Below are 964,545 nucleotides of genomic sequence, written 5' to 3'. Positions count from 1 at the left end.
TAAGTGCAACAATGCCAGCACATATCTTCCATTTCTAGGGAAGCAGAGGGCTCCAAAAGCCACTTTGAGCATTTGTCCCCTGAGATGGTACAAGTGGTTAAACCTTGTGGGCCTGGCTCATGGACTCTTAAATGAATGCCATCTGACTGGCTAGAAGGGGGCTCCTTGCCTTTTCAAAGGCATAACCATCTCTTTGCTACTCACTTCTGTTCAATGCATCTTATTTAATTATCCAAAATTATTTAATTAATTATCACATCTCCAGCACATCCCACACACGCTGCATGTTATGGCCACAGAGAGTAGTGTTTTAAGAAAAGCTTTCATCAGGCACTTTATCTTATCAAATAATAATTTGACAGTCAGATTGGCTCACACAGTGACCCACCAGATGCCTCTGGGAAGCCCACAGGCAAGAGGTGAAGGCATGCCCTCTCTCTTGCTGTGGTTCTCCTGCAACTAGTATTTAGAGGCATCCTGCTTCTGAGGCTGGAGGTGGCCTATAGCCCTCCAACTAGTAGCTGTCACCACACCTTGTGGCAGAGTATTCCATAGGGTTGTCACTGCTCAGGGTATCTGCCCCTTCCGTTTCAGGTGTTTTGCTGAATAAAGCAGGTATTTGGAGTTGGGAAGGGGTTAACTTTTTTAAAAAAAAACACGTATTAATCCCACACAGCTACCAAAACTACACCTTTTGAGCTGTCAAAACATGCTTGGCTGTCCTTGCTGAGCTGGCATTTTTAAAGCTACAATCCGAAGTAGATATGAGATACTTGCTGTCTGCATTGAACGTTGCTGCCTTTTGCTGACACCATCCTTTTGGAGCCTGTGGTGGGCATAGCTTCAGCGGTCATAATAATTTCAGCCTTTCATCCTGCTTTCCTTGGCAGATGAAAGCCCCACCCACCCCGCCCAATAATTTCCTGGTGATGCACAATGGACTAGCCTGTGACACTCCTAAACTTGTATATTCACTAATATGACCACTCCTATAATTAAAGCTAGTGTTCAAAAATGAGGATTGGATTTGAGTCTCCCTTTGAACAATAGCCCTCATTTTAAATACGTAGTTTTAAACATGCTCGCATTTTAACATTTTTTAAAAAGAACTTGGGAGACAGAAACAGAAAAGCTTTTCAACAAGTGCTGCTGTTGTGACACCAACCAAACCACACGGTCAGCTGAGAGCAGGCACAGCAGGGGTGCTGCTTTGGCCACAGGCCAGAAGAGCCTGTTCTCTCTGAGGCGTCAAGCTCACAGAAGAGCTTATCTGGAGGGAGCTCTCCTCTGGCCTGTTGACCACAGAGGTGCCACTGCTGTGCCTGACCCTGGCTTTGCGTGCAGTGGAGGAGCTGGGTGGTTGTTGTCTGCCTTCGGTCACCCCTGACAGTCCCTGTGCCTTGGAGATGTGAGGTAAGGCCCCCTGCCTTGCAACAGCTCCCTTCTAACTTATGACCCCTTTCAAGTTGCTTGCTGGAGTGCCACACCCCACACTTTGAAAACATTTGGACTAGCCTGTTATATCAAGGGAGAGGAAAGGATCAGCAGACACTGAAAACTTTAGAGATATGAGAAAATTAACTTTTGCTTCTCCCAGCTCAGATTGAACTGCTTGTTTTAACTGTTTAACACTACCTTTCCTTCCCTCTTGCTTGCTGCTTGTAAGCCAGATACCTAGGGGTTATCTTATTACAAAGTCTCAAATGGTTCCAGGAAAAAAAACCCCACCAGCCACCATGACTTATACGTGATTATATTTTGAGCTTTCATGTTTTATAGTAGGGCCTTAATACATTATATTGGCACAGTCACAGCTTGAAGGTAGGAAAAAGAAAGGCTTCTTGTGGGAATTATATGTGAAACTGCTATCTATCTTGAATTTCTGCCAAGATATTTACTATAGTGCGTAGCATTTGTGGGAAGCACCTTGTAGAGCTGCATTAGGCAGAAATTCATCAGGGGCATCTTTAGGAAGTGATTGGGGAAATTGCACCTGGTGAATGTCTGCCTGGATGCATCCCTCCCTAGCCCAATGCCCAGTTGAAAGACCAAGGGAAAGTGTGGTTGCATGGAGCCTCATTTGTAAGCCAGCTTAATGCACCAGGCTGTACAAAGGCTTTGCAACATAGGGTGCAGCAGTTAAAATGGGCACCTTAACTTTGAATTTCCATGCTTTTAGAGCACGAGTGAAAATGTAAAGCATATTAACTCTCATCTTAAACTGAAGGTTTTTGGATTACTGAATTTTGTTTTAAGTTGTGGCTTGCTCCAGACTTTAGGGCTAGGGTGGCATAAATTTTCAGATAAAGATACAAATTACCCAGGACCAACACACAGAATCAAACACTTTGTTCTTTGACCAGAGTTGATTCTACAGTTATTATAGTCTGGATTACCAACTACTAACTACTTCAGTAGTGTGATGTGGATGAAGGATGATAGGGTCTTCCTAACGTTTTACCAATTGTTATTTGAAGTACTGTAACCATGAAATCCAGAGGGGTTCTGCAGCTGCTCTTAACTACACCATGCTAAATAGCAACATTTCCAGTTGTCTGACTGAACTTACTTGGCAAGTACCTTACTTGGTACATCTTAAAGGATGAGATGTCACTGAGCTAGAAGTAATTCAAAAGGAGTCAAAAGCCTGATTTGAAGGTACAATACCTGGTGATGCTGGAAACCACCAGACAACTGTATCCATACAGCTTATACAGGTGAAACTCGGAAAATTAGAATATCGTGCAAAAGTCCATTAATTTCAGTAATGCAAATTAAAAGGTGAAACTGATATATGAGACAGACGCATTACATGCAAAGCAAGATAAGTCAAGCCTTAATTTGTTATAATTGTAATGATTATGGCGTACAGCTCATGAAAACCCCAAATCCACAATCCCAGAAAATTAGAATATTACATGGAACCAAGACAACAAGGATTGTAGAATAGAACAATATTGGACCTCTGAAAAGTATACAGTGTACTGTGCTTGATTGGCCAGCAAACTCGCCTGACCTGACCCCATAGAGAATCTATGGGGCATTGCCAAGAGAAGGCTGAGAGACATGAGACCAAACAATGCAGAAGAGCTGAAGGCCACTATTGAAGCATCCTGGTCTTCCATAATACCTCATCAGTGCCACAGGCTGATAGCATCCATGCCACGCCGCATTGAGGCAGTAATTGCTGCAAAAGGGGCCCAAACCAAGTACTGAATACATATGCATGCTTATACTTTTCAGAGGTCCGATATTGTTCTATTCTACAATCCTTGTCTTCTTGGTTCCATGTAATATTCTAATTTTCTGGGATTGTGGATTTGGGGTTTTCATGAGCTGTACGCCATGATCATTACAATTATAACAAATTAAGGCTTGACTTATCTCGCTTTGCATGTAATGCGTCTGTCTCATATATCAGTTTCACCTTTTAATTTGCATTACTGAAATTAATGGACTTTTGCACGATATTCTAATTTTCCGAGTTTCACCTGTAGTTTCTTCCTGTGGTTTAACTAGCACCTCTTAGGAGACACCAGGAATTGTGAGGGTACTGCTGACATGTACAAACTGACACAGCGCCTGCTCTTCAGAAGCTGTTTACAGAGAACTCTTGATAGGAGGACCTCATATCATGACTGGACCAAGTTACATTCCATTCACAAGGTAGAATTTAGAGAGGACAATAGCAGATTGATTCTTTTTTTAAAAAAATCCAGATAAATCCACTTCTTCAGATAGTGGATAAGAAATGAACCAGAAAGGGGAGTCGTACAAAGACCAGAGCCATGCATGTGCAATTTTGGGCTTCTAGGCACCAGACATCCATGAGCAGGGCTTGGATTGCACTGATGATGTAATAGGAACATAGGAAACTGCCACATACTGAGTCAGACTATTGGTCTATCTAGGTCAATATTGTCTTCACAGACTGGCAGTGGCTTCTCCAAGGTTGCAGGCAGGAATCTCTCTCAGCCTTATCTTGGAGAAGCCAGGGAGGGTACTTGGAACCTTCTGCTCTTCCCAGAGTGGCATCATCCCTGAGGCGAATATCTTGCAGTGCTCACACATCAAGTTTCCCATTCAGATGCAACCAAGTCAGAAACCTGCTTAGCTATGGGGACAAGTCATGCTTGCTAGCACAAGACCAGCTCTCCTTCTCCAAAACTACTCCTCTTGCACTGATGATGAAATAAGGGGCTGGCGGGGCAGCAGTGTACCTCCCTGCTGCCCCCTTGCCTCCTCGGACCAGAAATACCCAGTGCATATGTGAGCAAGCATGTTGTATATTCACACCAGGTACTTCCAGACACTTCTAGTCCAAGGAGGCAACAGGGCGGCAGGGAGGTACACTGCTGCCCCACTGGACCCTTTTACACTGCAGTGCAGGTGGGGAAAACGTGAGGGGGTGCTACGTGCACCCTGTCCAGTCCTTAAAGGTATCTACCCTCAAGCCACCCCACCACTTCCGTGCCCACCTTTGACTGGACAGGGTGCACGTAGCAACCGTCTCCCAAGGCAGCACCATCAGAACTAAGAGGAGGCCACCAGAAGAGACAAAAGACACACCTGGCTCCAGGGGCTGCCCATCCGCCGAACACAAGGGTATGAACTTAAGTATGATTAGAGCCTTCACTAGTCAGTTGGTGAGGTTGCAGCACTAGAAGGGCAGAGTTTTGAGGAAAAAGGTGCAACTGTAATATCTTTTGACACAGCTCCCTTGTATCCTACCTTTGTTCTTGGCTTCCTTCCCTGGCCTTTTGCAGCTATTGCTGTCTGACCAAGTTTTCTTAGCTCCTTGCCTGCTCAGCTCTCTAGATTACATATAACCACTTTGTCCATCAGCTTCCCTAGATTCTGACAATCTCCTTGCTTGCTAAGAAATTTGTATTGTGAAGCAGTTCAGGTATTAAAGTGAGTTAATATTTGACTCTGCAATATTCAAAGTCAGAAAAACTTAATGGGAACCAGTGTATTGTTGGGTAGAGCTGGACTTAGAAGAGCCAGGTCCAAGTCTCCACTCACTCATGAAGCTCCCCAAGTGAACTTGGGCCAACAAAGAACCCAACATTCAGAAGGTTAAGACTACAAAACTAAAATGCTGTCATTTCAAGAACTTCTTCTGATATGAATTATTAAAGTACTTTGGGACTGAAACTCAAACTAGTAATTTACATGATCAAATAAAGGAAGGCTTACACAGCCAATCAAAAGACACTCTTTAAAATAACTGTTTATTGATACTGAAATTTTGTGTTTATTTCCTGGTTGACAAAAACCTTCTCATGTGGTCCTAAAAAAAAATAATAATTAAAAAAAAAATCACAACACTGTCTTGTACTCTCTTCCCATTCTGCTGAATGCCCACCCCCCGACCCAGTCCTCCAACAGGGAGAGGTGCAGCCTTTGGGGGCTATGGGTCAAAGCAAGACATTTAAGGGTTTGCTGCCACCCAAAAAGCATGTCAGCCCAGAGGAGAGGAAGTTATAACCAAAGAGAAAAAGCAGGCATCAGAAGAATCGTGAAGAGTCCCACAAAAAAGCACCTTTAAAAATAAAACAGAACCAGCAACACATTTTCTCTACTGCAACAAAATCTTCACCCCAATAGCCCCTGAGCAGACTGGCACCCCATTTAAGACAGAAGCTGCTTCACCATCTGAATCACTGCAAAAGGACATAAAGAAAAATCAAAGGCTAAAAAACAAAAAAAAATATCTCTAAGAGTCTTGCAGAAAGTCACGGATGATGCTTTTCCACGTGGTAGTTCACAAACTAGAAGCAGGCTGCTCTGTATCCCTAAAACCTTCAGTCTCAAAAATTTAAGCGGTAGACCTAAGTAGTTATGCTGTTATTAAAAAGGCTTTTAACAGCTGGTCCTGTGAGAGCAACTCATTTTGGCAGGGCTCACCAGGGTTACCAAATCTACAGGTAGGAAAGATAAATATAGCAAAGGATTCTTTTATTTTTGTTTTTAAAAATTGCTTGCTCATTTAATCAATACCAAAAGCAACTTTGAAAGAAAAAAGGGAAGCTGTAGAGTTATTTTTGACAACCATTACCACTAAGGTAAAATGAAATCAAGAGGGGAAAGTGCTGCATCACTCACTGACTTTGCTCTGTGATGCCCTGGTGGGATTAAGCAAAATTTTGGAGCTCCAAGTGCCAGACCACTATATAAATAGGGGCCCATTCACCAGGCTGGGCAGTCCAGAGCCCCACACAGATTCACCCAAACTGCCACCAAAAATAGCTAGACACATACATGTGTTAATAGCCAAAATGGCAGCTACCGGCTTGACGGATTCTGTAGAGCTCTTTTTTTCAGACGTGTGCTCCTTACTGAGCTGAAGAAATATGGATCTCCCTCCTCCCCTGCCAATGCTGAGAAATCCTCAATTTCAACCTCACCGCTGAGGAGAAGAGTCAAAATTTCAGGTCTATGCAGCAGTTAACAGTTTTCACCAAGAGTCCAGAGAGCCATCAGCCATGTGTCTGGCTAATACATGTTGGAAGGGAGGTAGCCTCTCAGGGCAGATAGGCATAGTGCTTTGCTCCCTGCAGAGCAGGCAGCATAATGAGGGAGGGCACTCAAAAGATCATTAGCAGCTGACACACAGGGACAGGCAGAAGAGAGGGGCAGATGCTTCATGGTCACAACTGAGAGGGCGCATCCTCAAAGGTAATGAGGCTGGACTCCTGGTTGGTTGTTTTCCCTGCAATGTGTGTGTCCCTGCTCTTCTCAGGGAGCAGTGGAGTATCATCCTTGCTGCTTTCTTCATCATCATCTTCCATGCTAGGCCATGCAGACTGGTCTTCTACTCGCTTCAACCGCTCATTCAGTGCTTTCAGGGCCAATTGTCTAGAGATAAGAAAATAGCCAGAAAATTGAATCTAGAATTAGTTTGAAAGTTACATTATGTATTTCATGACAGACAAATCTGTTGCTTCTAGAAAGCTATTGATAGGGAACACAGGAGAAAAACAACCCACAAATACCCTATGCCAATCCCTGATCACTCCTCCACCCCAGTCTTAGCCAGCTTATGTTCAGGAATGAATACATGTTTAAGAACTAGGTCACTCTGATGCATGGCACAGTGGCCAGCACAACAGAGTTTAATACATGACTGCAGGAGTTATCCTTATGTTTATGATTTAATCCAGTGCTGTCTATTGCCTCATTTATTCATCCACTAATGACAATATTTAATCATCAGTCACCTAGGCTTAATCCTGATTCACAGCAACATTCCCAGAACAGATTCCCTATCTTTCATGAAAAGAAAAGTTTTGGGTTTTTTTTGCTGCCAGATAGATTTTAATGTATCATGTGAGAAAATCTCAATTTCTACTCAGGTTTGGGAGCTTGCTACCTACTGCTACTAAATTATTTTCAGATAATGTAATACTAATTATATTAGGAGAAAATTTAGTAAGGGATAGTACAAGGGGGTAAGAAATAAATAATCTAAACAGGGTGGGGTTTGAGAGAATTAACAGGAAGGGGGAATGCAGGGAAGGAGCATATGTAACAACAGTATCATTTGTCTTGCTCCTTTTTGTTCTGTTATCAATCTGCTCAAATGCTCCAAACTTGCCTGGTATGTGCTTAATTATATATTCCTGTACAACTGACCACATTCTATGTGCATTCCCTACTTGTTACATACGGAGTTCACAAACTACCAAATATGATCGTGTGTCTTAATTTTTCAGCTGGGCATTCCTTTAGATATACCTTTCTTTACTCCTTAAAGAATAGTTAAAGTTAAAGACAAAATAATGGATGTAGGGAGACGAAAGATACAGGAAAGAAATGAAAAGCAGAAAATGCAGGCACCAAACAACTTTTTGAGCTTGGGCCACTGCAAGTCCATCTCACTGTCCTCACCTAGAGAAGAAAAGATCATTATGATGTTTTGAGATAGGAAATGTGTGAAATATAATTTAGAGCACTGGTTCCCAATCACTGGTTCCCAGCCAAGATTAATCAAGTCGACATACTGGATGATCCACAGGAATATCCCAGCTGTTTCTTCAACCACTCCCCTCTTCTTTCAATGGAAAGTGAACAACAACAACAACTTATATACTGCTTTTCATCAAAAGTTTCCAAAACGGTTTACACAGAAAAATAATAAATAAATAAGATGGATCCCTGTCCCCAAAGGGCTCACAAGATAGACACCAGCAACAGTCACTGGAGGTACTGTGCTGGGGGTGGATAGGGCCAGTTACTCTCCCCCTGCTAAATAAAGCGAATCACCACGTTAAAAGGTGCCTCTTTGCCAAGTTAGCAGGAGAGAAAAGAAAGCTAAGGGCATCATACTTTGCTTCCTTGTCCAAATTAGGGCTTTGACTGAAAGATCCACATATCCCATCTTCCCAACCAGGCATCTACAAATACACTTGCCAGCTCACCAGTGTCCCCAGTCCTCGGGCAAGCAGGACACCTAGCACCACACAGATCTCCATGCCAGATGTCTCATTTCCACTGACATTTTTGAGAAGGTAAGAAACAGGAGGATTCTCTTCAGCACAGTAGGAGAGGGTGCCCACTGTTTCTTTCCATCTCCCAGTGCAAATGACAGAAGACTTGCTTCTTTCCTAAGCCCTCTGCCCTGGGTGCCAGAAAAGAATCTAGGGGAAGAGAGGGGCTTGGTGTTGATCACAAATAACGGCTGGCTAGTGAGCCAAGCCTAGATGTGTGGATCCTTGTTTCCAATGCTATCCTAATCCACATACATGACGACTAGAAACAAGGAGAGAAATGATGGGGCTCTAACCAATTTTTAGGAATGTTATTCCAGTTAGCACTAAAAAAAATCATCATCAAGAATGGTAATAGGATGGGGATAGAGAACGTTTGGCAAGGGCGGGCAGTAGGGATGTGCACGAACCTGTTTGGAGGCCCTTTTACAGGGCTCCAAACAGGTCCGAACACTGGCCGGTTCGAACATTCGGCAGGGGGTGGTGGGTAGGAATACCTCCCTGCCGCCCCTTCCCCTCTTTGGCCAGAAGTACCGGGCCCGGTACTTCCGACCGAAGAGGGGAAGGGAAGTACACTGCTGCCCTGAGGGATTTTACAGAGCTCCAGCGCCAGTGGGAGGAAAGCAGGGGGAGGGGTAGTGCACCCTCCCCTGCCCTTAAAGTCCTACCCGCCACCCCTTCGAGCCACCCCCGTCCGGTTCCATGCACATCTCTAGCAGGCAGCAGCGGGCATGGAAGCACTGAATGGTAGCAGCATGGTGACTGATGAGAAATCCAAGGAAGAGAAACAAAGGGGCAGGGGGAAGAAGCAGAATTGATGCCTGCTAATACATCTTGTGATGCAGTTTAATTGGGATAATAATTCAGAAACTCTACACATGTGAAAATTATGTACTTAAATAACCAAAGGAAAGCAAGCCCCTTTATATCACATCTCCACAGAACCTTGCATGCAGTTATAAAAGTTTAGCTTACATTGTTGTGTAACAAGTGCATGTGTTTTTGATTTAAAGTTCTGTTTCAACAGTGACAATAACGGCCCCTCCCTTTTCCCTTCATAGGAGCAAGTACCTGACTCTGAATTTGCAATCAGACCACCCAGAATACAGCAAAAGCTTCAGAAAGTGTGTGCATGTGAACAAAGCTTGCATACCAGAGCACATACGGCAGCTCCAGCTGTTGTGAAATTTGACATAGTGGCATATCTGGGGAAATACATGTATTCCCTCTGCGTTTCCCAGATGGGCATCTTTATTATTCCCCCTTTTCAAATCTTTCTAAACTATGGCACCAACTGCTCTGAAGAGAAGTTATAGGGACAGCAGTACTGGCTTGTCAAAGAAACAAATGAGACAGTGACTGACTCAGCTCGTGAATATTAAAGGCCAGACACATTACCCAGAGATGAATGCCACTGAAATGAATGGAGATTTCCTGAAGTATTTAAGACTGGGATAGGACAGATGTATACTTTGTTCAATCTTAACAAAACAAGCGATTTGAAGGACCATATTCAGTTATCCTGAGGTTCTACCATCACTTAAATTTTGCCTCAAGGCATAAGTTGGCAGGATCCAGCAAAAGGCTGACCAATCAAATTATTTCAACATAGGTATTAAGAACCACATTTAATTTTAATTTTTACATTTTATATCCCGCTTTTCCTCCAAGGAGCCCAGAGCGGTGTACTACATACTTAAGTTTGTTTTACATTACAATAGACAGCATCATTCAAGGTCTCCGATGAGAACATGCCACCTAAAAAGGTGTGTTCTTTCATGTTTGAGGAGGACACTTGTTTTGCATCAAGGAAAATTTCTGAGTGCTCCTGAAGTCAGTCTCTTCCTAGAAAAGACTGGAGAGTTCCTTACATATACAAGAGCTTTGGATTACGTTCAAACCACCCAAACTGGTGGTTTGAACTGCTGGAATGCTAGTGTGTATGTGGAGCTCCTGTACAAGCAAAGCTTGATTAATGCCAAGGAGAGCTCAAAGCATGCAACAGGGACATGCAGGGAGCGCTTCTGCTGACCCTGAAGTAAATAAGGAAGATCTCGCAGGAGCTCATGCATGCACATCAGACCGCCCCAAACCTGCAGAGACCAGCTGAACTGGGACAAGCCTTAAGGCTGAGGATAACCCAACTAGCTCAATGCATATCTACACAACTGTCTAACAGACAATTAAGGTGTGGTTTTAACACATACACTTTAGACAATATTGTTAAAAATCAACTTGAGAAAAATGCCTCGTGGCTGAATATTTCATTCATGGAAGGTGCTGGCTAAAGACTCAGGAGCAATTTGCTCCCAACAGTCAGAGTACAGCACAGTAACACATACATTATCAGGTTCTTCAAGCAGGTAATCAACACTTTCACCCCCAACCTGTCAGGATTTGAAACTAATTTAAAGCAAGGCTCTCCTTAAGATACTGAGCCTGGAGTTTAGCCTGTAGTGGCAGACACGCCTGTAGGTGTGGCAATTGCTCAGATTGCCGAGTAGGCTTTAAAGGTTCTGCATGAATTCAATCCATTTAAGCCTGAAACAGGATTAACCCACAGAAAGGTTTACACTTTTGCATGGTTAATGTATGCCAGAAATCTATGAAAAGCATAACTGCATTTAGAAAGGAACACTCACTATGATTTTAATTTCAGAGATTATGGGTGGTGGGGGGACCCTTTTACAGACTATTTAGTTGAATTCAGTTTATGAAACAAACACAGTCTGCAATTTCTCTGTTTAGGATCATTCTTGGGGAGCTAGTGTGAAGACAGAAAGGAAGCATGACTGCCCTGCACTGTGTCCAATCTGATTCCAATCTGAGGAGCCAACATAACTGGCAAAGGGCAAATTGAGCTCCCCAGTTTGATACATACAGTACTTCCAAAGGAGTCTAATTTTGTTTCTTTAACTTCAGCAAGTCTATTATGGTGCTTGCTAAGCACTGCTTAGTTAAGAGCACATATGCCTCCAAGAACAGCTCTAATTATTCAATAGTAAACCATTAACAATAGTAAAACCATTAACAATAGTAAACCATTAACAAAATGTGATGTTTAAAAAAGAGCTTGTATTTGCAGTTCAATGTTTTCTGTATGGATTCTATGCACAAAGGACAATTACTGACAGGTTTGTTCTTCTAAATTGTCAACTAGATACCAGCCGGATTCAGCTGTTGGAAATGCAAGCTGAATGAGCACTAGGCTTGCATGCTTCCTCCTCCCTCTCCTTTCCTACTCATCTCAGGTGCAGAGCTGTAACAGCTGAATCATGGTTTTTTAAAACTACAGCTTCATTTCTCATTTAAACCCAGGACCTGTGGCTTACAAAACATGATGGGACTGGATGACATGCAAAGCTGCAGTTTAACAAGCCAGAATTCCTTCACTAGGTGAGAAGGAAAGGAAATGCAAGAGCATGTGGGCTTGGTGTTCCCTCTAGCAGTGTTCCCTCTAACAAGATTCCCAAATGTTGTTGACGGCAACTCCCATAATCCCCAGCCAATGGCCACTGCAGCTGGGGGTGCTGGGAATTGTAGTGAACAACATCTGGAAATCCCTGTTAGAGGGAACAGTGGAACTACTAGGCCAATTCATTTTTTCACTTCATTTGTTGCAGACAGCCCCTGTATTTCCGTAGAATGTTAACCCCTGTTCTGTAACATCTGAAAGGGAGACAGGCATGTGAAAGAACATCAATTCTTTCACATGACTCAAACAACAGAATCTTGGCCTATCCCATGATATCATGGGATTTCACATGAATCAAAGAACAAGAATCTTGGCCTATCCCATCTCCTGGAAGAAGGTTTCGTGCCTGTTAGCAAAAACACATGTGAGGAGGGCTTTAGCACAAAGGAGCTCTGACAAGTATTCAATGCTGGGCTACCTTAACACATATTATTCACTAATTCAGCCTAAATCCTGCAAAGGGTGGGGGGGGGAAGCATGCGCATAAGCATAAAGCTGAAACAGAGAACGATGCAAGTAATCCTTTCAAAATGTTCCCTATATGTCCAAGAAATAGAAGACTGTCAGTGGTACCCAAAAATTTTTTAAATCCCACTGGTCACAACAGAGAAATCGAAGTCCTGGATTCATAAAGATTCCCTTTTTAAACCCTCTTGTTACCAGTGGTCCCTCTAATTTTTTTTCCATCTCTGTGAGGAATGAGTTTTGTTCTGGGTGCCAGTATCAAGGCAGTATGTGCGCACATGCATTCAGAGTGGGGCCTTCCTAATTCAACCTGAGTGGGATCTAAAATTAACTGAGCGGACATTGAAAAACTTGTGAGTGCACACACATGTGCACGCCTTAGAGGGAACAGTGCTTGTCACATATATAAAGTGAGGAGTTTGGAAACAAACAGTACTTAAATAAAAGTATTTTGGAGGCGAGTGTCTGCTATGGAATAAGCTATCAAATTAGAGGAATTTTCTCCACCACTCTCTTCCCTTCTCAGCTCTGATCACATTTAACAAATTAGTTTGTATTTAAGCTACATTACCTCCTTCGCTCAGCATCCTGAGGATCTGTTCCAGGCAAGCTGATAGTAATGGATGAAGGGGCACCTACATCATAACGTTTCACAGTTTTCCTACAAACTTTCACTTTGACTAAGATGCTGTGCACAAGGTTAGCTACCAAGCCAACCACTGGTTGTAGGATTTCAGGGAAGAATGTGGCAAATGCAAAGTGGTCTGACATGTCACCACGTCCTCTGCTGTGTCTCTGATAAAATCGAAGATATATCCAGCTGGAAAGCACCCCAAAGCCATAAGAAGCCAGGACATTGCTTTCAACAAGGGTGGTCAATCTCAGAACTGCCAGGATCAGAAGCAAGAGCATGGGGACAACCTTCATCCGCACCTGAGGTACCTTCAAGACAGTACTGTCCCCCATGGTCTGCTTGAGGGCCACCAAGACACCTCCAAGGAAGCCCAACATGCCATAGATGCGAACAGTAAATAGGTAAGAGAGATTGAATGATGCCATATAGGTGAGAAGATAAGCAAAGGCCCCTAGGAGCCCAACAGATACATTCACCACTGCAAAGAAGATCAAAAGCTCTAGGGCTCCCCACAGTGGCTCCAGCAACCTTCCTGCCACCACCACCGTGGCCAGGCTCACACCTACATCCCAGATATGTTTTTCCACCACACTGTGGGTTGCCAACGTCCAGATCCAGAAGTTGGGTGGGAAGAGATACCCAGGCGTCACGCCCAGTCCAAATACTGTGTCCACAGCAAAAGAGAGAAGGTAGAGCAGGATGACAATGGCACATATGGACTTCACGACGACGCTGGTGCTGGCCAGCGCAGCCAGGAAGTGTTGCCGGGCTACTGGAAGGTACCTGTTCATGTTTATACGCACAAAGCTCTGCCCCACAAGTCCCGTCCTTGATCCAAGAGTCTCGGTGTTCAGAGGCAGATGGTAAATCTGGCTGCCAGGAGGCCCCGCTGCTTTTATCAGTCCCGATTCGCTACCAGTTCCATCGTCCTCTTCCACCTACCACCCCCAAGGGAGCCCCAGGCCTCTATATTGCTGGCGGGGTACTTTCCTTGTCCTACCTGCCGCCAAATGGAAAAACCTCGGCGGCCGCGGCCCTCCGCCTTCCCTTGCCCCAGGCTGCGCCCCACTGACTGCCCCCTCGCCCACAGCACGGCCACGGCCCTGCTACCCCAGCGGGGCTGGCAAGCACGCGAGGGCGGCAGCGGGATCCTCAGAGCCCACCAGACGGCGAGGCGAAGGGGTGGCTTGTTGCCAACAGCGGGTGCAGCCGAGCCTCTCGCAGCCCCATTCAGTCCTACAGCGGGGTCGCGGGGCTGCCAGGGAGGGCCTTGCCGCTCGGCCTTTGACGGGGCTCCTTCACTGCTCCCGTTGCTGCTCCCGCCACCTGAGGCCGGGTCGACACCTTTCCTCTCCCCGCAGCCCCGCCGGAGGCAGTAGGAGCCCGCGCTGCCACTTCTCCCCCTAGGCCGGGCCGCCGCTCCTGCACCACGGCCTTCCCTCCGACGCAAACAAACAGCCCAACGACGCATGCGTGCCTATTCCACGGGCTTCCCGACGCACGTCGGGGAATGAAGGCTCACCCATCCCGCATAACGAGATGCGTCCGCGAACAGAGGACTACGAATCCCAGCATGCAATGGGCCAGGGGTGGGTGCGCACGGGGTGGGAGGAATCCCGACAAAGAGGAATCGATCTGGGAGGCGGCGGAAGCTCTTCGGCCTCCAGGCCATGAGGAAGCGGGTAGAGGGAGCGACGCTGCGCCCATCGCGAGGCGCTGGAGGCGGGTGGGGCTCGCGCTGGGCAGGGCGTGGCTGCTGTCGCTTCAAGTACCGCTTGGCTAGATGAGAAGAGCCGGCTAGGGAAGGCGGAGGCGTCGCACGTACCCCACAGACGTCTGTTCTCTGGTCCTCCTCGCCTCGCCATGCGCACTGGTGGTAGGAGCCACCTGGCTGGTAGTGCAGCTCCGCGCGCAACGCTGGTGCGGCCCTGGCCCTCCGAAGCGCGAAAGAGACTCGAGCCCTGTGGGAAGGCGAGGCCGGGGCTGCAGCCTGCAAGCGCCCCGCTCGCCTTGGAGAACGGAGGTCGGGGCGCGGCGGCGTCATTCAGGAGCCAGGCTTGAGCTCCGTCAGTGTGCGGGGGCACTCGCTCCACTCCCAGCCTCCCCTGGGTGCAGGTGCACGGCGAGGGACACGGAAGCCTTCTCCTCCCGAGGCGTCCCCCGAAGGAAGAGCGAGGGGTTGCTGAAGGGAGGCGAAGGCCGGCCTGGGTGGGCGCTGCGTGGGCAGAGGGATGCCGCCGTCGCCAGCCCGTAGCTGCAGTTCCGCGTGTGTCGGGGTCTGGCTGTGACAAGGCCTACCACCTTTGGAAACCAGGCCCTACTCCGTAATGCCCCTTCGCTCGCTGGGGGAGTAAGCCGCTGCTCTGTCGCCCTGAACCGGTGCGGCGCAGGCCCTTCCCAGGAATGTTTGATCCTGCAGTCTCGGATTGGCCTTTGGCTTCAGAGTCGCTTGTCATTTGTGAGGCATGAGGAGTGAAACCTGGCCAAGGCATTCTGTGGCGAGGAAAGGAGTTTTGGCAGTCTTGTGCTTCAAACATCTTGTGAACAACACTTTGTAATAATTACATAGGGTTGCACGCTCACACACACCCTTCGTGCATCTTGTGGACACAGGAGCAGGCACCACAATTCACCACTGGTATTTGTGATTCTCTGTACTAGCTATAGGAATGTTACCTACACATGACAAATATACACCTTTTTATTCTTTAAAAGGCCGATTTATTTATAGCAAGTAACTAAGGCCAGAACTGCCCTTTTTTTTTTTGGCAGCTTAACAGTATTGTGGAGATGGACTGAGACCAGGCTAGGGGGCTTAACCCTTTCTCTTACTGCCAGGTCTCCCTTGCAACCCATACTTCCGCTCATGGAGTTATCTGGGGAAAAACTTTTTAAAAAGGGGCGTGGGGTGGGTGGGATGGGATTGCAGCTGGTCTGTGGGCTGGAGGGTGTTTAGCCATTCTTTAATTGCTAATTCTCTGTTGCCACTGCTTCCCTGGGCCTGCCCTCACTCAGCCTCTTTCTGGTCTTGGAACTGGTGAGGTGGGAATGTGAAAAAACCAAGCAAGGCAGGGGTTGTTGGAGGGAACTGGCAGTCTTAAGAGGAAGGGTGAAACATGCCCCTATCTTCTCCCGTAGTTTATAAGTGTTAGGAGGCAAACATAATTCTTGGCAACTCCAAGTTTGCCTGTGGTTTCCATCTGAAGTGTGTTCACAAAGGTTCTTTGCATGAAGATCTATCTGTCATCCACTTCAGGTATCCTGATGAATTATTTCCCTGGTAGCCATAGTGGTGATTGAAAATGTTTTTATCTCTCTGACATCTTGAATCAACAAAAATATTGAAGACTGCTTTTGTGTATTAAGATTGCACCTGTGTTTTCATTTGTGCAATGCATTAAGAATTAAAGTTAAATGTGGATGTACATATACTTCTTTCTCTGTAGCTTGTGTCCCAACAATATTCGTGCCCCTCCAACAATTTTATTTATTAATTCAAATTTTCTTATATACTGCCTCCTCCAAAGACTCTGGGTGGTGGACAACAATACCAACCAAAACTTAAAAATAAAGTAAAGGGCAAACGCCTGGCGAAACAGGTAAGAAGGGCCTTAAAAGCAGCTAGGGAGGGAGCTGAATGAATCGGTGTTGGGGGGAGAGTGTTCCAAAGAAGAGGGGTAGCCACAGAGAAGGCCCTCCTATGGCTCAGGCACCACACTACCTGGGACACTAAGGAGGACCAGCTGAGAAGACCTCACAGGATAGGATACAACTGGCCGAGAGAGGTGATCCAGGAGATATATAGGTGCTAAGCCCAAAAGGGTTTTAATTGCTATTGAGAATGGTGTGTGGTACAAGCTGTGTATTATGGAAATCTCTTTCAATATTGTCTGTAATAAATTAATGACAAGCTACAGAACTCCTCAACTCCCAAATATGCCTGCACCATTTTGTAACGTTCTGTGGAAGCATTTAGTTTTCTGTTGTACAACCTGCAGTGCACTAATCCATACACTTTTCATTCTTGCAATTACTAGCAAAGCTACCATAATCCCCCTACAGCAATGGTCTGCTATCTGTGAGCCTTTAGTTCAGTTTGTTTGTTTTTAAGCTTTGGAGGCTGTATGCTTCCTTTGGAGTGTGTATCTAGCCTCATTTTTAAGTGGGGATGCAACAGAACTACATAGTTATTCCGCATGTTTGTCTCATTTACTATGCATAGATGCTTCATGTACTTGCTATTGTTCTTTAACTAAGGACTTGTTGAAGCAGCATACAAAGGCTAAAATGTAAATTATTTATTTATTTGATTTATATACCGCCCTTCCAAAATGGCTCAGGGTGGTTTTCAATTAAATGGGAATTTTGGCCCATGCTGAGACTGTGAATGCAACATCAAAATATACATAGGTTATTCTCGTGCTTGCATATGCTTCATTTCTGCAAGTGAAATATATGCAAGGTCTCTCAATTAGACCCACCTTTCATTTTCAGTCTTATGTCAGTACCTTGTACCAGTGTTCCCTCTAAGGTGTGTGCATGTGCATGTACTCACAAGTTTTTTGATGTCTGCTCAGTAATTTTAGATCCTGCCCAATCTGGATCAGGAAGGCCCCACTCTGAATGCATGTGTGCACACATTGCCTTGATACTGCCACCCAGAAAACTCATTCCACACACAGATGAAAAAAATTAGAGAGATCACTGCTTGTCAACTCCTTCTGTGTCTATGTTTTCAACATTCATATATTCCGGATGCATTCTTATTGTGTAAATGGAAAATAGGGCTTATTAATGGCCCAGCAGATGACGCAAGCTGAAGAATTTGTTGAGGTCAAAACATAATGAATTTGGGCTCATCAGACAGCCCAGAAGTGTCTCAACTTCAGGGGCTTCCTAACCTTTTTAATGTCTCAGGGAGTTGAGCCTCCTCGTTTAGAGCATATGCGATATCTGCTTAACATTAACTGTGTATAGTTCAGTTGGTCCAAGTAATAGAATCAAGCAGAAATCTCATTTATCTTTTTCTTACACTCAAATGTAGCAGTATCTCTCATTATATGAGAGCAAAGGTGGCTTCACAAAACTGCTGAATCAGATTCTTCTGTCACCTTGTAACAGAAAACAATAAAAATTACCAAGCTGAAGTGATTCTGATTTTTCCTATTGCTGACCTCCAGGGTGCTAGTAAGGGAATTTGTAAACAGGAATATTAATTATTTCCACCCCACACCAGGAAGTCATTGTGCTGCAAGTGACTAACATAAAGGTATGCAAACAGGCAGACTGGTAAACATTTTTGTGTGCTTATTTGCATCGCTAATAACAGAAAGCAGATTTAGGCTAGACACCAGGAGAAATCTCCTAACTGTAAGAGCTGTTTGTCAATGGAACAGCAAGTCTTGCACAGTGGTGGGTTCTTCTTTGCAAGATGTTTCCAAAAAAGCTTGATAGCCATCTGTCAAGGACACTGTAGCACATTACTGCAATGAGTAGGGATTTGGAAAAGAAGACCTTCAAGGTTCCTTCCAACTCTACTGTTGTGTGCTTCTAACAGTTAAAGCACTACAGTGGTTTAAGCTGTTTTGTACTGTATTTTCTCTTTTTTTATTGTTATGATTTAATGTGATGTGTTTTTATTGTATGTTTTAATCCTCTGTTGTGAGCCGCCCAAAGAACAATTTCTTATTGGGTGGCTAACAAAGTTATTATTTCTTGTTTACACAGTCAGACAGGTGTTATTGACTGGTTTGTTTTATCCAGACATCAAGTCCTTCCCAAGGACCTGGGATGGCTAAATTTTATTATAAATATTGCTGTTGTTATAGATATCATCGCAAAACATAGGCTGTTCAAAGTAAAGTTGCTTTTTGTATTTGGCTGATGGTGATTTCTGTGGCCCCTATGGTGTTGAGGTGCTCTTCAAGGTGTTTTGGAATTGCACCTAGGTCGCCAATTATTAATGGAATTATTTTGGTCTTCTGCCACAGCCTTTTAATTTCAATTTGTAGTTCTTTGTATTTTGTTGTTTTTTCTATTTTTTTCTTCTATTCTGCTATCCCCTGGTATTGCTATGTCGATTATTTTGACTTGTTTTTCTTTCTTCTCGACTACAGTTATATCTGGTGTATTGTGTGGCAGATGTTTGTTTGTAGTCAGAAGTCCCATAATATTTTTGCATCTTCTTTTTCGACAACTTTTTCAGTTTTATGGTCCCACCAATTTTTGGCTACAGGTAGCTTGTATTTTTTGCACATGTTCCAGTGTATCATCCCTGCTACCATCATCATCATCATCATTATTACTACTACTACTACTACAACTGGCCACAGTGTAACTTCTCTCTTGGTGTAGGTCATTATCATCAAACTGGTTTCTGAAAGTGTGACATGATGCTATTTTAAAATTTGAATACTTATCTCAATTAGCCCTTGTTTTATGGACATCTTATGTTCACCAGACTTTCATGTAACTAGCAATGCTTAGTGAGTCTTTGTACCTCAAGGAAGATATAATAAACAATAGGTTTTTGAGACCATTGGTCTAAAAGGTGGGGTATGCATCCTAAAGGCACATACCTATTATCCTCCAGCATATGGCACAGTATTTGAGAACATCCTGTGTGTATGTTAGGAAGAAAATGAAAGAAAAATGCTTTCAAGATATTCCAGATCTCTAGGCAGTTATTTCACTATGTTAAATCCATAAGAGCCCCTGGTGGCGCAGTGGTAAAGCTGCTGCTCTGTAACCAGAAGGTTGCAAGATCGATCCTGACCAGGGGCTCAAGGTTGACTCAGCCTTCCATCCTTCTGAGGTCGGTAAAAAGAGCACCCAGAAATGTTGGGGGCAATATGCTAAATCATTGTAAACCGCTTAGAGAGCTTCCAGCTATAGAGCGGTATATAAATGTAAGTGCTATTGCTATTAGTGGACTATGGCCTAAATCTAGACTTTAGTCTCACATTTTGTGGACTTCCAGACAAAGCTACAAAGTCAAGACAAAAAGAGCATATGAGAGGAGAGCTGGTCTTGTGGTAGCAAGCATGACTTGTCCTCATAGCTAAGCAGGGTCTGCCCTGGTTGCATATGAATGGGAGACTTGATGTGTGAGCATTGCAAGATATTCCCCTCAGGGGATGAAGCCTCTCTGGGAAGAGCAGAAGGTTTCAAGTTCCCTCCCTGACTTCTCCAAGATAGGGCTGAGAGAGAGTCCTGCCTGGAACCTTGGAGAAGCTGCTGCCAGTCTGTGAAGACAATAGGGAGCTAGATAGACCAATGGTCTGACTCAGTATATGGCAGTTTGTAGTTCCTAAGCCATTCGCATGATCCCTGTGGTGGTGGGGAAGAGGAGGCAGGAAAGGAAGTTTAGCAAAGGAAGTTTTTCCTTTGCTAAAACTTCAGCGATCCTTTGCTAAGTCTTCAGCGTGCCACCACATGCCCAGAGCAGCTTGGATCATCCAAGGCCAGGCCATTTTCCTGGCCTCCGGATATCCTTCAGTGCACCACATGATGAATGCCGTGCATTGGGGGAATCCCCCAGGAGTCCAGTGCTCCAGGTCAGGGTTTCTTAACCTTGGGCCCCCAGATGTTGGATTACAACTCCCAGAATCCCCAGACATGGCCTTTGGGGCTGGGGATTCTGGGAGTTGTAGTCCAACAACATCTGGGGGCCCAAGTTTAAGAAATCCTGCTCTAGGTGCCTGACTCAGTGCATGCTTGGGCTGCAAGCAGCCCAAGCACAAACATGACCCTCACCCTTCCCTTGGGGTTAAGGGTGTGCTCGCACACTTAACCTCATCTAATGGCCAGGGTACAAAGTAGGGTTAGGCAGATGGGCAGAGCTGGGATCTGCAGATCCCGGCACTGCACACGAGCAGCCTAACCCAGGCTAGGGTGCCCTAACTTTGGCTAGGTTGCTTGTGAGAACAGCCTTAATGTGTAGTTTCAAACTGAATTGCCACCACTTAGGAATTAACCACTGGAGGGATTAACTTAACCAACACAAACCATTAAGCAGTTGATCCCAATCAAAAGTGCAATTGACTTGATGGCTAAAAATAGTGACCAAGAACCAGGCCCCTCAGCCTCTCCTACCCAGTTCTGACAGCCAGCCGTAGCTTGGGATAGAGCTCCAAAGCTGGGACTTGAAATTCCTGTTTCATTCCTGTTAAATTCTTACTGTTTTCTGCTCACCAGGATTGCAACATGTGAAATTGGGAGCAGTGAAAATTGGAACCCTAGACATGAATGGTATCTGCCCACCTACACATTCTCACCCTTTGTAAACCAGTAAAAGAGCCACCACATTTGAAGTGAAAATATGAACATTATTTAATAACTGATCCTCTGTAATAAACAATTTGAAAATATTTTACAAGGAATCACACACACAATATTTTACAAATATTTTAGGTTTTGTTTTTTTAAATTTTCCAACTCTTCTGTACAAAAAAAAAAAGATTAAAAAAAAAAAAAACCTTTTTGGGGGGAAAACTTCAGATAAAGAATAATAGGAATTTGATCCCAGGCAGCTGTCATAACAACTACTTGATGCTTTGCTTTTTTCATTTTTTGTAACTTAAAATATAATATATATATATATTTATAGTTATGTATATTTCCATTTTTTTTTCATTTTTCTCAAATGAGCAGCACCCGACTAGACTACAGATTTACATACACTCCCAGTAACACAGAGCCAGCCATCTGGTCAAAGCACGGTTCCCATAGACATAACCAAACACACACTGAAAAAGCTACAAGCAAAATGACCTTTTAATTAACTTTGTCATTATTAATGAACCCCCTCTCCTTCCTTGACTCTGGAGTCAAGCTTCCAAGACCATATTAAAATCACGGACCCCCTTTTCCTGCCCACTCTACCCCACCACAAATTGTTTTACTCAGATTTTGGGTGATTTTAAAATGGACTAAGCATGTTAGATGGTGTCAGTCATCGCTACTTCTCATTCCCACTAACCATATGTTGGCAGCACATGTCACGTAGGAAAGGCTGACCGAGCCTCCACCCAACCTTTAAGGGTTCTGGTAGTTTAAGAGGTCTAGTAGTTCCAAGACGTTATTGGCTTCATCCCTCTACCAACTCCCTTGCACTGGCCAAGCACACTACTCCCTAGAGCTTCCTGTCTTGTGCAGCTTCATCCTCTCCCAAGCTCTTTCCCCCTCTCTCCAGAATTCAGGAAACCAGATAGATGCCCAGCTCATGACTATGATGCCCGCTTACTATTTATAAGACTTCATTTAACCTATTTCAAATATTTCTCACTTCTAATTGGAATTATTTTCTTCTCTCCTGCTCTGTTCTCTTGTCACTTCATTTCCATAAATTGTTTCTCCATCTTAGGAGTTTGAGCAAATATTTTCATTCCTTTACCATTTCAAGTTAGTTTGCAATGATCTATGAGGCTACCAGTTTTTCCTAGCTTGCAAATAAAAGGCAAGCATCACAATCATGCTTTTAGCTCTCCTCTCTTTGATACCATCCCCATCATTCTTCAGTGGACAAAGCTGAAATGGAGACAGGAGGAAGGCTTACTGACATACAGATGACACAGCCATGACCACTGACTCTGTGATCTCCTACAGATAACAGAAGCTGTGCTGGGAGTGGGATTTCCAGCCCTCATGCACATCTCTGAACAGCTATTTGGAAAGAGCTGGATGTTGGTTGGATCAGCCATGTACACTTATTTACAAATTCACCTGAAGATCTCTCATTCTTAAAAGGCAAACATTACTAGTGTGGCAGAGAATGCTTTCCATCTTCAGACTTGCATATAATGTGATGCCATCAGCTCACCCACAATTACCAATCTTCATTTTTACTCATTTAAAAAAAAGAAAAGAAAAAAGAATAACCCACTTGCATTGAAAACAGGCCAAATTTTCTCAGCCTTTTTCACCATAGAAATAATTCATCATCCAAATACTTGCCTGCTTTGGCTCTGAAACCCAGCAAAAGGCGGCCTTGGTTTCATGCTTGTAACCATTGTGAAAAATGTGAGGAGCTAGTGCTGAATTGAGGGGTGAGTAATAAGAAAGGGAGCCCTTCTGCCCCACCTCCCTTTTGCCTTAACTCTGACTAGGTGTCTAAACATGATCTCCACAAATTCCACATAAAGGGAGCTGGAGCAGAGCAGCATCTCCACCACATCTGGCAGTAACTGGCTCCCTGCATGGTCAGCCAAGAGGCTGATCTCCAAATGTGATTAGGATAAGCGCTGAAAGTTGGAAATGTGCTGTGTTTTCAATCTGTGCTCTTCCTGGTGTGGGGCTGTGTAGAAATCTTCAATTTTATCCAGTGCTCTCTGTTCAGCTGTCTTCACTCCCCTCTGAAAGGGAGACGAAAGCCAGATGCCAGGAAGGCATAGAGATGCTGTTGGAATAGATTTGCTATGTGGAACTACAGAAATAGGGTGAGGCTTTTACCCAATAATTCATTTTCCTAATCTCTGCAAGGTGGCATGGTGATTTAATGCACTACACCTGCATATGAACAAATACCACAGTCCTTAGTAAGGATTCATTGAAATCTCTAAGCTACAAGGTAAAGCAGAAGTAAAAAAAACTATAGGTAGAAGCTTTAGAACCACTGCAAGTCACTGGGAGACTACATGATACAAATTGGGCAATGTTGACCAAGTGCTGATCCATCACAGCTAGAATGGATCTTGAATGACATCCATCAGCAGTTCCCACAGTCTTTCCAGAGCTTTGTAACCCTTTATGTGGAAAATAAAATATTATTTTCTTAGGGTGCATGAGATGTACATAGTTTGAGTGCTTAGCCTTCTGTAGAAGCATAGCATTTTGTTCAGATGTGCTATATTCTTTCCTGGATTGAGCACAGGGAAACCAGTTTCATGAGATTGAAGCATAAGCCAGCTTTACACAGCATTGATGGGCTGTAACCAAATTGGCTAACTTACCTCACCCTTCCTCCCCAGAGCAATTTTTCAACGTGTAAGAAACCAATTTTTTAAAAAAAGATAAATGTACATGTGATTTTTAAAAAATGGTGGCTGGCCCACCAAAACGGGAGTGGGGCAAGCTTGGGAGGATGAATCAGTGCTCCTCACAGCAAAGGTGAGTGGAAGCGGCTCATTGTATGGTGGTGGGTGGGGAGAACGGGCAATTCCTTTGTTTAAAGTACATCTTATATATATATATATGAATAAAAAGGAGTATGCCTCATCCTTAATTTGTGATGTGGCTTTGTTAGGTTTGGACGTTTGAAAGCAACATCTCTAAGAGTGTCAGCCAAAGCTCAAACACTAAATAAAGGTCTTCAGTTTGATCTTAGTAGGCTTTAAACCAGGTTTTTAATAAGTAGGCAATAGCAGCTGACCAAGAAGGGACTCTCCATGCTGCCAGTGTAGGGAAGTATTCAGAAAAAAGGCAGGGCCCTTAATAAAAACAGCTCTCTTCACCCAGGTAAAAAGCACTGCAAATCCTCTACCATCTTCTGATAAGTGCATAGACTCTGTGCTCCAGCTTTCTTCACCCCTGAATATCTGTTCCTAATGAAGTACACCCTATGCACATAGGCTGGCTCCAGAGCACTAGCCAAATATAGTCACAGACAAAGTGGCCTAGGAGACTATGGTTTCAGTCAGACTAAATTGGAATGAATGTGGGGAATTTCAGCCAAGCACACTACAAACAGTTGCCCACATCACAAAACAATCACACAATTTGGCACAATTTGGTAGTCTCTGCTCAGAAGAGACCAGCAAGACACTGGGCATGTATCCACAGCCAGTACAATGGATTATTACTGGGAGTATACCCAAGGTATAATGGTATTCTCTCTACTGTCTATCAGGTAGCGGTAGAGCTATTCATAATTTCCCAGTTTACTTCTCTAGGATTCAGTTTACTTCTATCCAAGGCCTTTGAAGCAAAACTATTACTCTTGGCACCAGTGGAATTTCAATGTTTATGAGTCACCTGGGGGGAAAAAATGAGAGATTTGGAAGAAGTGGACTTTCTAGACCCTTTGCAGTTGATGTGAAATCTAGGGTATTCAATGGAGGAATTGAAGTGGCACTGATTGTAAGAAATCAAGAAATCTAATATTTGCTCTCAAGAACAAGGATCCCTGGAGAGAAAGTAAACGTACACCACAGCACAGGTGTCAAAGGTCTACTTCCAGATCTTTCAAGTGGACTTTTCCTACAAAATACATCATATTTCCCTATTTATTATAGCAGTCTGACCTGATTTCACCCTCACCCTGCCCTTTCAGATCATAGTAGAGCAGGAGCACAGAAAAACTCCTTCAGATAACTTCAGTGATTAGCTTTCTCTAATGTATCTTGTCTGCATGCTTAGGGACTGTTTCAGCCCATCAGAGTATCCCAAGATACCCCACATTTGTCTGGGTCCTCTGTCATCTGCTTTGGCTGTGAGGGCACCCAGGTGGCATGGTCTGCATCACATGTGAGTTGTGATGTCTCCGTAGGATTTTGGTTTACCATCTTCTTGGTGGATTGGGGAGGATTTTCCCCACTCTTCCAGTTAAGAATTAAAAGACCAAAACAGCACCACAGAAAGTTCTCTTTCAGACACACCATGAAGCTGTTAATAAAACTCCCAGGAAACATACAAAATCAAGTAAATATGCCATCAGTTTTTGCATTCCAGATTTCCTTTTAACAAAGCAAATGAAGTTTGTAGCACTAATTGCTCATGATTTGTAACGCTTTAATTGCTCAGGTAGTATGTCAAAATTTGGATCAGATAACTGAAGAAAGGCTCTTGGTTGAGGATTTATGGCATGTGAAGTTGAAATGAGGCACATTGTTGTGCATAATATTTCCTCATGCTCTTGTAAACTGCATCAAACCACATGGTACTGCAAGGAGAGGGTATCACAGTTACTGATACAGCAATTGACTGCTTCCCGCAACTGATGTTGCATTATACCATACTGTATACTGCTGCAGCTCTTCACATTGCCCAAAAGTGAGTCTCAGATTATGGTTCTCATGCCGCATAAAGCAGAAACAAGGGAGTGTTATTCCTATGCACTGGGAGACATTTGGCGGAAGAGAAGGAAATTCTGGAGATGCCTGGAACTGCAAGCCTTTCGGTTTGTGTTAAATGGCCAGGTATGTTTGTGGGCATAAGTTACAGGCTGGTAATTTTCGAGTTCTACACAACAGATAGCTTCTGAGGAGTGGGTGATAATTCTGGTTTTAAGCCTGTTTTACAATCTGCAATAGATGGTGTGGCTGCTGGCTTTTAGCTCTAACCCAGCCAGGGAATATGTGCCTGCAGAATCAGTCTGACAGATTCTGTGGTTTTGAGCTGAGTGCCTGGTGTCAAAACTTTCACGGTGATGCAGCACACTTTCCCACTTTCCTGCTCAGGTACACAGACGTAGATAATCAATACTCTGCAAAACACCTGCTTTTTGAGGCCTGGTTGTACCACCATAGTCCCAGTACTGGATAAATGTTGGGCACTCTAAAGGTGCAGTTCCTTTTCTGCACAAAGTTCAGAAAGAAAACCTTTGGATATTGCCTTTGTGGGTGGGTTTGACACAGGCGGCTCTTGCCGTAATGGTGGATAATATTCTTTAGCGAAAAAGGGACAGTGTGAAGTAGGAAGGAGCTCACCTTTGCCTTGCTCAAACTCTACCCTTTGCCCATCTCAAAGGAAGGGTAAAGCTGAAACCCCAAAGTGTTCACAGTAATTTGGGGAGCAGAAGAGATAATAGTGTTTTCTTGATTAACCCAAACATTTCTGGGCCCAATAAAGAACAGGAGAGGCCAGGAAATGACTGGAGACAGGGATTGTTTAGTTGGGATGTATCTGTTGTCCATTACTGTACTGTGCTATTCATTTTGCTGACGGTGAGGGTCACTGTCCCCTACAGCCATGCATGGGTTACTAGAAGGGTGCACATAAAGATCTTCACGCATTTCCTTCTCCCCTGATCACTCTCCAGATCCTCTTAGTATGGAGTTATTGGTTAAAATAAATAATACTGACCATAAAATTCAAGTCCAATCATTTTTTTTCCTCCTTTGTGTCTTTGTTGCTGACAATAATTACTATAATTTGTCAGGCTAAAATGCTTGGAAATTAGATGTAGAAAGATCTAGTTTAAAATCTTCAGGCTAAAATAATAATTTAAAAATCTGAGATGGGATCTAATTAATGAAAGATTCAGGAACGATGGCCTTGGAAAGCACAGAGCGGATTGGGTGGAATGGAGATGCCGTGTGACATCCTAGGATTACTTTGAGTTCAACAAGCCACTGGAATTGGCTGATTGGTTAACTAGACTACAGAATCAATTTGGCAAGAATATACCATTTTTTTCTGCTCTATTGATTTTTGTTGTTGCTGTTTTGCATGATTGGGAATGGGAAGGTAAATTGTTTCAAACACAATAGTAATTTGTCAGCATTGTTGATTAAATACTTTTAAGACAATAAAATGATGGGACATCTCCTGATGAAAACTGACAAAAGTCTCCCAGAATTCCACAGATTCAATGGGAAAAAGAATTATGAGGCCACTGTTCTTTGTATTTGGCCAACAGCTCAATGAGTGGAAAGGAGAGCAATGAATCAAAGCTCAAGGATGTTCATTGTGGAGAAGATCACGAAGAATAATGCTTCCCCAAGTCTTGCTCAGAGCTCTATGTTTGCACAACCTGCTGTGCAGAGACACTGGGAGGATAAGAAGAGGATTGGGGTAAAACAAACAATGAGAATAGCTTCCAGACTTCTGAGTGAAGAAAGAGAAGATCCTCATGAGTGAGGGCCAAGGTGTAACCAGAGCTGATGGAACTAGGCAGCTGCTGCTCTTCCCTGGCAAGTCTGGAGGGGATGGAGATGGTGCATAAAACAAATATGGATGGGCTAGGCTAAATGGATGTTTCAAAGGCAAGGTGCCAAGGGCAGTGGATGCCAACTGGCAGTCAAATAGAGGAGAAGCAGTTGCAGAGATAACAAGGTACTCAAGGAAGGTCGAAAGGAGGCCCCTCTGCCACAGTCTGAGGTATTTTCCTGTGGAAACAAAAAGGGAGAGATATTTCTGAACAATCTGGTCATCTGTATGAGATAAAGGATATCAGCTATTTTCTCTCTGACACTCACTGCGCTCTTCAAGGTCCTGTATTCTCATTTTGCAAGGAAAAGGCTGTTTTCCATTCACCATCGTAACTGTATGTATTCTGTCGACACGGTTTTCCTTGCACAGTCCTAGGTCCTCTCTCCCTTCCCACCATCGCCCCACTCCCCATGCCCCATTAGTATACTATCCAAGTGGCTGAAGGTGGACTGAGCTTAGTCGCGCTTCCTTCAGAAGTGGGAAGGATACTGTTCAATTTTTAAAGTCAGGAAACTTAAGCACAGTGGCCAACATGATGTGCAACTTCTGGGCAATGCTGTGGATCATGCTGGGGCTGCTGCAGACATGTAAGGCAGCCCCAGCACTGTTGAGCTGCACATCCACAGTTACTCCCATTGGTTGTACCATGATGCTGTGCATTATGTCAGGCAGTAGCTGGCAGCCTGATTACATCTACTAGAAGAAATCCTATTGAAATTTCATCATCTTTTAGAGTGATTCCTGAATAGTATTATTGAGTAATTTAGCCAGGATGTCAGCCAATGATATTTACTACTACTACTACTACTACTACTACTACTACTCTGCTCTTCAACCAAAGTTCTCTTCAACCAAAGTTCTGTGTAAAATGCTTTAATAAGATGGCCCCCTGTCCGCAAAGGGCTCATAATCTAAAAAGAAATGTAAGACAGATACCAGCAACAGCCACTGGAGGGATGCTGTGCTGGGGTTGGATAGGGCCAGTTCTTCTCCCTCTGCTAAATATAAGAGAATCACCACTTTAAAAGGTGTCTCTTTGCTTAGCATGGAACTGATTAAAAGAGCATCCTCACTGGCTTCTCTCAGGCACAACAATTGAAATCTGTGCCACCTCTCAGGCAGAGTAAATGGTTAAGGTTCCAATTCCTGGGTTTTGTCCCAGGTGGTTCTTCCTCCCCTGGCCCCACAATGTTTCTTGAGATGTTGGATAGATGCCACAAGAAACATGACCCCACCACAGCAGATTTGCTACTTGAACTGAGTCACTACGTACTCATGAGTAGATGAATTCACGAGCAGGTGTTCCAGCCTGCCATTTCAAGTAGTAAAATGACTGAAGCCCTCCACACCAGTGGGTTCCCTGGGAAAGAAAGGCTTCAACTTGTTGTTTCTATTCTTCCTTCCTCAATTTCCCCCAATGGAGTAAGGCCACTTTCCCTTGCAGTCTGTGGGCAGCAGAGGCAGATTTAGCCATGGACCTTAGGGATTAGGTCCGGGGTCTCCAATGTTCTGAGGGGTGGGTCTCCAGAGCCCTCCCCAGAGCCACACCACTACCTTGCACTTGTGCGGGTGTGGGGGGCCCTCTGAAGCCTGGCCCCTTCAGGTCCGGGCTTCAAAATTACCCAGGTGTGCCCGTTGGGCAGTCTTCTCCTACTTACTGTTGCATTGTAGTCAAAACAGACGTGGGGACCTTTTCGATACCGTGGCTTCTCTACTAGCTCACATTGATTGGGATCTCCTGGTGGAGCTTTGCATTGTCAAGGAAATACAGTCCAAGGCAATAACCATGCTTCCAGGGATATGGAAAAGAAGTGGGATCAAAGAAAGGGATGCATGAACATAGAGACTAACTGCTGTTTAGAAAGGTTCTGCTCTACGGAAGGGCTACAGTACTGCAGAATTACACATGCTCTTGTCAAATGCATGTCCCTTAATTTGCATTTGCTGAGATGGTGTGTGTGTGTGTGTGTGTGTGTGTGTGTGTGGTACTTGCAGGGGGCAGTTGACAGGAGGGAGGGGATGATAACTTCTCCAGTGCTCCCTGATTCTCCCCTTCAAGTGCCCTTCAAGGCCATTCCTTTTTGTGCGTGTGCACAGGGCCGCACTGAAAGGACACACTGTAACTGACCTAAAGCAATCATCACAGATCTGGGAACTGATCAAGTGCATTCTACAGGCCAGTCTCCCACAATCATCACAACTTTTGCTTGATTTCTTGTCAGCTGTCCACGACACACACTTCCTGGGAACACACAAGACGAATGTCTTCTGTCCATCCAAGCCAAACACAGATGACAGTGCTTCCCTTTGTGAAGGTGGTGGCATCTCTGGGGGTATGTCTGGCTTGTTGTGTCTCGTGGTGCCTACATAGGTCGACCCCTTGCTCAGGAGAACCTCTGCCAGATATATACTAGGGAAAAGGTTATCCGCCACCATAGTTCTGTGAGGGTAGGTTCAGACAAGCACTGCCTTGCATATGTGAGAACATCAGAGCCGTGGCAAGAAAGCACCTGCCCTGATGTCACCAGTGGACGTGCCAAAGTGCTCTTGGTGTATCCTCTAATCACAAGAGAGGGATGTTCATCTGAATTGCTCCTCTACACATGCTCGAACAAGGTTTTGGAGTGCATGTAGAGGGGTGATTCACTTTAAGTGTCCCCAAGTGTCCCATGGCTCTACATATTGCTGCATAGCTTGCAGGCCTCCATCAAGCAGCACTGCCTTCTCTGACTGGCAGTGGCTCTCTAGCAAGGGTCTAGGGAGCTTACCTGATGTCAGAGAATGAAGTCCTGCCAGCGGTGCCCCTGCCCCTTTTGATTTCCCCAAGGCAGGGAAAGGAGCTCCCATTCAGCGATTCAGCAAACCGCTCACTGGGGAAACTCTGTAGAGGTTGACTGTCCTCATCCCTGGTAATGGCCATGCCCCCAGCATCTGACATCAGACGCAGGGGACATGGCTACTGCCTGGGAGAGGGTCCGTTTGGATCCTCTCCCATCCTCCCCAGTCAATGTTCCGTTGAAACATTGACTGGCTGGGTTCCCCCCTGCCCCAGCCCAGCCAGGATTTCAATGAAACACTGGCTGGGGAGGAGAGGGGCATGCCTCACGCTCCCAGCTTTGTTTGCTGGCTTTGTTGCTTTGTTTGCTGGCTGGTTGCAAGAGGAGGCAAGGGGGTGCCCTGGGCAAGGGCGAGGAGGTGTTGGAGATCCACCTCCTCGCCAGAATTCCAGTGACATTGACCTTTTGCACCAACTATCCCAATGACCACTAGGGGCACTGGGAGCAGAGGCAGCTAGAGAGGGTCTCCTTACTTGTCCCTGCTTGCCTCTGCTCTATGACCCCTGCCTTGACTCGTCAGGTACTTCCTGAGTTGAGTCGTCCTCTTCCTTTCCTCCTAGAGAGAAGATGGAAACATTCTCTCTCACTCCCCCTACTTATCCATTATGTAGCTATTAGATAGGATTAGATCTTTCCTATCCTAATGTATTTCACCAATAAAGTAGTTAAGTAATTTAGACTCTACAGCGATCTCCATGCATGTTTCTTAAATAACTGCAGCAACTAGACTCTACACTCTGTAGCTGGAGTGGAAGCTTTCCCTAGCTCTCTGCTAGAATGCTTTGCACTTTTCACAAAGGGAAAGGGAAATAATCATAGAACCCCGACAGGAGGTGTCTTGGCAGCCAACCCCCCCCCGACCCTGGCGGCCGAAGGACGGTCGTCCCCCTTGCTCCATTGTACCCATGCCCCTGCGCTCCAGGTAGTATTTTGATCCCTCCCTCAGGGTTAATGATGCTCTCTTGTTCTTTCTCAATTGTAGGGGAGGGTTAGGGTTAGGGTTGCTTCACTCACTGCCGCCTCCTGCTGGATTAAACTTCTCTTAGTCTGTTCTCTCTCTGGAGGACCCAGACCCCACTCAGCACTATTCACCACTTCACTGAGCTGCACATCCCTAAATACATTTATTTCACCCACACATCCCTTCAAAGCTCCTTATCCAAAGCTCTCAACAACAGTTAAACACTTCCACGTCTCTGAAGGGCAATTCCAAAATTGTTAGTAGCACCACTCTTCCTGCCACTCTGTACTAGAATTCCTGCCCCCTCATGCTTACATACAGTGTTTTCCTTCCAAATCGGAAGTGCTATAAAACACTATCCATAAGTATGAGTCTTATGGATAGACTCCTCTTTGATAGATGTCACCTTTGCCTTGTGGGACCCTGATCACATGGGTGTAATTTAAACATGAGAGCAATCACATGAAATCTCTCTGGGGAAGCTTTTACAGAAATTCAGCAGAAAAGCACTCATGGATGATAATGAGCCCCAAGAAAAAATGTCCCTGCAAATATGATATTGAAATGGAATCTGAATCATGTGGCAGAGCGGAAGCCAAAACCGAGCAGCAAAGGATACCCTTTATTTCTGCTTGGAGAAGCTTGGTGGATTCACACTGACTGCATATTGGCTTTTCAGCTACAACAAACAGAAGGTTGGTGCTGGCAAGCCTTTGTGCATGGAATAGCCTGGAGAAGGAAAAAGAAGGTGGGGGATGTAGAGGGTAAGATGAAGTGCACATTCTCATCATACAATGTTTATTACTTTTACTTTACTTAGATTGTCACAGCAACTCAGCACACACAATTAAGGTAAGAATTTCCTTTGACTTATGGTAAGACAGAGCTACTTTTCATGCTACTACTTTGTTTTTTAGGTGCATAGGAACATAGGAAGCTGCCATATACTGAGTCAGACCATTGGTCTATGTAGCTCAGTATTGTCTTCATAGACTGGCAGTGGCTTCTCCGGGGTTGCGTGCAGGACCCTCTCTCAGCCCTATCTTGGCGAAGCCAGGGAGGGAACTTGGAACCTTCTGCTCTTCCCAGAGCAGCTTCATCCCCTGAGGGGATTATCTTGCAGCGCTCACACATCAAGTCTCCCATTCATATGCAACCAGGGCAGACCCTGCTTAGCTAAGGGGACAAGTCAATCTTGCTACCACAAGACCAGTTCTCCTCGGTTGTGCATGCCCAAGTCCAAAACACATGTAGACTGCATCAAATATGGTGGGCACACATTTGCATATAATTTGCCATATTTCTCTTTGAAGTGCATGCAACTGGAAGTGGGGGAAAGATCAAGCTCCCACTCTTGTTGGCCATGTTTCCCTTCCAAATCCACAATACAGGCAATGTGCTATTTATATTTGCTCAGCTTTTGTGTGTGTCAGGATATTTGTATACTACAGACTTAAAACTGGTTTAATAATCATTTCCTTTCCTCAGGAAAACCTGGGAAGAACTGTTATTCTGTGAGAGGCTCTGGAGTCTCTGATAGAAGGCTCTGCATCCTCGCCATTTTGCAATCCCCAGGGTTCTCTGGGGGAAAGCCATGGCAATTACACTGTATGAAACTGATATAGGTTTGCAGTGTAGGCTGGCCTGAAGTCCAGAGCAATATTGCCTATTATTAGAAAGTAGTCCATCTGCATAATCACACCAGTTCTCTTGTTTGTTTCGCCAAAATGCCCCTCCATTGCCCACCATCCATTTCTACAACAGATACTACTAACCTCAGGGTTCATTATTTTGCCCTGCTGCAAAGAGACTCTAAAAAGGGGGTAAGGTAACACACCACTTTCTGGATACCAACAGCTTTGGTTAGTTGCTATGACTCTTTATAGCAGAGACATCACCTGGAGCAATTTCCACAGTCGATGATGGTGTTGTAAGTGTAATTAACTGTACTGAAGTAGTACTGGGTCTGCTTCATGATGCAGCTGGTCTCCTTGGACTCCATGCTGTCTGCTGTGACATCCTCTGTCGGAACACACAACACAGAGAGTGAGATGTAATGGAAACATGGAACACTGTGTTCCTCTTGGGTCATCCAAATTAATTGCCTGTCTCTGAGGTTGCATTTAAGCCAGTGGTCTTCCATGCCATCTGCTACTGAGAATTAGGCAAGAAGATAGTAAAATCACACAGCTTCCTCTTTGAGTTATCTTCTCCATTCTGTCTAGCCTTGTGTTCTCCCCACCCTTACAAATGTTTGCTCCATATAGAAGACATTCAGCTTCTCTGTGATTGGTTGAAACATTTTGTATTGCTCCACTTCCTGGCCATTATACTGGTCATTGTTCTGCCTTCAGGGGTGGATTAAGCCTTTTGGTGTCCATAGGCAGCCAAGGATTTGCTGCCCCTTTCTGGCCACCACAGCGAGCCCGGGGGGGGGGGGGGCAAGGGGAAAGACCCCCCCTTTTCCTCCTGAAAATGGTGGGGTGGGGGCAGCGAAGGCCGCAGCAGCATCTGTGAGGAGGGAGAGTGAGGGGAAAGTTCCCCCATTTACCTTTAGAATGCCACTGTGTGGCGGGATGGGGCAGCAGCAGCTGCAGCGGAGGGGGTGGGTGGGTGGGGTGAGGGGAAAGTTCCCCCTTTTAGCAATGCCCACTGCACAGTGGGATGGAGCGGCCGTGTGAGAGACTTCCCTCCATGGAGGGAGAGAAAGGGAAATAGAGGCTTTCAGGCAGCAAACACTGCCTGGAATGAAAGGGCAGAGCTGGCTCAGGGCTCACTGGAGCCTGGGCGGGGGGGTGGGGGGTTCCCTCAGGGCTCTTGCAGAGCCCGAGCCACGCCCATGAGCATGACATTACATGCATGGGACATCACTTGAGGGGCCATTGAGTGGGGCCGGACCCAGGCTGGCTCCGTGCCTGATGCTGGGCCCTGAGTGAGTCAGCCTTTTTCCCAATCAAGGAAACTGTAGGATGGTTTAATCATTTGTGTAGAGTGTTGTAGGAGTGGCGCAGCAGATCCAGGGCTATCTGTTGGACATTCCTGCTTTAAGGTGTGTCCTTCTGTTGTATGTTATTTCATTTCAATTTGCCCCCTCACTGTTCCAGTAATTATGTTTGCATGTTTCTCACACACACACACACACACACACACACACACACACACACACACACACACACACACACACACCCTACCTCCTCTGTGCATGGATTATTTCTAAAATACAACTGAATTTTCACAGGTATACTTGTGAACCCAAACCCCCAAATATACCCCAATAAGTCTGATGTGTTGTCTGCCAAAAAAAAAAAAACAGGCGAGGGATCTGGAGATAAGGAAGTAACTGATTTGTGCATTTGCTAAAAACAAAAACCAACTGGTAATCCGATACAGCAGCCTCATCTTTCTTTTCTAAATCTAAACCTCTCCCACAGCTAGTTTATAGTGCTGCCTCCTCCTAGCTCATTCTTTCTGAATGGAGTAAACCAGTAGGAAACCTACCTGTTTGAAACCAGCTGTTGTAGGTTAGACCATATAAGAACTGCTGAAACAGAGACCTTGTGGAAGGAAATGGCAGAGCTGTTAGTTGACTGCAGAAGAAAATAAGTGCATGTCATGAACCAAAAGAGGTTCCTTGTCTTCAGGAACAAAAAGAAAAAGCCAAGTGACCCCTAGCGCGCGCTCTCTCTCTCTCTCTTGTTTTTAAAGCTGGCAACCCTACAATAGTTCTAGTAGGTGCTTCCATCTCTGGGTTCTATTATTATGATGCTCTATGCAGAGTAGGCCGATTTCCCATTTTTGCTTGTAGTAAATGGCAAAAGAAGGGCTTACCAGGCAGCTGCTGATGTCCACCAGGCCAGGTTCAGGAAATCGGCCATGGTTGGCTGGCAATGAAGGGATATAATAAAGATGGTATTATCAGAACTGTAGCTACTTGTGAATACAACTCTCTGTAAGTACAAACCAATGTACTGCACCATCAAACATGAAGCCTGGGGATTCTGTTAATTCAACTTTTTATCATAGTTCCGTGTGCCTTGACTATAAATATGTTCTTTTAATGCAAGCTTAAGATGATTTCTACTAATGGTGCTTTGCCATTGGTAAAGAGTCTACAAATAATTATACCCAGGGATCTACTGACACAGTGAGGCCAAAAATGTCAAAGCAACCCTGGCCATGAGTTTGACAAGAAGATAACATAATATTGACAAAATGGAAAAGGCCCAGTAATTAAAGACTTTCAACAATTTTGCAAAAGGATGGCAATAACAGAGGATTCAAACTCCCTCACACCACTTTTACTTTACTGGGACCGAGATTAGGTACTTGAAACATCTCTGTGAGCCAGTAGGCCACCAGCCATCCTTTGCGGCAGTTTCAGGTGATCTTTGTATCCACAATAAATAGAAAAAAATTATGGAACTGTATGGGGTGGGGGCGGAAGGTAATAAATACCAGATTAAAACTCAATTCCTTCTGTTCTGATGCAACTATACTGAATGAATGGGGAAATGTTGCTAGGCAATGAGTAGATATTTTTAGGGCTGCACATGCTGTGCCACTGACAGTTGTCTCAGTCAAAATAATGCAATTCAGGGCCAATTCCTACCCTACAGCCACCATGTGGGAAGTTCCTTGCATGACGACCGCATGCCAGCTCCTTATGTGACAGCTGTAACATATGAGAGCTCCTCCTCCTGTGGTTCAACCATATTGGGTGGAGAGTCTCACATACCACCACCAAAAGCAATGCATGGTATATATTACTATAAGGAAGTGTATTATTATATCTTCCAAATTTCAACTCAAATGATCTTTACATTACCTACATAGTGGTTCACAAAGTCCCTATGGAATTCCCCATGTCAGCCTTTGTTCAGAATTCAACCAAATTCTCCAGTTGACATCCTGGTATTTTACAAATTTAATATTTATCTATCCAAAAGCTATCAAAAAGTACAGTAATCCTCATATCAGCTATACGCTACATCTGAGACACTGAACATGCTTCTGTTTCTTATGAGGAGATAGCCACTTAAACTGCTTGTTGTCCTACAAAATGTTGCTGTTCCCTTAAGTATGCCACTCACTGTGGCTGTATAATACCAGCGGATGCCTAAATGTGAAGAGAGTTCTCACTTGTACATACAATGCTCCATCTTTCAGGTACAGCTTCACAATATGGGAGTCACTACTCACCACATACACCCCTCGTGGGGCGCCTCCTGTGTTGCTTGGAGCTTCTGGAGCACAAACAGATTGGAAGTCATACGATTCCTTCCTTGTGAAGAATGAATTGTTGTAGAGTGCAGACATCAAGTGAGCATCCACCTCACTGAAGAACTTTCCTACCTGGAAAGGAAAAGGAACAAAGGAGTGTTTGTAATCAGCGATCTCATCAGAATTCTCAAGTGGACTGGAGTAAGCCCCTTTCAGTAGCGCCACACATGAGTTAGGGGACTAGGCCTTGGGGCCCCTCTGACTCAGGAACAAGCATACTGCATTGCCTTTCTTAACTCACTCAGACAGGGAAAAGCCAAGGCAGAATTTAGATGTTCTGCACCCCCTCTTGTGTCTTGAAACCTCAGTTTGCTAGAAAAATGCTTCTGGAAGCTTGGCTTAGGGAAAAGGGGTTTAGGAGGAAAGTGTGTGTGGTGTGGGTGGCAGGTTGCTCATCAGCACTCCTCTCATGCCTGCCACTCCTCTTCTGCAAAATGCTCCCTCCCAACGCTGCTTTGCAGGGAAGTGTTGGCCGGGGTTTAAGATATGAGACGGTGGCAGAATGTGTCGTTTTGGCCTCAGTGAAGTAAGCATTCCTCCAGGCAGGGTTTTCCCCACATATGAATCTTGTACGTCTTGCCCAGTCACATGGCCCCAAATCCCTCCCATTCATAAAGATCTCTCTCAAGGGGCACTGAGATCTCCATGACTGGGGGCAATCGGAAGTTGATAGAATTGCACAAGAGATGTGGGAGAATGCAGTAATGCGTGATTAAATGTTGGTTATCAGGAAGACACTGCTGTGAAATAAATATAACACCTGATAGACAAATATGAGCTCTGCTTTCACCATTCAAAGATTCCTATAGGGGAAAAAAAAAGAGTTTACCTGGCTCAAATAATCTTCCTGGTTGGAGAGCACCAGAAAACCCCCATCATCAATGAGCACACAAAGGAGGTCCTGCAAGAATGAGCAACATTTAGTGTTTTGTAGGTGACTTCTAAGTTCTGGCTCATGGACCAGCCTTAGCCCATAGCAAGGTATCTGTCAGATTGCCTCTGTACGGAACTAAATCAACATCCCAGTGTATAGCTCATTAGCAGAACACATGATTTGTGTACATAAGGTCCTGGATTCAATTCCTGGCATTTCCTATCTCAGGGCCTCAGGTACTAAGACTGGAAAAGACTTCTGTCTGAGACCCTGGAGTCACCACCAGTCAGATGAGACAATACTGGTCTGAAAGGTAGACCAATGGTCTGACTTCATTTAAAGCAGCTTCATATGTTCATATGACTCCACAATGCCTTTATCCATCAGCAAGCATTCCCTCTCCAATTAAAGAGAAAAAGTTGGATATGAGATGATGGGACTGCCTCCCTGTGTTCAGGCCAGTCTGAGCTCAAGAATGCTGTGGGGGAAGTTCTTCTACTCCTAATTATTTTGTTACTTGCATATGTGTACATAAGAAAAACCCTGCTAGATTAGACCCAAGGCCTATCTAGTCCCGCATGCTGTTTCACACAGTGGCCCACCAGATGCCACTGGGAAGCCCACAGGCAAGAGTGAGGGTATAACCTCTCTCCTGCTGTTTAGGTGTGTGCATGAAACCGGTATGTCCAGTTCGGTTCAAGTCTGAAGTGGTCTCGAACAGAACTGGGCATGTTCATTTGTGGCACCCTGAACATAGCCCTTGGTTCAGCTTGAATTCAAGCTAGTCCGGGGGTTCTAACACATACACACGCACACACTTTTTACTTTTTTTAAACTCAACACCTCAGGGGGGTGGTGCAGCCATGGCCGTAGGGGGCCCTCTGGCAGTAACCCCTCCCCCCTGCCGGCCTCCCCCGGTCTCCAATCAGCCTGGTTCAGGCTGTTTTAGTCTGTTTTCGGTCTGTTCTGGGCCTCTTCGTGCTAGCGGCAGCCATTTTGCCATCTGTGTGGTCGGGTCAGGCCTCCAAAATGGCCACCACCAGCACAAGGAGGCCCAGAACTGGCTGAAAACAGACTAAAACCTGGCCAATTGGAGCCCGGGTGGGAAGCCAGCGGGGTGAGGGGGAAGCGCTGAAGATTATTTCGCAGCTGCGGCAGTGCCCCCCAGAGGTGGTGAGTTTTAAAAAATGTATATATGTGTGTGTGTGTAGAACCCCCTGCACCAGCTGTGGAGGTGGGCGAGCCCTCGAGCCAGCCAAGTTCGATAGACTGGCTCGAACTCAAGCCGGTTTGCACACCCCCACTACTGTTAATCCTCTGCAATTGGTATTTAGAAGCATCTTGCCTCTGAGGCTGGAGGTGGTTTATAGCCCTCAGATTAGTAGCTATTGATAGACCTGTGCTCCATGTATTTATCTAAACCCCTCTTAAAGCCATCCAGGCTGTTGGGTGTCACCGCATCTGGTTGCAGAGAATTCCATAGATTGATTATGTGTTGTGTGAAAAATTACTTCCTTTTGTTGGTCCTAAATTTCTTGGCAATCCATTTCATGAGCTGACCCCTGGTTCTAGTGTTATGAGAAAGAGAGAAAAATTTCTTTCTATCAACTTTCTCCACATCACGCATGATTCTGTGTAGACCTCTATCATGCTTCCCCTCAGTCATCTTTTTCTAAACTGAAAAGCCCCAGGTGTTGTAGCCTTGCCTTGTGAGGAAGGTGCTCTAGACCCCCAATCATCCTGGTTGCTTTCTTCTGCACCTTTCCCAGTTCTACAATGTCCTTAAGATATGGTGACCAGAACTGTATGCAGTACTCCAAATGTGGCTACACCATAGTTTTGTATAAGGGTATTATAATATTAGTAGTTTTATTTTCAAAACCCTTCCTAATGATCCCTAACATGGAATTGGCCTTTTTAACAGCTGCCGCACATTGAGTCGACACTTTCAATGATCTGTCCACCATGACCCCAAGAGCCCTCTCCTGGTCAGGCACTGACAGCTCAGACCCCATCAGTGTATATGTGAAGCTGGGTTTTTTTTTGCCCCTATATGCATCAATTTACACTTGCTAACATTGAACCTCATTTGCCATTTGGTTGCCCACTCCCCCAGTTTGGAGAGATCCTTATGGAGCTCCTTGCAACCTCTTTTGGATTTTACCACCCTAAATAATTTGGTGTCATCTGCAAATTTGTCCCCCTTGCTGCTTACCCCAACTTCTAGATCATTTATGAATAAATTAAAAAGCACCGGTCCCAGTTCAGATCCCTGGGGGACCCCACTTCTCACTTTCCTCCATTTAGAGAACTGTCAGTTTATTCCTACCTTCTGTTTCCTGTCCTTCAACCAATTACCAATCCACACATGAACCTGGCCCCTTATCCCATGACAGCTAAGTTTTCTCAAGAATCTTAGATGAGGAACTTTGTTGAAAGCTTTTTTAAAGGCCAGGTATACTATGTCAACCACACACCTGTTGACATTCTCAAAGAACTCCAAAAGGTTACTGAGGCAAGATTTATCTTTGCAGAAGCCATGCTGGTTCTCCTTCAGCAGGGCCTGTTCTTCTATATGCTTAACAATTTTATCCTTGAGAATGCTTTCCATCAATTTGCCCGGAACAGATGTTAAGCTAACCAGCTTGTAACTTCCCAAATCCCCACTGGATCCCATTTTGTGTTACACTGATGTGTTACACTGTGTTACAATGTAATCAGTGTTACATTGGCTACTTCCCAGTCCTCCGGTACAGAGCCTGATTGTGGGGATAAGTTATATATTTTTGCCAGGAGTTTGGCAATTTCACATATGAATTCTTTAAGGATTCTTGGGTGGATGCCATCTGGTCCTGGATTTGTTAATTTTTAATTTTTCAAGACAGTTTAAAGCAGGCATCCCCAAAGTGCGGCCCTCCAGATGTTGCTGAACTACAACTCCCAGCATCCCTAGACACAATTTTTTGTGGCTAGGTATGCTGGAAGTTGTAGTTCAGCAACATCTGGAGGGCCGCAGTTTGGGGGTGCCTGGTTTAAAGCATCGTCTCTCATCACCTCTGTCTGACTCAGGTCTTTAGCCTCTGCCCCTGAGAAGCTTGGTTCAGGCACAGGTATACGCTTAGTATCCTCTGCCTTGAAGACAGATGCAAATAACTCGTTTAGCTTCTCTGCAATCTCCATATCCTCCTTAATAATCTCTTTCACTCCCTCATTATCTAATGGTCCAAGCGCTGCCCTGGCAGGTTTCCTGCTTCTTATGTATTTAAAGAAGATTTTGTTATTCTCCTTGATGCTTTTAACTAACGTCATCTTCGCTATGAACCACACCACCCATTGAGATCATCAGGAGAGGTTCGTCTGCAGTTGCCACCAGCTCGTCTGGAGACTACTCAGAGATGGGCCTTCTCCATTGCTGCCCCAAGGCTCTGGAACATGCTTCCTGCTGAAATAAGAGCCTCCCCATCTCTTACAGTTTTTAAAAAGGCAGTCAAGACACATTTGTTCACCCAGGCATTTAATTAGATACTGTTTTAATTTTTTGATTTTTAATAGTTTTAATCTTTTAAATTTCAAATTGTTGAAATGTTTTAACCTTTTTATTTATTGTTTGTTGTAAACCACCCAGAGACTTGTGTTTTGGGTGGTATACAAATATGTTTAAATAAATAAATAAATAGATAGATAGATAAACAAATAAATATTCCTCAAACTCTCTTTTTGTCTCCCATATTGACTCCTTGCATTCTTTTTGCCAGATTTTTTTTTCTTTTGTTCTCTTCATTTGGGCAGGCCTTTCAATTTCAGAAGGAAATCTTCTTCCCCTTTATAGCTTCCTTGATTTTACTTGTTATCCATGCTGGCATCCTCCTGGTCTTGGGTGGTACCTTTCCTCCTTTTTGGTATACATTCTAACTGGGCTTCTAGTACTGCGGTTTTAAATAAACTCCATGCATTCTGAAGCGAAGTGACTCTCCTGATTTTCCCTTTCAGTTTTCTTTTCAGCATCAGAGGATCAAGGGAGTGACAGCCTAGGAACAAAGGGCCTTGGAAATGGGGAGATGTGATGTATGTGCGTGTGCATGCATAGAACTGTGGCAACTGGATGGTATGGTGATATTTACATACCTCTGAAATAATTTCCTTTCAACCATGTCTTATGATAACTAAATTTTAAAAATAAAATCTTGAAAGGGAGATGCTATATGTGCTGCTTGGTTAAACATTTCCAGTGTTCTACTTGAAACGGTTACTTTGATGTTTAAAAAGTGAATTCAGAGGGCTCTGCAACAGTCCTGGTTTAGATGATTGCTGTTCAACTGTATTTCCAACACTTACCTTGTAATTAGCCTCACAGTCCATCTCACAGCTTGTAGAGGGGTCACACTGCAAACCAAAGATAATAAGCAATGAAATCAAGTGAGTTCTAAAACATCTCAAAACTGATCTCCTTGAACTCAGACCATGTCCATGCATCTTTCAGAATTACAGATCAACACTTCCTTATAGTCAGAAGACAATAGTGAGGAAGTAATGAGGATAAGGAAAGTCTTCTCACAGTTCCCATGCTGTGATAACAGCTTGGCTGTCACCGTAATGTGTTGTATGTGGGAAAATCTTTGAAGACTACTTGGAAAGTTTAGCTGATTCAGAATATGAAGCCAGGTTGTTAAATGGGACTTGCTGAACAGAATGTATCTCACAGGGGTTATGGTTTCCAATTTGTTTCTGGGCACATATGCTAGTTTTGACCAATAAAGCTCTGTTTGTATATCATGGTATCTGAGGGGCCACCTTCTCCCAAAGGAACCTGTCTATCTTTAAATATAAGCTTCTGAGGTAAGTTGTTAACAGGGATAAAAACTGTTCTGCAGAGGTTCTGTTTATTTATTTATTTGATTGATTTCTATACCGCCCTTCCAAAAACGGCTCAGGGTGGAATAACCTTTCCAGAGATATTAATGTTGCACTGGGTAGCATCCAGGCTAAGTCAGTCAATCTATTAATGGGTCTAAAGTTACAAATGACTAACTTATCTCATTGATTTTAATGGTGCTTATTCAGAACTAACCTGGATGCTGCCCACTGACTTGAACATCTTTTAGCAGTCACGTAAAGACTGTTTTATTTAGGCAAGAGGCTATTTGACATAGCAGATAAGCAGAAAATTATCTGGAAGAGTAAAGAGAATAATATGCTGCCTCTTTCCGGAACAAAGAGATATGGATAACTTCTGAGGTTTCATAAAAAGGCCATGGAAGGGACTGATAGGCCAGTGATGGCGGCCAATCAGCTGTGCTCATATTTGGATCCCAGCATGGAATTCTGCGTTGTCCAGCTAGAGAGCAATCCAGCATCAACCATTTTATATACAAAATATAAGCCCCACCATCTTTCCCAGGAAGATATTCTTCACCACCTACTCTTCGTGTTCCTAGCTGGTCCCTTTCTGTTCGATTACTTGCAAGGACTTTAAATTTTGTTGTCCAGGCCTCCACATCAAGTTTCACTCCAACCACTGCGGAAAAAGAGGCCTTCAGGTTAGATAAACTTCCTTCGTTCTCAATGTAAAGATGACTGAAGTCACTTTATTGTGTCTCCTATCTATCTCAATATATTCCCATTGTTACTTTGTCAGCCACAACTGGATGCAATATTTGCATTGAAGCTTCCTCCTCCAGTGTTCAGTCTTCTCTTCCAAATGAGAAGCAAGTGCAATTTTCTTCGAGGACCATAGGTGTTGAGGAGAAAGAAGATCTGTTTTTGGTGTTTACCTAGAACTAACAAATTACCATTCTAAGGGTACTAGTTGACATACGGTACAAGAATACATTAGCCTAGTAATATTACATCTGTGCAATTTGCATTACACAAGAGTAAGCTCATAGGAAATATGGGCTTACTCTTGTGTAATGCAAATCTTGCATTTGCACTACTTATACAGATTGAACAGATGCAGTATTAGGCTGACATATTCTTGTGCAGTATGTCAACCACTGATATCCACAGAACTGCTATTATTTTGGTGAGCAGTGCTGATGGTCCCTATTTTTTTTTTAAATGTTCATGCATTTTAAGGAAGATTCTTTTTCTTGTGCATGAAATTAAAATTTCACCCATCTTGAAATAACATAGGAATAACATATTCCTATGTTAATATAATAATAACATAACATCTACCAAACTCCTTTAAAGTATGACCACAAGAAATGTAAGCCATCTGGGGTTTTGCCTCAAGGTTATCTTCTAAAATCTTTCTTTCTGTTTCTCCTACCTTATGCAACTCAGCAGGAGCACGTAAAATTTATACCAAGGCTTTTCATGCCTTCAGTCCAATGCTGGGGATTGTTTGTGGAACAACCAAGAGGAGTCCAAACATCACTACATATATGCCTGTACTGAAATCCCTGATGCAATGACTGAGCAATCCTATGCATGTTTACATGGAAGTAAGCCCCACTTTGTTCAGTCGGACTTACAGTACTAGGGTACATGTGTACAGGATTGTAGCTTTATAGTGGCTGTGGATGGCTTCAGAAGTTTGGAATGCCTAAGCTAAACTAAGGTAACTCAAAGACAGGATACTCATTCTGAGACACAAACAACACCAACATTCTTACCTGCTGGGTTCAAGGGCTTTCTGCCAAAGCTGAGCTCAACAGCTGTGCTAACAAGAATCCCAATTGTGTTGTTTTCCAGGTCTTGGTCTCTGTAGCTGACTATATGGAGAAGGGTGGGGGGAGATCGGTCATCCTGTTTGCTATGCTGCATGGTATTATTATTAAGAATATTTATATACCAATTTTCAACAAAAAAGTTGTCAAAGAAGTTCACATCATAAAAAGAACGAGAAGATAGTTCTCCAACTCAAAAGGGCTCACAAACTAAACACAAGGAAGATACCAGTAAGAGGTAAGGATGTTAGGCAGGGGTTGAATAGGGAAAATGGCTCTCGCCCTGCTGAATATAAGAGCATCACCACTTTGCCGAGTTAGAATGATGCCTCTTTAGCAGAGGATACTACTATTACTTTGCTACAGATAGGGCTATAGAAAACTCTGGCTTGATTACAGTGCCCTGATATTCTCTATGGTTCCATAAGAGGTTGCCTACCAGTGTCCTCTCCCTACTTGACTTTGTTGATAAAAAGAAAGGCTGCACCATACTCTATGACCTCCAACCCTGTAACCTTTGAAGTAAGAACTCTTCTCTGTTTAGGGAATTGTGTATGATATAGACAGCAACCTTATCATATGTGACAAATAAACTACATTATTATTCCTTTCTTTTTCTGCTCAATAAGAATCACTAATGTAAGCCGGCGGATTCTTTATGTGAGACAAGAAATCTTAGCTGGGAAGAGCTAAGATTTGATCTACAGACGATATGGGCTTGCCATGTGTCAAGAGTTCTTCAGGAATCATGGCAGGATACAGACAAGGAAGAGCAGATGAGTATGCTTATGAAAAGCAGTATATTAACATTAACATCATCATCATCATCTTTGTGGTAAGGCCCTGAAGCAGAATATTTTGCCATACAGCCCAGATGCAGACTTTTGATGCGATACCTGTAGCTCTATGCTAACAAAAAGTACCCAAGTTGAAAGCAGGGGAATCAGATCCCATCTCTCTGGAGAAACAATGTAGAGTTATACTTACGATCCTGGTAGGGTGGTTTAAAGATGTAGCCTTTATTATCTAGGCTCCTTCGGTAGAAGCTGGCATTGAAAGGTTCTGGATCTTCTTCCCAATCTTCAGCAGCTCTTAAATGAGACCATAGATCAATCAGCACCATAGAATGTCACATGCCTTTGGACAGATTTCATTTCCCATGGAGGTGAGTCCCCAATTTAAGCGTGGACAGCAGTGCTACAGGCTTGGGTATGATTATATTGTCAGTGGTGATTTCTCCAAAACCTCTCAGTGTTGCCAAAGTCCAAATGTTCATAATACATGTATTTGATATAAACATCTCAGAATTTAAATAATGTATTTCATATCTGAATGTATAAGATTACATTAGAGCCAATATCTAATATCACCCCCTCACACACACACACTTTTTGAGGGCTACGATCTTGCCTTTTAATAATTAAAACCACTTTTAAAAATCAGGCTGGCACTGTAGCTGCAGCATAGGTATCAAGTTCCTGGTGGGCCAATGAATTGTGTTTGGTTTGATGAGTCACAAGTAGTGTTCCCTGTAATAGGTATTCTCAGATGTTGTTGACTACAACTCCGATCATCTGCAGCTGCAATGAACTTTGCCTGGGGGTGATGGGAAGTATAGTCAACAACATCTGGAAATCCTGTTACATGGACCACTGGCCACAGGTTATGCAGGCTTATTTTTAGGGTCTGCTTGTCAGTCTTTACAGGTAATTATGGGCTTCTGAAAACCTCTGAAATGGTTATGGTTAAATATAACAACTTGACATCCATTTCTTTGGATGTCAAAGGCAACTGACTCTGACTCTGAGGGGTCTGGTCAGTAATAATACCCCTCTAAGAAGGTACGTAGCAATACAAGTGGATTGCACTCTCAGAAATAAGTGCTGTGTGGGCCCATTACCCAAAGGTAACCTTCCGTGATATTGAAAGGTACAACTTGTAATTCAGTAGAGGGAAGTGACTTTACCTTTGGCATTAAAAAGAAGCATGTTCAACAACTGGATGTACCCAAGAACTAAAAAAGCATGCTGTTGCTGTATACCCAAGATTATGATCTGTGATTAGCATTCAGTCTACCTTAGTGAAATTTACTGGGAACCTGCTGTATAATCCAAAGGGAAGGGTTGTGGTATGCAAGGACAAGGCAGTTAAGCAGAATCAGGAATATTAATAGTTTGATGAAATAGATATTTACGTACAGGGATGCAAGCACAGACTGCTTTTCAGAGCTCTTGCTGCAGGCTGTTTGTTAGCCCCACCTCTACTCCAGGACTGGAATACAAGCCCCATTCAAAAGCTGGCTTGGATCAAGGAATGGATTAACCAAAAACACCACAGCTGCCAAGGTCAATTCAGGTGTCAGAAATGCCTAAGAGGACTTCATGTTATGTATAATAAAATGTATAATTGTACTTAAAGTGGTTTATTTTTAAAATGTGGTTTAACATGTAAGGCATAGAACAGAGAGCCAGCGTGGTGTAGTGGTTAGAGTGCTGGACTAGGACCAGGGAGACCCGAGTTCAAATCCCCATTCAGCCATGAAACTAGCTGGGTGACTCTGGGCCAGCCACTTTGCTCTCAGCCTAACCTACTTCACAGGGTTGTTGTGAAAGAGAAACTCAAGTATGTAGTACACAGCTCTGGGCTCCTTGGACGAAGAGCGGGATATAAATGTAACAACAACAACATACACAGATGCTAGTATGTAGACACTCACTAACAGTTAAGGGCATGTTGTTTACACTGGCTGCCATACTGTGCAAAATTCTGTCAGACTAGGAACAAAGTGTGCTCAAGACCACTTGTTGCTCAAGACCACTCTTGTGCAAGATGGAACTACTGTGCAAATGCAGTTGTGTGACAGAGGGCCATTATTTCCAATTGTGCAACTGTGTCTGTGCCATTGTTCCATCTTGCACACCTGCACAAACATTCCATCCCTAGGCTGATGGAGCCTTACACAGTAAGTCAGCTCAACTCAAATCCATTGGTCAACCCACCCCAGATTCGTTCAGCCCCCTCCCTAGCTGCTTTTAAGGCCCTTCTTAAGATCTACTTGTTTCGCCAGGCGTTTGCCTTTATTTCATTTCATTTCATTTTTTAAAATTGTTATTGTTGTTGTCCCCTGCCTAGAGTCTTTGGAGGAGGCGGCATATTAGCAAATCTCAAATAAATAAATAAATAAATTTTCAAATAAATAAGTAAACAAACAAACAAATCCTCTGTAATACCTGTGCTTAGAAAGAACCAACCAATGAAAGATGTAACATTATGTGGGTTGGGTCTGCATTGATGAGCAAGTGATCTTTTTGATCTAAATATACTGGCTCCAGCCCAACTAAAGGTATTTATTATTGTCACATTGAGGTAACTCATTTGTTGGCTTCATTAGGACTTGATTATAACTAACTTTGGTTGGACTGAGTTAACTGGCTACTCAATTACATTCATCAAATGTTCCCAACAGTGTACTAGTGGCTGATGTGTACCTAAGACGGTTACAATAGGTATTATTATTGTTATTATTAGTTGTTGTTATTATTATTTTACATATTTATATCATGTGGGCCATCATTATTATATAGCATGATCTATGTGCATGGCACTTTACAAAGAATAAGACAGGTCCCTGTCCCAAGGGGCTCACCAGCATCTAAACTGAACACATATAAGGAGGCAGGGACAAACTGGGGAAGAAAAACTTTTTGAAGGCTCATTTGCATAAAAACTCCCAGCAAGTAGAAAATTAGTACAAGGAGTGATCTAGTACAAGAATATTGCACTTTATGTACTAGCTCTCTGTCTGTACGGAGGGTATATGGTTTTTTTTTTTAAAAGTCCATATACTGTTTATATAAGAAACTTTATAACTTTCTTATATAAGAAAAAGGATGCAAAATGTGTATACAAAAATATATTAAGATAGAAATACAAAACATTGACTGAATTATTAGTCTCAGTCTTTATTAGTACAGCCAATGGCCAGAATTAGACTGAATTATTAGATCCCATATATGTACTCATAGCTAAACAACAACAATAAAGCTTTCTAATACCAATGTAAAGTTAACCTAAAGTAAGGTAAAGTGTGCTGTCGAGTCAGTGTTGACTCCTGGTGATCACAGAGCTATGTGATTTTCTTTGGCAGAGTACAGGAGGGGTTTATTATTGCCATCTCCTGAGCAGTATGAGATGATGCCTTTCAGCATCTTCCTATATCGCTGCTGCCCGATATAGTACCAGCGGGGATTCGAACTGGCAACCTTCTGCTTGTTAGTCAAGCATTTCCCCACTGCACCACCTAAGGTGACCCAAAATTAACATCTATTTATAAATTTTAAAAAATGGCACAGAAGAGTAACACATTTGCTCAATGTTTTGTAGGGAGTTTTATTTCTTTCACTCAAAGGAGCATGCAAAAATGGCACTTCCTTCCTGCAGCTGTCCACCCTATCATCTCAGGATTCTAACTGAGCTAAAATGCACCTTTTAAAGCATTCTCTTATATTTTATTATAGTAGGGGGAGAGCAACTGTTCCTACCCAACCCAAGCATGGCATCTCTCCAGTGGTTGGTGCTGGTGTTTATCTTGTGTTTCTTTTTAGATTTCTAGCCTATCTGGGACAGGAAACTATCTTATTTATCATTAATTTTTCTGTGTAACCCGCTTTGAGAACTTTTGTTGAAAAGCAGTGATAGTACTAGCTTTTCCCACCTCATTCTGCTGCATGTGTATCATTTGCATAAAAAACTTCCTGTAAATAGTGATTATTCTCCCACATGAGTCCGCCTGCCCATGGGGTGGTTTGGATGAATGTGTCCCTCAATGCAGTATAACTCGCACTCAGTATAACTCGCACTCAGGGCTGCAGTGATAACGTGCTCACCCTAACATCACTAAAGGATGTGCCAACTCATTCTCAACATGTCCTTTAATGTGTGTGGGGTGGTGGTGGTATCCATTGGAATAGCCCCTCTTCACCTGGTACAAAACTCTGGGTTTGCTATTGGATTGTTTTAGATTATAGTTGCCTTGGATCTCAATGTGGAAAAAGCAGTGTATAATTTTTAAAAAACATACATACATTTGTAGATCCGGCCTCATACACAGAGAGTGGCAAGAATCTGGGAAGTGGCTAAGTGTATGAATATATAAGTCGAGAATCCTTTATCCGGACTGCTTGGGACCAGAGGTGTTCCAGATTTTGGATTTTGGATTTTTCCGGATTTTGGAATATTTTCATAAATGAGATATCTTGGGCATCAAAGGTTACTGGTGTTTTTAAAAAAGGTTTTATTTAAAGTATATAATCAAATAAGCATTGAATTTACTCAAACATGGCATTTTAGGTGGAAATGAAACTCAGATGAAAATAATCTCAGATGAAAAGGCTTGGCTTTGGCAGAGGGTAGGTAGACTTTGGCAGAGGGTCTCAACAACCCCTGAAGTTCCTTAGTGCATTCCCGCCTTCCCTCCTTCCCCTCTCACACTCTTTTCAATGGGATCACACTCCTTCCTGCCTCCCCTCCTTCCCCTCTCTCAGACCTGCTTGAGAAGTGTGCGAGTGGCACTGCTTGAGAGGCAGTAAACAAAAGGCAGATAGCAAAGCCTGAGGGGAAGAACTAAAAGGGGAGCTAACGAGTTGAGGAAGCAACAACAGCGAGTTGAGGGGCCTTAAGCAACTGCTCCTGCAAACTGTGCATCCCGCCCAATCCTGGCCCCAACGCTTCCCAGCCGCCATAATGTTCTGTGAGTTGCGGGCTTTTTGCTGCTTTGTTATACAGTACTGTATATGCCCTGTTATCTGCTGAGTTGGGGCCAGGATTGGTTTGGAGGCTGAGGGTTTTTTTTGTGTGTGTGAGAGGTTGAAGCTACAAGCATTCTCCCTGCCCCCTTGGTGTGGTGTTTGGATTTTGGAGCTTTCCCGATTTCGGGAGTCCAGATAAAGGATTCCCGACCTGTATTATTCACAAGTTGGTCACTTATAAATAGTTGTATAAAGGCAGAACTACATGTTAAATGAAGTTCTGTGGTTCTTTTCCTGAAGGGCTCCTTAAAAAAATTATTCAGGTAAAGCAGCTGTGGATGGCTTCATCCTGGTGGCTTGGTGGAATGGAGCTTAAAAACAAACAAACACCTTTTGGTTCACCTAGGCCTTTTAATTTTGGTTTTTCAGATTTGATCTGATGTTTAAAATGAGTTTTTAAGCTGCTTTAATTTTATTTTGTATTTTATTTCTTTTTTGTCTGTTATGATTTAATGTGTTATGTGTTTTTATTGTATGTTTTAATCCTTTGTTGTGAGCCACCCAGAGAACAATTTGTTATAGGGCAGCTAACAAATAAAGTTTATTATTTTATTATTATTTAATACTTTCCTCTTTCTAGGTTGTATACTGGTCTCAAGGCAATGGGGTGCAGATCCCCCCACAAAAGAGTTCTTCCTCTCATTTTACTGAACTCCCCCCCACCTAATAACCAATATCTCCCACCCAAAAGCATCTTTTGTCCCCACAATAAATAAATAAATAAAAATAAAATAAAAGAGGAGTTGCTCCTCAAGCTTTCCCTCTGTTTGCATTCCTGCAAGGCAAACAAAAAAGCAACTTACTTGTTAGGGAAAACACGGGTGATGCCACCATCAGTGGCAACAAACACAGCTAGGAGACTGTACCTGTAACAAGACAGAGATATAGAGTTCCATCTGCAAGTAGGGATGTGCACGGAACCAGAGACTGCTGGCTTGAAGGTGTGTGTGTGGGGTAACTTTAAGAACTGGGGAAAGTGCTCCTACCCCTCCGTTATTTCCCCCGTCAATGCTGTTCTCAAAAATGATCCCACTGGGGCGGCAATGTACCTCATTGCTGCCCCAGTACACTGTGGCTGCAGAGAATGCGCACATCATGCTTGCTTGCTTGTTGTGATGTGCACATGTGCAGCAGGCACTTTTGGCCCGTGATGTACCAGGAGGTATGCTGCTGCCCAGGTGGGACCATTTTTGAGAACAGCACCAGTGGGGGAAACATGGCTGGGGATGGGGGTAGGAACACCCTCCCCAGTCCTTAAAGTTATTCCAACCCACCTTCAAAACAGCCGAACCGCCAGTCTTTCGAACCAGTTCCATGCACATCCCTCTCTGCAAGCCCTAAACTTTAGGCCAACATTCCCCTCCTTACCAATTTATCTTTGCAATGCACCTTTTAGCATGTGTTGATCATTATAGAAGTAGAATGTTTAGCAAGCATCCATGTAGCAGTGCCTTCTAGGTGGGGCTCTGCCACAAGCTCCTCCCCAAGACTGTTCTGACCCTGTAGGATGTAACCATACCAGCCAGCACGTCCTTATTTTCCCATTCAAGTGAATGGGAAAATAGGGACATGTTGGCAGGTATGTGTAACTCTTTTCTGCCAATTTCCTGTTCTTACCATTTATTATATAGGTAATTCACACTGCTCTATACTGTTAAGTACTGAATTCCCTGAACATTTCAGGCTCTCGGTACATTGTCAGCTGGATCTCTGGGACCCTGTGTTTAACCCATTTGCACAGGTGTTTGGATCTCCTTCTAAAAGAGAATTTCATGGTAAGGCTTAGGTTTAAAAAGGGATGTAACCAGAAGCTACCCTACAGCTACTCTATTCATCCATCTAACTCAGTATTGTCTGCACTGACTGGCAGCAGCTCCTCCTAGTTTCAGGCAGGGTCTTTCCCACACCTACCTGGAAATGCCAGGCATTGAACCTGGGACTTTCTGCATTCAAAGCACATGCTCTTCCACTGAGATGCAGCCCCATCCCTGATGTACCCAGCTAGAAAGTCCTCTTCTTGGGACACTAAATTACTGCCAGGTTGTACTACAGAACTGAAATAGTATTTACGTGCTTAGGTCTTGGTCTTTCCATACTCTCTCCACCAGTTGTTGGGTGATTCCTGTGTCCAGGATGAGATTGTGGAGGAGGAAATTATCACCTTGAAAGAGAAAGGGAAAATGGATGTTTCCCAACTCCGAGTCTTGCTTATCATATTCCCACGAGGAAGATCCCTCCCCATTTGGATGTTGAAACCACACTTAAAATGTATGACAGATGGGAATCCATGTTGCCTCTTGTTCTTGCTTGCCTTGTTAGAAAGCCGCTTTCCCACTTGCTTCAGTAGTGACTGACCTATGGCACAAAGCCTCACTGCAAAGTGTACAGAGGGTAATCCCAAGGCCCACTAGTGGCAGAGATGCCTTGCAGAGGTGGTCTTTGGGTACAAGTGTTTGGAGGTTGTTTTACAGTCATTATTTTATTAGATGGCTGGCTCTGGGGAGCCTTAGCAAATTGTACTTCATGGATCTCCTCCTACCGGTGTGGGCCCCAAGAGAGTCACTCTACTGCATTTGTTGCCATTTGCTGCTTGAAGCAAAGGCAGTGAGTCGCCCTGCTGTCCCTGCTCCCTGGGTCAGAGCTGATGCTGCCCCACCCATCATTAGCCCTGATGTCACGCCAATCCCCCTTCACCAGGCTCCCTTTCTGGGGCTTGCCACCACTGCTTGGTGTTGCCGGCTGGCCAGACAGCATTGGTGCAGCATCAGCACTCTCTCTACACTTCCTCTCCCATATCAAGCTTGTCCACATTGTCTTCTCCCAAAATGAAGGAGATAAAGAGGACAAGCTTTGTGCTGGGGGTGCGGTGCAGGGAGGGAGGGAGAAGGAGAGTGCTAGTGCTTTCGCAGGGGCAACACAGAGAGGCCAGTGGGCGAATCTGCTGCTGCTTGCTCACTGCCTGACCAGCCTGCAACCCCGAGCAGTGATTGTCCCCCAAAGATGAGGCGGTGAGGAGGAGGCATCAAGTTTGGTGAGGCTGGGTCTGCAAGAGAGGAGGGGGTGGGGCCAGCAAAGAGGGGAGAGTCAAAGCAGAGGCAGTAACAGTGGGGATGAGGCAAAGGCAGCTGTAGCAGGCAGGTGGGGTGATGCCTCCTGGAAGAGTTGCCCCTGCACTGCTGCCATCAACACACGGAGACCAAGAGCACAGAGGTGGTCTCAGGGATCAGTAGTGGACCTTCTGAGGGCCCCCGGCAGCTGCCCACCAATGCCAACTCCTGATGCTGGCCTTGTTCCCAAAGATAAGCAAACGAAACTAGCAGAGACACGCAATTAAAAGTGATCTGACAACACTTTCTAGTTCTACAGTATTCTTCACAGCATTGTCAAATTCTCAATGACTTTTCTCAGAATGGTTCTACTGTTTCAGTTCTGGGAATTTACTAATTCTGCTGCTACCTAACAACTCTCACCTACTGTGGTACCAGCCCTTGGCTTCTCATTCAGCTTTGCTGTGTTTCTCAGGTTAGAACTCCTTCTTGACGTAGGTAGGATCACTAGCAAAAAGCTCTTCTGTTTGATGGGCAGGGGTATTTGTATGTGAGGAAAAGTGCATCCATCCTATCATCCCATCACCTATACCCCAACTAGTTTCCTCTTACCTAAACTGTCCTGCTGGGACAGGCACCTGCTGGCAGCAGCATCATTCTCCCCCAGTGTAGGGCCTGCAGGTGGGTATTCCCCTTCACTTGCCATAGTGGTGGTGGGGGGGGCAGCACTGGCAAGGAGGCTTGGAGTGCTGCTGTTACATAGTTCACATGAATGGGGAAGGGCCTTTCCCTCTATTTGCTTACCTTATCCAGCACTGGCAATACTAGGGCTTCCTCAGTTCATGCAATAGTGGTGATGCCACCAATGGAGAGGGCATATGCTAGACAATATATGTCTGTGGCTGCAATTCTAAATACACTTACTAGTGGGGTGGCTTCATGCATAACGGCAGCCAGTAAGTATGGGGTGGGGTGGGGGTGGGGACTGCTGGTTCCTGCTGAGCATGCTGCTGCTTCCATGACATCAGAATCTGGAACTATTGCATTGAGAACGTTGGTAACTCATCTCAGTCAGACTTTGTCAAGCCAACTTCAAATATTGGTTCTGAATATTGGGCTGAAGTGAGTTACCTGAGGTGGGTTACTGACAGTGGATTAAACTCCTTTGAAAACAGCGGGACTTGCTTACAAGGATTGCATTTGTACACAGAAATGGATGGCCTAGAGCTAATCCATCTCTTGGTCACATTAAGAATGTGACAAAGACAGAAGCTTTAAAATGACTATTATAGGCAGGGATGGAAGGGAACTTCCAGATTGTCTAGTCTGAAATCCCTAGGGAAAGACATTTTCAACATCTCAACACTTGATAGATGTCTAAACCTTCCAGTCTTCTTAGCTAATTTTCATTGCAAAATGGTTTTATAACTTAAACATTGTAACTCAGAAGTTCTCAAATGTGGGTTCCCCAGAAGTTGTTGAATTACATTGTCCATTGTCCCCACAGTGGCTGAAGGTCATTGCGACTGAAGAGGATGGGAATTGTTCAACAACGACTAGGGACTCAAGTTGGAGAGCGCTTTTTGGAATCAATAAAAATATTTTTCTTGAAATGTCATCTCACTGCTTTTTCTGCTGTCCATGTGGGCTATGTGTTAAATTAAAATAAATAAAATGATTATCTTTTTCCTGGGCCTCTCGGGAACAGAATGCTCTATTTATGTAGTGCTTTTGGGAAATTAATACTAGCACATCTAGAATCAGGGCGTATCACCTCCTATGGGCTATGATGTGATTCAGGTCAGAATCACAATTAGAGGGTCTGGTGTGCTTGCTGATTGTCACATTCATGCTTGGTGAGCAGCATTAGTAAATGACTGAACTGATGAATCCTGATAAGAATAGCTAATTATCATTAAAATTCTCCTTTCATGATGTTCAGGTAACTAATACTACAATCATCCCCAAAGATGTAGGCTTGTGCAAAAGTAGCACATCTATATTTTTTAGACATAGCCATATGGCATGCTATGTCTACATAAACTAATTTTAGCAAACTTAACTTTGATTCATGTCTACTGAAGCAGAAGCAACCCTTTGCTGCTTAGTTTTTCATTGGTCCTCAAACCCCAGCTAGTGCAGACCTTTCCTGAGAAGAGGCTGTGTGTCCATTGCATGTCCCTGTGGTACTTACATTGCTTGGAGTCAGGCGTCACCTTTTCCATGAGGGCGATAAAATTTTCCAGGAATTCAGTGTTGTTATCCGACTGGTTGAGATCTTTGCAATATTCTCTGGGATTACGGTGAAAAGATTTGAAGTTTGGAAGGATGAAAAAGTTACTGTCAGTTTTCTTCCTCTCAAAACTGGTATCATCATGACTTTGTGTAAAAGGTGGGTGAGGCAGTTACCCAGACATGTTGCTGTTGCGCATGAGAACACATATTCAATAGTGCTTGCATATGTTTGCGATAAGGGCCGTGGGGCAGTATGTGGAGTTGTTTAGTAGTAGTTATATCCTGCCCTTTCCCAGTAGACTCATGGAAGTGGTTTCCAGCTTGATGTGTGTGCAGGGTTCTGTTGTACACTAGTGTACACTATGAGGCACTGGTTTCTGGTTGTACTTGGAAGTTATTCATCTAGATGCCTTTAAATGTGTGGGTAAGGGAGGAAGGATTAAGTGGATAAATACATATCTTTAAGAATCTGAAATAATTCAGAATAGATATCCGTGTAGAACATATCCATGTAGAACATATTTTTGTGTGTGACTAGGGCCTATTCTGAATGCAACTGGTCACAAACTATAGATGGAGGTCTTTTTTTATTTTTAAAGGGATTATTTCAGTTTCTTGCATGAGTTGTTACAGCATCTCTCAAACACAAACAGAAGATTATAAAATTATATAGGGTCAATTCATGCAGGAACAACAGGTTAACTTGAGGCATTTACTGGCCATATAAACAACTATGGAAGTTTCCTATTGGTCATTAATGCCATCAAACACCATCTGAAAGTGGTCCGCATATCAGCTGAAGCACAATACCACGGTTATGTGAAATGACACAATATAGCCCCCAACCCACCATATGAGGGTGGGTTGAGGGGCTAAAGAGCTCCTATTCCTAGTAGCAGTAGTACTACTACCCTAGTGGTAGTAGAATCTCTGTTTGGGTCTGCAAAACCAGGATTCACACAAGTAAGTCAGGCGAGGCATCAATTGCTGAAATAGGGAGCTGGAAGCATACAAGGTCATCCAAAGGCCTTGCAGACCTTGCCTGGAAGTATACAAGGTCATCCAAAGGCCTTGCAGTTGCTTTGCACTGCCAGTAGACTGGAAAGCCTGATTATATCTGCAGTTGCCCTCGGATGGTCCATGAAGAGGCAGGAGGTGGGCCTAGCCCTGCTGAAACAGCTTCAAGTACAGGATCATAGAATGTGCTTTGCAGGGTGGTACATTTATGGATGTCAAACCCTGAAGCCACAGCTCTCTATTGTTTCCAGGCCTGGTAGTTCCTGGTAGCTGACAGAAAGGGTAAATGGATACATACGATGAGAAAAAGCAAGGTAGAACTCTTCTCTCCTTCTACCTTGGTTAAGAGGGTACAAAAGCTGGGCTACCCTGCTTTGAGCAACCTGATTTGGAGGGATTTTTGTGAGTTCACACAAGTAGGCAAACCAGGGTACAAGGCCTCCTACTCTTATGTTGATGGTTGTGTGAACAGGCCTAATTATTGCTTTTTGGATTTGTGTAGAAATAGCATTACTCTTCTAACAATTCAGTGCCCATGTATGGCTTTTAAACTCCTTTAGGGTTGGAAATATCATAAGCAAAAGTAGATCTTTATTGAAGCTGATCTGCCTTTTGTGAGCTTCCACTGATACCTGCCTTTGCTTTGACTTTCTAGATAGCCTATATGCCATCCATCCAGCTTCCATTTTTATCAAATAGTGTCGGAAAACAGTAATGAGATCCCAAACACTGTTTGATTCTGCAGTTCTAAGGCAGAAAGTCCCCCACCCACTATCTACCTGTTTCTCAAACTTCTTTCAGTGCATCCTTTAATCCTTGTTTTTTAGGTGACTTTAGAAATATGAGCTCTACAGGTAAATAATGGGACCCCTTAGGATACAAAGGGTATGCTACCCAAGTCCCCATGCACCCTGTAGGTAGCAGCTCATCCCTCTAGAGCGGGCTGTACAACTTTGGTCCCTCCAGTTTTGTTTTGTTTTGTTTTGTTTTAAATTTAAACGACCACTCCCAGCATTCCCAGCCACAGTGGCCAATAGCCAGGGATTATGGGAGTTGTCATTCAACATCTGCAGGAGGGCCAAAGTTGTGCAGCCCTGCTTTAAAGAGAGAACTGAACACTCCAGTTGTAAAACACAGAACAGGATAACATATTTATCTCTATAAAACCCAACATGCTAAGTAATGATGTTTGATGGCATTCATACCACATTGGCTTCCATTACATACTGATGCAAATTTAGGCAGCTGGGATATAGCTATAATGAACGATATAACACTATAATCAAAGAGAGATAAAATTTTCATATGTTTGGGAATAATACCCATTACTGCCTACTAAATGAAATTGTCTCTGACTTGCATTTCACGAGACATCAGTGGAGGGGGAGAGGAGTGTGCCAGCTGAGAATGTGTACTTTATCCCAGCCCAAAGGAACCCAATGATCCTAGGCTGTTGCTAGGCCAAGCATTGTCCTGAAGAGTTAAAAAAATGATGCAGGATTCTTTTTGTACTTTTACTCCTTCCTAAAGAGCAAAAGTAGCCACAAAACAAACAAAGTAGGAAGACATAAGGAGGATAAGCCATGATTGTCCACTGACTAAGGATGTATACATAGGGCAGGCCACTTGAAGCAGTCCTCAGTCTTGCTGAAGGAGATCATTCTAATAATTCTCTAGCCAGAATAATTTCAAGGTTAGTTCCTTGCATCTTTCTCTCACAGGGCATTCACTGCTTGTTTGCAATACAAACAGGGCTCCTTAGGGTGAACATTGCTTTACCGATGCCACCACAAGCCTCTCTTCATGTCTGTACCTCACTGTTTTTTACTATCACACTAAAGGGCAACATAAGGATTGATAATAGTGGACTAAATGATCAATCATCTGCAAAGAAAATAGTTGACAATATCAGTTCATTTAAGCCAGTGTCGTTTTAACACTGGAGAAGTGGTTTCCAGTTTTTTAGGGAAAAATTACAAGTCATCTTGGCCATTTCCTTCACATGGCTACTTAATAGCAATGCAGGGACGACATCCATAAGGTAGAATCAATGGCTTAACCCTTCCTCTGCTCATCTTCTCCCTTGCCACCCATCCCCCAGGCCCTCCTGCTCTACTTAGGCAGGCTTACTTCTGGTTTTAAAGCCAACTATGGTAAAGGGGTGGCAGGGGAGAATCGGTAGATGGAGGAAGGGTTAAGGATCTGCTGCCCACTGATTAAGATTGTCACCTGCAATTCTGCTCCCTCGTTCCACGCCCACATTAACACTATAAGACAACCTCAGAGCTGGGGAATGTTTCCTTCATAAAATCTAGTTTCACCCTTAAAAATAGCTTAGATTACACAGGCATGATATCAGTGGAGCAGCACACTAAAATCTAATAAGACAGATAGACTTTGTGAATAGCAGCAACTGCTCCAACTGCATATGCCATATGAACTTGCCTTATTCTGAGTCAGTCCATTGATCTATCTAGTCCAGAATTATCTACTCTGACTGGCACACTAAGTTTTCAGAGCAGAGCTCTTTCCCAGTATTGATCCCTGAAAGTTTTTTTGACTGGAGAATCTGGAAACTGACTCTGGGGCCTTCTCATGCCAATTGTGTACTCCACCATTGTTGGGTGTCTTGTGATTTGATTTTGAAGCCAGGATCACTCTAGAAGTGATCAAGGTAGAAACAAAGAAAACAGCAGGTTAAACATTTCACCACTGGAGTCTGAAGAACTGTAGCTGAGTGGCCCTGAGCTTGGAGGCAAGACTGCTTTGCTCCTTTCATGGCTTTTCCAATGACTTTGGGCATAGGACGTCCCATGTATACATCCTCCTCCTATAGAAGGGGATCAGAATACTTACCTGACTCTTTCAAAAAAAGAGCAAGAGGTTATTTATATACTGGTCAGGTGACTTGTGAAAGGAGCTAGAGGAGACTATCCTATCCATCCTGATTTGTCTGACACAGCAAATCTCTCCCCAAATTTTTATCTCTCCCCAAATTAAGGCAGTGCAAAAGCTGTGAGCCCTGATTAATATATATATTTGAATTCACCTAGTGCTCAACTTACCACATCTTCTCTTTAATAAATACAGTCTCTTCATTGGCTCTGGTCATAATCAAACCAAGTAATTAAAAAAGTGCCACTATCCTATGTGGGCAAAATCTCTGGCGGGGCAGTAGTCTGCATTTTTTTGGTATTCTGTGAAACTGCAATTTCTCCTCTAAAGCTCCACTCTTCAAGGAAATAAGGGACAGGAGAGGAGGGAGCGGAGAAGGGAGGCATGAGAGAAAACACTGAGGATCTGTCTCATTTGTGGAACATATCAATATTCCACAGTGCGCAGAAGTTGTCTGGACAGTCACAGAGAACTGCTTTTCACCATAGCAATAAGAAAACAAGATGGCCAGCCATGCTTTACCCCAGGATTATGCATGGGAAATACTGCTACACACACTTGCACATACAAACTCTAGACATATCTGTACCTTTTTATATAGATAGATAGGTGCTGGCACTAGAGTGTAGGACATATACATTCAGTACAGACTTGCATGATATAGAAAAAAATGGCCCAGGTGACAGTGTTCAAGATGGGCCCACTCTAACAGGCTGTCTTAGTGTAATATTGTACCTCTGTGTGTGCGTGTGTACGTACCCACAAATATGAAGGATGGTGACATGACACAAACCTCGCTGCAGATCTATGCTTGGCACTATGCCAGGTCTAGGTTTGGCACTATGTCAGTTTGCTACTGCCTCTGGTGGCTTTCTCTTAGATGGTTCCATTAGCAAAATTCTTTTTAACACCGCTGACTTGGTGCCTTTGCATTGCCAATAGCTGAAGACTTGGATGGAGGCAGGAAGAGTCTTGGTTCCATTCCTCACTGGCAGTGTAAACCACATATTCATTTAGGGACTAATTTTCTGAGTTCTTATTAGAGTTGTGTTCGATTTGCTGATGCTAAAGGAAGTTAGAGTTTTTAAAGCATAGGTTACTGTAGATCCAGAGGTGTCCAGGGTTTCTTACCAGCCATGGGGCGGGGGTAGAGTGGAATCCATGTAATGGTGAAAAAATATCAATATCAATATCACAAATGCCAAGGTTTCTTCATAGCAGGACATCTGAACACCTGGAGCACTAGGGCTTCCCCTATATAGTTGCCGGGTAAGATATCACATCTTCAGGAATTAATTCCTCACTTGGGAATTAATTACTTATATAGAACAAATCATGCCTGCTATTGAACATAATATTAGTTGGACTGGGCCATAATTCAGAACAGATAGGTGCTCTGATCAATCTTGAGGCTGAAAGTAGTTCTACTGCATGGTTGGGCTCTACATTCTTAAATGGGCCTGGATGGTATGAGTGTCAGCCCAGTCCTGGTTAACATTTACATAGTGCACATGAAATAAAATTCAATGCATACAGATGGTAGTCCCATTCTTAGCTGTTAATCACTTGTGAAAACCCTGAAAGCAACGCTGTGCTTTTGGGAAAAACTCCTCATTACTGACATTTGCAGCACAGAACTTCCACTGAGGGGAGAAAAACTTTAGTGTGAAAGTGCTATGGGGGAGGATTAATTTTCCAGAATATACCTAGAGCAAACATGCCCTAGGAATGGAGAACTTCCTCTCTTGCTTAAACTACTAAGGGATGTGAAAGTGGCTAAAAGAAGAAGCAGAATAAACACGCTTACATAGTGGATGGGTAGAATATTGAGATCTAAGTAGGTAGCAAGGATGATTCCCTACTGCATCATGCTTCTCCACGAAGGGTTATTTAAGACTTGCTTTTCCCAGAAAGCTGCTTAGACTGGGTTCATGTCCAGACCCTGAAGTAACTGTGCCATCAATTCTGTCCAGGAAACTACATGAACAAGTTCTTGTCAAATAACACATGTTCTATTCAATCAATCCATGCTAATCAAACCATGGAATCTAGATTTTAGTCTCCAAACTAATCAAGCCATGGAATCTACATTTCAGTCATGGGCAGTAGACTACTGTTGCATCACACTACTACTGTGAGTCACTGGAGGAATGTGTGTGATGGTTTCACCTGCTTATGTTGGACCTGTTACTTAGTTCAAACTCATTAACAAATGGTAGTATAAGCAACATGCTGTTTGTGTGACTGAGAAAAAGAGCAGTGTAGATGTACAGAGGTGAAGTGTACTCCACCTATACTCCATGCTTGCTATGGCCAGGTCTTTATAATGGATAAGAACAGGCACCTTTTGCCATCAGTCATTTTTTTAACAGATGCCTGAAGGCAATGCTTTTCATCTGTTATATATTAATGCATGCATTTGCACTAATGCAACAACACTTTAAAAACTTGTTTGCATGAAGAGGTTGGATTACATTCTGGGTTCATCTGTAAATGTTTGTTATCACATCCTAGTGGAGACAGCTGAGAGGCAAGTCTACTCTGTTGACTCGACTTTCCTCTTGACTTTCCTTCAGTATACAGCAAGTCATTTATGTGGGTAGAAAACATCCTGACGACCCACATCATTTTGTTTCTCAAATACCCATAAGCACACAACACTGCATCCACCTATATATCTACACAAATGTGTACAGATATATGTGCTCACACGCCCACAAATAGATCATTAGTGATATATGGTTTCTGAAAATTATCATGGGCTGTTGGCCATATTAATATTAGATACCATACAGTCTTATTAGCATATTGTCTGGTCTTGTTGGTGCTGAAGGGCTAACAGATGGTGCAGCTGGAACTAAAGAACTATTACAGGAGCTTATGAATTATATGACTTGATGGCACCAAGATCTATGTGCACCAAGATCACTGTGCTACATTTCAGGGGGGAAATGCTTTCAGTATTTCTTCTATGTTATAAAAAGTCTGTCCAAACACTGTATTTTTTAAGATAAACCACGTGATTCTTGTTTTCATTTCAAATTGATGAGGTTTGCAGCACTGATTTGTATCCTTCACATATAAAATTCTCCACATACCCTGTATGCTTATGATGCATAGGAGAGGAGAGCTGGTCTTGTGGTAGCAAGCATGACTCGTTCCCTCAGTTAAGCAGGGTCTGCCCTGGTTGCATATGAATGGGAGACTAGAAGTGCGAGCCCTGTAAGATATTCCCCTCAGGGGATGGAGCCGCTCTGGGAAGAGCAGAAGGTTTCAAGTTCCCTCCCTGGCCTCTCCAAGATAGGGCTGAGAGAGAGATTCCTGCCTGCAACCTTGGAGAAGCCGCTGCCAGTCTGTGAAGACAATACTGAGCTAGAGAGAACAAGGGTCTGATTCAGTATATGGCAGCTTCCTATGTTCCTACTCACTGCAGCAGAATAAAAACTCTGCAAGTCATTTCCAAATTACTACACTATTGCTTCTATTGCTTACCTTCTGTACTGGAGAAGTGTACTTGCTTTGTATAAGAGAAGTGTGTCAGACAAGCAGGCTTCTGTTAGGAAAAGTTAGAACTTTCCCATGCTAGTATTATTCTAACATGTACAAAGCTCAGTTTGTGGAGGGTTACCAGGCCCATGTGATGTACAGAAATTCTCTTCAATGTCTTGTTCTATATCACGGGCAGAAGAGAATATTTTGTTTTCAATATACAAAACAAAAATGGGATCTTACTGTGATCTCCTGCAAAGCACTGGATACTGAATTTTCTCCAGGTGCCAAATATGAAATCAGTATATTATCTGAAATTCAGGGTGCAATGAATATTGCCAACAAATTTCACTGTAACCAACAGCCTCTTGCAAAAGTTTGGAAATTTCCATTTGGAAGAATAAGATTTATAAAAGCAGCAGTTGTGATTGTGGTTGCATTCAGTATAATATTTCTTCTTATTTAATATGACAAGTCAAAAAGTCCAGTAGCATTATGCCTTTTGGAACGCTATACATTTAAAATGCTTCATTTTAAATGCTTTCTGTACAGCAAGTGCTAACATATACTGACCCACATATACACCCAGTGTCCTGTGGGCAGTTTACACACTGCCCATGCTGCTGCAGGCATTTAAAACAAGATTGATGTAGTTATTGCAAGATTTGATGTAGATTTGCAAATTTTAAAAAATGCACAAAAGCAGTTACACAACACTATGACTACTGGAAATAGTCACTGTAGTGTTGCACAACTCTACCTGCACATTAAAAAAATATGCACAACTGCACTTCTGTGGAATGTCTATTTTGTTTTAAATGCCCACTGCAACATGGGTTGTGTGGAACTGTTAATGGAACACTACATGATATGTGAGATTCAAAAACAATCATCTACATGATTGCAACATTTTAAAGAATTGGTAATATTTTCAACAAGTGGTGTAGTGAGTGATTCATGCGGTCATAGGGCTTATTAATCATTAGGTATTAGTGAAATTATTCAAGGACCCCAAGATACCAATAAAAGTGAGTGAGCTCTGTAATCTCTTCTAAGAAAATACCAACAATGTACATCGGATGTTAAAACTTTGGTAACCTAATTTGGAGTACAGAACTGATCTTGTGTGGCATCTACACCCAATTGCCAAACTATTTACTGGGATATTCAGTTCAAACATGTTGGACATTTTTGGTTGAAACTATTTAACAAGAAATCTAAATAGGGTTGTGAACGATACTCCTGCCTTCCAAAAATCTTCCTTCCTCTGCACAATTGAATAAAATTTGTGTATTACATACGTTTTCCAGATTTAGCTAACATTATGGCACGATCTCACATGATCAAAACATGGCTGCTTGAATTGTTTTGTGAGGATTTTCAGAAACTATACCTATATATGTATGTGTACATACATCTGTCATACGCAGGCATACATATATACTCTTCTTATGTAAGTGAGTGAACAGAAGGTGGGACGTGTGCTGCCAACCACAGTAGTCTCTCAACAAGGTGCAGGTGGCAGCTGTAGTCTCAAGAGTGGCACACAGGCATATTACAGACACAAAAAGAAGAAAATGAGCAAGACTTTGGCACAATGAAGAGGTGTCAGCTCTGAGAGAGGTGAGAGTGATGAAATAGAATACTTAAAGGTGTGGCAGGGAGGGAAGTGGGGATGGGAAGGGGAGCTGAACCAGTCCCAGGATCAGTGTTGGGAGGAGAGTGGTGGAGAGTTGAATGGACACCTCAGCAAGCTCACACACAAAGCTACCTTGGAGCAATGAATACATGTCCCTCGGACTCAAAGCTGTTTGGCAGCAGGTATTCAAAATCTGCAACAGAAAGGTAACGTTATCCGGCGGGGGTTTGCAATGAGGGAAGAAGGCTTCATTCTCGGAATACGACAGAAGAGCAAGAGGAAGAGAGAGAAGTGGGATGGGGGAGAAAGAGAGAAAGGAAAAAGTAGACAGTAATAAACAAAAGAGGCAAAATAACTGACTAATTTTAACAAGAGAGAAAGGAGAGAAGATTCTTTGGTAACTAGCATTGTACAAGAAGGAAAGTTATAGCCAATATGTTGCCAACCTTTGGAGGATTTTGATTTTACTGCATATTTTTTATTTTACAATCTGAAATTAAGTATACTTGATCAATTGTATATGTATTGCTGTGGGGGCTATACACTTACATATACATATACACACACACACACATATATATATGCTCATATTTATATATATGTATGTTTGGTCGGTTGTGCTGGCATCTCTCTCTTATTATGATATTAACAAAGAAAAGAAATCACATGCTCTGCTCATACGGAAAGAGAATTACTAAAACAATATTTTGTAATAAAAATTATTTTTCAGGCATCAACATGGCCAAACCAGGGTCCTTTATGAAGACAGTCCAACCAAAGACTTACCCATTAGTTAGAGGTAAAGTGCAATGCATTGTAGAGGGTGCAGCTGCTGCCTTCTGGCTGACAGTGGTCTCAAAGCACTGCAATAGCCATCCCATTCTAGTCTGAATATGAAACAGATCCTTCCAGATTTGGTAGGGACAGCTAGATATAACTAAAGCAAGCATCTGTGCTCTTCCAGTGTTGAATTTCTACTGCATACGCTAAATGCTTGTATTTTTTTCTTTTTATCTCTCCTTTGGTTTCTGAGATATCTTGTATTTTCTTCTCTGGCTGAATAAGCAGTCATTCAACTAGAGGGGCTCGATTAAAACAAAGAACTGGAAGTGCAAACAGTCAGAACACGTATCAGGTTAAATACACTCAGTGACAGAACAGAGCATGTGCAGGAGGTGCTCAGCTGAGCTGGTACAGCTGCTGAAGACACAGCCAGCCCCCCTGCCTTCCAGGGAAGCAGTCAAATAGCTCAGATTTCTACCCCTGAACTTTCTTTAGTTCTGTTTTGCATTTCCTTCCCACTGAACAAGTTGAGTTTCAGTGCACTTCTAGTATGGTGCAGAGGAGTGTATCCTGAAAAATGCTTGTGAATTTAAGTAGTAACATTTTGCTCAGGATTTTTGTGTTTTGAAGAATTCAGCCTACCAGTTCTCTTATCGTTTAGTTCAAAATATTTGATTAAAATAATAGGCTTACTCAGCACACTTCCCATGAAAGGGAGTGGGGAGGAGTGGAAAAGAAAAGCTCAGCTGCCTACAGCCTTCATAAATGCACAATCATTGGTGAAGAAAAAACAATAGTCTAGGGGAACTCTGAAAACCTATAAAGTAAAGGGAGCCCCAGAGCAGGTGAGGATACAGTATCTTTGTTCTTCTGCTGGACATTCAGCACATCAACATTAAGTTAGAAGGATAAGTTAGAATTATCTAGACCCATTTCAAACTGCCTTTAGAACAGGCTATAGAGTTGAGATGGCCTTGGTCGGCTTGAAAGATGATTTTCGCCAAGGAATTGACAGAGGAAGTGTGACTCTGCTGGTTCTTTTGGATCTCTTGGCAGCTTTCAATACCATCGGCCATGGGTGGTATCCTTCTGGATCATCTGAGGGATCTGGGGATAGGAGGCACTGTTTTACAGTGGTTTCACTCCTATGTCTCAGGTAGATTTCAGATGGTGGCCCTTGGTGACAGTTGCTCTTCAAAATGGGAGCTCCTATATGGAGACCCTCAAGATTTGGTGCAGGGTGTTATCAATATGCTGATGACACCCAAATTTATTTCTCCTTGTCATCAATACCAGAAAATTGCATTAGCCCCTTAAATGCCTGCCTACGGACAGTAATAGGCTAGATGAGGGATAATAAACTGAAGCTGAATCCAAGCAAGACAGAGGTGCTCATTGTTGGGGGTTGTAATCTGCAAGACAGAATAGAACTTCCTATTCTGGATAAGGTTACACTCTCCCAGAAATAACAAGTTTGTAGCTTGGGAGTGATCTTGGACTTGGGTCTCTCCCTGGTGTCTCAGGCTGAGGCTGTAGCCAGGAGCACTTTTTACCAGTTGTGATGGATTTGACAACTCTGCCCGTTTCTTGAGGAGCATGACCTGAAAACTGTGATGCACCAGCTGGTAGCCTCCAGGTTAGACTATTGCAATGCGCTCTACGTAGACCTGCCTTTGTATTTAGTTCAGAAACTTTTGTTCAAAATGCGGCAGCCAGATTGGTCTCTGGAGTATCCAGGAGAGACCACATTATGCCTGTTCTCAAACAGTTGCACTGGCTGCCGATATGTTTCTTGGCACAGTATAAAGTGCTAGTTATTACCTTTAAAGACCTGAATGGCTTAGGTCCAGGTTACCTGAGGGAACATCTTTCTCTACAGTGTCTCCACTGCTCATTGAGACCATCAGGAGGGGTCCATCTTCGGGTGCCACTGGTTCATCTAGCGGCAAGTTGGGATATGTTGTGGAACACACTCCCGTGGATATAAGAGGATTCTCTTCCTTGGAGGCCTTCAGGAGAGCCTTAAGACCCATCCATTTAGCCTGGCTTTTAATGATATCCAGTTTTAATGTTATCTAGTTTTAATTGTAATTTCAATCTGTTTTTAATTGGGTTTTTTAAATTTTAATTGTTATGTATTTTTTATTTTAGTGTAAACCGCCCTATGCCACTTTAGGAAGGGCAGTATATAAATCAAATCAAATCAAATCAAATCAAATTAATTAAGAAATAATGAATAAGTAAATTAAGAAGAGGATCTCTACTCATTCCTATCCTCTTCACTCTCTCTCAGATTCCCTCACCTCTTTTATTCTTCTGTCTATACCTTTATGCCACAATTCTCCTTCATTGTTATTTATTGTTAGATTTATATTCTACTTTTCTGTCTTCAAAACACTCAAAGTAGTTTACAATCAATAATCATAATTAATATAAATAATTAAAAACAGAATAACAGTTCCATAGCATATCACAAGGCATAGTTAAGATGGCTCAATAACACAAAATAGTTTCTCCCCATGGACTAGAGGGGCGCCTCTCAAGCAACCCCACCCCTGCACTGAGCCCATGACAGCATTTCTCTCCCTCCTGCTGCTGGTGCTTCTGGATACCCAGCGTGTCTGCTTCTGGCGCCCCACCTGAGATATGCTGGATCTAGGAATACTCCTAAACTTCTAGTACTTTTGTAGGAGATAATATTTGGGAGTAAAAGGCTGGACAGAGATCTCGCAAAAGGAAAACTTGAAGTTGTTTAACCCTTCTTGCCCAACAGATCTCCCTTTCTTCTAACCCAGACCTCCCACAAATTGCCGGGTCCGCCTCTGCCAGACACATCTGAGCTCTAATCACAATCCCCACAGCACAGCAGCAGTTAGTAGTAATTAATTAACACTCTACACTTGGCAGCAGGACAGTGCTAGCTATTAAGACCATGCAGAATTAATTGCACAGAATTCACTCAAAATTAACAGCTTAACTAAAAACTCTAAGGCATATAACATGCCAGGCAAGGATCAAAAGAGTAGCAGAGATTAACTGGCCCAAATAACAATAACCACACAGGAAGAATAATACCCTGCTCTCACAAGAGTAAAAGATATCAATGATACCAAAATGGAATATAATCCACTCTCATTGGGTAAACTTCCAGTAGTACAAGTGATGGATAGAGTCCGATGTGACTCAGCCTCCCTGTGGATGTACTCACTCAGCCCAAATAGAGGCCCAAACCTATCTAGATCACGGAAAAGGTAAGTATTCACAACAAATATATTAACTGCCCTAGCCAAAGTTCCCTAGCCATGCCACTTGATCTCACTAATGGATGACTCAAAGGGACAACCTTCTTTGGCATCAATCCTTCAGTGGTGACATGTTTGCAGCACTACCTCTAGCAAAGCCTGTGATTTCAGTATTTCTCCCCAGATTTGCACCTTATCAGGCTAATCAGGACTCAGGAGTCCCTGCTGATTTTTCCTGGTCAGGCAGAAGGATGGAAGAGGGCAAAACACTCACCCCGGTTGCCTTGCTCTTACTTTTACTAGTGCAGCTAGACTGGAGAGGCAAGCCCAATTGGATGGCCATTTGCAGGGGGAGGGCAGTTGCTGGGTCCCTCACCCTTGTTCTCCTGCTTCCCCTCCTGTTCTCCAATCAGCCTACTCCCTGAACCTGAATTTGTGCTGTTGGGACTTCCCCTGGGCCTCATGCTAGACAGCATCAACTAGGAAGTGCTACAGTACTTTTGCCTCTTCTGAATTTGAGCCATATGGAAATAGCAGACTGTTTTGGTACAGGTTTTATTAAGGAGTAACGAAACAGGGTGATCCTTCTGATGGGGCTGATATGTTGGGAACCAAGAGGGAACCAACACCTGGGAACCAAGAGGTAGTTTAACACCCTCACATTCATATGCTATTTGGGATAAAGCGATATATGTCATTCATAAGCTACTGTGCAGAGGCAGAATCTGGGAGCTAGTTTTTAACTGTGATACATTATATATGTTATCTCTGACATAAAATGGCACATTTTCATGTGTTTGCCTTTACCACAGGAATGAACTGGAATGTTGAGATTTTTGACTGTAATCAAATTACATTATTCAGTAATATTGGTAATGTCTCTAGGGAAACATTTCATATACAGTACAAATTTCTAAGAGTTCCTTCTGAATTTTGCTTCTTAGCACTGTCTGACACCAGAGAACCCAATGAAGTGAATGGGACTTACTGATGCACTGTTCTGAAAACTTTAGCAGGGGCCGGGGGTGGGGGTGCTATCAACACATTACCATTTTATCCAGGTGACCCAGATGAAACTTTGGTTGCCTTAAAAAACTGTATGAGATTTTTTTTACTTAGTTCTGTGCAAGGAACTATATTAATCCAATTTACCATTTATTTTTATCTCTCCCTACCCCCACCCCCACCCCCCGGTGAACTGTGTAGCATTTTAGCTCTTCACTGAGCTGTCTGAACATCTTTTGGTTTGACATTACATGACTCAGCCTTGGTGCTTAAAAAAAAAAAAGGAAAAAAGAGGGATAGCTGTTGCAGGCTTTCCTCTGAAGGATACCCACTCACTTTTAATAACATTTCAAGCAATCTCACCATAGCTGTATTTTTGTATTAGCTGCAAATTGTCCCTTCAAATATGATCAATATGAGACCGAACATGAGACCACTAAAACTCCTCTACTTCCCCCACCAGTGTCTCCCACAATGCATTGCAGATATATGTGGCCCTTTGCCAGGACAGCACAGCCATAGGTTGGACTGTTGTTTTCGAACAGGACTGTAAGGCAGGGTCTGGATACAAGCCAATGAAAGGAGGAAGAGGAAAGGAATACAAAAACACTAAGTAATTATTCCATCAGCATTGCCATTACAGGGTCACTGGGAGCAGGCAGCTCAATGCTGATAGAACAGGGCTGAGGACAACAGACAGAACCCTAGTACTTGCGATCAGGTCTCTGCTGAGAACTCCTTAGTGCCATAATGTGTCAGCAACCCACATTCAATAGTGTCTCTTCCTTGCTCTGTGTGTTTATGGCATCCATTTACCTATCTGCCTGTACACCCCTCCCAAACCCTCAGCTCCTTAAGCCACATGTAATCCTAATTAAGTAGATGACATAATCAGTATGGAAGAAAATGCCTTTTACTGGAGCATCTGTGACTCAATGACACAGGCTTTAGGAATGATGTATCTTAGGCAAAGAAGAGGTAGAAAATGCAAAAAGGCAGTACATTATGTTACATGGAAACAGCTCTCCATTTCAATTTCAGAATATGTTACTATGGAGATAGCTCTACCTTCCCAATTCATTTTCTGTTCTGTGGAACAGATCTCAGTTTTAGTGGGAAGCATGCTGTCCTGTGCAATATGAATTGGTCCCATGAACTTTGTGATCTCAGGCCATTTTTAATTGGTCCCTGTTTTTTCCTTCTTTATCTTGACACGATTAGCGTTTTAGTCATAGTTTTCTGGTGACCTAGACCATTATGCACAGCAATGCTTTAAGACTTCTTCTCTCCACCATACCCCATTGTCACAGAGGACAAACTTTTGTTTTTGCTGCTGAATTATCTTTACTAAGTTTACTAACTCTTTTCCCTATCTGTTCATGCCATAGTTGGATGAAGTGCTATGGCAAATGCTGAGGGCACATATCCCAGTAAAAGTTCTTTAGGAACATAGAATCCTACTAACAGTGGAGATAAGTATAGTCACATTCTCAGCATTTGCCTCAGTATAGACCCAAGATAAAAATCTGTCCCCAAAGGGATTTATGAGGTGTGTTATCTGTCAATGGACTCTGGAATTTTTTGGTGAAAAATCTTCCAAGATTCAGAAAGGCTGCCTGATATTTCTAAAAGGGTTGTGTGTGCATGTGCACAAATGTGCACCCCCCCCTAAGGCTTGAACAGCACCTGAAAATCATATTTTGTGTTCATTGCTCTGCAATTCTCAAGAGTTGATCCTCAGAGGATGACATAAATCTGTGAAGTTCCAGGCTGTATTCATGCTGTCCCCCTCCCTTTACCTAATTTTTTGTACAGGATGTAAAACAGTTCCAATCCAGTTGCCTGGTGAAGTTGCCAGAAAGATTTTTAAAGCATGGGATCAAGACTCTTGTGAATTATAGGCAAGTCATATATAAACAGATGATATAATACCATATCAGATTTCAGTACATTATCTCAGCACTGTGTACCCATCTCTGAGGCGCGTCAGAGGGTTTGTGGGGATTGCGGGCTTAGCAGACGATCCCCAGACAGCCCAGGGCAGCAGCCGGATCGGCCGCCCACACAACTGCTGGCCTAGTCCCAGAGCCGGCGGGGGCTGCAGGGATTGGGGGCCGCATGGCCCCCGGAAGTTCCAGGATGCCCCGCACGAGTGCGTGTTTCAGCCTCCCGCCGGGAGTTTCCTCGTGTGTTGCCGCGGTGTGGAGCCGCAGCGTGGCAATGCACAATCAAAAGGACAGGGTTAGCGGAGCGCTCGCTCCACTAACCTCGGCTAAGGGGAGGGGGAATGAGGAGAGTTTGCTGCCGGGAGCCGCCCGGCTCCTGTGGCAGCAGACAATCAACAAAAAGCAGGCTCGGCTCCCTTAGCCTGCTTGTTGCTGATCGTGAGAATCTCCTCTCTGTCTGAGGAACCACTGGGAACCTTAGCTTAGATTGTGAATTCTAAGGAAACCATTTTTGAGGCTACTGCTAATAATGAAGCACACGGTGGAGATAATGGCTGACATGATGAGAAAATTACTCCAAGTAGTTCCACGGAAAGACTACTTTGAGTAATTTTCCTCCTTATGTCACCACTGACTTTTTGGAAACCACTCTGACTTGCATACAGTGTGGACCTCTCTGAGATTTCTGCTTCTCCTGCTGCTTAGCCAGCGTCTCCTAATTCAGGAAGCCTAAATGTTTTATTATGGAAGTGATACTGGACTCTGTTTCCAAACACTTCTGAGTCTGAAGGTCTCTGCACAGCCCTGTCCCATTCAGGTTGAGTTGTCTTGAAGAGGAAGGTAAGCACAGGAACAAGGAGAGGGGAAGGAGATTTGTAGGGAAGGTGTGAGACAGGGAGGAAAAAGAAGAAAGGGTGGGAGGAGGCTCTTTTGCAGGGAGGAGGAGGAAGAGCAGGATATTAAACTAGCTACAAAAAACCTTATTGAATTCAAACATAACAATTCCATATGAAATTGGCTCGTCTTTAACGATACCGGATTGAGTCTCTGAGCAATGCACAGGGAAGGAGTGGGGAGATCAGTAGTGGTGAAGCTATTATGAACATAACAAGACATGTTGCTTTCAAATAAAGGGTGAGGGGAGGGAGTGGAGGAGGAGAGGAGAGGAAGAGTTTGGTGGTGGTTTGCAAGGTTAGGTGTGGCAAACGGGCAAGGTAATGGGCAAGCAGGCCAGGTGGGTGGTAAGGGGGAACAGTGAAGGTTTGGAGTGAGGGGTTGGGGTACTGGACACGGTTGGGGAGAAGGGGGTGGTGGAAGGGTAGTGGTCTAAGACTGAAAATACTTGCCCTTCATTTTGCTTGGTACTGTGTGAATCCATCAGAGAGAGAAAGCAAGAAAAAACAAACAAAAAACAGAAAACAAAAAAAAGGGGGGTTGGGTGGAAAGGGGAAGGGGTACAAACAATATTTTATTCAATTGCTGTTTGAATAAAAATATTGTGTATCATAATCATACCAAAAGGAAACCTCTTGCAAAAAACGACATGAAAAAGAAAACAAAAAGAGTAATAAAAGTACCAATAAAAAGGCCACAGTAATAAAATAATAAAAATGTATAGATATAACTAGATATATAGATATATATTATATAACCAACATAAAAAAATGAAATTCAGTAGCAAACAGTTTGCAACAGTCTTGATATAGAAATGGTCTTACTGAGTCAGCAGACCATGCAAAATTTAAGGTTAACAAAACACACACACACAGAGATAGAGACAGAAGGAGAGGAAACAAAGGGACAGAGGAGGGGACTGAGGTGTAACAGGCCTGAACACCTCACTGTGAATTACTGTAAACTCACCCTTGCAAATGTTAGTCTACATGTAAGGTGTGTAGCGTGTGGGTGTGGGTGTTCCCAGGGGTGTATCTATAAGTGAGTTGATGGGTTCAAAGAATCCAGGCCCCTCAGCTCCACCTCTCCCTATTTTCTTCATTATCTTCCTCATTCCAAGGGGCTGCTGGAGAGAGGGGCGAACACGGGCCCCCTCTACCCTAGTTGCACCCTTGGCTGGTCCTTAGTAAGAGGATTTTGGATATGGAGAAACCTTAGAAATGGCCCCACTTGGAGAGGAGGCTTGGCTTGAATCTTTTTATTGTTTAACTCTGTATTTGCTTTTGCAAATAAACACCAATAAGAGACAAGAGTTTTGCCTTCCTTCACACTATGTTGCAGGGGAAGCCACATGTTTTATATGAACAGTTTTAAAAGAAAAACCTTGCTGAAAGAATGTGGATGAGCTCTTGAAGAAAAACAGCAGCAGGAGTAACAACAGCAGGTTTTACTGCAGTGCGTCTCGTAGGCAGCAGACTTGACTGCAGCCCAATGGTAACAGCAATGGCTGATGAGGAAAACTAAATATAGCACACAAGGAGCTGTGTGGGGACCAACTTTTGGCTGTCTCCTGTGAGGCTGCATTCTGCCCACCTGGGCACTTTCCAGATTACACACTACAACAGGGGTAAAATGCTTTGGCTTGGCAGGATTGAATTGAAAACGACCCCAGAATCTCCTACAATGGGAAAATACAGCTATTTTTCTGCAATGGACTTGCACCGTTGTAGCACTACAACGCAAATATAACATTTTAAATAAGGCATTGGAAATGTGAATGGCACCTTGCTGCCAGCACAGGGACTGCAGTGCCACAACACGAAGTATGGAAGCACACTTAGCAGATCCGTAGTGACCCTGTTGTAGGGTTTAATCTGGAAAGTGCCAGATTCAAGTCCTTCCAAGAAGGAACCTGAAAAGTCTCTAAAGTTGCACATGGTGTTCTGGGTATTGCTTCTGCACAATATACAATTACTGGCACTATATAATGACTGGAGCTGCCATTCTGGTGCAACTGTAGTGTAGACGGAGTTCTTCTCTCCAGCTGCATTACTGGGCACTGCACTTGAATCAATCATTTGTAGATTTTACAGACTGAAGGAGTTGGACTACCATGCTGTCACTTAGAATGCAGGTTGAGAAGTGTGGGCCCCAGGCTATTGCTCTCATAGATAATGTGCAGCACACAGAGGCACATATTTGAAAGTGATGGTGTAACTTCTGGGCCTAAAGCCAATAACAATCAGCAGAGCAGGATCTCACAAGGAACTTTAGAGAGAAAAAGCTCTGTCTGCTTTAGAAGATCAAGGGAGGTGCTGTCTCACTGAGATCAGGTAACATGCCATTGGCTTCATGACTGGATAGGCAGAAAATCCCTGACTAGTGGAATACACAAGCAATCTCATCCGATTCTCATTTGGTGGTACTAACCTTGTACAGGATATGTGAGGGGATTCACTTTTCTGAAAACACCTTTGACATCAGAAAGGTTGTACGTGTGGAAATATAGCAGGGCAGGGAGAAGGTCATGCTTTCTCCCTCATGTGGTAGCTTCTATGTATCTCATGGTGCTTTCAAGCAAGCAGTTCATGAGGAGAGTAACATGTGGTCTTTCCAAGTGTCTGAAATGGGTTAGAGCCCACCCTTTGAGTATAAGGCACCAGTCCTATTCATACATTATGCTAAACACATGGACAATCTGTGCACAGTGTACACATGTACTGATCTGAATGCACATAGAGTTATTCACACACTATGTTCAACGCAAGGACTTCATATCCGCATTTGAGGCGGTCTGTGCCCAGGTTCGTTTTTAAAATGAACACATGTACAATAATTCACACAAAATCATGTATGTATGCATAGACAGCTGTACACACGTACAACATAATGTCAAATTAGGGCTATCCTGAATGTAAATACCAGAATCCAGGCTGATAATTACGGTGCATTTCCTTCAGAGATAAATGACAGCCAACCCAACAGGAGGGGGGCAATTCACTTATATCCCTGTCAAAACATCTTTCTGTATAAGGATTCTTAAAGAAGTGTAATTACCTTTCTGTAGACATGTTAAATAAAAAGTAACAAGTGGATACTAGATCAGGGCTACCTACTCTAAACAACTGAGAAGGTATTGGCAGAAGTGAATGTTAAAATTGCATCATTTATCACATGGTTTGCTGAGTAACTGTGCTCCCAGTGGAAGAACTCTTCTCAGCATGAAAAAATGAATATTTGAGGAACTGCAAGTAAAATGGTATGTGTACTGAGTAAGAGGTTCACAAAAGGGAGAGAGAGAGAGAGAGATTACAGAGACAGAGGGATTAACACAGGAAGAAAAAGAGAGGCAGCCAGATTCACTCAGAGCAGGATATTAAAGACTCCCTTAGAAGTCCCTCACACCCTGTGATGAGAGAGCAGGGCCCAGGATCACACAGAAGGGGAGGCTAACACACGAATACACAGATTAATTGTAAATTAGTTAGGCAAAAAAGAAATAAAAAATTGAAATAAAAAGAATAATGGTTTGAAATAAATATAAAACAAAACAAAAGAGAAAGAAATATGCAAAACTTTCCCAGCTTTCAAATTAACTGGCTGCTACAGAGTTATCACCTATTACATAAAAAGCATATCAAGCAGCAACTCAGCCTCATCTCCCCTGGATTTGTTAAAGGTTTTATTTTACGCAAAGTATCCTGGGAAATCTTTACAACTCTGGGAAGCCTGCACTATTTCCCCAGGAATAAACTAAAACCTCCTTTCTTCTATGTTTAGGGTTGTTTCTTTCTTTTCTTTTTTCATTCGATAAACTTTTTAAAAACTAGTTTTTATAGCACACGTTTGCCATTTCGTTTTCTCCTAGTAATCATCCTTAGGCTAGCTGGTGTGTTCAGGGTCAAAGGGCATGTGAAAGGTCAACAGGAAAAGGCAAGTGTCTACTTACACTTCACCTGGAGAATCTGGTCACTGAGGTTAGCTTGGATGTAGTAGGTGCTGTAGGGTGGCAAGACCAAACCTAGGCTGGAAAAGAGAAGTGGGGGGTGGGGAACAAACACAAAACATGTTTCCAAAATACCAATGACACAACAAACGGTATGTCTAAATGCCAGCAACTGATGGCTTGAGCTTTGGGTAAGAGAGAGACTAGAAGGATGAAACATACTGACCATACCATCTAGTACTTTAGTAAGCAACGCATGTGAACAGATCCCAGGATGGCTCTTGCTTGTGTGACAAATGGAACAAAACTATGCTTTACACACCACCACTATCGGAGGATACTACTTCTTTCCATAGAACCTGCCCACCCACTGTACAAACTGAACATCTAACCAGGACATAGAAAATGCTGGAAACACCAATGGAGCCAAATGTTAATGCCTCTGTAGTCTCCAGAAATGCTTCTGCGTTAGCTGGTGTTTCCCAGGTTTGAGATGGGAAGCATATTGCAGTTGCTTTTGTTAGGGAACCCCCAGTGTCCCCCTTCCTGGCAGTACTGAAGAAGGGCAGTGCTGCAGCCCTTGAAGGCAGGGAGAAGAGAGGTGGCACAGGCTAGGGCCTGGGAGTTATGAACATGGTAGAGCACTTAAGAAGTATTACCACCAATTAGATGAGATGCTCACAGGCCTAGACCCCTGTCTGGGGCAGGCAATGCTCTAAGGGTAGTGATGGTTTTCTTGTGATTGGATTCTTGGGCTATTCCATAAGAGCAGCTCATCATGACACCAACACAGGTTTTCTGTAGTAGCTCTTAGCAAAGAAAGCATGTGGGGATTCATGATAGATATGACACATTTCTGATTCTATGCTCTGATTCTCTAGGGTAAGCGGTCAAGATGGGCTTCATATGAGGATTCTTGAGCAGGCTGCTGGTTGGACAAGCTTTCCTTCAATCGTATTTCCTGCAGTTTGACATGTAATGTCAAATCAGCTGCACTAGGGAATCCCTGGGGAATATGTATACTTGCAACACACAACTATGCTCTAGGTGGCAGACTCATCCAAAACTTGCAAGCTTCAAAGCACAAAAAGCGTCTAGGAGCTGTTTGATAGTATTAAAATAGGCCAGCTCCCAATTTATTTTACCATTTGAAAACACAGAAATATACAAAGGCCTTAAAATGCATGGTTGTAATGTGGGAAGAATATTGCTATGCACATAATAATGTGGAATGTACAGCCCTTCAAGGACAAAGATGCTAAGCAAGTCTTCTATAGGACATCCTCCAGATCACAATAGGGTTTTCATCCCTGCCCTCAATAGCACTCTTCTCATTCTCTTCTCATCCATTCACAATAGTTGAAGAATTCTGTCTTTGCCATACTGTTTGATGTCTCCTTGTTTTTTCTGTTCATCTTGCTAATAATGGCTGACACACTAACTAATGGAGTGCACATGCCTCTAACAAAAACACCCATGCAGCACTAGCCTTAACATTTCCAAAGTGAGGGCACCTTTGCATTTTCATTGCACAATCCCCAGGGACGTGTTTCTACTGCCAAAGAGCACTTCCAGAGCAAGGAGAGAGTGACAAAAATTGTGGTGTTCTTTGCAAGAGCACCATTGCTTCCAAAGTATTGAGGTATTGAGTACTGCATGTGTGCCTTGGTAAGGAATGTGCATGCACCACTAGTCAGGATGCTGGCCAGCATGTTGTATTCCACCTAAGACTAGAATGTATTGTTAAATAAGTAGTCTGGACAAGCTGGAAAGGCAACTTGCTATTGATTATCCCAGTCCTGTGTATGCTGGTACAAAATCTAGTGCATGTTTATATGTGTAGGAGCAGTTCTTCAAAACCTCTCACAAGGCCACCTCACTGTCCCCTTATGATCCCATGAAAAAGCCTCTTTGCCTAAAATTTGATACCAATGTAATAACAATGGACATTCTTGCCAGCTTTTGAATCTTTATTACAAATGGAGGCATCTTGGAAGATTGTAAACCAAAATCAACTCTTGGTTTAAAAACTCTGTGTTTAAAAAAAAACCAATTCAAACCACATATTTTTAAAGAGGCTTTTAAATGTTTTATCTGCTTATATCTGGTAGGTTCTTCAGTTTCTGTAGTTCTCCATTTTTAGCATTTTATTAATAACTTTTAATTTGAAACTTTTTAAAAAATGTAATTTTAAATATGGTTTTAGCCTGGTCTTTAACTTGTTTAACTTTATTAATCTTTTATTTTATATTGTATCTATTTTATTAATGTTGTGAGCCACCCCAAGCAGTAGTGTACTAGAGGGGAGGGCGGGGGTATGAAAATTTTAAATAAAAAATAAATAAATAAATCAAATGGCAAGATAATGGAAAGCAGACTTTGGCTGACATCCAGACTAATGAACTGCTAGTGCAGCAACAATACATGCGTGCATTTCCAGGGAAGAATTATAATAGTTTGTCTCCTGTTCCCTCTGAAGCAGACAATGACTCCTGAAAATATGTCCCCGAGGGCTGCATGACCCTCAGGAACATATTTTTTGGGACTCACAGTCAGCTTCAGAGGGAAAGGGAACTAGATGAAAATTATCCCTCCTCTGCAGCACATGAAGGCACCATCACTGCACCAGTGTATCTGGATGTCAGTCATTGAATTTAAAAAAGTCAAAACTATTTCTTTTGTCTCTCCTGACTGAATAGAAGAGTGAAAAAGCACGGCAGCTGTGTGTCTCCAAAAGGCTGAGACACATGCAAGCAAAATGACCCCCCCCCCCAAAAAAAAACCAAACTTAGATTACTTTGTAAACCTTACTATTTTTAGGTCTGGATAATGGCAGTTAGATGTAATTCCAGATTTTTTTTAACATTAAGGGTTGGCAAGAGTGATTTGGAGAACTAACAGTCCACCACTCACTGCCTCAGAATAAGGCTTAGTAGGAGCCCTGCAAATGCCACACAGTATTATAATGCATGGAGTATGTACAACAGCAGCATTGGGTAGATTATGCTGTCATGCACAGTGTACTACTTAAGTCAACCAAGCATTCCCGCTTCTCAGCCATGATACCATATTTCTTCTTCCCAAACCACTGTCTTTCCTTACCCTCTAGAGATCTCCATCTCTTCCTAAATATGTCCCCCAAGTTTTTGAAGCTTTCTTCTGAGCTCCATATGTAGCTGGAAGCTCAAGCAAGCAGGATTGAGAAGCATTACTCCATTTTCCATCTCTCTAGTTTCTTACCTGTAATTTGTGCTTTTGATAGGGGCCCAGGTATAGGTCCTGTGCACTTCATCTATGTATCTCTGGAAGTTCAAATGTAAGGAGAGAAGTCAGGTTCTAGGCATGCCATAATTAAAACTTAGATGTAACAGGTCTCACCTCAGGGCACAGCACATATTTTCATGTCAGAATTCATGGGAGTGGCTGTAGCTCAGTGGTAAGGCATATGATTAGCATGCACATGGTCGCAAGTTCAACAACTGGCATTGCCAGTGAAAACTATTTCACGCAGAAGCAGGCCTGGCTGCTTAAGAATATGGGAGAGAACTTCCGTTGACAGAGTAGGAAATACTGTGTTCTAACTCAATATAAGGCAGCTTCATATGTTTATGTACCTTTTCCTTACTAAGGATCAAACTTACTAGAAGCAATCTTACTATCTGGCGGCATAGTGCACTCCTCCCATACTCTCTTAACTTCCCCAAAGACCACAACAAGGGTTTACCTCATCCTGGGACTTTATCAGAGTCTTGATGTATCTCTGCCCCTCATTCCCATCTATCATGCTTCTACGGATCTGGAGTTTAAAAAAAGAAGAAGAAGAAGAGGACATGAAGGGAGGTAACGCACATGGTTGAGGCCAGAAGAAGCACATAGGAGTTGGACACACCTCTTACCTCTCCTCCTCTTCATCTCCCAAGTAAACCTGTTAAATACTATGAGATGGGCAATATGAATGGAAACTATCCACATTCCCCCACTGATGGAGACAGGATTTATACACTTAGATGCTCCTCAACCAATCCCTCCTACTCCCTGTGTTATTTTCTCTGAATTCTGCTATAAAAACAGGCCACCACCATATGTCACTGGCCAAGCAACAGGCTTTAGCAGCAAGCTCTACAGACAATGAAATAGGGTTACAATCCTGGGAGAGGCATCTAAAGGCTGACTTGCACATGACACATTTACTATGCAGATATCACGCATGTAGGAAACTGCATGTGCTTCCTATATGCATCATCATGTGTAGTGACTGTATACTTCTGTTATGTGATAGGAAGGCCTGTTTGGTTTACTACAGCATGTGGCAAAATGGGTATTGCATACATATACACAGGGAATATGCAATACATGGAAGTACAGGAAATGCATTATGTATGGTTATGTATAGAAGTTATTGTCACTTGCTACCATTACTGCAGGACTTTTCTTGTCATGGCAGCAGAGAAGCAGAGCATGCAGTCTACCAAGGAAGACAAACTACTGTCCAAGGCAGTACTGGGGCAAATCTGCAGGGCTGGAATTTTACTTTGCTGCAGAGATCAAAAGGCTACTACAGTGCCATATGCATCTTTACACTGGTGTTTGTCTCTGTGAACTAAGGGTGCTGCTTACACTTAAGTGCCTAAAACAAAGTGGACACTGTCCCCAGTGAACTACTCACCTCCTCTTTGTTCTCATCCTCCAGTTCAGCATCAAGGAAGTCCAGGGTCACAGGTTCCTGGAAATTGATGATCTGACAGGAAAAAATGATGGTGAACTGAGGGAGAATCCCAAACTCTTGTTCAGTGCAACAGTAAACATGTTAGCACTGTCATACTAAAAGACCTTTTTAAAGCATGGGGGATACATTACAGTATGCAGCGGTCTGAGAGCAGGCAGAGATGGTTCTTTTTTTAGAAGCTTAGCCAGTGCCGGCTTCCCAGCCTGGATGCTTTCCAAACTAGCTGCTCAACAGCAGCAAAATGCTTCAGTTTAGGCAAGTCGCATTTGAAACGTAAACAGCAGGGGGAGCAGTCTTGCGGAATCTAACAACCCCAAAAGACAGCAACTTTCTTATACCAGATATACGATGTCCTAGCTCGATACTGCAGCAATTAAATTCAAAACAAGGCATTGGAAATGTGAACGGCAGCCTGCTGCCCGCATAGGGACTGCGGTGTCACAACACAGGAAGTGTAGAAGCACACTTCTGAGATACAACGTAACCCTGTTGCAGCGTCTAATTTGGAAAGTGCACTGGCCAAGAATGTGTCTCCCTGCCTTTTAAAGCAGGAAGAGCTACTCCTGGCCACGTTGTGAACATGGCGATGGCTGGAATTTGCTCACAAATGTGTGTGTGTGTGTGTGTGTGTGTGTGTGTGTGTGTGATTGAGAGTGAAACCACGCCCCCTTCAGCTGACATCAGACACGGGGGCAAGGCTGTGGGGGCCACTGGCAGTGGGCTGAACCATGGGCGCCACTGGTCTCCCTACACCACTGGTGCTGGATGGACTGATGAATGGCTTATTCAATATTGCCTGATGCATTTCAAGCAGTTAATGCTCTTTTTCAGAGACAACTGTAAAATCATTGTATAACATATTATATAACCATTTCTTAGAGATACACACAAATGATTATAAATTAAAACTTCCACAAATATAAAAAGGCAAAAATCTGTATGTGTTAAAACTAAGTTACAAGTAATCTTAGCATAATATATAATCTTAGCATAATATCTATCACGATGTGTTGCTTAAAACAGTAATACAAAACAATGAATAAATATTCAATACTCTTATGGTGCAGCGGGGAAATTACTTGACTAGCAAGCCATAGGTTGCTGGTCTGAATCCCTGCTGGTATGTTTCCCAGACACCTATATCGGACAGCAGCGATATAGGAAGATGCTGAAAGGCATCATCTCATACTGGGTGGGAGATAGCAATAGTAAACCCCTACTGTATTCTACCAAAGACAACCACAGGGCTCTGTGGTCGCCAAGAGTCGATACTGACTTGATGGCACACTTTACTTTACTCTTGTCTATAAAGGTAATTCCAATTCTTATGACAAAAAACATAATTCAACAGAAATCCCATATAAACAAATAATTTTTCTATTATAAGGCCATATGGTACTAAATCTAAAAAAAAATCAAAAGTTAATCATATACAGCACTAACACAACCAACCATCTAAAATTTGTACAATGGCACAACAAACTCTCTAAAAGCCAAGGGGAATAAAAAGAGGGGAGACTAAAAGTCAAGAGAGGAAATGGAGCAAAGTTTAAGTGATTAACAGTAACCAAAGTATTATAATTCCCAACAAGTTAATTACTTCATTAGATCACTTTAGGGCAGCACATCAGAAACAGCTGCTTGCTGTTTAGAAGAACTTTTATTTCAGGAAAGTTGCCTTTGGGGGATAGACACAGATATTCTTGCTAGTATGGAATACAATCCCCGGAAAGATAACAGAAATACATATAAGCAAAAAATACTTTGATTGCTGCAAATCACTTAAGGTTTGCTCCATTTCCTCTTTAGCCTTTTAGTCTCCTCATCACCACTTTTATTCCTTTTGGCTTTTAGAGAGTTTGAAACCTTGGTTTCAGTTTGAATTTAGGTAGGGTGTGCACATATAGATTCCCCATCTATACGTGCCGTTTAGGAAACAGAAACACAAAACTTTAAAAAAATGTCCTGTCCCCATCATTTGTCAGGAAGACTCTATAAAGCTAAGGAAAATTCAGCTGAAATTTTATTCCATTTTACACATCATTTACTGGATAGTTCCAAAACATGTTGTCAAGATAGCACCACTCAAGCAGGGGCGTAGCTAGGGGAGAGGAGCCCCGGGTTTGCCTCTCTCCCTGGCTTTTGCCTTTCTCCCTGGCGGCCCTTTAGAGTGAGGAAGAAAATGGGGAGGGGTGGAGCTGTGGGAACCCTCAGGAGCTGGGGGCCCGGGTTCTTTGAACCTATCCACTCAATAATAGTTACACCCCTGCACTCAAGGTAGAATCTGACAGGTCATGACATTAAATAAAAGCTCAGTTTTGCCAGAACCTGGCCTGGGGATTCTAGAGCAGGTTTTTGTATATCAAATATACTTATTTTATAAATGTGCAAAATCAACTTATTTTGCAGTAGCTATTTCTATGTTACAAAAGCAACGTCACTACCGAAGGAATTAATTCTATTGGATCTGGACAGAATTCTGTCACATCATTTGGTACTCTGTTCTAGTAACTTCTCATTAAGGTCTTTCACACGACCCAAATCCCTGGTGGCTAGGGAAGGCTGTGGGGGCGGGGAGGGGGAAAGGCAGGAGTATACCTACATTCCCCCACACGACTGCAGCAATCCTTACGCTATGCTGCTTGGCTGCATACACAATTGCTGCAGCAGCAAGTGGCGAGGTGTTTTGGAGACCTGAGAAAGGCTGCCCAGCCTCCAGAAACCCCACAATGCACCATGCAAGGAGCGCAATGCATTGGGGGATTTACCCGCAAGCTGGATGTTCTAGTCTCCTAGCTTTGTGCCTGCTTGAGCTGTAGGCAGCCTGGGCAGACACATGGCTGGGATCTCAGATAGAAGGGCGCACTTGTGCCCTTCTAACTGGGTAATAGCCTGGGGAAAACCTCAGGCTACCTGGTGGGATAGCACCGGGATCAGCCTTGATCCTGGTGCTCCACACAAGCAGCCCTATCTGGGGAGGGCTGTGCAAACCTGGTTAGGGCTGTACATGTGAACCACCTCAGTCTCTGCTTTACCCTGTCATAACAAACTGTAATAATAATAATAATAATAATAATAATAATAATGGCAACTTGAAGAAAGAAACAGAGGGTTTAATACTGGCTGCACAAGAACAGGCACAAAGAACAACTGCAATAAGAGCAAAAGTCGAAAAATCCACCACAAACAGCAAGTGCCACCTTTGTCAAGAAGCAGATGAAACAGTGGACCACCTAATCAGCTGTTGTAAAAATATCGCACAGACTGACTACAAACAAAGGCATGACAAGGTAGCAGGGATGATACACTAGAACATCTGCAAAAAATACAAGCTACCTGTAGCCAAAAATTGGTGGGACCATACAATTGAAAAAGTTGTAGAAAATGAAGATGCAAAAATATTATGGGATTTCCGACTACAAACAGACAAACATCTGCCACACAATACACCAGATATAACTGTAGTTGAGAAGAAAGAAAAACAAGTCAAAATAATCGACATAGCAATACCAGGGGATAGCAGAATAGAAGAAAAAGAAATAGAAAAAACCACCAAATACAAAGATCTACAATACAAATTGAAATTGAAAGGCTGTGGCAGAAAAAGACCAAAATAACCCCAGTGGTAATTGGCGCCCTGGGTGCAGTTCCAAAAGACCTTGAAGAGCACCTCAACACCATAGGGGCCACAGAAATCACCATCAGCCAATTACAAAAAGCAAATTTATTGGGAACAGCCTATATTTTGTGAAGGTATCTATAATAACCATCTGTATTGATGATAAAATTCAGCCATCCCAGGTCCTTGGGAAGGACTTGATGTCTGGATAAAACAAACCAGTCAATAACACCTGTCTGACTGTGTAAACAAGATAATAATAATAATAATAATAATAATAATAATAATAATAATAATAATAATATATTTATATTTATATTTATAATATTATTATTACAATACTTATAATAATTATTATTAAATAATAATAATTATTTATTTATTATTATTATTATTATTATTAACATTTTATATCCCACTCTTCCTCCAAGGAGCCCAGAGCTGTGTTCTACATACTTAAGTTTCTGCTCACAACAACCCTGTGAAGTAGGTTAGGCTGAGAGAAAAGTGACTGGCCCAGAGTCACCGAGCAAGTATCATGGCTCAGTGGGGATTTGAACTTGGGAATCCCCGGTCCTAGTCCATCAATTCTAAGCCTCCCCAATGAGACATCAATCATCCATCCAGATTAAGCAGATCCTCTAGAACAGCATTAGTTGGTGTTTCTTGGAAGCAAACCATTTTCAATTAGATAAAATTATCAAGTGTTCAGAAATCACAGTCCATGTGCCAAGATATCTTATTTATTTATTTATTTATTTATTCATTCATCACATTTATATACCGCCCAAACTTTCGTCTTTTAATCTAAAGCTCTATGTGAAAAGGAAATGTTGGTCTTTCTGAAGGGCAAAAAACCTGCAAAAATGGGCTGAGTTCAGGCCAAACACTCAGAAAATACAAAGAGTCCTGGGTGGTGGTCAAAGTGTTAGTGTGCTCTGCAATTTAGGTTGTTATTGATCAGAGCAGGATCAAGATGAGTCTATAAATTGCGGCTGTTTCTGTCCCTCTCTGCCACATTGCCTGCCCATTAATAATGCCCATGAACTGAATTGGAAGTTTCTGCCAATGAAACATCTCTCACTCTGATCGGAGCCATTTCTCAGTGCCTAATTCGTGGCTGGCCTTTTAATGATAGATTTATCTGATTAGTACCCAAGACAGGAACCTGTTTCCCTTGCCCTATCTTGACGGGCACAGAGAGTCCCTTGAGATAAATTAAGCTTGGGTTACTCTATTACTCCTCCTTTTCTTTTGCTTAATATCCCAAGAAAGTAATATTTCATAAAGGGGCCCAAGTAATTCTTGTCTATACCTGCCAGGAGTAGAGGAGAAGTCCATCCGTCATGTCCTTGAGATGTGACAATTCGTTCACGTGCGCAGAGGCCCCCAAACAGCCTGATATATCATTTGGGTGGCAGGTGGGCTCAGGGAAGGAGCTCTTGCTGCCACCTATGCCTCCCCCCACTTTGGTCTCCCCTCACCTTAGGTGCTCGCCCCCTGCTGGCTGCCCCCCCATCTCTGGCATCATCTGCGCCGCAAAGCGGTGGCTGAAAAAAGGTTACAAAAAGATTTAACTTGCCCCCGACCCCCAAATCTGCCACTTCCCATAATTTGCCGTAATAGGCAAGTTACTATCTTGCCTATGTGTTAGTTCACCCCTGGCATTAGGCACAGCAAATGGCTCTCAGCACTGGAGTGAAGAAACTAGATTCATTCAGTTCCTGAGTATCTAGGATCAACCCTGCCCATCTCTGCAGGCATCATTTATCACTTATGCTAGAACAACCATGTTGTGCAAGTACCAACACAGAAAATGAACAACAGAAGTCACAGTTGTGATCAGACACCTGTACCCATGGGTACACACTCTCAGGCACTGTGGGGCTTGAACTGGGAGCCCTGCAGATCAGACAGGATGCCTCTGAGTACCAGTTGCAGGGGAGTAACAGCAGGAGAGAGGGCATGCCCTCAACTCCTGCCTGTAGGCTTCCAGTGGCATCAGGTTGGTCTCCGGGTCATCTCGGAGAGACCACATTACTCCCTTGCTGAGGGAGCTACGCTGGCTGCCAATTGGTTTCCGGGCAGAATACAAAGTTCTAGTTATAACTTATATAAAGCCCCAAACGGCTTAGGCCCTGGGTATTTAAGAGAACACCTTCTTCGTTATGTGCCCCACCGCTCATTGAGGTCACTTGAGGAGGTCCGTCTCCAGTTACTGCCAGCTCGTCTGGTGGCCACATGGAGACGGGCCTTCTCGATTGCTGCCCTGAGACTGTGGAATGCGCTCCCTGCTGAGATACGATCCTCCCCATCTCTGGCTATTTTAAAAAAATGTCTGAAGACCCAACTCTTCACCCAAGCTTTTTCAGCTTTTTAAATTTGTATTTTTAATTTTATTCTGTTTTAATTTTATACTGTTTTTTAAATTGTTAAACTGTTTTAACCTTTTATATTTGTTTTAATTGTTTTTATGTTATTGTTAACTGCCCAGAGATGAAAGTTTGGGTGGTATACAAGTTATATAAATAAATAAATAAATAAATAAATAAATATGTAAAAATCTGGTGGGCCACTGTGTGAAAGAAACAGGATGCTGAACTAGATGGGCCTTGGGCCTGAATGGTATTGGGATTGCTAATCAGAGATGGGAACTATTATTTGTTTATTATTTATTTATTCATCAGGTTTGTAGACCACTCTAAACTTCCATCTCTGTGTGGTTTTACAAACAACATAGAACACATTAAAATGAAAACCTTAAAACAATTTAAAACCATAGTCAAGTTAAAAACCTTGAGTTAAAAAAAATGAGACTTTAGGGACTTTTAAAAAGTTGTCAGAGATGAAGAGGTTCTCATCTCAGCAAGGAGTGCATTCCAGAGTCTCAGGACAGCAATGCAGAAGGCCCGCCCCTGTGTAGCCACCCGTCGAGATGATGGCAACTGCAGATGGACCTCTCCGGATGATCTCAATGGGCAATGGGGCTCATGGTGAAGAAGATGTGATCTTAAATGCCCAAAGCCTGTTTAGGGCTTTATAGGTTATAACCAGCACCTTGTATTTTGCCCAGAAACTTATTGAGAGCCAGTGTAGCTCTTTTAGTATAGGAGTAATATGGTCTCTCCAAGATGACCCAGAGACCAACCTGGTTGCCCCATTCTGTACCTGTAGGGGAAGAATGGCAGTTCAGTCCCCAAGTAGCAAAGCAAAACCTGTTTGGTGAAAAAGCAGCAAAGCAAGAGGTCTTGAGACAGTTCTTTAGGATAGAAGAACTACAAGGATTTGTTTAAAGAAAATGTTACAAATGAATGTGAAAAAGCCTGCAGCTTAATTTCAGCTGGAGCTCATGGCTGAAGAGAGAGACCAAAACAGCCATCTCTGGAGAGACAAAATGGAGACTAACACTGGAAGAACAAAGTAGGGAGGAGTCCAGCACTTTTATCCATGACCCTAACCCCCCGCCCTCCCCCAGCAGTGGTCACTATGAGACATTGCAGCCGAGAGCTGATATTGCCAGGGTCCTAGCCCCAACATTACTAACTGCAGTTTCCAGACTACATACAAAGGCAGCTCCACATAGAGCTCATTGCAGTAGTCAAGTCCAGAGGTTACCAGCATATGTGCCACTGTTCAGAAATCGTATATCTCAAGAAATGGATGCAGCTGGTGTATCAGCCTAAGCTGACAGAAAGCATCTTTGGCCACCACCTCAACTTGGGGTACCAGGGAGAGGTTTGGATCCAGAAGCATCCCCAGACTACATACCTGTTCCTTCTGGGGAAGTGTGACCCCATCCAGAACCAACAAATCAGAATCGTCTCCCAAGTTCCAACACCACACAACAAGTACCTCCATCTTATCTGGATTCAATCTCAATCTGTTATCCCTCATCCAGCCCATCACCGCCTTCAAGAAGGAATTTAGGGAGGTTATGCCTTCTCCTGATGATGCTGACATGGAGAAATAGATTTGGGTGTCATCAGCATACTGATAGCAACCTGCACCAAATCTCCTGATGATTTCTCCCAGCGGTTTCATGTAGATGTTAAAAAGCACTGGAGACTATATGGAGCCCTGGGGGATGCCATACAAAAATTCAGAATTTTAAGAGCAGCAGTCTCCAAGTAATGCATAGAGTGCCTGTCCCCTGGGGGACTCTCCCAGTGCACTGTGCTCGGCACACAGTGCTCTGTGGGATTCATGGAGGCTGGGACAATGATTCCCAGCCTCTGTTTACCATTGCAGCAGGGAGCAGCGCAGGGAATAATCTGTTATGTTCCTGGTTGTGCTGGGGAGTGCAGTTTGCACGCCACCATTGCTCAGAGCAGTTGTCTGGGGGAAGGTAGGTTGGACCCTGCCTTGCCCTCCGCCTGCCTGCAAGCATGATCATGTGAATAGCCCCTGAATTTTTTTTGGGGGGGAGGCAATAGTCATTGAATATTTTCTTGGCTGCTCTATTCATTTTGGGATGGCTGCTAACATGATGGGCTAAATGGGATGTCTGAAGGCACCCAGAGTCTTTTGTTGATGATGGTGGGTGGAAAATGACATTCAAATAAAGAGAAAACCACTCTTACCTGGGGTCGCAGATTTGGGTGTAGCAGTACATATCCATTCAGATCAATAGCGAACATATAGCCATTAGCCCCTAACTGGGTGGGAAGACAAAAAGAGAAGGTCTTTCTAGAGAGAAACAAATTACAGTTCAGAAAGAAAGAGCTTAGTTGAATCTAAGTTTCCACACCATTGCCACATTTACCCTCTGCAGACTATTTTGCCTCCTCCCCTAGTACCTAACCAGTGTTCAGATTATGGGATGAGGTGGGGTTGGAGGAGGCTTTATATTTTGTGACAGCCCCTCTTTGCTATCTTCTTTAGAAGAGTACAGGGTGCTTTCCAGATTACACTCTACAGCAGCAGTAAAATGCTTCATCTTGGCAGGGTTGTATTGAAAACGTAAAGGAAAGGTCCAGCGGTTTGTTGCGTAAAGCCACCCGCTGGGAGAGCAGTCTTTTCTAGTTTAGGCAAACCTCCTACAATGGGAAAATACAGTTACATTTTTTCAACACACATGTAACATTGTAATGCTGTAAAACAAAGATAAAACCCGAAAGAAGGCATGTGAACGGCACCATGCTGTCAGTGCAGGGACTGCAATATTACAACACAGGAAGTACAGAAGCACACTTAGCAGATCCGTAGTGACACTGTTGTACCATGGAATCTGGAAAGTGCCCTAGTGGCATGATTTGGCTAAAATTAGGGGGTGGGGGGTCAGGGGGTGGAGCTTGTTGGTACCCCCGCCCACTCCCATAATTCAAGCATGTTAATCCAATGCAAACATAGAACAAATGTTGTGAGAGAGGATATCCAGTTCCTACAGAAGAGGCAGATGAGGGTGTTTTGGGGGTGGAGTAAAACACATTAGGAGAACTTTGTGCACAGGTAAGTCTACAGCTAATTCTCAGTGAAACCCCTTTTCCCTGCCTGTTTGCTCTGTACTATGGCTGAATATTTGGGGAGTGTATGGATCACATTCGAGGGAAGGGGGCTGACTCCCTACGCACATTGTATCGTGGCGTCAGCTTCTTGATATCATCCAGAGCCACATCAACTCCCACAACGCCTAGGATGAGCTGGTTCTGGAAACACAGAAACAACAAAGGCATGGTTATGGTCAAGTCTGAAGCCATCTTTCACACAGACATAACTCACTTGTGGTGTGGTTTTGATTTACCCTGCGGTCCTTGGTATCTAAAACAGATTATGTCATAGTCTATTTACACTGCAAAATGCATAACAAGCTTGTATTATTCTTGGTATAAAAGACTAAAGTAAGACCTCAAGGTAAAGATGCTTCCAGATGCTTCACATCTCCATTAACCCACCTACTCTTTAAGCACATATGCACTCCATCTCTCTCTCACACACAGACGCACAGACACCCCCCCCTTGTAAACGCCATGTCTTTTCATATTCTTTTGTTTTGTAGACTAGAACTGCTCAAAAACAGAAGATGTGAAGTGCATGATAATAAGCCTCATTCCTCCCTTTTACATGACAAGATCAACATGATATTATGTTTGCATCTTGGAAGTGTGTCTTTCATGCATGTTTGCTTCCTGTAAGTGCTCCAGTGCACATCTGGATTGCACCACCTTCTTCAGTGAGGCAATATCATGAAATGGTAAACCACGATCTGAGACATACTCAAGTGTTTCCAAGATTAAATGAACATATAACGAGGCTGTTCTCATGAGCAGCCAAGCCTGGGCTTGGTTGCCTGTGAGAACCGTTGGGATCTGCATGGGTCCCGGCGGTGCTGCAGTGCTAAACCCAGGGCTGCAGCTCAGCTTGTAGCTAAGGTGAAGGGCGCTCAGCTTCAGGATCATGTGTCAGTGCAAGCTGACACAGAGACCGGTGTCTAGAGCACCTGGCACCTGGGAGAATGCCCCAGGGCACTGTGCTCCATACACTCTAGGATTCTTGGAGGCCAGGACAATGGGTCCCATCCTCAGAGCGATCCACCCTGCTCAGTTCTGCACCGAGAATCCTTTCCCCTGCCCGCCCAGTAGGATGTGTGAATGGCCTCTTAGTGTGTTGGCATGGCCATGTAAATAGATGAAAGTGCAAGTTGGTCCTATTTCGTAGATTGTTTGGGGGATTAGTTTCATGGACTAAAAGTAGAACCTAGATTCCCTACCCCTGCTTCCAGTACTGAAAGAGAAAATCTTTCTCTGGACGTTCTCCAAAAATCCTTGGTGAAAGTAACTGGAGGAACACAATAATCCCTAAGTAATGCCATTAGGCTCTAGGATATAATACCACTAATTTATTATTATTTTATTTATTCATTATTAAAATTTTATACCACTCTTCCAAAAGGCTCAGGGTGGTTTACATTAAAACACCATTAAAATCAATTAACAATTAAAACAGAAATTATAAAACTGCATAAAATAATAATTAACAATTAAACATCATAAAACACCAATTAAATAGCCAAAACAATTTAAAAACAAGTTTTAAAAAGCTGAAGGTAAAGTGTGCCTCCAAGTCGGTGTCAACTCCTGGCAACCACAGAGCCCTGTGGTTGTCTTTGGTAGAATACAGGAGGGGTTTACCATTGCCATTACCATTGCCTCCTCCTGTGCAGTATGAGATGATGCCTTTCAGCATTTTCCTATATTGCTGCTGCCCGATATAGGTGTTTCCCATAGCCTGGGAAACATACCAGAGGGGATTCGAACTGGCAACCTCTGGCTTGCTCATTAGGCCCTAGGATATACTGTACCGATTGCTAGTCCATCCAGGTGCTCATGGCACATGGTGGCTGCTAGAGTGAAACTCAGCTCCTGCTCTGTAGCATGAATGAAATCACTTGTGACCTGAGAACAGTGTGGTGATGACTCAGTCCATTTACAACATTAGTAGTGAGGATCATTTTCTTTAAACGGTTGTTTCTGGAATTTACAGCTGATTGCTACCTTTCAGTTGCTACTATGAATCCTGATAATTTAAAAATTTCTAGGATTAGGTTAAACTTTGATCTGATATTTTCACTGCTCCCTGAAAGGATTCAGACGGACCCCACCCCCTGCCAGACAATAATGGGGAAGCTGGAGAAGATTACTGCAAGCTCAGGCCTCCTCCTGGGCATGTGCCCTGTGATAGAGGAAGGAATCTCCAACTGGAAGTTCCTGCCCCAGGCTAGTATCAATATTGTGTCAGCTATACACAGTATTGTATAGCTGAGTTTTAAATTTTTAACTGTTTAGATTTTTAAAATTGCTGTAATTTCTGAATGTTTTAAAATTTTTAATTGCTGTTTATATTTTTTAAATGTGGTAATTTCTGAATGTGTTAGATTTTTTAATTCTTGTTTTAATAACTGGTCTTGTTTGTCTTTGTTTTTGTGAACCTCCTGGAGCCTCTGGAATCAGGTGGCATATAAATTAGATAGATAGATAGATAGATAGATATTTGGTCTATCTGACAGGAGAGTCAGTGAAACCTGCAAGTTGGATGCTACTTCCTGTCCTGTACAATTAAACCAGCATGTAAGCCAGATAACCAACCCGGCGTTGTCTAGGATCTGACTCTAAATATATAGATCCAGTATGGAAGAAATATTAAACATGATTGGGGCAGGAGAGAAGCTCAGACACTTTCCCAAACAGGGTGGTTCAAGAGGGCCAGTTACAGAATTCAGGGAGGTACCCCCCAAAAACTAACTTCAGAAGCCATGAAGCATAGGGAGAACAAGGTCTTCTTATGCACTTCTTTAAGATAAGAATCATCTCTTAAAGAGATCCCAAGCCCACACCTGTAACATGCCATCATATCAACTTCTACAATGCGCAGCATGGGATAATAGTTGCAATGGCACTGCCATGCTGCTTTATAAGGCAATAACTAGGCTCCCTGGAGAATAAATGGCTTGGTCTTTGGCCTTGTCGCTTACCTAGGTGGGAAACAGATCATTGCCTGCTTAAAATCAAGCTGACATAGCATACTATGGCAGGTCTATTACTGCCAATAAATTTGAACAAACACGAATGCAGGAGCATAAGGCAGATGAGACAGACTGTGGACACATGCTGGGATTCTACTCACCAGGGAGAAGGGAGGTAAGTGTGAACTATTTTAGCGGTGCTTGTGTGTCTCGGGATTCAATTGCCATTGCAAGATATGAAAAGTCCCTTGAAATACTTGATATAGAAGTTGCTGCTGTTGTGGTTATTCTTCTTATTGTCATTATTTCCCCGTTGCTTTAGAAAAGTGATAGTGGCTTACATGGATTGTCAGTGATCTCCCATCCAGGCACTGATCGGGACCATGTCCTTATCATCATCATCATCATCATCATCATTATTATTTTTACATTTATATCCCGCTCTTCCTCCAAGGAGCCCAGAGCGGTGTACTTTCACAACAACCCTGTGAAGTAGGCTAGGCTTAGAGAGACGTGACTGGCCCAGAGTCACCCAGCTAGTTTTCATGGCTGAATGTGGATTTGAACTCAGGTCTCCCCGGTCCTAGTCCAGCACTCTAACCACTACACCACGCTGGCTCTCTTAGCTTTGACAACCCTGCTTAGCTTTGACAACCCTGCCACTGCCTTATATGGGGCTCCCAGATCTTTCTCACTGGGCCCTCACATTATGTTTCTCAGCTAATTTGTACCCATTTTGAGCTTGGTATTTATTACTACAGTACATGTTCTCTGTATGTTCTATAAACAGTGGACAGCTCACTTAATGGCTGTCCCAAAGGCATCACTTCCCCCTTCCTCCAGAGATACACAAGGGAGACCTATTTACTTATTTATCTATCTTTATTTTGAAGATGTATAACCTATATTTTGATCAAAACAATCCCCAAAACAGCTTCCAGCAGACAACAACACAAAAAACCAGTAATCTTTAAAATGAGGCTAAATTCCTTTTCGCATGTGAGTGATGCATGTGAATTCCTTTACGCGTGTGAGTGATTCATCCCAAAATGTTGGCACAGAAATAACTGGGTGAAATCATCGGCCCCATCTTATGTATGGATTATGTGCTTATGGCCTGTGGGGTATTTAAAAAAACAACTTATGGCTCATTTTTCATTTGAAGGAATAATTGATTTTCCCTTTGCTATCCCTGACTTATATTCTTTTAAGAGCTAGATCCTTACATGTTGTGTTCTTTCCTGTGGTAGCAGTGGGGGAAGGAGGTCATGCAGCTCTTAGGCCTAATTTTGTGATGTGTAAAAGCAGCAAATATAGGGTGATTGGGGGTGATGGATTTGATGGCTATGTTTGCTCCCCCTGTAAAACAGCTAATTGTTTTCCATCCATTTACCATGTTGCTCCATGTTTTCTTCTTTAGCATATCACACATCTGGCCAGGGAGACTCAGTATGTGACCAATTTTAGCATGAATTCCATAACATGTGAAAAGACCCTCTTTTGTTTACTGCTATCTTAAGGTGTTATTTGCAGAAAAGGCAGAGAGTAAAACAATCCTTTGTATACACACTAGAACTCTCCCCCCCCCACACACACACTGTTCTCACGAGCACCCTAACCCAGGCTAGGGAAACCCAGCAGCGCCTAGCCTGGCTTTTTAGCCTGGCTCTTAGCTGGGGTTAAGAGCTCAAGAGCCCTTAACCCAGGCTTCAGGATCGTGTGATCGCTGGAGCTATGTTCAGCCAAAGCAGACACAGAGACAGGTGCCTAAATGCCCATCTCCTGGGGGAATTGATAAAGAAATGTTTAATCCAGGCCCACGAATAAGTGTATAAAAGTTTGGTTCAGGCTCCTAAACAGAATGTAAGGCCAGTAAGCCAGAATAAAACTGTTCGAGACAAGAATGTGAGGCCAATCAGCCGAGAGGTAAAAATACCAGAGCCTGACAGGAGACAATGTATGTGACCAGGGTCATGAGACAAATCCCCCACTCAGCAGAAAGAAAAGTAACTGGCACCAGGAGGTACTGATAAGGAGTGGGTCAGCAGAACAGACCCAGATATGAACTCATGTCTAAGGCTCTGAATGGCTCAAACAGGAAAGCATATGTTTAATCACAAATGACGTATGTTGATTGATGTACTGACTTGCTTTTTACCTATATAAACTGGCAACTATGTACCGCTAGTGCGCAGTGCTTGTCAGACTTCTGACTTGTACTCTGCCATTCATGATCATGAATAAAAGCTAATTTGAGCATGCACCCTTGTTGTGTTGACTTGTAAAAAAGGGAGTTTCTCTGTCAGGAAATGAGCTCTATTGCGGGAACCTTGTCTAATCCTCTTTAGTTTGGTTAGACGCCCCATTCTCTGTCAATTTGATGGAACGATCATCACAAGGGGCTGAATTAAACAGGAGAGCAAGGTTCCAGAGGATTTTCCTGCAACAATATTTTGGCGACTCCACTGGGACCGTCTGATGTGTCTGCCTGAGCCCAAGAGGATCCAGGGACAACCAACCAGTGCCAAACAGTGAGTTCACCAATTGTTGGGATTCAGTGGGACCCCCTGGGCTGGGCAAGGATGATAAGGATGGCTCCTGAGATTCCACTTTGAGAATCAGGAACGTGCTCCTGGGTTCAAGTACCTTTGGAAAGGATGGGGATGGAACAGAGTAAAGGGTTAGTCCCAGGAACTTGCCTGGCGTACATGTACGAAAACTGGAAGGTTTGACTGGGACTGTGGATCTATCTCAGGCACGGATGGTCACTCTTTGTACCTCCGTATGGCCAGGATTTACCTTGAGATTCCTGCAAGACAGTGGCCAGCATCAGGGTCATTTGAGCACGAGTGTCTCACCTATTTGCGAGGTTTCCTGGAAGACAGCCAGCCCAGGCAAATGGATAACTGGTATGTCTGGGCAAACGCAGCCGAGAATAAAACTGGGCAGTTTTCTAGCCCTACCAGTAAGCAAATGGTGGCCACTGCACCCTCTCTCTACCCCTCTACACAGGAGGATAAGTGGAGAACCAGCATTATGTTTCTGGCTCCTCCTCCTCCTCCCGAAGCAGGTCTTATTTCAGATGGAGCAGGACAAAACATCCTGCCCCAGGGAATTTTAGGATCACCCTCTCATACCTGGTCAGAACTGGAGTATCAGAAGCATCTGGAATAGGGGGAGATCTCATGGAAACTCCCTGCCAAAGACAACCCATGCCTGAACAACACTCTCCTTCTCTTCTGGAAGCGGCAACTAAGGCTTTTCCCACTGTCCTTCAACTAGCATTGGGACAGAACGTCCTGGGGGCAAGAAACCTGCTCCTGCCACTGGCTCCTGAGATGCATCGCTGTGTAATTTTATACTTTCTTTTAGCAGATTGCAAGAAAGAGCGTGGGTGACAAGAAGATGGGCTGAGCCACAGGAGACTCTTATATTAAGAGGAGCTTTGAAATATTTGGGTGCAAAGATCACCCAAGATGTAATGCAACAATGTTTTAAGTGGTATGATGAGAGTTTTAAAAGGCAGAAAGTAAGTTTGGTTAAAAGTTGGGAACAGAATGTTAATGAAATTGAAAATAAACTTGCAAGTTGTAGAGTGGGAGTAGGAATTTATCCTGTGCTGTCAGATGAAGGGAAAGATGAGGAAAGTGAAGACGAAGAGAGAAGAAATGTCTAGCGAAAAGGAGGGGTGAGAAGAGGAATTATTTGTACCTATTCATGAGGTGCCCAATCCAAGAGCAGATGTGCAGATTTACAGGATATTTGTGTGTGTATGTCTGTGTGTGTGTGTTTTGTTTTTACAAAATCCATACTTGGAACTATATATGGATGGCTCTTGCCTCAGGGACTCATCAGGCCACCTGCAGGCTGGATATGCTATCTGTAATACTTTTGGAGTATTAGAGCAGGGAAAGTTGGCAGTAGAGCTAAACTGTCTCAGGTAGCAGAGCTAAAAGCAGTTGAAAAAGCTTGTACATTGGCAAAGGGGGAAAGGGGGAATATATACCGATTCTGGACATGTTTTTGGAGTTGTACTTGGGAAAGCAATCCTTTGTATATACACTAGCACTCCCCCGCCCCGCACCATTACACACACACTGTTCTCATGCGCACCCTAACCCAGACTAGGGAAGCCCAGCAGCGCCTAGCCTGGCATTTTAGCTCGGCTCTTAGCCAGGGTTAAGAGCTCGAGAGCCCTTAACCTGGGCTTCGGGATCGTGTGTTTGCTGGGGCTATGTTCAGCCAAAGCAGACACAAGACAGGTGCCTAGAATGCCCATCTCCTGGGAGAACTGATAAAGAAATGCCCTTCTATAATGGAGAATACATTCGGGGGGCGGGGGGAATCCTCAGAACTGCATGAATATGTTCCATTCACTTTTGGTTTCACTTTCTATTCCCCTCCCTTCCCCATCCTGTGCATTTATATCCAAACTCCTCCTCGCTCATATCTACTTCACCCTTCCAAATCTTCTATTCATTTCATTCATTGACCTTTGTCTTTGCACTTTTTGAGGGTGGGAGAGCAAGGGCTTGACTGTGTGTGCATGCTGCTGTATGTACACCACCTGCAGAATAGACTGATCAGGTCTGTGATCTCTCATCCCCATATACTGCTATAAACAAGTTCACAGAATATAATTAGAAGTTATGATTAATATCCATGATGATATCTTTGACCTAGGTTCTTTATGTACTGTTTTTTAAAATGAATTTTATTTTTTTAAAAATTGGATTTCCCCCATTTTGTTTAAAAAACCATGCTTTTTATCAACCCTGGGCTTGAACAAGGGCAAAACTGGCTGTAAGTCAAAATTAGGGTGGGAGTACTTTGCAAAGTGGTAACATACCTTCTTTTCAAGGCTGTGATCCTCAGTGAGGTTGAACACTGGTAGAGTGCCTGTCACTACCAATCCAAGACCCTGTCAGAAGAACGGGACAGAAAAGAAGCTATGATACAACAACAACAAATATTTATATACTGCTTTTCAACAAAAGTTTCCAAAGCAGTTTACAAAGAGAAATAATAAATAAATAAGATGGCTTCCTGTCTCCAAAGGGCTCACAATCTAAAAAGAAACATAGACACCAGCAAGAGTCACTGGAAGTACTGTGCTGGGGGTGGATAGGGCCAGTTACTCACCCCCTGATAAATTAAGAGAATCACCCCATTAAAAAGGTGCCTCTTTGCCCAGTTATCAGGGGTTGAGCCCAGTTAGCAGGAGTTAATAAACACAAAGAACTAGCCATTGGAGACTGGCTAGTTCAGGAAGTGTAGTGTACCAGCAACTTTTATGCATACCACTATAGAGCGGAGCTGACAGAACCTGTTCCCTGAAGAAAACTGGGAAAGAAATCATTCTGAGAACATGCAGTGGTCTGGTGATGGATTGTTGTATTGAGCTAAAAGGCTGCCAGTTGCTGTTATACTGCTGATACAATGGATGAGGGGGGAGGCACTGGTCATGTCTATGATGATGATGATGACAGCAGCATCAGTGGGTGTGGCCAGCATAGGTGGCATGGCTAGTGCCATATGGTACTTGCCTTGGGCACCAGCATTCAAGCCAATGGTGCATGTGGAGCAGCTACATTTCTTGCACAAGCAGCTTGTTCAAGAACCTTGCACAAGGAATACCAAAATATATTGAAGCCATTTGTCTCATAGCTCAAGTTGTTTTGTACAGATCCTCATTCTTCTATTCACCGTGCAACTCATTTGCTTGTAGGAGGGCTTGCATACTTGGGGGTAGCAGGAGTAGGTCATTGTCTGACACGTGCTTTCTGGATCAGTGCCAACTCTCACCAAGCTCCCACTCTGCAGTGATTTAGATGTCAGGTTAAGACTGGGCTTTTCTAGAAGGCCATTGAGATAGGCTGACTTGTATGATTTTAGATATCTGTCATAACTGCTTATATATTTTTACGCTCTGCTATCTTGTTTTGTTACTGCTGTGGTTTTATGGTAGTTACTTTATACAAAATAACTGTTTTTATTTGTTAGTTTATTTTAAAAATTGTATCCCAAAGAAAAATAACTCAAGAGAGGCTAACCAACACATTAAAATAATCAAAATACAAAAGCAGTCAAACTACTTTATGGTAGTTATTTTATACAAAAGCAGTGTGACTGCTTTTGTATTTTGATTATTTTAATGCACTGGTTAGCCTCTTGAGTTATTTTTCTTTGCGATATAATTTCTAAAATGGACTAACAATTAAAACCAGATATTTCCTGCATCCTTGCATAAATAAAGTGCTTGGAGGGGCAAGCAGGACCATGCCAGCTGACCCTGTCTTTGCATCCATCTTCACAGCAGAGGATACTGAGCACATACCTGTTCCTGAACCAGGCTTTTCGGGGATGGAGGCTAACGAACTGAGTCAGAAGTGACAAGAGATTATGTTCTAAACTGTCTGGAAAAACTGAAAATTAGCAAATTGCCCAGGCCAGATGGCATCCATCCAAGAGCCCTCAAAGAACTCAAATGTGAAATTGCTGACTTCCTTGCAAAAATATATAACTTATCCCTGCAATCAGGCTCTGTACCGGAGAACTGGAAAGCAGCAAATGTAGCACCGATTTTCATAAAGGGATCCAGGGCGATTAGCTTAACATCCGTTCCAAGCAAATTGACGGAAAGCATCCTCAAGGATAAAATTATAAAGCACATAGAAGAACAAAGAGAGAATCAGCATGGCTTCTGCAAAGGTAAATCTTGCCTCATGAACCTTTTGGAGTTCTTTGAGAGTGTCAAAAAGGTGTGTGGATCAAGATGATCCAGCTGACATGACTTCCAAATAGCTTTCGACAAAGTTCCTCATCAAAGAGTCCTGAATAAATTTCGCAGTCATGGGATAAGGGGGCAAGTACATGTGTGGATTGCTAACTGGTTGAAGGACAGAAAACAGAGGGTAGGAATAAATTGAGAGTTTTCACAATGGAAGGAAGTACGAAGTGGGGTCCCCAAGGGATCTGTACTGGGATCGGTGCTTTTTAATTTATTCATAAATGATCTAGAAGTAGGGGTAAGTAGAGAGGTGGCCAAATTTGCAGATTATACCAAACTCTTTCGGGTAGTGAAAATTCATGGTTGGCAGGTTTGGCTTTTTAAAAGCCAAACTTTGGGTTACGGCCCATTTGACCCACGAGTATATCCCTTCCAAAACAGATTGTGAGGCGCTCCAAAAGGATCTCTCCAAACTGGGTGAGTGGGTGACAAAATGGCAAATGAGGTTCAATGTTGACAAGTGTAAAGTGATGCACATTGGGAAGAAAAACCCCAACTTCAAGTATATGCTGATGGGATCTGAGCTGTCGGTGACGGACCAGGAGAGGGATCTTGAGGTCATGGTAGACAGTTCGTTGAAAGTGTCGACTCAATATGCGGCAGCTGTGAAAAAGGCCAATTTCATGCTGTGGATCATTAGGAAGGGGACTGAAAATAAAACTGCTAATATTATAATGCCCTTATACAAAACTATGGTGTGGCCACACCTGGAGTACTGCGTACAATTCTGGTCACCACATCTAAAAAAGAACACTGTAGAACTGGAAAAGGTGCAGAAGATGGCAACCAAGATGATTAGGGGCCTAGAGCACCTTTCTTATGAGGCAAGGCTACAACAACTGGGGCTTTTTAGTTTAGAAAAAAGACGACTGCGGGGAGACATGATAGAGGTCTATAAAATCATGCATGGTGTGGAGAAAGTGGATAGAGAGAAATTCTTCTCCCTCTCACATAACACCGGGACGGATCAAGCTTTTTGCCGCTCATAGGCAAAAAGGCTTTTGCCACCCTTTTACCTTAAACAAAAAAAGGTTTGCTATTTTTGTAATAAGGTAAAAGGGGGAGCGGCTTTCTCCTTTCCCATTCTACCCTTGCTGCAGCCGCTGCTGCCCAAAGAGAGGGGTGGCACAATTTGAGGAGGGACAAAATTTTCTTCTCCTCAAATTTTGCTGCCATAGGCAAATGCCTAATCTGCTTCTCCATTAATCCACCATTGCATAACACTAGAACCAGGGGTCATCCCATGAAATTGAGTGCCAGGAAATTTAGGACCAACAAACGGAAGTATTTTTTCACACAACGCATAATCCACTTGTGGAATTCTCTACCACAAGATGTGGTGACAGCCAGCAACCTGGATGGCTTTAAGAGGGCCTTGGATAACTTCACGGAGGAGAGGTCTATCAATGGCTACTTGTCAGAGGGCTATAGGCCACCTCCAGCTTCAAAGGCAGGATGCCTCTGGGTACCAGTTGCAGGGGCGTAACAACAGGAGAGAGGACATGCCCTCAACTCCTGCCTGTAGGCTTCCAGAGGCATCTGGTGGGCTATTGTGCGAAACAGGATGCTGGACTAGATGGGCCTTGGGCCTGATCCAGCAGGGCTGCTCTTTTGTCCCCATCCTCTGTGTGTTTGGTGGGAGGTCTGAATGGGGTGCCCATGTGTACAGGCTCTCCACTATTCAGGGTCCCTGCATCATTTGGATTCCCAATTGTGTGGAGAGCAAACAGCTACATGTGCATGGGCACCCTATTCAGACCGTTTGTTGAATGATCAGAGTTTGGGGCGAGGTTGGTGAGTGTGACAATGTGGGGTCAGTGATGCAGTCTCATTTACCCTACCACACATGTTTGATATATGTTGGGGAGAATGCCTGAATGGCTTTGTCTCCCTCCTTTCTAAAGATGTACACATACATATAACAGGAAAATAAAGGAATTATGCTACTATATTCTTATACCTGGTGAATGCTCTAAAGTGATATTGTCTGTCAGAGAGGAAAAACTGGTCAGATTAGGTCAGTGGAAATTTCCTTTGACCGAAAACAAAAATGAGACCTGCTGGGGACTGGGCATAACAATATAACTTGAGAAATATTATTATTATTTTTACATTTATATCCTGCTCTTCCTCTAAGGAGCCCAGAGCAGTGTACTATATACTTGAGTTTCTCTTTCACAACAACCCTGTGAAGTAGTTCAGGCTGAGAGAGAAGTGAGTGGCCCAGAGTCACCCAGCTAGTCTCATGGCTGACTGGGGATTTGAACTCTGGTCTCCCTGGTTCTAGTCCAGCACTCTAACCACTACACCACGCTGGCTCCTTGGTACTATAATCATTTGCAAGGAACTAATGTCTTTGATGCAGAGAATGCAATACAAGGCAGGCAGCGGTCACTGACCTCTTATGGGTTAGTATGCCAGAAAGTCACTTTGTCCTTCAAGCAGTAGTTCAGATGAGTGTTTATTTCTCTGGAAAGTATATTTGTTCCACTTTCCCATAGCCCATGTTTTATTCTCGATAAAACTTTGTTTTATAAATTCTAAATGAAGTGTTGCTACATAAGAGGATAGAGACTGAAATGGGGGAGTTAACTTTGAGGTGTCCCACACTGCAAAGAGGTGGGTTTCCTTTCTAATTTGTATTTGTGCATTTTAAAGTACTCTGGGTTTGCAGTGGGCATTGCTATGCTTCCCCAGGGAGTACAGGCTATGTCTGCACAGGCCTAGAGGTTCCAGTTTACGCCTGAGAGCAGCTGGGGTCACAAAAGTTGGCAAACAAAAGTCTTGTCTGGTCTAGGGGCACACAACATCAAGTAGGTTTATCTCATACAAATTAGCATACAATGTATGAACTTTTATCAGCAAAAGAACAGTTTAAAAAATGCTATTTTTCTTACCAAAGCATCCTGATAAACATTGGTCCACTGAACCTGTTTTGCCTTGTTGCCTGCTAGGACCATGGGTCTTCCTAGAACATCCAGGTATTCCTACAGGGAACAAAAGGGGAAAATAACAGGAATTCACATGTGATGGAAGTCTGATATATCTGTCCCATACATACATGATGCTATTACTCTTTACTAAAGTATAGCTGCCCCTGCCCCCACCAGTAACGTTAGATCTGCTAGAGCTTAGTTTCTCTGAATTAAAACACTCCACCCAAGGCTGGATCTAACATATACTTTCTGGGCTGCTAATTGTGTTTTATACATAATTATGATTGTGATTTGAAGAATGCACTAAAAAAGTTTGCTGGCACAGGCTTCCAAACAAGAACCTCTTGTTTCCTAGCCATGTGCTGGACACAGCACCACATGCCACCACTGGTAGGTCTCCAGTGGAAACAATGGCTGACATCTGAACTAACAAAGAGCGTCCTCACACGACTCCCCCAGGCCCCTTATGCCCGCATTGTTGCACAAAAACGCTAATGCTTTAGTGCTGCAGGCTCTCCAGAAGTGCTCTGTGTAAGACCAGAAACAGCGCTGATACTCTGGAAGCCAAGGCAGAATAATCTCATCTCCTGCTATTTACTCCTGATCTCTAGGGAGTTGTCCAGTGGATTTATTTCAGTTTGTACTGGTTGTTTAAACCACCTAATGGTGCAGCAGGGAAGCAACCTGCCTAGAGAGCAGGAGGCTGTTGGTTCAAATCCCCGCTGGTGTGTTTCCCAGAATATGGGAAACTCCTATATCGGGCAGCGGTGATACAGGAAGGTGCTGAAAGGCATAATCTCATACTGCGTGGGAGAAGGCAATGGCAAACCACTCTTGCATTCTACCAAGAAACCACATGGCTCTGTGGTTACCTGGAGTCAACACCGACTCAACAGCACAACCTTTCCTTTTACTGGTTGTTTGGCTCAATGCGGAGAGAGGATGTGCAGTCTTAAAGAACAATGCAAATTAATTTAACGTTCAAACAATCCTGCAAACCAGTGCTTGGATGTGGTTATTTCAGAGTTTTTCCAATCTAGGGTTGTCCACCAGGTGACTCAGTTTAAAAGCCTTGACCCTTATTTCAAAACACAGCCACACCACTTGAGACTTTTTGCCGATAAACTTTTATAATAAAACTGCAATCCTATGAACACTGACTGGGAAGTCAAGCATCATTTCCCCCTCCACACATACACACACAACGTGGCACATGTGGGTTCTTGAGGGCACAAACAGCAACTGAACTCACAAGAATGTAATAATATAACATATGCATTAGCAGAAACATTTCAACACACAACTTAACATATTCCCACATCCTGCATAATTCTTTATACACTCCCTTCTCTGTATCTAAAGGACCCAATATTTAAACTGAATTTGCAAGATGTAAAAAAACAAGGTAATGGGGTTTTTTGAGGGGGGGATGGGGGAGACTTTGGAATTTTTGGTGTTTTTTTTTAATGCAACTTGGGGGCTGAGTGCGAAAGAGACCCACCATTCAGAAAAGCAGGAGCTGCTTAGCTGCTCCCTCACGCCTCTTTCTCCTGGCTTGCACTCTTTCCCTCAGCATAGCTGAGTGGAGTGCTTGGAAGGAAGGCATTTCCCCCCTCTCTCAGGTTCCCTCCTCAGGGGTTTTGCAGGCAGAGAGCAGACACTGGTACAAAAAATGAAACATACACAAACAAACCTGATCTCTAGGAAGGTATTCCATTCTCCACGCCCACACACACGAAACTCTTCCCCATTCCCCTTGAAGAGAGACAGTTTGCAAACTGAAGTCCAAGCTCCACAATTTGCAAAAAAACCCCAAAAATGGGGTAGAGGGGCTTACTTTGTGTTGTCTTCCTTGTAGTGTCTCCCACCCCCTTCCTCCTCCAGGTACAGCCTGTGCGATAGAAGGCAGATAGAACGGGCCCCCTCCCGCAAGAGCAGGACAGAGCTCAGCAGTGATCCTAACAAGCATTCTCAGCTGCCTCAGCCTGCCGGGGAGGAGGAAGCTTCACTGAGAGGAAATGTGCTTCTCTCCCTCCATTCATCACCTTGGGCTCCCAGCAGCTCCCTCTCGCTCTTGCAAGCATGCTGCATGGGTGGGGAAGCAGGGAGGGATGTGGCTGACAGGCAGCTGCCTTTGCTCTCCCTTGTAGGCATGCTGCTGCTGCCTGGCAGAAGAGAGAAGGCAAGGACTGAGGGGCCCCCTCAGAGGCTGTGGGCCAGGAGACATTTGTCTCCCTTTGCCTCATTAACAGCAGGGCCGGTGCTACCATTAGGCCAGCTAGGCAGCCGCCTAGGGTGCAGACCTCAGAGGGGCGTAGAGTGTCAATGTGTCAAGAGTGTGAGAAACCAAAATAATGAGTAGAAACATGAGGGGGGGGGGAAACAGTTCATTGTTTTCAACACTAACAATACTGTTAAACTTAATTCAATTTGTATCACAGTGATCTCATATTTTTATTTCATGTTTCTAGTGAAGACTAGAACTAAGGATTAGAGGACAACAGGCAGTCAACTTATAGCAATAGTTCGAAGACTTCCAAAGTCTATGCTGCCACAAGGAGTATTTCTCTTCATACTACAACAAAAACTCCTGAATAATGTGCCTAATGTTTCCATTGCTCTAAGGATCCTTCTCACACTTCCAGTATCAGTGGCAAGTAGTGAACATAGTTTCTCAAAGCTCAAACTTATAAAAACTTACATATGCTCAACAATGTCGCAAAAGAGACTAGCTGGCTTGGCAACTTATCAATTGAACACGAACAGTCATCAGCACTTGATCTGATTGAATTGGTGACAAAATTTGCAAAGGCAAAGGCATGTAAAGTTAGGTTTTGATGTGGTGTTGAGGGTTGTGTTGCCCTTGGTGGGGGTATGCGCTCTACCGAGTGCCCTTCTAGTTCAAAATGATTTGTGTGCCAAAATATTTTCTTTTGTACTTGAGGAAGATAATCAAAAATTGATGTATTACCTATTCTTGCAACTTGAAATAAATATAGCAGTTTCAAGTTTTGTGCTTTTCATTTCTTCTACAAAACATCTGTTTCTGAAAATCGAAGTTGGCATTTTTTGTGGGGGGGGGGGTGTACAAGTAAGCCTTGCCTAGGGCACAAAATAGTCTGGCACCAGCCCTGATTAACGGCACACCCTCATGTGTTAGCCTAAATCTTGGACTCTGCAGGAGGTGTGGGTAAGCTTTTGGGGGCACCGTTCTTCATTATTAGAAGTATGCTTCTGCAAGGAGACTGTGCTTGGTTGGTGCTCTGGATCTTTCTTGTTAACTAAGCCCAGCTTACATTTGCTAGTTAAGGATCTCAATGTAAACCATTTTCAGCAATAGCAATAGCACTTACATTTATATACCGCTTTATAGCTGGAGCTCTCTAAGCGGTTTACAATGATTTAACATATTGCCCCCAACATTCTGGGTTCTCATTTTACCGACCTCGGAAGGATGGAAGGCTGAGTCAACCTTGAGCCCCTGGTCAGGATCGAACTTGTAACCTTCTGGTTACAGGGTGGCAGTTTTACCACTGCGCCACCAGGGGCTCTTTAGATGGGAGATTGCACTACCACACTTTAGATGGGAGATTGCACCACACATCTTTTGTGCTCTACCATACAGTAAAATCCACACTATATATTACTACACAAGTGGAAAAAAAAGCCACATCAATATGAAGAACTAATGAGCAGCTGTTTCAGAGAGATAGAAGAAGATATAACCTCTGAGGCATGAATCTCTTTTGTAGTGTCATGCAAAACCAGAATCTTGGCAACATCCATGACACATGTGCAGACTTTCCAAAACAGCTAGTGATACTTTTTGGTGTGTCTCACAAAAGATCATTTGACAGAGAGCAAAACTTTTGAAAATACAGTAAACGAGGCCTAGGTTATATGTGATTAGGCTTCATTAGCAAGTTTCACATGGGTACCTAAAATTGACTTGCTACTATCTAAAACAGTTAACTAAGCAGTACTTTGAGTGTGTAAGGTAATATGCACATGTGACAATCTACATGCAAGTTCCATACTATACCTGAAGCAATCCTAATACTGTGCATTTTTGCATTACATTGATATAAACAAGCATATGACTAAAGAATGGTCAAGCTCCTTTTGTTTCATTTCATAACTCCTTCAGCTTGAGAAATATTTCAGCCACTGAGCACATTAGTCCTCAAAACACAAGGGTGCTGGAGAGAGCAAAAAAGAGGCACAGAGAATGGGGTGTGTGTGTAAACCAAATTCTGTCCTCTTTACCCCCACAGGAATGCTATGTAAGCAATTGGGAGGGCTGGGGGGAACGAATGGTGATAGCAGTACCATGTCCTGAGAGCCATATTTGCTGCCTGTTTGTCTTTTGTAAGCGTGTTACGGGATAGTATGTGCCAATCAGCTCTCACTGTCAGCATGAAGGAAACACGCCCTTTCTCCAAATCGATTAACCCTCCCTGCAGGTTGCCATGGTGAAGTGTGGCAGGCAAGAGCTTCAGCCCTGAAGCACTAGGGGAATGTATTATTTCCGGATGGTTTAATACAGGGGGAGAGAGAGATGTAAAGCGAAAATAGCGTCACAGGGGAAGGAGGGAGAGAGATACAGGCAGCAGCATAGAATAGGGGAAAGACAGACGCAGAATTCCTGAAAGTCAAGATAGAGGGGACAGTGGGAGCAAACATGAAACATACTTAAAATCACACCATGCTTGTACTCTAGATTAATTGTTCTGAGAAAACGAACATTCCCCAACTTCTGCATGGACAACACAAAAGTGTTTACCTGTTGCTGTGGCTCTTCTTTAACAGCAGTCTATAAAGAGTGGCGCCTGGGGCTGGCCTCTTGGAAGCAACTGCAGAGAGGCCCTTTCCCTTGAGGCATGCATGATGCTGTATGGTGAGGCGGTGGGGTGGGGTGGGGTGGGGGAGGCCAGGCGACTCCCTCTTGCAAACAAACACAACTTCAAAGACCAAGTCAACAGGAGGACATGAGTTCCCCTCCATGAGGAGCTGGGTGGGTGGGAATACAACTCTATGGGGCTGCTCTCAAAGAAAAACAGTTACAGCTAAGCAACTTCCCCTTTCTCCTTGGAGTGGTGACATCTATGGGTAACCAGCACATTTCCCACTGGAGAAGGTGGGAAGCAGCCCATATAGCCACAGCATAGACTCCTCGGGAGGGCAGCAGCCACTGACATTCTTCAGTCAAGTATATAGGTTTGCATTACAGACGTAGGAAATTCAAAAGCTTGTTTAAACTAGAGTTGTTGCTGAAGCTTGTATTTCCTGGCTTGGAAATATGCACTTTGGGGGCTCTTAATGTTTGCCTCAAATAAAGGCAAACATTACAATTCCATAATTCTCTGTCATGGATTGAAACCTGAGCCAGTGGGAAGATTTCAGCTCGTTCCTGCTTTCTACTGTCCTTCTTCCCTCTAATCCACTTATCTAGCTGCTGCTGCTCTGGTGGTGGCAAGCAGCAAGAATGGGGTTCCCTCCTTCCTAGAACCTGGAGTACTGCTACACAGCATAATAGGCAGAAATAGGTCAGGGAAATGTCATTTCCCCAAGGCTACTGTGCATGTCAGTAGCCCTTGAGAAAACTGTATTGACTCCTGTTAACTTCTGCCTGGCATGCTGCAGAGTGGATACAGACCTCCCTTTTTTCTCCTTCCCACTTGATGTCACAGGAACAGCAGGAAGATAAGTGGATGGGCAGTTGAGGAAGGGGTTGGATCATGTTTGCACTGAATGAGGTGGTGGGAGGAGTGGGGACAATCTCCCTATGCATTTGGCTTTCCTGAGCTTTCTTTTGTCTCAGAGAAGCCTTGGATAATGCTTGATTTTTAAAAGGATTATTTGAGAAAGCTTGAAAAAAATGAATGCTTCCTGAGACAAACTGGGGGAGATCACCCTTTATTAATTCAAATATCACTTGGAAAACAGTTTGGTAGCTTACTCATCTTATCATACTGATGCTGTTAGTCAACAAGGAGACTGAGCTTTAAAACAAACAAAAAATGTGGACAGAATGATTCATTTTAGATTCTATACAAGTAGGTTTATAAGAATGTTTGAGTAAAAACCTCCCTGCTTGATGACAAGATAGACACCCACTGGTTTAAAGCACATGGGTGTGTAAAGTGTCCAAGCCTCTGTTTTTGTCAGGCATATATTGGGTTATGGGTTATTCCAGACAACTACTACAGGCATATAGCCTTTTAAAACTCACTTAATGGCAGGCACAAATGAGGCCAATAACTTAACATCTGGCCCTGCTGCATGGCAGCCTTGCTTTACTACCCTAATTTCTACGTTGTAGCAAGTGCTTCAGATCTGGGATATAAATGGCTCCATTACTTTGCCTGATCTGCTCTTCTCTGAAACCTCAGGCAAAATTTGATGTTTTTGATGACAGGCAGTTTAATCATAGGTTCCAAAAATTGGACTGGAGACTTAAGGCAGCTGAGAGTCCAGTTAAGTGTGATTATTTGATGGGCATACTTGTTGTCTGGTTTGTGCATCAATGAAAGGAACACAATGGCTGCTGACTGATGTAAGGCTCTGCTGAGAGACAGACTGATTAAATGCTGTCAATGTTTATTTTTACCATAGCATGTCTTTGGGCAAATCCACTCTAACAGGCATTAAAGGTGGTAGGCATTAAGCCACTAATATTGTTCAATAAAATTGTCATAAGTTGGGTGGCAGTAGTCAAGAGATATTTTCCAAGGTTGTGCAAACTATTTACTGTTTCTGCCAGATCTTCTGCTGGTAAAGATTAGCACTGAAGCTGATGGGTTTAAAAAAAATAAAACAAAAAATCAATCAGTTAATCTGGGTTTTGCCTGCTTTTCAAATTAGTGGCTACACCTATAATTACAGGGACATCTATACTGTACATTTAAGTCGATATTATAATATTTCTATTCCTCATCATGCCCCAAAGAACCATGGTTAATTTATTTTTATAAGGGTAGTGAGAATTCCTTATTAGAGATCCCTAACTCTTTCAAAGAGCTATTAATTTCCAGCATTTTTAGTTTGAAAACTAAGGCTGCAGCCCTGTGCACACCTACCTGAGAGTAAGCTCAACTAGAGGACTGACTTACTTCTGAGTAAATGTGTACAGGATTGCACTGCAGTTAAATAAATTTGGAAATGCATAGTATATGCTTATGACAGCTTTGTGTGAGACTGAATAAAACTTACTTGAACTAGTCTTTTGTTCTTGGTGAAAGCTGAGCTAGTGAAGAAGTAGTGGTTCATATACCTGGACTATTTGTTTATTTATTATTATTTATGTATTATTTATTTGATTTCTATACTCCCCTTCCAAAAATGGCTCAGGGCTGTTAACACAGAGAAATAATAAAAAAATAAAATGGCTCCCTATCCCCAAAGGGCTCACAATCTAAAAAGAAACATAAGATAGACACCAGCAACAGTCACTGGAGGTACTGTGCTTCGGGGTGGATAGGGCCAGTTACTCTCCCCCTGCGACATAAAGAGAATCACCACGTTAAAAGGTGCCTCTTTGCCAAGTTAGCAGGGGTTTATAAGAATGTTCCCAAAGGAGGACCCTCTCCTCTCCTTTTCTAGGATCCCTGTGCAACTGATTAGCTCCTCTTCATCAAGCAACCTAATGTGGGCTTTATAACTCAGCCCTCTTGAATAATAAAGAACTCTTGCGTAAAACTACTCCTGCCTTCAAGAGTGCCACTTTGCAGGCTGGGAGTTACAGAGGCTTACAGGTTTGTGTATGTCCAGTACATCAGTATATACATCAATATACACAGGAATATGCACACAAGCTGTAATGTACCTAAAGCTAAATGAGGCAATTTTTGCAACCAGATTAAGCATGGGGATGGGGAAGTAATCTAGTTTCTACCCAGTTTGCTTGTTATTCGGGCAGGGTGGGTGGGTGAAAGCTATACCTTTTCCTCCATACTGCTCCATGTGTCTTTATTTTAAGGATAGTGGGGGAGGGCACCCTTAAGTGAAACACAAACTTCAGATCTATTTTCTAATTCTGAACAGTTTTGAAGAATCTCAAATTCCTCCCCTTCACATGTTATCAGGTAGGAGGGTTCAGGTTGTCTGTCTGGCCCTATGGAGGGCTGAATAGTCACTTCAAGGTGCTGCTGCATGGAAAAGGGACAGCATGTCACAAAGCACAGTGAGGAATAAACCGGCCAATTTACTAGAAATTCCCAGTGGAGACTTAGAAGCAGCTAAGGGGTATATGCCCCCATTGCACAGCCTATCACAGGCCCCTCCATGGTGCTCCCCAGTGAGAGACAGCAGATGTTCTACACAAGATGAAGGATTCATTAGAACAGGTTCCTAGTGTACACATAATTACTATGCCCTGCAGTTTGCCATACTTTTCTCTTCTCCTTCCAAAAATGCTTTTATCTTCAAACAGAACAGTGAGTAGAAAAGGAAAAGAAAAGAAAAGAAGCAAAGGTGTTATGGTTCAAAGCTTTGTGATGGTCTTAGTGACTTTTAGTTTAACGAATAGGAAAGCAAATGTACTAGTTAATTTAGGTACCTGCACTCAACTGATGCCAATGAGAGCTGCACACAGGGCAGGCATGTTTATGTGGGCACACATATGTTTATGCACATGCAATCAGATAAATTAATTTGCATGTAAACACTAGCATGTTCACACCCATCTACAGGGATATGTCAGTAGTGGAGTTGGCATTCATAGAGGAGCATATGCATTCACATATGTAAAGATATACCCAGTACTGAAGACAGATACTCGTATGCATATCAATAACAGGCTAAAATGACATATGTTTGTGTGGAAGCATCCGGGCAGTGATCAAATACAACCATGTAGGGGTTTACAGTTGACATCTCATTGTATCTCCCCACACTAGAATCCATATTAAGACTGACAGCTGCCATTCAAACATATTGATTATTGCACTACTGTCTGTCAAAATGAAAGCAGTCACCACTTATTCCCTGTTATGAAATTAGGGACAAGCCACAGAGAATGCAAATCTGATGTCAAGGAAACAGATAGCCACAGGGTAAGTTCACACATGCATCTTCATCACTTGATGACTGCAGTATCAAGTGATGACTGGCATGTCTGAAGCAGTCATATCACCTAAAACAATTCTTTTCAGTAGAGGCAGTTCACACATTGTCAAGTGTGAATCATCAGGTAATAAGCCATGGCGATGATAAGATATTGAATAATGCACATGTCTGTGGAAACCAGTCCTAGGACAAAGAAGGAGTCACTTATTCATTATGCTAGTCTGAAAGGATGCTTAAGAGACAACTGAACCATCAGTTTATCTTCCATCTGGTACTAAAAACATCTGGAATCAGTTCCTAATCTGCTACATCTTCTTTGACTCAACAGACACCCTTGATGTATGAAAACATGTAGGACCAGAAAGAAGCAAAGGCCTCTCCCCTGAACATACTAGAACATGTAAGGACCTGACCAGTACAAACCAGGTAACAATACTTGTATTATAATAAATAAGTTTGAAGCTCAGAATCAAGTACTGAAAGACTATAGACAGCCCCATTAACTATAGACAACCAGGAAAAAAGTGAAGAAACAAATCAACTCTCAAGATGAAGGTAAGATAACATTCTGGCTTCCTGATCCCTTTCTTCTCCAGCTCTGAACTCCCCAAAGAGGATAATTTTCATGTATGAGAGTTTAGATGATCTGGGAGTGGTGGTATCAATGAAATTAGTATTATAAATTAGTATAAACATGGGACAGTGAACAATAGTCTAGGAGGATTTCACTCACTAGTGCTTTATGTGAGTAGGTAGCTGTTGGTATCAGCATATTCAGACAGTAGAATCTACCACTTCTGATATCTGTAAAGTGGGGTGTCCATGTGCAGACACCTACGGTCCACACCAGAGACCTAAATGTGTATATGGAAGGGGCAGCAGAGCACAGGTTCAGAGAGGATCTCTCCCCACCACTGTTCCCTCTGAGGAGTGCACATGTGCGCATGCTCACAAGTTTTTGGATGTCCGCTCAGTTAATTTTAGGTCCTGTTCAGGTTGAATCACGAAGTGCCCACTCTGAATGCAGGTGTGCACACACTGCCTTGATATTGCCACCCGGAACAAAACTAATACCACACACAGATGGGGGGAAATAGAGATAATATTGCTCCCCACTGTTCCAACTTGCAGAAAAACAGTCTCCCCGTTCCACAAAGTTAGCACTGGGTGATAACTGAGCATGCTCCCCTCATGCTGCTGGGAAATATCCTTAACAGCAGAAGAGAGTGCTAGTCCTGGGCCATTGTGGGGTAGCAGAATTGGGTGGGCTGAGCAAGAGTCATATACAGTGGGTATAGGAAAGAATCACCCCCTTTGATAGACCTTAAATTCTGGTTCCCTTACATCCTGAAATGAAAACACAAAGAAAATTCCCTTCACCAGCTGTAGTTATCCAATGCAACCTATAACATCCAACTGAAAAACATCACAATTACAGTCCAGAAAAAGTGTCAGAAATAAAAAACAAGAATTACTGAGATTGAAAAAGGATCACCCCCCCCCCCCCAATGTCAATATTTTGTTGAACCACCTTTTGCTTTAATAACAGCCTTGAGTCTGTTGGGATACTTCTCTATCAACCTTGCACATATAGACGGAGCAATATTTGCCCACTCCTCCATACAGAACTGTTCAAGTTTGGTCACATTGGATGGTAGGTGTTGGTGGACTGCTATCCTCCCTGGATCCAGTCGGCCCTCCAAACTGGATGGAAGAGCAAGGAGGAAACTGGTAAGAGAGGTTACCAAGAGGCCAATGGCCACTCTGAAGGAGTTAAAGGACTTCATGGCAAAGAGTGGTTGTTCTGTGCATGTGACAACAATTTCACGAGCACTCCACAGATGTGGCTTGTTCGGGAGGGTCGCAAGGAGAAAGCCACTTCTCAAGAAAGGCCACATTAAAGCTTGTTTGAGCTTTGCCAGAAGGCACCTTGAAGATTCTGATGCCAAATGGAAAAAGGTTTTATGGTCAGATGAGACCAAGATTGAACTATTTGGCCTCAACACCAAACAGTACACCTGGCGTAAATCCAACGCAGCTCACCATCCACAACACACCATACCTACAGTGAAGCATGGAGGTGGCAGCATCCTGTTGTGGGGGTGTTTCTCTGCCTCAGGGACTGGGGCTCTCGTTAGGGTAGAAGGAAAAATGGATGGGGCAAAATACCATCAGATTCTGGAAGACAACCTGCTACCCTCTGCCAGACAGTTGAGGATGGGCAGAAGATTCACCTTTCAACATGACAACGATCCGAAGCACACAGCAAAATTGACCACACAGTGGCTGAAGGAGAAAAAAGTGAATGTCCTCATGTGGCCCAGTCAGAGCCCAGACCTAAATCCCATAGAAAATCTGTGGAGAGATTTGAAGATAGCAGTCCACCAACACCTACCATCCAATGTGACCGAACTTGAACAGTTCTGTATGGAGGAGTGGGCAAATATTGCTCCGTCTAGATGTGCAAGGTTGATTGAGAAGTATCCCAACAGACTCAAGGCTGTTATTAAAGCAAAAGGTGGTTCAACAAAATATTGACTTGGGGGGGGGGGGGGTGATCCTTTTTCAATCTCAGTAATTCTTGTTTTTTATTTCTGACACTTTTTCTGGACTGTAATTGTGATGTTTTTCAGTTGGATGTTATAGGTTGCATTGGATAAGTACAGCTGGTGAAGGGAATTTTCTTTGTGTTTTCATTTCAGGATGTAAGGGCACCAGAATTTAAGGTCTATCAAAGGGGGTGATTCTTTCCTATACCCACTGTACAACTTGCTTCCTATTCAGCCCCAAACAGAAGCTGCCCAATTCTCCTTTTCCAATGGCCACTTTAAAAGTCAAGGGTGGGTGAGTTCATCCCCTTGAATCTGAAGAAGCAATGGTGGAAGATGAAAATTGGGCTCAGAAAAAGTGCACTCTTTGGTACGTTGTCTCTGAACCCAGTGCCCCCTACCTTCTCTCCAACAGTTGCTTCAGGAATGACAAGAGGGATCAGCTTTCTCTTTGGCCTCAAAGTGGGCAGGGAGGAGAGGAAACCTTGGATTCCAAGAGTGTGCACTCTTGGCATGCAGTCTCAGAGCTCAGTTCCCTTCCTCTCAACAACTGCTTCAGGGATGAAGTGGGGAGGTCAGTCTTCCATTCCCAGGATGACCATGGGAGGGGGATTAGGCTTTCCGTTGCCCCCTCTAACAATTGATTCATTGTGGGGTAAAGGAGGGGGAATATAACAAAAAGTATTTTGTTTCTTTTCATCACCTCACCTTTATATATAGAAATATGGTTTCCAGGCCCTCTCACATTCTATTGCCACACCAAGAAACCCAGGAACCCCCTAGGGCTGGAGCCATGCAGAAATGGGTGAGCTCAGTGGCTCCTGCTATGTTCAAGAAGGTAGAAAGGCTGCAATGGGGACACAGCTGAAAAGAATCAGAACCTTGGGTCAGAAGCCTTGTCACTGGGGACACCAGGAGCAGGAAGCAAAGGAGGAGACTGGTTTATTGGGAGGAGTCCTATCACTCCAAAATCAAGGATCCAATGGCCAACCAACTTCTTTGAACATTGTTTGGAGGACATAAGCTACTGTCCCAATAGTGAGATAATTCTCTTTGGCTGTTGGTTATGTCCAGCAGAGAGACTGTCTAATATCCAGACTAATGAAGCACCATGTAAACAAATGAATGTGCATGTTTACCCTATGTCATAGGGTTTTTTTTGACCAACATTCAGACTAAAGGAGCACTGTTGCAGTGACGCTTTATTGGCCCTGGAGGGAGGGGCGATTCTCACATCTCTTCACCCTGAGGCTAACCTCAGGGAGATATTTTCAGCAGGCACAGTGCACTTCAGAGCAAAGGAGAGATCAATGAAAATCACCCCTCCCCCAGCACCAGCACAGTATTAGCAGCACCAGTGCTGCATTAGTCTGGATGTCAGCCACCATTTTTGTATCTGTGATAAGCTTTTAATTAAACATATCATTGTGTTTTTTCTAATTTTTTCAGGCTTTGGAGATTGGACAAAAGATCCCTAAATTTGCATAAAATTGCAACTCAAATATAAACCATGGAACAGTCAGAACTCTCCTTAGAGAGGAGAGCTGGTCTTGTGGTAGCAAGCATGACTTGTCCCCTTAGCTAAGCAGGGTCCATCCTGGTTGCATATGAAAGGGAGACTAGAAGTGTGAGCACTGTAAGATATTCCCCTTAGGGGATGGAGCCGCTCTGGGAAGAGCAGAAGGTTTCAAGTTCCCTCCCTGGCTTCTTCAAGATAGGGCTGAGAGAGATTCCTGCCTGCAACCTTGGAGAAGCCACTGCCTGTCTGTGAAGACAATACTGTGCTAGATAGACTAATGGTCTGACTCAGTATATGGCAGCTTCCTATGTTCCTATGTTCTTCCTGCCAAGTGGGAAGGTGCAACTTGTGCACATATTTACAACATGCACAAAACCAGAAGCGGCATGTACACTACCCAGAGATGCAGGTTTTGGGCGGTATATAACTATGTTAAATAAATTAAATTAAATATCTTGGGGCCTTCTAGACATGCCGCTACTATTAACCTACTCTTATCTTAAAGATGCAAGTAAGGAAGAGAAATGAGTGGGATACATTTTTATGTATGTATTTAAAATTTTTTTTAATTAGATCTGTTTTTATATTTTAGCATATTTTAACTGTAATTTTTATAGTCTTGTTTTAACTTTTTCTATGTGAACCTATGTGATTGTTTTGATGAAAGGTGGTATATAAATTAAAGAATAAATGAAATAAAATCTTTATAATGTTTTAACAGTCAAAAGTGAATGTGGCACCTAGAACATCTGGAGCTCCCAAGTCAGCCTAGGAGTTTTGCCTATGCAGAGATGCATGTCCCCTGCCATTTCTTTCTTCTGTCCTGCTTCTTGCCTTTAAGATGCAAGTAGGGAAAAGTGACCTCTGAAAGCTCAGTCAGTGTTATCAGTGTCTGGGCTCTTTCACAATCTTGCATATGGAGGCAATAAAATTGCCAGGATTCAAGCTGGCCTATCTCTTGCGAAGATCCCTGACACTAATGTCAAGAGTGAAGGCAAGTGAATGAATGAAGTGTACAGTACATTGAAGTTGGGACTGCAGAGAAAGACCTGATCTCTTTTTTAAATAGCTCCTCTGTCTTTCGAGAACTAAGGGTCAAGCTAGACATGATAAGCAATTGTATGCATCTTCACCCTTTCCAATAGTTTTTTGTGTTTTTTACGAAAAGCAGATTCAGGAGATTGTAAGGGTATTCACACATGCAGCCTAACCCAGGCTAGGGCAGCCCAGCCTGTGCTAGGCTGCGCATGTGAAGTGCCAGGATCCGTGCAGATCCCAGAGCTCCCCACCTTTCTGATCCACCTTTCTGATCCAGCTTTAGCCAAGGTTAAAGGTATGAGCACACCCTTAACCCTGGCACTGTGATTGTGTGTGTGCTCGGGCTGCTTGCAGCCCAAGTGCACACAGAGATGGGTGCCTAGAGCACCCACCAAATGGGGTATCCCCCAATGCACCGCACTTGTTGCACAGTGCTTTGTGGGATATGTGGATGCTGGGAGAATGGGTCCCAGCCTCCACTGATCCATGCTACATGGAGCAGCATGGATTGTCTGGGTGTGCAGTGGCGTGCCGAAGATTCACAAGAAGATCGTCTGGGGGGGGGGGGAAGGTCAGTGAAACCCTGCCTCCTCCCCACCTGCCACTGCGCACCCCACTCCGGCAGGGAGTGTGTGAATAGCTTTTGTGCCTAAGGAACACTGGGGAGAAGGGGGTCCTTTAATCCTTTCCCCTCCAATCATTGTCTTCTGATGGGGAGAACAACAATTTTGCCTGGAAAACAGCAGGAGAGGGAAAGGGTGAAGCAGCCCCTCTCCTCACAATCCCCCCACTTAAATGGGCAGCCTCCCAGGCTGTTTTTTGTTTACCAAAACAAAAAAACACACACAAAAAAAGTCAGGAAAAAGACATGTGATTGTGTGTCACATATTAAGAAAAAGTCAGGCATGATTCTCAAGGTGACCTCAGGGACTTTTGAGAGATAATGGGATACAAGGCTGGGAAAATCCCACCAGATGGCACTCTTGTACTATTCTATACTCTCTCCCTGATGCTCTATGAAAAATGAATCAGCAACCCAGAGGGGAAGCTCCTGTCAAAATCCTGACTCATGTCACCAGAAATAAATATTCAGTAATGAGCTATTAACCTTTATGGTTCCCTGAGGGGGAGTGAGGAGGGGGTGTGCTAAGCACTCTGCCATAAAACTGCACAGGATCCCGCTGAGTTACACAGATGTGCATCCTGCCAAGATGCTGGCAAACCAGAAGTTCCACTGTGGAACTCCAATGTAGGCTTGGAAAATGTTGGGGAAGAGGAAGAGTTGGATAACAAAACCTGCTGGTAGAGGAAAGAAGCATCGTGTATGCCTGTGCTCGCAAGAAAGAAAGACTTCTGTGATTCAAATGAGCTTTAGGCATCAACTCATAGGCAGGGAGAGAGATTGGGCCAATGGAAGAACTCATTCTAGCCCAGGATGAATGATCCTGGCTCTTTGTCCTCCTAATGGTCACCCCCTGATCAGTCCTCATAACTTCTCTGTCCTTTATATAATAACTACATCAGGAATCAGAGAGTCGGAAAGAACCAAAGGCTAAGTTAACCACCCTGTCACAAGGTACTGCTATCTGTACACCAACACCCTGCTGATAAGTCCTCCTGGAGGAGGACACTTTCACTCTTCTCCACTCAGGATGAGCGGTCTCTACAATGCATACTTCCCTCATGGGTCCTTTCATCTATGTCTGTCTGCTTTTAAATGTTACTTTACCTTTATTAGAGGCTTGGCTAGATATTTTAATCCTGTCTTTGGCTGCAGCCTTTCTTACCTCTGCAGCTCCTGCACACATCTTCTCTCTGCTCATCCTTTCTGTTCCCCAGTTTTGCTTCCTCTCTCAGAGCTCTCCCTCTGGCCTTCTACTTTTCCCTTCATTCTTCTGAACCACTACCTCTTCCAGCCCTATTTTCCTAAGTCTCCCTGCTTCCCATGATCTGCTGTTCCTCAGAGCATGCCACCCCCTTTTCACCATCACTCTGTTCCCAAAGCTCTAATTCTTGCCCTGCCCTTCTGTGACATTAGGACAGTTTAACTAACCACGGTCACACCGACAAAATCTCTTCATTCTTTACAGTATATATTTAATTCAATTCAATTTCTATCTTGCCTTTCCTCTAAGGAACTGAATGGCTCATAACAATCCTGCAAGGAAGGTTAGGCTGAGATTTGCCCAAAGTTACACACTGAGCAGTTACACAAATCTAAGCAGAGATTTGCAGTGGAGTTTTTTTTCTTTTTCTTTTAACATTCAGTCCTTACATTCTAGTTACTGCAGGACCCTGGCTCTTTAAATGCTTTGGCCCTTCTATAGAAAAAAAAGGGGGGAATATCTTGGTTCTGTCCTAGTTTGGGACTTCTATAGAGCAATTCTGCCCTGGCTAGAGTAGACTTGGGCTTTACCTCACTCCTGCAGGCGCGTAACAATGATAGGGGAAGGGGAGACAGTTGTCTGGGGGCCCCACTGCCTGGAGGGGCACCCCAGAGGCACCTCATGTGACTCCCCATTGCCCCCTGCCCAGCCCCAAGGCCCCTCAGCCACTTGCCCTCTTCGCCGTCTCTCCTGCTTGTTCTGCTGGCCGGCAATCGAAGCAGCAGGCAAGCTGCAAAGAGCTCCTTTTCTCCGGCCTCTCAGCTGATCGGCGGGTGGGCGGGGCTTCCCGGAGGCCTCCGTGTAGGCCGCAGTGAAGCCTGAACTCGAGTAGGGCCCAAGCCAGCCAGGAAGGAGGAGGCAGCCAGAGTGTTCTCTGCAGCAGAAGACCCCTTGCTGCCCTGCTTAACCCAGACCAGCATTTGCCAGGTAGAGTGTGAACTCCTTTTTGTGGTTACCTTTCCCGCCCCCCCCCATATAGGGATCTGCTTGCCATAGGGCTTGGATAGGGGGGGGGGAGGGACCGAGAAGTCTCTGAATATTTATTTTGAAACAGCTTGGAAAATTTGCTGACTTAAAAAAACTATCTAAAAAGTCCTATAAGTGGCTTGTTTCATGGCAGAAAATTGCAAAAACTTCTGGAACAGTATTTTATTAATTTTATTTATTCATTCATTCATTTATAAATGCACTTATGTTCAAGTTGTTTTGCAACCCAGAAGGTCTGAGTGAGAACTGTGAAGCATGTGTGGTGCTTTTATTTTATTTTTCTTGTGTGTGAACTGCCCCCCAATAACTTGCAGGGACTTCAGGGTAAATCTGGCCAACATGTGAATGCAGCACCTCCATTCCAGAGGAGATGTGTGTTAAAGGGCTTTAAAAGCCTCTTGTGAAAAACCTCCTGGAATCAAACTTTACTGAATTGGTTCAGAATTCTGAGAAAACAAACATAGGCTCACCCTGCATGGTTGAAAGTCTCCTTTGCTAATCTGCAGCAAGGGGCCCATTTTAATAATTAGTGTTTCTAGTGTCTTCTCATTTGCTCAATTTTGTACATCTGTTTTTTGTATGTTTTGAATGAGGACAGAAATGTGAGAATAAAAGTCCCCTGCTAACTGGGCAAAGAGGCACCTTTTTCTCTTTGTAAACCGCCCTGAGCCATTTTTGGAAGGGTGGTATAGAAATTGAATTATTATTATTATTATTAAAAAATTTCTCGGCGGGGGAGCCCATTTAAGAATCTTGTCTCTGGGCCCACTCCAACCTTGCTACGCCCCTGCACTCCTGTAATGTAACACATCAAAACATCCACCTTTCACTAGAACGACCTAGGAAGAGCTCAGCTTTCCCTCTTCCCGGGACAGGAGATTATTGCAAATTAATTTTCTCCCCATCCACCTTTGCTGAGTTTTATTAGAATGCTGCATGCATCAGCTGCCAGGAACCTAACAACTGGAAAAAGAAGCACACAGTGGCTGTCAAAGTAGTTAATATGCTGAACATTTTTAGTGCTAAAAACAACAGCTTCTAGAGCTACAACTAAACAGCCAGGTTATCAACTGCTAGATTGTGTCAAACTTATGTATTTCCTTCCCAGGCTATGAGAAGAAGAAGAAAAGGAGTAACAAACAAACAAACCCCAGCAGCATTGAAAACAGCCTCTCTGAAGAGATCAAGACAGGAACTATGGTTTGTTCACCTAGGAAGAACTGACTGGATCAGTCATCAAATTGTGTGTGTATGTGTGTGTGAGTGTGTGATTGTGTGTACACACCTTTGCTTCAGTTTAAGCCTTTTCTTTCTTTCTCAATTGCTTTGCCTTCTTGTCTCCATCTCTCTCCACCCCACCCCGCTCCCCAATTTCCCCTTGGCTTTTGGCCTGAAGATTTAGGCATCATTTGAATAGAAAGCTATTAGCTCTGCCTCGTCACCCCATTTCCAGGGCACTAATAACTCATCCCAGCTCCCTCTCTCACACGCTGCTTGTCGACTCTTAATAGCTTGATAGATCGGCCAGTTTGGCTTGCTCCTCTGCGTGCTGATTCAAGCACAAAGTTTTAATAATTAGCCACATAAATACAAGTCCATAGAACAAGCATGCAAGAATTTTCTCCATGGACAAGAATGTGCTGGAACAGCAGGGGGCCTTACAGATTAGGATTTTATCAGAGCTCTGTGTGTGAATGTGCCTATTTCTAAGGCCAAGGAATGCAGGATTGTTACATAGGGAATTTGTAACAAAGTTCTTTGAGCAGTGCTCCCTCTAAGGTGTGTGCACATGCATGTGCTCAGAAGTTTTTTGATGTCCGCTCAGTTAATTTTAGCTGCTGCTCAGGTTGAATCAGGAAGGCCCCACTCTGAATGCATGTGGGCGCACACTGCCTTGATGCTGCCGCACAGAACAAAACTCATTCTGCACACAGATTTTATTTAGTTATTTAACATATTTATATACCGCCCAAAACGCAAGTCTCTGGGCGGTTTATTATTATTATTATTATTATTATTATTATTATTATTATTATTATTATTATTACAGTTATATCCCGCTCTTCCTCCAGGGAGCCCAGAACGGTGTACTACATACTTGAGTTTCTCTTTACAACAACAGATGAAAAAAATTAGAGAGAACACTGTCTGTGGGCCAAGAGGAACCAGGGCTGGAATAACAGGAGCATAGAATCCCATGAGGAACACTTGCTGAGCTATGTGCTACTACTGGCTCTACAGCAGCAATATTCCATGCAGCTGATTTCCACATGATCAACTTGGAGTTGTAGCAGTAATTGGGAAGCATGGAGAGTGCACAGGAAAGTCCCCTTAAAGGAGGGGCCATAGTTCAGTGGTAGAGCACATGTTCTGTAAGCTTGTTCCCAGGTTCAGTCCCTGGCGTTCCCAAATAAAGGAACTCAGGTAGCAGAGATGGGATAGACCTGTGCCTGAGAAATTGGAGAGTCTCTGCTAGTAGACGGTAGTGAGCCAGTGGACTGATGGGATATAAGGCATTTCCTCATTTTTATAACCTTGCCTCTGCTTTGACAGGATAAAGCCACTCATGCATTCTGCACCATCCATGCTGTACTGGGTTGAACCTCTTTGATGGTGTGGGCTGACAGAGAAGGTATAGTATCAGCATCTCAGTGCCTCTGTGCTGCTGGATTCACAAATGTTTAAGTGAAATTCTGAGACCTTTCAAGATGGAAATGAAAATGTCCCCAAAGAGAATATATGTGGCTTCAGGCAATGTTGTTAGCTTGTTCCTCAAGAGCCAAGTATTAAAAGACATCTAATTTTCTCTCATTCACTCTGAACTACCTTCCTTATATTCTATTGCTCTAGAGATCCAACAAGTGGAGACAGGATTCTTTTCACTAAAAAGCTATGCAGATTTTTACTAAGACCACAATGAATTACCTCTATAACACCCTCTGGAAAGCAGTCTTCAAACCAAAACTGCATGCAATATATATTCCAACCTAAACTGAATAATAGTGTTTATGTAAGTCACTTGATTACATTCCTTGCCCTGTCTTATGTAAAATGGCAGATTAGATAGAAGCAAAAGTAAGTTAGGCTAGAAGGGAATGCATATATGCTTTCTTTTAATTTAAAAAGTAGGGGGGAAATCATAGATGTACCCCCCACCGGTTTTCTTACCTGTGTGTTGATTCGGATGGCCCCGATGGAGGGAATTTCAAAGTAATAACCTTAAAACAAAAAGAAATAAGACAATAAACTTCAGAAATGCATTTCGGCATGGTACCTCTTAATTCACTTTCAGTACAAGCTCTGTCTTGCTTGCATTGTTGTCAATCTATTTCTCCATGTCAACATCATCAGGAGAAGGCATAACCTCCCTAAATGCCTGCCTGGAGGCAGTAATGGGCTGGATGAGAGATAACAAACTGAGTCTGAATCCAGAGAAGATGGAGTTACTTATTGTGTGGGGTTGGAATTCAGGAGACGATCTTGATTTCTCGGTTCGGGATGAGGTCACGCTGCCCTGGAAGGAACAGGTATGCAGTCTAGGGGTGCTTCTGGATCCAAACCTCTCCCTAGTGTTCCAGGTTGAGGAGGTGGCCAGAAGTGCTTTTTATTAGCTTTGGCTGATATGCCAGCTGTGGCTGTTTCTTGAGATGAACAACCTCAAAATGGTGGTACATATGCTGGTAACCTCTAGGCTGGATTACTGCAACGTGCTCTATGTGGGGCTGCCTTTGTATGTAGTCTGGAAACTGCAGTTGGTCTAGAGTGCTGCAGCCAGGTTGGTCTCTGGTCATCTAGGAGAGACCATATTACTCCAGTGTTGAAAGAACTACATTGGCTGCCGATACGTTTCCAGGCAAAATACAAGGTGCTGGTTATTACCTCTAAAGCCCTAAACAGCTTAGGCCCTGGGTATTTAAGAGAATGTCTTCTTCATCATGAGCCCCACTGCCTGTTAAGATCATCTGGAGAAGTTCATCTGCGGTTGCCGCCAACTTGTCTGGCGCCTACTCGGGAACGGGCCTTCTCCATTGCTGCCCCTGGACTTTGGAATGTGCTCCCTGATAAAATAAGAGCCTCCCCATCTCTGGCAACCTTTAAAAAGGCACTGAAGACACATTTATTCATCCAGACTTTTAATTCGATTTATAGTTTTAATATTTTTTATGTTGGGTTTTAAATGATTTTAATGTTAATGGTTTTAATGTTTAAATGATTTTCATTGTAAACCACCTAGAGATGCTATTTTTGGGTGGTATAGAAATATGTTAAATAAATAAATAAATGAAATAAATGCAGCCATGTTCAGCACACCAGATCCAGGCCACAATCCAACACAGAGTTAAGCACGCTTAAGCCCATTGGCACAGTTTGCAATGGGCAGTTCCTCAAAATGGAAGAACAGTTGTGGAAGAGCGCTCCTGAGCCAATACGTTAAAATGGGCAATTGCACTGAGGGATGCTATCACACAATTGCACAATTCTATGTATTTCTGGAATAGCAAGACTCCTGCAGCAGTGTGGGCAGTTAAAAACTGCATGCAGAATGCTGTGCAACATGCTGGCTGTTGATTTAATACTCTGGTGTTTTTAACTCTGAATTATACCGTGGCTTCAGCCTCCTGTTACAGATCCAAAAGCCCTGTTGGTGTAAATCAACAAATGATATTATAACTATATTGAAGACATACTGTGTAAAAAAGAGCCAGAAAGGGATATCGGTAAAACTATTAATATTAATATGGCACCATCCATACAAGAAAAACTGGTTCCTGTCCTGAGCTTGAAATTTCAATTTCAATAGTGGGCAGACAACAAAAGGAGTTGAGGGGAGGGGAGGGTACATAGAGCAAACAATAGAGAGAGATGGGAAGTATGGGAGAAGCACGGCTAACAAGCAATGGCTATGAGCAAATATAATCATACACACTAGGAGTTAAACTACACAATCTATTAAATGTGTAATTTGGTGTGTGTGCATGTGTACATGTTATATATGTGTTTTAATTTAAATAGCAGCCATGGGGAGGCCCAAGCAGAATTGGGACAGAGCATGTGCGGAGGGGTATTTGACCCTTTCCTTTCGTGCCATGGTCCAGATGAAAATGTCACCTCCTCTGAAGTTGCTGTTTGCTCCAGGAGGGAAGATCCTGTTGACACCATATTTGGCCCTAACACTTAAGAGAGCACCTTCTCCGTCATGAACGCTGTTGCCTATTAAGATCATCTGGAGAGGTCCGGTTTTGGTTGCCGCCAACTCGTCTGGAGAGGACTGGTTTTGGTTGCTGCCAACTCATTTGGTGACAAATTGGGACGAGGCCTTCTCAGTGGCTGCCCCAGGGCTTTGGAATGTGCTCCCTGCTGAAATAAGAGCATCTCCTTCTCTGTTTGCTTTTAGGACGTTGAAGACATACCCAGGGGCGTAACAAGGCTGGAGTGGGCCCAGAGACAAAATTTTAAAATGGGCCCCTCGCTGATACACACATACTTCACAATATATAGTGCACTCACACTCACATCCCCATTATGCCAGCTTCTCTAGAAAACTCCACTCCCTCGCTTTAACCCTGTCCCTCCACCCTCCCATGGGGAAGAGCGCTCCCGGCTCAGAGTTGCTTCTGCAGACAAGGACTTTGCTGCATGCATGCAGCCTTTGCTCCGAACTTGGGGTTGGCTTTTCCACGGCACCAAAGCTCTGCGGGTGTTGGGGAGTCATGTGACTTGCCTCTGGGGGGCCCCTCGAGGCGTGGGGGCCCCCAGGCAGCCACTTCCCCTTGCCTAATGGTAGTTATGCCCCTGGACGTACCGGTTTAAAATTTCAGGCTTTTAACTGAAATCTAAATTTTAATGTGTGTTTTTACCTATTGTGATTTCTTTCTGTTTTTATTAATATTAAATGTTTTGTTTTATATAATGTTTTAATCTGTACACTGCCTAGAGATTTCTATACTAGGCGGTATAGAAATGCAATAAATAAAACAAAACAATAATAAATAAAACTAGCCGACTCCGCACAGAGTATCTGTGCGCTCTTTGGGGCCAGCCACCCACACCTTCTGCCCCAGTCTCTGCTTTCAGGCCTAGCCGCCTCTACTCCCCACTACCACTTCTGCCCCACTCTGCATCCAGGCCCGCCACCACTACCGGCTTCTGTGGCCGAACCGGGCCCGCCGCCACCTCTGGCCTCCGTGCCCGGGCTGGGCCCACCTCCGCCTCTGGCCTCCACAGCCGGGCCGGCCCTGCCACCGCGGCTGAGCCAGGCCTGCCACTGCCTCTGGCCTCTATGGCCGGTCCGGTCCCGCCACTGGCCTCCGTGGCTGGGCCCGCCTCCATGGCCAGGACCACCTCACCTCTGGCCTCCGTGGCTGGGTCTGCCACAGCAGTGGTGACCAATTCTCCTGGGTGCACCTCAGCCAATCAGGTGCCTCCGTCACCTAGCCAATCAGCTGGGTGCCAGGACGCACATTCCAAGGCTCACCCAGGAGAATTAAATATATAGATAATACATGCACGGCAGACCAGAAGTTCTTGCAACCATTGTAATACATAGTGCCTCCCCTCAGTGTTTCTTATCTAGATTAGGATATCAAAGCAGGAGCGGAGTGAGGCTGGTGGTGGCCCATATGTGGTTGCCACGGTGGCCCCCTGGCCCTGCCCCCACATCTGACATCAGATGTGGGGGCCCGGCTAGCCATGCTCCCGTGTCTGAGGTCAGACTCAGGGGGCATAGTCTCCCTTCCAAACGGGGCCACGCGGAAAGAGATCAGCCCGCGCTTCGATGGGCAGCGTGGGCCGGAACGACTCTCCTGGCCTTAAAGGCAGGGAGAGCCAAGAGATCGGCCCGCGCTTCACTGGGCAGCGTGGACCGGAACGGCTCTCCCTGCCTTAAAGACAGGGAGCGCCATTCTGGCCACACTGCCAATGCAGCGTGGGCCAATCTCTCTCCTAAACGGAGCCGCAGGGCCCCGTTTGGGAGGGAGATTGATTTGCCCTGCTGCGTTGGCAGTGAGACCAGGAGCAGCTCTCTCTGCCTTTAAGGCAGAGAGAGTCACTCCAGCTGTGCTGCCAATGCAGCGTGGGCCGATTTCGGCTCCAAATGGGGCTGCGTGGCCCCATTTGGGACCAAAATAACACCCCTGCATCTGACATCAGACGTGGGGGGGCATGTCTGCGGCCACGCTCGTGGCCCCTTATTGGTGGTGGCCCAGGTTCTTTGAACCCATTCGCCCAATGGTGGCTCCGCCCCGTATCAAAGTGTGAGGTTACTGCTTCTATTCTCCTCTAACATGCAAGAGCTGAATATGCACTAGAGTCTCAGTCTTGCATATGAAAGCAACACACAATAGATCACACCTGCCTGCCACATACCATTGGTATACAGCTTAGGCAGACATTGAGATGAGGAGGCCCAATTTCATTTCTCAGTTTTGTTCTTACAGCTCCAGTGAAGTCACTGCAGCAGTTCTAAAACCAATGAGAGACTCTTAACAAAGAAACACATTTCATGGGAGGACTGCAAGATTTCTAAGGCTGTTTACCCAACACAGGTAGATTTTTTTTAAAGGGAGAAAAATGTCTAGCTCATGTGTCTCTTCGTTAACTGCTCTCAATGCAGACTTGGCCAGCAGCCTGGTCAATCTTGCAAGCACACAGATAGCAGGTGTTGAACCTGCTGAGGCTGCTCTGCAGCTGCTGCCCAGGATGGCCACAACAGCCTTCTACATCTTTCCAAGGGGAATGCTGCATGATGGAAAGGGCACGAGGCAAGCTCGAGAACAGCAATAATAATAATAACTACAGTCCATTTAGCATCGGATGCTCTCAAAGCGCTTTCTGTTGCTCTCTCAGCCAATCAATGGCATCCATCCATCTAGCACATTAGCTGATTACTCTACCCAGTGCAACTATCGGCCCACCGATAGCATCTGTGAATCTAGCTGTCTACAGTGCTATCCATCTCTCTGCAGCATCTGCCTATTTAGTTATCATATCTGTTTAGCAGTCTGCATATGAACTCTAGAGCTGTATATGACATTTTTATCTCTTCCTTTCTCTCTCTTCTCATTTTCAGCAAATTCATCACTGATAAATGACTTTGTTTGCTATTATGCTCATTTAATTTTGTTGACAGGGAAACTGAGGCTTTAACAATCATCAAATGCCAAATGATGGGCTTATCTAGTTAAGATATGGCAAAAGGTGACCCTTTCTCTCCCACAATTCCTGCTCAGGAGGTAGCCTGATTGAGCAATCTGGGAAACGTAATCCAACATGTTAGAATGGTTTATGTTGCCACATCCATGAACTGTGCACTTGGCTGCAAGCAGCTCTTCTATGATCCCATCTTCCACTGCACTGCTGAAGCTACAGAAAGGCTGCTTTAAGCCTGACTGTGCAGAACTGCAAGGGGCGTTAGAATCCTATAGCAATTTTTAAAAACCCACCCAAGCTGCATTGTCTAAAAGTAATTCTTCCCTAAGTTCTATTACAATTATTATGCACATTAATATAGTGCTGGCAATATGTTCTGTATTGGGTAGATGTGATTGTCTTATAATTTGGAGGTGATGGAGAAATAAAGGACAGAGACGAGTTCAGGAACTGACATAGTACTAAGAGTGGGGTAAAGAAGTCTCCAAAGGTAATATATAAGCTTGGTTCATAAATCATCAGAGTAGCATCGTTGCCACTTTGCTGTAGTTTGGCCCCACACTCCTCCAATTATATCTGAAGGCCAAAATCATATTATATGGACTGATGATATAGGTACTGTGCCAATGACAACACCACTAGAAGGGATGGGGGAATTAAGGCACAGCCAATGTATACATAGTTAGCCCATTCCAAGGGATTTCAGCCTTCAAATATTTCTGCAGAGACATGAGACTCAACCATGCAGGCGTGGAAACCATGCTTTTCCAGTTATATATCCTTATGATAAAGCTAGTGTGTTATATCAAACCAACTAGGCTTTTGTATAGCTTGACTGATAGCTTAAAGGCATTCGATGGCTAGTGGTTACTAGCAAGTTGGTACCTATATCCCTGTAGTAGGGTTGATGGTTTGGCAGTTAGATTGCAGCCAGCAAAGGATATATAAGGTTGAGTTTTTTTTATCTGGCTGACAAAGAGGAGTCTTGTGGGAATCAAAAGTATGCTATTGCTATTTGGTTACTGATGCTGCTGTACAGACTAGCATTGTCTTTCTGGGTATGTACCTGTTCTTCCTTGTTCTATCTATCTATCTATCTATATTATTAATTCTCAAAGACGGGCCATGCGTGGGGACGTGGTAGAAAGGAGGCGATCCACTGACAGAGTCTGCAAGCAGAAGCACCTGATTGGGCAGTGGGGATTCCATATGCAGATAGGCAGAAGGAGCCTGCGGCACTGTGGTGATTGGGCAATGGGGATTCCCTATGCAGATAAGGAGGAAGAGCCTGTGATGGTTAAGGTCAGTTGGAATGCAACTGTTGATGCGTCAAGAAGATGTTCTTGACTGTAGAGGAGAGGAATCTCTCTATATAAAAGGATAGTGGGCAGGGGTCTGCAAAAAGACGGGCTGTGAGGGAGGAAAGAGCCCCTTCAATAGAAGGAGGATGCCTTTGTGTGAATTAAATGAGGAAACAAGATGAACAAAACCTGTTAACTTAAAGGGAGGGAGGGAGAGAAAGAACATGAAGGGAGGGGGAAGAAAGAGTGGGGAAGAGCGAGTGGAGGAGAGAGAGAGAGAAAAAGAAGGGAGGGGAAGAGAGACAGAAGGAAGGGCAAGGGACGGGCCTGAGCCTGTCAGCAGCCTGAGGGGAATGAGCGGCCATGGCAGCACTGGCAGCAAGGAAGGGCCCAGTCAACCACTGCTGCTGTTTGGGGCTACCAAGGTCATTGTCAGAGGGAGGGAGGCAGGCAAGGGACGGACCCAGGCCTGTCAGTGACCTGAGAGGAATGAGTGGCTGTGGCAGTGGCAGCAGTGAGGAACGACCCAGTCAACCACTGCTGCTGCTGTGGGGAGGAGCAGGAGCGGGGCTCGGGCTAGGTGGGGAGGTCTCTGGGGATATGGGGCTGCAGCTTGGCCAGTAGGCGGCAGCAATGCTACAGCCATGACCAGAAGGGTGAGGAGGGTGGAAGCAATGGGATGGAGGAAGAGCAGAAGTGCAGCTCAGATGAGGGTGGAGAGATCTCTGAGGTGAGGGGAGCAATCAAGTACTAACGCGTAGATGCTCTAGAGCGTGCAGGAGTTCCAGCATTGAAGCGGAGAGAAATAATGGCGGCTGCCAGGAGGCAGAGATGGAGGGCCGGTGGGCAAAGCCCCTCCGGCCAGAAGAGGTGGGTGGACGGCGGGTGAAGCACCGCGGCCAGGAAGAGGAGGCGGTGGCAGGGAGAAATAATGGCAGTGGTGAGAAGGTGGGCAGATGGGAGGCAAAGCCCTACCAGCCGGGAGGAGGAGGTGGAAGGCGGTGACAGGATGGCCTGGACCTGGCCCGCCCAATGGGGAGAGGTACGGGGGGGGGGTGGAGCGAGTGAACTGCGGGGGGCGGGTGGGCGAGGGAGCTCCGGGGGGTGGGCAAGCGAGCTGTGGGGGGCGAGCGAGCTGAGGGGGGCAAGCGAGAGCGAGTGAGGAGGCTGCGGGGGGGAAAGCGAGCGAGTGAGCTGCGGGGGGGAGAGCGAGCGAGCGAGCTGCGGGGGGGGAGAGCGAGCGAGCGAGCTGCGGGGGGGAGAGCGAGCGAGCGAGCTGCGGGGGGAGAGCGAGCGAGCGAGCTGCGGGGGGGAGAGCGAGCGAGCGAGCTGCGGGGGGGAGAGCGAGCGAGCGAGCTGCGGTGGGGGAGAGCGAGCGAGCGAGCTGCGGTGGGGGAGAGCGAGCGAGCGAGCTGCGGTGGGGGAGAGCGAGCGAGCGAGCTGCGGTGGGGGAGAGCGAGCGAGCTGCAGGGGGGAGAGCGAGCGAGCGAGCTGCGGGGGGGAGAGCGAGCGAGCGAGCGAGCTGCGGTGGGGGAGAGCGAGCGAGCTGCGGGGGGGAGAGCGAGCGAGAGAGCTGCGGGGGGGAGAGCGAGCGAGAGAGCTGCGGGGGGGATACCACAGGCTCAGTACACAATTGCACAGATACTCTGTGCGGGGTCAGCTAGCATATTATATATTTTGAAAAATATGTTTACTTTGTGCGATATAAAGTCATACATCTCAATGACCTACAGATACCAAATTTTGCATATAGAATCCTGCCACTGAAATTAGCTGAACGTACTACAGGAGTTGCTCATTATCTGAAGGGTTTACGTTCCTGCAGATTACTGCAGGCAACTAAACCATGGATAATGAGTCATTGAGTCTATGGGAATGCAGGGGTTAGGTTCCCAAACTACCCCCCCCCCCACATCGCAAAAATGGGCCAAAAAAGTGTCCTACCGTGCTCCACAGTAGTCAGGAGTCCAAGGATGTCCACCACAAGTGAAAAAGTCCCCCAGATTTGTCTGAAAATCATGTGTGTATGGGGAGTTGTTTTTGTTTTAACACAGATGAGCCATAAAATGGCTCCTATATTCAAAATGGCAGACAGAAATAACCTCTGCTTTGCCTGTTAACTGGGCAAAGAGGCACCTTTTAAACATGGTGATTCTCTTTATTGATCAGGGGGAGAGTAACTGGCCCTACCCACCCCCAGCACAGTACCTCTAGTGACTGTTGCTGGTGTCTATCATGTTTCTTTTTAGATTGTGAGCCTTTTGGGAACAGGGATCCATTCTATTGATTGATTATTTCTCTATGTAAACCACTTTGGAACCTTTTGTCGAAAAGCGGTATATAAATTGTTGTTGTTATTCCTGGCCACACCCAAACTGCGGATATGTGGATTTAACCCCTTATTGGCCGGATTTCTTTTGTGTATGCTGAGGTTGGATGTACAAAGTCACATGACAAGGGGGCGTGGCCTGGGCTGCGGAGAGCCTGAACGAGCTCTCGGAGCGTCATTTCAGGCAGGGTCGGCTGCCTAATAGGACGTTTTCCCCTCTCTCTCCCTCCGGAGAGGGAGAGGAAGGGAAAAACATTCTATTAGGCAGTCGGAGCTGCCTGAAATCCTTGGCAGAAAGTTTGCTCGGGCTCTCGGCGGCCCGGGCGTGGGAGGGGGGAGTTCGCTCTGGGCTCCTATGGAGCCCAAGCCACGCCCCGTGCGCGTGACGTCACGCGCACAGGCATTTCAGAAGGGGCCGCTGAGTGGGGCTGGACACAGGCCGCCGCTCGGCTGGCTCCGCGCCTACTGAAATCACTACCTGGATTGGTCCATATACCAATCCAGCCAGCTTACCTAGCAGGTGCAGGAAGCTGGGTCCACCGAGAAGCCATTCTCATGGGCATCCCTCCACACTAATTCCTACAACTCTCCTGCTTTCCACGTCACCCCCCCAGACAGACACTAGTCTCCAGCTGTCCGAGTCGGATCTTCGTGAAGACAGGTGATATAGCTTCTTGCCCGGCTCCTTTAGGGTTGAATCTATCCCTCTCTCTAATTTCTGGAACCTTACCCCCCAATCTTAAAGTAACTCTCTCCAGCCCGCCTGGGAATTTACACATAATTTGGAACTTTAAGCTGAATGTGCCTTACAATAGTCAGTTTTCATATTTGTAATATTTGTATTACTTTTATGCTAGGACTGCCTAGTAACCTAGTCTTATTGCATTTATTTGTTTTTCTTACAATAAACTTTTGTTAATTAGAACCTCTCTCTTAATCTGATTTTCTTGAGTTCAGGCGCTTGCACAAATTAAAACTGTTTGGAACTGTCTCGTCCTTTTTGAGCTAAATTTCCCACATTTGCCTGAACTGGGGGTGTTGACCAATCATCCCTGAGGCATCAGTCAACAACCCTTCACAACAGTCCCAATTCAGATTGGGTCATCATAGTTACAGCTGTTGAGGAAGCTACTAGTGGGGAAAACAACAACAACCTATAAGAGCTGATGCCCATTTATACTGCTTCAACCAATAAAAACAAAAACATTCCCTTTCAGTGCTAAAAACCTAATGCTCCTTCTTGCCAACAATTTCATTCCTAAACCCCATACCCTTGCTGTAACAGAACAATGGAACAGTGGGCTCCCTGTCCTCTTATTCTTAAGCAGTATGCCCTCCTTATTCTCTTTGCTAAACAGAAAGTGGTACCAGCTATAGCAAACAGTAGGACATTCCTCATACTATAGCTTTTCTCTGTTTCAGGAACTCCTGCTGTCTTTAGTGGAACTCATCCCCCACCCCCACCCCATGATGTCACTGCTGCTCTCAGCATACCTTTGATGTCAGAAGCAGAAGCCTGGGGAACTAGCAGCAGGGGGTGGCAAAGCTCTCAAGAAACAAAGGTCCTCCTCCTCCTCCCAATGCCCTTCAGAACAAAGGGCACAATGAGAGAAAAGCTGAGAAGCAGAAACTTCATCAACAGGGGTGGGTAATAAATACATTTCTAAAAGGTCACTGCAAAAATGGAGAGAGGCAAATTAAAATCCCACTTGGTCATATACTCATCAGATACTAAAACAAAACAAAAGCCAAGAGGAGCTTGTTGACTCAAATGGTTACAAAAGCCTTTGCCTTTTTAAGAAGCTTTCCCTGGCAAACTAGATGTACAAATGCGTGTAATGAAGCCTCAGCATTTTTAAAGAAATGAAAATGAGCCTTGAAGGACTGCAAAGGGAGACTCCATCTTGGAGCAAAGGGAGGGTATTTACAAGGGTCTTGTCTGGAAACCTGTGTGTATGTGTGTGTGAGCTGGGGGGCACATTTGAGTAGGAAAATGACCAGGGGGTAAAGGATAAGCACTTCCTGCTCGCTTACCTGTCTGCTCAGCCTCCCTGAGGCTGATTTTAATTAAAAACAAAGCTTAACCAGGGCTTCATCAGAGCATTTGCAGGTAATGTCTTCCATCTTTCCATCCTCACTCAATGACAATGACAACTACGACAATGAGCATTTATATACTGCTTTTCAACAAATGTTTTCAAAGCGATTTATGTAGAAAAATAAATAAAAAATAAAGATGATTACCTGTCTCCAAAGGACTCATAATAAAAAAAGAAACACAAGGCAGACCTGGGGCGAAGCTACTATTGGGTGACCGGATTCTAAGAACCCGGGCCGCCACCCCTCAGGTGCCGCGCCTTCCAAGTATACCCACCCCGGCGGGGTGTGTGTGTGTAAGTGCACCCACCCTGCCCTTAAAGCCATCTCCACTCGCCGTTGAACCGGCCCTTGCCGGTTCTATGCATATCCCTACCGCGCTGCCGCGTTTGGGAGTTAAATGGCGAGTGCTGCCATTTAAATGGCCAGCGCTGCCTACGTCTGATGTCAGATGTGGGGTTTAGCCACACGTGGTGTGGCTCCTGAATGGGACCTCACAGCTCAGTTTGGGAGTTAGATGGCCAGCGCTGCGTTCGCAACGCGGTCAGGAGAGGCTCTCCCTGCCTCCTTCCTCTTTAAGGCAGGGAGAGCCGCTCCTGGCCATGCTGCAAATGCAGCGCTGGCCTGGATCTAACTCATGAATGAGGCTGCATGGTCCGTTCGGGAGCCAGACCACGCCCCCCCGCGTCTGACATCAGTTGCAGGGGCGTGGCTAACCCCCGCGTCTGACATCATATTTGCAAGTCTTGTGCATTATTAGAAATATTGTATCGGATCTGATATGATAGATATAGGTATCGCATCTTTTGAGCCTTCAGAATATCAGTATCATTATCATGATTGGATTTCTGATCAGAAATCTGATAATTATAGGTAAAAATCCCGATAGACGTCTATGAGGAAATTTTTTTTAAAAGAAGGCGGAAATGGCAAGGCAGAGAGCTCTTTTAATTAGGCACACATGTAGTCCAGGATGGCAGGACTCCATGCACATTTTAAAATTTTGAAAAAAGTAACCCAGAAATTGTATCCACATCTGAGAATCGAGGCAAAAAGTGATATCACATCTGAGAATCACAGGGGAAGTTATGTCACATCCAAGAATCGCAAGGAAAGTGGTGTAACATCCAAGAAACTACCACTTGCTTTTTAAAGTAAGCAAAAATTAAATTAAAAATTGCCTAAATAAATAGATAAATGCACGGGCAGGCAGGCAGGCAGGCACTTCGATGGCAGAAGATGGCTTTCCCCCACCATTTCATATTTCCGCCACCATTTTGTGCTCTGATATTCTGATAATTTATCCAATATTCTACCCAATATCCCCCAATACCATATCAGATAATTCTGATCCGATATAGGCTTCCCTATATTGGATCAGAATTATTGCCAATATCAAGTCATTTCTGATACTGGAAATCTGATACTGCACAGGTCTAATATTTGTACATGTTAGAAAGATGCACTGCAGAAGCCTTGAAGATGCTGCTGTTGATATTACTATGGGAACCATGCTGATAGCCTCTTAATGTGCTTTATTACTCTTATCTCATACATGCTCACAACAACCATGTGAGGTAGGTTATTGCATTTCTAGGTTATTACTATTTCTGTGCCTCACACTGCCTATGAAGCAGCCAGTGAGCTTTCTTTAGCAAAAATTTATCTTTCCTCCATTGTTGTCAGCTGTGAATAAGAATGACCTCCAAATTACTATACAGAGGAGCTTCTGTAAACTGAAAGAATCAGTTCTTTCTTCTTGCAAGCTGGTAATGTGCCACCAATGGCTATGATAAGTATGTGTGAGCAGGCAGGGTAGTAAAAAATATTTGTAGGATTACATTTTATGGATTTATGTTTGCAAGGCTGCCCTCAGGCAGCCTGAGTCACGCCTTTTGTCTTGTTGATTACAATGATCATGAGTTTACAATACAGAATCCAGACATGTATGCACTTCTCTTGCAGATGCACAGGGTGGAAATAATGCTGTATGTTTCATGTGGAATGTTCTATATTACAACATGTTTTTCTGGGTTTCCCAGATTGCACACAGATCTGTTGTGAGATGCAAAATTCATCAAGATATACACACAAGTACAATGATGTGTGATGAAGACTGTTAATATGCTCTGATGCATACCCATGAATGCATCCTTAAAGTAACAGGGACTATAACATTTGAATCGCAGTGAGAACAAGCAAGGACATAAACAGAAAGTCACCCCTCAGGTGAGGCTTAAAAGGGCAAGGTAGGTGAAGGAAAGAAACAGGGATACAGGCATAAATGACCAGAGGCATTTGCACAGGACAGGACAATGAGAAGATGGATTACTGCAAGCCCTTGCAGGCCTTGCCATCAGCTGACAGGTACAGGAGGTGTGAAACGAAAGCCAGTGCTGCTGAACAAAAGGCCACACGAGGCAATCTCGGATAAAGGAGAGGTAGGGACAGGAGGTTTCAGATACAGAGGAAGGTGAATGAGATTAAAAGGGACTCAATGTGATGAACAAAGGCAACTGAAGACAGGGCATGGGAGGGGAGGGCAGCCTCAGAGCCTTAGCAAAGGTACACAGAAGGTTTTGCCATTTGTTGATCTCAGAGAATAAGAGATAAAATAGGTAACGTGGTATCCTATCTGTTAGTGTGACAGCACGCAAGCTTTTTAGTTACACTGAATTTTACACTTGTGCAACAGGTAATTTTACAAAATCTTACGCAAGCAGAAAAGGAAGCCCAACAATATTAATCCTAACCCTAATTTTGAAAAATACATGCACTCCTCTTCTACTGGCAAATGATTATCCTATATAAATTAAGTTGGCAAAAGGTAAGCAATAAGTGCACTAGTCACTTAATTGATTACGCAAGGTGAGGAACCTGCACATCTTTATAAGGTTGCATATCCCATCAGTAACTGGAGGCTCCAGCTGGCCTCATCAGGTGTGCCACCTTTCCTCCAGCCTAGCTGAAAAAGAGGCATGAAGAATGTGGCATCTGCAACAATAGAACTTGCTGGCAGGCAACTTTAGAGAGTGAGCTTCGAGGCACTGGCCACCACCGCAGGACTGATCAGAGGCCAGCCAACTCAGGCACCTGCCAGGACCCATAGGCCCTATGGCACTCCTGCCCAGTGCTTTCCACCCCTGCTCCAGCTCCAGCAGAAGTGCTAAAAGAAGAGCATCTGCTGCTGCTGCCCTGTTCCCTCCTCCTGAGATGGCAAGCTTCCTGGGTAGCAGTAGCTGCAGCTCCACCTTCAGGGTAGCCACGCACAGGCAGTGCCCTTGTGGAATTCCCAGAGGAGCATCAGGAGGCTGAGGCTTCAGGGAATTCTAAAACTCGCCCACTGCCCACAGCAACACTGAGGAAGGTCTTGCCGCTGCCACCAGTTCTCAGTATGTTTACCAGAACCCTGTGTGGGGCACTTGTGGGGGGTGGGGTGGGGTGGGGGGTGGAAGCAGTGGCAATGGCTCCTTCTTCAGCACCACCACCACCTTGGGCACTGGCACCATTTTACAGTTCCCAGATGTCCTGTCCCTAACTAAGCCTACTGGGCTGTCTTTAGAGACAGGCAATGAAAACCAAACAAACCACCTGTGTGCATTTCAGCTATTTTTAAATTGCTTCTTCTTGACAGCTCTTTGCCTTCCTTTCCCACTCTGTTGACCGATAAGCCCAGCCAGAGTCCAAAGGTAGATGAACATATTGAGCAGCAGCAGCAGCCGGGGTGACAGCTTGTTCTTTAGCACTGCCACAGGGAGTGGCACTGAAGAACAAGTTGCTGCCACCACTGCTCCTGCCTAGTAAGCTTGTTGGGCCAGGGAGGGATGGGGAGGCTGGACCAGGAGCCACAGAGGGTGGGGCAGAGTAGGCTGCAGGAGGTTTTGCTTGGGGATATGCCCCGCTCTAGCCCAGCCCTGACTGTCCCTCACTCTTTTCTCCGAGTGGTCCTTCAGGAAAAAAATGGCTGCTTATCAAGGCTGTAAGCGTTCCTGGTTCTGACTTCTTGCTAGCATGTGATATCAAGGACTTGCTGGCTGGTGAGCCCACAAATGGATTCTTCGAGTTTTTATTGAGCAGCCTAAGAACTGACTATTCATAGAGCAAGAAGCACAGCCAGCTCCCTGTTTTTCTCCTTCCCTTCCCTTCCTTACATACGATGTACTGAAACATTTGAAGTAGGATTTGCTGGTGCGGTATGCCCTGAGGGGCAATCTATAGAGTGCTGCTCCAGGACAAGACACATGGAAAAGACTGGGATTTTCCCAGGAGGGGTACATTGCAGAGGATTACATTCCGGGAAAATGAAAAGTTAAATATTTGGACCTCCCTGTTCCTATAGAACTCCAGGGAAACCTTACTCTGCACCCCCTCCCCTCTTAGAGGTGAAAACCCCCTCCCCTATTAGAGGATGTGAAGCTGAGGGGTAGACACAGTGTGGAGTGTCTTGCTTAGCTGGGTTTGTTTGGTTCCTGCAGTTGTCTTTCAGCAAGAAGGGAAATGGGGCTCTTTCAAAAAGCTTTCCCCGCTGGGTAATTGAATGTTTGTAACTGCTACTGTTTTAATCTAGTTATGAATGTCTTTATTTGTCTGTGCTGCTGGGTTTTTAAAATTGACTGTTATATTGATATTTATGGGTTTAGATTATTTTGTACATCGCTTTGGGTGCCATCCATTGGCAGAAATGTGGTCTACAAATATATAAATCTTTAAAAACAAACAATATTCTATTTTCTGCAGCTATAATTAGAAATAGCATTCTGGGAAGGATCTTGCTTCCAATGTACTGCAGCTGTACAAAATATTCAGATGAGTAACACACCGTGACATAATGCTTGCTCTTATGGAAACTTCCTCCCGGTTTCTAACTAGCTTTGCTTTCTTTGCCAAAATTTTTGTCCAGACTGAGTATGTAGTTTTAGGCAGAGACGGTAGACCTCCCTGTTTGGGCCCTAGGCTGGCAGCAGCCCAAGGTTTCTCTCAGGTCAGCAGACAGACAGTGTGTGATTCTCGTGGCTTAGCTTTTGGTAGCCATAGAATGAGCATGCCCAGTGGAGAGAAGAAGCTTTTTGCATGAGAACTGAAATGGCAAATGAAGATGAGAGCACTAATGATTGACTATCAACTTTAAAATCTCATCACAAACTAAAATTAAAGATAACTAGGCAAGTTTCTACCTAAATTGAATTTTGCCAGAAAGCAACTTTGGTGGAAGGTTATTGTAGAACTGGAAAAGGTACAGAGAGCAACCAAGATGATCAGAGGCCTGGAGCACCTTCCTTATGAGGCTAGACTACAGCATCTGGGGCTCTTTACAATGGAAAAGAGGTGACTATGGGGACACATGATCGAAGTGTATACAATTATGCATGGAGTGGAGAGGGTAGACAGAGAGGAATTCTTCTCCCTCTCTCACAACACTAGAACCAGGGGTCACCCCATGAAACTGAAGGCCATGAAATTTAGGACCAACAAAAGGAAGTACTTTTTCACATAGCACATAATTAATCTATAGAATTCTTTACCATGGGATGTGGTGATGGCCACCAGCTTGGATGGCTTTAAAAAGGGCTTAGATGAATTCATGGATGACAGGTCTATCAATGGCTACTCGTCTGGTGGCTGTGGGCCACCTCCAGCCTCAGAGGCACGATGCCTCTTAATACCAGTTGCAGGGGAGCAACAGCAGCAGAGAGGGGCATGCCCTCACCTCTTCCTGTGGGCTCCCCAGAGGTATCTGGTGGGCCACTGTGGGAAACAGGATGCTGGACTAGATGGGCCTTGGGCCTGATCCAGCCAGGCTGTTCTTATGTTCTTAAGGTGCTTGTTGGGACCAATGTGTTCAAAAATACCCTTTTATCCTTTTTGCTGCAAAGAGAATTCAGAGTGTCATTACAAAGTCCTTCCTAAAATTCAGACTTTGGATTTTCAGTAAAAATCCCCATTAAGTGTTCTGGGAGGGGAGGAAAAGGGAGGAAAAGGCTGGAATTACATTTAAATTACCCTGAATCTATGAGATGTAAAATGAATGGATAAATAAAAGCAAGCTTACTACTTCTCACGACTATGTGAGGTCAGCTTGTTCTCAGCACTGGAGATATGAACAGTAGCGGCTGGTGAGCACTGGAGCTGGGGACGGGTGGGGGTGGAGGAAAGCCCAGTCACCAAGGCAGGAGCGTCCCCCTGCTTTCCTCCATTCCAGTGGACTTGTGTATTTATCCAAGCGTGCCAAAATGGAGGAAAGCCAGGCAGGGGTGGGGAGAAGGGGCAGAAGGCAAAAGTGGCAGCAGCGGGGGGAGGGGGGAAACACGGGGAGAAGGCAAAAAGGGAGGAAGCAGAAGGGGGGAAAGCAGAACACAGGGGAAGAAGGCAGAAATGGGGAGAAAGCTGAAATGGGGGAGAGGACAGAAAGCAGGGGCAAAAGGTAGAAGAAAGGAGTAAGAAGGGCAGAAAGGAGAATGCAATGGGGAGAAAGCAAGGGGTTTGCATCCCTCCTCTCAACAAACAAGTTAGTGGGGAAGCTCAAACTTAGAGGCAGCCAGCAAATCCTCCAAAGAACAGATCTTCCTCCAGTCCCTCCTCTGTGCCTGTAACTTCTTTTTTTGGTCTTATGGGCTGGAACAAGCTGCTACTCAAGATATTCCAGCTCGTGGTTCCTTGGGGATACCTCCTGGAAATGTCTCCAAAAGGAAATGAAAATGGGTAAAAAATACACTTCCTGGTGGCTTCAGAGGCTGTATTTTCTACTCATTTTTTTAAAGTTCCTCTTGATTTCATTGGCAGTTTCCACATAGGGTAGTTTGGCCTTCAGTCCATTTTGGACAAGCGGAGGCCAGATTTAAGATGCTTTGCCTCTGATGTTACCAATTCCAGAATAGCAAATGTTGCTTGGCATTCATTGAGGCTATTCACATGAGTGTGCAAAACTGGTTAAGGGAGCCCAGCCTGGTTTTGCACACTCATGTGAACCACCGGGATCGCGACCAAGCCTGCTGGCTACATGGCGGTGAACCCACCAAAACATCCTCCTGCTAAAATGAGGTGAAGGTAGCGAGTGCTCCCTTAATGCCATTTTTTTGATCGTGTGTCAGCCTGCAGCTGACACACGGGGGGGAGGGGGATCCCAGTAATCATTCGCACTCATAAAGCAGTGGTGCGGTGAATTATTGGGACTCCTGGGAGCGGAGCTACACACGGCGGTATGTCCCAGCACCCTGAACCCCGGAGCTGTCAGGTGAGTCCCCGCTTGTCTAGGCAGGCAATCCTCTTGCCCAGAGAAGAACAGGAGATTGTGTGCAGGGAAGGCAGGCTAAACTCGCCATTTCCACAGACTGCTCTTGAGCTCTTCTCACCGATTGTGAGAAGAGCTCCATTGTCTTTATTCTGATATCACACAATTCATGCTAATAATTACATATAAACAAGCGATGCATAATAGCTGAGAGGGGAAAGTTTGAAACTGGCTGAGAGAAAAAAGTAGCTTTCTTCAGTCTGTTGAAAACTAAGCATTAACTTTCCTTTGTAGTTTCAACAGCAAAGAATACATGCCCCTCCCCACCCCCTTTTTCATATGGCTTTGTCGGGCTTCTACCTTTGAGCCAGTCTTCCTACCTTTATTCGCACAAGCCATCCATTGCAGGGGAGTGACATCATAATTATGTTGTCCAACAGAAAAGGTGAACACTCGTACCTGTGGAAAAGAAGAAGGGTTTCTTCAAGGAAAAAGAGATGGAAGCTTTTGACACAGGGCTTTTAAAGCCCTTTAACTCGCATCTCCTCCGGAATGGAGGGTGTGTGCTCACATATCTGCCAGATTTGCCTCAAAGTCCCTGAGAGTTATTGGGGAGCAGTTTACACACTATGGGTTTTTCACTGCATGTTAGAGTGCAGTCCAATGCATATCAGAGGTAAAAAAATCTACTATTTGCGTCGGTTTTTGGGGACAACTTTGAGTTTGCAGTAAACCCATGATAAAGCCTGCTGTGTGTAAAGGTCCATGGAGAACAGAAAAAAAATAAAGCTGGAGTGTCCCCCATTAAGTGGGAGGAGGCAGTTTCTACTGACCTTCCCCCAAGACCAAGAAATAAACTATTAATTTTGAAATGTTAGCATGTGTAAAAGAAACTCACAAAAAATGCCTTTTCACTCAGCAACTGTAACTCTTGAGAGCTGGGGATTCTACAATTAAATCTGGAGATACCTAATAGGGACCGATTTGCATGACCAGCGGCTACATGTTAGTGGCGTCTCAGCTTCCTGCCTGTGGCCAGCCAGTTGTATGAAGTCCTTGCCATGCACCAAAAACATTGTTCTCTGAGTATCTGTCAAGATATCCAAAAGGCTTCCTCTTGCTCATTGTGATCCAATTAGCTGGCTATAGCAATGGAACCAAGAAACCCAAGTCCCATTGCCCATGTGATTTAGCCAACTAACTTGGCTGTGCTTGAATAGTGTAGCACATGCTATGCAACAGTGTGGCTTGGTGACTCAGTATGGAATTTTCATTAAAAAATATACATTATTTCTTTGTACATTTGTATCCTGACTCCTCCAAAATGGTCAAGATGACTCACCACACGATAAAACCATGGAATATGATGAACCATTTATATACTAAAATAAAGACAAATTCCCACAATCAGTGGGTGTGCAGGGGAAAAAATCACCAAAATGTAGCACGCCCTGGCTCCCAGAACACTGCCAGTTGCTTGTGTGTATCATCTAACATATTATAACCAAACTGGCACATGTAAGCAAATGCCCTCAAGTGTTGTTTGTAGTGGTGTAACAAAAGCAGAATCCTGTGTGTGGTGGCAATGGGCCATGCGCTTTTAAGCAGCTGTCACATGCCCAATGGCCATGTGAATTGGCCCTAAGATGAAGCAGAGCAGCTGATCAAGTTAATACTGCTATTCATCATCTGTTAATTAATATTTATAAAGGACCTACACGATGTTGGGTCCTCTAGTGTTGTGCTGCTGTGCAAAAACACTTCTGTACAGCTTCATGTCAAATGAAGAACAATACTTCTGCCATACATTTCCGAATTTTACAATAAGGAAACATCAGCTTAAAAAAAAAATTAGGTGGACAGTAGAAAAACAAGTAGACCCAACATCATTTTTGGATGAAGTATGTGTGGGACCTAGTTATAAGTCCTAGTTTATTGATTAATTGATTGATTTCTACCCCACCCTTCCAAAAATGGCTCAGGGCGGTTTACATTAAAAGATGTAGTTATTTTTACATATGTAGAAAGAAGGATCTGTTAGGAATCACAGGGGGATGTAGAGGTGGGAGGGGGAGGAAAGTCTCTTCCTGGGCCCTTCTTCCCCACTGGTGATAATGTTCTCCTGATCTTGGAAGAGACAGGGCAGGGAGAAAAGCCACCTCTGTTTTCTTCTGCCTTCTCTGTCCCCTGTCTCCTGCCTTCTCTCCCTTATTCTGAGCTATAGGAGAGATGTGGAAGACAGTCCCTGCAATATGTTGAGTGTGTTCAGCCAGCATCCATCCCAAAGCTTACTTTAGAGACTGAATTTGGGCATGGCAGACTGAACCATTCCCTTGAACACAAGCTAAACATACAGTGATAATTCAGAGGAGGAAAGAGTGATTGGCTAAGCAAACTGAACTGACCACTGCTCCTGAACCCACTGTTGGACGGGGAGGCCTCTTATTCTCGCAAAAAATAGGGTGGGTGGGGAATAAAACTAACCCACAATCCTTCCCCAAAATCAACAGGCCCAAGAAAGCAAACATGCACTATCTCCAGATTAGCTGGGAAAGCTTGATCACTCATTTCATCATTCAGCTGGAGGATTGGACTTACTGAACTGGGAAAGGGATTGCCAGTGAGGAGGCATGAATTTGATTCCTCCATATTTGTCAGTAAAGACATGCAGTTGCTATCATTTACAGTAACGCTCTCCATCCCTGCCTATCCTCTAATTGGTGTCTTCAGTTGTTTGCACATTTATAGCACTGGTCTTCTATGTGCAAGAAATAAGTTTGGAGTTGTAGGTGCTTTGTGACAACAGTGCAGCTGCACAGTTGTAGTAGGATTTCTAGAAAGTGATAGCAACAGTTGACAAAACCATCAGAGGAAATAGCTGTGAAAACTGTGTGACCAAATTTTGAGTCCAAAGCATATCAGAACTTCTACCCATTAGGGTGATATTTCTATGTACAGTACAGCTAATTCTGACGGAATCTCTGTAAAACCCAGTCAACCCAGCAGCGTTGACAAAAGCGCCCCTTTCCTGTAGCAAAAGTCCATGCAAAGTTTTAAAGGAACTTTCCAGGCACTTCAAGGTCAGTGCAGGCAATAAAACAGTGCCAGCGTGTTAGACGCCCCATTAAAGGGGCAGTGGCTCAGTGCGGGAGAAGGCAGGCAGGAAGATCAACTGTCTAAATAGCTCATATCAAATGAGGCGGAATCCAGCAATAAAGCATGAGTTAGCCACTTCTCCCTGTCCCTGTGACTGAGTTGATGCAGGTCAGACAGCTGGTTCCTTAGCTATCTGGACATGTTTCTTGACTCATTTATAAGGTTCCGTATGCAAAAAGCTGGGTGGGCTGATGCTGCCTACTACCCCCCCCCCGGCTCATGCCCAGCTTACAACGGGAAAAATTCATCCCAGATAAAGCAGCTGAACAAGAGGGACTTCACCTGCCCTTCTTCCCGCTCATATGGTCAAGCCTCCATATGAGATCCATGCTAAGAAAAGAGGCACGGTGTAACAGAGATGTTGATAGATGTTGTCAATAGTGATCGATGTTGTTCTGTGTTTTAAATCTGGCATTTGTCTTGGCCAGCACACAGCCATTTGGTGGAATATCAGGCCAGTCAGTTTCAAAGATCAAGCTTTCAAACTAAGGCAAACATTGCTCTGTAATATGTAGCCGGAGTCATTCACAACTAGCCTTTGGACAGCTGTTCTGTATGGTATTTTCTGGTAGGCAGCTGGCTCTTGTGGATGTCTCCTGTTTCTCTTTCCTGGTTCCCAAACAGATGACTGTGCCCGTTGTTTAAATTTTTATTTGGGCCTGTGCACATAGGTTTTGAGGGGAGAATCTGGATCCAGGGGTTCCAATGAGGAAGTGTCTTGCTACTCCTAGCCCCCTCAAATATTTGCTGGAGATATACAGAGAATGAAGTCTCTTTGTGCACAACTGTTAAGTGGGTCAAGATTCAGGTCTACAATCAGCTGCACAGAACAAACCTCCTGGGATGCAAGAGGAGACAGAAAATTAGCTCTTGCTTGCTAACTGCAGATAATAACTGTATATTTAGTATCTGCTTCTAAATGATGAGTCACAGAATCTTGCTGGGGGAGAAGAAGAAAAAAAAGAACTTTCAGGACAAGCAAACACCAGAGGGAATAGCAGCCCTGGTCTTGCTAAGCAACCTGCTACAGCAATGAGCAGCTCCTGCTAGAGAAGCTGGTCTAGAGTAGCCAAGCGTTTTCACCATAAGAAGCACCTGTGCTATTTTGGATTCTCCATGTCCAGCGCTAAGAAGAGGTTAATGTACTGTGGAGGAGTCCTTAGCACAAACCAACAAAAACAACAGGGCTGAAAACTTCAGTAGTGTGAAGTCAGAGATTGGTGCTTATGAAGTGAAAATAACCCACTGCATCTCATACTGCTAGGACAAGGGAGTGAACAGCACAAATGGTCGAGTGCATGGTGCATTATGGAGAGGTTTTTGACACTGGCCAGGAGGATGCTGGTGTGTGGGTGCCGCATGGAGCCGCATGGCCCCGACACGGAATCAGTTAGCCTGGGCAAATGGCGCATTTGCGCCCTTAATCCGAGGTAACAGCTGGGGCTCCCTTGCAGGTCTACTGCTGTGCTGCCACCAGGAACCACACAGCTCCTCGTGGTTCTCACGTGCAGGCAAAACTGGGCTGGTCATCCCTAGTCCAGTTTTGCCTGTGTGTGAGAACAGCCTCACCTCCCCCCACTTCTCTTTAATGCAGAAGAACTGTAAGGCTTTGGTGAAATACAAAACATTATTGGCACACCCTCTCTTTCGCTCTTGTGCAAATAATATCACACACACTCCCCATTCATACAGACATGTTTACACACATGCGCGCGCGCACACACACACACACACACCTGCACACATGCACTTACCTGCTCAGAAACTTTTAAAAACATATATACTTTGGCTTGAAGCTGAGATGGCTCCTCCAAGCAGGAGACAGAGTGTGCCAGTGAATCATGGAGGGGGAAAGTGAAGCGTAAGATGCTGCCCAGCTGTCAGGTCCTCCTCCCTCAGGAGTCCAGGGACATTTGTTCCCCTGACCCCCTCCCACCCTTTTTCAATTATCTCCACCCCTGATAATGCTTAAAGTCCTGTAGCAACAAGAAGCACCAATGCTGAATTCAGCTCTACCCATATTTTTTCCTATTTCACACCTGTGGAATGTGGGGTTGTGTATCTGCACTGGTACAGGGAGGGTGGCAACTGGACTGGAAACATGAAATCTTAGGGGAAGAGATCTGTTGGCAGATGCTGAAGTCCCTCCTGCCGTAAGAACCTTCAGCACTAACACAGATGATGGTTTCTTGTGCTCTTATAATAATGCACATCCTGGAGCTTGAGGAATGTTCTGACAAATGGCAGGATACCTTTCCCCTGAGGGAAGCACAGGAAGGCAGCCATCTGGACTACTCAATATGCTCTCTGTTAGAGCACTTCAAAACCCTGAAAATGAGAACCGCAGGAAAAGCCTTCAGAATATCACCATTTCACCAGGATGATAATCTGGTGAGCCTAGAAGGGCAGCAACAAAACCACAGAAGCACTACCATTTTAGGATGCAATCTGAACACTCACTGTCTTGTTGGGCCAGTTATACTTCTCGAACACATCCTGCACTCGATCTTCTCCTCCGTCAGTGAACATCATGATCATCTTATTGCAATTGGCTCGCGTGACGTTGGACTGCAAAGAAGATGCCACATTTTAGTGAATGCAGAACTCAGAGCCAAAAGTGTTGCACTAAAAATGGATAATGGAAGAAAATGCCAAATACTTCTGAACATCTAATACTCCTTGGTAAAAATGAAACACGGGGAGGTAGCATTAGCTTTGTAATTGCTAATTACAGAGTAATGTCCAGAGTAATGATCTGGCGGGATAGTGTACAAATGCAGCCATACTACGTGTCATTTCTAGGATTGAATCAGGCTTATTTGAGACTGGTTTGGACCATTACTTTCCCCTACTTGAAGCAGGAAGAGAACAGATTTTTTTAAAAAAGACTGACAAACATATACTACTTAACACCATGTACACATGGTGTTAAGTCATTTATACTTAAAAAAAATAAACGTATGTGCATTCATAACATACTGATAGTGTATGTGAGATATCTTGTTTGTTTGTTTGTTTATTAGATTTGTATACCGCCCCTTCCAAAATGGCTCAGGGCAGTTTACAGCATGATAAAAACAATTAAAACAAATTAACAATTAAAATCAAACTATTAAAACACAATAAAACCAATTAAACAGCTGAAAGCCCTGAAAATCAGGGCAACAATTTAAAACAGTTTAAAACAGTCAATCATTTAAAACCCTGGAAGGCCAGGCCAAACAGATAGGTTTTAAGGGCTCTCCTGAAGGACAGCAATGATCTCAAATTATGAATTTCTGCCGGGAGTGCATTCCACAGCCCGGGAGCAGCTACAGAGAAGGCCCGCTTCTGCGTTGCCACCAGACGAACCGGTGGCAACTGGAGACGGACCTCCTCCGATGATCTTAAGGTGCGGTGGGGATCATGTAGAAAAAGGCGCTCTCTTAGATAACTCGGACCTAAGCTGTTCAGGGCTTTAAAGGTAATAACCAACACTTTGTATTTTGCCCAGAAACATATCGACAGCCAGTGTAAATGTTTCAAAACAGGCATAATATGGTCTCTCTGGGTTGCCCCAGAGACAATCTGGCTGCCACATTCTGAACTAACTGAAGTTTCTGAACTACGTACAAAGGCAGCCCCACGTAGAGCACATTGCAGTAGTCAAGTCTGGAGGTTACCAGCTGGTGCACCACTGTTTTGAGGTCATTGTCCTCAAGGAATGGACGTAGCTGTCAAATCAGCCGAAGCTGACAGAAAGCACTCCTGACCATGGCCTCCACCTGAGATACCAGGGTGAGGCGGTCGAGGAGTACTCTGCGCACCTGCTCCTTCTGGGGGAGTGTAACCCCATCCAGCACAGGAAGATCTAACTCACCCCTCAGATTCTGAACCCCCTTGCTTGGATTCAGCTTCAATTTGTTCTTTCTCATCCAGCCCATTACTGCCTGTAGGCGGGCATTTAGAAAATGAGTGCCATTTCCTGAAGATGAAAAGGAGAAGTAGATTTGGGTGTCATCAGCATACTGATAACACCCAGCACCAAATCTCCTGATGACCTCACCCAGCGGTTTCATGTAGTTATTAAAAAGCATTGGTGACAGAATGGAGCCCTGGGGCTCTCCATATAGCAGCTCCCATTTTGAGGAGCAACTGTTACCAAGCTCCACCATCTGGAATCTACCCGAGAGATAGGAGCAGAACCACTGCAAAGCAGTGCCCCCTATCCCCAACTCCCCCAGGCAATCCAGAAGGATACCATGGTTGATGGTACTGAATGACGCCGAGAGATCCAGAAGAACCAGCAGTGTCACACTCCCTCTGTCGATTCCCCGGTAAAGGTCATCCATCAAGCTGTATGTACTTTTTCCTAGGCAGAATATATGTACATATATGTACTTTTCCCTAGGCAGAAGTGATATCTATGTATAAAATCTTCATATGTGAAGCAGTTTTAGATTTTGGGGTATGTCACAGTCAGGGAAGAAAACATTAGGCTTCAAATCTGAAGGAATTCAGCTGTATGCATTTGTTTTTAAATATTAAAAGGGTTCATGTGTGTCCAAGAGTGTGGTCTTTTATATAAATGAGAAGGGCAGGGAATAATAATAATGCATATGCATATGTGTACACACACACACACACACACACACACACACACACACACACACACGAGCAGAAGATAATGAACACTGAAGCTATTTCTTTCCTGCCTCTCTCCAATCCTCATCTTCAGTCCAAGAAACTGGCAGTGAGGAATCTGTTTTCTTTAGCTGCTTCTCCAGGGGTGAAGGTGGTGCACATGAACAAGGAGAAGGAGGGGCTGTCTGGACGGAAATTATGTTGTGGCTATTACCGCTCTGCGATTAATAGGGCTATTCATCTTTATTTTGCCCAACATCACTGTAGCCAGCCTGATCGGAGTCCCCTCAGATGGGCCCTGCTAACTTTCTAATGAAATGGAAGATGCAGCTGCTCCCATTAGAACTTGAGCATCAGCCACGGAGGTTTGTCATTTATCTAGGGGGAAGCATGCAGCACCACCAGTGCCCTGCCCCAATGTAGCCCTGGTTCCCATGACAAACAGACATATGTTGTCTGGGAGAATGATACTGATGATATGCATATATGCTGCTGGTCCCACTTTGCAGCTGCTGTCTCATTGGGTCAAATGTGCTGGGTTTGCAGTGCAGGTGAAGGCATTTCTAGAGAAGGACTGCTGGGTAAAGGGGAATCTCCTCCAGTTCCAACAACCCTACTATCGAATGGTTTGGGGCAGCCCAAGTACTTTGAACACCTGAGGCAAGGCACCCAATGGCTTCCTCATCCCTGCCCACTGCTTCTGCCTTACCTGCCTGCCAACTGACTCAGTAGCAGTGCGCAGAGACTTTTCTCCTTGGCACACTGTGTTTAAAAAAGAGAAGGGATAGACTGGAAAAGGAAGTGTGAAGTTGAAGAAAGGAGACATATCCTCTTCTGCTCTGTGCCCTTTCCTTATCAAATACTGTGAATCGAGGAGGGAAACTAAATGGCACTGGAGGCCATGTGAGATGGCTGGGGTGGGCAGGGGCAGCAGCTGCCACCTCATTATGAGTTTACCTCATTATGAGGCTGGCCATGAGGTGCTTTTAGGGGAATGGCAGCATTCTGAGCTAGTTAGAAGGCATCTGGCTGACATGATGCACAGCCCTCCATTGCCAGAAGGAGGGCTGAGGGTCCACAAGAAGCCTTCAGCATCCCTGTGCTGAGAAGGCTTCTTTGTTCAGCACTCTGGGCACAGAGAGTTGGGGCAATTTTGGAGTCTCTCCTCTTTCCAGTTTCAGAAATCTGTTCCTGATGGCAACCCTGTGTGGGCCGAAATACAATGTGTGGACTGAAATACAAGGTCCAAGGAAATCATTGGAAAGGATCCATTGAAATAACTGGGGATAGAACTGAAAAGTTAGATTCATAACTGCCTTTTCTTCTTTTTGCTTATGGTACAGTAATGCCATGCATACAACCATTAACCCTTGCATTGGGAAGGACTGGTGGGGAGGCAGACTCCTACCTGCCTCCCCACACATGAGTGCCAGGCTGTTTGTCAGAAAGCTCTGCCTCTCGCGCAGCACACGAGTGGGGCAGTGGCGAAGAGCTGGGAGCCAGAGGAGGAAGTCCTCCGACATCCCACAATGCACCATGCCAGGAGCATGGTGCACTGGGAAATTTCCCCACTGCTGGGCACTCTTGCTGCTCAGCTTTGTAGACACACAACCAGGGAGTGGGGTATAAGGGCATCCTTGCACCCTTCTATCTCACTCTTAGCCTGAGTAAAAAACCCAGGCTACCCAGCCAAGAAAAACTGGGATCATTCTCAATCTTGGCAGTTCTCACTGGCAGCTCTACCTAGGTAGGGCTGCTCTAGCCCAGGGAGCGCTGTTAGTGAGAACGACCTCTCTGAGTAAAGGAGATAATGATATTCATTCACTCAGTATATCACCAGAAGATGGAACCAGTGCATCAACTCTAAGGGTTACTTCCCCTGATACTTCCCCCTGCTTTGACTCCCAAAAATGTATGTGCAGAAGTAACTGGAAAATTAGTGATTTGGGAATATAGGAATGATAATGTGCAACAGTGAGACATGCCTCCCACAATGTTCCAGGAAGCTTCTCTGCTGCTAAAACATCTCACATCTATATCTGACCATCCCCACCTTCTTGGGGTTTCAACTCTGTGCTTACATTCTGCAGCTGTTCAAAGGCATACTCAAAGCCAGCCTTGTAGTCAGTGGTTCCTTGGGCCGTCATGCCTTCCACATCCTCTTTGAAGACCTTCTTGTTGCGGATATTGGCCTGGACTAAATGGTTGAAGCAGGATACGGGTTGTGCCTTTTGGTTAAACTGCAAAGCAAGAGGTAGAAAGTGGCAATGAATTAGGATGGGGGTGGGGTGGGGGGACAATGCAGAAGTGAAGAACAGCATTTGCTTCCTGCAAACCTCTGTGTTCAGTGCAGGGAGTCAAACCATTACAAATCTGGATTCAGTATCATCAGTATTCTCTAATCCTTCAGTCCAGACATTGATTGACGTGATCCACAGTTCTTAAGAATATGGAGTGACTTGTGGAACCGTTGCTGCAGAGATGGAAGCAGTGTTGCTGCTATATACAATGAATGGTAGTGCTATTTCTTCCCATTGCTGTGAATGCAGAAAAGTACAGTACCCGGGTAACGCTACTAACCGCCCTCTACAGCAACGCTGCTGCTTCTGTCCTTGCAGCAGTTCCACAAATCACTCTGTGTCCCAAAGAATGGTGCATCATGTTAGCCACTAACTTTAAAAAGTGGTTCAGTAGCCACTTTCAAATAATTTTGAACTATTTGAACCAAGACACTTGGAATGGTTTTGAACCGTTCTACATTTCATGCAGACTAATATCAAATCCGTAATTGATTTAAATCTGTACAAAAGTAACTGTTCTTAATACTGCTCTTTTCATTCTCTATACTCAGGGTCAGTGTCAGCATGTGGTACTTTGGGGGCAGATGCTGGGAGTCCCAGTGTGCCAGGAAGGCTCACCACTGCTAATGTATGCACTGCCGCTTGGCCTCCTAGATCTCTCCCTGGGATGCTGCTATGTTGGGGGCAAAGGCATTACGGGGAAATTAAAATGGTGTCTCCTGTTGCACTGGTACTGAAAAGAGCATTATTGCTGCTCATCACCAGCATCAGGCAACTAAACCTGTCGGTTAACCTCCCATGTGGGTGGGCAGTGCACTGGGAGACTTACCAGGTAGTGGTGGTGGCAGCAGCAGCAGCAAAGGCAGCCAGCAGTGCTCCTGTCAGCACCTCCAGAGCTAGAAGCACCCACTATGGCTGAGGCACCCACCCCACCTTCTGTCATAGCATCACCCTGGAGCGACATGACATGGGGGTCTGCATTGTGGGGGAATTAAAATGGCACCTCCGTCTGTGGGGATGCTAAGAAGAATACTGCTGCAATCACTGCCACTGCCACTGCAGCAGCAGCAGCCACCAGTTGCGGGCTGACAAACCCTCCAGGGCCTATGCACTTCGGGAGGGAATGGGAACTGTAGTCCTTCTACAGACCTTTAGTAACACCGTTGAACGGCATACGGTATAGGTAAGAGTAAATAACTTCAACATCATAAAACTGCAAACCAAATAAATAATAAAACAAGATTCCAATATTTTGGAAGGAAAGTATCCTCAGCTTGTGGCTACAAGAGGGGAAAAGCTTTGGGCCTAGCCAGCTGGGGAGGCCTCAGGCAAAGTAACAAAGTGACTATTTTTAAAATAATCAGTTAAAGCTGCTAAACATTCTCTCTCCCCCCCCCCCCCCTCTCTCTCTCTCTCTCTCTCACACACACACACACACACACTCTCTCTCTCTCTCTCTCACTTTCAAATGGAGATTACTTTCCTTCCCTACTGAATTTCACAGTCTTCCTTTAATAAACAAACAAATGAAATGTCATCTCTTTTACCCCTATTGCTCAGGTTTTATCTTTTCTTTCAAAAAGCTCCACTAACTTAGCAAAAAAGAGAAAAGAACATACCCTGTTCAGGAAGAGCGGCAGAATGCCAGTAAGTCGGGACTAAAGTGCCAAGGAAGCACAGCTGCCTGCTAGGCAAGGCTTCTGGAGCACCAGGAAGTCTACCAGTCCTAGGCCTGCCCCCCCCCCCCCTTTTAGATGGTTCACTGGAAAATAGTTTTTTCCAAATATTGCTGGCATCCTCACCCCTCCTTAAAACAATCCCTTGAGGGCCTGATTTTGTTTTTTTCCTTTGATTGAACTTTGACCTGGGTACCACTTTTTATGTTTAGAGGTTCCGTTCCAGTTCAAGGCAACCAAGAGATTTCAGGTTTGGATTCATTTCCTGTTCACTGAAAAACACCATATGAACCAGTTGATTGGTTCAGTTCAGGTCCCTGGTTCAGTGAATAATGGAATTAAGTACAGCTCTGCCAACCATAAGAACAGCCGAGGAGGCTAACTGGAGAGTCCAGTTTCAGGCAGACAGGATATTGTACGTTGTCTGAACAGGGTAGTTACTAGGGATGTGCAAAAAATTTCGGGCACAGATCGATCTGTGCCCGAAATGAGCAATTTCGGGTGATTCAGGGCTGAACCGAATCACCCTCGATGTCCCCCGGTATTTTTCGGGGCCGAGCCGAATCACCCGAATTTCGGGGCTGAAAAATTCGGGTGATTCGGCTCATGACCGATTTTGGGGGATTTTTTGAAGTTTTAGTGACTTTGGGGCAGTTCGGGGGCATAGAATGGGATCTGGGCAAAACGAGTGGGGTGGGGTGGTAGTGCCTAATGGGTGCAGGCTACCACCCCAATTTCAGGGAGATAGGGCAAAGGGCTGATTTTTGGGAAATTTCTGAAGTTTTCATGTCTTTGGGGCAGATTGGGGCAGAAAGTGGGGCCTGGGGCAGAATAGTGGGGTGGGGTGGTAGTGCCTAATGGGTGGAGGCTACCACCCCAATTTAAGGGGGATTGGACAAAGGGCTGATTTTTTGGGAATTTTTGAAGTTTTGGTGTCTTTGGGGCAGTTTGGGGGCAGAAAGTGTATCCGCCCCAAAAGGGTGGGGTGGAGTGGTAGTGCCTAATGGGTGGAGGCTACCACCCCAATTTCAGGGGGATTGGGCAGAGGGCTGATTTTTGGGGATTTTTTGAAGTTTTGGTGTCTTTGGGGCAGATTGGGGGCAGAAAGTGTATCTGCCCCAAAAGGGTGGGGTGGGGTGGTAGTGCCTAATGGGTGGAGCCAACCACCCCAATTTCATGGGGATTGGGTAGAGGGCTGATTTTTGGGGAATTTTTGAAGTTTTGGTGTCTTTGGGGAAGATTGGGGGCAGAAAGTGGATCTGCCCCAAAAGAGTGGGGTGGGCTGGTAGATAGTGCCTAATGGGTGGAGGCTACCACCCATCCCCAATTTCAGAGTGATTGGGCAGAGGGCTGGATTTTGGTGAATTTCTGAGGTTTTTCTTCATAAGGTGCAGTGTGCTAGATTGATATTCATAGTAAATGAGTGCGTGAAAAAGTGAAAGTGGGGTCATGAGAGTTCTTTAATTGAAAAAAATCTCATTTGCTATCATTGAATGAGAATTCACACCTCAGAAAATAAGGGAATAACATCCCTTCAGAAAAACTTCTGAGGTGTGAATTCTCATTCAATGATAGCAAATGAGATTTTTTTCAATTAAAGAACTCTCATGACCCCACTTTCACTTTTTCACACTCACAAATTCCCCAAAAATCAGCCCTCTGCCCAATCCCCCTGAAATTGGGGTGGTAGCCTGCACCCATTAGGCACTACCACCCCACCCCACTCTTTTTGCCCAGATCCCATGCTATGCCCCCGAACTGCCCCAAAGTCACTAAAACTTCAAAAATTCCCCAAAAATCAGCCCTTTGCCCAATCCCCCTGAAATTAGGGGTGGTAGCTTCCACCCATTGGGCACTACCACCCCACCCCAAAATTTTGCCCCTGGGCCCTTTCCCCCCCGAATCAATTCGGATTCGGATTAAATCCGAATCCGAACCGAATCAAGGGCGATTCGGGTGGCCCATATTTGGGCACAACACAGAACAGGGGTGATTCGGTTCAGGTCCCGAACCGAATCACCGAAAATCCGAATTGCACATCCCTAGTAGTTACTGCAGAGGAAGGAAAGCAGGTTGGTTGGGCGTGTGAGAGCAGGTGGCAAGGGAGTGGTCTGCTCTTCTCGCAAAGTGCTGTTTGGAAATAATGATCAGCTACTATGAGATACATTGAAGAATTATAGCTCAACTATTGCTTATTTTCTGCCCTCTAATCATAGAGGATGGCCTAGTCAACTCCTATGCTCCTCAAAGACTGCTACCTCTCTTTACATTACTACAGGTTTAAACTGGCTTAATAGGTGTCTTCCCAGAAACACTGGAAATTGTTTCTGGGACTCTTTTTTGGGGGGGGGGGACACATGCGGGAACACAGCTAGAGATCTCTAATAGAGATTTCTGATTATAGGTGGCCCTCGCTATCTGTGGTCCTGGCAGGCATAGTTTTGCGTATCTGCGGTCGGGCTATGGAGACCTGACCTTGTTATTTGTTGGTACAAAAAGGGTTAAAATCCACCTATCTGCCGTCCCCAGGTGGCTGGAAATGACCTCTGGCGTCGTTTCCAGCCATGATTTTGCTGAACAGAGGGGATTTTTTTTTTTTAAATCCTGCAATTATTTTAACAGAAAAATGTCAGAATTGGGGGTTTTGGACCCACAAAATCCATGCTGCATTGCTGGACAGCTGGAGGTCTGCAAAGCATGGCACAGTACGTTATTTCTCTAATCTCTGCCTTTTAATAACTTTTTTTTGCCCTTTTTCCCCCCTGCAGGAACCTCATCCCCCAACTGCCATTGACTTAAGGTCTCGTTATCCACGGTTTTGTTATCCGCAGAAATTGGTGGGAATGGAACCACTGCGGATAACAAGGTCCACTTTTACCTCATCCAACTGCAATTGCATTGGATTATTTGGGGAAGCCATGGCAGTTAAAGCTGTATAAAACAGACATGTGTATAGTGCAGATATGTCTACTATGAGGACCTAAAGTGGGCAGAGACAAGGTTTTGTAGTAGTCTGTAACCTAGGATAAACTCGAGCTTTGGGTGGGTGTTAAATAATTCAAAATTTGGGGAAGATGGCTTTGGCCCTCCCCTCCCCCTTGTGAATGCAACATTCACAGTTCATTGTCCCAAATGCACAAGGAAATAAGGGCAAGCACAGCATTGTGGGTAAAAGCATGTGAGGAGAAATGAATGACGGAAATAAAGCAGTGGTTTGCCCCATGTCACTGAAGGTCAGGACTTCCTTACTGCCACAGCCCAATTCTGCTCCCAGGTTTATATGGGTGTAGTAGACAATGGTTCATTGGCTTTAATGGAATGATGTGATCTTTTCCCTCAATGTGTGACTGAGAATGGAATGACTTTGTTGACAGAAAAAGCAGTGATTACCTGAACACCTCCAGGCATGTTTTCTGCAGGACATTTCAGTGTCTTATCACAAAGTCACAGGCCCAGTTAAATGAATGTCCTGCAATGAGCTCCTGTAAGGAGAGGGCTGATTTCTTATTCAAACTGTTGGGCCAGATGAGTGAAGCAAGAAAGCACTCATTTTTGCTTTGGCTTAGTTTGTTGGAAATATGGAGCATTCATTTAGGAGGCAGTGATCCAGCAAAAGTAACGAGGCTAGACTCGTTAATTAGCACAAGCATGACCGTTGCCAGACAGCAGGCCCATGATATAGAGAATGATGGAGCTCTTCATTTCGGTCTTGATATACCTTTCTTTAGGCTCTCAGAAAAACAAAGTTTCAAAAACTTCGTTCAATGAGGAAGAGGAATTGACTTAATTTTAGCAGGGCTCAGATTAAAGAGTTTAGCTTTCAGTGTTGGAAGTCAGCCCTGATACGTGAAATAATAATTAAGAAGATTTTCTTTGCATGTATGAAAACTACTTTCCTCTTACCACCGATCAATCACAACCAGTCACATTCATCTGGGATGAGGAGTGAGAATTTCTAGGGCACAGGGCATGATTTCCAAGCAGGCCTGGGCTCTGACACCTGGCACTGCATAAAGAAAGCATCTGAACATACCTTCACAGCACAGAAGTTGCCACCAGGGACAAGATGCATTGGCAGATCCCGCCCCTGGAATCGGGTGCTCCAGGTGCCCAATGGATGGAGGATGGACCTACCTTCCCCGCAGCTAACCCTTTGGCTCCTCTTCAGCGCGCTGGTGCAGACCCACAAAATCCATGCTGCTCTTTGCAGTGCAGATCTCTCGAGGCTGGGACTAATTTCCCCAGCTTCCAGGAATCCCTCAATGCACTGCATGTTGGGGGATTCCGCTGGGAGTCAGGCACTTCAAGTGCCCAACTTTGTGTATGTTTGAGCGGCGTGCAGCCCAAGCATATACACCACCCTGGCCCCAGGGTTAAGGGTGTGCTCGTGCCCTTAAACCCTGGCTAAAGGCTGGGGTCAAAAGTCAGGCTGCCTGTAAGGTCAGTGACGGGATTTGGCTCAATCCCAGCGGGGCACACAAGGAGCCAAACCCAGGCGGGTTGCTCAAGCCTGGGTTTGGCTGCTCATGTGCACAGCCTCATTATTTTCCTTGTACATCTATCTATTCAAACATCTGTCCTTCAACTCTGCTCACCTCCCATCTTAACTACTGCAACCTTCTTTTCTCTAGTCCTCTGTTGTTACACCTTAGCTGCTTAAATCATTCACCGCTCTCTTTGTTCAGACCACGTGACATTCCTCTTTCAAGCCCTAGCTTCCTATCCACTTCTGTGTCCAGCATAAACTTCTCTTTATCCTTGCCCCCGCCCCTTTAATCTCTGTCCCAAGGCCAGCACTTGATATTGGCATTTTTGGCCAACTGCCAAGGTCCCAGATCCCACAGACAGCCCCTGCTAACTGAGCAATGAGCCACCTTTTAAAGTGGTGATACTCTTATATTTAGCAGGGCGAGAGCAACGGGCCCTATCCAACCCCAGCACAGCATCTCTCCCGTGGCTGTTGCTAGTGTCTACCTTATGTTTCTTTTTAGATTGTGAGCCCTTTGGGGACAGGGGACCATCTTATTTATGTATTATTTATTTTTCTATGTAAACCGCTTTGAGAATTTGGTTGAAGAGCGGTATATAACTATTTGTAGTAAGTAAGTAAGATGTGCCTGCTGCGCAAATTCCAGAACCACTTCTGTGCCTACAGGCTCCGTGCAGAGGTGGTAGAGTGACTCTGTCAGCCAAAACAGCTGAACTTTTATTGCCTCTTCTTCCCCATCCCATCCACCAAGATAAACCCCACCATAAGTCCTGAGGGGGGTGGGGGAGGCAGCTGGAGGGGACCCATGGAATACAGTGTGCAAGGGATCCCTGAAACCAAGAGCTAGTCCTGCTCTGCTCTCAAACATCGCAACCCTGACTTGACCTCTACCACCTTCAGTTTCCCATCAGTCTCCTGCTCTAATAGGAACATGCAAATAGCCCTGCTGGATCAGGCCCAAGGCCTATCTAGTCCAGCATCTTATTTTATTTATTTATATTTATTTTTTACATTTACATCCTGCTCTTCCTCCAAGGAGCTCAAAGCAGTGTACATGCTTATTTTTATCCTCACAACAACCCTGTGAGGTAGGTTAGGCTGAGAGATACATGATTGGCCCAGAGTCACCCAGTAAGTTTCATGATTGCATGGGGATTCGAACTCGGACCTTCCCGGTCCTAGTCCAACATTCTAACCACTACACTATGCTGGCCCACCAGATGCTTCTGGGAAGGCCAAAAACTAGGAGATGGAGACATGCCCTCTCCTGCTGTTGCTCCCCTACAACTGGTATTCAGAGGAATCCTGCCTGTGAGCCTGGAGGTAGCCTGGAGGTAGCCAGGCTCATAGGTAACTCTGATAGACATCAGGACTAGTAGCCATTGATAGACCTGTCCTTCGTTAATTTGTCTAAGCTCCTATTAAAGCCATTCATTCTGGTGGTCATCATCACGTGGGTGCTTTCCAGATTAGACCCTGCAACGGGGTCAAGACGAATCTCTGAAGTGTGCTTCCACACTTCCTGTGTTGTGACACTGCAGTCCCTACACTGACAGCAGGGTGCAGTTCATATTTCCAATGTCTTGTTTCTAATGTAATCGCTGTGATAAGAGTGCTATGACATCGTATATCCGGCATGGAAAAGTTGCTGTTTTTTCAGGTTGTTCGTTTCCGCAAGACAGTTCCTCCTGCGGTTTACTGAAGCATTTTGCGGCTGTTGAGCGGCTAATCTGGAAAGCACCATGCTGTGGCAGATAATTGCATAGATGAACGTTTCCTGTGAAAAAGTACTTCCTTTTGCTTGTCCTAAATTTCCTAGCAATCAGTTTCATGGGATGACCCCTGATTCTGGTCTTGTGAGAGAAGGAGAAAACTCCTACACTATGCATAATTTTATAAACCTCTATTATGTTTCCCCTTAGTCACTTTATTTCTAAACTAAAAAGCCCCAGATGTTGTATCCTTGCCTCATAAGGAAGGTGTTCTAGGCCCCCGATCATCTTAAATAACAAAGCAGCAAAAGACTCAAAATAAATAATAATCAAAGCCCTAAATTATTTCACCTTCTCTAAAAGAGAGACACTAAGGCAGCACTTTTTGTCTCCCATGCAGTGCAATATATAATATAAGATTTGAGATCTTTCTACTGTTCCTACTCTGTTTAAAAATAATAATAATAATAATAATAAAAAGAAAAACAACCCATAACCAATTCAGTCTTGACACTTCCCTAACAATCAGGCACGAACTGATTTAAAAGGTGGCAGCCAGGGTGGGGTGGGGGGAACCTAGACTTGATTAAACACCCTCTCATCTTTACAGTCTGGTCCTTTTGTCTTTGGTCTCCTTTCTTCCTTATCTACATAATAGTCCAGTACTGTTTTAACCCACCTGTTAAAAGCCCAGCACACTCCTGATGTGAGATGAACTAATCAATAACAATGACGGCAGCAATCCAAGAAAGGCTCATCACTGGACTCTCTCGAGCAGGCAGAGGTGAAGAGGAAAAGAGCTACGTGTGTACCTTCCTCTCCCCAACAGCTGTCACCAATTTTTACAAAATGATCTTGTGACTGAGAGAAAGAACATTTTTTTCAGACAGCTATCAAGAATTCTAACTAGTCAAATTAGACTGCCAGGCTGTTGAGTGCAAAAGTTCCACAAGCCATTTGGGGATCACTCTTCCTTTAGAACATAAAATCCAAAATATAGAATTTTTTTTTAAAGTAAAATTTAGGTTCTTCCCCTTATAGGATTGCTAGATGCCCCTGTTTTTCATTGTCCAAGCCCCAAAAGTTAGATTAAATATTTCTTTTTTTTAGCATCACAGAACATAATGGAATCTCCTGAATTTTAGGGCTGCTTTACATCTTGAAGGAAGCGATGGGTCCTGGCATTCATAAGGCATGTGATTGATTTAAAAAAAATAAATCTGAAGGGCAGAAGTGGATATTTAAACACGCACTCAGAAACTCCAAAACAACAGAGGTAATTCACATGACTGGGTGGGTGGGGCGGCAGGGAAGGCTGGTTTAACTCACCTTCCCCCCAGAAAAGCACTTGACCTTGCTGGGAGCACAGACCATGATCCCAGATGATCCGTGCTGTGTGGCACAGTGCGGAGCTCTGGAGGCCAGGATGATGTGTCCTGGCTTCTGGATATCCCACAATGCACCACATGACATGCAAAATGCATTGGGGGATTCCCCCAGGAGACAGGTGCCTCTGTGTCCACTGGGGCTGAACATAGCCCCAGCAAACAAACGATCCCAGAGCCCGGGTTAAGAGCTCACTTGAGCCCTTAACCCCAACTAAGAGCTGGATTTCAAAGCAGGGCTAGATGGCACCTAGGGTGAATTGAACAAATATGTTTGCAGAAATTTGCATCATGCAGGTATATTAATCAGGAAGTGGAGATTGGCTATTCCACATGTTTAAGTGCTCACCATTGCTCTCTGCACAATGTGAAATGGCCTTAAGACACATACATCTGAACATTCCTGTATTTGTGCCATTTTGAACTCTCAATTACTAAGAACATAAGAACAGCCCTGCTGGATCAAGCACAAGGTCCATCTAGTCCAGCATCCTGTTTCACACAGTGGCCCACCAGATGCCTCTGGGGAGCCCACAGGCAAGCGGTATGTGCATGCCCTCTCTCCTGCTGTTGCTCCCCTGCAGCTGGTATTGAGAGGCATCATGCCTCTGGGGCTGGAGGTGGCCCACAGCCACCAGACTAGTAGCCATTGATAGACCTGTCCTCCATGAATCTGTCTAAGCCCCTTTTAAAGCCATCCAAGCTGATGGTCATCACCACATCCCATGGCAAAGAATTCCATAGATTAATTATGTGCTGTGTGAAAAAGTACTTCTTTTGGGTCCTAAATTTCCGAACCTTCAGTTTCATGGGGTGACCCTGATTCTAGTGTTGTGAGAGAAGGAGAAAAAATGTATCGCTGTCCACCCTCTCCACTCCATGCATAATTTTATAGACCTCAATCATGTCTTCCCTTAGTCGCCTCTTTTCCAAGGTAAAGAGCCCCAGATGCTGTGGCCTAGCCTCATAAGGAAGGTGCTCCAGGCCCTTGATCATCTTGGTTACCCTCTTCTGTACCTTTTCTGGTTCTACAATATTCTTCTTAAGATACGGTGACGAAAGCTGTACGCAGTACTCCAGATGTGGCCGCACCACATCCACAGATTTGTATAAGGGCATTATAATATTAGCATTTTTATTTTCAATCCCCTTCCTAATGATCCCTAGCATGGAATTAGCCTTTTTCACAGCTGCCGTGCACTGAGAGGACACTTTCAATGAGCTGTCCACCACGACCCCAAGATCTCTCTCCTGGTCAGTCACCAACAGCTCAGATCCCATCAGTGTATATGTGAAGTTGGTGTTTTTTGCCCCAATGTGCATACTTGCTTACTTTTAACTGCATTTGCCGTTTTGTTGCCCACTCACCCAGTTTGGAGAGATCTTTTTGGAGCTCCTCACAATCTGTTGTGGATTTCACAACCCTAAATAGTTTAGTGTCATCTAAAATTTGGCCACTTCGCTGGTCATCCCCAACTCCTAGATCTTTTATGAACAAGTTAAAGAGCACTGGTCCCAGTACCGATCTCTGGGGGATCCCACTTTCTGCCTATCTCCATTGTGAAAACTGTCCATTTATTCCTGCTCTCTGTTCCCTGTCCTTCAACCAGTTACCAATCCACACACGAACCTGTTCCCAGCCCATTTACTCAAGAGCCTTTGGTGGGGGACATTTTGGAAGTCCAGGCTTTTTGGAAGTCCAAGCATATTATGTCAACTGGATCACCTTTATCCACATCCCTGTTGACACTCTCAAAGAACTCCAAAAGTTTAGTGAGGCAAGACTTTCCTTTGCAGAAGCCATGCTGGTTCTCCTTTAACAAAGCCTTTTCTTCTATATGCTTAACAATTTCGTCCTTATGTATGCTTTCCATCAATTTACTGGGCACTGAAGTTAAGCTGACCAGCCTGTAATTTCCCGGATCCCCCCTGGATTCCTTTTTGAAAATCAGAGTCACACTGAAAATCGGGAGTCACATTGGAGACTTTCCAGTCCTCTGGTGCCGAACCTGATTGAAGGAACAACTTATATAAGGACAATTTATATAGGGACAAGTTATACACTCCAGCCTTTGAGCTCCTATTCCAGAGGTTCCATCCTGAGTAGCTATTTAGCCACTCTGTTTCTCAAAATTCCTTCTCAATGCTGTTATCATTATCACTAGACCTGCTCTACAGGAACTGAACCAGCAAGAGGCTACCAAAGAGGCACGTTATACATGGTTATCTCCAGATGGACTGTAGCTGGAATGGATTTAGGAAAAGCAAAAATAAGAGTGAAGCAGTCTTCTGCAGGCTATGGCTGAGCATCAAAGATGGTGAGGACCAATAAGAGGAGGCCAATAACTGAGAACTGAAAGGATGGTGTTTGATGATGGGCTGATGGATGAACACAAAGTTTATTTATTTATTTAAAACATGTATATCCTGTCCTTCCAGTACACTACTGCTTGGGGTGGCTCACAACACCGATAAAACAGATACAATGCAAAATAAGAATAATAAATTTAAACAAGTTAAGTTAAAATACCAGGAGGAAACCACATTCAAAATAAGTATTTTAAAAGAAATGAAACACTAGAACAGAATAATTCCTGCTATGGAAATCATATTTCCCCTTTATTGGAAACACATGCTACAGCTATAGTCATACAGCTGGGGCAAGGTGATGTAGCTCAGTTCCAGATGTCCCTAGATGGACTATCTGGAACAATTTCAATCTGGGTTCTGGCCAACTTTAGGGAATGAAACTGTGTTGGTTTGCCCTGGTGGATGACCTTTGCAGGGAGAAAGACAGAAGGAGTGGGACTCTATTGGTTCTCCTGAAACACTCAGAAGCTTTTGATACCATACATCATGGCATCCTTCTGCATTGCCTGTGTAGGATCAGAGTGGGAAGCATGGCACTTCTGTCTGGTGGGTTGATGCCAGAAAGTGGTGCTGGGGAACATCTTCTCAGCTTCATGGCATTGCAGGGTTCTGTTTTGTCTCCCATGCTACTTATCACCTACATAAAACCACTGGTTCTTTGCACGGCTGGCAGGTAAGGCCTCTGATACATCATCTCACTCTGATGTGGATACCACCCTATGCCTCAGCAAACCAATGCACTTGATCAGAACTGGATCAGATCCAATCCCAATCATTGCAGTGATATACAGCCCTAGTGCTGAGGCAGCAAAAAATGCTTACCTGCCTATAGGCTAACTTTGCGAGAGCCCAGGCCCATTGGGAAACACGGCCTTGGTAGCTAGTTGGCCTTATGCAACTGTGTGCCTCCCTACCAAAGCTTTTCCTTCCCTCACTATCCTCTCCAGCCCTCACCTCAATGAACACCTCATGCAAACAGAATAGTCCGTCAAAGCTGGCATGGGGGAAATGGCAGTGGAAGGATGTAATTTATTTCTTGCAGGTGTGTTTTGTCATTTGCAATCGATCAAAGGCAGAGAACAGTCGGGAGTGTGGGGAAAGGAAAGGTGACAGAAATGGTAAATTGGGCTGCAGGAGCTGCACGAGGCAGAGGCCAATGCCTCTGACGGGCGTTTCCCTCTTTCCCTCCATTATACCAAGAAATAAATACAGCAGAATAAAGAGCACACTTGTTTTCACAGGGCTGATGTGGCATTTTAGTTTGAGATGCTTTCAGAACTCATTTTCTAGAGAAGCTGTTTTTTAATGCCTGGAGGCTGATAAGTGCCAGAGCAGTCTTTGGAGCACAGAAACCCAGGAGATCAGCTGTGTTAATTATGCAGTTCACCTTCTAGTGAAGCACCTAGGGAGGAGAGCTGGTCTTGTGGTAGCAAGCATGAATTGTCCCCTTTGCTAAGCAGGCATTTGAATGGGAGACTACATGTGAGCACTGCAAGATATCCCCCTTCAGCAGGGATCCTCAACGTTGGGCCCCCAGATGTTCTTGGACTTCAACTCCCATAATCCCCAGCCAAAGGCCACTGGGCCTGGGGATTATGGGAGTTGAAGTCCAAGAACATCTGGGGGCCCAACGTTGAGGATCCCTGCCTTAGGGGATGGGGCCACTCTGGGAAGAGCAGCTGCATGCTTGTATGCAGAAGGTTCCAAGTTCCCGCTCTGGCATCTCCAAGAAAGGGCTGAGAGAGACTCCTGCGTGCAACCTTGGAGAAGCCACTGCCAGCCTGTGTAGGCAATACTGAGCCAGGGGCGTAACAAGGTTGTAGTGGGCCCAGAGACAAGATTTCAAAATGCTCCCCTGCCCGCCGTCACTGCCTTCCGCTTGCTTTTAAGACCTGCAAAACTACATGGTGGGGAGAGATCAGTTGCAATGCAGCAGATCTTTTATATCTTCCCCCAAGATTTCAAATGCACTGCGCAATAATTGCTAACCTTATTTGATTTTAATTTTTGTTGTTGTTGCAAGGAGATCTGTTTGGGCTGTTAAAAAAATGTGTGTGGGCGGGGAGGATGCATGCTTTTCGGGGGAGCTAGGGGTGGCTGGGGTTGGGGTTTACAAGCCTAGCAGGGTGCAACCCACGAGCGTGCCAAAAGTTCTGCAGGGAGATTTGGGGTGGTGTGTGCTCCTTTGCCTTTCTCTTCCCCCCCTCCCCCCTCATTCTTGTTGCATAAACTGTTTCCAGCGCCTTATTAGCATGCTGCCTTAGGTTTAAACTACATTCTATGGTAAAGAGCGATTAAAAATAAATAAAGCGACCCGTGGCGGGCCATGCCCAACATGAGGCGCGGTGCAGCAGCTGCACGGGCGGGCAGGGAGGGGTGAAAGCGGGCCATCATGCCCACTGCCAGACATGCGGCAGGCAGGTGGGTGGGGGCAACGGCAAACACTCTCAAAGCTAACCTGAGGGCTCCTGAGAGTCCTGCTGTGGCTCCTCCATCTTCATGTCTTTTTCAGTAACTTAGAAGAACAGAACTGAATTTTTTAGAAGATTCTTCTTCTAGGCTAGCTAGCCTGGCGGCTGCAGGCTACAATGACCTCCTCTTCCTTGCTTGGTGGTGGCGTGTGTTCCAGGCAGCAGCCGAGCTGACCCACCTAGTCATGTGCCTTCCTTTTCTTGATCACGTGGGGCGCCACCAGCCAATGGATGGGGAAGGAGGAGGAGCCGACAAAGCAACAGGGTGGAGAAGGAGGGAGGACAAGGAAATACGGTGCTCGCACGAAAAGGATAATCTTTTTTAAAAAATAAAATGATTCAATTATAAGGAGCTGTGGCAGGCGCTGGGTGGGGAGAAGCATGTGACATGTCTCTGGAGGGCCCCCCAGAGGCCGGGGCCCCTAGACAGCTGCCTCCCCTTGCCCTATCATGGTTACGCCCCTGTACTGAGCTAGCTGGGCCAATTGTCTGATTCAGTAGAAGGCAACTTCCTATGTTCCTATGCTATCTTCCTTGCTCCAGATTTGCTGGTAATTCCACTCTTATGTGCCCCTCCTCAGCACCATCATGTTTACCAATGCCTTTTGGTAAAAGTAAACTTTGGTAAACTGGAGATACTGACTTATAGAAGTCCTCTTGAGCATATGCTACACTCACTAGCTTTAGCATGATTTGTGGCTGCTCAGCCTCTCAAAATGGTGTTCATTATCAACAAGATGCAGGGGGCTACAACACCTGGGGCTATTTAGTTTAGGAAAAAAAAGATGACTGCGGAGAGACATGATAGAGGTCTATAAAATCATGCATGGTGTGGAGAAAGTGGACAGAGAGAAATTCTTCTCCCTCTCCCATAACACTAGAACCAGGGTTCATCTCATTAAATTGATTGCCAGGAAATCTAGGACCAACAAACGGAAGTACTTTTTCACACAATGCATAATCAACTTGTGGAATTCTCTGCCACAAGATGTGGTGACAGCCAGCAACCTGGATGGCTTTAAGAGGGGTTTGGATAACTTCTGGAGAGGTCTATCATCAGCTACTAGTCTGAGGGCTAAAGGCCACTTCCAGCCTCAAAGGCAGGGTGCCTCTGAGTACCAGTTGCAGGGGAGTAACAGCAGGAGAGAGGGCATGCCCTCGACTCCTGCCTGTACGCTTCCAGCGGCATCTGGTGAGCCACTGTGCGAAACAGGATGCTGGACTACATGGGCCTTGGGCCTGATCCAGCAAGGCTGTTCTTATGTTCTTGGGGTGGGTGGGTAATTAATGAAACCATCTGTCTAGAGAAACAGCAGATTCCCAGCCAGTCGAGGTCTTTATATTACCACTGTTGTGTGCACTGTGATTCTGTGGAAAGAGGAGAGAAAGGTCTGTATTTGGGAGAACTGGAAGGATTAGCAGCCAGATGTCAAAGCTTTTATGTTTGACAATTCACTGCCAGACTTTCTCCACAATACCTGAGCCAATCCATCTTGCCTATGTTCTGGCACCAGATGAAAACGTTTTTGTTCTGGCAAGTCTGTAGCCTGTCTGCAGGTCCATCCCTAGGGGTGTGTGGGTCTAGTGGCGAATCAACATGTGCAGGGCCTCCTTAACATTTCATATCATTACAGAATTATATTGCTTGTTGACATACAGTGTAAATAGTGTGAGTGAGGTTTTTGGACATGTCCAACCAGCTTAGACATATAGTGCATTTCTAAAGGGAAAAAATAAAATTAAAATAAAAGCACAAATACATGCTTCACAGTTCTCACTCAGACCTTCTGGGTTTCAAACCAACTTGACTGTGCTCAAGTTGGTTTGCAACCCAGAAGGTCTGAGTGAGAACTGTGAAGCATGTATTGTGCTTTTATTTTTATTTATTTTTCTTTAGAAATCCACTATGTGTCCAATCTGGTTGGATATGTCCAAATAAATAAATAAATAAATAAGTTATATATATATGTGTGTGTGTGTGTGTGTGTGTGTGTGTATTTATATATATAAATTTGTTTATTCCAGAAGTTCTTGTAATTTTCTGCCATGAAACAAGCCACTTAGAGGACGTTTTTAATTAGTTTTTTTTAAATTCAAATATATATATATACACAACAATTTGTCCATTCCAATTTAAATATACATATTTCTCCCACCCTTCCCTACATCTCTGCTCAGAGCCAAAGCCCTATGCCAAGTCATTCCAAGAGATCTAAAGGCTGGGGCAGAAAGGGGGGTGTTTTACTGTTTTTTATTAAGGCAAAGGGAAGATTCTTCAATATAGGAAACTGCCATATACTGAGTCAGAGCATTGGTCTATCTAGCTCAGTATTGTCCTCACAGACTGGCAGTGGCTTCTCCAAGGTTGCAGGCAGGAATCTCTCTCAGCCCTATCTTGGAGAAGCCAAGGAGGGAACTTGAAACCTTCTGCTCTTCCCAGAGCGGCTTCATCCCCTGAGGGGAATATCTTGCAGTGCTCACACATCAAGTCTCCCATTCAGATGCAACCAGGGCAGACCCTGCTTAGCTATGGGGACAAGTCATGCTTGCTACCACAAGACCAGCTCTCCTGCGGAATGATGGTCTAAGGAGGGGCTTCAGTTCCAGACATTTTTGTAAATTGCTTCCATGAAACAAGCCACTTATTGAGGCGTAACCAGGGAAAATAGCGCCTAGGGCAAGCACTGAAATTGCGCCCCTGTCCAAACAGGAATGATGGGACTTGTAGTCAACAATATCTGGAAATCCCTGTTAAAAGGAACACTGTACCATCTAGACATGGTTGTTGATCAAAACCTGAAAACATGAGCCATCTCTGTAAAAGACTTAGATCAACAGTCAGGAGTTATGTGAGGATTCCAAGTGTCATTTTCTCTGTCTCATCTCATTCTTTAAAAAAAAACATGACTTTGTCCTAGAGGATCACCTGCCCAAATAGCCACTAGCAAAATAGGGGAAGAAGAAGGTGGTGGGGGGCGGTCTATAAACCAGTGAATGATTCCTGCCAGCCTTTGTCTTATGATGACTGTTGGCTCCTGATGGGGTATCTGTGCATTCACCACACCAGTGCTTACTTTGACACCAAGAGGGAGGAGGATACATTAGTTTGCCACACTAGACAGAGGCATTTGCAACAGGAGCAGACAGCCAAGTTCTGCCAGTGCCAAAACCAGCCCCTGCCAGACTAAGAAATCATTGTAATTTGCCCCTTCCTGTCACAAGCAGTGTGCTGTTCTTTTATTATTGACTCTAACTCTCAAATATCCAAGTCATGGATGGAAAATTCAGGGTCAAGAGAAACAATTTACAAGAGACACATTTTCTACATGGAAGTTTCTTCTGTGCAGGTGTTGTGCAGAAACCCATGTGTAGTGACCGCCAGGGGCATAGCAAGGTTGGAATAGGCCAAGATGAGATTTTAAAATGGGCCCCCAGCCCCTCAAAGTCCAGGGCCTCCACACACCCCAGGCCCCCAAAGATTTAAGTCTGATATTTCAAAATAAGTATGTTGCTGCCTGGAAATACATTTCACTGAATACACACATGCACACTTCACAGTATATAGTGATATACATGGAGTACTATATATTTGTGCTACTTTTAATGCCTAGAACACACTAGCAATGCTAATTATTAAAATGGCCCCCTCGCTGCAGATTAGCAAAGGAGACTTTCAACCATGCAGGGTGAGCCTATGTTTGTTTTCTCAGAATTCTGAACAAATTCAGTAAGGTTTGATTCCAGGAGGTTTTTCACACGAGGCTTTTAAAGCCCTTTAACACACATCTCCTCTGGAATGGAGGTGCTGATTCACATGTTGGCCAGATTTACCCTGAAGTCCCTGCAAGTTATTGGGGAGCAGTTCACACACAAGAAAAATAAAATAAAATAAAAGCACAACACATGCTTCACAGTTCTCACTCAGACCTTCTGACTTGCAAAACAACTTGAGCATAAGTGCATTTATGAATGAATGAATGAATGAATAAATAAATAAATAAATATTTGTTCCAGAAGTGTTTGTAATTATCTGACATGAAACAAGCCACTTATAGGCCTTAGATAGTTTTTGTTTTTAAAGCCAGCACATTTTTCAGTCTGTTTTAAATTAAATATTCAGAGACTTCTCAGTCTCGCCCCACCACCCATATCAAAGTCCTGTGGCAAGCAGATTCCTATAGTGGGGGGGGACCACAAAAAGGAATTCACAGCCTACCTAGCAAAAGCTGTGCTGGGTGGTCTGGTCTGCTGCAGGGAGCTCTGCCAGCCTCCTTCCTGGCTTGCTGGGCCTACTCGAGTTCAGGCTTTAGGGAGGCCTACTCCGAGGCCTCTCTGGAAGCCCCGCCCACCCGCCGATCAGCTGAGAGGCGGGGAGAGAAGAGCTCTGCAGTTTGCAGGCTGCTCCGATCCTAGGCCTCGCGGATCCTAGGCTGGAGGTGGAGGCAAGTGGCTGAGGGGCCCTGGGGCTGGGCAGGTGGGCAATGGGGTGGGGGTGGAACTGGCGTGGTGCCCCCACCTCAGTGGCGCCTGGGGCACGTGCCCTGCCTGCCCCCCCCAGTTACGCCTATGCACTTATAGGACTTTTTTTGATGGTTTTATTTAAAAATTTAAAAATGTATTAAAAATCAATACATTCCCTAATCTGTTTCAAATTAAATATTCAGAGTCTTCCCAATCTGCCCTACATCTGTGCTCAGTACCAAAGCCCTATGGCAAGCCATTCCCTAAATATTCAAAGGGTGGGGGAATAACCACAAAAAGGCAATCACATCATACCTCCATTACTACACCTGAGGAGCCCCACTGCAGGCAGCCAAAGGCGGGGCTGGGCAGGGCAGGACAGGGCAGGACAGAAGGTCTGCACAGAGCTGTGGTGGGCAAGGGCAGCCAGTGCTGTCCACTCTGCCTCCTTCCTTCCTTGCTGCCTACAGCAGGCAGCCTGCCTGTCAGCCAGCCCTGGAGAGCTCCAGGCTTCAGCCAGGCCTGGAGAGGCCTCTCTGGAAGCCCCGCCCACCCACTGAACAGCAACAGCAAGAGGCAGAGAGGGAAGGAGCTGTAGAAGCTTGCCTGGAGGGAGCTTGCTGCACACACACACACACACAAGGTCGGCTCTCGGGCTGGGCTGCAATTGCTGAGACTGGAACTGGGAGAGAGAGTAAGGCAGGCTGCAGTGTGCCCAGAGCAGGGCTGGGGGCGATCGCCCTGGTTGCTCTGCCCCAAGGATGGCCCTGCCTGTCTGGTTCTTGAATATCATCATTTCTAGTTCTTTCAGTGTTGCGAATTTCATGTATTGCTTCTGTCTCTGTCTTCTTAATTTATTTTTAGCTGTGATTGTTTCAGTTTTCTTGTTAAGAGGTCTCAGGTCTTTAGCAAAAAATTCAAAGACAGGGTATAACAAACAAACAAACAAACAAACAGAGTAAACAAATATAAATTGATTGTACACTCTACGGCTGTTCTCACAAGCAGTCAAGCCCAGGATTGGGCAGCTAAGCCTAGGCTTGGCTACCCATGAGAACTGCTGGGATCCATGTGGATCCATCCTGGCACTGCTGCACTGCCAAATCCAGATCTGTAGCCCAGCACGAGCACACCCTTACCCTGACTGCAGGACTGTGTGTCTGCTCGGGCTGCTTGCCCCGTGCTTGTTGTGCAGTGTATTGAGTGATATCCAGAGGCTGGGACATGTCCCGGCCTCCGGAGATCCCAGCAACATTTAGTCCATCACCTGGGAGAAAGGTGAGTTGCTCCCCGCCTGCCCACCCTCTTGCCTGCCCGGTCATGTGAAAGGCCTCTGTATCACTACTGAATGACTTCCCTTGTGGAAGATTTGCTCTGGCACAACTAAGTATTCTGTATTTGTTGCAGGAATGTCTGGTCAAGGTTTTTGGGGGAGCGATATGGATCCTTGGAAATACTGGACTGCAATACAGAATTGCTGGAATACAGAAGTAGGACAGAGCGCTGCTCACCTGATAGTTTCCTAAGATTATATCCAAGTGCAAACCTGAAGGACAGGTAGCAATAGCCAGTGCTCAAAGAGATTTGATAATAGGCCCATTCACACGTTATGTTTAATACTTGTACAAGTGCACAGTGTACAGAGGTATAGATCCGTACAAGGTACAGTCACTGAACGCAAGTAGAGAAGTACACTTCTTATCTGTACCATGCATCTGAAGGCCCTTATCCAGGTTCACTTTCAAAAAGGTACAGTAATTCACACAAAGACATGTATGTGTGTACAGACATCTGTATACTCATACAGCATAATGTCTGAATCAGGCTACCAAGATCAGGGAACTATTCACATGATTAGCAAAAATCAGGCTAGGAGAGCCTAGCCCGATTTTTGCTAATCGTAAGAACCACCGGGCTCGGCTGCAAGCCCGGTGGTTCTTGAGCGGCTAACCTGCTCAAGTAGCCCGCCCCTTAGCCCAGGTTTGCAGAGTGAGTGCTCCGCAAACCCAGGCTATTGGATCGTGAGTAGCCGCAGCTACTCATGAGGAGACCCCGGGGGGGAGGCAAATAGCTGCCTCCTGGCTCCGGGGGTCTCACCAGCATGCCCTGTGCGCTCCCCGATTCGCCCTCGCTCCCCCAAGCCCCCGCCGGCTCCATCACAGAGCCGGCAATCATTGGGTGGCTGATCCAGCCGCTCAGGGCTCCCTGCCCGATCGCCTGCGGGGAGAGCCCTGCAGTTTTGGAGAAAGCGGGTCTCATGGATTGTGAGACCCGCCTCCAGGTGTTATCAGAATAACCTTTTCACTCATCAAGGAAAAAGTACCTATGACCTTGTAGCCATCAGGATGACAAGAAGCTAACTAGTTTAGAGCTTGTATGCACCACTAAAGCAATATGACACTTGGGGAAAAACACCAAGCACGTAGACCCTTCCTTTCTCCTTCCAAATGAGAAGAGAAGAAGGTTGAAATTATACCTATACCACTCATTTACAAATACCTTGATATTCCAATGCCATCTCTAGAATAATGGTGTGCTGCAGCAATGTCAAAGCATTTAACTCGCTGATGATACTGTGACCTCAAAGTGACATGGGAAAACACACATCTTTGCCTCCAGGGTTGGGGTTTTTTTTTTGCATTGAAGAAACAGGCTGCAATTAGTGAGCACTTAAACTATGGTACATAGAAATTACCATGTAACGATGCCTTATAGACTTGTACACACAGCTCTCATCTCAGTTACACAGTTATTTAGCAGCTAAGCTATCTACCATCACTTAGACTGAAGAGCACTGAGGTTAGTTGTCTATACAGAGTATCTACATAACAATTACAGTGCCTTAGCAATAAAGAAAAGTTATAGTATAATTAGGGCCTTTCGATTTACCTCTTTCTTAAGCAATAGACATTTTACATAACAACGCATAGCAACTAACAATGTAGGTGAAACTAAGAGGGTGCATACACAGTGTGGGTTCAGACATCATGCTGAACTGCAGTTAAACCTTGGTTCCACACAATGTCAGTGTCCACAACCTTCCCCTGCCTGTATGCAAGTCATAAAATTCTACTTTTGATTGCGATTAGGAACAACCAAGATTGGTTGTGGTGTCTGAACTGACTGATTGCAGTTTATTCTAACCGAAGTGCTTGAAATAAACTGTGATCTGAATCCAAGGTTTGAAGGGGGCTTCGGTTTTTTGTTTATTTCAAGCACTTTGGTTAGAATAAACATCATGATTGATCTTGGTTTGCTTCTAACTGCAATCAGAAGTGGAATTCTTTTGATTCATGTGTGGGCAGTGGAGGCGGGGAGCATGCATGTCAGAAGCTCACAAACAAATCACACAAATAAAATATAAGTGATTCCATGTGATGGCTGAATCCACCCGCTGTGATATCTATAGAAGTGATGCAACAAGAGCCAAATCCTGCTCTTTTACTTGTAGCTATACTCATGCGAGGGCGACCAGAATTCTATTCTTAAAAATACCAAAATCTTTACCTTGAAAATAAAAACTATCCATTGAATGTATTGTCCAAATCTGCATGTATACTTTGCATGCATCTTTCCTTTGAAATGTTTAATTCCCCCCACTCTGCCTTTTTGGGGGTCAAGGACAGGGATAATGATAGGTGAAGAAAGACGAGACTGAAGTAACAAGGGAGACAACAGGTATATAGGACCAGGGGAAAGCAAAAATGGAGCACCTATAACAGAGCATGCTCCTATAGATGTAAATGGTAGCAGATGCAATGGGACACATTGGCCTTCACCACCTTCAGTGCCTGTATTTTCCCTTCTATCTCTTATCACCTGTCTCCTAAGTTTCCATCAGCCTAGATACTCACTGATGCCACATTGACATAGTCATCATCTGAGAGCGTGTCCAGCATATCATAGACTGACGTCTTCATCAGCTTCAGTGTCAGGCCACTAACGCTGCCGCTCCTGTAGTGGAAGAAAAGACACTGCTCATTGTGCTGGATGCTAATTGTGGAGAGATCGAAAACTATTTGGCCACTGTCTCATTCCTTTTTGGGGAACCCTTTTCTTGATCCTGAGTGGGTTGCAAGGGCAATGTCACTCCTAACCTTCAGATTCCTTTGAAGGGTTATAGCCTTTTATTTGAGAAGCAGAACTTGATACATTCCGCCTGGCCTTTGGACTGAATAGGTGAAAATGTCATTGAAAGGAACTAACTATGGGGGAAATAAAAAAAAGAACAAGGCTTGCTACATGCTTCTTGCCAGCAACACTCACACGTCCACGATGATCACCATGTCCTTCGGAGATGAGGCCCCTTGAATGTACCTGCATTAAGCAAAAACATGGATAAGGTGAACCTTCATGATCCAATTGGGCACCACAATTTATTGCTACAGGACAGGGCTGGCCCTACCATTAGTTAGGGTGAGGCAGCCCATCTCAGGCAGCAGATTTTGGGAGACAATTAAAGAGAAGCAAACCATAAGTTATTTAGTTTATTATTTGTATGTGATTCTGACCATCACTTATTTAGTTTATGATTATGCCTGGGAGGGCATTTGAATTTCCTGTCCCTGGTACCAAAATGCCATGGGCTGCCTCTGCTAAAAGAACAGGTGACCTGAGAACATGCTAGAAAAATAGAGGTGGTGGTCCTAGTGCAAGAATTAGGGCAGCCATGTGGAGGTGTCAGTGGGGAGAAATAACACCTCCTGGGGTTACCGCATGTCTGAAATGAACCTCTGATAGACAGCTGTTTAACACAGTAAATAAGTAAAAGGAGACGTTGAATGCGTTTCCAGTTGGACATTGGTCTCATTGCACATCCATTAGCCACATTTTCTGCCATTTTTCGGGAAGCTTACAAAAATGACTTAAAAATAGTAGAGTATTTTTACAAGACTAACAATGAGATCAAAAGTTACACTATTGTGCCCCCAGAAGTAATTCTAAAAATAAGTGGTGTTTCACCCTCAGATAAATTCATGGCATGCCAGCAGAATCTTTCCTTGTGGTTTTGTAAGGAAACACTGTAACAGATGGCAGTCCAAACTGTGAAGGTGGTGAAAATTAGACTGTCTGAAGGCTAAAGCATACTAAGTATATTGTCTGAGCAAACTGGTTTTTGATGTTCCAAAATGAATCCCAATTTGGGCAGACCCAATTGCTCACCAAATTATGCCCCTCAGAAATATAGGGCACTGGTTTGTGAGATTCCTGCAAAACCCATCTTTTTTCAAATGAGTTAAGCCTGAACATGTGATACAGCTACTTTTGCTGTTTGGGCAAACAATGTTAGATACATTGATATATACCTGATATGGACCAGATTTCTTAAGAAATCCAAATTTTGTTGCTATTTGGTCTGCAAATTTGGATTAGAAAATTAGGATTTTATTCAAAATTGGTAAAAATTGACAAAATCTGAATCCTATCTTTTTCAAAAATTGGATTGGTGAAGTCAGAATTAATTCCAAAATATCAAAATCAATTTTGGAAATACTTTGGAATGGCACACATAATGCGTTTTGGCGGGATTGTCACCCAGAGTTCAATAAAGGTGCTAAAATAATGTTCTTTATTATATTTTCCATGAGGTTTTTTTTAGGGGGGGGGGAAGATTGAGAAAAATGCAAAAGTTTAAACATTCAATTATTTTAGCTTCCATTTAAATCTAAAGAGAGAAGTCTGATGGGAGTGGTTTCAGAGGGAGAGGACTCTTGAGTGGCAGAGGGTAGTGGCTAACCAAGGAGCATTTCATCAAATGGCCTCATGCTAGGCCTGTGGAAAGTTGGATCAGAAATGATGGAATTCATCAAAAATTTGCAAAATCAGCAACACACACACACGCACACACACAACACACAACCCTGACATTTCTGACCCAACATTGACTTTCCAATATCACATCAGAAAAATCCAATATGATGTTGAAAAGTCTGAATTCATGTTGGGAGGTCTTATGTACAAAATGGTGGATAGCACAATTTCAAAACCTTCAAAAAAATAGGATTTGCCCCATAGAGGTGAATGGGAAAATTGAAAAGAAATTCAGTTAAAACAATTGGTTGCTCCTAGAGCCTTGAACCTCGCCACACATGTGGTGAAGGAGGTCAGGCCCCCCTGTAGAAAATTTGAAGAAACTTGAACAATTCCCTGATAGTTTGTGAATTTTTGAAAAGTTTCTAAAAATTGTAAAATCTGGCTTATTTCAGGTCAAAAGTTTGCAAAAAGCTTCTGAAACTGAAGACCCCCCTTGGACCATCATCCCACTAGCATGTGGCGGAATCTGCCTTTTGCCTTCATGAAAAGGCCTAACAGTATGTCCCCTTTCCCCCCTTTTCTATTTCTAGAATAGATGGGCATACAGTTATGAAATATGGCACACATGAAGTCCACATTGGCAGGACTCTATGTTATTTTTTTCAAAGCTATGGTAACTCCTCTGATTTTTGGTGAAATGTTTTTGAAAAAAATGGCTAAAAATGGAGAAATCTGGCTTGTTTCAAGCCAGAACTTTACAAAACGTGTAAACTGCTAACTTGGCAAAGAGGCACCTTTTAATGTGGTGACTCTCTTTATTTATCAGGGGGAGAGTAACTGGCCCTATCCACCCCCAGCACAGTACTTCCAGTGACTGTTGCTGGTTCTTATCTCATGTTTCTTTTTAGATTGTGAGCCCTTTGGGGACAGGGTTCCATCTTATTTGTTTGTTATTTCTTTGTGTAAACCGCCCTGAGCCATTTTTGGAAGGGCGGTATAGAAATCGAATGAATGAATGAATGAATGATATGAAGCTACTCTTTGGACCATCATCCCCCCCCCATGTGGGGGAATCTGCCCTTTGCCTTCATGAAAAGGGGTAACAGCATGCCCCTCTTGCTCCCCCTTTTATATCTCCTGAATGGATGGGCATATAGTTATGAAATATGGCACACATGAAGTCCATATTGGCAGCAGTTATTTTTTTCAAGGCTATGGGTAAGTCTTCTGATTTGGGGGAAATAAAAATAGGGGGGGGGAAGGGCTAAAATTCGCTTGTTTCAAGCCAGAACTTTACAAAAGGTTCTGGACCATTATTCCACCCCCCCCCCCATGTGGAGGGGAAATGACATTCCTTTGATTTTATATCAATTTTTGTCTTCCCTATCACAGAAGCACAAAGTCAGTAAAAGTAAAAGTATTTTGAATGTTTCTGTTTTTCTGGTTAGAAAGACTGTCTCACTTTCCCTTCTAGCCATTAAGGGATTAAAAGGTGTGATATTCTTTTAACCCCTTTTAAAAGATCTGCCTGTTCTTGCAATGGGGAAGGGGGGGGAAATGAAATCAAAGGAATGTCATTTCCCCTCCAATATGGGGGTGGAATGATGGTCCAAGGAGGGGCTTCAGATCCAGAATGTTTTGTAAAGTTCTGGTTTGAAATGAGCCAGGTCACAATTTTAAGCCATTTTAACCCCACCCCCAGAATTCACCAAAAATCAGAGGAGTGACTCATAGCTCTGAAGAAATAACACACAGTTCTGCCAATGTGGAATTCACGTGTGCTAGATTTTGTAACTGTATGCCATCCATTTTGAAAATGTAAAGGGGAGGCAAAAGGGTCATGCTGTTACCCATTTTCATGAAGTCACAGGGCAGATTATTCCTCCACATGCTGGTGGAATGATGATCCAAGGAGGGTCTTCAGTTTCAGAAGTTTTTGTAAAATTCTGGCTTGAAACATGCCAGATTTTGCCATTTTAAACAAAAATTTCAAAAATTGACAAAAAATCAGAGAATTGACCAATTCTCTTCAAGTTCACTTCAGGGGCCCTGACCTCTCTTCCCACATGTGTGACTGTGGCAAGTTTCAAGGCTCTAAGACCAACCAGTGATTTGTGTGTGGGGGGGTGATTTCTCCCCCTATTTCCCCATTGACCACTATGGGGGAGGAAATACAAATTTAAGTTGGAATTTGGATTTGAATTCTGAATCTGATATGATATCCGACATTGCCAGAGCCCATAGAATCTGAATCCGACATTGTCGAAGTCAGATTGGATCGGAATCCACATTTTCTGAATGTGCACAGGCCTACTATTTATCCATTGAACATTCTGTCAACATTTAAACATGTTCTTTACTAAAGCAAAATGTTATTTAAAAGCCCATTTTATTTATTTTATGTCCCACCCTTCTTAAAACAACCCTAGGGCAGGTAACAGAAAATATATATTTTAAAAGCCTGAAATTATAAAAGTACAATGAGACAAAACATATACTTCAGTCATACACAAAGCTTAACTGGCATTTTTGACAGGATTTTAAGAAAGTATCTTCTATTCTTGACCATTTAATTGTTATGTTAATATATGTCAGAGAAATTGATTAATTTCCCTTTTAAATAATAGCAACAATAATAATGATAGCAGATGTTCCAAAACATACATTTTCTGTAACGTCTATCAAATTTCAAATCAAGTCAGTAAATGTATTTGCTATTTTTTTGCTGTCAGAGATTTACAGGGAAAATCCCAAGTCCATAAAACAGGACTGTGAAATCAAAGTCACAATTTAATATACAATATATAATATAAAATAAAACAGTCACAAGATTATTGAATTATGTGCTTGCCATATTATCATAAAATATTCAGTCTCTGCAGAGGCAACAAAAAGAACGTACTTCTGAACTGCGTCTAGTATTAGTATAGAGGGGGGGAAACATAGGTTTCTAGCCAAAACTGCTATATAGAATTCTTTTGTTCTTGATTTTGGTCGATGAATGGCAGAGGTTGGTAGACAAACTTGAGATTGGAGAGTAAGTTGAGGAACGAGATCTTAGACCCTACCGCATCCTTTGGTCCCCAAATGCCTCCTGTCATTGTGGCTGGGGATGATGGCAGTTGTAGTCCAACAACATCTGGGGTCACAAGGTTGGGAATCCTTGCCCTGTGGAATGCCATCATAAGTACTGGTAGACCACAGAGAATGCCACACACTCCCAGTGCTTCTTACCAGTGCTTAGCTTGGATGTGGAGGATCACAGCTCTGGATGTTCCGTCACATTAAAAATAAATAAATAAATAGATTCCTGAACACTGAAATCTAATGTGCAAGGAAAAGGCAGGCCAGAATTCTTGTTTTTGCTATGTTAGTTTTCTATGTTTTCTCAGACTACTTTGCAAAGAATGCCCAGTGAACTATTTTTATAGACAAATTCACTTGCTATGTTCTTATAAACAAATGCATAGAGGACAGGTTTATCAATGGCTACTAGTCTGGTATCTATAAGCCACCTCCAGCCTCAGAGGCAAGATGCCTCTGAATACCAGTTGCAGGGGAGCAACAGCCAGAGAACTCACAGAACTCATAGAAATAAGGGAGAACGTGTGTCTCTGTGTGTGCGTGTGCATGTGTGCGTGTGTGCGCGCGCACACACGTGCATGCATGAGACAGATATACTTTTTGCTTAAAGTAAGCCACAATACCTCCATAAATTGAGCATACAGCATGCAATCAAATTATGCAGGGAAATGGGTATCTAGAGCATCCTCCAGTTAGTACTTCCAGTACTTATACTGACAATTAAAATCAGAATCAAGTATGACAAATGTCATGCGGCACCGATTCTAGATCAAAGCTACACAACTTGTGAACCACCAAGCCAAATGCAGTCTATTATATTATCATCTACTATATTATCATTGTTTTTTGTAATCCCAAACAGGCAATGAAAACAGAAGGTTTACTGAGCCTCTGGTATGTTGTCAATCATAGCTGTTGAGTTGTATTCAGCTGGGTTGGGTCACAATAAGTTTTTACATTTTTATCTGGTCCTTCTTCCATGTAACACCTGGTAGCATACATGAGGATTTCCCCCTTTATCCTCACAACAACCTTGTAAGGTAGGCTGAGAGAGAATGACTGGCCCCAGATCATCCAATGAGTTTCATGGCTGAGTGGAGATTTGAACCTGGGTCTCCCAAGTCATAGCCTGACACTCCAACTGCTATACTACACTGGCTCTCCTTTGTGCAGGATCTGTGCTAGATTTAAGACACTAGTTGGGGAGGGAAGGTAGGCTCTGAGATCAGTGAAGAGGCCAACCAACAAGAAGAGTTGGGAACCATCTGCCATGGATCAGAGCAGAGAAAGGGAGAGGATGGCATTGTGGATTTTCTTTGTCATCTTCCTGTGTCTGGTATGTAAGAAAGTCATCAGTTTAGCATAGCAGTATGAAGGCTTAACTGTACCAGATATACATATTTCCAGAAGACAGATGAGGCCAGGGTTATTAGAGCACAGCATTCTACAATGCTGATAGAAGCAGAGATCATTATATGACATGTTTGAATAGTTATATGCACAAATACAGAATGTAGTTGAAATCATCTACTCAGATAAAGCAAGCAAAGGAGAAGAAGCCAGAGGGCAGTGCTCGATTGCCTTGAAAGACAATGAAGGAATGTGGAAAGGCACAGCAAACTCATAGTGACCTGCCGCTCAACATTGTGTCAGTTTAATGAGCTCTAAATGCTAAATGCTTCCATCCTCACCATCTTTTTAAAAGTAGCAATGATTATGCTGACACATGCATATATATTAAGATTCTATTTACCCCCCCACCCCCTGATGGTTTCAAACCTGATTCGGATATTTTTAGCTATCGGTAGGAAGGAAATCACATTTCCCTTTATAAACAATGAAGAAGTCCTTTTAAAAATCGCTTCTATTTTTTTTTAAAGATCGCATATAAAACTGGTAATATGCAATATCTTTCTCATTTGTGCTATGCTGTGTGAAAGGATGGAGGTATGAGTGGGTGTGTGATAAAGAGAGAGATGACGGTCAGTGTGGTGGAGCATCATACTAGGATCAGGTAGATTTGGATTCAAATCCCCGCACTGCCATGAAGCTCACTGGCTGACCTTGGACCAGTCACTGGTGTCTCAGCCAAACCTACCTAGCAGGGTTGCTGTGAGGACAAAAAAGGTTGGTGGAAGAGCTGTGTAAATCACTCTGAACTCCTTAGAGAAAGGATGGGATAAAAATGTAATTAAGGTGTGTATGTGTAGACACACACATATATTTATTTATTGAGAGAAAAGCAGAAAGAATAGGACACTGACCCCCACATCATACTATACTGCCATATCTATATTCATCTATTTATACACACATGCACAAAATTCAGCTACCCCAAACAAGCGAATAATCTTTGAGTTTTAATAGCCCAGAAAAAAGTGAATGTTATGGTTGGCAAAATAGTAATAGTAGAGTTTATAAACAAAAACATGACCTTTCCAATAAGGATGTGCAAGCCAGACATTGGCCCGGTTTGGCTCGAATCCAGACCGGGTTCCCCTTTACAAGTAAAGGGCTAAATGCGGGAGGGGGTGATGGTGGTGGTGAGGAAAAAGGTAATTTTAGTCTTCCCCCCACCCTTGAAAAACAAGCTATCGCTGGCGGGGGCAGCCATGATGGGGATGGTAGCGGGAGCTCCTTCCACCACACCCGCCAGCCTCCCAAATGACAGGCTGGCCACATTGTGACCCGTTTCAGGCCTCTGTGCATGCACATACAGGCGTCATTACAGTGACTTCTGCACATGCAGTGACTGTAATTGTGCAGTACAGTGAATATAATGGTGCCCATGTGTGTGCAGAAGTCCGAAATGGGCCACAGTGTGGCTGGCCTGTCATTTGGCAGGCTGGGGGTAGGTAGAAGGAGCCCCCGCCCCTGCCATCAATGGCTTGTTTTTCAAGGTAAAAAGACTACCTTTTTCCTCATGCCCCCTCCCCCAGTAGCAGGGTCAGCAGAATGGCAGCCTGGGTTCCACCCCACCTGGCGGCCCTGCCAGTGATATGAGTGAGCTCTCCCCCTCTCATTTCAGTTAGCGCTTGCTGCCTGACAGCACTGATTTTCCTTCCTCTCCCTCACTGGAGGGTGAGGAAGGGAAACAAATGCTGTCAGGCAGCAAGCGCTGCCTGGAAATGAGACAGGGAGGACTGGGGCGGGCCTTCTGGCAATCAGGCCATGTCCCCTTTGTGTGTGATGTCATGCACAATGGGGGCTTCAGCGGCCATTTTCATTGGTGGCCTGGGTTCTTTGAACCCGTTCACTCAGTCGTGGCTCTGCCCCTGTCCTCCCTCATATGTAGCCTTTACTTCTAAAGGGGGATTCTTGCCAGATTCCCCTTTACAAGTATACACAGTGAACCCTCGAGCCGGCTCATGAGGCAGGGTTTTGAGGTGAGCTTGACTTGACTCACCCTTAGACCAGCTCCCCTCTGGTTCAGTTCGAGGACAAGCCTTTGAACCAAGCCGGCTCGACCTCGAACCCGAACCAGATATTTGTTAACCAAAGTCTAGTAAAAGGAGCTTTCCCTTGTGGGACTTCATGGGACGCCTGTGCACATGTGGGACTCTGAGTCGTGGTCTGTATCTCCAGAAGAAAGTGTAAACATCTCAACCATTTACAGTTAGTTACACATGTGGTTCATAAATTATGGATATGTGCATTGTACATTGAGAACCATGAACTGAAGACAATGCATTAGAAACATATGGAAAACAGCACATGAAAGTTATGAGACTTCTTGGGCAAATATGAAGTTTAACCATTATCAAACAAGAACTTGCTTCTCCAGATACTGATTGCTGAATTGTGTTTTTTCTGATTATTCTGATCTACCAGATTTGAATAACCAACATTTTAAAATGCTTTCCCCACTAACATAGCCTACAGTACTGTATAAAGGAAAGGGGTTTGGGATTAGGAAAAAATCTGATTTGAAAATAAGGTGGGTTAATTGGGGGGGGGGCATACTTCATCCCAGAAGGCTCTAAGAAACCTATAAAAGTGGATAGGATCAAGAAGATCAATAGACACCAGGCTAAGGGAAATCCAAGAGCACTGCTATCTGTTACTGGAGATATGAACCCTTCCACAAATGTTACTAACAGAGGCCTGACTTTTTCTCAGAAGAAAGATGTGGGGCCTTGATGCTGCTGAGTCTCATTTCAAGGGCTGCTCTAGTTTCCACACATGTTGCAGTCTGTCTGGTAGGTTTTCTGTTGTTGAATCCTAACAGATTCCCCAGCACAGCCACTTCCTCCAAGGCAAGGGGTAAGTGGACGCGAATTCAGTGGAGTGAAGTGACAATCAGGAGCGCTGGCTTTAGGGGACACATTTTTCCTTTTGATGCTCGCAAGTATGTGACAGGCAGCCCAAGAATGGATTTTTAGCTCTTTCACACTCTCTGGTTCGCTCTTACATTCGGCTCATCCCTCTGTTTACAGCTTCCTCATTTTCATGTGACAGAAGACACCCTCTGGAAAGTTGCTCATGGACCGAGAAACATACAGCAGTTCTGCCAAGCCGAGTTCCCCCCATCATAACACTACCCACATTGGAGTGCAAAAATGCACTGAGGAGCATACAAAGCATGCTGTCACTGCTACAGAAATAGCATGCCCAGATACATACCATGACCTGCACCATGCAATGTGTGTTGACAGAGATACAAAGTATGTGCACACACTCTAAGCTGCACCAATGGCCAAACTGGACAGTATGCTGGAAGACCTTGATTGGATCTCTAATATTTTTATTTTGCTCAAAGCAACCATGAAGAGGGTATGAAATAAATCAGGGGAATAAATGTTTAACCTTTCCCTGCGCAATGTTTTCTTGATCTCAGTTAAGAACATAAGAACAGCCCTGCCGGATCAGGCCCAAGGCCTATCTAGTCCAGCATCCTGTTTCACACAGTGGCTCACCAGATGCCTCTGGGAAGCCTACAGGCAAGAGCCTACAGGAAACCTACAGGAGAGGAGAGCTGGTCTTGTGGTAGCAAGCATGACTTGTCCCCATAGCTAAGCAGGGTCTGCCCTGGTTGCATATGAATGGGAGACTTGATGTGTGAGAGCACTGCAAGATATTCTCCTCCGGGGATGAAGCCGCTCTGGGAAGAGCAGAAGGTTCCAAGTTCCCTCCCTGGCAGCATCTCCAAGATAGGGCTGAGAGAGATTCCTGCCTGCAACCTTGGAGAAGCTGCTGCCAGTCTGTGAAGACAATACTGAGTTAGATAGATCAATGGTCTGACTCAGTATATGGCAGTTTCCTATGTTCCTAGATGTATACCGTGTACACCCTGAACCCATTTGCCCTATTCTGAACCCATTTGCCCAATAAGAGGAACATAGGAAGCTGGCTTATACCAAGTCAGACCATTGAGTCATCTAGCTCAGTATTGACTACACTGACTGATAGCAGATCTCCAAGGTATTTTTGGGGGGTGGTCTCTCCCAGCCCTACCTGTAGATGCCAGTAATTGAACCAAGCATGCAAATGCTCTTCCACTGAGCTCTGGCCATGTCCTCTAAGGGGAATATCTTACAGTGCTTACTAGGGATGTGCATGGACCGTGGAGGCGTGGTCTGATGCCGGTGGATGTGTTGCTTTAAGGGCAGGGGGTTGTACTTACCCCTCCCGCCGCTTTCCCCCCCTCCAGCACTCCAGTTTGTAGGGAAATCTTTGGGGCGGTAGCATTCCTCCCTTCCGCCCCGCCCCCTTGTTGCCTGCTAAAAGCGGAAGTAACTTACGTGCATGCGCCCGCCATGATTCCAGATTCCTAGATTCACCAGATTCTGCTCAACGGCATTTCCCCTTTATGGGGGCTGGGATGGTGTGAGCATGAACCGTTCGAACAATTTCAGCACACCCCTAATTTACTAGCATTTGTTTAGCGCTTTTGGATACTCAAAACAATTCCCAAACATTGAGGTCATTCAAACAACTAAAAACTGGGTAGGACAAGTTTCCTATCCAGGTCTGGTAGCTCTATGTGCTCCCAAGTTTCAGTTGTGTGGGAGGCCATTTGTGTGGCCTATGCTGCTGGGGTGGAGTGCCGCTGGGGCTTATAGGGGCCACCACCATTACTGGCAGTAAGTTGCCCACTTGCCTGCCCCCTGCCCACCCTTTGACCCCCTTTAGAGGTAGGAATCCCCTTTGCTTGTAAAGGGGAATCTTCACCAGATTCCCCTTTACAGGCATAGCCCCTTGGACCGGGCTGAGTGGGTTCGACTGCACAAACCAAACCACCTACCAGTTCTAACAAACCAGTTTGCAGACCGGTGGTTCGGTTTGAATTCGGTCTGCATTCGAATTGAACTGTTGAGAACGGTTCCGTGCACACCCGTATAACAGATATATACTTACCAACCTTCACACACAATATAGAAATATACAATTCCACAAGTGCTTTCTATCTACCAAAACATATATGCAATGCAGGAATACACTCAAGGAAATGTAGTGCAGAATATTAGGGTTCAAGGAGCTCAAGGTGCTGCACCCAGACTTTTCTCATGGGCTCTAAGCACTGCAAATACGAGGACTGCTTCAGGGTTCTTTGTTTTACTAAAAGAGCTCCTGTTTGCAACACATCTGGTACTATGAATGAAGCATGCAGATCGAGGAAATATATGCACATATACCTGGTAGACATAATGCATGCAAATCACAAGTTGGTATCCTGACTCCATTACTCAAGAGAAGTCCTATCGAAATTAAGCAGTCCTTTAGAGTAACTCCTGATCAGTACCTTTGAGTAACTTAGTCTGGATGTCAGTTACTGATTTAGAAATTTCCTGTGCTAAAATTTGGAAATTCAGTACAGAGTGCCCGGGAACCTGGTAGTCATGTCTCAACTAGTATACACTGGGCATGCAAGAACTGGAGTGGTTATTATTAACCTTGATAGCAAACAAGGCTCCCAAGGTATGGGGTTGAGACTGTAGCTCAGAGGTAGAGCATCTGCTTTGCATGCAGAAGGTCCCAGGTTCAATCCCTGGCATCTCCAGCCACGGCTGGGAGAGACTCCTGCCTGAAACTTTGGGAGCCACTGCTAGTTAGTGTAGGCATTACCGAGCTAGATGGACCAATGGTCTGACTCAGTAAAAGGCAGCTGTCTATGTTCCCTTTATGACCTCATCTTACCAAGCATATATAGCACAGCATACAAGCACATGACAGAAGGCCTATTTCTGGGCAATTCTTCACATAGAAAAGCTGGCTAAGATCTGCCGGATGACTTCATGCTTCTGCTCCTGGCTCCTTAGCAGCTTAGCCAGAGGGTGCTGCAGTTGTGGCTGTAGTAAATAGGATTATCATTCAACAGTCCAAAAAATGCAAATCACTTCTGTGTAGGCATCACTAAAAAAGGAAAACTACTTGGAGGAGCAATGTAGATTGTGAGAAGCAAAGGAGGGGCAGTGATTTGGGGGAGGGGTGTAAATCTTTTCCTCCCCTGCAATGCTAGCTAGGTGTTCTTTACTGTCTAGGATCCACTAACAGTTAGTGTGAACACATTGATCAGCTATAAATGCCTAAGAGGAAGGTTATGGCAAAGAAAGCTCCACTTAGCTCTCTTAAAAACTCATTATGATGTTAAATTACAAGTAAAGCTTGAGACATGTTTCCTTCCATGTCTACACAGAGCCTGATCCCTCATTCAAAGAAGCTAGAGGGAGATTTGATGGCTCTGGCTGGCTCAAACAGGATCAGTCCCAGCATGAATTAATTAGTGCTTAATTACTGTCAATTACTCAGCATTACTGGGAATTGCTTGTAAATGGACAGTCTTTGATTGCTAATCCCAATTACTAATGTTATCTAATTGGGGGTGATTATATTTTCTTTGGGTATGATGCTGAGCTCTGTGCCTCATGTGCAGCAAGGAAACACATTGCTCTCTCTTCCAGCACAATGGCGCAATGAGTCGCAGCTGGCAGCAAACCGCCCCATCACACTTCCTCTGCCTTTGCCCCCTTCCCAGATCAGACTGCAGTTTCAAAGACCTCGTGGGAGCTCAGCTGGAACCACAGAACTGGTTCCAGCTGAACCCAACGTTTGGCTTTTACCCTAGCTGAAATGGAAGCAATACCCAAGGTCACATATTACACTGGGGGTTCCCATGGCGGAGGAAAACACATCTTATCCCTTCCCTTCTACTGCAGAGACGGGGTAGCGTATCAGCCAAGGCCATCATGGGAATGCCTAGCAGCACGACAGCCACTGTTCATGAAATCACACTCTCCCCTCTCCTCTTTGGAGAAAAATTGCATAAACAGAGGGCAGAATCCAAACTAAGTTAGTCATGACTAGCACCATTGAAATAAATGGAACAAATTAGCCATCATTCAGTTAGTCTTGATCCTCTCCGGGGTCTGTGTATGTTCATGCATTTGTGTGGAGGCTCATACCCTATATTACTTCATCTGAGTGGTGGAGGGGAAGAGACTATGATGGTCCTCCACCATGAGTGCCCCAGCATTTGTATGAAGCAGGGCAAAAATCCTGTCCTGTATCTTGAATTTGAACAAGAACAGAACTGGGGGAACAGCTACTAATTAAAAGATTAGAATTTTTTACTCTCAAAACAACACGTGGTATTCCCAGATATTACAAAAGATGTCAAAATAATGAATAGATACGCCATTGCTACCAAATGTCCTCCTGCTCAGATTAATGAGGAGGATCAAAAGAAAGGCCCACAAGAGTAGGCAGAAAGAGGGGAAGCTTTAGCTCAGTTTATACAGAGCACAACATTAGGATAAAGATAAAGATTCAGTAATAACAAAACTTCCAGTTTAAGATGAAAGTTAAGTTGGGCTTAACTTTTCACTCATGCTCGAAAAAGCATGGAAATTCCAAGTTAAGGTTCCCATCAACTTCTACACCATAGAAGCTGTAAAGACTTTATAGAAACTCATATCATGCTGGCTTTAGAAATGAGGCTCCATTCACCCACACTTTGCCTTGGTCCTTCAGCTGGACATTGGGCTGTGGAGAGAAGCATCCAGGCAGACATTGAAGCGGGTCTCATGATCCGTGAGACTCGCTTTTGGCGAAACTGTGGGCTAAGCCTGCTCTCCCCACAGACGATCTCTGTAGGGGCCCTGGGTGGCCATATCAGCCACCCACACGGTTGCCAGCTCCATGACGAAGCCGGTGGGGGCTGGGAGGAGCGGAGGCCAATTGGCCCCCACAAGCTCCAGCACACTCCGCACGAGCGCACAGGGCATGCTGGCAAGACCCCCGGAGCCAGGAGGCGGCTTTTTGCCTCCCCTCCGGGGGTCTCCTCGTGAGTAGCCGCGCCGCAGAGCCACGCCACGGCTACTCATGATCCGATAGCCTAGGGCTAAGGGCGGGCTACCAAAGCGGGTTACCTGCTGGAGAACTGCCCGGCTCGCAGCCGAGCCCGTTGGTTCTTACGATCGGGGAAAATCGGGCTAGGCTTTCCTAGCCCGATTTTCCCCGATCGTCAGAATAGCCCCATTGACAACCCTAGTGTAGCCAGGGTTGCCCCTGATGAATTTATGCCTGGTGCATCTCTACAAGGCACAGTGCTACCCCAAAAGGCCACCTCTTTACCTGCAGTCCTAAAATAATCTGCAATAGATTCAATAGGCTGTTTCAGTTCTAGAAACTTGTCCTGGCTGACACCAGGCAAAGTCCTGGCAAAGTGTGGGTGCATGGAGCCTTATTTCTAAAGTCAGCATGATATATGAGATTGTATGAGGTCTTTACAGCTTCTATGGCATGGAAGTTAAGATGGGAACCTTAACTTGGAATTGCCATGATTTTTAGAGCATGAGTGAAAATGTAAGCCCAGCTTAATTCTTATCTTAAATTGAAGGTTTTTTGTTACTGAATTTGCAAAGTTTTTGAAAAGGAAGATCTGGCTTGGTTAACCAGTACACACACACACACACACACACATCTAGAGGAGCCCAGAGAAGTCCTGTGTAGCCTTGCTAAACAGAATGAGTCTCCTTTCCCCTGCCTCCCGCTTACACCAGGCTAAACAGAGCAGTGCACTGGCTTTGGCTGGAGACTGAGACAAAACGCATGTGGTTTTGGAGAATCGACAACCATTTCGCACGCACACGCGCACGCACACACACACAGAGTCTGCAGCCTAGAGGAACCCTTTGCAGGCTAGGTAAACGGAGCACATCTCCTTCCTGGCTGCACAGAGCACCACACTGGTTTTGACTGGAGGTCAGGATGAAAAGCATGTGGTTTTGAAGGACTGATGAACTGACAACTGGTGTTGAACAGTGCTTTTTCTAAGGCAAAGGAGCAGTAAAAATTGTATAGCTGCAATGGTGGAAGGAAAGAAGAGGGCAGGGAAGGAAACTGAAGAAGGTTGTTCTCATGCCCAGCCTAACCCAGGCTAGGCTGTGCATGAGAACTGCCAGGATCAGGCCCAATCCCAGCGGGGCAGTGCCACCTAGCCCCGCTATTTGCCCCACTATTTACCCCAGCTGTCAGTCAGGGTTAAGGGAGCAAGCGCTGCCTTACCCCTGGCTACTTGCTCATGTGTGTGCATGGGCTGCTTCCAGCCTGGCCGCACACAGAGACGGGCATCATCTTAGGGGAACCTAAGATGTCACGCGCTGCATTGTGGGACAATAAGTCCTGGCCTAAGATCAATCCGGCCTCAAACCAAACCACACGGAGCAGGGCTGATCGTGTGGGAGGGTGGGGCGTGCTCTCACCAACAAAGCAACAGTCATCTGGGGGCGGGGGGGAGGCAAGGTTTGGAAAGTCTTCTCCCCTCCCACCCGGTAGGTTGAGCGAATGTCCCCAAGCGCTGTGCTCCCAAGGCTTGTATAGGGAAGGACTGAGTACCCTACTTGTGGCGCAGTCGAATGTCTGAAACGATGAAGAGCAGAAGGTTCCAAGTTCCCTCCCTGGCTTCCCCAAGACAGGGCTGAGAGAGATTCCTGCCTGCAACCTTGGAGAAGTCTGTGAAGACAATACTGAGCCTGCCAGTCTGTGAAGACAATACTGAGCTAGATAGACCAATGGTCTGACTCAGTATATGGCAGTTTCCTATGCTCCTATGTTCCTAAAACCATATAAATACCACTTCCTCAGTCTGAAAGAATGTCACCAATCCTTCAAATGCCTGCTCAAAAGAGAAAAATTAGATAGAGTTAAACTGCTCTATCTAAGCCATTGTTCAACAGATCTTCACCAAATATGCGAGAAAGGTGTCTCTTGTCACCTAGTGAATGTGTGCGGATGGGCAGGCAAATTGGACAAATGGTTTTGACTTTGTAAGCCACAGAATGTTCAGTGCTTATAATGGTGGACTATTGAAACTACTGTATTCTCTGTCTTAACTATACTGATATGACTGTGCCTGTATAATCAAATCCTGCCACCAGGTCACCAGGAAGAGAAGACGAGGGTGCTACACTTATGGTAGTAATAAACAGTCAGTGCATTGCAATATAGTTAACAAGTAACAATAGACATTTTAAAAAAGAAAACACCACAGTACCAGTATCCATTTAGAAGAGTTGTCTACCTCCCCAAAGAACACATTTCGTTTGTAGATTTTTGCAGATTTTTGTCTACTTTGCATTCAGACAACTTTAAAAAACAAACTCTATATTCTTGCCATTTAATATAGAAGCAACCTTATGTTGGATTTAATATACACCTGTTGTCAAGATCGTAGGTAGTTAGGTTTGTTCATTAGAAGAAAAATCCATAACAGGGTAATACTTTTATAAAGAACAACTGAAGAGACACAAAGTACTGAACAGTCCTAATCAAACCATTACCGTATTTTGCATTGTGAATTTGCTCAGTTCCTTTCCACACATCTTCATACACATAACAAGGCACCACATGTTAAAGGAAATCTTTCACTGTAGCAGATTCTGTACTGAGCAGGTAGATGGACTAGAAGATCTCAAAGGTCCCTTCCCACCCTAAAATGTTATGATTCTATGATCACAATTAGCAATGAAAATAAAGTACAGTACTGCTATAGTATGTTCCTTTTCTGTACTCTAAGCCTTCCAAGGCACAGATGGCAGTGCTTGGAAATATGGGACAATACATGTCTTCTTAACAATAAGTTAAAAGGTAAAGTGTACTGTGTCAAGTTGATTTTGACTCCTGGCGACCACAGAGCCCTGTGGTTTTCTTTGGTAGAATACAGGAGGGGTTTACCATTCCATCTCACATGCAGTATGAGATTGTGCCTTTCAGCATCTTCCTATATTGCTGCTATAGGTGCTGCCCATAGTCTGGGAAACATATCAGCGGGGATTTGAACCGGCAACCTTCTGCTTGTTAGTCAAGCATTTCCCCACTGTGCCATTAGTTGGCCCTTCTTGGCAATATTGCAGTCTAATTCTGTCATCCAGTAATATTGCTGCTTAATGCGTTACATGAGGGACAAACCAGAAGTGACATATCTATCCCCTGGTTGTTGTTTTTTTTAAATGAAAATCAGCCTTGCAAGGCTGTGCTTAGGAGTGGAAGCATGGCTGTCTGTCTGTCTGTCTGTCTGTCTGTCTGTCTCTCTCTCTCTCTCTCTCTCTCTGTGATTCTTTCCTCTCCAGTTCTTTGCTACAAGTTGTTCCTGTATCTTCGCCCCGCTGCAAGAGGGAAAACAGCATGCCTTTGCATGTGTGGGGAGTGATTTTTAGGAGAGAAAAACTGTAAGAGAAGAAAGAATTAAGCAGCTTACACCAGTTGCAGTCTTCTGAGGTTGATTTTCATTCTGTCAAAAATGTAGGGAAAAGAGACATGGCACTCATGTCATGCCTGACTTGACCCTCAGTCTGTTTGCAGATTACTGTAACATTTGGGGTTACATTATTGCCCAGAGAACTGAATGTTGATCAGAATTTGATTGTACTAAGTGCTGCCCATTCCCATAATAATTGCCAGTCCCTTTTCTAAAAACCATAACTGAACTGGTGGCTGAGGACCAAAATTGAGAAATGACCAGACAAAGACCTAATAGCAGGTCAGCAGCAGAGCCAGGAAGGACACCTGCGTCTCTTGAGTTCTATCCCGGTCAGCATCCAATATAATAAACCACTTTCTGGCTCCCACAGTATTTCAGAATTTGAACTGATGCTACATCATCCTTTCAATGCAGGTCAAAAACAGCCAGCTCCCTAAATCCCTGTGAGGCTGAAGGACAACTCTATTGCCAATACCAATTTTAACTCTGGTCTCATTAAGTTGATTTCTGAGTAAGAGGAAATAGCTTTTTGCTTGCATCTGGGGAAGAGAAAACCAGATTAAAAATAAATATAACGTAAACAGGACCAGGTAAACTGGATTACATTCTCTGATGTGGATATTGTGTTTCAGGGGAAGAGGAAATTATTTCTGCATTATTTACCTCAAGAAACTGTGTCAAACTAAATCCCACTAAATTACTCTTTATCTGAATTAATATTGTTTACATCAGATCAGTCCTTAATTTGTGACTGATCCTCTCCCATTTCAATCAAACATGGTCATTTCATAGTCTCTGCTACCCAACTAACATGTTCTGCTGAACAGAACTTCTCCTTCTTGTTATCCCAATGGCACTGGCGTGAGAATATATACAATGCACTCGAAACCATTGGTGCTTAAATCATTAGACTAGTTAATGGCAGAATGCATCCAAAGTGTTGATAGCTGGCCAGAGCCAAGTTTGGACAAACAACCTCACCGGTGGTCTGAGGATGTGAGAAATTAAATGGATGGAAAGCAATATGGGCATAGTTGAAGGTTTGCTTACTATAGGTGGCATCAGGGTGGCCCAGTCAGCCTTAGTCCTGTGGCCACAGGGGGAGAAGGAGCCCATGTTGTGGGAAGGGAGAGGTTTGTTTAATTCTGGAAGGTGTTGCTTGCATCTTAGAAGTTGGAAGAGAAGGTTTTCTAAACCTGTCCTCTCAGAATCATTATCTTCTAACCACAACTTTGCTATGTGTGCCTCTTGGTTGAGCGGTAGCCCTTGAAATGGTGGAGAGAGTTGAAAAGACTCGCTTAGGATCCCATTGATGGTTTGCTGCCTAGAAAAAACCTGAATCCAGCCCGGTTATACCATTGGTCTGTCATGGATGGTTCTGAACTCACAAGTGTGTGATGCCTCCCCTTCAGAAACCTAAGGCAAGCCATGTCAGCAGCACTAACACCATTTTCTTTCTTTTTCTTAAAAAAAAATTTTTTTTAAGAGAAGGAGAGCGAGAAAGTCAGAGAGACTGTGAAGCTATTCTCATGAGCAGCCAAGCCCAGGATGAAGCAGCTAAGTCTGGGCTTGGCTGCCCGTGAGAACCGCTACGATCCACGTGGATCCTGGCGGTGCTGCGGCATTAAACCCAGCATCAAAGCCTGGTTCTGGGATCATGTATCAGTATGAGCTGCTTACAGCTCACGTTGACCCAGAGACGGGCTCCTAGAGTGCTCGCCCCCTGGGGTTATCCCCCAGTGCACTGCACTTAGTGCACAGTGCACTGTGGGATTTTGGAGGCCGGGACAAGAAGTCCCGGCCTCTGTTTACCCAGGTTGCTGGGAGCAGTGCAGATAGTCATCTATGCTGGTCATGTGGGTATGCAGTGTGGGCACCTCCTGGGCTCAGAGCAGTTGTCTGGGGGAAGGAAGGTTGAACCCTGCCTTCCCCCCTGCCCGCCCACCCGTATGAATAGCTCCTATGAGTCTGAAAAAACTGAAGCCTACCAGCTTATGCTATGATGCTGTTGCTGAAATCCGAATGATGTAGCAGGAATGCACCAATCTGCACCGAGGGGGACTCAACAGAAGCTGAAAGCTGCTTCCTTCTTCTAGGAAAGGTACAGCTTCTGCTGTTATTGGCCAGAAAGTCTAGCAGCATTATCCCCCAAGCTTCATGCACTTCAGTTGGATCCTTAATACTGTAATGGAATGCAGGGCCTGTCAGTCTCCTCCCTATACTATCCCCAATAACCTGCAATTGAGGACAGTTAATAATGAATGTGGAGCAATCACCAACAATTAACCAAAGTGGTGCGGTCATTAATTTTCTGACAAAGGAAGTCCAATCATTCTGAGTGCTCACTTCCACCATTCAGTGCTATTTGTCAAGGAGGTGACATAGCATGGATTGAACTACAATTGCCTGTTTGGTCAGCTAATGCTTGAGGAGGACAGACAAGTGAATATACAGACAAGTAAAGAATTTGCAGATCGGTTTTCTGCTTGCAACATTCTGTCATTAACTATTATTCTTTTACATACACTCCACTCACATACTCAATTCACACAAACATCACAAACTGTTCAGACAAAACAAACACACACACAGATATTCTCAGCGTGTACACACACACACACACACACACACACACACAGATACTCTCAGCATACACACACACACACACCTCAGACAGCAACATGATTGCCGTATTCCATTCATACACACTCCACTGAACATGGTGATCATTGCTTGTGATAGCACTGACTTCTCAGGGTCAAACTAAACATGAAAAGAGCAGCAGTGTATGTTTAAACCGCGATCTGCCACAATCAGACAGGAAACATGGGATCCAATTTAAGGAGCAAAAAGGCGTGTGTGAGTCAGGAGTACAGAGCTGTTGTGGACTGGTGCAGTGGAAATTTTTCCTTTTCTGATTCAGGCCGGGTTAATGATTAATTTCTCTGACTGGTCTAGTTTACAAAAGCTTTCTCAGTTACCTAGCTCATGAGGGACTCTTATCAGCTGAGTAATTCGTCTGAGAGCTCTAAGAAGCTGCTTGGCTGTTAAAAATCTTTAATTTTCCTAAAACCCAGAAAAGAAAAGAAAATAGTTCTGGTAAACCCAGAAGTTCTGGTAGGTTAATCTTGCTGCCACCAAGCACTCCAAGGCATTCTGAGTTCTGACTGTTGGACTAGAGTGCTAGAGTCCAGAGTTTTTCTGTAACTGGGTATTGGGCAAATACCAAAATACATCTAGTCCCCCTTGCTACCAGGCAAGAATAAAACCAATTGTTCTCCCAGGCGTCTGCATGCACATGGAGTTCATTGTGAATTTGGCTAACCTCCCTTTGAGAGGCGTTTGCACATGAGAAAATCCCCCTCCCCCTCCTGGGTTAATAATCAACCCTTTGAGGCTTGTAAAAAGAACATTTATTCAGTTACTACAAATTGGTTCCATCTGAGGCTTTTTAGCTTTTTAGAAACACTTCAAAATAATTAGTTGGTCACAAGAATACTTCAAAAGTACCCAGATTGTTCTGGGGCAGCACACATGGAAATCCTAGTTACTCAGTTGCAAAGAACAGATATTTAGGAATATGCCAAGCACCACACACAAAGAAATATAAGTTTCTATAGCAAAGTCTGACTAAACGAACTTTCCCCCGGACTAAATTCCCAAAGCCAAAAGCCCTGGCTCCTTTCCTTTGAACTCACCAAACTCCCAATGAGAATCAAACCTCCTGCAGATCCCTCACCCTGAGAGATTATTCTGCAGCCTCCGCCATTAGGCAGTTGACCTCAGGCTAGTCTGCACTCTCTGCAAAACTTCCTTTCTTTTTCCCAGAACCCCCCCCCCCCTCCAGCTCTCATGTCCCACCCACCTGGTGGACTCATTGGTAGAGCCCTGGAAGTCACCAGCTTGTCAGTTAAGACAAGGGTCCTGGTGTGGCTGAGCAGGCAATGTAGGGAGAGCTGCAGGGAATAACTCCAGTGGGGCTGTCATGCTGGGAGAGGCAGACCAGGGAGGAGGTGGGGTTTGGAGTAGGCTTTAAGCCCTCTCAGCTCTGTACTTGGGCATTTAAAGCCAAGGCAGCCAATGATGAGGGCTGCTCTTGTGTGTGGGAGCCGGAGTTCCCCTGGAGAGGGAACTGGCTGGATGTAGTGCGCCAGGAGGAGGACTAAGGTGATGAAGTAACCTCGTCCCCTGGCTTACTTTGAGGCTGACTTTGGCTGTCCTCACCCTGGGATTTTGGAGTCAAAAAGGGCCAGGAACACACCTCCTCCCCTTTGGGGCATGACAGCCCTTTTTGATAACTGACCCTCATTCCCCTCATGCTGTGCTTGTGGCAGGCTCAGACTTATGCAAATAGAACTCTGGCAGTCATGGCTTCTTAGCCCTCACTTCCCCACCAGCTGCTCACAGCCCTTCTGTACCTAGAACCTCAAAAGACCCCGGAAGAGTTGCCACGTGCTCCACACCTGTTGGAAATAGAACATTTATTTTGGCACTTAAGGTTTCATGTGTGGAAGCCCCTCAGTGCTGCTTCACCTAGCCCGCCCAAGATCTCATGTGGGTAGCCTGTAAAGGCACAATAAAACTGAACCTAGCTATTTTATATTCCAGTATCTTAGCCAGAAGACCAGATGAGCCTTATCCTCAAATGCTCCATCCATCAATAACTAAGCCAGGTCTCCATGGAGAAGCTGAGCAAGAAACAGAGGCCGACATTCTAACGTTAAGCCTGTACAACGAACAAAGTTGCCCTAGTGCAAGAAGATGACATAGCTATGCAAAATCATGGGGATGCTTGAAATTGCACTCTTGGGCTCCTGCACCATTGTATGAAATATTTTCTGCAAAACATACAAAGAGTGTCACAGGTTGTGCACCTTATGCAAGTGCAAACATGTTTTGCTAGTGCAACACTAAAGGTAAAGTAAAGAGTGCCATCGAGTCGGTGTTGACCCTCTGGTGCCCACAGAGCCCTGTGTTTTTTCTTTGGTAGAATACAGGAGGGGGTTACCTTTGCCATCTCTTGTGCAGTATGAGATGATTCCTTTCAGCATCTTCCTATATCGCTGCTGCCCGATGTAGGTGTTTTCCCCATTGTCTGGGAAACATACCAGCGAACACTAGTCTGCAAAAAAAGCTCCAGACTTTGTGCAATTGGCCAGTACAACAGCTTTTGCTAGCACAAGTCCTTGCCAAAATGCAGTGTTAGGATGGAGGCCAGAAGGTTACAGACCAAGTTATCTGCTGCCTCTTGATGGTGTTGATTAGATTAGTCATGTGGTTTGGAATATCTGTGTTACTTTGTGTCAGCAGAGAGGCACTCAAACAGAAGTTGCATTATGCGCCTGTGGTCAAAGTTCTTCAGCAAAATCTATAGCAAGTTCCTGCTCCACAAATAACTGTATAAGATCTTTCAGTCAGAACATATAAAATGAAATAGAGACCACAGTGAAAGGTAAGCCTGGAAGGTATTTATTAATGGCTCCTCAGCAGTAACTTTTCAAGGCAATTTCTGGTGTGTGCTCCGGATAGGGGGAAAAACGGAACTTCTAATGCTTAGAGAAGGGGAAGCAGGCATAAAGATTGTTGCATAAAGATAAATCTTCAGCACACACCAAATGAGGCATTTGAGTGGCTACCTGCATATTTCCTAGATTAAGTTTTCTTTAACTAGATATCCATATAAAGCACAGGAAAGGAAGGAAAGGTTGTGCTGTCGACTCCTGGCGACCACAGAGTCATATGGTTTTCTTGGTAGAATACAGGAGTGGTTTACACCCCTAAAAACAAATATTGGGGAGGGGGAAGGGTGACAACATATCCTACATGGCCTACCACCAAGTTCATTCCTTGGCATTTGCTCACGCGTCATGATTAGGAGAGACTTCTGCCCATGACCACAGATAAATACAGACAATCCAGCTTCACAGTGCTGGGCTAGATGCACTACAGGTGGTGGAGATGTGCAGGCACATACACTTTCTTCACATGATTCTGCAGGGCCAGGGGATGTATTTTCTGAACTAGTCCACTGAATGGGCTGAGTGCACTTACCATAAGCAGATGAGCCAAACCCATACCATCCAACATTTCACAGATGAAAATAGGGATACACTTGTACCAATCAAGTCTCATAGCAAGGATTACTGCACAAGCACACACATACCCGCCCCCCACTATTACACATGGCTGAAGACTGGATTCTACCAGTCTATCCTCTTTAGACTATCCCGGGTGGTGTGGTTTGTGCCCTCAAGGACCTATGTGTTAAAAAATGATGCTTAACTTGCAGCGGGGCGGGGCACTCCAAAGGCCTTTCGGTCCAGGCTCCAAAATTACCTAAGTGCACCTCGGGTCAGAATCAGGGGGGCATGGCCAATACTGGGGACGTGGCCAGTCAGCCTCTGCAGTTTCTCCGGTCAGTGGTTTGTTGAATCGACTGGGAGCTCCTAGGAGTTCCCAGTCAGGGATGACTGGCCACATCCCTGGTATTGGCTACTCCCCCTGATCTGATGTCATCTGATGCTTGGGGCATGTGTGATTAAAAGTAAAAAGAGGCAAGGCAGCCGCCATCAGGACTTCATCCTCTGGCTGCAGGCAAGCTCTCTACATTCCTGCGCTGGATGCGGTCCCAAGAAGAACTACTTTTACTTGGCTTTACTTTGAGGGAAAAGTTCCTAAATTTAGGAAAGACCCTAAATTGCCGTAAAGTCCAGCTTTCTCTTTCTGTCTCTTTCTGGCAGGGAGAGTCAGATTTAAAGATTCACTCATATACTACTACTACTACTACAGGATTTCTTCATAGGTGTTCTGTAGGACAGCCAAAATGAATTCCTTCTTGAGACCTCTCTTCAGAAGCCTGTGCTTTCAACTCCACCCCCCTGCCACTGCATTAATGCACACACAGAATGGAAAAGATCAGACCCACATTGCACAGCAGAGACAGCCTTATCCATCCTGCAGGCAGCCCTGTGGCAACTGTGCTTTGTCTGTCTCCAGATAAGCAGGGGCCTGAAGTTTAAAGGACAGACTTGAAATGAACTGCTGCTGTTTATGCAAATGAGGGCAATTACAAAAAAATAAAAATAAAATGAAAACCTTCTGTGACTCAGTCCCCCCCCCCCGCCTTTGTTGCCCAGCCAGGCCTTCCTGCTCAAGATGCCCCCTGCTGTCTTTGCATGGCTGGTAAATACTTGTTTGAACAAGCACTGCAGCCTGTGGGGTGAGAGACGATGCAAGTAACAAGAAGAATGCCTTTCATCCCCGGGGAATGAGGGGAAAGAGGGAGACCTATCTTGGACACAGGCAAATTTAATCTGAAAGGAAGAATGTTTACTTACAATCTAAAAGCAACATGTTGCAGTGCCAAGGCGCTGTGATTTCTATTCTCCCCCCCTGCCCACACGCATACACGTGTGCACACTCACACACACACACACACACCCCACAACACAACACACACTCATTCTCCGCAGGAAGCCAGACTTATTCTGCTGATTTACAGGAGCCACAAATAAAAGGAGGAAAATTAAATGCTAAGCACTCTGCACTTGCCACAGACATAATTAGTGCTGCCAAGCTAGCTAGTGCCTTTTTACCTGAGCTAATTGTAACTGATTCAATCATGCTTAACTTGGTGTGTGGCTAAATTGATGCTTGCAGCTTTCACTTAAAAGCAGTCTGTCACTGTGTGCTGCATTTATCTCTCTGTCCTTCCGGCTTTGTTCCTTGAGAATCATTTGTTTTTCTTTTACCCTTTTTTTCAAAGCAGAGAGCCCTACCTAAAGCTGTCTGTGAATAAGGACTAAATTTACAATTGCAACTTCAGTGGGGAAGGCGGAGGAACCCTGCCCCATTTATCGGTATCTCAGTTATAATCTATCTATCTAACCCCCACCCCATTCTCTAGATACACAAAGGAGGGAGGGGGAGAAGCAGACGAGAGCTGCAGCTTGGATGCCCCTGCCTGTGTTATTGTATCCATTTTCCAATGGCAACGATGTGTGAAATGAAAATTGGACAAAGCTGGCTGCTCACAGACCTGGAATTTCATACAGACTAGTTGAGGGAAGGAGGGAGCAGAGACACAGAGAAGATGTCAGAGATGGGAGGGAAAGGGAGAGGCTGTTGGATAGCTGTACGCACCCATGGCCTGGACAAATCTCGCTCCAGTTTAATAGACCCTTGCCTTGGCAGTGCTGGGAACGCTCTGCTAATTTACATTTCATTACTCCGAAGGCTCCTCTACTTTGTGGTCGCTGAGACAATTTACAGAAGCAGAAAGGTTGAAGACACACTTGAAGGCACTCAAGAGTCCCGCCCCGCCTCATACCTTCTGCTACAGGACACTGGTTTAAAAGCCCTTACCTGAAAATTCACAACATAGGACGGATATACCTGTCCTAGAATTCTGTCTGCCATTGTGCAAACACCTCCCTGTAGGTTGGCATAGGGAGGATTCATCTGCCCCCTACTCATTGACTCAGTGACATGTGGGGCTGGACAGAGGTGGTAATGGTTCTATGAATCCCCCCCCCCCTCTGAAATATGCAGTATAATACATGGGTTCTTGAGGGCACAAACAGCAACTGAACTCACAAGAATATAAGGATATAAAACAGATATATTTATGCAAACATGCATTAACAGAAACATTTCAACACACAACTTAACATATTCCCATCCCACACATTTCTTTCCCCGCTTCGCTCCCTCCTGTGTTTCTAAAGCACTTGGCACAGATCACAATCACACTCGGCTGCCTGGCACAGTGCAGGCCAGCTGAGGCCACACCACCCAGGACAAGCTAAAGAGGATTTGGGGGTCCCCAGGGGGTGAAGACCTTGGACTTGGGCCCCAAAGTCCAAGGTTTAGTGCCCTCTTGCACAACTGTGTGCACATTACTTTTCACCACATGCATAACACTGCATAGAATGTCAGCCACTGGATGCTCTTTCAGGTCATTTCCAGCCCCATAACTCCATAAGATTGCAAAACTCTCATGATTACATCATGACTTGTGAATGTAGGACTTTCTTTAAAACTACATTTGTGCAATCTGTGGAGAATAAGGGTGAGGATCTCAGCAGAGCAACATAAAAACAAAATTGGAGAACATGCCTGACATTCAGAAACCTAATTCAAAACTATGGTGGTGAGACAGGCTCTTAGATGCCATCCGCCCCTATTCTGAAAAACAGAGCAAAGACAGATAAACAGGGCTTTGCTCATTTCTGTGAAGGCCGGGCAGCTCCCCCATGAAGCCAAATGAGGTGATGGCCTCGCCATGGACAAGTGCAGGCCCCCACCGAATCCCCTGCCATGGCCATCACCCTACCTAGCTACCTGCTGCTGTCCCACCTCTGCTGAGCTGCTGTTCCTACTCTCTTCCTCTTTTTCTTCCTCCAAGCTTCTCCCAGAGGGTTATTCCATGGTAGAGCAGGTGAAAAGTTGTGGGGTGGAGGTGGGGTGACTGTGGTCTCTACCATCTCCCTTACCAGGATCCCTGTCAGGGATTTGGCCTATATTGAATGTGTGTACCTAAGTCTAGGGACCAGGGATAGACTGGGACTTCTGCTGGTGTACTGATCACCCCACTGCCCAGTGGAGTCCCTAATAGAGTTGAAGGACCTGGCTGCTGAATTGGCACTGGAGTGGCCCAGCTTGTTGTTGTTGGGAGACTTCAGTGTTCAATTTGGGACCGTGTTGTCGGGCGCAGCTCAAGAGTTCATAGAAGCCATGACGACGGTGGGCCTATCCCAATTGGTCTCTGGACTGACACATGATGCTGGTCACATGCTCCATTTGGTCTTTTGCTCTGATCGAGGTGGTGTTCCATGGGTGGGGACTCCTGCCATTTCCCCATTGTCATGGATGGATCACCATCTGCTTAAGGTAGAACTTACAGCCAGAACCCACCTCTGCAGGGGTGAAAGACCTATTAGATTGGTCTGCCCGAGGTTATTGGATCCAACAAGATTCCAAGGAGCCTTGGAAGCAGTCTTCCCTTGTGGCTGCGCGCATGCACACAAAGCCCCACCCCACCCCGTGCAGCGATCACAAACAGCCACTCACTTCAATCTTGCCCTCGCCAGGAAGTTTCTCTCTTTCACTCTTTTGCCGCTGCAAATGTTGGTCTGCTTGGTCCTGCCAGTACTGCTTTTTCCACAGCTGCTGTTCTCAAGTTTGACCTTTTGCTGCCACTGCTGCCAGCTGCTGCCCCCCCCACCTCCGCAGCTGCTCCCGAGTCCCTCCCCCCAGCCACCTTTCCTCTGTTGCTGCGTGGGCTCTTGCCGTGGCAAGACTGGGGTGTTGGGGGGAGGTGGTGACTTGGGCCGTGGGACATTAGCAGGAAAGGTGATAGGCGATCGCCACTGCTCGCCGTCTGCTTCCCGACTCCTTGGGACTGGAACACGGCTCTGTCTCAACCCCCCTGCCGCCTCAGTGATCACAGCAGAACCTTCGGGCACCTCGCCACCTGCACTGGAGGGCGTGGCAGGGATCTCCTGGGACAGGGCGACGTTGCCCACTGAGCCTAAATCTCTGGCCACAGGTGCCTAGGCTGCCCTGCCTGCATCTACGTTTTCTTCTGGAAATCTCCTCCCTCCCATCCAAGCTGGATATTCTCAGCATAACAGTTACTTCTGTTATGACTTTCTAGGTTTTCTAAGCATCTTTGTGAAAGTCAGGGATTCATCTGCAACCTGTGAAGCCACTATGGTGTTATAACGGCTAGAGAGATTTGGATTCAGATCTCTACTCCCAAACTAAGGGAGATCTGAGTTCAGCCACAAAGGCCACTAGGTAGCCTTGGGCCAATCGCCCTCTTTCAACATAACCTACCTCACAGGGTTGTTGTGAGAATCAAAAGGGAGAGTGAGAGAGAACTTTGTGTGCTTTCCTTGGAAGAAAGGTGGGGTAAGAAATGGTAATCATGCTAATTAGGCAAAGAGGCACCTTTTTAAACATGGTGATTCTCTTTATTGAGCAGGGGGAGAGCAACTGGCCAAATCTACCCCAGCACAGCATCCCTCAGTGGCTGTTGCTGGTGTCGATCTTGTGTTTCTTTTTAAACTGTGAGCCCTTTGTGGGGGACAGGGATCCATCTTATTTATTTAATTATTTCTCTATGTAAACCGCTTTGGACATTTTTGTTAAAAAGTGGTATATAAATATTTGTTTTTGTTGTTGTTCACATAAATTAGTGCCTCTGGACCTGTGCAGAGTAGAATGCATTATTCTTAACTGTCCCCTTCCTTCATGATGCTTGCCTGGACTTCATTTGAGCTAAGCATTATTAGTCCCAGAAGTTTGTTAGAGCAAGTGCTAGAAAAATCACTGTGGAACAGCTGAAGTAGAAAGAGGAGAGTCTCTCTGAGGATTTCCCCTCATTGCTGGATTGCCATTGCCATCACCCATGTGCAGCCGTGCAATTCTCCTCCCCACTGGCAGCACATGCATAACATGATTCAGCTCTTTGCCACTTATTCATTCTTAGTAACTGACACCATCTTATTACATTCTCTAAATTACTAGCATGGATCAATCCCTACTTTAAACATAAACTTATATTAAACAAGTGGGAAATAATCTATACTAGGTTAACCCATGTCGCAGAGCATCTGCTCGCTAGTACTTGATTGCTCCCCTCACCCCCCCGCCGCGATAGCCCCCTCACCTCAGAGTTCTCTTCACTCTCACCTGAGCTGCGCTCCTCCTCCTCCATCCCATTGCTTCCACATACCCCTCATCCCTCTTGGTTGCTCCTCCATTCCATTGCTCCTCTCACCCTCACCCCTCTTGGTCACGGATGCATCATTGCTGGCGCCGATTGGCCAAGCTGCAGCACCCTAACCCCAGAGACCACCCACCCTCACCCAAGCCCCGCTCCTGCTCTTCTATGAAGGAATAGCAGCAGCAGTTGACCGGGCCCTTTCTCACTGCCGCCGCCACCATGACTGCTTGTTCACCTCAGAACACTGGCAGGTTCGGGCCCGTCCCTTATCTGCCTGGCTACCTCCCTCCACCAATGGCCTCTGTAGCTCTGAGCAGACTGGGCCCTTTCTCACTGCTGCCATGGCCCAGGCCTCTCTCTCACTCTTTCTTCTTTCTCTCTTCCCCTCCCTTCTTTTTCTCTCTCCTCCACTTGCTCTTCCCCTCTGTCTCCCTCCCTCCCTTCCTTCCTTCTCCCTTCCTTCCTGAGTTAACAGATTTTGTTCATCTTGTTTCCTTATCTATTCACACAGTGGCAGCCTCCTTCTTCTGAAGGGGCTCTTTCCTCCTTCACGACCCCTCTCCTCGCAGATCCCTCTCTCTCTCTCTCTCTCTCTTCTTATTTCCTCTACAATTTTCCCACCAGTATCAGCGGCATTCCAACCAGCACAGGCTCCTCTTTCTTATCTGCATATGGAATTCCCACTGCCCAATCACCATGGTGCTCCTGCTCTGTTACCACAGATTGGTAAAGAACTGTGTGGGCGGGGCTTGCCATGCATCATTTGCCATGGACCACCTAAGCCTTTTATATATATACTAGTGGGCCCGGGCGCAGAGCATCTGCGCCTCTAGCTGGACACAGCCATTCCCTGGTGGCGCAGTGGTAAAACTGCCGCCCTGTAACCAGAAGGTTACAAGTTCAATCCTGACCAGGGGCTCAAGGTTGACTCAGCCTTCCATCCTTCCGAGGTCGGTAAAATGAGTACCCAGAATGTTGGGGGCAATATGCTAAAATCATTGTAAACCGCTTAGAGAGCTCCGGCTATAAAGCGGTATATAAATGTAAGTGCTATTGCTATTGCTATTGCTATTCCCTGCGGTCTCGGGGACTGGGGGCAGAGCCAGCCGTGCCGCCACTGGCTCCCTCCGCCTCACCCCCCCCACCATGCCGCCGCCTCCTCCTCCCTCCACACCCCCCCTGAGAGTGCCGCTGCAGGCGGGCCGAGAGTGCTGCCGCTGCGGGCGGGCAGGCCGAGAGTGCCGCCGCTGCTGTGGGCAGGCGGCCGGGCCGAGAGTGCCGCTGCTGTCGCCGTGGCCGTCCAGCTGGGCCGAGAGTGCCACTGCCGCCACGGGCGGCCTGTCGGGCCGAGAGTGCCACCACAGCCTGGCCTGCCGCCTTGCCTCCGCAGCCGCCCAGCCAGGCAATTCTCCTGGGTGCGCCAGGACCAATCACGCGCCCCCGCAGCCCAGCCAATCAGCTGGGCTGCCGGGACGCATTTTCCCTGGGCACACCGAGGAGAAATATATATATAGATAGACTTTACTTCAGAAGAAATGGTGCTTAGGCTTCAGCCTATTTTGGGGGCTCTTTTTCGATTAAAATAACCACTGATAATGTCTTTTTGATGCTGAAGGTGAAACTAGATATTCCATTCAAAAAGTGATGATTGCTTCCAGTTTGAGGATGTGATGCAATAAATATTACTACAGCTTTGTTTTGGTTGGAATGTGGGAAAATAATATTGTTTCAGGTACAGCAATACCTAGGGGCAGGGAGAGGGTTAAAAAATTGTGTGTGTGTGTGTGTGAGAGAGAGAGAGAGAGAGCGACAGAAAGGGTGTGTTATGTGAGCACACTACCTTGATACTGCCACCTAGAACAAAACTATTTCCGCTCACAGATTATAAAAATTAGGGGGAACACTGCTTGGAAGGGTTTAGGGTTGGCTCTGCTAGTGATTCTGTTGATACTCTAGTACAAACATGGAATAATGAACTCACTAGAGCAGTAGACACAATCGCTTCTAAGCATCCTCTTCAACCTGCTTTAAAGACAGCCCCGTGGTATTTGGATGAACTACAGGAAATGAAGCAGTGAGGTAGATGACTAAAGCACAAGTGGAGGAAGACTCGGTGCGAGTCTGATCGGGCACGACACAGAGCACATTTGAAGACCTATGCTCTGGCAGTGTGGGCAGCAAAGAAGCAGTTCTTTTCTGCCTGCATTGCTTCCACAAATTCACATCCAGCTGAGTTGTCTAGGGTTGTGAGGGGGCTAGTATGTAGCCCCTCCCCCCTGAATTTAAATTTTGAACCATCGGTTATTCGTTGTGCCATTTTTAATGACTTTTTAGCGGATAAAAGCGCTCAGATTCGGGCTGAGCTGGATTCCACAGTTACTGCAGGGTCTGCTGTGGAGATGTCCAGCAACTCCTCTTATGGGATTAGATTGGATCATTTCCAGTTTGTGACTCCTGAGGAAGTGGACAAACTGCTTCAGATTGTGTGTCCTACAACCAGCTTTCTTGACCCTTGCCCAACTTGGCTCATCTCTTCCGGTAATCATATTATCAGAGAGGGGCTGGTAAATATTATAAATGCTTCTCTGCCTCCTTGTCTTAAGGAGACTATTATTAGGCCACTTTTGAAAAAAAATGCATTGGATCCCTTGGAGTTAGCTAATAACAGACCTGTTTCTAATCTTCCATGGTTGGGCAAGGTGATTGAGTGGGTGGTGGCCTCTCCATGCCAGGCAGTTTTGGATGATGCAGATTATCTAGACCCATTTCAAACTGGCTTTTGTGTAAGCTATGGGGTTGAGATTGCTTTGGTCGGCCTTATGGATGATCTCCAACTGGCTATCGACAGAGGGAATGTGACTCTGCTGGATGAGGGATAACAAACTGAGGTTAAATGCAAATAAGATGGAGGTACATCGGGCAGCAGTGATATAGGAAGGTGCTGAAAGGCATCATATCATACTGCATGGGAGAAGGCAATGGTAAACCACTCCAGTATTCTACCAAGAAAACCACATGGCTCTGTGGTCGCCAGGAGTCAACATCGACTCAACGGCACAACCTTTCCTTTCCTTTCAACTGACTGTGGGGGATTGGGACCCAAGAGATGCTTTAGATCTGCCTGTTCTGGATGGGGTTATACTCCCCTTAAAGATCAGGTACATAGCTTGGTAGTAATCCTGGATCCAAAGCTCTCCCTGGTTTCTCAGATTGAGGCAGTGGCCATGAGAGCTTTTAATCAGCTTTGGCTGATATGTGAGCTACGTCCATTTCTGGAGGTAAATGACCTTGAAACAGTGGTACATATTCTGGTAACCTCCAGGCTTGACTACTATAATGCACACTATGTGGGGCTGCCTTTGTACGTAGACTGTAATCTACAATTGGTACAGAATGTGGCAGCCAGAATGGTCTCTGGGACAACACGAAGGGACAACATAACACTGGTTTTAAAAGAATTGCACAGGTTGCCGATATGTTTCCGGGCGAAATACAAAGTATTGGTTATCACCTATAAAATCCTTAACAGCTTTGGCCCAGGGTTTTTAAGAGAGCACCTTATTTGTCCTGAACCCTGCCACCTGTTACGATCTTCTGGAGAGGTCCGGTTACGGTTGCCACTGGGTCATCTGGTGGTGACCCAGGACCGGGCTTTTTCTGTGGCTGCTCCAGGGCTTTGGACTATGCTCCTCGCTGAAATAAGAGCATCTTCTTCTCTGTTTATTTTCTGGAAGACTCTCAAGACTTACTTGTTTTTGCAGGCATTTAATTATAATTAATTTTAATAATTTGTTTTAATAACTATTGTGCTACTGTTTTTATTCTGTTTTAACCTGTGACTTTTATATTGTTTTTAAATTTTGTATACCACCTAGAAATGTATATATCAGGCGGTAAAAAAATGCTAAATAAATAAATATTTCCCTTTGCTGGCTCCACCCTTTGCCAGGCTACATCCTCTAGGCTGGAGCCTGGCATTGCTGTCACCTCTCCTCTGCCTTGCCAGCTTTACCTTCCAGGGCATGCTCTGTCCTCTGGCTCATGCCTCTGCTTGCTCTTTCTACAGCAGACAGCATGTATCCAAATTCTCCAGCCCATTTCTTGCTTCCACATTGCTGCTCTAGCACCAGCTCTCTCTCCCATTGTCTCTCTTCTCCCGCACCAAACTTGTCCACTTTGTTTCTCCATGAATTGGAAGAGACAAAGAAGTTATGTTTTGTAGTAGAGAAAAAATGGGGAAGAGAGTGCTGATTGCTGGTGCAGTGAGGGTGGCAAGAGACAGGGTGCATGCTGGGGGCACTCTGCCTGCTACAGCAACCTATAGAAAGCTGGAAGACAGAGCATGCCCTGGATGATCAGGCCAGTGAGGGGGAAGAAGGGAGGAACCAGTGCTGGGCTCTGGTCCAGGGGGCAAGGCTGGCAAGGTGATGGATAGGACTGGTGAGGGGGGACAGGGTGGAACACTGAAACATGGCTCAAGTGGCAACAGGCAGCAAGCCATGTTTGTGTGGGTCATTCTTGATTATTTGCTTGGATACACTGCGTTAAGAGTCCTTTTAGACATTTATTGGCCCAATGAATAAATGCACAATTGTAGTCATGTGTTGAATGGGATCCAGATATTTCACTCCAGTTGTTTTGCTTCTGTTATAAGGCAATTCTATTTTTCTAGCCCTCATACTGCAATATGTTTCAGTTGGAAAAATGCACCATACCCATGCAACGTTACTGCTGTCCTGTCATTGTCAGTCCAATTTTAGTGGCAAGGTGATTGCATGAGGGTTACAGATACTATATGATGATAACTGGCATGAATGAAGATTAGCAACAGGACCTCCACGCTCACCCAACCTACATGTGCCATTTTGCGACTTCTTTCCTTCATCCTTTGCTGGATCAGCATCCTGTACATTTCAAGAACTGGAATGCTTATCTGCATCTGTGTTACAATGTCAGCCTTTATTGCAAGATTATCTCACCAAAGAAAAGATTCTGCTCCCTCAATGGTGTGGGCCTGATATCACATTATGGTGGAATATTATGCTGTTGGAAATGTGGTGGGATACCAACTGCTTGTTCATCTGGAGCAGGGCTACACAACCCTGCAGCTGTTGTTGGGTGACAACATCCCTGATTATTGGCCACTGTGGCTGGGGACAATGGGAGTTGTAGTCCATCAACAGCTGTAGCCCATCAACAGCTGCAGGGTCAAAACTGGGAAGCCTGGTCTTGAGATAGGGATGTGCATGAACCAAGGTTCAGATTTGGAGCTGAATTGGTTTGGAAAAGGTCTGAACCATTTCGGTGCCACTAGGGGAAGAGTGCCAAGTGAGACCTTTAGAAAGGAGGAGAACAGGTCCTTACCTGCTCTCTGCCACTGCATGCAGCTTCCTGCTGTGATGGCGCTCCCCTCAAGAACCTGTGCGGTAGCACTGGGATGCACATGGCATCTGAGCATATGCAGGCACCATTTGTGTGGTCAGCAACACCATGCTGACCACACAAATGGTGCCTGCACATGCATGGACACCATGTGAATCCCAGCACCATGCATGGGTTCTTTGGGGGAGCACCGCAGCAGCAGGAAGCTGCATGTGGTGGCAGAGAGCAGGTAAGGACTTGCTCTCCTCCTTTCTAAAGATCCCGCTTGGTGCTCTCCCCTCAACGGTGCCAAAACGGTTCGTATCTTGTCTGAGCTGGTTTGGCTCCAAACTTGTGCATGAACCAAGGTTCATATACATCCCTGTCTAGAGATAAAATGTAAAATTGCACACAGTCTGAGCTAGGCTCTTGCTGCAGAATTTCATATTGAGGAGGGTACAAAATGCTGTTACATTATTATAGCCGAGCAGGCCTCAGACTGACTGGTGTTCTCAGAAGCCCCATACAAGTCATTCTGAACTTTTCAAATAAAAAAACTAGTAAAATGATAGAGCTGTAATAAATACATATATACATACATTTGTGGGGTGTGTCTGTGTGTGTGTGTGTAACTCTCCGGTTTTGATATCGCCCCGCTCCTACAGCCAGCCATTATCAGGCTAGGGAGCATCATTGTTTCTGCAGCACTCTATTGCCCACTCGTTCCAGCCTGGTTCTTTTGCTCGCCACTTACCAAGGTCTTCGCCGGACATCGTACAGATCAATCTTATCGGGTGCCCCCCAGGGGGTGGCTGCAACAAGAAGAAGCAAGAAAAGTTGTGACAAGCTTACTGGGGCAGTAGATATTGGTACAAGGAGACCCCAGCTGTGGGGGTGAGGGGAGACAGCAGAGAGTTCACATAGAGACTCGCCTGCCAGAAGCACTAGCAACAGTGTTGCTTATGGAGAAAGTGCTGTCAGGCCATGGGAAACAAGGTCACAGGCCAATGAGGACCAAGTGGCAGGGGTGCAATTTGGGGGAAGCGTAGCTGTATTTTTCACCAGCTCACTGGCCCTAGGCTCTACTGTTATAAACAACTGAGTGGGCCTCACTATTAGATATGTATGCCAAAGGCACACATTTAAGTTTTCCTTCAAACTGCATTTTTAGACTTTTTATTGCTATTCTCTGCTTTGAAAATACTTTTGAATGAAGAACTAAATTATAAATTTTCAATCAAACAAATCCTTTTTGCTCCCCCCCACCAAATCACACTCTTGTTTGCTAGCACTGCTTACTAATTAAGAGGTGTAAATAATCAAAACAAATGCTCTTAAAATATACTCTTGCTGTGCCAAATTTTCACGGTGTTCAGTTTTACAAATCAACCTTGAATGTATTCAACAGTTAGCCTTTGGGTCTTGCTGGTTCTTGCTCTACCACTTAAATGGCATCACTGCAGATGGGCTAATGCTCCTTCCTCCCAGAAGCTCAGCACAGCATTCTCATGTTAGGTTGAAAAAGAATGCCTTACCCAAGGCCAATGCAAAATAATTCATATCATTCTAACCCGAGTTCATCAGATCCTTGCCTCAGCAGATGGCCCTGGTCATAGCACTCTGGGCCAAACTAGATCTTACACTCAGCAGTGTAATGCAACATTACCCCAAAGGCCTTTTATAAACAGGAAAAGCCCATTCTGGATGGGTGATTGGAGTCAGAAAAGTGACAGGTAGATGGGTTGTTCCCCCATCTGAAAAATGGGCCTATTAATAACCTACCTTACTGGGTTGTTGTGCAGATGAAAGAGATAAAGATTGTAAGGAATGGAGCACATTAAAAATGTTAAGAAGATGGTTGAGAAGTGAGGAGCAGCTGGGAAAGTAGGACAACTGAGGGCAGCCATGACACTGAGAAGGAGCCAGAACAGGGTGAAGGAAGGTGGAGAGACAGAGAAAAGGAGAAGAAAGCAATGAGCTGAACACAGAAAGAAAAGCACGGATGTTCCACAGTCTCCTGCTGAAATGTATTCAACATTCAGCATAAAGTTCTGGGAGCCACTTTATTCTGACGCTTTAAAAATCAGACTGTTTACATCACGCTAGCTCTAAGAATCACCAATATGCTCAACTGAGTGGTAGATGATGGGAGGAGGACTGATGATCCTCTTTCTCCACAAACCATGGTTCTAAAATGCTAGTTAGGCAATATTGTGAAACCTTGGCTAGAAAGGAAAGGCAGGAAGGATGGGAGAGATGCATTTCTCTTGCTATTCCATTGCTATTCTGCATCCTAAGTGGCTCTTGGACTACACTCGATTACCAGAACTAATCCTGAACTCCTAACAAGACCAATCTTCAGACAATGGCACAAAGCAATGTGCTTTGGGGGGAAACTGTCCCTCCCTCTGCTGTGCATAGAATGAATTATGTTGCCCCCAAACCCCACTGTTATTCCAGACAGATCTTCCTTCCTGAATAATGGGTATTTAATTATGGTGTCATCACTCAGCCCCATGGTAGCCATTCCCCTCTCTTCCACTTTAGAATGCCACAAACCTGGATAGAAGCGAGTCACACCCGTGGCACTGCCAAAGACCTGCCACAGAAGAGATGGGTCTTCTTTTCGATTTTCAATAAATACGTTTTCCAGGGATTCTGTCCAGTTTAGCTCATTGAGGATGACAGTGGCTGTAAGAGACAGAGAAGGAACAAGGTAAGTGTACTTGGGATTTGGAGAGCAAAAAGTGGATGAGCTGTCATTCAAAGACAAAGATATAGTAAAGATGCTATATGAAAATACATGGGCACAGTACGGCTGACCTCTGTCTACATAACCCCACTGATGGAGCTATGGAGACCGACACCAGCTGAGGAATGATTTATTATAAGTAATGTTTAGCATCCCTTGCTGCATTGTCATCTGTTCCTTCTTCCACTGATCAAAGTTTATGATATCCTCCTATTTTCTCTTAAACACCTTTTCTTTGCCCCTCAGATACCTTCCTGATCAGCACTTCGCGTAACCAAGTATTTTAGTATGATATGCATGGCCATGATTTTGCATCTTGGAGGGTGCTTCCTTTTTGAAACACATCTAGATTCTGCAGGGAGGCAACCATGCTGGGGGAGGGGCCATTGTACATAATCATGTACAATGATAGAGTACATACTATACATGCAGAAGGTCCCAGATTCAATAATCCCTGACATCTTCACACAAGACCCCTGCAGAGCCACTTCCAGCTAAGAGTAAGAAATGTGAACCAATGGTCTGATTCAGTATGTTTTATATAATCAGAACTGGGACACAATATGGTTGTTCACATGACCCTGTAAGCGGGGCTAAGAGGGCGGGCGCGGGGCGGGGGAGAAGAGGCAGGATTGTACCTATCTCCCCCCGCCAGATGTTCTTCCTGTTCTTTTCTTGGCCACGTAGCTCTTGCGCCCTCACAAGCTGTGCTGCCAGGTGCCATCTGGCCAACTGCAGCCCAGTCTCTCCAGAAATCCTAGTGCGGTGCAGTGGGGAGATTTCCCTGCAGCTGGGTGCTCTAGGTGCCTGGCTCTGTGGCTGCTCAAGCAAAAATAAAAAGCCAAGCCCCCCCCCCACCAAAGCCCAGTAAAAGCCAAAATAAAAAACTCGGTTTACCTGTCGGGGCAGCGCCAGGATTAGGCCCGATCCTGGCACTGCACACAAGCAGCCCGACTCAGGTGGGGCTGTGCAAGCCCGGGTCGTGCTGCTAGCCCCATCGTTTCTTCACTTGTGTCCCCATTTTGCTGTTATTTTTTGCAGCACTCCACATAAGACACCAACTTCCTTCTCCTCTCCCCAGCCACTTTGTGAGAACCTGCTATATTATCTGCTTGCTTGCTTTCTTTCTTTCTTTCTTTCTTTCTTTCTTTCTTTCTTTCTTTCTTTCTTTCTTTCTTTCATTTGATTTGATTTGATTTGATTTGATTTGTATACTGCCCTTCCAAAATGGCTCAGGGCAGTTTACAATTAAAAATAGCATCTGAAACCACACCCTCCACCTAATTGCACTGACGCATCCACTACAGACTTTCAGGAAGAAGCAGCTTGCACGGGAATGGTATACGAAAGGGAAGACAGAGGAAAGACCTGCACAGGGAAAGCTTTAGGTGCGTTCATGACCCTTTTTTCACATTACCCATCATAATGATTCCCCTGGCATTAAACCCTATCATGAAAATAATTATGAATGATGGGGTTAATGTGCTTACATGACCAAACATTATTAGACATATTTTCAGTAGTGATCTTCAGTTAACTATGTTCTAATGGACAAGGGTTCTGTAAACTATACCATCAATTGACCCATCCAATTCAAAATAAAGCATAGAAAAAACCCTAAATAAAGCAACTGCTCTCTGTAGATTAGAATAAGACTAAATTAATGATAAAAATCTATCAATTCCCCTCCTAAAAATAGAGATATCTGCAGACACAAAAAAACAGTCCCACTAGTGTGTACAGAATTAGATCGGAGATCCTGGCTTTGATTCCTATTGTAGCATGTACTATTATGCAGAGACAAATGAACAGGGGGAAAGATACAGAGCTCCATATAAACAGTCTTGCCCCACACATGTCACGCCATTCCATAATTCCACAGGCAAGCCTCCCGCAAAAGCCCAAATCCTTTGAATGGATGAACATTTTATTTCAGACTCAAAGAATATCAAAGTGTTTTGCAGAAGAGAAGTCAGTACACCATGAAGTGCATTTATCCCCCTGGCCACCTGCAGCAGATGGGAAATAAATTGCCTGCATCCCCTTTAGGAACCACATCCAAGTGTCTTCCCTATAAGCCAGTTCAAAATAGACACTGAATGAAGGGGTGGGGGGAAGGCCCCACTGGGGTTGGTCCCACTCTGCATTCATGGTGGCCCTCATGTCTAATGCAAGGCAATTAAGACGCCGGCAAACAGAGGTTTTAAATAATTCAGCTATTAAGGAAAGTGATAAGCTCAGAGCAGCCTGACTCCGTGATTAATCAGCTGGGGCTGGAACTGAAGGAATGTGCAGAAGGACATGCACTTGGTTACTTGTCGCTGCCAGCCTCTTCTTCTTCTTCTTTTTTAAAAGGATTCTTTACCCCAAGACGCCTTTAATGATGGCACTCAAGGGGAAAGAATCAAGTGGAGAAATTCCTAGAAAGCAGCAGCCTGAGCTGGGGTAGAAGGCGGTGGGTTGAGCACAGGCTGGCCCAATAAAAAAGGGGCACGGGCCCCACAGAATGTCATCATTCTAGTCAATCTCCATTATTTACTCTGAAAAGATCACAGGTTGTCCTCCTCCCACTGAGGATTTCAGAGCTTTCTAAGAATAATCAGGAAACCAATTTGACAGGTTTCCTAAGTAGTACACCAGCGGAATTCTCTCAGTTTCACAGTCAGGAAAATGGCTCATATAGGCAGGTTCAGAGATGGGTCCAAGGTATCACAAAGATGCATCTGAGAGTCATGCCGAGGGTGATAGAGTCAAAACTATGCCACCTCATCATCAAATCATCCTAATAGAGGTTTTCTTTCTAGACCTTTTGAAATGTTCTCAGCTCAGATTAAAAAAGTTCCCTTGTCTTTCATTGCAGCACCTGTGGGGAAATGCTTGAATTTATTGTGTGAATTCTAGTTTGATTTCTGAGAAGTCCTCATGTATACCAGTCCATTCTTGTGGCTTTCCCAGAAGCTGTATCTAGTATCATTCACAAACATTTCTAAGCCAGTAAAGGCATTCCTCTGTATGCACAGATGAGATCACTGGCCCTACCAAAGGGGGAAAGGATCTGACTTTCTCTCCTTCATTTTTCCTTCCGCTAACCAGTGCCATAAGGCTTGTATGTAAAGCAGTGGAGTGTGGTGACATCTGAACCTGGGCGGGCAACCCACATACTGTAGCTACCCAACACTAGCCAACTTTGCATATGGCTTTCAACAATGGGTGAGGAACTGCTGCATAGTGGCAAAAATATAGACAACACAGGGCTGGGGAAATGGAATGGAATGGAATGAATGGGAAACAAATAACTTCTGTTTAATGAAAAGCTTGGCTAAAATAAATGTGACAAATAAATAAATAAATAAATAAGCTATTTAGTATTCTTCTATATGCAGACCGTCCTTGGGTGTTATGCCACTATGTCTGTGGCCAGTAGACAAAAGGACTGCAAGTCAAGACTACAACTGCTGGCATAAAGGACTGGTGGGCCACTGTGCGAAACAGGATGCTGGACTAGATGGGCCTTGGGCCTGATCCAGCAGGGCTGTTCTTATGACTGGAAAAGAGCAGGATGCCAACATCAATTGAAATCAGCTACAACCCGCTAGACAGCTCAGCTTTCGACTCCAAACATGAACTGTTAGTCTGGTGCCTATTTTTTACTGTTTTACTCTTTTATTCTAGTTGCTATAGAATTCAGGGCCACTATCATCTCATTCTCTCTGACCACTTCCTCATGCAAACTTGGCTTTTGTCACAGATTAGCAAGTTATACTATGTGTTGCTCACCCCACCCCAACTATGGCTAATTTGCACTCCCAACTTCAATTGTGAGCCAGTGGTATGAACAAGGGGAAAGCACATATGTAAAGAAATTGCCATGCAAAGCAGACATTGGCAACTTAGATCTGATAGATGGTGGCTTTGCACAGAACCTAGCTATGATTGTGCCTTGCACACAATCTGACTGGGGCTTCTGCCGCCACACATACGATTTTCAGGAGTGCACACACAGCTCTGCATCTTAGCGGGCTGCTCCTCAGATTAACTTTTTGATTGTACGAACATGGCCACAGACTCTGATAAATACATGTAAGAGAGAAGGATGTACTCTCTCAAATGGGTATCCAGATTCAACTGCTTTACACACTGTGAGACCATTTCCCCCTTTGCGCGCAGAAAAGCCTATCCCATCCCGGTAGGGCTTATCTGAAGTCCTGGAGAGCCACTGCCTTGTGAGTCAGTGAGCAGATAATAGTGACCTAGATGGACCAATGGTCTGATTCAGTTTAAGGCCATTTCATATGCTCATATGTTGAAAAAGACTGGTGTTCAACCCGTATTGGGAATTAAATATACTTTCCCATCCACACAGCTGATACTGCTGCTGTTTTTCTTGTATTTTTTCCAACAGCTGTTGATTCCTTCTGTTGCTGGAGAGGAGAGCTGGTCTTGTGGTAGCAAGCATGACTTGTCCCCTTAGCTAAGCAGGGTCTGCCCTGGTTGCATATGAATGGGAGACTAGAAGTGTGAGCACTGTAAGATATTCCCCTCAGGGGATGAAGCCGCTCTGGGAAGAGCAGAAGGTTCCAAGTTCCCTCCCTGGCTTCTCCAAGATCGGGCTGAGAGAGATTCCTGCCTGCAACCTTGGAGAAGCTGCTGCCAGTCTGTGAAGACAATACTGAGCTAGATAGAACAACGGTCTGACTCAGTATATGGCAGCTTCCTATGTTCCTATGCTTCAGTTTTACTATCCTCCTATTGCTGATGGGGTGCTGAGTGAGACACAGGGGCTTGCCTCAGGGCAGAATTACATATTACAGCCAGCATGTGGCTGCTGCCAAATGCAACAGCTCTGCATTTCCTCCCCCCCGCCACTAATATTTAGTAAAGCAAAATGCATGATGTGGTGACATTGCATTCTGAACTTCCCTACTCCCATAATCAGCATGAAATTGAGTTTGGGAGAGAAAACTCACAACACTGTGATGTCATATTATACATTTTACCTTACTAGTTACGAGGAAGGGGACAGAAAAGGCGGTATTATGGAGCCGATATTTTTGGCAGTGATTCACAAGCTCACATCTTTAGCCACTACACCACACTTTTTAATTGCATATTCCTTCACAATAAGAGATTGGCGTTGGCCCTGAAAGGGGGGTCTTTAAACCTTTACCAAACGTAACACAAAGGTCATTCACACAAGCTCCCTTGCCCAGGCTAGGGCAGTCCAGCCTGGGCTAGGCTGCTCATATGCAGTGCCAGGATCACTCCCAATCCTGGCACTCCTGCCCAGCCTAGCCCTACTTTTAGCTCTGGCCCAGTGACAGAGCGGGACCACCAGTGGCCTGTGTGCGGCCACCGCCGAGGCCCCACTAACCCCGCCCCCACGCCTGATGTCAGACGCTGGGGCTAGCCATGCCCCAGCATCTGACATCAGATGTTGGGGTGTGGTCTGGCTGAATGGAGCCTTGAGGCTCCGTTCTGCCGAGATAATTGCCCTTTAACTGCCGAAGGGGCCACGCGGCCCCTTCAGCAGTTAAACAAAGGCTGGCTCTGCGTTCACAGTGCGCAACCAGGAGCGGCTCTTCCCTACCTTTGCAAAGAAGAGCCGCTCCTGGCTGGCACTGCAAACACAGTGCCAGCCTTTGTTTAGCTCCTTTCCGCGTCTGACGTCAGACGCGGGGGGCGTGTCGGGGCCACTCTCACGGCCCCTGATTGGACGGCAGCCCGGGTTCTTTGAACCCATTGGCCCAATGGTGGCTCTGCCCCTGCTCTGGCCTTTAGCACAAGCACACCCTTAACCCTGCTGCCAGGGTCGTGTGTATGCTCAGGCAGCATGTAGACCTAGTATACACAGAGTGGGGTGCCTAGAGCGTGCAACTCCCGGGGGAGCCCCCAAGGAAATCCTTGTGGGATTCCTAGAGGCTGGGAGAACAAATCCCAGCCTCGGCTGATCCACTAGACATGCTGCCTGGAGCAGTGTGGCTCATGTGGGTGCACAGTGGCATGCCGAAGATGGAAGGGCAGACTAGGGGGAAGGTAGGTGAAACCCTGCCTTCCATCTCACCCGCCCACCCAACCATGAGCATAGGCTCCAAGTGTATTAACTTCTCCTCTAGAAACTTACTCCTCCAAATAGCCCTTTTTTTTTTTTGGAAATTTTGCAAATGATTGGCACCAGGAACATTCCATGACACTGCAGCAGTTTCTCAGACAGCTCTATACACCATCTGAGGGGGCAAAGATATTCCTTTCATCAGTTTGGTATCACTCAAAAAGGGTCACAGAGCTTCTGACTGTAAATCTCTGGGTCTAGAGATTTCCTCCATCACATTCCCAATTCCATAGCTTATACCCAGTTTCCTCCTTCTATTGCTAGATTCCAAACGACACATTATAGTGCAGTCATATATCACATTTGCTCAATGGACGCTTCTCCACAACACAGTGTCCTCAGGAGGGGGAGATCTGCAGTGGAGAAGCAGTGGTGGTGGTGGTGGTGTGTGTGAGTGTGTTCAGTCCTTCACAGAACCCTACCACTTCCCCAGAAAACATCCCCAGCTGCTTTTCTGACTGCCATGGTTCCAGAGTCATGTTAATCTTCCAAATACAAGTCTGGAAACCTGCTAGGGAAAAGCAGTGTGTGTATTTGTGTGTGTGTGTGTGTGTGTGTGTGTGTGTGAGAGAGAGAGAGAGAGAGAGAGAGAGAGAGAGAGAGAGAGAGAGAGAGAGAGAGAGAGAGAGAGATTGATTGATTGATTTTAGGGGAACAGTGGTAGATGGGGGAAGGGTGAAGCATCCTGCCTCCAGCCACTGCTTTTCAGTCACAAGTCACCTCTCATGAACATGCTTTACAGTGGAGAAATGGCCGTTGGGCTAATGTTATGCATTGCTGTGTAGTAATATAAAATTTTGCCCTTAGTGGATATTGAGATCCAGGAAAAGTTAACACAGGCTGGCACAACATACAGCCCGGGGGCCGGCCCCAGCCCACAGGTACATTTTTGCTGGCCCCCAAGTAGAAATATCTGGCAGCAACAGCAGGAGCCATTAAGAGCTCCTGGCCTTTCCCACTGATGCACAGCTGCAGTTCAATGCAGCTGGCTATTTTGAGATGTTCTCTGCCCCTGGACTGGAGCCTAATGACACTATCCCTCTTTCCCCTCGCCTTTTTCCCAGACTCCAACCCTCTGCCCCTTTGCTTTTATCAATATTTTAAATAATTGATTTTAATGTAATAATTAATGTGCTGAAAATTGACCTTGGCCCTGTGAAGCAAGTTATTGTTAGTTCTGGCCCACTGGGGCATTAGAGTTGTGCACCCCTGAGTTAACTAATGAGTGAGAGGAGGATATCTATGATTCTTACACCTCATTTCCTACATGTGCTATTTTTTTTTTCATTTAAAAGTGAAAAATGCAGCAGTGAAAAACTACACAGTCCTTGGTCAGCTGGAATCCAAGAAAACTGCTGCATTCAGTGTGGTAACGTTTTCCTCTCAGTCTGACTTTTGATTCATAAGTTGCTGTGCAGAATATCTCATGCAGTGAGCTATACACTTAGGGAGCTGTAACAGACTCTCAGTGTCTGTGAGACAAGTGCACAAAGAGATAGGTAGCCTGTGGGGGAACCCCCTCAATGTACCACGGTCCTGGTGCGGTGCTTTATGGTATGCCGTAGAATTGTCTCCTCTGGCTCCTGAGTATGCCAGTTGCTTCGGCAGTGCCAGTGTGCAACACAAGTGGCAGAGCTTTCTGACAAAGGTGCTCATGTGTGGGGAGGCTTGTAGGAGTCTGCCTCCCCACCAGCCCTCCCCAGTGGGAGGGCTAATGATCGCGTGCACAACCTTAATGCTTTTCAAACTGCAGATACACTACATTTTGGCTGATCCAGCAAGAGAAAGACATTGGTTGACTGACTGATGGACATCTCATCCTGTGTAGTTTGAGTTCAGAATAAGGCAGCAACAAGGATTATCACAGATTTGTCTAGGCTGGATAGTGTGCAACATTTGACCCACACTGTGAGAGAAAGATGTTGGAATCCCAAACGAATAGGAAACAACTATCATTTCAAAGGTGATATAAACTGTGGATCTCTAATGTAAGTATCACTGAAGCAGATGGTGTGAGAGAGTTCATCTAAAAGATACCAACCTCACAGGCTGTTGGTAGAACTAAATCAGCAATAAAGCAGCTCGCAAACAAAACAAAAGCAGCCGTGATCACAGTGAATAATGAAAATGCTCTCGGGGCCAGTCACTTTCAAATGTCAGTGCTGTCAAGAGGATGGATTTATGGAGAGGGTGATGGTAGCCCAGTGCAATTCTTTCACACAGCCAAGGAGCTTGCTGGCTGCAGGAGTTTGCAAGAAGTTGGAAGCATCACATGTAGTGGATATGGCATCAGCGCTGTTTGCTTCTTTGGAAATTGACACCTGGGAGGCTTAATCTCAGGGCACAATGGATCCTAACTTTACTTCAAAAGTGTGGAGGGCTGCTACACTCACAAGTTCCCATTTGCCAGCTTGCGCGGGGTTCCACATGTGGATCAGAGCATCTAATGAATTTTGGAATGGTGGCAGAGTCTTTATTCAGAGGATATCATGTTGCTTCTCATTTAAACATCTTAAAAAACTATGTAAAGCTACTCCCTTGGCTATGTGTTAGCCTAATGCTGCTGAAATAAAGGACATGATATTGCATTATGTACTTTGAGGAACAGCATGTGATCAGCTGGTATATATTTAGCTCTTTTAGAAATTCTTCCTGCAGCGGCTTCTCCTCCATTGAACTCTGTTATTCTTACCACACTTTGATCAAACCCCTAAGGATCATTACAGACCACTTACTGTACTTGGCCAGCTAAAAGATGAATCACACCACAGGTTTTTTTTGGGAAGTATGCCATTTTAAAATTCTAATAACTTCCTTAATCTAATAACAAGCCTGACAAATTTTGGGAGTGGGGAGCAAGTAGACTGGATATTTTTGTTTTGCTTTCCACTATAACATTTGAGCAAGATTCCTGCCAATAATGTTTGCATATAATATTAAGAGTTCAGGGCTTCTGCTTCTTCTTTTAAACCTGCTCGTTGGCAAGAAAATATTTTAGAATCAGAAGAAATCATTTTCGGAAAATCTCTTTTCTGATCCTTCATAACCCAAATCTCCTGATGCTCTAAATGTGATGATTTATACAAGGCTCTCCCCTAGCACAGCAAGATGCCTATCAGGAACTGGGCTACCATAGCCAGCTGCAAACAAAAGGCTAGAATCTCAGCTGAGTCAAGATGGCCCTTTCTGCTATCAGCTACAAACTGGGCAAACCGACAAGCAGGTATCAGTATCTAGGGAAGGAGTACATGTTAAAGATGGAAGATGACGCAAAGAGCAGGAGATGCAACAGGGAACAGTCTGACTGGAACTAGGGCAGATGAAATCTCAAACAACTGGAAAACTGGCTCCAAACCAATTGACCAGGGTTGGTAATGACACAGCTTAGGGAATCTCAGTTGCCAGATATTAACAATCTTATAGACAGGAAGGTTTGATCCCAAGTACCTGAAAATACTGCTGTTAGCCTATGAATTTCCCATTTATCTGAATTTCTCAATACTGTATTTGATTTTGGAAAAGAAGGGGTGCTTGTCCATCCAAATAAAGTATGCTATTTCTTTGTTTGAAGAGCACTGCAAAGAAATGTTGATTATATTTGATTCTTAATAAAAGGCATATGAGACACAATCTACTGGGAATTTGTTTTATACAAATCTCTTTTAAATGATTAAGAGTTGTGAGAGGTCTTACGCAGCTCTGGTGCATTTTGCCCCAAGCCTACTGAGTCCCCTTCATAGCAGCAAGTGAAGTCTAAAAGCCCCTTTAGGTGTTTCAGAATTTCTGAAAATGAGCCTTACAATCTCTTCTACTGCATTCTCAAATGTGAGTGGCCTTTTGTGCCTCATTTCCTCTAATGACTGTAGTGTTTTGCCTCATAGGCAGGATTTGATGATAAATCCATTAGGTTTCCAAACAACACTGTCATATCAAACACCTTTTAAAACTCTTATAAGTACATAAATAAATCCTTAAGCTTTAAATAATTCCATGGGCACATTTCTTGCATCTGGGGTAGTAAATGCTGAAAATAATAACTGTTGAATTCAAGTTTTTTCAGGCATGAAACACAGAGGCACAGGGCATTCCTTTGTTCATTATTTATACTTTCTAAAGGTTGATTGATATAAATCACAAGGTGAGGTCAGCAAAAAGCACTTCCCTGTGCAGGGTTTCATGTGGCCCAGCAACTTGGCTGAAGCTATCCTCCAATGGGAGGATTTTCAACATTTATGGGGGGAGACTCATGGGTTTTGAGGACTGGGTGGGGGTGCCAGTTCTTGTTTTTAAACACAGCAAAGCCACTGCCTAGGTGGACAACAGCCTTGATAGCAACGCTGTCTGTCTCCCAATAGCTGGCTCCATTTTCCTTACTGCAATGCATCAGGGAAGAACATGCCATCATATTGCATCACACCATTGGCAGCCTTCCCCAGTGCCTTCTGGGAAGGAAAATGGAACTGGGTGCCGGGAAATAAGAAGCACTTAGCACTTGTGCTGCTGCTTGCACAGCTAGCAGTTTTTCATGTTTAAAAGCTAAAATCACACCACACTGCAACCTTAAGTAAGCCTTGTGCCCCATCATGAGTTTTTCTAATTTCTATTGAACATGGAAAAATTGTAGAAATTTCGTTGAAGTGCTGGGCTTACATTCTTCAACCCTATACTAGCCCTAATATCAGCCTCAGCCTCATGTTCTTCAGGGGCAGCATTTGCACATAATTTATCAATTCTGGAAGAGAAGTTGTGCCAGTGTGTGAATGTTCACAAAGAGGCTGGTGAGTGGATAAAGAATCCTCTAAGTGTGTTGCTAGGCCATGAGCATCTAGAACTCTGCATAGGGAAGTGTTTTGCCCACTTTGCACCTTGCGCACTTTAACGATCAAAAGGTCGGGAGATACAGAATCCCTCCTCTAGCTGAGGAGTACCAGGTAGGCTGCCACCATCCACTTTGAGCAGATTATATGAATCTGTTCATACAAAAGAACAGATTCACCCTTCCAAGGGATTATTCTGGGAGAGTAAAGTGGAAACCTCCTCCCAACATGAAAGGCTTCAGCAGTCTTAGGACTTAGGACGTATGTGACTAGGGCAGGACCTAATAAGGGTAACACTCTTCAACAACAAGCATTTATTAATAACTAGCTGACCTGGAGCAGAGCACCTGCACTCCTAGTCCTCCCTCTCTCTACTCCCTCTGTTCAGCCCCAGTCTGTTCTCCCCCTCCCAGTCTGCTTTCCCTTCCCTCCCCACCCGCTGGACTGGCTGGTGCCTGGTGCTTTTCTTCCCCGCCTGCAGGCCTGGCTGATGCTTTCCCTCCCTGGCTGGTGGTTTCCTTCGCCGCCCAGCGGGAGTGCTTTCCTTCGCTGCTGGCCAGCCCGGAAGTAGCGCTTTCCTTTGCCACCCGTGGCAGCGTACCCATGGCTATCTGGCAGCTGCTCGCAAACTCTCGCAAGAGTTGCCACGCATGGGATTAGCCATGGGTATGCCTTAGAGAATTAAATATATAGAAGACTGGATGATAAGGATGATTGTTGAGTCATCAACAATCGCTGCTTCCATTCAAGTAAAACCCTTCCCCAGGAACTACAAGAACCCTAAAGTCGGATTCAAGCACATAAACAAAGATAAATTTTCTGATGCATCTAACTAAACTTATCCTTATCCGTCCTACTTACTTCCAGGTAAGGAACTTCCAGTTGATTCTCAGCCCAAGGCTGATAGACTCTCCTTTCCTTGCAGTAATTGCTGATCAAACCCCACTCCAAGGTCTCCAGGGAAGAACTGAACTCCAACATATCCCTGCCCCATTCCTCTATAGGTGGTTGTCCAGTAAATCCTGACCCTCAGGGGGCAGCTTGATAAAGAAGGGAGAAGTGTGCACATTTTTGCAATGGGCTGCACAGCGTGGTGGTGGCACAGGCAGCGTGCTTGGTGGGTATGCGGAGCCCTTCACTACCTCTCTTGCCACCTCCCCTCCACCCCTTCAGTAGCCAGGGTCTCTCACCCCTGTACTTGTAAAGGGGAATCCTTACCATATTCCAATTTACAAGTATTAGCCACCGAGCCACTGAACCAGTTCAGTGGTCAGTTTGACCGAACTGGTTTGGCAGCACATGATTTGGCTTGAATTTGATTCAGATGTGAGCCAAACTGCGATTTTTGGTTCATGCACACCCCTAGTCTTCCCTCAAGCCTGACTATCACTACATATACATTAGCCTGTAAAGGAAAATATACATTAAAAAGACATGGATATCCAACTTTGCAATAACTGCACAGCAAGTGAGTATTCACATTTCTTCATGGATACCTTTACCATTCAACAGGAAAAAAGTATGAACCGAAGATTTTTAGGATGCAAATAATTGCTTAGGATAGGATAAAAATAATCAACACTTTATATACATTCTCACAGTGCATAATTAATCTATGGAATTCTCTGTCATGCAGTGTGGTGATGGTCAGCAGCTTGGATGGCTTTAAGCAGATAAATGCATGGACAGGTCTATCAGTGGTTACTAGTCTGGATGGCTATAGGCTACCTCCAGGCTCAGAGGCAGGATGCCTCCGAATACCAGTTGAAGAGAAGCAACCGCAAGAAAGGGGCATACTTCCATCTCCTGGTTTGTGGGCTTCCCAGAGGTATTTGGTGATCTACTGTGTGGATCCTGGATGCTGGACTAGATAGGCCTTGGATCTGATGTAGCAAGGCTCTCCTTATGTTCTTAAATTCAACAACATTTCAGAACTTTAAATTTACATTCTTATATGTTGGGACATTTTCAAATTTCAGCTTTGAAATTTGATTTGTAGGAGTACTTTTCAAGAACACTTAAAAGTGTAGTTTTGTTGATGAATTGTAGGGCAATGATATCAAGTACTGTCTTCAGCACATACGGGTCTGATGTTTTCTAAACACTTAAACCCAGCAGCATGCATAGTTTGGGGGAAATGGATTTTGTGTGTGTGTAAAAGAAACTTTAGATTAAGAGAACTTGGCTGAGAATTCCACCCACCTCCATGCTTGTTTCAGTGTGACGATACAGCGTCACAAAGCATTGTTCCAGAGTTGCAGGCAGATGAGCAGATCCAGACATGTGAAGGACTGGGCTGCCACTCGCCTGCATAAGGAACTAGGACCTTAAGAGCAAGAGACAAGCACTGGCAAAACGAAGGCTTTCTAATATCCCTAATTAAATGGAAGAAAATAGGTAGGCTCCAGGGTCTCTGCAGAGGGTGGAGTCCCCAACACCCCTCTTTGTCTTCTTATCGCACCTCCTCTTTTCCCTTTCTGATTTTCTTGCCTCCTGACAGTCGATCAATGAAACATTACTTGGCATAAGATTCTGCATTACTAGGGCTGAGAAAATGCTGCATGTATTGATTGCCTTCAGTCTATACAATAGAGTGGAGGAGGGAAAACAAAATATGAATTTATCCCAGGTCTCCAACAGCCTCTCTCCTTCTAACTGGTTAGAATGGGCAGCTAGTGCTGAAGAATCAGGAGGATCAGGGCTCCCCGTGCACGCACAGGAGAGCTGCTAATTGGCTGGCACTTGGCAATGTCAAAATTGAATTTAAAATGTGAGCAGCTCAGCTGGCCGGCAGCAGGATGGCCTGGAACTCCAGAGGGCAGACACCCTCTCCAACACAGAAATAGTTGAAGGAGGTTGAAAATAGTTGGGAATCCAGGGTGAAAGTCGCCATCTGGCAACACTACCTTGACTACTTCTCTCACAGCCAGAGCAATACCTGCAAGCATAACACCACTCTGTGCAGTTTCCAATGGACATGTAGTGGAGGGATTATGATTGGCTGGCACACAACCTTTCATGCTCAACATCACTCTGTTACATGTCACATGTACATAGAGGTATATGTTCATAAGAACATAAGAACATAAGAAGAGCCCTGCTGGATCAGGCCCAAGGCCCATCTAGTCCAGCATCCTGTTTCTCACAGTGGCCCACCAGATGATGCTGGAAGCCACAGGCAGGAGTTGAGGGCATGCCCTCTCCCCTGCCGTCACCCCCCTGCAACAGGTATTCAGAGGCATCCTGCCTTTTGAGACTGGAGGTGGCCCACAGCCCTCCGACCATTGATGGACCTCTCCTCCATGAAGTTATCCAAACCCCGCTTAAAGCCATCCAGGTTGTTGGCTGTCACTACGTCCTGTTCATAGATCCCAGTGTGCATATGCCCCAATTGTACAAATTTTACCCATAAAATTAAAGAAAGGACTGCCCTTAAAAGTAGGCCTATGCAGAATATGTTACAGGATTCCGGCTGAGAGTTACCGATGGGCAGTTATACCTATGAATCTACCAGGTCAGATGTCACTTCCTCCATATGGTAGTGTTTCTGCTTTCATTATGGGTGGGGAGGGGAAATCCACACTTCCTAGTATGGGATATGTAGATTGTGAAGGCAAAGGATGCTGGGAGTTCTGTCCCACCATAAAGAGGGAAGATGTCATGAGGGGTGACCCCAGCAAAGAGTCCATGCAGAACCAAATGATATCCACTATCTGGCAGCTTGCTGCCTCTCATGAGAAGGCCAGTCTACTGGGAAAGGCTGCCTAATGTAAGGGCTTTGCCCAACCCATGGATTGCAAGCTCACAAGCTGAACCAGCCCACCCAACCACCAATGCACCCAACGGCCCCAGTAGTGGGGCCCCCAACTCTCTACAGTCAAAAACAGAACAGATTTTGCACTACCTCCCTCTCCCCTAATCCCTCTGAAGTTGTGCACACACCCCAGAGGAGATTTTGACACTCCATGTGCCATAGCCTGGTTGCATGCGCAGCTGTGGAGTTGACCAACGGGACCTTTAAACCCAGTCATAATCCTGGATCCCAGTCCGTTGTTGCACTCTTTGCAGATCTGTGAGCATGGGGAATCACAAGAGAGAGGAGCACCCATTCTCCGGCCACCCTGGGACACTGGGGTGGCCATTCTGGGGTGCTGGCAAGGGTGCACATGTACACATGGGCAGGTGGGCTGGCAGGGGGCACAGTTTTGCAACAGCTTGACTCTAGTCCCCAAGACTAGGAAAGCAGTCCTGCCGGGGTGTCCCTCCCCATTGCTCCCATGCACATAGCAACCTGGCTCTATTTTGAGCCTCCATGGCCTGACACCCTTGTGAGGGAGGTGTTCGTAGGAGAAAGGGATGTTTTGCCATGTGGCATCACTTCAGATTTGTCCAGGCCATTCTCTCCCCTCTTCCCTGCCAATGGTCCTTCTCATGAGTTGTGTGGGGGGTGTCCCCATGGCCTTTCCCTCTCATGCCTGGCCAGTGCACCCTGGGTTGGGTGGCTGTATCTTTCAAGAAGGATTTCAGCTTACCCATATTGATCCTGGTGATGGACCTTGATCATGAGTAAGCCTGGGGGGTCATGAACCCCCCAAAGGGGAAGAAGCTGGGGACCCCTTACCAAACGTTCTGTGGAGAAAAAACAGAACTTGGCTGCTCAGGAATCCCTGCTGGGGGGCTGCTTTTCAAACCCTGCCAATAGCATCCTCTCCAAAGATTTGCATGGATGGTGTGGATACTAGGCTCTGGCATAGACCCTTAAACCCATTCAAAATTCCTGTGTCCAGCCAGGTGTGCTGCCATACATAGATCTCTCAGTGTGGGGATCAGCGGGAGAGGGGATCCCTGGTTTCCAGCTGCCAGAGATGGTGCTGTTGCCCCTTGGGGGGACATGGGCAGGGGTGCATGTTTTTGCAGCAGCTTGGCCACAGTACCCAAGGTATGGAAAGCTGTCCCCGGGGTGCTCCTCCCCACAGCTGTTATCCATAACCAAGCTTGCTCTGTTTAGAACCCCAATGCCTTGACAATCTCATGAGCTTCCTCCCTCCTGCAAAGCATTTCCCCAGTCATTTCAGAGGAGGAGATACCTCTGTCCAAATGGATGAGGTAGCTTGTAAGTGCAGGAGCTTCAGATATAGGCACGGCCCTAAGCGAAGTACACTGACTGCACATCACACTGTTTATTCTACAGCTTTAGAAATGTGATTGACTGCAGTTCTTTATTTACTGAATTTTTGACCTAACACCCCTCATATATTTTTACTGACTTAGAGATGAATCCCATACTGACTCTTAGTTTACTTTATATGATCGGTTCCCTTCTCTTTCAGATCTAGTCCTGAATCATTTTCTCAGTACTAATAAATTGCACTGGGAAAAGGGATATTGTCTTTTCACTGACAGATGCACCTCTGAGCAGTATTTCATTGTGCCACTATCTCTGAAGCTGTTTCTAAGAAAAATACACAAACATCCCAATGTATTATCAGTGTACTTGGTATGATTTCTTGTTTTACTCAATCTAAGGGTGTGCAAGTTTTCCTTAGGGAAAAATCAAGGCACAAAATGGCAGGCTTGATGAGGAGGATTAAATGTCATTAGCACTTTGATTAATGACAGAGATCAATGCAATGTGGCTTTGCAGTATGTCAGCAACATTTTGATGTGCACAAAAACTGAAGAAACACACAAAGAACTGACATTAACTCTTGGGTATTGGCTTGTCTTCATAGCACTATGGTTATGCTGCTTATGGTTATTCTGGTGTATAGGAGCCAATCAGGTATATAGTTGGTACTGAGTCAGTCAGGATCACTGTAAGAATTGAGCACCCATTTAGTAATATAAAGAGTCAGAGTTTCAAAAGAATTCAGACCTCGCTCCCTTTGTAAAAACAACCCAATCATGTTTTAATCCTTCCCAGGCAAAATACAGCAACTCCCATTGTGGTTTATAGACCAAAAAACCCACCACCACCTAACCTCTTAGGACAAACATGGGTAGAATTTCGGGAGTGGGGGAGGCAGAATCTGGAAGCCACTAATTTAAGGGAAACACAATCATGTAGAAAATCTAGTTCTATAGATTTCTAGCCCATAGACTGAGATCTATCTATCTATCTATCTATCTATCTATCTATCTATCTATCTATCTATCAGATTTGTACACTGCCCCAAACTTTCATCTCATGGGTGGTTAACAATAACAATATCTGCACGATCCATTAGTGCATGTCCAAACTGCATTTTACAATAGCACATCACTTATCCACGTTGATAGCAGTGTGATATGGAGTAAGATGGAGGCGGCGGGTGGAGATAGAATTGGTGTGGGAAGATGGCTCTTTTCCCATTGCAGGGCTATGTGACTTTCTGACTCTTCCCTCCCAAAGGAAAACCCTAAATTTTATACATTGATCTCTTGGGAAACCCCACTTGTTTTTGCAATTAAAACAACAACAGAAGTTCCTCAGACTAAGAGCCAGCATGCTGAGGCTCACAGATGCCTCTGGTCTCAAATATCATCTGCTGCCTACCATCTCATTTTACTGAAAATGTCCTAGAACAGCATGATGAGCAACTCCAGTGGCTGAGATGTCACTAAATCTCTTGCTTCTCACAGCTCCCTTCTTATCCAGATACACCTTTTCTCAATCATCTTTCTGGACACCATCCTTCGACCCCTTTGTGGGGCTCAAACCAGCCCATCCAACCAGGCAGAGAGAGCAAGAGTCCAGGCCACGCCTCCTTCCTACCCATGCTCGGCAAGTGATTACAGATTTAATTAAAACTGGCACAGTAAATAAAAAACATATAAAATGCAATTTGCCTGTGTAGTGACGGGTGACTCTAGAGGGTGTTTTATTAAATGTTTTAATTAGCATGCCAGCTAGCGATAGTGCCCCTCCATTGCTTCAGCACTGAAATCCTTAGATGAGGGTGGAGGACTAGGAATATGGCATACAAGCTCTAGGTTGGCAAGTCAAGAGGAACAGTTTGTTCATTTCAATCCCATTACAACCTCTGCTTGTGTCTCTTGAAAAAGTCGCTGTCATTTCCCACCATCCATAACCATGAATCAAGGGGAAATGTTAGGGCAATTTTGAAATGGATTTTACAGTGCAACAGTAAGAGGTTTGAAAACTTTGTTCTGTCTGTAGGCCAAGATCATGCAGCCTTGTCTATACAAAGGCCAATTAAAAGCTGACATAAACTGGATCCCAAAGCACACTGCATTTATACAACACACAGCCAACACACAATGGATAAGTCTTATGTTTAATGTTTAATTAACATTCCAAAACTTTGATTCCAAAGTTACTTTCTGCCAGTCAAGTTGTCCAGCACAGGGGCATAGCGTGACAGCTTAAATTGGTGGTGTACAAGAAAATGTTATGCCATATGTTTCATAAACAATAATTTTGAAATGCTGCACACATTTGGTACCTGCAATCCCTGTTCTTCAAACTGAGAACATTGATGATGCATCATTCTTACCATATAAAATTATTTTCTTTTTCTTATTAATAAAGAATACATTTAAACTCTTCTGCTTTTTGAGGACATTTCTTCACTGTCTTTTCCTGACTTTGTTCCTCACCTATGTAGGCCCTAACAAAATACAAAGAACTAGCTTAACCCACGCAGAGCATCTACACGCTAGTACTTGATTGATCCCCTCAATCTCTGCCACAGCCCCCCTCACCTCAGAGATCTCTCCACCCTCACCTGGAGCCACACTCCTGCTCCTCCTCCTCCTCCTCCTCCTCCATCCTGTTGCTTCCACCTCTCTCACACCTCTTAGTAACTCCTCCATCGCTTTACTCCTTCCCCTGCACCCCTCTTGGTCACGGTTGCAGTGTTGGGGGCCTACTGGTCAAGCTGCAGCCCCTCATCCCCAGAGACCTCCTCATCCTCACCTGAGCCCCGCTCCTGTTCCTCCCCACAGGAGCAGCAGCAGCAGAAGCAGTGGCTGACCGGGCCCTTCCTCACTGCTGCCACCACCATGGCCACTCATTCCCCTCAGTCCACTGTCAGGCCCCTGGGCCCATCTCTTACCTGCCTGCCTCCCTCCACCAATGGCCTCGGTAGCCCCCAACAGCAGCAGTGGTTGGCTCAGCCCTTCCTTGCTGCCGCCGCCACCATGACCACTCATTCCCCTCAGGCCACAGATAGGCTTGGGCCCATCCCTCACCCTTCCTCCACTCGTTCTCCCCCCCCTCTCTCCCCCACTTCCTGAGTTAACAGATCTTTTTCATCTTGTTTCCTCATCTAATTCACACAGTGGCAGCCTCCTTCTCCTGAAGGGGCTCCTCCCTCCCTCCCTTCGCAGACCCCTGTCCACTATCCTCTTTCGACCAGTAACAGTTGCATTCCAACTGACTTTAACCATCACAAGCTCCTCCTCCCTATCTGCATATGGAATCCCCACAGCCCAATCATCATGGTGCTCCTGCTCTCACAGGCTTCTCCTCCCTATCTGCATAAGGAATTCCCACTTCTCAATCTGGTGCTTCTCCTTGCGAACTCTCGCGAGAGCTGCCACACACGGGATTAGCCACAGGTATGCCTTAGAGAATTATATAGATCGATAGATGATAGTGTTGTAGATGGTTGCATTTTATATCCGTTCCACGGGTGAATGAAAGCAGATGCACTGTTAATTAGTGAAGGGTTTGTTTACTTGGCTGTTTCTAATGCTATCTATATACCGACAGTTCTATTTACCCCCCCCAAAGAATTTTTGCTTTTATTAGTAATAGAAATAGAACTGGTTACATCTCTGAGACTGACATAATCATACATGAATAAGAGCAATTACTCATCCACAGCAAAGAAAGCAGGGAAAAGGAAAAAAGACTTGTAAGTATACTTGAATGAATTACGATAATCTGTAAAACAAAAAATAGAGGGTATGTCTAAAAACTAATTCAAATCATCAGAGAAAAAATGAACCTTAAGCCTCAGAACTCTCACCTTGGCCTCAGTAGAACAATTTAAAACATAAAAATTCAATGGAGAAGAAAATGTAAGCATTAAAACACAGGTTCTACCAAAAGAAAAAGGTATACATATTGTATATACGAAGCCACGTATCCACCAATATTTTGTAATCAAAATTCCCATCTCGTCCCATACAGGTATGCAAAATGTCACAGTAAAGTAAGTGACAGAAATCAGTTAAACCTCCAGCAGTCCTCCTCTTCATTTAACAAACAAAAAACCGGAGAGATAAATGGAGAGATATTCCACTACCGCCATGGGCGCTTCTGTTCTCACAGGCTCCTCCTCCCTATCTGCATATGTCATCCCCACTGCCCAACCATGTGCTTCTGCTTGTGAACTCTTGCGAGAGCTGCCACACACTATGCTCCTTATGTGGTGCATTTAGGGATGTTTGGAGGCTGGGCTTCATCTTCCAGGCCTCCAGAGATCCACGCTGCTCAGAGCAGCACTGATTGTGTGGGCACACGAGATGTGCCACCACACAGAAGACGAATGCTTGTCTGCGGGGAAGGCAGGTTTGACCTCCTGCCCTCCCGTTGCCCCAGTAACAGTTGTGTGAATGACCTTAATGTGTTTATGTATTTGGGACCAGTATTTGGGACCAGTTTTCAAAAACCCCTATTTCAAACACATGAAAAATGCCATATCAGGTTTCAAGACCAACTTCTGTTTTAAATTATTTCTCAAAATAGCAACTAAATTCCACAAACAACAAATGACTAATAGATGGTCTGATGAGGATTTTGGTGGGGCATTATCTACCACCTGTCTCTCCAGTTTCCTCTTTTGGGGCAGGGGTTGGAGGTCCTTGCTGCTACCACTTCTTTCACACCATGTTAAAAGTTCCAGTAAGGAGCAGCTAGATATCTCAGGGTTTTTTCATTAGGAATCAGTGGTCTCTGGCTTCCAATCTAACACAGGGCACGACACAGTCAACATTCCTTCAGTAAAATGAGGGTGGAACTCCTCAAGTGTATAGAGGGGATCTGCACCCTTAAAGCACAATATTTATAACAGTAAAACCTCCTTATCTTTAAAATCATTTTTTAAAATCCTGTCAACTCTTAATTTACTGGGATCTTTTTTAATAGAAGCAGCAAAATATTTGGCTATATTTTCAGTTACAGCTTTGTTCACACTAGCCAACAGATATGAGGCATAACACTCCATTGTCCTGCAAGGGAGCAAGATCAGTAGCGGAGTTATACAATGTTTACTTATTTAATTACAAAAATGGCATTCTAATAAAACGTGTTCCACCATTTCAATACGTCCTCCCAGCTCATAAGGCCACAGATCACAAGGGATAGTTTTGAAACATCCCTCCATAACTGCTGTAGGGAGACAGAATATGCCTAACATAGGCTTTCCTATATTTAACTATGATTAAAACATGCAGAGAGTTTGCTGGTAAATATGTACTTGGGCTTATACCTCAGTTTAATGGTAAACAGACGTGATTTGCCTCTGATAATGTTTTCTAAAAGTCAGCGTCCATTAATCTGTTTTTTTATTTGTTGCTTAGCCACTGTATTTCCTCCTCAGATGGAGTAAGGATAAACCAATCAAGTTGGCTTTGTAGTTTAACTTCTTGCAGGAACTGATACAAATCTGTCAACATCAAAACTAGATAGCTTGTAGAAACTGGAGGCAGTTATAAACTCATCCAATAAATCAGTGCACACAGTATATTCCAGCTTAGTCATCAACTGAAGCAATCACAACTTCTAGTCTCAATGTAGGCACTTGTAACACAGCTGAGTAAATGCAAGAGACTTCTCAAAAACTTTGACTGGCCTCCTGTCATATCATGATTCATTCTCATGGACCATACTTGAATACTAGGTAATAGTTAGATATTACTTTGGCTTTGTATACTGACAGTAGGGATGTGTGAGACAGCTCAATTCAAAGGCTCGAACCAAACTGGCGATTCAAAATATAGGGCCGGCCCGAGTTCGAACCGAACCGGCATGAAGTTGGCTTGATGGCTCGAGCCGCCATTCCATGCAGAGACAGTGGCAGTGGTCATTTTGTGACACTATGTGTCACTTTCAGAGATTGGCCAAGCTGCCACTGTCCTGATTGGCCAGATGTGTCTGCCCCTTTGGTTGGCTTCCCAATTGTACCATTCAGTGACAACTGTACCCCATTGACCGGGGGGGCGGGGGCTGCAACAAAGGAGGGGATTCAAATTCTATTTAAAGGCCACCCTCTGGCCTGGGAAAATCACTCTGAGCAGTCTAGATTGGAGAGAACTGATGCCTGCCTGCCTGTTGGCTGAGTGGAGTAGAGTCTCTGCTCTCTGCAGAGGTTTGTTCTCCTGCTGTGATTTAAAAAATAAAATCTAGGTTATTTTTGTCCTCACTAGCTGTTCCTGTTTTTAGCCTACTTTCCAGCAGGCTTATGAGTAGGCTTACACAGCTTACTGTGTGTGTCTGTTTGTATGTCTGTCTGTCCCTGTCCCCCCCGCCCATCAACTTCACAATGCCTGGACCAATATGAACCAAATTGGGTACAGTTGTAGGGACACATAGGGACGCCTCAATGGCATAGTTTGTGATGATGTCATCCACCCCAGTCCAAGATAGCGGACAGGTGAATTTTTGAGGTGCAACTTGTGAATCGCCTAACCAATTTGAACCAAATTTGCTACAGCTGCCACTCCAATTCAAGATGGCTGCCATGTGAACATCTGACATGTGAGTGGGCTAATTTGTGGACTGTCGAACCAACTTAAACCAAATTAGGTACAGTTGCAGTGAGTAAACATTTGAGGTGCAGGAGATCTAACTTGTGGACCTCGATTTGAACCAAATTTAGTCCAGTTGTAGAGACAGTGAAAGGAAAGTAGGCTGATTAGTTCTTACTAGAATTTGTTTATTTTTTCCAGGCAGTGAGTGGTGCCCTGTCCTGCTGTAGCCCAGCATGCCAGCTGGGCTGCGGGATCGGCCTATCCCCCCCACCCCCCGCGTCAGCCTTTGGCCTGTTTTTTGCTCCTGATTTTCTAGTGTTTCTTTTTCTGGCTACATCTGTCCTGCTGGTTTTTATTTTTGTGCCCACAACTTTTTTATTTATGAAGCGGCTGCCCCGCTCTGCCCAGCCAGCAGCAGCGGAATCTCTGGGGTCCTTTCCTTGCAGGGCCCAGGCCTGGACCTCCCTTGGTCCTGCTGCTGCAGTTCTTTTCCCCTTTTTTCTGAGCTGCAGTGGGTCTGAGAGACCAGTAGATAGAGAGGCAGGCCTTTTCTCTCTGTTTGATTTCCGCCCCCTGCATTTGCTTGTGGCATTTTATTTTAATAGCGTTTATTTTGATATGGGGTTTTTTGGTGGGTGGGTGGCCCACCTGCAGGCCCTCATCTGCCAACCCCCCTCCGCCGGCTGTGAGTGAGTGACAGGTGTGCTACTTTGCTGGGCTGCAGCTCCAGCCTCCTATTCAGCTGAAGACTCCAGGACAATGAAGGAATAAGTTCATTATTATTATTAGTATCCCTTTACCCTTTAGATTGGGGGTTTAAATAGGGCATCATGGTTGCAGAGGTGTACCTAGGTAATTTTGGAGCCTGGACCTAAAGGCCTTTGAAGCTGCCCCCACCCCACTTTTAACTTGCAGTGGCAAGTTAAGTACAATCCTCCTATTCTTATCCGAAAGATTTCTTTCTCCACTCCCCCCCATGTCACTAAAACACCTGGCACAGGTCATAATCATGCTCAGCTGCCTGGTACAGTGCAAGCCAGCAGCAACCACACCACCCAGGACAGACTAAAAAGGATTTCAGGGCCCCAGGGTGTGTGGAGGCCCTGGACTTCAGCCCCAAAGTCCAGGGGTAAGAGCACCACTGACTGGTTAGTTTGGGGGGAGGGTTGCTGTATTTTGTGTTGCATTTCTCTGTGTGCTTTTCTTTTACAGGTTTCACTTTACAGTGTGTAGTATAGTTGTGTTTTGTAGTTTTCCTGTTTTTGTTGTGTGTTGTTGGGTGCATGGTGATGAGTGTGTTAGTGACAGAGTGCTAGATTTTTAATTTTAATTTTAAAATTTGTTAAAGCTGCAGAGGGGGAAAGGTTAGGGTCATGACTGACACTCGGACCTGAGTGGCAGTCGGAGGGAGGATACCCCTGATGCTGGTGGGGATAGCGGTCTAGGGGATGAGGTAGGGGCAAGATAATGGTGGGGAGCTGTTGCGGCTGCCCACTTCTCAATTCTTCACGCCTGGCAACCAGGTTGCAGACAGGCCCTCCTATCCGGAGGAGCTGTCGTAAATCTGTTAGCTCGGCTAACCCCAACAGGATTTACAACCCCTTCAGCTCTCCCTGCTGTGAGTTAAACAGAAAGTATCAGCGAAGCTGCACGAAGAAAAGCGAAGAGAGTCACAAGGAAAAATAATAGTAAATGAATAAAGTCCCCTTAAACTAGGTACCCCCTTCTATGATAACTAAGTAATAACTGAAAGAAAACAACAGAGCAAGGAATGAATAGAACAAGGGATACAGAGCAGGAATTGACAGAACAAGGAACAACAGAGCAGGGAAGAACAGAACAAGGGCAGACAGGAACTCGAAAGGTTGAGGAATTCTAAGCAGGAACAAGGTCTACTGTAAGCGGAAGTTGCTAACAGCAATCTGTGCAAGTCACAGACAGCTTAATATATGGCTCAAGAGAACCAGCAGCCAATCAGGCATCCCTGAGTCAGCACTTCTACTTCCTCTCCTGTGATATCCTGCACCTGCATGTCTCCCACTGAGCCTCTCTCTTGAGAGGTCTTCTCAAGACAGGTGAAATCCCAGCCTCCTCCTGATCAGCCTCCTCCTCAGCCCTCATGTCTGGCAGCTGTTCCAATTCCTCAGCTCCAGAGTCTGGTCACCCTGCCAAATCACGTTGCTGTGCCTCTGAGCCTGCACTACCAACTGAGTCCTCCCATTCCTCCTCTGACTTTTCTGAGTCAGAGGTCTGAGCCATGACAGGTGCCTGCTGGCTCTGCCTTACCACAGTTGCCACCATCCGTGGCATCTGCTGGCAGTGCTGGGGGAAGGAGCACTCCTCTGCCAGGGAAGCTGATGTTTTCATCACAGGAGTGGAGGGAGAGGGCTCAGCAGCTGCTAGCTCCACCAGACAGCCCCTCTCTCATTGCTCCCCCCCCCGAGTCAGAGGAGGAGCCTGCGGAGTCACCTCAGCCTGGCCCTTCTGGCTCCCAGATGCTGTATGGCCCATACACTGCATCTGGCTGTGTTGGATTCTCTTGGCCTCAAAGAGGCTAAAACATCCAGAGATCAGGGTAGCCCACCTACATGTGGAGAGGAGAGCTGGTCTTGTGGTAGCAAGCATGACTTGTCCCCTTAGCTAAGCAGGGTCTGCCCTGGTAGCATATGAATGGGAGACTACATGCATGAGCACTGTAAGAAATCCCCCTAGGGGATGGAGCCGTTCTGGGAAGAGCAGAAGGTTTCAAGTTCCCTCCCTGGCTTCTCCAAGATAGAGCTGAGAGAAATTCCTGCCTGCAACCTGTATGTATTACAGAGACCTGGTTGGGGGAGGCTGGGGGCCCAGAGTGGTCCCTGCTTCTTCCTCCAGGCTACTCTGTTGAGGAGCGGGTGAGGGACCATGGGCAGGGAGGTGGAGTGGCTTTGGTCTGTAAGAATAACCTTTCCCTTACCAGGATCCCTGTTAGAGTGTCGGATCATATCGAATGTGTGTACTTAAGTCTGGGGACCAGGGATAGACTGGGACTTCTGTTGGTGTACCGATCGCCCTGCTGCTCAATGGAGTCCATAACTGAGCTGACAGACTTGGTCTCGGGCTTGGTGTTGGAGCCCCCTAGGCTTGTGGTGCTGGGGGACTTCAAATTTCACTTTGGGACCGATTTGTCCGGGGCGGCTCAGGAGTTCATAGTGGCCATGACAACTATGGGCCTATCCCAAGTGGTCTCAGGGCCAACAAACACTGCTGGTCACACGCTTGATTTGGTCTTTCACTCTAATCAGGGTGGTTTTCCATGGGTGGGGAATCCTGTGATTTCCCCATTGTCATGGACGGACCACCATCTGGTTAAGGTTGGACTCACAATCACTTCCCACCTTTGCAGGGGCAAGTGACCTATTAGGATGATCTGCCTGAGAAGGTTATTGGATCCAATAGGATTTCAAGAAGCCTTGGAGGGATTTTGTGTCGGCTCTGCTTATGATCCTGTTGATGCCCTAGTGAAGAATTGGAACAGCAAACTCACTGGGGCAGTAGACATGATTGCTTCTAAGTGTCCTCTCCAACCCGCTTCAAAATTGGCCCCTTGGTAAATGGAAGAACTACGGGGGCTGAAGCGGCGAGGTAGATGACTGGAGCGCAAGTGGAGAAAGACTTGGCTTGAATCCAACAGATTGCAACAAAGAGCTCATTTGAAGACCTATGCTCAGGCGATACGTGCGGCAAAGAAGCGATTCTTTTCTGCCCTATTGCATCTGCAAGTTCATGAGCGGCGGAGTTGTTCAGGTTTGTGAGAGGGCTAGTGAGTGCCCCTCCTCCCTTGAATCAGAATCTGGAACCATCGATTACCCGCTGTGATGTGTTTAATGAATTCTTTGTGGGGGGAAATCCCTTGTATTTGGGCCGACTTAGACTCTGTCTCCACAATTACTTCAGTTTCTGATGGAGATGTCCAGCGACTCCTCTTGTGTGATTAGGTTGGATCTGTTCCAGTTTGTGACTCCTGAGTATGTGGACAAGCTGATTGGAATGGTATGGCCTACCACCTGTTCTCTTGACCCTTGCCTGACATGGCTTATATTATCTGGCGGGGGGGGGGTGTTGTAGAAGGCCTGGTAGACATTATAAATGCGTCTCTGAGAAAAGGTAGAATGCCTCCTTGTCTTAAGGAGGCAATTATTAGACCACTTCTGAAGAAGCCTACCTTGGATCCCTCGGACTTGAACAACTACAGGCCTGTCTCCAACCTTCCATGGCTGGGCAAGGTAATTGTGAGGGTGGTTGCCTCTCAGCTCCAGACAGTCTTGGATGAAACTGATTATCTTGACCCATTTCAAACTGGCTTTCAGGCTGGCTATGGCATGGAGACTGCCTTGGTCGGCCTGATGGATGATCTCCAATTGGGAATGGACAGAGGAAGTGTGACTCTGTTGGTCCTTCTGGACCTCTCGGTGGCTTTCGATACTATCAACCATAGTATCCTTCTGGAGCATCTGAGGGGGTGGGGAGTTAGAGGCACTGATCTGCAGTGGTTCCGCTCCTACCTGTCAGGCAGGTTCCAGATGGTGTCCCTTGGAGACTGCTGTTCTTCAACATCTGAACTCTTGTACGGTGTGCCTCAGGGCTCCATATTATCTCCAATGTTGTTTAACATCTACATGAAACCGCTGGGAGAGATCATCAGGAGATTGGGTGCAGGGTGCTGTCAGTATGCTGATGACACCCAAATCTATTATTTCCATGTCAGCATTATTGGGAGAGGGCATAACCTCCCTAAATGCCTGCCTGGAGCCGGTGATGGGCTGGATGAGGGATAACAAACTGAGACTGAATCCGGCTAAGATGGAGGTACTCATTGTACCAAGGGATTACAGCAATGCACTCTATGTGGGGCTGCTCTTGTACATAGCCCGGAAACTACAGTTGGTCCAGAATGTGGCCGCCAGGTTGGTCTCTGGGTCATCTAGGAGAGACCATCTAACTCCTGTCTTGAAGGAGCTACACTGGTTGCCGATATGTTTCCGGGCAAAATACAAGCTGCTGGTTATAACCTATAAAGCCCTAAACAGTTTGGGCCCTGGGGATTTAAGAGAACGCTTTCTTCAACATGAACCCCACCGCCCACTGAGATCTGTTGGAGAGGTCCATCTGCAGTTGCCACCAGCTCGTCTGGTGGCCACTCAGGGACGGGCCTTCTCCACTGCTACCCTGAGGCTTTGGAATGCACTCCCTAGTGAAATAAAAGCCTCCCCATCTCTGACAGCTTTTAAAAAGTCTTTAAAGACACATCTGTTCACCCAGTCTTTTAATTAATATTGTTTTAATGCTCTTAATGCTGTTTTAAAATATTCTTTTACAAATTTTAAATTGTTGTAATGTGTTAAATTTTTCATTTTTGTCTTAACTAATGTTTTACTTTGTTTTTATTTTGTTGTAAACCACCCAGAGACGTAAGTTTTGAGTGGTCTAAATTTCTTTAAATAATTAAATAAATAAATAATAAAAATAAAACCTTGGAGAAGCCATTGCCAGTCTGTGAAGACAATACTGAGCTAGATGGACCTATGGTCTGACTCAGTATATGGCAGCTTCCTATGTTGCTATGTGCTGATGCTGCCATGGCTGCAGTTGTGGAAAAGTGCCAAAAGATTGCAGCCTGTTTCCACTGGAGCAAGAAGGGCAGGCACATGCTGCATGAGCAGCAGTGTGAACATGACCTCGTTTGACACCCTCTTCCCCGGGGATGTTGAGAACCGATGGAACTACTTAAGAAGCTGATGGTTGAGCTCCAGACCTCGCTGACCACTAAGGACGTTAGAGCCCTGGCAGATCGGGGAGAGGCTTATCAAGAAGTGGAGAAGCTCATCAAAAGGTTAAGTGACAAAGAGGAGCATGTTTTGGCATGTTTTTGTGACCCAACTATGAAGGGCAATGATGTCCATGCAGATAACCTGTCTGGGTGGAGGGACCTCTTGGTTGAGGAAGTTAGAGAGGAAGAGCAGATGAGGCTCAATAACCAGGAGGAGGGTGCTGGTGCACCCACTTCAAGTGTGCATTCCACACAAAGCAGCAGTGCAGGCCTCCCATCTCCCCACTCCCCTTCCCAATCCAGCAGCCACCAATGCAGCTGGCGGTTCCCCTCAGTGGTTCGTGCGAGAGTGCCTTGGCACCTTGCCAGGGATGCAGGAGGCTCTGCCAACTAGTCTCTGCAGTAGTGCTGTGCAGAGCGTTCTCCCTGACTGCGGACCTGTTACTTTTGGGGAAGTGTGACCCCATCTAGAACAGGTAGATCAAAATAGTCTCTGGAGTTCTGACCCCGCTCAATAAGCACCTCCGTCTTATCTGGATCAGCTTCAGTTTATTCTCCCTCATCCAGCCCATTACTGCCTCCAGGCAGGCATTCAGGGAAGATATGCCATCTCCTGAAGAAGTTGACATGGAGAAATAGATCTGGGTGTCATCAGCATACTGATAACATCCCGCTCCAAATCCCCTGATGATCTTTCCCAGCGGTTTCATGTAGATGTGGAAAAGCATTGGAGAGAGTATGGAGCCTTGAGGGATACCATACTTAAGCTCAGATTTCGAAGAGCAACAGTCTCCAATCGACACCATCTGGAATCTGTCCAAATCTGGAATCTGTATATAGTTGCTTTGCTTTCTTCCTCTTAGTTCTAGCACAAACACTCATACACACATGCACCATACAAACACCACCAGTGATGAGTCAGTGGTCTGGTGCCACCACATGTCTGAGAGCCGTGGAATGCAGACTTTCAGCAAAGCTGTGGTGGCCCTGCCAATCTGAGGTTAATTTTTTTTTAATTTTTGCATTCTCGAAGAGAAGAAAGAAGACTTGTTGCTTAGTGGTTTTTAATTAGGTTTGTGGTTTACTTGTTTGTGGTATCTCTGGAGTTAAGTTTGTTCTTTGTTGTGGCTTTCTGGGTCCAGCAGCCTTTGGGACCCAACTACCACCAAATCAGTGGGGTGGCAGTGGGGTACCCAGGTAATTTTAAAGGAATTGAGTTTTGAATTGTTTTGTTTTTCCTGCCATAGGGAATAAAGGGAATTCAAAGGGACTCCATTATTCCCCCTGGGTAGCATCTAGGTTCTCCAAACTGGGTTGGGCAGTGGGGCTCCATGGGTGCCAACTACCACCCAACCCACAAGGCAGTGGGGTACTCGGGTAATTTTTATGGAATTTTAAAAATTATTTTAGATTCTCTGATGTTAACTAACTTAGGGGATCCCTATGAAGGAGTTATATAGCAACCAAAAATCTAAACACAGTGTTAGAAAAAGTTAACACTAGAGAATCTAAAATACACAAAACATTCCTTAAAAATTACCCAAGTAATTACCCGAGTAACAATTACCCGAGTAATTACCACAGTCTTATGGGATGGGTGGTATTTGACAACCATGGTGCCCTACTCCCCAACCCACTTTGGAGTACCTAGGTGCTACCCACAGGGAATAATGGGATTGCTTCAAATCCCCATTATTCTCTATGGGAGGGGGAAAAACCCCACGCAAAACTAAAAAAAACCCCAAACCCTTAAAAATATCGGAGTGCCCTAATGACTTGTGGGTTGGGTGTTATTTGGTACCCATGGGTTGTTAAACCTTCACAAAATGTGGAGCTAAGCCAACATGAAAGAACCACTTCTGGGTCCCTCCTAAGTGACCCCTTTTAATGGGGTTTTTTTGGGGGGTGGTATCAAATGGGCATGAAAATATCTGTTAGGGACATCCTGATTGCAAAGACAACCAGACTAATGTTTCTTGTTTTGTTGTACTGCAATGCACTGCACAAGCAGGCAATGAAGCTGTGACAGCATAGCAAGGCAAGAAGCACTGGGCCAGTTGCCTTGGCAATAGGTCCATGTTCTCTTGCCTCATTCACTGAGAACAAGGGTAAAACAACTGGCTTCATTTGCCTCAGTGACATTGATTCTGATTGGCTATGTGATGTCATGATGTCAACTTGTTTCTTAGATTATTCTGACTGGCTCAGATCACCCCAAGGTGAAGAAAGTCAGAACAAAAATGAAATGGTACTGAAATAGCAGTACAGGAAGCAAAGAGTTGCAAATTGTTGAAAACCCCCTACTTAAAATGTCATTTTCTGGGGAACATTTTGCACCTCCTAAAAACCCCTCTTTTGCCTCTGGGTAAAAATTCAGTACATCCCATGACCATTCTCAAAGATAACATTTTTCCTTTGCAATTCTATATAAAGGTAAAAAATATCTGTACTTTTCAGTTCTCACCGCAAAGGAAAAGGTAGGGTGCTTCCCTTTAAGCACTATCATTCAAAATGTGTTGCCTTCAATATGTATAAATTTCACATTATTATTCAGGCACAGTAGTCCCAGAATAATTAAGGTTGCATCAGGAATATAATGGGGGCTAAAACATTTAATATCTCCAAAAATACACTATCAATCTTAATGAAACTTTCTAGGGGGTTAGTTCCAAGGACTTTTCAATTTTCTAAACAGTTATGGTTTACGGCATTTGAATGTTAAGGGGCATGTGTTGGATTTTAAAAGATGAGAAATGTGTCCCCATGCTTTTTGAAGCATATTTTTTGCAAAATTCTTAAAGGAAACCCTCAGAATTTGTTTCACAGGAGCCTTATTGCAATAGCTTAACTCACAGGATGGCTTTAACGGATTTTTCATGGCTACAAATTTTAATTGTTGTATTTGTTTTCCCTGATGAAAACAATAAAGCACCTTGAGCTATTTCTTGTGGATGTTTCATTGGTACAGTTCTTTGGAAACAGATGACCACTCACCACATGGTTGTAGCTTAAGTACTTACTGATGCAATAGCTTTGTCTGCATAGAGGAAATGGTCACCTGTTTGATTCAGTGACAAATGTAACATTCCCATGCTTCCACAACTGATCAGAAATCTAAGGAAACGGGTGATGGGAATAATATCGGGCTTGTAGTAAGGCCAGAGGTTATAGAAAAACACGTCATCACATTCCGTAGATCTTTAAGCATCTATAATGCGGATAGCAATTGTTCATGTCTACCTTTATGGTGCCTGTAAGAGAGAGACATAGAGGCCCAGTTCAGACGTAATATGGGCCCACGGGTCCAATGGACCTGCAGTTCCATGCCCCCTCCCCACGCTCTCCCATCTGCAACCAGACATTGGGGAGAGGGGCCTCTCTGCAGTCAGTGAGACTGCAGAGAGGCGGCGGGTGCTGGCTGTGTGGGCTTCCTTCTTTCCTGAAGGACAGCCCACACAACCAATAGCAGCCGGAGCAAGCAAGGAGCTTCCTCCTCAGCTCCAGCTTGGGAGAAGCCAGACAGCGGTACCGCGTTCAAACGTACCACTGCCACAGACAAACTGGAGGTTGGGACAACACAACCCAAAGATAACTGAAGGTGACAAATGGAGGAAAACTGCAGGTCCATTCCCCCCTCTAACTGTAGTTCCCTGGGTTCAGACATTTGGTTAGTGAAACCAGAGGTGAAGGGACCTCCAGTTTCATATTTTGTCTGAACCTGGCCAGGGAATGGAATCAGTCTGTTCAAAGCTACTGCAAATGACATCTTGATGATTGAAGTAAGGGCAGGTTGCAGGAGTCAGAAACTGAGCGTTAATTCATCAAGCAGTTAAAATGGCAAGTAAAACATTGTTCTCATTGGATGACATGATGCACAGCATTACATCTCCATAATGCTCCACACCAGGGCTACTGTGGACTCGTAAGCAGCCCTGACACTGTTCAGAACTAGTAATGGTTGTGCAAGCAGCGCTATCACAGTTTCCCCCACTCACTGCAATGAAGAAAACGGCAGTAGTGTTGCTTGCGATTTCTGAACAATATTGGGGTTGCTTATGAGTTTGCAGCAGCCCCAGGGTAGAGCATTACAGAGATATAATACTGCACACCATGTTAGCCATTATTTTATCTCCCCCTGCCCCCAGGAAATTAATATTTTGCATAACTTGCTGCTTTAAAAGAATATTTTATCTTAATAATAAAGACAATATATAATAAATGAACAATTTCTATTAGATTTAAATTATGCTACTCTTAATGCTCACCTTTGAATGCCATTATGGATGTACTGAAAAGGTCATGAGCAGGTAGTTAAGTTCTTGAAAGGAGCTCCCTTTTCAAGCTATTTTTAATTATCTGTGTGAGTTAACATTGTATCTGAGGCCTGTGATAGGCCTCAGTATAACACTAAATTCTTACAGTCTAAGGATGGGTAGCATGAGCGCATCCCTGCATGCCCCCCCAGTGCTCAATGAAACAGTGAACGACAGGAGTGGGGGGCGGGGCAAGCACCTCCTGCATTGGGGAAATTGCTGCAGCCAATACTCACTTTACTCAGCAGCCTGGGGCTGCGATGTTGGGAGAAGCGAGGGAGAAGTGAGACGGGCTGGGGCACACTGCCTTCTACTCCACTTACCTTTTGTAGGACCTGGGCGGTGTGGGGGGAGGGGCGGGATGTGAGTGTGCATATCATTCCTCTCCTCTCCTAGCCTAGTCTAAGCCAGTGGGGAAATGCTTGACTAACAAGTGGAAGGTTGCTGGTTTGATTCCCCACTGGTACTATATCAGGCAGCAGTGATATAGGAAGATGCTGAAAGGCATCATCTCATAGTGCGCAGGAGATGGCAAAGGTAAACCCCTCCTGTATTCTACCAAAGACAACCACAGGGCTCTGTGGGCTCCCGGAGTCGAAATTGACTTGATGGCACACTTTACCTTTAATGGCTATAGGTCACCCTCCAGAGGGCCTCTTCACTGCTGCAGTCTTGCACAACCAGAGTCTTCCCCATGTAGGTTGAGCCCATGGACTTGTCAGTGCTTGCAGAACCGGATAGCCTGCTAGCAGTGTGTGCAAAGGGCTTTTTATTGCTATTCAATGGTCAGGTGCAAAGTGGCACACTATCCTATTCCAAACTGGGACCTTGCCAAGATACTAGCATGACTTAGCATGAGGGCAGACTAGCTACAGATCAGGACCCTCATCAGCTGCCTGGGGGGCAAGTATCTGAGGCACAATGCAGAGCAATGAGCAAGGAATGTTGCTCCAGTAATTCTCTGGAGCCAGCTATAATCTTTCATAGTGCAGCCAGGGTACAGTTTCTAGCTCCACTTCCTTTGAAGACAGCTGTTGAGACTTAAAGGGCCCATACCCTGTTCCTCAGGCTTTGGCTTTGCTGGGCTGAGGAGGCTCGCTCCCACTGTCTCTGGCTGTAAGGGAGAGTGTTGAGGTATTCTCCTACAGCATGGGGAGTTCTGAGGAGTAGTCCTTGGAGTCAGAGGAAGGGGTAGGGCTACCTCCTTGAGCAAAGCAGGTGTCAAGCAGTGCTGGCTGCTGGGGCTGCCATCTTATTTTGATTATGGACGTATTTCTGGGGCTCTCTCAAGGCATGGGGAAGCTGCCCCGCCCCTGCTGCTTAGCTAGCCTTTGTGCATGAGCCAGCTGCTACTGGATTAGAAGTTTTTGGTTCAAATGTGTTTATTCTATTTTATTCTGCAGTTATTTTTAGATTGTGAATTTTGAATACTGTGTCACCTCTGGTACATAAGAATAGCCCTGCTGGATCAGGCTCAAGGCCTGTTTAGTTCAGCATCCTGTTTCACACAGTAGCTCTGGGAAGCCCACAGGCAAGAGCTGGCAGCATGCCCACTCTCCTACTGCTGCTCCCCTGCAATTGGTATTTAGCAGCATGTTGCCTCTGAGGCTAGAGGCGGCCTATAAGACTAGTGGCCATGGCTAGATATGCCCTCCATGAATTTATCTAAACCCCTCTTAAAGCCATCCAGGCTGCTGGCCATCACCACATCCCATGGCAGAGTATTCTAAAAGTTGATTATTCCTTTTGTTGGTCCTAAATTTCTTGGTAATCAGTTTCATCAGATGACCCCTGGTTCTAGTCTTATGAGAGGGGGAGAAAAACCTCTCTCTCTCTCTCCACACCATGCATGATTTTATAGACCTCTATCATGTCTCCCCTCAGTCATCTTTTTTCTAAACTAAAAGGCTCCAAGAGCTGTAGCCTTACCTTGTAAGGCAGATGCTCCAGGCCCCTGATCATCTTGGTTGCCCTCTTCTACATCTTCTCCAATTCTATAATGTCCTTTGGGTGATTTATAGAAGGTAAAGGTTGGCTTTCACCATTCTATACTTGTTTACCTTTCTCATGGAGATGCAGTATATATATTGCATACAATGTGAAATGTCAGTAGGTTTCAGACCTTATACAGGAAGTAGTATACTAAGAGTAGCATGTAACATTTGTTTGGCCCACAACAGTGTGCTTATAAAGACATTTGGCTGTGCCAGGAAATATGAAAACAGATCTTGTGGAAAAGGAACTTTCTAGAATTAATTCTCGATGATTGATTCTTTGCACTTTGTTCTAACCTTATCCAGATCCTTATTTGGATCTTCTTTCTGACGCGACACAGTGATATAGTTGCTACATGCTATTTTACTTGCAGCAGCTAAAACCTGCTTCCTCTCCTCACATGCACGTTATTTGATGACTCACAATTCATCATGAACCACCTCCACTAAAAAAATTATGTTGGAATGATCCCTGATAATATAAAAATTCTTTCAATGATGTTTGATTTGTGATGGCTTAATGTAGCAATAATCAAAATAGTGAACATGCATGTGTGAATTTGCCATTTATCTTATACACACATGTAGATGAACACAAAGACAACGCATGTGAAGACTCTTAAGTCTCCTTGGAATGCCAGTTTTTCTCCCATTCATGAAGCCATCTTTGGGTACATTCTCTATTGTACATTCTCTCTCAAAATACTCTGCTGTGGTTGCTAACTTGCTTTACTTCATTCTTTTCTACAAGACACCTGATCATATAATTTACTTGCTTTGGAATGTGGATCATAGTAATCGCCTAGGCTTTTTACAGGCACTACATTTTTCACTTTAAAAGATAACTGCAAATTATCATCTATCTCTCTCTCTCTCAAATGCACTTGCAGATCTCAAGAAAGCAAGAGATTCCCTTTAAGAAAACACTTGCCATTCTTTACTGCCCCTTGAAAAATTCTTACCTTTTGCCTACCTACCCCAGGGCAAAAAGCACCCTGCCACCCCCCAATATTTCTGTCTATATGCTTGATTTCAGCTGATATAGTTCCTTTTAAATCAGTGGATCTACATTGATGGGCAGCAGCTGATGATCTGTCTGGTTAGTGTCACTTATGGAAGCCCTGCTTGTGACTTCTTACTAATCTAATTGCAAGCCATAATAAAAGACAACTGGCTCTAGGAGCAAGCTAAATCAGTACTATTTCCAGTGATAGTTCATCCTACACCAGCTGCTGCCTGCCCCAAAGTCTCAATCCAGCAATGGCCCCAAACATCAGCTGCCCGGCAAACTTCTAACTCTACTCGATTGCCCATGAATCTTTCCCTTTCTTTTCCTCCCTTCGTGGCTCAAATTGAGCTATGACTTGCCAACACTTTACCCTAGAACATGGGAACTGTAATAAAGAAGACAGTGCTTCAAATCATGTTCAGTATCCCTTTGCTTTGTCACCAAATAACAAGACTTAAGATTAGAGCTGAAGCTTCTAAAGCAAAGGGCACACACTACCAACTCGGAAAGCTTGAGCTGCACCACCTCTCACTTTAGAAATCAGGTGCTGCCTGCACTGTGCTAAGTGAAGCATTGTGACATAGACAAATGAATCCAGTAGATAGAGTGGACAGAGAGAGAAATTTCTCCCTCTCTCACAACACAAGAACAAAGGGTCATCCTATGAAACTGATGGTCAGGGAATTTAGGATTGACAAAAGGAAGTACTTTTTCACACAGCACATAATCTATGGAATTCTCTGCATGGGATGTGATGATGGCCACTAGCTTAGATGGCTTTAAAAGGGGCTTAGATAAATTCATGGAGGACAGGTCTGTCAATGGCTACTAGTATGAGGGCAATAGGCTACCTCCAGCCTCAGAGCCCTCTAAATACCAGTTGCAGAGGAACAACAGCAGGAAAAAGGGTATGTCCTCACCTCTCGCCTGTTGGCTTCCCAGAGGCATCTGGTGGGCCACTGTATGAAACAGGATGCTGGACTAGATGGACCTTGGGTCTGATTCAGAAGGTCTTTTCTTATGTTTATCCTACCCTTTCCCCCTATGGTATGCTGTAATTTGGTGTGGTGGTTAGAGTGCTGGACTAGGACCGGGGAGACCTGAGTTCAAATCCCCATTCAGCCATAAAACTAGCTGGGTGACTCTGGGCCAGTCACTTCTCTCTCAGCCTAACCTACTTCACAGGGTTGTTGTGAAAGAGAAACTCAAGTATGTAGTACACCGCTCTGGGCTCCTTGGAGGAAGAGCGGGATATAAATGTAAAAATAATAATAATAATAATAATTTATTTTGATAGGCTGACATCTTGACTAATGCTGTGCTTGTTCAATGATCAAAGTTGTGCTAGAGCAAGAAGACCACATAGCTGCATGAAATCATGGGGTTTTTCAAAATAGTGTTATTGCACTATTGTGCAAAATTCCCCTTTAAAACATATGAACTGTGCTACAGGTTGTACACCTGTTGTGCAAAAGCAAATATGCTTGCATTAATGTAACACTAGTCTGGAACATAAGCGCCAGATTTAGCGCAAGCAGCTAGCGCAGCAAGCTTGTCAGGATGGCAGCCATAGTATATGAGGAGATAAGCATATGTAAAATGTATTTTTGAAACTATCAGTTTATAGTGAATCAAATGGGTACATGTTACTTATTTGTTATGTTCTTTGTTGTGTGGGATCCACAAGTTTTTCCTGAAGGAAGCTGTTCTGTTGCAGAATTCCCATGCTCAAATTACTGGGGAAATGTGATCCTCATTCACATCCACAAAGCATGCCCATTGTGATTCAGAGCTTGGAACGTGGCTGTATGGACACTGCAACCTATACTGAATATTCCAGACAGACTAGGATAAAAACCTAAATAAATATATAAGCACTGGAAACTGCCTGTGTCATCATCATTTTAGACTTACACAGCACCTCTCCCATGTCTGCACTATGTCCTGACAACATTTGTCATTTATTATTTGTTGGTTTTTTAAAAGGTTACAGACTATGCACTGACACCTGACCCTGACACTAGAAGCGGTTGCGTTTTAAACACAACGACAAAAAATTGGGAACATTAAGCTAGGTTATTAAGCTAATAACCAAAATGTGTCCCCAGAGCATTTCCTGATAGAGAAGAGGGCTTTCTTGGTTGTGAGCCTCCCCAGAAAGGCTCACTGGGCACCAGCATCTATCTATCTATCTATCTATCTATCTATCTATCTATCTATCTATCTATCTATCTATCTATCTATCTATCTAGTACATTTATATACCACCTAGTACATTTATATACCACCCCATACAAAAAGTCCCTGGGCAGTTCACAATTATTATTATTCTCCAGCATGTTTTATAGCCAATCAGTTGTATTTGTATGGCTTCTCCTGGATTTTACTGGTTTTATAGCTTCTGTTTCTGCAATCTGTACCAATTTTATATTGTGTTTTATTGGATTGTTTCTCCCTGTTTTCATTGTATGCCACCTGGGATACTTGTGCTGAATGGCAGCCTATAAATCATTAATAACCTCTGAATGATTAAAATTTTAATTGCTGTTTAAATTTTTAAATTTTTTTGTGTTATTTAAATTTTTTAATTGTGCTAATCTTTGAATATTTTAAATTATAATTGTTGTTTAATAGTTGGTTTTATTGTGTTTTTATTGTGTTTATTTTTGTAAACTTTGGAGTCAGGCGGTATATCAAACAAACAAACAAACCTGTGACATTGTTTGGATATGGATTCTGGATTATTATCTAGAGACAGAAGACAAAAAAGCCATAGCATGTAGTGTAATGCTTCCTTTGCTTCCTTAATTATATTTTCTACTCTCATATTCTTGTTCTCTTCCTATTTTTACACTCCAGTTCCTCAGTGCAGTAGGCCGTAATGTATGCCTCTAAGGGCCAACATTGTTGCTTCAGGGTTCTTTTCAAGCACGGTGTAAAGTTACATGCACTCGAAATTGTTAGTATGAACAATTATTCAGGGGATTTTTCGGCCCAGAAAAATTAATATATATGAAAGAGGAGGGCATGTACAATGAGTTCTTATAATAGCTTTACTCTTCTGAGGGTGTCTGCTGAGCAGAGGACTGAGACAGAGTCACACACAACACTGGAAACAGGAATATTTGTTTAGGACGCTGCACTTTTACATTCTTGGGTGTAACCACTGGCAGTTTGCCAGTGGACTTCATTGGGAAGTCTTCCAAGTGAGCCCTCCAAGAAGCAGTTTTGAAAACAAAGCAATGCCGAAGGCTCAGCATCAAACAGGCTTTAGAGGCGCATAACATCTCTTATTGCACCGCAGTGATAGTCAGGCTTGAGGGAGGACCAGGCCTCAATTAGAGTAACTTCTTGGCGGAGGATGGGTTTCTCTGAATGAGGAAGAAAGCCTGGGAGAATCAAATCCTTGTGGCCCAAACCAGAGTGAGTGTTTACTGGACAATAGCCTATAGAGGAGTAGGGGAGAGATGTGCTAAAATTTAGTTCCTCCCTGGAGGCCTCTAAGTGAGGTCTGATTCGTAGCTACTGCAAGGAAAGGGAGACTAACAGCTTTGGCTGGGAATCAACTGGAAGTTCCTTACAGGAAATAAGTAGGAAGGATAGGGACCCATTTAGCTAGACACGTCAGGGAATGCTTGGATCTGTCTGCATGGTGCTTGTAGCTCCTGGAGAAGGGTTTTACTTGAATGGAAGCAGCGATTGTTGATGCCTCTATGGTTTTCCTCATCATCCAGTTATTAATACACGTTGTTAAAGAGTGTTACTCCTTACTGAGTCCTGCCCTAGTCACACATTCTTGAAAACCTAAGACTGCTTGAGCCTTTCTTGTAGGGAGGGTTTCCACTTTACACTCCCAGAATATTCCCTTGGAAGGATGGATCTGCTCATATTAAAAAGTGAATGGTGGCAGCCTACCCGGGACTCCTCACAGTTGGAGGAGGGAGGAGGGATTTTGTATTACCCACCCCTACCCCGCTTTGGATCATTACGCACCTAAAACCAGGTCTTCTTCTAGTTAATACAAGGCAGATGTGGAAAACAAAACCTCTTCAGGATTCAATTTTCAGTCCTTTTAAAACAGTTAGTTTTAAATGGACTGAAAATGTTGATCCTCCTGGACCTCTCAGCGGCTTTTGATACCATCAACCATGGTGTCCTTCTGAGACATCTCTCCGGATTGGGACTTGGGGGCACAATTATACGGTGGTTCCACTCCTACCTGGAGGGTCATACTCAGAAGGTGGTGCTGGGGGATGTCTGCTCCACCCCTTGGCCGTTGGCCTATGGGGTGCCACAAGTATCTATTCTGTCCCCCATACTGTTTAACATTTACATTAAACCCCTGGGAGAGGTAATCCGTGGGTGTGGGCTGCAGTGCCATCAATATGCTGATGATACCCAGCTCTACATATTTTTTAAGTCAGCAGACACCAGGGAGGCAGTGGATGCTCTGAACAGGGGCTTGGAGGCTGTTCTGGACTGGATGGGGGCAAACAAGCTGAAACTTAATCCAGATAAGACAGAAGTGCATTGGGTTGGTAGAACTGATCATCTGAGTAGTAAGGTAAATCTGGTCTTGGACGGGGTCACACTCCCTCTGAAAGACAAAGTCCACAGCTTGAGGGTGCTTCTGGACCCGACATTGTCTTTGGAGGCGCAGGTGGCAGCGGTGTGCAGAAGCGCCTGTTATCAACAACAGCTGGTACGTCAGCTGCGACCCTACTTGGAGAAGTTGGACCTGACCTCAGTCACTCCTGCATTGGTAAAATCCAGATTGGACTACTGCAATGAGCTCTACGTGGGGCTTCCCTTGTTTGGAAGCTTCAGCTGGTCCGGAATGCTGCTGCAAGGATGCTCATGGGTGCAAGTCATTCCTTGAGTATCACACCCATCCTGTGGCAGCTTCATTGGTTACCGTTCCACTTCCGAGCTAGATTCAAGGTGCTGGTCTTGACCTTTAAAGCTCTACATGGCCTGGGGCCGTGGTACCTGTCAGACCGCATTCGCCCATATGAATCTGCCAGGGTTCATCGTCTCAGGCCCTGCTCATAGCCCCACCACTAACAGAGATCCGGTTGACAAGGACTAGAGACAGAGGCTTTTCAGTTGTGGCCCCTCGGCTTTGGAACGCCCTCCCTGAAGAGCTTCGCCATGCTCCCTCCCTCAGTGTTCTTAAAAAACAACTAAAGACATACCTTTTTAAGGAGGCATTTTAATGCTCCATCTTCGGTTATACTTGGTAGGTTCTTTAGTTTTTACTTTTTATAATTTCTAGTTTTTAGCTTTTAAAATCACTTTTAATTTGAACTTAATACTGATTGTGGTTTTTAACCTGACTTGGGCTGACACAGTGGGCCACAGCTTCCCAACTTTCCACCACTTTCCTCCTCCTCTCCTGTTTTTAGCATTCCAAAACCAAGGAAAGAGAAGGAGCAAAAGAGGAAGCGTGGAAAAGGAGAGTAGTGTGCAGCAGTCTATAGCAGTACTCTACTGTCCTCCTTCATACTCTTCTGCTCGCTCGCTCTCTCCCCCTGGTTTTTGAAAAGCTGGAAGAGGAGAGTGGCTGGTGACCTGCTGCCAGATGAGGTGGCAGGTCAGCAGGAGTAGCCAGTCAGCTGCCTCTACCATTCTCCTGCCTGGTTGCCTCATTTTAGGCTGGCCATGATCCGTGATGGATCCATCTCCTTTCAGCAGTTTATTCTGCAAACGGTGTGGTGCACCTTTCTGAAGATCAAAATAAGAGCTTTAAAAGACCTGGAAAGCAAAATAAACTTGCCTTGTTGAACATCTGCTCAGCCTGCTGGGCTTTCTAGGTGCATAAACATGGATTTCTGCTCACAGGCAATAGCTCTCGGGGGCCACTCTGAAGAGGTGTTTATCCTCTGCAGTCACTCTTCATTCAATCACCTGGCCACCCATCAAAATAAAGATTCTGTTGGCAATATACTTAAGTCATGGTTGTGGGAAAAGGGGATAGTTTGGATCAATATGAAATATTTAAACCACTAGAGATTATGCATGCTGCCTCCCTTATGGCTACTGGAGGCTCTGATCAAATCTTGATGTTTCAGTACCCTCTAGATATAGTCAATGCTGGTTGTTATATATGAGGCCACTTCTACGTCAGTAAGCCTAGATGTCTTTCAAATACCTTCAGATCAACCCCAAATTGCCATATTTGAGTACTACTTACCAGTTACTAATGGTTTTTTTCCTGCCAACAGCTTCTGCAGGCAGCAAAGAACTATCACTGCAAATCATTGGACACCTATTATTTCAAAGTATTATTTTAGACGAGTAGCAGGAATTGAAGTGGGATAGGAACTGAATGCTGACCTCCTGAATCCCAGAAACATGGCATTAGCAACTACATTAAAACACATTGCTTCAACAAATCTTGTCTGCTTGGGCTCATAAAATTCTCTCATATTTCAGTGGCTGCCAATAAATCCAGAAAGAGACAAAAACATGGCTCTCCCCCCTCTATCTATATCCACAGTCTACTTCAGTGATCTTCACTATTTTTCAAGCAGAGGCCACTTTGCCAAAAGCCCTTCAGTGTGAGAGCCACTTGCCAGCTGACCTCTGCACAGCACGGAACTTTTCTCAGTGCTGGGGGCAGCCTTTTAAGAGAGAGGAAGCCCTCTCTTAAGAACTCTGTGGGGAACTTCCTGGGAAAGGCATCCCTCAAAGAAACCCTAACTCTGCCAAGATGGTGCAAGGGCTCAAAAGAAGTCAGTTTCCTTTAAAGCACAGCACCGTACAGTGAGAATGGTCGTCTCCGCTTGGTGATAATGGGACTGTGCAGAGTATTCAGCTTCAACCAAAGCTTCACACAGGCCCAAGAGTCAGGGAACCACATGTTCCCTGACTATTGGGCTGATGAGGGCTGATGAGGGCTGCCACTGTCCCCAAAGCCTGACAATGAACAACAGTGGTCTACATGAACCTTTGTTAGTTACTGTATATATATGTGTAACATCCCTCCCCGCTTACTACCCCACAGTGCCCAGGAAAGATGGCTAATGGTTTAAAATTGAATGATCCATGGAAGGATGGAGTGTCCATTCTGCTATTTGTCAATTATGAATGTAAAGGATCACTCATGTCAGTGCTAAGGTGGGCTTAATTTTCACTTAAAAATACAAAAGGAAAGCTTTTGTGGATTGTGAACCTCCCAAATTCCCAAACATCACTTTTTTTTTTTGGCAAATGTTTGCAGCACTTCACTGTGCAATGACATTGTGTATTATTATTATTTCTTGTTTGCACAGTCAGACAGGTGTTATTGACTGGTTTGTTTTATCCAGACATCGAGTCCTTCCCAAGGACCTGGGATGGCTGAATTTTATTGTCAATTTTTATAGATATCGTCGCAGAATATAGGCTGTTCCCAGTAAAGCTGCTTTTTGTAATTGGCTGATGGTGATTTCTGTGGCCCCTATGGTGTTGAGGTGCTCTTCAAGGTCTTTTGGAACTGCACCCAGGGCGCCAATGACCACTGGGATTATTTGGGTCTTTTTCTGCCACAGCCTTTCAATTTCAATTTGTAGATCTTTGTATTTTGTGGTTTTTTTCTATTTCTTTTTCTTCTATTCTGCTATCCCCTGGTATTGCTATGTCGATGTTTGTCTGTTTGTAGTCAGAAGTCCCATAATATTTTTACATCTTCATTTTCTTCAACTTTTTCAATTTTATGGGCCCACCAATTTTTGGCTACAGGTAGCTTGAATTTTTTGCAGATGTTCCAGAGCATCATCCCTGCTACCTTGTCATGCCTTTGTTTGTAGTCAGTCTGTGCGATCTTTTTACAACAGCTGATTAGGTGGTCCACTGTTTCATCCGCTTCTTTACAAAGGCGGCACTTGCTGTTTGTTGTTGACTTTTCGACTTTTGCTCTTATTGCATTTGTTCTTAGTGCCTGTTGTTGTGCAGCCAGTATTAAACCCTCAGTTTCTTTCTTCAAGTTGCCATTCTTAAGCCATTGCCAGGTCTTGGTGATGTCTGATTTTCCACTTATATTGTGCAAATATTGACCATGCAGGGGCTTATTTTTCCATTTTCCTGCTCGGTTCTTGACTTGTTCTTTCTTGTAGGCCTGATTTCTTTCATTGGTGTTGAATAGTTGCTGCTGCTGTTGTTATTATTATTATTATTATTGTTATTAATAATAATAATAATAATAAATAAAAAAATATTTGTTAGCTGCCCCATAACAAATTGTTCGCTGGGTGGCTCATAACACAGCATTAAAACAGCATGTGAAAACACATAACACATGAAATCACCCCACCCCCCCAATACAATACAAAACAATTTTAAAACTTTTTTAAAAATCAGATTTGAAAATCAAATTTAGAAATAAAAATGTAAAAGGCCTGAGTGAACAAAAAGGTCTTTACCGGGTGTCTAAAAGAACAAAGTGATGATGTCAGGCAAACCTCACTGGGGAGGCTGTTCCCTCCCCCTAGTAGCCACTGGCCTCACCCCATTTGGCAGGGGCATTCAGAGCAGGGCCTCCAAAGGAGATCTTAAGGTCCGAGTCGGGATATATGAGGCAAGGCACTCATAGTGCTACATTGTTGCACTGTGTAGCCATCTAATGTATCTTTTTCACATCAAGGGGAGTAGGGGCAAATTAAACCAATGCTTTGCCCTCAGTGTAAATTGGTGTGTGGAGGTGAGGGAATGTCCCAGTTGCTGAGACAATTGTGTTGCATGTTTACTCCAGTTTCTTTGAGATGCATTTCCCTGGCTGACAAACATTTCTATTGTCTTTTGAGCCTTCTAGGCAACTGCCAAATAGAAATGTTTGCAAAACTCAGCTTCCTCTTTCAATATGAGGCCCTGCCAATATTCCACCTCACAGGGGTATGAGTATAGGTTTGGGCTGCAGTGTCATCAACATGGACGATGAGACTGAGTTCTACCTCTCATTTAAATCAACAGGTATCAGGGAGGCAGTGGATGTCCTGGACTGGTGTTTGGAAGCTGTTCTGGGCTGAATAGGGGCAAATAAGCTGAAACTTAATCCAGATAAGGCAGAAGTGCTCTGGGTTGGTAAAACTGATGATCCGAGCAATGCAGTAAACCTGGTCTTAGATGGGGGTCATTCTCCCCTGAGAGATCAAGTTCACAGCCTGGGGGTACTGTGGGATCCAACACAGTGTCCCTGAAGACACTGGTGGTAGTGGTGTGCAGGGGAGCCTTCTATCAGCTACAGCTGATATACCAGCTGAAACCCTGGTTGGAAAAGTTGGATCTGACATCAGTCACTCATGCATTGGTGGCATCCAGATTGGATGACTGTGCTCTACCTGGGGCTGCCCTAAAGCTTCAGCTGGTCCACACTGCTGCTGCAAGGATGCTTGTGGGTGCTAGTCACTTCACGAGTATTATGACGCTTCACAGAAGCTTCACAGGCTACCAATTTGCTTCCAGGCCAGAGTCAAAGTGCTGGTTTGGACAACTAAAATCCTACATGACTTTGGGCTGGGCTTTCTGCTAGACCATATGAATCTGCCAGGGCCCTCCATTCTGCATCCCAGACCTGCTTGCAGCCCCGCCATGATCTGAGATCTGGTTGGCGAGGACTACATACAGGGCCTTTTCAGTTGCGGCCCCTTGTATTTGGAATACCCTCCCAGACAGGCTTTGCCATGCTCCCTCCCTCTGGATTTTAAAGAAACAATTGAAAACCTATTTTTAGAGAGACTTTTTGGTTTTTTATTCTTTGTCTGCTCCACTAAGTTTCAAATCTGTACATCTGATTTTTAACCGGGACTTGTTTTAAACTTAATTTTATTAATTTTGTATTGTTTTATTGTCTTTTATTATACCTCAAGCAGTATTGAACTGAAAGGGCAGGATATAAATATTTTAAATAAATAAAGATGGTGAGAAGACACTTGTGCAGAGAGCACTGCTCATGAGTGAATACCTCAGGATGAGACTTGAGCAGATGATGAACCAATTCAGTCTTTAAATAAAATTAAAAAAAAACAAAACTGGGGGAAAATAATGAGACCTGGAAGTTTTTGGCACTCTTGCATTCCCATTATTCCATTAACTAGTCAGAACAGCAAGGGGGATTCAGAAAGAGAAGACGCGAGGAGGACTATGGCTGAAATCTCTTGGTTAACCAAGCAAGTTTTGCAAGGAGGACTCCAGGGAGCACAGGGCACATTAAGGTAATTCGGTATATCTGCAGCTTGAGAAAGCATATGAGACAAACTCTCAGGAGATCTTTGCAAAATTAATTCAGCCTGACCGAATATCAGCAGCATCACATGGAATGCAAAGCCTTATGAAATTAAAGCGATGTATCAGAGCAAGGTGGAAACCCTTTATAGGTGACAAAGCCGGCTGGGTTCATTGGTGGTTCAGGCTGATATAACAATTGCATATGTGGACCTGCTGATAAGCTATACTGTGATTCACAGACAACAATAACAACTCGGAAGGAACAACAAACCTTTTCCATGCTGGAGAAGAAACAGAAAAAGATATAAGGCTAGCGTTATTACCAGCCTCTGGGTTCAGCAAAAAGAGATGAAGCTTGTCCATAGCCTGTGTCAACCTTGCCCACAGAAGGGTCACCTCATTATTAGGATTTGGACAAAGATCCCATTGAGCCAAATACTTTCACCGAACGAACATGTAGTTCAGCTATATCAAGGCGCTCTCAGTTCCTTAATGGATCTAACAAATGACCAATCAAACTTTTTTCTCCTTTGCTTGCTGTTCTCATTTGTTATTTTAGCTTGACCATAATTGCTTTGCATGTGCAAAAGAGCACAGAATACATCAGTTCAGTGCTCCCAAGTATTTTGACTTGGGACCTTCTGATGCTCCTAGAGCCAGAGCCCTTAGTGAAATGCTTTTGTATGCCCCTTGGCAGTGGTAAGGGGCAAGGCAGTCAAGGTGGCAGCCACCATCTTGTTTGTAATGGATGGTGCAAACCACCACTGCATCCATCCTCCCCACCACTGCATCCAGTGATAAAATGTCTGGGGCAGGGGTAATTGCCTAATAGGTTAAAAAAAAGGGTGCAGCCTTCAAAGAGGACCCTGAGCTGCTGCCATCGCTAAGGTGTGGCTCCCCCAAACATTTGTGGGGGCTTATCTCAGTGGTGGCAGCAGCTGTGAGCAATCTTTGGCAGCGGTGCTAGTGGCCACAATATATTTTCCTCTAATGCCATGTCCTTGCCCCTGCCAATACACCTCTGGACAGAATGGCAAAAGGGCAATATGATACAAGGAAAGGAAGCAGGGTGGCCACCAGCCATGACAATCCATAGCCTCTGTGTCAGGATCAATTGATGCTCAGATCCTGGACCATTTGAGATATCCCCCGAAGAAGAGGATCAGGATTCAGCAGTTATTCTCAGCACAGATAGGGTGTCCGGGGAGTCACCTCCCCTTGAGAGACAGCCAGAGGCCACCCGGATAATATCTTGCATGAGGAGGCAATGATGAGGGTCCTAATGCCCTGCCCTTGGAACCTCAAGCCTACTGGACCCTCCCTCATGACCCTGGAACCTCAAGAGCAGTACCAATGATAGACCCATGCCAAAGCTCTGATCCAGCACTGCAGTACCTGTTTGACAGCCTGGGACTTCCCCTCCATTTGGCTTATTCGAGAAGAGGATGCATGCTGTGCATCCTCCAGATCAGGACCCTGAGCAGATCCAGGAGGAGGGGGAGGCACCAGGTGCAGTAAAAAAACCACCAGTCCCTAGCCCCACAGAACAACAGATCTATAGGGAAGCTCCTCTTCTAGCTTGGCAGGCCTAGTCCTGGCTATTTGGATTCTGCTGGACAGCTCCCTTTTGCTGGCCGCAGGCCTCCTGGTCAAAACCCTGTTCTTTCCACTCAGTTCCTGCTGGACAGCTCCCTAGCTGGTTTAGGCTACTGCTGATCCAATTAGCAACCACGGCCTCTTGCACAGCCTGTTTGGTAGTTTGTGGTGGGGCATGGAATTGCCCATTTTGGAGGGTGCTAAGGGGAGGCTCTACCTTGTTTTTCATTTAAAGTGTTGCACTTTTTTGGGTGGCGGCTGCAGCCGAGTGCACCATAAAGAAGATGGTGGCTTCCAGCTTGATTGCCTTGCCCCTTACCACTGCCCAGCGGCATACAAGAGCATTTCACCAAGGGCCCCCAGGAACCTGGCTCTGGCACTGGGAGCATCAGAAGATCCCAAGTCAAAATACTAATTGCTGCTGCTCTTTCCAGCAACTGGCTCTTGCCGGCCACCACCACCCAGAATGCACCAGGGAATGGTGCTATGTCACAATGCAGCTTCATTTCAAGTACTTTCTGGGGGCAGGGCGGGAAATTGTGGCCACTGCCCAACAGGAGCTGGCCGCTGGGAAGAATAGCAGTGCTTGAAGTGCTGCTGGTGACTCAACCACACAGAGAAATGCAGCATTTTCTGTGAAAAACAAGACAGGTATGTAAGGCCCTGCCCTCCAAGTTGGGCAGAATTTCATGGGGTTCCCACAAATTTACCAGGGATCATCCTTCCCACTTCAGCTGTCTGAAATTCACCAACATTCTATTCAGCAAATATAATGGGGGTCAGCACTAGAACCAGTCTCCTGCTCAGTACTTGCTCCTGCCACTGGTAACTTCTGTACTGCTCGGGGTTGGTAGAAAGGTCCAATTCACTTCCCCTGACCTACATATCCATGGTCTAGACGGATGGTCAGGATGATTTACAAATACATGGAGCTCCATGTCCTCTTAACATTTTATCTCTCTTTTTTGGCTGAACGTAGTAAAGGGCAAAAGGCTACAGGTGAAATGAATTTACGCCTCAATATTCTACTTTAAATACTCCTTAGTGGATTTTTATGCCAGTTATTCTCCAGGTGTTCTAATTCTCAGATATCCTTTCAATATTCTCTGAATACTTGCTGGCTGTATTCCACATTTGATAGACAGTTGATTTTTGACTGTGTTTGACAGCTAGAAAAGATGCAGAAAAGGGCAACCAAAATAATCAGGAGGTTGAAGACCTTCCCTACAATGCATGTGTTTGTGCTTTTTTGTTCGGGGCGGGGGGGGGCGGTGAGAAGATGACAAGTAGCTGTATTCAGTCACCTTCTTGCTAAAGCAGATAGAACCAATGTGCTTCATCTATCACCACATGGGGAAGCACACAGGACTGTATGACACACTCCATACCCTTTTCTGAATCCCCTCAAGGGGTTGATCTCATTCTCTACATGGCAGCTGCCCCTTGGGTTGGTCACACCATGTAGGCTTGCTAGCTATGCACATTGCTCCCATAATGTAGAGCATTTCCATGTCCCTGACAGGAAGGTCTGGCAGTAGAGCAGAAACTCTTAACATTTGGGGGACTATCCATGCAACAAGCTGTACCACGTGGTAGACATAACATACAGGTAGGCCTTCATTGGAACGTGCTTTGACAGCATTGTTTCCAGATTACCAAGATGCTTTCTGATGGAAAACCCAGCATCACATTCCCTGACTGTTTTCTATCAAATTCTGGTTATAGTTATTTTTAATAGGTCACAATTCCACAGAGCAAGTTAATCTTCAATTTCATTTTGTTCCATGGTAGTGTGTGTTGATTTATGTGGCTTTGGCAGGGCATCAGTGATTGTGCTGTATTAGTAGCAGGAGGCTGGAAATAATGAATATTTCATCCTGCTTGCCCACCCTGCCATCTCCTCCCCCCAGTCTCATGATCTGCTTCATTAGCTGCTCGTCCTGGACTAGCTAGGTAATAAAACTAATTGTAATTTCTAATCCACTGCTGCCGATGCAGTGAAATAATTCCTCTGAAGTGGTTAGCGGTACATTTATGCCTGCAACGAATCTATATAGGTGCATGATGGAACATCCAGTTAAAGGTACAACATGAACTAGATGCCAGGCAGGGCAGAGATTGCTGTTGCGAGGCCCCAACAAATGCAAGCCAAGAAGCAACATTGTGTAGTTCTGTTCTCTTGCATTACTTGTTCAGGGGAAAGACACAAATGTGAGTGAGCTAGACCCACAAGGATTATTTATTTATTTATTATTTCGATTTCTATACCGCCCTTCCAAAAATAGCTCAGGGCGGTTTACACAGAGAAATAATACATAAATAAGATGTCCCTGTCCCCAAAGGGCTCACATTCTAAAACGAAACATAAGATAGACACCAGCAACAGTCACTGGAGGTACTGTGCTGGGGGTGGATAGGGCCAGTTGCTCTCCCCCTGCTAAATAAAGAGAATCACCATGGTAAAAGGTGCCTCTTTGCCCAGTTAAGCAGGGGTTTAAGGATTATCATCATTCACAAAAATGGCAACAATAAAGTCTCTAGACAAGAGAAAGCCTGCCTCCTTTCACACTGAAAGTGAAGGAACAGGGTTTGGCAAGCTAGTTTGATTCAGCCAGCTAAGTACAACTTGGTGCCTCCCACCTCTGTTACGTTAGGTGGAATTAGCCTGTCTACACAAGGATATTGACTTCCATTTAAAATAAAAACATGCCTTTCCAAGCTTACAGTCTAGCTGAAAGGCAGTAAAAGTTAAGCTTCTATGTCGCTTTTGATTAGATCCCTAAGTGACTTAATGGAGAACTTTTCAAAGCATATTAAAGTCTCAAAGCTAGCAGGTGTTGGAGACTTCATCATTTGATATTCAAAGCAGCCACGACCAAGAGCTGCACTTCCCAGTATGTGTTATATGCACAAGGCCAGGGAGCCCATTGAAGCACTCTCTCCCCACAGGGGTTAGAAGAAGGCAAGAAGGGAGGGGCCATGTGACCTCCATGGGCATTTTTGTACAAAGAAAGCCTTTGTGGGCAAGCACTGGCACACATGGAGGGAGAGCCCATGCCAGCCTGCTTATAGCCTGTGCACACACTGCTGCCTGCTGCTGTTTGTTCCACTTATCTGTGCTATGCCTGCATATCATCGTCAGCAACATAGCAAATGAACTCTAAGTAAACTACACTGTGGCTCCTGGAGAGGCCAACTGCATGGATCAGTTGATCATAACAACAGTGTAAAAGGGTCAGATGCATATTGGTTGCATCCCTCTCTCACGACACATATTGCTCCATTAAAGCAACTGTACTGAATCTTTTTAGAAATGTTAACTCTATGAACGGACACTTTCTTCACTCTAGGGATCACTCAGAACAAGGAGTGTCTATTGGGCCACATATATAGGAGTGAGAAGCTCTTTTCCTAATGGTGTAGGCTCAGTGCCTTAATAAGAGGCTATAACAGCTGCTTCTTCCTCCGCCTCATCCTGGATGAGGAGAGTTATGAGGCAGGGACTTTTCATTCTGATTCTTGCTTTGTTTTCATAAACATGCCCATTTGTGACTGCATCATACAGAAGGCAAATTAAAATGGAGTTCAGAAACACAAGTGCAGTGTTGGGGATACACAAAGGTCTTTCATGCAATCATCTGGCACTGTTTGGGGGGAAGGAAGAACACCTACTCTTATTCTCACAGACTATCAGAGCCTCTGTTAGGTTTTGCAAACATACCCCACAGTCAATCACAGCAGCAGCAAGTGTAAAACACAGAAGGGCCTCCCAATCCCGAGAGAACCTTCCCAGCTTGCACTGCATGACCAAGAGGCAGGGAACCCCATGACATCAGCAGCATTGTGATTGGTCACGAGCACGCAGGCCCAGCCATTGCTATCTCAGGCCTGTAGAGTGTGCTGTGCAGAGTGGCACATTCACAGATAGCAGCCCCTATAGCCACAGCTATCTCTCACAAACATGGCGGCTGGCTGTCAGGAATTGCCAAGAAAGGAAAGTGTGGACACACAAGCAAACACTGAAATAGGGATGGCTCCTCTTTCATCCTATCTCACTAAAAGCTCAGGTAAAGGATCTGAGCAATTCATATTTGAGTGGGCGTGCCATACAACGGCATGCAATGCTGTCCATCTTCAAACTGTGCAGGCGCGCCAGCCAGAGAGAAGCCTGCACGCCGGCCAGGGAGTGGGGAAAAGCCTGCACATGCACCACCGCCACCACGGTGTGTGTGTGTGTGTGGTCTGCTCCGCTCACCCCCCACCCCCAGCAGTGAAGATGGGAAATATCAGTGCAGTGGGGCAGCAATGGGCACAGTGCAGTGGTGGCACAGTGGCAAGGCTCTGGCCAGCCCCCCCCCCCGATTGTTTGGAGCCCCCCCAGAGGCAGGAACAGTGGCAGGGCAAGGTCGGTTGTTTTTTTTAAGATGGGGGGTGGGGCTCATTGTGGCAGGGGCCTCTCCCAAACCCTGGTCCAGGATGATTTTGGTCCTAAGTGCGCAACCGCCTCCTACCTTCTAAATCTTGGTCACATGAATGAGCTCACAGTGTGTGTCAGTGGATTCTCCAAGGACTCCTTTCGTCTGATCCCTCTAATGCAGGCAAGTGCAGACACAGAAAAAGCCTTCACACAAACCCTCATTACAATACGGTGGAGTAAAGTCAAACAGCCTTCCCCTCCCATCTTCCTGTGGCAACAAAGAGATAATTCCTTGGGTGGGTGGGGGGATACACACAAAGAATTCAAAGCTCCCAGTGAAGGAAGATACAAGGCCTGGCCGAGGCTGTTTCAGAGCTAATGAGAAAGAATGAGTTTCCCTGCCCAGTGATGAGCCATGCAGGGACAAAACACTAATTGGACTGCGAACAGGCAGCAGCACTAAGAGCTTTTGAAAATACCTAAGGCCTAGTCCCATGAGATTGTACATCTGTCGGAAGCATTTACACAGCTAAGGGTTTCCAGTGCAAAAACCTTCATGATGGGCAGGACAAGATGCAGATTTTTAGCTGAAGTGTTTGTGCTGGAAATTTAGTGACCCCAATTTCCCTTTCATACCCATTCATGTGTGCATGTGCATGGCACATGTGGGCCCACAAACCCACAGCTTTCCTTTCAACTGCTACAATTCAGTATCACAGCTCACATTTGAATGGTCTCAGTGAAGAGATTTTCTGACTCAGTATACTCACATGTCATGTGCAAAAATGCATGTGGACTGAGCTTCCAGTAATTGTACATTGCATGTTCATTGATTCCTTATCCTTCCTTCTTTTCTGCTTCTCCTAGTTCAGCCACTGGTGAGCCCCCTGAGACCAGCCAGTTATTCCACATGAACCCACACATGAGGGCATTGGATCACTAGTGGCAGCAGCAGAAGACCAGACCGAATGAAAACCAACCATGCACCAAACAGAAATCAGGTAGCCTGTACTGCAGCTTGTACATAGAGCAAACTCCCTTTTGATTAAGAATGCACAAGGCTGAGTCCAAGGAAGGATGCAAAAGTCTGAGGGAGTGATGGAGAAAGGGCAAAACAGCCTCAGATGCAGCACAATAGTAACAGGCATGCACACTACGACAAGCTATCCGGTGTGACACTGTGCCCATTTTCAAGATGGTGCTAGAGAAAATGTCTGGGTCTTGAATTAAATAGAACAAAACTTTTAAACAGCCAGAAACACATATTCAGAAAACAAACTGCTCAGGCAAAATCCGTTCTTTCTAACTTGCATGAGAAAGAAGGCTCAGCAGAGAAATAGGCTTTTAAAGGCGAGGGCAGATCAATACAAGTTCTTAAAGAAGATCAAGCAGCAGAGTATGCCAAAAGACATGCAGCCCTTCGCAAAAGTGATACCGATGACAGAACTGGCATAAAAAGCAACTGATAGTTTTGGTGCAGTGCAGCTAACAGATCAACATTGAGCTCACTTTCAGTTTTTGGGGGATCTGGGAAATAGACCCTCATAAGCCCTAGTAATTATCCACAAACCCTCAACATTTCTCTGTTTTGGAATACAGATCTGGTAGAAGCTCCCCTCTATCCAAAAAGAGCGGTGGAGGGACAGAAGAGATTTCTTACAGCTACAGAAAGATCAAAGTTGCCTTCTAGTTGTTTTTTTTTAATGAGATCTTTAAAAGCTCATATAGCTTTGGAGTCTAGAAATATATACTAAAACCTGGTTTGTAATTTGCTTTTCATATAAACATGGAGTCCACAATCCAATATAGAAAGAGGCAGAGGGTGACATTTTAAACAGTTCTTCCTACATCCCTCTCCATGTTTTAAAAACAAAGATGAAACATTTTTAGATTTTAATGCACAGCATGTATTTTATAAATCCATCCAGTTTTGAAATGCATGAGTGATGGTAACGCTGAGCTCAAGATCTGGCATACGGATCAAATCTTTCCTCCTCTCTTTGTAAATTAGCAAAGTGCTTCCTCCTCCCCTCCACAACCAATACTAAATAGCAGCCTGACCAGCTTATGGGACCGTAGGTATTCTCTTCCCCCTCCCCAACATGTTCAACAGTCAGGGGCTATGGAAAGCTTCTCCCTCACCTCCCACACAGATTTCTGCAAGAGGGCAACCCCATCTTCCTTATCTACTGTTTCTGACTGTAAGAACTGAATCATAGAATTGTGGTGCATAAGCCTCCTTGGGATGCTGTATCCCCCTCCATAACTGTCAGAAGGACATAAAGGCCATTGTCTAGTGACCTTGGGTCCTTGAGCTACCACTTCAATGGGAATTGTAACATCTGGGGAGTCACGGCTACAAATTCTTGGCCTAGGAGAACACCCTGCTTCATGACAGTGCCACCTACTCATCAGCCCCCACACGATCAGCTTGTGCTTAAGCCTGCAGAGCCATAAGTAGTGACTGAGAACAGCACATTAAAACACCTGCCAAGAAACAGCCCCAGAAGACTCAAACATAGGGTGAGTTAAAAACATTTTGTTTGCTTGATAAGTTTTCAGTGAGGAATGGACTGAAGTGGTGGTGCAGATCTGGGCAAGCTCAGCTGAAGTTTATCCATCACCTGCACAGAAGAATAAATGAACCCAGTTATCTTGTGTGCATTATTCAGGAAGCTTGACTAGCTAATCTCAAGGCCTGTCTCCAGTCTCAGGGCAAAGCCTGACATGACATTAAATACACAGTTATGTGAAAATGGAGAATTCTGGGCAAAGAGGGAACTTACAGCCTTTGTAGATGTCTGTCGGTATCTGCACAGCAGCGTAAGAGTAGTTAACCTTGGTTTTAAAGTTCGCATCCTCTGTGAACTCCAGCTTCAAGGAGTTGGACTTCTCTCTTTCAATTTCTTCTCCCTCTGGATCATCCTGGGGAAGGAAAAGTGGACACTCCATAAAAATTCAGGGCAGCTTTAGTCAGAAGCAAGTAATAGTGTGGCAGCCCCCCACTGCTTTTATCTGCAGAAGTTGCTGGTGGTGTTGAGTTCTCCACAGGTGCACAGCTGGTGTCAAGCCGGCAGTCACTTCTATGGGCTCCTGAGGTCATTGGCTCATGCCCGCGGGGGGGGGGGGGGGGGGCGTGCTGCTGTCACTCAGCAGCCACATGCCGGAACACTGCTGACGTAGCCACCTGGGTTCTCTCATGCTGCTGCTAGGAGGAGCAGGGGCCTCCCTTCCCCTGGGTCACTGCTCAGCAGTGATGGCTGCATACTACCTGCTGTACGGGCTGCTGTGGCTACTCGCAGCACTTTAGTAAGTTCTCCCTGGAAGAGGGGGATGGAGTACAATTCGTTCTGACCACCTTTAATATTTGAATAGAAAAGGTCACTGCAACCACAATTTCCATCTGAGCATGGCGGCTATACAGAAGGATTTCCAGGAAGCGCCCCCTCCCCCCCAACCCATTGCTAAGTAAATCAATGCTGTTTTTCATGTGGCCTTCTATGGAGCGTTAGGAGCATCTAGTTTTCTTGGCCACAACATTCTAAGGTGGGCCACTATCAGTGGCTGACTTGGTGGGCAGCACTCTCTCGGTGTTAGAGACCACCAGGGCTCCTGCGCCGCTTGAAAGGCAGTCTTCATGGAGTAGCATGATGTGGCTGCTGCAGAATGACCTAAAACCACTTCAGGGCAGCAATGCAGTGCTCCTCAATGGAAGGAGTGCTGTGGCCCGGAAGCAGTTTTAAGTAATTCCGCTGTAGTCTCGTCATGCTGCACTGCTGAAGCCGCCTTTCAAATCGTGCAGCAGCCCGGGCAGGTTCCTGTCGACAGAGGGCTGCCTGCCAGCCATGATCTTTATATGAGAGGAAGAGGGCTGAGGCGGTGAGCCAAAGGCTCCCCCATCTGGCTCACACCTCACACTCTTCTTCACTATGCCACAGGAATGCCAGTGTTCTCCTCACAGCCTGTGGACCTGCCCCATGCCTTGGAGCATGTGTTGCTGGGAAACCGGGACTTTCCCGCTTGTGAACCCTATTCAAGTTGACTCCATAGCAACAGCAGCTGCAGGAAGAGTGGCTGCAAATGGCTGGGACTGGGGTAGCTGCTAAGTCTTTTTAAATGCAGGCTTTCTCATCAAGCAGAGTTGGCTTGTAGAGCTCACTGGTTAAGAAGATGCACTGATTCCATCCTGGCTCATTTTGTGGTTGTGTTTAACCTTGCCTCTCTGTTTTCAGTAGCACGGCAGGTATTAAATCAGACAAAACCCCCTTGAAAATCAATTAGCAGCAAAAGGCGACTATCAAAGAACAAATTAAAACCGAGTGGAGCTTAGTGCTCTGTCAATAAGCAATGCAAACAATATTTAATTATAGTAGAGAGATGGCAAACTCCCTGCTGCTGAAGCTGGAATATGTGCCTGTTCTTTCACACACCACTTCTCTCTCCTTTCCCTGCATAGATTTCCACAGCTTTGGCAGTCAACCCAAACGAAGGGCTCTTTTGTTCTTTATAAGAAGATCTAACCTGTTGGTGGGTGGGGGGGAATCCCCCTCTTGGAGCTACAGATCTGAGAAATCTTGATTTCCCCATGAAGGCAAGAGCAGATGCCACTGAGAAGAGGTGCACCGCCACCTTTGGGTCCAGGTTTTCCTTCACGTTGGCCTTAAACAAAACCCTGGGAGGGAAAAGTGGCTTCTGGAGAGAAGCTGAGGTCTGAAAGCAGTCAGTGGGGAAAGGCTAAGCATGTCTAGTGAGTACTGCTAAGCACCTCCTTTCCCCTCTCCGACCTCTTTAATGCTGAAAAATACCACCTCTTGCAGAGGCTTCCCCTAAAATGGCTAGCTGTGGGGATCATGAGCACCAGCAGGCCCACTTAGAGGGTGGGGCCAGGGAGGGCAGAACCATGCTTGCCCAGGGGACAGGGCCCACCGTGAAGGTGAGGTGGCTGTGTTGGGACTCACCTTGAGCAATAAGAAGCAGGTAGCCACCTCTGGTGGACATAGAGGGCAAAACAACACTGCCCTTCATTTACTAGCCTTTTCTGGATTTTGAGCATAAGTTGCTCTGGACAACATGTGGCTTTAATTTATGGGATTTTAATTCCCCATATGGTTCAGGTGAGAAAGGACAAATGGCAGTCCTGCCGAAGAGCCATCCTAGAGGGAGAACCTGCACTACTTCAAAATTTAGGTCTGCTGTGCAAGCCTACAAAAGGCAGAACTCTGGGTACAGGTGAAGATGTGAATCATACAGTGTTAGACACATGTTTCACTGATGGGGGATGGTAGCTAAAGGGCAATGTCAAAAGTCCTGTCCCAGCCAGAAAGCCCATCTTTTCCCCCCCTCAGTCTAATGGCACAGCAGGGAAGTAACTCGCCAAGGTAGCAAAAGGTTGCTGGTTCGAATCCCCGCTGGTGTGTTTCCCAACACATATATTGGGCAGCAGCGATATAGGAAGATGCTGAAAGCCATCATCTCATACTGCACAGGAGATGGCAATGGTAACCCTCTCCTGTATTCTCCCAAAGAAAACCACATGGCTCTGTGGTCGCCAGGAGTCGACACCAACTTGATGGCACAACTTTACCTTTAGAGAATCAGAGGCTCCATTTTCAGGGACCAGAAAGCTCTTGATTGCACTGTTCAAAAAGGATGGGTGTAAAATGTGCAGAATCAAATAGGGTAGGAGTTCTGCTATGCCTGCCACTCCTTTTCCCCTTTCAGTTTAACAGGATGAAACCAAAGGTTACCAAAGAATAAGACTTTGGCAATGAGACTCCAAAGGTGGAGTCTGGGATCAAGAGGAAGGCCACATTCACACATAATGTGGAGTCGCAGGTCCAATGGACCCGTGGTTCCTCTCCCCACACCATCCTCCGCTCTCCTGTACACATTTGGACGAAATGGAGAGCCTCCTCTCTGCAGTCAGTGAGATTGCAGAGAGGAGGAGGAACTTGCTGTGCAGGCTTCCATCTTGCTTGAGGGACAGCCTGCACAGCCAGTCATGCAGGGAAAGAGGGAGGAGCTTCCTCCTTCGGTTCCGGTCTTGGGGAATGCAGAACCCTGGGTTTGAGCAGCGAAACTCACTACAAACTGAAGGTTCAAAATGGAGTCTGAGTGAAACCTCGGATCACAGAAGGAATGAGGACCAGAGTTGTACGCATTCAGACATAATGGTAGGGAAACCTCTGGCCCCTGCAACTCTGGCTCCCCATTATGTGCAAATGTGGCCAAAGTCTGGGAGTATGAAGGAATAGAAACTGGCCCAAGAAATAGGGGTGGTGGTAAGAGGCAAGAAACAAATATACCCTCAAATGAACCTGAGAGACGAGAAGTCCTGTCCTATCTGATAGCCTGTGGTTGACCCTATAGGTGAATTCTCTAGATCTGTCTCAACATGAGTCCAAGACTGCATCATAACAGGGCAAAAGAAAACCAAATAGGGCTTAGGATGATGTTTACAAACTTCATGTGCCATTTTAATGTCCAGTCATCAGAGAGATCTTTTTGCAAATATTCATCTGCTTTGAAACTATACTGAATACATTTCTGTACTCAGCAGCTGTGCCACCTTATTAGTCTGTTTTCTTCCATATTATTTGTGAGTGTATAAAATGGTGCTCCACTGTGAAAACCAACTATTTATCCCATTTAATTCATTTGCTTACATCTCCATCCAGTTACCACATGGCCGTGGGCCTTTGGTGGAGGATTCTGAAATTCCACCTAGACAGGTAAATTTACTGGATCATGTTTACGTAAATGGAAGTTGTCACCCTCAAACAATTCTGAGAAAAATGTCTTCAGTGTACGAAAGCCATGCCTCTTCCCCAACATACGGCATTTAACTAAGGGGCCATTTGCTCCATCATTTATTAGAGATGTTACTAATTGGCCTGTGCGTCGCATTTAGACCTATAGGGCTAGTTTTACCTCTTGAGCCCCTTTTAAAAGATTAGTGTTGTGTTAGCTACCTTCCAGTCTTGTGGCACAGATGCTGAATTTAATGAGAAGGTTACATATTGCAGTTAGTAGTTTTGCAATTTCATATTTGAGTTCCTTCAGAACTCTCAGATGAATGTCATCTGGTTCTGGTGACATATTACTCTTTCCATTTATTTGATCTAAAATGCTTTTTCTGACATGTCAATTTGTGACAATTTCTCCAGTGCTGGTATCTCTCCAATGTCATCTGTAGTGAAGACGGATGCAAAGATTTCCTGTACCATAGGTTCTATGCATTGACCATAACTTTCTTTAATATGCTTTTACTCTGTAATGGTCTAATGGCTTCAGTCATTTTCTAGCAGACTTCTGCTTTTGATCCACTTTGAGAGAGAGAGCAAGAGAGAGAGAGCATTACAGTTTTTGGTAGCCTCTCTTGAAACACACATGGCTGGCTGCCTTTACTATAGAGATACATGGGCAAATGTTTGTCCTTTTGGTCATTCGTACTTTAGTATAGCATTTCTTTCACAATATTTTTCCAAACCTTTGGCAGCCTTCTTTCACTACTATGATAAATGCTGGAATGCTTCTAGGCTGCTAGTAGTTCTCTTTAAAATCTGAGGTGAACACTTAATTAGATCCAGGATAATGGTGTATTTGTATAGTTTTTATGCAACTTGCAGTCATTTTGCCTTTGCAATTGCTCCTTTTCAGTCTTTTCCCTTGATAACTTTCTGAGAATTTATAGCAGAACGCTTTTATCTGAGACACCTAAAGCCAGAAACGTTTTAAAAACCATTAACAGCCAACATCTCCTTAGTGATCATTTCCTTCTGTGACATTAGTATTTGAGACACTGGCTCCCATACTATGCAGCAAGTTCTCAGTCCGAGAGAGGAGCATGCTTGCTGCTTCCATGTCACTCGGCAGTCCACCCATGGTGCTTCTGATGAAGAGGCTGCTCCATAGCTACTACTAAGTGCATCCAATGCTACTCCCCTTAGAAATGATGGGAATCACATCAACAGTGTGATGATGCATTCCTGAGTAGCCATGGGGCAGCCCCTCTGTTGGAAGCAGCACGGGGGGACTGCAGAGTGGCTTGGAAGCTGGGGGCGTGTCCCTCTCGGATCACCTTGGAGCACCTTGCTGTGCAGTATGTGCAGACTATCTACAGATCTATCTACAGGTGACCTGCATTTCTCTCAATTATAGTAGTCAGGATTTTAAGAAAGCAACTAATATTCTAACTCATGGGGGAAAGTATTACTGAACATGAGCTTGTTTTCTGCTCTTGCACAGCGGTTTATAGCTTCAAGATTTGAACACTAGGACAATGATTGCATATCAATTTGAGGGGTGGGTGGGATCTAAATTCTGCATATGCATTTATTGACAGAACATCTGTAAACCCTAATCTGCATCCACTTCGTTCCTGGACATGCCTTGAAAAATCCTGGTATAGGATCAGAAAAATGGAGAACTATGAATGCTTACTTGCCCCTGTGTTTTCAGTCCTTTCATTTTTTGCTACCCTGTGCTTATGTGCAAATCTGAAGTCATGAGGGCTCAAAACATTATTTTATTTTTATTTTATTTATTGTTGCATTTATATACCGCCTTTCATTAAAAACAATCACAAAGCGGTTTACAAAAGTCAAAAAAACATACAATAAAATGACAATAAAAGTATTACGTTAAAAATATAAAAACAAACCAAATTTAAAATCTATAAAATACAAGCATAAAAACGATATATAGATAAAAACACATAGAAGCTGCAATAAAAACAATTATGTGAAAGCCTGGATAAAAAGCCAAGATTTAACAAGCTTTCTAAAAGCTGTAATGGAGTCCACAGAGCGAATAGCCACTGGGAGAGCATTCCAAAGTCTGGGGGCAGCAACAGAGAAGGCCCTGTCCCGAGTGCATGACAGCCGGGCCTCCCTTATTGTCGGCACCTGGAGCAGAGCTCCCCCAGATGTCCTGGTCAAGCGGGCAGCAACCCTTGGGAGCAGGCGGTCTCTCAGATACCCCGGGCCCAAACCGTTAAAGGCTTTAAAGGTCAAAACCAGCACCTTGAATTGGACCCGGAAACGAACTGGCAGCCAGTGCGACTCTTTCAGAATGGGTGTGATGTGCTCTCATCGGGCAGCTCTGGATAAAACCCTAGCTGCTGCATTTTGCACTAGCTGCAGTTTCCGGATATTCTTCAAGGGCAGCCCCACGTTGTGCGCATTACAGTAATCCAGCCGTGACGTGACTAAGGCATGGGTAACCGTGGCCAGATCTGCCTTCTCAAGAAAGAGACGCAGCTGGCGCACTAGCTGAAGCCGTGCAAAGGCATCCCTTGCCACCGCCTCCACCTGAGCTTCCAAAAGCAGAGCCAGGTCCAGTAGTACCCCCAAGCTGCATACTTGATTACAGTTAGAATCACTAACTGTTGCTCATGGATGGCAAGGAGGGACTTTTGCTGCTCCGAAGAGCATCTTACTATCTGTTGTAAAGCAGAAGATTCACACAAAACAATGCTTTGGCACATGGCAGGCCACAATACATGGCTAGTGGGCCACCTTCATATCAATGATTCATAAACCTAATTTAGATTGTGAGTCAGTGGGCAGGAACTATTGCTTACTTTTATTGATGAATAGTGCCTAGTGTGTGTTAGACAGCTCTGCAAACATTAAATGGTGGTGGTTTTGCAACAAGATGTCCAAAAGCTCTCATTGCTGACAGAAAGCCAGACTGATATTCTGTACTCTGACATGTAGATTGATGCTGCTAGACATAGACTGAAACCGTACATGATATTGATGATACTGAAGGAAAGGCTAATTTTAATCCAACAAAGTATGATTGTTCAGCTCCTGGAAGAGGTCATCTTGACTGATGCCATTCTCACAAACACCATGCCCAATCTGTTCTGCTTTGTGACAGAATGAAAAAAATTAAAACAAAGTTGAACAAGGCTATCCTGGGCCGTTGTTACTCTACAGCACAGAGTGGAACCGTCTCATTTAGGAAGAACTCCAGCTTCCCTATGGCACTTTGCTGTGAGAAAAGGAAGCACTCATTTCATGTCTATTTCCTAGTGTGTGGCTTCTGCTTTATGGCAATCTGCTGTGCGAGATGGAGAGGTTTCCAGGGCAATTTGGCTGGCCTCTGAATCCCCTCTCAAAAACATATCTTTCCTGTTCCAGCACTTCTCTTGAAAAACTGGAGCGTGCTGTTTGAAAACTCCAAGTGTTTGAGAGCTAGCCTCCTGCCAGGCTTGGCTAGTGCCGAAGATCCGACCAACATTACCACAAGGCAAAAAAAAGAGGAGGGGAAAGGCGGGGAAAAGAAAGAAATACAGGATCAGTAATTACTCTGAGCTCAGGGGCAAATGCGACTATCTGACTTCTGAAAGCTTTCCTCTTGCTCACAACCTCTGAATCCTTGCAGTCGACTAGGAATGCTAGGAGGGACATTAGAAACAAAAGTCCAGATAACACAGCCTCTGCTTCCAATTCACTAAAGTGCATTTCACACCTGATGGCGCTTTCTGATTACAACTGTGATCTTCAGATGTACTTGAGACAACAGAAGCAGGCCTATAATAACCACTTTGTTGGATCAGACCAAAGGTCTATCTAGTCTCCCTGTCCACCTGCCTACAGCAGCTGGACAGGTACTGATACTGCATGATACTGGACAGGTACTGATACAGGTATTGCATTGTGGATGGGAAGAAGAAAAACCAGCAAGCTAGAGGATTTCTCCAAGACTACCATCTAACAAATGGAATAACACTTTCTCCATACACTGATGGTAATACTTTCCATACAGTTATAACCTCCCTTCACCATAATGTCATGGAGCTGCTCTACAAGAGGCATAGCAGAGGATGCATACTTGAACCATTAATCCCAAAGATTCAGTGACATTTGATTTATGATATATGCTTACAAATATGTCAATACAAAGAAGTTAATAATGCTACATCTCTGAATGTTTGAAAACCAGAGCAGGCAAGGAGCAAGGTAGACAGCAGACAGTATGCCTCTGCTGAGGAATCAAAACATGAAAAGAGGTAAGAAAAGGCAACAGGAAGATCATACCTCTTAACCTGGGCCTGAATAAAAAGGGGGGGGGGCATTTAGTAACTATCCAGGTTCTGCATGCATCAGCTGATCAGTGCTCTTTTCCAGCTGATTCTGGATAACGCTGGAGGCCTCTTAAGGCATTCAGTGGAACATAGGAACATAGGAAGCTGCCACATGCTGAGTCAGACCATTGGTCCATCTAGCTCAGTATTGTCTTCACAGACTGGCAGCGGCTTCTCCAAGGTTGCAGGCAGGAATCTCTCTCAGCCCTATCTTGGAGAAGTCAGGGAGGGAACTTGGAACCTTCTGCTCTTCCCAGAGCGTCTCCATCCCCAGAAGGGAAAATCTCATAGTGATCACACTTCTAGTCTCCCTTTCATATGCAACCAGGGTGGACCCTGCTTAGCTAACGAAGCTGGCAGCCTGTTTTAATTCAAATAAAATTAAAGTGTTATTGGCAGCATGAAAAGGAATCGATGGGTCAAAGAATAAGACTGCAAATGTGTGAATAGGTGACAGCAGCATAAAAATCCATGGCAACCTGTGGGCAGGAGTTTGTGTGAGTGAGCCCAAGTAAATAGCAGGCAGCCCAGTGGTCTCAGATAAGGAAGAAATGACGGAGTGAACAAGAACAATGGAAGGTGAACTACTAGTTGCTCTTTTTTTAAGAGGGGGAAGTTGAGAATTATGGAGAACAGTACTGGAACAATATACCTGAGCTTTGGGCCTAGTGATCAGGTAATGCTATATCAGTAGAGAGATTGGACAACAGTAACAGAAGAGTCAAAAATCTGGTTGATACAGACCTTCCAGTAATTAGTCCCACCCTAGCATTTGTTCACGAACTGGCTCCAAGTCAGGTTAGCCAATCAGCACTAGCTCAAGGATTTTTGGCACCCCATGCCAAAGCCTGGGTGCCACCCCCCATCCCCCCTTGCGTTTCTGACACAATCGGAAACACAATCCCCATCCCTCTGCCAACCTCCCACTGCTGTCTCCAGAGCAGCTGGCCAGCAGGTGGGCCAGAGGAGAAGACGAGACATGGCTGCGTGGCAGGGGTGGTGATGCAGGATGGGGCTGCTCTGCAAGCTGGGAGCAGGAAGAGCAGGTGGGCCAGAGGAGAAGAGGAGGTACAGCAATGGCAGCAGATGCAGGATGGGGCTGCTGGCCATCTCACCGGTTTCTCAGCTGCAGCACTCGACTCCCTCCCCCTTGCAGCTGCTTCCTGCTCTTCTCCTCTGGACACCTGCCTGCTTTTCCTGCTCCCGGCTCCCAGCAGAAGCAGGAAGAATGAGCAGGTTGCCAGAGGAGAAGATGGTGGTGCATGTAGCAGCCTGTTGGCTCATTGGCTCCTCTGGCTGCCCACATGGCCAGAGAAGCCGGCGAGCTGGCTAGCAGCCCCATCCTGCATCACCACCACCTCCTCTTCTCCTCTGGCCTGCCCACCCACTCTTCCAGTTTCTGGCAGGGAGCTGGCAGCAGGCAAAGCAGGCAGGTGGCCAGAGGAGAAAAGCAGGAAGCAGAAGTGAAGGGGGAGAAAGTGGGTGCTGTGTCTGCCACCCCATCTCCATGTTCTGTTTCCCCACCCCACTTGCCAGTGGCCGCACTCCCCACCACGTCAGGGGCACAACAGCTGGCAGGGGCAGCGGGGACTACTTGGCAGGTGAAATGAAGCTTCGCACAGGCTGCCACCCTAGGGCTGGCTGGCTCTGTAGCAAATAGATTCAAACAAACAGGTCCTGGAATGTTCTCCATAAAATGGAACAAAACCCCAATAACTATAAAAGACTCTGTAGAGAACCCTGGTAGAGCTTCTTCCCAAAAGAAAGATGCCACATAGAACTGACAATATACATTTTCCTAGACTCATACTGAAAAGTTAGTGTATGGATTCTATAGAAAAAAGCATTTCATAGAGCCACAGAACCTCACAAAATCCCACAGAACCAACACATCCTACAGAATTCGTATGAACAACCCCAGGTACTGCTCAGCATTGTTAAGAAGACACATGATCCCTGTTCTGTGATTAAATGCACCACTGCTCTGCAACAGAGAGCACTCCTAGACACCTGCTAAGAAAAACACTCAGTGCATTCATATTGTCCAATTATCACCAATGCAGGCAAAATGCATCATTGCAACTGCTAATATAACGAACACAGAGAAGCTATTCTGACGATCACCAGAAAGTGGGGGAAGGGTGCAGTGTTGGACTAGGACCGGGAAGACCTGAGTTCGAATCCCCATTCAACCATGAAACTCACTGGGTGACTCTGGGCCAGTCAAGTATCTCTCAGCCTAACCTACCCCACAGGGTTGTTGTGAGGATAAAAATAACCATGTACACCACTCAGCTCTGAGGAAAAGGTGGAACAGAAGTTTTATACACACACACACACACACACACACACACACACACACACACACACACACAGGTCTATGCGAATTATCCCGTCTCCAATGCCTTCCCTTTCTTTTTCCTTTCTTGTGTCTATTATATATCGTGAGCCCCTTGTGGTAGGGATCTGCCTTCTCATTCTGTGTGAAGTACCATACAAATAGATGGCACCATACAAGTGAATGAATGAATGAATGAATGAATGAATGAAGTGGCCAGGTAGAGGAGGAGGCAAATGGCAATCTGTTCAGTGGTTATGCACAGGGGTGGATTAAGCCTTTTGCTCCCTGTAGGCAAAAACGATTTGCCGCTCTGGCTCGAGGGCTTGCGGGGGAGGGGTTTGGGGCAAGTTAAATCTATTTTTAAACTTTTTTTTTTACCGCCCAAAATTGTTAAACATATAGAAGAAAAGGCCTTGCTGAAGGAGAACCAGCATGGTTTTGCAAGGGCAAGTTTTGCCTCACTAACCTTTTGGAGTTCTTTGAGAGTGTCAACAGGCATGTGGATAAAGCCGTTCAAGTTGACATAGTACACTTGGACTTCCAAAAAGCTTTTGACAAAGTTTCCCACCAAAGGCTCTTGAATAAACTTAGAAGTCATGGGATAAGCAGACAGGTTCATGTGTGGATTGGTAACTGGTTTAAGGACAGTAAACAGAGGGTAGGAATAAATGGACAGTTTTCACAATGGAGGGAAGAAAGAAGTGGAGTCCCCCAGGGATCTGTACTGGAACCAATTTTCAGATTATACTAAATTATTTAGGTTAGTGAAATCCACAACAGACTGTGAGGAGCTCCGAAAGGATCTCGCCAAATGGGATGAGTTAGTGATAAAATGGCAAATGCGGTTCAGTGTAAGCCAGGGTAAAGTGATGCATGTTGGAGTAAAAAACCCAAACTCCACATATACACTGAAGGGGTCTGAGTTGTCAATAACTGACCAGTAGATAGATCTTGGGGTTGTGGTGGACAGCACATTAAATGTGTCAATTTGGTGCACAGCAGCTGTGAAACAGGCAAATTCCATGCTAGGAATAATTAGGAAGGGGATTTAAAATTTAAAATGCTAACATTATAATGCCCTTAAACAAATCTATGGTGTGGCCACATTTGGAATACTACATGCAGTTGTGGTCATTGTATCTTAAGAAGGACATTGTAGAACTGGAAGAAGTGCAGAAGAGGGCAATGAAGATGATCAGAGGCCCGGAGCACCTTCCTTATTAGGCAAGGCTACAACATCTGGGGCTTTGTAGTTTGGAAAAGAGGCGACTAAGGGTAGACATGACAGCGGTATATAAAATTATTCATGGAGTGGAGAGAGTGGACAGAGAGAAAATTTTCTCCCTCTCTCACAACACGAGAACCAGGGGTCATCCCATGTAGCTGAAGGTGGGGAAATTTAAGAACAACAAAAGGAAATACTTTTTCACATGGCACATAATTAATCTATGGAATTATCTGCCACAAGATGTGCTGATGGCCACTTGCTTAGATGTCTTTAAAAGGGGCTTAGACAAATTCACAGAAGACAGGTCTATCCATGGCTACTCATCTGGTGGTTATAAGCCATCTCCAGCCTCAGAGGCAAGATGCCTTTAAATACCAGTTGCAGGAGAGCAACAGCAAGACAGAGGGCATGCCCTCACATCTTGCCTGTGGGATTCTCCGGGGCATCTGGTGGGCCTCCGTGTGTAATAGGACGCTGGACTAGATGGGATTTGGGCCTGATCCAGCAGGCCTGTCCTTATGGTGAGAACAATCCACACCTTTTCCCTTCAAATTTGCAAAACAAACTTTTACAACTTGTAGTATATATTATGCAGAATGAAATTCAGAGTGAAAAATCAAAATAATTTGATAATTCTATAGGGGAGAATTATGAATATAAACATTCATATTCTGGTTTGTTAAATTCAATATTACTGTAAAATATATATTGCGCTCTAAGCTTTCAGTTCTAAGCATAGCACACTTTCTGTCAATGGGGGGTTTTTTCATAGGAAAATAGGGGGCTGCCTTATACTGAGTCAGACCATTGGTCCTTCTAGCTGAGTATTGTCTACTCAGCTACTCAGTGTGGGGCTGATCTGTACCAAGGGTACGGTGGGAACAAAGTGCTGAAGCCCCATTCCCCCAATGTGGGCACAAAAAATTCCAACCCCCAGCTATTTACACTTTAAAAAAATAACACTATTTGTGTGCTTTTCATAACATGTTGTTTGCCCCTTACTAGGAAGAAAGATTTTGCTCTCCTTGGGCTCATGCTGCAAATCTTAGAAACTTAGTATCTCGAGTTCAGGCATGCAATAATGACGCCAGAGCAATCTCAGATCATGCCCCTGTTAAGTTGGTTGTTTGTTTGGAAGGTTTTTACAGAACTTCATTTAGGTGGTATATAAATACATCCTTGCTGAATTATCTGCAATTTACTAGACAAATGGAACAGGAGTTGGAGGATTTTGTGTGTGTTAGTTTTAACAGGGGCTCTATTACATCATTATCTCTGGTTTGAGAAATTTTAAAGCATTTTTGTGGAGCCGGATCATAGCTTAATCTTCATATTTACAATGGCAACAAATGGCTCAGGTGGTATCTCTTGAGACCTTATACACATTACACCCTTCTCCTGAGTCATCCAGAACCTTACTCATGGTTAAATATGAACTTAATAAGTTATACTCCTTAGAAACTGCATTTTTGCTTAATTATACTAGGCAAAGATATTGGGGGGGGGGGGATCTAGTAAATTCTTGGCTTCTAGACTGAAGCAGATTAAACTGCATAAAATTATATCTTCTATCCATGATTCTCAAGGTAATGTCCACACAGATCGTGAATTTATAAATCAGCAGGTTTTTTTAGTTTTATTCTAAGTGGGGTAGTAGTAGTACATCTAGTAGTAGTACATCTATGCAGACACGGAGGCACTTCAAACGATTAGCCTGCTCTCCCCGCACATGAGCAGAGCGCTCGCCCTGGGTGGCCAGACTGGCCGCCCACACGACTACTGGCTCCGTTATAGAGCCGGTAGGGGTGGCGGGGATCAGGGGTCGTCAAGCCCCTGGAAGTCCCAGCATGCCCAGTGTGAGTGCATGGGGCATGCTGGGAAGACCCCCAAGGCTGGGAGGCTTGATGTAGCCACCTGGTTGGGGGTCTCCTCACGAGTTGCTGAGGCGTGGAGATATGCTGCAGCATCTCACAATTCCCGCTCCTCTAATCTGGGTTAAGGGGAGGGGTTTTTAGGCAGGCTAGCCACCAGAGAACCACTGGGCTCGCCCACAAGCCTGTTGGTTCTCACGACCACGTGAAAGCAGCCTGGGCTGCATTAGCTCGCTTTTGCGCGGTCATGTGAATAGCTTCAAAGATTGTTTCCTGGAAAAGGTGCACCTTCCACTTTTAACACAAGATCCGATCAATCATTTAGCAGCACCTCTTTCTCTATAGAAAATAATGACCACAATTAAATCTATGAAATCCAGAAGGGCCTTGGGGCCTGATGGATTTTCTATGGAGTTTTACAAGAAATATATTAGTATCCTGGTTCCAATTTTATTAGAGGTCTATAATGACACTTTTCTTGGGTTTGGATGACTTCATGGAGGAGAGGTCTATCAATGGCTACTAGTCGGAGGGCTGTGGGCCACCTCCAGCCTCAAAGGCAGGATGCCTCTGAGTACCAGTTGCAGGAGAGTAACGGCAGGAGAGAGGGCATGCCCTCAACTCCTGTCTGTGGCTTCCAGCGGCATCTGGTGGGCCACTGTGCGAAACAGGATGCTGGACTAGATGGGCCTTGGGCCTGATCCAGCAGGGCTGTTCTTATGTTCTTAGTAAGTACTTCTCTCCTTGTTTCAATGAAGCTTATATAGGTCCTCCTTAAGCCTGGTAAAGATCCTAGTTTATGTACTAGCTATAGACTTATCTCTTTGTTAAACACTGACACTAAGATACTGACAGCCATGCTGGCACATAGGGTGCAGACTGTGCTCCCTACCATTGTTCATCCAGTTCAGACAGGGTTTATATCTGGCTGCCAAGGATAAAAGAAATATTAGATTGTTGATTGATATACTAGCCTTATCCTCAGAGAAGCAAGACCTGGCCACTATGCTTTCTTTAGACGTGAAGAAGGGATTTGACGTGGTCCATCTGGGGTTCCTGAAACATATTTTGATTAAGTTTGGATCCCCGCCTCCCCCCCACCCCCCGGGTTTTTTGACTTGGGTTATGATGTTATATATGGCTCCTTATTCACAGGTCATCACCAATGGGCTATTGTCGCCTTCAATTAGGCTAGAATGGGCTCACGTCGGGGATGTCCTCTATCTCCTCTTTCCCCACCCTCAATATGGTATTAGAACCCTAAGCTTGTGCTATTAGAGACTCTGATAATATAAAGGATATTACAATAGGTGGGATAGAGCACAAGTTGGTTTTATATACAGATGACATTTTATGTTTTATTGATAACCCAGAGGTTTTAATTCATAATCTTATTTATTCAGTTTTTTAAAAAGGCAATTCATTGGGTTATTCCATAAATTGAGGTAAATCAGATTTGATGCCTTTAGGTTTTCCTGAATGTAGGCTTTGGAGTTTAAGGTGGTGTCCAGAGACACTTGTGTTTTGTAGGCATATTAATTTCTAGGAAGCTCTCTCAAATGGGGTGTGCAGAACAGTTCGACTGGTTCAAGCTCGAACCAGGCCTGATTTGGATCAAAGTGGTTCAGTCCAGTTCCACCTGGTTTGGGATGCTTCTAAAGGGAAATCCGGTAATTTTTTCATCCAAATTTGCATGGTGACACAAATGATCTCTGCGCATGTGTAGAGGTCATGCAAATTGCCTCTGTGCATGCACGGAGGCTGGAACTGAGTACCATGTGCTGATGGAGGGAGCGCCGGCAGGTAATCCTGGAGAAGCCACTGCCAGTCTGAGTAGACAATACTCAGCTAGAAGGACCAATGGTCTGACTCATTATAAGGTTCAATTACCTTTTCTGGCAGCCATTGGGAACTAGCAAGCCTGGAAACAATAGAGAGCTATGGCTACAGGGACTGCCAACCCATGGATGTGCCACTCTGAAAAGCACACTACTATGATCCTGACACTGGAGCTGCTTCAGCAGGGCTTGGCCTGCCTCCTTCATGGCCAATCAGAAGGCACTTCTGGCCACTGCCTCAACCTGGGAGACCAGGGAGAGGTTCAGATCCAGAAACACCCCCAGACTGCATACCTATTCCTTCCATGGAAAGGAGACACCATCCAGAACAGGCAGATCATCTCCTGAGTTTCGACCCCACACAATGAGTACCTCTGTCTTATCTGGATTCAGTCTCAGTTTGTTATCCCTCATCCAGCCCATTACCGCCTCCAGGCAGGCATTTAGGGAGGTTATGCCCTCTCCCAATGATGCTGACATGGAGAAGAAGATTTGGGTGTCATCAACATACTGATAGCAGCCTGCACCAAATCTCCTGATGATCTCTCCCAGCGGTTTTATGTAGATGTTAAACAACATTGGAGACAATACGGGGCCCTGAGGAACACCATACAAAAGTTCAGATTTTGAAGAACGGTCTCCAAGAGAAGGGACACCATCTGGAACCTACCTGAGAGGTAGGAGCGGAACCACCGCAAAGCAGTGCCTCCCACTCCCAACCCCCTCAGACACTCCAGAAGGATACTATGGTCGATAGTATCAAAAGCCGCCAAGAGGTCCAAAACAACCCACAGAGTCACACTTCCTTTGTCAATTCCCAATTGGAGATCATCCATCAGGCCGACCAAGGCAGCCTCCGCCCCATAGCCCACCCCAAACCCAGTTTGAAATGGGTCTAAATGATCAGTTTCCGCCAAGACTGTCTGGAGCTGGGAGGCCACTACCCTCTCAATTACCTTGCGCAGCCACGGAAGGTTTGAAACACGCCTGCAGATGCTCAACTCTGAGGGATCCAAGCTAGGCTTCTTCAGAAGTGGTCTAATAATTGCCTAATGTATCTGGCTTCATTTTTTAAATGAATGCAACCCACGCACACCATAAGGTCTGAACAGAACTATGGTTTCTAGAAATATCTCCTCACTTTCCATAAGTCTTTTTCTTTCTAGATGTGAAAGAGTATGCAGAGAGCCCCCCTCAACAAGCTGCCTTGGAGACTGAATGGAACATAGTGAGATCAAGAGGCACCACTAAAGCAGGATGTGGAGGTCAGGCTGGGCTAGTAGTGTTGGTGCCTGCCAGAATTATGAACATCAAGAGCCTAGAACTAGTAGCCTGGAACAGATATTTGAAAACCAGGTTTGAAAAATGTTATGATTTTGAACCATGACACAATGGCAGAGATCTATAAGCAGAGTGGTGATAAGAATACCTCCTTCATGGGAAGAGAGCTAGTCTTGTGGTAAGGTAAAGGTAAAGTGTGCTGTCAAGTTGGTGTCGACTCCTGGTGACCACAGAGCCCTGTGGTTTTCTTTGGTAGAATACAGGAGCGGTTTACCATCGCCTCCTCCTGTCCGCAGTATAAGATGATGCCTTTCAGCATCTTCCTATATCGCTGCTGCCCGATATAGTACCAGTGGGGATTCGAACTGGCAACCTTCTGCTTGTTAGTCAAGCATTTCCCCACTGTGCCACTTAAGGTGACAGTCTTGTGATAGCAGTCATGAATTGTCCCCTTTGCTAAGCAGTGTATGTCCTGGTTTGCATTTGAGTGGGAGTCTACATGTGAGCACTGTAAGATATTCCCCTTAGCGAAAGGGACCACTCTGGGAAGAGCACCTGCATGCTTGCATTCAGAAGGTCCCAGATTCCCTCCCTGGCATCTCTAAATAGGGCTGAGAGAGACTCCTGCCTGTAACCTTGGGAAAGCCACTGCCAGGCTGTGTAGGCAATACTGAACTAGAAGGACCAATACTGAGTTAGAAGGACCATCAAAGCTTTCTATGTTCCTGTGTTCCTAATAATTTGTTTCTGGATCCAATGCTAATTTGCTAATTTGCTGCTAATTTCTTTCTGGATCCAATACAAGATGCTGGTAATTATGTTTAAATCTCTTAATGGTTTGGGTCTTGTGTACCTGAAGGACCACCTGCTCCCAAGGGCTTCTTATAGCTGATTAAATCACGTGATCACATGAGCCAATCTATTTATATATTTTTATAGTTAGTTTTTATTTGGGGTTCTTTTTTGTATAATATACCCCAAAAGGCTGTCAGAGGGGCATTTGCTCCCTATGCCAACGTTGAGAGAGGCTAAATTGTCATGCACGCAGAACAGGGCCCTCTCTGTGGTTGCCCCCAAGCTCTGGAATGCTCTCCCAGTGGATGTCTGCTCTTTGACATCTGTAGCTGCTTTTAAAAAACAACTAAAGACCTTTTTATTTGTTCAGGCTTTTACCCCATAGGGGCTGCTGGGTCTCAGCTCTCCTGGGCGCTTTCCAGACTAGACCCTACAACGGGGTCAGGACACATCTTGGAAGTGTGCTTCCACACTTCCTGCATCGTGACACCGCAGTCCCTATGGGGACAGCAGGGCACCATTCACATTTCCAATGCCTTGTTGTGAATTTAATTGCTGCGATACAGAGCTAGGACGTCGTATATCTGGTGTGAAAAAGTTGCAGTTTTTTCGGGTTGCTAGTTGCTGCAAGACTGCTCCCCCTACTGTTTACGATCTGAATGTGACTTGCCCGAACGGAGGCATTTTGCTGCTGTTCCAGCTGCTAGACTCGAAAGCTCCATGCTTGTGTGTGTGTGTGTGTGTCTGTCTGTCTGTCTGTGTGATGGTTTTTACTGTTTAACTGATTTTAAGGTTTTAAATGTGATTTTTATGGAGCTTTATTGTATTTCAACCTTTGTAAGCCAGCCTGAGATGCTTTATGAAAGGCGGTATAAAAATAAATAAAAGACAAGCATACAGGCACTATTTTGGCTGTCACTGCATCTCCCACTTAAGTATGCACTTAAATTCACACTCACTTCACTAACTTGAAATAAACCTGGTTGATGCAGTCTTTAGGAATTGGCGAACGATCCCAAGTACCTTGCCACCTGCTGCCTTTATGGATCCACATCCCCTTGCTTGCAAGAAGCTTATTTATAGCAGGTGCCATTTCCTTAGGTAAGAGGTTGCCACTTACACCAGAGGGAACAAAAACATTACATTTCTAAAGTAAGCCCCTGCCCTCCCTTCCACGTCATGCCTGCCCGACAGGTGCCAATTATGGCATCTCACCACTACAGACACAAGCAAGGGAGCAAACCTCCCACTCCACAGCTCGTCTCAGATGGCAGAGTGTAACGATATAATTGGAGCAATGTTGAGGAGGAGAGGGGGGCGGGCAGAGAGGCAGCAATTTAATCCTGCAGGTGTGTAAAAGGGAGAGTATGCAGGGAGAGGGAAGTGTAGGTATCTCTGTGTAATGTTTCTGCAGATTACACAGAAAGGGGCAGGCTGTCAGTGCAGCCTCTCTGCACTCCATGTCAGGCCTGGCCATTGCTGGGGCTATTCATGACTCTGTCCAAGCGAAAGGCAAGAGAACCGCTTTGGCCATACATTGAAAATGACCAGGCACTAGTGTCAGATAAGTGGCATTCAGCTTGTATGGCACTCAGGACCTCTTTCTCTCTTCAATTTTTAGGTGAGAATGAGGACTGAAACAGATGTAGTGGGGAAGATCCATGACTGGAACCTTGTTTTTTAAAACTTAAACAATCACAGCTAACCTTCTCCCCCACACTGTTTTCCTGATTGAAATTGCTTAACTCAGATACAATTAGTACCCCCTGGGGAAAGAATACAGGTCTCTGCATCATGCCAGCATGCTTTCCCCAGAGCACTAATAATAGCAACCCACTTTTAGGGTATAGTGATTTAGACCAGCAAAACAGCACAGAGGAAGAGGTTAAACACGCTTCCATCCCCTGAATAATGTGCTCCAGTTGCTGTCCACTGGAAATAATGGGTGTCATGTTGTTACTGGCAATATAGAGTGTTTATTTCTAGTTAACTATAGTTAGCCTAAGCAACACCATCTTGAGTTGTCTGCATTGAAAGCTGTGCCTGTCAGCCTGCTCACAGGCTGCTGACGCCACCTTAATCGCTTTCCCACTGCACTTTCATGTTCCTTTTCATGTTCCCTTGTTACTTCCATGCCTATTGTTGCAATCAAAGAAGACACTGAACCTCTCCCAGGGCCCAGTGATTGGGGCAGGAATGGCTAATGTAGAGATAAGAGTTTAGTAGGGAGGCCTGCATACATATGTTACTTCTAAGACTCTTTTGTAATGCTGAAAGAATGCTGTTGTAATGTGTTGTTGGTCAACCTAGCCAGGTTGGTGCTATTGCTTGAGATTGCCACTTTGTGTCTGTACCCTATAAAAGGCTGATGCAAACGCCATTTTAGGCTGCTCTGGGAACCTATTCCTCAGAGCCGTACTTTCTTTACTTTGCAAAGTAAACTAAGCTTTCCTTAAGAAACCTGTCTCTTCTGGTGTTTGAATAATTGGGCGATCACACACCGGGCAAACTTGGTCATTACCTGATAACAGTTTTTGGGGGCTCATTTTTCGGGGATAAGCAAGGCACCCTGCCTCGCCCTGCCTGGTCTGGGGAAGGCCCCTGGGGTGACCTGTCGATGCTTGAACAGCGCACACACCGGCTGTTTGCTGGGGCTTGGGTCTCGGGGAAGTACTCTAGGCGTCTTTCCAGCTGTCAGTGTGACGCCTAAAAGGACACAGGTCCTTTTAGGTCTTTATGCCAGGGATGTTTTTGTTGTTGTTGGATGTAAGTGGAGGAAATGAGAGAACTGTAGAACTCTGGAACAACAGGAACTGGGGCGAGGTACAGGGGCGGAGCTATCATTGGGCGAACAGGTTCAAAGAAACCAGGCCGTGCCCAATCAGGGGCCGCACTTTGTGGCCCTGACACGCCCCCCACGTCTGACGTCAGACACGGGGGTGCTAGTTTCGCTCCCGAGTTGGGGGCTGTGCGGCCCCTTCGGGAGCTAAACTAAGCCTGGTGCTGCATTCGCAGCACCAGCCAGGAGTGGCTCTTCCCTGCTAAGGCTGGGAAGAGCTGCTTCTGGTTGCGCTGTGAACGCAGCGCCAGCCTAAGTAGCTCCTGAAGGGGCCGCGCGGCCCCTTCAGGAGTTAAAAGGATGCCAGGAGCGGCTCTTCCCTGCAGGGAAGAGCCGCTCCTGGCTGCGCTGCGAAAGCAGAGGCAGCCTTAGTTTAACTCCCGAAGGGGCCGTGTGGCTCCTTCGTGAGTTAAACTCCAACTCCTGAACGGAGCCTCAAGGCTTCGTTCGGGAGCCAGATGCCGCCCCCGCGTCTGACATAAGACGTGGGGTGTGTGGCTAGCCCCGCGTCTGAAGTCAGACGCAGGGGGCGGGGTTAGTGGGGTGGTCGCCACGGCTGCACATGGGCCGCCGGCGGTCCCGCTCTGCCGCTGGTGAGGTAAGTCCCCTGAGACTCTCAGGGCTGGTGGCAGAGGCTGACCCCAGAGAACCGCTAACAATTAGACTGTCCCCAGGCCGAGACTGGTCCTGCTCAGAAGGACCACTTTGAAAGAGGAGGGATCTCCCAGGAGTTGTGTCCAGGGGGGCGAGTGCTGCATAGGGGAGCATGAATCTGTTGTTGGTCTTTTGAATTTGGAATATATTGGAGTACTTTGCATATTCCTGTTGATTTGTATTTGGAATTTGGAAAGGCCATCCCTGAAAAGGGGTCTGGGGGTGCCACAATCTGTGCACCGTGATACCGATGAGATAGGGGGCTCTCAGCCAGTATGGGAGGTTGTATGTCTAAGCAGAGTTATGAATTTCGTACTTCTTTGGAACATATTTTAGCTGAATGGCTTAAGTATGGTGATGACACGTTGAGGAAGAAACGCCTCATTGAATTGTGTAGAGAACCTTGGCCGTACTATGCTTTGGACAGGAGTGGGGGCTCGGTGGCTTCCTTTGGGAGCAAGTGATTATGCTACTATTTCACAGTTGCTTGTATTTTGTTCTCATGCTGGAAAACTTATTGAACATCAGTATGCACAGAAGTTTTTGAAAGTATGGAAAGACTGGGAGGAGCAGTCATGGCTTCCTTACGGGCTCCGTTCTCATGTTTCCTTCCCGACTCCTGCCTTGATGATATTGTTGGTTTCCCTATCCTTTCTCCCGTCATGCCTGTTGTACCCCAGGCTCAGCCTGTTCCCCAACCCCTTACCCATTGCTCCTCCTCCTCCTCCTCCTCCATATTCGCTTCCCATGGCAGCACCATCTGTAAGCCTCCCACCTCCACACATGAGACTGCTTCTTTGGCCTCTCTTGCTGAACCCACCTCTCCAAGCCCTCCTCAACACACCCATCCTATGACTCATGCACAAGTAGAGAAAAACAGATTAAGAGAAGAAAAGGCACTAAGTAAGTCTGAGCATGAAATTGTAAAAACTTTTCAAAAGGTTCTTACTGATGTCCTCAGTCGTGCTACACATGACTCAGACACGGCCAAGCCTGCCACCACGGTAACATAATGTATCCATCTACTGTGTGGAGGGAATTGAAGGAGTTGGGACAACATATAGGCTAAGTGTTAAGAACTGCTGGCAAATGGTCATTGGTGCATACTCTTAATGTTACTAGTAATATGGCCTGATGTTTGACCCTTAATGTAACTGGCTAACTGGTTATGTTATATGCCCCTTATTGGAGAGACTTTACAATCCTTACTTTGCATAATGTTGTAACTTTATTCTATTATGATTGGTTCAGACAAGTGTGCTGTAAGCTCTTAATTGGAGGGCCTGTGTTTGCAATGAGATCTGTAAATGTATAAAGCACTTCTGCAGAGTCTACTGGGTATGCAGGTACCTGGCATGTCATGATAATAAATCTTGAACCTGATGGGTGGAGCGGATGGTGGCCTCTGCTCATTAAACAAACTCCTAGAGATTTCTCCAACAAGGGCCTTACATTATGAGGGGCCTCACATTCTGATTTATTTTTTTTAAAGACTAAATTTCAAGTTTTACATAACTGGTTGAAAATTAAAGGGGGGGGGACTCTAAAACATACATTGTTCTGATAAGATAACAATATACTCACACGGCTACACAATTTACCATATTGCACTTATAAATCTGTACTTTAGATTTAAGGTACAGAACTTGTACATTTAACATTTTCATAAATGCTAAATAAGAAATCATAATGTATTTTCATTTAAATGTATTTATTTCTATTGCAAACAGGTGTATAGCAAGAAAACTGTTTTTCTTAGAGTATTAGTTTTTTAATTGCATTTTTGCCAAGGATACATGTAAAAATAAAGCTTTATTGTTTCTAATTTTGTTGTCCTTTTTGTTAGAATATTGGGGGGGGGGTAATGTTATGGGGCCTTTTAAGCCTGACATAGCTTAGGGCCTCAGCATGTTGTAATCCAGCCCTGGTCCATGCACTCATCTTAAATCCTCTAGGATCTTATGAATATTGTTTTCCATTGATACTCTGAGGGAGTATCATTTTTACTGTCTATACCACATTACGTTTTGCTTTCTATACTCTAAGATCAAGAACTCCCTAAGTGCTGTGCACATGTATATCCCTGTGGAAAGAAAAGTGGGGACAGTACAGGTGTCCTTGTTATTTGTGGGGGTTCTGTTCTCGCCTATAGGCGTGAATATGGAAACTGCAAATAATGAAACCTTACTTCCTATGGGAATCTAGGGGTTGGGGTCCTGCACACACAAGAAAGCAAAAAAAAAAAAAAAAAGGGTGGGCGGAGTATAAATAAGAGAAATAAAGTACTCTACCTTGCTCTCCAGGTCTCCAGCAATGCCCTCTTCCAACCCCCAATCCCTCCAACTTGCATCACAAATTGCAGGATTTTTTTAAAAGATCCACAAAATGGCTCTGCACTGTAAACTGGCAGCCACAAATGACGTTAGAAGTCATTTCCAGCGACTCAAAACTGCAAATAGGCAATTTTTAGCCTATTTTAATACTGCAGACAAAGCCACTGGGTCTTTAAAACCCTTCCACAGATATGCAAAACTGCAGTTGTTAAAACTGTGGATAAGAGGGCCACCTGTATTATCCTGAGTGGGCTGTTCTGGTGTGAAAGTGCAGTTGTCAATTGCTATCATGTTTGTGCCAATGGGAACTTCCCCCAGCCCTCTCTAATATCAACTGGCAAGAGTTAATCTGGCTAGTATTTAAGAACATAAGAACAGTCCGACTGAATCAGGCCCAAGGCCCATCTAGTCCAGCATCCTGTTTCACACAGTGGCCCACCAGATGCCTCTGAGGGGACCACAGGCAAGAGGTGAGGGGATGCCTTCTCTTGCTGTTGCGCCCCTGCAACTTTACTCAGTTAAAACAAGGCTGTTGCTCATGAAATGGGCAATATAATGTGTAGCTTTTCTCTTTTGCCAAAATTCCCTTATCTTTTAAAAAATAGTCTTCAAGTTTAAAATATAGGAAAGAAAACTAGCTTTTAAAACAAAGACTAGTTTCAATCCTAAGCATACTCAGTTGGAAGTGCGTTTGATTGAAATAAATTGTCAAGTAAACTTTGGAGTCTGCTTCTCTCAATAGAAAAGATATAAGATGTTTTTGTATGAAAAGGAATTTCCTACAATGCCGAAGGATTTGAAGATTTTTAAAATATTTTTGCACAATTAAAATTAAAAGGGGCCAGACTCTTTACAATGGCCCCATAGCTACAGGGGAGGGGATATTATTTGCCTAAAACTGGGGAGAATCAGGGAGTGCAGTTTAGGATTTCATTTGCTTTTCTTGTAAAGCAAAAAACAAAAACAAAAACTTGCTATGCTGAACCAGAAAATACGCCATCCTTTCATAACATTCATTTCCCCAGATCTTCAGCCTCCAGAGAGGAGAAGGAGAAGTCAAAAAGGTTCATCTGAAACAAGTTAAGTTAAACAACAGCTGTTCCCAGCACTCCTGAACAGTCCACGGACCTCTGACACTTCAGCTGTAAAATCAGCCATGCCAACTGCAAAGGCTGGTCACAAAGAACTGAAAAGAAAAGTTAGTCATTTTAGTCAGTGCATGTGACCTACAGATAGGGAGGTGTAGCTGAGTTCTGAAGCTGCTCTTCTCCCTTATCTCTGCCCAGCAAAACTGTTCCCAGGTATTCCTTTGAGCCTACAAGATGAGTGGCCTGCTGGAGTATGCCCAGTACATGCCCAGTGCTGTGTTACTGAAAATGATTCAGCAGGGCAACATGCCTTGTGCTGATCAGACTGACATTTCTCCCGACAATACTGGTCCTTGTTGAAATCAAGTCACACCTCACCCCCTCGACTTGGCAACAAGCAGCATTTTATTTTGCTTTCAGTACAAAAGGCCAGAGCCTGTCCCTCACACTGAACAGCCCACAATTGTTTGCATTTTCACAAGGCGAGTTGGTTAAATCAAAGAAAATAGACATATTCCACTATAAATAGGATCATGTAGCATCAGCAGTCTGTAGCATCAGCAGTCTGTAGCATCAGCAGTCTGCTTTGGACTAAATTTAAGAATTGGACTTTCCAGGTTTGGAATTACAGTGGTGACATGCAGAGGGAGACAAGTCCCTTTATCTTTTGTGAAGGCGCCATAGCGTTTTGTGGTGATCGCTTTTTGTGATGGACCCCTTTTCAAAAGCTACATGGAGAGAGAGATTTGCCTAAAACTGGGGAGAGTCAGAGGGTGAGGTTTGGGATTTTCATTAAGGGCTCCATACCTTTCCACCTCTAATTCAAACATTTCCACTTTAGATACATATACATGAATGGAAGGCATTTGCTCATATCTGTACTAATTTATAGGAAGGAATGTTTTTCCAAGATTTTTCCATCTAACCAAGTCTTTAATTTAACAAAATTTTTGAGCCACCCCAAGCAGTTGTGTACTGGAGGGGTTGGGGCATAATTTTAAACAGAAAAATAATGTTAGGGAGGGGGAAGTGATCCTTGTGGAAAGAGAGAAGATGCTTTCCTTCTGCCATTGACAGGAATATTTCCAATCTGGCTGGTAGTGAAAAAGACCTTAATTTCTCTTAAACGACACATTATAGTATCAGAAAAAAGGAAAGGTTGTGTCATCGAATTGGTGTCGACTCCTGGCGACCACAGAGCCTTGTGGTTTTCTTGGTAGGATACAGGAGTGGTTTCCCATTGCCTTCTCCCGCGCAGTATAAAATGAAACTGATGAATAAATGATGATGAGTTCTCCTGCACTTCGAGGGAGCAAGGCTTTTCTCTAGTAAAAAATGTTTCCTCTTGCCTCCTGCTTACAATGGGAGACACAGAAAGAATTTATTTGGCAATAGAATCCTTCACTGGGGGGTGGAGGTGGGGGTTGATTCTGTAATGAGGACTAATCTCTTTGGTAATTTTGAAAAATGACAGGCCTCTTTGGGTCAATGCTCTGAACAGCAAAAGATCTCAAAGCAGATGCTGCAGCAGGCAGCTTGTGAAGTCCTATCAGATCATTGACTCACAAACTTAACAAACCCTAGATGTCAGGGACTCAGTATTCTATAGGTCAGGGATTCTCAGCCACTGTTTTGTGGCCTGCTGCCAATTCACAGAAAAATTCTTGGCTTGGCAGCCGCATACTTACTTCAGCTATACAGCTTGTGCAAGCTTTAACTGGCAGGTGCTCTTTCAACCAGTACGAAGCACAAAGAACACTAGAACTTTCTAGCTCTACAAATTATGGTACAGAGAGAGAACAGATATGCTAGTTCCTTTTGCCTGTTGTTCCTAAACATTCAGAAAGAAAGGAAGATATCCCCTCCGCTGGTAATGATATAACTAGAGAGCTGGTATGGCTTGTCCATTAATTATGATTTATACTGACAGATATAAAGGCTGTTCATATGAGCAATCCTACCTGGGTAGGGCTGATCCCAGCACTGCCTCCGCATGTAGCCTGGGATTTTAACCTGCCCTTTTACCTTGGCAAAAGGGCACAAGTGCAACCTTTTACCCAGGTACAGGATCATGTGTGTATGCTCAGGATCATGTGTATGCTCTAGATAAGCCGGGCGCCTAGAGTGCTGGGTTGTCTGAGGGGAAGGTAGGAAAGATAAGAACTATCCTGCCTTCCGCCCCATAGGCGTAACTATAGGGGGGGCGGGGGGGCACGTGCCCTGGGCGCCACTTGGCAGGGGGCGCCAAAAAGTGCCCCCGCTGATTTGCCGGGAAAATTTTTATTTATTTATTTATTTATTTATTATTTTTAATTTTTTTGCAGAGCAGTCCCCCTCCCCCGGTCCCAGCGCCCCCCCCAATGGCATTGCTCATCCAGCACTGGGCGCCGCGGCGTCTTCGTAGTCCAAGTCTCTGACTCTCACTCCCCGGTGCCCCGCCACCAGTCGCGCATGCGTTGAGAGGAGGACACGCACCAGAGCAAACTTCCTGAACAACTCCCTCTTCTGAACAACTTCCTGAACGCCCGAACCAGTTCCCCTTTTTGCTCATTCAAGTCCTTCCTCCCCTATAATCTAACCACGTTTTAACTGAAAAGGTTCAGGGAGGGGGAGATGGGGGGATCTGGAACCTTGGGTTCCACATCCCCCCATCTCTCCCTTCCTGGACTTTTTCACTATGTAATGCAAGCTAATTTAATTATATGTCATCATCAAAATGGATTAGCTGTTTCAGCCCATCAGGAAAGTCTAAACCTCCACCGATTTAATTAACCAGACTGAAAATCAGATGAACAGAGAATGTTTTAATGAAAGGTGGTATATAAATTTAACAATAAGTAAAACTATCATTAGGAGCAATTAGCGATTACTTAAACATTGGTGCTGCCAAGCAATTTGTAAATAAAACTTGAAGCCCTTTGAAAATAAGCTGGAATTAATTGTAGGTTGGGCAGGGGGTGAAAGTATATACTTCTAAACATTTATTGTTAAATTTATATACCACCTTTCATTAAAAACAACCCCAAAGTGGTTTGGTTTTAGTCATGGATTTTAATTTTAATTGCTCTTTTTGTCAATGTGATGAAGATTAGTTAAATCTGAGTGGTCTTAGGCAACCAATGTTGCATCTGAAATGCCATTTCATTTTTTATTGTCATAAATATTCTCCAACCAATTTAAATAGCAAAGGTGTATATTATCGCTTTATTCGATTGCAGGGAATCTCAAAAAAGCAGGATTTGCAACAAAGGCAGTGCATATCTTCTCTAAAATGGCCCTTTTATAGTTTTTCTAACTTTGAAATCGTAACATAAAACAAAGCATAAATGCATAAATGCTTCCCCCTCCATTTGAAACCTTTTCTGGTGTAAATAGCACGCGGTTTTGGAAAAGGGGAGTCTTTCTTTAACAGCGGGAGAATAAGGAGTCTTTAGCACTATCACCCTAGTCCCTCGAATTACTTTGGAGTCCTTGGTTTTCGTTTTGTTAAAATACAGTCAATCACAAGGGAAAGTCAGGAACAGAACCAGGGCGTGAGGGAGGGGCATCATAACCATAATAATCATCATTGCATCATAATTCTGATGTCTGAGATACAAGCCAACTTCACAGGGTTGTTGTGAGGAAAAACCTAAGTATGTAGTGCATTTTGAAATTTTTGTAATTTTTTAAATTTTTAAAATAAAAGTTTTCTGAAACATGTGTGTCAGTCAGATGTATGTTGGGGGGCGGCGGTGGGGCGGTGGGGGGGGGCGCAATTTCAGTGCTTGCCCCGGGCGCCGTTTTCCCTAGTTACGCCTCTGTTCCGCCCCACACACCCTCCCTGGCCCAGGAAAAGGTCATGTGAATGACCTAATAGTCTATTAAACAAACTTTCAGGATGAGTAAGTCTACCAAAAATAAGGCGATGCCAAATTTTTTCCACTTCATATTTTCTGGTAAGAAACTAGTGATTTCAGTGGCATGGAAATTTCTCCTGCAAATGCCTATGTGAAATGTACATTTCCACCCAGTCCTGTTTGGTGCTATTGTCTACTGCCTGTGGCCTCTTCCAAACCATTCCCCCCTGGCTGCTGCTTTTTCTTCCTTCTTAATTAGTCTCATGGGCGATCTCACTCAGGGATCATACAAGGAAGAGGATGATGTCATAATACAATTTAGCCAGTTGGATTTGGCTGTGTGATGATGCCACTGAGCATAAGAGCAATTAAAAAAAACAACACACCACACGCACACAGTTTGGTAAGGAAGACTGAAAAATTGTGAAAAGGGAAAAGCATTTTTTTGGCACTTCCAAAAATATTTGCAAAAAAATATGAGCAGTTTTGCCTTGGAAACCATTTTACAGGAGAAACTTAATGCTAGATCTCTGGGGTCTAGCCAGAATATGTTAAATCATTTTATAAGAGAAACATAATGCTAGGTTTTGGGGGTCTAGCCTAAACAATGTCATTTTATTTTTGTTCCAAAGACTATTGCCTGAGAAGGGCCTTGTGCAGCTTGACAGAATGAATACATTACACATAGACTCCAACCAATACAAGTTACCAGGCAAAATCTATCAAGTACTGCTCCATTTCATATCAATAGGACCAAAAAAGGATAATTCTCAGGGATTTGCTCTCAATATATTTAGATTTTTTGTTTGACTTCTTTAGGCTGCTCACTTACTTCCCTTCAGATAAGCATCCTCAAATTCCATTAGGAATGAGCAACCAGTCACTGTTAACCCAAGTGGGGGAAGCAAATGGATAATCTTCCTATATTACAGGCTACAAAGGAAAGCGTGGAAATAATGGCTGACAGTATGAAGAAAATTACTCAAAGTAGTCCCATTGAAATTTAAAGGACATGTTAGCCATTACTTACTCAGTTTCAATGGAACTACTCATAATTTTTCTCATCATTTCAGCCAATGTTCTCCGAACAATGTTCTCCTAAACCCCTGCTAACTTGGCAAAGAGGCACCTTTTAATCTGGTGATTCTCTTTATTTAGCAGGGGGAGAGTAACTGGCCCTACCCACCCCCAGCACAGTACCTCCAGGGACTGTTGCTGGTGTATCTCTTATGTTTCTTATTAGACTGTGAGCCCTTTGGGGACAGGGAGCCATCTTATTTATGTATTATTTCTCTATGTAAACCGCCCTGAGCCATTTTTGGAAGGGCGGTATAGAAATTGAATTAATTAATTAATAACAACAACAACAACAACAATAATAACAACACTACAACTGTAGCAATAGCTTTTTCCCCAGCAAGGGAGAATAATAGGTTGGCTATGCAATGTTTGCTTTTTAATTCCAGCAGATGTACTCAGTGTAAATGCACCATATACAAGGTTTTTAATGGAGCAGCTCTAGCAGCTTGGAAAGATTCAGACCAAGTGTGTTTTCAGGAACCTCTACCACTATACACACAAGAAACAGTTGCAGTTCTGCTTAAGGGGTGTGAAGGAATTACTCCTTCCCATTATGTTTTATGGGTTTTCTTCAGTTTGTTCTGTGTCCCCTCCAGGCTCGGCAGGGGTTAAAAGCTAGCAACCTCTAATAGCAAGTCTGAGCTAAAGGTTGTCTGCTGCAGAGTTTTGGAGGGAAAGTTACAATCAATCAATCAATCAATCAGTCAATCAATCATTCTATCTATCTATCTATCTATCTATCTATATTTGTTTATCATATTTTCATACCACCTGATATGCAGTGCACATCTCTGGGCGGTGTACAAAATTTAGAATATTTAAAAATCAACACAGATTAAAATACATGATACACAGAAAAAAAACTGTATAAAACAGTTATTAAAACAAATTATTAAAATCATTAAAATTAATTCTAATTAAAAGCTTGCAAGAACAAGAGAGTCTTGAGGGTCTTCTTGAAAACAAACAGTGAAGGAGATGATCTTATTTCAGCAGGGAGCATATTCCAAAGCACTGGGGCAGCCACAGAGAAAGCCCGGACCTGAGTCACCACCAAACGGGCTGGTGGCAACCATAACTGGACCTCTCCAGGAGATCGTATCAGGTGGCAGGTTTCATGACAAAGGAGGCGCTCTCTTAAATAGCCTGGACTCAAGCTGTTAATATATTGTGATTAGTTGTCTCCAGGCAGAGACAAAAGGTTCTGGCTACCTGAGGGAAGAAATGTCCCTGATTGGTTAATGTATGAATTTGGAACTGGATAAAAAGGAGGTCGAACAGCCAGGAGGAGGGGGGCTGTGGGAGAGAAGAGTTATGTGAGGGAGAGTGCTTCTGTGTGTTGTGTGATATAGAAGGCTAGAACATCAGCAGAGCAGGCTTGGGCTGAAACTGCAAGGGTATCAGTGAGGGAGCTGGTCCTACTAGAACCTGTTGTTGTTGTTGTTGTTGTTGTTATTACATTTATATCCCGCTGTTCCTCCAAGGAGCCCAGAGCGGTGTACTACATACTTGAGTTTCTCTTTCACAACAACCCTGTGAAGTAGGTTAGGCTGAGAGAGAAGTGACTGGCCCAGAGTCACCCAGCTAGTATCATGGCTGAATGGGGATTTGAACTCGGGTCTCCCTGGTCCTAGTCCAGCACTCTAACCACTACACCACACTGGCTCTCTTAGGCCTTGGTGAAAAGATGAGCAAGCGTGTTGTTTTATATCTTGTGAAGTTCAGTTAGCATGACTACATCATTTGTTCCTGTACTGTGTGTTTTTTTTTAAATTTGCAACCTTTTAAAATAGTAAACCTGTTCTTGTTTTTATACTATTTTACTGGTGTCTCTGTCTGTTATTTTAGTCCCACCACACACCTACCTGTCCATTTTACCACACTACTAACTTTTGATATTTTATTTGAAAGACAGCGGGTTCAGTGACTGGAAGTAGAACCAGTCACACAAGGTAAATATCTTATTTTGGTGGTAGCAGATGGTTAGACTGAGGGCCAAGCCCTCACAAGGGGTAACTCAGTAAGCCAAATCTAACAAGGTTATAGCACAAGGCCAAATTTTCCTCTTTGCTGTATTATTGTACTGTATCCTAGAAAACAGATCAGTTTGACATTTCATGGATAAAGGGATTCTTGAGCTATCTCATCTGCCCTCCTCCAAATCAGTGATTACACTATTGTAATCTGCCATTTCCAACTTGAGCTGGTAACTTTGGGACGAAAGCCACCAAACCAGTCAAAGGGAGGAAAGAGAGAACCACAGTGTACCAATTTAGCTTCAACAGAAGTATAAAACTACCAAAGTACTCAATAGAAGTATACCCACCTGAAAGGAGGCCTGAAGGTGCGCCCCCCCAAGATGTGTCTATATTCTCTCTCTCTCTCTCTCTCTCTCTCTCTCTCTCTCTGTGTGTGTGTGTGTGTCCCAGTGAGGGAGAGAAAGAGAAATAAATGCTGTCAGGCAGCAAGTGCTGCCTGAAATTGACGGGAGAGATCTCACTCGGGCTATCCTGAGCCTGGGTCATGCCCCCTTTGCACATGATGTCACATGCACGAGGCTATGGCCTGGGCTCGGGATAGCCTGAGAAAGCTATCCCAAGCATTTATTTCTCGCTGAGATGGATGGGGGAAGAGCTGGAAGTGGGTGGGGGAGAGCCCTCTCAGGGCTCTTGGAGCCCGAGCCACACCCCTGTGACTATGACATCACACGCATGGGGTGTCACTAGAGGGGCCACTGGGCAGGGCCAGACACAGGCCGCCGTTTGGCTGGCTCTGTGCCTGGTCCTCAGCTATTGTTGGACTACAACTCCCATCATCCCCCATCGCTAACATTGTGGCTGTAGTTTAACAACATCTGGGGAGGCAAGACTGAGGACCCCTGCATTATGCTAATACAATTGTGCTCAATCTTTCTGGCAAGGGTGCCGCAAGTATACAGCATGTATATAACCTTTAGTCTACTGAGCTGAGCAACAAGCAGCAGCACAGTGCACGAGAGGCAGGCAGGAGAGAACAGCCAGACAAAAAGGCAATCCTGCAACTGCCCAGGAGTGCCCCCTACCCCCACTGCTGTGGGGCACCTTTGCCACAAGTGGGCCTTCCCATACATGATCTCATTCTGTCCCTTTTAAAAAACTGAATAGGCCCATAAACATTCCACTCCATCATGCCCATTCCCTGGCTAAATGTGCTCTCCTCATCACAACTGTTGCTGCCGCTTTCAGCTCTAAAAAGCAAATGCTCATTATTTTCTCAGCGTTATCATTTTTATTCATTACTTCAAAAGTGCTGGAACTACTGTGTGTAATTATAGACTCCCTGTTTATCATTATTCTGTTGCATCATTCACTTCTGAGTGGCTAATTTGTATTCTTTAGGACTTGGTGCAATCTGGCTGTCTTCATTCATATGTGAAGATATGCTTGGAGGGAAAACACTGGAGCTGAGCTGAAGGTTTGAGAGGCTTGACGTCCCACTGGAATCAGAGTGTTGCAAGGGAAGATAAAGCACACATTGAAATTCCCAGGCGATTGGCACTGCAGTGCCTGAGTTCTCCTTCACTGCAGTTCCTTAGGACCACTCCCACCTCTAGTCTAGAGTGCTACAGTCCCAGGAAGTCTGCTCCATGTAGCGCAGCCCTCAGAGGGCAACATTTCTAATGCTGGTGGGCGAAGAGGGCATCACATCATGACGCTCCAGACCAGTTGCTGTAGCAGAGTCATGGTCTTCAGCCTCAGCCCACTACCTCTTTAACCTGCCTCTTTCAAAGCTTCATTGTCTACCGCTTAGGTACAGAAGGCAGATTGACCATACGTACTAGCAACAACAGAAGGGAGTCAGAACAAGTAACCAATGTTTTCATTATCATTATCATCAACATACTACATTTCAACAAAAAGTTTTCAAAGTGTCACACTTATCCTGCGGCGGCTTCATTGGTTACTGATCTGCTTCCGGGCTAGATTCAAGGTGTGGTCTTGACCTTTAAAACTTAGTTTGGGGCTGGGGTACCTGTCGGACCGCATTTGCCCATATGAACCTGCTGGGGCCCTCCGTTCATCATCTCAGGCCCTGCTCGTAGCCCCGCCACTAACAGAGATACGGTTGGCAAGGACTAGAGACAGGGCCTTTTTGGTGGTGGCTCCTTGGCTTTGGAACACCATTCCCGAAGAGCTCCACCATGCTCCCTCCTCAGTGTTTTAAAAAAACCAAACACAATTTAAAACTCATCTTTTTGAAGAGGCTTTTAACTGTTTTATCTGCTGCTTATATCTGGTAGGTTCTTCAGTTTTTATAGTTCTCAGTTTTTAGCTTTTAAAATCACTTTTAATCTGAAACTTTTTAAAAAAAAGAATGTAATTTTAATTATTGTTTTCATTTGGGCTTTTAAGTCGTTTCACTTAACTTGTTTAAGTGTCTCTTATTTTACATTTTAAATATTAGTTTCTTATTTTACATTGTAGCTGTATGCAGTGAGCCACCCCAAGCAGCAGTATACTGGAGGGGAGGGGTATAAATATTTTATCTAAATAAATATATGACTGATATATTATCTCGTATCTCGCTCTACTTTATCCCATTTAATCCCCCGGTTAAGCCTGCCGTCTGGGAACAGCCTAGGAGGGAAACTTCTGCTGGCACCAGTGGTAGCCTCCTTCTGCCCTGGGGCTAAAGCAGCCTCAGGAATGAAGATGCTGTCAGGACTCTAACATGAGGGAAGGGCTGAATGCCCGCTCATCAGGCACTATAGCCTTGATCTTGATCAGTTTTCCCCTAGCTATTTAACTTTAAAAACCCCAAACACACAAGGTAATGTGCTTAACATTATTTATTTATTTATTTAACATTTATATTCCACTCTTTCTCCAAGGAGCCTAGAGCTGGTTATGTATATCCTCACAACAATGCTATGAAGTAGGCTAGGTTGAGAGATCATTCATTCATTCATTCGATTTCTATACTGCCCTTCCAAAAATGGCTCAGGGAGGTTTACACAGAGAAATAATAAATAAAATAAGATGGATCCCTGTCCCCAAAGGGCTCACAATCAAAAAAGAAACTTAAGATAGACACCAGCAACAGTCACTAGAGGGGTACTGTGCTGGGGGTGGATAGGGCCAGTTACTCCCCCCCTGCTAAATAAAGAGAATCACCACGTTAAAAGGTGCCTCTTTGCCAAGTTAGCAGTGACTGGCCCAAAGTCGCTAAGTGAGTTTGTGTAATGTCTAATTATAAGGGGCATTCCAACAGGTTCAAATTGAACCCCGGTTCAATTCAAACCAGCCCAGTTTGAGTTTGAATTGAACTGGCCTACAATAAGAGGGGTCTGGTCCAAGTTTGAACTGCCCATTTCAGTTCCATGCACACAGAGAAATAATAAATAAAAGAAGACGGACCCCTGTCCCCAAAGGGCTCACAATTATGCATGGAGGCTTTTCTCACAAGCAGCCAAGACCAGGCTAAGGCAGCAAAGCCTGGGCTTGGCTGCCCATGAGAACTGCTGGGATCCATGCAGATCCTGGCAGCATGGTGGTGGCAAAGCTGCCTATGGAGCCTGCCAGTTAGCTGAGGTGGAGAGTGCGAGCATGCCCTTAACTCAGGGTAAATCCTTGTGTGTGAGCTGGCGCTGGCACAGGAGCAGGCTCCTGATCGTCGCAGGGGAGGATCAATGCACCATGCACTCGCGCAGGGCATTTGGGGATTTCCGGGGGCAGCGGTCGACCGATATGCACGCCCAGATGGTCCTCAGAGATCATCTGTGGGAAGGCAGGCATCTGCAGCCTTCCCTGCTGCCTGCCCGCCGGGTCATGACAACAACTTCATTGTGTAATGTGTTTTTGTCATGTGTAGTTTGGCCCTAAGCTTAATTGTGTGTGATTGAACTTGTGCACATTCTTCCCCGGTATGCTCTCCCCTCCCTCTTGCATCTCCTCCTCTGTCCGAATTTGGCAAACTCCTCAGGGCAGGGATCTGTCTTGGGATTTTTGTTTTGCTTATGTCAGTCACTCTGTAAAGCACAATGCACAAGGACAATACTAAATCATGTTCCCAAATCTCAATCTCTATTAAGAAGTAATGATAGTCTTTCATGACCTTTGCTGCAATATAAATACTGCTGGGGGTGGTGGTGGTGGAGAGAGAGTGTGTGAGAGAAAGGGGATTTATAACAGTGGTATATGATGGGGGGGGGAATCTTTCTTCTTCAATCTCAGTATCCATTGCTATTTTAAGCAATGATGAACTGAGTTCTTGCAAGCAAGAATGCTTCTTATTGTAACCAAAGAGTTTAAAATGAAACATCAATACCCATCAGAATTATTAAAATAAAACCAAAAACTCCCACACAACCTGAATTCTACCAAGTCTAATTAGGCTGCTGACAGTACAGTTGCAAGTTGGCTGACAGCAGCATCATTTAAAAGCTGTATTTCTCGGATGCTCTTGCCAGCTACCTGGTCTTTGTCGTATATAGATTTTTACTAAATGATGAGCATCCTCTTCACTAATGAATTAGCCCAGATCCTAAAAGTGCTCTAATTTGCCTTGATGCTGCCTTTGATTTTGACAACAGAACAGGCTTTACAGAAATCACCTGTCTCTCCTATCACAACTGTATTGTCACAGGAATCCCCATAGACGGATACTGAAGTCATTATCAGAATTAAAGATGGTAATAAGGGATTGAAATCTGAGTGAGAAAAAGAACAAGTTGAAATTTTTCTACATGGAAATTAGATGCTACTTTTAGAGCTTATCTGCACTTTATGTGGCATGGAGAGAGCAGATATTGATAAATTTCCCCCTCTCTTAGGTTCTTAGGTCCTCTCAACTGTATTCTTTCTCCAAATGCTATCATGCACAAAAAGTACCCTGAATTACACTAGACTGGGAAATATTGTCAGCTAACTACTTTTTGCTGAAATTGTGAGATCACTTTTTTTAAATGAAGGGTTGAAGAGTCTTTTAAATGAAAGGCAAAGAGATTTTCCTAGAAGCTCTACTGTACTCATATTGTAAAAATAACTCTGAAAACGCAGCCTGGTGCATTTGAGAGTGCACAGACTGAAATGATAGTGCTAAGGGCTGAGAAATGTTCCAGTTAATCTCTATTAAGTACTAATAATCAGAGTTAATGATCTCTTTAAATGTCAGCGCTGAAAACTACCGATTACTGAGGATACTAACAGAAACAAGGTCACTTTTGCGGGAATATGAGAAGAGCTATCTAGAAATGGGGTTATGCAATCTGACCCACTCCAAATGCTACTAAATCAATAGATCACACAAATGAACTATAGTGAACATTTTGAATGCTTCAGCTGCTGCAGAATGCACAACCTCTTTCTTGATCATTTCCAACGATGTCTGAAACAATTGTACTGGCTCCCAGTTAGCTTCTAGATGCAACAGTTGCCACTGGCTGGTCTGGTGGCTACTCAGGGACTGGCCTTTTCTGTTGCTGCCCTGAGGCTTTGGAATGCATTTCCTGCTGAAACAAGAGCCTCTCCATCTCTGACAATGTTTGAAAAGGCAGTCAAGACACATTTGTTCACCCAGGCTTTTCATGAGATACTGTTTTAATAGTTAGTTATTGTAATGTTTTAATCTTTTTATTTTGTTGTAATTTGCATTAGGGTTTTTGTTGTAAGTTGTATTAGGGCTTGCCGCCATGCAGCCACCAGAGTCCAGCCCAGTTTTGCTCACTTGTGAGAATCGCCTCAATGAATGCATCTTATTAGGAGAGTATTTAAAGGGGGCTTTTAGATTATATAGGGGCTTTCCATATGGCAATAAAGTATGAGATAAGGAACACAGAAATATAGGAAGCTGCCTTATACTGTTACCCCTGCTCAGGGGCGTAGCAAGGTTGGAGTGGGCCCAGAGACAAGATTTTAAAATGGGGCCCCCCCACTCAAAGTCCAGGGCCTCCGCACACCCCAGGCCCCCAAGGATTTAAGTCTGATATTCCAAAATAAGTATGCTGCCTGGAAATACATTTCACTGAATACACACACGCACACCTCACAATATATAGTGATATACATTGAGTACTATACATTTGTTTTACTTTTAATGCCTAGAACACACTAGAAAGATGAATGATTAAAATGGGCCCCTCGCTGCAGATTAGCCAAGGAGACTTTCAACCATGCAGGGTGAGCCTATGTTTGTTTTCTCAGAATTCTGAACAAATTCAGTCAAGTTCGATTCCAGGAGGTTTTTCACAGGAGGCTTTTAAAGCCCTTTAAGACACATCTCCTCTGGAATGGAGGTGCTGCATTCACATGTTGGCCAGATTTACCCTGAAGTCCCTGCAAGTTATTGGGGAGCAGTTCACACACAAGAAAAATAAAATAAAATAAAAGCAGAAGACATGCTTCACAGTTCTCACTCAGACCTTCTGGGTTGCAAAACAACTTGAACATAAGTGCATTTATAAATGAATGAATAAAATAAATATAATACTGTTTCTTCCAGAAGTTTTTGTAATTTTCTGCCATGAAACAAGCCACTTATAGGACTTTTACGAGTTTTTTTTAAGCCAGCAAATTTTCCAAGCTGTTTAAAAATAAATATTCAGAGACTTCTCAGTCCCTCCCCCCCATATCAAAGCCCTATGGCAAGCAGATCCCTATATATCCAGGTGGGGGGGTGGGGAAGGTAACCACAAAAAGGAGTTCACACTACCTGGCAGCAGGGGGTCTTCTGCTGCAGAGAACAGTGGAGGCCTCTCTGGCTGCCTCCTCCTTCCTGGCTGGCTTGGGCCCTACTCGAGTTCAGGCTTCACTGCGGCCTACATGGAGACCTCCGTGGAAGCCCCGCCCACCCGCCGATCAGCTGAGAGGCGGGAGAAAAGGAGCTCTTTGCAGCTTGTCTGCTGCCTGGATTGCCGCCAGGAGAACAAGCTGGAGAGACGGCGAACAGGGCAAGTGGCTGAGGGGCCTTGGGGCTGGGCAGGGGGCAATGGGGAGTCACGTGAGGTGCCTCTGGGGGGCCCCTCCAGGAAGTGGGGCCCCCAGACAACTGCCTCCCCTTGCCCTATCGTTGTTACGCGCCTGCCCCTGCTAACTGGGCAAAGAGGCACCTTTTTAACATGGCAATTCTCTTTATTTAGCAGGGGGAGAGTAACTGGCCCTATCCATCTACTACAGGAACTGATGGAATAGCTACAGAACTATGGCAGGCAACAGAAGAAGAATCAGTCAAGCCTCAAACCAAACTATGCCAGCAAATTTGGAGAATGACACAGGGGCCAACAGACTGGAAGAGGTCAGTCTACATACCCATACCAAAGAAAGGAGACTTAACAGATTGTGAAAACCATCACACAATATCCTTAATTTCACATGCTAGCAAAATAATGTTTAGGATCATCCGACGCAGATTAGAGTACTACATGGAAAGGGAAATGCCGGATGTTCAAGCTGGTTTCAGAAAAGACCGAGAAACAAGAGACATTGTTGCTGATGCATGCTGGATAACTGAGAAAGCCAACAAATACAAAAAAAAAGTCAGTATGTGCTTTATTGACTACAGAAAAGCCTTCGATTACATCAACCATGTCAAGTTGTGGAATATCCTTAGGAAAATAGGCATCCCAGAACATCTAATTGTTCTCCTTATTTATTCAATTTATATGCTGCTAAGCATATACTGAGAGAAGCTGGATTGGAAGAAGATGAGCATGGTTTTAAAGTTGGAGGAAGAGACATCAATAACCTGTGTTATGCTGATGACACCACTCTGATAGCTGAGAATGCAGATGATCTGCAAGCTCTAGTAATGAAAGTCAAGGAACACAGTGAAAAAATGGGACAACGACTAAATGAAAAGAAGACTAAAATACTGACAATGGATACAGAAACCAGCTTCAGAATTGACACTGAAGACACTGAAGTGGTGGATAGCATCTGCCTTTTAGGATTGACTATCAACAGTAAAGGATCCAGAAGTCAAGAAATATGTCACAGGCAAGCACTTGGTAGAGTTGCAATGAAGGCCTTGGAAAGGATATTTAGATGCCATGATGTGTCTATACCTACAAAGATTAGAATCGTTTGGACGATGGTTTTTCCCGTAACACTCTATGGATGTGAGAGCTGGACTCTGAAGAAGCAAGACAGAAAAAGTATTGACATTTTTGAACTTTGGTGTGGAGAAGACTTTTGAGGATACCATGGATAGCCAGGAAAAACAAACAAAAGGATCATAGAACAAATCAATACAGAATTCTCACTCGAGGCTTAAATTACCAGGCTCAAATTATCATACTTGGGACACATTATGCGAAAACACAGTTCTCTTGAGAAGTCCATAATGCTAGGAAAAGTTGAAGGAAAGAGATGAAGAGGACAAGTAGCAGCAAGGTGGATGGACTCGATTATGACAGCAATGAATGCTCCACTGAGAGACCTTAAAGGCCAAGTTGAAGACAGATCATCCTGGAGAGATTCTATCTATCTATGTGGTTGCTAAGAGTCGACACAGACTTAACGACAATCAATCAATCGGGCTACACTCTAACATGCAATGAAAAAATCGAATTGTCTTTGTAGTGCTCCCTGAGAGCTTGCAGGGACCTTGGGGTAAATTTGGCCGATATGTGAATGCACATCTCCATTCTGGAGGAGATGCAAATTAAAAGTTGTGTGTGAAAAACTTCCTGCAGAGCATACTACTGGATATATCAGACTATCAAATCATGTAAGAATTTTATCAGAGTGAATCTATCAAAGCTTTAGCTGTTGTAGTACAAACTGACACACTTTGCATAAGTTCTGCCCCACTTGCTACATAATATAAGGGGAAACCACCAGATTGTAGCTTCTGGCAAATGCAAGCCTGCACCAATGCTCAGCGCATGGAGACTTTAGTGGACCAGACCAAGAGTCCATACAGTCCAGCATCCTGTTTCCTTCAGTGGTCAGTCAGATGTTTCTGGGTAGTCTACAAGCAGGGCATGACGACAATGTTGCCTCCTTTGCTGCTGCCCCACTCACCTCCCCAGCTTTTCAGAGGTATATTGCCTGTGAACATAGAGGTCACATATGGCCATCATGCCTAGTTGCAATTGGCAGACTTGTCCATCATAAATTTGTCTGATCTCTTCTTTTGTTTAGATTTTTTAAAATAACAAACCTAATATAAACATATTCTAAAATATGCTAAAAATGCCAAAAACACATTATAAACAAACCAAATCATATATAATATACATGCTTCAATTCAAACTCATCGTTTGTTATTTATTTATTCATCCATTTAGTTTATATTCTGCCCTTCCAAAAGTGGCTCAGGGTGGTTTACATTAAAATAAAAAACACAGAATAAAACAAACAAAAACAAACAAAAAACATTGAAACCATATTAAAATTAAAATTAAAACTAGATATCATTAAAAGCCTGGCTTGAATAATAAGACTAAATAATTTCAATCATTGCATTTAAATTATTGCCTGATATATTAACAAAGATTATATAACAATAATAGCATAATAAAACATGCACACAGATTATAAATCATATTGTCTGTATGATGAATAAATAAATTCACTTTCCAATATAAACTAATCCACTCATTTGTCTAATCCCATTTTAAAGGCGTCTAAGCTAGTAGCCATGACTACATCCTATGGCAGCAAATTCCATACATTAATTATGTAAATAGGTATTTTCTTTTGTCTGTCTTGAATCTACTTTCCATCAATTTCATTTGATTCTCTTGTAGTCCTTAGGATGATGTTCAAGGAAGCCGCAGTAACTTGGCTCCCATTCCCCTTGCTTTCTTTCCCTTCTCTGCCCCAAATAGCTCTATGCACATGAAAAAGGGGTTTTTGGTTCGAATACCTGCTGGTATGTTTCCCATAGTATATCGGGCAGCAGCAATATAGGAAGATGCTGAAAGGCATCATCTCATCCTGCATGGGAGATGGCAATGGAAAACCCCTCCTGTATTCTACCAAAGACAACTACAGGGCTCTGTGGTCGGCAGGAGTGGACACCGACTCGATGGCACAACTTTACCTTTACAGCAAAATTACAGCTCTTCCTTCACTGCAGGGGGACAGGGGGAGCTTCCAGTTCCCAGCACTGGATCAAGGAATGAGGTGTCCCTTTGCCCCGCAACTTGGACTTTTAACTCTGGATTCTCTGCCACACAGTACAGCGCAGCATCCAGCTGTTTGTCAACTATGCTCCTTCCAATTTAAGTAATTAGTTGGTAGTTTGAGGGTATTTCATGGAGATAGTAATTTCTTTTGACTAACTAAAACAAAATAACTTCTAGCTTGAATCATGATATGGTCATAGACTGGTTATTTTGATTGCTCTTTTTTACAGGAGACTGTTCTGTTTAAAGAACCCAAACAATAATCCCTGTTTCATTCTGTAATTAATGATTTAAGCAAATAAGGGTACAATTCAATTGATGTTTCAGCTGGCAGTTACCCAGATGCATCTAGTTTCAGCAAAGAGCAATACACTGGAATTTCAGCTAGTCACAACACAAAGAAACATGGGAGCAAAATCCTGCTTTCTCTCTGCCACGTCCCAGCTCTTATAGCTGTACAGGTTATAAATAACAATCAGTCTCTCTCACTTGTTTGCTTCTCTTTTTTCAAATCTTTGCCAAAGGTACTGTTTAGAGATCTTTCTAGACCATTTATTTTTAAATTACCAGCCAGAGGAAAGGAGAAAGAGGGGGGAAAAAATCTTAGACCGATCGCTTATCAGAATGAAATCCAAATGTCACATTAGTTTAGAAAGTTGGGAGATTAAATTTTCCAACGCCCTTCATCTGCTGCTGACATTTTGGGAGCTTTGCTCCCCCTCCCTCAAACGCCTGCTTTCCAGCCTTCACATCATGGGGGAAACAACTCCCTCCCCTGCCAGACAAACCCTGCATAAAGAGCTGGCTCCATGGATGGGGCTGCTAGAAAGCTTCTTAGAAGTGATTTTTTTCTCAGGCTTTAGCTTTGACCTAAGGATTGCAGCTGGCCTGCCCATATGTATGCAAGGTGCTGGTAGGCTTTGTGGAATAACATTTTAACTGGAATGCTTGCTTTTAAAAAAACAAACAAGTATTAATTTAAGCAGGGTCAACTGTTATTATCATTTAATGAGTGCTAGTGGCTTATGGCCTGCAGTTCTTTTCTTTCAAGATGTTTTCCTCCATCTGTTAAATAGCTGCAATACTATTAAAACCCAACGCTACAAAAAATCATCACCAGCTCATACTGTTTAGAATTGTTTTTAATCTGCTTGGTTTAAAATAATAAACATTCAAGAATAAAAGCAACAGGGGTGCTTTTTTTGCCTTCCTATTTCAGGCTTATAGGGTCAGTAAGTCAAGCTTCTTCCTTGATCAAAAAGGGCAAGAAATAATTTGCGAAGGACAACTGACATGACATTCTAATACTATTTTGTTATTCCAGAGACTGGCATGATTAAAAATAAAAACAAAACAACCTCACTCACAGTCTCACAACAAACTCACAGTGGCCAATGTAGCAGCTAGTGGCCAACGTAGCAGCTATCACAACTGTTACAAATTCAATGCAAAACAAATTATTCTAGTAAGAACTAATCAGCCTACTTTCCTTTTACTGTCTCTACAACTGGACTATATTTGCTTCAAATCGAGGTCCACAAGTCAGATCTCTTGCACCTCAAATGTTCATGCATCCACCATCTTGGATAGGGGTGGATGACATCATTATAAACTACACCATTGGTAGTATAGCACAGCTGTAGCAAATTGGGTACAAATCCGTTAGACTGCCCACACGTTAGTGCACTTGCGCCTCCAAAATTTACACATCCGCCATCTTGGATTGGGGTGGATGACATCATCACAATCTACGCCCTTGAGGTGTCCCTACAGCTGTAGCAAATTTGGTTCAAATTGGTTAGGCGGTTCACAAGTTAGCCCACTTGTGCCTCAAAAGTTTGTGTCCACCATCTTGGATCAGGGTGGATGACATCATCACAAACTACCCCATTGAGGTGTCCCTATGTGTCCCTACAACTGTACCTGATTTGGTTCATATTGGTCCAGGCATTGTGAAGGTGATAGTGGTGGACACACACAGACAGAATGCTGGGTAATCTCATAAGCCTACTGGAAAGTCGGCTAAAAACTGGTTTTTGTGTTAACTCCTGTCATGCCAGATGTTGTGACTCTAATTTTTGTGACAGCCTCAGTTTTGTGATAGCTGATTTTTATTCTACCTCAATAACAAGTGAACAATGCCCCTGTGTATGATGATCCATTTCCACTTCCAATGTTTGCAGCTAGCAGAGGGTCTCAGACAAAACTCAGAAAGCAAACTGAAAGGCCCAGTCCCCTAACCTAAAACACTAGTTGGAAAGTTCCTCTGATTTTAGTGGAATTTTCTCTCAAGTATAAGTGTGCTTACAACTGTAGTCTAAGAAAAACCCTGTGTTTCATTGCAGATATTTATACTTTTAAAGTTCCTGGTGCTGTAAGTAAAATTGGTATTTAGTTAGTGTCTAAATATTCTAAGTGCTTTGTTGTGATAAAAGAAAATAGCAGGACTCTTCTGGAAGTAGTTTATGGTTGTTGTGGTTGTTGTTATAAGCATGAGTCAAAAGAAAATAAGAGGGGAAAGGGAAGGATCCCCCCCCCCACATGTACTATCAGCTGAAGATTTGCCTTGTCCTGGTTCCATCCTTATAGCCTCTTCTCAGTTACCCATGGTCTGAAAGAACGTTCAACCAAATTGGGTCACTTTTTGCCCTTAGACACTAAGTAGAATTGAAATCATCTCTGTTTACCAGAGAAGAGCAATACACACTCCTCTTAAATGAGAGTGAAATTTAGCCCAACGTATCTGACCTGCGCATGCATATGCAGTGCTGCCTCTAAGCCTTTGGACTAGAGGAGACACCTGGAATAAACAGACATGCTCTCTTTCTCTGGAGGCTCTTCTGTAATGAGTTAATTTAGGCTTTTGGAGAGTAAAAGGGAGTGCTTGGCAATTGATGGCTGCTTTCATTTTGAGTCCTGTCAAACCCACCACTGAGCAAGGAGGGTTATCTCTCAGTCTCCCTCACCCTGGGATTCAAGGAGAGGCAGATGAACACCTCCGTCTCCTCTGCCCAATTTGATGGTTATTAACAATGGCTTGTCTTCTCCTAATGTAAATCTATTTACAGCTCCCTGTCAATTATTTTGTCTCATCATTCCTACTATATTCTCATGTTAGATCATTGTGCTTTCCAAGAGAGCTGTCTGGATACTGAAAGAGGAAGGGATGCTGGAAGAGAGCTGTCCGGATGCTGGAAGAGGAAGGGGGGGAAGATACCACAAATATGTAAGGTATGATGATAGGCAGTTTCCCTCAATTTGTGAGAAATCTGTAACTCTGGCTTTATATGCAATGCCTCTGGTCTATTCAAGCAGTCTTTTCAAGCAGGCAAAGGCTAATCAGTAATAACAGCACCCCAAGATCACCTTGACTCTTTCGGTAGTGTGGTTGTCAATGCTTAGATTATTGTAACCAGAATTTTCCTTCAGTGTAAAGTGCATGGCTTCATGCATTCTAGGTGTGTCTCTCTGAGTCAGTGGAACTTGCTTCTACTGTGTCATTCTGGGAAAGCTAATCAAGTTTTCCCAGAATGCAGTGCTAGAGACATAAGTACATTCCAATCTGATTTTGGAAAGATAACAGGACTGACTTTTGCGCAGTCCTCCTTGCTCACCGGTGCTGCTGCTAAAATCAAAACCAGGTTGTGTTTCTCAGAATGGCCAGTGTATTGGTTCCCTTGTACCTGAACATGCTCATAATGCAGAGTCCTACAGAAAGGATCTTTAAAGGCTTGATTCTCACTCTATTCCTTCATGGAAAAATAAATACTGATAATTGTTTTATGGGTTTCTGTTATAACCCAACTAAATGTGCCTCTTCTTTTATGTTTGCTCTGCATTCAAACTGCTTTTTATGACACTGCCAAGGAGAAAAGAAGATGAACATTCAGAGGGGGAAAATCCAATGGAAATTTTATCAACCTGAGAAACTTAGAGTAATACTGGATTTTGTATTTCAGTTTATGAAAATGCAGTCATTAAACTAGGACAAACTTCTTACTGCTCATGCTGTTTTCACAAAACACAAGTGTTCCCACTTATGTTTTGTGAAACACAAAACATAACCCAAATTTTATTTTGAAAATATCACGCTCAATTAACACATCACATTTGTAACACAGCAGGGGGAGAAAGGAACTGCGTGGTAACTTAACACTCCATGTGGGAAACTGTTCATATGAAGCAGCTTCCTATTTGCTTCTGACAATTTTAACCACATTGACCCACCATCCTGCAAAAGAGGGCTCATGCTTGCATGGCTCAAGCAGCCATAACCATGCATGGGAGGTGCCCCCAAACCTCCACTCTGGACTGGACTTGACACTTTGGAGCCAGGAGAATGGCTCCCTCTGCAATGTGCTGATTGAAGCAGACTGCTTCAAGTCACGTGGTGGCATAGCTGGCCCTACACGGATCGGATCATCATTCCCCTCTTCTAAAACAGTGCTTTGATCTTCATTAATGTAACTGGAGCTGTTTATGTCCCTGGAGTGTCAGCGAAGACGAGCTGCGACTCACAGGGCTCCCCACTGTATGAAGTATTTATATCCTGCCTGGCATGTTGCTCTAGCTGGGCTTGATATGCCATTAGCAGAGTGGTTTTTAAATATTATGATTTATTGGTAAAGTGCTTTTTAAAGATATTTTCCGCTGGCCTGGTATAAATATCAGATATTTATAATAATTACACCGACAGCATCAATTCATGATTCTAAGGAGACCGTCTGGCTGCCAAGAAATTGATCACATTTATGAACTCCATCCGCACACAAGCATTGACAGCTCCAGTGCCTCCCATTCTCTGGAGTCCTCAGCAGTGCAGTTCATAAACTTCTACTGATTGTGTGGAAACCCATCCATTGCATTGCTTAACACACCCATTGCTGTCGCGCCTCCAATGCATCAATCACATGCCCTGTGCTTTGAATTTCAAATTCCTTCATAAGAAATGAAATGGAGGGGAAAAGCCATCGAGTAACATCCATTTGCTCAATTTTCCAGCAATCTCGCTTGTATTCTTTCCAAAGTTACTGCTTTCTGCCCCCACCCTGCAATGGTAATACGTACAAAGGGACGCCATTGGCCCTTTTATACCACACCACAACAACCCATTCCTAAACAATTTAACACAGAAAGAAGGCTTGCTGATATTTACCTTTTTGTGTTACATGCTTAGCACTGCAGAAGCCTTTAGGATGGAACTGCACAGCACAGTGGCTCCCTGATTTTTGTTTGAGTCATTTTTTGTCTTTTACACAATGGAGTTGCTGAAGCTGCAATTTGAAGTGGAGGATCAGTATGTGGGGGAAAGGGGCTCCTTAACCCTTTCCCCCTCGTGACATTTTCCTGCTGAAAATCAGCCCACCAGCTGCGTTTACCCTTGCTGGGGAAGATTAAGAAGTTTCGCCCCACATACTAATCCTCCACTTCAGAATGAGCAGCTGTATTATGTAAAAGATTTATAATGTCCCAAAAGTGGGGTAGGTGGGAGGCATCACAGAACTAAATGCAACCTCGACAGAGGGAATGTGACTCTGCTCATCCTTTTGGATCTCTCTGCGGCTTTTGATACTATCGACCATTGTATCCTCCTGGACCACCTGAGGGAAGTGGGATTGGGTGGCACTGTTTTACAGTGATTCCGTTCCTACCTCTCTGGTAGATTCCAGATGGTGTTGCTTGGAGACTGTGGCTCTGCAAAGTGAGAACTGAAGTATGGAGTTTCCATACTGTTTCCAATGCTCTTTAACATCTACATAAAACTGCTGGGATAGATCATCATGAGGTTTGGTGCTGGGTGTTATCAATATGCTGATGACACCTAGATTTACTTTTCCATGTCAACCTTATCAGGAAATGGCATATCTTCCTAAATGCCTGCTTGGAGGCGGTAATGTGCTGGATGAGGGAGAACAAACTGAGGTTGAATCCAAATAAGACAGAGGTACTGACTGTGGTGGGCTGAGACCTGAGAGCTGGTTTAGATCTGTCTGTTCTGGATGGGGTTACACCCTCCCCCCCGGAATGATCAGGTATGTAGCTTGGGAGTGCTCCTGGACCCAAAGCTCTCCCTGGTTTCTCAGGTTGAGGCAGTGGCCAGGAGTGCTTTTTAACAGGTTTGGCTGATACGTCAGCTATGTCCATTTCTAGAGGTGAATGGCCTTAAAACAGTGGTACATATGCTGGTAACCTCCAGGCTTGATTACTGTAATGAACTCTACATGAGGCTGCCTTTGTACATAGTCTGGAAATTACAATTAGTACAGAATGCAGCAGCCAGATTGGTCTCTGAGACAACTCGAAGGGACCATATAACAGTGGTTTTGAAAGAACTGCACTGGCTGCCAATATGTTTCTGGGTGAAATACAAAGTGCTGGTTATTAGCTATAAAGCCCCCCCCCACCTTTTAAAAAAATTTTATTGGTTTTATTTAGTAGCCTACTAATATTTAGTCTACTAAATATTACCTATAAAGCTCTTAACGGCTTAGGTCCAGCCTGTTTAAGAGAGTGCCTCCTTTGTCATGAACTCTCCCGCCTTTTACGATCTTCTGGAGAGGTCCAGTTACAGTTGCCACGAGCTCGTCTGGTGGCGACTCAGGTCCAGGCTTTCTCTGTGGCTGCCCCAGGGCTTTGGAATATGCTCCCTTCTGAAATAAGAGCATCTCCTTCTCTGTTTGTTTTCAAGAAGACCCTCAAGATTCCCCTGCTCTCGCAAGCTTTTAATTAGAATTTTAATAATCTTCTTTATATATATTTCTCTACGGCATACCCGTCGCTAATCCTGTGTGTGGCAGCTCTCGCAAGAGTTTACGAGCAGCTGCCTGGATAGCAATGGTGATGGGGGAGAACATGGGGGTGGTGGCCAAAGAAAATGCGTCTATTTCACCTGTTGCCACTTTTTTGCCCGCTCGCCACCTTCTTCCCCTGCCTCCAGCTGTCTTCTTCACCTGCCTGCCGCTGCCTTCGTCTTCTTCCTTCCTGCCCCTCCCGTAATTTGTTTTATATTGTTTTTACTGTGTTTTATGTATTTTAACCTGTGATTTTTAATATTAAAATTTGTACACCGGCTAGAGATTTACATATCAGTCAGTATAAAATATGATAGATAGATAGACAGACAAATATCAGTTCTGCTATGATGCTAACAGAGTGAATAGCAAAGGATAGACACCCAGTTAGAAAGCCAGTTGATAAGGATTATTGTTTTACTGTAGAGTTTATTCTTAGCTTTGGCAAGTTCGTCCTTTCCTAGGACAACATTTTTCACCATAAACAGTAAGGAAAATAGAAAGGAAAATATTTCTGAATGCAGAGGAATTTCAGGAGCCTCTAGCTATTTCTTTCAAGTCCAGCAGCATGAGCAAGAAGGGTCAGCTTTCAGGCTTTGTCTGTGTGATTATTCACATCAGCCAGCCATTTTTTGTACCAATGCAGGAGGCAACCAAAAATGACAGAACAGCTAATCTAATACAAGCTTATTCATGTTTTGTTAAAGAGCAGAGCTAAAATGCTCTGTGATTTAAAAGGATCAGACTACCAGGAACAACTCATAAAGGTGTATCCCATTCACACCACAGAGTGCATTAGGACTGCACCACCTCAGCTACAAAAGAAGGATCAGCTGAGAAAAATGATTGCCTGCTATTTTTTTAAAAAAATCCTAGGAAATTAATGACTTTTCACTGATCAGATGTAGAAAACGAAGGCAATTGCATATGGTGTAGTATACATCAGTACAGTTCTAGAAACACTGGTGGAATGGGGCCAGCTTAATCCAGCTGGGGATTTGGCCCACAGAATGCTGGCCTCAGTTATGACTTAAACACTGTCTTCCAACCATAAACATAATAATAAGGCTTAGGAAAATAACTGTAATTTTCTCCCATTCTGTTAGTGGTATCCAATAGAGAATGTTAGTTAATTTGAAAATTTCTCTGAGAATAAATGTTGAGACCCTCTCTTATTGGAAGAAAGAGAATAGAGAATTAAAAAAAAATTTTTTTTAAACAAATGCTGCATATCTTGAATTTCCCTGTACAAAAAAATCTAGCATCCCCATTAACTTTCAAAAATTAAATTATTTTTTTTAAGAAGTCCACATTCAGAATTACATTGGAATGAACCAAAAGTGCAATGAATAGGAATCTCATTTTTATTTCTCTCCCCATTTAAATCTGCCATAAGCTTGTTGAATAAAGTCACAGTTTTATTGAATAGGCATTGTATGACTGAACTAACTTCATTTGAGAGAGATCATGCTCAATTTAAATTTTAAAATGGATGTTAACAAAAATGAGGATCTGTGGTTTTTCTATTTCGTTTCCCTGCACACAATTTGCTATCTTTTTAATTTCATCATCATCACCACCACCATCTTTTCTTTATTTGTTAGAATAAAATTAGCTGGAATATTGCTGAGAGAAGTAATAGGTTTAATAGAGTCTCAGGCACAGGGAACACTACATGTGTTCTTAATAGGAGACAGACAATAATTTTATTAAAAGCCAACAAAAACTAATCCAAATGTATAATGATCTCAAGCACTGCCACCAACAAGCAGAAAACCAGCAGTCAGGGTAAAACTACGCGTGATTCCAATGTCATTTGTGCTTCTGTTTTTGCTTTAAGTTAAAATAGCAGCTGCAGGGGTGGGGTAAAATCAGGGGGTATTTAACCCTTTCCTGCTGCACCACAGTACTGATTAAAATGGCACCCCTGAAGTTGCTATTAACTCCGGCACTGGGATTAGACACACAGATGGACACCTAGAGCACCCGTCACATGGGGTACCCCCCACAATGCACCACACTCATTGCATGGTGCATTGTGGGATACATAGAGGCTAGGAGAACAAGTCTCAGCTTCCAATGATCCGCTCTGCATGGAGCAGCATGGATTGTCTGGGCGTACAGTGGTGCGGCGAAGATCCAGCAAAAGATCATCTGGGGGGGAGGTAGGTGAAACCCAGCCTCTCCACCCACCCCGCAATGTGCTGCCCGCTCCAGTGGGGAGTGTGTGAATAGCCTTGGTATGTCTGCGATGGAGGCTCCATGAGGAAAGTCCTCAGTCAGGACTTCTTTGGAACAAGTAGTTTGCCTCACCTGGAACCTGCCATGTTTTGTGGGCTTATTATTTGTGGTGGTACATATGTTTATGCCACCACAACCCAAGTTTGCAGTCTACATGTGACCCTTGGCACAAATAAACTGATTTTGTGTACTAAAACAATGCTCACATTACATAGGAACATAGGAACATAGGAAACTGCCATATACTGAGTCAGACCATTGGTCTATCTAGCTCAGTATTGTCTTCACAGACTGGCAGTGGCTTCTCCAAGGTTGCAGGCAGGAATCTCTCTCAGCCCTATCTTGGAGAAGCTAAGGAGGGAACTTGAAACCTTCTGCTCTTCCCAGAGCGGCTCCATCCCCTGAGGGGAATATCTTGCAGTGCTCACACATCAAGACTCCTATTCAGATGCAACCAGGGCAGACCCTGCTTAGCTATGGGGACAAGTCATGCTTGCTACCACAAGACCAGCTCTCCTCCCATTACACCTCCTCATACACTGTAAGAATATTATCAGTGGCCTCTCGAACATCCAGCACTAAATATCTGATGCCTGCAAGAAAGTATAATTACAGTGGCATGGAGCCCTGGACAGCCTCAACAGTAGACAGTAGCAAGGCAATGGTGGCCACCTCCTAACAGTGGCTGTCATTCGGAGCAGCATTCTGGGGAGGCAGCAGAGCTGCATCCCGGGTCTGCTCTTAACTTAGCCAGCGTCTTTCTGAGCAGCAGAATGCATATGTGTGAGGAGGGAGAGAATATTTTGCTGTTCTCCCTGCCTCCATAAATTTATTTATTTGATTGATTGATTGATAGATTGATTGATATACCGCCCTTCCAAAATGGCCCAGGGCGGTTCACAACATGATAAAAACATTTAAACAAACTAACAATTAAAAACTATTAAAACACAATGAAACCAATAAAACAGCTAAAAGCCCTGAAAATCAGGGCAACAATTTAAAACAGTCAATCATTTAAAACCCTGGAAACCCAGGCCAAATAGGTAGGTTTTAAGGGCTCTCCTGAAGGACGGCAATGATCTCAAATTACGAATTTCTGCCGGGAGTGCATTTCACAGCCCGGAGCAGCTACAGAGAAGGCCTGCCTCTGCGCCGCCACCAGACGAACCGGTGGCAACTGGAGACGGACCTCCTCCGATGATCTTAAGGTGCGGTGGGGATCATGTAAAAGAAGGTGCTCTCTTAGATAACTCGGACCTAAGCTGTTCAGTTCTTTAAATGAAATAACCAGCACTTTGTACTTTACCCAGAAACATATCGGCAGCCAGTGTAGCTGTTTCAAAACAGGCATAATATGGTCTCTCCGGGTTGCCCCAGAGACCAACCTGGCTGCCGCATTCTGAACTAACTGAAGTTTCCGGACTACGTACAAAGGCAGCCGCACGTAGAGCACATTGCAGTAGTCGAGCCGGGAGGTTATCAGCTGATGCACCACTGTTTTGAGGACATCTTCTCCAAGGAATGGGCACAGCTGTCGAATCAGCCGAAGCTGATAGAAAGCACTCCTGGCCATGGCCTCCACCTAAGATACCAGGGTGAGGCCTGGGTCCAGAAATACTCCCAAGCTACGCACCTGCTCCTTCTGGGGGAGTGTAACCCCATCCAGCACAGGGAGATCTAACTCATCACTCAGATTCTGAGCCCCCACAATGAGCACCTCCATCTTACTTGGATTCAGCTTCAATTTGTTCTCCCTCATCCAGCCCATTACTGCCTGTAGGCAGGCATTTAGAGAATGAGTGCCATTTCCTGAAGAGGAAAAGGAGAAGTAGATTTGGGTGTCATCAGCATACTGATAACACCCAGCACCAAATCTCCTGATGACCTCACCCAGCTGTTTCATGTAGATATTAAAAAGCATTGGTGACGGAATGGAGCCCTGGGGGACCCCATATAGCAGCTCCCATTTTGAGGAGCAACTTTCACCAAGCTCCACCATCTGGAATCTACCCGAGAGATAGGAGCGGAACCACTGCAAAGCAGTGCCCCCTATCCCCAACTCCCCCAGGCGATCCAGAAGGATACCATGGTAGGTGGTATCGAACACCACCGAGAGATCCAGAAGAACCAGTAGAGTAATACTCCCTCTGTTGATTCCCCGGTAAAGGTCATCCATCAAGCCGACCAAGGCTGTCTCAACCCCATAGCCAGCCCTAAAGCCAGTTTGAAATGGATCTAGATAATCAGTTTCCTCCAAGACTGCCTGGAGCTGGTCGGCCACCACCCTCTCAATCACCTTGCCCAACCAAGGGAGATTGGAGATTGGCCTGTAACTGTCCATCACTAAGAGATCCAGAGAAGGCTTCTTTAGGAGTGGTCTAATCAATGCCTCCTTCAAACAAGGAGGCACCCTACCCTCTCTCAGTGATGCATTTATGATATTAACTAGGCCATCTCCAACAATCTCCCTGCTAGATAGAAGCAGCCAAGTCGGGCTGTTATAAGTTATCTTTGCTTTCCAGGAATATGTACCTGAGGACTGCACATCCCTCGGGGACATATTTTTGGAAGGCGAAGAGCATTTATGGAGGCAGTAAAATCACCTCCCCACTTCTACTTGCTTTGCTGCCTTGGAAGACTCTGGGTGAATTAAGATGCAGCTCTGCCTCATGCCCAGATTGCTACTCTGGGTGGCAGCCATTGTGCTTAATCTACTGCTCAAGAGTCATGAAGTATGTTGGCATAGTTGTAGCAAAGTTGACCTCAGCTCTCTATACTCAAACCAGAGCTTAAAAATTTGGCCTGCAATTCACTACTTTCACTGTAATTACTTTTGAGCCTTGATATTCTAAAAATGAACACCTGTTCATACAATAATTCTGGAAACACAGGGTGATTTCTCCTAATCCTAATGTGCTAGAGGCTAGCTTTTGCTTTAAAAATAACTAGCAGCCATAAGTTAACTGGATAGACATCCTAGGGTTTTTATGTTGTTGTCTGTGCATGATCTCCTACTTATTACAGAAGGAAGAATGCTTTAGAGAAATGAAGGAACTAAACATTTCATTTACATGCTGGCAGGATCTCTTAGCAAGAAAGTAGTGAGTAGGAAATATTCCACTTCCATGACATGGGTGAAATGGCTATAGGAGTAGGGGACCCAGTTATGGTGTCAGAGAATGCTGATAATCTGGGAAGTGTAGAGGAGAAGATTATATGTAGCATGGGAAACAAGCCATTGAGAATGTTAAATCTCTTTCTAGCATCTCAAAAAAGAAGGTGATTTTATTAAAGCACCTCCCAAGGAAGAAAAAGTGTTTGGTCCACTTAAAATTTGAATTGGGAGGCATAAAATGAGAGTGTTTGGAAGTAGGGATGTGCACGGTTCGGAGCAGTCCGGACCGGCACCGAAGGGGGGCCTTTCTTTTAGGGCGGGGAGGGCTTGCTTACCCCTCCCGCCTCTTTGCCCCCTCCAGCGCCCGTATATTAACGAGTAATTGGGGCGCTGGAAACCAGCCGCCCCCACTGCCCCCCCGCGAGCGGATTAGGGCTAAGGGTACTGCTGCCCCCGTCGCCCGCCCGCCCTCCCTCCCTCCCAGCTGCCCGGCCCGAGTCCTCACCAGATGCTGATTTAAAAATAGAGAGGAGCTCATGAACAGAGCTCCTCTCTCGGCAAAATCCCAGACGCTACTGAGGCTTTGCGCGGCGTGCCGCAAAGGACGTCTGGGAGTTCCGGCGGAGGCCCGGTCTACCCGCCAGGACGAGGCCGGGTAGACCGGGCCTCCGGCGATCGGAGGCCCGGTCTACCCGGCCTCGTCCCGGTGGGTAGACCGGGCCTCCGGCGATTGGAGGCCCAGTCTACCCGGCCTCGTCCCGGTGGGTAGACTGGGCCTCCGCTGGAACTCCCAGATGTCCTTTGCGGCGCACCGCGCAAAGCCTCAGTAGCGTCTGGGATTTTGCCGAGAGAGGAGCTCTGTTCATGAGCTCCTCTCTATTTTTAAATCAGCATCTGGTGAGGACTCGGGCCGGGCAGCTGGGAGGGAGGGAGGGCAGCTGGGAGGGCGGGCGGGGGGGCAGCAGTAGCCTTAGCCCTAATCTGCTCGCGGGGGGGGCGGCGGGGGCGGCTGGTTTTCAGCGCCCCAATTACTCGTTAATATACGGGCGCTGGAGGGGGCAAAGAGGCGGGAGGGGTAAGTAAGCCCTCCCCACCCTTAAAGAAAGACCCCCCACCCGGACCTGGACCGGCCACGTCCGAACCGGTCTGGAGAGTTCGGAGGCCTTTAGAATGGCCTCCGGACCGGTTTGGACACACCCCTATTTGGAAGCTGTAGTTAGACAAAAATTCAAATAGACAATATAGCTTTTTTGTTTTGTTTTTTAAACGCTGAGGACAAATACACAAATGCTTGATGGTACTATCAGGGTAGGTTCTGGATGTCCTATTAAAAATGGGACTCCCTTATAAATGGCATGTTTGAACCAAATACAGTTTAGTTGTTTCTGATACGGGGTGTATGTGTGCATGCATGTACACTCACAGATGGGTTTGGTAGCTCTCAACTGAAAAAAAGAGTACTCCAGCTATTTGTGCTTCTGCTGAGAAGCCAAGGGTAATGATGATGATGATGATCATCATCATCATCATCATCATCATCTTTATTTGTTAGCCACCCTATAACAAATTGTTCTCAAGGCAGCTCACACAACACAATATTAAAACATTGAGTAAAAACACATAACACATGACATCACAACAGTACAAAACAATTGCAATTTTTAAAAAGTCATTATTAAAAATCAAATTAAAAAGGCCTGAGTGAATAGAAAGATCTTTATCTGGTGTAGGCGTGGAGCCTGACTGCCAGTGGCCCATGTGTGGCTGCAGCTCCGCTCACCCCGCCCCCCCGTGTCTGACATCAGACGCGGGGGCTAGCCACACCCCACATCTGATGTCAGATGCGGGGATGTGGTCTGGCTCCTGAATGGAGCCACACAGCTCCATTCAGGAGTTGGATTCCAGCCAGCAATGCATTCGGCCGTTTAACGCAGTGCCCATTTAACTCCCAAACAAGGGCCACATGGCCCCTGCTCGGGAGCTAAACCAACACTCCTGCATCTGACATCAGACGCGGGGGGCGTGTCGGGGCTGCAAGGCATGGCCCCTGATTGGGCGCAGCCCGGGTTCTTTGAACCCATTTGCCCAATGATGGTTGCGCCCCTGATCTGGTGTCCAAAACAAAGTGATGATGTCAGGTGAACCTCACTGAGGAGGCTGTTCCATAAATGGAACGCAACCACCTAAAAGGCCCTCTTCCTAGTAGCCACCTGCCTCACCTCATTTGGCAGGGGCCCTCAGAGCAGGGCCTCCAAAGAAGATCTTAAGGTCTGAGTCGGGACATATGGGGCAAGGCACTTCTCAGGTAACCCGGTCCCAAGCCATTTAGGGCTTTAAAGGTTAAACCATTACTTTGAATTGGGCCCAGAAACAGACTGGGAGCCAATGCAGCTGATGAAGAATGTGCGTGATATGATCAAAACACCCGGTCCCAGTTAATAATCCTGCAGCCTTATTTTGTACCAGCTGCAGTTTCTGGACTGTTTTCAAAGGTAGCCCCACGTACAATGCATTGCAGTAATCTAAGTGAGCGGTTACCAGAGCCTGAGTCACTGTGGCCAAGCTATCTCTGCAACCTCAAGTAAGGTCGCACCTGGCGTATCAGCTGAAGCTGATAAAAAGGGGCTCCGGGCCACAGAGACCACTTGAGCTTCTAGTGATAGTGCTGGATTGATGAACACCCTCAGACTGTGAACCTGGTCCTTCAAGGGGAGTACAACCCCATCTAGAACAGGGATGGGCAGCAACGATGGGCATGCAAGGCTTGAGTACAACCATTCTATATAATAGAAAGGAGGGAGGTTGGGCAATGCCAGGAAGGATAGGAGTGGCATGATCTGTCCTGAGGGTAGACAGAGGTATGATAGATTGGGAAGCATCATGGGAGGGGGCAAATATACTACTAAGAGGCTAATGGGACACGTTTTCTGGAATCCTGAGTATTAGGAGAGTCCTGCCAGTGTAGAGGTGGCATCACTGAGAACCTAGAGTTATAATGAAAGATTCAATTAGTCAATAATCAAGCTGTGTGCAAGGTTTAGGGTGAGATATGGCATTACTTTGGAGGCAGGTGTGGAGGTTGGAAAATGTGGCCATGTACTACAGCCACCATCTGAATCTGCTCAGATTTTTCTGCCAGTGCTCAGAGGGGAGGTGCATAAGCTTGTCAGCTAAGTGCTGGTTTGGGAGAAGCTAGCAGAGAACGATCTCTCCAAGCTAAATCCAGACATGGGGGCATGCAAAGAATCCTGGTTCTTCGCAGGAAAAGTAGGGAAAATAGCGCCTAGGGCAAGCACTGAAATTGCGCCCCTGTCCAAACGTCCAACACCCATCTTTCAGATAACTTTACCATAATATAAGCTCAAAAATACAAGTTCAGACACTTTCAGGAGAAACAGGTTGTAAGCAACACACACATGCATACACACATACAACCACAAGTGGCACATATGTGCCAGTTGCCTTCCCAAGGAAACGCAGCACATCCATGTGGTGGCCATGCCTCCATAGAGCTAAGCAGTGAAAGCTCTCTTTATCAAATGCTCTGCCACCTCAGCACACCTCACTACAGGTTGCTGCCTCCAAGAAATTCAGGGATGGGTTTTTTTCTGTCCAAACAGCCTTTGCCTTAAAGGGAGATGATTGCAATGGGAAATCCTAGGGGCCCCAAACAATCTGAAATTATACAGCAGCTTACAATAGGTTTGGATCCAGCAGCCTGATCAGGAAGAAGGTGGAAGTTGCAACTAGCCACAGAACAGCAAAACAGTGTGATATTCATATCAGAAAAATTGTGTGTGTGTGTGTGTGTGTGTGTGTGTGTGTGTGTGTGTGTGTGTGTGTGTGTGTGAGAGAGAGAGAGAGAGAGAGAGAGAGAGAGAGAGAGAGAGAGAGAGAGAATTTATAACAATAATCTACCAATTTTCTGTCTCTGCCACACTGCAAAGGTTTGGTAAAAGGTTGTCCCTGTCCCATTCCCTCAAGTTCCTGGGTCTAAAGGTAAAAACAAAACAAAAAACCCAATTCTATTGCACACATATTCTATTTCCTATCTGTCGCTGTGACAGATACTAAGGTAGTAAGAGCATATGGCCTGTGATAGTGTGTATTGGATGGAGGACACCAGTCACCTTCATAGCATTACAACCCTTTCAAAAGTGAGCTCTGCCATAAATGAACCAAGTAGGCACACAAATATGGTGCCTTGGGTAAGTTACACCTCCCTTGTTTAATACAGAGGCAGGCAACAGGCAGACTGGACAGTAAACTTTATGTCTAGTTTATCAAATGCACTAGTCAATCAGAATCACAGTATGACTATTCAATGTGTCTTTTAAAAACAATTGTGTTCAAAGTAAAAAGGGAGTTGCATTGATTTTTTTAAAAAGACATTCTAAAATATAACTTTTTTTGAAGGCAAGGAAACTTGAACAAATCTACTTGGGATGTGCACAGGCAATAAAAACCTGAGTACAACTCAGCTAAATTGAAGGAAATAATTTGCAGCACATTAACCACTTATTTCAAAAGACAAGCGATTTCTCAGTATGGTAAGACTGCACAACACAGGGATGGCAATACATTGCAAATGCAACATTTATGGGTGCGAATTCTTACAACAGTTTTTCTTTTTTAAAGCACCACACAAGTTAGAGCTCTGTATAGAGAATTAAACAGCATGCGAGTGAATATTTCCATTTTATTCCTTGCCTCTCCGCCTCACCCTTCAGTTTTGCCAGCTTACAAGGTATTAAACTAACATTGTCTTTTTAAGGGATGTTTTGTCCACTTACTTTTGTGCCATTATATCTGTTTTTTAAATGCTCAGGTCACTTGCCAACAGCTTTGCATTCTTCTGACTCCCTAGATCAGGGAAAAATCTAGACTTGGGTCTCACAGAGGCCATTTGAGCATGTGTGGTGGCCATTTTTGTTTTCAGCAGCCTTTTTTTTAAGTTTTAAAAAATGGCTGCCGCACATGCTCAAATGATCTCTGCGAGGTCCTAAGCCTTGCCAGGCCTCAGAGAGGCCTTTTGAGCATGTGTGGCAATCTCCAAAATAGCCGCCGCGCTGATATTTGTAGGCCCAAACAGGCCTGAAAATCAGCCAGGATGGGCTGCGGTGGTGATCTAAGAGGCCAGTGGTGGGAGGGGGAACGTTTGCAGATCCCTCCCTCCGCAGCCTTTAGGAAGCCCCCAGAAGGGGCTACAGGTAATTCTTTTTATTTATTTATTTAAATCAGCGAATTTGGGAGGGGGTGGGGGCAGCATAGCACTGGTGCCCCCCCCCCAGTGGCACCTAGGGCATGTGCCCTGGTTGCCCCCTCCTAGTTTCGCCTATGACGCTCAGTTGGAAATATGGAAGAAACCCTGCTCAGAATTGGCTTAGGAGAGGCTGCTGGATAGTTAAGTTGTAAATACAAATATCAGCAGAAATTTAGTTACAGATGTTAGCTGTAGTACACAGCACCAGGCAACACTATAGAGGAGGTGGGCCTCAATGATGCCAATAGCCCTGGCTGACCTTAAAAATACATTTATTATTAAACCAATCAACTGTAAGCAATGCTTCTTTAGGAACCCTTGCATTTCTGCCATTTATAGCTCCATAAATTCTCAAAAGCATGCTCAGATTCTCAGACAGACATGCCAGGGCTTGGGATTTTCTCACTTTGTGCTCATACTCATGATTATGCACATATCTGCATATGCCAACAATATCTGCATATGCACTTGTTTGACAAGCTAAGACTTTTAGGTTCAAGGCCAAAGGCAATGGATAAGAAACTGAACCAAGACTGAAAACAATTTAGCATTTAAAATTTTTGCCTTCATTTTGTTCAGTAGTTTGACAGTGGCCATCTATATTGTTGGAATGACCTCACTGCTGCTTCCCAACTCTCCAACATCAGGCTACCAGAAATCTGAAAAGCTATGAATTTTCCCCACCCTAGTCCTTGCCTTGCTCTCCTCCTTGGAAAAATGGTTGCCTGCTCAAACTCCATATGTGTCTTTCGAATGATCTCTGTCACTGTTCTGCAATTCTGCAACTAACCCTAACCCCCTGCTAACTTGGCAAAGAGGCACCTTTGAACGTGATGATTCTCTTTATTTAGCAGGGGGAGAGTAACTGGCCCTGTCCACCCCCAGCACAGTACCACCAGAGACTGTTGCTGGTGTCTATCTTACATTTCTTTTTAGATTGTGAGCCCTTTGGGGACAGGGAGCCATCTTATTTATTTATTATTTCTCTGTGTAAACCACCCTGAGCCATTTTTGGAAGGGCAGTATAGAAATGGAATAAACAATAACAACAACAACAAGAACAACAAGAACAAGAACAACAACAACAAGAACAACAATAATAACAATTATTATAAATAACAACAACTATCAGATGGACCATTATGTGTTTGGTCTGGGGTCTTTACCTATAATTTGAGGTCTGCTTATGTCAAGCCTATGTACTCTAACCTCAGCTTTTTGGATACTTTTGCTGTAGCACACAGATTGCTGTCTCAACTTCTGTTTGCTGTTCAGCATTCTTGATTTGAGTTTTAATTGGTCATCATTTATAGAAAGAGCAATGAAATTCCTTGGAAAACATGCATTCCAACGTCTACATTCTATTTCATCCCGACAGGTACTTATCTAGTACAGTGTGGCCCTATAGATGTGCTTTTTAAAAAGCTATCACATTATCAGCCTAGAACTTGCTCCCTAATCCTTCCCTGATGGCTTGCCCACTCACTAGGCTTTACAATCGCGTGCACAAAGCACGCACACATCCCAAACCATCCCCACTGCATCCAACGTCAGACACAAAATGGTGGGGCCAATGCCAAGGACAGGGCCCATCAGCCCTGAGAGAGCTTCCCTTCCCCAGTAAGTGGTTTATGGGATTGCTGACTGGCATCTCCTTTTCCTCCCTTCTCGAGGAGGCAGGGAAAGGAGCTCCCAGTCAGCGATTCCATGAAGTGCTGACTGGGGAAGGGAAGCCCTGGCAAGGCTGACGGCCCCTGTCCTTGGCACTGGACCCACCACTCTGCATCTGACATCGGGTGCAGGGGGCAGGGCCAATGCCCAGGAGAGGGTCTGCTTGGAACCTCTCCCATCCCTCTCCAGTCAGCGTTTCATTGAAACGCTGGCTGGACAGACTCCCCCACCCTACCCCCATCCCCGCCAGCATTTCAGTGAAACACTGGCTGGGGAGGAGAAGGGTGTGCCTCACACTCCCAGACAGGAAGCACTTTGTTCACCAGCTGGGCGCGGGAGGGGGCAAAGGTGCACCCTGGCCAAGGGTGAGGGGGTGCCTTAGCGGCTTCCCCAGACCCTGGCGGCCAGAGGATGGTCATCTCCCCTTGCTTCATGGTCCCTATACCCCTGCTAAGAAGCTTCGGGGACAACAGCTTTGTCACATGTAGGCACCAATAGCTTTGTGTCTTCAGTGTCTGTTTCTCTTCTTAATTTCTGTTCTTCTGTTGGTCATCTGAGAGGGTCTATCTTGCTCCAACAGTTTATTCACCCAGATGGATCCCCCAATCTCCACAAATTCTATGACCAACAAAATGCAGCCAGTTCTGGGGTGAGTTAAGCCAGTGGCTGATGCTTAGGAGTTGTTTTGAATGGAGCTTTCTCCAAGTATTCTCATTGCATGCAGTAACTAGCAAAGGCCTATTTCCTAGGGGAATTGAAGCTCTCTGGTTTATACTTAACATGCTGATTGCCAGAATTACAGGATGGCTGTGCCGGGAGGAGGGTAGAGAATTAGATTCTGTCTCTAATTAGATGTTTGCTCTTCATTTGAATTTCAGATGCCAGCTTTAATTTTAGAAACTTCCCCAGGAAGCAAAGTGACTTTCTCTAGCAAATATGCACCTGGCTCCTTCAGGCTTTGTCTGATGGGCTGTCACAAAATGAGCATGAAGCAGGACCAGCCACTGTCCTTTCTTCCCTAGGTCCAAGAGGCCGATCCACTGCCTGTTGATTTTCTGAAAGCTCAACTCAAATAAGATGAATCCTCTCAAGTGATCAGAGAGATACTAAGGGCAGGATATCCCACACACACTCGTGGCTGGAGTAGATCTTTTTGGCCTCACCTTATCCCAGTTAACATACGACCTGGTCTGGAGGTAGCATGACTTGTCCCCTTTGCTAAGCAATGTCTGTCCTGGTTGCATATGAATGAGAGACTACATGCATAAGCGCTGTAAAATATCCCCCTTAGGGGATGGAGCCACTCTGGGACAAACACCTGCATACATGCATGCAGAAGGTTCCAAGTTCCCTCCCTCCCTGGCATCTCCAAAACAGGGCCAAGGGAGATTCCTGCCTGCAAGTTCCCTGCCTGCGAGTGTTCCATCACGTAGAGCACTGATGCTTTAGGAGAGAACCCAATTCCTGCCAGCCAAGAGAGGAATATGCAACAGCAACATGTTTGGTTATGAAGATGTGGCAATATAGTCAAGTCATCATCATCTAGGACCTAATGAGGCTGTTCACACACACAGCCCAGCCCAGGCAAAGGCAGCCCAGCCTGGGCTAGGGATGTGCACGGAACTAGTTAGGAGGCCCTTTTACGGACCTCTGAACTGGTTCAAATGTCTGGTGGTTCCGCCGGTTTGAAGGTGGCAGTGGGGGGAATACCTTTAAGGGCTGGGGAGGGTGCTCTTACCCTCCCTCTTCCATGTTTCCACCCCCTTTGAACTGGCAGTCGCCTGTTCCATGCACATCACTAGCCTGGGCTAGGCTGTGCATGTGAAGTGCCGGGATCGATCCCAAACCCGGCACTGTCCCTGTGCCTAGTCCCTCTTTTGAAACTGGCATTTAGCTGAGGTTACGTGAACCTATGGTTCACTTAACCTTGGCAGGTGACCATCGGGGTGACTGCCACTAGGTTAAGAGGCTTCCTCTGGGCCTGCCACCATTTCAGGGGAAGAAGCAGCCCGCTTCTCATAGTGGGGGGCACCATGGGGTGCAGGAGGGCAGAAGTGCTCCCACTCCCAGCTGCCGCTCATGGTGGGGGCGTGGTGCAGCGGAGGGGAGAGTGGCCACTGCTTGTCTGCCAGGGAAGCAGCAAGCTCCTGCTTTCCCTGCAGCCCTTCGCAGCAGCCGCTGGAGGTCGCGTGAAAGACCTCAGTGTATTCTAGGGAGTCTTCCTCACTCGAGGAGACAGAAACGCACTGCAACAAACTTGCAGTTAGAGAGGGGCCAGAGAGAAAATATTCCTAATTTTTCAGTTTCATTATGGATTCAGCATTTGCCTCAAGCTATCATTTCCATCACACATTTGCAATTAAACCACATGAAAAAAGGAGTGGAGAGATCTGGAGTTCATGGTTTGCTTTAGTATCAAACACAGAACTCAGTTCTCCGTCATATTCTGTTATCTCTCAAGAGATTTCACTGCAATATCCCATGGCTATATGTTGCTTACTTCAGTGTTTCTTACCATAAACGTTTCATTCTAAATTACCTGTAGGAATTAACATGTAACCTATTTACCACATAAAGCACAAACTATGGACAATTGGAGGACACTTACATATCTTGTGTCAGCTTTGGAATCATAATACTCGATATCCTCCTCCTGCAGAATAAAAGAGAAAGATACGATAAGTAAAGTACACAGTCTCAGAATGCGGAAGAGAGATTTTTCTATGTAATTTTCCCAGGAGAGTTGCTGACTATTGATGTGAAGAAATCTGGTACTTGGGTGGGAACAGGAATGCCTGTATGCCATCAGATCGGGCTTTAGCTAAGAGCAAACATTTTTGGTTCCCTTCTAAAGCTCGTGCAAGGAGACAAAGTGGGTTGAGTCCACACTTCTAGGGATGTGCATGGAACTGGTTCTGTGCACACCCGGGAGGGTGTGTGTGGGGGTGTTCCTTTAAGGGGCAGGGGAGGCCCCACCTCTTTCCCCCCACTGGCGCTCTTGTAAAAAGCGGGCGTGTGGAGCTGCAGTGTGCCTCTCTGCATCCCCGGTCAGTGACACCCCAGAAATGGCTGGTGTGTGCACATCAAACAGAGAATGGAGCACTGAATGGTGCCATGCATATTCATATACACTCCAGTTCCAGAGAAAGCCTCTGTGGATGAGAGAGCAATGCTTCTGCTGACCATTGTTCAAAAAGTGCTGGCCTTACCCAAAAGAAGTCTAGCAATCAGCCAAAAGTTCTGGCCTTACACAAAAAATTCTGGCTCCCGGCCGCGAGATAAAGAAGAAAATCTAGCCAAATCATTTTTCCTAGTCATCTGGTAACCCTATTGCTCAGACAGAATGCACAATTTCTTTAGAGCTGGTATATAGAGAAAGTTGCCATGAATAGATATCTAGGGCAAGAAATGAAACATGGGGTGAATAATCTTCCTTTAATGACAGTGAGAGAATACAGACTCCCATTTACCAATCTGCAACTTGGTAAATTGACATGCATTCACTTGGTGAGCTTGACAGCTCAATCATCGGGCTAACTGTTAAGGAAAACTCAGCCCCTTGCTTTCCCAGATTTCTGATGGGGTGCAACAATGGGGTAGGACTTTCCCTGCCACCTGGAAGGACTATCAGGATGGCCAGATTACCAAGGGGTGACATACACACTGTGGAAAGTTCCACTTCATCAAAATCCAGTCACCATGTCTCCTTTGGAAAGCAGAGCCAGGAGAGTGTGGTGGGCAGCAGAAGAGTGCTTCATCCTTCACTTACCCGCCTCTTCTCTTCTAATTTTCTCTCTCCACCAGCTGCTTTTCTCTCAGCCCAAGGTTCCAAACCCATGTTTGCTGTGAACCCATGAGTCAAAAATCCCTGCTAGCAGCTGGAGGGGAGTCGGAGAGGGAAGGCAGCAAGGAAGGCTTAAATTGCAGATCCCTAGTCGAGCTATGCAAAGGACAGGCTTTGAAGACATGTTCTGGAACTGAAATGTGTCCTTTTGCCTTTGATAAATGGACATCTGCTTATTCACCCCATGTTTCATCACAATGCCACACCTCACAGTTTCAATGAGGGATCCAGGAAATTGATGCAGACATCCAATAGTTAAATTTCCCAATCTGTCCTATTGTATGGAAGGTCACCCCGTAGGTTCACAATACTCTCCCTCCAACTTTGAAGCCTCTGAAACTATGAGAGGAAGGAATAGATTCTCATTTACTGCAGGGGAATGTATGCTAATAGTGGAGGAGATCTAAGATGCTAATAACCTCTTCTCCTACACAGAACTGCTAAACAAGCAATGAAAAATTAAGCAGTGATTTCATCATTTGAATGAAGAACTGCATGTCATTAATTTGCAGTATTTAGAAACTATTTACATAGACAGGCCTATTCCAATTCCTCTTCCCCCTATGCTAGGACATGCAGCAGTTGATAAAATCCATAAAGGGACAGGCAATTCAGAGAGTAGTAATACTGTCAAAATAGAATGTTATGTTCCATCAACAGGGGTAATTAAAGGGCACTTGGACCCTCAATTCTGCATGCAGAAATAGTGCAGGAGTGCAACAGCCAAAGCAGTGCATTCTCCACTTGCAGCACCTCCAGCACCACCATGCCTGTCACCCTGCAGCAAAAAGACTTATTCCTGTGCCCCTGAAATTCTGTCGCAGAGCAATTATTAGCACCCAATACCACTCCACTCCTCCCATTAGTCAAGTGAGTGTCTTCCGTGTGGACATCCCTATGGATGCAGAAAAACCACACACTTCCCAACACCCCACCCCTGCAACCTGTAGAGACCAAGTGCTGTGCATGCGTGTTGTCCTCATGCTGCTAGTGAATGCTGACAGCAGATAGGAGCACCACACACAGCCAGATTGTTCAAAGCTGGTAGGGGCTGGCAGTCAAGCTGAAGTCTGTAATCTGAAGGCAGTTAAGCAAGAAGTCTGTCCCTTGCTTCCCTTCATCCTGTGGCTTCAAAGAGGTTAGCAAATGGGCTACATATACCTTCAGGCATGTGTCCTGCAAGCCCAATTCTCTCAGCAGGATTTTTTTTGGGGAAAAAAAAACACTACAAGGGGGGCTTCATCTCTGCAGTCTGAAGAGCAGAGCTGGGATTAGACTGGCTTTGTGAGTGGAATGCCTTCCTCCTGGTTTACAGGGTATGGTGCTGAGGAGTAGGATTGGCCTCCAAGGAGATGTGCCTTAGAATTGGACTCCGAGCAAAAGAAACACAGCTGAGTGTAGATGCTTATCTACATTATTTTCCACTGGAATGTGCACTTGGGTGCACATCCATTGAAGGCAATGATGCCCAGACAGCATCTGCTCTTGGATTTGCATCAAAATGTGAGGCTGAGTGAGGAATTCTACCTGCCTTGCCTTGCTTTGCTTTCAATAGACCGTCTATGCAAACGTGCATCCAAACATGTTTTCCACTGAAATCAGTGCAGTTCAGAGAGATCATCCACAGTGGAATATGCACCTTCTACAAAAATCAAGATTTATTTTTTTTTACTGCTATCATGGGAAATAGTCTGTTCTCAGTAGTGTACCACACACGAAAGGCCCCCTCTGTCTGAAGGGGCATCTCAATCTATTTTCTGCCCTCTGCTGCCCTAACTTATCATAGCAATGATATAATCACCAAAAGCTCTGCAAATTGACTATTGGTTGAGCACATCAATACATATGTGAAGACAGCTGGAAGCAGGCAGAATGAGCTGGGTCAATCTTTTTGTTCACTTGGATGGTATTCTGTTCCAGGAGGACTTATCTGCCAACAGATGGAGTGCTGCAAGGAACAGCCCCATGTGTCCTTATTACTATCAGTCATAGCAGTATAAGGTTCTTAATTGCTGTGCAGTGGTGATGAATGTGCAAAATACTCATTCTGGGGTGCAATCTGCTAAGTACTGATGCTGAGCAACAGTCATTAAAATTAATGAGGTTTTCACAGGAGCCCTAGTCAAGACCCCCTGAATGAATGGCACAGCACAGTAGCAGTGCTTGCTGGGTTGAGCCATGTGCCATTGCTAGGGAATAAACAATAATTTTTATAGTGCTTCACACACAACCCATGAACCATATTTATGTCTCAACCATTCAGCCAAATGACTCACCGAGGCCATTCTCACAACTGCTCAAAAGCGGGCTAAGGGAGCCCAGCCCGTTTTCGAGCGGTCGTGAGAACCACCAGGCGAGCCCAGTGGTTCAGCAGTGGCTAGCAAGACCAAGCACCCCTCCCCTAAAATGAGGTTAGCGGAGCGAGCACTCTGCTAACCCCGGTTCCGTGATTGTGAGTTGCCGTGGTGTGACTCCGCACCAGTGACTCACGAGCAGAGCCCCAACCGTAAGGCTGAAACAAGCCTCCCGGCATGGGGGGGGGGTCTCCCCAGAATGCCACGCGTGCACTCACATGGGGCATCCTGGGACTTCCGGGTCCCCAATCCCCACCGCCCCTACCAGCTCCATGCCGGTAATTATTATTACCGAGCCGGTAATAATCGTGTGGGCAGCTAATCCTGCCTCCCAGGGCTCAAAAACTGCTCTCCCCACCAAATCCCTCCCGGTAGAGCCTCACCATGTGAAGCAAGAGCCCATATGGGTGGCTGACACTGAAGTGGGCCTTGGGAAACATCAGGACTTTCTGCAGAACACTCAGGTCTGGCCCTGCCTGTCTCATTTCAGGTCAGGCCTGCTTACTCATCGGGCTTCTTCCTTTGACTTCCTTCACTGTTCCTTGCCATTTTCCAAGAGAAGGGCCGACTACACTCTGCAATGTGCTCCCTACTGAAATAAGAGCCTCCCCATCTCTTTTTAAAAAACCCCTATAGACTCATTTTTCCACTTAAGCTTTTTAATTTGACTGTGGTTTTTAATTGTTCTAAGGTTTTCATTTTAATTTGTTTTACGTTGTTGTAAACCACCCAAAGACAGAAGTTTGGAGTGGTCTAAACATTTGAGAGAGAGAGAGAGAGAGAGATACATACATACATACATACGCACACTGCATACTAACCCCAGCCTATGCCAGCATAGTGTAGTGGTTAAAGTGTTGGACTAGGACCAGGGAAACCCGAGTTAGAATCTCCATTCAACCATGAAACTCACTGGGTGACTCTGGGCCAGTTATGTATCTCTCAGCCTAACCTACCTCACAAGTTTGTTGTGAGGATACAAATAACCATGTACACTCTGAGCTCCTCATAGGAAGAGCGGGATATACATGTAATAAACAAATAAACAAATAAATAAGCCTTCGCAGTTATGTTGACAGCCTCACCCAGGAAAAGGAGTTTACATGGTGGCAGCCTCTAAACAGCTCCTTCCTTACCGGTTTACATTGTTGTTTTGGGTGATCAAGGGCTGATCATCTGTCTCTTGAGATTACATCAACTACAGAGAAGACCTTAGTTCTCCATTTCCTCAAGTTACACATTCTAGCAAGCTTATCATTTCTTTCTTACCAATAAGAGTTAACTAAAGCAAAAGCTCCCCTTTGAAGAAATGAGGCATTTCAATGTGGTATCATTCAATATACTCCAAATGAACATACTGTATTACAAAGCTGTGGCAACTGCTTGGTTATTATGTGTCAACAGCAATGGATGAGATATACACAGCTGATAAACTGACCTGATAATGGCTGCTATGGAGATTCTGTTATGTAGGAGAGAATAAGAAGCCAAAATAAGGTATTGTGCCCAGGAATGAGTGTTATGCAGTTCAGCAATGAAATGCCAGCAATGTAGTGTAGTGGTTACAGTGTTGGACTAGAACCGGGGAGATCTGAGTTCAAATCCCTATTCAGCCATGAAACTCACTGGGTGACTCTGGGCCAGTCACATATATCTCAGCCTAACTGACCTCACAGGGTTGTTGTGAGGATAACCAGAACCATGTACACTGCTCTGGGCTCCTTGGAGGAAGAGTGGGATATAAAGGTAAAAATAAATAAAATGTTATACCTGGAGGAGGCTCTTCCTGCACACTGAATCCTAATAATGAGACTCTGCTGTGGGTCCCACCTTTATCAGGGACTAGTTTGGCCTCCACATAGCTTTTTCATTGGTGGTCCTGCATTTCTGGAACGCCTTGCTTTGCCTGTTTAAGTGGGTACTAAAATAATTTCTTTTTAGGCAAGATTTTAAATCTAAATATGTTAGGAGTTGACCCCGGTACTCTATGCTTTTCTTGTCTGCTAGAAACGTTGGATTGTTTATTGTCCTATTTTATATGTTCTTGTATTGTTGAAATGGTATTTTTAAGGTTTAATTGTTTTCTGCTTTGATAAACTGAAAAAGCAGATTATAAATGATCCAAATTTAAAATAAAAAACCCAACACAAATTATTCTAGAGGGACCTCTGAACCCCTCTGGCCATAGCTCCCTTAGAACTTACCAAAAACCAAAACAAAACCCAAACCTGAATGATTTACATTACTGACCACAAGTTTAATTTTCATGCACACATAAGCTATACACTCTGCTCCCTGTTTTGTCAGTATTTCGAGTCCTGTCATATTGAGGAACTTACACAATGACCTAAGAGAGACTAACTCCTCTTTTGAGTTATCCTGGAGACAAAACCTGCTCAGCTAAAGCGATTTCCTCTTCCTTCTCCAGACTGCTAAAACTCAAGCTGACAAAATTCTGTAGCTTAAGGAGATCTGTGCCAATTACTTAGGCAGAAAGCAAGAAAATAATCAATGGAGAGATGTTTGCAAGCTGAATACAAAGAACTAGGCATAAGCTTATCTTTAACATTTGGCATGGAACTTACCCTCCTCAGTGGAGATTAGCAGCTTTTCAGAGTACTTCTTATGACACTCCTAAATGCATTCACCAGTTTTAGTCTGTGCCTAGCTAACTTCAGTCAGTTTGGCATTTAGCTCAAACCGACCCTTCAACCAGTATGGGCAAGGGAGGCAAAGGTTTTGTTAACCTATGGGGGACTGACCTTACTTGTAAGTGGGTAAAGTTTAATTCATGGTTGGAGAGGGAATGGAATGACTTGGAAGACTAGGAGCTGGATCTCACGATCGGTGAGACCCAGCTTGGGGAGCTGAGTGGGGAGAGCGGACTAAGCCCGCTCTCCCTGCAGATGAGCAGGGCGGGCGTGGGAGCCCTGGGCGGCCGGATCAGCCACTCACACGATTGCCGGCTCTGTGATGGAGCCGGCGGGGGCTGGTGAGCTCGGGGGCCACATGACCTCCGGAAGCTCCAGTATGCCCTGCGCAAGCGTACAGGGCATACTGGGGAGACCCCCCGGAGCCGGAAGATAGCTTTTTGCCTCCCCTCTGGGAGTCTACTCATGAGTAACCGTGGCACGGAGCTGCACCGTGGCTACTCACGATCTTTAAAACCAGGTTTGCAGAGTGTTCGCTTCACAAACTTGGTTTTAGGGCAGGGGTAGTTAGGCAGGTTACCCACCTAGGAACCACCAGGCTCGCAGCCGAGCCCAGTGGTTCACACGATGGGGCGAAATCAGGCTAGCCTCCACTAGCCCGATTGCACCCCATCATGTGAATAGCCTCTAGGTGGTCTCAGGAAACTGCTTCTTAGGTACAGCTCCTCGTCTCTAAAAAGGAAATCTCTGGACCAGTTCTCATGGCCAGCACAGATGGTTTTAATCACTAACCTTTACACTTGATAAACACCTCTATTAACTGGCAATGAATCCAGATAAATCCCTAAATTCTGATAACATTGATTAAACATGGATTCTCAATAGACTTTTAAGAGTGTACCTGCTTGTATTTTAATCTGGGTAACACTGAATGAGGCTCTTCTCACGATTAGTGAGAAGAGCCATGAGGAGGTTAACGGGGAGGGCAGGCTTAGCCCACTCTCCCTGCAGACGAGCAGGGCCACCCACATGACTGCCGGCTCTGTTATGGAGCCGGTGGGGGCTGGGGGGATTGGGGGCCATACGGCCCCCAGCAGCTCCAGCATGCTGGAGAGACCCCCGAGCCAGGAGGCTGCTTTTTAGCCTCTCAGTTGGGGGGTCTCCTCGTGAGTAGCCACACCATGGCAACTCACGAGCAGAAAACCCGGGTTTGCAAAGTTTAACTGCCAGGCTACATAAGCAGATGACCCGCTTAAGAATCACTGGGCTTGCAGCCGAGCCCGGTGGTTCTCACGATGGGAAGAAATCGGGCTAGCCTTCGTTAGCCCAATTTCCTCCCATCGTGTGAATAGCCTCAATGTGTGTAGGGTGTGTGTAAGGAATTTAGATGGGCAGATTCTCATATTCTTCAGCCTGCTGAGATTTCTGTGATTTCACATTAGCTCCAAATAAGGCTTTGGTTTAAAAAAAACACATAGAAAAAACACAATTCCAAGCATCAAATTTCAATCAAACATCTTTTCACTTGATTAGTCTAAAGCAGGAGTAGGTGGAAGGTAGATCAAGGTCTCTTGGCAGACAACGGGCCTATTCCAGTGGACCACTTAGAGGTTGCTAGTTTATGGTATTCCCCGCCCAACCAAATAATGCTGCAACAGGGCTAGATGGAGCTTGTTCTGGTATTATGGTCTGATGGAAGAAAGCATACTTGGGTATACCTTCACATAGATTAGTTAGAAATTCAGAGAGCCTGAGCATGCACTCTGCTTTTGTAAATTTGGTGGACGTGGACCTGGAGAATGCTAGGAAGGGGGAAATACCACATAAGGAGTCAATCACTGGCCTAAAGTGTAGAAACATCCTCAAAGAAATCTCAGTGGCAATTTATCTATGCTAGGGTGGTCCATGGGTAAGCTACATCTCCTTAAACACCTAGTGCACAATATTAGAATTTCTTAGGAAGCCATAAGAAACTGAGATAAGCTGCTCTCAGACCAACAGAAGCTTGCTTGTCCTGCAGTTTCTGTGAAAAAACAGTGTCAGTGTTGGAATGTACTTTTTTAAAAAAGGACACTTAAATATTAAGAATATTCCCTAACTAGTCATTTCAAAATGGTCTGCATTTTGTATCCCAGGTCCTGGGCATTGTGGGCTTTATTTTTCAACAGATTTAAAACTGCCAAACTCTTCCACAGGGCTCTGTGGGCGCCAGGAGTCGAAATCAACTTTAAGTCCTCCAAGGCTGCAGTCCGCAGAACATCCCCACATGTGGTTCATGGAAGCAGCATGCCAAGGGCCCCTTTTGAGATTATGCAAACACTCCTTCTCTCTTAATCCTCAAAATGGGCCAATCTTTCTTGGTTGTATGGCATGTGATAATCTCTTATTGACTGCCTCTGTGTCTTTGTTTTGTTAATCCCTCAGCAATTGAAAGTTGTACAATGAAGTAATGCTGTGAGATCAGATCTAAAGCGGTGTGGGGCGGTGTGGGGGGGAACTCTGCATTGGACAGAAATGTTTGTAGACTGTTATCGGCTGGGTTCTCATTGCCAAACTGGTGCCTTTCTGCATTACTATAAAACACATAGTAACACCCACTCTGAACACAAACCTAAAAAATTGTGAAATGTTTTGCAGCAGTGAGTAATTTTACTAATGGTATATACCGGTATATTGTTTTTCTAGAATACTGGACATATATATACTTCTGAATCTCTATTACATCATTTATGTCATCTGCCAATTTTGTAACACTTTCGGTTTCAGCCCACTCAAAGAAATTACAAGGTGATGTGTATTTGCACTTGAGGATAACTCTACAAAATGTTAGAATGTGAGATGAAAATCTTTCCCACCCCCCACACAAAGAAAACAAGTTACCCAGGGAGCTTTTACAGTTAGCACTTTCCTGGTTTGTGAAGATTTAACACACTGGTAGATAACATCCCTCTAAGCATTCCTGATTCCTCTCTGAAATCGACAGCATTTTATTAAATAACAGTTGAGTGTGTATTCTGTGTGGTGGTGCTATCACACCATTTAAATGATACAATGCACAGCGAGACCTTAATCTGCCTCACACTTGTAGTGTAGTATGCAGAACCCTTTGCAAATATGATGCTTCTTGATAAGGGATCCAGACCTCGTTGTGCACAATGATCTGCCAAATTACCTCTTCGTAAACCCCTCTTAAGCCCAGGAGATGGTGAGGGGGGGAAAAAAAAAAGAGGCTGCCTCCCCATGTCAGCACCCAGCAAGGGATTTATGATACTATTATATTGTTCACATGAGCTGTTCACAAGCAGCCCTCCCCAGGCCTGGACAGCCCTACCTGGCTAGGGCTGCTTGTGTGAAGTGTCGGGATTGAGGCCAATCCTGGCGCTGCCCTCCCTAATAGCCCAGGATTTTTTACCTAAGCATTTACCTGTATAAAAGGGTATGAGCATGCCCTTTTACCCAGATACAGGGTCATGGGAATGCTCGGGCTGCATACAGCCTGAGCAGATACAGAGCTGGGTGCCTAGAGTGTCCCACTCATGGTGGGATCTCTCAATGCACCACGCTTGTTGAGTGGTGCCTTGTGGGATATCTGGAGGCTGGGACTCATTTTTCTAGCCTCCAGAATGCTGTGCTGGTCATGTGGGCACACGAGCCGTGCGGTCTGGGACCACACCAGATCATCCGGGGGTGGGTGGGGAGGTAGGTTCTATCTTGCCCTCCCACCCTCCCTAGAGTTCTTAAAGGTCATGTGAATGACCTCTATGTGTGTCCACTCTACGTTTATTTCATGTGTCTGTGCTCTTGCCATGGGTGAAGATATGGCTCAGGCTGTCTACGTGAAAGGATGGGGAGTACAATGACACAGAAACACCACTAAGGTTCTGACATGGGAGAAAAAACTGCAGCCATGTTGTCAGCTCTAGTCTAAACCCTCCCATTTGATGACTTAGCAGGATGGAGGCTTCCATCAATAACTGAGCAAATTTCCGAAGGCCTGGGCCTGATAAGGCCTTGCTGCTGTGTTATGATACTATATTTTAAGGGATCTTGGTTATCTCACCTTGACCAGTGGACTGCACTGTTCTGATGTGAGATCAGATCTCAAGGTGTGATATTGATATTCACCTGTCCTTCTTGGAGTTCTTTCCAAGAGTGGGCACTTTTCATCTCTGGGCTGGTCATTTGGTCACAACGGGTCCATGCATGTTTGGTGTGTGTGATAAACAAAGCCACAATTCAGGTCATAAATTCCTTTTCTCAAAAGGTCCCAGGATAATGCACCTTGTTCATTTTTTTAATCCTGCACTGCCTCTGCCATAACATATGGTTTGGAGTCTGCCATGTGCCTGACCTTGACAACAGCATTGCCAATGTTCTACCTCAGAGGCAAGTGGAGCTTTTGATAACTGGCTTCAGAAGAAAGGCTCCAGGCTGAAGTTAAGCCCAGTAAGCTGTGGAATCCTGGAGGAATCTGAAGTTGAACAGGTCACAAGGCAGTCACTTGCACTCAGTGCCTGGTCTCGCTACTCAGCCACCATCCATGAGTTTAGGGAGTTCAGACTGTCTGGATATTTGACCCATTCCAGTCGACTATATTTTGCAGTTCTGCATTTCTCTCCATCAGTGGGACTCATCGGATGCTGTCTAGCTGCACCAGCCTTCCAGTTGGTGAATAGAAAGACAGACAGTTGACTTCTGGGTCTGCCACAGACCCAGAAGGGTGGTCTCATGGACAGAGACTACTCTTCTCTTCCTAATGCTCGACTGCCTTTTTCTCCCCAAGTTTTAATTGACCTTTTGTCCCATTTAGATACATTTTCTTTTTCTCACTTTGTGGTCTACCTATCGGGGGCTGCATTTTTGCTAGGCTTTTTCTGAAGCTCTTCAGACCAGAAAGCTGGTTCTTTCCTCATGAATTGATCTATTAGGTTATGCCTTAGAGCAGGGATCCTCAACATTGGGCCCCCAGACGTTATTGGACTTCAACTCCCATAATCCCCAACCAAAGGCCACTGGGGCTTGGGATTATGGGAGTTGAAGTCCACTAACATCTAGGGGCCCAACGTTGAGGATCCCTGCCTTAGAGTGTTGGAATGTATACCTATTGTTTGGTTACATCTGTCTCATTAAAAAAAAACCATCAAAAAGACAATGCAAATATAAATATGCCTGGTAATTAAAGGCACATTGTCCCATCATTTTGCTGAGGCCTTATTCCCATGGCAGTCCTGGAGGGAGGAGGGTGATCCTAGGTAATTTGACAGAACTCAGAAAAAAGTTACTGTGAAGAACAAAGAGCCCTGGCCTCTCTCAGGAGCTTTGTTATTTCACACCCTGAGATAAAAAAAATTATTGTCCAAACCTGTACAGGGCCGACAGTGTGCATCTTTCAGACAAGGGTGATGAATTATTCTTATCAGATCTGCAGCAGGGGCTGCATGAGGCTATTATAGTGAAGGTGGATTCCAGGGAACAAGAGCCCCTCAGAGTTTTGGAGTCCAAAGGCATCTGGGAATAGAACCCCTTTGGTGAGATCCCCCCCCCTCAGTCAGAGCTTTAGGGTTAGTGTCTCAGACCCTCCTCCCTCAGGGTTGCCATGACACCCAGAATTCCAGGTTTCACCCAGATTTCAAGCATTGGATTGCTTAACCCACCCAGATTCACTCGGAGTTCAGCTTTCATTTAAAAAGAAGCTAAGCTCTAGCCCTTGTAGAAGCAGAGTTATGGAGCAAAACGTGCAGTCGCTATTCTGCTCAACCACTGGACTTGGATTAAGAGAGGAAGAGCACAGGAGGCTAGCTGAGAGGGTTTCACTTTTACAAGTACAGTAATCCCCTGAGGAGTGTTGCCTTGTTTGTTATCAGCAGGGGCAGGGGATCCCTGTTGGGCAGTTGAGAAGATAGCTTGCTTTTGGTGTGAATCAAACCTGCCTACCAGGCTGTCTATTGTACAGTAATGTTTAAAGACTTTCTTGGCTTTACATTCAATGCATGCCTACTCAGAAGTAAGTGCCATTGGTTTCAATAAGGGAACAATAAGGGAAGAGGGAACATCTTGGGCAGGGCATTGATTGTGCTTTTGCTTCTGCCCCACCTTCTCCAGGTGTGTACCATCTATGGGGCTGATTCTGCTGCTTTAAAACTCAGGCTGAGCCAGGGGTGTGAGCTGAAGGGTGAGAGCACAAGGGCTCTTGTCCTTGTGGTGAGCTGCCTGGGGTTGGAAGATCTTCCGGACATCTCTTCTATCAAGAAGTCAGCATATGTTGTGTGGGTCCTGGATTTGGTTTTCGTTAAGTAGTGGAGCTGTGGTTGGCTGGACTGAGGAATGTGCCTGGGAGAGCAGGAAAGTGGGGTTGGTGTGGGGGCAGCAATACCACTGGTAGTGGGCAGAGAGAGATATGGCGGTGGGAGTTGGGCTGGCCGTTACAGGGGAAAATGGTCCAGGCAACTGAGGCCTGTTCCTTTTTCCAGCCCTTCTCCCAACCCTGAGACCCCTGGGAGCTCTGAGAACACTCCCTCGAGGATTGGGGTGCTGCTGCTGAATGCCAGGTCGGTTAATGCTAAAACACCTCTCATCCACAATCTGATTGTGGATGAGCATGCTGACCTGGTATGTGTGACGGAGACCTGGTTGGATGAGCTGGGTGGGGTTGGTCTCTCTCAGCTTTGTCCTCCAGGTTTCCTGATTGTGCAGAAGCCCTGCCTGGAGGGTCAGGGAGGGGGTGTTGCAGTCATCTATCGAGAGACCCTCCTCATTTCCAGGTGCCCAGTCAGGCAATCTCAGAATGTCAAGTGTTTGTCCTTGAGTGTGGGCCTCCAAGATAGGCTGGGGATTCTGCTGGTGTACCGACCACCCCGCTGCACTTCAATCTCCCTGCCTGAGCTGGCGGGGGTGGTCTCGGAGGTGGCCTTGGGTTCCCCCAAACATTGTTTTGGGGGATTTCAATGTCCATGCTGAGGTCCCCCAAGTGGGTTCAGCTCAGGATTTAATGGTCTCCATGGCAACCATGGGCCTGTCTCAGCTGGTATTGGGCCCTACCCACGTGGCAGGACACACTCTGGATCTGGTTTTTGCTGACCGGGGAATAAATGACCTGGAGGTGGGGGAGTTTGAGATAACTCCCTTGTCATGGACAGATCATAATCTGGTGGGGTTTAGTTTGACTTCTCCGTCTGCTCTCTGCAGGGGTGGTGGACCGATTAGAATGGTCCGCCCCCGGAAGCTTATGGATCCGCTTGGATTCCAGAAGGCCCTCAGGGAGTTTTCAGTGTCTAGAGCTGGTAACCCTGTCGAGACCCTGGTTGATCTCTGGAATGGAGAGACGGCCCGGGCTGTTGACACGGTTACTCCTAAATGCCCTCTCCGGCTTGGTGGAGCCCGTTTGGCTCCTTGGTTTTCCTCTGAGCTTAGGGCAATGCAACAACTCGGATGATGGCTAGAACGATGCTGGAGGAAGAGTCGTGCCGAATCCGATCGAACATGGGCTAGAGCCCTTTTAGGGACTTCTCCGCGGTGGTGGGAGCAGTGAAGAAATGTTTTTTCTCTGTCTCCATTGCATCTGCTCAGTCCAGACAAACAGAGCTTTTTGTGCAGTAAAAACATTGCTCCACACATCCCCCCCAGGCAATGGGGGAAGAATCATCTACAGCTCACTGTGATCAGTTTGCTTGCCACTTTGCAGATAAAGTCGCTCTAATCCATGCTGACCTGAACTCGAGTTTTGGCAGTTCTGGCAGATGTGCCTCTGGTACCATCTGGTCCAGTTGTGTTGGATTCTTTTCAGTTGGTGCGGCCTGAGGATGTGGACAAGATCCTGTGTAGTGTGTGGGCGACATCGTGCGCTCTTGACCCTTGCCCTTCATGGCTAATAAAAGCTGCCAGGGAGGGTACAGGCAGATGGTTGGAGGTGATCATTAATGCTTCATTAAGGGAGGGCAAGATGCCAACGTGCCTCAAAGAGGCAGTGGTAAGACTACTATTAAAAAAGCCCTCTCTTGATCCCTCTAACCTGGACAACTATAGACCTGTATCTAACCTGCCTTTTTGGGGCAAAGTGACAGAGCGTGTGGTGGCGTCCCAGCTGCAGAGGGTCTTGGATGATACAGATTATCTGGACCCTTTTCAATCTGGCTTCCGCCCTGGATATGGGACTGAAACTGCCTTAGTCGCTCTAGAGGATGACCTTCGCCGGGTGCTAGACAGAGGGAGTGCGTCCCTGTTGGTTCTGCTGGACCTCTCGGTGGCATTCGATACCATCGACCATGGTATCCTTCTGGACCGCCTCTTGAGTGTGGGAATTGGAGGTACTGTGTTGGAGTGGCTCTGTTCCTTTCTTGGGGGGAGGGTCCAGAAGGTGGTGCTGGGGGACTACTGCTCAGCCCCGTGGCCGTTGGCCTGTGGGGTCCCGCAGGGTTCGATTTTGTTCCCCATGCTGTTTAACATCTACATGAAGTCTCTGGGAGAGGTCATCTGGACACTCAGCTCTATCTCTCCTTGTCACCGGATCCTAGAGAGGCGGTGGATGTCCGGAATCGGGGATTGGAGGCTGTGATGGGCTGGATGTGGGCTAATAAACTGAGACTGAATCCAGACAAGACGGAGGTAATGTTGGTCAGTAGGAGAGCCAATCGGGATGAGGAGATTTTACCAGTTCTGGATGGGGTTGCACTCCCCTTGAAGGAGTAAGTATGCAGCTTGGGGGTACGACTGGACCCGGCTCTGCTTTTGGAAGCTCAGGTGGAGGCGGTGGCCAGGGGTGCCTTTGCACGGCTTCGGCTAGTGTGCTAGCTTTCTTGAGAAGGCAGATCTGGCCACAGTTACCCATGCCTTAGTCACGTCATGGCTGGATTACTGCAATGCTCTCTATGTGAGTCTGCCCTTGGAGAATATCTGGAAACTGCAGCTTGTACAAAATGCGGCAGCTAGGGTTCTATCTGGAGCTGCCCGGTGTGATCACATCACACCTATTTTGAAAGAGCTGCACTGGTTACCAATGTGTTTCTGGGTCCAATTAAAGGTGCTGGTTTTGACCTTTAAAGCCCTTAACCGTTTGGGCCCAGGATACTTGAGGGACCGCCTGCTCCCAAGGGTTTCTGCCTGCTTGACGAGATCATCTGAGGGGGCTCTGCTCCAGGTGCCGACAATGAGGGAGGCCAGGCTGTCATGCACTCGGGACAGGGCCTTCTCTGTTGCTGCTTTGAAATGCTCTCCCAGTGGCCATTCGCTCCTCAGACTCCGTCACAGTTTTTACAAAGCTGGTTAAATCTTGGCTTTTTATCCAGGCCTTTACATGATTGTTTTCTTGCTGCTTCTGTGTGTTTTTATCCATGTATAGTTTTCTGTATTTGTATATTATATATTTTAATATCAGATTGTTTTTATATTTTTAGCAAAATACTTTTAATTCATTGTTATTATGTGTTTACTTTTGTAAACCGCCTTGAGATTGTTTTTAATGAAAGGCGGTATATAAATCTAACAATAAATAAATAATGTCTTCTCTCAAATAAGTGTGCACAGAATTGCAGCCTTTAAAAAGCTGTGCATTTTTTTTGTTCTATTGCTGCCGTTAATATGACAAAGAAAATGATCAGGCAAAGATATCTTCCTCAACTATTGTTGGTAGATATCCAGAGCACATGTAAATCAACTAGAAAGTGCAATTCCTAATTAAATTATTTTCAAGCCAATTTACAGAATATGCAAGTTAGGCACCCAGATTTGGAAAGTCAGAGAATGGCAACCCTAAGTACAATAAACTATGCTACACTGAATAGGCCCAAGCAGTCACATGCCTGCTACTGGCCTCTGAGCCCAATTAGTTTGCCCAGTTGTGCGGGGGGGGGGAGTTGTTGTCTGCTGAGGCTGTCTCCACTTTGAGTTTTATACTCACACTCTTGTTTAATGATTTCATTGCAGATCCTTTGTAGTTAAACCATGTGTGGTCCAAATTTCAACCCATCACATGTGTCCTGTCTTTTGTTGGGGTCTAGTGCAATAAAACACTTCTTGTCATGTTCATAACAGCCTCTGATGCGGTCCCCTTGGCCCTGGGGCCACACCACTTTTGACTCAAGCACTGCTGGTTCATAAAAACAAGTATATTCCTACCTCTTTAAAGTACAGCAGGTGGAGTCTTCAGGAGCCTCAGTTCTCCTTTGAGATTCTCTACAGCCCATTATCTACTTGCCTGTGTGGGACTCACCTGTCATCATGATGAAATGGAATGACAAACTGCAACTTTGCTGCTAAGTGGGGGCATCTGCTTCTAATTACACAAGTGTATGCTGGAACTCCACTGAACAAAGGCTCCCAGTGAGGCACAAGAGAGTCATTTCAGGCACCAGTGAGTAATAAAAGGAGGAGTAACTCTTCCATAATAAATTGTCCCCTCTCCTCCCCCAATACCTAATGCACACACAGAAGCACAGGGCCATGCACGTAGTCCTGACAGACATGCAACCATATTACTGTACTGGAACTGCCACTGATTGATTGATTAAGTGCCGTCAAGTTGGTGTCAACTCTTAGTGACCACATAGATAGATTCGCTCCAGGATTATCTGTCTTCAACTTGGCCTTTATGGTGTCTCAGTGGTGCATTCATTACTGGAACTGCCACTAGTAATCCTGAAATTAATCCATATATAATATAATACTGTGCATATTTCTAAACATGGTTACCTGGAACCAGTGGCTGATTCTGATCTGATGTTGAGACTGAATAGTTGGAACCTCCTTTTTAAAAAAAAAAGTTGCTTTGTAAAGCACCATGTACATTAATGGTGATATAGCAACAATAGCAGCAGCAGCCAAACCTGCTACTGCTATTGAATTGTTTTGAATTGTTTCCTGTGGCATCTACCTCCAGGTGGCAAATAATTCCTCTAAAACAGCAGCCTTAACACATTTTTCAAATCCATGACCTTTAATTCCCTCCTGCTAAATGGAACCTATTTTTTAATTTTTTTCTTATAGTACATGTGCCTCTCCCTCCTTGTTCTCTTTAAAAAACAAAAAAGCAAACCCTAAACAAAACAGAGAAAGAGAATCGTGGTTGGGGTGCTATTGTCACCCAGCTTTGATCTGGATGTAACCCATTGGTGCATCCTGACCTGTCAGAATGACCTGCCAACCATGTGGAGAAGGAGTCTATCACCCTCCTGTGCCTCCCATAAAGAGTGCTAGAAGAAGCATCTCTGCATGGTAACTCCACAAAAATGATGCTGTGTAGTGGAAGTCATTGAAAGGAGCAGCCCTCATATCAACCCACGCACCCCTTCACATGGTTGCAGAGGCGTAACTAGGGAAAACGGCGCCTAGGGCAAGCACTGAAATTGCGCCCCACCCCCAACATACGAAGTTCGGACACATTATACGAAGACCCAGTTCTATTGAGAAGTCCACAATGCTGGGAAAGGTTATGCTGCAGTCCAGGCTCAGAGAAACACATCTGCAATTCTCAGATTCCATAGATGACAGGGAGGGTTGTTTATTCCAGCTGCCATCAATTTATTTAAGGTGAAGTCGATGGTCCAAATGTTATATGGGTACAGTTAGGTCTATATGCCAACTACACTCAGCTGGAGTGGGTCCAAGCCAGGTTCTTAAGAGCACTATTTCTGACTCTCAAATGTATTTCCAGTGCCACTCTGAGACTGGAATCAGATGTTATTAAGGTTGAGGACAGAGCATGGTATTTAATATTAATAAGCTGGGTAAGAAACAACCTAATGTCCCTCGGCCTTTTACCTTTATTATTATCTGATAAGTACTGCTCTACTTAGTGGGAGAACGACACAAGGAAACTCTGCAGCTACGGTTTTTCAGCTGAAGCGATCCTTTTTGTGGAATTAGACAGGGCCAAACAACTCATCAAACAAAGGGTTTTCAGAATGATCTGACCGGAATATCTAGGACATTCCGGCCACTCAGTGGTGTGCTAAGAACCTGCTCAGCAGATTTTAAAAAAATACTCTCTCTAAATATAGATGGGCTTTCTTGAGTGCCCGGATGAATGCCCTCCCCTCTGAACTATTAGTTGGTAGCTATAGCAAAACCCCGTTTGAGCAGAGATGCTGCCCCTGAAACTCAGATGAGATCAAGTCAGTTGCACATGTACTCTTGTGGTGTGCCTTTTATTCAGACCTTAGGCGAACATTAATCGATCGTGTTCTAAAAGATTTTCCCGGACAGCTGATGAATTTTACATCCAATATTTGTTAACAGACACAAATTCATCACTTGCAAAATTCTGCAGTTCTGCAATATGAGTCCGACGTATTCTGCTTGCTAATGGGTAGAATCAATGTACAGTTCTAATGAGCATAACTGTGTTTAAATGTATATAACTGTTTTAGGTGTTCTGGTCAAAGACTGTAATAAAGACTGACTGATTGAATACATATATTTTATATTTATTGGGAATATTTTTGATCCCACCTCTCAATTGTTATATGGTCAGTTTTAAACTATTGCTACCCACTGCAAAACTTGACATTGAAGGAGTTAAATCTTTGAATGAAGCATGATGTGTTTCAAAGTAGAAACTAAAGTAAAAGCAGAAGAGAACACTAGTGATACATGGAAGGGGAAAAGTTTGCTGATATCCATAATAATAGTAATTCATACTATTATTCATAATGATATCCAGGGCAAGGATGAGGAATGCCAACACAAAATTTGGAAACCTCCTAAAGTTTTACACCTGCAGTTGCCTCATAGTTCCCCATTAGACTGGAAAGAAAGAGATGCATTACACCTGGATTTTGAAAGGTTCACTTATCTGCTGTGCTGAGGTCATAAAGCAAGTTTTTCAAACAAACTATTGATGCTTATGGTTGAGATACTGGAGGCAAAAAAGGACCTCAGTCAGGAGAACAACTGACAATAGGCGGGCGCCACAAGTTTGCTCTAAAGGCCCTGCGGAGCCACTGAGATCATTCATTTTTACAGAACCGTCTCGTTCTCCTGCCACGGCAAGGGAAGGAGGTGGAGAGAGCAGCTGGGCCTGCTACGAGTTTACAAGCTCCTATGCTCTACAGCTCACGCTGCCATGCTAAACTACTACCACAGCAGCGCCCCGCAAATGTGTCACTTGACAACAGCGCAGCATGCATAGCTCCAACAAGGAGCAGCGCCTCTCCTCGCATCTTTCAGTGCCAAACACCACCGGGGGCTTTTTGACTGGAATTGAATAAATATGGGCCCGGCCGGGAGATGGTTAGTCGTGCACAAAGGGCAAGTTACGCCTGAAGCGTGTATATATGCGACCCAGTCTTACCTTCACGGCAACGGCAGCAGATTCCCAAGAGGCAGTCGCTGTGTCACACTTTGGGGTTAACAGGCACTGTGAATCTGCCAGATAATTCCCCCGAAAGGACCTTCCACGCCAAACACATCGGGGAAAGCGCCTCGTTAGCAGGAACGTGCTTGGGGTGGCACATGTTTCCTACCCGGGCCCAAGGACCAAAGCGCACACAGGAAACCAGCCCAGCTGAGGACAGACGCCGTCACCATGGCGACCGAAGGCTCTTTAGAGCAGGAAGAGTGGCTGCGGCGCCTCGTAAGGGAACGTTTCTATTGCTCTTTACTTCTCAGTACTGGTTTTCTTCTTCTTGGTAATCGAGGAGGTCTTCTCTGCCTCCTAGATGTTGAGCAGCTCGCTGTTGATGGCGTCCGGAGCCTCCTTTTGCAACGTGCAGGCAGCGAGCTGGGAGGAGGAGGACACGCATGCGCGATGCCACACGCATGCGCGACGCGGGGCGGGGAGTGACTGCTGTGTTAGCTTGTTGCCTTTCACTTCTTCTCCTTCTCTCTGGGGCATGTGACCGCGCGCGCACGCACCCACCCATCTGTGGACGGACTCTTTCGCCTGCTGGTAGCTCCCCCCGCCCGCCTGCACCATTCCTCTCTCCCGACCAGCGCGTTTCTGTCTGGCTGGTCCCTTTCCCCCCGCTTCCTGCTGCTTGCGGCATGGGCATTGGGCGACCCATAGGGAGACGCGAGCTCGGCGGCTGGTGCGGTTGGCTGCTCGGTCGCTCGGTCTGTGTGGCGGGCGGTGGCGGCAATTGATTCAAACAAAAAAAGCATTTCTGGAAAGGAAGGGGATCGGCGGGGGCACTTTTTGGCACCCCCTACCAAGTGGCGCCCAGGGCACGTGCCCTGCCTGCCCCCCCTATCGTTATGCCCCTGCATGGTTGGATCCCCAAAGGGTGCAGCCTTTACATTTTCTTTATGTTCTCTAGGCCCTTGCCAGAGGGGCCTATCTGAAATAGTTCCTAAAATGGAATAGCTGTTTTTTGATTAAGAATATGTGGGCCAAACACTTTCTCCATTCGTTTGATTTGGACAAGCTAATATGAGAGTGTGGGGCTGGATCCAGGAAGCATTGGATCCAGCATTATGCCCGAAAAAGGGTTTGCCTCTTCCAGCAGCCAGAGACTCAAATTAGCATAACAACAAAAAACTGAAAGGGAGAGGGGGAGAAGTGAACTGATGCGGCATCTTCCCAATTCTGCTATCAAAAAGCCTAGTCATTAAGGGAAGTGTACTTATTAATTACCTGTGATCTGTTGTGAAATGCTGAGAGGTTTACAACAACAAGGAAAGTAAAATAAATTAATTTATATTCTCTTCCCTTTCTGAGTCTCCTTTCTGTGCATCTCCCAGCCCCACATACAGCTCTGCCCACTTTCCCAAAGCTGCCATTTCCCCAGGTTCTCGGCCATCTGCACTTCATAATTAAAGGAACCCCCAGGGGACCCGTAACACAAATGAGCTAATTTCATGTTTAATGATCTTTAATCAGAAGTGAGTGTGACTAACAACAGTAATCCAGAAGGTGCTTTGTTGTTCATTTTATCTTCCTTCCATCATTCCCTCCAAACCCCCTAAATTTTGCATTGACATGATGGCCCAGCTTCTATAGAGGCATGGAATAAAGCTGGTAGCAATGCAGCCACAGAAGAATGTGGAAATTAAACAGACGAGTAAGGCCAAGCAAGCCACCAATAGCCAACAAGTTGTGTAAAAATCTGGAACTGCACCTCTTCCAATGTGCTCCCAGTTTGCAGGACTGCTTTTAAAAGCAGGCCTGCACGATTTGAACTCATATGAAGCTGCCTCATGCTGACCTGGGTCATTGGCTCACCCAGGCCAGGTCTGCTCTGACTGGCAGCAACTCTCTAAGGCCTCGGGCAAAGGTCTTGCTCAGCATCTGCTCCCTGATATCCTTCTAACTAGAGAGATGCTGGGGATTTGTGATCCTCCAAGCTATACAAAGCTTTCCAGGGGCTCTACAGGGCTCCTGTTGATGTTGTCTATTTGGGACTGCAAAAACAGGAGGACTGTCAAACACATGGCTGGTGGGCTCCATTCAGCTTGAGAGTTGCTGCCATGCTGCCCATGGAAATATTATGGAATATTATTCCCAGGCTGCACATGGAAATCAACATATCATGCTGATTTAAGTTAATCATGTAATATATCCAGGGGTCATGGATCTTGCTTAGGATATACTTCACAATGCTAATCCATACTAAGAATGTCTCCATAATGTCAAGAAGTAATTCCCTGTGAATGAAACTTATGTCAGGATCCATCCACTGCATCTCTAGTCAGAATCAGGCATGTGCCTGAAGATACAAGCTTACATCGGCTTGTAGAAAATAACCACTTGTGTTGCTAAGCCTTGTTTTCCTGAAAGCCCCTATTTCCAGTGACCTACACCACATCTGTGTAGAGCCCATGTGTCACCTCCAACTTGAAGACATATAATTATTTCACCAAACGCGAATGAGGGGTGGTGTTCAGTTCTGATGTCGCAGAAGGAATGGCACAAGACTACAGTTTTGTCTTCAAAAATAGTATGCAATCATGTAGCTAAATATATAGATGAATAAGGTAGGGGGCAGAGCTAAGAAAATGTGGAAATACATATAATAAGATAGAATTAAAAAAACAAAAAGCGATGACCAGGATTCAAAGTACCATGGTTCCATGAGACCAAGACGACTCTAAACTTGTGCCAGGGCTCCAAGGTCCCTGAATCAGCCCCAGCAGGCCACAGAGGCATGAGGAGCACACATGGGGAGTAGAAGATCAGACAGGGGTAATCAGTACCAGGGATATGTGAGGAAACAGGGACTAGAACATCCTGGTAGCATAGTGGCCAGAGAGTGTGAAAGTGAAGTGCAGTGGCGCATGGATTGGCTGCTTACTGATCTCTGCTTACTAAGAATTACCCATGCCTTAGTCACGTCATGGCTGGATTACTGTAACATGCTCTACGTGGGGCTGCTCTTGAAGAATATTCAGAAACTGCAGCTGGTGCAAAATGCAGCAGCTAGGATGTTATCCGGAGCTTCCCACTGGGACCATATTACCTTCATTTTGAAAGAGCTACATTGGCGGCCAATCTGTTTCTGGGCCCTATTCAAGGTGCTGTTTTTTGACCTTTAAAGCCCTAACCAGTTTGGGCCCTGGATACCTGAGTGACCACATGCTCCCAAGGGTTTCTGCCTGCTTGACAAAGTCATCGGGCTGGAGGGGGTGGGCCTGCTCCATGTGCTAAAAATGAGGGAGGCTCACCTGTCGTGCACATGGGACAGGACCTTCTCAGTCCTTGCCCCCAGACTTTGGAATGCTCTCCCAGTGGGCCTCCCAGTGGGCTTTTTACCCAAGCTTTTAAAAGAGTGTTTTGTTTGCTGCTACATTGTATCTTATTATTGTACATGTTTTTTAAAACTTAGATTTGTATGCTTATATTTCATTTTAATTCTTATTGTGTAGTTTTAATGCTTTTATATTGTGTTAAATGTTTTGTAAACTGGGTGGGGTGGGATGAACAGGAAACATCCGCTTGCAAGACTGCAAGGACTCAGCTGCTTATTTAGAGGAGGAGAGGGGAGTGCCAAGGAGGAGATGATGGTGGCAACCAAGGCTCCAGGTGAGGAGCTGGGCTGGAGGAGTGAGCTCACAGTGGAGGAGGCAGTGGGTCATGGTGAATCTCCACTAATCTGAGGGAGCACCGGGAAAGGAAGGATGCTGACAAGGACAGGTGAGAGATGGCCCAGGCTGCATAAACCTTACTATAACCGCAGCCTCATGTCTAGAAATCTGCTTTAGAAACTGAGGGGTGTTTCAGAAACAATGTCACAAGGGAGTGCTTTTCAGCGGGGTCTAGCCTAAGTAAATTCTTTGCATCCTACTCTATATGTTCATTATGCATTCATCAGCACTGTTTTGGGGGGTAGTGGAGTATGTGCTTCTGTCAGCTCACAGCTATGACTTCAGCTTCAGAAGGGGATAGGAAGGCCGTGTAAGTAAAACTGTAGACAGCCCAAAATTAGATTTCAGTGAAAATACTATCATTTGTTCTCCATCACTCCTTCCTAACAACCATTCTACTACATTGAACTGAAGAGAAGAAAACACATCATTCTTATTTAAAACATCATGTGAAACAAAGGAAATTTAAAAATAGCAATAAGCCAGGCTACTATAGCTACAAGTACAGAATTAGCATGCCAGGGGATTGCAGTGCAGCCTTGAAACGTAAAGCTGACTTTCGCCAAAGACAGAAGGAGCAGCTAAGCCTAAATTACAAACTTGGATCTATCTCTGTTGAACTGTCATGGCTTCACCCACCCCCACCTCAGATTCTAAGAATTATTATAGTCTTGGACTCTAGTGGGAGCCCCAAGGATTCTTTTACAGTCCTCCCTAGCCTCCACCCCTCTCACAGAAGGAACTAGAGTGCCCAGATTCCTTGGGAAGGCGCATGACTATCAAACCACTTTAAGTCTGTTGTGTAGATATGCACATGGGGCGGTTCATAGTCAGAGCCTGGCCCATTCACACATGATATGTCTGTATTTGCACCACCCACACACAATTAAGAACACCCATGAGCATGCCCTGCTTCTGGTGCACCATTTCTCTTCTAATTGCTTCGGGGTGGGGGTGGGGTAGGGTGGAAATCTGAACCACCTCCTCACAGGTGATTCAAATACCACTTGAATGTAGTTTTGAGATCATAGGTATGGGGGTGGTTTGGACAAACTACTTTCCATGCTATTAGAAGAAAGGGAAGGGTGTGCTGGAAAGGGGAACAGATGTCGTTGTGCATGTTCCTAGTTGCATGTGGGTGGGGCCAACTTGGAAGGATCATCTGATCTGGCCCATAATCTGCAGACCAATTCTAATGCTAAAAACTGGGACGCCCAGAAGAGAGTTCAGCCCTAGGGGAGATTTATATATTTATATGCACATGCACACATACACTACCATAATTATATGAGACTGTTAGAGCTCATTGGGTTCTTACAACCATTATCAGAACACTATTATGAAAGAGATTTCCCTGAAATGATTAGAAATAATACTCAATTTTTAGCACTAGAAACAGTTTCTGACTGAGAAAGAAAGGAGAAAAGTAATATTGCTTTAACAAGGAATTGGTCCACACCATAAACATGCTACAGCTATATCATGACAGTCTTGCCTCACTTACATTTTGGAGTTCTTTGAGAGTGTCATCTGCCATGTGGATAAAGGTAAATCCGGCTGATATAGTGTACTTGGGACTTCCAAAAAACTTTTGACAAAGTTCCCTACCAAAGGCTCTTGAGTCAACTTAGCTGTCATGGGATAGGGGGACAGGTTCATGTGTGAATTGGTAACTGGTTGAAGGACAGGAAACAGATGATAGGAATAAATGGACAGTTTTCATAATGGAGGGAAGTAAGAAATGGGGTCCCCCAGGGATCGGTGCTGGGACCAGTGCCTTTTAACTTGTTTGTAAAGGATCTTGAAGTTGGGATAAGCAGCGAATGGACAAATTTGAAGATGACACTAAACTATTTAGGGGTAGTGAAATCTAAAATTTTGAGGAGCTCCAAAAGTATCTCTCCATACTTGGATGAGTGGGTGACAAAATGGCAAATGAGGTTCAGTGTAAGCAAGTGTAAAGTGATGCATACTGGAGCAAATAAACCCAACTTCACATATACACTGATGAGGTCTGAACTGTCATTGACTGACCAGAAGAGGATCATGGGGTTATGTTGAAAAGTGTCGACTAGTTGAAAGTGTCGACTCAGTGCACAGCAGCTGTGAAAAAGGCAAAATCCATGCTAGGGATACTTAGGAAGCAGATTGAAAATCAAAATGCTAATATTATAATGGTCTTATATAAATCTGTGGTGTGGCCACATCTGGAGCACTGAGTAAAATTCTGGCCACCATATCTTAAGGAGGACATTGTAGAATTGGAAAAGGTGCAAAAGAGGGCAACCAAGATGATCGGGGCCTGGAGCACCTTCCTGGAAGCAAGGCTACAGCATCTGGGGCTTTTTAGTTTGGAATAGAGGCAACTATGCGGGGGGCATGATAGAGGTGTATAAAATTATGCATGGAGTAGAGAGAGTGGATAGAGAGAAAATTTTCTCCCTCTCTCACAACACTAGAACCAGGGATCATCCCATTAAACTGAAGGTCAGGAAATTTAGGACCGACGAAAGGAAGTACTTTTCCACACAAAGCATAATTAATCTATGGAATTCTCTGCCACAGGATCTGGTGATGGCCACTAGCTTGGATGGCTTTAAAATGGGCTTAGACAAATTCATGGAGGACAAGTCTATCAATGGCTACTAGTCTGTTGGCTATAAGCCACCTCCAGCTTCAGATGCAAGATGCCTCTAAATCCCAGTCACAGGGGAGCAACAGCAAGAGAGAGGGCATGCCCTCATCCTCCTTTTGCCTGTGGGCTTCTCAGAGGTATCTGGTGGGCCACTGTGTGAAACAGGATGCTGGACTATAGGCCTTGGGCTGGATCCAGCAGGGCTGTTCTTATGACTTCCCAGATACATGGCTGAGGGGGGTCTGCTTACCTCCTAGTTGGAACTAGGCAAGACTCATGTCAAAGAAGGTCTCACTGTGGTTACTTGCACAGAGCACCAGCAAGAAGGTGAGTGAGCAGGAGCCTTTGTCTTTGTCTCGGTGGTGTCATATTTAGCAAGCACTGCAGCCTGACACTAAAATCTAGTGAGTGCTGTGGCCAAGCACCGTGCATTGACGGCCATGCCAGTGACAGCAGGTGACTGCACGCTTGTGCCTACAGCAAAGTAATGAGGTGAGAGAAGAGCAGGCAGCAGTGCAAAGCCGAGTTCTCCTCTGCTAAATATCACCACCATCCATTTGCAGCTGGTTATCGGAGGCCCTGGCAGGCGGTGACACTCCCTGCCTGTTATCTCTCCAGCAGCAGTGGGCTGCCCTTTGACATATCCTCTGTCTCCTTTGCTGTCTCTAGATGCATACAAACACAGGCACAAGGGATGGTCGCTTAGATTAATCGTGCGGACGGCGGAGAAGGCAGCAGAGGGAGTTTGCATGCCTTCGTTTCTCCTACAATACATTTTAAAGCTCCAACGCTAACCGCCAGGGAGCAACCATTACCTCCTACTTTCTGACTAAATAATCAGTTTCCATAGAAATCCTGATTTTTTTTCATTGAAGAGAGGTGAAGGAAATGAGAGAAAGGATGGATTAGGCTGTGTCTCCCTCCTGCTGCACCCTTCCAAGAGGATCGCCATTTTCTGCCACTGCATGGCATGGGGGATGCAGGGATGTCTGCAGTTCCCCCGCTGCGCAGCCCCACCAATCAATGCTCAGTAGCCAGGAATCCTTGGAAGCTGCCCCCGATCCACCATCAAGATGTCAAATGTTTTCAAAAACAGATTTTCCACTTTGTGTAACAATCAAATACTTATTGTAGTCCAAAGACGTAGTACTGTACTGAGAGACAAAAAAGAAAAAAGGAGGAGGAAAAAGTCACAGCATCAAAAATTCAGGGAAAAGATTAAATTAAAAATGCCAAAGCTTAACATGTTAATTTTTGAAACTAAAAATAAAACATTTTGACACTGTGAACTGAAATGCTTTATTTTTCTTTTACTTTTTGAGTCACAACATTTCAATTTGACTGACATTTGGGAAGAAAAAAAGAAAATGTCAATTGGTAGGAAAAATAGCCTCTTTAATCCAGTTTTAAAGCAGATTTTAAATTTCAAAATAGATACATTTTAAGGTTGATATTATCTGCTCTTCTATTCAGTTTATATATGAGGTGTTGAGATAAGATTATGCGAAGATCTGAAGTGCCGATATTATCCAGCATTTCTCTCATCTTCCATCTGAGACTACCCATACATCTTATGTATTTAGTTAGTGACTAGTTATGATGGCACACACAGTGGATGAAGTCGAATCTATTGCCTTAAACCTCTCCCTCTGACAACAAACACATATATGAGCTGTGCATGGGGGAGGGGGCAGGGATTATATATGATGTTATTCTGGTCTGATTCAGGCAATTATTGTATTGTTGCTTCGATTCAAATGACAGTCTGCTTTAGATTGGTCTATGCATGAGACCAAGAAATAACAGTAACCAGCAAAATGCCAGCCTCTCTCTCTCTCTCTCTCTCTCTCTCTCTCTCTCTCTCTCTCACACACACACACACACACACACACACACACACACACACAGACGCTTGATGCCAGTCACCCCACTTTCATGTACTGGTGCCAGGACGAGAAAGACTCTCCACACACCCCATCCACCCTCACCCCAGCTTTTAACATTTTTGCTTTGTTTGCATTTTTCAATCCTTGCTTTGCTCAGGGGCTTGAAGGCATGGTAGACCCCTCTGAAAGGACGTTGTGTCCCAAAGCTTCATGCTAATAAGGAGATTGGAAATATTATGCAGAGAAACATCATGCTAAAGGAAGAGCTGCTGTTGCTGCTATCCTCCAAAACCTGGTAAGCATGCCAGGATCCAACGTGAGACTTAGTAGGTGGCAGTGGGCAGCAACAGCAATGGTAGCCGATACTCCTTTCAGCATGACTGGAGTAGCTGTGCCACTACTGCCTGCTAAGCTTTCCAGGAATCCAATGGGATGGCTCCCAGGGTGGGCAGCAGCAGCAGACACTCTCTTCAGCACAGCTGCAGTGGTGGGACCAGAAGAGACATGACCACAAAGGGAATCACCCAGCTGAGTTAATCACTCTGTCATCATCTCCTTTCACCTCCAGATCTGTGAATGGGCTTCTTCCCAAGACTCCTGCATCATCACAAGGGGCACTGGAAGTCTATTTGTGATTGTGGAGGGGAGGAGAAAGCAGTAGTGGCAGAGTTACTCTCTAAGCCAAGAAGGATGCTCCAGAACTATTGTAGTAACATGGCTAGATATTTTGGTGGCTCCCACTGCTGCTGCCACTGCTGCCACTAGCCTCTGACTGCCTACCTTCCTGCCTGCTTCCCTCTGTCCATGACCCTCACTTGGCTGTGGACTCCTTGCCTCCAGTCTTTGCTGGACATGGTCTAATGATGTCAACTCCCAGTGCTGGTGCCAGGCATAAGAACATAAGAACAACCCTGCTGGATCGGGCCCAAGGCCCATCTAGTCCAGCATCCTGTTTCACACAGTGGCCCACCAGATGCCGCTGGAAGTCTACAGACAGGAGTTGAGGGCACGCCCCCTCTTCTGCTGTTACTCCCCTGCAACTGGTACTCAGAGGTATCCTGCCTCTGAGGCTGGATGTGGCCTATAGCCCTCCGACTAGTAGCTGTTGATAGACCTCTTCTCCATGAAATTCTCCAAACCCCTCTTAAAGCCATCCAGGTTGTTGGCTGTCACCACATCCTCTGACAGAGAATTCCACAAGTTGATGATGCGTTGTGTGAAAAAGTACCTCTGTTTGTTGGTCCTAAATTTCCTGGCAATCAATTTCATGGGATTACCCCTGGTTCTAGTGTTATGGGAGAGGGAGAAGAATTTCTCTCTATCCACTTTCTCCACACCATGCATGTTTTTATAGATCTCTATAATGTCTCCCTGCAGTTGTCTTTTTTCTAAATGAAAAAGCTGCAGGTGTTGTAGCCTTGCCTCATAAGGAAGGTGCTCTAGGCCCCTGATCATCTTGGTTGCCCTCTTCTGCACCTTTTCCACTTCTACAATGTCCTTTTTTAGATGTGGTGACCAGAATTATACTCAGTACTCTAGGTGTCGCCACACCATAGTTTTGTATAAGGGCATTATAATATTAGCAGGTTTATTTTCAATCCCCTTCCTAATGATCCCTAGCATGGAATTGGCATTTTTTCACCGCTGCCACACATTGACTCGACACTTTTAACAAGCTGTCCACCACGACCGCAAGTAACATCATGTGGCTCTTTGCTGGAGGCAGTGTGTTTGCAACTAAGCAGGGGCCATGGAGGGAGGGAGGTGGGCAGAAGGCGTTGCGTGGCTCCCCCAGCCCTGGCCCCACTGGGTAGGGATGTGCATGAACTTGCAGATGGCCAGTTTGGCGGGGTTATGTTTAAGGAACAGGGAGGGTGTGCAGTGCCCAAACTTGCTGGTGAGGGGCAGTAGTGTACCCTCTTGCTGCCCTGGTCAGCATCAGACCAGAAGTGGCCGGTGTGCGTGCCTCCGAACCACTGGACCTCTGAACCGGTTCGGCAGTCCAGAAAAGGACCCCCAAACCAGTTCGTGCAAATCCCTTCTACTGGGCAGGATGTGTGCTTTGCACATGTCACCCAATGGTAGATCCGCCCCTGTGTACCACCACGGGGACTGGGAGGACAGACTCAGAGGCAGGCCATGGACCCTCCTATGACCTGGGATCCTGGTAGGCGTGGGACATAGGTGACACCCGGTGCTGATCCTCTCCCCCACCCAGCCAGCAAAGGGTTACCACTTTTTGATCTCATATATTCTAATGGATTGTGTTAAGTGTGAGGTGGGGGGAGGGAGAGAGGGAGAAAGAGAGAGAAAGAGAAAGAAAGAAAGAAATGCAAAATATTACTTGAAATACACTGGGCAAAGTGGCAACTTTTTAAAGTGGTGGCTTTCTTATATGCAGTAGGGGGATAGCAACTGCCCCTATGCATCCCAGATAACATCCCTGCCAGTGACTCCTTTGTGTTTCCTAGATTATGTGTTCCTTTGGGACAGGGTGAGATTTTCTCATTCCTTTTGCAAATTGATTTTGAGAACTACTATGTAAACTCCTTCCATCTAACCCAACTTTTTTCGGTGTTTAAGATGGTACATAAATATTCTTAACAAGCACGATGATAATAATAATATAGGAATAAATCTAAGCCTGCAGGAAAACTTCCAAAATAATGAAATGACTGCATTATCTGTTCTTGCTCTCTCTCACTTTTTTCCTGTCAGTTTCCCCTTTTTTCAGTTTCAGCTGCTCAAAAGCAAACCCATCCAATTAATGTCCATCTGTTGATGTGTGTTTACTGCTCCCACTGTGAGGAGAAAGGTGTGGGGACTGTGGTTAAATACACAGTAAAGCAAGCATCTGATCTTTGGAATCATTCATGCACGCTCTGCCTGAGATGCTTAAATAGTAAAAGCTTCAGCCAGGCCCGCAGGGCTCACTGACTACAACCAGCCAGCCAGCCAGACGCTCAGCCAAGATCTCCTGGAAACAGCAGCTGCCGCCACTAACCAAACTAACAGAGGCAGCTCGGCCTTGTGATCCTTGCAGGGTCCAGGGTATAGGTGGTGAGAGATCATGTTTAGATGCTACCTCTTTACAGTAGGCTCAAGGAGCCAGCAAAATTTGAGACCTGCTAAGGTGATGGGAGCAGGGTAAAGAGATAAGAAGGGACAGATTTCCCAGCCTCCTGAAACGCCTGTTTGAACAGGCAAAATTAAGGCCTCCTTAAGGCAAGTTTTCTTTCTTTCTTTTCATATAATCCAGATTCATCACCATGCATCTGTCCCTCCTGAAGGAAAACCTAAAAAGTAAAGAGAAGTATAAGAGACTGGACTAACATAAAAAGAAGCTACTAGCTGTGGCTCTGTAAGTGTGACTGCCCAAAGGGCTTCTATGCAGCTGTGGGGACTCCACAGACAGATGCCAGTCAGAGAACACATTGCATACGAAGGGCTAATTTCTTTGGCACAATGAATTGTGCTGCCATGAACATTCCTTCGCATTACAGAAGTTCAGCCAAGAACTGGAGGTGGGGGCTTGTACGTGACAGCCAGTTTTTGGACGGTTACAACAGACAAAACTACTTCATATGGAGTCAGACCCTTGAGCTCAATACTGTCTATTCCGACGAGCAGCCCAGGAACTCAGGCAGAGGTCTTTTCCAACATGGTTACCCACCACCCTTTAACTGGAGACTGAAGCTAAGACCTTCTGCATTCAAACTATATGTTCTAACACTGAGCAGTGGTACTCCACAGAATTTTAAAAGGCAGGCCACTCCCTCAACAGCAATTCCATGACAGGTCACCATAGCTCTAGGAAGATGGAAGGAACTTGCCCAGTGCCACCAAGCCTATCGTGGTCACAGTCCACAGGCTGCAAATATTTTCTAACAACAAGTGGTTGGTTTGCTCTGATGCTTGTTACTGTAATGGTATGGGGAAGTGACAGCTAGGCAGCTTACTAAGGTGGACCTGGGAACTGGAATTCCAAAGTCAATGAACAGGTCATAGGGTTTTGACTGACATCTAGTTGTGCATACTGACTGAGTGCTTTCAGTGCCTTTCGATGAAAAACCATTAGCCAAAGTCCAGACCAATGACACTTGCTGTGTAGGTATGTGACGATGAAGCAAATTTCCTTTCCTATTTATTTCCTGTGTGCCTTTGATATATGTACCCACAAAGAAGCACAGTCATTCTGTTTCTCCTGTTCAATTTCTGTCCTGTATTGACCTTCACAACAGATGCTAAAGCGCTAATGGGCAATTAATTAAAAAGAAACGAGAGTGTTCCCTGGAAAGCACAGGATGGCCCACTTTTCTGCTATTCAGGTGAGGCTCATGCTCCAGGTAGAACTGTGTGGAAGAAAGGCTCTGACTGAGCCTGGCAGTGGGTGGCGCAGGCAAGAAGACTCTCCCTGTGACTGGGCCCATCCATGTGACAAACCACTTTCAAACAATAAGGCATCATTCCCTGGAAAGTCTGCCATATGAAGCAGCCTATAACAATAAAGAGAGGGAAGGGCAGCTGTCAAAACAAACAAAAACCCCTCTAAGCAACAACAATTTCTGCTACGAGTACAACAAATATTTATATAACATTTAGTTATCAGAAGGACAGAAGATCTGCAGACATAATATCAAATTTTCCTGTTTCCACAGAGGATTCACTCACTGAAGTATCTCTGTTCTATCCATGATCCTCCTTGGATATTATCCGTATATCTTTGAAATAGCCATTATTTGCTATAAATGACTACAGATGCTCTGTCTCTGGATATGCATTGGACATATGAAGTTGCATTGTACCAAATCAGGCCACTGATCCAGCCTCTGGCCTGGAATTGTCTACTTGTTAGGCAGGGGCGTAGCAAGGTTCCCAGAGGCCAGGGCACAAAGTTAGGCAGGGGCCACGCGATGGTCTCCGTACTTAAACAGCGCAGGCATGCTGTTCAGAGGAAGGGGAGCCCATATGCTGGCCAGTAGAGGGGGGAAGCACTTCTGTCTCCCGCCCCCACTGCACCATTGCCCCCACCACTGTTTCACATCTTCATTGCCAGGAGAATAGTGGTGGCGGACAGACAGAGTTCTCCCTGGCTTCCGCCCACTCCACTACTGGCTGGTGCATGGGCTTCCCTTCTTCCGAACAGCGCTTCTGTGCTGTTTGAGTATGGAGACTCGTGTGCCATGACATCACAACACATGATGGTCTCCATACTCAAATAGCTCATGTGTGCTGTTGGGAAGAAGGGAAGCCTGTGCACCAGCCAGTAGTAGAGTGGGAAGACCGCCCACCGCCACTCCCCTGGCGGCAACGATGGGAGTGGGAAGTAGCGGCAAGCATGGTGCGACAGTGTGGCGGCTTATGGACGGGGGCAGGGGGAGTGCCCTGGAGGCCCTTGGGGGGGGGCTCTCAAACCATGTGGGCCCAGGTGCAATTGCCCCCCCTTGTCCAATGGAAGCTACGCCTCTGTTGTTAGGAGATCCAAAAATGTGCCCCAGGAAACCCCCACACCTAAGAGGAAGCACATGGTCCAGGCCTGTCTGCCCATGAGAAGGTGCAGGAACAGGCAGAGTCTACCGCTGGGGCTAGAAACCCCAGGGAATTCAGCAAAGGATTGGCCATTGCATCCTATCTTAGGGTGATCTGACCCAGGCATCCTGACACCCCAAACCCATTTTTTAATAAAGACTCTAGCCTTTCTGAGCTAACCGGAGCTCACCTTTCACCCAGTTTCTTAGCTGTATTCCTGACTTGGGCATTGATGCCACTGAGTAATGCCTGTCGGATTACTCAAACCTGCAGAATCAACAAGCCAATTTCCCTAGAATCAACATTCTACCTCCATCCTAGGGACATGCCATCTTTATGTCTAACAACCCCCAAACCCATTGTTTTCTGCCGAGTCACCCTCAGTCACTACTAACCTAGAAAGGCACTGGTTTAGCATGTAGCTGTAGCCACACAAGACATCTTTCCCCCTAGAATAGCCAGCCAAAAGCTCCCCAAACTGTGCAGCCTCTGGGATTAATTCCAGAGGCTGTTAACCCTCTGCTCCTTCACCAACGCACCCACCTTTTCCACTGTGGGTCTAGACTGTTCCTCTGTCATGTCAGGGCAGCTTGTACAAGGAGAACAGCTCCTTCCTCTGCTCCCAGGAATTTCCCCCTTTTCTCCCCAATCCCCCCTTCTCTTCCCTGTGTTTAAATGTGTGTGAGTGCTTGTGGTACCAACAAACTACGCTAAGAGGCTTTTTCTCTATTAGATCAATTTTTTCACCAATAAAGGTGGGGAGGGTTATCAACTCCTCCCTTGGTTAAAAGGATAGCCCGCAGTCCTGTAGGATCTGACCAGACAGCTCTGCTGCTGAGCTATGACACCTTCCAACTGCTATAACATCACTGTGGGGATGGGAGGGAAGGAGAGGGGAGAGACAAATTTTATGACGTTTTATGGTTCATATACCAGTGATCTTCACTATTTTTAAGCAGGAACCACTTTGGCAAAAACCCTTCAATGTGAGAGCCATTTCCCACTATGCTGACCTCCACACAGTACTGCACTTTTCTCAGTGCTGGGAGGGTCCTTTCAGAAAGACAGAGCCCTGACTTAGGAGGGGGAAGGTGCTGGGAAAAGATACACTTCCCAGCATTTCATGCACAGCTTCCAAAATGGTGCAGTTTCTCTTACAGGATGGTCCATTTCTCTTAAAGGGGCCCCACCGGTGCTTGGCAAAGTGCAGCATTGAATGGTGGCAGCAATTACCCCCCACATGGTGCCAGGGGGACTGATCAGAGTGAGGGATGTGCACGGAACGGGCTGGCCTGCTTGGGTTCGAGTCCGGACTGGACTCAAACCCGACCAGGCCAGTTCAGTCCGGCACCCCCTCCAACCCCGCCAGTTCAGTCTGGTCTGGGGTGTGTGTGTGTTCACGAATGTTTTTTTTAAAAAAGACCCAAATCTGCCCAGGCCATGCAGAGGCCAACTGTGCAGGTGTGCGGCCTCCAAAATGGCCATAGGGCTGCCAGGAGAAAGCCAAAAATCAGTGGAAGAGTGGCCGAACGGCCAAAGAGCTGGCTGAACCGGCTGGAGGGGGCTATAAAGAGAGCTGGCGGGGGAGGGGGAACATCCACAGACACCCCCCCGCCACCTCCAGGAACTCCCCCGAGGGAGTTTTTTTAAAACCAAAAAACATGTGTGAACATTCACATACCCCAAGTCGGGTGGTGTTCGGTCCGGGGTCGGACCGAACAGGGGGTGGTTAGGTTTTACCCCAAATGGTCAAACCGAACTGGTTCGACGTTGAACACGTTCGATGCTGAACCTGTCTGCACACCCCTAAGCAGAGTATTTAGCTTCAGCTGAAACTATGCACAGGCCTAATAAGACTATCAGGGAACCAAACTTAGAGTTGATGCAGAGGCCAGCACTGGCTGCCAAGCCTTACAATGAAGAGCACTGGGTTATACAGTTGTGGGAGATGGCTGAGGTTTCAGCCAGGGGAATATCTTCTGGAGGAGGTGCTTCATTGATGAGTGGAGAGCAGAGGCTTGGAAGGAGATACAAGCTGGGCCACTGAAAGGGCTATAAATGGATGAAGACAAGGAAACAGAAAGGAGGGGGAGATGGGAAAGATTAAAAAGGAGAAAGGTGGTGTTTGGGGAAGAGGCAAAGCACTAAGAGGAAGGGTTAAGGTGGAGGTGGGGTAGTTCCGGTTCGGAATGTTAATCTTCTTTCATTCTACTGAGTTACACAACACTTGTGTTGAAATAACATCTAAACAAATGCACTTTCGTTGCTGATGCAGTTTGTAGCACTTGAACAGACAGCTGCCAATGGTTGGAAAGAGAACACGACTTCCTGACCTCTTTGGGATGTTTCCCAGTGGAGCATGCTACTCACCCTCTCCATTTTCTTGATTGTCCCTGAAAAACAATTCAGCAAAAGCAATTGGGCTGAGCTTCCTGTGATCAGCTGGACAGTTCCCCCTTTTATGTGTTCCTATGAGATATGCAGCTACACAACAAGGACAGCAGAGCATAATCACTGGGATAACATCCATGTGTCCAACATAAATTCATGCTGGTCTAGCAGGTCGAAAGAATCAGTTCTTAATTGTACAAGTTCATGTTAAATCAGGAAGGAATAAAATGTGATAATAGCTTTTTCCTACTGCACAGCTTTTGTGCCAGGATAAACCCATTAAGGATTGTAAGATGATTGTCACTGAGAACTGTGCAGAACATCTTAGACAGGTAGCTGTGAATTAGACACTCTGTACAGCTGTCTCAGATATCTATAGCAAGATTTATAGCATTGCCAGTTTGTGTACCTTTAAGTAGCACAGTCATGTGTTACTGCTCTCTTTGCTGTCTGAGATCTTGGGTGGTGCTACCTGCATTTTTCTATTATCTGTTCTCTTGAAAGGCCAGTCAAACTATATAATCCTTTGCTACGGGTCAATATATCTCCAGGGGAGTCCTCCCTAAGTCCTTCAAGGGTCATCCTGCTAATCATAGACTATGTAGGCATTTTAGCAACTGATCTGGATGATTCCACTAATTCCTGCTGTGTGGTATTGATTTGGGTCTGTCTTATAATCTCCAGCTATGGGTTTCATTCGCCCAAGCAGCATGGCCCCAGTGTATACAAAGCCTCTCTGAAGATTTAATTGGTTTGCAAAAGGAGACTTAATTTTCTCTTGTCTGCCTTGGTTAAAAGAAAAAGAACAAACACATTTGGGCTGCTCAGTGAGACTTCAGTTTCAAACTGGTATCTCCCACCATTCTCCACACCTTTAGAAAGCATGCCAGGGTCATAGTCGAGAAGAGATAGCAGAGAACTTCACAATCTTTTGAAATCCTATAGATAGATTTGCCAGGCCACAACTAGAAATAGTGCTGGATGATGTGGAACTGTGTTCTTCCTAAAAGTCTCATGCTTGAGTGGCTTGGTTTTACTTGCACCCCAGAGTTTGGAAGTACAGAGGGTGTCAGGAAAAAACCTCTATTCAGGAGGACTCAGTGGGCTTGCAGGGTTGGATGCCTTCCCCTTTGGCATCAATCAATCAATCAATCAATCAAATAAATAAATAATACTGGCTGCACAAGAACAGGCACTAAGAACAAATGCAATAAGAGCAAAAGTCGAAAAATCCACCACAAACAGCAAGTGCCGCCTTTGTAAAAAAGCAGATGAAACAGTGGACCACCTAATCAGCTGTTGTAAAAAGATCACACAGACTGACTACAAACAAAGGCATGACAAGGTAGCAGGGATGATACACTGGAACATCTGCAAAAAATACAAGCTACCTGTAGCCAAACATTGGTGAGACCATCAAATTGAAAAAGTTGAAGAGAATGAAGATGCAAAAATATTATGGGACTTCCAACTACAGACAGAGAAACATCTGCCACACTATACACCAGATATAACTGTAGTCAAGAAGAAAGAAAAACAAGTCAAAACAATTGACATAGCAATACCAGGGGATAGCAGAATAGAAGAAAAAGAAATAGAAAAAAATCACCAAATACAAAGATCTACAAATTGAAATTGAAAGGCTGTGGCAGAGAAAGACCCAAATAATCCCAGTGGTAACTGGCGCCCTAGGTGCAATTCCAAAACACCTTCCAAAAGCACCTCAACACCATAGGGGCCACAGAAATCACCATCAGCCAATTACAAAAAGCAGCTTTACTGGGAACAGCCTATATTCTGCGACGATAACTATAATAACAGCAACAACATTGATAATAAAATTCAGCCATCCCAGGTCCTTGGGAAGGACTTGATGTCTGGATAAAACAAACCAGTCAATAACACCTGTCTGACTGTGTAAATAAATATAACAATATGGCTTGGCTTGCATTACTCAGCTGCTTTTCTTCCGTCACTTACTATAATGTGTCTGTGAAGAACTCACTGGTTAATTGTTTATGGGCCAGTTCAGATGATACTTTAAACATGTGATTAGGTTCCTCGACCCATGTACAAATAATCATCTGGATAGAAAACCATACATTCTGTACCCTGGATTTAAATACTAGATGTAACGTGGGATTTAGAATGTGTAGTAGTCCCTATCGTGATTAGATGATTGTTGATATCACAAAGTGCCACCACCCCAACAACAATAGAGTTTGAATTGTCCTGGACAATTCAAACAGAGCCCAGGATTGGATCATCCAGTTATACAGGCGGGACTTACTTTTGGCACATTTCCCCCTTCGCTGCCTGAGGTAGAGAGTTGTGAGAGTCCTTTTCACACTAAACTGTAACTTGCTGTTGACAAGTTTCACCTACTTTCTGGTACAAAATAAATGTGAAACACTGTGTTTGTTTGTGTGTTTGAGTTTCAGATATGATTTTTTTTTCCTGTGACAGGAAAAAAAAAGGGCAATCTTACCCACCAAAGAGAAGCCTGAAGGGTCACCCGGGTGGCTTGTCATCACTCCCCCCACCTTCCAGAGCCCCACTTATAGCCTCTTCAGTCATGCAGCTTCCTGCTGCGGCAGTGCTCACCCCAAGAATCTGCGCTGGTGCCGGGATGCACATGGCCCTTGTCCAAACCGGCTCAACCTTGGTTCATGCACATCCCTATCCAGCACCCCACTTACAGCGGCAAAACTGTCTATTTTCATTCTCCAACAGAAATCTGGGGTTGTGGGCTTGGAAACTGTGAGGACTCCTTCCTCTATCCCAGTTTGAAGCTCACTATATTGCTGTCTATCTATCCAAAGCTACTTGGGCCTCACATATTCACTGACATGAAACTCCCAGACCAATACACATCTAGTTTTTGCAGGTAGGTTCCAGACCTTACCCTAACTAGCCAAAAAATCCCAAACTGCACAAAAATGCATTACTTTCTCAGAAAAAGCAAGAAAACTATCCTGTTGAAAAGAATGGAGAATGAAGAAACCTCATAAAGATAGGAAAAGGCTAGAGTAATAGAGAGAGAGAGAAGAGGTTAATATCTGGAGGAATGCTTGCAAACTGAAAGCCATGTAAGCATGTCTCCATAGAAGCCAAAGCTCTCAGTTCTGCCTTGGAAAAGAATAGCATCTCAACAGCTGATCACTGTGCATGGCTCTACCATTTTATGTACTTATATCTGTGGGAAGATGCTGTGTTTGAAGCAGGAACTACAACAAAGGAAGCCTTGGAACCATAGAGAGAGGAAATTGATGGGCCTGCATCTGTGAATGGAAGGCTCAGTAGGATTCTAAACACGTGATTGGAAGAATACACTCTACCCACATTGGTCTGTTCATCTGAATGTGTTTTCCAAGTGGGGATACAAAAAAGACATAAATATACTAAACGTGTGTTTAAAAGTATCTGAACTGGCCCTATGTTTTTGTATGTTGCTTGGTCTGAGGGTTAATGGTGGCCAGAACCTAAGGGGTATACTCGTGAGTCAAATGGGCCGTAACCCAAAATTTGGCTTTAAAAAAGCCAAATCTGGCAACAGAGCTTACTGGCTTTGACAGGTAGAGAGTTCCATCATGGATCTCAAAACCTAGGAAACAGAGTCAGTTGGACTCTGCCAACTGCCAAGGAGGAAGCTGGCAGAAAGGGACTCAGACTTTAAGATGGTAAACTGTAACTGATTGTGCCTTGAATGGTGTATTTCTTGGAAAGAACCAACTTTTGTTTCATTTGTTTTTGTTTGTGGAACAAATTCTCTATATTTAAAAGATGTTAGGATTATCTCTATTGGTGTAACACCCCATGCCTATAGCATTCCCCTGCCATCAAGGGCAATAGCTAATATAGGAGAGGACTACTGAAGATCATGTATGCAATCAGGGATGTGTTCTGCAGCTCCTGGTGCCTGGCTCCCTGAGGATAGAGTGGCCAGGCAGCCAGGAGCTGAGGGAAGCCTCTTGGCTTCCTGTGCAATGCATTGTGGGGTACTGGAAGACTCCAGATCCCCTAAGTATTCAGCTCTGCCATGCTGATCATGTGGGCATGCGGCATGGCAGAGCTCTAACAAACGTCTGATCGTGTGGGGGAGGCAGGAAGGCTCCGGCTGTCCCCCCAGCCCTCACAAGCCCCCAGAGATTTTGATCGTGGGAATAGCCTGCGTTCTCATAAACATGGCTAAACTCACTGGTTTGCAATTCTCTCTGCCTAGTGCATCATTTTAACCAATTTGTGAAGCTAACTCACATGTCCGGATGTCAGGATTGCGTTGAAGATGGACATCCAGCACACTAAATACCTCACCTGTCTGATCTGTCAGTCAGCAGAGCTGGAGACATGTGATGGGATCTGGCATGCCTGGAAGGTATAACCTGGCTTGTTCCTAATCAGATCTTCTTATTTTTACTGCTGTTGATCATGAAAAAGCAGATATGGAGGCATTTGCCTCTTAGATAATTATTATGCCTCCAGGGAATATATAAGGAGCACAGTAGAATTTAGCTTATGGTAGCACATTTCCTGTGCAAGGTGCTTTGCAAAATTGTGCATTTGAGAGTAATATACTTCGTGGGCAAACAGCGTAGCTATTATTTGCACAGCTGTAACTCTCATGTTGCCTCAAGCATTAAAAGCTTTAAAAATAAAAAAAGGAGGAGGGAGTGGGGGAAAGAGAGAGGCAACTGGCCCCAAGTGTTGGCAAATGTGACACATAGCATTTCAATAAGAGAGTCACTGACTCAAAACTAACTCATGTCAGGAGTGGTTGAAAAGAGTTATCACATGGCCTATGGGAAATCAGTACTTGCTCTAAAGACTGTATCTGAGTGCCAAGAGAAGTCCTGTCTGACACACACACACACACACACACACACACACACACACACACACACACACACACACTTAATTACCCTCTTTGTTGAATGGCCTTACATTTTAAACAAAAAGCTGAATTCCAGAATTAACCCAGAACACTCACATCTGGACCAGTGTTCCCCCACTGTTCCATTAGTGACCAGAATGAGTTTTGTTCTGGGTGGCAGTATCAAAGCAGTGTGCACACATGTGCATTATTATGTGTCACCATAGATACAACGTGCGCGCGCACACACACACACACACACACACCATACATATGGAAGGAGAGAAGTGTAAGTGTATTTTACAATTCTATTTTATTTATAAAATTGGGTTTTCACTTTCATTCTTTTAGTATTAAGTTACTGAACACAGTGGTTAATTGCCTTTTAAATTTGCATTCAAATGCAAACCAGGGCAGACCCCTCTTAGCAAAGGGGAAAAATTAATGCGTGCTACCACAAAACCAGCTCTCCTCTTCTCTGCAGGTTAAAGAACAAGATGAGCATTTCTCTACTAAAGTATAGGCCAAACACTCTCCCGCTCTTTCCTTCAGGAATGCCTTCCATGTGTGTATGCACATGCAGACAAACACACACTCCCCCCTTCTATTCCCATTGTTCTATTAAAACAGTGATTAGCAGTACCCAATGTAACTTCATGGTTAAAGTGTCAAAAAGGCAAATAGCAAATAATTAAATCTATGCATATAATAATCAAAACCAGATTAAAACAGAAAAGAAGACCCCCCCCATTTAAAGTCATGATCAGGCAGATAGCATTTTCCATCCTTCACAATAAAAAATGAAAGCAATTTTATGCATATTCAGCATATTTTTTGAATTATGAATGGGGTGGTTTATAAATATAATAAAATAATTAGCTATATGTTATGTAGATGTGAGTGTAGCAGCCCAGCCAGATTCTGTGCCATTTTAAAGTCCCCTTTCTGTCACTGTCTATACCAAACAACAGGCCCCACACTGGATTCATTTCTGGGCTCAGTCCCCCTTTGAAGGAATCCTTTAGTTTCTTCTTCACATACAAACCACAGGTCAAAATGGTATGGTGGGAGAGGGTGGAATGTTCTGTCCAGCTAAGCAGTCTCTGCTGTTTCCCCCTTCACAGATTACCTAGAAAGCAGGAATGGACGGAGTTGGTGCAAGGGCAAGTGAAGTTGGCACTGGGAGTCAGGAGGTGCACAGCTATCCAGCATCCTTAATTTCAGCAACAAGTCAGCCATTCTCAGAACAACTAGAAACAGCCTAACTTGACTGGGGGCAGGGTGAAAGTGGAAGGAGAAAGCCCCCCCCCCATTTCTTTCAGCATGTGGAAGAAGCCTTTCCAATGCCTTACCTAAACAGCAGAGACTTCTAGATTTCACAAGCAGCCATGCAGTCTGCTTAAAGTGCTGCCTTTTTTCTTTTCCTTCCCCCAACTGACTGGTACCAGCTCTGGGGGATGCCAGCTCTATCCTTCGGGGGATACCGCATTTCCTTACCCCGCTGCTGCTGCCACCATGTTAGCACAAAACTCTAGCCCTCTGCCCAGCTGTTTCCCCCTGCCCACTGCCACCTTTTCCCAATGCCACAGCCACCACTGCATTGGCTCTTGCTGCAGTCAGAGCAGGAAAATTGGCTCTCATGCTCTGACTGTGGCAAGAGCTTATTGGAAATTGCAATGGGTGCTCATGCACCTGATGCCATTTTCAAGGTACATGCGCGCCTGTCACCATTTTCAGTAGCGGTCTTATTATTTATTTAACATATTTTTATACTGCCCCAAACCTATGTCTCTGGGTGGTTTACAATAAAACAAAATAAATAACAGAAAAAGTTAAAACATTGAAACAATTTAAAATTTTAAAACAGTGTTAAAACTATTAAAACAGTATTTCATTAAAAGACTGGGTGAACAAATACATCTTAAATAACTTTTTTAAAAATTGTCAGAGATGGGGAGGTTCTTATTTCAGCAGAGAGCACATTCCAAAGCTTTGGGGAAGCAGTGGAGAAGACCTGTCCCCTCCCTCTAAAGAGTTAACAAAAAGTGAACCCTTGTCTTGACTGACAGGCTGGTGAACTCCAGGGCTCAACCAATCAGTCGACCAGGTGGGAGGGACCTAGAGAGCTGTTACTGGGAATTCTGGGAGGAAGAAGGGAGCTCTTTGTTGAAGAATGGTGTGCAGAAAGGCTTAGTGAGGGGCATGGAGTTTGCTCCCTCATAGTAGAGGCCAGAATGAAGATTTCTTTCACTGAGAAATGCTGCAGATTCTTGAAAGTCAGGCTCGCAGGAAGCTTGACCCTCATCTGGAGTTTTGGTGAATTCAAGGAAAGGGGAATTCAGCATAGGGAAAAGTTTGTTTAGTCAGACTGTGTGTCAGGAAGTTATATTTCCTTAAGTGTGTTGCTTTGCATTTTCCTAAACATCTGTTCTTTGTAACTAAGTAACCAAGATTCGTAAAGTGTGCCATCCCAACATCATTTGGGATGCTTTTGAAGTATTCTTGTAACCTACTGATTAATTTTAACTGTATCTAAAAGCTGAGAAAGCCTCAGACGGAAGCAGTCTGTAGTTTATTTTTAACTCAGTAGAAGGAAGGGGGATTTCTTTGGTGCAAATACGTCCTCAAGCGCTCAGCAGCTATCAGTTTTCTCCTGTGTAGGGGTACACATGGAAGATTTTTGTACTTGTCCAATAGCAAAATTAAGAAAGTTTTATCTGGGTTATCCCACCCCAAGCCCAGAGAGTTTCCGTAGACAAAGGGTGGGGGGCAAGGCGGCAGCAGCATTTTGAATCTATCGGTAATACAGAATAGTTTTATGAGAAGCCCACCCACGCAGTTTCATCCAAGACTGCCTGGAGCTCAGAGGCCATCACCTTCTCAGTCACCTTGCCCAGCCATGGAAGGTTGGAGACAGGCCTGTAGTTGCTCAGCTACACAGCCAGAGTGGGAGAAATAGTTCTCTCACTTGCACAAGAGAGCTGATTTTCCTGTTCTGGCCGGGCAAGAACCAATGCAGCCGCAGCTAAAAATCAGCAGTGGGGGCTGGGAAAGGTGGCACAGGCAGGAGTCATCGCAGCACTACACAACTCCTAATAGCTGAACGGGAGTCTAGAGTTTTGTCTGTTGGAAGTTAAGGACTTTGCGTTGTCTCTTGTCTCAGACAGTGGAGGACAGACTAGTGAGTCAGAGGGCTAGAGGGTCAAGACATTGGTCATCCCTTCTCTACTGCTCTGACACTATCCCTTTGGAATGTAGATTGCTAATCTCAGGGTGACTTCCTTCCTCTCTCTCTTCCCTACCTGTCCTTCTACCTTGCAACATGACAAGCTCCTCTCCCTGCACCATGTGTGCAGAGAAGATGCAGAATCCATCTGCATCCAGCTAGCTAGCTAGATTAGAGATCCTAACTCCTCACTTTCCTATCTAGAATGGAGTTCCTTAATAAATGCCTTATATATTGATTTGAAACTATGAATTGGCTCCAAGTTACTTTACTCTCAGCATACACACATGCCTAAGTAAATTCCGCTGTGTTGTGCCTCTGTGCACTCTGCTAGAACGAAAAAGGGATTCTCTTACCACAGAGAATTCCCAGCATTGCCCATGGGCGTGCAGCTGCACACCTTAGAGGGAACACAAATTTGGACATGAGAGAGAGTTTGGAAAGGAGTGTAATAGTTTTATGATCAATTTATGACATACCCAGTTTCACAGCCACATTGTGAAGAAACTGAGAGCCAATATCCACATTGTCCAGAGGTGATAACCCATGTTTATAAAATTATTGGCAATAAATATGAGTAGGTACTATACAAATAAAGGATGATGAAGAGTAGCACTCAGACACCTCTGTCGTCATCATCAGCTATCATGTTGTCTCTATGGCTTTAGGCACCCTAAAAAAGACTGGTTTCTAAGAAGCAGGGGAACGTTTCGTCTTAGGCAAGGAACCTCAAAGAACTTCAGACACCTTTTCCTAAGGCCACTAGGGATGTTGTGTCAACACAGGAAACATCACTGGACTGAAGGCTGCTTCTCAACTTTTTTTGTGTGTATTAAGAAAATGGTGCCTGAATGCCATGTGTTCCATGTCACCTGACAATGGTGAACAGAAAAGGGCTGCTGCCCCGATTTCACTGGGGCAAGTGACAATGTAAACCTCCAAATTCTATGTTCACCTGAAAGGAAGCATTTGCATTTGGTACTTGGGTATCCATTATTTAGTATAAAATGTAAACTAAGGTGACGTCATCCCTGGGCCATCAAGCCCTTCTCTGTCCTTTGGTTTGTATGGTCCTGGCTCCATTATGAAATACAAAGTGCTGGTTATTACCTATAAACCTCTTAATGGCTTGGGTCCAGGGTATTTAAGAGAACACCTCCTTTGTCATGAATTCACCCGCCTATTAAGATCATCTGGGGAGGTCTGCTTATGGCTACCACTGACTCGTTTGGTGGCTACTCAGGACTGGACCTTATCTGTGGCTGCCCTGAGGCTCTGGAATGCACCACCTGTTAAAATCTCTGACTGATTTTTAAAAGACTCTTACGATGCACCTGTTTTCTCAGGCTTTTAATTAATTTTAATTGGTTTTATATCGTAATATTGTTTAAATCATTTTATCCTGTATTTATATTCATTGTATTTTAACTTATGTACACTGCCTAGGGATGCACATCAGGTAGTACAAAAATCAAATAAAACAGGCAGACAGGCAGACAGACAGAATTAACCTTCCAGAGGTTCTGTGCCAAACTATAGGCTTGTTCACGGTTAGGCGGTGTGTGAGAACCACTGGGATCAGGTCCAATCCCTGTGGGGCAGCGCTGCCTAGCCCAGCTTTTAGCCTGAGTTAAAGGTGTGACCACTCCCTTAATCGAGGCTCTGTGGTTGTGTGACCAGCCAGGCAGCCTAGAGTACCCGTCTCCTGGGGGAATCCCCCCAATGCACTGTGCTCGGCGCATGGTGCATTGTGGGGTATGTGGAGGCTGGGATGCATCGTCCTGGCTCTCCAGTGATCGCTCATCTGGGAGTGTGTTCCGCACTCCCAGCAAAATTCCTGCAATCATCTTGTTGGAGTCCCGTAGAGCTCGTAAGAGAAGGCTCTGTCTCTCTTAAAAAGTCCTCCAAGCACTGAGAGCAATGCATTCCTGTGCAGGTCAGCACAGTGGGACATGGCTCTCACATTCAAGGTTTCTTGCAAAAGTGTTCCCCACTTGAAAAATAGTGAAGATCAGTGCTCTAGATGCTTTTATTTTTTAATGGGGGAGGGTGATTTTTGTTTTATTACATTTTTATCTCACTCTTCTTTCAAAGGAGCTCAGGGTGATATACACGGTCACCCCCACAATAAACTGTGAGGTGAGAGAGATTAGATCAAGGTTATTCATTGAGCTACAGGGAAGAATGGACATTAGAAACACACACACACACACACACACACACACACACACACACACACACACACACACACTCCTTTCTACCCTGTTCTAGTCCAGCACTCCAGCCATCATCATCAATCATCACCATTAATAATAATAATAATAATTATTATTATTATTCGATTTCTATACCGCCCTTCCAAAAATGGCTCAGGGAGGTTTACACAGAGATATAATAAGTAAATAAGATGGATCCCTGTCCCCAAAGGGCTCACAATCTAAAAAGAAACATAAGATAGACACCAGCAACAGTCACTGGTGGTACTGTGCTGGGGAGGGATAGGGCCAATTACTCTCCCCGTAAAGAGAATCACCACATTCAAAGGCGCCTCTTTGCCAAGTTAGCAGGGGTAACTGCTATGACATCATGTCACATGGAACTCAATGTAATATGCAGTTTGGCCCTTAGATGTGGTTGTTTCCATGTTTAAAACATTTTATACAAATGAAATATTTAGTGTATCTGTCTCCCCTGCCCGCATCCCCGCTATTCCTGATGGCCATCAAAAATTTGCAGGCATCACTACTCCTGTAATCATTGATGCCGTGAGATGGGAGGATGGAAGAATGATCAGGAATCTTTACTTTGAATGACATTTGTGGCATTTAGTGCACGATATAGGTCCACTGATCAGCAAGCATGCAAAAAGTCTCTGAGCTGAATGTCATTCCTTGCCTGAGGAATGCATATACATTGGACCCTCACAATTTCTCCAGTCAGCTGAATGCTCCCTTTCTGCTGGCTACTTAGAATAGAGTTTCTAGTTTCAAAGCTCCCTCTTTAAAAAATAGCTGTGTATTTGACCCACTTTCTTCCAATATGTTAAACAGTGGGGTTAAATGTTGTACATCCTCACTGAGGAAAAAGTAAAGGACTACAGGTAATTTTCTACTTTTGGGTTTTATCAGAGATTGCAGAGCGCTGTTGAGCTCCACTGACTACTCTTACACTCTCCTCCAAATATATGTTTTGAGAGAGTCAATTTATTCTCAATTGTATTTGCTTACTGTAAAGGTTCCAGTTTCACTTAATAATCTGCTTCATGTGTTGCAGCTCAGAAGATGTTCCCAGATTTGTTCTCACTCTACAAATGTATAAATAGAGAAGATCTAAAGGAGCATATTTGTTTGCCTTTGATGTTTAAACTGTTTTCTCAGGCAATGGCTATCTTCTTTCTTTACTAGATGTGTTTTGTTGGCCACCACTGAAACAAATCCATATTTGCCATCAGCTACTGTGCAGCAGTATTTGAGAGTGCACTGTTATTTCAGATTCTGTTAATGAAATGCTGTGCTAAGCAGTCATAAATTTAGATAAATCTGTTCCTCAGGATATTCCGCTTCTTAGAATTTTGGTGCCAATGGGAACTTTCCTCCTAGGACTAATAACAACTTTGAGGAAGGGTAATTTTAACTGAGATCACAGAGTGAGGTCAAAGGGTTAAATACTCCATTCCCATTTATGACAGTACTAGTCGTGATCATCACCACCCATGGCAGCTGCTATTTATTTTTTAAAGAAGTTAGAAGTACAAATTACACATTAGTGTTGTCAAATTCAGGAAGACATACACCACCTCTTAAGCAGAATCTAGTAAGTGACCCCTGACCTGGAAGTCCTTCCTTTGATTAGGTTCTCTGTGCATCAGATTAGGAACCCTGAAGGACCAAAACTCTGTGACTACTCAACAAGTGTGGCGACATGTGGTTTGACCTTACATAAACAGGAGCTGCAACCATAACTATTTATGTCTAATCTGCTGCCAACACAGCATGTAAAGATAAAGCTCTTAGAAGTCTTCTTGTTGGTTGTTGTCTGGTTTTTTATTGATGCTTATCCTTTCAGTGCTTTTGTGTAAACCACTCTGAAAGGTTTGCATGAAAAGCAGTATATAAGTGCCATAAACAACAACAACAAAACCTACAGGAATTGGGGTGACCTTTGCAGGACCAAGGCTAGCTTAAGAGCTGGACCCTGAACGAGATACATGACTGTTATTTTGGGCAGAGGGATCAAACCATAAAGTCATGGTAAAAAAGAAACTGTCTGAATGGCAGAACAGTTAAGTAAGGACAGAGGAGGATGAACTGATGAGATGGGTGTTCAGGGGAAAAGTGGGAGTGGAGCAGGACAGTGCAGTACAGAATGTGCGGCAGGAATCGGGAGAGGAGAGCTGGTCTCGTGGTAGCAAGCATGACTTGTCCGCTTAGCTATGCAGGGTCTGCCCGGGTTGCATATGAATGGGAGACTTGATGTGTGAGCACTGCAAGATATTCCCCTCAGGGGATGGAGCTGCTCTGGGAAGAGCAAAAGTTTTTATAAGAACATCCCTGCTGGATCAGGCCAAAAGCCCATCTAGTCCAGCATCCTGTTTCACACAGTGGCCCATCAGATGCTGCTGGAAGCCTACAGCAGGAGTTGAGGGCATGCCCTTTCTCCTGCTGTTACACCCCTGCAACTGGTACTCAGAGGCATCCTGCCTTTGAGGCTGGAGGTGGTCCACAGTCCTCTGACTAGTAGCCGTTGATTGACCTCTCCTCCATTAAGTTATCCAAACCCTTCTTAAAGCCATCCAGGTTGTTGGCTGTCACTACATCTTGTGGCAGAGAATTCCCAAGTGGATTATGCATTGTGTGAAAAAGGACTTCCGTTTGTTGGTCCTAGATTTCCCGTCAATCAATTTCATGGGATGACCCCTGGATCTAGTGTTATGTGAGAGGGAGAAGAATTTCTCTTTCTCCACACTATGCATGATTTTATAGACCTCTATCATGTCTCCCCGCAGTCGTCTTTTTTCTAAACTTAAAAGCCCCAGGTGTTGTAGTCTTGCCTCATAAGAAAGGTGTTCTTGGCCCCTGATCATCTTGGTTGCCCTCTTCTGCAGCTTTTCCAGTTCGACAATGTCCTTTTAAAGATGTGGTGACCAGAATTGTACGCAGTACTCCAAGTGTGGTCACACCATAGTTTTTTATAAGGGCATTATAATACTAGCCGTTTTATTTTCAATCCCCTTCCTAATGATCCCTAGCATGGAATTGGCCTTTTTCACAGCTGCCGCACATTGAGTTGACACTTTCAACAAGCTGTCCACCACGACCCCAAGATCCCTCTCCTGGTCAGTCACCGACAGCTCAGATCCCATCAGCGTATACTTGAAGTTGGGGTTTTTCATCTCAATGTGCATCACCTTACACTTGCCAACACTGAACCCCATTTGCCACTTTGTCGCCCATTCCCCCATGTCCCCTCCCTGGCTTCTCCAAGATAGCGCTGAGAGAGAGTCCTGCCTGTAACCTTGGAGAAGCCGCTGCCAGTCTGTGAAGACAATACTGAGCTAGATAGACCAATAGTCTGACTCAGTATATGGCAACTTCCTATGTTCCTGTGTTCCCAGGGCAAAGTAAACCTGGATATAGGAAGACCTGCCTGGGAGCATATTTGTAGTAGTAGTAGTAGTAGTAGTAGTAGTAGTAGTAGTAGTAGTAAAGTGGTACAGTGGGGAAATGCTTGACTAACAAGCAGAAGGTTGTTGGTCCGAATCCCCACTGGTACTATATTGGGCAGCAGCAATCTAGGAAGATGCTGAAAGGCATCACCTCATACTGCGTGGGAGGAGGCAATGGTAAACCCCTCCTGTATTCTACCAAAGAAAACCACAGGGCTCTTTAGGCGTCAGGAGTTGAAAACGACTTGATGGCACACTTTAGCTTTAGTAGTAAAGCATGGGCAAGAGAGCAGCAGAACAGTCAGAATAAACAGCTCTTGGGCCCAAAAGGAAAGCACAATGGTGGAAAAGCTAATGTAAACATATTTCAGTGTTTGAGATATGCATATGCAACAGATATACAACAATACTGTGTCCCTAGCACAAAATGTGTCCCTAGCAGAAGATGATAAAATTCAAAGCAAGCCTGGACTGTTGCCTGATGTGTCACAATACTTAGGCTAATGGAAATTTCATCCCTGCATGGCTAGTGGGGGTTGAAATCATGCCTGCTTCTACCAGAGACTCGTGCCTAATTTTTCCTTTCTGCTGCATTCAACAACATGAAATGCAAAATGTATTACCACATACAGGTGGAAACAGCTGGCATAATCCACTTTGGCATCTCTTTTTTTGAAAGCAATTTTCTTTCCCTGCCTCTCTGACAGAGCTAGGAAAATATTTAAGTGACCCATCAACAGGTTTTTTCTTCCCTTGGAGAGGACATTTTACTGTATCTGATCTTGCACACACACACCCCCCACTTTTTCTTTTGACTCTCTCTCTCTTTCTCTCTCTCTCTGCTTGTATCAGCTTAAGATTTACTAAGATGAAAACTGGATAAATCCCTTTATGCAACGCTTTTCTCCACATTTTGCAAGGCATTTTCCTATCGTTGTCTGCCAATGAAGGGGGAAGGGAGAGCAGGTTCAGTATAAAGCGAATCCTAATTTGTCTGGGTTCACACTGCTACACAATAGACATCAATCTTCCTCCATTAAGATTAAGGCCAGTGTTCTAAAGGCAGAAAATAATGCTAATGGTAACACCCAGTCTGAAAATTCACCAGTGTATGCAAATAATTTCGGAGACGTGAAAAAGGAAAGTAGCCTTGTAGTACCAAGTGACAAAATTGTCCCGTGTTGCAACAAGGAGATGGCAGAGAAAGCTGAGGTGCCCTGTTGCAATGTGGTAGGGCTTTTTAAAATACATCATTGTTGAATGTCTGCAACATTCAGTGGTAACTTGCATGTGTGAGTAAACCATCACCAAGCACTACGGGCAGAACCTGCAGAAAACCTCAGACAATTGCTTTTCAAAGGATTCGGTCTACACATTCACCTGTGCATCGTGAAAGTGAGAGAAATAAAATGATGTATATGAGCCAGCCCATGAAAACCACATTTCGACCAAAGGAACCCAGATCCATACACAGAAAACAAGCATGACAGTCTTATTCCTTGTAAACTCATTCTTTATGCCCAGAAATGTGAGGGTCCTCAGAATACTATCAGACCAGTAACATACTAAATAGTTTTCTTCTCTGTTTGAAAAGGAGAACTAAGGTGGGGGAAACATTCCCTGCTTTATTTCATTTTCTTTTAAAAGTGGATGCCAAAGATATGTGGTTTTTTCCTGAATGATTTTCTTGTTTTACTTTCAGTCAGAACGGTTCTACACCAAGGTTGGTGCTTTAACACAGAAATTTGCAGTGCGCCCTCACAGCATAATGAAAGCTGACATTATATCAAACACAATAAAGAGTCTCAGTTGATGAAGATCATTCCTGAACACACAAACCTATTAAAGCGAAGACAAAAATATCAATTCTACACACTCGCCAGCCAAAAGAAAATGTGATTTGTTATCTAAAAGGGAGTTATAAACACAGCTTCAATGCACTTTTTGTGCTGTAATGAAAACTGGGTTTGAAATGGCAAGATGATTGCAAATTAGAGCATTTGGTTTTATTTTCTAGCTTTTTAGGTAAACCTTCCACAAGGGCAAGTGGAAGGTTAAAGAGACGATCTTTATGTTCTCTGCCGATAAGTGGGCTCCATAATTAAGGGAGAATAAAAAAATGAAATGGGGTACTGAGCTGCATTTGCCCTTCTTAACATGCTTTGAACACAAAGGACAGTCTTCAGTAATAGAACTCTAGAAATAACAGATGATAGGCATCATGTGCATACATAAATTAGTGTATGTGCCACATTTGCCTGCTGTAGAGGATGTCTGTATTTTTTCACACATTTTTGAAATTATCAATACCATTATTTTGTTAAAACCATCAAGCATTGTATCTATAACTGTATCCAGGAAGTCAAATTAAACCTGAAAATTGGACCAAATCCTTACTTTTTCCAGAACTGAAATAGAATGTGAGCCACGTCTCTGTTGAACCTGGATGGTAACAGAGCCCCACCCCACCTCTTGCCCCTCCAACCCTTTACTTTACCAGTTTTAATATCAGTATTTGACTAAAATAGGTCTGGAAAAATATGCATGCTAGCCTGAATGAATCATAAAGGTTTTAAGCCTGTGGTGTTTATTTATTAGCATTGTTTATAAATATATTTATATTCTGATTTCCCCCTCCACAAATGGAGGTGCCTAAGATATCTAAAATAATAAAAACAAGAAAGAGAAATAAAACAACAAATCAAACAGGAAATAGAGCAGCCAATGTAAACAATTTTACAGAAGCCAGAAAACACAGAGTAAGAACTTTAAAAGCAAGACAGAAGAGGTGGGCTTTTAGCAGCTAGTGGAATCCTGGCAGTGGAGGAGGAGAGAGAGAAAAATATAGCAATAAATCCCACAATCATTTGCAACTTTTTGGAGTCTGTCTCCTTTCTTTTGCTGATTTTTAATTTTTTTAAACATACTGGGTGCCACCACAGAAAAGACTTGTATGTATTGCCATCAGATGGTCTGTAGGCCTTTATCTCCTTGACAGGCAGGGGCATAACAAGCAGGACAGAGGACTGCTCTTTTCAAGCCAGTGATGTTCTAGAGTAAGCTTGCTGGCCACTCTGGGATACTGATGCCATCTGGACCAGCAGATGAGTAGCAAGGAGGTGGTAACATGGAGTACATACGGCAGAACTGGTTGGGGGTGGGATTTGGTACCCCTCAAAAATGTCCATTGGTAGCAAGCGTTTGAGGTGATTCTCACGATCTCCAAAAAGCGGGCTAAGGGAGCCTAGCCTGCTTTTTAATTTTTTAAAAAATTTATTTATTTATTTACATTTTATATCCCACTCTTCCTCCAAGGAGCCCAGAACGGTGTTCTACATACTTAAGTTTCTCCTCACAACAACCCTGTGAAGTAGGTTAGGCTGAGAGAGAAATGACTGGCTCAGAGTCACCCAGCTAGTTTTATGGCTGAATGGGGATTTGAACTCAGGTCTCCCCGGTTCTAGTCCGGCACTCTAGCCACTATACCATGCTGGCGAGTGTGAGAACCACCGGGCTTGCAGGCGAGCCCGGTATCCTCAAAGCAGGTGACCCACTTAACCAGCCCTCCTCTTAGACGAGGTTAGCGCTCCGCTAACCCCATCTTTTCGTTCGTGTGTTGCCGCACTGCGGCTCTGCACCGCAGCAACGCATGAGGAGACCCCTGCCAGGAGGCTGAAACAAACCTCCCTCCCCTGGGGGGGCCTCTCCAGGATGCCCCGCACCAGGGGTGTAACGAGGCTGGAGTGGGCCCAGAGACAAAATTTTAAAATGGGCCCCTCGCTGATACACACACACACTCACTTCACATGTGACTTGCCTCTCGGGGGCCCCTCGAGGCGTGGGGGCCCCCAGGCAGCCACCTCCCCTTGCCTAATGGTAGTTACGCCCCTGCCCCACACACTTGCGTGGGGCATCCTGGAACTTCCCGCAGCCCCCGCCAGCTCTGTGACGGAACCGGCAGTTGCGTGGGTGGCTGATCCGGCCGCCCAGGGTTGCAGCCTGGATCATCTGCGTGGAGAGCAGGCCAAGCCCGCTCTCCCCACAGAACCCCCTCCGGCGAATCTCACCGATCATGAGACCTGGCATGCCTTCAGTTTTGAACCTGTCTGTAGGTTCTGGCATTTTCTCTTCTCTGGTTGCCAGTGACAATCTTTTAGGTGGAATGCCTTTATTAATTCTGCTTGAGTGTCTAACTTCTTGTTCCATTTCAATCTCCCTTTCTTGATTGGAACTCTGGTTTGGTCTCAATCTCCCCTTCTCGGTTGAGTCTATTATATCATAGTCTATGATTACTTGTTCATTTTGTTTCTGTGGTTTCTGTTCAGCCTTTTCACTTATTGGAAAATGCAGGTCACAGTCAGACATCACATTGGCATTTGATTTTTACCTCTCATCAAAATATGCAACACTGCACAATTTAACAGTCTCTGTGATAGGATCAAGTATTCTGTAGCTTTTGATATTCAATGCATAACCTATGAATATGCCTTCTTTACTTCTGCCATCTAATTTCCTTCTTAGTTCTTTAGGAATATATGCATATGCTCTGCATCCAAATACTTTAATATGCTTTAAGTTAGGTTTTGTCCCATTCCACAGTTCAAAGGGTGTTACTCCTTTAGTTTCAGTTGCAGATCTATTCTTCAAATAAGCTGCAGTCATTACAGATTCTCCCCGATATTTGTTTTCAGACCTGAGTCAGGAAGCATACTTCTAGACCTTTCAATCAAAGTTCTGTTCTTTCTCTCTGCCATTCCATTTTCCTTTGGAGTATAAGGTATTGCTCTCTCCTATTGAATTCCTTGTTCTTTTAGGTATTGCTCAATATCCTTCCCAGTATATCCCCCACCATTATCAGTGCACAAAGTCTTAGGTTTTCTTCCAAAGTTACTGCTTATTCTAGCCACATAGTCTTTAAGTTTTCACAACACCTGCCTTTTCTCTAAGTAGGTTAGTTAAGTCATCCCTCACCAACTGCAAGGGTTGTGTTCTTGCAAAAGTGGTTGGCAAAAGTGGCTGGCAAATTCACGGCTGGTGAGGCATAGAAATCAATGGGAATGAAGGGGTTAGGGGAACCGCAGTCCCCAAAGCACCTCAAAACCAAGGGGAAAAGCACTCAAAATCACTCAAAATCAGCTTGCTCACTCGCCCGTTCACTCACCACCTCATGGAGCAGAAATTCAAAAGGTTTTGTCATCTTCCACTCCTCCAGTGACTTCCTCCACAGCCATCAGCCACTTCCATCCTCCACTTGTTTCTCTTCCTTTCCTCCATTCTCTGTTTCTCTCTCTCTCCCCCACCTCTTTCTCTCCCTTTTTTCTGCCTCTTTCTCTTGTGCTGCGCTCCCTCTTCCTGGAAATATGACAGCTGCTGCTGCTAGACATGGCTGTGCAGCAGCTCCTCAATTATCACCCACACACTAGGCCCAGTGGCCACTCCGGCGGCAGCAGCGAAGGAGCAATTCCAGCCCAAGCTAAGCAAGAATCCTTCTCCTTCCCCACTTCAGCAGCTCCTCAGCACTCCATGCTTTGACTTCTGCCTCCATCGTGGCCAGGTCTTCTTGTGAGGAGGACAAGGGAGGTGGCGTAGGAGTTTTCTGGGTATAGACTGCCTACCAAAGAGGTACTCACTAAGCTTCAGAGAGGATGGCTGAGCAGTTTTTGCATTTCCCTTTGTTGTTCCCTGCAGTGGATTTTCTGGATTGGAGGCTTTCTTTGGGCGACAAAGCCAAGGTTGCTTGCTTTCCCTGCAGTTTCCCCTGGGGGAAAAACACCCTGCAGTTTCCCCTGGGGGGTGTCTCAGCAAGGCTGCCTACCCCTCCCCTACAACTGGGGGCTTCCAAGGGAGATCCCTGCACAATTCCTCTGTCAGAAATAGCTCTGTTCAGGGTGTTTCTTCCCATTCCCATCTCGACATCAATCCCTCCTTCCTTTCCCATCCCATCAAACTCATGCATACTCAAACCATGTTATGCGAGACTGGTCACAACATCCCAGTCACACATACTCAAAACCATGGTTGGAAGAACCATGGTTGATAAGGGATGACAGTATACTGAGAAAAATTATAGATGAAAGTTAGGAAATAGAGATTCTTTCCTAATGTCTTTACTGGGAAGAGCCCACGAATATCACTGTGAATCAAATCCAAAAACTCATTAGATTGCCTTTCTGTAGTTGATGAATATGTGCCCCTTGTTGCTTTTGCTTTAACACATTCAATGCATTTGACTTCAGATTTACATGGTTTAACCTGTAGGTTTCTTGCCAATTGTTCTTTTACTAATTTTGAAATGCATTCCTTGCTTGGATGCCCAAATCCGCAATGCCAAAGACTCTTGCAATCTTTGTGTGCACACTCACTTGCAACATTAGCTTACTCTCTTTTGCAATCTATTTCATACAGTTCACTATCTTTCAACATGCCTTTCACCAGAAGCTTCCCTCTTTTGAAAATAAAGCAATGGTCCCTTCTGAAAAGTACCCTACATCCATGCCTTGTGGCTGTTAAATGGTTTTGAAAATTTGGAACACTGTATGCCCCTATAATACGCACTTCATTTACTCTATTTGCACCGAGATGACACTTCAGATAAACTGTCCCTTTTCATTTTGCAAAATTTGCTGTACATTAGCAAGGTATATAGGATATTTATGTTCCATTCTTATCTCAGAGAAATCTTACAAATTATTGAAGAAATGTGAAGTAGCTTCACTATCCAAATATATTTTGTTTCTACTTTGACTTTCTTTTGCTGCGCACAATTTTTCACCTTTCTCATTGCTTTCACTTTTGCATAGGCAATTTTGTTAGAAAGTCCATTTTCTTAGAATTTAGTCATATTCCTTTTTCTCTGTTGAGAATAATTCCCATGCTAGGACAAACATTCTTCAAATGCAAGGTGCTTCCACATATAAAACACTGTCTACCGTCAGCAACTTTGTAGGCTTGATTTTTAACTGATTCCTCCCTTTCTGTTTGCCGTTTCAAATTAAATTCTTGCAAACACTCCTGCACAAAACTCAAAGAAACATTTTCTTTAATTTGTGGAAAATTGACAGTATTATCATATTCTTTGGACAAGATATTAAACAAAAGTCCAATCTTTGCTAGTTCAGGCATATTTATCTCCTGCAATTCCAACTTTTTTAGTATTTCCAAAAATAAGCACATGTGCTGCTACAAGCTCTCTCCCTCTCTGAATATTCTATTACACAACTTCAGCATAAGAGAAACTTAACTATTAATGGTTCTTTGTTGAAAGAAAACCTTTAATCTTTCCCACATCTCTCTTGCTGTATTTTTGTCTTCTATATGATAGATTAACTGATCACTTACAGTCAGAGATATGTGTCCCATAATTTGCTTGTTGCAGAATCCCATTCTCATTTCTCTTCATTCTCTGTTGGTCTTTGTTCTTCCAGAATATAAGATAGTTCAAGTGTATTCAGCAACATCTTCACTCTGAAGGACCATCTTCGGGAGTTTGCTTCATTGAGCAGTTTAACAGTAGGATACTTTCGCACAGATGCTTCCTATACAAGCTAGATGTCTTGTCTAGTTTTCTTGCCTACACTTTCTTATTTCACAAATTATTGCTTCTCAACTGGGACCATAACCCCATGTTGCAGAGTAATTACTTATCCTCTATAAGTAATTGTATAGGAAGCTACTTTAACTGAAACAATGTCCATCTCCTGCCAATGTCCATGGCAGGAGAGCAAACACATTAGTAAAAGCTGCTCATCAGGACATCTGGAAAGTAAGTAATATTCAAAAATATATTGTTTTGCTCCATAAAAGACACCCACATCAATATATTTATTCTTCGATATGATGTGGAATGAGAGAGATGGAAAGGAGATGGCAACTGGGAAGATGCGAGCTTGAAAATGAAGAAGGCGGAGGAGAAGATCAGGGGAGAAACAACAGTAATAAACATTTTATGAAGCAGAAAATGGCTTATAAAGAAGTCAGCTTTTAAAGGCAATTTATATAATCCTGCCAAGTGCATATAAATGGGGAAATAGCTTTCTTTTCAGCCACTAAATGCTTCTTTCAATGGGACAAATGGCATAGGTAGAAGGGTTTGGATACCCAAATAAATCTACCATAACACTGATAATGACAGGCAACTCACTACCAACAAAGAAACCCAGCATTTGGAGACAGGGAGAATGTTTTTTTCTGAACGCCTATGAGGATATCTGGTTTTCAAGAAATGCCCCCCTTTTCTAAGATCCCTCTTGGGTGGGTCACTATGGCCAAAGATGCATGGCATGTTAGTGGCTTGGCTTCAATTATTATCACATTGGTTTCCTCAGGAATTTCATCGCTCTCTGTTTTCTGGGGTTTGTGGGCTGGCATCCTCACTGTCAAGATTAACCCCCCCACACACACACACACACATCTCTGTGCATTTGAATAAGGAAGCTCTTGAAGCTCTTCACATGATCCATGTGAAGAGCTAGTGGGCTCTCTGTGGGGAAGCAGAGGTTTTACTTATTCTTCCCCGCAGACGAGTGGTGGCTTGTTTACTTATCTTTCCACCCAGATGAGTGGTGGCTCTCCTGCGGGCTGCCCGTGGCCAGCCCAGCCACTCTGGGGGTCAGGCGCAGGGAAGGAGGGTTTTACTTACCTTCTTCACAGACAATGAGAAACGGTTCTGTCCAGACAAATGGCAGCTTTCATGAGGGCTGCCTGCGGCTCGCCTGGCCACTCCGGGGGCCAGGCGCAGGGAAGCGCCACCATGTGGCACCCTGCCCCCGAAACCACAATAATACACCACACAAGTGCGCAGTGCATTACTGGGAGCCCCCAGACGACTGTGCCCGTCACAGCTGCAAGCAGTTGCAGCAGACACACCATCATTTAGCCCAGTTTCTGGGTGTGCTTGCACCCAAAAGTGGGTTAAGCAGTGGGCTACTTAAGAGGGTTTGCTGTGCGGCTCCTGGCAGTTCTCATGCACAGCAAAAACTGGGCTGGGGTTCCCATGCCCTGTTTTCACCACTCATGAGAATAGCTTCCTTAAGTCTTTTCTGAATATGTAGACCAACCCTCACTCATTGGGGCATATTTATTGAAAGGCCTTTATTATACCATTCACAATGGCTGGCAATTTCAGAAAAGGAATGAAAAACAAGATTCAGTATGGGACTTTTGAATGAAAGAAGGTCAACATACAATTAATTCAGGAAAACCAATATAATATTCTGTTGTGTATTAAATGTTTGATGTGAGAGTATTAGGTCTTTATTCTGTCCTAGCACTCATCGCAAGAAGTCTGGCATGTGTAGGTTAGGCCTTTGCAAAGCTTTGGCTCCAAATACCTCATGCTGAATACTTTGCACCCCTGAGCACCTTTGTGCGGTGCTGCTTGTTACCCAGTGCTCCTGGGGCTCCTGGAAGGAAACAGAGCCATGCCAAGCCGCAGCATCATCTGGAAAGGCGCAAGAGGAGCCCTGGGAAGCAGAGTTCTTTCTAATGCTTTCCCCATAAGAGTTCGGCACACAGGTAATCACTGGGAACAGTCATCTCCATGAGGTGCCAGGAGGGCATAGAATTCAAGAATTCTTCAAGAATTTGGAACTGAAACTTTCCACAGGCCTAATGCAGGACTGTCCTGGAATGGACCGAATTCATTAGAGATTTTGGAGAGGACACCTGGGGAGGAGAGATTTTTCAGAATATGCTGGATCTTCACCAGATCTAGAAGGAGCCTGACCAGCCCACTTCCCATGCTGGCCTCATCAGGCTTGGCAAAAGACCAAGTTGCCCTGGTTCATGTCATGGACATCATCATTGACCTGCCTGGTATGCAAGACTTGGGTCTAGGCCACAGACAAGGAGATGGTGGCCCAAGCGCACACTGGCTCTGAAAATGTCCCACTTGTTCAGCCTGTTCTACAAGCACCTTCTAATTTATACTTAAAGGTGCCTCTCACCACCCCTCTGCTGGCACCTACACCAGTTGCTACTGGTTTGAGGGGGTGCTTCCCCTGCAATTGCCCTTGGCCATTAAATGACTACTGGCATGTTATTCATTTATTCATTCAATGTTTATATTGCCCTTCCAAAATGACTCAGGGTGGTGTACATTTAAACAAAACCATTAAAATCAGTTAACAATTAAAAGAGAAATTATAAAACAGCATAAAACAACAATTAAACAATCAGAACAATTAAAAACCCTGAAAACCAGGTTACAACATTAAAACCAGTTACAACTATTTAAAAACCCTGGAAGGCCAGGCCAAAAAGATAAGTTTAAAGGGCTCTCCTGAAGGCCAATAAAGAATTCTAATTGCAGATTTCGGCAGGGAGTGCATTCCACAGCCCTGGAGCGGCTACAGAGAAGGCCTGACTCTGAGTCGCCACCAGACACACTGGTGGTAGCTGGAGATGGACCTCTTCAGATGACCTTAACGTGAAGTGGGGATCATGCAGAAGAAGGCACTCTCTAAGGCAGGCCTGCTCAACTGTGGCCCTCCAGCTGTTTTTGGACTACAACTCCCATAATCCCCAGCCACAGTGGCCAATAGCCAGGGATTATGGGAGTTGTAGGCCAACATCTGCAGGAGGGCCGAAGTTGAGCAGGCCTGCTCTAAGGTAACCTGGACCTAAGCCATTCAGGGCTTTAAAGGTAATAATTAACCAGCACTATGTATTTTGCTCAGAAACATATAGGCAGCCAGTGTAGCTGTTTCAAAACAGGCATAATATGGTCTCTCTGGGTTGCCCCAGAGACCATCTGGCTGCCGCATTTTGAACTAAATGAAGTTTCCGAACCACGTCCAAAGGCTGCCCCACATAGAGTGCATTGCTGTAGTCAAGCCTGGAGGTTATCAGCTGATGCACCACTATTTTGAGGTCATCGTCCTCAAGGAATGGACGCAGCTGTCGAATCAGCTGAAGCTGATAGAAAGCACTCCGGGCCATAGCCTCCACCTGAGATACGAGGGTGAGGCCTGGGTCCAGGAATACTCCCAAGCTTGTCACCTGCTCCTTCCAAGGGAGTGTAACCCCATTCAGCACAGGGAGATCTAACTCATCCCTCAGATTCTGAGCCCCTATAATGAGCACCTCCATCTTGCTTGGATTCAGTCTCAATATGTTATCCTTCATCCAGCTCATTACTGTCTGTAGGCAGACATTTAAGAAGCTCCTTCAGCTTCAACTGAATTGAATTCATTTCACCCCACCTTTAGTTCCTATGTACAAAGAACTAGGATCAAACCCTCAGGGCATCTCTTTCACTAACCCAGAATAGTATACAGGCCCTTCTGATACCTATGTAGGAAAAATATTATGTGTGAAGCTGCCCTGTATGCAAACCAGTCCCTGGTAGGCCAAGAGCCCCTGAAGCTGCTTACATGAAGACACATGGGCAGACATCCATAATCAGTTTATTCCTGTGCAAGAAAACTGTCCTATTAGACGTGGCTATCAGTACGCAGAATACATCAGAGGGTATAGCTATGTACAACTTTGGCATTTGCACCACATCACAATTTTAATATATGTTTAGTTGTAATAAGAAGCAAAGCAAAATGTTATGCACAGATATGTGCAGCTGCTGGCTGGAAACCTCCAAATTGAGAGTAGATGGCCCTTCAGCTCTACTGTGCTTCCCCATTTGCAAGGGGCACATAAAGGAAAATGACAAACAACAAAAAAGCCACCTTCAGTAATTTTTATAGGTACATTTTGCACCTGTTTCTCATCTAAGAGAAGTGGCAAATGGATGGCTGAAATCTGGAGAACAACGTTGTAGTGCTCACTCCAGATCAAAAACATCCAATACACCAGCTGTCCAGGAATATCCTAGAGGAGCGGGATGGTTACTGATGGCCTGGCCTCTCTAAACCTCCCCCCATCTTCCAGTGCTCTGCAGCTATGGAGCTAGTTTTTAGAAAGGAAGTTGCATTCTGTCTGCAGCAATGGCACTCATATGGCTGAATACAAATAATCTAGCTAATAGTGCTAGAACTACAGGAATAATACATTTCAAAAGGTAAATGACAACAACCAAAGCATTGTAAATTGATGAAAATCTCCGAAACAGGGATGTTTCTGTGTCTAACAGCTGGGATGTTCAAGGAAGTGCACAAGGTTGCAAAATCCAAACACAGCCAGTGTCCTTATGACTGCAAGAAGAGCTTAAGCAACCTTCTGAAATCCCTGACCTTGATGCTGTGATGGTCCATTTGTCCTAGCATTCTCAACGTAATGTGGAGCTGGAGTCGCACATGCCAGATGGAAGGAGGACTGACTAATGCACTGCAGCAGCACCCCCACCCACTAATACACAGGAAATGATTGGATCAGCGTCACCCTGTCATGTGTGCCCCCAGTGATTTCCCCCCTCTGCCCACCTGTCTCCATCAATTAAAGTGGAAGCCACAGCCCTATATATGTAACTGCCCCTTCTATTTAGCACTCACTTCTGGGAAACGGGAAAACAGTAGGAAATCATTTAGTAATAGAGTTCCACCCCGTTTGCTGATCATTAAGGTTGGAACAAGACATTACGGAGGATTTGTTGATGCTGCCAAAACCAACAGCCCTGTGTCATGTTCTCCCCCTCTCCTCAGGCTTATCTACTAATACAAAATACATGATGCAAAATCATCTCATTGAGAGTTTCTCTGCCCCTGCAAGCTACAGCCAATGAAGAGGAGCTGAACGGAAGAAAACGGAAAAATAATGACATCTCATCACATTTTATATTATCGGATGTTATGTAGGAGAGAGGAGGAGGAAGAAAAAATGCTGGGCCCCAGCTACTCTTACCTGCCTTTCTGCAATACTTTATGGCCTCAAAGAGGGCACTGGCCTTCAGAATATTTTTGCTTGAAGGAGAGATTATTCAGTGTCCCAGTGCTCTGGCTTTCTAAAATAAATACATCTTGCCTGTCTGTCCCTTCTCTGCAGAGATTTTGCAAAAATAATAAAAGGTCAGAATAAAGATTTGCAAGCTATAATCCTGAGCAGTGTACTTCTATATAACCAGGGTAGGGGATGCCCTTCATCGCTTTCTAAGCAGACAGCTGAAGGTCACCTCAAAGAATGTTGCTGTAATCAGAACCTTTGAAAACAGAAAGTGCTAGTGTGTTGTTAATACAGGAGAGAGAGAAAAAGGAAGAAACTTTCTATGTAGGGATCACAGTTCTGACTGATTGCCCAGCCGATGATTGCTGGAAACAGCCTACCAGCCGCTTTCACTCCAGCTCTTGTTTCATTTTCCCCTGAACTTCCATAGCAACCCATCTGCAGTGAGTGACTCTAATGTTTAATGGTCCTGCCATTAGCACTAATGCATTCCAAACACTCAGCATCTGCTGTCGCGCATTCAGATGGAAACACAAAAATAACCACGTTCGGTGCAATCTGTCATAAATTCCAGCTTGAGGTTATAAAATGACATACTGGGAGAGGGAAAGATAGAAATGGCCAAAATTAACAAGTCACTTGGTTAAAAAACAAAAGGAAGAAAGAAAGAGATGGGGAAGTAAATAGACAATCAATAAATAAAGAAGATTCATGGTATAAAGGGACACTAGGAAAAGAACACGGTTGTTGTTAATATCCACCCGGAGCTGTACAGAGACAAACAAGGCAGAGAGATGCAGCTCTCCAAGGTGCTAATAGTCACGGGGCATGAACAGAACCCACAGAGGACACAATTATTTGGAAATAAACATTCATGGCACAAATAGGCTCAGAAAGGTAGAACCAGTGGATGCAAAAAAAGAAAGAAAGAAAGAAAAGAAAAGAAAAGAAAAGAAAAAGAAAGAAAGAAAGAAAGAAAGAAAGAAAAGTATAAGGAAATGGCCACTTCTTCCAAAATAGCTGAAGATCAAGCTATCTTCCTGATATTAGCACTGAACTTACATGTAGAATTGAATGTTTGCCAGCACTGGGTCAATAAATGTTAGCTAGCATTAAGGTGGCTTGCCAGTTTGGTACCAATGAGATCATATATACTTTAGCAATAGAAGAACACATTGTACTTTGTTCAGCAAATGTAATAAAGAGGATACATAGGAAGAAATTTGGTCCTTGTTTTTGGAACACAGAATGGCCTACCTGTTATTACCTAAAGGCTACATACTCTCAATCCCTCCCCACCCCACATTTCCACCAATTTTACTCTTGTTTGTCACTTTGATATTTGTGTTTTCTTTTCCCTAGTAAAAATATGGTGCAGGTCATAATAATAGGTTTATGTAACCAATACCAGGATCCTCTATTCTGTGAATGGGTTATTTCAAACTGTTTGTGTGGGTGTGTGGTGGGAGAAAGATTTGTCTGCACTAGGATTGCATAAGAACTCAATGGGGAGATTCTCACGACCAACAAAAATCGGGCTAGGAGAGCCTAGCCCGATTTTTGTTGGCCGTAAGAACCACCGGGCTCACAGCCGAGCCCGGTGGTTCTTGAGCGGGTAACCCCGGCTGCAAGCAGGCACTGCTAGCAGACCCTAGTGCTCTTGGGGGGAGGAGGGGAATCCCCATAATGCACTGTGCACTCATGTGGTGCATTACCGGAGCTCCAGGGGGGTGGGGCGATGCATCCTGGTACCCCAACCCTCAGATCTACCAGAAGCAGCTGGTGATTGTCTGAGCAGGCAATCTGCCCGCCCAAGGAAGAGGAACTGCTCATCTGTGGGGAGGTAAGCTCTTCACGGCTTCCTCCTCACAAACCTGGTCATGAGAAAGGGCTCACAAAGTCCCACCAAATCTCTTTTTCTTAGTGTCCATTTACTGCAATTATAATACTGGATGGAAACAGTGTTGAAAAAACCAAAATGAATGGAAATGATGTGAGGTCCACTGGAATGAGGAACTGAGATCTTGCAGCTATTAAACTTGCTGTTTGTGAGAGTTCTACGCCATTCAGGACAGTTTGAAAGGCAGGGGGTGGGGGCTGGTGTGACAAGACTACACAGCCCAGCCACACCTTTCCCTGCAATGAAAGAAGCTATTCCTGTGCACCACCTTGTTGTACCTTATATACTAGATGAGCCTCCAAAAGATTTAAATGCTAGATAATGCTCTGTTTCAATATGCACAGAAGTTGCCTGTAGTACAGGGGGATTAGGGGGCCTCCCATCTTACAGGAAATTGATTACAAGAACCAGAATGTAATTGTTGGGAGTCACCTGTAATGAGAATTCTTGTTACTGCTTTTAACATTTTGAACCTTACCGGTATACAGCTTTCACAATTTCTAGCTATTCTCTATGGTGGCTAAGAATTGCCCGATAATATGAGATTGGTAAAAATGGCAGGAGTTGGAAATGAGAGTTCTGTGAAACTTAAATGTCCCCGATAATTTGTTCATCCTAAAGAAAAGATGTTTATTCATTTTCCACACAAACTGCAATATAGCAAGATGGGATTTTAAAAAATCAGATGAATGCTTGGATAAGCTATATTTACATATTTTCCTCTTCTGCTATGCATTTTGCAGTATTGTACTAAAGAACTTGCAGGCTCTTGCTTTGCTGAGCTGGAAATTATTCCACAGTTCCAGTTGGGGGGCTAGGTTCAGTGGATGGGGTGTGCTATGAAGAGTATCCCAGGTATGCAAGAGAACAGCTCTGGGCTGTCCTGATAAAGCAGCTCTGCATTCTGCAGAGAGGTGCCAGAGCATATCGGATTTGGGTGGCTTGTTCCTAATTACCTGCGTCCTGATTAACTGGTATGATTGGTACCATTAAAAATATTTTCCTGAGGATTTCTGAACAGTTTGCGGCATAAAATAAGCTAGCAGCCCACAAGCATGAAAAATCATTTTAAAGAAGATAATTAACCTCTTTATGCCCCTCATAGGCACTGAATCAGATACGGTCGATGCTGGCAGTGACCAAATACCCCTTTCCATCTGCATGATGCTTAGTGGTCTGTGCGGAATGAGACTATGGCTATCAATGAAGCAAGAAAGGGTTTCTAGCCTGCTGGTCAGCATATTACACATCCCTCTTTCTTTGTATCTGATCCACAGAAATGGCAAATCTTGATACAAATCAGTTATAAAAACTGATTTTTTATATCAAGCTATCCCGTTCTCTGACCAGCTATCCTCTCAAGCTATCCAGCTCTCTGACAAGTTCTATAGCTGCAAGAGTTCGTCCCTACAGCCTCATCTTGTTATTATTGTTGATTTAAATTGTGGTTTTTATATGTTGTTAGCCTCTCTGTGAGGCCTAAAGGGCTGAAGAGCAGTACAGAATTCCCTTTAATTCATCAATCCAGTGCAAGTCTATGGAGAAGTCAATCCCATTAAGTTCAATGGGACTTCCTCGCACGTCAGTGATCACAGGACTACAGCCCTCTTGAAAGAAATGTTGAGTGGTGGTTTGTCCTTTTTGGCCATGCCATCCCATTAGGCTGATGAGTGCAGAGCTCCACCAGAGCCAGGCTAGGGCCACAGGCAGATGGATTCAGATCCAGACCTGGAAGAGTGCTGGGGCTCCTCATCTTCACCAGAGTGGGAGCGATGCTTCCTAGTGCAAGCACATTGGTGGGCCCCCTGAACACTGCTGTTCTCTCTTGCGCCCGAGGAAGCCTGGGCCCAAGCGCATCACCACAGTGATAAGGCATTCACTAGACCAGGTCCCAGGGGCGAGCCACAGTGCTCCTGGCTCAAACCCTGCCACCATACAGACGGGAAGGTCTGCTTCTGGTATATACAGTACTCTCGTTTAAGAATTCAACTCATGCTTTTCATTATCTATAAAAGCTCAAAAAAGGCAGCTTACTAACTCTGAACAACTCCAGTCCGTGAGGCTGTTCTCATGAGCAGCCAAGCCCAGGCTTGGCTGCCTGTGAGAATCGCCTGAATTCACCTGGATCCCAGCGGAGCCTTGGCACCAAACCCTGCACTGAAGCCCAGCTTTTAGACAAGGTGAAGGGCGCAAACGTGCCCTTCACCTGGCTGCTGGGAATCCACCAGTGCACTGTGCTCAGCGCACCATGAAGTGTGGGATACTGGAGGTCGGGACAATGAGTCCTGGCCTCAGAAGCCATCCATGCTGCTCCACGGCACCTGGAGCAGCGGGGATTGTGTGGGAGTGTGCTCTAAACTCCCATAAGGCAGACAGTGATTGCCCGGCGGGGGGGGGGGGAGGGGGAAGGTTTGGGAAGCCTCCCCCCTGCCAGCCCAGTAGGTCATGTGAATGGCCCCCCTGTAAATGGACAACAGAATAATTACAAAAAGCAGTGTTGAGCTTCAGAACAAACATGAAGGCTATGCCCATGGGTAGTCCTCTCCAGGTTTGGGGAGCCATACCTGGGCAGGGCTGCTTGTGTGCAGCACTGGGATTGAAGCCGATCCAGGCGCTACCTTTCCTGCAAACCTGGGTTTTGCATCATCTGTGGGGAAGGTAAGTTTCCCCCTGCCTTTCCCCCTGCCTGCCTGGCTGTGAATATAACTTTATTATCATATAGTAAACTCATAAAAAAATAATAAACAGCTTCCCTGAGAAAGAAAACTTCCATTACTCCCTAAGAGAGAGTAGCCTGAGCACAGGCAGGCCTCTTGGGACACTGTGTTCCCCAGCACTAGGCCACAATGGAAAGATACGGTGGTGAGGCTGCTGACAGGAGCCTGGTCAGATGACAAATATTACAGTGGTGCTTCATCAGCTGTACTGTTTCCCCACTCATGTTGGGGTCTGAGCGAAGATGCTGGTTCAAGCTCTAAGTGGCTGGGGATCTGGAAATCTGAAGGATCGTTCCCTCCTGCATACACCTGCCCAGACACGGAGATCACTGAGAGAGACTTCTTGGGACATCTCCTGGCCCTGTCTGGTTTGGACGGGGCCTTCTCCTCAGCAATGCCCACATTCTGGAAATTCTTGATTCAGGAAGCTTGGCTCTCCCCTTCTCTTAGCACATTCCGATGGAAGGTGGAGACCATTTTGTTTGAATGTGCTTTTTTCAGGGTCCTGAGTGAAATTTCTGTGTCCTCTGCTGCTGCTCTAGTTTTGTTGACCTTTCTTTGTGATTGCTGCATGGCTAACTTGTGTGATTATTTAATTGTTTACATGTTTTAGATGATTGGTAGCTGCTCTGAGGTCTCTACCTGGGTAGAAAATGCAGGATATAAATCTTTATAAAGAAACATACAAAACAAACTCAAAAGGGCCAGTTTTGACTGTTGACTGGTCTAACTTCCAAGGGACAGGAGCGAGAGAGAGGGTCAGGTAAACATCATAAATGCTTCTCTGAGGGAGGGTAGGATGCCTTCTTGTATTAAGGAGATTAACATTAGGCTATATTGGGGGGGGGGACGAACAACCCACCTGCATTGGAACCCTTAGATTTAGGCAACTATAGCCCCGTGTCTAATCTCCCATAGCTGGGCAAGGTGACTGAGAGGATGGTTGCCTCTTAGCTCCAGATAGCCTTGGAGTAAAATCGATTATCTAGACTAATTTCAAACTTGTTTTCAGGCAGACCAGGGGTTTGAGACTGCCTTGGTTGAACTGTCGGATGATCTATTGGGTATTGATAGAGGGAGTGTGACTCTGTTGGTCCTTTTGGATCTCTCGGCGGCTTTCAGTACCATTAACCATGGTATCCTGTTTGGTTGCCTTAGAGAGTTGGGATTAGGTGGCACTGTTTTACAGTGGCTCTGTTCTGACCTCTCAGGCAGATTCCACATTGTGTTCCTTGGGAGAATGCTGCTTTTCAAAGCAAAAGCTATTGTATGGAGTTCTGCAAAGCTCCATTCTATCTCCTCCAATCCTTTTTAACATCTACATTAAACCGCTGAGAGAGATCATCAGGGAATTTGGTGCATGGTGTTACCAATGTGCTGATGACACCCAAATCTATTACTCCATATCAACTTTCTCCATATCAATGGCATAACGCCCCTAAATGCTTGCCTGGAGGTGGTAATGGGCTGGATGAGGGATAACAAGCTGGGGTTGAGTCCAGATAAGATGGATTGTGTGGGCTAAGGGCTCAAGAAATGGTTTAGATCTGCCTGTTGTGGATGGTGTTACACTCCCCCGAAAGAACAGGTACATCGTTTGGGAGTTCTTCTGGAACCAAAGCTCTCTCTGGTTTTGAGACAGTGGCCAGGAGTGCTTTCTATCAGCTTTGGCTGATATAGCAGCTATGCCCATTTCTGGAGGTAAATGACCTCAAAACAGTGATATTGTACATATGCTGGCAACTTCCAGGCTAGACTTCTATATATGGGGCTCCCTTTGTAAGTAGTTTGGAGACTGCAATTGGCGCATAATGCAGCTGCCAGATTAGTCTCAGGGTTATTCCAAAGAGACCATATTACACCAATTTTTTTAAAAAACTGCACTGGCTGCCAATATTATTTATTTATTCGATTTCTATAGTGCCCTTCCAAAAATGGCTCAGAATGGTTTCTGAGCAATATGTTTCTGAGCAGAATATGAAGTGCTGGTTATTACCTATAAAGCTCTTGACCAGGGTCCAGGGAATTTATGAGAGCGTCTTCTTTGTAATGAACCCTGCTGCTTACTGGGGAGGTTCAGTTATGTCTGCTAGCAGCTTGTTTGGTGGCTATGCAAGACCAGGCCTTCTCTGTAGCTGCCCCAGGACTTTGGAATGTGCTCCCTGTCAATATAAGAGCTTCTCCATCTCTGGCTGCCTTAAAAAAAAATCATAACATGTGGTTAGAGTGCTGGACTAGGACCGGGTAGACCCGAGTTCAAATCCCCATTCAGCCATGATACTTGCTGGGTGACTCTGGGCCAGTCACTTCTCTCTCAGCCTAACCTACTCCACAGGGTTGTTGTGAGGAGAAACCTAACTATGTAGTACTGGGCTCCTTGGAGGAAGAGCAGGATATAAAATGTTTTTTAAAAGTTATGTTTTAATGTTTAGTGAAAACTATTTTAATTTTTTAAAAATTGTTTTAATTGTTTTTATTGAGCTTTATTTCTTGTTTGAAGTTGTGTACACTGCCTTCAGATTTAGATGTTAGGTGGTTTATAAATATAATACATAAATCTACTGAATCCACTGCAGCTGTGTGCTCCCGGCATTCTTTCTGAGCAAAGCCAAAACTGAATGCAGTGGTAGGAGCACTGGCACTGTAAGAGAAACTGGCCTTCTCATCTTACGTACATGCTGATGCCACACACAGGCTGCTGGGAACAAGGAAGCAGCCGCACATGGTCTTTTTTGAAACAGAACATCACAACAGGAATGGTGCTGGGGCAGCGGAGAAGCAGGTAAGGACTTGAGTACCTGCTCCTTAAAGCGTTCACCCCTCGCTTCTGCCTGCATGAAATTGCTAGGCATTTAAGGAGCTAAATATTTATTTATTTATTTTTGTTCATTGCTGACTTGTGGTCTCCTATTTATTTAATTATTTATCCATTCGTTCACTCATTTATTTATTTAGCATATTTTTATACCACCCAATATAAACCTCTGGGTGGTTTACCCACTAAAACCAATTTAAACCCACAAAAAATAATGAAACACTAACATGATTAAAACTATTTAAAATCTCAATTCAGTTTTGAGATCTGCATTTGTTTCAGTCTATTGCTTTAAATGAATATGTCCAGCTTTTAGAAAAACATTTTGTAATGCACTTCAGTAACCAAAAACAAGCTAAAAGATTCAAAAGACAAGTTTTCTATCAAAGGTGTATTTCAGTTACAGCTGAAATAAACAAGGTTATTAAAATGTGACGGTGGAAGTAGCTCTGCTGACTAACAAGGGGAAGATGGAGCCCTAAAGAATTTCACGGGATCAGCTTGATGCCCAGAGCAGCCCAGATTCAAGCACGCTTGCATTTCGAGGCCATCATCACTCACTGCAGATGGTCTTTGTGAGACTATGAAGCAGAGTAACAAATCTCAACGGCTGCCTGTGCTACCTAAGCTACCAAGGCCAGAAGTACCAAGGTAAAGCATTGATGAAAATGCTAACATTAATGGGTGGAGTGGGGGTGAGAAGGAGAAGAAGAATGACTTGACAAGAGGAACAACAGGAAACATGTGTTTTCCAGAACGATGTTATGAACAACATTGATTTTGAACTGAAGCCATCTCTGTTCTGCCTTGTTGGGACACAGCTTTAAGAACAGAGGCATAAAATCAAACTTTTTCTCATACCAGCAAAAGAACAGCTGTTCTCAGCCCAAGGGAGAATGCATGTGTCCAAATGAGAAAAGAAGGCCCATGGTGGATGCATCTTAGAAAGCATCTCATTACCATCTCTGCATTAGCACAACATGCCCTGCTATCGTAACCCTATCTACACAGAGCATTTATAATTAGCTATGGCTACTACAGGAAGATGCTTGGCCTTGTAGTTACATATTGCAACTCCATGGTGTATGAAGTGCACTGAGCACCAGTTTTCCTCCACCCCAGTTTCTCCCACCTCCTGACAATTGCCCCCACTACCCTATTGTTGGAGGTTTAGTTGTGCAATTTCTGGTTATTAGAGCATATTGGCTATAGCTATTGATAAGTAGGTCTGATTAGCAGCTATTAGAATGCAGGCCATGATTTGCTGCTTCTGCCTGGAAATGTTTTGCTGTTATTGTACTGATAAGTGGTAAAAGATAGTGGTCAAATTTCAACACAGAGGCAGATAAACAAATAAGCACAGCCATCCTGCTCATTGACATAGTATGCATAACAAAACTGAGGAGAAAAGTAAAATATGTAAGCAGGAGAGATCAAATCAGAAAGCAGTGAACAACTATAATCATTGAGGGTATACAAATAATTGTATTCAATTGCACAGTCCTCAGATTTCACTGGAAGTCTGGGCACCTTCAGCTGGCTGAATATCCCTGTTTTGCTTACTGCTCTGGATTGTGTTGGGTTATTGCAGAATAAGTAAGAAATTTCTCATCATTTCTTGGGAGTTCTGGGAACAGCTTGCCAGTAGAACCTCATCACTACTATCCTGTGAAAACTATAAGTCTAGCTTGGCTCAAATCTATCTTCTGAAAGTTTGGTGCTTCTCCTGAACTAAGGCCAAGCTCAGTGTGAACCACCAACTGAAAATCTTTAAACAAATTGAAATTCTCTTTCACTGTCTCCCCAATCACCCCCACTCTCCCCATCTCCCCCTTGCTTGGCAAGCACTGCCACTCTCCCCATCCCACTGTGCACCCCACATTTCCTTAAATTCCATTCCCCATCCCTGCCTTGCTGGGAGAGGATGAGCAGAAAGAGGAAGGCTGGCATGGCATGGCATGGCATGGTGGTGGCGGCAGCAGCAGGGACATTCCCACTGATGCCTGGAGGGAGCTACCAGAGTGGTTGATGAGGAAGGTGGTAGGCCTGCGAAGGCGGCTATATCTACCACCTCCCCCAATCCACCGCCTGCTCCACCGCACCTCATTAGTGGGCCAGTGCTGAAGACAAGATAATAAAAAACACTCACACCATATCCTCCAACACTTCACAGATGGAGCAGGGGGGACGCCTGCGTGCTTCTAGCATGAAGGATCACAGCTTGATCAGCTCCACCCCACGGCCACCCCCTGCTGAGGCTCTTCTTTGCCTGCTGTATGTCACATTCATTTCCCCTGCAATAGTGTGTCCTGCACTGGCTTCTGAAGCAGCTGTTATGGTAAACTGACTGTAATAGTTTGCTTTTAACAAACAAACTTAAGAATGCTTAATGGAATGTTTAATCTCATAACGGATCGCTAGTTGTACTTATTATAGAACAGCCACATCAACTGAAATATATTCAGCAACATTTAATATTTGGATAGACAGTCATGGATGGCAGTGGGAGCGGGAGAGGAAGGGAAGCTCAAGTGTACTCAATGGGCACACTAGCAAATGTGGTTTAAAGGCACCCCCACAATTTCTACAGCAGGAAAAACAATGTAATCATGACTAGCCATTTCTTTGGTGGAGAGATTACTGGCCAGTAGTCCAAGAAGAAAGCAGATGTCTCTGAATGGGTTTCGAGATATACAGAATTTTTTTTTAATGGAATATTCTAAATAGGGAAACCATCAGAGCTTGTAAGGTGACACACTCTACCCTTCCTCCAGATGAGGGGAGCGGTTCATGGGCAAAAAGCTGGAAATGTCTTATGAGATGCAGGGATTCTTTCTGGGGATCTGAGCTGATGTAACAGGCTTGCTGCCTGGTAAGAGTACACGCTGTTCACCTTCAACTCAGACTATGTGTGTATCTATTTATCTATCAAATTTATTTTAAAAATCACAAAGATACCCAAAGTCTCCAGGAATCTCTCCTCCAAAGGAAGCCACAACTTGGGTAACACTGCCCCTGGAACATCTCGTCACATGAGGGAGTGGGAGCACGTAACAATAGGGACAAAATAGGGAGATTTTGTGATTTAGCAGAGACAGGTAACAGAAGGTAAGGTCTGTCCTTTGAAATATTCCACCCATTCCATTATTTTTACTTCTCTATGTAAATTGCTTTGGGAACTTTTTGATGAAAAGCAGTATATAAATAATGCTGTTGTCAAAGGAGCTGGGTCTTAGTAGCATACAAACCTAAGTTAAGATTTTAATAGACAAAGGTAGCATCCCTCTCTCACTGCACTTTATACAGAAAGGGCGGTAGACCCTAGGCAACTGAAGAAAGGAAAGGACATGAAAGGGGAGACCTAGCAGCCTTATAGATGGGACGGGAAGAAGAGTTATAGAAGGGAATACCTGTCTCCCTTCTATCTCCTATCCATCATTCCACAGTTGTGCTCTGTAAAATCTATGGAAGTATGTAGCAGAAACTTCTCAGTAGTGGCCCCAATTTCCTACCAGGTGATCTCCTCCTATCTGAAGCCAAGCTTAATATTATAAAACATTGCAAAATGCTGCTTGTGCGTGGGACTTTAGTGATGTTTAGTCATGATTTGTAATTATACAGATGGGTTTCTGGTGCTGATGTGCAAGTATTTTATTATTACCCACCCACCCCCGCCCACACTTTGTTGTTGAATTGTATTTCACTTTTGTTGTGTCACACCTGGGTGGTTCAGGTGTGGAAGGAAGCACACTGTGGGAGCAGACAAGGCAAAGTCAAACAAGCAGAAAGTCAGGAGCCAGAGGTCAGTCCAGTAGGGGCAGGCAAGTCAGAGTCAACGCAGGCAAAGGGTCAGAAGCCAAAGATCAGTGCATTAGGAGCAGTCAGGGTTGACGTCCAAAAACAACAAGCAAAGGGTCAGAAGTCAGAGAAACCAAGAACAGGGAGCAGGAGAGGAAGTAAGATAGAACACACCCACAATGAACTTGCTTCAGCAAATGATGGAGGAAAACAGAGGCCGCACAGAAGCCCCACCTGAACCAGGAATGTTTTAAACGGGCTATTTCGTGAGTACTTGCTGCGGCACAGCTGCATGGATTGGGGTGCTTCAGGTTCATCCTCTGGCTCGGAGGGGGTCAGCAGGTGCTGGCATTTCCATCGGTGGGGGTAGGCCCCTCAAAGCTTGCCTCGTCCTGTGAGTCTTCTCAGTCAGAGTCAGGCTCAGGGGTCACAACCACTTCACCTTGAGAGCCCCTGGTGTCCAGCTCAGGGGTCATGACCCCTTCATCCCAAGACTCCTCCATGCCAGACTTGGGGTTCCTGACATGTTGTAAGCCACTGTGAAGTTTAGAGACTTTAGCTGGATATAAATTGCTATAATAACTCAAAGCAGCCAATTGCCAGGGTGTGTGGTTGGTGAAGATCGTGATGAAATACCTGCTTATTTGTCTGCACAGCCTAAAATAATTGTGGAATGTTTTGAAATGAATCTGCCCTACAAATGACTCAGGGGGCACAGGCAGGAGACAGATTTTGGAGCTATCATCCAAAGGCTGCCTTCCGGTACCAGAGGATATTTAATTTCCCTGCAGCTTGCCTGCAAGTCTGCAGAACCAGTACCATCTTCTGCTAACCAGGAGAGGCAGCTCCTAGGACACACTCAACAGAGGAAAGGGACCACGAGGTGTACTAGCAGCAGAGAGCAGCTGCCGTGGCAGCAACTGCAGTCAGATGATTTTGAAACCATCAAGTCTTCTTTTAAGAACTTAGAATGGCAGGATGAGGTGTGTGTAGTGGGGTGGGGGTGGGGGTGGGGAGGTAAAGAAATGCCAGAGGATCTCTCCTGTTGAGATCCTCTGCTCCTTCTTTGTTGAGGTGGCCCAACTTATTTTGCTGTCTGAGGAGAGGACAACATGATGCCCCCTCATCTGTGAGTGGCCGCCATGGCCATGCACCAGCAAAACACAAGCATTCTCAGGCTATGCCAGCAAGCCTGATTCAAGGCAAACCAGGGTGGACCCTACTTAGCAAAGGAGACAATTCATGCTTGCTACCAGGACACCAGCTCTCCTCCCATTGGAGGCACTGCAGGGGACTAGCCCCTCTTGTCATTCCAAACAGCTTTTTGATCACCTGTAAGGCTTCCTGCTTGCACCCAGTCTCCCAAGTCATGCTGATTCTCATGGTCCATTTTTTCTAATGGTCAAAGTCAGGTCTTTGAAAGCACATCACCACCTAAGACAGCCCTCTGGACAATTTCCTAAATTCCCAATAATTTTAAGGAAACATGAAGGAGGAAGACTTGAAAAATAATATTTTCGACAGGGGAACAAACAGATTGGAACTGATGCAAGAAGGCTGAGTTAAGCATACACATCAGAGATGATGGAGAGTGGGAGCAGAGACTTAAAGCTCTTTTTTTATACTAGGGTTCCTGAGTGTCTGAGATAACAAAGATGAAATATGATCTGCTAATGTTTGCATGGTGGCACAATGCCCCATGAGTCACAAACAAGAGGCAAGGAAACATCTATGGCTTGGGGGGGAAAGAAAAGAAAGTCAGACAGAGACCTTTCCATTGTTCATTGAGGTCAACGCTTCTTGCTGTCACCAGTCCAGGAGGGGGGTTCCGTACCTGCCAGTAGCAGATAACAACAGCCAGCATGGTGCCACCCTGCTGAGGCTGCTTTGTTTACTTCACTCCCACAGGAAATCTGTGCCCACCCCAGCAGTAGTAGCCTGAGACATTTTGATTAGACTCTGTTGCTCACAGTCAAAGAGCAGAAACTGAGTGGGGCTTCAAAACCATTTAAAAACACTTATCTCTCAGGTGCATGAGCTAGCTCCAGAGTAATCAGACATACTGCTAGAGGCAGAAGATTTGCAGATTCACAGAGACCCCTTATGGTCATCTAGTCTGTTCTACATAATGCTAGGAAATTCATTAAGTGACTCTTGAATTGATAATATGACTCATGGTTAGACATATTTCAATGGAAACACCAGTGGTGTAAGCTCCATTGCGTGAAGGCATGCAATGCAGGCTGGGTGGCAGTTGCCCAGGAGCCACTGTGCTTACCACCTCCCCTACCCCCAAGGGTGCTCTCCTCAACCTTTGTGGCCCCCCGTTGCCACCATGCTGCACTCACCCCAATTCCATGCTGGTGTAGCCCCTATTCCAGCAAGAAGAGCCCACCCACAGAGGCCATTTGAGCATGTGCAGCAGCCATTTTGTTTTCAGCGGCCATTTAAAAATATATATATTTTTAAAATGGCCACTGCACATGCTCAAATGGTCCCTGCAAGGCCCTAGAGGCCAGCAGGGAGAGGGGGAACCTTTGAAGACCTCCCTCTATGGCCTTTAGGAAGCCCCCCAAAAGGGCTACAGATATATATTTTTAATTAATATAATATAAGTCACTGTACACATATTCAGATTGGCACTATGTACAGAGAATCAGGGCTTGTGAATACTGAGCTGAAACTTATGAGCTAGGATTGTATTCATTTGCTCTTACTTTGCTTCTTGTGATAAGTGAGTTAAATGTGATTTCTTAATAATATGGCTATTAATGGTGAGTTTGTCTTTGAATCAGTGTGAAATCCTTAGTCTTAAGGCCCCCTGGGAGTTTCTTGCTCTCTTTCACTCATTTAACTGTCTTTCTGAAAGACTAGAATATATTCCAAGCAGTGACACAGTTTACTCTGCATATCCTTTAATTATTTTCAGAGTATCTGGGAAAAGTCAAATTCTCCATTGATTTTTAAAACTTATATAATAGTGATGCTACAATGCACAGTAGAGAATTAGACAGGCACTTCTGTTTAGTTTTCCAAGTACACCTCCACATAGTGTTTGGGTATTTCATGAGCCCCAGAATACTGAAATTTGCAGTTTTCCAGCATTTTTTGGTCTGGCTACGTCCACTGCTAAATAGTTCTTGAAATATTAAAAGATTAACGAGCTTGACTTGTATTTTTCAGCTGATATTATGGCAAATTTATCTGAAAGATGGGTGTCAGAAGTTTGGACAGGGGGCGCAATTTCAGTGCTTGCCCTAGACGCTATTTTCCCTAGATACGCCTCTGGCTGGGGGGCAGGGGGAGGGGGTGAGAAAGGGATCTCTCTCCCTTCTCTTCCTGAGCAGGCTGCCTGCCGCAACTGTTCATCATGTTAACTGCTAACAATTTTATACCGTATTTCTAGTATCAGTCTGTCAAGATTAACAATTTAAGATTAACAGTTAAGATTGAAGTTTCACACCTTGAAGCAATCCGTCCTAGTTAAAGAGTCATAAAAAACCCTGAAAGGCCTCTTGCCAAAAGTAGAATTGTTTGGAGGCTTGCGCAGGCAGGGAAGAGGATGTGCACTCCCAAGGCTCAAGGATGTTGTGTGGAATCAAGATTTAATCATGTTTCTAAAATGGCCCAGCATCTTTGACAAGGGAACTAGTCACTTGTAGCTTCTGACCAGGTAGTAAGCTGAGCATCACCATGCACCCTCCACCCCCAGTGGGAAATGCTTGGCTCATCATGCAGTCCCAAATAATAGAAATGACCATCACACCATGCTGTTAGAGCCAGGACACAATGGGGCTATTCTCACGACCAATCAGGAGAGCCTAGCCCGATTTTTACTGGTCGTGTAAACCACTGGGCTCGCAGGCGAGCCCGGTGGCTTACAAGTGGGTAACCTGCTTAATTGCCCCTGCCCTTAGCCTAGGTTAGCGGAGCGAGTGTTCTGCTAACCTGGGTTTTGTCCTTGTGTGTTGCCATGTGGCTCCGTGCTGCGGCCACTCATGAGTAGACCCTTGACTAGGAGGCTGAAAAGCAGCCTCCTGGCTTGGGGTTCTCTCCAGCATGCCCTGTGCATTCGTGCAGGGCATGCTGGAGCTTCCAGGGGCCATGAGGCCCCCAATCTTCCCAGCCCCCATCGGCTCTTCGGAACTCCCAGGCGTCCTTTGCGCCCAAAGCCCCAGTTCGGGCCGAAACTTTGCAGAGAGAGGAGCTCTGTTTGCGAGCTCCTCTCCTTCTTGGATTGTGGGGCCCTGATCGGCCCGACTGACGCGGGCCTTCTTGGGGTGAGGACTTGGGGTGAGGACTTGGGCGGCTGGGAGGGCGGGCGGCTGGGCAGTGGCAGCTGTAGTTTGGGCCAATTTGGCCCCTAATCAGGTCCCCCCCGTGGCTACCTTGGCCCGATATCGGGCCTTGTGTTGAGCGGTTGGGTGGGTGGTTGGTGGCAGTGGTTGCGGTAGTAGTTTGGGCCAATTTGGCCCCTAATCAGGTTGCGGGGGGGGGGGGCAGCTGGTGTCCTGCTGCCCCAATTAATCAAAAAATTACGGCGGCAAGCGAGAGAGTGGCAGGAGGGGTAAGTAAACCCTCCCGCCGCTCTTAAAGGTACCCCCCCACCCAGTTCCGGACTGCCCAGTTCCGAACTGGTCCGGACCGGTCCGGAGGCTTCTTCAATGGCCTCCGGACCGGTCCGGGCCCCTCTCTATTTTTAAGCAGCCACCAGGCACTAAATAGTTGCATGGTAATTCCACCCTGAGATGTCCTGACTCCCACACAAGCACTCTCTCCTCCTTCTGCCTTGATCTTTGGATTCAAATGACTGCTGATAAGGAGCATGCACAGCTCTCCTACCCTGGCTGGGCACTCCTCTGACCTGTTTAGAGTTGTGCGAATGAGCCCTATAAGTTCTATACAGGTGGCCCTTGTTATTCGTGGGGGTTCTACGCTTGCCTATAGGTGCAAATACAGAAACCATGAATAACAAAACCTTGAGTCTGTGGGAACTGAGGGGTTAAGTTTCTACCTCCCTGCAAAGGATCAAAAAAGCAAGGGGGGCAGAAATAAGAAAGGAAAAGAAAAGGACAGTACCTTATTCTCCAGGTCTCCAGCAATGCCCTCAAAACCTCCTAAATGGTTGAATATTTGCCAGTTTTCTAAAAGCCACAAAATGGCTCTTTGCTGGAAAATGGAACCCGAAATGACATTGGAAGTCATTTCCATGTCATTTCTGGCCACTCAAATCCATGGATAGATGAATTTCACCCATTTTTCTACCCACAGATAATGAAACTGGGTCTCTAAGGCCCAATCGTGGATTGGAGTCTGTGGATACATGAAACCACAGATACAGAGTCTGCGGATAACGAGGGCCACCTGTACACACTTCCCCCACAAATATTCACAACTGGGTTTGTGGTATCACTAGAAGGCTGTTTGTGGTATCACTAGAAGGCTGGTAACTGTTTGTGGTATCACTAGAAGGCTGTTTGTGGTATCACTAGAAGGCTGGTAACTTCCTGCTGTAGCAGTTTCCTGCTCTGAACAGAGGGTTGGACTAGAAGATCTCCAAGTTCCCTTCTTAGGGATTCCCTTAGGATTCCCTTAGGATTCCTGCTGGATCAGTGCCATCCTTCTACTGCTGGCTTTTCTTAATCAGTTGTAAAACCAAAATCTATAGCATAATACTCAGTTGAAATGCAAATTAGTAACTAAGTGACATGGAACACTGGGTCACTGAATACAATCAAAGCATCAGGCAAGAGCAGGATGGCATACAGAAGATACAGAGCTCTTTCTCATGATCAGTGAGAAAGGACTCGAGGGAGAACAGGGAGGAAGGCTGCTTACCTCCCCGCAGACGATCCCTCTGTCTTTGCTGGGTGAGAAGATTTCCTGCCCAGATGATTCCTGGCTGCACTCAGCAGCACAGAGGGCTGGGGGCTGGGAGATGTCGGCCTGCTCCCCCAAACACGGTTCCCTTGAACACTGAGAGTGCAGGGTGCATTGTGGAGATTCCCCCGATGCCAGCCAGGAGCCCCATGGTTTCCCAGCCCCGGCTGCAAGCAGCTGGGGCTGACAGAGGAGCAGAAAAAATGGGGCTAAGGGAGTACTTGCTCTTTTAACCTTTTTTTTTGGATGCGGGCTCTGGAGGTGGGCTCCCAGTGGGCTCACGTGCAGTCAAAACCGGGCTGGGCTTCCTTAGCCTGATTTTGCCTGCGCTTGAGAACAGGCAGAGAGAAGGTACATCTGTAAAGCCTAACTGGTATATTGGAACTATCATGGTTGATGTGATCTCATTCAAGAAACTCAGTTCTATTCAGTTACTAAATACTGCAAAACTATCAGTGACTGAAGACTCTCGAAATCTATGGATATGGTCTAAAGGAAGTTTTGACAGCTAGACAACCAAACTGCTCTGACTACCATGCAACAGTACACAGAGAGGCTGTAATCACGATTGGTGAGAAGAGCCTGGGGAGGGTTAGCGGGGAGAGCGGGCTAAGCCTGTTCTCCCCACAGATGAGCAGTCAGTCTGTTCCGGGCAGCCAAACCAGCCGCCCACACAATTGCTGGCTCTGTTACAGAGCCGGTGGGGGCTGGGAGGATCGGGGGCTGCATGGCCCCTGGAAGCTGCAGCATGCCCTGTGCGAGTGCGCAGGGCATGCTGGAGAGCCCCCCGAGCCGGGAGGCTGCTTGTCAGCCTCCTGGTTGGGGGTCTACTTGTGAGTTGCCACAGTGTGGAGCCACACCGCGGCAACTCACAACCAAGAGGCCCGGGTTAGCGGAGCACATGCTCTGCTAACCTGGGCTTAGGGGATGGTTGTTTTAGTGAGTGACCCGCTTTCGTGAGACCGGGCTTGGCTGCGAGCTCAGTGGTTCTCATGGGCATACAAAATCGGGCTAGGCTCCCTTAGTCCGATTTTGTATGACCATGATAATAGCCTCATCAGTTTGGAATGTGTTACTTTTCACTAAATCATTGAGGTTATTCTCACGACCAGGCAAAACTGGGCTAAGGGAGGCTAGCCCGTTTTTGCCTGGTCATGTGCTGCAATGGGAACTACATGGCTCCCAGCAACAAGCTTCCCTAAATGCACCTCAGCTAACCCAGTTTATTAGATCATGAGGCTCCTCTCACGATCGGTGAGAAGAGCCTCTAGGGGGTTTGCGAGGAGAGTGGGCTAAGCCCTTTCTCCTCGCAGACCAGCAAACAGTCTGCTCTGGGCAGCTGCAGCACCTGCCCACACGACTTCCGGCTCTGTGACAGAGCCAGTGGGGGCTGGGAGGATCGGGTGCCGCGCGACCCCTGGAATCTCCAGTATGCCCTGTGCGAGCGCGCAGGGCATACTGGGGAGACCCCTGCTTTTAAGCCTCCTGGCTGGGGGTCTACTCACGAGTAGCCATGCCGCGGAGCCACACCGCAGCTACTCACAATTTTGAAAACCAGGTTTGTGGAGCACTCGCTCCGCAAACCCAGTTTAAGGGGAGGGGTAGTTAGGCGGATTAACCGCATGGAAGCCACTGGGCTCACATGCAAGCCCGGTGGCTCACACAGTCAGGCGAAATCGGGCTAGGCTCTCCTAGCCCAATTTTGCTTGATTGTCAGAATAGCCTCCATGTGTCACTGCAGCGTGCCTCCGCGCCACAGTGACTCATGAGGAGACCCCTGACTGGGTAGCTACAACAAGCCTCCTGGCATCGGGGGGCTCCCATGCACATTTGCACGGGGCATTCTGGTACTTCTGGGGGCTGGAACGCCTCTGATCCCCGCCACCCCACCCATCGTGTGGGCGGCCAATCTGGCCACCCAGGGCAAGCTCCCTGCTCATCTGTGGGGAGAGTGGGTCAAGCCTGCTCTTCCTGCTAACCCCCTTACAGCTCTCCACACTGCTCATGTGGAGAGCCTCATTGTCTCCTTGTACTGTGAGACAGGATGAATAATAGCTTCTGATCTATCTTCACAATACCATTAATACCTCCATATATTTTTGTCTGTGTTCTATTTCTCGAAAGCTTAGTAAACCCTGGCTTTTAAATCTGTCTTCATATGAGAATGTCTCCAAGCTAGTAGCAGAGTAAACATTTGCTATCTGTAGTATGGTGTGGCAACTGTTAGGATAAAAACGACCACCTTCACTCTTAAAAAGTGATCAATGGGAGAGCTGATGTCAGACCACAAAGGATAGTTGCCCCAGTTTAAATTCTGATGTTCATAGCTCTCTAGGCCTATGAAAATGCAGCTGGTGTTGTGAACACAGCAGCAGTGTGGATACCCTGGCAACTGACTAACAAGGATATATTAGGAGCAAAGATGGCCTTGAGCTTGGTTGCCTTTAGCAAGAATCAAGAACAATCCCTTCCACTTAGGTTAGACTATCATCTCTCTAGCTCACATTTCCTTAAACCAAAACCCACAAGCACATGGATTTTGCTGTTTCAGTCTATAAGAGACATACCCACAGATGTCTGCTTTCTCCTTGGAAGACAGGCAACATCTCTAGGCAGCAAGGTCATCTCACTGACAACTCCAAATGGCAAGCTCTGAGCTCTGATTCCCACAGGAGTAGCTCAGTTCCCATCAAGATATTATTAACGTTACTGGAGCACAAGCACAGGCAGCCAGAGGGCAGCCACTATGCTTTTCTGAGTTTCCAAAGAGCAGGGCTGGCAGGCAGTGGCTGACTCTAGTCAGCAGACCTGAAGTGAGCATCAAACGTTATTCCTAGAGAGACAGATCAACCCCATAGCACTGTGATCTGCATGTTCCACCTTGACCTGTCCCTCGGCATGGCTGTCTGAGCTTTAGCCCAGCTCAACAGCATCGATGCACTGAAGAAGGCTATTCCCTTCACAGTCTGCTGCTTATAAATGGGTCTCGTTTTGAGCATGGGGATTTTACCCTACCTAGCACTAGACATGTGCAATTAAGGCTCTGGAATGCCCTGGCAATGTGACATGGAAGCAAGGTTCCCATGGAATGTTGACACAGAAACAAGAAGGATAACCAGAATTAAACAGATTAAGCTTACTGTGTTTTAAACAATCATATAGAATATCCTACTTCAGGGCTACAACAGTAATCATCAACAGAATTATACCTTAATGGGAAACTTAATTCTACACCTGTTTTTCACAGGCATCATGTCACTATTCTGAATGAGTGGGTGGAAGCATACATTTCAAGTATTGTTCACTGGGAATCATGGCTTTATTTTTAAAAGCTGTCTCTAAAGAAGGTATAGCAATAGCAATAGCACTTACATTTATATACCGTTCTATAGCTGGAAGCTCTCTAAGCGGTTTACAATGATTTAGCATATTGCCCCCAACATTCTGGGTACTCATTTTACCGACCTCGGAAGGATGGAAGGCTGAGTCAACCTTGAGCCCCTGGTCAGGATCGAACTTGTAACCTTCTGATTACAAGGCGGCAGTTTTACCACTGTGCCACCAGGGTATATCAAACTGTAGGAGAAAAGGCAATGGGGATGCAATTTCAATCAAGTTGGTCTCCCCAAGCTGTGAACCTGCTTCTTCAGAGGAAGTGTGGAACCTGCTTCTTCAGAGGAACCCCACCTAGGACAGGTTAAATCCCCTGACCATGGTTGGCTCTTCTTCTGATCAACAATACCTCGGTCTTGTCTGGATTAAGTCTCAGAGGTCAATCACAATATCAAAAACTGTGTTCTACCCAGGTTTGGGAACTGTGTGTGCTCCCAATTTTTGGTTGTGTGGAAGCAAGCTAGGAGGAAAACCTGGGCAGCTCCTCCCTTACTTCCACACAATCACTTCTACCCAGGTTTTCCTCTTACCTTGATTCCACACAATCGAAAATTGCAAGCACACACAGCTCCCCAAAATGGGTAGAACACAGTTTTTAATTGTGTGAATGACCTCTCAGTCTGCTAGCACACATCCAGCCCATTAGCACCTCCAACACCTGGTTCAACATGTAATATGTGGTGTATAGTATATGGCCAACCAAACATACAAATGCTTCAATGCATGCCAAATTCTACACAGATCCACTCTATACATATTTTCAACATCACTTTGATCAAATGAATTTGATGTGCATAAACACAAAATATCTTTTTATTTATTTATTTATTTATTTATTTATTTATTTATTTATTTATTTATTGGTCACCTTTTGATAGAAATATAGACATATATATTCAAGATGATTCATTATAAAAATATAATACCAAAAAAAAAACAAAAACAGCAAAATAAACAGAAGATTTAAAATAAGGCATAACATAAATTAGCAAACACTAGCAGCAGGAAACAGACAGATGGCAGAAAAAGGTGGAGAAAAGACAGTGAGGTGCTTCACACAATCGGTGTGAAGTGCCAGAGGGGGTATTGTGGGGAGAGCGGGCTTAGCTTGCTCTCCCCGCAGACGATCAAACGGCAGCCCTGGGCAGCCGGAGCGGCCACTCACACGACTGTCAGCTCTGTCAGAGAGCCGGTGGGGGCTGCGGAGATCGAGGGCCACGTGGCCCTTGGAAGTTCCAGGATGCCCCGCGTGAGCGCACAGGGTATCCGGGAGAGACCCCCAAGCCTGGGAGTCTACTTGTGTGTTGTTGCACACTGCGGCAACACACAAACAAAAAGATGAGGTTAATGGAGCGCTCATTAACTTTGTCTAAGGGGAGAGGTAATTAGGTGGACTAGCCGCCTTGGGAGCACCAGGCTTGCCTGCGATCCCCACGATCCCTGGAAAGCGGGCTAAGCTTCCTTAGCCCACTTTCCAGGGATCGTGAGAATAGCTTCTAAGTGTTTACCTGTAGGTAGAAGGAGAGTAAAGATCAGACAGAGAGGTACAGTCAGCATTATCCACCATTGGCTGATCAAGTGGTAATCTGAGATCAAAAGGTTCATCTGCCTGGTGTTCTTTCTTTCTTATTTTTCTTATTCATCACTGAAAGATCTTATTCACATAAAGTGAATAGCTTAGGTAGTCATGGTCATACAGATGTCCTGGGCATGGGCGTAGGGTCCATTAGAAAAGGGGGGACAAATGTCCCCTGGCTCAGAGGGTCAGGGGGCCCCACAAGGCTTGGGGTGTGCCCCACCACTGCCTCCCTTTCCTCGCCGGGCGCTGGTGCCCTGCAGCTGGGGTACGCACACTCTTTCCAAGCGTGATGGGATGAGAAGAAGTGCATGGAGGCTGGGTTTCCTTTCTCCTCCCTCTCCCAGTGCTTCCTCCTCCCAGGCAGTGGACTGCCCCCTCACCGCTTTCAACACTCCTGGCCACCGTAGCCAAACTGCCTGGCCCCGATCTGCTGCTGCTGCCCCCGGCAGAGGACAGCAGCCCCCGGCGGAGGACAGTGGCCCCCAGCAGCCCCATGCCTGGCCTAGCTCCACACCATCGAACCATCGAGTGCTGCTCCTGGTGCTGCTGTCCACCCTCCCACTCTGCACAGAATGTGAGCCAGCAGAGGGGAAGTCGAGGGGGGTAGGTTGCCCTGCCCCTTGTGTCTGATGTCAGACACAGGGGGCATGGCTTGAGTGCTGGGGCATTCATGTTCTTCGCATGCACAATGGAGGCCCCATAGCTCTGATTTCCCCCCTAGCCACTGGGAACCTTGCTACGCCCCTGGTCCTGGCCTGGGGCATAATTTGGCCACATTTTCCTTTGTAGTCCTCTGGACTCCACTCCTGTCTTCCACTTTCCCCACCCTCCAGATTTTCCCAGCTACCGCAGGCACTATCTTTTCCCTCTTTTCCCTCTTGCTTTAAATAGAAATTTCCATTGCACCACAAGAGGCCTCTGCAGATTACACATTGCCATTCAGCGTGTGTTTCACCCTTTTGTCTTTTTACAAATGATGCTCTGGTCGGAGTCTTGGGTTTCGAATGCACTCAGGTGTAAAGCTATAACAATGGACTTCAGCAGTGCTCAGAATGCTTGCCCTTTGATCCTTTAAAGAAGTAAAAGGAATACCAAGTTACCTCCATAAAGAAGAGTCTCTCACTACAGAAAGTAGAACAGCAGGTTGTGGAATATGCCCAGTGCCAGAGAGAATAGCTGTGGGGAAGAAATTTTGAAGCCCGCCAAGATTTTATAGTGACCGTCAGTTGTTGCCCCCTCCAAACATCTCCGCCTGCTCTAAGTAAGCTCATCAGGAGAGAAATGTTCAGAGGCAATGAAGTGAAAAGCCTACTTTTCAGCAAAGAATCCATTTACTGACAGCCAGGTCAGGCATTCTGCTGATGTTAATGTCCCTCAGTATTAGGAGGATGCTGAATTTGAGGGTTGGAAGTGATCCCAAACTATGTCCAGCCTGCTGCTACCTGTCTTTCCCATCCTCTACCCTTCAATAGATTAACCCACATACTCTTGAGTACAACATGTTATAAGTAGCAAAGGTGAGTGAATATGACACCTAGCTGGGGCACTCTGATGCCCTGGAAAAGAGGGACTGGAGTTCTCTAGTGTCCTGTAGAATTTCTCACTAACATCTAGAACTGGCCAGCATATGAAATAAGACCGTGGGATAGATGAACCACTAAACATTGTCAAGAAATCTGGACAATAATGGACAAAATAGCCGACTACTAAGGAAAGCACCTAGCATCAGAGTATTTTTTCTCTCTCACCTCACCTTAGTCAGTTAAAGTGAGTGGCTTGGCCAGTTCAAAGTTCTTTGGTTAATTGATTTGTAATCCTTGAAAGGAAAAGAATCTTTCCTTCCTTTTGCCTTGCCGTTATAAGCTGAATGCATTTCCAGGCATTTCTTTTTGAGTTTCATCACTGCCATAATTACAAAGTCAAATGCAATCATTAAAACAGCAACATTTGCTTGACACCATCTTAGATTGCTCTTTCCCTCCTCCTGAACCAACCTCCATCGGAATGAGTTGCACCAGATAATATAACAATATGAATGCAAATGGAAATTGCCTTCCTGAACATGAATAGTACACACAAACACATGCACACCAGCAATAAGCATATCCCTAGATGCAGGGGCCACCTCCAACTATACAATGCCCTGGGATATTAAGATAGTAGGGTTGTAAACTCTTCAAGAATCTCTCCACAGCAACTTGAAACCAAAGTTTTTAACTGTTAGCTTGACCTTCACTTTCTGTCTTCTGACTAGTCTTATTACCTGCAAATGCAGACAGTGGCAATACTAAAAATGAGCTCAAAATTACTTCATTCACTCTCATTATAGCTGGCAGGCACCGGGGGATGGGCAGTTGAGAAGCAGGGCATCTATGTGAACTTGTCAAGATACAGCTTGCTTTAAAAATCTGAGCACTAGAAATGAAGAGGCAGGAGGGGAAAGAAAGGGAAAGACAGAGGGAGTGGAAATAGAAATTAGCTAGGAGAGAAACATGAGACAAAAAAGCAGAGGGGGAGACAGCAGAAGAGAGGGATCTAACTGTGCATAAGCAAAATTTGATACAATTCCCTAGAAATATGTATCTGATCTACTGAGATCCGTGAATCATGCACTTTTTAAGGAAGCAGGCATGTTGCCAGAGCCACATGTGTGTTTGGACACATGTGCAAAGGAAATATGAGGATTATAATTTACCTATCTTTCCATGAGAGATCTGTGAACTCTAGAGTTGTTTCTGGAGTGTCACCATTCATAAGTCTTCTATCAGACTGACGTGTGTGTAGTAGCTCTAATATTAGTTGAACATGTTCAATTTGCACATAAAGACCCATTTAAGACATTTGTGTCTTAACACATGCACATGTGAGAAGATAATTGAAGGAGATACAGTAGACCAAAGTTCAAGAGAGGGGGGGGGGAATGAATATTGGGCTATGACATAGCTGCAAGCCACAGGAAAGAGATTTGGGTTGATTCCATACTACAACCTGTTAGAAAAGAAAATAATGAAAGGAAACTACTAATTAAATACTCCTTCCCATGGAGCCAAAACCTGACTATATAAGGGACAATTAAAAGGCAATTTAGCACTAATTCCCCAGTTGTGGTGACCAGGGAAGCAATAGAATGGGCTGAACCTGCCAACAAGATGATTTCAGTTCCCCTTAAAATCCCTAACAGTGCTTTGCCTGTCCACAATGGGGAGGCTGTAGTCACAATGGCATTTTATAGCAAAAATACCCATAAGAAAACAGATCTGAAAGATCATGGTAGGACAACACAGAAAATGCTACGATGTAACAATTGAACAATGTCATCATGGATTTCCCATAAAAAGTGAGTGAACAAACAACAGCAGTTCCTCTGGGGAAGGGCTGTAGCTCAGTGGTAGACAGGGATGAAGCCACCATTGAGTGAACGGGTTCAAAGAACCTGGGCCACCACTCCTCAGGGGCCGCGCCTCACACCCCAGACATTCCCCCTCCATCTGACATCAAACACGGGGGGCATGGCTAAACGCTCCCTGCATTTGATGTCAGATGCAGGAGATGGGGCTAGGGGGGCTGCGGCAGCGGCAGAACCAAGGCCGCCGCTGGCCTCCCTCCGTGTCTGGTGGCAGAGCACCTGCATTGCATGAGAAAGCTTCAGGTTCAATCCCCGACACCTCTTGGTGGGTCTGAAACCATCCCCGCCCCCACTCAAAGCCTCTGCCAGTCAGCATAGACAATACTGACCTTTCTTTCTTTCTTTCTTTCTTTCTTTCTTTCTTTCTTTCTTTCTTTCTTTCTTTCTTTAATGGGCAGTTCACAATGATACCATTTATGCCATGGTTTATTTTAGTGTGCAGCTAGGCTCATTTTGGGTAGTGTCAAAAATTGTGCAGTGTGAAAAGGTTTTTGTGCATATGGGGTTTAACAGGAGCTAGTTTGTTTCTCAAAAGGGGATAGTTGAGAAATAGAAAATGAAGATGAATACTGTTTCCTTTCAATCCTCATAATCTTATACTAATAGTGTATTACGAGACTAATTACTTGACTAGTCAAAGGCATTTATTGATTCATAATGAACTCTATTTAAACATTATATGAAGGTATACAACTATTACATAGTACAAAACAAACACAGAAAATAATTTATCAATTTTTCTTCTTCTTCCTGTTCTCTTTTTCTTGATTACAGAAAGTGCAAGGGGCAGGGTGGTGCTGGTGCTTTGTGTAGTAAGAGAAAAGCTTAGAACCAACCCGACTTGATGGAGCAATGGTTTGCTTTTGCGCAAGATGGCATCATATTCAATTGTGGAAAAAAGAACTAATGTGGAAGCAACTCTGGAGACTTACCTTGATGTTGTCTTGCCAGCGATGGTCTTTTTGGAAGTTTTCTGCTGCATCAGCCACTCTCTGAAAATAAAGAAGGGAAATGATGAGTCTATAACGAGGCAATGTGGATTCCATAAGGAGTGGAGACTGTTCTATCCCATGTGGAACCACCTGTATCACTCCTGCGATTATGAAATAGTTGCGCATTTTCAGCATCCATACTAAGACTATAAGAAGAGATTAATTAAAGGTTTATGAGTTCCCATGACCACCTTCTATATGCAAATCTTATCTTATTTAATTAAAAGTGCAAACTGATGCTTTGATTTGTTTTAATGGTCTGTATTTACTTAGCCCCATCAAAGCACAAAATGCAGAACTTCAGCCCTCTAGCTGTTGTTGGACTACAACTGGCCCTATCCAGCCCCAGCACAGCACCCCTCCTGTGGCTGTTGCAGGTGTCTGCTTATGTTTCTTTGGGGACAGGGAGCCATCTTATTTATGTATTTCTTATTTTTCTCTGCAAACAGCTTTGAGAATTTTGTTGAAGATACATCATACGTACATTTATACGGTATATAAATATCAGTAGTAGTAGTAGTAGTAGTAGTAGTAGATCTACCAGCATTCTCAGCCACATTGGCCAATAGCCATAGTTGATGGGAGCTGTAGTCCAACTTCTGCAGGAGGGCTAAACTTGTGTAGTCTGGCTACAGAATCATTGTCTTCCATTGACGAGTGAGTGAAAGTAGGTGAGGTGCAATCAGTGATGATGCTGATGTTAAGGCAAAACCTGCCCCCTGCATCTAACACTGGGGTTACCAGTGCATGGTATAGAGTTTAGGATTTGCACTCACCTCAGTGATGCTCTCAACTGCTGCCACTTTATTAGTCCCACAGAATAGAATAGCTCCCACTAGCTGCCAGAGAATAATATAAGGTGGTTGCCATTTAGCAATGACCCCAATGTCAGGTGAGAGGTGTGGTTCCCCCCGCCTCGCATCTCAACTGTGTCCTTGACTATAGCCTCTAAATGTCTTCTATGTCTCCCTTAGAAGTCAGTAGGAACCCTAGAGCTAACTCCCCTAGAAGTCAATGTCCATTTCATTAATGGGAGAAGGATAACATGCTGGAAGTGAGCATCCTCTTTGGGACAGGAAGGCAAAGTGCACCAGAAGCACAGAATGACCAAGAGATAGCTGGCATTCATTAATCTAAGGTACATATTAAGGCTATTCACACGAGTAGCCAAACCCAGACTAGGGCAGCCCAGCCTGGGTTAGGCTGCCTGTGTGCATCACCAGGATCAATCCAAATTCCGGCCCTGCCCTCGTGGTTAGCCTGACTTCTAACCCTGGCCCTTGGCCAAGGTTAAGGGCGCAAGCATGCCCTTAACCCCGACACCAAGGTTGTGTGGGTGCTCGGGCTGCATGCAGCCCAAGCATGCAAAGAATTGGGCATCTAGAATGCCCATTGCATTGTACTCATTGCGTGGTGCATTGTGGGATTTCTGGAGGCCATGACTCAGTGTCTCGGCCTCCAGAGATCCACATTGCTACAAGCAGTGAGGATTGTGTAGAAGCATGATCCGCACATACCACCAATGAGACAGGATCATCTAGGGGGAAGACCATTTTGGCACAGTCTTTCCCCCTCCTGCCTGCCCGGTCATATGAATAGGCTTATTTTCTTCAAAACTGGCCTGCTGTGACAGGTACTTGGCAATGTCATCAGCCAATACTACCTTAGGCTAAGAAGGGGAGAAGAGGGGCCTTGTTCTGTCAGGCTGCTTACTTGGTTGACCGGTTTGTGTGTCTGTGTAGGGAGAGGGAAAGACCTGACTCTCTTGCCAGTTACTATGTGACCACCAGGCCAAAGGGAAAGCCTATGGCTCATTAGCTTATTCTGTGACCAAGTGAAGCATCCCCCACACCCACAGACTGTCTATTGTGGCGCTGGATTGACATGACTACTAACCAAAGGCTCAAAGTGATTTTGCAGAATTCAGATTAAATTATTACACAGCACATCTAATTACTTAGCAGAATAGAAATACCAAGCCAATGAGTTATTAGTGAAAAGACCTTGTTTACAAAGGATCACTCATTCTAATTTGGTGGTTGCAAGATTTATTGGCATGGTGATTTTTGTCTGAGGCCTATTTACCTTTCTCTTCACTCTGAGAGTTTATTTTTACACTGTCAATTCGGTCTCTGAGGAGAGCCGGTGTGCAGGCACAGCATCCATCCAGCCTGCAATGCACCAGCCATTCCAGGGAAGCTGGTAAAGAGGATGAGGAATCAGGTAAGATATCTGAACAAGCTCTTCCTTTAATTACAGGCTGCAGCAAGAACCTCCCAGCCTGAGATAGCATTTAAAGACAACCTGACAAGATCTAATCAAGCAATATGTTAAATGCAGATGCAAGAGACAGCTTCTTTGCTTAAAATGTATGTGATTTAAAAGGGGGTGAAAGAAAAATATCCAAAGTGATTTTGTCGAGTTTGGAGTTGAAGTGATTGCAGAAGCATGCCTCATTACTGAGCAGGAAGCCATGAGGCAGGATTTCAGTACTGTCAAGAGCAGTGCATCATCTTCCTACAATGCCTGATCATCTCAACCCCTTTGGCCATCAAGAGCCTGGAAATGCAGGAGGCTCAAAAGTTCTCTGAGAAGGCTAGGGAGAATGTCTTGCTCTCCTGCCAGGGGTGTCACAGGCACTGATGATGTTCTCACATTCAGGTAAAAACTAAAGCATTACTGAGGGGTTGCCTCAAAGCAATGTAAGGCAATGTGGTTTTGCCCCTTCCAAAGGAGGAGGTCTGGGCTTGCTGGCATTGTTCAGGAAAGAGTAAGACAACTCATGGCTGGCATCAGCTATTCCAAGTTAAGCTCATGGAAATAGAATTATCCGTGTAATTTTGACCATTACAGTTCTTCCCAACCCCCTTTTCAACCGGTCAGTGAAAACCGGTAGGTGTGCTATTTTCTTCTACTATGATGGTGAATATTTATATACTAGTTCTCAATAGAAGTGCTCAAACCAGTTTACATATGGCAAGTTCAATCAAAACAATGTCCAGTAAATGAAAATCTGGCATCTCAGTGAAATGCACACTCCTGTGAAGCATGTGGTGAGAAGAACCCAGAGGTTTACACTTATCTCCAGTTGAAATCATGCCAAGTTGACATTTATCTGGGACTGTTAATCTTAATCTTAGATATGAACTTGAGTAATTGAGCCCAGGTAAATGACAGGTTGGTGCGCTGCTGGCTAGAGATTGGGGAGAACTTCTGGGTCCTCACATCACACTCCTCAGGAATGCACACACTGTTAAGAAGTCAGGTTTTCATTTACCTGACATTGTTCTGATTGTGAGAATCGGCCTATAGAAAAATAAATAAATAATGAATAATATGGTTCCCTGTCCCAAAAGGGTTCACAATCTAAAAAGAAATGGTTAACACCAGCAACAACCAGTGGAGGGATGCTAGGGTTGGATAGGGATAGTTGCTCTCCTCTTGCTAAATATAAGAGAATCAGCACTTTACAAGGTCGTCCCCCACCCTCCCCTCTGATTTTTTGTTATCTTTAGGGTCTGCTCCAAACAGGCCTGTGTGCTGTCAGGCCAAGACTGACTACTACACAGAAAACATCTCCCTTTAAACCAGAGGTGCACTTAGGTAATATTGGAGCCTAGTCCTAAAGACCTTTGGAGGCTCCCCTGCCTGCTGGAGGCCTACCCACCACCACTGCAAGTTAAGCATAATCCCCCCCCACTCACACACACACACACACACCATGACACACATGCGTGTCCCCACTACCTGCTCTTTCTTTATAGCACCTGGCACAGGTCATCATCACACTCAGTTGCCTGGTGCAGTGCAGGCCAGTAGAAACCACACCACCCAGGACAGACTAAAGAGGATTGGGGGGGCCCAGGGGGTGTGGAGGCCCTGGACTTCGGCCCTGAAGTCCAGCGGTAAGAGCAGCACTGCTGCTTTAGACAGTGCTAACATTTCAGTTGCTGTTGGAAGCACATATATTACACAAATCCTTTCTGGAACACAAACAAAAAGTATGGTAGTGCATCATGGATATGCATGCATCCTTAAACACTCATGTGGGTGTTCTGGAAAATCTGGATCACACTTTTTTTTAAAGAAAGGAATCAGGCTGGAGAGTAGGATGAAGTTAAACTGCACTGCAAAGCATGGGGAATCAAGCAGTCCATCAAGCAGTCACATCCAGTATACAGACATGTTTCCTGCCTCTTTCTAGGACGGCTGAGAAGTAGGGCACAACCGTAATACTGAAATATCATTAAGTGACCCCAATAAACCAGAAGATTGTCTTAAAATCATATTAAAAACATGGCTTGCTAGTGATTTTTTTTTAACCAGACCTCTTAAGTCTGACAGAAATAACATTTTCAGACTTCTCTCCATGGCCCTGAGGGCTTGAAGCTCACCATAAAAAATAATAACACTCAGATTTCAGGAGACAAGGCACTGAGAGTGCTTAAAATGAAGTGCATTCAATACAATTGGAAGTATTGACAATCTCAAAGTGTCATTCTCTTCTGGTCAGAAAATCGCTCCACGGCTGAAATTCAAAAATGGGAAAGGAAAGAGCTGCAGTGGCAAAACTACGTATTTAAAGTAATGTGAATTCTGGCTCAAAATGCATCAAAATCTTTCCTTGGCACTCAAATACAATCATCTTATCTTAATTCTTTCTTAGTACTGCCATTTTGTTGTCTGCTGCTCTGCTGTATGCAAATATACATGGAAGCATTTCAGAGGCTGCACACAGCAGATAGGAAAGTTCCACATAATCCCATGCACTGGAGCCCAACAAAAGAGAAGTAGCAGGGGGGGAAAGAAAGAAATTCAAGTGCAGAGAATTGATTTGTATAATGAAATTGCTCAGAAGTAGCAGTGGCTTGGGTTTTTAATTAAGCCGATAGGTGTGAATATACAGAGGCCAGAGACTTCCAGGGGGATCAATTTTGCATCAGCAAGTAAATTAAAAACAGAAAGCAAAGTAAATGACAGCACCCTTCTGGCACAAGCCAGCCTCTGCCTCCATTCAGAGGGAAATGCTGTCAGATAAGGAGAATAATTGCTCCTGTGCTTGCTGAGCCAACTTTGATCTAGGAGGGTTCAGAGGTCAATCAGTGAGGGCAAATGCATTTGTGTCACAAGGGTGTGGATTAGAGAAGCAGAAAATGGAAAGCATTTTGTTTATTTTATAGCATGGACAAAAAGCCATGATCAAGAAGCTGTAACTCAGTAAAAAAGACTAAGAAGCTGTTCTCATGAGCAGTCAAACTTGGGCTGTTTTCACAAGCAGCTAAGCCCAAGGATCATCCTGGGGGAAGGCAAGGTTTGGTAAGCCTCCCCCCCACCCGGAAAATGGTGTGGATGGCCCCTAACTCAGAATGGCAGGCTACAGAGTCTATCTATCTATCTATCTATCTATCTATCTATCTATCTATCTATCTATCTATCTATCTATCAACATTCAGTATCCATATATTTCAATATGCTGAACTCTTTTGCTTCTGGAAAAAAAACCTTGTCCCTTCTTTTAGTCCCATGGTAAGATCCTACACATTTGGACCAGGTGCGAATATTGGCTCCTCATGTTGATATTTCACCCACCTTACATATGAACATTGTTTAATCTGATTACTGTATTCCTTTCCAAGAAGTCATGAGGACTGTTTTTCTCACAAGTATCAACCCCCGCTTGCCCATAGCTTAGGACAGTGATCATTGGTATGTATAAGCAGCTGCACTGCATGTTTCACTGTAAGCTTATAGAACTGGGCACATCTCACTAACAAACACACAGAGATCTTTGTTTTGGCACAAACCTCTGAGAACCTTGCAGGCTTCCCAGTCAGGGACACCACAGCTAATCCACATAATGAGCAGGAAATTAGCCAGGAGGCTACCAAGGCAAACATTCTGCAAGAAACCTACTTTACACATTACCTCTACAGAGCCTTGAAATAATCAAGGCGCATTGTTGAATGCAGACTTAGGCCATAGTAGGATCCATCCTGACTGTCAGCCATGAAGGAAAAAACATGCACAGTACTAGCATTACACAGCTGGAAGGGACCAAATGTTTGTTTATTTGCATGTATATCCCACTTATTCCACAAACTCTAGGCCATTCAACACAACTGGTGACCTACCAAGCCAAATGCAGCCCACTATTTGTGTACTGTGGTATATCAGATGCTTGGGAGCCTTCCTGTTCTGTTTTGAATTTTCTTTTTCTTTTTTTTTGGCCAGGTAAAGGGTTCACTCAGCCCATTATCCAGGCCTGATATGTTCTCATTCGGCCTAGGGGGTCAGCTGCCTACACCCAAGTCAGGGGGCAGCTGATTGTGCTCAGCCCAGCATTGCAGCCTAGAGGGTGCCTTTGCTTCATGGAGACTTAATCTGCTTCTGAACGGCCAGAATGCAGGTGACATAGGAGGTGAGGATCTAGGGATGTTAAAATGATGCCTGGGGGGTTGCCAACAGGAACTGGGTAGTGTATCTGCTTCAGCCAGCAAAATCCCCTAAGGCGTGAGGGTGAACATGTTTCGGATAAACCGGAAGGGGACAGAATAGAGCAGGCCTGCACAACATAAGGCCCCGGGGGCCAGTTCCAGCCCATAGGGACTTTTTTGCTGGCCCCAGGGCTGGCCCAAAGTATTGTGGTGCTTGAGGTAAGGTGCAGAACGCCACCTTGCCCCATGGACGTGGTGGGGGTCAGCTCCCTTTCAAAACTGCCCTGTGAAGATGCTGAAAGTGCATGGGGGACAAGGAAGAAGAAAGGTTGCTAGGAGCCTCCCCTCCCCTCCCCATGCTGTGGGTAATTCATACTTGCTTTCATCAATATTTTTAATAATTAATTTTAATGTAATGTGCTGAAAATTTACCTTGGCCCCTGCCAACCAAGTCATGGTTGGTTCTGGCCCACCAGGGTATTTGATTTGTGCATCCCTGGAGTAGAGCAGAAAGAAACAGCTTGCCAAATAGGTCAAATGATGCTAAGGGAGATAGTGGGAAGTGGGGAGATAGCACATGCCAACACCAAGTGAGGGACTCGGTGTATGCCAGAAGCCTTCGAGCCAAGATGAGTGAGCTGGAATACTTGGTTACTAATGAAAACATAGATATAATGGGTATAACGGAAACCTGATGGAACGGTGAGAACCAGTAGGACACAATTATTCCTGGATATAAACTCTATAGCAGGGACAGGAAGGGGAGGATTGAGGGAGGAGTGGCACTGTATATCAAAGAAGGGATAGATTCCAATAAGCTAGAAAACCCAGGTGGACCAGATACCTCCACAGAATCATTATGCGTAATGCGTAACATTATGAGGACTGAAAGGAAATGTGTTACTAGGGGCATGCTATCACCCTCTGGATCAAAGTGCAGAGAGTGAACTGAAGTTGGAGAAACAGATAAGAGAGGCATCAAAGAGAGACAGGGCCATAATAATGGGTGACTACAACTACCCTCACATAGACTGGGTATATTCACATTCAGGTAATGAAGGAGAGGCCAGATTCCTAGACACGCTAAATGACTGTGCCTTAGAACAGGTAGTTGCGGAACCATCCAGAAAGATGGTGATTGACACGTTGGACTTCAGAAGAGGAAGCTTCTCAAAAATGAGGGGACTGGTAAGAAGGAAGTTGAAAGGGAAAGCCAGGAGGGTCAAATAACCCCAGAAAGCATGGAAGTTATTTAAAACCACAATACTGGAAGCACAGTTGGAGTGTATACCAAGAAGGTACCACCAAGTTCAGGAGGAGGCCAGTGTGGCTAACAAGTAGAGTCAGGGAAAAAAACTTCCTTCAGAAAAATGGAAATCCTGCCCAAATGAAGAGAACAGGAAGGAACATGAAATCTGGCAAAAGTAATACAAGGAGACAATAAGGGATGCAAAAAGAGAGTTTGAGGAGCATATAGCTAGAAGTGTCAAGGGGAATAACAAAAACTTCTTTAAATATATCAGAAGTATAAAACCTGCCAGAAAAGCAGTTATTAAGGAGGCTAAGGAGATTGCAGAGAAGCTGAATGAGTTCTCTGCATCTGTCGTCATGGCGGAGGATACAGGCCATATAACCTCTCCGGAATTGAGCTTTTCAGGTTTAGCTGCTGAAGAACTAGGCCAATTTGAGGTGACAAGGGAAGATGTTCTAAAATGTCTTGAAAAACTAAAAATTAACAAATCACCAGGGTCAGATAGCATCCATCCAAGTTCTGAATGTCTTCTATGTCTCCCTTAACTCAAACGTGAAATTGCCAATCTCCTAGCAAAAATATGTAACTTGTCCCTACAATCAGGCTCTGTACCAGAGGACTGGAAAGTAGCCAATGCAACTCCGGTTTTCAAAAAGGGATCCGCGAGGATCCGGGAACTTACAGGTCAGTCAGCTTAACTTCAGTGCCCGGTAAATTGATGGAGAGCATAAGGGACAAAATTGTTAAACATATAGAAGAAAAGGCCTTGCTGAAGAAGAACCAACATGGCTTCTGCAACGGTCTTGCCTCACCAACCTTTTGGAGTTCTTTGAGAGTGTCAACAGGCATGTAGATAAACGTGATCCAGTTGACATAGTATACTTGGACTTCCAAAAAGCTATTGACAAATTTCCCCACCAAAGGCTCTTGAGTAAACTTAGCAGTCATGGAATAAGGGGACAGGTTCATATATGGATTGGTAACTGGTTGAAGGACAGGAAACAGATTAGGAAGAAATGGACAGTTTTCACAATGGAGGTAGGCAGGAAGTGAGGTCCCCCAGGGATAGGTACTGGGACCAGTTCAATGTAAACAAGTGTACAGTGACACATATTGGGGCAAAAAACAAAACAAAACCAACTTCACATTTACAATGATGGGATCTGAGCTGTCGGTGACTGACCAGGAGAGAGATCTTAGGGTTGTGGTGGACAGCTCATTGAAAGTGTCAACTCAGTGTGCGGCAGCTGTGAAAAAGGCTAATTCCATGCCAGGAGTCATTAGGAAAGGGATTGAAAATAAAAATGCTAATATTATAATGCCCGTATACAAATCTATGGTGCAGCCACATCTGGAGTACTGGGTGCAGCTTTGGTTACCATATCTTAAGAAGGATATTGTAGAGCTGGAAAAGGTGCAGAAGAGGGCAACCAAGATGATCAGGGGCCTGGAGCACCTTCCTTATGAGGCAAGACTACAGCACCTGGGGCTCTTCTCAATACCAGTTCCAGGGGAGCAACAGCAGGAGAACAGGCATGCACATACCTCTTGCCTGTGGGCTCCCCTGTGCTGGACTAGATAGGCCTTGGGCATGATCCAGCAGGGCTGTTCTTATGTTCTATCCTCTCTCTCCACAGATATGCACATCTTTTTTAATGGGATGAACATTGTGTGCCTCAGCAGCTTGGAACTAAAATCTGTGTATATCTGTACCAAATGTAATTCTATGTTGTTCTTTCTCCGATAGAGCAAAGTCCACCCTTTCCAGAAAGGAAATGTTATTCAGGCAATATTTAATCAGGCAATATTTATTCAAGCACAATAACCGAGCCATGCATGGAAAACTAAAAAGTAATTAAAACTGTCATGAATTAACAATTAACACTAGATCTGAAGGCAGTGATAAAGTTGTTATTGCATTAGTAATTAATAGTGTTAATACACAAAATATTCTTCATTCAGCTGAAAATGGTCATTGATTAGTTTCTTCATCTTTTTATGACTTCTCAGCAACCTTTTCAAACCTCCTAACCAGCTTTCCTTCCCATTTTAGCCTCAAAACCCCTATTGTTATGGGTAATCTGGGATCTGACTACAGTTAACTTCCTTATAAAGATCAGCAAATATGGGTTGTCTAGAAAGCTTTTCCAAGGGCTTTTAAACTATAAAGATATATAATTCATAATGGGGTTAGGTAATTCACAATTAATTTTGTGCACAGAAAGAGCTGCAATCCAGTTCAATTAATGACAAAAAAAATTTACACTGCTTTTCAATATACCCATTCACAAAAGCGGTGTAAAAAAGATTAACGGAACAAAATAATCAAAAAATATTTTTAGAAACTCACTAAAACAAAATTGTGTGTGTGTGTATATTCAAGAGACAAAGCAGCAGAGCAGAAGCATCTTAAGTGTTGCTCTCACAGTTACATTTGACCCCTGCAGGGGTGGTGGACCTATTAGAATAGTCCACCCGAGATGGCTGTTGGATCCAGTAGGATTCCAAAAGGCCTTGGAGGGTTCTGGAGCTGGTTCTGCCAGTGATTTTGTCAGTGCCCTGATGGATACCTGGAAGAGGGAACTTAACAGGGCAGTTGATACGATCACTCCTAAGCGTACTTTCTGACCTGCTTCAAAATCAGTTCCATGGTATATAGAAGAGCTACAGGAGCTGAAGCGGAAAAGCAGACGACTGGAGCACAAATGGAAGAACATAAGAACATAAGAACAGCCCTGCTGGATCAGGCTCAAGGCCCATCTAGTCCAGCATCCTGTTTCGCACAGTGGCCCACCAGATGCCGCTGGAAGCCACAGGCAGGAGTAGAGGGCGTGCCCTCTCTCCTGCCATTGCTCCCCTGCAACTGGTACTCAGAGGCACACCCTTGAGGCTGGAGGTGGCCCACAGCCCTCCGACTAGTAGCCATTGATAGACCTCTCCTCCATGAAGTCATCCAAACCCCTCTTAAAGCCATCCAGGTTGTTGGCTGTCACCACATCCTGTGGCAGAGAGTTCCACAAGTGGATCACGCGTTGTGTGAAAAAGTACTTCCGTTTGTTGGTCCTAGACCTCCTGGCAATCAATTTCATGGAGTGACCCCTGGTTCTAATGTTGTGTGAGAGGGGAAAGAATCTCTCTCTCTCCACTTTCTCCACGCCGTGCATGATTTTATAGACCTCTATCATGTCTCCCCGCAGTCGTCTTTTTTCTAAACTAAAAAGCCCCAGGTGTTGTAGTCTTGCCTCGTGAGAAAGGTGCTCTAGGCCCCTGATCATCTTGGTTGCCCTCTTCTGTACCTTCTCCAGTTTAACAATGTCCTTTTAAAGATGTGGTGACCAGAACTGTACGCAGTACTCCAAGTGTGGTCGCACCATAGTTTTGTATAAGGGCATTATAATGTTAGCCGTTTTATTTTCAATCCCCTTCCTAATGATCCCTAGCATGGAATTTGCCTTTTTCACAGCTGCCGCACATTGAATAGACACTTTCAACGAGCTGTCAACCACAACCCCAAGATCCCTTTCCTGGTCCGTCACCGACAGCTCAGATCCCATCAGCATATACTTGAAGTTGGGGTTTTTCGTTCCAATGTGCATCACTTTACACTTGCTAACATTGAACTGCATTTGCCATTTTGTCGCCCACTCCCCCAGTTTGGAGAGATCCTTTTGGAGCTGCTCACAATCCGTTTGGGATTTCACTACCCGGAAGTGTTTGGTATCATCTGCAAATTTGGCCACATCGCTGCTTACCCCTGCTTCTAGATCATTTATGAATAAATTAAAAAGCACCGGTCCCAGTACAGATCCCTGGGGGACCCCACTTCTTACTTCTCTCCATTGTGAAAACTCTCCATTTATACCTACCCTCTGTTTTCTGTCTTTCAACCAGTTAGCAATCCACACATGTACTTGTCCCTTTATTCCATGACAGCTAAGTTTCCTCAGGAGTCTTTGATGAGGAACTTTGTCAAAAGCTTTTTGGAAGTCCAGGTAGACTATGTCAACTGGATCACCTTTATCCACACACTTGTTGACACTCTCAAAGAACGCCAAAAGGTTGGTGAGGCAAGATTAACCTTTGCGGAAGCCATGCTGGCTCACTCCCAGCAGGGCCTGTTCTTCTAGGTGCTTTACAATTTTATCCTTGAGGATGCTTTCCATCAATTTGCCTGGAATGGACGTTAGGCTAACCGGCCTGTAATTTCCCGGATCGCCCCTGGATCCCTTTTTGAAAATCGGTGTTACATTTGCTACTCTCCAGTCCTCTGGTACAGAGCCCGATTTCAGGGATAAGTTAAATATTTTAGCAAGGAGGTCGGCAATTTCACATTTGAGTTCCTTGAGGACTCTTGGATGGATGCCATCCGACCCTGGTGCCATTCGGCCCTGGAAGACTAATCTTGAATTCAATAAGACACAGCATAGAGAACATCTGGAGGCCTATGCTGTGGTAATATGTGCAGAAAGGAAGCAATTTTATTCTGTGTGTATTGTGTCTGCAAGTTCTTGTCCAGCAGAGCTGTTCCGGATTGTTAGGGGTTTAACCCAAGCCCCTTCTGTTTCAAATCTGTTTCTGGAAACAATGTCTCACTGTGATGCATTCAATGAGTTCTTTGCAGATAAAATCTCTCACATTCGGGTTAATCTGGACTTCAGTATTTCTGCAGGGCCAATTAGGGTGGTGTCCAGCAATCCCCCTAGCAAGATTAGATCGGATCAGTTTCATTTTGTGACTCCTGAGGATGTGGACAAGATGCTTGAAGCGGTATGGCCCAGCACCCATTCTTTGGATCCTTGCCCAACATGGCTAATTTCATCTTGCAGGGACGTTGTTGGAGCTGGCCTAGTCGATACAATTAGTAACTCATTGAGGGAGGGTAGGATGCCACCTTGTTTGAGGGAGGCAGTGGTTAGACCCCTTCTTAAGAAGCCCACTCTGGATCCCCTTTGAAATATGCTCCCTGTTGAAATAAAAGCATCTCTGTTTTCAGGAAGACCCTCAAGACGCACCTGTTTTTGCAGGCTTTTAACTGGAATTAATTTTAATAATTTACTTTTAATATTTTAAAAACTTTTCTATATTGTTTTACATTTTGTACACCGCCTAGAGATGTAGGGGACATCAGGGGGTATAAAAATATGAGTGATAAGGAAAGGAAGAAAGGAAGAAAATTATAGGCCAGTCTTTGACCTCCCATGGTTGGGTAACATGATTGAGAGGGTGGTGGCTGACTAGCTCCAAGTGGTTTTAGAGGAAACTGATTATCTAGACCCATTTCAAACTGGCCTTAGGGTGCGCTGTGGGGTTGACAGACCTGTCCTTAAGGTGGGGTGACAGGTGCAATCGCCACAGGTTGCACAGCTGCAGGGGCCCCATGGTGGCGACCTGCGCAGAGTGAGTGGCAAGCCTGTCTTTCTTTTTTCCAGAACTTGATCACACTATGGACACTGACATCACGCACCAGGTCCTGGGTGCCACTCAGGATTAAGTCCAAGGTTGCCTTCTCTCTTGGTTTCAAGACCAACTGTTCTAGGGCGCAGTCATTCAGTGTATCTAGAAATTTGACCACTTTGTCATTACCTGACTGTGAATTTGTCAATGAAGCTATTCTCACGATCACTGAAAAGCAGGCTAAGGGAGCTTAGCACGCTTTCCAATGATCGTGGGAACCACCGGGTCACAGGCAAGCCTGGTGTTCCCAAGGTGGCTAGCCCACCTAATTACCCCTCCCCTTAGATGAGGTTAATGGAGCGAGCGCTCTATTAACCTAATCTTTTTGCTTGTGTGTTGCTGTGGCACGCGGCGACACATGAGTAGTCCCCCGACCGGGAAGCTGCAAGCAGCCTCCTGGGCTCGGGGGTCTCTCCAGGATGCCCCATGCACTCACGTGGGGCATCCTGGAATTTCCTGGGCCTCTGTGGACCCCGATCACTCCAGCCCCCGTGACAGAGCCAACAGTCTTGTGGGCAGCCGATTCAGCTGCCCAGGGCTGCCTCTTGAGCGTCTGTGGGGAGAGTGGGCTAAGCCCGCTCTCCCTGCAGAACCCCCTCCGGTGATTCATACCGATTGTGTGAAGTGCCTCTATGTGTGGTAATTGAAATCACCCATTATTACTGCCCTGCCTCTCCTTGATGCCTCCATGATTTCCTCCTGCAACTCCCAGTCACTGTCAGTGTTTTGATCCGGTGGGCGATAGCATGTCCCCAGTAGCACATTTCCTTTCAGGCCTTGTATTGTCACCCATAGGATTTCTGTGGAGGACTCCAGTCCAACTAGGCTTTCTAGCTTGTTAGATTCTATCCCACATACAGTGCTACTCCACTTCCAAGGCACCCCTCCCTGTCCTTTCTATAGAGTTTATATCCAGGGATAACAGTGTTCTACTGGTTCTCGCTGTTCCACCATGTTTCTGTTATGCCCACTATATCTATTTCTGCATTAGCAACCAAGCACTCCAGCTCACCCGTCATGGCTCGGAGGCTTCTGGCATTGGCATATAAGCACCTATACGCTGAATCTCTCACCTGATGTGTGCTATCTTTCTTTTGAATCTTTAACCAGCTGGCACAGCCTTCTGTCTGCTCTTTATGTGGTTCTGCTCTATCCCTTTCTGTTTTATCTTAATCCTTTGCACCCTCGCACTTTAAAGGATGGCTTTTGCTGAACCAGATACTGCCCAGCTCCTGTCGGCTATTCCCCAGTCATCATTTTAAAAGCTGTTCTGCAACCTCTTTGATGTTAAGCACCAGCAGTCTGGTTCCATCTTGATTCAAGTGCAGCCCATCCCTTTTGTACAGACCTTGCTTGCCCCAAAATGTATCCCAGTGCCTAACAAATCCAAACCCCTCCTCTCGGCACCAACTTCTCATCCATGCATTGAAACCCCTCAACTCTGCCTGTCTCACTGTACCTGCACATGGAACAGGTTGCATTTCTGAGAATGCTACCTTGGGGGTCCTAGACTTCAAAACGCTACCTATCAGCCTAAATTTTGCTTCCAGGACCTCCCGACTACGTTTCCCCACATTGTTGGTGCCGATGTGCACCACCTCAGTTCTTTCCTCCACAGCACTGCCTAAGAGCCTATCTAGATGCTGCGTGATGTCCGCAACCTTCGCACTAGGCAGGCAAGTCACCGTGTAGTCAACATGCAGGTCAAAAACTCATCTCTCTATACTTCTAATGATCAAAGCAACCACTACAAGAAGGCCCCACCCCGCAAGGAATATCCCCTGTGCAAGAGGATATGGGCTCATCTTCCACGGAAGGGGTTCCTTCTAAAGGAGCATTTCCTTCTTCCTCAGACCGATGTTCTTGGACCTTCCCCAAGACCTTCATTCTCTCTGACAGCAGAGGAGCTATCAGCCCTGGAGTGGGATGCCTCTACCATGTCCCTGAAGGTCTCGTCCACATGCCTCTCTGAGCTTCTCCAGGTCCGCCACCTTGTTCTCGAGGGAACGAACTTGTTCCCTGAAAGCCAGGAGCTCCTTGCACTGAGCACATACCCATGACTTCTGCCCATGGAGCAAATAGTCATACATGTGGCACTCTGTGCAATACACTGGGAAGTGCCCCCTCTGTTGACTTTCTATCTTTTTACTGGTTTTGTTGGCTGTTTACTGTATTTAGAGATAGTTTATTAGATGGATAGGTCTCAGCTGTAATGGTCAGCTATTTAACTGTCCAAACAACCTTTCTCAAGAATATGAGAGATAGACCAGTAATTACATGAGGAAGGAATTTGTACTTACCTTCTCTTCTCCATTGGGCCCTTGTGATCACAGGGGCTTGTTCCAGGCTCCCACACACACTTCCAGCTGAACTCCCACAAAACTCCAACGTCCTGTTTGCTATCCCTGTCCTCTATGCTCTCGGGCCTTCACCTCTTATGTAGAGAGTAGGCTTCAAACAGAGACAAAGGATGTGTCTCAAAGGAATGTGGGGCCTCCCACAGCTCTAGCTGACTTCACCCCCTCCAGGCAGGGACAAACAAAAACACAGGAGTTTGCTAGCTCTGGCAAATGTTAGCCCTGGCAAATAACACACAGTCAACAAGGACCTATCCCTTAAAGAGAAACCAGCCCCTCAAAATCTCCCCTTCACCTGTTAGTAGTTTGAAGGGGGGAAAGGCTGGAAGTTCTGTTTAGAAAAGCTTGCTTACCTCTTGAAGCTGCTTCTGTTCTTCCCAGAGTAGGCTTCAAACTGAGACACAGGGTGTGTCTCAAAGGAATGTGGGGCCTCCCACAGCCCTAGCTGACTTCACCCTCTCCAGGCAGGGACAAACAAAAACACAGGAGTTTGATAGCCCTGGCAAATGTTAGCCCTGGCAAATAACACACAGTCAACAAGGACCTATCCCTTAAAGAGAAACCAGCCCCTCAAAATCTCCTCTCCTCCTGTCTGTTAGTTTGAAGGGGGGAATGGCTAGATGTTTTTATGTTTAGAAAAGCTTGCTTGCCTCCTGAAGCTGTTTCTGCTCTTCCCAGAGTAGGCTTCAAACTCATCAATATCAGGAAATGGCATTAGTCCCTTAAATGCCTGCCTACAGGCAGTAATGGGCTAGATGAGGGATACTAAACTGAAGCTGAATTCAAGCAAGGTGCTCATTGTTGGGGATCATAGTCTGCAAGATGGGTTAGAACTTCCTGTTCTGGATGAGGTTACACTCCCCCTGAAAGAACAGGTTTCTAGATTGGGACTGCTCTTGCACCCGGGTCTCACCCTGTAGAGATGTGCAAACTGGCTTGAGGTCGAGCCGGTTCACCATCGAACCAGGCCTGTTCAATGGCTCACCATTGAGCCAAAAAGGGCCCAGTTTAGATTGGTTTGACTTTGAGCCAAATCCCCCGGGCTGGCTCATTTGGGGTTTTTAAATGTGAATGTATGTCTATGTGTGTATAAACTCAATGCCGGTTCCGGGTCATCCGGCGGCCTCTGGAGGGTGCTACTGTGGCTGTGGGGTGTGTGTCTCAGATGGTTCCCCTCCCCTGCTGGCCTCCTCCCAGTCTGGGATCGGGCCTTCTCAGTTGTCACTCCTGGGTTGTGGAACATGCTACATGCTTCCCGTGGATATAAGAGGATTCTCTTCTTTGGAGGCCTTCAGGAAAGCCTTAAAGACCCAACTTTTTAGCCTGGCCTTTAATTATTATAATTTTAATTTTAATCTGGTTTAAATGTCTCTGTGTGTGTTTAATTTTAATTGTTTTATTGTTTTTTCTTAATTTTAATGTAAAGTGCCCTGAGCAAATTAAGGAAGGGCAGTATGTAAATTGAATGAATGAATGAATGAATGAAATCTTAATCAATAAACTGTCAAATGTCTCAACAAAATAGAAAGGTCCTAACTTTCCTCCTGGAAAGATAACAGGGAGGGAGTTGCATGACCTTTCCATGGGATGGTAGTCTAGAATTTTGGGGCTGCAACAGAAAAGACCCAGCATCTCATGGAGGGCAATTTGGCCTCCATATAAAATGAGACCTCATTAATAGCTGGTAAATGTTGGGGAGAGGACGTCAACTTCTAGATCATTAAGTAAGAGGTCTTGATGGGACTGCTATTAAAAGTGCAGTTCTTCTTGTAACTCTGAATTTCAAAGTTTAATTGGTGGCAATATGAAGTTGCTGAGTGAAGCCAGAAACTTTTCTTGTCACTTTAAATGATTAATCCAAGGTTTTAAGGACTAGTAGGGAGGGGGGAGCAGATTGGAGTTTTGACAGAGAAGGAAAAATTTATCCCCCATCTTCCTGCAATGACAACCCAAATAATAAGGAAGACAACTTTTTCTAAATGACCAAGAGAGTTGTTTCTGCATCCAAGGTTTAGGAGAAGGCAGGGCTCTCTTGGGCATTTTAAAGATCTAAATTGATATAATGATAGACAGAGCTAACACTAGAATTATTATTATTTTAAATCAGGACCAAGTGGCCTGACTTGATTCCCAGTGACTCCTGTTGAATTCTGTGGGGCAAAGGAAATAGACTGTGATCTAGGATATAGTTAAGGGGAGAAGAGTAAAACTTGCTTCTTGCTCTAAAGACTGGTTTCACCATAGGCATACAGCAGGTTTATGAAGTCCCTGAATACACCCGTTTACCCCCCACCCCCACCCCTTATAAATACATGGCTGCCATTCACTCATATTGGCCAAGCTTGTAGGCCCTTGCTCTGCCTAGAGCAGTGGCCACAGCAATGGATGGGAGGGTAAGGAGTAAGAGGATGCTTTTGAACAAAGGACTGGAAATTCCTCTCCATCCCTTGCCCACAAGAGTTGATGAGCATTTACTTAATAAATATCACGTAGATTCACATCACACTAGAAGATGTTTGGGCATTTATCCTTGGAAAGATTACAGACATTCTAGAAGCATGTTTCTTCTTTCTTCTACTCTATAGGAATTTTCAGACATTATCTGACTGTGTCGATGTGTGAATGGGAGTGGGATCACACATGCTTGATCTTCACATGTTCATGGTAAGATCTGAAAGAGCTGTTTGCACGTAACTGTATGTCCTCTCTCCATACATTTGAAAACTCTGCCTTTTCAGAGTTTCCAGTCATGTGAAGAAAGCCCTCCATATTGTACACTTGTACATGTGGAGACCTTGCACTGAACACAAGCACATGTGATCCCACCTCACGGCTACCTGCCATTGAAACAATGTCTGAAAAGGGACACAGTCTCCACCACCATTTGTTTCCATTGGCCCTGCTGTTTCAGTGATTGCCTGCTTCACCCCCCTTCCTTTACCCAGGTTCCATAGCATTCCTCTTGACCTCCTGCATTGCATACAACCTCATTTCTTCTAATGTGATATGATATTCATTTAGAGTGCTTGCTCTGATTAGCTCCTTCTTCTTTGTCCCCTCTGTCTCCCCAAGCGTCTTTCACAGGAGCAGCTCGCCATTGTGGCAAGGTGTGGGGATGGCCTTGGGACACCTCCACAATGGGGCAGAGATGGCAAACATTCCACCCCCTACTGCCTGGACGTCAACTCACTGCCTGCCACTCCTGGCTGCCCTCCCCCAGCTCCACAGGGATGGATTTTAAACTGCAGTTTTGGCAGCGAGAGTGGTGAGAAGGGAGCTCCTTCCTCCCTTGCTGCTGAATATAAAGGTGAAAACTGAAAGGGTGGGGGTGGCACGAAGGAGGTGGTGCTACTCTGACTCTGCTGTCAGCATCAGAGGATGTGCCCAGCAGCATGTGAGCTTCACCTCAGGTGATGCCAGTGCTGGAGCTGCTCAATCTCCATCTAATTTCCTAGTCAGCATCTTTCCTTCTGTGTCATTGCTGTTGGGCTCCCCCTATCCTTTAACTTGCCTTCCCAGTCCTCAGCCATCTCCATTCTGAGGTTTTATCCCAGACAAACTGACAACTCTTTCCTTCACAGAAGCTGGACAGCAAACTGCTTTGCTGTCTGAGGAACTGAATATTCAGAACTATCATATCAATCAGTGTCAGGCTTTGTCATTACAATGTAATGCAATGCAGATATTACTATAACTCTATAGTTTTTATGTATCTTGGAGCAGACAATAGCTGACATCCAAACTAATGCTGCACTTGCACAAACAGGTTGCAAGAATGTTGCATTAGCCACCAGTTCCACTAAACCGGGAGCTTGCCTTCCAGACCACTGCTGCACCTTTGCTACAGGGTATGCAACCTGTGGCAAGGGTTTGAGCAGCTTTGAGCATCTGTGCAGCTCTTTCTTTGTTGTGCTAGTGCAGCATTAGTCTGGATGGCAGCCAATGGTTTTCAGAAAGTTGAAGATTGTATGATAGGCATCACTGCCCATTGTGCACAAACCTATTCCCACCTTTCTGTCTGGTCAGATGGTTTTGTAGGTTTCCAATCTGCGGTGATTTCACAACACCACCACTTTGATCAGAGACTAGTAAACAATGGACGGAGCTGTGTGGGTTGAAAGTGTGTTTATAGTATGCTCTTTCCTGTTCTATGGCTGGTTCCTCTCTTTTGTACTTTGCCTCCTATAACTTACTGTATTTATCTGAATCTAAGACTAGGTTTTTTCCAAGTTCTTTGATGCTATAAATCTGGGGGTCATCTTAAAAACTCAGAGTCCTCTTGCTTGCGGATAAATATAGCTATAACCTATATTTAACCTGTAGTTTAAAAGGGAATTGTCTTAAATTCAGAGCTGTCTTCTCTTCGGGTAAATATGGTACAACAACTAAGTCACAGCCTTGTATTCAAACACCTCTTACATGCTCTCTGCCAGCACTAGAGTTATCCTTGCAGTTCAGTGAGAATCTTCACTGTGCAGCTCCACACATTATGATTGCTAGGGGAAACACCAATGCTTCCCTGCAGCAAATACATAACATGTGGATGTCATACAAGCATATATATCTAAATAGGCGCCTGCCAAAAGACTTTAAGATACTTCAGGGATTGCATTCATAATACTGTAATATTGTTTCTTTATTTTTTGTAGTGTGAATAAAAAACTGATGCAGTAAAGCAGTAGAACCTCAAAAGGTTTTGTAATTAGATGTAGTGCCATTCCTGTACTTTAGGGACTGCACGCTATTATGTGCATGCATTTGAAGCATGATAATATATGTTTTGTTTTTGTAATTCATACCAGGGCTGGCTTCAGGTTTCAGGGGACTCTTGACAAATTACATTCCATGGATCTCGTCCTACCTGAGTCAGTTGCTAAGTAACCACAACACAAAGCTTATGAGCACACGAGTAGTCTCGGACATCAGCAGTGGGCCTTTCTTGGGGGGTCTCAGTAGCAGCCCAGCTATGCTGACCCCCTGTTGCCAACCCTGATTCATACCTGACTGAATAGACATTTGTATAGAATCTAAGTGCCTGTCATGAACATGAGAACAGCCCTGTTGTATCAGGCCAAAGGCCTATTTAGTCTAGCATCCTGGTTTCCGTCCACAGTAGCTGCCAGATGCTTCTGAGAAGCCCACAAGCAAGAGGTGGATTGGGCACGCCCTGTTTCTGGCTGTTGTTCCCCTGAAATTTGTATTTACAGGCATCTTGCCTATGAGGCTAGAGGTGGCCTATAGCCACACCAGACTAGTTGCCATTAATAGACCTGTCCTCCATGAATATGCCTAAGCCTCGTTTAAAGCCATCCAAGCTGGTGGCCATCACCACATCCCGTGGCAGAGAATTCCATAGATTAATTATGCACTGTGTGGGAAAAGTACTTTGTTTTGTCAGTCCTTAATGTCCTGGCTGTCAGTTTCATGGGATGACCCCTGGTTCTCGTGTTGTGAGAGAGGGAGAAAAATGTATCTGTCCACTCTCGCTACTCCATGCATAATCTTATGGACTGCGTACAACTCCTTTGTGTGTGTCACTAGGGCAAACACTTGGCTCGCCAAATCTATTTTTATTCAGAACTACAGAATCAGCCAATACTCAACATGGCTCTTCCTATGTAAGTGACACTACAGCACAATTCAGTGCTCAGTAATCCTATTTATACCTACATCATGCAATTAGGGATTTCCCCCCTACTTGCCCCACTAATTTGTGTTGCACATGCAAGTGAACCAAACAGGGGCGTAGCAAGGCTGGAGTGGGCCCAGAGACAAGATTTTAAAATGGGCCCCCCACATTGAAGCTCAGCTCATGAAGTAAAGAAATCTTAAATGAGGCTGAATAGTGGTAACAAAAAACATAGTAAAATGTTTGTGTGTGTTGTATAAACAAACCTATGTGCCACAATAGAACATCATCTTAAATTACTTTTTAAAAGGTTTTGTAAATTGTGGATGATGCAAGTCATTTAATGGTACTAGAGAAAGACATGCTGTTCTGGTAGCTCCAGGGATGAACACTCACATCAATTTCAGAGGATGAATACAACTGAAGGAAGCCCGGGTGGGTGCATGGCTGGGGGAGTCAGTCATGTGACTTGTCTCTGGGGGCCCCCAAGGCAGTGGTCCCCCAGACAACTGTCTCCCCTTGACCTATTATAGTTACACCCCTGGGACCAAATAGTTAGGATCACTTGGTAGCAAGAATAGACACCAAATAGCTATGGACATTGTAACTCTCACACTTCCTGAATATAAAGTGTGAATAATTCTTATCAACTAGAAAGAAATGCATATTTCATCTTCAGGTATTTATTTATTTTTTACATTTATATCCCGCTCCTCCTCCAAGGAGCCCAGAGCGGTGTACTACATACTTAGGTTTCTCCTCACAACAACCCTGTAAAGTAGGTTAGGCTGAGAGAGAAGTGACTGGCCCAGAGTCACCCAGCTAGTATCATGGCTGAATGGGGATTTGAACTCAGGTCTCCCTGGTCCTAGTCAGCACTCTAACCACTACACCACGCTGGCTCTCACACTGGCTGGTATGACTTAACAGATCTTTATTTTTGTTTAATGGTTTAACTTTGTTATCGCTCCTCAAGATTTAAAATCTCTTTCCCCCCAAAAAGCCACAGTTAGCTGGAAAAATATTAGTTAATATATTATCAACTGACAGCAAATTTGGGGGTAATAAGTACTTATGATTTCGGTTTCTGGGAGAATAATGCTGTATGTAGCAAGCAGTTTAATACAGAAAGCATCTTATTATTGATTTGTGGCCCAATTGTGTATGCATCACATTTGCACAAAGGCCTTAGTTGTGTTATATTTTTAGTATCTGTATGTATTTGTATTTTTGTTATGGATTTTAGCGGAGCGGGGGAGGTAATACTACTTTGGGAGCTATAGGAAGAAAAGATTAAGATTTCTGTTAACAGTGTCTACCAAGAACAGATTTGCACAAGCTACTGTTTGCAAAACAGGAAGGCATGTGCAGGCTTAGTGTGCTAAAATCTTGGCATGTGCGATCTCATAACTATAGCATTTGGCACGGAACGTATTCTCTGTTGAATTTATTCCCATTAGGTTGTTCACTCAATACTTTTGTAAAGGGGGAGGAGGACAGGCAGGAAATAGGATGGGCTCCACCACCTGGAACATGGAAGTTCCACAAACCTTCTCCGCAAGAGTAATCTCCAGTCAGGAATCACCTTCTGGTCCTCTTGTAAAGGAATAGTGAAGCAGGTAGGATTACCACCAGGCTTATTTTTCTATCCACCGACTCAGTGTCTAAGCCACTAACTGTCCAGACAATAAAGATGACTGGATCAGGAGCAGCCCTTCCATGAGGCAAAGTAAAGCAATCATCCCTAGTGCGGGTCCAGAAAGGGGCACAGGGAGTGGCCAGGCCGCTGCGCCGTAGGTGCTACCCTGCTAGCCATGGCCTCTGCCCTTCCTGGTCTGCTGGGGCATGCCATTCATTTCCCCCTCCTCACCCTGTTGTGGTGCAGCTCTTCCCCTGCCCCCCTGGCTTGATCTAGGAATGCTCCTGCCCAGGGGCGTAGCAAGGCTGGAGTGGGCCCAGAGACAAGATTTTAAAATGCCCCTCCCCCCATTGAAGCTCAGCTCATGAAGTAAAGAAATCTTAAATGAGGCTGAATAGTGGTAACAAAAAACATTTATATATACACACATATACACACATATATACGCGCGCACACACACACACACACACACACACCGATGTGCCACAATAGAACATCATCCTAAATTATTGTTTTTTAAAAGGTTTTGTAAATTGTAGATGACGCAAGTCATTTAATGGTACTAGAGAAAGACATGCTGTTTTGGTAGCTCCAGGCCTTAACACTCACATCAGTTTTGGAGGATGAATACAACTGAAGGAAGCCTGGGCGGGTGTGCGGCTGGGGGAGTCAGTCATGTGACTTTCCTCTGGGCCCCCCCCCCAAGGCAGTGGGCCCCCAGGCAACTGTCTCCCCTTGCCCTATTATAGTTACACCCCTGCTCCTGCCCCCACTGCCTGGCTTGTTTGAGAGTGCCTATGTGTTGCTGCCTCAGCAGCATGACTGAAGAATGCCAAGCACTTACCCTGCAGACTGTCCACCTCAGGCAGCAAACTGCCCCTGGCCTTTTCAGACAGTCCAATATCTCCATTTTATGGATAAGCACTGAGACAGTGGTACCACTGATCTGCACTACTTTCTGCCCTAGCTGATTTATACTCAGTATAATGTAAGTATACTATACTATGAGGAAGTACAAGTTTGAACACCCCAGGTAACAGATTACAGTCTAAATCCTTCAACTGGAGTTGTTATTTTCCTGTATCAGGCTGTGACCTCTGGCTGAGGATGAACATTTTGCACTGTGTGATATTTTGGGATGTATGTAGAAGGGAAAGGATCTGCACAGTTGCTCTGCAAACTGGAGAAAGGAGAAACCATTAGATTAACAACTGAAGAAGCTTTATATGTGCCTACTCCAGAAACAAGTCTGATGTCTGTACAATATGCTACAGAAAGGGGCTATGAAGTAAAATTTAAAAGAAGGCAATGTTTCATTACTCATAAACAGGAATTGCTTATGAAAGCAGTTTTACAAGGGAATGGATTGTTTGAAGTAGAATGTGTGACTGAAAAGGCCAAAACTGTGAAGGAATGCACACATAAAGAATGTCTGAATTTGTGGCACAGAAGGTTAGGCCATAGAGATGCCAAAATGATATATCAGGATGAAAAGATGGATTTGGTAAAGGGGTCTAAAAATAAGCCCCCTGTAGCACTGAATCAAAGTATGCATGCTGTATAAGAGCAAAGGCAACATGGCCTGCTTTTCTTGCATGCAAATAAAGAGAAACACAGCATCTTTTGGATCTGATTTGTAGTGATATTTGTGGACCTATACAAGTTAATACATCAGGAGTGAATAAATATGTTCTTACTTTTATTTATGACTATCTAGATACACAGCCTATTATGTAAAAAGGGACAAGTACTAGAAAGATTAAAAGAATATGTTGCAAGAGTAAGCAACAAGTTTGGGAGAAAGTCACAGGTCCTCCGCACTGACAATGGTGGTGAGTACACTGGAAATGATGTCATAAGAGTCCTAAATGAGGAGGGCATTGAACACCAAAATAACGTTCCTTATACTCCGGAGCAAAATGGAATGGCAGAAAGAACGAACTGTTCTCTTATTGAAATGATGAGATGCATGCTTGTAAATGCTGGTTTGGCCACTAAATTTTGAGGACAGGCAGTGATGACTGTTACTTACCTGCAAAATACATTGCCAACAAGGGCCACAGGAACAACGGCACATGAGTTATGGCATGGCAACAAGCCCACTGAGTCATACAAAAGTGTTTGGATCTAAAGCATACACTTATGTACCAAAAGCCAAAAGGACCAAGCTCAACTGTAGATCTGAGGAAGGAATACTTGTTGGCTATTCATAGGATGTAAAGGATATAGGATTTTAGATCTTGCCACAGAAACAATTAAAATATGAAATGTAGCATACTTCAGTTAAAATGAAAAACCAACCACTAATGAACTGCCAAACTTAGAGCCCATTTTTCAGTTGGAGAAAGAATCAAGGCAATATGACCAAAAGGAAGGATCCACTCTAAGTTTTACACCTGGAAGCGATTCAGCAGAAAAGGTAGGATGCTGATGACGAACAAAGGGTGCAAGGTTCAACATGACAAAAATAAAGGAGTTCTGTCTAAGAAACCTTCCTACATTGCAAAGGGAGAAAGCTTTCAAGAACAAAGCACATGGAAAGAAATTGATAACTGATCTGCAACTGAAGCACAAAACTGGAAGGAAGCTGCAAATGAAGAAATGAAATCATCATTACACAAAAATAACACATAGACACTCACAGAGCTACCTGAGGGGAGAAAGACCATGGGGTGCAAGTGGATTTTTAAAATTAAGCAAAATGCAGAAGAGGGTGTCCAATGTTACAAAATGAGACTGGTAGCAAAGGGATTCTTGCAACTATATGGGGAAGATTATGATGAGACTGTTGCTCCCATTGTAAAACACACCTCAGTAAGGACACTCCTAAGCATTGCAGCAGCAAAGAAAATGCAAGTGGAACACATAGATGTGAAAACTACATTTCTTCATGGAGACATCAAAAAAGAAATTTATATGGAGCAGCCTCCAGGATTTGTGGAACTCAGTAAAGAAAAATGTGTATGTAAGCTGCAGAAAAGTATTTATGGACTAAAGCAGGCTTCAGGAGCCTGGAATGTCAAATTAAACCAGTTGCTAGTCAATGAGGGATTTACCCAAGGAAAAGCCGACCCCTGCCTGTACTCAAGGTTCAAAGACAACAGATGGACCTATATACTTACTTTTGTTGATGATCTGATAATTTGTTATGAAAATAGAGAGAACAGCCTTGAAATAATAAAGCACCTGAATAGTGATATAGAAGTAAAAGAACTTAGGCCTATTTCACACTTTCTTGGGATACAGAGAGAGAGAGAGAGAGAGAGAGAGAGAGAGAGAAGATCTGCTTAACCAAAAACAGAAAATAAATTATTTGCTAGAGTATTTGGGACTTACAGAGGCCAAAGAAATGAGTACACCTATGGAAACAGGTTGCCTAAAACAGAAGGAGGAGAATGAACTTCTGCCAGACAACAGTGAGTACAGTACAGCGATTGGAAAAGTTTTATATGCAGCTATGATAACAAGACCAGATATAGCTGCATCTGTGGGAATCTTGAGTAGGAAAGTAAGCACACCCAGCAAAGATGACTGGACTGTGGTAAAGAGACTAGGCAGGTACCTAAAAGGGACAATCCATCTAAAATTAAAGTTGCCTGCTAGTAGTGGACCCAAATTAGTAGGCTATATAGAGGACTGGGCTGAGGATCAAACACACGACCAGTGGTTATGTATTCTTTTATGGTGGTGGAGCAGCAGTCAGTTGGGGTAGCTGCAATCAATCAATAGTTGCTCTGTCATCTACTGAGGCAGAATATGTATCTGCCACTCAAGCATGTCAAGAGGTGGCGTGGCTGCACAAGCTAATGTTGGATTTCAACATAGATGAACCAAAACCCACTGAGATGTTCAAGGATAATCAAAGCTGCATCCAGATGTCACAAATGGAGAAAATTAAATTTAGAACAAAACACACTGAAACAAAATATCATTATGTGTGGGATGCACAAGAAAAAGGACTTGTAAAATTGATGTATTGTCCAAGTGAACAAACAATAACAGATGCGCTAAGCTGTTGCCAATGGATTGTTTCAAAACTTTGAGAGAGAAATTGGGACTTATAGACAGCAGCACGAGCTGATGAGAAGAAGCGTTGGAGCTAGGACCATGGCAGTATCAGCTCTCAGCTGCAGGGTCTCATAGTGACCACTGGGTGGGTTTTAGGGTCATGGATAAAAGTGATGGACTCCTCCCTCTTTGTTCTTCCAGTGTTAGTCTCCATTTTGTCTCTCCAGAGATGGCTGTTTTGGTCTCTCTCTTCAGCCATGAGCTCCAGCTGAAATTAAGCTGCAGGCTTTTTCACATTCATTTGTAACATTTTCTTTAAACCAGGGTTTCTCAACGTGTGGGTCCCCAGATGTTATTGGACTTCAACTCCCATAATCCCCAGCCCCAGTAACCTTTGGTTGGGAATTATGGGAGTTGAAGTTCAATTACATCTGGGGACCCACACATTGAGAATCCCTGCTTTAAACAAATCCTTGTAGTTCTTCAGTACTAAAGAACTGTCTCAAGACCTCTTGTTTTCTCACCAAAGTGGTTTTGCTTTGCTATTTAGGGACTGAACTGCCATTCTTCCCCTACAAATCCATTCCTTGATCCAGGCCATCTTCTGAGTAGGGCTTTAGGTACTTGTGTTCCAGTCCTGGAGTAGGGGCAGGGCTAATAAACAGCCAGCAGCAAGAGCACTGTCAGTGCTTGCAGACTGTACTTGCCTCTCTGTAAATAATATCTATCTCATTAAACCATTATATTCCTGATTCGACTCCACTGCCTTGTCCTTGCAAGCCACAATTCTTTTCTCTGGATTCTACACTTTGGACGGTGTACTCATGTACAGTACATAGTCCTTTTTTTAAAAAACAGTCTGAACAAGGCGGGCATCTATCAGAGGCAGGACTAAAGATGACCCACCTATGCACTACCCCAAAGGCCTTTCAGCCACTACAAAGGTAGCTATGTTGGTGGAAATCTGTGCTGGCATAGTGAGGATTGTTGATCCGCATGCTGAGACACTACATGTAGAAAGAGCCACCATAAAGTGGCATCATGGGGCAGCTGTGACATGGAAACTAGTCCTCCCCCCCCGCCCCAGATTACCTGCTTATTTTCAGAGCTACGACAATTCCACAACTTTTGTTGGAACTTACAGGTACTCGGGGAATGAAGTCTATCCATCCACCCTGAATACATTTCGTTGATCTGGTCCCCCTTGCTTACCATCTTCCTGACTTAAATCTCACAGGTAGTGAACAAACAAGAACTCGAGCTACAGGTGTTACTGAAATTATTTAAACATTCACTTCTGATTAACTAGAGTAAGTTCTAAAAATAAACAGATGGTTTTTCCAGTAATTCCCTTGAGATATAGCTGAGAATACACTTATATTTTGCATGGAGTGAAACAAATCAATTTGTAGTGAAAATGTGCCTGCTGCTTTAAGAGAACTTATATTTAAAGACTTTATATCTGGGGGGCTTAACATATGGCTGACAAGCTGCCTACATTTTGTCTGGCCATATTTTGTGACCAGTTAGCCTTGAGAGCGTATAGGAACAGCTCTATTATGATTCAAACCCTTTCATACTGTGCATTCACAATGGTGGTTAACAACTGTAAAATGAATAGATGAAATTATCGACAGAATGCTTGCACCTCAAGAGTTCATGGGGTGTAAAGCATGTCTCCCCTTCTGATACTTGCCAAAGAGTATCATATTCCCTAAGGAATAGAATTTGAGGCTTTGGGAATATATCAGGTACAATCTATGGAAAACTTTAAGAATGTTCTCCTTAATTTGGGCCAAAGAGGAAGTAACTGGCTTCCATCTCCATTCAGGCATAGGAAACATGATCTTTGGCAAGTAACAGCAGAGGAGACCTCTCACATCTTATATCACACATTGAGATAAATAATCTTCAAGGCCATATCATACTAAAAACTTCTGCACCTTTGTGGTTTACAAATTGTTTTGTTTGGGATTAATACAATCAACAGAGATAGACTGCAGTAACTTACTGCTTGGGTAAAGGTAAAGTTGTGCCATCAAGGTGATTTCAACTCCTGGAGCCCACAGAGCCCTGTGGCTTTCTTTGGTAGAATACAGGAGGGGTTTACCATTGCCTCCTCCCACGCAGTATGAGATGATGCCTTTCAACATCTTCCTAGATCGCTGCTGCCCGATATAGGTGTTTCCCATAGTCTGCAAAATATATCAGCGGGGATTCGAACCGGCAACCATTAGGTGGCTCCTGCTTAAGCCATCCACAGGCTCCGTTTCACAAGATATATGGATTGGCAAAGTTACCTATGTTGGAATTAATCAAAAGTGTGGATGCCTTACTTTTTATGTTTGCTTTCCAAAATATACTTTTTGAGTATTAATATGGCCTGCTGCTAAATTAAAAGTGCTGCCGCTGCCATAACAGGGTCTTCCCCAACTCCACTCCACTGATTCTGTGAAGTGCTTACTCAGACATTGTACATTTCATAAGAACTAACATTTCATAAGAACTCATATAACACTAGAACCAGAGGTCATCCCATGGAATTGATTGCCAGGAAATTTAGGACCCACCAACGGAGGTACTTTTTCACACAATGCGTAATCAGCTTGTGGATTCTCTGCCACAAGATGTGGTGACAGCCAACAATCTGGATGGCTTTAAGAGGGGTTTGGATGACTTCATGGAGGAGAGGTCTATCAAGGGTTCTTTTTTATTTGTAGCAAATCCTGTCAATACAGTTGTAGTAGGTGGTGGGCTTTTAATAACAGCGTCTCTGGGAGGACAGTGATATCTAGAATGAGTTGATCCAATTCCTCATTGCCAGTAGTCAGCCTGCTATACAACCTGCTGTCCACAGCACTCCTTCCTCTCTTTCAGCTAGGAGGTGTTGTCTAGTGAACAAGAACAGGAACCCCATGGAACTGCAGGCAGTCCTTGAGGATGTCCATGCCGCTAATGCCAAACTAGTTCACCATGAATAATCATATCACGCTCAATATGACCAAAGGATTATTTTTAAGCCCTAATAATGATTAAACCATTACTTTTTAACGTGTGGCTGATCAATTGCTCCATCTCAAGGTGCAACATGTGCACAGACTGCAAGATACACTGGAGCCAGGCAACAAGCTCAGAGTACAGCAGAAAGACAGTACTCGGGCTTCCCTTAGCAGGGTGGATAGAGAAAAAAGAGAGGGAGAGAGAGGGAGGAAAATACTGCAGGGCTTCATTGTGCCAGAACAAGAGAGTGTATGGAATTAATCAGAAGTATCTCTGGTGCAATATGCAGGACCCATTCCAGAAGAGACAGGCAAGCAGCAGCAACATAAAGGCTGCTTCCAGGAAGAGTGCAGAAATCTGGCCCCTCACTTCCCTTTCCTCAATGGGAGCACTCAAAGCACATTTAAAGAGATGTATGAATCCCCTTGACAGTTATTAAGTACCAACAGCGTGCTAGGTGCTGCACAAAACACATACTTCATTGTCACACTACTGGGAAATTTACCTGGAGTCTCTGTTGCGGAGTAAAAGAATTTATATGCAAGTCTATTTCATCCATGCTGCAATAACAACACATTCCTGAGGCAGAGGAATCCAGGTTTTTTCCTCTTGGGGAAGTTAATGTATCCTACTTGTGGGCACATCATAAAAATACATCCCTAATAACCATATGGCTCTGAATATAAACAGTGCCAGCATGTGCCAGGAGGAAGCAAATACACTGACAAAATATTTGCATGCAGATGCCAACACATTTGCGGGTACATGATACTCATGATGAATACCACCATTTCCTAAACTTGGTGTGAAGCAATGCAACACATGGAATCCACTAAGCAATTTGCAAACTAAGACGAGAAGGATTATTTTCATCTTTTCAAATGAAAAATGCTTTGTATATTGTAGAAATGCTTTTTATGAGTCTGTTCCACCACTACCCCCGCAAGCCTTTCTGGGTGACTACCCAATACTTGATACCACGTTCTCAGCGCTGTTTTGCTCCTTCCTTTCTGCACTACCACAGGCAGATCTACTTTCTTTTATCAGCATGAACAAAGGAACACAGGAAGCTGCCATATACTGTGTCATATTATAGGTCCATCTTGCTCAGTATTATCTACACAGACTGGCAGCAGCTTCTCCAAGGTTGCAGGCAGGAGTCCCTTTCAGCCCTATCTTGGAGATGTCAGGGAGGGAACTTGGAACCTTTTGCTCTTCCCAGAGTGGCTCCATCCCCTGAGGGGAATATCTTGCAGTGCTCACACATCAAGTCTCCCATTCATATGCAACCAGGGTGGACCCTGCTTAGCTAATGGGACAAGTCATGCTTGCTACCACAAGACAAGCTCTGTTATATCATTGTGCTGGTAGGTCAGTGTCAGGAAAATGATGATGCTCCTCTCCCTCTTTCTCCCTTGAATTTGTCTCAGACAAACTGTCTACAGCAGGACTAGAGTTTGACTTCTTCATTAAGGGGCAATGAAAAACAGGTTAAAAGATGGATTTTCTCTTCCCCTTCAGTGTGTGCTTTAAAATGAGGCTGTAAAAGTTAGGGCACAGCTGAAACTATTCACTATTTTCATTTATATTTTAACAGTGCTCCAAGCCAGCTCCTCTTTTAGTGATTTTTGACATTGCTGAAGAAATATTTGCCTTTTCATTTAGGTTGCCTGACTTGCTGTCACTCGATAGATTTTACCCACTCTCGGTGATACCACCACATAGCCAGATCTGATTGGCTATAGCTCTTATACCTACATTATACTCAGGCTTTTATATGATTTTCTCTACTGCTGCTTCTTTGTATTTTGTATGGTTATCTTATGCTTGTATTTTTGTATGGTTATCTTATGCTTGTATTTTTGTATGGTTATTTTATGCTTGTATTTTTGTATGGTTATCTTATGCTTGTATTTTAAATCTTTTTAGTAAGATCTATGTTTTTATATTTTAGCTTAATATTCTAATTGTGTAATTTTTATTGTTTTGTTTTAATTTTTCTGTGTGAACTGCCTTGGATTGTTTTTATGAAAGGTGACATACAAATTTAACAAATTTACAGGCGATATACAAATTTAACAATAAATAAAATAAATAAATTAAGAGGAGCTCTGGTTCTGATCTGCATATAACATGAGTTTCCTTTCAGAGAGGGAAGATGTGTTACATACTCAATTCTTGAGTCTACTATTTATTTATTTTTTAAAGTTGATTCCCTTCAAAAGAAAACCAACCTGTACATGCCTAAAGGCACTCTGTCCTTAGGAAAGTGTATTTATTTATTTCAGATAGAAACTTGTCATGTACTACCAAACAGGCTACAATCCCAATCTAGGGTGAAACTGATAAGGTAGGGAAAGATATGTCAATTTTCACCAGTGGAGCTGACAAGGAACAAGGTGGTGGTGGATGGTCTTGGCAAATTAACCAGTATACATATATTTTCTTCAAAGGAGTACAGATGGACCTCGTTTTCCACAGGGATTCCGTTCCTTGCTGGAACTGTGGATAACGGAACTGCAGATCATGAGACATTAAGTGAATGGGAAATGCGGGGTTAGGTTCCTGGAGGTAAAAAAAAAGGGGGGGTATAAAAGACTGAAAAAGGTATAAATAATAGAAATAAAGTGCCATACTGTGCTCTGCAGCCTCCAGCTGTCCGGCATTGCCCCCCCCGAACCCCCAATTTTGACGATCTATTGCAAAAAATCATGGGAATTGTTTTAGACAAATGAACCACAATATGGCTCCTTTCAACAAAATGGTGGCCAGAATAATCTCGAAGGTCATTACTGGCCACCTAGGAACCACAGATATGCATTTTAACCATTTTTAAACCCATCTATACCAAGGCTGGGTCTTCATTGCCTGACTGTGGATATGCAAAACTGCAGATGATAAAACCACAGCTAATGAGGTCCACCTATGTGTGCACCGACCTTAGTGCACATAATAATGCTTTAAAAAAACCACACACACCACTGAAACTGAGGAATAAGTGAAAGTGACAATTCTTTTCCTGAATTCACCAGTTTTGCTGGTGTCCAGAGAAAAGTGAAGAACATGAAATAAATCAGTATTGGTGAAACTTTCTCTCAAACCTGTCAGTGTCACTGAAAATTAGAGGGGAGGCTAGAGAGGTGGAAGAAATGGCCATGCAGTGAATGCCCACAGTCATGGAAAGGATGAGGATTCGGGCATGTGAGTCATGTTTTACCTGTTAAACATGACCAAAGAAACACTTCTATACAGAAAAAAAGGGTTAATGTGTTTATATTTACTAATGCATACCACCATGGGAAATATGATGGATGGAGGCCTAAAAATATCCTCTGGATAGAATTCTTCTCTTCACAGTTGACACAAAATGTTGCAGAAAGGCTGAAATGCAGTTGTAAATCCACCTTCCTGCGTTGCCATCAGTCAGTTTATAAAATGGATACAAGTGCATTAAAAACCTGCATTTCTACCTTTCCCATATGCACATCAACAGCAGAAGTGAGGCTCAAAAGAATTTTAAGTGGGAAACATGAAATTTGGTCTCAGAGAACAGGACATGCTGGTTACTAGAGGAAATGAAGGTGCAGGGGCGTAGCAAGGTTGGAGTGGGCCCAGAGACAAGATTTTAAAATGGCCCCTCCCCACTGAAGCTCAGCTCATGAAGTAAAGAAAACTTAAATGAGGCTATATATAACCTATGTGCCACAATAAATTTTTTTTAAAGGTTTTGTAAATTGTGGACGATGGAAGTCATTTAATGGTGCTAGAGAAAGACATGCTGTTCTGGTAGCTCCAGGTCTTAACACTCACATCAATTTTGGAGGATGAATACAACTGAAGGAAGCCCGGGTGGGTGTGCAGCTGGGGGAGTCCATCATGTGACTTGCCTCTGGGGGGCCCCCCAAGGCAGGGGGCCCCCAGACAACTGTCTCTCCTTGTCCTATTATAGTTACGCCCCTGATACAATACATGGATAGGCCAGCTCAAGGTTTCAGGGCCCTCTCTGCAATCTGCCCTCTATGAGCTCTTCCTATCTGAATGAACCCTGATAGTGGGGCTTCCTGGGGGATGGAATGGGAGAAAGAAGGTGACAATGGCCTCCGTGCATGCTTAGAGGTCAGAACCGGGCCACAGCCAGCCCGTGCTGTCATTTGGAAGGTCAGTGGGGGACTTAGAGGAGCCCCTGCCACCTCCCTCTGCCATCTCCATAGACTCTCCGCCACTGTGGGCCTAAAATAAAAGGTACTTTTGCTCCCCCCCTGCACCTTATGTTAGGGAATCCCCCTTTACTTGTAAAGGGGAATCCTAACCAGAACTGGTCTGCGAACTGGTTCTTAGAACCGGGGGCCAGTCCAGTTCAAACTTGAACTGGCTGCCCTGGCTCGCACAACCCTAGCACAAAGGCTGTGGTTGCAAAGGTAATCTCAAGGATCAGCAGTAGTTTCTTCTGAAGACCCTGCGCCTTTCAGGGCCCAGCTACTGACAGAATGTTAACCCTTGATACCAGCCTTGTACATGGGCCAATGGCTGATTTGGTTTAAAGCAGCTTCTTACGCTCATATATACAGTAATATTTGAAGATTGTTGCTCTACAAAATGAGAGTTATTGTATGGGATCCCGCAGGGCTCCATAGTATCTCCAGTGCTTTTTAACATCTACATGAAACTACTGAGAGAGATCATTAGGGGATTTGGTGCAGGGTATTATCAATATGCCGCTGACACCTAAATCTATTTCTCCATGACAACTTCATCAGGAAATAGTCTAACTTCTCTATATGCTTGCCTGGAGGTGGTAATGGGCTGGATGAGGGAAAACAAATTGAGGCTGAATCCAAGCAAGACAGAGATACTCACTGTGGGAGGTCGGAATGTAGGAAGTGGCTTAGATCTGCCTATTTTGGATTGTGTTACACTCCCCCAGAAAGAGTAGGTATGAAGTCTGGGAGTACTTCTGGACCCAAACCTCTCCCTGGTCTCTAAGGTTGAGGCAGTGGCCAGGAAGGCTTTCTTTGGCTGATACTCCAGCTACATCCTTTTCTGGAGATAAATGGCCTTAAAACAGTGGTACATATGCTGGTAACATCCAGCATTGACTACTACAATGCGCTCTACATTGGGCTGCCTTTGTACATAGTCCTGAAACTGCAGTTGGTACAGAATGCAGCAGTCAGGTTGGTCTCTGGGGTTATCCAAAGAGATAATATGATCATATTACACCCATTTAAAAAGAATTACACTGGCTGCCAATAGGTTTCTGGGCAAAATAAAAAGTGCTGGTTACTACCTATAGAGCCCTGAATAGGTTGCGTCCAAGGTATTTAGGAGAACACCGCCTTCTTCATGAACTCTGCTGCCTATTAAGATCATCTGGGGAGGTCCAGTTGTGGTTGCCATTGGTCCAGTTGGTGGCGACTCAAGAACGAGCCTTTTCTAGAGTTGCCCCGGGACTTTGGAACATGTTTCCTAATGAAATAAGAGCCTCCCCTTCTCTGGATATTTTTAAGAAGGACCTGAAAACATACTAGTTTAATCAGGCTTTTAGTTTATAGTTTTCAAATGTTAAGTTTTAAAGTGCTTAATCTATATTTTAAACTGTTTTAATTGTGTTTGTTTTTAGATTAACTGCCCAGAGAGACTTGCATATAGGGCAGTATAAAAATGTGTTTAATCATCACCACCATCATCATCTGACCATAATATGGCTTTCTTCATCACCTGTCATTCTACTCATCATTTTTCTCCTTTAGAATGTTTTAGGATATTATTGTTGTTTCTAATTAACCCTTTCCCAAACATCCTCATATGGCACCTTTTGTCCATGTTTCAAGTACAGCATTAATTTATCCTTTCCTGATTGTTCTCTCTTGACTATCTTATCAACCAACCTTTGCTGTCATATCTATATTCTGACAGCATTTTGGAGGATAACAATTTGAGACTATCCAAACTGATCAGAACTGACTCTTACTTTTCAAACTCTTATTGGTTAAAACAACAGGACATTCTAAATGCTAAATTTGCAACATGCATATTGCATGCATATTACAGATTTAGAAATAAATGTAAGAATTTTGATTACAAAGTTTTCAGATTAGAAGGATGCTTGGAATTCAAGCTTTTAGTATGCAAATTAATGGATATTTAACATTATTATTGTGGAATTTGTGAGTATTGGATAGGAATTCGGAGAATTCTATCATGTACGTAACGGCAATTTTTTGACTCTTAGGTCGCTCTCAAGTGCTTTTTGAAGAGTCACTGCTCTAAGGACTCCGTTGTTTGGCCTGGATCTGGAATCTGAGCACCACTATTTTACTTCAGCCATCATTATGCTTTTTAGGGGAAAACAGTCTCCAGAGGGAGGGAATGACAGTAATGAAATAGATGCTCTTGGATAAAGTGTCTGTGCAATCCCACATATACTGTACAGAGGGCCACTCAAATAATGGCATGGGTGAGTAACACTGTTTTCTGTTATGCTGCTAAATATGGATTTCAGATTTTTGATCTCTGAGAAAGTGGAGTAAACAAAAAGGAAAGCAAGATATCTATCTGCTGCTTAATTCCTGAAGAAGCATCAATGCACAAGATTGTAAGCTCCCCCTGTTGGCTATGAAGTGCCACCTCTCCCGATTTCTATACAGCCCTTCCAAAAATGGCTCAGGGCAGTTTACACGGAGACATTTGAATGGGAGACTAGAAGCGAGCACTGTAAAATATTCCCCTCAGGGGATGGAGCCGCTCTGGGAAGAGCAGAAGGTTCCAAGTTCCCTCCCTGGCAGCATCTCCGAGATAGGGCTGAGAGATATTCCTGCTTGATTCCTTCAACCTTGGAGAAGCCACTGCCAGTCTGTGAAGACAATAGTGAGCTAGATAGACCAATGGTCTGACTCAGTATATGGCAGCTTCCTATGTTCCTTCTGTGAGAAGACAAAAGCCCTTTGCCAATCTTACAAGTATGCAGGGAACATGTAGAGGGGGAGCAGGATCTCATCAGGTCCTGATTTGATCTATACATATTCACTGTACTGTCTGCACAGACCATACATGTACAAACTACACATGTGTAGACTCATTCACTCATTGTAGAGTCCAATGGACCAATGATTGCACTCCCTCACCCCCACCCCCACTCTTATGTCTGCATTTGGATGAAATGGAGAGCGGCCTCTCTCCAGTCAGGGAGGGAGACTGCAGAAAGGAGAGGGAACTGGCTGTGCAGGCATCTTGTTTGCTTGAATGACAGCCCACACAGCCAGTCATGCCCAGGGAGAGGGAACAGCTTCCTCCCTCCTATCCAGTTTCACTGAATGCAGCCTCCAGTGCATTCAGCCTCCAGAACGACACACTCACAGACTGGAACTCCAGTTATAAACAGCGAAACTCAGTACAAACCAAGGGTTCAAATTGGAGTCTGCGGAGCACAACCTTGGGTCGCTGGACATTCAGGATCGGAGTTGCACATGTCTGGACATAATAGGAGAGAAACCTCTGCCTCGTGCAACTCCGGTTCCTCATTATGTGTGAATATGGCCAGTGGGTCATCAGGGCTCTTCCCACATGCTAATTTTCCTTACAAGCGGAGTCACACTCTTATTCTATTTCAGTAGCCTGGAATTTGATGGGAATAGCCGATGAGAGGAGAGGATAAATATTTTACTACTATGAAGGGGGAAAGTGACACCAGATAAGCCTCACCAGCATGAAATGAACTGCTAGATCACAGTATCTTTTTTGACATTGGTATTTCCCCCTATGGGATAATGTAAGGTCCATTCTGGAAGACAGAGATTTTTAGAATGCAGAAAATTTCTTGGTCAGATGTCATTCCTTATCCATGTTTAAAGTCAGACTCCTGGAGATGCAGCCATATCTGAGGCAAATGTTTCCAATCCAAAGGACATAGTATTATTTTCACTGAATTTCACAGACACTGCTTTCTTCTTAGTAATATGGATTTCAAATGTGAATATCTCTCTCTCTCTCTCTCTCTCTCTCCACTGTATGGAATGGAGTAAGAGCGTCCCTGCCCATCTAGTGCATCTCCCTGCCTCCAGTGTCCTTGCTTGCACGTCTTTATAAGTGTTGAATATGGCCTATGTGTTGTCAATTGCTAGATAGTTTTCTGGGGAATTGCTTGTGCAGTTCTGGCCAGCATGCATTGGATTTTCCACATGTAGGCCTAATATGATTTCTGATTCCCTGTGTGAGCATGTGGGGACATTGGAGGCAGGGCAGCAGTGTTCCCTCTAACAGGGATTCCCAGATGTTGTTGACTACAACTCCCAGCATGCCCAGCTGCAATAGCCTTTGCTTGGGGATTATGGGAGTTGTAGTCAACAACATCTGGGAATCCCTATTAGAGAGAACACTGCAGGGCAGGTGTACAGGTGAACAGGGAGGGCAAGTATGCACTTTCTTCTGCACAACAGGCCAGATCAAGGGAGAGATATCCAATCCAGCCCTCAGTGTCAGCTGTTATCTAATCATACGATCAGGTAGTCTTGCGTTATCTTCCAAGCAGCCATACCAAGAGAGTGAAGAGAGATCCTTTTGTCCGTAAACTGCCAAAAGTGAGAGAGCGCTCTTTACTTTGCTTTTCACCTAGAAAAACTTGCATGCACTCTAACCTTAGGTGCTCCTTTTCACTAGTAATTTACTCTCATTTCAGCTGGAAAGGCTAACAGAGGCATTCTCAGACTTTGCTATCTTGTAGCCCTGTCTCCAAAGCAAAGAAAGTCCCAGAATCCTTTATTCTTGAAGTGCCTGAAACTATTTATGATCAAGTAACTGACCCTTCGATATTTTTGTCCTAGAGTTCTGCCTCTGTTACCATTATATTTTCAAATCTGTCCACTCCAAGCATTGAAGCTTCCTTTTTAAGACTACAAGTGTGGAGTTTCTCAAGACTCTGTAAGAGCCTAGAGGGTGCACACACAGCACAGTACCATGGCTTTCCTTGTTGTTATCTATCCTGGCTTTCTTTTGTATACCATCAAGACTGCATTTCATCAGTCCAAGCCATCTGAGATTGCTGTGATGGCTGCCGCCTGCTGTTTACCAGATGGTGTGTATTTTTATTTGTTCACTGATAGACAAGAGGATGTTAGCAAATTATGGCAGCCTTCAGAAGCACCCCATCCCCTCCATAATTACAAGAGAAAAATAAACAACTACATAAATAAAAGGAAGACACAGAGTTGAGTGAGTCCCCTCTGTCAGAAAGGATAGAGGCATGCTTTCTTGCAACCTAGAATAATAGAATTTTAGAGCTGGAAGGGACCTTGGAGGTCTTCTAGACCACCCACTGCTCAGTGCAGGAAACTGCTACAGCCTCCCTGATAGAGGAGCCGTGAAAACCCTTAGCAAAAGAGAGCCCATCACTGTGTGAAGGTCCTTCAGACTGCCTGACTTACATCCACAGGGTGCCTGTGGTACAGGCCTGCAGATCAAGACTTCAGGTGGTATGCTGATAAGCTTGGTTAGTTTAGCCAAAGACTGAATCTTGGCGCTTCAAGAGGAGGGAAGTATTTCAGGCCAAACTAGATGTGATGGAAGTCACAAAATTTGGCCCTGTGTGTATATTTTAAAATGTAAATAATAGTCATGGGGGCCCTAATCTGGTAGGAAAGTAATGGGAGGAGGGCTTTAAATCTTTGTCCCTGTTGTGTCCCTGGCCCAGACTGGGGCCTCCCACATGTACTATTTGCCCTGGGAGGAAAGCCTCCATTGGTGCCAATGGGAGCTTCCCCTTTGGGGCAATAGCCACCGGACCTGCCCACGGGATGGGGCCGTAGCTCAGGGGTGGAGCATCTGCCCGGCTTGCAGAAGGTCCCGGATTCAATCTCTGGCATCTTGAGGTAGGGCTGGGAAAGACTACTGCCGGAAACCTTAGAGAGCTGCTGTCAGTCAATGTAAACAATACTGAGCTGGATGGATCAATGGTCTGACTTGGTATAAGGCAGCTTCCTATGGTCCTGTATAGCTTGGAAACACAGCTAGGGCAAATGATTTAAGCCCCATTTTCCCACCATATGGTTAATATCAAAAAATCACACACTATACAAGCTTTCAGGCTGCAATAGCAGATAACAAATTATTAAACAATGTATAGAGCATGCACTGTGTTTAGAGCCATAAAGATGAGGTAACCTTTAACCTAATTCAAAAATAAACATCTTTTAGGAGGCTCTTAGAGTTCATAAAACAATCAAATAACACTTAAGAAGCCAGTCAGTCTTTATTACGGTCTTTGATCCATATCAAAACATCTAAAACAAATGTGAAATTTAAATATAGCCAGTCAGTCTTTTGTTAGCCAGAAGACTTGTTTGTTTGTTATTTCTCTGTATAAACCGCCCTGAGCCATTTTTGGAAGGGTGGTATAGAAATCGAATGAATGAATGAATGAATGAATATAGCCATATTGATAACATATCTGTACACTGGATCTGACTGTTAGCGAGCAGAGCGTGTCGAACTTGTATTGCAGAACAGAATTTCACAACTGTGTGTGAGATAAACAGATTCGCATTTGTAAACAAATATTTGACATTGAATTCATCCAATCATCCTGGCAGGTTATGTAAAACAGGGTCAATTAATCTTTGCCTAAGCCCTATTTAAAAGGCACACCACAGGAGCACATGTGCAACTGACTCAATCTCCTCAGAGTTACAGGGGCAATATCTCTGCTCAGTTGAAATTCTGCTGTATCTGCCAGCCAGTAGTTCCGAGGGGAGGGCATTCATACAGGCCCTCAAGAAGGCCCATCTATGTTCAGGGAAGGGAAGGAGGAATAATAATCTGCTGGGCAAGTTCTCATCCCACCACTGAGCAAGTAGAATGACCTAGATGTCCTTGACAGGTCATTCTGAAACTCAATATCCCAGATCCTTTGTTTAATAAGTTCTTTGGCCCTGACCAATCCCACAGAGAGGATTGCTGCAAGCGAAAGACCATAGGTATGGAGTTTCCTGACACAGTACTCCCACCAACTCGAGTCATTTAAGAAGCATATTCGATCTTGATGAAGTGGCCTGAACAATGATTTCTGCAAACAAATATCTTTACATATTAACTGGAGGATGTCGTGAAAGAGTCACCCAGTTCTGAACAACCAGTTTTAGAGGAATAATCCTACTCCTCCTTATTTTTCTACAAATAGACCTTTGATCATCATCACCTAAGGGGAGCTTTTGGTTTTCTTCTCAGGAGCTTTTGCAATAGCTGAAAGAAACCATCTTTAGCAAACAGTATCCCCAGCTAAAATAAACTTTGGTTACATAAACAATGGACATTGAGGCTGTTCTCATGAGCAGCCTAGCCTGGGCTAGGCTGCCCATGTGGAGCTCCAGGATCCGCTCCTAAGCCCAGCTCTTAGCCAAGGTTAAGGAAGCAAGCGCTCCATTAACCCAGCTACCGGGCCCATGTATCTTCTTGGGCTCCAAGGAGCATGAGGAGACACAGTGATAGTCACCTAGAGCACCCGTCTGACGGGGAATCACCCAAGGCACCACGCTGGTTGTATGGTGCTTTGTGGGATATTTGGAGGCCGGGACAATGGGTCTCAACCTCTGTCGATCCACGCTGCCAGGAGATCAGCACATGGGCACGTGGCTTGCAAACCGAAGAAGGGACAAAGAGTGATCATCTGGGGTAAGGTAGGTTGAATCCTGCTGAGCCCTCTCTCCCACCACCCGCCTGCTTGGTTGTGTGAATATTTTGTTTGTTTGTTTGTTTGTTTATTTAACATATTTTTATACTGCCCAAAACTTACATCTCTGGGCAGTTTACAAGAAGATAAAAACAACATTAAAACATTAGTTAAAAACAAAAACAAGAAATTTAAAACACAACAATTTAAGATTTTTAAAACAATATTCTAAAGCAACATTAAAAACAATCAAAACAGTATCAGTTAAAAGCCTGCGTGAACAGATGCGTCTTTAAAGACTTTTTAAAAATTGTCAGAGATAGGGAGGCTCTTATTTCACTAGGGAGCGCATTCCAAAGCCTCAGGGCAGCAACAGAGAAGGCCCATCCCTGAGTAGCCACCAGACAAGCCGGTGGCAAATGCAAACGGATCTCTCCTGATGATCTCAATGGGCGTTGGGGTTCATGACGAAGAAGATGTTCTCTTAAATACCCAGGGCCCAAGCTGTTTAAGACTTTATAGGTTATAACTAACACCTTGTATTTTGCTCGGAAACGTATCGGCAGCCAGTGAAACCTCTTCAATACAGAAGTAATATGGCCTCTCCTAGATGATCCAGAGACCAGCCTAGCTGCCACATTCTGAACCCACTGTAGTTTCTGGACTATGTACAAGGGCAGCCCCACATAGAGCGCATTATAGTAATCCAGTCTGGAGGTTACCAGCAGATGTACCACTGTTTTGAGGTAATCTATCTCAAGAAACAGACGCAGCTGGCGTATCAGCCGAAGCTGATAGAAGGCACCTCTGGCCACTGCCTCAACCTGGGATACCAGGGAGAGACTTGGATCCAGAAGCACCCCCAGACTGCGTACCTGTTCCTTCTGGGGAAGTGTGACCCCATCTAGAACAGGCAGATCAAAATCATCTCTCGAGTTTCGACCCCACTCAATGAGTACCTCCGTCTGATCTGGATTCAGTCTCAGTTTGTTATCCCTCATCCAGCCCAATACCGACTCCAGACAGGCATTTAGGGAGGTTATGCCTTCTCCCGATTATGTTGACATGAAGAAATAGATTTGGGTGTCATCAGCATACTGATAACGCCCTGCACCAAATCCTCTGATGATCTCTCCCAGCTGTTTCATGTAGATGTTAAACAACATTGGAGACAATACAGAGCCCTGAGGGACACCATACAAAAGTTCAGATTTTGAAGAACAAAAGTCTCCAAGGGACACCATCTGGAACCTGCCAGACAGGTAGGAGCGGAACTACTGCAGAGCAGTGCCTCTCACTCCCAACCACCACCACCCCCAGACGCTCCAGAAGGATTCTATGGTTGACAGTTTCGAAGGCCGCCGAGAGATCCAAAAGGACCAACAGAGTCACACTTCCTCTGTCCATTCCCAGTTGGAGATCATCCATCAGGCCGACCAAGGCAGTCTCCACCCCATAGCCAGCCCGGAAGCCAGTTTGAAATGGGTCTAGATCAGGGATTCTCAGCGTTGGGTCCCCACATGTTATTGGACTTCAGCTCCCATAATCCCTAACCAAAGGCCACTGGGGCTGGGGATTATGGGAGTTGAAGTCCAATAACATCTGAGGACCCAACGTTGAGAATCCCTGGTCTAGATAATCCGTTTCCTCCAAGACTGTCTGGAGCTGGGAGGCCACCACCCTCTCAATTACGTTGCCCAACCACGGAAGGTTGGAGACCTTGTGAATAGCCCCCTTGTATACTTGATGGTAACTTCAAATGCATCTTGTAAGCCTTTTCTGACAGGCTGGTGCTTTCTGACAGGCTGGTGCCCATTTTGAGTCACACACAGGCTAGAATATCACAGGCCTTTAATATCAAATATAATAAAGTTTATGGTAAAGGGATATAAATACAGATCCACATTTCATAAACTCCTCTTCAACTCATCACTCACCACCACCACCACCAAATATTTATATACCGCTTTTCAACAAAAGGCTTACATAGAGAAATAATATAAGGTGGATCCCTGTCCCCAAAGGGCTCACAATCTATGTAAGATAGATACCAGCAACAGTCACTGGAGGTACTGTGCTGGGGGTGGATAGGGCCAGTTGCTCTCCCCCTACTAAATAAAGAGAATCGCCACAATTAAAAGGTGCCTCTTTCCCGCACACCATGCGGAAGAGAGAGTTATTGACAAACAGGTTAGGGCCTTGGAAAAAAATGCAAAGCATTTTGTGAAGCTGCCTCCTTGATCAATACACAGCCATGGCTAAACCTGCTGTCTAGTGGATTTGAGATGAGGGCTACATAGTAATAAGAGCCTTGGGATCAGCTGTCTCAGAGGTTATTACAGGATGAGATTGTTGGCTGCTTTACAGTGTTTACTGACTTATATTCCCAGTGTATACTGCAGACAGTTGTCTCCTCTTGTTGCTGCTTGATAATTTTTTTATGCTGTTGTACTAGCTATATCATTATTGTTTGGAGTTGTGTGTAAAAAATTGTACACGTAAGAAAATTGCACATGCAGAGAATCTGTCAAATGATGAAAACAAAGGACTGTGGTTATGAAACAAAGAACGTGTGCACTGCACAAACAGAAATACATCGAGGAGCAACAAAAGATGGGACAAAACTGGGGGGAGGGATTACTATTCTTTGCTCCAGTGGTTTATGGAGAGTGGAAATCAAGAATGGTAGAAGAGAAAGAACAGCGCCTTTTGCTTGCCTACCACTCACACCCACACACAATAGTCCTTTCCTCAGGAACAGATTTCTACAACGGGAAAAGGCTTTGGGAGGGAGGGGAGAAACACAAAAATTGCACTCCTGCCTTTCCCCCTGAGCTTGGACTGCTTCGCAAAGCAGCTTTCAGTGAAAGGTTGCTGAAGGCTGCATGCATATCTGCAGCCCTCCACAACCAACCTTTCTGGCAATGGAGGGCTGTGCATTATGTCGGCCATTAGGGTTAATATAAAGTAAAGTAAAGTGTGCCATCAAGTCAGTTTCGACTACTGGCACCCACAGAGCCCTGTGGTTTTCTTTCATAGATTACAGGAGGGGTTTACCATTGCCTCCTCCTACGCAGTACGAGACGATGCCTTTCAGCATCTTCCTATATCGCTGCTGCCCAATTTAGTACCAGCGGGGATTCGAACCAGCAACCTTCTGCTTGTTAGTCAGGCATTTCCCTGCTGTGCCACTTAAGGTTAATATAGCTGGTGGTTTCAATACATTTGGCTTCTGCCCCATTGAATTTCAGTGTGTTCCTGTCCTTTTGGTTTATTTTTCGGAGAACTATAGCCCCAAACATTTACTTATGCACTTACTTACTTGTCATGTATTTATTCAGTTGCTGAAAATATTAAGACCCTGCCCCTTTCCTTTTGCCCATCGTGGAATTGGTTAAGGAAATTCTAGTAGGACTATTGCAATTTGGAGAACTGTATGCAACATGACTGTATGAGCATCATGAGTACCCATGACACATAAGCATCCATGACCCTTGACACCTGAGTGACACGGTTCGACTTCCCCAAGCCTATGCCATTTATAATTGTATCTTGATAGAGACTCTGTTTCCCACGTTAAATCAGATATTTTGAAGCATAGACATCCATCATGAAACCTATCCATGCTGCTTTCCTCATTACATGATACATTTAAAATAAATAAAGAGCAGGGCCTTCAGCTTCGCACGGAATGTGGCCTTTCTAGAGAAGCATTCTGAGAGATTACTGTCCCTCTTGGCAAGGTATTCCAGGATCTCCAGAGAGGGCTTTATGTGTGGATTATGGACCAAACTTGAAAATACTGCCAAAGGCATACTACTTGCTAAACTCCCTTCATAACACCTGGTAATGCAGTCTCTGGAGTGCCTTCTATATTGTGCCAGAGGGGCCATAATCCATTCATAATGATCTCTGAGACAGTTACTGCTATTCTATATTGAAAGTCGGCTTGTATGTTTCATTGAAAGAGGGATTTGCCTCCTTGCCAAGAAAACAAAGCTTCATCTAATTTAAGCATACATCAATTATCCAGCTGCTTCTTTAATTTTCTTACCTGCTACTTCTCCAGAAAAAGGAGGAGGTGAAAGACAACCCTATCATTTTGATCCCAGTGGGAATAAAGGGGACTTCAATGTAAATGAGGTTAAGATTTCATTTGTGACTTTTCATAGCTTCTGTCATGGATAGTGTGATGTCATTGACTGAAGATGACATCAGATCCATAAATGTGCATTAAAAAAAACCCCATTCATTTAAATTAGGTGACGTGACCTTATGCAGATAGTTGCCTTTAGGCCTTTGTGAGCTCACAGCTGGTTGGGGTGCAGCACAACACAGACTGGTGGCAGGCACTGAGATGGCACCCCAAACACGGCAGGATGTTGGACCCAGAGGCACCATAAGGCTGGAGGGCAGTCCAACTGCACACCTGCAGCAGGCTGGGAAAGGAGAGGCAGGCCAGCCTTCCTTTATAGGCAGCAGCCCTGAGAGCTATCGTGGCTAGTGGGACTAGAGAAGGAGCTGCAGAAGGAGAGTGCATGCTGCTGGAGAGGCATCTCCTCCCACAGAGACTTTGCTTTGAGGAAGTCCAAAGGGAGCTGACTGACCTAGCCTGACAAAAGGAGCAAGCTGGCCAAGAGGAGGGGATGCCAGTAGCAGGGCGGTGTTGCAAGCTTGCCCACCTGGCAGGAAGGTTGTTGGCTCACCTGAACTTGTGTGTTTGAGTCCTTAATAACAGGAAGCCCAGTCCTATTATAGATTTACCCCCTCGGGGTCCTGTCCTGACAGACATCCTTGTACCTTTCGGCTTTGGGATGTAGAAGAGAAATCTCTTTATTCACGCACAGCAGAGAAAGAGACTATACACAGTAACAGCTAAAGGTGTAATCATCAGAGATGTTCGGTGGTGACAGTATGTTTCTTTGAAAGTGACCCATACAACAAGTTTGGTTGTTTCTTTGTTGGAAGATTTGTATGTAAGTCTTCACCTGCTAACTGGTCAAAATGGTGGTTCTCTTTATATTAAGCAGCGGGGAGCAACTGGCCCTATCTACCTTGTGTTTCTTTTTAGACGGTGAGCCCTTTGGGGACAGGGAACCATCTTCTTACTTTTATTCATTTTCTATGAAAATCACTTTACAAAGTTTTTGTTGGGAAATGGTATATAAATAATAGTATTTACATTTTATTTATTTTTTACATTTTATATCCCGCTCTTCCTCCAAGGAGCCCAGAGCGATGTACTACATACTTAGCTTTATCCTCACAACAACCCTGTGAAGTAGGTTAGGCTGAGAGAGAAGTGACTGGCCCAGAGTCACCCAGCAAGTATCATGGCTGAATGGGGATTTGAACTCGGGTCTTCCCGGTCCTAGTCCAGCACTCTAACCTCTACACCACGCTGGCTCGATTTGCATGGTGACACAAATGGCTAGCCTGGGCTGTCATTTGAGAGCCTGGTGGGGGCGGGGGTGTTGGAGGAACCCCTGCCACCAATGTCACTGCTGTAGCTGCCTTTGCCATCCCCGCCACCCTCCGGCAACTGAAAATTTAAGGTAAAATGTAGCCTTTCTCCCACCCCCACCCCACATTACTAGGGAATTCCCTTTACTTGCAGAGGGGAATCCTTGCTGGATCATCCTTTACAAGTATACCCAAGCTGGTCCAAAAGCCAAGCTGGTCCACAAGCCAAGCTGGTCCACAACCAGGGATTGGTCCGGTTCAAACTTGGACTGGCTCCCCGCTTTGAACTCGGACCACCCAAACTGGGCTGGCTCAATGTCAAGCCTGGCTCGAAGCAAGCCAACTCGCATATCCCCACAGCTTAGTCTCTTTGGAAAGGGCATTCCAGATACAGGGCACTATACTGAGAAGCTTCTCTCTCTGGCCACCACCGCCCTGAAGGCTAATGGAATCTGAGAAGGGTCCTCTAATGGCAAGCCGAAAAAACAAATCAGACAGGCTCATGTGGGAGAAGGCAGCTCTTTAGGTTTCCAGATCCCTAGTTGTTTAGGACTGGAAAGGTAAGCACCAGCATTTGAGTTACATGCAAATGATTACAGCCTTACTTTTCTAAGTCCTGATAAAAGGATGAAGAGGAGGAGGAAGGAGCAACTATACAAAAGACAACTCTTCAGCCATCATAGTTCTTTCACTACTGCAGCTTACTGTCAGACAAGATATCTCCATCTATTCCTATAGACTTATTGCATAATGGATCCAAACTCATGCATGTCTCTCATTTTCTGTCAATTGAAATGTTTACTGATCAGAGCTTGAACTCTTCAGCAGAACCAAGTTCCATGCAATTCTTCCTGGGTAATCAATAGATGCAAGGTTTTATGAGAAGGGGAACAATTTATGTTGCAAATGAAATCAGGAGAATCCCTTAAGGCATTTCTTAGTGTATATGTATTAGTTACTTAAAAAAAAAAATTCCTGCCCTTCCTTCAGAGGGCTCCGGGCAATGTGCAGGGTTCTCCCATTCTCCTTTTTATCCTGATATCAACTCTGTGGAGTACTGAGATATGGTGACTGGTGAGGTCACCCAGTGAGCTCTTGACTAGTTGGGAGAAATAGATAAGTGCTCTGTTTCTAAGTAAGAATACTGGGCCTTGTGAAGAGAGAAGAGATGAAATGGTTTCTCCAAAGCTGGCCAGGGCTCACCTGGGCAGCAGAGGGCTCATAAAGGACACTTTGACAATGCCCCCCCGCCAAACCTGGAGCTGGCTTGGATGGTTGGTTATATGTGCCAGTAAGGGCATCACACTCCCCTGCCCCTTGATCACTGCTCAATGGCAGCAGCTTCATATTCTCCTCTGCCCCGCTTCTAAAGCCATTACTGATGCACACACACACAGGTCAAAGGACACTAAATGTGAAGCGGGAAATAAGTAAAGTGAGGAATAAAGACAATAGAAAACTCACCTTGATTCCCAAGTGCAAAATGCAAGCCAGTGGACAATTTGCTTTTTGTATATATCAGTGTTCACAACTCGTGCTGGCTTGTGCTAGTTATCATGCAATGAAGGGCCACCAACTTGAATAGACCTGTATTTTAAAAGATATGTTCTCTTTTCATTCCCTTACTACTGGTTGTCTTAAAGGGCAAAACATAACCGTCTATATTCTATAGGTTTCAGAGGAGTGCTGGAAACTTAGCTTCTCCCATTTGTCATTGCCTGGGTGTTCTGAATCAGTGCTTGTTCTGATACCCTTTAATTCCTGGGCTTGAGGCTCTGAACAGAAAGCTCAGACTGGATTTGCCCAGGTGAGGAATTGTTGAGAAAGTGTGAGAAGAATAGTAACCAGCTGTATATTTTTCCCACCCACCACCATCCCAAAATTAGGTCCATCCAAGATGCTTGCAGACTTTGGATAACTTAAAACCACCAATAAATCTTAGCTCTGTGATTGGTCTTTTCTGATCGGCTGGCTCACGTGAAGTCATTATTTTCAATTTCTAAATCTCCTTTACTTCTGCCTCAGAGCTGTTCTTGGGGAGTGGGGGTGGGATTAATTCTGTGGAGATGTCAAGGAATGTGTTGGACATTAGCATGCTGTAGATTTAGCCCTTTCATTTGGCTGAATTGGCAGATATTTCACTCTGGCACTTTCCCTTCTTTAAAGCCTCTAATAGCCCTTTTGTTTTTATTTGATCATTGCAATTGGGAGATTTGCTATCTGAAGTCTGGACATGACAATTTGGCAGCATATTACCATGGAGATAATTAAAGCACCACACACACACTGTTCAGGCAATGTGTGAGTCAGACTTCTGCTGACAGAATAGCTGACTTCTCAAGGGCTGTTGTAAGAATGAAAAGAACAGTAATGACCCATTTCAAACTGCACCTTCACAGGGGCGTAACTATAATAGGGCAAGGAGAGACAGTTGTCTGGGGGCCCACTGCCTTGGGGGGCCCCCCAGAGGCAAGTCACATGATGGACTCCCCCAGCTGCACACCCACCCGGGCTTCCTTCAGTTGTATTCATCCTCCAAAATTGATGTGAGTGTTAAGACCTGGAGCTACCAGAATAGCATGTCTTTCTCTAGCACCATTAAATGACTTCCATCGTCCACAATTTACAAAACCTTTAAAAAAAATTTATTGTGGCACATAGGTTATATATAGCCTCATTTAAGTTTTCTTTACTTCATGAGCTGAGCTTCAGTGGGGAGGGGCCATTTTAAAATCTTGTCTCTGGGCCCACTCCAACCTTGCTACGCCCCTGTATTGTATTTTAATGAATATAATCTGTGGGTTATCTATCTATCTATCTATCTATCTATCTATCTATCTATCTATCTATCTATCTATCTATCTTTTCTGTGAGGTGGAGTGTGAGAATTTAAGTGCGTGCGGGGTATATAGTCTTATCTTTATAGATGCTGCTCCCTGTTTTGCTGCTTCTTGATGCCATCACCATTCCCAAGGCTAGGGAAACAACATATTTACATATGCGGAGGAGGCATGGAGAGGCATGAAGAGAAACAGGATGCCGATGTCCAGGGACTCCACACCTCCTGGGGGCCTCCAAATCCTACTTGGGCCAGTCAGTCGAGCATGACCTCTGCTTTAGAAACAGAGAGTAGAGTGGGGAAAGAAATATGTGGGATGGGAATATGTTAAGTTGCATGTTGAAATATTTCTGCTAATGTATATTTGCATAAATATACCTGTTTTATATTCTTACATTCTTGTGAGTTCTATTGCTGTTTGTGCCCTCAAGTGTTTGTGTGTTTAAAATACTGTGTGTGTCATAGTGTGGGGGGGGGGCCTCCAAAGCAGGGGCTGGAGGGACTCCAAAGACCTTTAGGTCCAGGCTCCAAAATCACCTAGGTGTACCTCTGGCTTTGGAGGGCACAAAAACTCTCACAAGAATGTATTCCACCAGCTCACACCATGACTCCAAACACCACCTCTCAAGCCCCCATCCTGCCAAGTTCCTGCCTCAAGCTATTGAATTTAATGTTGACTTACTTCTGAGTAATATGCATAGAATCATGTTCATTAATAATTATTCAATTAAAGCAAAACAAACCAACCCACCCTTTGATTAACAGGATAACTATGGGTGTGGCAGCTCCAACTGAGTTCCAAAAAGTGAGGAGATTTGATGGCCCATGATGTTCATGCCATGGGAGCATGAAACTTGATGTCCAGTCTGAGATATTGTACTGGCTTACAAAATCATAACCATGGCAACACAGTTTGGCTAGGTCCCCATGCTTCAATTCACTACCTGTGTAGGCTGACGGCAACAGAAAAAATCTGTGGATTAAAGTTACAGTAATGTTTTGTTTTTTTAATTGATAATGTGCACCTCTGAGAATATGGTGAATGCTGTTACCTACAGAGATGGTGTAAGTCAAAAAGCACCCACTGAAATCAATGGAGAGCAAAGAAGTACTGCCTCCTGTTTCATCTGCCCTGCCCACTACACCGTGAAGGAGTATGGGATTCAGACTACTCCTGCACCAAATCACAGCATACTTACCCCAGTATCCTGACAGGGAGACTATGATTCAGAAGATAGGAGGCACACCATGAGTCTGTACCCCTCTATTTAAAGCACATAAAAGTGAACCTGGTGATGGGAACTATGGAAGAACCTTTGCTATTATTCTGCCTCAGAAGGATTCTACATGCAAAAACCCAGCTGGAACTTCCATTCTAGCAGCACAACTGGGGGTGCAAGGACAATGCAGGCAGGGCAGGGGCAGGGAAGTACCAGGAAACCAAGTATGATGGCAAAAAATGTCTCTTATGCCTTCCCACTCCTGTTCAGTATTGCAAGCTGTGCTGTGGCTAAACTGTGCTGACTAACCACTCTTCCCTCGACAGACAGTTCTCACGACCAGCAAAAATCGGGCTAGGATAGCCTAGCCCAATTTTTGCTGCTTGTGTAGACCACCGGGCCCGCAGACAAGCCTGAGAAGCCCTCCCCTTAGCCCAGGTTAGCAGAGCTAATCGGGGTTAACGGATTATGTGCTGCTGCGGCGTGGCTCTGCGCCGTGGCAACTCACGAGGAGATCCCTGACCGGGAGGCTAAAAAACAGCCTCCCATCTCGGGAGTCTCTCCAGCATGCTCTGCGCACTCATGCAAGGCATGCTGGAACTTCCGGCGGCCGCATGGCCCCCAAACTCCCAAGGCCCTGCCGGCTCTGTGATGGAGCCAGCAGTCGTGTGGGCGGCCGATCTGGCTGCCCAGGCAGGGCTTGCTGATCATCTGCGGGGAGTCCGCTCTCCCCTCAAAACCTTTCAAAGCAGGTCTTACTGATCGTGAGACCCGCCTCAGTGAGGAGCAGTGTCTCTTGCACAGCAGGCACAGAGGTAGTATGCTCTCCCTTGGAGAATGCCAAGCACTTCACTCCAAGCATTGCTGCTGCTGACCGAGCACTCACAAGCCCTTTTGCTTTCTGGATTGCTAGGAGGGAAAGGTACCACTTCAGGCACTACAGTTTCTCCCCCAACAGGGGTAGGACATCCAGGACTGAAACAAGGGAACAGGTTGAGCACTCAGGTGCTGACTACTAAGACTTGCTTGCAAATGCTGACTGAACAGCCAGATCTAGAGACCAGGTATGTGCTGACTGTTGTCTTTCTGTTTTCTCTAAGAGGTGCAGAGGACAGGACTTTCCATATGCTGTGCAGACTACCAGGAAAGCCCACAACATGACCAGCTGCAGGGACCAGTGTGATGCAGCTGCTTCTCTGTGAGGTTGCCAACCTACTTGTTCCAGAAAGGCCACTGTAGCTTTGAAAGTTCTGGGACAGATAATTATGGCTGTAGACTGGCCTGCATGGCTTCAAAACCTACCTGGGTGCTCCTGCTCCCCACCCGGTTTTGCTTCTGACGTGGGTGTTTCTGGCTAAGGTGTTTTAGTTGTTTATTTTTATTTTTATATTGTAATTTGTATTAAGTACAATGTCTAGAGATGTATATAACAGGTGGTATATAAATATCAGGTAGACAGATAGATAGATAATGTGCAAAATGTGAGTTTAGCTTTAATTTTAAATGAGTTTAGCTTCTCCTGGCTGGGCTTAGAACTCAGCTTGTCTGGTTTCCAGTCCAGTGCTCTGTGCAGTCAACCACCCGGCTTCAATGCCATCAGAGCCTCCCTTGTTGCTTGTCCCAGTTCATTCCCTGGCAAAAAGCCCTTTTCTGCAAATGACTCTTGCTTCCCCATGGGGACCAGAACCCTTGTTCTAGGGAGCCTATGTGTTTGCTCAATAAGCTCATAACCATACTTAAGTATAAAGATTATTGTTGGTTTAGAAACAATGACAACTGCAGCTAGTGCAAAATGTGGCAGCTAGGGTTTTATCTGGAGCTGCCCAGTGGGAGAACATCACACTCATTCTGAAAGAGTTGCACTAGCTGCCAGTTCGTTTCCAGGTCCAATTCAAGGTGCTGGTTTTGACCTTTAAAGCTCTTAATGGTTTGGGCCTGGGGTACCTGAGGGACCACCTGCTCCCAAGAGTTGCTGCCCACTTGACGAGGTCATCTGAGGGGGCTCTCCTCCGGGTGCCGACAATGAGGGAGGCTAGGTTGTCGTGCACTCGGGACAGGGCCTTCTCTGTTGTTGCCCCCAGACTCTGGAATGCTCTCCCGGTGGGTGTCTGCTCCTCAGTCTCCATCACAGTTTTTAGAAAGCATGTCAAGTTGTGGCTTTTTACCCAGGCTTTGATATGATTGTCTCCACTGCCGCTTCTTGTATTTTGTACTGTTTTTATGCCTGTGTTTTATTTTTTTTAAAAAAAAATCAGATTCGTTTTTATATTTTTAAGCTCAATATTTTAATGTGTCTTTTTTATAATTGTGTTTTTAAATTTTATTGTGAGCTGCCTTGGGATTCTCTTAATGAAAGGCGGGGTATAAATCTAACAATAAAATAAATAAATAAATAACTATTAAGAGAGTTTCTTAACATTGGGCCCCCATCTGTTGTTGGACTACAACTCTCATCATCCCCAGACATGACCTTTGTGGCTGAGGATTATGGGAATTGTAGTCCAACAACATCTGAGGGCCCAAGGTTAAGAAACCCTGAACTATTAGATTTGCTTTTTGTAGTTGCATCAGAGTTTTTTTTTTAACTGCATTTTGTTTTAAATAAATTAATATTGTTTCCATCTCATATTTTTGATTGTTGGCACACACACAAACAAATCAACCCCCCCAACCCTTTGACCCCAAAGCTCCAACCAGCAGTGCGCAGTGCATTATGGGGATCCCTCCCTCCCCTCCCCGGGATCTCCTCAGTCTGCCAGCCGTGGCTGCAAGCAGTCATGGCTGGCAGACAATCTCCTAACCTCATTTTGAAGGGTGGCTGCCTAGGCGGGTTTGCCACTGAGGCACTGCCAGGATCGGCCCCAATCCTGGTGGTACACACGCACACCGAAAACCAGGCTGGTGTTCCTTAGCCTGATTTTCAGTGCCCGTGTGAACAGCTTCATTGTTTTATCATTTCCATGGATGCATTGGCTTCACAAGCTTTGTGAGGCGGGCAAACATCTAAAAGGGATAAGAGGAGATTTAACACCTACCACCCTTATCTCACCAGTAACTTGAAAAGAGAATACAAAGACACACCACACCATAGATCTCCAATCTTCCCTCTAAAACACATTGGTCAGGGGAATAGATCACAGATAAAGTGACTAAGAGTTGGCCTCAAGTGCCATGAGCATGTCTGCAGTACAGAATCATGAATCCTTTTAAAAAAATTCACCCTCCTCTCTTCTGTTGCATGAAGCAATAGTTCTGAGTGGTGGGTCTTTAATATTTGCGGTTTGGTGTAAACGGATTTTCAAAGGCTGCCCTGCGTGTGATAAATCCGAGCACCACAATTTCAGATTGTTCTCATTTCATCTCTTGTACAATGCTCTGGCATGTAAATCGCTACAGTGCATTCTTTACAGCTGTCTTATCCCCACAAGTTCCATTCACATTTTCATCTGTTGATTATATGGTATTTATAGCGTGTATAATACTAGCCACCTGGCTCTGCAGGAGGGTGTATGCACGGCAACACGCAGAGGGGCAAACTTTGAGATATATACAGACATAACTACTTGGCAGTATTTTAGGAAACAACATCTAATCTAAATATATAAAATACAGCTAAGCCTATGATGCCTTCAGGTGGGGAAAAAAAGTCTAATCTTGGAATTTGGTTCATACAGGGTTACACTTTTTAAAAGCCCCAATTCAGTCAAAGACATACAATTTTCTGTTGAAACCCATAGGAACCAAAAGTGCTTAGATTTCCCTGGATCATGCCCTCTGATCCATTTTAAGTATTACCCTGTTTGTGCCAAGTTCTAAGTCTAATAAAATACATATTCATCTCCAAAGAATCTTCACATATGTGTCTACACTTGGTGAGCTTTCTCCCTCATATTCAAATTCTTTACATTGTAACCCTAGACTGCACTGTACCCCGGATTTCCCATATGGGAGTGGTGGAAACAAGCATATTTCTAAAACATAACAAGTTGTTCTGGTAAAAACTAATCTGCCTACCTTCCTTTCACTATCCCTACAGCTAGACTAATTTTGGTCCAGATCGGTTAGGCAGTTCACAAGTTAGCCCACTTGCACCTCAAATGTCCAGAATCTTGAATTGGGGTGGATGACATCATCACAAACTATGCTGTTGAGGTGTCCCTATGTGTCCCTACAGCTGTATCAGATTTGGTCCAAATTGGTTCCCACTTGCTTCTCAAACATTCACAGGTCTGCCACCTTGAATTGGGGTGGATGACATCATCACAAACTATGTCACTGAGGCTATGTCACTATGTCTCATGCTCCGTGAGAAAGGCTTGAAGGGGTGAAGGGAGGACACCTTGAAAAGCTTATCTCCCTGCAGACAATCCTCCACTTGTTGCTGGGTGGCTGGATTGGCCGCCCAGATGATTGCTGGCTTCTGCCAGTAGCTCACAGGGTCGATATGCTGGGACACGTCACCCAGCTCCTGGAACTCACTGAATGCACCGTGCGAGTGTGCAGTGCATTATGAGGATACTCCTCCCCTCCCCGAAGCCAGCTGGGAGCCCCACAGTCAGTAGAACTATCAGTAAAATGGGGTTAGGAGAGCGCTTGCTCTCCCAAACCCATTTAAGAGGGTAGCTCCAGAGGTGGTTTTGCTGCCGAGGCACTGCCGGGAGCAGGCAAGATACTGGCAGTACACACACACGCAGGCAAAACTGGACTGGGCTTCCTTAGCCTGGTTTTGCCTGCATGTGTGAATAGCTTCTATGTGTCCCTACAGCTGCAGCAAATTTGGTTCAAATTGGTTTGACGGTTTCACAGGTTAGCCCGCCAATCTCCAGTTCCGGGAGAGGGGAGCTGTTCCCTGCTGCTCGGCTACCGAAGCTGATCCCAGCAAGATCCATGGCCAGAATGTGGGCAAATTGTCAGCACATCAGCAGAGCATGAGGCTATTCTTATGATGGGGGGAAACCATCAATGATGGGGCTAAAGAAGCCTACCCCAGTTTTTCCCCATCATAGAACCAGCGGGCGAGCCCAGTAGTTCTCTGATGGCCAGCCCACCAAAGTATCCCTCCCCTTAGCCCAGGTTAGCAGAGCGAGTGCTCCACTAACCCGGGTTTTCAGATCGTGTGCTGCCACAGCACGGCTCCTTGCCATGGCGACACATGAAGAGACCCCCACCGGGGGGCTGCAAGCAGCCACCTAGGCTTGGGGGTCTCTCCAGGATGCCCTGCGCGCTCAGACAGGGCATCCTGGAACTTCTGGGAACCATGCGGCCCCTGGTCCCCACCACCCCGTCGGCTCCGTGACGGAGCCTGCAGTTGGGTGGATGGCCAATCTGGCCGCCCAGCTACAAGCGGCTGCTCGTCTGTGGGAGGGTGGGCAAAGCCCACTCTTCCCGCAGAACCCTTTCAAGCGCTTCACACCAATTGTGTGAAACGCCTCCACGATTGGCCACAATCTCGAAGGGGGTGTACTGAGCAAGATTGTGCATTTTCAGCACGGGCCACCCACCCTCGACAGGGAAAGGGGATTTAAATCCTTTTAAACACCATGCCATGCCAACACTTCTTCTGAAAGCAATGGCACCACTGCCACCCCCCAAGATCCCTGTACCCAAACAGTCCTGTATAAGGACAATGTGTGGGGGGAATCAGGCTGGCTGGGGACACTATTTCCCTGTTACTCTGGGAACAGGGGAACTTCCTAGGAGGGGATATGTATATGAGAAAGGGCAAAAGATGCTGGGGCGGGGGGCGGTCTGTCCTGCCGTGACCTAGGATGCCATTGCGAGGGATTATCCCGTCAAAGCAGTCTATGCTGACCAAACTACACTCCTGCTGCTTGTGAACATACATAATTGTGGCAAAGCATTTAGTGCCCATCCTGTCCCCTTTCCCTCCTGCTTTCCGGGGGAGGGGGGGAGAGCAAGGGACAGAGTGGGAAGAGGGAATGCTCCTGGGTGACTGTGCTGCTTGACAGGCTGGCAAACTTGGGATGGGACCTGGTGATGTCCTGGTTGTCTGGCAACTGCATTGCTGGATCAGAGACAAGAGGGGTGGGGCTGGTGCTCGGAGAGGTGGCCAGCAATACATGCCACAGGCATGGAGTGGGGGCAATCCCAGGCACATCTACACTGCCACCTCTATGATTGTGGTTAGAACATTGGCATGAAACCACAGTTATGGTGGCATCGGGGTTCAGACTTAATGCTCCGGTGTCAAACCAGAGATCTCAGCAGCGAACCTTTGTGCAAACTGAAAGTTCAAATTGGAGTTTTGGCGAGGCAAACCAGAGGTAGCTTTCTGGAGTTTCACAAATTCAGACCTACTGGAGTTTCAACCTCTACCCCATTTAACTCCGGTTTCGTGTTATGTCTGAATCTGGCCTATGTGTCCCTACACCTGTACCCTATTTGGTTCATATTGGTCCAGACACTGTGAAGTTGATAGGGAGACACACAGACAGAGACAGACAGACAGACAGATAGACAGACACACACACACACACACAACACACACTGCTGGCTGATCTCATGAAGAAAGTAGGCTAATAATGGGATATGTACCGATGAGCTGCAGTTCTGTGCTGCTGGAGGACATATGTTGAACCGGCTCTATTATTGTTACCATATTTAGTATGTTTTTCCCTGTGTGGAAAGACATTTGGCATTACATGGCCAGAAATACAAGACCCCAGAGAAGATAAATAATAACTCATCCCTTTCAGACATTTCTAAAATAGATTTTCTGTCAGCAATAATGTCTCCATGTTTAGGTATGAAATCTGCCAGGGCTGGAAATAAATGCAGCAGCCCATCAGAGGATGGAGATTTGCAACAAAGGAGACCATTGGAATCAATATGAATGGGAGTTTTTGAAAGGTAGATAAGCTGAAGAAGAACTGAGCTGGGACTAAAAATCCAATTTTTCACAGCTAACAATCCAGCTGGCCATTAGCAACATTGCATCCTCTGCTTGCTTGGGCTGGATGCCAGTTTAACCACAAAGATGATTAAAAAGGTTGCTTGTCCTAATTTCTTGGAGCATGCAATGCTTCAAACAGCCTCACATGATGTTTGCTCGGAGACAGTGATATCTCTGGTCCATTCACTGAATCCCCAGACTATCATTATGAACAATAAAATGTGCCTTTTAAAAACTAGGTATCTATGCCTACTCTGAAATTCTTGATTTCTTCTCAGCATCCGCTGCGCACACCCACCCACCCCACCCATAGCTGATTCTGGTCAATGCCAAAGCAACTTCCAGGTTTTCAGGATCCTCTGCAATGATCCAGACTAGTGATGTGTGGTTCGGTCTGGATCCGGACCGGTTCGTCCCGAACCGGTCCGGATCCGGCGGTTCGATCCCGGACCGAATCGGGCCCTTCTGGGACCGATCCGGACCGAATCCGAGCCGGTTCGGGAACGCCATTGCCTGCAATTGAGTCTCTGAGTGTCTCTTAAAAGTTTCAAGTGTGTCCTCCATTTTGTGTCTCCTTCCCGAAACTTTTGCTCCTCCTTGCATCCATTTTGTGATGCTATTTCCAGGCATTGTATTGGCTGCGCTATTGATCCTTGATTGGCCAGAATGAGTCCTTTGGTCTGGTAGGCTGCTTGGCTGTTGCACTGTTGAGAGCTGGCACCCTGTTGGCCGTGGGGGGAGTGCAAAGGTGGGGGCTCCCAAAGGAGGGAATTTCAAACCTATATAAACCCAAGCCTCTTCTCTGGAAACTTCTCTTGGCTGCAGTTGTGGGATCATCTCTGAGACCTTGCTTGCTCTTTTGCTGCTGGTGTCTGCTGTGAGTCCCTGCTGACTGTGTGTCACATTAGTGTGTGTCTGTCTCTCTGCTCTCTCTGTGTGTTGTTGTGTGCCACCTTGTCCATCTGCCCTCTGTCTGTCTCTGTCCAAACCTCTTTAATACTTTCCCCTCAACTTTTTCCAACTTTTCCTGTTGTGTTTTCTGTTCTCTTCACCCTTTCTCTCTCAACCCTTCTCCCAAAGTTTTGGCTTGCCCTCCTCCCCCCCACCCACCCCCCATCTTCTGCATTGCTTTCCTGTTTTTGTGCCTTGCCTGACTTTTGTTCCACTTTTTGAGTTTCATTCAATTATTGCTTCTGTGTAAATTTATATATTTGCTGATTTTGGTTTTTAATTAATAACTTCTGCTATTGTTATTGCTGGCTGCCTGTCTGAGTTGTGTTCCTGAGGATTTAGTTTATATTATTGCTGCAATTGGATTCCTTGTGTTCTGATTTTGATTGTTAATTTGTTCCCTTCTGGCCCTGCTCCTAGCTTCCCCGCTCCCTCCCTCCCTCCCCCCTCCTAGATAGCAGTGCACACATACACAGTACACACACACAAAACACCTGTGGTGGCAAACACCACCAGCACACATGCACTCACACTGGTGCCACCACCTGCCTTGAGCCTCTCTGTGTCCTTGAGCAAATATGTGGTGGTGGACCAGAGAAGCATTTCTTTCCAGCAAGGCAAAAGGCATGCACTAACTGCGCACACACACACACACACACACACACACACACACACACACACACGAAGAAGAGGTGAAAAGACGAGAAGAGGCAACTTCTAGAACCAGCAGCAGCAGGTGAGTGAGTGTCGTGTAATTGTGTTGCTTCCCAAGGCCACTGCCCATGCTCAATGCTCAGTCTGCTGAAACTAAAGAACTAGCTACTATCATCCTTCCTCGCACGCAGCTCAGCTCAGCTCAGCTGCACAGCACTGACTAACTAGACACTACAGCTGGTGGTAGAAAAAACAGAAGTCTAGATTCTAGAAGATGTCCTGGTGGATTTTAAACTTTCAAATCTGTGCTAGGATTGCCTCGCCTCCTACTCCTCCTCCTGCCTGTAATTGTGCCCTCTCCCCTTGCAGTTGCGCCGTCGTGATGGGTTGGTGATGTGCGTGCGCCGTCTACTTAGCTCTTTCCTCCTCATGTTGGCTGGGCTTGCTAGGCACTGGCTGGCAGCAGCTGTTGGCTGTGTGCTAGGCTCAGGCTGTGGCACGCGTGACTGGACTGGGAATGTTATTGTAGCGGCAACACTGGTTGTGGTGGTAGCAGTAGTAGCTGTTGTTGTTGCTGGGCTGGTGGCTGGTGGCCTGTGCTGACTCAGCGCATTTGGTCTGGTCTGGTAATTTGGATGCAGATGTAGGGTGTGTGTGCATCATCCATGGGGAGCATCAGAGCAGAGCAGAGCAGGTTGGCTGGCTTCTGTCTGTCGGGCCTAGTCAGTGGCAGGCACTGAGTGAGGCGGTGGTTTCTTTGGGCATCACATCACCCATCATGCAGAGCAGCAGGTCTGCTGCTCTGCTGCTCCGCCTCCTGCTTCTTCTCTGTGTGTGCTGCTCTTGTGCTTAGTGTGCTGCTCCGCTGCTGCTGCTGTGCTGGCAGGCAACACAGCAGTGGCCTTTTTGTTAGATCAGAGAGTGGGTGTTGTCTCTCTGAGTGTCCTCCTCTTACTTGCTTGGATAGGAGTGGTGGTAGTAGGTAGGCATTAAGATGGACTGACTAGGTGTTACGTGTTAGGGCGCCCAGAGAGAGGGGCCAAAAAGATGGGGTGGCAATTGTTGGGTTGCTCCTAGTATTATTGGTGAATTTTTGAAGAAAAATTTTTTTTCCATTGGCTAGAATGGGGGTTTGGGGCTGCCCCAGACCCACCTCTGTGGGGTGGCAGCACCCCCAAAGTGGGTCCGGGGCCATGGCAAAAATGCCCTCAGTCCCTCCCAGCAATCCCCGTAGAGATAGGAGTGATGGTTCTCTTGTTTTTCTGAGGTATTCTGAGTGTAGATTCTATGATAGCTAATGAGATTTCCAATGAGACACCATGAATCCACTCTCATTTGCTATCACAGAATCCACACTCACTCAGAACACCTCAGAAACAACAGAACCATCACTCCTATCTCTCCGGGGATTGCTGGGAGGGACTGAGGGCATTTTTGCCATGGCCCCGGACCCACTTTGGGGGTGCTGCCACCCCACAGAGGTGGGTCTGGGGCAGCCCCAAACCCCCATTCTAGCCAATGGAAAAAAAAAAATTTCTTCAAAAATTCACCAATAATACTAGGAGCCACCAATTGCCTTGGGATTTTTGGGGTGGAGGACACCCATGGGTGGCTACCACCCACCCCAGCTTTTTTGCCCCTAAGGGCTCCACATTGTGAGTTATGGGCAAAAATTAATTTTTAAAAATTTTTTTGTAAAAAATCAGAGGAAGGTCCAATCGACTTGAAATTTGGGTGGCAGGTAGAACACAAGGTCCCCTTCAAAACCAGCCACTTTTTGTGATCTGAACCGGTTCAGTTCGAATCCGAACTGGTTCGAAACCGGACCGGACTGGGGGGGTGGTCCGGCAAAACCAAAACCGAACCACCCCGGTCCGGTTCGGACCCGAACCGAACTGGGAGAACCGGTTTTATGCACATCCCTAATCCAGACTTTGAAGACCCTGTGCCCTTCAGTGCAGCTCCCATTCTCTTCCTGGCCCACATTGGGCCTGATCCTCCATGCCCCCAGAGGGCAAGTGTGCAATTGGAGGCAGCAGCTGTTACTCCCAAATGAGTAACTAAACAGCAGTGGTCACTACAAGGAGCAGCTGCCTCTGTTTCCATTTTCCATCTGGGCGCTTTCCAGAGTCACGCTGTATCTCTGAAGTGTGCTTACACACTTCCTGTGCTGTGACACCGCAGTCCCTACTACGCTGACAGCAGGGTGCCATTCACATTTCCGATGGCTTGTTTCGGATTTAATTGCTGTGATTTATTGATAAAACATTGTAAGTCTTGTGTAAAAAGACTGCTGGTTTTTGGGGGATGTTAGTTTTTGCGAGCCCTCTATAGGTGCTGCAGGTGGCCACGGGTGTGTATGTGTCTTTGCTGGGTTCCCCCCCCCCAACATCCTCCCCCCAGTTGCCCCTGTTCTGGCCCTTTCTGACATGGTGGGGGTTGTTTGGCCTATGGCTGCAATAAAAGTACTACTACTACTACTACATGGCGGGGGCCATTTTTGAGGCTGCAGCATATGTGCCCTTGCCATTAGTGTGACATAACTCGGGCCACACAAATATCCAGGGTACATGTGTGGCAGCCTCAAAAATGGCTGCCACTATATCAGAAGCTGGGCTGAAACAGGCCAGAGTGAACACGGGGGAGGAGGAACTGATGGAGACCCTGCCACGGCTGCGACAGCACTCCCTGAGGCCACTGGGGAGAGGGGAAGGTAATTTTTTTTTTAAGTTAGAACCCCCAAACCTGCCCCAAGCCGGATAGTGGTGGTTCAGCTCAACCTTGTTCCGGAACAGCTTGATGTCAAACTGCCTCAAGGGCGAGCTGGTTAACACATCCCTATTTAGAGTAGTGAAATCCAAGAGAAATTGCAAGGAGCTCCAAAAGGACCTCTCCAAACTGGGGAAGTGGGTGACCAAATGGCAAATGCAGTTCAGTGTTAGCAAGAATAAAGTGATGCATATTGGGGCAAAAAACCCCAATTTCACATATATGCTAATGAGGTCTCAGTGTGTGGCAGCTGTGAAAAAGGCCAATTCCATGCCTGGAATCATTAGGAAGGAGACAGAAAATAAAACTGCTAATACTATACTGCCCTTATACAAATCTATGGTGCAGCCATATTAGGAGTACTGTGTATAGTTCTTGTCACCATACCTCAGAAAAGACATTCTAGAACTGGAGAAGGTGCAGAAGAGGGCAACCAAGATGATCAGGGGCCTCGAGCACTTTCTTTATGAGGCAAGATAACGACATGTGGGACTTTTTAATTTAGAAAAAAGACTGAGGGGAGACATGATAGAGCTCTATAAAATCATGCATGATGTGAAGAAAGTTGATATTTTTCTCCCTCTTGCATAATATTAAAACCAGGGGTCATTCCATGAAACCAATTGCCAAGAAATTTAGGACTGACCAAAGAAAGTCCTTTTTTCACATAACACCAGCCTATGAAATTCTCTGCCACATGATGTGGTGACAGCCACCAGTCTGGATGGCTTTAAGAGGGATTTAGATAAATTCATGGCGGACAAGTCTATCAGCCGCTACTGGTCTGAGGACTATAGGCCACCAGCCTTAGAGGCAAGATGCTGCTAAATACCAGTTGCAGGGGAGTACCAGTAGAAGAGAGGGCATGCCTTCAGCTCTTGCCTGTGGGCTTCCCAGAGGCATCTGGTGGGCTACTGCATGAAACAGGATGCTGGACTAGATAGGCCTTGGGCCTGATCCAGCAGGGCTGTTCTCATGTCCTTATACCCAAGAGTAGATCCTTTGGACCTTGTTGAATCTCCCCACCCGACAGATGCAGACATGCTAACATCTGAAATGGTGCTCCTGGCAAGGACAGCAGGCCATACAACATGCTTTGATGGATTTACAAAAATAAAAGTGGATATTTCTTTGGCCTCCAGCACTGAGCATCAGCACAAGGGGTATGGACTGCTCTCTGCACAATTGCTTTGCAAGGAAGAGCGAGTGAGGGTGGAATTATTTCTCCATACTCAATCAAGAGACACGCTAGGAGCACACAAGGAAGTGCTTCCCAGAAATATTCTGAACTTTTTAGGCAGGCCTGCTTCTCACTTGGGAGAACCACGGCTGAAGACCAAGTTTACTTGGCAAAGAGTACACAAAATGGCACTAATCATACTCTCAGCTTCCACCCCACCCCACGTGTCCCTATGGCTGGAAGCCTGCCTTCTAATGAGAGCCCTGTCAACCAAGTGCACGGTTGCTGGCTGTGAGCTAAAAGCTTCAGGATGGCTCATGTGCCTAAGTTCTCATTACAAAGTACTTAAAGGTAATGAAGGCTCTTTGCTGCTGCTTTGAACCATTGGGCTGTAACGTCCTACAGAGCCAAAGGAGAAAGGGATGTCCAAAGGAGCCCTTTATTCCTGCTCAGTCACTGAGTGGCAGCTTCTCTTGTTGGCAAGTGCTAATCTAGCTCCCCACTCCTCCTGGCCACACTTGCTCTTTTGTTTATTACAGTGATTACTTTTGCTATAGGGGAAGGAGTGCATGTGTGCATTTGTATGCCAGCCACACCCTGCAAGTCCCTCTTTTCACCAATTGTTCCTCAAACTGACTCCTGGCACATTTCATTTGTTATGGGCAGGCAGGCAATGCAAAAGGGGTTCATTACCCTTCTCACTATTTCTGGGTAATTTTTTTCTTACACAAATGACCCCCCCCCTTTTTAAAGCAAGCTGCCAAAGAGAGTTCAGAACTTACACAACCTAACAAGAACCGCCAGCCATTCTTTTCTTCAAAGCCCACCTTGTTCTGGGGAAAAGGAACTGTGTATCAATCAGCACTTCTGCCCGTGGCAAAGCACTGCCTTCACCTCTGCTCGTGCTGAGTAAGTGGAAGGATCACATTCAGATGCTCCATGTTACTGAGTTGGAGTTGGGGGGCCATTTCTGTCACAAAACCCTGCTGCAAACATTTCAGATAGTGCCATGGAGAGCTGATTATTGTTGAAGCACAATACCATTCTCCTCTATATAGTACCGTAGTCTGTTTAACCTCTCACCCACTGCAGAACAGTTGTAATTTCTGTGACAGAATTGCCCTAGCAGCAAATGCAGGAAGTGAGAGTCAGGGCACTTGGATCTTATCCTTGGGGGCTAACAGAGGGGGAAATCTGTATATTATAAAATTAGGAAAACCTCATTTTGAAACATATGTAAATGTTAGTCCAACTGACATCAGTGAGGACAATTCCACATGGCTGAATCTTGCTGAAATTAAGCACTTTATGTGTTAAGCACTTTATGAGTTAAGCATCAACTTGTATCTCTCTCCCTGGAATAAATGGGAATTAACAGTGCTTAATTTTGACTGTACTGTGCCAATGTGTTTGGGACTGGAATGCAGTAGCAAAATCTTACAGTTCAGATATAAAATTAAACTCAGTTAATTGAGCTATAGGATCTAGAACCGGTTCCACTTGCAGGAGTTTACATCAGCAGTTCTTCAAGTGCAAGGCAACACTTTGGAAAGTATTTCTCAGTCATCCCCCACCCTGCCCCAACTATAGTTTGAAAATGACAAAACCAAAATTGAGCAAAAAGTTTATTTTAGCCTTCCAAGACTCAATTGACTCTACTCAGCTCATTATTACACCCATTGTTTGTCACTGCATCATCTCATCTACACAAACACTGATTGCAACACAACAGTAATTATTGGAATTCAGGGATTGCTTTGGTACTGCTGCTTAAAAATGAATGTTCAGAGTTCACAAGAAGGTAGATGGCTCTTCTCAGCTGTTTGTGTGTGACAACAGATTCCCAAACATCATGAAAGAAAGACATCATCAATAAACTGCCATGGCTGCTGCCACATATATTATTATTGGGATCTTTAAAAGATGTCCAGCAACAGAGTTTATGTTGGGATGACACCTTCACTGACTCATAATGGCCTTGATTTCTAAGCTGCATAGGCTTCAACTATCCTTATTTAGTTCTTATTTTCTGGAATATGTCCCTGGTAAATCACTGTCCCTAGTTTTGCCTCTTGGGGAAGCCTTTTTCAAGGTTTTTCATGTGAGGTGCTAAAGTTGACATTCATCAAGATTTAGTTCTTTCCCTAGAGTCTCTAGAAATTAAGGTTCACATGACTTGCTGCAAGTAAGTAGGAGGGAACTGGAGGCTGCTAGGGAGTGCATGCTCCTGACATGAGCCAGTACTTCTGGCCACTTCTGTACTGTCCAAACCTGGAAATGCCAGGTGGAGAACGCTGGGTTTCTGCCACTGCTCAGCATTCACCCAACATCTGTAACTAACATTGGAAGTTGGCTTGAGAATGCCAGGCGAATGTTGGGTGGCAGCAGCAACCCGATATTTTCCACCCAACAATTCCAAGTTTGGAAGTCACAAAATGACCCAGATTTGCAGCTTGTGTTGGGAGTGCATGTTCCCTGGGAACCTCTGGTTCCCTCCTACTTAGTTGTGAATCTGTCCTAAATCTTCAAGTGGATGAAAATTGAGGGCATGCAGGTGTCCTTTAGTGCACCTGCATGTATAAATGGGTGCACAACACAAAGGCACTATGCAGTGATTAGCAAATAATGGGTGAAATCCTGTCTTCAGCAGTGTGTCATAGTGGGGGTGGGGGACTTGGACAGAATCCTTGGTATAAGAACTTGTTGTTACAAGTGTAACACCCCTATTTTCATCTCCACAATGTTAGAGGGTATGGATTTGGTCATCTGGAATGATGCATACTCTGCATGCACTTTAGTACTTGCTTTCCATTTATGGCATGCTTGTAGTCAGAACTGTATGCCTCGCCTCCCAGCTTGCTTGGGCATGGCCTCTACACATTCACAGGCCGCCCCTATTTTTATCAGTGAAATGTTGGAGGGTATGAAGTTGTGACAATTCAACTAGGGACACTGATTCACAGTTCAGCATTTGTGTGTGCTGATCCAGTGTCTCCTAACAGAGTTCCTAGAATCTATGTCACTACCCTGCTAATAATAGATTGAAAAATGAAATACAAGCTGCTGGAAATTTTCTGGTTAGAGGACTATGATCCCACAACTTCCCAAAATTCCTTAGCTCTAAACGTCTTTGTCCAATAAGCATGGGGTTTTCTTAAACTTCCTGGCTCACTTGAGGAGATAAGATACTTTAAAATGCTGCAATAAAGTCTAACAGCATCCTAGTGAGCCAGCTGCTTGGTAAGAAGGAGATATTTTACAGACATTCCTAAAATATTAAAATAATGGTTAGCAGCATTACAAACAAATCTCACATGCAGGATTAACCAACCCCCCACCATATTTCCATCAGGGGCATAGCCACAAATGAAGAAAGAGGAAGGAGGCGTATGCCCCTGGACCCCTGGAGGTGGCCTCCCCACCACCAGCTGGGTGACAGCTTGCTCTTTGTTGCCCCTTTGCAGAGCCCGGGCCTAATGTTTTATGGGGCCCCTGGTAAAGAGGGTTGTGGTGGTTTTTGTTTGTTGGTTTGTTTTATGTTTTAAAGAAGAAAGCAACTATGTTATTAGCAGACCTCCAAAATTTTCAGCTTCACTGCCAAACATACACAAGGAAGGAAGGACAGGGGGCCATGGACAGGTAAAAGAAAGGTGGGAGAGAAAATAAGAGGAGGGAGGGAGGGAGATGTGAAAGGAAGGGAGGGAGAGGGAGAGAAAGAGAGAGAGAGGGTGAGAGAGAGACACAGAAAGAAAGAAAGAAAGAAAGAAAGAAAGAAAGAAAGAAAGAAAGAAAGAAAGAAAGAAAGAAAGAAAGAAAGAAAGAAAGCCGAAAGAGAGGGGCAAATGGAAAGAAAGAAAGAGAATCTGTACATCTGAGGCTTGTACTGGAAGTAGGTCAGGTTTTTTCCTCTCTCCTCCTCCCTTTCTTTCTATCTCCTTCCTTATTTTTCTTTGTCTCTTTCCCTTCACACACACACACCCCTCTCCTCCAGGAGGCTCAGTCTGACTCTGGGGCTGCAGCCTCAACGTGGTGGCCAGCAACACAGTCCGGAGAAAAGTCCTGGCTTGAGCACAGGAGGAGGGTGTGTGTCACTGGCAACAGGAGGAGGCAAATGTTGCAGCCGGCCTGCCAACCTTCCTCCTCATGCTCACCCAGCCTGGCCAGGCTGGGGATATGGCACCACCTCTCAGAGAGGTGATTCCAGGCACTGGTGGGGAAACAGGGAGGAGCACTAGGGAGGCAAGGCATGTGCTGGATCTGATGTGTCTGACAGGCTGAGACGAGCACAACTCTCTTGGAAGCAGCAGCCCAGCATCGCAGCATGCCCTGCTTCCCCCTTCTGGGTCTCTCTATTTCGCCCCACCCTATCCCAGCATCTCATGTCTGCCAGGGGAGACAGAGAGACCCAGAAGGAGGAATCATGGAACAGGAAGGGTCATGGCGAAGAGGCATGTTTGGGCACACTGGGGTTCTGGGCTACTCCTGGCCCATTTTGTTGCTTCTGAGTTGCGCTCTGTCTGAGTTTTACTCCTGCTGGGCGGGGAGAGGAGAGATGGAGTGGGGCCTCTCTGAGTCGGGAGTGGGTGGGCTTGGACCTGCCCCCAAGGTCCACCCCCAGTGGCACATCAGCTTGCAGCCATTTGAAGAAGGTGGGACCTTTTTGTCCCAGATTCTGTCCCATCCCAATCTTGCTACACCCCTGCTTTCCATATCCTCCATCTAACTGCTGTCCAATGATTCCCCAAAAGAGAAGCTAATGATTATATCTGGGCAATATCATTATCCATTCTGAGTCCTTGAGGTAAGGTTAGTTACAAATACATCAGTGGGGAAAAATGTGCCAAGCTCTGCCATCAAATCCCAGACCTGATTTCTATCCTTGCAAAGACTGGATTAGCTCACAGCAAGCCATGTAACATGTACTGGTTCTTTGCCAAGTTTGCTTTTTCTCCTGCCACAAAGGCTGTCCCATTTGGCAAGAAATCCAGCATCAGATTGATTTCTGAAATGTCATGAATCAAGAGGTGAGAGAGAGAAATGCAATTCACCTGCCTGAGAGGTTAATGGAGTTCATGGAGGAGAAGGGAAGGACCTGGGGTGCCAGGACCACAAGGCAGCTAGCATCTGGAGCAGGTGCAAGAAAATGGGCAGGAACTGAGCTAGTCAGCAGTTTGAGCCATTTCTCTAGATTTATTTCGGTACTCAGGAAGAAAAATAAACAGATAAGCTCCAACTATTCAATCCAACAATGCTCCCAAAATCATATTAAAATAATCTGTGGCGTTCCAGTCGTGATCATCAAGTAGGACTTGTCACAGTTCAAAATCCATTACAATAACTACAAGGCATTTCCAGTGCAATTATAACAGATAGTTTCACTTAAAAATCAATTTTACTTAGTACGCAGGGGAAGAGTTCTTTAAAAAGTAATGCACAGAGCCTGCCTTTTGGGCACGAGAACAAGGAATACATCTGGCTGGATTTTATTAAGAATACAGTGCATTGTTTGTAGATTAACATGGTACCATATGGAATAAATCATTTCCCCTTAGTTTAAAAACTATACCATTTCTTTTTAAAAACTGCACCAAAGTTATTTTTCATAATCAAATAACAGTGAAATAAGAATCTAATAAGGACAACAAAGACATAACATGACCATCCTCACGTGCCATCAAGGTCAAACCAGGCCACCTAGTCATTGATCTCCCAAGCTGAAATTTCCATGGATGAGCTGTCATTTGCATGTAGCTGTGTGCTTCAAACAGGCAATTCTTGGTTACACTGGCAACTGTCATTTATCTTGTGTGAACTTTGAATATGATCATTTGAGCTGACAGCCTGTTATTACCACCAGGCTCCAGAGGAGAGTATTAGCAAACAACAGTTAGGCACTTGGAGGAGTGGCCTTATATCACCATGGGTACCACTGAGCAATTAGCAAGGAGGTTAGTTCAGGATACAGTGCTATTTATTTGCAGCTGAAGACAATGGGGTGAAGAGCACTACAGGTCCAGCCAGCTAAGCTGTGCAGTAAACACAAGAGAATCTCACTGCTCTTTGGGTTTAAAATCAATGACACACAAGCTTCATTCAGATGTTTTAAAATCGGAAGAGGGAGAGGCCCAAAGCATGATGGCAAAGGCACTTCCATGATGGTGAGATTGAATTGATTCAGTCTCGCAGTCATGGAGGCACTTGACATCATGTTCTTCCCTCTTCAGACAAGCCCCACTGTAAGCGTGAGCGGCAGGGCATACTGCTGATTGATGGGGCGGGTGGCGGGATTTCCTTTGCCTTCACCCTCTTGCAATATAAGTATCTCTCTGTGGACCACAATCCACTAGGATGTTCTCCTGCACAAGCCCTTTTGAAGTGAATGGGTGCTACACAAGAGCAGAGTAGAAAGTGTTCTTGTGCAGCTCCCAGTTGTTTTAATAAGGCTTCTGCAGGAGAACTTCCTAGTGGATTGTGCTCTTTGTGAGCAGGAAGTGGCATGTATAGAAACTTGTGTTTGTCTCTAAACAAACAGTTCTAAAGAGTGAAATGCTACGCAAGCTGCAGACAGAGGTTTACTGAAATGTCCCTATCTGTGTTTGTAAATATATTTCTTTGAAAAAAATTCACGTGGAGAGGGGGCGGGGGGAAATCAATTGTCACCTGAAGAGGTATTGCACTAAAATCAGCAATAAAATTCAGCCACTACAATGTGGAACAGTGGGAGTTCAGTTCTACACATCACAAATCAGCCTTGGATACAGAATTGCTACCCACGCTTTTGTGCCACATACACACAGCAGCAGCACGGGCCTGGTCTACTTGCTCTTTATAGAATCCATTTGAAGGACCCAGCTGGGATGCTTTATACATCTCCCACTGCTGCACCTCCAGAAAAGATGAGCTGAAAGAAACTGCAGAAGAAGGGTGGGGAAACTTTTTTTTAAAAACATGATGGAGCAAATCAACTTATTGGAAATAAGTGAAGGAACCAAGGAGCCACATTTTGCTTCTAATGTGCATAGCAACAAAACTTCCATTGGATGTAGATTCAGAACCACTTTGGGACTGCAGCTGGTGCAGAAATGTAATAAATAATTTAACAAAGCCCAGCTGCCTAGAAGCAGAGATAGGGAATATGGTTCCATTCTGACCAATTTTGTGGTTTCAGTACACGCAGTTTCACACACATGCACACACACCATATGAGCTCACATGCAGATGCATGTGCAGAACCTTTCTTATACAAAGAGCAAACTTTTATTAACTACCTGGTAGGTTTGCTAAACTGCATACTGTCATTGTCATGCTGCATACTGAAATATGCTATCATATCAGAGAACAATTTATCACAACTTCAAGAAGTTCTAACAGCAATAGACAATGCTGAGAAAAGAGCATTTTCAGAGCCAATACAACATAATATGCATTTTGGAGGAACACTCAGCAGCAGTGAAATTCAGAAAACTGTCCCCTGGGGGAAGCTGAGGATACCCCATCACTTGGGACATTGTAAAATATACTGGACATAGTGCAGAGCATCCTATTCCTAGGAACAGTCTTGCAATTGCTCTGGGGCATAGATTGCTTGACCTGTTTGATCTCTGACCATCTCTATAGTTCTCTGTTAGTAATACATAAAGATGCTCAGACAACCTATCAAGTAAATTATGAGTTTTGTTTTTGAAAGTCCATTATTATGAATGTACACAATAACAATGTATCTTGGACTATGTACTTGTTTTAATTTTTTGCCAGAAGTAACTTCTGCTGGCAGATTCATAGATGACAGAGGCTCAAAGATTGAATTTTCATGCCCCCCCTTTTAAAGTATAAAGCCAACAATGAGATGATTCTACCAAATCAACTTCACACATTGAACATTTCATCTGAATATGCATTCACAAAGCCAGTATATACCATGACAGAGCAAATCACTGAAAACTGGTTAGCTCTGAAGATACTTTCAAAACAGGATTCAACAGATGAAATGTACACAAGAAAATGTCACTTGCATAAAAATAAACAAACTAGAAATGACACGGGAAACCTATCTCTGGGTGATTTTATCATAGCAAAAAAATGAACATTGGGCCTTCAACATGAAATATCCATACAAAGACAGAATATGAACACAATATGGAGAACTCTGCAGAAAAGAAATACGGGAACAATTTGAATGGCCAGAGAGGAGATCAGAGGGGCATACCAAGGTCCCCATCCTATTCAGACAAATGCAGTCAGGAAGTATCAATAGAGTTCATTTGAGCTACACAATCCTCAAGGCTCAATACACATTTTGTAATATCAGGAAAAAACCACATTACAGTCCAGTTTATACTTGCATTGTTAAAAGATTGATTTTATACTGGCTAACTAGTATATCTCAATTTATGGTTTTTTTTACTGTGTGCTAATCATATGGTTGAGAGCAAGATAGTCACCTTCTAATTAATTTTGGGAGATGCCCATAAGATCTCTTTTTCTAGAATACAATATGTGATTATTTTAATGCTAGAAATAGATGAATAATGGAGATTATCTGAGAATTCATTATCTGAGGATGCAGGGCCATTTTATCAGTTTTCACACAAGACACGTATCATTTATTATTTATTTTGAACACCCAATCAACAAATACACATATTCATTTTAAAATATTCCTATCTCACTCTTTTACTACTAATGAACAATAAAATAATCAAATACAAAATCAATTTTTTAAAACTCACAAATAATATCAGAGCAACAGAGGGAAACATGAAAAGAAATCAGAAAGGAAACATCCAAGGTAAAAATAATCCCTTAAGGCCCCGCCAAAAATGCAAAACAAAAGTAGGGAGGGTTGCGCTAGACTCCCTTAGGAGATAATTCCAGAGTCCAGGAACAAAAGACAGACAGAGAAAAGGAGAGAGAACTCACAGGAGGAATTTTGCTGAGGACCTAGGAGTGTGGACAGGTTAATATGGGAAGAGAAAGTGCCCCTTTGGTTATCCAGGTCTCAAGCCATGTAGGATTTTAATGGTCAGCACTAGAACTGGGGCTGGAAGTAAACCGAGAGCCAATGGAGTGGCCATAAGATTGGTGTTATGTGCTCCCTGCAGCAGGTTCCAGTTACTCTTCCCCCCACATTTTGAACTAACTGAAGCCTCCAAATGTTTTTTAAAAAGGCAACCCCACACAGAGTGCATAAACAAGTGTTTGTTCTGCATGCTACATGTCATTCTTCTCATACCTGCTTTCAAGGTGTTGCAACAATGTAGCATTGTACTAGCACTGCACTAAAAATGTGAGAATGTCCCTCAAATAGTGAAAATTGTGATTAGCATATGGGTGGCTGTATAAAACGTCACAGAAATATTTGGATATTGTTGAATTCTCTCTGTCCTCCATCCATCACATCTCCATCCATTCGTGCCTATACCGCTTTTTTAACCTTTTTAAAATTAGATTTTTAAAAAGTTCTCTGAGGCTGTGAGCTGCTGTATAAGACCAATGTGGAAATGGCCATCTAATTCAGAGACAGCACATGGAGTATCTAATCCAATGCCTCAAAGCTCCAAACTGGAACTCTGGGGTTGAAATTGTGGTGGTTGTGAATGAACTCATAAAAAATTCTGGGCTCAAACACAGATGGAATGTAGCCATCTGGATGCTTCTCCTTCATGGTGAATTTTTCAGCTATCACAGATACTTAACGTTTGGTTCATGTAATTCTTGCCGTGTAGTTTTGAATGTATGATCAATTTCTGACTTGATTTTTTGCCTTCTTTTTTAAAAAAAGATAATACTTGTGCTCTGTTGAGAATTCAGCACTGCTCATTTAAGCAATAATTCCTACCCTGCAGATATAGTACTGAAAAGACTTTGACAGTCATAAAGCACCCTGTAATGAGAATTCAGATCCTCCTCCTCTTTCTTTTGCAAACTTGATTGACCCAAATTCTAAAGCCAAGGGAGGTGGACTTGCCACCCCTTCCTTTCCCTGGTAATGTGGGGCTTCCATCCATGCATTCCATTGTGGAACTTTCCCCAAGGCAAACCCCTTGAACAACATTCAATGACTTGGGGCCATCTTAGACTTGACCCAGAACCAGGACCTCCAGGTGACACACTCTCTCTCAAAGGGCTATAAAAATAATTGCATGAAAGAATCCAATTTTCTGATTTTTATTGCCTTAATTTAGATATGCAATTGCCCTGAGCAGCTGAAAGTTTCATCTATGCAGCCATGATACTTATTAGAATATGAGAAAAACAGTTTTTTCTTTCTAATGCCAAGTAGCTTGGTATAGGAGACTGAGCACTGTAGAACATGCCCAAAACAGAAATGGTCCAAGACTACTTGGGAGTATGTTTTTATGTCCTGCCCCTTGTTAGGCATATGCTAATAAATTCTTTTCCCTGATCAGTTTAATAAGCAGCCTCCTGTCCTATGTCATACCACACTCTATGGGATATTCACACAATGAGAATGATGTCTAGTAAATGTTAAATCCGCATCAACCTGACATTTACTGGAGATAGTGATACAAACTCTGGCTGCTGATACATGTTGGGTAGGCATGGTGCCAACCTGACCTCACTGAGAATTTCCAAGTTCACATGAATGGAAATGGGAAGTGCGCACACTGTACAAATCTAGGATCTAACATTTACTGGATATCCTTCTCACTATATGAAGTGGTCCTTTATGAACAACTAATAGATAAGCATTTTGTATTTGAGTGGGGCCATATTTTTAGTTGAATAGTTAGGTATATATTCACATATGCATAGATGCCAAATAGTTCCTGGTTCCATCTCTCTGTCACAACTTTTTTGTGACTAAGAAACAGAACTCAGGAGGGTGGCTTAGTTCTCACTGAGGGTTATGGGACAAAATGAATGGGCTGAAATCTGGGGCACACTTGATATGCCCAGCCTTTGCCCCAGAAACTGCTTCCAGGAACCATAACCACATCAAAATATGCCCAGACCCTGCCGCAGAAACTGCTTCCAGGAACCGTAACCACATCAAAAACAGACCTCCGCATGAACCACAACCTGCACAATGCATACGACTGAAGGGTCAAGCTATCATATCACTCAAGAAACCAATCCCATTATATTTTTAATTTGCAAATTTAATACCACATCTTGCAAAAAGGATTGCAGGACTAATCCCACTGGAACAGATTTTCCCAGTTTCTCTCTCTTTGGAAAGCACACTTCAGCATTAGCATTAAAACATGAAAAATCAAAAACAAATTGGTGTATGTATTTTTTTTTAAGGGGGTATAAATGAGAGAGCGAGAGGGGGGAGGGAGGGAGGCAGGGAGAGAGAGAGAGAGAGAGAGAGAGAGAGAGAGAGAGCGGGAGAGTGTGTTCCCCTCAGGGGAAGTAATCAACTGAAACAAGATTTCTACAACTACACATTCCCTGACCTTTTCCACAGTCATATCTTTAATGTTTCACCAGCAAACTTGATAAAAAGGAAAAAAAATTAATAAAATGGATTTCATTTTTTAAAAAAGGTCAGGACATGTGTTTGGAGGGAAAACTCATTTAGGTTTCTACCTTCCACTCGAATGTTCTGTTCCCCTCCTCCCCCTCCTCCCCAGGGGACCTTTTTGCAGGCTGTGGATTGGAGCTATTGATTTTTGTTTGTTTGCGCCTAACATTCTCCATACTTGAACAGGGTTGGTTTTTTTGGTTTTTTTTAACCAGCCAAATGCTGATTAAATAACCAGTAGTAATCACTCAGAGGCAGAAAAGATAAATGCCAGGGAATGTCCCATAACTAGTAAAATGCAGCTGAGAGACCCAGGGGAGGAACAACTAATCATGAATGCCAGGCAGCAGCCCATTATTGACAAGAGCACAGTCACTTTCTAGTAACAGCTGAGGGCTTTGCCACATGACTGTTGAGTGGCATGTGGCAGCTGCAGTAGGAAAGGGTGTGACAAGCCTTCATGTGTTGGCCGACGGGCCTCTACCCACAACATGCTGAATTTGGCTTTCAGAATGCACTGGTGGTAAGCATCAAAATACTGATGCTTGCCAATGCCTGCTGAAGACAGAATCCAGCACATTTCAGTGCCTCACCCCATTGTATATGCACCTCTGTCCTGCATCTGCATAGAGACTGATGCTTTGGCAGGATAGAACTGGAATGAATGAATGAATGAATGAATGAATGAATAAATAAATAAATAAATAAATAAATAAAATCCATCACATACCTAGATAATAATGTGAACATGTACACTGAACAAAAACATGTTTTCAGTCAACCACGTTTTTTCAACTACCAGGCAGAAGTGTAAAGCTAGTACCAACAGCTAGTGAAGAATATGGCATGTATATATATACATGAGGGAGCATCCCTTGACTTTGAAGGCTCACTACAAGGCTTAAGCACAAACCCCACAGGTTGACTTAGGGAGTGTCTGCTGCATTATCATTATTATTTTCCAGTTTCAGGCTCAGTCTTTTAGTCCATCTGACTGTGCAAGCCACACAGAAATTGAGTTCAGTCCACACCAGTTCCTCACCCATCTACAGTGCTGATGGTTGTGATCATGAGGCCAACTTTGCCAGTAGAGTCTATATAGGGTTGCCAAATTCAAACTCTCCAAATCCGGGCACCCTAATCTGCATGCCATGTTATGTAAATTAGCCTGTGAATGATTTGCAAGTTATGCAGATTATGCAAATTAACTGATGCACTGTTCAATTGACTTGTATTTGCTCTGGATATCTACCAGAGCAAAATAATTTTCTACCAGAAACTACCATGAAAATGAATGAAGACTACACAATGTTTGAGATATTAATAATAGCAATACAAAAAATACACTGAGCTTTTCAGTTAAGGCTACATACATACACACTTACTTGGGAGAAAATTTGATTGAAACCAATGTCACTTACAAGTAGGCATTTATAGAAGGAATTGCACTAAAAAGCCAAAAAACCACCATGACTATAAAGTGGTAGGCAGTGATTTACATCAAAATCAAGCTGTCCTCTCAACTGCCCTATACAGATCCCCTGCTGACAAAAAGCAAAGGCAACATTCCTCAGGGGGATTCTTCATTGTGTAAACCTCTATGAGCCAGCCTCCTGTGCTTTACCTGCCTTACTCAAAGGCCAGCAGCTACACACAAATTTTATGAGATTCCATTTTCAGTGCAGATGTTGCTATTTTGGAGGGTGTGAAGTGAGAATGTTTGCAGAAAACCCCTTACCTTCCACTCTTTTGGATGCCCCCCCCCCCCCAAATAGCTGTTCATAGACAATCTGCTGCTCCCTGGGGAGTGGGATTTTTTTTCCATTGGCAAGGCAACCAAGGCTTCCTGTGCATTTCAGTGAGAGGGAGCATAGGCCCAATGACACATTCCTTCTTTGCGTTGACACCTGACCACTTGCAATCAGTTTTGCTCCTTTTCACAAAGGAGGACAATATGTTGCTGGTTTGGTTTTTTGCTCTGCTCAGGGAGTTGTTCCGTGGGTGGGGACTCCTATGATTTCCCCATTGTCGTGGATGGACCATCACCTGGTGAAGGTTCAGTTTGCAGCCGTTAGTCACCTCTGTAGGGGTGAAGGGCCTATTATGATGATCCACCCGAGGAGGTTATTGGATCCAACAGGATTCCAATAAACCTTGGAGGATTTTTAATGTTGGCTCTGTCAGTGATCTTGTTGACACCCTGGTGGAAAATTGGAATAATGAGCTCACTAGGGTGATAGAATCAATCACTCCAAAATGTCCTCTTCGACCCACTGCTAAATTAGCTCCATGGTCCATGGAAAAACTATGGGAGCTGAAGCAGCTTGGAAGACATCTAGAGTGCAAATCCTACAGCACAGAGCACAATTGAAGACCTATGCTCTGGCAATATGTGCGGCAAAGAAGCAATTCTTCATTGCGCATATTGCATCCACAGGTTCACGTCCGGAGGAATTTTTGAGGATGGTGAGGGGACTTATAAAGGCTCCTTGCACTCTGGCTTTGGAGCCACCAGTTAGCCGCTGTGAATCTTTTAATGAGATTTTTGTGGAGAAAACCTCTTGTACTTGAGCCGACCTGGATTCCATTGTTGGTGCAGAGTATTTAGCGGGGGTATCTGTAACTCCTCTTGTACAGTTAAATTGGATCAGTTTCAGTTTGTGACTCCTGAGAACATGAACAAGCTGCTTGGAACTGTGTGTCCTACCACCTGTTCTCTTGACCTTTGTTTGACATGGCTTATATTATCAAGCAGGGAGATTGTTGGAGAGGGCCTGGTTAAGATCATAAATGTTTCTCTGAGGGAAGGTAGGATGTAGGGATGTGAACAAAACTGGTTTGCCCAGTTCAGTTTGAATTCGAACCAGGTTTGAACCGGGGTGGGGAGGTTTGGTTTTGGTTTTGCTTAACCCTCCCCTTTGGTTCGGTTCAAATTTGAACCTGGTTCAAACCAGTTTTAGCCTCCAAAACTGGGTTGGGTGGTAGACACCCATGGGTGCCAACTACCACCCAAACCCCAAAGCAATTGGACACTCCTACGATATTTAATGAATTTATTATTATTTATTATTGCCCATTATTCCCTATGTGGAGTACCTAGGAGCAAAATACTGGGGTGGGTGGTAGGCATCCAGGGGTGACTACCACCCACCAAACTCCAAGGCACTTCAAATTGTTGAAGTATTTTTCAATTTTTGTATTCCTCCTATAGGGAATAATGGGGATTTGAGGATGCTCCATTCCCCACCTTTGTGGGGTGCTGGAGCACCCCAGACTGGATCTAGGGGCACAGCAGGACCATCCTCCACCCCCCCAAGGCACCCCAAAGTTGATAGGATTTATTGTTGATTAATCAGGAATTTTTAAAGTATTGATTTTTGGCTCCATAGACATGCATTGGCTCAACAGGAAACCATTGCCTGAGCCTTTCCATTCAGTAAGAACACTGTGTTCCCTTTCACCTTAATAGCTTAATTGCTTTGACCAGAACTCAGAGTTCAGAGCAATAAACAATTAAGGTCAGTAGGTGAAAAGGCACTCTGTTATTTCCTATGGAGCCAATGCATGTCTATGGAACTAAAAATTAATTCTTTAAAAATTCATAAATAACAACAATTCCTATCAACTTGGGGGTGCCTGGGGGGAGTTGAGGCCAGCCATGCCATGCTCCCAGACCCACTCTGGCACCCCCTCAAAGGTGGGGAATGGGGCATCCTCAAATCCCCATTATTCCCTATGGGAGGAATAAAAAAAATGAAAAATACTTCAACAATTCACCAATAATCAGAGAAGGGTCTGATTGCCTTGGGGTTTGGCGGGTGGTAGGCACCCCTGGTTGCCTACCACCCACCCCAGATTTCTGCCCCTAGGTACTCCACATAGGGAATAATGGGTAATAATAACATAAATTTCAAATTCGAACAGGTTTGCACATCCCTGGTAGGATGCCTCCTTGTTTAAGGGAGGCAATAATTACACTTATTTTAAAGGAGCCTACCAGAGGAGTAGCAAGGTTGGAGTGCGCCCAGAGACAAAACTTCAAAATGCCCCCCCCCCACTGAAGCTCAGCCCATGAAGTAAAGAAATCTTAAATGAGGCTGAATAGTGGTAACAAAAAACATTGTGTGTGTGTGTGTGTGCGCCACAATAGAACATCATCCTAAATTATTTTTTTTAAGGTTTTGTAAATTGTGGATGATGCAAGAGAAAGACATGTTGTTCTGGTAGCTCCAGGTCTTAACACTCACATCAATTTTGGAGGATGAATATAAATGAAGGAAGCCTGGGCAGGTGCACGGCTGGGGGAGTCAGTCATGTGATTTGCCTCTGGGGGGTCCCCCAAGGCAGTAGGCCCCCAGACAACTGTCTCCCCTTACCCTATTATAGTTACGCCCCCGGAGCTTACACTTGATCCCTCAGAGTTAAACAATAATAGGTTGGCCAAGGTGATTGAGAAAGTGATGGCCTCTCAATTCCAGGCATTCAAACAGGCTTTTTGGGGAGGTTATGGGGTGGAGACTGCCTTGGTTGGCCTGAAGGATGATCTCCAAAGGGGAATCTACAGAGGGAGTGTGACTTGGTTGGTCCTTTTGGATCTCTCAGCGGCTTTCAATACCATTGACCATGGTATCCTTCTGGATCGCCTGGGAGGACTGGCTGTAGTGGGCACTGGCTCCGCTCATACCTCTTAGACAGATTTCAGAAGGTGTTACTTGGAGACTGCTGCTCTACAAAGTGAGAGCTTTTGTATGGTGTCCCTCAGGACTCCATCTTGTCTCCATCTTTTAACATCTACATGAATCAGCGGGGAGAGATCATCTACATGAATCAGCGGGAAGAGATTTGGTATAGGGTGTTATCAGTACACTGATGACACCCAAATCTATTTATCCATGTCAGCTTCATCAGGCAATGGCTTAACTTCTGTAAATGCCTGCCTCAAGGCAGTAACGGCCGGATGAGGGATAACAAACTGAGACTGAATGCAAACAAGATGGAGGTGCTCATTATAGGAAGCTGCAGGTCGGGAAATGGGATTGATCTGCTGGTTCTGGATGTGGTTACACTTCCCCAGAAGGAACAAGTTCACAGTTTGGGAGTACTTCTGGCCCCAATCCTCTCACTGACACCTCAGATAGAGGCAGTGGCCAGGAGTGCTTTTTATCAGCTTCGGCTGGTTCACCAACTGCACCTTTTCCTGGAAATGAGTTATCTTAAGACAGTGGTGCGCATGCTGGTAACCTCCAGGCTTGACTACTGCAATGCACTCTACTTGGGGCTGCCTTTGTATGTAGTCCCAGAACTGCAGTTGGTTCAGAATGCTGCTGCCAGATTGGTCTCTGAAGGACATCCTGAAGAGACCACACCACTCCGGTTTTAAAAGAACTACACTGGCTACCATTAGGTTTCCGGGCAAAATAGAAAGTGCTGAGTATTACCTATAAAGCCCTTAGTGGCTTGGGCCCAGGTTATTTAAGAGAATGCCTTCTTCATTATGAACCGCATCACTATTAAGATCTTCAGGGGACATTCATCTGAGGGTACCACCAGCTCAGCTGGTGACAACTCAAAAGAGAGCCTTTTCTGTAGAGCTTTTGTCTCAGAGCTGTGGAATGCACTTCCTGCTGAGATTAGAGCTGCTTCATCCCTGTTGCCCTTTAGGAAACAACTAAAGACACATCTCTTCAGCCAAGCATTTTAGCTACAGTATTTAGTAGTTTTAATTAGTATTTTAATTTGATATTTTTATGTTTTGTTAAAATTTCTTGGTTTGTTTTTATTACTGTAAACCGCCTAGAGCAGGGCTGCTCAACTTTGGCAGATGTTGGCCTACAATTCCCATAATCCCTGGCTATTGGCCAGTCCGGCTGGGGATTATGGGAGTTGTAGTTCAAAAACAGCTGGGAGGCCTAAGGTTGAGCAGGCCTGGCCTAGGGACTTTGGTAGTGGGCGGTATGCAAATATGCTGAATAAATAAATAAATAGGAATTGCTAAAGAAGGACAACTCATTTCACAAGAGGCAAAAATATAAGCAAAGTATGCTTCTCTTTCTTGACTCAACAATACAAGTTTCTACGTTAAATTGCTTCCTTGGGAGAATTTTGGAATACATGACATGGCAGTACGTTTATATGTTGGAAGCTGTCACCCACATTGCTTTTTCAGGAAAAATCTGTCAGCAGGATAAGTATTGGATGGTTCCTGCTCATGGGAACATCCTTTAAAAAAAAAAAATCCTTATATTAAGATGATTTTGATAGAAATGTTATTGAGCATATACCTCCACAGAAATAATTCTGAAAGCCACTCCACTGACGCAAATATTATATCAAAACAGCAGAATCCTGCCTCTATAATTCCTATAAATGACCCACTGAAATGCAGAGTGATGGCATAACAGAAGTGCTCAGTGGATTGTTCTGTTCAAATATCCAGTTAACAAAACTAAATTGGAAGAATTTAAACTGAAATTTTCTATTAAAGTTAGTAGTGAGGCATACCATTAGTCTTTGGTTGGCTGATTCCAGCAGTGCTGTTGACTATTGCATTGGCGTTACCAACCATCAGTGTTCAGAATAAATCTTTCAGCATTTTTAACATATGGGTGATAACCAGACCTGAAGCTACCTATAATTTCAATTTTACAACTCCTGAAAACCAATTCTGCTTTTTGTGTGTTTCTGAGTGCCCCAACAAACTCGCATCTCTTTTTTGTCTAGTGCTGTGAGCACTAGAAGTAACTGTGCAAAAGCCCCAAAGACCGATTCTCAAAGCTCCGGAGAACTGCAGCATCCTTGAATTAGCTCACGGAGCAAAGCTTGGGGATGTTGCTGGACCTTGGTGTCTCTAAACAGAGTTCTGCAAACTCTGTTTTTGTTACAAAGCCCTATCTACTATGTGTAAGCAGTTCCAAAGCCCATAGTCATATGTGCTTGGATGGACAAAAGAATTATTATTATTTTATTCATTGATTTTATAAACCACCTAGTATAAAAACCTCAAGGTGGCATACAGAATTAAAACATTAAATATAATATAAATATTAAAATTCATAAAAAGATAAAAATAATAGATAAAACACATTAAAATTTAAAAGTTTAGTCCCAGTTGAAGGCCTGGGAAAATAGGTATCTCTTCAGGGTCCTCCTAAAAACAAAGAGAGAAGGAGATGCTCTTATTAAAGCAGGGAGCACGTTCCAAAGCCCTGGGGCAGCCACAGAGAAGGGCCGGTCCCAAGTTGCCCCCAACCAAGTTGGCAGCAACCTTACTGGACCTCTCCAGATGATCTTAATAGGCGACAGGGTTCATGGCAATGAAATGGACGTATCTGGCGTATCAGCCGAAGCTGATAAAAAGCACTCCTGGCCACTGCCTCAACCTAAGAAACCAGGGAGAGTTTGAGATCCAGGAACAGTCCCAGACTATGAACCTTATCTTTTAGGGGGAATGTAAACTCATCCAGAACAGGCAGATCTAAACCATAAAGATGATACAAAGGTATTCTGTCTAGCTAAGGCAGTCAGTTCAGGTTGGAGGGCTTCCTTGAGCTTGGTCAGACACATCAAGGATGATATCTCAAAAATCAGCCTTTGGGGCACAGGTTCCTCTGAGCTGTGAGCAGTACCCAGAATTTGAATGAAAAACACAGAAACATGCGTGTAGCATTTGCTTTCAAAAGGCATGTCTCTTATCAAACACGTAAAATTTCAACACAAAACTGAAACTCGTGGAAATTTGGCTCAGTCACAGGTAGTAAGAGTCTCCAAATACTAAACATGCCATCTTTCAGGGCATTTTTCTATTTAGCTGGATCAATGGTGGAAGGTTGAAGGGTACTCCACATATTAGGATTTTAATAGATAACAGACCAATGCTATATATTTGCTAAAACTGTAGCACTTGAAGTTCACATATGTTTCTTTTTAACCTCATGTATACCAGATAAACACCCTGTGTGGAGTTTGATGGGTTTCTAAGATGCACATAAGGTAAAGACAGAGAAGTACTTTAAAAATTACAGTTTTCAGCAGCAATACCATGTGAGTCTTTGTATGCAGCAATTTAAATGATAATGAGAAAAGCTACCTTTGTTGGGAAACAGTAATACTGTTATAAACAGTGACACTGCTATACTTTATATGCTATTTATTGCTCTGCTACCAGCCTGAAAGTACAGTTTTGTAGTAGTCTCCTCAGAATATTTGTCAATTTGCAATGTATCATTTTTTCATTAAGGATGAAAAAATGTATCTGCTAACTCTGGGGTACACTGTGTTTGCATGTGTGCAGAATGTTACACAATTGCACTCTGGGGATATAAAAAGTTGTATTTTACAACAGTTCCACCACTATACATTTCCTTTTTGACATTTGCCTTAAACAATGAAGACGTTTTCCCCCTGAAAGGAGTAGATTCTTTATTAAAGGCATAAAGGTGATTTCCTCAAAAATCCTGACAAAATCAGTTGCCACTGAACCCAACACACAAAGGTAGTGTGAGCCCCTTTAAAATGGTTTTGTTTCTCCCATTACTACTCCTCTAGGTAATAAACACTGACTGACTGAGACAGCACTGACCACTCCAGAGGAGGGACAGATGACTGGCTGAGAGCAAAGGAAGAGCAAGCCACCGGGAGAGACCAGCATCTTCCAGCTCACCCCAATAAGCCCACATCTGAGGGAAGACTCCCGCAGAGTTTTGGGAAGACTCCCTGCCCACTAATGAGCCTCAGGTGGGTCTGCAAAGTCAGCAAGGATGAAAGGTGGGGATTGCCCTTCTGCCTAGACCAACATATATGCAGAGAAGAGAGAAGAGGGAAGAGAGAAGGCAAGAGGAGGGTTTTCTTTACACTCTACAGAACGCTATAGGAAGGAGGCTACATGCCTCTTCCGGGGTCTAGAGGTCCATACCAAGGTGACAGGCATCACTCCTTGTGAAGACAGCAAGGGGTCCCTACAGAAGGTCTTCTTCCCACAATGTGAGGTAACAGGTGAGGCGAGCAAGAAAGCTAGAGAGAAGATCAGAGGAGAGGAGAGCTGGTCTTGTGATAGCAAGCATGACTTGTCCCCTTAGCTAAGCAGGGTCCATTCTGGTTGCATATGAATAGGAGACTTGATGTGTGAGCACTGTAAGATATTGCCCTTAGGGGATGAAGCCGCTCTGGGAAGAGCAGAAGGTTCCAAGTTCTCTCTCTGGCTTCTCCAATATAGGGCTGAGAGAGATTCCTGCCTGCAACCTTGGAGAAGCTGCTGCCAGTCTGTGCAGACAATATAGAGCTAGATAGACCAATGGTCTGACTCAGTATATGGCAGCTTCCTATGTTCCTATCTAAAGAAAAAAAGGGAGAAGCAAGACTATGCAAGGCAGAGAAGGAAATCTAGCCCTCATGTACATAGTTTAATAAAAGATACAAGTTAACAGCACTATCATCGTGGTTGTCTTCTTTGTTGCTCATGAACCCGGCTAATGCTCCAAGGCCCTTCAATGTTGAATTGCCAATGTTGAATAGGGAAACTGATGTCACACGGACATCCTGACTAATACTGCATGTGTACAGGCAAAAAGAGCCCCCACACAGCACTAGTGACTCGATTTCTGAAGTGTGGGTGCTTGCAGTGACATTTTTGCTGATCCCACCTTCTCCCAGAAATGCTCTGTGCAACCTGGAAGTAGGTCCCCCCAAATTACCCCCTGCACATGAGCACCCATGCTTTGAAAGTGGAGCTCCTAGTCCTTCACACATGCTTCTTTGTATGCCCCATTAATCAGAATGTCAGCCACTGAAATTAATTCAATCTTCAGTTGTTTGGAAGCATTTTTTTTAAACCCTCTGATGTTGGTTTTTAAAAGGTTAAAATTACATCAGACTTGTGCATTATATTTTTAAACGGGGGCTAGCTTCTCAGGACATGTTCAACATGTTAAAAAAAATTAATCAAAGCCCTAGAATCTATTGATGGAGTAACTGATGGGCAAGTAAAGGAGGAGACTTACTCGATTCCTTTTAAAAAATCTACATTCTGGGGTGTTTTTTTTAATTGAATTATAACAAAATGTAGTTCATTGATGTTAGTCAAAAATTACCCAGATAACATCATACCAAATTATTAAGCAGCAACAATGGAGGGAGAATTACAGTACATAGTCTATTATACAGTACAGCCATCAGGATGAATCAAAGTGAATGCACACAATGAATGGAAAGAACTCATTAATCAGAACATTAGTGTAACAGAGTATAATACCTGTCATTCGGATTGGATATTTATCTCTGTGCTCCACACAGTCGACTGGAGAGACTGAAGGCAAGACTTATAAGGTAGGTAGGTGTGTGTGGTGGCAATGGGAGAGAGCATGTCAATGGAAAAGATGTTTTCGCTTCCATGCAGCACCTTTGCACTATGCATCTTCTCATGACCCACTAATGTAGGAACACTGAAAAAAGTGGTTTTTTAAAAATAAGATAAAGGGAAATATACAATCTTGAGGTCCAATTGTAATATTTGTCTTGATTTCTGGTTCATCAGCCTTTCCAGATTAACCAAGTGCATGTGCAGCTAATTCCGCACATGCATTATCAGAGAAAAACCATTTTAGTCAATCTCCCTTTCCCTTTGAAGCCAACTGTGACTTCCACAGATATGTCCCTGACAGCTATGCAATCCTCATGGACATATTTTCAGGAGTCACAATCGACTTCAAAGGGAAAAAAGAGACTGACAAAAAATTGCCCCTTCCTCATAGCAGCAGCGTGCAGCATTGCTGCACACATGGTTCATTAGTTTGGATGTCAGCCCTGGTATTTAGTACGTACTTTCAGGTTTCCTTCCATACAACCAGCTTCTTGCCTCAGTTTCAACTTCTTTGAGTTGATTATTTATAAATAACCTGAGAGATGCGGAGCTAAAGAAATGAGCTCCCTTTTGGCACTTAGACCCCACCCCCGCCTGCCCAATTAAATTTTCAAAAGAACTCCAGCAGAAAGTCCATTCTTATGCTTAACTAAAAAGAGCTGCACTGTAGCTACACCACAGTGGCTGTTATTATGTTCATTTATTTTGGCTGACATCCAGATGTGGCTGACATCCACATGCAGCATTCCAGCCTAAATCAGCATGGGTTTCCACATGGGGGGGGGCAATTATCACTGATCATGCTTTCCCTCTGAAGCTCTCTATGCCACCTGGAAATAGGTCTCTGAGGGTCATGCAGCTCCCTGGACATATTTTTTGCTGGTACGGAGCTGCTAGTTTAAAAAAAAAAAAGCATCTCTGACCAACAGAGTGATAACATTATGAACATATTCTCGGTAAGAATGGTCTGTTTCTGATGAAAAACTGCTCACTATATTGTCATGGCAAAACCTATCACAGCCTTTGCTCACAGTAGCGACTCTGTGGAACACTGAGGAGGTTAGCATTAGCCCCAGACCTGGATCATTACTCCAGCCTGGAACCTAAGAAAGTCCCGGGTCTGGGGTCCCATGTAGAATCTTCCTCCAGGCCTGTGCTCTCTAGGGCAGCATCCCTGGAATTCAAGCTCACCCCCCAACAATGTCTGCATGCCAGCACTCATAACAAGCTTGGTAAGAGAAGGTAGAGCAGAGAAGGAATGCCAGACTCCAGAAGATGCCTTTTTAAGGCTTCCCCTTTCCAGGCATGGAGGTGGAGTCCAGGCAGGAGTAGTTGGGGCTTATAAGTACTTTAAGGGCTCAGTGTGCCTCTGGACTGGGTCTCACGATCAGTGTGACCCGGTTTCTTCCAGTGCGCAGGGAGAGCGGGCTAAGCTCTCTCTCTCTGCACATGAGCGAGAGGGAGCCCTGGGCGGCCAGATTGGCTGCCCACACAATGGCTGGCTCCATGATGGAGCCAGCGGGGGCTAGGGGGAGCAGGCTGATTGGCCCCCGCAAACACAAGCAGGCAGGGCATGCTGGAGAGACCCCTGGAGCCGGGAGGTGGCTTTTCGCCTCCCCTCCGGGGGTCTCCTTGTGAGTAGCCGCGCTACTCACGATCCGATAGCCCGGGTTTGCAGAGCGCTCACTCCGCAAGCCTGGGCTAAGGGGCGCGCTACTTGAGCGGGTTAGCCGCTCAAAAACCACTGGGCTTTCAGCCGAACCTGGTGGTTCTTACCATCGGGAAAAATCGGGCTAGGCTTTCCTAGCCCGATTTTTCCCGATCGTGAGAATAGCCCCTCTGAGTAGCATTGCATCAACTTGCTCCCATAGACCTCTCCAAGATCCTGTGGACTTGCCTTATCTTAGTCTTGCCTTTGCCTTGCCAAGTAGGCAAGCATGACAAGACATGTATCAAAAAGTATCATTCATAAAGCCCATGGCATTAATATTGGTAATGTTTTGTTTTGTGAGAGTTGCTCATTTACCATGGAATTTCGATGTTAAATCAGCTGAGCCAATGGCAGCTGGGATGCTGTTGCATCTTGGGCTTGACTTAGATCTTCTGGAGTACTGAGGGGTTTGCAAGCCTAACATCAGGCCGCTGATTGCTTGGAACCTCACATACTAGTAGAACAGGCCCACTGCGAAATCAGAAGAGATCAAACGAGAACACAAGGATCACGGTTAAAAATATATATCCCATTCTACATGAATGTCAATGTAACTGACAAACAATTGCTGAATATCACCATGTGTATGTATCACATTTGCAAGTAATAACTGATTTACATCAACAATAAAAAACACCACATAATACAAATTGTCCACTTTATGTATAATACACAAACAACTAAAGTGCTGCAATAAATATCAGTGATAAGGGAGGTTAAAAATAACCCATATAGGGTTCCATAAAGTGCCATGACAAATATAATCCATCAATCTGCTGTTGCCAATGACACTGCCAACCAGACAGATCCACTTGAAGGTCCTTGTCCCCTTGTCTCAAATTGTTTAATTCAGTAGAATATCACCATGTGCTCCCATTGGACTTTACAGTTGCAGTCATGAGCCAACACAGTCCATTGCTTCAGGTCGCTTCAGCAGGATACCAGGGTCAATAGACAGACACCAAGGCAGTTGAAAAACAATGCATTTCAGTTGTAAATACTCTATACAGTTATGTATTCCCTATATGGACTCACAAGGTCACCATATTCTTATGTAAGTTCCATCATGTTCCCACTAGTTAGTGGATTTTGGCTAAGAATTTATTTACACTGGTGAGCTGGCACCAACTGAAGTTGCCAAAGAGACATCTACGTTGGTTTCAAAAAAGCACACATTTCAAAAAGCATGCATATACCCATACCCCAAAGTTGCCATACAAAGCCAGAGTAACTTAACCCATTCCAACTCTCATCTAAAAGTGTTGTAGTAACCAATAGGCATATCCATGAAATGTTAGTTATACTTCCAAAACATAAGTAAAATGGAGAACCTCTGACATCACCTGCTAGAATGCTCCCGTTAATCAGAAGTCAACAACTAAACCGAAAGCCAAACTAGATGCTTGTTAGAGATCTGAATCTGGGAACCTGGGTATCTGCTGAGCAAAGCTGCCGGGGAAGGGATCTGTGTGGAAAGAAGAAACACTCGGCTGGAGAGGGATGCCTGAGCCTTTCATTTGGCTCTGCTTCCCTTTCCCTTTTTCTCCAGCTACAACAAGCTTATATATGGGAAGCATGGCAAGGGAAGAAGAGGATGAAAGGAAGAAGATGTAGGCAAAGGAAGAAATAAGGATTTATCTCAGGCCCATTGCATCTCCTCTCCAAATTGCACTCTCCCCCTTTTTGCTTTTTAGGTGGTTGGAGGAAATTTAGATTTAAGCAATCTATATAATTAATTTTCTTTGCTGGTGCGTGTCCAGGATTTGGCAGTGGAACTCTCGCGACACCCTGCAAGAGTTCTGGTGGAGTAAGAAGGAGAGGGGCAAGAAAGTGCTGGTGGTGGCTGGCCAGCCGGTGGCTGGCCAGCCAGTGGGCAAAGTGGGAGGGAGAGAAAAGTGGCGGTGGGGAGAGAAAAGCGGTGGTGGGCAGTGGGCAGGGGGGAGAGAAAGGTGGCGGCGGAGGGCAGTGGGTGGGGGGAGAGAAAGGCAGCGGCGGGTGGGCGAGAGAAAAGTGGCGGAGGGCAGCGGGCAGGGGGGAGAGAAAGGAGGCGGCAGGCAGCGGGCGGGGGGAGAGAAAGGCTGCAGCGGGCGGGCAAGAGAAAAGTTGTGGCAGGCAAATGGGAGGGAGAAAAAAACAGTGGCAGTGGGGCCCTTCTTGGCCGCCCGCCGAGGCTCTGTGTAGGGAGAGGAACGGGAGGGGAGAAGGGCTGGAGAGCGTGGGCCAGAGGGAAGGGGAAGAGAGGAGAGCCCGGGGCAGGAGGAAGAGGGAGGGGGAAACAGCTGGCTCCAAAGTGCCGCACAGATGCTCTGTGCGGGATCGGCTAGTATATTCTTGTTTCCCTTTCTCTAGGTCAAACTATTGTGCCAGATTTTTTAAGGCCTCAAGCAAGGCACCCTCAATGAGCTCCCTTAGACTAGAGGAAGCAGGATAAACCAAGAGAGAGAGCTTCTCACATGCAGATTCAGTGACCCTCTTGGGCTGTTTCCCAGTGTAAGGTGATGGAAGTCTCAAACCAGGGACTCTGGCAGTAGAGCTCAGGGCACCTCCCACCCTATTCCACCATGGCAGCTCCCAGCTTGCTTTTCACTGCAGCATAGCCCATATAATGGCTAGAACTGGCACTGCAGCTCTTCAGCCCAGTTGCCATGAGGAACCAACAGGGGTCTAGCAGACCCCATATAAGGTGTTGCTCCAGGCTTGGTTCCTTCGTCTGAACAAGGGAACCTGCTGGAGCAACCACCCAGCCTGACTGTGTCTTCTGTCTTGGCTCTTCTGATTCTCATCTATTTGGTCTGGCACTTGGCTGCAGCCTGCTTTGACCATGTCTGCTGACTCAGGCCCCTTTTGACCCTTGTCTGCCTGCTTACAAATGCCTGACCTTGCTGGTCTCTGGAGCCAGCAATGAGTCAAGGGGAAACACTTTTAATGTCCCAATAATTTCAGTGGAGGGTTAGGCATCAACTTGAATCTCCCCCACTGAAATCAATGGGGCTTAAAAATTCTCAACTTCAGGTGGATTGTGCCCACTTAGACCATTGCTACCTTTTGCCTTCTTGTTGAAAGCGTTATATGCTCTAATTAAAAAACATAATTTTAGTCGCAACTGGATATGTTACAATTTATTGTGAGCTTTTAAAGAAGTGGACTAGAAATGGAATGCAATTACACTCTCCCATATTTCCACTGCAATTTTCGTGCTCATTTTCAGCTCTTAACTATTAACTTTGTGATAGCTTTTTTAAAAAAAAGATGTATGGCTATTAATGACCTGTAAATTTTATAGCTCCCTGTACCAATTGTTTATTTTCCCATTTAGTTCTTGGCTTTTTCACCTCTGGGAAAATAAAAGGCAACAAATACACAGTTTAGACTGCTATTGACACATCAGCAGCAGTAATACAGTAGGGGCCAGCCTTGTCACTTGCACCAGTTTGGAAAAGGGGCAAAGAAACACCAGAGTCCTGTCCTCTTCCTGATTAGTTCAGTGTGCACACAACAAACAGTGGTGAGATCTGCAACTGTTGTGGGCCCTTCAGTTGTTACAGCAATGCTAAGGGGTGAACCCACGAGAAAGCAACTCCCACAGCAGGGCTGTAATGTCAAAGGCAGTGTTTCCCAACCTTCTCTCCCTCCACCAAGACTCATGTAGATTGGGGCGGGGGAGGGTGCACTCTGTCCCCCAGGGAACTTTTGTGGTGGTGTGCAAGGCTGCCACACACTTATTTTTACCCTCCTGGTACATGAAGAGGCAAATCAGCTCCAAACATGGGGAGTTTAAACTGTTTGGAGCTGACTAGCCCCATGATGCATAGCGCCCCCTTCCCAATGCATAAAGCAATGAGTCAGCTGCAAGGTCAGGAGCTTAAACTCTCTTTTGCAGCTGACTTCCTATATGCACCAGGAAGATGGTGGCTGTTGCCCACTGTATTATGGAGCGAGTCAGCTGCAAAAGCAGGGAACAACCAGTCTGTGCCGAACACGGATCTAAGAGACACCTGCATCTATAAACAATTGTAAACAATGAGGCTGTCCTCACGAGCAGCTTAGCCTGGCCTAGGCTGCTCATGTGGAGCATTGGGATTTGCATGGATCCCGGTGCTCCCACCCAGCCTAACCCTGCTCTCAAGCCCAGCTCTGAGATAATGGTATAACCTGCTTGTTTGTCATGTGCTACAAGATTGTTGTTAGATCAAGGCTGTGCTTTGTTATGCTTTGTAGTTCAGTGTGTACACGGCCCACCAAGGAGGCAAATGTCAGCCCAGTAGCGAGACAGAAGAGAGCCAGAAATAAATGCCACATGCAGCAACCTTAAGAAGCAGCACATGAATCTGTACAAGTGCTGTGTGATTTCTGGGTGCACAGTTCCACTCATCTTCAAAGGAAGCTGCTCCAAACCAAAGGCTGGTTGACTATCAGTTCTCTGGTTTCAGCAGATGGGACCCTGACTCATAAAGCCAAATTATAAGAGGCACAAATGTTTGCTCTGTTTGTGTATGATGTAAAAGCACAGTCAACAAACTTTCTGCTGCTCCAGTTAGCTTGTTGATATCTTACATCTGTTTAAGCTGTGCTGGGGAATATTTTGAGACATTTTCAAAATAATTGCAAGAGTTTTCTGTTTGCACTGAACAGCTAATTAAATGGATTGTAAACAAAGTGAAATGGCAAACTCTTTCATTTTCTGGTTGCACACATCTCCAGCTAGTGAATATAGGGTGTCTATGAATGGAGGCTCCCCCTGCTGGATCAGCTGCCACTGTTTAGAAGTGAAATGTGTCTCAGAACTTGCCCAATGTGCATGATAATGTCACATTTTGGAAGCAGGCACAAAACATGCCTTTGATTTAAAATGGAAGCTTCTCTTACTAAACTTGTGTTTTCTTTTTCAAATGCATCTGTTGCGCATAGATGAATACTGCTTATCTTCAAGTTCTTTGAATACTACACTTTCCTAAAAATGAAAGCATATTTTGTCATGCACAGGTGACAAAATATGCACAGGTGACAAAACCTTCAAAGCTATTACCTCTGTTCTCAACAGAAGTGTATAGTTTTTAAAAAAACATTATTCTCATGAACATCTAGATTATGAATATATATTGGTGTGTCAACAAATATAAAGTTTTTTAATTGATTGGTTAAGTTGGAGAATTAACAGCTCATATAAGTTTACATGTTTTAAAACTTCACTTAACAACCCCTTGTGGAGCCTGAAAAACTAGGGAACAACTTCAATTGGGGGTGGTAAAAATATATCTTCTAATACATACAAGCTACTGCTTACTGATAGAAAGGGTAACTTGAATAGTTTCTCTCTCATCAGTTTTGGGAATATGGATCATACTCTGCTAAACGGGGTTCCAGTACTGTGAAAAATTCAAATTTAAGATATAATGAACTTGATTTTAGCTGAGTGCTACTAGCTTCAGTTGTCAGGCTTTTAGTGTTAAACAGAAAGTGACAGAAGCTTCATTCCATCCCCAAAGCACCCTTTAGCTTTCAATCCAGAGCTAGCTTCATAATAAGGTGAAATGAAGGCAGTGGCTTCAGGCAGCAGATTTTCGGGCTGGAAGGGAGGAAGCTGCTGCCACTCCATTGCTCCTCACACTGCCCCCTGCCTCCCCCCCATTCTGTACCCAACCCCTCTCCTCTCTACACTTGCTTTACTGTTCCATTCCCCCCCCTCTTCAAATTCAGCAAGCTGAGTAGGTGGAGGGGCATAGGCAGGGGGGCAGGGGAGGCAAAAGCAGGTGTGGTGGTGGGAAGGCAGCATTTGGCAAAATGTCTTGGGTCACCCCTGTTTGAATTCATACTGGAAGGAAATATGATCTTTATGTTTATTTTTCATCTAGTTTTGCTCAGGAAGACAATACTGCTCAATCGTGTGAATGCAGCATTTACTAGATGGCAGCCACACGGATGAAGCAAAAAGTAATTTTTCACTTATAAGTATATCTTTAACTGATTAACTAAACTGACAATCAATGAAAGCCTATGAAAAAAGAAATATATAACAGCTGATAGATAGATAGATAGATAGATAGATAGATAGATAGATAGATAGTAACAACATTTGGAAAATGATGTATAGCTTTGTTTGCCACCTCAAAAAGGATATCATAGCACTGGAAAAGGTGCTATACTCCTCCAGGCCAAGCTACAGTCTCATCCAAGGCAGAGATCAGGAATTGCACCAGACTTTGTATAACTCCAGAGGCAACCGGTCAGGATCACAGCCAGTGGTTGATTCGGGAACACAGGAGCAGAGTGCTGCAAGCAGGAATGTAGCTCCAGCAGTTTCTTGCAGCAGCCTGCTGAATTTAAAAGCTTGCTGTTTAGGCAGGTGACTTCCATAAGGATGCTCTCATTCTTAAAGGGGCCTAGCCCAATTTTGCAAGCCCTGGCTCCAGTGATGCTCAGGGCCTGTGGTTATGACTGGTAGGTCTAGACTTGGGGCACTCCTTTGAATCAGAGGACAAGGGCAAGTCTGTGTCCTCAGGTCTAGGTGAGGGTACTGGTTCAGGTTCCCCTGGTTCACCCAGTGTGGGGGATCTCAGTGGCAAAAGATCACCCTGTATCTGAGTCATTAATGTCTCCCATTCCGTCTCTTCCCTTGGACTTTCAAACTACTCATCCCCTATCTGGGGGTATTTGGGGTCATGGCAGTACAGTAAAGTGGAACAAAGTTCATCAGGGAATTGGAGGGCCTTTTCTTCAAGGTAGGGCTAACATGTTTTGGGCTATTTAGTTGAAGGGAAAATGACTGGGACACATAGACATAAAATTATGAATGGTGTGGACAAAGAGAGGGTTTTCTGCCTCATTTATCTTGCGATAACTTGGAATTATCTAATGAATATATAGAAGATATAGGACAGTTCAAAGGAAGTATTTCTTCACTTAATGCATAACTTACAGAATGTGGTGCCAGAAGCAATGGTGATAGCAATTTGGTGCCAGAAGCAATTTGGTGATAGCAATGGCCACTAGCTTTTTTTTTTTTTTTTTAAGGTTAGATAGCTTCAGGATAGCTTCAGAACAGATCAATGAATGGCTGCTAGCTGTGACAGCTAATTGAAGTAATATACCTTTGAATATCAAACTGTGGGTAGATGCTATAGGAAAGAGCTATTACCTCCACACTCTGCTTGGACTAGTTGGAAGCATCTGGCTGGCTAGTGCTGGAAACAGAGTGCTGTCTAGATCAGTGTTTCTCAACCACCGGTCCGTGGAGCGGTGCCGGTCCGCGAGGCATTGGGTACCGGTCCATGAGGCATCACTGATAAAAATCACACACACACCCAAAAATAAACAAACAATTTTGGGCTGGCAGGGGCCACCGGAAGCTATCCAGAACTTATTTCCAGGCAGCCCTTGCTTCTGGATAATGTTCATTTCACTTCCTTGAAATGAATATTATGCAGCAGTGAGGGCTGCCTGGAAATGAGCTCCAGAGAAGTGCCTGAAATTGTTTTTGGGGGGTGCCTGGGGGTGGGGTTGGGGGTCAGGGGGGTGACCCCTTTACTAACTGCTGGTCCAGGAAATGACACATGTATAATGTACTGGTCCATGACTCCAAAAACGTTGAGAAACACTGGTCTAGATGAACCCTGGATATGATCCAGCAAGGCCCTTACTATATATTATTTTGTTAATGTAGTGCCTTTTTATGAAAAACATAACCCATATATTGCATTGCCAAATGTCTAGATGATAGATACCTATATTTTTATACAATAGCTGCTTTTGCCAATCAGGGATAAACAAGGAAGACAGTTACAGTTCTTAGAACTGGTTTTTCGCAGTGCTCCAATGGAGAGAGAAACATCATCATTCATGTTGCCAGCCGCCTTGGAATCCTGGCAGCATTCTCAGTAGGCCACTTCCACTAATCTGCTTTAATGGTGATGAGATAATTGATGAAATATCTCTAAGTGAAATGTTTAAACAAAATGTGTAACAGTGTATCAAAGGAAGATGCATTCTTGCAGCAAAGGAAATTGGAGAAATGTTTTAGCTGCCTCTCATTATTTCCCTCTAGATGAATATAAAGCCTGTGGTTAAAATCTAGTTTCTGCAACTCCTTCAAGAGTTCCATTCTCATCAGCAGAAATAGCTGACACCAGCTGAAGATTCTGGAGAGCCAGCTGGAATTTAGGAATTTAAGTCACACAACAACATTTAACAATGGTTCTGAACAAGACACAAACAGCATTTCTGAAGCTTTTTTCTTAGCAAAATAAAGGTTCAGCTTTATTTTGCTAAGAAAAAGAACCAAGGGAAGAACCATAGAAGCAGGGAATCCAATCTGTTTTGTAAGTTGTTTTGTACTGCACTAGTTGATTGAACAGACAGTAAAATCTTGTGGGACAGTTGGTGGTTCTTCTTAATACAAGGATGTTGGTCATCTTTCTTCCTGGAAGATAATATAATCCCAAATGATCAAATTAACAGTCCCCCGTGGTTCCCCCACACAAGTAAAAAAGAGATATTGAGCTAATCATTATGTTCCTTCTCTCTTTGATGCAAAAACCTATGGATTTCTAACTGGGACATCATTCAAGACTGATTCTCACTTTATAGTGCTAAAGTGGGAGGCTGTTGAGAACATGGCAAGGATGTAATATTTGAAAGTCAGTCACTCCATACATCTACTTTAAACTGCTGGAAGAGATCATCAGGGGATTTGGTGCAGGGTGTTATCAATATGCCGATGATACACAAATCTAATTTTTCATATCAACTTTATCATGAAATGGCACATATGCCTAGATGCCTGCCTGGAGGTGATAATGGGCTGGATGAGGGATAACAAACTGAAGTTGAATTCAAATAAGAGAGAGGTATGGATTGTTGGGTGTGGGAGTCAAGACCTGAGAGATGGTTTAGATCTGCCTGCTTTGGATTGGGTTACACTCTTCCAAAAAGAATAAGTACATAGCATGGCAGTGCTCCTGGATCCAAAATTCTCTCTGATTTTTCAGGCTGAGGCAGTGGCCAGGAGCACTTTTTATCAGCTTTGACTGATATATCAACTACACCCATTTCTGGAGATAAATGACCTTAAAACAGTGGTACATTTTAGGTATGTGCAAAACATTTCAACGCTGAAATGCTTCGACTTAAAACAGAGCATTTTGTGTATTTCGAGTTTGAAACAAAGCAGCCTTTTAATAAAGGGCCTGTTTTGAGCTAGAACAAAACAACTCCATTCCAATTTGAAATGTTTTGACATTTTAAGCACCATTTTGGGGAGGCTTTCCCCCCTTGCTGATTGGTTTTCTTGCATGAGCTTCCAATAGATTTGCAATCTCCTTGCATCTTGCTTGGCTTATCATATAAATCAAATGTTGCCATGGGCAACTATGCCCCTATTGGCTGGGGGGAGGGAGGAGGGAGACCAAAAGGATGGAGTTTCAAAATGTATTCAGAAGGGACTGGGAGGCAGAGAGAGCCCTTACAGTGTGCCTGTCTTGAAGAGGATACATCAGGCCTTAAATGTTGCAAAATTCTGTCTGATTACTAGTAAAATTAGACAAAACATACTAGTTTCCTCATAGCTGGTACAGTTTGAGCATAGGGGATTTATACTCACTGTATAGTACAGATAGATACTGTAAGGTATAGTTTATATGCCGATTGTGCTTATTGTATTATGTTCACACACTTGTTTTCTTCTGTTTGACCTGTATTGAGGTTGTTTTAGGGACTGTGACTGTATCAATAAAGACTGATTGACTGGTTGATACATCAGGAGAGGAGGAAGGAAGGTCTGGTTTTGTGGTTTTCTCAGCACCAAGTATAATATGCTGTACTATTGCTGCTATAACTATTGGGTTTTACTGGATCTCAGATTGACAAAGGCAGAACTTGGGTGCCTTCCTTCCTTGAACTGTGGTTTGTTTTGTTTGTGAGTTAGTGTTGAGGAGAGATTGTTCTTATAGACAAATTCATGGAGGACATCATGGAGTAGCCATCAATGGCTACTAGTTTGGTGGCTGTAGGCCACTTGCAGCCTCAGAGGCAAGATGCCTCTCAATACCAGTTGCAGGGGAGCAACAGCAGCACATGCCCTCACCTCTTGCTTGTGGGCTCCCCAGAGGCTTCTGGTGGGCCACTATGGGAAACAGGATAATGGACTAGATAGGCCTTGGGCCTGATCCAGTAGGGATGTTCTTATATGGACAGTGGCAGGTGTGTGTGTGTGTGTGTGTGTGTGTGTGTGTGTGTGTGATGTTTCTTGGTGATTGCTGTGATGAGCTCCATATCTAGCCTTCAGAATAATTTGTGCTTCACTCACTGCTCTGGTCTACTCTGCAATCTGCATTGCAAGGAGTACTCGGTCAAAATGTGGCTGAAGTTGCTCTAGTTGACAACACTGTGTGTGTTGCTAAGGGTGCTGTTGTGGCAGCTTTAGCAATGCTAGGAAGTAAGGAGTCATAATTGTGCGATTGCCACCGAAGCCGCCACTATTGACACTTTTAAAGGTAAAAAATCACTCCCCCCCACCCAAACTCATTTTCGCAAAGCCCCCTATTTCCTGCCTTTACCTGTAATTTCCGAGCTGGCTTGAGCCAGGCTCAGTTCGAACTGAACCGGGCCTGGCTTAAGTGTGCACAAAACCAAACTATACCCGGTTCAGCTCAAGTCTGGTTCAATTTGAGCCAAACTGGTTTTTCTGGTTTTGTGCATACCTCTATTGTTCTGGCCATAATGAGCAATGGGGAAATTTAAAACACCAAATTGTTCCCCATAGATAGCCCCTAGGGACACCACAGTGGGTTGTGTGGTAGGGCAGGATGGGTGCTACCTATCACCCAACCCACAAAAAAGGAGGGAAGCAGGTGATTTAAACAAACTTAACCTTTCCCCCAAGCCCCCTAGCATCATCATGCCCTACCATCCATCTCACTTTGGTGTCCCTAGGAGCTACACATGGGGAACAATGGGGTGTTTTGAATTTCCCCACTGTTCCCTATGGCCAAAACACTTGAAACATTTTGAGTGTTGTTTCATTGAAGCAACCGGTTTGACCACTGTTTTGATGAAATGTTTCAGCCATCTGCGTTTAGTTTTGAGCTTGAAACAAAACAGAAAATCTATTTCATGCACATTCCTAGTACATATACTGGTAACCTTCAAGCTCAACTACTGTAATCCACTCCACATGGGGCTGCTTTTGTATGTAGTCTGGAAAGTACAACTGGTCCAGACTGGTCTCTGGGACAACCTGAAGGACATATAACACTGATTTTAAAAGAACTGCACTGGCTGTTCTTTTCCAAGTGAAATACAAAGTGCTGGTTATTACCTATAAAGCCCTTAACGGAGAGCACCTCCTTTGTCATGAACCCTGCCAGTTATTAAGATCATCTGGGGAAGTCTGGTTACAGTTGCCACCGGCCCACCTGGTGGCGACTCAGGGCTGGGCCTTCTTTGTGGCTGCCCCAAGGCTTTGGAATATTGTCAAAATAAGAGCTTCTTTTTCTTTGATTGCTTTTCAAAAGACCTTCAAGACCCAGGCTTTTAATTAAATTAAAATTTAAACTGTTTCATTGTTTTTATTCTGTGAAATTATTTTAGTTGTTTTAATTCTGTCTTATATTTCTTGTATAATGTACACTACCTAGAGATACATGTATCAGGCAGTATATAAATGTGATAAACAAATAATAAATACATGAGCACCAGCTATCACCAGTAGTAGCACAGAAATTTACTATCTACATGATGATGACTAACTCTAAAAATGTTACAGCCCCTATAAACAGTCAGTCACTGAAGTGTGGGCATTTTCAACCCCCCTCCCTGCCAAATATGGAATTATTGACATGAGAATCAGCTCAAGGGATGTTGATTTGTACCCGAATCTAGCTGATATGGGTGATTTGGAGACAGAACAAATTGCCCCTGTGGTCCATTGGCTAGATTTGAGTACAAATTGAATTACACCAGATTAGATTCATAACTATTCAAGATTCGGATTTCTCCTATCAATTCCCCCAGATTCCCAGCTTTCATTACCAAAAAACCACACAAAAACCCCTAAGCTCTAGCCCTTGTAGACATGGAGTTATGGAGAGAAATGTGTGGCCACTATTTTTTCAAGTGTTTGGATTCTTTGGTGTATAATATAATCTACTGAAGGATTGACTCCAGGAATGCCATCTCAAACTGCGAATACGTCCTAGACCTGGTATCAAGGGCATAGTGGCGGACAAAGGATAACGAACCCTTCCAGGTTGCTGCTCTACATATGGCATCCAAAGGAACTCCATGAAGAAAAGCCGTAGAGGTAGCCATAGCTTTTGTTAAGTGTGCTCTAATCAAGGGCAGTGGCAACTTTTTAGCAAGGATGTATGCTTGCATAATCACAGCAGTGATCCAGGCAGATAGTTTCTGTGAGGACACCTGCTTCCCTTTGTTAGGACCAGCATAGCAGACAAACAAGGAGTGTGACTTGCGGAAAGGATGAGTGTGATGTAGATAGAAGGAGAGGGCATGTCTAACGTCCAATGTGTGCTAGGAGCACTCTTCATCCGAGGAGGGTGAGGGGAAGAACACTGGGAGACAAATATCCCGAGAAACGTGGTATTGAGACACGACTTTAGGTAAGTACGGTGTGTCAAGTCTCAGCAGCACTTTGTCCTGTTGGATGGAGAGGAATGGTGGATCAGCCCGTAGTGCCCGCGGTTCCGACACCCACCTGGCAGATGTAACTGCCAATAGGAAGGCTGTCTTGATAGTCAGGAACTGAAAGGAACAGGTAGCCATCAGCTCAAAGGGCTTGTGCATAAGGGAAGCAAACCCTTGAAAAACCTTTTAACAAGGTCCAACGAAAAAATGCGGACATGTGATGTATTAGCTGCAATGGCAGCAAGATTTGAACTGAGAGGTTCAAACTTTTCAAACGTAACAAGTAGGAAAGAACAAACTCCAAGGAGGCCTCCTTGGGTTCAACAAGCTTGGCGGTAGCCAAAACAGTGAAACGCTTCCATTTTGCAGCATAAGAATGTTGCATGGAGGGTTTCCTAGCAGCTGATATGACCTCCAACACTGCTGGGTCCTGGATTAGGAACATAGGAAGCTGCCATATACTGAGTCAGACCATTGGTCCATCTAGCTCAGTATTGTCTACATAGACTGGCAGCGGCTTCTCCAAAGTTGCAGGCAGGAATCTCTCTCAGCCCTATCTTGGAGATGCCAGGGAGGGAACTTGTAACCTAGATGCTCTTCCCAGAGCAGCTCCATCCCTTAAGGGGAATATCTTACAGTGATCACATGTTGTCTCCCAATCATATGCAACCAGGGCAGACCCTGTTTAGCTAAGGGGACAAGTCATGCTTGCTACCACAAGACCAGCGTTCCTCCTGTTGGATTACTGACAATCAATCTTCCATGCTGTGAGGTGGAGGCTCTGGATGTCTGGATGAAACACTGATCCGTGCTCCAAGGTAAGTAGATCTGGATGGTCAGGCAACTTCATGTACTGAGTCGACCGTTGGAGAGGTCCAGTAACATGGGGAACCAAGCTTGGCAGGGCCACCAGGGAGTGATCAGGATACAATTGGTTGAATCCTCCCTGATCTTCCTCAGTACTGCTGGAATAAGTGGCAGTAGAGGAAACAGGTAGAGAAGGCCCCTGTCCCATGGCAGCAGAAAAGCATCTCCCAGGGAGTTGCGATTGTGACCCACTCTGCTGCCAAACTGGTCGCATTGTTTGTTCTTTTCTGTGGCAAACAGGTCTATACACGAGTGGCTCCAGTGCTCGAATATGGAGTGGACAACTGTCTTGTTCAAGGACCATTTGTGGGACTGGATATGTAGGCTCTGACTCAGGGAGTCCGCCCACACATTCTCCTTCCCAGCAATATGCATTGCAGAGGGGCCAAATGTGGTGCCTGAGGCACCAGAACCAGATATTCACAGCACAATGAAGGTGAGAATGTGCCCCCTTGATGGTTCAAGTAGTACATTGCTGTAACATTGTCATAATTAGCACTGAGGTGCCACTTAGCGTTGGAAGGAAGGCCTTCATCGCTTTCCAAATTGCTAGTAATTCTAGGTGGTTGATATGCAAGCCACTCTTGTACTTGCTCCAAAGACCGGATACACTGTGTGTGGCACAGTGGGTGGCCCGTCCCATATTGGAGGCATCTGTTGTGACCAATGTGGTGATGGGTGGATGTCATGGCTCAGACTTCTGACTCAGAAGAGTCAGAGCAGGAATGGGAGGATTCGCCTGCTAGTGAGGGCTCAGAGGCACAGCAACAGGAGTTGGCAGGGAGACCAGACTCTGGAGCTGAGGATTTGCAACAGCTGCCAGACATGATTTCTGATGGGGAGGAGCCTGGGATTTCACCTGTCTTGAGAAGACAGCTCAAGAGGGAAGCTCAGTGGAAGTCACGCAGGCGCAGGAGATCACTAGAGAGGAAGCCGAAGTGCTGACTCCGGGAAGCCTGATTGGCTGCTGGTTCTCTTGAGCCATATACATTTGGCAGTCTCTCATTTGCTCAGGTGCTGTTTGCAACTTTCACTGTTCCACAGACAGTGTGTTATTGAATTCCAATACTTTGTCCAAGTTCCAGTTTGCCTTGTTTATGCTTTCCTGCTTTGTTCTGTTAATTCCTTGCTTCTGTTGTCCTTCGCTATTTTCATTCCTTGCTCTGTGTTTTCTGTTCACTTATTACTCAGTTATTGTTAAAGGGGGGTACCTAGTTCAGTTCTGGGGACTTAATTCATTTACTGTTTTTCTTTGTGAGCCTTTTATTTTTCACTCGAGCAGTTCCACTGCCGCTTTCTGTTAACTCACCGTGGAGTGCTGAAGGGGGTTGTAAATCCTGTTGGGTTAGCCGAGCTAAAAGATTTACGACAGTGGATGAGTAAAGCGCCTGCCCTCGAGCAGATTTTGGTGTTTAGTCCACCAAAGTACAGAGTTCTGCATGGCAGCTGGTATCCACAACATCGTGTCTGGGAAGTCTTTCTGGGGGCAGAAGATCAACAGGAACCACTGTTGCAGGGGACGCACACAGAAGCATGCTAGATGTAAGATGCTGGTAGTGGAAGCTATGAATTCCAACATTTTCTGCACAGATCTCGCTGAGTGTCGTTTGGAAGCTAGAATCTTGTGTGCCATGACTCTAATATCCCTCACTCTCCAAGACAGAAGCAGGGCTAGCATTTCCTGGGAGTTGAAAACAGTACCCAGAAACTCTATGGACCTTGCGGTGGCTAATTTTGACTTTTCCCAATTTACACAGAGACCTTGGCGGTGCAGCAGATGCTGTGTAGTTTGAATGTGTTTATGTAAGTCTCTTTTTGTCTGTGCCATCACGAGCCAGTCATCTAGAAATGGAAATAGACGAATGGCTTGTTGGTGGAGATGTGCCACAACAAAATGCAGATATGCATTTTGTGGAAATTCTTGGTGCTGTGGACAGACCAAAGGGTGGTCTGTACTGTACTTTGTACTGGTAGATCTTCCTCCCAATGCAGAAACTGATGTATTTCCTGTGTTGAGGTCTGTTAGAAATATGAAAATAAGCATCCTGTAGGTCTATAGATGTGAACCAGTCGTTCTGCAATAGGAGTTGTAGGTTTTGAGAGAGGGTGGTTATACGGAAGTGTCTGGGGTGAATAAACTGGTTGAGGCCACAGAGATCTAAGATGTAACTCAGGCCCCCATCTCTTTTCGGGATCATGAAGTATCGTGAGTAAAACCCTGTTGCCAAATGGGTGTGTATTTTATTTATTTATGTATTAACATATTTTTATACCACCTAAAATTCATGTCTCTGGGCAGTGTACTCACTGAATGGCATCCTTTTGGAGCAAGGAGTGTGCCTCCTGCTGCAGGGTCAGGTTGGGCTGAGTACCACGCATTGCCGAAAAGGGTGGTAAGGTATGAAACTCGATAACATACCTGAACCATATGATGGTCAGTCCCACAGGTCCATGTTCATATCCTGCCAGGTGCCTGCAAATGGGAGGAGCCTAGAGGCAGACAGAGCATCAGGCCCTCTTGTTATAGGACAGTTTAGCTCTCTGGGTGGACTTTTCAGTAGGAGCTGATGGCTTATGAAAGGAACGATATGGTAGGTACCTATTTTTCTGATGTTCTTGGTGATGAAAGGAATGAAAAGTAGACCTTTGGTACGATTTGTGAATTCTTTCTAACATGTCATCTGTCTCTTTTCCAAACAGATTGTCCCTGTCGAATGGAAGATCTTCAATTTAAAGCTTGGCCTCATGGCCAAGTGTGGTGGATTTCAGCCAAGCATGCCAGTGTAGAGCTATGGCTTCAGCCATAGAATTGAATTTTAAAAAATCAGCTAGTCAGCTCCCAATGATGAAAGAATTGGCACATAACGGCCTGTTAGTCAAAATACTGTAGAATTCTGGAAGTGAAAAATCTATTAACTTCATGCTTTCTTCTATGTTGGCCCTTCCAGTTTAGGTAATTGCTATGAAATAACAATCTGTATAGGAACTGAACCAACTGAAATGACTTGCACCAAAACTAGGTGCTCTGCTTTGAAAGAAGGAACTGCATCCTGCCCATCCAAGGTACTTGGATCCTGGTTCCTCTGCCACTTGCATTCTGTTCTTGTCTCATGATATGAAAGCCATCACATTTTCTTTACAATAATTCTTGTGGTAAGAGACCCACATCTTGCTTAATAAGCACTCTAATCTCACAAGAGGTTCATAGCTTAGCCACATACACACAAATATCATCTTACCTCCAGCACTTCATCAGAGATACCTGGTACTTCTATCTGATGCTGTTTTTTCAAGGCCATACACATCAACCCTATTACTATGGGTTTCTTCACTTACCTTCCAAGACTTTATTTTTACACTTCTGCTAAAATACAACACTAAGAGGGGCTTCTTGACTATATTAACATTAGGAATCTAATCAGCAATCAGGCAGCTCATAATTTTCTGATTAGCTCTGATTATACTCAATCTTTGGATAGGAAAAAAGAGAAGGAATATAGACACACACACACACACACACACACACACACACACACACACACACACCCCTACCTCACTTTTCACCATTTAATCTCACACCAGAAACTCAAGCAGGCAATGTCATAGTGACCCAATAAAACCATGTAGTGGAATAATCCAGGTGTTCCATGTGCTTCTTTCTTAAACTGCTGGCTACACCATGAACCAACAGTCAAGATGCTTGTCTCATGTGTAAACCTTAGCTTGAGATTATTCATTTTATATGGCCAGCCTGTCATTTCTACTGGATCTTCCTTTGGAAAAGAACTCATTAGTTCCTTATCAAAGGGATTAAAGAACCATCAAGCAGATTCTTCCACAGTCTACCTAATCAAATGTTTCATTTCCAGCCAATTTAGATCACACTGTAGGTTAGTCTCACCTTACACATTGCCTCTGGCTCCAGAGGCTAAGCTGATGTTCCAGACAAAGGATTTAAAAATAATAAAAGCATTATAATGACAATATACTTAATAGTGCAAAGCCATACATAAGAGATTCATTTCCAACTGAAGCAAGCAATGCTTTTGCACTGAAGCATGAGATTTGATTATTCATATCTAGACATACCCTGTGTAAGTACAGACCTTGCTAATGGTCATCAAATTATGCAGTTGGCTTTTAAAAGCCAACCTCGGTGGTAGCTGATTTCATACCATCCTTCAGCAGCCACTTCCACAGGTAGATAAACTGGTGTATCAGATGAGTGATTGCCTAATCATTGACTATTGTTTTTAACCTCTGGAAGAAGTTCTGATTCTGATGCAAGTAGTACTGGATTTCTCCTACTGTGTCCTCCACAATTTTAGACATTGTCTTCACTAAGAATTGTTCTGATACAGTTGAGCAGTTTCACTTGTGAGCTGCTAATAATCCAAATCTGAGGTGGGACGAAAAACATGAGCTCTGATAATACCTCAGAGGACAGTCGCTAGCACAGAGGGCTGAATGCCCTCCATAGGTCTCAGGCCATTTGGACCTAGCATTTGAGGGTCATGTACTGATGATTTAACTAAGAATGATGTTTTCACCCTGTCCATAGAGTCATGCATGAATATGATATACCTTGGCACCCACCCTGGAATTTCTTGTTATCAAAAGAGGACAGGCAAGCAGCCTCAGGAGGGCTCAGGGGGGAACAGGTAGAAGCTGGAAAGGAAATGATCAGAAGACACATATACATATTCTCCTCGCTGTCTGAGTGCCTTTAGTGACAACTGAACCCAGCATACAGAGTCTGGGGAGCTTGCTAGAATTGCTCAGCTCACACTTAAGATGGCAGGGGATGCTAAGAAATAGCAAGTGCCCTTGCCCAATCTCAGTTCCTAAGAACAGAATCCCTTTTCTTCAGTCTGATCAATGCAATATTTTGAGTTGTAGTTCAAAAACTACAATTGGTACAGAATGCAGCAGCCAGATTGGTCTCTGGGTTTACCTGAAGGGACCATATAACAATATAGCAATTCTAAAAGAACTGCACTGGCGGCCAATATGTTTCCGAACGAAATACAAAGTGCTGGTTATTACCTATAAAGCCCTCAATGACTTGGGTTCAGCGTACTTCAGAGAGTGCCTTCTCTGTCATGCAACCTATTTGTCTATTAAGATCATCTGGAGAGGTCCAGTTACAGTTGCCACCAACTCGTTTAGTGGTAACTCGGGACCAGGCCTTCTCTGTGGCTGCTCTGGGGCTTTGGAATTCGCTCCCTGCTGAAATAAGATCATCTCCTTCTCTGTTTGTTTTCAGGAGGACCCTGAAGACGCACCTGTTTTCCCAGGCTTTCTGGTAATCCCAGTTAGAGTGAACACTGATCAGATGGTATAGAAATTCAATAGATAGATAGATAGATAGATAAATGAACAGATAGATAGATAGATAGATAGATAGATAGATAGATAGATAGATAGATAGATAGATAGATGAACAGATAAATAGATAGACAGACAGACAGACAGACAGACGGATGGATGGATGGATGGATGGATAGACAGATAGATAATTTCTGAAACTTTTTGAAATCCACCTACCAAAGAGTGCAAAGTTTTTGAAATCCATCATACTTATAAAGACAAAGAAACCAATTCATGGCAGAATTGTGTTATGGAGTTTGGTGTATAGCTTCAGAACAATATTGTTCATGCATACAGGAATAAGATTAGAATGCCAAATCTAGATAAAGCAGAGCAGGCAAACATCTTATGGATTTTGCATATCAGTGTAACATTTTTCATAGGCAATGATTTACAAGCAACATTCAGTGAGAAACAAAAATATTAGGTCAGGATCACCTCTGCATTACCCTTTTCCACTAGACTAGCTACCACCTGAGAAGGCGTTTTGACTCTCATGATGAATGTTGGAGATGGAGAGCAAATAAATATAACGATGGAGTCAAACAAGCCCTAGACAAAGAATAAAATGGACAGTTTGGAGCTGGATATTACTCTTACCTCAGAGAATGAGATTAATTTCAACCTGGCTACATTAACTTCGAGCATAAAATTGTTCCCAGCTGGAAATTGGAATTTGGCATGAGATGAAAACATATGGTTAGTGGATAGACTCTTTTATTTATTTTCAATAAGGGTTGAACTTTGTATGTTGCTGTTTGGCTACACTCAACACAAGCTCCATATTCCAAAGCCCATACAAACCAAACCATAAATGCAAAGCTTCTATAATTAAAGTACCTGAATTTATGCATTAAAAGCTAGCCGGGTTCACATGGCTAGTGCCCTTTTCTCCTCCCTCCTTAGTACTGGGAAATCTCCTGGTTACACTTCAAACCCTATAATCACATTCATGGAGCCTCTTTTGTGAAGCAGCATTGGGGATGTAATTAGTTTGAGGTGACCTCTAGAAAAAAAGTTCAAGTTTAAAAAGAAAATATCTCTGGCTAATGCTATGCAAATTGTCAGAGAGGCAATCAGGCTGACTTTTTAAAAGCTAGTCCCCACCAGAAGCATTTGCAATATGGGCTTATTGTCTTTTTCTCAATTTGCATCTTATTACCCACAATGCTCTGTTCTTTGGAAGTAACCTTTTAAGGGGCACACTATAGCAGAGTGGGGTTTGGGATAATGTGGTTACAGGAGCTGACAAGGATTTTACATTGTGAAACCCCTGAAAGGGGCCTATTTTCCGTTTCTCCAGGTCTATGGTAACAGAAGAGCTATGTCAGGAGACTTCGCTTTTGACCACATACTAATGGAGAAGTGGGTGTCCCTTCCAACATGCTTTACTGATGCCAAAAGCAACATCTGAAATGCCCTATGCTACAGTCCTGCACTCCAGTTTTGACACTGGGGCTACCAGCCCCTACGGGGATATGTCGCAACTGCCAATGCCTGTGACCAAAATCATCTGTCACTTCAGTCTTGAAATGCAGTTCCTGCTTTATTTTTATTGCTTTCAGTTGTTGCAGATCCTCAATCAACACCCCTGTAGCAAAGGTCTGTACTACAACAATTCTAGCCATGGAAGTCGCGGCACTGCCTTCATCCAAAGTAAGATATACTTTAGCCTTACCACCAGGCAGCTAGGACAATCAGGCTAATATATCACTCCGTTGAACTTGGGTTTCCTTTGCCTGTAAGTGCTGATGCAGGTAGAGCAGAGTAAGAGCAGGAATAAAAGCTGGGAGCACCACACACTCAAGCACCTTGCCCCAAATGGAATGTCAGAAGACAGTCCAGTAATTATTACTATCAGAGGGATCTAGAACACTTTTTTCTCAGTAAGTGGTATACAGCTGCCTCCTTCAAGATTGGTGGTACACAGCCCTTTCTCAAAGAGGTGTTTATAACCAAGGCCAGATTAAGCTAGTGCACGACCTGTAGCATATGTTATAAAGGGGCCCTAAATTTTTAAAAATGCACATATATATTAAAACATAAATTATTTACTTGCATAGAAAAGTAATTCAATTTTTTCATTTGCTATATTTTGGAGTATGGGAGACCAAACCACAAACTCATACTTATTACAACAGTGAACATTTATATACCATTTTCCAATCAAAGTTCTCAAAGTGGTTTACATAGAAAAATAAAGAGTGGATAGATGATTCTCTGTCTCCAAAGGGCTCACACTCTAAAAAGAAAAACGTGGTAGGCACCAGCAACAGCCAATGGACAAATGCTGTGCTGGGCATTCTCTTAAAAGGCACATTTAGCAAAAAAAAAAGGAGGATCTTTTATCTAACATGGACCAAATAAAACAGGTAAAGTGTTAACTTTAATTCCCAGTTGGGCGCCGGGCGTGCAGGGCCTTCAAAAATGCGGGGCCTGTAGCAAATGCTACATTTAGCAAATGCTACATTTGCTACTACGTTAATCCGCCATAGTTTATAACCTCTGCAGACAAGCTTGCTTGCTAGCTAGTCCTAATCTAGTTGTTTTAATCAGAGGTGCTCTTACCCTTGGACTTCAGGGCTGAAGTCCAAGGCTTCCACAGTCCCTGGGGCCACCAAATCCTCTTTAGTCTGTCCTGGGTGGTATGGTCACCCAGTGGAGCATGATGATGCTTGATTTGCAGGGGAGTGGGGCCTCCAAAGGCCCTTAGGTCCAGGTTCCAAAATTACCTAGGTGCACCTCTGGTTTTAATTAACCATAATGAGCAAGAGATTGAGCAAGCAGGTGGTTATTTGTACAAACCCAAGCATACAGCACATGTCCCTAGAGTGAATAACTGTAAAGTATTTATCAAAACCTGGTAAGAAGGTGATCTGGAAGCCTCATCATTTGTTACTGAGAAATTAGAGCCCCCACCATGATGGATGCAAACTACTGAATAATTATTCATAATGATAACCAGTGAATTTGCACATTTGTCTATACATTTCCAGGTTTGTTTGTTTATTGAATGAATGTATATCTATTTACAGAATGCTAGCATCTATCAATCACCCTTCCCAGTTATGCCTTTCTATTTTCTTATAATGAAAGACATTCTAATTCAGCTTCTTTATCTATTAAATATGGAGTACAATGCTTATTTGGAAGTACAAATAAAGAGGAGAAATCACAGTGCCTTCTCTTGTCTGTTTTTGTGATAGAAGTACCTGAAACGTGCATTTTGTCATTTGTTTTGTCATGGCATATTGTGGGTTTAGTGTTAGTGTGGCTAAATGAATCCAACTCTAAATGGTTTGTTCACCATGAGCAACCATGGCAATACTTACTAATTTGCCACATCATACATTTTCAGCCTCCCACTGCATAAAATCTGTAATGCTCTATTTTGAATAAGCCATTTCAATATTATTTCCTATTATTATAAATAATTTCTGCATCAGTGAAATACATTGTCTTTACATATGCAATGACATCTTGTGTATTCTGCTCTTTTGATCAAGAACCACAGAGGTCCAGTAATATTGTCATGGCTCTTGAATTGTGGACCACAGCGCACTTTTAAGTGGCTAGTCAGACTATAGTGAAAAAGAGGAAAATCTGGAGAGATTAGCTATAGCAAATTGTGCCCCATTTGCAGGCCAACAACATTTACTGGTCACCTTTGAATGTACCTTGAAACTGCGGGTTCAACAGACTTGGAGTTTGTGTCCATTCCCCCAGACGATTATCATTTGCAGTCTGGGAGACTGCAAAGGGGGAGAACCTAGCTGTGTGGGCTTCCTCCAATGCAAGGACAGCAGCAGCAGCCAATTGCACTGGGGAGAGGGAGGAGCTTTCCCCCTTAACTCCTGTTTGTGCAAGCTGCACAAACTGAACATCACATTGGAGGCAACGGACACTCAGTTTGGTGAGTGTAACTTAATTCCAATTGAGGGCTCATTCCCAGGTTTGGGAGAAGAATCAGAACCATGGTTGGGTCCAGGAACCATGGTTCCGATCGTTCAGACGTCATGGGGGTGAACCTGAGGTAAGTTTGCATAGTTTGCAGAGGTTCCCTCTGATGCCCAAAGGTGGCCAATTTAGAATTTAAGAATCACTGAGTAATTCCAATAATACATAAGAAGGACATTCTCACATCCATAAGAGGGGTGGGGAAGGTGAGGCAGGGTTGAACCTACCTCACCCCTAAATGAGCAAGGAGCTCACCCACACAATCCATGCTGCTCCTGCTGGAGGCCCAGAAAATGAGTCCCGCTCTCCAGGAGGGGGACTGGTAAATTCCCCCATGAGTCATCATGCATTCTGTGTGCACTCGGGCTGTGTACAGGCAGAGCACACACACGATCCTGAACATGGGGTTGAGGGCGCACTCATGCCCTCTAATCCTGGTTAAGGGCCAGGGTTAAGAGTTGGGCTAGCAGGGGCAGAAGCACTGGGATCGGGAGTGATCCCGGTGCTCCACACCAGCAGCCCAGTCCAGGCTGGGCTGCTCTAGCCTGGGTTGGGCTGCTCATGGGAAGAGCCTTGTTGTGCCATAACTTAAAATCACTCATACAGACTAAGTGAAAAGCAGTGCAGAGGAAAATCCATTATGTGAACAAGCTTATGTAACCCTGCTAAAAGTCATACTCCCTGAAGAAGTGATAGTTCTGTACACAGTCAACGTATAAATTAATCTCTTCTGTTGCCTGAACTTGTGAAAGTGTCTTACAAATCAGAGTAGGTAGTGGGAAGCTGATCAGAAAGGAGAGTTCATACAATGAGCACCTCCAAGCAAGAAGCTCATTGTGCGGGCTCAGAATTTGAGGGGTGAGTTAAAGCTTCCTGTGCTGGATGGGGTTACACTCCCCCAGAAGGAATAGGTACGCAGCTTGGGAGTACTCCTGGACCCAGGCCTCACCCTTGTATCTCAGGTGGAGGCTATAGCCCGGAGTGCTTTCTATCAGCTTTGGCTGATTTGACAGCGGCACCCATTCGTTGAGGACAACGACCTCAAAACAGTGGTGCATCAGCTGGTAACCTCCAGACTTGACTACAGCGATGTGCTCTACGTGGGGCCGCCTTTGTACGTAGTTTGGAAACTTCAGTTAGTTCAGAATGCAGCAGCCAGATTGGTCTCTGGGGCAACCCGGAGAGACCATATTATGCCTGTTTTGAAACAGTTGCTCTGGCTGACGATATGTTTCTGGGAAAAATACAAAGTGCTGGTTATTACCTTTAAAGCCCTGAATGGTTTAGGTCCAGGTTACCTAAGAGAGAGTCTTCTTCTACATGATATCCACCACACGTTAAGGTCATCTGAGGAGGTCTGTCTCCAGTTACCACCAGTACGTCTGGTGGCGACTCAACCTTCTCTGCCTTCTCTGTAGCTGCTCTAGGGCTGTGGAATGCACTCCTGGCAGAAATCCATAATCTGAATTCATGACTGGCCTTCAGAAGAGCCCTTAAGACCTATCTGCTTGACCTGGCCTTCCAGGGTTTTTAAACTGTAAATGTTTGGTCTGGTTTTCCAGGGTTTTAAAACAGTTTTAAATGTTTTGTTGGTTTTATATTGTTTTTATAGTTTTTGATTTTAACTGTTCATTGTTTTTAATTGTTTTTATTTTAATGTAAAACACCCTGAGCCATTTTTAAAATTGTTTTTATTTTAAAGTAAATCGCCCTGAGCCATCTTTGGAAGAGCGGTGTATAAATCAAACAAATAAAAAATAAATAAATAAATAATAAGATTCTGCTCATCCAGAAAGAGGAGGTGCTTCCTCCAAAGAGGGTAACGGCATGGGGTCGTGACAAGGAAACTAAACAGTGCTCTTGAAGCACTGGGGGCCTGTTTGGCACAACTATTCAGCGGTAGTTCTGAAACTCGTAGCACCACAGCTATTGACAGTTGCATAAGAGCTGACCTGTGGCGGTAATAGTTATACTGTGTTTTAATGATTGTATTTTTTTATGTTGTTGATGGCTATAATCAGAAATTATATTGTGCCTGCATACTTCACAGATTTTGAAATGCTAGATGCCAAAACGACCCTCATCCCATCTGCAGTAGGATTGGAGTGATAATCTAAATGAAGTTTAGATTGTGAATCAGTTTGTTCAAGGAGTTTCAGATCTAGCCATTTCTAGTACATTTGGCCTATTTCATTTAACTGGGCATGGTTCCCGTCTTCTTGTCAAATATTATGAACTCTCTTCTTAGGCTTTCCCACTAGCGTAGTATCAGGGCCTTCTGGTTTTCCACAGCTGCAAAGGCCAGTGTAACAGTGAACGAGCAAGTTTATCATATATATATTTTTAGAGAAATAAACTTTTCACTTTTAGAAGGCCTAAGGAGGTGGTAGGGTAGTTTGTTTTTCACATTTTGTTTCTTACAAGATGCCTGTAAAACATCTTTCTTTAGCATCTTGTTCAAGCAGAGTAGAACCTGAGCGTTGCTAAGCATTTTCAACAGGCTTGAGCCAATAAGAAGGAGCCACATCAGTCATCTAAGCTAGAGGTGCCAAGACTATAAAGAGATTTTTAATAGGCAAGAAAGCACCACTGTGATAAAGAAAATGTGATCATTTAAAAACCCTTCTGAGTAATGGGGCCACCTCCCTGCTGCTCAAATCAACCGCTGCATTTGGTTATTACGATAACTAAATATGGCTGATTTTAACAGCTGGAAACACAGCGACAATATTTAAAAGAAGGTTTTTTTAAAATGTCAAGACTGTATTCAACAACAGTAATGGGCTATTTAAGATACATTGTTTCCTTTTTGCTGCTATTTTCACATCATGCTGGTTGGGCTGTGAAGCCAACACTTGCCTGGAGATGGCAGGCACTTAACGCTGGTGTGATGGGCCTGCTGGAAACTGCAGTCATATAAGGAGTTGGCAAAGGCACACAGACATTACAACCCATTCTTTAGGGTCCCTCCTTCCTTTCAAGCTATATTTTGTTCCTTAATTTTGGCTGTAGGCTGGAGGAAATCACAAACTGCCACAAAACATGCCAGGAGCTACAAATAACTGCAGCTCTAGAATTTAGCTTAGCACCAAAATAAGGATTGACCCAAATCCAAACATTTGCTCATTGTCAAGCAAATGCTGGTCCCAATCAATATTAAAGTAGCAATCCAAGTAGTGTCATTATTTTCATGGAATAAACCTATGGATGAGAAATAAGGTACACATAATATCTTACCATAATTAATGCCTGTTCCAAGTATAGGAGAGTGCTTTCTAACCATAAGGCTACTACATATGAACATTTTTGTACCCAAGTACCCTAAAACACCTGGATGGCAGTTGTGAATATTTGCACATCTTAGCCATAGTTATTCTTTGATAAATACATATAAGCAGGGGTCCAATTATTTCATTGTTGCTTTCATGTATTTTGCAAGAAAAGCAGTGATTTAAATGTTTGCATAATTCACAACTGATGTGATGTGAAGCACATGTATTACAAGTTGTGCAAAGAACTTCATCCCTCCTCCATGAAAATGGAGCAAATGTGTCTACTCATGAGCTTGAGGGCAGTAAGCACTGACCTCTTTCTGATTTGGTTTTGTGATGTCATCAAATCTGATTGGCTATGTGTATCATCAAGAAGCCTATTAAGAGTTAGGCGATGTTTCCTGCCTTGATTCTGATTTGGTTTCATGATGTCATCACCTTATTGGTTATGTGGTGACATGATATTATCACATTATCTTCATGATCACTGATTGGCAAAGATTGCCTCCTGTTTCAAGGCAATGCTCCTGTGATGGTATTAACACTGCAGATTGGGCAAAAAAAGTAGCTCTGAACAGGCAGAGAATGCCACACAGAAAGTTAACAAGGGTGGGTTCCTGGAATTTTAAACCTTGAAACCTGTATAAGCAGAGTTCTCCCCAGGAGTACATGACCACCTTCAATCATACAGAAGCATAAGACTACTAGGATCAGAACTGAAGTACTAAACTGGGCAGAGGCACCTGTACAAGAAGGCATCTTTGCCCAAATTTGGGCAATCCACCCTCTCCCTGCAGCTCCTGGTGTCCCATCCCACTCATTCTGAATGTGCCCTGAACTTCAGAAGTAGTTTTTTGGAGGCACAGGGGATGGGGAAGTTCCCTTATGGGAATTTCCTTCTGCACACGATACTTTGGATCCATCTCCTGATGTAATGCATATTAATGTAGGATATTAAAAACAAAACACACCCATGAAAATGTTACTGAAGCTCCCCAGATTTCCAAATAAGATACATTCAAATTTCACTAATACCTATTTTGCTAAACCAGAACCTTTATAATTAATATGCATGCAAGACTGCATGTTCATCCCTCCCAGCTCTCCAAGGACAGGGCTTCCTAGAAGGGTTCATGCCATTACAAATTAATTGTTCTTAGACAATATGTAGGGCAGGCTGACTATTTTTTTTTTAAAGACTACAAAAGTCTAGACAAGAAAAAAAAGGTTCACTTCTTTTGTGGGTTTTGCAGGGGCATTGTTTTTCTGTGTTGCAAAATCAGTGATTAGCTTGTATGTAACAGCCATGCAGTTTTATTATAAGTCAGCTATCCCTAAAACCTACCCAGGCACAGTCTGTATACAGTATATAATTTTCTTAGTGCTATAGTAGCTCAAACCTCACTTCTAATTTGATAGCTGGATAACCAGAGAAAGGAGCAGAGAATACTGCCATAAGATCCTGCTTTATGCCTGCTGCTAGTGAACCAAATCACTGTATATTCCTCAGATATATGTTTCTATCACTTAGGCCACTCAAAGCCACCACACTGCCAGGTTTCCCATTCCCTTTCAAGATATGATACGACTGGAATGGTGGCTGGAAAGAATAAGTTATCTTGCTGGAAGGCATTTCACTCTGCTTCTAAGAACTCTCTCCTTACTCTGAAACTGCTTAAGACCCACTCAAAGAGTCATTGATGATGACACAAATGTACTGGAGGCATTCATATGCCAAGTTTACCATTTGAAGATTAACATTATGACACTTGCAGAAACTGTTGGTAAATCCTTGCAAAGTAGCAAACAAATTGAGGGGAACCCCCCCCTGCTATTGACTAGGATTGAAGGTTTATACCTTCAACCAAGAGAGCAAACTTGCAAGCAACAGAATGATAAGAGCATATCTACAATTAGCATGCCTCTGTTGGGCATGGATGATTCTCAAGTACCCTGGTAATGAATGAAATTTCATGAGGCTGTTCCGACGATCAGCCAAAACCGGGCTAAGAAAGCCAAGCCCGGTCTCGGCTGATTGTCAGAACTGCCAGGAGCCGTGTGGCTCCCGGCGGCAAAACCGCATCCCGAGCCATCTATGGAGGAGGTAAGGTTTTACAGCCTTCCTCCCCTCATGCCCCAAGCCCTTTCTTACGAAATGTGAGAAAGGTCTCTATGTGTTCCTCAGTCCCACCCCTGCTAACTTGGCAAAGAGGCACCTTTTAATGTGGTGATTCTCTTTCTTTAGCAGGGGGAGAATAACTGGCCACATCCATCCCCAGCACAGCATTCCTTCAGTGCCTGATGCTGGTGTCTATCTGATGTTTCTTTTTAGATTGTGAGCCCTTTGGGGACAGGGAGCCATCTTATTTATTTGTTATTTCTTTGTGTAAACCTCCCTGAGCCATTTTTGGAAGGGCGGTATAGAAATCGAATAAACAAACAAACAAACAAAAACAAACACATACATACATACATACATACATACATATATACACAAATCAAAGCTCTGTACAAAGACTAAATGCTCACAAACAGAAGCCTCCTTTGTATAGAGGTGTGAGAGGCAGTCCAGATATGGACAAAATATCTAACAGTTGTATGGCAATGATATTGGTGATTACTTTAATGTTCATGAGAGAAAAGAGTTTCAAATGATATTTAATGACTAGAGCTAATAACAATTAAACTCTTCTCATGGGAACAGCTCTGTGGTGAGAGCAGGTTTAACTCACCCTCCCCGCAGATGACAGAGCTCTCTTCCCTGGGCGGGGGGATCATCCACCCTGATGACCAGCTGTGCTCCCGGAAACTCTGGGAGTTGGGGTGCTGGGACATGCTGCAGCATGTCGCCCTGCCCCAAGGGTGCTGATAATGCACTGCGTGAATGCACAGTGCATTATGGGGATCCCATCCCCAGTGTGTCAGCTGTGGCTGCTTGATTACAAAAATGATTACGAACATGAGGTTAAGGGACTGCTCACTCCCTTAACCTCATTTAAGAGGGTTGCTACTTAGGCAGGTGTGCCACTGTGCAGCTGCCAGGATCAGGCCCAATCCCAGCAGTCCACACGGGTTTGGAAAAGTGGGGGCTCCCTTAGCCCAGTTTTGCACGCTCGTGTAAATAGCCTCAATGTGTTACCATAACGTCCAGTGGCCAGAATACCTGAACCTAGGGAGGGACAGGAGCTCTTCCCATCACACTGCAGAAGGTGATGGATATTCTGATTTCACCAGACCAACTGACATCTTCCTTCTCTATCACAAACTCATCCATTATTCCCACGATCCACAGAAATCAGGCTAAGGGAGCCCAGTCAGGTTTCTGTGGACCGTGGGAACTGCTGGGCTCACGGGCAAGCCTGATGGTTCTATGGTGGCTAGCCTGCCTAATTCCCCCTCTCCTTAAAGCAGGTTAACAGAGTGAGTGCTCCGTTAAACTGGGGGTTTTTTGGTCGTGAGATGCTGTGGCGTGGGGCGACGCGGCACAAAGAGACACCCGACTGGGAGGCTAACACAAGCCTCCTGGCCTCAGAGGTCTCCCCAGGATGCCCTCTGCACTTGTGCAGGGCATCTTGGGACTTCCGGGGGCAGGTGGCCACCAATCCCTGCCGCTGATCTGGCCCCCCAGGGAGGGCTCCCTGCTCGTCTGCAGGGAGAGTGGTCTAAGCCTGCTCTTCCCGCAGAGCACAGTAAGACTCTACACACCAAACATGTATAGAGCCTCAATGTGTCAAAAGCAAAGCATGCAAAAGGAAGTGACCTGTTAGTGAATGCTAAAAGCTCATGACAAATTAAGATGCAATTCAATCCTCAGTACTGACAACTAAGACAAGGGGCTTTTCCAGACAACAATAAAGTGTGGGATTTTGAAAGCTCCCACATAAGCTCCAAATGGCATCTTACAGTCCTCATGCTTATGCAGGCATCTATGCTCTTTCATAGCAAAAAAGGAGGCTAAAACCAAACAAGCTCACTTTGCACCTCAGAAGCAGAGGTGCAATGTGAGTTTCTTTGGTTTAAGCCTCCTTTTGTTCTTGTCTTTTGAGGCACCTGAGCAAACAAGGTGGGAAAGGATGGTTTTGAAGAAATATTTTGATCCTCCAAAACTGTTCATTTGCTCTGAAAACATGAAATGGACAAACGTTTTGCACAATCTTAGTTTTATTAGGTAAGTCTACCTCAATTTTGGAGAATGATTGTTCCAATCTATACTGCAAAGGCCAACAGATTTCTTTCACTTTGCTGTTTTGAGCCTCCTAAAATACAGTATGGTTGAACAAAAGATTTCATTAAGGATGATATACATTGAGCCTTAGGTGGACTAGCTACCCTCTTAAATGCTGTGTGTTTATTTATTATTTGACACATTTATATTCTACCCTATATAAAATCTCAGTTTTGCAATCCAATCAAAACCTAAAAATAATATAAACAGATTAACATTACCATAAATAAACGTTTCAACTTTAAAATATCAAAAACTAAAAGCCTGATAAAACAGATGTGTTTTCAAAAGCTATTTTAAAACTACACAAGAAATGGGGAGATTCTGATTTCATTTGGGAGTGTGTTCCAGAGCCTCGGGGCAACCCTAGAGAAGGCCCAGTTTTGGGTCACCACCAAACGAGCCGGTGGCAACTGCAACCAGACCTCCCCTGATTATCTTAATAGATGGCGGCGCTCTCTTAAATACCCTTGGCCTAAGCCGTAAACAACTTTATTTCTATCAATGCAAAAAAATATGTGTAACCACCGTACACAATGCAGGAGTTAAAACTGAGGCGAGGCCAGCGGAAGGCAAAAAGACTGAATCGTATAACAATACAAATTGAGAGAAAATAAACACAGAAAACAGATAGGAACAAATGGCAAGGACAGACCCGAAAAGGGAGGAGGGAGTTTTGTCCAGGCAGTGACCCAGGAGAAAAGTGTTATTTCAGTGCTTCATTCACAGGCACTGGTGGCCTTCACCTTGATGTCCATTTAATGTTGTCCTATTCAGCAAGTGTTCCTATGATCTGGTAATTATCTTTCACTTACAAAAGAGCATCTCTGTGTTACAAACACTCCCCTCTCCAACACTGCTATAGATCAATATCTCCTTAAGGCCTTGTGCTATTGTTTGGGGGAATGATATTGATTTCTCCAAGGAACAAGGGATGAGGTGGCGGGGAGGGCAATGCTGTCATTGGTGTCTGTGCTAGACTCTGGCTGAAGCATGTGCTACAGCTGGGGAACAAAATGTGTTCCTCAGCATCTTGACTGACAATGTCACACACTGTATTTGTACCCTCACTGTTTATCCCGATAGAGTAAGAGGGAGGGGGATCCAATCCCTGCCATGTACATGCCAAATTATTAACACAAAGGCAGAGAGATCTTCTGTTCGCTTAAGTTTCTGTGGAATAAAGCTCATAATCACAGGCTTAAAATCCCATGAATTTGATCATGCAAAGCCTTTTGCCAAATTGTGCCCTATGATGCTACAGCTAGAAGTACTGGGGGAGGAAGGCATTAGGAAGGACAAAAGATGGTGTCAACATTATTAGCAGATGAACAAGTTAGTGTGAAGTAAAAGAGGTAACCTAGAACACCCTCCCCTACATTTGCCCTGCTACCATAGTGGATTGTAGCCGAATTGACCTCCTTGTCATGACTGAGAAGGAAAACAGTGTTTGGCACTTCTGGTTGGAGTTTCTGGCCTTGGCATCACAGCAACAGGAACAATGGCCAGAAACAGTGCTGGCAAGTGACTTTGATGGAAGAGGGAATGCTCACCCACCAGGGTGCTTGCCCTCCAAAGCCCAATCCGTTTGTCCTGTTACTGCAGCTCAACAAACCTGGCTGCTCCTCCAACCCTGCAGGGTGATAAAAGTGCCACACAGTGTTGCTGAATTGCTTCTGGATCACTTCATACAAGCAGCAATAGCCGCAGGCTATGGTACATTGTAGATTAACACCAAAGGGTGATGGCTCAGTAATACTACTACTACTTTACATTTGTGTAGCAGCTTTTGACTGTGCAAAGTACTTCCCATACATGAAGTACTGAGGTAATCCTCTGTCAGATAAATATTATTGGGTGACAAGATGCAAAGTCTCCTGTCAATGCGAAGGATGTGCAAGGGCTGCTGAACCACTTCAAAGGCAGCCCTGACAGGATGACACCAGGGCTGTCCTGCAATGTGTCATTAAACGGCTTTTGAGCAGCAGCACAGCACTTCTTAAATTCCTGCCACACCCATTATCCCCATCTTGCAGTTGCAGCTTGCCTAAGGCCATCTAGTGAGCTGATGGCAAAGGTGAGATTCAAACCAGGAAAGTCCTGATTCACAACTCTGTTAATCTGCCCCTATGCCACACCAGCTCTCAGGACAAAAGCCCTTTGGAAGTGGCTAAGGAGTGACTGATGAGGAAGTGGCTAAGGAGGAAGCTCCTTAGCTTCCTCCTAAGGAAGCTTAGGAGGGACTGAAACACTAACATCCAAGGGTCAGCCACTAATCACCAGAGTATATCAATACACAATACTACACTTATATAGGAAGATGCTGAAAGGCATACGGCATGGGAGGAGGCAATGGTAAACCCCTCCTGTATTCTACCAAAGAAAAACCACAGGGCTCTGTGGTCGTCAAGAGTCAACACCAACCTGACGGCAGACTTTACCTTTACACTAACTTAAAAGGGCAGATCCATGGTAAGTCTTTATAATGAGGACTCAGTCAGTATGCACTCCCTATGGAGAAGCAACTGTAGGAAAGAGATTTAGATCACTTGCAGTTCAGCTCAAGCTTTTAAATCTTATATTAATGTTTCTCCTCCTTCTGACCCGACACATGTACATTTTGCTAGAGAAGTGACTGAAAAATGGAAGGGCCAAAGTACACATTTCATTTAACACATAGTTTGGCCCTGCAAACTTGTTTTCCAAGCTTAAATAACAGCCACAAGTGGGGGCAGATCACAGCTGAGACCACAATGTGGGGCATGGGGCCTTTAACAATCACTACTGTGTGGGAGGTGTGTGTGTGGGTGCTTTCTCCCCACCACAGTCCTGATCCAGGTTGCTCCCTGGTTGTTGTTTTCCCCAGGAGGAAAACTCCCATTGATACCAACAGGAGCATCTCTCCCATGAAACAGCAGCCATGGGAGGTGGTGGTGTGCCATCTGGATCAGGGCAAAGGGTTACATTCTTCCTCCTCTCACTGTGGGCCCACTCCTAATTTCCTCCCTTCCCAGCTGCTATTTCAGCTTGAAAAATCAAGCACAGTCAGGCCAGAGTAAATGCAGCCCTCCAAGGCCTCAGGCAAGGATCCTTCCCAGGTTTGTTGCTTGAGATCCTTTTAACTGAAACCAGGGATAGAACCTGAGACCCTCAACAAACCAAGCATGTGCTCAACTAAGGCCTGTCCTCACATGTCCAGCCGAGAGGTCTTTTCAGATGACCACATTACCAGATGGTAAGTGGTCATCTGCAGCAACTGAAGACCTGAAGCTGATTGCTTAAGATGCCATGCAGTGTCTGTGCTGTCTGTTTTAATCCATTCTCTCAAAAAATCTGCCATAACCAAGCGACTCCAGGACCCTTCCAATATGAATGCTAGGAAGGAGTAATCAGCAAGGCTCTGTAACTTTTAGAGGAGCCTGCTGTTGAGGAAATATACAGAGGTCAGTATACAGAGAGGTCATATATACAGTATACAGAGAGGTCATTCTGACCACCTCGATGGGGAGGGTGGGTGAGAAGGCAGGTTCCTGCCTGCCTTCCCACACATGATCTCCCTTACCCGACAGCTCTGCTGCTTGCCTGACATACGAGCACCACCATGGTGAGAGGCAGAGCCAGGAGCTGGAGGTGGAAGTCCTCCTACATCCTATAATGCACCACGCCAGGAGTGCGGTGAATTGGGGGATTCCCTCACTGCCAGGTGCTCTTGCTGCCCAGCTTTGTGAACACTTGAGCTGCAGGTACCCCGAGCATTCACACAATAGGAAGTATGTAGATGGGCACATTCACACCCTTCTTCCCCACTATTAGCCTGGGTAAAAAAACCGGGCTCCCCTGTCATAGACTGCCAGGATTGGGACCAATCCCACTGCTTCTCACGACTGAGCTATTACCAGGTAGGGCAGCTCTACATAGGTATAGCTGTTGGTAAGAATGACCTAAGAGGGTGCTAGTGTAAAATAAATAAACAAATAAATAAATCTGGCCTTCCTGTGACACTCCATTGACTGTCATCCATTTTCTACCTTGGGGGAGGACTTAAAGTCTCCTTACATCATGTAGCTCAGACAGTTTAAAATAATTCCACAATTAACTTCCCTACTTGCTTCCTTTGTGCCATTAAAACACACACTTAATTGGACCTAGGTGTGTGATCTAGTGGGCAGTTCTAGCACATTCACGGGCATATCAAAATGTTCTTGCTTGATTGACTTCCTCAATTAGGGTTAGGGAAATGTGCTTGCTGAACTCATCAGCACACAGCATGGCATGGGGAGGATTTCAAACTTGCTTCTTCAGCATCTGGTTTTAGGCACTGTTGGAATTGCAAGATAATTGAATAAATGGGGCATTAGCCTCTTCGGGTATTGACGCGTGCCTCTAACATGGGATTCTGGATATGTGCTAATAGAACCTACTGTGTCTCTTCTCTTTAGGAGACTGTTACTGCTGTCATAAATGGCTCCTTCTGCCCAAAGGCAGACAACCCTCCATTTCCACCAGCTGTCTGCTTCCTGCCACTAAAATTAACAAGTAGTACAATTCACTAGCTAATGTACCCAAACTCTGCACCTTTGTTTTGCCCAAGTGATGCTCTGGACATTCATTACCATTTCCGGGGTGTCAATGAAGTAGAAAGCTGAGATTACATCTATTTATAGAAGCAAGACATTTAAAGGCAGGATTTAAATGTGTGTTTGGAAAGCTGCTCTCTGGGGCATTGTGCTTTCCCCAATAATTAGTGTAAAGAGAGCAATCTGCTGCCATTTCCACAGGGTGCTCTTCCACACTGGGCCAGTTTAAACCAACCTAGATAGGGCTGCTCCTGTCAGGGCTGAGGTTGCTATTACAGCAGTCTAAACATGAGGGGATGAACAGAAATTAGTGATAGCTTTCTTTCTTTTTTATAACAGTATCAAAACTAACCATGACACATGAGATAACAAAGAGGAAAGGCAGAATCCAGTGCTTTCTGAAGAACATTCCCTCATCATTACTGTTGTATGCTGTCTGAACCTTCAGTGAGAAGCTCCTCGAGTTTTATTTTTAAGAATAAGAGACTAAAGATAGTTTTCTTATGACTGCTGGACAACTGCAGTCACCACCAGAGATTTTAAAAGGCCATGCCCCCATGGCAGACAACATTGTGTGAAAGAATAAATTCCTGGCTGAAATCTTGCAAAATGTGTATGTGTGTGTATGTTTGAGAATACTTGCAGGCAGTATCTGATGTTGATCTGTGCTTTATTTATTACTTTCTTTTTCAAAGGTTTTCAGCCATCAGGTTTTCCTCCTCACCCCTAGCACAAAGAGATAACTAAAGACAGAGAGAACAAAAATGCAGAAAGCTGTACTTAACAGTACCATTTCTCCTTTTGTAGCGCTGTGGCTTTATATCATGCATTTGTAGCTGTCACTTGGTATACTGTCATACCCAGGGAAGTAGAATTAAACTGTTGCCTTGGATAGGTCTGGGATTTTATTTATTTATTTTTGGCAGAACTTTAAAATGTTCCCCAGGCTCAGTGCATTGCAGCCTGCATAACCCCAGTAGAAATACATTACTGAAGGAAGGATAGGTGGAAGTAGGCAGGAGGGAAGCGCTTGCATTAAAATATATTTATATAGCTAAATCCTTGTAGGCAGATGTTTTCAACCACTTCCATCCTTATGGAATGTTTAATCAATGTTGACTTCTTTGCCATTTAGGACCAAACTCAAGGATATAGAAAGACAGTCCCCACCCTACCCGTGTATCCTGGAACATAGTGACATCATCCTCTTGCCCAGAGATGTTTGGAAGACAGGTTTTGCTAGGGACACAGAGAGGTAACCTGGGGGAAAACATAGCCTTGGAGCCCTCCTCCAGCACTCACAAATGTTGTCAGTAGAGAACAACAGTCATACAGTAGTATGTTGCGCCCTCAGCCTTGTGGGGCCATGGAGCAATTTGCCCTTTTGCATTCCTCTTCAAGGCTTTGCTGTGTAAGTGCAATGCTTCAGCTGGATTTGCTTGAAACACACGAGAGAACTGAGCTAACAGAGAACCATGGAGAAAATGGATGGAAAGAAATGCAAAAAGGCATTTCCAGTAGGCCTGACATGGCGGGTGTGGAAATCCTCATTTAAAAGAGGCCCCCCTGTTCTTTCCCAAAGCATATTTGGGCATGCTTACATCCTTACATGCTCAAATGATATTATATGAATTATTAGATAGATAGATAGATAGATAGATAGATAGATAGATAGATAGATAGACAGATACAAATATTTATATACCGCTTTCCAACTAAAGATTCCCAAAGCGGTTTACACAGAGAAAACAATCATAAAGTAACAAGATGGATCCCTGTCCCCAAAGAGCTCACAGTCTAAAAAGAAACAAAGTAGACCCTACCAGCAGCTACTGGTGGGATGCTGTGCTGGGGATAGCGAGAGAGAGAGAGAGAGAGAGAGAGAGAGAGAGAGAGAGGTTGCAGGCTTTATATAAAAAAATCCAGCATCAGGATATTTCAGTCTCAGTCTATCAATTTGTTCCATCCCTACAATTCAGCAGAGGTTGGACTCTGGTCCTATTAATCTCAATAGGATTTAATATTGTTCTTTAAAATGCAAGCCTACTGCATCTCAATACCAGGTCTTGAAACTTCGATCACCTAATATGTCATGGAGAATTAGTTTCCCAAGAGTACAGGAAAGTCATCTGATATGCACTCTCTCTCTCTCTCTTCCTCTCCCTCTCTTTCAGCCTGTCATAATCAGACAGTTTCAAGGACAGTTCTTGAGACTCGCCATGTGTTTCCTTTGAGTGGGCTGTCCAGAAGAAGCAGAGAGGAGTAACTGAAAGACATATATTATGGGATCTGCTTCTTCTTTGGACTTGAACTGTCTTGGGAACAAATGCACAGAATAATGAAAACATATATATTTCACATCAATTGCAACAAGTGGATTACGGGAGTAGTTGCATTATGTAGTTCAAATTCACTCAAGTGCTGAAAGAACATGTATAATTGATTATAAACAAGACACACTGTCCGTGGATGTGTGGATAAAGGTAATCAAGCCTATCTGAGCCAAGGCACATGACCTTTACTTAAGTGTATATCTCAAATTGAGATGAGAAAGTTTGAACCTGAATGCAGTAAGCTTGCTGGAAGCCACCTTTCTGCATATGGCTGTCTGCTGTCTATCCTGGGTCCGATATAGCAAGGACGCTGGGGCAAGACAGCTATGAGAGCTGGAGCCAAGAGGAGCTCTGTAAGGGAACTGTTGCACCAGCAAAGGTCAGACCCTGAATGGCTGGTTTACATGCAAGTCAGGATTCCTGGACCTTCAGGGTGGCCCTAACCAGAGTCAAATGCCTAAACTGGCTTCCCCTCCTCATGACTATGCCTACTGGGAGATACACCTTAAGTGCAGAGGCGTAACTATAGGGGGGGCAGGGGGGGCACGTGCCCCGGGCGCCATCTTTTCTGGTCACGTGGGGGGTGCCGCCATGACAAATTTTTTTTTAAATTTTTTAAATTTTTTTGTTAATAGAAATGTTTCCTGCTCAGTGCAGCAGCGCTGTAGCAGTCAAGGGAGCACGTCGGTGCCCCCTCCCCCATGAGCGGTCCCTTCCACGCCGCCCGCGCCCCTCCCATTGCTTTGCTGGCGCCTGGAAGCCAGTCAGTGGCCTGGCTTGGCGGCGGGCGCTTGTGAGGAAAAACCTTAGTATAATGTAGTATGTTGGGGGGGCGGGGGGGGCGCCATTTCAGTGCTTGCCCTGGGCGCCGTTTTCCCTAGTTACGCCTCTGCTTAAGTGGACAGGTAGGTCAGATACCTCCAACTTTTGGTGCTGGAGTTCTGCTCTGACGAGGGGGGTTGCTAAGCACTTAAAAAAATGAAAGGCTACAGTCCCCCTCTCGATAATTAAATGCAATTGAATAATTATGTATGTTTCTATAAGTCTCTACAATTATAATACAGCACCTATGAAAGTGGAAGCAGCAGAAATCAAGGTGAGGCTAGGAGCTCTCTCCTATGCTCTGTTCAGATGCTCTTACTTTCTGGGAGAGTTTGTGGAAGTTTTTGCAAAATTATAGAATTCCATATGATATCATTCCCCCTTCTAAGCTTAATGGTGGAAGGCAGCCCAACAGCAGTGGTGATGCAATACAGGAGAACCTCATTATTTGTGGGGGTTCCATTCTCGCAGATTACTGTGGGTAACCAAACTGTGGATGATGTATCGAGTCAATGGGAATGCGGGCGTTAGGTTCCCAGACTAACCATCCCATCTCCCCCAAAGTGCAAAAACGGGCCAAATAAATTGCCCTACCATGTTCCACAGGTCATTAGGGGTCCAAGGATGCCCCCCCAAGTGCAAAGGTCCCCCAAATTTGGCTTAAAAGGACGGGTTTTTTGTTTTTCACACAAATGAGTCATAAAACAGTGGCTGAAAATGACCTCCAAGGTTATTCCAGCCACCCCCGACCCATGGATACATGGAACTAGCCCCTTTTGGGCCGGATTCCTCTTGCATATGCTGAGGTCAAGAAATACTCTAGCACTTGGTAGGGTTGAAATGAAGGCCTGGGAAAGGATATTTAGATGCTGTGACATGTCTGTAACTACAAAGATTAGAATAGTTTGGACAGTGTTTTTTGCCGTGACACTCTATGGACGCGAAAGCTGGATTTTAAGAACATAAGAACAGCCCTGCTGAATCAGGCGCAAGACCCATCTAGTCCAGCATCTTGTTTCACACAGTGGCCCACCAGATGCCACTGGAAGCCTACATGCAAGAGTTGAGGGTATGCCCTCTCTCCTGCTGTTACTCCCCTGCAACTGATACTCAGAGGCATCCTGACTAGTAGCCATTGATAGACCTCTCCTCTATGAAGTTATCCAAGCCTCTCTTAAAGCCATCCAGGTTGTTGGCTGTCACCACATCCTCTGACAGAGAATTCCACAAGTTGATTATGCGTTGTGTGAAAAAATACTTCTGTTTGCTGGTCCTAAATTTCCCAGCAATCAATTTCATGGGATGACCCCTGGTTCTAGTGTTATGTGAGAGGGAGAAGAATTTATCTCTATCCACTTTCTCCACACCATGCATGATATCATAGACCTCTATCATGCCTCCCTGCAGTCGTCTTTTTTTTTTTTTTAAACTAAATAGCCCCAGGTGTTGTAGCCTTGCCTCATAAGAAAGGTGCTCTAGGCTCTGATCATCTTGGTTGACCACTTCTGCACCTTTTCCAGTTCTACAATGTCCTTTTTTAGATGTGGTGACCAGAATTGTACGCAGTACTAGGTGTGCCCGCACCATCATTTTGTATAAGAGCATTATAATATTAGCAGTTTTATTTTCAGTCCCATTCCTAATGATCCCTCATGATTCCTAATGATCCCTTTATTTTCAGTCCCCTTCCTAATGATCATTGGATTAGGATCTAATGATCCTAATGATTCCATTCCTAGCATAGAATTGTCCTTTTTCACAGCTGCCGCACACTGAGTCGACACTTTCAACGAGCTGTCCACCACGACTCCTAGATCACTCTACTGGTCAGTCACCAACAGCACAGATCCCATCAATGTATACTTGAAGTTGGGGTTTTTCATCCCAATGTGCATCACTTTACATTTGCCAACACTGAAACACATTTGCTATTTTGTCACCCATTCACCCAGTTTGGAGAGATCCTTTTGGAGCTCTTCACAATCTATTTGGGATTTTACTACCCGAAAGAGTTTGGTATCATCTGCAAATCTGGCCACCTCGCTGCTTACGCCTGCTTCTAGATCATTTATGAATAAATTAAAAAGCACCAATCCCAGTACAGATCCCTTGGGGACCCCACTTAGTACTTCCCTCCATTGTGAAAACTCTCCATTTATCCCTACCCTCTTTTTCCTGTACTTCAACCAGTTAGCAATCCACACATGTACTTGTCCCCTTATCCCATGACCGCTATGTTTCCTCAGAAGTCTTTGATGAGGAACTTTGTCGAAAGTTTTTTGGACGTCCAGGTATACTATGTCAACTGGATCACCTTGATCCACACACTTATTGACACTCTAAAGGAACTCCAAAAGGTTTGTGAGGCAAGATTTCCCTCTGCAGAAGCCATTCTGGCTTTCTCTCAGCAGGGACTGTTCTTCTATGTGCTTTACAATTTTATCCTTGAGAATGCTTTCCATCAATTTGCCTGGAACAGACGTTAAGCTAACAGGCCTGTAATTTCCCGGATCGCCCCTGGATCCCTTTTTGAAAATTGGTGTTACGTTGGCTACTTTCCAGTCCTCTGGTATAGAGACTGATTGCAGGGATAAGTTATATATTTTAGCAAGGAGGTCAGCAATTTCACATTTGAGTTCTTTGAGGACTCTTGGATGGATGCCATACAGCCCTGGCGATTTGCTAGTTTTCAGTTTTTCCAGATAGTTTAGAACAGTGATTCTCAAACTTGGGTCCTCAGGTGTTATTGGACTTCAACTCCCATAATCCTCAAGCAAAGGCCACTGAGGCTGGGGATTATGGGAGTTGAAGTCCAATAACACCTGAGGACCCAAGTTTGAGAATCCCTGGTTTAGAACATCATCGCTTGTCACTTTTATCTGACTCAGTTCTTTAGCCTTCATCCCCAAAAAGCCTGGTTCAGGAACAGGCATATACTCAGTATCCTCTGCTGTGAAGACGGATGCAAAGAACTCATTTAGCTTCTCTGCACCCTCCATATCCTCAATAATCCCTTTCACTCCCTCATTATACAACGATCCAACTGCCTCCCTGGCAGATTTCCTGCTTCTGATGTATTTAAAGAAGTTTTTGTTATTCCCCTTGATGCTTTTAGCTAAATGTTCCACAAACTCTTTTTTCGCCTCCCTTATTGTCAATTTGCATTTCTTTTGCCAGAGTTTGTGTTCCTTTCTGTTGTCCTCATTTGGGCAGGCCTTCCAATTTTGGAAGGAAGTCTTCCCAAAACCATGGATGGCAAGTCTGTGGATGATGATGTTCTCCTGTAATTGGACTTCTCCCCCATGAAAAAGTATGTAGATCAGTGAATGTGGTTTCATTATAGAGTCATATAATAGCATTTTATTACCACAAAATTCACTAAGAGCATTCTATTAAAAAAATTTCTACAGAAGATGTGGAATTTGTGAGTAGTTTACATGTTGATTACATGTTGAGTAGCCTCATGTTTGATTTGTGAGTAGCTTACAGTTCTTATTTATTTTATATCAAGTATTTTCTTTTGAGAGAAGGAATACAGAACTTATGAGTTAATGAGCCCTTTCACATGAGCATCTGGGGGAGGTTTGGGTGCAGAAAAGATCTCCTATGCTGTTTCACACAGATGATGCAGGCAGCTGGGTACTCCGTGTTTAAAATTAGGAGCGGGGTTTTCCAAGAATACAAAGAGCTATCCCAGCATGCTTTGTACTACCAGTAGACTGGGAATCCTAATTATATCTTCAGCTGCCCCCTGATTTGCTATGAAAGAAAAGGAGATGGGACCAACCCTACTGAAGGCATTGGAAACAAAGGATCATAGAGTGTGCTGTGCAGAACAGCACATAAACACATAGCAGCCCCTGCAGTTGCAGCTCCCTATTACAAACATGGTGGCCAGCTGCTGGGAGTTGCTGTAAAAGGGAAATGCCCACATATGATCAAACTCCAAGGTAAGACAACTGCTATTTTCATCCTACCTTGGTAAAGAATAAGGTACAAAAGTCAGGCTACCCACTTTTGAATGAGCTGGGTAGGAAGGATTCCTGTGGGTCCACATGAGCCTCCAAACACGGGCTGCATGCCTCCAACCTCCATTTTGATAATGGTGTGAACAGCCCTACTATCTAGGTGGTATGATCTTGGTGCTTAAGTTCAGGAGTAGAATGGTTAAATCCAATTCAGAATTAATACACAGGCAGAGGAGTACTGTAAAACTGTTGCCATTCTTCAAAGGTCTGTTTTCCTTTTTGTTACCCTAACAGTCCTTTTGCAGAGTACACTGTTGGCAGAGCTCTTTGCTGAGACAGCCAGTTTTGTGTAGGCACAAGACAATTTGCAAAAGCAATAAACTGACGTCCACTGAAAAAATCTGCTAGAAAGATGAGCCATCAGCAAATCCCCCCTACATATGCATGGCCTGAAAGACATATTGGCTTTAGTTCACAGTTAAATGGAAAAGCAACCAAAATAAACCAATGCTGAAATCTAGAACACAAATGACATCCTTGAAAAATGCATGATGATGCCTCCGCTACAAGCTACTGCTCTGATTGTTTAGATTTGCTTGAAAGCAGCAACTGGGATAGAGTGTACCTCATTCTCAGCACTGGAATGTAACACCTACATGCTACTGGATTTATCAGTGAAGGTGGGGGGACTCCTGTGACTGGAGCTGAACCCAATTCTATTCTGACTACCAAATGCTTATGGAGGAACATAGGAAGATCTTACTGAGTCACAACAACAGCCCTGCTAGATCAGGCCAAAGGCCCATCTAGTCCAGCATCCTCTTTCACACAGTGGTCCATCAGATGCCCATGAGACACCCACAGACAAGAGGAGGATGAGGGCATGCCCTCTCTTGTGCTGTTGTTCCCCAGCAACTGGTATTTAGAGGCATCTTGCATCTGAGGCTGTAGGTGGCCTATATTCAACAACTAGTAGCCACTGATAGACCTGTCCTCCATGAATTTGTCTAAGTCCCTTTTAAAGCTATCCAAGCTAGTGGCCGCCACCACATCTCATGGCAGAGAATTCCATAGATTAATTATGTGCTGTGTGAAAAAGTACTTCCCCTTGTCAGTCCTAAATTTCCCGATCTTCAGTTTCATGGATGACTCTTGGTTCTAGTGTTGTGAGAGAAGGAGAAAAATTTATCTCTGCCAACACTCTCTACTCCATGCATAATTGTATACACCTCGATTATGTCTCCATGCAGATATCTCTTTTCCAGAGTAAAAAGCCCCAGATGCTGCAGCCTAGCCTCATAAGGAAAGTGCTCCAGAATTTTTGAATCTCACAGGAAGAGAAAAAGAATGAAGCAGCAGCCATTCAGCTGAATCCCTGATAATGTATGATGACCATCCTTCTCTATGAGTGGATCACTCTCTTGTGAGTGTTTGGCCATAGAGACACACATGCGGGGTAAAGGGATTTTACCACCCAGCCTGCTTAAAAGTTCCATCCAAGCTCCAGGGATGAGTCCCCAAGTAACTTCCATCTTAGCCCAGCAGCTGCTGCGGGCCAAGACTTTAAGTGCCCCCTCTAGGAGCCCTTTCTTTAACTAACACAGTCCCATGGTCTGTTCCACTGCCAGCACTCACTTGGCTTGCCAGTAACCCCCTTAATTCTTAGGTACCCTGTCCCAGAATTCCCTGCTGCTGTAGCTAATTTGCATTCGCTGCAACATTGGGCCTAGCCAGGCCTAAGTCGATCAAGAACACAGAATCCATCCCCAGTCTTTCCTGACCTGTAAGCTTGAATTTGCTTAGATACACAGAGCGGCATACACAGACTCCCTGCAAGGGTTGAGTAGAAAAGTACCGGACAGGAGTTCTATTTTTAACCAAAAGTGCGGGGAGCCCCACACAAGCAGGGCCCCCTAGGAGTTGGAATGATGCATCTCATGAGAAGGGTGATCCACTGAAGAGCTGAAGCACCCCTGCTCCCATGGATCAACCCTCTAACAAGAAGGGTGAAATCCCCCAGCTGGCTATCTGGCAGGAGGCTGAGTTTAGGTTGGATCTTCCCTGACTGCTCAGCATGCGTCTGGTTGCCTAAGGACATTCTCAGTTACAGCGAACTGTAGAACTGACCCAAACCAGAATCCCTTACCCACCTTCATATACATATTCCCACCTAGGAAGCCAACACAAGCCCTTCTTATGCTACCAGATAACTAGTCCTCCCAACTCGCTCTCCCACCCAGTGTCTCCTGTGTACTGTGAGTTCCATTACTGATCTGGTTCCTCCAGTTCAACTTAAGTGAACATCAAAGAATCTAAGAATCTAAACTGTGCATTAACATCAGAGAGTCTACCCATATAGCAGTTAAGGCTTTTATTAGTGAAGAGTGTTAAACTTTAGAAATCCAATGTTTTGACATGCAAGTTGACACACGTGTACTAGTGTCATGTGGGAATGCCCACTTATCCCGTTTCCAATCTCACTTAATAAAATTTCTTTATTGGATTGCTGCTGTGTCTCTTGTTGTCTCAAACAAAACTGCCCGCCCTTTTCAAGCCCAGAGGGGAGGGGAAGGTACACCCCACAACCAGAAATCCCTTGTAACACACTTCTCTTCTTACCTCAGTAAAATGCTGGGGACAGAATCTGGGTAGGGCACACTCATCCTACTCAGCTGCTATGTGTGCGATCACGTTCCCCACCTCCTACCTTAATGTTTGGAGTTTTAGGAACAGAGAAAGCTGTCTTATACTGAACCAGACCATTGGTCCATCTAGCTCAGTACTGTCTACACTGACTGGCAGTGGCCCTCCAGGTTTCAGGCAGGAGCCTCTCCTAGCCCTAGGAGATGCTGCCAGGGTGTGGACCTGGGACCTTCTGCATGCAAAGCAAATGCTCTAGCTCTGAGCTATGGCCCCATCCCTGTAGTACTACCCAGACAGTCATGTGAACAAGCCTCGTATCTCAGCAATCCTTACAACAGTCTGGCAAGGCAGAGCAGTATCATTATCCACATATTAGTGGTGGTGGAGGGAGACAACAGCTGAAAAATTTAGTCCTCAGTTCCTGGATAAGGTGAAGTTTGAACTGTGAACTGCATTACACTAGTGTTACACTAGTTTCTTCTGTAAGCATTAATCCAAAGAAAATATGATGGTCTATACGGCTGCTGTCAGCCATAGCCTTCATACAATGGCTGAATTGCTGTGCAAATCAGCTTTAATCCAAATTTAGCTAAAACACATAGAAAGTATGAACATGACACCAGTTTGCTAACTAAAGCATAGGCTGTTTACATTTGGGATTTTAAATCAAACTATTATTATGTGAATCACAGATGCCATTGCACTAAACACACACCAGGGGCCCATTATGCTATGCACTGTACAAAGAGGGGAAAGCACACAGCTCTAATTTCAAATGGTTGTTTAACATCTACCTATAAGACAAGAGACTATTTTGAGCAGGATGCAGAATCCCACACATTTTAATGCATATTTGTGTGGGACAGAGAGGGAGGTAATACCCAAACTGGTTAATAGACCTGGAGAGCTGTGTTATTTCCTGTGGAAGTCTCTCTCTTGGGCTGGTAAACACATTATTCTTATGGGGGAAGATAGGTCCCTGCTCTTGGTCAGTACACGCCAGAGTAGATTCAAGGCTGAAAACTGATAGAGGCAAAGATCTATTCTCCTTGTTTAGATATTCTTGCTCCTAAAATGAAAATGATGCCCACACATCTCTACTTGTGAGTGGAGTTTTATTTCTCCATCTTACATGAGACACAGAGATGGAGACAGGAGGAAGGAAAACAGCACCCGTTCTGGAATCTGCTGCCCAAAGCAGTTGCTGTGTGGCAAGGCTGGCCCCACCTGTTCATCAGTTTCTCCCTCCAGTTGCAACTCCTTTGCAGACCAACAACTTATGCATGCAAGCAAGCAAGCAAGCAAGCAAGCAAATAAATAAATAGAAGAGCATATGGCTAAAAACATCGAGACAAATAATACATACTTATTTCTTCTATCAGAAGCAGGAAACTTGCCAGCGAGATGGCTGGACTGTTAGATGACAAGAGCATGAAAGGGATGCTAAGAAGAATATGCAGATTACATCTGCCTTCACAACAGAATACATAGGGCAGATATCCATGCCTGAACTGATCTTCTCAGGGAGGGAATATGAAGAACTGAGTCAAACAGAGGTGAGAAGAGATGGGCATATCAAAAAAGAACACATCACTAGGTCCAGATGGCATCCACTCAAGCATTCTTAAAGAACTCAAATGTGAAACTGCTGATCTTCTAACAAAAATAGGTAAATTGTCTCTGAAATCAGACTCGGTGCCAGAAGACAGCCAATGTTAACACTGAGGCTCTTCTCACGATCCGCGAGAAGAGCCTCTAGGGGGTTTGAGGGAGCCCGCTCTCCCCAAAGGCGAGCAGCAGTCTGCTCTGGGCAGCCGCCCACATGACTGCTGGCTCCATCACAGAGCCGGTCGGGGCTGGGGAGTTTGGGGGCCGCGTGGCCCCACGGAAGCTCCAGCATGCTCTGCACAAGGGGCAGGGTAAGCTGGAGAGACCCCCAAGCCAGGAGGCTGCTTTTCAGCCTCCCCGTCGGGGGTCTATTCATGAGTAGCCGTGGCGCAGAGCCACACCACGTCTACTCACGATTTTAAAAACCGGGTTTGCGGAATGCTTGCTCCACAAACCCGGTTTAAGGGGCAGGCTACCTAAGTGGGCTGGCTGCTTGTAAGCCACCAGGCTCACCTGCGAGCCCATTGGTTTACTCAAGCAGCAAAAACCGGGCTAGGCTCTCCTAGCCAGATTTTTTCTGCTCGTGGAAATAGCCTCACTGATTTTTAAAAAGAAGCCAGAGGTGGTCCAGGAAATTACAGGCCAATTAACTGTTTTGGATAAATAGGGAAAAAACATAATTCAAGATAATATTATTAAACATATTGAAGAACAAGTCTTGCTGACGGAGAATCAGGGTGGCTTTTGCAAAGGTAAGTCCTGCCTCATCAACCTTTTAGAGTTCTCAAGAGTATCAGCTAGCATGTGGATTGAGGTAATCCAGTTAAAATTGTATACTTGGTCTTTCAAAAAGCTTTTGACAAAGTCCCTCACCAAAGGGAAGATCAGACTGATGTTGCAGGGAGTAGTGCCCAAGAGAAAGGGTGCCAGAAGTGGAGTCCCTTCCAAAGAGGAAGGGTGCCAGAAGTGGAGTCCCTGCCCTGTTCCAGGAGCCCTGCCCTACTAAAAGTCTACTTTTTCTCACTTCTGTAATCCCAAGGCAAGGAGCAGTTGGTACAGAGTTAATGATGTTTGTTTAATCTTTACTTTAAAAGTACTTATTTAAATAAGATTATTCATATTAAGATAATGAAAACCTCCATTTAGCTCTGAATTAACTTTCCTGTCCCTTTGTTTTGTTACAATAGCATTCAGTCAGACCCAATCTCTCTTCATTCCATAACCTGCTTGTACCATGATATGGCTCCATTGTTCCTTTCATTGCACTCTCACTACAGATTCAAAGTTTTTATAGATTTAGTTAGTTAGGGGTATTTTTTTATCTTGCCTTTCTGGGAAAATGTTTAAGGCAGCTCACAACATGAAAAGAATTCCCAGGGAACCATAGAAGTCCATTGTTGCAGTATGATGTCATCCAGGGCTGCTCAACTTCAGCCTCCCAGCAATTTTTGGACTACAACTCCCATAATCCCCAGCCACAGTAGACCATAGCCAGGGACTACAGAACTGTAGGCCATAACATCTGTAGGAGGGCCGAAGTTGGGCAGCTCCGATGTAATCCAAGGGTTTTCAACTGTGTTTTTAAAAACAAGTGTCTCTTTTCTGTCTCACACTGGGTCACATAATGGGTAAGCTACACAGTGCAAAAGATAATTCCTGATATGTGTGGTGCAGTTGTGAAAAAGAAGAGTTTGCCTCTAAGTGGGCACAAAGTTCCTCTTCCTTTGACAGTAACAACCCTGCCTTTTGTATTGCATTGCCTGTATATCAACTAATGCCTTCTGTTTGCTTAACTGGAAGTAAGACTCATCGAGTTAAATGGGACTAACTCCCAAGAAAATGTCCATAGCTTTTGAAACCTTCACAAGCAACCAGTGGGGCAAAAAAGTCATTTGATCAAAGGAACTGAATGTTTCCTAGGCAAAGTCCATGACTTCCAGGCAGTTTTGAGTCCCCACACAAACCATAATTCAAACCAGCCAATCACAAGGAGAGGAAGAGGGAGGGATGCTGCTTGACACTCCTCCCCTCTCCCTCTCCCCTCCTGGAGAGGGATTGTTGTCTCAGCTTGTGAGATGAGTCTTCTGCTCTGGAGCTAATGGTATAGCATCCCAGTGAGTTGAGATGAGAGGGCAATACATATCCCCATGAGTCTTTGAATTACCCCCAGAATTTCAAATACCTCTAAGTCGGCAATTTCGATTATTATCAGTCTCACATTAATACTATGTTCCCATGTTTTGTGCATCACATTGCTCCCCACCACCATTTGCTTTTGTGCACCACCATTTGCTCCATCATGTCATCCTGTACCCCAGTTCTCCTCACCCTAACAAACAGGTATCTAAACCCTGTGCCCGATAACACCACCACCACCATTCACTGTTCTAAAAAGAGATAAATTAGCATTTATTGCATGACTTGCCTATCTGTAAGTGTGTGGAAAGGGGAGTCCATGGCCTAATCCCCCCTCTGATATTTTATCTTTGAACAAAGTTAACAGAGAGCTTTGTAAATGCTGTAGCAGTAGAGGCAAATCCCATGTGCTTCTGAGCTGGTCAGGCAACCCCTGCATGTTAAAGGATTCCTATTTATTTATTTATTTATTTATTTAGTGCATTTTTATACCGCCATAACCCAAGGTCTCAGGGCGATTCACAAGAAATAAAAACAAAACATTAAAATCAATTAAATATTAAAAACAGCTTAAAACAAATCAGTAAATAATCCAAAATTTAAAAAGTTACAAAGTTAAAAAGCTAAAAGGCTTGGGGGAAAAAAAGTCTTTAGACACTTTTTAAAAGCTGCTAGAGATGGGGAGACTCTTATTCCCACAGGAAGCGCATTCCAAAGTCTCAGGGCGACAACAGAGAAGGCCTGTCCCTGGGTGGCCACCAGACGACATGAAGGCAGCCACAGATGAGCCTCCCCTGACGTACGCAGTGGATGATGAGGATCATGCAGAAGAAGATGCTCTCTTAAGTACTGTGGGCTGAAGCTGTTTAGGGCTTTATAGGTTATAACCTGCACTTTGTATTTTGCCCGGAAACTTACTGGCAGCCAGTGCAACTCCTGTAATATAGGAGTAATATGGTCTCTTTGAGATGACCCGGAGACCAACCTGGCTGCCACATTTTGTACTAATTGCAGTTTCTGGACTACGTACAAAGGCAGCCCCATATAGAGGGCATTGCAGTAATCAAGTCTGGAGGTTACCAGAAAGTGTACTACTGTTTTGAGATAATGAACCTCAAGACACAGACGCAGCTGGCATATCAACTGAAGCTGATAGAAAGCGCTTCTGGCCACTGCCTCAGCCTGGGGAACCAGGGAAAGGTGTGGTTCCAGAAGCACTCCCAAATTGCGTACCTGTTCCTTCTGAGGAAGTGTGACCCCATCTAGAACACGTAGATCAATATCGCTTCCCGAGTGACGACCCTGCACAATAAGTACCTCCGTCTTGTCCGGATTCAGTCTCAGTTTGTTATCCCTCATCCAGCCCATTACTGCCTCCAGGCAGGCATTCAGGGAGGATATGCCTTCTCCTGATGATGTTGACATGGAGAAATAGATTTGGGTGTCATCAGCATACTGATAACACCCAGCACCAAATCTCCAGATGATCTCTTCCAACGGTTTCATGTAGATATTAAAAAGCATTGGAGACAGTATGGAGCCCTGAGTGACCCCATATAAAAGCTCAGATTTTGAAGAGCAACAGTCTCCAAGCGACACCATCTGGGATCTGCCAGAAATGTAGGAGCGGAACCACTACAAAGCAGTGCCTCCCACCCCCAACTCCCTCAGACATTCCAGAAGGATACTATGGTAGATAGTATCGAAAACCGCCAAAAGATCCAAAAGGACAAACAGAGACACACTTCCTCTGTCAAGTCCCAATTGGAGATCATCCATCAGGCCGACCAAAGCAGTCTCCACCCCACAGCCCGTCCAAAAACCAGTTTGAAATGGGTCTAGATAATCAGTTTCCCCCAAGACCTCCTGGAGCTAGGAGGACACCACCCTCTCAATCACCTTGCCCAACCATGGGAGGTTGGAGACAGGCCTGTAACTACTAAACTCTGAGGGGTCCAAGGCAGGCTTCTTAAGAATAGGTCTAATAATTGCCTCCTTTAAACAAGGAGGCATCCTGCCCTCTCTCAGAGAGGTATTTATAATTGCTGCCAGGCTCTCCACAACAACCCCCTTGCCAGATAGTATAAGCCACGTTGGACAAGGATCAAGCAGACCGGTGGTAGGACGCACCGTTCCAAGCAGCTTGTTCACATCCTCAGGAGTCACAAACTGAAACTGATCCAGCCTAACCACACAAGAGGAGATGCTGGATACCTCTGTATCTGACACTGCGATAACTGTGGAATCTAAATCTAGATCAATCCGAATACGAGAGACTTTGTCCACAAAACATTCATTAAAAGCGTCACAGCGGGCAACTGATGGTTCCATATTTGAATTCAGGGGAACTTACAGATTCCTCTGTCTGTAATAGACAGAAAGCCTGCCCCTTTGTGCCTTCTTGTTAGGAAACTGGGTCTCAGGAGCGGAATAGAAGTTCTGGTGCTGAGCAACATGTTGGAAGTTAAGGACTTTGCGCAGTCTCTTGTCTCAAAGACAGTGGAGGACAGACTAGTGAGTCAGAGGGCTAGAGGGTCAAGACATTGGTCATCCCTTCTCTACTGCTCTGACACTATCCCTTTGGAATGTAGATTGTTAATCTTAGGGAGTTCCTTCCTTCCAGCCACTTCCTTTCTCCCTTCTCTTCCTGTCCCTTCTACCTTGCAACATGCAAGCAAGCTCCTCTCCCTGCACCATGTGTGCAGAGAAGAGGCAGAATCCATCTGCATCCAGCTAGCTAGCTAGATTAGAGATCCTAACTCCTCACTTTCCTATCTAGAATGGAGTTCTCTAATAAATGCCTTATATATTGATTTGAAACTAAGAACTGGCTCCAAGTTACTTTACTCTCAGCATACATGCATGCCTAACTAAATCCGCTGTGTTGTGCCTCTGTGCACTCTGCTATAATTGAAAAAGGAATTCTCTACCAGAGAGAATTCCCAACACAATATAGGGGGAAATGTTGGTCCGGGAATGTCATTGGCATGCCTAAGTCTCCTTCCTAGCTAGACTCCAGCCTTAGCCCTTCCTACTGCCCACACAATCTCAAAGCCTTGTTTTTGTTTTCCTGTAATGGGGAGGGTTTTTCCCCCTTCTGTTGTGCTGTTGGGAGACTGAGGTACTTAGCTGGCTGGCTATTCTTTTGTAAGTTCAATCACAGATTAATGAGTGATGGATTTGGACATGGTATTGCTAATATTCCTTGATGCCTTCCTTCCTGGAGACAGCCACTAATATTGAATGTGGCAAAGACCCAGGCTAACTTCCGGTGGAACACTGCATGTGTGCAGCCAAAAGAAACGCACATGCAGCAGATGCATTCCTGCTTCTGAAGCATGGGAGATCATACCTCTCTCTCTCTCTCCCCCTCTCTCTGTAATTTCTGTCCATCTCCTCTTCCCCTGGAACTGCTCTGTGCAATGCATGAAGCACTGCAAATGTGTTCCTGGGGGTCATGCAACCCTCAGTGCACTTCCAGGGAAGGGAAGATTGCCAAAAATACCCCCACCCACCTCATGCAGATTGTCCATGCTTCAGATGCAGAAATGCTTCTGCTGCATGTGTGGTGCTTTTGGCTCCATATGTGCAGTATTAGTCAGGAGGGCAGCCACATATTGAAATGGAGAGCCACATGCTTTCTGGCAGAGATTCAGAGGAAGATGTAAGATGAGCTCATTCCCCAGTCCCTCACTCCTCTACAAGGTGCCTTTTGTGTGTTAAGCCAGAGTGAAAAGTGCTCGCAAGCTAGCTAGAGGAGGGACAATAAAATATTTTAGAGAGAGGCCTGGAATGATGAAGTCAAGGCAGGGAGTTGCAGCATCTCAGCATGAAGGATTTGGCCTAATGTAACATGTTGTTGACATCTTAAAAAGTCCTGTAACCTGTCTACATTCAAAGTCCAACCTATATATCTGTGAAAATTAACCAAATACTACAAAGACACTGTCAGTCTGCAGGGAGTATTTGCTAAAGGAAACCAGAATTTAGGGCAGTCTGTGGGCCCCTGGAATGTCTCACCACTCAGGAAAGTGAGGTAGTGTAACAGTGTTTTAGTTCTTTGGGTACTGTAAATACAAGGGCTGTCATATGGAAAAGAGGACTGGTCTCCTGTACCTTTAAAAGATCCACAAGAGAAGGAATTCCAGCAGGTGCGGCTTTTAGGAACATAGGAAGCTGCCATATACTGAGTCAGACAATTGGCCCATCCCGCTGCACCTGCTAAAAACCCCTCTTCTGTGCATCTGTTAAGAACATAAGAACAGCCCTGCTGGATCAGGCCCAAGGCCTATCTAGTCCAGCATCTTGTTTCATACAGTGGCCCACCAGATGCCTCTGAGAAGGCCACAGGCAAGAGGTGAGGGCATGCCCCCTCTCTTGCTGCTGCTCCCCTGCAACTGGTATTCAGAGGCATCTTGCGTCTGAGGCTGGAAGTGGCCAATAGCTCCCAGACTAGAAGCCACTGATAGACCCGTCCTCCCTGAATTTGTTTAAGCCTCTTTTAAAGCCATCCAACCTAGAGGCCATCACTACATCCCATGGCAGAGAATTCCACAGATTAAATACGTGCTGTGTGAAAAAGTACTTCCCTTTTGTTGGTCCTAATTTCCCCGGCTTTCAATTTAATGGGATGACCCCTGTGTTCTAGTGTTGTGAGAGAGGGAGAAAGGTTTCTCTCTGTCTACTTTCTCTACTCTATGCATAATTTGTCTATCATGTCTCCCCATAGTCACCTCTATCCTAGTCTTAAATGTACAGGAGACCTGTCCTCTTTTCCATATGGCGGCCATAGCAAATGCTCCTGACTTTGGGCCCAAGGGCAGCAGCTGACTCCTCCATCCCTTGTCTTTCTGATGAAGCCAGTTAGAGTTAACCTAACCCTACAGGCCAAACACCCTAACATTTTAGAGGAGTAGAACTCTGCAAGGCTATCACAACCAAGAGTAGCAACTCCCTTCAACTTTGCACCCAGATATGATGTGCTCAATGAGCAAAAGGAAAATAAAACTCTTAGCAAAAATTTTCATTATGACTTTCTCCTCCTCTACCCAAAAGGAGGCCATCTTGCTAGAGAAACCTGTTTATTAAATTACCCTTTTACATGTTTCATGTTTCTTTTACTTAAAAAAAAAAGTTTTATGAAGCTGTCACTGTGCAAAATGGGAATTTTTTTTTTTTAGCACTTTGAAATAAGGATGCAATATGGGATCAATTTTTTATGGCAGTAAAGTAAAAGGGGGAAATAGTAGCAATTTTCTCTTTTGAACATGCCCTATTTAATGGAATGGATGTCACGGTAGAGTTTTATCCTAGGGAGATGCAAAAAAGAACCACAAAATGATAGTGTGGTCAAAGACTTCCACACTCCATATCGCCTTGTTTTTCCATATCTCTCCTGTAGTCACTTGATATCCTACTTTCTTGTTTGTTTACCACAAGGAAAGGCCTGATAACCAAATACATCAAATGTATTTTTATGGGAGAGGTCTGATCCTACTACTGGAATAAAAGGCAAATGCAGGGTGCCACTTCTCTCTTTCTGAAGACTGCAGTATAGTTGTGTTACAACAACTGACCTCTGCTCCATCCTCATCCCCTATACACACACAACTTTGTCATTTGTTATTTATTCAGATTTGAAGGAACATGTGCATGCATCAAACCTCACTTCATTAAAATACCAAGCAATGTGCACAAGAAACACCAGACCCAAATTCCATTCACATATTTTTCAATGTTTCTTCTTGTACACCTAAGGGACCTGCCCTCTAACACCCTAAGTGCACAAGACAGGCAGCTCCAGTATTCAAAATATGTTACTTAAGAAGTCTAAGTGAAAAAAAGAACAGGCTACCCTGAAAGAAATGTCACAGATGGTAAAACTAAGATAAGTATAGTATGAGAACAAACCCAATGAACAAACCCCACATTCTCTCCCCCCTCCTCTGTGCATCAACTTGTGTCAGAAAACAGGGGGATTGTTCTACAATCAGATGTGTGAGGGGTAATATATGCATGTGGGAGAGCAAGGGAAGAGTGGTAGATTGGATGAAGGGCACTGGGGAAGACAAGGAGAAGCACAAGTCTGATGTCACAACCAAAATGAGCAGAAATGGGATGTAACAGGTATTAAGAATGGATGAGGAAGAACATCCCAGATTAAAGGGATGTTATATTAAAATATATGCAGCCAGAGTGTGGGCCTGCTCAAGAGACACATTTCAAGGTTGTTCACACGACCATTGGGGCTGGGGGGGGGGAGGCAGGAGCTTACCTACCTTCCCCCACAGATCTCTGCTGCTCCTGGGCTCCACCATTAGTGCTGCAGCAAGCCCAGCAATGATCAGGCTGCAAATATCACACAATGCTCTGTGTGAATAGCACGGTGCACTGAGATAACTCCCTGCTGTCGAGACACTCCTTCCACCTTGCTCTGTGAGTAAGATGGCTGCTGGTAGTGAGGTGACTGGCTTGTGAGGTAGGAAGCAAGTGAGGAAGGAAGCGTCAGGATGGCAGCTACATCCTCCTACCTCACTGTAAGCCCAGGCAGAAAAGCAGGGCTACCTGGGGAAGAAGTGGTGGGATTGGGCGCAATGCCGGCGCTTCTCATGACCAGCCCTACCTGGGCTAGTCCTGTCCTACCTAGGTAACACTGGTCATGTGAACAACCTCTTTGTGTGTCTCCAAGCAGTGAGAAGATCCAGGAATGCAGCACTGCTAGGATTCTGGTGTCCTTTTGAGAGTGGAGGATAATGATAATGTTTTAATATTTAATTTATTTATAAATAACTGAGACCTCGTTGGGGGAGGTGAGTGGTCCAGTGTGGGCTTGGCTTCTCCCTCCAGATTATTCTGTTGTGCAGCAGGTTAGGGGAAGTGGGCGGTGGGGGGGGGAGTGGCTGTGGTCCATAAGAATACCATTTCCCTTATCAAGGGCCCCTGTGAGGCAGCTGACTTATATCAAGTGTGTATTTTTGCAGCTGGCAGCTAGGGATAGATTGGGGATTCTGTTGGTATACCGTTCACCCCACTGCCCAACTGACTCCCTAACTGAGCTGTCCGAGCTGGTCGCAGAGTTGGTGTTGGAGTGTCCCAGGCTTTTGGTCCTGGGGGACTTCAATATCCAGTTTGGGGCTGGCTTGTCTGGTGCAGCTCAGGAGTTCACAGCAGCCATGACAACTATGGGTCTATCCCAACTAGTATCTGAACCAACTCATGTTGCCAGCCACATGCTCAATTTGGTCTTTTGTTTGGATCAGGGGGGTGTTCCATGGGTGGGGGATCTGGTGGTTTCCCCATTGTCATGGACGGACCACTACCTGGTTAAGGTTGGTATCATGGCCACAATCCACTTCTGCAGGGGTGATGGACCAATTAGGATGGCCTGCCCAAAAAGGCTGCTGGACCCAGTAGGGTTCCAAAAGGGCTTGGAGTGTTTTGAAGTTGGTGCTGCAGGTGATTCTGTTGATGCCCTGGTGGGAACCTGGAATAAGGAACTTGCCAGAGCAGTAGACATGATTGCTCCTAAGCGCCCCTCCAGACCCGCTTCAAAGTCGGCTCCCTGGTAAACTGTGATTTAGCTGTGAGGGTTGAAGCGGCTGAGTAGGCAACTGGAGCACAGGTGAAGGAGAACTCAGCTCGGATTTGACAGGATGTAGCATGTGTCTCACTTGAGGACTTACGCGGAGGCAGTGTGTACGGCAAAAAAGAAGTTCTGGTCAGCTCACATTGCTTCTGCAGGTTGAAGTTCAGCGGAGTTATCCCAGGTAGTGAGGAGTCTAATTTCTACTCCTTCTGCTTCTAATCAGCTCCCGGAGGTGCTCTGCTGTGATGCCCTCAGTGGGTTCTTTGCGGATAAAATCTCCGTTATTTGGGCAGTCTTGGAGTCCTCTATTTCTGCAGGGTCTACGGAGGAGGTGTCCAGCAATCCTCCTTGCAGGTTGGATCAATTTCAATCTGTGATTCCTGAGGATGTGGACAAGCTGCTTGGAGCGGTGCAGTCCACCACTTGTTCTCCGGACCCTTGCCCGACTTGGTTGCTTCGATCTAGCAGGGAGATTATTCGAGGAGGCCTGGTGAATATCATAAACGCCTCGCTGAGGGAGGGTAAGTTGCCTCCATGCTTGAAGGAGGCAATAATTAGACCTTTTCTTAAGAAGCCTTCCCTGGATCCCTCAGCGATGGATAGTTACTGTATAGGCCAATCTCTAATCTCCCTTGGTTGGGCAAGGTGATCGAGAGGGTGGTGGCCGACCAGCTCCAGGCGGTTTTGGAGGAAACTGATTATCTAGACCCATTTCAAACTGGCTTTAGAGCGGGCTATGGGGTTGAGTCAGCCTTGGTCGGCCTGATGGATGACCTATACTGGGGAATCAACAGAGGGAGTGTGATTCTGTTGGTTCTCTTTGATCTCTCAGCAGCATTTGATACCATCAACCATGGTATCCTTCTGGGTTGCCTGGAGCAGTTGGGGATAGGAGGCACTGCTCTGCTGTGGTTCTGCTCCAATCTCTCCGGCAGATCCCAGATGGTGGAGCTTGGTGTCACTTGCTCTTCTAAACGAGAACTGTTATATAGAGCCCCTCAGGGTTCCATTCTGTCACCAATGCTTTTTAATTTCTACATGAAACCGCTGGATGAGGTCATCAGGAGATTTGGTGCTGGGTGTTATCAGTATGCTGATGACACCCAAATATACTTCTCTCTTTCGTCTGCTTCATCAGGAAATGGCATTCATTCCGTAAATGCCTGCCTACAGGCAGTAATGTGCTGGATGAGGGTTAACAAATTGAAGCTCAATCCAAGCAAGACGGAGGTGCTCATTGTAGGGGCTCAGAATCTGAGGGATGAGTTAGATCTCCCTGTGCTGGATGGGGTTACACTCCCCCAGAAGGAGCAGGTACGCAGCTTGTGGGTACTCCTGGATCCAGGCCTCACCCTGGTATCTCAGGTGGAGGCTGTGGCCAGGAGTGCTTTTTATCAGCTTAGGCTGATTCAACAGCTGCATCAATTCTTTGAGGAGGATGACCTCAGAACAGTGGTGCACCAGCTGGTAACCTCCAGACTTGACTACTGCAATGCACTCTACGTGGGGCTGCCTTTGTATGTAGTTCAGAAACTTCAGTTAGTTCAAAATGCGGCAGCCAGGCTGGTCTCCGGGGCAACTCAGAGAGACCATATTATGCCTGTTTTGAAACAGCTGCACTAGCTGCTAATGTGTTTCCGGGGCAAATACAAAGTGCTGGTTATTACCTGTAAAGCCCTAAACGGCTTAGGCCCAGGTTACCTTAGAGAGCGCCTTCTTCAGTCTGATCCCCACCACACGCTAAGAGGTCCGGGTCCAGTTGCCACCAGCTCATCTGGTGGTGACCCAGAGGCAGGCCTTCTCTGTAGCCACTCTTAGATTGTGGAATGCACTCCCTGCAGAAATCTGTAATTTGAATTCTTTATTGGCATTTAGGAGATCCCTAAAGACCTACCTGTTCGGCCTGGCCTTCCAGGGTTTTTCAATTGCTTTAAAGGGTTTTTAATGTATCGGGTTTTTATAAAGTTTTGAATTGTTTTGTTTTTTAGCCGTTTTATTGTATTTTAATTTTTTTATTCCCGATTAGTGATTGATTTTAACTGATTTATGATATTTGTGAACCGCCTTGAGCTATTCTGTAAGGGCGGTCTAGAAATTGAACAAACAAACAATAAATAAATGGAACTTTAGCCAAGCACTTCTACAAGTCAGCAATATGTTATACCAGGTCTGCTCAACACCCTATGGTACTTCAGCTCTCATTTCAGCATCTCCATGCCAGACTCTCCAGACTCTCTATGTGTCCATCTCATATCTAACCTGACACTGCTATTTCTTGTCACAGACCACTCAAACCTGGGAAGGAAGGAAGGAAGGAAGGAAGGAAGGAAGGAAGGAAGGAAGGAAGGAAGGAAGGAAGGAAGGAAGGAATCCAGTGTTCTCAATTGCTTTCAGAGAGTCTATTGGATATAAACTTGGGTTGACATGTCTACACTGATGAGAGCTGTCCCCTACCTGTTCTGTTCTTACTGTTGCCCCCTTTATAAAATTCCTTAATGACCTCTCTAAGCTGCCCTACAGTGCTGTTAACAAAATTATACTGCATGTTACAATACCTCATCAAAAATAGTATTCCCTGGCAGAGATAAGAATACAGAATTCATTACTCTGATATTTGCCAACTGCTTATTCAAAGAGCCATCTCTGCCCAGAGGTCCAAGGCTACCTTGGCATGTACCTTGGAGGAGAATAATGTATGTTAAATGGATTTACTTGCTGTCCAACACTGCACCTGCTTTTGAGCTTCTCCAACCTTTTCTTAATATCTCCCTGGAGTAGGAGGAGAGACTGCAGAATAGATGCTGAGCAGCTTGATGAACAAATCCTATTCCAGATATCTAATGTTATATGGCTTGAAGATGAAATAATGAATCAGGAATGTGTGTGTTGGCAGCTACATGTACAATACATATGTGTGTTTATGCATACATGTGTATCTGTATCAATCATGAGGCAAAGACAGGGGGAAATATTAGGGCCCAGCTATAAGAAAAGAGCTGGGGGGAATATTATTTTTCTTATTATTTATTTGATTTCTATACAGCCCTTCCAAAAATGGCTCAGGGCTGTTTTATCAAAGTAATGGTGCGCAGGATCTTATATTGCTCCTGGAAAGGGGAAGGGGATTTATACAGCTTTTACTCTGTTGCAAGATGTTTGTAGCACTCTTTCTCTGAGTGTGTACAGCATGTTTAATTTTATTGCTCAGAAGTAATTGGAAATGTATCCATTGGTTCCCATTGAGTTAGGACTGGTAACACCGTTTATTTTCAAGCATCAAGCACATCCAAGAGTTGGCATATGCAGCTGATCAAGCCTTATTGTAGGCCCTTGCCTATGGAATCATAGAAAAGGTAGAACAAGTAAAATTGAATATTCATTGGAAACTGACAGAGACTCCCTTGTGAAACAGAAAATTACACTTTTCTAGTTTGGCTCAGAATTTTATATACGCAAAGGAGAAACTAACACTTCCTTTCATAATCCAGATGCATAGCCTAATGTGGCAACTCAAATGTCACCTGATGCTGTCTACCTAACCCAACAATTATTCATTGTGGTTCAGCACACTGCCTTCATAATGCAATGGATTTTCCCAGCTTGACTGGCAAAATCCCAAAGGTACCTCACCACAATGCGCTGCTAATATGAATCCCCAGGGGGCTACAAGTTGCTGTTATCACAGTAGGCTGCATCCACCAATGCATCCATCCTTAGAAGCGAGTCCATATATAAAGGGCCAAAGAATGGACTGCATAGTGGGAGCCATGATGTCATATCTGAGCATTTTTTTGCATCCATAAGATGGAATATTTGCCTGAATGCAAGACTAGTTTCTCTCCCCCTCCCCCAACTTCTTTTATGTTAGAAAGCTGGGGGTGGTGGTGGTTCAGAGTGCTCTTCCTTTTGGGTAAATACAGATATAATCTACATAGGAAGCTGCCTTATACAAAGTCAGACCATTGGTCCATCTGGCTCAGTATTGTCTACATAGAGTGGCAGCAGCTTTTCCAAGGTTTCAGATAGGAGTCCCTCTCAGCCCTATCTTGGAAATGCCAGGGAGGCAACTTGGAATCTTCTTTATGCAAGCATGCCGATGCTCTTTTCAGAGCAGCCCCATCCCCTGAGGGGAACATTTTACAAAGCTCATACATGGAGTCTCCCATTCAAATGCAAACCAGGATAGACCCTGCTTAGCAAAGGGAAAATTCATGCTTGCTACTACAAGACCAGCTCTCCTCCCATTTGAAAAAATATATATAATCTGATTAATCTAGATTTAATCTGTAATTTTTAAGGGGGTCATCTTAAATTCAGAACAGTCATTTTAAATTCAGAACAGCTCTCCTCCCATTTGGGAAAAAATGCAATCTGATTAAATCGGGATTTAATCTGTATTTTTAAGGGGTCGACTTAAATTCAGACTCATCTTCTATTTGGGTTAAATACGGTACATGGGTAGTAGGCAGACCTGACAGGTCTAATAGAAAATACATTAAAACTCCAAAACTTGCAAGGAGCCATATTTTAAAATCACAGTCACTGGCAGACTTGAGCAGCATTAGAGATAACATTGCTAAGCTTCCTCTTAGTCTACACCAAAAATAAGCAATTCAAAAACCCAGCAGAGTCAATAACTGATATTACTCTATAAAACAGAAGCTTTTATTCGGAGGGAAAGTGAACAATACATGAATTTGGAGGGAGTGCTGATGCAAAGCACCTGTTGCTACTAGGGGTGTGCAATTTGGGTTTTTGGTGATTCGGTTCAGGACCCGAACTGAATCACCCCCGTTCTGTTCTGTGCCCGAACCTGGGCTACCCGAATCACCCCTGATTTGGTCCGGATTCGGATTAAATCCGAATCCGAATCGATTCGGGTATGAAAAATGGGTCTCAGGGGCAAAATAGTGGGGTGGGGTGGTAGTGCCCAATGGTTGGAGGCTACCACCCAAATTTCAGGGGGATTGGGCAAAGGGCTGATTTTTGGGGAATTTTTGAAGTTTTAGTGTCTTTGGGGCAGATCAGGGGCATAGCATGGGATCTGGGCAAAAAGAATGGGGTGGGGTGGTAGTGCCTAATGGGTGGAGGCTATCACCCCAATTTCAGAGTGATTGGGCAGAGGGCTGATTTTTGGGGAATTGTTGAAGTTTATGCGTCTTTAAGGTTTTTCCCCATAGAGAAACATTGAGGTGTCAGCAAATGTATAGCTTCATGCGGGGGGCAAAGGGGTGGCCTAGAGCAGTGTGGGGTTGGTGGTAGTGCCAGGTAGGGTCAAGGAAGCTACCTGAATTTTTTCAAAGGATTTGGGCAGAGGGCTGATTTTTGGGGAATTGTTAAAGTTTACGCGTCTTTAAGGTTTTTCCTCATAGGGTATGCATGGAGCTTTCAGCAGCCCCATAAGTGCACTTGGGGGGTGCTGGGGTGGCCCAGAGCGAGTGGTAGTGTAGTGCACATAGGGTGCCAACCACCCCCATGGGTTTCTAACCCATGGGGTACAGGGTTCTGTTGTTTCAGAGGTATTCTGAGTGTGGATTCTATGATAGCTAATGAGATTTTCAATGAAACACCATGAATCCACTCTAATTTGCTATCATAGAAAATTCCCCAAAAATCAGCCCTTTGCCCAATTCCCCTGAAATTTGGGTGGTAGCCTCCATCCATTAGGCACTACCACCCCACTCCACTATTTTGCCCCTGGGACCCAAAATCCGAGCTGATGTCACATCAGACCTTTTTGCATTCAAATCAATGGAGGCAAAAAGGCGGGAAGTTCAAAGAGACGTCAGCCTGAATCACCCGAATTTTTCGGGCCCGAATCAGGGGTGAATCGGCTTGGCCCCGAATCACCCGCAATTGCTCGTTTCGGGCACAGATAGATCTGTGCCCAAAATTTTTTGCACATCCCTAGTTGCTACTACTAATTGCTGTAGCAATATGAGACTTAGGAACACAGGATCACAGGAAACTGCCGTATACCTGTACAGAGTCAGACCACTGGTCCATCTAGCTCAATATTGCGTACACTGACTGGCAGCAGCTCTCTAAGGTTTCAGGCAGTAGTCTCTCCCAGGCCTACCTGAAGATGGCAAGGGAGTGAATCTGGGACTTTCTGCATGCAAGCAGGCAGATGCTCTTCCACTGAGCTATGCCCCCACCCCATATCTTACACCGCTCACATGTAGTCACCCATCCAAATGCAAACCAAGGCAGACCTTGCTTAGCAATGGGGACAATTCAAACTTGCTACCACAAGACCAGCTCTCCTCCCCCACAAATATTGAATGCTTCATCAATTGGTTTGTCATCCTTGTTAGGGTTGTGCGTTTTGTTTTTTTTCTGTTTTGTTTTTGGCCCGAATCCGAAACACCCCCATTTTGTTCTTTGTTCGAAATCAGCCAATCCAAAACACCCCAATTTTGTTCTTTGTTCGAAATTGCAAAATCCAAATCCAAAATGTTTTGGATTTAAAAAAATGGCCCCAGGGAAAAACTAGTGGGTGGGGGTGGTAGTGCCCAATGGGTGGAAGCTACCACCCACATTTCAGAGGAACTGGGCAAAAGGCTGATATTTGGTGAGTTTTTGAAGTTTAAGATTTTTCCCATAGGGAATAATGGAGGTTTCAGCAAAAATATAGCTTCACATTGGGTGGAAAGGGGTGCCCAGAGCAGAGTTGGGTGGGTGGTAGTGCCCAGTGGGGGTAAGGAAGCTGCCAGAATTATTTCAAAGGAATTGGGCAGAGGGTTGATTTGTAAAGATTTAATGGCGTTTACACATCTTTAAGATTCTTCCCCATAGGGAATGATGGAGGTTTCAGCAGCCCCATAACTGCACTTGGGGGGCACCAGGGTGGCCCAGAGCGAGTGGTAGTGTAGAGCATAGAGGGTGCCAACCACCCCCATGGGTTGCTAACCCATGGGGAACTGGGTTATGTTGTTTTTGAGATGTTTTGAGTGTAGATTCTCTGGTAGCATATGAGAATGGACTAGCAATAGCAATAGCAATAGCACTTACATTTATATACCGCTCTATAGCCGAAGCTCTCTAAGCGGTTTACAATGATTTAGCATATTGCCCCCAACATTCTGGGTACTCATTTTACCGACCTTGGAAGGATGGAAGGCTGAGTCAACCTTGAGCCCCTGGTCAGGATTGAACTTGTAACCTTCTGGTTACAGGGCAGCAGTTTTACCACTGCGCCACCAGGCCACCATTCATGGTTTGTTGTTGAAAATCTCATATGCTACCAGAGAATCTACACTCAGAACACCTCAGAAACAACAGAACCCAGCAACCCATGGCGGTGGTTGGCACCCTATGTGCACTACAACACCACTCACTCCCAGCTACCCCAGTGCCCCCCCCAGGTGGAGTTATGGGTCTGCTGAAACCTCCATTATTCCCTATGGGGGGAAACCTTAAAGATGCGTAAACTCCAACAATTCCTAAGAAATCAGCCCTTTGCCCTATTCCTTTGGAATCTGGGTTGTGGCAGGCACCCCTTGGGGCAACCCAACCCACTGTTTTGCCCCCAGACCCCCTTTCTGCCCCAAATCTGCCGCAAAGACATTTCAACTTCAGAAATTCTTTAAAAAATCAGCCCTTTTTCCAATTCCTTTGGAATCTGGGTAGCAGCAGGCACCCATTGGGGTGCTACCACCTGACCCACTCTTCTGCCCCCAAAGCCCCCTTTCTGCCCTGAATCCACCCGAAATAACATCAACATCACACATCAACAACAGCAGAGGTTTGCAAAGAACCAGGCAGATTTCCAAAGGTCATGCACATCCACCCCACCCCCTGCAGAAATGCAATTGATCTACACACAACAGTGTGAAACAACAACAGTGAAATGCACACTGTCCCATGCAGTGTGCACACTGCCCCACTGGCCAATGAGGGTAAATTTTACCCTTAAATTTCCTTAAAAGGAATAATGAGCGATTTCAAAATGGAGTTCTGAAACAGCCGAAACAACAAAATGTTTTGTATCCGAAACAGGGATGTTTCGTCTTGGCTACAAAATGTTCTGTTTTGAGCATTGGGTGTTTTGTTTTGTCTACAAAACAGCCAAAATGGCCTGTTTTGTGCACAAAATGTTTTGTATCCGAAATGAAACACACATCCCTAATCCTCATCTTCTCTGTATCATTCCAAGTAGTAAATGTGCTGCCAAACCAAGGTGGTCCCATCACTGGTGCAAAAGTGCACATTGTCCTGCTATGCAGACTCTGTAGCCTGAGCATAGGATGCCTCTATGAATCATAGACAAATTGCAGGCATGGTTTTCAAGTGTAAGCTCCACATGCCTAAGCTCCAGTTTCAAGTTTTTAATTGTAAACCGTCCTGAGCCATTTTGGAAGGGCGGCATAAAAGAATTGAATAAGTAAATAAAATAAATAAATAAGTGTAAGCTCCACATGCCTAAGCTCCAGAAACATTAATAGGCCTTGCAGAGGCTTTCAAGATCAGGCTGAGAAAAAGTACAGAACGCTTATGTTTTTTAACTATGCCTAGTTATCCATTTGAGATGTAGAATTACTCTGAAGTAATGACAAACTGAAATTAAAACCATTTCCTTGCAAGGATGTGGATCATTTACAAATGGCAAAAGACATTCTGGACAGAGTTTGTAAAAAGCTCCACCCAGACAGCTCCCATTTCACATGCCTGGAATCTCCCACCAAGCTGAAGGAAAGAGTGTACAGAGCGCTCAGGTCTGCTCTAGCCAAAGTGTCCCCACGATACGTACCGAAGTACAGCCTGCATATGCTGCAGGCCCTGGAAAAACACAAAACAAAACAGATGAGACCAGAAACACTATCTGGCAACAGACACGTCCCACTCCTCATTCATAGCTCAGCTTTCGAAATAATTAGCAATTCTGAACTACAAAACATCGTCCCAGTGGGATAATAAACTCCAGCATCTGTCAGAAAAGCGAGTGCCTATCAAATTGCCAAGAGAAACATTTTTCTCCTCATTCAATTCACATCTAAATTGAAAACAACCCCAGAAAGTATCCAGTGGCATCAAATCACTATGTGTCTCTGAGAGGATGCAAGCTGTTCACCATCACAGACAAAGCTCCCTAGCCATGCAGCGATCACTCACTCAAATTAACAAATCATTTAATTTAGATAGGAAAAGAATTTGTAATTGACTAATGACACAGCCCCATATGGCAATGTACACTAGAGAGGATTTTGGAAAATCAGTGCAACCACCCCATCAGAATCAATAGTAGTTGGCCACAGAAGGGAGGAAATGGCAGCAAAAGTTACTCCATGATCGGCAAAGCCCCCTTGGGTGGATGGCATAACAGTTCCAGTCTAGTTGCTTTTCTGTGTCCATCCCCACCCCCTGCCCCCCATGATTTTAGTATTATTGTAGAAGATAGCGAAGAAGTGTGACTGTGGGGAAAATACAGAGTCTTCCTGATATTGGACCTTCCAAGAAGAGGTAGTATAGGAACTGGCATGGGGCCACAGGCTCTTAAGGTATCCATAACGTTTGCAATCACAGAACACCTTTCCCATATTGAAACAATGCACATGGCAGCTGTCTTCTGAAATATGGAGCAGTGAGTGACTTCAACAACTCTTGGAAACCTCTTGGCACTGCTTTCCAGATTTCTTGCCAATAATCCAAAAGCAGCTCCACATACTGATGCGGCTCCACATATATCTGATATATTATTATTTCTTGTTTACACAGTCAGACAGGTGTTATTGACTGGTTTGTTTTATCCAGACATCGAGTCCTTGACCAAGGACCTAGGATGGCTGAATTTTATTGTCAATGTTGTTGTTATTGTTATAGATATCGTCGCAGAGTATAGGCTGTTCCCAGTAAAGTTGCTTTTTGTAATTGGCTGATGGTGATTTCTGTGGCCCCTATGGTGTTGAGGTGCTCTTCAAGGTCTTTTGGAACTGCACCCAGGGCGCCAATGACCACTAGGATTGTTTTGGTCTTTTTCTGCCACAGCCTTTCAATTTCAATTTGTAGATCTTTGTATTTGGTGATTTTTTTCTATTTCTTTTTCTTCTATTCTGCTATCCCCTGGTATTGCTATGTCGATTATTTTGACTTGTTTTCTTTCTTTCTTCTCAACTACAGTTATATCTAGTGTATTGTGTGGCAGATGTTTGTCTGTTTGTAGTTGGAAGTCCCATAATATTTTTACATCTTCATTTTCTTCAACTTTTTCCATTTTATGATCCCACCAATTTTTGGCTACAGGTAGCTTGTATTTTTTGCAGATGTTCCAGTGTATCATCCCTGCTACTTTGTCATGCCTTTGTTTGTAGTCAGTCTGTGCAATCTTTTTGCAACAGCTGATTAAGTGGTCCACTGTTTCATCTGCTTCTTTACAAAGGCGGCACTTGCTGTTTGTTGTGGATTTTTCGACTTTGGCTCTTATTGCATTTGTTCTTAGTGCCTGTTCTTGTGCAGCCAGTATTAAACCCTGTTTCTTTCTTAAAGTTGCCATTCTTAAGCCATTGACAGGTCTTGGTGATGTCTGATTTTCCACTTATATTGTGCAAATATTGACCATGCAGTAGCATTTTTCCATTGTTCTGCTCGGTTCTTGACTTGTTCTTTCTTGTAGGCCTGCTTTGTTTCATTGGTGTTGAATAGTTTCTCATTCTTGACCATTTGAAGTGCATCTTCTTCACTGTCCTTGATAATATTCTTCAAGGCCTCTTTTCTCCTCCTATACTGTTTGATGAACTTGCAGCATTCCTCTTCCACCTGAGCTGTGAGGGAGTTATAGCCTGTCTACATCACTGAGGGGGTGCAGAGCATGATTGATGGTCATGATTTTCCTGGTCTTACGATCTAGTGTCTCTAGCTCTGCCTGGGTCCAGTCTATTATTCCTGCAGTGTATCTGATAACAGGTATAGCCCAGGTGTTTATGGCTTGTATGGTGCTCCTGCCATTGAATTGGACTTTAGGATTTTTCTAACTCTCCTGATGTATTCACTTCCAATTTTTCTTATAACTTCAGTGTGTGCAATGTTATCAGCCTGGAGAATGCCCAAGTATTTGTAATGTTCTTTCTCTTCCAGGTTCTTGATCTTGCTTCCATTGGGCAGTTCTATTCCTTCTGTTCTTGTTATTTTCCCTCTGTTCATTATTAATGCAGCACACTTGTCTAGTCCAAACTCCATTGCTATATCGCTGAATATATGGACAGTGTTTAGCAGTGATTCGATTTCTGACTGGGACTTTCCATACAACTTCAGATCGCCCATGTACCGCAGATGGTTGATTTTACTTGATGTTTTAGATGTTTGGTATCCGAGGCCTGTTTTGTTTAGTATTTGTGAAAGTGGAGTCATGGCGATTACAAACAACAGAGGGGATAGTGAGTCCCCTTGGGAAATACCTCTTCTAATGCTAACCTATCCAAGTGTCTTGCCATTGATTGTTAACTGTGTACTCCACATGCTCATTGCTTTTTAAATAAATATCTGGATGTTTTTGCTGACAGCAGTTGTTTCTAAACGTTTTAGTATCCATGTGTGAGGCAATGAGTCGAAGGCTTTCTTGTAGTCAATCCATGCAACACTTAGATTTGTTTTTCTTCTCTTGTAATTTTCTAAAATCATTTTGTCAATCAGCAGCTGGTCTTTTGTGCCTCTGGTGTTCGGGCAATTTCCTTTCTGTTCAACTGGAAGCTGTTTGTTAGTTAATAAGTGTTGCATCACTTCATCTGCTATTATTCCAGTTAATAATTTGAACATGGTTGGCAGGCAGGTTATTGGTCTATAATTACTTGGAACTGCACCTTTTGCTGGGTCTTTCATGTTGAGATGAGTTTTCCCAATTGTTAGCCATTGTTCAATATCACCTCCTTGCAAAATGTGATTGAACTGTTTTGATAGTTGTTTATGAAGGTATTATTATTATTTATTTACACAGTCAGACAGGTGTTATTGACTGGTTTGTTTTATCCAGACATCGAGTCCTTCCCAAGGACCTGGGATGGTTGAATTTTATTGTCATCATCATTATTATTATTTGGTTATTTTATTTTGCCTTCCTTCTATCATGAGACTCAGGGTGGTGTACATAAGCTTTGCTTCCCATGAAATCTCCCATGAAGTCTCTGACCTGACCCAGACCTACGAACACTAAGATTTATATATAGGAACATAGGAACATAGGAAGCTGCCATATACTGAGTCAGACCATAGGTCCATCTCACTCAGTATTGTCTACACAGACTGGCAGCAGCTTCTCCAAGATTGCCAGCAGAAATCTCTCTCAGCCCTATCCTGGAGATGCCAGGGAAGGAGCTTGGAAGCGAGATGCTCTTCTCAGAGTGGCTCCATCCCCTAAGGGGAATATCTTACAGCACTCACACTTCTAGTCTCCCTTTCGTATGCAAACAAGGCGGATCCTGCTTAGCTTAAGGGGACAAGTCATGCTTGCTACCACAAGACCAGCTCTCTTCTATTTATTTGTGCATGTAGTTTTTATCTTGCCTTTGCCACATGTGTTCTCAAGGTGGCTAAGAAATACAAAACATTAAGCCAATAATATCAAACCAACACAAAAGAAACAGAATCAGAGCAGATATATAAACACAGCAGTCAAATATGCACCATATGTGTCTTCAAACCATGCAACATATTACTAAGAGCAAATTTCAAGGTTAGGACCAGAAAAAAGTTATCAGAACACACATTCCAAAATTTGAGCCATTCCAATGATATTGTTTCAGTAAGAAAACAAGAGTCTCCAGTTCTCCACATGAAGACTCAAAAGGGACAGAGCTAAACAGCTTTTCAAATGTCTGCAGTTAGTGAGCGGTATGTATGTTAAAATCCTCCTGCCTTATTTTTTTTGCCAACCAGATCATATTTTAAAGCCCGCTTTGCTCTCAGTACTTTAAAGCTGTTTTCACATGTGTGGAGTACTTCAAATAGGATGGAGAGGTTTTTAAAATATATATCTACATACCTAAACTGGCTGGCACTGGATTGGGGCAATTTCTTGGGTTTTTTTGTATCATATTTCTACCCTGCAAACAACTCCCAAGGCAGCCTACAACAAAATTTTGCAAAAATACTGCCACGTTTCTTAACAATAATACAATTTAAAACCAAACTCTGCAAAAGTTCAAAAAAGCAGGAACCAAAAAATCTATCACCTCCTACCCTCATTCAAAAGCCTGGAAATTTTTCTTTAAACATGCTTCCTGAAAAGCAAGGAAGGAAACAGCAGGAGGAATCTGATTCCAGAGGGAGGGTGCCATGGTTACAAAGATCTGGCTCTTGGTGGTCATTAACCTAACTTCTGCTAAAAAAGGAAATTGGAGCAGGGACCTATGAGAAGAATTTATCATACATATATGTACATATGGAAGGAGGCCCTCATTTTAAAAGAACAACAATAATCTCCTCTTAAAAAACAAACTCCACACACCCCTTTGGTTGCTTACTTGCTTACAAAATTCTCGACACATGGAAAGGCTTTAAAATGCTTGAGCCTTTTTTAAAAATCAGTTACCCTCTAGAGGATATTGCTGATTTAACAACCCCCCCCCCCAAAAAACCACCCATTTAAATTAGAATCTGTCATCCACTGCCATGGGGAAACATTTAAAACTCTTTCCTCTCCCACCTGACAAATTAAGACTGCCAATATATTTTGGCAGCTAAAAAGGGGAAAAAAGAAAGAAAGCCAAAATCCAGCTACCATTTGGGAAAGTGTAAAAAAGAAAACCCAAAACCACAAGTCCATTTTTCTTTCGCCCTGCACACAAACTATTTCCATAGTAATAGTTCAGATGCATATAATGACTTGCAGGAGCACGGCTGCAGCTTCGAAAGGCAACACAGGCCTTCAGTCCCAACCTGCAGTCTTACATCTCAATGTGTGATGTTCATCATATAAAAAGGAAGGGAACTGTATAGTAAATGCAGCAGCTCATGGCTCTCTAACAAGATATGGGTCAAGGCAGCTTGCAGATTCTGACAAAGTGTTTCCATGAGCATTTGCGTTTGGTTTAAGTTTTTTTAAAAAAACAACACATGTTAAATGCTCCCCAGTTCTTTTCAACCTTGTTTATCAATTAAACATTTTCAGACAATTAGTTCTTGTGCACTTAACCAATTAGTTAAGTAATCAATTAAACTAAATACAGTCATCTCAGTGTAGGCTTTTGGTTTGAGATATTTTCTTTTTTGGAAAATCACCTTAAACTCATTGTCTGAATTAGGGCTGCCATGTGGAAAAGAGGACAGGTCTCTTGTACCTTTAAGAGATGCATAGAAGAGGGGATTTCACTAAAAACATGACTATAAACTGTTTCCAATACAGCCAACAGCACTGTTCAAGTTACCACAAGCTAATCAAATTTAAAACCCACTCTCTAATCCATGATTAATGAATTGATCTTGTGCTTCAGTGAAATAAATGGGTGTTAAGACAAAATAAATGTGAGGGTCATTTGATTTCAAGCAGGTTGTAGTGAGATATTTTAGGATTCCCAGTATGAGATGAAATCATGACATTTTTTTCAGCTTCACAAAACAAGTGTGCAAACGTAAAAGAAAAGAAAAGTGTGGGGAGCAAGAACACTAGCTGCTGTGAATCTCCTATTAATCATTCCAGAGATGATAAATATCCCAAAGCATGCCTGTTTATAGGAACACTTCTGACATTTACCACCACTCTCCTGAAATCTTCAGAATTACTATTAAATGAAAATCCACCCACGTTGTGACATTTATAGCAACCATATATGTTACAGGTGGTGCCTCCATGCATAAGGGCCCAAGACTGCTGTGCTTCACATGTATAGCATGATGATGGTTGTCATAGAGGGAAAGAAGAACAGAACTTTAAAAAACAAAACAAAACAAAAATCAAAGCAACACCCAGCCCAGAGATTAAATGGAAATTTGCCATTTGGAGACAACTGTGTGTCAACATTTGAAATAAGTAATAAAGCAAAGTTGCTCACCTTCATTTATTTTGTCAGCTGCATTTTTGCCAACCATGAACAAAGCTGGGCAAATTTTTTCTCCTTGCTCAAAATGTCAAAATTGTTGTGACTATGTGGTTGGAAGCATTTCATCAGCAGAGGAAAACTCCTTCCAGTATCTGTCAGTGGAGAGAGCCCCAGGAATCCTGTGAACAGTACAGCTTGGCCTGACATAATGTCTATCATTACACAAAGAGAGTTCAGAAAGGAAGGCATATTTGGATATTTCTCCCTGTCATGGCCTTCTTTTTGATCTGTCAAAGAAAGTCAATTTAACAGAATGAGAAAGAACAGGCCAAGGGAAAGCCCTTGCTCAGAGCTAGATCTGTGGGCACAGAGAATGATGCTGCCTTGCTGGGACAGCAAAGGCATGGAGATTCCTGTAGCCATCCACCCACAGTCTGGTCTGGCACTCCTTTGCTCTGAGCAAATCAGCCTTTGCCCAAAGCATTGTGCACAAGCAGCAGTGCTCTAGAGACAGTTTGAGGACTTCCCTGACTTGGCCTAGTGGCTGCTTGAGAATATTCCACACCTCTTAGACCCCAGTAATATTAAACACCTCTTAGTACATAGCTCAATAATAGCTCGTGCCCAGGAGCTATCATGTCAAAGCAATAGACTCACAGATGTCAGTGCATGTACAGTATCTATTGGATGCATCCTTCATTACAGAAGCTCTCAGCAACTCTTCAAGACAGCACCACAGGGATCTAGATTATCCCAGCAAACCTGGATTCTGAAAACAAGATGCAGGGATGCATATGGGAGCACAGACAGAAGACCCAACCAAAGCAGGGTCCTGAGCAACAGTCAAAAACTCTGTCAGGTTCAGGTTAGGAAAAGTGGCACTCCCAATGTTGTTGCACCAGCAATAGGGATGAGGGGAGAAATTAAGGAACCAACAGAGGTTTTTCTGCTCATTCTGATTATTGGGATGCAGTTTTCACCGGCCCAATCTGACGGCTGGGAAAACATTGGAGGAATCATAGCAGTGGGCAGGTCATGCCCTTGGCCATATTCCTGGGAGTGCAACATACAACATTCAAGATGGTGGACTCACCCAAAGTTCCCAAGTCTCTTAAGAAGCCCCCAATTGTTACTGTGAAGTTCTCAAGCCCATTCCCCGTGAAGACAGAGTCCCAAAACAAAACACCAGTTGTGGTAGCAATATTGTAAAAAAGGCAATGTCCTACAGGGAGAAGATTGGAGTCACTATGAGGAAGGTGAAAACACCAGACCAACTAGTGCCTATCAAGCATCCAGACAAAAAACCCTCAGACAAATAAAAATCAGCCTAGCAAGCAATTGTGTCATAGTGCAGCGAAATCACAATCATTCTGGACACGAGAATGGAAAGTCTTGAGGAGAACTGAGGTGAAGTACAGGTCTCAACCCTCCACCCAGAAGACTTCCCTCTAATCCTCCCTCAAAAGCTCTACCCAGAAGACCAAACACTACCATGTTACTGCAAGAGGGACAAGGAAAGACTGCATTGTCACTATGCCCAGCACTAGTAGGCTCTTACAGAATCACTAGAGCAGGGTATGGGGACAAATTATCACCAGCTGGGTGGGTGTTTCCTTCCCCTTCCTCTCAAAATGGGGGTACAAGTGAGCCCCCACCCACTCAAGCACAGGAGCAACCATAAGGCAAAAGGGTGTGTGTGTGGTTGCTCACCCTTGTTTACTTCTAGGCCTTAGACTCATAACTGCCTCCTGATCTACATGTAAGGGAGAGGGAGCTAAGCTACTCCTTTGTAAGGACTGATTGGGCCAAACTGGCACTCCACTTCCGAGTCTGATTGCACAACCAAGTTTGTTAAGTGGCTATGACCACCAAGGGAGCACCAACAAGCCAATTACTTGGTGAATATGGCAAAGCACACTCTATAACTCAAACCTCCTTGAGTGAAAGAGAAAGGAGATTTACCGTATTTTTCGGACCATAAGACGCACCTGACCATAAGACGCACCCAGTTTTTACCACCCACCCAACCGCCCAACACAAGAAAGCCATCCCCCACACTCCGATGATGGGCCGAATCGGCCCAAACTACAGCCGCCGCCGACCACCCACCCAACCGCCCAACACAAGAAAGCCACCCCCCACACTCCGATGACAGGCCGAATCGCCCCAAACTACAGCCGCCGCCGCCCACCTGCCTGCCTTCCCTCCCTCCCAGCCGCCCGCCCGAGTCCTCACCATAAGAGAGAGGTTGTTCAAATAACTTGTTCAAATAAGAGAGGAGCTCGCAAACAGAGCTCCTCTCTCTGCAAAATCTCGGCCTCAACTGGGGCTTTGGGCGCAAAGGACGCCTCCCAGTTGGGGCCGAGACTTTGCAGAGAGAGGAGCTCTGTTTGCGAGCTCCTCTCTTATTTGAACAAGTTATTTGAACAACCTCTCTCTTATGGTGAGGACTTGGGCGGGCGGCTGGGAGGGAAGGCGGGCGGGCGGTCGGCCGCGGTGGCGGCGGCTGTAGTTTCGGCGGATTTGGCCCCCAATCCGGTTGTGGGGGGGGGGCGTCGGGGGCGGCTGGTGCATTCGGACCATAAGACGCACTTTCATTTCCCCCCCACTTTTGGGGGGGGGGAGAAGTGTGTCTTATGGTCCGAAAAATATGGTAATTTCTTCACATAAATGTTTTGTCCCAGATTTGTCTGTGGTCATGAATTTGGCCTTCCTTTCTGTTGTGATAAAAAATAATTATAAGAGTTGGGTTTGTTTAAAGATGTAGTTAAGACGATAAGGCTGTTCTCACGACCAGCCCTACCTGGGAGCTGTAGCCCAGGTAGGACTGGTCGTGAGAAGCACTGGGGTCGCTCCTGATCTGAGATCGCTCCCAATCCTGGCACGCCTTCCCCGGGTAGTCTAGGTTTCAAACCTGGACTAAAAGTGAGGTAGGAGTGTACTTCCTTTCTCACTCCCCACTACCCCAGTTGTGTGGAAGCTTGGGCTGCCAGCAGCCCAAGCTTCCTTAGAGCTGGAGAGAAGGAGCGGACCGAAGTGTGGAGCTCCCCCAATACACCATACTCCTCACTGGGTGCATTGTGGGGGCATGAAGAGGATGTGGCCTGGCTTCCCCACTCCACCTTGCTGCTCTGGGATTACTTGTGTGCCGGTTGTGTGGGCATGTGAACTGAAGCGGCAACAGTAGCCTCGAATCATATGGGGGGGGGAGGTAGGTAGGCTCCTGCCTGACCTCCAGCCCTCCCCCGCACCAGTAGAACTGGTCACATGAATGACCTTTATCACGGTTGGCTTCAAATACTGCCAAGCAATAATCACATTTGATCCTGCCTCAGCCAAAGCTTACAGAGAATCGGATCACTCCTTGTTGTGTCCAGAGGCGTAACTGAGGTAGGGCAGGCAGGGCACGTGCCCTGGGCACCACTTGGGAGGGGGTGCAACATTACCATGTCACGTGGACCCCTGTGCCGCACCCACCCCACCCAAAAATTTTTGTTTCGTTTGGGGCATGAGTGCCAGTACGGTCTATCGTGGGGGTTGCCCTGAGCTTTATTAGTAGACTTCAAACATGGCAAAAATAAGTGTGAAATAAATGTATTGCATCTCAGGGTGTGTACAGATGTATCTACAAACCTAAGTTGATACAGGCTTTTTTCCAGCAAGGCAAACTCTGCTTTTTGCCCCTGCTTTTGTTTCTCAGCTGATGTATGTACAGCCTCCTAAGTGAACTCTGATCAGGTCAAGTCTTAGTCCTGAGCATTCTGTTGGCAGCCACAGGCTGCAAGTAGGATGAACCACTATGCTCTTGCTATGACTGGTTTTCCTCCCTCACATTTCCCTTTCTGCTTTCTAAGGACTACTGCTTTGAGTAGTAAGATAACCCAGTTAACGGAGCAGGTTAATTGCTTGTTGAAAAGGAGAAAATTGACATTATTTGCTTAAATACCTGCAGGTACCTTAGCTGGCTAATAGATCAAGGTAAACGTCTCAGAACCTATATCAAGCGATCAAAATAAAAGGACAATTGTCACTACTGGTGCAGCAAATCTTGTGCTAGATCACAAGTCAGTCCATATAATGCATGCTTTGAATTGCTACCTGAGTGTGAAGGCTAAACATTTAAACAGTGGCTACCTCCAATCCTGGAAATTAATGGCCAAAGAAAAGCATCTGTCTCAGAGATGAAAGTGTTTTGTTAAAAGCATGACTAATTTTGTTCACATTAGTTACAAAACATTGCACACTCCTAGAAATTTCAGATGGGTGTGTTATTTACTCAATTCCTCCCATTTTGCTGCCAAAATTTGTTCAAATTGCTAATGAAGTTCAGATGAACTTACTTATTCTTGTGACCTGCTTCAACATTGAATCATTGAGACTCAACCAAACCCAGCATTTACTAGTTTTGTCAGAACCACTGACCACAGGATAAAGCTGAAAAGCTTGTTACTCATTTTATTCTGCTAGAATTGTTTTGTATATAAAAATGGGAAAGCCAATACAATAAAACAAAAGCACACATAAGTAATGCATACATTAGTATTACTCAGCTTAAGCTAACACACTTCGATTGTCTTTTCACATGGGACAAGTTCTCAGAAGTTGCCATGGGTCTGATTAAAGATGGAGGTGCTGCCAGTTACCGTATTTTATGGACTATAAGACTCACTTTTTTCCTCGAAAAATATCCGCCAAAATTCAGGTGCGTCTTATATGTTTTAACAGTTTAATATGTTAAAACTCTGAAAAACTGGATTAAAATTAAGGTGCATCTTATAGTCCATAGCGTCTTATAGTCCGTAAAATACAGTAAGACTGTCTCATAGCATTCCCTCTGCTCTTTATGTTGTGACATCTACATACAGTTGTTTGGCAGTATGACCAAAAAAAAAAAAAAAAAAAAAGGTTTGGGCAGTTTAACTCTCATTGGTTCTAGTGTATTTGTATTCTCACCCCATTTTCTCCAAATGTTCATTTCTGATGTCCTTCATTCCAAGACTTCATCTTTGCTATTCCCACCCTGGACTTTCAAGAAATACTTTGACAATGTCCTGCTGTGTACTACAGTACCTACTACAGATACTGTAGTACTTTAGTACAGTATCTACCGTAAACTACTTACGGTATGTGGAGAAATGTTATTATATGCCCCACCCTACAGGTGGTACTAGCACTTGGTGGGAATTAAGACTACCTAGAGAAAGAGTTCCTGTTGTTCATTCTGCCTGTTTCTTTAACACAATAAATACATTTATTTATTGTTAAATTTTTATACCACCTTTCATTAAAATAATCTCAAGGTGGTTTACATAACATTTAAAAACAATATAAAGCCATGAAAATAAGAATTTAAATGGATTAATCTAGCCGCAATATTTTACTTGCTTTCTAAGAACTGTGATGGAGACTGGGGAGCAGATGCTCACCAGGAGAGCATTCCAGAGTCTGGGGACACTGACTGAGAAGGTCCTGCCCCACCTGCATGACAGGTGAGTCTCCCTCATTGTTGGCAAATGGAGCAGAGCCCCCCCAATAATCTTGTTGAGCAGCCAAAAACCCTTGGGAGCACACAATCCCTCAGGTATCCAGGGCCCAAACTGTTTAGGGCTTTAAAGGTCAAAGAGAGCACCTTGAATTGAACTTGGAAACAGACTGGCAGCCAGTGGTAGCTCTTTCAAAATGAGAGTAATATGATCCCAGTGGGCAGCTCCAGATAACATCCTAGCGGCTGCATTTTGCACTAGCTGTAGTTTCCGAATATTCTTCAAGGGCAGCTTCACAAAGAGCGAGTTACAGTAATCCAGCCGTGATGTGACTAAGGCATGGATAATGCCAAATCTGCCTGCTTGAGCAAGGGACTCAGATGGCTCACTAGCTGAAGCTGTGCAAAGGCACCCGTGGCCACCGTCTCCACATGAGCTTCCAAAAGCAGAGCTAGGTCCAGCAGTATCCCCAAGCGGCACACTTGCTCTTTCAAGGGGAGTGCAACCCTATCCAGAACTGATAGAATCTCCTCATCCCGACTGGCTCTCCTACTGATCAACCCTACCTCCGTCTTGCCCGGATTCAATTTCAGTTTGTTAGCCCACATCCAACCCATCACTGCCTCTAGTCCCCAGTTCAGGACATCCACCACCTCCCTAGCATCAGGTGACAAGGAGTGATACAGCTGTGTGTCATCTGCATATTGCTGACAACTCAGTCCAAGTCTCTGGATGACCTCTCCCAGCATTTTCATGCAGATGTTAAACAGCATGGGGGACAAAACCGAACCCTGCGAGACCCCACAGGCCAATGGCCATGGAGCCAAGCAGTAGTCACCCAGCACCACATTCTGGACCCTTTCCCCAAGAAAGGACCGAACCCACTCCAAAGCAGTGCCTCCAATCCCTACACTCTAGAGGCGGTTGAGAAGGTTGATGGTATCAAATGCCACTGAGAGGTCCAGCAGAACCAACAGGGATGCACTCCCCTTGTCGAGCCCCCAGCGTAGGTCATCCACTAGAGCAACCAAGGCAGTTTCAGTCCCATATCCAGAATGGAAGCCAGATTGCAAAGCGTCTAGATAATCTGTATCATCCAAAACAGCTGGGACACCACCACATACTCTATCACCTTGCCCAAGAAGGGAAGGTTAGAAACTGGTCTGTAGTTGTCTAGGTTGGAGGAATCAAGGGAGGGCTTTTAAAATAATGATTTTATCATCACCTTCTTGAGGCACGCTGGTAGCTTGCACTCCCTTAATGAGGCATTGATTATAGCCTCCAACCATCTGCCTGTACCCTCCCTGGCAGATTTTATTAGCCATGAAGGGCAAGGGTCAAGAGAGCAAGGTGTTGCCCCCACACTGCCCAGAATCTTGTCCACATCCTCGGGCTGTATTAATCAAAAAGAATCCAGCACAATAGGACCAGATGGTACCCAAGGCACATCTGCCGCAACTGTCAAAACCATGGAGTCCAGATCAGCACGGATGTGAGCAACCTTATCTGCAAAGTGACATGCAAACTGATCGTGTAAACAACAACAAGAACAACAACACGTTTCTTTGCTGCCGCCGCCACAGGGTAATCCCTATAATGGGCTCTAGCCTGTGTTCGGTTGGATTTGTCACGACACTTCCTCCTGTGTCATTCTAGCCATTGTCCGAGTTTTATCATTGTCCTAAGCTCCGAGAAAAACCAAGGAGCAGAACGGGCTACACCAAGCCAGAGAGGGCATTTAGGAGCAACCGTATCAATAGCCTCGGCTGTCTCCATGTTCCAGAGATTCACCAGGGCCTTGACAGGGTCGGCAGCTCTGGACACTGGAAGCTCCCTGAGGGCTGTCTGGAAACTGAATGGATCCATAAGCTTCTGGGGGTGGACCATTTTAATTGGTTCCACCACCCCTGCAGAGGGTAGATGGAGGAGTCAAACTAAACCCCACCAGACAATGATCTGTCCATGACAAGGGGGTTATCTCAAACTCCCCCACCTCCAGATCATTTATTCTCTGGTAGGCAAAAACCAGATCCAGAGTATGTCCTTTCATGTGGGTAGGGCCAGATACCAGCTGAGATCCATGGTTGCCACGGAGGCCATGAAATATTGAGCCGCTCCTACAAGGAGGACCTCAGCGTGGACATTGAAGTTCTCCAAGACTATAAGCTTGGGGGAACCCAAAGCCACCGAGAACACTCCACGTAGGGAGACTGAGGTGCAGCGGGGTGGTCAGTACACCAACAGAATCCCTAGCCCTTCTCGAAGGCCCACTCTCAAGGACAAACACTTGAAATTCTGAGATTGCCTAACCAGGCACATGGAAAAGGAAAAGATCTCATGATAAATATCTGCAACACCCCTCCCCAACTGTCCAGGTGGGGCTGCTGCAGGATCAGGAAACCTGGAGGAAAAAGCTGGACAAGAAACCTGGAGGAGAAACCTGGAGGACCAATAAAGGAGCGTTACCCTTATGGCTGCTGTTCTCTGAGCCCCCACTACACTGTGTTACTCGGCACCTGAACAGAAACAGTCACACTGTTTAGAAGTTGTGTGAAGCAAAGTAATTCTTCACAAGTATTATTTATTTTAAAATGTTTATATCCCACCTTTTTTGCCATAGGCAACCCCAAATATAAAACATAATCAATAACAACAAACAACAACAACATCAACAACACAGAAACAACCAAATGACAACTGCAACCAACTGGTACTAAAGAACATCAAGTTTTTTAGACAGGCTTTATTCCAGCTTCCCACTTAGTTGGAAGCACCACTTAGTTCAGTACCACTTCAATAATGGTACTGAAAAGAAGCCATAGTTAAGGAAGAGTAGATAGAATACTACTGCTCAGCAAGAAAATCTACAAAAAGACTGCAGAGTTGCAGAATGATCCATTTCTCAGATACTGTACATATCATTGATAGATACATATGCACATATATACAGCCAGTTTTCCAGACATGTGGACATATTCATATGTTATCCACTTTACAGATTTGCTGCAGAGAAACATCAGTGTACATGCAGCAACTCAGGCCACTCTGGAGAGACCGTTTCTGTGCTTGCCCAGTGTCCGGAGGCTGTCAGGGTCTGGATGGGCCCAAACAAGCTCAGACTTAATACCACCGAGTTGCATTTGCTTACTTCTCGATCTTGCCAGTTGCTGAGTCTGAGTCACGCTCTGGATGGGGTTGCACTGCCCCGGATGGAGGTGGTCCGTGACTTGGGAGTCCTCTTGGACTTGCGGCTCCTACTCGAGCAGCTGGTGGAGGCCGTGGCCAGAGGTGCCTTTGCCCAGCTTGGGCTGGCCCTATCTCGACTGGCAGGCTCTGGCAGGAGTAACTCATGCCCTCGTCATCTCTCATGTGGATTACTGTAATGCGCTCTACCTGGGGTTGCCTTTGATGACGACCCGGAAGCTTCAGTTGGTCCAGAATGTGGCAGCCCACCTGATTCTGGGCGCGAGGAGATATGGTAGTGTGACACCTCTCTTGCGGTCGCTGCACTGGTTACCCATTTGCTTCCAGGTCCAATTCAAAAGCTGGTCCTCACCTTTAAAATCCTTCAGGGCTTAGCGCCTGTTTACCTTCAGGACTCCCTCTCCCAGTCAGTCCTGTCCAGTCCTGTGAGAGTTGCTCAGGTTGCTCTTCTTTCGGTCCCTGGTCTTAGAGAGGTTCAAAGTACTAGGGCCCGTGTATGGGCTTTCTCTGTTGCTGCCCCTCTACTTTGGAACTCCCCCCACCCCACCCAAATTCAGTCTGCCTCCTCCCTTTCAGCCTTTAAATCTTTATTGAAGACATTTCTTTTCTGCCAGGTGTTTGCTCTTTAGTCCCCACCCCCCACCCCCGCCTCAAATCTTGGATGCTGTCCTTGCTTTGTATACCGCTCTGAATCTGTGGATTGGCTGGTATATTAAATCTTTTAATAAATAATAAAATAAATTCTTGCCACTACATGTGCAACTGACCTTAGACTACAGAGCCACGTCACATTCTGATAGCAGCACCTTGGAAATTATTATTCCATAAATTAAGAATGGAGGCATTCAGATGAACAGTGCATACATGAAATGACATTGTGGACCGGTTCTCACGATCAGTGAGACCTGGGTTTTCCTGGTGAGTGGTAAGAGCGGGCTAAGCCTGCACTCCCCGCTCATGAGCAAGCAGGGAGCCCTGGGTGGCCGGATCGGCCGCCCACACGATGGCCGGCTCCGTGAAGGAGCCGGCGGGGGGGGGGGGTAGGGGGAGAGGGGGCCGCGTGGCCCCCACAAGCCCCAGTAGGCCGCGCAGGGCATACTGGGGAGACCCCCGAGCTGGGAGGTGGCTTTTCGCCTCCCGGCCGGGGGTCTACTCATGAGTAGACATGGTGCGAAGCCACACTGCAGCTACTCATGAGCCTAAAAATCAGGTTTGCTGGAGCGCTCGCTCCGCAAACCTGCTTTTCAGCAGGGCTTCTCAAGCGGGTTACCTGCTCAAGAACCACTGAGCTCGGCTGCGAGCCCGGTGGTTCTTACGACCAACCAAAATCAGGCTTGGCTCTCCTAGCCCTATTTTTGTTGGTCGTGAGAATCACCCCTGTGTGTGTGTGCAACAATGGGGGGTTGGATTCTGCTTGATCTCTTTCTTCCCTCTGCACTCTTTTTTGACTCCCAAAAATACATCCCTGAGGATTTCTGTTTGTTTATTTATTGGATTTATATACTGCCTAGTATAAAAATCTCCATATTCCAAAGGAATATGTCCTTGGGGGCATATTTTGGGAGGCTGTAGAGGGAAGAGCGGATTGGCAAAAATCAGCCCCGCACCTGTCACACATGTGAAATGCTGATCTGGATTGGGGATGTGCACAAACTGGTTTGGCGCCTCCTTAGGGAAGTGCCAAACCAGCTCGGGTGCCCACAGCCAAACTGATTCAGCAGGGCGGGGAGCAGTTCCCTTAAGAAGCTGGTCCTTACCTGCTCCACTGTTGCCCTGCTGCTTTTCTAGGTGTAATGCTCACTCTACCAACGGTCATGTGTGGCTGTGGCAATATTCCCTGCAGCCTGTGTGCAGTGTCAGCATGCCCATAGCCTCCATGCATCTGTGTGCTGACACTGTGCGCAGGCTGCAGGGAACAGCACCACAGACATGCGTGGCCACTGGCAGAGAGAGTGCTGCATCCAGAAAAACGGCAGGGTGGCAGCAGAGCAGGTAAGGACCTGCTCACCTGCTTCTCAAGGGAACTGTTCCTCGGCCCGCCGTGGCTGCCTGAGTCCATTCAGTCACATCCCTCCCAGTCTGGATGTCTGTCAATATTTATATATGTTTCAACAAAAACAGTTCTCAAAGTGGATAGTGGAAATAGCAGAGAAGCTGCAACTGGCTGTTGACAGAAGACGTAGTAATGTAGTTTGTAAAGATAAAGGTAAAGGTAAAGTGTGTCATCGAGTCAGTGTCGACTGCTGGTGCCCACAGAGCCCTGTGGTTGTCTTTGGTAGAATACAGGAGGGGTTTACCATTTCCATCTTCCACGCAGTATGAGAACCTTTCAGCACCTTCCTATATCATTGCTGCCTGATACAGGTGTTTCCCATAGTCTGGGAAACATACTAGTGGGGATTCAAACCAGCAACCTCTGGCTTAGTAGACAAGTCATTTCCCTGTTGCGCCATTAGGCCTGAAAAGTAGAGATGGGGAACATGCTAGGGGTTAGTGATTTTGTATTTAGTAGTGTGCTGAGCATTCACTCAGCAGATGCAAATAGTTAAACCCATATATATCAAATGAATTTCAAATCAAAATGATATTCACTTGTGTTCCCCTCCCACAGGAGAAGCCAGATTACTACAATTACAGTGAAGTAGATTATACTGAATTTTAGTTCTGATTTCTCTTTTGGAAAATGTGTCTGATACTGTTAGTTGCCTCTTTAGTCACATACTTCTATAAGATCACAAACTAACTTTGTACATCAACCTTCAAGCTGTAAAATGGAAGGCCATAAACAAAATGACCAACTGGTGACCAGGAATGGTGTATAGGAATATTTCAACAGTCAGTGTAAGTCAAAGCAGGGGTGTATCCACCATTGGGCAACCGGGTGGTCAAAGAACCCGGGCCGCCGCCCCTCAGGGGGTCACGCCTCGCAGCTCCGACATTCCCCCGCATCTGATGTTAGATGCGGGGGTACTGGTTTAGCTCCAGAGTGAGGTCGCACGGTCCCGTTCAGGAGTTAAATGGCTGGCACTGCATTCGCAGCGCGGCCAGGAGCAACTCTCCCTGCCTTTAAGGCAGGAAAGAGCTGCGAACGCAGCACTGGTCTGTATCTAAGCCAGATCACACACACACCCGTCTGATGTCAGACGTAGGGGGTGGGGTGAGTGAGGCTGCAGCGGCAGCCGGACACAGGCCACCCCTGGTCTGGCTCCACTAGTGGGTCAAAGCTGGAGATGCTAGAGGAGAAGAGGACTTGAAGCCCCCGAACGTCATTAGGAACAGGATCATTCAGTGAATAAATAGTGCCAAGAGGAATGGAGGGTTCAACTATGTCTGTTGTACTGGAAGCATTTAAAAGCATAAGATGCATCTTGGTTACAGCAAGATACATGCCTAGGCCTCATGAAACAACGTCCATTAGAGTCGGAGATGAAATTAAACCCTCATCTATTTAGCCAAACATTTATTTGTTACTGAGTTAAACTGGCACACTTTCCTATCTATGATTTTTGGTTGGTATAAATCTGCAATGATTAAGAATATATTTCTGTATTCTTAAAGCATGCACAATGGCTAATTTTAGCAATACAGAATATTCTAAAAAGTATCTATAAGAACATAAAACCAGATCTTCCCATTTTGCATAATTCCTCTGGATTTTAACACATGGAAACCCTTTATATGAAATACATAGGAAACAGGAGCTAAATGTCATGTAAGAAACATTTTTAATTTATAAACTGTCACACAAAGATGTTTTAGAATTAAAAGATGAGCGAAAAAATATCCTGCCTATGTAGCTGACATCTTCCAGAGCCTAAGAATGTTTTGTTTGAGTTTTTTTCATTGCAGAACAATTTTTCATATTATAACACAGAAGTGGAATGTGTTCAAAGACACAAGACAAGATGTCTTCAGGAGTACCAATCAAATGTGCTGAAAAGCAGACCTTGGTAAGAGTTAGCATCTTATTTTTAAAAGCCACCATTTATTTCAACAAAAAAGGCTAAAGCAAAGATCAGGTCAAATATTTGAAGGTTCATCATACATTTGTATTGAAGGAAGATATAAATGAAAATTACAACATGACAGAAAAAGAGTATTATCTCAAGATACATGGAGAAATGATCAAACCTGATGCTTTTTCTCCAACAATATTCTGTGACTAAGATGAAAACATTTCCACAAATTGGTCACAAACCAGAATAAGTTAGTGGCAATTACATCACATTGAATTCAATGGGGCAAGATAGTTGCCACAAATTTAAGCCACCTCAATTTTAACTCAATTTATGGTAGATACAAGTAGATATCCCTGGATCGTGATCTTTAGTTTCAGTGGGCGGGGAAGGATTACACAAAAGTTATTGATTAATCTGTGGCTTAACTGTAGTTGTTCCAAGTTTTTTTTCCTGCATAATGCAAGAACAAAATCTACTCTTGTAACAGATAGTAAAAGCAAATTATAGTCAGATGGTACCTAAGTTTTAAATCATAAATCACACATTTATTCATACAGTTCTAATCGAAATACACAGATTATAAGATACTGTTCTTGACCAATAAGATTTTAATCTACATAAGTAAGCAGAACATGTGGCATTTGTTTAATATATCCATTTTACCTGTAGGATTTCAGACATCTTTTACCTCTGCGGTTACATACTAAGAGAAAATAATGGTTTTCTTATCTCATGGCAAACCATTATGATGAAACAATACATAATAGTGAGGAGCTTTGAGATAGCTCCTCACTAACTTCAGTCTCTGATTTGTTTTTTAGCCTACTTTCCTTAAGGAAAGTAAGCCTATGAGATCACCAAGCTTTCTCTCTCTGTGTGTGTCCCTCTATCAACTCTGTAATGCCTGTGACCGATCTGAACCAAATTTGGTACAGTTGTAGGGACACATAGGGACACCTCAATGGCGTAGTCTGTGATTATGGCAGACACATATTCAAGATGGCAGATGCATGAACACAAGTGGACTGACTTGTGAACCGCCTAACCAATTTGAACCAAATTTGCTACAGCTATGTAGTAGGCATCTTAGCCTGCCAGACCTTCAGGTCTTCAAGAGACTCAGACCTCTCTTTTCAGGAAAAAGATTAAAAGGGTATCCATCTGTCTATCTATCTATCTGACTGTTAACTGTTAAGCAGTCTTTAAGTATTCATGTGGAAGGGTGGCATATAGTTCTTGAAAATACTTTTTCACTCAGCACCAGTGTTCCCTCTAACAGGGAATTCCAGATGTTACTCCCAGCATCCCCAGCTATAATAACCTTTGCTTGGGGATTGTGGGAGATGTTGTATTCAACAACATCTGGGAATCCCTGTTAGAGGGAGCACTGCTCAGCACATAATTAATCTATGGAATTCTTTGCCATGGGATGTGATGGCCACTAGCTTGGATGGCTTTAAAAGGGGCTTAGACAAATTCATGGAGGATAGGTCTATCAATGGCTACTAGTCTGGTGACTATAGGCCACCTTCAGCCTCAGAGACAAGATGATGATGATGATGACATTTATATCCTGCTCCTTCCTCCAAGGAGCCCAGAGCGGTGTACTACATACTTGAGTTTCTCTTTCACAACAACTCTGTGAAGTAGGTTAGGCTGAGAGAGAAGTGACTGGCCCAGAGTCACTCAGCTAGTTTCATGGCTGAATGGGGATTTGAATTTGGGTCTCCCCGGTCCTAGTCCAGCACTCTAATCACTAAATACCAGTTGCAGGGGAGCAACAACAAGAGAGAGAGCATGCTTTCATGCCTGTGGGCTTCCCAGAGGTGCCTGGTGGGCCACTGTGTGAAATAGGATGCTGGACTAGATAGGTCTTGGGCCTGATCCAGCAGTCATTCTTATGTTCTTCTGAGGCAAAGCTACAGCATCTGGGGCCTTTTAGATTGGAAAAGAGGTGACAATGGAATACATGATAGAGGTGTATAAAATTATGCATCGAGTAGAGAGAGTGGCCACTAGCTTGGATGGCTTTAAAAGGGGCTTGGATAAATTAAAAAGGGGCTTGGACAAATTCATAGAGGTCTATCAATGGCTACTAGTTTGGTAGCTATAGGTCACCAAATATATAGAGGCACTATATATGCCTCTAAATACCAGTCGCAGGGGAGCAGCACCAGTAGAGAGGGCATGCCGTCATTTCTTGCTGTAGGCTTCCCAGAGGCCACTGTATGAAACAGGATACTGGAATAGATAGGCCTTGGGTCTGATCCAGCAGGGCTGTTCTTATGTATGGACCCATAGAGAGAGCTCAACGGCAAAATTTGTGATTATGTCATCCACCCCAATTCAAGAGGGCAGATGTGTGACGTCTGAGGTCCAAGTGGTCTAACTTGTGGACCGCCTAACTTCTTTGAATCAGATTTGGTACAGTTGTAGTGAGTGACACACAGGGACACCTCAATTATGTTGTTTGTGATTTTGTCATCCACTCCAATTCAAGATGGTGGACATGTGAATGTTTGAGGTGTAAGTGGGCTAACTTGTGGACTGCCTAAACGATTTTAACCAAATTTGGTACAGTTGTAGTAGGGACACATAGGGACACCTGAGTGGCGAGGTCTGTGATAATGTCATCCATCCCAATTGAAGATGGTGGCTGCATAAATGTTTGAGGTGGAAGTTGATAATTATCAGTTAAGATTATAGTGAAAAGAAAGTAGGCAGATTAGTTCTTACCAGAACTTCTTGTTATATGATCAAGATGTTAACCGCTAAGAAGCAAACGAAAAACCAGGAAAAGAGCTGATAGATTTTAGGGACTCCTAATTTACTTGTATTTCATTTTGATGGTAGTAGAACATGGTTATTATCAGTGACTAGTATTTCCAAATTCAATGCAAGTACATAGCAAAAACAAGGAGATCTGAAATACAAAGACAGGGGCTAACATTGATGTTTTTAATTTGGGTCTCTTCTATTAGAGAGTGAGCCTCTTCTCATGATCCATGAGAAGGGTTAGAGGATGGTCTGCGGGGAAAGTGGGTTAAACCTTCCCCACAGATGACTGAGCTGGCGTTGCTGGGTGCACTCCCTACGTGCCCAGACGATTACTGGGGGAGTGGGGAGGGTTAGGGGCCGGTATGTGTTGTCCCAACCCCTGCAACTACCAGGATGCACTGTGTGAGTGCGCTGCGACTGCCACACGATTAAAAAAAAAGAGGTTAAGGAAGCACTCGCTCCCTTAACCTTGTTTTATAGGGTGGCTATTTAGGTGGGTTTGCCACTGTGGAGCTGCCGGGATCAGCCCAATCCCAGTGGTTCATTCGTATGTGGAAAACCGGGCGGGGATCTCTTAGCCCAGTTTTGCATGAACATGTGAGTATCCTCAGCATTTCCAAGCCAGAACATCACCTTCCCCACAACTACCCCAGGCTTCTTTCTTTCCCTTCAAAACAACAAACGTGGGCAGGAAAAGCTCTCATCCCAGGATGCTGTTCCTTAGAAGGCCCTTATTGTGCCGTTCCCTACTGCAGCCCTGGTGCAGCATAAAGAAACAATCTATCTGACCCAATTGGCAGCACTGACGCATACACTGATATTGTATGAACTGTTCCTTAAGTGCAATTATCACTCCTTCTCCCAGCAGTCTCTCTGTTTTCCTTTTTCTTTCTCTCATCCTGACTTCATTTCAAGAAAAAAGGGGAGGGAGGGAAGGGGAGATGACAGATGCAATATTTTGCAAAATGAGATAATTATATAGCAGCTGCATGGGGAGATTAGATTAGTAAGAGATTTCAACACAAGGACATTTAATAAGAATGAGACACAGGTACATGAAAACCCAGACAACAGAAAGGTCATCATCATCACCATCTTCTTGAGATTATGAAACAAAATGCTTATGACCTACACAGCTTTCAATACTCACTGCAGTAATTCTATTGTTATTGCAAAGGCAAATAATAGGATTATTTTTGCTCAGATGCATAGTCTCTCTCTCTCTCTCTCTCTCTCTCTGACTCACACACAAAAAACTTTTCCAACCCCCCACCCCAGCACAACTATAGTAATTCAGATGCAGTACTGCATTCAAAATCCATTTGCCATTTCACAGTTAATATTGCCAAAAGACAAGAAGGATCAGTCAAGGGCCTGACCCACAACCAGGGATCTTTAATTCAAGCTTCTTCCCAGAATGTAAATCCAAGGGGGCGGGGTGATGTATTTTAAGAGCATTTATTGTGGTTATCTTTTTATTTTTCATAATGATACACACACAGGTCAAATTATCAAACCTCCACCTTTTTTTCTGAAGCAAAGGGGCTGTTTGCTTTTAGTATGTGTTCAGTTCTTTATAACAATAGTCACACATCATCACACCAGTGAATTGGGCAGAATTCTGGTGCTCTAGAGGAATAATCATGTGGTCTGAAATGAGAGTGGGATGGGGTGGGAGAATGACACCCCTGCATGCTGATGGAAGAAGATCTGCATACATAAGTCTTTATTTATCTCATGTTCTCATGTTTGGTGGATTAATATCTGAACTCTTTCTAACTTACTGTATTTACCTGAATCCAAGACTAGGTCCCCACCCCCACCCCCAAGTTGTTTGATGCTAGAAATCAGGAGGGACATCTTAAATTCAGAGTCTTCTTCTTTTGGGGTAAATATAGGTATAACCTGTATTTAACCTCTGCTTTTTAAAGGGCCTCATCTTAAGATTCAGAGTAATCTTGCTTTTGGGAAAATGTGGTATTATTTTTCTCTACAAAATACTGAGAATATTCATTTAAGACGTTAGCATAGTAAATGTGATCCAGGGTAAAGATACTCTCCAGTAACTTATGGCATCTTAAAAGAGGCTGACATCCTACACTTATATACTCTGAAAGATCCGATATAGACACGCAGAGATTGTGAAAGAAGCGATAGTTTCACAATAGATAAGTAAGGAACTCCATACTTACCTTGGACAGAAGCACAGCATTTAACTACATGGGGCACACAACATTTACAAATTAAGCTTCAAGGATTTTTTGGTAAACATTTTCAAAGGTTATTGGCCAACATCCAAACCCCAAGCCAATGTGCAAGGGCGTTCTGTCATGTGAGTAGGTATGTGTGATTTCCAGTTTATCTCCCACTTTCCTTTGCAGCCACCTCACCTTTTTTCCACTCAACTTCAGCCTATCAAGCTTCCATGGACAAAAAAAGGAGTTACCATCTTTTGTTTGCAAAAATTCCAGCACCTTAGGCCAAGTGCCTCAAAGGACATGAGGTTGCCTCTTTTTGTGAAAAGACTTCTCTCCTGTCTGTTCAAAGACTTGGAATCTGGTGTTCTTGGTCTTACTTTCTGCCTGCCTGTTTAGAATTGCAATGCCATGAGCACTGCATTTGCAATAGGGGAGGTCAAGCAACAAGATGGCAGGCAGGCAGGCAGGCAGTCATTTCACTGAATGGGTGAGGCTTGGGCTCTGCACTGAGGCTAGCTGGCTTAGTTGCATAGTTATGCTCAGAACACAGCCAGACGTAGAGGTCATTCGCACAATCAAAACCTGTGTTTTATCTAGGTTTGGGAGCTGTGTGTGCTCTCAATTTTTGGTTGTGTGGGAGCAAGGTTAGAGGAAACCCTGGGTAGAAGTGATTGTGTGGAAGGAAGGTAGGAGGAAAAGCTACCCAGGTTTGCCTCCAACCTTGATTCCACACAATCACTTCTACCCAGCAGGGATTCCTCTAACCTTGCTCCCACACAACCAAAAATTATGAGCATATATAGCTCCCAAACCCAGATAGAACACAGGTTTTGATTGTGTGAATGACCTCGTAGTCTTACTAAATTAATTCAGAAAAATGGTGCAAGTCAACAATCACCACTTATCAAGGGGTAGATAGTCTACATTGTGATGTCGTGCACATGTGTACCCCCAGCACCCATGTAATGACATATTTTTCATGTATGCACTGTCAAGCTCACACACATGTATTATCAGAAAAACAACTCTGATGCATTTCTTTTTCTAGCTTTGCATCCTCCCAGGGCCTTTTTAGAGGCCCAGGGGCAGAATGTTCATTTGAGCCCTGCCTCTTTTCTGAGGCTGACATATAGCACAGTGTTATGCATGTGGTAGAACGTAAGGTTTGCACAGTTATGCAAGAGTGCCATCGTGCAAGTGCGAAAATTGCGCAAACTGAGTTACATAACAGTGTGCCCATTATAATAGAATGGTGGCACCACCACACAACTCCACCTGTGCAATTTTTGCACTTGTGTAAAGCACACTTGCACAACTGCACGGACTTTATGTTCCACTGTGTGTGTAATGTTGTGCAGTATGTCAGCCACTGCATGCTGTGTCAACATAATTCAAAATACTGAAATAACTCTAGATCCTGGGGTTATATTCAAACTGATTAATTTTACTGCTTTGAATGAAAAGGATTGATCTGATAATTTCAAATGCTGAATCCATGCTTTGGATGGGGCCCCCTCCATGTCTGGAGCCCAAAGAAATCCCCGCTACCCACAGCACCAATAATGTAACTGTTCAGATACACACATGTCTTCTAGACATAATTGTCACCACTTCATTCCTAGGAATTGGTTAAAATCTTTCTTTGCCTCACTGTTCAAGTTCAGAAAAAAGACTTTGCTTTTGCTCATGCACATGCATGTGTTCATTCTCTCTCTCTCTGGTAGCACAGAATTGTTTTGTTTCTGCCTGGGTAAGTGAGGTACCGATTCTTAAGAAAATTTCACACCTTTATATTTTTACATTTTCATTTGCAGCAATATGTTTGAAGCAGGCCATATTTTGCAGTTGATTCCCCCTTGTTTGATGGCTCCAACCCATCCAAGTCTAGGAAGAATTTTGATTCTTATAGTACCAAGATTATGCTGACATTAGAAGTCCGCAAGGGGGCAGCACATACTTCATAGGCTACCATGGTCTGGCGTGTACTCTTAGAGGAATGAATTTGTTCAGACATATTTGGCACAAAATCCTGCTCTCTAGTCCGCAGTGCAGATTTCATATGCACACAGCAGGTTTCTCGGATGCAGTTCTTCTCTTTCTTCCCTCCAATGCTTTACATATATTAATAAACAAAACCTCTACATACTGAAAAGTAAAGGGGAATAGTAGCAAATACATTTTAGCAGACAGCAAAGTGTGTGTGTCAGGTCACAATCTGTTTGCTTGTAGCCAAGTCAGAAATAAAATGAAGGCATCCCACAGTGTGGTGCAGGTTCTCATTTCAGCACAAGATAGCACTTACTTCAATTCTGCAGATGGTTATTATCCACTACAATGCGGTTTTTAACTTTTAAACAGGCCCATCATCAACACCTGGGCTTTCCAGACTGCTTCCTAGATCTCCTTAAAAAAATTTTTTTTAAACTATTATTATGAGATATGATGTACGATAGCAAATCTGCTACAAGTTGCAGATTTTTGTTTTTGTTTTTTGCAAGAACCTGTACTCTCCAATATAACAACTTAAGACCTGCTTTGCTAGATATTAAGGTCAATCTTGTCTAGGAATACTGTATGTCTCCAACAGTGGCTGGTCAGATGCCCTTAGGCAGTAGCAGGACATGATGATGACTTCCTCCCTGCTGTTTGTATTTTGGATCTAGTGGTCTAAGCCACCTTATGGCGCAGGAGGGAAATGAGTTGACTAGCAAGCCAGAGGATGACAGTTTGAATCCCCGCTAGTGTGTTTCCCGGACTATATATCAGGCAGTAGCAATATAGGAAGATGCTGAAAGGCATCATCTCATACTATGCAGGAGGAGGCAATGGTAAACTCCTCCTGTATTCTACCAAAGACAACCACAGGGCTCTGTGGTTGCCAGGAGTCGACAGCAACAATTGGGATACAAATATTATAATGAGATAATGATTTAGAAAAAGTTTGATCTTTTAAATGTTTCTATTTTGACCTGATCTTTCAAGCTTAGAGCAAAAGATTGTACTTGAAACTTACTTTTTAAAATGGAAGACATTTTCGTTATTTTGGGCTATATGAGCTAGCATATGCATGACAACGTGTCCTGTTCAAAAGGAGAAAATAGTACTGCCTGCCTCAGACTGGCTTACATACTGTGCAATACCCACCTGATCTAAGAACTGGGCATGCACGCTGGTTCCGTTCATCTTGAAACCCTGCCCACACTAGGGATGTGCACGAACCGGTTCGCAGGCCCTTTTACAGGCCTCTGAACTGGTTTGAACCCTGGCTGGCTTGAAGGTTTGATGGTGGTGTCTTTAAGGGTGGGGGATGTTGCACTCCCCCCCACCCCCACCCTTCCCCTGCCAGCACACGATTCCCTAAAAGCCCATCGGGCCAGCAGCATACCTCCCTGCCACCCGTTCCGACGTTGTCTGGATGTAAGAGGAAGTAGTAGTTGCGACTAAATGTGCATGTTGCGCTCATGCACGGCGGGTGCGTGCACACAATGTGCACGACGTGTGTGCGTTATGTGCATAGTCGCAGCTACTATTCTGCTTACATCTGGACATCGGAACGGGGTGGCAGGGAGGTACACTGCTGCCCCAACGGGCTTTTAGGGAATCGTGCACCAGCAGGGGAAACGCGGTGGAGGGGTGAATGCATCCTCCCCCGCCCTAAAAGCCACGCTCCTGCTGGTTCCGTGCACATCCCTAGTCCACACTGCTACCAAGTGTGGAGAGACTCTTTGGTGTCTAATAATTGCATTGTAGTCTAGTGACACTTCTCCAATTAAGGAATGATGGGGAAATCATCGCTAGAGTGCTAACACAACTCTTAGGCACCATGCAGCCTCTCTGTGCTCAGTAGTAGCATGGAGACAGACAGAACCAGTGCACATTCCCTACTCTTTGACTGGCAAGGTGTTACACAGTATGTAAGCTACTGTATGCAAGGCAGAGGCCACAGATTTATCTGGCTAGATAAAGCGATAGTATAATGGTGTAAAAAAGCGGGGGGGCTCTTAAGATCCTGACATTATCCACAAAAGACCACCAAAAGCATACCTTTTTCATAATAGTTCACTGGTGTTTGTTGCCCCAGCTGTCTGCTTCATTATGACTATTTCCCCCTAAACCAGCCTTTGTCTTCTTTACAACTGTCACCACACACCCAATCAGATTTTGCTACATGACAACATCACTGAGGGCAAACAAAACTAAATAATGTAAGAGCATTCCACATATGTATGTAAAAACTCAACTACCATCCCTTGGGACTATCCTTGTCTACTTAATTTCTATACTCTTTCAGGGTCGGGGGAGGGACAGCCAGAGGTCTGTTCAGTGAAGATGTAGGGTGGGAAGCATCAACATACAAATGCAGGAAGGGATTTTTTTAATGTTGGATTTCTAATGTATTAGCAGTTCCCTTTATGCAGAGAATTTGCTGAAAATTAAGAAGTGGTTACTATCTACAAGAGGCTTCTAGTTAGCCTTGTCTCCCTTTAGACACCATTAACACTTTAACTCATCTTTTCTTTAATGTATCTTTGCAACTCTGCTTAGCAATCGTGATCACCAAATCTCAGTTCTTGGTTTCAACACTAACATTTTTTTAAATAGAAAACTCTGTTCTTTTAGTATGATGATGTACTCTTGGGAGCTGTGTAACAGGCAATCAAAGGTACACCTATCCTGACATTTTGAATCTCTAATTCAAAAGGCAAATTTTATATTAATATAACAGGACAAGCGGTTGTGACAAACTGTTCCAAATATTTTTCCCATTTTTTTAAAAAAAGCCTTGATATTATTACCAGATGAAGGCTAACCAGAGAAATGATTAAAAATGCTAAGGCTGGCAAAATATATAAAGCTTTGAAGAGCATGTATCAGAATGGATTCTTCTACCATGCTGGAGATAGCCTCAGGCTTTGCAAATCCATTTCTTTCCACAATTGTGTTGAAGACTTGAAGTGCTAGTTTATCTCCCTTGTTAAGTAACCTGTATCATAATGATCTGCAGAATATTTTTGAAGTTTCTGCTGACCCAATTCAAAATAACAATGTGAAATTTATTAGTGATGATGTGTCATATTTGGACAGAGTTTTGTATACACATTTTATGCAAAAGACTGTTAAGGATGGAGAGCCTGCCATTAACAACATGAGCTGAAAAGGAGCTTGTGTCCGTACTATTTTCCTAGTTGCAATTAGTTTGTTTTCTAATTTTCCCTTGTACTAGTACTGTATTTTTCACATAAATGAATGCTCCGGCTCTCAGGGTTATTGGGCTTTTGCTGTAATAAATACAATATACTTGGTTAATTGAGTTAATGCACCCCACCAATATGTTTGTCTCTAAGGTCATTCACATGACCATTTGCCTGGCATTGGGCTGTGCGGGAAGGAAGGATCCTACATAGGTCCCCCCGCCCCATGATCCTTCCTGCTCCAGGTGCCGCAACTTGAGCGCTCACATGATTGGTGCTGTGGTGAGTGGCACATCGATCTAGAAGCAACGCTTGGAAAGACAAGGCTCAGACTGGAGAGGCAAGAGACTTGTGTTTTCTTTCTTAAAAAAAGCAAGCAAGCAAATAAATAAATCAACAAGAAAGCAAGGGGGAGAGGACATGGACAGTTCCTAGTTGTTCCTAGGGTCTGGTTTCTGGCTGGCTAGGAGTGTTTGACAGAGCAGTTTCAGTTGTAGCTAGAGAGACACAACTAGAGAGTGGGGATTAGTTGCAGGTGAGTCACACAGCTGGTGGGAGGGGCCACATTCCTGGGGAGGCTTGGTTTGGAAGCAGTTCTTGAGGAGACAAAGCTCAGCCGACAGGAACTTTGCTACACACGGCTTTATGAACAGGGGTTTGCTAACAGATATCAAAGGAGTTTGTGTGGAGTTCAGTTGGGAAGTGTGCAGGGAGGTATTCAAGTAGTCCCCTTTTATCACAAAGGAAACAGCCTGCATGAGGTGGTGAGTACTAACCCACTTTTGTAATTTTCTTGTAAGGAAAAGCTTAAAACTTCTAATTAGCTGACAACTGCAGCTAAGACCTAGCTTTAAAGTAAAAAAAAAGTCTCTCTCTCTCTCTCTCTCTCTCTCTCTCTCTCTCTCTCTCTCTCTCTCTCTCTCTATATATATATATATGCTGTAACCCCATTGCTAATCCCATGTGTGGCAGCTCTCACAAGAGAGCTGCCGGCAGGGGAAAAGGAAAGCACCAGTGGACAGGTGGGTGAGGCAGGAAACAAAATGGTGGTTGGGTAGGGGGGAGAAAACAGCGGAAGCGGGTGGGGCGGGTGGCCAGTTGAGGAGAAAATGGCAGCGGACAGGTGGGGAAGAAAACAGCAATGGTGGGAGCAGGTGGGGAAAGAAATTGGTGGAGGCGGGCGGGCAGGCAGGGGAAACTAAAGATGCAGATGCTCTGTTCCCAGCCCAGCTAGTATATTATAAATAGGAGCAGTACTACAATGACATCTGTAAAGACCCTGAGGATGGAAATAGACATGGGAAAACAAGGAAAGTTTTCCAAAAGAACTCTGAAATCAGATGGAGGTTCCAACCTCAAATTGGTATGTTAAGGGATGCCAAAGGACAGATAGTAACTGATTCAGAGGAGATCAAACTGATACTGAAAATCTGTAAAGCAGGGACATCAATATCCAGGATACTCGAGAAGATATTTCCTACTTGCAAGAACCTCTAGTATGGGAAGATGAAGTTAGATCAGCACTCCAGTCATCACCAAGTCGGAAAGCTACAAGAATTAATGGAATAGCTACAGAAATACAGCAGGCAACAGAAGAGGAAACAGTCAAGGCTCTAACCAAACTATGCCAGCCAATTTGGAGAATGACATAATGGCCAACAGCTTGGAAGAGGTCAGTCTATATACCCAAACCAAATAAAGGAGACTTAACAGATTGTGCAAACCATCGCACAATATACTTAATTTCACATGCTAGCAAAATAATGTTCAGGATCATCCAACACAGATCAGAGCCCTATGTGGAAAAGGAAATGCTGGATGTTCAAGCTGGTGTCAGAAAAGGCCGAGGAACAAGAGACATCATTGCTGACACACGCTGGACAATTGAGAAAGACAAAGAATACCCCCCAAAATGAATATTTGCTTTATTGACTATAGAAAAGACTTTGATTGTGTCAACCATGTCATGTTGTGGAATATCCTTAGGAAAATAGACTTCCCAGAACATCTCATAGTTCTCATGAGAAACCTATACACAGGACAGGAAGCCACAGTCCAGACAGAAGGTGGTGAAACAGACTGGTTCCAGATTGGCAAAGGAATAAGACAAGGCTGTATACTTTCTCCTAATTTATTCAATTTATATGCTGAACATATAAGAAGAGAAGTTGGATTGGAAGAAGATGAGAATAGTTTTAAAGATGGAGAAAGAAACATCAATAACCTGTACTACGCTAATGACACCACTCTGATAGCTGAGAATGCAGATGATCTGCAAGCTCTAGTAATGAAAGTCAAGGAGCATAGTTTAAAAATGGGACTACAATTAAATGTAAAGAAGACTAAACTAATGACAATGGGTACAGCAAACAGCCTCAGAATTGATACTCACAATTGATAAAGACATGTATTTGTTTACTTATCATATTTTTATACCGCCTGATATGTAAATCTATAGGTGGTGCACAAATCTCAACATTAAAATCATAGGTTAAAATACATAAAACACGACAAAAACAATATAAAACAAATTATTAAAATTCTAACTAAAAGCTAGCAAAAACAGGGAAGTCTTGAGGGACTTCCTGAAAACTGTTTCCTGAAAACTGTTTGAGAAAGCAATGCTTATTTCAGCAGGGAGCATATTCCAAAGCCCCGGGACACTGAAGTGGTTGATAGCTTCTGCCTTTTAGGATTGACCATCAACAGTAAAGGACCCAGCAGTCAAGAAATACACCACAGACTAGCACTTGGTTGGGTTACAATGAAGGCCTTGGAAAAGATATTTAGATGTCATGACATGTCTATACCTACGAATATTAGAATTGTTCGGATCATGGTTTTTCCTGTGACATTCTATGGATGCAAAAGCGAAGTGGCCAAATTTGCAGATGACACTAAACTATTTCGTGAAATCCAAAACAGACTGTGAGGAGCTCCAAAAGGATCTCTCCAAACTGGGTGAGTGGGTGACAAAATCAAAATGTGGTTCAATCTAAGCAATGTAAGCAAGCGTAAAGTACTAAAATTGGGGCAATTTTACGCTGATGAGATCTGAGCTGTGGGTGACTGACCTGGAGAGAGATCTTGGGGTCATGGTGGACAGCTCGTTGAAAGTGTCAACTCAGTGCACGGCAGCTATCAAAAAGGCAAACTCCATGCTACGGATCATTAGGAAGGGGATTGAAAATAAAAATGCTAATATTATAATGCCCTTAATGCCCTTATACAACTCTATGGTGCAGCTGTATTTGGAGTACTGCATACAGTTCTGGTCACCACATCTTGGAAAGCTGCTTAAGAGGGCAACCAAGATGATCAAGAGTCTGGAGCACCTTCCTTATGAGGCAGGGCTACAGCATCTGGGCCATTTTAGTTTGGAAAAGAGGTGACTTCGTGAAGATGTGTTAGAGGTCTATAAAATTATGCACGGAGTAAAGAGAGTGGACAGAAAGAAATTTTTCTCCCTCTCTCACAACACTAGAACCATTGATCATCCCATGGAATTGATGGCCAGGAAGTTTGGGACCAACAAAAGGAAGTACTTTTCCACACAGTGCGTAATTACTTTATCAATGTGGTGATGGCCCCTAGCTTGGATGGCTTTAAAAGGGGCTTGCACAAATTCATGGAGGACCGGTCTACCAATGGCTACTTGTTCGGTGGCTAAAGGCATCTGGCGGGCCACTGTGGGAAACAGGATACAGGACTTGGCCTGATCCAGCAGGGCTGTTCATATTCTCTTCTTTAGAAGCAGGGGGAAAGGCACCTGGCCTCCAGTTATCCCACAATGCACTGCACTGCTCATGCTGTGCATTATGGAAATGTCTGAGGCCATGTTGTTCCTTCCTCTATGGTTGTGATGGCTCCTGACAGCCTGTGCTTCCACACAACCAGGTGGTGGGGTAGGAGAACACACACATGCCCTCCTACCTTACTTTTAATCCAGGTACAAAAACCAGGATACCCGGTTAAGGAGCTCCCAGATCAGGAGAGATCCTGATGGTTCTCACAATCAGCCCTGTCTGGTTGGTTCTCACTACCAGCCCATATTCATTCTCTCTCTCTCTCTCTCTCTCTCACACACACACACACACACACACACACACACACACACACACACACACACTCACACACACTACTTAGACTATTAGGGAGTGAGAGTGTGTCAGTGGCCAAGAAGAAGGACACTAAAAACCATCTGTCCAGATTAAGCCAACTGTAGGATGGTTTGCACTACTTTAAATTAGGTACTAATGTGTGAATAAAACAAGACGTGAAGCAGACCCAATCAATCAGTAACAAATCATGGGATAGCATGCAGATTGCACTAACTCCTCATACTATTCAGAGCAGGCAAGAAATTATAATCCTTATAAAAATACTATAAGCACATTTTCCATTTTTATATAATAATCTTATAAAGTATGCAGTTATAAAGCAATTATTATTGGTTGGCATCCTATTTACTCAAAGTCATAACATTGAAATTAAAAAGGACATGTTAGGCAGGTCAATTAATTATTAATTATTATTATTCAGCACATTCATAGAAACAGAGTTTATTTATTTATTTATTTAGCATATTTGTATACCATCCACTAGCAAAGTCTCTAGGTGGTTTACATTAAAAGAAAACAAAAATTTAAAAAACAGCTTAAAACATATAAAAGTTCAAATTAAAATAGCTAAAACCCACTAGTTTTTAGAATTAGAGTGAGCATAGTAGGTCTTCTAGTTAAACCCCCCCACTTAAATGTAGGAAATCCCCAATAGACAGAGCATCCCCATTAGACAGCTGTCCAGACTTTGATTTTGATATCAAATCACCCAAATCAACCAGATTCGAGTCGAATCAATTTGACCTCAAAACTATTTGCACAAACCTATTGGATACAATACTCTAGATAAAGTCCTACTAGTGCTGAATAAAGTGGAATTATTACTGCTCATGACTTAGAAACTATGGTTCTACCAACATAGCCTAAAATCACTTCAGCCTTTTTGTAGCTGCACCATACTGGCACATGTTCAGCTTTGATTGACTGCAGTTCTGAGATAGTTTTTATATGTACTATTTCCAACTAGGCATCTCCTATCCTATACCTGTGGCCTTTGCTTTCTTTTTGTGCCTAAATGCAGAATCTAGCATTTGTCTCTGTTGAATATTCATTAGTTTCAGCCCAGATTTTCATTCTAACAAGGTCATTTTAAATTTTATTGCTGTATTCTGTGGTGTTAGTTATCCCTCCGGTTTGATGAGGAGCCACTGATGAGCACTCTTCGAGTACAGGTTTTCAACCTACTGTGTCTTTTAAAAAATTATAACTATTTTTAGCTCATCACTAAGGGTCCCCCCCCCGCGCAGCAACAGGAAATTTTCTCTCTCTCTCTCTCTCTCTCTCACACACACACACACACACACACACACACACACACACACACACACACCCATCTCTCTCTCATTGGGATTGTTTGTGACTGCAGCTTTAGGAACTCCTACCCATCTTGGAATCCTTTTCCTGTTGGTTCGTCTAGCTTCTCTGAGCTTATTAAGATCAGCTTTTCCAAAAACAAAGGCACAGCAAGTAAATCTCCCCCTGTGATGGTTCTTACCTGTGAAGATATATCTCCTCTTTGGATTCTGGCTAATAACTAGAAACCTTTACAATTCCTGGTTTTACTTTAATTTCACAGAGTGATCTTGGGCAGGTAACATGCTCTATGTAACCATAGGTCAAGATTCCTAAACGAATCCTGAGAGGCACTGTTTCGTGGATACAAAATACCTATACGAATGAGAAGGTTTCTTTGGTTAAGTAAAAACATCATCAAGATAACTTAGAGGACCTGCTTCAGGCCAAGTCAGGGCCTTAATCCAAGCCAGAGACTGTCCTAGTCTGGAATGTGGAATACATACTTAAAAACTGGGAATAATATATGCACTCTGTGCAGGCTCGGACTGGCCCACAGGGCAACAGGGCATATTCCCGGTGAGCCCCAGCCGCACGGCGCCCCTGCGCCTCAACTCCCACCCTTAATTACCTATTCTGCTCAAAACCCAGCGCCCTCCCCACATATAGTCCACCGCCCTCTCAGTGCCCCCAGTCCGGCCCTGATTCTGTGTCTGTTTGATAAAGTTTAATAAAGAAAATCACAAGGAACCCCATTATCCCCCATCACATAGTGGATCCTGCCAGATCTCAACTGCATAGACCTTTAAAGACAAACCTATCATTGTCTTATATTCTGTGAAGGATGAGAGAAAACTAAGCAGCTGTTAAAACTTACTTGTGTAATCAAATCCAGCTCTTAAAAGTTTTTCTTCTTTGGGCCTTCATAAAGTGCTTTTGCTAAGAAGAATCAAAGCTTTTATACAAAATTACAGAACAGGGAACAGGTTAAAAGAACTACCTTATGGTGCATAGCAGGAAAATGGCAGAATAAAGACAAGTCTCAAAATCAAATCAAGAGAGGGTCCTGGTATTTGTGGGTTGCAGTATAAGAGATTTTCTCCAATTGCCTCTCCTTCTGGCCTCATTGCAACAAACATCCTTGAAAGATGGGACTGGAGGACATGAGGCATCTACTGCAAAGGAAATGGTAAATCTCCATTTTTTTTTCCAATTGATCTTCCTCTTGCAACAGTGTGCTTCTCAGCTGAGGGAGGTTCAGTGGGAAGGGGTGGAGAGATTTACCATTTAGAGGAGTCTCCTTTTGCCATCCCATTAGATAGATAGATAGATGAAGAAAAATCATAAATGTAGAGATACACTGACACTCTTCAACTAGGCAGTGTTTGTCAGTGCTGTACTGCCATCTGTTGGCAATACAATGAACCAGTCCCTCTCTAGTTCCCCCCTGTGGGAGAATGAAATGGCCAGAAAGAAGCAAGGGGTGGTGAAGATAGTGGCAGAAGACGTTTTGAATTAACAATTAGGCCTGTGCGCATTCAGAAAATTCAGATTCAGAACTGGCGCGATCCAACTTCAACTATGTCATGTTCAGAATCTAAGGGCTCTGGAGATTGCAGATACTGGATTGGATTTTGAATACAAATCCTCATTTAAATGTGGACACACACCCCTCACTTAGTGGTTAAAGGTGGAAATTGAATTGTGATTCAAAATTCAGTTTCAGAACGTTTTGTAAAGTTCTGGCTTGAAACAAACCAGATTTCACAATTTTTCATCATTTTTAACAAAACAATTCAAAAAGTCACTAAACATCAGGGGATTGACCCATCACTTGGGGTAGAGGGAGAATACAAAGCTTCCTGCCAATATGGACTTTAATGTCAGCCAGATTTCATAACTGTATGCCCATCCATTCCAGAAATATAAAGGGGGGGGGAGCGGATGCTGTTACCCATTTTCATGAAGGCAAAGGGCAGGTTACTCCACATGCTGGTAGAATGGTGGTCCAAGGGATATATTAAGTTTCCAAAATTTTTGTAAAGTTCTGGTTTGAAGCAAGCCAGATTTAACCATTTTTATCTTTTTAAAAAATCCAAAACATTCACCAAAATCATGGGATCATCCAATTCTCTTCAAATTCACTACAGGGATCCTTGACTGCCTTCCCAAAATGTGTGGCAAGTTTCAAGACTCTAGGACGAACTGGTGACCCCCCCACCCCTGATTTCCCCATTCACCTCTATGGGGGAAATTCTATTCCATTTTGCTAAATCAGAAATTTTGAAGTATTTTTGAAAATAATTTCAATATTTCAGGATTAATTCCAACTTTACCAATCTGACTTAAAAAAAAAAAATCCAAATCTTCAAATCCAAATCTGCACAGGCCTATTAACAATGTTTGTCTTTAATAAAGTCTAAATAGTTCTCTTATCTCAAAATATTCCACAAGCTGGGTGAAGTCTCTAGATATCTCCACAATACAAACGTGAAATAATTTCCAAAATTAGGAACATGAGTTGATATTATCTCTTATTGCAATGTCCCAACTGTGCATATATGTGCTAGGGATCAGTAACATTAAGGATTCTATTATTAGTCTGTAAATCCATCATGTATAACAGCAGAAGCATCTCTCTCTATCCTTCACATTCTGAACTTTTTGCATTCACAGACTGTAATTCTAGCATGTTCCTTCCCTTTCAGTCACCATGTAGAAAACTGCTCTTCTTCTAGAAAACCCATTTATCAGCTTCCAAACTACTGAAGGTCTGATAATGCAAATAGTAAACAGCAAACAGTAAAACCTTTAATTTTTACAGTATTTTCACAAAATGCCACAAAATGAACACTTTGAATCTACACGGCCTTAAACATTCTCAATATAGTCACATTCACTATAAAAACTCCTGCCCAAGCAGACATGAGCTGAAGAACTATATAGTTCAAATAAAATATAGTCCTAGAGTTATCTATTTTATTTTTAAAAAATAGCCCTAATTAAAGCACAGGCTGACATCCATACGAAGTTATTCAACAGTACTACTCAGAAATTATTTTCAAGGACAACTTAACTTCAACAGGACTTCTGCTGAGTAATTTAGTCAGGATGTCAGCCACTCTATAGACATTCTGAATGAACAAACTCAGAGGAACAGCTTGGTAGAGGGGAAAAATGAAGGGCAAACTTCCTGGCTTCAAATGATGTAGACTTTTTCAGTGACCTGTGGAAGCAGAAAACAAATAATGATGACAACTGTGATTCGGCAGCTTTCAAGAGATGTATCGAAGGCCACTATAAAGAGCCAGAAATGATACTACAACCGTGACATTTCCAGGATTGCTAGCTAAGCCTCCAGAGAGCCAGTGGCAAGCACAACATCAATCCTTCACTCTTCAGGGACAAACATCTCTACTTCCAGGGCACCATGTTACCTAGTATGACCAGGTCCAGGTGTGTAGCTATAATTGAGCAGATAGGTTCAAAATACCCAGCCCCCCCAGCTCCACCCCTCCCTATTTTCTTCATTATCTCCCTCACTCCAAGGGGCCACTGAGGAGAGGAGGCTAGCCCCTGCTAGCCTAGTTATGCCCATGACCAAGCCTGAATTAAGAGCAAAGCAGATCCTGCTTCACATAAATATGAGAGGCTAGGTACCCATAAGGACTTGACTTTATGTTTAGAAGTACTGGTGCACCTCATAATAATAAACTCTATTCATCAATATACATTTTATTGGATCATAAGACTAAAAATGGACCCATAGATGCAACCCTATGCTCTAAAACAGAACCCTCCTAGTAGGATATAACGATCTCACTAAAAGTTATTTCCCACCATCCATATAATATCAGAACACAAACAGGAAGAGGCAAGCCACACAAAGATCTAGAGGTGAGGGGACAGCAGGAAACAGATATGCAAAGTGACTTGTCAAGGATTATCTCTAGCAAAACTGTGGCTAAACTGAAAGCAGAACAGGCCTGGACTTAACTGTTTTGGTCAAATAAATGTCCTAAGTTCAGTAGTACCAATGTCCTGGGTGAAAAGAAACAAGAAGCCAACACCATTTTCCCCCAATAGAAATAAGTTAGGCAAATTAAGCACATTTGCTCAGTTTTGCATAATTAATTTTGGTCAACATCCTGATTAACACTGTGCACATGCAGCCAAAAGAAGCATATGGCTACATTATAAGCGTGGACATTTTGCACATGGCAGGGGGAGGATATTTTTGCTTATCTCACCTTCCCCTGGAAGGACTCTATGCAATCTGCGAAAATATCCTCAGTGACATACTGTTTCTGAGGGCAGGAGAAGTCAGAGAATTGCCCCCTTGCCGTGCAAAAGCAAGAACAGAGCTGCTGTACGCATACTTATTTTGGCTGCGTGCGCGCGCGCACACACACACACACACACACACAGAGCATTAGTAAGGATGTCAGCTTTTGTTTCCATAAATTATAATTTAAAAATCCAAATGATTTGTGTGGTATCTTTGTTTGCATGATAGCAAGGGGTACAAGGGGTGCATGATAGCAAGGGGACAAAACGGGATGCATGAGCTTCCAATATGTATTTGTTTCCTTTGAAGTATAGTATAGTGTGGACCTTTCTGCCATCCCATCCCCCAATATTCCCTGTTCCCCAACTAGAAACTTAAATGGAATAGTTGAAAACAATGAGCCAGAGGTATGGATAGTACACAGCAAAGCATGCATTATGAACGGCCAATCACAACCCTTTGTCAAAAAAGTGTGGATGCTTTTACATGGTTTTATTCTGCACCTATGTTGTTTTTGGAATCACTGGCCTTTACTTCAATTTTATTTATTTATTTATTTATTTATTTATTACATTTATATCCCGCTCTTCCTCCAAGGAGCCCAGAGCGGTGTACTACATACTTGAGTTTCTCTTTCACAACAACCCTGTGAAGTAGGTTAGGCTGAGAGAGAAGTGACTGGCACAGAGTCACCCAGCTAGTTTCATGGCTGAATGGGGATTTGAACTCAGGTCTCCCTGGTCCTAGTCCGGCACTCTAACCACTACACCATGCTGGCTTAATTGGCATTTAATTAATGCCAAACTAATTGGCATTTCCTGTGGCAGCAGATACTGTAAGAAGGATTCAGCAGTATTTTTGTGTCATAAAATTACAATAATCTGACCAGACCTGTCCTATATGTAGAATAATTTGCTCTAACCAAGAGCACAAACATAATAAAGAGGAATACAGGAATTTGGTCTCCTTGTCACAAGAAACAGGTACATTTAGGTTTTTAGTGGCTTTTGTACATAGCGTTTACTGGAAGAGATTGATGTGGGAATTATGATGTTGATAAGACTTGTCTTAAGCAAGGATGGAGTCACCATTGTGTGAACAGGTTCAAAGAACCTGGGCCACTAATGGAAAAGATAGCTGAAAGCCTGTGCATGTACTGTCAAATGCATGGGGGCATGGCTCGGGCTCCGGAGAGCCTCGAGTGAGTTCTCCCCCACCCACGCTCAGCCTTAAATGGATGGGGGAGAGCCTGCGAGTGGGTGAGAGAGCGCTTGCTTGGGGCTCTCCGGAGCCTGAGCCATGCCCCCATCTGCATGACAGCATGTGCATGGGGTGTTAGTAGAGGGGACGCCAGGTGGGGCTGGACACAGGCCACCATTTGGATGGCTCCGTGCCTGGTCTTAAGTATGGTATCAAGGGTAGGTGAGACAGCCATTCCATTCTGAAATTAAGATTAGTCATGACTATATTTATTTATTTAGTCATTACAGTCCTCAGATTCCCTCATTGAGTAGTATCCTGTTAATTTTTTAAACATTAAATTCAGGTGTGCTTGTATGGAGATCACAAAGAGAAAGAGAGGGCAACCTCATAAGTTCACCTTATGCGTATATGACATATACTCTCAGGACCAAACTACATCTTAAGTGCAAATGAATATATTAAAGCCCAGATTAAGCTCTCTCTACTTGCTGGTTTTCTACTAGGACTACCTTCTGCTACTTTCCCCCACCGCAAGGGGATCCAAAAACATTTGCACATGTAAGCAGATATCAGCAATCCCTTGGGGCAGGGAGTAGCTTGAGGTGTGGGCAAGTGCACTGGAAAAGTGGTAGGGACTAGGGAGGAATGATGCACACCCTCCACCACTTCTCTGCTCCAAATCATCCAAAGCTTTCCCCCTCCTTAGAAAAAGCAGTCAGTAGCTCATCCATAAGAACACCCCTGCTGGATCAGGCCCAAGGCCTATCTAGTCCAGCATCCTGTTTCACATAGTGGCCCACCAGATACCTCATTAGCATACACCCTGCACCAAATCTCCTGATGATCTCTCTGTAGATCATCTGTTTAGTTTGAGCAGTCAAACTAAACTCTGTTTTCTGTAGGTGATAAAAAGCACTGGAGACAATATGGAGCTCTGGGGGACACAGTAAAAAAGTTTAGATTTTGAAGAGCAACAGTCTCCAAGGGACAGCATCTGGAATCTGCCCAAGAGCTAGGAGTGGAGAAATTGCAAAGCAGTACCTCCCACCCCGCAACCCCTTCAGACGCTCCAGAAGCATACTACGGTTGATAGTATTGGAAGATGCTGAAAGATCCAAAAGGACCAACAGAGTCACACTGCCTCTGTCAATTCCCAATTGTTCATCCATCAGGCCAACCAAGTCTGTCTCAACCCCACAGCCCACGTGAAAGCCAGTTTGAAATTGATCTAGATAATCAGTTTCTTCCAAGACTGCCTGGAGCAAAGATACCATTGACATCCTGGCGTAGGTCATCCGCTAGAGTGATCAAGGTAGGTTCAGTCCCATATCAAGGACAGAAGCCAGATTGAAAAGGGTCTAGATCAAGGATGGGGAACCTTGGCACTCCTGCAGATGTTGGCCTACAATTCCCATAATCCCTAGCTATTGGCCTCTGTGGCTGGGGATTATGGGAGTTGTAGTCCAAAAACAGCTGGAGTGCCAAGGTTCCCCATCCCTGGTCTAGATAATCTGTATCATCCAAAATCCTCTGCAGCTGGGATGCCACCACACACTCTATCACCTTGCCCAAGAATGGAAGATTAGAAACTGATCTGTAGTTGTCTAGGTTGGAGGAATCAACAGATTGATTCCTTTAGGCATGGGGGTAGCTTGCACTCCTTTAATGAGGCATGGATTATAGCCTCCAACTATCTGCCTGTACCTTCCTGGAAGATTTTATTAGCCATGAAGGGCAAGGGTTAAGAGAGCAAGGTGTTGCCCACATACTGCCCAGAATCTTGTCCATATCCTCGGGCTGCATTAACCAAAAAGAATCCAGCACAATAGGACCAATCGGTACCCGAGGCACGTCTGCTGCAACTGTCAAAACCCTGGAGTCCAGCACGGATGAGAGCAACTTTATCTGCAAAGTGACATGCAAACTGATCATGTCAAAAAAAGTGGTTCTTCGCTGCCCCAACCACCATGGAGTAATCTCTAAAATGGGCTCTAGCCTGTGTTCAGTCAGATTCGTCATGACTCTTTCTCCAGTGTTGTTCTAGCTGTCATCTGAGGGTTTTTTTATTGCCCTAAGCTCCGAGAAAAACCAAGGAGCAGAACGGGCTCCACTAAGCTGAAGAGGGCATTTAGGAGCAACCATGTCAATAGCCTGGGCTGTCTCCACGTTCCAGAAATTCACCAGGGCCTCGACAGAGTCACCAGTTATGGACACTGTAAGTTCCCCAAGGGCTATCTGGAAACCGAACAGATCCATAAGCTTCTGGGGGTGGACCATTTTAATTGGTTCCACCACCCCTGCAGAGGATAGACGGAGCAGTCAAACTAAACCCCACCAGATGATGATCTGTCTATGACAAGGGGGTTATCTCAAATTCCCCCACCTCCAGATCATTTATTTCCTGGTCAGCAAAAAGCAGATCCAGAGTATGTCCTTTCATGTGGGTAGGGCCAGATACCGGCTGAGATAGGCCCATGGTTGCCATGAAATATTGAGCCGTTCCTACAAGGGGAGCCTCAGCGTGGACATTGAAGTTCCCCAAGACTAATGGGGGAACCCAAAGCCACCTCTGAGAGCTCAGTTAGGGAGACTGAAGTGCAGTGGGGTGGTTGGTACACCAACAGAATCCCCAGGCAAAGAGGCACCTTTTGATGTGGTGATTCTCTTTATTTAGCAGGGGGAGAGTAACTGGCCCTATCCACCCCCAGCACAGTACCTCCAGTGACTATTGCTTAGTGTCTATCTTATGTTTCTTTTTAGATTGTGAGCCCTTTGGGGACAGGAATCCATCTTATTTATTTATTATTTCTCTGTATAAACTGCCCTGAGCCATTTTTGGAAGGGCAGTATAGAAATCGAATAAATAAATAAAATAAATAACAAATCTCAGAGGCCCACTCTCAAGGACAAACACTTGAAATTCTGAGATTGCCTATCCGGGAACTTGGAAAAGGGAAAGGTTTCAGGATAGATGCCTGCAACACCCCCTCCCCAACCCTCCAGGAGGGGCTGCTGCAGGATCAGGAAACCTGGAGGACTAAGCTGACAATTTTTAAAAAATTTAAAAACCCATCTTTTTACTCAGGTTTTTTCAGCTTCTTGATAATGCATAGGCTTTTAATTCTGTGACTCATTTTTAAATTGTTAGTTTTAATTGTTTTTATGTGGTTTTATATGTGTTTTTAACTGTTTTATCATTGTGAGCCGCCCAGAGACACGTATTTGGGGCGGTATAAAAGTGTAATAAATAAATAAATAAATAAATAGATAGATAGATAGATAGATAAATAGATAAATAAATAAGATGAGAAAGACCAACCTCACCCAACTCATCCAACCAGCTCTCAGTCACACATACCAGATCAGCATGCTCATCCACAATCAGATTGTGGATGAGCATGCTGATCTGGTATGTGTGACTGAGAGAGTTGTTTTGCCATTTACTGAACTGGCATTCAAGAGCAGCACCCTAATCCTAGAGGGACTGTTCCCAGAGCTCTCTGGGGCCACAGGTTTGGGAGAAGAGCCGGAAAAAGGAACAGGCCTCAATTGCCAGGACCATTTCCCCCTGTAACAGCCTGCTTCTTCCTGTGCCATATCTCCCTGGGCCCACTACCTGTGTGATCACCCCCCCCAGACTATCTCCATTCTTCTGCTCTCACAGAAACATCTCTCCAATCCAACCACCCCCAGCCCCTCTGTTTCAATAAAAAAAACAGGTACCCAGCTTCTTCAATCATGCAGCTCTATCTTCCAACCTAGAAGGATACCGTGGAATGAAAACATGTGGTGTTCCTTGAGTCTTCTGGGGTCCCATGTCTGCTCCCCACAAGGCTGAGAGCCACAAGGACAAGAGGCCTTGTGCTCTCGCCCTTCAGTTTGTGCCAAGAGGCTCATGTCCCTGGCAGTGTTCCCCCTAATTTTTATCACCAGTGAGCAGAAAGAGTTTTGTTCTGGGAGGCACTATCAAGGCAGTGCTCCCCCCCCCCCACACACTCATACTCATTTCGGGGTTTTTAAAAATTTCCCCGGGCCCCCAGAAATAATTTTCTAAACCTTCCCCCCACCCCCACGTCCGGACTTTCTGGGCTGCTGAGGGTGGGTGAGTGCGGGTGGGTGCCACCTATCCTTTTCCCTCTGCCCCCCTCTGGCTTCCTCCTCCCTCTGCCCCTTTAACCTTTTTGTACCCCACCTCTAGTCTCTCTGGGCTGTGGGAGGGTGGCGGATCCTACTGGACCCAATAACTTTTTCAGGTGGACCATCCTAATGGTCCCACTCCTGTGGAGGCAGGATGTGGTTGTAAGTCTAACCTTAATCAGATGATGGTCTGTCCATGACAATGGGGAAATCACAGGAGTCCCCATCAATGGAACACCACCCTGATCAGAGCAGAAGACCAGATCAAGCTTATGACCAGCAACGTTTGTCGGTCCTGAGACTGCTTGGAATAGGCCCATAGTCATCATGGCTTCTATGAACCAGGCTGAGCCACTCTGGACAACTTGGTCTCAAAGTCCCTCACTACCACAAGCCTGGGAGACTCCAATGCCAAGCCAGAAACCAAGCCTGCCAGCTCAGTTAGGGACTCTGTTGGGCAATGGGGTGATAGGTACACCAGTAGAAGTCCCAGTCTATCTCTGGTCCCCAAACTTAAGTACACACATTCAATGTGGTCAGACATTTTGACAGGGATCCTGGTAAGGCAGATATTGTTCTTATAGACCACAGCCACTCCACCTCTCCACTCACATCCCCTCAATATCAATATGATGATACCATTTTGAATGGATACTATGCTTAGCCACCCAAAGAATTCACAGAAGCTTGATTCAAGGCTTAAAACTTTAGAAGTGCAGTATAACAAGAGCTTGAGGAAAAAAAATGTCCCCACATACTCCAAAGGGCCATATAAGGCCTCTACTGTGACAAGTAACTCTCATGATTTTAGATTTATCTTATTCAAATGAGCATGTATAAGCAGTATTTGCACTTGCTCCCTCTAATCAACCCCTTCCCACAAATAACCTCTCATAATCTGTGATATTTCACAGGATTCAGTTGAGGCACTGTTGATGCCCCCCCAAGCAAAGCTCTCTTCCTTAATACTGCCCCAATACTTCCTTAGTAACACAGACACAGACACAGACACAGACACAGACACAGACACACACACACACTTCTCCTAAACGTACCCGTTGCTAATCTCATGTGTGGCAGCTCTTGGTTAGCGATGGAGACGAGCAGAAAGAAACTGCTGGCCAGGAGAACAGCTGAGCAGCCGGGGAGAAGAAGCGGCTGGCCACTGAGGGAGGAGAAACGATGGCCAGGCTGGCCACTGAGGGTGGAGAAGCAGCAGCCTGGCTGCCTGCCAAGGGAGCACAAACTGGGGCTGAAGGGGGGGGAACACGAAATGAAGATGGGGTGAAGAGAGAGAGAACTAGGGGCGCAGATGCTCTGCACCAGGTCAGCTAGTTTATATTTAATTATCTTGTCCATTATGAACATTTAAATTTAAATCTGATATCACAAACCCAAGACTTTCTACAAAATAGCTGTCCTTTCTGTGAACATGCATACACTAAGAAAAAGCACCCGCCCCCCTGCCCTGAATGTCAGCTCTGAAATCCTGGCATCCTGCTGAAACTGCCTCTAGTAGATAAGTGACAGCACATCCCTATATAGAAGTTACTAATTTAAACATAGTCTGGATTCTGATAGTTTATATCCAGCATAACACACTGAAGTACCAACAGGCATATTCAATTTAATTGAGGGCAGACTACATGATGTGTATATTCAAGCTCTAGAGGTTTCATTTTAAGGAGTAAAGAGAACAAGAGAAGGAATTTGGGGAGGGCTAGCTATTAGTGTGAAATAATTCATTAGCACACATATTTTCGGACAGTATGCTGCTTAACAAAGAGGCCATTGCCTGGCCCACATTATTAAAGAAGCTGAATCAATCCAGTTCAACTCCTCATGGGGGAAACCTGTCTGAATGTATTAAGAAAACAGAAATACTTCAGTGACTGCAACAAGAGGCTGAATATTTTAATCACTATGACTGTGCAGGAAGCAGGTTTAAATTAACTGCAGAAAATAGTATGAAGAATTTTAGTAGTAGGAAATAAGACCTTTAAAAGGCCAATTAAAATACCTGAATCCATGATAACAAAAGGAAGAAAAATAGAGAACATTCAGAGAACATTCAGGATGACCAGAGGATTCCCCAGAATTCTGCATCCCAATACAAAAGTTACAATTCTTTGTGCTTTTTAAAGTTCTCAGATGGAGTGCAAATTGGGGCACAGGGGCAATATGAATTCAAACTGAGATGCTTAAGGAGGGGCCTCAATTTCATTCAGGAGAAATGGACTGCAACTAGGGCTCTAGTAAGCTGAGACACCAAAATGAGTTAAGACAGACAATTAAGACTCTTGACAGTACATGTAAGACTCACCTGGGGGGGAAAAAACACCAACCCAAAGTAATTATTAATGTTGCAAAGAACTGATTAGTTTGCTTGTAAATCAGACACCAAAATATCAACCAGCCTAGAGTGAGTTGTCATTCCTGACCCAGCAAGTGTGGGTGGGACTCCCCAAAACACACCTTAGTGGCAGGACCAGGCCAGGCCATGGAAGGTTTTGCCATGAGTCTAGATCAGGGGTTTTCAACCTTGGTCTTTAGCAACTGCAGCTGGGAAGGATGGTAGTTGTAGTCCAACATCTGGGGACCCAAGGTGGGAGACACCTGCTTTGGAGTCACTGACAACCAGACATGGGTCATTGCAGAACACAGGGAGCTGACTTATGCCTTAAGTGTGGCAGGGAGGAAGATCTGCTCAGCTGACCAAGAAAAAACAGACCTCCTCACTGCCTGACTATCATAGGGCAGCCTGGACACTCAGTCTCAGGTAGTTCACAAGGATAAGTTGCAGCCTCAGACCCCAAAGTCCCTAGTTTAAGCCCAGAGTTCCCTGAGGAAATGAGTCTGCTCTTCCTTGTAATTGTTCTGCAGGAACAGCCTCACCTAGAGAAGAAGCAGTAATGTCAGAAATCAGTAATGGCTTTGATATTTCTACAGGCTCCTAATGCATGACAAGAGGGAAGAGCTGTTAACATTTCTCCTGTCCTTTGAGGCTTGGGACAGGTGGCAGCCCTGATGTTTGGAAGGTATTTCAGTACTATGGAGAGCAGAGACTGACAGATCTCTGGACTGCTGTCAGCTGCTATTTGTTGCCTGGCAGGAGCACCAGGTTCCAGTGACCTCAGAAGAAATTAGTTTCCTCGCAACAAGCAAGAAACAGAGGCCAGAAAGCCATATGACCTATAATGCCCAAGAGCAGCTCACACAATAACCAGGGGCTGGGAAAAGGGAAAGGTAACAACTTCCCTCCCTTCCAGCCACTTCACCACAACTCTTATAAATGTTGCCCAGAGATCTGAAATGCCCATTGAGCAAAACAAGACAAACTTACTAGCACCCAAATGCTAACAAACAGAAATGCCTACTCATCATTTGGCAAGTGCTGCATTTAACATTTCCTCAGTATAAACTCTCTCTTATACTTCCATAATCAAGCACTGTAAGCATAAGATCGATATTTTGATCCTGAATTATCAGATTTTATGTAGATTTGAGACCCTGCCTCTTCCTGCTATTTGTGATGCAGGATCAGCAGCACTAGGTAACCTCTTCAGATTCTTCCTTCTGTTCTGATGATAATTGAAATCACCAGTCCAGTGAACATCTGATATCCTCATGGACATATTTAGAGTGCTGATTTACTCTCTTTTTGCTCTTCAAGTGCACAACATGAATGTTAGAGTGCTGAAATGGACCCTGTGATAAAATGATGCAGAACTCTATGCAAGTTGGCTTAGAACTCTTTGGAGTTGTCAATCATAAGAGCCAGTCAGGCAGTGACAGAAGTGGGAAGTGAAGTTGAGTTAGAGTGGGGATTTGGGTCTGGGTAGAAACAGCCTCAAAGAGGTTTTGAGACTCAAAGGATAAGACAGTCTAAAAAATAAAGGACTGGGTTATTAGGACAGTCTAGTCTGGGTTGTGAAGTACAGTACTGGGAAGGAACTGCGTTCAAAGGTGAAAAGCCTTATAAATGGTGTGTAAAGAAGTTTAGGTGCTGTGAGAAGTTCAAATCATCAACTTTGTCACCAAGCAAGATTTCAGCCCTACTAATTAGTAGAGAAACAAACAAACCTCAGATAACATCTTTAAACACATATTCTTGTTTTGCTTTAAAGTACATCTGATTGAGTGATTTCTGTCAGAAGCCTGCCTCATGTCTGCAAAGCCATGTTATCGGGGTAAAGAAACCAACAGTTATATAGGCTTCATCAGGGGTGAATTAACGCATAGGTAAAGTAAACACTTGCCTATGGCAGCAAATCTGTAGGAGCAGCAAATTCTGATGGCGTGGGAAGGGGCCGAGTACTTAGTCTTTATTTAAAATTACCCAAGAATGAAGAATGAAGGGCGGTGGCCACAGCAGTAGTGAGGGTGAGGGTGGCAGCGGAGGCGGGGATTCCTTCCTCCTTCCCTCCTCCCTCCCACGTGAGAGTCCGGGCAGAGAGAGAGAGAGAGAGAGAGAGAGAGAGAGGGGAGGGGCAAATATGGGCCGCAGCCAGCCAGAGCAATCATTAGGGAGGGCAGAGGGTTCGGAGAAAGAACTCCTGTCGCCGCCTCTGCCACCCCTGGGAGGGAGGGAGGGATGGGAGAGGCATTTGGGAGGACAGGCCGAGGGATGCGGGAAGGAGCTTCCACTGCTGCCACCTCTGAAATGGGGCACAGCCGCCTGCCCAGACTCTCACGTGGGAGGAAGGAGTCCTAACCTCCACTGCCACCCTCGCGACTGCTGCGGCCATCGACCAGTCGGTGGCCGCTCTTCATTCCACGCCGTACAGCGGAACTTTTAAAAAGGTCGTCTTAAAGAAGGACTAAGAACTTCCCCCCGACCCCTGCAGTCCTGCTGAAGGGGAATCCATCTCTGGGGGCAGAGAGGGGTGGCAAGTCTTTCATTGCCGATGGGTGGCAAAAAGCTTAATCCGCCCCTGGGCTTCATAGTATAATTGGTGGCAGTGCAAACAGAAGTACACTTAGACAAGCCACAGTAATATCTAAGGTGAAAAACAACTGAACATAAACTTTACACATATCCCTGACTCAGACCAAATGCTACAAACTTCAATATTTCAGTCTTAAAGACTATTAGTGGTGGAACTCCAAAACGTCAGTTTTGGGACTTCAGTTTTGTCACTTCCACTTTCAATGTTGTAGGTCTTGCATTCCACAACACAATAACCTGGTATCTGTTGATAATGTTTGCCCTCACTGCAGCTGCAATCAGACATGGAGCTATAATAGGGCAGGCAGCTTCAAAGAACCAAGCTGCCCAGCTCCTGGGGGCCACCTTAAAAGTCCCTCCCCAGAAGCTCCACCCAGCCAGCCCTCATTTCCCAGCCAAGTCTGTTGCTGGCTGCATATGTTTTGTTCATTATCTCTCTCTCCCTCCCAGAGCGAGGAAATGAACAAAACACATGCAGCCAACAACAAACATGGTTGGGAAATGAGGCCTGGAGAGCTTGTGTGTCTCAGTTCACGCCACCTTGCATGTGACATCAAACATAGGGGGTGTTGCTTTCATGTGTGTGCACTAGGGGTGTGCATGAAACCAGAATGCCCGGTTCGGTTCGAGTCTGAACCAGACTCAAATGGAACCAGACATGCTTGGTTTTGCCCACCAGGACATACTCCCTGGTTCAGCTTGAATTCAAGCCATTCTGGGGGTTCTAACAATTTTTTTTTAAACAACTCACCTTCCACCTCCACCTGCCAGCCTTCCCCCAGTCTCCAACCAGCCTGGTTTGGGCCATTTTAGTCCCTGTGTGGCCCATTCTGGGCTTCTTCATGCTGGCAGTGGCCATTATGGAGGCCGCTGCGCATGTGCACTAGCCATCTGCAAGGCTGGGTCATGACCCAGGCCATGCAGATGGCCAGTGCACATATGCACTGGCCTCCAAAATGGCTGCCGGGAGCACGAAGAGGCCTGGAACGTGCCACACAGGGACTAAAACAGCTCAAATTGGCAAATTTGAGACTGGGGGGGGGGGCAGGGGGAGGGGAATTACTGGAGACCCTTCCCCCCATGGCTGCACCCTCTGTAGGCAGTGAGTTATTTAAATTTTGTTGTTGTTGTTGTAACCCTTGGACCAGGGTGGGGGTGGGGTTATCTCAAGTTCAAGCTGAACTGGGTCTGATTTGGCTTACGGGCGAGCCAGGGGCGAGCTCCAATGCACGCTTGGGTTTGAACATCCCTAGTGTGCACTGTGCGTGCATGCACAAAAAAACGCAGCAGGATCACCAGGGAGGGGAGTGAACACAGGCCCCCGTCCTCTAGCTATGCTTGGCCAGAATACAAGATTGTGGATTCACCTGTGCATTTGGTGTGAAGACTCTGTTACAATATTTGTGACCAGAACACCTGTCCACAGCAGAACACAGACACTGGATCAGTAGCTTGTGGAGCTCATGTTGAATTCATGGCTGAAAAGCTGCCACAATGGCTGCCCACAGCAGTAACATAAATACATTTGGACCCTGCCTGTTATCAATCCTAATAAGCCTATGTTGGGAAGTCCACAACAAACACATTCCTTGAGGCTGTATGATTCTTAAACAAAGGTCAGAATGGGCTGTGTGTTTGTTTGTGCGCACACTGGGGCATTAATGGTTAAAAGGAAGGAAAGCATTTCCCCAAGTCATTTGTTTTACTGCTGCAAGAAAAGCACTTGCTGGGTTAATAAAATATATAGTGACTTATTTTCAGATTAGATATAGATTCTGAGCAAGGATATGGATTCTGAGAGCAATGCCCAGAAATTATTGCAGCAAGCCTGCAAAAGGACAAGAAACAACTTCAGTTAGAGCAGCCAATCAGGCAGCAGAATGGATCAGAAGAAACAGCAGGGTGTTTTTTTAAAAAAAATTATTTCTAGAAAGATGTTGCTCAGTTTTACCCAGGCTACCCACACTTTCAGATCTAATATATTAGAGGAGAGGAGAGCTGGTCTTGTGGTAGCAAGCATGACTTGTCCCCTTAGCGAAGCTGGGTCTGCCATGGTTGCATATGAATGGGAGACTAGAAGTATGAGCACTATAAGATATTCCCCTCAGGGGATGAAGCTGGAGCTCTGGGAAGAGCAGGTTTCAAGTTCCCTCTGTGGCTTCTTCAAGATAGGGCTGAGAAAGATTCCTGCCTGCAACCTTGGAGAAAATGCTGCCAGTCTGTGAAGACAATACTGAGCTAGATAGACCAATGGTCTGACTCAGTATATGGCAGCTTCCTATGTTAATGTGAGGCACTAGGCTCAGTGCTCCCTCTCTGCCCCAAAGGGCCAAATAGCAATCCTGCAGGGGCCAAATGGGTTCTACAAGTCTGGGTAACACATGGTGCTTCCAGGGTAATCTTCCCCACAGTAGCAGCTGGGATGGAAGCAGAAGCAGGCCATTCTTGTGGGTGGGCCTGTTGTGTCACTCTCAAAATCAACCAGCTGGCAGGGTAAGGCCAGCCCTGATGAGAGGTTCATTCTCTTTGCATAATAATAGAAACAAAACAAAAGCACACTATGCCACAATGCAAACAAAATTCCAGTTATGCACTTATATAATTACACACACACACACACACAGAGACAATACTTTGTTCTCCCATATATTATGTGCATACATCAGTAGTCCATGTAGGCATAGTCACTATGGTGCAGTGGACAGAATGTTAGAGTTGGACTGGTGAAATGTAGATAGATCCCTGGTCTGGCATGAAGCTAACCTTGAACCAACATCTACCTTTCAGTTTAACCTACTTCACAGGGTATTTGTGAGGATAAAATGAGTGAACCCTATGATTGCTGTCCTGATCTCCTTCAAGGAGGCAGGAAACTAAATAGAGTTAATAATATTGTGTAATTTATAAAGTAACATTAATACAGGAGGACCTTGTTACATGCAGATTCAGGGTGGGGGGGAAGGGTTAACCTTGTGTATCTGTGGGTCAAGGGTGGCCATAAATAAATAAATAAATAAATAAATATTATAATTTATATTTCTACACCGCCCTTCCAAAAATAGCTCAGGGCGGTTTACAAAGAGAAACAATAAATACATAAGATGGCTCCCTGTCCCCAAAGAGCTCACATTCTAAAACGAAACATAAGACAGACACCAGCAACAGTCACTGGAAGTACTGTGCTGGGGGTGGATAGGGCCAGAGGACCCTATCCACCTGACCTCAGAGGCCATTTCTGGCAGCCATTTTGAGCGCAGGATACATTTTATAGCTCAATTTCATTAGAAGATGACATTTCCCTGAGCGATTTTTCATGAAAGAAGTTGAGACTTTAGGCCTTGGGTTGAAGGACCTCTGAAGGCCCGCGGAGCATGGTACGACCCTTCATTTCCCTTTATTTTGCCATGGGGGTGGATTTTGGGGCATTTTCGGTGGGTTTTTTCAGGCATCAGGAACCTAACCCACATGATGCCATAGACTTAATGTCTAGGTATTTGTGGTTTCAGTATCCAAAGTACTATCCGGGAATGGAACCCACCTTGAATATCAAGGTCCTCCTATATAGCAGAACAATCCTATATAATAAAGAGCCATGGTGTAATCCTGTGTCTCCCTGCCCGTGTCTTTCTTGGCCATTCTGGGCATGCGCAGAGTGGATGCCCAGAATGTCCAAGAAAGATACGGTCGCAGAGACACGGCGGCCATGTTGGGGCCGGGAGGAGGAGAAGCGGCTGCCAACACAGGGAGGAGAGTGTGGGCGAGGCGGCCGCGGCGACTGGCCCCGATGGTGGTGGCCGCCGCGGCGGGAGTGTGGATGAGGCGGCGGCAGAGCCACGGCCTTGGCAAGAGGTGGCGGTGGCCGCGGCGGGGCGACTGGCCCCGATGGTGGCGGCCGCCATGGCAAGGAGACTGGGCCCGATGGCGGCGGCTGCCACGCCAGGGAGACTGAGCCCGCTGGCAGCGGGGGCCGCAGCGGAAGGACTGGGCCCGCTGGCGGTGGCGGTCTACTAGTGCCCGTTAATCTAACGGGCTTAAAATTACTAGTGTGTTATAATAGCCTTTTGCTCTGTAATGCCCTTTGTACTGTGGAATCACCTCATTTTGGACTCAGTATTGAAGTTGCCAAGTTCTCTGGCCTCAACACAGTCAAGCATTTAAGCATGAGCATTAACATATGTCTGAGTAAGCATGACTCTTCCCATGTGCTGATGAAATAACATGTGGGGGCGGTGAAGGGGAGCTAATGATTACCCACTTTGCAGAATGAATCCCAGGGAAAGACTCCTATTCCCACAGCAAGTGAGCAACTTTCCAAAACGTTTGCACATCATGGAGACTCCTTGAATGGTGTGAGAAGTCCACCATATTACAAGAGAACCCCACAATGTTTTTAAATATCTGTGGCTATCAGGCACTGCTGAAAGAGGAGTGGACTGTGAAGGAAGGATGGGTTGAAGGAAGCAGAAAATTCTTCCCAGTTATTGGCATCAACCTGTCCCAAGAATTTCACACAAGCCTGTCACAACTGCCAGATATGATCTGCTCAAAGGAGAACAGGAAGGAATGTATAAATAAAACAAAAAAGAATGACTAAATAAATAAAGGACTTTAAAGCATCTTAAAAGACTGCTTGATGTGAAACAAGACCCCCTTGGGGAAGGTAATTGGCAGCAGCCGGCAGCAGCCTCAAGGGGGGCTTCTGTGTCATCCCCAGTGCCCTGATGAGATCACATTGGACAGAGATACTGAGCGAGTGGGGGAGCCGCGCAAGAAGGAAGGGCATGTTTCCTCCCGCTTCCTTCTTTGGGTGTAGTGACCTCCCTGTCAGTGCTAATTATCTTTGCAATTGTGGATTTGGGGAAGAAACCAGAGCAGATAAACTTTCCACTGTATAAACAGTGGAACAGGAGAGGAGGGGCAAGAGGGAAGAAAGCAGTCTAATGGACTGATGCTCCAGTACTCATTGGAAATCAAGTCAAAACAGTAAGTGGGTGGGGGGGGAGACTGTCTTTTCGAGAAATTAGACCTACTCCCCACCCTGGCAGAAAGGAAAGGCAATCGAAAGCAATTACATGGGCCCCTCAAAGTTTCCACAGGGGGTGTCAGATGAATGGTATACCAAACAGAAGGGACTGGATTCATCAGAACAACAAGGGGCTGAAAACAATGGTTGCCCACAAAAGAGAAAGGAAGAGTGAGATGAAAGAATCCAAGCAGATATAGACAAGGGAGCCTGCAGAGCCCAGCCAAACAAACAACTGACATTGTCTGTGCAGCAGGCTGGAATAACAACATTTGATACCCGAGACGCACTTGCTGCACTTTAACTATTGTGCCTCTAAGAAGCCACAACAATAATGCAAGAGAGAAGGATGCTATTGCAATTCAGAAAGCTGAATGCCATTCAAAACCCATCACATTCAGCAGATTGGGGCTATTTTGTAGGGTGTTGTTCTTTTTAAACTAAGCATTTACAAACAATTCCATTTGGTATCAGAAAACATGTAATGAGCATAACAAATAAAAAAAATCAGTCACATATTGGCTTATTTATTATTCAAGACCGATCCACAAACCTGAACTTCAGAATCAGCCACTTGGATTGTCAGGAAGTTGAACCCACATCAGGGTCCTTTATGCAGTCAATTAAATAACTGATCATTAATTTATCGATTGATTAAACCAATTATAAAGTTCCATCCATTCAATAAAATAAAATAAAATAAAACTCACAACATTGTAACTATCTCAATGGTCATATCATCACCAATATTCACAGAGATGCTGAGTCATTATCACCAGACAATTGGAAATACAGGATCTCACAGGTAATGTTTGAATGTTGCCATTATAGGGATTAAATAGAGCACGTTGTATGCAGCATAAACTTGTATCTGGCAACGAAACTGACACCCAAATTATACTGCTTTAGAAACAAAACTGAAGCACTCTGTGAAGACACAGAGATAAATTGTATTTGTGTGTGTGTGCACACACAACGTAGGAGACAGAGATGCACAAAGAGATAGATAGATCCTGTATATAATCTGTGTCACTAACCATTCTGTCCATTTGAATGTTTTCTTCTGCAAAGCTGACTGCTATAGAGTGACACAGAGTCTGCCTGATGTGGAGGGAACAAATTATTCACAACCCCCCTGCAAATTGTTAAGTCATGTGGCAGTGCATAGAATATGAGAGAGAGTAAAAAGGAAAACTCAGTCCTCTGCCTGGCAAAGCAATTGGGCATAGCACTAACGGAAAAAGATGAAAGACTAAAAATGTCACCAGGAGAACATCGCTGCTAACATTCATCCATGTTACAATCCAAGGAGCTACCTGACACATCGACTCAAACCTGTAAAATGAAAGTGCCTTAGAAGGGTAAACCTGTCACTTTAGCAAGCACTGTTTATATCCCAAAATTTGTTTACAATTGCAACAGAGTACTCTTTTGTGTAGACACATGAACCACCAGCACCAATACAAGTCTATTAGTCTCCTGTCTTGAGGGTTCCTTCACCACTTCTTCAATAAAGCATTAGTAAAACAAAAACTTTTGAGCTTTTGAAAATGAATTTGGTTTGCACATGCAATGCATATAAACAGAAATGGCACACTGCTTCCAAGAGAATACAATACAATAGAGAGAGCTTTGCCAAACAGTAAAAGATGATCCTGTGTCAGACATTTTGACTTTGTAGCTGGTGAAATGGATAAATGTTTGAAATCACTTTAACAAGTTAAAAAAAATCACTCTTACAGGGTTTCCCCCTCAAAACATTTCAAAATTTAAATGCTAGTTTTCACTGAACAGTAAACCTGGGTCTGGGCAGTATTACTTCAGAATGCAAGTGGCAATTCACATAACTGAATATTCATCCATGCAATAACAATAAAATCCTTCCACATAGAAATAAGGTGCCAAGGGAAAGGGATCTAGCTGAATTTTCTGACATATTTAATTCCTATATGCAGATATTTTTTTCTTTGTTTTTGTATATACATAGGAATATAGGATGCTGCCTTGTATTTATTTATTTGTTTATGAAATTTGTATACCACCCCAAACTTTCGTTTCTGGGAGGTTTACAATAACATAAAACGAGTTAAAAACATATACAAAAACTTAAAAACAATTTAACAACTTAAAAATAACCAGAAATTAAAACCCAAAAATATTAGGAAGCTGAGAAAGCTTGGGCGAAAAAAGAGGTTTTCAGGTGTTTTTTGAAAATTGCCAGAGATGGGGAGGATCGCATCTCAGCAGGGAGAGCATTCCACAATCTTGGGGAAGCGACCGAGAAGGCCTGTCTCTGTGTAGCCACCAAACGAGTTGGCAGTAACTGGAGACGGACCTCCTCAGATGACCTCAATGGGTGGTGGGGCTTATAATAAAGAAGACGCTCTCTTAAATACCTAGGGCCTAAGATGTTTAGGGCTTTGTAAGTTATAACTAGCACTTTGTATTTTGTCCAGAACCCTATTGACAGCATAGGTAACTCCATCAGTAAAGGAGTAACATGGTCTCTCCGAGATGACCCAGAGACCAACCTGGCTGCCACATTCTGAACCAACTGAAGTTTCCAGACTACGTACAAAGGCAGCCCCATGTAGAGCGCATTACAGAAGTCAAGTCTGGAGGTTTCCAACAGATGTACCACTGTTTTGAGGTCGTTGATCTCGAGAAACAGGCGTAGCTGGCATATCAGCCGGAGCTGATAGAAAGCACCCCTGGCCACCGCCTCAACCTGAGAAACCAGGGAGAGGTGTGAATCCAGAAGTACTCCCAGACTGCGGACCTGTTCCTTTTGGGGAAGTGTGATCCCATCTAGAACAGGTAGGTCAAAATCGTCTCTAGGGTTCTGACTCCACACAATAAGTACCTCCGTCCTATCTGGATTCAGCTTCAGTTTATTCTCCCTCATCCAGCCCATTACTGCTTCCAGGCAGACATTTAGGAAGGATATGCCATCTCCTGAAGAAGTTGACATGGAGAAGTAGATCTGGGTGTCATCAGTGTACTGGTAACATCCAGCTCCAAATCCCCTGATGATCTCTCCCAGTGGTTTCATGTAGATATTAAAAAGCATTGGAGAAAGTACGGAGCCTTAAGGGACACCATACTTAAGCTCAGATTTTGAAGAGCAACAATCTCCAAGCGACACCATCTGAAACCTGTCCGAGAGGTAGGAGTGGAACCACTGTAAAACAGTGCCTCCCATCCCCAACACCCTCAGACATTCCAGAAGGATACTTTGGTTGATAGTATTGAAAGCTGCCGAGAGATCCAAAAGGACCAACAGAGTCACATTTCCTCTGTCAATTGCCAAGTGGAGATCATCCATCAGGCCGACCAAGGCAGTCTCCACCCCATAGCCCACCCGAAAATCAGTTTGAAATGGGTCTAGATAATCAGTTTGCTCCAAAACCGCCTGGAGCTGAGGCCACCACCCTCTCAATCACCTTGCCCAACCATGGGAGGTTAGAAACAGGCCTATAATTGCTCAGCTCTGAGGGATCTAATGCAGGCTTCTTTAGAAGAGATCTAATGATTGCCTCCTTGATACAAGGAGGCATCCTGCCCTCCCTCAGAGAAGCATTTATGATTTCCACCAGGCTGTCTTCCACAACCTCCCTACTAGATCAAACAAGCCATGTTGGACAAGGGTCAAGAGAACAAGTGGTAGGCCTCACCGCTCCAAGCAGCTTGTCCACATCCTCAGGAGTCACAGACTGAAACCAATCTAGTTGAATCACATAAGAGGAGTCACTGGGCACCTCCAGCTCAGATATCAAATTAATTGTGGCATCTTCATCTAGGTCGGCCCGAATCTGAGAGATTTTATCTGCGAAGAACTCTTTAAACACATCACAGTGGGAATTTGGATGACTCCAAATTCTGGCTCAAGGGAGGGGGGGCAGATACTAGTCCCCTCACAACCCTGAACAACTCCACTGGACGTGAACTCACAGAGGCAATACAGGCAGAAAAGAACCGCCTCTTTGCCACACGTATTGCCTGAGCATAGATCTTAAGATGTGCTCTATGTCGCAATCTGTCAGATTCAAGTAGAGGCTTCCTCCACCTGTGTTCCAGTCGCTTACCTTGCCGTTTCAGCCCCCGAAGCTCTTCCGTATACCAAGGGGCCAAATTTGAAGCGGGTTGGAGGGGACGCTTGGGAGCAATCGTGTCTACTGCCCTGGTGAGAATGTTGTTCCAATTCTCAACCAGGGCATCAACAGGATCACCGGCAAAGCCAACATTGAATCTCTCCAAGGCTTCTTGGAATCTTACTGGATCCAATAACCTCTACGGGCGGACCATTCTAATGTGCCCCTCGCCCCTGCAGAGGTGGGAAGTGATTGTGAGTCCAACCTTAACCAGATGATGGTCCATCCATGACAACGGGGAAATCACAGGAGTCACCACCCATGGAACACCACCCTGATCAGAGTAAAAGACCAAATCAAGCGTGTTACCTGCAATATGTGTCGGTCCATCGTTGTCATGGCCGCTATGAACCCCTGAGCTGCACCGGACAGATTGGTCCTGAAATGAACATTGAAGTCCCCCAGCACCAAAAGTCTGGGAGACTCCAAGGCGAGTTCAGTGACCAAGTCCATGAGCTCAGTAAGGGATTCTGCTGGGCAGCAGAGTGATGGGTACACCAACAGAAGTCCCAATCTATCCCTGGTCCCCAAACTCAAGTACACACATTCAATATGGACCGATACCCCAACAGGGACCCTGGTAAGGGAGATGTTATCCTTATAGACCACAGCCACCCCACCTCTCCGCCCACGTCCCCTCACCTGCTCCTCTACAGAATATCCTGGGGGGAGAAGCTGAGACCAAACTGGACCCTCCCCCAACCAAGTCTCGGTAATACATACCAGGTCGGCCCCTTCATCCATGATCAAATTATGGATGAGTTCAGGTTTATTCTGGACCAACCTGGCATTGCAGAGGAGCAGGGTAAGGCTATGTGGGTTGTTGGCAGTGCTCCCCGAGGTCAAAGAGCTGGCAGGACAGCTGGAAGGGGAGACAGCTATTAAATTTCTGACAACCCTTCCCCTGGAACAGCCTGCTGAACTGCCAACATTACTTCTTCTATTCCACACCACCACCGGGATAGCTGCCCCATAGTCAACGAACGCTCCCCCTGTCCCCCCATCTCCAGATGAACCCAAATGCATTACAGCAACTTCAACGCAAGTCTAAAACAGCTTAAAAGTAATTAAACAGAAGCCCTCTAGCCCTCGCCCTCCCCCGAAGTGGCGACCCCCTTTGGTGTCACCCCTTCGGTGGTGGGCCCTTCGCCACAAGGAGCCTTCCTATAAAGCCCCAAACTGAGCAGGTGACCCAAGGAACAGCTGAGTCACTCAGGGGCTGGCCCCAATCCTGCCCCCACTTCCCACAGATGTTAACCTGAGGCTGCAGACCCACAGGGGAAGCAAAAGCAGGCAGGCAACTGCAGAAGGAACCCCAGCACCCACCTGGTCTCTCACTCCAGGCAGCACTGGGTGGGAGGTAGATGGACTTTCCCTCTTTCCCTCTCTGCTGAGCTTCTAACCAAGTTATACCAAGTCAGACCCTTGGTCTATCCAGCTCAGTACTGTGTCCAACCCCAAAACCCACATCTGAGCATTGCTTTGAATAGTTATTAGAATGCTTCAACTTAAAAGTAAGGTAAAGGTAAAGTTGTGCCGTCGAGTCAGTGTCAACTCCTGGTGACCACAGAGCCCTGTGGTTGTCTTTGGTAGAATACAGGAAAGGTTTACCATTGCCATCTCCCACGCAGTATGAGATGATGCCTTTCTGTACTTTTAAAACCTTGTATGAATGCAGTTTAGGAAACTTACACTCATTTCTGTTCCAGCATAGTTTTAATATGTGTGACCTTTCAATTCAATCAGAAGTAGATGTTTTGAAACTACAAAGGGCCCTTGGGCATCTGATTTTCATGAAAATTCACTGGAGCTATGAGACTCTATTTGCCCTTTTAACCTTTGAAAAATCTTTCCCTTAATCTCGTTGCCCTTTATTTCCCTGGCTATGGAAGGAGATAAGGGATTTATTTCATCTCCCACTGGGAGCTGTGAGGACAAACACACTACTAACATGTGCTATTCATACACTACAATAGCAAGGAGTAAAGGTACAGTGTGCTGTCCAGTCGGTGTCGACTCCTGTGACCACAGAGCCCTGTTGTTGTCTTTGGTAGAATACAGGAGGGGTTTACCACTGCCATCTCCCATGAAGTATGAGATGATGGCTTTCAGCATCTTCCTATATCGCTGTTGCCCGATATACTTGCTTCCCATAGTCTGGGAAACATACCAGCGGGGATTCAAACCGGCAACCTCTGGCTTGATAATCAATAATTTCCACGCTGCGCCGAGTATGCAACAGATAATAGAACTGAAGACCAAGAAAGTGTCTCAAAGGCCACCTAATCCAATTCCCTACACTGGTCAGGTTAGATTGATGAAGTCATACACAGATCATTGGAAGGAGGGGAAAAAACATGTTACTATTTGATACCCCCTGACATATTTCAGGCTCCACATGCATCCTTGTTCCCCCTCTGGAAATCTCAGAGGGGACTGAGTTAATGACAGTCTGTCTTCTTATATTACAAACTTCTGTACAAACCCAAATGAGCAAGTAGCATGCCATGGCTTGTGTCAGGGACTGGCCAAATTGGATCCTGGTCAAGGGTCCGCAGGCAAACTCCAAGGCTCCAGGGTCTAAATTGCGGGTGCCAAGAAAAGGCAGCAGTACCACAAGCCTCTCATGCAATGCCACAAGTCTCTTCCATAGTACAGCTGCCTTCTCCACCCTCCTTTGCAGATGAGGAGCTGGGTGGGGAAGGCAGTAGTGCAAGGGAGTCACCACTGCCTCCTTTTCTTCTCCCTTCCACAAAGGGAGTTCCCTCCTAGAATCCCCTGTGATTATGCTGGGAGGAGGAGGAGGAACCACTGCCAAGATATTTGACTAATAGGGGGCAAATACGGCTGCTCCTTTCCCCCCCCCACACTACCACCAAGAGCAAGGAGAATGAAAGGTTGCTGCCTCTGCCTCACATTCTATCACCCCCTCATTGGGCAAAGGGGAAGGTGGAAGGGAGCTGCCACCCACCCTCCTGCCAGTCCACTTTCCCCTATTCAGACAAACTAGACCAAGGAAAATTATCAGGGGAGCAGAGCACCTGTAGGATGGGGTGGGATGAAGAACCTGGGGTGGGGTGAGGGGTCACATTGCAAATCTTTGCCCCAGCAACCTGACACCATCTCTGTAGTCTAGCTAAATTAGAGGTGTCATCTTTCTCAAGCCTACAGCCAGCAAATGAACCAAGATATGTATTTGGCCTGGGAAGAGAGGCCAAGGGTGTTGAACCAGTTTGGGAGAAGAGGGAGTAACTGTGGAACTAGCTGATAGAAGTGGCCAGTGGAGAAAGGCCGTGGATATAGTGGGATGAGCAGAGGTCACCCACTGAAAACATGTCTGAGGTGAGATTTGAAGTACAGCCTTCCTAGTTCTGTCATAGCTCATTCTCTCGACCATTATGCTGGCTACTAACTCTCCAAGAAAGGTCCAAAATGAACTTGCAGTTTAGGGAAGCAGTAGGGCTAACTACTGCAACAATTTAGGTAGAAATGTTCTTTGCTATCCAAGGAATTTAAAATGTTAGGCAAAGAACTAATGTTTTTGACAGATTCTGATGTAGATGGAAATTTGACAGATCAAACCCAATCCTCTCTCTCCCTTTCTAAACAAAAAGAACAAATAAAAACTGACAAAATAAATTTTGGAATCAGGAAGCAAATGGTTTCTTGTGTGGTTCCTTCTACACAAATGGTGAATCATTTCTAAATCTGTCTACAGCATGTGTCACAAAATGTGCACATTTACAACTGCTTGAATGAACAATACATTCACATTTTTCCTGGAGTCTGTCCTTCCCTCCCTCTCACCCTCCTATAGCAGAATTAGCATGTACTATATTGCAATCATTAAAGGATATCTTTTCCTCCTTTGAACCTCTGTGAAATAAAACTTCAGTGCCCCAATCCATAATGAAGTAAGCGCGGTAGCATTTGTGGATCATCCCCCATTCTTACCACTATATGCATGATCAGGTAGAGTGTAGGAGGCTTCCTAAATCTCAGGTTGTAAACAAAATGGAGAATGAGGAAGTGTAGAGAATGAGGAAGTGTGCAAAATGTATGCTTCTCTCTTTTAATGATGTTTTGTGTTCTCTGTGCAGGGAGCAGAAGTAGGGTACTGCTTCTCCTTCTCCTCTTTTCTGGAGGAGGTTCCATCAGGATTGGGGTCCAGGTACAGTTAGATCTTGATAGTCAAAATATTTTCTTCACAACTGTTTAATCTGAAAAATGAAAGGCTTTTTAGTGTAGTTTAATCCCCCCCACCTCCAAATTTGAGAACAGATTTTCTGTTTCTTTTACAGAAAGCTTCCTAATTTATAGGCTATTTGGGAGAAGCTGCCTTGTACTGAATCAGTTGATTGGGCCATCTAGCTCAATACTGTCTTCTCTGCCTGGCAGCGGTTCTCCCGGGTTTCAGACAGGGGTCCTTCCCAGCTCCACCTGGAGATGCCAGGAATTGAGCCTGGGACCTTCTGCATGGGAAGTAGGTACTGCAAATGTTCATTGGGTCATGATGTCAGCTACATCTAATACAAAGAACACAGAATATATATATATATATTTTTAATCATGGCAAAAAACTGACCAAAACTGGATGGAGCAAAAAAGAAAAGCAACATCCAAAATTGTACTAGTGAATATTCCACAATGCTAAACTTCAAGCTACTTGAATAAAATAGCTCAAGTAGGCCCAGAGCACATACATGTTATATGCTTCTCTAAATGTCAGTTTTGTCTCTTCACCCAAATATAGCCATTTGGCTGTAATGCCAGATCTGGCTCTGTTGTCTCTTTCTATAAGTTAGGACCCAGTTAAAGAAATCTTAGCTGATTAATCATATGTTTTAATAACTAGTTGACTGTTCAGTTGAATACATCTTTTCAATTATGAATGCATATGTTACAGCAAGCACCATCGTAAGAGAGGCATTCCCTACAGTGTGCAAAAGAAGGGGAAATGCCTTATTTAAAATCGCAGCTATCAAAAGCAATTTTTAGAAGTACTTACTGTATATACAACGCTATCAATATATTCCTGAAATGTGCTCTCCTAATTAGGGATCAGCTTTGTAGTCATTTTAAAAAATTGATCTAGCTAATTGACTATATGTTGTAGCCTCACAATATGCAGGGCTTTAACTCACTGACTGATATTTAGACAAATGAAGTGCTCGTGTTAGTGGAGAGCAGTATTAATCTCTTGCCTTTCCTCTGAGGGTGACATGACCCTCAGAGACATATTTTTGCGAGTCACACTGGGCTTTAGATGGAAGGTGAGAGCAACAAAAATCACCACTCCTCCTAGCACTAGTGCAGCGCACTGCAGCAGTGCTTTGTTAGTCAATGCTTGCCATTATTTTAACTGTTTTCATTGGTTGTTTGATTGCTCACCACCCTGGGCATCCTTGTGTTGGAGAAGAAAGGTAGGGTATGTATGTATGTGAATTTCTTTACAGTTCCAGACACTCACTGCTAAATGAAGTATTATTTACAAGGCAACTGCCTTTATTAAGGGTACTAAATGTTGTCCAATTTGAACTGTAATCATAACAATTTTAGTTGGATCAAAACACACCTGATTTGCGATGCCTCTGTCTATACTTGAAACAGAGAGAAAGGAGATTATTCTTCCCTGAATATATGTTGTGAAGCACCTTTCTACCTATACCTGCCTCTTTTGACTATTACATGAACCTCCTTCCGATTCTGCAACAATACCAAAGAGAGAACAGTATGAGGTAGGTACTATCCTTTCCTCCACCTGGGCCACTCTGGCAGAGAGAGAGAGAAAATTCTGCTCAATCCCTTCTAAAAGGCAACTGGCTAATCCCACACTGCTGAATTTGGGTATGCAGCTAGGCAGCCATTTGAATCAATTTTGAAGCAAAGGACAAGAGCATCATCTTTCAGAGGCTCTGTTCTTACCCTACTTCCTTCATGTTCCTGATGCCTTCTGCAAAACTACCTTACCTCACCCTGGCTTTCTGCCTGCTTCCCAAGGGGAGTGGGGTGGGCATATCTTCCTTCCTCACTGACCAGAACATGAAGGGGAGGGGAGGGAAATATTCAGTTTTTAGAATGCTGGTTTTGTGGTTGTTTTATAATATATATCCGCTTTTTTATTATCTGTTTTCCCTTAATACATCTTTTTCTTTTTAAGAGAACCTGTTTTGCCTGGAGTCATTCAAAAGCTCTTGCCTGTCATTATGCTTTATCTGCTTGGTACTAATGGTCAGAAGAAGAAACAGTGAGGATGGAATATTCTCTTTTTTAAATAAAAAAAGGGTACATACACTTCACGTCAATTCTAGGCACTCCTACTCGGTATTAAAAAGATATCTGTATTTATAGAATAGATATATTTTGTGTTAACCAGGTATAGAAGTATAAAACTGAATTTAAAAATAAATAAATTTATAAATATAAATAAACCTGACTATAAATATGTCTCAAAGTAGAAGCAGCTACTAGCAGTTAGTTAGATTTCATACTGGTGCTTAATTCAACCAATGGGAAAGCTACCTAGTTTATTTTTAAAAAATCTTAGAACTCAGAAATTACCTCATGGCTGGGTTTAGGTGTAAGAAATGTATTGGTTTAATGAAATCAGCTCATGCATCTTTAGTAATAAAGAGAGACTTGCAAACTGAAAATTTCCATATTGGTCCAGATGTAGGACACTTCAACACAGCTTAATATTCTTCAAGTTATGCCATTTTTTCATTAAACAGCAAAGTTGCATCTGACTACAAGATTTTCTCTCAAACTTACATCATTCAGAAGCACTGGAAGAGACTTTCAGACAATGGTCAGTTGTAAATAAAAATAAAGATTCACTGCAACAATGCTGTCTTATATCAAAATAATATGGCCACAAAAGAAGCTTGACTAACTTCAACAATATTTGGATTTGCTGCAGTAATAACTGACACAAGTGGACTCTCGTGTTCATGATTGTTTTCTTTTTGAGTTACCTCTGGAAAAGCAAGGAGGGAGCTAAGCGAATGGGAATTCTAAGACTGGGGAAAACCACAGAGAAGGCCCTGTCTCATGTGCATGACAATTAAGTCTTCAGAAGTGACAGGACATGGTGCAGAGTCCCCCCTAGCAGATCTTAGTGGGTGGATAAAATCACTTGGGAGTAAGTGGTACTTGCACTCTGACCCTTCTCCTTTCATATAAATGTCCTTCAGATTTGTCAGACCCACTGAATGCTCAGAGGAGCACTTGCCTTTGTAAAAGGACTGCAATTTATTGGTTCCCAAGGCAGATACATAAGCCCTTTTCAAAGGCCTCAGTGAGACTTGAGAGCACTAGGGAGAGGCTCCAAAGCTCAACTGGTTTTCTCACAGGGCAGTCTCCTCATTGATGTCGAGACCATTTAAAGAAGCCCTTAAAGGTTGTGCGGGAGGGAATAGTCACAGGTGATCCTAGGATGGAGTCAAAGTCATGCAGAAGAGGGAGTATTTCGATATCAATTATGTCAGTGGAGAATGAGACCCGAAGGCCAGTGACGTCAGGATGGAAGATGGGAGCTGTGGGTCCCTAGGCAATGTAGATTAAGACACAGGCGATATTGGGAGTGGGTATAGAGAGGCATGAACTTCAGAGGTGCTGAGTGAGGAAGCTGGTATGGTGGTTGATGTTGAGCAAGACACCAGTTTCATGATTTGGGTGAATGATGCCAGAGGAGGAGGGTTAGGGCCGGCTTGATATTTACAGAGAGGAAGAGTGAGAATGTGGTGCTTAGAATGGGTTTCCTTTGGGAGATACTGAGGTTTTTCAAAAGCACCATGCATAGTCTCCTCTAGGAGAGACTTAGAGGCTGAGTCAGCTTCAACAATGCCAAGGTCGATGAGGTCAACAGCATCGGGGTCAGAGGGAATAAAGCGGTTTTGTATCATGAGGCCCTCAAGCATAACACCCTGCTCCTTCTGGTTTGCTTAGAAAAAAATAAACAAATCTTACAGGTGTGAATGTTGTGGACCTCTCTGAGGCAAAGGAGACAAAGGTCGTGCCTACTGGAGGAGTGTACGGTCCCATTGCAGGAGGAACCCTGCCTGGAAGTTTTTCGAGAGTCCATTAGATCAAGAAAGGCAGATAAAACTAGATGTGAAGCAAAGAGTAGTGAAAAATGATCTAAAGTTCAATAAAACTAAGTAAGCAAACCATTAAACTTTTGTTTTCCAGGAAACAAGGACAACCAAGGAGCAAATCCCAAGGGAAGCACACGCAACAGAGGTCAGAAAGGAACTGAAAGACAGACTGCTCTGGCACCAAGGATACCAAGCGCGCTCTACATGCAAAGGGCAGAGTTTGTTAAACCTTCCATGGGGACTATTACACAGGGGCAACACATTGTGAAAGACAGCAGAACACCACAAAGACCTGAGAAATGCAGAAGCAGGTATGCAGAGAAGCAGGTAAAGGCAATCTAATTATAGCCTGATCTATTACTTACTCAAAAGTCAAGTTGCTCAGAATGAGGAGCTAGGTCATAATCAGGGGTTTTATAGTGTCCTTTGTATCACTGGCCCTTTGTATCATCTGATCCAAAGTGAGATCTTGAGCTAGTACCTGTAGCATTGCCCTCTGGATATCAGCAGTGATGACACCCAAGCACAGCAGAGGGCAGGCCAACAGCGTCTGGTAAGCTGCCATAGTAGTGCACACAGTAGCGCTCCTGAGGCTGGTTGCCAGAATACCCACCTCACACAATGCACTATAAACAGCAGGCCAACCAAATATTCCGTCAAGTCCACAAGGCATTCTACTAGTTGCCAGTCTATACTACTTGCCAATCTATAGGGAAAAGGACTTAAGTTGCCAGACAGCAGCATGAGGCTAATTCACACATACATATGGAAAATATCCTCTACACAAGCTTTCAGCCTCTTTTTCCAATGTATTCCTTTTACAATGTTTTCCAATTCCACCAATGGAAATATTATGCAAAAAGAGAATTTAAGCTACTTCAATATCCTAACTGAAAAGAACAAAGAAAAAAAAATCAGTCAAATCAAGTTCTTCCCAGATTGCTATGATAAGGGCAAATATGAATGAGGTCATTGGAAAGAGAGAGAGAAAAGATATTTGTTAAAATGGACTGAGTGTGATCTGTTTTATTAAACAAGAAGGTTACAGAAAAAGTTATTGGTTGAACCCTTCATTCAAATATCCAATTTCAAGTATAAACAACGTCCATGTTTACATTTGTGGTTTTTAGCCTACTTTCCAGTAGGCTTATGAGATCACTCGGCATTCTGTGTCTGTGTCCGTGTCCCCCCCACCCATCAACTTTGCAATGCCTGGACCAATATGAACCAAATCAGGTACAGTTGTAGGGACACATAGGGACACCTCAATGGCGTAGTTTGTGATGATGTCATCCACCCCGATCCAAGATATTAGACTCGTAGACTTTTGAAGTGCAAGTGGGCTAACTTGTGAACCACTTAACCAATTTGAACCAAATTTGCTACAGCTGCAGGGACACATAGGGACGCCCTAATGGCATAGTGAGTGATGATGTCATCCACTCCAATTCAAAATGGCAGCCATGTGAACATCTGAGGCACAAGCAGGCTAATTTGTGGACTGTCTAACCGACTTAAACCAAATTATGCACAGTGGCAGTGAGTGACACACCAGGACACCTCAATGGAGTAATCTGTGATGGTAACATCCTCCCCAACCAAGATGGCGGATTCATAAACTTTTGAGGCTCAAGTAAAAATGAAAGCTATTCTGAAAGATTTTAACTGTTTCCTGTGGAAATGGCTATATTTTATAGCCACATTCATTTTTTACTCCAAAATACTCCTCATCCTGAAAGCAGCAGGACTAAAATGTTAGCAGAAAACCAGCCAGTTTTCACCTATCTCCCATACAATGGCTTGATTGAATTTGAATTCTACCTCAAACTAATACACTGCTTTCAGTTTCCCCCAATGTTTATAGAAAGAAATATATATAGAAAGTATAAAGTATATACAGAAAGTATGTGTATATGTACTGTGTGTGTGTGTGTGTGTGTGTGTGTGTGTGTGTGTGTGTGATATGGAAATGTTTAATACAGGCTCATCAATAATCAATAAGTATAAAGTTTGGTTCAGGCTTCTAACAGAATGTATGGCCAGAAAGCCTGAACAAGATTGTTTAAGAATGTAAGGTCTCTCTCTCTACCAAAAGATAGCAAAATACAAGAGCCTGACAAAAGATACTGTATGTAGCCAAGGTCATGAGACAATTCTCCACTCAGCAGCAGAAGAAACACAGCTGGCACCTGAAGACACTAGAAGATACCGATAAGGAGTAGGGAGGGCAGATAGGCCAAATGGTAGCTTATGTAGCCAAAGCTAGTTGGCACCTCATGAATACATCTGTTTATTCACAAAGACATGTATTATAGGATTTACTGATTTGCTTGCTTTTTTGAATCTATATAAGCTAGCCACTGCTTAGCCTCGGGGCACAGTACATGCCAGACTTTGACCTGTACTGTGTCTTTCATGATCATGAAATAAAAGCTTATATGAGCACACACCCTCGCTGTTTCTGACTCAATTTTGTCAGGCAACTAGTTCTACTGTGGGAAACTTGCCTAATTCTCTTTTGTTCAGTAAGACGCCCAATTCTCTGTCAAATCTGATGGAAGGATGAAAGCAAGGGACTGAATCAAACAGGAGGGCAAGGTTCCAGGGGATTTTCCCGCAGCATATATGTATGTATCACTCCTTTGTTGATACGAGTTACACTGGCTGCCAGTAGGTTTCTGGGCAAAATACAAAGTGCTGGTTATAAAGCCCTAAATGGCTTAGGCCCTGGATATCTAAGAGAAGGTCTTTTTCATTATGAGTCCCACCGCCCACCGAGGTTGTCTGGAGAGATCCGTCTCCACTTGCCACCAGCTCGGCTGGTGGCCACACGGAGACGGGCTTTCTTGGTTGCTGCTCCAAAATGCGCTCCCTACTGAGATACGATTCTCCCCATCTCTGACAATTTTTTAAAAAGCATTTGAAAACCCACCTCTTCACCCAAGCTTTTTCAGTACTTTAAAATTTTAAGGTTTTAGTTTGTAGATGATTTTAAAATTGTTAAATTGTTTTAAGTTTTTGTATATATTTTACTGTTTTATGCTATTATTAACCGCTCAGAGATGAAAGTTTGGGGCGGTGTATAAATATGATAAATAAATAAATAAAGTGTGTGTTTATTATATTTATTATATTTATTATAAATATTTATTATTTTACACACACACACACACACACACACACACACACACAACGTAAGCCAAAATGTTAAACTAAAATTTGGTTTTCTCTAATTATCTCCATTGTCAGTCATCTTTTTGTAAAACAGAACTGTGGATATGCTCTCTTCTCTCCATTGGAGTAAATCTTTGAACCAACTCAGATGAATGCTATTTTCCATCTGTCTAACACTTCCTAGTGCCCTAGATTCATCTACAGCTGCTCCACTGGGCATCCCCTGGAGCTTTCCGCTTCTTGAGGTGCCTGCCTAGTTGTGGGAGTCTGCAAAATGTGTAACTCTTCTACATTGCTGCTTAGTGAATTCCAACTCCCAAACTATATGCATTTTAAATTGGAAACATTATTTTCAAATATATTTTCCCCCACTGTGTCATATTAGGCAGTTCAAAAGACTACATCTGGGAACCCAGATTCTACCTACACAATCATAAAGTTTTATACTGCATCCACCATGCACAAAACTAGGGTGTTCAACAGAATTCCAACTCTGAATATTTTTGTACTCCCAGTTCAGTCAGTTACCGCTTGAAGTACTGATGGAACTTGTCTGCACTGTGAATTAATTACTGAAGGGGGATGTGACAAACAATTATTTCTTAAAAGTTTTTTTTTAAGTGACACTCAATTGCTTGAATTTCCATGGGCAACCACCTTCTTCATAAGATTCAAGAACAATTATTTCTTCTTGATTGGGCAAATCAACAGAAGCCAGTTTCCTTAAAATCTACCTCTGGGGGGACCTGGCAGTTACATGTAAAGTGCTAAATGGAGACAGGAGGCTAAGGGATAGTTATCTACACAACCTCATAAGTCCATAGTTGACGTAGGCTTTGAATCCAGTTATCAAAGGTCCAAGGTAAACTTCTATCCACTACAGCATAATGGATCTCATTAAACACAGAAATACAATAATAAAAATAAGGGCTAAGGACTCTATAGATCAGCAAGAGAGGCATAACATACTTTTCAAGCACTGTTTTCATCCTAGTTAAAGGGTCCATGTGCACTGTAATGCTCACAAAGCTCCTGTGTACAAAGGAAGATTTTCCCATTCACTTCAATGAAGGAAGCAGGTCCCTTTGCATACGCAGAACTCAGCTGCCCCTTCCAGAGGCGTAACTAGGGAAAACGGCGCCTGGGGCAAGCACTGAAATTGCCCCCCCCGTCGTGCCCCGCCGCCGCCCCCCCAACATACATCTGACTGACACACATGTGTTTTTTCCTCACAACAACCCTGTGGAGTTGGCTTGTATTTCAAACATCAGAATTATGTTGCAATGATGATACATACTACATTGTACTTAGGTTTTTCCTCACAACAACCCTGTGGAGTTGGCTTGTATCTCAAACATCAGAATTATGATGCAATGATGATACATAGTACTACATTATACTTAGGTTTTTCCTCACAACAACCCTGTGAAGTTGGCCTGTATCTCAAACATCAGAATTATGATGCAATGATGATACATACTACATTATACTTAGGTTTTTCCTCACAACAACCCTGTGGAGTTGGCTTGTATCTCAAACATCAGAATTATGATGCTAAAAGCCCATTAGTAATTCTGCATTTGCATATCTCTTTTTTAAAAAGAAATGTCTAATTGAACTCCAAATTGACAATTTTTTACCCATTCTGGTCCACCTCATGCCATCCTTTTTAATCCATGTACTAATTGTAATTCCATTAAAGCAGATATAATTTTATTAGTATTCACAATTCATCAAGCTAGCAATAATGGCTGTTATTGTTGAGTTTAGAGAAAAATAAAAACTGCAAAACAATTTGTTTACTCCGATGTTTAACACAAATTGTAAACAAAACTTCCATGGCTAAATGTGGGTTTGTAAATCTAAGATTAAATACATGCTTCCATCAATATGTATACACACCATACACAACATGAAGGTGCACACCACACATTCAGAGACTACCACAGGATTTAAAAACCAACCATATAACATAATCCTTGAAGACAGAAATACATATATCCATTTTGGGTTAAATATAGAGGCTATTTAGAATTCACCAAAAACAAATTCAAGCATTCACAGAGGAAATAAAATATTTCTAACTCAGAACCATATATTCCTTAGGACCTTTTAAAAAAAATTCCCCATAAACCTAACCCTAACCCTAACCCTAACCCTAAACCATTTTTGGAGCCCCCCATGTGGCCTGCCGGGGTGGCGCCCGGGGCACGTGCCCCCCCTGCCCCCCCTATAGTTACGCCCCTGGCCCCTTCCACTTAAGTTAAACAAGGAAGCTTTTGTGGGTCAGGAAGCTGTGTGCACACTGGGATACTTTGCCCACTCAACCAAGGCAACTCAGATGCTTCAGAGAACCCAATTCTTTTAAACTTTACAAAAAGCTAAGAAGATCTATTCCAGAGCCCAAAGTACGGATAGGCAATTTGGATCTTCATGCCAAGTGTAAAAGAGTATGCAGAAAACAAAGAGGGGAAAACTTCTTCTTCAGAGAGAGAGAGAATGCTGCAGAAAAATCAGAATTATCAACCTGAAGCTGCCACTAGAAGGATGAGGGCTGGAGACACACAGCCCAGTTATTTCCAAGCGGTGATTCCAGACTGTGGGCCTAGTATTTAAATAAAAACATTTTAAAATACTATTGAAAACAAAAATAAATTGGCCTGCTATGGCAAGATATGAAATGACTATCTGCAAGAACCCTTTGAGTAAGGAGGGGGGAAAGACAGGGTCCTACATCAGTAGCTGCTGCTAAAATTACCCATGAATTTCATTTAATCCAAAACAAATGACAATGCACATGCATCCTTAACAAAGCATTTAACCTCAGGACACTTCCCTTACAAGATCTATTGCTTCTAGTGAAAAAGCTGCCATCATTGTACTGTAGAGCTGTAGTGGCAGAATGTGGGTTACCATAATGAACTAAATCAAAACAAACTCACATACAATAGCATTAATGTTATTTAGGGATTAGGTTTTCTTTGCATTTTTCTTAAGAAAAATAAAATAAAAAATCTGCAGTCCCAGTTCTGACTCTCAGTTTCACACGGGTGGTAGCATTTGTATTTGTGTGAAAGGCAGGGCATATCTTAAACCTGAACCATGGGGGAAATAAAACTTGTGTGAAACACAGATTAAAGATGAAAATCATGCAAATCAAAGCAAGCAGGATGATGAGAAATCACAGTATTCCACTGACGTCTAAAACAAAAATGGTCTAAAAAGAGAGGGAGAGATCTGTGCACACACACAATCTCTAGTCACAAGCTGTCTATATGAAGAAAGAGCACTTGGCATCCTGTATGTCTGGGTATGAATACAATTGGTGTCTTCAAAGCTTTTAATGACACACCCTCCAACAGTTCAAATAAATAGGGATGCGCTTGTGAATGTGTAGGGGGTATGGCTAAGGTGAGGCAGACAACTTTGACTACAACCATGCCACAAATAGAAAGCAGATAATAAAGTGCATGCCGAGCACATAGATGAGTTAAACCCAGACCCTGTAACATTTTGCAGATGAAAACAGGGATACACTTGTAACCACCAATTCTCCAAAAAAGGATTGTTACCCTCCCACTACGACACACCACTGAAGCCTGGAGTTTGCCCACTGAATGCTGTGCACTGCACAGTGCCCTGCCTTAGTAGTATGCACCAACGTACATGCAGGGAGACTAAAGACCCTTCCACGCATGGAGATTTAGCAATAGCAATAGCAATAGCACTTACATTTATATACCGCTCTATAGCCAGAGCTCTCTAAGCGGTTTACAATGATTTTAGCATATTGCCCCCCAACATTCTGGGTACTCATTTTACCAACCTCGGAAGGATGCAAGGCTGAGTCAACCTTGAGCCCCTGGTCAGGATCAAACTTGTAACCTTCTGGTTACAGGGCGGCAGTTTTACCACTGCGCCACCAGGGGCTCTTTATAGAGACACTGAGGAGGGAACTGAATCCTGAAGAATGACTGCTCTAGCAAACCGCAGGACAAAGAACTGAACCAGGCATCCCCAAGAGGCAAAAACAGGGACAGTGATTTACCAGGGACAGATTACAGAAAATGGGGACTGTCCCTTATAAAGGACAGTTGGAGCCTTTGTCATGGACTATTGATGCTGCTGCTTTTGTTGGTCTGAGATTCCAGTTTTTATTTTATCTTAGACAGCTTTTTGTGCTGCTGCTTGTTTCACTTTATTTTTTATTATATGTATAAATTAAAATAAAATTTAAAAAAGAGAGAAGATGTCAGCCACTAATTCTGGGCATGGAAAGAGGTCCCTTACTTTTATTATACACCTGTCTATATATTCCTCTTCCTGATCAGCTTGAATCAATTTCCACACAATAGTAACTCAATGGTTTGGGCTATGTAGAGAGGATACTTTCTAGGATAGTTGGGGGTTGGGGAAAACAACAACTCTGTAGGAAGAATGTGAGGATGCCCATTTATTCTTTCAACTTGCTCCTTGATGAAATCAGCAGTGGCAATTCTGAGTCTAAACCAGTCCTACACAGTGGCTGGATGCAGACATAACAAATTTTAGTTCAAACTATGTCAGGGCCTCCCCGCCTGCTAGGCAAACTAGGCAGTTGCCTAGGGTGCCCAGGGGTGGTGACGGCCTGGGTTGCGTGTGACACAGGGATGGCCTGCCCAAATTCATTCATGTGGGCAGGCATGCCTTGCGTGGCATGCCCTGCAGGTGGGCGGGTAGCACTCTTGTCACTCACCCTTCCACCTCCACTGCTGCGTTATGGCATTAATGCATAATGTAGTCATCATTATAACCCATCACAAAAGTGGCAGATGGTGGCGGCAGTGAGGCAGGAGGGTGGATAATGGGGAATGCCCACCTGCCCTCCTCACCACCTCCACCTGCCACTTTCACAGCAAGATATAATGACATCATTGTAGCTCAACATGAAAGCAGCAGGTGAAGGCAGTGGTGGTGAGGAGGGCAGGCAATGGGGAATGCCTGTCCACTGCCTCCGCCCACCACTATCACACTGAGCTATAATGACGTTGCTGTGTCACACAACTACATCATTATAACTCCCCATGAAAACAATCGGTGGAGGCAGCAGAGGCAGTGGTCAAGAAGGAGGGCAGGTGGGCAACAGGGAGTGCATGCTTGCCCACTCGCTTGGCACATGCCAAGCATATAGTGAAGTTATCATTGCTTTCATTCCAGAACATGCCAAACTCTGCATAGATCTGCTCAGCTAACATTTTCAATGTACTAGTTGTCATCATGAATTGGCTTTGTGCCATGCAAAGGTGAAGGGCAAATATAGGAAGAATGGGGTAGCATGGAGGAGGATTGTTGCCCCTGTCCATGCTTGTGCACATGTGAAAGAATATTTGCATTGCACATGAAACCATTTTCTTCCATTGCAAAACATGTGCTACATTTAAAAGAAAAATGAACCACTAGCAGTAGTCGATTTTCTGGCATTAGTAAATATTTCCAAGGCCAAATATAACTTTGGCAATTTTCTAGTAAATACTAGTATTCTAGCCTAATCAAGGAACTTCAACAGTGCAGGGCGCTTAGAAACAGCATCCAACTGTCTAGCTAATTAGGACTGACCTAACATTAGCAATGGCCAGGTAGGTGCATTAGTAGCTTCTTGCAGGGTAAGGTGGGGCAAGTCTAACAATGGTACAAACTTTAACTCCAGTTTGCTAGTTTCAAGTGGAGCTGGCCTTACATTGTGCTTCTTTTTGTCAGGCTGTGCCAAGAGAGCACATTCTTTTCTTTTCCCCAGAGTCCACTTGCCAGAGGATGCTGTTTGGCCTTCCATCATTAAAGGAACAGGAAAACAATGCTCAGTGAAAGATGTAAAGGTGTTGTTTAGACAACTGTAGCCTGCTGTGACATTTTGCTATTTAAACACATACAAGGGAATCTTGCTTAGGTGAAGGATGATGGCCTCTACTTCTTTCATGGGTTGAAAGGCTTATAACTCAAACTCACACAGGCAGTATCAAAAGGCTGTTAAGGCCTTTTCATAAAGAAAACAATAAAGCTATAATTCTCCCAGTTCACCCCTGGATTTTGAAGTGAGATATTTTCCCCTCCTCTACTTTTTAAAAAAAACTATATTTTTGAGACAGATGAATGAATGAAAGCATTAAGCTGTCAATTTAAATCACCACCAGCATCATATCGAGGTAGAAAACTCAAAGTTGTGGTTGCCACTTCACCCTCTTCTTTTCCTTTGAGCCTTGGGGACTGTTTGGGATCTCAAATCAGTGTGCAATTGTACAAGCTCTGCTGGCAATAATCCCAGCACCATGGGAGGGAGATGGCAAACAGAGACAAGCTAATCACTTCCTTACTTTCTTGGATATAATTGTGTGGGTTAAATATGAGTTTATTTAAAAACATGGCTTGAAGATAGTACCTTGCTTTAAAATAAATAACTAAATAAAAAAACTGGGTTACGTTAGACTGTGGAAACCTGTATTCTTTCTTGGAACAAATGAGAGCAAGGAAAACCTCTCCCATATAGTACCCCATCTATCAATAAGCCTCTACCTCCACAGGAAGCTGGTCTGAGGGGAAAGCTCAGTCTTCCTAGTACATGTGGACAGTCTACTTCTGATGTGAATGTCTAATCTAAAAGGTGTGCAGTGAATCACATTTAAAGATAAAGTGCCCCACAATATTGCTTTATGCTACCATAGCATTTATCACATTATAGATCTTTCATAGCACCTGCAATCAGTTTAACAAATGAAGTTATATGTATAATATATATAATACATATTTTTTTATAACAAACAGATGACGATCCAAAAGCAATTTTTTGTAATGGAGCCGCCAGGGGCAATAGGTTTTGGGAACTAATTTATGGTAGGAAAGCAGAACTGGGGGAAGGATCAGGCACCCCCTCTCCATGTGCCATGACCCTAAGTCAGATTATGGGGGCCCTACAGTTGCTATATCTAAAGGGGAAAAAATATTGATTGATTGATTGATTGATTGGATTGGATTTCTATACCACCGTTCCAAATATTGCTTAGGGCAGTTTACATAAAAACAAACTAAAATCAATTAACTATTAAAATCAAAAACTGAAAAAACAACATGAAACCATCATTAAAACAATCAAAACAGTTTGAAACCCCTGGAAAACCAGATGGAACCTTTACAGTTTAAGAACAGTTTTAAAACCCTGGAAGGACAGGCCAAACATATAGGTCTTAAGGGCTCTCCTAAAGGCCAATAATGAACTCAGATTATTTTTCCACAGCCCTGGAGCAGCTACAGAGTAGTACATGTAAGTACTTTATAACAGGAAATGCAAATCATTCAATGCAGATGCCTGGTGTTGTAACAGAATTACAAGGGGCATAACTACTAGCCTATATAGGTAAAGATTGTCCTCAAAGACTGTGCTGAAGCCTTCCCCAGTACTTGAGACAAAAGTGTGAGCTGCTGCCGCAGCAACTCACAATACACTTCACACCCAATCCCCAGCTGCCCCACTCTCACCTACTGCATGCAGAGCATGACAAGCACCATACACTAATCTCTCCCCAACACCCAACTTATCCACTCACTCTGATTTCCCTACCCAAGGTATGTATAGCACACTACATGCCAATTGCATCCATTTCTCCTTACCTGGCAGCGGTCACTGCTACTACCATTGCATCTCCACCTGCTTGTCCTGTTCCCTGCCCTTAACCCATCATGCTAGTCCTCCACATTAGGGATGTGCTCGGAACTGGGCAGGGGAAGTTCGAGGGCAGGGGAGTTGACTTTAAGGGGAGGGGAGGGTGCACTTACCCCTCCCTCCACCTCCCCCCTGCTGGCACTCGGTTTGCAAAGGGATTGTCGGGGCAACAGAGTACCTCCATGCCGGCCCGTTGCCTCCTCAGTCCCTCCATCACTGGAAGTACCTGATGCGCACACACATGTCATGCTCATGAGCATGCCGGTTGGGCATGCGAGTGCGACGTGCGCGAACAGTCAACCCCTCCACCTTCGAACTGGTGGAACTGCCAGTCGTTCAAACCAGTTTGGAGGCCCATAAAGGGCCTCCAAACCACTAATGTGCATATCACTATTCCATATTTCCCTCTGTTCTGTCCCCCACTTTCTGCATTTTGAAAAGGCAGGGAGGAGGAGGAGTGGTGGCGGCAGTATCACAGTGTGGCAGGGTAGAGACAGGGTGCCCCCTGCTGCCATCTCCACCAATCCACCATCTAAGGCGGCTGGCTCATCCCACCGCATTAGCAGGCCAGACTGGTGTTTGTGGGCTTTAGAAAGTTCCCCTCTCTGCATGCCAGTGTCTGCCTCTGATAAGAAGTTACTACATTATGCATAGTACTCTGTGATGTTTGGCTGATTTAAGCATAATCAGACTTAAATGCAAGCAATCAGAGGGAAAATGTCTTCACAGGCACCTAATTTCCTATACTAATTGGCACAATGTATTACTTTTTCTTCCAGGGGAAGGGAACAGTTAGGTCAAGATCTTTAAATGCATAAAATGGGTAAAATGCACACTCACAAAAGTATCTTTTAATTTCAAAGAGAAAAGATGAAAAATAAAAGTGCAGCGGGGGGAACCTAAAAAACAATTAGAGCATAAGAACATAAGAACAGCCCTGCTGGATCAGGCCCAAGGCCCATCTAGTCCAGCATCCTGTTTTGCACAGTGGCCTACCAGATGCCACTAGAAGCCTACAGGCAGGAGTTGAGGGCATGCCCTCTCTCCTGCTGTCCTGCAACTTGTACACAGAGGCATCCTGCCTTGAGGCTGCAGGTGGCCTATAGCCCTCTGACTAGTAGCGGATGATAGACCTCTCCTCTGTGAAGTTATCCAAACCCCTCTTAAAGCCATCCAGGTTGTTGGCTGTCACCACATCTTGTGGCAGAGAATTCCACAAGTGGATTATGCGTTGTGTGAAAAAGTACTTCCGTTTGTTGGTCCTAGATTTCCTGGCAATCAATTTCATGGGATGACCCCTGGTTCTAGTGTTAGGGGAGAGGGAGAAGAATTTCTCTCTGTCCACTTTCTCCACACCATACATGACTTTATCTCTATCATGTCTCCCCACAGTGGTCTTTCTTCTAAACTAAATAGCCCCAGGTGGTGAAGCCTTGCTTCATAAGAAAGGTGCTCTAGGCTCCTGACCATCTTGGCTGCCCTCTTCTGCACCTTTACCAGTTCTACAATGTTCTTCTTTTGATGTGGTGATCAGAATTGTATGCAGTACTCCAGGTGTGGCCGCACCATAGTTTTGTATAAGGGCATTATAATATTAGCAGTTTTATTGTCAATCCCCTTCCTAATGATCCCTAGCATGGAATTGGCCTTTTTCACAGCTGCAGCACACTGAGTCAATACTTTCAATGAGCTGTCCACCACAACCCCAAGATCCATCTCCTGCTCAGTCACCGAAAGCTCAGATCCCATCAACATATACTTGAAGTTGGGGTTTTTCGTCCCAATGTGCATCACCTTACACTTCCTAACATTAAGCCGCATTTGCCATTTTGTCACCCACTCAACCAGTTTGGAGAAATCTTTTTGGAGCTCCTCACAATCCATTTGGGATTTCACTACCCAAAGGAGTTTGGTATCATCTGCAAATCTGGCCACCTCGCTGCTTACCCCTACTTCTAGATCATTGATGAATAAATTAAAAAGCACCAGTCCCAGTACAGAACCCTGAGGGACCCCACTTCCCTCCATTGTGAAAACTCTCCATTTATCCCTATCCTCTGTTTCCTGCCTTTCAACCAGTTAGCAATCCACACATGTACTTGTCCCCTTATCCCATGACTGCTAAGTTTCCTCAGGAGTCTTTGATGAGGAACTTTGTTAAAAGCTTTTTGGAAGTCCAGATATACTATGTCAACTGGATCACCTTGATCCACACACTTGCTGACACTCTCAAAGAACACTGAAAGGTTGATGAGGCAAGATTTACCTTTGCAGAAGCCATGCTGGCTCACTCCCAGCAGGGCCTGTTCTTCTAGGTGCTTTACAATTTTATCCTTGAGAATGCTTTCTATCAATTTGCATGGAACAGACATTAAGCTAACCGGCCTGTAATTTCCCAGATTGCCCCCCTGGATCCCTTTTTGAAAATCAGTGTTACATTGGCTACTTTCCAGTTGTCCGGTACAGAGCCTGATTGCAGGGATAAGTTATATATTTTAGCAAGGAGGTCGGCAATTTCACATTTGAGTACTTTGAGGACTCTTGCATGGATGCCATCCGGCCCTGATGATTTGCTAGTTTTCAGTTTTTCTATACAGTTTAGAACATCATCTCTTGTCACTTCTTTCTGACTCAGTTCTTTAGCCTCCATCCCTAAAAAGCCTGGTTCAGGAACAGGTATATGCTCAGTGTCCTCTGCCATGAAGATGGACACAAAGAACTCATTTAGCTTCTCTGCAACCTCCATATCCTCCTGAATAATCCTTTTCACTCCCTCATGGTCTAAGGGTCCATCCTTAGGGTCCAACTCTGGCAGGTTTCCTGCTTCTAATGTATTTAAAGACGTTTGTGTTATTCCCCTTGATGCTTTTAGCTAAATGTTCCTCAAACTCTCTTTTTTGCCTCCCTTATTGTCACCTTGCATTTCTTTTGCCAGTTTGTGTTCCTTTCAATTCTCCTCATTTGGGCAGGCCTTCCAATTTCGGAAGGAAGTCTTCTTCCCTTTTATGGCTTCCTTGACCTGTTAGCCATGCTAGCATCCTCCTGGACTTAATGGTACCTTTCCTCCTTTTGGGTATACAATCTAACTGGGCTTCTAGTATAGTGGTTTTGAGTAAACTCCATGCATTTTGGAGTGAAGTGACTATCCTGATTTTCCCTTTCAGCTTTCTTTTCACCATACTCCTCATTTTGGAGAAGTTTCCTCTTCTGAAATTCAAAATGTCTGTGTTAGACTTCCTTGGTGATTCTCTCCCCACATGTATGCTGAATTTGATGGCACTATGGTCACTGTTCCCTAAAGGGTTGATGACACTGACATCACGCACCAGGTCCTGGGTGCCACTCAGAATTAAGTCCAAGGTTGCCTTCTCTCTGGTCGGTTCCAAGACCAACTATTCTAGGGCACAGTCATTCAGCGTATCTAGAAATTTGATCTCACTGTCATTACCTGACTGTGAATTTTCCCACTCTGTCTGTGGGTAATTGAAGTCACCCATTATTATTGCCCTGCCTCTCCTTGACATCTCCCTGATTTCCTGCTGCAACTCCCATTCACTGTCAGCATTTTGATCCAGAGGGCGATAGCATGTCCATAGTAGCACGTTCCCTTTCAGGCCTTGTATAGTCACCTACAGGGTTTCTGTGGAGGACTCCAGCCCACCTACGTTTTCCACCTTGTTAGATTCTATCTCTTCTTTAACATACAGTGCTACTCCACCTCCAAGACGCCCTTCCTTGTCTTTCCTATAGAGTTTATATCCAGGGATAACAGTGTTCCACTGGTTCTCATTGTTCCACCATGTCTCTGTTATGCCCACTATATCTATTTCTGTGTTAGCAACCAAGCACTCCAGCTCACCCATCTTGGCTCGGAGGCTTCTAGCATTGGCATATAAGCACCTATACACTGAATCTCTCACCTGGTGTATGCTATCTGACTTTTTGACCAGCTGGCACAGCCTTCTGTCTGTTCTTTATGTGGTCCTGCTCTTTCCCTTTCTGTTTTATCTGAATCCTTTGCACTCTCTCACTTTAAAGGATGGTATTTGCCAAACTGGATACTACCCAGCTTCTGTTGGCTATTCCCCAGGCATATTTTAAAAGCTGCTCTGCAACCTTTTTGATTTTAAGTGCTAGCAGACTGGTTCCATCTTGGTTCAAGTGCAGCCCCTCCCTTTTGTACAGGCCTTGCTTGCCCCAAAATGTATCCCAGTGCCTAACAAATCTAAACCCCTCCACCCGGTACCAGCTTCTCATCCACGCACTGAAACTCCTCAGCTCTGCCTGTCTTACTTTACCTGTGCATGGAACAGGTAGTATTTCTGAGAATGCTACCTTGGGGGTTCTGGACTTCAACTTCAACCTATCAGCCTAAATTTGGCTTCCAGGACCTCCCGACTACATTTCCTCACATTGTTGGTGCCGATGTGCACCACAATAGCTGTCTCCTCTCCAGCACTGCCTAATAGCCTATCTAGATGCTGTGTGATGTCCGCAACCTTCGCACCAGGCAGGCAAGTCACCATGCAGTCAACACATGGGTCACAAACCCATCTCTCTTTCAAAACTTTCAAAAAATGCATTGCCCTCAAAATATTCCATCTTGAGCACTATTCTCCAGAATTCAAATCCCAAGAAAAATGAAACCAGTCTAGATTCCACAAGACAGTACAAAGTAAGTAAGAGGGAGTAGAACTTGGCAATCAGAATTAGTACTTACATTGTTAGAATTTTCTTATAATTTGTTTAGGCTAAAGGACAAATGTTGGTTTCTTAACATGTATATTTATGGCAAAACTAAGACTCATGCCACCTTCTCACATGAAAGCATATACAGAGATATTCACGGTATAGGAAAAATGTCATGTAAAATGACTCTTAGAACATAGGAAGTGTTCCAAGCCATGATATTAATAAGATGACTCCAGTAAGTAAATCCTGTTTGGCCAGTTAGGAGAGAGATAGTTTCAGCAAGTTTGTTCAGAAAGTGAAGTCTCCCTCTCTCACACACATGCTCATCTACACTGTGGTAATGGGATTAGTGCCCTAACCAGCTAAGAGGCTGGAAGCCCTCCTCCAGTGAGTCAAGGCAGAACCATCTCTGTGGAGAAGGAATGGTTCTGACCTTATAAGCATGAATGGCAAGATCCCTTTTTATGCACCTTGTGGACACTCAGTATTCCACATGGGGACCCTGAGGCTAGTAAGCATATTTCTGTGTGCACCACAACTGGGCCACATAAAGAGGCTTCATAACAGTCCTGCTTGTTTCTGGTAAATATGGTGCTGTTGTGGAAACTTGGGTGAGCACATGTACTAAGTGGGGCCCAGTTTGATGGGTGGGGATGCCTTTAAGGGCGGGGGAAGATGCACCCCCCCGGCTGCATTTCCCCCGCTGGTGCAGCCAGGACAGGGTAAGTGCATCCTCCCCCGCCCTTAAAGGCAGACACACCCACCCACCATCGAACCGGGTTCGAACCTGTAAAAGGGCTTCCTAACAGTTTGGTGCACGTTCCTACTAAGCAGCTTATAAACAGTATGGCCTCTATATGGTGCTGTTACAAAGAAGTGCTAAAAAGCAGCCTCTATGTGGGGAATGTAATATATGAAATGGTCTTGAGGGTGGTAGAAATGGGGAATTGTTACAATAGAACTCAATGATGTCCTATTAACTCTTTTCTTGTTTGGCTTGAATTTTATTTTATTCTCAAAATGTTTCAGGGAACAAGTTGTCCCTGCAATAAGGTACTATGTTACATTATTTGATAGGAGAAACAATGATTCCCCCCGCCAGTTCTAAATGATGACTGGCCTGAGCAATGAATGGAAAATAGTCCTCTGATCTTTGGCAAGGCATTCCTTGAGACTAAACTCTACATGCACCCACTCATCTGACCATTCCAATTAATATCAATATGAGGAACTCAAGTACATGTGCCGAAAAAGTGTAAGTAGCATTGAGTCTATTACAACTGTTCATAAAATATTTAATCCATTTAAACACTGCCCTAATCTTTCCACCTCAATATCACCCAACAGCAGAGAGTTCTTCACATTAGTCTCATATTAATTTAAGATTGTTTCCTTACACAAGCTTCAAAAATGCTGCCTTTTGTTGGGCGAGGACAGACTAGTAGGCATTAACCAATGGTCTTCTCAATAAGGTTGTCAAATGGATGTGACACTGTTACATTGCCTCTTCTTTGAGGCTCTTAATGTGTTCAATCTAATTTTTAATAGAATGAAAATAATGGCTGTTTGGAAGAATTAGATTAACTCCAACACCCAAGAAAACAGTGGATCAAGTATTGACAGGGAATTTTTAAAAGGCTAACAGATAACAACATTTACACGCGCGCACACACAGACACACACACACCACCCCAAAATATAGCAGTACTGAAAGGGAAATTGGACTGCTTTTAAAAAATGAAATATAGAATAATGGTTGCTGCAATTACAATATATAACCTCCAAAATGTCCTTTTCAGGGACAGGTAGTGGTATGGTCATGAATCTTAACACACTGAACTAAATGACTGAAAACAAAAGAGCTGATGCTAAGCCAGAGAATGTATTAAACAGAGTTCTAAAAACTAATGTAGTTGACTCACTTACATTTAGTGCCGTTGATGTGAAGTAAATGGGACATGGAGGGACTACTCACACTCTATACCACCACCACCCCACATCTCCTTTTCTATCTCAATGGAAAAATTTAGTTAAACAAAAGCTGTGACATTATATCATTACATTTTTCTGCCTCCTTCCTTCACTGGCTTCCCCTTACCAGTGGAAGGAAAATTTGGTGTGTGGTGATGTCATAACACATATTGAGGTTGTTCCCACCAATACTGTGGTGGGGATGGCAGCTGGGAGGAAAGGCAGCGTTCCACATACCTCCCCCCAGGCGATCCATCATGGTGCCTTCAGCATGTGAGCCACTTGCATGGAGCCCAAGGAGATACACAACCCTGGCAGAAGGGTGAAGGGAGCACTTGCTCCCATAACCTCAGCCAAGAGCCAGGCTAGGCAGTGCCAGTCTGGGTAGACAATACTGAGCAAGATGGACCAAGGGCCTGACTCAGCATATGGCAGCTTCCTATGTTCCTATGGGATTAGGCTGGAAGGCATGCCAGGATCCATGCAGATCCCGGCGCTCCACACAAGCAAGCTAGCCCAGGCTAGGCTGCCCTAGCCTGGGCTAGGATGCTTGTGAGAACAGCCTCATCTTATTTCAGTGACTTGGGATATTTGCCCATTCCAGAGATCAACTGGTGCTTCTACAGAACTACCAACCATGCTATCAGGAAACTATGTTTATTAAGAAATGGTTTGGATTCACCAGTCTTTGGGGTGGACCATCTGAACTGGCCTTCTACTCCTCCAGAGGCTGGAGTCTAAACTCTACCAGAAAGTGATCTCTGCCTATAACAAGGGCAGTGGTGGATTAATGGAGAGGCAGAGTAGGCATTTGCCTACAGCGGCAAAATTTGAGGAGCAGCAAATTTTGCTCATTCTCAAATTTTGTTGCCCCTCTCTGTGGGCAGAAGTGGCTGCAGTGAGGGTGGAGTGGATGGGGAGAAAGTCCCCCCCCTCCTTTTACCTTCTTCTTCTTTTTTTTTTTTTAAAGGCAAAGCATTTTTGTTTAAGGTAAAAGGGTAGCAAAAGCCTTTTTGCCTATGGGCGGCAAAAAGCTTAATCTGCCCCTGATCAAGGGAACCATACAAGGAACACCATCATCCCAGCCAGTTCACACTGGGGCAGAGCCACCATTCGGCAAATGGGTTCAAAGAACCCAGGCCGCCGCCACCGATCTCCCTTCCAAACAGGGACACACAGCCCTGTTTGGGAGGGAGAACATGCCCCCACGTCTGATGACAGATGTGGGGGTGTGGCTAGCTGGGCCCCTGTGTCTGATGTCAGATATGGGTGGCAGGGCCAGGGGGCCGTTGTGATGGTCCTACATGGGCCGCCGCCAGGCTCCCTATGCTTCTGAGTTCACACAACCAAAGAAAAAAAATGAAACCCCACCCCCCCCACACACACACTTCTAGGGACAAAACTAAATTATATAATTTGGAGAGAAGAACATCACATGAGAAGAGGGTCACAGCATGGATGCTGAAGACCACACTCTTCCAAACAATAAACCATGGAGGACCACGTCATTATGCCCAAACTTCACCACTTCACCAGCTAGGCAGGGAGGCAGCGGCATGGAACAGATACCAGCATAATCTCTATTCTATCTATACTTGAAATTTTTATTTATTTAAAATATTTATTACCCACCCCTTCCGTGCAATGTCAATCAAGGTAGCTCACAAAATTAACAAACCAATAAAATAATATAAATATGTAAAATTAATTAAATTAATAAAAACTAAAAAGAGATCACAGTTAAAATCACATTTAAAACTTTAATAGTTAAGTTAAAAACCCAGCAAATATATGTTGCAGTTAAGACATCAAGCAGCCTCTCTAAAAAGATGGATCTTCAATTTAAAAAAACAAAACCCTGAGAGAGGGAACATGGTAAAGCTCTTCTGGGAGGGCCCTGTTGGATGGAATACTGGGATAGAGAGATGGCATCAGTAAGGACCATAGCAACTCTACTCACTTATGAAGCCTATGCAGCTCCTTTACCCAGAACCTGGATTTTACTTATTTAATCCACTTATATTAGCCTATACCAGTAGATTCAAAATGGTTCACAATCAGATAAAACACCACAAATTTTTAAAAACCAAACTTTATATGTATTGCATTTGAAACAATAAAACAATGAAATTCAACTAAAAGCCTGGCTGAAGAGGTGAGTCTTCATTAATTTCCTAAAAGCCATTGGGAAGAGAGAAGCTCTAACTTGGAAGGGCATTCCACAACCCTAGGGTGACTATAGAGAAGGCTTGCCTCTGAGTCACTACCAGATGAACTGGTGGCCCCCTCAGATGAACCTCCTTTGACAATCTTAATAGGTGGCAGGTTTCATAACAAAGAAGGCGTTCTCTTAAATACCCTGGGCCTGAGCTGTTAAGTGCTTTATAGGCAATAACCAGCACTTTGTATTTCACCCAGAAACCTATTGGCAGTCAGTGTCGTTCTTTTAAAACAAGAATAACATGGTCTCTTTGGGACATCCTGGAGGCCAACCTGGCAGCAGCATTTTGAACCAACTGTAGTGTACAGGTATGTAAATAAATATAACTGATACTATTTCAACCTATTTGCCTCATCCAATCAGGTCTCAGTGATATATGCCAGGTTGGCTCCTTCATTTGCAATTACATTGGTTATGGCATATTTCTGTTTACTCACCTCCTACTTGTTACTCAGCTGACTACCTATAATTGGGAGACAATCAATCAGGAGACACTGCCTGGCATAATTATGGAAATATCGCAGCTCATGATGAGGTTTTGGGAAGAAAGGTGAAGGTCCTTGGGGCTCAGATGGTATTTTCATCCACTCACCCTTTAAAAAGTAGATGACTACAAAAAGAGAGCAGAATACTTCAGATGATCAGCTGATGGCAAATGGTGTTGAGAGAGATTTGAATTTTTGAACCATAGTCTACGCTTCCTTAATGAAGGACTATTTGCAAGAGATGGTGTGCATCCCACAGGACTGGGGGAAATGGTGTTAGGCAGAAACCTGAAGAACCTGACCAAGAAGGGTTTAGAGAAGAGGCCAAAAACTTTTCCTCTGTTGCTCCAGAGGGCAGGAGTAGATCTAATGGGCTTAAGTTACAGCAGGGTAGATTTCTGTTTGAACATTAGCAGGAAATTCTTCAATGGTAAGAGCAGTTCAGCACTGGAACAAGCTACAAGGGACTGGAAGGGGTGCTCCTTCACTGAAGCTGCTTAGACAGAGGCTGGAAAGCCATGGATTGGGAATGCTCTAGCTCTGGATTTCCTGCACTGAGTGGAGAGTTGGACTAGGCCTATAAGGTCCCCTCCAATTCTATGATTCTAAGACATGAGTTGAATATTTCAGCTAAAATAAACAACATCCCTACATCCCCCACCAACTTCAGTAAGTCTGCCCAACATTTTAAAAAACAAAGATGGAAACTTCCTCCACCCCAAAAGACAGCACAGCGTTTCAAACTATTCTATCAGTGGCTAAATACGTCTACCAAATATGGAGACTTGAGCGTGGCCAACCATCACCTTACACATCTCATCCAAATAAAACCCAATACTCTCTCTAGGGTTTAACCTGCAATAATCCAATCTATACAATCATACAGATAGCAGAGAAATGGGGAGAATAGTTAAAATAAGGCAATTAAAGATAACACCCTCCCACACACACACAAGGAGGTGCGACTCTGACATTGGGCTGGGCAGTAACAGAATGGGACAGGGTTTCCCTTTCCTGAGTGAGACAACAGGCTGCAGTTTCCTTTCTCTGCATGAAAGTGGTGGTGTTTTAGTGGTGGCAGTAGAAGCGTATAGCTGTTATTTGTCAAACTCAACACTCACCTCCAGAAGCTGCTACTCTCATAGTGGGTTGGATAGCAACAGAATGGCACAGTCCTATTGTGGTGGGGCTTCCCTTATAAGGAACATTGTTACAAACATATTTAAATGTCAGAGGTCAAGGAAGACTGAAATGTAATTCAAGTTGCCCAAGATGAATGTTATTCAAACAATAACCTTTGTATATTATTCTAGAGAATGCAGGCTTAATGCCATGCTGGCATGACTTCCAAAAGTAATCTCATATGAATCAGAGACCTCAAATCCTTTGAAAAATCATGCCCCAATATCCAAATCATGAACAAAATATTCACCTACAAGATTAAGGTTCACTTCCACTTGTCAGATGTAGTCAGAGCCCAAATTCAGAATAAAATATTTGACCTAAAGGCTTTTATGATTAGAATCAACAATCAAAAGTACCTTAGCCTTCCCCCAATCCTGGAGCCAATCTACAAATACTTGGAAAACTGTGTGCTTACCTCTTGCCTCCGAACACACAAGGGCGGAGGGTTGAAAAATTCTCAGTTTAAGTCAAAATACAATACCATTCTACCAGGCTGAGAACTCGTCAGCCACTTTTCAGATTGGCCTCCTAAAGTGGCATGAGAGATTGATTCAGCCCTTAGCATACTCAGATGTAATTGCTACTAAGTTCAGTGGGACTCACTGTCCAGTAAGAGTGCTTAGGATTGTAAGCTGAGATACAGAGTAGATATCTGGGGATGCCCCACAGAGAGAGATTGATCTAACTCTGCCAGAATGTTGCTGAACAGTGGAGCATGCACGTGGGGGGAGGGAGAGCAATTTTTGTAGTTCTCCCCTGTCCCTGTAAGTGTTCTTTGCCTTCTACAAATACATCTCTGAGGGCTGCATGACCTTCAGGGACATATTTCTAAAAGGTAAAACACACTTAAAGAACAGAAAAGAGCTGCCAAAACCACTCCCCACTTCCCCTGCCTGTGCTCTGCTGCTTGGGAACACTCCTGGCAGAGTTAAGAGCAGCTGTTCTGCACAAGGACGCTGACTGCTCTGGTGGCAGTTGCTGCCTCTGGATGTCAGTCACTGCTTACATCAAAAGGCCTATGCACACTAATTTGGGAAGAACCTAGTGTGAATATATTGAAACATAGTTCTGGGTAAATATGCATATGATCAGGTTGCATACCTTTGGGTACAATGAACACAAATTTCGTTAATTAGCTTCCATATTGCTGCAACTCAGTCAAAATCCTGATTCTTTTTGACTTCCTATTACTCCAGCGTAAGAGCTGCAAGATATTATTTTGTGTGTGTTTTTAATTTTCTTCATCTGATGCACTGGACTTCATGATGAAGCTAATGCAGGGTTTTGAAAAAATGGTTCACAGCTTCTAAAGGAGCACTGTAACCTTATCCAGAATGCAACACAGACCCATCATTTAATTGAATGCATTATCTCAGAAAGTTTAGACAAGGCAGCTGTCAAGCAGATCTGCTTCCTTGGAAGCTCTGCTATCTATTGGATTGGACCTGTGGACACTTATAAAGTCTGAACTTCTCTTAAGTACTGTATTGCATTCATTTAGCCATTTTCTCAGCTTGACCTGGTCAGCGTGACCACTGCCTACACTCTACTTAAAGAAAACTTTTTGCTATACTGTACATCCTGTCCACATTGGTGGTGGTAGAAGACATCACTGGGGCTCTTTTTGTTCCACACAATGCAACATTTCAAGGTCACTGTCTTCCCATTCAGTATTCTCCCCAGAATATTGCAATCCCATCAGCACTTTCTCTTGCTCTCTCCCTATGATGGATTCTGCTGCCCCTTTCAGTCATGCTGTGTGCGTAATAGCACTCTGAATGCATTGCTGATGACTGCCTGGCATTACCCATGGCCCCATTTAGTTTCACTGCATTCTTTCTATTGCCCAATTTTTTCCACTGAGAGTTCAGTCCAGTACAGTATAGTTTCATCAGACTTTCCACTGGAGTCCCCCATAAAAGTAAAAGAGGTTGCTTTGCATGTCTCAAGCAGTAGCCTCAAAGAAAAGTTGCTCAGAACAGGCCTGGCTCAGTTATTTGTTGAAAAAGTTTAACATCTCCAAGGCCCTCCTGCAAGAAAAACAAGCTATATGCCGATTATTGAGGGAAGGGGAGTAGAATGTGCAAAATGGGTATTTGCAAATGTTCTACTTGAATTTAGATTGTCCTAGTTAGTGCAGCACTTCTAATGTTGCAGCATCAGCAGCATCCCTAAACAATGCTGTTCAAATCCCAGAAACTATAGTTGTTTTCAGAATTAGATTGGTTTTACTGAAATTTATGGAGAGCACTCAGGCATTAGGATTCTTAGACCATATAATAAGGAATGGGTAGTATTCAGCAGCAAGTGTACAAAGTTTATCCAAAAAAGTAAGGAAAGCTGACCTATAGGCTACCCCTGCAATACTGAACAGGAACCAGCCTGGGCATTCAAGCTGGAAATAACAAAAAATATTTATATACCACTTTTCAACTAAAGTTTCCAAAGTACTTTACTTAGAGAAATAATACATAAATAAGATGGCTCCCTGTCCCCAAAGGGCTCACAATCTAAAAAAAACCTGAGAATTTTTGAAGAAAGAAATGTATGTCATTCTACTGATATATCTTCCCTGTTATCAGACATTTTAAAAATGGGGGGTCTGAACAGTTTTTGCAACAGGAATTGATTCTTAAACAAATGGAAAAAAAACCCTTTGAGTCATGGTGACTCACTATAATCCTCTCCAAACAGATAGCAACTGAAGTTCCATTCAAAGAGGCTGCTCACACATGCAGCTAAGAGTGGGAGAAGCCCGTGAAGTCCGCTCTTGACTGTGCGTGGGAACCACCGGGTGAGTAGTTCCTGGCACTGGCGTGGTGGCAAGGCTGCTTAGGGAGCCCACCGCTTAGCCAGAGTTAAGGGCGCGAGGATGCCCTTAACTTGGGCTAAGTGTTCAAGTGTCGGCGCCATGTGGCGCAGGCTCCCAGCCAGCATGGGGAAAACCCCACTATGCACCACACACTTGTGTGGCACATTGTGGGACTTCTGGGGGCCAGGACAAGCATCCTGGGCCCCAAACCTCCATGCTGCCTGAGGGGGCAGTGGAGCATCTGGAGGTGTGATCAGCATGCCACAAGAGGATCATCTGCGGTGAAGGTAAGCTTCCAATGTCTTCCCTACCATCCGCCACCAAGCCCTTCTCATGGAACATGAGAAAAGGCTCAAAGAGTATTATTTTCTAAATATCAATGCCAAACAGCATCAGGATTATATAGAAGCCCTTTTAAAGAGCATGCATTAATTCTATTATATGAAAAAGAAAGGTGCACAACTGGCCATTTTTCAACTTTCCAAGTTTAATTGCATGATTAGTTTTTTATTTTAATTATTTAAGTCACACACACACACAGAGGCTTATGGCTGAGCATAATAAATATTAATAAATATTGACTAATTGATTGTGACAGATATAATCATAATCATCATCATCATCGCCCTTCCAAAAATGGCTCAGGGAGGTTTACAAAGAGAAATAACAAACAAATAAGATGGCTCCCTGTCCCCAAAGGGCTCACATTCTAAAAAGAAACTTAAGACACACACCAGCAACAGTCACTGGAAGTACTGTGCTGGGGGTGGATAGGGCCAGTTACTCTCCTCCTGCTAAATAAAAAGAATCACCACGGTAAAAGGTGCCTCTTTGGTATACATATAAAATATACATATAAAATTTCATATAGATATAAATATAAAATTTCAAGTGGGGGGAGAGAATAGAATCAGAACCAAGAAAAATCCAAACAGAAAGTTGAGTAGGGCGTGGCAGGATGGAGGAGGGAGGCAGAATGAGTTGGAAATCAAGCCACAGAAAAATCAAGCCAGTCTCTGCCTCTCATATGCACTCACCCACTTTCTCTTCCAATATAAATTGCAGCTGCAGTGTGATGAGAGAAGGCACTTTAGATTTTCTTCAGTGCTGAGGATTAAGTAAATTAGCTAGCAGCCTTCTGCAATAATGCATTCAATCAGTCCTTTTGCTTTTTGCCTCATCGTCAGCAGCCATCAAGAAGTCACATGGCAGAAGCTGGGTCAGACTGAAAGTACTTGGATGTCAACATGCCTGTCCACAAAATGGCATATTAGAAGCATTAATCACAACAGGGTTAGTTTGCCAACTTTACTAGATGTAATCCCCGAACAGAATGATGGAAATCTTTGCCCGGGTACTACAAGTTCAAGAAGCAGAGTAATCACGTACACCACAGCTTACACAGGACAAACCCTCCCCACTCCAATGTAGTAAAACCTTTAGCCACAATAAACCACTCTGTGTTTCACTAAGTGATTCGTGTATGCTCTCTATTCCGAAAATTTCATATTTCTTTCAACTGACTGCCAAAGACAATAAATAGCCATGGGACTACACAGTGTGAAATCAATAGCATCAGAGTTTTTTATGTTGTCTGCTGCCTTGAAACAATGTCAGCAGCCTTGTTTACAACACTTTGTCACAATGCCAAAAGTAGCATCACCTGCATGGAGTCATCTAGAATAAAGGTTTGCTTTGGCTGTACAAGGCCGTGGTTGCTAAAAGCTTGTGCATAATGTACAATAGGGAAAGACAGTTCTGATCAAATTTATTTCCTTCTCTCTAAACCATTTGTCAAGGCAGCGCTATGGCAAAACACATAGCCATGCCTAAGTTCAGCAAGATGCCCATCCATGGTGTGTGGTTCAACGCCGCCATTGCACAACATGGGAAGGGCTCAATGTTTGCCAGTGAAATGCAAACAAAACCTTCAGACAGCGCATCCCTAGACAAGACATACTTCATTCTCCTCCTGAAGGCTGGGAGAGAGGGAGCCATGAGGGTATCTTCCATGAGTGAACTCTACATTCTGGAGGTAATCTCTGTGAAGGCCATGTCCCGTGTACCCGACAAACAGGCTGCAGCAGGTGTTGGCACATGGAGGAAAGCCCTCCCAGCCAATCTAATCAGGTGGATAGATTCAGCTGGGAGCAGGCAGCCCCAGAGGTTTATCAATCAGTTCCTCAACTAATTCCTTCCTGCTACCATCTACTCTTTAACTGCTTGCTTCCCTAACATCACAAATTCCTTGGTCTCTCTCTCTCTTTTTTCATGTTTCATTTGTGTTATTTATTTATTTATTTATCTACCTATCAAATTTGTACACCGTCCCAAACTTTCATCTCTGGGCGGTTACACTTTACACTTTAGTGTAATTACGCTTTAGTGCTATGGTGTAAGTTGCAATTTTAAAGAATATTTCCAAAAAAACACCAATTTAAAAATAAATTAGAAAATTTAAACACCCTGTTAAAATGGTGTCTAATGGTAACCGGAAATGTAATCATGGGTGCACCCAGGTATAAGAGTGAGAAGGCATCGTGATAGGATTCAGACTCCTGAAACATCATTGTACATGTCAAAACCACACTGCATCAGAAAGGCAGAAGAGTGGCATCAAGGTATTCACACCGGAGAAAAAATTCCCTTCCATCCGCCCCCCCCCCCCAAAGTAGGATTTTCTGCACTCCCAAAAGAAATTGATGCAGCACTGGGAAACAATGGTTTGCTGATGTCAGGGAGACATCCTATAAAAAGTCAGTGAACAATGAGTGGCAGTTGCAGAGTAAACAACTCACCTGGAAATGCACACACACACTACAGTAACTGAGGAGGGAATGAGAAACACTGACTTATTATGATGGGGGGAAGAGGGTGGAATTTGAGGAATTGCCCAATTCACCACGATCATCATCATCTTCATCATCATCATCATTTATTCAATTTCTATACCACTCTTCCAAAAATGGCTCAGGGCGGTTTACACAGAGAAATAATAAATAAATCAGATGGATCCCTGCCCCAAGGGGCTCACAATCTAAAAGAAACATAAGATAGACACCAGCAACAGTCCCTGGAAGTACTGTGCTGGGGGTGAATAGGGCTCAGGTTATTAGCAGGTTAGAGCAGGAATGGAACAATTAACCAAGGCCGCAACAGTAGACTACAGAAGTAGTATTAACTATTTGATCAACCAGCAATAACACTTAAGTGCACTGACATCCTGAGTGTGTACATTGCATCTACAGCACTTGCCTAGGATGGCACTTTAAAATCAAGAGGCACTTTCGGATTTTGGGAGTCCCTCAGCAAGATAATCTCCATTGCCCATGGTAGTGGCCCTTTCCCACTTGGCACTGCCACTCCCTGCGGCTATGGCTGCTCCTCTCCAGAGGGAGAGGACAGGCCACTGTGGGTCTCTATCACTGCTACTAATCACTTGCCTTCCTGCAGAAGCAAGCAGGTGGTATGGCGGCAATGAGTGGTCTCCACTGCCTGTTCTGGGGGTGGTGGGGATTCGGTCCAATCCTCATCATCACTCAGAGGAAGAAGGAAATAGCAACTACTGTTCCTGCTGACTGTTGCCATTTGCCCACCCAACTGGGCAAAAGTGACAGTGGTAGCATAGAGAAGCCTCGGCTCACCTACCTTCTTCCTGTGGGCATAGGGTAAAGATAGAGCCCCTTTTGTTCACTCTCCACCCAGAAAGAAGGCAACTGCTGCTCTCTGCTGCCATTGTCACCCATTGGCTCACCAGGTCAGTGAGCAGGAGAAGCTGCCTCCAGTACTCTCCTTTTGTCCAAGGTGGGTTCCATCCTATCACAGCTGCCCCAGAGAAGGAGAGGCTAGGTAAGCCAATAGGCAGCAGGGGTTGTCACTGTTCTTCCTCAGGTGTCAGCAGCTGATCAAAGATACTCACTCTCGACTCTAGAACTGTCAGGAGGCGAGCAAACAGAGTAAAAAGAAAGTAACACCCAACAGACTAGGAAAGGATGAACCAGCCCGTCTAAAATGACTTGAGCACCCTTGTTGTTCAAGCTTCTTTTGGTGAAAATGGTAATAAAGCAAATTAGTGTTCTAAATATTGCTACAGCACTGGCTGGCATGTTTAATAACCCTTTCCATTTGAGAAAATTAGCACTCGTCTGGACAAGTACTGAAATGCCGTTACTTGAGGGGGGGGATCCAAGGATTTGAGTCTAATTTAAATAATTATCAGCATATTTCTGCTCTTAGTGCATTGCTGAAATTACAAGGAGATTCAGCGCAGCCTGAGCATAAGTGCTTTTTGTCTGCATATAATTTATTGATCCCATTTCAATCAATCAAGCATTTTGGCCTGTGTATTCCACTGTCTGTGCTTTTTCACACAGTAACCAAAGAAGGCTTTTATAGACACAGATAGCAAATCAACAGCAACTTAGCTATTTTTGTGGATTTTGACAGGGACCACTGATTGACAGGTCAGCACCGAATGCTCTCCAGACAGGTTAAATCTTTAATCAAAGGTGATCTCTCTGCCATTAGATTTAGGTACATATTTTACTGTATATTAATTCTAAGTGAACTTCATTCGTGAACACTTCCTCTAATGTATTATGGTCTATCAAATCCAATGCTCTGACTCTGCCAGTTGGCAAATGGAATCTTTATAAACAAAAGCAGTTTACTGGTTATGGGTTCATAAAACAAAACTCCACAATCTTGACTGGGAGAAATACTGGTACACTGAACATGGAGAGAGTGCAAAATGGATTGCTTATGAACTCCATGTGAATGATACCAAAGAAACCATAAGAGCATCATCACCCTCTTGAATCTCTTTGCCAGATATGATTTACACTGAGGACCGGTTTTGCAGTCATTATACATGCATCATATGGCGTATGAAAGGTTTAACAAGATCAACAGTGTTTAATATTTCTTATTTTCAGGTCATAGCCACCTATAATAGCCACAAATCGAAGTTTGGTACCATACTCAAGCTGAAAACCATGTTGGCTTCAGTTTGGGAGTCAGATGATCCAGGTGTATCTGGTAATGAACTTGCTTCCCTAAAGTCTGCATAGTAGCTTATAGGGATGTGCACGGAACCGTGACGGGGTGGTTTGAAAGCGGTGGGGGTGCCACTTTAAGAGTGGGGGAGGGTGCACCTACCCCTCTGGCTGCTTTCCTCCCAACAGCGTCTTTCAGTAAGACAGCTGATCAGGGCAGCAGCGTACCTCCCAGCCACCCCGTTGGCCAGATATGACCGGAAGTCCCTGGCACACCTGCGTGGACTGGTCTGCGTGCACGTGCCGGCGCACGCAGGCACATCGGAGACTTCTGGCCATATCCAGCCAACGGGGGCAAAAGGGTGGGAGGGAGGTACGCTGCCACCCTGATCAGCTGTCTTACTGAAGGACACCGGCAGGGGAAAAGCATTGGGAGGGGTAAGTGCACCCTCCCCCACTCTTAAAGCGGCACCCCCACTGCCTTCGAACCAGTTCGGAGGCCCAGAAAGGAGGGTCTCCAAACCAGTTCCGTGCACTTCCTTAGTAGCTTATGGTAATCTTATCAAGGTCTTTTTAAGCAGACACTAGACAGCCACAAATTGCAAGCTGTCAGGTACTCCACACTCTTGATAGGAGATGAATATTAGGGATGTGCAAATAGATTTGAATTCAAATCAATTTGTCTCGAATCCAGATGGTTCAAATTTGAATCAAATCACCCCTTAAAAGGGCAACTCAATCCGAGAGCCATTTGGCTCATTTTTTAAACCATTCAGGCCCCCTGATTGGTTTTAAAAGGTGCCAAAACAGGCTAAATATTCAAATTATATTCAAATTTGAACTGAATTTTTGGACCAGATTAGAATTTTATTCAAATTCAAAATGAAACTTAGGAATTCAATTTGAATTCAAAATGAATTTTTTAAAAAATTGTTTCATGCACATCTCTAATGAAGACAACCACAGCAAACAACTAACCTAGCATCTTTTGGTTGGATACCACTACCCAAGTTGTAAAAGGATCTAACTGACAAATGATCATAAATGCACATATACATACATACATACATACATGCATACTGAGCTGCCAAAGCAACCTCTTCTATTTTGACCTAATTCAACTGGTTCTGATCCATACAATGAGTATCCTGAGTTCAGACTCAACAGTTAAACTAGCAGCTTCTGCAGTATGCTGAATATTTTGCATTCCGGCAAGTGGCCAACTCATTACAGCCAAGGTAACTCGTCTCCAGCTTTCAACTACAATAGCCCCAATTATTAGGTCCCACAACTCCAATCATCTATGACCATGTCTTCTTCCAGCCAGGCTTCTCCTAGCTTTGCAAAAACCTACCCCGTGCATGAATGGAAGTGAGGTAGTGCCAAACCTCACAGCAGCCATGAGCTATTCCCACTACATGCACAATTAACTGTACAACCAGCCACACATATTAAAAGTTTGGAAAAAAGAGACCATTATCTGACCAGAGGAAATAAAGGGATAGACACACACACACACACACACACCACAAAAAAACCCCACCTCTTCCTCTTCACTTATAACCCAGACACATTCAGCTAATGATCCTTCCATCTGTACCTTGCTATATTGAAGTAAGAATTCCTGAAGGGCTTATTCCACAAGCCACAAAGACTCTATGCTATCAGTCTTGGCTCTCATCAAAATAGGACCAGACGCTTAGCTCAGGTTTAATGGAAGCAGCAACGGAGCTGTACTCATTCTGTTTCCAGATGACTGTGGTGATGCCTGAGGCTAGTGATGTTATCAAGGAATAAATCTGAAGTGATACAATTAGTAGTATAGTATTACTGCCCAGGTTTTACAATTGCTGAATATATATATGGAGTGAAGTCTACTTAGAAAGGGTTTATGATGGAGAAACACACCAGGATGGAGTGGACTCCCCACTCCCCTCAGAGGCGTAGTGAAGATACAGATCAGGATGGAGTGAACACCCCCATGCCTGGGTTTGGAAACTGGGCTCAGAAAATGGAATTTTTTTTGCCTTAAAAACCATAAAACAGCTTGGTTTATTCCAAGGCAAAATTTGATCCTAGTGTGCCATCCATGATATCACCAGGAACACAATGGAGTCCAATCTCTCTTCAGCACCTCTACAACATTTTTTTAGCATTCTTGGCACATGGTTTGAAGCTGTAGCAATGTGTTCAGTCCTAAACGGGGAGAGAGACTTCCTTCCCTTCCACCAGAATTGCGAAGAATTCAAGTGAGTGGGTGGGTGAGTGGGAGGCAGGGGAAAATGGTTTGGAGATGGGCAGGATTTTCTCCAAATTGGATTAATATCTGAGCTGAAGAAGAACTTTTGGGACTGTAATGCTTGTCTTCTCTTTGAGGTGAGCACTACAAGCTGCCAGGATTCCTAGTTCTGAGTCAAGAAGTACAAAACACAGCAACATTCCTATTAATTATGAGCTGTATGAAGTATTTTCTTTGACAGTGTGAACCTACTGCCCACCACTTCCACTGGGTGACCTTAGGTTCTTAGTGTTATGAGAGAGATAAAAGTATCTCAACTTTCTCCACACCATTCTGCTACCATCCCCCCACCTTAGGTCCCCCCGCCTACACTAAAATGCCCCAAGCACTTTAGTATTTTCAGTTTCACAAGAAAACAGGAAGAAAAGGCATTTGGAATTCTCTTCATTCTATATTTATATAGCAAAAAATGGCAAAGGATAGTATTTTGCTTAAATAAAACAGCATGGGCTATGACTGGACCAAGTTGGTGGTTACCCAAAGAATCTTAGATGCAGAACGGCAGACAGACCAAAATTTCATTCCAAGGAGAGTAGTGTTGGGAAATCAAATTCTGAACAAATGTTTTGCAAGATATCTTAACCATATTACAGTGACCAAATATTGCAGGGCATTTACCTACCCACGATATAATGTCCTGCGCACTGCAGTGTTTGAGGGCAGATTTAACAAAATCCTGCTTGCAAAGTGCTTTTGCCCCTGTGATTCAGGAGCCATAGCATCAACAGCACATGTCCTATTATAGTGTAATTTTTATTGGGACATTCATAATATGCACATTACTTCACATTTATTAATTTTTCTGGCCTGGTCTGATGATTTCTACTTATGTTATCTTTTATCAGATCATGATAAGGTTTCTTATGCAGTTGCCAGGTTCTGTCTAATTTCCAACAGAATTTGTAAGACTATGTTATGTATTTGAACAACTAAGTATTATCTATTGAGGATAGCGGTTATATACGGAGTTGATTTTTTCCTGCTTTCCCACAAATGATGTTGGTGTTTCCCCCAATGTGTTTAAATGTTTCTAGGAACCTTTAGGAATTTTATGTATTTTCATTTTTTATTTTACTTTTACTTTTTTATTTTTTTACTTTTGCTCTTCTGTTTTTGTTGGTCAGTGACTGAATTAAAAACTACTACCACTACTACCACCCCCACCACCACCTTTGCCAAGTCAGACACGCTACCTTCAACTAATTCAAAAATCTACCCTTAAATTCAGAACATTATCCCCACTCATTATTAAAATATGAAAATTAAATGGTAGCTTGAAGTCCATTAAAGAACCAATGCTCATTTGTGTTAACCACTATGCAGACATAATAGGAAGACACCATCACTCTTCTAGACTTCACAGTCAAATGTGAAAGCCAAAGGCGGCGGCGGGTGGGGAGAATAGGGGGCATATAAGAAGCTAATAAGACAATAATGGTGATAATTTCCTTCAGAAAGCTGAAGTGGGGCACTGCACAACAAAAAGCCATGGTGGAGCTGGAAGCCAGAACAAGAAGGAGGTGCAGGGAATCTGAAAGAGATGGACTGGGAGCAGGTGGGAGACAGGAAAAGAGCCACACTTTGGGAGGGTGAAGTTGATGGATCTTGTCCCCAGTGGTCACTCACATAAGCATTCTACTACACAAGGGCTCATGTTTATATTGCAAAAGGGCCAAACTTAGACATGGCACAAGAGGCCAATGATGGATCTTCTGAAGCTTTTTCTTTTAATCTTAAAAGCACCTATGGGGGACAGTGGACAGATTAGATTGGAGCAGTAGTCCTAGGAGAGGAGGTAACCTCTCCCTGTGTCATTTCCTTGAATAAAACTGCACCTCCCAAGTTGCTAGTAGTCCAATGGGGCTAACAGTAGCTTGGAGGGAGAGAAGGCTTCAAATGTGGAAATAGTAAGTGGGAGAAAGGGCAACCTCCTCAGTCCTACTGCCCCAATCCAATCCCCCTTCTCAAGGGCTATTTTTAAAAAGATGTAGGGAGATCAGATCATGAACCTCCAGCTTCAGACATCTTTTAGCCTGAGAAGCCATGTTATTCCTGACTGCTCCCAGAGGACCTATTGATGCACTGTGCCAGAGAGTGATTCCCCAGACAAGGGAGAAGGTGATAATCAGCACAAGGCTGACACTCAGAGACCTTGAAATCCCTGCTCATTTTTGCTCCTCCCCAGGCAATATGGTCCATTAATTAATTGTTGGGTTGAAATGTCTTTCGCCAGTTGACCTAAATGCTGCTTAACATAGAGAGCACATCTAAGGCACACATCAATTTGATCTGGCTTATGGGTGGTCTCTCCAGTGCAGGTTGGCTGATACTCTCTCAGGGATTTTGGTCAGGCATTTTGGAATTTAATAAGCTGTGCTGCCTTCTCTGTTAAAATTGTCTTTTTAATTATATTTTGTTAAGCATTCAAAGGTCTACAGGCTCAGGCAACCAGTAAATAAACAGGGAAAAGTAGGATACTATTGTGATTATGGCAGTCAAACAGGTTTTTCCACTAATCCCCAGGAAGCAGAGAGTGTTTTGAACTAGGGGCTGTGGATTTACAGATGATTTGTACAGCAAGCTCAGGCAATTTAAATACTTTCTGCAGGCTAACAAGGATTGCTCTTTAAAGAACACATCACAGAGTTTGGCACTAAACTTGTATTTAACTGATACAATCTCTTTAATGTTATCTGAGGCTTTTTATCACAATTGTATGTGCAATTTACATTCTTGTCAGCTCTGGGTTTTTTGGTTTTTTTTATTAAGATTAAGCGATACCTAACTCAGATATTCCATACATTGTTCCAATGTCACTCAAAGACTTAATGGACATCAACTGCTAAAGGAAGAGAGAAAAGCTCTTCTTTGGGACTAGAATAAATGCTGCCCTATTTTAGACTTCATCACATGCACAAGAAAGTATATGTTTATGGGGCACTAAATATGTATTATTAAATATTAACATACTTATGAAAGTATATTTATGGACCACCTTTCCACAAGAGTGGCAATGCGCATTGTGCAGGCTAGAACCCCCAGTGAGCAGTGGCCCTCTACAGCTGCTCAAATAACAGCAACTGGGGCCTCCAGGGCATGGTTGCTAAAGCAGCAGAGGAGCTGTCCTACTAGGTATCCAGTTACACCAGCAAGATCCAGACTGAAAGGTTGTTAAACCTGGTGTTGCACAGGCCCACCCTTCCAGTGACAATACAACTTGATCTTGACACCCACGGAAAGGGAGGCACGCAGTAGCGGCTGGTGTGGGCACTGCAGCGGGCTGGGGCAGTGAGAGGCACCTTTAAGAGTAAATCAATTGGTGCTTACCTCTGCTCTCAACGCACCTGGATGCTGCTCAGAGCAGCAGTGCACCACCCAGCACCCCCTGCAGCGGGGGATCACCTCTGCCACTCATCTGGCCGCTGGCGAGGATCAGCTCTGCAGAGGCCAGGTGAGTGGCAGAAGTGATCCCCCGCCGCAGGGGGTTCTGGGCAGTATGCTGCTGCTCCGAGCAACGTTCAGGTGCGATGTGAGCGGTGGTAAGCACCAATGGATTTACTCTTAAAGGTGCCTCTCGCTGCCCCCCACCCCTGGTGGTGCCTGCACTGACTGCTACTGGACACATATCTTCAAATCAGATTCAGGTTTACTGTGTTTACTGGGAGATAGATATTTTTACATTCAGAGAACAGCAAATTCTACATTTCAGACTACTATTGCTTTTAACAACTACAGCTTAATAAGTCCACATCCTTTCAGTGGCTTTTACTGCCACAATATCAGGGAGAACTGCAGTTTCAATCAAGTGTATGGGCCTTTTAATTAAAAAGATTTAGCATAAATTAGAATGAGTCCCCTAGTTTAAAACAAAAACAAAACAAAAAGCATTTGCAGTCTAATATTTTAACCTGAGGCCTGTAGAGCATTCTCAGATGCAATTAAGCAGGAACAGACGAGTGCAAATGTACTGCATTGTGCAATGCTTGTCAGTGTGTATCAAATGTAAGAATCCAGAACCTTCAGGAGCAGGGGCATGTGCTCAGTCACAGGAATAGCCCTGCAACAAGATAGAAGGCATGGCATGGAGAGATAAATGAAACAGATTAAACTAAACTGGAACACTAAGAGAAGGAAACCACAACAGGAACATGAGCATAGCAACAACAGGTCAGAATAACTGTCTTAAGTACTCATGTATGCTTTCTGGGAAAATAGCCAACTGGAAAAAGCATACTGGGGAAAAATCATAAGAGCCATAGGAACAAAGTGCAACCATGTTTTGTGTTGGTAATTGTGGGTCCTTATAATAGCTGCCATATTTGTTCATAACAAATAGAATCAATAGCCCTAGTCACACATTATGTCCAGCATTTGTACAATCTGTGCACAGTGTACACAAGTACATGATTGCATGCACACTTACATTATGTTGAACTCCAATACAGCAGAACACTTCTTATCTGTATCCTGCATTCCACGGGACCTGCACCCAGGTTAACTTTTAAAATGTTAAAAGAAACAGCCATTCACACAACAACGTGTCTTTGTGTAGAGACATCTGGATGCAGGTACAACATAATGAAGTCGTTCACACAACCAAAGTGGGGAGGGCTGGGGGAAAGGCTGGATCTTTCCCATCTCCCTCATACGATTGAAGACTCTTTAGGGCTCTGCCCCTTGTGCACCCACGAGGGGTGTGACGGAGAACTCCCAAAGTGGGATCGGGAGGAGGAAGTCCTCCTGCATCCCACAACCCACTACAAGGGCAGTGAGAGGCAGACCTCGCCAATGCAGCAGGGCTTCAGGACTCTATTGTCACTGGCCACAGGAGCACTTCAAACAATGGTGGCGGCACAGATGACCAAATAGAAAGGTACAAGAGGGGCTGTTTCTCTCTTACCTAACTTCTGGCCTGGGTTTGAAACCCAGGATACCCATTTGGGAAGGAGGTTGGCATGGTTCCAGACTAGTTTCTGTACCCATTAGCCCTCTTGTACCCAGAAAGGGCTGGTCGTGAGAACTGATGTTTCTGCTTACGTCTCTGTTTGATCTCCTATGGCAGGCAGCTAGCCCATACCAGGAACCAGATTTCCCTGGCTCATGTTTTGTTTTAACATAAGCAAGCTTTTTCCTTAACAGATGCACACCCGGTCTAGGTGTAAATATTTTTTTAAAGGCAGATAATGAATAGCAGGTTTAATGTTGCCTGTAGCAAACATCGCACAAACTCTAGTGACTATATATTTACTTATTCATTTCCCAGAAACTTTGTTCCTCAATTAAAAGTGCTTTAGGGCTCATAGAGGAACATACATGGTGAGGAATGTCTTTCCAATACAGAGACTGTACCTAAGGGGCCAGAACAGCAGAACTTTCCAAAGGACTATACTGACATGACAACAGAACCGCCTATGGATTCCATCCATGCCTCTGCAGTCTCCAGGCAGGAGAAGCCTCCCTGCAGTAGTGAGAAAGTAGCAGAAAGGCAAGTGTCTTATTGTCTGAGAGGAAACAGCCTGCATGTGCAGGCTGCAGCAATGTCAGCATCAGAAACCTCCTTTGCCCAAGAGGATGTGGGAGTAACATGGGCACAAGGTGGAGGAAGGGCTAAACAACCTGCCCAGCCTGCCACATGCCCCTGTGCTTGTGCAATTGTTCTGCATCCCTTGAGGGCTCTTAATTGACTCCGGAGGCAATGGGAGATCTTGCTCTACTGTGCACAGTGGGTGAAGAATAGGGGATAGCATCCAGGAGACAAAAGAAAAGAAGGGAGAAGGGGAACTCCCTGTAGTATAGTTGTGTGCATAGGTACTGTATCTTTTAGTCTGCTTTTGAAGAAACTGCAAGAAAAAAACCTGACATGAATCCAAGAAGAATCTAAATTGCAGAAAACAAAAATGTATGGGAGCATTTTCTAGCAATTCTTCCAGCAATTAATTTTTCACCACATCATTTTTTCTTTGTGCAGGTAATACTATGAAGCTGCTGAAAGAGAACCAGATTTCTTGCCCTGGCTGGAGCATCTAGATCAGGGGTTCCCAACAAGAGGTAATAGTACCTCTAGAGGTACTTGAAACTGTCATCCTGCCTCCCCACACTGCAGTCATGCTATGTTTTCCCCATCTGAGGATCGCTGCATCCTCAGCAATGTGCCCACTGGAAAAAAAGGAGGGAGGAGGGTGAAGACCCTCCTCCTCTGCTCCTGACTGGGTTGGCTACATGCTGAAGCTCAGCATACCCCTCCCCTCAGCCTGACTGACAGCCTTCCAAAAATTAGTACTGAGTACTGGTTCGAATCCCTGCTGGTACTATATTGGGCAGCAGTGATATAGGAAGATGTTGAAAGGCACCATCTCAGACTGCATGGGAGGAGGCAACCCCTCCTGTATTCTACCAAAGAAAACCACAGGACTTTGTGGGTGCCAGGAGTTGACACCGACTCAGTGGCACACTTTATTTTACCCATAATCAGGTTTGGATGTAAGCTGGGGGCTGGAGTAGCCTGTCTCATAACTGAAACATTTAGGTGTGTAGGGGTGTGTGTGTGCGTGTGCGCGCGCACACGCACGCACATGCGTATACAGGCACATAAAATCTTTATGGGGTACCAGAGATTATGGTTTGCTACAGAAGAGGCACACTTGTTTTAAAAAGCTGGGAACCCCTGATGCAAGTCATCAGTTCCAAGGGAACTGTGTATTCCCAGATTCAAACCTTTCCCAGCAACTTTATGATTGCTGGGGAAATGCTATTTCCACACTATCAGGTGCTTTGTATTCTTCTTCATCCACTTCAGCCAAGCTTAGTATGAAGGAAAGCATCTGAGGAAAAATCCTCCATGCATACATATAGCTTTGGGCCCTTAAAAAAGCTGCACTCCTGGAAGTTTTTCACACAGGGCTTTTAAAGCCCTTTAGCTCACATCTCCTCCAGAATGGAGGGGGTGTGTTAACATATGGGGCAGATTTACCCTAGAGTCCCTGTGAGCTGTTGGGAAGCACTTCACACACAATTCGGCGTTTTTACTACATGTTAGAGTGCAGCCTGCCTGATTTATATCTGGGGTAAAAAAAATCCACTTTTTGTGTTGGATTTTGGGGATAACTGAATTCGCAGTAAAGCCTCACAGAAAATCCTCAGTAAAGCCTGCTGTGTGGAGAACTTCCTGGGAACTGTAGTTTCCCCTCATACATTATTTCTGTCAAGACTCCTCTGATCTGCACACATCCTACATCCATAAAGGAGCTGGCATAGTGTAGTGGTTAGAGTGCTGGACTAGGACTGGGGAGACTCGAGTTCAAATCTCCATTCAACCATGATACTTGCTGGGTTGACTCTGGGCCAGTCACTTCTCTCTAGGTAGGGTTGTTGTGAGGAGAAACTTAAATATGTAGTACACTGCTCTGGGATCCTTGGAGGAAGAGTGGGATATAAATGTAACAACAACAACAACTCAATGGCGGGAACACCATACCAGCCATAAACACCTGGGCTATACCTGTTATCAGATACACTGCAGGAATAATAGACTGGACCCAGGCAGAGCTAGAGACGCTAGATCGTAAGACCAGGAAAATAATGACCATCAATCATGCTCTGCATCCCCTCAGTGATGTAGATAGGCTATACCTCCCATGGCTCAGGTGGAAGAGGAATGCTGCAATTCCATCAAACAGTAGAGGAGGAGAAAAGAGGCCTTGAAGAATATATCAAGAACAGTGAAGAAGATGCACTTCAAATGGTCAATAACGAGAAGCTATTCAACACCAATGAAACAAAGCAGGCCTACAAGAAAGAACAAGTCAAGAACCAAGCAGAAAAATGGAAAAATAAGCCATTGCATGGTCAATATTTGCACAATATAAGTGGAAAATCAGACATCACCAAGACCTGGCAATGGCTTAAGAATGGCGACTTGAAGAAAGAAACAGAGGGTTTAATACTGGCTGTGCAAGAACAGGCACTAAGAACAAATGCAATAAGAGCAAAAGTAGAAAAGTCAACAACAAACAGCAAGTGCTGCCTTTGTAAAGAAGCAGATGAAACAGTGGACCAACTAATCAGCTGTTGTAAAAAGATCACACAGTCTGACTACAAACAAAGGCATGACAAGGTAACAGGGATGATACACTGGAACATCTGCAAAAAATACAAGCTACCTGTAGCCAAAAATTGGTGGGACCATCAAATTGAAAAAGTTGAAGAAAATGAAGATGTAAAAATATTATGGGACTTCTGACTACAAACAGACAAACATCTGCCACACAATACACCAGATATAACTGTAGTCGAGAAGAAAGAAAAACAAGTCAAAATAATCGACATAGCATTACCAGGGGATAGCAGAATAGAAGAAAAAGAAATAGAAAAAATCACCAAATACAAAGATCTACAAATTGAAATTGAAAGGCTGTGGCAGAAAAAGACCAAAATAATCCCTGTGGTAATTGGTGCCCTGGGTGCAGTTCCAAAAGACTTTGAAGAGCACCTCAACACCACAGGGGCCACAGAAATCACCATCAGCCAATTACAAAAAGCAGCTTTACTGGGAACAGCCTATATTCTGCGACAATATCTATAACAATAACAACAACATTGACAATAAAATTCAGCCATCCTAGGTCCTTGGGAAGGACTCGATGCCTGGATAAAACAAACCAGTCAATAACACCTGTCTGACTATGTAAATTAATAATAATAATAAAGCATTTTCTAAACTTTGGGCTTGTACCTCTGGATAAGCCCAAACCTGCTTTTGACAAGTACATAATTAGTACGAAGATAATGATGAAAACAGAAAAAGTCAGCCATGACACCACTACATGGGGGGAAATACACATGTGGACTGTAGGAACCAAGCCACTTTCAAGACTCGAAACAAACAAAAATGTGGATAATCCTTCACAAAGAACAAAACTGCTTATGAAGTTCTAAAAGCAAAGTGGGCTGGGCTTCTGCCAAGCCTGCCCCAGAGAAGAAAGGAAAACACGCAAGCTAATCTGCATGAAAGTACATGAAACCCTAAATCACTTTAGCATTATTAGAAGGCTGGTTACACTGTTCAGCGAAAGGGCCCAATGCAGCTTTGATAGACTTGTTACAAACATCTGATTGCCCCTGATTAGATTAGACAATAAACTCCATCTTGGTGTTTGCATTGTTCAACTCCCTCTCTGCAATCTGTAAATTAGAATTCCAGACCTCAGAGATTGGATTCAAATTGGATTACTGGATTTGGTCCAGCTTGACAGGGAAAAAAAAGCATTGAGGGAAACAGAGAAACGTGCAGCACATACTTCCACAAACACTCATGCAGACATATCCTAACAAAATAATTAAATATATGCAGACAACAAGCCAGGATTTGATTAGGAGTAAATTAAAAATATAATTAAAACAAAAACAACCAACCAGCAATTAAAGAAGAAGTGGAAGAAGGGCTGAATTGTCACTATTAATTAACAAAGCAAGGAGATTATACCTTTAAATGTTGTTTTTCCCCAATTTAGGCTGTGTGGGTTTTTAAGACAAGTGCTCAGCAGAAGAAACTAATTTCCATTTCTATTGTTGAGTGGGCTTATATACTGCGTGTCAGGGACTGCATATATATATTGTGTCAATAGAATCTCCACCTCTGAGCTTCATGAGAAATGCAGGGGAAAGAAAAACAATGTTCTCTCATCTGACTGAGGGAAAGGAACCTTATCTGTAGCCATTCATTCCAAAGCCTCCCACTGGCCTCCCACATGATCTTGAGAAAGTCACATTAGCCTTTTGTTCCTCTGCTTCCAGCTGCCCATCCTTGCCTTTGATCCATTTAGATGCACACTGCTGTTCAGGGCTGGCATTAGGAGTTGGCACCCTTCAGCAGCTATTGAAGGCCAGAGCCCTCAAAAGGGCTTCGAGACCAGACCACTGTGCCCCTAGCCTTTCTGTGGTGGAAGTGGAGTACTCCCTCAGGGCCCATGCAGGGGATCCATGGAGGGCAGTTTGCCAAGGTCCCTCTGAAACCTCGAGTCCCCCGTCCCCCCCGCTTTCTCTCATATTCTGTGCTGCATAAAACAAAATTGGTCCTCAAATGTGAAGCTGCTTACAAAACTGAGCGTCAACCACGATTCCTCTTTGTTCTAGCAGGACTGTCCTATGTTTATTAAAGGGCACAAAGGTGCAACACTATGACGCTCTTCTCACAATCGGTGAGTTTCTCGGTGGCCTGCAGGGAGAGTGGGTTTGCCCGGGTGGATTGGCCGCGCAGACGAACAGTGGATCTCCTGCGGGCTGCCTGTGCCTCGCTAGGGCACTCCAGGGGTGGAGTGCAGGGAAGCGCTGCCGTGTGGCACCCCACCCGCGGGCCCCAATCATGCACCGTGCAAGTGTGCGGTGCATTACTGGGAGCCCCCCTCACCCCCCAAGTGTGTCCGCTATGACTGCAAGCAGCCGCGGAAGACACACAATCACGAAGCCCTCACGTCCAAAACCTCAGTTAAGCAGCGGGCCACTTAAGAGGGCCCACCACCATACCACCTCCGGAAGCTGCACGGCTCCTGGTGGTTCTCACACACAGCAGAAACCAGCTGGGCTCCTTTAGTCCGGTTTCTGCTGTGCGTGTGAGTAGCCTCAAAGAGTGTTATGTTAATTTTGTGCTTTTGGGTGATGGGCTACAGTAGCCCAGAGTGCCATGTTGCATAGCCCCCCAAATATCTTCATATTACCTGACTAAATGAGCAAAAAAGGGCACCTTTTACAGTGGTGACTCTTCTATTTAGCAGAGGGCCTTATTTAGTCCAACATAGTCTCTCTCCTGGGGCTGTTTCTGGTGTGTCCTTTGTATTTACACTTACACACACACACACACACAAAGACACACACATAGTATTTTGGGTCAGAGAACCATTTTCTCATACCTTTTGCTGAATTAAACTGTTTGTTTATTTTATTCATTGTTCAATTTCTATACTGCTTCTCATTAAAATAACCCCAAAGCAGTTTACAAAATAATGAAAACAATGCACAAATAAAATTCAAAATATACAGATATTAAATATAAATATAAAATATAATATAGTTTAAAAACCTATATAAAACAGTAACATTCAAAACACAAAGCAGCAGCAAAAATGCTCTAAAGGCACTGGACACTGACAGAAGAAGAAAACTGTTTATCATCACGCGTTAACATAGCAATCCAATAAGATCCAAATGGCTGGGAGTACTCCTGCAGGGCCCATAGCTCCCCTAATAGCCTTCAAAGTCTTCGGCAACTTGGACCAGCTGGTCCAGTTGCACAGAAGCTTCTTCTGTTCTGCCAGAAAGAGGAAAAGGCCCAGAAGAAAGAGCCACTGTGATTTCGCCACCCATCAAGGTAGACCCTCCAACCCCTTCTTGTACATTTTGAGAAATTTTTTTTTAAACCGGATATAAATGTTTTAAATATATAAATAAATAATGGTACACTTTCTGTGCAGTTCTTAAGGACATGGAGAGATCTGTGAAGCTGCTGCTGAAAAAAGCAGCCAGCGAGGCTGGAGAGATGATCGCACTAGAAGTGTTACTGTATTTCTGCCCATTGTCACAAACCAGGAAAAGCCGAGGAATACCTAGTCTCTCCAGCCTTGCTGATCCTTCCATCTCTAAAGCAGCGGCTCCACAAGCCATGCCATCTATGTAGGGCCTTGTGTATCATGTTGGCCAATATCCTGCTGCTCCAGACATCTGAGAAAAACAAGACCTCAGCAAATTAGACATGGAAAGCAGTGAAACCAGAGAAGGGGATGGTTCATTGCACAGCATCAAGCTGCCCATGCAGCTTGGAGTAGTCTTTCACACCCTACTCAGCAGCCCAACCATCTTTGTAATAAGCTAGACAATTCTTCACAGGAGGTATCATCTCCCTGCTAACCATGACATGGCCACAAGGCTCTCTTCAAGAGAGCCAAGGCTGCTTCTGTTGCACTTCAGTTTTTTGAAGCCTTTAAACAAATGAACCGCTTTTCCGTTCTTCCTCTTAGGGAGCTGAAGAACTGATAACGACTCCACTTAACACATACCTGTAAGGAAAATAGTATGGTTATCAGAGCTGATAAAAGGATACACCTGCTCAGAAAAATCCATTCTGCATGCACAATATATACTCATGCAGGACAGAGTAAGCCTGAGATTACGTCCAACTGAACTGAATGAGCACGTAGCAGATTTCTGCTTTTGATGACTATTCTGAAGCCTCAGCTGGTGCAAAATGCAGCAGCCCGCCTCTTAACAGGGTTGAGCCATCAAATGCATTACCTTTCCATACCAGCCTGGGCTCCATGGGCCCCCAATGTTCCTAAGAGACCATTTCTTCCCCCATGGGCCATTACCATCTCAAAATCCAACAAAAGATTCTATGCAAATTTCCCTGAGGTTGAGCCCAATTGACCATAGCAGGGCTATCTTCCAAATAAATTTGCATAGAATCGTGCTGTAAGAGTTCCCTCTTAATAACATCATCACACCAAACGCTGGGCAGCATGGGCACACACAGAAGCATTCAGAGTGGATGACACAAGCAAGCAATGCTATAGAAGCTTGGCAGAAGTCAGAACACAAACATACAGGTGAAACTCAGAAAATTAGAATATCGTGCAAAAGTCCATTAATTTCAGTAATGCAAATTAAAAGGTGAAACTGATATATGAGACAGACGCATTACATGCAAAGCGAGATAAGTCAAGCCTTAATTTGTTATAATTGTGATGATCATGGCGTACAGCTCATGAAAACCCCAAATCCACAATCCCAGAAAATTAGAATATTACATGGAACCAAGAAGACAAGGATTGTAGAATAGAACAATATCGGACCTCCGAAAAGTATACAGTGTACTGTGCTTGATTGGTCAGCAAACTCGCCTGACCTGACCCCATAGAGAATCTATGGGGCATTGCCAAGAGAAGGATGAGAGACATGAGACCAAACAATGCAGAAGAGCTGAAGGCCGCTAATGAAGCATCCTGGTCTTCCATAACACCTCATCAGTGCCACAGGCTGATAGCATCCATGCCACGCCGCATTGAGGCAGTAATTGCTGCAAAAGGGGCCCAAACCAAGTACTGAATACATATGCATGCTTATACTTTTCGGAGGTCCGATATTGTTCTATTCTACAATCCTTGTCTTCTTGGTTCCATGTAATATTCTAATTTTCTGGGATTGTGGATTTGGGGTTTTCATGAGCTGTACGCCATGATCATCACAATTATAACAAATTAAGGCTTAACTTATCTCGCTTTGCATGTAATGCGTCTGTCTCATATATCAGTTTCACTTTTTAATTTGCATTACTGAAATTAATGGACTTTTGCACGATATTCTAATTTTCCGAGTTTCACCTGTATTTCAGAAGTATTGCAAGACCTTTGTTGGGTTGTTATTTAGAGCTTAGGTTAAGATGTTATGGGGTGGAGGTTTTGCTTTTCCATCTATTTTATTAACCATAAGCAAGCATTTTGTATGGGTTTTTTTAAAATCTTGTTACCAAAATTCAGTGTATACTGTACAATCACCAGAATCAGGTGATAAAGCTTTTACTAGACATACCACTTCAGGCTTCAGAAAAGAATGTTGCAAATCTAGCCTTTACATGCTATTTGTCTATGTGCCTAGAAGTTCTCTTCCTCAGGAGCAATCAGATATGCAAACCCCTGGTCACAGTGCAACCTAAAGTAATATAGTCCAGGAAAAACTTGATTCTGCTGATTCTATAAGGTGACCCAGCTCTGAGCATTTGGGGTAGAAATGCTAGAAAGATAAAAAGAGAAAAGAGTCAAAACTCTCAAGTTATAAGCAACCATACTCACAAACTACAATTCTGCCCAACAGGGAGCAATAGTATAAAATGCACTATATTCTACTGGTCCTATCCATCCTTTTCACAAACAAGAAGACTACTGTCAATACAATTTGACTGAACAGCCACAATGGGATTAAATAACCTACCTAGTGTCACAGTCAAATAAACTACCTAGAATCAGTCAACATCCTAAGGCTGCATGCACACTATATGAGATACACCTGTGCAGTGAAAGGCTTCTACTAACTTCCCTACAGCAATCATGGTGGGCGGGTGGATTTCACTGATCTCCCCTTTCTCCCAGAAGTGCTCTGCCACTTGAAAAGAGCTTTTGCAGCCTTTAACAGAGCCCTAAAAACATAACTTTTTAGCCTGGCCTTCAGTGATAAATGAAATGATTTTACACGGGTTTTAATTTTATTTGTTTTTAATGAGTTATTTATTTTGTTTTTATATTTTTGAACCACCTAGCAATCTGGGTGAGGCAGTATAAAAATCTAATAAGTCAGTCAGTCTCTGAGGGTCACTCAGCTCTTAGGGACATATTTTGGGTAGTGCAGAGTACTTCTGGGAAAAGGGGAGATCAGCTAAATCTGCCCCCACCCGATGGGTGCTAGTACAGAGGTAGTCAGAAAGCCTTCCACAGCATGGGTGCTTTTTCTTGCAGCATGCGTGTAGCCTTAGTCAAGATAGCCAGCTAATGTAAATATATTGTCTTCCTCACACAAGCCCCATTCCTTCATTTTAAAGAGTTTATGTCTACTTATGGTTAAGTATGAATTATCTCATAGAGCTCCAGTCACAGCATCCATTTCATATACTTTTAAGTCTGGTGACTTTTCCACTAAAAACAGGTTTGGGCTAAACAAGAACTTCTGGACTGAACACTGCCTACTAACTTTCTGCATTTGCATCCAATCTCCAAAGCACAGACAATTCAGAAGCATTTTGGGATGCAACAACTTCTCTGTCACTGGGCAAAATATGCATTTATCATACATTAATTATGTGGGATGAAGACATCCTTTCCAGTAGCGTAGGGAGGCTGGCAGTGGCCCCTGTGTGGCAGCCGCAGCCCCCTGGTCCCGCACCCATGTCTGATGTCAGACGCAGGGGCCCGGCTAGCCATGCCCCCGCGTCTGACATCAGATGTGGGGGACGTGGTCTCCCTCCCAACAGGGGCCACATGGCCATGTTTGGAAGGGAGATAGGCCCACACCACGTTGGGCAGTGTGGGCTGGAGTGACCATCCCTGCCTAAAAGGCAGAGAGAGCCATTTCAGCAGTGCTGCCGATGCAGCGCAGGCTGAACTCTCTCTTAAACAGGGCCTCGTGGCCCCATTTGGGAGGGAGATTATTCATTGGCAGAGAGACCAGGAGCAGCTCTCCCTGCCTTTAAGGCAGGGAGAGTCACTTTGGCCACGCTGCCAATGCAGTGTGGGCTGGTTTGGGCGCCAAACGGGGCCGTGCAGCCCTGTTTGGGAATGAAATAATACCCCTAACATTTGATGTCAGACATGGGGGTGCGTGTCTGGGGCCGCACTCATGGCCCCTCGGGTTCTTTGAACCCATTTGCCAAATGGTGGCTCCGCCCATGATCCTTTCCCAAGTTGGAGCTTCTCTTTCTGTGATATTGCATATTCCCAGCACTCAAACCGTAATATCTTGTTATTGGGAAAGCATTACTTTCCCTCAAATGTTCTCCCTCCACTGAGCCACAGAGTGAGAGGGAAAGAGAAGCCAGTTCCAAAGCTGAGCTCCTACTATCCAATGACTTTTATGCAGAGGTCCTGCTATAGAAGCAGACACAGCCGGAGTGGCTCTACTGAACTCAGCTGCCAAGCTGCATTACAGACAGGTGGTGGTGGGGTGTGCAGGTGGGGGGCGGGAAGCCTGAAGGAAATGCAAAAACCTGGAGCTCTTTGTTATTGCCCCTTCCTGCGTTCCAATTGCTATATCTCATTTTACTGGACAAGATTAACTCTGAAATAAAAACATCAACTTAGAAGTCTTTATTCAGGTATTAGTGTGTAAACTGCACACTTCAGGGCATAACCACCAGTAAACTATGGAATGTGCAGCATTCATAAGGCAAAGCAAATTGTCTGTGGCCAGACATATCACAGGAGATTCAGATTGTTTTCATTATGATGTTAGACCAGAATAACCATAAAACAGCAGTACATTCACTCACAATGAAACATACAATCATAAAAAGAAGGAAAACTACATTCTAAAATCCTAACAGTAGAATGCTAACACTACAAACTATAAAGCTACTTGTAAAAGACTTTCCCACACCAGTACAGTAAAGGACGAGCTACCAAGGCACGTTGTGCTCTAGTGGTTGAAAAACAGAATTTGTCAGATTTTATCAAATAAAAGATGAACCCTTAAAAAAAACTTACTACCCTGGAGACAATCCTCATTGAGAGTCTGGGCACAGAGATCACACACCTAGATGTACAGCTGACTCCTCAGGCAGCGCGGAGATCAGGGTGCTGGGAGGTGTCACCCTGCCCCCCCAGAATCTCCATAATGCACTGTGCAAGTGTGTGGTGCATTATGGGGATCCCTCCTCCCCGCCCTGAAGCTGGCTGAGGGCCCTGCAGTTTGCCAGCCCCAGCTGCAAGGACGCCTTTTCTGGAACAAACACTTTTGTTTCAGACTAAGGACAACTGCGCATGCGCCCATGGAGTTTCCCCCTGCCCCTAAATGGTAGCTTGTCAGTAGATTTGCTTGGTTTTGTTTTTTGAGGGAAGAAAGACTGTAAATATTAATAACATTCTAACTATGCAGCTTAATTGTTTTAAATCTGAATTTTTTGCTTTGAAATAGGAGACATGAATGCACTTAATCCTTGACCAATATGAGTGCCACTTCTATTCTGGTAACTGTTTGAAACTGTTCATCAGAAAAAGCTCCTCACCAAAGTCTGACCCTTCTGTTCCTACAGCAACACACCAAGAGGAGGGAGGATTGCCTGGACTGGATGAGGTGAAAAACACTGAGGTTACAAGAGCTGTGTTTATATTATCCACCCCCATTCGCTTGTGCTCATCATTCCAACTTGACTCCACGACAAGTGATTAAAAAAAAAAAAATCAGCTCTCTTGTGAGTCATGAAAGGGAGGGAAAGTCTGTATAAGAGATGATCCAACTAAAAAGGACAAGGGGAAATTACATTTGAGATCAACATATATATTGAGTCAGTACCATACAAACAGGACCCTGTTTCTTGAGATATATCACACTATCTAAGAAATAAAAATCAGTTGCATTCCTCAGCAACACGCTTTGCATTATATTGGAAGAAAAATCTAGAGATAGAAACCATTATAAGAGGGGAAGATGATAACTTTAGACCTGATCATTCAGATGAAATCAGGATATGGTGGGTATGCCTTAACTCTTCTTTGAAGAGCCAGCATTGGATGTGTATGTGTATTAACTAGAAACAGGAGTGATCCAAGACATTTTGCATCTTGAGGTGAAGGACAATATGATGCCCCACATTCTAATGTCATGCTTCTGAGGCAATGGAAGTGGCACACAAGCACTCTCCGTCCATGCCACCAAGTCAGGCAATGGTGGCAAAGATGTTCCTACCTTGCATTGGGGGTGGGGGGTGGGGAGAAGGGAAAGAAGTCACGTGCTCCAGAAGGGTGAGGAAGAGAACACCATCAGCATGACCCAGTGAGGTGAGGAAGGCTGGGGGGAGGGGCCAGCAAGGAGGTACACGGGGTGGCACCTATGGTGGCAGGAGCCCTGTGTTTGCTGCCCCCTGAGCCCCTCCTCAAGCCCACACTGAGGCAACTACCCCACTCTGCCTCATGGAAGGACTCCTCCTAATTGCAAGGTATGTTAAACGTGTTTTCTTTTGCAAGCAACAGCCAGGACTGCAGCCTAAGTGGAGGGGCTTTACTATTTGCTCCCACTGTGATCCCACTGCCCTATGCCTGCTCTTTCCTCTAGGAGCAAGGCTCCTATTTAAATAAATATTAAAGGTCCAGGAGCCCTGACTTCCTTTGCATCAATCAGTTCAGGCACTAGGGCCCAGTCCAGTTCCCAACAAGAACCATCGGTCTCCTCAGGTGGTAATCTAAGGGCAAGAGAGAATATGGAGGGAATGGAAGCTTGCTAGCAGTCTTCAAGGGAGATGTGGCTGGCCCACTCCCTCCAACCTCTCCTTGAAATTAGGGATGTGCAAAAAATTTCGGGCACAGATCGATCTGTGCCCGAAACGAGCAATTTCGGGTGATTCGGGGCCGAACCGAATCACCCTCGATGTCCCCTGATATTTTTCGAGGCCGAGCCGAATCACCCGAATTTCGGGGCCGAAAAATTCGGGTGATTCAGCTCATGACCGATTTTGGGGGATTTTTTGAAGTTTTAGTGACTTTGGGGCAGTTCGGGGGCATAGAATGGGATCTGGGCAAAAAGAGTGGGGTGGGTGGTAGTGCCTAAAGGGTGCAGGCTACTACCCCAAGTTCAGGGGGATGGGGCAAAGGGCTGATTTTTGGGAAATTTCTGAAGTTTTCGTGTCTTTGGGGCAGATTGGGGCAGAAAGTGGGGCCTGGGGCAGAATAGTGGGGTGGGGTGGTAGTGCCTAATGGTTGGAGGCTACCACCCCAATTTCAGGGGGGTTGGACAGAGGGCTGATTTTTTGGGAATTTTTGCCCCTGATTTTTTGGGAATTTCTGCCCCAAAGACACCAAGTGTTGGTGTCTTTGGGGCAGATTGGGGGCAGAAAGATTGGGGGCAGAAAGTGGATCTGCCCCAAAAGAGTGGGTGGGCTGACAGATAGTGTCTAATGGGTGGAGGCTACCACCCGTCCCCAATTTCAGAGTGATTGGGCAGAGGGCTGGATTTTGGTGAATTTCTGAGGTTTTTCTTCATAAGGTGCAGTGTGCTAGATTGATATTCATAGTAAATGAGAGTGTGAAAAAGTGAATGTGGGGTCATGAGAGTTCTTTAATTGAAAAAAAATCTCATCTGCTATCATTCACACCTCAGAAAATAAGGGGAAACATCCCTTCAGAAAAACTTCTGAGGTGTGAATTCTCATTCAATGATAGCAAATGAGATTTTTTTTCAATTAAAGAACTCTCATGACCCCACTTTCACTCTTTTCACCCCACTCTTTTGGGGCAGATCCACTTTCTGCCCCCAATCTGCCCCAAAGACACCAAAACTTCAAAAATTCCCAAAAAATCAGCCCTTTGTCCAATCCCCCTGAAATTGGGGTGGTAGCCTCCACCCATTAGGCACTACCACCCCACCCCACTATTCTGCCCCAGGCCCCACTTTCTGCCCCAATCTGCCCCAAAGTCATGAAAATTTCAGAAATTTCCCAAAAATCAGCCCTTTGCCCAATCCCCCTGAAATTGGGGTGATAGCCTGCACCCATTAGGCACTACCACCCCACCCCACTCTTTTTGCCCAGATCCCATGCTATGCCCCCGAACTGCCCCAAAGTCACTAAAACTTCAAAAATTCCCCAAAAATCAGCCCTTTGCCCAATCCCCCTGAAATTGGGGTGGTAGCTTCCACCCATTGGGCACTACCATCCCACCCCAAAATTTTGCCCCTGGGCCCTTTCCCCCCAAATTTATTCAGATTCGGATTCGGATTAAATCCGAACCCGAACCGAATCAAGGGTGATTCGGGTGGCCCATATTCGGGAACAAAACAGAACAGGGGTGATTCGGTTCGGGTCCTGAACCGAATCACCGAAAATCCGAATTGCACACCCCTACTTGAAATGACCCCCCTCCAATCAAATTAGTTGCTGTTGAAGACTATAGTCACATATCCTGTACATATAAATGGGTTATTTAGTCCATTAATCTTCATCTACAACTGGACAGAGTTGCCTAGAAACCAATAAAGGTTCATTTGGTATCACGCACGACCCTTGCAACATGAGCCATCTCAGCATGAAACAGTGTAACTTCTGTATCCCTTATAGTGCTCAACACACTTGTTGGGACTAAACAAATGTATGCAACAATTGCAATAATTATTAGCAGCACAGGAGGCATTGTTCCTTTCAAATATGCCTACAAATATAAAACCTGGCCAACATCCTAACTAAATCTGCATGCATGCTACATAAGATGTGCCTATGCAGTTGAAGTCTTCTGCTAACACAACTACTGTGATACTACGGGGGGGGGGAAGGTAATTTCACCCACCTTCCCTTGTCTCAAAAGTGCCACGTGCAGCCAAACTATCCCTGAGCAGCTATCTTCTTCCCGCAGTGTGCACAAAGCCTTAGGCAGGATTAGATGTCAGTCTCTGGTATAAGGAACAGACTAAGTGACTTGAGGAGAACATAGGAAGCTGCCCTATCCCAAGTCAGACCATTGGTCATTCTAGTTTAGGACTGTCTACACCAACTGGCAGTGGCTCTCCAAGTACTTATCACTGTCCCTTTCACCCATAAACTGTACCCCTAACACCAACGTTAACTGAGTTTTGCCTGGTATCAGTGGGCCATGCTAATGAACTACATTCCCCTGACATCTGCAAAACTGCACTACGCCTGAAGTTTAAAAAGCTAAGACGAAGCTTCATGGAAGGTACATACACAGCCCCATAAATATGAATCTTGATTCCTACAAAGTCAAGGTCCTCAGTGAAAGGATTGCTACTCTGAAAAAGTAAAGCAGCAATTCCAGATACCATACATCATCACAGAGAAGGTTGGGTTCAAACAACCCTACAGAGCTTGAACACATTGACTCGCTCTAGCACTAATATAACAAGTTCATTCAGGAAGGAAATGATACAAAATGGAAAGTTAGATTGAAAATGTACGCCAAAGCTCAAGGGGACAACTAACAGTACACCTCATAACTGCTCAGCATACTTTCTGCCTCTCTTTCCCATTAGTGGCTTGCATGTGGAGATTTTGGATTAGAGCCTTCAGAGGAGTAGAAAAGGCCACTTCTTTGTGCAGAGTGGAGGCTAAAATAACCTAGACATGTCAGGGAGGAAAGGTGCATTGGGCATGCTGAAAATGATCTCAAACTGCAGCCCTATAGGTAGAAGAGAAACTGAGGGCAAAGAAGATGCTCGATTTGAATTAGCTGCCTCCCTGGGAATTTCTAAATTGTTACCTCATTTTCTGTCTCCCAAAACACTCTGTGAAGCATTCTGAGTAAAGCACTCATCAGCAGACCCTGAGAACTACGCAAATATTAGGAGATCATCATACATACCAGCATCATTATTGCTCCTTCCCTGCTCCACCAGACACACATCAAGCAAGACGAATGCTCCAGGGAGCCACCTTACCTTTAACGCCCGGACCTTCTTGGCCAAGAGGCTCTCGATGTCCCCTGCCACTTTTTCAATTAACTTCTTTGGGACATTCTCTCTTATTTCAAACAGGTTCTTTTTGTCATTGTAGATCTGTTGAAAGATATAAAGAGGAAGAGAGATGGGTTTTTTGCCAAAAACCTTGGACTTTCAAGAAATTAGTTTTGAAAGAAAAACAAACAAAAGAGAGTCAACTCAGAAGTGCTCAAGAAGCTGAGATTCTGTTTCAGGCCTTCAATCCACAGCCACATTATTGCAGAGGGCAAATTTGTATAAGGATTACTTTCCCGTACAAATGACAATCCTATGCCCTAGAGCTAGAAACCTTCATTGCAGTTGCCTTGAGCAACATTCCCTTTGTTTTGCCTTTCTGCTGAGGTTTCTGCCTTACAGAGAGGGCAAAAACTCAAATGAAGGAATGGCTGCAAAATGAAATTCCATAGCCAAATGCTAAAGCAGCGTTAAGCAACAGCAAACAGGGAGAGAGTGCTGAGACTGGACAGAGGTCAGAAATAGTCCCATGAACAAAAGGTCATCTCTGAATGTCTGAGTCTGCTGCTGGTCACTCTGAGATTTCCAGCTTTTTCTCTTTTCAGAACTTTCTTCCACCATCACTAGCTGAGCATACCACAGTCTTTGAAACCAAGTTTATCATTTTCTCAGGATTTTCATGGGAAGCCTCAAGCCTCAGTCAGAAAAGTGCTCCATGAAATCCCACACATACCCAACCCATCTGATGAACATACAGCCCTCGGCCTTCCCACTGTGCATGTAATTTGGTGGGTACAGAGACTAGCAGCAGATGGTGCACAGTTGAAGGTGGTGGCAGAGTCAGTGGAGCTTGAAACAAACACAGAAACACACTGGTAAGATAGCAGTTTGTAAAAAGAAGGGGATGAAATATTCAAGGTAAATAAATACAGATAGTACAAAAGTCACTTGCCTAGGATGGTGTGTGTGTGTGTTTTTACAAAGCTGCTGCACCCTTAAGGGGTATTATTTGATGTCACCTGCAATATATTTAGGACAAATGCAGCAATAGGTATGAATTTGCAATTGTTACTGGAGTAAAATCAGTCAAATAATCTAATGGATTCCACCTTCATTGCTACTATTAGATCTCAGAATTAGACCAACACAATACACACATACACACACTCTATGTATGTGGTATGTAGATGGGCCGGGAGTGTTTCAACAGGCAGCACTAATAGAGGCCACAAAATGGTAGTTGGTAACAGAAATTTGACTGCAGAAGAAAATATACATTACGCAGGACACTTCAAAGACCCCAGAATTCAGGATCTAAAACATGGAGACTAGAAGAAAATTCCATGCATAAAACCTCCTGGCCCCACCTGGCTATAACAAATAACTACAGTGCTAAAGAATTTGCTCTGTCTGCACAATTGAGAAATCTGTAGAATCAACACATGGTGAAGGAGCAGGATTGTGCCCATTTTTAGGCCCAGCTCATCCCTGTGCATTGATTGGCTAGAACACAGAAGTGACATATAAGTGCACAGATTTCAATGCATGTAAACATGATGACATGCAATCTTTACCTGGCAAACTGCATATGGGGGTGGGGTGGGGAAGTAGGATTGAAGATTATCAGGCCTATACACCTTGTACTCTCTGTATATCTAATTTGCAAAAGTTAGCCTGCCTAGGGCCAAGGCAGATACAGATAAGTCAGGGGAGGGCAATCCTATTTCCCCATTGTGCATCGATTCCATGCAATTTGCTCAAGATGTGAACAGGAGTATTGTTACAAGAATAAAGCAAAGCTTTAAGCAACAATTACAAAGATAGATTTTTTTGAAGAGATGTATGCAGATTGCAGCCCAAGTAACTTATAGAAGAAGGCAAAGGAAATTTTTTTTCAAATATTTCTAGCTATCTTCCCCTTTTTCAAAACTGTCTTTGACCTGCTGTATGGAATGGCTGTTCACCAAACAGCAAGCTCCATCTTGATAATATAAAGGCAGCTGGACGTGAATTGATGTGCCTGAATAACAAATCCTTGTCCTTTCCCCTTGTCAAACAGCAAGATATACATGCAGGGTGGGAGGACACTTTGCTGCAGAAACTGTTGAAAACTGAGAGAATGGAACAGAACAGATTCTTAGTCTTAACTTTATTCTTTGGCTAAGTAACAGCATAACAAAATAATGTGTTTTGAAGGCATAGTAGCTCCAGCTGAGCAACAGCAATTAGGGCTGCAAAATAAAGGAACAATCTTCAAGGAGAAAGCTTTAGATGCAGAGGGCATCCTGACACTAGTGTTTTCTTGTTCTGAAATGGTAAATCTGTCCCAACTAGTTGAAGCTAGCCCTGACCACAAAAAACAACCAGTATGTGCTATGCTTTTGCCATTTTGTGCCCTTATGCTTCCAGTCTTAAAAGACCATGGTACTGAGAATGTACAGAGGTTTATTGAAACATTTTAATAAGGTGACAGTGACCAAATATTGTATCTATTTTTACAGAAGAAGCCTTCAGCTATTATGTGAGTATGTTCATTACTGTAGAACAGAATGTCCATGTTTAATGGTCAATAATGTTGATGCCTGTATTTGCTGTGACTTCACTGAGATTGTCACAAATCCTAGTCCTTAATGTTTTATGTTTCCCAAACCACTGGAAGTACTATCAGGTAAAGATTCAAGCCACACTATTTCCCTGAAGTTCCTGCCGACTGCTGAGAGACAATGGGGTTTAACAGCCTGAAATACAGGAAAGGAAACTCAGGGGAATTTAAAATGACAAAGTTCCAATATAAGGAAAGCCAACATTTAGAATTGGTATCAAATAAGAACAGGGCTCAAGAAAATCAGTTACTATAATGTTGCACAGGATTTTGAAATGAAAATCAGTAAGTGTTTGAAACTCTTTAAATTTCAAAATGTTTGTGCAGCACCATATTCTGTATAGTGTTGGTAAATTTTCAAAATTTTCAAATGCAGAATTGAAAATCTCAACTTGTAATAGCCAGAAGGGGATTTCAAATGTTGATCAAAATTGTTAAACCTTTTCCCTAGCCATTTTCTGAGTTCCATGTTGTATGCTTCTGGCAAGCTGTATGCTTCTCCAAGATGGTGATTTTCTGCTGGATACCGCTCAATCTTCCAACCCAAGAAAATACAAAAAGTAGCAATAGGCAATTTTTGCAACATCTTGGTTTGCGGGGAAGGTTTTCTTCCAGTGAGAATTAAAAGACGGCAAGTCCAATACCCTGTTAACTCAGAAACAAATTCCACTAAATTCAGGGGGATGCAGTAAGAGTCCCAAGGGCTGCAGCCTGAGTTTAGCAACTTGTTAAAAGGTTAATTATATATATGGCCAATTTAAATATGTACATTTTGAAATACAGAAAAGTGTTTCCTCACTGTCTTCAAATACATTCACAAAATAAGAGACTATAATAGATTTGATTCATGCAGCGAGGAAAATAGCTTTAAAAATAGGTCTTATTGTAACAATGCTTATGGTGTAATGGTGTCCTATGCAGAAAAATGCACAATATTATAAAAATGGTGCATTGTCTAAAAGGCCCACCCAAGTTTCTTACAAAATGTCACAAGATAAGAGGGCTGAACATTCTTTAAGACTGTCTCAATATGCAACAAAGGGTGTTCATCACCCCTTCCAGCCCCCCAGCCCCCTTAAAATAATCATCCTATCCCCCTCCTAATATTAGGCTGGTTTGCATGACCATTAAAATCAGGGTAGGAGGCGGGCTACGCACATTTGCATGATTGCCAGAACCCATACAAATCCCTCAAATCCAGGTTGCTCCCAGCAGGGCTACCCAACTTTTATGAGGGTGGAGATGAGCACAGCCCTCCTACCTTGATTCTCTGGTTGTGAGAACTCACATTCCACTTCTACCTGGTCCAACGGCACTCTGCCTGCCTTCCGCCACATGGCAACCACAGACAGCTGTGGGTACAGCAGCTGTCATCAATGAATGCAGTAGCCTGCAAAGCACACACTATGATCCCAAAGCTGGGGATCATGGTTTGGTCTGACAGAACTGTGTTGGTTCTGGTTTGACAGAACTGCTCCACCTCCTGCTTCTTCATGACCAGTGGGAGGGCAATTGCTGACCTCATGAAACTTTCCAGTCTGCTGGCACTGCAAAGCATGCTGGGAAAGCAGAGGCACCCTTTCCATGGAGGGGCGGTGCTTGCAGCCACTGAGTTCAGCAACAGATCCAGCAGCTGCCTCGATAGTCTGTTTTCTAGGTTTCCAGGCCCAAATGGAGGTGCTGCTTGGCTGCTGCTGATAGGATAGAAGATTGTCTGCTTTCCAACCCACCCCCAAAGGGTTATGTGAACGAGCCTATTGTCTGTTCCTGGCTTTTCTTAAAAATCTTCCCATAACAGGCTGCCTCAAACCTCCACAAAATTCCAAATTTTGAGATCTTCTGGGATTCCTTATCTGTCACTCTCTTTACTTTTCTCTTCTTTTGTCGCCAGTGGCTGACATCCTGACTAACAAAGCATGTACATTAGTAGGTTCTAATGCAATACAGCCAGAGCCCTTGCACAATTCCTCCAGTCTTCCTGCACTTCCAAGGGTCAATGATAGGGATGTGTGGTTCAAAGCGTGGTTTGAACACTTTTATGGAAAGGGGGCAGAGAACTTGAATCAAAAGGAGAGCAGGTCCTTATCTGCTCTCTGCCACCCCATTCTGATTCCTGCTGGGGCAGCTCACATCCCAGTAACCCCCTGCATGGCACTAGCATGCACATGGCTTCCATGCATGCTCAGGTACCATTTGTGTGGTCAGCATGGTGACCATGCAAATGGTGCCAGTGCATGTGCAGATGCCATGTGTGTGCTGGCACCATGTGGGGGGGGGTTATTGGGATGTGCACTTCCCCAGCAGGAAGCAGAATGGGGCGAAGGAGAGCAGGTAAGGACCTGCTCTCCTTATTTATTTATTTATTTCATTTCATTCAATTTCTATACCGCCCTTCCAAAAATTGCTGAGCGCAGTTTACCCAGAGAAATAATCAATAAATAAGATGGCTCCCTGTCCCCAAAGGGCTCACAATCAAAAAAGAAACATCAGATAGACACCAGCAACAGTCATTGGAGGTACTGTGCTGGGGGGGGGATTTTTTCCTTAAAGTTCTCTGCCCCCTTTCCCTAAAAGTGTTCAAACCATGCTTCAAACCACAGTTCAAGCACAACCCTATTAGGTCACCCATTTCTGTTCTTACAGAGTACTTCTGGACTGGAGTATGGGTGCACTCAAATTAGTCGGCTCTTGCGCAACAGCACAAGAGGACAGGGAGAATTGCATAAGGGCTCTCTCTGCATCCTCACAATCCCTAGTAACTTGTGAGCTTCATTAGTCAGTTTCCCCACCTATTTTCTACTACTGCCTGGGCCCCTACCCCTGTGGCATGGCTGAATATTGCACTTCCACTGTAAACTACCGATAGCTGAAGATTCTGAATACGAGAAGCGCTTGAGTCAAAAAGAGCATGTCTCTTTCACACAATTCCTCAAACAAACAACATTTGTTTAGGGACAGAACAGCTATTTTCCATTGGCTTACATAAAAGAAAAGCTGGAGCCCATCCACTCCTGATCAAATGACAAGGCATGGATGGGGGTATACAGAAGTTAGTGGTATCACATGAGCAATGCCAGAAGGCCATCACTGGTTTGAGAAGTCCAACGTGGCAATGGAGAAAATGCTCCGAGGCAAAAATGAAAATACCAGGAAATATAGTTAAAGATCCCCACAGAATATAGATTTCACTATCACAGGACACAGTGATCACTCTTCTCTTGCCTCTCACTAAGTGAGCACCACTAGTGTTCATGCTTTTAGATGACTGGCCAAATTAACCAGGGATGGGATTAACAACAACAGTGATTAGCCATGGTAGATACAAGTAGCCTCCGTGTTCAAATGAACTATATCTGATCATCAGGTGCTGACGGCAAACAACAGTAGTTTGTTCCCTGGTTGGCAGATGCTAGAGGCAACTACTGGCCGTGATTGGAAACAGAATGCTAGATAGATTTAGCAAATCCAGCAGAGCAGCTTTTATGTTCTACAGTATAGTTCACGTCCTATGCATCAGCTCTCCAGGCCCTCCCAGAGGTGACCAGCTGTTCAGTGCTTCAGACAAAGTCAGGTGAACACAATTCCCATCTCATACTTATTCCCCAATCGTGTTCTTGAATTTCATGTCTGGTGCTTATATTTCATGGTATGATTGTGATCATAGTGCTGTCTCTATTACATTAACAGGATGTCAGCTTCTGTGTTGCATCGGGGATAATCAAGCAGGCAGTGATGGGAATGACATCAAACTTCACTGTCAGCACACCAGAACAATTTGTGCTGTTGGTAGTACCTTGTGGGGAAAACTGCACACACCCCTGTAGTGGCAAGTTGGGGTTGGGGAGGGAAGGAGAATTCAACACAACTGAAATGAGACATTAGAAAAAAGGATTAAATGTGGTAAGGAAGCAGGGGCAACAGGAAAACGAAATACGGAAACAGAAGAGTATTTCGGAGAAGAGCTGAAGGGGAGCCAAGCAGTGGGGAATTCCGACTGTGACACGCCAGCCAGTGTTGTTCACAATAACCAGCAGCACATTTCAGTGACACGTGACACTGGCCCAAACTGCACTGATATTGCAAGCCTCCTAGCAGTCTGAGCTTTGCTGTTCAGAGATACTGGCTGCAGTGCTCTCTGGGGGAGTAAATAAGCCAATTTGAGACAGGTTGCCCATGTTGCTGAGTTAGGAGCTTAAATACCAGCAGGTGATGGGTCTGGAGAATGAACCTGCAGCCACGCCTCTCTGCTTACAATCTCTAACATGCCCCCAAATAAGAAACCCCATGTCATGTAGAGCAGGAATGTTCATGAGAGATAAAACACGAAGGTAGGGGAAAAGGCTGACATTCAAAAACACACACACCACACACACACACACACTCGCACGCACCTTGCAAGCAGTTTCCCTGCTACCTATTGAACAATATTTTAAAAAGCAGCTGTTCTTGCACTTCTTTGCAAGAGAGGAGTGATGGAGGAAAGTGTGTAGTTAAGCTGATCCTCAGGGACAGCTGGCTATAATGAAGCAAACAAACCTAACAAACAAAAAGAATCCTTTCGCCTTAATGAAACAACATTGTAAAAAAGCAGTAATAAGTACACAGATGCACAGGACAAACTGAAGCTGCTATAGCTTACCTCAAAACAAACAATCAGGCTTTGTCCTATACAAACTCATGCTGTTAGCTTTTTTAGCCTCTTCATTTTCTTGCCCATAGAACTGCCTAAGATCAGTTAATAGGATTGCTATTTCTCTCACTGGGTGGAAGAGGGGAAAGTGTGAAATCATCCAAATATGATTTATTTAAAGCCTGAATGGCTTGGGTCCAGGGTACTTAAGAGAGCGCCTCCTTTGTCATGAACCCTGCCACCTAACAAGATCATCTGGTGAGGTCCAGTTATGGCTGCTGCCGGTTCGTCTGGTGGTGACTTGGGACTGGTCCTTCTCTGTGGCTGCCCCAGGGCTTTGGAATATGCTCCCTATCAAAATAAGAGCATCTCCATCTCTGATTGCTTTTTAAAAGACCATTAAAAGACACCTGTTTCTCAGGCGTTTAATTAAAACTAGTTTAATGCTGTTTAACTGTTTTACTCTGTGAAATTGTTTGAATAGTTTTTATTATGTGAAAGTATTCTAATTGTTTGCATATTGTATTTTGGACTATGTACACCGGCTAGAGATACATATATCAGGTGGTATATAAATATGATAAACACGCATGACTTGTCCCCATAGCTAAGCAGAGTCTGCCCTGGTTGCATCTGAATGGGAGACTTGATGTGTGTGCACTGCAAGATATTCCCCTCAGGGGATGAAGCCGTTCTGGGAAGAGCAGAAGGTTTCAAGTTCCCTCCCTGGCAGCATCTCCAAGAGAGGGCTGAGAGAGATTCCTGCCTGAAACCTTAAAGAAGCCGCTACCAGTCTGTGAAGACAATACTGAGCCAGATAGACCAATGGTCTGACTCAGAATAAGGCAGTTTCCTATGTTCCTAGTACTGGTCAGGTGATAAGAACATCCAAACAGCCCAATTGAAAATTCATCCAATGGCAATCCATTAAAGATTAAGACTGCCCACACATATAAAGCTGACAGCCATGGATATCTGAATTAATTAGTCTTAATAATTATTTAACATTTGTCTAGTATGCTAGCTGCCAGAAAGGTGATACATTTGCAGTCATGTGGCTTAAAAATACTTTTTAAAAGGTAGAAATAAAAAGGAGGACATGATTTGAGAAGGAATAATGAGGATGGGAGGAAACAGGGGAGGATTAAGAGGAAGAGCAGTCAGTGGCAGTAGCCAGGAAATGGTCTGTGGAATACAAACAAACAAACAAGAGGAAGATAGATTTAATAGATGAACGGATGAGAAATTCACTCACATTAAAACAAAATGCTGAAATGGGAGGAAGACACAAACAACATGGCAACTTATTTATTTATTTATTTAATAAGTTTGTATGCTTCCCATTACCAAAGTCTCTAAGTGGTTTACAGCATAAAACAAACCAAGAATAAAATTTGTAGCGAGGAGGAGAATGTGGGTAATTGAAAGACTTATTGAGACACTGAAGAACTTGGATCTTCTCAATTCCATTCATGCAATGTGGTTTGCTTAGAAAAGTTAGGGATAAATATGAAGTATCACTCACTAGCAACACACATACCTGTTTCAGGTTCTTAGGACTACAGAGGATGCCAAAAGGCTCTTTGTTTTTTTGAGGAATACATCCATTTCGTTTCAAGCCTCTTTCTGAAAGGAATGTATTTTTCTGGGCCGAGAAGTAATAACGTTTAAAGATATCTGGATACTACAGGTCTGTAGTATATCTTCTCTTGTTTATATATATCTTGTAAACAAAGATTCTCAAGGGAGGCTTTAGACTTTATTATGTTTTTGGCCTCTGACCACTGAGTGCATTTCTATGGTGTTCTAAGGTATTCATAGGGCATGCATCACTTATTCCCATCACTGGCAACATACCATAAATTAGCAATGAGTATCCATCTCTCACAGCCCGCCGCTAACAACCACTAAGCTCTACATCTAAAATCTACATTGCCAATATCACAAGTGGTGTTTGTCTCTGTAAATGAAAGATGTATGTCTTATCTCTGCATCAATTTTTTTTACTGTGGTGACAACTGAACATGCAGTACATTCATCTGTCCCTGCACTGTTCACACTATCAATATTTTAAAAGACATGTAGCCACAGATTTAACATGCTGAAATCTGCACCAGTCTGAAAAGTGCTAATTTCCCAAATCAATTTACTATGCTTCACAAATGTGTGGATGAGAATCCCACAAATAGCATTTCTAATATTAAATTAATATTACTATTAAAGGTAAAGTGTGCCGTCGAGTCAGTTTCGACTCCTGGTGTCTTTGGTAGAATAAAGGAGAGGTTTACCATTACTCCCACGCAGTATGAGAGGATGCCTTTCTGCATCTTCCTATATCACTGCTGCCCGATATAGGTGTTTCCCATAGTCTGGGAAACATACCAACAGGGATTCGAACCGGCAACCTCTGGCTTGATAATCAAGTCATTTCCCTGCTGTGCCATTAGGTGACTAATATTACTATTACAACACCTAAAATTATACCAGTACAACTGAACTACCATCTGCATGAACATAACTGGCCACTTCCTCATTATTCCCAGTAATCTTGAGAACTTTTTATAAAGTAGGAAAGGACCTAGGAGGACATACAATCACCCATGGCCACTAGATTAAAATAGTTTTTTAAAAAGAGTAGACATTGGAGGCTAGGTCCTTCAATGGCTATTATTCGTGAGGTCTAAAAGGAAACTTCATTTACAGAGGCAGTATGTCACTAAACATCAGTTCTGGAGGGCAACATCAGGAGAAGGCTACTGCCTTCAAGCCCTGCTTGTGGACTTCCTGGAGACACTTCATTGGCCATTGCAGAAAGCAAAATGCTGAACCAAATGGACCGCTGGTCTGATGAAGCAGGGTTCTTCTTATTCAGGCATAGGGACAGTCCAGATATTCCAGGGTGACTCTACATGTGTAGACATAGGGAGCACGTTTATTATCAGGGCAGCGAAAGGATCTAAGGACAGGGGGAAAAACTAACTGCAAGCAATGCAAACCAATACTGCACCAGATGGAAATGAGACACTTCGCAAACAAGTAGGTATGGCTTTAGATTCCGCTTCTGATTAAGGCCACAAGTGGTAAATTGAGTGGGTGGATTCCTTTCTAGACCTTGTTTGGAAGCATTCCCAAATTACACAGTGCATGACTAAGTTTTGATTAGAGTTGAAATTAAGCATCCAAAGCCATTGCTGAATTCCACACATATTTGACACATTTGCAAAATAATGCTTTACAAAACCTTTGGAAGAAGTAGGTTTATGGAACTGAAAAAAATAAATGAGTTTTTGGAGATTACTATACGTTTATTAGTTAAGCACTATTTTGCTAATTCATTTGTTTGTTTTTTTGGTTTATTTTGAAGGCTGCTGACTGGTTAGTTAGTATTATGTGATAAAGTGACAAAATACGAACACAGCCCAAGCTGCAAAGTAAAATTGCCTGAGCAATAAAGCTTTATGAAGGAAATTAATTTTGTGCACTTGACATAGTGTAGAAACACATGAATTTACAAATGCAATTTCATTTCAGCTGTGCTGTAGATCATGAAATATCCAGAAACAGTATAGGTTATAAAAGCTGTGACTAATGTGTACGGCATCAATGGAGCAGCAGTAAGCATTCAAGATTGGTATGAAAAGGGATGGTTGTCATGAACCCAACCCTGCAGTCACCATTGCCAGGGGTGGATGTGAGGAGTTTGGGGATGAGGCTGCAGAGTGGACCCCAGACCCCTTGAAGTCACTGCTGCAGACACAACCTTTGCCTTCCAATCCAAGGACTACCTTGAGCCTCATGCCTCTACAGTGGAGACACCACCCGCCCCCCCATAGGAGCCTACGCCTGCAGAATAACTGCCAGCACCTTTACGCTTCTGCAGTCCTTAAAGATAGGGGACTCCTGGGTCTGCACTATATAAGGCATCAGTCTGAGTGAGCTGTTGCTGAAGAAACATCCTGAGGTCATTCACACAATCAAAAATGGTGTTCTACCTGGGTTTGGGAACTGTGTGTGCTCCCAGTTTTCGGTTGTGTGGGAGCAAGGTAGGAGGAAAGTCTGGGTAGAAGTGATTGAGGCTATTGTCACAACTGCACAAAAACAGGCGACGGGATCCCAGCCTGGTTTTGTGCAGTCGTGTGCAGCACTGGGGGGCATGTGGTTCCCGGTTGCGAGCCCTGCTAAATTCCTCCCCCTGCCCCGTTAAACGAGGTTAGTGGAGTGAGTGCTCCACTAACCCCATTTGATTGAACATGAGTCGCCATGGCACAGCTCCATGCTGCGGCAACACACATGGAGACCCCTGACCAGGAGGCTACCATGAGCCTCTTCGCCTTAGGGGTCTCCCCAGAATGCCCTGCACACTGACATTGGACATCCTGGCACTTCTAGGGGCTGGGCAGCCTCCAATCCCCACCACCCCTACTGGCTCTGTGACAGCACCGGTAATCGTGTGGGCGGACGATTCGGCTGCCTAGGGCGAGGTGCAGAATAGTCTGCGGGCAGTGTGGGTCAAGCCCACTCTCCCCTCAGAACCCTCCTTGGCTCTCTGCATTGCTCGTGTGGAGAGCCTCATTGTGTGGAAGCAAGGTAGGCTTTCTAGGTAGTTTTTCTTCCTACCTTGCTTCCACACAATTGGGAGCACACACAGCCCCAAAACCAGGTAGAATACAGTTTTTGGTTGTGTGAATGACCTCCCTGAGTGGATGTATAGCAATCAGTTTGGGAGCTCTCCAGCTCCTGATTGCTAGCAGACTTGACCTTAGTCTTGATCCTAGCTCAGGGGTGGGCAAACCTGGCCCAAATTGTGGCTGGGGATGATGGGGAGTGTAGTTCAACAGCAGCTGGAGGGGCCATGTTTGCCCAGCACTGACCAAGATCTGATCAATGGAAACAGACAAGGCTGAATCTGTCTTGCCATCTGCTAACCTCTAGACTCCTTGCAATGGTCCATGTGAGCAGGACAGTGATGCAGATCATATTCAAGAGCTGGACTGGTTGTGGGGAACCTTGGCCAAGAGATTTAACTGACTGTGCAGGTTGAAGAGTAGGTGAGCATCCCTAGCCCTTTGGCAGGTAGGAACATAGGAAGCTGCCATATACTGAGTCAGACCATAGGGCCTTCTTTCTCAGTATTGTCTACACAGACTGGCAGCAGCTTTTTCAAGGTTTCATGAAGGACTCTCTCTCTCAGCCCTATCTTGGAGAAGCCAGGGAGGGAACTTCAAACCTTCTGCTCTTCCCAGAGCAGCTCCATCCCCTGAGGGGAATATCTTGCAGTGCTCACACATCAAGTCTCCCATTTATATGCAACCAGGGCAGACCCTCCTTAGCTAACAGGACAAGTCATGCTTGCTACCACAAGACCAGGAGGCTCTTCTCATGATTAGTGAGAAGAGCCAGGAGGGGGTTAGTGGGGAGAGCAGGCTTAGCCTGCTCTTCCCGCAGACAAGCAGGGCGGCAGCCCTGGGTGGCCGGATTGGCCACCCACACGACTGCCAGCTCCATTACGGACCCGGCGGGGGCTGAGGTGGTCGGAGGCCACATGGCCCCCAGAAGCTCCAGCATGCCCTGCGTGAGCATGCAGGGCATGCTGGAGAGACCCCCGAGCCGGGAAGCTGCTTTTCAGCCTCCCAGTCGGGGGTCTCCTCGTGCGTAGCCAACTCACAAGGAGAAAAACTGGCAACTCAGAAGCAGAAAAACCGGGTTTGCAGAGTGCTCACTCCACAAACCCAGTTTAAGGGGAAAGGTAGTTTGGTGGGTTAACCGCCTGGAGGCCACCGGGCTCACCTGCGAGCCCAGTGGTTCTCACGGTCAGGCGAAATCGGGCTAGGCTCCCCTAGCCCGATTTTGCCTGATCGTGGGAATAGCCTCATCCTCTCCTCTCCTATCTGGACACCCAGAACTACTCAGATCTCCTCTTCACTAACTGGGAGAGGCACTTAGGCGGGTTTGCTGCCTTGTAGTCACCAGGATTGGGCCCAATCCTGGCAGTTCACATGAGCGTGCAGAACTGGGCTGGGCTCCCTTAGCCCAGTTTTGTACGCTTGTGTGAATAGCCTCTATGTGTCACAAAAGATTTGGGGGAAGAGAGGAGGTTGTTGCCCAGCAAAAAATGGCTGGCTAGTGAGCTAATGCTAAATTATGGGTCCCTGTTGAAAGTGTTCGGGCAGTGCAGAATACTACAGGGCAGCAGTGAGCATGGTTGGAAAGTTTCAGGTGCTGCAATCATCACATGAATGAATGAACTGAGCTGTCTCACAGAGACAGACCATCCAGCCCAGCACTGACTTCTCTGAAACTGCAGCTCTCCAACGCTTCAAAGCAGAGGGATCTTCCAGTCCTGTCCTGTTCCCTAAGAGACTGAACCTGAGACCTCATCAATACAAACTAAGCATGTACTCTACCACTGAGAGGTGGGGCCTCTAGGAAATGAAATATTTTAATTCTGTGCAGGGCTGATGTATAGAAATGTGTAAATTCATTTAGGAATTTAAAATAGTTTCCCCATCTTTGATTACGAGAACCAGAGCTCTCTTTTTGTGCTCTTACTGACCCCATATAAAAACTTCTGCATAAGCACTGAACATATCAAAATGCATCAAAAGATGTAACTTTACATCAGAGACAAATTACAGGCAGTTTTCCCAGAATGTTCAGCTAAAGTGTCTCTCTGCTGCTTTAGTGATGTGCTATTTAAATGTGCAGCCTCCCAGTGCAATGTTGGTACATTCCAGCTCCTGAAGCATACCAAGAGATATACTCCTGAAAGTTAAACAGAATATACTGTGGAAACACCATAGTGGGACAAGAAAATCACAATCCCCTCTCAGCATGTTCATACCAAAGTCAGGCATTCCATTGCACAGAGGCTATTTATGCATGAAAGTCAGACCTCCTTTATGCAATACATTGGAACAGAGATGGTCAGAGAGCACAGTAAAGGCAAGTCAGTATCTTTAGGTCCTAGGCATAGAAAAAAGATCATTCTGTGCCACTAGATAAACATAAACATTGGTCCATAATGTAGAAATAGATCCTATCTCTTGGAAGAGACATAGCTGGGAAGCCATAGCTCTATCATTTTTTTTAATCACTCTCCTATCCACGGCACTTCACTCTCCATGGAGGAACAGGGATAGCTTGGGGATAGGGGAGGAAAGCTTCACCCTAGCAAGTCATTTCCTTTGGCCTGCACAGTTCGACACTGCCACTGTGTGGGAACTCACCTAGAAGCCTATCAGGCTGGGAGGAGGAAGGGGACTTTTCCAATGTGATGGGAAACAGGCCTTGTATTGCTTATGCTTGTTGCATTAGCTTGTGGTTTTAAAAAGCATTTTAATTGGTTTTAAATGTTTTTGAATTGTTTTTATATTGTTTTTAGCACTGTGTGTTGAATTGTGTGTTTTTATGTCTTTTTAAAAGTTGTTGTACATCACCCAGAGACTCTGGATGGGGTGGTTTATAAATGTAAATAAATAAATAGATCAATAAATAAATAATAATTATTATTATTATCACGCTGCTTTCTAGAAAGTAAGATCTCACACATTCTGCATGGGTAATAATTTCCAGCATGTCGTAAAGACTCACACTTGGCACACATCAGGATTGCTACCTAGAGATTTTCTTCAAAAAACACAGAGACGTACATGAAGGCCTTTTTAAGTCCAGAGCTGCAAGATAAGGTTTATTCATGTAGTGTATGTAAGTGACACCATAGCAGTCCTTTTGGCCATGGCAGAATGATGCAATCTCTTCTGACTAATGGAATAATCTGACTGTCAGGAAGCAGAAGAGAAGAACACCTCAAGTGATGCTCCAATACCCAAAGATGGAATAATGTTTATTGATTATTAACATGAACTATTTTCCAATGCCAGCTCAAAAGCCAATTGATTCATATCTTGAAGGTTCTTCCAAAGTAAGCATCAGCTGACAACACAAACAATAGTTTAACTAACACATCTTTCTGTATAGCAGTCATAAATGGTATGGCGGAGCTACGAGTTGGTGAAAAACCAAAGACTGTTTCTTATACTTGTCAGGATCTGGCTGCATCTCCACTGTGGAAATATTGAAAGTATGATGAAGTTTAATGAATGGATCATGTATCACATGCTACAGTGATACATGCTCCACTCTGCAGGTGCCTGGCCCACAACATACCTTGTACAGAGATCCACGTGCAGTGGGATCAACTTCTCTGAGACAAAATGAAGAAGATACTTGTAGTTAATGCAGCAATTGAGGCCTGACTGAAAATTATTATTGCTTTCACAGAACACAGTTTTATGCTGCATCATTTTGCAATCCTACAGAAGGTTTCTTTATTTTTTTCTGAAATAAAAGTATTGTTATTATATTCCTTGTTATGAGAAGCTGCAGGGTTGTTTCCTCCCACGTGCATTTGTACAAAAAAGTAATACTTCTGAAAGGTTTAGTCTAATTCATTTAATCTTGACTTGCTGATAGAATAACAAACCAGGCTACAACAAATGTTATGTATATTACTTTACATCCCAATTATAATTAATCAATTCCACACTGGATCCTAGCCTTTGGTTCTGTGATGCCCGTAGCCAGTACTCCTTCCATTCACAGAACAAGCTCCTGGTCATGCAGTGCCACAGCACAGAAGGTTAGAATCCAACCCAGTTACTCCAAGAAATGATGTTTGCATTCCAAATATTTCATTTTTTGCCAAAACATGATAAAGTTGGTCCAATAGGCAATGAGTAACGGTGGCCATTTAGATTATCAGTGGCAGAGCTGTGAGTATCACAGTTATGCCCCACACATGAGAGAATGACACCATGGATATTTTTGCACTACAGAAGATTGTGAATTGAATGAAACCATCTGTATATACTTATCACTAACTCTGTCATGAAATTACACATGCTGCCAGACTATAAATAATGCAGGCTATTAATCACCACTGGCACAGTTCTGAAGAAATACTACCTAATGCTGAGTTATGACCGTTTTTGTCCCTATAGAGGGAACAGGATTTAATATAAAAACAGCCTGAAAAAGCTCTCTTGGGGATGGATTATTCATATAGATGTTTTAGTATAATTCTCATGGATATGCCCCAGCCCGCTCTGCTTTTGGTGATGGCAATCAAGTAGTGGACAAGATTTACAGAAGGAGGGAAAACTCTGTAGGCTCTTTCCACGAGGAAATATGGAGACTTATTATTGATAAATGTCCTGAAGATCTGTATGAATGGTACCAAGAATCAGTGTTGCAGCAATGGAATGGATGTCAAATTCACTAAGTTCCAACTGTATTAACTTTTAACACTGCATAATGAAAACAGGAAAACAAACATAAGTTTAAGGGGTTGGTAAGCTTTCTTTATTTTCAAATGTAGTGCAGATTCCTTCTTTACACTTCCAAAAACTATGTCCATATGACCTGCAGTTTTGCCTGTTATTCCAGAAACTGGGTCTCCTGTTCCTCATAGCTCTGGCAATGATTTTTAACACTGACATGTGACAAATTTATTTCAGTTGTGCACCTGTGCCTCTTCATGAATTATCACTACAACATACTGAAATTGCTATACTTATTTCATTTTTACTTTGCCAGATTCTAAAAGCAAAGGTAAACAGCCATGCTCAAATGTATCAGAAAGGAAGGATTTGTGGATTATTATTTCCAAGCCTGCCACGGCTCTTTGTCAAATCATGACCTCTATGTAGGTCAATTTCCTCATTTTGGAAATGAGCATTAAATTCCTCCTAAAGAGTCAATATCATTACAGTTTTAAAAGGGGGCAGCTGGGGCTGGGAAGAAAACACTATAAAAGTGCTGTTTATGAACATTCTGCTGAAAATCTCAAGATTTAAAAGTATGAAGCCTTAAAATAAAGTTTATATAAGTATTATAGAAAATCTTCATCTATTTTAAGTCGGACAACACACATAATAGATTGCTCTAATAATCTAATCCAATTTAAAATTTATCTAGTGCTTCGTCAATGTAGCATAGGACAGAATCCAAGGGAGAACAATGTTGCTTAAGTCTGCAGACATGAAAAAAAACACCAACCACCCTACACACCATTCAGTATTATTAAGTTCCTGCATGAAGTTAATCAGTGGCTGAAATTAATCCTTCTTGACAGCATGTTGCCTATTGCTGATTTCACCCTTGCTTGTCTTGATCTTTTTGTCAAGACAATGAGGAATGTGTCGCGTGGACCAACTCAGCTACACACTTCATTCTTTTTCTAAAAGCACACAGATTATAAAGATACATATGCCCACTTGCCCTATATGATTGCTTAAGGTCAAAAATACATTCACACACACGTATGTGTGCCATACACATACGTGTACGTATACATTGGCTTTCCCAGACTTAATGGCAAATACCTGTTCACTTCTCCACAGAAATGTAGTGTGGCATTTCAGACTCATAGGCCGACTCTTTCTTCTTCCTTTCCCCCATGCTTATCCTTTATTAAATATTCACATAGATATGCACTGACTTCATCAGACCTGCAGCCATATTCCTGCACACACATGGAGACACACACTCAGATGTGTGAGAAATTCTTTCATGGCTAGAAGTAGCTGAGCTACAAAATAAAGTCATATGCAGTGTAATGAAGCATCTCTCTCCCTCCTCCCTTGCATTTCAAAACTTTTATTTGCATACAAGGATAAACATGGTGATATCCAAACAGAAAATTAATTATTTCTCAGAGTCCAGGTGAACAGAAATGCAAGGTTTTGGTTTCTGTGCTATATCATAATGGCATTCAAATAGGTAACCAGTGCATTGACTCTGGGCCACACATCTATTCCACTATTCCCCTGCCTCCCATCAGGTGCTTCAACTCACAGTCAAGTGATCAAAGGGCAGCATCTCAAGATCCTGCTTCCGAGTTAACGTTCCATAGCTTTCAGATCTCTCAAGTTGCTTGTGCAAAGACAGATACAAAAGAAAGTGGGGGGAGGCAGAGCTCCTTTAATGAGTGGGTACAAGAGGGAATGTTGCCATGCAGGATGAGAAAATCTGCACCTGCTAACATTTCCAATTTTATCCAACTATTAGAGGTACAAGACCCCACCCTTCTTTGTATCTGTTTACTCGACAAGACCCCCCAGCCCCAAACAACCCAGCCAACTGATCATACAGTCTTAACCTACATAATCCCTTTCTCCTCTGCCTATTCAAGACAAGGAACCCAGTCATGTCTGCTTCTCTTTCATACCACAGAGACATACAGTTGCTAAGCTTCAGGCAGCCAAGGCCATTCCAAAAATAAAGTCTCCCTTCCCTAACCACCAAACCCCACAAACCCCAGCATTATGCTGACACAATGCTTGTACTAGTGGCCACGTATTAAAATTTAATAGGCCAACAGTGACACATACTGGCTGACATCCGGACATGCTGCACTCATGCAATGATGTTGCACATGTAAGGATGTTGCACTAGTGAGTTCCACTAAGTGGATGCACGTGCACCCCATGTGGCACACCTCATGCTGGGAAACCTCTTCATATATGTTTCAAGGAATGGTGCAAAGCTACCCACTATTCTTGTTGCACAAGTGTAACACTTGCACAAGCAGATGGAGACCACAATACATTGTACAACTTTGAGCATCTGCTCAGCTACATGACCTTCTTGATTGTGTGCAGCTTTGTTTGTTGCACTAGTGCAGTGCTAGTCTGGATGTCAACCATCGTGTCTCATCAAGGGCCCTGCAGTCTGTTCTACCCAATCCTGAGCACGTCTCATGGCCTGTCTGTCAAACACTTTTCCTGACATTTGAAGGACAGTCTGGGCATTTCTAGTCTATCTAACAAAGCTTTTGGTTCAATTGTCGTCCCTCATGTACTCACAGGAAGCTGAAAAATTAGAGTTGTCACTTTGCCACCTGATAACCTGGAGTGCAGGCGACTGTAGACTCAGCGGCTTGTTACCTCTAACCTGCAGTGCTATCACTCTCATTATCAACTCCAGACATGGCCTCCAGATTGAGTGCTTTAACAGAGTTACCTACATCTAAATATTCAGGAAAAACCTCCAAAGAGGTGGGCATTTTTAGACTCATTTTTAGGGGGCAGGAGACACATAGGAAATCTTACTCTTGTGCACTCCTTGCATTGGCTAAACATGACTACACCAACAAAACAGAAGAATATCTCTGCTAAATGAAATTCCATTATCCTGGATAAATAACCCTTGCACTGGAACTGAGCCACATGTGTGATATTCTGCAAAACACACACACACACACACACACACACACACACGAAAACACACACACACAAGTGAACACTGCAATGGAATCAGTGAGTTATTTTTCCAGCCACATGTATGAAGTGTTCTAAAATAGAAATTAAAATATTCCTGAAATATCCTTTAAAAGGGCGGGGGGAGATGGGAGGCTGGATGTACAGTACAACAAGATGAGGTTCACTGGTAAATACAACTCAGTGACATCGGCAGAGGGAATAATTATTAATAATTAATCCCTGCCTCAAATTTGCACTTGTTCAATATGATACACAAGCTGTGATCCTTTCAGTCTAACAGGTAATTTTTATTTTGCAGACACTAAATACAATGGATAATCTGGACCACTTTGGAGAAAGGTAAGGTGGCCAGGTGCTATGGTGATGAATCTTAAAGAGAAAAGAAAATAGATTTAGGTAGATGGACAGAAAATGTTGTTCATTATTTTATGCTGTCCAGTAACACAATTTAACAAAGCTGAGATAATGCAGGCATATTCTAGTGTTGTATTCTATCTCCTCGAAAGCATGATATGCATAGATTAGCTGCATTCCAAGCAAGAGTACATTCTGTGAGCTTTTTGCTGTTATCTTTAATGCTGAAAAGAAATAATGTAGACAAGAGCGTCAAAGCAGCATTATTTGAAAGGAAATAATGTAGAGAGGAGCGTCAGAAATTCAAATGCTGAAGAACCACTTGAAAAGATGAAATCTGCTTCCATCTAGTTTCTTGCTGCAAGGAAAGAAATGCCTCCTCCTATTTTTTTTTATCATCATCATTTTTACCTGTTTTTCTCCCATTTTCTAGCCTCAGGAAGGTCATGTCACTGGGCACATGCAGTATCTTACAGCTCAAAGTCATCAACTTGGCTCAGGGGCAATTTGGGTGAGGTCATAGGATAGCTGTCCTTCTCTTCCTTCAATAGAGCCTCTGCTGACATCAACTAAGCAAATGATTTCAATGTATCTCAGTCCTTGTTCCAAACCCAGAATTGCATGATTTCAAAAAAGTAATTCAAATCCAAACAAGTAATTCAAATCCAACCAAATCAGGCTTTTTCTCAGTATCTGCAACTACAGAATTAACTCTAGTTTCCAGAAATTAAAAATGCTCTCAACAGAGATGTCCATTTTTTCCCTCCTACAGTCTTTATAGCCTTACTAATGAACTAAGCCAACATAATGCCAGATAATTCCCAGCAGAGACTGATAATAAAGCTGATGAGAATTTTATGGTTAGATTCTTTTCCTACTCTCTTCTCCCTCTTGCCTGCACACATCCTTTTTCAGTATGAAAATATCACTGCAAAACATACCCTAAACCAGCAAACAACTTGCATTCCCTACCCGCTTCTCCTTGTAAAGAGCAAAATAATCTCTCCAGGCAGGAGATGGCTTTCCTAGCCATGTTAGTTATTATTGCCTCTCCGTGGTTTCTAGTTATGTGAGCACTGGAAGAAAAAAGAAACATACAATGCCCAAATTCATGCTAGGCCTGTATCTAGGCCCTGTGATGCCTCTGAACATTTAGAATGAATTGACCCATAAAGCTTTTAAGTGATTAAGTGTTTATTAACTCAAAGAGCAAGTCACATTAAAAAGATTAAATGGAAAAGAAAAAGGAGAGACTATTCTCTCTGTAAGTGCTAGGAGTTTGACTTGAATGGAATCCACTTCACTCTTTGTGGTTTTCCTTCCTAAAGTACTCCTACCCCTTAGGAGAAACATATGCATATAAACTACACATGCAGTAATAATTTCTCATATAAGACACCTTGCCCTTCCAGCAATGACTCCAGCAATTATGTGCTATTTACACATTGTATTAAAGCAATTCTAAAATCTCTTCCGAAACAGAGTCTACTATGAGCAGAATCAGGAAAGATTTTTGATTCATTCAGGGAGACACCCTTCATAGAAACAAATGTGATTCTCACTATTTTCTTTATCTTGCAGTGGTTCTGTAGGAAAAAAACAGCCTTTTTGAGGTCCCTTCCACCATAATGCATAATCATTGATCATTGGCTCATACCTGCCAACATGTCCCTATTTTCCATTCAATGGGAAAATGAATGGGAAAATAGGGACGTGTTGGAGGTATACAATTGGAGGGTGCTGGAAAGACTCAAAGGAGAAGGATTGCATGTGTAGGCCATGGGGATGGTTTCTTCTACATAGTCCAGTGAGGGACTCCTGCTGTCATTGGTGTATTTCAGCAATCTTCTAGTTATTCCAGTCAACCCATTCCCTTCTCACAAAACTTGGGATTTCCACCCAACTTTCCCACCCCATTTTTCCAGATACTTTACAGGCATTTATGCCATTGCACTAGCTCCAGTCCTAGCAGAAAGCCTTGAATAGTAACAGATATTTATTTATTTTTAAAGATGTGAGCATGTTGCTATCTAAAACCTCATAGCAAAGCAGTTAATAAAGATGCTAGAGTCAGGGAGAGCATAGAAAAGATCCCCATCCCCACACCCTCTTGGACTATGTAGAGGCATCGTATGTAAAGGCATCCTGTGAGCCCTCTTGGACTATGTAGAGGCATCCTGTGAGCCCTCCCAGCACCTCCTGCTGTTATTGATAGAGAACTATGGGGAGGGAGAGAGCAAAAACTCCATTTGCTTGAGGGAACAACCAAAACATCACAACATGAACAAGAGATTAGCAAGAATAACATCTATTTCTATGAGGGCAGTCTTTCCATTAAAAAAGAAATCTTACCTGACTAATCGTATGAGTGAAGATCAATTAATGCTTCTAATAAATCTCTGCAGGAGAGTTAAAACAACATTTCTGAGCACGCTTTTGTGTCATGTTGATACCTTGTGCCATCGGTGGCACAAGATATCATCTTAGAAGAGGCATTTCCCTCCAATTTAACCAAGAAGAGGAAATGCCTCTTTGAAAAGTATACTGCAATCTGCAATTTTTCTAACTACCAATAAAAATAGCATGGGGGGCTAACTAAACATTTCAATCAACCCAAAGCAGGGGCCTAGCTAGGGGAGAGGAGGTCCATGTTCACCCCTCTCTCTGGTGGCCCCTTGGAGTGAGGGAGATAATGAAGAAAAAGAGAGGGGTGGAACTGGCGGCCCTCAGGACCTGGGGGTTCTTTGAATCCATTAACTCAATTATAGCTAAATCCCTGGCCCAGAAATATTATAATTGATCTAGCTGATTAATCAGCTAAGCACTGCAGCCCTAATTTTAACCTCAGAATGGAAATCACCAGTATTATGTGTAATGGAATTTGAACACATCTACACTTTCCAAAGAAAAGGATGCTCTGCACACGGGTGTTGCTGAGTTGATTGCTTTGCTAACAGCACAGAGGCACCTATTAAAAACAGGCCTCCCTTATATTTAGCAGAGGAAGAGCAACAGCCTCTATTCAACCCAGCACAGAGCCACTCCCAGTAGCTGTTCTGATGTCTCCCTTATGTTTGCTTTTAGTCTATGAGCCCTTTTGGGACAGGAAGCCATCTTCTCATTCCTTTTGCCCTGGAAACTGTGTTGAGAACTTCTGTTGCTGTTGTTGAAAAGTGGTATAGAAACACTGGGTAGCTTCCAGACTAATCTTGCACTAGCATATATGCTGTCACACTAGTGTAAGGATGCAGCATGTGGTTGTTGCGTAAACACCTCTGTTCCAGACTAGTTCTTCTGCTAGTGCAACATGTTTCAGTTGTTCAGCCCCTTGCCCAAGAAGGGGCAAGGATGTGAGATCATTGGCTCATTGGTAGATAAGCTCTTGGTAATGTAACTCAGCCACATCATTTTCTCCATTCAGCAGGGGGTGGGGGGTGGAAAACAGACCAAAGTGCTAGCAGCACAGCAGCCTTTAGAAATGAAAAAAGGCAGGTGGGAATTACAATGACAAAAAAGGCAGAAATGTAAAATACATTTCTAGAAATGTTTAAATGCCAAACACATGCCGCTTGTTCTCTCCAGTCTCCAACAACAAAACGGCTAAGATATTTTTTAATAACTGTGACACTAAATGATGTAATGCATATAGTATAATTATGCTTAAGTGCTTTCCATGTTAAATGTCATTTCAGTTATCACTTTTTAAATGCATTTTTATTGAGTGCACAATAATAATTGCACTGGTGTATGAACAACTTACAAAAAAGGGAGCAGAGCTAGGTTGGGGAGACCCGAGACTCTATCATGAAATGCGCTGGATACACAAAGATGCTGTCTCTGAAAGCTTTAAATAATAAAAAAGAGCCAAAAATTACAAGGCTGCCAATTGTAATAAATTACAGCCTCTACCAAAGCAGATAATGGAAACTGAAAGGGTGAGGGAGGGGAGGTGGGAGAGAAATCTGCATAATTTGCCACTGCCGGCCCAAGATGGATGTGCAGCATGGCAAATATATTTCAGAGAGCAAAATCACAGCCATCCCCACAGGCCAAGAAGGAAGCCAGGAGGATCAGGATAATTATCTTGATGTATCCAATCACAGGGGAATATTGCCAAAAGTTTTAAGAGAACATGCTGGTGGCTTCAGATGACTCAAGTCACATTTATCACACATCACATTCCTGCTTCCTGCCTTTCTTCCAAGGAACTCAGGTCAACATATATGGAGTTATCCCATGTATCCTCACAACTACCCTCTGAGACTCCCCTGGGAGGGGGGAAGAGGCAAGATACAGGCAAAACTGCTGTAAAGGGCCTGGAGACAGCTGGGGGCCCAACTGGCTCACCACATCAGCCTGTGTTTGCCTGCCCCTCACCACCTGCTGCCCAGCATGATGCCCCAACTTCTTGCAGGGAGATTATAGGGGGCAGCCCCAAAAGACATACAGTGCACAGGTCCCAGAAAGCCTTGTTGGCACCCTTGGGAGTAACTTTTGAATACAATGGGACTTATTTCCAAGGATTTTATGTTTCTTTTTCGATTGTGAGCCCTTCGGGGACAGGGTTCCATCTTATTTGTTTGTTGTTTCTCCATGTAAACTGCCCTGAGCCATTTTTGGAAGAGCGGTATAGAAATTGAATGAATGAATGAATGAACGAACAATGCTGCATAGCTGTGATCCTAAACCTAATCATTGGAAGTAAAACAGGTTTGTAGGAGCGGACGGCAGACGGGGTGCAAACCCCGACCAGAATAGAAACCTATTCTGTTTTAAAGAGATGCACGCTGACATGCATGCCCCCTAACCACGCCCCCTGTGACTGATGTTGACACCAGGGGCATGACCACTATTGACAATGGGGCTGCTCAGCTCCATTTGCTGAATTCTTCAGGCAGTGCTGCATTCCAGCCTGGCTGGGGAGAGCCTTTCTCTGTCTCGCGTGGCAGAGAAAGGCATTTCTCGCAGCCAGGCTGGAAAGCAGTGCTGCCTGAAGACTCTAATGAATGGGGATGAGTGGCCCTGTTTCTTTTATATTGGCCACACCCCCTGTGCCAATGTCAGATTCAGTGTGGGTGGCTAGGCACTGTGGTGTGGCCCCAGGAAAAAAGTGGCTCATGTTCTTTGAACATGTCTGCACAATGGTGGCTTTGCCCCTGCACTGGAATCAATGGGACATATTCAGTGGCATCATTTAAGACTGAGATGCAGGTCAGCTAACTTAATACCTGAAAGTAAAGGACCTACATCTAACCCTAATTCAATCTGGAAATGATTAGTAAAATATATATATATTAATTCAGCAGACGATCGGAAGCCACCAGGGGTAGAACTGGAAACCCAGTGCTCTGTGTGCAACTGCCCCAGACGTCAAGCAGTAAAGGATTCCCACATTCTGCATTGGCTCTGACACACAAACAGCCAGGCAGACAGACAGACAGACAGACACACAGACACGGAGTAGCCCAGCTTTTATGTAGGAAGGGCTATAAAATCTTCCTGTTCAGGCTGTAACTTTGCCAGGGCAATAAAGATCCTGGCACTTTCTGGTTTGATTCCTGACTGTTTTCTTTGGCTTTGACCCCTTGAACCTTTCCAACTTCACTTTGACAGTTGCCTACGGTTCATCCCTGATATGGAAATCTGCTGGACCTCCAAATTTAATTTTGTTCCATTCATTTCTAAATCAGCATGCTCCTGGTGAGAGTGACAGGTCTTACAAAGCCTCCCTATACCCAGCAGCCCTTTCAGCATGGATGGGACTTGCTCTACTTTGAGTTACTTACTAGAGAAGGTCTCATTCATGCTTTGCACTGAGTCTAAAGCAGACCTTCTTCCTGCCAAGTACCTGCACTCTGTAAATCTGTGCCCATGAACGGTACATTCAGAGTTTAAACTGCTAACTATATTAGCAGTAAACACATCCATTTGGAATATGTTTTCCTTAGAGGTAGCTTGAAAAAGATAGAAAACTGCCTTGCACAGAATCAGACCACTGGGCCACCTAGCTCAGTATTGTCTACACTGACTGGCAGAAGTTCTCCAAGGTTTCAAGCAGAAGCCTTTCCTAGCCCTACCTAGAGATGCCAGGGATTGAACATGGGATCTTCTGCATGTCAAGCAGATGCTCCACCCCTAAGCTTTGACCCCATCCCCAATGTGTGTCATCCCCATGGAACATCTAGCAAAACCAAAACCTGCAAAACATCAGAATATGTCTTCTGGGGTTGATTGATTTAAATTCCCCTTGCAGCATGGACCTTTTGCTTATTTCTAGTTTTGCATGAACCTTTTGCTTACTTCTAGTTTTTGCATGAACCTTTTGCTTATTTCTAGTTTTTCTTTTTAATTTAGATCTATTAATGCAGATTTGCTGCTGTTTATTGTTTTGGTTTTTTTAAGGGCTACAGTACTGTCTGTGTGCTTGAGTAATACAGGCAAACCTCAGTATCCGCGGGGGTTCCATTCCGTGGGTGAGTGGGACTGTGGATGCCGAACCCGCAGATACTGAGGCATTGACTCTGTAGGAGTGGTGTGTGTGTGTGTGTGTGTGTGTGTGTGAGGTTCCTGGAAGTTGGAAAGGAGCAAAACCATGAAAAGATGTATTAAAAATTCCCCTACCATGCTCCATGGGTATCCAGCTGTTTGGGAATGTGCCCCCAGGCCCAAATACCATCTCCCCCTGCAAAAAAAATTGCAGGGGAAATGCTTTTTTAAAAAGGATTTTGCCACAAAATGGCTCCTCCTGACAAAATGGTGGCAGGAAATAACCTCTGCAGTCTCTTCCGGCCCTCTAGGAACCAGGGGTTTTAACCCTTTTGTATCTGCCAGTAATGAAAATGGCTGTCAATTCAACACCCACAAATATGCAAAACCTTGGACTTAAGAGTCCACGTACAATGAGGTTTGCCTGTACAGTGAGGCAAAGCACTTTAAATATAATTTTTTTTGGAGGGGGGCGATTAAAAATGTATAAATTGCCACCAACCAGTGGCTAATCGGTAGGCAACAGCTATTCTGTAGGCTTACACAAAATCACTACCACACAGCACTGATTCACAAGTGATATGTAAGGCAACAGCATACTGTGAGGAAAGAAATGTGCAACAACTGAATTACAACTGCACGATTATCACATGAAACAACACAGCCTGGAAACACTCTGAAACCAATTATATATTAAAACCAGGCTAGCAATTTGTCATAGAAGATCCCCGAGGATGGACATTTTTAAAATTGGTGGGTCCTTTAAGACTCGTAACCCTGTCCGACTCCTAAATGGCCTCTGAAAACCCACAGACCTTCCTTGGAGAAAACATGCCTGAACATAGATATACAACCTTTGCCTGATGCATTTAGGATTAATGGCACAGAGAAAGTATATGGACTAGCATAAGCAGTCTACTAAACCTAGCCAACTTGCCAGGAGAACACACTGAGTTCTGAGCAGGATTTGGGGCTGCCAATATGGAGAGGTGACACAAAGAAGCACTGCAGGCTGAACACTGGGCGAACTTTTTGAAAAAGAGGTAGGAAGTCTCTTGAATGCAAGGGCTTTGTGATCATCATGCTTGCTCTCACCATTCCCTGAGGGTCCTCGCCTCATGTGCTACAGCACAAGTTGCTAATCAGGACACAGAAAGAGCAAGAGCTGGGCTCCAGCATTTTCTTCCCAGCAGGAGATGAATGTTAGCACTCCCCCTGAATTAGAAAGAAACAGCTTTGCTGTTTCACTTGAGTGCAGAAAAGAGGCTTCAAAGGGGAAAAAATGAAATAAGAGGAATGCCGTTTCCAAGTGAAGAATGGTTAATTCAGCTGTCTGATCAGACCTGCTCTGCAGGGCTTAGGCTTGTGTTCTGAGCATCCCTCACTGTGCTCAGCTCTTGGGCTCTGAACGGCACTGCAGCATTTGCAGGAGCTCCCTCCAGTTCCTCCTTTACCCTCAGTCATGTTCTGCCATTTACACAGTCTGCAGCATAACCAAAACACCCTGAGTTCTCTCTCCAGTACCCTCCATCCCAACCCCTTCTGCACAAAAGAGAAACCTTCTTCCATCCACACACACTTAAAACCTGCAGCTTGGCAGCATTCTGAAAAGACTCTGTCTTGCTCCCTCATTTCCAATGCAGGCCCAACTTGCAATATCCTAAGATCATCCCCACTCTTCCATTCTCCCTGTGAACTGAACTTTCCAGCTCTGACTGATCCCACTTCCCTTCTTGTCGTGCTCTCAGCTGGTGCCTTCGAACAAGAGCACGGGGATTTAGTGCCCCTTGAGCTTATTAAGTTCATTAGCTATGTTATGCCAAGTGGAACATAGAATCACTGAACTTTTAGTAGCAGAGCCTAGAGGTGCTGCTGGCATGTCACCCCAACAGACAGCCATCAGGCCAACTGGCTTCTCCTCCTGCTCAGAAGCACTGCCGCCCGCCTGCTGCATGGAGGTGGCAAGGGAACTGGCTGGCAAACATCCTGAGGCAAGCAAGGCAGAGAAGCAAAGTGAAGATGGTTACACTGACTAGAACACCAAGCAACTGCTGCCCACTGCCTCTTCCTCCTCCGCTCTCCCCTCCCCTCTCTGTTCATCTCTCTTCTTACTCCAGTTCCAACCCATGATTTTTGACACCCCAAATATTCACTTGTCTGTTTTCACAGAATTTTGTGTTCTTTCTACCACCCTCTCTTGCTGTATGTGCCTATCATGCAAAAACAAACAAACACAGGCACTTTCCCTCTATTTGGCCAATAAAACAACAATTGTGTGCCATTTACCACAGACTTTTAAAACACCAGATAGCATTTTGCTTCTCAGCCATTAACCAACGAGTTAAATCAGGGCCGGACGGGGGACACTGAGAGGGTGGTGGAATGTATGTGGGGAGGGCGCCTGGTTTAGAGCAGAATAGGTAATTAAGGGTGGGAGTTGGGGCGCAGGGGCGCCACACGGGTATGGCGCACCAGGAATAAGCCCTGTTGCCCTGTTGTCCAGTCCAAGCCTGAGTTAAATAAAGGAAAGATGAAGACACACTTCCATTGTGGTCTTAGAAGTACAACAGGGAGAGGAGACCAGCAGTTGCAAGCAGGCTGCAGCAATGTCCCTTCTTCTAGATTACGAGCTGTAGCATACTAGCTATTTCTCACATGTTAGCCTTTGAAAGGGCTATCCTTGTGAGACAGGTTCCCCTACAATTTCAAAGTTTCTCCTGCAATTTTACTGATTGCATGCTTGTGTAAGATGTGCTAGTTTTTGTGTGTATACAGCTCAATTGCCCCGAGAAGCCTCAGTGCTGGACACCAAGCAGTTTACTCCAATATGTTTTCCATTCAGTGGCTGGCTGACGTACGGTGTGATTGGCAGTTTTTAATCTCTAGCCCACCAATTGGTATGATAGCTACAGAACACCTTGTGAACATGCCAAGCAGAAGGGCACTTTGTGGACAGAATGAGCAAAAAGCAAGCAAAGCTGCAAAGCATGGGGAACATACTGAAGGACTATCAGATCAGGAGCAGAAAGAGAGGTGGATCAATGGCATCCATGCGATTCCCTTATCCACAGTATAGTCCCTCTGCCCTGATCCTGCTTTCCTTTGGTCTTTCTCTCTTGGAGCTGAGCTGCATCTCTCAGCCTAATTCTCTTCCCACCATTAAAAAGCCATGAAACAGAACCCACCCACCATCACCTTGGGTTTTAAGGATTTTGTACATACTCATGGAAGAAGCATTTAAAACAATGGAGGGAGCTATATTTAGAGATAAAGAGACAAAAACAACACCAACAACCTGAATGGAACAAGGAAACATACCTAGGAACAAGCACTGGGCACTCCATTAGTACGATCTGCCCCACAGCACAGCCTGCCTGGCCTCCTATCATTAGAGCAACGGGGGTATTGATCAGAACTGCCAAACACTCCCAAGAAAATGAGCCATAATGAATGAGGTGCCAATGCAGCTCCTAAAATCATGCTATCTAATCAAGGAGGCCAAAGGGAAACAGGATCCTACGGGCCATAAAACAGCCAGGGTCTTATTTCCCCTCATAAATACTAAGCTACTGATGCTCCTGTAGCAACAGCCCCTTTGGCTCTTACTGCCTCTCCTCGCTCCCTCCACTTGTAACCCTTCCACTTGAATGCTTCAGCGCTGACAGCTACTAATGACTCAGAGTCAGATTCAACCTCTGACTGTCTAATCAGGGTTATGCTAAACAAGAAGTTATCAAGTCCAATTTGACCCTGGATCCCTCTCTCAAGAAGGGAATCAATGACACCACACTGCATATAGGCACGCAGGCAGGCAACCACCAGCAGAAACTTTTTAACAATGGGGGGGTGGGGTGGGGCCTGCCAAGCAAACACAAACACAACTAAACCTGACCAAGGGGGAAAGTGTTAGGAAAACTGAAAAACCAGAAATGTGCTGAATCAGGGAGAACTCTACTCTGTTTCCCTACATTTCTACATAAGCAAATAATTAAATGCCGCCCCCCCCCCCACACACACATACACAACATGTTCGCACTTTTGAATTATGTTCAAACATTCATTGGCTGGAAAACAATCACTATTTGCAAACTGTGAAATATGCACCATTTCAAGATGTTGAAAGCATTAGTTAAGAGTGAAAATATTCTTTTCATTTTAGAAGTATCCAAGTTTGCCATTTACTAGTGTTTCTCATAGTTTGTTAAACAGCTGAGAAGTATACAAAGTTAAAACAAAAACCCTCCCCAAACAGCCCTAAAACCCAAATGTTACTTTCCACAGACAAAATGTTCCCCAATTAAATTACAACTGTTTCGACTGAACACTTTTATAACCAGTTAGGCTCTGCACTCATTCAGCCTGCTGTAGACATCTCTCTTGGCATGCCAGGGGTGTAGCTATAATTGAGTTAATGGGTTCAAAGAACTCGGACCCCCCCTCACTCCGAGGGGCTGCCGGGGAGAGGGGAGAACACGAGCCCCCTCTCCCCTAGCTAATCCCCTGTGGCACACCTAATGTATATTTGCATTAGGGTACTGAGCATTTTTGGTCAAACACCTCTTCACTGGTAGGTTACACTGGCATCCCATCTTTCCAGAAGGAGCACCTGGCCATTCACTGCATCTACACTGCCATCTCTTATTTTCACTGGGGAAAGTTCAAATGCTTTTACTTAAATCTGGGACTACCTAGTGCCCTCAAAATTAGAATATGAATTAAACCATATTATTACCATATGACAATATATCACAACAAGTACATTCATATGCTTTTCTTTCAGTAATGTCTGAATATATTACATTAGGTATGAATTCAGTATGCCTCTTTGGATAGTAAGCATTCCAAATTTTCAGATCAATAGCCCCACTACTGCTGTTTCTTAGAAAGATTGTTTAACTGTAGGGTATCTGCATTACACTGGAGCTCCAAGCTAAAACTGAGCAAGGAAATTTTCCAGGTTAGCCGCTCAACAGCAAAATGGTTCCATTCAGGCAAATTGCATTCAAAATGTAAACAGCAAGGGGAGCAGTCTCGCGATAACTAACAACCCAAAAAACCAGCAACTTTTTAACACCAAATATACGATGTCACACTATATTGCAGTGATTAAATTCGAAACAAGGCATTGGAAATATGAACGACACCCCGCTGTCATTGTAGGGACTGCGGTGCCACAACATAGGAAGTGTGGAAGCACACTTCAAAGATACACCCTGACCCCATTGCAGGGTCTAATCTGGAAAGTGCCAAGGAGATCCAAATGGCAGAACTATCCAGTTGCTGGTATGACCATGTCGGAGCCACCTGCCCTGGAGGCAAGAATTGTGCAGTCACAAAATCCTTCTGGATTGCACTGTTCTTCCTAAGGTAGGAAACAAAATGGCAAATGTGGTTCAATGTTAGCAAATGTAAAGTGATACTCATTGGGGCAAAAAACCCCATCCCAACTTCACATATATGCTGATGTGGTCTGAGCTGTCAGTGACTGATAAGGAGAGAGATCTTGGGGTCATGGTGGACAGCTCATTGCACTGACACTTTCAGTGTGTGGTAGCTGTGAAAAAGGCTAATTCCATACTTGGAATCATTAGGAAGGGGGTTGAAAATAAAACAGCTAATTTCATAATGTTGATGTCGTTATACAAATGTATGGTGAGGCCACTTTTGGAGTACTGTGTACAGTTCTGGTCACCATACTTCAAGAAAGACACCTTAGAACGGGAGAAGGTGTGGAAGAGGACAAGGAAGATGATCAGGGGCCTGGAGCACCTTCCTTATGAGGCAAGCTACAGCATCTGGGGCTTTTTAGTTTGGAAAAAAGATGACTGAGAGGAGATATGATACAGACCTATACAACCATGTATGGTGCAGAGAGAGAGAAATTTTTATCCATTTCTCATAATACTAGAATTAGGGGTCATCCCATGAAACTGATTGCCAAGCAATTTAGGACTGACAGAAGGAAGTACTTTTCTACACAATGCATAATTAACCTATGGAATTATCTGCCACAAAATGTGGTGAAAACCACCAGCATAGATGGCTTTAAGAATGGCTTAGATAAATTCATGGAGGACATGTTTATCAGTGGCTACTAGTCTGAGGGCTATAGGCCACCATCAGCCTCAGAGGCACGATTCCTCTCAGTACCAGTTGCAGGGAGCAACAGCAGGAGAGAAGGCAAGCCCCCAGCTCTTGACTGTAGGCTTCCCAGAGGCATCTGGTGAGCCACTGTGTGAAACAGGATGCTGGACTAGATAGGCCTTGGCCCTGATCCAGCAAGGCTGTTCTTAAGGTGCAAGATACCTTAGGATCTTTCCTCTCATTTATAGCAACATCTGGTGAAGAAGACAAGGTCCTAAGGGTGGCAGCCTCAGTGGATGTTTTGGGTAATAAATGTAGTCATTTTCCTAAAAATTATCACTCTTTCTTAAAACAAGGGTTGAAAATGGAATCTACACTTAAAGTATATTTCTGCACTTAACAAACTTTTAAAACAAAACCCAGACACATTTGGCTCAACCTGCTTTTCTATGAAAAAGTGTCAGAGAAAAAAAATCTGTTTTCTGAGGTCATGCATTATAAAATGACTCGGTACAGTAGATTATGCACTGTTGTGGCAAATTATGAATATGTATTACTTTCAAACAGACAGCATGATCATTTAGGGCACAATCCTACTAAAGCTAAGCAATTTTAAATCCAATTGGATTCAAAGAGAGACAGGCCCATGCGTACGTCTCCTATTGGGAGGTAAAGATGAGCTGGATTGTGCCCTCACTTTCCATTTCATGCAAAAAAAAAAATTGTGCTCCTCAGTAATGACCAGCCCCTGCTTCTTTTGGGTAATTCTGGGCATGTAGTAATCAAGTGAGTAATTAGGCTTGGTGGCCTTGAATGTGTACAAAGAAGGCCATACAGTAATCAAATAATTTCACAACTGCCCACCCTGTATATCCATGTAACAAACTGAGGACTGAACCTTGTTTTGGCAGTGTTTGAGAGAACAAAATGGTTCAATTGTCTCTCTTCCCCTACCCTTTAAACTGTAAGGATTTTGATATGACATGAGCAACATTTCAGCACTCTCGTCTCTGAGCCCTCTGGAAAGAAGGAATACAGTTGTCCTGACCTGCCCCTTCAAGCTGGAAGAAAACTCAAGTGGCACAAGGATATCACAGCAATAAATTGTAGCTGGAGGAAAGACCCTTGCTTCTGTTATCTAGGTCCTATCATATAATAGGCTCTAGAGGTCTAACAATGGATGAAGAGGCGAGACCATCTGTGATTGGAGTTAAGAACATAAGAACAGCCCTGCTGGATCAGACCCAAGGCAGCAGTTTACCTGGATCAGGATTTCCTGACCTCTCCCCAACAACACCTCATGAGGGTGGGGGAATCAACCCCTCCAGAAGTGGGGGGGGGGAATGAAGCCTGGGTAACTCCATTGTTTTTCACAGCTTCTCACCAACTTCCCATGAGTGCAACAATTTTCTGGGGCAACCCCTCCTGGGATGTTCCTTTAGCACCCCTCCCCATCCATCCAGGTCTGGGGCAGCTGAGCCTGACTGCCCATCTCCTTTCCAGCTTCCCCAGACAATGAACCCCCGAGAGCACACGATTGCACTCCACCACCTCTCCAGTAGCAGTGTAGTGCAAGACAGCTGCCAGGAAAGAAAGAAAATTCAAGCCTACAGACATGTCAGGCGGTGTAAAATATGATTGATTGATTGATTGATTGATAAATAAGCAAGCAGTCCCGGCTCGGTCCAGCATCACACACACCCTCCAGTGATTCCCCCCAGGAGCGGGACTGGGGGTGGGGGCTCTTGAGCAGGGCAACCCTCCCCAAGCAATGCTCACCCCCAAATTGCATGAAACAGATGCAGAGTACTTAGAGCCTCTTCTGCCAACTACTGGCATGCAGAGAGGCAGAGAGGGACCACTGATCATTGTCCTTGCTGCTGCCCACCCCCCCAGCCCAATTCTCCTCCCCAAATATGGTTTTTAACTAAAAGGAAAAACTATATTAAAAATGGGAGGGGATACACCAGAGCAAAATTGGCCAAGGGCGCCACAACCCCTTGAGCTGGCACTGCCATGCATTAGCAGAGGCCATTTTTAGCATGGTCAGGCCAAATGATGGCCATTTGCAGCATGGTCATGCACGTGTGGAGGCCAGATATTGCTGCTGCTGCTGCAAGGATGGGACCGAATGCCACAGGCCTGCTGGTAAGCACCTTCTATTTTACTTTTAAAGGCACCTCTCACTCGCCACTCCCCCACGGCCCTTTACAAAAACATTTTTTTACTTCAGTAGCAAAGGGGAATCCTCACTGGATTCCCCTTTACAGCACTCAAACTGGCAAAGTGGGTTTGAGTGGGTTTAGTTCAACGGACTGGACCAGCCGGTTGGTCTGAACAAATCGTTTCGCAGACCGTGGTCCAGTCCAAATTCAATTCAAATTTGGACTGAACTACGAAAATTGGTTCCATGCACACCCTTAGGCAGAAACAGCACTTTAAGAGGATTTTCTTGTGCATACAAGATTTGGGCAAATTTGCCTGCAATTAATTTTTTTTAAATGAACATGTATTTGTTAAATATAATTTATCAGACCTAGACACATAATTCACAAGTCTAGGGAACCTCTTCTCTGAATCAAAGGCTTAAGTGTAACTTTCTGAGAAGAGGCTGACAACCTTAGCAAGTACATGCGGTATTTTATCATACCTTCTGCATCCAATTTTTCAAAAGCTAACACTTTTTTTGTCTGTACATAAGCAATATTCCAAAACTTTTGCCTTAAAACTGAGGGGAAATGTTTAACAATGGACTCAATTATATTTCTTGATGTAGGTGCCCTGAGCATCTTTTTAAAATGGGGATTCTCTTTATTTAGCAGGGTGAGAGCAACTGGCCCTATCCATCCCCAGCATAGCATCTCTCCTGTGGCTGTTTCTGGTGCCTATCATAAGTGGTTTGGGGTTGTTGTTTTGCATTGTGAGCCCTTTGGGGACAGGGAGCAATTTCATTTATTTATATCTATGTAAACTGCTTTGGGAACCTTTGTTGAAAAGTGGTCTATAAACATTCATCATAGTGTTCAATAATATCAGTATTGTTCCAGTAGTCTACTATGGTATTAGGCTCTTTCCAGGGTGTCTATGAGAGCCCCATCTTCTATTCTGAAAGAGAACTCAACATGGTTCACAACAGAAGTTAAAATACAACAATACTGTTAATAAGAATAAGAGGCTCCAAGGCAATTCATGTACCATCAGAGATGGCCTGTTGAAAAAGGAATGCTTTTAATTGCTACTTAAAAACTGACAGAGAGTGAAGCAACTAGAGATTACCGTAAGCAGTTCCAGAGGGCAGGGGCCACCACAGAGAAAGTCTGCTTGAGTATCACTGCCAATTGGACTTCAGATGGTGGTATGCCTTTCTAAAATATGTTTTGTAAATTGCCTTGTGGTTATTTTAATGAAAGGCAGTATAAAAATTTAACAATAAAACAAATAAATCAAATAAAATATCTTATGGGCCAAGCAGATCCATGTAGGGGCAAGTGGTTCTTCAGGTATCTAATCGTAAGTCCTTTAGAGCTTTAAAGGTGATAACCAGTACCTTAAATTGTACCCAGAAACATATTGGTAACCAGTGTAGCTGATACAGTAGCAGAGTCATATAGTCCAAGCATCTAGCACCAATCAGGACCGTCTTTCTTGCATTCTGTACAAGCTGGTGTTTTTGAAGAGTCTTTAGAGAAGATCTTTGAAGGGTCTTCCATCCATGCAGAGTATCCTGTAGTAGTTTAGATGAGAGGTGACAAGGGAATGAATCACCATGTCACCTCTCATCTAAACTGTCTGCCCCAGGAAGGTGTGTGGTTGACACATTAGCCATAGCTGGGCAAAAGCACCCCTAGTCACAGCTGCTGCTTGAGCATCCAGCAGCAAAGCCAGGTCCAGAAGCACTCAACAGACTGACAGCATGGCTAGGCCTGCACTCCAGAGTGTGTGTGTGTGTGTGTGTGTGTGTGTGTGTGTGTGTGTGTTGAGATTATCATCTTATTTATTTTTCTTTCTATGTGAATCACTTTGAGAACATTTGTTGAAAAACAGGACACCAATTTTCTTAGAAGTAGCAGCAGCAGCAGCACTCCTGCACAACTGGCAATCTGGAAACCCAAAAGATAGCCAGAGATGTAAAAAGGCCCTTTTGGTTGTGAAATATTTCTGCTAGCAGGAAGAACCTAGCTAACCAAAGTGTTGATTAGCATTTTTACACACACATCCCTGCAAACCTGTTAAAGGGACAGAGTTCCTGGGACTTCCTTCTAGAAAATACCCTGAAGGACACTAGCAGAGTCTCTGGCTGACTTAAGAAGCTCTCCTCCAGTTTAGAAGCCCTCCTCCAAAGCATCCCAGATTATTTTTTTAAAAAATTAGAAGTTTGACCTAAGTGGCAAGGCAGTACAACTGAATCTCAAAGCAAAAGGACAGACTCTTGCCCTAGATGTTTCCCACTGACTGTATCCCAATCAAGCGATGCTATAAAGCATCATGCTTCTAGTTTTTCTGTAAGAAGCCCTAAAGGGGCCAACTGTACCCATCCCATTCAAAGGTAGGTTGTCCAATCAAGAAGACATCCATAGATAGCGCCCACCCCAGTACCCCTTGCAATCCTTTCATGTCAAGAGCCTAGGGAACAGAATGGAACTTTGCAGGACGCCATAAGCCAAAAGCCATCATGCCAAACAGGAGTCTCCCAGTAGCACCTTCTGGCCAGGGTGTAGACCCCACTTAGGGAGTTCTCTCCCTCACCAAACCTAATAACCCATATCTACTCCCTGCACTGGGGGGAAAAAGTTGCCCCTGAAGCTTTCCCTCTGTCTGCACCTCTGCCTTCTGGAAACTGCCTGAGTGACAAGAAAGAATGGAGCAATGATAGAGCAATGCTTCCCAGGCCTACTTCTGCCAGGTGGTCCAGAAGTACACCATGGCTGATAGTGCTGAAAGCCACTGAAAGGTCCAGCAGAACCAAAAAGGGTGCACTCCCCCTTTCTAATTCCTGGCATAGATAAATCACCAGAGCAACCAAGACTGTTTCAATTCCAAAAACTAGGTTGGAAGATGGAAATATAGGCATGAATTTCCACCTAATATTTTTCATCCTAGATAGATTACTTTTAATAGATCTTGGGTAGCTTGCATCATGAGTAAAAGATGTAACTAAACAACATGAAAACCATTAGCACATATGAACAACAACAATCATATAACTTGTGATTCACTGTGTGAAGAATCAAAAGTTTTCATTTTGTAAAAACAGACAAGTCACACCTATTCTAAACAGCAAGATAAAATATTGTAACAGGACAGAAAACCTATTCCCGACTAACCACAGCAACCATCTTTTTTCCTAGCACCCTTTCTAGCAATCTTACAGGAGCTAAGAGGAAGAGAACAGCTGGGCATTCCACTGGTTTATTGTCAGAACCTTTTAATAGAGAGTTGGCATCCATATTCTTCATTCTAATTCTAATGATTAGACAAACATTCCAGTTTCCTAACCAAAATGGCACACTGCACTGAAGGCTTTGCTGTGATGTTTGCAGAAATGGCAAGACTACCCTTTTGCAATCAAAGCTGAATTCCGCTGAGGTCTCATTGATGTAGTGGCATGTCAACAGGGATAAAACTACACACTATGTTACCAAGCAGTGCAGAAACACAGCTCAGCAAAAAGGGCAGTGGCTGGAGAGTTAGTGCTCTATGCATGATTTAAAGTCACTTTGCTGAATTATTTCATGACTGAGTTAGCCTTTTGCCTTCATCTTATTTTGTTTATCCTCCTATAGGTCTCAGTTTGCTATGGCTCAAGTAACACCAGTAGTGTGGTTGTAGGGCAGGGGTGGGGAACCTGGGCCCTCCAGCTGTTGTTGAACTACAACTCCCATCATCCCCAGCCACAATAATTGTTGTAGTTCAACAACAACTGGAGTTGTAGTTCAAAAACAGCTGGAGGGCCCAGGTTCCCCACCCCTGTTGTAAGGGATCTGCATGAACCTGTTTGGAGGCCCCACGTGCACCCGGTACTTCCGGCCACTTCTGGCCAAAGAGGGGGAAGGGGCGGCAGGGAGGTACACTGCCGCCCCGAAGGCTTTTACGGAAAATGAGCGCTGGCAGGGGGAAAGTGGGGGAGGGGTAAGTGCACCCTTCCCCACCCTTAAAGTGACATTCCCCACCCCCTCGAGCCACCCCCACCTGTTTCCGTGCACATCCCTAATGGTTGTTACTGCCAAACTGCTTTGGCAAGAGGGGACTTGCCAAATATGTGTCTATCCCCCACAGTCACATAGTGTTTGCCAGATTGCTCTGCTTTATCACATTAAATGTTATCACACCAGCATCTCACTTGGGGTTTCTGGTGTTGGTATGGGGACATTTCACATGATGGGGACAAACAATGTGACAAAGAATTAATGTATTCCCAGAAATAGGGATTATGTTTCTGAAAGGGATTTTTGGTGTCAGCCAGCTTCTGCAGGCACATGTGAATCAGATCGATGTCAAGTTTGGATCATATGTAAAATGATCCTCCACCACCACCACCACCCTCCTTCAATTTTCTAAATTCCTTCATAAAAACAAAGCCTACCTTTCCCAATAAATCCACTAAGGCTTCTGGTAGCTCTCATTTCCATGTTATTGGTGGTGGTCAGAACTCTTCTACAGAAAATTTAGAACATAAGAACAGCTGTGCTGGATCAGGCCCAAGGCCTAGTATCTAGTCCATCATCCTGATTCACACAGGGGCCCACCAGATGCCACTGGGAGCCCACAGGCCAGAGGTGAGGGCATGCTGTCTCTCTTGCTGTTGCTCCCCTGCAACTGGTATTGAGAGGCATCTTGCCTCCAAGATTGGAACAACATTCTACAACGTAGCAGCTTGTTCCAACAGTTTTAGGACCTTGTTGAGTTAATTCCAGTTTGACATTTATTGCCTGTGCTTCGATGCTGACAGTTGGCCTATTCAGAAATATAAAGCCTTTTCCATATGAGGCACCCGTCTTTCCTGACAGGCATGGCTTCACTGAGAACAGGTGTGTGATCCAGGATGCCCACAGGTGTAGCCATAACTACCCAGAGGCAATTCCTGTGATTCAGCAGCTAAGAAACGTGCTGCTGCAATTACAGAAATTGCCACCATGAGTTAAGGCTGCATCCATGGATGATTTGGGCCTCTTGTTGCTGTTCTACATACAAATGCATCCCTGAGCACAGTTAGGGCAAATTACATTTAGACAATTTTTAATGTATGAACTGGCCCACAGGCACCACATTTAGAGACCAGATTGGTTTAACTCTGCAGTAAACCTTAGCTTCTGGAGTATTTTCTAACTTCTCTTCTATCAGCAGAGAGTAATCAGAAGGACTGTACTACCAATACTTTAGTCTTATCTTTATTAACAGCAGTTTATCATAAAGGGTCCCTCTAAGCAGCTGATCCACTCTGGTTTGATCCAGTTATTCATGATTTACTACACCCTTTGTCACAATGAGCTGGAACAGCATTTTTCAAGCTTTGGTTATAAGCAGAGAATTCTTCATAACACTATTTGGCATTACAAAAACAGCTAATAAATATACTCTACATCCTTCATACTGCCAAATGCATCTTGTAGTGCATCAAGGCACCCACGTTCACAGACTAATGGATCACACGAGTAAAGTACAGAAAGCATCTAGCAGACAACCTCAAAGGCTTCCATGAGGTGCTTTCTTTTTTCCACCTCAGGTGCCTGTCATTCTTGCATCTCAGTCCAGGATTCAAAGCTGTTCCTCCACAGGCCTGCTGCAGTACTCCCAATTTACAATGTGGGGTAGCATTTGGAGGTGGCCAAAACTATATGCTTGCCCTGTAGCCTTCACCCACATTCTAAGGAACTTCACAGAACCCAGTGAAGCACTGTTGTGTGTGTTATTTACTAGATTTTTCCACAGGGGAGAGATTACTTATGGGAAGGTGGAGAAGTAGACTCACACAATGTACTATTTGCCACACACCCCCTATGGCTACAATCTCTGTAGGAACCAATGAGGCTTCACTGTAATTGGCAGTTTAACACAACTAACCTTCCTTTTTCTAGAAAGATTATGACCATCACATATCTTGCTTTTGTTCTGATAGTCAGCAGCTGCTCATCTCCAAATGCTTCAGATGTGCTTAAAACGTTCAAGGCTCTTTGGGAAAGGAATCAATATGGATATTCCCTTACATTAGCCTTCTAAGATCTTTACAGCTATTAATTACAGCTATTAATTATAAAATTATAATTTATTGTAAACAGATTTACAATCTGCAATTTATACTATGATCCACAATGAGCCCCTGAATGTGGTTTCTCTGCTGCAGACAAATGTGTGTGTCCAAGTTGGTAAGTTTTATATTACAGTTGCACAAGCCCCCTACCGCAATATCTTGATCCATCAACATAGCTTTAGGAAGAAATTAACACACCTAAAACCCAGTATATTTTCATTTAACTATTTTAATTTAAAGAAAAATATAACCAAATCAAATTACTCTACTTAGTATGATTAAATAATCGTAAAAGATATTACACAATGAGGCCACCCAATGGCCTCGTGCTGGGGGGTGGTGTTTTGTTCCAGGGAGGGCAGGACAGGCTAGGCTAGGCCGCGTGGTCATGAGTGCAGCTACAGCTGAGATATCCCTTTTAATATTTATCCCAATTCATTGCTAAGAGACTGGGTCATGAGGCTGCCCTTAATTTCCAGGCCCCCCTTCCCCCTGCTCTTGCTGCAGAGGATTTGGAATTGGGTAGCTATTATGGCAGCTTCCTGGTTTACTACTAGGGCATATTTTACAGTTTGGTTTATCAGGGCACTTGGGGCTGGGGGCATTGAGAGTTTTGTTACTGAGTGGGAGATATCATTGGTTTCTGACTGCTTTGGGGGTTGTAACTGGTTTGGGGTTAGTACCATCATCCCCCTTGCCACCTCCTTTCCTTTTCTTGGAAGCTAGAGTGGTGTAGTGGTCAGAGTACTGAACTAAGACCGGGGAGATCCCAGTTCAGTTCCTTAATTTAAAAAGAAAACCTCTTGCACCATGCCTCCTAAGAAGGTAAAAGGGGAGCAAAGGTGGGCACTCTATCCAGCCAACTAGAAGCCCTGCTGCACCACAGCTCTTGTCATCTGAGGGTGAGGGTGGTTTGGGGGATTTTTGCGCTCTTATCGCCAGGTTAGAGGCATTAGAGGCATTAAACTGCTCTGAGCCATTTTTGGAAGGGTGGTATAGAAATCAAACAAATAAATAAATAGGAAACGCTAAAAAGCAGGGTGATAAGAAGGATGGGGCAGGTCCTTCCAGAGTGCCCAATGGGGGTAAGAAGCGTACCAGAGGGGCTGCCAGGGCTGAGTTGTCTATGTTCTCTATCAGACAGATTAGCATGCATGGAACGTGAAGTGCAATGACAGGATGGCAAGGGCCCTAACGTGATAGGACCAGTGCCAGTACCGGTGGTCCCCTTGCTGCCTGTGGATTCACCAGCACCGGGTGGAACAGGGGAGGATCCACATACACCATCCACAGAAGGAGTTGGGGTGTGGCTCCTTTATCCTACACATACACCAACTATGCCCGCTTGGGACTATGGGCAGATGGGGCCTGCTGCTACTGCTTAGGTGTGAGCTCAGTGGGTTCAACCCCACCTGGTCTGCTGGGAGTTTAACAGTGGGGGTTCCTGCTCCTGCAACCCATGCTGTTTCTGACACACCTGCAACCTGCGTGGTGGAAAACACCCCAGTTCATCCTGTGACCAGGGTAAGCTTTGGGGCACTGGCCAGCACTTCTTTCACCTGGGTTCAAAGAAGAGTGGTGGGGCAGGCCTGTCTGCATCTGGAAAAGGGACCTAGTCACCTAGTCCCATTGATTTGGGGATTCTGGCTGGCCTGTTGGCTTTCTCCTTGTCCCATTTGGATGTGGAGTATTTAGATAAGAGGGTTTCCAAGAGGTTTAGGATTCCTTGCCTATCTAAGAGTGTGGCTTTTCAGACCCCCAATTTGCACCCTGTAATTGGGATGGAAGGTGTGATTCAGAGGAAAATAGACAAAGAGGTGGTGGCGGGCAGGGTTCTTGGCCCCTTCCCATCTCCACCTCTCTCTCGCCTGCATGTTTCGCCTTTGGGGGTGGTACCCAATAAGGTCCTGGGTGAGTTTTGCCTGATTCACCATGTGTCCTTCCTACAGGGTTTGGTCAATGATGCCATCCTGGGAAGAACTGTGTTCGGTGTGGTACACGTCTCTGGATGAAGCAGTTCACATCATCTGGAGCTGTGGGCCAGGTACACTGATGGCCAAATGTGATACTGAGTTGGCCTTTTGCCTCCTCCCCATTTTGAGCCACTTAGCCGAGTGCTGGCTTCCCAGCCTGGCCGGAAACATGTCTCTCTGCCTTTTAAAGCAGGGAGAGCCGCTCCCAGCCGCACTTGGAACACGGTGCTGGCCAGGAATTTGCACGGAAATGGGGCACACACCCCATTCCTGAGCAAAACCCCACCCCCTGCATCTGATGTCAGACGCAGTGGGCGGGGCAGGGGGCTGTGGCAGCGGGTGAACACGGGCCACCACTGGCCTCTGTATGGGCCTGATGGTAACAGCAAGTACCAGGCTGTTAGGAAACAGCCACAATAGCAATGATGGTAGGAAAACAAATGTGCAAAGCCACCATCAATCATGAGGACTTTATTTCAAATTTACCTGGACTTCTCAGTAGATCCAGTCAGTCGGTCTCCAGATCCAAAAGATAGCTCAGCTACACTCTTCTAACCTCCAAATATGTTCAAAAAACCTAATAGGCTCAGCATCCTTAGAATGGAATTTAGTAAAGTCATTGCTTTACAAAGAAGCATTCTTTGTAAACATAATATGGGAAGCACACCTCATGCCCACAAGTCAAAGAGGTTTGTTAGGCAAGGGTATAGTACTTAGTCAAATCAGTTCTCCTAATGCTTCATGGTTTGGCAACCTCTACATGTTATCTAAAAGCCATGTGGTACTGTACATCTTAAGTGAACAGCATTAGAAAACAAACCTCAGGACACTTTTTCCCTGCTGCCACAGAACATCCAAAGGGAAACATTTAAAGGATTAAAATTTGTAGATAAAATAATCTTGAAGATGAATGACAATTTGTGAAGAATCCAGAAAGAACTGTGCTGCTAAATGAGATGGGATTTTAGAGACTCAAGTCAATCATCAAAATCCTACCTGTTTTGACAAAGAGCTGCCATGCCCAGAAAGACCACAAATCAACTTTTTTAGATATCAAGTAAAAACTAAGACAGAAATGCATTATTCTAATTTGACTAAATGTGTTATTCGCAATTTTCTCTAATGCTACAGTGTAAATCACAGCACATTAGAAGACGTACACTTGAAATCTCTGAAATGTTCAAGGTAGCCTTCTGGAAGCTATCAGAAATAATAAAAACAAAAAGGTTTGATTGTGTTTAATAAAACTTAGATAGTGCTTGGTAAAAAATAAAGTATTTTAACTTAGATACTGCTTTTCTAACTTACATAGTTTGGTTTCTAAAAAGCTGGTTGTGAACCCAGTTGCAATCACAATATATTAGAATCTGTAAGAATTCTGTAATAATGCAAGGCTCAGGGACCTAGATATCCACACAACTGTGCAGTTAGGCTATGTCTTCACTAGTGCTAAACCACTGGGCAGTTTACCTTTCCATACCAAATTGCCTCAGCAGCACTGAATATCAATGTGCCTCAAAGGAGTCCAGCTGCAGCCTACTTTAATCACTGCATTAAATCTACACACTTTCACTACAAGATCTCTGATTTTGTGAGGCATAAGCTGTCTTATTGCTTCCTTCCTTGTCCTCCTGGTTGTGTCAGAGTGGTAGTAGCAGACGGCACAGACGTAGAAGTCATATTAGTAGCCTCCATACTTGGAAAAGGAGAAGAGGGGTTTTTACAGTTCAACTGATGTTTGTCCTTAGAACCAGCGGCATTAAAACATAATGCTACTTCTGAAACAATTCTGGGTGTGTGAAGATTTATTTTTAAATATATTTATTTTAATACATTTGTATCCCACTCACCAAGGAACTCAGGTAGCATCCACACAGGGTTATCCGATTATAGCGTCACATCACTTCTGCTAAGTTAAGCTCAAATAAAGCAATTGGCCCAAAGCCACCAATTTAGCAAGCTTCATAACTGAGTGGCATTTGATTCCACTTTTCCCCATTCTATAGGTACATTAGTTATTACTCTTTAGTGGCCTTATAAATTACCATTTCAAAAAGTGTTGTGCCAATTTACAATGTAACCCACAACTTGTACCCTACTCTTCCTTTCCTGCCCAGTAAATGCAGATGAATTGCACATGGGTATTAATAAGCATAAATAGATCTTTTTTTCTGCCTGGTAAGATCAATAGTGTGTGTTGAGTGGCAGGGGGAGGAGGCTGGGGTGGTTTAATTATTTCACTTTGCATTTACTGGGCTCTTTATAAGTCGCTTATCCACTTCAGTGTTTAATATCCAGCTCTTTCTCTAATGAGAAAATCTTTAATCTGCTCTGAAAAATGTAGAAGAAAAAAATTGTGAGCAGAAGTAAGATTATATGTAAATAACTTTTTGAAAATAACCTGTAGAAGTTAAGAATCCTTTTTAAAGTCCTTTCTATCTTCAGGCGGCATCATATGTTGTTCAATCCACACATAATCATTCAACAGCATTATAGGGCAGAATCACCTGTCCTGGATACTTGCAGTATGAAAACATTTTTCTTGGAATCCTCACCCCTTCAAAGTCCTCCCTTCTTCTACTGTTCCCCTTGACAAATGCCAAAGTTGTCCATATTTATGTCTTCCACCATCTCACCCCAAATAAGTACATTTTTAAAAACTTCTGCTGGCAGTATTTAGGCTGCATTCTCACAACCGCTTTTCTGCACCTTGGCATTTTCCACACAGGGCTTCCATTAATTTGTTGCATTTTTATACTACCTTTCTGCCTTTCAAAGCCCTTTAGCTCGCATCTCCTCCAGAATGGAGGGGGTACAATTCATATATTGGCCAGATTTATCCCCAAGTCCCTTCAAGCAATTCCTATCAGGAAGCAATTCACACATAATTTAGGTTTTTCACTGTGCATTAGAGTATAGTCCAATTTCTATCCGGGGTTAAAAATCCACTTTTTGCATCAGTATTTTGGGACAACTTTGAGTTCACAGTAAAACCTTACAGTAAACTCACAGTAATAATAATAAAAAAACTTTATTTATTAGCTGCCCCATAACAAATTGTTCTCTGGGCAGCTTCAAACACAACATTAAAACATGAGATAAGATTGAGATTAAAAAAACCCAATACATTAAATCAAAACAAACCAAAAAGGAGGAAAACATACAAAATACATTACAAAACCATGTAAGAGACATTGAGGATCTCACGATCAGCCAAAATCAGGCTACGGGAGCCTAGCCTGATTTCAGCTGACCATGTGAGCCACTGGGCTTGCAGGCGAGCCCGGTGGCTCCCAGGTGGTTAACCTGTCTAAGTACTCCTCTCTTTAAGACGGGTTTGCAGAGCGAGCGCTCCGCAAACCCGGTTTTCAAAATCGTGAGTAGCTGCGGCGCGACACTGCACTGCGGCTACTTACAAGTAGACCCCCAGAGGGGAGGAGAAAAGCCACCTCCCGGCTCTGGGGATCTCTCCAGTATGCCCTGCGCACTTGCACAGAGCATACTGGAGCTTCCAGGGGCGCTTTCAAGATAAGATCCTGCAACGGGGTCACGTCGTATCTCGGAAGTGTGTTTCCACACTTCCTGCACTGCTGCTTTTTCAGGTTGTTAGTTTCCATGAGACTGCTGTTGACAGGAGGCTGCTGTTTACGTTTTGAATGCGACTTGCCTGAATGTAGGCATTTTGCTGCGGTTGAGCAGCTTGTTTGGAAAGCGCCCAGATTAACTTCACTGGGGAGGCTATTTGGTGCAACCACTGAAAAGGAACGGTAAGCCTGCTGTGTGCAGAATGCCCTGGAGGGTAGCCAGGATTGGTGGATGCTCCTGGCACACGATCAGTTTCACTGCTGAGTGCTACAGTATAGCCCCATGTGATATCACACCGGAGAGCAGCTGCCATGTCTGCTTGGTGGGGGGGGGGCAGCGGTGGCAATGCTACACACCAGTAGGCGAGCGGAGAGCAGCCTGCCTCTCCACTCACTCAGCAGCCTCCTTTCGCCGACCATGGGTGCTGGGGGGCGGGGCTGCTCCTGCTGTTCTTAGCCTGCCCTGCGCAGAGTCTGTGCCTGGAGGCATGTGATCTCTGATGCAGAGCCTTGAGCGCCAGCAACACAGAGACCACGAGGAAGGCAGGCAGGCAGGCGGGCTTAGGCAAGAAGGAGTGCCGTGCTGGGGAGGCTTGGAGCTGGCTGGACAGGCACGGTAGCAGGCAGAGGCTCCCCTCTGTTACTTCCACCACACAGGAGCAGCAGGCAGCAGCGAGAGAGACTGAGCCCAAGCTGGTGAAATCATTGAGCCTCTATGTCTCCTCTCTCTCCTGTCGCGTGTGATGCTGTGGTCACAGCGCTTTCCTGCTCCTGGAGCTCTGAAGAGAGGGCTCCTCAGTCTCCCTTTGAGGGCCCTCCCAGGCTGCACTGAGGAAGCGCAGTGGGGAATGGCTCTTGCGTCGAAGGGAAGCTCTTTCTCAGAAAAGCAGCCCCTGCTGCTGAAGTGAACTCTGAACAAACGCTTGAGCTGCTGTGCAAATGAAAAGGAGTCCTCCTCCTTCCCGTCTCCTGATCCCTGGAGTCCCAAACGTAGTTGGGGAGAAAGGCTTCCTCCCTTGCCAAAAATAAAATAAAATAAAATAAAATAAAATAAAATAAAATCTCTCAGAGCAGGGAGTTTAAGCTCCCTGCTTCTGAATGGGCTTGCATAACACAGAGTGGATGAGTCCCTCATAGTGCAGAAGGAATCACTTTACATTGCTGTCTGCTATGCTTCTCTGTGACACACACAGGGACCCTGTGGTTATGTCCAACATTATCACCTTCAAAATAAGAGGACCAGATAAGCTTGGTGGTGTGCGCATTTGTTTTTTCAAGCTGCTGCTTGAGACTTTGAGTGCCAAAGACCCTCACAAATGAGTCCAGTCCAGGGGCAAACAAGGCTTCAGAACAAGCCCCCTGTCAGTTGAAGAGCGTGGTGAGCAAATTCTGTCCTTGGCAGAGCATCTACTCAAATCTGGCTTGACCATGCTAAGCGGTTGTGTCTGGGCAGGGAGAGGGGCTGTGAGCAGTGAGCGGCCTGCCTTTCCACTTGCTCGGCAGCAGGCAGGCAGCCTCGTGCGCAGCCTGCTATGATGTATCTGGGGGGCGGTGTCGTGGATCTGATTTGCCCCTAGCCCTGTGCCCCCCTAAGCAGACCAAAGGCTGATATCTAAGAAAAGCATCAGGTCCCTTGAGAAGCCTAGCCAGCAATAACCAGGAAATTCAACTGCAGTAGGAGCAAGAGGCTAGAATTGCCTGTGTAGAGATGGAAGGGTTTTCTTTTCCCTTTTAAAGTGTCATTTTACTGCGTTGTCTATAGCACTTTGAGCCACTTGGCAAACAAACAATCTACTTTATCTGAACCATCTTTCCTTTATACCCACCCCCTACATTACAGCACAGGGTTTTCAGTCTTTTAAACAAGTGTACCCCTTCTGTCTCAAAGCTTCAGCTCAGGTACCCCGTATAAGCAGTCAAGGATTGTGTCCTTCGCAGAAGTAAATCTTGCCAAAGTTGGTGGGAAATAAAATACAAGCTAAGAGAATCTGCCCTGGTACCAGGCAAACCACCACCACCAAACTAAGCTCCTAACTCTACACTGTGGCTTCCACATGGCCAGGGCTCCACAGCATACCTCTGACCTTACCGCACCTCTCCCTCTCCCTCTGCACAAACCTGAGTGGCTAGGTGCTCAGGCTCAGCCCACCTTCTCGCTCTGCCTGACTGGCAGGCTCTGCAGCAAGGACAGTGATGATGCTGAACATTGGCCAGCATTTTCCTTGCTGCTAAGCCTGTCAGTCAGGTTGAGAGAGGTGGACCAAGCCAGCCAGCCACATGGAGAGGAAGGGGGAGGGATGCTGCCTGACACTCCTTCCCCTTCTGGAGAGGGAGCCAATGGTGTAGCATGCAAGTGAATCGGGAAGGCAGGAGGGTTCTGTGTTTCCCAAGGAGGCTTCAAAGGACCCCCAGGGATTCAACTACCCCTAGTTGAAAAACCCTGTCATAGATTATTGAAATGTGTATTTTATACTGTCTTGGTGGCATAAAAATAGACATTATTGCAATATCTCCCCAAAGCATGGCTGCCACAGACAAAAGTGAAAAAATTGCCATTCCATAAGCCTTAATCCTTAAGTATGAGTTTGGGGTACAGCTTGTGGTTACTTGATGAGGTGAAGGCAATTTCTCACATTCCAAGACTCAGCTTTGCTACTGAAAAAAGATTCTAAAACTGAGCCATATCTATATATTTGTCATGACCCGTAGCTATGACCCCCACCCCATCCACCCTGGACAAAGAAGAAGACAGGGCACAGGAACCCAAATTCCAACCCTCCTTGCCATGGCCTGGACTGAAGACATTGTGCTGCCCCAGGGAGGTGGTACAAGAATCTGAGGAACTGGTCAGCTGCAACAGCTTTTGCTTGGGAATTATGGGACTCGTAGTCAAGAACATCTGGGAATCCTTGTTAGAGGGAACACTGACAGGGAGCCATTTTATTTATTTATATCTATGTAGTTATTGCCTTAATTTTATAGTTTTTATGTCACCACTTCTTAACTCTGTAGTTAATGTTTCCACAGCATGTAGACACAGACTCTGCTGTTTTCATAATGTTATTCTATAGCTTTTATGCTCTTTACCTTGTGTTGGTCAAAGACCAAAATAAATATATGGATTGATAATTAATTTGCTGCCACGAGATGTGGTTGTGTCTAACAGCATTACAAAGGGATCAGTCAAATATATAAAGGATAGTTCTATAAGCTTATATGTGATGGCTATTAGTCATGAAAGCTAAATAGAACTTGGAGGTTCATATTTCTGAATACCAAATTGCTTGGGAACAACAGAGGAAGAGGACTATTGCTTTCAAGCCCTGCTTGTGGGCTCTTGGCCAGTTCCAGATTTGATGAAGCCCTTAGCCTCCCTCCCTCTACCTTGGCTGGCAAGAAGAGGATGTGGGAGCGGATGCAACAGAATCCAATAACAACAAAAGCAGCAGCAGCAGCATCCATCCTCCCCTGGGGGCAAGCAGTCATCAGCAGTGGACCCTCCAGAGTACTTGGCTCTTGGCAACTGCCCTAGGTTGCCTTATTCTGCTGTTTGCCTTCAGTGGGCTTCCCAGAAGCATCAAGTGGGCCACCGTGGACCAACAAAAGGAAATACTTTTTCACAAACCACATAATTAATCTATTGAATTCTCTGCCACAGGAAGTGGTGATGGCCACTAGTTTGGATGGCTTTAAAAGGGGCCTGGAAAGTTCATGGAGCCATTTATCAATGGCTATTAATCTGGTGGCTATAGGCCACCTCCAGCCTAAGAGGCATTGTTTTCTCTAATTTTTTTTCATGTGTGAGGAATTAGTTTTGTTCTGAGTGGCAGTATCAAGGCAGTGTGTGTGTGCGCGCATGGATTCAGAGTGGGATCTTCCTGATTCAACTTGAGCAGGATCTAAAATGAGCTGAGTGGGCATTTTAAAAATGTGTGAGTGCGCACACATGCATATGCCTTAGAGGGAACACTGCTCAGACGCAAGATGCCTCTAAATACCAGTTGCAGGGAAGAAACAGCAGGAGAGAGGGAATGTCCTCAGCTCTTGCCTGTGGGCTTCTCAGAGGCATCTGGTGGACCACTGTGGGAAACAGGATGCTGGACTAAAAAGGCCTTGGGCCTGATCCAGCAGGGCTGTTTTTGTGTTCTTACTGTAGGAAATAGGATGTTTGAATGGAAGGGCTTCAAATCTGATCGAGTAGGGGTTCCCCCCACCCTGTCTTTCTGTATGTTTTCCTACTACCCACATCACAACTTCATTTCAGGTATTTGTACAACTCAAGAGAAAATTTCAGTGCAAAAATACATATTGCTTTCAAGGTTCACTGTATCTTGTTGTCAAGTCTTATGTTGCAATAGAAGCAAAAGGAAAACATTTTATACTCAGTGGTTTATACTCAGCCTCCTCTATTGGTTTATTCAACAAGAGCAGGGTGGGGAAAGAATCATCAGGAGGGAAAACCTCTCTACCCCAGATGGAGTGTGCATTAAACTGAGGGGAAAGGGGGTGGAAAGGGCAATAGTAGGACCAAGTGCAATGGGAGAAGGGAAAGGAGATTACAAATTAGTCACCCTGCTACAAGGAAAACCATTTTAGAGGACATAAAGGAAGGAGATAAACACACCACACCTCTTGTGTGCTGCAGATGCTACCTGTAGAATTTTCTTCAGCTGTTGCCCCACCCAATATGATCAGAGTGTCTATTGCAAAAGAAGAAAGTCAGTGCAAGATGCTACTAACTGAAGAAGGAAAGATACAACCTCCTTGTCCACCAGCAACTAGTTAGGATATGAGAGCAGTAAAACAAAAATGGGAGCAGGGAGAAGAAATGCCTGTTAGAGAGCTCAGCAAATGCTTTCTATTGAAAGCCTGGAGCTGGATAGCTCCAGCTATACTGTGGACAAAGAATTCCCTTGAATTCTGCCATCCTATGCAACTACTTAGAACCTTGCCATGGTTATCCATGCCTTAGTAAGTTGGGAAGTATTTGGAAATGTCAAGTGGTTTATAATACAGAAGCCAGGTTGATGACTAGAGCCTTCCCGAATGAGAGTATTCACAGATCTTCACGGGCTCCTAAAGCTATTTTAAGTCAGTAAAACATACTATGAAAAGAGCTGGTGAATATGTATAAGGAGAGAGCTTACAAAGAATCCAGACACTCCCACTGATTGCCACGGTCTTTTCTTCCACAATCTTACAGGTGGTAACATGGGGGAAAGGCTCCTGGCATGATTTCCATTGCACCACCTGCTGGCCAACTCTTGCTTTTTTGCACTTTTCAAATTAGCTTTCTGGCAAATGTCACAGAATCACAGAAAGCAAGAGCTGGCCAGCAGGTGGCACAGTGAAAATTGCACCAGGAACCTGCTTTCTGTGTGACCTCCCCATCAGATCTCAGAAGAAAAAACAGAGAATCTGCGGGAGCATCTTGATTCTCTGCAAGCTCTCACCTTATAGTTATTCACAAACTCTTTTCATAGCTTATTTTACTGACACCTGAAAAAGCCCCCAGTCTGTTTCTCTACACAATTCAAAATGCTGGCTTTGATCTTCAAGGTTCCAAATAGTCAGTGGGATCAATGTACTACCGGCTTGGCAGCTGAGATAGTAGCTGGAGGCCATCTTTCACATGCCCCCTCTTTTAGAAGGCAGGTGGGTGGCTACTGAAGAGAAAAGGGGGTCTTTTCTGTTGTTGCACCCTGATTAGAGAACTTTCAGGAGGGGTATCCAACCAGCACCTTGGTTATCTCTTTAGCACCAGGTGTAGGCTGTCCTGTTTAACCAAGCCTTTCATGTTTAATTTCTGTATAAATTGTTTGTGCTGTTGCCATCATGGTGGTTGTTTTGCTCTGCTCACAGGCTGATGAAATTATTTTGCTACTGTAATTACTGTGAACTGTTTTTATCTGCTGTATAATGGAGATTTTGATATTGCTTTTATTTGATGTTTATGCCTTTTTAAAAATGCTATTGTACTTTTGGGATTGGTTGCTTTAATTATTCTTTTTGTTAGTCTCCTCGCTGACCATTCTTGTTAGAAAGGCAGCATAGAAATATTTTAATGGCCTGCCTGCATTGCCTAATGTGTTGAGCCAGCCTTGCACTGATTCCTGCCTAGCTTGGGAGCATATCCTGTCTTTAGCTCCATTCTTAGATCTTGATTGGTACTATTGCTGCTTGTGCACAGCTCCATGACTTCTGCTGAGATCTGGACCCAAAGATGACATAATGGAGGCACATTTATGTGCTTCTATGAAAGCCCACACTTCTGCACGGATGCATTAGAACCATTAGTGAAAGTGAAATATTTGAACTCTCTTTGGGAGGGTGGGGCCCATTGTCTCTCACATTAAAATGTGTTGGAAAGTGGAGATGTAAAAATCCAAGTGGTGGTTCCTGCATCTCCTGTGAGAACACCTATGTGAGGCAGAGATGCACCTAGGTAATTTTGAAGCCTGGACCTAAAGGCTTTGGGAGGCCCTCCCTTTTTTTGGAGGCTCTCTGATGATGCAAATTAAGCATCATCATGCTCAGCTGGGTGACCATACCATCTGGGACATACTAAAGAGGATTTGGGGGGCTCCAGGGACTGTGGAGGCCCTGGACTTCAGCCCGGAAGTCCAGGGGTAAGAGATATCTCTGATGTGAAGCAAATGCATATTGGAAGTGAGGAGAAATGAATTAATCTCATACAATTATCCCTCACCAATCATGGTTTTCCCAACTGTGGTTATGAGTATCCACAACTGGGAAATTGCTATCGGTTTTAATTGCGACTTGAGTATATGTGATTCTCATGGGGTTTAATTCGCAAGAAGTGCTATTTTTTGTGGGCAAGAGAGGCGGGAAAGAGTGGAGGAATGTTGTTGAGAGGTGGAGGAGAGAGAGAGAGTGAGAGAGGAGAGAAGGGGAGGCAGAAGAGCAGAGGAAGGAGAGATAGAGGTGTGTGTGTATAAAGTACACTTTTCACAGTGCAGAATGTAAAACTGGGAAAGACACAGAACTGTACTGTAAGTGCTGGGGGCCTTTTTGGTGGCTGTGCTTTTAATGCTGTGTTTACACTGTGTGCTGCTGGGGGCAGGCTGCTTATGCTGGGGGCTAAAATGGGGGCTGTGCTCTCACGGGTGCTTTCCAGATTACATGCTACAACAGCATGTAGTTTACTTCGGCTTGGCAGAATTGTATTGAAACCATTAAAAGGGTGTTGTGCAAATCCACCAGCAGGGGGAGCAGTCTTTTCTAGCTGGCACAAATGTCCTCCAATGGGAAAATACAGGGCTCCCACTCCCCCACATCATAGCACTGTAATGCAAAGATAAAACCTGAAAGGCGGCATTGGAAATGTGAACGGCACCTTGCTGACAGTGCAGGGATCGCAATGAGGGGAGTCTGCATGTGCTGGGGACTGAAATGGGGGCTGTATCTTCACTCCTGTGTTGCTTTGCTGTGAGATGAAAAGGGAGAGAAAGGTGATGTGTTCTGCACAGCAGGCTCAAGGGTGTTTTCTTCTTTTTAGGGACAGGTAGAGAAGCGGAGGTGAGGAGCAGCGATGAGAGAGAAAGAGCTCAGAAAATCGGTCCAAAGCATGTAGGCAAGGGAACGGGAGGTGCTGTGGCCAAACGCAAATGGACAAGGCACGTCATGTCCCTGCAGGACAAAATCAAAGTCCTGGACTCCCTGAGGGAGAGCCAAAGCAACAGTGCAGTTGGAAGATTGTTTGGGGTCAACAAATCAACCATCCACAGCATCAAGAAGAATGAGGTTGCCATCAGAGGCAGAGTTGCCAGTAGGACCCAGTCCTCCCTTAAAGTCTCCTACATGCCACAAGATCCCAACATTGGGAAGATGGAGAAGGCCCTGAACATCTGGATGGAGGACAAGACACAGAAAAAGGTTCCTCTCAGCACCCGCATGATCTGCATCAAGGCTCAGAAGATCTACAGGCACCTGGTGGAGTGTTCTAGATAGGGAGACCCTGAGAAGTTTCAAGCCAGCAAGGGCTGGTTTGAGAATTTCAAGAAGAGCTTCAGCCTGCACAATAAGAAGGACAATGTGAAGCTTGTTGGGGAGATTGCCTCTGCAGACCAGGAGACTGCAACTGTTTTTCCTGCCAAGCTGAAGAGGGAGGAGAAGAGCGATGTGCCTGACCAGGTCTTCAACGCAGATGACACTGGACTCTTCTGGAAGAGGATGCCTAACTGCACCTTCATTGCCAAGGAGAAAAGAAGGGTTCCAGGATTCAAGGCTACAAAGAACAGGCTGACCCTTCTGTTCTGCTCCAATGCCTCAGGTGGCCTGATGGTGAAGCCCATGCAGGTCTACAGGTCCCTGAATCCATGGGCACTGAAGAGGAAGAACATGAACCATATCCCTGTGTTTTGGAGAGCTAATACATAGGCCTGGGTAAAGTGCACCATCTTCGTGCCCTGGTTCAATAACTGCTTTGTGCATAGGTGGAGTGCAACCTGAGAGAGAAGAACCTGGTTTTCAAGGCGCTACTGCTGTTGGACAGTGCCCCAGGGCATCCTCCAGACCCGCTGCTTGCCCACTCCTTGTGGAAGAGGTGTTCATGCCTCCAAACAGCATGTCACACATCCAGCCTCTGGACCAAAACATCATCCAGGCCTTCAAAAGCTACTATACCAGGCACAACTTGGAGCACATTGCTGACCTGATGGATAGCAACCCTGAAGGAAGATTGGAAAGGTTACAGCATAATCAAGGAGGAGATGGATGAGATCAGGAGCAGCACCCCGAGGAACCAGTGGCAGGAGGCCATGAAGGGCAACACTTCTGTGCCAGCTGCAGAGGAAGAGATTGGGAGGATAGCAGCTTCTGCCAGGTGACTTGGCAAGGGCTTTGAGGACATCCAGCTGGTTGAAGTTGCTGAGCTCCTGGAGTCACACTCTGAGGAGCTCACCGAGCAAGACCTGGAGGCCCTGATCAAATGTTCCAGTGATCAGGAAGAAGCTGGTGAAGAAGAGGAAGACTGCATGGCCACAGCAAAGGTGACCCAGGAAAAGATTCCTCAAAACATGCCTTAGAGCTGGCAGATGAGGCAGTGGACAGGGACCCCTGTATGCAGAACAGCCTGGCATCCATGCAAGGATTGAATGAACTGATTTGGTCCAAATCACAGGCCCAAAAAGACCTCAGAAACAAGATGGCACAGCCAACCCTCCTGGACATTTTTAAGAGAGTGCAGCCTGGCACTCCAGAGCAGCCTGGCACTTTGAGGAGCAGCTGTGCACTGCCTGCAACAGAGGCCACATCATCATCATCACAAGAGGAGGATGATGATGATGCTGGTACCCCCTCTTCCCCATAAAAATCACCCCTGAGCCACCCCACCACACCCAAAGGTCCCTTCCCCCTGACTGCACCCCACCCTACCACATCCCTCCTTCTCAGCTTCATGACCATCTACATGGCTGTAAGGTAGGAAAAACTTCTCATTAAGATTTAAGATTTTAAAGTGCATTTGAATGATTTGGGGGCATTCAAAAACTTTCAGTCGGTTCAATCTGCTCATTCCTTTTGCTGACTCCAGGTCATTTTAAGTGCATTCGAGTGATTTGGGGGGGGGGGTCTGGGAACTTTCCCAAGGCTCAATCTACTCATTTCTCTTGGTGACTGGTTTTGAGGGAATGTAACTCTCGCGGTTGGTGAGGGATGACTGTACAGTTTAAATTTGGAAGGTGGAGAAGTAAGCTGAAACAACTGCTAGTTGCAGTTCCCTGTACATCAGGGATTCAGTGCCTGCTAGAAAAAGAGATAAATCTGGCCACCCTGAAGGTCAGTTGTTAGTTGTCTCAGAGAGAACAGTGTCCGGACAGGATGATTCATTGCCACCTTCTGCAGAAGGAATCACATTAAGCAGATAGGAAGATAAGATCACAAGGTATTAAGGACAACGTTACATGCTCTCTGGTTCACAAAAGCAAATCTGACAAAACTCAATGCACGAAAAAGACAACAGCTTGCTCTAGCAATATTTGCATTTGTAAAATATGGTGGAGAACATCTTCAGAAAATGAACAGAATTGCTAGCTCCTCTAGTCCGATGACAGAAGCTAACAGTTGTCTCCTATGTTTCCTCTTATTGAATGAATGTTTGGAGGCAAGTCTTTCCATTTCTGTCCATTTCTGGTTTATAGCCCCAGCTCTCTTGGACTGCTCTCCCCATAGGAGCCTAACCCTTCCCAACATTCAGAAAGCTGGACACTCTTTTATTTCCAGTGGCCTTAATCTCCAGCTCACTATTTAAATTGAGGTTGATTTCAGACTGAGTTTATTCTTAGTAAATTGTATTGAATTACGTCTGGTTTTCATATTTTTAATTATAGTTGTTAACTGTAAATAGCCTTCTTTTGTGCATGTATTAGATTTTACTTGCCTTTGTTTGAAGGAGAGTGTAAGGGACAACCCTGATCACTCAGTGACCTTCATGCTGAAGGAGTCCTCTCTGTGAGGAATGAAGAACACAGATAAAAGGGTGGAGCCAGAGGTCATGACATGCAGAGTGAGAAGTCATCTGGGGAGGGGTTGTACCCCTGTTTGTCTGCTGCTGAAGGGAGACCAGCAGCTGTTATCAGAGTGTGTGGGAAGTACAAATGGCATCAGCAACTGAGGACTGCCCCTCACACCCACATCTGCTTGTGGACGGAGGAGTGTTTGTGTCTGGGAGAGATTCACATTTTTAAAAATTGGAAAGCTGAAACACTAAGTAAAGTGACCTCTGGTCAAATACTGCCCTGTGCCTATCCTTTTCTAACCAAATTTCTTTGTTTTTCAGAGTTCCCACAACTGCAAGCCTGCGCAGGTAGCAAATCACATAAGTGAGCACTGAAATGCAGAAATTGGCTAGATGACATAGCTGAATTAGAGTAAATTGGCTAGATGACATAGCTGAATTAGAGTAAACACCACCATAGTTTTCTAACCGATGCCAGAGACAATGGAAATTGTTTGTTTTTACTGCCCTAGGCACTTTCAAGTAGAAAAGTGATAGAGACATTTTAAATAGATAAATAATTTAAACACACACATTTACTTTGGCACGGAATTGAACTGAGTAAATATGGGCAGGTACAAAAGGAGTTTTGTCATTAGAGTTTATGGTATACAGATTGTTTTTAAAATTTATGTACACTCTTATGTTCAACAAATATAGGCAAGGGTAAAATTCATTTATCTTATCAGTTGCATTTATTTTCATGACAGGAAAACCTGCACCTACTTCACAGGTATGATGCTATGCTGGCTGATGGCTTGCTGCTGACCATATATCAAGGACATAATTGTTTAGTCTGGTCACACATTGTTACATGAACAGAAATCTGATATGTTTCCTCTACATGAAAAATCACAGACCAACATCTAAAGATACTTGTGCTGAGGATCCCAGGGGGCAGATGGCAAAGTTTCCCTTCCAGCTGCAGCCCTTTGTACCACATCAAATGCAGCTCTGAGGGCTCCCCAACCTTCTGGAGTAGCTTTTTGGGATGCACAAAGGACTGTACTTGGAAGGGAGAACAGCACCCCCATCACAGACCTTTGGATTTCAGTCATACAGTTTAACTATACATTAATCCAACTACTTAACAATTAGAACCCCACCACCCCTCTTAAACAGGGTTGTTGATTTAAAACTTTTTAATATTTAAAACTTATTTAAAACTATTTAAAATGTACCGCATTTCTGTTTTCTGTGGTGAAATGTAGCAGAGCACAGATTAGGTGTCAGAATTAAGAAATACTAGGAAGGGGCAGCCCATTGCACTATAACTGCAGCAACCACTGATGTTACTGCGCTAGCAAAGAGGAATGTTCCTGTGCATAGTACCGGACTGTCTTATAAAGAGGCATTTGGGACAGATGGAGAGGGAACAGGAAGAGTGTGGAAACAGGCAAGGGCATCACATCTTATGAAGTTATGAAAAGTAGCCACAAGGAAGTTTTAATTTGTTTTAAGAGCATGTTAGGGTTCAGCTGGACTGCTCTTGATACCTCTGCTTGCACAGGATGCCACTTTAGCCTCTGCGGTACACATTTGGCATTGCAGCTTCCCAATTCCTTTATGTATTCTCATTCTGCATACTCTCCACTTCCTATAGGCTGCATACTCTCCCCTTCCTATGGACAAAACTATGTTTAAAATGTTCATGGTTATGCATCACTGGATCTCTAGGGACATCATCTGTTGCATGCTTTCCCAACATCTGCCATAAACGTATGTTCTTGGAGAGTTCCAAAGAACGGGAACCAGAGTGACAGAAAAACAACTGTTGCTTTGCAGCGTTATGCAAATGCCATATTTCACACAGAGGCAGCTGTATGTGGCTGGTGGACAAATGATTCCCTAGATAAACCAGTCTGCATTACTCTATGCATGTCAGAATAAGCTGGCCAGCCATCACCAAAAAGCACAGCTAGCACTGCATTTACAGCAAGATAATATAATAGGAAAGACAATTCCTTTTATTAGAGCATGTGAATTTGCTCTGGTAGAAAGGTGCACTATGAATAAGTATCTATGAAGAATCTGTAGCAATAGTCATAGGAAACATTGTGACACAAAGAGATAATTTTTTGTAATAAATTAATAAAAAAGAAAAATAATGTGAAAACTAAACGGTTTAACAAGAACCAATGTAGCCTGAAGAGCTAAAAAAAATCCTATTGATCCTCCACCCACCCCCCACCCCCACCCCAAAAGAGACGAAACCTGCTTTACACACAGCTACCATCATAAACGTTCCTAGCCAAACTGCCCTGCTTCATTATAGCTTGTCATCTGATCAGGGAAATCACTTGTCATGGAAATTTTCTTTTCCACTTAACAACTTCAAACTCAATTTGAGTGTTTCACTCAGCAGGTTAATGCATTGGCCCTTTGTCTCTGAAGGTCTGGCATACAAGGTACAAATGAGAGAAGTTCAACAGGCTCTGTCTTCACTTACAGCACAAAATCTGCAAAATTTTCCTGCTACAGTTAAAGCTGTTGGATTCATCAAAGCCTTGAATTTGCTTTAAATCTGCTTACTATCATGTGACCTCAACCTATGCAGAAGTATGTTGGCAACTCACTCAGGTGATTTTCTGAATCAGATATCAATTTAGCATAAATAAGAGAAAGATTCAACAAATTAATAGTGGAAATTGATGAAACTGGAATAAGAAACTTGAAGTTTATACAAAACACAATCCAGTCTCCCATTAACTCCACAGGATGGGGAGGGGAGGGGATCATACTGCATATATTGTTGTAGCTTGCCTTTCTGAACACTTTTGCCCCTATTCAGGTGCTCCCCTAAAGATCACTTTTTTTCATGTGGGACAACATATTTCAGAAAAAGAGGGGCTTCACTTCAGCTCAGCCGTGTGTGTGTGTGTGTGTGTGTGTGTGTGTGTGAGAGAGAGAGAGAGAGGGAGAGAGAGAGAGAGAGAGAGAGAGAGAGAGAGAGAGAGAGAGAGAGAGAGAGATCTGCATAGCACAATGCTATGCTTATGCAATACATATAAAGGAAGGCAAACCAAGGATAAGGTATTACTCACATCATGAATCAGATACTAAACATTTTTCAGTATAGTTGTAATAATGAAGCGTACTACTTAGCATTGCATTTTCTGCAAATAGTTCTCAATATGTGCAGCAATTATGAAGGAATTAGCATTATTCTTTTAAATCAGATTTTTAAAATCACAAAACATGCTAGGAACACATCAAGGATGGGGGGGGGGGCGGAACCATTAGGTACTTGCTCATTAAGAAAGTAAGAACATTTTACAAGACTCTCCATACACATTTTCCCAGAAAGGGAAGATGCTTCATATATTTAGGGATTTCCAAATTTGCTTTCGTTCAGTTTGCCTCACCACCCTGGCAAATGTATCATGAACCAGTCTTTCTCGTGAGCTTAGAGCTGGTGATGGTGCGGGGTGAGGAAAACAATAGTCTCCACATTCATACTGCACTTCTGAGATGTTTTTGGAATTAATCTATGTCATACGACCTCATCAGGAAATGGCTATCTTCCCTAAATGCCTGCCTGGAGGCGGTAATGGGCTGGATGAGAGATAAACTGAAGTTGAATCCAAATATGACGGGGGTACTGACTGTGGGGGGTTGGGACCCGAGAGATGGTTTAGATCTGCCTGTTCTGGATGGGGTTACACTCCCCCGAAAGATCAGGTACATAGCTTGGGAGTGCTCCTGGGCTCAAAGCTCTCCCTGGTTTCTTAGGATGAGGCAGTGGCCAGGAGCACTTTTTATCAGCTTTGGCTGATATGTCAGCTATGTCCATTTCTGGAGGTAAATGACCTTAAAACAGTGGTACATATGCTGGTAATCTCCAGGCTTGACTACTATAATACACTCTACATGGGGCTGCCTGTGTATGTAGTCTGGAAACTACAATTGGTACAGAATGCCAACTGGTCTCTGGAACAACATGAAGGGACCACATAACGTTGATTTTAAAAGAATTGCACTGGCTGATGATAGGTTTCCAGGTGAAATACAAAGTGCTAGTTATTACCTATAAAGCCCTTAATGGCTTGGGACCAGGTTATTTAAAAGAGTGCCTTCTTTGTCATGAACCCTCCCTCCTTCTACAATCTTCTGGAGAGGTCTGGTTACGGTTGCCACCAGCTTGTTTGGTGGTGACTCAGACCAGGCTTTCTCTGTGGCTGCCCCAGGGCTTTGGACTATGCTCCCTGCTGAAATAAGAGCATCTCCTTCTCTGTTTGTTTTCAGGAAGACCCTCAAGACTCTCCAGTTCTTGCAAGCTTTTAATTAGAATTCATTTTAGTAATTTTTAATGTTTTAATAACTGTTTTATAGTATTTTTATTGTCTCATGTATTTTATCCATTTTGACTTTTAAATTTTGTACACCACTTAGAGATGTACACATCGAGTGGTATAAAAATATGATAGATAGATAGATAGATAGATAGATAGATAGACAGATAATACTAACCTTCAGAGGTGCTCAGAACTTCTGAGAACCTCTGAAGCTTAGTATGACATAGATGAATCCCAGCTCTCCTCCTGATCTTGAAGATGGGGGTGGGTGGGAATTGTCCCAACAGTCTGGCTGCATTTGGAACATCTCCAAATCACAGAGCCTGTTCTCACAAGCAGCCAAGCACAAGCTTGGTTGCCCAGTGAGAACTGCTGGGATCCACATAGATCAGGACAGTGCCACGGCACTAAACTCAGTTCTGAAGCCCGGCTCTTCACCCAGGTTCAGGGCACAACTACACTCTTAACCCAGTTGCCGGGATCATGTGTCAGTGCAGGCTGCTTGCAGCTTTTGCTGACACAGAGATGGGGGCCTAGAGCACCCATTCCTAGTGCACCATGCTTGGCACATAGTATACTCCACCTGGTATACCCAGAGCTTGGTGCTGTACATGGCGTGGTATACCTGGGATACCCAGAGCTTGGTGTGTGGTATACTGTGGCATACCCAGAACTCTTCTCCCAGAGCCCTCCTCCTCCTGGCCATTCAACCTTCCCCTTTATCCTGTTCCAAAGGGTTACATTAGCCAATCAGGGAGTTTCTTCCTTCAGGCAGCCACACACACACACACACACACACACAGAGAGAGAGAGAGAGAGAGAGAGAGAGAGAGAGATATCTCATAAGCTTCCTTTCCTTTAGGAAAGTAGGCTAAAAGGACATCTTACTTGAACTACTCAGATGGCAGAGACAGTATCTCACTGAAAACTTAGGTCAACAAATTAGAACTTGCAATTTAAGCTCCTAATGCTCAGGTAACTCCAGTGTAGGGATGGCCAACCGGAAGCTCTCCAGCTGCTGTTGGACTACAGTTCCCATCATCCTGAAGCTCTCCAGAGGCAGTTTGACTACAGTTCCCATACTGTGGCTGAGGATGATGATAACTGTAGTCCAACAATGACTGAAAAGCCTCAGGCTGACTACCCCTGCTCCAATGCATTGATTAAATCCTTGTAATCCAGACTTATTCCTACAGTTTCTTGTGCAACAGATTTCTCTCTACAACGGATCTTTAACCTTCAAGCAACCAAAGTAAATCAGTTACACCAGAAAACAGTACCTCTTTAATTGGTTTGTAAGCCAGCAGGTCTTTTTGTTTCTAAATGGCTGATTAATCACCAACCTACACAGTACAAAACTGCAATTCGCATGTCTCTCTCCAAGTATTTAACAGAGCGGGCTAAGGTCTCCAAGTAGAGAAGAGGTATCAGACAAATGGATTCAGCTACTATTCTTTCAGCTCTCAAAGGTATTCTCAAGGATTTGCATCCCAGCCAAAACTAAACAAGCTAGTAGCCATATTTGTGCAATATTCCCAGGAGATGGAACAGACTAGATGGACTAGTTTTAACAGTATTTTTTTAAAAGAAATATATTTAACTGGCATAAACAATATTTGGCATAAGGTATATTTGAGGGAGGGAATTCTTTTAATTTTTACATTTTTTTGAAAGTATCGTTCAGCTGAAACAAAGATGTGAACATTAAAACTAATTACTGTATTCAACTCCCTTCCTGATCCCAATCAACTGAAAAGAGAAATAGACAAAATAAAGGATTAATATCCAGCAGACACAGAATTAGAAATCAGCCCAATTTTTCATGCCACTTTTTTCACTGTTTATTTGCAGTCCTCCTTAAGCAGTAGAGTCTTCAGTGACCTGTAATCCTGATTTTGTTCTGTTTTATTCTTTTGCTGGCAACTGATTTCAATTAACACTTTCATTCCTTTTCTCCAAAAATAACTACTGGGCAACTGGGTTATTTCGGTATAACATACAGTGTTATTCCTATACTGCTGGGAAAATCTAGGAAGCATGAAAGCAAAAAGGTTTCAAGTTGTCTAAAATGTGAAAGAAGACTACCATGATAGCTGCACAACACAGAAGGCAGCGTAAGTTGCAGCAGAGAGAATGGAGTAGGGAGAACAGAACTGCTGGAGGTTTGCTTATTTGTGTGTTACTGCAGATCTGGACATGGATAAGAAGCATACACATAGGGTGCTGTTTCACTGCTGCATATATGGCATCTTGCCTTATGGAAGGCAAGAGTAAAATAATTCTGATTGTGTAGTTTTTGAAAGACATTTTTCATAAATGGACACAATGATATTAGAACTAAGGTCAAAATAAATTCAGTTTGCTCTGGACATGTGTTATGCAAGCATTACACAGGAACCAGGGAAGTACACCTGCAACTCTGCCCTTGTCCCTCACTTTCATGTTTACATCTTAAAACAACACTAATCCCTTTTTTATTTATGGAATTGAGATCTGAGGGCTATCCTTAGGGCATGGCAAGCAGGGTGACTGCCCCGGACCCTGCTCTTTTAACTCCCATTAGAATTAACTGGAAGGGGGGCCCCACACTGGCTGATTTGCCCGGGGCCCTGGACCCCACCAGGGCTCTTTAAGGACAGCCCTGTCTGTCTGATCCTTATGGTATGGAATTTTTCCAAAACAAATTGCTCAGATCAGTCCATTGCTCAGATCAGTCCTCATATCAAGAGACAGCTGTTTAAGATCACTATTAGAATATTTAACTTTTTGAGCAAATTGATGTTGCTTCTAAATTCTTGGCTGTCCAAATTGTGTCTTTCAGAACAAATGTGGGATGGCACCTTAAAATACCCAACATGGCTTCAAAGGTTTACTTCTCAAATTCAACAACTTGCCTTTTCTTTGGAGTATTTTCTTTCCTCAAACCACTCATCTCCAAAAAAATTTAAATCCAGGGTTCACAGTGTATTAATTCAAACTGATCTGTGCACTGCTGCCTACAAGAAAACTGCCCCCCAATATGCTATAATAAAACCCAGATCTGAATGTGAACAATATCTAAAAACCATGACTCATTCAACTCTTAGAAATGTGCAGGCCAGGCTAAGAAAGCAGAAGATGTCACCCACTATTCTAGAAGGTAATTTCACAAAAGCCCCGTACAATTCCTGACTCTCTCCCTATGCCAGCACTTCTGTGAAAGATGTCCCTCATTACCTTTTTCACAGAATCATTTCCTCAACAGCTTGCTCAAAGTTTCTGGACTCCCTTTTGGAGGGGAAAGCCCACCCGTCTGACTTACTGAAGACAGACTTTCTATTGGCCTCGCACAATAAGGTATCCCTGCTGAGCATGGCAGGCTTTGCTTGGGAGGCTGCTCAGGGTCAAGTACACTTCTTAAGCCTTCCTGAAATGACTGGTTAAGGGCTTTTCTTTTAAAATATGCAATTCATCCTTTTTATATTTTATATATGTGTATATTTGTCATGACCTGTAGCTATGACCCCCACCCCATCCACCCTGGAAGAGTCCACAGACAAAGAAGAAGACAGGGCACAGGAACCCAAATTCCAACCCTCCTTGCCATGGCCTGGACTGAAGACACTGTGCTGCCCTCTGACTCCTCCCCTAGGGAGGTGGTACAAGAATCTGAGGAACTGGCCAGTGAGACAGAGGCATCCTTGTCCTGTCAGGGCCAGATATCGACTGCAGGCAAGGCCCCTTTAAATCCTACAAGTCCTGCTCCTGGGGGAGGAGTAATCTCCATCTAAACCTGGGCTATAGTATAAAAGCCTGCAGTCTGTGCCAGGCCTTGGTTGGAGAGTTCCTGTGGACCTGTTGCTGAAGCCTGTTCTTGGATTCCTAACTCCAACTGTTTCTTGGTCTGACTGACTTTGCTCTTGCCTTGCCCTTAGTACTTGTTGCTCCCTGGTGTGACTTTAAGAACATAAGAACAGCCTTGCTGGATCGGGCCCAAGGCCCATCTAGTCCAGCATCCAGTTTTGCACAGCATCCAGTTTCCCACCAGATGCCGCTGGAAGCCACAGGCAGGAGTTGAGGGCATGCTCTCTCTCCTGCTGTTACTTCCCTGCAACTGGTACTCAGAGGCATCCTGCCTTTGAGGTTGGAGGTGGCCTTTAGCCCTCCAACCAGTAGCCTTTGTAGCCTGAATCAGGCAGACTTTGGTCTGCCTGATTCAGTCTTGCCTCACTTGGGTACTTGTTGCCCACAGCAGTGGGAATACAGCCTACTTTGCCACCTAGCCTAGTTCATGCCCCCCCCCCCTTGGGGGGGTGAGTGCTGTGATGAGTGAAAGCAATATTTCCATTTGTCTGGTCTTGAAATATGGATTTTATCTGCTGTGAGCATTTTTTAAAACTTATTTCTTTTAATGTACTCACTTTTTTGTGTGTATGTTGAGTTTTTTGCTGCTTTGTTTATATCCTATTGTTGGGACAATAAAAGTAGCTACCTACCTACCAGTCTCACACTCATCCTTCACCTGTGCTTCTTAATGTGCATTTACCTCCAGAGCTGGGCTCATACACCTTAATTCTGATCTGAAAATCTCTACCATTTACTTTTCTGTTCCTCAGTTATTAGGAGTCTAATTGGAGCTTGTGAAGCTGGTTCCTCAGAGAAGCTAGATGACAGCAACCATCTGCACTTACTGAACTGGAAGAGTTCATTGGCATATACTGTGGGGGTTTTTTTTAATGCAGTAAATGCAATTGTATCCTTCAAAATTAAACATGCAGTTCAGTCCTATGCATATTTATGTAGAAGGCAGTCCTATAATGTTCAATGAGACTTGCATCTGGGCAAGTCTGCATATAGGACTGTAGCCTTGGTGTGCTTGCAACTCAGTTCGTATCCAGAGCATGTCATCTAACAGGAACATACAAGAACCTGGCTGAAAAACCAGTTGCAAAGGTGACCAGCTTCAGTGCTAACCTAAATATAACACATTTGGTAAATTAATGGCTCTTGGTCTTAAATGCTCCAAACCAGTTATGTTTAATAGAGATGGACAGAATATTAGGACTGGCATTGTGTTTCTCTGGGCCCTGGGCAGGAGGTTACACTGGGCCACTGACTAATTTGATTTATTTATTTATCAAATTTATACCCCGCCAAAACTTACGTCTCTGGGCAGCCAACAACAATTAAAACACATACAAAAGTTAAAACAGTTCAACATAAAACACGTATGAAGTTAAAATGATATAATAATTTTAAAACCATAAAATTAAACTAACAGTATTATTTATTAAAAACCTGAGAGGGCTTGGGTAAAAAACGGATTTTCAATTTTTTTAAAAAAATAGCCAGAGATGGGGAGGATCGTAATTCAGCAGGGAGCGCATCCCACAATCTCGGGGCAGCAACCGAGAAGGCCCATCTCTGTGCGACCACCAAATGAGTTGGCGATAGCTGGAGACGGACCTCCTCAGATGACCTCAATGGGTGGTGGGATTCGTAGTGAAGAAGACACTCTCTTAAATACCCAGGACCTAAGCCGTTTAGGGATTTATAAGTTATAACTAGCACTTCGTATTTTGCCCGGAAACCTATCGGCAGCCAGTGTAATTCCATCAGCAATGAGTGCTTTCCGAGATGACCCGGAGAACAACCTGGCGGCTGCATTCTGAACCAACTGAAGCTTCCGGGCTATGTACAAAGACAGCCCCACATAGAGCGCATTACAGAAGTCAAGACTGGAGGTTACCAACAAATGTACCACTGTTTTGAGGTAATTGATCTCGAGAAATGGGCGCAGCTGGCGTATCAGCTGGAGCTGATAGAAAGCACTCCTGGCCACTGCCTCAACCTGAGAAACCAAGGAGAGGTGTGGATCCAGAAGTACTCCCAGACTGCGGACCTGTTCCTTTTGGGGAAGTGTGACCCCATCTAGAACAGGGAGATCAAAATCATCGCTGGAGTTCTAATCCCGGACAATAAGTACCTCCCTCTTATCTGGATTCAGCTTCAGTTTATTCTCCCTCATCCAGCTCATTAGTGCTTCCAGGCAGGCATTTAGGGAGGATATGCCATCTTCTAAAGAAGTTGACATGAAGAAATAGATCTGGGTGTCATCAGCATACTGATAACACCCAGCTCTGAATCCCCTGATGATCTCTCCCAGCGGTTTCATGTAGATGTTAAAAAGCACTGGAGAAAGTATGGAGCCTTGAGGGACACCATACTTAAGCTCAGACTTTGAAGAGCAACAATCTCCAATCAACACCATCTGGAACCTGTCTGAGAGGTAGGAGCGGAACCACAGTAAAACAATGCCTCACACCCCCAACCCCTTCAGACGCTCCAGAAGGATACTATGGTTGATAGTATCGAAAGCCGCCGATTGGTCCAAAAGGACCAACAGAGTTACACTTCCTCAGTCATTTCCCAATTGGAGAACATCCATCAGGCCAACCAAGGCAGTCTCCACCCCATAGCCCACCCGAAAACCAGTTTGAAATGGGTCTAGATAATCAGATAATGATTTCTACTAGGCCGCCTACAACAGCCTCCCTGCTAGATAGAATGAGCCATGTTGGACAAGGGTCAAGAGAGCAAGTGCTGGGCCTCACTGCTCCAAGCAGCTTGTCCACATCCTCAGGAGTCACAAACTGAAATTGATCTAGTCAAATCGCATAAGAGGAGTTGTTGGACACCTCCAGTTCAGACATCAAATTAATTGTGGAGTTTCCATCTAGGTCGGCCCAGATCCGAGAGATTTTGTCTGCGAAAAATTCATTAATTAATTATTATTTATTTATTTATTTGATTTGTATACCACCCTTCCAAAATGGCTCAGGGCGGGTTAAACACATCACACCTGGTGACTGATGTTTCCAAATTCTGGTTCAAGGGAGAGGGAGCAGATACTAGTCTCCTCAAAACCCTGAACAACTCCACCAGATGTGAACGCGCAGAAGCAATACGGGCAGAAAAGAAGCACTTCTTTGCCGCACGTATTTCCTGAGCATAGATCTTTAAATGTACTCTATGTTGTAATCTGTCGGATTCGAGTCAAGTCTTTCTCCACTTGCGCTCCAGTCACCTACCTTGCCGCTTCAGCCCCCGTAGCTCTTCCGTTTACCAAGGGGCCAATTTTGAAGTGGGTCGGAGGGGACACTTAGGAGCAATCGTGTCTACTGCCCTGGTGAGCAAGCTGTTCCAGTTCTCAACCAGGGCATCAACAGGATCACTGGCAAAACCAACATTAAATCCTTCCAAGGCTTCTTGGAATCCTAGTGGATCCAATAACCTCTTTCGGTGGACCATTCTTAAAGGCCCTTCGCCCCTGCGGAGGTAGGAAGTGGTTGTAATCCCAACCTTAACCAGATCGTGGTCCATCCATGACAATGGGGAAATCAGAGGAGTCTCCACCCACGGAACACCACCCTGATCAGAGTAAAAGACCAGATCAAGCGTGTGACCTGCAGTGTGCGTTGGTCCAGAGACTACTTGGGATAGGCCCATAGTTGTCATGGCCGCTATGAACTCCTGAGCTGCCTCGGACCAATTGGTCCCGAAATGAACACTGAAGTCCCGCAGCACCAAGAGTCTGGGAGACTCCAACACAAGTTCTGCGACCAAGTCCGTGGGCCCAGTAAGGGACTCGGTTGGGCAGCAGGGCGATCAGTACACCAACAGAAGTCCCAATCTATCCCAATATGGTCCGATACCCTAACCCAGACTATTGTATGTATGTGGTATGGTATGTATGGGCCTCAAGAACACTCCAATTGGGAGTTTGTCCAGTGCTAAAGGCGGATGGTGCAAGCCTGTTGGCCAATTCATGCCATCAGTGTCCTCACAATGGAATTGGTTGGGCAGGCATAGGTGCTCAGGCCGATGGCTGAGCTGGCTCACCCATGAGCCAGGTCCTCATGTTTATAGGTGACATCATTGGAAGAAATCAATTACAATCATGATTAAGGGGTAGGGAGAAATAAGAGCTGGCCATATTTCCAAGAGGCAAGAAAACAAATTCCACTTCTCTAGGTCGCTTTTCACAATTTGCATCCAATTCACTTTTCCATTACTTCCATATTATAGCATCTCCTGGCAATATTACCCTTCACTTTAGAGCCTTTGTTATTCCATATATAAAACTGAAAATTAATCTGTGTTCTCTGTTCTGGCACTGGCAGAGGTAATGGTGATGTTTTATTTTCAAGCTTAGAGATGTGCATGTACTGAGGTTCGTGCACTGGTTTGGTGCTGCAGGGAGGGGAGCAGTAGAGGGATCTTATTGTAAACCACCCAGAGACTTGAGTTTTGGGCGGCAGAGAAATTTGTTAAATAAGTAACAAGGAGAAAAGGTCCTTATCTGCTGTCCGCCACCACATGCAGCTTCCTGCTGTGGAGGCGCTCATCCCAAGAACCCATGCACAGCACCAGCATGCACATGGCGCGCACGCATGCACAGGCAGCATTTGTGTGGTCAGCTACACCATGCTAACCATGCAAATGGTGCCCATGCATGCCGGCACTTTTAACAGGTTCTTGGGATGAGTGCCTCCACAGCAGGAAGCTTCATGCAGCGCCGGAGGATCTGCTCTCCTCTTTTTAAAAGATCTTGTGTGCTTCTTCCCTCCTTGCAGCACCAGACCAGTGCATGAAACTTGGTTCATGCACATCCCTATTCAAACTTCAGCAAATGAACCCAGGGGAAGAAAGATTGTATAGTGAACCATGCTCCCCCTTGCATCAGCATCCATGGAGGGCTGGATGATGGCAACTAAAGCAGACCCAATGGTATGAGGGATGAAGATGAGTATGGGGGGTGGATGGGAGGTCTAGATCCATGAGAAAGAGAAATCCACTCATAGAGGGGGGAGGAAAGTCAAACTTTTATTACTGGAACTTGATGCTGAAACTTGGATGTCGAATCTCAATTCCCCCCCCCCAACATTTTGGTTTTCAGGTGCGCTATAGGGTTTGAGACTATCTTGATTGGCCTGATGGATTGGCCTTGATTGGCCTGCCACCTTGTTTGGCAGGGGCACTCAGAGCAGGGCCTCTGGAGAAGACCTTAAGGTCCGGGTATGGGGCAAGGCGCTCTCTCTGGTAACCCGGTCACAATCCATTTAGGGCTTTAAAGATTAAAAACAGCACTTTGGATTGGGTCTGGAAACGTACTTGAAAATAGTCCGTTTATGTACCACTAAAGGCAGTGGTATATAAGTTGATAGGCTCCAGACGTGACTATTGGAATGCATTCTATGTGGGGCTGCCTTTGTATGTAGCCCAGAAACTTAAGTTGGTACAAAATGAGGCAGCCAGATTGATCTCCAGGGCAATCCAAAGAGAATATTTTACTCCTATTTTAAAAACATTATACTGGCTGCCCATACATTTCTGGGCAAAATATGACATGCTGGTGATTACCTATAAGGTGATTACCTATAAAGCCCTGAATGGCTTGTGCCAAGGGTATTTAAGAGAGTGTCTTCTGCTTCAGAACCCCCACCACTTATTAAGATATTCTGGAGAGGACCGCCTGAGGTTGCCAGCAGCTCATCTGCTGGCGTCTCAGGTCATTTCCATAGCTGCCCCCAGACTCTGGGATGAACTCCCTGTTGCAGTACTAAGATCTTCATTATCTCTAGCAGCTTTTAGAATAGTTCTCAGGACCCCCTTGTTTAACCAAGCCTTTGATCAGCCATAGATGGTTTTTACTGTTTTTATATTGTTTTAAATGGTTTAATTGTTTGGTTCCCCCTCCCCCTTTTTTCTGTAAACCACCAAGAGACATTTATTTTTGGCAGTACAGAAAAACAATAAATAAAAATTTAAAACTATTCTTCCCAACCATAACTAATTTGATTTTCAAATTAAACACTGTTGCTGCAATTCAGAACAGATATCTCAATTCAGCAGGCTGCAGGAACCCTAGCCATTTTTCTCCCTATTACGGTAGTAGTCCCATTTTTACCTCACCTCCTTTCTATCTCTTTGTTCCATGCAGCTCAAGGCAGCATAAAATATTCTCCACACCTTTCATTTTATCCTCACAACTACCCTGTGAGGAAGGCTAAGCTGAGAGATAGTGGCTGGCATACAGAGCAGGGAAACCCTGGTGCAGCAAGAGAAGCAGACTAACAGCACTTCCTAGTTGCCTCAACCAGGGAAAGGACCATTTTGACACTCTTTCCTTCCTCAGAAAGCCCTCTAGGCACCTGAAAATATGCGCCATATTATTCATTCATTTATTTATCAAATTTGTATGCTGCCCCAAGCCTATGTCTCTGGGTGGCTAACAACAACATAAAAACAAACCAAAGCACAAAAGTAAAAACCTTAAAAAACAATTCAAAACCACAATTAAATTTAAAAGCTTGGGTGAAAAGGTAATATTCCTAGGGGACATATCTTCAGGAGGCACAGAGCAGCTCCTGGGGAAGGGCCAGGTGTCAACAATTGCCCCTTCCCCAGGGCAGTTAGTTGGGAGGTTAGCCTGCTGTTCTTGCTGCAGCAGTGCTTCCTTGTTCTGTATGTCAGCCACTGACTGGGCCAAGTTCACCAAGTGACCTTCACAGCAATTTGAATCTAGATGACCCCCGTCCTAGCTCAAACATGCCATCACACTGGCTGACTGCAACATCATTTCCTTTGTAAGAGAATGCAGGATTCCTTCTTCTTAATTTCCTTTTTTGGATGTATAATAGGAGTAAACGTTTCATTTTCCATTGCACTGCCCTGCTCAGATTGTCCACAGAGAGAGGTGTCCATTTTAGGTATTGTGAGGGCCACAAAAACGTCACAACAATTTCTGACACAGCTCCTGATATACATACAGAAGTCACCATTGCAATCACCAATAATAAGCCAGGCTTCTTTCCAAGTAGAGGGAAACCAAGCAAGGGCCTCCGGTTGCCACTAGAAACAGATGCAAATCTTCAACAAGCATCTGCAGCAAAACCCTCTATTAAATGGAAGCATGTTTATAAGATTTAGACTCAAACTAAAGTATGAACCAGAATGAAGCAGAGAGCTGGACCCATGGCACTTTCTAAAACATGCAAATCTGCTTCTGCTGGGTTTTCTTTAAAAACTGGGTTAGTCAACACTCTTGCTTAGCCGGCATTGGGGCTATTCACATGACTAAGCTGGCAGGCAGGGGGAAGGCAGGGTTCAACCTACCTACCTCCCCCCAGATGATTGGCTTTTGTTGCTTTGGTGTGCAAGCCGCACGCCCTGCACTGCCAGCAGCAGCATGGATCAACAGAGGCTGGGGCTTGTTTTCCCAGCCTCCGGATATCTCACAAGGCACGGCACGATGAACATGAGGCCTTGGGGGGATGCGCCCAACTCTGTGTCGGAGAGTCCTCTAGTGATGCATTTTAAATGGAGGAAACTCAAGCGGGGGCAGGGAAAACTATCAAGGAGTGTATAAACCTTCTTTGCATGCTTTGTCAATAAGAAAGGATTTTCACACAACCATTTGGAGGTGGGTTGGAGGGATAAAGACCTCCTACCCTAATAGCAGCAGATGATCAGAACCTCTGTTTGGGTCAGGAAACACATGAGCATGTCAGGCTCAGCATCCATTGCTGAAAGCCCTCTAAAGGTCTAGCAGGCCTTCCCAACATGCTTTGTGAAATCGTCATTACATAAGCGGCTACCCTCTTACTGCATTTACTGGGTCAGAGTGTGCTTTGCAGAGTGGCACATCCATAATGGCAGCCCCTGTAGCCACAGCTCTCTATTGTAGGGATGTGCAAATTGATTTGGGTACAAATTTATTTGTACCCCAATCTAGCTGATTCATGTGATTTGGAGAGAAAACAAATCACACCTGTGCTCCATTGGCTAGATTCAGATCTAAATCGAATTGCGCCTGATTCGATTTGAATCGATTCGAGATTTGGATACCTCCTATTAATTTTCCCAGATTCCCAGCTCTCATTAAAAAAAAAAATCTAAGCTCTAGCCCTTATAGAAGTGGAGTTATGGAGCAAAATGTGTGGTCACTATTTTTAAAGTGTTTGGATTCTTTGGTGTATAAAAACTTTCCCTCAATGAAATCCCTATGGGGAGTCATTACACATCTTCATTTCTTCTATTCATTTTGACTGTCTTTTGGACAGTGGAACATAGGAGTATAGGAAACTGCCTTGTACTGAGTCAGACCATTGGTCTATCTAGCTCAGTATTGTCTTCATGGACTGGCAGCGGCTTCTCCAAGGTTGCAGGCAGGAATCTCTCTCAGCCCCATTTTGGAGATGCCAGAGAGGGAACTTGGAACCTTCTGATGCTCTTCCCAGAGCAGCTCCATCCCCTAAGGGGAATATCTTCCAGTGCTCACACTTCTAGTCTCCCATTCATTTATAACCAGGGTGGACCCTGCTTAGCTAAGGGGACAAGTCATGCTTGCTACCACAAGACCAGCTTTCCTCCCATGAGAGCGCCAACTGTCAATTGCCATGTGCCAACTACACCCCACTCCCACCCACAAGGTAGTGGGTTACTACTCAGTTTATGTTCTAGGATGCTTTTTCAAGCGTTTAGGCTCTTTGGTGTCTAACGACTTTCCCTCACAATGAATCTCTATGAGGATTCATTACACACCAAAGAATCTAAATACCTAAAATCTCCTAAAATACAAACTGAGTACCTAGCAGCTTGTGGGTTGGTGAGCAGTTGGAACATGGGATGCCACTAATTCCCCACCCCCACCTGCAAACAGTGGGTCAAAATGAACAGAAGAAATGAAGGTGTGTAATGAAGACACTAAAGAATCTAAACACTTCAAAAATACCTTAAAAAGAAATTGAGTACCCCAGTGTGTGTGTGCGGGGGGGGGTGTATGTAGTTGACAGTTGGCACTGTCCAGTGATAATCAAAATGAACAGAAGAAATGAAGGCATATAATGAATCCCCATAGGGATTCATTATGAGGAAAAGTTATTAGGCACCAAAGAATCTAAACATTTCAATATTCCTAAAAATTAAAATGAGTACCCCACTGCCTTACAGGTGGGAAGGTGGGGTGTAGTTGGCACATGGCATTTGACAGTTGGCACTGTACAGTGACAGTCAAAATGAACTGAAGAAATGAAGGTGTGCAATGAATTCTCATGGGGATTCATTATGAGGAAAAGTTATTATACACCAAAGAATCTGAACACTTGAAAAATAAAGACCACACATTTTGCTCCATAACTCCACTTCTACAAGGGCTAGAGCTTAGTATTTTGTTTTTGTTTTTAAATGAAAGCTGGAGATCCATGTTAGGGTTAGGATATGGCAACATCAAAACTCCATTATTTCCTATGGCGAAAATGTTCAAAATCAGTAAAAACTAAAATATAATTCATTAAACATCATCCAAGTGTCCCTCTGCTTTGAAATTTGGGTGGTAGGTGGCACCCATGGGGACCTACCTACCACCCAGATTTGGTGCCCCTAGGGCCTTGTTAGCTGGTCCGAATCGATCCAAATCCAAATCAAATCAAAGCAAATACAAATAGAATTTGGGATGATTTAGAGGGGGTAGATTTGGACACAAAACAAATCAGGGGTGATTTGTTTTGGGCACAAATCAAATTTTAAAAAATGATTTGTGCACATCCCTACTCTATTGTTTCGACCTTCTAGTTTCCAATGGCTACTAGAAAAGGTAAATGAATCCATGCAACCAGAAAAGCAAGGTAAGAAAACTCGCCTCTCCTATCTTGGCTAAGAGCAGGGTACAAAAGCTAGGTTACCTTGCTTTGAGCAACCAGTTGGAGGAATTTTCATGAGTTCACACAACCATACAAACCAGGATAAAAGGCGTCCTACTCATGGCTGTGTGAACAGGCCTAGAGGTTTGTCACTCATAAGGCTGAGGGTTTTCCCAAAGCATGGACCACAAGTACTTGGGGGTCCAAGTACTCTGGAATCGCCAAAAGGGAGGACTGGAGTTGCAACTCCCTGATTGCTGGGCAAGAGGAGCTAGGGGGAGAAGCACTAGAGACAGCTTTGGGTGCCAGGCAGGGTAAGTGGCACAGAGGTAATGCAGAAACTAGGCAGGTGTATCCACAACAGCAGCTCCAGAGGGGGACAAGGGTGGGCAAATGCCTGCTTGGGCAAGTAGTTGCCCTTTTACTTGCCCCCTCCCATTGCTGGACCTCTTGAAGGAAAAACACTTTTCATATTATCAGAGTGCTTTTATTTATCATAACCCATATATAACCCATATATAAGACCTATTTGAGGAGTGTGGGTGATGAACACTTAAGTAACATTGCCATGCTGACAACAGAAAAGAGACTCTCCAAAGCCCTCAACCTTGAAGCTGGTGTTAAACATTTTACAGAATTTCATTTTTTTAAAAACCCAATGAATTCAGCTTCTGTATACTGTATTATCTACATATGTGTTTTGACTCAGTTTGCCTTAGGTAATTGTTTTTTGAAAGAAATACATCATTAGTGTTCTGACTGCCTAATTTGTACATTAAAAAATGTTTGCGTGGAAAATCTAAACTTGTTTGAAAGCATTTATCCTTATTAAAATTTGGTTAATACATGTAATATAAGAACATATATATAATCTTAATTAACTTCTTCAAAATCAAAAAGATTTATTTCAAAAAAAAAACATTCAGGAGGACATTGTTAATGTAAAATTTGTGACTTCTAAAATGGAACCAGACTGGATCACTATCAGCTTGTAATTCCCAAGCGTGTAGACAAGCTGCTTTGGGCTGTGCATGCTACCACCTGTTCTCTTGTCCCTTGTCCAATTTGGCTCGTTTTATCAGATTATTGCAGAGGGTCTAGTAAATATTATAAATGCTTCTCTGAGGGAGGGCAGGATACCTCTGTGCCTTAGGGAGGCTATCATTAGACCACACTTGGAAACCTGCATTAGATTCCTCAGGCAGTTATAAACCCATCTCTAATCTTCCATGGTTGGGCAAGGTGATTGAGTGATGGTGGCCTCTCAACTCCAGGTAGTCTTGGAGGAAACTGATTATCTAGACCCATTTCAAACTGGCTTTTGGATGGGCTATAGAGTTGAGACTGCCTTTATGTATTTATTATTTATTTAATACATTTCTATACCACCCAAAACGCAAGTTCTCTGGGCGGTTTACAAAACAATAAAAACAGGCAATAAAAGATTAAAACATTTCAACAATTAAAATTAATAAGTTAAAACTATTAAAACACAATTAAAACAATATCTAATTAAAAGCCTGTGTAAACAAATGTGTCTTGACTGCCCTTTTAAAAGCTGTAAGAGATGGGGAGGCTTTTATTTCAGGAGGAAGTGTGTTCCAAAGCCTTGATCAGCCTGATAGATCATCTCCAATTAGGGATTGACAGAGTGAGTGTGACTCTGCTGATCCTTTTGGATCTCTCAGTGGCTTTCAATATGATCAACCATTGTATCCTGCTCAGTCACCCGAGCATGGCACTGTTTTACAGTGATTCTACTCCTACCTTTTGGGCAGATTCCAGATGGTATATCTTGGAGACTGTTGCTCTTCAAAGTGAGAGCTACTGTATGGGGTTCCACAAAGTTCCATGCTGTCCGCAATGCTTTTTAACATCTACATGAAACTTCTGGGAGAGATCATCAGGAGATTTGGTACAGGCATTACCACTATGCTGATGACACCCAAATTTATTTCTCCATACCAGTTTCATTAGGAAATGCATAATTTCCCTAAATGCCTGCCTAGAGGTGGTAATAGACTGGGTGAGGGCTAAGAAACTGAGATTGAATTCAGATAAGATTGAGATACTGATTTTGGGGGGCTGGGTTTCTAGAAATAGTTTAGATCTGTCTGTTCTCAATGGATTTACACTCCCCCAGAAAGAACTAGGAGTGTGCACAAAACTGTAGCAATAACTGTGCTCCCTGTGGAAAAAACTGTGGCAAACCTGTGGCAATACTGTGCTCCCTGTCAATATAACACACACACACACACACACACACACACACACACACACACACCACAAAAAGCAATAATTCCACACTCTATTCTGTGCTGGTCAGACCATACTTGGAATGTTGCGTCCAGTTGTGCACACTGTATTTTAAGAAGCATGTTAATCAGCTGGAATGAGTTCAAAAAAGAACAACAAAGAAAGTGAACGGTTTCGAAACTAAGTCCTATGAGGAAGAGTTCAAGGAGCTGGGCATGTTTACACTGGAGAACCATCTTCAGATATCTGAAGGGATGTTAAGAAGGAATAGATTTGTCCTCTCGCTAGTCCTGAGGGCAGGGCTAGAACCAATGGGTTACTAGGAAGCAGATTTAGGCAAGGCTTTAGGGGCTTTCCTAACTTTAACAGCTGTTAGGAAGTGGAACACTCTGCCTTTTGCAGTGGTGGGCTTTACTTCTTTAGAGATTTTCAGACTGGACAACCATCTGGCAGGGAAGCTACAGCAGTTTCCTGCACTGAACAGAGAGTTGGACTAGATAAGAACAGGGATTCTCAACGTGTGGGTCCCCAGATGTAACTGGACTTCAGTTCCCATAATCCCCAGCCCCAGTGGTCTTTGGTTGGGAATTATGGGAGTTCACGTCCAATTACATCTGGGGGGGGGGGACCCACGTGTTGAGAATCCCTGGACTAGAAGACCTCCAAAATCCCTCCCAGCTGTAAAATTGTATGATTTTATTAGCTTCAGGGGACGTTTAAACTGTCCCTGTGGCAATACAGGCAAACCTCGCTATTTGCAGACCTGATATCTATAGTTCTGTGGTCAGGTAATTGACCCCTAACGTGTGTGCGCGCGCAAAGAACTGCTGGGAGTTTTCCCAGCAACGTCGGGGAAGGGGCGGCAGGGAGGTATCCTGCCGCCCCAATTACTCTTGCAATTACGGCGAAAGAGGGGGAAAGCGGCGGGAGGGGTAAGTAAACCCTCCCGCCGCTCTTAAAGGTACCCCCCCGAACCGGACCGCCCAGGTCCGGACCGGTCCGAAGGCTATTTCAATGGCCTCCGGACCAGTCCGGGCTCATCCCTACAGCCCTGCTGGATCAGGCCCAAGGCCCATCTAGTCCAGCATCCTGTTTCGCACAGTGGCCCACCAGATGCTGCTGGAGGCCACAGACAGGAGTTGAGGGCGTGCCTTCTCACCTGCCATTACTCCCCTGCAACTGGTACTCAGAAGCATCCTGCCTTTGAGGCTGGAGGTGGCCCACAGCCCTCCGACTAGTAGCCATTGATAGACCTCTCCTCCATGAAGTCATCCAAACCCCTCTTAAAGCCATCCAGGTTGTTGGCTGTCACCACGTCCTGTGGCAGAGAGTTCCACAAGTTCCACTCCCCCAGTTTGGAGAGATCCTTTTGGAGCTGCTCACAATCCGTTTGGGATTTCACTACCCAGAAGAGTTTGGTATCATCTGCAAATTTGGCCACATCGCTGCTTACCCCTGCTTCTAGATCATTTATGAATAAATTAAAAAGCACCGGTCCCAGTACAAATCCCTGGGGGACCCCACTTCTTACTTCCCTCCATTGTGAAAACTTTTGTGAAAAAGACATTGTGAAAAAGGAAACTTACACTCTGTTTCCTGTCTTTCAAACAGTTTGCAATCCACACATTTACTTGTCCCTTTATCCCATGACCGCTAAGTTTCCTCAGGAGTCTTTGATGAGGAACTTTGTCAAAAGCTTTTTGGAAGTCCAGGTAGACTATGTCAACTGGATCACCTTGATCCACACACTCGTTGACACTCTCAAAGAAGTCCAAAAGGTTGCTCAGGAAAGATATACCTTTGCGGAAGCCATGCTGGCTCACTCCCAGCAGGGCCTGTTCTTCTAGGTGCTTTACAATTTTATCCTTGAGAATGCTTTCCATCAATTTGCCTGGAATGGACATTAGGCTAACCAGCCTGAAATTTCCTGGATTGCCCCTGGATCCCTTTTTGAAAATCGGTGTTACATTTGATACTCTCCAGTCCTCTGGTACAGAGCCCGATTTCAGGGATAAGTTAAATATTTTAGCAAGGAGGTCGGCAATTTCACATTTGAGTTCTTTGAGGACTCTTGGATGGATGCCATCTGGCCCTGGTGATTTGTTAGCTTTCAGTTTTTCCAGACAGTTTAGAACATCATCCCTTGTCACTTCTATCTGACTCAGCTCTCTAGCCTCCATCCCTAAAAAGCCTGGTTCAAGAACAGGTATATGCTAAGTATCCTCTGCCGTGAAGACAGATGCAAAGAACTCATTCAGCTTCTCTGCAACCTCCATATCCTCCTTAATAATCCCTTTCACTCCCTCATTGTATAATGGTCCAACTGCCTCCCTGGCAGGTTTCCTGCTTCTGATGTACTTCAAGAAGTTTTTGTTATTCCCCTTGATACTTTTGGCTAAATGTTCCTCAAACTCTCTTTTCACCGCCCTTATTGTCACCTTGCATTTCTTTTGCCAGAGTTTGTGTTCCTTTCCGTTCTCTTCGTTTGGACAGGCCTTCCAATTTCAGAAGTCTTCTTCCCTTTTATGGCTTCCTTGATGGTACCCGTTAGCCATGCTGGCATCCTCCTGGACTTAGTGGTACCTTTCCTCCTTTGGGGTATACAATCTAACTGGGCTTCTAGTATTGTGGTTTTGAGTAAACTCCATCCACTCTGGAGCGAAGTGACTCTCCTGATTTCCCCCCTCAGCTTTCTTTTCACCATACTCCTCATTTTGGAGAAGTTTCCTCTTCTGAAATTCAAAATGTCTGTGTTAGACATCCTTGGTGATTCTCTCCCCACATGTATGCTGAATTTGATGGCACCATGGTCACTGTTCCCTAAAGGGTCGATAACACTGACATCATGCACCAGGTCCTGGGTGTCACTCAGAATTAGATCCAAGGTTGCCTTCTCTCTGGTTGGTTCCATGACCAGCTGTTCTAGGGCACAGTCATTAAGTGTATCTAGAAACCTGACCTCTTTGTCCTGACTTGAATGTGAATTTACTCAGTCTATGTGTGGGTAATTGAAATCACCCATAATTACAGTCCTGCCTCTCCTTGACGCCTCCCTGATTTCCTCCTGCAACTCCCAGTCGCTGTCGGCATTTTGATCCGGAGAGCGATAGCACGTCCCCAGTAGCACGTTCCCTTTCCGGCCTTGTATAGTCACCCACAGGGTTTCTATGGAGGACTCCAGTCCACCTCGGTTTTCTAGCTTGTTAGATTCTATCCCTTCTCTAACATACAGTGCTACCCCTCCTCCAAGGTGCCCCTCCCTGTCCTTCCTATAGAGTTTATACCCAGGGATAACAGTGTCCCACTGGTTCTCACTGTTCCACCATGTTTCTGTTATGCCTACTATGTCTATTTCTGCATTAGCAACCAAGCACTCCAGCTCACCCATCTTGGCTCGGAGGCTTCTGGCATTGGTATATAAGCACCTATATGCTGAATATCTCCCCTGATGTATGTTATTCTTTTGACTCTCTGACCTGCTGGCACAGGCTCCCGTCTGCTCTTTATGTGGTTCTGCTCTGTCCTCTTCTGTTTTATCTGAATTCTTTGCAGCCTCACACTTTAAAGGATGGCTTTTGCCAAACGGGATACTGCCCAGCTCCCATCGGCTGTTCCCCAGGTGTCATTTTAAAAGCTGCTCTGCAACCTTTTTGATTTTAAGCGCCAGCAGTCTGTTCCATCTTGGTTCAAGTGCAGCCCATCCCTTTTGTACAGGCTTTGCTTGCCCCAAAATGTGTCCCAGTGCCTAACAAATCTAAACCCCTCCTCCTGGCACCAAAGTCTCATCCACGCATTGAAACCCCTCAGGTCTGCCGGTCTCACTGTACCTGCGCGTGGAACAGGTAGCATTTCTGAGAATGCTACCTTGGGGGTCCTGGACTTCAAAATGCTACCTATCAACCTAAATTTGGCTTCCAGGACCTCCCGACTGCATTTCCCCACATTGTTGGTGCCGATGTGCACCACGACAGCTGTCTCCTTCCCGGCACTTCCTAGGAGCCTGTCTAGACGCTGCGTAATGTCCGCAACCTTCGCACCAGGCAGGCAAGTCACTGTGTGGTCAACACGCGGGTCACAAACCCATCTCTCTATCCCTCTAATGATCGAATCACCCACTACAAGTAGGCCCCCACCCCCCAGAGGAGTATCCCCTGTGCGAGAGGATATGGGCTCATCATCCACTGAAGGAGTCCCTTCTAAAGGAGCATTTCCCTCTTCCTCAGACCGATGTCCTCCTTGCCCAAGACCTTTATTCTCCCTGACAGCAGAGGAGCTACAAGCCCTGGAGTGGGATGCCTCTAACGCATCCCTGAAGGTCTCGTCCACATGCCTCTCTGTCTCTCTGAGCATCTCCAGATCCGCCACCTTGGTCTCAAGGGAATGGATTTGTTCCCTGAGAGCCAGGAGCTCCTTGCACTGAGCACACACCCATGACTTCTGCCCATGGGGCAAATAGTCATACATGTGGCACTCTGTGCAATACACTGGGAGGTTTGTGGTGCTGTGTGATTTCAATGTTCATTTGGGGGCCAATTTGTCTGGGGTGGCTCAGGAGTTCATAGTGGCCATGACAACTATGGGCCTATCTCAAGTGGTCTCGGGACCTACGCACATTGCTGGTCACACACTAGATTTGGTCTTTTACTCTGAACAGGATGGTGTTCCATGGGTGAAGAATCCTGCAATTTCCCCATTGTCATGAACAGACCACCATCTGGTTAAGGTTGGACTCACAATCACACTCCACCTTCGCAGGGGCGAAGGACCTATCAGGATGGTCCACCTGAGAAGGTTATTGGATCCAATAGGATTTCAAGAAACCTTGGAGAAATTTAGTGTTGGCTCTGCCAGTGTTCTTGTTGATGCCCTGGTGGAGAATTGGAACAGCAAACTCACCGGGGCAGTAGACATGATTGCTCCTAAGCGTCCTCTCCTACGCACTTCAAAACTGGCCCCTTGGTATACTGAAGAGCTACGGGGGCTGAAGTGGCAAGGTAGACGACTGGAGCACAAGTGGAGAAAGACTCAGCTCGAATCAACAGAGCTCATTTGAAGACCTATGCTCAGGAAGTACGTGCGGCTCGGCTCGAGTCAACAGAGAGCTCATTTGAAGACCTATGCTCAGGCAATAGGTGCGGCAAAGAAGCAATTCTTTTCTGCCCGTATTGCATCCGCAGGTTCATGTCCAGTGGAGTTCAGGGTTGTGAGAGGGCTAGTATGTGCATCTCTTCCCTTGAATCAGAATTTGGAACCATTGATTACCCACTGTGATGTGTTTAACGAATTCTTTGTGGGGGGAAATCTCTCGTATTCGGGCTGTCTTGGATTTGTCTCCACAATTACTTCAGTATCTGGAGTGGAGGTAGACAGTGTCTGATGTGGAGGCAGAGGAGTTGTGGCAATTCCTCTTGTGTGATTAGGTTGGATCAGTTCCAGTTTGTGACTCCTGAGGATGTGGACAAGCTGAAGCTGATTGGAACGGTGTGGCCTACCACTAGGGATGTGCAAACCGGTCCAGGGGTTCGGTTCGATGGTTCGGGGACGAACGGAACCCCCCCCCCCGCCTCAGTTCCATCTGGACTGGAAACAAACCCCCAAGTGCATTCACAATTTTTTTTAGCCTTTTAGCCCCTTTGGGGGGCTTCGTCTAGGCCGCGGGGGTCCATGAAGGTTACCCCTCCCCCCGCCGGCCCCCACCAGTCTCAATGATCACCACCACAGCTTGTCGGGCCACTTTTTCTGGTCTCCGTTCCTTGGTGCAGTGGCCATTTTGGACAATGACACACAGGCGCAAATGGACTCTGTGAGACCTGGCATTGCCCAGGGCTTTTTAAAAATGGCTGCCAAAAAATGGCCACCATAAAAGTGGCTGGCGGATGGAGGCTGGCAGGAGGAGGGGAAACCTTCTTTGACACCCTCCCAGCGGCCTAGATGAACCCCCCCAAAGGGGCTACAAGGTAGAAAAAAAATAAATTTAGAAAAATTGTGAACCACTACCACCCCAGACCAAATTGAACCGGTGGGGGGGGGGGGTTTGAGGGAGTGCAGAACTAAACTGGGCCTGTCAGGTTCAAGTCAATTTCGGACTCAAACCAGGCCGGGCCAGCCGGTTCCATGCACACCCCTACCTACCACTTGTTCTCTTGACCCTTGCCTGAAATGGCTTATACTATCTGGTAGGGGGGTTGTTGTAGAAGGCATGGTAGAGATTATAAATGCATCTCTGAGGGAAGGTAGGATGCCTCCTTGTCTTAAGGAGGCAATTATTAGTCCGCTTCTGAAGAAGCCAACCTTGGATTCCTCATAGTTGAGCAACTACAGGTCTGTCTCCAACCTTCCATGGCTGGGCAAGGTAATTGAGAGGGTGATGGTTTCCCAGTTCCAGATAGTCTTGGAGAAAACTGATTATCTTGACCCATTTCAAACTGGCTTTCAGGCTGGCTATGGGGTGGACAAAAACGAAGAAATCCCCCATGTCAGACCAATGCATCAAAGTCTGAAGAATACAAGAGACTATATATGTCTTATTAAAGCTATTTATAGGACTCTCTAGAGAGAATACCTAGATATAGGGGTGGAGACTGCCTTAGTTGGCCTGATAGATGATCTCCAATTGGGAATTGACAGAGGAAGTGTGACTCTGTTGGTCCTTTTGGACCTCTCAGTGGCTTTTGATACTATCAACCATAGTATCCTTCTGAAGCATCTGAGGTGGTTGGGAGTGGGAGGCATTGCTTTGCAGTGGTTATGCTCCTACCTCTCGGGCAGGTTCCAGATGGTGTCGCTTGGAGACTGCTCTTCTTCAAAATCTGAACTTTTATATGGTATGTCTCAGGGCTCTGTATTGTCTCCGATATTGTTTAACATCTACATGAAACTGCTGGGAAAGATCATCAGGAGATTTGGTGCAGGGTACTATCAGTATGCTGATGACAATCAAATCTATTTCTCCATGTCAGCATCATCAGGAGAGGGCATAACCTCCCTAAATTCGTGCCTGGAGTGGTGATGGGCTGGATGAGGAATAACAAACTGAGACTGAATCCAGATAAGACAGAGGTACTCATTGTGCGGGGCTGAAACTTGAGAGACAATTTTGATCTGCCTGTTCTGGATGGGGTCACACTTCTCCAGAAGGAACAGCTACGCAGTCTAGGGGTGCTTCTGGATCCAAGCCTCTCCCTGGTGTCCCAGGTTGAGGCAGTGGCCAGAGGTGCCTTCTATCAGCTTCGGCTGATACACCAGCTGCATCCGTTTCTTGAGATAGATGACCTCAAAACAGGGGTACATCTGCTGGTAACCTCCAGACTGGATTACTGCAATGCGCTCTATGTGGGGCTGCCACAGTCCAGAAACTACAGTTGGTCCGGAATGCAGCAGCCAGGTTGGTCTATGGGTCATCTCAGAGAGACCATATTATCTCTCGTATTGAAGGAGTTACACTGGCTGCCGATATGTTTCCAGGCAAAATACAAGGGGTTGGTTATAACCTATAAGGCCCTAAACAGCTTGGGCCCTGGGTATTTAAGAGAATGTCTTCTTCGTCATGAACCCCACCGCCCACTGAGATCATCAGGAGAGGTCTGTCTGCATTTGCCACCGGCTCGTCTGGTGGCAACTCAGGGATGGGCCTTCTCTGCTGCTGCATCCGAGGCTTTGGAATGCACTCCCCAGTGAAGTAAGAGCCTCCCTATCTCTGACAGCTTTTAAAAAGTTTTTAAAGGTGCATCTGTTCACCCAGGCTTTTAATTAATATTGTTTTAATGCTGTTTTAAAATATTATTTTAAAATTTTAAATTGTTGTAACGTTTTAAATTTTTTTGTTTTAACTAATGTTTTACTTTTTTTATTTTTATTTTGTTGTAAACCGCCCAGAGACTTAAGTTTTGGGCAGTATAAAAATATGTTAAATAACTAGCTAAATAAATAACCCCATCCTTTGCTGCTGTTGTTTTTCACCAATGTTGCCCTTTTCCCAGCCTCCAGGAACCCAGCCCGCACATTCCTGTTGCCTTAATGCCCTGTTATCCGCAGTTCTGTTAAGAACATAAGGACGGCCCTTCTGGATCCGGCCCAAGGCATCCTGTGCCTAGGACCCTGCCCACCAGATGCCCCTGAGAAGTCCACAGGCAAGAGGTGAGGGCATGCCCCCTCTCTTGCTGTGGCTCCCCTGCAAGTGGTAATTTGAGGCAGGATGCTCGAGATGGCCTATAGCCACCAGACTAGTAGCCATTGATAGACCTATCCTCCATGGATTTGTCTAAGCCCCTTTTAAAGCCATCCAAGCTCGTGACCACCACCATATCCCATGGCATTTAATTCCATAGATTAATTATACACTGTGTGAAAAAGTACTTTCTTTTGTTGGTGCTAAATTATGGCAATCAGTTTCATGGGATGAATACTGGTTCTCTGAAAAAGGAGAAAAAGGAGAAGAAGAAATTCTCTCTGTTCACTCCATGCATACTTTTATGTACCTCTATCATGTCTCTCCATAGCTGCCGCTTTCCCAAACTTTAAAGCCCAGATGCCTTTCAGCATCTGCTACAACCATTATCCGTAGTAGCTGTGAATTACTGGGTTCACCTGTATGGTAATAAGTTTGATTAAAGTTTAGCTTAGTTTCAAATATCAGTTGAGTGCCTATAGGGCTTCAGAAGCTCTCTTTGTATGGTTAATATAGACGTCCTCAGCCAATTCTTATAAGTTTCCTATGGAATCAAATGAACTGTGAATTCTGACCTAATCTGGTTTACATGAGCCACTCGTTCTGAAGTTCACCTGCAACTTCTGAAGTGGAATGCAGCTTTGGATTCAGCTAATATACTGTAGTAACAGGGGACCTCACAATGGAAGTTTACCTGACTCCGTAGAATAATCTGTTCTGCTAATTCTGGCCTTTTACTTTGCTTCTCAAATGCAGCTTTCACTTGGAGGAGATGTGTTGAATGTTCAGGACTCCTCAAGCAGGCTTTGTGCCTATGTGCTGGAGTTGCCCTAAAGTTGCTGGCTTATATCCTTGCTAACAGTGCAGAAGTGCAGCATGCAGAGCACCTCCACATCGTTCAGTGATGCAGAATCATGCTGGGGTGATTTTGCCAATCTCTCCTTCCCTGGAAGTTCTGGACCCAGAAGTAGGTCCCTGAGGGCTGCATGACCTTCAGGAACCCTACTTCCAGGATCTTACTTTACCTTACTAAATGCTGCGGAGGTGCTTTGCATGCTCTGCCTCTGCACTATTGGTGAGGCTATCATAGGTTGTGGCATGAAGTGGAGAGCCTTATTTGTCTTCATGTATTTAATTTTCCTCTTATGATCTGTGTATAAACTTATATTCTTGTTTACATTCTGTCCTTAGTAGTGCTTTCTAAATATGATTATTATGTATGATGTATGGTTCATATTGTGTTAATACTGGTCAAGGACTATAAAAATAGGTATTGATTATTTATTAGTTCAACAAGTGTCTTTGGTGACATGAAGTTGATACTTCAATACCAGATCCTGTCACTCTCCTGCTAGTAGGCAATGGATAGAGAGAAGGCTGGACCTCAGCAGCTGACATCCTGACTCAATTTCTCAATAGTACACAGGAAGGTGCCTTATACTGAATCAGACCATTGGTTCATTTAGCTCAGTATTGTCTACAGTGACTGGTAGTGCCTTCTCCAAGGTGCAGCCAGGAGTCTTTTTCCAGCCCTACCTGGAGATGCTGCCAGGGATTGAACCTGAGACCTTCTGCATGCAAAGCAGATGTTCTACCACAAAGCTACAGCCCCATCCCTCATATACTCAGTATTACTCAAGGAATAGTATTACTTAAGGAGTAGTCCCAAGGACAACTACATTCAATAGCATTTCCTCTAATAAATTTAGCCAGCCAACATCTTCTATTAACAGACTCGTGAAACATACAGTCCACAATTCTATGGATTTATGTATGTATTAAAGCTTAAATTACATTTGGCTTGGCCTACTTACCCCTTTCCCTGCCTTTTATTTTATCTATTTTTTCTCTTCTTCCTCCCCGCCCCCTTTCTGAGCTCTTGAGGGACATTGTGGGGGAAATGTGGTGTTTTCTTGTTTATATTGGGTACACTTGTAAAAAAAAAAATTAAAAGCAGTAACATTTGCAATAAAGGGCATCTTATTGGTTTTTACTTCCTTTCTCCAGGTACTCTGGCTTTTTCTGTTCCATGTTTCAGTGGCATTTACTCAGCTGTGCCCTCTCCTTTTCTGATAGTCTGACTTTTGCTAGGAAGGGAGGAGAGTAGTGAGAAATGAGAGGGGAATGTTTTGTGAGGGGGGATGTTCTGTTGGACTTCATGCTGCAGAGCTGCCAGCTCTAATTTTGTCATCTCTGCTTTTTTCCAGGCCCCTAAGCCAGAGTTCAGCAAGGGGGATATTCAGAGACATTTACTGTAGATGCTAACATGGGATGCAAGGATAACAGCGGGCAAAGGAAAGCCTGAAAGGAGAAGGGGAGTGTAGGGCAAAATGCTACTGGCAGAGGAGCACCCAATGGTTAGCTCAGAGCTGTGAATACCACCATCATTGTGTGAGCTTGCTTTCTACTTTTTTTAAACATGTGTTTTTATGTATGTATGTTAACCTTTCTAACCCTGCATACTCAGCCTGAAGTCTGACAGTGACCTACAAAATTTAGAAGATGTAATAGAAACCAAAACATAACTATGATATAAACATTTAGAAGTAGACAGATAAAATACAAACCACCAGCTCCTCCAGGAACCCAGATGCTTTGCTGGGAAAGAAATGTTTCAAGGTGCTTTAGCAAACACATTAAAGACCATACCAGAAATACTTCCCTGGGCGGAGAGTTCCAAATACAGGGTGCCTGTGTGGGAATTACTTAGATACAGGGCTCAAAAGACATTTACAATGTTTAAATAAAGCCTTGGGACCAGTGGTCCCTCTAATTGTTTTAATCTCTGTGCAGAATGAGTTTTGTTCTGGGTGGCAGTATCAAGGTAGTGTGAGCACACCTGCATTCAGCGTGGGGCCTTCCTGATTCAACCTGAGCAGGATCTAAAATGAACTGAGCAGACATTCAAAAACTTGTGAACGTGCACGCCTTAGAGGGAACAGTGCTTGGGACATAATGAGGCTGTTCTCACGAGCAGCCTAGCCCAGCTAGGCTGCTTGTGTGGAGGACTGGGATCCGCACGGATCCTGGCACTCCTGCCCAGCCTAACCCTACTCCCAAGCTCAGATCTTAGCCAAGGTTAAGGGAAAAAGTGCTCCCTTAACCTAGCTGCTGGGATCATGCATCACTAACAACAGAACAGCCTATGTTCAGGGCCAATCACTAGGGATGTGCGAACCAGTTCAAATCTGAACCGGTTCGAATCCAAACCGGGGTGGTTCGGAGGTTCGGATTCGAACCGAACCAGCCATCAGGTTCGAGCTGCAGGTTCGAATTCGAACCGAACCAGGGGGTGGTTTGATTCGAACCGGTTCGAACACATGGGTGCTCCACGATAAGGTATAATGGCCTGGTTCGAGTCCTGTTATATCCTATGAGAAAAAATATAAATAATTTTCAAAAATTCATTAAAAAATCGTATGAGTGTCCGATTGCTTTGGGGTTTGGGTGACAGGTACCCCTGGGTGCCAGCTACCATCCTACCAATTTTTGGGTGTCCGAGCTGGTCCAAACCGGTTCGAATCCGAACTGAACCAGGGGGTGGTTCAAACAAAACCAAAACCGAACCACCCCCTCCTGGTTCAAACCCGGTTCGAATCCGAACCAAAGCGGGTGAACCAGTTTTGTGCACATCCCTACCAATCACTAACACCAGAACTGTCTTTTGCTTTATGTTGACAAGAGCCTTCCTTCCATCCATCAACACCCTGATCAGGACAGACTGGATATAGGACTGCATTCTAGCTAATCCTGTTTCTCTGCTAAAATGCTGAATGATCCGCAAGGCAGTAGGACAGTCAGGTCATTATAATTTATTTATTTATAGGAATTTTTATGTAGTGTGTGGGTGTGGGTGTGTAAGCTAGAAAGAATCCCTTAGCCAGAAGTCCTAAAGGAGAGAGAGAGAGAGAGAGAGAGAGAGAGAGAGAGAGTGTCAAAGAGGGATAAGGGATTCTGAGAAGCGAGATACTGAAGGCACAATTACAAATAATTCCCATGAGAAGGAAGACATCTCATGAAACCAGTCTGGATGCACAAAGATGTCTGAGGGGGGAAAAGGACACATAAAGGAAATATAAGGAGGGGCATATAATCAAGGAAGAGTACAAAAAGGTTTTTCTGAATTGTGTCAGGAAAGCTAAGGCTCAAAATGAGCTGAGGTCTGTGTACAATACCAACAATAGCAGAAAGGAATTTTTACAGATATATCCTAAACAAGAAAAAGATCAACAAGACTACAGCAGGGTTTTGCACTGAGCAAAACTGAAGACCTCTAATGCCACTTTCAACTCTAAAAATTCTCTGATTCTCTGAATCACACTAGTATTGCCCATCTGATTTGTAATCCCATGGAAAGGTACATTAGGTGCTGATTAGATGGGAGACCCATGCAGTCAGCTCAGTTTATGTGCAGTATTCATACACATTGCAGTCACACTGGATGACATCACAGGGAAGGAACTCCCAAGCAATAGTGTCATGTGAGTGAGTGAATGCATGCATGAAGTGGGGCTTAGAATGCATAGAAACTGTTGTATGTATCCCAGGATATGGTCTGTGAGCACAATACAGCTACCTTGCTATAGCTAAGCAGATCTAGGTCTAATCAGTGCTTGGATAGGTGACTGGCCTGGGAACCCCATATATGCCTCCTTGAGTTCCATGAAGGAAGAATGGCAGGATATGAATGTAAAATAAAACCTGTTTGGCTTGGCCTTCCAGGGTTTTTAAATTGTTGTAAACTGTTTTAAATTGTTTTAAATGTTTGCCCTGGCACCAGGGTTTTTAACTGTTTGAATGTTTAATTGTTTTTATTCTGTTGTAAACTGCCCTGAGCCATTTTTGGAAGGGTGGTATATAAATTGAATAAATAAATGTAATAAATAATAAAATAAAATTATCCTCTGCAAGTGAAAGCAAGAAATTTCTTCTCTATATACGGCCCAGCAAACTCCAATCTCACACTTAGCACCTATAACATAGTCACCCTGCTCTCTACCCATATGCTTATACAAATTTATGACACTGCTTTAGATTGAGTCAGACTAAATCCTTCTAAATCAAAACTGTCTACATTGACTGGTAGTGGCTCTCCAGAGAGGAATCTTTACCCGTCCATTGAACCTGGAACTTTCTGCATGCAAAAGTATGTGATGGCCAAATAGCTCTGGTTAATCTCATCTTGCTCTCAGATCTCATATTACCTCCATCAGGTTCCTTGCAACCACCCAAGGGATCTTTGGGTACACTGATCTAGGAGTTTGAGAATCAGATGAGTTCTCAGGACAGCTGTGTTACAGTTCTCTGTCAGTTAATGATCTATTGCAGGTCTGCTCAACTTAGGCCCCCCAGCTGTTTTTGGACTACAACTCCCATAATTCTCAGCCACAGCAGCCAATAGCCAGGGATTATGGGAATTGTAGGCCAACATCTGCAGGAGGGCCGAAGTTGAGCAGGCCTGATCTATTGTGTGGTCACTGGCTTGTCTTTTCTCTGTCTCTGCACCTACTCCTGCCCTCTGCTGAGTTTATCTATTTTGTATGCATCATTATATTTCTCTTTCATTAATTGTCCCCTGGAACAATGGAGTCCTCCATTTTTCAGCAGTTTAGCGATGTGAATTATGTTTAAGGGAAGGAAAAAAGCCCATATCTTATAAAATGGCTGCACAAGCCTTTCATGGTGTCCCTCATTAAATTTTTCCTCACAGTTAGCTCTCATATCCAAGCTACAATAGAATAAGCAATGTGGAAGGGCAATAGTGTACATTGGGGGCAGGGCAGGCACAGCTTGATATTACAGTGTATTGAAATTAATTGCCACTGTAGTCAAATGATGCATTTCTATATCAATTTCTTTTCGCAAAGATTGGCACATAAAATAGCAGGTTTCATCTCCAAGGTATTTCATAAATACTTAAAGAGGATGAGGGGAGGGGAAGCCATCACCAGTTTGAGTTTAATGATGTCCTGAGCATGAGGATATCATTGAGGCTTGGAGGAAGATTGCTCACTGCCAGACCATTATACCTTCAGCCAATATCTGAATTAAACCTTTCTCCAAACAGGTCCAAAATGTAATTCCAGAAAAACAGTAGATCCAATGGCTTGCTATTGACATAAAGACATTCTCAAATATAACAAGATATCTAGGCTTCTCCATTCCTACTAGATGTGTTAGGGCATTTCTATATGGACACATACCTGCAGGATAGTTGGGAATTGACACTGGTGCTGATCCAAACTCTTTGTGCAGCCTCAGCCAGGAGTCTGAGAAATGTCCTAAAGCAATCATGTAGAAATGCCCTAAATCAGTGCAATTACTCTGCTGGAACCTGCACAGGCTCAAGTAATTTTTGTGCCACATCACTTTCCCTTGAAATAGTACTAAACACAACAGGATTCCTCCTCCTAGCTCCTGCTGTAGTAGTGAAGGTTCAGCTACAGTTCTGAGCTAGGATCTTTGTACTGAAGCTTTTCCAGGCAGCAGGCTTTACCAAGGGGTTACTGCAAGTTCGAATTTTTTTTAAAAAAGAAAAACACTACACAGATACAAAAAGTGGATTTTTTTTACTCTGGACTTAAATCAGGCTAGGCTCTAATGCGCAATGAAACCCTCGAATCATGTATGAAGTGTTCCCCAATATCTCTCATAGATTTTGGCATGAATCCAGCCGATTTACAAACACCCCCCCTCCATTCCAAGCTAAAAGCCCCATCTGGAACTGCTCCAGCTTGGTCTGTCATTTTTTTCTGCAAGTCCTCACTTTAAGTTTATTTTAATGTCAGTACCCAAACCCCCTTTCCATGTCTATGTTGTTATGAGTTACAAGATTTAAAACTGTTATTTCATTCTAATTCAGCAAAGTCAAAAGACTTCACAGCTCAGTTCAGAAAAAAGATACAGCAAGGAGTGTTTGCTGAGATGCTGCAGAAGTGAAGGAGAAAACCTCTTTTCCTGGAAAAGGCCCAAGCTGCTCTTCCTTCTCAATAGACTCGGGGTCTCAAAGTTTTTTTAGATTTGCTCAGCATGGATGTCACATAAGCAAAAATTACAAGTTTGACAATCAGAGTATATTTCCAGTATCTTCTAACAAATCTCACAGATTACCAGGTTGCAGCCTCATCTTCCAGAGTGCAGGCAGTGCACAGAAGAATTAGGGCTCTGGCACAACAGCACAGGAATGAGGGAGTTGTGTGAGGGCAGCTGCACACCCACTTCCTTAGTCAGGACGTCAGGCTTTGTCTCTTTCTCAATCTGTGGTCAGTATATCCTCTCTGTCAACTTAGTCATTTCTCCATATTTTGTGGTTTTTCTGCTGGTTGCAGATATCTCCATGAAACGTTTATCCTAACAAGCCTATCGACCCCCTGACTAAATAAATGCTAACTGAGGCCTAGTGCAGTCAACATCCTGGCTTCTCAAAGCTATCTTTTCTCTATAATGTGAAAGCCTTCCAGTAGGTTTATTTTAATAAGCAATAAACAAGGGTATGTTGCACAGGTACGTAAAGACCTGCTTCTGCCCAGAAATGTTTTGCTGTTAACTGTGCTGATAAGTGGGAAACAGGTAGTGAAGCAATGGTCAAATATCAACATGGAGGCAGAAAAACAGATAAACAAGTAACTGCAACATTACCCCTGCTAACTTGGCAAAGAGGCACCTTTTAACATGGTGACTCTCTTTATTTAGCAGGGGGAGAGTAACTGGCCCCATCCACCCCCAGCACAGGACCTCCAGTGAATGTTGCTTGTGTCTATCTTAAGTTTCATTTTAGATTGTGAGCCCTTTGGGGACAGGGAGCCATTTTATTTGTTTGTTATTTCTCTGTGTAAACTGCCCTGAGCCATATTTGGTAAGGCAGTATAGAAATCAAATAAATAAGTAAGCAAGCAAGTAAATAATAAAATAAAATAAAATAATGTCCTGTACATTAATGTAGTACATATGTTCTTGGGGCCCTGGTCATGTAAAATACGTAAGCAGATTTTTATTTATTTATTTATTTATTGTTGCAATTATATACCGCCTTTCATTAAAAGACAACCCCAAGGCGGTTGACAAAAGTTAAAACATACAATAAAAAGACAATAAAAATTTTAAGCTAAAAAATATAAAAACAAACCAAGTTTAAAATCTATAAAATACAAGCATACAAGATGAAGTCCAATTAGTAAGCAGTAAACAACTGTCATCTTTAAAGGGCATACAAATAATTGTATTAGATTGTACAGGATCCTCAGATTTCACTGGAAGTCTGGGCCCCTTCAGCTGGCTGAATTACCTTGTTTCAGCTGCATCCGTTAAAAAATTTGTGGTAAGGCCTAATAAACCATTTGCATGGAAACTGTAAGAGTCTGGCCATTTTCTTGAGTCATTAGAGTAAATACCTGGGAAGAGCTTTTCTTCTAAACCTAAGTGTCTTTTCTGAGTTTGTGGCCAAACCCAGAGAGATACACTTACACTATTTAAATAAAAATATCACACTCTTATTGTACAGCCTGAGCATTATTTGGTAAAATGTTCTATTCTATTTCTGCTTTGCTGAAATGCAAGTATGCCATGCCTATACCTAGACTGGTAGTGAGGACCAAGGGAATGAAAACTGGATAAGCCAAGGAAGATGAGGTAGATGTGTCATGGTTGTAGGACTTCAAAGCAGAACAAGCCAAGGACAGAATGTCAGGTGATCTGAGGACAGGGAGATCTGGTAAGGATAAGGATGTTGTACACATAGATAAGAGATGGAGGTGAGCCCTGTAAGTGGCCAACAAAGAACTGTGCAAAGACACGTTTACTTGACCAAACTCAGATGTAAACATAATATGATAGGACTCATATGTGAGATTTGGCAAAAGGTAGGTTAGGGATAAGGAATCCAAGAACAAGCAGTGATGAATGACTATCAGTGCATCAGGGGACAAAGAGATACCTTGGAACTGTCAAAAAAGAAAAAGATATGATGGACATGTTTGGGAGGAAGGCAGTTTCAGTCATATAATCAGAAGGTATACAATCGGAGTTTAAAAATGGACTTTCAGGAATTTACTCCTAAAGCTCAAGACACAGGCTTCAATCTTTCGAGTTTCTAACCTGCATAGACTTCAACGGGATATCAGGAGTAGTCATGTGCATGGACCGGTTCGGAGGCCATTCTAAAGGCCTCCAGACCGATCCGGACACTGGGTGGTTTTGGTTTGGGAAGATGGGGTGGGGGGTTCCAATAAAGATAGGGGGCTTTACTTACCCCTCCCAACAACCACGCCGTATTTCATTGAGCAATCGGGCGGCAGGATATCTCCCTGCCGCCCGCTTCATTTCCCGCTCGGCGGCTCCAAGTTTCGTAGAAGCCATTTGCAGCCAGACCGGGGAAGGGGAAGGGGGTGGCAGGGAGTTCTCCTGCTGCCCTCTTGCAATGGGAGGGATTTCGCAAGAAGGGGGCGGCAGGGGTCTTCTTGGGGGCAGCAAGGGTCTTCTTGGGGGTCTTCTTGGGGGCGGCTGCCAGCCGAGCGGGGCTTTAAAGGGGGCGGCAGGGAGCTATCCTGCTGCCCGATTCTTAATACGAAACTTGGAGCCGCCGAGCGGGAAATGAAGCGGGCGGCAGGGAGATATCCTGCCGCCCGATTGCTCAATGAAATACGGTGTGGTTGTTGGGAGGGGTAAGTAAAGCCCCCCTATCTTTATTGGAACCCCCCACCCCAGTGCCGGACATCAGCTCCACAGTTCCGTGCACACCCCTAATCAGGAGCCCTCACATAAGAAGAAGCTCAAGCTGGCTAACAGTCCTGGAAGTGGTGAACACGAGTGACATTAAATATTTTATTAAAGCACTATTGGTCCTGGACTGTGTGGGAAACATGCTAAGATTGTTCTGCCATTTGATCAACTCTTATTTTATTAAGGCGTACCATATTTACCAAATCCAAGATAAGGTTTTCCCCTAGTTCTTTCTTGTTAAATATAGGGGTCATCTTGAATAGAGTGGTCATCCTGAATTAGAGTCCTCTTTCTTTGGGATAAATACAGATATAACCTTTAACCTATATCTTTTAAAGACATCGAGGCAAGTCTCATGATCGGTGAGACTTGTCCAGAGTGGGTTTGTGGGGAGAGCGGGCTTAGGCCGCTCTCCCCACAGATGACCAAAGGGCTAGCCCTGGGCGGCCGGATCAGCCACACACATGACTGCCGGCTCCGTCCTGGAGCCAGTAGGGGCTTGGGAGTTCAGGGGCCACACGGCCCCTGGAAGTTCCAGCATGCTCTGCGCAAGTGCTTAGCCTCCCGGTCGGGGGTCTGCTTGTGAGCTGCCACAGCACAGCTTTGAGGCAACTGGGCTCACCTGCGAGCCTGGTGGTTCTCACATTCTGCTAAAATCGGGCTAGGGGAGCCTAGCCCGATTTTAACCGATCGTGAGAACAGCCTCATCATCTTAAATGCAGAGTTGCCTTTGATTGGGTAAATATGGTAGTCTCTTTTCCTGCCCGTGGTAAAAATAAGGTTGAGGACTTTATCCTCACAAATTTGTTCCAGTAACAGTTGGAGCCTGTATTCTGGTCCAAGTCACCCTTCAAATTATGATTATGAGCCTACTAAAACTGCATCAGTTCAATTTCCTCCATCCACTTTTTCTTTTCTTTCTCCCATTCAGCTACCTTTCATCTCCTAATGAAGGCAGCAGAGAAAGGCAGCCCAACTGAAGCACTCTCCCCATTCCTGAACCAGGCCAACCAGAAACTCTTTCAGCTTCTGCATCTACCCATGACAAGTTGGTGACCAAAACCAATATCATTTTCTGGTGCTGCTGCTGACAGCCAAGTCAGGCCAACTTCTTCAAGGCACAGAGACTTGGTGCATGATGGTGTGCCACCTACTTGCAGCTGGAGAAAGCCTGCTTGGATTCTTGTCATAGCTGTGAAGAAACATTTTTCTTGGAGAAAGGTGTTGGTTATGACCCAAGGCAGATTGTTGGTGCATGAAAACATTTCAGTACACGTACAAAGGCTTTTCTACTCTTGTCTGCTGGCAGCAGTTCCTCAACCGCAGGGGAGGGGAGCTGGACTTGTGGTAGCAAGCATGAATTGTCCCCTTTGCTAAGCAGGGTTTACCCTGGTTGCATTTAAATGGGAGACTTCATGTGATCACTGTAAGCTATTCCCCTTAGGAGATGGGGCCACTCTGGGAAGAGCAGAAGGTTCCAAGTTGCCTCCCTGACTTTTCAAAGATAGGGCTGAGAGGGGCTCCTTCCTGTAACCTTGGAGAAGCTGCTGCCAGTTTGTGTAGACAATACTGAGCTAGATGGACCAATGGTCTGACTCGGTATATGGCAGCTTCCCATGTTCCTAACCATTTCAGAGGCTACTTGTTAGGAATGTGTGGCTTATAGCCAGAAGGGGAGGCTGAAGCCCCACTGCAGGACTGGTAGCTCCCCATAAGTCATTTTACTTACTTGAACAACATTCTGCCTCTCTCAATGCACAAAGAGCTTCCAAAAAATTCAGAAAAACACATCATACAGCATTAAAATACAGTTCCATTAAAATGGGAGTTTTAGTCCCATTCAGATCCTATGATGATGATGATGATGATTCTTCATCAAACTTATATACCACCCAAAATTTCGTCTCTGGGCGGTTAACATAAAACAATTAAAACACATATAAAAGTTAAAACAAATCAACAGTTTAAAATCAACCATAAAATTAAAACAGACAATTTAAAAATGCTGAGAAAACTTCAGAGAAAAGATGGGTTTTCAGGTGTGTTTAAAAAATTGCCAGAGATGGGGAGGATCATATCTCAGCAGGGAGGGCATTCCATAATCTCGGGGAAGTGACCAAGAAGGCCCATCCCTGTGTGACCACCAAACGAGTTGGCGGTAACTGGAGACGGACCTCCTCAGATGACCTCAATGGGTGGTGGGGCTCATAGTGAAGAAGATGCTCTCTTCTTAGACTCAGGGCCTAAGCCGTTTAGGGCTTTGTAATTTATAACTAGCACATTGTCTTTTGCCTGGAAACCTACTGGCAGCCAGTGTAGCTCCATCAGTAAAGGCGGCAGCCAGGTGTAAATGGCAGCCAGGCGCCAGCCATCAGTAAATGCGGCAGCCAGGTTGGTCTCTGAGTCATCACATTCAGAGACCAACCTGGCTGCCGCATTCTGAACCAACTGAAGTTTCTGGACTATGTACAAAGGCAGCCCCACGTAGAGATTGTTACAAAAGTCAAGTCTGGAGGTTACCAACAAAGGTACCATTGTTTTGAGGTCATTGATCTCGAGAAACAGGAGCAGCTGGCATATCAGCCAGAGCTGATAGAAAGCACCCCTGGACGCCTCAACCTGAGAAACCAGGAAGATGTGTGAATCCAGAAGTACTCCCAGACTGCGAATCTGTTCCTTTTGGAGAAGTGTGACCACAAACAGATAGATCAAAATCATCTCTAGAGTTCTTACCCCACACAATTATTACCTCTGTCTTATCTGGATTCAGCTTCAGTTCATTCTCCCTCATCCAGCCCATTACTGCTTCCAGGCAGACATTTAGAGAGGATATGCCAACTCCTGAGAAGTTGACATGAAGTAGATCTGGGTGTCATCAGCGTACTGGTAACACCCAGCTCCAAATCCCCTGATGATCTCTCCCAGTGGTTTCATGTAGATGTTAAAAAGCATTGGAGAGAGTATGGAGCTGTTCTGGTCATTGATCGAAATAAAAGCTGATACTTAAGCTCAGATCGTGAAGATCAACAATCTCCAATCAACACCATCTGGAATCTGTCTGAGAGGTAGGAGTAGAACCACTGTAAAACAGTGCCTCCCACCCCCAACACCCTCAGACGTTCCAGAAGGATACTATGGTCGATAGTATCGAAAGCCGCTGAGAGATCCAAAAGGACCAACAGAGTCATATTTTCTCTGTCAATTCCCAATTAGAGATCATCCATCAGGCTGACCAAGGCAATCTCCACCCCATAGCCTGCCCGAAAACCAGTTTGAAATGGGTCTAGATCAGTGATTCTCAAACTTGGGTCCTCAGGTTTTATTGGACTTCAGCTCCCATAATCCCCAACCAAAGGCCACTGAGGCTGGGGATTATGGGAGTTGAAGTCCAATAACACCTGAGGACCCAAGTTTGAGAATCCCTGGTCTAGATAATCAGTTTCCTCCAAGACCGCCTGGAGCTGAGAGGCTACCACCCTCTCAATTACCTTGCCCAGCCATGGGAGGTTGGAAACAGGCCTATAATTGCTCAACTCTGAGGGATCAAATGCAGGCTTCTTTAGAAGAGGTCTAATGATTGCCTCCTTAAGACAAGGAGGCATCCTGCCCTCCCTCAGAAAAGCATTTATGATTCCCACCAGGCTGTCTACAATAGGCTCCCTGCTAGATAGAACAAGCCATGTTGGACAAAGGTCAAGAGAACTAATGTTAGGCCTCACCGATCCAAGCAGCTTGTCCACATCCTCAGGAGTCACAAACTGAAACCGATCCAGTTGAATCACATAAGAGGAGTTGTTGGACACCTCCAGTTCAGACATCAAATTAATTATGGAGTCTCCATCTAGGTCGCCCCGAATCCGAGTTTATCTGAGAAAAACTCTTTAAACACATCACAGCAGGTAACTGATGAGTCCAAATTCTGGTTCAAGGGAGTGGGGCAGATACTAGTCCCCTCACAACCCTGAACAACTCCACTGGACGTGAAGTCACAGAGGCAATATGGGCAGAAAAAAACAGCTGCTTTGCCACACGTATTGCCTGAGCGTAGATCTTTAAATGTGCTCTATGTCATAATCTGTCGGATTCGAGTCGAGTCTTTCTCCACTTGCGCTCCAGTCACCTACCTTGCCGCTTCAGCTCCTGTAGATCGTCTGTATACCAAGGGGCCAATTTTGAAGCGGGTCGGAAGGGACGCTTGGGAGCAATTGTGTCTACTGCCCTGGTGAGCAAGTTGTTCCAATTCTCAACCAGGGTATCAAGAAGATCACTGGCAAAGACAACACTGAATCCCTCCAAGGCTTCTTAGAATCCTATTGGATCCAAAAACCTCTTTGGGCGGATCATTCTAATAGACCCTCACCCCTGCGGAGGTAGAAAGTGGTTGTAAGTCCAAACTTAACCAGATGGTGGTCCATCCATGACAATGGGGAGATCACAGGAGTTCCCACCCATGGAACATTGCCCTGATCAGAGTAAAAGACCAAATCAAGCGTGTGACCTGCAATATGCGTCCGTCCAGAGACCACTTGTGATAGGCCCATAGTTGTCTATGAACTCTTGAGCTGCCCTGGACAGATTGGTCCTAAAATGAACATTGAAGTCCCCCAGCACCAAGAGTCTGGGAGACTCCAGCGTGAGTTCTGCAACCCAGTCCGTGAGCTCAGTAAGGGATTCCACTGGGCAGCAGGGCGATCGGTACACCAACAGAAGTCCCAATCTATCCCTGGTTCCCAAACCTAAGTACACACATTCAATATGGTCTGATACCCTAACAGGGACCCTGGTAAGGGAGATGTTTTCCTTATATATCACAGCCACCCCACCTCTCCGCCGACATCCCCTCACCTACTCCTCTACAGAATATCCTGGATGGAGAAGATGGGACCAAACTGGACCACTAGCCTCCTCCAACCAAGTCTCGGTAATACATACCAGGTCGGCCCCTTCATCCATGATCAAATTATGGATGAGTTCAGGTTTATTCTGGACCAACCTGGCATTGCAGAGGAGCAGGGTAAGGCTATGTGGGTTGTTGGCAGTGCTCCCCGAGGTCAAAGAGCTGGCAGGACAGCTGGAAGGGTAGACAGCTATTAAATTTCTGACTACCCTTCCCCTGGAACAGCCTGCTGAACTGCCAACGTTTCTCCTTCTATTCCCCATCACTACTGATGCATCAGATATGTTATATCTTTACTGTACTTCAGCTTTCAGCCTGAAAAATCATTTGGTGAGTAATCTATAATGGGAACTGGACATGCAGGGTGTGCCCCTGTTTGTGTGCCCCAGCAACTTTCGATACCATCCAGCCATGGTATCCTTCTGGATCATCTCTCTGGGATGAGGCTGAGAAGCAGTTTCCTGGGCAGCAGATTCTAGAAGGGGATGCTGAGGGTTCCTGCTTGACACCGTTGTCTGTGGGCAATAGTTCTTTCCTATCTTTTATGTTACTTAAAATCTTTTTAAAACCATCAGGAGAGATTGACTGGAATTTGACATCATATAGATGACATACAACCCTGACTGGAAGTAGAAGTGTTGTACTGGTTCCTTGGGTCTGGCCCAAGCCTTCCTTCCTGATGCCTAAGGTGACATCACTAGCTGCCACCTCCACATCAACTGGCCCCCACAATCTCCTGCACCTATACCTCAGGCATGAAATGCATGTCATGCACCAATCTCTCTCCACCCTAGCCCCATGGCACACACCAATAAAAACTGCACCAAATGTTTGATTAATCAAAAAAGTCTCAACTTGGTGGCATAAAATAAGAAGGCACAGGCAAATTGGATCTCCCAGAGTAGGCAGGTTGTTCTGCAATCTGAGTGCTGCCATTAAGGTGGCTTGCCTCTTGTTTCCACCAGCCATACTTCAGCTGGTGGCAGGACAGAAAGATAATTCTCTTCAACTAACTGCAGTGGACAAATCACCACATTTGCTTGCCTTCTGTTTGATGGTTTTTGTCCCCTAGGTATATTGTTTTCATCTGCTGCACCGTGGGTTTTTATTGTTTTGTAGTGATCACATATATATACATTTTTAAATGTTTATTCTAAGCCACCTTGAGCATTCCAATCAGAATGAAAAGGCAGAGTAGACCTCTAGAAAATAAATCTCACTGATTTTCACATTACTCAATTGGAAGACACCTCAGACTCTGAAGGTATCACTTAGCAGCCAGGTGCTTTAAAGAATGAAGCTTTCCTTGTGCATCTTACACACTTTAAAAACTGGATTAAAAGGGAAGAAAAAGAGAGTATTTTTAAGAAGGACACACCCATTTTAATGCCTATTAATATAGCAGTAATCCATTCATTTCCTCTAAACATATCTCTCTATGAGGGTTGGCTAAATTACAGAGGGACTGTGTCTTCCACTTGCCAGGATTCAGCACACCACATCTGTCTAGACAGACCAGGCTTCCAGCTGAAGCATTCTTCAGCTTTAAAGCCCTCTAAGAGTAAACAGAACTGTCAAGAATCTCAACAGGAGAAGTCAGTCTACTGAGGAAAAGGCAGAATTTAAAAAAACCCGGGCAAGTCAACAGATCCTGGAAATTCCATAAGGCTGCAGACAGGCACAGCTGAGCTAAATGAAAAATGGATGTTTTCTAGGTAATTAACTTATTTTCCTCTCTGTACAAACCTTGACCCATCAGATCTCTCCTCTGCTTGGGAGATCATCTATGCACAGGTAAAAGGATGCTCAGCTAATATGGCTTGGTCTATTTTTAGCCCCTTTCTTATGATTGCCACTTACCATCCTACTGAGGTAAGGAAAAGAAGAGCTAGACAGAAAATGCTAATCAGTGCACATGGATCACCCAACACCTATTAGTCAGTTTCTACTGTCTCAGTCACAGTTGACTAGAATATATTTCAGATGAATGAACTGAGAGTGAGAACTTATTTATATCCCATTTGTCATTTCTCTTGTACTACTTGTAAGAAAAAGCTGTCACCCAATTAAAGAAATCTCAGTTGATTAAATCAACTGAGTTCTCAAACAGAAGATGGTCAGAAATCCATCAAGGATGCTGTAGCAGATTCTTGCACATTAAGCTGGGGGTTGGACAAGAAGACCTCCAGGATGCCTGCCAGCTCCAAATGTATTCAATAATTATACCACTGCCTGATCAATTAAATCATCATAAATTTGTTTATGAACAGAACAATCGTTCAGAAGAAAAAGGCACATGTTTTCAGTTGGTCAACACGCATGCTTCAATAAGCACTATATTGCCAAAGAGGCTTTCCCTGCTTAGTGAACCAGCCACTGGTGGTTTTTGTAAGTATGTGTACTCAAAAAATACTTCCAATTGTTTGGTTCCAAAAAAAAAAAAAATTCTGTTGCCTGATTAATTCCGGGGAAACTTTTTAAATTAGTCAAAAGGGTTTTAATTTATTAATGCAACTGCTTAATTGATTAGACACTGCAACCCTAGTAGGAAGTGGAAATACATGTTTAATTCCCTCAAAGGGGAGGGGGTTGCCCCTTTGGGGGAGCCAATTTGGGGGACAACGAGGGCAAGGGCCAGGTGGTATCATTTTGGCTTCTGTTGTTTTTAGGTCCTGGGTGTTTCAGATGTGTCTTGGTTTGTCTGGGGAGTCAGGGGGCATGTCCACTGACTATGGGGTGGCTATTTCGGTGGTGGTGGGGAATGGAAGAGGCAAAGTTGGCAGGTCAGCGAGTTGTTACAGGGGAAGGGAAATCAGAAATCTATTAGCTGTTTTGCCTTCTGGCTGTCCTGCCAGCTCTTTGACCTTGAGGAGCAGTGCCAACCTCCCACAGACGCTCACCTTGCTCCTCTGTAATGCCAGGTCTGTCTGAAACCATCCATTATTTGATTCTGGATGAAGGAGTAGACCTGGTATGTATTACCGAGACTTGGTTGGGGGATGCTGGTGGCCCATTCTGGTCTCAGCTTCTCCCTCCAGGATGTTCTGTTGAGGAGCAGGTGCGGGGACGTGGGCGGGGAGGGGGAGTGGCTGTGGTCTTTAAGAATAACCTCTCTCTTACCAGGATCCCTGTGGAAGTGTCTGACCATATTGAATGTGTGGTTTGGGGACCAGGGATAGACTCGGACTTCTCTTGGTGTACCGATTGCCCCACTGCCCAATGGAGTGCCTAACTGAGCTGACGGACTTGGACTCAGATTTGGTGTTGGAGTCTCCCAGGCTTGTGGTGCTGGGGGACTTCAATGTCCACTTTGGGACCAATTTGTCCAGGGCGGCTCAAGAGTTCATAGTGGCCATAACAACTATGGGCCTATTCCAAGGGGACCGATGCATGTTGCTGGTCACACACTTGATCTGGTCTTTCACTCTGATCAGGGTGGTGTTCCATGGGTTGGGACTCCTGTGATTTCCCCATTGTCATGAACAGACCACCATCTGGTTAAGGTTGGACTCACAGTCACACCCCACCTTCACAGGGGTGAGGGGCCTATTAGAATGGTCTGCCAGAGAAAGTTACTGGATCTCCAATAAATCCCTCCAAGAAGCCTTGGAGGATTTAGTGTTGGCTCTGCAAGTGATCCTGTTGGTGCCCTGGTGGAGAATTGGAAGAGCAAACTCACCAGGGCAGTAGACATGATCACTCCTAAGTGTCCTCTCCGACCTGCTTCAAAATTGGCCCCTTCGTATATGGAAGAACTACGGGGGCTTAAGTGGCAAGGTAGACGACTGGAGCTCAAGTGGAGGAATCTGACAGATTCGAATCTGACAGATTACAACATAGAGCACACTTGAAGATCTATGCTCTGGGAATAAGGACAGCAAAGAAGAGATTCTTTTCAGCCCATATTGTGTCCACAAGTTCATGTCCAGCAGAGTTGTTCAGGGTTGTGAGAGGGCTAATAAGTGCCCCTCCTCTCTTGAATCAAAACTTGAATCAAAACTTATTACCCGCTGTGATGCTTTTAATTAGTTTTTGTGGATAAAATCTCTTGTATTCAGGCCAACTTAGATTTATTTATTTATTTATTCAATTTATATACTGCCCTTCCCCCAAAAAAGGTTTACATCAAAATAAAAACAATTAAAATCAATTAGCAGTTAAAATCAAAACAGCATAAGATTAATTAATTAATTTATTTATTATTTAATACATTTATATACTGCCCCAAACCAAAGTCTTGGGGTGGTTCACAATTATATTAACAGTTAACAGTTAGATTAAATTAAAACAGTTAAACAATTAACAGTTAAAACATTTAAACAGTTAAAAACCCTGAAGAACCAAGCTGAACACTTACAGCAGTTAAAAACAATTTGCAGCAAATTAAAAACCCTGGAAGGCGAGGCCAAACAGATAGGTTTTAAGGCCTCTCCTGAAGGCCAGCAATGAATTCAGATTACGGATTTCTGCCGGGAGTGCATTCCACAGCCCTGGGGCAGCTACAGAGAAGGCCCGCCTCTGAGTCGCCACCAAACAAACCGGTGGTAACTGGAGACGGACCCCCTCAGATGACGTTAGTTATCCTTCTCAGTTAACATGCACTGGGGATCATGTAGAAGAAGGATTGCAATAGTCAAGTCTGGAGGTTACCAGCTGATGCACCGCTGTTTTGCAGTCATCTTCTTCAAGGAATGGACACAGCTGTTTAATCAGCAAAAGATGAAACAAAGCACTCCTGGCCATGGCCTCCACCTGAGATACCAGGGTGAGGCCAGGAGTACTCCCAAGCTGCGCATCTGCTCCTTCTGGGGAAGTGTAACCACTCCCCCAATCCAGCACAGGAAGCTATAACTCATCCCTCAGATTCTGAGCCCCTACAATGAGCACCTCCATGTTGCTTGGATTCAGCTTCAATTAGTTATCCCTCATCCAGCCCTATTACTACCTGTAGGCAGACATTTAGAGGATGAGTGCCATTTCCTGATGATGCAGATGAAAAGGTGTCATCAACATACTGATAGCACCCAGCACCAAATCTCCTGATGATCTCACCCAGCAGTTTCATGTAGATATTAAAAAAGCATTGGTGACAGAATGGAGCCCTGCAGGATGCCATATATTATTATTATTATTATTATTATTATTATTATTATTATTATTAATTCAGTTTCTATACTGCCCTTCTAAAAATGGCTCAGGGTAGTTTACACAGAGAAATGAATGAATGAATAAAATAAGATGGATTCCTGTCCCCAAAGGGATCACAATCAAAAAAGAAACACAAGATAGACACCAGTAATAGTCACTGGAGATACTGTGCTGGAGGTGGATAGGGCCAGTTACTCTCCCCCTGCTAAATAAAGAGAATCACCACGTTAAAAGGTGCCTCTTTGCCATGTTAGCATGGCAAAATAGCTCCTGTTTTGGAGGAGCAGCTGTCACCAAGCTTCTCCATCTGGAATCTATCCGAGAGATAGGAGCAGAAACACTGCAAAGATGTGCCCCCTATCCCCAACTCTACCAGGCGATCCAGAAGGATATAATGATCAATGGTATCAAACATCACCAAAAGATCCAAAAGAATGAGCAGAGTGACACTCCCTCTGTCGATTCCCCAGTAAAGATCATCCATTAGGCCGACCAAGGCTATCTCAACCCCGCAGCCATTTAGACCCCGCAATTACTTCAGTATCTGAATCAGAGGTGTCCAGCGATTCCTCTTATGTGGTCAGGCTGGATCAGTTCCAGTTTGTGATTTGTGAGGATGTGGACAAGCTTTTTGGAGGAACGCGGCCGAACACCTGTTCTCTTGACCCTTGCCCGACATGGTTTCTATTATCTTGCAGGGAAGTTGTTGTGAAAAGCCTAGTAGAGATCATAAATGCGTATCTGAGGGAGGGCAGGATGCCTCCTTGCCTTAAGGAGGCAATTATTGGACCTCTTTTGAAGCAGCCTGCATTGGATCCCTGAGAGATAAGCAACTATAGGCCTGTCTCCAACCTTCCATGGTCGGGCAACGTAATTGATAGGGTGGTGGCCTCCCAACTCCAGGCAGTCTTGGATGAAACATTATCTAGACCAGTTTCAACAGGTCTCTGTGGGTGCCACGAGTTGAAATCGACTTGATGGCACACTTTACATACGGGGTGGAGACTGCCTTGGTTGGCCTGATGGATAATGGGAATGACAGAGGACTCTGTTGGTCCCTTTGGACCTCTCGGCAGCTTTTGATACTATCAACCATAGTATTCTTCTGGAGCGTCTGGGGGGGTTGGGGGTGGGAAGAACTGTTTTGCAGCAGTTCCACTCTTGCCTCTCAGGCAGATTCGGTGTCCCTCAGGGACTACTGTTCTTCAAAATATGAACTTTGATACGGTGTTCCTCAGGGCTCGATATTTTCTCCAATGTTGTTTAACATTGACATGAAACTACTGGGAGAGATCATCAGGAGATTTGGTGCAGGGTTATCAGTATGCTGATGACACCCAAATCTTTTTCTCCATGTCAGCATCATCATTAGAAGGCATAAGCTCCCTAAATGCCTGCCTGGAGGCGGTGATGGGCTGGATGAGAGATAAGCTGAGACTGAATCCAGATAAGACAGAGGTACTTATTGTGCGGTGTTGGAACTCAGGAGATGATTTTGATTTGCCAATTCTGGATGGGGTTACACTTCTCCAGAAGGAACAGGTATGCACTCTGGGGGTGCTTCTGGACACCAACCTCTCAAAACATAACTAATTGTTATGTTTTAACCTTTTAATTTGTCATTTTTATTGTTTTTTTGTAAACTGCCAAGAGACTTTTGTTTTGGGCGGTAGAGAAATATGTATGTTTGCTAGTTAAATAAATATAAAATACAAATTAAAATAAATATCATATGATCCAAAAAATAGTTTGGAAACTTGAACATTTTATCCTTTGTCCTCCAGACACACTCTCTCTCTCACACACTCACACACACGCACGCACGCACGCACACACACACACACGGTTCCCTTCTTTTGGGGGGGAAAAGTAGCAATTTATTCAGTAGTACTTGAAAAGCCCTGCTGCTAAATGGCTCTTAGGGGCTCAGCACTTTGTCCAAAGAAGGGATTAGAAGACAACAGTCAGTGTACACAAGACAATTCATGAACCAGAAACTGTAGCCAAAATTTATCCAAACCAAAGCCACATTTGGGCAGGATCTAAAAGCCAGCTAGTGGCTTAATATAAGCTTGACAGAGACAACAAAACATCCAGTTAAAGCAGAAAGTCATACCTGGGGGAGAGAGAAAAGGTTAACTTAGGCAATAAGAAGGTGGAGTCAACAGCACTAGAGGCAGGAAGAAAGTATCAAAGTAAAAAAAGAACTAGCCAATACCAGGTAGCCATCAGCTTAAACAAATGCCTGCTGCTTTTGACTGAACTTGGCAGCAGCTGATGAAAAAAAACTCCCTAATCACCTACAACCAGGCTTGCAAAACAGGAGCAGCTGAAGTTCTTTAGGATCAATACTGCCTGATTTATAATTGGGTCTGTGGCACCAGGGATCAGAGCCCTGGTTCTGTTTTAAAGTAATCTCTTGAATATCATATTGCCACAAAAGCAAACACTTTGAGTGCTATCAATTGTTCTGATGATTTAAAATTAATGTTTCTAAACTGACCAGGTATTTACTGGACCTTTTCAAGGCCATGCGTCTTTTGCCAAAGAATAATTCTATTGAAACAGCAGTTCTCAAAAGTGGCTCAGGGCCAGAGTGGGGCTGTAAAGGCCATGGAGGGCAAAATCAGTTTGAAGCCACATGGCTCATTTGAAACAAAACAAACCTTAACACATTAAAGAAACAAAACAAACATTAAAACTGAAAAACAGAGACCGGTCACAATAAGGACAAGACCAGGTGCAAACATTATTTTACTCCAGCTCTACCCATGTAAACCATATTATATTGTGACCTTCAATGGGGATGGAGCAGAGTACAATCATCCCTTGCCAACTGCGGCTTTATCAACTAAGTTTTTGAGTATATGCAAATGGGAAATTGTGACAGGTCTTGCCAACTGCAAGCTGAGTATCCGTGGTTGGCAAGATGGGTCTTTTTTAGTCATTTTGAGAGGATTTTAGTGATTTTGCAAGGTTCAGAGATTCTATCTGCTCATTCCTCTTGATGACCCTTGCCAATTTAAAATGCCTTTCAGTGATTTGAGGTGGGGGGGGGGGTTTTAAAAAAATCCCAGAGGTACGGTCTGCTCATTCTTCTTGGTGACTCTTGGAGATATTACAGGATTTTTTGTGATTTTTTTAAAGCAATTTTTTTGGTATTTTTTTCCTTTATTTTTAGGCCTTTTTGTGATCTATGGGAAACCCCCTATTTCCCATAGGGACATATTTTTGGCACAAAACACTTTCAGAGGGAGGGAGAAACAGCTACAATTGCTCCCCATGCCTGTGTAATGCATCCTAGCTTCATTGGTCAGGATGTTCACCATTGTTTCTTCTTCATCCCAGAAGCTCTAGATGCCAGGGGTGTAGCAAGGTTAGAATGGGCCCTGGGGCAAGTGAAGATGACAACCCCACCTTCCTCTTCTTCCCACACACCCCAATAGGTTTTCTGCAGAAGAGCTGGCAATCAAAATGCCAATTATACACCATAGCTACCTCAACTTTGTGCCCCCAGCTACTCAACTTCCAGCCCCCAGCTGTTTTTGGACTAAAAACAATCCCCAGCCACAACTGTCAATAGCCAGAGATTATGAGAATTATAGGCCAACATCTGCAGGAAGGCCAAAGTTGAGCAGCCGTGATCTAAAGCAGGACTCCTTAACCTTGGGTCCCCAGATGTGGTTGGACTACAACTCCCATCATCCCCAGTCACAAAGGCTATGGCTGGGGATGATGGGAGTTGTAGTCCAACAACATCTGGGGACCCAAGGATAAGAAAACCCTGATCTACAGTTACAGCTATGTCCCTGCTGGGTGCAGCCTGAAATCATCACTTAGTTGGGCTAATTAACATTAATCTGCATGGGAAAGGGAGTTGACACTAGATTTTTTTTTTTAATTTGAGAAAACGAGCAGATTTATAGCAATAAATAAAAGACTCAGAGGATGTGAAGCAAAGAAGGTAAGGTAGCACGAAGTATTGCTTCCAGAAAAATGGAGGAAAAAATAAAGAAAGTAACTAGCAGAACATGAAGATAATAGTTCAGAAAGAAAAATTATGGTAAATTGTCTGAAGGGGGGAGAATTTACAAGAGGAAGAAGAAAAAATGGAGCATGAGTGGTAGAAATTGTACTGGTAAAGGACTAAGCAAAAGACTGTTGAGACAAAGAGGAAGAAGAAGAGCTGGGTACATGAGCGAACATTTTCTGGGGGCGGGGGGGGGGGGCGGCAAAGGCTGTAATTCTATATCCACTTACCTTTGAGTAAGCACCACTGAATTCAATGAGAGTGACTCAATCCAGGGGGGCAACTGCCCCCCGCCATCTCCCCATGGTATAAAATAATTATAGAGAATGTGGGGGGAGGCATGTAGGAGAACTGCATCTGAAATAATGTCCTATTTATCATGAGAAAGAATGAGAGTAAGGTCTGTGTCTCGGCTCTAAAGCAACAAAGGATATGGAATAAATCCCAGCACTAAAGCTTCATTCTTCAATCAGTCAGCCTACAGTATAAATACTCAATCCAGTAATTGTTTATGTGATTTTTTAAATACCCAGAGGCCTGTAGAAGGAAGAGGAATATGCCAGGAAGAGGAATAAGGGCTGAATCCAGCCCTTAGTGACCTTTTTGCTGGCTTCCAGGTAGGAATTTCTTGCAGCAACTGCAGGAGCCATGAAGAGCTCTTGGCCTCTCCCACTGAAGTGCAGCAGCAGCAAATGCAAGAGAGGAGAGCCAGTCTTGTGGTAGCAAGCACAACTTATCCCCTTAGCTAAGCAGGGTCTGCCCTGGTTGCATATGAATGGGAGACAGAAGTGTGAGCACTGGCAGATATTCCCCTCAGGGGATAGAGCTGCTCTGGGAAGAGCAGAAGGTTCCAAGTTCCCTCCCTGGCTTCTCCAAAATAGGACTGAAAGAGATTCCTGCCTGCAACCTTGGAGAATCCGCTGCCAGTCTGTGAAGACAATACTGAGCTAGATAGACCAATGGTCTGACTCAGTATATGGCTGCTTCCTATGTCCCTATGTCCCCTGAAATCTGATGAAATGCATGGGACAGTGACAGACCAATGAACAAGTGACCCAGTTGCTGCTGCAGTATCAGGCAGAGTGTACCCCAGAAAGGCAGAGAGTGACTCTTTCCTGTCAGTTCCCTCTTCTCCAAGGTGGACCCATCTCCTCTCTTCTCTGGAAAGTGCCTTACAACACCATCCTATGCATGTTTACTTGGAAATATATCCCACAGTCTAACCAGTAAGGCTTACTCCCAAGTAAACACATCTAGGATTTCAGCCTGAAAGCAACAGTGATTTAGGGAGAGGTGAGGACTAGAGATGTGCACAAACCATCTGACCAACAGTTCAGCGGTGAGGGGGGGGGGGGTGGACGGCATGTTACCTTTGAGGGACTGGAAGGGTGCTCTTACCCCACCCCCATCACATTTTCTCCACCACTGCTCTCTCCAAAATCGCTGGCACAAGATGGCAGCATACTTCTTTGCCACCACGGTCAGCGTCAAACCAGAAGTGCCCAACGCACACGCCACGCACCAGCGTTTTGGTGAGAGTGCCAGTGGGGGAAACGCGGGGGGGGGGAGGAGCCCTCTCCCGGTCCCTTAAAGGTAACCCCCACCACCTCCAAACCAGTTCAGCAGTCTGGAAAAGGACCGCCGAACTGGTTCGGGCACATTCCTAGTGAGGACTTGGCATTTGTTTGGCACTAACTGAGGAGGAATAGGCCCTATTTCCTAGCCACTCTCCTTGGTTAAAATGGCTAGTCCCTTGATAGGTGGGAACAAAATCCACAAGTACTAATCATTGCTTGCATTAATGTTAATTAATTGTAATATAATTAATGCAGTGAAAGTTGGACCTTGGTTCCCGCACACCAAGTCAGGGTTCATTCCAGCCCTCCGGAGAATTTGAGTTGTGCACCCCTGGTCTTATGTGTCTGGGCAATACATGCTTTGATATCTTACAGATTACAAGTGTCCCTCAGTGTCCCTCATTAGTCCATTTCTGGAACACTCTCATCACAAAACTAGAAGGATTCCAATGCCTTTGCACCCCGATTGTGGCTTTACATCAAGGAAAGCAATGCAGAGCCTGCCTCACAAGCAGAAATTGTCTACATAAAACACACAGGGTAGGGGCACATTCTATATGTCACCCTACTCAAAATCAAGCAGTCTAGACTTTTAAAAATCCTGGTCTCCAAATGTTATGCATGGAATTTTTTTGAACATGCAATTCTGATCTAGCAAACAGCAAAACTGCACTACACCAGAAGGGCTGATGAAATCACTTTGCAAATTATGATGAACATTTTCCCCTGCATCCTTCTAGTACCATCAAGCTGGCTGCAGATGAAGGGGAGGTGCCAACCACATGTATCTCCTGCTGAGAAGAGAAGCATGCTGCCAATCAATCCAGGAAAACGCGGGTCTTCAGTCTATAACTGTGCAAACACTAATACAGCAAAAGCTAATTTTACAGAGTTCCACTCCGAGGACTCCTCTTTGTCCCAACATCCCTCAGCTTGGGAGATTAGCAGTTCAGAGATGGAGAAATGAGAAGTTATTTTAAAATTCAGGACACCACACTCAGACTCAATGAGCTAAAAAAAAATGATTAGGAAGGCACCAGTGACAGTTTGTGAGGGGCAAAAAAGGGCTCATATAAAATGGAGCCCGTCTAGGAGGAGTGAGACAGAGATTGTTGGAAAATCTTTGATTTTGTTTTTATTCTTTTTTCTGGAGCTGGATTGTTTTCTTCTAAAAGCCTGTGAGATCTCTAAACATTATCCTTGGTCTTCATGCCACTTTATGCTAAACATTATAGATTCACAGTGATTGTGCACATCCTTAAGGTAAGATTCAGACAGAACACTAAAGACTAGCAAACTTAGAACAGCTTGCCTGAGTTGAATTCAGCCCCTTCCCCTCAACAACGACCACCTACCAGAATGCATTGCTACTCAGGGTTGGCCTTCATTCTTTTGAAACATGAAGGGAAGTTTTAAAGCAGCACCTTTCTTTTTATTTTCTTTAAAGAGAGAGAGACTGTTAAAGTCAGGAAAGTAGTGTTTCCTCACCAGGTGCTGCTTGAAGCAACTACTTCGCCTAGCTTTATGGAAAGGCCAGCCCTGCAGCTGCTGGAAAGCTAGAAAAGTGCTGCAGGAATGAGAGGGGCTATAAGGGAAACTAGTTTCCAAGCCAAGGTCACCATGAGGTCTTGAACAAGCCACCCTCCCAGGCAATGCATGAGTATAACTACACATGTCTGTTCCATAGAATGACTGCTGTGAGACCAACTTCATTATTGTGTGTAAAGGGCATCAAGATCTTTCAGCAGGAGAGCCAAACTGGAATCTCAAATAAACAGCACACGTGCTGCTGATAGCAAGTCAAACAGAATAAGATTGCACAGAAGAGAGATGTGCATCTCTCTCTCTCTCTCTCTCTCTCTCTCTCACACACACACACACACACACACTTGCAATAAGTAGTAAAAGCAGAGGAATGGCTTTGGCGGGAGTTCATTATACTTGTTTATCTTCATTTCGTGTGTAACTTATAAACAGCATAATGGCTCTGACTTTCCCGGATGCCACAAACCCAAAAACATCCTAATGAAAAATAAATGTATTTACAGGGAGACGTCAAAACAGCCCAAGACAAGTCAAAGTAACGTGCCTGTATTGGGAATGAGCACTTTTATTTCATTGCTCTGGTATGGCCTTCAAGCAGATCACGCAGCGCAGAGAGATAAATATTTTAAATAGCGACACTTCAGCAATGCACGGGTGTGCTAGACAAGGAATAATTAGAAAATAAATTACTTTTTCTAAAAAAGCACAGCATTACTGCCAAACATTGAATGAATTAGATTACTGACAAACTCCTGTCCTTAGCAGGGTTTCTATCCGCGCTGAGGGGTTCCTACACAAATCAGAGCTCAGATAAAAATATATTAAAGAAAGGTTGGGGAAACACAAATAAACACAGCTCCATGAAAGTGTTAGAGATCTGCCCAGCAACTTCCATAAATCTAAAAGATGTAACGTTTCTGCTGGCTTCACACCAATAGTTTGGTCTAAAAATAGCTTAATCTCCTTGAGAGCAAAAGGAGCAATCAACAAAACAGTCACACGCTCTCAGCACACACATTTGCTGGCAGCCATCAGACAATTTCACTCTCGCACACAGAGTTGAACACACACACCCCGCCCCGGAGTTTTCTAATATCTTCAATAAGATTCATGTGTCACCCAAGACAAATGGTTGCAGAGGTCCACAAATTTTGGCTGGCCTTGATAGCCAGCCAAAATCCACCACACCACCACTTCATTCTCCAGCTATGCTATCAAGGGGTGGCAGTGGAAACCCTGAAGTGCTGTCTGTCAGCTATACAGAACACGATGGGAGGAAACAGGCTGGAATTTAATCTAGACAAGATGGAGGCTTGGGGATTAAACTGATGTGGGAAGTGGTGTGCAACCTGCTATGGATGGGATCACATTCCCACTGAAGGCACAGGTTTTCAGTGTGAAGCTTCTTATGGAGGCCCAGGTGGCATCAGTGATCAGGAGCACTTTTTATCACCTGCGACTTGTGCACCAACTGCAGTCCTTCCTGGATAGGTCTGATCTAGCCACTGTTATCCATGTCCTGTTCTTTTTCCAAATTAGACTGTGTTTTACCTAGGGCTGTTGTTGAAGAGCATCCAGAAATTTTAATTGGTGCAGAGTGCTGTGGCCCAATTATTAGTTGGGACTGCTCTTTGGGAACACATAACCCAACCTTATTTATTTTATTTAATCAAATTTGTACAATGTCCCAAATGTGCATCTCTGGGCTGTTTACAACAACATAAAACAAGTTAAAACACAGAAAATAAAAACATTAAAACAATTTAAGATCACAGTCATATTTTAAAAAGCTTGGGTGAAGAGATAAGTCTTTAGGTACTTTTAAAAAGTTGTCAGAGATGGGGAGGCTCTTATTTCAGCAGGGAGGGCATTCCAGAGTCTCAGGGCAGCAAGAGAGAAGGCCTGCTCCTGTGTGGCCACCAGTCAAGCCAGTGGCAACTGCAGATGAACCTCTCCGGATGATCTCAACCGGCGATGGGGCTCATGGTGAAGAAGTTCTCTTAACCCAGGGCCTGAGCTGTTTAGGGCTTTATAGGTTATAACCAGCACTTTGTATTTCCCCCGGAAACTTATCAGCAGTCAGTGTAGCTCTTTTAGTATAGGAGTAACATGGTCTCTGAGATGACCCAGCGACAAACCTGGCTGCCACATGCTGTACCACCTACAGTTTCCAGACTATGTACAAAGACAACTCCACATAGAGTGCATTGCAACAGTCAAGTCTGGAGGTTACCAGCAAATGTATTTCTGTTCTGAGGTCGCTTATCTCAAGAAACGGATGCAGCTGGCATATCAGCCGAAGCTGATAGAAGGCACCTCTGGCCACCACATCAACTTGAGATGAGGCTGTTCTCATGAGCAGCCAAGCCTGGGCTTGGCTGCCCACGAGAACCACTGGGATCCATGAGGAGCCCGGCGGCCCCACGGCACCAAACCCAGTGCTGAAGCCTGGCTCTTAGCAGAAGTTAAGGGTGCAAACGCATCCTTAACCCAGCTGCTGTGATTGTGTGAATGCTGATCACGCTCACACAGAGATGGGCACCTAGAGCCCCTGTCCCCTGCAGGAATCCTCCAGTTCACCACACTCAACGTGTGGTGCACTGTGGGATACTCACAGGCCAGGATAACAGGTCCCAGCCTCTGTTGCTCCGTGCTGTTCCAGTCATCCATGCTGTTCCTGGCAGCTTTGGTCATGTGGGTGCATGGTTTATGGACAGCAGGGGCTAACAGAGATCATCTGGAGGAAGGTAGGTTGAACCCTGCCTTCCCCACTGCCCACCTATGCGGTTGTGTGAATAGCCTCTATATGTACTGCATGAGCTGCTTACTTGTATCCAGGCTCAGTTGCTAGTGCTTACCTTTAAAACCCTAAAAGATTTGGGAACTGGGTACTTGAAGGACCACCTTCTCCTGTACATCCCACACCTAGTAAATTCAGGTCCCAATCTGTGGACACAAGAGGCTGCCACTTTCTGCCTAGAACGCTTCTCATAATATCATTCCCTGGTGCAGTGTGGGATAAAAAATGACAGCCAGCAGGAGTTGGTCAACAGGGAGAGAAGCAAAGCTTCAAGAGCTGCTGTCACCACTGTCTGGTCCTGCACCTACCCCCATGGCCCCAAAGTACTTGAAAAAACAAAAGGCAATTTTTATGACATCAAAAATTCAGACTTACAACTTGTATGACTTGCAGCAGTACAGCAGCAAGTGGGAGAAAGCTCATATTGAAGTACAAATAAAGTGTATCTACAGTAGCAGCTATGAGAATACATAAAAAATTACTGACAAAGTAATTGCTTTTTGTATAAACGTTTCTCTTTTATTAAATAGTTTTACCCAGCGTGGAAGTCTCTCTTTTAAAAGGAATAAATTTACTGCATACCAATTTATTCACAGCCTGTAGATTCAGCATAATGAAATCCTTCTAAGTAAATATCTGATAAAAAGAGCAAATAGGTAGCACTTGAACCCAGGAGTTGCGTTTTTCTTGACATGGTGCTCTAATGCAAAACAGCAGGAACTTCAGAGCTGTTGGCACATGAAGTCAAGCAAATAAAACTACTTCCAGGAGGGCTAATGGCAAGAGCAACAGCACACGATACCAGTCCCAGAGAGGGAAGGAAGGCAGGATGGTTTTCACACTCCCAGCTGTCCTTACACTCCCAGCTGTCCTTGCAGCTACTTGCTACATATTTCACTGAACCAAAAAGGTGATAGAATCTAAAGAATACAAACATTTAAAAATATTCCTTTAAATATATTTCTATATATTTTAAATATATAAATATTCCTTTAAATATGTACCAATTCTGCACACCACCTAGAGATTTTGATATTGGGTAGTATATAAATCCAATAAATAAATAAATAAATAAATAAATAAATAAATAAATAAATAAATGCTCACCTGTGTTCTACAACAAGGGATGTATGCAGCATCTGCCTCCCTTACTGCCTCCCGCCCTGCTACTTTAGTCCAAAGGACTGCTGAATTTAAAAAGCATTTAATCTCAGCCATTTGCTGGCATCCAAGGAGGAGAATCATACTGCAATACTGAGGGCCATAAAAAAGCACAGTATTGTGTATTCTCTGTCAAGGAAAAAGAGAGCAGGATGTTTGCAAGAATTAGCCACTTGCATGCTCTCCCTCATATTATAACCTATAGGCTCTCTTGCAAGGCTCTGACTTCTGGTGAATCCCATGAATCCACCAAACTGCAGAATCTGCACTGTGTACACCTGAGAAACTCACCTCTCATTTTTTAAAAGAGCTTTTCTCCCTCATGGCTGTGAAATGGAAGGTATGAAATTTGTGGACAATGAGTGGTGAATTTCTAACTATACTATTTCAGTCTTATCTTTAACCACTCACCTGTCTGCTATTGGCAACCTGGAATTTATGATGGGATGAGTGGCATTGGAGGAAGGAGTTGTATAGCCTTTCCCCTCTGTGCCTACGCAAGCAGTGGTGGCTTCAGCACTACTTGAAACACTGATTGCATTCAGGTCATTTCCTGGCACATTCTAGAGAGGGAAAATGGTGACTGGCATAAGCAGGCCAACAGGAATGTTATCAGCACCTCAAACACTGTTGAAGCTGTCATGGCCCACAGAGGTGCAGCGTGCATGCACGTGCGCGCGCGCGCGTGTGCACACACACACGTTTTAAAAAATTAATCGTCTCCAATGCCTTCAAAGCAGGAGAGTAAAATGTTTTGTGGGCAAGTATCAAGCAACGTCGGGGAAGGGGCGGCAGGGAGGTGTCCTGCCACCCCAATTACTCTTAGGATTACAGCGCCAGAGCGGGAAAGCGGCGGGAGGGGTAAGTAAACCCTCCCACCCCAGTGCCAGACCGCAGTTGGCAGTTCTGTGCACACCCCTACCTGCCACCACAACGTGCACCCAGCGGTGCCTCCCTCCTGTGCGGCAGCGGTGGTCTCCCCAACGGAGCAGCCCAGGGCAAACTGCCCTTCCCCCACCACTCAGCAGGCCACCACGCATGCGCAACAGCCGACTGAGTGGTTGGCACAGCACTCGGCTTTCTTGCTGACCACTCAAATGGTGGTCCCACATGTACAGCGGCCCACTGAGGGGTGGGGGCAGGGCAGCCTACACCCGGCTGCTCCATCAGGGCGGCTGCCACCTGAACACAGGTCACCCAAACACAAGCCACCTATGCCTTGCCTAGATTGTCTCCTTAGAAGGTTAATGGTTTAGAGGAGATTACAAGGCTCCGGGAAACAAACTGAAGGCACACATGTATTTGTGTTGCTGAAGGTCAATGCATGCTGAAGGTCAAGACAGAGGAAGAGAAAGCAACATCCTGGAAGGAAATAGTTGGCTACAAGGAAGGTGTCTGAGAAAGATGAAAGATTCCTGGCAAGAGATGTGCCGTACCTCACAAGGACTGGGAAGAGCATGTTTAGTGGCAACATTGCGACCCTCATCAAAAGGGCTTTAAATTTAAATCTGAAGCAGCAGGAGAAAAAGCGCTCAAAACTAATGCTAGTCAGTCCTAGGGACAAGACAGGTAACAAAGGTGGAAACTGGATGATGGAGGAAGCACTCAGAAGTTTGCAAGAATCCAAATAGCAATGTGGAGTATGTATGTTTTCAATTATTATAGCAATGGTTTATATGTATAGTTAACATGAACTGCACAGACTGGTACGCGGGAAATAAATATTTACTTAATCAAATAAATGAATGTAGTTGGATTGTAAATTTATTATAAAAGTCAATAAAAATTTTAAAATGCAGAAGTTTGCAAGAATCTACAGTAGGGAAGACAGTAGGAGGAGATACCCATTGTCTCCATTGTCTATATACTAACACAGAGAATATGGGAAACAAAAGGATGAACCTGAAATCCTAATATGAGAAGGTAAATATGATCTGATGGTATCACTGAAAGTTGGTGGGATGAGACTCATGATTGGAACTTCATACTTGAAGGGGACAATTTGTTTAGAAAGAATAGACACCACAGAGAGGGAGAGGGGGTTGTATTATATGTAAATAGTGTGTACATCTGCACCTAAGTCCATCAATCTGAGCTAAGTAGCCTTATTGAAAGTATCTAGGTAAAAACATAAGGACAGAGAAATAAAAATGATACAATTGTGGGAGTTTGCTACGGAACACCCAGGCAAGCAGAAGACATTAACAACAGTTTCCAAAATCAGATTATCAGACTTTCAAAGAGGCAAACCATAATAGTAATAAGGAACTTCAACTATCCTGGCATATGCTGGAAGTTAACTCTACTAAGAATAGAAAGTCCAATAAATCCAATAAACTCTTGACTTGTTGACAATTTCATCTTTCAGAAGGTGAAAGAATGAACAAGGGGTGGCTATCCTGGATTTAATCATTACAAATAAGGGTTGGCTGATGGAAATGTAAGTGATTGGAACTTTGGGGGAAAGTGACCACATCATCTTGGAATTCATGCTATAAAGATGAGGGGAAACGGAAAGTAGTTGGATGTAGACCCTGGATTTCAGAATAGCTTATTTTAATGAGTTTGTGTGTGGGGGGGGGGGGAGACAATCAATTAATCAATTCTTTTTACAGTCATAGACCAGCACAATTTACAAACAGAAGCCCAAGAAAATAAACCAACAAGGTTATGATACAGTGGGTACACAGATCAACTAAAAATGATTCTTAATGAGCTCCTGGCAAATTTTACTGGCTATTAAACAGAATTTAGCCACATTATAAGATCTTGAATCATTCTGGTCAGTTAAAAGGAGGAGGAGGAGCAGAAGTTTGAGGGTCCGGCTGTTGTTTTCTCCCTCCCTCCCTCCCCCCCCCCACCGCTCGGACGTTACATCTGGCTCCTCTGGGTTTGTGTTTTCCATCTTGCCCTGACGAGGAGCTGCCTGCCAGCCTGCTGTCTTCAGAAAGCCTGACAACTAACACCTGTGTCGGCCAGCAGTCCTTTGTGGCAGAAGGGGCTGCTGGGAAGCTTTAGAGACTCCTAAATACTGCTGAAGAAACGCCGGTGGTGTGGCCGCCGAAGCCGTCCGCCAAAGGGGGCCGGCCTTTGGGGCTGGGCCTTCGGGGGTGGGACTGAGGGCTGGGGGATGGTTGTTTTGTGGGTGGGTGGATTTTTTGGGTCAAGTGCTGTTTTTATTGCCTTGAGTTGTGCCAGGCCTAGTTGATGAGATGTGTTTGGGCTCTCCTGAGGGGGATGATGCGGGGGGTGCACCTGACAGCCTGGGGGCAGCTATTGCTGTAGTGGTGGGGAATAGAAGAACTGGCGCTGGCAGAACAGCTGGCCGTTACAGGGGAAGAGAAATTAGTAATTTAGTAACTATTTCTACTTCCAACTGTTCTGTCAACTCTCAGGCCTTGGGGAACAGCACCAACTACCCACAGAGCCTGACCTTGCTCCTTTGTAATGCCAGGTCAGTTCAAAATAAGACCGAAATTGTTCATGATTTGATCATGGATGAGGGAGATGACCTGGCATGTATAACTGAGACCTGGTTGGGGGAAGCGAGTGGCTCACTGTGGGCTCAGCTTCTCCCTCCAGGTTACTCTGTTGTGGAGCAGGTTAGGGGAAGTGGGCGGGGCGGGGAGTGGCTGTGGTCCATAAAAATACTATCTCCCTTACCAGGGCCCCTGTGAGACAGTTGACCTATATTGAGTGTGTATTTTTGAGGCTGGGAACTAGGGATAGATTGGGGATTCTGTTGGTGTACTACTCACCCTGCTGCCCAACTGACTTCCTAACTGAGCTGATGGAGCTGGTCACAGAGTTGGTGTTGGGAGTTTCCCAGGCTTTTGGTGCTGGGGGACTTCAATATCCACTTTGGGACTGGCTTGTCTGGTGCGGCTCAGGAGTTCATAGCGGCCATGACAACTATGGGCCTATCCCAATTAATTTTTGAACCAACTCATGTTGCCGGCCACACACTGGATTTGGTCTTCTGTTCGGATCAGGGGGGTGTTCTGTGGGTGGGGAATCCGGTGGTTACCCCATTGTCATGGACGGATCACTATCTGGTTAAGGTTAGTATCTCGGTCACAATCCACCCCTGCAGGGGTGATGGACCTATTAGGATGGTCCGCCCAAAAAGGCTGCTGGACCCAGTAGGTTTCCACAAGGCCTTGGAGGGTTTTGATGTTGGTGCGGCCGGTGATTCTGTCGATGCCCTGGTGGGAACATGGAATAGCGAACTCACCAGGGCAGTAGATATTATTGCTCCTAAGCGTCCCTCCAGGCCTGCTTCTAAGATGGCCCCCTGGTACACGGAGGAGTTGCGGGGGACGAAGCGGCTTGGTAGGTGACTGGAGCGCAAGTGGAGGAGAACTCGACTCGAATCTGACAGGATGCAGCATAGAACCCATCTGAAGACCTATGCAATGGCAGTGTGCGCAGCAAAAAAGCGTTTTTGGTCAGCCTGCATTGCGTCTGTGGGTTCACGTAAGGCAGAGTTATCCTGGGTGGTGAGGAGTATAATTTCTGCTCCTTCTGCCTCAAATCAGCTCCCAGAGATACTCTGTTGTGACGCCTTTAGTGGGTTCTTTGCGAATAAAATCTCCTGTATTCGGGCTGACTTGGACTCCACTATTTCTGCAGGGTCTGTGAGGGAGGTATCCAGCAATCCCTCTTGCAGTGTTAGGTTGGATCAGTTTCAATCTGTGACTCCTGATGATGTGGACAAGCTGCTTGGAGCGGTACGGCCTACCACTTGTTCTCTGGATCCTTGTCCGACCTGGCTGCTTCGATCTAGCAGAGAGACTGTTGGAGATGGCCTAGTTAATATCATAAATGCATCGCTGGGGGAGGGTAGGGTGCCTCCTTGTTTTAAGGAGGCAATAGACCTCTTCTTAAGAAGCCTACCCTGGATCCCTCAGCGATGGATAGTTATAGGCCAATCTCCAATCTCCCCTGGCTGGGCAAGGTAATCGAGAGGGTGGTGGCTAACCAGCTCCAGGCGGTTTTGGAGGAAACTGATTATCTAGACCCATTTCAAACTGGCTTTAGAACGGGCTATGGGGTTGAGACAGCCTTGGTCGGCCTGATGGATGACCTTTACCGGGGAATTGACAGAGGGAGTGTGACTCTGTTGGTCCTCTTGGATCTCTCAGCGGCGTTCAATACCATCGACCATGGTATCCTTCTGGGTCGCCTGGAGGAGTTGGGAATAGGGGGCACTGCTTTGCAGTGGTTCCGTTCCTATCTCTCGGGTAGATCCCAGATGGCGGAGCTTGGTGACAGTCGCTCCTCAAAGCAGGAGCTGTTATATGGAGTCCCTCAGGGCTCCATTCTGTCACCAATGCTTTTCAATATCTACATGAAACCGCTGGGTGAGGTAATCAGGAGATTTGGTGCTGGGTGTTATCAGTACGCTGATGACACCCAAATCTACTTCTCCTTTTCATCTTCAGGAAATGGCACTCATTCTTTAAATGCCTGCCTACAGGCAGTAATGGGCTGGATGAGGGAGAACAAATTGAAGCTGAATCCAAGCAAGACGGAGGTGCTCATTGTGGGGGCTCAGAATCTGAGGAGTGAGTTGGATCTCCCTGTTCTGGATAGGGTTACACTCCCCCAGAAGGAGCAGGTGCGCAGCTTGGGAGTACTCCTGGACCCAGGCCTCACCCTGGTTTCTCAGGTGGAGGCCATGGCCAGGAGTGCTTTCTATCAGCTTCGGCTGATTCGACAGCTGCGTCCACTCCTTGAGGAGGATGACCTCAAAACAGTGGTGCACCAGCTGGTAACCTCCCGGCTTGACTATTGCAATGCGCTCTACGTGGGGCTGTCTTTGTACGTAGTTCAGAAACTTCAATTAGTTCAGAATGCGGCAGCCAGATTGGTCTCTGGGGCAACCCGGATAGACCATATTACGCCTATTTTGAAACAATTGCACTGGCTGCCGATATGTTTCCGGGCAAAATACAAAGTGCTGGTGATTACGTTTAAAGCCCTGAACGGCTTAGGCCCGAGTTACCTTAGTGAGTGCCTTCTTCTGTGTGATCCCCACCGCACATTAAGGTCATCTGAGGAGGTTCGTCTCCAGTTGCCACCAGCTCGTCTGGTGGCGACTCGGAAGCGGGCCTTCTCTATGGCTGCTCCAGGGCTGTGGAATGCGCTCCCTGCGGAAATCCATAATTTGAATTCTTTATTAGCCTTCAGGAGAGCCCTTAAAACATATTTGTTTGGCCTGGCTTTCCAGGGTTTTTAAATTCTAACCTGATTTTGGGGCTTTTAATTACTGTAACTGTTTAATTGTTGTTTTAAAATGTTTTTAAATTGTTAATTGTTGATATATTGTTTTTAATTTGTTTTAGCTTTTCATTGTTTTAGTGGCTTGTTTTAATTGTAAACCACCCTGAGCCATTTTTGAAGGGCGGTATATAAATCAAATAAATAAATAAATAAATAAATAAATAATAATAATAAAAAGATAATCAAGATAAAAAGAATCTGTACAACCTGGATGACAGCTAATAAAAGGAGTTATATATTTATGCTGTATATCTCGGTAGAATTGACAATAAAAGAGCACATGTGCCATTGTTTCAATCTCTCTCAAGTTGCAGGGACAAGTACATTCTTTGTTTTTTGGTATCTCCCTTCCAAGACTGCGGTTTGTAAGGCATTGCATCATGCCTGTGTCAATGCCCTGCGATATTTTGGTACAGTTATCAAATTTAGATATCCAGCAGCGTTAAAGCTCAGAGCTTGGTTGCCCAAATGGACACCAACAGGAATAGAGCCCTGGTCAATTTGATGTTCCATTGGTCAATATATGCATTGCTTGAGGTTGGCCCTGGCATTTTCATACCCCAAAGTTATCAATGCAGAAGGGGAGAAACCATAATGATGCAGCCTTTCCTCCATCTCTCTTTACCACCTGAAGTGGGAGGTATCCATTAGCACAAGTGGAGCTAAACCTACAAGGTGGAAAACCAGCTTTAGCCAGAATTCAAAGATATTAATCCATGCTCTGGCCTCTACTTTAAGCAGTCCTGCTTCCAGACAAAAGACTGCACTAGGCACACACTGCGGTACTTGCACAATGTTCCTCAGGAACTTAGACTGCACAGGTTCCATCTTAGATTACATACCAAACTGGGCTCCATAAAGGAGCTGTGCTTGTACTTTAGCTGAAAAAAGTTTTATTGTGGAGGAGATAAATTGGGCACCCCTAGAGCGGTGGAAGGATTGAATTGCTTGTGCACTCTTATTCATTCTGCCTTACATATTCTCTGTGTGCACTTCTTCCTGAAGCCTGGAAAATTACACCAAGGTATTTGAAATACTTAACTTGTTCTAACCTATGCCCATTTAGTGACCAGTTCTGAATCTCTGGTCTCTTTGCAAACACCAAGATCTTAATTTTGTTATAATTTATTTCTAAAGATTGTTCAACACAATAGGTAGCAAGAGAGCGCAGAGCTTTTCTTGGGCCTATTGGAGTTTGCAAGAGGATGACAGCATCATCTGCATATACAAGTATGGCAAGATGTTTGTGATACCCACCATGCCAAATTACTTCTGCGGCTATATAGTAATTGCCAAGGGCTTTGCCAGGTTTAAGCTGACTCGCCAAGGATTCTATTTCAGTAGAAGTTGTGTGTGTGTGTGTGTAAGTGGGGAGAGAGAGAGGATTCCATGGCTAGAACTTCTAAAGCAGAAGAGATTCAAGAAGCTATGGGAGATTCTGAAAAGCAAGCTACTGAAAGCACAGTCACAAGCAATGATGAGCAGGGATGTAATCCATTTACCTTAAATGAATATAAGTCTCCAGGGCCAGATGGATTACATCCCATAATACTGAAACAAACTTCAGAGGTGATCTCAGCGCCACTATCTCTAGTCTTTGAGAACTCTTGGAGAATGGGTGAGGAGCTGGAAGACTGGAGATGAGCAAAGCTCCCAATCCTCAAAAAGAAAACAAGGGGGGTTCTGGGAAACTACAGATCAATCAACTTGACAAAGATACCTGGCAAAGTCGCTGAACAGATTATTAAGTAGTCATTCTACGAACACTTGGAAAAGAATGTGGTGATTACTGGGAGCCAGCATGGGTTTGTCAAAAAGAAATCATTCCAGAATAATCTTATCTCCAATTTTGATAGAGTGACTAGTTTAGTAGAACATGAACACAGTAAGGTCATCCTCACAACCATTCTACACAGGGCCAGAGAGGGCTGGGGGAAAAAAAAAGATAATTCCTACCTTCCCCCACATGACTGCCAGTTTCCCTGAAGCTGTGACATTCACCGGCCCACATGCTAACTGGGCTACCCCTGCTAACTGGGCAAAGAGGCACCTTTTAATGTGGTGATTCTCTTTATTTAGCAGGGGGAGAGTAACTGGCCCTATCCACTCCCAACACAGTAGTTCCAGTGACTGTTGCTGGTGTCTATCTTATGTTTCTTTTTAGAATGTGAGCCCTTTGGGGACAGGGTTCCATCTTATTTATTTGTTTGTTATTTTCTGTGTAAACCGCTCTGAGCCATTTTTGGAAGGGCGGTATAGAAATCAAATAATGATGATGATGATGATGATCACCATTGCAGAAAGTGGTGTGGCAATCTGGAGGCCAGGGAAGTGAAGTCTGGCCTCCAGGAATCCCACAATGCACTGCGTGAGCAGCACAGTGAATTGTGGAAACTCTAGAGGCTGGGTCGCTCCCTAGGAACATAGGAAGCTGCCATACTGAGTCAGACCATAGGTCCATGTAGCTCAGTATTGTCTACACAGACTGGCAGCAGCTTCTCGAGGGTTGCAGGCAGGAATCTCTCTCAGCCCTGTCTTGGAGATGCCAGGGAGGGAACATGGAACCTTCTGTCTTCCCAGAGCAGCTCCATCCCCTGAGGGGAATATCTTGCAGTGCTCACACATCAAGTCTCCCATTCATATGCAATCAGGGCGGACCCTGGGCAGAGAGATTCCTGCCTGCAACCTTGGAGATGCAGCTGCCAGTCTGTGAAGACAATACTGAGCTTGATAGACCAATGGTCTGACTCAGTATACGGCAGCTGCCTATGTTCCAAGGCAGCCTTTGGGGATGAGTACACATTGCTGAGTGGATGAAAATATGCACACCCATCTACCCTCTATAGCACCATATCAGATACCCGATGTCTGGATGTGCAGCACAAGGAAAATGCACATCTAGATGTGCAACTAGATCCAGTCTGCCGATCATGGGATTCTCAATCTGACAAAAGAATCCCCGTGTAGAAGCTGCCTCTGCATGGGTATCTGTCTCTTGCTGGATCTGGGGATAGCATTTTCTCTCACAGGGTATGAGGGACGGCAACAAGACTGCAAAGCAAGTATTAAGTGCTGTACAAATGAGTTACAGTAGCAATAAGATATTTTCTGCTTTTAAAAATGGATGAGAAATGGAAACACAGCTTGAACTCCCACTAAGTGTGCTTGCAGAAACTGTTACTAGAACATTAAGAAAATCAGAGGACGTGAGAAGATCTTTCCTCACCAATCAGTAGAGCTTTATCCACACTAACATTAATATTTGATTTTTTAAACATAACTGAAAAAGAAGTTTCCTAGGTAGCACATCAGGATCTATAGGACATAAAGGGCCTTATCTGGCTTATTCAGCAGAGGGGCTATAAAATAAGAACTGCCTCCACCAGCCAAAGCCTGCAAATCAGGACTGAGGCACTCTGAGGGATTCTTAGCTACTGCATTGCTACACAGAGGCTTTCATTTCCTAGGACCATAGTTTCTTAACCTGTCTTGGCCACCTAATTTACTTTTCATAGGAAAGGGGGCCTATCTTTAAAAGTTACTGTCCAACCCAAATTCCTTGGTAGTGATCAAGAGTGAAGGTAAATGAGAACTTAGCAGTAAAGTTGAATGAGCACTACAGGTTTGTGGGATTTTTTTTTTAAATCCTGCCTGGTTTCAATAAATGTTGCATTCACAGGCACCCAAGGGACTGCTGTGGTTTGTCAAACCCAATTAAGTTTCTTCCCTAGAATGCTTCAGGCTCCTGAAAATGTCATTGAAGAGTCTCTATGTATCAGACGATTTGGGGGGACAGCTGTGGTTGTAGATCCAATCATTACAGGACTCTGCTCTCCTCTAGGGATGTACAAACAGGTTCAGTTTGATGGTTCGGGGTCAAACCAAACCACCCCCTGTTTGGTCCAACAAAACCTCCCCTGCCTGTCGGGGGGTTGGCGAGTTTTGCTTTTTAAATTTTAACTTTTTAAAACTTACTCCCTCTGGGAGTATTCTCCAAGACAGGGGTGCGGGGAGTCCATGGAGGTTTCCCTGCCGGCCTCCCTTCTGTTCAAAACCGGCCCATTTGTCCATTCTTCGGCCTGTTCAGGCCTTTTCCCCTGGTGTGGTGGCCATTTTGGAAGCCACTGTGCCTGCGCAATGGGCCTCTGCAGAGGAACCTCCCAGCTGCCTTGGAGAAGACCCCCGAGGAGGTAAGCTAAAAAATTTTTAATTTTTTAAAAAGTTTGCAAACCAGCCCGTGACTGAACCAAACTGGGTGGGGGGTGCGTTCAAGGGGATGCCGGACTGGCCGGAACTCGAACCGGACCAGCCAGTTCCATGCATACCTTAACTCTCCTCACTGCCCCACAAGAATGTTTTATTTTAAGTTTTTTATCCCAAATAGCTAGATCACAATAATATTTAAAACAGAAAAAGCAAAATGTACATATATCAGAAGAGTAAGCAAAATAAATAAAACATTTAGTCTAAAACATCAGGTCAATAAAAAGAAGGTATTTTAGAACTCACTTAAAATACATAACTAGGTCAGTCTGACAAACTTCCCTGAGGAGAAAGTTCAGAGTAGGGGTGCCAACACTGAAAAACTCCTGCCCTTAAATAATACAACCTAATCTCAAACAAAGCTGGCACTGTCTCAAAGCAGAGTCTCACCCAATTTATTTATTTTTTAATGTTAAATCTTTACATTGCCATTCATATCTCAAGGTGGTTTACAAAATATTTAAAACAAAACTATAAAAACTACACAATAAGAATAAAAATGGAATATAAAAATACATATCTAATCAAAAGTTTAAAAAACATGTATAATATAACCATAAGATACGCTGCAGCAAACAAAATTTAAAAGCCTGGGTAAAAAGCCAAGATTTTACTTTCTTTCTAAAAACTGTGATGGAGACTGGGGAGCAGAGGTCCACTTGGAGAACATTCCAAGGTCTGGGGCAATGTCTGAGAAGGCCCCGTCCTGCATATGCAAACTGATCACAACATGCTGTGGGTGGTTCCTCCCCCATTACCTGGGGTAATGTGTGGAGCTATTCCTTTGCTACACGAAACAGCTCCATTAGTCCGCACTGAGCAAATGCAATGGAGGTGGGGGAAAAGCATTTCTTTGCCGCCCCCACCGCCACGGAGTAGTCCCTAAAACGGGCTCTAGCCCATTCTGAATTTGGTCAGATTCATCATGACTCCAGAGACATTCCAGCCATCATCCAAGTTCTTTCATCACGCTAAGCTCCAAGGAAAACCAGGGAGCAGAACAGGCTCCACCAAGCTGGAGACGACATTTAGGAGTGACCGTGTCAATAGAGAGTGCCTTCTTCTGCATGATCTCCACCACACATTAAGGTAATCTGAGGAGGTCCGTCTCCAGTTACCACCAGTTCGTCCAGTGGCGACTCAGAGGAGAGCCTTCTCTGTAGCTACTCTTGGGCTATGGAATGCACTCCCGGTAGAAATCTGTAATTTGAGTTCATTACTGTCTTTCAGGAGAGCCCTTAAAACCCATCTGTTTGGCCTCGTCTTCAAGGGTTTTTAAACTGTTTTAAATGGTTTCAAATGGTTGCCCTGGTTTTCCAGGGTTTTTAGCTGTTTGAATGTTTAATTGGTTTTATTCTGTTTTTATGGTTTTGATTTTAATTGTTAACTGGTTTTAATTGTTTTTATCCTGTTGTAAACTGCCCTGAGCCATTTTGGAAGGGTGGTATATCAATCAATCAATCAATCAATCAATCAAACAAACAAACTCGGGCTGTCTCTCCGTTCCAGAGATTCACAAGGGCCTCAACAGAGTTGCCAGCTCTGGACAATGGAAACTGCTCAAGGGCTCTCTGGAAACCAAGCAAATCCACAAGCCTCTGGCGGTGGACCATTTTAATTGGTCCATCACCCCTGCAGAGGGTAGACAAAACAGTCAAATTAAACCCCACCAGATAATGATCTGTCCATGACAAGGGAGTTATCTCAGTTTTTCCTGCCACATGGGTAGGGACCGATACCAGCTGAGATAGGCCCATGGTTGCCATTGAGGCCATGAAATCCTGAGCCGTTCCTACAAGGGGGGCCTCAGTGTGGACACTGAAGTCAAGTCTGCCAGGACTATAAGATTGAGGGAACCCAAAGCCACCTCCGAGACCACCCCCTCCAGCTCAGTTAGGGAGACTGAAGTGCAGTGGGGTGGTTGATACACCAAAAGAATCCCCAGCCCATTTCGGAGGCCCACTCTCAAGGACAAACACTCGAAATTCTGAGATTGCCTATCTGGGCACCTGAAAAGGGAAAAGGTCTCATGATAGATGACTACAACAACCCACCGCTTCTCCTTCCAGGAGAAGAGCCAGAAAAAGGAACTCAAATGCCTGGATCATTTCCCCTGTAATGGCCTGTCCAACTCCCACCAACATATCTCCCTCTGCCCACTTCCTGTGAGATTACCATCCCTAGACCATCCCCACTCTTCTGCTCTCCCAGACACATCTCCCAAATCCAACCATCCCCAGCTCCTGTTTCATTTAGAAAAACAGGTCCCCAGCTTCTTCAATCATACAACTGTATCTTCCAATCTAGAAGGGATACTATAGACCTTGCTGAAAACATGGTATATTCCTGAAATCTGCTGGAGGCCCCAGTCTGCTTCACCAAGGTTCGTACCCCTGGTGCAGCCTGGTCTTTTATAGCCAGCAAGCATCACCTGGAAGGGTGAAGCAGAGGCAGACAAACAGTCAGGTCCCACCCAAGATGACCTTCCTCCCTTCCCCATTTATCCTATCAGAGAAGCCACTTCCAAAGGAATCAGATTACACACCTAGCAGCTCAGAGTTGGAGACTAAAGAAGATGAATGCATTAAAAAAACAACAACTAGAACATAATTAACATATTTTACACCAATCATCATCATCTCCTCTGTATAGCACTGTACAAAAAATGAGAGCAGTCTTTTCATTCTCTATACAGTTCCTGCCTCAAGGGACTAGCAGCCTATATGTCGACACAGGAAAACAACAGAAGAGGAGAGAAACTGAGGCAAAGATAAGCAGAAGAAGAATATGCTACTGCTTCAGGTATTTATACTTGAACTTTGTTCCAGTAAGGAAAAGGAACTAAGGCATTCTGCCAAAGAGTGGTGGGGGGAGAGAGTTTTAAGAACTGATTCTAACAAAAGAATAGAAAAAGTGTTTTGGGAAGCAGTTCCAAGCACAAAGGAAAAGAAGGGGGCAAGGGAAGGGATGTTTGAAGGAGCAGGAGATTTTGGGGCAGCTAAGTGGCACAGCACGAAAATCCTTGACTATAACAAGCAGAAGGTTGCCGGTTTGAATCCCCGCTGGTACTATATCAGCAGTGATATGGGAAGATGCTGAAAGGCATCATCTCATACTGTACGTGAGGAGGCAATGGTAAATCCCTCCTGCATTCTACCAAAGAAAACCAAAGGATCTGTGGGTGCAAGGAGTCTAAATCAACTTGATGGCACACTTTACCTTTAAGGATGGTGGAGCTAGAGCAGGGATTCTCAAACTTGGGTCCTCAGGTGTTATTGGACTTCAACTCCCATAATCCCCAGCCTCAGTGGCCTTTGGTTGGGGATTATGGGAGTTGAAGTCCAATAACACCTGAGGACCCAAGTTTGAGAATCACTGAGCTAGAGGAACAAAGATCATGGGCATTTAAAGTCAGATGAGAGGGCAGTGTGGGGAACCTTCTTTAGTCTAAACCCCCCTCCCCTTCTATAATCACCTAAGCCATCACATCACATCTTGGGACACTAAATTCCAGCAATTAATTATGTGCTGTGTGAAGAAATGCTTCTGCTTGTCTGTCCTGCATCTATTGCCAATCATTTCATAAGATGACCCCCAAGTTGCAGTATTATGAAAGCAAGAAAAAAACAACCCTTCCCTGCCCTTTCTCTACATCATTCATAATTTTGTAAGCCTCTAGCATGTCCCCATTTCATTGTTTAAACTAAAAAGTCCCAAATGCATTAGCCTTTCCTCTCAGAGAAGGTGCTCCTATATTTTGGTTGCCTTCTTATGCACCTCTTCTAGCTTTACAATGGCCTTTTCGAGTGACCAGAACAGAAGACAGTATTCCAAAGATTTGTATAAGAGTACTATGATAGAGGCATTTTCTGTTTTAATCCCTTCCTAGTAATCTCTAGTGTGGAATTTGCCTTTTTCACGGCTGCTACTTGATGTTCTCATTGTGCTACAAATGTAGGCTGCAACTATGTCTAGTAGTCATTGCTACTGTGGCCGATGACCCAGACACTGTTCATAATAAGTATTGCCTGGGAATATCGGCAGGTGCAGCACCAGGGCCAAATTAAGGGCTTATTTAGCTACACAGAATATTGAATTTGGTTCTGAGGTCCTACACACCTCTTTTCTCTTGACATTCTCTAAGATATATTAAGGCAAGTCCCTGACAGTAATCCACACCATATATGCCACACGATACTTTTACCACGAGGAGCTTTTTGGGGCAAAGGGATATCACTCACGCCTGAAAGCAAAGATGATGTACTACCCGATTCAATGAGGTGCAGGTTAGATTCCATGCTGCAGATATTCCACAGGCTGTTTTCACAGACAGTTCATTCATAATCAAAGGAAGTTAAGGGAAAAGTTCAGTGTTTTAGTGCTTTGACCTTCCTTTACAGGCATTAAAGAACAGTGCCAAGCAGAGGGTCACTTCTCAACAAGTTCATTTGCTTCTAATCAAATTCACAGCCTTTGAGCCAGACTCCATAGATTAATCAAATTATCAAAGATTTCAACAAGTGAGATGCTAAAACAGTGTTTGATGCTTCAATTATTGCTCTTCCTTGTAGAAATATGGGGGAAGTCCCCTGGTGACTACTAGCCAGAAGACAATATTTAAAACAAAAGAACATTGCTAATATTTCTGGGCAAGACACATGGAGTGCTTCATGTTAATACAAAACATCAGTTAAATCAAATGACATGCACTCTTAATTCCAGACTCAATTCCAATTCCAGACTCAATTCTAGAGTCAATTCCAGACTCAAATACATATATTATGATCAGCTTTGAACACACTGAAGACAATTGACTTAAGATTGTACACTGTGCAGATGGGAAATGGCCAGTTATACTTTTAAAACTATCCAACTTATTGTAGGAATGGCATAGTTTGCTCTTCACAGCATTAGTTGCCACATGCTTCAGTTCAAGCCAACAAACAGCTAGCTCAAATTTTATCACTTAAGAGTAAATATCTCATATACCATTTTGAGAGCAGGTTTCTTGCACTTGCATACAGGAACCTTGCCAAGAAGAATGAAGACAAATCCCCACCAAGCACCATTCTGAGCCAGGGGAGAAAATATGGAACTCCAGTTTTCCACCATGCTGAGATACTATAGTCATGTTGGTTTTTTAAAGTTCTTATTTACTTTTATTCCTGACCAATGTCACATAGGAATTTGCATCCCAAGAGACATCAGTTCCCCTGCTGAGCGCAAAGGAAAAGAATCATATGGAGAGAATAATAAGACAATTAAAAATCCATTAAATAATAATATATCTATGTTTTTAAGGAGGCAAGCTGTACTGATGGCACAGTATGCATTCATTTAGTTTTGAAAGGGTTGGGGTATGGAGTAAGAGGAGGAATTCTGATTTTGATTTAATTCTCTTTTAATTCTGATTAAAGAGTTCTGAATTTTGAGATAGATGTATCTCCTAAAATGAATCTTGCTGAGGAAGAAAGGCCATCCAGTTCTGCAAAGTTGACTGTATCATGAAACAAATGAAAAAAGTTGTTTCAGGAGTGATATTTTACCCATTTCTATCTTTCATTTCAGAGTGGTTAAAAATAAGCAGCAGCACAAAGTGAAGTGGCTGGCAGGGCAGGAAAGAGAGCAGATGTGTGAGTGAGCTGGACCTTTTTGCTTCAGGTGCAAAACTGGCTGAAGTAGGCACTGATGTTCTGTGGACTTGTGAACAAGTCCAGGAACATGTTTTGGGCAGATGATGGAAATTGCTCTTGAGGTGGAATTTGTAAAAGATAGTTAATACTTGGGGAACAGAAATTCTACGTCATTTCCAAGGGCCTAAATCATAGAAGTGGTTTAGTAAACCTCACACCATCAAATGTCTGAGGTAAAGTAATATTAAACAAATATTAAATTAACCTTTCATCTTTCTTTCAGTGGGACCAGTGCCAAGTCCACAGCTTCATTCAGTGTACATGGGGATTTGGGTTGTATTGTCATGGAAATATTTACTGTACTTTTAATCACATGAAGCTTATGAGGCTGCCCGTGTGGAGCACTGGGATCTGCACGGATCCCTGCACTCCTGCGCAACCAAACCCAACTCCTAAGCCCAGCTGCCACGATCGTGTCTCCCCTCAGGCTGCACACATTTGCATTGGTGGGGATCCCATCAATGCACTGCGCTCGTGGCACAGTGCATTGTGGGGTATTTGGCAGCTGGGACACCTTGTCTCAGCTTCCAGGGCTCTGCTCTGTGTGGCACAGTGTGGATCATCTGGGAGCGTGGTCACTGCTCCCAGCAGCATTTCTGTGATTGTCTACAGGGGAAGGTGAGTTGGAGCAGCCTTCCCCACCACCTCTCCGCCCCCAATCATGAGAATGGCCCCCATATGTTTTTTTAAAAACATCTCTCTGCCTAGCCTAGTTTGCAAATTTGTTGTGAAGAGAAAAATAGGATAACTCCATGTATGCAAGCAACCGTGAATGTACTGGATAAAGGCCAGAATACACAGGTACTTCTTAAAACAACAACACCGGACAACATATGTAGGTTTGCTGCTGAATTGCGCCGCAGTTCATGAATACCACGATCAATTCAAGATCCACACATCTGATTTATCCTCAACGATAACTGGGTGGTTGTTGCACAAACCACCTTCACAAACCTTTCAACAAAGTTCTGCATGCAAGATCCAAGAGTAAATTTAGTATGCAAGAGATAAGAGGATAGATCCTATTATGGACAAGGAACTGGCTAAGTAATAGGGGGTAGAGGGAAAGGATAATGGACAGCTTACACAATGGAGGTTGATAAACGGTGGGTTCCTCAAGGGATTGGTGTTATAAAATATTAAATACAGTGGCGGCCAGTGAGGGCATCACTGGGGGGGGGGAGCTAGAGACACCTTTAAGGATTAATAAGCAGATGCTTAACGTGGGGGGGGTGGTACTCTGCCCAACATCCGGCAGGGTCCTGGTCTCTGTACATGCGCAGAGGCTCAATGTACGCACAGAGGTAAGGGCCACACCGCTGTTCCACCAGATGCCGGGCAGAGTGTCAACGTAAGAACATAAGAGCACATAAGAACAGCCCTGCTGGATTATGTCCAAGGCCCATCTAGTCCAGCATCCTGTTTCACACAGTGGCCCACCAGTCACACAGTGGCCTACCAGGTGGCCACCACTTAGCGCTGCCCTCACTGGCCGCGACTGATTAAATAGCACCAATGATCCAGGATTAAGATAAGCAATGAGATGGCCAAGTTTGTGAATGATATCAAATTCTTCAGGATGGTGAAAGTCCAGGCAGATGGCAAAGAGTTCTGACTAGATCTCCCCAAACTGGGTAAATGGGCAGCAAAACGGTTCATGAGATTCAGTGTAAGTGTGCAGTGTGATAATGTTGGTGTGAACAAGAACATAAAGTCTAACTTTCCCCCATGTATACTGATAGGCTACACAGTGGCTGCAACTATCCAGCCTAAGGTACTTCTGAATGAAAACACCAGCTTCTTATGTGCTAGCAACATATTAGGCAAATTCCATGCCAGGATTTATTAGGGCTGGAAATAAAATTACAAGTATAATAATGCCTTTATAAAAATCTATGGTATGGTGAGTATTTGGAATATGATGTATCCCTCTCAAAAAATATATTGTAGAGCTAGGAACAGTACAGAAAAAGCTCAAAATAATCAAAAGATTGGACCATCTTTCTTAAATCTAAAACATTTTGGGTTTTTTCTTTAATTTTGAAAAAGTGTCACTAAGAAAGGATATGATAGAATCTTTACAGAAGTATGAAGGCTGTGGAGAAACTGATTAAAGGATTTCTTTTCTTCCTTTACTATAATACCAGAACTTGGTGGCCACTCAGTTAAACTGTATGTCTTGAATGAAGTGCCAGGAAAAAAAGTAATTTATGAAATTTCCTGCCACAAAATGCAGTGATGGTCACTGGATTAAATGGTTTTAAAAGAGTTCAATAAATTAATGGAGAACAGGTATGTCAGCAGAGGAGAGGAAGAGCCCATCTACTTCCCATCCAGTGCTGCTTGGTGTGAGAGACTGAGTGGGTGCTGTTGGCTCTTTCTGCTGCTACCTGCCTGCTCCTGCTTCCCCTGTGAGCTGCCTCTGTGTAACATATGTGGGGAGTGTGTGCAGGCCTGGGGCCAGCTCATGAGTGACTTAGCTGTTCCTGGGGTCACCTGCCCAGCTCTTGGCCTTTATAGGAATGCTGCCTGTGGCAGCAGGCCTGACACCAAAAGGGTGACACTAAAGGGGGTCGCCCATTTGGGGGAGCCACTTCGGGGGATGACGAGGGCCAGGGCCAGGCTGCTTGGCTCAAGATGCCTTGTTGGTGTGTAAAGGTGGGTGGGTATCTTAATTTGGCTTCTTTTTGAAATCCTGGGTGAGTTGAGTTTTAATGCGTCTGGGTCTGTCTGGAGATAGAAAGACAGGGGGTGAATCCACTGACTATGGGGCAGCTATTCCATTGGTGGGGAATAGAAGAAATAACATTGACAGGTCAGCAGGCTGTTGCAGGGAAAGGGGAATCAGAAACTTAATTGCTGTTTCCCCTTCTGGCTGTCCTGCCAGCTCTTTGACCTTGGAAAGCAATGCCAACCAAAGGAGAGCTGGTCTTGTGGTAGCAAGCATGACTTGTCCCCTTAGCTAAGCAGGGTTCAACCTGGTTTCATATGATGGGAGACGTGATGTGTGAGCACTGTAAGATATTCCTCTCAGGGGATTGAGCCGCTCTGGGAAGAGCAGAAGGTTCCAAGTTCCCTCCCTGGTTTCTCCAAGATAGGGCTGAGAGAGATTCCTGCCTGCAACCTTGGAGAAGCCGCTGCCAGTCTGTGAAGACAATACTGAGCTAGATAGAACAATGGTCTGACTCAGTATATGATAGCTTCTTATGTCCCTGTGTTCCACCCACAGAGCCTCGTGTTGCTCCTCTGTCATGCCAGGTCAGTCCACACTTGAAGCTGGTCATACATTTGATCTGGTCTTTCACTCTGAATAGGGTGGTGTTCTGTGGGAGGGGACTCTTGTGATTTCCCCATTGTCATGGATGGGCCACCATCTGGTTAAGATTGGACTCACGACCACATCCCACCTCCATAGGAGGGGGGCATTAGGATGGTCACCCAAAGAAGATTATTGGATCCAATAGGATTCCAAGAAGCCTTGGAGGGATTTAGTATTGGCCCTGCTGGTGACCCTGTTGACACTCTGGTGGAGAATTGGAATAATCAACTTACCAGGGCACTGGACACGATTGCTCCTAAGTGTCCTCTTCCGACCCACTTCGAAACTGGCCACTTGGTATACAGAAGAACTATGGGGGCTGAAGCGGTGAGGGAGACGACTAGAGCATAAGTGGAGAAAGACTCAACTTGAATCTGACAGATTACTACATAGAGCGCATTTGAAGATCTATGCTCAGGCAATACATATGGCAAAGAAGCTAGTCTTTCCCTCCTATATTGTGTCTGTAAGTTCATGTCTGGCCGAATTGTTCAGGGTTGTGAAGGGGCTAATGTGCGCCCCCTTCCCCCTTGAATCAGTACTTGGAGCCAACAATTACTTGCTGTGACATTTTAAATGAGTTTTTTTGTGGATGAAGTGTCTCTTATTCAAGCTGACTTAGATTCAAACTCTACAATTGTTACAGAGTCCGATGCCGAGGTGTCCAGCAGCTCCTCTTATGCAGTGACCCTGGATCAATTTCAGTTCATGACTCCTGAGGATGTGGACAAGTTGCTTGGAATGGTGTGGCCTACCATCTGCCCTCTTGATCCTTGCCCGACATGGCTTATACTATCTGGCAGGGAGGCTGTTGTCGAGGGTTTGGTAGAGATTATAAATGCTTCACTGAGGGAGGGCATGATGCCTCCTTGTCTTAAGGAGGCAATCAGTCTGCTTCTGAAGAAGCCTGCCTTGGATCCCTCAGAGTTAAGCAACTACAGGCCCGTTTCCAACCTTCCATGGCTGGAAGGTGATTGAGAAGGTGGTGGCCTCCCAGCTCCAGGTGGTCTTGGAGGAAACTGATCATCTAGACACATTTTGAACTGGCTTTCGGGTGGGCTATGGGGTGGAGACCGCCTTGGTCGGCCTCATGGATGATGTTAAATTGGGAATTGACAGAGGGAGTGTGACTCTGTTGGTCCTTTTGGACCTCTCAGAGGCTTTCAGTACTACTGACCATAATATCCTTCTGGGACGTCTAAGGGGATTGGGGTGGTAGGCACTGCTTTGCAGTGGTTCCGCTCCTACCTCATGGTCAGATTCCAGATGGTGTCTCTTGGAAACTGTTCTTCAAAATCTGAACTTTTGTATGGTGTCCCTCAGAGTTCCATATTGTCTCTGATGTTATTTAACACCTACATGAAACAGCTGGAAGAGATCATCAGGAGATTTGGTGCAGGGTGTTATCAATATGCTGGTGACGCCCAAATCTATTTCTCCATGTCAGCATCATCAGAAGAAGGCATAACCTCCCTAAATGCTTGCTTGCCTGGAGGCAATAATGGGCTGAATGAGGGATAACAAACAGAGGCTGGATCCAGATAAGATGGAAGCACTCATTGTGCAAGGTTGAAACTCCGGAATTGATTTTGAACTGCTGGTTCTGGATGGGGTCACATTCCCCCGAAGGAACAGGTACACAGTCTAGGGGTGCTTCTGGATCTGAACTTCTCCCTAGTGTCCCAAGTTGAGACAGTGGCCAGAAATGTTTTTTATCAGCTTTGGCTGATACTCTAGCTGCATCCATTTCTTTAGATGAATGACCTCAAAACAGTACATATGCTGGTAACCTCTAGGCTGGATTACTGCAAAGCACTCTATGTGGGGCTGCCTTTGTACATAGTCTGGAAACTGTAGTTGGTTCAGAATGCAGCATCCAGATTGGTCTCTGTGTCATCAAGGAGAGATCATATTACTCCTGTGTTGAAAAAATTACACTGGCTGCCAATACGTTTCCAGGCAAAATACAAGGTGCTAGTTATTATCTATAAAGCCCTGAACGTCTTGGGCCCTGGGTATTTAATAGAACGTCTTCTTCACCATGAGCCCCACTGCCTGTTAAGATCATCTGGAGAGATTCGTCCATGGTTGCTGCCAACTCGTTTGGCGGCTACTTGGGGACAGGCCTTCTCCATTGCTGCTCTTGGACTTTGGAATGCACTTCCTGATGAAATAAGAGCCTCCACATCTTTGGCAACTTTTAAAAAGGCACTGAAGACACATTTATTCACCCAAGCTTTTAATTAGATTCATGGTTTTAATTTTTAACGTTGGTTTTAAATGATTTTAATGTTAATTATTTTAATGTTGAAATTATTTTAATTGTAAACTGCCCAGAGACAGTTTTGGGTGGTATAAAAATATATTAAATAAAATAAATAAAAGCTGTTAGCCATGACAGCCATATGGAATCTCCATTTCCAGTGGCATTATGCCACTAATACCAGTTGCTAGTGGGGTAAACAGTGAGAGAAGAGTGTTGCTTTCACATCCTGTATGTAAGCTTCCTGAAGCATCTGGCTGGCCACTGTAGAAAACAGGATGCCAGACAAGATGGAATCTCAGGCTGATCTAGGTGGGTTCTTCTGCTCTTATGGCAAGGCTCTGGTATTCTACCAGTATCTGCACATAAAGGAGTGTGCAGCTGCTATTCTATTCTGGGACACCCACATTCATATTTATTAATGATCAGTTGTGTTGGGGAAAGGACATCAACTATAATCAGGTGTTCCCAACCTTGGATCCCTAAATGTTGTTGAACTCCCATCACCCCCAGTCATAATGGCCAAGTTGGTCATTGTGGTTGGGGATGATGGGAGCTGTAGTCCAACAGCATTTGTGGGCCCAAAGTTGGGAACCCGAGAGCTAAAGTATATGCCACAGAAAGACAAAACAAAAAGAGGTGAGAAGATCTAAACTTCACTTTTCTTAAACTGTCACATTATTTCAATCTACAGTTCCTATACCTCCTATACCTATACTGTATCTCCGAATGCAGAATGCAAGACATTCAGACTCGTTTCTTGCCACAAGAGAATGGCCCAAAGTATACTAAAACTACTCTCCCCTCCTCCTCCTTCGTATTGTGCTTGCAATTCCAGCACAATCTCAGAATTCCTCTTCATCAGCCAAGCCTGCTTAAGCTGGCATCTGCGCAAGGCAAATGGCAACTCTGCCTTCCTTTCTCTTGGAAAGTATCATACAGTACAGGATCTGCATTCCTGACTGGAGGGAATTAACAAGGGGCACAAGCACCACACAGCAAACCTTTCTATGCAGATATTCCTCATGTATTATGCATACACATTAGTCTCATTATGCAAACGAACTAAACACTGGAGCATATGCTCTTCTGACATTCTCTAAAATGGATGGCAATACAGTTCTAAGTGGAAGGAAAGGGCAAAGAAGAATGGGAGAGAATCTTCCACAGCTTCTTCCACTCAGTAACACAATAAGCACCACTCTCCCACAAGCGGCTAATAAAAAGAGGAACTAGAATCTCTTACTCTGGAATGGAGGACCTGCATTTTGGTCTGCACTAAACAATCTGAGCAAAGACACCTAGAATCACACACACCAGAACAGGTCAGGCCTACAGAAGCAATGGCAGACATGGTTATCAGACATGGGCTAGTATGGCTGACATGGCAAAGAAAAGCAATATCTAACTGGAGTCCCATGATTTCAGGGCCAGGATGAGAATGGCAGAGTTTTACTAGAGTGATCCAGATTGATTGATTGATTGATTGATTGAGCCAGCCTAGTTCTTGTGCACCTCTCAGGGCAAACTGTATATTAGTTACAGCATATATGTGTGGCCACTGCCAAAACATATCCCCCCCACATTTATTCTGATAATGTTGAGTTAAAGCAGAGATGTGACAAGATATAACTGACACAACACTTCTCTGCCCCCACAAGCCACAGCCAATGAAGAGGAGTGGGGAAACTTGAGCACAATGACATTGTATCAAATATTTTCTTTAACTAAATGTTGCAGGGAGACTTATCAAGGAGACACGGGCTAGTGTTGTCGACACAGTTAAAGTAACATGTAGTTTGACCCTCAGCTGAGAAAGGGAAAGCATGAAACCAAGGGAGGACCTGAACTAAGCAGCTGGCTGGAGAATAAGGCTCAGGGTGATAGACCATATACCAAAAACAGCAGAGATCATGTAGGAAAGCAGCTTTTCCAGTAGAGTGGACGCTGTAGTTCCCATTACAAAACCTTTCTGTACACAGAGAACTAGTATATTATGCAGAAGGGTTTTGCCTAGCGTCCCTCCTGCTATGCTGGTTTCTCATATTTAGGGTTTTTTTCACAAGGGAGCATTTAAACACGAAACCCGTCTCTTGTAACCTTGGCACAGTCAAGAAAAGTCTTTACCATGTGATTGGTTGACTGCACAATCTGGCCCACACAGGCAGTGCAAACAGTGTTATAAGCAGGGGCATATCTAGGGTGGGGCAGGCAGGGCACGTGCCCCGGGTACCACTTGAATGGGGGCACCATTTTTTAAAATTTTAAAATTTTAAAAATGGCTGCCAAAAACAAAATGGACACCGTGCATGTTCAAATGGCCTCTGTGAGGCCATAGGCCATGCCAGGCCTCGTTGAGGCCATTTGTGTGGCATGCGTGGAGGCCTTTTTGTTTTTGGCAGCCATTTTTTAAAAATTTACTTTTAAAAATGGCCACTGCAAATGCTCAAATGGTCCCTGTGAGGCCCTTGGCTTTGCCAGGCCTTGCAGAGGCCATTTGAGCATGTGTGGCAGCCTCCAAAATGGCCACCATGCTGATCTTTGCAGGCCCGAACAGGCCCAAAATTCAGCCTGGGACGGGCTGCGGCGGTGAATTAAGAGGCTGGCGGGGAGAGGGAACCTTTGCAGACATGCCCCCATGGCTTTTAGGAAGCCCACCAAAGGGGCTACAGTTAATTTTTAAAAAATTAATATAAGTCACTGTACACATATTCAGTTTAGCACTATGCACAGAGAATCAGGGCTTGTGAATACTGAGCTGAAGCTTATGAGCTAGGATTGTATTCATTTGCTCTTACTTTGCTTCTTGTGATAAGTGAGTTAAATGTGATGTCTTCATAATATGGCTATTAATGGTGAGTTTGTCTTTGAATCAGTGTGAAATCCATAGTATTAAGGCCCACTGGGAGTTTCTTGCTCTCTTTCTCTCATTTTAACTGTCTTTCTGAAAGACTAGAATATATTCCAAGCAGTGACACAGTTTACTCTGCATATCCTTTAATTATTTACAGAGGATCTGGGAAAAGTCAAATTCTCAATTTATTTTTAAAACATATATAATAGTGATGCTACAATGCATAGTGGAGAATTAGACAGGCACTTCTGTTTAGTTTTCCAAGTACACCTCCACATAGTATTTGGGTATTTCATGAGCCCCAGCATACTGAAATGTGTAGTTTTCCAGCATTTTTTGGTCTGGTTACATCCATTGCTAAATAGTTTTTGAAATATTAAAAGATTAACAACCTTGACTTGTATTTTTGAGCTAATATTATGGTAAAGTTATCTGAAAGATGGGCATCAGATGTTTGGACAGGGGGCGCAATTTCAGTGCTTGCCCTAGGTGCTATTTTCCCTAGATACGCCTCTGGTTATAAGTCAAAGGAGAGGGCTTTCTGGGCCTCAAAACTTCTGGAGGATGATTTGGGGGCTATTTCTGCAGGTAGTTCAGACAGAGGCAATGCAGTCAGCTGGAAGCTGTGATGAGTGGTTTGGTGCACTGATTGCATAAGAATACACAGGACAAGGACAAGGGCAAAGTCTGTCACTCAATCTGCATAAATCAAATGGCCAACAAATCCCTCTCCCCAATCTATTCAAAGCTCCATTGTATTATACTATGCACTTAATACATTTCACCAGCCCATCTATTCAAATGGAAAGTAACATTATAAGACCAAACATTTCATCCACTCTTAAAACCTCCTTAGAATATCTTGCTTTGAGATTCAGGGTCAGAAGCAGGTAAAGCAATACCTGGCTTCAGATAAAGTCTCCTGCTACCCAAATCTCAGAGTTATTACCTTGCATTATCATCACTGAAAAACTAGGTGTCTGCCTTCAGCTTCAAAAGCAGCTTTATCGTGTGAAAAAATGTGTTCCTGCTTTTTTTTAATCAATATTCTTACAGGAGCTTCAGTGACATTGGGCTGATGCACTTGACTTTCAGCTCTACAGAGCCAAGTTTTAATCTTCATGCAGTGACAAAATGTAAACTGCCCAGAAGCCATCGGCCACTTTACCACAGTTTTTATTTCCTCCTCCCTAAAGTTTTACTTCAGTAAATGTTTAGGGAGGAAACAGGACAGGAACAAGTAAAGGGGAGGTTAATTAGCAGAAATAGGAGCCCACAGCAGTTCCTGTACCTGAGTGGGGAAGGGATTTAGGATGTGTAACACCACTCTGTTCTGGCCAGATGAGGAAACTCGAGTTATTCCGTATGGGCTGCCATATGGAAAAGGGGACAGGTCTCCGGTACCTTTAAGAGATGCATATAAGAGGGAATTTCAGCAGGTGCAGCTTTTCTTCCCTGTTTGACAAACTGCATCTGCTGAAATTCCCTCTTCTGTGCATCTCTTAAAGGTACAGGAGACCTGTTCTCTTTTCCATATGGCAGCTAGTTATATCAGGAAAGAAGAGTTGTTATTTAACCACAAGAGGTCACAGTGGATCAGATAATACTCCCTGACTACTATAGAAGCTTCTAGGATAGGCTTGCTCACAGCCAGGAGACTGTTTCTGACCACAGACTGCCTTCTTCATCTTTCTCACCCCCACTTAAGACTAGAGTCTTAACAGAACCAAGTTGATCTCATAGTGCCGAACTGGAAAACCAAAAATCAACCTAAAATTCATATACTATGTGGCTCCGTAGAACCCAGAACCGATACCACTTCATGGATTCTGCTGCATCTCAATATCTTCATTGCTGCTGGCCCCATTTTCATCACCCTTTGCCATGTATGCAGGCTGTGGATGAACATTAGCCAAGTATGGATTCATGTTCCTAACAGAAATCGGGTATATTCACTGAGCATATCCATTCCACCCTCCCCAAATAAGCCCTAGATATACTGTACTCCAGGGCCAGAGTGGGGGCACTGAGAGGGTGGTGGAATGTATGTGGGGAGGGTGCCGAGTTTTGAGCAGAATGAGTAATTAAGGGTGTGAGTATTCACTGCTGTTGAGTGTGGCGGGGCACAGGGGCGCCCTACAGGTGGGGCACACCAGGAATATGCCCTGTTGCCCTGTGGGCCAGTCTGAGCCTGCTGTACTCTTAAACAAGAGGAAAGAAGCGCAAGCTGGGGCATGTTGGCAAGATATCTGAGATTAAAACAGCAGGTGGAGCTGTAGGTCAACACAGAACCAGGGATGCTTTGTGTAATTCCTGAACCCCCAGCCAACACTTCCAGTCTTCCTTTACTTTCACAGACACCAAAATTAATAAAGAGCAGAACTAGATGGCAAGTAGACACACCAGACTGTCAGCATGAGGTAATTAGCCAAGCAACAGAAATCACAACAGAGAATAGAAGTACTGAAGCAGTGAACATTTGTGAAAAGCCACTTAATAGAGACGAAATGTCAAGTCACTTAGCAAGGCACTCTCAAGCCCATTCCCTCCAGTCTCAAACATCCAAGATCAGAGCCTCCTGAGGCAGGGTATGCCTCAGGAGACATGTCATGGGTCTCCAGCACAAAGTCTCCTTCCAAAAAGAGCAAAGAATCCTTTCCTTTCGGAAGAACTCATGCCGTCCTGGCTGGCAACTTATTTCCCTTGCCCCCATTGTGTGCTTTTCTTTGAACTGCACTGACACCTGTTGAGGAGGATCAAATGATGCTCAGCTGCAGGCTAGCCGGCTGTTGCAAGCTGCCAACAAGCTGTGCACCACTCCCAACCAATGGCACAAGCTTTCAGGCCATCTGGACCTTTTTGTGGGCTTGATGTTTTCCTCATCACTCTTAGGAGAAGATGCCAGTACTGTCCATTACTCAGCAAACCATCACTGGGTGAAAATGGCACAGAGTTGGGCCATATAGGAGCACTGTTTATGCCCCTAGTGTAACAAATAGCAGAGGGAAAAAGTAACCAAGCTAAAATAAATTCTATAGAGGAGTGTCAGATATGCATGCTCAGCTGGACTGCTGGTTCAGAAAAAGAGGTAGGTCTATGCACTTGCCATACTTTCCCCTTTTCCTAGTGTGCCTTGTAAACTCATTGTAGGCAGATTCATATACACAGAATGGTCTTTTAAATACATTGAACTTACATAGTGATGGGTAGCCCTCCCCCTCACACACACACACGGTCCACTCTAGAAATCAGTAGAAGAACCTGGACTGTTCTGCCAACTGTATGGAGGACAGTTGGCTAAATAATCCATCCTGCGAATTAGATCTGGAGTGGCTCAGTGGGAGCCAGCGTGGTGTAGTGGCTAGAGTGCTGGACTAGGACCAGGGAGACCCGAGTTCAAATCCCCATTCAGCCATGATACTAGCTGGGTGACTCTGGGCCAGTCACTTCTCTCTCAGCCTAACCTACTTCACAGGGGTGTTGTGAGGATAAGTATGTAGTACACCGCTCTGGGCTCCTTGGAGGAAGAGCGGAATATAAATGTAAAATCATCATCATCATCATCATCATCATCATCATCATCATCATCACTGTGTTGCCCAATATAATCCCTTCCCACTCACTGTGTCAGTGAGTTAACAAAAAGGGAGTGACAATGAGATTTTGCATCAAGAGTGGGGGCAGAGGGAACATATGAAAGGATAACTGAATCAGACTTGGATTTTGCAAGAGTATGGTCCAGTCTCAGTTGGGTCCAGGGGATAGGGGGCAGACATCAGAAATCCAGCATCTGAAACATGCCTATTTAGGATTCTACCCCATCATTAATCTGACATCAAGTCCTTGTGACGATGGTATATCCTTTGGCCAACTGTGAAAAGCAAGTTAAATGGCAATAAAGAACCATTTTTCATCCCACATCAGTGACTCCATTTGCAATTACTATTTCACTGGCTGCTAAGAAATACTCCAATTGGCTTGAAAAGCCAGATAAAGAATAGCTCCCTGACTATACTACAGGGTTAGAATTTGAGAGGCTGGGTCAAATTCCTTATTTCACCACAGACTTTCTGCTTGATTTAAGACATTTTTAATACCTCACTTCTCTGTCTGTACACAATTAGAATTACTGTGAGCTATACAACTATTAAACATACATATACAATGTCTAAGAAAAAAAGGCTCTAAGAGGTTAAGGTTTACACACAACAACACCCTAGTTGGTTTTCGTAAGAAGTGAAACAAGTCCAATTTTCCATGACACATCTGTAAACATCGCAGTCTGTAATTTCACATGTTTATGTCCATATAAAATGACAAGTGATTCGTTGCAACAACTTGGAGAGAATTCCCAAAACTTGGCAATACAATGTGCCTTTTTGTACTAATACTAATGACCACTACAGCCTTGGGTATCATAGGATATCCCAGAGCAAGAGACAGTATCCTAACGTTTGCTGCACCAAAATGCTTAGGATGGTGTGTATCAACAAAGATATTGCAGAAGTTACAAAATGATCTATTTAATGTATAAAAACAGGATGTTAAAATAAACTTACAGGCATGTAAGCAAAGCAAATGTATCAGTGTAACACACCATCATCAGTGCTCTTTTCGGCATACCAAATGGTAACACTTCTTAAATACAGTAGCCAAACCAAAAGTAGAAACAACCTTCAAGTGCCAGTATTGACAGTTTTGTTTGTGTTACTTCTTGATGTTTCCCCCTCATATGCATCGCCCACGGTTTAGTTTGATTTTTTATTGTGCTGCCTATCAGCCAAATGCTCTTTATATCTTTTCATTAATGTCCCCTTCACCTTACATCACTCCTCATCCTCCTCACAGATGGAACAATCCTTACCCTCACATTTATCATCATGTAGTTAGGATTTAGCTAGATGTTGTTTCAATGTCTTAGGTGCTGTGCATACATTAGCCTTAATATTATGTCTATTCAGGATTTTCTGTGCCTACCATGTAAGTCTGTTACAAATTGAATTTTTAAAACTGGCAATCCTTTTTCAAACTTTACCCTCCTACTCCTACACAATCTATACCAGGCCTGCTCAACTTAGGCCCCCCAGCTGTTTTTGGACTACAACTCCCATAATCCCCAGTCACAGTGGACAATAGCCAGGAATTATGGGAGTTGTAGGCCAACATCTGCAGGAGGGCCGAAGTTGAGCAGCCCTGATCTATACCCATTGATTTGAATCAACTCCAGCCTTTTCTCTAGATGTCTCAACATACTCCCTAAATGACACTCCAATAGCCCTCTGAATTGCATTAACAACCTGCTTCTTTATTATCCAAGGATGTGCAGAGTTCCTATAAGTTTGCAAGTTTATTTTAACATCCTGTTTTTGCACATTAAAGAGGTCATTTTGTAACCTTTGTGAAGTGCCTTTCATTGCTGTTATATTGTTTTATCCAAAGATATTGCATGTGAGAGTGCAATAACAGCATCACAAACATTTATGTACACAAAGTTCTTCACAGAAGCTCTTCATCTAATCAAACCCCTTGACTTACAGTATAGCTGACCATGTGCACATCTAAACTATACTTAAAAGCTTCCAAGAATGAAGTTAGTCCAATGCGAATGTTCCAAACTGTTTCTATACCCACCCAGTCAGGACCGACAACCTTGGATATCATAGGATATGAACAGGATGTCCATTATCTCCATCTATAGCAATCAATTATAAGTACACATTCAGTTCAGACAATGACCCACACTACATGGGATGGCATAAAGAGAAAGGACAGAGTTATACTGGCAAGGAGTCAGGACAGAGTATTATATAGGAAAGGTAAGAGGAAAGTCTTCTCAGCTTGGTTCCTTCTCTAGGAGACTGTAGGATTATTCAGGGGACATGGTAGGTTTCTTAAGCTCAAATAAAGCAGTGGTAACCTCAGAGGCTTCAACTACATGTGGCACCCCCCCCCCAATACCAGTTGCAGGCTTTTTTGTGCCATGTTTTGAGAGAAGCTCTCCACAAAGATGTAATATGGGAGAACTCTGCACTAACAGTGCATTTTAGTTAGTACATTTTATGACTGGAGGAAGAAAAAAAGAGTTCTCATATAGATATGTCCCATAACATCTCTTACCATTAGAGTTACTGGATAGAAACCACCTTCCTTTCTTACACGAGGAATGAAAGGATATGAATGTGGTGATCATATTACTAAGAATCCAATGAGGTGAGTCTCACGATCAGTGAGACTCGCCAAGAGCAGGTTAGCAGGCTTAGCCCGCTCTCCATGCAGACGATCATTCAGGCAGCCGTGGGTGGCCAGATCGGCCACTCACATGACTGTCGGCTCTGTCACGGAGCCAGCAGGGGCTGCGGGGATCGGGGCCTGCGCGGCCCCCAGAAGTTCCAGGAAATTCCCTGCTTGCAGCCTCCCAGCCAGCGGTCTCCCCATGTGTTCACACTGCGCGGAGCTGCACCACAGCAATACACGACCAAAAATCCTGGGTTAGCAAAGCACTCGCTCTGCTAACCTGGGCTAAGGGGAGGGGTAGTTAAGCGGGTGACCCACTTTGGGGAAACCTGGCTCACCTGTAAGCCTGGTGGCTCCCACGATCTCTGGAAATACCCTCCACTGATCGTGAGAATACCCTCTGTGTCTACCTTTACTGAGGTAATGATGATCTGCCAGAAAACAGGGTTTACCCCTCACAGTTAAATTTTGTGTTACTGGTCTAGACATTTCAAGATTTGCTTGCATGTCTAAGAAAATGGGACAGTTCACCACCCTTTTTCAGACTCTCTTTCTGCAGAATTGTTTAGTTCAGATACATCTTTCTTGCTGTCAACAGAACTGAAGACTTGTTTGTTTAAGAGATGTTTTTGTTCAAAAAGATGTGTGTTGTAGGAAAATTCTCATATCTCTTAGTGGTGTTTATGAATCCTGGAAACAGGAACAACTCCTAAAGTATTAAAAAAATTATTTGGGTGGGTTTTGTGCCAACAGTCAGAGAAAATACTCAGCACCATTACATTTTCAGTTGCCATATTTCCGACAATAAATTTCATGCCTCGTGTAACAAAGCAGTTATGAGATTTCAGTCGATAATCAAAGCACAGGCCCATATCATCACACAAAAAATAGGGATGTGCCAAAATGTGATTCAGAAGCTGGATTGCAGGGCACCTCCCTTTAAAAATGAGTGCTTCCCCAGCAACCTTGCTGATCATACAACTGGCCAGCGCACATGTGCAGAGACCATGTGTGTGCTGGGGTCAGAAGCAAGGGCAGCTGGGAGACACCCTGCTGGCACTCCTGGGGAAGCACTGAGAGTACAGCGACCCAGTTTGGCAGGGCAGATATGGACCTACTCTCCTCCGCTTTAAAGGGGCTGGGAAAGCCCTCATTTTTAAAGTGAGGTGCCTCTCAATTCAGCTTCCGAATCGCATTTTGGCACACCCCTAACAAAAAATAAAGAAACCAAAAAGCCAAGAAGGTATTTAAATTTTATTTATTTACTTACTTACAGGTGCATCACTGACATAGTTAGACCCGGATGAAAATGAAAAAAAGATGTATTGTGAGCAGCACATATTTAATGTTTGTGTTGAAATGTTCAGGTTATTCATTTTATATATACTATTTATACTGCAGAGTTCAGGATGTGAGTTAAGGAACAGATAATCTTAAAAAGCCTGATGAAAATGAATATATTCCAGCAAGGCCAAAGCATTTTAATGCTGAACATGTTCTTTTTAATTGAAAAATGTATGCAAGCATTTTTTGACATGCTTTGGGATTCACAAACTAAATCCTTGAAGAACGCTTCAAGTATGTCTAGTGGCACAAAACAGTTCTTTTGCTGGTGCTCCTATGGGATGCTTGAACTGAGAAGATGAAGCAGAGAAGTGTGGTGCTTGAGAGACAAAGCAGCAGTGAGCAATGGAGGAGCAGTCAAGTGGTGATGGCAGTCAGGATTCAGAGCTGGTGAAGCAGCCAAATGCACTAGAGGAAGAGCAGCAGTGGGCAGGAAGGCAGAGCACACTCTGGGAGAGAGGGAGCCAGCAAGGGAGGAGAGATGAGGTGTCATCTGTGGGCTCCAGCCCAGGAAACAGGGAAAAATAGGAAACAGCCAGGAAGAGGAGCAGCAACAGTGGATTGCCAGCAGGCAGGTGGGGTGATGCCCACAGAGGGGTATTCACACTCGCCACCCAAGGCACTCACTCAGTTTGTCTTATGATAAGAGGTTCCCCTGGTGTCAGTTTTAGACTCTTCAATGAAACCGACTGTCTAGAAGCCTTTAAATCCAGCTTCTGGACCCATTTTGAGACAGAAACTGGCTTGGTTGCCATGGTTGACAACCTACGCCAAGAACTGAACAGGAGGAGTGTGTGCCTGTTCATTCTGCTGGACCTCTCAGCTGCACTTGACATTGACCATAGTATCTTTCTGGACCTACTCTCCAGACTGAGATGGTGGAGGCACATTTTTATGCTGGTTTGAACCTACCTAGAGACCAGAACCCACAAGTTATTGGGGGATAATCTTTTGGCTGCTTGGCCCCTGGCCTTTGAGATTACACTGAGTTCCATCTTGTCTCCCATGTTATTTACCATCTCCATCAAACAGCTGAGAGAGGTTGTCAGGGGATGTGGGCTGCAGTATCAATATGCAGCTACCCAGCTACCTCTGAATATGTCATCTGATCCTAGGGAGCTATTAGATTTTCTGAACCAGGCATGGAGGTGGCAATGGGCTAGATCTGGATTAACAAACTGGAACTTAATCCAGGTAAGGTGCTTGTGGTTAGTAGAAGAGCTGTTTGGGAAGTTGTATCCATCCTGTTCTGGATTGGTTTTCACTCTCTCTGAAGGAGCAGGTGCACAGCCTGGGGATGCTTCCGGGTGCAGCTTTGCTACTAGAGGCTCAGATAGCAGCTGTGGTCAGGAGTGTCTTTACTCAGATGAGGCTCGTGCAAAAGGAGCAGCCTTTCTTGGAAAGGGTTGATCTGACCACTGCCTTGGTCACCTTTTGCTTCGATTACTGTAATGTATTCTATGTAGGGCTGCCATTGAAAACTATTCAGAAGCTGCAAATGGTGCACAATGAAGAAGTTGGATTGTTGCCCTCTTAACTGCAGCCTGTTATTCCAATTTTAGGCTTTGGCTTCCCATCTATTTCTGGGTGCAATTCAAGCTGGTGGTTGTGAAATGTAAAGCCCTATATGGTTTAAGTCCCTCTATGTGTTTCTGCCCATCTATTAAGATTTATTGGATAAGCTCTGCTCTATGTGCTGTTGCTTGTGGAATGTTGTTTGATGTGTATTTGGGGAAGGGCCTTCTTAGTGGTGGCCCCCAGCTTCTGACATTACTCCAACCTTGAGCAATAGCTAGAAAGTTGAGAGGGAGGAGCCAGGAAAATTCCTGTTGATGATACCAACTGCCAAAGTGCAAGACTCAGGTCCTGGAAGCAAAAATGAAGTAAGTGAGGAGCCATGGAAACGTCAACCTTTACTTCTCCTGAGTTAGATTTACCTGAAGTCAGACCCTGGTGTGCCAGGGACTACATGCCCTATGGTGCCTGCTTGCAGATACAGGGAATGTCTCGGGTAAGAGGTGGGCTTGCTGTCTATTTAAGGACCCTCACTCTGTAACAGCATGATAGAGCCTAGGAAGGGTGCTCAGGGGCAAGAGACGTACACTTTCCAGCTGGGATTCTTCAAGTTGCTCCTTTGGATCTCCCTGAGGTCCTTAAGATCTCTTGCATTTTGCTAGCTCCTGGGAGAGGCTAAGCTAGAACAGCACAGCTTTGGAATTCCATTCCTTAGGAGGTTTAGACTGCTCCCATTCCAGTTTTTTTGGGGAAGCTCAAGATCCACTTATTCTTCTAGGTCTTGTGAGTGTTGCTACTGAATGTAAATGTATCGGATTCTTATATTTAGATTTCAGAATTGTTACTATGTTATTGTAAACTTTAAATTGTTCACTCTTCTGCTTTTTGGTAAAAGGTGGCTTATAAATCAAATAAATAGAGTGCCAAATTTCATGTGAATACATAAACATTAATAGCATAAAATTCTGAACCATTAGTACACTTTGTGGGGGAAAAGCACAGTTCCTCAAAATCCCCCAAAGGCAAATATCTACATAAACCTGTATGAAATTACCCTAATTATATCAAAACCAGTCTCAATACAGGAATCTTTCAAAGAAGGTACTTATGCAAGTCATCTTAGGAAGGGAATCTTATCTCTGTGGGCAGCTCCTAAGAATGCCACTCTCTGTGCCCTAAATTAGATGTATGAGCTTGGTGCATAGATAGAATGGGTAAGTGGATATTTTCAGTCTGTCTTGGAGTTTATGGCACAACATAAAGAAAGTGATGATCCTCCAGTAAGATACAATTCTTACATTGTTTTCAGTGTATAAGCTTACACCATATATTGTGCCCCAACAGCAAGTAAACTCCAGAATTTACTTCTGGACAGTGATCCTGTATGATCAGGGGAATCCAACCACCATGAATAATGAATGCCTCTTTACTCAGGCAGCTTTACTCAGAAATACTGTGTCAAGCAGAAGGTGAAAGAGAGAAAAAACTTACCCCTTTGAGCTGCTGAACACCACCAAATATTCTCATCACTCCATCAATCTCTTGCTCCAGCCTTCTGGCCCAATACTGCATCCTGCAAGAGAAGGTGTAGAGGGCACACTGAGTCAGATTAGGAGATATGTGAAAGGAGATGGTTACAAATCAGTGCACCGAGCTTAGCTTGTGCACTCCTCTTCTGATGATCCAGCTGTGGGCAGAATATCAAGCATTCCTGACTTCTAAGAGATATGACTGAGATGATAAGCTTATCAGATAACCAACCTCCAATATTTTAAATTTACACACACAATAAAAATTAAAGTCTAAATAAAAACTGTGAAGAGTTTGCTTTATTCTCTGCTAGGGAAAAAGTATCACCGAACTGGAGGGAATCCACAATCAGCTAGACTAGCTCCCTCCAGCGAGGATGAGTCCTCTACACCAAACACTTCTAATTAATTCAGACTGTAGGGTGATGGGTGAATAGAGAGTAGGATGGAGCTTAGCACATCAGGTCAAACAACTGTAGGATCAACTTAGTTAAAGCAGTTTACACAGTGCAAGCAAATCAGCTACATAATGCTCTATAAAGGAAATTCCCTTTGACCTCAGTTCTGATCAACAAAGTACAATTTCCACTTCTTTTCAAAACATTTGTTACATCTTAAGTAGGTTTTTTAAAATCTCTGAAGCTTTCCAGAGTTTGACTTTCACCACAGACATGTGGTTACAACCAAATGTAAAGAACCAATACATTTCAGCTGTGCCCTCTCAGAGTAGGCTCGGCCTAGTGCTTGAAGGCTCAGGCACTGCACTTGAGTCGCCAGGGCACTCCACATCATCACCACTACTAGCTTGTAAAGAGTCACTCCCCTGGTTGCCTGTGGAGAGTAAGAATCAGCTCCAGGTGGCTAAGAAGGGAAACATTTATAAGCTGGAACATATGACAGGGTTTGGGAGGTTCCTTGAGGGTGCTGATGTTGCAAAGAGAAAGAAAGAAAGAAAAAACTAACAATAATATGTTTAGGCAACCAAGCTTGTAAAAATGTTTTCTGGAGTAATGATTTTTGTGGACTTGTTTGCATAGCTGTAATACTACATGGGAGAGAGTGGGGGCGGGGAGAGAGTGGAGGGGGGAGAGATGTCTAGACAATTAGAAATCAAGAATGATAACTAGTAGACATACCAATTGCATCAACTGTTCAGTTTTGACAAAAGGGAGCCGACAGAACAACTGGAAGCAGGTCATATGAAGAACATATGAAGCAGACATATGCTGTCAGATCATCAGTACATCTAGCCCAGTATAGTTTATTATGAGTGGTAGCAGCTTTCCAGGGTCTTGGGCAGAGGTTGTATACATATTCATATCATCTGCTACCTCATCCTTCTGACTGGAGGTGCCAGGAATTGAACCAGAGACCTTCTGCATGTACTCCATTTAGCTATGGCCCCTCCCTGAGGTCTAGCAAGCAGTCTTGGACTGATGGCATTGGCAGCCAATATACAGGCAGGGATTGGATGTCCCATCCCAGATCAGGAATCATGGACTAGAAAACAAGAACGCTCGGACAGATTCTTCAGAACCTTGGATAGATCACAGGGAACAGCTGGGCTTGTTCTGCCAGGTTCCAATTGATCCCTTGTATACCTCCTGGGCCTGACTACTACTCCCAGGATTTAGTTCCTTCTTTGCTCTGCAACAACTTATCAGTTGTTGTCCACTTATCCAGGACAACCAACAAGCCATACTATTGAGTATCCACTGCCTAAGACACCCTGTGACACACAGCAGGCTGGTTTTCGGGCTTGGACGTGTTCTACCCGAGTTCATGAGCTGTGTGTGATTGTGTTTTCCAGTTCCAGGAGCAGAAAGAAAATTAGGAAGGGAAGGAAGTAATTGTGTAGGAGGCGCATGTTGGCTCCATCCTACCCAGCAGCTCTACCGCTTTTAATGAAGTAGGACAAAAAGCCCTCCAACCCAGCTGCTGCTTAGCAGGTGGTCACTTTCTCTCTCTCCTACCTTGCCTTTTACTCACAGATGATCAGGAAACTGGAGCGCGCACAGCTTCCATATTTGGGTAGGACTTGTCTAATTATACAGGCCTGCACAACATAAGGCCCAGGGGCCAGATTTGGCCCACGGGGACTAGTTTACTGGCCTCCAGGTATCCCGCAGCAACACAAGAGCTGGAAACTGCCTTATAGCATTATCCTGTGCATGCTTTCTCAAAAATATGCTCCGTGAACAGAAATGTGCCCAGTGAGGCTTACTCCCATGTAAGCTTGCCTAATATTGCAACCTGAAAGCAACAACAATTTAGGGAGAGGAGAGGACTCTGTTTGGGGCTGGCATGCACTCTAGGGGCCCCACTGATTGAGCAGGGACAAGACCTATTCTCTGGCCACTATCCTTGGTTAAAACTATGGGTTCATTAACAGGGGGAATAGATCCACAAGTAACTAATAATATTTTTAATTTTAATGTAATAATGTGCTGAAAAATTGACCTTGGTCCCTGCATGCCAAGTTGTGGAGGGTTCTGGCCCACCAGGGCATTTGAGTTGTGCAGCCCTGAATTAGAATCACGAGAAAGTCCTAATTGTGTACAGGTAGTTGGTAGTAAACATATTGGTGCTTTTCTGCAAGTCTATCCTATAATGAATAGGCATCTTTTCCTAGTCTACAGGAATGGCAATCTGGTCATTACTTTAAGGTCTGAAGTTTGTGAGATATACTGTAAATCAGGACTGTGTTTTGGGGTTGAATGTGTTGCTATTTGCAATATTCTAGAGAAAATGTTTTAAAAGTGCTTATGCCTGTACAAGCATTTGAAAACAAGCACTAATGTTATGATTTGGGGGAGCCTTTGAGAAGGAGGAGACAACAACAGGGTAAGAAAGTATTCACCCATCTTCCCCAAGACATGGGGAAACATCTGATAAACAGTTGCACAGAAGTAGAAGACAGCAACAGATTTTGGAATGCCTGTAGCAGAACTGAACAGCTGGTACTTTCCACTGAGAGCTACCTACCTGTGGAACCAATTCAGGAATCAACATCTGGCTACTCCTTTCTTCCCTAGGAGTACAGATTGCTGTGTCTGATGAGGCCAGTGGTTCATCTATTCCAGTATCCTTACAAATCACTTTCAAGGTGCCCCATGCACCACATTTCATTGTATTTTCATTATATGGGAGACCCCAAAGACTGCTTTATCTGCAGATTAGGATTATTCCTTCAAAAAAAAACACTGATCTGTTACCAGGAGCACATTTTAAAGTGCTTCTTCTCAGGTAGAATTTAACTCTTAACTCAGTTTGAAAAATTATCCATAAATTGGGGGAGAGGGGCACTTCAAATTCCATTAAAGTATGACAAGAAGAAAAGTCTATTGTGCTACATGACAGCTCCAAAGAAACAAGCAGATTTGAAAGCCCTCTATAAAAGCCCACCATAATGCAATTTGATAAAGAAGATGAACTATTTGTCTAAGGGTGGCAACATGCAGATGAAAGCTGCCCTCATATTTGAACATATGACTTGAGTTTTGCTGATCCCCCCGCTTTTCCTCTGCTGTCCTGATGCCACTGCCGCCGCCACCGCATATGTCCCTGAGAGTTTGGAGACAGGGGCAGCAGAAGTAAGGGGAACTGGCAAGAACTGCTGCATACATGAAATGTTTTGACACAAGGGTACAGTTAGGTTGAATGCTGCCCAGTGTACAGCAGGGTCTGCACTGCCTTTATGGAAAGGAAGACGGGGTGGCAGGATGCACCTTGCCAGTTGTGTGGCCTTGTCTGCTTCTTGACCCAAGTAGTGATGGCCTTTGCTGTCCCAAGATCATTGTGTCCTGATCATATAATGGGGGATCAGCAATGCTAGCAGCAAAAGCCAGGGCATAGCTTTGCCTCAGCCTGAGCCCCCAAAGTTCCTGCATTTGGGAGAACTGTCTTGGTGGTGGTTGCTTATGGTGGTAGGGTGACTGCTGCAGTCCTTTTCCAGTCCCAAGTCTTTCTTGCTGGTCCCCACAAGATAGCAGGACTTGCTGTTTTATCCCTTGCCACATCCCTCACTCTTTCACCAAGGCTGGAGTTGAGGCTGCATTCCAGTCTCCAGTTTCTGTACAACTCCCAGGAAATAGAGAGAGGATGTTTAAACCCCTCTCACTGCACTGGCTTCCACCACCAGCTTCACCCAGCAGTGTTTTGGACACAGGGTGAACCAGCTGCCTTGCTTGGTGCTTCCAGTCCAGGCATGCCCAGATCAAGTACCAGAAATGTAGGGACGTATCAATCCAACCAGATTAAGTCTCAGATGGATATCAGAGCAGTGCAGGAGGGTGCCCAGGCACCATGCCAATCTGCTACACAGTGTAATAGGAACAGGTTTTGTTTGTGAGTTTTAAAAATAGGACAATTTTTTACACTGTAATCTGAGTAGTTCATTAGTTACTGCACCATGAGGTATTCAAAGCAAATATTGAACAATGTGTCTCCATAACATTTAGAAGATGGTGATTCCCCTGACCAGAAACTTTCAAAGGAAGGCACATTGACCTCAAATCTGATATTATCATTTTCCATATCAGTAGCAGCATACTGGCAAGATTACTATTTTAGTCATCATTCCTGTTCAGCCTCATCTGACCTGTCACCTAACTCTACAGCTTATTCATTGCACTTTAAATGTTACGGGAAGTGTATCAAGTCAAGAGGAAAAAGGACAGAAGAAACAGATATGCCATTATGTACATGGGGTTTTCACTATGGAACAACTCTGTACAGAAACTGTAAGCGATTAGACATGACAGTCATTGCCTTTTTGGGGTATTATGGCATGCCTCAAGTGGTGCTGCAGGGCTGAGGAGTAATGAAATGTCTTACTATTGTTGCAAAGTCTTATTTATAAATGAAGGAACTAGCTAGACTGGGTCACTTAAGAGGATAAGCTATTGGCCCAGATGCATTACCTTTCAAAACTAGAAAGCTTCATCTGCCTTACTAATGCAGTCTCTCAAGTTTTACTTGATCCAGTTGTCCAAAAAAGCCATTTTGTAAAGTCAAGTATATTTTGAAGCTCACCAAGTACTCGCCAACCTATTTGGAAAGGCCACCAAGTCCATACAATACCAGTTCTGATCCCAAACAATCTCTAGAACATAAAGAGCAGTCCTGCAGTATCAGAAGACCCAGTGTTCTGCTTCCTGTACTGGCCAGAAAAATGCCTCTCTCTGGAGAGTCCACAAGGAGAACATGAAGCCAGTAGCCCACTCCAGCAACCAATTCTTAATAGCATTTAGAATATTTATCTAGTGCTTTGCAACAAAAATGTTCACAATACAATTTACACATCAAAGCAATAACATCTCCACCTTTTAGTAACTCATCTTCCCACAAGCGGGAGGGAAGTGAACTACGATGCACTAGGGTTTTTCTTTTATCAGCCGCTCGTGGCTTTTAGTACAGTTATACTCCAGTCAGGTTGATTATGGTACTCATTGCTCTGCTCTCCTAGAGTTTCCCAGCTCCTGCTCTACATAACTGGTTGCAACAGAGTCAACAAAATTCAGAGCATGATGGCATGTCATCTTGTAGTGATTTTCATTAGATGTTACGCAGGACAAAGTGCCCATTTTGGGCAACATCCCTGTGCCACCCATAATCATTCAGCTCTCCTTCAAACAGGATATACCCCAAATCTTTATGAATCTGTTTCTTGTTTCTGTAAGAGACATGTATAATTCTTGCTAAGCCACTGGACTGATGTGCTCTCCACCTGAGTCAAGACATCTGATGGCTGAATCTGCGTCTCTGTCTAATGCCAGTGTGGTGTAGTGGTTTGAGTACTGGAGTAGGACTGGGGAGACCCAAGTTCAAATTCCCATTCAACCATGATACTTGCTGGGTGACTCTTAGCCAGTCACTTCTCTCTCAGCCTAACCTACTTCACAGGGTTGTTGTGAGGAGAAACCAAAGTATGTACTACACCACTCTGGGCTCCTTGGAGGAAGAGCGGGATATAAATGTAACAAACAAACAAAGTAAGCCAGCCTCTTCTCAGTTTTCCTACAAAATCTGTAATGAAGACCCCATGAGGAAAACACTCATTTCAGAAGCATTTGGGCTGAGCTCTGTACAGTCTGCTGAAGACCAGACAATCTGATACACTGAATTGTGAAAATCAGCCCAGTGTAAGTGGACAAGGAGCCAGCAGAGAAACTGACATTGATAATCTGACATCTGATTATCAGTGGGCTGACTGGAATTGCTTCTGGCACACAATCATTTCCTCATCCTATGCCCAGCAATACCAATGCCCAAACACTCCATTTTTGCGAGTGCACTCAGCTACCAAATCTCAGCTGACCTCTCCTCCACCTTACATTAGATTATGAGAATTAGCCCAGTCTAGGCTGTATTACTTAATTGATCAATAATTCTCTATCACAGCAAAGCATGAACATTTGGTTTAAAGAGTATTTCGAAGCTCTTTAGCAAGACCACTGTAGCACACTTTAAGGTCATCCACATGACCACAAAGAGGTGGGCTAGGGGGAAGACATTCCTTCAGATGACCAGAGACCAACCAGGGCTCAGCCATCTATGTGCCCACACAAGCGGTGTGGTGGCAAGGCAATTGTGGGGAGGGGGAGGAAGCCAGGCCTCCAGATATCCCACAGTGCACCATGTGAGCAATGTGATGCATTGGGAAGGTTCTGTGCTGCCTGGCAGCTCCTTCCCTTCTATGATAAAGAGCCCAGGAGCAGCCGCTGACAGCGCAAGCACCCACGTGACCGGGGAGTGAGGTAGGAAGTGCACACTTGTGATCCTATCTCACTTTAAACCTGGGGTGAAGAAAAAAGGGAGAAACAGAGGAATCAGGAGCAATCCTGGCACTTTATACAGCCAGCCCTATCAATCACATGAATGACCTTTGTAAGTATTTGCACTTTTTTTTTTTTGTATCATGCCACTTCTTGAGCCTCCTTGTGACAAAAATGGTATGATGGGCAATTTCTTCCACAACAAGGAAGATCTGTCCCTGGTACTCACTATTATGAATAGTCCTGTTACTCAATAATACTACTGTCTATATAACTGCCTGCTTTTATTGTCATTTTTGGTCTTCCCCTTTTACCTTCTTCCTTGAAAATACATATTTCTAATCTCTCCCTCTCGGCAATGCGCACAACTACATGAACGCTGCAGCAGTGTTCTCCAGTACTGAAACTGGGAGCTGGGGCCGCCACATATGATACAGTGAAAAGGCAACCTGCAGCAGTTCTCCTCTTCCTGGCACTGTGAGCCACAGGACTCTCTGGTTAACATGGCTGCCAGCTGCACAGCAGCATTTCAAAGCTCTGCGACAGCACAGAACACCAGAAAAGGCGGCTCCATTTTCCTTCTACATAACTTTCAACCTGAGTAGAGGGTCTGGGCTATGCAGGTTTGGAACTGCTAAGTAGGGAGTCCTCCCGGCTCCCCAGACAACCATGAATCCCTGGGTTAACCCCACCCTACTCAGGGATCTGTGGTTGTGAGAACAGGCTCACAGCATTTCTGACTGGGGGGTGAGGTTGGCAAATGCCAAGATGGCCCAAATTCTACTGGAGATTTTTCATACCCAGCTTTTAGTTTGCATATTCTCCAGAATGGAGGATGTACATATTGGCCAAATTTACCCTGAAGTCCCTCCAAGCTATCAGGGACACAATTCAGGCGTTGTTGTTTTTAAATTAAATGTTAGAGTGTAGCCTGATTTATATCCAGGGTTTGTTTTTGTTTTTTTAAAAATCCACTTTTTGGCATTGGTTTTTGGGGGAAATTTCAAACTCACAGTAAAGCCTCTCAGTAAACCTGTGGTAAAGCTTGCTGACTGGGAAAGCTCCTAGTTATTCTTAAATCAGCAGGCATGTAGTCCTGCTAGGTTGGGCCAGGCTGGCGTCCCACTACTCCCCGCACCCAGGATGCAGCTTGCACAGAGCATGATAGAGCAGAGGAGAGGAGGGGAAAGAGGTGTGGTTTAAAAAATAAGCCTAATCCTAACACAAACTTCAAAGAAAAGAAAGAAAAGGAGAGAGGGTGAAGAAAGAAGCAGGAGATCTTTACTATTATCCTACTTTTTTTTCATCCTCTCTGCTTCCCCTTCTTCCTCCAGCTTCACTATAAATTTCTGTGGGCTTCCTTTCAAAGCCCAATGCCTCTGTTGCCCATCCTCCTGTAGTCCTGGCCTCTCCTACCCTGTACTTCAACTACTTTCTTCAAGGGAAGAAAAAAAATTACACACCCTCCCTCCCCCTGCCCCGTGGGGACAGGCAGAATTCTTGCCTTCAGTCAGTGGCTGTGAATTCATTGCTGCAAGATGTGACAATGTGGTCACTACTTAATTGGCTTTTTAAAAAGGAATCTGGGAAGCCGACAGGGACTTGGTGATATCTGATTCAGCAAAGCGAAATCCCCTAAGGTGCAAAGGTGCAAATGTTTCAGATAAACCAGAAATGTTTTGGATAAACCAGACAGAGCAGAACCAGGAGTAGAGCAGAAGGGCAGCTGGTCAAAAAGGGCAAATGACAATAAGGGAGCAAGCATACACCAACACCAGGTAAGAGACTTGGTGCACAGATGTTAATATACCAGTGCCAGAAGCCTCCAAGCCAAGATAGGAAAACTGGAGTGACTGGTTGCTAAAGAAGACATAGATATAGTGGACATCACAGAAACCTGGTGGAATGGTGAGAACCAGTGGGACACTGTTATTAGAAACTCTTGTACTCTTCATCTTGTCCATAAATGATCTAGAAGCTGGGGTAAACAGCGAACTGGCCAGATTTGCAGATGACACTAAATTATTTAGGGTAGTTAAATCCAAAGCAGACTTTGAGGAGCTGCAAAACGATCTCTCCAAACTGGGGGAGTGGGCGACCAAATGGCAAATGTGGTTCAATGTAAGCAAGTGTAAAGTGATTGATCGATTGATTAAGTGCCATCAAGCAACCACATAGCAACCACATAGTCCACCACTTAGCAACCACATAGTCAGTCTCCAGGATGAAAAGTGATGCATACTGGAGCAAGAAACCCCAACTTAACATATATGCTGATGGGATCTAAGCTGTCGGTGACTGACCAGAAGAGAGATCTTGGGGTTATGGTGGACATCTCATTGCAAATGTTGACTAAGTGCAAGGCAGCTGTGAAAAAAGGCAAAATCCATGCTAGGAATCATTAGGAAGGGGATTGAAAATAAGAATGCTAATATTATAATACCCTTATACAAATCTATGGTGTGGCCACATTTGGAGTACTGCATACAGTTCTGGTCACCATATCTTAAGAAGGATATTGTAGAACTGGAAATGGTGCAGAAGAGGGCAACCAAGATGGCCAGGGGCCTGGAGCAGTTTCCTTATGAGGCAAGGCTATGGCATCTGGGGCTTTTTAGTTTGGAAAAGAGGCAACTAAGGGAAGACATGATAGAGGTGTATACAATTATGCATGGAGCAGAGAGAGTGGACAGAGGGAAATCTTTCTCCCTCTCTCACAACACGAGAACCAGAGGTCACCCCATGAAACTGAAGATCAGGAAACTGAGGAATGACAAAAGGAATTACTTTAAGCACATCATCTATGGAATTCTCTGCCACGAGATGTGGTGACAGCCAACAGCCTGGATGGCTTTAAAAGGGGCTTAGACAAATTCATGGAGAACAGGTCTATCAACGGCAACTAGTCTGGTGGCTATAGGCCACCTCCAGCCTCAGAGGCACAAATGCCTCTCAATACCAGTTACAGGGGAGCAGTAGCAAGATAAAAGGCATGCCCTCGCCTTTTGCCTGTGGGCTTCCCAGAGGCATCAGTGGGCCACTGAGTGAAACAGGATGCTGGACTAGATAGGCCTTGGGCCTGATCCAGCACGGCTATTCTTATGTTCTTATATTAGTTGATATAATGGTGACACAATATGCATGATGGATCTGCTACAATACTTCTCTCCAGACCATTTTTATTGTGTAAGTTAAAACATAAGAAGGGAACTGCAACAAAGAACAAACATTTTAATGTATATACATCAGCTTCAGTATTCTATGTCCCACTGTTTAAAATTCACACTCTTATATCCACAACTTTCCACAATCTAATTAAACACCTGGTTAATACAAAACAGAAAGAGATGGAGAGGGGAGGAGAAGACTGATGACTCACACAACTTCTTATGTTTTGTAATTCATGTATGAAGAGGGGGCTGCCAAATCCCCATTAGTCACAATAACCAATAGCAAAATGGAACCTATATGCTCAGAGACAGTTTAGCACTGAGTACCAGTTGCTGTGGTCGGGAGAGACAAGTAACAAAGAAGGACTGCTGCCTTCACACTTTGCTTGTGGGTTCCCAGTGAGGCATCTCTGTCCATGGATAAAGAAAAGATGTTGGATTTTGTTTTGCTCTGATGCACCAAGGCTGTTATGTTCTGCTGTACCTGAGACTAGTGATGGGGCAAGTGAAGTGCAGAAGTGGGGGTGAGGGGCGCTCTGCCACAGCTTCTGTTTACACTGTGGGGGTAGTTACTAGTGATTAATTGTACCAGCTGGAAAATTCCTGGTTCAAATAACAGATCAGCCATGAACAGCCTTAAGGAAGCCATATCTCTAAGCACAAATTCTGGCTTCATTTTTGTCAGTAGGTTAACTGTGAATGCTGCACATAAATGGCAAAATGTCCCTTGCCATTGTTCAGAAGGTAAGAAACCGCAGGAATAGTCTGAGCAGCAGGAGAGGGCTACTTTGTTAAAGGTATGTAGTATTAGGAAGCTATCCTTGACTTCTTATCACAGAACCCAGCAAATTATTGCAACTATCTTAGTAGAAAGTGCAGCTTCAGCAGGGGCATGGCCACTGGGTGGATGTGGTGAAAGGCATGGCTGTGGCTATGGAGGCTGCCACGGAGAGTGCCTGCACTTCTAAATTTGTGACTATACCACTGCATATCATGATTCTGTACTGGTTTCATAGATGTCCATGGGATGTGCTTTGAGGAAACAGGGAATATGTATACAACCAAACTGTCTTTTGGTATTTACCAAAGCATTAATTAATCACTACAGTTAACCTCTCTTCCATTATCAAACCTACATTTGGCTAAATTAGAGACAGGAGGAGAAAGGAAATAGATATAATTGCAAAATGCTACTTTAAAAACCCTAAAAGCAATATGGACTAGGGCCTGGGCTATGGACTGGAGTCAAGCCTCACAGCTTTGCTTTATCACGGACTGCATGATTTCAGAGAGGTTCTCTCTTGATCTGCTCAAGGTTCCATATACCCCATTTGTGTTTTAGTTAGGCCTTTGAAAGACAGATTAACATATTGTGCAGCCTGTAATGAATGTATAGCAAATCAGCACTCTGATACTGGCTGTGAGCTTCTTCTGTCTCTGTAGTAGCAATTAGATGAGACTTGGGAAGACAGCTTGATGGCCAGCTCCCCAAAGCTGGGCAAACACTGCTTTCACATTTTGTAACAAACTCATTTTAGCCATATTCAACTTCATTTATATTTGTTTACCACAAATATGCTAAATCTTCTCAGAAAGAGCCAATTTTAGGAAAGCAAGGAAGGGAATTCATGGGAAACAAATTTCAAGCTTGAAAACTGGTGGTTTTGCTATCTAAGATTTGAATACAGCTAATTAGGGAGCAGAAATATAATGTAACAGGTATATGCTCAAAAAAGATCCAGTACCAAATCACAGATTACTACAGTCATCACTATAGCAGCCAAATACACATCTATGGTCCTGCCATGGCAATGTCAGATCTGGTGGAACACTGTAATACCATTCTTACTGAGCTTTTGTCTTCTCTCCAATTAAGATCCCTACTGAATAACTGTCATGCCTTTAGCATGAATCATAACAAGGCATTTTAACTGGATTTTAATCTGAGCAGAAGAAGAACTCCATATCTCCCTAGCCTCCACCTCTCTAACCCTCCACCCAGGAGTATCCAATCCCCTCTCACCCACACCCATCTGCAAGTCTACAAACCCCACTTCCTCCCACCACCTTGCTGCAGTTGTTCCAGTGGCAGCTGAAAGAGGGAGGGAGAAAGAGGGGTTTATTTCCCAGAACTCTTGGTGCTGGTTCACTGCTGTAGCAGTGCCAAACACCAGGCATAAGCGAGAGGAAAGGAGGCTTAACTTGCTTCCAGCAGCAGCAGCAGCAGCAGCAGCAGCAGCAAGTTAAATAAGTGTGCTAGAGTGGGACTGGAGGTTCTTAGTATGGGGGCAGGTTGGAGATTCATAGGGGGACTAGGGAAGTAAATTGGTTCAGAATAAACTAAGGTATTTCCTGATTTTGGGGGAAATAAATCCATTTATTCTGAGCCAGACTCAAGGAAAACCAGGGTATGGTGATGGAGTTCACTCATCACTAACAAAAAAACAGTATAACTAACTGGGATAATGGCAGATAAGATCACAGAATTAGTTGTAGGATCCAGAGGAAAGAGTTGTGGCATGCAAGGTCAAGGCAGTGGAGTAGAATCGTGAATATTAATGGTTTAATAAAAAGATATTTACAGAGAGGCAAGTGCAAACTGCTTTCAATACTCTTGCTGCTGGTTGTTTATTAGCTCCACCTCTATTCCTAGACTTTAGTTACTAAAAGTAACTAAAGCACCATTCAAAAGCTGGTCTGGATCAAGGAATGGATTAACCAAATGTACTACACTAGACAGTGTGCCTATTCAAAAGAAGTCCACCCCTAAAAGTCATAGGAATTGACTATAGTTTAATGTGAAAAATGAATTGCGGTATTACATCTTTCTGAAGGGAATAAAGAGGTAACAAGAAACTAGTCAGCACTGCTTTCACTTAACCTTGTGTGAATTCCCACAAGGATGGAAGCATAAGCATGAAAGGAATCTGGCCAATGCCACATCCCAAGTCAATTACCAAATCCAATTTAGAGCACTGTTAAGTGATGGCACCTATCATAAATACCTGATCCAAAATATAGATCTGTACTGCTCTCAATGCATGACCAGTTTCCCTTGGAACTTTCCAGTTGTCTGGAATGTTAAGTGTGGGAGTGGGAGTGGGAGACACACAAATTGTGATTTAGTTTCCTTCCTCAAGGCATTGAGGGGTGATTGCTGGGGGGCAGAGGGAGGTGGCAGGAGAAGGCATTTTAAAGCGCTGCTATTGGGGCTGCCTGGAAGGTAGCCAAATACCTATTAGAAGATAAAAGGAAGCCTGCTTCTTGAATTCAGGTAAGCCCCCCACCTCGATGCATCAAACCAATCCAATATATAAGCTCGATTAGATGTTTAAAACCCTGCACACTGTCAACATGACGCAAGTTAATTACTATTGTATCAGAACCAATACTGAAAATTTGCTCAATACATAGTGTAACTCAGTTGCTTGCTTCTTGAACAGTTGTTACTACAGTTCTTGTTTCTTTCCACCAAGACAAACGCACAGCTTTTAAGAAATTAAAAATGTGTCTTTATTGTTGCCTTAACAAAGGTTCTCAAAAGATATCAAACAGAAGTGTTTCTTCTACATTGCAGCTAATAAATAAATTGGCATTTAACTAAGCAATACAAAAGTTCTCATATGGTGATCTTAACTATAAATTAATCAAATATGCAAGGTAGTTCATAGCATTGTGCAAAGACTAAGCAAACAAAGAGGAAAACTAAATTAGCTTTTAAGCAATATAAAGATTCTCATAAAGTGTCTTGGAAAATATCTCATATATAAAACATAAAAAACCAAAAAAACCACCTCTGGTTCAAAATTAAATCTGACTTTAATACCAACGTGCCAGCCTACATTTATTAACCTTTTAAAACAGAACTCTCCATCAAACACATTTGGTTAGACCTCCTTTTCTATGTAAAACTGTGTACACAAGGCATGGAAAGCTGATGTCTCAGGGTCAAGCATTATCAATAGGAGATAATAAGTCACCTGTGTTGTGGCAAATCATGCAGATGTATGACTAACACAGACAGCATGGCAGTCCAACTAGCTATGTTCCATTGAATCCAAAGAACTGAGCGTGTTAGTCCTTTGGAAATGAATGAGGCTGTTCTCACATACAGCTTAACACAAGTTGGAGAAACCCAGGCTGGGTTAGGCTGCAAGTGAGAACCATGGGGATCAGGCCCAATCCTGGTGGGGCAGTGCCACCTAGCAAGGCTTTTTAGCCCAGCTTTTCGCCTGGGTTGACAGTGTCAGTGTGCAGTTAACCCAGGCTCCAGGATCATGTCTGTTCAGGATCATGTGTCTCATTCAGCCTGAGGAAACACAGGGATGGGCGCTTAGAGCACCACACTCAGCTCACAGTGCACTGTGGGATATCCAGAGGCTGGGACACGTCATCCTGACCTCCAGAGTTCCATGCTGCCTTGTGTAGCAGCAAATCATCTGGGAGCATGGTTCGTGCTCCCAGCAACGTTTAATGGATCATCTGAGGAAAGGTATGATTCACACAGCCTTTCCACCACTTGCCCGCTCCCCCACCCAGCTGTGCGAACAGCCCCACAGAGAGAAACATAGGCTAGACTGGTGTGTGCCCTCACTTCCTGCTTCATGGGGAAAAACCTGATCTGGGCAGTGATTGCCAGCCCATGCTTAGGAACACAGGAAGCTTCCTTATACTGAATCAGACCATTCATCCATCTAGCTCAGTATTGTCTACACAGACCGGCAGCGGCTTATTCAAGGTCACAGGCAGGAGTCTCTCTCAGCTCTATCTGGAGACGCTAGGCAGGGAACTTGGAACCTTCTGCACACAAGTATGCAGATGCTCTTCCCAGAGCAGCCCAATCCCCTAAGGAGAATATCTTACAGTGCTCACATATAGTAGCAATGGGAGCCACAAGGCTCCCAGTGGCAGCACAGTGGCAAGCTCACTTATGGAGCCTGCCGCTAAACCTGGGTTTCGGGCACGAGAGCACCTGAAAAGTGGGTTCCTTGATTGTGTGTCAGTGCAGCACAGTTCCACATCGCACCAACTCATGAGTAGCCTCTCGACCAGGAGGGTACAATAAACCTCCCAGTTGAGAAATAAGAATTATAACAAAACATTGAGTGTTTTCCAGAATTGGGGCTATTACATATGTTTGTAGGAAATAATGCTAAGTTAAAAAATAAGGAACCTGTAATTTTTTTAATTCTGGCAGCGAAAACAAATTGTTCAACAATGGAAATATTTGGATCAATTAACAATGGTATAACAAGGTGTGGTCAACTGTGCTTTTAGAAAAGATCACTGATAAAATCAGATTAATGCAGGCTGAGAGAGTAGTAGAATCACAGTTTCACCTTATCTGGGCAGATTATATTTATTATATTAATAGTACTAGATTTAATTTTGGATTTTCTTGTGATGTTTGGAAAACATGATTGTTAAATGTACTGTGTTATTATATTGCTCTTCTATGTTATGTGAATAATGCAAATAAAATTTTAAAAAGAACAAAACCTCCCAGTGTTGGGACGCTCCCCAAAAGACACCATACACTTGCGCAGTGCCTTATGGGACTTCCAGGGGCCAGGAAAAACCCACCGCTCCAACTGGCTCTGTTGGCCAATCCGGCCACCCAATTCATGCTTGCTCCCACAAGACCAGCTCTCCTCTCCTCCTACAACATATAACAATTAAAATTTTAATTTATTGGCCACCCCATAATGATTGTTCTCTGGGCAGCTCACAAACTAAAACCAAAAGAATAAAATCATGCAATCAAAGAACATCAAAACAAAAACAAAACTACAATGAAATACAGCAAATTTTAAAAAAAAACCTTTTTAAAAGCCTGGGTGAACAAAACGGTGTTCTAAACATCTGGCATGTAAAAGTACATAGTGATGGTGGCAGGCAAGCCTCACTGGGCAGGCTATTCCATACCATTGCCAAAAAAGGCCCTCTCCCTATTAGCCACTTGCCTCACCTCATTTGGCAGGGGCACATGGAGTAGGGTCTTCTATGAGTATAATTTACTTTATCAAGTAAAACCCTTTTCATACAGTGTCCACATTTACTGTATGCATGTGCTGAGCAGATGGGCTCACAGTGATAGCCCAAACAAATATAAACTGTGCAAACAGTACTATTTGCACACAAATTATATGTGCAGAGGTGTTATATGCACAAGCAGCAACTCTGGGGGGAAAAAGACCCCTGATCACTTTGACAAGCCTATGTGCTTGTGCAGGGGCTGTCTGCACAGACTACCAAATGCACTTAAGATGGGAACAGAGTTTGCTGCCACAATTGCACTCCCACTCTGCACATATTCAGTAAACCTAGATTTGTTGTCTGAAGGGCTTAATGATCTTGTTTGGTGTCCTTGCACATGTACAGAGCGAGCCATCCATTAATTTCTCAATTGATCACCATATCTCTAAGCAGATAATTTAGTGCAAAAGGAATGTGGACCATATGTTGACCTTCAAAAGTTTTGGACTGTACTCCTAGTTTGTATAAAGGCTTTGTTTATTTGAAGACAATATATTAATTGTTATAGTAACCAGTTAATATGCATTCCTCTTCTTATGCTGTGTGCTGCTTACAGTAAACATTTGTTTGTTGATTACAACCACGCTCTGGGTTTTTCTGGATAGCTCAAAAGCAAGGGGGAATGAGATGAGTGTATGGCAATGTGGTGCTATCATTGGGGGATCTGAAATCATGCTGCAGGGATTTGGAAAGTGGGAAGCATGAAAGACAGAAATCTCAAAAATGAATCACATGGTTTGCTGCTGATCTGGAGAGCTGGGGTTTGAACTTCAAAATGTAGCTCGCTTGATTGTCCCTCTGTGTACAAACATTAGTTTGGGGTCATCCAGCTGCTCAAAGCAGTCTTGGTCCTATGGGCCAGTGAAATATCTCAGAAGTTTGCTGGTGGCTCAAAGAAGGGAGGAGAGTTCCTGGCACATCAGACAACCTGGGAAGCAAATAGCAGCAGAGGGAGATGGTAAAGCATTAAATAGGGCCGCACACTACTATTCTCAAATTAGCAGAGAATGCTTGTGCCAGTAAGTCAAACCCCAAATTAGACTAACCATCCTTCCTCCAGGCAACTTCCACTCCATCCCCTAAATGCAGCATACACACCTTCTTCCATATGAAGCACAGATAAAAAGTGGCCACAAGAAAGGTTATTTTGATTCAGGCTTAATGTCAGGGTGCAGTCACATGACAAAATGTTATTGCAATCAAGTGAAAGCTTATTCAGCATCTGAAGGAGGAAAGGGTTCATGGGCTCTTCTTGATTAGTCTCTCTGGTTTCACTTCTATAGCTTCCAAAATCTTAGCAAAAGGGGAGAGAACTGCGGCAGCAGACATGGCAATTAGTCCATCGACAGCTGCCTCTGCCACAACAGGAGGCGATAGTGGGCAGGGAATTCCACAATATCACTAATATCTATGGAAACACAGCTCAATGCAGATTAAGGAAATAGGGTTCATACCTATTCAGCAGTTGGTCCTCACCTTCTTCTTAAATGTCAGCAAGAAGAGTCAAGCAAGGAAAGTTAAACTCAGACAGGTGACTTGCCAGACACTTTTAAAAACAATAAGCCTACAACCACATCTGTAGCTGGGTGGGGTGTTGATTGATCCCTGCCACGGGATGTTACATGGGATCCTATTTCACACAGTTTCATGAACAGTGCTATTCCAAGTGAGATAAAATTCTTAACACCTCCCCCCCACCTCAGCTTCTCTCTGCTTCTAATAGCTTCTTTATAGAGGAACAGGATATGGGAAGGCCACACCAGTACACACTATCATTCACTGAAGTTATGTATGTATTACATTTTTAGACTCCCCCATCCAAAGACTCTGTTATTGTTATTTACTAGTTATCACTCCAGGTGTGATAACTTCTTAGTCAGTTTCAGAACTGACAGCTGTTGTTCATATAACTATAGCCACTGCCATGGCAATGGCAAACTGCAGACATGCAGCCAATCACAAAGGAGGCATAACATCAAACCCAAAGTGTAATCATGACATACTGTACTGAATGTACTACAGCAACTGCACCACAATTCCCAAGGTGAAAAGCAATTCGGAGAGAATAATATGCAGAAGGCATTCTAATGCACTTCTAACACATCCTTCCTACCTCATGCTGTGTGTTTTCAGACTGCACATCACAAAGGTGAAGTTTAAAAAGTAAACAAAGATGCATACAGAAACATTAATTCACTAACCTGACATGCAAAGCTCAATTCTATAGAAAAAGCCCAATTGTATTCAAATTGTATTTTATTACTGGGGTTACTCCTCAGTAAATTTGCATAGTTTGCAGCCTTGCTTTTTAGTTTAACTCATCCCCATGAGGGGAAATGTCTTCTATTCACACAACCCCACTTTACTGAAATAGAATGCAATTGTAGTGAGTGTGTACCTATAATAAAGTATGAGATCCCTTTCAAATGTCTTATCTTGTAGATCTAAAGCTGAGGTTTAGCTCTGATTTAATAAAGAAACATTGCTTGTTTTGCTTCCATTCATATCCACAGAGTATGGACATGCAACTAATCAGACAGTGACATAAATTAAATAACTGTTCCATGTGCCTCCACATATAATATTGTGCTACAAATTATTGTACAACAGCACCTCTACAAATCTAAAGGAGAAGTGAGATGAAGCCTACAGAAGACACTCAGTATATATGTACCAGCATGATGAACCAGGAGGTGACACCACTAAAGAAAATCAGGCCTTTCATTACATAAGAACAGCACTATCTAATCCAGCATCCTGTTTCCAAGAGTGGCCCACCAGATGCCTCTTGGAAGCCCACAAGCAGGAGATGAAGGCATGCACCCTCTCCTGCTGTTGCTCCCCTGCAACTGAAATTCAGAGGCATCCTGCCTCTGAGCCTGGAGATAACCTATGGCTATCAAGACTAGTAGCCACTGATTTCAAGGTTGTCTGGAAAACGAGCTCAGTAAACATGAACCACACATTGGCAGGCTCCTACCTGCCTCCCCACAGATGATCAAATAAGACAAGTAAAGGTTGCCGGTCATGTGGCCACACATGCACCTGGGTGGCAATTGGCAGTGTGCAGCCGTGAGGAGCAAAGTGTGCTCTGGCTCCTCCATGGACCCAGAATGCACCATGTGCACAGGTGAACAACTGCTTTTGGTATAGCAGCCATTTGTCCCCACAAGGCTCGCAGCCGGAAATGGTGGCGGACCCAGGGGAAGCCCAATTACCCAGGGGTAATCATTCACACAATCTCCTATAGAGGTAAAAAGAACCACAGGTTCATTTTGAAACCTGGGTACAAAAGTCAGGCTACCCTCTACTGGAGCAGCCAGGAGCCCCCGCTCCTGGCACTCCAGACAACACAAGCTGTCAGGGGTAACCCAGGCAGCTCGTGTTGTGAGATCAGCCCTTCACATATGAATTCATGGCAGCTTACAATATTTAAAAAATGCAAAAAAACCCCAAAACCCCACAATAGTCCATAAAAACATAAAAGCACAAGAATAAAAGACAATAATTAAAACATGGCAGATTTTCTCTTGAGAGGGAGGAGGGCTCTATTTATTTATTTATATTTGTTATATTTACATAACTAATTGAGCAAAGAGTCACTTTTTAAAGTGGCGATTCTCTAAGATTTAGCCAGGGGAGAGCAACTGGCCCTATCCAGCCCCAGCACAGCATCCTTCCCATGGCTGTTGCTGGTGTCTGCCTTATGATTTATTTTTTTTAGATTGTGAGCCCTTTAGGGACAGGGAGCCATCTTATTTATGTATTTTTTATTTTTCTATGTAAATTGCTTTGAGAATTTTGTTGAAGAGCGGTATATAAATATCAGTAGTACTAGTAATGAAATGCCTTTTCATGTAATAGCATCAAGGCAATATGATAATGGACTCTTCATTAGACAACTGCTCTAGAGCTGTTTTCTATACCTCTCATTCATAATTTTTTGCCTACTTTCCAGTAGGCTTATGGAATCACCCAGCATTCCATGTCTGTGTCCATCCATGCCCCCTCCCCACCCCATAAACTTCGCAATGCCTGGACCAATATTAACTAAATCAGGTACAGTTGTAGGGACACATAGGGACACCTCAAGGGCATAGTTTGTAAAGATGTCATCCACCCTGATTCAAGATGGTGGACATGTGAACATTTGAGGTGCAAGTGGAAAAAGGTTTGGACCAAATTTGGTAGTTGTAGGGATAGTGAAAGGAAAGTAGGCAGATTCGTTCTATTTGGGATAAGAGGTATAGAAAACAGCTCTAGAACAGTTGTATAATCATCAGTCCATTATTATTACTAAACCTGAGGACTCCTGAGGATGTGGACAAGCTGATTGGAAGGGTGCGACCCACCACCTGTCCTCTTGACCCTTGCCTGAAATGGCTTATACTATCTGGCAGGGCGGTTGTTGTAGAAGGCCTGGTAGACATTATAAATGCATCTCTGAGGAAAGGTAGGATGCTTGCTAGTCTTGAGAAAATTATTAGATCACTTCTGAAGAAGCCTACCCTGGATCCCTCAGAGCTGAGTAACTACAGGCCTGTCTCCAACCTTCTGTGGCTGGGCAAGGTAATTGAGAGGGTGGTGGCCTCCCAGCTCCAGACAGTCTTGGAGGAAACCGATTACCTAGACCCATTTCAAACTGGCTTTCGAGCTGGGGTGGAGACTGCCTTGGTCGGCCTGATGGATGATCTCCAACTGGGAATTGACAGAGCAAGTGTGACTCTGTTGTTCCTTTTGGACCTCTCAGCGGCTTTCGATACTATCAAACATAGTATCCTTCTGGAGTGTCTGAGGGGGTTGGGAGTGAGAGGCACTGCTCTGCAGTGGTTCTGCTCCTACCTCTCGGGTAGGTTCCAGATGGTGTCCCTTGCAGACTGCTCTTCTTCAAAATCTGAACTTTTGTATGGTGTCCCTCAGGGCTCTGTATTATCTCTGATGTTGTTTAACATCTACATGAAACCGCTGGGAGAGATCATCAGGAGATTTGGTGCAGGGTGCTATCAGTATGCGCAAGACACCCAAATCTATTTCTCCATGTCAGCAACATCGGGAGAGGGCATAACCTCCCTAATAGGGATGTGCATCCCTCCGAACCGGTCCGGATGGGCACTGGGGGGGGGGGGTTGTAGCTTTAAGGGTGGGCGGGGTAGTACTTACCCCCCCTCTGCCGCTCTTCCTCCTCCGGCGCTGTAGTTTTTGTAAAAGTTTCTGGGGCAGCAGCGTTCCTCCCTGCCGCCCCTGGCCCCGTTGTTAGCCCTCCAGAGCTCAAGTACGCTACACGCATGCGCCCGTTCTGGCGCACGTGCGCACTGTGACGTGTACAGAACGCACACGCGCCAGAACGGGCGCATGCGTGTAGCGTACTTGAGCTCTGGAGGGCTAACGACGGGGCCAGGGGCGGCAGGGAGGAACGCTGCCGCCCCAGAAACTTTTACAAAAACTACAGCGCCGGAGGGGGAAGAGCGGCAGGGGGGTAAGTATTACCCCCCACCCTTAAAGCTACAACCCCCCTCCGTGCTGAGCCGCCGGACTGGCTCGGAACTGGACCAGTTCGGAGGCCTCCAGCATGGCCTCCGAACCAGTCCGGGCACATTCCTACTCACTAAATGCCTGCCTGGAGTCGGTAATGGGCTGGATGAGGGATAACAAACTGAGACTGAATCCAGGTAAGATGGAGGTACTCATTGTGCAGGGTCAAAACTTGGGAGACGATTTTGATCTGCCTGTTCTGGACGGAGTCACACTTCCCCAGAAGGAACAGGTATGCAGTCTGGGGGTGCTTCTGGATACAAGTCTCTCCCTGGTGTCCCAGGTTGAGGCAGTGGGCAGAGGTGCCTTCTATCAGCTTCGGCTGATACACCAGCTGCACCCGTTTCTTGAGACAGATGACCTCAAAACAGTGGTACATCTGCTGGTAACCTCCAGACTGGATTACTGTAATGCACTCTATGTGAGGCTGCCCTCGTATGTAGTCTGGAAACTACAGTTGGTCCAGAATGTGGCAGCCAGGTTGGTCTCTAGGTAATCTAGGAGAGACCATATTACTCCTGTATTGAAGGAGTTACACTGGCTGCCGATATGTTTCCAGGCAAAATACAAGGTGTTAGTTATAACCTATAAAGCCCTAAACAGCTTGGGCCCTGGGTATTTAAGAGAACGTCTTCTTCGATATGAACCCCACCGCCCACTGAGATCATCAGGAGAGGTCCATCTGCATTTGCCACCGGCTCGTCTGGTGGCTACTCAGGGACGGGCCTTCTCTGTTGCTGCCCAAGGATTTGGAATGTGCTCCCTAGTGGAATAAGAGCCTCCCCATCTCTGACAATTTTTAAAAAGTCTTTAAAGATGCATCTGTTCACCTAGGCTTTTAACTGATACTGTATTGATTGGTTTTAAAGATTTTATATTGTGTTTTAAATTTCTTGTTTTTGTTTTTAACTAATGTTTTACTTTTGTTTTTATCTTGTTGTAAGCCACCCAGAGACGTACATTTTGGGCAGTATAAAAATATGTAAAATAAATAAATAATAAATAAAATAAACCAGCAGAAAGGTGGAGCAGTAGTCATTCAAAATAGAAAAACTCAAGGCAATGTACAACATATAGTATAGAACAATGTAATAATTATTTCCTGCATGGAGTTCCACTCAGTCCATTTCCAGTAACAGCTATCAAAACTAGGGATGTGCACCAAATTGCTTCAGTGCACATCCAAGGGCGGTGAGGGGTTCCCTTAAGAGGAGACAGGCAGGTCCTACTTGCCAGCCCTCCAAGCCCCTGCCGGCCCACCGCTGCGCTGTTTAAGCGGAAATACCTCCGTGCAGGCTGCACCTTGCGCCACTTTCCCCTTTAAAATGCCATGCTGCAGCAATGGGATGTGTCCTCCGGCATCCCTTGCACAGCACCAACACATAAATGGCGTCTTCAAAGAGGCACCGAAACACTTTGGGCTCATCCCTAATCAAAACCCTCTACATGTCTCAATATGAGCCAATGGCAGAATTTTCATTTTAAAGCTTTCTTCTAAGTGTTACATCACATTCCTGCAACAGTAAGAGAGGTGGAGGGGTTGAAAGAATGTTATTTCCTCTACACTCCTGAGAGAGAGGGTGCTGGGGAAACACATTGGCTGACATCCAGAACAAAGCATGGGTGCTACATGTGTATAATCTGCAATTCCCTTGGGAGGTGAAAGAGGAAGAAAAGGGTAATCAAAAGAAAAGAACATAAGAACAGCACAGTTACTAAGATAGGAGCTGGGAATTTCCTGTCTTAGACAGGATGGGAACACAGAAGCCACTGCTTGCAGAGCGAGCCAAGTGAGAATTCTGGCAGTGATATCGCTGGCAAGAGCTCAGAAGTTATGCCAAGTGGCTGGCAGAGGATGCTACTTTCTTAGCAATTCTGCTGGTCAGCTCCTTTTGCACTTTTCTAATGATGTCTGCAAATGAAAGTTACATGGTGATTCGTTTTATTTAAAAAGTCCCCTCTGTTGCATACATGATGCAACAGAGGGGAAGTGGATAGATTTTCCCCAATGAATTTCTTTTGAGGATGAGAATCTATTTATTAACAGGTGATGCTAAAACATCTGTCTGCTGTGAAAATGGGAAAGAGAGAGCATAGATATTTACAAGACTGAAATGGCATACCACTGCACAGAATATTCCAAAGAATCTGATGGATTTCCCCCAAAAATGCATAAGATCAGCTTAAATGTGTAAAATGTGAGCATTTAAACCTTTTTCTGGTTGTAGAATTTTCTAGGTTAAGTGTGCCATCAAGTCAGTGTCGACTCCTGGCAACCACAGTGCCCTGTGGTTGTCTTTGGTAGAATAGAGAAGTTTACCATTGCCATCTCCCACACAGTATGAGATGACGCCTTTTAGCATCTTCCTAAATCGCTGCTGTCCGATATAGGTGTTTCCCATAGTCTGGGAAACATACCAGCGGGGATTCGAACCAGCAACCTCGGGCTTGCTAGTCATGTCATTTTCCCACTGCGTTTTTTTGTAGAAAAAAGCCATGAACATGTTTAAGTGCCACTGTCTGCTAAATATACAGATCTGAGTGGGCGTTTATCTGTCACAGAAAGGGACTACTATGATAGCTCCCTGTCTTATCCCACAGTGTCTGATGATCTGGGAATTCCTCTTCCTCCTTTGCTTTTATCACTCCATATTTAGCTTTTGCAGAATTTGGAACATGGAATGGCAGAGGTAAAAGGGAGGAGGATTGCTCAGCAATATTCTGCAGCTTAGGAAAAGTTAATATAACAGATGTTGATTACATAAATACAGGGGTTTCATTTAGAATTCAAGATCTGATGGATAAAATATGAAGCAACAGTTACAATGGTATGTATGTATGTATGTATTTTTTACATTTATATCCTGCTCTTCCTCCAAGGAGCCCAGAGCAGTGTACTACATACTTGAGTTTCTCTTTCACAACAACCCTTGTGAAGTAGGCTAGGCTGAGAGAGAAGTGACTGGTATGTATGGGACTATGCCATATTTCTAGTGCAATGGAAGAATGGGCAGGATAATTTAACTTCACTAAGAACCTTTGATACTCATGGCTGCAGTTCGCTATTCTCACCTTACTATGTTAGATCACAAATGAGGCAGCCCACTTGCTATTATGAAATTACAAGAACCTTTACGTTCAGCAACTCTGAGGGATTGATAACTGCAGGCTTTCCTGGAGAAGTTCTTCCTTGATGGATATTTGAAAATAGCTTGTGCACATCCCAAACACATATCAGTTTTAAAAGGGTGGGGGAGAGTGCTCAGTCACAAATTATAGTGTCTCAAGGGCTCTGTCCAGATAGATATTAGCTCACAGGTCCTGCAGTGTTCCTCCTCTCCAGAAGCAGCACCAGCTGCCAATAGTAACCAGTGTTCCCTCTAAAGTGTGCATATGTGTGCGCACACAAGGTTTTTTTTAATGTCCACTCAGTTAATTTTAGATCCCGCTCAGGTTGAATCAGGAAGGTCCCATTCTGAATGCACATGCGCACAGAGTGCCTTGATACTGCCACCCAGAACAAAACTTATTTTGTGCACAAATGAAAAGAATTAGAGGAAACATAGATAGTGACTGATTTTTAAAAAGGTACAGTACAATAAGTTAGACTGGGCAGAAGCACAGCACAATCTGCCCAGGAAATAAGCAGATGCTATTTGCTCACAAGTCCTGGAAAGCTCCTTCTCATACCCCCTTAAGATCCATCAGTGGCCTTCAGTACTGTTAATCAAGATGTGTTAGGGACATAGGAAGCTGCCTTATACCAAGTCAGACCATTAGTCCATTTAGTTCAATACAGTCTACACCAACTGCGAATAGCTCTCCAATGTTTCAGGCAAGAGTCTTTCCCAGTCCTACCTGGAGATGCCAGGGATTGTGTAGGGGAAGAATGGCAGTTCAGTCCCCAAATAGGAAAGCAAAACCAGTTTGGTAAGAAAGCAGCAAAGCAAGAGGTCTTGAGACAATTCTTTAGTATTGAAGAACTACAAGGATTTGTTTTTAAAAGGTTACAAACAAATGTTTAAAAGCCTACAGTTTAATTTCAGCTGTAGTTCATGGCTGAAAAGAGACCCAACACAAACAACCATCTCTGGAGAGACAAAATGGAGACTAACACTGGAAGAACAAAGAGTGGAGGAGTCCAGCACTTTTATCCATGACCCTAAAACCCACCCAGTGGTCACTATGAGACATTGCAGCTGAAAGCTGATGCTGCCAGGGTCCTAGCTCCAACACTCCTCCTCATCGGCTCGTACTGCTGTCTATAAGTCCCAACTTCTCTCTCAAGGTTTTGAAACAATCCATGGGCAACAGGTTAGCACATCAGCTACCATTTGTTCACTTGGACAATACATCCATTTTACAAGTCCCTTTTCTTGTGCATCCTGCACATAATGGTATTTTGGTTCAATGTGTTTTGTTCTAATTTTAAATTTTCTCTATTTGTGAGATCTAGATACAGCTTTGATTATCCTCGAACATCTCAGTGGGTTTTGGTTCATTTATGTTGAAATCTAACATAAATTGTTGCACAGCCACGCCACCTCTTGACATGCTTCAGTGGCAGATACATATTCTACCTCAGTAGATGAGAGAGCAACTATTGATTGATTGCAGCTATGCCAAAGGTCTGCTCCAACACTATAAAAGAATATATAACCTCTGGTTGATTTCCGGTCTGTTTGATCCTCAGCCCAGTCTGCATCCATATAGCCTACTTATTTGGGTCCACTACTAGCAGGCAACTTTAATTTTAGATGGGTTGTCTCTTTTAGGTACCTGCCTAGTCTCTTTACCACAGTCCAGTCATCTTTGCTGGGTGTGCTTACTTTCCTACTCAAGATTCCCACAGATGCAGCTATATCTGGTCTTGTCATCATAGCTACATATAAAAGTTTTCCAGTCTCTGTACTGTACTCACTGTTGTCTGGCAGAAGCTCATTCTCCTCCTTCTGTTTTAGGTAACCTGTTTCCATAGGTGTACTCATTTCTTTGGCCTTTGTAAGTCCCAAATACTCTAGTAAATCATTTATCTTCCTTTTGGTTAAGCAAATAGCTTCTATCCTCTTCTCTCTCTCTCTCTCTCCCCCAAGATAGTGTGAAAAAGGCCCAAGTTCTTTTACTTCTATCTCACTATTCAGATGCTTTATTATTTCAAGACTGTCCTCTCTATTTTCAAAACAAACTATCAGATCATCAACACAAGTAAGTATATAGGTCCATCTGTTGTCTTTGAGCCTCGAGTACAGGCAAGGGTCAGACTTTCCTTGGCTAAATCCCTCATTGACTAGCAACTGGTTTAATTTGACATTCCAGGCTCTTGCAGCCTGCTTTAGTCCATAAATATTTTTTTGCAGCTTACATAAACATTTTTCTTTACCAGGTTCCACAAATCCTGGAGGCTGCTCCATATAAATTTCTTCTTTGATGTCTCCATGATGAAATGCAGTTTTCACATCTATGTGTTCCACTTGCATTTTCTTTGCTGCTGCAATGCTTAGGAGTGTCCTTACTGAGGTGTTTTTTACAGCTGGAGCAAATGTCTCGTCATAATCTTCCCCATATATTTGCAAGAATCCCCTTGCCACCAGTCTTGCTTTGTAATGCTGGACATCTCCCTCTGCATTTTTCTTAATTTTAAAAATCCACTTGCATCCCACAGTCTTTCTTCCCTCAGGTAGCTTTGTGTGTGTCCATGTGTTGTTTTTGTGCAATGATTCCATTTCTTCATTCGCAGCTTCCTTCCAGTTTTGTGCTTCAGTTGCAGGTATAGGTTATCAATTTCTTTCCACATGCTTGGTTCTTGAAACTTTTCTCCCTTTGCAGTAACCCTAACCCTTATATGACTTAAAGTGGGCTTGCTGCCATACCATAACTCATGTGGCATTGTTCTTGTGGCCTTTGCTGGCAATATATTTTGCAGGTAAGTAGTGGTCATCACTGCCTCTTCCTAAAATTTCACAGCCAAACCAGCATCTACAAGCATGCATCTTGTCACTTCCATAAGAGAAAGGTTCTTTCTTTCCGCCACTCTATTCTGCTCCAGAATATAAGCAACAGTCTTTTGGTTTTCAGTACCCTCCTCCTTTAGGAATCTTATGACATCATTTCCAGTGTGCTCGCCACCATTGTCATTGCGTAGGATCTGTGGCTTTCTCCCAAACCTGTTGCTCATTCTTGCAACATGTTCTTTTAGTCTTTCTAGTACTTGTCTCTTTTCACTTAACAGGCATGTATATGTGTATCTAGAATAGTCATCAATGAAAGTAAGAACATATTTGTTCCCTCCTGATGTATTAACTTGCATAGGTCCACAAACATCACTAGGAATCAGATCCAAAGGATGCTGTGTTTCTCTTTCTTTGCATGCAAAAAAAGCAGGCTGTGTTGCCTTTGCTCTTACACAGCATGTACATCTTGATTCAATGCTGCATGGGGCTATTTTTACACCCACATATTCTTTGCATTTTATTTGTCTGTTAGATGCACAGATTGGGTCACTTATCACCAAGCAAATCATTCCTGATGCCTTTTCATCTGCTCTGTACCATTCTTTCTGCTCTTTTTCTGCATCTGCAGGATGCTGGGTGTGCAGAACACTGCCACGTCCATGACTCTTGAGGAGCATCTCCATCTTGAAAGACCAGAGCTCATATTCAGGACCTTGCAACTTCTCAGTCATCTAGAATCCTTGTGCTATCTCCATTTTCAAAACTTTTCTCTTTGCTTTGCTTTCTATTTAACTCTCTACGCTTTTCTCTTTTATTTACTGGTGTCTGGACCCATAAGCCTTTGTAAGGGAAGAATGGCAGTTCAGTCCCCAAGCAGAAGAGCAAAAGCAGTTTGGTGAGAAAGCAGCAAAGCAAGAGGTCTTGAGACAGTTCTTTAGTATTGAAGAACTACAAGGATTTATTTAAAGAAAAGGTTACAAAACAAGTGTGAAAAACCTGCAGCTTAATTTCAGCTGTAGCTCATGGCTGAAGAGAGAGTCCAAAACAAACAGCCATCTCTGGAGAGACAAAATGGAAACTAACACTGGAAGAACAAAGAAAAGAGGAGTTCAGCACTTTTATCCACGACCTTAAAAATCCCCTAGTGGTCACTATGAGATATTGCAGCTGAGAACCGATGCTGTCAGGGTCCAAGCTGCAACAGATTGAACCTGGGTCCTTTTGCATGCACTGAGCATGCACTACCACAGACCTATGCCTCCATCCCCATTGGTTGGTGTGACATGGCTTATGGTTTCATAGGGCTGATCCTGTGTGGTTCAACATATATTTGACTGGGAGGTTCCAGATGGTGACTGGCAACTAACTGGCAACCCATTGAATCTTCCCTGAGGGGGCTCCAGAGGACTCACTCATGTTCAATATGCAAGAGATTTGGAGCACAGAAAATACATATAATTTACTAAGTGTGTATGTTCCTGCATATATGATAGCATCAAATTTTGACTGCTATTGCATGCCAGCTCTCAGATATTGCCAAATGCTGATTACTACAGGTGAAACTTGGAAAATTAGAATATCGTGCAAAAGTCCATTAATTTCAGTAATGCAAATTAAAAGGTGAAACTGATATATGAGACAGACGCATTACATGCAAAGCGAGATAAGTCAAGCCTTAATTTGTTATAATTGTGATGATCATGGCGTACAGCTCATGAAAACCCCAAATCCACAATCTCAGAAAATTAGAATATTACATGGAACCAAGAAGACAAGGATTGAAGAACAGAACAATATCGGACCTCTGAAAAGTATAAGCATGCATATGTATTCAGTACTTGGTTTGGGCCCCTTTTGCAGCAATTACTGCCTCAATGCGGCGTGGCATGGATGCTACCAGCCTGTGGCACTGATGAGGTATTATGGAAGACCAGGATGCTTCATTAGCGGCCTTCAGCAATTCTGCATTGTTTGGTCTCATGTCTCTCATCCTTCTCTTGGCAATGCCCCATAGATTCTCTATGGGGTCAGGTCAGGCGAGTTTGCTGGCCAATCAAGCACAGTACACTATACTTTTCAGAGGTCCGATATTGTTCTATTCTTCAATCCTTGTCTTCTTGGTTCCATGTAATATTCTAATTTTCTGGGATTGTGGATTTGGGGTTTTCATGAGCTGTACGCCATGATCATCACAATTATAACAAATTAAGGCTTGACTTATCTCGCTTTGCATGTAATGCGTCTGTCTCATATATCAGTTTCACCTTTTAATTTGCATTACTGAAATTAATGGACTTTTGCACAATATTCTAATTTTCCGAGTTTCACCTGTATATGTGAAATATTTTTTAGAAAATTTTGTTTTTAATTTAACCCAAATAGGCAAATGCTCAATTTTCAGATCATGTTTTGACATCAATAGCCAAATTTCAAAATTTGAGAATGCAAAATTTCAAGATTTATATTAATTATATAAAATTCCATTTCAGCTATAGAGTGCAGACAGGGGATTAAGGCACTGGGAGCTTACTGTATCAGTGTTCCATCATCTGTACCTACAGAACTCCTAACTATTTAAGCTCAGTATATCTAGGTGACATTAAGGCCATGCTTAATAGCCCCTGCTAACTGAGCAAAGAATCACAATTTGAAGTGCTAATTTTCTTATATGTAGCAGGCAGAGAGCAACTGGCCTTTTCCAACCCCAGAACATTAATTATTTATTTTTTTATTTTACATTTTTATATCCCGCTCTTCCTCCAAGGAGCCCAGAGCGGTGTACTACATACTTAGGTTTGTCCTCACAACAACCCTGTGAGGTAGGTTAGGCTGAGAGAGAAGTGACTGGCCCAGAGTCACCCAGCTAATTTCATGGCTGAATGTGGATTTGAACTCGGGTCTCGCCGGTCCTAGTCCAGCACTCTAACCACTACACCACACTGGCTCTCATCATCCCTCCAGTGGCTGTTGCTGGTATGTGTTTTTAGGGATGTGTGAGCCAGTTCAAGGGCTTGTCCTTGAGCCATACCAGGCTCATTTCAGCTTGAGCCGAACTCCCCAGGCCAGTTTGTGGATTCTAGTGACAATTTTTTTAAAAATGTACTTGTCGCCGTAGGGTTTGGTGGCCACGGGGATGCTGCTGTGGCTGCTGGGAGGGGGGTCTCCAGCGGCTTACCAACCACTCACTGGCCTCCAAAGAGCTGGTTCAGCCCGTTTCAGGGCCACTTTGGGGCCATTTTGGTTTGAGTGTGTGGTGGCCATTTTTCAGGACGCCGCACATGCACACTGGCCATTTGCGTGGCTAGGTCATAACCCAGGCATGCAAATGACCAGGATCCTCAAAAATGACCACCGTACACCCTCAAAGGGCCAAAAAGGACCTAGGAGGTGACACCCACTCTGTGGCCGCAGGAGTACCTCTGTGGCCACTGAACCCCTCAGTGGCAGTAAGTCCTTGCCGGGATCACTCACAATCCCGGTGCTCCCATCCAACCTAACCCAACTTTTTACTCTGGCATTTAGCCAGGTTTAAGGGTGCAAGAACCCGAGTGCCCGGGCCATGTGTGCACTCAGGCTGCATGCAGCCTGAGCAAACACAGAAATGGATGGCAAGAGTGCCCAGCTCTGGGGAAATCCCTCAAGGCTCCATGTTCCTGGTGTGGTGTCTTGAGGGATGCCAGGGGACTTTCTCCTCTGGCTCCTGGCTCTGCTGCTCACTGAGGCACTCGTGAGTAGGGAGGCAGGTAGAAGCCTGCCTCCTTTCCCCACCACCAGCATTTTTTGTCATGTGCACAACCTCATTAATTCCTCAATATCATTGTAAATCTCAAAGATTACCCTATGGAGCCCTCTTCACAAAGCTCCACTGCATTATACTTGGACAACAATAGCCCAAGGAGGAGTGTTCTCACCAACTCTCCCACAATTGTAGCAGCTCCTTTCCACTGAATCATTCTATTTAGTCTCAGCTTTGTTGGCCTTGGTTAGAGACTTGGACAGTTGAGGATTTCAGCATCAGCTACATTTTTAAGCTATTTGATTCTATCTTAATTAGATTTTAAATAAAATATACAGAATTGCTTTCCCCTACAAGGATATGGAAGAAATCTATCTAGAGTGCATTCTGGAGGGGGGAAAATGAGAATAAGATGACTACAAATACATCCCAGAAAGGTTGCTCTAGAAACAGGGCAGGCTAATACCTTTTGCATAGATTCCCATCATTGCAAGGAAAAATTCTAAAGCCAAGAGCTACAAGGAGTCATAAATAGATCAAGGAAAGAGCTAGCTATCCCAAGCTGCTGCCACCTCTACTGACAAACTTATACGTGCACCCCAGCATCTAGTTCCTAGGACTTGAAAAATGTAAGCCTTCTTCAGTGATGTTTAGTGTGTAAAAGGACCTGCAGCAAGATGGGACTAGAGAAGATCTGCCACTACAAAAGAATTAGCAAATGCTTGCACAGATTCATCATTTCAACAAGTTTCTGGCCACTCTAAAGTCATTGGATTGTATACACTTCCAGATCATTGGGCTGGTTTGATTCCTTCCTCTCCTCCCCCACCCAGTTCTATGTATCACACATTCTTAGGACTTTGAATGCCAGCCTGCTCAATACAACCTTTGTTAAACTACTATCTTGAACAACCCCTCTCCCCACCACTGCTGCACTGGAAAGAGTCCCTGGCTCCTGAGAACAGCATCATTAAGAGAGGGTGGTATAATCATAGTTATTATAAAGCACTTAGAAATGTTCACTCAGTTCTCTCGATAGCCAAGCATGCAGAACCCTGTCATTTTACATACAGGGTACTTTGTTCCTAGGCACAGCCTGTAGGATTGTTACTTTCTAAAGAGGGGTGGGGGGTGGGGGGTAGAAAGCAAAAATAATTTACTGAAAAAATTGCTATTAGATCAGTGCCAGTATATTTCATGCCTATGGTATCCATGCATTATGTAAAATGGCAGTTAAGTGCAGTTCAGAGAAGCTGGTGCCTACCATCTCAGCATCCTCCAATAAGGCAAAGGGTTTCGGATAAGTTAATTTTCAATATTAGTCACACAAACCCCTTGACCTAGGCAAAGTTGCTTATTCCCCTAAAGTGAAAACAAGTGAAAACAAGTGAACATCTGTCTCCAGCTAGGAATGTGAGCATAACAGAAAGCATATCTGGTTATCTGTCATATCTGGCAGATAACTGGACAAATACAGATGCACAAGAGTCCAGAATGCTAATTTTTAAAAGGCTTCCAGGGGTCAAGCAGCTTAGAGAACAGCCTGTCCTTCATACAGGTGGATTTCAGCCAAAGTAGGCCCACATAACCTGGTGCCTATATGCAAGCGTATAGGTCTTTATATATCAGTTCCAGAAGCCTCTGAGCCAAGATGGGTAAGCTGGAGTGCTTGGTTGCCAATGAAGACAGATATTGTGTGTGTGACTGAAACATGGTAGAACAATGAGAACCAGTGGTACACTTATTCCTGGATAGAACTCTGCAGAAATGACAGGGAAGGGCAGATTGGAGGTGGAGTAGCACAGTATATTAAAGAAAGGATAGAATTCAATAAGTTAGAAAGCCTAGGAGGACCTCGGTCCTCCACACAATCTTTATGGGTGACAATACAAGAACTGAAAGGAAATGTGTTACTAAGGATGAACTTTCACCCTCCAGATCAAAATGCTGTGAGTGATGTGGAATTGGAGAAGTAAATCAGAGAGGTGTCAAAGAGGGAGCTGGAATAATGGGTGACTTCAATTACCAACACATATACTGGGTAAATTCACATTAAGGTAGTGAAAGTGAGGCCAAATATCTAGACATGCTAAACAACTGATGGCATCCACCCAAGAGTTCTGAAGGAAGGCAAATGTGAAATTGCTGATCTCCTAGAAAAAATATGTAAAGTGTCACTACAGTCAGGCTCTATATCAGAAGACTGGAAAGTAGCTAATTAACTCCCATTTTAAAAAAGGGATCTGGAGGGATTGAGGAAACTACAGGCCAGTTAGCTTAACTTCCGTGCATGCTAAATTGATGGAAAACATACTTAAGGACAAAATTGTTAAGCATATAGAAGAACAGGCCTTGCTGAAGGAGAATCAGCATGGCTTCTGCAAGGGAATGTCTTGCCTCACTAACCTTTTAGAGTTCCTTGAGAGTGTCAACAGGCATGTGGATAAAGGTGATCTAGTTGACATAGTATACTTGGACTTCCAAAAGGTTTTTGACAAAGTTCATCACCAAAGGCTCTTGAATAAACTTGGCAGTCATGGAATAAGTGGACAGCTTCATGTGTAGATCAGTAACTGGTTGAGGAAACCGAGGGTAGGAATAAATGGATAGTCTTCATAATGGAAGAAAGTAAGAAGTGGGGTCCCCCAGGGATCTGTACTGGAACCAGTGCTCTTTAACTTAATAATAAATGATCTAGAAGTTTGGGTAAGCAGTGAAGTGGCCAAGTTTGCAGATGACATTAAAATATTAAGGGTAGTGAAACCCACAAAGGATTGTGAGAAGCTCCAAAAAGATCTCTTCAAATCAGATAAGAAGGCGACAAAATGGCAGAGGTGGCAAGTGTAGAGTGATGCATATTTTGGCAAAAAAACCCAACTTCACATATACACTGATGGGGTCTGAGCTGTCAGTGACTGAACAGGAGAGACATCTTGGGGTCATGGTGGACAGCTCATTGAAAATGTCAACTAAGTGTGTGGCAATTGTGAAAAAGGCAAATTCCATGTTAGGAATCATTAGGAAGGGGGTTGAAAATAAAAATGCTAACACTATAATGCTCTTATACAAATCTATGGTGCAGCCACATCTGGAGTACTGCATGCAGTTCTTGTCATCATATCTTAAGGAGGACATTGCAGAACTGGAAAATGTACAGAAGAGAGTAACCAAGAAGAGCCTGGAGCACCTTTCTTATGAGGCAAGGCCACCGTATCTGGGGCTTTTTAGTTTAGAAAAGAGGTGACTATGGTGGAACATGACAGAAGCGTTATAGAAGTATGCATGAAGTAGAGCGAGGGGACAGAGAGAAATTTTTCTCCCTCTTTTGCAACACTAGAACCAGGGGAGAGGAGAGCTGGTCTTGTGGTAGCAAGCATGATTTGTCCCCTTAGCTAAGCAGGGTCTGCTCTGGTTGCATATGAATGGGAGACTAGAAGTGTGAGAACTGTAAGATATTCCCCTTAGGGGATGGAGCCACTCTGGGAAGAGCAGAAGGTTCCAAGTTCCTTCACTGGCATCTCCAAGATAGGGCTGAAAGGGACTCCTGCCTGCAACCTTGGAGAAGCTGCTGCCAGTCTGTGTAGACAATACTGAGCTAGATGGACCTATGATAGGACTCAGTATATGGCAGCTTCCTATGTTCCTAAGAAGCTGAAGGTTGGAAAATTCAGGACCAACAAAAGGAAGTACTTTTTCACACAGCGTATTAAAAAAATCTATGGAATTATCTGCCACGCAATGTGGTGATGGGCATTAGCTTGGATGGCTTTAAAAGCAGCTTAGACTGCTCCATGAATTTGTCTATCAATGGCTACTATTCTGGTGGCTATAGGCCATCTCCAGTCTCAGAGGCAAGATACCTCTAAAAAGCAACAGCAGGGCATGCCCTCAGCTCTTGCCTGTGGGCTTCCCAGGGGCATCTGGTGGGCTACTGTGGAAAACAGGATGCTGGACTAGATGGGCCTTGGGCCTGATCCAGCAGGGATGTTCTTATGTGGAACATGCCAAACAAGATTAGATCTAAGCCTCTTCCCTGCATCCTACAATAGACAACAACCTATGAAAACCTGTGTCTCTTCCATCACACAGGGACAATGATGAACAGGGAGAACAAACCAAGTGCCTCATAAACACAGAGAGCTCTCCTTCAGGCACTATGCAAACAGAAATAGTTGCTATGTTTAGTTTTAAGCAAGTTCAACACTGAGAATGCCTTTCTGCTCAGAAATTTGGCAGAGCAAGTAACACAAGACAAAAAGTGCAGTGGCACCTTAGGAACATATTTAGAATTATATGAGGTTTTCTATCAAGACTTAGTCTGTTTCATGCACCTAATGAAAGACTGAAAATGTGGTGAGTGCAGTATGGATACTAACAGGGTAAAATGAAGGAAAGCCAACAAAGTGAGACAAAAAAGAATGAGAATGCAGAGCAATAGCTGAGGTGTTAAACATGAACACAATTGCTGTGTGAATGTGCCACCCATAAAATCCTGCTTCCAACTCTGAGTGAGAAACACTGTCATAAAGATAGCTTAATCCAAATGTTATATGGATTGTCAGGGTGCACCTGCTAACTATTCATTCTTGACATCAGGCCAAAATGCTATACAAAATGAAGCTGGCAAGAACAAACTGAAGGACCATTCCAGCTGCATCTTTTAGTTAGTCTTCCTACAAAACTGCTTACATTAAAACACTGTCTAAAAATGGGGTTTACACTCAGTTGCAAATGTGCTGTGAAGTTACAGAATATGCACATGGAAACCCCTGGAGATGAGCCAAGCTGTTGATTCTTGCATCACCAATAATGCTAGTATGTTTTTAGTTTCTCAGCCTAGAATAAGTTGGGGAGTATGCAGCCTTTCATTCTTTTGAGAATTTTCACTTCTGAGAAACTAGTTCATAGTGAAAAAGCTGCTGATCATAATCTTGCAACATGTTGAGCATTTCAAGTAAAATATACCAAGTGAAAATGATTTGATGTTGTGAAGTTGTATCTTCCATGGGTCCGATCAATGTCAACAGACAAGCTAGAAGAAAATTGTAAGCTTTTGGTATCAATTAGATAGAACTTCCAACATATAAGCAAACCTGAAGAGAATTTCAGATTTCTGAAAGATCAGGTATGTAGATTAGGAGTGCTCCTGGTTCTCAGATTGAGGCAGTGGCCAGGAGTGAACATAAGAACATAAGAACAGCCCTGCTGGATCAGGCCCAAGGCCCATCTAGTCCAGCATCCTGTTTCGCACAGTGGCCTACCAGATGCCATTGGGAGCCTACAGTCAGGAGTTGAGGGCATGCCCTCTCACCTGCCATTACTCCCCTGCAACTGGTACTCAGAGGCACCCTGCCCTTGAGGCAGAAGGTGGCCTACAGCCCTCCGACTAGTAGCCATTGATAGACCTCTGCTCCATGAAGTCATCCAAACCCCTCTTAAAGCCATCCAGGTTGTTGGCTGTCACCACATCCTGTGGCAGAGAGTTCCACAAGTGGATCACGCATTGTGTGAAAAAGTACTTCCGTTTGTTGGTCCTAGACCTTCTGGCAATCAATTTCATGGAGTGACCCCTGGTTCTACTGTTGTGTGAGAGGGAAAAGAATCTCTCTCTCTCCACTTTCTCCACACCATGCATGATTTTATAGACCTCTATCATGTCTCCCCGCAGTCATCTTTTTTCTAAACTAAAAAGCCCCAGGTGTTGTAGTCTTGCCTCATAGGAAAGGTGCTCTAGTCCCCTGATCATCTTGGTTGCCCTTTTCTGTACCTTCTCCAGTTCAACAATGTCCTTTTTAAGATATGGTGAACAGAACTGTACGCAGTACTCCCAGTGCTTTTTATCAGCTTCAGCTGATAACCTGGCGATGTCAATTTCTGGAGGCAAATGACCTTAAAACAGCGCTAACCACCAGGCTTGACTACTGTAATGAGCGCTACGTGGGGCTGCCTTTGTACATAGTTTGGAAACTACAATTGATAGAGAATGCATCAGCCAAACTGATCTCGGATATCTCAAAGGGACCATATAACACTGATTTAAAAAGAACTACACCGGCTGCTGCTGTGTTTCAAAGTGCTGGTTATTACCTATAAAGCCCTTAACGGCTTGGTTCTAGGGTACTTAAGAAAGTGCTTTCTTCATCATGAACCCTGTTGCCTATTATGATCTTCTGGAGAGGTCTGGTTATGGTTGCCACCGACTCATTTGGTGGTGACTCAGGACTGGGACTTTTCTGTGGTTGCCCCAGGGCTTTGGAACAAGCTCCATCCTGAAATAAGAGCATCTCCTTCCCTTTTTGCTTTTAGGAAGACCCTCAAGACACACCTGTTTTTGCAGGCTTTTAATTGAAATCAATTTTAAACTGTTTAATCTGTTTTTATTAGACTTTTTATTGTAATTTGTAAAAATTTTAACTGTTTTATATTGTGTTTTGAACTTTGCACACCACCTAGAGATGTACATATTAAGCAGTATAAAAATACGATGAATAAATTCACAGACTTATAATCAGGTCCTAAATATTAAAGACACCTCAACCTCCCCCCACCCCACCAAATGGCAGAATACTATGGCTGTGCATGGACAAAATTATCAGAGCCAATCTTTTTGGCTCTGTGATCCACCTGGAGCTTTTGGAGTCAGGTGGTATATAAATTAAACAATAAAAATAAATCTGATTCCAACCCCAATGCAAGCAATTATCTAATCATGCATCTGATAATTGTACTGGCCTGGATCAAATCATTTGATATATCATTATTGGGTCAATCCCTATAGAAAGTAATGGAAAATCATCAAGATATTGAAGCAGAGAGGTGTCACGGTTCACTATGGCAGCATCTCAGAGTGAGTTTGGGGCCAGGAGGAGTCTGCTTCAGCACAGATACTGCCCACCAGAATCAGCAGCATCAGGGCAGCCAGAGCCTACCACCCCTGCAGAGAATCCCTGGGGTTCTAGGAATCTGGCATCCCTCGATGGGATCCTGCCCCTTTCCCTCAAGCCTCCTTCATTATCCCCAGACCTCCAGGAGCAATGGTGATGCCAGGCCCGGACTGAGCTGAAGTGGCAAAGGAGGAACATATGCTTGGGTGCCTGGGAAATAATGCTGGGAACAGGGAAGCAGCCACATGGCTTGGGGCTTTTTAGAATAGAGAGAACCGATAGTGCCACAGTGGGGGGCCTTGGCGGAACAGGTAAGGACTTGCGTGCCTCCTTTTAAAGCTACCGCTCAGCCCCCACCAAAACATTTCAGCTGTGGCAGTCTGAATTCTCTCTATTGGAGGCGCCAAAACAATTCAGGCACATCCTTCCCAACAGGTCTCCTCATGAGGGGTAAACTAGCCAAGTTATCTCCTTGGGAGGAGGGCTGTCTTAGGAATCCAGAAAGGGTAGGGTGTCCTTATTGGCCATCAAAGCTCTTCGTTTCACCTGCACCTTCTGTTCAATAAATAACTCCTCTGGCGAGCTTACGTAAGTCTAACTCCTTGAATTCTGCCCTGCTGCCAAGGACCTGCATTGCTGCCTGGGTCCTGAACTATTGCCTTGTTTTTGCCTTGCTGACTGGGCTTTGCTTTACTACCTAGGACCTGCCTTGCTACCAGCTGCTGACCCTGCTGCGGGCCTTAAAAGTGGAGATATGTCAATCATATCATTGCTCTCTTTCCCGTCTCCTCAGCATTTTCCATATATGACACATCACCAGAGTCAATGACAAGCAGGTTTTGTGACATAATCAGAAACAGAGAGAAGCATGTAAACAGCCATCCGATCTCTGGATGGAGTTTGATACAGTCCGATTTGAAAATATATTGGTAGTGCCAATATTAGCAATTTTACATTGACAATTACGTCACAAAATGCTGTCGATAGGGTCAAATTGTGTCAAACTGCATCAGATTGCTGTTCCAATTTGATGCACAGCCTTGTAGAATACCATTTACAAATTTGTACTATTATATCAGTTTGGAGGGGAAAGCCAGAATTATTTGAAATAAATATATGTATATGTATATGTGTGTGTGTATCTCTATCTCTATCTCTATCTCTATCTCTATCTCTATCTCTGTCATTCACCTAGAAGTAGGCATGCAGTTCAGCATAAATACAAGCAGGGTGTTGCTCTATGAACTGAGCCTGCACATGAGCAATAGGGATAGACAGGAACCCAGGTTCATGCACTGGTTCTGTGCCATACTGGTTTGGATGAGGTCTGAACTGGTTCAGTGCTGCAGGGAAGGCGAGGACGAGTGGAATCTTTAAAAAAATATAATAAAGGAGAGCAAGACCTTACCCACTCTCCACCGCATGCAGCTTCCTGCTGCGGCAGCACTTGTTCCAAGTAACCCCACACAACGCCATTGCGAACATGGCATTTGTGCATGCTTGGGCACCACTTGCGTGGTCAGCATGGTGTTGCTGACCCTGCAAATGGCACTCACGCATGTGCGGACACCACATGTGAGCTGGCGCTGGTGTGGGGGTACTTGGGATGAGCACCTGTGCCACAGAAAGCTGCATGCAGTGGTGGTGAGCACGCAAGGATCTGCTCTTTTTAAAAATGATCCCACTCACCCTCCTCCTCCCTGCAGCACTGAACTGGTTCAGACAAACGAACTGGTTCATGCAAATTCTTAATGAGCAACAAGTAACTGAAACAGAGACACCAGGCCAAAGTCAGCAACTTTATAAAGCTAGAAGGGACATGGGTTCCTTATGTCATCTGATCCTTGATGGGCAAGAAGCTGCAATACCACTCTCCAGCTATTTGCAGCTATGGTTGCCACCTGCCCATTTTTCACCAACACAGCTTGAGATTTGAAGATTCAGATTGAAATGGTGCCAAGCTCCTCATCAGGATCAGAGAAAGGGAGCAGAAAGTTACCTGGGGACCAGAAAGGGAGCAGCCAGGCCTCAGAGTCCTCACAATCTGGAGTGCCTTCTCACAGCCGGGCCTGTTCAGTTCACAGTGCCATGGAGAAGTTGCAGCCTTCAAATGAGTCACTGGACTCTTGCCAAGACCCTTCCTTGCAAACTGACCCCTCATCATCAGCCGGCTCTCTCTTAAATAGCCCCTGACAATCAGGGCAAGTCTCGCGAGATCTTGAGGTCTTCTCAGTTGGCCCTCCTTTGTGTCCCGGGCCCTGGTGTAGTGTGTGGTGCCTGGGCCCGTAAGAGGGCCTTCTCTCTTCTTTGGAACACCCTCCCCCCTCCTCAGATTCATTCAGCCCCCTCCTTAGTGGCTTTTAAGGCCCTTCTTAAGACCTACCTTTTTCGCCAGGCTTTTGCACTTTAATTTTTTTAATTGTTATTCAACTCCCAGAGTCTTTGGAGGAGGTGGTATACAAGAAAGTTTAAGTAAATAAATAAAAAACCTTGGTCCCGAGCAAGATCTCGCTTCAAAATCTCATGAGAACCCCTCCCCTGTGTTCTCACGAGATTTTCTCGGGCTCCCGCAAGCCATCCTCTCTGACAGGGAGCATCCCCTCGTTGCCCTGCTGAGGCTGGTACCGACCATCAGGGGTGGATGGAGTAGCGATGCTGCCACTAACGGGATCAGGTGTCCTCCACCCAAGACAGCATGCTTTCTTTATCCCATCTCCCCCCATCCCGCGAGGTTCCCCACAAATGGCTTCTCCAACCAGCCTCTCCCTGCTGTACTTTGACTCATCCTCTAATAGGGTTTGTACTGCTCAGCTCTGCTTGGGAGCCAGAGTAGTAGGGGCAGGGGGAGAAGATGTCCAGTGAAGAAGATGGCAGATAGTATATCTTATACCTTTTCTGCCAACACTTCTGTTATTAGGCTCACCTGGGGCTTGCTTTATTTGGGAACCTAGGACTATGGCCAGAAAGAGAGAGGAACCATGCTACCAGAACTCCTGGGAAAGTCATCACAGCAAAGAAGGGAGAAGAGCAAGGGAAAATGCTGCTCAAATGAACATGTTCTCCTCCCCAGGGCTGGCTTCAGGTAAGAATGTAAGTAGAACCCTGCTGGAACAGACCGAGGGGTTAGGGTCCATCTAGGCCTACACTCTGCAACAGTGGCTAACCAGGTGCCTTCAAGAAGCCCACAAGCAGTTCATACAGGCCTCTCATATGAACATAGGAAGCTGCCATATATTGAGTCAGACCATTGGTCTATCTAGCTCAGTATTGTCTTCACAGACAGGCAGCGGCTTCTCCAAGGTTGCAGGCAGGAATCTCTCTCAGTCCTATCTTGAAGAAGCCAGGGAGGGAACTTGGAACCTTCTGCTCTTCCCAGAGCGGCTCCATCCCCTAAGTGGAATATCTTACAGTGCTCACACTTCTAGTCTCCCCTTCATATGCAACCAGGGTGGACCCTGCTTAGCTAAGGGGACAAATCATGCTTGCTACCACAATACCAGCTCTCCTCTCGTGTCTCCAATATCTGGTATTCAGATAAGTGCTACCTTGGGACTTCCATTTACCCATCTTGGATAGTAGTAGCTAAAAGACCAGATTCTGAGTGGGTTCTGAATGTTGGTTACCCACATTGATGTGATCGTGTGAACCCATGCCACACTGGAAACCATCCCATGGTGAAAATCAGCATCCATAATCTAGGATCTGAAGCAGGAATACTGATCTTAGGATGCTCTGAACCATGATTTGCTGATTGTGTAAATCCACACCTGTCCTGGTTACCTGCACCCAACACATTTTCACCTTAGACTTCCACCATAGACATCCCTGGATAGAATGGATACCCCACACAGGCACTCTAGCATCCTAGCCTCTACTCCATGGCTCCCAAGCCCCCAACATCTTTGGCTACAATCTTCCTGTCAACACACACTACATTCATCTGCAACATCCACCTACACCTGTCTCACCACCCACACTCATGCCCCATCAAGCTATAGTATAGCAAGCCATGACCAGCAGCCCCATGTTCCACTGCCAGCAGAGAAAGCTGGCCACCCATCTGACAATGGACAAGCCCACTATTTGTGGGACCAGTGGTGTAAGGTCATGTGAACAGGCCCTCTCTATCTAAATCAATCTAAGCTAAGCTGGGCAAGAGACCATAATTGCTCCCAAGCCTATTGTTATCCCAAAGAAAGAACACCTGCACTCCTCACCACAGCTGATCTGCATCGTAAAAAAAAAAATAAATCACTTCAGAATTGAACTCTGAAGCCATGATCTAACAGTACCAGTCATCTCGGCAGTGATGAAAGTGTACACCATGCCTCCAGTGGTGCTTGCTGGTGTCTACCTTATATTTCTATTTAGAATACAAGCCCTTTGGGATGGGCAACCATCTTGTTTATTTTCCCCTATATTAACTGCTTTGAGAACTTTTGTTGAAAAGTAGTATATGATTATTATTTAGTTTTATTATTGGCACAAAACCCTCATGTGTGAGGGCAAGAAGCTGAGAATGAAGGGATGAAAAGAGAAAGCTGGAAAGAAAGCGGTGTTGAAAAACATTTTCAACATAGAAAATTTCCTCTTTCCTTCTGCTCCTCCCTACTGTCACTCATTACAGTTCATTCTCACACAGCTCTCCACTGCTGATGAGCCATATGAAATCACTCGGGGAGAAGGATGGATTTTCCTGTCCTGGCCAGTTCCTTTCCTTCCATGCATTCTCTCCCTCCATTGTCAACCACATGTTTCCCATTTCCTACTTTACCCTCCCCATCTCTGTGGGGTGATAGTAGCAGAGCCTAATCTGGTCAGGCTCAGTTTTCTTTGATCTCAAGCCACACTAGTCAACTTTTAAAAAGAGCTAATTACACAGTACTTCTTGTACCAGAGAGTGGATTGGAGATGTGCATTATAACATGCACCCCACTGAAAGCAATGCAACATGGGTAGGCATCCACATCCTGATATGCATTATATTTCCAATAACCATTCCTGAGTCAGCAAGTAATACATGCACAGAAGCCCATTTACATGTGCAGATCTACTCGCATTTGGATTGTCTGGGAAAGCTAGAAGACAAAGGTGGCATTTTTATCTGCAGTGGTGATTCTACAGCACAGCAGAGATCAGGCATCCATTTCCTCAGTTTTCAAATTGCCACAGTTGGGATCATTATTATTGTCCTTCATTCAGCACACACACACACACCCCACCACCACCACCACCCAGTTCCTTTCCAGGATGACATCAGACCCTCAGGAAAAGCTTGACAAAAATACACAGATTCCTCCTAGAGTGCTGAGCATGTGCCTCTTCAGGTCAAGAGGAAGTGAGGCAGCAAGAACAGAAGCCAAGGGGAGGCCTCCAGATCTAATCCCACATTACTAAATGTGCCCGTTTGCTGCAATGCAAAACTTCAGGTCCTCACACAGTCTTCCAAATGGCCCAGCAGCTTTGGGCTGCTTCTTATCACATTACTGGTTTGCATGTTCCTTTTCTTGCTCATAGCTCTCTAGCAGTTGTACCTGCATCCCCACTCCTACCCTGCAAGTACATTATTTAATGCTACAAGAATGAGGAAGTCAGTTGGGAAACTGCTGCAGACAGAAGAAAGCCTGGGCTGTGCAGTGGTAAAAGCATCATGAAAAAGAACTCTGGGCAATGTGTTACATTTACAAAAAAACTATGCAGCTTTCTTCTCATAAAATCACTCCCTTGGGAATAAGCCATTAATGACACAGAATTAGATTTTTTCCTTAGAATTCTCTACCTTCACTCCTTTTCAGATAATTTTATTCAGCTACTCTTCACTTTTAATAACAATAACTTGCCAGATTCTAAATAATGCTGCAATCATTTTAAATTGGGAGATTCACTTTGGCTCACTTGCATAAATATCACCCACATGTAATAACATCAATTGCACTGGCACTAGTTCTCCTGGAATTCATTGCACCAGAAACAGGATGACCAATGTTGCCATTTATGGGCCATGGAGAATGGGAGTTGGTGGGGGGGGGAAAGAGATTTTCATCCCCCCACTTTCTTTTCCAATGCAGCCAACAGTGACTCAGACTCCTCCCCCTCTGAGCCAGTGATTCAGACTCCTCCCTCCTCCATCTTCTTCCATTCTAGCCAGTGTGAGTCACCAACTGCAATCAAGGAGCAACATAGAGGGAGTCAGGATGGCAAAACTGACTTTGTAACATCTCTTGCATGTATGCTAATAAAAGTGTCTGAATTGTGATGTGGCAGGAGTAGGACTCATGAGCTGGAAGAGAATTTGAAGATCCAGAACCAGCACTATGATTCAACCAATGGGGTCCACAACCAGAAAGAAAAGCAAAAACAACCAACAAGCTAGCCATGGTCTGTATGGTATAGTGCACAGTTTCTCAACAACCGGTCCCTGGACCGCTACCGGTCCCCGAAGGGTTGAGTGCCGGTCCCTGACTGGGAGTCAACTCCCCCCCCCACCAACAACTGCAATCAAGGCACTCACTTCCTCAATTTTGCACATGGCATGGAAGAGTGAGAGGAGGAGTATCATGGAAGCACGGGACCCTGCTTCCGCCTTGCCTCCACGTGCTGCTGAGATCTTCCTACAGCTATCTTTATCTTTACAACTTCAAACTGTATGTGGCGTGGGGTCATCGAGGAAAAGGTATGGCAGTGGGCGTCACTTGAAGGGCTGCTGGTTCTTGCAAGCTCATTATTTGCAGCCAAAGGTTGATTGATTGAAACCCAGCTGCCCGTTGTGGCCGAGTCGCCTTGAGAGGAAACTCTGTTTCCCTCTTGCATAGGTGGGGTGTTGTAGTCCCTCAGCCCCCTGTAACCACCTGGTCTGCACTGCCGGTGGAAGACGGCAGTCCCCTTTGTGACCTCGCCAGAGGGTGGAACCTGTGGCCAGGATCATGCTGTGGTGAGGGTTAAGTGGTGGAGGGAGGGAGGAGGGCCACCTTGGCTCAGGCTTTACAGAAAGGGAGTGCAAGTGGACCTTCCTCGGGGAGGGGGAGCAAGCACACGTGCCAAGGAGGGCTAAGTGGTGGAGGGAGGCGGCATGGTGCAGGGGAGAGGCAAGAGACCATTTTGTGCATTTATGCAAAAGGTTCATTGGATGAATGGCACTGGAATGAAGTGATCCTGGGGATTTGATGCCCAGCACGGTTCGTGTCCGATCCCAACCAATTTAAAACCAGCTGCCTGTTGTGGCCAAGGCACCTCGAGAGGGAATGCCGTTTCCCTCTTGCATTGGTGGGGCGTTGTGGTCCCTTGGCCCCCTATAACCCCCTGGTCTGCACCGCCGGTGGAAGACGGCAGTCCCCTTTATGACCTCGCCGGGCGGGGGGGGGACAACCTCTGGCCGGGATCACGCCGCGGTGAGGGCTAAGCAGTGGAGGGAGGGAGGAAGGAGGGCTGCCTTGGTTTGCCTTGCAGCGACACACGGGCAGCATGTGGGACCACGTGAGCTGCGTGGCCCCAAAGGCAGGCTGGTGTGATTGGCGCATGCAGGGGAGTTGGGAGCGGGCACAGAGGCGTGCGCTGCGAGAGAGAATGGGGGAACACCTGCTACATTCTGGTGCGTAAGCACAGCGGCAGCAGCTCTTGGACCTAGGCAACCTTCTGAGTGCGGTCCGGTGCACCATTGCCTCGCCCACCCTGAACAGTGCCTCGTCTCCCCAGCAAGGAAGAGGAGCCATCCACCACTACAACGCCCCGCGCCCCCCGCCATCTCAGAATTGCCCCCTTCCCTTTAACACCAGGTCCCCACTGCTCTTCTTCATGTTTTCTTTAACCATTAAAAAAAAAAAACCATTCCCTGCGCCTGCCACGTAACTGTTTTTAAGGAGTTTTGGAGGAGCTGCGCGGGTTTCATTAGGTCCGCCTCACAAAGTGCACAATTAAGAGCAGGATCCAGATCAAGCCAGGTGATCATGACTAAGCAGCATTGACACAAATGAGAGATGACTACATTAATTTCAGTGGGTGGTCCTGACTAACGTGGTCTGGATCCGGCCCTGTGACTACACAACTCCAGCTAAAACTCCACCTCCATCAAGAGAGGGTTAAACTGTAGACCCTGGGCTCTACTGACAACTTGCCCAGCTCTCCTCTCCTCACCTCCTTTTTGCTTTGCTTGACTTCCAGACTGATGAAGAGTTTTGGGGAATTCAAAAGCTTGCTTGTATGTTGGCTTCGTAGTTTTTGAATTTTTCTAATGGCCCAACATCCCCTCTCCATTGAGTAATCACAAGCACCCCCACCCCGCACATACTGAAGACATACTGGAGGCATGTTTGTTCACCCAGGCTTTTAGGTTTCAACTCCCCAACCATAATGGCCAAATGCCATTGTGGTTGGGGGTTATGGGAGTTGAAGTCCACCAACATCTGGGGAACCAAGGTTGAGAACCCCTAATATTCCATATTTGCAAAAGATTCCAAATTTAATGATTTTAATGCTTATATTATTTTAATTGTAAACTGCCCAGAGATGCAAGTTTGGGGCAGTATAGAAGTCTGTTAGACAGATAGATAGATAGATAGACAGACAGACTTAAACTTGAAACTCCTTTCTTAACTGCTGGTCTGGGAAACTGCGCATGAAGAATGTAGCACGAGGAATTTAGCAGTCCTTGACTCCAAAAAGGTTGAGAAACACTGGTAGTGGTTAGAGTATGGTATAGTGGTTAGCTCAGGAAGACCCAAGTTCAAATCCTCATTCAGCCATGAAACTCACTGGGTGGATATGGACCAGTTACATATCTCTCAGTCTAACCCATCTCACAGGGTTGTTGTGAGGATAAACATAACCATGTACACCACTCTGGGCTCCTTGGAGGAAGAGCAGGCTATAAATGTAAAAATAAAATAAATATAAATATATCAGAAGGTTTAAAATTAGAGATGCTGCTCATATTCAGCAATAATGGAACCTAGGTTGAATTCTACAATTCTGTCAATATGGAATACAAGAGAACCTCAATATTTGCGTATCCTGCATCCGCAGCTTTGTGTATTGATGGTCAGGTAATCTACAGCTCACCTCGGTATCCGTGATATTGATATCCCAGTATGCTGGCAGTCACTATAACTATGGCTGTGTAATGTAGGTGTGATCCTATGCACTACCAGCAGTCGAGGAGAGCAGTAAATGTAGAAACAGGCACTAGAGACAGGAACCAGCAATCACTTCCAAAATGACCCTTGGAACTCCACCACTACCCACTGGTTACAATACTGCAGCCACATCCCTAGAACCCAGGATCCTCAGTCTAGAGGGCAACACTAACCAGATAGCACAGACACAGACAAAACAGACACATGTATGATAAAATGTGTGGTAGCAAGCATGAACCACCAGTTTTCCCCTTTGCACTTGGCAGTGTTTCACTGGCATAAGGGTTCCTTCAGCACTAGATATCACTGCTATAATAGTATATCTTTGGCCTCCACTGGTATAGGGTAATTTAGGGTTCTCATAGCCATTGCAATGTCAGTTAGAGGAAAATCTGAGATTCCCACGGTGCACAGTTCCCACAGGATTTTGTCTGACATTGTCCTGATCATGAAAACCGACCCTCTAAGTGATTGCACTGTGAGCTAAATAAAGGTAAAGTGTGCCATCAAGTCGATTTTGACTCCTGACGCCCACAGTACTAGAGAGCTAAAGCTACAGAGTTTGGGAAGGTATGGAAATAAGAAAACAGTTAATCAGGGATAGAATCAAGCTCCATACTTCTGTGAATGTATTATTATTAATAATAATAATTCGATTTCTATACCGCCCTTCCAAAAATGGCTCAGGGCGGTTTACAAAGAGAAATAAAACAAATAAGATGGCTCCCTGTCCCCAAAGGGCTCACATTCTAAAAAGAAACATAAGACACACACCAGCAACAGTCACTGGAAGTACTGTGCTGGGGGTGGATAGGGCCAGTTACTCTCCCCCTGCTAAATAAAGAGAATCACCACGATAAAAGGTGCCTCTTTGCCCCATTAGCAGGGGTATTGAAGCCTCTAGATCTAAAAAGGTGCAAATACAAATTCTTGGAAAGTAAATAACAAAGACCTTTGCCATAATCAACAATGCTAGTGGGTTAACCACACAAACACAATTTTTGTTTTTGTTTTTAGCAGCAATGTTTTCTTTAAAATACAAAATGCTTACTGTTCAGGCTTAACTGGCATCTCCAAGATAGGGCTGAGAGAGATTCCTGCCTGCAACCTTGGAGAAGCTGCTGCCAGTCTGTGAATACAATATTGAGCTAGATAGACCAATGGTCTGACTCAGTATATGGCAGCTTCCTATGTTCCTAAGTGGTGCAGTGGGGAAATGCTTGACTAACAAGCAGAAGGTTGCCGGTTCGAATCCCTGCTGCTACTATATCAGGCAGTAGCGATATAAGAAGATGCTGAAAGGCATCATCTCATAATACACAGGAGGCGGCAATGGTAAATCCCTCCTGTATTCTACCAAAGAAAACCACAGTGCTCTGTGGTCGCCAGGAGTCAAAATCCACTTGACAGCACACTTTACTGTTCAAGCAGCCAAAAACCATGTTCAGATAATATTCTGGGGCTTTCCTTTCTTTTCCAGAAGACAAAACAGGTATTTAATGTGGCCCTTCATGATGGTCCTTATGACATCATCAACCCTTTCTATTTAGAATAATGACTTCTTCCACACGCCAAGAGATTTGAAATTACCTGTGAAATATATTTCCCTAGGCACAGGCTCAAGAAGCATGTAAATTACCCAGCTTAATGGCCTCTGGAACTTCTCTCTCTCAGTCACACACACTCACTCAAATCAGATATGTTCAGAAGAGATCACCGGATTCTTGCTAAGAGGCAAGTATCTGACAGGTGATAACAGAGTTACTGGACTTTCAGCTCATCTAGATAGTTCTGGGGCCCTAAGGAGAACACATATTCATAGTCTCTTTTACAAAGAAGGGTAACGTGGAAGGAAATAGAGATGCATCACTGACACAAAGTGTAATTTTAAAAAAGCATTTCTTAGGGGGAAATGCATGCCATAATTTACACAGCATGTGAGCAGCCAAGTATAAGATGGCTTGTGCTGCAGAATTCACTCATTTGATTTATAAAACTTTAATATTGTAGCACATTGAATAATTGGCAGCATGGATCTTCTAGCTGCATAAAGAAAACAATGTTGTCCAGACTACTACTGATCTATGGATTTTGCAATCCAGGTGATTTTTTTCCTTCCACATAAACACATCCAGCCTTCTTCTCCTCAAGAAACAATCCATCCTCCTCTGTATGTAATGCAGAAATGCTGAAAAGAGGATACCCGAGTGACCCACACCCTCTTTTTGACACTCCCATGTAATATCTGAAGCCATCCCATTTGTAATTCCATGTACTACAGATTCTACTCATGAAGGTTCACATTTCACCTTTACTTTCAAACACCTTCTAAACTATCTCACTTTTTAGGAGATGTACAAGATTCAAGGTAACATATGCACAAATTGTTGACTTTGTGGAAAGTATCTGTGACAAAATGTAGTTTTAAAAGCAGGTAACAGAACTTGCAGTGGAACGAACAACTTCAGCCCTACCTAGATTAGGAGATTGTGTGCAAGGCATGCTGACTTTTAAAATATATATTTTGATTAAATAAATGGTTCCAACATCATATAAAGATTGTAGGATGTGGAACTTACAAAGGTCCAAACACAGAAGTGCCATCTTCCTCAGGCAACATGGTGAGAAAGAAACTCAATGGCTCCTTTAAATACAAAGCAAACGGGCCACTATGTGGCAACCCAGTTGAGATTATCTCAGGCTTCCCCAGCCTTCCCCATACCCAGCCACAATAAACTGATTAGGGATGCTGGGTGTTATAGTTCAGCAACATATGGAGGGCCGCAGGTTGGGGAAGCCATTCTAAACCATGTTTTAAATTATCACCAATGAGCCTGCCTTCCCCTTGGATTCACAGTCTTCTCTCCCTTGTCCTTCTCTTTCATGATGCAGGAAGAGGAGATTGAAAACTTCTACTTTTGAACTAATCATAGCTCCCCATTATGTCTAAAGTGTGCCATCAAGTTGATTTAGAATCCTGGCACCCACAGAGCCCTGTGGTTTTCTTTGGTAGAATACAGGAGAGGTTTACCATTGCCTCCTCCTGCTCAATATGAGATGATGCCTTTCAACATCTTCCTATATCGCTGCTGCCCAATATAGTAGCAGCAGGGATTCAAACTGGCAAACTTCTGCTTGCTAGTCAAGCATTTCCCCGCTGCACCACTTAAGGATTTCACTCTATATTAACTCTGAGAACTGTCATTTGTTCAAGAACAGAAGCTTTCTGTGGAAACTGACTGCAATAGCTTCATTGAGCACTGGTATCCACTCATTAATTACGCAAATACACACCCGACTATTCAACATGTTACAGAAGGACACAGTGAGATCGTTCTCGTGACCTCACACCACCACTGGGGACCTTGCTCGCTGTCCCCAGCAGATGAGCATTGCCATCTTTGCCTTCGACACACTGCACACCCATGGGCCTGAGAGTGCTCTGTCACTGAGTAATAGATAACTAAAATGGCAATCTTATCCATGTTTACTCAGAAGTAAATCCCTCCAAGTTCAATGGGGCTTACACTTCTCTTATTTGGGAATCATGTTAACTCAGTATGACTTTCTCCCAAGAACATATGCATGGGGAATTGGCTCATACATATGACAGTGTTTAGTCTCTTTCAATATGTCTTTAAACCCAGATCTTTGAGAATAGTTATGGGTCATGTTGCTGTTTTACTTTTGAAGCCATTTTGGATCTGAAAAATTAAATTTGTAAAAATTCCAGTTGCCCAAATGTGATGAAAGAGAATATAGCAAAGGTCACCTTTGCTTTCACAAAGAGTGATAGCATTTTATTTATTAAATTCTATTTTCACACACCAGAAAATTATCCTTTTCCTTCAGTATCCATTTTGCAATATGGAAACTACATTCCATCAATCAAATCAATTTTAAAGCAAAACAAATAATTAAAAATCTTTAATCTGTTAATAAGTATGTTGAAAATCACTAGCAAAATGCAGACAGCTCTTTTTTGGAACATGACAAGAAATACACCACACCTCTAGAGCTAAACACTTAAATGAATCCCACATCTCTATCAGAGACTAGCTTATAAAAATTTGGAATATTATGATAATGAATAAAGTCTCCTCATCTTTAAAACCTGTCAGCCATCATAAATCAAGATACCAAGGCCAGGCAAACAACCAAAAGTGCCAGTGGTGTGGAGGGCGGGTTGGCAGGGAGGCAGGCTCCTCCCCGCACACAACCTTTTTTTAAAAAAACAAAACACCACAGGCTCTGCTGCTCATGCAACACACAAACTGCACCACTGCGAGCAGCAGAGCAGGGAGGATGAAGTCCTGCAGCATCCCTCAGTGTCCTGTGCCACTCCTGCTGCCCGGCTGATGAGACTCTGTGTGTGTGTGTGTGTGTGTGTGTGTGTGTGTGTGTGTGTGCGCGCGCGCACGCGCACAGGGCTGCCTGCAGCCCCCCCACACACACCCAAACATGGGGTTAAGGGCACACTCGCACCCTTAAACTAGAGATGTGCAAACCGGCTCAAGGTTGAGCCAATTTGCCATCTAACTGGTAAAGCTTGAGGGCTCAACCCTGAGCAGAACCCCACCCCACCCAGCTCAGGACCGGTTCAAGGGTTCTAACATTTATGTTATTTTAGAATCACTCACCAGTGGGTCCAGTGGCCTTGAGGGTGCTGGCACAGCCATGGGGCGTGTCTCTCCAGGCACCCTCTCCCCCCACTGGCCTTCCCCGGTCTTGTAAGGGCTGTTTTGGCCCATTTTCAGGTAGTGTTGATGGCAGCAGCCATTTGGGAGGCTGCCGCGCATATGCCCTGGCTATTTACATCATGAGCCAGGCCACACAAATGGATCAGACAGAATGAAAGTGTCGGAACAAATGGGTCTCATGAAAGGGTTGGAACAGCCCCCAAATGGGCTGAAACAGCCCTTAGAGGACTGGGGGGGAGGCATACTCCAATGAAGTGTATTGTGAGAACCTGACATGCAACTGAGATTGTCAGTCTGGGTTCTCTAAACATACTACATGGGAGACTGCGTGCGGCAATAATTTAAGATTTACTGCTTACTTGCAGTTGTGGCCAGTGATCATTGGTGGCAGGTGAGCCCAGTAGTCACTGGCGAACACTTTTAAAATAGCAAACTCACCAGCATCTGCTGACCCTGCAAATGGCTCCCATGCATGCCCACTAACCAACTGAGTGGCAAGGGCAGGGTGTGCAGTGGAGCATGGGCCCGGCCAAGCACACAGGATGCTGGGCTGAGCATGTAGCATTGGGCATCGGGCCCACCCTGCTGGCAGTGAGTTTGCTGTTCTTAAATACCTCACCTCCCCTTCTCACCATCCTTCTTGCCCTAGGACTCTCCAGCCACCACTGGTTACCCGTCATTATTTTGATTGTGCAAATTGACCCTCTGTCTACCTGAAACAAGTTGATATGAATACATAAGATCTAAAACTCAAATTTCAGTTAAGTGATTAGGGCTTATACTATCTAACAAGGCAGCAACAAACATTATACATCTCAGTCATCTGGGTCACCAACTACAACACTGGGGTATTGTTTATTCCTAACAGCTCAGTCCTAAGCACATAACTCAGTGAAGCTTACTGAATATACATGCTTAGATGGCACAGCAATTGAAAATGTGAAAGCCATTTGTTGAATCAGTAGTACTGTACTCTGCAAGTGTTTTGTCTCCCTCAGAAAATGAGAGAGGGTCTTCTTTTCTAAGCATTGCTCAAGCTTAGCACTGCATACCTTATAAAACCAGCAGCTTAGGGTGGTTCTGCTGGTAAATGAGAAGCTACATCAGATGACGGGAGTCAGTAGATTAAACCAATAAGCTCATCTTGGCTGTAGGCAGATCCTCCACTCATCTGTGATTCCCATATGACATGGCAGACCCACTTCCTGATGAGGAGGCCATATGCTTACTTTTCACAAAGCCATTAAAAGAGCATATTTATTAACTGATTCTTTTAAAAGGGTGGTCTGATTTCAGTGCAAATTTATCAGGTTCATACACTGCCCGAGCTGGCAGAATATTCAGTTAAGGATTCTGCTTTGTAAGATGCAGGGAGGGAATGAATTTTCCCTCTCACTGTGCACATGCCCCTCTTCATGCAGAATATTGGCCTCTATTTATTCTGACCCCAAACTAGATACTATCATACCTTCCAAAGGAAATGAAGCGCAAATATGAATCTCAGGATGATATATAGTGTACATTATTGCAAAGCCAAGACAGGAAGAAAAGCTATGTATCCAAGCAGGAATTGTGGTGAAGTCAGACCCCATGACAAAAGAACTTGTCTCTTCATAAAAATGCACCAGAAGAGCATTACAGCTCCACTTTGCCCTCATTAATGCAGCATAAGAAGAGCAAGAAGGAGCACCACAGGCCAACTTAACCAAGGCTATGTGTATTCACTGGCATGAAACTACAAATTCTGCTCTAGGAAAAGCCAAATACAGCCATGTAAATAAATTATGCAAATAAAGCACAATGTGCATTCATTTGTTTTTGGTTTTTTAATTCTGCTTTTGCTACCCAATAGAGGAGCCTAAAGAGCTATGCAAAGCACTGAAGCTTGGCCACTGGAAAATCTACTCTGTACGTTCCTTCTGTGATATTGCTCAGCACTGCCCAATCTCAAGAATTCTGTTATTCCCAGGATTGTGAAGCCTAAATTCTGTACTGTGGTGGTCAGACTGCAGAGGCACTCAGCACATAGGAGACTAAATTTAAGCATCCCTAGGATGACATCTTTGCAAGATTAAGGCTTCCCACTCCCCTTCTATTACCCATGTGCACACACATTCCCAAATCATTAACACCTGCATATAGAATACTGATTTTATTTTCCCTTATGAAAGGAAATTAACTCAAAAGCCATACATTTCAGCCCAGGTTTGAAACCCTCATGGGAACATTATGTAAACTGAGACAATCAAGAACATTTCTAAATGAAAGTGGATGATCACTGTCATTGCTGAAACGATTTTGAGAGGAAACTGACATGGTTTCTGAGCTGCAGGTACAGATTAAAATGTGTGCCTCACAGATGAACCTGGGATATCTGCAGTCTTCAAATATTCAAAGAGACAAAACTATATACATCTTAGGTACAAATTCACCAAGATGAACAAGAGTCATACTCAACAGCCTGGTTCACATGATCGGTCAAACCTAGGTTTAATGGGCATTACTGACATTCGCATGATTGCATAAGCCCATACCAAGGTGGGAATCTCAGATTTCTCTCAGGACATAAATCACCTTGGGTTCACATCTGTGGGCTCATACAATCATGCTAATGTCGGTAACCCACATTAAACCTAGATTTGAAAGACTGAAGCAGGCCAATCTAAATTTTCAAGAACATCCTTATAATTATTTACTAAACACCATGTTTTTCTATTTAAGCACAACATAAGAGATTGGAAGAGAATTCACAGCAATGCCCCACCACAGAAGGGATGGCTTGGCTGTAAGGAAGACTGCTGGTTAGCACATTGCTTGTGAGTGCTCATCCGTTTGTAAGATGACTTCTTTCTATTGAGTTCATGTTGACTCACTCCATCTCTGGGGATTCAGAATCACCTTCATTCTTTGGTAAGAAATGTAATACCATAAGTTTGGTCAGAGGTGCACCTACGTAATGTTCAAGCCTGGACCTAAAGGCCTTTGTAGCCGCCACAAACACACACTGCAAGTTAAGCATCATCCCCCTACACAAACACACACACAGTATTTTTAACACATGGGTTCTTTAGGACACAAACAGCAACTGAATTCACAAGAATGTAAGAATATAAAACAGGTATATTTATGCAAACATGCATTAACAGAAACATTTCAACACACAACTTACCGTAATATATTCCCATCCCACCTATTTTTTTCCCCACTCCCCGTCCGTCGCTAAAGAAGAGGTCATGCTTGGTCGCCTGGTGCAGGTTATAGTCACACTCAGCCGCCCAACACAGTGTGGGCCAGTGATATAGCGACCACACCACATGGAACAGACTAATGAGGAGGGGGGGGCAGGGGGTGTGGAGGTCCTGGATTTCAGCCCGTAAGTCAAGGGGTAAGAGCGCCTCTGAGCTTGGTCACCATTATACAATTCAAACAAGCTCATAGAATTACAGAAAAACAGGGAGCTGTTGAAGTTAAGCATTTTCTAAAGAGCGCAGCACACAGAGTCTTATCCAGCTCTGCAGTGGCGGGGGTGGGGGGGAGCAGAAAAAAGCCTGCTGCACTCAGTGAAGCTGCAATGCATGCCTAACTGGCTTTAGGCTCACAATCTTGTAACTCTCTCAGCTTCTGGGCATTAAATAATTAAATGTGGTTTCCTCTGCCCTGCTATGCATGATGAGCAGCTGCATAAGGTTTACTTTTGCAGTAAAAGGAAGTCCTTTTCCAATGAACAACAGAGCCAGCCTTATCCTCCCAATGGAAATGCAGAGGATTCTGTCTTGTCTCCAACATGATCAATGCAGTGTTGAAAGAAAGCTCTCAGGATAGTTTACTCTGATGTGACAGCGTATTTTTGGTGACCCCTCATCTGCAGAGTTCAGTTCAAAGCAATAAAATGATGCAACAACTCATAATCCAGAATTTTGGCTGAATATAACAGAACAGCACAGAAAGAGGATCACTTGGGTTTTTTTGAGCGTGCACGCTCGCTCTCTCTCTCTCTCTCTCTCTCTCTCTCTCTCTCTCACACACACACACAATTTTCAGGACTAGATTCTCTCTTGCCATACAGCACCATCTCTTTTGCATGGCAATATTCTTACCCAGATATACAGCTGAACTGGCTCAAGATGTCCACTTACATGAGTCTCAGGTTCTTTAAGACTCTTGTAAGAATGAACGTTTTACAATATAATAGCTCTTTCATGTCAGAAATATAGATGTACAGATCTGTATAACTGTATATGTTGTGGACCTACAGACTGGCTACACACACACACACACACACACACACACACAAACACGAGAAAGAGAGCCATCACTAATACTTTCACACAATTGTCCTGAATTAATATAAAACACCCATAAAAACACTGTATAATTTCAAAGCATCCTATGGCAGAAAGTTGCTGGTTCGAATCCCCACTGGTACTATATCAGGCAGCTGCGATATAGGAAGATGCATACTGCATGGGAGGAGGCAATGGTAAACCCCTTCTGAATTCTACTAAAGAAAACCACAAGGCTCAGTGGACGGCAGGAGTAAAGTCAACTTGATGGCACACTTTACCTTTATTGTTAGAGGGAAGTTCTTGGGTCCAACAAAATATGGTTTTTAAAAGCCCATAGTTAGTCATGGTCATGTTTGGTATTTGATTAGAAACACAACCATATAGTTTCCTAATTTATTCACTTAATTTGGAGAAAGTTTTGTTTGAGAAGGCTGGGGACTGGAGGATTTTTCCATATATCACTATATCAGCCAAACCTCTACCATCCTGAACTGGGTGATGTGGTGATTTATTTATATAGTACTTTTCCAAATAAAAACTTCACAAATCAGTGTACAAGCAAACAAAACAAGTACTACATCCATTTTAAAAACTATATACATATACATATACATATACACACACACAGGTTAAAACACTTGCCAGAAGAATAAAACCACTGTGATTACCACAGTCATCAGTAAGAGGCTTGGAAGAATAAAAGTATTTCCACAGCTTTCTTAAAACAAGCCAGGTAGGAGCCCGAAGGATCTCTTCAGGAGTGAGTTCAATAACTAAGGTGCCACAAGTGGAAAGATCCTGCCTCCAATATCCACCAATTGAATAAGAAAAAGTAGGGGACCTATGAGATGGGATCTTAATGCCTGGGTAGGTCCATATAGACACAGATGGTTCTTAAACTATATACAGCTTTAAATGAATTGGGCCTGGAAACCAACTGACAACCTGTGCAAATGATACAAAATATATGTATATATGCTAGTAGTGATCATTATTAAATTTTAAAAACTTCAAAAGCCTTAAGTTTTGGGGTTTTTAAAAACTAAAATACATATAATTAGTGAATTACGGATTTGGAAGCCTAGAAGGAAATCTTTCCCCCAATATTTCGTAATGGTTTTCCCCCTCTGAGGTACAAAATATGAAAAATTACAAGGAATGGTACTGTTCCAAAGAAAATTTCAGATGGGCATGGTGGTCATTGAATGAGTTCTGCAGTAGGAGGTCATGCAAGGCTCCCCTCCGCCCCAATTAAGACTTAGGGACTCTTAAGTTTCTGTTTTGCACTATAGTATGATCATTTGTGAATTTATAAGAGTAAGTCACCTTAGGAAGGATGTGTACATGCAAGTTATACATTCACTTGTTCCCACCCTTGAGGTCCATGTCTTTGGTCCTCTTCCATGTAGGAGTCAAAAGCTCAAAAGTCTGAAAGTCATTGAACTACCAGTGAACTTGGCTGTGCCTTAAATCCAGAAAACCACACTGCTTTCTAGAAGTGCAGATAAACTGTCAGATGATAATCTGAGTGTGTGCTGTATTTCATTATACAGAGTTTATCTGTTGCCATATGGGGAGGATACAAAGGTTCTACGACATACATTCGGTTCTCTTTGTTTAAAGCTTAAGTTCTCTGCAGATCTCAGAAGAAATTCTTCCCGTGGGCCACTTTAAGCCCCCCCCCCACCGCTTTTAAACAAAATCAAAAAGAAATTGAGGACTCTAGTGATGAATCCATAGGAAGTTCACAAAACCAAAAAGTTTCAGAACACTCGAATATTATGCTTCACTTGCACAATAGCATTCATACTTCATTCATCCAACTTGGGATCCCATGTAGTTGCATTTAAACTTCAGGAGCCTATTCAAAGATTAAGAATCCTGCAGGCGGGAAAGAATTATCTAGCACATTTTAAGCCAGAACACATGTCTGGCAGGCTGTGTTCAGCTTGGTAGGCCGCAAGTTGTGCCAATCTGCTTTAAACCATCATAAAATTCTTTTTTTTCCAGAGATGCAAAAGTTTTTGCTCTGAAGTTCAGCATCACACTTTTCTGCACCTTATTTCTCTGCAAGCCCCATCAGCTATGAACTAGAACTGATGTTCATTCTTCTTCATTCGCCCAATTCTTATCAAACTATTTGTAGAAAAGAAAGGTAATCAGTGATGCCTCAAGTGCCTTGAGGCATCAAGTGCCTTGAGGGAAACACCAGGCAAGTGAAACTATGGTGTCATGCAGGGGTAGGCAACGCTGGCTCTCCAGCTATTGTTGAACTACAACCCCTGCTAAGTGAGCAAAGAGGCACCTTTTCAAAATGGTGATTCTCTTTATTTAGCAGGGTGAGAGTAACTGGCCCTGTCCACCCCCACAGCACAGTATCTCCAGAGACTGTTGCTGGTGTCTAGCTTACGTTTCTTTTTAGAATGTGAGCCCTTTGGGGACAGGGGTCCATCTTATTTATTTGTTATTTCTCTGTGTATATCACCCTGAGCCATTTTTGGAAGGGTGGTATAGAAATTGAACAACCAACAACAACTGAATTATGGCTGGGGGCGATGAGAGTTGCGGTTCAACAAAAGTTGGAGAACCAACGTTGCCTACTGCTGGTATAGCACATTCTTACTGAGTATCTCTTTGTAAATAACCACTTACCTACCAGACTTGATTTTTTTAAAAAAATCCAAGTCCCAATGGGTTTTGAATTTATCAGATTAGTCTGGTATAGATTTTAGGAGGCTGGTTAAGCAAGTATCTCAAACTCAAAGGAGTTGTTTGCGTTTGTGGACTGATGTAGTTTTTAAATGTGTGCTGCTGTCTTTTACATGAAACTTCCTCTGTATATTTTTTAATTGTGCCCATCATTATAGTCAACTGGATTAAGCAGTTGTATGAGGAACAAATGAAGCTCAATAACTCCTTACAATAGCTGTGAAAGGTAAATCAGTATTACCTCCAAACTGCAATTGGAGATTAGGCAGTGACTTGCCTAAGATTGCCAAGTGATCTTCTGGATAAAGTAAGACCTAAACCAGGGCCTTCTTGGCTCACAGCTCATGCTCTTAGCCACTATTGCATATGAGCTCTCAAAATGACTGTTCAAACCATAAACTAGTACACAGGTTCAATCATACATTGACAACATGAGACCGCCTCTCAGCTCCAGGTAGTCTTGGAGGAAACTGATTATCTAGACCCATTCCAAACTGGGTTTTGGGCGGGTGATTGGGTGGAGACTACCTTGGTCAGCCTGATGGATGATCTCCAACTGGGAATTGACAGAGGAAGTGCGACTCTGTTGGTCCTTTTGGATTTCTCGGCGGCTTTCGATACTATCGACCATAGTATCCTTCTGGAACATCTGAGGGGGTTGGGGGTGGGGGGCATTGTTTTACAGTGGTTCCGGCTCCTACATCTCGGATAGATTCCAAATGGTGTTAGTTAGAGATTATTGCTCTTCAAGATCTGAGCTGAAGTATGATGTCTCTCAAGGCTCCGTACTTTCTCCAATGCTTTTTAACATCTACATGAAGCCACTGGGAGAGATCATCAGGGGATTTGGAGCTGGGTGTTACCAGTATGCTGATGACATCCAGATCTACTTCTCCATGTCAACTTCTTCAGGAGCTGGCATAGCCTCCCTAAATGCCTGCCTAGAAGCAGTAATGGGCTGGATGAGGGAGAATAAACTGAAGCTGAATCCAGATAAGACAGAGGTACTTATTGTGCGGGGTCAGAACTCCAGAGATGATTTTGATCTCCCTGTTCTAGATGGGGTCACACTTCCCCAAAAGGAACAGGTTCACAGTCTGGGAGTAGTTCTGGATCCACACCTCTGCTTGGTTTCTCGGGTGGGGAAATAAAAACAAACAAACATGTACAACAATATTCACCACCACTATAAAACTCCAAGCTTTTGTTTGTTTTTAAAGGGCTAAAGATTAAAAAAAAATTGAAAATCTATCTAGAGACAGCAGAATATCTCCAGGACTAGAATATTTCAAGGGAATTTTACTGAAAAAATTGAAGTGTTATCTGATCAACTCTTGGGCATAAACCCAACTTGGAGACAAAAGGCTGTATTTCTTACTGTTCACTGGGAAATCTATATTAATTATCCTTATAATGCAATGCACAATTTCCTGGAACACTTAAATAAGTAATAACATCTCTGACCTCCACTTACCAGGTCTAAATAGCCAGTTAAATGTTTGGTGAAAGCATGGTGCAAGGAATCCATGGAGAAGACATATCATGGATAACCCATTTGATTTGAAAAAGATACATGTTTCTGTGGCCATTTTGTCCATGTGTGAATAATTGTGATTAAAGCTGAACTCCATAGATGAGATTTTCTTCCTTCTCTCACCTGCTGGAGGAGGCAGGGTAGTGTCATATTAAGCAAAGTACTGAGTGTCAAATTAAGCAAAGGATTTAAAATGAAGAAAAACTAGAGTAACATTACAACTAAATATTTTCCCAATGCGGTTTGATTCATAAGAAACAAGATATACATTAATTAGAATAATAATATTATTTCTGTGCTGGCTTTGCTTTATAAATGAGGTGGCTAATATATAGCCATATCTAATACAGGTTTGGATGAAAGTGAAAGGAAAGGGGATATAATGAAAAATGAAGTTTTGCAAGCTATTTTTACTTTCTACTTTCCCTCTGTTGATAGCTCTTAGTAGACCATCTTCTGTTGATAAGAGTTTACAGCCTTTCAGATTTTCACAAAATACTCCTTCAGGCAGAGCCAAGATTCTCACAGATAATACTTGTAATAACTCAGAGTGCTGTAAGAAGGACATGCACTTATTAAATGCAGAGTCCTCCCAAATGCTGTTCAATTCATCAGGAATTCACCTGTGAGAGAACACACTCCAAATATTAATCTGTACCAACGCTACAGGACATCCAAAACCAGGGGGTGATACTAGCCATAGTGCCATATTCTACCTATACTCTGTTGTTAAAGGCAATCTGTACAGAGTGTGGTGTGGACAGGAGCTCACTGTGGAGGTAAAAAAAGAATTCAAGGCCAACAGGGCCAAAACCAGGTTCTAGTACTTGAGGAGATACCTAGACTTGTTTTCCCAAGGTTAGCCCAGTATGTTCCATTCCACTTAAAGTATAAGGCTTAAGCTTTCTGACAGCAAGCACCAAGGCATTTCAAACTAGAGTGCCTGAAACCATTACCCATTTTTGTAAATACCATGCCTTCCATCGAAATGAATATCCGTGACTGAGCTAGGAAATTAACCAAGAGAACAAACAAGCCACACTTCCAGAAAGCAAGATTAGCTAACCGAATCTCACATCTATGGACAGAAGTACAAAACATGTTTTGCTCCACATTGAAAGCATTTGGAAAATGTTTAATTTCTTTCAAATTCAAAAGATAAACATCCTTCTGGCAGAGCAAGGCATAGGCTTGCTTAGTTTGGTGATTACTATTTATTTGTTGTACCTGGTGAAGTGGCCTCTAGCCCACAAAAGAATATGTCACAATAAGGTTTGTTAGTACCACAGGACTCTTTGTTGTCATTGCTATCAACTAAATTCAACTACATCTCTGGAGTTGATACATGGGTTATTCTATACTGGTTCCACATATGGCAATTCCCATTAAGAGCCCACAGAAGTGAGATATGGGAATGGGCAGGAGAATAGCTTTTTAAGAGATCAGTTACCATATAGGATCTCCTTTCACAACTGAAATGTATATGGAATCATTCAGCCATTGCCGACATACCTCCACAGGATTCTGTTTTGATTCTGCATGTTAGCCAAAGCCTAAAAGTATTTAAAATAAGAATCAGCATCAAAGAGCAAAGCCCTTAATCCCATTTGTGTACACAGGCATACCCACTCACCAAAAGCAACTTGTCAATCAAGTGGATACCACCCAACATGCCTGACTGAATGGGCCTGTTCCAATCTGGGATTTTGCTCTTTAAATCTCAATAAGAAATTCCACATTAGACAACAGACTGAGCCAAGCCTTCCTTAGCTCAGCATAAGATGATTAAAACCATGCTACCCAGGAAAAGAGAGATAATATGAAACACCAGAGGTTTACTAGGGCACAGAACTAGGAACCGATATGCAAAACCTCTGAACGTTCAAATCGTATCCGAGTTTCAGCAACCTAAGTGCAAATACTCTAATCATTCTGCATGCTGCAGGCGAGACGGCCTGCTGTAACAGAAGGCAGTTCTAGATCTAGTTATGAAGGCAAAGATATATACTTTGAAGATTTTATACTTTAAGCTTTTCCACAGATCACATCCATGCACATTCACATAAAGCAATTTCTAAAAGTTACAAGGGTTCCAAAACTCAACATCATTCTTAGCCGATATGATACCCCACAAATATTCTTCCAAATCCCTCCTCAAAACCTACCTATTCCACAAGGCCTTTGATTTCACCCCTTATTTTATATTTCCCACTGCAACCAATCTTCAAGAAGGGATAACTGCACACGTTGCTTGCCCTCTCCCCCCACCCCCCGGGGTCCTCTTCACTTGCTGTTTTACCCATTGTCTCTTTTAGCTGCAAATTCTTGGGGATTCTTCTAAATATTTGTATGTATTTCTCTATGAATTTCTGTAAGGTACACTGATGGCACAGTAGAACAAAACAAAACAAAGCATTTTCTAAAATAATAGAGTGGTCATAACTGGAAGCACTGAGAATCTCATGTGGTTAGAGGAGCATAATTCTGACAAATAAATTATCAAAAATTTGACCTGCTTTTATTATTGTTAAAAGTTAATAAAAAAATTGAACTCGGGGAAAAAAATTTGACCTGCTTTATTAGTCAGCTTTCTAATCATGGGTCACTTAAATGAGGCTTGTATTGGAAAGAAATTCAGGAGGAACTACTGTGGTTTTCTTCTTCTTCCATTTCTATTATAGTGTTTCTGCTTTTAAGCATTAGATGTCACAAGGATGGCAGCCCTGGAGAGCAGTTTCTAGCACAACAGTGCACATGTTAAGAGGGCATTAGCCATACATCAAGATCCAATAATCATCCATGCCTTCTCTTTCTTCTGGATACAAAAAGGCTACTCAAATGTTCGTTGGGTTTACTGGGACTTACTCTAGCCAAATGTATATGGGACTGTAATCACAATGTCTAGTTTTCAAGAGTTTTGCTCTAGAAGAATTTATGTTGAAACTTGGTACAACAGATTCTGCAACATTTCTAACTCCTTTATGTAAGAGAAAGAAGGTGTTTATAAACTATACTGCTGATGTGCTCCCTGCACTGTAGTTCCTATGTATATGTATATAACGAGAACATATTTCTCTTTTAAATTAAAAATGTTATTAAATTCAGCTTCTGGGAAAACACTGGAACACTATGCTTTCAGGGCTGAGATTGTTTTTGTCATTATTCAGAAAGAGAGACTGATGATTTCTAAGGGACTGCTTGCATGAGTAAGGATTACTCATGCACACACGGAAAGACTGCAAGATCAAACCCTAAACATTTAGTTATTGAACAGGAGTAAGCATTTTGTCTGTTTCACGTCAGGTAGAAATGTCTCCTAACTTCATATCCTAGTGGAATTCGTATGCATGTTTGACAGCCAGATTGACAGAAAGGGAGCCCAGCAGCAATATCTCAGAGGTCGATAATGTGTGGAGGCTCAGAAGGATAAATGAAATGTTCCACAGCAGCTCCGGAGGAGTGTATGTGTTGTAGTGGGTAAACAAAAAGGAAACTTGTGGGGGGGGAGGGGGCTCTAGCAAGCACTGCAAAGTACATTAGACCACAGTGATTCCAGAGAATTAAAGAAGTGCTCCAGTGGGGAAATCACCCTCATTACCACTTTACATGGGCTTATAAGCATGCATTCAGTGACAGGCATGTCCTTCAGCAGGTCATACTCATTTAAAATATTGTGTCCCAAATACTTATGTTAACAAGGGGTTCGTGTTAAATGAAATATGCTGTGTGGTTTTAATCCAGTATATTCCAACAAAAATGCCAATGGGAAGTTAAGGTCAACGTTACTATTACCGACTCAGGTCACTGAGGCATTTCTTCACTTAAAGAAGCAGATGACAAATGGACAGCAGATGCCAACTCTTCATGCCAAATCACAAGAATTGTGCAGATTAGTGTCCTGAATGCTGCATCTCACACAGTTACCAATCACAGATCAGAAAGGTTCAGAGTCTTTGAATGAATATGGCATGAAAAATGAGAGCCTTCCTAACAGCAAACTGTTTGCTACCAAGAGACATTTGACACATTCATTGCCTCCCTGTCTCATCAGAGGCTCCCTCATCTTCTCTCAGCAGTCTGGGGTCAATTTATGACAGTTCAGGGATAACAATCATCATAATTTTTTTTTTTTAAAAAACACCCTTAGATACTATGCAACTATAATTGCATTAGTTTTTACTAAGACTCCACTAAGTAGGGTTCTAGGTTGCAGAAATTGTGCTGGTGTACCTGTAAGCCATAAAAGCCATCTCTGCTTCTTTCCTAGCTGAAATCAAGATCAAGTTCAAGACCAAGACCTGGTTGAAGTCAATTTGTACACTGCCTGGAGTTAGAAATACAACAAATAAATAATAAATCATTTCAATTTTAAAAATTATCCTACCAACTGAAAAAACATAGGAACTTCAGGCAGTCTTCATTCCACTCCTAAGAATACTACATGATAAGACCCTCACATAAGAAATTGTTAGTTAGGTAAGGAGCAGGAGGGAGGAGAATGAAGAAACTGATAAAGCTACATGAAACAAGAGTTTAAAAATAGCATGTTGCTGGGATAGTACTACCAACACTTATGCTGAAATCATGGCCATTTCATAGACAAATCTAGGTGTAAACAGAGAATAATTAAGCATGCTAATTGCTATTTCATCATAATATTTTAAAACTTTGCACATAGTTCTCCAGTGAACTATTACTTTAATATTTTTCTTCTTCCCCAGTTAATCCATCCTGCCTGCTGCACCAGATATAGAAAACATGTCTTAGATAAATCTTTTGCTTCGTTGCATCAAAATGAAAAGGGATGACAAGAGTGTCTCAGCCTGGCATGGGAAGGGGGAAAAAAAAACTTCTTCATCCCACCACTTTGGAAAGGAAACCGAGTTGGGTAGGATCCGGTACTGCACCTGCGGTTGATTAAACAGCGTCGCGTATTATGCTCTGACTTGACTGTACCTAAACCTTTGAGAGAGCGGTAGTTGGAAGACGGGAGAACCTGTGCCCCGCTAGCCTATCCCTTCCCCCCCCACACACACACACAACTAAAACAAGAAACCACTCAAAACCCAACCTCGCCATCTGAGCAGCCATGAGCAATGCAAACTGGGTGCACTTTTTAAAAAGACGAAGAGGGAGAAGCAGCGCAGGAGGGATAGGGAGCGGGGTAGGCGCCAAAGCGCTCGCCACCAGATGCAATCAAGTTGTGAGGCAAGCGCCCGCCGCCAGGTAGCCTGAGGCTGCACTTCCCCGCTGCTGCGCTGCTGCTGCTGCTATTGCTGAGTGCCTGCCTGCCTGCCTGCCCTGGCAGGCTAGGTGGGTGAGGGGCTCCTACTTACGTGTACTGCTGAGGGAAGCTGAAGCCATCCGCGTCAGGAGTCGCGAGGACGAGGCACAGGATTATTTGGCTGCACAGAGCCGGGACGAGGCAAGATGCGCCGCAGGTCTGAGCCGAGATCGCCATTTTTCCATTAAAAATTCAGCGGCGGCACCAACAACTCTCTCTCTTTCCCGGCGGTGACGCTGGAGCTGGGCTGGCAAGGCGCCCCTCCTCCCTCCCCCCCGCGTTGCTCGGGCTGGGATACTGTGAGGGGCTTCTTGGGGCCGGCAGCCGGCACTGCTAGTATCCTTCGGCTACTCCAGAGTAGCGAGAGTCAGCCGGTCAGTGAGGCAAGCGGCGGCGGCAGCAGCAGCAGGCTGTCTGCCTCCCTCCCCTATCCCCGCGCTGAAATGCCACAAGCGGGGCAGTTCTCAGGAGAATGAAACGAAAGGAGAGTCGGAGCAGGTCGCCTCGGACTCCCAGCACAGCCAGGCGGGTTGCTCCTGGGCGCGCCGGCCCTCACGCAGCGGGCTCCGCTCCGCTGTGGCAAACACTGAGCGAATACAAACTGCTACTTTCCCTCAAATAGGCAGCCAACCTGCCCAGCCTCCTCCCCTCGCATCCCTCCTCCTCTTCTCCCTCCCCCTTCCCGCTGCATCCCTCTCCTTCCCCCCTCCGTTCCGAAGGCTCTCCATCCTTGGCAGCCACCACAGCGCATGCTCCCTAGACAGCCGGCTCGCTGGCGAACGAGCGCTCTCACAGTCTCAGCCTCTCTCTGTGTGTGTTTGGACCTTTCGTTGGGCCCAGGCTGCGCGCGCCCCCACGAAAATCGCACACACAAATACAGCAACTCGTCTTTTAGGGGCTGGCGCGCGCTTTTGCCACAAGGGCACGTGCCGGCCTGCAAGGCAGCCAGCACAGTCACGTTGACTGGTACTATCACACCAGTTTTCTTGACCCTGTGCGCGAACCAGACGATCCCCGAGACCGCACCACCACCCATTCTAGCTAGTGCATTCAGATCCCCTGCCCTCGGCTTAGTCAACCTGCTGGGAGGCATTCTGCTTGAAACTCTGTCCACTCTGGTATCCTCATTCTAAAGCGGGTTACAGCCCCAAACCCTCCTGTTTCAGCCCATGGAAGTAACACCTGCAGATAAAATTGACTCCTCAGCTGCCAGCTATTCCAACTAAGCTGCTATTATAGGAAGTGAAATAATGACTGGGGAGAAAAAATCTGTACCGCATTTGACAGATAACGATCTGTGCAAAGGCATACCTGAGCAGCTGCTCAGAGTCCTCCTCACACTTTAGGAGCTCCATGCAATGCGGTTGAACTGTGTTTTTAAAACTCTTGCCAATTTTAGAACTCAATGAGATTGTGTAACACAGAGTTTAATGAAGTCCAAGGTATTGATTGGTCTCGTCTAAAACATTCAGACTAGTTCAAAATTGAACTTTAACCAAACAGGGTCAATTATCATGATTAAGATTTCCACAAAATTCGAATCTTCTGACATCATCAATAATCTCAGATATGTTCCTGGCTATATTTGTAGCATCCCATAGTGCAAGGGTGAGCAAATAGTGGACTATCTGCTTCCATATTATCTGATATCATGACTTTCCAAGGAATATTTGTGGATATTAATGATGAAAGGTTATTTTCCTGCCATTCAAACTGAACACTTTGCAAGTCTAGGTGTTTTTTATTGTGCAAAAATAAATAATATTTCATATCCATACAAGATTTTTTCAGAATTTTAATATGATCAGAATCTTATAATCAGCATTTATATAAATGATAGATACTTTATTTACGGCCAATGGCCAAAACATTAATATAAATGTAAAAATTAAAATAAATATGTATTCCCCACCCCTCCAGCAAACAAGGAGTCTTTTTATTGGGCAAATGGGTAGACAAAACAGAGGTATGTTCTATTAAGCACACTGCAGCAACTGCTATACAAAGGATACATTCATATTTGTTTGAAAATAAGTCCCACTAATTTTAGTAGAAATTCAAAGTACCATGCACAGTTTTAGGTTGCAATCCTATGAACAGTTATCTGAGACCAAGTCCCATTGAACTTTGTGAGACTTACTTCTCAGGAAACATTCATAGGATACAGTCATCCCTCGCCAACGGTGGTTTTCCCAATCCCGGTTTTGAGTATCCACCACCGGGAAATTGTGACCAGTCCCGCCAACTGCGCCCTGAGTATCTGTGGTTTGGCAAGATTTTTTAGTCATGGGGGGGGGGCTGCAATTTGACGGGGTGGGTTCAGAGGTTCAATCCCCTCATTGCTCTTGCTGACCCTGCCAACTCCTCACAAATTAAAGTGATTTTGAGTGTTTGCGGGGTGGTGGTGGTTCAAAAGTGTCTTCAAGTGATTTGGGGAGGGGTTTTTTTCAAAATTTTCAAGAGGTTCAATTTGCTCACTCCTCTTACTTATTCTTGGTGATTTTAAGGGATTCCAGGTGACTTTTGGCAATTAAAAAATTGATTTTTCAGTCTTTTTGCAACCACAGTTCCCCTAACCCCCTGATTCCAATTTATTTCAATTACTCGCCAATTTCAATTACTTGCCAATTACCTCAAATTTGCCAATGGTGAGGTTTTGCCAGAATGGAACCCTTGCGGTTGGTGAGGGATTACTGTACTGCTGAAACTTGTCCACTTTTATCTTGGGAAATGAGTGGGTGGGAAATGTCAAAGACAAGAGGCTCCATCATATCGTTTGGAACAATCAGAGACAAGTATGTTGCACATAACATATGGATGTTCTAGTCCTGAGCTGCTGAATTTGTTAACTGGACAAATTGGTTCCTGTAATGAGATTACCTGCATTAGGATCATAATGCTAAGCTGGAGTGGGGAAGGAGTACCAAGAGCACCTTTCTTATAACAAGGCTACAACACCTGGGGTTTTTTAGTTTAGAAGAAAGACAACTGTGGGGAGACACGATAGAGGTCTATAAAATCATGCATGGTGTGGAGAAAGTGGATAGAGAGAAATTCTTCTCCCTCTCCCATAACACCCATAAAATTAGAACCAGGGGTCATCCCATGAAATTGATTCTCAAGAAATTTAAGACCAACAAATGGAAGTTTTCCCCACAAAGCATAATCAACTTGTGGAATTCACTGCCACAAGATGTGGTGACAGCCAACAGCCTGGATGGCTTTAAGAGGAGTTTGGATAACTTCATGTAGAAGAGGTCTATCAACGGCTACTAGTCTGAGGGCTATAGGCTACCTCCAGCCTCAGAGGCAAGATGCCTCTGAATACAGATGGTTGCCTCTGAATATAGAGGAATGGAGCCGCTTTGGGAAGAGCAGAAGGTTTCAGGTTCCCTCCCTGGCATTTCCAAGATTGGGCTGAAAAAGTCTCCTGCCTGCAACCTTGGAGAAGCCGCTATCAGTCTGTGAAGACAATACTGAGCTAGATAGACCAATGGTTCAATTCAGTATATGGCAGCTTCCTGTTTTCCTATGTACCAGGTGTGGAGAAAGTTAACAGAGAGAATTTTTTCTCCCCCTCTCATAACACTAGAACCAGGGGTCATCCCATGAAACTGTTTGCCAAGAAATTTAGGACTGAGAAAAGGAAGTACTTTTTCACACAATGTGTAATCAACCTATAGAATTTTCTGCAACAAGATGTGGTGACCGCCAACAGCCTGCATGGCTTTAAAAGAGGTTTAGATAAATTCATGGTGGACATGACTATCAATGGTCTTAGGGCCATAGACCACCTCCAGGCTAAGAGGAAAGATGCCTCTGAACAGGGCTGTCCTTAGGGTGGGGTGACTGGGGCAATTGCCCTGAGCCCTGTGCTGGCACAGACCCCACTTGGGGCACACTGCAGTGCAGCCTGCCCTCCTCTCTCCCCTAGTCCCAGCCACTTATCTTTCTCCGCAGCCCAGCTGGAGCCCATCTTTTGTGTTTGTGTGCAGCTTGAAAGGCTCCCAGGCAAGCTGCTAGAGCTCTTTCTTTCCCGCCTCTCAGCAGTTTGGCAGGTGGGCGGGGCTTCCAGAGAGGTTTCCATGCCGGCCTCCCTGAAGCTGAGGAAGGAAGCAGGCAGGCAGGCAGGCAGAGTGTGTCCAGCACCAGAGTTCTCTGCAGACGCCCAGCCCAGCCCAAGTAATGGAGGTATGATGTGATTTCCTTTCTGTGGTTATCTCCCCACCTACACTTGAATATTTAGGGATTGGCTTGCCATAGGGCTTTGGTAGTGAGCAGAGATGTAGGGCAGGGTAGGAGGAATAGGTATATCTAAATTTAATTGGACAAATTGTTGGTTAAAAACAACACCACTCATCCAGAAAGTCCTATAAGTGGCTTGTTTCATGGCAGAAAATTACAAAAACTTCTGGAACAAACTGTTTGTTTGTTTGTTTACTTATTTATGAATGCATTATGCTCAAGTTGATTTGCAACCCAGAAGGTCTGAGAAACATGAAGCATGTGTTGTGCTTTTTATTTTTATTTCTTTAGAAATGCATTATATGTCCAAGCTGTTTGGACACATCCAAAAACCTCACTCGCACTATTTACACTGTGTGCCATCAATTAGTATGATTCTATAATGATATGAAATGTTAAAGAGGCCCCACACATGTTGATTCGCTCCCAGCCCCACACCCCACTAGGGACAGCCCTGCCTCTGAATCCCCTGCTAGTTACAGGGGAGCAACAGCAGGAGAGAGGGCTTGCCCTCACCCCTGCCCGTGGGCTTCTCACAGGCATTTGGTGGGACACTGTGTGAAACAGGATGCTGGATTTATGAGTAGGAAAGGGCAAGCATGTCCTGGATTATCCAGGCTATAGCTAGGAAAGCACTTGGCACTCATTTTAAACTGGACATGCAGATTCTTCAACACTAGCAGCATTTCTGACAATGAATGCAATTTAGGAGCTCAGTGCAGATGAATCACTAAGATAAAACAGCAATATACCTACTTAAGAGTTGGAGGATATGATCATGATTTCAATCTGGCCTACTAAGCAAATCCATTCCTCCAAGGGATTTCTTTAAAGCAAATAAAGCACCTCACGGATCTGTCCTACATATTGCCAGAGTCAAGTGTTGCCTCTGGAAATATGTGCATCCATTTCTTCATTTTTCTGTTCATTTCTCCAACAAGAGAAGCCTAGCTAAATATTGGGTTGGGGGAGGGGAGATATATAAATGATGGCACATTAGTGCTCTACCTACAAAACAAATGTTACACATCTGAGTAAAAAAATAAGTGTTAGATTACATTCAAAGGGACAGCTATCAAAAATATGATTGTGCTGCTCCAAGCTCACTGGGTGCCTTAAATGTGGCTTCTCCTGAGTCAAGTTTGATTGCATCTATCTCTCGAATATGTTAGGTTTAACTTTTGCTTGGTGTGGCAAAGAAATAAACTGCAATATCCTTTGAGCCTCATTTGTGGCACTGCAATTAGAAATCCCCCACATGATATTAAGTACACACATGTCACACCAAGAATGAAATGGGCTGCTTCCATAGTGGGGACTATCTTGGATTAAGACTATGTTGGTGGAAGTTAAATCACTGTTCATCCTTTCTGACTCCATCAGGCCAGAATACTGAACATCTGTAAACCTTTTTTCAGCTCTTCCACTACTTACAACAGAGCAACCATTAGGGCAACGTATCTAACATGGCACTCTCAAATTCTCTCCACAGATCCTTCTGTTACTGGTGCTCATTGTCACCTTTTCTCCAACAACAATAAATAATAAATAATTCATAAACTTTATTTGTTAGCCACCCCATAACAAATTGTTTTCTGGGCGGCTCACAAAACAACATTAAAACATCCAATAAAAACACATGAAATGTATCAAATCACAAGACATCAAAAAAGAATACAAAATATAGTCCAAAACAATTTAAAAACTTGTTTTTTAAAAGTCAATTTTAAAAATCAAATTTAGAAAACCTGAGTGAACAGAAAGATATTCACTTGGTGTTTAAAAGAACAAAGTGATGGTGCCAGGCAAACCTCATTGGGAAGGCTGTTCCATAAATGGGGTGCAACCACCAAAAAGTCCCTCTCCCTAGTAGCCACCCACCTCACCAAGTGCAGGGGCACTTGGAGCAGGGCCTCCAAAGAAGATCTTAAGGTCCAAGACAGGAAATATGGGGCAAGGCGTTCTCTCAGATAACCCGGCCCCAAACCATTTAGGGCTTTAAAGGTTAAAACCTGCACTTTGAATTGGGCTCAGAAACAGACTGGGAGCCAGTGCAGCTAATGAAGAACGGGCGTAATATGATCAAAATTTTGTACTGGCTGCAGTTGCCAGACCGTTTTCAAAGGCAGTTGCATGTACAATGCATTGCAGTAATCTAAGCGAGAAATTACCAGAGCATGAGTAACTGTGGCCAAACTATCCAAGTATCAGCCAAAGCTGAAAAAAGGTACTCTGAGCCCCGGGGGCCACTTTTGCCTCTAGTGACAATGCTGGATCAATGAGCACCCCCAAACTGCAAACATGGTCCTTCAGGGGAAGTGCAACCCCATCTAGAACAGGCTGAACATCATTCACCCTGGCAGATGAACCACCAACCAACAATACTTCTGTCTTGTCTGGATTGAGTATCAACTTGTTCACCCTCATCCAGTCCATTACTGCATCCCGGCACTGATTCAGGACAGTCATCACCTTACCTGCATCTGATGAAAAAGAGAGATACAACTGAGTTTCTCTGCATATTGATGACACAGGCCAAATCTCCAGATGACCTCTCCCAGTAGTTTAATGTAGATATTAAACACCATAGGGGAAAGAATAGAACCCTATAGAACCCCAAAGCACAACTGCCAAGGGGTTGAGCAGTAATCCACCAGCACTACCTTTTGGGAACGAGCCTCGAGGTAAGAGCAGAACCACCTCCAAGCAGTGCCTCCGACACCCAGATCAGCCAACCTATCCAAAAGGATACCATGGTCAATGGTACTGAAAGCTCCTGATAGATCCAAAAGAATTAACAGGGTTGAACTCCTGCCTCTCTCTCTCTGAACAGGTCATCTCACAAGGCAATCAAAGCAGTTCCTGTTCCAAAGCCAGGCTGAAGCCTGATTGAAAAGGATATAGATAGTCCATTTCCTCCAAGAGTATTTGGAGCTGTTCAGTCACTACATTATCAAGCACCTTGCCCAGGAAGGGAATATTGGCCACAGGCCCATAGTTGTTTATATCCTCTGGGTCTAGACTGGGTTTCTTTAGGAGTGGTTGAATACGAGCTTCCTTCAATGGAGCTGGGACCACTCCCTCTCTCAATGAGGCATTTAGAACCTGCTGGACCTGGCTGAAAATTCCTTCTCTCCTAGATTTAATAAACCATGAAGGGCAAGGGGCAAGCATATATGTGACTAAACACTAACTCGACTAAACACTTTGTCCACATCCTTGGGCACCTATAAATGAAACTCCTCCAGCAAAATTGGACCAGTTGTTAATAGGGACACCTCTCCCAATGACCCTGCATCAGCTGTAGAGTCCAACGCATGGTGAATGCAAGTGACTTAACCCTCAAAGTGTTGTGCAAATGCATCACAGCATGTGACCAAGGGTTCTAAGACATCTTACCTGGGGCCAGATTTCAAGAGGCAATGCACCACCCAGAAAAGCCCCGCTGGAAGACATTGAGGCTATTCCCATGATCGCCCACAAGTGGGCTAAGGGAGCCCAGCCTGCTTTTTGGCAATCATGTGCTGCAACAGGAGCCACGCAGCTCCCAGCAGCTAGCCACAATAAATCCCCCTCTCCTTAAATGAGGTTAATGGAGCAATTGCTCTGTTAACCTTATTTTTGTGCTCGTGTGTCGCTGAAGCGCTCAGAGACACACGATGAGACCTCCCGGGCTCGGTGGTCTCTCCAGGATGCCCCACATACTTGCTCAGGGCATCCTAGAACTTCTGGGGGCCACGTGGCCACCGATCCCTGCAGCCCCCACTGGCTCCATGACGGAGCTGGCTAACATGTGGGCAGCCGAACTGACCTCACAGCTACAAGTGGCTGTTCATCTGCGGGGAGAACGGGCTAAGCCCGCTCTCCCCGCAGAACCCCATCAGGCACTTTGCACATGACGTGTGAAGTGCCTCATTGAGAGAATGCAATTTGGGTGGACAGGGGAAAAACATGTTTCTTCTGTTTCATCACTGCCACAGAATAGGCTCAATAGAGAGCTCTAACTGTGTTTGTTCAGACGCACCCCAAGTTTTCCTCCACCCTGTTTAATGACTGCATTAGGGATGTGCGAAATTTCGAATACAAAATGTTTTGTACCCCAAACAGCCTGTTTCGGGTGTTTTGTAGACAAAACAAAACACCCATTTTCCAGATCCAAAAGTTCTGTATACAAAACAAAACGTCCCTGTTTCAGCTACAAAACGTTTTATTGTTTCGGACCTCCATTTTGTGGTGATCTCTGAATCAGTCTCCATTTTGTGTTTGGCATCTCTTTGAATTTCCCACCCTTCCAGCCTTCTGATCAGTGACCTAAATCATGGGCTGACCTGCTGACAATTCCCTCCTTGTTCCCCATTGGCTCTTTTGCCTTTTCCCACTCTTTACTGACCCCACATTGGCCAAGGGAAGGGTTGCTAACCCATGGGGTGCTGGGTTCTGCTGTTTCTGTGGTGTTCTGAGTGTAGATTCTCTGGTAGCATATGAGAGTGGATTCTTGTTTTTCACTGAAAATCTCATATGCTACCAGAGAATCTACAATGAACACCTCAGAAACAACAAAACCCAGTACCCCACAGGCTTGTGGGTGTGGTTGGCACCCTATGTGCACTACACAACCCCTTGCTCTGGGCAACCCCAGTGCCTCCCAAGTGGAATTATGGAGCTGCTGAAACCTCCATTATTCCCCATGGGAGAAATCTTAAAGACACGTAAACTTCAACAAATCACAAATGATCAGCCCTTTGCCCAATTCCTTTGAAATAATTCTGGAAGTTTCCTTGCCCCCATTGGGCACTACCACCCACCACACTCTGCTCTGGGTCATCTCTTTCCCCTTGATTTGAAGTGATACATTTGCTGGAATCCCCATTATTCCCTATGGGAAAATTCTTAAAGATGTGTCAACTTAAAAAAAAATTCACACAAAAAAATCAGCCCTTTGCCTAATTCCTTTGAAATTTGGGTGGTAGCTTCCATCCATTGGACACTACCACCACCACCCACTCTTTTTGCCCTGGGACCCTTTTTAAAAATCCAAATCGATTTGGATTCGGATTTGGAAAATTTGGCTACAAAAGAAAACAGGGCTGATTCGGATTCAGAAAATTGGGGTACAAAACAAAACGGGGATGTTTTGATTCGGATACAAATCGAAACAAGAAAATTCCAAAATGCACACCCCTAGACTGCATGCTACTTACCTTTGATTTTCAATGTCTGCTGGGATCATTAAATGCACTCAAACTTAGCAAATTCTTATCATTATTTGTTCAGCACCAGCATCAGATTATGGAGAGGGGTGTCTGGACTAAAACCCTGCACTCAGTCACCTGAAGATCCATTGGGCCCCACTAAGGCTAACATTTATAGAATAATAAAAATAATAATAAACTTTATTTATAAATACAGCTTTTCAACAAAAATTCTCAGAGCAGTTTAAATAGAAAAATTATTTTTAAAAACACACAAATAAGATGGTTTTGTGTCCCCAAAAGGCTTAGAATTTTAAAAAAATAAAATTAAAATATGGTAGGCCCTAGCAACAGCCATTGGAGGGATGCTGTGCTGGGTTTGGATAGGGACAGTTGCTCTTCACTTGCTAAAACACCACTTTGAGGATATTCACATTCATGTGCAAAGGGAGCCCAGCCTGGTTTTGCATGTGTGTGTGAACCGCCAGGATGAGGATGACCCTGGTGGCACCAAGGCAGCAAACCTGTCTGTGAAGCCTCCCTCTAAAACTGGGTTGGGAAAGCGAGTGCTCTCCTAAACCTGGTTTTTTAAAATCATCTGTCAGCTGCGGCTGCTTGCAGCAGGCTGGGGGTCTCCTCGTGTGTTGCCGCAGAACCGTGCCATGGCAATACACGATTTAAAAATGGGGTTAGCGGAGTGCTCACTCCACTAACCCCATATAAGGGGAGGGGTATTTGAGTGGGTTACCTGCTTTGGGGAAACTGGGCTTGCATGCAAACCCGGTGGTTCCCACAATCCGTGGAAAGCAGGCTAAGCTCCCTTAGCCCGCTTTCCACTGATTGTGAGAATATCTTCCTGGTCTTTTCATGAGGACCTAAGGCATGGTTATAAAGCAGACAGTTTTCCAGAAAATGGACAACCATTCTGCCACAGGTTTAAATCCAAATAAAAATATACTTTATTGGATTAAAAATGGGGCTTGGACAAGATAAAGTGTAGGGCATTCCCATGTGTCATAGAATATGCAAGATGGACACATGTCTGGGTACATGTGTGTACTGAAGAGTGAGAGAAGGGAAACAAGTGGAAGGTGTTAAGGGTGAGACAGAACAGGGACAAACCCAGATGCATAACACAAATGGGGACCAGTAAGAAGATTTGCACAGGGAGTGGGAAACAGGCAGAGACATATCCCAACAAATTCATGGAAAAAACACAAAGTGGGGTTGGTTGACAGTGGAAGACAGTGGGAGATGAGAACAGACACATCAGAGAGGGGGAAAGAGCAGGCTTGGTTCTGAGAAACTGGAGAAGAGAACAAGGTGTTCAAAGTTCAACTGAGATTGGGGAGAGGAAGTAGATTTACCCCATCCAGATCTCCAGATAAGCCAGCAACACCCATTTGAAATGGGAGCCCAAACAGGCTTGGGTAATCGGACTAGCAAGTGTTGTGAGAACTGGCTTTGTTATCCTAAGGGAAGGCCATGACCTGCCATCTTGACTGAGGGGTGAACTTCAGAGTGAAATTGCCCAGATGAAGAGGAAGTGTTGCTTTCTGGGAAGGGAAACCTGAGGAGATGGCAACCCCTGTGTTGCCAAGTGGCTACCTCTGGGATAATGGATGACAGTTTTGGAACTCAGGGATTTCAACTATTGGATGGGTGCTTGTGGCTGGAGTCACTTAAACAAAGAAGGACATTGGATCAGAACTCTTCCTAGAAAAACTTGACTGGAATTCATCACTGGCTGGGTGGTAAGCACACATCCATCCATCTTCATGCATTCTTAGGATGGAAACGGAGAAACATGTAAAAGAACTCGGGGGGGGGGATGCTGTGGAAGAGAGGTGTGCCCTCTATACACACCTGGTCTAGGCGAGATGCATTGCAAAAGAGATCGGGCAAACAGGATCCTTGTTGAACTGCACAAGGCATGTCATGCACACTTGTCCGACATGCACGCTCGTGAGTGTGCATGCACCCAATGCACACAGGTGCGTCGGGTACTTCCAGGTACTTCCAGACAAGGGGGCAATGGGGCGGCAGGGAGGTATGCTGCCACCCAGACGGATTTTTAAAAAACCGAGCGCTGGGTGGGGGGAAGTGGAGAGAGGGTTAAGTGCACCCTCCCCCACCCTTAAAGACAGACTCCCCCATTTTTGAACCAGCGGAACCACCTGTCATTCAAACTGGTTTGGAGGCCCATACAGAGCCTCCGAACTGGTTCCGTGCACATCCCTAGCAGATTCCTCCACATTCTGGAAGAATGATGGTACCAGGAGGGTCTTCAGTTTCAGAAGTTTTTGTAAAGTTTAGGCTTAAAACAAGCCAGATTTCACAATTTTTAGTAATTTCCCCAAACATTTTTTTAAAAATCACCAAAAATTGGGGAACTGACCAATTCTCTTCAACTTCACTACAGAATGCTCTGACCTCTTTCCCCACATAAGTGGCAAGGCTCTAGGGGCAACCAATGGTTTTTGGTTATCCAAATTTATGTTGGAATTTGGATTCAGATTCTGAATCTGCTCTGATATCTGATGTCACCAGAGCCCACAGAAGCCAAATCTGACATTGTCAAAGTCAGATCATGTCAGATTCCTATCCAAATTTTCTGCACATGCACAGGCCTAGTCCCTGTTAACATATTCTGAGAAGTATCTTCTGAGCTAATTTTTTAGAAATACATGCAGATGAGGCAGAAAGATCCTTGGAAAACTAACCAATTTACTTTCTATTATGAAAGGACACTAAGCAATTACCATGAATAAATAGTTTAGAATTCTAAAATCCCTGTAAGTTTACTAGCCAAGGCTTTGCACCAGACTAATGCAGAGGTAATTTGTAGCTAAGACACATTATTGTAGAGAGGAGAAACTAGCTTTTGGAGCTTGGGCACCTCAAGGAATACAAAAATGAGGGACCATTGTCTCTATTAAAATCTTTTTAACGTTATTGCCTCTGCTTGCTGGGAAATGCTATCAGCTTTTTTCCCTCGAAAACAAAATACATTTGAACTGGGATGGTTGTCTTGGAGGTCTTGCTGCAAACTTTACATGTGCATTTATTTCAGAGTTTTCTTGTAGTAGTCAAGCCCCCTCCCCCTCGTTAATCACACATCTCTTTGCACTTTAGATGCTGTTAACTATACTATACTTTATTTACTGTGAGCATGGAAGTTTAGGAGCAGGCAATCTGCAGAACAGAGACCATTTGAAAGTAATCATAAATATGCTGGAGAAAAGAAAGTGAAGGGATTAGTTAGAACATATGACAGTGGCATGCTGGCTTACACCTGCTTGTTTCTAGATTAGCCCTGGCATTGCACACAGCCGACATCCATTGCTCAGACTGGAAATGTGAATTAATGTATCAGAGGGTTTCTTGTACTATCACCTTTACTCAGACTGATGTGTACGCCACACACACTATAACCAATCAGTGCATTTAAGGGAGAAACATCCATTACCAACATAAAAGCTGTGTAGACTGTAAGGATCCAATGTTACTGACATTTCTCAACACAACCTGAGCTGCTCTGACATTGAGCTTAGAAAAAAAGTCCAGGAATTCACCCACCATATCTATATTTTATAGTTCTTGTTGAACAGGGTGGGGAGGGGCTGAAGACCACCCCTGAGATTGGCTCCAATGACTCTAGTTTTTCAAACAATGGGGTGGATTTCCCTTGATTGTTATAGGCAAGATACCGGAAAGGTGGACATAATATTCCAGAGAAAGATAGAATCCTAAGACAGTTGGAACCCACTAGCTGATGACTGATCCACATCCATTTCTTGGAAGGTGACCCTTCTTCACTGCCACTGCCCCCTCATCCCTGCTCCACCCCAGAGAGCTCAGAAGAACAGAGTTGGGAATGTCATGTTCTATTCTTCTTCTAGTGGACTAGTTGGATTTGTTATGATTGGCTACTTTGTGCTGCAAGGTTTGAACAAGAAATTCTAATGCAGCCCAACTTGGAATGTTACAACATTCCAAGCAGGTGATATGGAATGCATTGCCATGTATAGCCAGTTTGGTCAGATTTAACTGTATTTAGAAATGATGCTAATAGGCTGAGTGGCTGCCATCCTGAAACATGATGGAAGGTCAAAACACCCCCATCAGGATCCAGTAGGAACCCCTCCCCTGAACTGTAAATTTGGTCAAAAAACACGAGTTGCAAAGATGTGGTGCTTATATTTTGAGTTACTGCTATCTTGTTTCAAGATGGCAGATCAAAATAAAATACCCAAAACAGGCTCCCCTAGGACCACCCCACTCCTGTAGATTGGGTTTGTGCTGGAATGTAAACACAAAGGTTTTTAGGGGGGGACATACAGACACAAGCATGGCGATCTCAGAAGCCTTCTTTCCTACAGGCTAAAAAACCTCAGTTCCTGCTTTGATCCAGAATCATGGCTAGATTTTCCAGATGTATAGATGGCATATATATATGCCATCTATAAGGCAATTTTTAAAGGGCTTAGTATGCTGATTAGACAGAAGCTGAACTCTAGAAAGCCAGCATAAAGGGCTATATGCTTCACTTGACTATACATGTAAGAGACTGATGGCCACAATTGCAATGAGAGTAGATAAAATATTTGCTCACTCAAATATTTGGTCCTTCATTTTACCTTAAAGAAGGTAGGTTGGATTAGATACACATAATTGTTTATGTACTTGAGACAGGCGTGCCAAGCAGACTTACCAGGAACCAGGGAGGTCTGGTTTAAGTGTTATTTCTTACTTATGTAGCCTCCCAAAATCTAACCCCTGTGATGTGACAGCAGCATATGGAAATAGTAACATTAAGCACTTCTTTTTGAGAGTGTCTTCCAGTCTTGTGGGGGAAAGTATGCATGAGAAAGTTGCTTGTGGTGGCACTATGCTGCACATAGGTAAAAGGTTTAAAGTTGAATCTGGCCTCCCCTTCCACTAAACTCAGCAGGGCTGATTTCCAAGTCAAGCACCAAAGCCCAGCTCTTAGCTGAGGTTAAGGGCGCAAATGCACCTTTAACCCGGCTCCTTGGCTAATTGTTGCTTGCACTGACACAGAGATGGGTGCCTAGAGCATTTGTCCTCTGCAGGAATCCTCCAGTGCACTGTGCTTGGTGTGTGATGCATTGTGGGATACTCAGAGGCCAGGATAACAAGTCCTGGCCTCAGAGCAATCTGCCCTGCTCCACACTGCACAGGGCTACAGGGCATGTGAATGGCCCCAATGATGATAAGAAGATCTTGTGTCATTTCCAGCACTTGCACCTATACCTGCCAACATCTCTTGTGCAGGTTCAGCTACTGAGTGAGTGAGAGAATGGAAAATGGTGGCTGGCATACCACTAAAGTGAGTGGTATTTAAAGGAGGTAATTTATTTGTATTTATTATTTTATTTTTAATGTAATATTTAATGCATTTCTATACTGCCCAAAACGCAAGTTCTCTGGGTGGTTTACAAAACAATAAAAACAGCCAATAAAAGATAATTAAGAGTAAATGGATGATAATAGCTAACATTCATCCTGACTCTGGAAACTTACTTTCCTTATTCAGTGTTCTTCAAACTGAGTATCTCAGTTGATGTGGGGCTATTTATGTACTTTGTTAACATAAATGTAATAACTAGCTGCTCCACTCAGAAACAATTGTACTGTGTTTGAAGAGAAGTCAGGAAAAATAATGTTATAATATCCATGGCAGAACGCTTTGCAATGGTTTTGCACTGTTCAGAATAAGGGCAAACATTAGGAACGTAGGAAGCTGCCTTATACTGAGCCAGTCCATTGGAATTGAATCTGGGACCTTTTGCATACAAAGCAGATGCTCTACCTGAGCTACAGCATCATCCCTACTCATCTCTCCATCTGGAGACCACTAAGGTTCCTGTATATGTTCTGCTGCAAAGTGTTGCTTTGAGTGCCATATGGGTAACTGCAATATCAACGGCATCCCAGGTACCAAAGTTCCCTTTTAAAAACTGTGGGTTTTATGTGTGTAAGATGCAACATTCACTGGCAGACAGTGGCAGAATATATACATGGCCAACTGGGTTTTTCATTTACAGCCGATTAAGTTACTCATTTGAAATCTCTGAACATCTTCCACCCACCATGCTCAAGAACAATAACAGTAGGCTGGTTCAGAAGATAACCAAGGCCCAGTGCATGGAGAAAATCCAGAACATGCCTGCCCCCTCTGTCCATCTCTCCTCACCCCCACATTGCCCCTAGCCATCCACTGCTATGGCCTCCAATGACAGCCAGGAGTCAGATCCTAAAAACATTTTAAAACACACCTTTTTATGGAGGCTTTTTAATGCTCCAATATTATTTTGTTATATCTGGTAGATTCCTCAGCTTCTTTAGCTTTTTATAATTTTCAGTTTTAATTTGAACTTAATAATTGAGGTTTTTAATCTGACTTTAAAAAAAAAATATTTAATTTTATCACTGTTATTGTATCTGTGTCTGTCTTATTGTTGTGAGCCACCCCAAGCAGTAGTGCACTGGAGGGGCGGGGTGTAAATGTTTTAAATCAATCAATCAATCAATCAGTCCTGAGGGGGAAGAACCAGGCAAATCCTCATCACCAACATCAGCTCACAAGGTGCATGGCCAGGCTCCAGCAGCATGGATGAATTGGGCAATGAGAAACTCTGGGCTCCAGAATGTTTGGCTCCTGGCCCAGGGGCTGCCCCTTTAAAAGGATCCACACTATACAACAGAGCTGTGGAGTCTGAAGGGGTCACCAGGGCCAAGAGACATAAAACGTCTCAGCTGGAGCTGGGATTCTGTCAGGTCAGCTTGCTCCCTCCTAACTTTCTGAGGTTCTGCAATCAGTCTTGCCTCCCCTTGCCTGTGCAAAGCTTCAGCTCTGAATTGACTGATTAAGTGCCATCAAGTCAGTGTCTACTCTTAGCGACCATGTAGATAGATTCTCTCCAGGGTGATCTGTCTTCAACTTGGCCTTTAATCTCTTCTAGTGGTGCATTCACTGCTGTCGTGATCGAGACCATCCACCTTGCTGCAGGTTGTTCTCTTCTTCTCTTTCCTTCAACTTTCCCCAGCATTATGGACTTTTCTACGGAGATGGGTCTTCGCATAATGCGTCCAAAGTATGATAGTTTGAGCCTGGTGATTTGTGCCTTGAGTGAAAATTCTGGATTGATTTGTTCTGTGATCCATTTGTTTGTTTTCCTGGCTGTTCATGGTATCCTCAAAAGTCTTCTTCAGCACCAAAGTTCAAAAGCATCAATACTTTTTCTATCTTGCTTCTTCAGAGTCCAGCTTTTGCATTCATTGAGTGTCACGGGAAAAACCATTGTCTGAATGATTCTTTATAGGTATAGACTATGAATGGCTCTGAATACCGGAAGCCAAATATTGCACACAGCCACCTAGCACTGTGTGGAGATGGTCATTCTCATTTTTCACAGCTGTGCTTGTCCCAGTGCTGGTGGGATTCCTTCAAGAGAAATGGAGCTCTGCCAATCCCAGTGATGTCTGAAAAGGGGCACGAGGGAGTGTGGAGTGGGGGAGGGCAGTGGGAAGTGGTGTCCTTTCCAGCACTATCTCCATAATGCTCCAACACACTCCTGATACTTTTGGCACTTACGCAACCAACTCTGCATTTGTAACTCAGATGATAAAGCACACAGTATGAGATGAAGGGCAGTATGTAAATCCATAAATACCAACATCAGGGCTACCTATTTATTTATTTATTTGATTTTTATACCACCCTTCCAAAATGGCTCAGGGTGGTTTACAGTTAAAACAAACCATTAAAACAGTAAAGAGCTAAAACAAAAATTAAAAACAATGTAACAACAATTAACAATGTTAAAACATTTAAAAACAACAATTAAACAATCCCAGTAATTAAAAACCCTGAAACTGGGTTAAAATATTAAAACCGATTTAAAAACCCTGGAAGCCAGGCCAAACAGATACGTTTTAAGGGCTCTCCTGAAGGTTAATAGAGAATTCAAATTACGGATTTCCGCAGGGAGCGCATTCCACAGCCCCGGATTATAATTATAATATGTTGGCATCAGATTATAATCCTGATGCCAACCTATCACCACTGCAGGGCACTTAATCAGGATCCCAAGAATCTCCAGCTGGTGTAATAGCAATGCTAACTACATATCTACCTACTTAATCTATCCACACATTAGAGTGGCAGAGTCTAGTAAACTAGAAAGTCTACTTTAAAAGCGAACTGACAATAGGATAGCATCTAAATGGAGCCATTTTATTGAAATGCAATAAATGTATCCACTTGATAGGTTACCTCAGGTCTTTCTCTCATTCTCTAGCTATTTACTCCACCATACTGTTATAAAGAAAAGAAGTCTCTAAACAGCAACATGATTCAAAGGCCTAGGAGACTGCCAGAGAGAAAAAGGGTATTTTCTGAATCAGTTCCCATGAAATCGCTCAAACTAGATTTGTCCTGGGGGATAACAGAATGGATCATTAGGTGCCTTGAAAAGTTCATACTAGATTTTGAAGCCACCCTGCAAGCTGAAATACCAACATTTTAAGCAAATAAATAAAAATGCAGGGGTTCTTTTAACATGGAAAAATTCAGGGACTGAAGGTAGGAAGGATAAATTTAATTCTGCACTCAAAAAATATACAGGCAAGAAAGGTTTGAAATTGTCCCTTCCTCTTCTGGGGATCTAATCACATATGATAATTGTATAAATCAAATCTCCCCCTTTTCTCTCAAGTATGAATTAGCTCATAATAAAGCTATTGGACAAAATTTCCAGTTAAAATGAACTGCATCTTATTAATTGGTTGGAATATCTTCTGCAAATGTTAAGGTGAGGCCATCTGTCTTATTAAAGCACACCAGGGACCCAATTTTAGTATCTATTCTCAATGGTTTGACCCCAGTCAGTTTCCCATTACTTTCTCCTGCTTCCCATATGGATAAAACACCACAGGCTTATGGAACCCACATTTGAGTTGGCTTGGTAAGACAGAGAATGCCATCAAAAATGCTACCAAACTGTCATTTTTGTTCACAGGAATGGGCTTTGGCAAGTCATTTCCATGATGAACACTGGGAGGATTTTGTATTTCTGTCTACCCAAAATACACACATGATCATGTTGAGAATCTGGAAAAGGATCCATATATCTGAGTTTGATTCATAAGCAGACACTGATAGAAACACTTTTTTCATTATTTTAAGAGAAATAATTTGTAGGAGCACTCAAATGAAAACTGTATTGCCTGCTGACCCAGGAATAAAGAGGTACTGTAAGGCATGATTCTCAGGTTAAACAAGGGCCATAGCTTTATTAATAACTTTAAAGGATCTTCAGCAAGATAATTTCACTAATTAACTCTTAACAGTTTTATTCCAGCAGGCATTTTAAAGATTTGACTTCTTTTAATGTATTTTTAATGCATTTTGGCCTTTTGCTGCTTTTAAATCATTGTTGTTTTAAGCTCTTTGAAAATTGATTGCTGTTTTAATGTTTTGAACCTGACATGCCAGCCTGAGTATCTTTTAATACAGATGGGCAGGATATAAATTACAGAATAAACAAACTAACATATCAGTACATAACATTTAGCTCTCATCCCCAATGCTGGTAATAGCCATTTAGGTTGAGATGGTAGGTACCCATCACCATCAGTCCCATGACTACAGGTTGAGATGGTAGGTACCCATCACCATCAGTCCCATGACTTACAGCAACTGCTCCTGATTGGTTGGGTTAAGTGGGCTGCTTCAGATGCCAAACTGTGGGCCAATTCTCAGGGGCAGCCCCCCAGTACCCTCACCATGGACAACTCATGAGTACCATGGTGAGGTACTCATTCCTCACCATGGATGGCTCTCAGAGGAAGGAGGTGAAATGCCAGTGCACTACTTTTTTTTTCTCCCTTTCCTAATAGAAAAGGTAGGAAGGAAGGATTTATAATCAAGTACAATAAACTGTAACCAACAGTTCACTATAATCAACTTATCCTCTTCTACTCCAAAGAAACGCCTGCCAGAGTTGGAATTCTTTGTATAATGTTTGCATAGTCAAAGTGACAAACAAAATGGTTGGAATGAAAAATCAGCACATCTGAACATGTTCAATTCACAGGACTCCGTTAGAATGATTCTTGTTTTAAACTGTCACCATGCTCTTCTATGGATTTGTGGAGCAAATGACAGAACCTGCCAGCTGCAAAGCCTGATGAAAAAAGAATGTTGGGTTTCAGGTCTGGAGTCAGAGGTTGTATGAAAGGCTGAGGAACAAATGAAACCTTCTCACTTTTTTATGGTTGTGAGATCTCCCAACCCCTGAAACTCAATATTCTGATTGGCTGCGGGGGCAGTTATAGTCTTCTGGGTCAGCTCAGTTCCCATCGTGGATTTTTCTGCCCATGTCCTCAACCAACATGCTAGGACTTCCCTATTCTGATGTTCCTGACTAGACTGCTCTGGTAGAGACCTCAACCCTGGATCCCAGCCTCCCGTGCTTACTTTGCCCTACCCTAACGCCACTCCTCTAGACATCAGCCTATTCATCATTTCTATCTCTGCTGTCCAACCTGTTCAAGTTCCAAACATCAGAACATGGTTTTGCCAAATGATACATATCCATTGCAACAAGAAACACCTGAGAGGTACAATGTATTATTTATCACAATTGTATCCCGTCCTTTCTCCAAGGTGCTCAATACATAATCTTCGCAGGTTATCATGATGTCTGTACAACAGTCCTGTGAGATAGGATAGACTGAAAGAGAGCAACTGGCCTGCGGTAACCACAGTGCTGGATTTAGGCACAAGCTAGGTAAGCTACAGCTTAGAGCCTCACGTTATGTGGGGCCTCTGAATAACAAAAACATATCAAAATTTAATGTTTTGCATACTGTATTTTTATTTAAAGGTATTTCTAACCCGAATAAGCTGGTTGCAAGGTAACTTTTTGTTCAGTTCTTAGTTTTTCATTGCATCTTTGCCAAGCAAAAATAAAGCGTTGTTATTGCTATTGTCATTGTCACTTTTCTTAGAATATTGTAATTTATTTATTTATTTTGTAATGCTATGGGGCCAGTTTTAAGCTAGACATAGCTTAGGGACTCAAAATGTCAAAATCCAGCCCTGGGTCAGCCAATGAACTACATGGCTATGCACAGACTTCCCAGTCCCAAACCTGGGTATTCCCAAACCAGGTCCAACACTGTATTTATTCCACCACACTGACTGTCTTATGTCTTAATGAAATTTAGACATGTTGAAAACATGACCTTGTCTAGGTTGCTAGGTGAGTGCTTAACTTCAGACAAACCTGCTACTAATTGAGATTATGCCTGAACAATTCAAAATGTGGCCAAGATGGATCTTTTGAAAGGTTGGCTCCCACTTTTTTCAGAGTCCTATAGAGCAAAACAAATGTATACATACAAAGGAAGAGACTGCTTTTGCTATTATAAAGCATCCAATAAATAAATATGAATATTGTTACAGAATGACCCTGTGCAATTCACTTTATCATGTCACAGTGGAACTCATAAATCACACTAATTTCATGCTAGCTGCTGTAAATGACATAAGGATGGTAGAGATCCTTAGTCATGATTCAGGCAAAACAAGAGCTCTGTTAAACAACATCAACTCAATAAGTAAAATATGAAAAACTGGATCATATATTCTGCAAACCAAACTGCAGAGTGAAAATAAAATGCTGAATTATTTGAGCACTCTTCAAACCCAATTTAAATTTCACCCAATGCTGAGGTCTCCGTTTACCAGCATCATAACTAATAACAGAAATGTTGCTGAAACATCAGTTTTCACAAGGAGCCCATTAGGAGAATGAGAAAATAGAGACATCATACAAGAGAACCAGCTTTTTTCACAACAGAAGATCCTTGCATAAATGTATAAGCTCCTTGCATAAATGCACAAGGAGGGTGAGTGGAAATAATAGCAATGTCATGAGCTGGCTGTTTCAGAGCTTGCCTAATAACTAAAACCTCTCCTAGAATGATTCTACTGGGGCAGCAGGGAGGCCCCATAGTCAATACTGATCCTAAAATATCTAACTTTGGATGGGTCAAAGGTGCAAGTGAAAATGTAAAGAATCAAATGAAGACTCATACACTTAAATAATTCATTTGAAATCAGCTTTGGGAAGTTTTCCCTTGAAAGTTATTTTGATTTCAAGAACACATGGCACTTTCTAAAATTATATTCATCATTAATAAAGAGGACAGACCAGATTGGTCTATGGAAATTACATGTTCTGAATCCTGAAAAGGGCTTAAAATCCTGTTTATAATCTCAAATTATAATTCCTGTTCTCTGGAGACAAGCAACCAATTAAGAAAGATCTGATGATGAATGTGTATACCAACCACTAAGGATACAGGTCTCTATCTTGCTTGGGCCTTATTATAATATAGTATTTAAGCCACACCATCACTGTACACAGCATCTTACATAGTTATACCTGCAATATAGAGAAATTTGCTTCAAAGGAGCTTACAATCTACAATAAACAGTGGAGCCCTAACAAAGGAAGGTAGAGACAGACAGAAGTGCTCTTAGCCACAGATCTTAGGGATCAGGTTCGTGGCCTCCTGTGTCGGGGGGGGGCTCCAAGTGTTCTGGGGGATCTCCCCAGAGCCCTGCTGCCCCACTGCCCTGTGCCTGCCACGCAGACTGCCCCTCATGGCCCTTGAAGCTCCTGGCTGCCGCAAGCCCCGATCCATTGTCACTGTCCCCGGCGGAGGACAAAAACCCCTGGCCCTGGGCCCACCCCAGTGCCACACCATCGAGCTAGCACTGCTGGTGGTGGTGCTGCTGGCCACCCTCCCGCTCTGCACAAAAGGTGAGCCAAGGGAGGGAAGGCTTGGGGAGAGGGTTAGATTGCCCTGCCCCTGGCATCTGACATCAGACGCAAGGAGCGTGGCTTGGGCACTGGGGTGTGCATGCTCTTCGAAAGTGCAATGGAGGCCCCATAACTCAGATTTGTTCCCTGGCCACTGGGAACCTCGCTATGCCACTGGCCAGAAATCCTTTGAGGCCTGCCTACCTCACCTGCTCAGGCCTTATTGGTTTGGTGTTGGTCAGCCAGGCCTTCTTCTGTAAATGACTGAGGGCTATAGAGAGCTAGGAGGTGTAGTTAGAACCTCTCTGGGTGAGGTTGCCCAAACATTGGGATGAGCAGAAAGAGACTGCTTCATTTATGCAGTCCCTTCCTGATGAAGTATGCCTCAAGTTTATTAACAACATGTGCTCTGTCATATCTTGTGTCTAAATTCTCTAATCTATCTCCAGGCCCAGCTAATTGGAAAAAGGTTTATTTCCTTAACTCATGCAGATTTCCAAAGTTAAATCTTCAGTGATATACAGTGCTGTCACAGTAGCATTAAGTGTTTAGAGAACAATTGTTCTCAAAATACTTTCATTTTTCAAACTTTCTGCTTCTAGATGAAACGGGAAATAAATGAAAAAACCTCAGGCTAAACAAGCCTTGGAGCTTTTGAAAAGGGACTCTTTCAAGAAGCAACAGCCCAAATCAATGCCTAGAACCATGACAAATACTTTCTTTAGTTTCCCTATATCATATTTTTGCACAACAATTCGAATTTACCTCCTAAAAAGTCCTATGCCTAACAGTTAAAGAGCTCCTCAGAAGAATAACTCCTGAACTGTCAAATGTAATTCTGAAAAACCTTTCTGTTTAATAAAAAAAGAGACAGCTTCAATTAGTAAGAAATATTTCATATAAATGGTATTATTTTAAAAGCACTTGCAATGTTATAAAACATTTTCAGTAAATGAACAGCTGTCAACTGGCATCATTTGTATCATTTGACTCCCTCTCCATTTTTAAAATCCCATTTTATACCTGGACACTTTTTTGTGTGTGTGCTAAAATCCAGTCACAATTCAATTATAATTGCTCATTCTCTCTCTCTCTCTCTCAAAAAAAAAAAAAAAAAAAATTGCCTGGCCAAAGGGTGAGTAAATTGCTCCCTGTGTTTATAAAAAGTCCCTTTGAAGTTTATGGTTCTGCCATCATATCATGCCCACATTTTATACACATGACTTTTGTCCCAATCCTAGCCTAATAATTATAACAAGCTGACCTGGCACAGAGCATCTGCTCCCCTAGTTCTCCCTGTCTCTCCTCCACTCCCTTCAGCCCAAGTTCGTTCTCCCCTGACGGCCAGCCTGGCTGCCACTTCCTCTCACTGTCCAGTGACTGTCCGGACTGACTACTGCTTCCTCTCACTGCCTGGCAGCTGGCTGGACTGGCCACGGCTTTCTCTCACCACCCGGCGACCAGCCGGCCTGGCCACTGCTTCTTCTCATCGCCGGCTGGCCAGCCGGCCAGCCACTTCCTCTCGGCACCTGCTGGCCAGCTAGATTAACCACAGCTTTCTCTCGCTGCCCGGCAGCCAGCTGGACTTACCACCGCTTCCTCTCACTGCCCAGCGGCCAGACAAACTGACCACCATTTTTTTAGGTGCCTGGTGGCCAGTCTGGCTGCTGCTTTCTCTCACCAGCTGCTCGCCTTCCTCTCCCTCTCCCTTCACTCATGAAATCTCGCGAGAGCTGCCATGCATTAGCGATGGGTATGCCTTAGAGAAAGAAAGATAGATAGATAGATAGATTCTGGCATCATCATCATCATCATCATCATCATCATCATCATCATCCTTATACTTCTTTACATGGTTGCCCCATAACAAATTGTTCTCTGGGTGGCTCACTAAACAACACTCTAGGACTAGGTGTTGGTCCATATCTGCACATTCATCACTTGACAATTGAGAGAGATTGGGTTGGGAGGGAAGGAATAACATCATCAGGGTGACCAGATGAGAAAATATACTATTAGGGTTTAAATACAACACTCTTACACAAGAAAGCATCATATATACTATATTTACCTGAATAGAAGATGACTCTGAATTTAAGACAAACCCCTTAAAAAGAAGAGGTTAAATACAGGTTATACCCAGCGGCCTATACCCAGCGGTTATACCTGTATTTACTTGAAAGCAACAGGACTCTGAATTTAAGATGATTTATAGTCTTGGATTCAGGTAAATACAGTACATGATCTGTATACCCATTGATACCCTGCCTTCCAATTCTGAGAAATCCACATGGTGGCTTTACTTTTATCAGAATGTTTTGAAAAATGACAAACAGAAAGTCTGTTTACCCTCTTGATATTGTGCACACTTGGTAAGGTAGATTTTGAAAACTGCAGAGATTACAGCACTTAATGCATTATTCCTTTGTGGAAGACAATGTGGAACTCTTCCAAATCATAGCTATGTACATTTTTGTAACTATCAGTAAAATTTACAGTAATTTCCTATATAGATACACAGGTTGATTTTGTTGCATAAAGTGGAGAAGCAGATATTTAAAATCTAATCCAAGTGGATTCATTGCCATTTTCCTACAAATATACCAAACAAAAGATCAGAACATTTGAATTACAGGGTGTTGCTATCTAAAAACTCTAAAGGGATCCTATCTGATTCCCTTTCTTATTTTCCTCCCTGCTGTGAACCTTTTGGTATGTGCTCCGTTATATTACCTTTTGTTACAGGGAGTGGTAGCAAGAAGAGAGATAATGATGCTGCAGGACAATTCTGAAGTCCTTGAAAAAAATTGGGGGGACTCCTGTTGAGTGGGTGGGGAGGTCTGTGCCTGGCACAGTGGGGTGCAAGGTAATGGTTCCTCTGACACCCCCTATGCACATGCAGAACCCCCAGCAAAGCAAACTTAGATGAGGGACTATGGACTGGGAGAGCAACTCTCCCCATAGAAAAAGTTCAGTCTGGCAATCTCTTTTCACCAGTGCCAAAAGACTTGTTTTCTGTCTCCTCCTTCCCTCCCCTAACATGGCTATATTTGACATAAAAAAGCCCTTTTGGTTGAAAGCCTGTTTCTTGAACAGGCATTTGTGTGCCCATGTAGTTTGACTCCTACATGGAGAAGATTGTCTGGTCTGGCAGGGCTTGTTCTACTATATAGCAGCTCAGCCTGGCTCTAACCTACGCTGCAAATTTCCAGCCTTGGAGCTGTCCAAGGTACTGCCAGTAATGTCTAGCCAAACAAGGAAGCTGTTCCTGGCAGTGGCCACCTGTTCCCTACTGCAGCTATCTGGCCCTGCTGTATTGTTTAGCCTTTACGAATCTATATCTTGTCCAGGAACCCACTGGGCAAGATATAGATTCGTAGAGGCTAAACAATGCAGCAGGGCCAGATAGCTGCAGTAGACCTTAAAATTAGAGATTGTAGCTTCTTTCATGCATATATTATCCTGATTGTGAGCCGTATGTTATTTCGTATACCGCTCTAATAAAAAGAAACATTTCTTTTTTTTTCTGCCATGACATATTGAGTTGAGAATTTAGAACACCCAGCTAAAACAGTAGCCCACCGTGTTACTTAGAGGAACCTACTGAAACATAAGCTGCCAAAATGTATTTAAAAGTTTCTGAGCCGTCCCTATGCTTATAGATAAAAAGGGAAATTCAGATTCTTCTTTACTTAATGTTTAGGTAGTACTTTTTCTTATTTTCTTTTTTTGGCTTTGATAATCTTCTGATTATCTGTGATTAATCTTTGATAATGTCCTTATGATCTCTCCCAGAGGTTTCATATAGAGGTTAAAGAGCAGTGGAGACAATATGGAGCCCTGGGGAATGCCATATTCCAGTAGCAGGGGAGTGTACCAGTTGCAGGGGAGTAACAGCCAGAGAGGTGGCATGCCCTCAACTCTTGCCTGTGGCTTCCAGTGGCATCTGTTGGGCCACTGTGTGAAACAGGATTCTGGACTAGATGGGCCTTGGGCCTGATCCACTAGGGGTGTTCTTATGCTCTTATGTTCATATTCCCAATGCCAAAAAGTTCACTTTTAAAAGAGCAATAGTCTCCATGCAAAACCATTTGGAATCTGCCCGAGAGGTAGGAGCAGAACCACTGCAAAGCAGTGCCTCCAATTCCCAATCAGTCTTCCCTCTAACAGGGATTCCCAGATGTTGTTGACTACAACTCCAAGAATCCCCAGCTGCAATGGCTTCGGCTTGGGGACTATGGGAGCTGTAGTCAACAACATCTGAGAATCCCTGTTAGAGGGAACACTGCTCCCAACCCCTTCAGACAGTCCAGAAGTATACTATGGTTGACAGTATTGAAAGCCACTGAGAAATCCAAAAGGACCAGTAGAGTCACACTCCCTTTGTCAATTGTCCATTTGGAGATAATCCATCAGGTTGATCAAGGGAGTCTTCACCCCATAGCCTGCACAAAAACCAGTTTGAAATGGGTCTAGATGACCAATTTCCTCCAAAACTGCTAGGAGCTAGGAAGCCACCACCCTCTCAATTACCTTGCCCAGCCATGCAAGACTGGAGACAGGTCTATAGTTGCTTAACTCTGAGGGCTCCAATGCAGACTCCTTCGGAAGCAGTCTAATAATTGTCTCCAAGGCAGGAAGGCATCCTTCCCTCCCTCAGAGGAGCATTTAAAATATCTACCAGGCCTTCTACAACAACCCCTCTAATAGACAGTATAAGCCATGCTGGACAAGGGTCAAGAACACCACCAGAAGATTTTGCAACCAGAAGTTCAGTTTGTTGTGCCCATATGTGAAAGCATTACTCTGTTATTCTTATTTTTTTCTAGGGAGATCTGTGGGAATGATCCTCGATGGCACCTGTGTCATGTTCACCAATTTAGTTATTTAAGAGTTTTATATACTGTATAACCAATCCAATCCCCATGGAACATTTTGCCACATTAGACACTTGTGTCCCTTTAAAATTTTGGAAAATTTTACAATCCTTCTTGCCTTGCCTTCTTCTACTTTCTTCCTCTGACTGTGCCTCCCCGCCCCACACACCTTGTTCCATGACAGAAAGTCAGATGCCATCGGCACTGCATTCTCATATCAGCCCTTCTGATCTCTATTCCCTTTAAATGAATACTCCATACCCAACATTATAACCAGCGTTACTATTATTATTATTTCCCTTATTTATCACAGAGGCCCTGAAGGGAGAAAGCTTTTGTTATCAATGAATGTGAGGCATAAAGCAACCTGCACTTATCTCATTAATTACTCCAGTGGCTTCCCAAATCCTATCACTCTGCTTGTTATTAATCAGCCACTGCAGATGAGGCTGCATGCAGAATGGCTTCTGTTGACAGAATTGCAGCCGTCACAGTGTGAAACATCTGCTGACTTTGCCAGCAGGAGACAGTCTCTCAATACCTTGTGAACTGGGACCAGTCTACACAGGCAATGGAATGAGAAGGTAGAATTCTGAGGTGGTCAAGTGGATTGTAACACTTCCAGCTGCAGGTGGGAGATCACGTTTTTAGTGCTTTCTCATGTAAAAAGCTCCCTACACATATAAAGAAATAGCATACTAGAGTTCTAACACAATCCACTACCAGTGGTACAAACTTCCCACTTGCAAGGAGTTTTTCACATGAGGGAGCATTCAAAACCATGATCCAACACCAGCTGTCTGAAATAATATCGTCCATTCTATCACCTCAGAATTCTACCATTTCATTTTACTGCATGTACCTGTATAGGCCTAAGGCCAGGCCCAATTCACAGTCACAAAATTAATTTGAGCTACTCCTTCAGATTAAGCTTGCAGTTATATAAAGGTAAAGAGATAAGAGCCAGTAAAAATCAATTTCCAGTAAGGTTGCCAACTTTATTATGCTTCAGCTCATGCTGAAGAGGGCTCCTGCCTTTGGTCAAATAGTAGGGGCAGGATCCCTGCAATGTTAACAGTGCAGGTTAGTTAGAATGGCAGCAGGAGAATATTTTCACAGCCTGGAGATGGAAGTGGTAAGAAAAGCTTCATCTGCTAAATTTTTGCATTTCCATAGCCAATGAAGGCATAGGAGCATTGCCAAAATACAGTTGGCAATCTTTGTAAGTCTGTGGACAGAAAACTCTTTGTGAAAAATTACTAGGAACGTCTGCCCAGTAACTATAGTGCCTAGTAATTTTAGGGTATTTTAAAATAGAATATAAATCTGTTTTCCAGCCCATCATATTTTCAATCCATATAAATAGGCCCAGAAGCCTTTCCCCCTAACTATTCCACACAGAGGGATTGTGAATATAGGGACTGCCAACCATAGTTCTTTAAAACCATGAGGTAACTTTGATCATCTAGTAATACAATTTGAGGGTACATTTTTTGCCCACAGCTGAAGCAGCTAAAAAATCCCCACTTAGTTCCTAAAGTGAAAGTAGAAATTCTCATGATCTTATTGAGGCTCATAATTTTCAGGGCTTCTGCTTGTGATAAAATCATGGGAGTGAGCGACCTTGTGAATACAAGCCCCTATCTTTTTAAGTAGTTCTTTTATATTCAGATTTCCTCTGAGAGGTATGTTTGGAATCACAGGGAAATCATCTCTAACAGAAGCCCCTGAGATTTCAAATGCTAACATAGGTTATGCTGCATGCAAATCTTCCCTTCAAGAGTGATCCAAAGTCCTTATTGAGTTTTTTATGACTTATCCATAGTAATAGGAGGAATTACTACTGAGTGAATAAAGACAAACGAACTCATAATAAGACTCTCTTGAAGAATTAAGTGCAGTTTTTATTCCCAAATAAGCAGGACGGGATTAACCATAAAGCATACAAATCCATATGCTATTTGAACCCTTTTCCATACCCCTATTTTTCATGTTAGAACTTAGTCCTCGTCAGACCTGCCTTTCATTTGTAGTTTTTATCATCAAGCTAATCCTCACTGCAATGTAACTTATGCAATATCTCTGACTGACATAGAACTCACCATACATAACAGGCCAATACTTTGTATTCCTCTTTGACCCTAATGCAGGTTGGGCCTTGGAGAAACTGGTTGCTGAAGGGGTTGCACGTATCACCTAAGTCATTCATAAAGGATTGTCAGGCATTAAGAAGGAATAAGAAAGTAACAAAAGTTGTAATTTGTAATTTGTAAAAGTTGTAATCACCCCTGCTAACTGGGCAAAGAGGCACCCTTTTAATGTGGTGATTCTCTTTATTGAGCAGCGGGAGAGTAATTGGCCCTATCCACCCCCGGCACAGGACCTCCAATGACTGTTGCTGGTGTCTATCTTATGTTTCTTTCTAGATTGTGTGCCCTTTGGGGACAGGGAGCCATCTTATTTATTTATTTATTTATTTGTTGAAAAGCGGCATATAAATATTGTTGTAATGATCTGTGATGACACTGGAGGGAAGGGACATGTGACATGTCAAAAGTGATGCCACACTTATTATTTGTTTATATATGTATTTAGAAAATGTGTAAGTTGCCCTTCAGCAACAGCTTTAAGGATGGTGTACAGTTTAAAACAAAATATATGATAAAGTCATCTCAAAGAAAGTAATAAAATTATAAAAACAGCAGGAGTCATTGAACTCCAGCACAAGTAATAAAACAGCATTAAAGTCAGCTATAAAATATGGTGGAGTGTCCAAACAAATAAAAGAGTATTTGCTTGGCACTGAAAGCCACCAAAGTTGGTGCCAGGTGAATTTGGTACACCACAACCAAGTAATCTTTCTCTTTGGTCACCACCCGTATTCCCTCTAAGGGGTGTGTGTGTGTGTGTGTGTGTGTGTGTGTGTGTGCACTCACACTTTTTAAAATGTCTGCTCAGTTAATTTTAGATCCTGCTCAGTTGAATCAGGAAGGTCCCACTCTGAATGCATGTGCACACACACTGCCTTGATTCTGCTGCCCAGAACACAACTCATTCCGCACACAGATGAAAAAAATTAAAGAAAACACAGGTCACCACCCATCTAACTACATTGTCATATACATTACCAAGGACACTTCTGAGATGGAACAGATTAACCATTTAGAAATGGATAATGTGTCACTACAAATTGAACTTTCTGGGTGTGAAAATGATATGAACGTTGCAACCGAATAGATGTCCATCCATGTCTTGTCATTGTGATGTGTTTCTTTTCCATTTAAGATTGGAAAGCTATCCTACCCTGGGAAGACATGGCACCCTACCAAGTTTCAGACCTGTCCTTTCCTTTGGTTTCCACAGTTGCAGATGTAGGTCTAATTCTCTGTTTATGCTCATTTTATCTACAATTTATGTAGACCAATTTCTGACATTAGCAATCAGTGGGCTACTGATAAGACAACAAAAGGCTGGCTCAGCCAATATAGCCCCCTCCACATGCAGTTATGAAGGGGATGCATTGAGCGCCTGCTTTTTAGGAAATTCTCCACAGATATCCCAGAACACATGTATAGGGGCCATTCAAATGAGCAGTTCCCACACAATTAAGGAATGGGAAGTGAGATGCCCATGGAAGATGACCCAATGGGCATACGCTGTGCACATTCTCATCATAATTACGTGTTGGGGGCTGTGTCATGCATATCAGCCCTATATCAGTGTCCATGTTGCAGTGTATATGTGCCAGGGACCCTAGGCTCTGTCCATGGACCAGGAGCATCAAGCAGGAGAGCAACCTTCGGCTTTTTGTGGAATCCACTGTTATGATCCATATCCTGGACAGTGACTGAGTCTGACCCTGAGGAGGAAGAACCAGCACTAGATGATGACAACGAATATTTATACACCACTTTTCAACAAAAGTTCCCAAAGTGATTTACACAGATATAAATAAATAAATAAAATGGCTTCCTGTCCCCAAAGGGCTCACAATCTAAAAAAAGAAACATAAGATAGACATCAGCAACAGTCATTGGAGGGATGCTGTGCTGGGGATGGATAGGGCCAGTTGCTCTTCCCCTGCTCAGTAAAGAGAATCACCACTATTAAAAGGTGCCTCTTTTCTCAGTTAGGACTAGACCCAATCCTGTGCCCTGACAGATCCAGAACTAAAAAACTTAGAGTTGTAGCCCCCCAAAAGAGCACCCTCAGAACCTAGGGGTGTGCACAGAACTGGATTGCCCAGTTTGGTTTGAGTCCAAACTGGACTGGGAATGTTCGATTTTGGCACCCCAAACAAAAACCCCTGGCTAGGCTCAAATCTGAGCTGGTTCTGGGGTTTAGTTCTAGAGTTAAAATTAAAATAAAAACTCAATGCCTCCGGAGGGGTGCTTCCACAGCATGGGGGGGGGGTCCTCTGGCAGTTCCCCCTCCCCCCACTGGCCTCACCTGGTCTCTCCTGGACTATTTTGGCCCATTTGGGGCCGTTCTGGCCCTTGCTGAGGTGGTGGCTACCATTTTGGAGGCCACTGCATATGCGTCCTGGCCATTTGCTTGGTCGGCCACTTCAGCAAGGGCCAGAATGGCCCAGGAGAGACTGGGGGGGGGGGTCTGGCAGGGGGAGAGGGAACCAGCGGAGACCCCTCTCACCATGGCTGAGGCAGCACCCCTGGAAGCGGCTAAAAAAAAATTTAAACTCTAGAACCCCCAAACCAGCCCTGAGACAGCCTGAGGTGTGTCTGGTTCGAGCTGAACCAGGCCCGGCTCGAGGGCAAGCCCTCGAACCGGACCAGTTCGATGCTGAACCGGCTTGAGGGCAAGCCAGTTCACGTATCCCTATCAGATGGGCCCACATATGGGCTCACTGAAGCAGTACCCTCAAAATTCAAGCCAGTTGAGGAACTGGTCTTTCCAACATTGTTGGACTCCTTGATATTTTGGATCCCAACACCAGTAACAGGCTTGGGCAATGATGATCCAAGACCTCTGTGTGCCTGATGCACTGCACCAAATGCCATCCTTGCCCTCTCTCTTTTCAAGTGGCAGTGGCAGCTGTAACTACTGCTGCTCGATTTTGTGAACACACACTGCTTCCCCTCCTTTGCAATAGCTGTCATTGTGTGATGCATTCATGCTCCTCTGCCTTAAATGGTGGGAAGAAGCAGAAGAGGAAAGGGCATAGAATACTGAAGAACCTCTACAGAATGTCTACAGTGCTCTGTGGATACTTTAGGCTCTCTCTCTATTCCCTTTCCTCATCTGCTTCTCATAATCAACCCAAAGAAGAAGAAGAAGAAGAAGAAGAAGAAAGCAGAAGTACAGTGGAGTAGTAGTAGGTCATCAAGAGGAGCTTTTTTGCAACGTGGTGTTTTTTGCAAAGAGCTGTACAGATGGTAGGGCTTGGCAGAGGTAGGCAGGTGAGGCAGTGGAAGCACCTTGTTGCCCCTCTGCACCCCAATAATTCACCACTTGAGGTGACTGCTTCACCTTACCTCATGGAAGGCCTGCCTCTGAGGGAGGATCAGATAGAGAGGTATGCCAGACTCCAGACCAGAAGGCTGCCATTTTTTAAAGCCAGACAGAGCCCAAGAGTGGTAACCTGAGCTCAGAACTATTTAAGAGTTCAGTCTATCTCTAATTGCTGTTGGAGCACCTTTTCTCATGGAGCTGCCTGTTGTGCTGCAACTTGCCTTGCTACCGTCTAGACTTTGTGGGCTTTTGTCTAAGGGACAGGACAGAACACCCAGCATTCATGGTTCTAGTGATCACTGTCAATTGTAGAAACCTCTCCTGGACTCCTAGGTGGAATACAGCACCTGTCAAGAGGGAAGGGGAAACAAACAGGGAAGAAAGGGCGAGGAAAGCAAATGGGGGTGAGGGAGTCAATTCAGATCTTTTGTTGACTTTTTGCCTTCTTCCGCATCTTCTCACTCCTTGGGGCTCCTCAGTTGGAGGCAAGTGCTGAAAGTCTCAAAATGCAGCTTCTTCTTGCAGCCTGTGGGAGAACCCACTGGTTCCAGGAAAGAGCTGGCTTTGGAGGTCCTGCTGCTTCCTGTTGCCTCCTTTATTTATTTATTTAAAACATTTATACCCCGCCCCTCTAGTACACTAGGGATGTGCACAAACTGGTTCAGCGGTCTTTTTGTGGAGTGTCAAACTGGTTAGAAAGTCTGGCATCTGAGATGGTTCAGAGGTGGGAGTTCTTTTAAGGGGCAGGGAGGGTGCTCTTACCTGCTCCACTGCTCCCCCCCATTGCTCTCCCCAAAACCACTGGTGTGGAGCTGCAGTGTACCTCCTTGCAACCCTGGTCATCATCGTACCAGAAGTGGCCAACATGCATGCGAACGCATTGGCTACTTCCTGTATGTCGCTGACTGGAACTGCAAGGAGGTATGCTGCAGCTCTGCACCAGCAGTTTTGGGGAGAGCGCTGACGGGAGAAAGCAGTGGGGCAGATAAGGGCACCCTCCCTGCCCCTTAAAGGAATCCTCCACCTCCAGGGAGTGCACAAACTAGTTCATGCACACCCCTACAATACACTGCTGCTCAGGGCAGCACTCACAACAATAAAATAGATACAATGTAAAATAAAAGTAATAAAATTAACCAAATTAAGTAAACAAGTTAAAAGTCAGGCTAAAATCACAATCAGAATTAAGTCTCAAATTAAAAGTTATTTTAAAAGCGAAAAATTGAAAATTATAAAAACTAAAAACTGAAGAACCTATCAGATATAACCAAATATGGAGCATTAAAAAGCCCCTTTAAAAAGATGTGTTCTAGTTGTTGTTGTTTTTTAAAAAACAATGAGATAGGGAGCATGGCAAAGCTCTTCAAGGAGGGTGTACCAAAGCTGAGGGGCCACAACCAAGAAGGCCATCTCTAGACCCCGCCAACCAGATCTATGTTAGTGGTGGGGCCATGAGCAGCACCTGAGATGATGAGCAGAGGGCCCTGGCAGGTTCATATGGGCAAATACAGTCCAACAGGTACCCCAGCCCCAAGCCATGTAGAGCTTTAAAGGTCAAGACTAGTACCTTGAATCTAGCCCAGAAGTGGACTGGTAACCAATGAAGTTTCCGCAGGATGGGTGTGATACTTATGAAGTGGCTTGCAGCCATGAGCATTCTTGCAGCAGCATCCTGGACCAGCTGATGCTTCCGAACTGTCTTCAAGGGTAGTCCCACATAGAGTGCATTGCAGTAGTCCAATCTGGATGTTACTAAAGCATGAGTGATTGAGGTCACTTGTGCTGCCATCTCTGATGCTCTCAAGATATGAGTCTTGGCTGAGGAGCATTGCCCAGCTCAGTTCCTTGCTCTCTTCTTCCTTTCTCTGTAGAGAGAATGAAGGGGCTTTTATGAAGGGCAAGGAGTGCTGCCTCCAGGGAGCAGGATCCAATTACTCACAAATAATCACCATTGAAATAAATAAGACAGGTTAGCCATGGCTAGCTTAGTCTGAATCCTTCCCAGTGTTTCCACCCGCCAGTCCCTCTGTTCCACAGCTGGTTCCAGGAGAAGGGAAAGGAATGCAGCCAAATCAGGCCACCCTGCACATTAATTACATTATTGCAATATCTTTGAAAATGTGTCCTACCATCCACCTCAAATGAAGAGTTGTTGTTCTGTTTTTTCATGGCCTGTACAAATTGCTCCAATAAGTGGCATCTGTGCATTTTCAATATTCTGGACACAAGCATCCACAGTTGTTTCTACCTGGACATTTGTAAAGTAAGCTTTGTACAGGTCTCAAGCAGCCCAAACAGCTCCTTTCTTTTTGGTAAAAATAATCATAAATCCAATCAGTTATTTTGAATAACACAGCAGAATTACCTGCATCCTATATTAAGTACCTTTTTGCTTCCTTGAGCATCTCTTAATACTTGGGGTGCTGTATCTATTCCACAAAAAGTCAGTAAGCTGAGGAGATGTCTTTGCAGACGTGAGGTTGGAAAGCATCAAATAATAGTCCACTATTTTTGATGTTTGCGATCATATGTCATCTCTAAAAGTGGTATCAGCTGACATTTATATCAACAATGCTGAAGAGTGTAGGAGGAAAGAACTGATTCTCATGTTGGGATAATTGTTCAATATCCATGGCACAATGCAGAGCTTTGAAAAATGTTGAACATCTGCCTTCAGGTACTTCAGGGTAGGGTTTTGTTTTGTTTTTTGCTATTCTTCTTGGCTGCCATACTGAACTAATAACTTTCCCCCCTGTAGTCCTCATAAGAACAATAATTCCTCAGTGAATGAATTGTACTGATTTTTAACAATCCTCTCCACAAAAATAATATTGTTCCAGCAACGTCTTTGTCTGCAATGATGCTTAAGTCAACCATTACAAGATCTTGACCAATTCCCATGCATGCATTGCCAGCTTCTCTGAAGCACACAATGAGCCCTTTCTCACGATCGGAGAAAGGGCTCAAAAGGGGCAAGGGGAGGAAGCCTTCAAAATCTTACCTCCTCCACAGTCTCAATCGAAGAGTCTGGGTGCAGAGATTGTGCGCCCAGATGCGCAACTGCCTCTTCAGGCAGCGTGGAGGGTTGAGGACTTGGAGCATCTCCCCAATCCCTCAAACTCCCATAATGCCCTGCACTGGTGCCCTGCTTGGAGCCCCACAGTCTCCCAGCCCCAGCTGCAAACAGCCAGGCCTGGCAGATGATTTTAAAATGGGGTTAAGAGAGCACTTGTGGCTCCCAGCAGTTCTTACAATCCGTAAAGACTGGGCTTGGCTTTCCTACCCCTTTTAAGCTGATCATAAGAACAGCCTCACAATTTGCATTAGCTTAATTACTTGTATTGTACATCGTGGTGACCAAATCTTTCTGTGTTACTGATTTAAAAGCATTATAATACTTTTCAGTATGTTAAAGTTTCTCTGGCAAGATGACTGGCCAAGGTAACATACTATATAAACTGCATTACGTGATGTATCATAATTGTTATTTGCAGACCATCACTAATCACTATCATTTGGATCTTAATAGATGTACAAAGAGATTCCCTGACCTCAGAACCCACAGAAATGACACCATCTGCATTCTCAAATATAATACAGGAAAAATTATATATGAAAAACATCAAAATGTTTGCTGCTTTATGTGGCTACCATATTGAATTTTGTGTATTTTTCAAGATGGATCCACATCTGAAGAACTTGATATCTACAATCCTGCAAAGGTTTCTTAATTTGAGCACTTACGGTAGGTTATCTGTCAGTTCCCAGAAAAATCCCCCCAGTTCCAGAGAGTATGACAGAAAACTGATCTGATAGTTAGAAAGTGGGGTCTAATAAAATAGTTCATCATCATCATCATCATTACTATGATGATGATGACTACTACTACTACCACCAAAACTCTGGAAATGGCACTGATTTTTCTTAAGCTGGAGAAAGCAAGCCTCACACTTGCCTAAAAGCTGCTCTACTAAGAAAATAATATTCATGAATCATGTACATGCCAATCATTCCCATCACCTGAGGATCTGTATGCACTTCACAAATAGGGATAAATTAAAACTCATATCCACGCGGATAGGCAAACAAGTAATAATGCCCCTACTTTGACAGATAAGAAAAGCAAGGCACTGAAAGGTTAAGTGATTTGCTCATGTTCATGGAGTGAATGGCGTCAGAAAAAAGAATAAAAACAAATTCTTCACGCTCATTTCTGAGTGAACTAGTAGGAGCTCCACACAAACATACCTATCATGCCATGACATGCAGTTCTATGTGCCACATCATGCAGCTCTTGTAGGTTACTGACCACTACTGGAGCAAAGATTCTGGGAGACATGATGCACATGACTCCTTCTGCCATCAGAAGGAGGGCTATGAGTCCACAAGAAGCTTTCAGCATTCCTGCACTGAAGGCTTCCTTCTGCAGGGGACCAGATGCTGAGGGGGAGAGGGAGCAATGTTTGCATCTCTCCCCTCCCTCCAAAAGCCCTTTCAGTGTGTGGAAATGTATTCCTGGGAGTCATGCAACCCTCAGGAACAGATTTCAACAAGTTAAAAGAGCTTTTGGAGGGAGGGAAGAGATGCAGGAATCATTCCTGCCTCCCTCTCCATGCTCAATCTGCTGCGGAAATAAGTCTACAGTGCAGGGACATTGAAGGCTTCTTGTAGACCCACAGCCCTCTTTCCTGTAGTGACAGAGGACTGTGCATTATGTCTCCCATTCGTTCTCAAGGTTGACCTAGTATAACAGGTCCTGTGTTGCTAACAACCTACTGTCACAGGCACATGCTCCCACAATAAATCAAGCAACAGCAGGAATGTGTAGGATAAGCTTTTACTAGTAGCAAAGCAAAGTCAATGGAAATTACCACCTTGAAATCGTCAGTCCATAAATTGTAGTTGGGGGCCAAATCCAAGAAGGGTCAATGCCAGGGGGAGGGTCAATTGCCAGTTCCATATTCCAGGGGGTTCTGAAGAGAGTCACAAGTCGATCACCAGACACAGGGTCAAGAACAGAGGAGCAATCAGGAACAAGGTCCACAAAACAAGGAGCTGGAACTGCATACCAAAGCGGTCAGTTGAAACCAGCATGGTACATATCATCTATGAGCAGGACTTTGAATGTAGCCACGAATCTTGCCTCCCCACAGTGTTGGGTAGTTGTTAAAACTACTTTCATGGAGCTGGATGATGATCACAAAGTCCAATTATTTTTATTGGCAGTTAACTACTGTAGTTTTTAACTACTAACAATAATAATAACTTTTATCCATTAGGGGAAAGATTATATAATTCAAGTATCAGCACACTGAAAAGTTCATACAAATGTCAATCGAAATATTAAATCGGTCACTAAGGAAAACAGAGGCATGAATGTAATTACCACCAGGGGGTGTAGCAAGCAATGCCGTCTCTCCCACTTCTACAGCTAGTTGCTAGGAGCATGCACAGTGTGAAGCATTTCTGTGGGGGTTAGGCATACTCAAAATACACTCAGTTCCTTGAACTTCCTATCTGTGAATTATACTGTAAATAACAGTAACAGTGACAGGTAAAAGTGAGTTTAAACCTGAAACAGCTTCATTTCTCATTTTTGTTTTTAGCTTTTACTAAAAAAAAAAAAAAAAATTCTTTGAAGTGCAACTTGCACAGAACAATTTGCACAGGCTGAGTATGCTGGCCTTGGGCCGAAATAAACAAATAAACAAAGCACAGGCTGAGTAAAGTAAATGTCTAAAGTCCCTAAACAGTACATTGTTTTGTTTGACCTGCAGTGGGAGAAGGCACTCTAAAAAAGTAGTTTAAACTACTTAACTACTAAGAGTTGCAAAAGTAGCTCATATTACATTTACTAAAATGTAGATTAGTAGTAAAACTCCTTATAAGGTAGCAGTTGTAGTAGTTCAACAGATTTTAAACTCTTTTTGCCTCTGTCCCTCACCACTGAAATCGGAGGTGGTGTCCCTGTTATTTCTTTTCCAGAAGTTAAGAGTTAGATCCATTTTCTCTGTAAGTACAAGAAACAACATAATTCCCGGAAGGTTTCTAAGTGTATCAGTTAAAGAACTTGGGGAAAACCTGAGGCTATTTCTCCTTGAACATATTCCAGAAGGGATAAGCCAGCGTGGTGTAGTGGTTAGAGTGCTGGACAAGGACCGGGGAGACCCGAGTTCAAATCCCCATTCAGCCATGAAACTAGCTGGGTGACTCTGGGCCAGTCACTTCTCTCTCAGCCTAACCTACTTCACAGGGTTGTTGTGAAAGAGAAACTCAAGCTAAAACATGAAGCTAGTCACCACATGCCAGAGCACCCTGACCGAAATAAAGATTCCCTCGAAATTCTGCAGGAAACAGTAAAATCTGTTTACAGCCATCCGATTAAAGGGGGGGGGGAGGAAAATGGAACACCTTCCATGAAACAGTCAGAAACTCCATTTATAGCAATTCAACATCCTTTGAGGTACGTGGAAATTAAGCACTTCAATAGTGAATAAGGAGGAACTTCTGAGTTCCTGCAAGCAAGTACCTGGAATTTTAGGACAGAGGATCTCATATAACAAAAAGTAGTCCAATCAAAGGACTGCCAAAATTATGATCTTGGCTACAGCTCCATCAATTCCTTTTCATAGAGGTTCCCAACCTTGGGGCTCCAGTTGTTGGACTACAATTCCCATCATCTCCAACCACAACTCCACAGGGCAGTTGTAGTCCATCCACATCTGAGACTCCCCACCACCACAGAGAACTCCCCCCCGCACACACAGCCTTTTATTTGTAAATGGGAATCCTGGATTCCCCTTTACAACTACACCGTTGAGCCAGCTCTCAAGGCAGGGGCTTGGCTAGACTTGCCATCTGACCGCCCCCACCCCCGGTTTGGCTTGAGGGTGAGCCTTTGAGTCAAGATGACTCGAGTGCAAACCGGCTCAGTTTCAAGCAGGTTTGCACATCCCCGGTTGGGAACCCCTGCCTTGTCAAATACATGGAGGACAGCTGAACAACAGCTATCTTAACAGAAACTCCATATTGAGAGAGAGTATGCCTTTGACTACCAGTTGCTTAGGTATGCGAAAATCAATTCGCCCATGAATCAATTTGTGTCCAAGCGGGGGTGATTCAATGATTCTACCCCAGATTGAATCCCTTGATAACAAAGAGCCAAATTCAGGGTAGAATATAATCACCCCTGATTCAACCCAAATCAATTCAGGAGCCATCTTGAGGCCTGTTTGCTGGGATAATGGGCCTCAAACTGCCACTTTTTTTTTTCCAGGGAGAGCTGGTCTACCAATTGGAATCAGTGGGTAGACCAACCCTCTACTCTGGACTTGGTGCATCAGCCTGCCTCAGAGAGCTGGTCTACCCACTCAAAATGGTGCCTCATTGACCTGAATCAATTTGGGCTGAATAGAGGTGATTCATCAGGGCAGCTGGCCAAGCCAGCTGCTTTCAACAAATCAATTAGGTGGGGGGCTCTAATTCAATTTGCCCTCAAATCGAATCACAGACATTGATTTGTGCACACCACTATAGTTGCTGAGTGGCAACAGGGGAAAGCTGTTTTCCTCCATATCCTGCTTGTGGCCTTCCTGGACACATCTTTTTGCCCACCCTTGGCAGCAGGATATGGGACTAGATGGACTCTTATTCTGATCAAATTGGGCTGTTCTGATGTTCATGTATTCTAGTGCTCTATGCCACACACTGGAGGCACAGTTTTCTAACAAAGGGTTACAATGGCAAACATAGCCCTGCCCACTTTTAGCAGAAACTCTTTTTAGATAACACAGTGGTTCTCAACCTTGAGTCCACATATAGTCTTTGGCTGAGGATGATGAGAGTTCTAGTCTGACACCTGGGGACTCAAGGTTGGGAACCCCTGTGTTATCTAGCTTACCTTCCCCCATATTTTAATTAATTTATCAAATTTGTATGCCTCATAAGAACATAAGAACAGCCCTGCTGGATCAGGCCCAAGGCCCATCTAGTCTACCATCCTATTTCATACAGTGGCCCACCAGATGCTGCTGGAAGCCTACAGGCAGGAGTTGAGGGCATGCCCTCCCTCCTGCTGTTACTCCCCTGCAACTGATACTCAGAGGCATCCTGCCTTTGAGGATGGAGGTGACCGACAGCCCTCCAACTAGTAGCTGTTGATAGACCTCTCCTCCATGAAGTTATCCAAACCCTTCTTGCAAAGTTATCCAAATCATTCCCCAAACTTCCATCTCTGGGAGGCTTACAACAACATAAAACAAGTTAAAGCACAAAAGTAAAAACCCTAAAACAATTTAAAACCACAATTAAATTAAAAAGCTTGCATGAAAAGCAGTAGCGTAGGGAGGCTGGTGGTGGCCCATGTGTGGACGTGTTGGCAGACCCCTGGCACCAGCCCCCACATCTGACGTCAGACGCAGGGGCCCAGCTAGCCACGCTGCTTCTGACATCAGATGCAGGGGCATGGTCTCCCTCCCAAACAGGTCTGTGCAGCCCTGTTTGGAAGGGAGATTGACCTGCATTGCATTGCATTGAGCAGCGCAGGCTGGAGCAACTCTCCCTGCCTTAAAAGCAGGGAGAGCTGTTCTGGCCTGTGCTGTCAACAGGGCTCCACTGGGGACCAAAATAACACCACCCACATCTGACGTCAGATGCAGGTGGCATGTCTGGGGCCACACTCGCAGCCCCTGATTGGTGGTGGCCGGGATTCTTTGAACCCATTTGCCCAATGGTGGCTCCGCCCCTGGTGAAAAGCTAAGCCTTTAAGAAGACTCTCATCTTGACAGGGAGTGCATTCCAGGGTCTCGGGGCAGCAACAGAGAAGGCCCATCCCTGCAAAATCATCAGATGGGCTGGTGGCAGCTGCAGACAGACATCTCTGAATGATCTCAATGGCGGTGGGGCTCATAGTGAAGAAGATGTTATCTTAAATACCAAGGTCCTAAGCTGTTTAGGGCCTTATAGGTTATAACCAGTCCAGCACCTTGTATTTTGCCCAGAAAGCTATCAGTTGCCTGTTAGCTCTTTTAATATAGGAGTAATATGGTCTCTTTGAGATGACCCAGAGGCCAAACTGGCTTCTGCATTCTGTACCAACTGCGGTTTCTGGACTATGTACAAAGGCACCCCCACATAGAGTGCATTGTATTAGTCCAGTATGGAGGTTAACAGCATATATACCACCGCTCTGAGGTAGTTCATCTCAAGGAACGTACAGAGCTGGAGTATCAGCTGAAGCTGATAGAAAGCACCTCTGGCCACCATCTCAACCTGGGATACCACGGATAGATGTGGATCCAGAAACATTCCCAGACTATGCACCTGTCCTTCTGGGGAAGTGTGACCCAATCCAGAACAGATAGATCAAAATAATCTCCCAAGTTCTGACACCACACAATAAGTACCTTTATCTTATCTGGACTGAGTCTCAGTTTGTTATTCCTTATCCAGCCCATTACTGCCTCCAGGCAGGCATTTAGCGAGGTTATGCCTTCTCATGATGATGTTGACATGGAGAAATAGATATGGGTGTCATCAGCATACTGATAACACCCTGGACCGGATCTCCTGATGATCTCTTCCAGCAGTTTCATGTAGATATTAAGAAGCATTGGAGACAGTATGGAGTCCTGGGGGCTCCATATGAAAGATCCTTTTGTCAAAAAGAGATCCAGGGGGGATCTGGGAAATTACAGGCTGGTTAGATGTTAAGCTAACTGGTCTGTAATTTCCCAAATCCCCCCTGGATCCAGGAAAATATTCTTAAAAATAAAATTGTTAAGCATATAGAAGAACAGACCCTGCTAAAGGAGAACCAGTATGGCTTCTGCAAAGGTAAATTTTGCCTCACCAGTCTTTTGGAATTCTTTGAGAATGCCAACAGGCATGTGGAAAAAAGTGACCCAATTGACATAGTATACTTGGACTTTCAAAAAGCTCTCAACAAATTTCCTCAGCAAAGACTTTTAAGAAAATTTAACAATCATGGGGTCAGTGCTGGCTCAAAGTATTTTGGTGTCCTTGGCTGAAATAGTTCCCTGCACCACCAAGCCCCACCCCCTGCATCTGACATCAGTCAGGGGCCAGTTGATTGGGCCAACAACTGATGGGGCCAGTTGTTTTCTTCTGAACAACACCAATCTGCAATCGTAAAGCCCCCCTTTCCTGGCTCCTCTCGCTTAAGGGTGGCTGCTTGCTGCAGGAAGCTGCTGGGAGCCTCTTTCAGCCATTGTTCCCTGCTGCTGCTGCTGGAGCCATCTGTGTGAGAGAGAGGCAGGCAAGGCAGGGAGAAAGAGGCGAGGTTGTTAGCCACTGGCCGAGCACCGGGCTCCAGAAAAGCCAGGCATTTACCCTCTGCCATTGCGGCTGCAGCCACCTCAGTATTCACCCTCACAGACTGCCTCACAAACGGTATGCTTCCTCGACTGGGCTACTGATCCTGCTGTGCTTCACGCCAATACATTATTTCTTCTCTTTCCCCCGCCCCCACCACAATAAAAATAAAAATAATAAATCTTCAGAAACTCATAGATGCTTGGTGAAGTTTCAATGCTAGTGCTTCTTATGCCCTTCTTGGTCATCCCCTTCCCCCGCCATCTCCCCAGAACGGAGGGACAGGGATCACGTGGATCGGAGAGCAGTCACTTTACACATATTTCTTTCTTCTCTCTTTTTTTCAACTTTTAGCTGGGTGAATTTTAGGGGCATATTACAAGCAAGTGGATGATGAGCTGTGGTAGCTAAAGCAACATCAAAACTCCAGGGAGGAGCCCCTGCCAGAAGATGTGTGCTCTGGGGATGGGGGAATCTCAAACCTCTCATCCTCCTGAGCAGTGGGGAGGGGGAAAAGCAGCTCCCAGCCAGGGGGCTTTTAGTTTAGAAAAAAGACAACTCGGGAAGATATGCTCGAGGTGTATAAAATTATGCATGGAGAGAGAGAAACGTTTCTCCCTCTCGCATAACCCTAGAACCAGGGGTCATCCCATGAAACTGATTGCCAAGAAATTTAGGACTGACTAAAGGAAGTACTTTCCCACACAATTAACCTATGGAATTCTCTGCCAGAAGATGTGGTGACAGCCACCAGCCTGGATGGCTTTAAGAAGAACTTAGATAAATTCATGGAGGACAAGTTTATTAATGGCTAATAGTCTAAGGGCTATTAGCCATTAATAGCAAATAATCTTGCCTCCAGCCTCAGAGGCAAGATGCCTCTAAATACCAGTTGCAGGGGAGCAACAGCAGGAGGGCATGCCTTCAGCTCTTTCCTATGCATTTCTCAGAGGCATCTGGTGGGCCACTGTGTGAGACAGGATGCTGGACTAGTTAGGGCTTGGGCCTGATCCCGTAGGGCTGTTCTTATGTTTTTACTTCATGGGCGAGGCAAAAGCCATTTGTTGTATCCCTAAATCTCCTGCAAAGAGGAGTAGGGAAATACCATAAGGATCCATAGCTTAAATGCAGGGCAGCACTGGAGCATTGTACACTTCCAACATGATCCCTGACTGAAATGAATGCAGTGCTGGTCTCTCATTGATTGAATGGTTGACCTGGTCCTAGAACAAAGATATATGGCGGAAAGGACATATTATAAAGCCTAGGTTGAAGACTTGGGAGTTCTCTTTTTTAATTCAAGAAGTACTCTGACATCTTAAAAGTCCATCTGGCGCTGAGTTAGCCACTGTTTCAACAGCAATGGAGGTTAGTGGGGTAGGGCAGCATATGCTGGGCTGGTTCTCCTGACTAGAAGCTGCGTAGGAGGAGCATCCAGCAAGGCTCCAAGCCTCAGCAAAGATTGAGGTGCAAGGAGGGGGAAGTATGGTCATGTGCTAGCCCTGATCTAGCTAGGAGGGTGGCAGGCAAGCTACATCATGGGCCCAGCACTGTATCGAGGGTGGAGGGAAAGCACATCCCACACCATCCTACCCAGATTGCGGTTTGCACATGATTACTTCCACCTCCTCCTACTTTGACTTTGGCCAACACACATGACTGTTTCTTGGGAGCACACAGAGGGCTTGGAGACTGGCTGGATACTCCTCCTTCCCAGCCTCTGGCTGTGAGAACAACCTTACTGTGTGTATTAGCCCAAGCATAAAGCCATTTCCACAGTTCTGATCAATAAATGAATGTATGATCAAGTGTACTTCATAAGCACCTGCAAGACATCATATAGGGCATGAGATACATCTGTCACTCCTGCAGGACTTCTGAGTTGGCCTGAAGCTATTCATAATTAGGGCAGAGTTTAAGAATAAGTCTTGCTGAATTATAATCATACCATACTATATTGTCAGTGGGCTTGATTTTCCTTTTGGTTACTTCCCGATTTGTTTGATACAAATGAGATCAGAATCAAGTACAAGTCTAATAAGGTTTTCCAATTCAATTTGCTTCCTTCTCCATGTGGGATTTGCTACCTGGACAGAGCTTCCTTTGGGTCGTGTGCTATTTCCAAATATAGGACCTTCTGTAGAATTTGCACGTCTATAGCCAAGATTCTGTGTTGTAAGTGGAAGTTTATAGTCAGGGTCTCATATGACAGTTGGTGCCTTATTGTCAGGATTTCATGTGGTAGGCAAAAGGTAGGATCACCAAATCAAGATTTCCAAAATGGAGGAGACCCTTGAGCGATGTGCCTTGAAGCAGGTGTGCTTATTGCACTTATATTTATTGCATTCTACAAAGTCATGTACAGTGTATATACTGCCTCAAGCTCATGTAAAATCTGATCTCAATATTAAAATAAGGGGTGTTTCTGAAACTTACCAAGGGTTTGATGTAGCAGTTGGAGATTACAGCCTGGATAATGAGTTGGCATGGACCCCTCCTCCACTCCCCACACAGCTGAGCAAAGCTGGCTGGCCTCGAAATTCTTTATAAAGGGAAGAAGATTGCTGGCTTGCAGGTTTTTACCTTCTGCAATCTGGTTACCTCACTCAGCTCATCTCCTCTGATCAGCTGAGTGAGCAACGAGAGATCCCAGAAGCTCCTCCAGCCTTCCTCACTACCCGGGGTGGGAGCTTCAGAATTCTGAACAGTCAGAGACTGGCTGTTATTCACACGGTGAGGGTAATGGGTGGTTCCCTGGGAGACATCCAAGTGGGTGGATACCTTTAAGCATTCTTTGATGGTGTTGACGCAACTGTGAGAGCTTCTGCAATCACACTGGTAAGAAAACGTCTTAGGAAATATTTGTGGTATCATTTGTGGGATTTTCTGCCAGAATGCTGCAAGTCTCTGGGCTCAAATGACACTTCACCAGCCTGCCCACACAGTTAGCAGGGGTCCCACCAAGAACACATCCATCAGGACAGCTTCCATAAATGCCACAACACCCTCCAGGCACATCCTTTAATCATAGGAAGAACCTAGGAAGCTGCCTTATACTAAGCCGAATCATTGTCCATCTAGCTCAGTATTGCCTGCACTGACAGGCAGTGCTTCTCCAAGGCTGCAGGCAGGAGTCTTTTCCAGCCCTACCTGAAGATGCCAGGGAGTGAACCTGAGACCTTTTGCATGAAAAGCAGGTGCTCTTCCACTGAACTAGGGTAAAGTGTGCTGTCAAGTCAGTGTCAACTCCTGGTGACCTCAGAGCCCTGTGGTTGTCTTATAGAATACAGGAGAGGGGTTTACCATTGCCATCTCCCGTATGAGATTATGCCTTTCAGCATCTTCCTATATTGCTGTTGCCCGATATAGTAGCAGTGGGGATTTGAACCAGCAGCCTTCTGCTTGTTAGTCAAGCATTTCCCCGCTGCGCCACTTAAGGTGACTTTTTACCATTGAACTACAGCCTCATTATTTTGTGTGGCGTGGGCTGTTAATCCAACTGGCCTCTCTACATGCATGGATGAATGACCCCCCCCTTCCCCCCCACCAACACACAATAAGGGTCATAGCATTCATTGTGTAGAACGCGTGGGCTTGCCAGAGAAACACTCCCATGTAGACTGCAACACAGGGAGGGGGCAACTGCTTCTCCATTCTCCGTGAACAGTGCCCCTGCATTTCAGATTTCTATGAGGAAAGGTCAGAGTGACTCTGCCTTTCTGGGGTGTGCTCTGACTATGCCTGCCGGATGTTGTTGCTCCCATTGTTCCAGCCCACTCCATCTATTGTCAAGGCTGCTGCTCAAGCAGCAGCAACTGGCTCATTCACTCCTCAGTCTGTTGCAGCGGTGGGTGGGTGGGCTGGACACATTGCCCCAGCAAAAGCGCAGCCAGAGGAGGCTGTGCATTCATACTTGTGGGCTGGGCTCCCTCACGGACCAGAGCGGTGTTTACAGCATTAGGTCCCATTAGCCCAGGCAAGGGAGTCGCTCATCCACCTTTTTCTAGAAATTAGCTGCTTGCATTGCACCAGAGTGGGAGGGGGGAAGGTAGTGGACAGACATCCATTTGGTGCATAAAAAGGACACTGGGCACATCTGGGCAAGAAGCAAATTTGAGGGAGACTGCTCAAACAGTGTACTCTCTTGATAACCTCCACTCTGTTGTTGATGCCATTGCTGCCTTCCCAGCAGCACACTATTTTGGCTTGGTCTTTTCCATCAAAGCATGGAGGAGATTAAGTCATACATACAGTATGTGAAGCTGGGAAGAAAGCTGCAGTAGTAAGCAATGGAATGGAGGGATGGACAAGATAGTCACTGCTACAGCCACAGCAGTGGCAAGTGAACATAAGAACATAAGAACAGCCTTGCTGGATCTGGCCCAAGGCCCATCTAGTCCAGCATCCTGTTTCGCACAGTGGCCCACCAGATGCCGGTGGAAGCCACAGGCAGGAGTCGAGGGCATGCCCTCTCTCCTGCTGTTACTCCCCTTGCAACTGGTACTCAGAGGCATCCTGCCTTTGAGGCTGGAGGTGGCCTAGTAGCCGTTGATAGACCTCTCCTCCATGAAGTTATCCAAACCCTTCTTAAAACCATCCAGGTTGTTGGCTGTCACCACATCTTGTGGAAGAGAATTCAACGTTGATTATGTGTTGTATGAAAAAGTACTTTTGTTTGTTGGTCCTAGATTTCCCGGCAATCAATTTTGTGGGATGACCCCTGGTTCTAGTGTTATGTGAGAGGGAGAAGAATTTCTCTTTCTCCACTTTCTCCACACCATGCATGATTTTATAGACCTCTATCATGTCTCTTCTCAGTCGTCTTTTTTCTAAACTAAATAGCCCCAGGTGTTGTAGCCTTGCCTCATAAGAAAGGTGCTCTAGGACCCTGATCATCTTGGTTGCCCTCTTCTGCACCTTTTCCAGTTCTACAATGTCCTTTTTTAGATGTGGTGACCAGAATAGTATGCAGTACTCCAAGCGTGATTGCACCACAGTTTTGTATAAGGGCATTATAATATTAGCTATTTTATTTCCAATCCCCTTCCTAATGATCCCTAGCATGGAATTGGCTTTTTTCACAGCTGCCGCACATTGAGTCGACACTTTCAACGAGCTGTCCACCACAACCCCAAGATCCCTCTCCTGGTCAGTCACTGACAGCTCAGATCCCATCAGCGTGTTCTTGAAGTTGGGGTTTTTTGTCCCAATGTGCATCACTTTACACTTGCCAACACTGAACCGCATTCGCCATTTTGTCGCCCACTCACCCACTTTGGAGAGATCCTTTTGGAGCTCCTCACAATCCGTTTTGGATTTCACTACCTGAAAGAGTTTGGTATCATCTGCAAATTTGACCAACTCGCTGCTTACGCCTGCTTCTAGATCATTTATGAATAAATTAAAAAGCACCGGTCCCAGTACAGATCCCTGGGGGACCCCACTTCTTACTTCCCTCCATTGTGAAAACTCTCCATTCCTGCCTTTCAACCAGTTAGCAATCCACACATGTACTTGTCCCCTAATCCCATGACCGCTATGTTTCCTCAGGAGTCTTTGATGAGGAACTTTGTCAAAAGCTTTTTGGAAGTCCAGGTATACTATATCAACTGGATCACCTTGAACCACACACTTGTTGACACTCTCAAAGAAGTCCAAAAGGTTGGTGAGGCAAGATTTACCTTTGTGGAAGCCATGCTGGCTCACTCCCAGCAGGGCCTGTTCTTCTATGTGCTTTACAATTTTATCCTTGAGGATGCTTTCCATCAATTTGCCTGGAATGGACGTTAAGCTAACCAGCCTGTAATTTCCCGGATCGTCCCTGGATCCCTTTTTGAAAATCGGTGTTACATTGGCTACTTTCCAGTCCTCTGGTACAGAGCCCGATTTCAGGGATAAGTTATATATTTCAGCAAGGAGGTCAGCAGTTTCACATTTGAGTTCTTTGAGGAGTCTTGGATGGATGCCTTCTGGCCCTGGTGATTTGTTAGTTTTCAGTTTTTCCAAACAGTTTAGAACATCATCTCTTGTCACTGCTATCTGACTCAGTTCTTTAGCCTCCATCCCTAAAAAGCCTGGTTCAGGAACAGGTATATGCTCAATATCCTCTGTCTTGAAGAGCTCATTTAGCTTCTCTGCAACCTCCATATCCTCCTTAATAATCCCTTTCACTCCCTCATTGTCTAATCGTCCAACTGCCTCCCTGGCAGGTTACCTGCTTGTGATATATTTAAAGAAATTTTTATTATTCCCCTTGATACTTTTGGCTAAATGTTCCTCAAACTCTCTTTTCACCGCCCTTATTGTCACCTTGCATTTCTTTTGCCAGAGTTTTGTTCCTTTCTGTTCTCTTCATTTGGACAGGCCTTCTAATTTCGGAAGGAAGTCTTCTTCTCTTCTATGGCTTCCTTGATGGTACCCATTAGCCATGCTGGCATCCTCCTAGACTTAGTGGTACCTTTCCTCCTTTTGGGTATACAATCTAACTGGGCTTCTTGTATTGTGGCTTTGAGTAAACTCCATGCACTCTGGAGCGAAGTGACTCTCCTGAATTTCCCTTTCAGCTTTCTTTTCACCATACTCCTCATTTTGGAGAAGTTTCCTCTTCTGAAATTCAAAATGTCTGTGTTAAACTTCCTTGGTGATTCTCTCCCCGCATGTATGCTGAATTTGATGGCACTATGGTCACTGTTCCCTAAAGGGTTGATGACACTGACATCACGCACCAGGTCCTAGGTGCCACTCAGAATAAAGTCCAAGGTCGCCTTCTCTCTGGTCGGTTCCAAGACCAACTGTTCTAGGGCACAGTCATTTAGCGTATCTAGAATTCTGACCTCTTTGTCATGACCTGACTGTGAATTTACCTAGTCTCTGTGTGGGTAATTGAAGTCACCCATTATTACCGCTCTGCCTCTCCTTGACGCCTCCCTAATTTCCTGCTGCAACTCCCAGTCACTGTCAGTGTTTTGATCTGGAGGGCGAAAGCACGTCCCCAGTAGCACGTTCCCTTTCAGGCCTTGTATTGTCACTCACAGGGTTCTGTGGAGGACTCCAGTCCACCCAGGTTCTCTACGTTGTTAGATTCTATCCCTTCTTTAACATACGGTGCTACTCCACCTCCAAGGCGCCCCTCCCTGTCCTTTCTATAGAGTTTATATCCAGGGATTACAGTGTCCCACTGGTTCTCACTGTTCCACCCTGTTTCCGTTATGCCCACTATATCTACGTTTTCATTAGCAACCAAAAACTCCAGCTCACCCATCTTGACTTGGAGGCTTCTGGCATTGGCTTATAAGCACCTATACGCTGAATCTCTCACCTGATGTGTGCTATTTTTCTTTTGACTATTTGACCAGCTGGCACAGCCTTCTGTCTGCTCTTTATGCAGCTCTGCTCTGTCCCCTTCTGTTTTATCTAAATCCTTTGCACCTTCACACTTTAAAGGATGGCTTTTGCCAAATGAGATACTGCCCAGCTCCCGTTGGCTGTTCCCCAGGCGTCATTTTAAAAGCTGCTCTGCAACCTTTTCGATTTTAAGCACCAGCAGTCTAGTTCCATCTTGGTTCAAGTGCAGCCCGTCCCTTTTGTACAGACCTTGCTTGCCCCAAAATGTATCCCAGTGCCTAAAAAATCTAAACCCCTCCTCCCGGCACCAACGTCTCATCCACGCATTGAAACCCCTCAGCTCTGCCTGTCTCACTGTACCTGCGTGTGGAACAGGTAGCATTTCTGAGAATGCTACCTTGGGGGTCCTGGACTTCAATATGCTACCCATCAGCCTAAATTTGGATTCCAGGACCTCCCGACTACATTTCCCCACATCGTTGGTGCCAACGTGCACCACGACAGCTGTCTCCTCCCCAGCACTGCCTAGGAGCCTATCTAGATGCTGTGTGATGTCCGCAACCTTCGCACCAGGCAGGCAAGTCACCGTGTGGACAACACACGGGTAACAAACCCATCTCTCTACATCTCTAATTTGTTTGTTTGTTAAATTTATATACCACCTTTCATTAAAACAATCCCAAGGTGGTTTACAGCAAAATTTAAAAACAAGATGGTAAAAAAGACACAATTAAAATATTAAGTGAAAAATATGAAATAAATCTGATGAAAAAATTAAAACAAAAGGATAAAAGCAATACAGAGTACAAAGCGCAGCAGCAGAGAATCAAATAAATGCCTGGGCAAAAAGCCAAGATTTTACACTCTTTCTAAAAGCTGTGATGGAGACCAAGGAATGAATAGCCACCAAGAGAGCATTCCAGAGTCTGGGGGCAGCAACAGAGAAGGCCCTGTCCCGAGTGCATGACAGGCGGGCCTCCCTCATTGTCGGCATCTGGAGCAGAGACCCCTCAGAGGACCTCGTCAAGTGGGCAGTAACCCTTGGGAGCAGGCGGTCCCTCAGGTATCCTGGGCCCAAACCATTAAGGTCTAATGATCGAATCACCCACTACAAGGAGGCCCCCACTCCCCGAAGCAGTATCCCCTGTGCGAGAGGATATGGGCTCATCATCCGTGCAAGGGGTCCCTTCTAAAAGGAGCATTTCCCGCTTCCTCAGACCGATGTCCTCCTTGCCCAAGACCTTCATTCTCCCTGACAGCAGAGGAGCTACCAGCCCTGGAGTGGGATGCCTCTATCACGTCCCTGAAGGTCTTGTCCACATGCATCTCTGTCTCTCTGAGCTTCTCCAGATCCGCCACCTTGGTCTCAAGGGAACGAATTTGTTCCCTGAGAGCCCGGAGCTCCTTGCACCGAGCACACACCCATGGCTTCTGCCCATGGGGCAAATAGTCATACATGTGGCACTCTGTGCAATACACTGGGAAGGGCCCCTTCCCCTGCTGACTTTCTATCTTCATACTGTTTTTGTTGGCTGTTTACAGTATTTAGAGTTAGTTTATTAGAAGTAGTTTATTATCTGTTTATTATTATCTGTTTATTAGATAGTTTGTTAGAAGGATAGGCCTCAGTTGTAATGGTCAGCTATTTAACTGTCCAAACAGCCTTTCCCAAGGATATTAGGGATATGAGGGAGAGATTTGTACTTACATTCTCTTCTCCACCAGGATCCTTGTGATCACAGAGGGTTGTTCCAGGCTCCCCTGCACACTTCCCGCTAAACTCCTGCAAAACTCCTACATCCTGTTTGCTATCCCTGTGCGCTATGCTCTGTTTGCTATGCTCTCGGGCCTTCACCTCTTATGTGAAGTGGACAGAGTATGGGGGGGCCAGCAAAAGGGCAGAGGGTTGGAAGCAGAGGGCAGAGGGTTGGATAAGGTGAGGGGAAAGAGGGATGGTGACGTGTGAGTGAGCTCCAGGACAGGGGTGGAGCAGCCAGGTGGGTCGGGGGCAACTGGTCTGAAGTGGCCAACTGCACTGAGTGCTGCTGTGGCCAGGAGCTCTTCATGGCTCCTGATGTTGCTGCAGGATATTCCTTCCTGTGGGCTAGCAAAAAAGTCTCTGTGGGGTGGATCCAGCAGAATTATGCAGGCCTGCTGTAGAACAAGTAGGCAAGCCATAGATGTTAGCATTGCTGAAGTCTGATTGCACATTGTCTAAAATGCAGGGAGGTTGTGTATGGGACTACCTGCTCTGCCTTACCTAAATGGCTCCCGCTTCCTCCAAGCTTGATACTTGGAAATGGTGGCTTGTGGACTTAAATTTTAAGCCCAGTTCTCACCTTCTGCTTCCCAAAATGGGCCTTCACTTGTAAAGCTAGAGAATCTCATTCACCTTTCCAACATTCCTATGCACATGTACTGTCTAATATGTTGGTATTTGAGTAACAACTGAAACATGCATTTTTACAAAGACAGCTAAAATTTCAGATCATTAAAGTATCAAAGCTTTCATGGGCCAGCTCTGAAGGAAGTGATAAATATGCAGATAAAATATGTCATCAACTGCATGGCGTTCCTGTTGCTCCCTTTTCTTCCATAGAGGAGGCAGAGCGTGTCTGTTCCCTGCACGCCTCCAAACTCTTAGGATTAATCTTGCTTCCATAATGAGACTCTTTTGTCCCATCTAGGGGCATGCAACTGTTTCCAAGGTGGTGACAGTTGCTTAACATTGCCTAATAGTTCTGGGTATTCCCGAGGAATCAGCTCAATCACTCAGAAAACCAACTGGGAGGATTTCACTAGGTAGCAAAGATACCCAAGTTACAACTTGCCTACTGGGCAGATGCTTGTAAAATCTATCAGATTATGGGTAGCTATAGTGGGATAGTTTGTTTTAGTAAAAACAAAACCTTTTTATCATGGGAACAAGAGTAGCCCTTCTGAGATTGTTTGCTCATAATGTCGCATCCAAATGATTTTGGCAGTGAGTACGCGCTCAGGGAAGAAGCTGCGGGATCTACCCCCTGCATCCATTTCCAGGCAGTCGCATCAAGGTTGCCCACACCACAATATGCACTTGTGTGCATTGATAAAACAATGCAGAAGACAATATTTTATATATGTCTGCATCAAAGCACTATCAGTGTGTTTTATGAGCGGACACTCATAAAGCATCAGCAAAACATCATGTAAAATGAATCCTGACCCACTCATACATATGATCAGAACAGGACTGGCTGTGTGAGTGTTTGTTTTTTTGTAGTGTTTTACCAATGTGCTGCATGCAACACAGAGAGGGGGAAAGATGCATATGAATGGAGATAACCAAAAGCTGTGGGGAAATATGGATAGTCCAACTCTGAAATTAATTTTAGAGAAGCTCCTGGAATTCAGGTGGAATGAAATTCAGGGCAGAATGAACCTATGGAACAGGGAAGATCCCACAGAAGGAAACACGCACAGCCGAGTGCATAACATTCAACTCATCTCAAAAGTAAACCAGCTTCAATGGGACGTACATCCTAGTACCTCTGCTTGAGACTGTAGCCTTTAAAAAGAGCAATTCTAATAACATAGGAAGCTGCCTTGCTCCATCTAGCTCAGTATTGTCCACACTGGCTGTCAGCGGTTCTTTTCCAGCCCTACTTGGAGATGCCAGGGATTGAACTTGGGACCTTCTCCATACAAAGCAGATGCTCTGCCACTGAACTAGGATCCCACCCCCTGTCACAAAGCAATTTACTACCCACCAATACATGATGATAAGGAGGCAGCCTGAGGCCAGGACTTGCAATTGGAAGCTGTTTCTCCAGTCAAGTGGTAGTGTGAGTTGAAAGAGTACTGAGCAGTAGGGATGTGTGAACAGGTTATACGTCGAACCGGTTCAGTTTGAAGGTTTGGGGTCAAGTCAAGCCACCACGGTTCGGCTCGACTCCGGACTGAACACCCCCCCCAGCCCGTTCGGGGGGGGGTTCACGGACCTTTTACTAAAAAAATTTTTTTTGAATTTTAAAAAAACTTATCCCCTCCGGGGGGCTTCTCCAAGGGGGGGGTCCCCCCTACCCCCTCTGGTCTTCCTTTATCTAAAAAATTGCCCTGTTCAGGTGTTCTTCAGCCCGTTCGGGCCTTTCCCCTAGTGTGGAGGCCATTTTGGAGGCTGCCGCACCTGCACAATGGGCCTCTGCATGGCCTAGGTCATGACCCAGCCACACAGGGTCCCACTGCACATGCGTGGTGGCCTTCAAAATGACCATTGCACCGGGCTTGAATGGGGCCCGCTTTCTGCATAAAGGAAGGCCCGCAGGGGGAGGGGAACCTTCATGGACCCCTCCCCCCTCCACCTCAGAGAAGTCCCCTGAAGGGTGTTGAAAAAATTAAAAATATATAATTTTTGAGAACGTCTGCAACCCCCCCACAGACCAGACCAAACAGGGGGGGGTTGAGGGTGTTGGACCCTGGTCCGAATTGGCCTGGTCCGGTTCAGTTCTAGTTCAGACTAGAATTACACTGGGTCAGCCAGTTCTGTGCACACCCCTACTGAGCAGCACTTTTAAAGATAGTTCCATGCCCCCATTGTTTGCAAGAAGTCGCTCAGAAACCTGAAAAAATGATTTTTCCCCTCCGTACTTATTTTGTTCTTTTCCTTTCCAGTAAGCAATCATTATTCCCCATGTCTTTTAAATGAAGCTGAAATTAGCTTGGTTATTTTTGTTTAACAACAACAAACTCCATCTATATGGTGCTTTTATCCTGCAAAAAACCCCAGCTTTGTTTGTTCTCTGGCATCAGTGATGATGTCAGCAAAGCTCCCGGAAGAGTGGCTGTTGTTAGTTAATTGCTGGCTGCTTCACAGTCAGCAAGAGTAGTAACAAAATGATGTTCTTTTGTAGGCCTTATAAAAATATCCACAAATAGGTTTCACATTAAACCATTTCCCCCTGCCTTATTATAGGATCCTATGGTCAGGCCAAGAAGGTTGTCATAGAAGTCCATGGTTACATTGAGGTTACACTGAGAGTCACCCATCTCCCCGGCTTCTTTCATATAAGATTCCTCTTGTTCCTCTTCCCCTGCTTCTGGGACAAGTGAAAGGAGTTGAGGAGATGTGTATATCTACCTTGGAGAAATGTGATTCTGACATCATGAGAATGCATATCTTGCTTGTAGGTTGGGAACGGATAAACACATTTCCCCTAACTGCACAAAACCTGGAAGTGGGGTAAAAGGAAACATGAGTCACTTCTGCTTCTTCTGTTGTTGCTTCCATAGAACATCCAAAGCTTTCCTTTGCTTAGCCAAGAAAGTCACATGCCAATAAAAGGTAACAGAACATTAAGCACAGGAACTCATCCACAACACAGTCTGCAGCAACTATGCAACTTCTCCACCAATCTAATCATACACAGAATATTCCTGTATCAATTAGAAAGAAAAGCACCAGTCAGAATGTCTCAGGGTCACTCCTGCATTGCTGGCAATTCTTGATATTTGCCTCTTGCCATTAACCACAGCCAATGGAATGTATAGTGAACAGCCAGCATTTCCTGATGCTGCATGTTGCTGGTTTGGTGTTCAAAATATGAAATAGACCAGTCCTGACCATTACTATTTTCCATTTTTCAGCTGCATGATCTCTCTACATGTAACATTTTCCTAGAATTCAAAACAGCGACTAGGGGTGTGCATGGAACCAGCTGGCCCAGTTCAGCTTGAGTCCTAACTGGACTTGGACCTGACCGGCCCAGTTCATTTTTGCAGCCCCTAGAGCCACCCTCCGGTCCCTGGGGGGGGGGGGCAGTTTCACAAATTTGTTTTTAAAAATAATATTTTTTTTAACCTTTCTCCCCTCTGGGGGAGTTTGTTGGGGCAGTGTATGGGGGGGTGTCAATGAAGGTTCCTCCTCCCCCTGCTGGCCTTCAAAATGCATCCTTCCGGCCTGTTTGGGCCCTCGATATATTTGCACGGTGGCCATTTTGGAAGCTGCTATGCATGCACAAATGGCCTCTGCAAGGCCTGGCATGGACCAGGGCCTCACAGAGGCCATTTGCACATGCGCAGTGGCCATTTAAAATTTTTTTAAAATGGCCACCGCACATGTGCAGATGGTCTCTGCGAGGCCCTAGCCCATGCCAGGCCTCGCAGTGGCCATTTGTGCATGTGCGGTAGCTTCCAAAATGGCCACCGTGCAAATATACTGAGGGCCCAAACGGGTCCAAAAACCGGGCCAGAGGGAGGCATTTTGAAGGCTGGCGGGAGGAGGGGGAGCCTCTGCAGACCTCCCCCCCCCAATGAACTCCCCTGGAGGGGAGAAAGGGGTGTGTGTGTGTGTGTGTGAGAGAGAGAGAGAGAGAGAGAGTGTGTGTGTGTGTGTATGTATGTATATATATATGTGTGTGTATATATATATATATATATATATATATATATATATATATATATATATAAACTAGTCGGGGAGGGTTCGGTCCCAGTCCGGACGGAACAGGTGTGTGTGTTCAGTTTGACCTAGAACCATCGAACCCCTGAAGTGAACTCCTGAACCATTTCGCACATCCCTAACAGAGACTTCATCATCTACATCAGGCCTGCTCAACTTCGGCCCTCCTGCAGATGTTGGCCTACAACTCCCATAATCCCTGGCTATTGGCTACAGTGGCTGGGAATTATGGGAGTTGTAGTCCAAAAACAGCTGGGGGGCCTAAGTTGAGCAGGCCTGATCTACATGGTATGCGGGAATTCAACCAGATCTGGGTGGGGTTGTATTCCCCTTAAAGAGCAAGTGTGTTATTTGGGGGGATTGCTGGACCGGGCACTGCTTTTGGATGCTCAGGTGGAGGTGGTAGCCAGGTGAACAGCTTCATCTAGTGCTCCAGCTGCATCCCTTTCTTGAGAAGGCAGATCGGGCCACAGTTATTGATGCCATAGAGATGTGCCTGCTGCAGAGGGGCTCTTACCCCTGGACTTCCAGGCCAAAATCCAGGGCCTCTTTACCACCTGAGCATAGGCGGAACTAGGGGGGGCAGGCAGGGCATGTGCCCTAGGCGCCACTGAGGGGGGGGGGCGCCATGCCAGTTCCTGCCACCCCCACCCCATTGCCCACCTGCCCAGCCCCAGGGCCCCTCAGCCACTTGCCTCCAGCTCCGGCCTAGGATCGGCGAGGCCTAGGATCCAAGCAGCCTGCAAACTGCAGAGCTCTTCTCTCCCCGCCTCTCAGCTGATCAGCGGGTGGGCGGCCTCCCTGAAGCCTGAACTCAGCAGGCCCCAGCAAGCCAGGAAGGGGGAGGCTGGCAGAGCTCCCTGCAGCAGACCAGACCATCCAGCACAGCTTTTGCAAGGTAGGCTGTGAATTCCTTTTTGTGGTTACCCCCCCCCCCCAATATAGGGATCAGCTTGCCATAGGGCTTTGATATGGGTGGTGGGGCAAGATTGAGAAGTCTCTGAATATTTAATTTAAAACAGACTGAAAAATGTGCTGGCTTTAAAAACAAAAACTATCTTAAAAGGCCTATAAGTGACTTGTTTCATGTCAGAAAATTACAAAAACTTCTGGAACAAATATTCATTCATTCATTCATTTATAAATGCACTTATGTTCAAGTTGTTTTGCAACTCAGAAGGTCTGAGTGAGAACTGTGAAGCATGTGTTGTGCTTTTATTTTATTTTTCATGTGTGTGAACTGCTCTCCAATAACTTGCAGGGACTTCAGGGTAAATCTGGCCAACATGTGAATGCAGCACCTCCATTCCAGAGGAGATGTGTGTTAAAGGGCTTTAAAAGCCTCCTGTGAAAAACCTGGAATCAAGCTTTGCTGAATTTGTTCAGAATTCTGAGAAAACAAACATAGGCTCACCCTGCATGGTTGAAAGTTTCCTTTGCTAATTTTCAGCGAGGGGGCCATTTTAATAATTAGCATTGCTAGTGTGTTCTAGGCATTAAAAGTAGCACAAATATATAGTACTCAATGTATATCACTATATACTGTGAAGTGTGCATGTGTGTATTCAGTGAAATGTATTTCCAGGCAGCAACATACTTATTTTGAAATATCAGACTTAAATCCTTGGGGGCCTGGGGTGTGTGGAGGCCCTGAACTTTGAGGGGCTGTGGGCCCATTTTAAAATCTCATCTTGGCCCATTCTAACCTTGCTATGCCCCTGGCGGTCACTACACATGGGTTTCTGCACAACACCTGCACAGAAGAAACTTCCATGTAGAAAATGTGTCTCTTGTAAATTGTGTCTCTTTTCCCTGAATTTTCCATCCATGACTGGGATATTTGAGAGTTAGAGTCAATAATAAAAGAACAGCACACTGCTTGTGACAGGAAGGGGCAAATTACAATGATTTCTTAGTCTGGCAGGGGCTGGTTTTGGCACTGGCAGAACTTGGCTGTCTGCTCCTGTTGCAAATGCCTCTGTCTAGTGTGGCAAACTAATGTATCCTCCTCCCTCTTGGTGTCAAAGTAAG

The 964,545-nt window shown here is 44.4% G+C and overlaps 2 protein-coding genes and 5 long non-coding RNA genes across 10 annotated transcripts; 4 read left to right on the top strand and 3 right to left on the bottom strand.

The window, feature by feature from the left end:
* Positions 1 to 5,215: 5,215 nt before the first annotated feature.
* Positions 5,216 to 14,622, bottom strand: TMEM115 (transmembrane protein 115). Its single transcript, XM_053297309.1, has 2 exons — positions 13,004 to 14,622; positions 5,216 to 6,861 (listed from the first exon to the last, which is right to left on the bottom strand). Exons 1-2 carry the CDS (start codon positions 13,855 to 13,857, stop codon positions 6,654 to 6,656), a joined length of 1,062 nt encoding a protein of 353 aa, XP_053153284.1. The 5' UTR covers positions 13,858 to 14,622; the 3' UTR covers positions 5,216 to 6,653.
* Positions 14,623 to 21,372: 6,750 nt separating this feature from the next.
* On the bottom strand, positions 21,373 to 906,420 carry CACNA2D2 (calcium voltage-gated channel auxiliary subunit alpha2delta 2). Of its 4 annotated transcripts, XM_053287835.1 has the most exons (40): positions 905,812 to 906,420; positions 904,706 to 904,799; positions 839,996 to 840,077; positions 688,687 to 688,803; positions 417,956 to 418,015; positions 329,252 to 329,296; positions 265,955 to 266,093; positions 211,012 to 211,143; positions 209,207 to 209,264; positions 174,089 to 174,139; positions 173,677 to 173,776; positions 151,040 to 151,198; positions 146,796 to 146,903; positions 141,560 to 141,638; positions 123,245 to 123,294; positions 102,993 to 103,082; positions 98,155 to 98,226; positions 90,418 to 90,492; positions 89,428 to 89,502; positions 81,169 to 81,240; positions 80,227 to 80,298; positions 79,743 to 79,804; positions 76,506 to 76,582; positions 73,009 to 73,026; positions 64,819 to 64,879; positions 55,606 to 55,703; positions 52,435 to 52,525; positions 51,168 to 51,230; positions 45,545 to 45,648; positions 44,504 to 44,602; positions 43,307 to 43,401; positions 42,222 to 42,269; positions 37,842 to 37,913; positions 36,932 to 37,084; positions 35,561 to 35,613; positions 35,231 to 35,286; positions 33,631 to 33,754; positions 32,352 to 32,461; positions 29,593 to 29,681; positions 21,373 to 28,110 (listed from the first exon to the last, which is right to left on the bottom strand). In XM_053287835.1, exons 1-40 carry the CDS (start codon positions 905,837 to 905,839, stop codon positions 27,982 to 27,984), a joined length of 3,360 nt encoding a protein of 1,119 aa, XP_053143810.1. In that variant the 5' UTR covers positions 905,840 to 906,420; the 3' UTR covers positions 21,373 to 27,981. The 4 variants fall into 4 exon arrangements, with proteins under 4 accessions (XP_053143810.1, XP_053143809.1, XP_053143811.1 ...); XM_053287834.1 differs by lacking the exon at positions 904,706 to 904,799; XM_053287836.1 differs by lacking the exons at positions 73,009 to 73,026; positions 904,706 to 904,799.
* Positions 38,832 to 55,029, top strand: LOC128341565 (uncharacterized). Its single transcript, XR_008314453.1, has 4 exons — positions 38,832 to 39,059; positions 41,877 to 41,991; positions 45,187 to 45,722; positions 54,919 to 55,029. It is a non-coding gene; the product is annotated as an uncharacterized LOC128341565 (long non-coding RNA).
* LOC128341564 (uncharacterized) lies at positions 171,231 to 183,470 on the top strand. Its single transcript, XR_008314452.1, has 2 exons — positions 171,231 to 171,379; positions 183,097 to 183,470. It is a non-coding gene; the product is annotated as an uncharacterized LOC128341564 (long non-coding RNA).
* Positions 368,204 to 371,385, top strand: LOC128341566 (uncharacterized). Its single transcript, XR_008314454.1, has 3 exons — positions 368,204 to 368,289; positions 369,166 to 369,318; positions 370,938 to 371,385. It is a non-coding gene; the product is annotated as an uncharacterized LOC128341566 (long non-coding RNA).
* On the bottom strand, positions 502,962 to 511,252 carry LOC128341563 (uncharacterized). Its single transcript, XR_008314451.1, has 4 exons — positions 511,097 to 511,252; positions 506,336 to 506,457; positions 505,308 to 505,463; positions 502,962 to 503,363 (listed from the first exon to the last, which is right to left on the bottom strand). It is a non-coding gene; the product is annotated as an uncharacterized LOC128341563 (long non-coding RNA).
* On the top strand, positions 780,777 to 784,864 carry LOC128341562 (uncharacterized). The gene is made up of 2 exons (XR_008314450.1): positions 780,777 to 781,121; positions 784,508 to 784,864. It is a non-coding gene; the product is annotated as an uncharacterized LOC128341562 (long non-coding RNA).
* Positions 906,421 to 964,545: the final 58,125 nt, after the last annotated feature.

The sequence above is a fragment of the Hemicordylus capensis genome, chromosome 2 (assembly GCF_027244095.1).
Source record: "Hemicordylus capensis ecotype Gifberg chromosome 2, rHemCap1.1.pri, whole genome shotgun sequence".
NCBI lineage: Eukaryota > Metazoa > Chordata > Lepidosauria > Squamata > Cordylidae > Hemicordylus > Hemicordylus capensis.
The sequence above is the reverse complement of the archived record's forward strand: the minus strand, read 5'-3'. Positions and strand labels throughout refer to the sequence as shown.

Bases quoted from the DNA above. Each gene is read 5' to 3' on its own strand.
- TMEM115 (XM_053297309.1), bottom strand. From the start codon at position 13,857: ATGAACAGGTACCTTCCAGTAGCCCGGCAACACTTCCTGGCTGCGCTG. The intron at 6,862-13,003 runs GTAATGTAGCTT...TCTTATCTCTAG, and splicing joins CAGGATGCTGAGCGAAGGAG to ACAATTGGCCCTGAAAGCAC.
- CACNA2D2 (XM_053287834.1), bottom strand. From the start codon at position 905,936: ATGGCGATCTCGGCTCAGACCTGCGGCGCATCTTGCCTCGTCCCGGCT. The intron at 266,094-329,251 runs GTAAGTGTCCTC...TTCCTTCCCCAG, and splicing joins CCAAAGCTGACACAAGATAT to GATGATCCAGAGGGAGAAGA. The intron at 29,682-32,351 runs GTATCCTTTGCT...GACAATGCAAAG, and splicing joins TCTCCAAGCAGAAATAAAGG to CTCCACCAGGAGATCCCAAT.